The sequence below is a fragment of the Pleurodeles waltl genome, chromosome 5, assembly GCF_031143425.1.
Source record: "Pleurodeles waltl isolate 20211129_DDA chromosome 5, aPleWal1.hap1.20221129, whole genome shotgun sequence".
Lineage (NCBI taxonomy): Eukaryota > Metazoa > Chordata > Amphibia > Caudata > Salamandridae > Pleurodeles > Pleurodeles waltl.
In genome coordinates this window covers 1,136,202,220-1,137,145,155 of record NC_090444.1, presented here as the reverse complement: position 1 = coordinate 1,137,145,155, position 942,936 = coordinate 1,136,202,220, and the positions used below count along the sequence as shown (strand labels likewise).

Sequence of the window (942,936 nt, the reverse complement as noted above, 5' to 3'; positions counted from 1 at the left end):
TGCAAGAAACGCTGGCATGACTGCAAGCGGAAGACAAAGGAAACAAGCATTTGCAATGCAGTGGGTCTTGCATTTGCTAGAGTTAGAGTTATTGGTGTTCTAAACTCCTAACTAGACTTTTCTTGCCACATAATTTGAAAATGAAAAATAAAACAGTTGACATAAGTGAGGCGACTCAAAGTGCCATGGCTGCCATGAGCATGAGCGCGAAGGAGAGACCCAAAAAGAAAAAGGTGTTCGCTCGCAGTCAAACGTATAGGCAATCGTGCAATTATCCATGTAACAGGGTTGAAGGCCAAGGCCGTAACAAAACTGCCCAAAGGAGGAACAAATGTAAAGCATTTACGAATAACAAAGGATTTTTGAAGGGTAAGACCATGAACGAGTGATAGTGATGGGTGTGCTGTGGGTGTGGTTAAAAGCCCACAGATAGATTACAACACGTCAGAGTGCTTGCGCGCTTGATGTAAAAAGCGGGTGGAACACAAATATGGCAGGGTGAGAACAAGGTACATAAACAGTGGTGCCCCAGCTGCAACAATTCTAAATGACCCCTCCATTGTGATGGGGGATTTTAGTTTAACTGATCCTCAGCATTGCTGTTAAAGTAAGGAATAATGTTTTTTTCTTCAGAAAAAAATCTATAATTTATAGCCTCTTCTGCTTTTAATTAGTCAGAAGTGTTTAGCACAGACCTGCTTTCATGAAGTTAAACAAAACACATCTGCAATTTGCTTTTAAAATATCTAATTTTAGCAATATTTTTAATTTCGCAGTGTTTTGGCTGGTGCACAATTAGCTCTTTTACACCTTTGTACATTTCCTTAAAAAAACTCCAATTAAAAAAAAGATATGGTGATAATAAAGATTACATTGGAATTTCATTGTATTACAAATTATGTAAAACAACAAATCTCGATGGAAAACAGAGAAAAAAACTTACCTCATGAAAATTCTGGCATGCACCTCTTTATTAGTCCTTGAGAATACTTTCAATGCTTTTATTTGGGCATCAAACTAGAATCTTCGCTCCTCTGGACTATCAGCGTTATAGTTCACCATCACAACAACTCCCACTTTGAGATCACTCCATTTTAGAATATCTTGCTCGTAGGCGAAGATTGCGGGAAGACATTTCTATAACACCATTCTCTGGAAAAATTGAAGTAAAAGAAAGGGGAAAGGGAACCGTTACCAAAACCCATAGAATCTGCATGAAGCAACACTGGAAACAAAACCACAGAATGTCAAAAAGAACTGAAACTTGCAAATATTCACTTAAGTCACAAATTTATTTGTAAAAAATTAATGTTGCTTTTATCCTTCCCAATTATAGTATTTCAATGATATACTGATATTGTGAAAATTAACAGACTTCTGGAGGGGTAAAAACAAGACAAGATCACAAATCGATTGTGATCTTTCACTCAGGCAAACTTGTTCACAGCACCATAACCTAAATTTTTTATTTCCAGTCCTTTTCACAAAATTGCTCCGTCACCCACCCCTCCTTGACAGAAAGTAATTATGTAATTTACGTATCATACTTTGTACGTATACATGCTGTTTTAAAGAAATGTAAGTGGTAATAAATTATGTTTTTTTTCATCTGGAACAAATGTCTGTGTTGTTCTAAACATGTTGTTCTACTGAAACATATTGTTCTCAAGACACTTTTAAACACAGGGCTTCCCTTTCTTGGTGTGATTACAAGTATCCATGGGCACCACTGAATTGCATTTCAAGCTTCCAGTACACTGAATTGGGTACTCTGAATTGCCAATAAGTTTGGGAGGCAGACTCCTGTTCACCAAACCCAGCAAGTCAAGAGCGAGCTGAACGCAACATTACAGAAGCGACATGATGTACTTAAGCAGGCATTATGCAGACTGCAACTGCTGCATACCATTCCATTAAAGGCAGAGGAGGGGGGTGGTGTTTACAAATTTGTATGGCGTGTTTATCCCTTTCCTCTGGTAATGCAGATGCTGTGTGCGTGGGATGTGGAAGCAGGATTATTGTAACACATGGTTCAGGTATCAATGTGCATTGCCGGCATGGAAAATAAATCTACTCCGAATGAAGGGTGCAGCAATCAATCATGGCTTAACAGCTTGCTCGTATAGGGGCTCTTATCGCTTTCATCAGCCAGAGTATGTCAGTTAAAAAGTGTCTTGCGCTCGACCAACAGGCAGAATGGCTTATTTTAACACACATGATGTTGCATAAAAACAATGAGAAACAGAAAAAGCAAAAGGGAAGACAAGCATTTTCAATGCAATGGGTCTCGCATTTGCTAGAGTTAGAGGTATTAGGGTTGTAAAGAAAAAAACGCAGCGCGATTGCGCTGCGTGGAAAATAAACAGATAAAGTAGTCCAGACCCCAGGATGAAAACATCGAGCCTCGTATGTTTTTAGTACTTTACCGGTGCTGTGTAGGTGGGCTAAACACTGGAAAAGGCAGGACGTATGCATGCCTTTCACAAATGAAAGCAAGCGGATTTTAAAAGGCAAGCCCACGAACCAATGTAAGTGACTGACGTGACATGGGCGTGGTTTGAAGCCCAAAGAGAGATTACAGAATGGACGGAACACTTTGCGCTCGCCCATAAAAATGGCAAGGAACAGGAAGGTAGCACTACAGACCGGAGGTGGGAGTCCAGCACCACAAGAGGACCTGGACGAGATGGAGGAGATGGTTGCATCGGTCATCCCGGAAGAAATCGTCATTGGTATCGCAGGACAGGACAGCGCAGACTACCAGGAAACAGTGCATATGCAGGGTAAATTGCATGGGGGAAAAATATGCCAAAATGTCAAGTGCAAGAAGGGGAAGGCACATAGCCTATACACAATGCATGTCAGCCCAGAAAATCACGCAGTGGAAAGGGCAAAGAGCCAGGGCATGGGACCCCCTGCACTGCCCATGGCTGTGCAAGGGCACCCAAGGGCACACCACAACACAACACCAACAACCTCTGCATGGGTGTTCACTCCCATGACAAGGCTGCTGGAAATGCTGAAACAGACCAGGAGGGTAGCGTTGAAGGTAAAACTGGTCTGGTGGCACAGGACAACTGGTATTGCCAGAATGTAAACTGCAGGAAACTGCCCAGTGCCAGGCCATTGGCCCTCATAGGTGTATGTGTAACATGAAAGACTGGGACAGGGTGTAGGAGGCTGGCCTGGTTTGTACTAGGTACCTAAGGTACTTACACCTTATACCAGGTCCAGTTATCCCTTATTAGTGAAATGTAGGCAGTGTTCTAGCAGCTTAGGCTGTCTAGAGGTAGCTGTAGCAGAGCAGGTTAGGTTGAACTAGGAGACATGCAAAGCTCCTGCAATGCCACTATAGTTACACAGTACTTATACACAATAAAAGACAATACTTAGTGTTACCAAAAATAAAGGTACTTTATTTTAGTGACACAAGGCCAAAAATATCTTAGAGACAATATTCCTTCTGGAGGTAAGTATTATACACAATATATACACTATTAACCAACATCAGGTAAATAAACAGTCATAGAATAGTACAAATAGTAGAAAATACAATAGAATGCAATAGGCCTTGGGGCAACACAAACCATATAATAAGAAAGTGGAATGCGAATCACGAATTCCCCCCTAGGCAAGTGTAGTGTGTAGAGGGGCGCTGGGAGTGTAAGAAAATACCAAAGGTAAGTAAAGTACCCCACCCCAGAGCCCAGGAAAGTAGGAGTAAAGTACTGCTAGTTTCCTCAAGACACACTACAAGTCATGATAAGAGATTTTGCAAAAACCAAGGAAGACTTCAATCAACAACCGGTGGATTTCTGGACCTGAAGACCTGTGAAGAGAGTAGACCAAGTCCAGAAGTTGCAGAAGATTCCAGGAAGGACAGGAGTCCCTGCCAACCTAGAAGATGGTCCAAAAGTGGATTCTCCTGTGAGAAGAAGAGTACAGAAGAGCACCAAAGAAGATGGCTGCAGGTTCCTGCATGGTGCAAGAGATGTCCCACGTCGAGTTGTTGGATGCAGGCAGTTTGCATCGCTAGATTCTGCCAACAAGCCTTGGTTCACGCAAGTTCGCAGTTAGCATCAAATTGGCGCTGCTTGGACCAAGGAGGGATCTGGGGGTCTCAACTCACACTGAGGAGACAGAGGGGGCTCTCAGCACTGTAGAGAGCCCACAGAAGACCAGGCAGCACCCACAGGAGTCCCAGGACATGGGGACAAAGAAGATGCAAAGTGTGGCCGTCTCAACACAACAATAGAAGGTCCCATGCCGCCGGAGTACAACTCAGCTAGTTGTGCATCGCAGGATGGAGTGCTGGGGACCTGTGCTACACTGTGCATGCAGGATTCTTGGAATAAGTGCACAGAAGCCCAAGGAGCTTGAGATGACGTGGTGCACAGGGATACTGTACAAGCATTGGAAGGCAAGCTCTTACCTCCACCAAATTTGGACAGCTGGACCTTAGGACAGACTAGGTCACGTTGGTCCACCACCTGTGTTCCAGGGAGCACGCTTGTCGTCAGGAGAGGAGTCCCAGAGTGCCGGTTGTCATCGCAGAAGGGTGCCTGCAGAAGCAGGGAAGTGACTCCATAACTCCACTGGAGATTCCTTTGGTTCTTCTGGTGCAGGATGAAGACAGGGAGTCCTCAGAGCATGCACACATTGGAAATTGTTGCAAATGCTCGCTGTAGCTGAAGTTGCAGGTCACAGGAGTCGTCCTGGGTACTTTGCTGCAGTTACAGTGGTTCCTGGAGCAGTCGTCGGTTGATCCGACGGTCAGACGCTGAAGCAGAGGATACAGAGGATTCCTGGAGGAGTCCTGCAAGTTAAATCTGAGAAAACACCCAGAGGAGAGACCCTAAATAGCCTTGAGAGGGGGATTGGCGACCTACCAAGGTATGCACCTATCAGGAGGGGTCTCCGATGTCACCTTCTGGCACAGGCCACTCAGAGGTCTCCAGAGTGTTCTCACACCTTGGAATCCAAGATGGCTAATGCCACAGACACACTGAAGGAGCTGTGGGCACCACCCCTGGGGTGGTGATGGACAGGGGAGTGGTCACTCCCCTTTCCTTTGTCCAGTTCCGCACCAGAGCAGGAGCTGGAGGTCCGGGAACTGGTGTATACTGGCTTATGCGAGGAGGGTACCATCTGTGCCCTTAAAAGCTTTTCCAGAGGCTCTGGGAGGCTACCCCTCCTAATCCTGTAACACTTATTTTCAAAGGGAGAGGGTGTAACACCCTCCTCCTAAAGGAAATGCATTGTTGTGCCTTCCTGGGATTGAGACGCTCAGTCCCCAGGAGGGCAGAAACCTGTCTGTGAGGTGGCAGTAGCTGGGGCTGTATTGCAAACCTCAGAGAGCTGGTTTGGCAGTACTGGGGGGGGGGGGTCCATGGTGGAGCCCCAAGGATGCATGGGATTGGCCCCGCAATACCAGATTTGGAATGGGGACAATTCCATGATCTTACACACCTCACATGGCCAGATTCGGATTTATCATTGTGAAACTACATATATGTCTGGACATATATGTAGTGCACACGTGTAATGGTATCCCCGCACTCACAAAGTCTGGGGAATTGGCCCCGGACAGAGTGGGGGTACCTGTGCTAGTGCAAGGGTGCCCTCACACTTAGTAACTTTGCACCTAGCCTTCAGTAAATGAATGTTAGACCTATAGGTGACTTATAAGTTACTTAAGTGCAGTGAAAATGGCTGTAAATAGTGTGTGCCCTATTTCACTCAGGCTGCAGTGGCAGTCCTGAAGAAAGGTTTGTCTGAGCTCCTTATGGGTGGCAAAAAAAATGCTTCAGCCCATAAAGATCTCCTGGAACCCCAATGCCCTGGGTACCCAGGTACCACATACTAGGGACTTATAAGGGATGTCCAGTGTGCCAATTGGAATTTGAGTATGAAGTCACTAAACTATAGTGGCTAATTTGGTAAGTAGAGCGAGCATAAGCACTGGAGTTCTGGTTAGCAGAACTTCAGTGACACAGTTAAGCATACTGACTACACACACATAGGCCACAACCTATGAGCACTGGGGTCCGGGCTAGGAGGATCCCAGTGAGACAGTAAAAACACACTGACAAACACTCACAAACAGGCCAAAATTGGGGGTAACCATGCTAGAAAGAGGCTACTTTCTCACACAGGGTAAATTGACATGTGTGGTGCTGTGGCATCAGCACATCAACACCAATGCCAAGGCCTCACCATGCAAGTGGAAGCATAGGGAGGGGTTTATGTGGACAAGAAGGTGGCAACCGACAAATAGGACATAACTCACACCTAGAAGATGTGACATACACAATTGGGCAAAATGTCTTTCCCTACATGTGACATGCAGGTGGCGCATTGGGGTGAGAGACTGCAAACATCAAGTACAGGAACAATATATGGGAACCAAGATGACAATGAGCCACCAATAGGAAGCCAGTGACGTCACATATCAACTGCCACAACACAGACACACTAATTGTACAATATCCCATTGGAGAGGACGTTGGCTCTCCTGCGGATTTGCCTGTTCTGGACTACCCTGATGACCTGGATGACCAGCTGCCAACCATCAGCCAGGAAACCCTCCAAGATGTACTGGGAACCCTCCAGACACCACCTCCAGTCGCAAGGAGGAGCATTCATGTAGCAGCCATCCCAGATGCCCCCCCCCCACCACCCCAATAGTGTGACCTGCCTGCTCCAATACAGCTGAGGACTCCGAAGACACTGTGACCAGCTTTGAGAGGGCAGTAGTGGGAGTCCAGCGGAAGCTGGCCAAGGAAGTCCGGGTGGGGATGCAAAGTATGGCAGCCAGCCTTGAGGGTATGCGCACGTGTATCATAACAGCCACTGAACAGACAGAAGCCAAACAAGGCACACAATCTGTGGGACCTAACCACTGTCATGAGGGAGTTGCCACAACACCTGCCCTCCCAATCTTATGGCAGCATGCATGACAACAAGCAGAACTCCATGCACTGTAAACTGGCCTCCCTCAGGGCAGACATGGCTGCCTACCACAGGGATGTTGCTGCCATACTAAAAAATCTGCAGCTCCTCCTTGCTGCAGTGATGCCATATGTAGTTCCACAAATGGCAGCTGCCAGGAATTTGGTGTCCTCTTCTCCAACCTCTGAAGTGTGTGTGGCCCCCTCTACCCCACCACCACACCAAGGGCAGAGGAGACAACACACACATTAGAGGATGAAAATGTGGAACAGATCATCTTCACCGTAGGAGTACCCAGTAGCACCAGCCCATGCCACATGGGCAGTGATTTCCCTTTGTCCTATGCTTGACATCATGCCAGTGTTGCTACAGTTGGTGACATGCACTCTTCGCCGACACACTGTTAACCTTTCAACTATGGACTGCAATTGTCTCTGACTACTCAATTGGCAATTCATGTTCCCCTGCACTGAACAACACTTTACACAAGCTTGTCCAATGACGTCCCTCAACCTTGGACTTGTGTTGTGTCACAATAGATTGGTTTGCACTAATGGGGTCACAGACCTGGACAATGTAAATATTGCACCACAGCACTTGTAAATAAACAGCACCTGCACAACCACATTGTCTCTGTGTAATGTGACACATCTTCCTTGCTGTAGATTTGTGATGCATGTAACATGTCCATAGTCACAGAGTGTCAGTACAAGAGTGCAGAAATATTGGGGGCACATATCTACGCACAAGGTACCTACATGATGAAAGGCAATGCTCAACATATCCCCTATGAGCAAGTCACTGTGTATGTGAAATATGTTGAACACATCTATGCCTCACCCACTACATACAGCAGGAATGGCTGTGTAAGAGTGCTCGGGCAATAACGTCAGCTGGGAGTACCAGTGATACACATTGGTGTGAAATAGATATACTTAACCTCATCTGAAATTGGCACTGCTCAGTTTAGCAGTGTTGACATGAATTGCAGGCTGCAGTCAGACGTCCCAGTGTGCCCAACATTCTGACACAGGACCCAAACAATGACTGCTTAAAAACCACACCTACCTGTCCAATACATGGGAACCATAGTCACCTTGACTGGTGAGTACATTGGATGGCAGATGCATTGACAAGTAGTTGTGTTGTAGGTGCCAATGTGACAGCTCAGTTTTAAGTTGGAATGAACATGTTAAGAGAGGGATCTGGATGCAGGACAGAATCCCCAGGCCAACAGACAGTTTTCACTGTACACTCATGGGAAGACCCTGAGACCCAAGCGTATGACATATCCAGTAAGGGAGTACCCAGACTTTTATTATATATGAAGAAAACTGAACAGAAAATTAGGAAAAACGCCTATCCTAACTAATCTATCTTACTAGTACATCACCCACAACTGGCCATAACTACCCTATGATAAATTTACTTACCACATTTAACAACACACTCTAAACATTGTTCCCCCGCCCCCCTTATTTCACGAGACACATGCAGGACATATACTAACCTAAACATATACTACCTAATCCTAAACAAATATATATTTTTTTGTGTTTCTTTTTTTTGTTTTTTGTTTTTTTGTTTATTAAAACACAAATGCCCCAACATTACCCCCCACCCACAAATTAACATGTAATAATTTGAAAACCCACCCCTCCCAAACCTACTTATCCTATCTAAACAACTAACCTAATCTAACCTATCACTAGCTCCCTGAAACCCACTAAAAAATTTGATAAGGAATGATGAGGGAGGGGACTGAACTGGGGGTGAATGGGAGGCATCATTTCAGAGGTTGGCCCTCTTGAGTGTCCTCTTTGTGGCCTTCGGTCTCTTTGTGTTACGGTCCACCTCCTTCTTTAAGCTGTCCAGCTTCTTCAGGACCTGTTTAATGTCACTCTGTAGGTCCCTTTTTGAAGACATGTCCGTTGCAGCAGGCATGGTGGTTTGTGGTGCTGATGTAGAGGGTGTTGCTGGTGGGGCAGAAGTGACAGTGGCGGCTGTGGCCCCCTGTGTAGCTGTGGTGCTCAGTCCAATCTTTGTGGGCAGTGTGGGTCCCCCCAGGCTGAATGCCCGCCATTCCCCAGTGGCTCGCTCCTTTCGATAGCGTTGTGCCATCCTGCTGTACCCAGACTCCACATCTAATATGTGGCGATAGTGCACTGCCCTCTTCTGGAACGCCCTGAGTTCCTCAGTGTCCCTCTTGGCAGCTCTTAATCTGAGACAGGCAACCATCAGTGTCAGCACTGTATAATGTATGTACAGATGATATTCTAACACTTTACCTCGATTTGCACATGCACTCCAAAACACATTCCAGATAATACAATGCCCCTTATGAATGTAACGGCAATGCTGCTTACCCATCATGTCATTGACACCAAAGCAATGCACAACAAGAGTTGGAACCAAAAAAAACTAATCTGTGCATTGATTTAGTGCAATGTGTCACAATGTAAAGTCAGCAACAACTGCACATGGGCAAGGCCCTCAAATATTCATCATCTGAGTGAACTTTAAACCACACAACACCAGTGACTAGTAGATGTCAGTGGGAGAATGGTATGCAGTTGCTAATCATAAGGGGTCAGTGTTGATTGGGACACATGCAAGCCTGATTGAGATGACTGTCATCTACATTGTGACCATCACATCTGCCTACAAATATGTTGCTCCCCTACCTCTGTGCCTCTGGGGGGATGGGCATGGAATCCATCATCACAACTGTCAAAGTTAACCACTAAGGCATGTCCACTTACACATGGAGTCAGGGAATGGACCACATGTGAGGAGGGCTGCCACCTAGGAAGCAGGTATCCATAGGTCATTCACATCTACATTTATGTGTCCAGGTGTGGACACCCACCAATACCTGATCTGGCAACACAATTATCTAAACCGCCACATTGATGCCAGCACACATCTGGCCTTGACCTGCATACACACCACATAAGTGTCACATAAATGGAGTACAATTAATGGAGCACCATGAGGGGGACAGTTACCTACCCAGTCCTACATTTACATTACAATACAGGGATGCACCAATTAGTGTTGAATACTGATGCATCACTGTGTTGTGTGACTGACGGTATGACCCAGTGCCAACATACTGACAGTGGTGCACTTCCAAGTCACATATGAGCCTACATGTGGCTACTAATCACCTTTTTCACCGGCTGCTGACCATTGTGCTGCACAAGACTCCCAAGATATGACTCTTTGTTTGTGAATGGGTAACCCTTGCATGGGACGCTGTGTCACCATCCAGCCTACTCTGAAAACTTAACATGTGCCAGCTCATCATATCTAGCATTGAGTGCAACACACAAGAGTCACGCACACAACAGCCGCAGTCACTATACAGGACAAACATGATCACACTTTCTGGATACATCTGGGTCCTGAAATCTTGCCACTTCTCCAATGGTGTAGGGGAGAGGTCCACCTGTAAGACATGGATGAAAAAACATGCTCAGTGTCATATCACTGTCACTACGAGTGGACAACATGTCACAGTGTGTAACATTTAAGATGAGTGAGCTAGTGATCCTGCTTGAAGACAGTACAACAACATACCACTGCAAACTCATATTGACACTGACACTCCGGTGATTGAGAGCCACACATCTGCACACATGCACTGGACCTATGTAGTGCTATACCCTACAACAACCATATATGGGCAATCCATTTGAGATGGTACTCCATGGCATGATTTGGATTTAGGTGATAAATCCATGGCACTTCCTGGGTGCACTGCAATACAAGTGACTCAGGTATTGTGGCCTGTACTTCAAGGCACACTGAGTAACTGTTTGATGGACATGTGGCTCAATTTTTAGTCTGCAAGTAACATGCGTTCAGTGGGCCATGACAGATGTGGCAAAGTTGTCTGTTGGTAACATATGCCCCATTGCCAGTGCCCCCTAAGGCGGGTATGACCCTTTTGCCAACATAATGACAGGGATCATGTGTGTGTAATAATGACAATGTTGCGCTATACATGGATTGCCCATTTGCAGTCAGGATCCATTGAAATATGGTATGCTGCTGGTGTCTTGCCTTATCATCACTGACAGAATGCAAGAGCACAGGTGTTGCCATGGCCCCTGAAATGTGTGACTAAGTGATAGTCGTGCATGACTCAACAAACCTCTGACCTGCATTGTTAAAATGTATAGACATATGGACTCCACTGCAGTACTGGGACAGTAACACTTCATTCTGGTTGCATTCAACCTGTCCACAAGCATTGCATGCAGCACGCCACCAGATCTGCTACTGTCACTCAGGAGCATTCTACAGTACACATATGTCAATGGGATACTCATCAAAAGGGCCACGATCACAACGCACAGGTGGTCCAGCAGATCCTGCACTCTGGCAATCAGGTCAGCCCAACAATGCTTTAGCTGGTACTCATTACGGCTGGTACGGTACACCCTCCTCAGGTGGTGGAGCACCTTGCCTCACCGCAGCCGCCTCACCTCAGTCTGATAGCCCTATATCACTCTGCCCCCCCATCTCGAGCATCATAGGTAAGAAGTGGCACACCAGCCACATGAAGCCTCCAAGCTCCACCTTCCCCATCCGTGTCAGCCTCGCCCTTTCTGACATGTCCCTCATGCACAATATGAAACAGTAAATAGGAAAAAAAGAAAATTAGAAAAAAGGAAACTTACAGCCCAAACTTATGAACCCCAACTAACCCAACTAATCTAATACCCAGACAGACACCCACAGGACAAGTGCAAAGAGAAATACAGTAAACTACACAATATCACAGACACTGGTACAAGTAAGAATTCATAACAGACACAACAAGAGAGACACCACAAGATACAATAATCGCCTAAAACACACCACCAACACCAACACACAGCCACACAGTTGAAAGATGCACAGACTGTGAAGTGAAAGTACACCCACGGTACCATGCCTGTAAACAGGACTTCCCATTACATCACTTCCTGTCCCCTTGCAACACGTTTTACATCATGCGTGTATTTTTTGACGCATAGGATGTTTGCGTGACTATACTTGATGCATTACCTACGTAGTAATATGCAGCCATATACGACGCATTACCTGTAGACTTTGATTTCACAGGATAGGCGCATGAGTGTAGTGCGAGGGTGGAATTCACGTTAAGGGCCCATGTATGGAATGATTGCATCTGCGGGTCTTTTCGACACATTAGTGTAAATGTTCTGACTCTATTTGAGTTTGCGTGATTTTGTTCTATTTACCATGGATGCACCCTGTATCAACATGTAAATGGGTTGGGATGGGCTGCAGTGTGTAATATTGTGTATAGCCACATATGGTAGAGCATGCAACTTTGGGATTTGGGTGCTTGTGGACTGTTAAACCAATGTGTGTGTTTCTGAATGTACGGCATGTAATAATTTTGGATGTCATGCATATGTATGAATGTGTGCCAACTGTGTATCCACATTTGTTGGCAGTAAGTGATCTACAACAGTCATGGTATGTGTTTGTGAAATGTGTTGACTCACGTGATGTGTGTAGTTGTTTGACTTAGAGGACATTACATTTAAGACGACAAACACAACTCAGGCATTGTTGATGATGGTTGATGGGTGCTATGTAGGATATGTTACCCTTCAAATGTCTCTAATTGTTGGTAATGAGTTCATGGTGACTTGTGTGTGGACTACACAAATGTCTGACATTTGTACATATGTGGTACGTACTTTGTTTGACACACTGGCCCTCATTATGACATTGGCGGTAAATCCCGCTTACCTCCACGGTGATGGCCGTCAACTTACCCTCGCAGTGGCGAATATCCGTTCCCTATATTATGACACACACACACCAATCAGACAGAATACTGCCACATACACCAATTCACCAGCCAAAGGTCAGTGCTAAAGTGGCTGTACCAACACCCATACCGTTACGCCAACAAAACAACGCCCACCACATCATGACCCACGAATCACCATGGCGGACATTCATTAGCGGTAAACCATTGGAGGTACATACTGCTGCACTCAGAATGGACACCCACATACAAAACAACACTACATTGGCCAATACAAAGAACACACACCTGACACTCATACACACACCACAAACACCCACCTACAGCACCATAAAACTCACACCCACAACCCTTAATGAACAACACTGATGAGGAGTTAAGGGTCATGATGGAGGAAATTGTCAGCGTAGAGCCACAGCTGTTTGGAGCACAGGTACAGCAAATATCCATTGCCGGGAAGATGGAGCTATGGCGGAGAATCGTGAACAGGGTGAATGGCATTGGATAGCATCCAAGAACAAGGGACGACATCAGGAAGAGGTAGAATGACCTACGGGGGAAGGTACGTTCCGTGGCAGCAAGGCACCAGCTCGCCACACAGATGACTGGCAGTGGACCCCCACCTCCTCCCCACAGCTCACAGCATGGGAGGAGCAAGTCTTGGCATACTGCATCCTGAGGGACTCGCTGGAGTAGCCGGAGGAGTGGACACTGGTGAGTCAATATTTACTACTTATCACCTCCCCATACCTGCATACCATCACACCCCCTCACCCTCACTCCCATCACTCCACTCCATCCCACACACTGCACCTACACATATGACTAACCCAATGCCAAATCCTGCATACCATACCTATGCATGGGCAGCCCTCCCAGCCCTGCATGGACACCAATCACTAAAGCATGCACAGCATAGGGAAACTAACAGTCCACAACACATCACCATACACAAACAAAGGTGGCAGGGCAACAGCAACAACAGAGGGGGAGCCAGGGATGTACAGTATGCCACAGACATGAAGCATAATATATAATTCACATCCCTTACAGGTGCCCCAGCCAATGTCAGCGGAGAGGAGGTGCCACAACTATCCACTCTCCCAACAGAAGATGCCCCCAGTGATGACAGTAACTCTGGACTTCAGGATCTGGACCAACAACCTGGCCCATCAGGGACCACTGGACAGTCTGTCACCCCAGCCACTGACGGTCCACCACAGAGCCTCCCCATCAGTATCCAACACCACAGCACCCACCCAGCGTACCCACACCGCTTTGCACCAGGGAGAGGACAGACCCAGGGAGCCAACACTCCAGGAGGCACTCACCGAGATCCTGGGAGCCTACCAACATTCCCAGGACACGATGGGCCAGATCCTGGACAACGTGCAGGAGAACAGGCGGCTACAGGAGAAACAGTATCAGGTGATCAGGGAGGACTTGCTGCCCATCAACATCACCTTGATCTCCATAGCAGTGGTGCTGGCAGACATGGCCAAAATCATGAGGGAAGGAACAGCACAGCAGCGGGCCCCTACCACTAGCCAGTCCATTGACCAGCCCTCAACTTCCGCTGCAGCTAGTGGGCAGGAGGCCCTGCCACAGGACCCACAGGCCACCAGCACCCCTCCCCCTGCAGAAGGTGAACCACCCCGCAAACGTTCCCTGCGACCCAGACAGAAGCCAGAGACACTTGCCAAGACCACCACCAGGAAACGAGACTCTCCTGATTGTTCCCCATGTGTCCCACACTGTCACCTTGTCCACTTTGAACTGCCTTTGCTCCCCTCCCTATGGCCCCTTGGACACTGGACCTGTGCTACAAACAGACTGGAATAGTACCCTGGACTTTCCTCCACATCACCCCCTTCCATTGCACTTTTCCCTAAATTTAATAGCACCACAATAAACACCCTTGAACACAACTTGACTACTAGTATTTTATGTGTTGAAAATGTGCATTTATGGAAACAGTCACATCTAGTGCAAATGATTTGAACACTGTGAGAGCATAGAAATAATGAACTGTAGCTGTCTGTAGTCATCACATCAGTACACAGTTGTTATATCACCAACATCTGTAAAATGACAAGTCATAGGTGACAGTAAGTTGAGATGCAAAGGAAGTTAATGCCATCATGCTACAGCCACACAGAAAACATCAATAGTCAGAGGAATGGTCAGTTGCACTGTCTCACCTGTGTGTCATTAGAAGTATTGACGTATAACTGATGTTCGGTTGTCCTCATTCTCATCCTGTGCCGCCTCATCCTCACTGTCCTCAGGGTCCACTGCTGCCACAGGGGCATCTCCAGCCTCCTCCTCCTGCAGAAGAGGTACATGCCGTCTGAGGGCAACATGCAGCATGCCACTACTATCAGGCAGACCTTCTTGGGTGAGTAGCACAGGTATTCACCTGTCAGATGGAGGCACCTGAACCTGGCCTTCAGGAGCCTGAAGGTCCTCTCAATGAGCTTTCTGGTTCGTCCATGTGAGTCATTTTAACGTTCCTCAGCCCCTGTCCTTGAATTCCTCACAGGGGTCAGCAGCCATGATAGGTTTGGGTAGCCAGAGTCACTTGCAAGTATTGAGGGACAACATTTAGCCTTACACAATCCTATGGGGAATGACACCTGAAGGTATAAAATGACATACAGTGGGTGGGGACCCTGGCTCACCTATTAGACACACCCTGTGCCTCTGTACTTGGGCCCTCACATTTGGGATGCTGTTATTCCTCAGGGCAAAGGCGTCATGCACGACCCAGGATACTTGGCAGTGACATGGGAGATATACTGGTCCGCCAGGCACACCATTTGCACATTCATGAGTGGAAACTCTTACGATTCCTGAACACCTGTTCATTCTGGCGGGGGGGCAAACGCTATATATGTCCCATCAATCGCCCCAATAATATTGGGGATATGTCCCATTGCATAGAATCCAGCCTTCACAGAGGCCAAATCTTCCACCTGGGGGAAAGCTATGTAGCTGCACATGTGTTTCACCAGAGCAGACAAAACTCTTGCCAGCACGATTGAAAACATTGGCTGTGACATTCCTGCTGCCAAGCCCACTGTCACTTGGAAAGAACCAGTTGCCAGGAAATGGAGCACTGATAGCACTTGCACAAGAAGGGGGATCCCAGTGGGATGACAGACAGCAGCTATCAGGTCAGGATTCAATTGGGCACACAGCTCTGTGATTGTGGCTCTGTCCAGTCTATAGGTGAGTATAATGTGCCTGTCCTCCAGTGTAGCCCAGTCCACAAGGGGTCTGCACACTGGGGTTTGTCTCCTCCTCCTATTTATCCGCAGCGGTAGGTATCTAAAGAACACAAGTGGGGCTGTCACAATTTGAACAATGGAACCACCACCTCAGTGTACATAGGCCCTCATTATGACATTGGCGGTAAATCCCGCTTACCACCATGCCGACTTCTGCCAACTTAACGCCACCGCTGCGGATAACCGCCAAGCATATCATGACACACACAAACTAATCCGTTAGTATACAGCCACACACACAAGTACCCCAACCCAAAGGTCAGTGATAAACTGGCGGTAGCAAAACCCACACCATTACGCCAACAGAACTGCGCCCACTGCATTAAGACCCACAACCACTGCGGCGGACATTCAGTGGTGGTAAACCATTGGCAGTACATACCGCCGTGCTCAAAATACACGCACTCAAACAAAACTACACCACATTGGACAATTCAAACTACACACACCACACCCACACACCCACACCAATATAAAACACCCACCCACACTACCTACAACCCTTTACGACTAGAAAGAATTGCCACCAGAGAGAGACAGCAAGAGCACACACACAACCAGAGCCACATAACATCATCACCTAAACACCACCCACACACTATACATCACATACCCCAACACATCACCCCACACACCCTCACCCACACCACTCACACTACACCCATGGCACTACAACAACACCCCAGATTCTCTGAGGAGGAGCTGAGGGTCATGGTGGAGGAAATCATCTGGGTAGAGCCACAGCTATTTGGATCACAGGTGCAGCAGACATCCATTGCTAGGAAGATGGGGTTCTGGCGGAGAATAGTGGACAGGGTCAATGCCGCGGGACAGCACCCCAGAACAAGGGACATCAGGAAGAGGTGGAACGACCTACGGGGAAGAAACGTTCCACAGCAGCAAGACACCAACTAGCTGTACAGAGGACTGGCGGTGTACCCCCTGCCTCCTCCCCCACCACTAACAACATGGGAGGAGCAAGTTTTGGCAATCATGCATCCTGAGGGCCAGGCAGGAGTAGGAGGAGGACTGGACTCTGGTAAGTCAAATCTCTATCACTATCACCCCCCCTACCTGCATGCTATCACAAACCCCCACCAGAATCCTCACTCCCATTACTTCACCACATACCCCACCATAAGAATCCACTCATCCCAATACCAAGCCCTGCATGTAACACCAATGCATGGACACCCCTCACAGACCTGCATGGACACCTATCACCGCTGTATGCACACTGGAGAGAATCACCTAGCCCCACAAATAGCTACTCATGCAAAGGCCAGGGAAACAACAACTATTAAGGGCAACACACCCATGCACATGATGTCACACGCAGAAACAATAACACTGCATTTACATCCCCACAGGTCCCCCAGCGAATGTCACTGTAGAAGAGGTGCCAGCAACATCCAGTCCCCCCACAGAAGAGGCCCACAGTGATGACAGCAGCTCTGCTCGCCTGGATCTGGATGACCAACCTGGCCCATAAGGGATCTCCGGACAGTCGGTTACCCAGGCACAGTCCCATACCACCACAGAGCCTCCCCCTCAGGAAACACCACCACAGCACCCACCCCGCGGGCCCATACCTCTGACCCCAGGACACGTCAATCAGAAGTGTGTCCACCACTACAGGGACCCCAGGCCACCCCACAAACACAGGATGATCAGGGACCTGGGGTCAGTGGCAGTGGGCACACGGTTCAGGGGTGCAGAGGCACAGGACAACACGGAAGCTGGGAGGACTGCTGTGTGACAGGGGGAGGACAGGCCCAGGGAACCGACTCTCCAGAAGGCACTCACCGCGATTTTGGGAGCTTACCACCATTCCCAGGAGACAATGGGCCAGACACTGGACAAGTTGCAGGAGAACATGCGGCTGCAGGAGGGACTGTACCTGGGGATCAGGGAGGACTTGAAGGACATCAACACCACCCTGGTCTCCATTGCAGGGGTGCTGGCAGACATGGCCAACATGATGAGGGAGGGAGGGGCACCTCACTGGGCCTCTGCCACTAGCCAAACCGATGAACAGCCCTCCACCTCCGCTGTCGCTAGTGGACAGGAGGCCCCGCCACAGGACCAACAGGCCACCAGCACCCCTCCCCTGCAGAAGGTGAACCACTCGCAAACATTCCCTGCGTTCCAGGTAGAAGCCAGTGACTATTTGCAAGACCACTGCCAGGAAATAAGACTCTCCTGATTGTCACCCTTGTGTCCCACGTATGCTGGGCCATGTCTGTGCTAATGGGGATGGGATGGGGCATAGTGGGCCATGAGTGTAACAGGCAGGACGGCCAGACTAATATCTTTCCCTGTGCCCATTTCCCTGCAGGTCAGCTCCCATAAAAAAAAGTGAATATGGCGCACCATCGCCAAGGACGTGCGGACACTGGGCATCTACGGCAGGCGGAGCACCCACTGTCGCAAATGGTGGGTGGACCTGAGATGCTGGCCACGGAAGACAGCGGAGGCCCAGCTGGGGATGGCCTCATATTGAGGAAGGGGTGCCCGTTGAACCCTGGCTCCCCCTGATGGCCCGCATACTGGTGGTGGCCTATACGGAGCTGGATGGGCGCTTGGGGGCATCACAGCATCCACAAGGGGGTGAGTAGAGTGCTGCAATATACAACTTGCGCAAGGTGGGGTGGTATCCAGGTGTGGGTGTGCACCTGTGGGTGCCCCTAGGCCAGACCTGACATTGCAGAGTAGGTCAGACGTTGGGCAGGGTTCTGATGTAAAATACCTCCAACCAAGCTGGTAAGCTAGTAGGCATCCGCTATTGGGCAGGGGCCTGTGGGTCTCAGGTATGCTGCAAGTGGTTTTAGGTGGTCCTATCCATGAGCTGGTGACTAGCATTGTGACTGGTAGTGCATTGCATAGTGGGTAGGGCTGTTCCCTGTGTGTGTGTGTTTGTCGTGTACGCCAACCGTGGTGTTGTTGCCACCATTGACCAAGTGTATCCTTTGTCTCTTCCCCTCCTTTTTTGTTTTGTCACCCTGTCCTTATGTGCATTAGCATCATCTGGCGGAGGAGCTGAGGCACCGGTGGCGGAGGGAGCTGCATGCTGCAGGGCTCAGGAGGCCGAATCCAACAGTGAGGGCACCAGTGGGAGGGATGGCAAGGGGAGTACCACAGCAGAGACAGGAGGGGACAGTTCGGACCCAGATTCCTTCTCCGATGGAAGCTCGCTGGTGGTGGCAGACACCTCTGTGCCCACCCCAGCTACAGGTACAGCCGCCACCCCCGTACCAGCACCGCCCTCCCAGCAGCCCCTCAGCGTGTTTCCCGTGCCCACTCACCCAGGAGGGTGGGCATCTCCTTTGCCCCAGGCACCTCAGACCCTGCCCCAGTCAGCCCTGCTGCCCTGAGTGAGGAAGCTATTGCCCTCCTGCAAACCATCTCTTTTGGGAAGTCAACCATTCTGAATGACACCCAGGCATTCCTGGAGGGCATTCACACTGGCATGGTGGCCCAACATAAATCAATCCAGGCTCTGGCCTCCTCTCTAGTGGCAGCCATTGTCCCTGTTTCTAGCCTCTCCCCTCCAACCTCCTCTATCCAATCCCCTTCCCCTCAACCCCAACCTATCCCAAGCACACAGTCAGATGAGCAGGCACCCAGGACAATAAACAAGAGTGGACATGGCAAACACAAGCACCACACTTCATCCCACAGACACTCACACAAACACCATCCTGATGCAGACATACCAATATCCACTGCCTCCACTGTGCTCCCCTCATCCTCGTCGTCCACCTCCCTCCCAATTGCATCTACATTCACACCTGCATGTATTACATCCTCATCCACTACCCCCATCACCAGCACACCTATCAACACACGCCTGTCACTGGCAGTCACCACCCCCACCTCCATGCACATGTCCCCTGTGTCCTCTCCCACTGTGTCTGTTCCCCGCTCCCAAAGCACACAAATGCAAGCACTCAGACACCCAACAGCCATCCACCTCACAACTGCATCCAGCCCATGCACCTGCACCCAAACACAGCAGACACTTCCTATAACCACTCCCTCTTCCTCCACTCCCAAACCATCTCCATCTTCCTGCCCCAATGTCCCTAAGAAGCTTTTCCTCTCCATCTTTGACCTCTTCCCTAGCCTTCCCCCTGTCCCTCACATCAGGCCAGGGTGGTCAGAACCCAGCCAAGCACCTCAGACACCCAGTCTCAGGGCACAGTAGTTTCCACAGCTACACCAGGTGGGAGAGGATCCCAGGCACCAGACAGCCACACTGATAGAGTGCCTGCACCAAGTGCTGCAAGGAAGGGCAAGGAGGCACCCCCAGCTGGTAAAAGGAAGGGCAAGGAGTAGTCCCCAGCTGCTGCCAAGAGGAACAAGGAGCCATCCCAAACTTCTGGCAGGAAGGGCAAGGGGCCTGCACCATCAGGCAAAAAGGACAAGAGGCCTGGTGCTGGGACTCAGTTAGAGCCCCCACCACCCACCATGGTGGTTCAGCCATCCGAGGCTGCAGGGGATGGGCTGGAGCCTCTCCCCACCACCGCCAGCACCGCCACCAGCACCGCCACCAGCACCACTGACAGCAGCAGCAGCCCCAGTAGGCAGCCGTCTGAGGCTGCAAGGGATGTGATCGAGCCTCCCCCCACCACTGCCAGCACTGCCACCAGCACCGTCACTCCCACCACTGAACAGTCGTCACCGCCGGCGGACAGTGTGTAGTCCTGCATCCATGGGCTGTTGTGCGGCATGGCCCCTGCAAATCCTGTGGGTCTGACTCCGAGGTGAGAGACTGTGACCTTGCATTCCCCAAGATCTGCATAACAGGGCACAATGTTCCCTCCAGAACAAGTGGAGAAGCCATCCACTCACACCATCCTTCCCAGGATAAAGCACAATGGGCACAATTCCCCCTCCAGAACCAGTGGAGAAGCCATCCACTCACCCCATCCTTTCCAGGATGAAGCACACTGGGCACAATGCCCCCTCCAGAGCCAGTGGAGAAGCCATCCACCAGAGAGACTGTGGCCTTGCACTCCCCATGACAAGTCAGTGGGCAAATCACCCACTTGACAGACTGTGAACTTGCACTTCCCAGGACCAAGCAGTGGGCAAATCACCCACTTAAGAGACTGTGGCTTTGCACTCCCCAGGACCAAGCAGTGGGCAAATCACCCACTTGAGAGACTGTGGCCTTGCACTCCCCAGGACCAAGCAGTGGGCAAGTCACCCACTTGCAAGACTGTGGCCTTGCACTCCCCAGGACAGAGCACAGGGCATGTTGGCCCCTCCAGGACCAGTGGCATTGTACCATCTTCCGGGTGAGGTGCCCCCCAATTTCCTGTCCCCCTGAGGTGCCTATCTATTTTCGACATGATGCCCCTGCAGTGTTCTCTCCGTGTTTTTGCATGAGTGAGTTTGGGCCTTGGACTTTGTGATGTGGCCCTGAGGCTCACGAACATTGAGGACTGGTGTCAGCATCAGGACAGTGCGCGCTCTATGGGTGACAAAAATGCAAAAACCCAGTCTTTATGCAAGAGCATAATTCATGCATTGTGTTGATATGCAGTATGTCAACCTTTTGCATTGCAGAGTTTAACCTTGAAAAGCAATATTAATGATGTTTGCAATAGCTGTTCATCTGCAAGGTATTGCTGCAGGCTTACTGAGTGTGTTAGGGTGTGGTCCCTTTCTAGGACCTTCTAGAAGCTTTCCCTGCAGCATGACTGGGTGTGGTTTGTGGGGTGGGCTTGACTCTATATAAGGGAGCCAGCCCAGCTCCACGTGCAGGTCCCGGTGCAGAGCAGCAGCAACTTCCTGAGCTCCTGTTCCGGAGGCCTACCTTGATATTCAAGACCTGCCCTCATGATATTGGTGATCCTTGAGCAGGACGGTAAGGTGGAGGTCGGGCCGGGCCCCCGACCCCTGTACTCAAAGACATTCGAGTTTTGGGCCTAGTTGTGAAACTCTCTGTGTGCATGAGTGTGATTTCATGGCATTTGCATATTCTTGTTCGAATCGGCAGAGTGTGCGATTAATTTCTAACATGTAAACCTTGTCATTCAGATAGGCAACAGTGTGCGCGATCATTTCATGGCATTTGCATATTCTTGTTCGAATTGGCAGTGTGCGGGATTCATTTCTAACATGTAAACCTCGGCATTCAGATCAGCAACAGTGTGCGCGATCATTTCATGGCATTTGCATATTCTTGTTCGAATCTGCAGAGTGCGCAATTCATTTCTAACATGTAAACCTTGGCATTCAGATCAGCAACAGGGTGCGCGATCATTTCATGGCATTTGCAAATTCTTGTTCGAATCGGCAAAGTGCGCAATTAATTTCTAACATGTAAACCTTGGCATTCAGATCAGCAACAGTGTGCGCGATCATTTCATGGCATTTGCATATTCTTGTTCGAATCGGCAGAGTGCGCGATTCAACCCTGGCATAAAACGCTTGGCTTTTAGATTAGCAGTGTGTGCGATTATTTCATGACCATGAAAACTTTGGTGTGCCGTGTTTGTTGAGGTGCACACATTTATCCTGAGCTTTTGTATTTCTTTGAAATGCTTAATTCAAAGTGCGACATTCTTTGTGCATATGAAGTTCCTAATACAGTTCCTGTTGTTTCCAGGGAACGTTCAGATAGCCTTTGTCTTCATGTAAAAATGCTATGTTTATTCTGAAATATTATTGATGAAGGTTCTTGTATTCTAGACAGTATGTGATATTTCCTGAAGAGCTCATATGAAACATTGTATTAACCCATTCTTGATTTTGCCAGGTATCTAGATTTCTTGAGGTCTATTTATAGTCATTTCGTAGGTTTTCCATGATAACAGTATAAGAACTCTTACAACCATAGTCTATTGAAATTCAATGTGATTATATCTTGACATTCTGTTGTTTAACCTCTTGCTTCCTACAGGTCTCCTTCCCAGCTGTTCCCTACCTAATCCCTTTTTCCCCCACTTGGACTCTCTCAGGCTCTGTGGTATATCTATTGGAGCTTTGGAGCTGTCTAGTGGTGGACATGTTGGGAACGTCATCAGGCCCCGAGGATCTGGTCTCCCTGACAACTGGGCAGTGTCCCTTGCATTGTAAATATGTATATACTTTTTGATTTGGATGCATGAATTTCACCTATATTTATCTAATTACAGCCTTTTGAACCTATAGTAGTTGTCCTTGCATTATTCCTGAGGGGTACGGGTGTATATGTTATGTTAGTGCATCTGACTGTGTGTGTGGTGTTGGGGGTGGGGGTGTTGCGTGTGTGTCTCACTCTCTTTTTCCTCCCCCCTCCCCTTTGTGCTAGGTGGCAGTACTCACCGTGGTTATCTTCGCCGGCGTTGGTGTTTGTAGTGGAGCAGAAGTTAGAAGAGAATGGGGAAGACATGCAACTCAGGCTCTATGGCTTCCTTGAGTGTCCAGAGGTGAGTCGTTTCCCTTCTGTGCAGTGTTTCCACCAGGCTTTTGATGTCATTGGTACCGCCACAGTAAAGGTGGCAGATAGGTGGGTCACATTATTGTGGGAGGTATATTGTCTTCCGGGTGGCTGTTGGCGGTTACCGCAGTGGTGCCTGTTGGTTTTGCCCTAGTGGTTGGTGTGTTAAAGTCTGTCTGAGCGGTTTCCGCGATGGTCATAATTTCATATTTATTACCGCCGGCCTATTGACAGTTTTACCGCCGCTTTATCACTGACCGCCAGGGTTGTAATGAGGGCCATAGTGCCTTTATGTGATGGGATACTGGAAGTACCAAGGTATGTGCTAATCTAGGCTTTGACGCAGTTAAGGTTGATATGCTCGTTGTTCACCACCATGAAATGGTAACCATCTGTCCTGTATCTAGGGACAGGTGGAAGAGAGGTATCTCTGCCGACGTGGACGTTGTGGCAGAAGGCGGTCTTGCACCTCCGTGCAATTCCTCATTGGACAATATGGGGCTCTATGGAATACAGTGGCCAATGGGGATCTGTGCCGGCAGTGATGGTGTACAATGCCACGGACGTGACTGCCAATTTCCATCAGATTCCCCACTTGTTTCCTGACAGAACACCTACACTGCATGTGCTGCTGTGACCTGTGTCTGGAACCTACTATGGCCCGTGTGATCAGGAAAGGGCCCCTCCCTTCACTGTGGAGGAGTTGGAGCGATTGGTAGATGGGGTCCTACCCCAGTAAGGACTGCTGTATTGGCCTCCAGACCAACAGGTGAGTACAGCTTGGACACAATGCATGTGTGGAGGATACATACTGATGTGTTTGCAAGCATCGTGTCATGGGGGATGTCTTGTGGAGGTGTCCATAGTGTGCACCGGGCGATGTGTGTGCCAATGGTGATGGAAACGGGATTGGTGGGCCATATGTGTGAGAGCCTGGATTGTATGTGTAATCGTGTCCTCCTGTCTGTATTACCTCTGCAGGTCAGCGCCCACCAAAGGAAGGGATTGTGACATGCCATAACCAAGGACGTGTGAACCCTGGGGGTCTACCGCAGACGGAGCACTGACTGTCAGAAACGGTGGGAAGACCTGAGACGCTGGCACGGAAGACCGCGGAGGCCCAGTTGGGGATGACCTCCCAACGAGGAAGGGGTGCACATCAGAACCTGACTGCCCTGATGGCCTGAATACTAGTGGTGGCCTACCCAGAGCAGGATGGGCGCTTGAGGGCATCACAACAGCCACAAGGGGGTGAGCACAGTGGGCATTACTACAATAATTTGTATGTGGCATGAGATCCGGGTGGTGGGTGTCAGTTAGTGGGTGCCCCTTAATGCCAGGCCAGACATTGCAGCGTGATCCAGCTCAAGGGTAATGGGTGTATGGCAAATACAGGTATCCTAGCTTGTTAGCATTCCATATCAGTTGGGCTTTGTGGGTCCTAGGAGGGATGCAGTTGGCGGTATGTGGCCCTCATCCTGCTGTGGCATCTAGCCAAATAACTAGCTGTGCAATGCATAGTGCTCAATCCTGATCCCTGTGTGTGACGGTGCTGTGTATGCCAACTGTGGTGTTGGTGCAGTAATTGACCCAGTGTTTCCTTTCTCTCTCTCCCCCTCTTTTTTCTTCTGTCATCCTGTCCATGTGTGCATTTGCATCATCTGGCGGAGGAGCAGGGGCACCGGCAACAGTGGGAGCTGCATCCCACAGGATCCTGGAGGCCGAGTCCACCCACGCCAAGGGAACCAGTGGGATGGAGGGTGAGGGGAGTACCATGGCAGAGATAGGAGGTGACAACACACACTCAGATACCTCCTCCGATGGAAGCTCCCTGGTGGTGGCGGACACCTCTGTGACAACCCCAGCTGCAGGTACAGCCGCCACCCCCCGTACCAGCACCGTCCTCTTAATAGCCCCTCAGCGAGTTGCCTGTCCAGGAGGGTGGGCATCTCCTTCGCACCAGGCACCTCAGGCCCTGCCCCAGTGAGCCCTGCAGCCCTGAGTGAGGAGGCTATTGACCTCCTGAGATCCATCTCTGTAGGGCAGTCAACTATGGTGAATGCCATCCAGGGGCTGGCATCCCAGATGCAGCAATGCAATTCATTCCTGGAGGGCATCCACAGTGGAGTGGTGGCCCAACAGAGATTGATTCAGGCTCTGGCCTCCTCTCTGATGGCAGCCATTGTCCCTGTTCCTACCAACCCTCCTCCAACTACCACTTCCCAGTCCTAGTCTCCTCAACCCCAACCCATCCCATGCACACATACAGATGAGCATGCACACAAGACAACACACATGAGTGGCACAGTCAAACACAGGCACTACACTTCATCCCACAAGCACTCACACAAACACCAGACAGTTGCAGACACAACCACATCCACTGCCTCCACTCTCTCCCCCTCCTCCACCTCCCTCACAGTTATGTCCATACTCACACCTGCATGCACTGCATCAACATCCACCACCAGCATCACCACACCAAGCAGCACACAGACCTCACTAGCAGACACCTCCACTACATCCATCCACGCATCCCCTGGGTCCTCTCCCACCCTGTCTGTCCCCCCTTTCTAAAGGACACAAACGCAAGCACTCAGACACACAACAGCCATCCACCTCACATCAGCACACTGCCCGTGCACCGGCACCCAAGTCCAGCAGACATACACCTCCAACAACCACTCCCTCAACCTCCACTCCTATCCCTCCTCCCTCATCCCACCCCACAACCTCTAAGTAGCTTTTCCTTGCCCGACTTGACCTCTTCCCTCCCACTCCCCACCGTCCTGCCCGTAAGAGCAGGGTCCCAATAACCCAGTCCAGCACCTCAACCAAAGTCTGGACAGTGGAGGCACTACCTATTCGTGATGGCAAGACAGTGAAGGATCCCACTCCACCAGCCAGAAAGGTTAAGAATCCCACATCTCCTGCCATGAAGGGGAAGAAGCCCTCAACTCCTGGCATGAAGGGTAAGGAGCCTGCACCTCCTGCCATGTAGGGGAGGAAACCCTGGACTCCTGCCAGGAAGGATAAGGAGCCCGCACATCCTACTATGAAGGGGAATAAGCCCTCAACCCCTGCCAGGAAAGCTAAGGATTCCACAACTCCAGTCAAGAAGGGGAAGAAGCCCTCGACTCCAGCAGAGGCTGTCAGGGTGACACTTCCCTCACCACCACCAGTGGTCACGGGCCCTCACTGGCAGCTGCGGTAACAGTGCAGCCCTCACCTCCAGCAGAGACTGCCCAGGAGGCACCTTCACCTGCTGACAAAGTGCAGCCCTCACCTCCAGATGACACAGTCCAGCCCTCACCACCAGCGGAAGCCATGTAGGCCACCCTCCAGGGACTGCTGTATAAGGGACCCGCTCCAGAAGAAGTAGGCATGTCATCCACTCAAGAGACTGTGACCTTGCACTCCCCTGCAAAGGATAATGGGCATGGAGCCCCCTCCAGAACCAGTGGGAAAGTTACTCCAGAGACTATGGCCTTGCACTCCCTGGCTATGGATAATGGGCATGGAGCACTGTTAGACTTGGCATCCTTGGCGTGGTCTCCCCTACCTTTTTGCCTCTGTTTCCCAGGTTGTTGATGTGTGCTGGACTCTGTTTTTGCTGTTTTTGTTACAGTGGGCACTTTACAACTGCTACCCAGTGGTAAAGTACAAGTGCTCCATGTAAAATATATGTGTAATTGGATTTCCATGATTGGCATATTTGATCTACTGGTAAGTCCCTAGTGCAGTGAACTAGAGGTGCCCAGGGCCTGTAAATCAAATGCTACTAGTGGGCCTGCAGCACTGGTTGTGCCACCCACATTAGTAGCTCTGTAAACATGGCTCAGACCTGCCACTGCAGTGTCTGTGTGTGCAGTTTTTAACTGCCAATTCGACTTTGCAAGTGTACCCACTTGCCAGGCCTAAACCTTCTCTTTTCTTACATGTTAGACACCCCTAAGGTAGGCCCTAGGTAGCCCCATGGGCAGGGTGCAGTGTATGTTAAAGGTGGGACATGTACATATGTGTTTATGGGGGTCATTCCAACCCTGGCGGTCGGTGTTAAAGTGGCGACCAACCCGCCAACAGGCAAGCGGTAAAAAAAATGGAATTCTGACCCTGGCGGGAACCGCCAACACAGCCTGCCACTTTAACACTCCGACTGCCACGGCGGGGCAAACAAACAGCGCGGCGGTCACCGGCAACAGACAGACGGCAGACAATGTACCGCCCACCCTATCACGACCCACCAATCCGCCACCTTTTCCGGGGCGGGAGCCCCGCCGATAAAAACACGGCGGAAACAGATCACGAACGGGAAAATGCTCACCTCTATACACTCCACGAGGAATCTGGACAGCATGGAACCCGAATTAAACATCCTACCAGCGATTGTCTCCTGAGTACTGCACCTACGACACAGGGGAGGGGGGAGGAGAAAAGATTACGGGCACACACATACGCAACACCCCCCCCCCCAAATCCCCACACACCAATGCAGAGCAACAAGTCAGATTTACACCCCCCAAACCCCCCGGAATAATTCAAAGACAAAATAAAATGATCATTAAAATAGAAGTATATTAAAGCATATTTGAACTTAAGTGAAATATTAGATTATTAAAACAAATAAATCACAACATGAAGAATATGAACATAGTCCAAAAGTCTGGCACATATTGGCTACATGCCATTGTCCGTGGGCCAATGTGCATAAACACATAGGCAAAGCCCACACACGAGACCCGATTCCATTGGAGAGAACACTGCTGGGGCATCAGATAATAAAACCACAGGCACCTCAGGGGGAAGGGAAGGGGGGGCACCTCAGCCACATGAGTCCACGACGCCAGATCCACGAGGGGCCTCCATGCCCACTGTACCATCCTGGGGAGTGCAAAGCCACAGTCTCACAAGTCTCTACAGTGGGTGGATTGCCCACTGTACCATCCTGGGGAGTGCAAAGCCACAGTCTCACAAGTCTTTTCAGTGGGTGGATTGCCCACTGTACCATCCTGGGGAGTGCAAAGCCACAGTCCATCTGGTGGATTACAGACTCCACTGGTTATGGAGGAGGCATGGTGCCCAGAGTGCTTCGTGAAGCCCTGCCCGACACAGATCCGGCCCTGCCAATGGGCCAGCGGTGCTTGAGATGAAGGCCCCAGCGGAGCGGTGCTTGAGAGGAAGGGCCAAGCGGAGCGGTGCAGAGACGGCGGGGCCCAGCGGAGCGGTGCTTGAGAGGAAGGGCCCAGCGGAGCGGTGCTTGAGATGAAGGGCCCAGCGGAGCGGTGCTTGAGATGAAGGGCCCAGCGGAGCGGTGCTTGACAGGAAGGGCCCAGCGGAGCGGTGCTTGAGAGGAAGGGCCCAGCGGAGCGGTGCAGAGACAGCGGGGCCCAGCGGAGCGGTGCTTGAGATGAAGGGCCCAGCGGAGCGGTGCTTGACAGAAAGGGCCCAGCGGAGCGGTGCTTGACAGGAAGGGCCCAGCGGAGCGGTGCAGAGACGGCGGGCCCAGCGGAGCGGTGCTTGAGATGAAGGGCCCAGCGGAGCGGTGCTTGAGAGGAAGGGCCCAGCGGAGCGGTGCTTGAGATGAAGGGCCCAGCGGAGCGGTGCTTGAGATGAAGAGCCCAGCGGAGCGGTGCTTGAGAGGAAGGGCCCAGCGGAGCGGTGCTTGAGAGGAAGGGCCCAGCGGAGCGGTGCTTGAGACGGCGGGGCCCAGTGGAGCGGTGCTTGAGATGAAGGGCCCAGCGGAGCGGTGCTTGAGATGAAGGGCCCAGCGGAGCGGTGCTTGAGATGAAGGGCCCAGCGGAGCGGTGCTTGAGAGGAAGGGCCCAGCGGAGCCGTGCTTGAGAGGAAGGGCCCAGCGGAGCGGTGCTTGAGAGGAAGGGCCCAGCGGAGCGGTGCAGAGACGGCGGGGCCCAGTGGAGCGGTGCTTGAGATGAAGGGCCCAGCGGAGCGGTGCTTGAGATGAAGGGCCCAGCGGAGCGGTGCTTGAGAGGAAGGGCCCAGCGGAGCGGTGCTTGAGAGGAAGGGCCCAGCGGAGCGGTGCTTGAGATGAAGGGCCCAGCGGAGCGGTGCAGAGACGGCGGGGCCCAGCAGAGCAGTGCAGAGACAGCGGGGCCCAGTGGAGCGGTGCTTCTCACGCCGGGGCCCTGTTCAGCGGTTCTTCTCACGGCGGGGCCCTGTTCAGCGGTTCTTCTCACGGCGGGCCCAGGGGAGCGGTGCTTCTCACGGCGGGGCCCAGCGGAGCAGTGCTTCTCACAGCGGGGCCCTGTTCAGCGGTTCTTCTCACGGCGGGGCCCAGCGGAGCGGTGCTTGAGATGAAGGGCCCAGCGGAGCGGTGCTTGAGATGAAGGGCCCAGCGGAGTGGTGCTTGACAGGAAGGGCCCAGCGGAGCGGTGCTTGAGAGGAAGGGCCCAGCGGAGCGGTGCAGAGACGGCGGGGCCCAGCGGAGCGGTGCTTGAGATGAAGGGCCCAGCGGAGCGGTGCTTGACAGAAAGGGCCCAGCGGAGCGGTGCTTGACAGGAAGGGCCCAGCGGAGCGGTGCAGAGACGGCGGGCCCAGCGGAGCGGTGCTTGAGATGAAGGGCCCAGCGGAGCGGTGCTTGAGAGGAAGGGCCCAGCGGAGCGGTGCTTGAGATGAAGGGCCCAGCGGAGCGGTGCTTGAGATGAAGAGCCCAGCGGAGCGGTGCTTGAGAGGAAGGGCCCAGCGGAGCGGTGCTTGAGAGGAAGGGCCCAGCGGAGCGGTGCTTGAGACGGCGGGGCCCAGTGGAGCGGTGCTTGAGATGGAGGGCCCAGCGGAGCGGTGCTTGAGATGAAGGGCCCAGCGGAGCGGTGCTTGAGATGAAGGGCCCAGCGGAGCGGTGCTTGAGAGGAAGGGCCCAGCGGAGCCGTGCTTGAGAGGAAGGGCCCAGCGGAGCGGTGCTTGAGATGAAGGGCCCAGCGGAGCGGTGCAGAGACGGCGGGGCCCAGTGGAGCGGTGCTTGAGATGAAGGGCCCAGCGGAGCGGTGCTTGAGATGAAGGGCCCAGCGGAGCGGTGCTTGAGAGGAAGGGCCCAGCGGAGCGGTGCAGAGACGGCGGGGCCCAGCGGAGCGGTGCTTGAGATGAAGGGCCCAGCGGAGCGGTGCTTGACAGAAAGGGCCCAGCGGAGCGGTGCTTGACAGGAAGGGCCCAGCGGAGCGGTGCAGAGACGGCGGGCCCAGCGGAGCGGTGCTTGAGATGAAGGGCCCAGCGGAGCGGTGCTTGAGAGGAAGGGCCCAGCGGAGCGGTGCTTGAGATGAAGGGCCCAGCGGAGCGGTGCTTGAGATGAAGAGCCCAGCGGAGCGGTGCTTGAGAGGAAGGGCCCAGCGGAGCGGTGCTTGAGAGGAAGGGCCCAGCGGAGCGGTGCTTGAGACGGCGGGGCCCAGTGGAGCGGTGCTTGAGATGGAGGGCCCAGCGGAGCGGTGCTTGAGATGAAGGGCCCAGCGGAGCGGTGCTTGAGATGAAGGGCCCAGCGGAGCGGTGCTTGAGAGGAAGGGCCCAGCGGAGCCGTGCTTGAGAGGAAGGGCCCAGCGGAGCGGTGCTTGAGATGAAGGGCCCAGCGGAGCGGTGCAGAGACGGCGGGGCCCAGTGGAGCGGTGCTTGAGATGAAGGGCCCAGCGGAGCGGTGCTTGAGATGAAGGGCCCAGCGGAGCGGTGCTTGAGAGGAAGGGCCCAGCGGAGCGGTGCTTGAGATGAAGGGCCCAGCGGAGCGGTGTAGAGACGGCGGGGCCCAGCGGAGCAGTGCAGAGACGGCGGGGCCCGGCGGAGCGGTGCTTCTCACGGCGGGGCCCTGTTCAGCGGTTCTTCTCACGGCGGGGCCCTGTTCAGCGGTTCTTCTCACGGCGGGCCCAGGGGAGCGGTGCTTCTCACGGCGGGGCCCAGCGGAGCAGTGCTTCTCACGGCGGGGCCCTGTTCAGCGGTTCTTCTCACGGCGGGGCCCAGCAGAGCGGTGCTTCTCACGGCGGGGCCCTGTTCAGCGGTTCTTCTCACGGCGGGGCCCTGTTCAGTGGTTCTTCTCACGGCGGGGCCCTGTTCATCGGTGCTTCTCACGGTGGGGCCCTGTTCAGCGGTGCTTGTCTTGTGTTCCTAGGGAACCAGATCTGGGCAATCATTCCCGCTCAGTCGCCATCCGACCTATCGCTTGCGGGGCCCTCCTGTGCTGGACTCCTGGGCCCGTGGGTGTCCTCCGTCACACCCCAAATGGGGCTGGTGGGGCCCTCCTGGGCAGCTCGCCTGCTGCCGGACTTCTTCGCCCTGCTGCCCTTGCCCTCCTTGGACGAATCTCTGGGGCCCTTGCCTCCCTTGGAAGTATCTCTGGGGCCCTTGCCCTCCTTGGATGAATCTCTGGGGCCCTTGCCTCCCTTGGAAGTATCTCTGGGGCCCTTGCCCTCGTTGGAAGTATCTCTGGGGCCCTTGCCCTCCTTGGAAGAATCTCTGGGGCCCTTGCCTCCCTTGGTGGATGGGCCAGGTGACAGTGCAAGGCTGGTGTCCTTGGGGGCAGCCGTCTCAGGCCTGTGGCGCCGGCCCTTCACTTTTTTGCTTCTTTTCCCAGGGGGTGGGCTGGCTGTCCCCTTGCTGCTGGCCGATGTTCCTGCCCTAGGAGCTGGTGGACTCCAATAGCCCTGAACGATGGTCCTAGTAGGTGCAGGGCTTGTGGTGGCTGAGGTGCTGGTTGGACTCTTACGAGATGGAGGGGGTGGGTCAGTTGTTGGAAAGAGGTCAAGGTTGGAAAGGAAAATCAATTTAGAAAGACAGGGACGGGTAGTTGTAGTGGGTATGGGAGTGGAGGAAGAGGATGTGGTTGTAGGGGAATCAAGTGTGCTGTCTTTGGGTGCAGGTGCTTGTGACGGAGGCTGTCGTGAGGTGGATGGCTGTTGGGTGGGTGGCTGCCTGCGTTTGTGTGGTTTGGAAGAGGGCGTGACAGACACACTGGGAGAGGACACAGGGGACGTGTAAATGGTAGTGGGGGTGGTGACTGCACGTGTGCGGACTGTTCTGGTGGGTCTGGTGGTGATGGACGTACTGGCTGATGGTGGTGTGCATGCAGGTGTGAGTGGAGACGTCACAGGGAGGGAGGAGGGAGACGAGGAGGAGGGGGACACATTGGAGGCAGTGGGTGTTCGCTGTGTCTGCATGGGGATGTTGCTTGGGTGAATGCTTGTGTGATCTGTGGTGCTTATGTCTGGATGAGCTGCCCTCGGGTGTTGATGTGTGTGCAGGCTGGTCTGTAGGTGTGTCTGGGATAGGCAGAGGAACAGGGGAGTGGGACTGGGTTGAGGAAGTTGGAGGGGGGAGGCTAGACACAGGGACAATAGCTGCCGTCAGTGCTGAGGCCAGAGCGTTGAACGATCGCTGATGGGCAGCCTGACCCGAATGAATGACCTCCAGGTATGCATTGCTCCGATGCACCTCCCTTTCCACCCCCTGGATGGCATTCAAAAGGGTAGACTGCCCAACAATGAGCGTCCGGAGGAGGTCAATGACCTCCTCACTGAGGGCAGCAGGGGTAACTGGGGCAGGACCTGAGGTGCCAGGGGCGAAGGAGATGGCCGGCTTCCTGGCCGAGCGGGCACGGGGCGAAAGCTGAGGGGCTGCTGGGAGGGCGGAGCTGGTGCGCTGGGTGGCGGCTGTACCTGTTTTTGCGGTGGGCACGGATGGTGCCGCCACCACAAGGGAGCTCCCTTCCGAGGACGTGTCAGTGTCGCTGACGTCTCCACGGGTCCCCGTTGTGGAGCCCCCCTCGCCCTCCGTCTCACTGGTTAAGTCCGAGTCGGTTGCAGGGCCCTCCGGGCCCATGTGAGATGCAGCTCCCTCGTGCGCCGATGCCACTTTTCCTCCGCCTGATGATGCTAATGCACACATGAGCAGGAAAACCCAAAAAAAGGGGGGAGAGAAGAAAGAAAGACATGTTGAGTGCATGCATTGGCGGCACCGTTGGCGGAGAGGACAGACACAGAAGCCCCCTGCACTACGCCGCGCACTCGGGGTACACTACTCAATTATTGTGACTTGGCCTACAAGTCTATGGACGACAAATGCACACATAGGTGAGCCCGGGCCATGGATAGCTGTACAGCCCTCCTCCCCCACCCAGACACCTCCACTGTGCGCTAATATAGCAGAATGTGCTGATACTCACCCCCTTGTGTCTGCTGTGATGTCCTCACGTGCCCATCCAAATCGGGGTAGGCCACCGCCAGGATCCGGGACATCAGGGGGGTCAATTGACGACTGGCACCCCTCCTACGTTGGGAGGCCATACCCAGCAGAGCCTCGGCGGTCTTTCTGCTCCCGCGGCGGATGTCCTCCCACCTCTTGCGGCAGTGGGTGCCCCGTCTGTTGTGGACCCCCAGGTCCCGGACGTCCTTGACGATGGCACGCCAAATGTTGATCTTCTGATGGGCGCTGACCTATGTGACATGGACAGGGTGGAAAAAGAAACATCATCACTTTTCTGCATGGTCGATGTGAGTGGCCCCCCCTCCCCAACCTTGCCATGTGGCACATGCTCTCATCTGTCGTGCGTTGCTATCCTCATACGCTCCCCTCCCCACCATCTTACATCCACCCCACTCAACACAGGCATAGCCCATACTACGTGCTCCCAGTGTACTTAACTGTTGGTCTGGAGGACCGTAGAGTAGCGCATACTGGGGGAGGACCCCATCAACGAGTTTATCCAATTCCTCAGATGTGAAGGCAGGGGCCCTTTCCCCAGTCGCAGCAGACATTGGGGGTGATTCTAACCCTGACGGGCGGCGGAGGCCATTTTTTGGCAAGTGGATCATTCCAAACAACAGTGGCCATATCATCAGGGATGTCTCAGCCTATGTTTTCTAAGGTTTTGTCCAGAGTGTTGTCTGCCCTGCTGAAACACATGCGAGCTACATTTGTTTTCCCTGAGGTGGGCGATTTGGCTACAGTGAAGGGTGATTTCTATGCCCTTGGACATATCCCCAACATCATTGGTGCCATTGATGGGACCCATGTGGCCTTGGTTCCCCCCAGTGGCAGTGAGCAGGTGTACAGGAACAGAAAAAGTTATCATTCTATGAATGTCCAGGTGGTCTGTTTGGCTGACCAGTACATCTCCCATGTAAATGCCAAGTTCCCTGGGTCAGTGCATGACGCGTACATCATGCGAAATAGCAGCATCCCTTATGTGATGGAACAGCTACAGAGACACCGTGTGTGGCTAATAGGTGACTCTGGTTACCCCAACCTGTTGTGGCTACTTACCCCAGTGAGGAATCCCAGGACAAGGGCAGAGGAACGCTACAATAAGGCCCATGGGTGAACTAGGATTATAGAAAGAACCTTCGGCCTCCTGAAGGCCAGGTTTAGGTGCCTGCATATGACAGGGGGATCCCTAATGTACTCACTAAAGAAGGTGTGGCATATCATCGTGGCCTCCTGTATGCTTCACAACCTGGCTTTGCGACGCCAGGTGCCTTTCCTGTAGGAGGATGGTCCAGATGGTGGTGTTGTAGCAGCTGTGGAGCCTGTGGAGAGTGAAGAGGAGGAGGACGACGGGGATGACACAGACAACAGGGACAGAGTGATACAACAGTATTTTCAGTAGCATACAGGTACGAATCAACCACGCCATTTTACATTTACTTAAAGTCTCCTGCCTCTCTACTGTCTGAGTTCCACCCCAGTTCCTGTTAACTGAGTTGTGACTTTCCCTTCCGTTTTTTTTTAGAGCTGTGGGCCCCACTGCGTGACCTCTGCTTTGTTTGCCCATGGACTACAGCTGTGTGACAGTGGTATGTTGTCATCACAATGTAACTGAACATTTTGGCACCGTTATGTCTAATACATTTGTTCAAATTACAAGCAGACTCCAGATTTTTTTGGTGCAAAAAGTGATTTAATTCAAGTGCTAAATTTATGGAACATGATTGTAAAATGGGGATGGGTGATGGTGGAGTAATGTCCATGGCAGAGTCCAGTTCTCAGTCGCACAGGTGCATTGTCCATATGCCTGTGGAAGGACGGAGCAGGGGCAGTTCAAGGTTGGACAGGGTGACAATGTGGGACAGTGGGATGACATCAGGGGGTATCGTTTGCTGGCGGGGGTCTTGCAATCCTACTCTGTCTTCTTGTGAGATCTCAGGTTCCGCTTGCGGGGTGGTTCTTCTTCTGCAGGAGGTGGGGTTCTGGTGGCCTGTCGTTGTGTGGGGGCCTCCCGTCCACTAGCGCCGGCGGAGGTGGTAGGCTGTTCTTGGTCCAGGCTAGTGACAGGGGCCCTTTGTGGTGCCACATGGTCCCGCAATGTAGTGACTATCTGGGTTAGGGCCACGACGATGGTCCCCATTGTGGAACTAATGTTCCTCAGTTCCTCTCTGAACCCCATGTACTGTTGCTCCTGAATGACCTGGATCTCCTGGAACCTGGCCAGTACCGTAGCCATCGTCTCCTGGGAGTGGTGGTATGCTCCCATGATGGAGGAGAGGGCCTCTTGGAGAGTCGGTTCCCTGGGCCTGTCCCCCCCCTGTCGCACAGCAGCCCTCCCAGTTCCCCTGTTTCCCTGGGCCTCTGTCCCCTGGACGGTGTGCCCACTACCACTGCCCCCAGGTCCCTGTTGTTGTTCGGGTGGTGGGTCAACCTGGGTGCCCTGTAGTGGTGGACACACCGCTGATTGACGTGTCCTGGAGACAGAGGCATGGGCCCGCTGGGTGGGAGCTGTGCTGGTGTTCCCAGAGGGGGTTAGGTCTGGTGTAGCCTGTGGCTGTCTGTGGGGAGCCGACTGTCCCGAGGTCCCCGATGGGCCGGGCTGGTCATCAGGATCCAGGGAGACAGAGCTGCTGTCATCACTGGGGGCCTCTTCTGGGGGTGGGATGAACATCTCTGGACCCTCTGTGGCGGTGTGGTGGCGTTCGGGTCCTGCAGGGGTATAAGAGTATGGTTATTGCTTCTGTGTGTGGCATTTCGTGTAATGGGTGGGTGGCCGTGTCCCCAAGTGCTGGCATTCCCATGTGGGGGTTTTTGTGACGGTGGCTTGTGGGGGTGATGGGTGTGTGCAGTGGGCATGCTTTGGGGATGGGTGTCCATGCTTTGGGGAGGCATGCAGGGCTAGGTTTTGGGATAGGTGGGTTGTGATGGTGAGCCATTAGCAAGGGGTTGGTGTGATGGGGTTGGGGGTGAGGGTGGGGGTATGATTTGGCATGCAGGTGGGGTGGGGGGAATGAAGTAGTGAAGATTTGACTTACCAGAGTCCATTCCTCCGCCTACTCCTGCGAGGCCCTCAGGATGCAGGATGTGCAAGACTTCCTCCTCCCATGCTGTGAATTCTGGGGGAGTAGGTGGGGGTCTGCCGCCAGTCTTCTGCACCGCAATGTTGTGCCTTGATACCATGGAACGCACCTTCCCCCGTAGGTCGTTCCACCGCTTCCTGATGTCGTACCGATTGCGTGGATGCTGTCCCACTGCGTTGACCCTGTCCACTATTCTGCTCCATAGCTCCATCTTCCTGGCAATGGTGGTGTGCTGCACCTGTGCCCCGAAGGGCTGGGGCTCTACACGAACTATTTCCTCCACCATGACCCTGAGTTCTGCGTCAGAGAACCTGGGGTGTCTTTGGGGTGCCATGGGGTGGTGTGGATGAGGTGAGGGGTGGTGTATGTGTTGTAGAGTGTGGTGAGTGTGGTGGTGTATGGTGTTTTGTGCGTGGAAAGTGTGTGGGTGATGTTGTGATTTGCCTCTGTGTGATGGTGAACTCTATGCTGTGCTCTCTCTCTCTGTCCTTCACTCGCAATTGTGGTCGTAGGGGTTTGTGGGTGATGTGGGTGTGTGTTTTATACTGGATTGGGTGTGTGGGAGTGGTGTGTGTATGTGTCTCAGGTGTGTGTATTTTGAATTATCCAATGTGGATGTGTTTTGTAAAGGTGTGTGTATTTTGACCGCGGCGGTGTGTACCGCCAATGGAATACCGCGGTTGAAAGACCGCTGCGGGGATTTGTGGGTCGGAATGGCATGGGCGTATTTCTGTTGGCGTGACGGTGGAGGTTTGGTCATCGCCAGCTTCCCGCTGACCTGTGGTGTGGCGGATTTTTGTGGATGTCAGGTTTTTGGCGGTTTGCCAGTTGCGGGTCAGAATGACCGTGGCGGTTTACCGCGGCCGCGGCGGTGTTATGGCGGCCTTCTGGCCGGCGGTAAGCGACTTTTACCGCCGAGGTCAGAATGACCCCGTATATGTCCTGACTGTGAAATTCGGCCAAATTAGTTTTACACTGTTGCAAGGCCTTTCTTTCTCACAAGTTAACATGGGGGCCCCCTTTAAATATGATTAATGTGTAGATTCCCTTTGGGAGCAGGTGGACATGTGGAGTTTGGGGTCTCTAAACTCACAATTCTAAAATACATCTTTTAGTTGGTTTTGAGATTGTGTGTTTGAAAATGTCACTTTTAGAAAGTAGGCATTTTCTTGCTTAAACCATTCTGTGACTCTGGCGGTCATTACAAAATTGGCGGTAAAAGCTGCTTACCGCCGTGAAGAAGACCGCCAACACACCGCCGCGGCCGCGGAATTCCGCCACAGCTATTATGACCCACATTTCGGAATCCGCCAAAATTCAGACACCCACACAAGTCCGCCACACCAAAGGTCAGTGAGAAACTGTCGAAAACAAAACCTCCACCGTCACGCCAACAGAAATACGGCCACACTATCATGACACACAAATCCATGTGGCGGTCTTTCAACAGCGGTATTCCATTGGCGGTACACACCGCCGCGCTCAAAATACACACACTCTTACAAAACACTACCACATTGGACAATTCGAAATACACACACCTGATACACATACACACACCACTCCCACACACCCATTTCAATATAAAACACACACCCACATCAACCACAAACCCCCACGACCACAAATTCTGAAAGAAGGCCAGAGAGAGACACCACCAGCAAGAACAACAGCATCCACAGGCACACAACACCATCACCCACAGAACTTCCACGCACCTCACACAATACACCACTACATATCAGCACACTTATCACCACACACTCCACCCCACACATCACCTACACCACCCCATGGCACGGCAAAGACACCCCAGGTTCTCGGAGGAGGAGCTCAAGGTCATGGTGGAGGAAATCGTCCGGGTAGAGCCACAGCTATTCGGAGCACAGGTGCAGCACACCTCAATTGCAAGGAAGATGGAGCTATGGCAAAGAATAGTGGACAGGGTCAACACAGTGGGACAGCACCCAAGAAATCGGGAGGACATCAGGAAGAGGTGGAATGACCTACAGGGGAAGGTGTGTTCCGTGGTCTCAAGACACCACCAGGCGGTTCAGAAGACTGGCGGCAGACCCCCACCTCCTCCCCCACAACTAACAACATGGGAGGAGCAGGTATTGGCGATTCTGCATCCTGAGGGCCTCGCAGGAGTAGCTGGAGGAATGGACTCTGGTAAGACAAATCTTAATTATTACATCCCCCACCCTACCTGCATGCTATCACATACCCCCACCCCCACCCACACCCTCACCCCCAGCACCCCAACTCCTCACATATGTCCCAACATCACAAACCACACATCCCAACACCAAGTCCTGCATGCAACAACAAAGCAGGGACACCCATCACTAAAGCATGCCCCCTGCACATACCCATACAACCCCCTAAACCATCATCACACAAGGTCCCACACAGGAATGCAAGCTCTGGGGTACACGGTCACCCACCCATTGCACACCATGACACACACAGATGTAATAACCATCCTTTTATACCCCTGCAGGACCCCTATCCAACGTCACCAGACAGGAGGGTCCAGCAATGCCCACACCACCAACAGAAGAAGCCCACAGTGATGACAGCACCTCTGTCCAACTGGATCTAGATGACCAGCCCGGCCCATCGGGGACCTCGGGCCAGTCGGTTCCCCTCACACTGGCACAGGCCACCACAGACCTTCCCCCCTCTGGAAACACCAGCACAGCACTCACCCAGCGGGCCCATACCTCCGTCCCCAGGACACGTCAATCAGCTGTGTGTCCACCACTACAGGGAACCCAGGATAACCCACCACCCCAACAACAACAGGGACCTGGGGGCAGTGGTAGTGGGCACGCGGTCCAGGGGACAGAGGCCCAGGAACACAGGGAAACTGGGAGGGCTGCTGTGTGACAGGGGGCGGACAGGCCAAGGGAACCCACTCTCCACGAGGCCCTCTCCTCCATCATGGGAGCTTACCACCACTCCCAGGAGACAATGGCAACGGTACTGGCCAAGTTTCAGGAGACCCAGCGCCTGCAGGAAGAACAGTATTTGGGCTTCAGGGAGGAACTCAGAACCATCAGCTCCACCCTGGGCACCATCGTAGGGGTGTTGAAGGAAGTACTCAACACCAGGAGGGACACTGTGGCACTACAAGGGGCCCCTGACACTAACATGGATGATGAACTGCCCACCACCTCCGCCAGCGCTAGTGGACAGGACGCCCCGCCACAGGACCACCACACCAGCACCCCACCCCCTGCAGAGAGAGAACCACCCCGAAATGGTCCCTGAGATCCAGGACAAAGACAGAGCACGATGCCAAGACCCCCGACAAGAAATGAGACCACCCTGATTGTCATCCTACTGTCCCACTTTGTCACCCTGTCCATCCTTAAACTGCCCCAGCTCCACTTCCTATGCCCATTTGGGCAATGCACCTGTGAGACTAATAGACTGGACTCTGCCATGGACATTCCTCCGCCATCACCCCTCACCATTTCACTACCCCCTCCAATATTGAGCACTAAAATAAACACATTTAAAGCACAAAACAATCTGGAGTCTGTCTGTGATTTCGAAATAGTGTATTATCAATTGCAGTGACAAAATGCTCTTTCAATTATAATGTCAACATACCTATGTCACACAGCTCTAGTCCATGAGGAATCTAAGCAGATGTTACACAGTGGGTGACAACTCAGTGACCATACACTGGGTGAAAACGACAGACAGTAGAGAGATAGTAGTGTTAAAGTACATGTAGTAGGCAGGTCTGTACTCTTACCTGTGTCTCACTGGAAATATTGCTGGATCATTGAGTCCCTGTTGTTCATGTCTTCTTCCTCTGCTTCCTTGTCTTCACTGTCCACAGGCTCCACAGCTGCAACAACACCGCCATCTGGATCATCCTCCTGCAGAAAAGGCACCTGTCGTCGCAAAGCCAAGTTGTGAAGCATACAGCAGGCCACGATGATCTGGCACACCTTCTTTGGTGAGTAGAATAGGGATCCACCTGTCATATGGAGGCACCTGAACCTGGCCTTAAGGAGGCTTAAGGTCCGCTCGATCACCCTCCTAGTTCACCCATGGGCCTCATTGTAGCGTTCCTTTGTCCTTGTCCTGGGATTCCTCACTGGGGTCACTAGCCATGACAGGTTGGGGTAACCAGAGCCACCTGCAAATGGTGAGGGACAACTGTTAGACACGGACTAACCTGGAGGGATATCCACAGACCCAGACAACCATTCCCACTGACTTGCCTCCAGGTGCTCACCTTATAGCCACACACGGTGCCTCTGGAGTTGACCCATCACATAAGGAATGCTGCTATTACGCAGGATGTAGGCGTCATGCACTGAGCCAGAGAACTTGGCATTCACATGGGAGATGTACTGGTCTGCCAAACATACCACCTGTACATTCATAGAATGATAACTCTTCCGGTTTCTGTACACCTGTTCACTCCTGTGGGGGGGGACCAAAGCCACATGGGTCCCATCAATGGCACCTATGATGTTGAGGATGTGTCCCAGGGCATAGAAATCACCTTTCACTGTAGGCAAATCCTCCACCTGAGGGAAAACGATGTAGCTCCGCATGTGTTTCAGAAGGGCAGACAACACTCTGGACAATACGTTGGAAAGCATAGGCTGGGACATCCCTGATGCTATGGCCACTGTTGTTTGAAATGACCCACTTGCAAGGAAATGGAGCACTGACAGCACCTGCACTTGAAGGGGGATTCCTGTGGGATGGCGGATTGCTGACAACAGGTCTGGCTCCAACTGGGTACACAGCTCCTAGATTGTGGCACGGTCAAGCCTGTATGTGATAATCACACGTCGCTCCTCCATTGTCGACAGGTCCACCAACGGTCGGTACACCGGTGGATGCCGCCATCTCCTCACATGTCCCAGCGGACGGTGCCTATGAAGGACAACAGCGAGCACAGAGTCAAACAACTCAGAGGTACGTACCCACAGTTTACCCAGAACACCAATCATACATAAAAGGTGGCCTGTATGTGTGTTGAGTCTAGGCCTAGGTATGTGTGACGCAGTTGGAAATGAAGCCATGCGGGCCCCTGAAATGGCAGCTGCCTGACCTGTAAAGTGGGACAATGGGATGTGAGGTAATTGCGCTGGCGCTGTTCACCGTCGCGGTAGGCGGTCGAAGACCGCGGCGCAATGCTGCATTGGTTAACATTGTACTCTATGGGTCCCAGGAGCCAATGACGATGTACGCTGGCGGTGACGGTACGCACCACCGCGGACGTGACCGCCATTTTCTATCTGTTCAATCACTCGATACCTGATCTTCGACAGGAGAGGACCTACACTGCAAGTGCTGCTGTGACCTCGGTCTGGAAGAGACAATGGCTCGAGTGTCTGGGGAAAGGGCCCCTGCCTTCACATCGGAGGAGTTGGAGAAGCTCATGGATGGGGTCCTCCCCCAGTACACTCTACTCTACGGTCCTCCAGACAAACTGGTAAGTACACAGGGAGCATGTTGTATGGGCTATGCCTGTGTGGAGAGGATGGATGTAAGAAGAAAGGGGGGAGAGTGCTGTGTGCATGAAAGACGGTGAATGCATGTGCCACATGGCAAGGGTAGGGATGGGGGCCAATCACTTTGACGGTGCAGCTTGTAATAACTTTTCTTTTTCCCCTGTACATTTCATGTAAGTCAGCGCCCACCAGAAAAAAGATATTTGGCGTGCCATCGCCAAGGACGTCCGGACCCTGGGGGTCTACCACAGACAGAGCACCCACTGCCGGAAAAGATGGGAGGACATTTGCCGCTGGAGCAAGAAGCCGGCAGAGGCTCAGCTGGGGATGGCATCCCAACGTGGGAGGGGTGCTCGTCGCACCATGACTCCCCGTTACCCCGCTGATGTTCAGGATGCTGGCGGTGGCCTACCCGGAGTTGGATGGGCGCTTGAGGGCATCACAGCAGCCACAAGGGGGTGAGTACACTCTCATTCTGGTGACTTTGCGTGCAGTGGAGGTTGTCTGGGGGGGGAGGTGAGCTGTGGGTTTCCCTAGGCCAGGGCGAGTTCCGTAGGCAAGGCCCCTCCGTAAGGCAGGCAATGTGGCACCCCACCCCACCTCTGTAGAGTGCCAGTACACCTACTCATGCCCCTGTGTCACCTATGTGTGCAGATGTCGTCCATAGCCTTGTAGGCCATTTCCCAGGAATTGAACAGTGGACCCCAAGAGCGCGGCGTAGTGCAGGGGGCTTCTGTGTCTGTTGTGTCCGCCAACGGTAGCAGTAATGCATGCACTCAACATGTCTTTCTTCTGTCTTCCCCCCCTTTTTGCGGTCTCCCTGTTCTTGTGTGCATTAGCATCATCAGGCGGAGGAGCAGTGGCACCGGAGCACGAGGGAGCTGCATCCCACATGGCCCTGGAGGGCGAGACTACGGACTCAGAGGTCACCAGTGGGACGGAGGGCGAGGGGAGCTCCACGGCGGGGACAGGAGCTGACACCAGCGACACAGACTCGTCCTCTGATGGGAGCTCCCTTGTGATGGCGGCAACATCTGTGTCCCCCGCATCTACAGGTACAGCAGCCACCCCCCTACCAGCACCGCCCTCCCAGCAGCCCCTCAGCCTTTGCCCCGTGCCCGCTCACCCAGGAGGGTGGGCATCACCTTCACCCCAGGCACCTCAGGCCCTGTCCCACTCACCCCTGCTGCCCTCAGTGAGGAGGCCATTGACCTCCTCACGTCCCTAACTGTTGGGCAGTCTACCATTTTGAATGCCATCCAGGGTGTAGAGAGGCAGTTGCAACAAACCAATGCATTCCTGGAGGGCATTCATTCTGGTCTGGCGGTCCTTCAGTGAGCTTTTCAGTCTCCGGCCTCAGCACTGAATGCAGCCATTGTCCCCGTCTCCAGCCTCCCCCTTCCAACTTCCTCTACCCGACCCAATCCCCTGTACCTCAACCTATCCCAAGCGCACCTACAGACCAACATGCACACACGTCAACACACAAGGGAAGCTCAGGCAAACATAAGCACTACACATCCCACAGGCACTCACACATGCATCACACACATGCAGACACACCAACATCCACTGCCTCCACTGTGTCCCCCTCCTCCTCGTTTCCCTCCTCCCTCCCAGTCTCGTCTACACCCACACCTGCATGCACTACCTCTACAGCCACTACGTCCCTCTCCAGCACACCCACCCCCACACCCCGCTCACATGCAGTCACCACACACACTACCATTCACACGTCCCCTGTGTCCTCTCCCAGTGTGTCTGTGACGCCCCCTCCCAAGATACACAGACGCAGGCACACACCCACCCAACAACCATCCACCTCATGCCTCCAGTGCATGCACCTTCACCCAAAGTCACCACTTCCTACAACCACCACCTCTTGCTCCACTCCCAAACCCCCTCCAGCTACCCGGCCAGTGTGGCACGGAGCCACAGCACAGACAGTCCCCCACCGGTGAAGCATCAGAAGTTGGCCAGTGCCCGGCGGGAGAGGGGGAAGACTCCAGCCACGAACGCCGCTCCCAGGGGTCCCGGTGGGAGTGTGGAGTCAGCTGTGACACCTTCCAAGGTGGGGAAGGGCCACAAGAAACCCGGCAAGTCTGGGAAGAGCAGCACAGCGGAGAAGACTGCCATCATCCCCGATGCCCAGGAGCCCACCTCCAGCACAAGCCCAGCTGCCCAGGACAGGACCGCCAGCACTAGCCCAGCTGGCCACCGCCAGCACCAGCCCACCTGCCCAGGAGGCCACTGCCAGCACCAGCCCACCTGCCCAGGGGGCCACCGCCAGCACCAGCACAGCTGCCCAGGAGGCCAACGCCAGCACCAGCCCAGCTGCCCAGGAAGCCACCACCAGCACCGGCCTACCTGCCCAGGAGGCCACGGCCAGCACCAGCACAGCTGCCCAGGAGGCCACCACCAGCACCAGCCCAGCTGTCCAGGAGGCCACCGCCAGCACCAGCCCACCTGCCCAGGAGGCCACCGCCAGTACCAGCCCACCTGGCCAGGAGGCCACCGCCAGCACTAGCCCCGATGGGCCTTGAAGGATCACTAGCAAAAGCCCCGCTGGGCCATGAAGGACCGCCAGCAAAAGCCCCACTGGGCCATGAAGGACCGCCAGCAAAAGCCCTGCTGGGCCATGAAGGACCGCCAGCAGCTGAGACCCTGCAATGGAGACCACCATCTCAAGCACCGCTGCACAGGGCACGCCATCTCAAGCACCGCTGAACAGGGCACCGCCATCTCAAGCACCGCTGCACAGGGCACCGCCATCTCAAGCACTGCTGAACAGGGCACTGCAACACCGCCATCTCAAGCACCACAGAGCACCGCCGTCTCAAGCACCGCTGCACAGGGCACCGCCATCTCATGCACCGCTGAACAGGGCACCGCCGTCTCAAGCACCGCTGGCCCATGACCGGCAAGGGCACTGATGCAACTGAGTCTGTCACAGGGTGAATGATGCACTCTGGGCACCAAGCCCCCTCCAGAACCAGTGGAGAAAAGCATCTTTACCCCAATCCTTGGCAGGATTAAGCACTCTGGGCACCAAGCCCCTTCCAGAATCAGTGGAGAAAAGCATCCACTACCCCAATCCTTGGCAGGATGAAGCACTCTGGGCACCATGCCCCCTCCAGACCCAGTGGAGAAATGCATTCACTACCCTAATACTTGGCAGGATGAAGCACTCTGGGCACCATGCCCCCTCCAGACCCAGTGGAGACTGTCATCCACTTGTGAGACTGTGGCTTTGCACTCCCCAGGATATGGCAGTAGGCAATCCACCCACTGTAGAGACTTGAGAGACTGTGGCTTTGCACTCCCCAGGCTATGGCAGTGGGCAAACCACCCACTGTAGAGACTTGAGAGACTGTGGCTTTGCACTCCCCAGGATATGGCAGTGGGCAAACCACCCACTGTAGAGACTTGAGAGACTGTGGCTTTGCACTCACCAGGATATGGCAGTGGGCAAACCACCCACTTCAGAGACTTGAGAGACTGTGGCTTTGTACTCCCCAGGATATGGCAGTGGGCAACCCACCCACTGTAGAGACTTGAGAGACTGTGGCTTTGCACTCCCCAGGAATGAACACTGGGCATGTGGCCCCCTTGTGGATTTGGCATCGTGCAGTCAAGCGGCTGAGGTGCCCCCCCTTTCCCTCCCCCTGAGGGGCCTGTTTAGTTGCTCTCTGATGCCCCTGCAGTGTTCTCTATGCCATGGTCAGGGATCTTGTGTGGGCCTCGCCCATACCGTGTGGTCCCAGTGGTCCATGGACTTTCTTAGAGCACTACCTGGACTACTATGCTTGGTATATATTATGTACATGGTGTTTATATATATATTTCTGCCTACTTGCTTTTAATATATTACTATGGTTACACTCATTTTCGATTGTCTTTGCATTCTTCCAGGGGGGTTGGTGGGTGTAACTGTGATGTATTGATATGCATTAGTGTGCGTGTTGTAGTGGGTGAGGGTGGGGGTGGGGGTGTTGCGTGTGTGTATCCCTGTTTTTTGCCTCCCCTGTGTCGTAGGTGCAGTACTCACGTGGTCTTCACTGCCGGCATTCGTGCTCCTTGTAGAGGAGCAGGAAGACTCTTGCAGGGAGAATTTGGAGTTCCGGGTCCATGGCGTCCTCGTTCCTCGTGGGGTGTGTAAAGGTGAGCGTTTTCCCTTCGGTATTCCTGTTTCCGCCGTGTTTTTATCTGCGGTGAATCCGCCCCGGAAAAGGTGGCGGATTGGCCTGTCATAATAGTGTGGGCGGCACATTGTCTCCCGCCTGTCTGTTGGCGGTGACCGCCGCGCTGTTTGTTTGTACCGCCGTGGCAGTCGGAGTGTTAAAGTGGCTGTCTTTGTTGGTGGTTTACCCCACGGTCGTAATTGCAAATGTTTTACCGCCGGCCTGTTGCCGGTCTTACCGCCGCTTTAACACCGACCGCCAGGGTTGTAATGACCACCTTTGTCTGTTTGTGGATTCCCTGTCTGGGTTAGTTTGACAGTTGGGCTGTTTGCACCTCTCTCTAGACAGTGACACAAAGGGAGCTGGGGTGTAGCCTGCATATCCTGATGAGCCATCTGTGCTAGGAGGAGTGGTCACTTACACCTGAAAGGGCTGTGCCTGCCCTCACACAATGCAGTCTCCAACCCCCTGGTGTGTGTCTGGGCAAGGCAGAATCTCACAAACAAGAGAGAATTTCCTTTGAAGTAGGCCTACTTCAAAGGCCGAAGTGGGTATAAGAAGAGCACCCAAACCCCTGAAAAGTTAGATCACTTCTGGAAATCATGCGGAACCTCTGCCAAGGAGAAGAGCTATAGAGCTGAGGAGAAGTGCTGCCCTGCCTTGACTGTGCTTTGTGGAGCTATTCTGTAGTTGCTGCTTCTGCCTGTGAAAGGGGACGAAGACTGGACTTTTGTTGTGCATTCCTGCTTGTGAAGACATCTCCAAGGTCTTGACCTGAGCTTGCCTCCTGTTGTTGACGTCTCAGGGCCATCAAAGACTTCCACAGCTAGCACCTGGACTCTCTGCTGAGACTCCGGCCCTGCCAAGTGTTGCCCTATCGAGTTCCTGGGCCCTTGAAAGGTGAAGCTGGTAGACAAAGACTGAAAATCCAAGCACATACCGCAGTGCGGGGAAATTTTCGACACACCTGCCAAGATGCGGCTGAGAAACGACACGCCGCCGGCTTCACGGCTGAAATCAAAGCTCCACCTGCATCGCAGCTGGAAAATTGATGCACACGGTTGGAGAAACGACGTGCAACACCCACTAACGGAGGCTGATAGCGTCGCAATCCCAAGTAGCGCAGCTTTCTGATACCGTGCAACCGGATTTTTTATGCAAACTTAGCTGGGTGAGGAAAACCAATGCAAAGCTTGCCCGGAACCGAGGTGCCACGTCCTGATCAACGCACCGCTCTCTTGTGGAAAGAAAAAATGACGCACGCTGACCTGACCGGAGGAGGAACAACGCATGTTCTCACTTGAGAGTGAGAAATCGATGCATCGCTGGCCTTTTCCAACGCACACTTGTCCATACGGTGTTATTTTGATGCTACCCTGGTACTTTTGCCTGCTAGCAGTGTTAGCACTGTTTTCTAAAGGATTTAAGACTCTTTTTGCTTTTTAATTCATAACTTGACTTGTGTATGGTGGATTTTTGTCGTTTTGGTTTTGTTTGTTTAGATAAATATTACCTATTTTTCTAAACCTGTGTTGTGTCATTTTGAAGTGTTTTCACTGAGGTACGGTGTGTGTTGGTACAAATACTTTACACCTAAACTCTGAAGTTAAGCCTGCCTGCTTGTGTAAGGCTAGCAAGGGGTGAGCGGGCCTTAGCTAAGGGTGATTATCCTTTACCCTAACTAGAGTTAGGGTCCTTGCTTGGACAGGATGTAACCTGACTTCCAACCAAAGACGGCATTTCTAACAAGGCCCCTCCAGTACCAGTGGGAAAGTCACCCACTCCAGAGACTGTGGCATTGCACTCCCTGGCAAAGGATAATGGGCATGGGGCCCCCTCCAGAACCAGTGGGAAAGTCACCCATTCCAGAGACTGTGGCCTTGCACTCCACGGCAAAGGATAATGGGCATGGAGCCCCTTCCAGGACCAGTGGGAAAGTCACCCACTCCAGAGACTGTGGCCTTGCACTCCCCAGAAAACGATAATGGGCATGGAGCCCCATCCAGAAGCAGGGGGAAAGTCACCTACTCAAGAGACTGTGGCCTTGCACTCCCCAGCAGAGAGAAATAGGCATGGAGCCCCCTCCAGAATCAGTGTGCTTGTTCCCGTATTTGGCTGAGGTGCCCCCGATCCCCATCCCCCTGAGGTGCCTGCCCACTTGCAAACTGATGCCCCCACAGAGTTCTATCCGGATGAAGTCAGGTTTCAAGATAGGCCTTGGACTGTGCCCTGTGGCCATGTGGGCCCTTAGTACTTTGGACTGGGCATTGGCCCTTTGTGTACATTTGTACATATCTGTTTTTCATACAATTGGTTCTTTTGGTAGCTGTTTACAATCAATACATTCTCATTACTTCATTCTTGATGTCCTTGCATTGTTATGCTATGTGTCGTATGCCATTGTTTTTCGTCTGCAACTGGTTTTGTGTTTGGTGTGTGTGTGTTGGGTGTGTGTCGTGTGTGTGTGTCTCTCTCCTTTTCCTCCCTCTCTTCCTTGTGTGCTAGGCAGCTGCACTCACCGTCGTCGTCTTCGTCGGCATTGGTGTACCATGTGGAGCATGGCGTAGATGAGCATCGGGAAGACTTGCAGCTCCGGTTCTGTGGCGACATTGTTCTTCCCTGTGTCTCCGAAGGTGAGTCTTTGGTCTTCTGTGTTCTGTTTTCACCAGGCTTTTGATGGCGTTGGTACCACCCCAGAAATTGTGGCGGTTTCCTGGGTCATGATATGGTTGGCGGTACTTTGTCTTCCGTCAGGCTGTTGACGGGTCCACTGTGGTTAGTGGTGTTAACGCCCTGGCAGTTGGTGTGGTACATTGGCTATGGGAGTTATCACTGCCATGGTCATAATTTGGCGGTAATTACTACCAGCCTGTTAGCGGTATTACCACCACTTTATCGCTTACCACCAATGTCATAATGAGGGCCATTGAGCCTAAATTCCACCCATATAATGTTTTGTACACATCAGTTTCACTCATTACAATTAGCTATGTTTCTTGTGCTGCTGTGGTGGATCTGCTGCCCTAGCTGCATGTGTTCTCATTATTTCATATGTACTTCCACAAAAGTGTCCAGTCCAAGTGTGTGGGCATGTGTACCCTGTGTCAGGATTGGGCTCCAAGGCAGTGGCAGGACTGATTTCCAGGGATGGACTGCGCAGGGCAAGTGTTGTGTACATTGCATGTCATACCTAGGACAATCACGCTATACATTGTCACAAATGATGAGCCCTCTTATCACACAAGCACCTTGTAGACATTGCAAGTGTCACACTTAGTAATGTCAGTGGTCTATTCATACATTCCTGTCCTTCTGATATTTCACATCCACTGCCTCATGTATGGGGCCCTAGTTTACCTTATAATAGGAGATGTCATAGTTGTGTTTCATGTTCCACAGTTGCACATGTTGGCAACGTGGTTGTGACTTATATGTTGTGGTCCATTGATTGTGTCAATCCACGCACACAAATCCCTCCACAACACCGGCCCAACCTACCTCAACGAAAGAGTTAACTTCCACACTCCCACACGCAACCTCCGATCAGCCGACCTCGCCCTAGCCACAGTCCCCCGCATCAAACGTACCACCACAGGAGGCAGGTCTTTCTCCTACCTCGCCCCCAAAACCTGGAACTCCCTCCCCACCGACCTTCGCAAAACCAAAGACCTCCTGGTTTTCAGAAAGAACCTCAAGACATGGTTGTTCGATCAGTGACCCTCCCTGCCCCCCCCTGATTTCCTCCCCCCAGCGCCCTGAGACCCTCACTGGTGAGTAGCGCGCTCTACAAATTTTTGGATTGATTGATTGTCCTTCATTTGTGAGATTCAAGTGATTAGTCTATTTGTTATGTGTGTGATGGTTGCTGTACAATCAGACCCATCACATGTGATGTTGCATCAGAAGTTGTCTGATCTCTATTTGTGACATGCTCCCTGAGGTAATACTCACATTCCTAAGGTACATGTGATGGAGAATGAAGACACCAGAGCAGGATTGTGTGATCAAGTAACCTGTTTATTTTCATATCTTAACAAGGTGTGTAGAGTGACTATAAAGTGAAAAAGTAATCTACGATTTGCTGTCTGCGGCGCATTCCTGCAGCTGTGTTCTGCTGTTCCCCCTCATTTTCCCTGCCACCATCCTCCTCCTTCTCCTCCTAAGGCAGTTCTTAGTCCGGCTCATATAATGGGATGTTCATCCTCACACAAATGTTGTGCAGGATAGCACAAGTCAGTATAATTTTACACACAATGTGTGGGGGATATAGGAGGCTTCCTTCTGTGATGTCCAGACACCTGAATCTGGACTCAGGATGCCAAAAGTCCTTTCCACAATGGTGAGTGTCCTCCGATGTGCCTCATTATAGGCACGCTCTGCTGCTGTGCCTGGGTTGGGGAATAGGGTCATGATCCATGGCTGGATGCCATAACCTGATCCGCTGCAAAAGATAATAGGAGTGAGTATTTTGTTAGTGCTTGTAACAGGATTGTCATGTAGCATGGCAGTTGACATTTTGTGTTGTCTGTGACTCATATATGTCTGTGGTATGATGTGAGTTCCTGGGCTTCTGTGACTTCTTCTCAGCACTGGGTTGTTGGACATGACAACTTGTGTTTGGCTCATGGACCTGGGATACATGAATTGATTTCCTAATTGTTGGTCAGTATGTATGTACCATGCGTTGTGTAGTGTCCCATGTGTATCAGTGTGCTTTCACTGGAGGGTACATGATATATCCACACACACAATGGGTTCAGATGTGGTGGTATCATGGTTGCACTACATGGCTTGGACATCCCATCCATTTAGATATGTCATTGCAGATGGCATGCGACACTGAGGCCCTTTGAATTGGGTAGGTGACAATGCACAACACATCTCCCTAATTTAGCAGCACTGAGCTGTTCAGTATTGGCAATGCACGGTTGTCCCAAGTATGACTTGTTTCTAGGCAACCCTTTTTTGTTCCCTTTGTCAGTTGCTCATATGCCTGAGTGCAGCTACGCTTCTGACCATGCACCAAGAACCTGGCTAGCTGCATTGTGGAGGTGGATGTATCTGTGCAGGAAGGAACATCTCCCTTTACATATTGTTTTGATGGACAATTGGCTCTTTCAGTGGGTGCAGCAGTGTGCAGTTTGCATTGGTGGCACATCAATATGTGTTCATAACACCGTCCACTTCCATATTGCAACCTGCAAATGACACCCCTGGGTGGTGTTTGATGTTGGCACTACCTCAGTATTTCCATGACACCTACATCTGAGTCAGCATAATCATGCTGTGTGTCTCATGGTGTTAGACCTGCTGCAACAGACATTGCACACCCCTTCCACACTACATACTGCTTGGGAGGGTGGCCGATTGGCTATGTGGCCTAAAGTAATTGTAAATAGTTCAGCTTCCAAGTTGTACTTACAGTGCAGGCCATGTCATTGTCTCTGTGAGCTTTAACATTGGTCCCTTGGTGCTCGAGAGTGGCAGCTAATGTTTGTTCCAGCTGTCAGTTGTTCAAGGGTGTGTATCCCATTGTCTCAGGGTGTACAACATAACTACCAGAGTCATACCTCAGCGTCACCCTGCCCATGTGTCGATGTAGTGGTGTATGTCTTGTGTGTCCTACAGGGTTGTTGTGCTGTGTGTATATTGCTAGGTTTGGAGACTTACCGACAAGTAGGCCATTGCCATATTGTCCATCCTGGAAGTGCTCATTGATCCTGCTGTGCCAGAATATGAAGGATCATGGACACTCCCAGGATACTTGGCCAAGATGTTTGTGAACAGTCCCTGGTGGTCAACTATGGCTTGCACATTGATAGAATGCGTGTGCTTTCTGTTCCTGAATAGGTGCTCCGTTGCCGCAGGTGGGACGTTCAAGACATGGGTCCAGTCAATTGCACTGAGCACATGCAGGAAGCCATGGATTTGATAAAACCCCTGTTTTATCTGCTGCTGCTTCTGCTGGGTGTTGGGGAAGCTGATGTGGTGGGGTGTGAGGGAGATTATGGCATCTAACACCTTGGGCAGGAAAGCCGAGAATGAGGGCTGTGATACCCCAGCCACCAGGCCACCAATTGTCTGGAAGGAGCCACTTGTCAACATATGTAGGACAGCTAGTAACTTGGTCACAGGTGGTATGTTGTGTGGTGTCTGCAGGCTAGCTGTTAGTTGTGGCTCAATATGGCACAGCAGCTGCAGTATGGCTTGCAGTTGAGTCGATAGCTCTGAATGATGTCCTGTTCCCTGTGGCCATGGAGGGTTGTCCTGTTTCTGAAAAGTCTCTCCTGCCTTCTGAGTTGCCTTTGTGGGCCGTGTTGGGGCAGTGGTGGTTGCTGTCTTTGGTCCTGTGCTCGGCGTTGACTTGCATGCTGCATCAGTAGCACCTCCATGTTGTCCTGTTTGTCTGTAATGTTGCTTGTGTGTGTTTTCCTTAAGTAGTGGTGCTCTGATCCAGGCGTTAAAATTTGACGCAAATCGGAGTTAACGTCCTTTTTTGGGTCTGCCTCCCACCCGTGCGTCATTTTTGTCCTGTTGGATAAATATGGCGCCAGGGGCTTCGAGTCATTTTTTGGATGGGAACGCCTACCTTGCATCTCATTGACGCAAGGTGGTTTCACGCATCCTCAAAATGACGTTAACTCCATATTTTTACGCTAGATAGGTCAAGCATGAAAGTATAAATCATGAGTTGAGTTTGTGCTGAATTAGCGCAAACAGAGTATAAATATGGGCCAAAGTTCTCAAAGATGCCTTGGTTCATTTTGCATAAACCGTCCTGGGGCAGTGCAGTATTGTTTCTCTCATACTCCTACAGTACTTCACCTTGGATCTGGGGTCACTATGGAAGTTATATGGACAACCTGCTACTCTGCGTCTGTGAGCAGCTGTTCACTGTTGCACCTCTGCTACATTCGATGTACAATTAGCCGTGTGAGAACAAGTGTAATTAGTGCATAACGAAGATATATGGACAAAAGTGAGGCACCGACAATATATTTAAAAAAGGATATTCAAATAGGATCGCATTCACTGCCTTCTCTAGCACCTCTAGAAAGGCATAGCAGAAAGATGTCCCAATTTCTTCTCGTGGGCTGTGCTAGGGTATCCATCTTGCTCTTAAACGTTTTATCACAATAATTAACTCTCTCATGGGATGTGGGTGGTGTGAGGGTAAGACATTTGCACATCCATAAGAAACTGCTACTCCAAGGGGCATATTTATCAAATGTTTGCGCAGCAAGCTACCTTGCTGAGCTGTGCTGTGTGAATGGGTGGAATACGTTGTATTTAACCCCATATGCTTCATTCCTGTCCTTTCCTTCTGCTGGCGCTCTTTGGCTCCCTAGTGCCAACTCAAGCAACTTTGTACCATTGTGCAAGAGTGCCTGAGTTGCAGACAGGATTGTTTTTGTGCTGGAAGGGGCACCTTCCTGCACGAAAACAATCCTCTGAGGTATTTATCTCTTTCTATGCATGCTGCAGAATGCAATACACATAGAAAGAAAAATAAAACAGGGAGAAATAAAGATATTTCTCTGCACGCCTCATCTGGGGAGGCATAGCATCTTGACACATTTCCAGGTCTACCAGTAATGGTAAGTCTGGGAATGTGCCACAATCCATGGTTGGATGCATTGGAACACCAATTCTATATCCATGGGACACCTTCTTGGGGCAGAGTAACGCAATGCAATGATTTGCACTGCGTTTCATTACTCCGAAGTTATCAAGCCACTCAGGGCAGTGGAAGCAGGACTTGCATGGCTTCATAAAGCTGACTTAGGTTTGGGTCACTGTTGTGCCCCCTTGCGCGGTGCACGGGTGGCACAAATTCGTTGACAAATATACCTCTAACTTGTTTAGAAATCCAGCATGAGATAAGACCTCAACATGAGCCCTGGCAGCCAGTGAGGTAAGTCTTCCTCGAGGACAAAGGTTTGGGGTATCGCAGTCTTGACATGATCCATGGCCCCAAGAATGCAATTGTCACCTGAATTAAAGCAGAGGCCTGAGCACCAGCATTTTTAATCCATGTCTCTCAAAGGATATCTTACTCCTAGGACCAAGCAGTCATTGGTGTGTCCTCCTGATCTACTGCTCTCTTGGCAGTTTGGCAGGACTGTCTGGACATCACTGCTTTAGTGTCTTTTGAATGCCAATGGAAGAGAGGATAATGCTGCTTCTTTGTGATCTTGACTCTGAGGTGCTGTGTTAAGAGATTATCATGTTGCAGGTGTGGCAGGAAGTTCCTGTAGCAATGGGTGACTACCAGCTAATGTAGCCGCTTTGTTGAAAATCTGAGGCTTCACTGTATAAAGACTATCTTCCCATAATACTCTGAGGCATCCAGTTGCATTATGGCTCTGTCTGGGCCACCACAGCATGAGCTAAGTGTGTGATATTCTTGGTTGGCTGGACAGGATTGCTACTCATTACAAAATATCCTATCTTTCCTATGCGGAGATCTGCACTCTGATTGCGGAAATCTCTTCATATATATGCCACCATTTTAAAAGACAATATGGGAGGGATAGGGAAGTGGTTGGAAAATGGGGAATATTTACTACTAAATGGAAGGTGTTTAGGTAGAGTTTAGACATGTCGGACTTAGGGTGGTCATTCTCCAAACATTTTCCCTACTTCCCTGTTGCTTTTGCTGAAATTATTTTTTGTTGGCTTCAGGATTCCGTGCACTTTACTACTGCTAACCAGTACTAATGTGCTTGTGCTCTCTCCTTAAAATATGATACACGTGGCCTACACCTTATTGGCAAATTTAATTTACTTTTAACTGCCTAGTAAAGTGGTGCAAAATGTACCCATGACCTGTAAATTAAATGCTATTGATTGACCTGCAGCACTTATTGTGTCACCTGCCTATGTAGCTGCTAGAAATTGGGTTGTTACTTGACTGGGGTGTAAACCCTAGTCAAACGGTGTTGGAGGCAGCATGTTCTGGTTGGCTGAGGTGGGGCCCTACCCAGGTAGAACCTACCACTCCTGTCAAGGGTGGGTAATTACACTTAATCTATAACCTGCGCTCTTCCTTGGGTAGCTTGGCACAAAGCAGTTAGGGTTATCACAGAGGCATGTCCACACAACAAGTACACTGAGCATCACAAACAAGACTTCATTCAAGGTGTATGTAAATAAAGTTTGTATTCAACACACACATGAGTTAACACCACATAAACGTCATGTAAATCTGGGCATAAATCACATTCAGAAATAATACGAGGTCCAGAATTGTTAATACGAAATCAACACGATGTACACGTGAGAAAACAAATACTTCCCTCCTATAGCACTATAGCACTTTTGAAATAGTGCGACCGAGGCTGCACCAGTAAATGTCAATATTAACCATTTTAGTAAATGTCATGCACGGCAATGCAGCCGCACGGTGAAATCAAACCTTAACACTCACTCCCACACACTCACTCCACTCCGATATGCAGTGCCACAGATGTCAGCCACACTCACCTACAAGCACTCGCACACACTTGCTTCCAGCACCCTAGTGCAGTGCTCTGACAACTGGCAGGTGAGGTGTAAATGAGCTTGCAGACCCCTCTTGGACCCGAACATTCCTCCACCCGCCAACCAATTCCTGCCCCCTTAAAGTTAGAATGAAGCCATCTTATTCCGGATACTAGGCCATTCACAGCCAGTGGTTACACTTAGTCAGGATCCCAGGGCAAAGGTACGGGGGAAGAAGGAGAGAATGGCCTGAAAGGAAACAGCTGGCCATTGGAGGTTTGCTCCCCACTCAGGAAGTTCACTGAAGAGTCTCCACACGGGCAGTCCAGCATGGGCCCCGGTCACCAAAGCACAGGGGGAGTGTAGCTTTGGGACACATTGTTCACAGTGGCACCCTGCCAAGCCAGACACTCCACTTCACAGATAGCTACCAATTCTGCACCTCCCAGGACAGGAGGCACCACATTTAGGGTGCAATGACTTAGACCTCCCTGTACGTGCTGATTGCACACAAAGAGTTTACCAAGTTCTGTGCCCTCCTGATATGGGCACAAGGTGTGGTGCACGATGACCTGAGTCACACCAGACACTTCTGAATGCAGATGCACAATGCTCAATGCGGGGCCTCCCATGGACGAGGCCCATCATCTGGTGCGCGATGACTTGAGTCACACCAGAAAATCTTGCTTGCACACAACAAGAAACCAATGCCATGCCTATCTGGAATGAGGCACAACGTCTGCTGTGCAATGACTTGAGTCACACCAGACAATCTCGTTTGGACACAACAAGAAACCAATGCCATGCCTACCTGGAATGAGGCACAACGTCTGCTGCGCAATGACTTGAGTCGCACCAGACAGCCCCGCTGCGCATGAAAAATTAACACTGCGCGCTTCCCTGGAATGAGGCGCTATGTCTGGTAGATGATGACTTGAGTCGCACCAGACAGTGCCCCTGCACATGAAAAGTTACCACTTCTGTTCCTCTCTGGAATGAAGCACAAGATCTGGTGCACAATGACTAGAGTTGCACCAGACAATCCCGCTGCATATGAAAAGTTACCACTGCCCTGCCTCCCTGGAATGAGGCACAATGTCTGGTGCACTATGACATGTAGTGCACCAGACAATTCCGCTGCACATGAAGGGGCATATTTATACTCCGTTTGCGCCGAATTTGCGTCGTTTTTTTTCGACGCAAATTCGACGCAAAACTAACTCCATATTTATACTTTGGCGTTAGACGCGTCTAGCGCCAAAGTTCCTGGAATTAGCGTCATTTTTTTGCGTGAACACCTTCCTTGCGTTAATGATATGCAAGGTAGGCGTTCCCGTCTTAAAAAATGACTCCGATGCTATTGCGTCGGATTTATACTCCCGGGCAAAAAAGACGCCCGGGAGTGGGCGGGACTAAAAAACCCGCATTTGCGCCGGATTTTAGCGCCTGGGTCAGGGCAGGCGTTAAGGGACCTGTGGGCTCAGAATGAGCCCAGAGGTGCCCTCCCAAGCCCCCAGGGACACCCCCTGCCACCCTTGCCCACCCCAGGAGGACACCCAAGGATGGAGGGACCCATCCCAGGGAAGAAAAGGTAAGTTGTGGTAAGTATTTTTTCTAAAAAATGTTATTGGCATAGGGGGGCCTGATATGTGCCCCCCTACATGCCACTATGCCCAATGACCATGCCCAGGGGACAGAAGTCCCCTGGGCATGGCCATTGGGCAAGGGGGCATGACTCCTGTCTTTGCTAAGACAGGAGTCATGTTAATGGCGTCTGGGCGCCACAAAAAAATGGCGCAAATCGGGTTAAGACGATTTTTTTGCCTCAGCCTGACTTGCCCATTTTTGGACGCCCAAACGCCATTTTTCCCTACGCCGGCGCTGCCTGGTGTACGTGGGTTTTTTTCACGCACACCAGGCAGCGCCGGTCGGCTAACGCCGGCTAACGCCGGCTAACGCCATTCAATAAATACGGCGCCCGCATGGTGCTTCAGAATGGCGTTAGCCGGCGCTAATTTTTTGGGCGTAAAACTGCGTTAGCGCAGTTTTGCGTCAAAAAGTATAAATATGGGCCGAAAAGTTACCACTTCCCTGACACCCTGCAATGAGGCACAACATCTGGTGCACAATGACTTGAGCTGCACCAGACAATCCGGCTGCACATGAAAAGTTACCACTGCCGTGCCTCCCTGAAATGAGACACAATGTCTGGTGTGCGATGGCTTAAGTCACACCAGACAATCCCGCTGCAGATGAAAATGTATTAAAGCCCGTGCCTCCCTGGAATGAGACAAATCTGGTTACACACACAGAGGCACCAGTTCAACGGTACCGCATGTAGTAAAATGTGGGTCTGCCTCGGGAACGCCTCCACTTCTGAGGGTCACAACCAGTGACATGGACACCGTACGCAATGCGCGTGCAGTTGGGGGTCCCCCAGAGAAATGTGGCACAGTCAACAACAATGGACCACACGGGGTTCCTCAACCAGTAATCTATTCATGCCCAACCAAACTCTTATTCATGACATGGCCCTATGATGAAGGGCCATGCTCCTTGAATAAGGGCAGTACTTTGCAGGCTCTGCACTAGGCCAATCCAGTCTCCATGTACAATACTTAGTTCAATGCTCACACCGCTGCTACCAGGTGGAATCCAGCAGCTTACGTAGACGCGTAGGAGTTCACCGCTCTCCAGATGACACAGTAGATGGTATAGGTCCCTCACAGGACATCTTTGATGTCCCTGAGACCTCCATGCAGAACAGGGGGCAAGCCAACAAGCTCTTGGAGAGCACACTTCAGAGCTTCACTATGCAGCAAGCAGTGTGCCCAGGCCAGCCATGATACAGAAAGGGTGAGCAATCCCTTCCCAAGAAAGTAAATACTCCTGTGCAGAACAGATTCTTCTGGTAGCATGTACCACGCAGTACAGGGACTTCATCCTGTGCTCCTGCAAGTGTGTCTCTGAATTGCTGAAGTGTGGTCCCCCTACTTATACTGAAGTGGGCCTTTAAAGTTGGGGGTGGTTCAAAGGGTACCCTTTAAAGCACAGATGTCTCCCCCAAATATCAGTCCTGTCTGCAATGGGGACCTGGAATGTAGATCCTTATCTGTAGTGGTGCCATGATCTGACTCTGAGCGGCAAAGTGCCAAAACCTCTTCCTCCAATTTATCCAGCCAGCCCCTCAAATGGCAGAGGTCTATCCTTTCATTTGTCCAAATTTTATAGCTGTCACTAGGGAATGCACAGATATGTTTTCCCCTAGTCCCCATTGAAATGAAGCTTGAAGTGAAAAGACACACAAAAGCGATTTTAGAACATGGAAATGCCCACTTTCTAGAACTGGCATTTCCAAGGTGTTACTGACAAAACCACCTTTACCATTGGAAAGGGTTTGTCATTGCGAATCTAATGGTAGTAAACATGATGAGGCTGCTCAACTGCAGTCCCCTATTGCAGCTTGGATTAATTACAGACTTTTCCCCATATTAACATACGTGAGGAGCAGCTCTCAATTGTAGAGAAAACACACAAGGGCATTCTTCACTCCATGGGCACATGTGCCCTGGCGCACGGACAAGCTTGCTGGGGCAGGTTGGACACAAGCTTTGAGAATACCACAAGGGTGCAAGTGCACCCATACAGGCTTGCTGTGTCAGGCTCAGTACCTATGTAAAAACCCTAATGTGCAAGTGTGCACACACTTACAAATTGCACCAGGCTCAGTTTACCTATGAAAACACCAACATGCAAGTGAGCACATCCTGGAATGCCATGCTAAGCTCAGTATATAAATGAAAACACCAATGTGCAAGTGTGCACATATGGGCAAGCCATGACAGGTTTAGTATATACCTGAAAACACCGATGTGCAAGTTTGCACATACTGGCAAGCCATGCTAGGCTCAGTATAGCATGGAAACACCACTGTGCAACTGTGCACATATAGGCAAGCAATGCCAGGCTCAGAATATATGTGAAAATGCCATTGTGCAATTGTGCACATACTGGTAGGTGCCCCTTCTGAGCTTATGTAGGGAGGCTGAGTGTGCACTTTCTCTCTGTACTTACAGTGGCCAGTGCCAGCAGGTGATGTCAGAGACCCCTCCTGATAGGTGCATACCTGATCAGGTAGCCAATCCCACTCTCAGGGATATTTAAGGTCTCTCCTATGAGTTCTCCTCAGATTCTGCTTGCAAGTTTCCTTCAGGAATCCTCTGCAACAACTTCATACTCTTCTGACCTTGGATCAACCGCAGCCTGCTCCAAGAAATGCTGTAACTGTAACAAAGTGTCTACAAGTTTCTCAGCTCCAAGTCAGCAAATGCAACAGTTTCCACAGTGTGCATGCTCTGGGGACTCCGTGTCTTCATCCTGCACCAGAAGAACCGAAGAAATCTCCCAAGGAGTGACGGAGTCACTCCCCTGCTTCAAGCAGGCACCTTCCAAGACGAAGATCGGTACCCTGGGACTCCTCTCACACTGATGAGCATGCTCCTAAGGACACAGAGGGTAGACATCATCAACATTGACTGCCCTGAGGTCCTGCTGTCGCAATTTGGAGGAGGTAAGACCTTGCTTTCCCTGAGACCAATGGTACCCCTGTGTACTGTGTCTTCTTCACCTCCTGAGGCCTCAGTGCACTCTTTGCAAAATTCCTTCATGCACAGCCTGGCTCAGGTCCCCAGCACTCCATCCTGCTATGCTCAACTCGCTGAGTTGTTCTCCTGCGGCATGGGAACTTCTTTTGTTTTGCTGCATCAACCGTATTTTGCACCTCCTTTGAACCCAGATCCTGTGGCTTCTGGGGGTGCTGGCTGGCATCCTGAGGGCTCTCTAAAGTGCAGAGAACCCCCTCTTCCTCCCAACAAAGAGTTGAGGCCCCCAGGTCCCTCCTGGGTCCATCCAGAGCCATTTTGACAACAAATTCACTTTTGTCGTAGCCAAGGCTTGTTGGCGCCTTCCAACACAAAATGTCATCTGCAACAATCTTCACACCGTGTGACATCTTTTGCATCATGCAGGAACCCGCTGGCATCTTCCTAGGGTGCATTCCTGCAGTCTTTGACTAACCAGGGACTCTTCTTTTGCACCCTCTTCTGGGTTGGCAGTGGCTCCTGTCCTTCCTGTAACTTCTTTCAACTTCTGGACTTGGTCCCCTTCCTTTTCAGGTCCTCAGGTCCAACAATCCAGCAGTTGTTCTTTGCAGACTTGGTTGGCTGCTGCAAAATCCCAAAAACGAAGTGTAGTGTGTCCTAAGGAAATTTGCAGTACTTTACTCCTGCTTTTCTGGGCTCTGTGGTAGTGTAATTTACTTACCTTTACTGTATTATTACTCTCCCAGCGATTCTGCACACACTACACATGTCTAGGGAGGAATTTGTGATTCACATTCCACTTGCTTAGTATATGGTTTGTGTTGCCCCAGACTTATTTTCTCCCATTGCATTCTATAGGATTTCCTACTGTTTGCATTGTTCTATGACTATTTAATTGTTTAATTTTGGTGTCTAGTGTATATACTGTGTATAAAGCTTACCTCCAGAAGGAGTATTGTCTCTAAGATATTTTTGGTATTGTGTCACCCAAATAAGTACCTTTATTTTTGGTAACACTGAGTATTGTCTTTATTTGTGTACAAGTACTGTGTAACTGTAAGTGGTATTGCATGAGCTTTGCATGTCTCCTCGTTCAGCCTAAGCTGCTCTGTTATAGCTACCGCTAACAGCCTAAGCTGCTAGAACACTACTACATTTCACTAATAAAGGATAACTGGACCTGCTATAAGGTGTAAGTACCCAAGGTATCCACTACAAACCAGGTCAGCCTCCTACATTGGTGGTGCAGCGGTGAGGTAAGTACTTGCAATTGCTTTACCACTTTTGTTACATGTGCTTTTCACAAGAAAAGCGTTCTCCAATACTTAGAGCATATATAATATATACCTAGTAAAAATTTTGTAACTTTCTTAAAAGTTCTTCACACTTTGCAAAAGTTTTTACAAAGTTCTGAAAAGTTTACTTGTTTTCTCTAAAAAGTTTGCTCTGTTATTCTACTAACACTTTACTCACTTTCCTAAACTTTTTTCTTGCAATATGTCTTCTGTAGAAGCAACCCCTAGAGCTGTCCGGACTTCCTATGACAATTTAAACTATAAAGGCTCTGCAATTAAAGAAATTTAGGAATTGGGAAGAACCCCAATAAGGAGTACTTCTTAAATCTCCTACAGGATGATCAGAGAATCAGCACTGAGGAAGAGTTGGAGGATAACTCCAACCAGGAAAGCTCAGGAAACCAAGATGACAATCCTGGGGAGGGTTCTTCCACAGACCTATCTGGCAAAGAGCCCCTTAGTATAACTGGTAGTGATAAGGGTTCACACTCACGTAGGGCACCCTTCACCCCTAGAGGCCAGGCCACTAGAGTGGCCCCTGTTAGAGATAGGTCTGCCTCTGCACACTCTCATCTTACTTCTATTTCAGAGGCTTCACATAATTCTAACCCTGAGGACCAGTCCCTAGATAGGGAACTCGGAAAGCTGAGGTTAGAGGAGGCCAGACTGAAGCAAATGCAGCAGCAGTTGGCATTACACAGGGAATCCCTAGCTGTGGAGAAAGAGAGGCAGGGTTTGGGATTAGTTCCCCATGGTGGCAGCAGCAGTTTTAGAAATACAAATGTTAGGGAACCTTCAATTGATTCTAGAAATCTGCACAAAGTGATCCCTCCTTACAAGGATGGTGATGACATCAACAAGTGGTTTGCTGCACTTGAGAGGGCCTGTAAAGTTCCGAGGGTCCCTCATGTACAGTGGGCTGCTATCCTTTGGTTATCCTTCTCTGGCACAGATAGAGACAGACTTCTGATTGTCAGAGACGATGATTGTAGGAAGGAAGCCTATTTCTAGCCTTGTTACCCCCTGTTTGTGAGTATATGTCAGGGTGTTTTTACTGTCTCACTGGGACCCTGCTAGCCAGGACCCCAGTGCTCATAGTGGAAACCCTATTTGTCAGTGTGTTTTATATGTATCACTGGGATCCTGCTAGCCAGGACCCCAGTGCTCATAGTTGTGGCCTGAATGTGTTCCCTGTGTGGTGCCTAACTGTGTCACTGAGGCTCTGCTAATCAGAACCTCAGTGCTTATGCTCTCTCTGCCTTTAAAATTGTCACTGCAGGCTAGTGACAATTTTTACCAATTCTAATTGGCACACTGGAACACCCTTATAATTCCCTACTATATGGTACCTAGGTACAAAGGGTATTGGAGTTCCAGGAAATCCCTATGGGCTGCAGCATTTCTTATGCCACCCATAGGAAGCTCAGACAATTCTTACACAGGACTGCCACAGCAGCCTCAGTGAAATAACGTCCACGTTATTTCACAGCCATTTTACAAAGCACTTAAGTAACTTATAAGTCACCTATATGTCTAACCCCCACTTAGTGAAGGTTAGGTGCAAAATTACTAAGTGTGAGGGCACCCTGGCACTAGCCAAGTTGCCCCCACATAGTTCAGGGCAATTTCCCCAGACTTTGTGAGTGCGGGAACCCCATTACACGCATGCAGTACATATAGGTCAATACCTATATGTAGCTTCACAATGGTAACTCCGAATATGGCCATGTAACATGTCAAAGATCATGGAATTGTCCCCCCATGCCAAATCTGGTATTGGGGTGCCAATCCCATGCACCCCCAGGGCTCCAGCATGGACCAGCTCTCTGGGGTTTTCTCTGCAGCTACCGCTGCTGCCACCCCACAGACAGGGTTCTGCCCTGCAGGGGTCTGGGCAGCCCGGTCCCAGGAAGGCAGAACAAAGAATTTCCTCTGAGAGAGGGTGTTACACCCTCTCCCTTTGGAAGTAGGTGTTAAGGGCTGGGGAGGAGTAGCCTCCCCCAGCTTCTGGAAATGCTTTGAAGGGCACAGATGGTGCCCTCCTTGCATAAGCCAGTCTACACCAGTTCAGGGATCCCCACAGCCCCTGCTCTGGCACGAAACTAGACAAATGAAAGGGGAGTGACCACTCCCTGTCCATCACCACCCCAGGGGTGGTGCCCAGAGCTCCTCCAGTGTGTCCCAGACCTCTGCCATCTTGAATGCAGAGGTGTGAGGGCACAATGGAGGCCTCTGAGTTGCCAGTGCCAGCAGGTGACATCAGAGACCCCTCCTGATAAGTGCTTACCTGACTAGGTGGCCAATCCTCCTCTGAGGGCTATTTAGGGTCTCTCCGGTGGGTTTATCTTTAGATAACGAATGCAAGAGCTCACCAGAGTTATTCTGCAACTCCCCTCTTCAACTTATGCCAAGGATAGACCACTGACTGCTCCAGGACGCCTGCAAAACTGCAACAAAGTAGCAAGAAGACTACTAGCGACATTGTAGCGCCTCATCCTGCTGGCTTTCTCTACTGTTTCCTGGTGGTGCATGCTCTGGGGGCTGCCTGCCTTCACCCTGCACTGAAAGCCAAGAAGAAATCTCCTGTGGGTCGACGGAATCTTCCCCCTGCTAACTCAGGCACCAAACTTCTGCTTCACCGGTCCTCTGGGTCCCCTCTCATCACGACGAGCGAGGTTGCTGGAACACAGGAGCTGGATCCAAGTTACCCCGACAATCCAGTGGTCCATCTGTCCAAATTTGGTGGAGGTAAGTCCTTGCCTCCCACGCCAGACAGTTATTCTGTGTACTGTGTGAACTGCAGCTGCTAGGGCTTCTCTGCACTTTTGCAAGGAATCCTTGGTGCACAATTTAGCCCAGGTCCCCAGCACTCTGTTCTGCATTGCTTAACTCGCTGAGCTGACCACCCTCCTTTGTAGTGTTGAGAAGACCACCGTGTTCAGTTTCTTGAACCTGTGTTCAAGTACTTCTGCGGGGGCTGCCTGCTTTTGCGTGGGCTCTTTGTGTTGCTGAGTGGCCCCTCTGTCTCCCCCTCCAAGGGCTGACCTCCTGGTCCTTCCTGGGCCCGGGCAGCACCCATTTTCTTCAACTGTGACCTTTGCAGCTAGCAAGGGTTGTTTGCGGTCTTTCTGTGTAGATAAAACTCTGCATCCTCCAGCACGCCGTGGGACATCATGTGTGCAAAGGAGAAGTTCTTGGCATCTTCTGTTGTTGCAGAATCTTCAGCTTCTTCCACCCGGAGGCAGCCATTTTGCCCCTTAATCCGGGGTTTACTAGGCTCCTGCACCCCCGGTCACTTTCGTGAATCTTGGACTTGGTCCCCTTCCTTTGCAGGTCCTCAAGTCCAGAATCCGTCTTTAGTGCTTTCAGTCAGTCAGTTGTGGTCTTTTCAGAATCTCCTATCACGACTTCAGTGTGTTTCTGGGGAAGAAGGGTAACTTTACTCCTACTTTTCAGGGTCTTGGGGTGGGGTATCTTGGACACCCTTAGTGTTTTCTTACACTCCCAGTGACCCTCTACACACTACACTAGGCCTGGGGTCCCTAAGTGGTTTTCATTCCACTTTCTTAGTATATGGTTTGTGTTGCCCCTAGGCCTCTTGCAGGCTATTGTATTCTGCAGTGTGTGCACTACTTTTCTAACTGTTTACTTACCTGATTTTGGTTTGCGTGTATATTTTGTGTATTTTACTTAGCTCCTAAGGGAGTATATCCTCTGAGATATTTCTGACACATTGTCACTAAAATAAAGTATCTTTATTTTTAGTAACTCTGAGTGTTGTGATTCTTATGATATAGTGCTATATGATATAAGTGGTATAGTAGGAGCTTTGCATGTCTCCTAGTTCAGCCTAAGCTGCTCTGCTATAGCTACCTCTACCAGCCTAAGCTGCTAGAACACTACTAATCTACTAATAAGGGATAACTGGACATGGCACAAGGTGTAAGTACCATCAGGTACACACTATAAGCCAGTCCAGCCTCCTACATTGGTGGTGCAGCAATGGGATAAGTACTTATAACTGCTTTAACACTTTGTCATTGGTGCTTTTCATAGGAAAAACATATTCCAAATACTTAAAATTATACGCAGTTAACCTAAACAGTTTAACTCTCTTTCTACAAACTTTCTACAAAGTTTCTACAAACTTTTCAAAAGTTTTGAAAAGTTTAAAGAAATGTCTCTTTCTTTAAAAGTTTCTAAAACTTTTTTCTCTCTGTCCTAAACCCTTTCTTACAACTATGTCTGCAGTAGGACTTACCCCCACAGTTGTCCAGGCAACCTATGGTAGTTTAAACTTTAAAAGTTTGAGGGGTCTCTGCATAGAAAGAGGTTTAAGCATTGGTAAGAACCCTACTAAAGATCTTCTCCTTAGCCTTCTCCTAGAAAATGACCAGAACCAGTCTGGCCCATCCCAGGATCATGAGGTGGAGGAGCGGGGTACCCAGCAAGAATCAGGGGAGGGCCCTGAGGACTCTGGGGAGGGTTCATCCAAAGACCTTCCAGCTAACAGGCCACCTAGTGACACTGGTAGTGGGAGGGGGTCACACATTAGTGGGGCACCTTTCACTCCAAAAGGCCAGGTAACTAGAGTCCAGTCAGTTAGAGACAGGTCCACTTCTGCCAATTCCCACATTTCCTCTGTGTCTTAGAATTCCCAAGCCTCTCACCCTGAGGATAACACCATAGAGAGGGAACTCAGAAAGCTGAGGTTGGAATAGGCCAGACTGAAGCTGAGACAGCAGCAGTTGGCCTTAGACAGAGAATCTCTAGATGTAGAGAGGGAAAGGCAGAGCCCCATGGTGGCAGCAGCAGTGTCCTTGATAGTAATCCTGTAAGAGAACAAGATTATAGGAACCTGCATAAGTTAGTCCCTCCTTACAAGGAAGGGGGTGACATTAACAAGTGGTTTGCTGCACTTGAGAGGGCCTGCATGGTACAGTTGGTCCCTCAAAGGCAGTGGGCTGCTATCTTGTGGCTATCTTTCACTGGTTAGAGTAGGGATAGGCTCCTTACTGTCAGAGAAAGTGATGCCAACAACTACAAAGTTTTGAAAGAGGCACTCTTAGATGGATTTGGCTTAACCACTGAACAATATAGGATAAAGTTCAGAGATACCAGAAAAGAGTCCTCTCAAGACTGGACAGACTTCGTAGACTGGTCAGTGAAGGCATTGGAGGGATGGTTACGTGGCAGTAAGGTGACTGACTATGAAAGCCTATATAATCTTATTTTTTGAGAGCATATTTTGAATAATTGTGTGTCTTACTTGTTGCATCAGTACTTGGTAGACTCAGATCTGAACTCTCCCCAAGAAATGGGAAAGAAGGCAGACAAATGGGCCAGAACAAAGTGAGGAGAAAAGCTCATACAGGAGGTGACAATGATGGCAAGAAGTAGGATGGTAATTCTTCTGACAAGGGTGGGGACAAAGATAAAAAGCATTCTGAGTCTTCATCAAGCCCACAAAAATCCTCTGGGGGAGGTGTGTCCAAATCCTCTTCTAACAATCGAAAGAAGCCATGGTGTTATTTATGTAAGAGTAAAGGCCATTGGGCAAGTGATTCCACTTGTCCAAAGAACAACACCCAGGCTCCCACCACCACAACCCCAACTGCGTCATCTAGTGCCCCTAGTAATAGCAGTGGTGGTGGGAAGTCTACTCCAAATAGCCAATCAAAGGGTATAGTTGGGCGCACCATTGGAAATGTAGTTGGGGTTGGTCTTGTTAGGGAGACCACAGAGGCTGTTTTAGTCTCTGATGGTGGTATTGACTTTGCCACCTTAGTTTCTTGTCCTCTTAATATGGTTAAGTACAAGCAACTTCCCCTAATAAATGGTGTTAAGGTTGAGGCCTACAGGGATACAGGAGTCAGTGTCACTAAGGTGATTGAGAAACTGGTTCACCCTGGTCAACACCTACATGGTCAGCAGTGCCAAGTGACTGGTGCTCATAACAACACTCTTAGCCACCCCATGGCTGTTGTGAATCTCAACTGGGGAGAGGGTTACTGGTCCAAAGAAAGTTGTGGTAGTCACTGGTTTACCTATAGACTGCTTATTAGGCAATGATTTGGAGATATCAGCTTTGGCTGAAGTGGAGTTGGAGGCTCATGCAGCAATGCTGGGCATTCCAGGGCATATCCTTGCTCTCACTAGGGCACAGGCCCAGAAGCAAAGAGGACAGGGAACAATGGACCAAGTGCTCCAAAAAGCTAGGGGTAGAAAGGGTAAATCCTTGCCCATTATCCCTCCCTCTCCAGAAGATTCCCCTTTTGAGGAAGATGAATCCTCTCCCTGTGCAGAACCTACACCAGATGAGCTGGCAGCAGACACTGCTGACCTTTTGGGTACAGGGGGGCCTGCTAGGGAAGAGCTGAGTATGGCACAGCAGACCTGTCCCACACTAGAGGGTTTAAGACAGCAAGCTGTCAAACAGCAGAATGAGGATATCACTGATAGCCACAAAGTCTACTCGGAAGATAACCTCCTCTACACTGAGTCAAGGGACCCTAAACCTGGAGCTGCCAGGAGATTGGTCATCCCTTTGCAGTATAGGGAGTTTCTTCTGACTTTGGCACATGATATTCGTTTGGCTGGGCATTTGGGCCAGAGTAAAACTTGGGACAGACTTGTTCCATTCTTTTACTGGCCTCACATGTCAGAGGACACTAAGGAGTTTTGTCGCTCCTGTGTGACCTGCCAAGCCAGTGGCAAGACTGGTGGCACACCTAAGGCCCCCTTAATTACACTACCTGTGGTTGGGTGCCCTTTGAAAGGGTAGGGGTTGACGTAGTTGGCCCTCTTGACCGTTCAACAGCTTCAGGCAATAGGCTTATCCTTGTGGTAGTGGACCATGCCACTAGGTATCCTGAAGCTATTCCCTTAAGGACCTCTACAGCTCCTGCAGTGGCAAAAGCCCTCCTGGGAATCTTTTCCAAATTGGGTTTCCCTACGGAAGTGGTGTCAGACAGAGGTAGTAACTCCATGTCTGCATACCTCAAAACTATGTGGAAGAAGAGTGGTGTAACTTACAAGCTCATTACTCCTTATCATCCACAAACAAATGGTCTGGTTGAGAGGTTTAATAAAACTTTCAAAGGTATGATTATGGGACTCCCTGAAAAACTCAGAAAGAGATGGGATGTCCTGTTGCCATGACTCCTTTTTGCTTATAGGGAGGTACCCCAAAAAGGAGTGGGCTTTAGACCCTTTGAACTTCTCTTTGGGCACCCTGTAAGAGGTCCCCTTGCTCTTGTGAAGGAGGGTGGGGAACAACCTTTAAAAGCTCCCAAGCAAGACATTGTCGATTATGTACTTGGCTCGAGATCTAGGATGGCTGAGTACATGAAAAAGGCCAGTAAAAACCTTCAGGCCAGCCAAGAGCTCCAAAAGCAATGGCATGACAAGAAGGCTGTCCTGACCCAGTACCACCCAGGACAGAAGGTGTGGGTGTTGGAGCCTATGACCCCAAGAGCACTCCAGGACAAATGGAGTGGACCCCATCTCATTGTTGAAAAGAAAGGTGAGCTCACTGATTTTGTAGACCTGGGCACTGCCAGGAGTCCCCTTAGGGTGCTCCATGTCAATCACCTGAAACCTTATTATGACAGGACTGACTTAACCCTAATCATGGCAACTGATGAGGGGCAGGAAGGAGAGAGTGACCCTCTCCCTGACCTCTTCTCCACCACTGAAGCTAATGTCTTAGTGGAGGGAGTGGTGCTTGCAGATTGCCTTACTGCTGAGCAGAAGGACAACTGTATAAATCTCTTAGATCAGTTTTCAGTCCTCTTCTGACTGATCACCGGGTCAACTACCTGGTGTGACCACACAAGCAACACTGGAGACAGCTTGCCTGTCAAAAGTAAGATTTATAGGCAGCCTGACCATGTCAGAGATTGCATAAAACAAGAGGTACAGAAAATTTTAGATCTGGGAGTGATTGAGCCTTCTGAAAGACCATTGGCTAGCCCAGTGGTGCTTGTCCCCAAACCTCATAGTAAAGATGGTAAAAAGGAAATGAGGTTTTGTGTTGACTATAGGGGTCTCAATCAAGTAACCAAAACGGATGCTCACCCTATACTCAGGGAAGATGAGCTAATAGATAAACTGGCTTCTGCCAAGTATTTAAGCAGTTTTGACTTAACTGCAGGGTATTGGCAGATTAAGTTGTCAGAAGATACTAAACCCAAAACAGCATTTTCCACCATTGGAGGGCACTATCAGTTCACTGTTATGCCCTTTGGTTTGAAAAATGCACCTGCCACTTTGGAGAGGTTGGTGAATACAGTCCTGCAAGGATTGGTAGCTTTTAGTGCAGCATATCTAGATGATATAGCTGTATTTAGCTCCACCTAGGATGATCACATGGTCCACCTATGGAAAGTTTTGGAGGCCCTGCAAAAGGCAGGCCTCACTATCAAGGCTTCAAAGTGCCAGATAGGGCTGGGGAAAGTGGTTTATCTGGGCCACCTGGTAGGTGGGGAACAGATTGCACCACTGCAGGGGAAAATTCAGACCATTATGGAATGGGCTCCCCCTACAACTCAAACCCAGATGAGAGCCTTCCTAGGCCTCACAGGGTACTATAGGAGGTCCATTAAGAATTATGGCTCCATTGCAGCCCCTCTTAATGACCTCACCAGCAAGAAGATGCCTAAAAAGGTATTATGGACAGCTAGCTGTCAAAAGGCTTTTCATAGTCCAGACTGATGCTTCTGAATTAGGGGTAGGAGCAGTTCTATCACAGCTTAACACTGAGGGCCAGGATTAACCTGTTGCTTTTATCAGCAGGAGGTTGAACCCTGGAGAAAAGCGTTGGTCTGCCATAGAGAGGGAGGCCTTTGTTGTGGTCTGGGCACAGACAAAGTTGAGACCATACCTGTTTGGTACTCACTTTATTGTTCAGACAGACCACAAACAGCTATTATTGCTTAAACAAATACAAGGTGAAAACCCTAAATTGTTGAGGTGGTCCATCTCCCTACAGGGAATGGACTATACAGTGGAACATAGACCTGGGAGTACCCACTCCAATGCAGATGGACTTTCCTGATATTTCCACTTAGACAATGAAGACTCATCTGGGCAAGGTTAGCCTTATTGTCCCTCGTTTGGAGGGGTTGTGTAGGAAAGTACCATCTTGCCTGGCATGGTACCCCCATTTTCCACATGTATGTAAGTTTGTTTTTGCCTGTCTCACTGGGATCCTGCTAGCCAGGACCTCAGTGCTCATAGTTTGTGGCTTGAATGTGTGTACCTGTGTAGTGTCTAACTGTGTCACTGAGGCTCTGCTAATCAGAACCTCAGTGCTTATGCTCTCTCTGCCTTTAAAAGGTCACTATAGGCTAGAGACCATTTTCACCAATTCTAATTGGCACACTGGAACACCCTTATAATTCCCTAGCATATGGTGCCTAGGAACCCAGGGTATTGGGGTTCCAGGAGATCCCTATGGGTTGCAGCATTTGTTTTGCCACCAATAGGGAGCTCAGACAAATCTTACACAGGACTGCCACTGCAGCCTGAGTGAAATAACGCACACCTTATTTCACAGCCATTGTACACTGCACTTAAGTAACTTATAAGTCACCTATATGTCTAACCTTCACTTGGTGAAGGTTAGGTGCAAAGTTACTAAGTGTGAGGGCACCGTGGCACTAGCCAAGGTGCCCCCACATAGTTCAGGGCAATTTTCCCGGACTTTGTGAGTGCGGAGACACCATTACACGCGTGCACTACATATAGGTCAATACCTATATGTTGCTTCACAATGGTAACTCCGAATATGGCTATGTAACATGTCTAAGATCATGGAATTGTCCCCTCATGCCAAATCTGGTATTGGGGTGCCAATCCCATGCATCCCCAGGGCTCCACCATGGACCAGCTCTCTGGGGTTTTCTCTGCAGCTACCGCTGCTGCCACCCCAAAGACAGAGTTCTGCCCTGCAGGGATCTGGGCAGCCCGGTCCCAGGAAGGCAGAACAAAGGATTTCCTCTGCGAGAGGGTATTACACCCTCTCCCTTTGGAAATAGGTGTTAAGGGCTGAGGAGGAGTAGCCTCCCCCAGCTTCTGGAAATGCTTTGAAGGGCACTGATGGTGCCCTCCTTGCATAAACCATTCTACACTGGTTCAGGGAACCCCCAGTGCCTGCTCTGGCATGAAACTGGACAAAGGAAAGTGGAGTGACCACTCCCCTGTCCATCACCACCCCAGGGGTGGTGCCCAGAGCTCCTCCAGTGTGCCCCAGACCTCTGCCATCTTGAATCCAGAGGTGTGAGGGCACAATGGAGGCCTGAGTGGCCAGTGCCAGCAGGTGACGTCAGAGACCCCTCCTTATAGGTGCTTACCTCACTAGGTGGCCAATCCTCCTCTGAGGGCTATTTAGGGTCTCTCCTGTGGGCTTTTCCTCAGATAACGACTTGCAAGAAGTCACCAGAGTTCCTCTGCATCTCCCTCTTCGACTTCTGCCAAGGATCAACCTCTGACTGCTCCAGGATGCCTGCAAAACTACAACAAAGTAGCAAGAAGACTACCAGTGACATTGTAGCTCCTAATCCTGCCGGCTTTCTCAACTGTTTCCCGGCGGTGCATGCTCTGAGGGCTGTCTGCCTTCATCCTGCACTGGAAGCCACGAAGAAATCTCCTGTGGGTCGACGGAATCTTCCCCCTGCTCCAGTAGCACAAAAACTTCAGTTTCACCAGTACTCTGGGACCCCTCTTATCCTGACGAGCCTGGCCCCTGGAACACAGATGGTGGACTCAAGTGACCCAGACTGTCCAGTGGTCCAACTGTCCAAATTTGGAGGAGGTAATTTTTGCCTCCCCTCTCCAGACAGTAATCCTGTGCACCACGTGAACTGCAGCTGCTAGGGCTTCTGTGCACGTTTGCAAGGAATCCTTCGTGCACATCCTAGCCCAGGTCCCCAGCACTCCGTCCTGCATTGCTCAACTCGCTGTGTTGACCTCCGGCTTCGTGGGACTCTCTTTTGTAGTGTTGAGATGACCGCCGTGGTCAGTTTTCTTGAACCAATGTTCAAGTACTTCTGCGGGTGCTGCCTTCTTGTGCGTGGGCTCTCTGTGTTGCCGAGGGCCCCCACTGTCTCCTCTTCCAAGTGGCGACCTCCTGGTCCTTCCTGGGCCCGGGCAGCACCCTTTTTCTTCAACAGCAACCTTTGCAGCTAGCAAGGCTTGTTTGTGTTTTTTCTCCAAAGAAACAATGCTGCATCCTCCAGCACTCTGTGGGACATCTCTGCACAAAGGAGACATTCCTAGCAACTTTCGTTGTTGCAGAATCTTCAGCTTCTTCCATCCGGAGGCAGCCATTTTGCACCTTCATCCAGGGTTTAGTGGGCTCCTGCTCCCCTGGACCCTTCCTTTACTGGTCCGCAGGACCAGGAATCCAGCTTCAGTGCTTTGCAGTCTGTTGTGGTCTTTGCAGAATCTCCTATCACGGGTTTAGTGTGTTTCTGGGGAAGTAGTATCACTTTACTCCTACTTTTCAGGGTCTTGGGTGGGGTATCTTGGACACCCTTAGTCTTTTCTTACACTCCCAGCGACCCTCTACACACTATACTAGCCTAGGGGTCCACTCGTGGTTCGCATTCTACTTTCTTAGTATATAGTTTGTGTTGCCCCTATGCCTATTGCATCCTATTGTATTCTACAGTGTTTGCACTACTTTCTAACTGTTTTACTTACCTGATTTTGGTTTGTGTGTATATTCTGTGTATTTCACTTACCTCCTAAGGGAGTACCTCTTCTGAGATATTTTTGGCACATTGTCACTAAAATAAAGTACCTTTATTTTTCAGTAACTCTGAGTATTATGATTTTAAGGATAGAGTGCTATATGATATAAGTGGTATAGTAGGAGCTTTGCATGTCTCCTAGTTCAGCTTAAACTGCTCTGCTATAGCTAAATCTATCAGCCTAAGCTGCTAGAACACTACTAATCTACGAATAAGGGATAACTGGACCTGGCACAGGGTGTAAGTACCATCAGGTACCCACTATAAGCCAGGCCAGCCTCCTACAAATGGAAAAACATATAACTTGCAAAATGAATACCAAATATATGCAGGACTTTCAACCTTCATGTGTAAAGTCAACATTCAAAATGTCAATAGAAAAAGTGGTTAATGTTAACTATTTAACATATTAATTCAGGTGCTGCTCATGGCTAAATGCAGTCACCTACTACAAATAATATAATTATTATGTACGTTATTTAGAAAAGTAAATTGTATTTTGCATTGAAATGAATTAATTATGCAATTGTGAAATTGCGCTCCTTCAATTATGGCACTTGTAATCAGGCAGATGGGATGATTGTGATGGTTGTGGTGGAGTAACCCTCCTCCAAAACCTACATCAGACCCAAATTCATTTGAAGATCAAAATGAAAGAGACCATTGAGGAACTTTAGCGCTAACAGTTCAATCCTTACTTCTACTGTCAAGGTCTGGCTGTCTTCTCATGTTCTCTCAGTTCATTCTGTGCCAGTAACGTTCTAATCAACATTGACCGTACCTTTATCACCAATAAAATCACTTTTACGACTTTCTCTCTTAAATTACCTCAGCCTCAGATGTAGAACATCCACCCATTCTTCCATTTTTCACAGCTTAAGTCATTCATTTCGGAATAATTACATTGCTTACTTCTTGAGCCGTCTCCAATTATCGTGCAAGGACAATTTGAATATCAAGGTAAAAAAATATGTGACTCATAACTTTTGTTGTAGACGTCTTGTTGTGAGTGACTGGAAAAGATACCTTTCCTAGTGAGCATTCTTGGGGTCAGTTTTACAAGAAAGTGGCGCATCAGCTGTGATGCGCCACTTTTCTTGCGTCCCCGTGCCCCTTTAACGACTACATGTGTGCGCCATAATTACAATACTGCGCACCATGGCGCATAAAGGACAATAGCGCCAGAATTTATTACGCTATTGTGGTACTTTGCAGGATTAGTGCCATAGATTGTGGTGCTAATCCTACAAAGTAAAGGGAGGCCCATTGAAAGTGATGTTGTGCATCATGTTAACGCCTGCTCTGAGCAGACGTTAAAATTGATGCAAAAAATGGCACAGTGAAATGTAAATTTTACTGTACCATTTTACAGGCCTCCATGTCTCCAGGCCTCCTTGCTGGGAAACGCCTCCCCTTGCATACATTATGCTTGAGACAGGTGCAAGTGGTTACAAAGTGGCACAATGCAAGCTTTGCGCCACTTTGTAAATATGGCGAAGGAGAATGGCCTCCTTAGCTCCACATTAGTGTAAAAAAAATGATACTAGTGTGGCGCTAAGAGGTGCTAGGGCCTTGTAAATCTGGCCTTCGGTGTCTCACAATTCACACTCCCTTATTGGTTTATCACTTTTCTCACAACATCCTGGAAAGCCTGGAGCTTCAGGAGGGCAAACTGTCACAGTGGCCCAGAGCTGAGATTTAGGTGCTGTAGGCAGAGCCTCTGGTGTCCATGGCAGAGATTGAGGTGTTGTGGTCGGTGACTCAGGCTCCATAAGCATGATTCAGGGCTGTCAACGCAGGTGCTCCTGAACCGGTTCCTTGCAGAAATGTTGTTCCTGACACATTTAGGGGCATATTTATACTCCGTTTGCGCCGAATTTGCGTCGTTTTTTTTGACGCAAATTCGACGCAAAACTAACTCCATATTTATACTTTGGCGTTAGACGCGTCTAGCGCCAAAGTTCCTGGAATTAGCGTAATTTTTTTGCGTGAACACCGTCCTTGCGTTAATGATATGCAAGGTAGGCGTTCCCGTCTTAAAAAATGACTGCGATGCTATTGCGTCGTATTTATACTCCCGGGCAAAAATGACGCCCGGGAGTGGGCGGGTCTAAAAAACCCGCATTTGCGCCGGATTTTAGCGCCTGGGTCAGGGCAGGTGTTAAGGGACCTGTGGGCTCAGAATGAGCCCAGATGTGCCCTCCCCTGCCCCCAGGGACACCCCCTGCCACCCTTGCCTACCCCAGGAGGACACCCAAGGATGGAGGGACCCACCCCAGGGACATTAAGGTAAGTCCAGGTAAGTATTTTTTTTTTTAAAAAATTGTGGCATATGGGGGCCTGATTTGTGCCCCCCTACATGCCACTATGCCCAATGACCATGCCCAGGGGACATAAGTCCCCTGGGCATGGCCATTGGGCAAGGGGGCATGACTCCTGTCTTTGCTAAGACAGGAGTCATTTCAATGGAGGATGGGCGTCGTTAAATAATGGCGCAAATCAGGTTAAGACGGTTTTTTGCCTCAGCCTGACTTGCCCCATTTTTGGACGCCCAAACGCCATTTTTCCCTACGCCGGCGCTGCCTGGTGTACGTGTTTTTTTTTCACGCACACCAGGCAGCGCCGGTCGGCTAACGCCGGCTAACGCCATTCAATAAATACGGCGCCCACATGGTGCTTCAGAATGGCGTTAGCCGGCGCTAATTTTTTTGGCGCTAAACTGCGTTAGCGCAGTTTTGCGGCAAAAAGTATAAATATGGCCCTTAGTTTTCACGTGTGTCCGCATTAAGTAGACCGCATTGCCAGGTGATGGCCCCATGCATTAAAAGCCTTAGAGAAGACTAGTCGCCCTGCAGCGGCTAAGAAACAAAACAAAAACTGGAGCCCATCAAGGCTCTCTGCAGGTCTTCAGGGCATGGTGATCTTAAAAAGTCACTTCTCCTGAAACCTTGACAGTGAAGATAATTTCTTGTTTTGCTTCTCTGGTTAGAATTATAATTCAGAAATATTGTTTCAGATTGCCATGTTGTACCTGGTTGATTTTCAATAAATGCACACATTTTATATTCTGGAAATTGGTGTGAAAAAGAGGATATGATATCAATAAAAGCGGTGAAACCCTGCTATCTTCCTAGTATTCAATTATTATTATTGTAATGTTTTGTATAATGTATTATATGCACGCTTCTATGGTAAACCACCGGAATAAAGTATTTCAAGTATGTAATATTTAATTGATTTGACAGGGTAAGAATCCTCTCCAGCTGTGTGGACTGTAACATGTACAACTACTCTTAACAGTTTATGTTAGGAGTTTATTATACGGCAAACCAGGTTGGAAGGCACACAAATGTTTTTAGATTATATTTCTGTTTTAGCAGCAGCCATTAAAACAAGCAGGGCAGTACATATGACAGTATGGGGTGTTGTTGAGATGGAAGAAAATGCTGCTGGGTGCCATGGGTAAAAGAAAAGTGTGAGTTTTGATTTATGCTAATGATACTGGGCCATCTGAGCTTCATGAGCAAAGTGGTGTCAAGACGAACATTTTGCAGACAGCTGGCATTTGCTGTGAGAGCGGTATCAAAGCCGCATCACAGGATTAGGATTATGAACAGAGTGATAAAGGACATGCAGATATGACTGAGAATCCTTGACTGCAAAGGAGCAGCATTTTGGCTACAGGGTGAACCAAAGATCTGGATGATAGAGATGTTTTCTGATGCTGCTGGTCAGGTGGTTATGGTATGTATTGGAAGGGTTGGAGGTCATTTTCAATATCAACAAGGATGACACACAGGCAGGCGCAGAAGGAGTTCCTATTTTCTGGTACAAAGGGAGAAAGGAAGTGCTGATGCCCTGGTCAGTTTTTTAATGAGCGAAATGTCAATAAGTTTGGCAACTATTTTAATTTCAGGGACAGGGCAGATACAGCCTTCATGGGAAATGCTTCTGCGGTATGAGCTGAGTGGAGGCAGGCTAGTGTGGAGCATTGAAGACAGGCAGGCAGAACACTTAAGAAATGCCATGGGCTGGGTGAAATATGGGCCTATTGATATCTGCCTGTACATTCACTTGTCGAATGCCATCTTTTTAGAGCAATATTTTGGTGATGATCTTTGTGGCTTTCCATGCCCCTTAGGTGGTCGAAGAGAAGAAATAGAGGGTCTTGGTAAGAAAGGGGCATCGTAGTGGGAGGAAGATGAGAACATGCGTAAGGAAGTGTAAGACCAATCAGAGGGCAGTGGGCGATGGCATAAGGATGGGGTTGTACAAACACAAACCATTTCACTTGTTACCAGTATAGATTCTTAGCTGTTCGTCATTCCTAAAAATGACACAAACCCTCACTCACACAATGGGACATGCTTCATCATCAATTCATTTGGAGAACTTAGATTACGCAGTAAAGTAGTATGTTGTTTCAGAAAACAACAAAAAGAGCACTGCATTTGAGACATAACATGGCGCAAAACATTGCATCAGGTTTCTGACAAATTATTTTAAACATATCACAAAAAGATGCCACATATATAATGCATTCATGATCAATCGGTCATCAGTACATGATTTTCCAGGGGCATACTACCTAATTGTGTCACTTGAAAAGAAGAAAAAGAGTCGCAGTAGCAACTGAAGATAGTTCTGAAAGGCACCATTAGTCATGTCTCTCCATGATTTTATAACATCAAAATGAGAATATTGTAAAAGATTAAATTTACCCAAGGCAAATGCCAAGGTCGATAAGTTTATGAGCCAACATAATATCCAATTGTTGTTTGATGTTGTCAGCTGCATTATTTATAATACAAATGGTTAGGTTTCATTTTCTTCTGAAAACGACATCACATCTATGAATAAACATTATTCAATCTAGGAACAATTTGAGAACCTGCAAGTCAGGCAGGGTCGTGGTTGAGGCATGCGGCTAGAGTTGCCACAGTGGGTCGGTCCCTCTATGGAGCTTTTTTTTTAAAGTTCTATAAAAGTTCTGGATCTTCTTCCAGATGTTCTTTTAAGGTTCTTTTGAGGTCCACAGTTCACCCCAAGGTTCCAGAAGCTCTGAGATGCTCCTTGGGGGTGTGCACTACAACTCCCAGAATGCACCTGGTGCAAACTCCTTTTTGGCCACTGGACAGTGGTCAGCTGGTTGGTTTCTTCAGGAGTTGGTGCAGGGGACTCTGATTTGCAAGTTTTCACCTGTAGCAAACAGGGAGTACCTCCTTGAACCAGTTGAAGCCAGGCAAAGTCCTTCTTGTGGCAAAGCCCAAGTGTGCAGCTGGTGCAGTCCTTCAGAGTGCAGGGTCCAGTTGCAGGCCAGGGGTCCAGCAGAGCAGTCCTTATTCTCCTGTAGTTCTTCCTTGTTGGAATCAGATGGGGATCTGAGGTGTGGGTGCAGCTCTGCCAGTTTTATCCTTGCTCCTGGGTGAAAAACAGGGGGTCCTGGTTCTCCAATCAGGGGCAGGGTCCTTCCCCCTGTGATGACCACTTCCTGGGAAGTGTGGCAAAAATCAATCCCAGGGAGCAACATTCCTCAAAAATCCATCATGGCTGAAAGTAATTTTTGGAGTTTACATCTGGCTGAGCCCACCCACTGGTGTGCCTAAAAATCCTAAACACACCCCTCTCCTGCCCTCTCCAAATCTAATCAAGTGGGCACCTAATTGTCTGGGTTTGCAGGATGTGAGGGTGCTGCTGGGTTGCTCCAAATGTCCTTCTCTGCCTTTGAAGACCAGTTTGGCAGCCCTCCCCTTTCCTGCTTTACCATCTGCTGAGGGGAGATCTCCTCCCCCAGGCACATATCTTTGTGCTGAGCCAGGCCACTTCACATCTCATCAAGGCAGCCTGGCCTGGCTGCCAGAGGCTGGCCAATCAGAGCACAGCAGCAAAAACACTGCAGGGCTGAAGTTGGGAACTTTTCAGGTAAAGTTTAAAACTCTTTACATGAACAAGTTATATTAAATCCAACAAATGGAAGTTGTGTGATTTATTATAACAATTAATTTGATACCAAACGTCAGGTATCTGTTACTTAAGGAGATTTTTAAAATTAAAAGAAAGTCTCCCCATTCTAGCCTATGGAGGCCATTCACTACAATGAGGGGAAAACAAATTTGGCTGTTTTACCTCACCAGGGCTTATAGAACTATTTTTATAAGGACCCTGCTTATAGTTACATGGCACCCAGCCCTAGGGGCAGATAGGGCACACCTTAGGGGGGACTTATATGTAAAAATAAGGTAGTTTAAGACTTTGGAACTACTTTTAATTTCCAAAGTCGAATTTGCATGTAACTTTAATTTAAAAGCAGCCAGCAAGGAAGGCCTGCCTTTAAAATGACTCTGAGCACCTCAGCAGTGCACCTTTGGGGGCATTACCTATTCTGGGGTCCCTAAACCTTCATGCCCTACCGTATACTAGAGACTTATAGGTAGGATCATTTTGCCAATTATAATTAGCCTAATTTGCATATCCACTTTACACAGAGCACTGGCCCTGGGACTGGTAAGCAGTGCCCAGGGCACAGCGAAGAGTCAGTAACCACCAGTACCTGTCCAAAATGTTTTGGGGGTGACCAGGGCAAAACGGAGGTCTTTCCTACCCTTTTTTTCTGTCATGTGAGTGACAATGAGTGGTGTGTATTGCTATGTGCTGTATGATGTTGTTATACAGAGCATACTAGGTAAACATGCTGACACATGTCAAACATTGTTGATACTGGCAAACCCTGTTGCTACCAAGTAACTTAGACATACACCTCCACATCAGTCTTCACATGTTTATCTGGACTTGATCTAGGGATGTGTCAAGACAGCAGATCTGTGTGACAAGTGTGCAGCTCATGTACGACACTCTGCCTACATTCGAACAAGAGAAATATTTGGTGGTGCATTGTCCCAGTAAATCCCTAGATCCTGACAATGGGTCATGTGTTTGGATAGTGATTCTGCACCCATAGCTGCTTATTTTGTCTGGTGCACGCCACAGCCAAAGTGTGTGTGCCATACGTGTGGTACAGTCCACCATGTGTCAGGGTTGTACCCAAAGGTAGTGCCAGGACACAATCCCATCAATACACTGTGCAGGCTCAGCATCGGACATTAGTTAAAATCCCTGGACAATTACTGAAGATCCATATTTGCCAATGATGTCCCACCCTTGTCACACATGTACCATGCAGGCAAAGCTGCAATCACCATGAGTTGTGACAGTGTTCTGTTCATACATTACTTAATATCCATTTGTTGACATCCCCTACCTTATGTCTTCACCCCCTTGCATATAACTTGTTCGGCATGGTATTGTTGTGGTGAATGGACTATGTATTAGCACCTTGACCACTTGACTGCACAATATATGTAGTGTTGCATGGATCTAGGCCTTTAGGAGTCACATGCCCATGAATTGCGTGTCACTGATATGTGAGATGGAGGCAGTAGACCCTCTTACATCACAAATTATGTTGCTACCATACTTGTCACCTTTGTGTTTCTTACCTGCTCACTGAGGATTGAGTCACATTCCATTGGTGTATGTAGTGGAGAATGAGTAGACGAAGGAGAATCAGGTAGAAAATATTTTATTTGTGCAATTTACAATGTGATATTTTTAGTATAGTGACCATGTTCTCAACAATGTGGAGTCTCCTGCGAACTCCTGCAGGAGGGTTCTGCTGTTCCCCTTCCAAATTATCTGTTCCATCATCATCCTCCTCCTCATTTGGGACATCAACTTGGTCATCCCAGGGGATACCTGTTCTGACACAGATGTTCTGGAGGATTGCACATGCCAGAATTATTTTGCAAACAAGTGCTAGAGCATACAAGATGCTTCCTCCTGTCAGGGCCAGGCACCTGAACCTTGATTTCAGGAGCCCAAATGTCCTCTCTACCACATTACGTGTTTTCCTGTGTCCCTTGTTGGAGGTCCTCTCTTCCTCTGTTGTGGGCTTGGCAAATGGAGTCATTACCCGTGGCTGTATGCCGTACCCTTGATTACCTGCAAAGGCAAGAGAGAAGGTGTGTTGGTAAACCTTGATAGTGGTTTGGAACATATCATGGCAGTTTTTGGTTTTAGTTGGAGTGGTGACTCAGACTTGCTTGTGGTATAGTGTATGTTCCTCTTATTGTGAAATGGTTTCATTAGACTGTGTTGATGGACATGACAATCTTGGGTAGTGGCACCAGGGCCTGGGAACTTTAATGTTGACCCCAAATGATATTTAAAAATTAGGAAAATATGTTGTGTAGTCCATATTTGAAGCAGTTTTCTATTGTTAGATGGAACCTACCAACTCCCTGCACCACAGTGGTGTCAGATGTTGAAACACCATTGTTGCTCTACAAAGCTAGACTGTGCCGTTCATGTTACCAAGCACGTACTGTGACACTTTGTGACCCTTTGTGACAAATGATGCTTGTGGCAGCCATCAAGTGTACAAGGGTGTGTGTCACACATTAGTAGGATGATGTACTTTAGTGCAGTAGTTTCTCCTAGCTTCCAATACATGATTTCTCACACTTTCTACACATGCACAGTGCAGGCTGGGGGAGGGGGCACAGCTAGTTTTCACATGGGTCCCTTAGTACGAAGCATGTTAGGTCAGGTATGTCCTCTATACTCCGACCGAGTCCTACTATTGCATCCATGATTGCTACAGTTTTTTCACAAACTCTGCACCATGGAGAACAGTTTCTGGTATACGGAACAGACATGATGTTGTTAGGGGGCAGTAGGAGCCCATGTGAGGTGGCACTGTGGTAGGTGCTGTCCCATTTCTCATGATTCTGCCCCATGATCTTTAATGGCAGATAATTTTGTATTCGTATGAGTGCGACGCAATGCAGCAGACATGTGTATGTATACACTACTGGTATGCCAGGTATGTGTTGATGATGTGTAGTTGGTTATGGCACCATTTGGGTGGCATTTGTTTAGGTTCTGTCAGCGGCTTGCACACCATGATTTATGTGCTACTGTGCCTCTGTGCAACTTTCTCAAAATGACTATGGCCTATGCCATTGACATGCCTGGGTGCTTCTTTATTTGCGCAATGTGTGTGTATGATCTGTATTTAGTTGGCAACCTGTGGACACTTGTAGTGCTTTGTGAGCAGCTTCTGTATGCAAAGGAGACTTGGTTCCACCTTTCCACACATGGTGTGGCTGTGCTATGTACATGTGGGTGTATGTTTGTGAAGTGCCATGTATGCAGTGAGGAATGTTGCATATGTGTTGTTGCCTGTACATCTATGTAGCCCTGCCCATGTGTATTTAGTGTGGTGTTTGTATTTTTTGTCCTACATGGTTGGTGTGTTGTGTATGTTATGATTGGTATGGGGGCTTACCCATTAGTAGACCAATGCCATATTGGCCTTCCTGGAACCGCTCGTTGATGGTCCAATGGCGAAATATGTATGCATCATGGACGCTGCTGAGATATTTAGCAAGGATGTTGGTGAAGAGCCCACAGTGGTCCACGATGGCCTGCACATTGTCTGAATGTGTCTGCTTGTGGTTCCTATATAGGTGTTCCGTTGTTGCAGGCAGCACCAGTTGCACATGAGTGCAGTCCGTTGCACCCACAACATTCAGAAACCCAGCAATTTGATAGAAACCTTGCTTGGTCTCCCACTGCAGATGCTGGGTGTTTGGGAAGCATATGTGGTGGGTGTAAGGCGTATGATAGCATCCAGGATCTTAGGTAGAAGGACCGAGAAGGATGGCTGGGAGATACCAGCCACTTGTGCACCCGTTATCTGAAATTATCCAGATGCCAGCATATGGAGGACAGTGAGGAGTTTGGTCATGGATGGAATGTTAGTGGGAGTTTGCACCCTTGCTGTGGTGTGTGGTGCAATATGGTGCAGCAGGAATACAATGGACTCCTGGTTCAGTCTGTACATCTGGATCACATCTTGTTACCTGAGTCCAAGGATGGTTGTGCGCTGTCTGAAGATTCTCTCCAGCCTTCTGTGCTGCCTTTGTGGCTGCTGTGGTGGTGTTTGGGGTTGCTGCAGTGGTGGTGGAGGGACATGCTGTCTTCGTTGACGTCTGCGGTGTGTGCCAAGCTGGAGCAGTACTACTTCCATGTTGTCCTGGAGGTTTCAAAAGCTCCTTCTGTGTGTTTTCCTTGAGTGGTGATATGTGGGTCTCTTTTTAACACCTGGTCTGACCAGGCATTAACATTTGACACAAATCAGAGTGAGCGCCATTTTTTAAGTCCGCTCCCTTGGTTTGCATTGTTTTTGCGTCAGGAGGTAAATATAGTGCTAGAGGGTTTGCGTCATTTTTGGGAAGGGAACGCCTACCTTGCATCTCATTGTCGCAATGAGATGCAAGGTGGTTTTGCGCTCCCTTAAAATGACGCCAACTTCTAAATTTTTACCCTAGACGGGTCTTGTGTTAAAATATAAATATGGAATATGTTTGTGCTGCTTTAGCGTAAAAAAATATGACGGTAAGGCAGCACAATCACTTCATAAATATGAACCTAAGAGCATACCAGGTGTCTAAGCTGTGTCACTTCTCCCTGGATCATAATAGTCTTCCATATATGGGAGCGTGGCACCATTTTTAGAAAAAAGGTATTCAGAAGTTCTAAGCAGCAGCTTTTCAGGGCAATAGGTAGTATACTGGGATTAAACTGACAAGTCCTGCAGCTTACTGACAGAACTGGCGGAAGTATGGACAATACAGATATAGTTGGAAGGCACAAGAGCCTCAGAGTACAGCTGTGGGAAGGAGGGAAGCTAGCACACATCAGAGTGGTCAGAACCATGTAAGTTCCTACTGTGGCACAATAAAGGGAGCAGGAGATGCATGGGTAAACCCTTTGGAAAAGCATCACATCTTGTGGTATGAATAATGGAGACTGATAAGCAAAATGAATGTCTGTCCAAAGTGCTGATAAAAAACGCATTTACTGTGAGCACAGTAAACCCTTGCAGGCCCAGAGACAACACAAACAACAGAACATCACTGAATTTCACCTGTAGGGGATTGACTTACTTCTTCTCACATTAGGTGGGAAATCTAGGCCAAAGGCCTGAATACATAGACTTGGTGAAGGGGCAGCCTCTAGCCAGATAGCTTTTCACAACATCCGAATGAAGATCAGAATTCCTCAGCTGGTAACGCTCAGCTCCACACATGGAGGTGTAGATTGTGGAGGTTCAGTTTGGAACTATTTTTTGATGTTAGGACAGCAGGTCCTCCCTAGCAGTGAAAACAATTGAGGTGCATACACAGTAAAAGTTTGCAGTACCAGACTCTGCAAACTCGGGCCTGATTCACAAAGGTGAGGTTAGAATTTTGGTCAAAAGTCTAACTTTACTACTTTTCCTTATTCACAAAGGTAAGTGACAAGTAGTTTCTTTATGTCTGCACTCAGGATGGAATCTCTACACTCAGGTGGAATAGCTGCACACGGAGATCTACCCCAAGAGTGGAGATTCCACTCCAGGTGTGGACATTCCACTCTGGGTGCGGACTTAAAGATACTACTCGTAACTTACCTTTGTGAATACGGAAAGTCATAAATATAGACTTTTGGTCTAAGTTTACCGTTGTGACTTGGGCCCTCAGTCTGGGGCCACTAGAATCAGCTTCTGCGTTTGGTCGTGCCTGACATTATTCAACACCCACGGTATCAGAGCTAGTGGTTGAAAGGTGTACAGGAGGTTTAAGTCCTACTGAATGCAAAACACATCTCCTAGTGCAAGTCACTGAGAATTAAGGGCCTGATTCACTAAGCTTACTTACACTTTTTACTAAGATTACATTTTTGAGTACCCTTACTAGTTTTTGGTATTCGCAGAGTTTAAGGGCCTGATTACGAGTTTGGCAGTGAGAAATCCCAATCCCCAGGCCCTTGGTGAGGAGACTGCTGTTGAGGTGGTGATCTCCCCACCGGCCCTATTACAAGTTTCCCGCTGGGCTGAGGTTCCTGCCCGTCAGCCTAGTGGAAAAGTTGTGGCAGCATGGTTCCTGGCTCATAATGGAGCAGGCGGCACTGCTGCTGCACGCAGGGTGCACCAGCACTCTTAAAATGTGCATTGTCTGGACAGCAAACAGTGCTCATTTTAAGGGTGCTGGGCAGGGGCACCCATGTGGCCCCTTGCACTTGTTCTCCATCAGCCTTTTCGTGGAGGGTAGACTGCCATGAAAAGGCTGGCGGAGAATGAGGTTGTAACCATCAGACGGCACTGAGTTCAGCGCTGCCCTGGCTGATTGCAACCAGGACCGCTGTCAGCCCAACCAGATCACTGATCCTGGCAGGGGTGACAGTAGGTTGGCAGGTCTGCCTGCCAACCTCGTAATGTGGCAGTCGGACTGCCACAGCTGTGAAGGTCAGTCCGTCACCACGAGGCTGGTGGTCTTCAGACCACCAGACTTGTAATAAGGCCCTAAGTTACTACGTAAAAAAACAGTAGCGAGTCCATCATTACACATGGCCATCCATTGATGCTGTAAAACCTCTCCCATGGAACATAATGGAAGTAAGAATGTAAAATAAAACCCCATGGAAAATAATGGTAAATAGTTAAATAAATATAAATGAATGTGAATAAAATAGTATCTATTTATCAGTTAATTTTAAAATATTTTAATAATCTATTTTAAATTAAAAATAATGGAACCATAAATTTATAAAAAAATAATTACATTAAGTGTGTGTGTGTCTGTGTGTATGTGTGTGACCTATCCCTTATACAGTATTTCCTGTTCCAAGATGGCTACCAACAATTCAGTCAATCAAAGATGGTGCTGCAAGTGAGAGAAGATGTGCTGCAACAAAGTTGGATTAGTTTTCATTACATTCCTTGCCTTTTGTTAAGATTTTGTTCCTGAAGATTTTTCCTGGATGTTTCCTTCAGTTGGACCCCAGTATGCTAGATTTCTCTTGGCCCCAATTTTGCGCAACCTTAAAAGGTTTCTTCCAAATTATCCTCATCCATCTTCAATCAAGACTTTGCGCTTGCCTTTTTTTGTGCCATTGGTTTTTCCTCCTTTAGAACCGATTCTGACCGGCAATTGTGAGAGTGTAGAAAGAATACAGCCTTGAAAGAGACTCTTGTGACTTACATCACTCACATCACTGATATTCCAGTACTCCTCACTTTTTAAGGGTTCCTTTAAAGATTATGGTCCTTTGGGATTCACTACAGTATATTTTGCCTTACTCCCTGCACAGTTTTCATATTTGCCTGTTACACATTCCTTTTTGGGACAGCTTTATCCTAGGCAACACCATTGATGGCACCTTTGAGCCCTTGTCTTGATACCTACTCAAAGTTGTAGCTTGTTCTCACTCTCAGGAAGCTATCAGTTCTTTCCAGATGCTGGTAGCAGATATGCTCCCATGTCCAAGAAATGATCCATGCATGGCTGTGTGCAGCACACAATTGTACAGTTGAAAGACATGTGTGAACATCAAGAGGGTGAATTTTCTGCTCAGGAGGTTCTATGTAATATCCCTCAAGGAAGTATAGATGTTTTCACTTACATTACACAGTTCTGTCAATTGCCAGCAGAAGCTTTTTGGGTAGGGAGGACACAAATTACCATGTTTTATTTGTAGGTTGAGGGAAAAAGTTGCAGCTATGCTGGTACATGGTACACAGCATTCTACCAGCCTTGCTTTTCTTTACAAGTTTTGCATTTATGAAAGGCAGAAGTTACTTGTGGTACTTCTGTTTTGCAAGAGTCAATGCAGATTGGGTTGGCCAGAGGTCCGTAGGCTAAGAGAGAAAAGTAATGGTGGGTGATAAACTCCACTCAGCAGGCAAAGTTTACAGAGTTTTGCCTACCATGTGCTCCACTTGGAACGCAGAATTCTGGCTAAATTCCTCCAAGTGCAGGAGATTTTTCTCGCAGCCGACTCTCCAAAATCAAGGTGGCAAGCAAGAAAATTGAGAGCTACATCACTTCTCAGCTAAATTTCTCAATGCAGGCGGCCGCTGCAGGTCGCTACCTTTTGAATTCAGAAAGCTGGTGCTCAATTAGAAAATCTGTGTGAGCAGCAAAAAGAAGCAGTGCCCACTGACATGCCACATGGTGCCATTTGTGCTGATTTTACAGTGCTGTATAAGCTCCCGGCGCTAAAAAATCAGGGCGAGCAGCTCAACATGCCAAATTCCACCACTCGTAATATCCCAAGGAATCTCACTGAGTTTTTATTGGACACTGCAGAATTCCACGTGGTGAAAATCTGCATCTTCTACCTACACCTATTGCAAAGGAGAAGCATAGAAAGTCTGGGCTGTGTTTGTGTTGTGGTATTGTTAAGGACAAGGTCCAAGCTTATTCTGTACTCCCTCAGTGGTATTTGGGAGATGCCTAAACCCATACCTTGTGAGTTGCAAGGAACAGGTGAAAATGTTCTTCCCCATATTGGTACTCCTACAGGTATTTCAAACATCATCTGCTTCTTTATACATTCCATTGAAGACCAAGGAAGCAGTGAGTACTAATACTTCAGTTCCCTTGAGTTGAAGAGCCTGTTATGTTCATTACCCATTATTCTGCGAATCAAGAACAAAATTCCAAGAGTCCAAGAATCTCTAACAACATTCCAGAAGTTGACTGTGGATGGAACTCGTTTATCATCTAGACCAATTAAAGAGATATCTTTGCCTCTATGGGTTTCTTTTGGAGACCACTAGAAGTTGCTTTCTTTTGATTTCATAGCCTCTCCCAATTTTACAGTGATCTTTTTTTCTATACCTTGGCTAAATAAATACATTCCAAATTTAACTTCAGCCACCAGAACAATTTCCTTCTATTCTCAATTCAACCACAATCGTTGTTCTTCAGAAAGATACTGGTCACCAATGGAGGAAGACAAGGAAGTCAGTAAAAATTCTAAGACTAATGTCCCCAGCCTCTCTATGATGCCTTCTCAGTATCATGCTTTCTCTGCAGTATTGCATTCATATTGAACCATTAAACAGTCATTTATCTTAATGAATCCTCATCTGTTCCAAAGAGGTAATACCCAGATCAGCTGACTTTAAATTTGACAAATATGAATTTGAAAAAGAAGAAATGATATAGGATTCCAGTTGAGTTCCTCACCTCAACGTTAAGATGGCGAGCAAGAAAATGGAGCATTAGCCCTCCTCCTGGTGAGATTTTGCAATGCAGGCAGAAGTGGAAGGTTGCCATCGCTGACGCCGAGAAAGCTGCAACTGGCATTGAGAAAGCTGCAGCTTGAGTAGAATGTCTACATGAGTGACAGAAAGAAGTAGCACCCCTGCTGCCATTTGCTTTGATTGGATAGAGCAGGACAAATTCCTGGCAGTACAAATCAGCACGACCAGCAGGCTGCACTGAATTCAGCCACTCACAGAATTCCACAGAATTTCACAGAGTTTTTAGGTAACTCTGCAAGTTGTGCGCACTCCTAATTTTGGAGACATCTTTTAATGGTGCCAGAGAACCTTTTGAAATACGATTAGACAATAGAAATCCTCTGTGCTTACGCAATATGCAATGTAAAAATGGCCATTAAGCTAGATAATGGGCATTCTTTTTACAATAAGACATTGCTAGGTTCAAGAATCTTTTGGCAAATAGTTTGTTTCATAGTTTCATAGGTATCCTGAAGTTTCTGCTGTGTTTGATCAGCCCATTACATCTCCTTCCAAGGGAAGTGGATGAGTCCAGTCCTTTTTGGAAAGAGTTAAAGTTTTGAAACAACTAAACCAATAGGAACTGCTAAATTTTCTTGTCAAGTCTCCACTAATGTCACATGATAATTTGTACTCCGAAGAGCAGGCCTTGTTTATTCGAAGTAACCAACTTCAGTTTTGGGTTATTAGTGTCTACTATAACTATGGTTATAGAGATATCACAGTCACTCTGGGCCTGGTGTTACAATCCTTTTGGTGGCCTGGGTTCCATGCAAATGACCAGAAACATGTTATGTCTTATCCTTTTTGTGCTCAAAACAAATGCAGCCACTCCAAGTCTTCAAACTTTACCAGTGGTGCCTGAACCATAGCATATCATCTCCACTGATTTTACTGTTGAGCTGCCATCCTCTAATTGAAATTGAATAGTAATGGTCATAGCTGACACATTTTTTCTACAATGGCTCATTTTCACCTTATTTCAAGATACTCTGTGGGATGGAAACGGCTAGGTGTTTTGTAACAGAAATGTTTTGACTACATGATTTACCTCACACAATAATTTGAAAGAGGAGAATTTTAATTATTTCAAAAAGGATTTATTAAAAAATGTGAATGAAGCAATGACATTAATTCATTAGGAATGTTAATTCAAGCAATTGTCAGTTACAAATGTAATTAGTCAAAGAGTCCATATTTCAGGACAAGGAAAAATAGAACACTAGTGAGAATTACATAAAGAATACAGCAGATACAGAAAGTGTGTTCCAAAAAGGAAATCCCAAATCTAAATTAGCTAGAATGGTTTGCGGGAAAGGGCATTTTCATTTAGACAAATGAGGTAGAGTGTCTGCTTTAGAAATCCAAATACAGGTCTCTGAAAAGGAGAATATGAATGATTAGGCATAAAACCTTTGCACTCAGGCTGTGCAGATCAGAAGAGTTGAGAAGGGTCTTCTCAGTTCAAAGTCAGCAGTAGAATCTCCCAATTAATCTCAGGAACACACACTGTTATAATTCGACAAAAACGTAGCTTGTTCCTACTGTCGGGAACCAATCAGTTCTCTCTAGACGCTGGGAGAAGGAATGCTCCCCACTTTCTCATGTCTAGCAAATGATCCATGCGTGGCTGTGTCTTTGAGTTTTTACACAGGACAGGCACAGGACAGACTGTTGTCTACAGTGAGTTCTTCCCATGATTCACCCTCACTCATGGGCATCATCTCTTCTTTCATGAGAACAAATATCTATTTGCTAGCGAACGAAAAATTCATTCAGAAAAATACAGCATCTGCTATGGAAGAACACATAACATGCAAAACAAATACAAATACCAAATACTTTCAGCTTTCATGTGTAAAGTCAAACATTCAAAATGTCAACAGAAAATGTGGCTAATGTTAACACATTAATTCAGGTGCTGCTCATGGCTAAATGCAGTCAACTAGTACAAATAATATGATTAATATGCACATGTTATTTAGAAATGTAAATTATATTTTGCATAGAAATGCATTAATTATGCAATTGTGAAATTGCGCTCCTTCAATCATGGCACTTGTAATCAGGCAGATGGGATGATTGTGATGGTTGCGGTGGAGTGACCATCCTCCAAAATCTACATCAGGCCCTAATTCATTTTAGCTCTAAAAGTTCGTTCCTTACTTCTACTGTCAAGGTCTGGCTGTCTTCTCATGTTCTTTCAGTTCATTCTGTGCCAGTCACGTCTCTGATCAACGTTTACAGTGCCTTTCTGATCACCAATAAAATCACTCTTATGACTTTCCTTCTAAGATTACATCAGATGGTGAACACCCACCCGTTCTTCAATTTTTCACAGTTTAAGTCATTAATCTCGGAATAATTGCATTGTTTACTTCTTGAGCCATTTCCAATTATTGTGCAATGACAAATTGAATATCAAGTTCAAGAAATATGTGCCGCATAACTTTTTTTGTAGCCGTCTTTAGGTTTTGATTGACTGGAAAAGATACATTCCTAGTGAGCGTTCTTGGGGCCAGATTTACAAGAAAGTGGTGCATCAGCTGTGAGGCACCACTTTTCTTGCACCGCCCTGTCCCTCCGTAACAACAACATGTGTGCTCCGTATTTACGATACTGCACACCATGGCTCACATTAGGACAATAGCGCCAGAATTTATGACGCTATTCTGGTACTTTGCATGATTAGCGCCACAAATTGTGGCGCTGATCCTGCAAAGTAAAGGAAGGCCCATTGAAAGTAATGGGCTCGTCATGTTAATGCTTGCCCTGAGCAAGCATTAAAATTGGCCACCTAAACACCACATTAGCATAAAAAATTATGCTAGTGTGGGGCTAAGAGGCGCTAGGCTTTGTAAATCTGGCCCTTGGTGTCTCACGATTCACACTCCCTTATTGGTCCATCACTTTTCTCATAACATCCTGGAAAGCCTGGAGCTTTAGAATGAGGGCAAACTGTCACAGCGACCTAAAGCTGAGACTTAGCTGCTGTAGGCAGAGTCTTTGGTGCCCTTGGCAGAGATTCAGGGGATGCGGGCAGTGACTCAGGCTCCATAAGCACGATTCAGGGCTGCCAACGCAGGTGCTCCAGAACCGGTTCCTTGCAGAAATGTTGATCCTGCCACATTCCGTTTCCATGTAGGTCCGCATTAAGTAGACTGCATTGCCAGGTGATGGCCCCATGCAGTCAAAGTCTTAGAGAAGACTTGTCGTCCTGCAGTGGCTAAGAAACAAAAACAAAACTGGAGCCCATCAAGACTCTCTGCCAGTCCTTAGGGCATGATGAGCTTAAGAAGTCACTTCTCCTGAAACCTTGACAGTGAAGATAATTTCTTGTTTTGCTTCTCTGGTTAGAATTATAATTCAGAAATATTGTTTCAGATTGCCATGTTGTACCTGGTTGATTTTCAATAAATGCACACATTTTATATTCTGGAAACTGGTGTGAACAAGAGGATATGATAACAATAAAAGCGGTGAAACCCTGCTATCTTCCCAGTATTTCATTATTATTATTGTAATGTTTGTATAATGTATTATATGCACGCTTCTATGGCAAACCGCCGGAATAAAGTATTTCAAGTATGTAATATTTAATTGATTTGACAGGGTAAGAATCCTCTCGAGCTGTGTGGACTGTAACATGTACAACTACTCTTAACAGTTTATGTTAGGAGTTTATTATACTGCAAACCAAGTTGGAAGGCACACAAATGTTTTTAGATTATATTTCTGTTTTAGCAGCAGCCATTAAAACAAGCAGGGCAGTACATATGACAGTATGGGGTGTTGTTGAGATGGAAGAAAATGCTGCTGGGTGCCATGGGTAAAAGAAAAGTGTGAGTTTTGATTTATGCTAATGATACTGGGCCATCTGAGCTTCATGAGCAAAGTGGTGTCAAGACGAACATTTTGCAGACAGCTGGCATTTGCTGTGAGAGCGGTATCAAAGCCGCATCACAGGATTAGGATTATGAACAGAGTGATAAAGGACATGCAGATATGACTGAGAATCCTTGACTGCAAAGGAGCAGCATTGTGGCTACAGGGTGAACCAAAGATCTGGATGAAAGAGATGTTTTCTGATGCTGCTGGTCAGGTGGTTATGGTATGTATTGGAAGGGTTGCAGGTCATTTTCAATATCAACAAGGATGACACACAGGCAGGCGCAGAAGGAGTTCCTATTTTCTGGTACGAAGAGAGAAATGAAGTGCTGATGCCCTGGTCTGTTTTTTAATGAGCGAAATGTCAATAGGTTTGGCAACTATTTTAATTTCAGGGACAGGGCAGATACAGTCTTCATGGGAAATGTTTCTGCGGTATTAGCTGAGTGGAGGCAGGCTAGTGTGGAGCATTGAAGACAGGCAGGCAGAACACTTCAGAAAGGTCATGGGCTGGGTGAAATATGGGCCTGGTGATATCTGCATGTCCATCCACTTGTCGAATGCCACATTTTTAGAGCAATATTTTGGCGATGGTCTTGGTGGCTTCCCTTCCCCCTGAGGTGGTCGAAGATAAGAAATAAAGGGTCTTGGTAAGAAAGGGGCATCTGGTGTGAGGAAGATGAAAACATGACTAAGGAAGTGTAAGACCAATCAGAGGGCAGTGGCCAATGGCATAAGGATGGGGTTGTACAAATAAAAATCATTTCACTTGTTACCAGTATAGATTCTCAGCTGTTGGTCATTCCTCAAAATGTCAAAAACCCTTACTCACACAATAGGACATGCTTCATCATCAATTTATTTGGAGAAATTAGGTCAAACAATAAAGTAGAATGTTGTTTCAGAAAACAACAAAAAGAGCACTGCATTTGGGACATAACATGCAGCAAAACATTGCATCAGGACTCTGACAAATTATTTTAAACATATCATAAAAAGAGGCCACATATATCATGCATTCATGGTCAAGAGGTCATCAGTGCATGATTTTCCAGGAGCATGCTACTTAATTGTGTCACTTGAAAAGCAGAAAGAGTCGCAGTAGCAACTGAAGATAGTTCTGAAAGGCACCTTTAGTCATGTCTTTCTATCGTTTCATAACATCAAAATGAGAATATTGTACAAGATTAAATTTACCTAAGGCAAATGTCAAGTTTGGTAAGTCTATGAGCCAACATAATATCTAATTGTTCTTTAATGTTGTCAGCTGCATTATTTATAATTCAAATGGTTAGGTTTTATTTTCTTCTGAAAACGACATCACATCTATGAATAAACATTATTCAATCTAAGAACAATTTGAGAAATCCACATTAATATTAGTGACACTGCGCCTTTGTACATTTCACTTCCTTCAAAGACGCACCTAAGATATTGAAGAGTATTCAAACATTATGCAAGTATTAGATATAACTTTACTCTAGGTATACATTTATTTCGGAATGAATATCTACACATGCATGGGACTAAATACACTTTGTAGAAACGCATGCAACATGTGCTTTTAAAAATATGTGTTTTTTGGTTTGAGCCTACAGAACATATTTTAGTTTTCAATAAACTCACATAGAGTAATAGAGTTACTGAAATGCCTTAAAATAGAAAGCAGAAGAATTTACTGAGTGAAATGATGAACTGAGCTATATAGACTGTTTGTCTTCGTTAATATCCCACATAAACTTTATAGGCAGATCCTTCATTTTCTCTTGAAATATCTTGTCAAATCTTTCACTCTGTGCAACAGTCATAACGTTTTTCCAGTCGCCAATGGTACCTGTAAAAAACATAAAGCAGAAATCACGACATGGATATATAGTGCTGCTTTTTCCCAACTTCACTTCAGGATCCTAATTTTCTCACACTTACATTTTTGTATAATCATTGTATGTCGTTAAACTGCACTTTTTTTGTATATGTAAATTGTGTTAGTCCCTGTGTTAAGACAGTAGTGAGGAGTGAAGTGAAAACGTGCAGTGTTTTTAGGGTCCCATTTAGATTGTGGCAAATAGTCTGGTATGGGGTTGCGACCATGACCTCTGCTACGCTGGTGGAGGACAGACCACTCTAGGAGAGCCAGGTCTACCTGGATGACATCTCTGTGCTGTGAGTGGAGCACTGATGGGGCTTCCTTCACAGCAGTGAAGGTTTTTTGAGGGGTGCAATGCTTAAAGAGGCCAAATATGTTTTGTTTAGTTAAAACAAACTCACAAAGGGAACGTTATGCTCTTTTCCAAGCAAATAAAATGGGCTCAACATCATGGATGTCAATTCACCAAAATGCCAAGGGTACCGGAAGTGACATTTCAGGTTTACTTTCACACACACACATGCTTATACAAACACACATTCACTCATACACACACTCACCTCTACATAAGAACACTTTCACCCACAAGCATGGGTGTCTTTTACTTACCTCAGCTACCAAGCAGAGTCATATGGAAAGTACTAAAACATTTTATTACACTAAGGAGCATATTTATTCTTGTTTTGCACCGAATTTGCATAATTTTTTTAATGCAAATTCGGTGCAAAACTAACTCCATATTTATAATTTGGCACTAGACCCGTCTAGCACCAAATTTATGGAGTTAAAGTGATTTTTTGGACGTGGAAACCTACTTTGTGTCAATAGGATGCAAAGTAGGTGTTCCCGTTAAAAAAATGACTCTATGGCCTTAGCGCCATATTATCCCTGTGCTAAAATCATGCACGGGGAGGAGGGGTCAAATAATCATGCAAAGTTTGCTTTGCACCATTATTTAACGCCTGGGTCAGGACAGGCGTTAGGGGAGCTTTGGGCCTATTTCGATGATGGAACACCATGGAATAAGCCCACTGGTGCCTTCCCCAGGCCCCAGGAACACCCCCACCCACATCAGAGGGACAGCAGAGGATGGGGACCCATCTAGGTAAGTATAGGTAAGTACAGGTAAGTATTTTTTTTTAAGTGTCATTGGGGGTCCTGAAATGGCGCCCCCTACATGGCACTGGGTGCAATGGCCATGCCCAGGCGACCCTGGTCCCCTGTGCTGGTCAGTGGGGTGGTGGACATGACTCCTGTCTTTCTGAAGACAGGAGTCATGTGGTATGGTTGGTTTTACGTCAAAAAATTATGCTAGGCTGGTTAGAGTCATTTCTTTTTACTCTAACATTCCTAGGGTCATTTTTTGGTGCAAAAGCCCCTTCTTCCATACTGCCAGCCTCACCTGGCTAACGTCATTTTTTTTTACGCTAGTTTACCCTTTGCACTGGCTTGCATCATTCCATAAATATGGTGCCCGGCCGGTGCTCAGAAATGGTGCAAGCCAGTGCTAAACATTTTGGTGCAAATCTGTGTTAGTGCAGTTTTGCACCAAAAAGTATAAATCGGGGCCTAAAAGTGAATAATGTATTATTCACTATTAGTGTACTAAGAAAACGAATTGAAAACATGGAAGTGGAACCCCAGCCAACGTCCATAAGGGTGAGCTGCCCCTGTGTTCCTGGCACAGATATTGCCACCTCTGAGAACAGGGGTCGCAGAGAAAGTGCCAGTGGGTGCAAACAGCAAGCTGGCGGTCACAGCTGTGACCACTGGTGCCCCCTATATGACATCCATGCTCCACATGCCAGGAGTTTTGTCCTGCACCTTGGAACCATTCTTTCTTTCTTTTTCCTGATTGTGTCAACAAGGAAAATGTGTGAAAGTCACCCCGCTTTAAATACGTTGTGACACTTGTCACTGTGACCTAGTAGCTCCTTGGTGGACAGGTTGCAGTTCAGAGATTTACAGCCAAGAAGCCAGCTGCGGGTCTACTGGCATCAACCTTGGGTATTCCTTGACTCTAAATAGTTGGGGAGAGACAAGAGTGCAGTGGGGCGGTAGTACCATCGATTTACAGCTGTGCTCTCGCTCTACTAAATTCTAAATATGGCCCTTGCACTCATAAAAGTGAAAGGGTTGATGAAAAAAGGAATCCTTCACTGCAAAGAATTAAATGAATGTTTTCACACCTTACGTGTAGTCCTCCAGTTGGCGCTGAATGTCACAATAGTTTATTCAGTGATAATGTTTCAAAGTAATAAATAAAAATGATGTGCTTCCACATCTTATAAGAATATGAAGGTGTGCAAAAACATGCCCAAACACTAACTCCTGATTCTATGGGATTTCGTAGTTCACAGACAAACTTGCAAATCTATGCCACATCGTGCAAATAGATTGCAGTACAATTTTAAAGTCAAGCAGCTCTGCAATTTCTGAGCATTGAGGATCACCCATTTGATGTTTAGCCACCTAACAGTTTTCATATTTCAGCCCGGCAAGCGGCCTTCATTTTAAAGTGTCAGTACTGCAGCAGTTGTGAACAGTTGAACTTTCCTAATCATGTTTCCTCTTCATGGTCTCTTGATTCTGGCATCATCTCATCATTGAACATAGCTCTATGTAAGTGGAATGAGATGCATCTAAAAATGTAGAATGCCACCATGCGATATCCATGGTGACTCATTACCCCCATGCAGGGGTGGCTCCTCCACTAAGGCAGACGAGCGTCGCCTCACTGGGTTGTAGATAAATAAAATGGCAAAAACACTATGTTATTAATTTTATTTTTCCTGGGAGTAAGGGGCGGGGTGGGGCCGGCTGGAGTGGGCAGGAGGAGGGCTGGAGGAGGGGTATGTGCACCACAAAGTGCACATGTCTGTTTGGCGGCCATGTTAGGTCGGCCAAACCGACATGCGCACTTTGCATGTTCTCTACCCGGCTGTATTGCACAGTCGAGTGGAGAAAATGCACAGGCTCCAACTCCCAGTCTGAGCGGCGAAGCAGGCCACTAAGACCAATCACGATGCTGCTGTCATGCTGGTTACAGCAGCATCCTGATTGGCTGGGAGCCTGTGTACAGCTGGGAAGAGGACGAAGGGGAGACAAATGCGTCTCCCCAAGAAGGTAGGTGGTTTTTATTTTGTTTTGTTTTTGCTGTTAACCCTCCCTCGCCCCGTTCTGCACCACCTCCCCAGTTCAGTGGCAGCCACGACTGCCCCCAAATATGCTTGTATGTTTTCACTGAAATTAAACTATTTCATTTTGTAGCGGGACAGTTTATTTTTGATTAAGAAAATCTCCAATCACGTTGTCTACTTTTTATTTTCATGCTTAAACAAGTTCTCCTATGAATACTGACAAATAAAATTTCACCACGGAGACACGGTTCCATACAAGGACAGCACTTTATGAGGTTCTCAGAATTGTTGGGGTTCAAAAAAGTGTGAAAAGATATGGCTAGTAGAAATAATTTTTTCTTATAATTGTGAAAATAATTATTTTTGACATGCATTAGAAATGGAGTCTCTAGTTGGCAATGAGTTTACACCCTATCTAAGTAGGGACCCTCACTTTAGTCAGCTCAGATGATGCCTGCTCACCCCCTTGGTAGCTTGGCACAAGCAGTCAGGCTTATCTCAGAGGCAATGTGTAAAGTATTTGTGCAAACACACACAGTAACAGAGTGAAAACATCACAAAAGGACTCTACACCCGCTTAGAAAAATAGTCAATATTCATCTGAGTAAAACAAGAATGAAACGACAAACATCCAGCATACATGAGCAAAGATACAAATTTTCAAAGATTAAACTTCAATATAGCGCTTATAAACACTATAGCTCCAACTAGGGCAATTGTGACGTAGTTGACGGAGTAGTTCCCAACAATCCGACGCCTGTCATGAGAAAGGCAGTGCCAGTCACTGAGTTGCACGGACCCCTAGGTACAGTAACTTTGGTAAACAAGGAAACAAGCTGCTGCGCGGAGTCGGGTAGGTGCAACATCGGTGGATCCGGGGCAGCGTTGGTTCCTGATGATCGGTGGGGTTGATGAATCAGGCGGGTCAAGACATGTTGGACGATCTCATAGGGTAGCGGTCACGCCACAGGGCTGCAGGTGCTGCAGTGGAGTCGGGTGTCACAGATGTCTATGACATGGCACTTGGGGACTAACAGTTGCACAACTTCACCAAGGCTGCAGCGGTGTCAGGCCTGTGGTTTTGGTTGGGGTCATTGCACTCCAGCAGGGACCACAGCTTCGGGTTGCAGGCAGTGGTGCAGTGTTGTACAGCGGCCCTGTTCAGGAGTCGTCCGGAGTTGGGTTGACTGGATCTTCTTCTTTTGTCACCAGGATTTACTTACAAGGGCCCAGAAACTGGATTGGCACCACTTGGTAAGTCAGGTTCCTCAGAAGGAGTACCCAGGTGCTGGCAGGTGAAGTCTTTGATGTCCCCGAGACTTCTTCCCTGGAGGCAAGCTCAGTACAATCCCTTGGAGAAACTTCAGAAGCAGGATTTCAGAAAGCAAAGTCCAGTCCTTTCCCTCTCAGGTAGAAGCAGCAGGACAGCACAGCAAAGCAACAGGCAGAGTGGCAGGTCCTCCTTAAGTATCAAGCTCTTCTCTTTGTTAGGGGTTCATCTTGATCCAGAAATAATCTAAAAGTCTGAGGTTTGGGCCCACTACTTATACTCATTTATGCCATTGAAGTAGGCAAACCTCAAAGGAAAGTCTTTGTAGTGCACAAGAACATGCCTTTTCCTTGCCCTGCCCCAGACAGATACCAGGGGGTTGGAGACTGTATTGTAAGTGGACAGACACAGCCCTTTCAAGTACAGGTGACAGCTCATCCCTCCCACTCCAGCTCAGGAAGACTCATTAAGCTAAGCAGGACATACCTCAGCTCCTTTTGTGCCACTTTCTAGAGTGAATTCACAAACAGCCCAACTGTCAGTCTGACCAAGATGTGTATTCAGTAGCCAAGCAGAGGCACAGAATGGTTAAGCAAGAAAATGCCCACTTTCTAAAAGTGGCATTTTCAAACACAAAATCTAAAAACCAACTTTACCAAAATATGTATTTTTAAATTGTGAGTTCAGAGACCCCAAACTCCACAGCTCCATCCAATATAATTTAGACAGAGAGCACACGCACTTTAGCACTGGTTAGCAGTGGTTAAGTAACCAGAGTCCTAAAGCCAACAAAAACTGGCCAGAATAAATAGGAGGAAGGAGGAAAAAACTTTGGGGATGACCCTGCAAAAAGGGCCAAGTCTTACACCATGCACCAGATCAAGGACCCTTTTTCTCTCATTGTGAGTCCAAATTTGGATTTTGTATGGCCTCAGATATTCTGTTTGTTTTTCAAAGCACTCCATGGCATACTGTTCGTAGGAAATAAGGCCAGATGTACGAAGGTTGATTGATTCAGTAACCAGTTGGAAACTGGTTACCGACTGCTAAAGTCCGATTTTCTCATGTATGAAAGTCCATTATGTCTACATTCTAAATACTGACTCAATAATTTAGCAACTACAAATGGCAAATTGTTATTAGGGATTTGTTATTAGCAATTTGTTAGTGTTATGTATGAAGGCTTCATAAACTATGACTAGTCACAAAGGTCTTAATGTTCAAGGATTCCATGTAAGGAATCAAAGGTTGCTGCAAATAACAATTTGCAATTTGTGATTCCTTAAATGTAATGTACAAAATGAATTTGTAAGACATAGTCGCAGCTTGCACACTGACTTCTAATGAACCCATTGGTATTTTGATAATGGACATATGTATTTTTAGTTTTGTTCTCAAAATACTGATCTGGAGTGGGTCGTAGTTCAACCAACCTCATTAATATGCATGAGGTAGGTGTTGCAATGTGACCGACTTTGATTAGCTCCATTCACAAGCACTGTGGCCTACTGGGGTCAGCATCCTGTGTTTTCTCCCAAATAAAGCACTTTTAAAATGCAGGCTGTTTACCTGAAAGGAAAACAAGATGGATTTAAAAAAGAAAACATTTCTCAAACCTTTTTTTATGAGCAGGCAGTGGCAGGCACTTCCTGTCATAAAAAACTGTTTTTGTAAAGATTTGTGAATGACTTACAATATCCTTTAAGGAGGTAGTAAAATGTTAAAGTTTTGCAACTGGATTTTGGTTGTAAAATATTAATACATAGCTTAAAGATTCGGTATCTCGAAGGGACACCCTCAACACACCTCTTCCACATACCGACTCTTTATTTATTCCCAAACCCAATTAGAGATTCAGTAAGATTCAGTAACATGTTAAAACATGTTATCAAATCGCTAGAAAGGTTTGGTGAATAAAAAAATGCAATTTTGCTGTCAGAAAAGCTCTGATTTTCCGATTTGTACATGATGGTTAAAATTATGATTTTGCATGTGCAATTTAACATTAAATGGTAATCAGGTGTAACCTATATACACAGCTGTGGAAAACATCAGACCCTTTCCCAGAAGCTGCTTTGCATATGAAGAGAAGGAAGATGTGAGTACTTGCTGGGCTGCAGAGGAGAAGGAGAAGGCAGAAAAGGATTTTTATGGTTAGGATTACTCGTTGTGAACAAACAAATGAGGATATATTTGATGTATATAAATTGAGTCAGGTTATTTGAAACTTAACTGCTGAGCGTTACCGCCTTCTTGGAAGAAATACGAATAGAAGTATGCCATACCTACTCATGTGAAAGCACTCTGTTCCCATCACCTGTTAATTCCTGGGAGTTACCAGGGTGTAATTATCATGGCAGGTGGTGCTTCACAAAGAGCCTTGTCTAGATGTTTTTTGATTTTTTAGATGCAATATTAGAAAAAAATGATATTAATGCATATTCCTGTAACACAATTGGACCTAAAGCAGACTAGTTTTAATTCTATTGTATTGCCCATGTCCTATAATTAATTGGCTGTGTAGATGGAACATATGTAACAATATGCCCACCATTTCCATATGAGTATTTGTATTGTAATCATGAAAATATTATCTCTCTAAACATACAATTTGTGTGTGATGCATCCTGTATTATCACATACCTTGATGCATGTTTCCCAGGCAGCACACACAACTCATACATGTTTAGACTTAGGGCCTCATTATGAGTTTGGCTGTCGGATCCCAGATCGCCATGTGGATGGTCCTAAAAAGACCGCCATACTGGTGGTCTTTCAGACTGCCCTATTACAAGTTACACAGGCAGGACCACCAACTGCCAAGCAAAAGAGACAGACCGCCAGAAGCGCGGCGGCCTTGATATAGTCGGTCCGGACTTAAGTGCAGTCAGCGCCCCGGCTACCAACCGAGCATATTACAGTCACACAGTCGCCATGACGGTCCCTTCGTGGCAGTCAGCCAATGGCAGTCAGAACCACAGCAGTTCGTGGTCAGCAAATTAACAGACAAGTGCACATTGGATGAATTAAAAAACAACACAACTGACACACAGCCAAGTGGACAGACCTGCAAAGCATGCTATAAAACACACCCCTTCACAGACCACAATCCTTTGCGTTTCCACTACAAGACAAAGAAGCCGAGCACCTTTAATTCTGTACAGTACATAGATTTGGCACCCCCGTTTTCACACACTTTTGTCCATTCACACCCTACTGCACTTCTCATGGTAAGTAAGTCCCTGTCTCCCTTAATTTTATTTGTCCACCATGTCACGTTCAAAGAAATCCCTGTTTCTCTGAAGATGAGTTAAGAGTCATAGTGGATGAAATCATAAGAATAGAGCCACAATTGTTTGGAGCCCAAGTCCAGCACACTCCTCTCATTAGGAAAATGGAAATGTGGGACAGGATCGTTGACAGAGCGAATGCTGTAGGCACCACACTGCACGCAAAGGAGGACATTCGCAAGAGGTGAAATGACCTTAGGGGCAAGGTCGGTTTCCTGTTCTCCAGGCACCAGCTGCAAACCAAGAAGACAGGTGGTGGCCCTTCCAGTGCCCGATTAATACTCTTTGCCTGGGAGGAGAAGGCCGTAGCCATCCTGCATCCTGAGGGATTGACACAAACCTGGGGGAATAGAGGCTTGTGAGTTAAAAGCAGAAAAAAAGTCACCAAAATGCAATGTCATGCATGCTCACAGCTCACCTTTACCCACTGTCTTGTTCATGTATCTCACCAACATTCAATATCCAGAGTATCTGACTTGTAACACTGTCATTGTGTATCATTGGATCCAACATGACAGTTACCAAGGCCCATCATGTGGCATATGTCCAAATGGGGCCTGGAAATCTCCCAATATCAGAAACCCATTCAAGGATCCATGGTATATCCCAAAATGAAAATGCATGCTCAAACATAAATACAGCCTGCCTACAGATATGTAAAACACAACCATTGTCATGTATTGGGGAGAAGTGAGAGTGACCTGACTGCAACTCCGGGAGGCACTGTTTTTGTTAACTCTCAAATGAAGTTCACTCATCTAGGGGGATAACATTAGGCAAGTGCGTGTAGTGGAGGGATTGACCTGAAAGCAACTCCCAGTAGGCACTGTTTCAGCAACTCCAACCATCAGGGCAGTGTTTTCTTGTCCAAAGACTCCCGTTCATTAATTCATAAATGAAGTGTACTCAACTGGGGGAATAACATCGGTCAAGTGTGTGTAGTAGACAGAGTGAACTGACTCCAACTCCCAACAGACCCCATTTCAGCAACTCCAACCACCAGCACAGTGTTCTCTTGTCCAATGGCTCCTGTTTGGTAACTCACAAATGAAATGCACTCACCTGGGGGGATACCATTTGGCAAGTGTGTGTGGTAGAGAGAGGGACCTGACTGCAACTCCCACCAGGCCCGTTTCTGTAACTTCAACCACCAGCACAGTGGATATTTGCCCCAGCACATCAGTCAACTCCTAAATAAAGTTTACTCACCTAGGGGGATAACATTGGTCAAGTGTGTGCGGCAGAGAGTGACTTGACTGCAAAGCACAATAGGCCCTGTTCCCATAACTGCAACCACTAGCACAGTGGTCAAATGCTCCAATACATCTGTTTAGAAACTCTCAAATTAAGTGTACTCACCTGGGGGGGTAGCATTGGTATAGTGTGTGTAGTGCAGGGGTTGACCTGACTGCAACTCCTAGCAGGCCCTGATTCAACAACTCCAACCACCAGGCAAGTGTTCTCTTGTCCAAAGACTCCTGTTTGTAAACTCTCAAATGAAGTTCACACACCTGGGGAGATCACATCCGTCTAGAGTGTGTAGTACAGGGATTGACCTGACTACAACTCCCAGCAGGTCCTATTTCAGCAACTTCAACCACCAGCCTAGTGTTCTCCTGTCTAAAGACCCCTGTTTGTTAACTCTCAAATTAGGTTTGCTCACCTGAGGAGATAGCATTTGTATAGTGTGTGTAGTACAGGGATTGCCCTGACTGCAACTCCCAGCAGGCTTTGTTTCAGCAATTCCAACCATCAGGCCATGCTCTCTTGTCCAAAGATCCCTGCTTGTTAGCTCACAATGACGTTTACTCACCTGACGGATAATATTTGTATAGTGTGTGTAGTACAGAGATTGTCCTGACTGCAACTCCCAGCAGGCCCTGTTTCCAAACACCAGCACAATGTTCTTGTTTCCAAAAACCCCAGTTTGCCAACTCACAAATAAAGTGCACTCACTTGGGAGTGATCAAGCACAGTTCATGCTTAAATCAGAGATGTGTCTGTCTACCTAGCTCCAGCATGACTTGCTAAATCAAGATGAAACTATTGAGGACAGGAAGGACACCTTACCCAGTGTGTGCAACAAGTATTCCTCAAGTCTCAAGATGTATCACCAGATTGGCAGCGGCAGCAGACACATTGACACAGCACTGTGCACATGATGACTCCAGTCACATTTGCAACAAAGTCCTAGGTCTGCCTGCATCCCACTCATCAATGTCTCCAAATGGTGAAAAACATATCTCGCCTATCTACTGTGTTGGTTGCACTGGTGGCAAGATGTCATTTTCAGGCCATCCTCCAAAGTACAACTGATCTGCACATCTCAGCAGCTGCTTCAGTCAAAATGAGTTGGCTTGCTTCACACATGTCATGTCAATTCACCCAATACCATGGCTTCTTGCCATTATTGGATTTCCTACACCTTTATTTTGTACAAGGTCTCTGCCTACTGTAACTCTAAACCATTGGAGGCATGTGTCACAATACAGCCAGTAGCAATGTACGTTTTACATCCACAGGCGGGTCTGCCACTGGGCTACCACTATGCCCCTGGATGAAGCACTCATTGACAATGTCTGGACATGGAGGATGGTTCTGGCCCATCTAGGCAACCTGGTCAGATGGCAACAGTGAGCATTACTGTGCCCACAACGTCACCTCCCAGCCATGTTGCTTCAACATCCCAGGCAACCATCCGTCTTCCAACCTGTAATCCGAGCACAGTGTCTACCATCTTGTGCCCCAAGTCCTAGATCCTGAGTTGCAGTGCAACTCTTCGGACAAAGAGGGTCCAGGAACAAGATGGAGAGAGCACCATGTGGCAAGGGCACAGGCCCGTGGGGGTTGGGTGCGTGGGAGTGGTGCTGTGGCCAAGAGGGGTGAGGCCACTGGGGCTGCTCTTGGCTAGGATACCATCAGTAATGTCTTGGGTGTCTATCAGGAGTCACAAGGCATAATAGGCTAGGTCTTCACTGAAGTCTGAGAAATAAATCAGCTACAGAGGGACATGCATAGGGACATGTATCAACAGATGGAGGCCCAGAATACCAACATGGTCTCCCTAACAGGGTTGTGAGGGGCATATACACCACACTGAGCAGGGCTTTTCAACACCCGTCTACCCCTTCCTTTAGCTCATCAACAGCAGGCCCATCAGTATCGGTGCCAGCCACTGGAAGGCAAGCCTGACAGAGGAACAACAAGGCCCAGGCACCTCTGCCTCTATAGAAGCAGAACCTTCCTATGCAAGCGGGGGTGTTCAACAAAGAATCAAGGAGGTGCAGGTGGCAAGACACCTACCACTGCCAGGAATAACCCTCTTCCTTAAGGATCTCCTTTGTGTGTTACACATTCTCTCTGGACTGAAAGTGAACCACCTACCATGTCTAATGGGAGGAATTCTCTGGACTTTGGACTCCCAGTGGTGTGGCATCTACTCCAATGATTTCATTCACCAGTATCTAGCTCAGGATTACAACCCTCCCACACAAACACATACATACAAGTGTAACATTTTATTAAAGTGTTCAGCACATAGGCTGACAATATGTCTGAATTCTTGGAAATCAAAAATTATTGACTCATACTGAGTAAATGAACATATCGACAGGTACAGACTCCCAGACTATGGAAGAAAGGGATTTGTCAGACATTGTCTTGTAGAATGTTATGGTTTTTGTAATCTGCTTGGCCTTATCACATACCACACCAAGGTAATTCAACATCAGATAACACAAATATACATATGGATGCCAGTACAACAGTCCCTGATCACAGGGCCATCATAACATAATGCACATGAATCTGGTGGTATGATACACACATATGTCAGTGTTGTGGCATAGTCACTGTGGCCTACAAATATGAAACACATCTACAGCTACATAAAGGTTATACAAAAAGAGTGTTTAGCCAATGTGAAGCAAAAAATTACTTGCTTGTGGTTTAGGACTACATATTTTATGCCCACATGATGACACACATGATGCATCAGGCCCACCATAGCACACAAAACAACTACAATGGGCACTTTTGACCTTCCACCCAAAAACTGTGCAAGCTGTGTTGGCACAGGTCTCAAATGCCCAAACTCTGTGACCTACATTACCTGGAACAATCCATGTCCACTTGGTATGTCAGAACAGCATCACATACCTGCCAGTGTCACAACTCTGAAATGCCCACATGAAGATGTCATGTTGAAGGTACCTGTACAATGAACAAAACAAAGAGTATAGGCTTGAAAACATACATATGACACAAGTCAAATAGCAAGCATCTGGAAAACAAAGTACATTGCAAGGAAACAGATACAACAAAGCAACATCATCAAGGTGGGAATGTGTCAAAAGCTTTCTTATCAAGCAGCCTTTGGCTTATTATTGCAAACTATCAGCTCCCTAGCTCTACCCAAAACACTCACCACATTCTCACAACTACAGTTCATTGTACAGTCACAGTCATGACATTACATGACATACTTCACTCATGAGAAGTATCTGTGGATGAGATCTTCTAGCAAGTTAGCTCCTTCCTCTTCTCCACTGTCATCCTCAGTTGGTATTTCTGGATTCTCACCTGGTGGCTCCTCTGGGATGTATGGGATATTCCTCCGCTGGGCGATGTTGTGGAGAATGCAGCATGCCACAGTGATCTGACACACCTTCCTGGGTGAGTAGAGGAGGGCTCCACCAGTCCATCCAGACACCTAAATCTGGCCTTCAGAAGCCCAAAAGCCTGCTCCACTGCTCTTTGTATCCTTCCATAGGCCTCATTGGATCAGACTTCCCCTGGCGTAGTTGGAATCCTCAGTGGCATCAACAACCAGGGACGGTTATCGATATGCTGAGTCTCCTATTAAGGAATGGGCCATAAGTGCAACAATGAGTCACTCACTTCATGTTTGTAGCACTTGACATTGTTCACACACAATCAGGAAAGACACGAATTAACAACCAGCCACCCTCTCTGGGTGCAGTTGTGAGATCAGCTGGGGTATGGTGCTGTTAAGCATTATGAAGGAATCATGGGCTGATACAGGATAACGGGCACACACCTTTGAGATGTGGAGATCTGCCAAAACAGATAACTTACACATTGATGGAATGGAATATTTTTTTTGTTGCTATACACTTGTTCAGTGGTTTGTGGCAGCACCAAGCAAATATGTGTGCCATCAATGGCCCCCACCACATGTGGGAGTCAGGCAAAACCATAAAAGTCAGCCTTCACATTGGCTAAAACCTCATGTCGGGGGAACCTGTTATAGCTGTCAAAGTGTTTCAACATTGTTGAGAAGAAATCCTTCAATGCCAGACTGAACATAGGTTGGGGCATACCAGTAGATAGGGCCACTGTATGCTGGAAGGACCCTGTAGCCAGGAAGTGCAATACTGGCATGACTTGTACAATACAATGAGTGGTATGCAGGTTGGATTGCTTTTAGCTGGCATTAGATCTGGCTCCAACTGATGACATGAATCCTCTATTGTTTGCCTATCCGAGTGGTATAAATGGATTATGTGGCATTGCTCCATGGTCTGATGGTCTGGCAGTTGACGGTAGACAGGAGGTTGTCGCATACTCCCTCGCCCAGTATACCTATGTGTGACAGTACATGATTTGTAACATTAGTCAGTGTGTCTACAGCAACATACATGATGCATGCCAACAATATCATGTGACAAAGCATTTCAGACTGGATTGCCATGACACATTGTACACTTCCCAGCTGGCAACTGCACAAGGGTCACATGTGTCCCCCATGGTTGTCAACACAAAAGTACCCACCATGGATTTGGGCAAAACACAACTATCTGCTACACAATTGCCCATTGAAATGCGACTGTATTTCCCGACCACCAAAAATACCATCGGCAGTAGTGGACCATGCACTGCCATCATATGCCATCTGTGCCCTACAACACACTGGTGGTTGTGCAGTAGGACCTAGATAACAAGAAAGAATAAGGATGTTTGTGATGCTACAACAAATATAGGTGGTCATTACAACCCTGGCGGTCGGTGTTAAAGCGGCGGTAAAACCGCCAACAGGCCGGAGAAAAAAATAAATGGAATTACGACCATGGCGGAAACCGCCAACATAGACAGCCACTTTAACACTCCGACCGCCAAGGCGGTACAAACAAACACCGCGGCTGTAACCGCCAACAGACAGGCGGAAGACAATGTACCGCCCACATTATTACAAGCCACCAATCCACCACCTTTTCCGGGGCGGATACATCATGAACAAAAACACGGCGGAAACAGGACTTGGAAGGGAAAACGCTCACCTCTACACATCCCACGAGGAACCAGAACGCCATGGAACCGGAACTTCAGATTTTTCCAGCCTTTATCTTCCTGCTCCACTACCAGGAGCACGAACGCCGGCGGCGAAGACCACGGTGAGTACTGCACCTACAACACAGGGGAGGGGGAAGGAAAAAACAGTGACACACACACGCAGCACGCAACACTCCCACCCCCACCCTCACCCATGACAACACACACACTAATACATCATGATTCATCACAGTTACACCCCCCACCCCCGGAAGAATGCAAGGACAAAAGGAAATGAGTCGAATGATTGTAATATATATGAAGACAGTAATCAAAAATATATACATGTATTAAGATATTCACACTATAAACAAATATATACACCAAGAATCCAAATCCAAGGTATTCCACTATCATAGTCCGTGGACCACTGGGCCCAAAAGGCATGGGCGAGGCCCACACTCAGTACCCGAACAAGATGGAGAGAACACTGCTGGGGCATCAGATAGAAATAAAACAGGCACCTCATGGGGAAGGGAAGGGGGAGCACCTCAGCCGGATGAGTGCACGATGCCAGATCCACGAGGGGGCTCCATGCCCATTGATGTATCCTGGGGAGTGCAAAGCCACAGTCTCTCAAGTCTCTACAGTGGGTGGTTTGCCCACTGTTCAATCCTGGGGAGTGCAAAGCCACAGTCTCTCAAGTCTCTACAGTGGGTGGTTTGCCCACTGCTATATCCTGGGGAGTGCAAAGCCACAGTCTCTCAAGTCTCTACAGTGGGTGGTTTGCCCACTGTTCAATCCTGGGGAGTGCAGAGCCACAGTCTCTCAAGTCTCTACAGTGGGTGGTTTGCCCACTGTTCAATCCTGGGGAGTGCAAAGCCACAGTCTCTCAAGTGGATAACATTCTCCACTGGATTCTGGAGAGGCCTTTGTGCCCAGAGTGCTTCATCCTGAGAAGGACTGTGTGAGTGGATGTGATACTCCACTGGTTCTGGAGGGGGCCTTGTGCCCAGAGTGCTTCATCCTGCCAAGGACTGTGTGAGTGGATGTGATACTCCACTGGTTCTGGAGGGGGCTTTGTGCCCAGAGTGCTTCATCCTGCCCGTGGCAGCCACAGTAGCGTCGTAATCATTAGCGCTCACTGGCCTGCGGTGCTGCTGGTGGCGGTGTCCTGGGCAGCTGGGCTGGTGGCGGCCGTTTCCTGGGCAGCGGTTCTGCTGGCGGCGGTGTCCTGGGGAGCGGGGCTGGTGGCGACAGTGTCCTGGGCAGCGGTGCTGTTGGCGGCGGTGTCCTGGGCAGCGGTTCTGCTGGCAGCGGTGTCCTGGGCAGCGGAGCTGCTGGGGCGGTGTCCTGGGCAGCTGGGCTGGTGGCAGCGGTGTCCTGGGCAGCGGTTCTGCTGGCAGCGGTGTCCTGGTCAGCGGTTCTGCTAGCGGCGGTATCCTGGGCTTCGGGGCTGGTGGCGGTGGTGTCCTGGGCAGCGGTTCTGCTGGCGGTGGTGTCCTGGGCCGCAGGGGTGGTGGCGGTCTTGCCCGCCGTGCAGATCTTCCCAGACTTGCCGGTTTTACTGTGCCCCTTCCCCACCTTGGATGGTGGCGCAGCTGTCTCCACACCCCCAACTATACCCCTGGGAGCGGCTTTGGTGGCTGATTTCGTCCCCCCCCCGGCGGGCACTGCCCAACTTTGTATGCTTTACAGGTGGGGGACTTTCCGTGCTCTGGCTCCTTGCCACACTGGCTGCCCTGCTGCCTGGCGCACTCCAGAAGGCTGTTACTACTGGTACCACTGGTCCCGCAGATGTTGTGGCTGAGGTGCTGGGTTGGGACCTGGAGAGTCGGGCCCTAGGAGACTGAAGGGGTGGGGGAGGTGAGGGAAAGAGGTCAAGGTTGGACAGGAAAAGTTTCTTAGGAACACTGGGACGGGTAGATGGAGGGGGTTTGGGAGTGGAGAAAAAGGTAGTGGTTGTAGGAGGTGTACATTTGGTGACTTTGGGTGAAGGTGCATGGGCTGGAGGCTGTTGTGAGGTGGATGGCTGTTGGGTGGGTGTGTGGCTGCGTTTGTGTACCTTGGGAGGTGGCCTCACTGACACACTTGGAGAGGACACATGGGACGTGTGAATGGTAGTGGGGGTGGTGACTGCACGTGAGCGGAGTGTGGTGGTGGGTGTGCTGATGATGGACGTGGTGGCTGAGGATGTAGTGCATGCAGGTGTGAGTGGAGACGAAACAGGGAGGGAGGAGGGAGACGAGTAGAAGGGGGACACAGTGGAGGCAGTGGATGTTGGTGTCTCTGCATATGTGTGATGCTTGCATGAGTGCCTGTGGGATGTGTGGTGCTTATGTTTGCCAGAGCTTCCCTTGTGTGTTGAGGTGTGTGCATGCTGATCTGATCGTGTGCTTGGGATAAGCTGAGGTACAGGGGTTTGGGTCTGGGTGGAGGAAGTTGGAGGGGGGAGGCTAGAGACAGGGACAATGGCTGCCATCAGTGCTGAGGCCAGAGTCTGAAAAGCTCGCTGATGGGCTGTCTGACCAGAGTGAATGCCCTCCACGTATGAATTGGTTTGTTGCAACTGCCTCTCTACACCCTGGATGGCATTCAAAATGGTAGACTGCCCAACAGTGAGGGACCTGAGGAGGTCAATGGCCTCCTCACCGAGGGCAGCAGGGTTGACAGGGGCAGGGCCTGAGTTGTCTGGGGCAAAGGAGATGCCCACCCTCCTGGGTGAGCGGGCACGGGACAAATGCTGAGGGGCTGCTGGGAGGGCGGTTCTGGTATGGGGGGTGGCGGCTGTACCTGTAGATGCAGGGGCACAGATGGGCCCGCCACCGCAAGGGAGCTCCCATCAGAGGAGGAGTCTATATGGCTGGTGTCAGCTCCTGTCCCCGCTGTGGAGCTCCCCTCGCCCTCCATCCCACTGGTAAATTCAGACTCCGTAGTGTCGCCCTCCAGGGCCATGTGGGATGCAGCTCCCTCCTGCTCAGGTGCCACTGCTCCTCCGCCTGATGATGCTAATGCACACAAGAACAGGGAGACCACAAAAAGGGGGGGAAGACAGAAGAAAGACATGTTGAGTGCATGCAATACTGCTACCGTTGGCGGACACTACAGACACAGAAGCCCCCTGCACTACGCCGCAGACATGGGTTACAAGGCTATGCCCGATTGCTGCACACATGGATGTCACAGGAGCCTGACTAGGTGTAGTTGGCACTGTACACAGGTGGGGTGGGGTGCCACAGGGCCTGCCTTAAGAAGGGTCCTTGCCTACTAAACTCACCCTAGTCTAGGGGAACCCACAGCCCACCTCCCCCATCCATACACCTACAATGTGCGCTGAATCGGCAGAATGAGAGTGTACTCACCCCCTTGTGGCTGCTGTGATGCCCTCAAGCGCCCATCCAACTCCGGGTACGCCACCGCCAGGATCCTGAACATCAGAGGGGTCATGGTGCGACGGACACCCCTCCCACTTGGGAGGCCATCCCCAGCTGGGCCTCCGCCGTCTTCTTGCTCCAGCAGCGTATGTCCTCCCATCTTTTCCGGCAGTGGGTGCTCCGTCTGTGGCAGACCCCCAGGGTCCGGACTTCCTTGGCGATGGCACGCCAAATGTCCTTCTTCTGGTGGGCGCTGACCTACAGGAATAGTACAGGGGAAAAACAGAAGTTATTACCATCCGCACCGTCACAGTCATTAGCCTGCATCCCTACCCTTCCCATGACGCACATGCACTCACCGTCGTTTCATGCACGCCTCATTCTCATCCCCCCCTATCTTTCATCCACACCACTCCACACAGGCATTGCCCATACAGCATGCTCACTGTGTACTTACCTGTTTGTCTGGAGGATCATAGAGTAGCGTGTACTGGGGGAGAACCCCATCCACAACTTTCTCCAACTCCTCTGTGCTGAAGGCAGGGGCCCTTTCCCCAGACACACGAGCCATTGTCTCTTCCAGACTGAGGTCACAGCAGCACTTGCAGTGTAGATCCTCTCCTGTCGAAGATCAGGTATCAAGTGGCTGAACAGAGAGGAAATGGCGGTCACGTCCGCGGCGGTGCGTTCCGTCACCGCCGGCGTACATCGTCATTGGCTCCTGGGACCCATAGGGTCCAAAGTTAACCAATGCAGGATTGTGCAGCTGTCTTCGACCGCCTACCGCAACGGTGTACAACGCCAGTGCAGTTACCTCATATCCCCTTGTCCCACTTTACAGGTCAGGCAGCCGCAGGGGGCCACATGGCATTATTTTAGAATGCGTCACACATATCTAGGCCTTGCCTAAACACTCATACAGGCATATATCGATTTGCTAATATTTCAGAGTAAGCTGTGTTTACGTACCTCAGAGTTGGTTCACTCTCTGGTCGCTGTTTTCCTCCATAGGCACCGTCTGCTGGGGCATGTGAGGAGATGGCGGCATCCTCCGGTGTACAGACTGCTGGTGGACCTGTCGACAATGGAGGAGCAACATGTGATCATCACCTACAGACTTGATCGTGCCACAATCCAGGAACTGTGTGCCCAGTTGGAACCAGACCTGATGTCAGCTATCCGCCATCCCAGAGGAATCCCCCCTAAGTGCAGGTGCTGTAAGTACTCCATTTCCTAGCAAGTGGGTCATTTCAAACTACAGTGGCCATTGCATCAGGGATGTTTTCCAACGTGTTGTCCAGAGTGTTGCCTGCGCTGCTGAAACACATGCAGAGCTACATCGTTTTCCCTCAGGTGGAGGATTTGCCTACAGTGAAAGGTGATTTCTATGCCATGGGAAATATCCCCAACATCATAGGGGCCATTGATGGGACACATGTGGCCTTGGTCCTCCCCGCAGGAGTGAACAGGTGTACAGAAACCGGAAGAGTTACCATTCGATGAATGTGCAGATGGTGTGTTTGGCAGAGCAGTACATCTCCCATGTGAATGCCAAATTCCCTGGCTCAGTGCATGGCACTTACATTTTGAGAAATAGCAGCATCCCTTATGTGATGGGGCAACTCCAGAGGCACCGTGGGTGGCTATTAGGTGAGGACATGGACACAATACAGTGTGAATAGTTGTCTGGGGATGTCCCTATGAGTTAGTGTGTGTCTAACAGTTGTCCCTCGCCATTTGCAGGTGACTCTGGTTACCCTAACCTGTCAATGCTACTGACCCCAGTGAGGAATCCCAGGACAAGGGCAGAGGAATGCTACAATGAGGCCCATGGGCGAACTAGGAGGGTTATAGAGAGGACCTTCGCTTCCTGAAGGCCAGGTTCCGGTGCCTCCATATGACAGGTGGTTTCCTAGTCTACTCACCAAAGAAGGAGTGCCAGATCATCATGGCCTGCTGTATGCTTCACAACTTGGCTTTGCGACGACAGGTGCCTTTTCTGCAGAAGGATGGTACAGATGGAGGTGTTGTGGCAGCTGTGGAGCCTGTGGACAGTGAAGATGAGGAAGCAGAAGAAGAGGACATAGACAACAGGAACACAGTGATCCTGCAATACTTCCAGTGAGACACAGGTAAAAAGACAACAGAGCCTGCTACAACTGATTTAATTCTACTAACCTCATCTGTCTGTCATTTTCACCCAGTGTATGGTCACTGAGTTGTCACTTTCCCTTACGATTTCACAGATGTGGGTCCCACTGTGTGACATCTGCTTTGTTTCCGCATGGACTAGAGCTGTGTGACATAGGTATGTTGACATTACATTTGAGATAGCATTTATCCACTGTTATTGCAAATACACATTTTCGAAAGCACAGACTGACTCCAGATTGTTTTGTGATTTCAGGGTGTTTATTTAAGTGCTCAATAGTGGAGGGGGTTGTAAAATGGTCAGGGGTGATGGTGGAGGAATGTCCATGGCAGAGTCCAGTCTATTAGTCTCACAGGTGTATTGTCCAAAGGGGCATAGGAAGTGGAGCTGGGGCAGTTTAAGTATGGACAGGGTGACAAAGTTTGACAGAAGGATGATCAGGTTGATCTCATTTCTTGGCGGGGGTCTTGGCATTGTTCTCTGTCTTTGTCCTGGATCTCAGGGACCGCTTGCGGGGTGGTTCTCCATCTGCAGGGGGTGGGGTGCTGGTGTGGTGGTCCTGTAGTGGTGCCTCCTGTCCACTAGCGCCGGCAGAGGTGGTGGGCAGTTCATCGTCCAGGCTAGTGTCAGGGGCCCCTTGTTGTGCCACAGTGTCCCTCCTGGTGTTCACGAGTTCCTTCAGCACCCCTACAATGGTGCCCAGGGTGGAATTGATGGATTTGAGTCCCTCCCTGAAACCCAAAAACTGTTCCTCCTGCAGCCACTGGGTCTCCTGAAACTTGGCCAGTACCGTTGCCATCGTCTCCTGGGATTGGTGGTAGGCTTCCATGATGTTGGAGAGGGCCTCGTGGAGAGTGGATTCCCTGGGCCTGTCCTCCCCCTGTCGCACAGCAGCCCTCCCAGTTCCCCTGTGTTCCTGGGCCTCTGTCCCCTGAATCGTGTGCCCACTTCCACTGCCCCCAGGTCCGTGGTGTTGTTGGGTTGGTGGGTTAGCCTGGGTTCCCTGTAGTGGTGGACACACTGCTGATTGACGTGTCCTGGGGACAGAGGTATGGGCCCGCTGGGTGGGTGCTGCTCTGATGTTTCCAAAGGGGGCAAGCTCTGTAGTGGCCTGTGCCAGTGTGAGGGGAACCGACTGTCCCAAGGTCCCAGATGGGCCGGGCTGGTCATCTAGATCCAGTTGGACAGAGCTGCTGTCATCACTGTGGGCCTCTTCTGTGGGTGGGTGGACATATCTGGACCCTCCTGTCTGGTGATATTAGGTAGGGGCCCTGCAGGGGTGTAAAGGCATGACTATTGCATCTGTGTGTGCCATGGTGTGCAATGGGTGGGTGACCATGTGCCCCAGTGCTTGCATTCCTGTGTTGGACCTTGTGTGATAATTGTTTAGGGGGGTGTATGGGTATGTGTAGTGGCCATGCATTGGTGATGGGTGTCCGTGCTTTGGTGTTACATGCAGGGCTTGTGTTTGGGATGTGTGGTTTGTGATATTGGGACATACGTGAGGAGTTGGAGTGATGAGGGCGAGCGCGAGGGTGGGGGTATGTGATAGCATGCAGGTGGGTGCGGCATGTAATAGTTAAGATTTGACTTACCAGAGTCAATTCCTCCAGCTACTCCTGCGAGGCCCTCAGGATGCAGTATAGCCAAGACCTGCTCCTCCCATGTTGTTAGTTGTGGGGGAGGAGGTGGGGGTCCGCCGCCAGTCCTCTGAACCGCGATTTGGTGTCTTGAGACCACGGAACGCACCTTCCCCCGGAGGTCGTTCCATCTCTTCCTGATGTCATCCCTAGTTCTTGGGTGCTGTCCCAATGCGTTGACCCTGTCCACGATTCTTCGCCATAGCTCCATCTTCCTAGCTATGGTGGTGTTCTGCACCTGTGATCCGAATAGCTGTGGTTCTGCCCGGATGATTTCCTCCACCATGACCCTGACCTCCTCCTCAGAGAACCTGGGTTGTCTTTGCTTTGCCCAGGGGTGGTGTGGGTGATGTGTGAGGTGGTGTGTGTTGTGATGTGTGGGGTGATATTTAGAGGTGTGTTGTGTGAGGTGCGTGGATTTTGTGTGAGTGATGGTGTGGAGTGCCTGTGGATGCTAGTTTGTAGATGGTGGTGTCTCTCTCTGGCCTTCAGTCGCAATTGTAGTCGTAAGGGTTTGTGAGTGATGTGGGTGTGTGTTTTATATTGTATTGGGTGTGTGGGAGTGGTGTGTGTATGTGTATCAGGTGTGTGTATTTCGAAATGTCCAATGTGGTTGTGTTTTGTATATGTGTGTGTATTTTGAGCGCGGCGGTGTGAACCGCCAATGGAATACCGCAGTTGAAAGACCGCCGCGTGGATTCGTGGGTCGTGATAGTGTGGGCGTATTCCTGTTGGCGTGACGGTGTTGGTTTTGTTATCGCCAGTTTATCACTGACCTTTGGTATGGCGGACTTGTGTGGGTGTCTGGATTTTGGCAGATTCCGAGCTGTGGGTCATAATGACCGTGGTGGAATTCCGCAGCCGCAGCGGTGTGTTGGCGGTCTTCTGCACTGCGGTAAGCAGCTTTTACTGCCAATGTTGTAATGACCACCATATTGTAGGTGTGATGCAGTTTACAAAGCCATACACAGTATTTCAGACCACCAAAATGGCAGATGCGTGACCTACTTCACTGGACATTATGAACCACCCGTGACTGGAGGTGGAAGTTGTCTGCCCGGTAGGTGCTTTCAACCTCAGCAAACATAGACATAGGCTGACGTTATTGCCTGTGGCGGTCATGGCCCAATGTCTGTGTCCGTCTGCGGTGATAACTGCGTACGTGGTGGACGTGACCGCCATGTTGTGCAAATCCACTCAGTTTACTCTTGACACTGCTGGCAGCAACACCTCCACTAACTGAATTGCTGTGTGCCGCCTCTGGGAGCAATTATGCCAAATCCAACAGGTGATAGGGTCCTTGCCTTCTCTCCAAAGGAGCTGGAGAGGTTTGTGAATGAGGTTTTTCTCTTGTATGGACAGCTGTATGGCTCACCAGAGGATCAGGTCAGTACCTCAAATGTACAATTGACTCTGTTCAACATCATCCTTTACTTCCTTACAGGCTACAATGTGCCCTTGTGTGCCAGTTAGACTTCGTGTGTGCCTGTTGTTGCAGTCTGTGTGGCATCAATGGGATGCACATGGTGCAGGTATTGGTGATCAGTACTATATGTTGTGTACATTAACATTGTGTTGTGTTATGTTTTATGGGGTCCTATATCCTCCTTGTGTTGAATGCACAGAACTAGCAAGGATACTTTACTGCCATCCAATGACATTTCTTTCTTTATGGTGGTTGTAAATGTTGGACAACATGTATGGTCATGACAGCATGAGCTGCGTATGGATCTTGTCTGGGTCATTTGAGGATCTTGTAGGCTAGTGGTTCCCAACCTGTGGTCCGTGGCACCCCAGGGGTCTGTGACACATTCCCAGGGGTCCGCATGCCTGGGCCGGCAGGAAGGCACTTCTCCAGCTGGAGCCTCTCCACAGAAACACATGTGTGATTTTATATTTATTACTTCCTTTATGCAGCAGTTTTAAAAGCAAAGCAAAGTTCCTTGTACATCCAGCTGCTTTCGGGCAAAAATAAAAGTGTCAAGATAAATCTGATGATTTATGTACCTGCTGGAAAGAGATGGGAGTTTCGTCTAGTGGCAATTTTGACTCATCTAAGTTAGCGCAGATGGTTACCATGCCTGCTTCACAGAGCATATATGATGCAAAAAACAGTATTTAATGTGTATAGCACAGTGGGTTACTTCTTTTGTTACAGAGATTCTTTTGTTACTGCGCAGTTCATAAGTTACAATTGTAATCTAGCACAGTGAGCTATGAACTGTCATCAAAGAGATGCATGCAAACTGCATGGCACACGTTAGAAGGTTGTTTTTTACCAGTCTTTCATTATCCTTATGCTGCTAAAAAAGGTTTGCTTGCATCAAAATACATTCTTATTAATAAAGTCAACACTAACCACTGTGTTATATTCTGAATCCTGAGTTTGTGCTTCTCCAATCTAAGCACTCTTAGAAAATGCCTATCAGTGTAGAAGACCTGGGAATCCTACACCTTGTAGTCCCCTGTAAAATGTTCCGACACCCTACCCTTGTTTGAGAGGTGCTACAGAACAAATGAATTACATGTGACAGAGAGGCTATGGAGAGATGAGAGGCCCTTATGGTTATACTTTCTTTCTCCTCACATATTTATGTAAAAAAGCTTTCTCAGATCTTATGTACCTGAAAAATAAAAGCAGAAATCATTTGTGGTAATATAGAATCTGAACTGATGTTTCAGCTTTCCTAAAAAAAAAAACATTGAAAACTTATTCTCTGAGATGCAGCACCAACCATCCCATTCACATTTTTAAATTTTTGCATATTTTTTCAATATAAAATAGTTATGTCTTTAGTGATTTAAACATTTGTTTGGTGTACTTGTTTTTGTATTTTTGTGAATTACTGTTTTAATATTTGAAATTTAAATCATATAAATTGCTTCGGGGTCCCCGGCTTCCAGTAGTGATTCAGTGAGGGTCCTCTGGAGTCAAAAGGGTGGGAACCACTGTTGTAAGCAATGGGTATAGTGCCACAGATCTTTCAACCCACATTTGGCCTTGCTAAATTGTTGCCTGGAAGGCAAAGCATGATTCACTCTGCCTTTCCGGTTGCCACACAAACCACATGCCACATTGCTAATGACCACGTTATGTATTGTCATGCATGGATGTGACGGCAATGTGCATGTCATGTAGGTCCTGTATGCTCAGCCTGCAAAGACCAGTGCTTGTCAAATGTATCTCCCAGTATCGGACATGGTCAGAGCTGTGGGAGAGTCACTTTGGCTATGCAACTGTGGCACTGTGCCCTCGACCCGTAAACCAGCAGATCCTGTCATGTGGACAATGTCCATGATCTTGTGGCAAACCGTGCACTAAATGCCTCAGTCCATTGATGAGATTTGGAAGGGTGCAGAGGTACATCCTAGAAGTAATCTATATGTGCAATTAGCATCATCGTCAATGAGTGTCTTTGACCCATGACAGGTCTCTTACTCCCACAGCTCTGTTGTCACCTTCACATAAGTCATAATTATCCTGTACATGCTTATTGCATGGATAACAGTCCCACAGTGCAGGCAGTGTGTAGATTCCTGAGAGGCCATGACATGTGAGTCAGTAGCTTGATCATGTAGCAAAAATTGTACAATGCATACCTTTGTATGTTGGATGCCATCTCTGTTGGTTAGACACATGTCCAAAGGAGTGTTCTGTAGTATAGGTACATACCACAGAACCCCACCCCCCCAAAGTGGCATGAGTCTTCATTTGGCAGGCCACATGTCCACACTTGCACACAGAAGACACTTTCTGTACTCACCATGTCTGCCTCTTCATTGTCACTCATGTGTAAGGGTGAAGTCTGCTCTATGTAGGTTGCCTGTAGGGACTCTATGCAGTGAGTCAATCTCACAGAGTGTGAATGTGTTGGTCCATTCAGGCCTAAGGAGTTTACCCTTCAGAAGCCACACATTTGTAGTGTTTCATTATGGCTCACATCACAGTACATGTTGCAGGAGCATGGGTTACCTGATGTGGGTATGCCTGCTTAGTCATTGTAAGCAACAAGCAGGGTAGTGGGTTAGTCTGCAGATGGATACAAATGTTTGTAGTCATGTCCCTGTAATTATTGGTTTGTGTGCTTTACACTTCTGGTGTGTTGACAAAATTACCATGTTTTGCTTTGTGTCTCTGACACGTGTGTGACACAACCATTTTGGGAAAAACTTGTGATTGCAATCGCTTGATTTGTCTCTGGCATCCATAAAATAAACACCCAGAGGAAGGAGGAGATATGGAGAACCATTGCCTAGAAGGTGCAGAACCTCAGGTCCACAGGCGGCAAAGTGCCCACTATCGCAAGAGGTGGGAGGACCTGAGACACTGGGCCCTGAAGATCGCAGAGGTCCAGCTGGGGGCTATCCTCCCAACATGGGTGGGGCAAACCTCAGACCATGTCCTCACTAATGGCCCGCATGCTGGTGATGGTGTACCCTGATCTCGATGAGAGTTTGAGAGGAGCAGAGAAGCCACAAGTGGGGGAGTACAGGGCATATTGTTGCCTGTCACATTGACAAGTGTTAGGTTCTGACATCCCCCATGACGATAAGGGATAAGTCATGTGTGTAGGAGGCTGGCCCTCTAAGTAGTGTGCAAAACTAGGCACACTGTGCAGGGGGTCCAGGCAACCACATGTTGGTTTCCGGAGGTAAAAATTAGACCACCTAATGCTCCAATTGTTAAGGTAACAGGTCGAGTAATCAGGCCAATCCAGGAGAATTGCTAAGGGGCATATTTATACTCCGTTTGCGCCGAATTAGCGTCGTTTTTTTCGACGCAAATTCGGCGCAAAACTAACGCCATATTTATACTTTGGCGTTAGACGCGTCTAGCGCCAAAGTATGGGCAAATAGCGTCATTTTTTTGCGTGAACGCCTTCCTTGCGTTAATGAGATGCAAGGAAGGCGTTCCCGTCTAAAAAAATGACGGCGACGCAAATGCGTCGTATTTATACTCCCGGGCAAAAATCACGCCCGGGAGTGGTCGGGTCAAAAAACCCCGCATTTGCGCCACTTTTTAACGCCTGGGTCAGGGTAGGCGTTAAGGGGCCTGTGGGCTCAAAATGAGCCCGCAGGTGCCCTCCCCTGCCCCCAGGGACCCCCCCTGCCACCCTTGCCCACCCCAGGAGGACACCCAAGGATGGAGGGACCCATCCCAGGGACATTCAGGTAAGTTCAGGTACGTATAAAGTTTTTTTTTTTTTTTTTTTTGGGTGGCATAGGGGGGCCTTATTTGTGCCCCCCTACATGCCACTATGCCCAATGACCATGCCCAGGGGACATAAGTCCCCTGGGCATGGCCATTGGGCAAGGGGGCATGACTCCTGTCTTTACTAAGACAGGAGTCATGTAAATGGCGTCTGGGCGTCGTTAAAAATGGCGCAAATCGGGTTAAGACGATTTTTTAGCGTCAACCTGACTTACGCCATTTTTAAGACGCCCTAACGCCATTTTTCCCTACGCCGGCGCTGCCTGGTGTACGTGGTTTTTTTCCACGCACACCAGGCAGCGCCGGTCTGCTTGCGCCGGCTAACGCCATTCAATAAATACGGCGCCCGCATGGCGCTTCAGAATGGCGTTAGCCGGCGCAAAACTTTTTGACGCTAAACTGCGTTAGCGCAGTTTAGCGTCAAAAAGTATAAATACGGGCCTAAGTATTTGCTATACTCACAAATCCAATCATGCACCACACACAATCAAAGAAAAACTCAAGACCAGAATTTATAAAAATACTCTAGACTTTTATAAAAATTTTAAGACCAAGATCTTTTCTTTAAGATACGTTAAGTAATTTTTGAGATATGACTTTTTAAAGTTTGAATAAAGTTGATCCTTCTGTCCGTAATTACACACCATAGGAATTAATAGGCAGTCACTTTAAAAAAATGCATTAAAAATCGTACAGTTGGGTTACCAGTCTCTTCTTTTGCAGGATGGTCACAGCAGTTGGTGGGCATCGTGCACCAGCTGGAGATCCTCGGGCAGATCCCGGTTCTGGTGGGAGCAGCATTGGCAAGTCTCTTGGCACAGGCACAGGGCCACCTGGAGGGGCCACTTGGAAAAGGAGCTGCTTTGCATATTTAAAGTTGGTGCCTTGGGGTCCCCTTGGGCTGTTGAGGTCACACAGGGTGGGGAACCGTGGAGCACAGCTGGTTCCTCATTGCAGGGTGCAGGGTGGCCGGATGCAGGGCGAGTTGGAGATCATGGAGCTGTGCACAACTGAGTCCTTTGGAGCTGGAGGTGAGTCTCATTGAGGGCTGCTTACAGGACAATGGGGGCACTCTGGTTGTAGGTCCAGCGTGTTCCTGAAGTACCTCAACTGGGTCTTCCTCCTGATCCTTTTTCAGCTCTGAGGGAGGTGCTTTACTTGTTGTCGGGTATCAGCTGGCCAGTACCCAGGGTATTGGCGTAACTTGACCACTGGAAGGCATAGTGCCACCAAACTTGGCACACTTATAGGTCACATCTAGGTGGTTGTTGGTGTGTCATCAGGTCTGGCTGTGATTTCCGGTTGCAGAGATATTGGCCAGTCAGTGAAGTAACCTTCACTGACTTGCTGGTTCTTGCTTGTTTTTTTGAGTGGTGCCTCCACTCAGAAGGGAAATCTGGGGCGATTCTTGAAGCCTGGAGGTCGCCTGGGTTTCTTGGGGTCAGTCAAGTGTCCAGTTCCTCTGAGGCAGCGGTTTTCAGGTCCTGGGTTCATCAGGCATGGATTAGCGCCTTTTCTTGTACAGCAGGTCCACAGTTCTCTTTCTTTGGATCTTCTTTGGTACTGGTCTTCTTTGTCTTCTCCAATCTGATTTCTTTGTCTAGGGGAGCCCACTAAATACTGAATTTAGTGGGTGTTGTAGAGGGAACCTGATAGTGTCCAATGGAACACTTAAACTTTGGTGGCTGCACCCACCACAATGAACACTTCCTGTGGGAAGGGTCACTTCCCTAAACCTGATTGGCTATTTTCCTCCATTCCAGAATGAAGGAAACTGAATTTGAGGGTCCACTTCGCATTCAACGCCTTAGGGGTGATGCATGCTAGGTGAGGCCACTCCTCCTACCCTTTGTGTGGTTTCCCACCTTTGCTCCCTCCAAAAGTAGGGGTTTGCAATGGGGGAGGCCATCTGCTGCTAGCTGCAGGCCTGGGGATCGAGTTTCAAGGGTGGTAGCCCTTTGAAGCTCACTGCCAAGGCAGTGCACATCCTGGGGTCGGGAGTGTTAGCTCCTCCACCCAGGAAGGGCATTGTTTTACAAACCAGAGAGACAGGTCTCTCCCCCCAAGTTTGTAGATTGGCTGTCTGGATTTGGCAGGCTGGCTGGAACCAGGCGTAACCATGCCAGGTTGATTAGGTTTTGCAGGGGGTACCTCTAAGGTGACCCCTTGGTACATTTTATAATAAATCCAGTACTGGTACCAGTTTGGTTTTAACATTCTGGATTGTTTGATACCAAACAACCAAGGGTTCAGAGTAGCCATTATGTAGCTGGGAAACCTGTGTTGACCGGTGTCCAGCACATACATTAAAATGGCTGCTCTATTCACTTACTATGTCCCAGGTTTGGCAGGGACACAGTGGGGGCATACTGCTCATGCAGCTATACCCTCACATATAATATTGGGCACCCTGCCTTAGGGCTGTAAGGCCTGCTAGAGGGGTGTCTTACCCATAGTAAATGCAGTGTATGGTGGACAGGGCACACAGGTAGTGTGCCCAGTCGAGTTTGTGCATTAGATTTGCACCAGAACACTCAGCCTGCTATGGCAGTGCAAGCTGCATCTGGATGCATGGCCCAAGAGGGTGGCACAATCGGTGCTGCTGCCCTCAGAGGCCTTCACATAGTACCCGATGCCCTGGGTACCTTAGTTCCTTTTACAAGGGACTTATAGTAGTGGCTAAAGGTGTATCCAATTACTTTTACAATGTTTTAGGGAAAGAACAGTGGGAAACTGGTTAGCAGGATGCCAGTGTACTCTAGTCCAAGTTGCAAGCCGAAACCAGGCAAAAGGTGGAGGGGGGTACTGCAACGAGGTGCAAGTTTCCCACAACATGTGACACAGTAGATGAGTAAATGCTTGTGTAGATATGTAATGTGATGCATACTGATGTACCTTGCCTATTGGCCCAGTGACCTAGGACACAATTCTGAACAATCCACAAACAATTTGCTCTTCAGGGACAACACATGGATGTGTACATGGATCAATGAAGTCATGTTTGTTGTTATTGTGGGTGTAAATTCTATGCTACAGACCACTACTCCTCAGTGTTACAGGCCAAAGGAAAAGAAGCAATGGATCACTGTCCTCAGCCATGTGTCTGGTCAAACGAGTAAATTGGCAACTGCCCCCCCAGAGGCTACTTGTCGCCAGTGTGTGACAAGTGCTGGTTCATCACTACTGTCTGTAATGTGAAGATGGGCATTATACATGTGACAGAGCATACATTGTTCTTTGGGTCAACTACAGATCAATACTTTTTCTTGGTAAGTGGGGAATGTCTATTGACACGATTTGTGTGTTTGGATTGATTGTTGGCTGACACATACCCTCACCCATAATAGCATCATAGCATGTGATTTGGCATGTACAACTGCAGTAGCAATGAGGGACATGATGGATAGGACCAGAGTTTTTATAAACAGTGTGCATTTCCATGTCATTGATGTGACATCATGTGGAAAAGTGCACTGCACATGTGTAATGGGGAAGATTTGTTACCTGACTGTTGGCATGGATCATGTAGTGACTTGTAGGTACATTGGAATCATATGTTGTTGGGTACATCCATTCATCCGCAGACATGTGGGTTCGCAGGACCAAAATAGAAACAGTGATGTAGCCTCCCACTGGGCAACATGTTGAGGGCCTTCCACAAGTACTTGCACATCTATGTGTCTCTCTAACATACAACGGATTAATGGCGTCTACTAATGCAATCAGGGTATGTAATTGTAGTGGTGATTTTCCTGAGGCTTGCTGATTCATTGTGTTGTGGATTTTAGGGACATTTCTCCCTGACATTCAGCACAGTTTGCCTACAGTGTACAATTCCATGTGAAATGTGCAGCATATCTGAGCAACATTATTAATAGTTCCAAGACTCCATTAGGATACATTTCACATGTTGAAGTGTGCATTGTTGATATATTTCCAGTGTAACATGAGTATTTACGAGTTAGCTTCCCCAGGCTACTGTACTGCTGTGAGCAACATGGCAGGTTTTAGGTGCATCATTTCTTATTGTTGTGTTATTGGGTATGTGACAAATAGATGTCTGCATGACCTTGTGTGGGATCTGTGGGAATGAAGTTGGCATTGGGCTACTATTGTATGACAACAGGTAACTGAGGTATGCTCCATGAGGCAAAGCATTGAAGGTGATATGGTCTCCTGCTTGTTCCATGATTACTGTGATTGCCCAACTTCAGTCATGCAATTGTAGTTGTCTGAGATGCTGATTTTTCTGTGGGCAACTGTTGACAGTTCAGATGGCATGCATGCATATGGTTTAGTACATGTGGAAGGCACATTGATGTAGTTTGTATCTGGGGCCTACTTGATGTCATGGTAATGTTTGCTAATCACAGCTGTTGTTTGTGTGATCAGAAACATCTGGTGATTCTTTTCCTCTTTGAATTTGCAGCATCAGCTCAGGTAAACAAAGGAGACAAGGCACAACCAAGTGGGAAAGCAGTTGGCCACGGTACCGCCGGTCATGACACCACTGACACAGAAGGAGCCAGTGTCCTGGAAGGTGAGGGGAGTGTCCCTGAGGAGGCAAGATCATCAGATTCTACCTTTAGTGGCCACTCCCTAGTGTTGGTGGACCCATCAGGACCAACTCCTGTACCAACTTTGTCCGCCACCCCCTGTTCCATTGCCACCTTCCCTGTTGCTCCCCACCCAGATGCCTGTTTTCCCAAAAGGGATGTCTCCTTTGCCACAGGCACCTTTATCCCCAGCCCCTGTTAACCCTGCTGCCCTGAGTGAGTAGGCTATTGACCTCCTGAAGAGCATCTCTGTGGGGCAGACTGCCATTGGGTAATGCCAACCAGGGGTTGGCCAACCAACTTCAGCAGACCAATGATTTCCTGGAAGGCATTCAAAGGGCCATGTCTGGCCTACAGGAAACAGCTTTTTATACACAGTCAGAGCAATGTGTAGCGTAGCCATTAAAGTGTTACCGTGCTTGTCTGAACCATGCATGTGTCTGAACAACGCAAATGCATGGTTAAGGCACTGTGCATATGAGTGGTTCAGACACACAGTAGGAATAGCCGGCAGAGAAAAACAGCTAGCTAAGTGGGGCCGGGTTTTAAAGTTGAGGGCGAAGGGCCGGGTAGTTTTTAGGACATGGTGGTGTAAGTTTTAGGGTTCAGGGTGGGGCAAGGGTCGGGATATCTTTTACATCAGGGTGGGGTCGGTTTTAGGGTAGAGGGTGGGAGTGGGGGTTTGGGATAGAGGTAGTATTTAGGACAGGATGTGGTAGTTTTTAGGACAGGGTAGGATTGAGGGTGCAGGGCATGGGTTGAGGGTAGATTTCAGGACAGGGCAGGGAAGGTTCTAGAGTTCAGGGTGGGGGAGGGTTCAAGGTAGTTTTTAGGACAGTGCAGGGTAGGTTTTAGGGTTTAGGGTGGGGTGGGGGACCGAGGTTGCTTTCAGAACAGGGTGGGATCATTTTTAGGACATGGTAGGTTTAAGGGTTTAGGGCGGGGTCAGGGTAGTTTGTAGGACAGGGTGGGGTAGTTTTTAGGACAGGGTAGGTTTTAGGGTTTAGGGTGGGGCAGGGGTCAGGGTAGTTTTTAGGACAAGGTGGAGTAGTTTTTAGGAGAGGGTAGGTTTTAGGGTTTAGGGCGGGGCCAGGGTACTTTTTAGGACAGGGTAGGTTTTAGGGTTTAGGGTGGTGTCGGTGTTGGGGTCGTTTTTAGGACAGTGTTGGTCGTTTTTAGGGCAGGGTAGGTGTTAGGGTTTAGGGTGGGTTCAGGGAGTTGGGGTGGTTTTGAGGACAGTGTGGGGTCGTTTTTAGGGCAGGATAGGTTTTAGGGTTTAGGGTGGGGGCAGGGAGTTGGAGTGGTTTTGAGGATAGAGTGTGGTAGTTATTAGGACAAGGTAGGTTTTAGGGTTTAGAGCGGGGGCTCTGGGAAGTTTTTCAGACAGGGTGGGGTCATTTATTGGACAAGGTATGTTTTAGGGTTTAGAGCAGTAGGTTGGGATAGTTTTTAGTGCAGGGTGGGGTTGGTATTAGGACAGACAGGGTAGGTTTTAGTGGTTAGGGCAGGGGTGGGGGTCAGGGTACTTTTTAGGATAGGGCAGGGTAGGTTTTAGGGTTTAGGGTGGGGGTTTGGGGTACTTTTTGGGACAGGATGGGGTAGTTTTCAGGACAGGGTAGATTGTATGGTTTGGGGAGTGGTGAGGGGGTTGAGGGGATTGATTTACACAACCACCCATGGCATTACCACATATACCTTTACTAAGCATGTTTTTACAACAATATTTGTTGTAAAGGCACGCGTGATAAAGGCATGCGTGGTAAAGCTGCGGTTGTGGTGCTGGCCGTGTTGTTAAGCCATGTGTGGTTCTGTCATGTGTGGTTCTGTCATACAACCCTGACCTACAGAGATCTTTTCAGGCTTTGGCCTCCTCACTGATGGCAGCCAGTCAACCCCCCCACATTCCTCCCCTCCTCCACCTCCCTCTTCCTAATCCAAATCTCCTATTCCCCTACCTGTCCAAAGCACACTGACACATCCGCACACACTCACCTCAACACACATAAGCAGCACACATTGACACAAAGACAACACACCCGCATGTAGACACTCAACAGACACCTACAACACAACATCAGCCACCACTTCCCCAGACACCCCTAACCACGCCCACATACTCACACACCACATCCAGCATACTCAAAGACACCACCACCACTGCCAGTGACACATCCACTACACCCACCATACCTGCAGACACTAGCACAACACACACAGACACGTCCACCACATCCACCATACGGGCAGACACCACCACAACACCCACAGATATGTCCACCACTACCAGCATACCCACAGACACTACAGCAACAGAGACACAAACATCCACCACATCCAGCAAACTTGCAGACACCACCAAAACAGACACACAATCATCCACAAGATCTAACATACCCACAAACATCACCACAACACGGACATATACATCCACCACTCCATCATCCAGCAGCTCCATCTCCCAGCCCCGCCAAGACAAGCAAACACCCACACTCACATTTGCAACAGACACCACCCGATCAGAAGCATACCTCACACACCCAAGACATCTAAACCACACACCAGATAACTCCCTCAACCTTTACATCCCCAATCCCTTCTGCAGATTGTCCCCTTGTTCCCAAGGAAAGTTTCCTTTTTTCGAGCTTGCCATTTCCCCTATTCCCTTCACCCATCCTCCCAAACCCAAGAGTCCCTCACCCACAACCCAATCCATCCCTTCCAAATCCAAGTCCTCCCCTGCAACTCTTGCCCCCTCTGCTAGCACCCATACCCCTTCCCCCAAGAAGAAGCTCACTCATTCAAAGAAAAAGCACCCCCCTTTCCAAACTCAAACCCATCCATCCCAAATCTGACCCCATCCTACCTCAGGATGATCCCTGAGGGCCTGCCTGCCCACTTGATGCCCCTTCCTGTGGAAAATTCTTGGCAGTGATTGGAGTCAAGTGTGGAGACAGTGATGTGCATGAACATATCTATATGGTCTGACCAATGGCCTTTGCTCTTATTCGTTCTGAGTTATTAAACCCAAGAAGTTGTTTTTTGGGTACACATTTGTCCTGCATATTCTTATCTACTGTTATGTTGTTCCTGAGTAACTTGTGTTGTATGCCTACAGTTGAGTGTGTTTCACCCTGATTGCTGATCGATTCGCTGTTGTTTGCAATATCTGACTTTATGGGCAGTGCTGGTGTCACCCAAGACAATGGTAGATGTTGACTGTATGAACATGTGGGTATTAATCCAAAATTGGGATGTCATTGCATTATGCTATGTTTGGTATGGTATGGTAAGTACTTCATCTTCTGTGGTCAAATATCCTGATATGCACTGTACATTTGTCTTATGTGTGAGCTTGAGTTTTGTTTGTTCAGACATAGAGGGTGTTCAATTGTGCTCGCTTCCTTTGCATTTGACTGTGCATGTATCCATGTTGCTGTGTGTTCCTTACAGCTACTTCTTCTAGATGTATGGCCCACGCTGGTGCAGTTGTATTTTCTTTCTTGACTTGTACTTCCACATTTTGTAGATGGCATGCCACTTGGCTCTACGATTGTTTCTCCCTTAGATACCCGAAGGGCCAGTTCCTATGCAAGTGCTTCTGATGCCCCCATCCTTATTGTGCAGGAACTGTTTGCATAGTAAGCATTGGCTATTTGTCTCTCTAACTATTGTGCATCCCATTGTTCTTCCATTGTGTTTCAATTTGGGTGATATGTGGGTCCATTGCAGGATTGTTTCATGGGAGGGGTGTTTGTGTTCCATGACACATCCATATATATGTGTGTTCAATCTGAAGAAACGTCATGACATGTGTACAATGTGAGGGTGTCAGTTGTATTGGTAGATGTGATGTTGCTGTTGTGTGACACAATGTTGTGAACACTTCACTGACCCTGTGCCTGAGATGGTCAGACATGTGTTTTGTGTATTGTGGCATTGCAGTGTCAGTGACCAGCACAAAGGGGGTGTTTAATTGCTGTGAATGTGCCCTTCTTTGTGAATGACTCTGACTGTGGACATAATGACACGTGTACTTGGTGCTTGTAGCGTGAGCCCTATGTCATGTGGACGACGGCGCGATGATCTGTTGATATGGTTAATGACACAAGTAGGTGTGTGTACTTACCGCCCGTTGTGTCCATGGGGGCATGGATTTTGGGCACCTTCAATGAGCAGTGGCAGCAGCAACAGCAGAATGTGTGTGGAGGGCTCCATGGCGGCACAGGATGTTTAACGCTGCCTGGAAGTGAGTTGCTTCGTTTCCGCCACCTTGAGAATGGTGGTTGGACTGCCATGGTCACATTGGTGGTGTGCAACATCATAATGAGTTCGGCAGAAACACTTGTTCTGCTGCCCTGTTTGCCCTGCCTTGTCACCACAGCTGTCTGCGCTGCCCTACGGTGCTGGTTGGTCCAAAGCAGTATTTACTCCATAGGCCCACCAACATCGTAATACAGTGGTCTGACCACCAAGCTGATGGCTGTCGGACTGCCGCCACTGCCATGGCAGTGCATGGACTGCCAAACTCTTATTCAGGCCCTTAGTGGGATTTACTGTGGTTTATCTAGAGAAAACTTTGATGATGGGTGTATCCATGGTAAGTGGTTTAATAAATGTTTACACATATGAAGCCTGGGTGCATTGTAAGAAATATTGATATATAATTGTTCTATTATAGGTGTGAGTTCCTATGCTTTAGGGTCTTGTATTTTAAGTTCATTTCTAAACCCAAGCACTCAGAGTGGGTGATAATAAAGCACTGCTCACAAACAAACATGTTTTCTAGTAGAGTGAACATTTGGACTTCTTAAAGGAAGATTTTGCTTCCTCCATAAGAGTGGTGGAGGACTGCAAAATAGCCCTCAAACATTCTGTAAAATGATAGCAACCGATGCAATTTTATGTAACAAAGCTCCTAGAACGGGACTGCGCCCCTGTTGATGCAATACAGAAATAGATTTTCAAGCAGAAGGTCCATATCCACTACCCCATCTACCTCAAGATGCTTCACGGTCCACAGGAGGACAGGAAGAAGATCATAATGTGCAGACATCACTACTCATTATTTTTAAGGTAAATTTATAAATAACAATTTGTATAAAATACAAGACAACCCTTTTGCTTTTACAGTACATACATTTAACCTTTATATCAGCCTCATCATAATTCACTATTGTTTGTTTTACCAATAATTGTACAAAAGAAATTCAAGCAAATGTTTTTACAATTTGGAGAATATGGCTCTCATTACAACCCTGGTGGTCGGTGTTAAAGCGGCGGTAATACCGCCAACAGGCCGGCGGAAAAAAAATGGGATTACGACCGTGGCGGAAACCGCCAACATAGACAGCCACTTTAACACTCCGACCGCCACGGCAGTAGAAACAAACAGCGCAGCGGACACCGGCAACAGACAGGCGGGAGACAAAGTACCGCCCACTGTATCACAAGAGGCCTATCCACCACCTTTCCCGGGGCGGAACCAACGCTATCAACAGCACGGCAGAAACAGAACACAGCTTTGATGGTGCCGCAGTTGTCTTGCCACTATCCCCTTTGTTTTTTGCTGAGCCCTTGGTGGCTGATACTTTCGGCTTCTCCCTCTGGGATGTGGGCAACTTTTTCACATTGGCAGGTGGCAGAATGTCCTTGCACTTGCTACGTGGCACACAGGCAGCCCTGATGTGTGGCACACTCGATGACCCCGCAGTTGCTGGCACCATTGTGCTGGGGATTTGGTGGCTGAGGTGCTGGGCTGGAACCTGGAAAGCCTGGCCTAGGGGAAGGACTTGGGGGGGAGGTGAAGGAAAGAGGTCAAGGTTTGCCAGGAAAAGTTTTTTAGACACACTAGGACAGGAAGATGGAGGGGGTTTGGGAGTCGAGGTAGAGGTAGTGGTTGTCGGAGGTGTGCCTCTGCTGAATTTGGGTTAAGGTGCATGGGCCGGAGGTGAGGTAGATGGCTGTTGGGTGGGTGTGTGCCTGCGTTTCTGTACTTTGGGAGGAGGGCTCACTGACACACTGGGAGAGGACACTGGGGATGTGTGAATGGTAGTGGGGGTGGTGAATGCACATGAGTGGTGAGTGGTGATGGGCGTGCTGGTGATGGAGGCAGTGGCTGAGGATGTAGTGCATGCAGGTGTGAGTGGAGACGAGACAGGGAGGGAGGAGGAGGACGTGGAGGAGGGGAACACAGTGGAGGCAGTGGATGTTGCTGTGTCTGCATGGGGATGGTGCTTGTGTGAGTGCCTGTGGGATGTGTGGTGCTTATGTTTGCCTGAGACACTCTTGTGTGTTGATGAGTGTGCATGCTGGTCTGTTGATGTGCTTGGGATAGGCTGGGGTACAGGGGATGGGGTCTGGGTGGAGGAAGTTGGAGGGGGGAGGCTGGACACAGGGACAATGGCTGCCATCAGTGCTGAGGCCAGAGCCTGAAATGCTCTCTGTTGGGCTGCCTGCCCAGAATGAATGCCCGCCAGGTATGCATTTGTATGTTGCAAATGCCTCTCTACACCCTGGATTGCATTCACAATGGTAGATTGTCCAACAGTGAGGTATCTCAGGAGGTCAATAGCCTCCTCACTGAGGGCAGCAGGGCTGACTGGGGCAGGGCCTGAGGTGCCTGGGGCAAAGGAGATGCCCACCCTCCTGGGTGAGCGGGCACGGGACACACGCTGAGGGGCTGCTGGGAGGGCAGTACTGGTAGAGGGGGTGGTGGCTGTACCTGTTGATGCGGTGGGCACAGAAGTGCCCGCCACCGTGATGGAGCTCCCATCAGAGGAGGAGTCACTGTCACTGTTGTCTGCTCCTGTCCCCGCCGTGGAGCTCCCCTCGCCCTCCATCCCACTGGTGGCTTCAGACTTCCTTGTTTCGCCCTCCATGGCCAAGTGGGTTGCAGCTCCCTCCTGCTCCGGAGCCAATGCTCCTCTGCCTGATGATGCTATTACACACAAGAACAGGGAGACCACAAAAAGGGGGGTGAAAGACAGAAGAAAGACATGTTCAGTGCATGCAACACCACTACCGTTGGCGGACACAACACACATGGAGCAGCCCTCTGCACTATGCCATGCACTAACAGTTCCTAGAAATTTCAGCCGACCATGGGGTACGATGCCTAATACCAATTGCTGGACACCTGGAAGTCACAGGAGCCTGACTAGGTATAGATGGCTCTTACCACTGGTGGGGTTGGGGTGCCACGTAGCCTGCCTCACAAGGGATCTTGCCTACTAAGTTCACCCTGGCCTCGTAATGTGCGCAGAGTCAGCTGAATGAGAGTGTGCTCACCGCCTTGTGGCAATGTTCTCTGTCTTGTTCCTGGATCTCAGGGACAGTTTGTGGGGTGGTTCTCCTTCTGCAGGGGGTGGGATGCTGGTGTCCTGTTGTTCCTGTAGTGGTGCCTCCTGTCCACTAGCGCCGGTGGAGGTGGAGGGCTGTTCATCATCCAGGCTAGTGTCAGGGGCCCCTTGTTGTGCCGCTGTGTCCCTCCTGGTGTTGACAAGGTCTGCCAGCACCCCTGCAATGGTGACCAGGGTGGTGTTAATGGACTTCAAGTCCTCCTTGATCCCAAGGTAGTGTTCCTCCTGCAGCCGGTGGGTCTCCTGAAACTTGGACAGTACTTTTGCCATCGTCTCCTGGGAATGATGGTAAGCTCCCATGATGTTGGAGAGTGCCTCGTGGAGAGTGGGTTCCCTGGGCCTGTCCTCCCCCTGTCACACAGCAGTCCTCCCAGTTTCCCTGTTATCCTGTGCCTCTGTCTCCTGAACCGGTTGTCAACTGCCACTGCCCCCAGGTCCCTGATTTTCTTGGGTTGGTGGGTTTGCCTGGGATTCCTGTAGTGGTGGACACACTGCTGATTGATGTGTCCTGGGGACAGAGGGATGGGCCTGCTGGGTGTGTGCTGTGCTGGTGTTTCCTGAGGGGGGAGGCTCTGTGGTGGCTTGTGACAGTGTCGGGGAACTGACTGTCCCGAGGTCCCAGACGGGCCGGGCTGGTCATCTTGATCCAGGCGTGCAGAGCTGCTGTCATCAATGTGGGCCTCTTCTGTGGGGGGACTGGATATGTCTGGCACCTCCTGTCCGGTGACGTTGGGTCCTGTTGGGGTGTAAAAGCATAATTATTGTATCATTGTTTGCCATCATGTGCAATGGGTGGTTGACCCTCTACTCCAGTGCTTGCATTATTGGCTTGGTCTTTGTGTGATTGGTGATTTTGGGGCGTGAGTGAGTCTCTGTAGTGGACATGCTTGGGTGACGGGTGTCCATGCATTGGTGTTACATGCAGGGCTTGGTTTTGGGATGTGTGGGTTGTGTTGGTGGGGTATCTGTGGGTTGTTGGGGTGATGGGTGTGACGGTAATGGTGGCGGTATGTGATGGCATGCAGGTGGGGTGGGGGGATAAGGCAGTAAAGATTTGCCTTACCAGAGTCCAGTTCTCCTGCTACTCCTGCGAGGCCCTCAGGAGTTGCTCCTCTTATATTGTTAGTTTTGGGGAAGGAGGTGAGGATCCACCGCCAGTCCTCTGTACAGCAATCTGGTGTCTGGATACCACGGAACGCACCTTCCCTCATAGGTCGTTCCACCTCTTTCTGATGTCATCCCTAGTTCTTGGATGCTATCCCACTGCGTTGACCCTGTTGACAATTCTGCGCCATAGCTCCATCTTCCTTGCAAGGGATGTCTGCTGGAACTGATGTTTTTATTACTCCCCACTGCCTTTTCACTAACACTTTTCATATTTTTATTTTGCGGGTGTTGCACTGATAATAAGGAGGCCTCTCAGCCGCCAAACAAATCTAAAATTTCTGCTGCATCATTAGGTTTATACGACTGGAAGATCTTTAAATCGAAGCACTGTAACACCACTATAAAATCCTTCTGCTCATTTGCCTTTCCCTTAATGCAGGTTGTGGTGTTTCCCTTGGTGCTGTAGGTTCCTCAGACTTTTCAGGAAATTCTGTGAGGTTTGAAACTGGTGGTCTGCGTCCTGCAGGCAAAGGTGGTGATCGTAGTGGCTGGTGTCTCATTTCCTTCCTTAAGAAGGCCTAGTGCCATTCCAATGCCACATTAGCATCATTTTTTATGCTAATGTGGCGTTGGAAGGTCAACAACGCTGTCCCAACTTTACAAAGTGGCGCAATACCTGCTTCATAGTATGGCATAGGGATAGCACTTTCACAGCTTAATGATGATGGCTTAGACCAACCTCTAACCTTCGTCTTTATCAGGTTACTTCCGAGGGACCAGAGGTGGAGTGCTATTGAGAGAGAAGCCTCTGCTGTGGTCTGGGGACTGAAGAAGCTGAAAACATACATGTTTGGGACTCACTTCAAGATTCAGATAGACCACATGCCCCTCAGGTGGCTAATGCAGATGAGGGGTGAGAATCCAAAATTGTTGAGGTGGTCCACCTCCCTACAGAAAATGGACTTTATGGTGGAACACAGACCTGGGTCAGACCACGCTAATGCTGATGTTCTATCCAGGTTCTTATGCCTTAGTGATGAGAACTGCCAGGAGGTTGAGTAGTTCTCCCCATGTTGAGCTGGGGGGTACACATATTAGTCTTGTCAGCCTTAGGGTGGTCTTCCTCCAAACTTTTTGCTTGCTTGTCTCCATCTTAGTTGGATTTTTGCTCTGTTGTCCTTAGGACTCTGTGTACTTTACCAATGCTAACCAGTAATTAATTGCATGTGCTCACTCCCCTAAACATGGTTTGATTGGTGTGAACCTGATTGGCCTATTTAACATAATGGTATGCTATATACCCAGAGCTGGTAAATTAAATACTACCAGTGGGCCTGCAGCACTTATTGTACCACCCAATTAAGTAGCACCTTAAAACTTGTACCATGCCTGACGTTGCAGCCTGAAGGCAGTGTCCTACTGTGATGTAGAGTTGGCATTTAAAACTGCTTGGTAAGCCTTAAATTTCCCCTTTATTATATATACCCCACCACTAAGGTAGGCCCTAGGTAGCCCACAGGGCAGGGCGCTGTGTAATTAAAAGGTAGGACGTGTACTTTTTAATTTTACATTGCCTAGTATGGAAAAACTCCCAAATTTGTTTTGTCTGTACTGAAAGGCCCACTGTTCCCACAGGGTAATAGTGGGGACTTCTTATTAAAATGAATAAGTTGTAATTCCTAAACCAGAGGTGGTAGGTATTAGGGTTGGGTGGAAAACTCCAATCCGCCGTAGAGTTCTCTGAGTTTTTGCGACTCCACCCTCCGCTTGGAGTGCAGAGTTCGGCAAAAAAAGTCACTGGAACAGAGTTCACTGTCTTGCTTGCACTCAACCCTACTTTCTAGCCATATTCTCAATAAAGCACTGCAATTGGTTATAAAAATGTCCCTCCCAGAAGAAAACAGCGCTGAACTGGAAGACGTTGCTCCATTGCTCCAGAAGGCATGAATCAGCCGCTTGTCTGCCAAACATATTGAACTGTGGAGTCCAGCTACAGTAGACCAATGTGAGATATGGCGCTGGACAGGAAGCTCCAGATGCTGGAGAAAGGAGACAACGATATACTTGCATAGAACACATGCTAGTCTTTTCAGCATACAACAAATAGGAATGTCTCCTCTGAAATTCTCGTCAGTCTAGAAAGCAGTATGTGAAGAAGGGCACGAAGAAGTAATTCACTTAGCAGAAGGCTATCTTCATGGCACAAAATTCAAAGCCACTAAAAAAGGCATCCACTAAGTGGTTCAATAGATCTTTAGTAAGCAATACATTTAATGCTCAAAACACACACACACACAAACACACGCACACACACATGCACACACACACACACCTGTTACTAAAGAATGTCAGATTATTTCTTACCCATTTAAAAAGACGTAGTAAAGGAAATGGTCAGCTACATAATGTCACTGACTGAACCCGAGTCTGGTCCCCTGGTGTCCTCTCCCAAAGCTTTCACCATTGACGACTTGCGAATCCTGCTGAGGTCTAAGCTATCCCAGGACACCTGCACCTGGCACAGCGCACACCCAGCTGCTGTGCTCTGCAGCAGAAGGCTTCCTTGACAGATGGGAATGCCACGCACTGCTGCCAATGCACCAGAGTGGAGGGGTGTGGCCACGTAATTGAGGGAACCACTACCTGTCAGTTCCAGAAGGCCAGGTGCCCTCAGCCTGCCCAAGGCAGTGCTGGGGCTTCACGTTGGACTGTGAGGTCAGGAGCAGCCACAACAAGTGAGACATCTACAAAAATGTCCAGTCCAACTTTCTAAAAGCCAAACTAAGAGGTGGTTTAGTCCAGGTGAGAGATTAGCAGGCAATTTCCATGGGTGGATAACAACTCTGCCTGCCCAAGGAACTCCACAGAATAGCACAGAGATTTTTGATGACTTTCACAGAGTCAAACTACGTGAGCTCCGTCCAGCCTTAGTAGATATGTAATGCTTGGTGTCTATGATTTATCATTAGAAGTTTGAAAATTTCACTTTTAAAAAGTTGCCATTTTCCTTCTTTTATCCCTCTGTGCCTGTAACCTGCCTTAGGTCACAGTCACAAAACAGGGGGATTAGCAGAGCCTGAATGGGCAATTTACTGACCTGATGGGTGGTGGAGCACAGCCCCACTTCCAACCCAATAGACTGGGCTCTGCCACCACACAATAGGCTTAACAAGCCTCTATTGTCAGTGTTGCCAGCTAGGAGCCAGGGCAGGGGAGGCAGAAAATTCCCAGAACTTCAGAAAACCTTTCTAGAAACCACCACATTTCTAGGGTCAGGGCACCATGGTATCAAAATAAGGCCCTCAGCCCTGCTTCTCAGTTCACTACTGGATCTGAGGAAGGACTCTCAGATGACTGACTGCTCCTGTGACCTGCTGTGCACTCTGCCAGACTATTGCTGTACCTGGATGAACTGCTTTGCCCCATGGAGCCTGCTTGGAACCTTCAGAAGCCAGCCCAGCTGTAGAGCCCTGCATTAGACTGCCCCACCTAGGACTCCAAGTGACTCCAAGGGCTAGGTTGGCTAATCTCCTGTTCTGAGCGACAGGGACATAACAGGCTCCCACCATCTTACACCTGCACCTGGACCCAGCCTGAGTGAGTCTTGAACCCCAAGATGTCTCCATCCATTCCAGGATCCATGGTTGTGATGCTGTATGTACCCAGGTGGCCATAATGCAAAACTGAGGACTTGATATTTTGAAACGTAAACTTTCCAAATTGAGAACTCTGGTTCTACTAATTGGATGTTCATGGTTTTGGTGTCAAATTATTTATTACAGGTTTCTCAATTTGTCTAAAGTGGTTTAGGATTTTTATTTTGTTGTGTTCCTGTTTGTGTACTGCATAAATAGTTAACACATTGCCTGTAAGTTTGGCCAGACTGCTTTTCATGCCTAGCTACCCAGGTTTAAGCACAGGTTAAATCAGGGACTTGTTGTGGTTCACCCTGCAAGGGATTGTGGCGGTTGTTTGACCAGGGCTCAGACCCCAGTGAACCAACAACCTAATTTCTCACAAACCCAATGGAGGTGGACCAGTAGATCTCTGAATGATTTCAAGCTTTAGTAAGGGTTCAAGCTCTTTTTCAACAGCTTCTTGTAAATGAAATGCAATTTGTCCATGTCTTTGAGCTGAGGATTAACATTCTCATTAATATGAAGTTGCACTGCGAATGACGGTGCTGGCGGTGCTTCCCTGCCCATTCTGACCGCGGCGGTAAAGCCACGGTCAGAAAACCGGGTCCGGCGGTTTCCCGACGGATTTACCCCGGCTGGGCGAATCCACCATGGCGGCGCTGCAAGCAGCGCCGCCATGGGGATTCTGACCCCCTTACCGCCAGCCTGTTTCTGGCGGTTGTCACCACCAGAAAGAGGCTGGCGGTAACGGGTGTCCAGGGGCCCCCTAACAGGGCCTCAGAAGCTTTTCACTGTCTGCGTAGCAGACAGTGAAAAGCGCGACGGGTGCAACTGCACCCGTCGCACGCCTGCAACACCGCCGGCTCCATTCGGAGCCGGCTTCAGTGTTGCAGGCCTCGTTCCCGCCGGCCCAGCGGGAAAGTTGGAATTGCACCAGCGGTCTTTTGACCGCGGTGCGGCCAAATGGCGGTTCCCACCAGGCGGGCGGCGACCGCCGCCCACCGGGGTCAGAATGACCCCCTTTGTGTCTTTCAGTTTTGTGTTCCTGCTTCCTTCTTTTTTAATGACTGAATCACTTTGGGCACCTCTGGCCTCCATGTCTGCAGCTTGTCATTCTGCACGTACTTAAGCTCTGGCAGCCATGGTTACTCGCTCCAGGCTAAATGCCTGATTCAGATTTTGACAGTAGTGCACCGTCAAGTAGAAGGTGTTCTAACCATCTTATTTAGATGTAATGCACCAGACTGGCGGGTTCACGCTGACCATATTTAGATGTTACAGTCCTGCAGTTGGTGTACTGTCCGTGATTGCTGATGGAGTGATTGCGTTGCAGGACCTAATGGACATCGTGCAATGGCAGTGGCTATTGAAGAGAGGTAAGACACGCACACACGGTACCTTAGCCACATGTGGGCTCCTGCACTACACATTACACAACACAGTATATACACACTATTATTCTGGGCCAATCCACCACAACACAATACATACATGCCAAAAACACACATTGCATGCATTCATGACACAACATACACATACTTTGACACTACACCCAGAGAAAACACAACCAAGACAACCAACACAACTACCCACTCATCTACACAACAGGACACTCACACAAAAACACAACTACACACATCATGACAACGACCACCACACAACAACAATCACCTGAATGTTACATACAGCAACACAACACACAACTAAGCATACACAACAACATCAGACCCATATTAAAATTAAAGTGGCACACAATCTGACATAACCACATCACCCACTCCAGCACCCTCCACCTAAACCAGCCAATCCAATTGCAGTCCCACATGCTCATACTGACTCACATAAACAACATGAAGCACAGCATCACAGGTACAGGTCCTCTTGCCATGTGCACACATGGATAGAGTTGACAAGTGTGAATGTTACATCATTGTGGTGCCAGCATTTATTTGGCAATGAATATTGACCCCAAAATGACTTCTAGGTATGTGTGTGATATGTGCCCTGCACCAGTGTGTCCCAATCCTTGTCCAACACAATTGTGTTCCAGGCATAAGCATAAGGCTTGTTAGATAATCATATACTTTCGCCCTGTGCTTCTTTAGGCAGTGAATTGTTAAATACCCTATTTAAATTTTATGTGCCAAGGGTTCCCTACTTAACCCCTTGAACTGTGACATGAAAGGTTTCTAGAGGGTTTATATCTGTTGGCTTCAGTAGTATGTGAGGGGGCTATTAATAACCCCAGTGTTTCTAACTCAGAGGCCAGCTGGGGGGTAATTCTCGCTCCTAACTTGTTTAGCTCTCGCAGGTCATCTGGTGCATAGGACTTGATTTGGCCATATTGACTGGCCCCTGATCCTGGACAGACATGGATAGGTGCAAACGAGTTTGCCTTTGGTGTGGGCGCACTGGCCCTATCTTTAAATAGCCTGTCTGCTGGACAGTAATTGGTTGTACAAAGCCTAGAATGCTACCTCCACTTCAGAAGATTGTGGCAGCACCCTGAAGTGGGAATTTCCCTATAGTGCAAGTACAGTGAAATTCTAAAACTGAATGCTAAAATCTATTAAATTGTTGAGGAAGAGCCCTGCCACAAGCACTGCCCTTTATAAGACCCTAGTTCATAATCTGGCCCTCACATTGATTTATAGAATTCTTATAAGGGTTCAAAATCAGATTCAGTGCATAAAGTTCATAAACTTCTGTTTATCAATTTAAAACTTAATCCATTTGATAAACAGCTTGATTGTACCAATCTGTTATAAAGCAATAACTGTTACCTTTGCTGATTTTTAAAGAAACCGTGATTTTTTTGGTAAGTAAAAAATAACTTTGTAACTATTTCAACTTCTAATGTACTTTCTTTTATATGTAATTAAGTATGTCTTTAAAAATAAAAAGGTCAGCATGTATGTGTATTTGAATGCTTAATTGAATATACTACATCTCCCATATTGTAATACAAAGATAAAATGAAAAATTAGTCTGGCCTGGATGTGGTATATTTTATATTTCTACCTAATAATAATGTTTTTATTTTGAAGTTTAAGTGTAAATACTGTTATTTTCTACTTATCTCTAGATGCAGAGGGCAGTATTGAAATATCAATATTTGTTTTACCACCAATGATCTCAGGCTGTAAATTAGTCTCAATTAAAGACCAAGTGGTGTTGGTGATGGCTGAGTTAAGGGTCCTTCACCTATGCCATGTGCCTAGGTTAGCCAATTTGCCATTTTTAGAGGGGAGCACAAAGCGCTCCGTCCCGTGTTGTAATCTCTCTTTGGGTTTCAAACCACACCCATGTCACGTTAGTCTCTTTCATTGGCTTGTGGGCTTCCCTTTTAAAATCTGCTTGCTTTCCTTAGTAAAAGGCATGCATACATCATGCCTTTTCTGGTGTTTAGCCCTCCTCGAGTGCATCGACCAACTACTGAAAACATACGAGGCTCGATGTTTTCCATACGTTTTTTGGACTACTTTTTATCTTTATTCCGCAGCGTGATCTCGCTGGCCAGTAGTCTAGCACTTTGCATGACATCCATCCTGTTACATAGGTAATTGCACTTTTGCCGATTACGTAGATTATTACACGTTTTCGGGTTACATGGATAATTGCACTTTTGGCGATAGGTTTTACTACGAGTGAACTTTTATTTCCCTTTGTGTGTTTGCTTTGCGCTAATGGCGGCCATTGGTTCGCTTACGTGAAACTTTAACTTTTCAGTTTATATGGCAAGAAAAGTCTGGTTAGTTATGTGAAAGTGTTTTACTTTTCATTTTCAATTTATGTGGCAAGAAAAGTCCTGTTAGGAGTTTACAATGCTAATTGCTCTAGCTCGAGCAAACATGAGACCCATTGCATTGCAAATGCTTGTTTTTTTTGTTCTTGATCTCAGATCTTACAACCATTTGCAGATCTCCTCTATTGTACTCAGACTTACTTCACCCAAATGTATTTTTTCCTCAATGCATTTCCTACTGTGTCTTTTTCTAGGAATCACGCACAGAAAATGGGCTTTTTACAAAAAGCACATCATTATGAGCAAGACTCATCAGTGAGTAAGTACTACTACTTCCAACTGAATTTCAGTTTTCTTTTTCTCTCCCAGCCATCTTTCTCTGCCTCTTCCCTTGACATGGTGTCAAATTTGGGAGATGGATGTCCGAAATCCCCCAAAATGCATGCCTTACTCTGTTTTCCTCAGGCTTTCCCTGTATGTGTGTTTCAGCACTTCTGCACTGGAAAGCCATCAAGCAGTACCAAATCGCAATTTGTGAATGTATTTGCAAATTACAGTTGCAATATTTAAGAATATTTACATTGTTAATGCGAATCAGACCTAATCGTAAAATAAGTATGTGCTTGTATGGTACATACCAAAAATGGATTTCAAAATTCTGAAACAGTTTTCATTTCAGTTTGTAAATCGGCATTCAGAAACTTCATACATCTGTCTCCTAAATTTGAATGCTTCAAAGCACTCAAGCCGAGTATTCACACCCAGCAGCAGTTTATTTGTTTGAGTAAAATAGGATGAAGTGCGTCAGTGCCATGTAGGAAACTAAGGCCCATATTTATACTTTTTGACGCAAAACTGCACCGGCGCAGTTTTGCATAAATTTTTTTAACACCGGCTAATGCCATTGTATTGCGCCACCCGGGCGTCAAATTTATACTTTGACGCACGGCGGCGCAAACCACTGGTGACAGTCATTTTGTTTTACTCAAAGCAATGCGCCACATCGTAAAGAAAAATTACGTTAACGCAGTGAAAATTACTTTGATCCGGTTCACGACGTCGCAAACCGGATACGAGCCATTTTTGGACACAATAGCGTCAAAAAGCAGCGCAAACACTGCAGAAATGTGCAAAGGAGCCACAAAATCGATTCCAGAAGCTATGAGAGACCCAGGAAGATGACAACCGACCATGAACCAGCCAGGAGGACCCACACAAGACCCAGGAGAGGGAAAGAAGAAAATGAAGTGTCAGTTCAGTGCAGAGGAGCAGGAAATACTGGTAAAAGAGGTGACAGAACACCAGCACCAACTTTTTGTCACCTCTAAATTGCCAATTGGTAGGAGAGAGGCAATTTGACAACAAATTGTCGATAAGATCAACAGTGTGGCAGAAGTACGGAGAACAGTCACCAAGTGCAAGAAACGCTGGCATGACTGCGAGCGCAGGACCAAGGAAAAGATGGCAAGGAACAGGAAGGCAGCACTGCAGACTGGAGGTGGGAGTCCAGCACCGCAGGAGGCCTTGGACCACATGGAGGAGATGGTGGCAGCCGTCATCCCTGAGGAGATCATCACAGGGATTCAAGGACAGGACAGTGCAGACTACTAGGAAACAACACAGATGCAGAGTATGTCGCATGGGGAACCAAAATGCATAATTGTAAACTGCAAGGGGGGGGACATACCCACTACACAATTCATGTAAGCCATGATAATCCAGGAGTGGAAAGGGCAAAGGGGCACGGCACGGGGCCATGGGCTGTGCTAGACAAACCTGGGGCACAGCACAACACTACACCAACAACCTTTGCATGGGGGTATGCTGCCATGCCAAGGATGATGGAAAAGCAAAGCTAGTCCAGGAGGGTAGGGTACAACGCAAAACTGGCCTGCTGTCACACGACAGCTGGTATTCTTGCTACATGAACTAGGGCTCATTTAACAGTCTCAGGCCATATTTGCAAGTGGAAGCTAACATTGACAACAGTTGCCACTACCACCTCTGCTGTGTGTGCCGGTCAAGTAGCTAATGGCAGTTATGTGCCCATGGATCAAACACACCCAAATTAAAGGGTTCAGGATGACGATGTTATCAGTTCCCTGTCATCAATAAAAATGTGGTAATCCTGTCAAATGCTCATGTCCATAGTCGCTACAAACATCCGCCATTGCCATAAACATTATGAGGTACACAGCAGTCATGTCATAGACATGCTGCACATGTCAGGGTCTACCCTCTGCCTGGGTCACAATAGCTGCAATGCCACCATGCAACATCCCAACTGTCATAGTGCTAAGACAACTTCATTGAGGGGGAGGATATATGTGTCTAGCTAGTTAAACACACCGGCACAGTCATAAAAGTTAATGGAACACTGCTAGGACCATCAGTGCAATCCAATGTAGCACACATTCCCCAACACCAACATTACACGCTACCAATGATGACACCTATATTGTGGCATGCCAATGATATACATAGTATATGCTAGGTCTCAGCAACATATAGCTGGGTGTGAAATATCAGAGACTGGGTCAGTTCCAGATTGTTAAGTGTGGTGCAAGTGCCATCAGAACACCCACAGCCAGTACAAGGCCACACCATGATAATGGAAGGAGACGGAGGGTTGAGTTGTACAATAAGGTGGCAACATACAATTTGGGCAGAACCTACACCTAGAGAATGTGATGCAGACAATTCCCCAAGCTGCCCACACTACATGTGACATGCAGGTGGGGCATAGACCTGGGAGAATGCTAATCTTAATGACAGGAACAATGAACAGGAACCAAGACCACAAAGTGGAACTAATAGGAAGTCAGGCACGTCACATTACAAATGCCACAACACAGACACACTAATTGTACAATATCTCATTGCAGAGGACGATGGCTCTCCTGGGGATATGCTTGTCCTGGAATTCCCTGATGACATGGATGGCGAGCTGACAAACATCAGCCAGCAGACCCTCCAAGATGTCCTTGGAACCCTCCAGACCCCACCTCCAGTCGGCAGGAGCACAGAAGTGGCAGCCTTCACAGAGGACCCACCCACCACCCCAACTGTACGACCTGCCAGCTCCAAACCAGATGAGGACTCTGACGACACTGGCACCAGCTTTGAGAGGACTGTAGTTGGAGTACAGCAGGAGCTGGCCAAGGAGGTGTGGGTGGGGATTCAAAATACGACAGCCAGCCTAGAGGGGGTGCATTCGTGCATGATGTCATCTGCAGGACAGGCAGCAGCTATGCAAGGGCGAACATCTATCTTGCAAGAACTTCAACAAAGTGTGAAGGAAATCAGCACAGCAGTAAGGGAGTTGACGCAACACCTCGCACACCAAACCTTTCAATGCGCGCACAAATGCAATATTGACCCCCTCAGGGCCGACCTGGCTGCCTACCACAGTGAATTAGCTGCTATACTTAAGAACCAGCAGCTCCTCCTTGCTGCAGTACTGCCCTTAATAGCCCCACAATTGTCAGCTACCAGGATTTCTGACTCCACGTCTTCAAACACTGAAGTGTGTGTTGCCCCTCAAACCCACCACCACCATGGGCAGAGGAGACGACACACACATCAGAAGATGAAGACGTGGAACAGATCACCTTCACCCGTAAGAGTACCCGGTAGCACTAATCCATGCCAAGGCCTCTGATTAATGCCAGCAATTTAACGTGCAGACAGATGCTTCAGAGCATGGCATAGGGGCTGTTCTTGCACAGCTAAATGGAGAGGGCTAGACCAACCAGTAGTCTTTATTAGCAGAAGACTATTACCATAGGTGGACTGCTATTGAGAGAGAAGCATTTGCTGTGGTCTGGACTCTGAAGACCATACCTGTTTGGGACTCACTTCAGGGTTCAGACAGACCACAAGCCCCTCAGATGGCTCATGCAGATGAGGGGAGAAAATCCTAAACTCTTGAGGTGGTCCATTTCCCTACAGGGGATGGACATTACAGTAGAGCATGGCCCGGGTATTGACCCCACCAAAGCTGATGGCCTCTCCAAATACTTCTGTCTTAGGGATGAGAGCTCCTAGGAGGTTAGGTAGCTCTCCCCACTTTCAGCTGGGGGGACACATGTTAGACCTGACAGACTTAGGGTGGTCACTCCTAACTTTATGCCTGCCCCCTTGACTTTTTGGATACTGTTTATGTTGTTTTTTAGACTCTGCACACTTTACCACTGCTAACCATTGCTAAGATGCATATGCTCTCTCCCTTTAAACATGATAACATTAGATCATACCCAATTGGATTATTTAATTAACTTATAAGACCCTAGTAAAGTGCACTATATGTGCCCAGGGCGTGTAGATAAATGCTACTAGTGGGCCTGCAGCACTGATTGTACCACCGACTTAAGTAGCCCCTTAACCATGTCTCAGGCCTGACATTGCAAGGCCCATGTGTGCAGTTTCACTGCCAATTCAACTTGGCATTTAAAAAGTACTTGCCAAGCCTAAAACTCCCCTTTTTCTACATATAAGTCACCCCAAGGTAGGCCCTAGGTAACCCATAGGGCAGGGTGCTGTGTAGACAAAAGGCAAGACATGTACATGTGTAGTTTACATGTCCTGGTAGGGTAAAACTCCTAAATTCATTTTTGCACTGCTGTGAGGCCTGCTCCTTTAGGGCTACCCTCACATACTGTTTGAGTGGTACCTGTTGATCTGAAAGGAGTAGAAAGGTCATATTTAGTATGGCCAGAATGGTAATACAAATTCCTGCTGACGGGTAAAGTTGGATTTTATATTACTATTTGAAAAATGCCACTTTTAGAAAGTGAGAATTTCTCTGCATTTAAATCCTTCTGTGCCTTACAATCCAGTCCAGGTCTGGATAGGTTCAGTTGAAACCTCCCTTGTGCATTCCCTCAGACAAACCCCAAACACAGGATGCTCGGTCTCACTTGCATACATCTGCATATTGAATGGGTCTTCCTGGGCTGCGAGGGTGGAGGGCATGACACTTACATGTCGAAGGACAGTAGCCTGCCCTCACACAAAGGACTGCCACACTCCCTACTGGGACCCTGGCAGACATGATGGAACTGAAAAGGGACCTTGTGGACTTCTGAGCCACTCTTTGAAGTCTACCCCACTTCAAAGGCACATTTGGGTATTTAAGCAGGGTCTCTGACCATACCAATTCAGACACTTTTTGACAAGACACTCTTGTCACAGACACTTCCTGGAGAAGTGAACATGAACCAGAACCTGCAACCTGCCAAGAAGAATTGCCTGGCTGCCCTAATAACTCACCTGACTGCTTTCTGTGAAGGACTGCTGCCTTGCTGTTGCCCTGCTGCCTTGCAGCTCTCTGGCTGTGCTGAGAAGTTCTCTCCACGGGCTTGGATAGAGCTTTCCTCCTGTTCCCTGAAGTCTCAGGACCAAAAAGACCTCATCTATGCAAGAAGAACTCTTGAGCACAGCCTGCCAGAAATGACGCAGTCTCCATCGCAGTGAAAAGTTCACTGCGCGCCAAACCGAAACGATGCAGCCTGACTTCGCAAGGAGAAGATCGACTCAGCGCCAGCATCGCAACCGGAAATTCGATGCTCAGCCCACTGGATCGACGCACAGCTGAGCCAGAAAAGACGCAGCCTGACTTCCTGAGAGGAATCAACACAGCGCCTGCCGTGCGGTATAAATTTCCCCACAATGCCCACTGGATCGACGCAGACCCTGTGACTTCGTCCTGTCAGCTCCGAATTTCAATGCATCATCCCCGGTGTAGTGAATCCTAGTTTGTTTTAACAGGATAACAGGAGTTAGCTTAGCCGTGGGCTTGTAAACTCCTGCCCCCGTCACCTAGTGACTTTTAACCTACTTAGCTTGCTCTGTCTTAGTCCATTTAATTATTTATTTCCTTTAAGATGGCGGCCTTGTTTATAGTTAGGCCACTTGTTATGAGTCTTATTATCAGTGTCACTGCGCCAAGGCGTCAAGATCAAGCACGAAAGACAAACAAACAGTAAATGTTCACACTTAGGGATTTTCCCTCTCTATACTTTCGAGGGATTGTTGATATTAATTGCCGTCCCAAGCATGCCTGTTATCAATTGTTTTGAATTACACCTACGTCAGGGGACCTTTTAGATCTGTATAAATACATCACACTTTAGACAGATAATCAGAGGGATTCCGACCAGAGGGCATCGCCACCATCGCTGATACCGATGCTGCAGTCATCTTGACGCTGACCCAGTCTTTGTGTCCCTGCAGAGTCTGAGATAGAGACCTCATTCCAAGGGAACGAGGGTTGGGGGCTCCTCTCAGGGACACGGCTTTGGCAGATTAGGTTTAACGAACCCAGTTCTCCTTTTAGGTAGGAGGTTAGACCTATTCTCCTTAGGGTATTAGGGTTTATTCCATCTTATACATATACATATATTTCTTTCATATATTGCACAATGGTGGGGGTCTTTATAACAATGACTCTCTTCTTCACAATACTTTTTCTTGGTATATTCATTATCCTAATCATTGCAGTTCATGCAACTTATCACAAATTGCAGTTATGTTGAATAAAAACTATTATAACTTCACTGCATCTGTGTTATTGCCTTTTGTTTGCATGAGACATAATAAATCTGTGAGAAAAGGGTAATTTCTGTTTAACCACGACAACCCTGAGATATCGTACTTTGAGTCCATGTGTAAGCGATTGCTACAAATCACCTTTTACTATTGTGTTTCTGGTGAGGTACTGCTAGTGAGCTGGTAAGGTTTGGACAACAGTTACAACTAGTTGTAGGAAGAGACTTAGGGGGTCATTCCAACCCTGGCGGTCGGTGATAAAGCAGCGGCCAACCCGCCAACAGGTAGGCGGTCAAAAAAAAGGAATTCTGACCCTGGCGGGAACCGCCAACACAGGCCGCCACTTTAGCACTCCCGACCGCCACGGCGGGACAGACAAACAGGGCGGCGGTCACCGCCAACAGGCAGGTGGGAGACAATGTACCGCCCACCCTATCACAACTCACCAATCCGCCACCTTTTCCGGGGCGGGAGCCCCGCCGATAAAAACACGGCGGAAACAGACTACGAACGGGAAAACGCTCACCTCTACACACTCCACGAGAAAGGAGAACAGCATGGAACCCGAATTAAACATCCTACCAGCTATTGTCTACCTGCTCATCTACCAAGAGTACGAACGCCGGCGCAGACGACAACGGTGAGTACTGCAGCTACGACACAGGGGAGGGGGGAGGAGGAAAGCTTACGGGCACACACATGCGCCATACACCCCCCGCCCAAATACCTACACCCCAATGCAGAGCAACAAGTCAGAGTGACACCCCCCAAACCCACCGGAATAATGCAAAGACACAATTAAAATGATCTATAAAATATATGTATAAATAGCTCCATTGAAGTCATGGGAAATATGCTATATGAAAGATACAAAATAAGGAATGAACATAGTCAACAATATATACATAGGCAACAAGTCCTGCACATTCTGTCAAAGTTCCATAGTCCGTGGGCCAATGTGCACAAACACATGGGCAAAGCCCACACAGGAGACCAGATACCATTGGAGAGAACACTGCTGGGGCATCAGATGATAAAACTACAGGCACCTCAGGGGGAAGGGAAGGGGGGGCACCTCAGCCACATGAGTCCATGACGCCAGATCCACGAGGGGCCTCCATGCCCACTGTCCCATCCTGGGGAGTGCAAAGCCACAGTCTCACAAGTCTTTACAGTGGGTGGCTTGCCCACTGTGCCATCCTGGGGAGTGCAAAGCCACAGTCTCTCAAGTCTCTACAGTGGGTGGCTTGCCCACTGTTCCATCCTGGGAAGTGCCAAGCCACAGTCCATCAGATGGATTACCGCCTCTACTGTTAATGGAGGAGGCATGGTGCCCAGAGTGCTTCGTGAAGCCCTGCTCGACAGAGAACCGGCACTGTCAATGGGCCAGCGGTGCTTGAGACGGCGTTGCCCAGCGGAGCGGTGCTTGAGATGAAGGGCCCAGCGGAGCGGTGCTTGACAGGAAGGGCCCAGCGGAGCGGTGCAGAGACGGCGGGGCCCAGCAGATCTGTGCTTTAGATGAAGGGCCCAGCGGAGCGGTGCTTGAGATGAAGGGCCCAGCGGAGCGGTGCAGAGACGGTGGGGCCCAGCGGAGCGGTGCTTGAGATGAAGGGCCCAGCGGAGCGGTGCTTGAGATGAAGGGCCCAGCGGAGCGGTGCAGAGACGGCGGGGCCCAGCGGAGCTGTGCTTGAGATGAAGGGCCCAGCGGAGCGGTGCTTGACAGGAAGGGCCCAGCGGAGCGGTGCTTGAGATGAATGGGCCCAGCAGAGCGGTGCTTGAGATGAAGGGCCCAGCGGAGCGGTGCTTGAGATGAAGGGCCCAGCGGAGCGGTGCTTGACAGGAAGGGCACAGCGGAGCGGTGCTTGAGATGGCGCGGCCCAGCGGAGCAGTGCTTGAGATGAAGGGCCCAGCGGAGCGGTGCTTGAGATGAATGGCCCAGCGGAGCGGTGCTTGACAGGAAGGGCCCAGCGGAGCGGTGCTTGAGATGAATGGGCCCAGCGGAGCGGTGCTTGAGATGAAGGGCCCAGCGGAGTGGTGCTTGAGATGAAGGGCCCAGCGGAGCGGTGCTTGACAGGAAGGGCCCAGCGGAGCGGTGCTTGAGATGAATGGCCCAGCGGAGCGGTGCTTGAGATGAAGGGCCCAGCGGAGCGGTGCTGAGATGAATGGCCCAGCGGAGCGGTGCTTGACAGGAAGGGCCCAACGGAGCGGTGCTTGAGATGATTGGCCCAGCAGAGCGGTGCTTGGGATGAAGGGCCCAGCGGAGCGGTGCTTGACAGGAAGGGCCCTGTTCAGCGGTTCTTGTCACGGCGGGCCCCTGTTCAGCGGTTCTTGTCACGGCGGGCCACTGTTCGGCGGTTCTTCTCCCGGCTGGCCCCTGTTCAGCGGTTCTCCTCTCCCGGCGGGCCCCTGTTCAGCGGTGCTTCTCCCGGCGGGCCCCTGTTCAGCGGTTCTTCTCCCGGCGGGCCCCTGTTCAGCGGTGCTTCTCCCGGCGGGCCCCTGTTCAGCGGTTCTTGTCACGGCGGGCCCCTGTTCAGCGGTTCTTCTCCCGGCGGGTCCTGTTCAGCGGTGCTTCTCCCGGCGGGCCCCTGTTCAGCGGTTCTTGTCACGGCGGGCCCCTGTTCAGCGGTTCTTGTCACGGCGGGCCCCTGTTCAGCGGTTCTTCTGCCGGCGGGCCCCTGTTCAGCGGTGCTTCTCCCGGCGGGCCCCTGTTCAGCGGTTCTTCTCCCGGCGGGCCCCTGTTCAGCGGTGCTTCTCCCGGCGGGCCCCTGTTCAGCGGTTCTTGTCACGGCAGGCCCCTGTTCAGCGGTTCTTGTCACGGCGGGCCCTCCTGTTCAGCGGTTCTTCTCCCGTGTTTCTAGGGAGCCAGACCTGGCCAAGACTTCCCGCTCAGTCGCCAGCCGACCTTGCGGTCGCGGGGCCCTCCTGTGATGGAGTCCTGGGCCCGTGGGTGTCGTCCGTCACAACCGGAATGGGGCTGGTGGGGCCCTCCTGGGCAGCTCGCCTGCTGCCTGACTTCTCCGCCCTGCTGCCCTTGCCCTCCTTCGCTGAAGCTCTGTGGCCCTTGCCTCCCTTTGATGATGTGGCAGGTGACGGGGCAAGGCTACTGTCCTTTGTGGCAGCCGTCTCAGTCTTGTCGCGCTGGCCCTTATTTTATTTTTTTCCTCTTCCCAGGGGGTGGGCTGGCTGTCCCCTTGCTGCTGGCCGATGTTCCTGCCCCAGGAGCTGGTGGACTCCAATAGCCCTGCACTATGGTCACAGTAGATGCAGGGCTGGTGGTGGCTGAGGTGCTTTTTTTACTCTTACCAGATGGAGGGGGTGGGTCAGTGATTGGAACGAGCTCAAGGTTGGAAAGGAAAAGGACTTGGGAAGGACAGGGACGGGTAGGTGTAGTGGGTATGGGAGTGGAGGAAGAGGATGTGGTTGTAGGAGAGTCAAGTGTGCTGTCTTTGGGTGCAGGTGCTTGTGACGGAGGCTGTCGTGAGGTGGATGGCTGTTGGGTGGGTGGCTGCCTGCGTTTGTGTTGTTTGGAAGAGGGGGTGACAGACACACTGGGAGAGGACACAGGGGACGTGTAAATGGCAGTGGGGGTGGTGACTGCACGTGTGCGGACTGTAATGGAGGGTGTGCTGCTGATGGAAGTACTGGCTGATGGTGGTGTGCATGCAGGTGTGAGTGGAGACGTCACAGGGAGGGAGGAGGGAGATGAGGAGGTGGGGGACACAGAGGTGGTAGTGACTGTTGGCATGTCTGCATCTGGATGTTGCTTGGGTGAATGCTTGTGGGATCTGTGGTGCTTATGTCTGGATGAGCTGCCCTTGGGTGTAGAGGTGTGTGCAGGCTGGTCTGATGGTGTGGATGGGATAGGCAGAGGAACAGGAGACTGGGACTGGGTGGAGGGAGTCAGAAGAGGGAGGCTGGAGACAGGGACAATGGCTGCCGTCAGTGCTGAGGCCAGAGTGTTGAACGATCGCTGATGGGCAGCCTGACCCGAATGAATGCCCTCCAGGTATGCATTGCTCCGATGCACCTCTCTTTCTACACCCTGGATGGCATTCAAAAGGGTAGACTGCGCAACAATGAGTGTCCTGAGGAGGTCAATGACCTCCTCACTGAGGGCAGCAGGGGTAACTGGGGCAGGGCCTGAGGTGCCTGGGGCGAAGGAGATGCCCGCCTTCCTGGGCGAGCGGGCACGGAGCGAAGGCTGAGGGGCTGCTGGGAAGGCGGGGCTGGTACGCTGGGTGGCGGCTGTACCTGTTGTGGCAGTGGGCACGGATGTTGCCGCCACCGCTAGGGAGCTCCCTTCCGAGGACGTGTCGGTGAAGCTGACGTCCCCACGGGTCCCCGTTGTGGAGCTCCACTCGCCCTCCGTCTCACTGGTGTACTCGGAGTCTGTTGTATGGCCCTCCGGGGCCATGTGAGATGCAGCTCCCTCGTGTGCCGATGCCACTTCTCCTCCGCCTGATGATGCTAATGCACACATGAACAGGAAGACAAAGAAAATGGGGGGGGGAGAAATGACAGGTTGAGTGCATGCATTGGCAACACCGTTGTCGGAGAGGACAGACACAGAAGCCCCCTGCACTAGGCCGCGCAATCGTGGTACACTACTCAGTTATTGTGACTAGGCCTACAGGTCTATGGACGACAAATGCACACATGGGTGAGGCCGGACCATGGATAGCTGTACTTGGCACCCTACAGAGGTGGGGGGCGGGGGAACAGGGCCGTGTCTAACGGAGGGGCCTAGCCTACAGAATGCGCCCTGGCCGAGAGATAGCCACAGCCCTTCTCCCCCACCCAGACACCTTCACTGCGCGCAAAGATAGCAGAATGTGCTGATACTCACCCCCTTGTGTCTGCTGTGATGTCCTCACGCGCCCATCCAAATCGGGGTAGGCCACCGCCAGGATCCGGGACATCAGGGGGGTCAATTGGCGGCTGGTACCCCTCCTACGTTGGGAGGCCATCCCCAGCAGAGACTCAGCGGTCTTTCTTGTCCCGCGGCGGATGTCTTCCCACCTCTTTCGGCAGCGGGTGCCCCGTCTGTTGTGGACCCCCAGGGTCCGGACGTCCTTGGCGATGGCACGCCAAATGTCGATCTTCTGATGGCCGCTGACCTATGTGACATGTACAGGGTGGTAAAGGAAATCGCATCAGTTTTCTGCCTGGTCAATGTGAGTGGCCCCCCCCTCCCCAACCTTGCCATGTGGCACATGCTCTCATCTTTCGTGCGTTGCACTCCTCATTCGCTCCCCTCCTCACCATCTTACATACACCCCACTCAACACAGGCATAGCCCATTCAACGTGCACCCTGTGTACTAACCTGTTGGTCTGGAGGACCGTAGAGTAGCGCATACTGGGGGAGGACCCCATCAACAAGTTTCTCCAATTCTTCGGAAGTGAAGGCAGGGGCCCTTTCCCCAGTCGCAGCAGCCATTGTATCTCCCAGACTGAGGTCACAGCAGCACTTGCAGTATAGGTCCTCTCCTGTGGATGATCAGGTCTCGAGTGATTAAGCAGTTAGAAAATGGCGGTCACGCCCGCGGCGGTGCGTACCGCGGCAGTGCGTACCGCGACCGCCGGCGCACATCGTCATTGGCTCCTGAGACCCATAGGGTTCAATGTTAACCAATGCTGCTTTGCGCCGCGGTCTTCGACCGCCTTCCGCCACGGTGTGCCACGCCAGCGCAGTGACCTCACATCCCACTGTCACACTTCACAGGTCAGGCAGCCGCCATTTCAAGGGCCCACATGGCATAATTTCTACTGCGTCACACAGGCCTAGGCCTTGCATTGCCACTCATACAAGCCTTTCAATGCATAGCGATTCGTGTACTGTGCAAGCTGTGTGAACGAACCTGTGGGTTGCTTGACTCTGTGCTCCATGTTGTCCTTCCTAGGCACCGTCCGCTGGGACTTGCGAGGAGAAGGATGAATCCTCCCGTGTACCGACCGCTGGTGGACCTGTCGACAATGGAAGAACGACATATCATACTTACATACAGGCTTGACAGAGCAACTATACATGAACTATGTGCCCAGCTGGAGCCAGACCTGATGTCCCCCATCCGCCAACCCACAGGGATTCCCCCTCTGGTGCAGGTTCTGTCAGTACTCCATTTTTTGGCAAGTGGGTCTTTTCAGACAACGGTGGCCATATCATCTGGGATGTCTCAGCCTATGTTTTCTAAGGTTTTGTCCAGAGTGTTGTCTGCCCTGATGAAATACATGCGGAGCTACATTATTTTCCCTGAGGTGGGCGAATTGGCTACAGTGAAGGGTGATTTCTATGCCCTTGGACATATCCCCAACATCATTGGTGCCATTGATGGGACCCATGTGGCTTTGGTTCCCCCCAAAGAAAGTGAGCAGGTGTACAGAAACAGAAAAAGTTATCATTCGATGAATGTCCAGGTGGTCTGTTTGGCTGACCAGTACATCTCAGAGGTAAATGCCAAGTTCCCTGGGTCAGTGCATGACGCGTATGTCATGCGAAATAGCAGCATCCCTTATGTGATGGAACAGCTACAGAGACACCGCGTGTGGCTAATTGGTGACTCTGGATACCCCAACCTGTCGTGGCTACTGACCCCAGTGAGGAATCCCCGGACCAGGGCAGAGGAACGGTACAATGAGGCCCATGGGCGAACTAGGAGGATCATAGAAAGGACCTTCGGGGTCCTGAAGGCCAGGTTTAGGTGCCTGCATATGACAGGGGGATCCCTAATGTACTCACCAAAGAAGGTGTGCCATATCATCGTGGCTTGCTGTTTGCTTCACAATCTTGCTTTGCGACGCCAGGTGCCTTTTCTGCAGGAGGATGGTCCAGATGGTGGTGTTGTAGCAGCTGTGGAGCCTGTGGAGAGTGAAGAGGAGGAAGACAACGGGGACGACACGGACAACAGGGATACAGTCATACAACAATATTTTCAGTAGCACACAGGTAAGAATCACCCACGCCATTTTACATTTACTTAAGGCCTCATGCATCTCCACTGTCTGTGTTTCCCCCCAGTTCCTGTTAACTGATTTGTGACTTTCCCTTCCCTTTTCAGAGCTGTATGACCCACTGCCTGACTTCAGCTTTGTTTGCCCATGGACTAAAGCTTATTGAATTTGGTATGTTGTCATCACAAAGTAACTGGACATTATTGCACCGTTATGTGTAATACATTTGTTAAGAATACAAGCAGACTCCTGTTATTTTAAGTGCAATAAGTGATTTATTTTAAGTGCTACATATAGGTACATGATTGTAAAACGGTGATGGGTGGGGTTGGAGTAATGTCCATGGCAGAGTCCAGTTCTCAGTCGCACAGGTGCATTGTCCATATGCCTGTGGAAGGATGGAGCAGGGGCAGTTAAAGGTTGGACAGGGTGACAATGTGGGACAGTGGGATGACATCAGGGGGTATCTTAGGCTGGCGGGGGTCTTGCAATCCTACTCTGTCTTCTTGTGAGATCTTAGGTTCTGCTTGCGGGGTGGTTCTTCTTCTGCAGGAGGTGGGGTTCTGGTGGCCTGTTGTTGTGTGGGGGCCTTCTGTCCACTAGCGCCGGCGGAGGTGGTAGGCTGTTCCTGGCCTGGGCTAGTGACAGGGGCCCTTTGAGGTGCCACATGGTCCCGCAATGTGGCGACTATCTGGTTAAGGGCCACGACGATGGTCCCCATTGCGGAACCGATGTTCCTCAGTTCCTCTCTGAACCCCATGTACCGTTCCTCCTACAGTGCCTGGATCTCCTGGAACCGGGCCAGTACCGTCGTCATCGTCTCCTGGGAGTGGTGGTAAGCTCCCATGATGGAGGAGAGGGCCTCTTGGAGAGTCGGTTCCCTGGGCCTGTCCCCCCCCTGTCGCACAGCAGCCCTCCCAGTTCCCCTGTGTTCCTGGGCCTCTGTCCCCTGGACGGTGTGCCCACTACCACTGCCCCGAGGTCAGAATGACCCCCTTAGTCACCTACAAACAAAAGTACTGTCATCCTGAGACCAGCAGTCTTGCCCAGAGCAAGAGTCCAAACTACGACACCGGGGCTTCCGAAAACCCCGCAACCCGAGGAGGATCCATGACTGAGCGTTGGAAATCGATGCACAGCCATCTCTGCATGGAAAATAAATGAGGCATCACCACGTGCGGACCGAGAAATTAATGCACACCTCCCTGTTTTCCACGCATCTCCTCCTCTGTGGTTCTTAGCGGAGATTTTGAACGCAAACCAGGTACTTTGTGCTTGCAAGAGACATATATTGCTTTTAAGAGACTAAAGAAACGTTATATCATTTTTACAGTGATATCTCAAGATATGCTTTTTGTATTTTAAATGTTTTGACCTGCATCTTATCAGATAAATATTATGGGGGTCATTCTGACCCTGGCGGTCATGGACCGCCAGGGCCAACGACCGCGGGAGCACCGCCAACAGGCTGACGGTGCTCCCATGGGCATTCTGACCGCAGCGGTACAGCCGCAGTCAGAAACGGGAAACTGGCGGTGTGCCGCCGGTTTCCCGCTGCCCAAGGGAATCCTCCATGGCGGCGCTGCAAGCAGCGCCGCCATGGGGATTCTGACCCCCTTACCGCCAGCCTGGCTCTGGCGGTTTTGACCGCCAGAACCTGGCTGGCGGTAACGGGTGTCGTGGGGCCCCTGGGGGCCCCTGCAGTGCCCATGCCAATGGCATGGGCACTGCAGGGGCCCCCTAACAGGGCCCCACCAAGATTTTCAGTGTCTGCCAAGCAGACACTGAAAATCGCGACGGGTGCAACTGCACCCGTCGCACCCCTTCCACTCCGCCGGCTCCATTCGGAGCCGGCATCCTCATGGAAGGGGGTTTCCCGCTGGGCTGGCGGACGGCCTTCTGGCGGTCGCCCGCCAGCCCAGCGGGAAACTCAGAATGACCGCTGCGGTCTTTCGACCGCGATACGGTCTTCTGGCGGTTCCCGCCAGGCGGGCGGCTTCCGCCGCCTGCGGAGGTCAGAATGACCCCCTATGTATTTTTCTAAACACAGATGGTGTATTTTTGTGGTGTTCTTTGTTATTGCATTACTTATTGCATAAATACTTTACACAATACCTTCTCAGTTAAGCCTGACTGCTCAGTGCCATGCTACCAGAGGGTGGGCACAGGATAATTTGGATTGTGTGTGACTTACCCATATTAGAGTGAGGGTCCTTGCTTGGACAGGGGATAGCCTGACTGCCAACCAAAGACCCTATTTTTAACAACCTGTATGTGACTGCAGATGTGTTTCATTATTGTTTGCCACACTGCCTGCGGCACAACACCGACATATGTATGTGTCATACCACCAGATGCATGGGCATTGGATTATGATGGGCCTGTGATCAGGGACTGTTGTACTGCCATCTGTCTCCATCTTGGATTATGTGATGTTGAATTACTTTGGTGTGGTATGTGATGAGGCCAAGCAGGTGACATCAACCACATCAATGTTTGTCTATTCTACAGGACAATGTCATACAAATCCCTTCATTCCATGGTCTTGGGGTACATACCTGTCAATATGTTTATTTACTCAGTATGAGTAAATTACTTTTGATTTCCAATAGTCCAGTCATATTGACAGCCTATGTGCTGAACACTGTAATACTTTTTGTTTGAGCAGACACTTGTATGTATGTGTTTGTGTGGGAGGGTTGTAATCCTGAGCTAGACACTGCGTATATACAACATATCCCATCTTGAACAAGTAGCTTAGATCATCATTCTATGGTTATCATGGTCTGACATATCTACATGGCTGCATATAAAATCAAAATCAGCAGACAAAGAATCAGTGAAGGTTGATTTCATTGTGAAGGTATGACTAACAGAAAGCATACAATCGAATTTGAAGGTGTCAGTCATGGTGAATTAAATCATTAGAGTAGATGTCACGCCACTGGGACTCCAAAGTCCAGAGTACTCCTTCCATTGGAAGTGGCAGGTGGTTCAGAATCAATCCAGGGTGAATGTGTAACACACAAAACAGGTCCTTAAGAAAGAAGGTTATTACTGGCAATATTGGGTGTATTGCCAGCCGCACCTCCCGGATTCTTTGCTGAACGTCCCCACGCGTGTGTAGGGGATCTGCTGCTACAGAAGCAGGGGTATCTGGGGCTTGTTGATCCTCTGGCAGGGTCTCCCTTCCAATGGCTGGCACCAATGTTGATGGGCCTGATGTAAATGAGCCAAAGTAAGGGGTAGACTGGTGTTGAAATGCCCTGGTCAAGGTGGTGTGAATGTCCCATAACAAGCCTCTTAGGGAGGCCATGTTAGTATTGTGGGCATCCATCTGTCCCTGCATGTCTCTATACATGTCCTTCTGTAGCTGCTTGATTTCCGTGAGTTTGTCAATACCTAGACCCCCAAGGCGTGGCTGGTGGTGTCCTGGCTAACAGCAGCCCTAGTGGCCTCACCCCACTGGCCCACAGCATCCCTCCAATGCACCCCCCCCCAGCCGGTGCCCTTGCCATACGGTGCCCTCTCCAACTTGTCCCTGAAACCTCATTGTCTGAAGTGCGCTGCAACTCAGCATCCAGGACTGGGGGCACGAGATGGTAGACACTGTGCTTGGGACACAGGTTGGGTGGCTAATTGTTGCCTGGGATGTAGAAGCAACACAGCTGGGAGGGGATGTTATGGGCACACTGAGACTCCCTGTTGCCTTCTGACCATGTTGCCCATATGGGTCAGAACCGTCCTTCACATCCAGATGTCCAGCAGTGTCGTTATCACTGAGGGCTTAGTGGCAGTCTGTTCTGTGTCCTCTGTGTGCCCAGTGGCAGATCCACCTGTTGATGTAAAATGTACATTGCTGGTTGTATTGTAACATCTACCTCCAACGGTTTTGAGTTATAGTAAGCACAGACCTTGTACAATGTTAAGTTGTAGTTAATCCAATAGTGGCAAGTAGCCATGGTGTTGGGTGAATTGATATGACTTGTGAAAGCATACCAACTCCTTTTGACTCAAGCAGCTGCTGAGATGTGCAGATCAGTTGCACTTGGGAGAATGGCCTAAAATGACATCTTGCCACCAGTGCAGCCAACACAGTGGACAGGCAAGATATGGCTTTGACCATTTGGAGGCCTAGTTCAGTGGGATGGGGGCAGACCCAGGAATTCATTACCTGTGTGACTGGACTCATCATGTGCACAGTGCTGTGTCTATGTGTTTGCTACTGCTGCCAATCTGGTGGTATATCTTGAGACCTTAGGAATATTTGCTGCACAGACTGTGTATGGTGTCCTTCCTGTCCTCAATAGTTTCATCTTGGATTATCAACTCAAGCTAGGTAGACAGACACCTCTTTAATTTGATCATTACCAGGTGACTACACTTCCTTTGTGAGAAGACAAACTGGCATCTTTGGACAAGACAACACTGTGCTGGTAGCTGGAATTGCTGAAACAGGGCCTGCTGGGAGTTGCAGTCTGGTCACTCCCTCTACTACACACACTATACGAATCTTGTCCCCCCAGGTGAGTAAACTTAATTTGTGAGTCAACAAACAGGGGTCTATGGACAGGAGAACACCGGGCTGGTGGTTGGAGTTGCTGAAACAGGGCCTACTGGGAGTTGCAATCAGGCCAAACCCTGTACTACACACACTACAAAAATGTTATTCCCCCAGGTAAGTAAACTTCATTTGAGAGTTGACAAACAGATGCATTGGGGCATGTGACCACTATGCTGATGGTTGGCGTTATTGGAACATGGTCTATTGTGCTTTGCAGTCAGGTCACTCTCTCTACTACACACACTTAACCAATGTTCTCCCCCCCAGGTGAGCACACCCCATTTGTGAGTTGATAATCAGGGGTCTTTGGACAAAAGAACACTGTGCTGCTTGTTGGAGTTGCTGAAACAGGGCATGGTGGGAGTTACAGTTCAGTCACCCCCTCTACTATACGCTCTATAGAAATGTTATCCCCCCCAGGTGAGTAAACTTCATTTGTGAGTTAATAAATAGGGGTCTTTGGACAAGAGAATACTGGGCTGGTGGTTAGAATTACAGAAACAGTGCCTCTTGGGAGTTCCAGTCAGGCCACTCTCACTACTCCCCAATATTTGACAACTGTTGTGTTTTACATATCAGTATGCAGGCTGCATTTATGTTTAGCATCCATTGTCATTTTGGGACATACCATGGATCTCTGAATGTGTTTCTGATATGGTGAGATTTCCTGGCCCTATTTGGACATATGGCATGTGACGGGCTTTGATAACTGTAATATTGGGGCCAATGATACACATTGGCAGTGTTTAAACTCAGATATTCTGGATATTGAATGTTGGTGAGGTACATGAACAAGACAGTTGGTAAAGGTGAGCTGTGGGCATGCATTACATTGCTTTTTTGTGACATTTGTAACTTATCAGACTCCACTCCCCCAGCTATTCCCATCAAGCCCTCAGGATACAGGATGGCCAAGGCCTTCCCCTCCCAGGAAAAGAGTATTAATGGGGCACTGAGAGGGCCACCACCAGCCTTCTTGGCCTACATCTGGTACCTGGAGACCAGGGAATGGACCTTGCCCCTGAGGCCCTTCCACCTCTTGTTAATGTCCTCTTTTGTGTGCAGGGTGGTGCCTACAACATTCACTGTGTCAAAGATCCTGTCCCACATTTCTATTTTCCTTCTGAGAGGAGTGTGCTGGACTTGGGCTCCAAACAATTGCGGCTCTACTCTTATGATTTCATCCACCATTACACTTAACACTCAACTCATCTTCAGAGCAATGGGGATTTTTTTCACTGTGACAAGGGGTGCCTAATCTACATAATCTACGGAATGAAAGATGCTCGGGCTTCTTTGTCTTGCTGTGTAAATTCAAAGGATTATGGTCTGTGAAGGGGTCTGTGTTTTGTGTGCTTTATAATATGCCTTGCTGGCGTGTCTACTCAGCCAGTGTGTGTCAGCTGTGTTGTTTTTGGAATCATCCAATGTGCAGTTGTCTGTTTCTTTGATGACTGCAAACTGCAGTGGGCCTTACCTCCATTGGCTGACCTCCACAAAGGGACCACCATGGCAACTATATGATTGTAATATCCTCTGTGGTTGGCCACAATCCTGATGTCACTAGAGTTCAGACCACCTATATCCAGGCAGCTGCACCCCTGGCGATCTGCCTTTTTTGCTTGGCATTCCTGCCTGTGCAGCTCGTACTAGGGCAGTAGAGAAGGCTGCCAACGTGGTGGTCTTTTCAGGACCGCCAACATGGCGGTCCGATTGCCAAACTTGTAATGAGACCCTAAAATTGGCTGGTTTTTGAATACATCTCAAAGTGTATTCTTTCATCTGCCAATCAATAATTTGTTGTAATTTTGGCTGCAATGGATCATATGGTGAACATTTCTTTAAGACTGTGGCCATGATAAATTGTCACTCATGGATAGATAATATTTTCCAACCATTTGAAACAGTTTCAGGAATTTTCCACTGTTCTCTTCATCCAAAGGATTTCATCTCCTTTAAATAAAATTGAAAAATTGCTCGACCTTTTGTTTAGAGGCCTTACTAGTTTAATCTGGCCTAAATCTGTTCAGGCCATAAAGGTATTGATGTGATGTATGAGTTTTGGGTGTACTTTTACAGCTTATGATAATTGTGGTCATCCTTGAAGTCATCCTGTGCACATTAAAGAATTGTAACACTTGCTTTTTGCCAGATAACATGCAAAAAACAAACCATTACATCATGTTTCTTAGAGCATGACAGCCACTGTCTTTCTATATTCCTTCTGAAAACATTCCAACTGTTTAAGATAACCTAAGTTCACATTCCGTAACAATGTTGTTCTTTTTGATGCATATAAATGAGATTTATGCATTATATGAGTAAATCCCAATTTCTGGATCATAATTAATGCAAGGATTGCACATGGATAGTGATCACCAGGAAGGGAATCTAAACCTGCCGAACATAATGACTACACATGTCTGTTTCTTCTTCTAATGGTATCACTCCTTAGTAGAAACTGTGTGGTCTTCAGAATTTCTTTTTTTGTGCTGTTGAGTTTGAGGCATCCCCCTGGTGGGTAAGTTGTATTTTGCTCTGTGCAACTGATGACAAAGATTGGACCAAATTATCAACATTCCTTTGAATGCATCCACATTAAAAAGACTTTGCAATTGTTATTATAATGTTAAACTGCACAGAGTCAACCAAAGTTCCACAATATAAAAATATTGGAAAGTAAATAGTGATAAATCAGATCTTTTCAGGTCTGTTGTTATTTCTGACATGTAGTGTCCCTAGTTCTTTCACAATGTAACATTTGAAATGTAATTTGTCTCTATGCACTCTGAGTTCTTTTAAGATATGAAAGGGGAGGAGGCTATTCGAAGAGGAACCTTGTAAAGAAAAAAGAAACCACACAAAAAATACAAAAATGAAATGTACAAATTAAATCCACAGAACTAATCCACAGTCACTGGAAACCATAAAAAAACTGTAAAATTCAAAGTAAACCCCACTCAAGGAACTAAAAAAAATAGAAGGAAATTAAAAAATATTGTTGGGCTAAATCAAATCAAATTATTTTTCTTTAAAAAAAGCATTACAAATAACTGCAAATGTTGCGCTTCTACTTTGTAACCTGTAAGGAAACATAACATAGCCATCCTAACAATACATAAATCCCACATACAGTACAAACATAACAATACAATTATACAAACATAGTACAACACATCACTGTGGTCTGATGGTAAGACTGCCATGGTGGCAGCCGCCAAAAGACCACCATGTTGGCAGTAATCCGACTGCCGTATTAAGAGGCACACAGCACAGACTGCCAAAAAACAGCCAATTTCCCAAAAGCGCCAGGACACCAGTGGATGGAAAAAAGGCTGTCCGACTACCAGCACTGCCAATCCAACAAAAAATCACCCAATCAAATTACAATCCACAAATCATAAGAGCGGTTCTTCCATGGCGGAAAACCATTGGCGGTGCGAACCGCGGCGGTCTGAACTCACATCAGTCAGAACACTACAGCACATTGGAAAGTCCAAATACCCCATACCTGACACACATTCACACATCCAACACACCTACACACTGCATTATATAACACACCTCAACAAAACCCACAATCCTTTGCAACCAGAACACCCCTTACAGCCAGACGCTAGCAAATAAATATATCTAGCTGAACAAACAATAGGCACCCATACACATTACACTTAGGCCCGTATTTATACTTTTTGACGCTAAACTGCGCTAACGCAGTTTAGCTTCAAAATATTTTGCGCCGGCTAACGCCATTCTGAAGCGCCATGCGGGCGCTGGATTTATTGAATGGCGTTAGCCGGCGCAAGCAGACCGGCGCTGCCTGGTGTGCGTGGAAAAAAACCACGTACACCAGGCAGCGCCGGCGTTGGGAAAAATGGCGCTAGGGGGTCTTAAAAATGGTGCAAGTCAGGTTGACGCAAAAAATCGCCTCCACCCGATTTGCGCCATTTTTAACGACGCCCAGACGCCATTTACATGACTCCTGTCTTAGTAAAGACAGGAGTCATGCCCCCTTGCCCAATGGCCATGCCCAGGGGACTTATGTCCCCTGGGCATGGTCATTGGGCATTGAGGCATGTAGGGGGGCACAAATCAGGCCCCCCTATGCCAAAAAAAAATATTAAAAAAATATATATATACTTACCTGAACTTACCTGAATGTCCCTGGGGTGGGTCCCTCCATCCTTGGGTGTCCTCCTGGGGTGGGCAAGGGTGGCAGGGGGGGTCCCTGGGGGCATGGGAGGGCAGCTGTGGGCTCATTTTGAGCCCACAGGTCCCTTAACGCCTGCCCTGACCCAGGCGCTAAAATCCGGCGCAAATGCGGGGTTTTTTGCCCCGCCCACTCCCGGGGGTCATTTTTGCCCGGGAGTATAAATACGACGCATTTGCGGCGCAGTAATTTTTTTAGATGGGAACGCCTACCTTGCATCTCATTAACGCAAGGAAGGCGTTCACGCAAAAAAATGACGCTCTTTCCTCATACTTTGGCGCTAGACGCGTCTAACGCCAAAGTATAAATATGGCGTTAGTTTTGCGCCGAATTTGCGTCGAAAAAACCGACGCTAATTCGGCGCAAATGGAGTATAAATATGCCCCTTAGTATACATCCCACACTGGCACAACATACACAGCACACATTTTTCAAAACCACACAATACACAACAACCGTCACCCACTCACAATAAAGCAGCCACATCTCATCACAAACATTTTTCATCCTTCTTTCACTACCTCACTGTCTTTACCACCACTACCATATCCCCACAAAAAAAACCATGTTTCACTGATGATGAATTGAGGGTCATGGTGGACGAAATTGACAGGGTAGAGCCATATCTGTTCAGAGCACAGGTCCAGCAAACATCAATAGCCAGAAAAATGGATTTGTGGCAAAGGATAGTCAACAGGGTGAATGCTGTAGGCAGTTACCCAGGCACAAGGGAGGACATCAGGAAGAGGTTGAATGACCTCAAAGGGAAGGTATGTTCCTTGGCATCCAGGCACCAGCTGGTGGACCTCAAGACTGGCGAAGGGCCCCCACCTCCTCCTCTACAGTTCACATTATGGGAGGAGAAACAGTTTTGTCTTGCATGCTCACTCTTTTTCCCCATCCCAATGACCAAACCATCCACCACCCCTCTTTCCAAATCTTCAAATACCCCTCACTGCCATGCCAAGTAAACTCACCTTGCGCCACAGTGTTTGGGAAGGGCATGTGAGGTCCTGGGAACTGACAGCACCACAACTCCCAGAAGTCACTGTTCCACCATTAACAAAACCAGAACAGTGCACTACATTTGAAATGTCTTGCATGTGAAACTAACAATCAAAGCAGTCCATCCAGAATGGTCCACCATTTAACAGTCCGTGGCAATGGCAGCTAAGTAATGGCTCGCTACCAGAACCATTACAATTGAATCACAGCTGCAGCTGTGTCCCAAACCAAACTGGTCTCTGAGAAAAGCTCCCTAATGACATCAAATACTCACCTGGGGGGGCACTTAAATAGCAAACTGGACACACATGCAGTACATCCAGACAGAGGCCCAGGTCATATTGTAACACCTACACTGTGCGCCAGCTCTGACACCATTGTGCATTGTTCAGCTTCTAGTTGACTCAATGATGCCAAACAGCTTACTAGGAGAGAAATGTACATTGTCATCTTTACTCAGACACAGTATGAGGGCATTAGGAGACATCAAGACACCAACATACTCCAAGAGCTTGGAGCATGTTGTACTCAATTGCAAATCTCTATGTCCCAGATTGCACTAACCCAGATTGTGTAGCAGCTGTCATTGTCATTTCAGGGGGTCATGTAAAGGCAGTGTGTGCCTCTCACATACCATGTTTAGTTGTCTAATTTATACATCACTAGTTGCATCACTTATATCAACTGTGTATTCCACTTCTCCTACAGGTAACCTTGCCATCGCCAACATGGAGAGGACACCAGAGACTGACTCTACCCCTCTGGATATAGGCCCCAGTGAGGAAAACACCCATAGATGTCTGGACACTGAGGATGAAGCTGGCCCATCAGGGACACCTGGTCAATCAACAACTGTCAGCCTCACCCTGTCCACAATGACTCCTCCCAGCCCTGTTGCAACTACATCACAGGCAACCATTCTCCCCCAAACCTGTGTCCCAAAGGCAGTCTGTGTACCCTTCAGTGTAGGTACCTGAGTCTCCTAATGTCACCCCTGACAATGATTGTCCTGCCACCAGTGGGAATGGGCACATTGTGCCAGGGGCACAGGTACGTGGGGATCGGGTGCGTGGGAGGGATGGTCTGGGCCAGAGGATGGGGGCTTCAAGGGACATAACTGACCAGGAGACCATCTCCTAACTCTTGGGAGCCTCTTAAAATTCCCAAGGCATGATGGGCCAGGTACTGACCGTGATGGGGGAGATCAGACAGCTGCAGAGGGGAACAGCCAGGAAGACATGTAGCAGTGGCAGCCCCAAAATACCAACCTGGCTTCCATTGCTGAGGTGCTGGGGGACATGAACACTACCCTGAGTAGAGGTTCCACCCAACATCAGGCCTCTTCCACTAGCAATGAGGCATCAGGCCCCTCAACATCTTTGGCTGCTAGTGGAATTGAGGCCCTGCCAGGGGGAGGGAATGCATCAGGCACCCCACCCTCTGTAGCAGAAGAATCTCCCGCAAATGTGGACTTCCACCCAGACATCCAGGAGGACCAGATGCCAAGACTAAACCCTCTGCCAGGCAGTGAACCTTTCCTGATTGGATCCCCCTGTGTACCACTGATACACCCTGTTGACTGTACCGATACCTAACTCCATTTTCTTATGGTTCAAGGGCACTGGATTGTGTTTCCAAATGGTACAGCAGCTATCCTGATGATTTCAATCCACGTGACTGAACCGTTCACTGTTAACTTTTCTATTTCAAATCGCTCATTTTGTCCTGCACTCCCCAATAAATACCACTTAACCACAGATCCTGTGTAAATCTGATGTCTCAACCATATACAACTGTCATGTATGACAACTATTATACCAATATGTTCCTCTCCAATTTGTTTCCTTTGGTATGGTCATCATACATGTACTGGACAACCATGATACATATGGCATTGGGATTGTAACATAGACATGACACACGCCACCTGTATTGTACATCTCCACATATTTATTTGGAGAATGGCAATCAGTAAATTGTGAAGTCTTGCTGTGGAGTTCAGTGTTTCAGTTTAGGTGTCATTCACTACCAACCCACAGAATACAGAAGTTAGGTACATGTCAGTCTAACACCATCCCAGGAGGTTGACAGATTGGTTCAATGCATCATCATCTAAAGTCTTACCACATACCTATACCTTAACCTTCCAAAGGACCATACCCCATGAAACAGAGAGAGGTCAGTACCAATCTCCCTAGGCATGGAACCTTCCACTTACCATGATCAGGTATCCATAGGCTTGCTACTCACCTATGTCAGTCTTCAGATACATGCATATTGGTCTGCAGTGAGGAACCACACTGACAGCTATGCACAAGTTTGTCACATACAATACAAAACATAATGATGGTAAAGTGTCTGGATACCACATTATGGCATGTGCTATACACAAATGGACACACTCATGGCACCATCTGAGCCACCTCCAATACCAAACAGGTTTTATTTTGTGGAAACGGACACTTCCAAACCACTGTCCTGACAGTCTGGGCATTGAACTTACACATCACAAATCTCATGCTAAACAGTGCCATGTGCACATCTCATGTCAGTCTGTAAATCTCATCTGCCTGTGACACTGTATGAGATTGCCAAATGAGGATGAGCCAAACAGCCAATCTGCAAATTTGTGATTGACAAAGATAAAGTATAGGCCACAGTGGAACACATACATCACATTGTCTATTCATAAGTACAAATCAGACATTGATTGTGCATTTTCTAAACAATAGACTATGTACATAACAGTTCTGTGCACAATGCTGCCCTCAGTGAGGAGGCTCTTGACCTCCTGAGGTCTATCACTGTGGGTCAGTCGACAATTCTGAATGCCAATCAGGGACTTACAACTCAGATCCAACAGAGTAATGCATTCCTGGAGGGCATTCACGGTGCACTGGCTGGCCTACAGAAATCCTTTCAGGCTCTGACCTCCACACTGACGGCAGCCTGTCCCCCTCCACTTTCCTCTTCCCAATCCCAAGGCCCTCTTCCCCCACCCACCCAAAGCACACAGACAGACCAGCATACATCCACATTAACATCCAAGGGGAGCTCAGATAAACATAACCACCACAAGACACACCACCAGCATGCACACAAACAACATTCAGATGCACACACAGCAGCAGTCACAACCTGTCCTGACACTCCCACCACCCCCAGAATCACTGACAGCACACATGCAGACACCACACCAATAATCACAGGTACAGCCACTACACCAATCCTACCCACAGGCAGTACCACAGCATACCCTCAGACATCCCCCTGTCACCACACCCGCAGACACCACAACCACTGACACTGCTATAGGCAGCACATCGACCATACCTTCAGTCACCACCCCAACAGACAGTCCCCCACCCACCACTGCACCCACCACCATCTCTACCCCCTCTTATCCCAAGACACATAAGCACTCTCACTCACCCATCCAACAGACACCCACCACACACAAACATGCACCCAAGACATCCACACCAACACCTAAGACAACCACTCCCTCTCCCTCCACACCCTAACCCTTTTGCCATGACCGTACCCGTGTGTGTAAAAAAACTTTCCTTTCTGAGTTTGCCCTTTCCCCCACTCCTCTCCCACCCCTAAACATTCTGTGTCCCTTCTCAAGTCCGGCCTTCCACCTCCAAGACCTCCCCTGTTGCCCCTGAAAGTACTCATGCCCCTCCCCTGCCAAGAAGTCCTCCCCTCCAACAGAGCCCAACTCTCCCCTCAACCTGAAACTAAGCCTAAACTCCCCCTCCCAAGCCAGATCACAAAGGTCCTCCCCAGAAACCTAAATAACACCTGAGTTGTATGCATGCACCCTTGATGGCCCTACCTGTAAAGGTTACATGGCAGTCAGGAGTCAAGTTGGGGCATACATCTGTGCATTCTGTGCATCAATACTGTTAAACATTTAGACTGACCTAAGGCCTTTGTGTTGCACATCACTTTATGATTTTATTATATCAGTACCAACCTGTTGTTAGTTTACTGGATGCATCTTTGTTATGCATTTCTTTCCTTAGTATGGAGTTCTTCCTGGCTGACATTAGTTGTGTGTTTGTACTACTTGTGTGTGTGTGGGTGGTGCTTGTTCTACTTGTATTGTTTAGCCAGTATGTACGGTTCTGTGCAGTGCTTTTGTAGGGGTGTGTGTTGTGTGATGGACATTTGTGTGTTCAAGACATTTTGTTGTGTTGGTATTGAGTGGTGCTTGTGTTGACATGTGGTTGTTGGTGCGTTGTGTGGCTTTGTGTGCTTTGACTGTGTGTGTGTTTTGTTCATGGTATATTGACTACGATGTTCTGTGTAAGTCCATCAGTAAGTAGTATTGTTGTGTATGTTTATTCTCTGTTGGTGGTACGTTGTGATTTATGTGTGGTGTGTCTCTGGGTACTTTCCAATGTAGGTATCTGCCAGGAGATTGGAGATGATGAGGTTGTGTTGTAATTGTGAGGTGTTGTGTGGTACTGTGAGGGGGTGGGCCTGTGTGCATACAAATATGTGTATGTGACCTGTGTATGTGTGTGTGGGTGTGTGTGGTTAAGGCTGCACAATTGTTGTGTATGTGCGGTTCTGTGTGTGACTGTATGTGAGTGTATGTGTCAGTGTGCTATTATGTGTGAGTGTCGCCCTCACACCCCCTTCCTGAATGTATGTTTTGTAAGTGTACATAGATTGACAATATACAGGTAAGTGACAGGTAAGTGTGTGTACTTAGGGTTGCTGTTGTCGCTGATTCCAAAATCTTTGAAGCAGTGGGATGACATATAGTTCTGGTTCCATGGCAGTTCTGGGCGAGTATGGCTTCCTGAAGGTGAGTGTCTCCTTGTATGCCGTTCGTTTCCGCCTGGTTTTCTGTGGTGATGCGACCGTGGCAAAAACCTTGAAGGTGTTCAACCTCGTAATCTGTCCAGCGAGAAGGTGCTCTCTGCTGGCTTGCAGGTGCCTAACATCGTCCGTGGGGGCCACACTGCCATGGTGGTACCGGCGGCGCTTTGGCTGTATTCTATTGGGAATGCCACCATGGTCTTAATTTAGCAGTCTTCTCTGCCAGCCTTTTGGTGGTACGACCGCCACCACCAACATCTCGTCCTACGACTGCCAAAGTTGTAGTGAGGCCCAAAGTGCTATACATAATGTTCAAGTATGTTCCTGGAAACTCATAATTCCTTACAAATCTTAAACGTTCATGAACCTCCCTGTTCGGGGATAGAAGGAGTGTGTCTCAAATTCTCATCAATTGCAATTAATCCAAAGGAGGAAGGAGATGAGTTGCTTTATATAGTGCTTATATAGTGCTCTGGTATATCCCTAATAATTCATAGTTCAACATATACAGAAAGATTCCTATACATCTGAATTGAGAAAAGAAAGAATCATATTGATGGTTATCATCATACATAATCCATCAAGCTATGTTACAGAAAAGCTAAGACAGAAAGGCAGCCAGTAGGTAGAGGTGTCTAATCATAAATGAACATATAGTTCAGCATCTGAGTTGTGACCATATGGGGGCTCTGTCCCCAAAGACAAAATAAGTTGTGATTCTTGCCTTCATAATTCCTTCTCCCTGTTGCCACCTCTTATATATACCCTAATTTGTTCAATTCCATAGTAACGGAAAGTTGTCAGTGAACGCTCATGATGTTGCTCTAAGTGGCTAACCATGTGGTAATTCTTATCTCCATTGAGGATTGCCCTCATATGCTGCAAAATTCTTATTTTCAACTTCTTAAATGTACTCCCCACATTTTAAGACATATAGTACATGTGCCTTATTGCAAGTAATTCTGTCATCAATTGTAACCATTTGAATCTCAAAAGTTCGATAGCTCTTGCAATTCAAGCTTCGCAAGAGCTGCATTTAGCAAAGCCTTTCATATTTTTTTTGTCCTCATATTTCTTGTAGTACTTCTATTACGGGCAGACCCGATGTATGCTCTAATCCCTTATGGATCAGGCAAAAGGTCAGCCTCATCCAGAAGACTCATAACAAGGGAGGGTGGCAATGATTGTATGCCACCCTCTCCTTGAAAAAAAATAAACATAGGACAATTTGCTCAAAAACTAGTGCTTGGAGAAAACCAATTCACCCAAGACTGCCATAATTCTTCAACATCCTTAGATCCAGTTCTGCAAAGATCTAATTGACAGATTTTCATTACAGCATCCACCCTTTCCCACCAACTTGGGGGAGTATAAGAAATCCAATGCCTGCAAACCTCCCGCCTTGCCAAAAGTATTAAGTAAAATAACAGGTTCCTATGAGCACTTGAAAGATTTATCGGTTCTAAGGTGTCGCCAAATAAAACTAGGGCTGGGGAGGCGACCAATGGAACCTGGATCACAGAAGATAAAGTCTCAAACACATCCCCCCAGAACTCTGAAATCCGAGAACATAACATCAGGATCTGAACATCGTCTGCCCCCACTAACCCACACTTTTTACAAGCTGCCCGGGCTTTTTTATTAATTTTACTTAGCTTCTTTGGGGTATAATATGCTCTATGCAAAACAAATAGATGATTTTTTCTAAGAGCAGCAGCCTTGACCACTCTATAAAGACACTGCCAGGAACCTGCCCATAGTGTATTAGTCTCCTCTTTACTCACCACCTCCTCCCATAGAGAGCCTGGAAAATGCTGTTAGTCGTCTAAGCTATCCAAACACTGTGAGAATATTCTATAATAAACAGCAGCTTCTTTCTTACATGGCTGATTCTTATGTAGCAACTCCACTAACTCATTAGTCTCTTTTTCCGTTATTCTTAAAGATCTTACCCATGCGCTTAATTGATAGTATTTAAACCTAGACAATGAACAGTGGCTACAGACAAAAGTTCCCCAAGGTTTCACCGCCCCATCCTGTAATACTTGTCCCCATTCCATGATACCTGCCTCCTTCAAGGGGCGAGCTAAGGCGTCTTTCAAACATTCCGGAGTTCCGGGGGAATCCCAAATGGGAGCATGGGTGCTATAATACGATAGATCAGTGATTTTCCTTATTCTAGCCCACAAAGAAGCCACAGCTTTTAGTAGTTTCGGCCGTACTTTTTTATAGAACCTTGGGTGGCCAAATTTATACAAGAAATCCCGCTCCCCTATCCCTTCGCTCCGCAACATAGCCTTCTTCTGAGGAGAGACCTCCTCTGCTAGTAATAGATCTTTTACATTTTTAAACTGGAATGCCCATACATATAAGTGAATATCCGGGAGGGCAATCTCTCCCTTATTATACCCTCTGCGAAGCTTCTTCCTGGCAATCCTGATTCCCTTATAAGCCCAAATAAAACTATCAATCTTCGATTGTATATCCTGTATTCTTTTCTCCGCAAATTCCAGCGGGATCATATCAAAAAGAAAGGTGAGCTTCGGGAGAATAAACTTTTTTACTAAATTTGCTCTCCCGTATAGAGTCAAAGGAAGATGTACCCAACTTAATAACAGTTTATCTATCTGATGGGTCAAAAGTTTCAAATTTATCAACAACATTTTCTCCAAATCCTGTGATATCTTAACTCCAAGATACTTTATCTCCTCTTTCATTAACTTATGACAAATATTCATGTTCCATGTCATGATCTCCGTCTTTGACACATTAATTTGATACTCCGATACCTGGCCAAATTTTCGTATTACCGCTTCCACTCTATCTAACGCCGCAGGAAGATCCGTAGTGTAGATTATAATATCATCAGCATACATAGATATCTACTTCTCCCATCCCTTATAAACAAAAGGTTTTATTAGAGCATCCTTTTTAATCATGCAAGCAAGTGGCTTTATGTACACATCAAAGAGCAGAGGAGATAAAGGACAGCCCTGTTTAGTCCCTCTCGTAATAGAGAATGGGGAGGTTAAACTCCCATTTATCAAAATTCTAGCCAATGGATTGGCGTAAATACTTTTTACAAGTCCTAAGAACCAAGGCCCGAAGTTCAGCTGTCCTAAAATATAATTTAAATAGCCCCAGTTTACTCTGTCAAACGCCTTAGTAGCATCAACAGTAACAACTGCCAAAGGGAGACCTGATACTGATACCATATCAATTGCCCCAATTAATTCATGAGATAATTGGTACATATACCTGTTTTTTAGGAACCCCTTATGATCTTCATGCATCAGGGGCACGATCCCCTCCCCTAAACTGCTGGCAAGTATACTTGTAAAAATGTTATAATCATTATTCAATAGGGAAATTGGTCTGTATCTTTCACAGAGCGAAGTGTCTTTCCCAGGTTTTAACATGACAGTTATTATTGCTTCATTCAAGGACCCTGGCAATTGGGATTCTCCCCTCCAAATTCCATTAAAAAGATCTTTGAGCAGAGAAGATAAGATACTACTGAGTTTTACATAAAGCTCTGCAGGTAAGCCATCAGGGCCCACTGCCTTTCCTTTTTTTTTTGCTTTTGTAATAGCCTGTAGTAACTCTGCCTCTGAAAACTCCTCCTCCAGAAGAGACACCCCAACCTCATCCAGTTTCCCTGATATTAATTCTTCTACCTTTGGCATTGCCTCACCTAACACCTCTGGTAAATCTTCTTTATATAACGCTTCAAAAAAAACCTGGAATGCTCTTTGGATCGCTAAAGAGTCTGTTTCAACCACCCCTGTGCCAGGGTCTCTTATCTCTGACATCTGATTTCTAATAAGGTCGGATTTAGTTTTCCATTCCAATAATTTCCCTGCACACTCCCCGTACTCAAAATTAGCGAATTTACTTGCTTCCCATTTCTCCTGTGTCTCTATCAATGCTGAAAGGGCTGCTCACTTAGTAACCAATTCTATCATAATTGAACCTTCACTTCTCCCATCCAAATGAGCCTCAACCAATTTTTCCTCTATACTCTCTAATTCTCTCTCAATAGTCAGAATGCCTAATCTGTACTCCTTATTTCTCCGGGCAGAAATAGAGATCAAAACCCCCCTAAGAAAAGCTTTGTATGAGTCCCACACCACATTGGGTGCTGCAGAATTCTGATTTTCTTCAAAAAACCATCTGGTTTCCCTAGACAGGCATTCTACCACCTCCATGTTACTTAGTAGAAAGCGATCTAACGTCCACCTCTTTACCGACCGGGGTCCATCACCCTTCAAAGCTACCATAACTGCAGCATGGTTCAATAAATGGGCTGGGATAAGTTGCACATCCACCACACATGCCTTCAGAGTTTTAGCAAGTAAAATAAAATCTATCCTAGAGTGATGCCTAAACTTCTTATTATGGAAAGTAAAGCTGCGCAAATGACCAAGTAAGTCTCTCCAAATATCTACCAGAGCATACTGGTCCATCATCACCTATATATATGCCAAAGAGCCTTTCATATTATTGCATAACCAATCTTTATCACATTTGCCACTAACAAAATAGCTAGACGTCAACAGATCGCCCAGTGATTTATTTTTCTTTGATGTTATCCGGGGTCCAATCCGCTCAATGTTTCTCAAATGTTAATTCTTATTTAACACATGCCAGTCTTTTTGCAATATTTTCTTAATACTGGATTGTGCCATGATATATTCCAAAAAAAGTCTCTTTACTTTATTGTCCTTTTCTTTCTCAGCAGTGCATTGTGGTTATGAGAGTTGTTCTCTCCTTTTCTCACTGGCTCTTCTTTTTGCATTTTCTAGTACACTCTTAGGATAACCTCTCCCATTCAACCATTTGAGCGTATCACCTATTTACTTAAGAAATTGTTCATCAATCGAACATATCCTCTTACCCCTCAACATTTGACTATATGGAATACTCCATTTGAGGGCATTTGTATGGCCACTATTCACATGTAACAGAACATTTTCAGCAGTTGGTTTCATATGTATTTTCATTATCAACTGAATCACAATGGGTCCGGCTCCAAGTCTTTGTAAACTGGAGATTGAGGTCTTTATGGTTTAATTTATCCAAAAAGGAGTTCAAGTTAGTTTTATCCCCTTTCCATAAGATGAAAACATCATCTATAAATCTGACCGATAGTGTGATCTTTTGGATAGTGTTCTCATTCTCTACAGCCCAGGCCACCTCCTACTCCCACCACCCCATGAACAAATTTGCAATGGTGGGGTGAAAGAGGTGCCTACTGATGTATCCTGTTGCTGTAAATTGAATTTGAAAATGAACACATTATGTGTAAGCCAATACCTCAGCATCTCCAATAATATTTGAGTATGGTCAAACAGTTGAAGAGGTCGATCTCTCAAAAAATATTCACACGCCCGAATACCCATATCATGATATATGGAAGTGTATAGTGCTGTTACGTCTACTGTGACCATTATATATTGGTGTTCCCATGGAATATGATCCCGTTTTCTCAGAAGATCTGTTGAGTCCTTTAAATACGAGGGCAAATTTATGACATACTCCTGCAAAAACAAATCCAAATTTTGCAAGCTATTTTCCAGAAGGGAACCAATTGAAGTTACAATGGGTCTTCCTGGTGTGTTCTCTATACTTTTATGTATCTTTGGGTATCTTTGCAAAGAGATGAAAGGGGACAATTCTCACATTTTCCACCCACGAATATTGGTACTAATCGCACATAAGAGGATATGGTCTAACCATGTCCTTAATTTCAGATGGTATTCTTTCTTCAATTTCTTCGTAGAATTTGTCAGGAGACACCTATATTGCACAGTATTACTAAGCTATCTTATGGCTACTGATAGATGTGTATTTCGGTCCATCAGCACAACCTTACTTCCCCTATTTGAAGGTTTGATGATCAAGAAGGAATTGTTTCTCAAATCGAGGTTATCTTTCCAAATTTCATTGAAAGATTACTCTTTTTTGGGTCATTTAGCTATTCCTTTCTTAGCCAATTCAATTGTTCTACCATCAACTTGTAGAAAACATCAAGTCGGTTTCCTGGGGATAATTGAGGGCAAAATGTCTGTTTCAAATCCCATATCTATCAGTGTATTCCTCTGAAAATCCCTTTCTCTTAGTTCTTGATTTCCTGCTTCATAAGCCTTGATCACATGCACATGTCTTCCAATCAAAATAGCTTAAATACAGACTTTTCCATTAGCATGGAAACAGGACAACAACCAAAAAATATAAGTAAAAATACAATAAGAAATCGGTAGTACTGTCTACAATTACTGTGCATCGATCTTCATCCATTGAGGGTTGTTGGTAGCCTTCACATATTTAATCACTTTAAATATAATTCACAAAATGAGTGATTCTAGGATTATAAGGTTTAATCTGTTTTGGAGAGAAAATCCTATACCTCTTCCTTCGGGATAATGCTATCAAATAATGACAGACACCAGCCATTATGAAAACACTCAATAACTAAATCCTAGCGACAGGAAGTAATGTCTCTGATATCTCCATACACATTGTATCCATGAGACACTGGGTTACCATGCTGATTATTTAAGACAGTGACAGGCAGTCCCACACTCCTTCATTGCACTCAGCCAGTTCTGTATCTATCTGAATGTCAGTGGCTACGTTGTCCGAAGGAAACACAAAATTATAACACCATTAACAACATTCTGAAATCATGCCCAAGGGACATTCTGAGTGTGCATTATACATAGACCTTTGTATGTCTGCTGTTGTGGATATATATATATATATATATATATATATATATATATATATACTCACTATACTTAGATAGATTGATACATACATATAAATATATTCAGTTTAAAAAAAACAAAGGTTCAAGGGACGTTATAGTTTTGAAATACAATTGTAGGAAAGTACCATCTTTCATTGCATGTTACCCCCATTTTTACCTGTATGTCAGTATGTTTTTGCCCCTCTCACTTGGATCCTGCTGGTCAGGACCCCAGTGCTCAGAGTTTATGGCCTAATGTGTGTGTCTGTATAGTGCTTACCTGTGTCACTGAGGCTCTGCTAATCAGAACCTCAGTGCTTATGCTCTCTCTGCTTTTAAATTTGTGACTATAGGCTAGTGACTTCATTTACCAATTTCAAATGGCACACTGCCCCCCCTTATAAGTTTCTATTATATGGTACCTAGGTACCCAAGGCATTGGTGTTCCAGGAGATCCTTATGGCTGCAGCATTTCTTTTGCCACCCATAAGGAGCTCAGACAAACCCTTTCACAGGACTGCCACTGCAGTCTGCGTGAAATAGCGCACACGTTATTTCATAGCCATTTTCACTGCACTTAAGTAACTTATAAGTCACCTATATGCCTAACCTTCACTTACTGAAGGTTAAGTGCAAAGCTACTAAGAGTGAGGGCACCCTTGCTCTAGCAAAGGTGCCCCCACATACTTCAAGGCCATTTCCCGGGACGTTGTGAGTGTGGGGACGCCATTACACGCATGCACTACATATAGGTCAATACCTATATGTAGCTTCACAATGGTAACTCCGAATATGGCCATGTAAGGTGTCTAAGATCATGGAATTGTCCCCTCATTCCAAATCTGGTATTGGGGAGCCAAGTCCATGCATCCTGAGGGCTCCGCTATGGATCTCCAGGTCTGTCAAACCAGCTCTCTGATGCTTGCACTGTAGCTACAGCTACTGCCACCTCAAAGATAGGGTTCTGCCCTCCTAGGGTCTGAGCAGCTCAGTCCCAGGAAGGCAGAACAAAGCATTTCCTTTGGGAGCAGGGTGTTACACCCTCTCCCTTTGGAAATAGGTGTTACCGGCTGGGGAGGGGTAGCCTCTCAGAGCCTCTGGAAATGCTTTGAAGGGCACAGATGGTACCCTCCTTGCATAAGCCAGTCTACACTGGTTCAGGGACCCCTTGTCCCTTGTTCTTGTGTGAAACTTGACAAAGGAAAGGGGAGTGACCACTCCCCTATCCATCATCACCCTAGGGGTGGTGTGCCCAGAGCTCCTCCAGTGTGTCCCAGAGTTCAGCCATCTTGCTTTGCAAGGTGTGGGGGCACTCTGGAGGGCTCCGAGTGGCCAGTGCCAGCAGGTGATGTTAGAGATCCCTCCTGATAGGTCCTTACCTGATAAGGGAGCCAATCCCCCTCTCAGGGCTATTTAGGGTCTCTCCTGTGGGTTCTCTTCAGATTCAACTTGCACGTTTCCAGAAGGAATCCTCTGCAACTACTACTTCATCCTCTGACCTCGGATCAACCGCAGCCTGCTTCAGGAACCGCTGTAACAGCAACAAGTTATCCAGAAGGGGTACTTTTCTTCAGGAACTTCAGCTCCAGCCAGCAACTGCAACAGTTTCCATAGTGTGCACGCTCTGAGGACTCCCTGTCTTCATCCTGCACCAGAAGGACCAAATAAATCTCCCGTGGGGTGACTAAGTCACTCCCCTGCTCACGCACGCACTTTCTAAGTCGACGACCGGTTCTCTTGGACTCCTCTCACAGTGACGAGCCTGCTCCTTGGAACACAGAGGGTGGACCCCATCGACAAAGACTGTCCTGGGGTCCTGCTGTCGCAATTCGGAGGAGGTAAGTCCTTACATTTCCCCAGAATGATAGTACCCCTGTGCACCGCATCTTCTTCACCTCCTGAGGCCTCTGTGCTCTATTTGCAAAATTCCTTCATGCACAGCCTGGCCCACGTCCCTAGCACTATATCCTGTGATGCTCCACTCGCTGATTTGATCTCCGGCGGCGTGGGACCTTCCTTTGTAGTGCGGCAACCAACCACATTTTGCACCTCCTTTGTCCCGGTATCTTAGGACTCCAGTGGGTGCTATCTGGTGCTCAGAGGGCTCTCTGAAGTGCTTAGAGCCCCCTCTTCCTCCTCACACAGAGTTGAGGCCCCCAGGTCCCCCCTGGGTACAGATAGCACCTAGTTGATGGAAAATGTGACTTTGCCGGAACCAAGGCTTGTTGTAGGATTCCAGCGGAATCCAGCGCCAAAACTAGCCTGCATCCAACATCACGACTTGGGACATCCTTTGCATCATGCAGGAACCCGCTGGCATCTTCCTAGGGTGCATTTCTGCAGTCTTCGTCCAACTGGGGACTCTTCTTTGGCACCCTCTTCTGGGTTGGCAAGGGCTTCTGTCCTTCCTGGAACGTCCGTCGACTTCTGGACTTGGTCTCCATCTTATGCAGGTCTTCAGGTTCAGGAATCCACTGTTTGTTGTTTGCAGAATTGGTTGGTTCTTGCAATAATTCCAATCACGGGGTGTAGTGTGTCCTAAAGAAACTAGTAGTACTTTATTCCTGCTTTTCTGGGCTCCGGGGTGGGGTAATTTACTTACCTTTGCTGTATGCTTACTCTCCTAGTGATTCTGCACACACTACACTTGTCTGGGGGGAATTTGTGATTCGCATTCCACTTTCTTAGTATATGGTTTGTGTTGCCCCTAGACCTATTTTCTCCCATTGCATTCTATAGCATTTCCTATTGTTTGCCCTATCTTATGACTAAATACTTACCTTATTTTGGTGTCTAGTCTATATATTGTGTATAATACTTACCTCCAGAAGGAGTATTGCCTCTAAGATATATTTGTAACACTGAGTATTGTCTTTACTTGTGTATAAGTACTGTGTAACTATAAGTGGTATTGCAGGAGCTTTGCATCTCTCCTAGTTCAGCCTAAGCTAATCTGCTATAGCTACCTCTATCAGCCTAAGCTGCTAGAACACTACTACATTTCACTAATAAGGGATAACTGGACCTGGTGCAAGGTGTAAGTACCCAAGGTATCCACTACAAACTAGGCCAGCCTCCTACAACAATTAAAAAAACATGGAAATTTACTTGAAAAAACAAAGATTACAGGGGCGTTACAGTTAGGCTCACATTTCAAATGTACAAAACCATAGAAATTCAACAGTTATAGTTAGAGGTATTTCAAGTAACTATAACTCATGCCCTAAGGTAATTCTAATTCATGCCGCCACCGGTACCTTAGGGCACGAGTTGTGTACAACTTTACATGAACACCAATAATTTCACTGAACAGCTGAATGGAATTACACTAAGGCCCTCATTAAAACATTGGCGGTAAATCCCGCTTACCGCCTTGCAGAAGACCGCCAACACACCGCCGTGGAATTCTGACACAGCTATTATGACCCACAGTTCGGAATCTGCCAAAATCTAGACACCCACACAAGTCCGCCACACCAAAGGTCAGCGATAAACTGACGAAAACAAAACCTCCACCGTCACGCCAACAGAAATACGCCCACGCTATCACAACCCACAAATCCACGCGGCGGTCTTTCAACCGTGGTATTCCATTGGAGTTACACACCACTGCGCTCAAAATACACACACTCGTACAAAACACATCCACATTGGACAATTCCAAATACACACACCTGATACACATATACACACCACTCCCACACACCCAATACAATATAAAACACACCCCCACATCACCCACAAACCCTTACGACAACAATTCACGAACGAAAGCCAGAGAGAGACAGCACGAGCAGGAACACTATCATCCACAGGCACACAACACCATCACCCTCATAACTTCCACGCACCTCACACAACACCCCACTACATATAAGCACACTTATCACCCCACACACCGCCCCACAGATCACCTACACCACCCCATGGCACGGCAAAGACACCCCAGTTTCTCGGAGGAGGAAATCGTCCGGGTAGAGCCACAGCTATTCGGATCACAGGTGCAGCACACCTCAATTGCAAGGAAGATGGAGCTATGATGAAGAATAGTGGACAGGGTCAACGCAGTGGGACAACACCCAAGAAATCGGGAGGACATCAGGAAGAGGTGGAACGACCTACGGGGGAAGGTGCGTTCCGTGGTCTGAAGACACCACCTGGCGGTTCAGCGGACTGGCGGCGGACCCCCACCTCCTCCCTCACAACTAACAACATGGGAGGAGCAGGTCTTGGCGATTCTGCATCCTGAGGGCCTCGCAGGAGTAGGTGGAGGAATGGACTCTAGTAAGTCAAATCTTAACTATTACATCCTCCACCCTACCTGCATGCCATCACATACCCCCACCCTCACCCCCAGCACTCCAACTCCTCACAAATGTCCCAACATCACAAACCACCCATCCCAACACCAAGCCCTGTATGCAACAACAAAGCATGGGCACCCATCACTAAAGCATGCCCACTGCACATACCCATACACCCCCCTAAACCATCATCACACGAGGTCCCACACAGGAATGCAAGCACTGGGGTACACTGTCACCCACCCATTGCACACCATGACACACACAGATGTAATAACCATCCTTTTATACCCCTGCAGGACCCCTACCCAACGTCACCGGAGAGGAGGGTCCACACATGTCCACACCACCAACAGAACAGGCCCACAGTGATGACAGCAGCTCTGTCCAACTGGATCTAGATGACCAGCCTGGCCCATCGGGGACCTCTGGACAGTCGGTTCCCCTGACACAGTCACAGGCCACTACAGAGCTTCCCCCCTCTGGAAACACCAGCACAGCACCCACCCAGCAGGCCCATACCTCCGTCCCCAGGACACGTCAATCAGCTGTGTGTCTACCACTACAGGGAATCCAGATTAACCCACCACCCCAACAACAACAGGAACCTGGGGGCAGTGGTAGTGGGCACACGGTCCAGGGGACGGAGGCCCAGGAACACAGGGGAACTGGGAGGGCTGCTGTGCGACCGGGGATGGACAGGCCAAGGGAACCTACTCTCCACGAGGCCCTCTCCTCCGTCATGGGAGCCTACCACCACTCCCAGGAGATGATGGCAACGGTACTGGCCAAGTTTCAGGAGACCCAGCGCCTGCAGGAGGAACAGTATGTGGGCTTCAGGGAGGAACTCAGAACCATCAATTCCACCCTCGGCACCATCGTAGGGGTGCTGAATGAACTCGTGAACCCCACGAGGGACACTGTGGCACTACAAGGGGCCCCTGACACTAGCCTGGATGATGAACTGCCCACCACCTCCGCCGGCGCTAGTGGACAGGACACCCGCCACAGGACCACCACACCAGCACCCCACCCCCTGCAGAGGGAGAACCACCTCACAAACGGTCCCTTAGATCCAGGAACAAGACAGAGAATGATGCCAAGATCCCCGTCAAGAAATTAGACCACCCTGATTGTCATCCTACTGTCCCACTTTGTCACCCTGTCCATACTTAAACTGCCCCAGCTCCACTTCCTATGCCCATATGGGCAATGGACCTGTGAGACTAGTAGACTGAACTCTGCCATGGACATTCCTCCACCATCACCCCTCACCATTTTACTACCCCCTCCAATATTGAGCACTTAAATAAACACCCTTAAAGCACAAAACAATCTGGAGTCTGTCTGTGATTTTGGAATACTGCATTAGCAATAACTGTGGCAAAAAGCTTTTTTCATTGGTAATGTCAACATACCTATGTCACACAGCTCTAGTCCATGAGGAATCAAAACAGATGTCACACAGTGGGACCCACATCTGTGAAATCGTAAGGGAAAGTGACAACTCAGTGACCATACACTGGGTGAAAACGACAGACAGTAGAGAGGCAGTAGTGTTTAAGTACATGTTTAAGTACATGTAGTAGGCAAGTCTGTACTCTTACCTGTACTCTCACTGGAAATATTGCTGGATTACTGAGTCCCTGTTGTTCATGTCTTCTTCATCTGCTTCCTCGTCTTCACTGTCCACAGGCTCCACAGCTGCCACAATACCTCCACCTGGACCATCCTCCTGCAGAAAAGGCACCTGTCGTCCCAAAGCCAAGTTATGAAGCATACAGCAGGCCACAATGATCTGGCACACCTTCTTCGGTGAGTAAAATAGGAATCCACCTGTCATATGGAGGCACCGGAACCTGGCCTTCAGGAGGCCGAAGGTCCGCTCGATCACCCTCCTAGTTCACCCATGGGCCTCATTGTAGCGTTCCTCTGCCCTTGTCCTGGGATTCCTCACTGGGGTCAATAGCCATGACAGGTTGGGGTAACCAGAGTCACCTGCAAATGGCGAGGGACAACTGTTAGACACACACTAACCTGTAGGGATATCCCCAGACCCAGACAACCATTCCCACTGACTAGCTTCCAGGTGCTCACCTAATAGCCACACATGGTGCCTCTGGAGTTGACCCATCACATAAGGGATGCTGCTATTCTGCAGGATGTAGGCGTCATACACTGAGCCAGGGAACATGGCATTCACATGGGAGATGTACTGGTCTGCCAAACATACCATCTGTACATTCATCGAATGATAACTCTTCCGGTTTCTGTACACCTGTTTATTCCTGTGGGGGGGTACCAAAGCCATATGTGTCCCATCAATGGCACCTATGATGTTGGGGATATGTCCCAGGGCATAGAAATCACCTTTCACTGTAGGCAAATCCTCCACCTGAGGGAAAACGATGTAGCTCCGCATGTGTTTCAGCACGGCAGACAACACTCTGGACAACACGTTGGAAAACATAGGCTGGGGCATCCCTCATGCTAGGGTCACTGTTGTTTGAAATGACCCACTTGCAAGGAAATGGAGCACTGACAGCACCTGCACTTGAGGGGGATTCCTGTGGGATGGCGGATAGCTGACATCAGGTCTGGCTCCAACTGGGTACACAGTTCCTGGATTGTGGCACGGTCAAGCCTGTAGGTGATTATCACATGTCTTTCCTCCATTGTCGACAGGTCCACCAAAGGTCTGTACACCGGAGGATGCCGCCATCTCCTCACATATCCCAGCGGACGGTGCCTATGCAGGACAACAGCGAGCACAGAGTCAAACTACTCACAGCTTACACAGAACACCATTCATAATCAAAAAGTGGACTCGATGACGATGTACGCCGGCTATGACGGTACGCACCACCGCGGACGTGACCGCCATTTTCTATCACTTCAATCACTCGATATCTGATCTTCGACAGGAGAGGACCTACACTGCAAGTGCTGCTGTGACCTCGGTCTGGAAGAAACAATGGCTCGAGTGTCTGGGGAAAGGGCCTTTGCATTCACATCAGAGGATTTGGAGAAACTTGTGGACGGGGTCCTCCCCCAGTAGGCGCTACTCTACGGTCCTCCTGACAAACAGGTAAGTACACAGGGAGCTTGATGTATGGGCTATGCCTGTGTGGAGAGGGCTGGATGTAAGAAGGAAGGGGGGAGAGTGCGGCGTGCATTAATGACTGTGAATGCATGTGCCACATGGCAAGGGTAGGGATGGGGGCCAATCATTTTGACGGTGCAGTTGGTAATAACTTTCTCTTCCCCCTGTACAATACATGTAGGTCAGCGCCCACCAGAAAAAACATATTTGGCGTGCCATCGCTAAGGACGTCTGGACCCTGGGGGTCTACCACAGACGGAGCACCCACTGCCGGAAAAGATGGGAGTACATTCGCCGCTGGAGCAAGAAGACGGCGGAGGCTCAGCTGGGGATGGCCTCCCAACGTGGGAGGGGTGCCCGTCGCCCCATGAACCCCCTGATGTTCAGGATCCTGGCGGTGGCGTACCCAGAGTTGGATGGGCGCTTGAGGGCATCACAGCAGCCACAAGGGGGTGAGTACACTTGCATTCTGCTGACTTTGCGTGCAGTGGAGGTGTCTGGGTGGGGGAGGTGGGCTGTGGGGTTCCCTAGGCCAGGGCGAGTTCCTTATGCAAGGTCCCTCCGTAAGGCAGGCCATGTGGCACCCCACCTCTGTCGAGTGCCAAGTACACCTAGTCATGCCCCTGTGTCATCTATGTGTGCAGATGTCGTCCATAGCCTTGTAGGCCATTTCCCAGGAATTGAACAGTGGAGCCCAAGAGCGCAGCGCAGTGCAGGGGGATTCTGTGTCTGTTGTGTCCGCCAACGGTAGCGGTAATGCATGCACTCAACATGTCTTTCTTCTGTCATCCCCCCCTTTTTGTGGTCTCCCTGTTCTTGTGTGCATTAGCATCATCAGGCGGAGGAGCAGTGGCACTGGAGCACCAGGGGGGCTGCATCCCACATGGCCAGGGAGGGCCACACTACAGAATCGGACTTCACCAGTGGGACGGAGGGCGAGGGGAGCTCCACAGCGGGGACAGGAGCTGAGACCAGTGACACGGACACGTCCTCTGATGGGAGCTCCCTAGTGGTGGCGGCACCATCTGTGCCACCCCCATCTACAGGTACAGCCGCCACCCCTCCTTCCAGCACCGCCCTCCCAGCAGCCCCTCAGCCTTCGCCCGTGCCCGCTCACCCGGGAGGGTGGGCATCACCTTCGCCCGAGGCACCTCAGGCCCTGCCCCAGTCACCCCTGCTGCCCTCAGTGAGGAGGCCATTGACTTCCACAGGTCCCTCACTGTTGGGCAGTCTACCATTTTGAATGCCATCCAGGGTGTGGAAAGGCAGTTGCAACAAACCAATGCATTCCTGGAGGGCATTCATTCTAGTCAGGCGGCCCTTCAGCAAGCTTTTCAGACTCTGGCCTCAGCACTGATGGCAGCCCTTGTCCCTGTGTCTAGCCCCCCCTCCAACTTCCTCCACCCAGACCCAATCCCCTCTACCTCAGCCTATCCCAAGCACACCTACAGACCAGCATGCACACACGTCAACACACAAGGGAAGTTCAGGCAAACATAAGCACCACATATCTCACAGGCACTCACGCAAGCATCACACACATGCAGACATACCAACATCCACTGCATCCACTGAGTCCCCCTCCTCCTCGTCTCCCTTCTCCCTCCCTGTCTCGTCTACATTCACACCTGCACGCACTACCTCTACAGCCACTACATCCCTGCACACCCACCACCACACCCCGCTCACGTGCAGTCACCATCCCCACTACCATTCACACGCCCCCTGTGTCCTCTCCCAGTGTGTCTGCGACGCCCCCTCCCAAGATACACAAATGCAGGCACACACCCACCCAACAGCCATCCACCTCACGACAGCTTCCAGCGCATGCACCTTCACCCAAAGTCAGAAAACGAACACCTCCTACAACAACCACCTCTTCCTCCACTCCCAAACCCTCTCCAGCTACCCGTCCCAGTGTGTCCAAAAAATGTTTCCTGTCCAACCTTGACCTCTTTCCCACACCTCCCCCACCCGGTCCGTCTCCTAGTGCCTGAACTAGCACCTCAGCCACAACATATCCGGGACCAGTGGTGCCTGTAGTCACCGGAATAAGGAGTGCACCGGCCACCAGGGCAGCCAGTGTGGCACGGAGCCACAGCACAGACAGTTCCCCACATGTCAAGCATCAGAAGTTTGCCAGTGCCCGGCGGGAGAGGGGGAAGACTCCAGCCACCAAACCCCTCCCAGGGGTCCCGGTGGGAGTGTGGAGTCAGCTGTGACACCTTCCAAGGTGGGGAAGGGCCACAAGAAACCCGGCAAGTCTGGGAAGAGCAGCATGGCGGAGAAGACCGCCATCATCCCCGCTGCCCAGGAGGCCACCGCCAGCACCAGCCCAGCTGCCCAGGAGGCCACCGCCAGCACAAGCCCAGCTGCCCAGGAGGCCACAGCCAGCACAAGCCCAGCTGCCCAGGAGGCCACCGCCAGTAAAAGCCCCGCTGGGCCTTGAAGGACCGCCCGCAAAAAGCCCCGCTGGGCCATGAAGGACTGCCAGTAAAAGCCCCGCTAGGCCTTGAAGGACCAAACGCAAAAGCCCCGCTGGGCCATGAAGGACCGCCAGCAAAAGCCCTGCTGGGCCATGAAGGACCGCCAGCAGCTGAGTCCCTGCAATGGAGACCGCCGTCTCAAGCACCGCTGAACAGGGCACCGCCGTCTCAAGCACCGCAGAACAGGGCACCGCCATCTCAAGCACCACTGAACAGGGCACAGCTGTCTCATGCACCGCTGAACAGGGCACCGCCGTCTCAAGCACTGCTGAACAGGGCACCGCCGTCTCAAGCACCGCTAAACAGGGCACCGCCGTCTCATGCACCGCTGAACAGGGCACCGCCGTCTCAAGCACAGCTGAACAGGGCACCGCCGTCTCAAGCACCGCTGAACAGGGCAACGCCGTCTCAAGCACCGCTGGCCCATGAGCGCCAAGGGCACTGACGCTACTGAGTCCGTTACGGGGTGAATGAAGCACTCTGGGCACCATGTCCCCTCCAGAACCAGTGGAGAGATGCATCCACTACCTCTGTCCTTGGCAGGATGAAGCACTCTGGGCACCATGCCCCCTCCAGAACCAGTGGAGACTGTCATCCACTACCTCTGTACTTAGCAGGATGAAGCACTCTGGGCACCATGCCCCCTCCAGAACCAGTGGAGACTGTCATCCACTACCTCTGTCCTTAGCAGGATGAAGCACTCTGGGCACCATGCCCCCTCCAGAACCAGTGGAGACTGTCATCCACTACCTCTGTCCTTAGCAGGATGAAGCACTCTGGGCACCATGCCCTCTCCAGAACCAGTGGAGACTGTCATCCACTACCTCTGTCCTTAGCAGGATGAAGTACTCTGGGCACAAGGCCCCCTCCAGAACCAGTGGAGACTGTTATCCACTACCTCTGTCTTTAGCAGGATGAAGCACTCTGGGCACAAGGCCCCCCCCAGAACCAGTGGAGACTGTCATCCACTACCTCTGTCCTTAGCAGGATGAAGTACTCTGGGCACAAGGCCCCCTCCAGAACCAGTGGAGACTGTTATCCACTACCTCTGTCTTTAGCAGGATGAAGCACTCTGGGCACCATGCCCCCTCCAGAACCAGTGGAGACTGTCATCCACTACCTCTGTCCTTAGCAGGATGAAGCACTCTGGGCACCATGCCCTCTCCAGAACCAGTGGAGACTGTCATCCACTACCTCTGTCCTTAGCAGGATGAAGTACTCTGGGCACAAGGCCCCCTCCAGAACCAGTGGAGACTGTTATCCACTACCTCTGTCTTTAGCAGGATGAAGCACTCTGGGCACCATGCCCCCTCCAGAACCAGTGGAGACTGTCATCCACTACCTCTGTCCTTAGCAGGATGAAGCACTCTGGGCACCATGCCCCCTCCAGAACCAGTGGAGACTGTCATCCACTACCTCTGTCCTTAGCAGGATGAAGCACTCTGGGCACCATGCCCTCTCCAGAACCAGTGGAGACTGTCATCCACTACCTCTGTCCTTAGCAGGATGAAGTACTCTGGGCACAAGGCCCCCTCCAGAACCAGTGGAGACTGTTATCCACTACCTCTGTCTTTAGCAGGATGAAGCACTCTGGGCACAAGGCCCCCCCCAGAACCAGTGGAGACTGTCATCCACTACCTCTGTCCTTGGCAGGGTGAAGCACTCTGGGCACAAGGCCCCCTCCAGAACCAGTGGAGACTGTTATCCACTACCTCTGTCCCTAGCAGGATGAAGCACTCTGGGCACAAGGCCCCCTCCAGAACCAGTGGAGACTTTCATCCACTACCTCTGTCCTTAGCAGGATGAAGCACTCTGGGCACAAGGCCCCCTCCAGAACCAGTGGAGACTGTTATCCACTACCTCTGTCTTTAGCAGGATGAAGCACTCTGGGCACAAGGCCCCCCCCAGAACCAGTGGAGACTGTCATCCACTACCTCTGTCCTTAGCAGGATGAAGCACTCTGGGCACAAGGCCCCCTCCAGAACCATTGGAAACTGTTATCCACTTGAGAGACTGTGGCTTTGCACTCCCCAGGATGGAACAGTGGGCAAGCCACCCACTGTAGAGACTTGAGAGACTGTGGCGTTGCACTCACCAGGATGGAACAGTGGGCAAGCCACCCACTGTAGAGACTTTGTGGCTTTGCACTCCCTAGGATTGAACAGTGGGCAACCCACCCACTGTAGAGACTTGAGAGACTGTGGCTTTGCACTCCCCAGGATGGAACAGTGGGCAAGCCACCCACTGTAGAGACTTGAGAGACTGTGGCTTAGCACTCCCCAGGATGAAGCAGTGGGCAACCCACCCACTGTAGAGACTTGAGAGACTGTGGCTTAGCACTCCCCAGGATGAAGCAGTGGGCAACCCACCCAATGTAGAGACTTGAGAGACTGTGGCTTTACACTCCCCAGGATGGAACAGTGGGCATGTGGCCCCCTCGTGGATTTGGCGTCGTGCACTCAAGCGGCTGAGGTGCCCCCCCTTCCCTACCCCTGAGGTGCCTGTTTTCTTGCTCTCTGATGCCCCTGCAGTGTTCTCTCCGTCATGGTCGGGGATCGTGTGTGGGCCTCGCCCTTACCGTGTGGTCCCAGTGTTCCACAGACTTAATTGGAGCACTACCTGGACTACTATGCTTGGTATATATTTTGTCAATGGTGTATATATATATATATTTCTGCCTACTTGATTTTAATATATTACAATGGTTACACTCATTTTCTATTGTCTTTGCATTCTTCCAGGGGGTTTGGAGGGGTGTAACTGTGATGTATTAATATGCATTAGTGTGTGTGTTGTAGTGGGTGGGGGTGGGGGTGTTATGTGTTGTGTGTGTGTGTGTCCCTGTTTTTTCCCTCCCCTCCCCTGTGTCGTAGGTGCAGTACTCACCGTGGTCTTCGCCGCCGTCATTCGTGCTCCTGGTAGAGGAGCAGGAAGACTATCGCAGGTAGAATTTGGAGTTCCGGGTCCATGGTGTCCTCGTTCCTCGTGGGGTGAGTAGAGGTGAGCGTTTTTCCTTCGGAATTCCTGTTTCTGCCGTGTTTTTATCTGCGGTGAATCCACCCCGGAAAAGGTGTCGGATTGGCCTGTCATAATAGTGTGGGTGGTACTTTGTCCTCCGCCTGTCTGTTGGCGGTGACCGCCAAGCTGTTTGTTTGTACCGCCGTGGCAGTCGGAGTGTTAAAATGGCTGTCTTTGTTGGCGGTTTCCATCACGGTCGTAATTGCAAACATTTTTCCGCCGGCCTGTTGCCGGTCTTACCGCCGCTTTATCATCGTCCGCCAGGGTTGTAATGACCACCTAAATCTAGCAGAAAGCTAGCTCTTTACTCAGAAAATGTACTTTTTTGATTTGGTTCAGCCACTTTAGGGAAATGAAGCCTGAGAATATAGTGATATTTGCACAAATTTAAAAAATAAGCATTGACCAAGAGGGCTTCGTTTCCCATTGGACCTTTAGGTTCCATGGGACCATGACCTGTCCCCTGAAACCCAGGGATGTGATTACCTGGCTGCAACTTAAACAGAAATGTTGTGACTTCCATCCCTGGACTCAGAAGTTTGGTCTCCATGCCCTCTGTTTAGAAAAAAAACATACAAGGGGCAGGGTGAGGGTAGACTGACCCCCAGACCTTTCAGGAACATCCCAGAGTGACCCCTCCTGTGTGCAACAATGATTCAAAAACATTTATGCTGCTGGTCCTGCAGTACTGCAGCGGGACCAGTGTGGCCTCCTGTGGGACTCCTCCAGGACCAATCCAGACCTCCCACTTGACCCCATGGGGTACCACGGGACTATGTAAGCAGTAACATGTGAAGCTTGCACTGTCCCGCTGTACCTCTGAGTGTCACTTGTGAGGTGGTACTGTAGAGGTATTGTAGAACTGCGATAAAAGCCAAAAATGCAAAAGTGTGTTTGGGGTTTATGGGGGCTCTATTACTGGGGGGGTTGGCCAGGAAGGGAGTTTTTGCTGCCCGCGGGGGAATTGGTTGTAAGGCCTGTACTATGTGTAGGCTGATGGCAAAGCACGGCTAGGGGTTGGCCACTCCTGGGGTGGTTGGGGGGTTAGTGCAGACTCTGGCCGAAGGCCAACTACCAGTGGCACATGGCTGAAGGCCGCTGGGGACAGTAAGGTGCAAAGCCTGGCAACAAGTCAGGCCCTTTGGCCAACCTCACCAGCAGGGGATTTAGTCATTTGCAGGGAACTGCCCGTTTGCAGCCTATGCACATCACTGGATTGGCCACCCAGGCCTTGTGTTAAACTCCTGCTACAAAATGGTCAAAAGTTAGTGAGGTGGGTAAATATGACCATATGTTCCTTTGTCCACAAACAGCTGTTTTTGCATTTTTTGGAAATTACATTCTAGAGTGTTATGAAAGGCCTTCACTTGGCTTCAAAACATCAGAATGGGGTGAAAAAGACAGGGATTTTAGATATTATTGATTTTGGAAGGCTGAATTTACTATAATAGGAAAACTACAGATTTCAAGCTCAGTCGTATAGTTGAATTAAAATGAAAGAGTAAAGCTAATGTTGAGGGTCAGTTAGATTGCCTGTTTCAGGATTTGAAGAGCACTGACCAACATAGGCCCCCGGGGGTTCAGAATTCTAGACTCTAAAATGCTCTTATCACAGGCCTTTGGAAGGAACAAAACTGTATTTGTTACCTGATATCCTTGATGTGGTTTTTCCCATTTTGCCTTCAATCCTCCTATTTTTGCTGGTGTTGTTTTTGCAATCCTTAGGTCTCTGTTTGCTTTACTACAGCTAACCATTGCTAAAAATGTTTGTGCTGGCTCCCTACAGCATGGTATTATTGACTTCCACCCAACTGACACCTTAAATTTACCTGTAGGTACATAGTAAAGTGGTACTACAGGCATCCAGATCTGTATATTAAATGCTACTGTTTGACCTGGGGCACTGGGTGTGCCACCCACTTAAGTAGTCCTTTAAACATGTCTCTGGCCTGACATTGCTGCAGTGTGTGTTTGTAGTTTAGACCTTGTAAGGCCTAAACCTTCCTTTATTATACATATGTCACCCCTAGGTTAGGCTCTAAACACTCCTAAGGCCAATGTGCTGTGTTTTTAAAAGGTGGTACATGCACTTTTGACTTTTACATGTCCTGGGAGTGAAGAACTCTTAAAATAATTGCTCACTACTGCAAAGTCTACCTCTTCCATGGAAAAGAATTGGGTTACTGTCACGATTCGCTCCCTGCGCTCTCGTGCCCATCACCAGGGGGCCTTATTGTAGGACTTTCCAATGCTCTAATAAGCTTCCAGACATTCCCCTGCATGCATATCCTGACTTCCAGCAATTTGGATGCCATTTGCAAATTACCATCCATTCAAAATCTATGCTGGGTTTTGTTGAAGCCAGTCAACTCATGCTTGGAACTCCATAACCTGAAATCCCCTGCTCACTGTTTTGTCTCCATCCCTACAGGCCAAGGGTGGGTAGAGGAAATCAGAACAACTGCGACTGGCTGCTGCTAGTCTGCTCACACCTGATGCATGTAATTAATGTGAGTTATTTCAAGCCTCAGCTCCTTTCACCCCCTGTGTTGGTCATTGTAGCTGTTTTCCAGTGAGACTGACCCTTGTTTCCTGATGTGTCTGAGCCATGGTTCTTCTTTTTTTCTCTTCCAGAGCCTTAGCTAGTCCTCCTATTGTTTCCTGAGCTTTTGTTTTTATTGCTCCTGAGTTCCTGAGCCATGGTTATTCATTGTTCCAGTTCCTGAGCCATAGTTATTACTCATTCTGTTCCTGCGCTGTAGCTATCCTTGTTCCTGAGCTGTAGGAAATGCTTATTCCTAAACTAGCACTCCCCGCAGTTGCCACCTTGTCTTCTGAGCCTTAGCAAATCCTTGTTCCTGCACTAGCACTCCTTGAAGTGCTACTTGACTCCTGAGCCTCAGCTATTCCTTGTTCCTTGATCTATTTCTGCCTGCTGTTTTTCCTTATTTCCTTGATTCCTGCACCAGCACTTCTTGCTGTCCCTTGTAGCCTCTCCTTCTGTGTTTTCCTTTTCCCAGTCCTCACCTTACGTTCCATTTCTTTGTTCCAGTTCCTAGTTTGCTGTTGTCCTGCTTTCTTGCTTTTAGTTTCCTTGAATGTTTGTTACTTGCTTTCTGCCATGAGTGCCCTTGTTTTCCCTTCCTTCCTGGTAAGCACTCCTCCTTGCTAGCTCCTTGTCTATTGTGGTTGTATTTAGTTCTGAACCCTTGCTGTTACCGCCTGGCGTGTTCCTATTTGATCATCAAGATTTGTGGGCACAGCTGACAACCTAGAAGTTGTTTCTTCTCTACTGTGAGCATTGCCTTTCAATTACTTTTATAACATCAACATAGGCATCAGCTCCACAGACCCTGTCTTTGCATGTCTATCATAATATGGGTATTAGAAGTCAGAATCTGTAACAGCGAAGGGGGTTGAGGAACTTACTGAGCTTCAGTCTTAATGTGTGAAGCTCCCAAGTGTTTTACACTATATTCCCTTTATTGTTTATGCTGTTATATATATAGATTGTAGGAGGCTGGTCTTGTTTGTTGTAGGTACCAAAGGTACGTACACCTTATGACAGGTCCAGTTATCCCTTATTAGTGAAATGTAGTCAGTGTCCAGAAGCTAGGCTGTCTAGGGGTAGCTGTAGCTGAGCAGCCAAGTCTTATCTATGAGACATGCAAAGCGCATGCAATACCACTAAAGTCCCACAGTACTTAAACTCATGAAAGAAAATACTCAGTGTTACAAAAATAAAGGTACTTTATTTTGGTGATACAAATGTCAAAAATACCTTACAGACTATACTCCCTTAGGAGGTAAGTGATATACACAGTATATACACTAGAATGCAGTAATAGCTGTAAAAACTGTTAGAAAACAGTGCAAACAGTGAAAATCATAATAGGTAGAAATGGGCCTGGAGGAACAAAAACCATATACTAAATTAGTGGAATGCCAAAGTCGGTTTCCCACCTAGGCAAGTGTAGTGTGTAGAGGAGCACTGTGAGTGCAAGGAAACACCAAAGGTAAGTAATAGAACCCACCCCACAGACCAGGAAACCAGGAGTAAATCAAAGTAAGTCTCCTAGAACACACAAGAACACGTTATAGAAGATTATGCAAAAACCAGAAGAGACTACAAGACACCAATGATGGATTCTTGGACCTAAAGACCTATGGAAGAAGGGGACTAAGTCCAAGAAGCACTGCAGAGTTGAGGGAGAACAGGAGCCCCTGCTAACCCGGATGAAGGTGCAACAGAAGAACCATCAGTGAAGAAGAATAGTCAGTACTGCACCCAAGAAGACGGATGCGGGTTCCTGGTTGGTGCAGATGATGTTCCACGCTGGATGGGTGATTGCAGTCTGGTTTACGTTACTGGATTCCACCAACAAGCCTTGGCACATGCAAAGCAAGTGGTTGGCGGAAAATGGCGCTGCCCAGGACCAGGAGGGACCTGCTGGCCTCTACTCAGGAGGGGGAGGCAGAGGGTGCTCTCAGAAACTCAGAGAGCCCTCAGAAGATCAGGCAGCACACACAAGAGTTCCACAGCACTGGGACAAAGAAGGTGCAAATGGAGGCCCATGCAGCACTAGACAAAGGGATCCCACGCCACCGGAACATTACTCAGGAAGCTGTGCGTCACAGGAAGAAATGCTGGGAGCTGGAGCTGTACTGTGCATGAAGAACTTTGTAGAAGGTCGCACACAAGCCTTGGCAACTGCAAAAAACGCTTTGCACTGGGGTACTGTCTTGCATGGGGAGGCAAGCTCTTACCTCCACCAAAGTTGGACAGCTGGACCTCGGGACCACTTCAGTCCACCACCCATGTTCCTGGATCCATGCAGTTCATCAGGAGAGAGGACCCATGCCACGGGTTGCTGCTGTAAAGGGGGGGCGCTGAAGCAGGGAAGTGACTGCTTCACTTCAGGGGAGATTCCTTCGTTCTTCTGGTGCAGGCTGAAGACAGGCAGTCCTCCGAAGATGCATGACCTGGAAACAGTTGCAGTTGCTGGCAGGATCTGAAGATACCATGTTGCAGAAGTCGTATTTGCTTCTTTGTTGCAGTTTGTAGAGTTCCTGGAGGGTCCAGATGCAGTTTCATCGGCATAAGGTGAAGTAAGGGATGCAGAGGATTCCTGATGGAGTCTTGCAATCCAAATCTGAGGAAACACCCAGAGGCCCTAAAAAGCCCTGAAAGGGGGATTGGTCTGATACACAGGTAAGCACCTATCAAGGGAGGGCTCTGACATCTCCTGCTGGCACTGGCCACTCAGAAGCTCCCAGAGAGCCCCACCTCCTTGAAATTCAAGATGGCAAAACCCAGGGACATTGTGGAGGATCTCCCGGCACCACCCCTGGGGTGGTAATGGACAGGGGAGTGGTCACTCCCCTTTCCTTTGTCCAGTTTCATGCCAGAGCAGGGACTGGGGGTCCCTGAACTGGTGTAGACTGGATTATGCAAGGAGGGCACCATCTGTGCCCTTCAAAGCATTTCTAGAGGCTCTGGGGGGCTACCCCTCCCATGCCTGTAACACGTAATTCCATAGGGAGAGGGTGTAACCCCCCCTCTCCCAAATGAAATGCTTTGTTCTGCCTTCCTGGGCTCATGCTGCTTGAGCAACAGGAGGGCAGAAACCTGTCTGTGAGGTGGCAACAACTGATGCTGCCTGGAAAACCTCAGAAGGCTGTAATGGCAGTACTGGGTGTCCATTGTGGAGCCCCCAGAGTGCATGGAATTATACAATCAATACCAGAATCAGTATTGGGGTATAATTCCAAGATGTTAGACACCTTACATGGCCATTTTCGAAGTTACCATTGTGTAGCTGGACATAGGTATTGACCTATGTCCAGTGCAGGCGTAAAATGGCATCCCGCACTCACAAAGTCTGGGAAAATGGTCCTGGATGACATGGGAGCACCTCTACTAGTGCAGGGATTTCCTCACACACAAGTACTTTACACCTAGCCTTCAGTGTTGGAAGGTCTGACACATAGGTGACTTATAAGTGACGTGGTTCAGTGTAAATGGCAGTGAAAGGGTGCATGCACCATTTCACGCAGGCTGCTATGGCAGTCTTGTAGAAGCCTTTGCATGGGGTCCCTATTGGTGGCAAAAGTAATGCTGTAGCCCATAGGGATCTCCTGGAACCCCAATGCCCTGGGTACCTAAGTACCATATACTACAGACTTGTAAGGGGTGACCAATATGCCAATTTGTGATGATATACTGGGTTACCAGTTTGCAGTGACAAAACTGAGAGGAGAGAGAGCATAAGCACTGGGGTCCTGGTTATCAGGATCCGAGTGATAGTCAAACACACTGATATCAGACAGAAATTTTGGGGTAATATGCCAGGCAAGATGGTACTTTCCTACACAACCCCACCCCTAAACGAGCAACAGTAAGGCTAACCTTGCCCAGATGATTCTTCATTATCTAAGTGGAAATATGTGGAGAGTCCATCTGCATTGTAGTGGCTACTCCCAGGTCTATGTTCCACTGTACAGTCTATTCCATGTAGGGAGATGGACCACCTCAACAATTTAGGGTTTTCACCTTTCATTTGTTTTAACCATAAGAGAGGTTTGTGGTCTGTCTGAACTATGAAGTGAGTACCAAAGAGGCATGGTCTCAGCTTCTTCCCTCTCTATGGCAGACCAGCGCTTTTCTCTAGGGGTTAACCTCCTGCTGATAAAAGCAAGAAGTTGATCCTGGCCCTCAGTGTTAAGCTGTGATAGAACTGTCCGTACCCCTAGTTCAGAAGCGTCAGTTTGAACTACGAATGTTTTGGAGTAAAAGGGCTTTTTAGGATAGATGCAGAGCACATGGCCTGTTTGAGCTCATCAAAAGCCTTTTGACAGCTAACTGTCCATAATACCTTTTTAGGCATTTTTTTGGGTGTGAGTTAATTGAAATGGGCAGCTATAGTGCCATAATTCTTTATGAACCTCCTATAGTACCGTGTGAGGCCTAGAAAGGCTCTCACTTGGGTTTGAGTTGCAGGGAGAGCCCGTTCCATAATGGTTTGGATCTTCCCCTGCAGTAGTGCAATCTGTTCCCCACCTAACACTTTCCCCTGCCCTATCTGGCACTTTGAGTCCTTGATAGGGAGGCCTGCCTTTTGCAATGTCTCCAAAACTTTTCACAGGTGGACTAGGTGATCATCCCAAGTGGAGCTGAAGACAGCAATATCGTCCAGATATGCTGCACTAAAGGCTTCCAATCCTTGGAGGATTGTATTCACCAACCTCTGAAAAGTAGCAGGTGCATTTTTCAATCCAAAGGGCATAACAGTGAACTGATAGTGCCCTCCAATGGTTGAAAATGCTGTTTTGGGTTTAGCATCTTCTGACAACTTAATCTGCCAATACCCTGCAGTTAAGTCAAACATGCTTAGATACTTGGCAGAAGTCAGTGTATCTATTAGCTCATCTGCCCTGGGTATGGGGTGAACATCAGTTTTGATTACTTTATTGAGACCCCTATAGTCCACACAAACCCTAAATTCCTTTTTTACCATCTTTACTATGAGGTTTGGGGACAAGCACCACTGGGCTGGCCCAGGGACTTTCAGAAGGTTCAATCACTCCCAAATCTAACATTTTCTGAACCTCTTATTTAATACAGTCTCCGACATGGTCAGGCTGTCTATACATTTTACTTTTGACAGGTAAACTGTCTCCAGTATCAATTGTATGCTCACACCAGGTAGTTGTACCTGGAATCAGTGATAAGAGGTCAGAAAACTGATCAAGGAGATTTATGCAGTTGTCCTTCTGCTCAGCAGTAAGGCAATCTACCAATACAACTCCCTTCACTTAGCCATCAGCTTCAGTGGTGGAGAAGAGGTCAGGGAGAGGGTCACTCTCTTCCTCCTGCCCCTCATCTGTGGCCATGAGCAGGGTTAAGTCAGCCCTGTCATAGTAAGGTTTCAGGCGATTGACATGAAGCACCCTAAGGGGGCTTCTGGCAGTGCCCAGGTCTACCAATAGGGTGACCTCACTTTTCTTTTCCACAATGAGATGAGGTCCATTCCATTTGTCCAGGAGTGCTCTTAGGGCCACATGCTCCAATACCCATCCTTCTGTCCTGGATGGTACTGAGTTAGGATAGCCTTCTGGTCATGCCATTGCTTTTGGAGCTCTTGGCTGGCCTGAATGTTTTTACTGGCCTTTTTCATGTACTCAGCCATCTTTGATCTGAGGCCAAGTACACAATCCACAATGTCCTGTTTGTGAGCTTTTAAAGGTTGTTCCCAACCCTCCTTCACAAGAGCAAGGGTATCTCTTAAAGGGTGTCCAAAGAGGAGTTCAAAGGGGCTGAAGCCCACTCCTTTTTGGGGTACCTCCCAATAAGCAAAAAGGAGGCATGGCAACAGGACATCCCATCTCCTCCTGAGTTTTTCAGGGAGTTCCATGATCATGCCTTGGAGAGTTTTATTAAACCTCTCAACCAATCCATTTGTTTGTGGATGATAAGGAGTAGTGAACTTGTAAGTAACACCACACTCCTTCCACATAGATTTGAGGTATGTAGACATGAAGTTACTTCCTCTGTCTGATACCGCTTCCTTACGGAAGCCAGCTCTGGAAAATATTCCCAGGAGGGCCTTTGCCACTGCAGGAGCTGTAGTTGTCCTTAAGGGTATAGCTTCAGGATACCCAGTGGAATGGTCCACTACCACAAGGATAAATCTATTTCCCTTAGCTGTTGGAGGGTCAAGGGGGCCAACAATGTCAACCACTACCCTTTCAAAGGGCACCCCAACCACTGGGAGGGGAATTAAGGGGGAATTAAGGGGCGCTTAAGTGTGCTACCAGTCTTGCCAATGGCTTGGCAGGTCACACAGGAGTGACACAACTCCTTGGTGTCCTCTGACATATGAGGCCAGTGAAACAATGGAACACGTCTGTCTCAAATCTCACTTTGGCCCAAATGCCCAGCCAAAGGAATATCATGAGCCAAAGTCAGAAGAAACTCCCTATAATGCAAAGGGATGACCAATCTCCTGGCAGCTCCAGGTTTAGGGTCCCTTGACTCAGTATAGAGCAGGTTGTCTTCCCAATAGACTTATGGCTATTGCTGGTATCCCCATTCTGCTGTTTGATAGCTTGCTGTCTTAAACCCTCTAGTGTGGGACAAGTTTGCTGTACCACACTCAGCTCTTCCCCAGCAGGCCCCCCTGCACCCAAAAGCTCAGGAGTGTCTGCTGCCAGCTCATCTGGTATAGGTTCTGCACAGGGAGAGGACCTATACCAGGGAGAGGATTCCTCAAAAGGGGAATCATCTGGAGAGAGAAGGATAGTGGGCAAGGATTTACCCTTTCTATCCCTAGCTTTTAGGAGCATTTGGTCCATTTTTCCAGGATCCAAGCTTCCCTGTCCTCCTTGCTTCTGGGCCTGAGCCCATGTGAGAGCAAAGATATGCCCTGGAATGCCCAGCATTGCTGCATGAGCCTCCAACTCCACTTCAGGCCAAGCTGATGTCTCCAAATCATTACCTAGTTTGCAGTCTACAGGTAAATCAGTGGCTACCACAACTTTCTTTGTACCAGTAACCCCCCCCCCAGTTGAGATTCATGGGGTGGCTAAGAGTGTTGTTATGAGCATCAGTCACTTGGTACTTCTGACCAAGGAGGTGTTGTTTAGGGGGAACCATGGTGACACTGGCTCCTGTGTCCCTGTAGGCCTCAACCTCAACACAATTTATTAGGGGTAGTTGCTGGTACTTACCAATATTAAGGGGACAAGCAACCATCAGAGACTAAAACAGCCTCCGTGGTCTCCCTAACAAGACCAACCCCAACTTCATTACCAATGGTAAGACCAGCTACACCCTTTGATTGGCTATTTGTAGTGTTCTTCCCACCAACACTGCTATTACTAGGGGCACTAGTGGATGCAGTTGAGGTTGTGGTAGTGGGAGCCTTGGTGTTTTTCTTTGGACAAGTGGAATCACTTGCCCAATGGCCTTTACTTTTACATAAATAACACCATGGCTTCTTTTGATTGTGTAAAGAGGATTTGGACTCACCTCTCCCAGAGGATTTTTGTGGGCCTGATGAAGACTCTGAACTCTTTTTGTCTTTTTCCCCACCCTTGCCTGTAGAATTACTAGCCTTCTTACCATCCTTGTCACCACCTGTATGTGCTTTTCTGCTCACTCCTGTTCTGACTCATTTGTCTGCCTTCTTTCCCAATTCTTGGGGAGAGGTCAGATCTGAGTCTACAAAGTACTGATTCAACAAGACAGACACACAATTATTCAAAATATGCTCTCTCAGAATAAGATTACATATGCTTTCATAGTCAGTCACCTTACTGCCATATAACCATCCCTCCAAGGCCTTCACTGAACAGTCTACAAAGTCTGTCCAGTCTTGAGAGGACTCTTTTCTGGTATCTCTGAACTTTATCCTGTATTGTTCAGTCGTTAAGCCAAATCCATCTAAGAGTGCATCTTTCAAAACTTTATAATTGTTGCCATCACTCTCCCTGACAGTAAGGAGTCTGTCCCTACCTTTGCCAGTGAAAGATAGCCACAATATTGCAGACCATTGCCTTTGAGGGACCAACTGTACCATACAGGCCCTCTCAAGTGCAGAAAACCACCTGTTTATGTCATCCCCCTTCTTGTAATGGGGAACAATATTGTGCAGGTTTCTGGAATCTGTTTCTTTAACCGGATGACTATCAAGATTGCTGCTGCTGCCACCGTGGGGAACGAACCCCAACTTCTGTCTTTCCCTCTCTACATCTAGGGATACCCTGTCTAAGGCTAACTGCTGCTATCTTAGCTTCCGTCTGGCCTCGTCCAACCTCAGCTTTCTAAGTTCCCTTTCTAGGGTATTATCCTCAGGGTGGGAGGTTTGGGAATTCTCTCACACAGAGGTAATGTGATAATTAGCAGAAGTGGACCTTTCCCTAACCCCCTGAACACTAGTGACCTGGCCTTTTGGAGTGAAAGGTTCCCTACTGATGTGTGGCCCCCTCCCACTACCAGCTTCACTAGGTGGCCTGATAACTGGAAGGTCTTTGGAAGTACCCTCCCCAGAGTTTTCAGGGCCCTCCCCTGATTCTCCCTGGGTACCCCCCCTCCTCTACCTCCTGATCCTGGGTTTGGCCAGTCTGATTCTGGGCACTTTCAAGGAGAAGGCTGAGAAGGAGCTCTTGGGTAGGGTACTTACCAATCCCTAAACTCCTTTCTATACAGAGACCCCTCAAACCTTTAAAGTTTAAATTGGCATAGGTTGTCTGCACAACTTTGGGAGTGGCCTCTACTACAGGCATAGTGGAAAGAAAGAGTTTAGGGAAGACAGAAAAAGTTTAGAAAACTTTTAAAGAAAAGAGAAAAACTTTTTCAAACTTTTCTGAAACATTTTAGAAAGTTTTTATAAGGAAAGTAAGACTGTTAAGGTTAATTGTGTATATTTCTAGGTATTTAGAATATGGTTTTCTTATGAAAAGCACCAATGACAAAGTTGTAAAGCAGTTACAAGTACGTATCCCACCGCTGCACCACCAATGTAGGAGGCTGCCCTGGCTTATAGTGTGTACCAATGGTACTTACACATTGTGCCAGGTCCAGTTATCCCTTATTAGTAGATTAGTAGTGTTCTAGCAGGTTAGGCTGATAGAGGTAGCTATATCAGAGCAGCTTAGGCTAGGAGACATGCAAAGCTCCTACTATACCACTTATATCATATAGGTACTATACCATAAGAAAGACAATACTCAGAGTTACTAAAAATAAAGGTACTTTATTTTAGTGACAATGTGCCAAAAATATCTCAGATGATATACTCCCTTAGGAGGTAAGTAAAATACACAAAATATACACACAAACCAAAACCAGGTAAGTAACACAGTCAGAAAATAGTGCAAACACTGTAGAATACAATAGGATGCAATAGGCCTAGGGGTAACACAAACCATATACTAAGAAAGTGGAATGTGAACCATGAATGGACCCCTAGGCGAGTGTAGTGTGTAGAGGGTCACTGGGAGCATAAGAAAACACTAGGGTGTCCGAGATAACCCACCCTAAGACCCTGGAAAATAGGAGTAAAGTACTACTATTTCCCCAGAAACACACTAAAGTCATGATATGGGATTTTACAAAGACCACAACAGATTGCAAAGCACTGAAGATGGATTCCTGGACCTGAGGACCTGCAAAGGAAGGGGACAAAGTCAAAGAGTCGTGAAAGTGTCCAGTGGGCCAGCAGGATCCCATTAAACCCTGGATGAGGGTGCAAATTGGCTGCCTCTGGATGGAAGAAGCTGAAGATTCTGTGACAACAAAATATGCTAGTAACTTCTCCTTTGTGGAGACGATGTCCCACGGCATGCTGGAGGACGCAGAGTTGTTTCCTTGTCAAAATAATGCAAATAAGCCTTGCTAGCTGCAAGAATCACATTTAGAGAAAAAGGGTGCTGTCTGGGCCCAGGAAAGATCAGGGTGTCACCACATGGGTGAGGAGACAGAGGGGGCCCTCAGCAACATAGAGAGCCCATGTACAAGCAGGAAGCAGCCGCAGAAGTCCTTGAACACAGGTGCAAGAAGTCTGAACATGGTGGTTATCTCAACACTGCAAAAGGAGGTCCCACAACACCGGAGATCAACTCAGGGAGCTGAGCATCACAGGACAGAGTGCTGGGGACCTAGGCTTGGCTGTGCATGCAGGATTTTGTAGAGATGTGCACAGAAGCCCTTGTGGCTGCAGTTCATGCAGTGCACTGGATTACTGTCTGGAGAGGGGAGGCAAGGACTTACCTAATCCAAATTTGGACAGTTGGACCACTGGACAGTCTGGGTCACTTGGGTCTACCATCTGTGTTCCAGGGGCCACGCTCGTCAGGATGAGAGAGGTCCCAGAGTACCAGTGAAGCTGACGTTTTTTGCCTGCTGAAACGGGGGAAGATTCCGTCGACCCACAGGAGATTTCTTCATGGCTTCCAGTGCAGAATGAAGGCAGGGAGCCCCCAAAGCATGCACCACCAGGAAATAGTCGGGAAAGCCGGCAGGATTAGGCGCTACAATGTCGCTGGTAGTCTTCTTGCTACTTTGTTGCAGTTTTGCAGGCGCCCTGTATTAGTCAGTGGTCGATCCTTGGCAAAAGTCGAAGAGAGAGGTGCAGAGGAACTCTGGTGAATTCTTGCAAGTCGTTATCTGAGGAAAAGCCCACCAGAGAGACCCTAAGTAGCCCTCAGAGGAGGATTGGCCACATAGTCAGGTAAGCACCTATCAGGAGGGGCCTCTGATGTCACCTGCTGGCACTGGCCACTCAGAGGCCTCCAGAGTGCCCTCACACCTCTGGAAACAAGATGGCAGAGGTCTGGGACACACTGGAGGAGCTCTGGGCACCAACCCTGGGGTGGTGATGGACAGGGGAGTGGTCACTCCCCTTTCCTTTGTTCAATTTTGAACCAGAGCAGGGACTGGGGGTTCCCTTTAACCGGTGTAGACTGGCTTATGCAAGGAGGGAACCATCTGTGCCCTTCAAAGCATTTCCAGAGGCTGGGAGAGGTTACCCCTCCCCAGCCTTAAACACCTATTTCCAAAGAGAGACGGTGTAACAGCCTCTCTTAGATGAAATTCCTTGTTCTGCCTTCCTGGGACTGGGCTGACCAGACCACAGGAGAGCAGAACCCTGTCTGTGGGGTGGCAGCAGCGGTAGCTGCAGAGAAAACCCCAGAGAGCTGGTTTGGCAGTACCCGGGGTCCATAGTGGAGCCCCGGGGATGCATGGAATTGGCTCCCCAATACCAGATTTTGCATGGGGGACAATTCCATCATCGTCTACATGTTACATGGCCATATTCAGAGTTACCATTGTGAAGCTACATATAGGTACAGACCTATATGTAGTGCACATATGTAATGGTGTCCCCGCACTCACCAAATTCAGGGAAAATGCCCTGAAGGATGTGGGGGCACCTTTGCTAGTGAAAGGGTGCCCTCACACTTAGTAACTTTGCACCTAACCTTCACCAAGTGATGGTTAGACATATAGGTGACTTATAAGTTACTTAAGTGCAGTGAAAATGGCTGTGAAATAATGTGTGGGTTATTTCACTCAAGCTGCATTTGCAGTACTGTGTAAAGGTTTGTCTGAGCTCCCTATGGGTGGCAAAAGAAATGCTGCAGCCCATAGGGATCTCCTTGAACCCCAAAACCATGGGTACCTAGGTACCATATACTAGGGAATTATAAGGGTGTTCCAGTGTGCCAATTGAAATTGGTAAAAGGGGTCACTAGCCTATAGTGACAAATTTAAAGGCAGAGAGAGCAGGTTCTAATTAGCAGAGCCTCAGTGGCACAGTCACTACACAGGTATACACATTCCGGCCACAAGCTATGAGCACTGGGGTCCTGGCTAGCAGGATCCCAGTGAGACAGGCAAAAACAAACTTACATACATGTAAAAATGGGGGTAACATGCCAGGCAAAATGGTACTTTCCTACACCTTTTAAAATCTGCTTCCTTTCATTTGAAAAAGACATGCATAAGTCATGCCTTTGCCGGTGTTTGGCCCTCCTACATAGCATCGGTAAACTACTGAAACCATTCGAGGCTTGATCTTTCCAGCCTGGTTTCCAGACTACTTTATCTGTTTATTTTCCACACAGCGCGATTGCGCTGGGGGTTACATAGCGCGAACACGCTCAGTTTTTCCGTTCTCAATTTCAGCATGATCGCGCTGCATTTTTTCTTATTGCTGGTCTCTTGCAAAGAACACCGATGTCCTTAAGCCAAGTTCTGTTATTTAAACCCATACATTTAAAATAAATAACATACAATATTCTTTTATCTCCAAAAGACAGGACATTCATTAATACAACTTAGAAAACAAAAAAACCTACACTTGAAAGCAACAGTTCCACAAACAATGCCCTCTCATGCTCCATTTGCAAAGCATGGAAACTGGACTCGAAAACCATCTATTGGTTCATAAATAAAATATAATCTGATCAGCGGTTGGACATGGAATCAATTCTACCTCTTCCTGAGTTAGAGGTTTCAAACCATTTCATCAGCAAGCAGCGCTTTATTTGGTGCGTTCTCTTAAATTGTAGGAACACCCGTAGACACTGAGGCCCATATTTATACTTTTTGACGCACAACTGCGCCAACGCAGTTGTGCGTCAAAAAATTTAACGCCGGCTAACGCCATTCCAAAGCACCATGCGGGTGCCTTATTTATTGAATGACGTTAGCCGGCACAAATCAGGCCCCCCTATGCCACAAAAAAATTACGAAAAAAATACTTACCTGAACTTACTTTAAGTTCCCTGGGATGGGTCCCTCCATCCGTGGGCGTCCTCCTGGGGTGGGCAAGGGTGGCAGGGGGTGTCCCTGGGGGCATGGGAGGGCACCTCTGGGCTCCTTCCGAGCCCACAGGTCCCTTAACGCCTGCCCTGACCAGGCGTTAAAAAATGACGCAAAAGCAGCTGGACGTCATTTTTTAAGGCCCGCCCACTCCCGTGCGTCATTTTTGCACGGGAGTTTAAATAAGGCGCACATGCCTTAGAGTCATTTTTTAGAAGGGAACGCCTACCTTGCATATAATTAACGCAAGGTAGGTGTCCACGCAAAAAAATGACGCAAACTCCAAGATCTTTGGCGCTAGACGGTTCTAACGCCAAAGTATAAATATGGAGTTAGCTTTGCGTCGGATTTGAGTAAAAAAAAACGACGCAAATCCGGCGCAAACAGAGTATAAATATGCCCCTAAAATGCCTGCCGAAGAAGAGTACGTTAATTTTTCCACGCTCTCCCCACCCCCACACTTGCCTCAAGTTAAGGCTAAACTCAAGGAGGACTGCTGCCTCTCAGTTCCCCCAATGGAGCCCCTCGTGTGACCTTTTGTTTTTGCCCGGGCCGCAGTTTGGGAACCACTGCTTTAAAGCTTCTAGTGCTTCGCTTTCACAGCCAGTGATGTCAGCAGGATATCCCCATGGAAATATCTCAGTGCAGCTCATGCATTATTCTCTCTGTTCCTCGCCCGCCGCTGGTAGCAAAAAAAACACCACAGTAAATGATTGTAGAGCAAGCAGGGGGAGCTTCCTTTCGCAGCTTTGCTATTATAAACACCAAGGCATAATTCATCATCATTTTTTGGTGTTTCACTCATTTTTCAATTATTTCTTGCCCTCTTGCTCTTTCCTTTTTTAGGCTCGAGCCTGCGTTGCATGCGCTCGCGCATGCGTTTCGCAGGGAGACTCTTTTGTATTTATAAAAGGGCTCGGAGCCCTTTCAACTTCACATCAGTGTTTTTTATTGGTTGGTGGGCTTCCCTAATAAAATCCCCTTGCTTTCATTAGTCGAAGGCACGCATATGGCATGCCTTTTCCGGTGGCTAGCCCTCTTCCAGCGCAGCGACCAAGTACAGAAAACGTGCGAGGTTCGCTGTTTTCCATCGGGCTCGTGGACTTTTTTTTCCTCTAATTTACGAGCCCGATCTCGCTTGGCAGAAGTCTATCGCTTTACGTACTTGATTTCACTTTTTCGGGTTACGTACATAAATGCACTTTTGCCCGATAGGTGAAAAGTCGGGTTAGGAGTTTACAACGCGATCAGCTCTAACACGAGCAAACGCGAGACCCGATGCATTGTAAATGCTTGTTTCTCCTGATGAGCTTGGTTGCTCTGCGCCTGAGAAAATGGCAAACTGCAAGCGGAAAGCTTGCCTTGCATCCTGTCAATTCTATATCAGGACCGGAGGCTCGGATTATGCTTTCTCTTTCTTTACTGAAAATTCACAGCAGCCAATTAAAACACGTTTAAACAAAAAACAACATTTCCCAATGTGCTCTAGTGTATAAGTCACATGCACCAATCAACCATCGTGACCTTAGTCCATAAAGTCCATAACCTTGAACGTCATATCCTCTTTCTTTGCTGCTTCGCAGCAGATAAGTAACTTTTCACTTTATCTTAAATTTATTACCTTTTAGATTGTGGTATTGAAGTTTAAAAGTGTTTAATTTTACAGGCGTTGCGAGTCCGCCCGCCTTACTGTTTGTATTAATCCTTTGGTTTCGGCTTCTTACCGAGTTAATTATGTTTATTGATTTTCTGTCAAGAGCGACTGTTGTTAACTGACAACCAGCTTCCTGCCGAGTTAAGTGTTTTATTGATTTTCCCTCGCAGAGGGAATTCTCTTGTTTATTGATTTTTCTGGTCTAACTTTGCAGAGCAGGCTGCACATTTCTTTTCGGCTTCCAGCCGAGTGTTTAATTTAATTAGATTTTCCCTTATGTAGGGAACCCGGGAGAGGACTGCGTGTTAGACACGCAGTCTGTTTTCTATGGCAACCGGTGTTGCCAAACGCGTGCGTCATTGACGAACCGATCTCATTCCACTTTGATTCTACATGAGATCGGTTCGTCTTCTGATAGCGCGTGAGGCATTGGAGTTTGTCTAGAGCAACTGCTCACTTCCTCCCCAACGCCCAGTTAAGAAGAGCACTTACTGGGTTGTAAAATATCTTACAAAGGCTGGGCCTAGAGTGATATTATTAATATTCTGCAGGCATCCTTCTCAGTGATTTACCATTGCTGCATATATATATGCTTATCTCCCATTAGATAGGTTTTAAGTGTATATATATAATATTCCCCTACTAGTGCACCTGCTGGGGTTTTATCACTCCCCCTGTTATTATTCTTGTCTCCTGGTTTTATAGTTTATTCATTATGGCTCAATGGAGTGACCAGGATGGAGGGTTCTACCCTGAGGATACCGGCAACCAACTAGAGATAGATTTGGTTGAAGCTCTAGATTCAAGAGTACAACAGTCGATTAATGATGCTCTGGCTAGAGCTCTTGGCCCCTTTCCAGGCCAATTATTAGAATATGCCCAAGCACAGGGCTGGAGGACCGGGGACCCCTCCCCCTCCTCCGAAGGCAATACTACCCCTGTTCCTACAAAATCAAAATCTAAGAATATCTCATAGGAGGATCCTGTTGGAGAGTTGCATGCCGACATGTTTGAAAAATTGCGCAAGAAAAGAAGCGCGGATCACAATTATAGCTCCCAACGCAATTCCTCTTCATCAGGGGACTCCGATGTTCTGGATTCTGATGACATTACCACTCTAAACCTTAGTAAGAAATCAAAAACTACCTCTTCTACACCTCAAATTTTAGATTTTAACCCTTCAGAGATTATACATCCTAGATCTTCGAGTTGGCTTCCAACTCCTGAGGTAGCACTCTACGTTCACGCTAACTTAAGGAAAGGTTTTGATAAAGAGGTGCGCTCCAGACTCAAGGCGGAATGCCCCAGACCGGAGCTAGATAATAACGTGAAAATCACAATAGGTAGAAATGGGCCTGGGGGAACACAAACCATATACTAAAATAGTGGAATGCGTAAGTCGGTTTCCCACCTAGGCAAGTGTAGTGTGGAGCGGGGCATTGTGAGTGTAAGAAAACACCAAAGGTAAGTAATAGAACTCAACCCAGGGCCCAGGGAAGGAGTAAATCACTGTCAGTTTCCTAGAACTCACAAGAGCACATGATAGAAGATTATGCAAGAACCAGAAGAGTCTGCAAGACACAAACAATGGATTCCTGGACCTGAAGACCTATGGAAGAAGGGCACCAAGTCCAAGAAGCACTAAAGAGACCAGGGAGAACAGGAGCCCCTGCTAACCCGGATAAAGGTGCAAAAGAAGAACCACCGGTGAAGAAGAACAGTCAGTACTGCACTCAAGTAGATGGATGTGGGTTCCTGGTTTGTGCAGATGATGTCCCATGCTGGATAGACGATTGCAGTCTGCTTTGCATCGCTGGATCCTGCCAACAAGCCTTGGCACACGCAAACATGCAGTTAGCAGAAAATAGCGCTGGGTGGGACCAGGAGGCACCTGGTGGACTCTACCCAAGAGAGGGAGACAGAGAGGGCTCTCAGCAAGTCAGAGAACCCTCAGAAAACCAGGCAGAATGCACAGGAGTCCCACAGCAAGGGGACAAAGAAGGTGCAAATGGAGGCCCATGCAGCACTAAACAAAGGGATCCCATGCCATTGGAGAACCACTCAGAAAGCTGTGCATTTCAGGAAGGAGTGCTGGAGCTGTGCTGTGCACGAAGAACTTTATGGAAGATCACACACAAGCCTTGGCAACTGCAAAACACGCGGTGCATAGGGGTACTGTCTTGTGTGGGGAGGCAGGCTCTTACCTCCACAAAAGTTGGACAGCTGGACCTTGGGACCATTGGGACCACTTTCAGCCTACCACCCGTGTTGCTGGATCCACGCACTTCGTCAGGAGACGGGACCCACGCAAGTGGTCATCGCTGCAGAAGGGGTGCCTGCTGTAGCAGGGAAGTGACTCCTTCACTTCAAGGGAGATTCCTTCATTTTTCTGGTGCAGGCTGAAGACAGGCATTCTTTGGAGGATGCATGACCTGGAAACAGTTGCAGTTGCTGGCAGGAGCTGAAGGTACTATGTTGCAGAAGTCGTCTTTGCTTCTCTGTTGCAGTTTATAGAGTTCCTGGGGAGTCCAGATGCAGTTTCATCGGTAGAAGGTTAAGTAAGGGATGCAGAGGACTCTTTCTGGATTCTTGCAATCCGAATCTGAGGAAATTCCCAGAGTAGAGACACTAAATAGCCATGAAAGGGGGATTGGTCAGATACACAGGCAAGCACCTATCAGGGGAGGGCTCTGATGTCACCTACTGGCACTGGCCACTCTGATGCTCCCAGAGTGCCCCACCACCTTGGTATAGATGATGGCAAAACCCAGGGACACTCTGGAGGAGCTCTGGGCGCAACCCCTGGAGTGGTGATGGACAGGGGAGTGGTCATTCCCATTCCCTTTGTCAAGTTTTGCACCAGAGCAGGGACTGGGAGTCCCTGAACCAGCGTAGACTGGATTATGCAAGGAGGCACCCAATGTGCTCTTCAAAGCATTTCCAGAGGCTCTGGGAGGCTACCCCTCCCATGCCTGTAACGCCTATTTCCAAAGAGAGAGGGTGTAACACCCCTCTCCTAAAGGAAATGTTTTGTTCTGTCTTTCTGGGCTCGAGCTGTTTCAGCAACAGGAGGGCAGAAATCCGTATGTGAGGTGGCAATAGCTGTGGCTGCCTGAAAATCCTTATAAGGCTGGTTTGGCAATACTGGGCGTCCACTGTGGGGCCCCAGAGTGCATGGAATTCTACAACCAATACTAGAATCAGTATTGGGGTATAATTCCAAAGTGTTAGACGCCTTACATGGCCATATTCGGTATTACCATTGTACAGCTGGACATAGGTATTGACCTATGTTCAGTGCACGCGTAAAATGGCGTCCCCGTACTCACGAAGCCCGGGAAAATGGTCCTGGATGACATGGGGGCACCTTTGTTAGTGCAGGGGTGACCTGACACACAGGTACTTTGTACCTAGCGTTCAGGGTTGGAAGGCTTTACATATAGGTGAATTATAAGTGACCTGATGCAGTGTAAATCGCAGTGAAATGTGCATGCACCATTTCATGCAGGCTGCAATGGCAGTCCTGTAGAAGCCTTTGCATGAGCTCACTATAGGTGGCAAAAGTAATGCTGAAGCCCATAGGGATCACCTGGAACCCCAATGCCCTGAGTACCTAAGTACCATATACTAGGGACTTATAAGGGGTGACCAGTATGCCAATTTGGTATGAGATACTGGGTTACCAAAATTGAGAGGCTACAGAGCATAAGCACTGGGGTCCTTGTAAGCAGGATCCCAGTGACACAGTCAAATACACTGACATCAGGTAGAAATTGGGGGTAACATGCCAAAAAGAGGGTACTTTCCTACATAGATGTCTTGCACTTTCATCCTGGGGTGTTAGTTAGTCTGGGTGCCACATTGCTTCTTGAATGCCTGTTCTTTGTAAGTCTTATCTCTCTTATTCCCTTAAATAGAGCTTCCCTTTGGATCCCCTATCCCCTCTGACTTGCTGTGTGGTCTTGGGCAGCTCTATGCCAGTATTATAACTTTTTTGTCGTCCATGCCACCAGTCTAGCCAATACCCCCCGACAGTTCCTGACAGTTACCTTAATACATTTAATAAGTGATAACTTTCATTTGGAAGCAGGTTGGAAAGGCGAGTTTGAGCTCTAAGGAATTGCATTTTAAAACCCATTTTAATGGTAAAGTTGTTTTTTAGGATACAATTCTGAAAATGCCACATTTCGAAAGTTGTAATTTTCTTGTCTCAACTATATAGGACCATCTCGTCAGACCCTATCAGACCCAACTCTTCAGTACACTTCTGGTCCTGTGGAAGACTTAGAAGAAGGACTGCTATGGTGATCTGCTGCAAGAAGGACTGCCCTTTGGCCCTGCTGCCTGAGTGAGAAACACTGGATGAGCATCTTGAACCTAGGACCACCACAGTGACTCCAAGGGCTGTGTGTTTGGCCTCCTGATCAGTGTCTCGGAGACAGAAAAGGTTCCAATCAACTTGAACCCAGCACATGGACTCTACCTGCTGTGAATCCTCCCCCCCAAGTGGTGCCCCTCCAGTCCTGGACCCTTGGAAGTAGGCTAAATGTGTTCTGCCAGCCTAGCTGTGTTTTCATCAGGACCGATGCAGCAAGATGCAAACCTGGTGCAGCTCTTTACAGCACCTCATTGGAAATGACACAGAGTGATGCATGGTTCAACATAAGCCTGCATCGCAGCTTGCACAGATCATTGGAACCACCACAGTGCGATGCATCTTTGATGCATACCTTGCAGCTTCTCATCAGTACCGATGAAGCAAGACATCAGCTCAACTCAAGCCCACATCGCAACCCTTGTAGTTCGTCAAAACCACTGCTATTCAACACATCCTCGATGCAAGACTGCATCACAGCTCTGGCAGTTCATCGGAACCACTGTTGCGCAACACATCTTTGACATAGACCTCACATTTCTTCTCTGGACCGCCGCAGTATGGCACAGTGCTCTGCAACCAAGATTTAAGGTACATTTCTCAGCAGAACTAACTCGGTCTCTGTATCTGGTCTGCACTCCATTGTGGTCAGCGTGAATCTGTGACTTTGTCCAGGTCAGGCATGACCAGATAACCACAGTTGGAGCTTGGTGCTCTCAAGCAGTATTTTTACCTAAACCATTGAAATTACATATCTCTGGCTCAAATGATTGAGTTTTTGTAGTTTTGTTGTCAAATACTTTATTACATTTTACTCTATTTTTCTAAGTTGTGGGATTTGTCTAGTGTTGTGCTTTGACTTTATTACTACTTATGTGCTGCATAAATGATTTACACATTGCCTCTATTAAAGCCTGACTGTTTTTGTGCCAAGAAAAGGAGATCTCAAGCACTCCAAAGTAATTAATAACAAATTCCTTGATGTTCAGTTTTCTTGTGTTCTTTATTTGCATACAGTAGTCATTGTTTTCGGTTGTTCTTTATAAACATACAGCAGTTGGTTTTTGTGCCAAGCTATTAGAGGTTAACCACAGGCTAAAATGGTGTTTGCTTGTTTTTTCACACTGACAAGAACTGTGGTTGTTGCTTGATTGTTTTTCCACCCTGTGAGAAAACAAGGCTTTTTGCAAGGTCCTCCCAGTTTTTGCCCCCATTGTTTGACTGATACTGGTGTTTTCTGACTCTGATTGCGCCCTGGGCTCTGCTAACCAGACCCGGGATCAATGTTCTATTTAAAAGATATGTGGTAATTAGGCATAATTTCAATTAGCTCTGACAACCTACCTGTAAGTCCTTGTATATAGTAGAGCATGTAGCTTTAGAGACCCTTATAGGCTTATAGCACTTATGGGTGCAATGCCGTGGTGTCTGCTGTAATTTGAGAGTCAGCCCTGCATTGCGTGCTGCTTTTAAAATAGAACTGCATCCAAATCCAGCTTTGGAATTAAAAGTACTTTCAAAGTCTTAAACTACCTTAGGTCTGCCCTAGGTGGCCCAAGGGTAGGATTCATTGTTGTAATAAGCAGGGACATTTTAAACAGATGTTTTTCATGCACTGGGGAGGGAAAAACTGTCAATTTCATTTTCCCCCATTGTAGCACTGCTAACTCCAATGGCTGACATGAGAAGGCTTTATTAAACTTTAAGAAAATCTAACTTTTGACAGAAATGGGCTAGAACCATGATTCAAAGTGTCAAAATAATAGTTACACTAAAATCCAACACCTTGGCAAAGTTGAAGTCTAGTGCAGGAAAGTAATTTTAGTACTGCTTTCCTAACGTTACCTAAAATCACCCCTGCGCTGAGACAAAGAGACCATCTGGTGGGAGGAGATCTGCTGCTGCAGATGCCAGGAAAGGAAGGGGGCTGGGTAGCTAAACTGGTCTTGAAAAGGAGAGGGGCAGATTGTACAGGAGCCAGGCACACCCCACTTTCTGCACCCTGTCCAGATGGGAGCCTCTCCAATTAGATTAGGAGAGGGGCTGGAAGGGGAGTGTAGGGAAAAGTTAGCCAGACCTGTGTTTTGGGATAGCCTGGCCTGAACCTACTGGAAAGATTTTCTCCATTTTGGATTTTTAGGTAACAGTGCTTTCTGGGGCAAAAATATGCCACGCTTCTAAGGAAGTTGTCATCACAGAGGGTGGCACCCTGTACCCCATTGGTCAGGGGTGCCCCCCTGCCTGTCAGCCCAGAAACAATGTGGATTAATATGGGAGAGCTGCCAACAACTCAGATCGCTGCCTAGAAATATGAAAAGAAGAAGGACTGCCCTGCTGAACTCCTTGTCAGCACCAAGAGAGAACTACACTCAAAAGGACAGACTGCACTTGCTGCATACTCTGAGCCTCACAAAAGAGGACTTTGCTTTGCTTCAAAAGATTAAGGAGTGGACTCCCTGAAAGCAACAGGCAGAAAAGAGCTTCAAGAAGTCACCTGCATCAACTCCACCAAGGCAAACCCAGCTGACCAGCTTCCCCTAGACGTTAAAGGAGTTGAGCAGGTGCATTGTAGGAATTGTAGTCCAAAACCTCCAGTGCTTATGGACTCTTGGCTGGTGTTGTGGACCCCCAAAGACCCAAAAGAAACATCCAGAGAAGTAGGACCGCTCTGCGGGACCTTTGAAATGCACAAGAGAGGACTGCATGCATAAGGCCTGCACCTGATGCACTCACAAGGCTGCACAACAAAAGGACTTTGCCTAGCTGAAAGGATAAGGAGAGGACTCCCTGGTCAGCCATAGGTCGAAAAGTGCTGGAAGGTCTACTTGCAACATCAACAACAAGATCAAAACCAACTGACAAGCTTCACCTGGATTTTACTTGGCTTGACCAGGTGCATCGTGGAAGTTGTAGTCCCAGACCCCGAGAGGCAAACCAGAGCTCCTAAACCCTTGGCTGGTGCTGTGGACTACATCCCTGCATCAAGAAACACTTCTGGAAGTTGGTGTAAAATTGTTACATCATGGGTGGCCTGAACTCTTGACTTAGTTCTGGTCCAGAGCGACCTTTTTAACCCTTTGAATGCTATTTGCTTCTAAGCGCTAGGTTTACTTTTAATCTTTAAAAGTTCATATCTCTGGTTCCCTATATTGGATTTTGGTGTGATTTTAATCATGACAAAATGTATTATTTTTTATAAATTTGTGTTGGATTATTATTGTGTGTTGTGTCTTACTTATTTACTGTATTAGTCTTCTTAAATGCTTTACAAACCTGCCTCCAAAGTTAAGCCTGTCTGCTTGCAGCCAAGCCACCAAAGGTTGAGCAAGGATTAATTTATTGAGAACTTGACTGGAATCTTATTCATGATGTGGGGTTATTACTAGCTGTAGGTGCCTATCTTCACCTACTAATAAACAACTTTCCAACACACATAATCAACAGGTAACCCTAATTCCTACATTAATTCTGAAAACTGAGCTGCTGAAAATGGAATTTTACTGAGGCTCCAACTCACCCCTTTAGCAGGTAGCCCTAAATCCTACATTAATGCTGAAAACTGAGCTGCTGAAAATTTATTTTTACTGAGACGCCTACCACATCTGGGAGAATGACAGATAAAAGCAAATCAGCAAATCACTTCTTGCATTGTGTTTTTTTCTAATTTCCACTGAAAGTTGTATATTTATAACCTTTGTATACTTTGATGAATCAAGCACTCTAATGCAGCAAGAAGACTCAGCTGTGTTGGAATTTTTTACTCTATTTGTTGAAGCACTCCTTCTCCCACCCCTCCACTCAGAATTATTATGCTTTCTGGCTTGAGCCTCCGGGCTGTCCAGGCACTGAGCAGTCAATTCACCATTAATTCAACTCCTAGTTGATGTAAATGAGAGTCATTAATATGACCACAAGCTGCACTGTATAGTAGCAACTTGTGTTTTTAGTTGGCTTCCCAGTTTGATGTCAATTAGTCAGAAATATTATAGTATTGCATAAATCACTTCAAAAGACGAAAAGGAGTTATGAACAAAAACATTTCTAAATTTGTATCCATGGTGCACTTGTGTAACCCCTTTGCTGCCAGGCCTTTTCCCCCTCCTGTGGCGATCCTTTTTTTGGCTATTTGTGGCAGTTCGCGCTTAGGCCCTCATAACTTTTTGTTCACATAAGCTACCCACGCAAAATTTGCGTCCTTTTTTTCCAACATCCTAGGGATTCTAGAGGTACCCAGACTTTGTGGGCTCCCCAGAAGGAGGCCAAGAAATTAGCCAAAATACAGTGAAAATTTCATTTTTTTTAAAAAAAGGGGCTGCAGAAGAAGGCTTGTGTTTTTTTCCCCTGAAAAAGGCATCAACAAAGGGTTTGCGGTGCTAAAATCGCCAGCTTCCCATCTTTCAGGAACAGACAGATTTGAATCAGAAAACCCAATTTTTTAAAACAATTTTGGCATTTTACTGGAACATACCCCATTTTTTAAAAAAATTGTGCTTTCAGCCTCCTTCCAGTTAGTTACCAAAATGGGTGAGAAACCAATGCTGTAACCCAGACAGCTAAACATTTCTGGAAAGTAGACAATATTCTGAATTCAGCAAGGGGTCATTTGTGTACATCCTATAAGTGTTTCCTACAGAAAATAACAGCTCAAATAAAAGAATATTGAAATTGAGGTAAAAAAACAGCAATTTTTCTCCACGTTTTACTCTGTAACTTTTTCCTGAGATGTCAGATTCTTTAAAGCAATATACCATTACGTCAGCTGGACTCTTCTGGTTGTGGGGATATATAGGGCTTGTAGGTTCATCAAGAACTCTAGGAACCCAGAGCCAATAAATGAGCTGCACCTTGCAATGGGTTTTTATTCTATACCAGGTATACAGCAATTCATTTGCTGAAATATAAAAAGTGAAAAATAGGTATCAAGAAAACCTTTGTATTTCCAAAATGGCCACAAGATAAGGTGTTGAGAATTCCGGTGTGCCCATACTAGCATGTGAATTACAGGGCATTTCTCAAATAGACGTCTTTTTTACACACTGCCTTACATTTGGAAGGAAAACATTTAGAGAAAGACAAGGGGCAATAACACTTGTTTTGCTATTCTGTGTTCCTCCAAGTATCCCCATAAAAATGGTACCTCACTTGTGTGGGTAGGCCTAGCGCCCACGAAAGGAAATGGCTCAAAATACAACGTGGACACATCACATTTTTTCACAGAAAACAGAGGTGTTTTTGGCAAAGTGCCTACCTGTGGATTTTGGCCTGTAGTTCAGCCGGCACCTAGGGAAACCTACTAAACCTGTGCATTTTTTAAAACTAGAGACCTAGGGGAATCCAAGATGGGGTGACTTGTGGGGCTCTGACCAGGTTCTGTTACCCAGAATCCTTTGCAAACCTCAAAATTTGGCTAAAAAAACACATTTTCCTCACATTTCGGTGACAGAAAGTTCTGGAATCTGAGAGGAGCCACAAATTTCCTTCCACCCAGCTTTCCCCCAAGTCTCCTGATAAAAATTATACCTCACTTGTGTGGGTAGGCCTAGCGCCCGCAACAGGAAATGTCCCAAAACACAACGTGGACACATCCCATTTTTTGACAGAAAACAGAGGTGTTTTTTGCAAAGTGCCTACCTGTAGATTTTGGCCTCTAGCTCAGCCGGCACCTAGGGAAACCTACTAAACCTGTGCATTTGTTAAAACTAGAGACCTAGGGGAATCCATGATGGGGTGACTTGTGGGGCTCTGACCAGGTTCTGTTACCCAGAATCCTTTGCAAACCTCACAATTTGGCTAAAAAAACGCATTTTCTTCACATTTCGGTGACAGAAAGTTCTGGAATCTGAAAGGAGCCACAAATTTCCTTCCACCCAGCATTCCACCAAGTCTCCCGATAAAAATGATACCTCACTTGTGTGGGTAGGCCTAGCGCCCACGAAAGGAAATGGCCCAAAACACTCAGCCGGCCCCAGGGGGGGGGGGGGCAGAAATGGCCTAAAATAAATATGCCCTCCCAACCCCCCAGGGGTGCAAAAAAAAAGATCCCCAGTGCCTAGTTGTTTCTGCCCCCCTTGGGGGCAGATTGACCTAAAATCGGCAGAAATGGTCTAAATACAATTTGCCCCCCCCCCCACGGGAGCGACCCTTGCCTAATGGGTCGCTCCCCATCTCTAAAAGAACAAACAAAAAAAAACACAAAAAAAACCTTAGCCCTGGTGCCTAGAGGTTTCTGCCTCCGGGGGGGGGGGCAGAAATGGCCTAAAATAAATTTCCCCCCCCCCCCGGAGCGACCCTTGCCTATGGGATCGCTCCCCCTGCGTGATATTGGCGCAAAAAAAAAGATCCCTGGTGCCTAGTGGTTTCTGCCCCCCTTGGGGGCAGATTGACCCAAAATCCACTAATCAGCCCCCAAGGGGGCAGAAATGGTCTAAATACAATTTTACCCCCAGGGGAACGACCCTTGCCTAATGGGTCGCTCCCCATCTCTAAAAAAAATAAATAAAAAAAAAACACAAAAATAAATTTGCCCTGTCGCCTAGAGGTTTCTGCCCACCCGGGGGCAGATCGGCCTAATAACAATAGCCCGATCTGCCCCCAGTGGGGGCAGAAATGGCGTAAAATAAATATGCCCCCGCCACCCCAGCCCCCCGGGAGCGACCCTTGCCTATGGGGTCGCTCCCCTTGCGTGACGTTGGCGCAAAAAAAAATATCCCCGGTGCCTAGTGGTTTCTGCCCCCGTGGGGGCAGATTGACCTAAAATTGGCCGATCTGCCTGGCCTAAATACAATTTGCCCCTCCAGGGGAGCGACCCTTGCCTAAGGGGTCGCTCCCCATCTGTAAAACAACAACAACAACAAAAAATCCCTGGTGCCTAGTGGTTTCTGTCCCATATTAAAATTGGCTGATCTGCCCCCCAGGGGGGCAGAAACGGCCTAAAATAAATTTGCCCCCCGGGAGCGACCCTTGCCTAAGGGGTCGCTCCCCTTGCGTGAAATTCGTGGAAAAAAAAAACTCCCTGGTGTATAGTGGTTTCTGTCCCCCTTGGGAGCAGATTGGCCTCATAAAAATAGGCTAATCTGGCAGAAACGGCCTAAATATAACTTGCCCCCTCAGGGAGCGACCCTTGCCTAAGGGGTCGCTCCCCACCTCAAAAATACAAAACAAAACAAAAAGAACAAAAAAACAAAAAACAATGATCCCTGGTGCCTAGAGGTTACTGCCCCCCCTGGGGGCAGATCGGCCTAAATATAGGCTGATCTGCACCCAGGGGGGGCCGAAAAGGCCTATAAAAAAATGCCCCCCCGTGAGCGACCCTCATGCCAATTTCATTTAAAAAAATAAAATCCCTGGTGTCTAGTGGGCGTTTTGAGCCAAAATGCTGAGAGAGACTTCAAAGGGAAGGAAATAACTTTCCTTCCCTTTGAAGTCTCTCGGCCTCCTCCATGTGATCGGAAGAGAAATGCTTTTGCATTTCTCTTCCAATCACGCTGGAAGCTGAGCTTCCAGCGCAATGAAAGAGGCCCTCTGTGACAATTGTGCGCGCGCTGATGTCACAGGGGGATGGGGGGGTCGGGGTGGAAGGGGAAGGCCTTCCCCTTCCATTGCTGCCTTCGGGGGGTTGGGGGGAACCCCACAGAGGGAGTGCTAGCGCTCCCTCTGGGCTCTGTGCCCAGGACGTAATGGTTACGTCCTGGGCGCACGAGCACTGTGCCTCAGGACGTAACCATTATGTCCTGGGCACAGAAGGGGAGATGGACTTTCCAACAAATAACACATACAGCGAATTGGCAATTTTTTTTTCTATTTCCTTTGATTAAAATAGTTTTACCAATTTGGGTACTTGATGTAATTTCATGCTCCAAAAGCTTCTCCTTAATACTTTTAAAAATGGCCCCTTGAGCGTTCCTGTCAATATTTTAGCTTACGTTGTAATTTTATATCATGTTAGTAAGTCTTACCTTTGCGGACAAAGTTCCCTCGGTTTTTGTCCACAATTTTTCGATCCAGGAATTCATAGTTTGCATTAGGGTCTGATTTCATATTCTTGAATGCAGATTTTTGTAGGACAATATAAATTTCATGATCACTTAACTGCCGTCCTACAAACTGGCATATTTTCAGAACAACAGAGCGAAGGTCCTGAAAGAAGGTAAAGACATTTCTTAATTTGGACAGGAGTTACTTATTTTCAATAAGAGTGAAAGCACCCTTCTAATAACAAAGAAATATTGTAATTTTCCATTGTTTTTGCATGGACAATTAAAAAAATAAAACCTGAGTTGATGGTAAATATGGACATACAGGGGGGCCGAGGGCACCCCCAGTACCAGCGGGGTATTAACAAGTAAGGTTTTCTTACCCATACCGCGTTGCAATAGAGATGGACAATTAAAGCAACATTGAGACAGCTAGTGACTGGGGATATGGTAAAGTGCTATGAATCAAGCTACTGAAAATGCATCATAATTTACACTAATTTACATACACAAAGGTTTGGGAGGAAGACACTTCTGAATCCATGATCCATCTTTGTCGAATTATTCGCAACTTGATCTACGAATCTTGGAAAAGTATCTAATGTTTCGGAAAGTCTTCAAACGCATCTCTTTTCGGTCATTGGCTAGATACTTAACACCAAAAACCTACCAAGTATGCAATATACAATGTTAAAAACTTAGCAATCATAATCGATACATTAAAGTGTTAATACACGATTTACAGGATTCCAAATAATCGTGTCATTCTCTTTCATTTGGATACATGTGGGGGATAGAATTGTTGGAGATGTGTCCTAAGCACCCATGGCCTCATTTACTACAAACTGGCGCAACGCTCATGATGCGCCAGTTTGCTTGCGCCACTCTGCCTCCCTCTAAAAGCACCATGGTAGCTCTGTATTTAGGATACAGCGCACCATGGTGCACAGCTGCGTCAGAATTTCTGACACAGTTGTGGTGCTTTGCTGGACTAGTGTCAAAACTTTTGACGCTTGTCCAGCAAAGCACGGGGAGGCCCATAGAATGAAGCAAAATCGCACTTTAATGCCTGCCCTGAGCAGGCGTTAAAAAATTATGCTAAAATGACTCAGTAAAACCTTGTAGATTACACTGCGCCATTCCTAAGGGCATCATTCCAGGTGAAGGCCTCCCTTGCATACATTATAACTGCTGCAGGTATATTGTGGCGCAAGGGTTTGCAAACTGGCCCAAAGGTACCATCGCACAAGTTTGTAAATATGGCGTGGGGTGGGGGACTGTTCTGTGCCATCGTAGCATCAGAAAACATTTCGCTACAACAGCATGAGGGGCTTGTAAATGAGCCTCCTAGTTTGTTAATATGTTTTCTGTGTTGATATTGATGACTTTTTGACTTCCTCCAAAGTTTGCTTTCTACTATTGTTAACATTTCCTTCTAGTCTTTTGTAATCTTCCTATACAAATGTATTTTGTTCTGATCCATTGTATTTGACTCATTTCTGGTGCAATCTCTTTACGCTTTTCTGGTGTTCTCCATGGGTGTGTCCTTGGTGTTAGTTTTTAATCCGATTTTGTGCTCAGAAGAGCGTGATGGTTTTCAGATGAGCATTTTCTTACTAACCTGGTCACCTAATCTAAGGTATATGTCCATTAGGAAGCTGTACAAGGTCAAATATAAACATAAATTTTACAAGTGATGCAAGATATAGCGGGTTGTGAGCAATGAATGTGGTGTGACATAATAGCTTCTTCATGAACAAAACACATTTTTCTCGGGAGAACTGCAGATTTTAGGTGTACTATGCAAGAGCATCCGTGAGAAATCAGGATTTTCACAATGTTTTTTTACCTTGAAATTGCCATTTTAACCATCTGTCCAAGAGCTTACATGATCTCACATAGCTTTCTTTCACTATTCAAATTCCGTCATCGCATAGCCGACATAGGTGAGGCATGTACTTGCTTACAAAATGCTCATGAATATTAAATATTATGCAGAGGTTCAGTCATCTTGCAAATTATTTTGTGGTTGTTAATTTGTATTTGAAGCTGAGGGGTGGACGACTCAATGCAAAAATCAAACTATTTTGGAAATTTCCATTCATTTTGTTCAGCCAGTAAGCTCCAAACTGGTGTTCATTATGATAGCTGCTTATTTTCTCATTTGAGCCCAGTGCAGAACAAGTGAGGAATCAGTTTGAGGTGTTGACAAAAACATAGGCTCAGATTTATAAGAATCTGGCGCATCAGTACTTATGGGTCAGATTTTTTGCAACCCCCCTCACCGCCACCTAACGACACCATGGGTGCGGTGTATATACAATACGGCGCACCATGACGCACGTTAGGCCAATAACGTCAACATTTTTACAGCTATTGTGGTGCTTTGCTGCACTAGCGTCAAAAATGTTTTTGCTACTGCAGCAAAGTGCAAGGAGGCCCATTCACTTCAATAGATGCGCCTTGTCAACGCCTGCTTTGAGAAGGCGTTAAAAATGAAGCCAAACGGCGGAACGCACTACTTCCATTTATTATGCCTGGCTCAGGCATAATGGGGTCGCAAAGTGGCGCAGTGCATGGTCTATTGAGAAACACGCTTTGCACTGGGGACTTGCTGTCCCAGAAGCCCCCAGGTCAGGCAGCAGCACCAGGAACAGCACCAGCAGCCACGACAAGCACTTAAGAATGCCTTGGGTTTCCCACAGTGCGGCACGCGCTTGCACCGGGGACTCGCTGTCCGAGAAGGCCTCAGGTCAGGGAGCAGCACCAGAAAGCAGTACCAGCAGCCATGAGGAGCACTTAAGAGCACCTTGGGTTTCCCGCAGCGCAGGACGTGCTTTACACCAGGGACTCGCTGTCCCAGAAGGCCTCAGGTCAGGGAGCAGCACCAGGAACAGCACCAGCGGCCACGACGAGCGCTTAAGAGCACCCTGGGTTTTCCGCAGCATGGGACACGCTTTGCACTGGGGACTCACTGTCCCAGAAGGCCCCAGATCAGGGGGTGTCACCAGGAAGCAGCACCAGCAGTCAAGACGAGCGCTTAAGAGCTCCTTGGGTTTCCCACAGCACGGGACGTGCCTGGGCCAAGGGCAGGCTTATCGGTGCCCGTCCGAGGCAGACAGAGGTGGGCCTGGGCCAACCCTCTTGGATTTAAGGTGGGGATTGTACTTCCATAAAATGACTGCTTCTTCTCTGATAACGTTATTGCTGCTCCCAATATAGGCTAGAGGATGGGGAAGCACAAAGCACAAGGGAGCCCGGTGGTGGGCGCTGCTTTATCTAAAATCCCCCAAACTTTCGACAGGTCTTCCAACTGTGCCACTAACTAAATTGATATCTTAATTGAAGAAGTAGAACCCGTGCTGAAAGATAAAGAGAAGGGAGACACTAAGGCCCACATTTATACTTTTTGATGCCAACCTGCACATGCCCAGGTTTGCGTCAAAAAGTTTAATGCCGGTTACCGCCATTCCAACATGCCAGCCGGGTGTCATATTTAAGGAATGATGGTAGCCGGCGCTGCAGCCTGGTTAGCGTCAAAATAAATTACTCTAACCGGGCAGCGGAGGCGTAGGGAAGACTGGGGGTTGTGCGTCAAAGAATGGTGCAAGTCAGGTTAGAGTAAAAAAAAAGACTAAACTGACTAGAGTCATTTTTTGACGCACAACCCCTATGGAAGTGACTCCTGTCTTCGCAAAGACAGGAGTCATGCCCCCCTGCCCAATGGCCGACCAATTGAAATGACAAGGGACAAGGAGAGCCCCCAAAGAGAAGGTTCGAAACACACCCTGCCTACTCTTGTTGAACACAAGAATGTAGCGAATGAAGGCTCTATTAGGGTAGCCAATATGGAGAGAGCACCCTTCGGCAGTTCTAATAACGGCCCCAGGGTTAACAATTATAGTAGCCCTTTGCCACAGTCTCACCCTCGCGTGGGAGCGGCATGGAACTCCTTTAGTGGGCAGCCTTTTATTAACAATCACAATAGCGCTTATCCAATTTATATGTGTAAAGTTCTTATTACCACCAAGCACACGAGAAGATAGCCTGTTGCTACAGAATAAAGTCCCCCACTGGATAAGGCACGTTAGACAATGTGGCTCCATCATATATTCAGATATTATTTCTGCCAAGCGCTATACAGAGAAGACAGGGTGCTGGGACACTATTGAGTTAATGTTATCCAGCCCCAAGCTGGTAAAAGGTTTGATATCTTGGTGGCACGTAATCTATTGCGAAATGGTTAAACATTGTTTTTAAAAACTCTCGGCCTTAGCAAGACACTTTGGCCAAGGGGGCATCCACCACCCTAAACAAGGGGACATCTATTAAGGGAACTGTGGATCTAGTTTCACCTCTGAGGGTGTACTCCATGGACACTAGGAGGGAGGATGCAAATTCAACCAAAAAATAGAGATCACCAAGAACAATGCAAGCAGATGATCTCTCAGACATTGATTGACTGTGGTGAGCATCAGCCCCCCGAACACCAATTCATTACCTGAGGGTGGTAATTCCCTAATGGGATTAAAAGCATACCCGGAATTGACTATTTCTAGGAGGCACGATAAAGCTGAAAATTTAAATATGGCAGAAGCTACCTACTAGGAGATTAACTTTAACTTCTAGCTCCAAGGTCTCATGTAGAAAGCACGTGGGACCTGGGTCCTTCCATCCTGCACCAATTACATGGAATGTAGCTGGTATACGAAACAAGATTGACGATGTTGAGTGGGGTTGTTTATTGAGAGCTTTAGTATCTGTTTATTCCAATAAACATGGGCTGCCACAAATGTCCACAGGGAGGGATATGTCATATTTTGCAAGAAGGCTAGCCCTTTCGCTGCTGGGAGAGCAGGTGGAGGCCTCACTACGTGGATAAAAATCTCCCAGGTGGGTGAAACGAAAGGAAACTCATGTTGATTCAGCTGATATACTGGCAGCTTCAATCAAGTTAAAGCATGGACCCCTGCTTCTGTGTGTTAACATCTATAATAGACCAGGCTCCCCTAGTCAAACTGCTAATATTATTAGCTTGTTAAGTGCTCTTGTGGCAGAATTACTTCCCTCACATTTTGTTATTGTAGCTGGAGATTTTAACTTGTCCATAGAGTTGAACTCTCTTCTCTTTGAATTAACGCAGGTGGAGGACTCTATGTAGGGAATTCCAGCGTTCTCTATGTTGAGAAAACAGCCTAAATTTAGCATTAGCGTTCTGCAGGTCATTGACTTTATGATAACGCATGGTCTACGGCCAGGAAATGGGTGCTTTCCCTCAAACACTCCAGCAAATCAAACTTTTTTCTGAGAGACTTACAGTAGCCTCATTGTTTAGGGCCTTCATTACAACCCTGGCGGTAAATGCCACCTACCTCCATGTTGATGGCCGCCAACATACTGTGATCGCGGCAGTATTCTGCCACGAGTATTATGACCCACACTGAAAATTCCGCCACAATACAGACACCCAAACAAGTCCACCACACCAAAGGTCAGTGATAAACTGGCGATAGCAAAACCCCCACCGTTACACCAACAGGAATACGCCCGCATTATCAGGACCCACGAATAACCGCGGCAGTCTTTCAACCATGGTAAACCATTGGCGGTACACACCACTGCGCTCAAAATACACACACACTTACAAAACTATACCACATTGGACGATTCAAACTACACACAGCTGACACACATACACATACCACACCCACACACCCACAGCACTATAAAACACAGACCCACATTACCCACAACCCCTTACAGCAAAAAAAAAGATAGCAAGCAGAGAGAGACAAGCCTGGAGCACCCACTCAATCAGAGGCACAGAACACCATCACCTATACACCATCCACACACATCACAGCATACACCCCAACACATCACCCCACACATCCTCACACATATCACTCGCACCACATCCATGGCACCTCAAAGACACCCCAGGTTTTCTGAGGAGGAGCTCAGGGTCATGATGGAGGAAATCATCCAGGTAGAGCCACAGCTGTTCGGATCACAGGTGCAGCAGACGTCCATTGCAAGGAAGATGGAGCTATGGAGGAGAATCATGGACGTGGTCAACGCCGTGGGACAGCACCCAAGAACCAGGGATGACATCAGGAAGAGGTGGAACAACCTACGGGGGAAGGTGCGTTCCGTGGTAGCAAGACACCAGGTAGCAGTACAGAGGACTGGCAGTGGACCCCCAGCTCCTCCCCCACAACTAACAATATGGAAGGAGCAAGTCTTAGCGATCATGCATCCTGAGGGTCTCGCAGTAGTAGCAGGTGGACTGGACTCTGGTAAGTCAAATCTTAACTACTTTATCCCCCCACCCCACCTGCATGCCATCACAAACTCCTACCCATACCCTCACCCCATCAATCCACCACCTCACATACACCCCAGCATCACAACCCTCCCATCCCAATACCAAGCCCTGCATGCTACACCAATGCATGAACACCCATCACAGACTTGCATCGACACCCATCACCACCGCATGCCCAGTAGAGAGACTCACCCAGCCCACAAAATCACCACTCACACAAGGGCAAGCTGACAGGGAAATCACAATCATACAGGGAAACACACCCATGCACAAGATGGCACATGCAGATACATTAACAATGCATTTGCATCCCCACAGTACCCATACTCAATGTCACTGGAGAGGAGGTGCCAGCTACATCCAGTCCCCCCCGAAGAAGCCCACAGTGACAACAGCAGCTCTGCATGCCTGGATCAGGATGACCAACCTAGCCCATCAGGGACCTCCAGACAGTCGGTTCCCCTGCCACAGTCCCAACCCACCACAGAGCCTCCCCCTCAGGAAACACCAGCACAGCACCTACCCAGTGGGCCCATGCCACTGTCCTCAGGACACGTCAATCAGCAGTGTGTCCACCACTACAGGGACCCCAGGCAACCCCACAAACACAGGACAATCAGGGACCTGGGGTCAGTGGCAGTGGGCACACGGTTCAGGGGACAGAGTCACAGGACAACAGGGAAGCTGGGAGGACTGCTGTGCGCAGGGGCAGGACAGGCCAAGGGAACCCACTCTCCACAAGGCACTCTCCAACATCCTGGGAGCATACCACCATTCCTTGGAGACCATGGGCCAGATACTGGCCAAGTTGAAGGAGACCCAGTGGCTGCAGGAAGGACAGTACCTGGGGATCAGGAGGGACTTAACAAAAATCTACATCATCCTGGTCACCATTGCTGGGATGCTGGCTGACATTGGCAAGACCATGAGGGAGGCAGTGGCACAACAATTGGCGCCTGACACTAGCCAAGCCGTGGAACAGCCTTCCACCTCTGCCGGCGCTAGTGGACAGGAGGCCCAAAGGCCTAGTGGACAGGACCAAAAGGCCACCAGCACCCCACCCCCTGCAGAAGGAGAACCACCCTACAAACGGTCCCTGCAATCCAGGAAGAAGCCAGAGAACATTGCCAATACCCCCGCCAGGAAATACGACTCTCCTGATTGTCACCCTTCTGACCCACACTATCACCCTGTCCACCTTGAACTGCCATTACTCCCCTTCCCATGCCCCATTGTACAATGCACCTGTGATACCAAGAGACTGGACTCTACCCTGAACTTTCATCCACCATCAGCCCAGCCCCTGGCACACACCACTCTACTTATGAGCACCTAAATAAACACCCTTGAAAAAAATACCAATCTGTAGTCTGTCAAATGATTCACAAATGTATTAGTACAACATTATCAAAGCATTGCAACTCAAATGTACAGTGAAATATACTTTAGGATGACCTTTGGTGGGCAGCAGTACACATAGCAGGAGCCAGAGTGGGCCAAAGAGATCTGAAAATGGTGATGCCAAAGGGTACAGTCAGTGGCCATAGACATAGGGAAAGAGGCTGCCTTGTACAATGTCCAACAGATAACTGAAATGTAAAGTGAAGTTACAGTGTCTTACCTGTGTGTCACTGGAAGTACTGCTGAATTATATTGGTTCTGTTGTCAACATCTTCTTCCTCTGCCTCCTCTTCCTCACTGTCCACAGGCTCCACCGCTGCCTCAAGACCATCTCCAGGCACATCCTCCTGCAGAAAAGGCACCTGGTGTCTCAAGGCCAGGTTGTGCAACATGCAACATGCAACGATGATCTGGCACACCTTCTTGGGTGAGTAGTACAGGGATCCACCTGTCAGATGGAGTCACCGGAACCTGGCCTTCAGGAGGCAGAAGGTCCTTTCTATAATCCTCCTTGTACGCCCATGTGCCTCATTGTAACGCTCCTCTGCCCTTGTCCTGGCATTCCTCACTGGGGTCAGTAGCCATGAGAGGTTGGGGTAACCAGAGTCACCTGCAAATATCGAGGGACAACTGTTAGACACACACTAACCCAAACGGACAACCCCATACCCAGACACCTACTCATAGTGTGTGGGGACCTTTGGCTCACCTATTAGCCACACCCGGTGCCTCTGGAGTTGGCCCATCACATATGGGATGCTGCTATTCCTCAAGATAAAGGTGTCATGCACAGAGCCAGGATATTTGGCATTCACATGGGAGATGCATTGGTCCGCCAAACACACCATCTGCACATTCATAGAGTGATAGCTTTTTCTATTCCTGTAAACCTGTTCATTTCTCCGGGGTGGGGACAAACGCCACATGTGTACCATCAATGGCACCAATGATGTTGGGGGTATGTCCCAGGGCATAAAAGTCAGCCTTCTCTGTGGCCAAATCCTCCACTTGGGGGAACACGATTTAGCTGCATATGTGTTTCAGGACGGCAGAAAACACTCTGGGCAACTCATTAGAGAACATTGGCTGAGACATCCCTGTTGCCATGGCCACTGTTGTTTGGAAGGAACCACTTGCCAGGAAATGGAGCACTGACAGGACCTGCACTAGAGGGGGGATACCTGTGGGATAGCTGACATCAGGTCTGGCTCCAATTGGGCACACAGTTCTTGGATGTGGCATGATCAAGTCTGTAGGTAATGATAATGTGTCTGTCCTCCATTGTCGCAAGGTCCACCAGGGGTCTGTATACCGGAGGATTCTGCCTCAGCGGTTGAAGCCTATGGAAGAGAACGGTGAGCAGAGGGTCATATTCACACATCTATTGCACTAATGAAGATTTGTTTACTTTAAAGAAACAAAATGTGAATCCGACGATCAGTTGCTGTGCCAATGTCTGCTGTGACACATTTAGGTGCCATGGCCTGTGCCCCCCTGAAATGGCGGCTGTCTGACCTGTGAGGAGGGACAAGGGGAAAGGAGGTAATTGCACTTGCGTTGTGCGTCGTCGCGGTAGGCAGTCGATGACCACAGCGCAAAATCGCATTGGTTATCATTGGGCCCTATGGGTTCCAGGAGCCAATGGTTGATGAACGCCAGCTGTGACGGTACGCATCACAGCAGACGTCACCGCCATTTTCTATCTGTTCACTCACTTGCTACCTGACCTTCAACAGGAGAGGACCTACACTGCAAGTGCTGCTGTGACCTGTGTCTGGAACCGACCATGGCTCATGTGTCGGGGAAAGGGCCCCTGCCTTCATTGCGGAGGAGCTGGAGAAACTGGTGGATGGGGATTCTACCTCAGCACACGTTACACTACGGTCCTCCAGACAAACAGGTGAGTACACTGTGAGCATGATGCGTGGGCCATGAATGTAGGGATTGCTGTATGTGTAAGCCACATGCTGGGGGGGGGGCAGAGGCGTCCTGGCCAGAGTACAGCATGTATTATGGTCAATGTATGTGCGCCAGGGGATAGGTGGGATCTGGTGGGCAAGGAGTCTGATGGTCCGGACGGGTGACTAATTCCCTTTTCTGCTGTCTTTTCCCTGCAGGTCAGTGCCCACCAGAAAAAGGGTACTTGGCGTGCCATCACCAAGGAGGTGCGGACCCTGGGGGACTTTGACAGGCCGAGCACCCACTGCCGCAAGAGGTGGGAAGACCTGCGCCGCTGGGCAAAGAAGACGGCGGAGGCCCAGCTGGGGCTGGCCTCCCAACAAGGAAAGGGTGCCAATTGCACCATGACCCCCCTGATGTTCCGCATCCTGGCGGTGGCCTATTCAGAGTTGGATGGGCCCTTGATGGCATCACAGCAGCCACAAGGGGGTGAGTACTGAATCTGAAGCCTGACTTTGCGCATTAGGAGGTACCTGGGTGGGGGACGTGGGCTGTGGGTGACCCTAGGCCAGGGCGAACATGGCAGGGTAGGTCCCTTGTTGGGCAGGCTCTGGAGCACTCCTACCCCATAGTGCTATTGGGCATTTACTACTGGGCAGGGTGCTGTGGGTATCTGGTGTGCAGATGATGGCGTTAGGCATTTTACCCCATGGGCTGGTGACTGTCTTAGTAAATGGTTGGGCATGTCCTAGTGCATATGGCTGCTCCGTACGCCAACGGTAGTGGTATTGCTGGCATTGACCAAGTGTATCCTTTGTCTCTTCCCCCCCTTTTTGTTTTGTCACCTTGTCCTTATGTGCATTAGTATCATCTGGCGGAGGAGCAGAGGCACCGGCGATGGAGGGAGCTGCATCCCACATGGGCCTGGAGGTCGAATTCACAGACGGTAAGGGCACCAGTGGGACAAAGGGCGAGGGTAGCCCCACAACAGGGACAGGAGGGGACACCACAGACAGCGACTCTTCCTCCAATGGAGGCTCCCTGGCGGTCGCAGACACCTCTGTGCCCACCCCAACAACAGGTACAGCTGCCACCCCCTTTACCAGCACCGACCTCCCAGCAGCCCCTCAGCATGTATCCCATGCCCGCTCACCCAGGAGGGTGGGCATCTCCTTCACCCCAGGCAACTCAGGCCCTGCCCCAATCAGCCCTGCTGCCCTCAGTGAGGAGCCTATTGACCTCCTGAGATCCCTCACTGTTGGGCAGTCAACCATACTGAATGCCATCCAGGGTGTCGAAAGGCATTTGCAACAAACAAATGCATACCTGGAGGGCATTCACTCTGGTGTGGTGGCCCAACAGAGAGCATTTCAGGCTCTGGCCTCTGCACTGATGGCAGCCCTTGTCCCTGTGTCTAGCCTCCCCCCTTCAACATCCTCTACCCAGACACAATCCCCTCAACCACAGCCTATCCTAAGCACACCTTCAGACCAGCATTCACCCAAATTACCACACAAAATTGGCTCAGGCAAACATAAGCACCACACTTCATCTCACAGGCACCCACACAAGCATCATATCCATTCAGACACACCAACATCCACTGCCTCCACTGTGTCCCCCTCCTCTTCTTCGTACACCTCCCTCCCAGTAATGTCTCCACTCACGCATGGATGCACTACATTCTCATCTACTACCTCTATCACCAGCATGCCCATCACAACACACCCCTTACGAGCAGTCACCACCCCCACAAGCATGCACACGTCCCCTGTGTCCTCTCCCAGTTTGTCTGTGACCCCTCCTCTCAAAGTACACAAACGCAAGCACCCACCAACCCAACAGCCATCCACCTCACAACAGCATCCAGCCCATGCACCTTCACCCAAACTCAGCAGAGAGACACCTCCTACAACCACTCCCTCTTCCTCCACTCGCAAACCCTCGCCATCTTCCCGCCCCTGTGTGTCTAAAAAACCTTTCCTGCAAACATTAACCTGTTCACTCCCCCTCCCCCCTGTCCTTCCCCTCGGGCCAGGGTGTCCAGAACCCAGGCCAGCACCTCAGCCACCAAGTCGGCATCCGCTGTGGTACCTGCAACTGCCAGAGGCTCAAAGGGGGCACCCGTCAGGCCAGCTAGTGTGCCACTGACCCCTGCAAAGGACCAAACCATTTTGCCACCTGCCAAGGTGAAGAAGGGGACAGCATGGAGCAAGGGCAAGGAGCACGACCCACCCAGAAAGGCCTCCTCCAAAACTCCAGCTGCCAAAGCCAAGGTCACAACATCATCTGCCAAAGTGAGGAGGGGGCAGAAATCCCAAGGCAAGGCACTTCAGGCATTGGAGGCTGCAGGTGAGGGCCTGGTGGCTACCATCAGAACCGTCAGCCCCGCCACCTGCCCCGCACCGCAAGCAGCACCGCCAGCATCCCTGCCGCAAGCACCACCGCAAGCACCGCCACCTGCACCGCCACCTGCACTGCCGCTGCCACCACTACTGTTAGCAGCAGCATCCCCAGTGGCCAGCCGTCCGAGGCTGCAGGAGAAGGGCTGGTGCCTTCCTCCACCTCTGGCAGCACCGGCACCTGCATCGGGGGCAGCACTGCCAGCATCCCCGCCGCAAGCACCATCACCTGCACCGCTGACAGTAGGACCACTACCAGCAGCAGCAGCCCCAGTGTGCGTCCCTCCGGGGCTGCAGGAGACGGGCTAGAGCCTCCCACCACCACTGGCAGCACCCCCACCAGCACTACCACCAGTTTTCAGCCTTAAGCACCGCAGGATGGAGTCTAGCCCTGCCTCCATGGTCTATCATGCTACCTCGTCCCTGCAAATCTCGTGCCTCAGACACCCAGGTGAGGGAATGTGAACTGCCACACCCCAAGTGCTGCATCACTGGGCACAAGGACCCCTCCTGAACCAGTGGAGATATGCATCGACTCACCCTTTCCTTGGCAGGATGAAGTACACTGGGCACAAGGCCCCCTCCAGAACCAGTGGAGATATGCATCCACTCACCCTTTCTTTGGCAGGATGAAGCACACTGGGCACAAAGTCCCCTTCAGAACCAGTAGAGGATGCATCCACTCACCCTTTATTGGCAGGATGAAGCACACTGGGCACAAAGCCCCCTCCAGAACCAGTGGAGAAGACATCCACTCCAGAGACTGTGGCTTTGCACTCCCCAGGAGCAAGCAGTGGGCAAACCACCCACTTAAGAGACTGTGGCTTTGCACTCCCCAGGAGCAAGCAGTGGGCAAACCACCCACTTGAGAGACTTGAGAAACTGTGGCTTTGCACTCCCCAGGAGCAAGCAGTGGGCATACCACCCACTTGAGATACTGTGGCTTTGCACTCCCCAGGACCAAGCAGTGGGCAAACCACCCACTTGAGAGACTTGAAAGACTGTGACTTTGCACTCCCCAGGACCAAGCAGTGGACAGACCACTCACTTGAGAGACTGTGGCTTTCCACTACCCAGGACATCCCTCCAGGAGCAGTGGCATTATTCCATCTTCCGGGTGAGGTGCCCCCCCTTCCCCAACCCCCTGAGGTGCCTGTGTGTTTATGACCTGATGCCCCTGCAGTGTTCTCTCCGTATTGAGGCAGGAGACAAGTGTGGGCTTGGCCCATGATTTTTGGCCCAGTGGCCCACAGACATTTGGAAAGGACAATGTACGGGCTTATGTACATATTGTAAATATTTGTAAATACTGTTTTCATAATTGTGACGTATATCTGCCTATTTCTAATATAGTACTGAATTGCCTCTATTCCTTTTGTCCTTGCGTTATTCCTGAGGATTACAGGGTGGATATGTAATGTTGTTGCATGTGTTTGTGTGGATGGTGTTCGGGGTGAGGGTGAGGGTGGGGTTGTTGCGTGTGTGTGTCACTCTCTTTTTCCTCCCCCCTCCCCTGTGTACTAGGTGCAGTACTCACCGTGGTCGCCGCCACCGCCTTTGATATTCCTGGGACATGAGGAGGTAGACCAGCATGGGCAGGACTTGTAACTCGGGCTCCATGGCATCCTGGTTCTTCATTGAGTATCGAGAGGTGAGTTGCTTCCCTTCCAAACACTGTTTCCGCTGTGCTTTTGATGGCGTTGGTACCGCCCTGGAAAAGCTGGCAGATTGGCGGGTTGTAATGGAGTGGGTGGTACATTGACTTGCGCCTGTCTGGTGGCGGTGACCGCCGCTGTGTTTGTTGCTACCGCTGTGGCTGTCGGAGTGTTAAAGTGGCTGTCTGTGTTGGCGGTTTCCACTGTGGTCATGATCCCATTTTTTTTACCGCTGGCCTGTTGGCGGTATTACTGCCACTTTAACACCGACCGCCATGGTTGTAATAAGGGCCAATGTGCTTATTGATGTAAGTTTTTGGCAGGAGATCAAGGACCTTAGGGTGGGAAACCAACGTAATAGTGACCATTCCCCTATTTTGGTAGTGTGTGAACGGTGGATTTTTGGCAAAGGAGACATTTAACAAGAGCATGCAGCTATGCTCCCTTTAGTGGTGCCAAACAAGCGTGCCATAAAATGGGAAACTTTTAGGAGTTCAAGCAATTTAGTGACAAAAATGCATGACTTAGTCTCCACCAAACAACCAGCCATTACATCTAGCACACATACACCTAATCAGTTCATGGCTACCAATGCTGAACTGTTTTCTTCTCTGAAAGAGCTATTTTCTAGAGTTATCAAGGGGATCAAACAGTTTAAAGCAGGCAAACACAATGGATGGTTCAATGATTTATTTAAAAAGGCCAAGTGTAGACTTTTGGAAGCAATAAGACAAGTCTGGAGCGGTATGAGTATGCCGCTGCAATAAAGACCAGTAAGATACAGTGGAAGGAGGCAACATGGCAAGAATTGTTATCAGCAGCAAAGGAAAATAACACTAAGCGGTTTTGGACTTTGGTCTCTCAAAAAGGGGGAAATGGGCATTTTAGACCTGACTGTCACATGTCCACTGATAAATGGACTCTTTACCTCACTGCACTTTACAGACATGAGCCCATTTTTTCAATTGGTATAGAGAGTGTAAATGCAATCGATACAGCATGTGCAGGTGTGATTACACCGTTCACCTTAAGGGAAACAGAGCTAGCTATCATGGCCCAAAAATCAGGAAAGGTGCCTGGGCTCGACCGAATACCATCTGACCTGTTTAAATCTGACTTGAAAGTTTAGGGCCCATACATAAACAGTGTGTCAAACTCTATCTTGGAGGGCAGAAACCCTCCCACCATTCCTGGAAAGGTTCAATAATTGTTCCAACCCATTAAAAAGGAGAGAAGTCGGTCCCGGGTAATTATAGACCGTAAATCTGCTAGACAATTTGTACAAAATATTTTCCTACCAAGTCTTGGGCAGGCTCAGGGATTGGATAGAAGAAAATGATACCCTAAGCCATCTGCAGACAGGCTTCAGGCAGAAGACAAGTACAGTGGATCGGATCTTCCGTTTTCTCACAATCAAGTGGAAAACGGTGGACCTGGACGCTGGGAGACTTTTTGTTGCCTTTGTAGACCTTAAGTCCACCTTTGAACTAGTTCCCTATCATAAATTATGAGAGATTCTGGGTAAAACTGAAGTTCCTGGCCCTCTGTTAAAGTTGATCCGGGAATTGTATTCCGAGAGCTTTGCCAGAATAAGGTGGAGAATGAACGGGAAACTAACGGGAGATCTTCCAATATAGAAAGGGATGAGACAGGGCTGTGTGTTGGCCCCCACACTCTTTTTACTTTTTATAAGTGCTTGCATCCCCTATTCATATGATTGTGAAACCCTAAATTGGGTGGCGCAAAGACCCTGTGAGGGTCATTCTGACCCTGGCGGCCGGTGGCCGCCAGGGCCACCGACCACGGGAGCACCGCCGACAGGCTGGCGGTGCTCCAATGAGCATTCTGACCGCGGCGGTTCAGCCGCGGTCAGAAGCGGAAAGTCAGCGGTCTCCCGCTGACTTTCCGCTGCTCATTGGAATCCTCCATGGCTGCGGAGCGCGCTCCGCAGCCATGAGGATTCTGACCCCCCCTACCGCCATCCAGTTCATGGCGGGAAAGCCGCCATGAACAGGATGGCGGTAGGGGGGGTCGCGGGGCCCCCGTAAGAGGGCCCCAAAATGTATTTCACTGTCTGCCTTGCAGACAGTGAAATACGCGACGGGTGCAGTAGCACCCGTCGCACCTTCCCACTCCGCCGGCTCGATTACGAGCCGGCATCCTCGTGGGAAGGTCGTTTTCCCCTGGGCTGGCGGGCGGTTTAACTGGAACCGCCCGCCAGCCCAGGGGAAAACTCGTAATACCCGCCGCGGTCTTTTGACCGCGGCGCGGTAATTTGGAGGGCGGGATCCTGGCGGGCGGCCTCCGCCGCCCGCCAGGGTCATAATGAGGCCCTGTGTCTATTGTTTGCTAATGAAACTTCATTATTAACTGCCTCTGGATTATTTAGGCTCCTTGAGAAATTCTTGGGGTTCTATAGAGAGTATGGTCTATAAATAAATAGCACCAAAACCATATATATGGTTTTTGGTGCCATAAAACACACAGGGCCAGATGTATCATTCTTCACAATAGCGATTACCTAATTGCGATTTTTAGCGAATCGCAATTAAGTAATCGCTATTGGAATGTATGAAACTCCAGGAGTTTCATACTGCGATTCGCAAGGGCTCGCAAATGGACTTACCGTATTAATATTCATAAGGTAGTTCACAATTTGCGAGCCATTGCAAATGGCTACAATCACAGGGATGATTGCCTGCTAGGCTCAGCAGACCACCACATCTGTGATTGCTTTTCAATAGAGCATTTTTTTTTTTTTTTAAATGCAGCCCGTTTTCCTTAAAGGAAAACGGCAGGGTTTAAAAATGAACAATGAAAAGTTTTCTTTTCATTTTTTAAGAGTAGGCAGTGGGCCGTGGGACCACTGCCTGCTCTTAAAAAACATTTGCGCGTGCATTCACAAATTACACTAAATTAAAGAAATGACACTAATGTGGCGCAAGGAGGAGCTTGGGCCTTGAAAATCTGGCCTGTACTTTTTCAAATAAATATCTATTTTCATATCCTAGACATGCCACGATGCTGTGGATGTAACAACCACAGCAAACAGCGGGACGCACTAAACACTTGGAAGGGGACCACGTGTCTTAGACTGCTCTCTGGCCCCAGGAGGCAGCCATTTTCCGCAACAGCTACTCCCACTCATCACACCAACGATTGCTATATAGCGCTAGGGAGACAACCACATCATGGGACGTGCTAAACACTTCTAGGGGTACTATGGTGGTCATTACAACCATGACGGTCGGTGTTAGAGCGGCGGTAAAACCACCAACAGGCCGGCGGGAAAAAAAATTGAATTACGACCGTGGTGGAAAACGCCAACATAGATAGCCAATTTAACACTCTGACCTCCAAGGCGGTACAAACAAACACCCCGGCGGTAACTGCCAACAGACAGGTGGAGGACAATGTACCGCCCACAGAATTACAACAGGCCAATCAGCCAACTTTTCCGGGGCGGATTCACAGTGGACAAAAACACAGCAGAAACAGGATTTGGAAGGGGAAACGCTCACCTCTACACATCCCATGAGGAACCAGGACACCATGGAACCGGAACTTCAGATTCTTCCAGCCTTTATCTTCCTGCTCCTCTACCAGGAGCACGAACGCCGGCGGCGAAGACCACGGTGAGTACTGCACCCACGACACAGGGGAGGGAAAAAACAGTGACACACACACACAACACACAACACTCCCACCCCACCCTCACCCACAACAACACACACACAAGTACATGTTGATACATTGCATTAACAACAACCAACCCCTCCTGGAAGAATGCAAGGAAACAAGGAAATTAGTCGAATGATTGTAATATATCCAAAGACAGTAATCAAAAATATATACATAAATAAAGATATTTACACTATAAACAAATATATACACCAATAATACAAGTCCAAGGTATTCCACTATTATAGTCCGTGTCCCCCTGGGCCCAAAAGGCTTGGGCGAGGCCCACACTCAATACCCGAACAAGACGGAGAGAACACTGCTGGGGCATCAGATAGAAATAAAACAGGCACCTCAGGGGGAAGGGAAGTGGGGCACCTCAGCCGGATGAGTGCACGACGCCAGATCCACGAGGGGGCTCCATGCCCACTGTTCAATCCTGGGGAGTGCAAAGCCACAGTCTCTCAAGTCTCTCCAGTGGGTGGTTTGCCCACAGTTCAATCCTGGGGAGTGCAAAGCCACAGTCTCTCAAGTCTCTACAGTGGGTGGTTTGCCCACTGTTCAATCCTGGGGATTGCAAAGCCACAGTCCATCAGGTCTCTACAGTGGGTGGTTTCCCCACTGTTCAATCCTGGGGAGTGCAAAGCCACAGTCTCTCAGGTCTCTCCAGTGGGTGGTTTGCCCACTGTTCAATCCTGGGGAGTGCAAAGCCACAGTCTATCAATTCTCTACAGTGGGTGGTTTGCCCACTGTTCAATCATGGGGAGTGCAAAGCCACAGTCTCTCAAGTCTCTACAATGGGTGGTTTGCCCACTGTTCAATCCTGGGGAGTGCAAAGCCACAGTCTCTCAAGTGGATAACATTCTCCACTGGTTTCTGGAGGGGGCTTTGTGCCCAGGGTGCTTCATCCTGCCAAGGACTGAGGTAGTGGATGTGATACTCCACTGGTTCTGGAGGGGGCTTTGTGCCCAGAGTGCTTCATCCTGCCAAGGACTGAGGTAGTGAATGTGATACTCCACTGGTTCTGAGGGGGCTTTGTGCCCAGAGTGCTTCATCCTGCCAAGGACTGAGGTAGTGGATGTCTTTCTCCACTGGTTCTGGAGGGGGCTTTGTGCCCAGAGTGCTTCATCCAGCTCGTGGTGGCCTCAGTAGCGTTGGAATCTTTGCCGCTCACTGGCCTGCGGTGCTGGTGGCGGCGGTGTCCTGGGCAGCGGTGCTGGTGGCAGTGGTGTCCTGGGCAGCGGTGCTGGTGGTGTCCTGGGCAGCGGTGCTGGTGGCGGTCTTGTCCGCCGTGCAGATTTTCCCAGACTTGCCGGTTTTACTGTGCCCCTTCCCCACCTTGGATGGTGGCGCAGCTGTCTCCACACTCCCAACTGTACCCCTGAAAGCGGCTTTGGTGGCTGATTTCTTTCCTCTCTCCCGTCGGGCACTGGCCAACTTTTTGTGCTTTACAGGTGGGGGACTGTCTGTGCTCTGGCTCCTTGCCACACTGGCTGCCCTGCAGCCTGGCGCGCTCCAGAAGCCGGTTACTACTGGCACCACTGGTCCTGCAGATGTTGTGGCTGAGGTGCTGGGTTGGGACCTGGAGAGGCGGGCCCTAGGAGACTGAAGGGTTGGGGGAGATGAGGGGAAGAGGTCAAGGTTGGACAGGAAAAGTTTTTGGGGAACACTGGGACGGGTAGATGAAGGGGGTTTGGGAGTGGAGGAAGAGGTAGTGGTTTTAGGAGGTGTACGTTTGGTGACTTTGGGTGAAGGTGCATGGGCTGGAGGCTGTCGTGAGGTGGATGGCTGTTGGGTGGGTGTGTGACTGCGTTTGTGTAGTTTGGGAGGAGGGCTCACAGACACACTGGTAGAGGACACAGGGGATGTGTGAATGGTAGTGGGGGTGGTGACTGCACGTGAGCGGGGTGTAGTGGTGGGTGTGCTGGTGATGGATGTAGTGGCTGAGGATGTAGTGCATGCAGGTGTGAGTGGAGACGAGACAGGGAGGGAGGAGGGAGACGTGGAGGAGGGGGGACACAGTGGAAGCAGTGGATGTTGGTGTGTCTGCATGTGTATGATGCTTGCATGAGTGCCTGTGGGATGTGTGGTGCTTATGTTTGCCAGAGCTTCCCTTGTGTGTTGAGGTGTGTGCATGCTGGTCTGATGGTGTGCTTGGGATAGGCTGAGGTACAGGGGTTTGGGTCTGGGTCTGGGTGGAGGAAGTTGGAGTGGGGAGGCTAGAGACAGGGACAATGGCTGCCATTAGTGCTGAGGCCAGAGCCTGAAAAGCTCGCTGATGGGCTGCCTGACCAGAATGAATGCCCCCCAGGAATTCATTGGTTTGTTGCAACTGCCTCTGTACACCCTGGATGGCATTCAAAATGGTAGACTGCCCAACAGTGAGGGACCTGAGGAGGTCAATGGCCTCCTCACTGAGGGCAGCAGGGGTGACAGGGGCAGGGGCTGAGGTGCCTGGGGTGAAGGAGATGCCCACCCTCCTGGGTGAGCGGGCACAGGACACACGCTGAGGGGCTGCTGGGACGGCGGTGCTGGTGGGGGGTGGCGGCTGTACCAGTAGATGCGGTGGGCACAGAGGTGCCCACCACTGCAAGGGAGCTCCCATCAGAGGAAGAGTCCGTATCGCTGGTCTCAGCTCCTGTCCCCGCCGTGGAGCTCCCCTCGCCCTCCGTCCCACTGGTGAATTCAGACTCCATTGTGTCGCCCTCCAGGGCCATGTGGGATGCAGCTCCCTCCTGCTCCGGTGCCACTGCTCTTCCACCTGATGATGCTAATGCACACAAAAACAGGGAGGCCACAAAAAGGGGGGGGAGACAGAAGAAAGACATGTTGAGTGCATACAATACCGCTACCGTTGGCTGACACTACAGACACAGAAGCCCCCTGCACTACGCCGTGCACTTGGAGTTCCCTAATCAATCCCAGGGACATGGGTTACAAGGCTATGCCCGATTGCTGCACACATGGTTGTCACAGGAGCCTGACTAGGTGTAGTTGGCACTGTACACAGGTGGGGTGGGATGTCACAAGGCCTGCCTTAAGAAGGGACCTTGCCTACTAAAGTCACCCTGGCCTAGGGGAACCCACAGCCCACCTCCCCCACCCAGACACCTCCAATGCGCACTGAATCAGCAGAATGAGAGTGTACTCACCCCTTTGTGGCTGCTGTGATGCCCTCAAGCGCCCATCCAACTCCGGGTATGCCACCGCCAGGATCTTGAACATCAGGGGGGTCATGGTGCGACGGGCACCCCTCTCACGTTGGGAGGCCATATCCAGCTGGGCGTCCGCTGTCTTCTTGCTCCAGTGGTGAATGTCCTCCCATCTTTTACGGCAGTGGGTGCTCTGTCTGTGGTAGACCCCCAGGGTCCGGACTTCCTGGCGATGGCACGCCAAATGTCCTTCTTCTGGTGGGCGCTGACCTACAGGAATAGTACAGGGGAAAAGGAGAAGATATATCCGTCCGCATCGTCACAGTCATTGGCCCACATCCCTACCCTTGCCATGACGCGCATGCACTCACTGTCGTTTCATGCACGCCTCATTCTCACCTCCCCCTATCTTTCATCCACACCACTCCACACAGGCATTGCCCATACAGCATGCTCACAGTGTACTTACCTGTTTGTCTGGAGGACTGTAGAGTAGCGTGTACTGGGGGAGGACCCCATCCACTAGTTTGTCCAACTCCTCTGTGATGAAGGCAGGGGCCCTTTCCCCAGACACACGAGCCATTGTCTCTTCCAGACTGAGGTCACAGCAGCACTTGCAGTGTAGGTCCTCACCTGTCGAAGATCAGGTATCAAGTGATTAAACAGAGAGAAAGTGGCGGTCACGTCCGTGGAGGTGTGTACCGTCACCGCCAGAGTACATCGTCATTGGCTCCTGGGACCCATAGGGTCCAATGTTAACCAATGCAGGATTGCGCCGCGGTCTTCAACCGCCTACCGCAACGATGTACAACGCCAGCGCAGTTATTTCATATCCCCTTGTCCCACTTTACAGGTCAGGCAGGCGCTATTTCACGGGGCCACATGGCATTATTTTGGACTGCGTCACACATATCTAGGCCTTGCCTAAACACTCATACAGGCATATGTCGATTTGCTAATATTTTCAGAGTAAGCTGTGTTTGCGTACCTCAGAGTTGGTTGACTCTCTGCTTGCTGTTCTCTTCCATAGGCACTGTCTGCTGGGGCATGTGAGGAGATGGCGGCATCCTCCGGTGTACAGACCACTGGTGGACCTGTTGACAATGGAGGAGCGACATGTGATCATCAACAACAGACTTGGGTCTCTTCAAACTACAGTGGCCATAGCATCAGGGATGTCCCAGCCTATGTTTTCCAACGTGTTGTCCAGAGTGTTGTCTGCCCTGCTGAAACACATGCGGAGCTACATAGTTTTCCCTCAGGTGGAGGATTTGCCTACAGTGAAAGGTGATTTCTATGCCCTGGGACATATCCCCAACATCATAGGTGCCATTGATGGGACACATGTGGCCTTGGTCCCCCCACTCAGGAGTGAACAGGTGTACAGAAACCGGAAGAGTTACCATTCGATGAATGTGTTGATGGTGTGTTTGGCAGACCAGTACATCTCCCATGTGAATGCCAAATTTCCTGGCTCAGTGCATGATGCTTACATTTTGAGGAATAGCAGCATCCCTTATGTGATGGGGCAACTCCAGAGGCACCGTGTGTGACTATTAGGTGAGGACATGGACCCAATACAGTGTGACTAGGTGTCTGGGTCTGGGGATGTCTATCAGTTGTCCCTCGACATTTGCAGGTGACTCTGGTTACCCCAACCTGTCACTGCTACTGACCCCAGTGAGGAAGGACAAGGGAAGAGGAACGCTACAATGAGGCCCATGGGTGAACTAGGAGGATTATAGAGCGGACCTTCGGCCCCCTGAAGGCCAGGTTCCAGTGCCTCCATATGACAGGTGGTTCCATATTCTACTCACCAAAGAAGGTGTGCCAGATCATCGTGGCCTGCTGTATGTTTCTCAACTTGGGTTTGCGATGACAGGTGCCTTTTCTGCAGGAGGATGGTCCAGATGGAGGTGTTGTGGCAGCTGTGGAGCCTGTGGACAGTGAAGGCGAGGAAGCAGAAGAAGAGGACATAGACAACAGGAACACAGTGATCCTGCAATACCTCCAGTGAGACACAGGTAAGAAGACAACACTGGCTGCTACATCTGATTTAATTCTACTACCTCTCACCTGTCTGTCATTTTCACCCAGTGTATGGTCACTGAGTTGTCACTTTCCCTTACGATTTCACAGATGTGGGACCCAGGTATGTTGCTATCACCAATGAAAAAGCTTTTTGACACAGTTATTGCTAATACAGTATTCCGAAATCACAGACATACTCCTGATTGTTTTGTGATTTAAGGGTGTTTATTTAAGTGCTCAATAGTGGAGGGGTTGTAAAATGGTCAGAGGTGATGGTGGAGGAATGTCCATGGCAGAGTCCAGTCTATTAGTCTCACAGGTGCATTGTCCAAAGGGGCATAGGAAGTGGAGCTGGGGCAGTTTAAGTAAGGACAGGGTGACAAAGTGGGACAGAAGGATGACAATCAAGGTGGTCTCATTTCTTGGCGGGGGTCTTGGCATTGTTCTCTGTCTTTGTCCTGGATCTCAGGATCTGGTGGTTCTCCATCTGCAGGGGGTGGGGTGCTGGTGGCCTGTTGGTCCCGTGGCGGTGCCTCCTGTCTACTAGCGCCGGCGGAGGTGGTGGGCAGTTCATCGTCCAGGCTAGTGTCAGGCGCCCCTTGTTGTGCCACAGTGTCCCTCCTAGTGTTCATGAGTTCCTTCAGCACCCCTACAATGGTGTCCAGGGTGGAATTGATGGATTTGAGTTCCTCCCTGAACCCCAAATACTGTTCCTCCTGCAGCCGCTGGGTCTCCTGAAACTTGGCCAGTACCATTGCCATCGTCTTCTTGGAATGGTGGTAGGCTCCCATGATGTTGGAGAGGGCCTCGTGGAGAGTGGGTTCCCTGGGCCTGTCCTCCCCCTGTCGCACAGCAGCCCTCCCAGTTCCCCTGTGTTCCTGTGCCTCTGTCCCCTGAACCGTGTGCCCACTACCACTGCCCCAAGGTCCATGGTGTTGTTGGGGTGGTGGGTTAGCCTGGGTTCCCTGTAGTAGTGGACACACTGCTGCTTGACGTGTCCTGGACAGAGGTATGGGCCCGCTGGGTGGGTGCTGTGCTGGTGTTTCCAGAGGGGGGAAGCTCTGTAGTGGCCTGTGCCAGTGTGAGGGAACCGACTGTCCCGAGGTCCCAGATCGGCCGGGCTGGTCATCTTGATCCAGTTGGACAGAGCTGCTGTCATCACTGTGGGCCTCTTCTGTGGCTGGAGTGGACATATCTGGACCCTCCTGTCGGGTGATGTTGGGTAGGGGTCCTGTAGGGGTGTAAAGGCATGATTATTGCATCTATGTGTGCCATGGTGTGCAATGGGTGGGTGACCCTGTACCCCAGTGCTTGCATTCCTGTGTAGGACCTTGTGTGATAATGGTTTAGGGGGGTGTATGGGTATGTGCAGTGGCCATGCTTTGGTGATGGGTGTCCATGCTTTGGTGTTACATGCAGGGCTTGGGTTTGGGATGTGTGGTTTGTGATTTTGGGACCTACGTGATGAGTTGGAGTGATGGGGTGAGGGCAAGGGTGGGAGTATGTGATAGCATGCATGTGGGTGGGGGATGAAGTAGTTAAAGGTTTGACTTACCAGAGTCCATTCCTCCTGCTACTCCTGCGAGGCCCTCAGGATGCAGTATAGCCAAGACCTGCTCCTCCCATGTTGTTAGTTGTGGGGGAGGAGGTGGGGGTCCGCCGCCAGTCCTCTGAATCGCAAATGTGGTGTCTTGAGACCACAGAACGCACCTTCCCTCGTAGGTCATTCCACCTCTTCCTGATGTCATCACTAGTTCTTGGGTGCTGTCCCACTGCGTTGACCCTGTCCACGATTCTTCGCCATAGCTCCGTCTTCCCAGCGATGGTGGTGTGCTGAACCTGTGTTCCGAATAGCTTTGGTTCTATCCGGATGATTTCCTCCACCATGACCCTGAGCTCCTCCTCCGAGAACCTGGGGTGTCTTTGCGGTGCCATGGGGTGGTGTGGGTGATGTGTGTGGTGGTGTGTGTTGTGATATGTGGGGTGATATTTATAGGTGTGTTTTGTTTGGATGTTGTGTGAGTGATGGTGTTGAGTGCCTGTGGATGCTAGTTTGTAGATGGTGGTGTCTCTCTCTGGCCTTCAGTCGCAATTGTTGATGTAAGGGTCTGTGGGTGATGTGGGTGTGTGTTTTATATTGTATTGGATGTGTGGGAGTGGTGTGTGAATGTGTATCATGTGTGTGTATTTTGAATTGTCCAATGTGGTAGTGTTTTGTAAATGCGTGTGTATTTTGAGCGTGGTGGTGTGTACCGCCAATGGAATACATCGGTTGAAAGACCGCCGCGTGGATTCATGGGTCGTGATCGTGTGGGCGTATTCCTGTTGGCGTGATGGTGGAGGTTTTGTTATCGCCAGTTTATCACTGACCTTTGGTGTGGCGGACTTGTGTGGGTGTCTGGATTTTGGCGGATTCCGAACTGTGGGTCATAATGACCGTGGCAGAATTCCACAGCGATGTGTTGGCGGTCTTCTGCACGGCGGTAAGCGTCTTTTGCCACCAATGTTGTAATGACCCCCTATGTGTCCCAGACTGCTCCCTGGCCCCAGGAGGTGGCCATTTTCCGCAACAGCTGCTCCCAGTCTTCACACTAGCGAGCGCTATATAGCGCTAGGGAGACAACCGCAGCGCAGGATGCGCTAAACACTTCGAGGGGGATTACGTGTCCCAGACTGCTCTCTAGCCCCAGGAGGCTGCCATTTTCCGCAACAGCGGCTCCCACTCATCACACTAACGAGCACTATATAGCGCTAGGGAGGCAACCACAGAATGGGACGCGCTAAACACTCAGAGGGGGACTACATGTCCCAGACTGGTTTCTGGGCCCAGGAGGCGGCCATTTTCCACAACAGCTGCTCCCACTCATCACTCCAACAAGCGCTATATAGTGCCAGGGAGACAACCGCAGCGTGGGGCGTGCTAAACACTTCGAGGGGGGCTACGTGTCCCAGACTGCTCTCCATCCCCAGGTGGTGACCATTTTCCGCAACAGCTGCTTCCACTCGCCACACCAACTAGCTCTATATAGTGCTAGGTAGACAACTGCAGCGTGGGACGCGTGCGGGCCGCACCCGGGCAAAGCCCGGGCCAAGAGCTTGCCCGTACATGCCCATCGGATCCTGAAGGAGGCTGGGCTGGGCCATCCCCCCTAACACCTATCATCAAGTAGGCCTTGCTGGTGTTTTTCTTTTAATGTTACATTCCCGGGTGTCTGTAATTTAACCCGTGCTCCTGTTTCTACTAAATCCAATTAGGTCGAGTAATCGCTCGAGAATCCCAAGACTGATTAAGTACTGACGTTATGGTGAAGTGGAAGGCAAAAGACAGCTCTTAGGGAACAGGGGGCGCCAGAAAGAAGATTTTGAGACATTCAGCAGAGAACTGTACATTAGCATAAATTGATGAACTAATCGAGGAAGTCGAAGGGTTGCTTGTATACACAGACAAATGCCCAGATAAGGCGATCAAAGGGCCGACACAGAAAAAGTCGGTAAAAGAACACATCTATAAGGGCATTGGACCGTTCCTTAAGCAATTTAACATTGGAAGTCCTACATCCTCTAAGATCAAATGTAGCGAAACTACTACCCAGCACCCCCTTGTACTTAAAATAATACCTATGAAAGAACCTGAAATAGCCAAAAATATTCCCATTGAGGACAAAGAAATGTTAATAACTTCATCTATACCAAGTATGGGTTGTTCAGATAGATATGAGATACTGGGCACTCAGGTGATGGAACCTACTGGCTCAAGGACTCCAGATACATCTAATGCTCCATCTACCATAGGTAGTAACATCATAGGCGAACAACTAATTCCCTCAAGGGTGAAATAGTAAGCCTCCAAGAGTGTATGGGGCGACTAGCAAAAGACTTACACACTAAATTGGATTATCTCAATGTACTGGCAGGGGTAATAAATAATACACTGGAAGAATTACATAAAAGATCAGACCCAGGTGGGGTGCAACAGCATATTGCCCCAAGACTATCTTCCCTTGTGACTGCAATCAATAGTACTAACGAACTTAGACAGAAAAGAGTAGGAACGCTCCCCCCTAGCTCCATGACTCACAAGGACAGTCAATATCAATATCATTGTGTAAATTTAGTGTCTGAGTCACACTCAAATACCTTGAAAATTTGTAGAGCAGGATCTCCAAGCAACCAGGTTGTCACAAATGGAGGTAGAGGCCCAAACGCTACGCGTGGGAAGACACATGACATCTTCATGGTTAATTTCCCCAAACGAACAACTGATAAGAGGGAAATGCAAGAAATGCTTATTAACAAAGCAATTCATTGGATAAGGCACATGAAAGGCTGTAGGTCGGTTATTAGAGAAGACGTTGTTCTTGCGAATCGCCTTAATAGTAATAACAACTGTGACACAATAAGACTGGGGTTAAGGTCAAAACATCTAGTGCACGGCTTAATAGCTCTTGACCAAAGATATCGAACCACCATACCCTCCCAAATAACCCTTAAACTATATGACCCAAATGAGAACAGCCCACCATCTAACGCCATAATCTGTGCGCTCACATCTTCCCATCACATACATTACCCGTGTTCGGGCCAGGAAGCGGACCTGGACAAGATTGATTTACTAAAGGAAAATGGAAGGAAGATAGTGCCCCTCAACAGGAGTATAGATGTGGAACAGGACCACACAGAGGGGAAAATCCTGATATGGTTAACTAACACTCCTGAGAACATCATGTGGAAACCCCAACTATGTGGGGGGACATAACTAGGGAAGAGCAGGCCACTGAGGATCTAATACAAAGACCAGAGAAACATTTGCCATGGGGGGATCAAATAAAACTACTGTCCTGGAATATAGCCGGACTAAGAGCTAAACTCTCAGACCTAGAATGGGGATGCTTTATAGATCAGCACCACCTAATACTCCTTCAGGAGACTAGGGAAACAGAACCAGTACATAGATCTGGGTTTATAACATATAGGCCCTCATTACGACCTTGGTGGGTGGCTGAAGCTGCCTGCCAAGATCGGACCGCCGGGCGCCTGCCAATGTGGCCGCACCCCCGCCGCGGCCATTTGGAGAACCCCGCTGGGGATTTCGGCTGCAACACAGGAGCTGGCTCCAAATGGAGCTGGCGGTGTTGCGGCTGCACCCGTCACGCTTTTCACTGTCTGCTATGCAGACAGTGAAAAGCTGCACGGGGCCCTGTCAGTGGCATGGGCAGTGCAGGGGCCCTGCGACTCCCCGTCCCGCCAGCCTTTTCCTGGCGGTTCAAACCGTTAGGAAAACGCTGGTGATAGGGGGACTCGTAATCCCCTGGGCAGCGCTGCTAGCAGCGCTCCCCTGGCGGATTACTATCACCGGGGCCATTGTGTCGGGAAACCGCCGGCCCCAGCGGTGCAACCGCAGCGCTTCCGCCGCTGTCGTAATGGCCTGGGAAGCACCGCCAGCCTCTTGACAGTGCTTCCATTATTACAGCCCTGGTGGTCTTGTACCGCCAGGATTGTAATGACCCCCATAGTGTAGAGGCCTCTTCTTTGGGGAGGGCTTTGGGAGGCCTACTGGCCTGGCTCCGTTTGGACCTGTTCCCTTCCGTCAAAGTAATTTAATCTGAGAGCAGAGATTTATTAGACCTTGAAATCTGAAATTTAATCTATTGTTAAACAAAAGCTATAGCTATTGTAAAAATATATCTAAGATCTATACCGCCCACCAGCTTTTCCCCCGTGGTGGATCAACTTTTGAATTTATTAGATAAATTCCAGGGGAATTTGCTGATAATAATAGCAGGGGATTGCAATACCACAATAACAGATGAATTGGAAAGAAGGGAGATCTATTCATCCTATATATCGGCAAAACCTAGTCCCCTTAAGGTTAAGGGGAAAAAGCCATCAAACGTTGCCCTACAAATGGCTGATCTGATTTTGACTCAAAGCTTGAGTGTAGTAAACGGCAAAACCAAATCTGATTTTCCCGAACGCCCAACATTTCAAAGGGGCCTAACAATAAGTAACGTTGACTACTTTTTCTTAGATCAGCTCCTTTGCCCTTTCCTAATAGATATGGAAATTGTGGTAAGAATGGACAGAGACTACCATGCTGTAAGTCTCAGGATGAGCCTGACCCCCACTTGATAACCCAAATTTAAACCCAGTAACAAAAGTCGATATGCTTCAGACCTCCAATAACCTGAGGAACATAAAATGGCCAGCGATACTGAATAATAAAATTGCTTTAACACTTATTTATAAAGTCTTTGAGAATATATCAACCAAGGCAATAACTGAGGGAGCGAGGGGGGAATCTTCTCTGATCTCCATACACATCTGATGGATCTACTCAGCAGGTTCTTTGTAAAAGAAGCCAAACAAGTTGATAGCAAGGAAAAAAAACTACCTGCTTGGTACACTAAAGAATTCAGAATTGCCAAAGGCAGCTTACTGAGTACTCTTAAGGAGGAAGGCCAGGAGCAAATACGAAATGCTAGAAAGAACTACAAAACTGTTCAGCTAAAGGCTAGAAAAGCTTGGGCAATCGAAAAGTGGGCAGAAATAGCAGATGCTCCGCAACGAGGGGATGAGAAAGCCTTTGGGAAGTTAGTTTCACTGGGAACTCGCACTATTGATAATCACATGGAATTGACTGTTCCACCTTAGAAATGGGTCACCCATTTCGAGAGTTTATACGCAGATAAGGAGAAGGGATCAATGAAAACTGCTGTGACATGCGGTAAAAGTTTGGCTGGCAGTAGAAATGACATAGCCCTAGGTGATAGTGTAATCAAGGGTATGGGAAGAGAGGTAGTGAGCTTTACTCTAGCTGAAACACATAATGCTATGAGACAGGTCAAAAGGGGAAAGGCTCCTGGGTTAGATGGTATCCCAGGTGACCTTTATATCTCCCAACTTGAGGTCTGTGCTCCGTTCCTTAACGCCCTGAGCAACGCCATATTGATGGGGGAGGGTATTCCGCCATCTTGGCAAGGAGCAGTCATAATCCCCATATACAAAAAGGGGAAAAGAGACAAACCATCTAATTATAGACCCATAAGCCTGAAAATATTATGTAGGCAGGTGTTGATGAGGCTCTAGTCCTGGCTTAATGATAATGCAATTCTCCAAGACGCCCAGGCGGGCTTCAGGAAAGGTGGACCAGGCCTTCCGCTTTATGATAGTATGTTGGAAAGTACATTGAAGCGTGACCATCTATATATGGCCTTTTTAGCTATCCGAGTGGCTTTTGACTTGGTTCCAAGGGACAAACTCTGGGAGGTCCTAGAATCATACGGGTCAACCAAGGACCATGTATGGTTAGTGAGAATTTTACATAAGGATACTTACATCATGGTTAAATGGAACAGGGGGATGACCTTACACCTAATATCCCCATTAATAGGAGAGTTAGACGAGGATGTGTCCTTGCCCCAACCTTCTTTAGTCTCTATATAAATGGAGCAGTGAAGTGGCTATCAAAATGCAGGCATGATGCACCTAAACTTGCGGGAGTACCCGTCCCAATTCTTATGTTTGCAGATGATACTCTCCTTATATCAAGAATCAATCAAGAACACCAATGGGCCTCCAGCAAGAGCTGGACTCTTTTACTGATTTCTGCATAGAAAGAGGCCTAGAGCTCAACCCGTCAAAGTCAAAGTTTGTGGCTATAAAACCACACCAGTCTTTTAAAGGCAATATGAAATTAGGCAAGCACAGGCTGGAACAAGTTGAAAACTTTGACTACCTAGGAGTAAGGCTCTCTGAAAAAATGGGATGGAAGCCCCAACTGGAGAAATGTAAGACCACACTCTATTGAAGATCAATGTCCTTACTAGAAGATATAAGGCATTAGATGGGGGTCCGGTATAGCCAGCATTAAAAGTATACAAAGCCACAGCTGCGACTGCCTCTATTAACGGGGCAGAAATATGGGGATATTCGAATACCAACATACTGCAGCAAATGGAGAACAAGTTTTTTAAGGCCCTCTTTAACGTCCCACAAAGTGTACTCCTTCTTCTCATGAGATATGAATTAGGCCTCAATAGTATACAACAATAACCTCCTTGAAACCCCTTCTATACTGGATCAGGGTTTGGTCATCAGGGGATCTTCCCATTATAGATCTTCACTCGCAGAATTAGTAGCTCTTGAACTCATACGCGAACGCCTTGGTTAAAACATGTAGAACATGTAGAACATGTAGAAACCTTAGTAAACTACTTAATATGGGTGAATTGTGGGAAGACCCTGGTTCAATCAGAAGAAGTGTTAGCCAGAAACTGAAAGAAGAATACTGGCAGTACATAACTATAGGGACCTAGAGTAATCAAAATGAAGGGCTTTTTTTTTACTGCACAAATGCATACCACACTTTGAACCCTACCTGAATAGAATATTTCCTGCTCAGGCGAAGTGGCTCTATGTCCTATTCAGATGTGGGGTGCTGCCACTGAGATCCTATACTGTGGATAAGTGTGGCTCAATGGTTAGAGCGGCAGACCCTGAAGCAGAGCTCTGGCTCAAGACCAGGGTTCAACTCCTGCTTCGGCAGGTCTTGGGCTCAATTCCCCTTGACCAGATAATTCTCGCCTCGGTGCCTAATCTAATTCATGGGTCCCACTCTGCAACTCTGGGCAATAGCTTGCTTAATCTCCACAACGGCCCCAACAGCGCTTGGATGCCTGGCTTCACCCTGAGGGTGCTTAGGAGTGGGTGCCTCACAGGGAAAAGCCAGGAGTGGTTCCATAGCGGTATGAGTACAGCGCCTTGAGACCCTAACGGGTGAGTAGTGTGCTATACAAGTGCTAATTTACATTTTTACCGTAAAGTGGGATAAGGCCACAAGTATGTCTGCCCAGTGCTCCTATTGTTCCTATAAAAATGAGACTGAAGCGCACTTTTTCTTCTTTTGTCCACTGTATGAGTGACCCTGAAAAAAATGGACACTGCCCTTATGTAGAGCTATGGGTGCAAAACATCACTGGGATATTATGAGGGTCATGAAAACTGAAACCCGAGATGTATTTACACATTTGTGGTTTCCCGGTTCATGTATTGGGCATGGAAACTTAGATTAAAATGGATACCTAATCCTGCTCTCTGCAGACCCGAACCCTGTAAGGCCCAGTGGTATAGCTATTTAGATCATTGTATACACTTTGTAACCTACTGATATGTTTTAAAATATATGGGCTCATATGAATCTCATGATACTATAGCACTTTAAGATCTACTAATATTTGAGCCTAGGCGTATAGAAGAGTGTGAACTCCTATACCTCAGGGGTTTAGAGGGGCATGGAATGGGAAGGTTTTATGAGAATGTATTTAGATCATAGTTATTTAGATCATTTTGATTGTGAAACCTATTGATGCATTTTAAAATGTAAGGGATCGTATGTACAGTATTATACTATAGCACTTTAAGATCTAGTGCCCTTGACTCTAGGAGACTAGGAGAGAGTGAACCCATATACTTGCACATAGAGGGATTGGATGTTTTGTCACTCAAACCTATGAGTACAGTAGAGAGAGACCCTACATAACTGTAAGAATAAAGGGCCATGGAATTAGAAGGCATTGAGAGAATGATTTAAGAGTATAGCTACTAAGATTACTGCACAAATTGCAAAAAAAACAGATGTGCTTTAAAAGTGTATTGGATCTTATGAATTTTGCTACTCCACAGTACCCTAACATCTATTGTTCCTTGTTCCTAGGAGTATAGTAGAGAGAGAACTCAAATACCCTTAATGTACAGTGGGCCCTGGAATTGGAAGGTTTTATGTGCTATGAGCTATACAGATCACTGTCTTAAATTGTTAATATATTGATGTTTTATGATTTATTGCTTTTATGGCCTATAGCCGAAATAAAGTATTTATTAATATTGAACTAAATACTATCATAGATTTTAAACAAAGGTAATAAAAACATTAAAAATTATGATAAACTCTGTAACATCAAGCTCACCTTTACCATATCCTCATAAGAAATTAACAGGAAATTGAAATCCTCCTTATGTGTGTACCAGCCTCTGACATGTTCAAACCAGGAACCAGCAAAAACTAATGAAAATAATAAAAGATAACTATTTTTACTAACTTTGCTCTTGCTGTGTACATAGGTAAATCTGGAATTTACCACCACACAAATGCATTTTTACTTTTGCACAATTTTGAACTAAGGGTGTTAAAAAAAGTATTTCTTGTTTGAAATTGCAAAGTTAATGCTCAAAGTTTCAAAGGTATAATGCACACCATATCCACCAGCTCCATGATTTGCTCTTTGTAGACTGTTTTTTTAAAATACAACTTTATGTTCATGTTTGTTGTCAACTAGCACATCAACTAGCAGGAGACGTCTACACAACAAGCAGACAGAAATCAAGTAGTGATAGCATATCAGTAGTCAGGCATAAACAGCATCAATACTGTAAACATTCACATTTGACAGGGGATTAGTCACCAAGGAGGGATTTGGTGGTGGGTAAACCAGTCCTATGAGTGGGTCACAGATACTTTGGCATACAAGGCATGTGGGCACCAACACAAACTTTTTATTCAATCATTCACATCAGAGTTGACCGTCAGTAAGTAATCGTGCAATGGCAACTAGATATCATGGGGCTGGACATTGATAGTAGGAATGAGGCATATAATTCACTAGTAATGTCACAATATATCACGGTTTTCAGCCATTTTACTCCAGTGGGGGTGTGGTTGCTACCCCAGTGTTGTGCTAACTCACGTTCCTGAAGCAATAGCGCTATGGTGGTGAATTTGCATACACCTGTTGGGATATCTTTACCATAGCCGAGGAGTACCACCGAGGGATTGGGTACTAGGACGATTTCAATCATGGTAGATATCAGGAAGAGTACTTTTGCCCTATACACCTTTATATGTGGGCTGGTCCATGTCAGGTGAATAAAATCAGCATCATATGCTCTGCATTTAGGCCATTGGGATGACTGTGTGGGGTTGATTCTACCCAGGCCGCAAGGTGTAGTGTAATCTCAATGTAGAAATGTATAATGCAACAGTTTGTGCCTATGATTAGGGGAAATAAGATTAGGTTGGCGGTAACAATAGGGCCAGGTCTTATCAGGCAGTGGATGGCCCAGATCAAGCTTCCATGCTACCCTGACCCATCTGTCATACTCCAGTTTTAAGTCAACGAATGGCTAGTGCAGTCTGGAGACCAGTCATTTCCCCTCCATGGAGGTGATAAATAATGTCAGTGGCGGGAAGTCATCTGGCACTAGTGGATAGGATGGCAGCCAAGCACATAGCGTGTTGTGCAAACGCTGGAGTATGAAATTGTCCATATGTGTGGCATCCCCAAAGGGGACATTGTCTGAGTGTGTGATGACATGGCCATCTGGGAATAGATCCCCAATGGTATGCAAGATATAGAGTATGTTATATAAAGTACGTTGAACAAGCTTTTTTTGCACGAGGCCTAGCAAAGTGTTACACATCAATTGAAGGGCAGGCGATTATAGTATACTGCCACTAAGATGACGGTGGAGTTTCCTCAATGCCCATGTGATGGTGGATAGAATTCGGATATTGAAGGGGTCTGTTGGGATGCCATTTCGAGGTATAGAGGGCAAAAGGACGTGTCACGCTTGCCGTCTCTCCAATCTCGCATAGGGTAGATGGACATGCAAATGATACCAATAGAATGCAAAGCGACACTGCGCTGTATGAAAACACAACTGCAAATCTGGCGTACCAAAACCTTCCAGCCTCCTTTGGAAGTCTCAAGGTATCCCATTTAATCAGGGGCCTACATACCGTTTTATAAACCGGAAAAAGGGCTCCTCAAGTTGTTAATTAAGTGGATTAGTATGTTCATGACTAAATATAGGAAGCGAGAGAGTACTATCATCTTAATAAGGGCAGGCAGAAGTCAGTAGCCGATTCTCATCCACACCTCGTGAGGTGCAGAGTAGAACCTATATCGTAAGGACGCAGCATTGCCTAACTGCCATGGACCCATAAGGGTGTTGGTATTGATAATATCCTGGAGAAGCTCAGATAAATGTCAGGGGCATCTATGTTAGGGGCCTAGACATTAGCCAATAGCACACGCTTTCCGGCCATGATGCTTGAAACAATAACATATCTCTCATTAGCATCTATAAAGCTGGCAGTGAATGGGGCACTCTTGTGTATTAGTGTTCACACCTTGTGTGAGCAAGAGCTGGATTATGAAAAAAACGTGCTAGGTCCCATGATGAGGTAAAAGCATCTCGGGGAGAGGGGTAGGCTTCCTGTAGAAGTGCCACTTTAATGTCATGTCACGTTAGACAAGAGAGCACCTATTTGCCCTTAGTGGATTGTTGAGACGTCTAGTATCCCATATCAAGCCTCAATACTAGTCTGGATAAGTCACAACACTACACAAATTATCATGTGCTCTACCTCTTGTAGCTTGGCACAAAGCAGGCAGGCTTAACTTAGAAGGCAATGTGCCTTTGTGCAATAACTCATACAGTAACACAGTGAAAACACCACAAAAATACACCACACAGGTTTAGAAATAATTATATTTTTCTGAATAAAATAAGGTCAAAACAACATAAATTCAATAAGCACAAGTTGAAATAACACTTTTTAAAGGTTTAAAAGGGTCTTAGGGGGTCATTCTGATCCTGGCGGTCATGGACCGCCAGGGCCAACGACCGCGGAAGCACCGCCAACAGGCTGGCGGTGCTTCCGGGGGCATTCTGACCGCAGCGGTAAAGCCGCGGTCAGAAAAGGGAAGCCAGCGGTTTCCCGCCGGCTTCCCGTTGCCCCAGGGAATCCTCCACGGCGGCACTGCAGGCAACGCCGCCATGGGGATTCCGACCCCCTTCCTGCCAGCCTGGTTCTGGCGGTTTTCACCGCCAGAACCTGGCTGGCGGGAACGGGTGTTGTGGGGCCCCTGGGGGCCCCTGCAGTGCCCATTCCACTGGCATGGGCACTGCAGGGGCCCCCTAACAGGCCCCACATTGATTTTCAGTGTCTGCTTGGCAGACACTGAAAATCGCGACGGGTGCAACTGCACCCGTCGCACCCCTTCCACTCCGCCGGCTCCATTCGGAGCCGGCATCCTCGTGGAAGGGGGTTTCCCGCTGGGCGGGCGGGCGGCCTTCTGGCGGTCGCCCGCCAGCCCAGCGGGAAACTCAGAATGACCGCCGCGGTCTTCTGACCGCGGTATGGTCTTCTGGCAGGGGAACTTTGGCGGGCGGCCTCCGCCGCCCGCCAAAGTTGGAATGACCCCCTTAATCCTTAGTAATCAGTGGTTGTATCTTTGTAACACACTGTACCTGGGAAGCATCACAAATAACGTTGCATGGGGGCCGCAGAGGAGGAGATGTATTAAAAAATAATGCACTGCATTGGATTTTCTGGTGCTGCACAGATGATGCGTTGTTTCTTTCCATGCCACAAGGTGAGGCATTGATTTCCAGGAGTGCAGCCTTAGTTCCTCATGGTGATGCGGGAATATTTGAACCCCCAGGGATGATGAATATCCTGGACATGCTGGTAGAAAAGAGCAGGTGGTCCCTCTGTCCGGGAGACGCTGCAGTGATTTTACAGCCACGAGGAAGGCACTGCGTCAGATTTCCAGTTGCGAGTCCACCCTTCCTGCCCAGGGAGACCCATTCAAATATTAAATCCAACATCACGAGTAAGTAAGAGTTTCTATCACCATTCTAGCCATACTAAACATGACAGGACCACTCCTTCCAGTTCAGAATCTACCACTCAAAATATATTAGGGCAGGTCTAATGCTAATCTATGAGAGGTGGAAAATGAATTGGTCAGTTTTTCACTACCAGGACATGTAAAACACATAAGTACGTGTCCTGCCTTTCATGTGCATAGCACCCTGCCCTATGGGATTCCAATGGCCTACTTCAAAGGTGACGTATGTATAGAAAAAGGGGAATTTAAGGCTTGGCAAGTAGTTTCAAATGCCAAGTGGAAGTGGCAGTAAAACTGCACCCACAGGCCTAGCAATGTCAGGCCTGAGACATGTTTAAAGGGCTACTTATGTGGGTGGCACAATCAGTGCTGCAGGCTGAATAGTACTATTTGATTTACAGGCCTGGGCACATGTAGAGCACTTTACTAGGGACTTATAGGTAAATTAAATATGCCAATTGGGTAGGAACCGGTGTTGCTATGTTTAGGGGAGCGCTCACATGCACTTTAGCATTGGTTAGTAATGGTAAAGTGTTGAGGGTCCTAAAGCCAACAAAAAGGGGGTCAGAAAAAAAGTGTAGGAAAGTACCATCTTGCCTGGCATGTTACCCCCATATTTCACTGTATATATGTTGTGTTAGTGTATGTGTCACTGGGACCCTGCCAGCCAGGGCCCCAGTGCTCATAAGTGTGCCCTGTATGTGTTACCTGTGTTATGACTAACTGTCTCACTGAGGCTCTGCTATCCAGAACCTCAGTGGTTATGCTCTCTCATTTTCTTTCCAAATTGTCACTAACAGGCTAGTGACCAATTTCACCAATTTACATTGGCATACTAGAACACCCTTATAATTCCCTAGTATATGGTACTCAGGTACCCAGGGTATTGGGGTTCCAGGAGATCCCTATGGGCTGCAGCATTTCTTGTGCCACCCATAGGGAGATCTGACAATTCTTACACAGGTCTGCCTTTGCAGCCTGAGTGAAATAACGTCCACGTTATTTCACAGCCATTTACCACTGCACTTAAGTAACTTATAAGTCACCTATATGTCTGACCTTTACCTGGTAAAGGTTGGGTGCTAAGTTACTTAGTGTGTGGGCACCCTGGCACTAGCCAAGGTGCTCCCACATTGTTCAGGGCAAATTCCCCGGACTTTGTGAGTGCGGGGACACCATTACACGCATGCACTATACATATGTCACGACATATGTATAGCGTCACAATGGTAACTCCGAACATGGCCATGTAACATGTCTAGGATCATGGAATTTTCACCCCAATGCCAGACAATTCCATGATCCCCCGAGTCTCTAGCTCAGACCCGGGTACTGCCAAACTACCTTTCCTGGGGGTTCACTGCAGCTGCTGCTCTCCTGGGGTCCAGCCAGGTTTCTGCCCTCCTGGGGTCCAGCCAGGCTTGGCCCAGGAAGGCAGAACAAAGGACTTCCTCAGAGAGAGGGTGTTACACCCTCTCCCTTTGGAAAAAGGTGTCAGGGCTGGGGAGGAGTAGCCTCCCCCAGCCTCTGGAAATGCTTTTGATGGACACAGATGGTGCCCATCTCTGCATAAGCCAGTCTACACCGGTTCAGGGATCCCTCAGCCCTGCTCTGGCGCGAAACTGGACAAAGGAAAGGGGAGTGACCACTCCCCTGACCTGCACCTCCCCTGGGAGGTGCCCAGAGCTCCTCCAGTGTGTTCCAGACCTCTGCCATCTTGGAAACAGAGGTGCTGCTGGCACACTGGACTGCTCTGAGTGGCCAGTGCCAGCAGGTGACATCAGAGACTCCTTCTGATAGGCTCTTCCAGGTGTTGCTAGCCTATCATCTCTCCTAAGTAGCCACACCTCCTTTTCTGGCTATTTAGGGTCTCTGCTTTGGGGAATTCCTTAGATAACGAATGCAAGAGCTCATCAGAGTTCCTCTGCATCTCTCTCTTCACCTTCTGCCAAGGAATCGACTGCTGACCGCGCTGGAAGCCTGCAAAACTGCAACAAAGTAGCAAAGACGACTACTGCGACCTTGTAACGCTGATCCTGCTGCCTTCTCGACTGTTTTCCTGGTGGTGCATGCTGTGGGGGTAGTCTGCCTCCTCTCTGCACTAGAAGCTCCAAAGAAATCTCCCGTGGGTCGACGGAATCTTCCCCCTGCAACCGCAGGCACCAAAGAACTGCATCACCGGTCCTCTGGGTCTCCCCTCAGCACGACGAGCGAGGTCCCTTGAACTCAGCAACTCTGTCCAAGTGACTCCCACAGTCCAGTGACTCTTCAGTCCAAGTTTGGTGGAGGTAAGTCCTTGCCTCCCCACGCTAGACTGCATTGCTGGGAACCGCGTGTTTTGCAGCTACTCCGGCTCCTGTGCACTCTTCCAGGATTTCCTTTGTGCACAGCCAAGCCTGGGTCCCCACCACCACTCTAACCTGCAGTGCACGACCTCCTGAGTTGTCCTCCGGCGTCGTGGGACCCTCTTTCATGACTTCGGGTGAGCTCCAGTTCACTCCACTTCGTAGTGCCTGTTCCGGCACTTCTGCGGGTGCTTCTTGCTTCTGAGTGGGCTCTTTGTCTTGCTGGACGCCCCCTCTGTCTCCTTACGCAATTGGTGACATCCTGGTCCCTCCTGGGCCACAGCAGCATCCAAAAACCCTAACTGCAACCTTTGCAGCTAGCAAGGCTTGTTTGCGGTCTTTCTGTTCGGAAACACCTCTGCACGACTCTTCACAACGTAGGACATCCATCCTCCAAAGGGGAAGTTTCTAGCCCTTGTCGTTCTTGCAGAATCCACAGCTTCTACCATCTGGTGGCAGCTTCTTTGCACCCACAGCTGGCATTTCCTGGGCATCTGCCCACTCCCGACTTGATCGTGACTCTTGGACTTGGTCCCCTTGTTCCACAGGTACTCTCGTCAGGAAATCCATCGTTGTTGCATTGCTGGTGTTGGTCTTCCTTGCAGAATTCCCCTATCACGACTTCTGTGCTCTTTGGGGAACTTAGGTGCACTTTGCACCCACTTTTCAGGGTCTTGGGGTGGGCTATTTTTCCAGCCCTCACTGTTTTCTTACAGTCCCAGCGGCCCTCTACAAGGTCACATAGGTTTGGGGTCCATTCGTGGTTCGCATTCCACTTCTAGAGTATATGGTTTGTGTTGCCCCTATCCCTATGTGCCCCCATTGCATTCTATTGTGACTATACATTGTTTACAGTGTTTTCTATTGCTATTACTGCATATTTTGGTATTGTGTACATATATCTTGTGTATATTTGCTATCCTCATACTGAGGGTACTCACTGAGATAATTTGGCATATTGTCATAAAAATAAAGTACCTTTATTTTTAGTATATCTGTGTATTGTGTTTTCTTATGATATTGTGCATATGACACCAGTGGTACTGTAGGAGCTTCACTCGTCTCCTAGTTCAGCCTAAGCTGCTCTGCTAAGCTACCTTTTCTATCAGCCTAAGCTGCTAGACACCCCTCTACACTAATAAGGGATACCTGGGCCTGGTGCAAGGTGTAAGTACCCCTTGGTACTCACTACAAGCCAGTCCAGCCTCCTACAAAAAGGAGGAGGAAGGCAAAATGTTTGGTTAGACCCTTTAGAGAGGGCCATTTTCAAACACCAAATGTTAGCAGCACAGTATACAACTTGGAGGTGAGCAACACCTCGGCAACCAGGGCATGGGTGAAAAGTGATACCTGAATGCAAGTGAGAAATTCAGGTTTCAACTTAATAGTCCCTCACAACCACAACGGAAAATTGTCAAGTCAGCAATGCTGTTTTTCAGAAAGATAGACATCAAGCAGGCATACAGTACATGGCACACAACAACAATGGGCAGTTGTGAATCAGTCAGGCAGAGAGCGAGCAGTGTCTGCAGGTGTTGCTGAAGGGGGACACAATGCCTAGTGCTGTGCGATTAGTCCTTGCCCAGGCTGTACTGTTTGCAGAAGTCTATGACCTTTGCAGGGACGGCAAAGATCAGAGTCTTTCCATTGGCCTCAACTCACAATCCGGCCAGGTATAGTATTCCATAGTTCAGTCCCTGCTTGTGGAGAATATTCTTAGTGTCCGCAAATTTACATCTTACTTCCTGCAACGCTATATGAAGTCAGGGAACAAGGAAATGGGCAAACCCTAGAATTGAAGTGTGCCCCTTTCTCGTTCCAGTTGCAGTGCTGTGTCCTTGTCCCTGTAGTTAAGCCTGCAAGTGATTAGAGGGTGCAGGGGTGCCAGGTGGCGGGCAAGGACTGAGGGATTTGTGAGCTTGTTCCACAACAAACCAGCTGGATCATTGGGTGTGCCTGAGAGGGAGTTTGGTGCCATATGGCCACAGGCTGGTAGAAGTCAAGCATGGGCTGTTTCAGGTTGCCCCTACCCATTTCGCCGCAGGGGGATGACCAATGCAGAAAGTCATCAACCAGCCCTTTTCTGATATTGCACATTACCGTCGCAGGTTCTCTGAGCTCGTTCCCCATCTGCAGGAGTGTAGTACAGCCGGGAAAACAGCAGGCAAAGCAGGTAGGTGGGAGACAGCAGCAGCAAGTAAGGCCCAGAGGTCCCTCCTGGCATGGGTGCCACCCGAGTCAAAGGCACAAGTGATGAGAGGAGGGGGCAAAAGTACTATTATATATCAGAGCACTCCTTACCGCCGTGGGCTAGAGGAGGCTACTATCATCAGATTGCAGCCATCTTCAAGTTAGTAACTGGACAAACCAAGTGCACAGAAGTTTGGGGTGGCATGGCTCGCCGATCATCTAGGCCACTTGCAGCCCCCCCAATCCTAGCACTAACAGGAGCCTTAACACCCTAGTGAAGGTTGGCCCCCAGGTCCCTACACAGACCCGAGGTGCAGAGCCTCACAGAAATGCACAGTCAGGCCGCCAAATGGAGAAATCACCCCACCAATGCCAATTGCAAGTTTCTGTTATCTGGGTCCATCCCCACTGGGCCCCTAGCCAGCGGCATCACAAACTCACCGGAAGGCCTATGGATGACTTCAGCATCCCTACATGGTGCAGCGTGCTCACCCAGGCGGTGCCACCCATGGGCCCATCAACTCCTCTTCTCTAGCGACATGCTGGCTGCAAACAATCTGCAGCCCCTCCACATCCCACAACTCTCCCGGTAATTAGGCAGCCCAGTGACTTTCGGGAGCTTCGGCCTCAGTTTCGCCCATGACCCCTGTCACTCGTCACTACACAGCCTCTGAGTATTGGGCTGAGCTACCGGGGGTATAGGGCCCAGTTCGCTGCCATCCCAGCAGGGGCCAGTAGGGACTGCCATGCTCTGGGCAGTGGCACCACTTGCGCCGATTGGTTAGGATGATGAAGAGGCTCCGAAACCTGACATTATTAGCCGTCGGTGTCAGAGCTTCACAGCCAGTCAGCCCTCTTGGTCACAGGCGTGGCCACACCCTCTGTAGACAGGTTTATTTTTTAATAAACTATTCAATCAAGGGTTATACAGAGCTTGGAAGAGATGTAAGTTATGTGTACATTGTGTGCTGTACACCATACCAGGTGTTTTTCAGGGCTATTTCAGGATGTTGCTCACTGATTTCTTTCAGTCAGATCAGTGTTCCTGACCACACCTTTAATGAAACAGGTGCAATTAAAAATGTTGTAAATCTTGTTAGATATTTATTACATAGCACATTACCCATACCACTTCGACAGGAATGTCATTTAATGCAATATCATTAACTGATTTGATTGTGTTATTATTTAATTACATATCATAATTAGGTGGTGCTATTTGGTATAAATATTGCAAAGTCATATGAATTTTATTTGATGTGCAAGTTATGTATTTGCATGGCTATTATGCGAGTTATAAATTGTACTCCTAACCATAACTTCTAAATTTCTGTTTTTGGAGTTTTATTCCTTAACCATAACTGCAATGCAAGTGCTGTTTTGTAGGTGAAAAGGTGAAATTCTCAGTTTGTTTTAAACATACATTGAGGTGCAATATTCACCACTAAACATTATTTCTCTTTTGCACTTTTTTTAAATATACAAAATTTCCTGTGCCGAACCCTTCAAAGGTTACCATGTGAGCAGGTTGCGTGTAGGCTTTTGCTGCACGTAGGCTTGTGCCTGGTGCAGAGGGTGGTGTTGGTCAGAGGGCCTGGCCCCTTAGTGGACATCCAACTCCTGAGCCCCCACTGTGCTCGTCTGAAGGACTTGTGCAGGGGGTGTTGGTCACATGCAATGACACCCACGCCCTGTGATCCACCCTCCACAGGTACTAAACTCAAAGACAACCAGCAATCACAGTGCAGGGCTTGCACCCAACCCACCACGGAAGACCAACCACTGCTGCTCACAGCCTTGGGTTGCCTGCAGCCAGGATGCCTGCAGTGCCTTGCCTCTGGCCAGGCTTTGCACCCAATTCTCCTTTGCCTGCCAACCAGTACTTCATAGAGCCTTTAGTTGTGGGCCTTTACTATAGATGCCTTTTCACAAAGGTAAACATGCATGTCTATATATATATAATGTATATATGTATATATATATATAGTCATATACATATATATATATACATACACATGTATACATATATGTATATATATATACACACACACATACACACACACACATATATGTATGTATGTATATATATATATATATATATATATATATATATATATATATATTTTCAATTAAAAAACATAGGTTACAGGGATGTTATAGTTAGGCTCACTTTTTAAATGAACAAAACCATAGAAATTCAACGGTTATAGTTGTTTCAAGTAACTATAACTCGCGCACTAAGGTAACTATAACTTGCCCCCCCATCATGCTTAGTTTTCTCTTCAATAGTTTTACTGCAAATGTTAATGTAACATTATCAGTGATGTTATCAAAGATGTTATGGATGCTGTAATTTGTGGTGTATTTAGCAGTGCATGGTGAGGAAGCTAGTTATAATTACTTTAGGGCGTGAGATACATTTACCTGAAATAACTCTAACTATAACAGGTGAATTTCTATGGTTTTCTGCGTTTAAAAAGTGAGCATAACTATAACGTCCCTGTGAGCTTTGGTTTCTTTAATTGATTTTCTATTGTATTTTAATTCTATTTCCTAACTATAACGTCCCTGTAACCTTTGTTTTTTCAACGAATTTCGATTTTTTTTATGTGAAGTAATTTTCATTACTATATGTTAATCCAACCACCACTGTGCACGGCCTCTGGCCGTGTGTGGCAGTTGTTGGCCACCCAACCCCACACTGTGCATGGCCTGCGGCAAGGCCCTGCAACCGACTGCTATAATCACCCAATCTTGCGCTGTGCACAGCCTTCGGCCGTGTGCAGTGGGGACTAGAGGCCGGGCCTGCAGCCAACACCCCTAACCTCCCAACCTCATGCTGCACACAGCCTTTGGCCATGCATAGCGGTAATTGGCCACAGGTCTGCATACACCCCTCCCCCAACCGATTTTGGTCCTGGGACCACATCCCCCAGAGCCTGGCCACACAGCCCCCCTCCTCAGGCCGATCTCAGCCCCCAGGGAACCCATGCCCTAGGGTGCGGCCTAAATATTTAATTTTCTTTTGGAGGGACAAACGTCCCCCCTCCCCAGGCCAGTCTCGGCCCGAGACCCCATACCCCATGACCTGATGTAAATATTTAATTGTTTTTTGGGGAGGGGGGCCACTTAACCCCCTCCCCAGGCCTAACTCAGTCCTGGTGTCCCCATCCCCGGAGGTCAGGCCTAAATATTTTTTTTGGGGGGGAGGGGGCAACGCTGCCCCCCTCCCTAGGTTGACCTGTGCCCCAGTGACCCCATCTTCCATGCAGTGGCCTAAATATTTTTATTTGTGGGGAAGAGGTGTGCCGCCCCCCTGCCCAGACTGATCTCGGCCCGAGGACCCCTTCCCCCAGGCTAAATATTTTATTGTTTTTTAGGGGAGGGGGGCCATGCGGCTCCCTCCTCAGGCCAATCTGGGTCCCCATCCCTGGAAGCCAGGCCTAATTATTTATTTTTTCTTGGGAGGGGGCATGCAGCCCCCCTCCCTAGGCTGATCTTGGCCCTGGGGACCCTATTTCCTAGGGCCCAGCATAAATATGTAAATTGTTAACGGGGAGGGGGGAGCATGCACCCCTCCCCAGGGCCCAACTCCTTCCTGAGGACCCCAACTCCCGGGGCCCAGCCTCAGGGCACCCTATCCCAATGTTGGGGATTGTGGTTGAAGCCTGAAAGCCCCCACGGTCCCAGCTGGCTCCCCACCTCCTGTGGAAGTCGGCATTGCTGACACAGAGAGGGAGCTGCTAATGCAGCTCCCCTTCTCTGAGGTGAATGCTTCCTTTGTTTAACTGCATCTCACAGGTAAGGAAACAGAGGAAACCCTTTGCTCGCAGTCAGGGAGAGCTTTTTGACAACTCTCCATCACTGCGAGTGGAGTGTTTGCTGTGACTTGGTGGGATCTGTCAAAGCTCCCACCAAGTCACAGCAAACAGCTGTATCCTGGGGTGGCAGTCCCCAGGACCACTAACGCTTCCTCGAGGGGGGGCGCGTGGCACCCCCCTCCAACGTCAATAGCCCCAGGGGACAGTTGTCCCTGGGGCCCATGGGTTTGCAACAAACCCACTACCCGTTTCAAATTATGTGCCCTGGAGAGGTGGGGGCTGTGGATTTCTGACCCAGGGAGGGGGTGGTCCCTGGTGCTGTCTTGGGACCAGGCACCCCCTGTACACATCAGTGGCCATTAGGACCCTGGCAGTCACCAGACCAACAGGGTCACGGTGGCAGTCGGACTGCCGGTGGTCTGACTGCCACATTATGACCGTGGTGGAGCTGCCACAATCCAACAGCCAACTCCAGCAGGCTGCTGTCAGCCTGGCGGTCCCGGCGGTTGTAATCCGCCAGTGCAGCGCTGCAAGCAGCACTACCTAGGGATTACGAGTCCCCATCCGCCAGCCTGTCCATGGCAAGGCTGGCGGAATGGGCGACTCGGGTCCCCCATGCACAGCCCCATCGCGCATTTTACTGCCTGGATTATGGGCAGTGGAATGTGCAACAGGTGCTGCTGCACCACTACATTGCTCCATTAGGAGCCGGCTGCAGTTTTAAGCTCCTGATCCCCACTGAGCTGGCAGGCTTAAACACTGTTTCCACCCGCCGGCCCAGCGGGGAACTCAAAACATGGCTGGTGGGGTTCAGGCCGCCTTTGTTGCCTGATGCCGGTAAGACATTTGCAGCGGCATCCGCTGCCCGTCAGTGTCATAATGAGGGCCATAATCTTTTTAGGCCCAGGGAAGTGGAGGTCTCTGGAGCAGTGGGGGTCCAGGTGGCACCTGATGTTAGTTTTAGAGATATGCCCTGGGGAGGTGGCGGTCCCTGGGGCTGCAGGAGGGAGCATTGTAAAGACATTTTTGTTATAACGCTTGAGTTAAAAAGCCATTCGTTGCAAAGCCATTCAGTATTCCGTCATACATTTCTCTGCCTGCTTCTTCCCTTTTTCATTTTATTTTTCCCAATGCGGTGCTCAGTGCACTGTTTTGGGTACGAGCATCTGCAAATCTACAATATTCCAGGGAGAAAAAAGATTTGGCATCCAATGAGGTGCCTTTATATTTTCAAAGAGTGTGTCACAATTCCTTAATGGGTTTGCCAGTCCATGAGGGATTAGTGATTTTATGATCCAGATGTCTCTAAAATGTAATCTTGTCATATTTCACTCAAGCACTACTTTCACTACTAATTTTATGAAAATTCCATTCAGTCATTTTTTCTCTATTGAAGAGCAAACCATTATGAGGGAATTAAAAGGGATAATGGAACTTTTGTGATCCCCTCCTTTATCTGGCCTCTACTTGATGGAACTGAACGAAATATACTCTAAGGAACCCAAAGTGAGTGTATTATTTTTAAGCTTTGGCAGATATGTATAACAGTACCAAAGTTATTGAAAAACAAAATGTGTCTCCACTGTATAATTATACATAGATCAAAGTTTCCATTTGAAGACTAATTTCTGTTTTGCCAATAACTTTGGTGCCATTTGAAGAGTGTTTAGAAAACTTTCCAAATGATGTTCATCTACCTCTGCTCCTTCCTGAAAAGTTTCAGGATGATCCATCAAGCGATAGCCAAGAAAAATGGGAGTCGCAAAATGAATTTTCCAGACGAAATATACCGTCGGAATTATAGAGAGCGATAGAGGGAAAACAGTGGGCAGAATTGCACCAAATGTGTAAGAAAGCAAGATCTTCACTCAGAAGGCTTGCCTTTTGTGATTTGGTGTAAATCTGTTCATCTATTTTTAAAGTCAAAACATTAGTGATATCTGGGTATGGACAAGGGTTTTGAATGACCAGCTGCAACATTAATAGAAATGCTACAGCCTCCATTCTGAGGACAAGGGGACTCAATCCCCTTGTCCTGAGTTTATAAATAAAAAATAAGGTACAAGGTGACAGGGTAGGAGCACCGTGACCCCCCTGGCCCTTACAGGGGTGGTGTAGGAGGCTGGACTGGCTTGTAGTGAGTACCAAGGGGTACTTACACCTTGCACCAGGCCCAGGTATCCCTTATTAGTGTAGAGGGGTGTCTAGCAGCTTAGGCTGATAGAAAAGGTAGCTTAGCAGAGCAGCTTAGGCTGAACTAGGAGACGAGTGAAGATCCTACAGTACCACTAGTGTCATATGCACAATATCATAAGAAAACACAATACACAGATATACTAAAAATAAAGGTACTTTATTTTTATGACAATATGCCAAAGTATCTCAGTGAGTACCCTCAGTATGAGGATAGCAAATATACACAAGATATATGTACACAATACCAAAATATGCAGTAATAGCAATAGAAAACAGTGCAAACAATGTATAGTCACAATAGAATGCAATGGGGGCACATAGGGATAGGGGCAACACAAACCATATACTCTAGAAGTGGAATGCGAACCACGAATGGACCCCAAACCTATGTGACCTTGTAGAGGGCCGCTGGGACTGTAAGAAAACATTGAGGGTTAGAAAAATAGCCCACCCCAAGACCCTGAAAAGTGGGTGCCAAGTGCACCTAAGTTCCCCAAAGAGCACAGAAGTCGTGATAGGGGAATTCTGCAGGAAAGACCAACACCAGCAATGCAACAACGATGGATTTCCTGACGAGAGTACCTGTGGAACAAGGGGACCAAGTCCAAAAGTCACGATCAAGTCGGGAGTGGGCAGATGCCCAGGAAATGCCAGCTGTGGGTGCAAAGAAGCTGCCACTGGATGGTAGAAGCTATGGATTCTGCAAGAACGACAAGGGCTAGAAACTTCTCCTTTGGAGGATGGATGTCCTACGTCGTGAAGAGTCGTGCATAAGTGTTTTCCCGCAGAAATACCACAAACAAGCCTTGCTAGCTGCAAGGGTCGCAGTTAGGGTTTGTGGATGCTGCTGTGGCCCAGGAGGGATCAGGATGTCGCCAATTGTGTGAGGAGACAGAGGGGGCGTCCAGCAAGACAAAGAGCCCATTCAGAAGCAAGCAGCACCCGCAGAAGTGCCGGAACAGGCACTACAAAGTGGAGTGAACCGGAGCTCACCAGAAGTTGCACAAAAGGGTCCCACAAAGCCGGAGGACAACTAAGGAGGTCGTGCAATGCAGGTTAGAGTGCCGGGGACCCAGGCTTGGCTGTGCACAAAGGAAATCCTCGGAGAGTGCACAGGAGCCGGAGTAGCTGCAAAACACGCGGTTCCCAGCAATGCAGTCTAGCGTGGGGAGGCAAGGACTTACCTCCACCAAACTTGGACTGAAGAGTCACTGGACTGTGGGAGTCACTTTGACAGAGTTGCTGAGTTCAAGGGACCTCGCTCGTCGTGCTGAGAGGAGACCCAGAGGACCGGTGATGCAGTTCTTTGGTGCCTGCGGTTGCAGGGGGAAGATTCTGTCAACCCACGGGAGATTTCTTCGGAGCTTCTAGTGCAGAAAGGAGGCAGACTACCCCCACAGTATGCACCACCAGGAAAACAGAAGGTGAAGAGAGAGATGAAGAGGAACTCTGATGAGCTCTTGCATTCGTTATCTAAGGAATTCCCCAAAGCAGAGACCCTAAATAGCCAGAAAAGGAGGTTTGGCTACTTAGGAGAGAGGATAGGCTAGCAACACCTGAAGGAGCCTATCAGAAGGAGTCTCTGACGTCACCTGCTGGCACTGGCCACTCAGAGCAGTCCAGTGTGCCAGCAGCACCTCTGTTTCCAAGATGGCAGAGGTCTGGAGCACACTGGAGGAGCTCTGGGCACCTCCGGTGCAGGTCAGGGGAGTGGTCACTCCCCTTTCCTTTGTCCAGTTTCGCGCCAGAGCTGGGCTGAGGGATCCCTGAACCGGTGCAGACTGGCTTATGCAGAGATGGGCACCATCTGTGCCCATCAAAGCATTTCCAGAGGCTGGGGGAGGCTACTCCTCCCCAGCCCTGACACCTTTTTCCAAAGGGAGAGGGTGTAACACCCTCTCTCTGAGGAAGTCCTTTGTTCTGCCTTCCTGGGCCAAGCCTGGCTGGACCCCAGGAGGGCAGAAACCTGTCTGAGGGGTTGGCAGCAGCAGCAGCTGCAGTGAAACCCCGGGAAAGGTAGTTTGGCAGTACCCAGGTCTGAGCTAGAGACTCTGGGGATCATGGAATTGTCTCCCCAATACCAGGATGGCATTGGGGGGGCAATTCCATGATCTTAGACATGTTACATGGCCATGTTCGGAGTTACCATTGTGAAGCTACACATAGGTAGTGACCTATGTGTATTGCCTGCGTGCAATGGTGTCCCCGCACTCACAAAGTCCGGGGAATTTTCCCTGAACAATGTGGGGGCACCTTGGCTAGTGCCAGGGTGCCCACACACTAAGTAACTTAGCACCCAACCTTTACCAGGTAAAGGTTAGACATATAGGTGACTTATAAGTTACTTAAGTGCAGTGGTAAATGTCTGTGAAATAACGTGACGTTATTTCACTCAGGCTGCAGTGGCAGGCCTGTGTAAGAATTGTCAGAGCTCCCTATGGGTGGCAAAAGAAATGCTGCAGCCCATAGGGATCTCCTGGAACCCCAATACCCTGGGTACCTCAGTACCATATACTAGGGAATTATAAGGGTGTTCCAGTATGCCAATGTAAATTGGTGAAATTGGTCTCTAGCCTGTTAGTGACAATTTGTAAAGAGAGAGCATAACCACTGAGGTTCTGGTTAGCAGAGCCTCAGTGAGACAGTTAGGCACCACACAGGGAACACATACATATAGGCCACAAACTTATGAGCACTGGGGTCCTGACTAGCAGGGTCCCAGTGACACATAACAAACATACTGAAAACATAGGGTTTTCACTATGAGCACTGGGCCCTGGCTAGCAGGATCCCAGTGAGACAGGGAAAACACCCTGACATACACTCACAAACAGGCCAAAAGTGGGGGTAACAAGGCTAGAAAGAGGCTACTTTCTCACAGGTGGTCCTATTAGAGTACCTCGAGACCGGATAAAGAATGTGTGGTGGTTGACCATTTGGTTGCCGGGAGCTGGTGGAGGCCCTGTGGTCAATCTTCCACTGAGTATAGCTGTGAATGGCAGTGGGGGGGGGTGTTGGTGGTCCATGGGGGGGTGTTTGAGCGCAAGGTCTGCTGAGGTATACTTAGGTATGGTAATATGATATTACTTTGTGTAAAAAATAAAAACTAGAGATTCACTGAAAAACAGAAAGGACCTGGATGAGCTGGAGGGGATGGTGGCAGCGGTTATCCCGGAGGAGCTGGTCACTGGAATCGCAGGACAGGACAGCGCAGACTACCAAGAACTACCACAAATGCAGGGTAAGTTGCAGGGGATGACTATCTGGAATCTCACAAATGGCAGAAGAGAGAAGCACATAAGACACACTCAATGCATGCAAAAGGGTCACATTGGGACACATAGAGCCCGAATCAAAAGGCCATATCGCCATCCAAGCCTCACTTTTAGTGACACTCTGGTGGCGCTATGCACGCCGACGTATACACAACGTGGTCTTAAGTCACTTACTGTGGTTTAACACCACCATGCAAATATGGCCTCTACACATGGAGCACTTTACCTGGAAGGGGCGTGCATTCAGTGTGGCTGTGCCACAACAACACCCATTGCATATTGTTGTTGCCCCAGATCCGACATCATGTTCACCAGAGACTGTGAATAAAGTCATCACTACCCAAAGGGTGGTGTCAGGCTGACGTAACAAGGCAAAATGCTTTCCATCCTCTTCGTGTCATTGCCATTCTCATGTGTGCTGCATCCTGCAGCACACATAAAAATGCCACCTTGCCATTTTAAATTGTTGATGTGCAGGAAGGGACACCTTCCTGCATGCATATAAACAATCTATCCCCTCAACGCAGGCATCCTTGCACTATGGTGCAAGGATGTCTACGTTGGTGCAGGGGGAACAACTCTGAGCAGGCGCTGGGGGGAAAGGCAGGTGTGTGCCATATTCCAGAAAACACGGCGCATCCCTGCATTTCAAGAAGTGGTGCAGTGTGGTGCAACTATTATTGCCACTGCACCAAGCTGCACCACTAAAGGAAAAATCAGGGCCTCTGTGTGGAACATGTGGAACAGAACCCGCACAGGGTGGCCCAACAACAAATCTCACACAACTCCATGGACCATTTGGGAATGGGCACATAAGTGAACTCATAAAACATATGAGGCATGTCTGTGATCATCATTTGTGCTGCTGTACACCCAGCTTCAATTTCTCCATGTAGCAAGGTTGTACCACACCAACAAAGTCTCAAAATGCATGCATTGATCCACATTGTACATCCTTACACCAAAATATGCCTGTGGCAGATATGCTTTATGCAAGAAATTGACCCAAATGTAGTGAGGGACGAACTAGTGGGGCAGACAATCCATAATGGTTGTACCGTGCCATCCAATTAGCACATTTGTGTGACCTGCTAAAGGCAGATGACAAAATAACACAAGCATTGTAAGCAATGGACATATCTGTGCTTTGCTGCACTAGTGCCACCATTCATGGTGCCAATACAGTAAAGCACCAAAAGAGTGACAACACACATTACTCAACTGTGGAAATGTCCACCATGGTGAATAGGAAGGTAAATTAAGTGCTACCATGGTGTCAGTGGGAGGGGCAAGGGGCCTGAGAGAAATATGGTGGTGTGAGATCAATGCACAAAATACCTTGAAAAGTTGCCCCATGTGAGATGCACAATACAACACATAATTACCAACTACAACCTAGGGGCTGTAACATGTCACTGAGCCTCCAGTAGCAAGTAAATGATGAGCCATGTCAACAGCCACTAAGGTCCAAGTTGACATTTCACTATCGCATTGAAGAGGATGATGACTTACCTCCTGCAAACCTGCTTGTCCTGGATTTTACAAATGACATGGATGACCAGCTGACGATCATCAATGAATAGACTCTCCAGATGTCATGGTGCCCTCCAGACACCACCTCCAGTTGCAGGGAGGAGACACAGCATTGCGGGGTCTTCACATAAACCACCCAACTGTGAATACAGCACCAACCAGTCCTGCCAAGGACCCCAAGGACCCAGACATCACCTTTCAGAGGACAGTGGTAGGAGTCCACCGAGAGCTGGCCAAGCAGGTGCGGGTGGGGATGGAGACCATGGCAGGCAGCCTAAGGGGATTGCAGATGTGCCTCAGTCCAAATAAGGACAACTCAGCTGCCATCAAAGGCTCCCACTCCCTGCTGTGTGGATTCCAGCAGTCTCTGGCCGACATTGCTGCTGCCATGAGGCAGAGGCTTCAACAATTGCCCTCCCAAAGTGGCAACAGCATGATAGACAGAAGGCTGGGGGCTCTACAAAATACCCTGGAGTCCATATACCAGGAAGTGGCCTCCTTCAGGGAAAAGATGGCTGCCTACCACTGTGATATTGCTGCTATGTTGAGAAATCAGCAGTGCCTCCTTGCTGCAGTCATGTCTTATGTGTTCCCTCAAATGGCAGCTGCCGGGACCTTTGATTCCACATCGCTATCCCCCGATGTGTATGTGGCCCCCCTCAACTTCTACAACAGCACCATCCAAGGCACAGGAGGCATCACACACATCAGAAGATGAAGATGTGGAAGGAACAACATTCACACGGAAAACAACCCAGTAGCACCAGTCTGTGCTGCATGGATAGTATCTCCTTAGTTCTGTGCTTAAGATCATGCCAGTGTTGTGCCAGCTGGCAATGTGCCCTCTTCACTCAACCACGGTTGACTTATCTGCTATAGTCTGTCATTATCTTAATTCCTACCTATGGTCAATTTGGACATCTCCTCACTAATGTACCCTTCTCTTACCCATGTCTCATGACATGTTCCTCACCCCTGGACTCTGAATGTACAACAAATGGCTCAGGATCTCCCATGAGGTCTGTGAACTGGACATTGTATTGCATTGGAATATACATTTGCACATGTAAATAAATCTCTATATACACATGTATTATGTCAACTTTTAATGTGATCCATCAACTCATCTAAATGTATGCAATGTGTGAAGCTACGTCAATGAGAACAGAACCTAATTACATGTGTGGCTTACTGTCAGACACAGTGCCACACACTAGGACTCTAACATGAAAAAGGTGAATGAAGGTGTTGTGGACTACACCCAATTTATTGAGCCTTACAAGCATGCAATGAACAAATATCCATGCAAGTTGACAAATGGCATTAATGGGTCAGAAAAAAGTATCTGGAATTTTTCCTGGTGCAAGCACCAGTGCAACTAATATGTGTGGAACAGAAGAGGCAAATTTGATCAGTGACAGGTAGCGCCAAAGTATAAATAAGGAGTTAGCTTTGCGCTGAATTAGCGTAAAATAAATTATGCTTATTCGGCACAATCTGAGCATAAATATGGGCCTTACTGCCACACACTTAAAATTGTCCCTCCACCCCCCTTAAGAGACAAGATACGAGTAGGACAACATAAACTAAGGCTACATAGAAGTAACTTAACCTGTATCCTAAACAAATATGTATATTTTTTTTAATACCTTTTTGGTATTTTTTAAATAAACACAGAACCCTTCTCCCAACCCCCCAAAACAAAAAACAATACTAAAACCCACCCCCAACTATACTGACTCTATCTTACAACTAACCTAATCTATTTAACTAACCTATCACTACCCGCCTACAACCCACTAAAACTGATAACAATATACAACGAGAGAAGGGAAAGAACTGGGAGACTGTGCATCAGCATGTTCAGGGCTTTTTCAGCTTTTTTTACAGAACTTCAGCAACCTGTAATTCCTAGCATTGTCCTTTTCTAGCTGGTTCAATCTTACCATTATGGCTGAAATGTTACTACTCATGTCCGCCTCGAAGTCGTAGGAAGTGGCTGCTACAGGTGGCTGTTGCGGTGGCTGAGTGGGCAGAGGTGCTGATGATGTGGAGGGGTTTGGACCAGCTGAGGCCCCTCTGACCCTGCCCTGCACAGTTGCAGCCTGTTTTAGAGATGCCCCATGTTGAAAGGCAAGCCAAGCCCCCCAAGATTTTTCACGCCAATACCTCCTGGGAATCTTCCGGTACCCTGTCTGTACCTCCATGATGTGGCGGAAACACTCTACCCTCTTTTCAAAAGCACACTTCTGTGCTGTGGTCATATTGGCAGCTAAAACATAAAGAGAACATGGCATCAAATACTGCACTGGGTAGAGGTAGAACAAACATGCAATGTGCACAGCATCCTCAGATGACACATGCTGTCCACCAGACATTCCACAACAATGTAAATCTCCAATTCCAGACTAAACTTCCTACCAGCCATCTACGGTATCATGTACATGTCACTGTGTTAACGGCTATCCATTGATGACCATTAGGGCCGGAGGTAAGTGGATTGCTGCCTCCTTGTGCAACATTTGTGTCATCATACTAGTGAGGATCAAGTGGCCCAACAAGTCCCAAATCCCTGTGCCTTAATCACAAAGTTGTGCAATGCATGCATTCCACCACTTTTATATCCCTTGCACTACATCAACCCTTTGGCAGGCATCATGGATGCAAGGTGGGGTTCACCTGGTAGGGAGACAGGAAAAATTGGCCCTGGGAATTCTAGAGAATGCCAATGCATCAATCATTTGTCCTTGGGTTAACACCTGCTCAGAGCAGCCGTTACAAGGGGCACACCATGGCTTACAATGGTCCCCTATGTACAGTTCAGGGTTAGTGCCCATATAGTTTGCCCTAACCCTGAACAGTACATCTATATTGTCTACAGCTTTTGTACCTATTGCCCCCTACCTTGTGGTTTGGTGTGCAAAATATATTATGCTGTGCACACCTGGTGGCTATATGGGTGCTCTAAGGGGCACAGAAAGAGTGGCATTGCACTGTGCAGCTACAGTATTCCTTCTTATTGAACTACCTGTGCACATGCATGTCTAACATTTCCTAAGTACCAGGTATACACTCAGCATCCACATTCTATACACAAGTGATGTGACCAAGCTTACTCACATTTATCAAGATGGCTAGATCATGTTGGTATATCTGCACACATCTAGTTTACAACAATCCGTAGACATGTCTCACATCCATCTGGAGCAGAGTTGTATCTCATTGTGTACTCAACTGACTGGTTCCCAGCAAAATAAGGCTACTTGCACAGCCGCTGACTCACTTAAGATCTGAAGAGTAGTAATGCACTAGTTATTCAAGTGTCTCCTACATAAGCCCCCTAGTGACCTCAACACATGTACATCATCTGTACCATTTCTTGAGTAACTCAAAGCAATGTGTGGCACACAGTGCTGTAAAAAATGCTGTGACAAATATGTTGGCAACAGCCATGCTAATCAGATAAAGAGCATCTACAACACATAACATGACTGACATCACTGTATGTGGACATAATTCCATTGCAGCACAGGTTGGCATTTGTGCAACAATCTATGTACTCTACGTCCTCCACATTGCATCAGACATGATGTCTATATCCTAACGCATATGATATAATTTCATTGGTCACACATGCCATTTCAACATTGCATTACACACATCATACCTTCTCACACAATACCCAGGAATGACACTTGGGCGCACAAGGTGACACTTACTGGCTGTATTGGGGTCTTCAAACTGAGTCACCTCTCCAATTGTGTAGCATGGAGGTCCACCTGCAAGACATGATAGGAACACATAGCTTAGTGATTTTTGAACATCTATGTGCATGGACAATTGTTACACATTCAACTTGTTAAGCTCAGTAAGCAAGTCAACTCTGTGTTAGGACTGAACAACTGCCAGACATTATAATTCTGTCTGTAAGACAAAGGGTCAGATAATTGTGGGCCTGGCACCACCAGAGTGTCACTTTCCCTGGCGCCCCTGTGGTGCTTCTCACTGCACCATAGGTACAAGGATCTGTTATGCAGCTGTTTGTTGCGTAACGCCTCCACATACATGTGGGGCAGCATGACACAGCATTCTGCAGCAGTGGGCATGCAATGGTTGCTGCAGTGACCATCCCATTGTATGACCCATTGCTTTTGACGCTGCCCCAGATGTTGAAGACATCTTAATTGTTGGAGGCGCCAAGAGACTAATAACAGCATAGCAAAGTGTTGAGGACTGCATTTATACGTCCTTGTTTCTTGCTTCTTATATGTATGCGCCATTTGAAGGCACACACAGTAGAGACAAAAATGCCATGGTTGTTTGCTTGTCTGCACCTAGGTGTCTCTTCCTGCACATTAAGAAAATAACATCATGGATGTCTTGGCACTACTATGTGGGCTGCATTATGCAACACACATAGAAGCAACATATCACCATTGTAAAATGTTTATGACCAGGAGGGGATACCTATCTGCACATAAATACCCCTCTCAACTCAAACACACTTGCACTGTGGTCCAAGTATGCCTTGCTTTGGCGCAGGCTGCAGAGTTATGTGCTGGTGCAGGCGCAGATGCAGGCTGCCCCGTAATCTCGGGCAGGCCTGTGTTACATATTCAGCGCAGCTCAGTGTTGCTGATGTGGCACATAGTAATCACACAAGAACATGCACAGATTTTGCTGGCAGACATATGTACATGTTTCAGATACATATGTATAACAATATAGGGGGACAGGATACTTCCCGTTGGCTAAAATATTGATTCTTGTAGTTGTCTATGTGAAGAAGCAGCCAACCGCTCAGATGCTTGCCTGTCTTTATACACATAGCACCAACACATACCTCCATCATGTGTGTGTCATATGTAACATATGGCACCCATGGTGTATGTCAGGACACTGATGTTGGAAACTCTGTCAGTATGGTTGCACTTGGCATGTTTGTACCATACATGAATATGCTGCACGTGCAAAGTGGAAATTGGCTACTTGATGACAAGGGAACAGTCATGTAATCACCCAGCACTAGGCAGACATATAAGTTGACTCCCATGAAGGAACAGTGCAACCGAGTTGATGTTGAGTCTAAATCTTTTGGGTGCCACCTACAGCAGGAATACACTGCTTCCATTCCTCATGCCTGGTTCTGCCATCATGTGGCACCAGCCTTTCACACTGCCACAATGCTTGCACCTGTCAAATATTTTACAATATGGTTAAGTAGTAGTTGCCTCCACTGGCAACATTACCTATAACAAAACTTACGCACAGATGAAGCATCCTGAGACATTCACTCCTGCTTACATATCTGTAAATGTCATGTCACTGCACATTAATGACTCTTGGCACACACACTGATGACTGACAATACTCCTGTGTCATATTTCCTATCACTTCAACTTAACTTACCCCATTTACACAGTTGTAATGACCATGATGGACATGTACTTTTGTGCTTATGAAACATGTACCCTTGCAACATTGTACAATGTTGTCTGATATTTGACACTTTATGGGGTATAGGGGATATACAATGTACACAAAGAGGAATGTGCAAGTAGTCTACACCCCTGTGAATAGCTAAGGTCCCTTAAATCCCATTTGCTTAAACACAAATCTTCCTGTCCTGACCCTTGACAAAAAAATGCTGCAGTCAACCTTATGTCCCCCTGTCATGCACATGCAAATGAGGATGTTGCAATGCAAAATAGATACTTACCAACTGATCCCCCAATCAGAATCATCAGACGATCCAGTAGATCTCGCTCTCGTGCTATGAGGTCTTCCCAACAGTGTTTTATTTGGTGGTTGGTGCGCACAACTCCAATTATCTGGCGGAGGTGGTGGAGCATTTTGCCCCACTGCAGCTTACATGGCTCTGTTGAGTAGCCCTGGATGACCCGGCTACCCAATCTCAACATCAAGGGGAGGTAGTGTTTTGTCAGCCAAATGAACCCACCCAGTTCAGCTCCACTCATCCTTTGTGCTCTCCCCTTACCCGACATATTGAAGTTTCCCTCCACTGTAATTACAATAGCCCCAAACATAATAAAACACTACCCCACCTAAACCCAAATACCCCAACAGACTATGCTACCCCAAGACAAATACCCAACAATACAATTACAAAGACAGGACAAAAACACTACACAAGACGCAGCAAAATTACAAAATGCACATCACAGCAATAGGAAACAGCTCAAAACTCTCAAAAACCACCACTCCTTGACCAGCACCAGCTCCACACACCCTCTCACAATCACATACAAAAAGACTGTAAAGTAAAAGTTTAAGTGAAATCACAATACCATCTATGCAGCAAGGAGGTCCTTTTTTATCACTTCCTGGGCATGTGCGTCACATTTTCTGATATGTTTCATTTTATTTTTATGCATGACGGTCATGCGTGCTATTCCTCTCCATGAAGGCTGCCAAGGCATGTCGACTTGCGATTGATGCACGGGGGTCAGGCGTCATTTGTTTGAATGGTATAGTGTGGAGTATTGCTGTTTGCGTCAAACATTTTGACGCATGACAGGAATGGGTGGATTTTGTTGGAAAGGCTGACAGTCACCCAGATTCACATACCTTGTTACAGGGGATATGCATGTATGTAGTCAGTATGGTATGACTAGGTGTGTGTGCATGTGCATTCATATTGTAACAGTAACATTGCAATGTGTTACTATATGTTTGTATGTGTGTGTAAAATGCAAAAGATGACTGATACCATTTGCATATGTGCATGTTTTGGTATACTTTTTCCACAAACATGTTACCACATGGTTACTGAGAGTTTACATATGTAATGTAACACATAATTGTGGGGCTACCATATTGTCATGTCTGATTTCTAAATGTACATTTGACAACAACACTTTAGATATGATGGGCTATGTTCAATACAGGTTTATGCATGTGATACCCTTGACAAATTGTACTCAGAGGATGCAGTGGACTACAGCTGGGTTGATTTCATGTAACCCATGGCAATGTGAGTGCATGTGTATCCATTCATTGGTGTGGTGTGTGGTTCATGATTCTATGCTACACATGTAACAAATGGTTCCCCATGCATCTATGATGCAGGAGATGGTGTACTCACATGTGTCAAGGAAGGTTGTTATGTGACTTGTGTGTCTAATAACATGTGTAGTGTACTATGTGTAATGAATGGCAAAGCAGTGTGTTAATGTGATTTGATACCACACAAATCTGTCTTCCAGCACGGACAAATGTAGGCCATAGTTTCATGGCTGTGTAGCCATATCAGTGCCACCTATGTTTCCCTATATGGGAACATATCTGAAGGCCATTTAGGTCTATGCATGATCATGTGATACAAATACATATTCATTAGTGGAAAGTTGACTTTTGTGCATACGCCAATTCACAATACCAGGCCTGTACCATTGAAGTGGTACATGTGTGCTGAGAATTCAGACATATGTGTGCAAGCCACAAACTTGGTACATACAATTGACCTAAGCGTTTGTTATGACTGTTACATACAACGGCATACAAGTGTGTAGCAGGGTTGCAGTCAGGCAATGATGGCACCCTAGTCATCACTGCTCCTGTGGGACTTTGTGTGCCCACAGAGACCCATGGTTGCATGTTTTGACACTGGTTGACGGTGCACGACTCAGCTCACCCCACTTTGCACATGCAATCAGGCCCCTGACTATGTCATGAGTCAATGTGACCTCTGCATGGGAGTTAGGGGGTGTTGGGTGGGTATCTACCATCTTCATGATAGCTCTTCAGCAGCACAATGCACAGCCCCCTGCAGACAGACACCTGCACAAATGTGATCCCAGGACCTAGCATTACTTTTTTCCTTTGTAGCACTTGATGTCAGGCTTGCCCTATCATGTACAGGGGACTGCTGCTTGTTCGTGTAGGACATGTCTCATCTTTTGGCATGGTCTGACACAAATGTTTATACATTGTTTGTATTTTCCATATGCAGCTTGGTTAGGTGATCTATTGACCCAGGGGACAGATGATGTCATCTGTCACTGCCTTCTGTTAGAATGTTGTGCGATGGACAACTTCATTGTTGTTGCTGTTGCAAACATGAATGGGTTATGTACTGACCTAGTCATCCTCTATGAAAATATGTCGGGTGATCACTTGGTAACATTATTGTGTTGCACAGTCAATATTGATCTATGTGTGTACCTTCTCCAACATTACCAGCATATCTTGTTTGGAAAAGATTTGGTCCTACATTGCTGCCATTCTTTAGGCTGCTTGCCCATTGTCTGGCCATGCATGGACAGGATGCTATATGTGACTTGTGTAATTTTAAGATGTACACATCTTCTTTTACTGGCTACGTGATAGTTTCCTTCCTATTTCTAGGCTTTGCTAGATTACATGTCTTCTACTCACAAATGACAGTACACCAGCCATAGCTTTTGTGTAGTTTCAATGGGACCTCCCCATGTTTTATCTCCATGTGTACGAGGGAGCCTCTCAGCTGTTCTTCCACATCCTTTGGTGTACATGGGCATGCAGTCACATCTGCATTCCACAGCCTATCTCACTTTCACCATGAGCGTATCCCAAACCAGATTGGCATGTGGCAGACATAGACATTTTTATGATATTGGTCCCACTAGGTCAATTTCTCTTGGTCTGGCATGTGAGTGTCAATGAGAGGTGTATTTTCATATGTGGTGTGTGATTGTATCACACAGACTATACTGGGTTACCTTGCAGACACATATCAATCATTGTAGGTAATTGCTAACCCTTTCCTACCTAGGTCTTCACATGTATTTCCAGATTAGCTGCAGGTCTATGTCAAGATGATACAATTGTGTGACATGTGTGTCAGAATGCACATTGGAAGTGCTACAGACTATGCCTACATTCCACACACACATTCATGTGGTGGTGCATTCCCCCATTTTATTGATCATTCCTGGCTATGGGGCATATGGGTGGAGAATGGATCACACCCATTGCTGCTCCACTCTTCTTGCGACCCTTAGCGCAATCCACAGTCAACATGTGTGTGCTATATTTGTGAGGCAGCACACCATGTGGCAGAGTTGGGGCCAATAGCGCTCACAGTATGTAACATCATTGATAAACTGTGCAGGGTTAGGCTAAAACTATTGTCACTTACCCTGAATATTCCATGATGGTCCATTGGTACCAATAGTGTTCCCCCTTGTCACACCTGCTTAGTTCAGGCTTTACAGCTACCCACCTGAGATGTGACACAGTTTACTTCCTTATTTTCAAGTACACCATTTTGTTACTGCCCCTTCCGTATGTATGCCCCCCTTACATACATCTTGCCATGATGTGGTGCAAGGGGTCAGAACTGACGCTATGCCTACATTACACCACTTAGTATTTCTGGTGAATGGATCTAGGCCTTTGCAGCCACATGAGCGTGATGTGCGGCATGGAGGCACTAGACCCTCTTACATCACAATCTATGTTCCAACATCTTTGTAACCGTTGTGTTTTTTTTACCTGCTCTCTGAAGTATGAGCAACTTTCCAATGGTATATGTAGCAGAGAATGAGTACACCATGGACAATCTGGTGCAAAATTATTTAATAGTCATATTGTCAGGGTGATTTTTGTTGTACAGTGTCTATTTATCAAAGGTCAGTACAATTTGTTGCCTCCTGCAAACTCCTGCAGCAGTTTTTTTATTGTTCCCCCTCCACCTGTGCTGCACCATTGTCAACCTCCTCCTCATTTGGGATATCCACCAGTTCATCCCAGGGGACGTTAGTCTGAATATATATGTTATGCAGGATTGCACATACAAGCATGGTCTTGCATACCAGGGATGGTGCATACACGAGGCTTCCTCCTGTCAGGGCAAGAAACCTGAACCTTGACTTCAGGAGCCCAAAAGTCCTCTTCACCACATTTCATGTCCTTCTGTGCCCTTCATTGTATGTCAACTCTTCCTCCGTTGCCGGGTTGCCAAAAGGAGTCATCACTCATGGCTGGATGCCATAACCTCAGTCAGCTCCAAAGGAATGTGAGAACATGTGTCTGTCATGCATATTTGTGGTGCCATATTTGCAATCCCAGATGTTATTTTTAGGTAGAGTGGTGACATAGGCGTACATCTGGTATTGTGTTTGTTCCCGTTTTGCAGAATGGTTGCATTTGTGTGTGGTGGTGGACATTGCTATCATGGGTTGTGGATCAGGATCCTGGTGATTGTCATATTAAATCTGACCTGATAGTTCAACCATGCAAATGAAGTGTTGTGTTGTTCAGGTTTGAGGTTGTGTCCTAATGTTAGTGGAACATACCACTTCTTCTCAAAACAATAGTGTCATTTGTATTGACACTGTGGTAGTCCTACAAGGCAAAACACAGGCCAACATGTTACCATGTGGCACTACGCATGCAGTGCAACACTTATTGACCCTTTGTGGCAGATTATGCCTGTGCCAGCCAGCATGTGTACACATGTGTGATTCACAAAATAGGCACAGATGATTCCCAAAGGTTCCTAGACATGATTTATCACAGGCACTTTCAACACCTGCACAGAGCAGGCATTAGGAGGGGGAACACCATAGTTTAGAATGAGTCCCTATGTATTGTGCATGAAATGGTCAAGTATGTCCTCAATACTCCTACAGAGTCCAACTATGACATCCATTATCTTGACACTATTGCACCTACTCTGCACCTTGGTGCGCCATTTATTGTATAAGGGGCCTAAATGGTGACAACAGGGTGCGGCAAGGGGCTCCAGTTACAGTGTCACTGCTGTTGATGCTGCGCCACTTTCCTGACATGTGTCCCTCAGTCCCCTCACTTCAGACCTGCAGATGAGTGATGTTCTGGGAATTTGAACCTTTTTTGTGTATGGTGTGCCATGACACAGGTGTTGTGAACTGTGTGTAGCATGTGAGTGCCTCTCCTTTTCCCTTGGAAAAGCTCCTTTGCACACAGTTTAGTTGGTGGCATTTGCTTGCTGCCATGCGTATCTGCATGTGGATCATGGGCACAATGTGTCGCGTTGTATGGTTTGTTTAGTGATACTGGCATGCATTTTCAGACACCTGTGTGACCGGAGAGGAAATGATGTGTTTTTCTGCAATGCCCTGCATCGCATGACCAGTCCTGCTAAGTCCCATGTCCCCTCATTCACAAGCATCTCTGGCCTCTCCCAGTACATTGTCAGTAGTCCTGCTCCTACAGTGCCCTGTTGATACCCTGGTATCATGTTAGGGAGTTGTGGATTTACCAGATATGATTGTAGGAGTGCTGTGAGGTGCCCATCCCTACACTTAGGCCCTTATTATAACCCTGGCGGTCGGTGACCAGCAAGACTATAGGCTGGTGGTACTGGACACCACATTTTGACCGTGGTGGTACCGCCGTGGTAACACTGCCGGGACCAGCGGTAAAACGCCATGGCGGTCCAGGCGGTCGTAATCCGCAATCTGCAAGCAGTGCTGCCCTGGGGATTTTGACTACCCTTACCACCAGCCTGCCCATGGCGGTATAGGCTGGCGGTAAGGGGACTCGGGTTGCCCCTGGGGTCCCCTGCACTGTCCATGCAATTGGCATGGGCAGTGCAGGTGCCCCCAGGCATAGCCTCATCGTGCTTTTCACTGCCCGGATTTCAGGCAGTGAAATGTGCGACAGGTGCAACTGCACCCGGTGCACATCAGCATTGCCGCCGGCTCTATTACGAGCCGGCAGCAATGTTGATGTCACTTTTCCGCTGGCCCAGCGGAAAAGTCAAAATAGGGAGCCAGACATACCGCCAGCAATTGTGGTATTTTGGCGCCCGCAGCCTCTGCGGTCTTCTGGGAAGACCGCCGAGGTTGTAATGAGGGCCTTGGTCTTTCATGGCTGATGATGTTGCATTTCTATGTTTGCAGCACAATGCACCAAACAGGTGAAGGTGGAAACAATGGGTACATCTGGTATGTTTGGATGATATGTGGTTGGTGATGACCACACTTGGATGGCATTTGATATTGGTGTCACCGGAGGCTTCTACACCATGACAAATGTGGAGCTGTGCTTATATGTGACATCCTTCACATTGACATGGCCAATGGCATTCACATCACTGAGCTATTCCCTGTTTGGTGTAATGTGTGTAGGATCTGTATTTAGTTGTCAATCATGTGAACACTTGTAGTGGTTTGGGCCCAGCTTCTGTATTTAAAGGGGACATAGCTCCACCTGTCCTTCACGTGGTGTGCCAGTCAGGTTGTGGCTGTATTATGTATATATGGGTGTATGTGTGTGTGTGTGATGTGCATTGAATGCAGTGTAATGTGGCATATGTATTGATGTCAGTACATCTGTGTTCCCCTGTCCATGTGTGGTTAGTGTAGTGTATGTATTGTTTGTCCTACTAGTTTGGTGTGTTGTCTGTGTAATGATTGTTATGGTGGCTTACCTAGGAGAAGGCCATTGCCATATTGTCAATCCTGGAACAGCTCATTGATGGTGGAGTGCCAGAATATGTAGGGATCATGGACGCTGCCGGGATATTTGGCTAGGATTTTTGTGAAGAGCTCACAGTGGTCCACAATGGCCTGCACATTCAAAGAATGGGTGTGTTTGCCGTTCCTGTAGAGATGTTCTGTTGCAACAGGTGGTACAAGTTGGACATGGGTGCAGTCCATTGCACCCAGCACATGCAGGAACCCAGCAATTTGGTAGGAACCTTGCTTGATCTCCTGCTGCAGTTGCTGGGTGCTGGGGAAGCAGATGTGGTGAGGTGTGAGTTGTATGATTGCATCCAGAACCTTTGGAAGGAAACCCGAGAAGGATAGGTGGGAGATGCCACCTACTTGTGCGCCAGTTGTCTGGAACGTTCCTGATGCCAGCATATGGAGGACAGCCAGGAGTTTGGTCATGGGTGGAATAATTGTTGCACTTTCCACCATTGCAGTGATGTCTAGTGCAATGTGGTGCAGCAGGCATACAATGGTCTCCCGCTTCAGACGGTAGGTCCTGATGACATTGTGTTCCCTTAGTGCAAGGATGGTTGTGTGCTGTCTAAATATCCTCTCCTGCCTTCTGCGCTGCTTTTGTGGCTGCTGTGTTGGTGTTTGGGATTGCTGTGGTGGTGCTGGTAGGACCTGTTGTCATCGCTGTCATCTGTGGCGTGTGCCAAGCTGGAGCATTAACAATTCCATGTTGTCCAGGGGGTTGCCAATAGTCCTTCTGTTTTCCTTATGTAGTAGTGTGTGGGCCTCATTTTAGTGCCTTGTCTGACCAGGCGTTAAATTTTGATACTAATTGGACTTTGCGTCATTTTTTGGAACCGGTTCCTTAATGTGCATCATTTTTGCGTCGGACAATAAATATAACACTGGAGGGCTAGCGCCAGGGAGGGAATGCCTACCTAGCTTATCATATTCACTAAACTATGCAAGGTGGGGTGATATTTTGTTATTTGCCATATTTAGCATTAATATATATATAAATATGGAGCTAGGTTAGCGCCACTTTTGCGGAAGAATTAATGGTGCAAAGGCGGTGCTAAGTTTCCTTAAAAATGGGCCAAAAACCTTAATTAACAGTGAAGAGAAATACTTGAGATGTGTTCAAACTTTGTGAACATTAAACTGTTGATGGTGTAAATATTCCTAATACATTAAATATTGTTAAAAGTCTTCATTGCACCTCTGATAACTGTAAATATACTTGTCCCTGACACCTACTTTGAATAAAACTTAGATGCTCACCCATGCCTACCGCAGTACTTAATTAATTATAGACTAAGAGCTGTGGTCTGAAGTTTGCTCAGATGCCAACCGCTACCACTTTCGAATATCAGAGTTGCCTAATTCACAAAGGTAAACTTAGACTTTAAGTCTAAATTTAGACCTGAAGTCTAAGGGCCCAATTCACAAAAGTAAACTTAGCCCTGAAGTGTAAGTTTATCTTTGTGAATCGGGTCCCAAGACTGTGAAGTCTTTGTTACAGCTCATGCCTGTTTCCCCCACGACCAGACAGTCCCTGCCTATTTATTTCACTCTTTCTGGATCGTTTTCATCCTTGCTTTCTTTCTTTGTCACTATTTTTCATCTTTCGTGTTCTCTTTCTCCTTTATTCACATTTTTTTAGTTTTCTCTCTTTTTCTTCAGGTGAAAGTCAAATCGGGAAAAATATGTGTCAGTCCCCAACAATGAGTGCGGTGAGTCACACCTGCACAATTAAGCACTGATCTACCAGGAGAGTCACAGTGGTATATTCCAGTTCCAATTTCTGTTATGGCATTGTCTTTTGGGATCTAGTCAGCGGAGACTGTCAGACTCCTCCTTTTATTTGCGAGTGCAGTGTCTTTGGACTGCATGCTCTGGACAACTCACTTAGCATTCATCACTAGCATTGCAATCTGAGTCTGGAACTTGGAGAACACCTTGAACAGTATAACAGATCTGAATGTAATGCATCCTCAAAACAAAATTGATCAGATTATGATAATTTAAGAAGTCAGGTTGACAACTATGAGTCCCGAAGCACTAACTTAACAGTGTAAACTGAGTCACTTACAGTCCTCAGGGACCTGGACTGCTTTTTGAATTGTTTGTTGAGGTACCAGTCTGAGAACTGAGAACATGGGAAAAGGGTCTGCCTTAGACTGATGCAATACCTATACTTTAGCACCACGACTCAGAAGACCCCATTTACAATCTCCTGCTCCTCATAATAAACATTTTAAATGATGCCAGTTAGGTACATCTCCTCTGGTTTGAAAAATGAGTTCTGTTAAGAGTGGGTAACACCTGCATGAATATTTAAATCAGATAAATGTCATCACAAAGTAAAAATTAATTAACTAAAAATTACCTTCCCCGTTCAAAGCTTTCTCCATGAAGTGCTCAAAAGTTGGTGATGGTGTCAGTGAAGGTATCAACTTTTCAAAATAGTAAAAGGAAGTTAAAACATCTTTTGGGTTTCTGGTTACGTAGATAACCTGCAACAACACATATTAAAGAATAATGTAAATAGCTGTTCTTTTTAGCAAAAGTAAATTAATGCCAGATTTCCCCTTCTAACTTGAGCATATGCATCTGAAATGTCGGTTCATCTACCTCGCCTGTGGAACAATTTGGAGTTGGAAGGTCATAATGAAACAGTTATCAATATATTTCCGAGGTTCAATTCAAAGGACAAAATAGGGGTTGACTACATAAAATAGCGGAACATGAAATACAGAGGTGAATCTCAACATTTTAAAAAGCAATAAGACCAGGGATAAGCACGTTCGGCAAAGGTCTGAACTGCAAAGAGATATGCATATGCTACGTGCTATATTCAATATGCATTTATTTGAGCTGTGTATAAATATTTTGGTGATGGCTGTAAAATTTCAAAAAACAGTCCAAGCTTACAGTTGTATTGCGAAATATACATAATATATGAAACAGAGAATCTGCACATAGTCATGTAGCGTCTAACTATCCTGAAACGTGTAAAGTGTTTTTTGTTTACACAGTACATGGGAATGAGCATTTTCTGTCTTGAAAAAAAACAATTAATTGATTTGTCTTAAGCCCGCCAAAGATTTTCGTATACAAAGGTTATTTTCGTAAAAAGGGCGAATGTAGGACTGTCTCTAAAGAAATATGGGGCAGATTTAAGAGCCCCTAGTGTCTTCTTATGCCACATTAGCGTATTTTTTTTACTCTAATGTGGCCCAACAAGGCCAAAATCACCGCACCATATTTACAAAGTGGGGAATGCATGCATTGCCCCACTTTGTAACCCCTTGTGCCACATTATGCCTACTCCAGGCATAATGTATGAAAAGGTGGCGGCCCCCTCCGGGGGGGGCACAAAATGGTGCAAAGAAATCTAAAATATCAGAGCAGGCGTTAAAAGGGGGCATGCCATTGTTTTCAATGGGCCCCTGTGTAGTGTTCAGGGCTAGCCCCAAAGATTTGGCGGTAACCATGAATGGTACATCAATAGTGGCAGAAATTCTGAAGCTGTTACCCCCTACCCTGTGCCATGGTGCACTGTATTTTTAATACAGCGCACACATGGTGGCTGTAGGGGGGGCGCAAGGGGCCCCAAGAATGACACTACATGTAATGTAGCGCCACTTTTCTTAAATCTGGCACTATGACTGCAATTGTCCTTTGAAGATTGATCATGTGCTAAATAACCTCATGAAAACCTCTGGGAAGAGCTGTACACTAGATCTAAAGAAGTCAGCAGCACTAGTGATCATAGGGAAGCTTTGGCTTTCCAGATTTCTTCAAGAATAACCATTCTTTAAGTCTAAATCACAGAGCTCAAAGAAGACTTTTTAATTAAGTAAGAATGCCTATGTTGGTAACTAATGCCAGGATTTCCCACACACCCAGTTTCCACATCATATAAGTGCTGCCACTGCCGATCCTATCATGGCAGTAGCTCATGCATCAAAATGGTGACGAGCCCTTTCTCACAATTATTAAAAACATCTGAGTGAGATGCAACCTGCATAAGAAGTATAAAGACCAAAAAGGTCCAACAATGACAATCTGTAGTGACAGGGCTGGCAGCTGCCTAGTATCAACTCCTGCATTTCCCAAGAGTTCTGATTTTGCAAATCTTTTGTACTTTTCAATACTTTCTTTGAGGACCTGGCTGGAGGTTTTATAAAACAACAGCTTGCATGAGACTTCCACTCTCCCTTGTGCAGTCTTTGTATAAGAGTCACGCTCTAGCATTGTGGGCACTTTAAAAAGCAGCGGGTCCCTGGAATGTCCCAGTATGAAAACAAGGTTGGACTGGCCTATCGGGCAATCTTGCAGTGCCAGAAGGGCTGGTCTGACAGGCTAGAGTGTGGACCAGTATTTTGGCTGTTTGTGGGTTGGATTATTGGTCTACTGGGTCGGTTTTTACAGTTAATTTTCCTGATATTAAAACAAACATTGCCTGCAGCAAGCTCCCATCCATGCAGTTTTCGATACCTTAAGAAGTTATTTGTGGTACCGTGTGCATTCGTAGTAAAAGGAAGGTAGGTGGTTTCGGTGCCATCTTTTGCATCAGGGTTACGTTTTGCGTTATTTGCATATTTGATGGGACAATTATGTCTTTCTCAAGTGCACAGTATCAATTGTGCAGTATTTTAAACCCCTATATGATAGCAGTAGCAAGGATATAAGTCATGGAATAATGTTGTGGCAAGCAGTGAGTATTCTTCTCTCTTGTACAATGCACTTAATTATTTGTTGCATGCTGGGAACTTGATGATGTAAGTATAACTGTTAAACACTGGTGAAGGAACCTTGTATAATGTATCTGACTATCATATATGTCTCTGGTGTTGGCATCTTTTCTACTCCAGCTTACCTTACTCTGTCAATAGTATTTTATGGTATTGTACATATTCTTTATATTGTTGTTCAGAGCGTGTTTTTTTCCATTTTTTGTATTAGTTTAGAGACAGCCCTGAAGTCTCACACATATGTTTTTAATGGATTTGCCCCGAGGAAAGTGGTTCTATTTATCTAAACAAAACAAGAGCAAAACAACAAAAATCCAACACACACATGTCAAAATATGAATTTTTTAAATAATAAGAGTCTTAAACATTAGAAAACAGTGAGAATTCTGTTACTGCACAAAAGTACTTTGGTACCATCAAAATTAAGCTGCACGGACGAGCGTGTGTCAAAAAAAACCAGCAATGAGTCAATTACTCACTCGCAAATGAGACCGTGCATCGTTCCTCCTCCGGTCGGGTTGGCTTGCGCCGTTTCTTCTCTCCCACAAGAGAGTGATGAGTCAATCCCGGACGGGCACCTCGGGCCCAGGCAGGCTTTGCATTGATTTTCCGTGCCCAGTGATGTTGCTTTGCAATCCGGTCGCACGGTGTCAAAAAACTGCGCTGCATGGGGGCTTGCCTCGTTAACAGCAGCCGCTGAGGGTGTTGCGTGTCATTTCTCCAGCCACGTTGCATCAATCTCCTTGCTGCAATGCAGGTAAAGCATTGATATAAGCCGCAAGGCAGTCAGCGTGTAGCTTATCAGCCGCAAGGCAGGTGGTGCATCGAAAGTTTCTCTGGACGGTAGTCTTTGCATATATTTCTGTCCTTTTCCACCAGCTTCACCACCCAGGCCCAGAGACAGGTTAGGACACCACTTGGCAGGACTCTCAGAAAGTCCAGGTGCTGGCAGAGATAAGTCTTTGATGTCCCTGAGACTTCAACAACAGGAGGCAAGCTCACTTCAAGCCCTTGGAGATTCTTCACCAGTGGGAAGTCACTCAAAAGTCAGTCTGTCCTCTCTCAGGCAGAAGCAGCTACTGCAGGCCAACCAAGCAAAGCACAGTCAGAGGCAAAGGGGCAGTACTCCTCCCAGCTTCTCCAGCTCTTCTCCCGGGGAGAGGTTCCTCTTGGTTCCAGAATTAATCTAATTTTCAGGGGTTTTGGGTGCTCTAATACCCCTTTCTGCCTCTGAAGTAGGCCTACTTCAAAGAGAAGTCCCTGTTGTTTTCAAGATCCTGTCTTGCCCAGCCAGGCCCCAGACACACACCAGGGGTTTGGAGACTGCATTGTGTGAGGGCAGGCACAGCCCTTTCTGGTGTAAGTGACCACTCCTCTCCTACCCTCAGCCCAGATGGCCCATCAGGATAGGCAGGCTACACCCCAGCTCACTTTGTGTCACTGTCTAGAGGAGAGGTGCAAACAGCCCAACTGTCAAACAGACCCAGACAGGGGATCCACAAACAGACAGAGTCACAGAATGGTTTAAGCAAGAAAATACCCAGTTTCTAAATGTGGCACTTTCAAACACACAATCTAAAAACCAACTTCACTAAAAGATGTATTTTGAAATTGTGAGTTCAGAGACCCTAACTCCGTATTTGTATCTGCTTCCAAAGGGAATCTTCGCTTTAATCCCATTTAAAGGCAGCCCCCATGTTAACCTATGTGAGAGAAAGGCCTTGCAACAGTAAAAACCGAAGCTGGCAGTATTTCACTGTCAGGACATGTAAAACACCTTTTAAGTACATGTTCCACCTTTAACATATACTGCACCCTGCAGGGGGGGTTTAGGCCTGGCAAGTGGGTACACTTGGCAAGTTAAAATGGCAGTTTAAAACTGCACACACAGACACTGCAGTGGCAGGTCTGAGCCATGCTTAAAGGGCTACTGATGTGGGTGGCACAACTAGTGCTACAGGCCCACTAGTAGCATTTGAATTACAGGCCCTGGGCACCTCTAGTGCACTTTACTAGGGATTTACTAGTAAATCAAATATGCCAATCATGGATAAACCAATGTACACATACAATTTATACAGGGAACACTTACACTTTAGCACTGGTCAGCAGTGGTAAAGTGTCCAGAGCAAACAAAAACAGCAAACAGAAGCAACTTGGGAAGTAGAGGCAAAAAGTTAGGGGAGACCATGCTAATGATGCTGTTGTGAAGCCATTTTAGTTATAGCTCCATGCATGCGATTTTAGCATGACCAGGCCTGCAGCTGTGCACTTTACCCTAGATAAGGAAGCGCGGCTCGTGGCAGAACTCTGGACCTGGTAATCATGACTGTTCGTTTGAGAACCTATAGTAGGTCCGATTTACTGGCCCTTCGGGATCAATGTACACGTTGCGAGTGTTCGCCTGTAGGCCCGTTGTGTGGCCCATATCACTGTAGGTGCGGTGTATGGTCATTGGAACCCCCCTCCCTTATACGCTCCTTAGGGCCTGCTGTAAAGAGGATAGGACAACGGGACTTGAGTATCTGGAGCTTAAACGTCAGATCTGTGGTAAAGCAGTATCAGGAGATTTACGACCTTCTTGCTGATGGTTCGCCGGATGTGCTTTTTCTGACGGAAACGTGGCTCCAGGACTCTGACTCCTCGATAACTAACTTAGCTTTTCCCCCAGAATATGCTATTTTTACTTTAAATCGTACGACTAGAGGTGGAGGTATTGCGATGGCCACCAAACGGCGTTATCCCTGTCAGTGGAAAGCCGCTGAACTTTTGGGGTATGAGGGTGCCCTATTTAAAATAGCGTTTAGTCATCAGTTTACCTTCTCTGGGTTATTAATTTACCGGCCTCCGGGCTGTGATTCTGTTTTTAGGGCTACTCTTCCTGAGTATATTAGCATAGAGGCACTAGGATGCGCAAATTTTAATGTTGTGGGAGATCTTAATCTCCATTTGGACTGTCCTTCCTTACCTACTATTAGGAGCTTTTTGGCGGATCTTGAGGCTTTACAGCTCTCGCAGATGATTACCTTCCCCACACATAAAGGTGGTCATATTCTTGACCCGTTCTTCACAAATTTAGAAGGTCTCAGAGTTCTTGGTTCCTCTCAGTTGGTCTGGACAGACCACATGCTGGTGAAAATGGCATGCTCTCTGTCTGACTCTCCTTTTGTATCTCAGGATAGATTTGTTCTTAAACGACACTGGAACAAATTAAGTCTGGAGGATTTTTATCATCAGCTCGAGAAGGCTCCTTTAGGTCCGCTCACTGAGGTCGATTGTGGATACGACTCCTTCTGTGAGTGGATTTCTGGTGCCCTCGATTCTCTGATTCCTATGTGTTGGTCTAAGTGTCACCGGAAGGAGCCGAGCCCTTGGTATGCCACTTCCTTGGCATCTCTTAAGAGGGTCTGTAGACAGGCCGAAAGATTATGGAGGAAGTCATATGACTCTGATCTGAAAATATGTTATCTTGCTAAAATCAAGATTTATCACAGGGCAGTGTGTCAAACTCGTGCCTCCTTTTATGCTCAACAGTTTCAGAATTCTACCAATCCATCGAAACTTATTTTTAAAGTATTAAAGGACCTGATGGCGAAGAGAGTAATTGCAGGGGAAATATGCTCGGATTCACATTGTGAGGGTTTGGCCTCTTTCTTTCATGAAAAAGTGCAAGCCATCTATCGCACTTTCCCAACGGGTTCCCTGATGCTAGAGCAGGTTGGTCGCACCTTAGGTGAGGGGGAATGTCTTTCCATCTTACCCCCCTTATCTCTGGAGATGTTTGACTATCTCAGCACCAAAATTAAGTCTGGCTCTCCGGCTGACCCGTTGAAACCCGCCCAACTTAAGACTCTGGCACCGGTTTGCCGCTCCCCGGTACTGTCCTTGATCAACCTGTCTCTTTCTTCTGGAGTGGTTCCCGTTAGATGGAAGCAGGCAGTAGTTACGCCAATTCTGAAGAAGGCGACCCTTGACCCCCTTAAACCTGAAAGCTACCGCCCTATCTCCCTTCTTCCTTGGGCCACGAAAATAGCAGAGGCCCATGTGAATGCCACTCTTACAGACCACCTTGGTAGGTTTAACATTCTTGATCCCACCCAGAACGGGTTCCGTGCGGGTCATAGTACGGAGACGGCCCTCCTCTCGATGGTCGAGCATCTGCGCTCCGTGATGGATTCCGGTCGGACGGCGGCACTGTTGTTATTAGATCTTAGTGCCGCCTTCGACACGGTCTCGCACGGAATTCTGATTCGGCGTCTTGAGGAGGTGGGCGTTTCTGGCTCCGCCTTGCACTGGTTTCGTTCCTTCCTTATGGATAGGTCATTCCAGGTGGCGATCCCGCCCGGTAAGTCGTCACTCTACCCGTTAGACCAGGGAGTCCCACAGGGGTCTTCACTGAGTTCCACCCTTTTCAATCTGTATGTGAGACCGTTGGCTGCGGTCGTCAAGCGGTGGGGCCTAACCATGGTATCCTACGCAGATGATACGCAGCTGGCGGTCACACTGAGTGGGGACTCAGACCTGGAGGCTCCCAGGTTTTGTGATGGTCTGCGGGAAGTGGCTAACTGGATGAAATCCAACTGTCTCCAGTTAAACACCAAAAAGACGGAGATTATGGTGGTTGGTAAACAGGTGGTTTTGTGGGATGATAAATGGTGGCCTTCGGAGTTGGGTGTGACTCCCCTCCCAGCGGCAGAGATAAAAAACTTGGGGGTATGGTTTGATTCTTCTCTGAGTTTCATCTGTCATACCAAGAAGGTGGCGGCTTCTTGCTATGGCATCATCAGAGGACTTCGACCTATCCTCAAATTCTTTGATGCACCTACAAGACAGCTGGTGGTTCAAGCATCAGTGCTGTCTAGGTTGGACTATGCCAACTCCCTACTGGCGGGGATAAACCAGTCAGAATTTCGGCGGCTCCAGCGGGTTCAAAACGCTGCGGCCCGACTGGTGACTGGTCTCCCCAGGCGATGTTCGGTGTCCAATACTCTGCGCTCTCTCCACTGGCTCCCTGTGCAGCAGAGGATTAGATTTAAGGTTCTCTGTTTTGCATTTAAAATCTTAAAGGGTACTTCCCCGCAAATCATGGAGAAATTGCTGATTCCTTATGTTCCCTCTCGCACTCTTAGATCGTTAGGCCAGAACTTAGCAGTGGTTCCGCGCTTTAAGCTGAGCAGAATTGGGGGCCGCTCTTTTCGAGTCCTGGCAGCGAGTTGGTGGAATTCTCTTCCTCCACAAATTCGGGCCATTGATGAGCTCCTTCAGTTTAGGCGGGCTATTAAGACCTTTTTATTTGTCTAAGCTTATCTGTTGTGTTTTGTCTTCTTTTGCCCGCTTTTAGTGCTGTGTTGTGTTTACCTTCTCAAAGCGCCGGGACGCCCCTTTGCTGGGGCAGCTGTGCGCGGTACAAATAAAAATAACATAACATAACATATATTTTATTCAGCTTTATTTATTATTTTAACAATAGCCACATTTGCGGTCTTTTGAGCACTGCGTTCTTACGCAAGACATTTCTTTCACTCTGTGCTTCTCTCAAGGTTGCAGTAAGATAGGTTGCTGGTAAACGTGGTAACGCTTTGTCTCTGGTATTCATAGAAACATACACATACTTACGTAGGGACATTTTCACATACACATACTTACGTAGGGACATTTCACAGAACATCTGCTGTTTTATTATAAAAACACTTCTCTATCCCATACTCGTTAGAGGGAGATTCCAGCCTGATGACCACGACTATATGTTGATTGCTGAACGCTTCACTAAAGCTGCTTATGCAGACTTCAGGCCTTTGCACGGGTATGGGGGATGACGCCTTCCCAGGGAAACCTGAAGGGCAGAACTAGAGCTTAACATGCTGTGCTCTAATATAACCTAGGTAGGAATTAGTCTATTGAGTCTAGTGACAATATGGTAGCATTATTTCTATGCTTCACTCTCCTTGTCACAATTTTAATCCTGTCATGCTTTATCATCCGGGTTATTACAGTACATGCTTTATCATCTAAGATGCAGTTGCTTCATTAAAAACCTTATTGAAACATATACTGCCTCTGATTGTCCTTGTATATGTGAGACCAATGTAACTGATAAAAACGGATGCGATCTGAGTGACCACGTTTTCCCTGAGGAATCAATGCGCTCGGCAGCCCAATCATTCCTGCTTTTGGGTAGAGATGAGACACTGCTAGTTAGCCGGAGCAAAACCCGGATTGGGGCGACAGGTGTCACCTGTAGTGGGTAAGACTCAGTCTCCCACCCCGCAGGCGATTCTGCCGCTCAAATCCAGTATTTTCATTAGAATAATGAGAGCTACATAACATGGCGCCTCCAACGTTTGGTCAGGCTCTAATTTTCGGGTCCTCCTGAGTATCTCTGTCACACCACATACAAAGACACCTCAGTACTATATACAGAGGAGACATCTGTGGTATTGAGGATTTTCCTCCTCAGCTAAGAGGGAAGTACCAAACTAATGCTGTAGGTTGTTCAAGCGTGAACCATTAAAAGGATAATCCCCATCTGGTGTGCTTATCTCTGAACTAAATTTATAATTTATTATGGCGAATCCACAAGAGGTAGCAATTGCAGTCAATATGCGACCACCCATTCCTGCACATTTATTGGCACATGGCCTACCGACCGAGGGGGGTCCAGTCACGTTTGTTGTTGAGGCTCACCCAGCCTATAGAACAGAATTTTTTTATTCCTGGGTCACATTGCCAGCAGTTGATGGGAACACTAATACATTTCATCACTATACACCTGCACACGTACCTGCACAATACAGAGCACATGCATTTCTAGAAATACCTCTATCTTACCAAGAACATAATAGTTGGCTTGATGGCACCTTACCCCACACAATTGTACACGTTAGGTTAGGTCCTCTAAGTAATGATGGTCCTATCTGGCCTTTATTGGCCACTTATAAACCTCACCCTGCTGCAGCATACTTAACGGTAGCTGAAGTCTTTTGCCTATATGCTGATCTGATGGCAATATACAGACGTTTAGTACAGTGAGTAAGGCAAACATTAAATACAAACCCAGCATGTGCTGCACTAGTGCAACCACATGCAATAACACCAGGCATTAATACTGCAACTGTATATTCGATCATGGGTAAAGTACCCGCCAAATGAGACGAGATTCCGTTTTGGTTAGCTCAAAAAATAAATGCGCTGGAAGCAGTATTTCCCCATACAGGACCTCAGGATAAACACAGAATATTAACTACATGCTTGCCATTTGGGATGGTTCCCACCATAGATAATTGTAATACATGGGGCACGGTATTTGCCACTCTCTATACTACCACACAGGGTACACCGACACTTGCCAATTTACCGGAACTGTTGAGACAAATTCAAGATGAATACGGGGCTGCCCTGGCCCTGGACTTGGGGATGCAACTAATGGGCAACTTTGCCACAGTTTTCTCAGTTATATGAAAGTAACCTTAAAGGGGAAGCAGTTGCACTAGCGTCGCTCATGTGGCTCCCGGATCACAGGATCAAGAATGTGAGGTGTTAAAGCTTATCGCAGAGACCTACTCTAGTATTGGTCAAGATAGTCTGGGGGCCAGACCAACAAAACCACAAATCCAAGGTAAAGCTAATAAAGATTCTAACAAGCAAGCTCCTGAGGGTACTAAGAAACGTTGAGATAAAAAACAACAGACATCTAAAAAAGAAAGGGGAGAATCTCCGCATACGGAGTCCTCACAGAATAGATATAATCTCAGAAATGGGGATAATATAAAAACACCTGATAGCAATATACTGATACATGCCAATCTTGTTCCTTTCAGGACTCACCGGAAAAACACAGTGAGAGAGGTGGATGGTCAGTGCAAACAACTGAGTATGTGAAACCGAGACAGGAATCACAACTTTCTACAGAAGGTTCTGTAAAAAAAGAAGAGAAACTTCCACAACAAAAACCCCAATTCAAAAAGAAAAAGGTGGCAGCAGTTGCAGTCCAAAATGTCACTCAAGAAGAGGACTATATTGAAGAACAAGAGGTGGGCATTAGTGCTATTAGACAGCACGGCAGAGGTCACAATAGTTCGCCAGAATCTCCTAGAGCATCTGGAGGTGAAAGCAACTGATGACTTCCTACAAGTAGAGACTGCGAACATGCGTGTCTTCATTCCTGATAGGGTGTACAAAGTAACAATACAGTTTAGTCACTGTCAGTTCTTTGTTTTATTTCAGCTAAAAAAGCCATAAAAAGTATCCTACAGTTAGAAGGAGACATTGAGTGCACAATCGATGCACTCTTTTGAGACCCCGTCGTAAACATATATGATATTCTACTGGCTGAAAGAGATTGGCCACCTTAACTTGTCTATACCTGCCCTTATGGGGAAGATGATCAAATCTTCTTTCTCGCCCCTTGTTCCCGGGGAGCTTGCAGAATCCTTTGCCATCGATTGGGCATTGGGGCAGGCACCCTCGTTATATCACAACCGCATTGGATGGGATAAAGATTCCCCCTACCATGTAATCCCTATAAAAAAATCAACCCCAGTATCCAATAAAACATGATGCTAAAGCACCCGCGAGGGAAATCCTCACACAACTGGAGTATCAGGGCGTAATTGAACCCTGTGTCTCACCAATGAATAATCCCTCATTCCCAGTAGATAAACCAGACCATTCGTACAGAATAGTCTTAGACTACAGACTTTTAACCAGTCATACATACACATACGCTATACAAAACTCACATAGCATAGCACTCATGAACAACATAGTGCGTAAAAAATAAAAAACAACACTGGACATTTCCAATGGTTCCTTCTGCCAAAAAATAGCGCCCGAGAGTAGAGACTTAAAAGTTTCAGCGCCCTAGGCTCCCAGAAAAAAATTCTGTTGTTTACCCCAGGGGTACAAGAACAGTCCAGGACTGTTCGCAGCTCATGTGACTTCAATATTGCATGACATAGACCCTGAAGCATTGTCCGATGTAGTTGATATTTACCTCATGGATGATGAATTGCTGCAACATTTAAGGATGGTATCCCGCATTGTTGTGGGATTTGCTGAGTTCGGCTACAAATTAAATTTAAAAAAAACTAAAATAGCCTTCCTTAGCATCCTGTTTCTGGGATATAAGCTATCAAGTGAAGAGAGAGCCTAGCGCCACAATTCTAGGAAAAATGTGTACCGTTACAACCTCCAAATACAATTAGAAAACTACAATCCCTATTGGGCTACCTAAAGTTTGGCAGAACTTACATTCCTCATTATGCGTCATGCATAAAACCCTTATATGACACACAGGCATTCTCAGAGCTTTGCAAACAGACATGCTTGCAGCACAACATTTACATAGAAGGGACAACAAAACACATCTGGTCATCAGATAATTGCTGGTGCCATTGGTTTCACCTATGCAACTTTCAATGAGGTTCAGACAGTCCTGATTGCATACAAATCACATTTGTATTCATTAGCAGAACAACGCTTTGCTCCCACTGAGAAAATTCCCACTGCTGTTCAGATGGCTGTCATTAAAGAAAGGTCACTAGCCCAGGGGAAATGCATTATTGTCATCTCTCCAATTCCAGCCTGTTAGTGCTGGCCCTTTTACAGGGTCATTTCCCAAACATTTTGCCTTTTTCCTCCTTATTTTTCTGACCCTTGTTGGTTGACGTTATGACTGAGCACCTTTTCACTGCCAATCAGTGCTAAAGTGCATGTGCTCTTCCTTGTAAAATTGGTATGACTGGCTTATTTCTAATTGGTATATTTAATTTACCTATAAGTCCCTTGTAAAGTGATATCCCTATACCCAGGGCCTGAAAATTAAATGCTACTAGTGGGCCTGCAGCACTACTTGCGCCACCCACTGAAGTAGCCTTTCAAACCTGTCTCAGGCCTGCTAGCGCAGGGCCTGTGTGCGCAGTTTTCTGCCACAGGGACCTGGCATCTAAATTTACTAGCCAGGCTCAGAACTCCCCTTTAACTACATGTAAGTCACCCCTAAGGTACGTCCTAGCTAGCCCTATGGGTAGGGTGCCATGTATGTAGAGGGCAGGACACGTGCCTAGTAATGTGGCCTTTTCTGGTAGTGACAAACAGCCTATTTGGTTTCTCACTGCTGTGAGTGCTGCCTTCTCATAGGATTGCATTGGAAATGCCCTGCCTTATGTGTAAGTGGTATTGTCTAATTTATGAGGGGTAGCGCAGGCATGTTTGGTATGATTGTAATGGAGGTAAGAAATGCTACCTACTGGTGTAGGTGTATTTTGTATTACTATTACAAAAATGCCACTTCTAGAAAGTGAGCATTTCTCTGTGCTTATGACACTGGTGTTTAACTCCAATCCACGTCTGGGCAGAGTGACAGTTGGGCTTAGTGCATACTTTTCAGACAGCCTGTACACAGGGATGGTGGAGGTGTCACAGAGGTGCATCTACATATTGTATGGTCTTCCTGGGCTGAGAGAAGGGAGCGGCGGGCACACCTGAATTTGTAAATGATGTGCCCTGGCCTCACACAATAGGGTTGTTTCCCCCCCACTGATGTTTGGAGCCTGTGCTGGAGGAGAGAAGGGGCACTCCCAGAACCAGTTGTAACTGGTTGAAACCCTCTTTCCTCCTCATTGTAAAACACACTGTAAACTGAGTATAAGTACAGGGGAATTTTCCCCACAATTTAGTCATTCTTAAGACTCCAGAGACTCTCCTGAAACTGGACACAGGACAATGCTGAATGGACTCACCAGGAACCACCATGGAACCACCATGGACTGCTGCTGCTGTGCTGACCTGTGACCTGCCTGGTCACTAGGAGGAGCTGCCATCATCTGCATCCCTTGTGCTGGCCTGTTTTTGGGCCTGCTAGCCTTGTGCTCCCCACCTCCTCTCTTCTGTCTTCAGGGGCAGGGTGGCCTGGCCCCTAGCCCCTGCAACTACCCACAGTACGAGGAGTGCAGTTTCGTATATTGAAATCTGTCAGGGAGACCAGATCCTCGGGGCCTGCGCATGTTCCCAACATGTCCACCACAAGACAGCTCCAAAACTCTGATAGAAATATCACTGAACATGAAATAACACTCTGTTGAGTCTAGGGTTCAATGATACTCTGAACATGAAATAACACTTAGACTGAAGAAACATGAATGGCCTAGAACTAGGCTCTAACTAGGCCTCAAGAAATCTAGGTACCTGGAAAAAATCAAGAATGGGTTAATACAATGTTTCATATGAGCTTTTCATGAAATATCACATACAGTTTAGAAATACAAGAACCTTCTAGAATAATGTTTGAGAACAAACATTGCATCTTTACATGAGGACAAAAGGTAATCTGAAACATTCCCTGGAAAACAATAGGGATTGTACTAAGGACTTAGGCCCTCATTACAACCCTTGCGATCGGTGATAAAGCGGCGGTGAGACCGCCAACAGGCCGGCAGTAAAAAAAATGAAATCATGACCATGGCAGAAACCGCCAACATAGACAGCCACTTTAACACTCCGACCGCCACGGCGGTACAAACAAACAGCATGGTGGTCACTGCCAACAGACAGGCGGAAGACAATGTACCGCCCACACTATTATGACAGGCCAATCCGCCACCTTTTCCGTGGCGGATGCAACATGAACAAAAACACGGCGGAAACAGGACTTGGAAGGGGAAACACTCATCTCTACACAACCCACGAGGAACCAGAACATCATGAAGCCTGAACTCCAAATACTCCCTGCGTTAGTCTTCCTGCTCCTCTACCAGAAGCACGACCGACGGCGGCGAGTACTGCACCTATGACACAGGGGAGGGGGGCAGGGGGAGGGAAAAGAGAGTGACACACACATGCAACACGCAACACCCCCACCCCCACCCTCACCCACAACAACATACACACAAATACATGCTGCAACATTACATTTACACCCCCCAAGCCCCCCTGGAAGAACGCAAGGACAAAAGGAAATGAGTGTAACCGCTGTAATCAATAAAAATCCATTAGTCCAAAATATATATATACTATAAACAAATATGTACACCCAGATTTCATGTCCAGGTACTGCACCTACATAGTCCGTGGACCACTGGGCCCAAAATGCATGAGCGAGGCCCACACAAGATACCCGATCGAAACGGAGAGAACACTGCAGGGGCATCAGATCGAAATAAAACAGGCACCTCAGGGGGAAGGGGGGGCACCTCAGCCGGATGAGTGCATGACGCCACCTCCACGAGGGGGCTCCATGCCCATTGATGTATCCTGGGGAGTGCAAAGCCACAGTCTCTCAAGTCTCTCCAGTGGGTGGTTTGCCCACTGCTTTATCCTGGGGAGTGCAAAGCCACAGTCCCTCAAGTCTCTCCAGTGGGTGGTTTGCCCACTGCTTTATCCTGGGGAGTGCAAAGCCACAGTCTCTCAAGTCTCTCCAGTGGGTGGTTTGCCCACTGCTTTATCCTGGGGAGTGCAAGGCCACAGTCTCTCAAGTGGATAACAGTCTGGTTCTGGAGGGGGCTTTGTGCCCAGAGTGCTTTATCCTGCCAAGGACAGAGATAGTGGATGCCTTTCTCCAATGGTTCTGGAGGGGGCTTTGTGCCCAGAGTGCTTCATCCTGCCAAGGACTGAGGTATTGGATGTGACAGTCCACTGACGGTGGAGCAACATGGAAGCTGCCCAGGCCCCTGTAACTAACCGCCAGCAGATACGGATGACCACTGGGGATGGCAGCCATGTCTGCGGTGGTGCCACTGGCTCAGGTTGTGGCGGGTACGCTGGCGGTGCTAGCGGCGGTGTCATTAGCGGCGGTGCTCGCGGCGGTCATTTTGGCGGCGGTGCTGGTGGTGGCCTCACTGACTTCGGTGCTGGTGGCTGGCTCACTGACTGCCGTGCTGGTGGCTGGCTCACTGACTGCCATGCTGGTGGCTGGCTCACTGACCACAGTGCTAGTGGCTGGCTCACTGACCGCGGTGCTGGCGGGAGTGTTAGTAGCGGCGGTGCTGGTGCCGGGCTCACTGACCGCGGTGCTGGCGGTGGTGTCAGTAGCGGCGGTGCTGGAGGCGGGCTCACTGACTGCGGTGCTGCTGAAGGGCACAGTGTCTGCGGTGCTGGCGAAGGGCTCAGTATCTGGGCTGCTGGCGGCGGTGTCCGTGGTGGCGGGCATGTGGTGGTGCCGGTCTTGTCAGCCATGCAGGTTGGCGGTGACGTTGACTTGCCTTTCTTCTTCAGGCCCTTCCCCACCTTGGATGGTGGCGCAGCTGTCTTGCCACTCCCCACAATTGTCTTGCCTAAGCTCTTGGTGGCAGGTGTCTTGGCCTTCTCCCTCCGGGATGTAGGCAACTTTTTCTGTTTCGGAGGTGGGGGAATGTCCTTGGCCTCGCTCCTTGGGACACTGGCAGCCCTGTTGCTTGGCGCACTCCAAAATCCGGGTACCATTGTGCCCGGTGATGTGGTGGCTGAGGTGCTGGGTTGGGACCTGGAAAGGGGGGCCCTAGGGGACGGACAGTGGGGGGAGGTGTAGGGAAGAGGTCAACATTTAAGAGGAAACGTTTTTTAGACACACTGGGATGGGTAGATGGAGGGGTTTTGTGAGTGGAGGAAGAAGTAGTGGTTGTAGGAGGTGTTCGTTTGCTGACTTTGGGTGAAGGTGCATGGGCTAGAGGCTAGCATGAGGTGGATGGCTGTTGGGTGGATGTGTGACTGCGTTTGTGTACTTTAGGAGGAGGGCTCACAGGCACACTGGTAGAGGACACGGGATGTTTGAATGGTAGTGGGGGTGGTGAGTGCACGTGAGTGGTGTGTGGTGATGGGTATGCTCATGATGGAGGTAGTGGCTGAAGATGTAGTACATGCAGGTGTAAGTGGAGACGTGACAGGGAGGAAGGAGGGAGACGTGGAGGAGGGGGACACAGTGGATGCAGTGGATGTTGCCATGTGTGCATGGGTAATATGCTTGTGTGAGTGCTTGTGAGATGTGTGGTGCTTATGTTTGCCAGAGCCACCCTTGTGTGTTGAGGTGTGTGCCTTATGGTCTGATGGTGTGCTTGGGATAGGCTGAGGTACTGGGGATTGGGTATGGGTTGAGGAAGTTGGAGGGGGGAGGCTGGACACTGGAACAATGGCTGCCATCAGTGCAGAGGCCAGAGCCTGAAATGCTCGCTGTTGGGCTGCCTGGCCAGAATGAATGCCCTCCAGGTATGCATTTGTCTGTTGAAACTGCCTCTCTACACCCTGGATAGCATTCAGAATGGTAGGCTGCCCAACAGTGAGGGATCTCACAAGGTCAATAGCCTCCTCACTGAGGGCTGCAGGGCTGACTGGGGCAGGGCCTGAGATGCCTGGGGCAAAGGAGATGCCCACCCTCCTGGGTGAGCGGCCACGGGACACATGCAGAGGGGCTGCTGGGAGGGCGGTGCTGGTAGGGGGTTGGTGGCTGTGCCTGTAGATGCGGTGGGCACAGAGGGACCCACCACCGCAAGGGAGCTCCCATCAGAGGAGGAGTCAGTGTCGCTGGTCTCTACTCCTGTCCCCGTTGTGGAGCTCCCCTCGCCCTCCGTCCCACTGGTGACTTCTGACTCCATTACTTCACCCTCCAGGGCCATGTGGGATGCAGCTCCCTCCTACTCCGGTGGCACAGCTGCTCCGCCTGATGATGCTAATACACACAAGAACAGGGAGACCACAAAAAGGGTGGGGAAGAAAGAAGAAAGACATGTTCAGTGCATGTCATACCGCTACCGTTGGCGGACACTACAGACACAGCAGCCCTCGGCACTACGCCATGCAACTAGAGTTCCCTAATTAATCACAGGGACATGGGGTACATGGCCTATGCCCGATTGCTGCATACCTGGAAGTCACAGGACACTGACTAGGTGTTGATGGCTCTTACCACTGATGGGTTTGGGGTCACTTAGCCTGCCTCACAAAGGGTCCTTGCCTACAAAGCTTGCCCTAGTCTAAGGGAACCCACTGCCCAGCTCCCCCACCCAAACACCTCCAATGCGCGCAGAGTCAGATGGATGTGACGGTACTTACCCCCTTGTGTCTGCTGTGATGCCCTCAAGCTCCCATCCAACTCTGGATTTGCCACTGCCAGAATCCGGAACATTAGGGGGGTCATGGTGCAACGGGCACCCCTCCCACGTTGGGAGGCCATCCCCAGCTGGGCCTCCGCCGTCTTCTTGCTCCAGTGGCGAATGTCCTCCCATCTTTTCCGGCAGTGGGTGCTCCGTCTGTGGTGGACCCCCAGGGTCCGGACGTCCTTGGTGATGGCACGCCAAATATCCTTCTTCTGGTGGGCGCTGACCTAGAGGAATAGTACAGGGGAAAAGGAAAAACTTTAAGCGTTCGGACCGTCACAGTAATTGGCCCATGTTCCCACCCTTGCCCTGACGCACATACACACACCGTCCGATCATGCAGGCCTTACCCCCACCCCATCTTCCATCCCCACCACTCCAAACAGGCATTTCCCATACAGCATGCTCACAGTGTACTCACCTGTTTGTCTGGAGGAACGTAGAGTAGCGTGTACTGGGGGACGACCCCATCCACTAGTTTCTCCAACTCCTCCGATGTGAAGGCAGGGGCCCTTTCCCCAGACACATGAGCCATCGTCGCTTCCAGACTGAGGTCACAGCAGCACTTGCAGTGTAGGTACTCTCCTGTCGAAGATCAGGTATCAAGTGAGTGAACAGACAGAAAATGGCAGTCACGTCCATGGCGGTGCGTACCGTCACTGCCGGCATACATCGTCATTGGCTCCTGGGACCCATAGGGTCCAATGTTAACCAATGCAGGATTGCGCCGTAGTCTTCGACCGCCTACCGCAACGGTGCACAATGCCATTGCAGTTACCTCATTTCCCCTTGTCCCACATTACAGGCCAGGCAGCGGCTATTTCAGGGGGCCACATGGCATTAATTTTAAATGCATCACACATATCTAGGCCTTGCATACACACAGAGACAGGCACATAGCGTATTGACAAATGTGTGCAATAAAATTGTGTTTTTACTACCTTAGTGTTGGCTGACTCTGTGCTCACTGTTCTCATCCATAGGGCACGTCCGCTGGGGCAGGTGAGGAGATAGCGGCATCCTCCGGTGTACAGACCGCTGGTGGACCTGTCGACAATGGAAGAGCAACATGTAATAGTCACCTACAGACTTGATCGTGCCACACTCCAGGAACTGTGTACCCAGTTGGAGTCACCTGATGTCAGCTATCCGCCTCCCACTGGAATCCCCCCTCTAATGCAGGTCCTGTCAGTACTCAATTTCCTGGCAAGTGGGTCTTTTCAAACAACAGTGTCCATAGCATCAGGGAAGTCCCAGCCTATGTTCTCCAACGTGTTGTCCAGAGTGTTGTCTGCCCTGCTGAAACACATGCGCAGCTACGTCGTGTTTCCTCAGGTGGAGGATTTGCCTACAGTGAAAGGTGACTTCTATGCCCTGGGACATATCCCCAACATCATAGGTGCCATTGATGGGACACATGTGGCCTTGGTCCCCGCCCCCGCAGGAGTAAACAGGTGTACAGAAACCGGAAGAGCTACCATTCAATGAATGTGCAGATGGTGTGTTTGGCCGACCAGTACATCTCCCATGTGAATGCCAAGTTTCCTGGCTCAGTGCATGACGCTTACATTCTGAGGAATAGCAGCATCCGTTATGTGATGGGGAAACTCCAGAGGCACTGTGTGTGGCTATTAGGTGAGGACAAGGATCCTATACCGTGTGAATAGTTGTCTGGGTCTGGGGTGGTCCCTAAGGGTTAGTGTGTGTCTAACAGTTGTCCCTCGACATTTGTCATGGCTACTGACACCAGGGAGAAATCCCAGGACAAGGGCAGAGGAACAATACAATGAGGCACATGGGCGAACTAGGAAAGTGATTGAAAGGACCTTCAGCCTCCTGAAGGCCAGGTTCTGGTGCCTCCATATGACAGGTGGTTCCCTATACTACTCACCAAAGAAGGTGTGCCAGATCATCGTGGCCTGCTGTATGCTGCACAGCTTGGCTTTGCAACAACAGGTGCCTTTTCTGCAGGAGGATGGTCCAGAAGGAGGTCTTGTGGCAGCTGTGGACAGTGAAGAAGAGGAGGCAGAAGAAGAGGACATAGACAACAGAAACACCGTGATCCAGCAATACTTACAGTGAGACACAGGTAAGAAGACATCACTGCCTCCTACATCTGATAAACTTGTTCGACCTATCATCTGTCTGTCACTTTCACCCAGTGTATGGACCCTGCTTTGTCACTTTGCCTTTCAATTTCACAGATGTGGGTCCCTCTGTGTGACCTCTGCTATGTTACCTCATGGACTAGAGCTGTGTGACATAGGTATGTAGACATTAGAATGGACATTGGTATTTTCCTCAGTTATTGCAAATACACATTTGTGAAAGCACAGACTGAATCCAGATTGTTTTGTGATTCAAGGGTGTTTATTTAAGTGCTAAATAGTGGAGGGGGTTGTAAAATGGATAGGGGTGATGGTGGAGGAATGTCCATGGCAGAGTCCAGTCTATTTGTCTCACAGGTGCATTGTCCAAAGGGGCATAGGAAGTGGAGCTAGGGCAGTTTAAGGATTAACAAGGTGACAAAGTGGGACAGAAGGATGATATTCAGGGTGGTCTAATTTCTTGCCGGGGGTCTTGGCATTGTTCTCTGTCTTTGTCCTGGATCTCAGGGACCGCTTGCGGGGTGGTTCTGGTGTTGTGGTCCTGTGGCGGTGCCTCCTGTCCACTAGCACCTGCGGAGGTGGTGGGCAGTTCATCGTCCAGGCTAGTGTCAGGGGCTCCTTGTTGTGCCACAGTGTCCCTCCTGGTGTTCACAAGGTCCTTCAGCACCCCTACAATGGTGCCCAGGGTGGTGTTGATGGACTTGAGTTCCTCCCTGAACCCCAAATACTGTTCCTCCTGCAGCCACTGGGTCTCCTGAAGCTTGGCCAGTACCGTTGCCATCGTCTCCTGGGAATGATAGTACGCTCCCATGATGTTGGAGAGGGCCTCGTGGAGAGTGGGTTCCCTGGGCTTGTCCTCCCCCTGTCGCACAGCAGACCTCCCAGTTCCCCGGTTTTCCTGGGCCTCTGTCCCCTGAACCGTGTGCCCACTGCCACTGCCCCCAGCTCCCTGCTGTTCTTGGGGTGGTCGGTTTGCCTGGGTTCCCTGTAGTGGTGGACACACTGCTGCTTGACGTGTCCTGGGGACAGAGGTATGGGCCCGCTGGGTGGATGCTGTGCTGGTGTTTCCTGAGGGGGAGGCTCTGTGGTGGCCTGTGACTGTGTCAGGGGAACTGACTGTCCCGAGGTCCCAGATGGGCCGGGCTGGTCATCTAGATCCAGTTGGACAGAGCTGCTGTCATCACTGTGTGCCTCTTCTGTGGGGGAGGTGGACATGTCTGGAACCCCCTGTCCCGTGACGTTGGGTAGGGGTCCTGCAGGGGTGTAAAGGCATGATTATTGCATCTATGTGTGCCATGGTGTGCAATAGGTGGGTGACCCCGTACCCCAGTGCTTACATTGTTGTGTAGGACCTTGCGTGATAATTGTTTTGGGGTATCTGTAGTGGACATGCTTTGGTGATGGGTGTCCATGCTTTGTTGTTGCATGCAGGGCTTGATGTTGGGATGTGTGGTTTGTGATAGTGGGACATATGTGAGGAGTTGGAGTGATGGGGTGAGGGTGAGGGTGGGGGTATGTGATAGCATGCAGTTAGGGTGGGCGCTATGGTAGTTAAAGATTTGTCTTACCAGAGTCCATTCCTCCAGCTACCCCTGCGAGGCCCTCAGGATGCAGTATAGCCAAGACCTGCTCCTCCCATGTTGTTAGTTGTTGGGGAGGAGGTGGGGGTCCGCCGTCAGTCCTCTGAACTGCAATGTGGTGTCTTTAGACCACGGCACGCACCTTCCCCCGTAGGTCGTTCCACCTCTTCCTGATGTCATCCCGTGTTCTCGGGTGCTGTCCCACTGCGTTGACCCTGTCCATGATTCTGCACCATAGATCCATGTTCCTAGCTATGGAGGTGTGCTGCACCTGTGATCGGAATAGCTGTGGCTCTACCTGGATGATTTCCTCCACCATGACCCTGAGCTCCTCCTCAGAAAACCTGGGGTGTCTTTGCGGTGCCATGGGGTGGTGTGGGTGATGTGTGAGGTGGTGTCTGTTGTGATGTGTGGGGTGATTTTTTGGGGTGTGTGGTGTTTTGTGCGTGGATGTGTATGAGTGATGTTGTTGTGTGCTTCTGGATGCTGGTGTGGTCTTTGCTTTTCTGTCTCTCTGCTTCTTAAAAATCTTTAATTGTAAGGGTTTGTGGGTAATGTGGGTGTGTGTTTTATATTCTATTGGGTGTGTGGGAGTGGTGGGTGTATGTGTATCAGGTGTGTGTATTTCGAATTGTCCAATGTGGTGGTGTTTTGTATATGTGTGTGTATTTTGAGTGCGGCGGTGTGTACAGCCAATGGTTTACCGCGGTTGACAGACCGCAGCGTGGATTCGTGGGTCGTGATAGTGTGGGCGTATTCTTGTTGGCGTGACGGTGGAGGTTTTGTTATCGCCAGTTTATCACTTACCTTTGGTGTGGCAGACTTGTGTGGGTGTCCGGATTTTGGCGGATTCGGAGCTGTTGGTCGTAATAGCTGTAGTGGAGTTCCGCGGCCGCGGCGGTGTGTTGGCGGGCTTCTGCACGGCAGAAAGCGGGATTTACCGCCAATGTTGTAGTGAGGGCCTTAATATGCACAAAGAATGTAACATCTTGAATTTAGCATCTTTGCAGGAAATTCAAAGGCCCTGGATAATTGTGTGCACTTCAGGAAACACTAGACATCAAAGTTTTAATTGGCATGAAATGATCGCGCACACTGTAAGCAATCTGAACACCAAGGTTTTAAATGCGGGAAATGAATCTCGCACACTGCCGGTTCCAACAAGTATATGCAAATGCCATGAAATGGTTGCGCACTCTGTAAGCGATCTGAACATCAAGGTTAAATGCGGCAATGAATCGTGCACACTGCCGTTCCCAACAAGAATATGCAAATGCCATGAAATGATAGCGTACACTGTAAGCGATCTGAACATCAAGGTTTAAATGCGGGAAATGAATCTCGCACACTGCCACTTTCCAACAAGAATATGCAAATGCCATAAAATGATTGCGCACTCTGTAAGCGATCTGAACATCAAGGTTTAAATGTGGGAATGAATCGCACACACTGCCGATTCAAACAAGAATATGCAAATGACAAGAAATTATCGCGCTAGCCTTTGCCGATCTGAACACCAAGATTTACATGAAGTAAATGAATCACGCACACTGCCGATTCAAACAAGAATATGCAAATGACATGAAATGATCGCACAAGCCTTTGCCGATCTGAACACCAAGATCTACATGCAGTAAATGAATCGCGCACACTGCCGATTCAAACAAGAATATGCAAATGACATGAAATGATCGCACAAGCCTTTGCTGATCTGAACACCAAGATTTACATGCAGTAAATGAATCGCGCACACTGCCGATTCCAACAAGAATATGCAAATGCCATGAAATTATCGCGCAAGGCTTTTCCGATCTGAATACCAAGACTTACATGCTGTAAATGAATCGCATACTCTGAAAGTTTCACGGGAAGGCCCAAAACTCAAGAGTCTTTGAGAATGGGGTCGGGGCCCAGCCCGACCTCCGTCTTACCACCCTGCTCAAGGATCACCAAAAGAATGCGGGGGCAGGCCTGGATCGTCAAGGTAGGCCTCCGGAACAGGAGCTCAGGAAATTGCTGCTGCTCTGCAACGGGACCTCTGAAATAGTGAGCACGTGGAGCTGGGCTTGCTCCCTTATATAGAGTCTGGCCCAGCCCACAACCACACTCAGTCATGCTGCAGAGAAAGCTTCTGGAAGGTCCTAGAAAGGGATCACACTCTAACACACTCAGTAGGTCTGCCGCAATACCTTGGAAAAGAACAGTTATTGCAAACATCATTAATAGTGTTTTTCAAGGTTAAAGTCTGCAATGCAAAAGGTTAACATACTGCATATAAACACGATGCATGAATTATGCTCTTGCATAAAGGCTGGGTTTTAGAATTTTAACCGCCAGTAGAGCGCGCACTGCCCTGATGTTGACAGTACTCCCCTCTCCCAAAAGCGCTCTAGGGCCTGGTTTGCCTGGGTTAAGACAATGAAAACGTCTCACTAGTCATGGAGCATGAACATCAGATGTGGAAACCCATGAGTTACTTTCAGGACCGTAACCTTCCCAAGAGATCAGATACCACAGGTTACAACCTCGAAGTTTGGAATCCAACACCTGTTTGACTTCATATTCCACTTCCCCCTGTACTAGAACTGGAGCTGGTTGTGAGTGTACATTCTGGACTGCTTTTTTCAGGAGGGAATTATGGAACACTGGATGAATATGCAGTGACCGGGGCAACTTAAGTTTATTGGTCACTGGATTCATTTGCTGGAGGACAGTGTAAGGACCTATGAATTTGGGATTAAACATGTGCTTTTATTAAAGTCTATGGGGGTCATTACAACATTGGCTGGCGGCGTTAACCGCCGTGCAGCCGCCAATGCGGCCGCACTCCCGCGGTCCCCATTACAATATCCCTGATGGGCCGGCGGGCAGAAACCTAGTTTACGCCCGCCGGGCCAGCGGGGAAGCGGCCGCAACATAGGAGCCGGCTCCTAATGGAGCCGGCGGTGTTGCGGCCGTGCGACGGGTGCAGTAGCAGCCGTCACGCTTTTCACTGTCTGCTATGCAGACAGTGAAAAGCTGCACGGGCCCTGTTAGGGGGCCCCTTATCGCCAGCCTCTTCCTGGCGGTGCAAACCGCCAGAAACAAGCTGGCGGCAGGGAAGTCATAATCCCCAGGGCAGCTCTGCTTGCAGCGCTGCCCTGGCGGATTATCACCGCTGTGGCTAAAACGGCGGGAAACCGCCAGTCCTGGCGGTGCGACCACGGCGCTACCGCCGTGGTCATAATATGGGTCTCCGTACCACCAGCCTGTTGGCGGTACGGACGCCACTTTAGCCCTGTCGGTCTCAGACCGCCATGGTCGTAATGACCACCCACATGTCTTGTAGAAAGCCACACTTTATCACCTGGTTGGTACTGAGGTCCTTCACAATGTTTCTTGTCGTAGTGCTTTTTGTATTTTTGTTTACCTTTTTCTAAATGCTGTTGAATCAGTTTCTGGGTTTGGTGGAGGTGTTGAATCGTTTCCGACACAGCTGGTATAAGAGAACTTTCTTGAGGAATCATGATGGGCAAAGTGTCAGGATGATAGCCAAACAAACCAAAAAAGGGTGTAACACCAGTGGAGGTGTGAAATACGTTATTGTAGGCTAACTCAGCTAACCAGAGCATTAATGACCAGGAATGAATTGCTTTCTCAGCGTAAGCACGCAGATTTTGCTTCAATGTCTGATTCAGTCTCTCAGTTTGACCATCTGTTTGAGGATGATGGCTAGTAGATAGTGTGGACGTGACTTGAAGCGTTTTGCACCACGTGTTCCAGAAATTGGAGGCAAATAGCGGCCCTCGATCGGAGAGAATCATTTTCGGCAGCCCGTGATAACGGACCACTCTATTCAGTAAGATGGTTGCCTGTTCACTGGAGGTGGGCAGTTTCTTACAGGCAATGAAATGTCCATATTTCGCGAGACTATCTACCACCACAAGGATTACTGAGTGTTGCTGAACCACTGGTAGTCCTGTAATGAAGTCTAAAGAGATGTGTTCCCAAGGTCGACATGGAGTTAGGAGCCAATGCAACAAACCTTTCGGTTTTGAATGGCTTGTCTTGATGCGAGCACAGACTTTGCAGTTATTTACCATTGTTTTGATGTCTTTGTCAGAGTAGGCCACCAAAAGTAGCGTTGGATTAATTCAAGAGTTTTAGGAGTACCTGGATGATCTGCCAGAGGTATAGCATGCAACCAATGAAATACTAACTTCGAAGATTGGTAGTGGGCACGAACAAATGAGCGTCATGGAAAGGTAGTCCTTGCTTGATTGATCTTTTGGGATCTGCTTGAGCCCATGCCTGCCATTTCTCAATTGTGAAGGAATTACGGATGTCTTCAAAGAAATCTTCGGTTTTTATGATGCATAGGACTTTGTCTGGAGCAATGATAGCTCTGGAAGGTTGGACTATAGGCAACGAGGTAGACTCTTTGCGATTGTCTTTATTGCGTTGCGACAACACGCCACCACTTGTTCTATCTGAAGCACCTGCTTCTACTATGACTGGATGGTCAAAATAGGGATGTCAAGACTGGGACGGTGGAGAAGTCTTCTTTTTCAGCATCCTTGGCTACGTGGGCTTGCTGAGGATCTATACCACTGGATGTCTGGAGACAGCTTTCTGTGACAATGAGACTTTCAGCCCTTGAACGAGTCAAGATAGGAGTACTGGAAATTACTTCCTTTGAAACTGAAATGGCCTTATCGGCTTCTGGGGACCACAAGAAAGGCTCTCCGTTCTTTCTTGCTCCCACCACACCAGTACATGATACGTTTTGTGAAGGCAATGTCATTTCCTTTGTAGCGATTATAGCTAATTGAGATTCACTCAGATTTAGAACATTCAACGTTTTAAGACATCTTGTCTTACAAAGAGATGACTGGAATATTATCTTACTCTCCTCCCAATCTATCTGAGGATTATGGTAACTCAAGCAGGGCATTCCGAGGATGATTCCATACTGAGGAGCGTGAATAACATCAAAGGTTACCAACTCGACGTGTTTTGTGTCATGAGTTTGTCCATCACAAATTATTGACAAGGGCAAGGTCTGTAGAGTCACTGGACCTCAAGTTAGGAGCTTGCCATCTGTGGTTTCCACTAGCCCCGGTGTTTTCTTTTTCTCACACAGGATCCCCCATGCTTCCACCAATTGAGTGTCTATGAAATTCTCAGTAGCTCCTGAGTCCACTAAAGCTTCTCTTAGGTAGATGAGTTCTTCTACTTGAATTTCTAGACCCAATTTCAAATACCAGGATTTTCTTAACGGTTGTGTCTCTTCCTGAGAAGGGTCTGTGGTAACTCCCAAGACTAACCCTTCCTTGCACTCTGGGGATTTTAGTTTTTCCTGTTCAATATTTATGTTTGTCATAACCTTTTTGGCAATGGCCAATTTGCTCTTTGGTTTTACTGGACACTCTTTACCAAAATGACCCTCCTGGCCACAATACAAGCATTGTCTCTTTTTCCGGGGTAGGTCTTTCTCTTCATTCGTTAAGGACCGCCTGATAGTTCCAATTTCCATTGTTTCCTCATTGTTCTCTTTCTGAACTTGTGATTCTCTATGATCATGAACACGCCAGGAATATTTCTCAGTTTATTTGCGTGTTCCCCTTCGTTCTGCAAGATGATGAACCAGCCTCAAAACAAGGTCTAATAGATCTTAACAATCTGTAGGCTGCAGGTCTATCTGGGCAAGAATGTCTTTTAACTTTTCCTTGAGTCCTTGGTAGAACGAGGCTGCTTGCTTTTCTTCAGGCCAGGATGTCTAGGCTACCAGCTGATTAAAATTAGCTAAGTAGGAAACTAGATCTTGGTTACCTTGTTGCAAGTCTAATAGTTCACGATCTTCCGACAATGTCACTGTTCTTCGATCAAACACTCATTCAAACTCACAAACAAAATTTCTCCAGTTATAGAGCAAAGAACTGTCTTTATGCACAAGAGGAATTGCCCAGGTGGCTGCATCGCCAGTCAGATAAGATAGCAAGAAGGCCACCCTGGATTGGGCATCAGGGAAAACACTTGGTCGACAGGTAAAATGCAATTCTACTTGCATCAAAAAGGATTGCGCTTTCAAAGGATCACCTGAGAACTGTTCTGGAGGAGCCAGAGGAATGGATGAGGGAATGTTGAGAGAAATGTTAGTTGGAGAATTACCTCCTGTACCTGGAGGAGGAGGACTAAGCCAACCCACACCCAAAGGACCTTGCTCCATCTTTCCCACTCTTTCCTGCAACTGACTCACTCTCTCAGCTAAGTTGGTTGCTGTATCCTTTGATGGCACTACCTCTGCTTGGAGCTGCGTGATAACTTTGACTAGCTTGTCCAATGTGGCCATGCTGAGAACACACGCAAATCAGGAGGATAATAGATTTGTGGGCTCACTATTCTGTCAGGGATACCAGATCCTCGGGTCCTGCGCACGTTCCCAACATGTCCACCACAAGACAGCTCCAAAAATCTGATAGAAATATCACAGAGCCAAAGAGAGTCCAAGTGGGGAAAAGGGGATTAGGTAGGGAACAGCTGGGAAGGAGACCTGTAGAAAACAAAAGGTTAAACAACACAATATCTAATTATAATCACATTGATTTTCAATAGACTTTGTTTGGAACTATCTGTATTCTTAAATAATCCTATACTCTGAGCATTGAATAACACTCTGTTGGATTTAGGGTTCAAAGATACTCTGAACATGAAATAACACTCTGTCGAGTCTAGGGTTCAATGATACTCTGAACATGAAATAACACTCTGTCGAGTCTAGGGTTCAATGATACTCTGAACATGAAATAACACTCTGTTGAGTCTAGGGTTCAATGATACTCTGAACATGAAATAACACTTAGACTGAAGAAACATGAATGGCCTAGAACAAGGCCCTAACTAAGCCTCAAGAAATCTAGGTACCTGGAAAAAATCAAGAATGGGTTAATACAATGTTTCATCAAAGCTTTTCATGAAATATCACGTACAGTCTAGAAATACAAGAACCTTCTAGAATAATTTTTCAGAACAAACATTGCATCTTTACATGAGGACAAAAGGTAATCTGAAACATTCCCTGGAAAACAATAGGAATTGTACTAAGGACTTAGGGGGTCATTCTGACCCTGGCGGTCGGTGATAAAGCAGCGGCCAACCCGCCAACAGGCAGGCGGTCAAAAAAATGGAATTCTGACCCTGGCGGGAACCGCCAACACAGCCCGCCACTTTAACACTCCGACCGCCACGGCGGGACAGACAAACAGCGCGGCGGTCACTGCCAACAGGCAGGCGGCAGACAATGTACCGCCCACCCTATCACAACTCACCAATCCGCCACCTTTTCCGGGGCGGGAGCCCCGCCGATAAAAACACGGCGGAAACAGACTACGAACGGGAAAACGCTCACCTATATACACTCCACGAGGAAGGAGGACAGCATGGAACCCGAATTACACATCCTACCAGCTATTGTCTACCTGCTCATCTACCAGGAGTACGAACGCCGGCGCAGACGACAACGGTGAGTACTGTACCTACGACACAGGCGAGGGGGGAGGAGGAAAGCTTACGGGCACACACATGCACCATACACCCACCCCCCCACCACAAATACCTACACCCCAATGCCGAGCAACAAGTCAGAGTGACACCACACAAACCCCCCGGAATAATACAAAGACACAATTAAAATGATCTATAAAATATATGTATAAATAGCTCCATTGAAGGTATGGGAAATATGCCATATAACAGATACAAAAATAAGGAATGAACATATTCAACAACATATACATAGGCAAAAACTCCTGCACATTCCGTCAAAGTTCCATAGTCCGTGGGTCAATGTGCACAAACACATGGGCAAAGCCCACACAGGAGACCAGATACCATTGGAGAGAGCACTGCTGGGGCATCAGATGATAAAACTACAGGCACCTCAGGGGGAAGGGAAGGGGGGGCACCTCAGCCACATGAGTCCACGACGCCAGATCCACGAGGGGCCTCCATGCTCACTGTCCCATCCTGGGGAGTGCAAAGCCACAGTCTCACAAGTCTCTACAGTGGGTGGCTTACCCACTGTGCCATCCTGGGGAGTGCAAAGCGACAGTCTCACAAGTCTCTACAGTGGGTGGCTTGCTCACTGTTCCATCCTGGGGAGTGCCAAGCCACAGTCCATCAGATGGATTACCGACTCCACTGTTAATGGAGGAGGCATGGTGCCCAGAGTGCTTCGTGAAGCCCTGCTCGACACAGAACCGGCACTGTCAATGGGCCAGCGGTGCTTGAGACGGCGGTGCCCAGCGGAGCGGTGCTTGAGATGAAGGGCCCAGAGCAACGGTGCTTGAGATGAAGGGCCCAGCGGAGCGGTGCTTGACAGAAAGGGCCCAGCGGAGCGGTGCTTGAGACGGCGGTGCCCAGCGGAGCGGTGTTTGAGACGGCGGCGCCCAGCGGAGCGGTACTTGAGATGAAGGGCCCAGCGGAGCGGTGCTTGACAGGAAGGGCCCAGCGGAGCGGTGCTTGAGACGGCGGTGCCCAGCGGAGCGGTGCTTGACAGGAAGGGCCCAGCGGAGCGGTGCTTGAGACGGCGGTGCCCAGCGGAGCGGTGCTTGAGATGAAGGGCCCAGCGGAGCGGTGCTTGACAGGAAGGGCCCAGCGGAGCGGTGCTTGACAGGAAGGGCCCAGCGGAGCGGTGCTTGAGACGGCGGTGCCCAGCGGAGCGGTGCTTGAGACGGCGGTGCCCAGCGGAGCGGTGCTTGAGATGAAGGGCCCAGCGGAGTGGTGCTTGACAGGAAGGGCCCAGGGGAGCGGTGCTTGAGACGGCGGTGCCCAGTGGAGCTGTGCTTGAGATGAAGGGCCCAGCGGAGCGGTGCTTGAGACTACGGTGCCCAGCGGAGCGGTGCTTGAGATGAAGGGCCCAGCGGAGCTGTGCTTGACAGGAAGGGCCCAGCGGAGCGGTGCTTGAGACGGCGGTGCCCAGCGGAGCAGTGCTTGAGAGGAAGGGCCCAGCGGAGCGGTGCTTGAGACGGCGGTGCCCAGCGGAGCGGTGCTTGACAGGAAGGGCCCAGCGGAGCGGTGCTTGACAGGAAGGGCCCAGCGGAGCGGTGCTCCTCCCGGCGGGGCCCTGTTCAATGGTGCTCCTCCCAGCGGGGCCCTGTTCAGCGGTGCTCGTCCCGGCGGGGCCCTGTTCAGCAGTGCTCCTCCCGGCGGGGCCCTGTTCAGTGGTGCTCATCCCGGCGGGGCCCTGTTCAGCGGTTCTTGTCACGGCGGGGCCCTGTTCAGCAGTTCTTGTCCCGGCGGGGCCCTGTTCAGCGGTCATTCACCATCCGAACTTGCGGTCGCGGCGCCCTCCTGTGATGGAGTCCTGGGCCCGTGGGTGTCGTCCGTCACACCCGGAATGGGGCTGGTGGGGGCCTCCTGGGCAGCTCGCCTGCTGCCTGACTTCTCCGCCCTGCTGCCCTTGCCGTCCTTCGCTGAAGCTCTGTGGCCCTTGCCTCCCTTGGATGATGTGGCAGGTGACGGGGCAAGTCTATTGTCTTTGGTGGCAGCCGTCTCAGTCTTGTCGCGCCGGGCCTTTTTCTTTTTTGTCCTCTTCCCAGGGGGTGGGCTGGCTGTCCCCTTGCTGCTGGCCGATGTTCCTGCCCTAGGATCTGGTGGACTCCAATAGCCCTGCACTTTGGTCACAGTAGATGCAGGGCTGGTGGTGGCTGAGGTGCTTTTTTTACTCTTACCAGATGGAGGGGGTGGGTCAGTGATTGGAACGAGCTCAAGGTTGGAAAGGAAAAGGACTTTGGAAGGACAGGGACGGGTAGGTGTAGTGGGTTTGGGAGTGGAGGAAGTGGAGGAAGAGGATGTGGTTGTAGGAGAGTCAAGTGTGCTGTCTTTGGGTGCAGGTGCCTGTGACGGAGGCTGTCGTGAGGTGGATGGCTGTTGGGTGGGTGGCTGCCTGCGTTTGTGTGCTTTGGAAGAGGGGGTGACAGACACACTGGGAGAGGACACAGGGGACGTGTAACTGGCAGTGGGGGTGGTGACTGCACGTGTGCCGACTGTAATGGATGGTGTGCTGGTGATGAAAGTACTGGCTGATGGTGGTGTGCATGCAGGTGTGAGTGGAGAAGTCACAGGGAGGGAGGAGGGAGATGAGGAGATGAGGAGGTGGGGGACACAGAGGTGGTAGTGACTGTTGGCATGTCTGCATCTGGATGTTGCTTGGGTGAATGCTTGTGTGATCTGTGGTGCTTATGTCTGGATGTAGAGGTGTGTGCAGCTTGTCTGATGGTGTGGATGGGATAGGCAGAGGAACAGGAGACTGGGACTGGGTGGAGGGAGTCAGAAGAGGGAGGCAGGAAACAGGGACAATGGCTGCCGTCAGTGCTGAGGCCAGAGCGTTGAACGATCGCTGATGGGCAGCCTGACCCGAATTAATGCCCTCCAGGTATGCATTGCTCCGATGCACTTCCCTTTCTACACCCTGGATGGCATTCAAAAGGGTAGACTGCCCAACAATGAGTGTCCTGAGGAGGTCAATGACCTCCTCACTGAGGGCAGCAGGGGTAACTGGGGCAGGGCCTGAGGTGCCTGGGGCGAAGGAGATGCCCGCCTTCCTGGGCGAGCGGGCACGGAGCGATGGCTGAGGGGCTGGTGCGCTGGGTGGCGGCTGTACCTGTTGTGGCGGTGGGCACGGATGTTGCCGGCACCGCTAGGGAGCTCCCTTCCGAGGACGTGTCGGTGTCGCTGACGTCTCCACGGGTCCCCGTTGTGGAGCTCCCCTCGCCCTCCGTCTCACTGGTGTACTCGGAGTCTGTTGTATGGCCCTCCGGGGCCATGTGAGATGCAGTTCCCTCGTGCGCCGATGCCACTTCTCCTCCGCCTGATGATGCTAATGCACACATGAACAGGAAGACAAAGAAAAGGGGGGGGGAGAAATGAAGGCAGGTTGAGTGCATGCATTGGCAACACCGTTGTCGGAGAGGACAGACACAGAAGCCCCCTGAACTAGGCCGCGCAATGGGGGTACACTACTCAGTTATTGTGACTAGGCCTACAGGTCTATGGACGACAAATGCACACATGGGTGAGCCCGGACCATGGATAGCTGTACTTGTCACCCTACAGAGGTGGGGGGCGGGGGCACAGGGCCGTGGCTAACAGAGGGGTCTAGCCTACAGAATGCGCCCTGGCCTGGAGATAGCCACAGCCCTCCTCCCCCACCCAGACACCTTCACTGCGCGCAATGATAGCAGAACGTGCTGATACTCACCCCCTTGTGTCTGCTGTGATGTCCTCACGTGCCCATCCAAATCGGGGTAGGCCACCGCCAGGATCCGGGACATCAGGGGGGTCAATTGGCGGCTGGCACCCCTCCTACGTTGGGAGGCCATCCCCAGCAGAGACTCAGCGGTCTTTCTGGTCCCGCAGCGGATGTCCTCCCACCTCTTTCGGCAGTGGGTGCCCCGTCTGTTGTGGACCCCCAGGGTCCCGGCGTCCTTGGCGATGGCACGCCAAATGTCGATCTTCTGATGGGCGCTGACCTATGTGACATGTACAGGGTGGTAAAGGAAATCGCATCAGTTTTCTGCCTGGTCAATGTGAGTGGCCCCCCCTCCCCAACCTTGCCATGTGGCACATGCTCTCATCTTTCGCTCCCCTCCCCACCACCTTACATACAACCCACTCAACACAGGCATAGCCCATTCAACGTGCACCCTGTGTACTAACCTGTTGGAGCGAGTGCGCTCATATCGTGCCCCTGGGCACATGAGCACTGAAAGAGTGCTCCCGGGGCACTCGCTGGAACTGCTCCACATGTGAGCCATTGCCACAGAAGAAGGAAACTGATCGGGTGGCACGGAAGCTCCAGAGGGCTTGGGGCCCGCCCCTCGGAAGAGGAGAGAGGAGCTGGGATTCCTCCACTGCAGCCGGATCACGAGAAAGTGGTCCCAGGCTGCCGAGCCCCGTGCATCCCCGCCTCTTTTGTCCAGCAGTAGAGATCGCGGGCGGGAGGAAGCCTCACCAGAGGCCCCCACGCCACCAGGTCTCTCTTCCTTTCCCCCATGGTGGTGTTTTAATTCTGTTCCTCCCCTGGGAGGGAATCCCCAGAATCGTGGGTCCCCAAAGGGGCCCCGATCAGAGAACACAGAGAGGGTGAGTACCACCCCCTCTTGATCAACTCGAGGCCCCCGTTTTGCTCATAGGAGCGCCGGGAGCTGCCCTATTGAGCCTCTTGGCACTGGAAGTGCCTCCTTCTTCATAAAAAAGGTATTTTTGGGGACATATTCGTTCTGATATGGACATAGGGGGGTTATATGTTCCCTGCCTATTTTTATAATGTTTTCATATGTGGTTGCTAATGTTCCTTTTATGGGCATAATCTGCTAATATGTGATTTTTATGGCTTGCCACATGTTCTCTAATGTTCCTTTTATGGATATTTATGATATGGTCATGACAAGCACATATATTTCTTTATTGTGATTCCTCACTACTGCTTATGTTGCAGAATCCTTAGTACTTACATGCTCTAATGTGACAACTGCTTATTCTTGCAGAGTATTAGTAACTTGTGTAACGTTCTGACAACTGCTAAGGTAGCAGGGTATTGCTGACATGAAATGTTTGGTCTAATTATGTTTTGTGCAATACAGTTTATTTTTACATTGCTCAATGTTGTGTTTACTTTGTTGTGTTGTGAGACCTGACTGCTCGTGCCAAGCTACCAAGGGACCAAGGGGGGTGAGCAGGGGTTATCTTGGATGTGCAACTCCCTTGCTGTGACTATAGTGGGTGGGTTCTGCCTGGCTTAGGTGCTTATCCTAGCCAACCAGAAACCCAATTTCTAACACAGACCTTGAGGCTGTTACCAAAGCTAGCGTTCCAAATGCTAAAGCATTAGATCCACATTGGATTTAATGGGTAATGTCTTTGACGGCCACTGATGTAGACTCAATTTTTTACCCAAAATTATGAACTCAAGAATTTTGGCAATATGAACTAGAATACCCAGTTCCAGCAAATACACTGCCTATTGATCAATATCAAAGAGTCATGTACACCGATGGCTCAGCGCAAACTGCAATTGGCATAAAACATCAGTACTCCGCTGCTTGAGCAGTCTTAAGTGGCTATATGGAGGATAATACATTTTGTCCCCAACATACATAAACGCTATCCCTAGGGGATTGCACAGTACAATTAGCAGAGCTAAAAGTTCTGGTGATGGCACTGGAACATAAGGATCCTGCACAGCTCACACTGATTGTTTGTGATTCGTACTACTGTGTCCAGTCCTTCAATGAATACCTACATTACTGGCACCAGAATGGCTTCAGAGATTCTAAAGGCAACACCATCAAACACAGACTTCTGTGGGGGAAAGTAGAGGATCAAAGGAAACACTACCAAATGTCCATGTTGTACATACACTTGGACACCAGCGTGTTGGAAAACATATTGCTGGAAATACACTGGCTGATGAAGCCGCCAAATCAGCCGTCGCTATGGATTCTGTTGCTGCAGTAACCCATTATGGAACAAACCCGGACGATGACATATGGGCTGCCATGAAAACGATGGCTGAAGGCAGGCCCTATCCAAAAGCATTTCCTGCTAAATATTCCTACAGAATGGGAGGCTGCCTCTATGCGGAAGTAAAGATACCAGGCATGGCGGTTTGAGTAATTCTCAACAAAGACATAAGGTTAGAGTTGATTACAGCAGCGCATAAGGGTGTAGCATCTGCCCATGCTGGTGTGGTGGCTGCAATATCATTGTTGCAAGCACGTTATTGGTGGCCAGGTCTATACAAACAGGCCAAGCAGTATGTCCTTTGTTGTGACATCTGACAACAAATTAAGGGTTCCACCATCAAACGCCCACCGCAGACTCCCTGTCTAATTTCCAACAAACCTTTACAATGTGTGTAATTGGACCATTGTGGTCCGCTAACACCTGACAGTGCATACAAATACATCTTAGTCGCTGTTGACTCCTGCTCCACATTTCTATGGGTGTGGCCACAATGCTCGGCTGACGCTCAGCCTATTATTAAAGATTTGAAAGTCTTTATCGGTACATATGCAGTTGTGGCTTTCGACTCGGACCAGGGCCTGCTTTCACCTCAAGGTCATTCAGGGACGCCATGGCTTCATTAGGGGTATAACTCCATTACTCGTCTCCATTTTATCCCAAGGGAAGTAGTGAGGTGGAGCAACGAAACCGTGATTTAAAGCAGTCCTTAACAGCCAGTGTCTTAGGTATGGGTCATAGTTGGCATAACCACCTGTATGGAGTCCTGAGGGCACTTAACAATCTTCCTAGAAGGTCCCTAGGGGGTCGGAATTCATACGAGTGCCTGTTTGAAACTCGAATGTATGTTCCAGATCTTGATGGTCTTGGTGTGGAGGCGGCAGAAACACCCTTTGATAAATGAACGTGTCACTGTTTTACAGGAATTACAATAGTTCCGTGATGACAACGCTTCTGCCAGTGCTGCCTCCACAGGAATAAAGGATGTACCAATAACGCCGACTGCCTGGATTCCTAAAGTTGGGGATCTAGTACGTGCAAAGGTTGCTGTGAAAAAGAAGTTTGGTCCTTCTTATTGTGCACCAGTCCCTGTCTTGGGAATGCATGGTACCAGAACTGTCATTCTAACACTGTTGGCTGGTGCTAAAGAAAACCGCTTTCTTTCTATTGACAATATCAAGTTACACCATGTGGCCGATCCTGCACAGCAGTTCAAGAGGAACAGCCAGTAGTTCCTGAATCCCTCTCACCACTGGTCAAGAAGTCCCTCTACAAGTTTTAAGCAGTGACACAAACACCTCTCCGAGCTTGTGGAGGGTGGAAAATGATCTTACATTAGTTACACTAACATCTCTTACAACAAACAATACCTCATCACTGACGGATGGCTCTTCTACATATGAACTATCAAAAACACGTAAGCTGATAAACTGGCTTAAAACAAATTACTTTGTTTTCAGATGGAACTATCTATGGCTTTCCCTGACCGTATAACCTTTCCTCCTTTGGATTGGTTTTGTTATAACATTCTTTCTATTGATACTTGGTCATTTTCTTCTCACAAGGTCCGCAGAGACTTGTCTTTCGTGAACATTTCCTCTATACCAATTCCTGATGGGATTGTTTGGGATAAAGTAACATTTGAGGTCACTCAAATACCATATGTGTTTACACTTTCAATGAATGAAGAAATAATACCCGGAGTTGTTTCTGATGACTGGGATGCGAAAACAGTTGATTCTATGATGAGTGAATTGCAGTATTATACTGTATTTGAAAGTGAAGACGTTTATCAATCTAAAGAGAATTATGGTGATATGTAAATATTATGGTATTATATTACCATTTAATTCACAAAGCAAGTACCCCAAAGACAATCTTCAATTACACACAATGGGAGCATTACCAGACTCCACCACAAAGGCGTTCTAAGACATATTCTGAAAAATTTGCATATTTTTCTGGGCACAATGTTAAAAATGCTAAGTCATAGTATTTTAAATTGCCAGCAATAGAAAATGTATACATATTGTTAACAGATATGAAATTCATTTATTATGATTCCTTTGTTTCCCGGTTGGCTATAGAAGGCTATGAATATTGGCTGAAGTCGATTGAATTAAAAAGTGTGTGGGGACCTAGAAATTGGCAAATAAGGGGGAAGGAAACTTTATTTAGAGTATGCCTGATACCTGTTCAAATGATCTTTTTAAATGAAAGTGTACAACAAACTAGTTGTTTAGGCTTAGCAAAGATTAAGGATTTGAATGCGCCCAGTATTCCTGCACCTGCAAAATTTTACAAATTGCAAAAACATATAAATACAACTGACGATCAGCTTGATGAATGGGTCCAGAATGGCACGTTTAATGCTTCACTGTCATGTCCTGGCAAGTGGTTATTGTGACCAATAGATACCAATGGGTGTCATAAATGGTTTATAAACTCCACGGGGGGTTTTAGACTTAGTAGGCCGGACCCTTGTTATGTGTCATCCGAACATACAAATATAGTAACAACATACAGTATGGGGAAACTATGCTAGCAATGGTTGAGGAGCTCCTCACTAGATGCTGTTAGAGAACACCTCAGTCTCCTGCCTAATAACACTGACTTATAGAACTTCTTGTTAGGCTCCAGAAAACACAGAAAGCATTTCTTATATGCAGTATATAATGAAATTTGGAAGCTTTCCTAACAAGAAGCTGTTGCCTGGTTAAGGCAAATAGACCAGGAAAACTTACAGAAGGCATTAGCTGTTGTAGATAATGAGATTAATACTATGTCCGACCGGATATACACCTTAAATAATATTGTCTCTTCTGCACTAGACATAGTGCAAAGTGATATATCTTCTTTACGCCATGGACAGAGTCAACTAAGGTCCATTATACAGTTGGGCTGGACACTTCAAACATTGAAGACAGGTCACTTTCTCTGCAACACGTTAGCGCAAGGGTCAAATTTTCCACATTTAATTTAACGCAACAACTAATGGCTAAGAAAGAAGCAATTTATGTCATATCAAAAAGTTGGAGAAGTTGCCTTTTACTGTGGCTGAAATACCATCTGCTGAATGGTTAATGCACAGGGTCATTAATCTGCCTATTCCAACACTCCAATTCACATCCTGTTTAAATCACATTACAGTAGGCAAATGTAGGCTGGAAGGTAGTTGCATCCATGATTTGTGGGAGCTGCCCTTCTCAGACAAATGTCTCAGTGGCATGAAAGAGGTCTTTCTCAGTGGTAGTGAATGCAAGACTTCTGTCAGTCATTCAATGGTTTGTAAACAACTGTACTTGCACGTGACATGCAACGCTTCTGCAGCAAACTTTGGCTTGTTATCTGAAGGGAGTTCCAGTCCCCTTAATTAGACCTGCGTTCCAAGTGCTTTCAAACAGCAGCTATGTTCTCCTCGATAGTGAAAACTGTTGTGGAGTGCGAGCCAGAATAGTTTATGTTGTTTCGGTCTCTAAGATTGTTGCATGCTGCAGGAACATAATCTTTCCTCCCACAAGACAAAGAGAAGTAGCTGACATTTGGCCTCATATTGCTACTTCAAATGTGAATTTTGACAAGTTGAGTAGACTCAAGGCTTTAATGTTCCAAAAAAATGTGGCACTCAGATTTGCACGTGAGACCTACATCCTTCAGGTGGCAAGGTCATCAACAGAGATACAGCCCCTTTTAAGTTTAAGTACTAACTTTCCGAGACACTTTGGTGAGCTTGTGGGATGAATATTTAATGCGTCCAGTACTACTGGAATCGCAAATTTCTTTAAAGCTGTTGGTTCTGGTTACGTTCACCCCTTCTCCTCTATATTTGGTTTAATACTAACAGCCATCCACTCTATATTCTGAAATATTTCCAGTGACTTTGGCTATGATAGGTGGCATTTTGCTATTGCTACTTTTTCTGCGCAATGGGTGTCCTGCTGCAACAAGGAGGAATGAAAGCTTTCTCATCAGCGCAGCTGTGTCGTGAACGCATGATGCAGTACTTCGGAGCAACACTTGTGGAGCAATTGGAGTGTGACTAGTCTCTGTCAATTAGACCAGTTTTGCATTGTGTGCAGCCTGTGTTTTGGTGGCTCTGGTGCTCGTTCGAACATGCACTGAAAGTTTGTCTTTCTACGCAGTGCTTGCTTTCATTGGACACTGATCTATTGATGTTCTCACTGAGGGCTCATTACTAAACATGTGCATTGAGGGTGCGTTTGCTGACTTGGTCAGTGAGCTGCTCTGCCTCCTGTGGTTCCACCTTGTAAGTAGAGCCCTCTCCCTGGCTCCTCTAAACTCCTGACCCCAGTCAGGAGTTCGAGGCCCTCCCCCTCCCACAGGCTTCTGCCTGCACCTCATCCCTGCTGTCTAGTGGGAGAGCTCTACTTTCCTACCAGGCTACCTTCAGCCTCTCTCCTCCTTTTCGCTGCTTTGCTCTCTGTTCTGTTTCACTTCTGTCCCTTTGTGCTCCTTTTGCGTCACGCTTCACTTCTGTCCCTTTGTGCTCCTTTTACTTCACGCTTCACTTGTGTCCCTTTGTGCTCCTTTTGCTTCGTGCTTCCGTCCTGTCCCTCATGCCCCTTTTGCTTTGTGCTCCACTTCTGTCCCTTTGTGCCCCTTTTGCTTTGCGCTACACTCCTCCTCGTTTTTCTCTCACTCTGCTCTCTCTCTCTCACCTTAGCTCTCCACCTCTCTCTCTCCCCGCCGATGCTGCCCCTGTGGTCCGCCCCCTCCTCTCTATCTCGCACTGCACTCCTGCCGCTGCTGCACCACCCCCTTTTTTGCAGCACCACCCGCTTTTTCACACAATTTTTTGTCCCCGCTCCCACCTCCCAGCTGTCCTCTCCTCCCCCTCACCTCCCTACTTAATGGTGGCCGCTGTGCGGCTGCGCCACTGGCGCCCAGCGCCAGAACGTCTGGATCCCATCCTCCGCACGTCTTCACTACGCCGCCGACACCCTCTGCGCCCTCAACACCAGCCACTCTCCCGCCTGCCTTCAAGCCTCCCTGCAGACCACCCGCGGACCCTTCTCCTGCCAGAACTGCACCTTCATCAGCCTCCACGCCAATAACCCACCCACCAAGGCAGGACGCAACCATCTCAGATGTATCCTCCTCAACACCCGCTCTGTCCACAACCACTCAGTAGAGCTATGGAATCTACTCGACTCAACCTCCCCCAATGTCGCCTTCCTTACCAAGACCTGGATGAACCCCTCCTCAGCGCCTGACATTTGCATAGCCATCCCGGATGGCTACAAGATCATTCGCAGGTCCCTCTCCAACAAACCAGGAGGAGGCATTGCCATCATCCACAAGAACACCCTCAGGATCACGTCCAGCACCGAAGACACCCTCAGCACTGCCGAACACCTGCACTTCCAGATCCACACTGACCCTAACACTATTCTCCAAGGGACCCTCATCTAAGGCCCCCCCTCGGCCCCAACAGCAGTTCAGTGACTCCATCACCGACATCATCAGCACGCACGCTCTCGCATCCACTGACTACATACTCCTCGGGGACTTAAACTTCAACCTCGAGAACACCAACTACAACAACACCACCATCCTGCTCTATAACCTCTCCAACCTCAACCTCAAACAGCTCGTCACAAAATTGACCCTCTCTGCAGGACACACACTGAATCCTATTTTCTCCGCCAGCAATCACGTCTCCTTCAGCCACACCACTGAACTCCACTGGACAGATTACCACTGCATCCACTTCTCCTACAGGAAACCCACAACACACCACCACCCACAACGGAGCCCCTACCGCAGCTGGAACAAGGTCACCAAAGACCAACTTATCTCGACCCTCTCCCGGAACCCACCCTTCAACACCAATAGACACTGATGCAGCTGCCCACAACTTCAGGCAAAGGGTCGACACCTGTGCCAATACTCTCGCCCCAATCAAGAATCCCTCCAACAGATGCATCAACAAAAAGGCCTGTTGGTTTACCGCCTACCTCCATGAATCTAAGCAAACCTGCCGAAGACTTGAAAGAAAGTGGCACCAAGATCAGACTCTTGACAACCACACAGCCTTCAAAAACAATATCCACAGACACCACCAACTCATCCGAGCTGCCAAGAGAACCACCTGTAAAGACCAAATCAACAACAACGCACACAGCCACAAGGAGCTCTTCGTCATCAAGGAATTCTCCAACCTCAGCTCCAACGCCAATGACATCCCGCCATCCCAAGACCTCTGCGACTCCCTAGCCTCCTACTTCCACTGCAAGATTGAAGACATCTATGACAGCTTCAGCAACCAGACCCCCCAGGCAACCACCAACACCACAGATTCACCTCCGACCAACCTCCTGCTCTCCTGGTCTCCCGTCAATGAGAACGACAACATCGAAATCATGAACACCATCCAAACTGGCTCCCCATCTGACCCCTGCCCTCACCACATCCTCAAAAAAGCAAGCTCTGTCATCACACCCCAACTACGGAAGATCATCAACAGCTCCTTTGAGTCTGCCACCTGCCCTGAGAGCTGGAAACACGCCGAGATCAACGCCCTCCTCAAAAAACCCAAGGTGGATCCAAAGGACCTCAAGAACTTCCAGCCTATCTCCCTGCTCCCCTTCCCAGCAAAAGGCATTGCGAAGGTTGTCAACAGACAACTAACCCACTTCCTCAAGGGGAACTGCACCCTGGACCCTTTCCAATCCAGATTACGCAGCAACCACAGTACCAAAACCACCCTCAGTGCCGCCACCGAGGATATCAGACCCATACTGGACAGCAGCAAAACCGCAGCCCTTATCCTCCTGGACCTCTCGGCCAAGTTCGACACCGTCTGCCACCACACCTTATGCTCACGCCTCAGCAATGCAGGAATCCGTGACAGAGCCCTGTACTGGGTCACCTCCTTTCTCACGGGTAGGACACAGAGAGTCCGCCTCCCCCCATTCTGCTCGGAGGCCACCGAAATCATCTGCGGCGTATCCAGGGTTCATCCCTCTGCCCGACCCTCTTCAACGTCTACATGGCCCCGCTCACTAACATCGCCTGACCACACAACCTCAACATCATCTCATACACCGACGACACCCAGCTGATCCTCTCCCTCACCAAGGACTCCACCAAGACCAACCTCCATGAAGGAATGAAGACCATCACCAAATGGATGAAGAGCAGCTGCCTCAAACTCAATTCCGACTAGATGGAAGTCCTCATCTTTGGCTCCACCCCCTCCACATAGGATGACTCCTAGTGGCCTGCCACTCTCGGAGCCGCTCCAGCTCCCACTGACGATGCACGTATCCTAGGATTCATCTTGGGCCGCTCATTATCCATGACCCAGCAAGTCAACGCCATCTCCTCCTCCTGCTTCAACACCCTCTGCATGCTCTGAAAGATCTACAAATGGATACCCACAGAAATCAGAAGAACAGTCACCCAAGCCCTCGTAAGCAGCAAACTGGACTAAGGCAATGCCCTCTAAGCAGGAACGGGCAAACTCCAGAAAAGGCTGCAACGTATCCAGAATGCCTCTGCACGCCTCATCCTGGACATCCCCCGCCCCTGCCACATCACGTACCACCTGAGAAACCTACACTGGCTCCCAGTCAACAAGAAAATCACCTTCAAACTCCTCACCCACACTCACAAAGCACTGCACAACACTGGACCAGAATACCTGAATAGACAGCTCTCCTACACCCCGACCCGGCATCTATGCTCCGCCAAACTCGCCCTTGCAATCATCCCACGCATCCGCAGAACTTCAACCGGTGGTAGATTATTATTGCACCTTGCTGCCAAAAGGTGGAACTCTCTTTCCACCCACCTACGCCAAACCAAAGACCTCCTTACCTTCAGGAAACTTCTCAAGACCTGGCTGTTCGAGCAGTAGCAGCACCTCCCCCTCCCTTCTCCCCCCCTCCTCAGCACCTTGAGACCCTCACAGAGGAGTAGTGCACTTTACAAATGTCTGATTGATTGATTGATTGCTACAGGAAGGTGCTTATGAGTTTCCCTTCATAGAGGATGCAGCTCTGATCTCATTATTGGGCACACCACGGAATGCTGCTGCCTTGCTGACACTCAGGCTTTGGAACTCAAATGCTTTTTGGTTCTTCTTGGCGATGAGTTTCCTACTTTAGCACCTGCCGAAGTGGAAGATTTCCTGTCTTCAATTGTCCTGGATTCTAATGGCAACTTCCAAAATGACTCTGACTCTCAAAATTCAGACTTTTTTACTCCACAAGCTAAATTTTGCATATTTGAAAGGACAATTTTAAAATTTAGCTTGTGGCGTAAAAAAGTCTGAATTTTGAGAGTCAGAGTCATTTTGGAAGTTGCCATTAGATATATATATATCTTTGGTTGAATTTTAGTAGCTTTTATATATAATTAGGCTCTGAACCACCTATATACCGGCAAGGGGAGGGAGTTGTGTAACCATTTTAGTAATAGCTCCATGCACACTATTTTAGCAAGACCAGGCCTGCAGCTGTGCACTTTACCCTAGATATACTTTATTCAGCTCGGTTTATTATTTTAACATTAGCCATATTTGTGGTCTTGTTTTATTTCTCTCTATCTAGCTATTCTTTGCCTAGGTCAGCACTGCGTTCTTAAGCAAGACATTTCTTTCACTCTGTGCCTCTCTCAAGGCTGCAGTAAGATAGGTTGCTGGTAAACATTCTAACGCTTTGTCTCTGGTATTCATAGAAACATACACATCCTTACGTAGGGACATGTTCTCAGAACATCAGCTGTTTTATTATAAAAACACTTCTCTGTCCCATATAACTTAGAGGGAGATTCCAGCCAGATGACCTGTATGCTGATTGCTGAATGCTTTGCTACAGCTGCTTATGCAGACTTCAGGCCCTGCTCCGATATGGGGGATGACATCTTCGCAGGGGAACCTGAAGGCCAGAACTAGAGCTTAACATGCTGTGCTCTAATATAGCCTAGGTAGGAATTAGTCTATTGACTTTAGTTACAATGTGGTAGCATTATTTCTATGCTTCACTCTCTTTGTCACAATTGTAATCCTGTCACGATTTATCGTCCTGGTTATTGCAGTACATGCTTTATTATCTAAGATGCAGTTGCTTCATTAAAAACCTTATTGAAACATATACTCCCTCTGAATGTCTTTGTATGTGTGAGACTATTGTAACTGAGAGAAACGGATGCGATCTGAGTGACCATGATTTCCCTGAGGAGTCAATTGTGTCATGCACTCGGTTGCCCAATCATCCCTGCTCTTGGGTAGAGATGAGACACTGTTAGCTGGAGCAAAATCAAATTGGGGCGACAGGTGTCACCTGTAGTGGGTTACACTCCACAGGCGATTCTGCCGCTCAAATCCAGTAGTCTCATTGGAATAATGAGAGCCTAAGCCGCAATGCCAAGTCAAACATTTGACCCAACCTCATGGGAGCTCGCATCACTAAGGCAGAAGAATCTGGACAGTCCATCAGCATTCCCGTGGTCGGTGCCAGGGCGGTGTTCCACCGTAAAGTCTATTCTCTGTAGGGAGATGGACCACCTCAACAATTTGAAATTCTCACCCCTCATCGGCATTAACCATCTGAGGGGTCTGTGGTCTGTCTGTACCCAGAAGCAAGTCCCAAACAAGGAGGGTCTTAGCTTATTCACTGCCCAGCTCACAGCAAAAGCTTCAAGCTCAATTGTATTCAACCTACATTCCCTGGGAAGTAACCTCCTGATAATGAACGCTACAGGTTGATCTAGGCCGTCTTGATTAAGCTGTGAGAGTACTGCTCCAATACCATGCTTGAAAGTGTCTGTTTGCACAACAAATTCCTTGGAATAGTCAGGTGCCTTCAGCACAGGTGTCGTGCACATGGCAGCCTTCAGGGCATTAAAAGCTGTCTGACAAGACTCTTTCCAGATCACATTTCTGGGCTGCTTTTTGGAAGTTAGCTCAGTCAAGGGAGCAACAATTGTGCCACACCCCTTGACAAACCTCCTATAGTACCCAATGAGACCTAAAGAGGCTCTCACCTCAGTCTGGGCCTTGGGAGGCTCCCAAGCCAGAATGGTTTCAATCTTAGACTGTAGGGGTGCCACTTGGCCACTCCCAACCTGGTGTCCCAAGTACACTGCAGAAACCTGCCCTATTTGGCACTGGCTTGCCTTAATAGTGAGGCCTGACTTCTGCAGGGCCTCCAACACTTTACAGAGGTGTTGCAAGTGTTCCTCCCAGGTGGAACTGAAGACAGCAATGTCATCCAGGTAGGTGGTACTGAAATCTTCCAGTCCAGCCAACATGTAGTTGACCAACTTCTGAAAGGTGGCAGGGGCATTCTTCATCCCAAAGGGCATCACCCTAAACTGGTAGTACCCATCTGGTTTGGAGAATGCAGACCTCTCCTTAGCCCCCTCAGTTAGGGCAATCTGCTAATACCCAGAGGTAAGATCAAACGGACTTAGGTATTTGGCAGCTCCCAACCGGTCAATGTGCTCATCAGCTCTGGGGATGGGGTGCGTGTCAGTCTTGGTGACCGCATTGAGTCCCCGGTAATCCACAAAGAACCAGAGTTCTGGAGTGGCATCAGGAGCAGCAGGCTTTGAGATCAAAACCACAGGTCTGTCCCAAGGGCTGCTGGAAAACTCAATAACCCCCAAAGCTAACATTTTAGAAAGTTCAGGCCTGATTTATGAAAAGTTAGCACCGCCTTTACGTCATTTGTTTACGCAAAAGCAGCGCAAACTTACAAAATGTAATTATATTTTGTAAGTTTGCACCGCTTTTGAATAAAAAAATGACATAAAGGAGGCGTTAACTTTTCATAAATCAGGCCCTTCATCTTTAATGTTAACCCTAACCCTGTCAGTCACTCTGTAAACCATGTGTTTAACAGGAGGACTGTCCCCAGTGTCATCATCGTGTGTATACAAGTGTGTGACCCCTGGGATCAGGAAGAACAGTGAGGCAACTGACCCAACACCTGGCAATAGTCCCTCTGCTGCTCTGGGGTTCGGGAGGGGGAGAAGTTCACTTCCTCCACAGACCCATCATTTTCTTCAGCAGACAGGAGTTCAGGAAGAGACTTGCTCTCCTCCTCCACCCCGTTATCTGTTGCTAGGAGCATGGACAATTCAATCCGCTCAAAGTGTGGTTTGAGCCAGTTCACATGCAGGACCCTCAAAGGGTTCCTGGTAGCCCATAAGTCCACCAGGTAGGTGACGTCACTCTTGCACTCCACCACCTCAAATGGCTGAGTCCAGTTGTCCTGGAGCGCCCTAGGCTCCACTGGTGCCATCACCCACACTTTATGACCAGGTTGAAACTCGACCAGAGTGGCATTCTGATAATACCAGCGTTTCATGTCTTCCTGGCTTGCTTCCAGGTGTCCTGTGTGAGACTCCTGAAGTGGGTAGTCTGGTTTCTCTGAGCCAGCATGTTACTGAATATATCCTGGGGATGTTTACTATGGGCTGGCTCCAAAGCCTCCTCTACTAGACTCAAAGGTCCTCTCACACGGTGGCCATGCAACAGCTCAAAAGGACTAAAGCCAAGCCCTTTTGAGGCACCTCCCGGCAAGCGAACAGAAGGCATGGCAAGAGGACGTCCCACTTACATTTCAAGGGCTCTGGCAGGCCCTTAATCATGCCCTTCAAGGTGCGGTTGAATCTCTCAACCAAACCATTGTGTTGGGGGCGATAGGGTGTGGTGAACTTGTACGTTACCCCACACACCTTCCACAGCGACTTCATATAAGTTGATATGAAGTCGGTACCCCTATTGGATACCACCACCTTGGGGAATCCCATGCAGATGATAACCCCCATCAATGCACGGCCTGCCGGAGGGGCAGTGATCGATCTCAAAGGAATGGCTTCCGGGTACCAGATGGCATGGTCCACCAAGACCAGGATAAACCTGTTGCCCATGGCTGTCTTGAGATCCAGAGGCCCCACAATGTCAATACCGACCCTTTCAAAGGGGTTACTAATCACAGGGAAAGTTTGGAGGGGAGTCTTGCATTTCCCCCCACTCTTGCCACTTAACTGACAAGTTGGGCAAGACCTACAGTGAGCATCAGAGTGCCTGCACACTTTGGGCCAATAGAAATGGGTGAAAAACTGCTTAAAGTTCTTGTCCTTCCCCAAATGACCAGCTAAAGGCACGTCATGAGCCAGACCCTGTAGCAAGGCTCTGAAACACTGGGGTACCTCCAGCACACGGACTGACCCAGGCTCAGGAACCTTAGGCTCTCTATACAGGAGACAATCCTCCTCGTAAATGAAATGGGATCCAGGCTACTTGCCAGATGCCTGGGTTGCAATCTGCTGCCGCAAACCCTCCAGGCTGGGGCATACTCTCTGTGCCTCACAGAATGCTTCCCTGGTGGGCCCCCCTTCCTGCTGCCACTGTGACAGCTCAGGGACCTCGCCCAGTTGAGCCACATGGTCCCTGTAGGCTCCAAGGCCTCCCCCTCAGGTTCAGCCTCCTCCAGGACCGTGGGATCTTCTGGGGCCGGTTTCCCACGCCCCTTGCCCTTCCTCCTTCTGGCAGATACCTGGGTCATTCTTTCAGGCTCCAGGGTCTCCTGATCACCCTGACTGTCTGCCATCGACCAAGTAGACACACACATACCCACCCAGGCAGACCCAACATTTCCAAGTGAGACCTGCTTTCCACCTCCTGCCAAGCGGAATCCTCCAGGTCATTGCCAAGCCACTAATCTACAGGCATGGTTGGACTCACATCTACCTTCAAGGAACCTCAGGCCCCCCATTTAAAAGGAACCTGCGTCACTCTGCACAGGCACTCTGAGTTGTCCACTGCAACTACTTGGTGAAGTAAACACAATACGGGGTGCACCACTTCAAAGTGTCAGATAAAATAACAATAAGTGCCGAGAGTCCAATGTAATCAGGCAAATAATAATACAAAGGATCTGTTGGTTTCTTCCACAAGACTTTACTTGATATAAGAAGCATGATACACCAATAGATTCATGAGGACAAACACCCAACGCGTTTCGCCCTTTAGACATGGGCTTCTTCAGGGCTGCAATACAACATATAACCATAGGAGAAATGACATAACATAATAACATATATGAACTAGTAAAGACACAACAAATTAACATACAAGTTCTTATTATATAAACATATGATAATACATTTTAAAGTTACAAACAAAGTTGTAAAGAAAAATAATATTTCTAAGAGAACAATATCATAGGTCAGATCGATGCCAAGTGTTATGTAGTAAATAGAACCAGCAAGGGAAAAATGAGTAAAAGAAAAACGGTCCTAAGAGTATGTCATAATCAAATGTGCACTAAATATAATAAAGTGAGATGAGGAGCCCATGCAATCACATTATAGAAATTAGAAAAAGTGAAGATATTTCCCATCGAATAAAGCGAAAGTGCCATTACCAACCACAAAGTGTCAATAAGTAAAAGAATTGGTTGATATCAAAAAAAGGGGAGAGAGAAAAATAATGAGTATCAAAAGAAGCACACGTACCAAAGAAAGTATTCCAATTGGAAGAATATCGTTATCCATAGTGTGCATATTAGCACAAATGTGGAAAGATTCTGAAAAGTTAAAAAGAAACGCTGATGCCGATATGTACGTCGAACAATTATTGGATTTAGAAAGTATAGATGAGCTGAAGTTTATACGTTCAGGTTAATTCAGATCAAACCCAAACGAGATTGGGAAATAATCAGTAAATGGTATAGGTAGTTCAGATGGGGAGTCAGCGATAAGGTCAAGGATAATTGTAAAAAGATGTTGCAATGACCGCGTAGGTCGAAAAAACAGCTGTTCCAACCTTACTTGAGTTTTAGAACCAAATGTCTCATAAAGTAGTTGGAGCGAGTATTAGGGCCGGTGGCAAAAGGAACAAGGAAACATGAGACGGGCCCGGTCGTGTGCTGCCAGTCAATAGAATACACCCGTGTACGGTATCAGAGTATCTAAAAGTGTGGGACGGAAAATACCATGTATTTATAATCCCGCCGTAGACGGGAAAAAATGTGGCAACACAAAAAACAGACTGTCAGCGGCCAACATCATACTAAGTATTATACTAAGGTAATATATAGCGGCCATTTTGAAATGGGAAAGAAAATAAGTAAAATATATAACAAAATGAAATATATTGCGAATGTTATTGTAAAACGCAACGCAAGACCAGATTAAAAATGGTGAAAATTAGTGAGCATGAAGAATGAAAATGCAATGAAAATTAAATGAAAATAAGGTGAAAATAGGAAGTATAGTAAAAGGTGAAATGTACAGAAAGAGGGGGAAAACAGGCAATAGCTAAATAATAATGAGAGATCCCGCACCATGCCAAAAACGGTGAAAAGGAATATATAATAGTAAAATAACATATATAATGGTAGCAAAATGAACAATGAAAGTAGTAATTAAATCATCAATTATAATAGAATTACTGTATTTGGAGACCGAATAACCCTTATGTCACAAATTGACATCAGATTTGTCTATTTACATATATTAAGCAGATAAGTATACAGAGACACCAAATCAAATAAACATAAAAGTTGACATTTCAAATATTATTAACTTCGATTAGAGGCCCTGGGCCAGTGTGTGAAAAGAATCAATTCAACATAGAATAAGCACAAAGGCTGACAATACATAGAATCAGTATAAGAAAACCAGTGAAATATATCATTCAAAAGATCAAGAGAAAAATATTGTGAGAAAGTGAGTCTGTGCATAGTGTGGCAAAATTGTCATAAATAATAATGAAATTCGTGGTCTGTATTATGTCCCAGTTCAACTGTTCGTAAACGACAGATCCATGCTGCCTCCCTTTTGCGTAATTGCAACTCTCTATTTCCCCCTCTGGGGTTAGGTGGGATGTGGTCAATTCCATTAAATGAAATTAAATCATCATGTGAGTGGACCAGTGTCATGTGTAATGACAGCGGGTACCTGCTGTCATTGTTCTTGATAGCACGTATATGCTCCTGTATTCGATGTTTAAGAGGTCTTATGGTGCTACCCACATATATTTTGTTGCATGCACACTTCAAAATATAGATCACAAATTTAGTGTTACAATTGATAAAATTCTTGATGGTAAAGGTCCCAGTATTATTGTAACAAAAGGCACTGGTTTTGTCCAGACCAAAAGCACATACATTGCATTCGCGACATGTGTAAAAGCCCAAAGGTGGTGTGGGAAGCCATGTAGATGTGATAGGTGCAGTGACATAACTGGGACAGAGGTGGTCCCTCAATGTCCTACCTCTTCTGTACATGATCTGGGGTGACCTAGAAAGGGATCCTTTAAGTCCCTGAAGGTCCATAAGCAGATGCCAATGGCGTTTAAGTATTTTATAAATACCCTGGCTATAAACCGTATATCTGGTCACAAAGGACAGGCATTCAACATGTTTTTTGTTATTTCCTTTGAGTTTTGCAGACAGAGTATCCTTTCTTGATATGCTCATAATACGCTGTTCAGCTTTACAAAGGGTCTGGTGATTATAGCCTCTGTTAACGAACCTCTGTTTAAGACATCCGATTTGTTCACAAAATAGATCATCAGTGCTACAATTTCTTCGCATGTGTGTCATCTCACCAAAGGGAATATTATTAATAACAGAAGGTGGATGTGCACTAGTCGCGTGTAAGAGACTGTTGCAAGATGTAGATTTCCTAAAAAGAGTACTTTGTACAGAGTTATTGTGTATGAAAAATCTTATGTCCAAAAAGTCAATACAGTCCCTGCTATAGTGGAGGCTAAGTTTCACATTGTAGGGATTGTCATTGAGGAAGGCATGATAAAGAGTAAGTTGTTCAATAGAGCCATTCCAAATCAGGATAATATCGTCAATATACCTCCCCCAAAATACAATAAATTCAGTCCAGGGGGAGGCATGTTTACCCCATGCATGTATCTTCAACCAGCCCATAAAGAGACAGGCATACGATGGGGCAAATTTAGAACCCATCGCTGTCCCTTGCATTTGTTGAAACCACCTGGTATTGTGTAAGAAATGATTTTTGGACAAAATAATATCAATCATTTCTAAGAGCATCTGATTATGATCATACTGGTTGGCAGGACGAGTATTAAGATAGGAAGTGACTGCCAATAGGCCAAAGGATTTTTGAATACAAGTATTTCACTGTCAGGACATGTAAAACACCTAAGTACATGTCCCACCTTTAAAATATACTGCACCCACCCTTCCACTGGGGCTGCCTAGGGCCTAACCTAGGGGTGCCTTACATGCATAAAAAGGAGCGGTTTTGGCCTGGCAAGTGTGTACACTTGCCAAGTCGAATTGGCAGTTTAAAAATGCACACACAGACACTGCAGGGGCAGGTCTGAGCCATGTTTACAGGGCTACTAATGTGGGTGGCACACCTAGTGCTGCAGGCCCACTAGTCGCATTAGATTTACACTCCCTGAGCACCTCTAGTGCACTTTACTAGGGGCTCACTGGTTTGCCAATCATGGATAAGCCAATGTACACAAACAATTTATACAGGGAACACTGGTCAGCAGTGGTAAAGTGTCCAGGGCAAACAAAAACAGCAAAAACAGAGTCCAGCACACAAAAGCAACCTGGGAAGTAGAGGCAAAAATTTAGGGGAGACAATGCTAATGGTGCCACGTCTACCAGGTGCCCTGGGTGCTGACACACAGGGGAGGGCCCTTTCACCTTATAATTAGTTACGAGAACCCCATTCCCAATAACAGAGCACTTGTAGGCTGCCCGCCTCCTCCCCCAAATGTCCATTCCTCTTTCCTTCCCTTCTCCTCATTTGCTGATTTTCCTCCTTCCTTTTTCTTTCTTTTCTCTTTCATCCCAGAAAGATTAAGCCATAGAGCAGCATGCCTTGCCCAATGTCCCCGAGTACCCAGTGAGCTTGTTTAATTGGATTTTAGGTCCTGCATTTTGTCTCTGTTCACTATGTGTAACACAGACGTAATCTGCGAGACACACAGCAAAGGATGGAGCAACTTTAACCCACGTATCCCAGACGAAGGCTACTCTTAACAAACCAGCACTTTGCAAGTCAACTTTCCACTGGGAAACCTCAATACATTATGTGATATCTGGCCAATCAATGAGGGAATTGCTCCTTTTGAGATAACTGTGTAACTGTTTGTTGTTGTACATGCTCCTAACTGTTGATGACTTCATTAGGGTTCTTATGGTCATTGTTGAAATATTGTTGAGCTAAAGATGAAAATGCAAATAAAGAAATATTTTTTTATAAAAAGGATAATATTGTCTGCACTTCTGAGAAAACAAACCCAGCCCCCCAAGTATGATAAGAGATGGCCTTGAAACCTTTCCAGTTGCAGAGGATCCCTGTGATACCTAAGGTAAGGAGTTGGTCAAATAGCAGGCATTCTGATTCATTTAGTAGTTTAGTGTTGGGATATATCCCGGGGCATAGGCAGATTAAATTGGGTCCTGTTAGAAATGGGGTCTCTAGTTGGCAGTCAGTTTACACCCTGTCCAGGTAGGGAGCCTCACTCTAGTCAGGGTAAGGAAGATACGCAGCTCAGATAACCCCTGCTCACCCCCATGGTAACTTGGCACCAGCAGTTAGGCTTATCCTAGAGGCAATGTGTAAAGTATTTGCACAAACACACAGTAACACGGTGAAAACACCACAAAAATAATCCACACCAGTTTAGAAAAATATCCAGTATTTATCTAAATCAAACAAGACCAAAACAACAAAAAATCCAACATACACAAGCAAAGATATGTATTTTTAAACTAAGAAGAGTCTTAACCCATAGAAATCAGTGGCTGCGTTGTTTTAGCAAAAAGTACCTGGTCTGCATCAAAAATAAAGCCGCACAGGCGAGTGTGCATCAGAAAAGTAAGCGATGCGTTGATTCCGCACTCACAAGTAAGGCTATACGTTAAATCTTTCTCCGCAGGTTAAATGATGCGTCGATTCTTTCCTCTCAAGGAAGGGATGCATTTGTTTCTGGACAAGCAGCCTCGGGTCTGTGTGGTGATGTTGAAGATTTGACGCCCAGAAAGGATCCATGGAAAATCCAGATGCACAGCAGCGGTGAATGTACACTGAATGGGTGATGCGTTGATTTCACTGGCGCTGCTTTGATTTTTCAGCTGAGGTGCAGGCGCTAAGTAGATATTTCTGCTGCATGGCTCTGGTGCATTGATTTTCTCTCTGATTCCGCCATCTTCTCCTTCCAGGGGCCCAGGGACTGGATGTGGCACCACTTGGCAAGTCAGGAGGCCTCAGCAAGAGAGCCCGAGTGCTGGCAGATGCTTTCATGTCCCTGAGACTTCTTAGAAGGAGGCAAGCTCAGTCCAAGCCCTTGGAGAATCTTCACGAGCAGGATACACAGCAAAATCTAGGCTTTGTCCTCTCTAAGGCAGAAGCAGTAACTGCAGGCCAACCTAGCAGAGCACACACAGCAAAGGGGCAGTACTCCTCCTCACAGCTCTTCTCCTTGGCAGAGGTTCCTCTTGATCGGGAAGTGTTCTAAAATTGTGGGGGCAACAGTCCAATACTTGTACTCATTTCTGCCTTTGATATCTCCTTAGCATATTAAAATAATGTTTGTTTCTGACAGAATCTCCTTCTTTAGTGTGTGACCTCAGGAGGCGCACACCCCCTACAGAGCTTGAGGCACGGGGCGTAAACAAACTAGGTAATGCCTCTTTGAATGGAGCAAAACTATAGGGAATGAGGAATTTACAAGGTTTAACAGCAAAAGTGAATAACTTAATGAAATGTTTATTCAAACTTCCAAATAGTACACCGTCTGTCCCACTATTTTCTGATACTGGATTATAGATGATTGTGGATGTGGGAAGACTGAAGGTTTTGCTTTATTGGATAAGGTTATGGTTTGTACTAGTACAGGGCCCCTTTAGGCTAATTGTTTCTGAAGTTTTGGCCCATAAAAGAAGATTAATAATGCCCTGGCTTCAGTTTATCAAACAATAGTTGGGTTATATTTGTTTGGGCCATTACTGGAGTAATCATATGAGGGTGGGAACACTGTTGATTAGTGTTTTTACTGTGAAGTGAAATTGTAAACAACCAAATATAACTAAATATCTACTTTGTGATTATTGTGTTGAAAATGTAGAACATTTGTTATTTGTTAGTCTTGCATAAGTAAAACCTACATGGCAATGGCTTAGACCACTATGGCCCATATTTATACTTCTTTTGCACCGAAATTGCGTAATTTGTTTTTACGCAAATTCGGCGCAAACTTAACTGTATATTTATATTTTGATGTTAGACACGTCTAACGTCAAAATATGGGAGTTTGCACCATTTTTTTGGGTAAGTGAACCTACCTTGCACCAATGAGATGCAAGGTAGGCGTTCCCATCTAAAAAATGGTGTTATCCCCATAGCCCCATATCTACCCCTGTGCTAAAATGACACACGGGTGGGAGGAGGGCTAAATAATGGCGCTATACTTTTTGGTGCGATCCCGCAGTTTTGCACCAAAAAGTATAATTCATCCCCATATATTTTGCTAGGCACCGAGCAGCATAAAGAGGCATATTGTATCCTGAGAACAGATTGTAGTGCCAATATAGCAATGAGTCTTGGCTGATATCTCCAGGCAATATGGAGGATAAGAAAAAGAGCAGGATTATTACTCTAGTGGTCTAGGTCAGCAATGTTATGTGGACGTATATATTTTTTGCTTTCATGCATTGATTTTTAATGTGCTAAGTTATTTTTTGTAAATGTAATTTTAATATATAAATCTTCACACAGTGCCCAAATGCTTAGAGTGCTACCAGCATGGACACTCTAAGGACTATGCGACAGGAGTAGGAGTTCTTTTATCCGACTTTTCATGGTCGGGTGTATCTCTTGACTGGAAATACATATTTATTTAAGAGTCAAATTCCTGTCGTGCATATGATGCTTATCTCACATATATGGATCTGCTCAGCATTTTGGGTAGTGTCTTAACACACACATTGTATGCCTTGAAAAAGTCAATTTGACAAAACATGTGCCGGCTGTTGTTACATGGGATTAGCTGCTTCTGACTGTTAATTTAGATCTATGGAAGAATAAAGGAATTTTGAACATTGAAATGTGACTACGCAAGACTCCTCATTTTCATTTGGACTTTATTAATATATTAGGATGTGCCGTGGTATTGTGAAGTTTGTAGTATTACTTGTCAACTGGTCTCCAGTAGACAATATTACAATCTGAGTGGCTGAGTGTATACCATTTTGGCACCCCTTTAAGGACTGTCTACTATGTTAAAAATCTGAACTCTTTACGTGATATAGACATGGGAAGTGTGAACTAAGTACTTAGCCACTATTCAACTATTCTGTAGCATCCCCTTTTATGCCACCATCCAGAACTCCCTTGTGCCAAATGGGCTCTCAGTCCCTCCTGCAGGGAAGATTTGGAGCTAACCACCCGAGGTCATAAATACTGTATTTCACTTGGTGGGGAATGCACTAGCCCTTGCCCAAAGAGCTGCTGAAAGGCAGAATCCCTGGTGTCAAGTGGTACTTCTACCCCCAGTAGTCAGAATGTGGAAAAACACCTGTACCAACACCTACAATTAGTTGATAGTATTGATGGGGTTGTAATAGACATATCTCCTCACAGTTTCCTAAATTTAGATCTTTGTTGGAATATAATTTCTTTTGTGGCTTACCGTGTTGATTATTATTTTGTTGATGGTGCTTGGGGAATATCTTGCTGAAAGTTCAACACCATCTCCTGTTATACAGGAGTTTTCACCCCATGAGCCATCACACAGAGTTAAAAGAGATTTGCTGTCAATATCCCTGTCTCTTCACTATCTTTTTAATAGGTTTTCATATTAGGTTCTGTGCCCTCAAGAAATGATTCAAATACTGCACATTCCGAGAATCTTATTGAATAGCATTGCCAATTGTCACACCAGGTCCTTTCAACAACGGGTCATCATCAGCACTGGGAATCATTCTATATAGTAGCACCTAGTAGTGGACCTGGTCGCAATTGAATTACCTCCGCTGCGCGGGATAATATGCTGAAAAAGCTTTAAATTGAACATCAGCCGCCATTATTGCTGGGACTCTTTCTTTTGAGGAGATAAAGGAATTAAGGGAGAGACTATATTCCTGTTGAAGAGCCCATTTTGAGGCTTTAATGAATAATCTTTACTGTGCAGAATCACTAATAATGAAGATGACTCTATCAAGAAATGATAATCAATAATTTCAACTACTAGGTGCTACTACATAGAATGATTCCCAGTCCTGATGATGACCCGTTGTTGATTCATATCTATATATAGGATCGAAACATCAACATAAATTGAATGTGGATTGACATTACATGTGTCCAAGTGACTTCAGGACCCCTTGATTGACGAGGCCTGTGGAAGTTCACTTTGATTTTAACCACATATTTTGTATATATTGTATATAACACCATCACTTTTGTCCACAATATTCACTTTCACTGTGTTTATTAATATATGAGCACCTATTGCTATACATTCTTTAATGAGAAATATTGTATGTTGTTTTTTTTTGGATGGCATTAATTGAGTTTATAAAAGAAATAAAAAAGCTTAAATTAGTCCAAGGAGACTGGATGCATTGAATATAATTATAAATAATTTATCGTGGGAGTCTAGGTTTATTTCCCCCTTGTAGTGACCACATATCATTATTATTGTTTATTTACCCAGGTCAAAGGGTTAGTGGGTTTTGCCTAATTTTTTGTATTGCTTTGGTGCTAGGCAGATGATTTAGTGCCGGTATAGGGGAGAACACAGTGATGAACCGTATTCTTGTAAATACGCCCGTCTCTGCATTCTGGAACTGACGCAGTTTGACACAGCAAAACTGCTTGCTGCACCGCGCTACACAAATACTGTAGGAAAGTCCTCCTTTTTGCCCTGGTCACCCCCACACTTTTTGGACAGGTACTGGTGGTTACTGACTCTTGGCTGTGCCCTGGGTACTGCTTACCAGTCCCAGGGCCAGGTCTCTGTGTAAAATGGATATGCAAATTAGGCTAATTATGATTTGCTAAGTTAACCTACCTATAAGTCCCTAGTATATGGTAGGGCATGTAGGTTTAGGGACCACAGCATAGGTAATGCACCCATAGGTGCACTGCTGAGGTGCCCAGTGTCATTTTAAAGGCAGGCCTGCCTTGCTGGCTGCTTTTAAATTAAAGGTATATGCAAATTCGACTTTGGAATTAAAAGTAGTTCCAAAGTCTTAAACTACCTTATTTTTACATATAAGTCACCCCTAAGGTGTGCCCTATGTGCCCCTAGGGCTGGGTGCCATGTAACTATAAGCAGGGACTTTATAAAGATAGTTTTATAAGCCCTGGTGAGGTAAAAACAGCCAAATTTGTTTTTCCCTCATTGTAGCAAATGGCTAGAATGGGGAGACTTTATTTTAAATTTTAAAGTCTCCTTAAATGATGCATACCAAGTATGTGGTATCAAATTAATTGTTGTAATAAATCCCACAACTTCCAGTTGTGGGATTTAATATAACTTGTTCAGGTAAAGAGTTTTAAGCTTTACCTGACAAAGTTGCCAATTTCAGCCCTGCATTGTTTCTGCTGCTGTGCTCTGATTGGCCAGCCTCTAGCAGCTTGGCCAAGCTACCTTGATGAGGTGTGAAGTGGCCTGGCTTCACACAAAGGAATGTGCCTGTGGGAGGGAATCTCCCCTCAGCAGATGGTGAGGCAGGAAGGGGGAGGGCTGCCAAACTGGTCTTCAAAGGCAGAGAAGGACATTCGAGGCAACCAGCAACACCCCCACATCCTGCAACCCCAGACAACTAGGTGCCCCCTTGATTAGATTAGGAGAGGCCAGGAGAGGGGTGTGTTTATGATTTTTAGCCAAACCAGTGGGTGGGCTCAGCCAGATGTAACCTCCAAAAATCAGATTCAGTCATGATGGATTTTTGGAGAATGTTGCCTCCTGGGATTGATTTTTGCCACACTTCCCAGAAAGTGGTCATCACAGGGGGAAGGACCCTGCACCTGATTGGAGAACCAGGACCCCCCTGCTTTTCAACCATGAGCAAGGATAAAACTGGCAGACCTGCACCCACACCTCAGATCCCCATCAGATTCCAACAAGGAAGAACCAAAGGAGAAGAAGGACTGCCCTGCTGGACCCCTGGCCTGTACCTGGCTTTGCCTGGCTTCAACTGGTTCAAGGAGGGACTCCCTGTTTGCTACAGGTGAAACATTGCTATCCAGAGTCCCCTGCACCAACTCCTGAAGAAAGCGACCAGCTGACCACTGTCCATTGGCCAAAAAGGAGCTTGCGCCAGGTGCATTCTGGGAGTTGTAGTCCGCACCCCCCAAGGACCATCTCAGAACTTCTGGACCCTTGGGGTGAGCTGTGGACCCCAAAAGAACCTTAAAAGGACATCTGGGAGAAGCCCCAGAAGTTTGGAGAAGTTTGGACAACTTTTGTAAAAAAGCTCCATAGAGGGACCGACCCGCTGCGGCAACTCTAGCCGGCTTGCCTCAACCGCGACCCGGCCTGATTTGCTGGTTCGTCCCGGTAAAGAAAATCTCCGAAAAAGAGACTAAGTCCGAAGGTAAAAAGTTGACCGGGACCTCCCAGCCAGCGTATACGAGGAGGGCTCCATGGACGTCAGATCAAGATCCAGGTTTACCCTGGTCGATGGATTTTCACCTCGAAAAAATGACTATGTCCGAAGGTAAAAATCTCCACTGAGTATTCCAGCATTGTGTATCCGGAGAAGGACTCCAGAAGGTCGGACTGGACTGGCAGGTTCGTCCCGCTGAAGAAAATCTTCGAAAAAGAGACTAAGTCCGAAGGTAAAAAGTTGACCGGGACCTCCCAGCCAGCGTATACGAGGAGGGCTCCATGGACGTCGGATCAAGATCCAGGTTTACCCTGGTCGATGGATTTTCACCTCGAAAAAATGACTAACTCCGAAGGTAAAAATCTCCACTGAGTATTCCAGCATTGTGTATCCGGAGAAGGACTCCAGGAGGTCAGACTGGACTGGCAGGTTCGTCCCGCTGAAGAAAATCTTCGAAAAAGAGACTAAGGGGGTCATTCCAACCCTGGCGGTCGGTGTTAAAGCGGCAGCCAACCTGCCAACAGGCAGGCGGGCAAAAAAATGGAATTCTGACACTGGCGGGAACCGTCAACACAGCCCGCCACTTTAACACTCCGACCGCCACTGCGGGACACACAAACAGCGCAGCGGTCACCGCCAACAGGCAGGCGGCACACAATGTACCGCCCACCCTATCACAACTCACCAATCCGCCACCTTTTCCAGGGCGGGAGCCCCGCCGATAAAAACACGGCGGAAACAGACTACGAACGGGAAAACGCTCACCTCTACACACTCCACGAAGAATCTGGACAGCATGGAACCCGAATTAAACATCCTACCAGCTATTGTCTACCTGCTCTTCTACCAGGAGCACGAACGCCGGCGCAGACGACAATGGTGAGTACTGCACCTACGACACTGGGGAGCGGGGAGGTGGAAAGGTTACGGGCACACACATACGCGATACACCCACCCCCCCACACCCCCCCCAAATACCTACACACCAATGCAGAGCAACAAGTCAGAGTGACACCCCCAAACCCCCCGGAATAAAGCAAAGACAAAATAAAATGATCATTAAAATAGAAGTATATTATAGCTCAAATGAAGTAATGTGAAATATGAAATGTGAAATATACATATTAAATAAAGAACATAGTTAAAAATATATACATAGGCTATAAGTCCTGCACATTTTGCCAAAGTTCCATCGTTCGTGTGCCAATGCGCACAAACACATGGGCAAAGCCCACACACAAGACCATATTCCATTGGAGAGAACACTGCTGGGGCATCAGATGATAAAACTACAGGCACCTCAGGGGGAAGGGAAGGGGGGGCACCTCAGCCACATGAGTCCACGACGCCAGATCCACAAGGGGCCTCCATGCCCACTGTACCATCCTGGGGAGTGCAAAGCCACAGTCTCTCAAGTCTATACAGTGGGTGGGTTGACCACTGTTACATCCTGGGGAGTGCAAAGCCACAGTCTCTCAAGTGGATAACAGTCAGTGGCTTGCCCACTGTTACATCCTGGGGAGTGCAAAGCCACAGTCCATCAGGTGGATTACAGACTCCACTGGTCATGGAGGAGGCATGGTGGCCAGAGTGCTTCGTGAAGCCCTGCTCGACACAGAACCGGCACTGCCAATGGGCCAGCGGTGCTTGAGATGAAGGGCCCAGCGGAGCGGTGCTTGAGAGGAAGGGCCCAGCGAAGCGGTGCTTGAGAGGAAGGGCCCAGCGGAGCGGTGCTTGACAGGAAGGGCCCAGCGGAGGGGTGCTTGACAGGAAGGGCGCAGGGGAGCGGTGCTTGAGATGAAGGGCCCAGCGGAGCGGTGCTTGTCTTGGCGGGGCCCTGTTCAGCGGTGCTTCTCACAGCCGGGCTGGTCATCTGGGTGCAGGGAGACAGAGCTGCTGTCATCACTGGGGGCCTCTTCTGGGGGTGGGATGGACATCTCTGGACCCTCCGTGGTGGTGTGGTGGCGTTCGGGTCCTGCAGGGGTATAAGGGTATGGTTATTGCTTCTGTGTGTTGCATTTCGTGTAATGGGTGGGTGGCCGTGTACCCAAGTGCAGGCATTCCCTTGTGGATGCTTTTCTGAGGGTGGCTTGTGGGGGTGATGTTTGTGTGCAGTGGGCATGCTTTGGTGATGGGTGTCCATGCTTTGTGGTGGCATGCAGGGCTTGGTGTTGGGATGGGTGGGTTGTGATGGTGAGCCATTTGCAAGGAGTAGGTGTGATGGGGGTGAGGGTGGGGGTATGATTTGGGATGCAGGTGGGGAGGGGGTGGGAAGAAGTATTTAAGGTTTGACTTACCAGAGTCCATTCCTCCAGCAACTCCTGCGAGGCCCTCTGGATGCAGGATGTGCAAGACTTCCTCCTCCCATGCTGTGAAATCTGGGGGAGTAGGTGGGGGTCCGCCGCCAGTCTTCTGCACCGCAATGTTGTGCCTTGATACCATGGAATGCACCTTCCCCCGTAGGTCGTTCCATCGCTTCCTTATGTCATCCCGATTGCGTGGATGCTGTCCCACAGCGTTGACCCTGTCGACTATCCTTTGCCATAGCTCCAGCTTCCTAGCAATTGTGGTGTGCTGCACCTGTGCCCCAAAGAGCTGGGGCTCTACACAAACTATTTCCTCCACCATGACCCTGAGTTCTGCGTCAGAGAACCTGGGGTGTCTTTGGGGTGCCATGGGGTGGTGTGGACGAGGTGAGGGATGTTGTATGTGTTGTAGAGTGTGGTGTGTGTGGTGGTGTATGGTGTTTTGTGCGTGGGAATTGTGTGGGTGATGTTGTGATTTGCCTCTGTGTGATGGTATACTCTAAGCAGTGCTGTCTCTCTCTGTCCTTCAGTCGCTATTGTACAGTTTTTCGCTGACCTTTGGTGTGGCGGACTTTTGTGGATGTCGGGTTTTTGGTGGTTTGCCAGTTGCGGGTCAGAATGACCGTGGCGGTTTACCGCGGCCGCGGCGGTGTTATGGCGGTCTTCTGACTGGCGATAAGCGCCTTTTACCACCGAGGTCAGAATGACCCCCTAAGTGTGAAGGTAAACTTTTAACCGAGGCCTCCCGCGGCCTGTAGCCGAGCAGGGCTCCATCACGGTCGGCCTGAAACTTTGACTTTGCCCCGGTCGAGGTGCAACCAGATGACCCGATTAGCGCTTTTTGTTTCTAGGTGCTAAAAAAAAAAAAATTCTTTAAAAATTCATATCTCTGGTTCCCCTTATCTGAATTTATTCATTTTGGTGTCATTTTAAAGATAAAAATATAATCTATTTTTATAAATTGGTTTTGGATTTTTAAACTGTTTCCTGTGTTTTATGTAATTACTGTTTTGTGATATTTGAATGCTTTACACTCTGTCTCCTCAGTTAAGCCTTGACGCTCGTTGCCAAGCTACCAAGGGTTGAGCTGGGGTTAATTTACTGAGACCTAACTGGACCTTAGTGGAGGTTAGTGGCCTATTGCTAAGTGTAGGTACCTACCTGCCCTTACCAATAACCAATTTTCCAACAATTACATTGCAAATGAGGCCCTATATTTCATTGCTTTCATTGTTTTTAGTACATCATCTTGACTATTTCTCAGGAACAACACAATTTGCTTCCTGTTTTGATTCAGCCAATTGGAGAACATAAGGCTTTTTGCAATGCAGTTAGCTGCCAATCAGCAAAGTTGCTTACTTTGAATCATCATTTGCTGCAATTGACTTTTGTGGATCTACCATCCTCATCATTATTGGATGTGGCTGGTGTCACTTCACAAATGAATTAAAACATTAAATTGCTGCAGCTGCAAATCTCTGTCTTTGATAGCATACTCTCCTGCTGCTACCATGGATCACATTTTTAACCACATCCTGGCATCACCATCATCTACGGCTGGCTAGTTATTCAATTTGTTCAAACATCCCAAGTTTGCTGTTATCTGAGTGTAACCTGCTGATCGTCATCACCACCACCAGTGGATTTTAATTTTAATGCTGCAGATTTGAAAGCTTCTCCTTTTACTGTGGAATCAGTTTCAAAATTAAATGAACTCAGTAAATCAAGCACTTTGAGTAGCTGCTGCTGTTTGCTGAAATAGCCATCTTCAGCCAGCTTTTTGGTTTCTAATTGCTTTTGAATTAATTCTGTATATGCTGTATAGTGGAATTAGGCAGTAGTTTTTTGCTCAGATTTTCATTTATCTATGCACATAGATTGGCATGCACAGATATTCACCAGAATTGTTGCTTATCAATCCAAGGATGACACATACTTTGCATTTTCTGCTTATTTGCTCCCATCACATTTCATTTAAGTATTTGTATGCACATTTTTCATTTATAACTGTGTGGTTCATTTGGTATTACTTGCACATGTCTAATCAATATAATATTTTCTTTGTTATAGATTGCTAGTGCATCAATTGCTTATACGTGTACTTCTGTGATCTCTGTAAGGTTATAATTTTTTTTTTTATTGTAAATCAGCAACAGTATTTATATGCTGATGCTTGCATTTTACATCATTAATAACAAGGTTTAGAATGTTCAAATTAACAAGAAAAGGGTGCTTAGGTCGGATACAAAAGCATTTTAATGAAAAACACTTTCAGCTTTCTATGGGAAACTCCATTAAGCTCTGTACTGCAAATCTCCTAACTGATGGCTGCCAGTTCTGGGAGCTGGCCTTATCTGTGCTTTTCCTACATCAGAATGCCGCGGTAGAGCAAAACAACCACCTTCTCAATGTAAAATAGTTGGTTGGAACCAACTCTGTTATCCAGCAAAGCTATGCATGTTAGAGGCCACCCAGGAAATTCACACGGGCACTTTGGTGCTAAAAATATTTAATGAGGAGCTAGACAGGGAAGGGTTGTGTCATTTTCATTGCTCTCATTTAATGAATACCATCTAACATGTTGCAATTCTTTTCAATATACTGTTTAATTGCCTATTTAGTCATAGTAATTATGAATAGTGTTATGTAACACATATCTACATGCTCTGCACTAGATTAGGGCATTATCTTTCAATAGAGTTTAAACAAAATATAGTGTGGATGTTTGTGTGTGTTCATTCATGGGGAAAAAGGCTGTGCAATTCACAAATAAACTAATCCTTTCTGTTGCACAGGACTGATCTTTAATCTACACACTCTATCCTCATGTAAGTTGTGGGAGTCTTGTGGCTTACAGCCTGCCTTATTTTCTAGTTTGTGACATAATAAACACCTTAGTATCAAATATCAGTCTTCTTTATCTATTTTTTGTGTCTTCATATCTAAACGGGGGATTATCCTTCAGAAAATGTACCACTCTGTTTTGTTTAGACTCTGCGGATGAATAATAAACATTGGGGTACAATCTACATTGCATCCTGTTGTGGTCACTTCTCTTTAAGTGCATTTTTTCCTAGAAGTGTATGATATCTGGCTGTGAGGCTTTCAAGTAGCTCCATATTTAGCTTCTCTTGATTGGTGAATTTAAATCTTTGATATTAAGGGGCACATTTATATTATGGTGGAATGTCCATTGTTCAGCAAGAAACGTGGAGTAAATTACTTTGCTCCCCTGGTGGAGGGAGGCCCCCCAAATTTATAAATGTCTGCCAAGCTGGTGGCCATTTATAAAACATTGCAGGAATAGCTGTCACAGTGGTTCCTGTTAATACATATTGCTGTTTGGTACAGGATTCTGTTAAAATCCCAAAACAGTATTTACTTTTACAAAATGAAAAAATAAAATAATGGTCGACATGTTATCCCATATGGCGGGGGAGCAATATTTACATTTTACTGTCCCTCTGGTGATGGACAGTAAAAATATTGCAATATGTCCTTACTCCGTCTGAAAGGTTTGGTTATGGAGGTGATGGAGTAGTCATGGCCGTAGTGAAGTCTATGGCCTGCCCGCACTTAAATTGGGTGTACAGACCATTATGTTGGCGGTGTGTATATTCCGTTACAGTTATGATGGAGTACACATTCCACCAACAAAAAAATCAGATCCCAAAGTGATGTTAATTTTGTCATTTAAATGTTTTCCATGCCCCATAAACTTACAAACGTTGAACCAATTAACAATCATATTTTTAACATTTCTCACCAAGCAAAGTGTCTTCCTCTTGTCCTCCTCAGTATAACCCATATGCCTTTTCCTATTTGAACCTGATGTGGTTCAGTTAGAGAAAGGTCCATTTCTGCATTGCTCCCCACAACACTGCCCTCTACATTTTCACTCCTGCATCCTTGATGGACACCTATTCTGCAAAAAGTCAATGAGTTGGGTTCCAAGATTCTCTTATATCTTTCCCTCTGGCATTCCTTAGCATGTAGAATCTAAGGCCCTAATTACAACCTTGGTGGTCTTCAGACCACCAGGGCTGAGCTGGCGGTCTGACCACTGCCAAAGTGGTGGTCCGACTGCTTTAGTATTGGTCAGACCACCACATTATGACCGTGGAGGTTGGGTCACAGTCGGACCACCAGTTTCCCTCTATTGGGGAGACTAACGGTGCTGGCAGTCCTAATCTGCCAGGGCAGCGTTGCATGCAGCGCCACCCTGGAGATTACGATGCCCCTCTCTGCCAGCTTTTACATGGAGGTGTCAGGGTACAGGGGGCCAAGGCAGTGAAAAGCGCGACGGGTGCTGTTGCACCCTACACTCCGCAACATTGCAGCCCGCTCAATTATGAGCCGGCACAAATGTTGTGGGCTGTTCCCTGCTGCGCCAGCAGGCAGAAACACAGTTTCCGCCCTCTGACCCATTAGGGAACTCCGAATTCGGCTTGTGAGAAGACAGTCGCACTGGCAGCAACCTAACTGTGGGAGTTTGGGGGGCAGCCTTTTCCACCCACTAAACTCTAAAGGACCCCATTCACCTGTCCGTCTTATTTAGCACTCACATGCATATCATCCAACAATGTTGAGCTTATGTTTTCCACAAAGGTTTTCATAACAGTGCGCTCTATTCCTTCTTTCAGGCCTCCGAGATGCACATTTTCTCACCTGGATCTGTTTTCCAGGTCTTCCGCTGTTAGAAGTGTCAGTCCCAGCCAATTCTTCATTTGCTGCATTTGATTCCCTGCTACTGTGTTGTTCAGTTAAAAATAATCTGTTTTGGATTCCATGTCTACCACCTGAATCCAAGGCATCAACGTCCTGTTGCAGTTCTCCAATCTTTTGCACCATCAGCTCAATGGTCTTGCATATTTTAATCCATCACTTTTCAGTTCTTGACTTAGTTCCTCCTATTTAAATACTTTTAGTAACTCTTTTTTTTTACGCAATTTCGACGCAAAACTAACTCCATATTTATACTTTGGCGTTAGACGCGTCTAGCGCCAAAGTCCACGGAGTTTGCGTCATTTTTTAGCGTGGACACCTACTTTGCGTTAATTATATGCAAGGTAGGCGTTCCCGTCTAAAAAATCGACTCCGAGGCATGTGCGTCGGATTTATATTCCCGGGCAAAATTCACGCCCGGGAGTGGACGGGTCAAAAAAAATGACGTACGGCCGCTTTTGCGCCGTTTTTTAGCGCCTGCAAAAGGCAGGCGTTAAGGGACCTGTGGGCTCTGAAGGAGCCCAGAGGTGCCCTCCCATGCCCCCAGGGACACCCCCTGTCACCCTTGGCCACCCAGTAGGACACCCAAGGCTGGAGGGACCCATCCCAGGGACATTAAGGTAAGTTCAGGTAAGTATTTTTATTTTTTTGTGGCATAGGGGGGCCTGATTGTGCCCCCCTACATGCCACTATGCCCAATGACCATGCCCAGGGGACAGAAGTCCCCTGGGCATGGCCATTGGGCAAGGGGGCATGACTCCCGTCTTTGCTAAGACAGGAGTCATTTCTATGGGGGTTGGGAGTGAAAAAAAAATGGCGCAAATCGGGTTGAGGCGAAAAAATTGCCTCAACCTGACTTGCCCCATTTCTTGACGCCCAAGCCCCATATCCCCCTACGCCGGCGCTGCCTGGTGTACGTCGTTTTTTTTAACGCACACCAGACGGCGCCGGCGGCTAACGCCGGCTAACGTCATTCAATAAATACGGCGCCCGCATGGCGCTTCAGAATGGCGTTAGCCGGCGCTAATTGTTTTGACGCAAAACTGCGTTAGCGCAGTTTTGCGTCAAAAAGTATAAATATGGGCCTATGTTACTTCTCACAGTGTCCCACAATGTTAATTGTGCTCATTCCTTACTTTACTAAAGAATACCCTGTATCATGTAACCTGCTGGAAACACCAGCTCTGAACTGGACCACAGAGTAAAAGTGTTCACAGCTTGGTGCGAGTAATCAGACACTCAGTCTTAGTATCAAGCCCAAGTATATTGTTTCACTTTGAAAAATAGATGCTCATTATTTGGTTAAACCACACCTGTTTCAGTTTCCCTCCTCCCGTCACATCCACATCGGGCTTCCTGTAGATATCTGTTTAATTTCTGAGTTACTTTCCTATTACACACATCCTCATTCTCTAGGTCTGCCACTTTTAATGTATGTCAGAGTTTTTTATTTTTCAGGATGGGAGAGACATCCTCCATATGGATTTGAATTATGCTCCTCCTGTTTATTTCTCTGCCCTTATGATCTTATGGGAGCTCATAGGAAGCCTTCTCAATGTGTTTGCTACTGATCCGTTCTACCCCTTTTTGCTGCCTCATGTTTCTCTGCTGGACAATTCAAGGTCAAGTTCAGTAACAGCCTTCCTTTCATATTTCACATTGACCTCTGTAAGAAATTGGGTTTTAGTTGTAGGAGATGAAGACTCATCTCAAGCAACAACCACACTTCTACTCAGTGTTATCCCCAAAAATCATTAAATTAACCTGTGCTTATCCCTCTGGCAGCTTGGCAGAAAAGCAATCAGGGCTAACTTAGAGCTGCTTTGTTAAGTTTTTAAGCAACAGATAAACAGTAATAAAGTCAAGACACAACACGGGAAAAAAGACCAGACCAATTTAGGAAATGCTCGACTATGCTAATAAATAAAATGAAACCAAAACAACAAAAGCCCAATAAATAGAACCGGAGATGGACACTTTTAAAGGACTACGTATATATAGCATAGGGAAGCAGAAAGCACTAACTCTGGGTATCTGGAAAGTCACAAATTCAGCCAACTATGATGGAGTGTATGCCGGATACAGGGACCAGGTAAGTCCAGCTGAAAAGGTTACCTTCTCCAAGTCTAGAGTGCAGAGCTCAAAACTTCAGAAGGAGCTCAACTAATGCTAGCCAAGGGTCTATAATCTTGGGGGGCACCACTTGAGGGTTAGAAGCTCACTCCATCAGAGGCCAGAAGAGCTCAGGCAAGTCCAGCTGCAGGTCCAGCTACAGGTCCAGCTGCAGGTACAGGCAGGGTCAGTTGCAGCAGGTCAGCTAGACAGTTGGCTCTGAAGCTTGTTGTGTCACTGTAGCTCAGAACAGAAGGTCAGTCAACTGGCCCTCAGATTAACTTAGATTTGTTTGGGATTAAGGGAGCAGGTCAAGTCTTCCTTCTCAGAGAGCAGGGTAGGCCTCAAGCCGCAGGGCAGTCCTCTGAAGAGCAGGGCAAGCAGCTTCAAACAGCAGGGCAGTCCTCTGGGGAACAAGGCAGTCCTTCTTTTGCAATGTCAACAGGTCCAGGAGTGAACTGATGAGTGGCCCAGGAGGACGTCCATTGAAATGTAAGTGGGGAAGAGCTCTGCCCCTCCCTTCCTGGCAGGATGCCCTTCTCCCAGCTCCTATTATTCACTTTCTTGGCACAATATGCATTCCTGATGGGGTAGCAATTAAAAGGCCCGGGCAAACTGGGAATTTGTAGAAGGCCCTAGAAACTTTAGGGCAGAAATTGTCAACTTTCTGGAAGTGGCATTTTTAAGATTTTAATCAAGATGTAATTGCGATCAAACATGACATTTCTACATGCTCCCAATCAAAGGTCAGTACCTATTAAATGCAATATGATAACTCAAAGTTATCCTATGGGAGAGGTAGGCCTCACAGTAGACAAAAACAAATGTAGGCGTTTTTTACTTCCAAAACATGCAAAACTTAAAAACGCATATCCCACTTTTTAAATACAATGCACCTTGCCTAATGGGCTGTTTAGGTCCTATATTAGGGGTGGCTGTCATGTATTAAAAATGGAGGTTTAGGCCTGTTTTATTTTGCCAAGTCTCCTGGTTAAATAGTCAGTTTAATACTGCACTATAGGATGTAATGGCAGGCCTGAGACATGTTTTAAAAGTCCACTTAAAAGGATAGCACAATGATTGCATCTGCCCACTAGTAGCATCGTACAGGTCCTGGGTACCCATATACAAGGGACTTACACGTCAATTATTTGTACCAATCAGGTGTAAGTCAATTGTGCCATGTTTTAAAGGGAGAACACAATCACAATAATACTGGTTAGCAGCTGTATGGTGCACAGAGTCCTAAAAACCAACAGAACCAGGTTCAGAAAACAGGATGGTGGAAGAAAAAAAGGATGGAGGTCACCAAAACCCTGGGGTGCTGTTTCTCTCCCTTGATTGTTAAACGCCCTTGTAAGCCAGTGGCAGTTCTCATGGCCTACACAAGCTAATCCTCACCTCGGACCTAGTCTGTGGATACCATCTTGGACAATTCACAGCAACCATGCTTGGAGCCCCAGTAATGTAGCGTTCAATCTTCACAGATTTTCCCTTCATACTCACAGCAATGCTGGACCCTTCCCCCTCTCTTTCACCACCACCCTGGGCTAAACATTTTCTCATGGGTGACTTTCATAATGCTCCACGACCAGACACAGTGACAGAGCTCCGCCATAACGCTTCTAATTTTTCAGCTGAAATGGCCACGCCCCTTGTTTTGTTTTTTGATGATAAGGCACATGCTGTTGTCTTGTGCCCAGCTGCTCCAACTAGCTGAGCGAAGTGGTGACTGTTTAGAAGAACTATGGGACATATTTCATAAACTAATTTCTAGTTCATTTACAACACTGTGCGGTGCACTACCCACTATCTACCCAAAAACCCTTTAATAGCAAGCAGGAGAACTTTGTTCCAGAATGTTTGTAACAATGGGTAAAAGAAGGTAATTAACCTATCAGCAGTAGCTTTTTCTTGCCAGTTAACCATAGGCAACTGCTACATGTTTAACTACATACCTAAGGGTAATAATTTTCAGGACAGACCACCAGCACATCACAGGAAACAAACAGCAGGAGTGGCAGACGTTGAAAACACATTGGACACAGCCGATAGTTATAGAAGAAATAATTCAACAATAGTTTTCCATCATCAAGGAACAGGTTCACATATGTTAAACTTTAGAAAGGCATAGGAAACATGCCATGGCAAAGGAAATAATGAATTCACTTCAATCAACGTCACTAACTTTATGAAAAGACTGAACGCAAGACACGCAAGTGAAGACACATTCCTATTTTGATAGAATTTCTCACTGTCCCATTTAAGCAGACTAGAGAAGCTGAATAAGAAGCATATGTGGAAGCTTTTCAAATAAAAAGGAAAAAAAAGGAAATCAAACTAGTTGCTTTGTTACTCATCTTTCTTCTGATATCCCTCATGTTTGAAAGTACTGAGCAACTGAGATATACTTTGAAGTAACAAACCTTTCCTCTTTTGCGTCTGAGGTCCTTAGGCACCAAACAATAAGGAAGATTGGTGGAAAATAGTCGCGGCGAAGGATATTTGGTGTAATCACGATTCTTTAGGACATACTCTATCCATGGAACTCTTTCCATATTTGGAATATTTTCTATTCCGTTGCGGTGACCTTCATTATAAATCAAACTCATTACCTGCTGAGTGAAAATGTTTCCTGCAAAACAAATTAAAATGGTTTCAGTTTCTCCTCAAATGTGATATATTGCAAAAATTCAAAAATACTTTTATGACCATCACCATTACACTAGATTGCTGGTAATGTGTATTTGATATGTTCTCTGTAACATGAGTGCACATACATGATTTGATGTAATTCTAACATATGTCTGAAGAGCAAATGCATGAGGAAGGTCCCAAATTAGAGAGAGAACATTTCCTGGGCGTGATACACATAAAACGGTGCATTCAAAAATTCATTGCAAACCATATTACAAATGCAAAATCTTATTTCACAATGTAGACACAAATACGAAGTTAGAAAAAGAGCCATAATGGAAAGCTAGCATATGTAGACCAGCATCTCTTTTTTTGTTAAAAAAAAAAGAAAAGAAAAAAATAGAACCGGCAATACCAACCACAAAACCACTTCGGGAAATGCTATTGACGTATACCAAAAAATGCAACACTAGCAAAAACTGCAAAATGCATCAACTTTACACGAGATAAAACCTAGGCACAAAAACGTATAACCTAAAAAGGAGGCCCTGGTATAGTTAGAACGTGCATGCACAAAGAGGCTCCTCACAGTGCAATGTTGTGCTTTTCGTTGCAGCCAGCCTCCTTTTAGCGCTGTAAATGAGTCACAAATATCTTGCAGAGCAGAGGGACTGTCTCCAAAAAGGTGCAACGCACACAGTGCATTAATATTAGTGGGAGTAGACTCAGCTTGTGGCTTACTGTCAAAAGCTGCAAATGCTAGCATGGAGCAGGCCTGCAAGGGACAGTTTATTCTGAAAAGGATGTCTATTGAGGAGAGGCAGAGCTGCAGGTATATGGAAATGTAGGGAGTATGAGAGAGCAGCATGTGGGAGGAGAAATAAATGTATCTTACTCCAAGAGACCTGGTCGGATGGGCTGGCCGAGTGGGATGGTTTTCAAAGATTTGCAGTCCCAGCTGTCAGGTCACAAGGTGGTCGCCCTAAAGGGGGCTTAGTCAACCTAATTCAATTTTCCAAAATAGCGAGAGTCTATCAAATTACCTGTAAACATCAGGGCTTTTTAATTACCTGGGTAGTTTTCTCAAATAAATGTAATGTTGTATTGGTTAATTTCTACAATGCTGTTTGGGACTCTGGTTGCCAAATCGAGGTCCTTTTTTCTGTTTTGCAGAAATTGAAGTGTAGATTGGAGGGGTTTGAGCTGGATTTCTGTGCTGTGGTGTCAGGGGATTTGAATGCCAGACTAGCGAGTCATAGTTCTACGACAAACCACTTTGACCAGGACTATGAGATGTACTCAGCTGAGGGATCACACGATGTGAGGGGTGGGGCTCTGATCAAGGAGTTTGGGTCTTTTGAACATCTGCGACCTGGAAGTGGTGGGTACACCTCAGGCCCCTATTTTTGTATGTAGGGGGGCGGGAACAACAATTGACTATATTTTTGTGTCCCCACCCATAAGGAATACGATCAAGGATGGTGAAGTAGTAGTGCAGCATTTTAGTGACCATAATCCCCTCAGGGTTTCTTTTAATTTTCCTGGGACTATGTGGAAATTAGTGTGGGGTGGGCCAGTCTTGGTGAGACCCAAAGATCAGGGTAGACGACATGGCTGGAAACAGGTTAATATTCAGCAAGTAACAGAGAAGGTGGTGGTTAAAAATGTAAACCTGATTTTAGGTATCTCTCTTGGCTGACTCCTCCAATCCAGGGGAAGTCATGGATGCCATATTCAAAGTTAATGAAGCTATCAAAGAAGGGATGATCACAGCTGTCCAGCCTCTGTGTAAGCAACAAGGTGGTTGGTTCAGTAAGACCTGCTATGAGGCTAAGAAATCTCTGAGGAAGGCATTAAAGGAACAACCAGGAGACAACGTTCTTGTAAGAGATGCAAGGGCCCACTTTAAATCTGTTTTAAGGGCTAGGAAACAACAGCTTAAGGAGCGGGCCTGGGATGATTTTGAACGTGCATCAATAGAAAAGAACCCAGGCCTGTTCTGGAAGGTGGTCAACAGGGGCACTTTTGAGACAGAAACATCTGAGGGTTTGGGCTGTAATATCGCCCCTGAGTCTTGGGTGGCCCACTTTTGTGGGATTTTTCGGGGGGCCTTATAGGGGACCTAAAGGGCAATCGGTTTGGACACTCCCTAGACTTAGCTATTAGATTTAACCTTGAGGAGGTACAGGAGGTGCTGCAACGTAGCGCTAGCCATAAAGCCCCGGGCCCCTATACTGTCCCTATGGATATATACAAATATTGCCCACAGCTTTGGGCACCTATTTTGCTGAATGTCCTTAATGCAGCAGTTAGTGTAGGAATCCCGGCTACTTGGAGATCAGCATGTATAGTACCTGTCTATAAAAAGGGCAGTCGTAATGACCCAAAGTCGTGCCGTCCGATCTCATTACTTGACTGCTCAGCAAAAATTCTGGGTCGGATTATATTATGGGGTATTGAAGTTTGGATGTCTGAAAACACACTCTTGAGTAGGGTTCAGTATGGCTTTAGGGAAGGGTTAGGCACCCTGGAGCAGTGCCTAAACCTGCTTATGCTGATTGGCAAATATACACAGGCTAAGAGGGGTACCCTGTATCTTGCCTTTATGGATTTAATCTGCAACTTTGATAAAGTCAATTGCAGTAAGCTTTGGGACAGGCTAATGCAGTTGGGCATGGATTCCCACATTGTGGAGTTGCTCTGTTATCTCCACTCAGGAACTAATGCAAATGTGAGGGTTGGGCAGCATAGGTAAAGCTCGGAAACGTTTGAACAAAATAGGGGCGTGCGACAGGGGTGTGTCTTGGCCCCTACGCTTTTTTTGTTATATTCAAATGGGCTGTATGATTTTTTTAGTTGAAAAATGTAAGAAAACTCCTAACATCAATGGCAAAAGTCTCCCAGTACTGATTTACGCGGACAATGCATTTCTTATGGCCGATACCATGAATGGACTACGTGAGGCAGTTAAAGCTTATGAAATGTTTATGTCAGCCTTAGACTTAGAGATAAACTGCAGCAAATCACATTTTATGGTCTATGGAAAGCCACTGAGAAGGGTGGGTGCACTGAAAATAAAGGAGCAGGTAATTGGAAAAGGACAGGACTTCCCTTATCTAGGGGTGAACTTTGATGATAAGGGCACCTGGAAACCATGTATCTCTAAGAGAGGGAGGCTTTTTAACTCCACTGTGGGCCCCACATTTGAATTTGCTGCTAGGGTGGGCAATAAGCCGATTAAGCCCTTGCTCGAGGTCTATAGGCGTAAATGCCTTCTAGTTCTGATTTATGGGGCCCTACTTTGGGGCTATACGGAAAATAGGGCCCCTGCGATTGAGGAAATTCGTTTTCGTAGAAGGTTACTAGGGGTGGGCCAAAACATTCCTGGGTTTTGCTTGCATGTTGAGTTGGATTTGGAATTTATAGAAGATACCATTAAAATAGCTCCTCTTTTGTTGTGGATTTCAATTTGGACTAATGAATATGTATCCCTTAACAGGGAAATCCTGCAGGATTGGTTGCTGTGCGAGCACACAAAGGAAATTCCCTGGTTGGCTTATATAAGAAAGGTAGCCAGTGTATTGGGACGTTCAGATATTTTTAATGCATCAGAGGATTTATCCAGCTCAGACAAACGGTGGGTGAAGGAGAACTTTAAAAAAATCTTAGGGGCCAAGAAGGAGGAGGTAGATCTTAGGAAAAAATCAGTGAGGGACTTTATTATGACAAAGATGGGGGAGGGTCCATAGACCTACCTCATGGAGGTTAAAAATGTATGGGAAAGGACCCTTATCACGCAATTCCATTTGAGAGTAATTAGAAACAATCTGTGTTTCCCGCTAGGGCAGTTTGACCAAAATTTCAGAAAACTGTGTTGGTGTGATGGTGTATCCCCACAGACCTTAATTCATTTTATTATGTTTTGTGAGTTTTATGCACCGTTTAGGAAGCGCTACTTAGTCCCCCTCTTGAGGGACAGGGGTTTTGTACAATACCGCCCAGCCTTTATGTGGTTGTGTAAGACTTCTGATGCGTTGGTGTGGCAAGGGATTGGCTCCTTTTCAAAGGGAGCTGTAACATGAGATTTTTAACTTTTGTTAGTGTTTTTATACATTTTTTCTTTTTTATGGATACATCAATTGAGTACTGTAATTTTTAATGTAATTGTCTTTTTAATTGTTTAAAAAAAAAAAAAATTGGGGGTTATGAGAATTGAGAGATATGCGATGTGCTGTTTATTTATATGTTTTTATGGTTGACATTTTTCTAACCGAATAAAATGATTTGATGATGATGATGGTATCTTCCTCCTTCCACCATCTCCAGTTATACACCTCGCCCTATAAAGTGTATTTATCACTTTTAATTCCAGAATATACCTACTCAAGAAAAGGAGGGGCTCACTACTTGGCAGGAGGTTTCTGCCAGTCCTTCTCCAGAGACCACTTGGAAAAGGACGTCTGCCAGTGCAGGCTTACTCTGACTGTTGGTGAGTTACTAAAAGTTGCTCCAAGCCAGGTCGGCTTCAGCCTTGGTGGCGCTCGGTGCAGCAATCTTTTTTTGGTGCCCCCAAAAAACTTGCTAGCTAGCGCAGGTGTCTTTAATAAAATGTATTAATGAGTGTTTATATATTTTGAATAATAAGTTTATGTAGAAAATGAAATAATGTAGAAAAATAATGCATGCATTTGAAAATGTGACCTCGAAGAATGGCCATCAATGTTCACAAATTGTACAAATTAATGATTTATACATATGAAATGTTGAAAATGTTCTAGACTAATGCAGTAATATGTCATATTAAGGGTTGTAAAGTATGCTTTAGCTTTATAAATTGTAGGCCTTAACTTAGCAAGTGTCTTGGCCTATTTTGCCAGGCCTCATGCAGAAGCTGTATTTCTTAGCGGTTAATAAAAATGCTGACAGAGTGAATTAAACTGTGAAATGTCCATTGTCTTGTTAAAAGTACTTAACAGAAGCTTTTCATGAGAACTGACTGCAAGGAGATGATGTTCCCGCTAGTGTAACAATTTATTTGTAATGTATGTGAGACATACTTTCCCAGGACAAGAACAATAAAGATACTGACTGGAGCTGAAGATGCAACAATATTGTTACCTGACAAGCCCGATGATGAGAACATCGTAAAGTGGACCAATCAACTGCATGTGAATAGTGAAATATTAGAATTCATAGATTTGGTATAGAAATATTATTGGGTAAAGTATGAACATACGATTAGCTGACCAATGGGGAATTAAGGGATCATATGGGTGACTTTGATGTAACAATGCAACGGAGAGCAGATTATTCAGATCCTGAGAATTATTGTGACTTTGAAGAGAAGAGACTTTAGGAGAGATTCAAGATTCGTACCGACATTGGGCTCATATATGACTGAGAGCCTGATGCTTGCTGATCAACTGATCAACTGATGACCTGGGGACAAAGACTGATTCTGCTTTGCTGACCCATACTGAGGATAGGTATATAATGATAAACTGTGACTGTTATGCATCTTATGCCTTTTCTTTCTAGGTACCAACTGCGCTGTCTTGATAGATCCATAGCTAGATGTTTTCCAAAATTGTGTTTCTAAATTGTTTGCATGAAGCCCAATATGCTGATGCTAATCTGAGGTTAGTTAAGGGTCCTCACAAAATGACTGACAATTACAGGAACTATTGATTGATTAATTACCTTGCTGAATTCCATGTATTTTGCAACTGTCTCTGCTATTGATTTGCACCGTAGCTCTAGAATGTGTTGGGATTCAAGCTTTGATTAGATTTCGTTTCTTTCGCTGCTTTGGACAACCAATGCTGTTTTTATATGTGTTTCATTTGGTTTTCAGATTAATCTACATGACTTTAGCATTGTTAATATAGGGAAATAAACTTACTAAACTTTTACTAAAGGTTTGGTTATTCATGGCTGAAAAAGTCATAGTGCGTGACATTTACTGACTCCATTGATTATTGATTTTATTGATTACTTACGCTCATTGATTATTGTGTATTGATTATTGATTATGTACTGGAGCTATGGTAAGAACTTCTTAATTGCGAGTCCATCGACCTATTCACGTCCCCTTGTAAGTTTACTTATTAAGGTTTGACGTTAACAACCACCTCCTCGGATCCCCTCACTACCAGCCGGCAAAAAAGTGTTCACCTCTCTCTCACATAAATTTCGTTTGTTTTAAAGAGCTTGTAAAAACTGGCTTTGCTAATCCACTCAGCTATCCACATAATCTACAGACCTATTTTTTACAGCAGGCGCATTAACCCTCTTTACTACATTAAGGTGAGTCAAAACTGCCAGTAGCTAAAACGCTGTTGTCTCTCTTGTTAGAACATTAATCAGAAGAGTTATCTTGACGTTTTAATTACTTCCTGAAGGCTGAATGTAAAATGAACTTCTCAGCAGGTGCTTTTAAATCGCAAGTTTAGTAAATTATTGGTAAAAATAGCGCTCCCCCGTCCGCCCTAAAGCCATTTTATGTACAGTTAGGAAATAAATTATTTCTAAATATTTGGGCATTCTCATCCACCTGCTACATTCCAGGACAACATTGTGGTGTTTTCTTCTTCTCAAAAATAGAAGTGCGGTACTTTCTTTCTTTCACTACTTTCTGGCAAATATTTATAAAGTTCCGTCACTCCCTCATTTTATAGGGTTCTACAATCCTCATAACTCCTCATAACTCCTGATGCAGCTCGCTGACTTACCCTTCAACCTTTTCACACATGCTTAGCTGTTTTTAATTTCTTCCTAGAGCCGTTTAGTTTTTTTCCTTAGCGCTAAAATGTAGTAAGAGGGGGACAAGAGTATTGCTGGCCAGTTTTCAGGATGCTTATGAGTGGCATTTGTTTGTTTTAGGGATACTAATGTGTGACATTCCACTCTATATGTGTGACATTATGACCCACACTTTATCTCGAGCAGGAAATAGTTGCATTTCTATTCAATGAAATTAGATCCAGAAATTACCGCTTTTGTCCAGTTTCATAGTCTGGTCTCAACTGCATCACTCCTAAATATTTTATGCAAGATCTCCAACTGAATTCTACTGTCTCCATCTCAGAATACGAACAATAGAATGCGTGTATTAAACTTAGGGGCAGATTTATGGAAACTGGCGCTGCACTGACTGCAGCACCACTTTCCCTACGCCCCTTAACGCGCCCCCACACCGCCACCATGTGTGCACCGTATTTAAAACACTCGGCACCATGGCACAGGCAAGGGGGCAATAGCGTAATTTTTCATGACTCTTTATGACGCTATTGATGTGCTATGCAGGAGTAGCTCCAAAATGTTAGCATTACTCCTGCAGAGTACATAGGGTCCCATTCTAAATAATGGAAGCCCCCTTTTAATGCCTGCTTTAAGCAGGCGTTAGCCGTGCCGTAAAAAATGGTGCAAGGAAATCTCATAGATTTCCTTGCACCATTTTTGCATCCTACCTAACAGGGGAACGCCCCTTTGCCTACATTATGCCTGATCCAGACCTAATGTATCACAAAGGGTTAATACAGCCCAGGGATTTCGGCCTCGTTGGGCCACATTAACGTAAAAACTAATGACACTCATGTGGCACAAGGTGGGGATAGGGGAATATAAATTTGCCCCTTTGTTCAGAAAATAACCATCAGAATTGAATGCTATCACTGCACTAAGAGGTGGCAGACAGTTCCCAACAAGCCCACTTTACTAGTAGTTAACATAACAGGATCACAGCTCACCATACAGATATTGAATACCTCAATCATTGGCATTTTACCCAACATTGAAAATGCATTCTGGGATCCGCAGTTTCCCTTATGTGGTCTGTTGCTAAAAAGAAGCAATTTGCTGAAGACGTTCTGCATTTCAGGCTCTTCAATTTAATTTAAGGCCAAGGGAAGCAAGAGAGGAGCATGGGCAGCTCCTCTGCTAGGGCAGAGGAGCGTCGTCCGCCCACCAGCAGCAGGGAGCCTGTGCCTACAGCAACAGAGTAGAGCGGATGGAGCGGTGCGGCGCAGCAATATGGTACGTTTTTTTTTTCTTTTTAATTGTGCCTTCCACCCAACCTCTCTACGCTGCCATGCCCCATTTCCCTCACACAAGCCGCACCTGCTGAAGAGACTGGGGAGGTAGCAGAGGGGAAAGAGGTGACTGCCTCTGCTGCTGGTGTTTCATGGGTATTAATTAACTGCTTTGCTAATAACGCCCCCTCCAATCATCTCAAATGCAAGTCATAGCTTTTGTTTTGCAAGATGCAAAGAACATAATGCAGAAGAAATTCTGTGATGCACTCTTATTGTCGGTACCAGTCAGAGACTCAATTACCTGCCCAGTCTGGTTCTTGCTCCAGCAAGTCACATCTTGCAGTCTTCTACGGCAGTGCTTTACTGTTGCAGTGGTCACAAAGCAGTACAGATCTCTCCAAGTTTCATCCATCTTTTTTCCTTTCCACTCTCCTCTCTTCCTGTTTCTTCCCCCCATGTTTTTGTCTTATCTGTCTAGGTCACCCTTCTCACCATCCTTCTTTAACTCCTGAGACTTGGGGCCTGATTTAGCACTTGTCTGATGGAATATTCAGTAACAAACATGCCGGCTACACCATCCGCCGTATTACGATCCCATTACATCCTATGGAGATCGTAATATGGTGGATGGGAAATCCGTCACATTTGAGCCAGAGTATTCCATCCACCAAGTTCTATATCAGGCCCTTAATCTCCTCTGTTGATTCCCAAAGAGAGTGTCTCTCAGCCAAAAAGAACCATGTAAAAATAAAACGCAGTGAAACCACATTTTTGGTTCTTGTGCAGAGTGGTGGGCCTCTGCCTCATTAGTCTCACCTCATGTGCATGCTTTGTCAAAGTCCTAAATTCAACAAGGAGGGCTGGTTATTGCATTCTCTGCTACATTAATGTTGAGTCATGGTGAATACAGTGTGACACTGAATTGACAGTCCCCTACAACTCGGCAGCTTTCTCTCAGGCCTTAAACCACATGCTGTTCATAGCTGTAGCCACAGCTGTGGGACCGGAGGCGTGCTCAGTGGGCCAAGTGTCAGCAGTCCAATAGGCAAACTGGCCTGACATGACTTTGGCCTTTAACCAACAGTGCTGTAACACAGAAGCCGGAGAAGTCAGTGGAGGAAGTGAGAAAATGCTTGAGAAGCACCAATCACACTGCGTTCCTGTGGATGAAGACTTCGTCAGATCCAATCCATATGGTGGCCACAATTGGGGGGGCACCAGCACAGAGCCCTAACCATCTACCTCATTGACTTCATGGGGCAGTAAGGAGCAGGAAGAAGCCTAAAGTGAGAGTGGCTGTGGTCAGACAGCAGAACTTACTGTCAACTAAACCAGCTGATATGCATGAGCACTGTGGGACCTGGCGGTAATGCAAGGATTTTCCCAGAATGAGTTAGTCTAACCCTTCATGAGTGACACTTGGCAGAGCTGAAAAAGGCAGTTGTAAGGGAAGCTGTAATGATCACTGCAGTGCCAAGTTTATGCACCAGAAGTAAGAGTGTTTCCTTAACGCTGCAATGTAGTTATGGCTAGGGGTAGATGTAGTTGTGAAGGAAGATGTATGGTCACTGCAGCACTGATTTTGCGCAATGCTCCGGAAACAGAAGAGGTGTAATTTGGAAACTTTGACCAGTGATGCTTAAGTTATTTGGTCTATCTTAATCATACAGAATGAGGGTGTCCTGTGTGCCATCTGTGATCAGATTAATGTGATACCGCTGTTGTGGGTACGATGCTGCTTTATACGACCAGGGTTGTCATTTGTTTTAATACAGAAAACCTCTGATGCTCAAAATCTTTGAAATAAAATTATTTGTGTGATATGTCATTGATATCATTATATAATTATTTCCAATACATTACAGCTTTGTAATATGGTGATTTTGTTATGGGATAGGTGAGGATTTGCATGTTCTGTATGATATGGCCAGGTAGCTTTATCATGCAGTACACTAGCAAATACTATCTTGGGTCCAGTCAGGTTCGTTTACTTAACATCAAGCTCTAGGTAGTTGTGGCTGCAGGCAATAAGGCTTAGCAAAGGAACAATTTGCAAAGTATTGAACAGCACCAAACAACAGAACGAGATAGTCACATGACACAAAAGAAACAAGATACTAATTATAAAAAATACACAATATTGTTATGAATTTTTAGAGACCTCGATCATTAAAATCCACTAGAGTGTTCCGGAGTTGCAGATTTTAGAAGCAATAAATAAATTAAATTAAATCAACTGCAAACAAGCATTGGCCAACAAAACGTTTGGACACATTTGAAAAGTTTGAAAGAGTTAGTTTGACAACTATGGCCCGAGTTGGGTGATCAAGTCCAACAGGACAGAGGTGTAAGGAGCCAGAATGGATACTTTGGGCAGCTAACTGGCCACCAGAGCATTTTTAGAGGAAGATCCCAACTTCACAGGAAGACCACCATAGATGACAATGGAGTGATCCTGATGCGGAGAGATGCAGGTAAGGATGCTCAAATATGCTCCTAATGCGCTGCAGTGTATGGCGATAAAGTCTGGTTGAGTCCTTGGTCCACAGGTGGGTTGGTGTTGGACCTGGCCCTTTCTGCAAGGTCATCTCCAGACTTTTTGTCTTTTTCTTCTACTTTTTGCTGAATTCATATTTGTTGGCTTTAGGATTTAGGATTCTGGGCACTTTTCCACTGCTGACCAGTGCTAAAGTGCTGGTGCTGTGCACTTAACTCAGTAATATTGGCTTATTCACAATTGGAATCTTTAACTTACTTGTAAGTCTCTAGTAAACTGCACTATAAGAGCCCATGGCCTATAAATTAAAAGCTACTAGTGAGTCTGCAGCACTGATTGTGCCACCCACTATAGTAGCCTTGTAAACATGCCTGTTAGACCTGACCGCCTTAGGGTGGTCTTCCTCCAACTTGTTACCTTTCTCCCGCCATTTGTATGTCCTTGTTGTTGTTGGTTTTAGGACTCTGCACACTTTGTCACGGCTGACCAGTGTTAAAGTGCTTGTGCTCTCGTCCTTAAACATGCCAATATTGGTTCATACCCAATTGGCATATTTGATGTACTTATATGTCCCTATTAAAGTGCAGAACCTGTGCCCAGGGCATGTAAATTAAATGCTACTAGTGGGCAAGCATCAATGGTTGTGCCACCCACACACATAGCCCCTTAACCATTCCTCAGGCCTGTATTGAATGGCCCGTGTGTGCAGTTTTACTCCCACTTTGACTTGGCACTTAAAACCCTTTGCCAATCCTTAGACTCCTTGTTTATTACACCTAAGTCACCTGTAAGGTAGGCCCTAGGTAGCCCATAGGGCAGGGTGCTGTGTAAGTAAAAGGCAGGGCATGTACTTTTAAGTTTTACATGCCCTTGTAGTGAAAAGCTCCCAGTTTAGTTTTCACTACTGTGAGCCCTACTCTGCTCATTGACTATTGTGAATTCCTTATATCTTTCAGCTGTAATGACTGATTAGAAAGGAGTAGCTGCTTTATGTTTTATATCTTTGGAATGGTTATGCTGAATCCTCTTTACTGGTAAAGTCAGATTTAACATTACTATTTTAAAAATGCCACTTTTAGAAAGTAATTGTCGAGAATATAAATGTCCCTCTAGGAATATTTGTAACATTTGTATTCTTGACAATTGTCTTTACCCAGTTCTATGGGGGAATGCTGGATAGCCCTGTGCATTCTTAATACTATTAGAAAGGAGGCATTTCTCTGCTCTTACTGCTCTGTGTTGTTTATAGCCTGTCTTCAATACACGTCTGGGCTGGTGACAGTTACACTTTGAGCATTCCCTCCAGGCAGTCACAAGTACAGGAAGGCTTGGTTGGCTGAGTACCCATCTAAATACATCTGCATTCCAATGGCCCTTCATCTGCAAGAAGGGTAGTGGCCTGAACCCACACAAAGGATTGTTTAACCCTACAGATATCCTGGCAAACAGGAGTGGGTTGAAAGTGATACTGATGCACTTCAAAGTCAATCTTTGAAGTCTCCCCACTTCAAAGACATATTTGGGTATATGTACTGGGTCTCTGGGCCCACCAAATCAGGCACTTCTGGACCTACATCTGGACTCTGTCAGAAGAATTGTTGTGCTGCACCAAGGATTGTTACTCTGCTGGACCACTGATCTGGAAGGACTGTTTTTTTGCTCTATTGTCCTACTGCCTGCTGCTCTCTGATCCTGCTGAGGGAGAGTTGCACTCTGCCATGCACCACAAGGGATCTCCAAGGGATCGTTGGCTTGCTTGCTGTTGCTTGAGACTCAGGGACATCAAAGTCTTCAGCCTTACTCCTGTGCCTGGCTCTCTAGAAGTGGACCAAGAGACATGCAACACAGAAATTGATGCATTTCATGTCATGTCAGCGTGTAGAGAACCAGTGCTTCAACCCGGTTACGGGAGTAGAATTGGCTCATTGCTCTCAGAAGTGCTATATTGCCTTGAAAGTCCGAACCATCAGAACTAAGAGTAGGAAAGTAGCCTTTTCTAGCTTGGTTATCCCCACGTTTGGCTTATTTGTCAGTGTGTTTGACTGTCTACTGGGATGTTGCTAATCAGAACCCAAGTAGTTATGCTCTCTCCCTTAAAGTATGGTTGTTGCATACTGTTAACTCAGTATTTCACCCACAATTGGCATACTTGTGCCCCCTTATAAGTCCCTAGTATCTGGTACCTGGGTACAGAGGGTAGTAAGGTTCCAGGGGATCCCTATGGGCTGCAGCATATATTTTGCCACCCAAAGGGAGCCCATGCAAAGGCTTCTGCACGACTGCCATTGCAGCCTGCATGAAAATGCGCATGCAAACTTTCACTGCCATTTACACTACACCAGGTCACTTGTAAGTCACCCGTATAGCATGCCCTCCAGCCCTGAGGGCAGGAGGCAAAGTACCTGTGTGTGAGGGCACCACTGCACTACCAGAGGTGGTCCCACAACCTCAAGGACCATATTCCCAGACTTTGTGAGAACGGGGATGCTATTTTACACGTCTACTGGACATAAGTCACTACCTAAGTCCAGCTACATAATGGTAACTCCAAACATAGGCATATTTGGTATCAAACATGTTGGAATCATACACCAAGGCTTTTGCAAGCATCGGTTGTATGATTCCATGCACTCTGGAGGCTCCTTAGAGGACCCCCAGTATTGCCATTCCAGGCTTCCAAGGTTTTTCAGGCAGCCCCCGCTGCTGCCACCTCTTAGAAATGTTTCTGCCCTCCAGTTGCTTGAGAAGCTCAAGCCCAGGAAGGCAGAACAAAGGATTTCCTTTGGGAGAGGGGTGTTACACCCTCTCCCTTTGGAAATAGGTGGTACAGGCTTGGGAGGGGTAGCCTCCCCAAGCTGCTGGAAATGCTTTGAAGGGCACAGATGGTGTCCTCATTGCATAAGCAGTCTACACCAGTTCAGGGACCCCCAGTCCCTCCTCTGGCGCAAAACTGGACAAAGGAAAGGGGGTGACCTCTCCCCTGTCCATCACCACCCCAGGGGTGGTGCCAGAGCTCTTCCAGTGTGTCCCAGACTTCAGCCATCTTGTTTTCCAAGGTGTGGGGACACTGTGGAGGCCTCTGAGTGGCCAGTACCAGCTGGTGACGTCAGGGACTCATCCTGATAGGCCCATACCTGATAAGGTAGCCATTCCACCTCTCAGGGCTATTTAGGGTCTCTCCCGTGGGTTTCTCTTCAGATTCTACATGCACGTTTCCAGCAGGAATCCTCTGCAACTACTACTGCATCTTCTGACCTCAGATCAACTGCAGACTGCTCCAGGAACCGCTGTAACAGCAACAAAGTATCCAGAAGGGCTAGTTTTCCTCTGCAACTTCAGCTCCAGCCAGCAACTGCAACAGTTTCCATGGTGTGCATGCTCTGGGGACTCCCTGTCTTCACCCTGCACCAGAAGGACTGAAGAAATCTCCCGTGGAGTGACAGAGTCACTTCCCTGCTCAAGCGATGTCGATGACAGGTTCTCTTGGACTCCTCTCCTGGTGAATAGCGTGCTCTGTGGAATACAGGTGGGGGACCCCTTTGACAGACTGTCTTGAGGTCCCGCTGTCCCAATATGGAGGAGGTAAGACCTTGCCTTCCCCGAGTACGACGGTACCCCTGTGCACCATGTCTTCTTCACCTCCTGAGGCCTCTGTGCACTATTTGCAAAATTTCTATGTGCACAGCCTGGCCCAGGTCCTTAGCACTCTATCCTGTGATGCTCAACTCGCTGAGCTGTTCTCCTGAGGCATGGGACCTTCCTTTGTAGTGCTGCACCAACAGCATTTTGCACCACTTTTGTCTCCATGTCCTGGAACTCCTGTGGGTGCTGTCTGATCTTCTGAGGGCTCTCTCAAGTGCTGAGAGCCCCCTCTTCCTCCTCATGAAGAGTTGAGGCCCCCAGGTCTCTCCTTGGTCCAGACAGCGCCACTTTGGTGCAAAACGCAACTTTGCTGGAACCAAGGTTTGTTGGACGAACCCAGCACCAAAACTCACCTGCATCCAACATCTCTTCGTGGGACATCCATTGCATCATGTAGGAACCCGCTGACATCATCCTTGGATGCATTTCTGCAGTCTTCGTCCAACCGGGGACTCTTCTCTTGCACCCTCTTCTAGGTTGGCAGGGGTTCCTGTCCTTCCTGAAACTTTTTCCAACTTCTGGACTTGGTCTCCTTCTTTCGCAGGTCTTCAGGTACAGGAATCCCTCATTTGTTGTTTGCAGTCTTGCTTGGTTCTTGCAGTGACTCTAATCATGACTTGTAGTGTGTCCTAAGGAAACTTGCAGTACTTTACTCCTACCTTCCTGGGCTCTGGGGTGGGGTAGTTTACTTACCTTTACTGTATTCTTACTCTCCCCATGATTCGCTACACACTACACTTGTCTAGGGAGAATTCGTGGTTCGCATTCCACTTTCTAGGTATATGGTTTGTGTTGCCCCTACACCTATTTTCTCCCATTGCATTCTATAGCATTTCCTATTGTTTGCTCTATCCTATGTCTAATTACTTACCTTATTTTGGTGTCTAGTGTTTATATTGTGTATAATACTTACCTCCAGAAGGAGTATTGCCTCTAAGATATGTTTAGCCTTTTGTCACCCAAATAAACTACCTTTATTTTTGGTAACACTGAGTATTGAATTTACTTATGTGTAAGTACTGTGTAACTATAAGTAGTATTGCAGGAGCTTTGCATGTTTCCTAGTTGAGCCTAAGCTGCTCTGCTATAGCTACCTCTATCAGCCTAAGCTGATAGAACTACTACATTTCAGAAATAAGCGATAACTGGACAGGGTGTAAGGAGTAATTACCCAAGGTACCCACTACAAACCAGGCCAGCCTCCTATAGGTGGTGCCTCTATGCAGGGGTGTAAGGGCTGCCAATGCAGTCCTTTGCCTTTTGGAACACACCAGTCACGGTGCAAATCTTTGGTGGAGGCTAGGGTAACTCTTGGTCAATTAATCCAGTCACAACATACACTCCGAATTGTCCTTTGAGGAGCCCGGCGTCCGCTATCAGTACAACTTCTGCAGTGGCTACGAGAGATGCAACTTGGTCTCTTCCAGCCTTAATGTACCTAGTGCCACTCTGGGAGGTCAGACAACTGACCTTTAGAGTCATTGCTTCAGACAGGGGCAGGGAATCAACTTTTCTCCCAGCCAGGCTCGCAAAACAGGGTCCAAACTCTGGTAGCCCAAAGTGCAGTAAGTGCAGTCACTCCGATATTTCAGCCTCTGTTTGTGCACTTCCTGTGGTTGCAAAGTGGTCTTCTTCATGTCTTCCTTCCAAGTCCAGTGAGTAATGAAGTGTTGAGTGCCAGGGGTGCCTATCAAATCCCATCAATGTGCCTGAGGGGACAACGCGGTCACTAGCCAATGGGCTAGTTTGTCCCCTTCTCTCTGGTGACACAGTTCCGGTGATGTATGGCCTCTGGCAATACCAGGGTGCAACATTCGTGCCACAACAATGTGGCAGTAGTCTTCCTGGACTGTGAGGACCTTGGTACCCCACTCCCAGAGGTGTGGTGACCATGGGGGTGTACACACCTGCAAAACCGGTTGTGAACTGCAGGAAACAAAAGGCATCCTGCCCCGTAGTGTTATCACAGCAGCCCTTCAAAGGCGTCTTCACCTTTGAAGCTACCCTTTTGGGCTAACCCCCTGGGCAGCCATCCGGTGGGAGAGGAGTGACACTTTGCAGTGCAGCAAAAGCCTTTATTCCTAGCCTGGGAATGGCAGCTTAAATTGCTTAACTTTAAAAGTGACATTAATTTCGACCTGACTATCAAGTCAGCTTGAATGCCATGATTAGTTTGATACCTTACATGACCCAGTTTGGTAGTCCCAGTTAAAAGTTATCCGGGTTGGGGTGCCACCCTGTAACGCTGTACTAGCAAATGGGGCTACCAACTTTACCCACAGCAAAATGACAATTTGGAAGTGCTGCTAAGACATATCATAAAACATGTCCTACCTTACAAAATACAGCTCCCTGCCATAAGACTCCATAGGCCTTTCTTAGGGGAGACTTGCATACAATGTTAAGGGATAGGGTGGCTTTGCCATTGTTTTAAATGGCAAAGTCAAACTGCCAGTAAAAACAATGTCCTTCCAGTCTGCAGTAGTAGGCTGAGGGTCAACTTGTGCCATGTCACACTAACAATGACATGCCCATGGTACCATATAGTAGAGACTTATAAGCTAGTCAGGCCTTGCCAATTGGGTGTATCCAATTCAGCATGTAATTTATATAGAGTTAAAATACCGGTACTGAGGTCTGGTTAGCAGGCCTCAGTGCACTCTCCGAGTCGGCGAAAGACCAGCAGCTGATAGTCCAAATAAGGCGAAAAGTTGAGGAAATCTGCAAAAAGCATGTTTCCTTACAGGATAAAGACAACTAATACTTCACATGTGTTGAAAATGGCCCTTTTTGCAGGGTTACCCCAAACATTTTACTTTCCTCCTCCTATTTTGCTAACCTTTTTGTTGGCTTTGGAACTCTGAGCACTTCATCACTGCTAACCAGTGCTAAAGTTCATGTGCGTTCTTCTCTAAACATGGTATAAGTGGTTTACACCTGTTTGGCAAATTTAATTTATTGTAAATCCCTTGTAATGTGGTATAGCATATACCAAAAACCATGAGCCTGTAAATTAAACGCTACTAGTGGGCCCACAGCACTGATTGCGCTACCCACAGAAGTGGCCTTTCAAAACTGCCTGTGTGTGCAGTCTACTGCCACTTCGACTTGGCATTTGAAACTACTTGTCAAGCCTTAAACTCCCCTTTTATTACACGTAGCTTGCCCCTAAGGTAGGCCCTATGTAGCCCTATGGACAGGGTGCTGTGTAAGTAAAAGTTAGGACATGTACTTTTATGTTTTGCATGTCCTCTTAGCGACAAACAGCCTATTTCATTTAACACTTCTGTGAGGTCTGCTCCTCTCATAGGTAAGCATTGGAAATTCCCTTATACACTTTTAAATGATAATTCCTGATCAAGAGGAGTAGCTTTGTCATGTTTGATATGTTTGATATATTTATAATGGTAATAATGATAAATCCTTCATACTGTTTTAAAAAGGCGCCTTTTAGAAAGTGGGCTTTTCTCTGTGCTTACAAGTCTGTGTGCTTTGTAGCCTGTCTTCAATACACATCTGGGATTGGGTGACAGCTACACTTTGTGCATTCTCTCTAGACAGCCAAAACACAGGAAGGACTGGGATTGACAGGGGATACATCTACATTCTTCTGCATACTGATAGGGTTCCTGGGCAGGGAGAGGGAGATTTGGTTAACATTTACATTTGAACGGGCTGTGTGCTGCCCTCAGACAAAGGGTTAATTTACCCCCTACTGGCAGTCTGGAGCTGGGGCTGGGTTGAAAGGGATCCTTGTGTACTTCAGAGAGTTCATTTGAAGTCACTTGCTACATCAAAAGCACTTTTGGGCATATGTACTGCTCTGACCCCATCTAATCAGACGCTGCTGACTCTACAGCTGCACATTGCCAGGAGGACTGCTGTGCTGCTAGGAGAAACCACAATTCCTGCTAACTGCTTTGCTGTATTGACCTGCTGCCTGCTGATTGCTGGGCTGCAGGAAGGACTGCCACTCTGCAACTTATCTTAATGAGCTGGCCTGCAGCCTGCTTCCTACTTTCGTGCCCCTCATCAAGTGTTCTCCAAGAGATTGCTGGTTTGCCCCCGTTGCAATCTCTAGTCCATCAAAGATTGCACCTAAGCACCTCTGCCATAGGAATCTGTCACTTGTGAGTCCGGCAGCTGTGTTCTGATGAAGGAGCCATGCCCAACCTCTCCTTGCCTTGCCTTTTTCCAAAGCCAGCATGTGTGAGGCATCTCACCCTTCATTAATACATGTTGAGAGCTTTCTCTTTTTCTAGAGCAGCGTGTGCCTCCAGCATCTTGTACTCCCCCCAATGGCTCACTTTCCAATGGGAGAGAAACGCCGCAACGACAACCGAAGCCCCAGCTTTGTGGGCCAGAAGATTGACCAGCGACCCAGAGAGACTCCACCAATGAGATCATCGAGCAAACACACCATCCGATCCTAAGCTGTGAACTGGTGTCACGCCTTGCCTGTGCCCGAGAAGGAGATACCTCTGGCCTGCCTGTATGGCCCAACACCACACAGCCTGTTCCTTTATGGACCTCCCCCTCCATGGCACAGATTGTACAAGGGTGGCTGTCATCCCCCTGCAAGTTCTGGATTAACTAGGTACTGGGACCCTAAACCTGCTCCACTGGCTTCTGTGCAGCTGGATCAAGTGCACAGTTTTGAGGGACCGAGCAAGGTCTCTTACATGCTCCTTAAACTTGTGCCCCCCTCTTTTTACCTCATACAGGAGCTCGAGGGAATTGTTCTTTCTTTCCTTGTGGGGTAAAGCCTCTGCGGGAGGACCCCGACAGTGGTGTAGGCCTGCCGGAATCTTTTTTACTATGTAAGGTGGAAGAAATTACTGTAAAGATTCCCAATGAAATGGATAGATTTATATAGCGCAGCTTATTACCTGTGAGGGTATCCAGGCGATTTGCCCAGAATCACAGGATGTTGCATCGATGCTGAGGCTGGAACCCGCCCCCCCAGTTCTCAAGGCGGCTGCTCTGACAGCAGCACTACAGAAGCACAGGTGGATCTGTCCCCAATGTTTACTTGATGCATCAAATGGTGTACTTAAATTTGCATACCTGGGAAAGTACTTATGTGTTACATGCAATTAAAGTGATAGTTATGTGATATTTATTTGCTGTATCTAATGTGATACTTTAAAATTGCACACCAGGAGAAGTACGTATGTGTTGCATGCATTTAAGGGTGAGATTAGCATATCTCCAAAAGTATATATATGATTTATGTTGTTTTGGTCTTCTTATGGTGTTATTCATAATATAGAAAGCTATTTTTGTATAACCCTGTAAGGAGTCTCTTGTGGTGTATTCACTGTGTTGCTGTGTGAGTATGTCACAAACATGCTTTAGACATTGCCTCTGTAGATAAGCCTGCATGCTCCGCGCCAAGCTACCTGTGAGCTGATGATATTATTGGACCTTGTTTAGACACTCTTCCTTCTTGCTTAAACATCATCATTTACCACATGATTACTATCTTCGATTCCAGTTCTGAATAAAACATTACTAGTTTCAGACAAGTCTGCAGAAAGTGTTCTCAGAAAAGTTTCATGAATGTACTAAAAAAAAGATGGATCTTACTGTCCCTTTTTATGTTAAACTTTGTATCCGCCTAACTGTACAGACAAGACTGTGAGAATGGTTGAACCTTAATATACTAATAGTGGGAACATCTTTGAATGTATTCTGTAAAGAAATGTTTAATTTAGAATGTTTTCCATTAGCTTAAACTCACTGAATCATGTATTCTCACTGAATGTATGAACACCTTTGTTTAAAGCCCTACATAAGAGTGTGAATTTCACTAGCAAAAGAGAACCCGCCTATTCCTGGCCTTGTAAGGTGAATCTATACCAGATTTCATATTGAACTGTATTGAGTTTTTTACTTATGACTTATATACTTTGCTTGACACCTCAGCCCCGGATGTGGCCTTCCTTACCGAAACCTGGTGGAACAACTCCTCGGCACCCGACATCGCCATAGCCAGAGGGCTACAAGATCACCCGCAGGGATCGCACAAACGGAATCGGAGGAGGAATAGCCATCACCCACAAGGCCACCCTCAAGGTCCTCACCCACACGGACGACACCCTCAAGACCGCCGAACATCTGCACTTCCAAATACACACCGACCCCAACACCAACCTCAGAGAAACGCTCGTCTACAGACCCCCCGGACCACGGGCACCCTTCAGCGACTCCATCTCTGACCTCACCAGCGCCCACGCACTCGCCTCTACAGACTACATCCTCCTTGGGGACCTTAACTTCCACCTCGAGAACAACAACGACGTCAACTCCACCACCCTGATCGACAACCTCAACAACCTCGGCCTCAGACAACTCATCACCACACCCACCCACGCAGCCGGCCACACGCTTGACCCCATCTTCTCCACAAGCACCCACATCACCTTCAACCACACCATCAAACTCCACTGGACTGACCATCACTGCATCCACTTCACCTTCCAGAAACAGGTCAAGCACCACTGTACCCTACAGCCACCCGCCGCCATTGGAGCAAAGTCACCCAAGACCAGCTGACCAGCGCCCTTGCTCAGAAGCCGCCTAACGACCCCACCGACCCAGACACCCCCGCCCACACCCTCAGACAGTGGATAAACAACTGCACCAACTCCCTCACACCACTCAAGAAGACCACCAACAACCAAGCCACCAAGAAAGCCACCTGGTTCACCGAAGAGCTCCAGACCTCCAAGCGCATTTGCTGGAAACTTAAGAATAAAAGGCTCGCCGAACACACACCTGACAGCCTCACGGCCCACAAAGACGCCACCTGCAGACACCACCAACTAATCAGACTAGCCAAAAGATCCTCCTTCGAAGACCGCCTTGATAAAAACGCACATGACAGCAAAGAGCTCTTCAGCATCGTGATAGAACTCTCCAACCCCAGTGCCAACGTCAATGACATTCCACCCTCACAAGAGCTCTGCGACTCTCTGGCCACCTTCTTCCACCAAAAGATCACCAACATCCACAACAGCTTCAACACCACAGCCACCCCCACCACGCCAGACACCACCCCCGCTACCACCCGCTCCGATCGCCTAACCGCCTGGACCAACGTCAGTGACACCGAGACACGCAAATTCATGAACTCCATCCACTCCGGATCACCGTCAGACCCATGCCCTCACCACGTGTACAACAAAGCAGACGCAGCCATCGCTCCCCAACTACGGAAGGTCATCAACATCTCCTTCGAAACAGCAACATTCCCTGAAAGCTGGAAACACCCCAAAATCAACCCCCTCCTTAAGAAACCCAAAGCAGACCCCCAGGACCTTAAGAACTTCCGACCCATCTCCCTACTCCTGTTCCCTGCAAAGGTCATCGAGAAAATCGTCAGCGCACAACTGACTCGCCACCTCGAAAGCAACGACATCCTGGACCCCTCCCAGTCTGGCTTCTGACAAAATCACAGACCGAGACCACGCTCCTCGCCGCCACAGATGACATCAGATTCCAAATGGACAACGACGAAACATCAGCCTTCATCCTCCTGGACCTATCAGCCGCCTTCGACACGGTATGCCATCACACTCTGAGAACCCGCCTCTTTGAAGACGGAATACAAGAGAAAGCCCTCGAGTGGACTACATCCTTCCTCTCCGACAGAACCCAGAGAGTCTGCCTCCCCCCCTTCTGCTCCAAAGCCACCAAAATCATCTGCGGTGCACCCCAGGGCTCATCCCTCAGCCCAACATTATTCAACATCTACATGGCACCCCTCGCCCAAGTAGCCCGCCAATACAACCTCAACATCATCTCCTACGCCGACGACACCCAGCTCATCCTCTCCCTCACCAAGGACCCGCACACTGCCAAGTCCAACCTCCACGAGGGAATGCAGGCCGTTGCCGAATGGATGAGAAACAGCTGCCTGAAACTGAACTCAGACAAGACGGAGGTCCTCATCCTCGAACCCAACCCCTCCGCCTGGGACGACTCCTGGTGGCCAACATCACTAGGAACCCCACCAACACCAACCGACCACGCACGCAATCTGGGCTTCATCCTCGACTCCTCCCTCTCCATGTCAAAACAGGTCAACGCAGTCTCCTCCTCCTGCTACTGCTACAACACTGTCCGCGTGCTCCGCAGGATCTACAAGTGGATCCCAACAGACACAAGAAAAACAGTAACACAGGCCCTCGTCAGCAGCAGGCTAGACTACGGCAACGCACTATACACAGGCATCCCGAAAAAACACCTGCGGCGCCTCCAACGCATCCAAAACGCATCCGTCTGACTGATCGTCAACGTACCTCGCCGCAACAACATCAGCCCCCACCTGAGAGAACTCCACTGGCTCCCCGTCGACAAGAGGATCACATTCAAACTCCTCACCCACACACACAAAGCACTCCACAACACCGGACCTGCTTACCTCAACAACAGACTCAACTTCTACACCCCCACCCGACAGCTCCACTCTGCAGACCTCGCACTTGCCACCGTCCCCCGCATCCACCGAAAGACATCCGGAGGCAGATCCTTCTCCTACCTCGCCGCCAAAACATGGAACACTCTCCCAACAAACCTGCGACTAACCCAGGACCTACTCACCTTCAGAAGACTCCTCAAGACCTGGCTCTTCGACCAGTAGCAGCTCAACTTCCCCTTCAGCGCCTTGAAACCCTAACAGGTACGTAGTGCGCTTTATAAATATATTGATTGATTGATTGATTGATTTATTGACTGCTAATTTACCAATGACACTTTATCTGTATTTTGGCAATAAATGTTTATAGAAAGCATTCAAAAGAGATTTTTTGTCTGTTATTTTTGAGAGAATGTTTCAGTATTGTTATATGGGCCTTTCTGATTAAAGCGAAGGTTCCAATCGTGGAGAACAAAAGTCTGTATCTTGACTACTCTGCTCCGAGTACCAGAAAGTTAGTGTGTATCATGTGTTTGATGTGAATTAGAGATTTTTTCACCCACAGATTTGGTAGCAGAGGTAATGGTTGCAATTGGAGACAGCCTATAACTTGATATAAATTGGCTGTAGAACCAGGTACGGTACCTTCATGGTCCAGATGATTTGCCTCAAGATTTAAATTGACCAATCTAAATGTGATCCTGGTTCCAGAGAGATGAGGTGGCTGACTGTAAAATGACATGAGTATCAATAGGGACTGCATACCACATAAGGGAATGAAGCAAGCAGCACAGTGCATGTTGGGAATTGTATTAAGCATCCAGCAAGAGTGATGCAATTGAGAATAATTGAGGATAACTATAGAGTGGCTTTATTGTTAGATTAATGGAGTTATATTGATTGTGGTCCTGATGACTTTTTATGAATTTTGATTAGAGGTATCTCAAGCTAAAAATATTGAATTGGTAAACTTGCCTGTTAGGAGAGGTGTACTGTGAGGCGCTATCAGTTACACCAAATTAGAAACCTAACTTTCATGTGTGGGTACATTAACAGAGCTCAGTGGTTACTTATTGCTTAGTGCACAGGGAATGGGCATGCTGGGTTGTGACTTTCGAAGATCCAGAGCTCAGTGTAGCGCCAGAGTAAGTAGAATTCTCGTCTTTGTAGAAAACCTTTGTGTACTTGGAGCAGGCAAATTAAGTAAACAGTTTAAAGAAATATCTGCACAATTGGAGTGTTGCATCATCAGCATGCCATGCTGCAATTAACTGGTGGATAGTGAAGCTGCACTGTGACAGGGTGACCTTTGAAAAATATGCGCTGGGATTGGTGGAAGAATTACAGTGTTTGTCAGGGTGAAAAAATGGAAAGTCTGAACTAGGATTGCTTGCAAATGTGGTTAAAATGGGGAATCCTTTGTAAAAAAAAAAAAAAGGAAAAGGATAGAAATAAAGAAGATAAATTTCTTCCCCTAGGTCAACCCTACTATGAAAATTGACAGCAAGTAAGGATTACGTATGTGCATGTGGCTTATTCAATGGTACAAATATACATCTAGAAATGGGGACCATAGATTTCCTTTGGGTAGAATTGTCCACATTCCCCGTATATAGAATTTAAGGCAAAACATGTATGAGTTGAAAACACAATCTACAGCCACAGAATTGAGGCCCTAAATCTTTGGGCGCCTAGGGCACATGAAAAACAGAGAAAGAAGTTTGAACTTAAAATTAAGAGTAGGGCTCATTCATGAAAATAGGAGCAGTACGAGGAAAGGCAGAGAAAGTAGATAGAGGAGGTTATCGAAACAATAGGAGTAAATCCTTTCCTGAAAAAGAAAGATAAGGAAAAGGTTAAAGACAAACTTGAACAGATACAGAAAGTGAGGAAGAAGACACTTTCATAGAAAAATTGCGTAATGTTAGATCACCCCCATAAAATGCCACAACTCCAGGTATGCCGAGTGCTACCACACCAGCACTGCAAGAGTATTACAGTGACTGCAGTATCCTCAGTGGAGCCTTGTGAGCCACCAAGCTATACAGAGACTTCTGTCTCACCCACTATTCAGACCCCAGTGTCAGCTAAAATACGCACCTTTCTTTCACCAAACACATAGGCAATCTTAAAAGTTGCCAGCTATGGGTGCTAAACCCCTCAAGATTACTCCATGACCTAATGTTGTTTTCCCTTATCCTATCCCATACAAAATGACTCAAGAAGCAATTAAAGGGATTACCTATGTCAATGAAAACACACTAGAGGAAGAAATTTTGAAGAAACGTATTGGAAGCTCATGTAATTCTCCAATTTCGACAATACAGAAATCAAACAAAAAATGGAGAATTGTTCAAGACCGCCATAAGATTAACCAGATTGTTGTTCCATGTTATCCTGTGGGACTGAACCAAGCTGTGATCTTCTTCCAAATTCACCCAGATGCGGAGTGGTTCACGGTCTTCAATCTTTGTCGAGCATTTTTCTCTGTCCCGTTGCACAAAGAAACCCAGTTTCTCTTCTCTTTTCGGTTACATTAGAAGACCCCTGTGTGGTATTGTGCCCCACAAGGGTTTTCAGAGAATCCCTTCTACTTTATTCATAGATTTTAAAGGAACTTAGGGGCATATGTATACTCTGTCTACGCCGAATGTGCGTCAAAAATTTTGACGCACAATCGGCACAAACCTTGCCCCATATTTAAACTGTGACGCCCGAGCCCGCAGATGTCAAAATCCCGCCGTGTGCATCATTTTTTGGATGCGGCAACCCGCCTTGCATTAATCATATGCAAGGTAGGCGTTCCTGTCCAAAAAATTACTTAAACGGCCGTGCGTCATATTTATGCTTTCTGGCAAAAATGCTGCACGGCTGGGAGGCCGGAAAATGACGCACAGCCTGATTTGTGTCAAAAATTAACACCTGGGTCAGGGCAGGCGTTAAAATGGGGCAAACACACCTGGATTTAATCAGAACACACAGAAGCAACAGCAGAGCAGCAAAAGGGATACATGGAGGTGCTTCCCATCCAGCGTGCACGCAGACGCAGAGCCCAGCAACAACAGCAGCTACCACAACACCAGCAGGGACCCCAAAGGCAGCACAGAAGGCAGGAGAGGATATTCCGCACCAGAACAACCCTCATGGCCTCAGGGAACATGACATCATCCAGAGGTACTGGTTGAACTGGCAAGCCATTCAGCAGCTGCTGTGCAACATAGAGCCACAGTTGGCACCCACCTTACTGACACCCCGCACCATCCCAACAGAAACCAAGCTGCTTGCCGTACTTTACAAGCTGGCAAGTGGCTCTTTTCAAACAACTGGTGCTCTGGTTGCCGGAATATCACAACCATCATTCTCCGCCTTTTTGCCCAAAGTACTGGATGCCATCATTGGACTTACACCCCGCCACATCTGCTTCCCTAACACACTGCAGAAGTAGCAGGAAACAAAACCGGGGTTCTACCTCATCAGTGGCTTCCCAAACGTCCTTGGTGCAATCGACTGCACACATGTACACCTTGTGCCACCTGCTGCAACTGAACACCTCTACTGCAACAGGAAGCACACACATTCCATCAATGTGCAGGCCATTGTCGATCACCAGGGATTGATCAGCAACATCGTGGCAAAATATCCTGGGAGTGTCCATGACTCATTCATCTTCCGTCACTCTACCATCAATCAACACTTCCAGGATTGACAATATGGCAATGGACTACTTGTTGTTAAGTACAAAAACCTACTTATATACACACTGCGCAGCAACCCTCTAGGACACACAACACATACACCGCAACAGCAACATGTCGACAGGAACACACTGAGGACGTGACATCGCTAGCCATGTTTCATAGGTCAGCATTGAACCTGTCACACATCTGAAATTAGTGTACAGTCTAATGTTAAGACGTCAATGATCACAACGTTTGGAGTGGTTTTCCTGTTTGTCACCTTGTAAAATGTAAGCGTCTCAATTATGTTTAAATTAATCCATTGCATAAGTCTAAAAGTATGGGATGTCCAGGGTACATAGATCTGAATATATTAACAACACTGTCAAAATGAATCTGTGTATGGAACTATCATCTCACCCCCAGCGAAGACACAGGGACACCTGCATCACAAGTCACAATGCTAGGGAGTGCACACTGTACTGCAAATCCCAAAACATACTGCTGACAACCGGTCAGCAGCCAAACACTCGTTCAACCTAGGAAACAACCCAATGCAGATAGTACATTTTAGAAGCCTATGAAGCAGCACAATAACACAAAACAGTCACAGACAACACAAGACAAATACTGCCATGCAAGGTGATATTAATGGGGCAAGCTACATCAACATGATCGCAATCATTTTCTCTTTCAGCTGATCAGGGGTATGGGATCCAGCAATGGATAATGACACCATTTGGCAACCCAAGCACTGTAGCAGAGTGTGCCTACAATGAGGCACATAGGAGGACATGCAGCATAGTCGAAAGGACCTTCGGCATCCTCAAGTAGAGATTTAAGTGCCTTGACATCACTGGTGGTAGCCTCCTATATTCCCCTGAAATGGTCTGTAAGATCATTCTAACATGTGCCATCCTGCACAACATTTGCATACAAAGGAAACTTCCCCTTTTGGAACCAGAGCCACACATGCCTGAAGAGGAGGAAGAGGAGGATGGTGGCCTGCAACATGAGGGGGAACAACAAAACACGGCTGCTGGACTGCGTAGGCGCCAACATATCATGAACAATTTCTTTTAAAAATAATTACCATCACCACTGTATTAACTAATGTAAATAAACACAGATAATAATCACCATATCATGGTGTGGCTAATCATTTTTTATCACCTTTATCTCTAACTATCAGAATAAGAGTGTAGCCTCATGGAGCATAGCTGATATACCGATCAGGACACAACAACTCCCAGAGCAATTGTGATGCGTATTATGCAACAGTCACATACACAAACACTGTAAATGACTTGTATCCTGTACATTTCACCTTTGAAGGGCAATAGCAGAGGACCACACCTATTTCACACATACATGTTGGAAACATGGCTCATCGCAGCATATGGCACACAACTAAGACACCATCACTCAATAAGGGGAAAACAAGCCTCATACATGAGGCAGTTGATGTGATATTGCATTGGCAACAGGAATGTATGACCAGACCCTTGACAGCAGTAAGTCCAACTGCATCCAATCTTTGCAAGGACTATCTGTGACTAGAATTCCATATAAGCAGAACATAGACAGCACAAGTGCCACACATATGACAAGCATTGCGCACATGACATTCCATGTACATGTCAGCCCATTGCCTAACTCCCGACACACCCATGCTCCTGGTCAAACCCACCTGTCTGAAGAGGTCCCTGGAACAGTATTATGTGTACCCCGATATTCCCTCCTCTACACACATAGACAAACAATAGTAATCCTGTGTGCTACACCCTTTCCTATGTTATGCCATTGTCATAGTACATCTGACTGCATGGACGTCAGGTCAATTAATACACTGGCTTGTAGTTACTAAGCCCTGTTAGCACCTGTAGATTGTTTCCCATGTGAAAGGTACTGTTGGTCATTTGAATTCAATACTCACATACAGGACTTGTGAGAAACAGATGCAGCACACACCTGTAAACACCTCCATGAACACCATCCATCTGAACATGCATTGTCCCTGCTAATGCCTGGAACAGCATAGAAGTTGCCATTTTGTCAAATACACCGTTATGCATTACTAGTAATTAATCTGTGTAACACAGCCCTTGGGTTCATGTGTCACCTTCAAAAACAAAGGACATACACAGTTTTCCATGTCAACTTTCTTGTTCTTCCTCCGACCAGTCTTAGTCAGACCACTGATTATGTAACTTGTGAAATTGCTGGATCCAGATATACCCTGCATCCTGTCAGCCTGACTGGCACCTGTCTGTGTGTTACCCTAAAGATTCCTTGTGGCTACATATGTACCACACTTGCTTTACCAAACCTCATATTCCTCAGAGGGTATTTTGTCATGTGCTTCATCAATGCATACCCAAATACATTGTATAGCATCATCTGCCTTTTAATTGTACCATATTTGTTAAATTGTCTTTGAATATCAAAATCATGGCCCATCCCTTGTCTGGGTCTCATGTATGCATGAACGACAAAGTGTGACAGTGTACCAGGGCCGTATGCAGGGATTGGGTACGGTGCCTCCAGCAGAACCAGCTACCTCTGATAATGTCCATGAAAAGTCCACACATGTTAGGACCCTGACAGTTCACACGCTGAATCACATTGCCCACAACATATTGAGGGGCCGTGCATGGTGAATAGCTGCAAGAATAATCAGCACAGAGGCTATAATGTTCCCAGATGCAGTGGGAATTTTAGAGGCCAATCTGTGTACAAATGTTGTAATGACACCTGCTGCAACATGACACCTGAGACATTATCTCACTCAGCACATCAAGGTTGCCCTGTTGACAGTCTCATTACACGTCTTCAGTGACAGGGAGGGACCATCCCCATGTAGGTACTCATGTCCTCATCGACTTTACTCACAATGATCTCTGAAGGATACTCAGTAGATACAGGAATACCTGCCACTGACTCATAATGAGACCTGGACGTAACTGTGACAACATACACCCCTAAAAATATACAGGATCAGCATTGGACCACACACATGAACAAGACACCTCTGTGCAATTGATCACTGGAAAAATGTGGACATGTGCTGCCTCGTCTGCTGGTCCACCACAGCCACTGGAGAGTTGTGGCTCCGTCATATGACCACAACTGTGGCGTCATATTACATTTGTTGTTCACCTTTGGCTGTCTGTGCCAAGGACATGGTACCCACTTCATCTATGCATGTGCCTGACTCACTGTGGGTTCACCAAAAAGTGCCTAGGAAGCAGTTACCAAAAATCTAGGACATGGGATGGGCAACTTGCGGACCATTGACATGAACAAGCGTCTGCCATCTATCTGGTGCATGCTTTGTCATTTGTGGTGTCTACGTTACCCAAAATCTTGAAAGTGCAGACAACAGATGTTGCTACATGTATGATTACCACATGCCCTCCCTCATTTCCACAATGACTTGCATCTAAGGTTTGGACACATTGACTTCACATTCATACAAGCATATTTGCAATAATGCATCTTGTGATGCACAAACACTGGGTCAACTAATACATTACTAGCCACTGCACACACATTGAGCCATAGGCATCGAGGTATTGTACTAATGTGCGTCACCTTGCAATCCTCTCCTGATGCCAACATGCCCAAATTGTGCAATACAGATATGTAGGCCACACACATGGCCATCTAGTGCGTCAGCCAAGCGTCAAAATCTTGTTAAGGAAGTAGCGGGTCATGGTCCGCTGCAGTATGATGTCTCACATTTGAACATACACCATCAACACCAAAGTGGGTGCAATCAGCCTATCTCAGTTGTGTCCCAAATGTAACTTTACATTAAAATGGAAAAAATACCCAAAACCAGTTCATGCCCTGAAATTTTCACGCATACAGATTGTGCGTCATATTTTTCGATGCACAGGAGTGAAAATTAGGCCGCATCCAAATAATTGTAAAGACTATTTATAATTATTTGGATGCGGCCTAATTTTCTCTTCTGTGCGTCGAAAAATATGATGCACACTCTGTATGCGTGAAAAAATATCACACATAACGATAAAAACGGTGGCCATTTTATGCAGGAAGTGATGTAATAGGATATCCTGTTTACAGATTATGTACAGTGGGTTCACTTTCACTTTCACTTTGCAGTCTGCAATTCTTCTAGACTGTGTGGCTGTTTTCAGAGTGTTGTCCAGTGATTTTGTGCTTTTGTGTCCTGTGTGCAACATTACTTGTTACTTTGTGAAATAAATATTGTTGTATACTGTCTGAGTGTGTTTTGTTTACAATTGTCCGGTATTGTATTGTATTTGTTGTTTGTGGGAGTCTGTTGTGGGTAGTGCTAGTTTGGGAATAGTTGGGCTCATTTAGTTGTTAAGTTTACTTATTTTTTGTACTTCTACTTCCCCCTTTTCTCCTTTCTTCTTCTTTATCCCCTATTCCCCTTTTCGTTGCTGAGATGTTGGGTAGGCCACGTCTTGGCAGGATGGGTGAGGAGGAGCTTGGGGGGTTTATATGGCTGGTGTGTCATTTCCTCCCACTAATGATCGAGGCAGGGGGCAGGTTGATACAGGGGTATCAACTGAGACGCAACGAGTCCGGTGGGGAAAGGTGCTGCATCACTTGCAGCAGGTGTATGGGAGCCAGAGGAATGACCACCAGCTGAAGCACCGCTGGGCTGACCTCATCACCAGGGCGCAAGATCTGCTGGACCACCTGAGAATAGTGATTGGTGGCCCTGTTGGTGAGTACAAATCATGTAAATCTGCACAATTAAAAGCTTTGTAGTGAGATCAGATGATTTGTACAATATCTGCCGGCTAAGTTGCTTACTGTGTGGAATGCTGCGAAACATACAGGGTCATTGATGGACTATGTGAAGGACCACAATTGCTAGCTGTCAGGAAGCAAGTGCTCTGCAAACTTACAGAATACTTTTGCTTAATGTAATTTGGTGCCGCCTTTGTGTCAGACAGCAACACAAAATAGGAGCCAATCATGTCACATTTGGCAGTGAAGTATAGATTTACTAAAATATTGGCAACCTTTGTTGACGCAATAGCTAGACTGACTTTAGAAACACTACATGATGCAGAAAATGAGTGCTGGCTTCACGTCAATTGATGATAGCAATGTGGCCCAGACATATGTCTCATGTGTGTCTGGTGAGTGTGTAAGGAAAGCGTTTTTGGAAGTTCTATGAATGTTAGGGTTTATTGCGGTCCTTCATCATTTTGGATACATGTCAGATCTGGATTTGAAAACATCGGGAAAAGGTGTAAGGTGCCCTCAGCTAACATCTTACACTGGTATTTGGAGTTTGTAGTGCCACATTCGAATTAGGGATGGCAGTCCAAAGGTATGCACATGGGTTCATATCTCTATGTTTGGTGCAAATCACCATTGCTGGGCCACATCAAATGAAGAAGCTGTAACAACATGAGGGCTTACAAAAGTCCCTGGCCCTCTGTACATTGTACTTATGTGTCATAAATGTGTCATGGCCACATAGGCTTTTTGACTGCTAATGCAGTCCTCAAGTAACTTTGGATGTCTCTCTTGGTGCACATGATGAAACAATTACCCTCCATTATTATTTCTGCTCACTAATGAAGGAGCATGTTTGCCACCACATGATAGTTAGGGCCACTGCATGTGTGCAGATATGTGTGTAATTGTCACAGGAGACCCATGCTATGTACATGTTAGCCGTGCTATATCGGATGCAGTATCATCATGTCTGAATGGCTTTATTTACTTATGTCATCTTACACATAGTTTTTGTCTTTGGAATTGTTGGTCAGTGCACAGATTTTGAGCACATTTCTTCCTTCCATGCCTTACAGGTGGACCGGCACCCTACACTGTAGGAGAGGTGGCTTCATTTGAGGACCCCGACAACTCCAGTAAGTGTTGATATGCCTGTTATGTGTTGTGTTTGCTGGTGATGTGTGATGGACTCCTATGTGTTGAACACATAGCAAGGTATGAAGCGCTGGCCCATCATTTGTCTTGTTTCATGAGTGGGATTTCATTTTCTCAACATTTTTTAGTTGGCCAATGCTTATCCTATTGTCTTATCTAGGGATTCTAGGTCATTCCTGTGGGCCCCACAATGAGAACTGGGGTGAGTCATTTGGATAATACTTGTATCAACAAGAGTCGCACTGGAACTCATCTCAGATTTAGTCTGTCTGTCAGACCCACATTCTCACAGATTGGGACTGCAAAATGCTTACCCACAGACATCTGCTTCCCTATTCACCAAACTACTTATTAAACTGTAGCTTGAACTTCCTAGCAGCATGTAGATCCACATGTAGTGCTACAAGTATGTGGCACTTGAGTGCAATGGCCTAGGTGTGCATGCAAATCATGATCATGGGTGTTCTTGCAACTCTGTGTCTGTTGTAAGTCATGCCTTACTGGAAGTATATGATGTGTACAAAGGTCTGCTTTTGCTGTCCCCTATTTGTAGATACACCTTACCTGTGGTGTGTGTGTTGAGCCAAACACATGTCCAGCTTTCTATAGACTCCTGGGTGTCCATATTGTTTTGAATTGTTAGTTGTTTGTCAACCCCCCCACCCTCAAACACAGGCATGGGTTTGTGAATAGTGTACCTAGGACTGATGATACCAGCATGTTACACAGACATATAAATCAGTGAATGTTTGGTCGGAACCTAGTATACACACTCAGGTGTAGCACATGAGTGCTATACTAGCAAGTCCATTTACAATTTGCAGATCATGTGGCTTTAGATTTCCATCCCGTACACTGACATTTGCAGCCCTGGCCCTAGCATTGGCGGAGGATGTGCAGCATGATTGTTAGCTGACAACTGGCAGAACTCTGATGCCAAATTAATGCCAGTTGTTACCCATCTTGTAGGGTTTGGATGTGCTATGTGTGATATGACCTTTGTAGGCTGCCCTGCCATGTACTTCCTCACGTACATTCAATGATCTGTATGATGATATGAGCTGTTACAAGGACAGTAGATGTACTGTCTGCTTTACTTCTTGTGCCATTTCACAGAATGCAGTTCTTAATGTAAATTGTTTGCCTTTGTCTTCACAGCTGCGAACATGACACCCATCCAGGTCCGTGAGGTCCTGAGACGGGCTATGAGGTACCAGCATATCCTGCTGGTAGAGTCGGGGTTCAGACGGATGGCCCGAAGATACCGGAACGAACGGGCCTCCGGAGCATGGAGGGCTTTCCCACAGGGTGGCCCTACTTTGCCCACCACAGCCGCCACCAGCACAACCACCACTTCCACCCAGGTGGCACCACCCCCAGCTGGGACTGTTGTCCCAACGTCTGCAGTTGCTCCAGGCCCTAGCAGTGGAACACCTTCAGGGCAGCCCACAGGCATAGACTCTACACGCCCCCAGACATCCTCAGCTGCTACCCAGACTGCCCCAGCTGCTACAGTTGACCCTGCAGCTTTTTAGGCAATGGAAAGAAAAATGGACTGTGTCCTCCGGAAAATTGATCACCTGCAGCGGGATGTTCGCCCATGAACAGGCGTGTGCGGTCCATAAAGCGGACCCTCCGGAGTGCCAAACTCTAGACTTTTAAAAATGGACATGATTCCCTCCCCTCCCTCCTCTTTCCTTGTTCTTATACTTAGTGGGTTAGGGGGCTTAGTGTTAGGTTAGTATAGGCTGTTAGTTTAGTTAGTGGGTGGGGGGTCCTGATTATTTCTATTTTTTCTTTTTGAGTGTGTGGGTGGGCTATGTTGGGGTTCTTGTGTGTTTACAAAAAAAAACAAAAAACATTTTTTTAAAAATATCAAAAAATACCAAAAAATATATATTTGTTTAGGATAGTATAGTATGTGTTTAGGTTAGTATCTGCTTTCCTCCATGTGTCCCGTCTCATAAGGGGGGTTGATGTTTAGAACGTTTTGTTACATGTGATAAGTAAGTTTAGCTTAGGGGCAGTTGTGGGTAATGAGTAGTTAGGGTAGATTAGGGTAGGTAAGACTTTTCCCCGAGTTTCCTCTTCTATTATTACCGTTTAATAAATATATAGTGAACCCTTTACAGTATGTGTTAAATGCTTGTTGATCAGGGCCTTGGCATAAGTGTACATGAATTTTGTTCTATTACATTTGTGTCCTATGCTACAAACAAATCCCAACTGAGCTGTAAGATTGGCAGCTTCCCCAGAGCTACCTTGCAAAGATTCCACCAATCACAGTTAATATGGATCCCAATGTGTTCTTGTCAATAAGAATGTTTTTAAAGTCACAAACAGTGCTTCCAGATTTGGTATTGGGGGAACTGTTTTAGGTCTGACTGTAGTGTGATGTTTACGGACACCCTTATAAGGTGAGTGGTCGTAAGCACTCTTGTAGTATCGTCTTCATGACTCACAGACATCATTTGTGACACTGTTCAGCATGATTACTAATTTGGATGGAAACTCAGACACCTTCATTCATGCAGTTTTTGTAGTGTTTGCTTAGATTTGTGGGCACTGTTATATGTGTTAGTATTGCCTGGTGACAACATTTAGCTGCCACTATTTGCTGACTTAGATATCCCTTGAGGAAGCATTATTCTGTCCAACACAGCATGATGGTGTATGTTTTCTTACTTCATCAGATATAGCCCTCAGGAAGGGCAGAGTATGATGCAATCCTGGCCACTGTGCAAAGTTATCTGACTACATAATTTCAGGACAGTGTTATTGACAAGCTACGTAATTTGACCGGAGGCACATTTCAGTGATCTACTGCACAGTTGATGTGTCACATTACACAGAGACAAAGTGGTTGTGTAAGTGCTATTTATTGAAAAGTGCTGTAGTGCTATATGTACATTGTCCATGATTGTGAGTCCATTATAGTGACATCTTGCATTGCGATCCTACTCAAGTGCAAAAGGAAAATGCTTTTGACATGCTGGGGTGATGTGTCAGACAGTGCAGATGGACAGGATTTGCCAATGAGTAAGTGAGAGACAATCACTGGGCAGGATGACAAGATTAACAGTGCTTTGCAGAACAATCATTGAGTACAGTTGTTGTAAGACTGGCATGTTACAAAGCGCTGGACCTTGGTAATAGTTGGCCATGTGGCAGGGACTAGTGCTTCCGGGTACTTTTCTGTGTGAAGGTGATCTGTTCCATGTCTTCTTCTTCTGATGTGTGTGTTGCCTCCACTGTTCTTGGTGGTGGTGGTTGTGAAAGGGCAACACACACCCCAGTGTTAGAAGACGTGGAGTCAGACATCCCGGTCGCTGCTACCTGTGAAGGTCTTAAGGGCAGTACTGCTGCAAGGAGGATCTTCTGATTCTTAAGAATAGCAGCCACATCACAATGGTAGGCAGCCAGGTCGGCCCTGAGGGGTTCAATGTTGCATTTGTGCACGCGTTGACAGGATTGCTGTTGTAGGTGTTGAGTCAACTGTATTACAGCTGTGCTGATTTCCTTCAGCCTTTTTTCTACTTCCTGCAAGATAGTTGTTTGCCCTTGCATTGCTGCTGCCTGTTCTTCAGTTGACATCATGCACGAACACACCCCCTCTAGGCTGGCTGCCATAGTTTGCATCCCCACCCACACCTCATTGGCCAGCTCCCGCTGTACTCCAACTACAGTTCTCTCAAAGCTGGTGCCTGTGTTGTCTGAGTCCTCAGCTGTATTGGAGCTGGCAGGTCCTACAATTGGGGTGGGGGGTGGATCCTCTGCGATGGCTGCTTGTTCTGTGCTCCCCTTGTGACTGAAGGTGGGGTCTGGAGCGTTCCTAGGACATCTTGGATGGTCTGCTGGGGGATGTTTGTCAGCTCATCATCCATGTCATCAGGGTATTCCTGGACAGGCATATCCACAGGAGATCCATCGTCCTCTGCAAAGAAATGGGGTACAATTAGTGTGTCTGTGTTGTGGCATTTGTGATGTGACATGCCTGCCTTGTGAGGAATTCACATTGTGATCTTGTTTCCTGTTCATTGCTCCAGTCTTTCAGATGGGCATTCTCCCAGGCCTATGGCCCACCTTCATGTCACATGTATTGTATTAAGTTATTAGACTTGTCAGCATCATCTCATCTAGTGTTGTTTTAGGCCAAATAATGAATTGCCACCTTCTTGTCCTACTCAAGCCTCCGTCTACATCCATTCTCATGGTGAGACCTTTCACTGGCTGTGGGTGTTCTAATGGCACTAACAGCACACTTAACAATCTGGACCTGCCCCAGTCTCTGATCTTTCACATCCACTTATATGTAGTTGAAATGTAGCGTATCCTATGCATAGCATTGTTATGGCACGATATGGATGTTAGCATTGGTAATGTGTACAGCTGATGTTGGGGAATGTGTGGTACACTGGATTGCCCTGATAGTCGTAGCAGTGTCCTATTTCCTCCTCTGACTGTGCAGGTGTATGTCAGTGACCAGTTACATGTGTCCTCCCCCCAATGCTGTTGTCTGAGCAGTATGACATTTGGGATGTTGCCTTGTGATTCAAGCACAGGATGGACCTTGACATATGCAGCATGGGTGTGACTTTAGTGCTGTATAGCTCCTAATGCCGATGACATTGGCTGATGTTTGCGGCAACTATGGGCATTCACAATTGACAGGACTGGAACATTTGTCTTGTTTCAGGGGATTGTTGAAGTTGTCATCCTCAACCTTCTAATTTCGGTGTGTATGATCCATGGAACGTTACTGCCATTGGCTACTTGACCAGCACACAGAGCGGAGGTGGTAGTGGCAACTGTTGTCACTGTTACATTCCAGTTGTCGGTATGACTAGATGTTGTTAATAGGGCCCTAGTAATTGTAGGGGGTATAGTGGCTGACATGTGTCGGGATGTCAGTTTGACGTTGTGCCCTTCCCTCCTGGCGTGGCTTTACCTTTGCTCCATCTGTGGCATGGCAGCATGCCCCCATGGGACTGTTGTTGGTGTAGTGTAATGGTGTGCCCCAGCTTCTCTCTGTGCAGGCCATGCCCACATGCCATACCCCTTTACCCATGCCACTCCATGTATTTGATGACTTCCATGCATTTTGTGGTCCGTATCCCGCCCGGTTGCAGTTAACATTAGTGCATTTTAATTCCACATGCGACTTACCCTACACGTGCGTTGTCTCCCGGTAGTCTGCGCTGTCCTGTAGTTGAGTCCCTGTGACGATCTCCTCAGGAATGACGGCTGTGACCATCTCCTCCATGTGGTCCAGGGCCTCCTGGTGTGCTGGACTCCCACCTCCAGTCTGCAGTGCTGCCTTCCTGTTCCTGGCCATTTTTTCCTTGGTCCTGCACTTGCAGTCATGCCAGAGTTTCTTGCACTCAATGACTGTTCTGCGTACTTCTGCCACACTGTTAATCCTGTCAATTTTTTTTGCCATATTGCCTCTCTCCTACTGATTGGCAACTTTGAGGTGACAAACAGTTGGTGCTGGTGTTCCTTCACCTCTTTTACCAGAATGTCCTGCTCTTCTGCACTGAAGCAACACTTTCTTTTCTTCTTAAAACTGTCCTGGGTCTTGTGTGGGTCCTCCTGGCTGGTTCCTGGTCTGTTGTCATCTTCCTGGGGTCTGTACAGGCATCTGGGGTCCATTTTGGCTCTCCACTGCTGAAATGGCTGTGTTTGTGGGGAATTTTGATGCTAATGCGTCAAAAAACGCTGCATATCTGGTTTGCGGTGTCGTAAATTGACCTACAGTCATTTCCGCCGCATTAACGTTGTTTTGCTTTACGACATGACGCTGCGGTGTGCGTAAAAAAAAAATGACTTACACCTGTGGTTTGCGCCGCCGGGCTCAAAGTATAAATTTGACGCCCGCACGGCGCACAGAAATGGCGTTAGCCAGCGGTAATATTTTTGACACAAAACTGCACCAGCGCAGTTTTGTGTCATAAAGTATAAATATGGGCCTTAGAGTCCTTACCGTTACCATGCAACGTGACCCTAATTCAGGATATAGACAATCTCATGATTGTCTGAGTGACAAAAGAAGCTTGCAAACTGGACACTAATGATTTTCTCGATCATTTAGCTGGGAAAGACATAAGGGTTCACCTAAGGGTTGACATACTGTCAGCATGTTATCATGTACCTAGGACACCCAATGGCAGTGGGAGTGAGGTGAGCGTCTAACGAATGTATATAGACCATCCTTAAAATGAAGTTCCCAACTACACAGAGAGAGGTGAGAATGTTTTTGGGCATGGTTGGCTACAATGGACCCCACTCTTTTCCTTGTTGGCGAAACCTTTGATAAAGTTGATGCATGCTGATGACAACGACCCTGTACCAAAGGATGATGAAAGCATGGAAGCCTTCCAGGAGCTTAATAATTTACTCTGCACTGCACCTGCTCCTGGAATGCTAGACTTAAAGAAAGATTGCATGCTCTTTTGTCACGAAGAGACGGGTGTGCACTGTCTGTTCTAAAAGAAGCCCACAGAGACACTTGGGCCCAGATTTATTCTAGATTTGTGCTGAATTAGAATTTTTTTTTTACGCTAATTTAGCCCAAACCTAACTCCATATTTAGACTTTGGTGCTGGACCCGTCATTTTTTGCTAGCGGGAAACTACCTTTCATCAATGAGATGCAAGGTAGGCATTCCCAGGAAAAAATGACTCTAAGGCCCAGGCGCCTTATTTATCCTCCCGGGTAAAAATGGTGCATGGGCGGGAGGCGGGCCTGAATAATGGTGCTAAGCTTGCATAGAGCCATTATTAACAGCCTGGGTCAGGGCAGGCATTAGGGGACCTGTGGGCCTATTTCCATGGTGGAACACCATGGAATAAGTCCACAAGTGCTCACCTCAGGCCCTAAAGCACTCCCACCCACACCAGAGTGACAGCAGGACAGCGGATGATGGAGGACCCCATCCAAGGTAAGAATAGGTAAGTAGAAGTAAGTATTTTGCATTATTTTTTAAAATGCCATTGGGGGCCCTGAAATGCCCCCCCCCCAACATGGCACTGGGTGCAATGGTCATGTCCAGGGGACCCATATCCCCTGTGCTGCCCATTGGGTTGGTGGGCATGACTCCTGTCTTTTATAAGACAGGAGTCATGTGGTATGGTAGGTTTTGCGTCAAGAAATGACACTGGACTGGTTAGAGTCATCATTTTTTACTCTAACCAGCCTAATGTAATTTCTTGGTGCAAAACCCCCTTCTCCCATACCGCCACCCCCACCCGGCTAGAGTACTTTTCCTTGACACTAGCCCACCCTTTGCGCTGGATTGCACCATTCTATAAATAAGTTTTGGAATGGCGCTAGCCACTGGTAAACCTTTTCAAACAAAACTGTGTTAGCGCAGTTTTGCGTGAAAAAGTTTAAATATGGTCCTAAATGTCCCTTCAGGTATTTTTCAGTTACTCCTCATTCAGTGTTTGTCTCAAAGTGGTGGCAGCAGTTAGCCTTAGCAATCAGCAAACAGAGGGGATTGTGATGGGCTAGCCCTTGGTTGTGATGGTCCCACATTGCGTTAAAATTCTTATGATTTGTACCAGACTGCAGCACTTGACTAATAGCCACCTAACTGCTATGAGAAAATCATTTTGGCAGTCGAAATTGTTTCCATCCAGATATCTAACACACTAAATACAGCTTCTCTATTACCAGTGCCACAGGGAGATGATGAGAATGACTTTGACCATGATTACAATTATGTAACTGAGTTGTACTCAAAAACCATGGTCAGACATATTTGATGTTCCCCTTACAAATTTGGGCCATACCCTTATTGTGAATGGATCGTGTCTGAGAGATCGAAGTGGTATCTTAAGAGCTGCTTCTGCTACATGTACTTTGAGTGGGGCAGTGGAAGCATCCTACTTGTGCCATGTAACTTCTGCACAATTTCCTGAATCAATAGCCCTTACCAGAGCCTTCCATTCTTAAGAAAGTTTGCGAGTCACCATTTACACTGATAGCCAGCATGGGCTTGGAGTTGTGCATGACTTTGGTCATTTATAGTCACGGAGGTGATTTTTGAATTCGACTGGTACCCCCATCCACAATAGACCACATGTTTCAAATCTGTTGAATAATCTCCAATTGCCTAAAGACATTGCTATCATAAAATGTGCTGCAGACAAGAGCGTAAATTATTGTGTCGAAAGTGGCAACCACTATGCGATGAAGTCACTTGATACTGTGCTCTTGAGTCTATTACCTTTCACTTAGACAAACCATGTAACATAAAGGAAGAAAAAGTGACAAATATGTTAATGACTTCTATTCACACTTTCAATGAGTTAAGAGAATTGCAACATGCTGCCCAGGAGGGAGACAACTCCAAATAGTTGAGAATGGAATGTATGAAAGATGCTTTGATATTTGGGAATCAAATGAAGGAAAGCCAGTTCTCCCAGCCTCCCTTTTACCAGCAATGGTGCATCATTGAATGGTCTTACTCATGTGGGCTGAGACACATGGTGTTTACCTATTTTGCTCACTGGTTTAACCCTTGGTTCAGAATGATAGCAAAAGATTTCTGCATGCGATGTATAATCTGCCAGAAACAAAATATGGACAAAAAAGTTTCAGTGACTATAAGTCACATTGGAAAATCTGATGGTCCATTTAATCACCTTCAAATCGATTTCATGAAAATGTCTTGATGCAATCAGCTGAGGTATATCCTCTTAATTGTTTATTTCTTTTCATGTTGGGTTGAGGCTTATCCCACCCAAAGATGTAATACTCCAACAGTTGCCAAACTACTGTTGCAGTAATTAATACTGTGTTTGGGAATACCAGTTCATCTTGAATTCGATGAAGGAACCCACTTCAAAGGTGATATAATGCAATTGATATACATAGCTATAATCTCTAGAAATTGACCACAGATTTCACTGTAGCTGTAGACCCGAAGCATCAGGAATAGTAAAGAGACTGGAGGAGTTTGTCAAAGCTAAATTGGCTAATGCTTGTGCTTCTACATCACTTAAATTACCAGATGCCTTTCCTTTAGTGTTAATGAATATTTCAAGTAAACCATACAAAAGAGCTGGGTTATTGCTGTATGATGCATGAGAGCCATGTGTATACCCCTTGTTCCAGAAGCAGTCCCTGTGAATTTCACAGATGACATGGTTCTCAAGTACTGCAAAGGAGTGTCTGATGTGGTGCTTTCTGTCTCTCATAATGTCGACCTTGCTACTCCAGCAAAACAAGACTCTTCCGGGTATGAGTTGAAACCTGGTGATTGGATCCACATCCAGAAACATGTCCGCAAGTCCTGCCTGGAAGAGCTCTGGCGTTGATCCTACCAAGCAATCCTTGTTAAAAATACTGCTGTCAAATGTGCTGGTCTTCTGAATTAGATACATGTGTCACATAGTAGGAGGGCAACGCACGAAGGAGAAGAAGTAAAACCAGCATCTGCCAGTTCCTCTGGTCACCCCTGATTTGAGGTGTCCCAAGTTTTGAAAGAGGAGAAGGAGGGCCAGACTGGGAATCCACCATCCCCATCAGATAAACAACCTGCAAAATTGGAGAATGATGTGGATGTTGCCATTCCAGCAATGCGAATCATCAAAAGCTGAAACTAATCAGCTGCAATAGTCTATCACAGAAACAGAGACTTGATCTGAACAAAGAGACTCCACTGTAGAAAGGGAATTCCTCCCTTTTGAGCCAGTAATCTTGAGCATTTCCAAAGAAGGTTTCCCAAGGACAACAACTCTCAGAAAGCGACTGTTGACAAATAAGAAAAGACCAGAGACGATTAGGGAAGTTAGTCCCTGATTTATACTTTTTGGTGTAAAACTACACTAACGCAGTTTTGCGCCAAAACGTTTAGCACCGGCTTGCACCATTTCTGTGCACCAGCTGGGCACCATATTTAGTTGGATGCAAAGGGTATGCTAGCGTAAAAAAACATTAGTCGGATGGAGCTGGTGGTATGGAAGAAGGGGGTTTTGCACCAAAAAATGTTGTTAGGCAGGTTAGAGTAAACAAATAATGACTCTAACCTGCCTAGAGTCATTTTCTGATACAAAACCATCCATACCACATGACTCCTGTCTTAGAAAAGACAGTAGTCATGCCCACCACCCCAATGGCCAGCACAGGGGGCCAGGGTCCCCTGGGCATGGCCAGTGCACCCAGTGCCATGTAAGGAGGCCCATTTCAAGGCCCACAATGGCACTTTAAAAAAAATATATACTTACTTGTACTTACCTATACTTACCTGGGATGGAGTTCCTCATCCTCTGTTGTCCTCTGGTGTGAATGGGAGTGTCCCTGTGGCCTGGGAAGGGCACCTGTGGGCTTATTCCATGGTTTTCCACCATGGAAATAGGCCCAGAGGTCCCCTAATGCCTGTCCTGACCCAGGCGTTAAAAAATAGTGCAAAGCAAGCTTTGCACCATTTTTGACCCCTCCTTCCCCCCGTGCGTGATTTTTGCATGGGAAGATAAATAAAGTGTTAGGGTCATAGAGTAATTTTTTTAATGGGAATGCTAACTTTACATTTTATTGACACAAAGTAGGTTTCCACATCCCCAAAAATTACTTTAACTCCATAAATTTGGCGCTAGACAGGTCTAGCGCCAAAGTATAAATATGGAATTAGTTTTGCACCGAATTTGCGAGAAAAAAAAATGACGCAAATTCGGGGCATAACAAGTATAAATATGCTTCTATATGAGTTAGAAGAACAAGAACAAACAGACGTTCATGACTTTGACTTGGAGTCAAATACTACAAAGATACCTCAGAAAGAAAGAAAGGTGAATTGAAAGTACTCAGATCCAGACTTGATGTCCTTTGTCAAGATGAAGTTTGACCATGCCTGTCTAACAGACTCAGACAAACCTCTCTGACAGAGTTACAAAGATCCTGTATGCCATACAACTAGAGTTAGGGAAACGGTTAAAAGATGCTAGCCTCTTAGGCAGAATACAAATCCCAATAGATTTCAGGACCAGTTTTAGAAAATAGGATAGAATCTTGAGGACTAACTCGTTTATCTAAGGATTTCCTTGATTTGAATTAAGTTCACCATTGTGCAGTCATGCTGCAAAATTATATCTGTAATTATGGCAGGTGCCATTTCAGTTTTATGTTTGGATGGTTGTTAGATGTTTAGTTGCTGTGAGGGGATTACACTCCTAATCCATGTAATCGCACCCTTGCCCCTAGAACTAGCCCTCCATCGCGTGAGAGTGACATTTCACATCCCCCACAGCATAAGAATGTGTATAGTTATAATATATATTATCAGATGTTGTCCAAATATGTGAAGGTCATGCAAGTTGAGGATCGCAAGATATGTTCTTATATTCCTGCTTCAGCAGCTGAAGGAGCAGCCTACTTTGACCTCCCTATACCCTATTCCTTCCAATGTTCTGTTTTCCTAAAACTTTTTTTACCAGCAAAATATGATTAAACTGTTTTATTCTGAATTTGATGAACCATTAGAAAATGTACCTGTTGTCAATGGAGAGAATTTGTATATATGGGCTACTAAACATATTTCTCATACTTAGAAATGGTAAAAATCAAGGGACCAGCATAAGTATATGATGAAATTTCCTATCCCTATGACTATCAAAAGTCTACTTATCATAGCTTGCATGAAGTAACCTGCTAAATTAACCTAGGTGAGAGGATTTTTGAAGATGAATTGAAAAAAGGGTAAGAACAGATAAAGAAAAAGGAGACAAGAAACCCTGTGTTTACATAGTCTTCCATCCTGCTTAAACCTCATCATGTACCACATGATTACTATTGTTGATTCCGGTTCTAAATAAAGCATCACTAGTTTTATATGAGTCTGAGTGTACTGAATTGATGAGAAATCTTACTGTCATTGGTTATGTTAAAAATTGTATCAGCTTGAATGTACAGACAAGACTGTGAGAGTGGTCAAACCTTAATTTACTAATGGTGGGAAAATATCTGAATATATTCTGTGAAGAAATGTTTCTATTAGAATATTTCCTATTAGTTTAAACTCACTGAATCATGTATTCTCACCGAAGGTATGAACCCTTTTGTTTAAAGCCCTATATAAGAGTGTGAATTTCACTAGCAAAAGAGACCCCCCTATTCCCTGCCTTAGAAGGTGAATCTATGCTGGATTTCATATTGAACTGTACTGATTTATTTTACTTATGATTTATATGCTCTGCTGCAAATTTACCAATTTCACTTTATCTGTATTTTGACATTTTTTGCTTATGTAAAGTATTAAAAAAAGACCCTTTGTCTGTCATTCTTATAAGAATGTTTCATCATTGTTTTATGGGCCCTTCTGATTAAAGTGATGGTTCCAATAGGGGAGCACCATAGGGACTACACCACTCCGAGTATTGAAAAGTTGCTGTACAACCTGTGCTTCATATGAATTAGAGATTTTTGCTCCCACACACATAACCTCAATTGCTGGATGGGCACTGAGAGGGGAACTGGAGCATTGATTGAGCTTTGAGAGACCTATTTGTGCAGTCAGAGGATGCCCACAAAAACATTATAAAATATGGTTTGAATGGTTCCAAGACAGAGACATTCTCCTTAAGCCCAGTAGTGGTCAACCGCAGACTCTATACAGTGTAATCAAGGCTTATGTGACCAGTAAATCTGTTCCAAAGCCTGAAGGAGGGAATATGAGATGCACTGGAGGTGTTTTAGGGTGACTGTATGCGATGATTGTGTTGTTTCTCGATTGGGTACACACTATGTGCATATGATGACTAATTAACTGATAGTGTTTCAATTGTATAACTTGTTACAAAAAATATAAAGAAATGTTTTACAAAAAAGAAAACTTGTATTTCAGAAGACACTTTTGTCAGGTGATAGCAATTCTCTTAAATAGCAAATCTGACCAAGATAAAATGGGATAACTTGGAGATTAAAGTTCACCTTCATACTTCATGAAGCCCCCAGTGACAGGTCCTTGTAAATGCTGTATTTGGTTTAAAAGGGAGCTTTACCTTACCTGATTTTGGGTACCCGGCTAAGATTACATCATCGTCTCTAACTTCAAATTCTTCCAAAGTGTCTATGTGTTCTCGTACAAACATCGACGCTGTGAAATTATGTCCCTTGTACTTCTCGATACCTGTTTTGCTCTCGTCTACCAGAATGCCACTAGGGTCTGAAATAAGAACACATAATTTGTTTAATAGCAATGTCAGATTGTTTACTGTTTTCTGCAAAGGTCACCCATGTGGTATCAGACCCAAAATTTCATTTTTGTTTACATTTCTTCTTTCTGGATAGTTAGGAAGTTGTGATGAATTTGTAATTGTTGAACTATTTCAGCACTCTGTATGTAACACTGACATTGTCTCAGCTGAGCAGAATTCTTAAAATACTGCCACTAACTACTACTGTTTTGCCAAATTCTAGGTTCAGTGGACAGCGATCTCGTTTACCCCATGCCTTGGATGAAATGAGAGGAAAGTGGGCTAATAGCATTCTTGCTCATATACTGTCAGGAAATGACAGCTATTACTTGCTCTTCGCCTCGCAGTAAATTGGCATCGTCAGCTGGGGACAATAATTGCAGGATGTGCAATTAGCAGAGCTTAACACCCTCTCCAGGGGCCAATGAAGTTTAAATATTGCACAACACAACATAAATATGTAAGGCCTCATTCACAAAGGTAAGATTACATGTTGTGTAAATTTACTATTTCTTTGGTATTGATAAACTGCAAGTTTCATTTTAGAAATAGTAATTTTACGACTGCTGAGATGTAGAGGTATCATCAATACGGAGGTGACATCAGTTGACAAACAATTCTTTTATTTCACATTCAAATTCATTAAACCCATCCAAACCAGCATATTTGTTGCCTTCTTTAACCTGAGCCACCTGTCAACTGACTCCTTACAGATTCCAGTGATTATGTATTCCGAATTCCACGAATACATCATCACATGGTTACCAACATAGAAACATCTAGTTACCACATCGCTTCCCTCACCCCATACCCACAGTAATAAACATCATATGAAATGTACTACTATAACAATAAATCTAGTGTAAAAATAATATACAAACTATTTGTCCAAACTAGTGCTGGAGCTGATTAAAAATAGGCTTGCAAATGTATTGGTTTTACCATATTTCTCCTTGGTCTCACTTTGACATTTCTATCTGGAGCTGATTACACATAGGGGGTTATTCTAACTTTGGAGGAGGTGTTAATCCGTCCCAAAAGTGACGGAAAAGTGACGGATTTACCACCAGCCGTATTACGAGTCCATTATATCCTATGGAACTCGTAATACGGCTGGTGGTATATCCGTCACTTTACCGTCACTTTTGGGACGGATTAACACTCCTCCAAAGTTAGAATAACCCCTATAGTTTTTTAACTGTACAGGTTTTCTCACATTTGTCTTTGGTCTCACCTCGGCATTTCTTTCCAAATTCAACACGGATAAACCACCACTACTTGGTTTATAGTAAGCACATTTCGCTACTATATTAAAGTTCCACATTTTGTGGTCACTTATTTTCATTGCATTTTTAACTGGTACGGTGCCTTGGTCGAGGTGATCTCGTCCAAGGCACCGGTTCCCAGGTGCCTTGGACGAGATCACCACGTCCTGCACCCGGGAACAGGGGGGAGCGCTAGCGCTCTCCCCATGGGCCCCCCACCAACACCCCGGTCGTGGATGGAAGAGGAATCCCTTCCCCTTCGACCCCTGACCCCCCCCCCGCCCTCCCCCTGTGACATCAGCGCACATCGCTGACACTCACAGAGGCCTCCTCGCGATCGGAAGAGAAATGCAAGGCACCGGGGATCTTTTTTTTTGCGCCAATGTCACGCAAGGGGAGATGACCCCGTAGGCAAGGGTCGCTACCTGGGGCGGTAAATTTATTTTAGTCTATTTCTGTCCCCCCCCCGGGGGAAGGTCAGCCTATTGTTATTAGGCCGATCTGCCCCCAGGGGGCCAGAAACCTCTAGGCTCCAGGGCTAAAAAAAAATTGTTTGTTTTTTTAGAGATGGGGAGCGACCCATTAGGCAAGGGTCGCTCCCCTGGGGGGCAAATTGTATTTAGACCATTTCTGCCCCCCTTGGGGGCAGATCGGCCAATTTTTGTTAGACCAATCTGCCCCCATGGGGGCAGAAACCACTTAGGCACCAGGGATTGGTGTGTGTGTGTATGCATGTGTTTTCTTTAGGGAGGCAGCCCCTTGGGTAAGGGTTGCTTCCCATGGGAGCACGTTACTGTTGGCCATATCTGCCCCCCATTGGGGGCAGATGGGCCTATTTTTGGAAGGCCCATCTGCCCCAAGGGGGGGGGCAGAAAGCCAACCAGAGGCCAGGGAAGTTTTTTTTTCTCCAAAAATAAGAGGGTGGGTGTATGGCCATACCCCCACCCCAAATAAATGGGGCCAAAGTTGTTCTGCCCACTATTGGGGAGATGGGGCAATTACCCCTGATCCACACCCCGGGGGGGGCAGAAAGTCTACTAGATGCCAGGGAATTTTTAAAAAACAAAAAATATTGGGGTTGGGGCTACCAACCAGTATGGGCCTGGTTACGCCCCCACCTCAACTGAAGGGGGTAACAGTCTTTCAGCTCTCCCCCGCACTCTAAAGCATCTTATCCCACAGCAAGCAAGAAGGCATTTGATTATTTTGCTTTTTAGTTTTTTGCATTTGGGCCATGAGAACTTGGCTTACTCTCAAAATCGTCCCACATGCAATGGTGAGGGCTGCACTTTATGGACTTTGGGACGCTGCCATGTAGAAAAATCCACAAGACCTCGACACATCTGAAAACTAAACATCTGGGTGATTCCAGACTGGTGTGTTTCACATGCACCCCGCACCATTTTGTACCCACTATCCCCTGCAAACTTCCAACTTTGCTGGAAATCACACATTTTTCCCACGTTTTTGTAATGGAACCTTCCGGAATCTGTAGAAATCCACAAAATTCCTACCACCCAGCAATTTCTCATCTATACCGATAAAAATTCTGCTGTCAGCCTAAAAATGTTTTTTTGCAAACTGCCCTTTTGGACCCCCTTTGTTCCCCCTCAATATCGACATGTTTTTGGCTCTTCCCTTTCACATGCACTTGGTCCACCTACACAAATGAGGTATAATTTTTACAGGGAGACTGAGGGGAACATTGGGTGGTATGAAATGTGTCCCAGTGTGGTGATCCCAAACAGAAATGTGGGAAAAATGTGATTTGTTAGCTAAATTTGAGGTTTGCTGAGGATTCTGGGTAAGAAAACATTGGGGGATCCACGCAAGTCACACCTCACTGGACTCCCTCAGGTGTCTAGTTTTCAGAAATGTCTGGGTTTGGTAGGTTTCCCTAGAAGGCTCCTGAGCCCAGCCCAAATACACAGACGCCCCCTGCAAAAACAGGCAGTTTTGTATTTGATAATTTTGATGTGTCCACGTTGTGTTTTGAGCCATTTACTTTCGTGGGCGCTAGGCCTACCCACACAAGTGAGGTACCATTTTTATCAGGAAACTTGGGAGAATGCTGGGTGGAAGGTGGAATTTGTGGATCCTTTCTGATTCCAGAACTTTCTGTCACCGAAATGTGAGGAAAAAGTGTTTTTTTGGCTATATTTTGAGGTTTGCAAAGGATTCTGGGTAACAGAACCTGGTCAGAGCCCCACATGTCACCCCATCTTGGATTCCCCTAGGTGTCTAGTTTTCAAAAATGTGCTGGTTTGCTAGGTTTCCCCAGGTGCCGGCTGAGCTAGAGGCCAAAATCCACAGGTAGGCACTTTGTAAAAAACACCTCTGTTTTCTGTCAAAAAATATGATGTGCCCACGTTGTGTTTTGGGCCATTTCCTTTTGTGGGCGCTAGGCCTACCCACACAAGTGAGGTATCATTTTTATCGGGAGACTTGGGGGAACATAGAATAGCAAAACAAGTGTTATTGCCCCTTTTCTTTCTCTACATTTTTTCCTTCCAAATATAGGAGAGTGTGTAAAAAAGACGTCCATTTGAGAAATGTCCTGTAATTCACATGCTAGTATGGGCACCCCGGAATTCAGAGATGTGCAAATAACCACTGCTCCTCAACACCTTATCTTGTGCCCATTTTGGAAATGCAAAGGTTTTCTTTATGGCTATTTTTCACTCTTTATATTTCAGCAAATGAATTGCTGTATACCCGGTATAGAATGAAGACCCACTGCAGGGTGCAGCTCATTTATTGGCCTGTGTACCTAGGGTTCTTGATGAACCTACAAGCCCTATATATCCCCCAACGAGAAGAGTCCAGCAGACTTAACATTATATTGCTTTCAAAAATCTGACATTGCAGGAAAAAGTTACAGAGTAAAACGTAGAGAAAAGTTTCTGTTTTTTACCTCAATTTCGATATTTTTGTTTTCAGTTGTTATTTTCTTTAGGAATCCCTTGTAGGATATACACAAATTACCCCTTGCTGAATTCAATTTACTTTTCAGAACTGTTTAGGTTTCTGGGATCCAACATTGGCTTCTGACTGGAAGGAGGCTGAAAGCACAAAAAATCGTAAAAATGGGGTATGCCCCAGTAAAATGCCAAAATTGTGTTGACAAATTGGGTTTTCTGATTCAAGTCTGCCTGTTCCTGAAAGCTGGGAAGCTGGTGATTTTGTTGATGCCATTTTCAGGGAAAAAAACACAAGCCTTCTTCTGCAGCCCCTTTTTCCCATTTTTTTTTTTAAATCTAAATTTTTACTGTATTTTGGCTAATTTCTTGGCCTCCTTCAGGGGATCCCACAAAGTCTGGGTACCTATAGAATCCCTAGGATGTTGGAAAAAAAGGACGCAAATTTGGCGTGGGTAGCTTATGTGGACCAAAAGATATGAGGGCCTAAGCGAGAACTATTCCAAATAGGCAAAAAAAGGCCTGGCACAGGAGGGGGGAAAGGCCTGGCAGCGAAGGGGTTAAATAATTTTATAACCTTAAACTGTCCTTTGATTTTTGAAGAACTCTTCTATTTCCTTGGAGACTTAATTTTTACCCAATCTCCCAATTTAACAGATGTGTCTTTTACGGCCTTACACACATCATAGTTTTGTTTCCTCTCCAGCCTTCTATATTATCCATCAGCTTATCTATTTCTTTATTTTCTCTCACACCCATCCAGTAGCTACTTCATTGCATGGTAATCTGCATCTGAATAATTGAAATGGAAGTATTCCTGTGGTAGAATGTGGTGTCATGCGATATTCTTGTACCTTCTTTTTAATGTCACTCTCCCAACCTATGCCAAGTTCTTGTGTCAGTTGCAAACTTTCCTTTAACACTTTAATGAAGCACTACACAACACCATTGGATGCAGGATGACATTATGCCACCTTTTCATGAATATTACCTCGCTCCCTCAAGAACAGCTCCACTGACTCGAAGGGGAATAGAACCCCTTTATCTGTGAGTATAGAGGATGGAAAACTTTCCCTCACAAAAAGCTCTTTTAGGAAACAAATTGCATCTTTCGACTCAACAGAGTTCACTATTTTACCTTCCTGGCACCTGAAATACATAAGAATACAAACAATAACATATTGATCAACAGATTTTAATTTGACTGGGCTGGGTATGCCCAATGCTATGTGTACCCAAGATCCTGCAGCTTCTTCTCTTATGACCATTGGTTGTGTCCTGTACTTCAATTTATTGTCAGATTGGACACACCCATGAGAATTTCTCACCTCTTTTTCTACCATGACATCCATAGTTGGCCACCAGTAACAAGTCCTAACCCTCTCTTTTGTTTTATGCCCATGTGACTGGCATGAGCATGACCCACCAATTGTTTTCTCAAACTGTGAGACGGAATAAGTTTGCTGCCCCTCACCAACAACCCTTCCACAACAGACATTTCATTTCTCACCTCCCAGAAACCTAGCAAATCCTCTTCACACTGTTGTTTGGTACACCATCCATTATGTATCATTTTCATGACTTTCTGTAAAATATCATCTTTTAATATTTCATCTTTCCATTCTGACTCTTGAATTACTGAGTTTATTACCACACATACATTAACTTTCTCTTCAAAGTCTTCACCTGCAAAATAATTTACATCACCTTTGTCCCAAACATCCGTTTCTTCACCATTCTGTACCCCACAGAGCCACAAGAGACAGTACGCTTGTATATTCAATACTCCAGGCATGTACAACACCTCCTACTCAAACTCTTGCACAGCTACAACCCATTCACGAATCCTATGAGACACTATATCGATCCTTTTTTTCATAAATAACTCACTGAGAGGCCTACGATTAGTTAATTATTTCATATTTGCGTTGCCACAGAACTGTCCTTAACTTCCTCACAGACCAGTATACTCCCAAGGCCTCCTTTTCCACTACTGAGTATTTACGTTCAGCTCCTCTCAAACCTGTTGATATGAAAAGTATAGTTCTAGTTTCCCAGTTCAATTTTTGCATCAATACAGCACCTAGCCCGCTAGAACTTGCATCTGTCATTATTATGATCTTATCATCCGTGTCAAAACTGCATAAACCTGATGCATTCTCCAGACTTTTCTTGATGTCTTGTAATTCATTCTCAAATTGTTCACACCAACCAAATTATTTTCCTTTACTTAACAACCTCCTCAAATTTTCTGTCCTTTCTGTGAACTGGGGCACAAACGTGTTGTAAAACTCTGCCATTCCCAATAATTTTACTCCCTCATCCTTGCTTTGGGTGCGGGCAAATTCTTGATAGTATATACTAATCCAGCTCTAGGTCAAATACCCCTTTCCCATATTTCATGACCTAAATGCTCAATTTTAGACATATTCATTTTACACTTTTCAGAAACCACTCTTCTGCAGTCTGCCCAGAACCCCCTCCAATCTCTCGTCATGTTCACACAAATCAGCCCCAAACACTAGGAGATCATCTTGATACATCTTCACCTCTTTAATTCCACACAACATTTTCTCCATTGCTCTCTGAAATACTGAGGCTGCTGATATTAAGCCACATGGCATCGTGAGAAAGCTGAATGTACCAAACGGTGTGACAAATGTGGTGAGATCTTGAGATGAGGGATATATCCTTATCTGATAGTATGCTGATTTTAGATCAAGGCCCATATTTATACTTTTTGACGCAAAACTGCGCCAACGCAGTTTTGTGTCAAAAAAATTAGCGCCGGCTAACGCCATTCTGAAGCACCATGCGGGCGCCGTGTTTATTGAATGACGTTAGCCGGCGTTAGCCGCCGACGCTGTCTGGTGTGCGTTAAAAAAAACTACGTACACCAGGCAGCGCCGGCGTAGGGGGAAAATGGCGTATGGGCGTTCACAAATGGTGCAAGTCAGGCTGAGGCAAAAAAATCACCACAACCCGATTTGCCCCATTTTTTTACGACGCCCATCCCCCATTGAAATGACTCCTGTCTTAGCAAAGACAGGAGTCATGCCCACTTGCCCAATGGCCATGCCCAGGGGACTTCTGTCCCCTGGGCATGGTCATTGGGCATAGTGGCATGTAGGGGGGCACAAATCAGGCCCCCCTATGCCACAAAAAAAAAATTAAAAAAAATACCTACCTGGACTTACCTTAATGTCCCTGGGGTGGGTCCCTCCATCCTTGGGTGTCCTCCTGGGGTGGGCAACGGTGGCAGGGGGTGTCCCTGGGGGCAGGGGAGGGCACCTCTGGGCTCATTCTGAGCCCACAGGTCCCTTAACGCCTGCCCTCACCCAGGCGCTAATATCCAGCGCTAATGCAGGTTTTTTAGACCCGCCCACTCCCGGGCGTCATTTTTGCCCGGGAGTTTAAATCCGACGCAATAGCATCGGAGTCATTTTTTAAGACGGGAACGCCTACCTTGCATATCATTAACGCAAGGAAGGTGTTCACGCAAAAAAATTACGCTAACTCCATGGACTTTGGCGCTAGACGTGTCTAACGCCAAAGTATAAATATGGAGTTAGTTTTGCGTCGAATTTGCGTCTAAAAAAACGACGCAAATTCGGCGCAAACGGAGTATAAATATGCCCCCAAGTGTGAAGAAATGATTGGCACCATTCAGTAAGCATAGCATTTCCCTAATATTCAGAAGTTGGCAATGACCCGCAATCACTCACTAGTTTAATTCCCTTAAGTTAACACATATTCTGCCCTCTCCATTGGCTTTCTGTGCCATTACTACAGGTACTACCCATTCCGAGGCTTCAACTTCTTGGATAATGCCATCCTTAACCAACTTTAAAATTTCTTCCCTCATCTTTTCTTTGACTCTATTGGGACCTCTCTCAATTATGCAACCTTAGGTTGAGCATTAGATTTAAGCTTGATCTCATGAATGTAATTCTTGAGACAGCCCAAATTGTTTCTAAACAACTCTGGAAATGCATTCACGCATACAATCCCATCTTCAGACACACTCGCAACTTTGGGAATCTCTCTGAGTCTAACTGGAGACTTTCATTTGGATTTAAATACACATATAGGTCACATTGGTGAAACCAACTAATCAATGCGTCTTCTTTAATAGACATATATATTTTCACTGGCATTAATCTTTCTTCAAATTCGATGGTTCCACAGAAATAACCTAGGAATTTAATTTCTTCCCCTCCTTATAATTTAGGTTTAATGTCTGGTTTCATCAACTTGACTTTACCTTTCAAGCATTGGTCATAAAATGTTTTGGGTATTAATGTTATTTTAGCACCCGAGTCAAACAAAGTGTTAACCTTCTGACCAGTTACCAAAATCATTTCCATTGGACCATTAGGGGACCCATGTTTTGTTTGCAAACTCTGTATCTCACTCACTGATTCTACATCACATACATCCTCTTCACATTCAACCTACCTTACCTTCTTTGTACCCTGTTATGACCTACAACACTTGGCAAAGTGAATGTTTTGCACACTATTTTCCAAGCCAGACGATCTTTATTGTTTGCCAACTGTCCAATATTCCCGCACATAAATCATTTTCTGTAAACATTTTCTTTGGATTTATGCTACCTAGGGTTTTTACTTTACACACCACCGCACTGACTTGTACTCTTTTTATCACAACATTTTCTTCCTTATCACCATATACTTTATCTGTGATGGCATCGCGAAGAACATCTACACACTTTTTTGAGTGTTCGTTCGTTTTCACAATTACCAACACCTCATTCAAAGAGGGGTTGCCTTTCTACCACATGTTAAAAGGGGGTACCCTATAACCCCAACCTGCTTAGGGTACTATCCTGAACTCAAACACAAAAAGGTAGCAGGCAGGGACACATGCCTGCTACCTTTTTGTGTTTGAGTACATCTTTTCCTTTGTTTACTCTAGTGAGCATCCTAACATAAACTGATCTGTTAATCACTCTTCATGTGAATTACCAAATGCTAATGTCGAAGCTAGTTTATGCAATTCAGTTATATACTGTTCCACTAACTCACCCTGGTGCTGCATTCTCTTCCAAAATTGATAGCGTTCAAGTACTGTACTCACTTTGGGCAAGTAGTGTAAATCTTGCTGTTTTATACAATTTTCGTATTCATTAAGGCCCGCTGCATCATTATCCCATAAATCAGGAAGATTTTCAAATACTTCCTGTCCTTCTGTACCCAAACAATGCATCAATAAAGACATTTTCCTTTTGGCACTAAGTGATGTCCCACATACTTTGGCATAGTTGATGAATACTTTCTTCCATTTCTGCCAATGTACTGGGGGATCACCTAGCAAAACTAAAAAGAATGGAGCAGCCAGAACATTCTGCATCATTCACTATATGATCTTTCTCCACAAATAAAAATTGTAGTGCCCATGATTTTGTGGTGCTCAGGAACACATCACTACCTTGCTTAATCACTGGAGGCAGTGAGAACCTGAATAATAAGGGGCATATTTATACTCTGTTTGCGCCGAATTTGTGTAAAAAATTTTGATGCAAACTTGGCGCAAACCCAAACACCACATTTATACTTTGACGCCCGACCCCGTGAAGGTCAAAATTCAGCAGTGTGGGTCATTTTCTGGATGCGTAAAAATGACATGCAAGGTAGGCGTTCCCGTCCAAAAAATGACTTTAAGGCATGTGCGCCTTATTTATACTCCAGCGTCATTTTGACGCACAGGAGGGGCGGGCCTTAAAAAATGGCGCACAGCCTGATTTGAACCATTGTTTAATGCCTGGGTGAAGGCAGGCGTTTAGGGACCTGTGGGATCATTTCCATGGTCTCTGGCCATGGAAGCAGTCCACAGGTGCCCTTCCCTGCCCCCAGGGACACCCCCTGCCACCCTCGCCCACCCCTGGTGGACACCCATGGATAGGGGGGACCCATCCCAGGTAAGTAGAGGTAATTTTTTTTTTTTAAGTGCCATAGGGGGGCTTAACTTCGGCCCTCCTACATGCCAGTGTGCCCAATGACCATGCCCAGGGGACATAAGTCCCTTGGGCATGGCCATTGAGCATGGGGGCATGACTCCTGTCTTTCCTAAGATAGGAGTCATTTCAATGGGGGTTGTGCGTCAAAAAATGGCGCAAGTCCAGTTAGAGCCATGATTTTTTACTCTAGCCTGACTTACACCCTTTTTTGACACACAACCCCCATTCTTCCCTGCGCCTGCGCTGCCTGGTTAGAGTATTTTTTTTTTACTCTAACCAGCCCGCAGCACTGGCTAATGTCAATCCATAAATAAGGCACCCACCTGGCGCGTTGGAATGGCGTTAGACAGTGTTCGACACCAGTCACAATGCGCAAGCTGCAAAGCGTGAGGGCCTCTTTGCAGTTATTCGCTGAAAGCTTGAGCTGCACAGCATGTTCACCGCTTGGTTTATATAAAATGTACATAACTTTACCCTTTTTTCCGATGACATATTATTTTAAGAACTTCACTGCTCTACAGGTGGATCTGCTGCCTTAAGGCTTACTTCATTGTCGATGTCTGTAAACTGAGTTTCCTTCCTCTAGTGTGTCACATTGCACATCGCTTGTCGCCAAAATGTAGAAGTATCATCAATACAGAGGCGACTTCAGTTGACAAACGATTCTTTTATTTCACGTCTAAATTCATTAACTCCATCCAAGCCAGTGGATTCATTATCTTCCTCCACCTGAACCAGCTATCAACTGACTCCTTACAGATTCCAGTGATGATGTATTCAGAATTCCATGAATACATCCTCACATGGCTACCAACATAGACAAATCTAGTTACCACAGGAGACTCTGCACTCTTGGCAGAGATTCTACACAAATAAGATAGTCCTTTCCTATCTTTTTATCTGTGGAGTTCTCTGCCCCGAATGTGGAATCTCTTCAGTTAAAAAATTACTATTGGTAAAATAAAATTAATAGTTAATGAATACCAAAATAAAATTAAACTTACACAAAAGTATAAGTTTACCTTTGTGATCAGGCCTTATTATGTCCTAATATAACTCATGATTCGCTTAGCACTGGAAGTTGTGAGGGCAAAGTGGCCTTTCTATCTCTCTCTGCTGCATGACCTGTATTACAGCAAAGGTTTTCTCACAACAAGCACTCAGTCCAAGGCTTTTTCATGCAATTTGTTTAAGGTATTACCAGGAGTGCTTTGTATTTTTAAAACCGCGTGGTATATAGGATACTGTTGTAACAAACTGTTGCACATGCTGTTTTCACAAGTTTTTGCCCATTACACAGGCAATAGTAGGTAATGGGTGCAAAACCAACCACCTGCAATGCACGTGTCACTCAGAACTACGCTTGCTGTTATTTAATTATATTTTTGCAGAAAACATTTACATTTTGTAACAAATAGTCTGGCCAGGTCTAAGGCAAAACTTCAAGGTCTAATTTGAATCCAATTCCAGTTTTATATGTAAAATAAAAATAAAATATGTTATTGTGTGTATATAAACAACAGCATGTCATGTTCAGCCTATGCTCTATGATGTATGTTATATGTCCTTTTGCCTGTGACTGTTTATGTATAATATACATGTACAAGATTTATGTTTTTTATTAGTGTTTTTATATTATGATAGTGTGCCTTTTGTTCATATATTTATATTTTATGTAATATGATGGTTGGTTTAGGCACAGCATTTCTTTTTGGATATACATTTGCATAATGCTCCACGTATCCTCATGCAAATTCCAGTGACATTGTTCACACCAAATGTAAGTATCAAAAGTGCACCTATTCAAGGACCTAGAGCTTAACACTACAAATAGGACCCCTTCTCTGTCGTACTTAGAATGGACAGCCATTGCTCCAGGAAACATCATAAATTCAAGGGCATCTGTTTTCTGTTTAGCCCAGCCGACACAGATTGTGAACAGTGTCAGCAAGGGCTGCTAGCCCTTGGCTTTAGGTCTGAGATTGCAGTTTCCACCTCTTACAAAGGCAGGCAAAGATTTACAAAACTGTCACACAAAGCAGTGCAGCATTCAAAGTTCTTGTGCTGCATTGCTTGACAGGGACATAGCAAGAAAGTATCTACTAATATATGGCACTATCCAGCTCTTTCCCTAGAACTGGCACACAATTAGGCTGCCAAGCGCCATACAATGTAGCCTTAGAGCCCACCATAGTGGGCTTGGGCTATACCGGCCATTAAAGGCCCATTCAGGCATTAGTCCTGCACCAAGGGAGAGGGCCTTTGATGGCCAGTATAGGCGAGCTATAAGGGTATTAGAACATTCCGCACCATCAGAGCAGAACGGTGTGATTAGTAAAACAAAGGCCTTGCAGAGCCTGGCTCCATTAAGCCTTTGTTCATAGATGTTGCTATGAAAGACAATTATTGGAGTGTTGGAGCATGGTGATTACACCTGCCATTAGAAGCCCGGAGCACTCCATTGTCTTCAATGGAGCACTCAATATTCACATTTTCTCATGTGTCTTAAATATCGTTTACAAAAGTATCATAACAGTGGAGTTAATAATTGAAAATCTGCACCCAATAGAACCATGTTTTTTGCGAATTATAATTAGGCCATGATATTTATAGTCTGATATTTTTACTAACAATATTTCAACACACAATCCAGAAAATAATATATATGTATTAACCAGTTGCCCAAGCTGTTGATAAATAAATATAATCCATATATAATTTTGAGGTGCAAATGGGATAAGGTTCGTAGTTATGTTCAATATTATCACTAAGGATTTCTGAGGTCCTCAAAAAAACGCGGATTCATAAGCCAGTTGATTCCAGAAAAAATGAACACATAAATATCAATGCATCTTGAGCATGACAATGATCCAAGCTCAACTACTTGGATTGTGCTATGTATGCCAAGGTGAAATATAGTCTGAGTTGGTATAGTTAGCTGGTGCTTTTTTAGTAAAGATTGAAACCAGACATCCCCACGATGCCAACATTCACATAATGTGTTTACTGATGAGTCATTTTTAACTAAATAGTGTTAAATTCAAATTACACGTGTTTATTCCCGAAATACCGGGAGAAGTGGAAGAAACATCACACAGTTAGACACCCATTGGAATCATAGGATGGGCACAACTGGACCCTTGACCCAGATAAAATCACAAAAAGTGATATCGCGTGAAGTTTGATGCGGAGTGTATTACAGACTATAACATTAAGTGATGTCATTGAAGATACACAGCTGTAACAAATGTACGATTAATACAATAACAAGCGTTCTGACCAACCACAAATTAACTGTCATACCTCCAAAATGTGGCAGGCGTGCAGCCTTTGAAGGCAAAGAGCAAAGCCTGCCGAGTGTAACTGGTGTCTCCACAAGCACAGGTGCAGTCTCATACAGGAAGGACAGCCTCATTTACCTAGTACAGCCTTGTCTCGTGTGATGAACTTGTATGTCACATGATCAAGTATAGGCCCACATGAACAGGTAAAATATATGACCAAGCATAGCTTTATATTTGCATATGAATAGCTCAGCAAATGTTCTTGGTTTTGGATAAATTAATTGAGCAGCTGAGCTGATTCCTACTGAGAAGGAAATACAGTTTTAAAGTGGGGAACTTTATTTCCTGTCTCTCCTCCCTACTCTGCCCGTTCATACTCAATATTTTCATCATATCTATAATCAGTATGATGAGGTAACTATGACTGCAGTTATCTTCCAATACCAACAACCTACAGATTTAGCTGCATCAGCAGACGAAAAAAGATTTTCCATGTTAAAAGAGAGGGTGAGAGGTGTTTGCACCTGGATATGTCACTATGATCTCAAACTCATAAACATTCAGCTCATAAAATGTAATCTGTCCCACCCTATGTTGTTTGAGAATGTCTTGTGCTCACAAAAGTCAAAACCCATAAATAATTGGGAAGGAAGTAGTATAGTTTCATGGCCATGTACTGATCAGAGGCAGAAACAACGATTCTTTGCTTACATCCGCTGAAATGTTCTTCCCTATAGGTCATCATAAATATGGAGCTGAGTACCCTGAATAATGTAGATTTGAACTATGGCTTTGTTTATACCTCTTGTGTAGTGCTGCAGGCACGTAAAGTGGATGAAAGGATGTAAAGAAGCCCGTTCAGCTCCTGGGCTGCAAGGCATGGATGGGGAGCACCCTGCGCTCCAGAGGTAAGGTTACGAGATGTCTCTATGACACCAAGAATGCAATTTTTCAGTCTTAAGCTTTTCTTATAGAAAACTTCATGTTCAGGTTTCTGAGTTTATTTAGGTTGGAGTGAAGCGGGACTACAACAATCAAAATGCATTAGATTGATTAAACTAAAACTCCGGCCTGGAGTACTGCTGCCTTGGGGACATGGGCTCATCCAGTAACCTTATCCAGAAGGGTGGGGGCAGGGTTCCTTCTCATCTAATCAACTGCTGGATGTTACAAAGAAAATACAATACTACATTTACGACACACACTATATTTAGAAAGAGAAGCTAAGGGGGACCCAGGAAATCAGAGAAGGAAGATGGACAGTAGAGCCTGTTTCAGATTTAAAAAGAATAGGCTTTCTCTGTTGTGACCCAACACAGTACATTTGATTTTGTTTCCTTAGTTCACATTTAAGTACTGCATTTTTGTTTGCAGTGATGTACTGTCAACGGTGAATAACTGACACTTGGCGCCTATGTCATGTGAGATACTTGAAACCACACTGTCTTTTTAGTAAGCAACTTTTTTCGTGCCGGCATTTTTGAGTCCATACAAAAACGGAATGTGAGGAACAACAAATCTTGTCAAAGAGGTCAGAATGTAATGTGGTGTTAGCAGGGGTGGCTGGTAGACTCTGAAAGTGGTGGGGCGAGTGAAGGGCCCCACTACTTTCAAAGCAAACAATATAAATCAACCCCTCCCTCCAAAACCCCAAAGTAAACCACCAATCCCTCCAAAACCCCAAAGCAAACTACCCCTCCCTCGAAAAGATCAAAATAAAATCCTCCCTCCCTCCGAAAGCCAAAACAAAAACATAACATAACTCCAAAATACAACACAACCACTACACCTACATGCATTAAACGTTAAATTAAATGAAATAAAAAAGCACTTACCCATGGGCTCCGCATCCTCCTGGGTATTCTTTTTCTTCTCCGATGCATGAAGAGCTTCCCTAGCCAATCCAGACGCTGCTCTGCTGTTGTTACCAACATGAGGGAAGCACCTGGATTGGATGGAGCGGGCTGGCTGGACCTTCCTTCAGGCCATGGAGGCCTGTGCTTGGTCTCCACCAAACTGTCTTAAGACAGCTGGGTGGAGAGCTTCAAAGTGTGCATGTCACTTTGCCCTGCCAAAGTGACATGTGTTTAGAGTGTGACTTTTTAAATCAATATTAACAGGAAAAGCTTGCAAAATAATGTATAATAAAGCCGCATAGAAAATGTGTTAATACAGTACTAATATACGCGTTTGAAATGTGCCCACGGGGGTGGCCACCACTCTATACCATGATTAATGAAACTGACAAATGATAAATTAAATATTGTACTAAGGTATGATTTTGTATTAGCGTTCAGAGTTATGTATTAGGGTTTTGCTAAATTAATCACTAGGCCTTAGTTAGCAAGGGTCTGGGCCTAGCTGCCTGGTCTCATATTAACTATGTTTTCTAACGTGCAATGTGCTGTTTTCCTGAAGGACACAAAGCTGTACTCTTCCAGAAGCTAGAGATGCGTGTGTAACCGTAGTAAATTCTTTCTCATGAGACCCGACTTGCTCAAGGAGACATTCTTGCCGAATGCAACAGTGTAATTTGCAAAAGGTACAAGGTTACCTAAACCAAGGGAAGACAATGGAACTACTGACTGGAGTGACTAGTGTAACTTTTCATACCTGACATTCTACCCGTTGTAGACGTCAATCACAGGAGCCGATAAACTGCATGGGAACTGCCTTAGGTGAAAATTCTAGTAAGGTGAGCAACGGATTATTGGACAGAGATAACAATGCACCAAATATTGCCCAATTGGAAATTAGAGACTTGTTCGACAAGTTTAATATAATGGCGTGACACAAGGAGAAACCAGCCATTCTTAGCCGTCCTCCCCGCCACTTTGATGCTGTTACTTGTCTGTACTCCTGAAGAGACTTTGCCTTTAGCGGTTTGATGCCCTAAACCATCCTCGCCGTACCCCTTGCCTGATTTGTACTTCTCCTCCTTATGAGGGAAGAGCCCTATGCTATACCTGCTTATCCTGGCTGATGGTGAATCCACTGCTGTCCTGAGGACGAAGACTGTCACTGGATGCCGCCCCATTTGGATGGGTAACTATCTGATGATGAATTGTAATTGTCTGTTTGCCTTTTCTTTCTAGGTACCAACTGCTCTTTTGACAGAGGCCATAGTTAGATGTTTTCTAAATTCATGTTACTAAATTGTTTTGCATGAAGCCCAACATGCTGATGCTAATTAGAGGTTAGTTAAAGAGTTCACCAAAATCGGGGCAAATAGACAAATGCCTCAATCTTTGCTTTGTTGAATAATGTACTAATAATACTTTGCTAAAGATTAATTCATGTTGACTTCGTGTTTTGTGCTAATGTTCATGATCTTTTCATTGACAAAATCTTATTCCAGTTGCCATATTGAAGTTTTATTGATGTGCTTATTGGTATTGAGACTAAGGAATATGCATTAGGTTGTAACAAACAGGGAATAAATATCCAAAATCTTACTAGATTTGTGTGGTTATTCAATGGACGAAAGGTCATGGTGTGTTTCTTTCTAATTAAATATCAATGATTAGTTTTATTCATTAGATATTGTGCATATCGATTTGATTATTGATTTTTCAGTTTGGAGGATAAATAGATATCTTGTCCTGAGGAGTCTCCAATCAGGGTCAAAAGATTCATTGGCCTAAAACGAGTCCCATTTAAAGTAAATTATCTAAGCTGGGGCGCGTTATCAGTTCTGGTAGCTGAGGACGGTTTAGGCCCTTTGGGGCCCTAGGACGAGGGACCATTGTTTGAAAATTGTTTCTGTGATAATGCAAATTGGAGAGATGATGTGCCCCTAAGTCCCAAATGACTTTCCCGGAATCTCAGAGCTTGCTGAATTAAGTAGGATATGTTCTCGGCATTCTAGTGATAGAGTGAGTGACGTAGGGTTTTTGCTTGCACAGCTTATGCATACCGCAGGTGAATTGTGAAGTTTGTGAGAATTTCAGCCCAGGTGGTGTTTTAGTAGGAGTGGGCATACTCCGGAGTATGAGAGTAGGGAAGTTGGCGAACTTCATGTGAGTGTGGCGCTTTGTGCTAAAAAATTGTCCACATGGCTGTTGATGATGTTCGGACCCTGCGAGGTCTAAGACTCCGGAGTATATTGATGGTTTATGTTGTAATTTGCACGGTTTAATAGGTCAATCGGGCGTGGTTGACGAGTCGAGTTTGAGTCAAAGTGAGTGAATGAAAACTTCGATGGATATTTGGGGAGTTCTAAAGTGCACTAGGATGAACCATTGACAAGTCGAGAGTAAATTGCTTGCGAATGCGGGAGCCGAGAAGGCGAGAGTAGCAGCTGAGGCTTAAAGTGAAATCTGTGTAAATTTCTGAAGCAATTGCATTACCCTTCCTGTTGTAAACCGTCAAATTTGAGTTTTGTTAGTGCTCACAATATATTGTATTAGTTTTGTGCGAATCGAGAGTGAGGAAGACAAGCCGCAAGACTTTGTCAGCCACAGGGTGTGTGAGTGTGACGTCATTGGAGCCGCGCTGGGATAGGTCGGTTAGTGAGAAGGGTAGCGCACGGATTGGCAGCCGTCCGTGAGAGGCAATTGGTTGAGAAGGTAGGCGAAGAGAGTTCTGGGGATTAAAGTCACTTCCTGATTCAATTGTGAACAAAATAAAAGACGTAAAAATGAAGTTCTTCAAAGCTCTAAGGAGTGCTTTGAGGGGAGATGTGTACATTACCGCGAGTGTGGGGGAGTCTACACCACCAGAGGATACTCCTGCTTATGCCGTGATGGAGGAGAGGGGAGTCGCGCTATGTCTTTGGCTAAAACAATGGTGCAAATTAACAGAAAAGGATGGGAGTTTGGCGTTTCCGGAGAACGGATCGTTCAATATAATGATCTTAGAGAATATGCGGAAGGCATTAACTGAACAAAAGCCGCCTCCGAGGCCAGCACAGTTTGAGGCATTAGAAATTTGGGAGTTGATGGACATACATCAACGGCAACAAACATTTGAGAGGAGAATGTGGAAGGCAAAAAAGACACTAGCGGAGGCTAGGTGGGATAGTGAGCACAGGATGTGGAGAAGGAAGATAATAGATGGAGTAAGGATGTTTCCGGCAGTAACTCAAGAAGCCGGCACACAAGGAAGAAAAGCCACTTGCAAGACGGATAAGGGGTCTAGCAAAGAAAGGGAGACTAAAAAGTCCTGGGTGGAGGCAGATGACTCAGAAGATGATAAGTTCCTTAATCAGTTGCTGAATGATCGACCACCGCCATATGCCAAAGATGATAATAAACCAAGTACAAGTGCAGGTCCTGTAAATTCAACACAGAATCAGGGAACCACAAATACAGCACAGGCAAATACAGTTGCGATGCAAGGTCCAGTACAGAATAGCGTCAGTGTGTCTACTGCTCCAGAGATGCAGACACAGTTGCAGCCGCCACCTGTTCAGAGGCTTTATCCTGATGTCCCAATATTGGAGACAACTACAAGTCTGATGGTGCCATCAGATCCGGCATATACAAGACCAAAATTAGTGCAGATTGAGCCAACTCCACTTTTACTTCCCCAACACAGCAACAGATGATTCCGAATCATGCCTCAGGCACAGGACTGCAGTTAGCTACAGAACCGATAATGAATCGGAATATGGGAGCTAATGCTCCACAGGTTTTGGGGAGCAGGCAGTCACCAGCCGTCATATCCTTACCCATTACAGTTGGTCCACCAGTACCATTGTATGCACAGGCGAAGCCTGGGGTATGCAATCAAGGAGTCATGACCCAAGAGGTGACAAGAGGAGGGTTCACAGGAAGCCCTCAAGGAATAACTCCAGTGGACAGATCTAGATCACTGTTAGACTTCAGTCCGGTAGGGGTTCCTCCAGATACCATGAGACAATCAGGTTTGGGACTGCTGACTGCAGATCTCAAGTGTGAATGTACCACAGACATCGATGATGCAGGCTGGGAATATCTCATTGCAAGGGTTAACAGCGCAACAACTGAATGAAAGTTTAGATACGTTAAACACACCACAGACTACTCCTGCAACAGGAGAGCGATCGGAAAGAGAGGAGTACCTGAATTTTGTGAGGTTGGGCATGGAAGTAGCCGAGCTAGTAGAAGGGAGCGTGGGAGTGAACAGACTAGAGTCGTACACTGAAGCAGAGTTGAGGTATCTGTGCCCAAAGATAACTAAAGAAGTGAGCAAAGTACACCAGAGACTGGCAAACCTGGCAGATAAATACGATATAGACCTAGACAATACTAAACATTTGAAGAGGAGTTACAGGTTAGACTTCGAACCTAAAGATTTTGATCACATGAGGTCTACTGGAATGAAGGCACCTTAAAGAAATTCTGCAGAGCACACAGGTCTGGGGAGCCTTAGAGAAGTGGGAAGGCAGATGGGCAAAGAAAAGAGATAAAAGGAAAAGCGACTGCTCAGAGCAGCAGCCGGAGAAATCAGTGCCAGACACTGGTACAATAAAAGCGTACCCCATGAGAGAGACAGCTGGAGGGGTTCTTGTCCACGTACCATGGTCCAGAGGTGACATTTTGTCTTTTACAAATGACTTCCCCAGGTTGAGGGAGAAGCCGATAGAGTGGTATCAGCAGACAGACAGGTTTGTGAAGCTTGCGAAGTGTCTTTGGGAAGACTTGAACACGCAGTTTGAGATTATAGTTCCAGCTGACTTGCGGATTGAATGCAAGAGGAGTGTTGATTGGCCGACAGCAGAACCGGCAAGGGACAGAACGACAGGAGCACCGTCTCCCGATGTAATGAGGTACTACTATAAGGTGATTGAGTTTTTGAAGCAGAAGGTGTCGCCGCAAAATATTGATTGGCAAAAGATTGATCGAACGGCACAGAAAGCCAGAGTCAATACATGCCTACTATGAGAGGTTGTTGAAAGCGTTCAAGCACTACAGTGGTACAGAGGTCATATAGGCAAAGGACATGAATCACCTTGTGTTCAGGTTTGTTGAGGGATTGAGACCAGAGATTAGCCAGATGATCAAGAATCATTTGATCTGTTGGCAAGCGAAGCAGATTGATGAGGTGTTGCAATATGCGAAACACTGGAGTGACGAAATTGAGTTGAAGCAGAGAAAGTTGAAGGAGAAAGTGATGATGATGCAAATCAAGGCAGGGATGCAGGGACATGGGTTGCAACAGATGGTGCAACAGCTGCAAGGAAACGGTGTGTTTGAGACGCAAGCGAAAGGCAGAGGTCGAGGAGGTTTTGTGAATCGTGGCCCAGATTTGAATACTGTAGTGGTTCAAAATGATGTACAGAGGATGAAGAAGGTGTTACCGTGTCATGCTTGGGGGGCGTCGAACACTGGAAGCGGGAGTGCCCGATGATGGTGCAGGAGGGTGTTGTTCAACAAAGCAATGATGTCAATGCATTCCAAAATGTTAAAGGACCAAGAATGAGAGGTCTTCATCCGAACTTCCAGAATAACATGGTTCAGATGCAGGGTCTCCAACCCATGCAACAAGTGCAGATGCCACGTGTACAACCAGTGCAGATGCAGCAAGTGCAACTGCAGATTCCCGTGGTACCTAGACGGCAAATGCAGTTGTCCTTGGCACCAATGGGACAGCAACAGGTGATGCTTCCTCAACAGGTCACAGGTCAAGGAATGAGTCAAAATAGTGCAGTACAACAGTTCCCATTGCGTGGTGAGAATGGAATAAACGATGACTGGTCAGATGAGAGTTCAGATAATGAGGAGTGTAGACATGCAGCGTCCCTAGAAGTAGATCAGAGAGGGCCCTATGTGCAAGGGAAAGTGATGGGTCACAAAGTTTCATTCTTGGTTGACATAGGAGCTACACGCTCTACAGTCTGAAGTGCAGAGGTTCCAAAGTTGCCACTTTTGGGACGTACGATAAAGGTAGTAGGAGTAGCAAATCAGCTCCTGACTAACCCGATTACTGATCTGGTTCAGGTTGAGATTGGTACCTTTCAGGGATTGCACAGATTTGTGGTTTGTGACTCAAGTCCCGTATCCCTACCGAGAAGAGACTTAGGGGCATATTTATACTCCGTTTGCGCCAAATTTGCGTCGTTTTTTTCGGCGCAAATTCGGTGCAAAACTAACGCCATATTTATACTTTGGCGTTAGACGCGTCTAGCGCCAAAGTATGAGGAAAGAGCGTCATTTTTTTGCGTGAACGCCTTCCTTGCGTTAATGAGATGCAAGGTAGGCGTTCCCGTCTAAAAAAATGACTGCGACGCAAATGCGTCGTATTTATACTCCCGGGCAAAAATCACGCCCAGGAGTGGGCTGGGCAAAAAACCCCGCATTTGCGCCGGATTTTAGCGCCTGGGTCAGGGCAGGCGTTAAGGGACCTGTGGGCTCAAAATGAGCCCACAGCTGCCCTCCCATGCCCCCAGGGACCCCCCTGCCACCCTTGCCCACCCCAGGAGGACACCCAAGGATGGAGGGACCCATCCCAGGGACATTCAGGTAAGTTCAGGTAAGTATAATTAATTTATTTTTTAATTTTTTTTTTGGCATAGGGGGGCCTGATTTGTGCCCCCCTACATGCCACAATGCCCAATGACCATGCCCAGGGGACAGAAGTCCCCTGGGCATGGCCATTGGGCAAGGGGGCATGACTCCTGTCTTTACTAAGACAGGAGTCATGTAAATGGCGTCTGGGCGTCGTAAAAAATGGCGCAAATCGGGTGGAGGCGATTTTTTTGCGTCAACCTGACTTGCACCATTTTTAAGACGCCCTAACGCCATTTTTCCCTACGCCGGCGCTGCCTGGTGTACGTGGTTTTTTTCCACGCACACCAGGCAGCGCCGGTCTGCTAGCGCCGGCTAACGCCATTCAATAAATACGGCGCACGCATGGCGCTTCAGAATGGCGTTAGCCGGCGCAAACATTTTTGACTCTAAACTGCGTTAGCACAGTTTAGCGTCAAAAAGTATAAATACGGGCCCTACTGTGCAAGACGAGGTGTTCCATCACCTGTTCCAATGAAGGGATTGAGGTGCAGACAAACAGTGATGATGAAGGGGATGACGGACAGATTTCAGAGCCTGAGACGGAGACCACAGATGAGGAGTACCCCCTGATAAGCTTCTTCCCAATGTTCACAGTGACTGATCTGCCAGCAGACTTGCAGGGTACGGTAACAGAGAAGGAATGGGATTTGACAGGAAAGGAAGTGGGACTGATAAAAGGAGTAGAACCAGTTAAGGTCAGTGTGAAACCAAATGCTGTGTTTCCCCAGGTACCGCAGTACCACATGGCGCAAGATGTCCTCATACAGGTAACGCACATAATTGCTGACTTCGTGAAACAAGGGGTCCTGAAAGAAGTGATAAGGAGTCCATGTAATTCACCCATAATGGGACTGAGAAAGCCTTGTGGGAAAGTTCGAATTGTCCAAGATTTGAGAAAGATCAATGACATAGTGGTGAAGTGTTGTCCAGTGGTACCAAATCCAGCTGTGATCATGTTCCAGGTTCCATTGATTTGTCCCAAGCATTCTTTTCTGTGCCTCTTCATGAGGACAGCCAATTTCTTTTCAGTTTTAAATTCTTGGACAAGGTTTACAGTTGGTGTCGAATCCCCCAAGGGTTTTCGGAATCACCTTCCATCTTCAATCAGATATTGAAGAAAGATTTGGAGTCATTGAAATTGCCTTTTCAATCGACTCTAGTGCAGTACATTGATGATTTGTTGATTGCATCCAAAACAATAGATGATTGTAAATATGATACCATTGCCTAACTAAACCACTTGGGAAAGAATGGGCATAAGGTGTCCCCAAAGAAGCTGCAATATTGTCAGAAGGAGGTGAAATACCTAGGTCATCTAATTGAGAAGGGGTCGAGGAAAATATCCAAGGAAAGAGTGACCGCCATATTGCAGATGAGTCCCCGAACAACACGGAGAGATGTTAGGATGTTTCTGGGAATGGTGGGCTACTGTCGTCAGTTGATCCTGAATTTCTCAGTTATCTCCAAGCCATTAGTAAGATTGACGGTTAAGGAGGTTAAGGATGACCCAGATACCATAGCTATTACGGAGAAAGAGATGAAAGCATTCATCGAGCTGAGGTAGTGTATGTGCAGGGCTCCAGCTTTAGGCATGACTGATTACACTAAGCCTTTTGTCCTGTTTTGTCATGAACGTGATGCATGTTTTTTGTCTGTCCTGACACAGGTCCATGGAGGTGCAAACCGACCAGTAGCATATTTTTCAGCTACCTTGGACCCAGTCGCAGCAGCTTTACCAGGTTGTCTGCGTGCAGTAGCAGAGGTTGGTCAAAGCCTCACACAGTGTGAAGGCATAGTGATGGGACATCCTTTAACAGTTGTGGTCCCACACTCAGTTGAGAATTTGTTAACCCGTACCAAAACGCAGTACATGACAAATGCAAGATTGACAAAATATAAAACCATTATATTGGGATCACCGAACTTGACTTTGAAAAGATGCACAGTGCTGAACCTGGCAACTTTGCTCCCAAATGAGAATACAGAAATGAGAATGTTGATGATGTAGAACATGATTGTCTTGAGGTAACAGAAATGTGCACCACACTGAGACCTGATATTAAAGATACCCAATTGGAAGAAAATGACTACATTATCTTTGTTGATGGCTCATGTTTGAGAGACTCAGTAGGAGTACTGAGAGACGGATACGCTGTGTGTACAATCACTGGTATCCTAGAGACCTCCTGGCTTGAAAGAGTATAGTCTGCTCAAGAGGCTGAATTGGTCGCTCTTACCAGGACATGTCATGCCACTGACAAAATGAAAGTTAGTATCTATACCGACAGCAGATACGGATTTGGAATTGTTTATGACTTTGGTCAGCTATGGTCCCAAAGGGGTTTCCCGACCTCTTCTGGTTCTCCTGTGAAAAATGGTGAAAGAATTAGGGAGTTGTTGCACGTGATTCAGTTACCTCAGGAAATTGCCGTGGTAAAATGCAGTGCTCATGTGAAGTCACAAGACTTTGTTTCAATGGGAAATGGATATGCGGATCAAGTTGCGAGGTTTTGCGCATTGAACTGTATATCATTCAAGGATCAATGGGAATTGTTAACTGAAACAGAAAATGAGACATGCACAGGTTATGCATTGAGGGTGGTTGACACGTTGGAGGAATTGAAACTGTTGCAGGGACGTGCCAGCAGAGATAAGAAACGCACTTGGGTTAAGATGCAATGTGTACAGAGACCAGATGATTTGTGGGTTTCAGATGAGGGGAAGATGGTTTTACCGAACAGTCTTCTGTCACAGTTTGCAAGGTTTTACCATGGACAAGCACATATTGGGAGAGATGCCATGATCAGGTTGTTCAAAATTGACTGGTTTAACCCAAAGTTCAGACAAGCCCCAGAAGTGATTTGTCACAGGTGTATCATCTGTCAGCAGATGAATGCGGGGAAAGGGACAGTGGTGAATTTGAGCCACATTGGGAGAGCAGGAGGTCCATTTAGCAGAATGCAATTGGATTTTATTGAGATGCCTGTGTGTGGAGGTCTGAGATATGTGTTGGTGATTGTGTGTATCTTTAGTCACTGGATTGAAGCTAACCCTACACGCAGAAATGACAGCCTTACGGTAGGAAGGCTGTTGCTTAGGGAATTGATTCCACGGTTCGGGTTTTCAATCTCTTTAGAATCAAATAGAGGAAGTCACTTCAACAAGGAGGTGGTTAAGCTCTTGTGTGCAGCATTGAACATTGAGCAAAAGTTGCATTGTAGTTACCGCCCTGAAACCTCAGGACTAGTGGAGCAGATGAATGGTACCCTGAGGTCGAGAATGGCAAAGATGTGTGCAGCTACAAATTTGAAGTGGCCTGATGCGTTGCCCTTAGTGCTGATGGCAATTAGAAATACACCCAAAAAGAAAACAGGACTGTCTCCTCATGAAATTCTCATGGGCCGAGCTATGAGACTGCCTGCAGTGCCTGCAAATGCTCTTGTGAATATCACGGATGATATGGTGTTGGACTACTGCAAGGGTCTGGCTGACGGGGTCCGCTCTTTCTCTCACCAGGTGGAAGCTACCACATTGCCACTGATAAATGATATAGGTCACAATCTGAAAGCTGGTGACTGGGTTGTCATCAAGAAACACGTGAGGAAGTCGTGTTTGGAGTCACGTTGGAAGGGGCCATATCATGTAACACTGACAACTACTACTACTGTGAAATGTGCGGGAATTCCAAACTGGATCCATGCCAGTCACACGAAAAAGGTGACGTACCCAACTGATGAGGAAATTGAATTGTCGTAAATAACAGCTACAGAAAAGGAAGTCTCAGGGCCGGAGAGTAATCAAAGGGGGACTGAGACAGAAGGAGAGCCCGTTGAGGACGGGTTGGTCACTTGAGTAAGAGACGAGACCCAAAGGGGTGACACTGAGCCTATCTCAACTGAGGTGCCAGGAGGACCGACCCAAAGAGGAATATGACACTAAACCACTACTACCTAAACAACTACTACTTAAACAATGACTTCCCAACACCGAAAAAACCTATAAAACGAATTATTGTACAACGAAGTCTAAACAACGAAAACAAACATTAACTAAATTATTCCTGAACAATGAACACCTATTTAACGACTACGAAAACCACTAAATCACGAACATTCCACTAAACGACTACTATTTAAACCACGACTACCTAAACAACGACTCCCAAAATAACTACTACCTAAACAATGACTACCCAAAAAAATAATTACCTAAATCCCAAATAACTAATACCCAAACAAACTATTACCCAAACAACGAATACTTAAACAACGAATCCTAAAATAACTACTACCCAAACAAACGACTAGCCAATCAACGAATACCCAAACAAACACTACCCAACACCGAAAACACCTAAACACCTAATAGATTGAAAATGAACTCCAAACAATGAAAAATATTAATAATTTATATCACAACTAAACAGTAACGATTAATAAATAAAATGTTAAAAGCACTACAATACTACGTAAAAAAAAACGAAATCGAAAATAACAATATATTTCCTACATACAAAAAATAAAACATCACAAAAATCCAAAACATATAAACACCGTTTTAAATCAAAATAAATAATACTTAAATAATTATAAAACAAACACAACACTAAAAAAAAATCTATATAAAACGATAGTCCTACAACACCTTCTACATGACCCAGGAAGTACTTCCTCTACTGAACAAACGAGAACGAACATAAAAAAAATACAAACTACAAAACAAATACACTCCACAATTATTTGTATCTAACATCACAAATGAATTCACAATAAAAAACACATCCAAAACACATTCAATATACAAATAAAACAATACTTACAAAAACACATATAAATACCAACGACCTCCATTTTCTACACATTACTACACCGAACAACCTACAGAGAAGACGAGCATCTCACTACGGAAAATAATTAAAATATAATTTATCCAACACCGCCATCTACTGAGATAACAAGGTAAAATATCCATAAATAAATATAAAGAAATTTACTAACCTATACCACAGCTAAAATAATATATAATTAATATACCTTGTGTACTATTATGTTACAGGCATAAATATCAAGAACCTGACCAAAAAGATAAACACCACACCTTCACCATCAAAGGTAAACCATTACCATTATACAAAAACAATTTCACTAAACCATAAAGAATTGCATTAAAAAATTGTTAAATAACGAATACCATAATATAATAAAAAATTATATATTAAATATTAAAACTACAAATTAGTTTAAAAAAAGGAATTAATTCACCTAATACATTTTACAAAAAAACTAATATTATTCACCAAATTTCAAACCTACTAAAAAAATTACTTCTAAATCAAAAAAACTAAATAATTAATAAAACAAAAGAATAAACTAAATAATACACTCTTTCTTATTTCTTACAGACTCCAAGAACCCAAAATAACACCAGAAGACATAATAAAGTGAAATAAATCAATTTTTAACAAAATAACATCTAAAATAAGAAAAATAACTCAAAGTAAGTATAATATTTTCATTATAACATACAACCAGATTTTCTAGTTAAATAAAACTAAACAAACATTCTTATTCAAATACCCCTTAACTTAACACCAAACACACATACATTCAATAAAATTAAAAACACCTCGCAAACACAGTACATATATTATTTAAAAAAAATAACTATTACAACTCCACCAAACACTTACCTCTTAACAGCTGCTGAACAATAAACATAAATAAATTTTACAACAAAACACCAACTTCCAAAACAACTAGTGCCTTAACAACAAGCACAGAACACCAACCTTGTTCTTACTACTAATAATTTTACCACAAATGCCTTAACAACAATATTTCATTCTAAAAGCATTCTTGATAAAAGCATTACTAATAGACATCATTCACCCTACATCCCTCACCCCACCACCCCAACCACACCCCAAAACCTAAAACCCCCTGACCCCCCACCCCTCCCCAAAACCAAAAACGCCCCACCCCCCAACCCCACCCCAAAACCTAAAACCCCCTAACCCCCACCTCCTCCCCAAAACCAAAAACACCCCACCCCCAAACCCGCCCACAAACCTAAAACCTCCTGACCCCCCACCCATCCCCAAAACCAAAAACGCCCCACCCCCCCAACCCCACCCCAAAACCTAAAACCCCCTCACCCCAACCCCCTCCCCAAAACCAAAAATGCCCAAACCCCACCCCAAAACCAAAAACCCGCTACCCCTCCACCGCCTCCCCAAAACCAAAAACGCCCCACCCCCAACCCCACCCCAAAACCTAAAACCCCCTATCCCCACACCCACTCCCCAAAACCAAAAACGCCCCACCCCCCTAACCCCACCCCACCCCAAAACCTAAAACCCCCTATCCCCAACCCCCTCCCCAAAACCAAAAATGCCCCAACCCCACCCCAAAACCTAAAACCCCCTATCCCCACACCCACTCCCCAAAACCAAAAACGCCCCACCCCCCTAACCCCACCCCAAAACCTAAAACCCCCTCACGCTCCACCACTTCCCCAAAACCAAAAACACCCCACCCCCCCAACCCCACCCCAAAACCTAAAACACCCTCACCCTCCACCACTTCCCCAAAACCAAAAACGCCCCACCCCCCCAAACCCACCCCAAAACCTAAAACCCCCTGACCCTCCACCCCCTCCCCAAAACCAAAAACACACCACCCCCCAAACCCACCCCAAAACCTAAAACCCCCTCACCCCAACCCCCTCCCCAAAACCAAAAACGCCCCACCCCCAACCCCACCCAAAAAACCTAAAACCCCCTAACCCCCACCCCCTCCCCATAACCTAAAACCCCCCACTAACCTTATTAAACCCCTTGTCAGCTGCATAATCCTCCTTCACCAACTCCCTTCTTTGTACCTTAACCACACATGTTCATTATTCAGAACATACATAGTTAACTCACAAAATAACGTATTCATTGTTAAGAAAAGCATTGTTACACTTTAGTTAACCACGACTTCGTAAATAAAACATCATAATAAAGGATGTTTCCCAAAATTTACTATAACAACTCCACCACATACTTACATCACAGCACCTGCTACACAATAAATAGCACGAAAATTACTATTCCTACTCCACCAACTACTTACCTCATATCACATTAAAATACTCAAAACATTAAAAAATAATCAAAGCAACTTCACTAGATACTTACATTAACATAGGTGCTGCAGAATGATTATCAAATAATATACTATTACAACTCCACTAACTACTTACCTCATAACAAAAACTAGGAACACAATAGACCCACAAATACAAATCTAAAAGCAAAAATTACTTACCTCAATAAATAACACACAATCACCAAATATAAAACATAACAAACCACCTACACCAAACACAAATAGGACACATTATATATTAATTAACTTACTAAGTGGTAAACTAAATCCACCACAAATTTAATAATTAAAACTGCAAACTTCTTTTAACCTATTTCTTTTATATTATTTACAGATATTTCACAAATGGCATCGCAAGGAGAAGCAAGTTACATAACCTCAAGAACCGGAATCCAGCTACTAAAGTATGAAGGTTATCTTTATTGCAGAGACAAGGTTGTCAACCTCAGGAGCCATTGGAGGTGTGTACAATTCTACTCTTCACATTGTAAAGGCAGAGCTGTAACTCTAGAAAACACCGTTGTTAAAACAACAGATCACAACCACTCTGCCTCTGCAATAGAAATTGAGATAAGAGAAAACATACAGAAAATAAAAAACATTGCACACACCTCCAATGACTCCTGCGGACAGGTTATAAGGGAGGTAGTACAAAATATTCCAATACAGATTTCCGGTAACATGCCATCTGTACCAAACCTTAGGAGAATATTTCAACGACAAAGACTGGCAAGTAATCCCCAACATATAACTCCACAAACCTATGAAGACATTAACATCCCCCCAGAACTAACAATTACCTTCTCCAAAGAAACTTTCCTCATTCACGACAACGAAAACCCTCAAAAAAGAATTTTAATATTCAGCACAACATGCAATTTACTAATCCTACAAAATAGTGAAATTTGGATGATGGATGGAACCTTTAAATCTACACCCCATCCATTCACTCAAATTTACACCATACATGCCACAAAAAATAACACTACAATCCCCCTAGTGTATGCATTACTGCCTGATAAACATTCCTCTACTTACAGTGAATTTTTATCAACAATCAAAAACAAAACATCAAATAAAACACCTAGAAAAGTAATACTAGATTTCGAATTATCAATGAGAAATACAATACTAAAAATATATCCACAAACCCAAATTCAAGGATGCTTTTTCCACTTTTCACAAGCATATTGGCATAGAATACAAAAATCATCCCTAAGTAGAGAATATTTCTCAGATTGCATACTAAAATTTGAATTTAAAAAACTCACAGGATTATGCTTTGTACCACCTACAAAAGTAGATGAGTATTACAATGCAATAACAGAGTCTAACTATTATACACAAAATGAAGACAAATTAGAACCCATACTAAATTACTTCGAACAAACCTGGATTGGACACCTAAACAGATCTGGTCGCAGACGAAAACCAAGATTTCCAATAGAATGGTGGAACTGCTACCAAACCTGTTTAGAAGGTGGTGCAAAAACTAATAATGCCATAGAAGGATGGCACAACGCCTTCAATAAAGTAATAGGTAAACCCCACCCAAACCTGTATCATTTCATGGACATTTTGAAAAAGGAACAAAGTTTCCAAGAAATGAGACTTGCTCAATCACTGTCAGGTAGCGTGAACCCACGCACAAGTAAAAAAAGCAAAGAAATGACCGAAAGAATTTTGGCAAAAATACAACAATTTGATACAATAACACCATCAGACTACCTCAACAGTCTAGCATATATTCTACATTACTAACAACCACTAACCTACTAAAAAATGACTTGCCAGTTCTAAAAAAAAAAAACACCATCAATTAAATTGGCATTTTTCAATTTTCTTTTACACTAAATGTACACAACAAAAATTGTTCCTACCTTTGACGTTTTCATGTCTTTATCCAAACACGTGATGCTGAATAAATCTTCTTCATTAATATAGAAAACAGCATCTCATACTGAGAAAAAAAACAAAAAACATTAATCATCCAAAAACAATTAAAAAATATTCATATTAAATGGGTGATAACAAAACCAACTCTATATACTATACAAACAATCAAAGAAATAAAATATAATACTTCACCAAACCAGAAATTCGAAAAATATCTTAAAAGCTTAAAATACCAAATATACTTTTTTTACCAAAAAAAAGTAAAGAAATTAATCACATACTAACCAAAGCCACATCATTAATTAAAACATTAACTGTCAAGAAAAAGACATGAAAACAATATAAAGGATACTACTAACACAAAAGAAAAAATTAATTGCAAAACCTATTACAATGAACTACATTTCTTTTTCATAAACCGAACAACTGACTCGCTCAGAAATCCCAAAACTAAAGTTATCAAAAAAAATACAATTCTTCCCAACTACTACAAAAGCAGTATAATCATTTGTAAGATATAACACTGCTAAACAAATTTGTTTACTTTTACGAAACCACTATCGTATACAAAAATATACGAAAACAAATAATTAAACATAAGAAACATAACAAACATCGAAAATCTACTACCTACCTTATAACTACCTCCGACAACTATTTCCGTAATAAAAATACCCTACTACATACTGTAAAAAAAATTATAATCCCACTTACCTGAACGAGGTCTCCGCTTCCGTCATATCTTGACCGCGACGCTCCTCCGACTGAATACAGAAGACGTCAAACAACGTAAACATGGAAGAGCACTAAAAATAGAAAACGGACTATTTCACTCATAGACTATAATTGGGAAAATAAGAAAATACCACAGAAAATAGATAAAGAAATATAAATAAATAAGTAAAACATTTCTATAAATCTGTAAATATCAAATTATAATTAAAAACATTTTTTTGCATTTTTTAAACTTGATTATGTTGAAAATAAAAAATATTTTTAAAAAATGAATGGTATTTTAATTTTTTAAAAATTAAATTTGCATGATTTTTTTTTTTTTTGCACATGCAAACATTTCTAACACCTCAAAAATCTATATATAATCTACAAATAATTATTTCATTAATTATGTTTTTGAAATAATATTGAAACAAATTAATATATATATAAAATTAGACATCCCAAAAAATAATACAAAATATTAATAATGTTAATTACATCACCTAAAAAAAAATAATCACAATAAAAAATATAAAAAATGTTAACAAATTTTAAAAATCACAAAAAAAATAAAAATCTAATAAATAATTAAAATAAAAAAATATAACATTATTATATTCCAAAATCTACTATACCAACTACTATACTATTAAAAAATCAAATATAAATTCTTAAACATAACTATTTTTAAACAAAATTATTTTTATACCTTCAATAACAACAAAACAAAATACAATACCTAAAAATATAACAAAAAAAATTCACCCATAATAAAAAAATTATAAACTATCAATACATTTCAAAATCATAATCAACCAATAAACCAAATTGCATCCCCAAAAAATAATAATAAATAAATAAAAAAAAACTCAAACATAGAAAAAAAAAACTCATCATAAAAACAAAACCCCAACCATAAACCCTACATCCCCTATATCCCACCCCTAATTCTAAATATACTTTCAATAAAAAATAATAAACAATTAACCAAACACAATAAATAATACCAGACTACTAATATACTTCCCACCCATAACTCCTAGATCCCATATATCCCACCCCTAAACCCACAACATAAATGCCAAATTTTAATAAAATACAATAACTTAAATTAATACCTGATTATTAATACACTTCCCCACCCATCACCCCTACATCCCATATATCCCGCCCCTAAACCTACAACATAAATCACAACATATAAAAATATAGAATTACTCAAAATAATACCTAAGTATTAATACACTTCCCCACCCATAACCCCTACATCCCATATATCCCACCCCTAAACCCACAACATAAATTACAACATATAAAAAAACACAAGTACTTAAAATAATACCTAAGTATTAATACACTTCCCCACCCATAACCCCAACATCCCATATATCCCGCACCTAAACCCACTACATAAATTACAACATATAAAAAAACACAAGTACTTAAATTAATACTTGAGTATTAATACACTTCCCCACCCATAACCCCTACATCCCACATATCCCGCACCTAAACCCACAACATAAATTACAACATATAAACAACACAAGTACTTAAATTAATACCTGAGTATTAATACACTTCTCCACCCATAACCCCTACATCCCACATATCCCGCCCCTAAACCAACAACATAAATTACAACATATAAAAAACGCAAGTACTTAAATTAATACCTGAGTATTAGTACACTTCCCCACCCATAACCCCTACATCCCACATATCCCGCCCCTAAACCCACAACATAACTTACAACATATAAAAAAACACAAGTACTCAAATTAATAACTGAGTATTAATACACTGACCCACCCATAACCCCTACATCCCACATATCCCACCCCTAAACCCACAACATAAATTACACCATATAAAAAAACACAACTACTCAAATTAATACCTGAGTATTAATACACTGACCCACCCATAACCCCTACATCCCACATATCCCACCCCTAAACCCACAACATAAATTACACGATATAAAAAAACACAAGTACTTAAATTAATACCTCAGTATTAATTCACTTCCCCACCCATAACCCCTACATCCCATATATCCCGCTCCTAAACCCACAGCATAAATTACACCATATAAAAAACACAAGTACTTAAATTAATACCAGAGTATTAATACACTTCCCCACCCATAACCCCTACATCCCACATATCCCGCCCCTAAACCTACGACATAAATTACAACATATAAAAAACACAAGTACTTAAAATAATACCTGAGTATTAATAAACTTCCCCACCCATAACCCCTACATCCCATATATCCCACCCCTAAACCCACAACAAAAATTACAACATATAAAAAACACAACTACTCAAATTAATACCTGAGTATTAATACACTGACCCACCCATAACCCCTACATCCCATATATCCCACCCCTAAACCCACAACATAAATTACACCATATAAAAAAACACAAGTACTTAAATTAATACCTCAGGATTAATTCACTGCCCCACCCATAACCCCTACATCCCATATATCCCGCCCCTAAACCCACAACATAAATTACACCATATAAAAAAACACAAGTACTTATATTAATACCCGAGTATTAATACACTTCCCCACCCATAACCCCTACATCCCATATATCCCACCCCTAAACTTACAACATAAATTACAACATATAAAAAACACAAGTACTTAAAATAATACCTGAGTTTTAATACACTTCCCCACCCATAACCCCTACAACCCATATATCCCGACCCTAAACCCACAACATAAATTACAAGATATAAAAAAACACAAGTACTTAAATTAATACCTGAGTACTAATACACTTCCCCACCCATAACCCCTACATCCCATATATCCCGCCCCTAAACCCACAACATAAATTACAAGATATAAAAAAACAAAAGTACTTAAAATAATACCTGAGTATTAATACAATACCCCACCCATAACACCCACAACCCATAGAATCCATTACTTAATCCACACAATATACTTAAAAAAATTAAACATATAATAATTAAACCCTAAACAAATAAAAAACAAAACACAAAACTCACCTTAAAATTAATAAAAAAATAATTCACTTACCTTAAAATTCGTTGTTCTGGCATTAGTTGTTAAGGTAAAATCGTTGTTAAACCAGTAGTTGTTCAAAACTTCGTTGTTAATACCCAGTAGTTCTTCAAGATTCGTTGTTAAAGCAAGTAGTACTTCAAACGTAGTTGTTCAGGTTGTTTCCCCCCAAAGAGAGGTTCTCCCAGAAGCAGACGGATATGGGTTTGAAGCCCAGATATGGCCCCTGAGAGACCCAGAAGGTGAAGGAGTTGGGACAGGAGAAAGTCAGAGTGTTCAGACTCCTAAGAAAATTGCAGGTCCATCAAGAGAAAGCACCATAGAGTCAGAGGAGGGCCACGAGCTGCCACAAGAAAAATCAAAGAGCAAGAAGACACTGAAATGAGATAAGTGGCCAGAGTCGCAAGTGACAAAAGTAAAGGTGGTGGTTGATGAAACGATAGAGGAAGAAGTTGATACTACAAGGAAAGAAGATCTCAGTGAAGGAGAATTACAGGGCGAATGTAAATTGAAAAGAAAGAGAGTAGCAAACAGAAGGTACGCAGGTCCCGAATGGGCATATGCAACATCAGCTGAGTGGCAACAAGAGTTCTTGGCATTCTGCTTTGATCGAGAAGTCCCAGGTCAATACTATGGTACCTGAGTTTGGCCAGAAAGAAAAGAGACTGTGTTAAGGTGAAATTGAGCTAAAAGGAAGCTGAGAAAAGAGACTGATAAGTTACCGGATGTGACACTGTTAACCTCAATAGACTTTTGAAAACTAATTTTGATAAGCTTCTAACCTGAATTGACAAGGATCCTGGGAGGGAATAAAAACCTGTAAATACTTGCTAAAGAGAGACTTTGCTTAGCTTTTGCAGAAAAAGAAAAAAAAAAAGAAAAAAAAGAGAAATGCTTTAAACCATCCTCGGTTGGTTGTTTACACTTATAGCACTCTGCTTTCTGATTCTTTACGGATCATGGCTAACACTAGAAATGAGGATAGGGGAAGTAGGCTTTATAAATATTTGGGTGTTGTTCTGGGTATTGTGTGTGTGATATTTATTATAGTTCTGATTGTGGGGAAGCCTTTGTTAGATAATGACAAAACTAACAATGCTACAATTCCTGAGACCACTGCTTCACTAACAGCTTTGGAGAGGTTTAAGCAAGACACAAGATATTTGCATGAGGGAACTAACACGGAAGGGGAACTATCTACTAATGTTTTCTATCGCTTGCTGAGTGAGTATGTTGACACTATGGATGCAAAAAATTGTTATGTGTGTACACAAATTCCTGTTTCGGTGCAAGAGGGAGTTACCTATCATAGTTTACCTTTAACCTATGGGATAAGCTGTAGTCTGTTACTAACCCGATTCTATAACCAGGAAGAGATACTGGGGCATATTTATACTCTGTTTGCGCCGGAATTGCGTAGTTTTTTTTTACGCAATTCCGGCGCAAAACTAACTCCATATTTATACTTTGGCGTTAGACGCGTCTAGCGCCAAAGTCCATGGAGTTTGTGTCATTTTTTAGCGTGGACACCTACTTTGCGTTAATGACATGCAAGGTAGGCGTTCCCGTCTAAAAAATCAACTCCGAGGCATGTGCGCCGTATTTACGCTCCCGGGCAAAATTCACGCCCGGGAGTGGGCGGGTCAAAAAAAATGACGTACGGCCGCTTTTGCGCTGTTTTTTAGCGCCTGGAAAAGGCAGGCGTTAAGGGACCTGTGGGCTCTGAAGGAGCCCAGAGGTGCCCTCCCATGCCCCCAGGGACACCCCCTGTCACCCTTGCCCACCCCAGGAGGACACCCAAGGCTGGAGGGACCCATCCCAGGGACATTAAGGTAAGTTCAGGTAGGTTGTTTTTTTTGGTTTTTTTGTGGCATAGGGGGGCCTGATTTGTGCCCCCCTACATGCCACTATGCCCAATGACCATGCCCAGGGGACAGAAGTCCCCTGGGCATGGCCATTGGGCAAGGGGGCATGACTCCTGTCTTTGCTAAGACAGGAGTCATTTCTATGGGGGTTGGGAATCGAAAAAAACGGCGCAAATCGGGTTGAGGCGAAAAATTTGCCTCAGCCTGACTTGCCCCTTTTTTTGACCCCCAAGCTCCATATCCCCCTACGCCGGCGCTGCCTGGTGTACGTCGTTTTTTTTTCACGCACACCAGGCAGCGCCGGCGGCTAACGCCGGCTAACGTCATTGATTAAATACGGCGCCCGCATGGTGCTTCAGAATGGCGTTAGCCGGCGCTAATTTTTTTGACGCAAAACTGCGTAAGCGCAGTTTTGCGTCAAAAAGTATAAATATGGCCCACAGTACTTTTACTCTAATCATGATCTTCTGTTTTCTTATGTGCCTATCATAGAGGATCTGAATAGTGTAGCGAAGTATTATGCCATAAAATTAGTTAAAGGATTCTTTGAAGCGACTTTAGCTATTAGTACATCTTATGCATACCGTAATAACCTGACATGTTTTCTTACACCTGTAGAGAAAAGATTTTTAGATCACAAAGAAGATAGGAGAAGAGCTTTGAAAGGGAAGTTAGAGAAGGGAATACAACAACGTTTCTTTATTAGTAGTGAGAGCTATAGTGCAGTTAGGGAACAAGAGAAATTAGCTTTAGATGCACTACACATAGGAAAGCTTTGCATAACGCGACCTAAGTCATATTATGATAATGTGTTTGTGGGAACGAGTGAGTGTAAGCATGTGTTTTTGTTTCAGAGTAATTGGACGTTCATGTTAAATGGACAGGATCCAGCGATCCCTGGGATCTATTATATATGTGGACTCAATGCTTATTATCGTCTTCCAAAGAAATGGTATGGGACATGTGATTTGGGGATAGTTTTCCCAAAGATATATCAGTTAGAGGGTTTGAAGAAGTTTCCGAAATTGTCTGAATTTCATCGTACTAGACAAAGGAGAGAGACTGCTGCTGGTGTAGTAGGAGACATATTTGGAGCAATAATTCCTTCAGTGGGAGTTATCTTGAATTCAATAAAGATTCAAAAGTTGTCTACTATTGTGGATAACATGCTGCCAAATTTTACAGGAGCTCTACTCCTGATGGATACTGAACTGGCTGCAGAGAGGGCTATGACTCTTCAAAACAGGCTTGCTTTAGACAATCTTTTAGCGAAAAATGGCGGAGTCTGTAAGATGCTTAATGAGCGACATTGTTGTGCCTACATACCTGACAATAGTAATGAGATTAGAAGTATGCTTACTAACCTAACAAGAGATGGTACAGATTTGAAGGAATTGAAGGAGCCTGGTGTCTGGGAAAAAGTTGTAAAGGGGCTTGCTAAGGTGGGAAGTTGGTTTAGTAATATTTGGCATGGGATATTGGCAAAAATCATACAGGGAACATTGATTGTTTTAGCTTGTTTATTTGGATTATGGCTATCATGCAAAATTAGTAAAATAATTAGAGCGAAATTGGCAAAACATAATGCGAGGAGGGAAGAAAAGAAAAGGGAGAAAATGCTCAGAGCAAAATATGGAAAGGCAAAGGTGGGGGAAGAAATTGAGATGAAAGAACTTAGAAGATGAATAAATTGTGAAGGAAAGGGATTTGTGTGATGAGTCATCAGAGGAGGGATTGTTGGAGTGTGACTTTTATCATCAATATTAACATGAAAAGCTTGCAAAATATTGTATAATAAAGCCGCTTAGAAAATGTGTTAATACAGTACTAATATATGCGTTTGAAATGTGCCGACGGGGAGTGGCCACCACTCTATACGATGATTAATTAAACTGACAAATGATTAATTAAATATTGTACTAGCGTATGATTTTGTATTAGCGTTAAGAGTTATGTATTAGGGTTTTGCTAAATTAATCACTAGGCCTTAGTTAGCAAGGGTCTGAGCCTAGCTGCCTAGTCTCATATTAACTATGTTTTATAACGTGCAATGTGCTGTTTTCCTGAAGGACACAAAGCTGTACTTTTCCAGAAGCTAGAGATGTGTGTGTAACTGTAGTAAATTATTTCTCATGAGACCCGACTTGCTCAAGGAGACATTCTTACTGAATGCAACAGTGTAATTTGAAAAAGGTACAAGGTCGCCTAAACCAAGGGAAGACAATGGAATTACTGACTGGAGTGACTAGTGTAACTTTTCCTACCTGACATTCTACCTGTTGAAGACGTCAATCACAGGAGCCAATAAACTGCATGAGAACTGTCTTAGGTGAAACTTCTAGTAAGGTGAGCAACGGATTATTGGACAGAGATAACGATGCACCAAATATTGCTCAATTGGAAATTGGAGACTTGTTCAACAAGTTTAATATAACGGCGTGACACAAGGAGAAATCAGCTATTCTTAGCCGGCCTCCCCGCCACTTTGATGCTGTTACTTGTCCTTACTCCTGAAGAGACTTTGCCAGTAGCTGTTTGATGCCCTAAACCATCCTCACCGTACCCCTTGCCTGATTTGCACTTCTCCTCCTTATGAGGGAAGAGCCCTTTGCTATACCTTGCTGAGCCTTACCTGCTTATCCTGGCTGATGGCGAATCGACTGCTGTCCTGAGACGAAGACTATCACTGTATGCTGCCCCATTTGGATGGGTAACTATCTGATGATGAATTGTAATTGTCTGTTTGCCTTTTCTTTCTAGGTACCAACTGCTCTTTTGACAGAGGCCATAGTTAGATGTTTTCTAAATTCATGTTACTAAATTGTTTTGCATGAAGCCCAACATGCTGATGCTAATTAGAGGTTAGTTAAGGAGTTCACCAAAATCGGGGCAAATAGAAAAATGCCTGAATCTTTGCTTTGTTGAATAATGTACTAATAATACTTTGCTAAAGTTTAATTTATGTTGACTTCGTGTTTTGTGCTAATGTTCATGATCTTTGCATTGATAAAATCTTATTCCAGTTGCTATATTGTAGTTTTATTGATGTGCTTATTGGTATTGAGACTAATGAATATGCTAGTAGGTTGTAACAAATAGGGAATAAATATCCAAAATCTTACTAGATTTGTGTGGTTATTCAATGGCCAAAAGGTCATGGGGAGTTTCATGCTTATTAAATATCAATGATTAGTTTTATTGATTAGATATTGTGCATATCGATTTGATTATTGATTTATCAGTTGGGATGATAAATAGATATCTCGTCCTGAGGAGTCTCCAATCAGGGTCAAAAGATTCATTGGCCTAAAATGAGTCCCATTTTAAGTAAATTATCCAAGCTGGGACACGTTATCACATGCGCACTTTGGAGAATCCAGGTCAGCTTTGCTTCAGCCCCCTGCTACCAAAGACTCACTCTGCATGTCTCTCTGTTGGCACGGCTGCAATGTTCACTGCGTCAGTAAAAATAAAATGGCAATGAAATCTTCTCATTGCCATTTTATTTCTTCCTCTGTGGCTCACAGCAGGAGGGGGGGTGACACTCCTTCACCCTCGAGAAGAAACCGCCAGAAACCAGAAAGCTATAAAGCTTCGGCAATCTGAGATTGAAACCCTCACTTACACCTTCCCTCTAGCTGCCCTCTTTAACTTTGGTTAATGATTTGCGACAGGTTAAATCCAGAGTTAAACTGGGATTTTCTATTGAAAACAAACCAGGAGTTTATTCAATGCACCATAGCAGTTGAATCAAATGTTAGTAATTGTGGAGATTTACTCAAATTTGATGCAACGCAGCACAGCAACTGAAGTTGCTGTGTTATTTGGCATCAAAGAGAAAGAGAAAATATGCATATTTACTAAGATATGGCACATTCTTTCTTTCCCCAGCACTGGTGCACTTTGGACTGCCAACTGCCAACGAGCACTGCCTTTAGCCATCTTCCAAGGGTGTGTGCATTCTCTAAAGCATAGGATTTGTACTGGAAAGGGACCCTTCCAGTATGAAACTATTCTTTAAGACATGTCCTACTTTCTATGTGTGCTGCATCATGCAGGAAACATGCAAAGTTAGAAAAAAAGGAGAAATGAAAACATTTCTCCTCATTAGGCCTACCTCTAAGAAGTGAAAGTTTTGGGAAAAATTCCATGTGAACGAATGTTATTAGATTGGGATTTGCTACAAAACCCAAGGATAGTTGCATTGGAACCAGCAGCGGCTGGCGTCAGGGAAAAGTAGTGGGGCAGCGCAGGGGCCAATAATAAAACATAAAAAAAAACAACAAGAAGAGAATTTACCTGCCAATCGCCACTCTTCGCTCTTCTGCTGTGCACAGGCTTAGACTCCCAGACTCCCCTACAGCCAATCCAGACACTGCTCTCATGCTGATTATACCCATGAGAGCAGTGGGATGGTTTTGTGCTCCATCGGGGACCAGGAGCCTGTGTCTGCTGCTGTTCTCCACCTAGCAACGCAGCTGGGTTGGAGAGATGTTGGTGCGCATGTCGGTTTGGCCATCTTAAGACGGAAAGCCAAACTGATGTGTACTGACAGCAGTGCCCACCACTCCCACACCATTCTGTGAATGGCCCTGGCCCCAAGACTTGGCTCCTGATGAAAAATAAAATTATAATAAAACTGCTATTATCATTTTATTTTCCGTATGCCTCTGCTGGCAAGGGAGTGGTGCTCCTCTGCCACAACGGAGGATCTACCGTTGATTGGAACTCCCATGAACTACCCATGGAATCCCCCATTGATGCAAATTAGCACAAAGTAGCACATACTGTAACTCTGTGTTACTTTGGGGAACTTTCCAACAAAAATCCTAATTTGTTTTGGATAGTTAATCCCTCCCACCAGGGGCAGAGTGCTATTAAATCTGTATCCTGGGTGTTTGTGTTTATCTGGGTTTATGCAGCTGTGTCTGTGTGCAAAAGTTTTTTATATATGTATAAGAGTGTGTGTGTGTATGTTGTGCCCGAGAGTCAGTGTTAATACTGTCTGTGTGAGTCTGTGAGATTCAATGTGCAATAAATAGCACCTATTCTGGGTTTTTGAGGAAATATTATGCATGTTGTGATGATAAACACACCAAAATCTGCATGGTACGCAAAATACTTTATACGTTACACTTTTCCCTGCTACATTCTAGTAGGACATGTTGAAATTTAACAAAGTGTGAGGTATTTAATCCACCTATTAATTACCAGCTGTGATAAAAATTACTCAACTTGAAATTTAGAACCCTGTTTGAACACGAGTTTGCACAGATGCCAGCAGAAACTCAGAACAACTTGGAACCAAGGTCTTTAGGTTTAATAATAAATCAAAATGTGTGTGGGACTGTTTGTAGGAGTGAATGTTAGTGTGCAACAGTTTATATGAATACTAAGAGTCCTTATACGTTTTTGGGAGGATTTGCTTGTAATAGACAGCGAGACAGCATGATTCAGAAATAACTTGTATCAGTGCAAATAAGGAAGACCATGTACTGGAAATGGTGAAATTAGAGAAATGTATTAGATAGCATCTGAAAATGGCAAAACCATTAGTTGCCAGTAAAAAAACTGACCAATCATCCACAGAAATATGTTTGTAAATATATTTCATGTTTGACTAATATCCGTATACAAATGCGCTTATAAATATGCTTTATCCGTATGTCCCTCCCTCGCTTGAATTCAGTACAGTTGAGTCCTCTCTGTCACCCAGACACCAATCTCAAAAACAACCACACAATATCAGGGGCGGCTCCTCCATTAGGGCGGAGGAGCATTGCCCCCCGCCAGCAGCAGCAGCTGCAAAATCTTTTCAAGGAAACAATAATAAACTGTATTTATTATTGTTTCCTTGTAAAGGGGTGGGGCCACAGGGGTGACAAGTTTGAGGGAGAGTGCACAGCTCTCCCCCTCAGAGCGCCATGTGTGTTTGGACGGTCGTCTCTGGCCGGCCAACACACATGCGCAGTAGGCTCTCTCAAATCCAACAACGTAGTTGCTAGGCTGCAGAGAGCCGGCACAGGCTCCCAGTCTGCCTGGGAGTGCCCTGGCTTGGCCCTCCCAGCCAATTCTGACACTGCTCTGAGCATCGGCTAAGTTTATTTTTATTTTTTCATTTTATTAATATTCCCCCACCACCCCACTGCTCTCCCCACGTGCGCTGCACCACCCCCTTTAACACCCGCGAGACACGACTGCACAATATAAAGTCCCTCTCCCTGCCCTGTATCCTGCTTTTTTAGCTTCAGTTTTAGATACCGTCTGTCACAGAGGTTTTTTGTTACTGCAGTTTATAAGATACAACTCTAATATAGAATAGTGACTGTTAAGAACTGCTATCAACGAACTGCATGCAAACTACATAAAATATTTTAGGATGTTATGTTTTTTCCACCAGTCTTTGATTCTCCATTCCTAATGTTGCAAAAAAAGTTACTTTGGGCAGATTTACATTCTTATTGGTAGAGACAGCTTTTACCAGTGCTTTAAAACAAATGAAATGTATGTGAGTGGGCTATGGAGAGATGAAGGGCACTTTTTCCCAATGGTAGTGAGGAAAACTGAGAAGGAGGTCATGAGGGGATGCCAAAAATGACTATTGCACTGGACACCACCAGTGTTAAAGCCGGCATTGATCCTGGGCATGCAACTGTAAAGACTGCAAGGTCTTGTTGGGACACTTTTCTATTGTTTATCAGTTTCTCATTGTTTGCAGTTAGCCAGCAAAACAAGGGCATTTTGAGAGAAGAATGGGTCTTTCCTTTCAGGTTCTGTATGCACTTCGGTCTGCAGAGATGCCAGGGTAGGAACCTGCTAAGAGGAAGCATGTTATTAAATCATATTAAGAGGGGATTCCGTTTCTGGTGTGCCACCTCTCATGTTGTAAATTGAGGTGCAGGACATGATTGAGGCTGCAGTATCACAGGCTTTGGCCAAGAGTAAGCACAGTAACAGATTCTTTGGATTTTGATTCTGATATACACTCTACCTCATCAGGTAAAAGCCATAGGAGAGAGGAGATGTGTGGCATTCTGTCTGGGACAATTTGGGATTCCCTTCTTTTTGTGTGGATGAAGGAGAAAAGGTCATTTTCCCTGGTGTAAAACCATGTGTTTTGGCTATGCCCTTTCATGCATCCATTAAAGACTTGGGCCCATATTTATACTTTTTTAGCACCACGTTTGGGTCATTTTGTGATGCAGAAGTGGCGCAAACTTTCAAAATACAATTGTATTTTGTAAGTTTGCCCTGTTTTTTGCGTCAAAAAGCGGCGCAAATGCGGCGCTAAAAAAGTATAAATATGGGCCTTGATGTGGGGGAATGGAAAGTTTTGGAAAAGATTGTGGTTGCTTGTATCTTACAAAACGTGTATTCACTTGAGGGTGAAGGCATTCTACCTCATAACATTAAAGTGGATACTATGTTAGACAACTTGATTGGTCGGACTTTGATTAATCCCAAGGACTGTTCTCTTTCTGACCCCTCTGATAGAAAGGTTTACTCGGGTCTGAAGATAGGCTTTCTTGGCAGATACTCTGGCCCTGAAAGCTACCATATATACAGCATATACTGCCTAGTCAGTAATCAAGGACTTTAGCAAACTGGCAGCAGCCACTCAGAAAGGTTTTAAATTTCGGAGCTGCTAGCAGGTATGGAGGAGTGGGCACAGTTGTTAGGTGACATATCCTCACATGTGATCAGAATGACGGAACTGTCAGCTGCAGGACTCATAGGAACCAGACAGGGTTTATGAATAAGGGAATGGAAGGACGAGAAAGGTAAAAAGTCTTACCTTCTAAAAGTACCTTTTTAAGGTAAAACGCTGTTTGGTGAAAAACCGCATTCCCTGATGTCAAAAGCATTTAAAGACTGCAAACATGCCCTCCTGAATAAGGGGAAATCTGTATTCAAAACATTTTGGCACAAGTGGGCCTCCACTTCTCTTCAAAAGGAGCATAAATCATCTGCCTTTCGTACAAGGAAATACAAACCAAGATCCTTTTCTCTTAAAAAGGAGAAGAGTAAGAAGGCTCTGCCCAAAAAGACAGCCTGACTAGTAAGTTGCATCCAAACTATAGCAACACAAAAGAATGATGGACAGAGTGCTGAACAATGCAGACACTCACCCCCAGTCACAGATGTGGGTTTAATCCATTGTTCTTTTGCTCACCATGCCACCCCAGTTTGGACCCAGGCATATGCAAATCAGTCTTCACCCTGTTCCTAATGGGAACAGTCCAGCCTGAACTGCCAAGCCAGGTCCTCCCTGGACTGGAAACAAGCATCATGGGACCGGATTCAGGGTATCACCCTTCAGCATCCAAACTATAGCCAGCTGGTAGAAAAATGCACAACTTTTTGGAAAGCTGGAAAAATCATGTTTTGGACGCCTGGTTTCTGGAAATTATCAGCAAAGGTTATGCCAAAGAGTTTCTACAAAGCCCTCCTGCTGCAGAAATGAAGATCACTAATTTTCCGAAAGTGGGTCTCAAACGTCTCGCTCTTCTGGAGGGGATTGAACCTTTATTAAGGAAAAGAGCGATTTTCTAGGGTGCCTCAAGCAGAGAGGGGAATTGGTGCGTACTACATCATTTTTTGGATCAGAAGAAGTCAGGGGCGTTCAAGCCCATCCAAGATATAACATAAGTAAATTCCGGGTAGGATCAGTCCTTTTCTGGATAGTAACATTACAGTCTATAATGCCTATTTGCATGCTCCCCTCAGGGTGCTCATCAAAAGTACCTGCTCTTTGCAGTAGAAAATGATCACTACCAATTTCAAGTTCTTCCCTCTGGCCTTAAGTCCTCTCCAAGAGTGTTCACCAAAGTTCTGCCACCTCTGGTCACTATACTGCAGAGAGAATTTTTGTTCACCCGTATCTGGATGATTGGTTGGTGAAAGCTCTATCCAAAAGTCTTTTTGTGTCACATACTACCAGGGTTCTGGAAGTGCTCCAAAACCATGGGTTACTATAGGGGAAAATACAATCTAAAGGCAGCTCAAGATTTGGTGTTAATGGGGGGATGGGGGAACGTTTCCTGACTTGAATGGGAATGGTTCGGTTGCCATCCTGTTTAATTCTCATACTCTAAGATTACATTATGTATTTATGGGTGCCAAAGGCTTCTCTATGGCTGAGAGTCCAGGGAGATCTGGCTTTAACAATTTTTCTTGCCGCCTTTGCGAGGTTCCACCTAAACAGGTTGACGTTTTGGATTCTAGAGACTTGGGATCCATGCTCTCAGGATCTCTTTCTCAGGATTTTTGTATCTCAGAATGTGAAAGAAGAGCTAGCATGGTGGAAGAGTACTCTCAGTTTTGAGATTGGGTTTTCTCTTTATCCTCCTGTTCAATGATAATCACGACGGATGCTAGCCTATCCGGGTGGGGGGGGTGGATGGACTCTCATCAGGGGCATGGCTTCTGACCATTAGCAGAGACCAGTAGATCATCTATCTAGAGGGAGCTAGAGGCAGTTTTTTGACCACTCCTGTTTTTCAAGTCCCTAATCAAGGAATAAACAAGTTGAACCGAACAGACAATGTCATAGCAAATGGCTCATATCAAACACAAGGAGGTACCAGATCTAGAGAATGCAATGTGATTGCTTCCAGGATGTTCTCTTAGTCACAGAACTTTCTAATTTCCCTAACAGTGATTCATAATCAGGGGATGTCCAACCTGACAGAGGATGATCCCAGCAGGAAACTTCCCTCATCTCTGAACTTTTATCTCCTCACTCAGATGTTTGATTGGTTGGTTCAGCTTTGGGGTATCCCGGTTCTGGATCTGTGTTAGAAATTGGGTCTCCTGTTGGCAAAGGTATGCATCCTGTCCAAGTAGGGACAACAATCCTAGTCGGCGTAAGTCAGTTACACACCATAAATTAACTTGTGGTCACCCTCTGGTAGCTTGGCAGGCAGGCCTAACTTAGGAGATAATGTGTAAAATATTTGTGCAACACTTAAAGCAGTATCACTCAATGATGTTCAGTCCCTGATCCTTAAAACATGTTTTTTCTTTTAGCACTCACATAGGCAAGAAGATTGCTAGAGCTAGGGGCTTTGTCTTGCGAATTCCCCATCTGTAGACTTTTTTCAGTACAGGGTGGTTTTGGTCCCGATTCCTTCTCTTGTTCCCAAGGTCAGTTCCTCCATTCACAAACAACCAGAGGTTATTCACTCTGAGTTTTTTCCTTCTCCTTCCTCAGAAGAGGAAAGTAGGTTGCATCCCTTCAATGTTATGAGGGCTCTTCTGATCTTCCTAGAAAGGGTTCCGCACTTTTAGACAAACTGAAGCTTTGTTTGTGAATTTTGGATCTGCGAGAAAGGCAAGAAACCTAGGGCCAGATGTACAAAAATTCTGGATTGCGAGTTACAAATTGCTAGTCAGACCGACTTGCAATTTGTAAATCGCAATCCAGAATGTAGGATTGTGTCTCTGACACCATCTGCGACTCACAAGTGGGTCGCAAAGGCCCACCTCATTAATATTAATGAGGTGGGTCGCAATTTGCGACCCCCTTGCGAGTGGCAGCACTCACAGGGATGGTGGCCTGTTGGAGACAGCAGACCACCATGTCTGTGACTGCTTTTAAATAAAGCAGTTTTTTTTTTTTTTTTGTAATGCAGCCCGTTTCCCTTAAAGGAAAATGAGATACATGACAAAATGAAAAAATGAAACGTTTTTGTTTCATTTTTTCAGAGCAGGCAGTGGTCCATAGGACCACTGCACTGCCTGCTCTGAATTTTTTTTTTCCATGCCATTCACAAAGGGGAAGGGGTCCCATGCGGACCCCTTCCCTTTTGCGATTGGGTTACCACCAGTGTGACACTGGTGGTAACTGCGATTGCTTTGCGACCGCGTTTGCGGTCACAAAGCAATACAGCATCTCGCTGTGACTCGCAATTAGCAAGTGGAACACCCCTTCCTAATTGCGACTCGCAGTCCCGTTTTGCAAGTTGGTAACTAGGTTACTGACTCGCAAAATGGGAATTGGGCAACGCAAAGTGCTTTTTGCAAGTCGCAAACAGCGAAATTCACTGTTTGCAACGTGCAAAACAGGATTGTACATCTGGTCCCTACAGTTGTAACTTTAAGCAGGTGGATCAGATCCCTAATTATTAAAGCATATAAGGCTGAAGGTGAGGTCCTGCCTAAAGGGGTGCAGGGCAGGTCTACACATAGGGCCTGATTCTAACTTTGGAGGACGGTGTTAAACCGTCCCAAAAGTGGCGGATATACCAACTACCGTATTACGAGTCCATTATATCCTATGGAACTCGTAATACGGTAGGTGGTATATCCGCCACTTTTGGGACGGTTTAACACCGTCCTCCAAAGTTAGAATCAGGCCCATAGTATGTTTCCCAAAGTGGCAGCATTGCAAGGTGCTTCAATAACTGAGATGTGTAGGACAGACACATGGGGCCTCATTCCGACCCGGACGGGCGGCGGACGCCGCCCGCCGGGCGGAAACCGCCCAAACACCGCCCCGCGGTCAGAAGACCGCGGGGGGCATTTCTACTTTCCCGCTGGGCCGGCGGGCGATCTGAAAAAGATCGCCCGCCAGCCCAGCGGGAAAGCGCCTTCCACGAGGATGCCGGCTCCGAATGGAGCCGGCGGAGTGGAAGGTGTGCGACGGGTGCTGTGGCACCCGTCGCGCTTTTCAGTGTCTGCTAAGCAGACACTGAAAAGCAATGTGGGGCCCTGTTAGGGGGCCCCACGACACCCGTTCCCGCCAGCCAGGTTCTGGCGGTGTAAACCGCCAGAACCAGGCTGGCGGGAAGGGGGTCGGAATCCCCATGGCGGCGCAGCTTGCTGCGCCGCCATGGAGGATTCCCATGGGCAGCGGGAAACCGGCGGGAGACCGCTGGTTTCCCGTTTCTGACCGCGGCGTTACCGCCGCGGTCAGAATGCCCATGAATGCACCGCCAGCCTGTTGGCGGTGCATTCGCTGCCCTCGGCCCTGGCGGATTCAATCCGCCAGGGTCAGAATGAGGGCCTTGGTCTGATGTTTCTTCCTTTGCAAAGCATTACAGGCTTTTTCAAAGTCTCATGCATCAATGGTGTTTTTGATTACAGAGTGCTCTCCTTTATGAAGTAATAGCGGATTGTTTGTATTCTGTTTAATAAAGCCTGGTTCTGTGGCCCTCATTCCGACATTGGCCGGCGGCGGTCGCCGCCGGCCTGTCGGGGGCCGCCAGAATACCGTTCCGCGGTCGAAAGACCGCGCCGGTGATTCTGACTTTCCCGCTGGGCTGGCGGGCGGCCGCCTTCAGGCCGCCCGCCAGCCCAGCGGGAAAGAGGCTTCCACGATGAAGCCGGCTCGGAATCGAGCCGGCGGAGTGGAAGCTGTGCGACGGGTGCAGTTGCACCCGTCGCATATTTCACTGTCTGCGAAGCAGACAGTGAAATACATTTAGGGGCCCTCTTACGGGGGCCCCTGCAGTGCCCATGCCAGTGGCATGGGCACTGCAGGGGCCCCCAGGGGCCCCGCGACCCCCCCTACCGCCATCCGGTTCCCGGCGGGAGAACCGCCGGGAACTGGATGGCGGTAGGGGGGGTCGGAATCCCCTCGGCGGCGCAGCTAGCTGCGCCGCCTTGGAGGATTCCTATGGGCGGCGGTACACTGGCCGGAGACCGCCAGTGTTGCCGGTCCGACCGCGGCTTTACCGCCGCGGTCGGAATGCCCATTGGAGCACCGCCGGCCTGTCGGCGGTGCTCCCGCGGTCCTCCACCCTGGCGGTTTGAAACCGCCAGGGTCGGAATGAGGGCCTGTGTCTTTGCCTCTGTCAGTTGCGCTTGTGATATGCTTGCTAAATCTCAACTGTAATTAATTCAAGCACGGAAGGGACATAAGAGTAATGCTTCTATTATTTTCTGGTATTGGAATTACTCTGAGTCCTACTCACTCGCTTTAGTTCATACTCTCTCCTGCCCTCCAAGAGCACAACCACTGACAATTGGGTTGGTTGTGAGCTTGATTAACGTACAGGAGATATGGCAGAGCGTTTTATTTTGTGGTTCTTGTTGGGATTGGTGTCTGGGGGATACAGAAGGCTGAAATTAATTAAAGCAACGGAGTAGGACTCAAAGTAATGCCATTACCAGAAAGTAATAGAAGCATTTCACTGCACCTGCTGGATACATCCTTTTGAAGGAATATTAATTGTTCAGATGTATTAAATCCTGTCAAGTTTCAAAACTAGGTTAATGTTAGTTGACTAATATACTTTAAAATTCACCATTAGCTACTCTCCCAAAATTTAATCCACAGCTCCTCGGTGCTTTGTAAAATCATCTTTTCTCATTCCAAAATGACAAAATATATTTGGACATCAGGTGCTGAGATTTAGGGGATTTCTCATAGAGAAAGGGGTAAAAAGCTTATGATAATTATATTTACAGCAGGAATCTCAAAGACATAGACAGAGTTTAATGGGTATCGGTGGTTGTCAGAAGGGCACCACACACACTGTGGCACTACAAGGGGCCCCTGACACTAGCATGGACGATGAACTACCCACCACCTCCGCCGGCGCTAGTGGACAGGACGCCCCGCCACAGCGCCACCACACCAGCACACCACCCCCTGCAGAGGGCGAACCACCCCGCAAACGGGCCCTGAGATCCAGGACAAAGACAGAGCACGATGCCAAGACCCCCGCCAAGAAATGAGACCACCCTGATTGTCATCCTACTGTCCCACTTTGTCACCCTGTCCATACTTAAACTGCCCCAGCTCCACTTGCTATGCCCATATGGGCAATGCACCTGTAAGACTAATGGACTGGTCTCTGCCATGGACATTCCTCCGCCATCACCCCTCACCATTTTACTACCCCCTCCAATATTGAGCACTTAAATAAACACACTTAAAGCACAAAACAATCTGGAGTCTGTCGGTGATTTCGAAATAGTGTATTAGCAATTACAGTGACAAAATGTTCTTACAATTGTAATGTCAACATACCTATGTCGCACAGCTCTAGCCCATGAGGAATCTAAGCAGATGTCACACAGTGGGACCCACATCTGTGAAATCGTAAGGGAAAGTGACAACTCAGTGCCAACACACTGGGTGAAAAGGACAGACAGTAGAGAGGTAGTAGTGTTAAAGTACATGTAGTAGGCAGGTCTGTATTCTTACCTGTGTCTTACTGGAAATATTGCTGGATCACTGAATCCCTGTTGTCCATGTCTTCTTCCTGTGCTTCCTCGTCTTCACTGTCCACAGGCTCCACAGCTGCCACAACACCGCCATCTGGACCATCCTCCTGCAGATAAGGCACCTGTCGTCGCAAAGCCAAGTTGTGAAGCATACAGCAGGCCACGATGATCTGGCACACCTTCTTTGGTGAGTAGAATAGGAATCCACCTGTCATATGGAGGCACCGGAACCTGGCCTTCAGGAGGCTGAAGGTCCGCTCGATCACCCTCCTAGTTCGCCCATGGGCCTCATTGTAGTGTTCCTCTGTCCTTGTCCTGGGATTCCTCACTGGGGTCAGTAGCCATGACAGGTTGGGGTAACCAGAGTCACCTGCAAATGGTGAGGGACAACTGTTAGACACGCACTAACCTGTAGGGATATCCCCAGACCCAGACAACCATTCCCACTGTCTTACTCCCAGGTGCTCACCTAATAGCCACACACGGTGCCTCTGGAGTTGCCCCATCACATAAGGAATGCTGCTATTCTGTAGGATGCAGGTGTCATGCACTGAGCCAGGGAACATGGCATTCACATGGGAGATGTACTGGTCGGCCAAACATACCATCTGTACAATCATTGAATGATAACTATTCCTGTTTCTGTACATCTGTTCACTCCTGTGGGGGGGGACCAAAGCCACATGGGTCCCATCAATGGCACCTATAATGTTGGGGATATGTCCCAGGGCATAGAAATCACCTTTCACTGTTGGCAAATCCTCCACCTGAGGGAAAACGATGTAGCTCTGCATGTGTTTCAGCAGGGCAGACACACTCTGGACAACACGTTGGAAAACATAGGCTGGGACATCCCTGATGCTATGGCCACTGTTGTTTGAAATGACCCACTTGCAAGGAAATGGAGCACTGACAGCACGTGCACTTGAGGGGGGATTCCTGTAGGATGGCGGATTGCTGACATCAGGTCTGGCTCCAACTGGGTACACAGTTCCTGGATTGTGGCACGGTCAAGCCTGTATGTGATAATCACAAGTTGCTCCTCCATTGTCAACAGGTCCACCAACGGTCGGCACACCGGAGGATGCTGCCATCTCCTCACATGTCCCAGCGGACGGTGCTTATGAAGGACAACAGCGAGCACTGAGTCAAACAACTCAGAGGTACGTACCCACAGTTTACACAGAACACCATTCATACACAAAAGGTGGCTTGTATGTGTTTTGAGTCTAGGCCTAGGTATGTGTGACGCAGTTGAAAATTAATCCATGTGGGCCCCTGAAATGGCGGCTGCCTGAGCTCTAAAGTGGGACAATGGGATGTGAGGTAACTGCGCTGGCGTTGTACACCGTCGCGGTAGGCGGTCGAGGACCGCGGCGCAATGCTGCATTGGTTAGCATTGGACCATATGGGTCCCAGGAGCCAATGACGATGTATGCCGGCGGTGATGGTACGCACCACCGCGGACGTGACCGCCATTTTCTATCTGTTCAATCACTCGATACCTGATCTTTGACAGAAGAGGACCTACACTGTAAGTGCTGCTGTGACCTTAGTCTGGAAGAGACAATGGCTCGAGTGTCTGGGGAAAGGGCCCCTGCCTTCACATCAGAGGAGTTGGAGAAACTCGTGGATAGGGTCCTCCCCCAGTACACGCTACTCTACGGTCCTCCAGACAAACAGGTAAGTACACTGGGAGCACGCTGTATGGGCTATGCCTGTGTGGAGAGGGCTGGATGTAAGAAGGAAGGGGGGAGAGTGCGGCGTGCATGAAACGATGGTGAATGCATGTGCCACATTGCAAGGGTAGGGATGGGGGCCAATCACTTTGACGGTGCAGTTGGTAATAACGTTCTCTTCCCCCTGTACATTTCATGTAGGTCAGCGCCCACCAGAAAAAACATATTTGGCGTGCCATCGCCAAGAACGTCCGGACCCTGGGGGTCTACCACAGACGGAGCACCCACTGCCGGAAAAGATGGGAGGACATTCGCCGCTGGAGCTAGAAGATGGTGGAGGCTCAGCTGGGGATGGCCTCCCAACGTGGGAGGGGTGCCCGTCGGACCATGACCCCCTGATGTTCAGGATCCTGGCGGTGGCCTACCCGGAGTTGGATGGGCGCTTGAGGGCATCACAGCAGACACAAGGGGGTGAGTACACTGTCATTCTGCTGACTTTGCGCGCAGTGGAGGGGTCTGGGTGGGGGAGGTGGGCTGTGGGTTTCCCTAGGCCAGGGCGAGTTCCGTAGGCAAGGTCCCTCCGTAAGGCAGACCATGTGGCACCCCACCCCACCTCTGTAGAGTGCCAAGTACACCTAGTCATGCCCCTGTGTCATCTATGTGTGCAGATGTCGTCCATAGCCTTGTAGGGCATTTCCCAGGAATTGAACAGTGGAGCCCAAGAGCGCGGAGTAGTGCAGGGGGCTTCCGTGTCTGTCGTGTCCGCCAACGGTAGTGGTAATGCATGCACTCAAAATGTCTTTCTTCTGTTGTCCCCCCCCTTTTTGTGGTCTCCCTGTTCTTGTGTGCATTAGCATCATCAGGCGGAGGAGCAGTGGCACTGGAGCACCAGTGGGCTGCATCCCACATGGCCATTCAGGGCCACACTAAGGACTTAGACTTCCCCAGTGGGACGGAGGGTGAGGGGAGCTCCACGGCGGGGAAAGGAGCTGAGACCAGTGACACAGACTCGTCCTCTGATGGGAGCTCCCTTGTGGTGGTGGCAACATCTGTGCCCCCCCATCTACAGGTACAGCCGCTACCCCGCCTTCCACCACCGCCCTCCCAGCAGCCCCTCAGCCTTCACCCCGTGCCCGCTCCCCTGGGAGTGTGGGCATCACCTTCGCCCCAGGTACCTCAGACCCTGCCCCAGTCACCCCTGCTGCCCTCAGGGAGGAGGCCATTGACCTCCTCAGGTCCCTCACTGTTGGGCAGTCTACCATTTTGAATGCCATCCAGGGTGTAGAAAGGGAGTTGCAACAAACAAATGCATTCCTGGAGGGCATTCATTCTGGTCAGGCAGCCCTTCAGTGAGCTTTTCAGACTCTGGCCTCAGCACTGATGGCAGCCATTGTCCCTGTGTCTAGCCTCCCCCCTCCAACTTCCTCCACCCAGACCCACACCCCTGTACCTCAGCCTATCCCAAGCACACCCTCAGACCAGCATGCACACACCTCAACACACAAGGGAAGCTCAGGCAAACATAAGCACCCCACATCCCACAGGCACTCACGCAAGCATCAGACACATGCAGACTTAGCAACAGCCACTGCCTCCACTGTGTCCCCCTCCTCCCTCCCAGTCTTGTCTCCACTCACACCTGCATGCACTACATCGTCAGCCACTACCTCCATCACCAGCACACCCATCACCACACCCAGCTCACGTGCAGTCACCATCCCCACTACCATTCACACATCCCCTGTGTCCTCTCCCAGTGTGTCTGTGAGCCCACCTCCCAAGGTACACAAACGCAGCCACACACCCACCCAACAGCCATCCACCTCACGACAGCCTCCAGCGCATGCACCTTCACCCAAAGTCAGCAAACGAACACCTCCTACAACCACCACCTCTTCCTCCACTCCCAAACCCCCTCCAGCTACCCGTCCCAGTGTGTCAAAAAAACTTTTCCTGTCCAACCTTGACCTCTTTCCCACACCTCCCCCACCCCGTCCGTCTCCTAGGGACCCAACTATCACCTCAGCCACAACATCTCCGCGACCAGTGGTGCCTGTAGTCACCGTAATATGGAGTGCACCATCCACCAGGGCAGCCAGTGTGGCACGGAGCCACAGCACAGGCAGTCCCCCACCTGTGAAGCATCAGAAGTTGGCCAGTGCCCGGCGGGAGAGGGGGAAGACTCCAGCCACCAAAGCCACTCCCAGGGGTCCCGGTGGGAGTGTGGACTCAGCTGTGACACCCTCTAAGGTGGGGAAGGGCCACAAGAAACCAGGAAAGTCTGGGAAGAGCAGCACGGCGGAGAAGACCGCCATCATCCCAGCTGCCCAGGATAGGCCCGCCAGCACAAGCCCAGCTGCCCAGGACAGGACCGCCAGCACAAGCCCAGCTGCCCAGGACAGGACCACCAGCACAAGCCCAGCTGCCCAGGACAGGACCGCCAGCACAAGCCCAGCTGCCCAGGACAGGCCTGCCAGTACAAGCCCAGCTGCCCAGGACAGGACCGCCACCACCAGCACAAGCCCAGCTGCCCAGGACAGGACCACCAGCACAAGCCCAGCTGCCCAGGACAGCCCCGCCAGCACAAGCCCATCTGCCCAGGAGGCCACCACCAGCAAAAGCCACGCTGGGCCATGAAGGACCGCCAGCAGCTGAGTCCCTGCAATGGAGACTGCCGCCTCAAGCACCGCTGCACAGGGCACTGCCATCTCAAGCACAGCTGAACATGGCACCGCCGTCTCAAGCACCGCTGAACAGGGCACCACCGTCTCAAGCGCCGCTGATCAGGGCACCGCCGTCTCAAGCACCGCTGAACAGGGCACTGCCGTCTCAAGCACCGCTGAACAGGGCACCACCATCTCAAGCACCGCTGAACAGGGCACCGCCGTCTCAAGCACCGCTGGCCCATGAGCAGCAAGGGCACTGACGCAACTTAGTCCGTCACGGGGTGAATGATGCACTCTGGGCACCATGCCCCCTCCAGAACCAATGGAGACTGTCATCCACTACCTCAGTCCTTGGCAGGATGAAGCATTATGGGCACAAAGCCCCCTCCAGAACCAGTGGAGACTGTCATCCACTACCTCTGTCCTTAGCAGGATGAAGCACTCTAGGCACAAAGCCCCCTCCAGAACTAGTAGAGTATCACATCCACTACCTCTGTCCTTGGAAGGATGAAGCACTCTGGGCACAAGGCCCCCTCCAGAACCAATGGAGTATCACATCCACTACCTCTGTCCTTGGCAGGATGAAGCACTCTGTGCACAAGGCCCCCTCCAGAACCAAACAAGACTGTCATCCACTACCTCTGTCCTTAGCAGGATGAAGCACTCTGGGCACAAAGCCCCCTCCAGAACCAGTGGAGTATCACATCCACTACCTCTGTCCTTGGCAGGATGATGCACTCTGGGCACAAGGCCCCCTCCAGAACCATTGGAGTATCACATCCACTACCTCTGTCCTTGGCAGGATGAAGCACTCTGGGCACAGAGCCTCCTCCAGAACCAGTGGAGACTGTCATCCACTTGAGAGACTGTGGCTTTGCACTCCCCAGGATTGAACAGTGGGCAAACCACCCACTGTAGAGACTTGTGAGACTGTGGCTTTGCACTCCCCAGGATTGAACAGTGGGCAAACCACCCACTGTAGAGACTTGTGAGACTGTGGCTTTGCACTCCCCAGGATTGAACAGTGGCCAAACCACCCAGTGGAGAGACTTGTGAGACTGTGGCTTTGCACTCCCCAGGATTGAACAGTGGGCAAACCACCCACTGGAAAGACTTGTGAGACTGTGGCTTTGCACTCCCCAGGATTGAACAGTGGGCATGTGGCCCCCTCGTGGATTTGGCGCTGTGCACTGAAGCGGCTGAGGTGCCCCCCCTTTCCCTCCCCCTGAGGTGCCTGTTTAGTTGCTCTCTGATGCCCCTGCAGTGTTCTCTCCGTCATGGTCGGGGATATTGTGTGGGCCTCGCCCATACCGTGTGGTCCCAGTGTTCCACTGACTTTATTAGAGCACTACCTGGACTACTATGCTTGGTATATATTTTGTACATGGTGTATATATATGTTTCTGCCTACTTGGTTTTAACATATTGCAATGGTTACACTCATTTTCTATTGTCTTTACATTCTTCCGGGGGGTTGGGGGGTGTAACTGTGATGTATTGATATGCATTAGTGTGTGTGTTGTGGTGGGTGAGGGTGGGGGTGTTGAGTGTTGTCCCTGTTTTTTCCCTCCCCCCTCCCCTGTGTCGTAGGTGCAGTACTCCCCCTGGTCTTCACCACCGGCGTTCGTGCTCCTGGTAGAGGAGCAGGAAGACTATCGCAGGTAGAATTTGGAGTTCCGGATCCATGGCGTCCTCGTTCCTCGTGGGGTGTGTAGAGGTGAGCGTTTTTCCTTTGGAATTCCTGTTTCTGCCGTGTTTTTATCCGCGGTGAATCCGCCCCGGAAAAGGTGGCAGATTGGCCTGCCATAATAGTGTGGGCGGTACATTGTCTCCGGCCTGTCTGTTGGCGGTGGCCGTCGCGATGTTTGTTTGTACCGCCGTGGCGGTCGGAGTGTTAAAGTGGCTGTCTTTGTTAGCGGTTTCCGCCACAGTCATAATTGCAAATATGTTACCGCCGGCCTGTTGGTGGTCTTACCGCCACTTTAACACCGATCGCCAGGGTTGTAATGACCACCTTAATGTCTCTCTTTCAAGTTCCCACAACAACTAAATGATGATAATAGTTTCCTTGTGCTGACATGAACCTTTTAGCGTCTTCATTAGCGCCACATGATTTCACAGGCAATGTATTTCCTCCACATAGTACTCCAGAAATAACCAGTTTTCTTCTTCATGGTCACTGATAAGAACCATAGAAATTGAATGATATTTCAAGGAAGACCAATTCTCCTCTAGAATAAGTAACGTAAGTGAGAAAATATTTATGGCATCTTAGCCCTGACCGCATACACCGATGTATCTGCTGTATAAGATTCTTCGTAGTATGGATATCCTCACTGCATATGTAGAAGCCAAATTGGTGTTTACTACATTATTTAATCCACTGAGATAACTGGGCAACTCAATTCAACAGCTCCTAGTCCCATTGGTATCCCAACAACATAATAAGTGAAAGGCTAAAGGTTGCATGGCCATGTTACGTAATATAGCATGGGAAATCTCAATATTGTGTCAAACGTAGCTGCATATAGGCCCTTATATACTCTGAAGGCAATATCCTATCCCCCCAACCACCATTTCTCTGAAAACCCTGAACTGTAAGCAAATTGTCCCATATCCTGTTCTGCTTTTTTGAGTGGAAAGGGGTTACAGAAGATCACTTAGCCCATCGAGTTCAGCTTAAGCAATTCTAACATGAATGACACCCTATTGGTAAGGCAAGTCAGATGAACACAGTATCACAGCATGCCACAACACATACCACCTATCCATATATCAATCTCAATGGACTCCTTTTAAGTATTGCCATATGTAATTGAATTAATAAAACCCACTATTCAGCTGCGAGAACAAAAACAAACTGGAATAGATCCAGGGCACATGGGTCTCATGAACTGATGAAAGGTGGCTGTTGATACTGCTGTGCTAGCCTATTTAACACTGCTTTACATGGGTAATCCTTCAACAAACATAAGGGCACTTTTTGTGTGCCCTTTCAAGCCCCCTTCCACCACCATGTGTGCGCTGTATTTAAAATACGGCACACCATGCCGCAGGGTAGGGGGCAATAACGTCATTTTTTTGGGACGCTATTGATGTACTCTGCAGGTGTAGTGCAAAAATGTTGGCGCTACTCCTGCAGAGTCCATTGTATTCAATGACATGCCCTCTTTTAGCACCAGCTCTGAGCGTATGTAGAAGCCGAATTGGTGTTTACTACATTATTTAATCTACTGAGATAACTGGGCAACTCAATTCAACAGCTCCTACTCCCATAATTGTTCCAATGACATTATTATGCCTCCTTTGCATACAACATGCCTGGAGCAGGCATAATGTAGCGCAAAAGGCTACAAAGTGGCATGGCAAATATGGCGCAATGTTTTTGGCCTTCTAACGCCACATTAGCGAAAAAAGATTATGCAAATGTGGTGTTAAAATGGCGCTAGGGGCTCTTAACTATGCCCCATAGTTGCTGCGGTGGGCACTGAAAAAACTGAACTTTGAGATCCTCTATCACTCTTAACTATTTTCATATACGAATTGTTTCTGTCTTCAAAAGATGGCGTCACCCTCTCCTTGGGTGAGTGAAGAAAGTTGAGGTGAGTGACCCTCTTCCTGAGTTTTCCATAGAATTTCAAGTTGTTGCAACTTAAACAGCATTTTCTCCATTTTCAGAGAGATGTGCTGTGCTGCAATTTTTACCATTTTCACTTTGGTTGCTCACTTTCTTAAGCTTTTTCTACTTTCTTGCAAAAGATACACATATTCTAAAACTGTTGTTCTCTGCAGAGCGAGGATGTCAAAATTATACTTTCCAAAAGGTGTCCTCCTTGTTTGTAGAAACAATGAGCTTGAATTTTACAAAATGCAAATTGTTAACCCAATCAGATGGATGGCTCCATTCTGTTTTCTTGGTGTTTTAGGGTCCGTGGATCCTCCATGGCACTAATAGAAGCAGTGCTATAGTGCTCAGGCATTCTTGTGAGATCGCGGATGGAGGTCTTTAAGGGTACTGCCGTACCAAAACCAGTATTTCAAACCCTATATCTTTTTACGAACTTCACTTTGGAAACAAAACAAAGTGATTGTTATTGTTTGGGATTAGGGGTTTGCTTGTAGCAGTTGTCTTCAAAGAGTTGGGAGCAGACCTCTAGGGGGGTGCATCCTCGCTTTAAGGAGTGGGGTGGCGACAGCTCAGCAACAAAACATATATGCCTTTTTTTCTCTGCTTGTGATAGATCCTTAAGCATGCTCAACTATTACTAAAAAGAAGTCCAAAACATGCCTAGCACACACAGTACAATGATATACTTGTCACCTTTATTTTGTGGTTAAAGCTTGTTTTAGGCTTCTTTCCTTCAGCTTTTGAGCTTGTTTTAAGAGGTGGATTATATACTCTTAAAGCAGACTGCTGTTGCTGAATTTAGAAGAAAGGTTGGTGGGCTGATTGGTAAAAAGCTGAAATAGTCAGTGTTTATGTTCTATAAGACAAAGGGAACACCACAACTCAACAGAGCACTACCGAAAAACGTATCTCTCTGCAGGCCTCAGATTTTATGGTGGTGCTAGAGAGAAAAGACATTTGCTTGGCAGGGCTAGCTGCACCCGAGCACCAGTCTTTCAGAGGCACCAGCTTGAATACATTAACAATAGAGGGAGCTGTGGTTGGCTGGGGGGTAGAGTGACAGAAGTGGTGGCAGTAGAAAAGTGAGACAGCAGGAAATAAGGACAGTGGAGGAAGACAGAAGCAGTAACAGATTTAAGGGGCAGTGATAATGGAGGAAGCAGTGACAAGAGATGAGGATGTCATGTATAGTTGGTAAGGTTCCTTGGTATATGCCTGTGTATCTGGGCCAGTGCAGTTTTTTGTTTGTATCCAGTATTCTGTGACTTTTAGTACTGGTTTTATAATGGGCTAAATCAGCCTAAAATTCCCAGAATGCAAACAAAACCTGGACCAGAACAGCTAATCATGCAGTGGCGTGGGAAACATGGCAGGGCAGGAGTTAGGAACTCTGTGTTCAGAAATGCACAAAAACCATGCAAGAAATTGGCAGCGCTACATCAAGCTTCATCTGTGCTAGCTTCTCTGACAGTATCAGGGTGAGATTAGAGGAAGGAAAAGCATACTGCATTGACAGCATCAGTGCAAACTTCATTCATACAGTACAGTCACAACAAGGAAGCTTTTCTACACATACCCTCACGTACATACACCAGACACACCCTGTTAGAAATGGGGTCTTTGGTTGGCAGTCAGTATGTACTCTGTCCAAGAAGGGACCCTCACTCTAGTTAAGGTAAGGGAAATAAATGCCTAGGATAACGCCTGCTTACTTCCTTGGTAGCTTGGCACAAGCAGTCAGGCTTATCTCAGAGGCAAAGTGTAAAGTATTTGTATCAACACACACAGTAATACAGTGAAAACACTACAAAATGAACATCTCACCAGTTTAGGAAAATAGGTAATATTTATGTAAATCAAACAAGACCAAAACTACAAAAATCCAACATTCACAAGTCAAGTTATGAATGTTTAAAGTGAAAATAGTCTTGCTCCATAGCAAACAATGGAAACGTGGTTTCTACACAAAGTACCTGGTTTGCATCAAAAATAAAGCCGCACAGGCGAGCGTGCATCAGAAAAGTCAGCGATGCGTGGATTCTTTACTCGCAAGTGAGGCCATGCATTGTTTCTTCTCTGATGGTGTAGGCGATGAATAGCTTCTCTCTCCTGTAAGAGAGCAATGCGTCGATTTCCGGACAGGACACCTTGGGTCCGTGCAGGTTCACAACGATTTTGATGCCCAGAGACGATGTGTGCGAAATCCGGCTGCACAGTGTTGGAAAACTGCGCTGCATGGCGTTTGCGTCATTTTCAGCAGCAGCAAGCAGGTGTTGCATTGTTTCTCCAGCCATGCGGGCCAACCCAGCAAAGCACAATCAGAGGCAAAGGGCCAGTACTCCTCTTCCAGCTTTTTAGCTCTTCTCCTTGGCAGGGGTTCCTCTTGGTTCCATAAGTAATCTGAAAATGTGGGGTTTGGGGTCCACTACTTATACCCATTTTTGCATTTGAAGAAGGCAAACTTCAAAGGAAAGTCTTTGTTGTTCACAAAATCCTGCCTTGCCCATGACTGACTCCAGGCTCACACCAGGGGGTTGGAGAATGGATTGTGTAAGGTCAAACACAGCCCATTCAGGTGTAAGTGACCACTCCTCCCTCCACTCTGGCCCAGATGGCCCATCAGGTTATGCAGGCTACACCCCATCTCCCTTTGCAACACTGTCTAGAAGGGATTCACAAACAGCCCAACTGTCAGTCTGACCCAGACAGGTAATACACAAGCAGGCAGAGTCACAGAATGGGTTAAGCAAGAAAATGTCCACTTTCTAAATGTGGCATTTTCAAACAGACAATTTAAAAAACAACTTTACCCAAAGATTTACTTTTAAATTGTGAGTTCAGAGCCCCTAAACCCCACATCTCTATCTGCTCCCAAAGGGAAACTGCACATATATTTAAAGGCAGCTTCCAGTAGTATTTCACCTTTAGTACACATAAAACACATCAGTACATGTCGCACCTTTAACATACACAGCACCCTGCACATGGGGCTACCCTGGGCATACATTAGAGGTGCCTCAGATGTATAATAAGTGAAAGTTTGGGCCTGGCAAGTGGGTACACTTGCCAGGTCGAATTGGCAGCTTAAAGCTGCAGACGCAGACACTGCAGTGGCAGGTCTGAGCCATGTTCACAGGGCTATTCATGTGAGTGGCACAGTCAGTGCTGCAGGCCCACTACAAGAATTTGATTTACAGAACCTGGGCACCTCTACTGCACTTTACTAGGGACTTACTAGTAAATCAAATATGCCAATCATGGAAAACCCAATTACACATATAATTTACACAGGGAGCTCTTGCACTTTAGCACTGATCAGCAGTGGTAAAGTGCCCAGAGTAACAAAAACAGCAAAAACAGAGTCCAGCACACAGTCAAAAAATAGGAAGACGAGGCAAAAAAGACAGGGGAGACTACACCAAGCATGCCAGGTCTATCACGTGTCCCTCCCAGCTGAAAGTGGGGAGAACTACCATACCCAACTCAACCTCATAGGAGTTTTCTTCAGTAAGGTGGACAAATCTGGACAGACCATCACCATTGGTGTGTTCTGTTCCAGGGCGATGTTCCATTGTAAAGTCCATTGCATGTAGGGAGATAGACCACCTCAACAGTTTTGGGTTCTCACTCCTCATCTGCATTAACCACCTGAGGGGCCTAAGGGCTGTCTGAACCTGGAAGTGAGTCCCAAACAATTAGGATCTCAGCTTCTTCAGTGCCTGGACGACAGCAAAAGCTTTACGCTCAATTGCACTCCACATACTTTCACGGGGAAGCAACCTCCTCCTGATGAAGGCTACAGGCTGATCTAGGCCCTCTCCATTTAGCTCTGACAACACTGTTCACACACCATGCTCTGAAGCATCAGTCTGCATGGCAAATTCTTTAGAGAAGTCAGGGGCCTTCAGCCCGAGTGACAAGCACATGGCTGCCTTCAGGGCATCAAACGCTGTCTGGCAAGCCTCAGTTCAGGTCACTTTCTTTGGTTGTTTCTTGGAATTCTGTTAAGGGAGCAACAATGGTGCCATACACCTTAACAAACCTCCTATAGTAACCTGTGAGACCTTAAAAGGCTCTCACCTCAGTCTGGATCTTGGGAGACTCTCAAGCCAGTATGGTATCAATCTTTGGCTGTAGAGAAGCCCCCTGGCCACGCCCACCTGGTGCCCCAAGTACACCATAGAAGCCTGCTCTATTTGGCACTTACATGCCTTAATAGTGAGGCCTGCCCTCTGCAGGGCCTCTAACACATTGCAAAGGTGCTGCAAGTGTTCCTCCCAAGTGGAGCTGAACACAGCAAAGTCATCCAGGTAGGCTGCACTGAAATTCTCCAATCCAGCTATCCAGCCATCACCTGGTTAGCCAGCCTCTGAAAGATGGCAGGAGCATCACCCTAAACTGGTAGTGCATATCTGGGGTAGTAAATGCAAATATCTCCTTGGCCCCCTCGGTCAGAGCAATCTACCAATATCTAGGTGTTAAGTCAAATGTGATGATATATTTGGCAGCCCCTTCCTGATCAATGAGCTCATCAGCTTGGGGAATGGGGTGCACATCAGTCTTCATGACCGCATTGAGTACCTGGTGATCCACACAGAACCTGAGTTCTGAAGTTGCGCCGGGAGCAGCAGCCTATGGAACCAAGACCAAAGGGCTACTGGAAAACTCAATAACCCCACGCGCTAACATTTTGGATATGTCATCCTTAATGCTGTCTCTAACCTTGTCAGTCACCCTGTAAACTTTATGTTTCACAGGGGGCTGTCCCCAGTGTCCACATCATGTGTGCACACATGTGTGACCCCAGGGATCAAGGAAAAGAGAGAGGCAAACTATCCCACACTTGGTGACAGTCCCTCTATTGATCTAGAGTCAGTGAAGGGGAGGGGTTCAGACCCTCCACTGAACCATCTTTCTTTTTGGCAGACAGGTCAGGAAGAGGCTCACTCTCTTCCTCTACCCCTTCATCCGTTGCCAAGAGCATAGTCACCTCTGTCCTCTCAAAGTGAGGCTTGAGGTGGTTCACATGTGGGACCCTCAAAGGGTTCCTAGGAGTCCGCAAGTTGACCGGATAGTTGACATCATTCTTGTGCTAAACTACCTCAAAAGGCCCAGTCCATTTGCCTTGGAGAGCGTTAGCTCCACTGGGGCCATCACCTACATTTTTTGTCCAGGACGAAACTCAACCAGAGTGGCATTCTGATCATACCTCTGTTTCACATCTTCCTGCTTGCTTCCAGGTTCTCTTGAGCGAGCTTTATGAAGCAGGCAGTCTGGTTCTAAAAGTCAGTATGTAACTGAAAACATCCTTGGGGGGTTTACTGGAGGCTTTCTCCAAGCCTTTCCTAATCAGACTCAAAGGTCCCCTGACAGGGTGGCCATTCAACAACTCAAAAGGGATAAATCCAAGACCATTTTGTGACACCACCATGTAGGCAAACAGAAGGCATGGCAAGAGGATGTCCCACTTACGCCTCAAGGGCTATGATAGGCCTATAATCATGCCCTTCAAGGTGCAGTTGAAGCTCTCAACCAGAGCCTTTCCTTGGAGATGGTAAGGAGTGGTAAACTTGTAGGTTACCCTACACTCCTTCAACAGAACCTTCATCTATGTAGATATGAAGTTGGTACTATCAGATGCAACCTCCTGGGGGAAACCAATGTGGGTAAAAAAAACCATCAATGCACATCCCACCACAGGGGCAGTGACTGATCTCAAAGACATGGCTTCTGGGTACCTGGCGGCACGGTCAACCAAGACCAGGATAAACCTGTTGCCCATGGGTGCCTTGGGATCCAGAGCCCCCACAATGTCAATAACAACCCTTTCAAAGGGGGTGCTGACAACAGGAAATGGTTGGAGGGGAGCCTTACATTTCCCCTCACTCTTGCCACTTGCCTGACAAGTTTGGCAAGACCTACAATGCGCATCTGAGTGCCTGGGTGACAAGCCTCTCAAGGGTCTTGTCCTGCCCCAAATGTCTAGCTAAAGGCACATCATGAGCCGAACCCAGTAGGAAGTCTCTGAAGCACTGGGGTACCACCAGCACACGGGCCACCCCAGGAGGCCATACTCGCAATTAATCAAGTCTGAACCAGACTTCTTGCCAGACACCTGGTCTGCAGCCTGCTGCAGCAAACCCTCCACAGCAGGGCATGTCTTCTGTGCCTCACAGAATGCTTCCCTGGTGGGTCCCCCTTCCTGCTGCCACTGAGTCAGCTCAGGGACCTCCCCCAGTCCAGCCATCTGTTCCCCTGTAGGTTCCGGCACATCCCACTCAGATTCAGCCTCCTCCTGGAATGTGGAAACTTCTGGAGCATGTTTAACATGCCCCTTGCCCTTCCTCCTTCTGGCAGACAACTGGGCCACTATTTCAGGCTCCAGGGCTTCCTGATCACCCTGACGGGCTGCCATTGACTGAGTTGACACACACACCCACACAGGCCGACCCAGCATCTCCAAGTGAGACCTGTGTTCCACCTCCTTCCAAGGAGAATCCTCCAGGTCATTGCCAAGCAGACATTTTACAGGCATAGTTGGACTCACAGCTACCCTCAAGGAACCTGAGACCCCCCCCATTCAAAGGGAACCTATGCCATTCTGCACAGGTGGTCTGAGTTGTCTACCTCAACTACTTGGTGAAGTGCATGGGGACTACCTGCTCTTCAGACACCAGGTCACAGTAGTCACACTGACTACTGTGTCTCTCAGATCCTCTACCCTCTGTCCATTGATTGTCACCCACTGCCTGTATTTCTTAGTGTCCTCAGGCACGAGTGTCCTCTGGACCATCTTGTCGCGTATGTTCTCATAATGGTAATGAGGCTACTGGATTTGGGAGACAGGATCACATGGATTGTGGCTACTAAGTAGAATTCCACACCACATGATCCATGCCAGCCTAATCTGGGTTCTAACTAGCAGCGCCTCATCTCTGGCCGAGATGATTGTGGCAACCGGGCGCATGACAGGAAGACTCCGCAGGGGAATCGTGGTCGATCAGATCCCTTCCCTTTCTCTCAGTTACCAATGGGTCTCATATCGGCAAAGACAACAGAAGCAGAATATGGTTCAATAAGGTTTTATTAAAATAACTGCATCTTAGATAAAAAGGCATGTATCGCAATAACTAGGATGATAAAACACAATAAAAACAAGCAGGTGACGAACAGAGTAAAATACAAGAATAGTCCTACCATACTGTCACTAGGAGTGATTTATATAGATCTCCTACCTACACAATGTCTGAGCACAGTGTAATAGGCCTAATCTGCCCTTTGGGTTTTCCCCCTGGGGGTACATCATCCCTCATATCTAGAGGAAGAAGCCTGTAGTCTAGAGAGACAATGTCCCCATGTGCTGCAGTGAAGCAATCAGCATGCAGTCGTGGTCGTCTGACTGGAATCTCCCACTAACGTGTCTGGGACAAAGGGGTGTTTTTATATTAAAACAGCAGACATTCTAAGAAATGGTCCCCACATATGATTGTGCATTTTCTGTGAATATTGGAGACCCAGCATACCACGTTTGTTGGCAACCCTATCTGATTGTGTCCTTGGAGAAAGCACAGAGTGAAATAAATGTCCTAACAAGAACGTAATGCTTCCTAGGCGAAAGTACAATGAGATAAAGAAAATAAAACAGCACCACAAATGTTGCTATTGCTATAAAAATAAAGCAATGCTGAATAAAATGTAACAGGGTTAAAGTGCACAGCGGCAGGCCTAGTTAGCATAAAACACTGTGTCTAAAATATGGCTAAAATAGCTATATAATACCCTCCCTTTGCCGGTCAAAGGTGGTTTAAAAGCTTAAGGAGAGAAAAAAATCTAATAACTCTTACGCAAAAAAAAACTTAAATGTCAATAGTGACAAGTTAAGAGACACAGAGGCAGGAAAAGGACAATTTGAACAAGCCAAAGTCAATAGTCAGTGTCACTTTGGAAATCGCCAATTACATCTGGGACAATTGAAGCCAGAAGACGTCCGTCTTCCGCAGGTGGTAAAATATCTAAATCGTATCCAAGGAAAGCCAGAGAGCATTTGTGTTCCAAAGCCTGTGCTCCAGCTGAGGCAGCAGCATTCCGTGTCATGCCCACCCAGGGACCTTCTAGGCAGATTGTTAAGTGCTCTCTGGACTCCATAGGCCAGCTACAACCCATGCCTAATACTTTAGTTGTTAAGGATTGCTTTAAAACTCAGGTTTGCCGCTCCACAACACTATTTCCCTAGGGATAAAATGGAGCAGAGTAATGCAGTTGGACCCCTAACAAAGCCATGGCGTCCCTGTAAGCCCTTGAGGCAAAAGTAGCGCCCCCGTCCGAGTAGAAAGCCGCAACAGCATATGTACTGATAAAGACTCGCAAATCTTTAATAACAGGTCGCGTGTCAGCCAAGCATTGTGGCCAAACCCACAGAAATCTGCAGCATGAGTCAACAGTGACTAGAATATATTTGTATGCACTATTTGGTGTCAGGGGACCACAATGGTCCAAGTACAAATTAGGAGGGGTGTCTGCAGTGGGCATTTCATGGTGGGCTCTTTTATTTGCTGGCAGATGTCACAACAAAGGACATACTACTTGGTATCTGTATATAGACCTGGCCACCAATATCATGATAGTGCTATTGAAATTGTAGCCGCCACACCAGCATGGGCAGAAGCAACTTCCTCATGCGCTGCTTTTACTAACGCAGGTCTTAGTTCTTTTTTGGGAATTATTCAAACTCCCACACCTAGTATTGTTACCTGTGTATCAAACAAGCTTGCCATCTGGTAGGAATATTTAGCAGGATATGCTTTAGGAAATGGAGTGCTATCAGCCAAAGCTGCCACAGCTGCCAGTTTTTCATTATCTACTTTTAGCTTAGAACGAGTTACTGCAGCAACAGACGTCATAGCTACTACTGATTTGGCTGCTTCATCAGCCACAGTATTGCCTTCAACGTGTATTCCAACACGCTGATGTCCTAGTGTATCTACAACATGAACTTTGGATAGCGTTTCCTTAAGATCTGCTACTTTCCACCACAGAAGTCTGTATTTAACGGTGTCGCCTTTTGAATCTCTGAACCCATTTTGGCGCCAGTAGTGCAGATGTTCATTGAAGGACTGGACACAATAGTGCGAATCACAGACAATCAACGTCATCTGCTCAGGATCTGTATGTTCCAGTGCCATCACCAGAGCCTTGAGCTCTGCAAGTTGTGCAGTGCAATCTCCTACAGTCTGCGCGTAAGTATTTTGTGAATGGAAATAGTCATCCTTCATGTAACTACTCATGACTGCGCAAGCAGCGTAGTATTGATGTTTTGTTCCTATCACTGGTTGGGCTGAACCATTAGTGTACAAAATGTCATGATATTGTTCGATAAGCAATGTACTTACTGAAACTGGATACTCAAGTTCATCTTGTAAGAATTCTTGGGTCTGTAATTTGGAGTCAAAGACATGATTAACATCAGTGGCTATCAGAGACGTTGCCCATTGAATCCAATGTGGATGTAGTTCTTTAGCATTAGGGACGCTTGCTTTGGTAAAAGCCTCTAGACCTGGAACGGGGAAGACAACAATAATGTGCTTCCCCTGAGCCAGAGGTATCTCTTTAAGGACTGCCATCTGGACAGCAGGGAGGATTTTCTCAGTAGGAGCAAAGCGTTGTTCAGCTGTGGAATATAAGTGTGATTTAAATGAAATTGTGAAGGTTTCACCCTCATTGAATGTCACATAGGTGAAGCCTGTGGCACCAGCAATTACTCTGATGACCAGATGTTTTTTTATGTCCCTTGTATGCAAGTGTTTTGCTTCAAACATATCTTTTTGCAAAGCTTTTAGAAAGCATATGTGTTCGATTGTCCAAAATTTTCCAGTAAAATCAGGACGTATTAAATCGTACAATGGTTTGATGCGTTGTGCATAATCTGGAATGCATGTTCTGCCAAAGCTAAAAAAGCCCAACACTGACTGGAGCTTTTTTATTGTATTTGGATGTTGTAGTTGTGCGCATTTTCTTAACAATTTGGCCGGCAGGCTCCTGCCTTCATCTGACAATTTGTATCCCAGAAACAGGACACTAAGGACGGTTATTTTTGTTTTTTTGAAGTTGAATTTGTGCCCGATTTCGACAAATCCTACAACAATGTGGTATGTGTCTTAAATGTTGCATGAGGTCATTGTCTGTGAGATAAATGTCATCCACATATGACAACGCCTCAGGGTCAATGTTGTGTGAAATAGATGTAACACTAGCTGAGAACAGTCCTGGGCTGTTCTTGTACCCCTGTGGGAGTCTGCAGAATTTTTTTGAGAGCCAAGGGCGCTAAAACTTGTTAGGTCCCTACTTTCAGGTGCTATGTTTTGGCAGAAAAAACAGTAGGATATATCCAGGGTCGTCTTGTGTTTTTTGCACACTATATTATTCATAAATGCTGTGCTGTGTGCATTTTGATTAGCAAATGTTTTTGTGTGACTATTGAGAAGTCTGTAGTCTAAGACTATTCTATATGAATGGTCTGGTTTAGCAACTGGAAATAATGGATTATTCATGGATGAGTCTGAGGGTTCAATGACACCCTGGGACTCCAATTGATTGAGGATTTCCCTCAGAAGTGCTTTATCATCATATTTGGTAGGATATTGAGGTTGCGGTTGGAATTGGGATTTTATTGGTATTACGTGGCAGGGGGATTCTTTGTCCCATCCTACGTGGTTGCGATATAACGCAGGTGCCTGTGCCAATGCCCAATCAATGGCATGCATTTCAACAAGCTTTCTGGGAACAAGGGGTGAGAGAGATTTATCAATTTCATCTTCTCCATGAGGGAGATTGTGGATGAGTTCCTGGCAGCCAAACTTTTTCTCAGCCAGCAAAATATCATAAATAGAGATGACGCGGTCCCAAAAGATAGCATCAATTGTGCGTTCAGTGTCCCCCTTCTATCTGAATAGTTACTCTGTACACCCTATTGGGTGTTGAGACCCTCTTTCCCGCAGTCTCAACTTGTAAGAACTCATCAGTTGCTTTCACTTCTAGATGCTCTTGAAGATCCTGGCGGACTATTGTGACCTATGCTGCACTTTCGAGCAGTGCCAGTGCCCACTTCTTGTTCTTTAGTAAATCCCTCTTCTTGAGTGGCATGTCAAATTGTATCTACTGCCACTTGTTTCTTTTTAAATTGGGGTTTTTTATTGGGGATGTTTCTCTTCTTTTTTAACTGAAACTTCAGACGAGCATTGTGAGTTGTTTCTTGGTTTCACATCCTCAGTTCGATGCTCTGAACGCCCACCTCTCTCACTGCGTTTTTCCGGTGAGTCCTGAAAGGAACGAAATTGGCGTGTATCAGTATATTGGTATCTATCAGGTGTTTTTATGTTATCCCTATTTCTAAGGTTATGCCTATTTTGTGGGGGTCTACGCATGAGGAGATTCCCCCCTTTCTTTTTCCCCAGCGTTTTTTGGAACCTTCAAGTGCTTGCTTGGTAGTTTCATTATTAGATCTCCCTTGAACTTGTGGTTTAATAGGTCTAGCCCCCAGACTATCTCGACCAGTACTAGAATAGGTCTTGGCGATAATCTTTGGTAGCTCCCGTTCTTGATCCTGTGGAACATCACGGAGCCGCATGCGCACTGCTAGTGCAACTGCTTTCCCTTTAAGATTACCTAATATGATTGAAGATACTGTGGTGAAATTGCCCATTAATTGCATCCCCAAAACAAGGGCCGGGCAGCCCTGTACTCATCTTGAATTTGTTTTAACACCTCTGGAAGATTGGCAAGTGTTGGTGTACCTTGCGCAATAGTATAGAGGGTGGCAAATGCCAAGCCCCATGTACTGTGGTTATCAACTATGAGAACCATCCCAAAAGGCAAGCACATAGTGAGAATTCTATGTTTATCTTCAGGTCCTGTATGAGGTAAAACTGCTTCCAGTGCATTTATTTTTTGAACTAACCAAAACAGAATTTCCTACCGCTTGGTGGGTACCTTACCCATGATCAAATGTACAGTCATAGGGTTAATGCCTGGCGTGACTGCATGTTGTTGCACTGGGGCAGCACGTGCTGGGTTAATACGACAAACTGTACTAATAATCTGTATATTGTTGTGAGCTCTGTATATAGGAGGCGAATCTCAGCTACCGGTGAGGTTGCTGCATCAGGGTGTGGTGTATATGTGACCATTAAAGGCCAGGTCGGGCCATCATTGCTCAGAAGACCTAACCTAACATGTAATATTGTATCTGGTAGGGCACCATCAAGACAGTTGTTATGGTCTTGATAAGATGAAGGTATTTCTAAATATGTATATGCTCTGCACTGTGCAGGTATGTTTGCCAGTGTATAGTGGTGAAATGTATTTGTGTTCCCATCCACTGCTGGAAAGGTGACCCAAGAATAAAAAATGTCTGTTCTATAGGCTGGATGAGCCTCAGCAACAAATGTGACTGGACCCTCCTGGGCCATTAGGCCATGTGCCAATAAATGTGCAGTAAGGGGTGGTCGCATATTTACTGCAATTGCTACCCGTTGTTGGTTCGCCATTTTAATGGCAGATATATGTTCAGAGATAAGGACACCTAGTGAGGATTGTAACTTTTAAGGTTCAAGCTTGAACAACCTACAGCTCAAAATAGGTACTACATATGTAGCTGAGGAGGAAATCCTCAATACCACGGACGTCTCTGTATATAGTATTGATGTGTCTTTAGCCTTAGATTTGACAGAGATACTTATATTAGTGCCTGACCAAACGTTGATGGCACCATGTCAAGAAGGTTCTCATTGTGGTAATGAGGCTACTGGATTTGGGAGACAGGATCATATGGGTTATGGCTACTAAGTAGAATTCCACACCACTTGACGCCTATCAGCCTAATCCGGGTTCTCCGGCTAACTAGCAGCACCTCATTTCTGGCCGAAATGATTGTCGCAACAGGGCACATGACAGGAAGACTCCGCAGGGGACTCGTGGTCGATCAGATCCCTTCACTTTCTCTCAATTACCAATGGGTCTCATACAGGCAAAGACAACAGAGGCAGAATATGGTTCAATAAGGATTTTGAATACAAGGGGGTGTCTGTGACGTTTGGGATCCCCCCTCATGTGACCCACCTGATCACATGCATAGCACTTGCGGGACCCCTGTCTGCAGGTTTCCCTGTAGAGACCCATGGTTTCTTTTCACCTGGGGGCTGAGAATCTGTAACCTGGGAACTAGGTCGGGGCAGCAGGCTCACTAGTAGCATTTGATATACAGAACCTGGGTACCTTTAGTGCACTTTACTAGGGACTTAATAGTAAATCAAATATGCCAATCATGGAAAAGTCAATTACACATATAATTTACACAGGGAGCACTTGCACTTTAGCACTGGTCAGCAGTGGTAAAGTGCCCAGAGTAACAAAAACAGCAAAAACACAGTCCAGTCAAAAAATAGGAAGCAGAGGCAAAAAAGACAGGGGAGACCACGCCAAGCATGCTAGGTCTAACACACTCCATACCCCATAAAAAATAAACAAGAGGTAAAGCAATGGCTACCGAAATGTCAAGCTTTCCTCAAACACAAAACAACAGCCCAAACCTCATTGTAGGATATTCTTATTCTCAGAAATGTTTTACATTATTACTTACTTATCTAGGAAAATGGCTGTACTACATGGTAAGATTGGTGCCTTATGATGCAGTACACTCTCATTTATCTCCTTGGATCCAGTCAGAGTTATTTACTTAATCTTCAGCTCAATCCTTTGGAAACTATGGCACAGAGCAGCAAGACTTAGCAAAGGAACAATGTGCAAAGCCTTTTACAGCAACAAACAACAGAATAAGAAAGTCACCAAAAAGAAAGAGACACAACAATTTATAAATATAGAGCTTATTTTTATGCCTTTTTAGAGTCCTGGGTGACCAGAAATTATTGAAGGGCTCCAGCGAAATGATTTCTTAATGCATTTAAAAACCTTGACATCAACAGCAAACAAGCAATGGCAAGGCAAAACTTTGAAACCTTTTGAAAAGTTTGTAAGCGTTTGTAACACTGAGTTTGGCAACTCCAATTCAGGTTGGGTGACAAATCCAACAGGATAGAGGTCTAGGAGATGTAAAATAATTATTTGGACAGTTGCCTGGCCACCAAAGCATTTTCAGAGTGAGTTCTAAATTCTACAGGACAACCGCTGTTGATTTCTATGGAGTGGTTCTGATGATGAGGGATGCAGGCCACAGGTGTGAAGTCCGGTCGAGTCCTCAGTCCACAGGTGAGTGGGGGTGACTCCGAAAATGGATCCTCGGGTCCCACAAAACCCTCTATGCAGGGTTGAAGGGATGCTTATTCAGACTTTTCATTCCTGCAACACTGTGGTAACAGTGCAAATCTTTGGTGGGGGCTAGTGTCCCTTGGGTAGACAATATGGTCACAACTAACACCTGCAGTTCCAGCAGACTCAGATGTAGCTTCTGGCTACTCCCAAACTGTCAGTTGAAGTGCCCAGCGTCCGGCAGTGGCAAAACTTCAAGCTTTAAAGTCCCCAGTGCCATTCCGGGGGGGGCAGCCAACTGAGCCTTGTAGTCCCTGCTTTAGATTGGGACTGTGAATCAACTCTTCCCTGTGCCAGGCACATAGAACAGAGTCCAAACTCTGCTAGACACAAGTGAAACAACTGCAGTTGCTCTGACAGCACAACATGTTTTTGCGCTTCCAATGGGTGCAAAGTGGTCTTCTCATTTTTGTTCCAGAATCAGTGAGTACTGAAGTCTCAGGTGCCAGGGGTGACCATTATATTCCAGTAAATTCCCCTAAGCAGTCAATGTACTAGTTGTTCCTCTCCTATCTGGTGACACAGTTCTGGTGATGTACAGCATCTGGCTATCCCAGAGTGCATCTTTCATGCCACAAACAAAATGGCTGAAGTCTTCCTTGAGTGTAAGGACTTTGGTAGCCCATTTCTGGGGCTGTGGCTACCATGGGCTGCACACCCACGGAATACTATTCTGAAACTGTTTTTTCCATCCTTAGCCCTGGCTCTCCCTTGTCTAGGCAAAACAAAAGGCTTCCTGCGCAGGAGTGTTGTTGTTGCGGCCCTTCAAAGGCAGATTCACCTTTGATGCCTGCTTTTTGAGCTAACACCCTTTGCAGCCCATCCAGTGGGAGTGAGCCACACCCGCAGCATGAAAACAACCTTTTTCCTGGCCTGGGAGCTGTTCACACGTGTCCCCAGGCAGGGAGAAACCTGTCTCAGTGCCTCTGTAAAGTGACTGGACTAGGTGGGTCAAAGGATGGCAACTTTCGCAAATGTTGCCAGCATTACATTTGATATAAATGTGGAGTCCACTATTAAGTCACATTTAACCTCCCCTTTAATTTGATACCTTATTTGGTATAGTTAGATAGCCTCTGTCAGGAGCAAGACGCATTGGAGTGCCAACATTAACACGGCCATTTACTTATAATTCTACTTAACTGTTCTTAGCAAACACCAACAATTTAGGGCTTTGCTGTACAGACATATAAAACAATATAATAACTAAATGCAGTTCCTTGTCATAAGGCTTCCTGGGTCTTCCGTAGAGGAGACATATATACAGTTAAGGGGCTAGTGCACTTTGACATTAGTGGTAATGGCAAAGTTGTGTGTGCAGAGCATGCACAGCCCATTCATTCGGCAATGGCAGGGAAAATTTTGTTCTCAATTCGTCACACACAGAGTGGCACAACTAGCAATGCAGCTTTTGTGCGGACAACCAGACTGACATGTTCTGGGTACCTGGTTACCATATACTAGGAATTTACAAGTAAGTTAGCAAATGTCCATTGGGGACACCCAATTAAACATCCCATTTTGAAAAGTAAAGAACACTGTCACTGAGATCTGGACAGCAGGCCTCTGTGCACTCTCAAAGTCAAAAACCAATAGGTAATAGTACAAAATGGAGGCAAACGTTGGGGGAATCTGTAAAAAGCCTGTTTTCTCACACTGTACAGAAAAGAAAACTGAATGACATTGTTGTTAAGATATTTTGAAGTACATTCCCTTTCTCCATATCCTATTAGCCTTCAAAAACCATGAAACTTTAGCTTATTCAGAAGGTTAGGGGACGCCAGACTAAAATTATTTTAACTCAAGGAGTCTTGATATCGAAAGGTTTGAAGACCACTGGCTTAAAGGTTCTTGAAACTCTGGGCTGTATTGCTACATTTTGAAATGTCCATGTTTTAGGCCAGTTTGGAACCATGGTGTAAGAAACTGGTGATGTGGCTCCATAGCATGCCTTTGGAGACATTTCATTGGTTACTGCATCCCACTCTGTGGCTGGAAGACCCTAGATACACAAACCCTTCAGCCATGTGAGGCGCAGTGGGATGCAGGGCCTGGCCTCTAGCTAGGCCCTGTGCCCAGCCTCTGCAGGTATCTGATCCCTGCTATGCATCAAAAGTAGGATGCAGGACCTGGCCAGAGTCACCACATACTCCAAAGGGGTGCAATCCTCACAGTTCAGCCTTAAGGTTTTGCAACCGAGCCCTGTGCCACACCCTCAATGGGTGTCCGATCACCGCTGTGCATGGCATTTTGCTGTGAACAGTATGAGATGAGAATCAGGCCCAGGGCTCTTGCCAGGCCCTGCAGCATACACTTCATGGCAATTCAACCCAGACAGGGCACAGCAAAAGTGAGACACAAGTCCTGGCCTCTGGCCTCTGGCCTTGTCCTGTACCTCACCATATGTGTGAGACTGACTAATATAGCCTATGTCTTTGCACTGCTGAATGTGGTCTAGAGCTGTGCACAGTGTGCACGGGAGTGCAGGGCCTGCTGTCTGGCCAGGTCATTCTTCCTTCTGTACACAGGTGTCAAAAGCCACTAAGTATGGCCTAGTGATGTGTATTTGACACTTGCTCCTGAAGTTGGCTGTGCACAACCTTTGGCTGCATGCGTTTGTCATGGAACAGAGAGAGGCTTGGCTTTTGGGCAAGTGCTCTGCTTCATCATCCATGGCCAGCTGACACCGTCTGCACACGTCCCTCATGCATGTGCAGCGGGCTTCCTGGCCTCTGACCAGGTACTGCACGCCACCGTCTAAAACCACAATTATGAAAATACTATGAGTGAGATGATCATGCCAAATGTCTAACAAATTGAGGGCAAATTAAGCAAACAGCACTAATGTAATATGTACACAAAGATACATATCCAGTGGCGGTAGGAGGACCAGGTTTACATAGGAATTTTTTTTTGGGGTGTGCTGATTACGTTGACACTGTTTGACGAATCTTTAGAAAACTTAACAAAAAACGTTTCATTTACCTCCGCTCCTTCCTGTAAAGGTTTGGAATGGCCCATCAAGCAGGGGCCAGGAGAAAGAGGGGGTGGTCCCAAAACAAGTTTTCCATAATAATTTCCCCATAGCAAAATTGATCAGCAATACAGCAATCATCTGTTGTGCCTAATCACTCCACATTTGGCAGAAAGTTAGATCTGGGCTCAAAGGGCCTGGTTTTTCTGACTTGGTGTAAATCTGTTCAGTAGTTTTTGAGAAATGAGCACGCCAAACTTTGTATATTTCATGCTGTGGAGGAAGCACAGAGCTGGCAGATCTTAAGATAAGATCTGATTAGCTGCCGTCACATGATCAGAGATGTAGCCATAGCCATTTTAGGTCTCTGGAACTCAGTCTGCTGTCCTGACAATAAGGTAAAAAACATGTAGGTGGCAGGGCTCTAGGCCTAGTGGAAGTCCCATAGGCTAAAAACATTTGTATTAAAAATCTGCAGTTAATTTGTGTTTAACAAACAATATATATAATAAGAAAAAAAAAAATATATATATATATATACATTTATTTATATATATATATAGCTATAGATCTAGATATATATATTAAACACTTTGGCTTAAATCAAGGCCTAAGTATTGAGAGCAGCCATGAGTTATTAAATAGGATCTTATCAGCATGACAATTTTCTATGTAACATATGTGCCTCAGGTATTAAGCTATGTATATGTACTTCTATTGCTTCAGAAAATGGTCTTTCTGTAAAGTTTGCAAAATAGTATGAAGACTGCAGGTAGTTTGATCTTTAGCACCTTCAGACATTGTTTATTTTAAGTGAATAGCCAATCTTTGGACAAGTTTTGAACAGAGTGTACATCGTTCTTAGTTGATACTTTGTAATATTCTGTGGTGTAATACTCAAGAGAGTTTCACTTTCTGCAAACAACGTGGTACAATTTAAACTCTCTCCATATAGTAAACAGTGTTCACAGCACCCACTTTTCTACTCGTATCCATTTAAGTTCTCAATGTAGGTTCAGTGACTGACACGGGTTAAAACACAGGTAAAGACTGTCTGTAGTAGGACATCAGTTATGGAACGGGGCTAAAGTATCTAGAGGAACTTGGACCCTGATTTATATTTTTTGATGCAAAACTGCACTAACGCAGCTTAGCGTCAAAAAGTATACAGCCGGCTAGCGCCACCCCAAGATGCCAGCGGGGCATCATATTTATGGGATGACGTTAGCTGGCAGTAAGGCCTGGTTAGCGTCAAATAACCGGGTGGGGAAGGTGTAGGGAAAACTGGAGATTGTGTGTCAAAGAATAGCGCTGGTCAGGTTAGAGTCCAGAAAATGACTCTAACCTGATTAGCGCCATATTTCGGCACACAACCCCCATGGACATGACTCCTGTCTAAGTAAAGTCAGGAGTCATGCCTCCCAGGCCAATGGCCATGCCCAGTAGACATATGTCCCCTGGCCATGGCCATTGAGTTCAGTGCCATGTAGGGGGGCCCAAGTTAGGCCCCCCCTATGGCACTTAAAAAAAATTTAAATATACTCACCTCTACTTACCTCTACTTACCTGTGATGGGGTCCCCCCATCCTTAGGTGTCTTCCTGGTGTCGGTGAGGGTGGGTGGGGGTATCCCTGGTGCCAGGGAAGGGCACCTATGGGCTCTTTCCATGAACTCTGACCATGGAATAGGCCCACAGGTCCCCTAACGCCTGCCCATACCCAGGCGTTAAATAATGGCGCTAAGCAAGCTTAGTGCCATTAATTAAGACCCCCATCCCCCTGTGCATGATTTTAGCACAGGGCATAAATATGGCGCAAGGGCCATAGAGCCGTTTTCTGCATGGGAACACCTACCTTGCATCTCATTGATGCGTGGTAGGTTTCCACGTCTAGAAAATTACGTTAACTCCATAACTTTGGCGCTAGACATGTCTAGCGCCAAAGTATAAATATGGAGTTAGGTTTGAGCTGAATTTGTGTAAAAAGAAATTATGCTAATTTAGCACAAACCGAGTATAAATATGCCCCTTGGTTTCCTCCAAACAGTTGTATACAGATTGAACACTGTCTGCAGTTACCCCTTCATCTGTGTGGCAACATGAACTCAGCTACCCATGAAGTGTATAGTATAGGGTTAATGTTTCAAATAACACAGGCTTGCTCTAGCTAGGGTGGTTGTATGTATGATAGCAGTAAAGACATCTCATATTCTTCTGAGCTATTTTGCACTTCCTTTCATAGCTACAATGGACTACCTATTTATAGAGCAATGTGTACAAAAGAAGATTGGCTTATGTCATCAGTGATGGAATCAGTGATGTCATCATTGATGTCATAAAACGTGCATGTGCAGTGCATGGTGGGACGCAAGTTATAGTTAGCTGGTATATTTCTGTGTTTTTTTTTTATTCAAAATGTTAATGCGCCTAGCAATAATGTTACTTTAACTTTTGTTTTTTCAGTAAATTTCTACTTTTTTGTTTTTTTTTAAACTGATCTTTTTATCACACCTAACTATAACATTATTTTAACCTTTGTTCTTTTTCAATGAATGTCTGGGTTTTATTTTTACATAAACTAATATTTAATTACCATATGTAAATTCAACCCCCGCTTAAAGCCAACCCTATACTGCACATGGCCTTCAGCCAGCAAGGCCTGGATTGTGTTGCCAGGCAGTGTGGCCAACCCCTGAACATAGCCTTTGGCTGTGCGCAGCAGGAGGTTGCTCCAAGGCATTTGTTCAATTAAGAGGAGGGGGACTGCAAGGCACCCCGCCTGAGCCTTATTTGGCCCTGGGGACTCTATCTCCGAGGCCTTTTTTTAATTGAGTAGGAGGGGGTGCATGGCCCCACTCACTGAGCCTCATTAGGCCATGGAGACATTTTTAATTAAGAGGGATGGGGGCCATGTGGACCCCTCCCTGAGCCTTTGAAGGTCCTGGGGACCCCATCCCCCAGGACCTTTTTAGGTCTCGCCTCTAGGCACGCACATGCGCTGTCTCGAAAAGAGACATGATGTATCCAGTTTGGGGGCTTCAGCCCACCCACAGGGTAGCAATTGGCTGGCTCCAGCATCACTCACCCATTGATTTTTACGATTTGTCCTGGGTGTGCATTTGTCATGCCTTTTGCTTTCTTGAGCCCTCCCGAGCGCACCGACCAACTACTGTATAAACACACTGGTCACAATTTATGTCCTCTGTTTAGGAACTACTTTAGATTTCCATCTGGAGCACTTAAGAGGAGTGCTCGTGGTTCTCTGAGTGTTATCTGGTCACATTTGCGGTGCATTAAAATTAAACGATGGAGAGCAAATGTCAGACGCTGTTTTCTGAGAGCGCCTTTTTTCTTGTCTGACTTCAAAGTGATTGATTGAATGTTAGTGTGACTGGCAGTCCGGGTGCATGACTGACTAATTTACATTCTTTCAGCAGGCCGGAAATATCCTCCAGCCTTACTACGTGTCTAAAGTTGTCAAGGTTTTCATGAAGTGCCTTGTTTCTGGGTTAACTACTTCTAAGCGATTTTAGTCTCTTTGCGCATTTGAAGATTTCTGTGCATTCAAAGCAGCATCGTTTTTTTTATATCAACCCCACCCCTGCAAGTGTTGCTTTTGTGGATTTTGACAGAGGCGCGTTGTAAGTACTGAAATCCGGAACTGAGGGACATGGCAAGGCGGGCTCATCCGGCCATGTTTATGGCACTATCTGTTCCTTCACAAAGGAGATATGCACATGATGCTGTTCAATAGATTCATTACATATTAAGTGGCTTGGGTATGTTTTTTTCGGTTGCTTTTCTAAACCACAAACTTAGAAACGGCCCAGAGAGAAGCCGCCTTGCATATAAATAAAGCTCTTCGCCACCACGGCTCTCTGTCCTCATGGCAAACAGCACCTTCTCTTTCTCTCCAAATAAGTTACATAATGCCTCCCATTGTTCGCATCCCCCCCTCTTCTTTCGTAGTTTACCTCTCTTCCACCCCCCCTCCTGTCGCTGTTCCCTGTAGGCAGCGTCTTCCTCTCACCAAGAAGTTACTTTGCCTATTCTGCTGTGCCCATGGTTCTGCTTTTTCTCAGCTTGCAATCCTTGTTTGTTTAATTTAAACAGGATGCGCAGAGCCGAGGGCAGCTGTGTTTATGAGATGTAGCTGATATGCTATCTCTGCTGGAGGATCGGTGTGAGGCAGGCTGTTTGCCGAAGAACTGAGGCCACCATGTAAATGCTGTAATGATTCATCACCCAGAGCGACAACACAAGCTGACCTCCTCTTTCTTTCTAAATTTGAAAAATGCGAGACAATGCTTCTTAATATTTAATTATTCATTGGGAGATTTCGTTGAGTGCGCAAAAAGCTAAAGAGCGCTAGAAAGCTTCCAGAGAAACTACACCTTTGTGATGCATGCCAATTATTTTAGTCAATTAATTTTTTGATGTCAACTACAGTGTTTTGTTTCACAGTTGCTTGTGCTTCTGGGAATTTATGCTACTAAGGTTTGTTGATTTGCACTCAAATTATTTTTCACTGCACTGTGCATCTGCACACATTTTGTACTTCTTAATGGCTAAGGGTGAGTGGTCATGTGGTGAATAATTTTGTATGGACCGCCTCCCTTATCGCTGCTTGCCCCCTCCATTTATCATTACTTCTTTCCTTTGAAATGGATGCTAATTTGGACAACAGATCACATCTGCTTATAAATGTATTTTCTGATAGGGCACCTTAATGTGTGCAGCACAGCATGACCTGTCGCCTTCCTGCCCTGATGAAATCTCAGAGTGCCAATATTGTGACTTGTACTGATTCCTATTTCTGTAAAAGCACTTTTGCGCACATGCACACTTTTTGTTCTATATTTATAGCGCACACAACTGCACTCAATGCAAATGCACTCAATGCCACTGCACTCCACTCTATGCTGCCCCACTCCAATCTATGCAATGCCACTCCGCCCTACGCAACGTCACTCCACACAACACCACTACGCTCTATGCAACACCACTCGACACAACATCACTCTGCTCTATGCAACGCCACTCTACTCTGATGCCACTCTGCTCTATGCAATGCCACTCTACTCTGATGCCACTCTAGGCAGCACCACTCTATGCAACGCCTCTCGACTCACATGAGGCCACTAAGGTCATGGAGCACCACTCTACGCATTGCAACTGCATGCTATGCAACACCACTTTATGCCACTCCATGCAACTGCACTCTGTTGTACGCAACACCACTCCACTCTACTCAATGCCACTCCATGCAACTGCACTCCACTTTACATCACTCCACGCACTACCTCTCCACTCTACACGACTCTACGCATCACCACTCTATGCCACGCCACTCTATGCCATGCAACTCTATGCCATGCCACTGCGCTGCGCGCAACACCACTCTGCTCCATGCGGTGCCACTCCATTCTATGCAATGCCACTCCAGACAACTGCACTCCTCTCTATGCCACGCCACTTACCTCTACGCAATGCCACTCAGCCTTACGCAACACCACTCCATCCAACTGCACTCCACTTTACAGCACTCCAATCTACACCATGCAATGCCATACAAAGCCACGCAACACCACAGTCTCTCCGCGCAATGCCGCTCCACACACTGCCACTCCATGAAATGCCATTCTACACTACACATGGCTAAAACATTTTGACAACGCCCAAAGCTCGCCCACTGCCGAGACCTATTGGCTTTGCCAATGCTTTTTTAATTAGCAGGGAAGGCAGGCACACAGCCCACCTCCACAAGCCTTGTTAGGCCCTGGGGACTCCATACTCTGGGGCCATTCCTAAATATAAGGGGGAGGGGGGCATGTGGCCACCTCCTAGAGTGTCTTTAGGCCTGGGGTCCCCATCCCTCAGAGCTGTATACATATATGATAAAGGGAAAGGATACCTCTTTAGGCCCTGCTGACCCCATGTCAAACCCTGAACTGTGCCCGCTGTGCTCTGCCTTCCTCCCCAGCCTCAACTCCCATGGCTGCCAAGTCTGGCTATGGAGCCTAGACCACAGCCAAAAACGAATACTCGACACAACACCCCCCTTAACAATAAAAATATCACTGTACATGTGATACCAAAACAATTGTTCAAGATAGAGGTATATATATTTCCTTAATACTAATATAAGGACCTAAAAATAATTATTCATAAACGAACTATACAAAACTATCATAGAAACACTTCCTATGCAAATTTTGAACCCCTGATGTGAATGATGTCCAAAGCTACTCTGAAAGGGAAGGTGCTAAAAGGATCACTACTATTTCATAAAATCATTCAAGTATGCAGGTTTAATTATTCTGCTCCCTGGCCTAGCAAACTTTTTTTTACATTATTATCCTTGTTGTTAACTTGGAAGGAATGAACTCTGGATTTGACATCTTGTGAGATTATTTCTTCAGAAATTCATTCTTGTGAAGAGGTTTCTCCTCTAACCTCCTGACATGATTAAAATGTTCCACACAACTGTTCCCTTCAGGGTGATAAAGAGATGTGGGTCTGTGATTTATAGACACCCTCTCTACAAACTCTCTACAAACTCCTTAAACACCTGACACAAACTGGCCACCATTATTGCTGATAATATTTTTAAATAAAACTTCTCTATTAAATATTTCCTCTAAAAACTCTACTACACCCTTGGCATCCACAACACCCACCAATTTGTCTGGCTATTTGGAAGAATGGTCAACCACCACAATAGCATATTTCATCCTGGTCTCTCCACTTTGCATGGGACCAAAAATATCTACTCCTACTCGTTCCCAAGGTGTTTTGGGAGCTTTACTCTATATTTTGTTTTTACTAGGCCCAGGTGAACTTCATGTCACCAAGTAGTAATTTGTTGCTGTAAAGAATACAGCAGAATCAAACATCCCTTCCTGAGCACTAAATCACCCTCAATAGAAATGTAATTCCTGATTTCCTATTAAGCTGCTAATTTACATGCTAGAGCTTTTTTCTCTGGCCAACTTTTTTTGACCATATCAATAATCTTTACCAAAGTCTTGTCTGACTTTGTCTCGGTAACAAGTGCTTCTGCACTCACACCAATCAAATTTGTGCTCTCCAATGCTGCCATCAAACAGTCATCCCACTCATTGTTAAGGTCTTTTTGAAGGGTAAAGGAAGTCCACTCAAGAAATCAGCAACTTTGTTACGTACCCCAGGCACATACTGTACCTCATAACAGTAATCCAGCAGGTACATTGACAACCTAATAATTCTTGGCGAAGCATTGTTAAGACCTTGAGTGGTTACTACTTTATACAAAGGTTTTTGATTGCTGTATGGCACCACCTTAGATCCTCAAATAAATTGCCGGAAATGTTGGAGGCCCCACACACACCCTAAGGTTTCTCTCTCTATAATAATATATCTTTCTTCCATAGTTGTTAATGCCCAGTATGGAAAAGCAACAACATGGTCCATAATGTTCCCATCATCCTGAGACACTACAGCCCCTAGCCTTTCCCAATTACATCTGTGGTTTTAAAATTGTTCTCACATTTGGACTCCTCCCCACTTAAAAAGGTGTTTTGACATGAGGGCTGGCCACCCCTGTTTAGCTCATTTTAGTGTTCTCTTTGTTTCCGTTTCAGTAAGGTTGCTTTTGGTGATGCTTTTAACATATTTGTTTATCAGCAAGCTTTAGTTTAGGAAAGCGAGGAGCATGCTGCTTATTTTGTTAGCCTTTGCACAACATATAATCAGTACATTCTGTCCAAGGCTAAAGAACTCTTCACATGATATGCTGGTTTGTGTTACCACTTCAAGAAACAGCTACTATCACATAGACATAGCTTTGGATCGAAACTGTACTTACATCCGAGCATGGTTTATTATATAAGAGATGTAGTGACCCAGAAGGGCAGAGGGTATTCTACCCACAACTAATCTGGGGCACATGCTTTGTGGTAGGCAGCTTGGTTGGCACTGAATTGCCAGCCTCTGAGGGGACTGCCATCTACATCGCAGACTCACTCCAGACACTGATCAGGAATGGTGTTAGAGCAAATCCCCTAGATCAATCCGACAGGATGGGAGCACCTGCTATGATCTCAGTGTAGACATACAGTTGTGTAAGAACCTCTAGAACATCTAGAACCACATACATCATGATTGGATTGTTTTTCTTCTTTACATTGGTCATAATAATGATTACCTACCTGTGTCATCTGTCTAATTATTGCAGCTCACACATTATATGCTAGTTTGCAATTGTTCTAATAAATGTATTGAAAACTTATCTTGCATGCCTGAGTAACAGTATGAAAGTGGTAAGATCTTTTTTTTCATGGCTTCACTGGGGAGTCAGAGTGTCATGTACAGGTTACCATAATCACCTTTCACCCCAGTAGGTCTGATACTCTTGCAAGTCACTGTTAACTAGCCAGGAGTTAGGCCGACAGTTACTAATGGTGTAGATAGGGCTCAGGCCCTGATTTATACTTTTTTTGCACCCCATTAGCGTAATCTTTTTACACAAAAGCAGTGCAAACTTACAAAATACAATTGTATTTTATAAATTTGTGCCACTTTTGCATCAAAACATGAAACTAATGCAGTGGAAAAAAGTATAAATCTGGGCCTCAGTCTCCCACAATTTGCCATCCTAAACATGCAGTTCTATTACCAAAGAAGAAACCGCATTATAGTTTTGCTAATATTCTTCTTGATGCCCTCAAATGCCTCCTGGCACTCTGGGCACTAAATAAACTTACATCCGTTCTTTAACAATTACCTGATTGGGAACATTGTACTTGAAAAGTTGTATACATGTTTAGGATTAAATTCTGCTGATCCTACAAAAGCTCACACTTTGGCCCTCATTACAACTGTGGCGGTGACAACTGTGTGCTGATGACCACCAACATACCGTGCCCGCAGCGCTATACCGCCATGTCTATTATGACCCACACTGAGAATTCCGCCACTATATAGACACCCACATAAGTCCGCCACACCAAAGGTCAGTGATAAACTGGCAATAGCAAAACCCACACCGTTACGCCAACAGGAATACGTCCACAGTATCACGACCCACGAATCACTGCAGTGGACTTTCACCTGAGGTAAACCATTGGCGGTACACACCGCCGCGCTCAAAATACACACACACTTACAAAACTACACCACATTGAACAATTCAAACTACACACACCTGACACACATACACACACCAATCCAATATAAAATACACACCCACATTATCCACAACCCCTTTCAGCAAAAAAATAGATATCTAGCACAGAGAGACAAGCCAGGAGCACCCACTCAATAAGAGCCACAGAACACCATCACCCATACACCATTCACGCACATGACAGCCTACACCCCAACACATCACCCCACACATCACACCCTCACACATTTCACTCACACCACATCCATGGCACCCAAAGACACCCCAGGTTTTCTGAGGAGGAGCTAAGGGTCATGGTGGAGGAAATCATCCGGGTAGAGCCACAGCTATTCAGATCACAGGTGCAGCAGACGTCCATTGCAAGGAAGATGGAGCTATGGCGGAGAATAGTGTACAGGGTCAATGCCGTGGGACAGCACCCAAGAACAAGGGATGACATCAGGAAGAGGTGGAGTGACCTACAGAGGAAGGTGTGTTCCGTGGTTGCAAGACACCAGATAGCTGTACAGAGGACTGGCGGTGGACCCCCACTTCCACCCCCACAATTAACAGCATGGGAGGAGCAAGTCTTGGTGATCATGCATCCTGAGGGCCTCGCAGGAGTAGCAGGAGGACTGGATTCTGGTAAGTCAAATCTTAACTACTTTATCCCCCCAGCCTACCTGCATACCATCACAAATTCCTACCCCTACCCGCACCCCCATCACTCCACCACCTCACATATACCCTACTAACACAATCCACCCATCCCAATACCAAGCCCTGCATGCAACAACAATGCATGGACACCCATCACAGACCTGCATGGACACCCATCATCACAGCATGCCCAGTAGAGAGACTCACCCAGACCACAAAATCACCACTCACATAAGGCCAAGATGACAGGGAAATCACAATCATACAGGGAAACACACCCATGCACAAGATGGCACACGCAGACACATTAACAATGCATTTGCATTCCCACAGGATCCATACTCCACGTCACCGGAGAGGAGGTGCCAGCCACATCCAGTCCCCCACAGGAAGAGGCCCACAGTGACAACAGCAGCTCTGCACGCCTGGATAAGGATGACCAACCTGGCCCATCCGGAACCTCCAGACAGTCGGTCCCCCTGCCACAGCACCAACCCACCACAGAGCCTCCCTCCTCAGGAAACACCAGCACAGCACCCACCCAGTGGGCTCATGCCACTGTCCCCAGGACACGTCAATCAGCAGTGTGTCCATCACCATAGGGACCCCAGGCAACCCCACAAACACAGGACGATCAGGGACCTGGGGTCAGTGGCAGTGGGCACACAGTTCCGGGGACAGAGGCACAGGACAACAGGGAAGCTGGGAGACAGAGGGAGAACAGGCCCAGGGAACCCACTCTCCACGAGGCACTCTTCAACGTCCTGGGGGCATACCACCATTCCCAGGAGACCATGGGCCAGATACTGGCCAAGTTCCAGGAGACCCAGCGGCTGCAGGAGGGACAGTACCTGGGTATCAAGGAGGACCTACCAAAAATATACACCACCCTGGTCACCATTGCAGGGGTGCTGGCTGACATGGGCAAGACCATGAGGGAGGCAGTGGCACAACAACTGACGGCTGGAGGATACCGAATTATTTCCACGCAGAAAGACTGCAAACAAGCCTTGCTAGCTGCTAGAGTCACAGTTGAAGATAATGGGTTCTGCCAGGGCCCAGGAAGGACAGGAGGTCGCCCCTTGAAGGAGGGGACAGAGGGGGTGCTCAGCAACAGAGAGAGCCCACGCAGAAGCAGACAGCACTGGCAGAAGCACTTGAACAGGCATTCAAGAAATCTGAGCATGGCAGTCATCTCAACACAACAAAAGAGGGTCCCACGAAGCCGGAGGTCAACTCAGCGAGTTGAGCAATACAAGACGGAGTGCTGAGGACCTGGGCTGTGCTGTGCACAAAGGAAGTCTTGCAAAAGTGCACAGAAGCCCTAGCAGCTGCAGATCACGCAGTACACAGGATTACTGTCTGGGGTGGGGAGGCAAGGACTTACCTCCACCAAATTTGGGCAGAAGGACCACTGGACTGTCGGGGTCACTTGGATCCAGCTCCTGTGTTCCAGGGACCACACTGGTCAAGAAGAGAGGGGAACCAGACGACTGGTGATGCAGAAGTTTGGTGCCTGCATTAGCAGGGTGAAGATTCCGTCGCCCATGGGAGATTTCTTCTTGGCTTCCAGTGCAGGGTGAAGGCAGACAACCCTCAGAGCATGCACCACCAGGAAACAGTCGAGAAAGCCAGCAGGATTAGGCACTACAATGTTGCTGGTAGTCTTCTTGCTACTTTGTTGTGGTTTTGCAGGCCTCCTGGAGCAGTAAGCGGTCGATGCTTGGCAGAAGTCGAAGAGAGAGATGCAGAGGAACTCTGGTGAGCTCTTGCATTCGTTATCTGAAGAGAAACCCACATGAGAGACCCTAAATAGCCCTCAGAGGAGGATTGGCTACCTAACCAGGTAAGAGCCTATCAGGAGGGGTCTCTGACATCACCTGCTGGCACTGGCCACTAAGAGGCCTCCATTGTGCCCTCACACCTCTGCATTCAAGATGGCAGAGGTCTGGAACACACTGGAGGAGCTCCGAGCACCACCCCTGGGGTGGTGATGGACAGGTGAGTGGTCACTCCCCTTTCCTTTGTCCAGTTTCATGCCAGAGCAGGGGCTGGGGGCTCCCTGAACTGGTGTAGACTGGCTTATGTAAAGAGGGCACTATCTGTGCCCTTCAAAGCATTTACAGAGGCTGGGGGAGGCTACTCCTCCCCAGCCCTTAACACCTATTTCCAAAGGTAGAGGGTGTAACACTCTCTCTCAGAGGAAATCCTTTCTTCTGCCTTCCTGGGACTGGACTGCCCAGACCCCAGGAGGGCAGAAACATGTCTGAGGGTTGGCAGCAGCGGTAGCTGCAGAGAAAACCCCAGAGAGCTAGTTTGGCAGGATCCCGGGGTCCAGGCTGGAGCCCCGGGGATGCATGGGATTGGCACCCCAATACCAGATTTGGCTTGGGGGGACAATTCCATGATCTTAGACATGTTACATGGCCATGTTCGGAGTTACCATTGTGAAGCTACATATAGGTATTGACCTATATGTAGTGCATGCGTGTAATGGTGTCCCCGCACTCACAAATTCTGGGGAAATTGCCCTGAACAATGTGAGGGCTCCTTGGCTAGTGCCAGGGTGCCCTCACACATAGTAACTTTGCACCTAACCTTCACCAAGTGAGGGTTAGACATATAGGTTACTTATAAGTTACTTAAGTGCAGTGTAAAATGGCTGTGAAATGACATGGATGTTATTTCACTGAGGCTGCAGTGGCAGTCCTGTGTAAGAATTGGTGGGTGGCAAAACAAATGCTGCAGCCCATAGGGATCTCCTGGCACCCCAATACCCTGGGTAGCTAGGTACCTTATACTAGGGAATTACAAGGGTGTTCCAGTGTGCCAATCAGAATTGGTGAAAATAGTCACTAGCCTGCAGTGACAATTTTAACAGCAGAGAGAACATAAACACTGAGATTCTGGTTAGCAGTGGTACAGTTAGGCACCATACAGGGAACACATATAGGCCACAAACTATGAGCACTGGGGTCCTGGCTAGCAGGATCCCAGTGACACAGGCAAAAACAAACTGACACACAAGTAAAAATGGGGGTAACATGCCAGACACAATGGTACTTTCCCACACTCTTGAGTTGGCCCATCACATATGGGATGCTGCTATTCCTCAAGATAAAGGCATCATGCACAGAGCCAGGATATTTGGCATTCACATGGGAGATGTACTGGTCCGCCAAACACACCATCTGCACATTCAGAGAGTGAAAGCTTTTTCTATTCCTGTAAACCTGTTTATTTCTCATGGGGGGTGACAAATGCCACATGTGTAGCATCAATGGCACCAATGATGTTGGGGATATGTCCCAGGATATAAAAGTCAGCCTTCACTGTGGCCAAATCCTCCACCTGGGGGAACACGATGTAGCTGTGCATGTGTTTCAGCAGGGCAGACAACACTCTGGTCAACACGGTGGAGAATATTGACTGAGAAAATCCCTGATGCCACGGTCAATGTTGTTTGGAAGGAACCACTTGCAAGGAAATGGAGCACTGACAGGGCCTGCACTAGAGGGGGAATACCTGTGGGCTGGCGGATAGCTGACATCAGGTCTGGCTCCATTTGGGCACACGTCTTGGATTGTGGCACGATCAAGTCTGTAGGTAATGATAATGGCCCTCATTACAACCCTGGTGGTCGGTGTTAAAGCGGCGGTAATACTGCCAACAGGCCGGCGGTACAAAAATGAGATCACGACCATGGCGGAAACTGCTAACACCGCGGCGGTAACCGCCAACAGCCAGGCGGAAGACAAGGTTCCGCCCACTGTATTACAAGAGGCCTATCCGCCACCTTTTCCCGGGCGGTACCAATGCCATCAAAAGCACGGCAGAAACAGTCTGTGGAATGGAAACCACTCACCTTTCAACCCCCAACGAGGACGCCATGGAGCCCGAGTTACAGGTCCTGTCCATATTGCTTTACCTCCTCTTGTATCAGGAGCAGCAAAGACGCTGGCGACGACTATGGTGAGTACTGCACCTAGCACACAGGGGAGGGGAGGAGGGAAAAGAGAGTGACACACACATGCAACACCTGCACCCCCACCCTCACCCATAACACCATACACACAAATACATGCATCAACATCCCTCTAAGAATAAACCAACCCAGCATCTACAGTCCTTCCAACAAATATCCCAAGGTGAATTTATGGATTTGGTCAAAGCAAGCAGACCTTCCGGTTGCCCTTCTGACCCTTGCCCACCACAGATCTTCAAGAACATTCTTCTATCTACTTCTGCTGCCACACCTGTAAGAAGAATCATCAACATCTCTTTAACTACAGGAACTTTTCCTGTAGACCAGAAAAAGGCACACATACGACCATTATTAAAGAAAACAAACCTAGACCCACAAGACCCCCACAACTACAGACCAATGACAAATGGACCTTTCCTGGGCAAATTGATAGAAAGAGCAGCATTCGTCCGCATGTCACAATTCATTGAAGACAATTCTATACTTTCAGACTTCCAAACTGGATTCCACCCAGGAAGAGGCACTGAATCGGCACTCATAGCAATCTGGGTTGATCTTAAAAACACAGTTGACAGCAATGAAGTTGCAGCACTACTTCTCTTGGACCTCTCGGCTGCCTTGACCATGACACCCTAATTCAAAGACTCCACGAAGCCGGCATACAAGGGACTGCTCTCAACTGGATTACTTCCTATCTTCAAAAAAGATCTTATATCATCTACTCACCCCCCTTCTCGTCCAAACCCTACCCCACAAAAGCAGGGGTCCCCCAAGGATCAATCATCTCACCTTTGCTTTTCAACATCTACATGATATCATTACCAGAACTGATCAATGATTTCCATCTCACATGCTAAAACTATGCAGATGACCAACAAATACTACTTAAATTAGAATGCCCCAAAAACATTCAAAACTCAGAATTCTTCCGTTGCCTCAGAGCCGTTGATCAGTGGATGATCTGGAACCATCTCAAACTAAATCCCTCCAAAACAGAAATACTCATATGTGGTGACTTAAAAAGTTATGACCCTCTGTGCGTCTGGCCTGACGATCTCGGCCCACCTCCTGAATTATCCAAGGAAGTTAAAAACCTTGGAATCACCATGGATTCCAAGTTAACTATCAAAGCCCAAGTGGACAAATTAGAATGAACAAGCTTCATCACCTTGAAGACTCTACGACGCTACTTCCCCCACCTTGGATTTCCACACAAGGTGCAAGGTACTATCTTGCTTGTACTATCTAAACTGGATTATGCCAATGGCCTCTACCATGGATCATCTCTGTCTATTATGAAAAAACTACAACGTATTCAGAACTCTGCAGCCAAGCTACTATTACATGTAAAGCCGCAAGCCCACATCTCCCCTGCCTTGAAAGCACTACACTGGTTATCCGTTGCCAGAAGATGTAATTTCAAGCTGCTTTGTATCACCCACAAAGCTATACATGGAACAGGACCGCTTTTTATCAGAAACAAAATAACCAAATACATCCAACAAAGAAACCTCTGCTCAAGATTGGCACCCGCCTTAAAACACCACCATACAAGAAAAAGACTATAGGTGGTACATCCTTCTCCGTTCAGCAGCCAAACCATGGAATTCATTACCCCCAACTATAAGAGCCACAGATAACTTTCTTGTCTTCAGAAAACTACTCAAGAGTTGACTCTTTCCTTCATAACCACCATATTCAAAAAAGTATGGACTGCATATGCCTATGTTGATAAATATTTTTTCTGATTATGGGGGTCATTCTTAGACCGCCGGGGCCAGGGTCGGCGGGAGCACCGCCGACAGGCCGGCGGTGCCCCGCAGGGCATTCTGACCACGGCGCTTCGGCCGCGGTCAGAAGAGGCAAACCGGCGGTCTCCCGCCGGTTTACCGCTGCCCTTTGAATCCCCCATGGCGGCGCAGCTTGCCGCGCCGCCATGGGGGATTCTGACACCCCCTACCGCCATCCTGTTCCTGGCGGGCGGATGGCGGTAGGGGGTGCTGCGGGGCCCCTGGGGGTCCCTGCCGTGCCCATGCCAATGGCATGGGCACGGCAGGGGCCCCCATAAGAGGGCCCCGCAAAGTATTTCAGTGTCTGCTAAGCAGACACTGAAATACGCGACGGGTGCAAACTGCACCCGTCGCACCCCTGCAACTCCGCCGGCTCAATTCTGAGCCGGCGTCCTTGTTGCAGGGGCATTTCCTCTGGGCCGGCGGGCGCTCTTTTGGAGAGCGCCCGCCGGCCCAGAGGAAATGTCTAAATGGCCGCCGCGGTCTTTTGACCGCGGTGCGGTCATTCAGCGGCGGTAGCTTGGCGGGCGGCTCCCGCCGCCCGCCAACATTAGAATCAGGCCCTATGTGTCTATTTCTAGTTATGTATAGTTCTTTAGAAATTATTTATTGCTACTATGTCATAACAATAAAATACACACACACTCTTTAAACCTGTTTGACTAAGTATATTTACCCATGGTTCTAATTATGTATTGTATATACATATATGTGTGCATATGTGTGTGTATTCATGTGTGTATGTATGTGTGTATGTATATATATATGCATATATATATATACATATATATATATGTATGTATGTGTGTATGGTGTTCTGTGCTTGGCATGTTCGTGGGTCATTGCATTGCTCGTGAGCGGGTTGTTATACTAGATATCTATGAATCCCTGCTCTCATCTTATCACACTTATCTACCCATCATCATATGTCATGTCTCTGTCAATCTATCCTCCATTCCCACTGTGACTCATTCCAAATCCATTCTACTACTTTAGGGGCATATTTATACTCTGTTTGCGCCGGAATTGCGTCGTTTTTTTTTACGCAATTCTGGCGCAAAACTAACTCCATATTTATACTTTGGCGTTAGGCCTGATTTGTGCCCCCCTATATGCCACTATGCCCATTGGGCAAGGGGGCATGACTCCTGCCTTTGCTAAGACAGGAGTCATTTCTATGGGGGTTGGGAGTCGAAAAAAACGGCGCAAATCGGGTTGAGGCGAAAAATTAGCCTCAGCCTGACTTGCCCCATTTTTTGACGCCCAAGCTCCATATCCCCGTACGCCGGCGCTGCCTGGTGTACGTTGTTTTTTTCCACGCACACCAGGCAGCGCCGTCGGCTAACGCCGGCTAACGTCATTGATTAAATACGGTGCCCGCATGGTGCTTCAGAATGGCGTTAGCCCGCGCAAATTTTTTTGACGCAAAACTGCGTTAGCGCAGTTTGGCGTCAAAAAGTATAAATATGGCCCTTAATCTTCTAAATAACTCTGCCTAAGCTCTTCCCTCCGCTTCCACATCTAACTCACCAAACCTCACTCTACTACCATGACCTCCCAAACAACCCTACTAAATTCTCCCTCATTTATCTCACCCTGCTACTATGATCTCCCTAAACCTTCCACAGACTCTTTCCCTCCTCCATCCCCCTTTACTCATCCCAAGGCTGTTGGGTTCCGAAGTAGCGTGCTACTCGCCGAAAAGCACTTCAATGCCTTGTCAGGGGTAGTAAGCAATATATAAATACTATTACAATACAATACAGCATTACAATTACACCCCGTCTCCCCCTGGAAGAACGCAAGGACCAAATGAAATTATTGTAACGAGTGTAATCATTGAAAAATCAGACAGGCCAAATTAAAATATCAGTATATACAAATATGTACACCAACTACACAAGTCCGGATATTAATGAAATCATTGTCCGTGGACCAGTGGTCCCAAAATGCATGGGTGAAGCCCACACAAGATACCTGACTCGAAACGGAGAGAACACTGCAGGGGCATCAGATCGAAAATAAACAGGCACCTCAGGGGGAGGGGGAGGGAGACACCTCAGCCAGATGAACGGACGACACCACTGCTCCACGAGGGGGCTCCATGCCCACAGTTTGGTCCTGGGGAGTGCAAAGCCACAGTCTCGCAAGTCTCTCCAGTGGGTGGTTTGCCCACTGCTTAATCCTGGGGAATGCAAAGCCACAGTCTCTCAAGTTTCTCAAGTGGGTGGTTTGCCCACTGCTTTATCCTGGGGAGTGCAAAGCCACAGTCTCTCAAGTCTCTCCAGTGGGTGGTTTGCCCACTGCTTTATCCTGGAGAGTGCAAAGTCACAGTCTCTCAAGTCTCTCAAGTGGGTGCACTGCCCACTGTTTTATCCTGGGGAGTGCAAAGCCCGAGTCTCTCAAGTGGATGTGATTCTCCACTGGTTCTGGAGGGGGCATTGTGCCCAGAGTGCTTCATCCTGCCAAAGATTAGGTGAGTGGATGTGATTCTCCACTGGTTCTGGAGGGGGCTTTGTGCCCAGAGTGCTTCATCCTGCAAAGGATTATGTACTGGATGTGATTCTCCACTGGTTCTGGAGGGGGCATTGTGCCCAGAGTGCTTCACATGCAGTGTGGCAGGTCCCATTCCCTCACCTGGGTGTGTGTGCCACGAGATTGCCTGGGAACAGGTAGCATGATACTCCATGGAGGCAGAGACACACTCCCCCCTGCTGCGACTTCACCTGCCACATGCAGGTACAAATGGTGCTGGGTGTCATGCCTCATGTATGCTGTGCAGAGTCCAGGATGTCTCCTGCAGCCTCGGACGGCTGCCCACTGGGGATGATAGCCATGTCAGCTGTGGTGGCAGTGTCTGAGCACGTCGCAGGGCTGGTGGCTTTGGTTGCGGCGGTGTCTGTGGCGGAGGTGCTGGCGGTGGTGCATGTGTCAGCACCTGTGGAGGGACACAGCAGGACGTCTCCTGCAGCCTCAGATGGCTGCCCACTGGGGATGATGCTGGGGACTGTTGCTAAGGCAGCAGACGTGCAGGTGGCGGTGCAGGTGGCGGTGTCCACCGCCGTACAGTTTGATGTTCTGGTTGACAGAAGGGGTGACTCTGGTCCCTCAGCCGGAGCCTCCGTGCCCTGTTCTGACTTGCTCTTCGCCTTGTGTCCCTTCCCCACCTTTCATGTCACTGCTGATCCCTTGGCACTGTCCCCTTTTGGCTTGGAGGAGCCCTTGCTTGATGGTTGGTGCGGCTTCTCCCTCTGACATGTGGGCACCTTCTTCACCTTGGCAGGTGGCAGAATGGGCTGATCCTTGGCCTCGCTAGGTGGCACACTGGCAGTCCTGTTGGGTGCCGCCTGCGATGTGACAGGACTTGCTGAGACCACTGTGCTAGATGATTTGGTGGCTGAGGTGCTGGGCTGGTACCTGGCCCTAGGGGAAGGACGGGGATGGAGGTGTAGGGAAGAGGTCAATGTTAGCCAGGAAGAGTTTCTTAGACACACTGGGACGGGAAGATGGAGGGGGTTTGGGAGTGGAGGAAGAGCTAGTGGTTGTAGAAGGTGTACGTCTGCTGAATTTGGGTGAAGGTGCATGGGCCGGAGGCTGTTGTGAGGTGGATGGCTGTTGGGTGGGTGTGTGCCTGCATTTGTGTACTTTGGGAGGAGGGCTCACAGACACACTGGGAGATGACACAGGATGTGTGCATGGTAGTGGGGGTGGTGGTTTCACGTGAGCGGTGTGTGGTGATGGGCGTGCTGGTGATGGAGGTAGTGGATGGAGATGTAGTGCATGCAGGTATGAGTGGAGACGAGACAGGGAGGAAGGAATAGGATGTGGATTAGGGGGAAACAGTGGAGGCAGTGGATGTTGGTGTGTCAGTATGGGGATGGTGCTTCTGTGAGTGTCTGTGGGATGTGTGGTGCTTATGTTGTGTGCATGCTGGTCTGATGGTGTGCTTGGGATAGGCTGAGGTACAGGGGATTGAGTCTGGGTGGAGGAAGTTGGAGAGGGGAGGCTGGACACAGGGACAATGGCTGCCATCAGTGCTGAGGCCAGAGCCTGAAATGCTATCTGTTGGGCCGCTATGCCAGAATGAATGCCCTCCAAGTATGCATTTGTTTGCTGCAAATGCCTCTCAACAGCCTGGATGGCATTCAAAATGGTTGATTGCCCAACAGTGAGGGATCTCAGGAGGTTAATAGCCTCCTCACTGAGGGCAGCAGGGCTGACTGGGGCAGGGCCTGAGGTGTCTGGGGCGAAGGAGATGCCCACACTCCTGGGTGAGCGGGCATGGGAAACTCGATGAGGGGCTGCTGGGAGGGCGGTGCTGGTAGGGGGGTGGCGGCTGTACCTGTTGATGCGATGGGCACAGAGGTGCCCGCCACTGCAAAGTAGCTCCCATCAGAGGAGGAGTTGCTGTCGCTGGTGTCTCCTCCTGTCCACGTCGTGGAGCTCCCCTCGCCCTCCGTCACACTGGTGCCTTCTGACTCCGTTACTTCACCCTCCAGGGCCATGTGGGATGCAGCTCCCTCCTGCTCCAGTGCCACTGCTCCTCCGCCAGATGATGCTAATGCACACAAGGACAGGGTGACAAGAAAAAGGGAGGGAAAGACAGAGGAGACACATGGTCAATGCCTGCAACACCACTCCCGTTGGCGGACACAACACACAGGGAGCAGCCCTATGCACTAAGCCATGACATGAACTAACAAGGAAGGGGAAAAGCACATGCCTATGGGGGACTCTGTCTAGCCCCATTTCATGCACAGCTGGAACCCATGGGAGCCTGACTAGGTGTAGAGGGCAAATACCACCTTTGGGGTTGGAGTGGGAATGAGCCTACAAATCAAGGGATCTACTTTTGCGCGTCAGCCCTGGCCTAGGGGAACCCACAGCCCACCTCCCCCACCCAGAAACCTCGTCAAGCGCACAGAGTCAGTTGAATGAGAGTGTACTCACCCCCTTGTGGCTGCTGTGATGCCCTCAAGCGCCCATCCAACTCAGGAGATGCCACCGCCAGGATCCGGTTCATCAGGGGGGTCATGGTGTGACGGGCACCCCTTCCACGTTGGGAGGCCATCCTCAGCTGGGCCTCTGCCATCTTCTTGCTCCAGTGGTGCAGGTCCTCCCATCTTTTCCGGCAGTGGGTGCTCCGTCTATGGTAGACCCCCAGGGTGCACACTTCCTTGGCGATGGCACGCCAAATACCCTTCTTCTGGTGGGTGCTGACCTAGAGGAAGAGTGAAGTTAAAAAGGATGTTACTTTCCCGTACAGTTCTTCTCACACATTGGACACAAACCTCCCATCCTGTCCCATAAAAACATACACTCACCATCCTCACATGCTGGCCTGTCCCCCCCCACTGTCTCTTCCATCCACAACACTTCATACAATTATGTCCCATCCACCATGCACACGGTTCACTCACCTGTTTGTCTGCAAGACTGTACAGTAGCGTGTACTGGGGGAGGACCCCATCCACCACTTTCTCCAACTCCTCCACAGTGAAGACAGGGGCCCTTTCCCCAGACACTGTAGCCATTGTCGCTTCCAGACGCATGTCACAGCAGCACTTGCATTGTAGGTCCTCTCCTGTTGAAGGTCAGGCATCAAGTGGGTGAACAGATAGAAAATGGTGGTCACGTCCACGGCAGTGCGTACCGTCAACACTGGCGTACATCGTCATTGGCTCCTGGAACCCATAAGGCCCAATGATAACCAATGCTGAATTGCGCAGCGGTCTTCGACCGCCTACCGCAACGCTGCATAACGCCAGCGCAGTTACCTCATTTCCCCTTGTCCCACCTTACAGGTCAGGCAGCAGCTATTTCAGGGGGCCAGATGCTAGGCCAACTAACTGCGTCACACCTATTTAGGCCAGGACAGACAAAGGCACATCGAGATAATTTAACGATTGTGCTAAACAGCCTTGTGAAATCTATGTGGTGTATGACCCTCTGCTCACTGTTCTCCTCCCTAGGGCACATCCGCTGGGGCAGGTGAGGAGATGGCAGCATCCTCCGGTGTACAGACCCCTGGTGGACCTGTCGACAATGGAAGACAGACACATCATTATCACTTACAGACTTGATTGTGCAACAACCCAGGAACTGTGTGCCCAGTTGGAGCCAGACCTGATGTCATCTATCCGCCATCCCACAGGAATCCCCTCTCTAGTACAGGTCCTGTCAGTGCTCCATTTCCTGGCAAGTGGGTCTTTTCAAACAACAGTAGCCATGGCATCAGGGATGTTACAGCCAATGTTCTCTAACGTGTTGTCCAGAGTCTTATCTGCCCTGCTGAAACACATGAGCAGCTACATCGTTTTCCCTCAGGTGGAGGATTTGCCCACAGTGAAAGGTGACTTTTATGCCCTGGGACATATCCCCAACATCATTGGTGCCATTGATGGTACACATGTGGCATTTGCACCCCCCTGCAGGAATGAACAGGTGTACAGAAGCCAGAAAAGCTACCATTCAATGAATGTGCAGGTGGTGTGTTTGGCAGACCAGTACATCTCCCATGTGAATGACAAATATCCAGGCTCTGTGCGTGACACTTACATTTTGAGGAATAGCAGCATCCCTTATGTGATGGGGCAACTCCAGAGGCACCGTGTGTGGCTAATAGGTGAGACCAAGGTCCCCACACAGTTTAATTAGGTGTCTGGGTATGGGAGATTCCCTACTGTTTAGAGGATGTCTAACAGTTGTCCCTCGATATTTGCAGGTGACTCTGGTTACCCCAACCTGTCATGGCTACTGACCCCAGTGAGGAATCCCAGGACAAGAGCAGAGGAACGCTACAATAAGGCACACGGGCGAACTAGGAGGATAATAGAGCGCACCTTAGGCCTCCTGAAGGCCAGATTCGGTGCCTCCATCTGACAGGTGGATCCCTATTCTACTCACCGAAGAAGGTGTGCCAGATCATCGTGGCATGCTGTATGTTGCACATCCTGGCTATGCGACACCAGGTACCTTTTCTGCAGGAGGATGGGCCTGATGGTGGTCTTGTGGCAGCTGTGGAGCCTGTGGACAGTGAAGAAGAGGAAGCAGAAGAAGATGTAGACAACCGTAACAACATCATCATGCAATACTTCCAGTGAGACACAGGTAAAAGGATGGAACTGCTTCCCACATCTCATACTATTGTAGGACCTAGCATAAACCTGCCTTTTCACCTCTGTGTATGGACCCTGACATGTCACTTTGGCTTTCCATTTCACAGATCTGGGTCCCACTTTGTGCCCTCTGCTATGTCTACTGCTTGCCAACAACTGTGTAACATTGGTATGTCAACATGTACATTGACATTGCTATATTTCTGAGAGGTTGCAATTACACATTTGTGAAAGTACAGACTGACTCCAGATTGATTTGTGATTCAAGGGTGTTTACTTCTGTGCTAATACGTGAGGGGGGGTGCAATGGGCTGGGGTGATGTGGAGGAATGTTCATTGTGGAGTTCAGTCTCTTGGTCTCACAGGTGGATTGTCCATAGGGGCATAGGAAGGGGAGCAATGGCAGTTGAAGGTGGACAGGGTGACAAAGTGGGACACAAGGGTGACATTCAGGAGGGTATTATTTTCTGGCGGGGGTCTTGGCAATGTTCTCTGTCTTGTTCCTGGATCTCAGGGACTGTTTGCGGGGTGGTTCTCCTTCTGCAGAGGGTGGGGTGCTGGTGGCCTGTTTTTCCTGTGGTGGTGCCTCCTGTCCACTAGCGCCGGCGAAGGTGGAGGGCTGTTCATCATCCAGGCTAGTGTCAGGGGCCCGTTTGTGAGCTACTGTGTCCCTCATGGTGTTGGCCACGTCTGCCAGCACCCCTGCAATGGTGATCAGGGTGGTGTTAATGGACTTCAAGTCCTCCCTGATCCCAACGTAGTGTTCCTCCTGCAGCCGCTGACTCTCCTGAAACTTGGCCTGATCGGTGCCCTTGGTCTCCTGTGAATGGTGGTATGCTCCCATAATGTTGGAGAGTGCCTCGTGGAGGGTCGGTTCCCTGGGCCTGTCCTCCCCCTGTCGCACAGCAGTCCTCCCAGCTTCCCTGTTGTCCTGTGCCTCTGTCCCCTGAACTGTGTGCCCACTGCCACTGACCCCAGATCCCTAATTGTCTTGGGTTGGTGCGCTTGCCTTGGGTTCCTGTAGTGGTGGACACACTGCTGATTGACGTGTCCTGTGGACAGTGGCATGGGCCTGCTGGGTGGGTGCTGTGGTGGTGTTTCCTGAGGGGGGAGGGTCTGAGGTGGCTTGTGACAGTGGCAGGGGAAGCGACTATCCAGAGGTCCCTGATGGGCCGGGCTGGTCATCTTGATCCAGGCGTGCAGAATTGTTGTCATCATTGTGGGTTTCTTCTGTGAGGGGACTGGATATGTCTGGCACCGCCTGTCTGGTGACGTTGGGTATGGGTCTTGTTGGGGTGTAAATGCATAGTTTTAGTATCTGTGTGTGCCATCTTCTGCATTGGGTGAGGTACTCTCTACTCCTGTGCTTGCATTATTGTGTTTGCCCTTTTGTGATTGTTGGTGTGGGGTCTGTGTGGGTATCTGTACTGGACATGCTTTGGTGATGGGGGTCCATGCATAGGTGTTGCATGCATGGCCTTGGTATTGGGATGTGTGGGTTGTGATAGCGGTGCATATGTGAGGTGTTGGAGTGATAGGGTGAGGGTGAGAGTGGGGGTATGTGATGGCATGCAGGTGGGGTGGGGGGATATGGTAAATAAGATATAACTTACCAGAGTCCAGCCCTCCTGCTACTCCTGCGAGGCCCTCCGGATGCAGTATTGCCAAGGCTTGTTCCTCCCATGTTGTTAGTTGTGGGGGAGGAGGTGGGGGTCCACCGCCAGTCCTCTGTACAGCATTCTGGTGTCTGGATAGCACTTAACGCACCTTCCCCCGTAGGTCATTCCACCTCTTCTTGATGTCATCCCGTGTTCTTGGATGCTGCCCCACTGCGTTGACCCTGTCGACGATTCTCTGCCATAGCTCCATCTTCCTAGCAATGGAGGTGTGCTGCACCTGTGATCCGAAAAGCTGTGGCTCTACCCGGATGATTTTCTCCACCATGTCCCTGAGCTCCTCCTCTGAAAACCTGGGGTGTCTTTGAGGTGCCATGATGTTGTGTGGGTGATGTGTGAGGTGCTGTTTGTTGTGCTGTGTGATGTGTTGTGTTGGGGTGTGTTGTGTGAGGTGCGTGGATGTTGTATGAGTGATGGTGTTGTGTGCCTGTGGATGCTGGTGTTGTGTTTGCTATTCTCTCTCACTCATCTTTTTAAAAAAAAAATCAGTGTAAAGGGTTTGTGGGTAATGTGGGTAATGTGGGTGTGTGTTTTATAGTGTTGTGAGTGTGTGGGTGTGGTATGTGTATGTGTAACATGTGTGTGTATTTCGAATTTTCCAATGTAGTTGTGTTTTGTACATATGTGTGTTTTTTGAGAGCGGCGGTGTGTACCGCCAATGGATTACCACGGTTGAAAGACCGCCTCGTTGATTTGTGGGTCGTGATAGTGTGGGCGTATTCTTGTTGGCGTGACAGTATAGGTTTTGATATTGCCAGTTTATCACTGACCTTTGGTGTGGCGGATTTGTGTGAGTGTTTGTATTGTGGCGGATTTTGAGATGTGGGTCGTAATACCTCCGCCGCCACCACGGTATGTTGGCAGCCTTCAGCACGGCGGTAAGCGGGATTTACCACCAGGGTTGTGATGAGGGCCACTGTGTCTGTCCTCCATAGTTGCAAGGTCCACCAGGAGTCTGTACACCGGAGGATGCCACCATCTCCTATTCTGCCTCAGCGGTCGAAGCCTATGGAAGAGAACGGTGAGCAGAGGATCATATTTACACATCTATTGCACTCATGATGATTTGTTTACTTTACAGAAACAGTATGTGAACTCGAGAGTCAGTTGATGTGCCAATGTCTACTGTAATGCAGTTAGGTGCCATGCCTGGTGCCTCCCTGAAATGGCGGCTGCCTGACCTGTGTGGAGAGACAAGTGGAAATGAGTTAATTGCGCTCACGTTGTGCGCCGTCGCGGTAAGTGGTCGATGACCGCCGCACAAAATCGCATTGGTTATCATTGGGCTCTATGGGTTCCAGGAGCCAATGGCGATGTACGCCGGCAGTGATGGTACGCACCGCCACGGATGTCACCGCCATTTTCTATCTGTTCACTCACTTGCTACCTGACCTTCAACAGGAGAGAACCTACACTGCAAGTGCTGCTGTGACCTGCGTCTGGAAGCGACAATGGCTACAGTGTCTGTGGAAAGGGCCCCCGCCTTCACTGCGGATGAGTTGGAGAAACTGGTGGATGGGGTCCTACCCCAGTATAGTTCACTCTATGGTCCTCCAGACAAACAGGTAAGTACACTGTGAGCATGATGCGTGGGCCATGAATGTATGGATGTAGGGGGGTGAACAGGCGTCCTGGCTTGAGTGCAGCATGTAAGGCGGTTAATGTATGTGCGTCAGGGAATGGGTGAGATCTGGTGGGCAATGAGTCTGACGGTCTGGACGGGTGAATAATTCCCTTTTCTGTTGTCTTTTCCCTCCAGGTCAGTGCCCACCAGAAAAAGGGTATTTGGTGTGCCATCGCCACGGAGGTGCGGACCCTGGGGGTCTTTGACAGGCGGAGCACCCACTGCTGCAAGAGGTGGGAGGACCTGTGCTGCTTGTCAAAGAAGACAGCAGAGGCCCAGCTGGGGCTGGCCTCCCAACGAGGAAGGGGTGCCTGTCGCACCATGACCCCCCTCATGTTCTGCATCCTGGTGGTGGCCTATCTGGACTTGGATGGGCGCTTGAAGGCATCACAGCAGCCACGAGGGGGTGAGTACAGAATCTGAAACCTGACTTTGCACGTGTTAGGAGTTACCTGGGTGGGGGATGTGTTAGGCAAGGGCCAACATGGCAGGGTAGGTCCCTTGTTGGGCAGGCTCTGGAGCACTCCTACCCCAATAGTGAAAGTTCGCATCTACTACTGTGCAGGGTCCTGTGGGCTTCTAGTGTGCAGATGATGGCGTTAGGCATTGTACCCCATGGGCTGGTGACTGTCTTAGTAAATGGTTGGGCATGGCCTAGTGCATAGGGCTGCTCCCTGTGTGTTGTGTATGCCAACGGTAGTCGTGTTGCTGGCATTGACCAAGTGTTTCCTTTGTCTCTCCCCCCCTTTTTGTTTTGTCACCTTGTCATTACGTGCATTAGCATCATCTGGCGGAGGAGCAGAGGCACCGGCGAAGGAGGGAGCTGCATCCCACATGGGCCTGGAGGCCGAATCCACAGAGTGTGAGGGTACCAGTGGGACAGAGGGTGAGATGAGCACCACGACGGGGACAGGAGGGGAGACCACAGACAGCGACTCCTCCTCCTATGGAAGCTCCCTGGCGGTTGCGGACACCTCTGTGCCCACCCTAACAACAGGTACAGCCGCCACCCCCCTACCAGCACTGCCCTCCCAGCAGCCCTCTCAGTGTGTTTCCCGTGCCTGCTCACACAGAAGGGTGGGCATCTCCTTCGGCCCAGGCACCTCAGGCCCTGCCCCAGTCAGCCCTGCTGCCCTCAGTGAGGAGGCTATTGACCTCCTGAGAACCCTCACTGTTGGGCAGTCAACCATACTGAATGCCATCCAGGGTGTCGAGAGGAATTTGCAACAAACAAATGCATACCTGGAGGGCATTCACTCTGGCGTGGTGGCCCAACAGAGAGCATTTCAGGCTTTGGCCTCCGCACTGATGGCAGCCATTGTCTCTGTGTCTAGCCTTCCCCCTCCAACTTCCTCTACCCAGACCCAATCCACTCAACCCCAGCCAATCCCAAGCACACCTTCGGACAAGCATTCACCCAAATCACCACACAAACATGGCTCAGGCAAACACAAGCACCACACTTCATCTCACAGGCACTCACACAAGCACCATCGCCATGCAGACACACCAACATCCACTGCCTCCACTGTGTTCCCCTCCTCCTCCTCATCCACCTCCAACCCAGTAGCATCTCCACTCACACCTGCATGCACTACATCTTCATCCACTACCTCCATCACCAGCACACCTATCACAACACGCCCCTCACGAGCAGTCACCACCCCCACAACCATGCGCACGTCCCCTGTCTCCTCTTCCACTGTGTCTGTGACACCTCCTCCCAAAGTACACAAACGCAAGCACCCACCCACCCAACAGCCATCCACCTCACAACAGCAGCCAGCCCGTGCACCTTCACCCAAACTCAGCAGACAGACACCTCCTACAACCACTCCCTCTTCCTCCACTCCCAAACCCTCTCCATCTTCCCGTCCCTGTGTGTCTAAAAATCTTTTCCTGGCAAACTTTGACCTGTTCCCTACCCCTCTCCCCCGTCCTTCCCCTTGGGCCAGGGTGTCCAGAACCCAGGCCAGCAGCTCAGCCACCAAGTCGGCATCCGCTGTGGTACCTGCAACTCCCAGAGGATCAAAGGGGGCACCCGTCAGGCCAGCCAGTGTGCCACCGGCCCCTGCAAAGGACCAAACCATTCCACCACCTGCCAAGGTGAAAAAGGGGACAGCATGCAGCAAGGGCAAGGAGCACGACTCACCCAGCAAGGCCTCCTCCAAAACTCCAGCTGCCAGAGCCAAGGTCCCAGCAGCATCTGCCAAGGTGAGGAAGGGGCAGAAAAGCAAAGCCAAGGCACTTCAGGCCTCGGAGGCTCCAGGTGAGGGCCTGGTGGCCACCATCAGAACCGACAGCCCCGCCACCTGTACCGCGGCCAGCACCACCAGCATCCCCGCTGCATGCACCGATACCTGCACCACCACCTGCACGCCACCTGCACTGCCACCTGCACCGCTGCTGCCACCACTACTGTCAGCAGCAGCAGACCCAGTGGGCAGCCGTCCGAGGCTGCAGGAGATGTACTGGTGCCTCCCTCCACCACTGGCAGCACCCGCACCTGCACCACAGGCAGCACCACCACCTGCACTGCTGACAGTATGACCACTACCAGCAGCAGCAGCCCCAGAGTGCGTCCGTCCGAGGCTGCAGGAGACGGGCTGGAGCCTCCCACCACCACTGGCAGCACTCCCACCAGCACCGGCACTACCACTAGTTTGATGGAGTCTGGCCGTGCCTCCATGGAGTATCATGCTACCTCGCCCCTGCAAATCTCATGCCTCAGACACCCAGGTGAGGGAATGTGAACTGCCACACCCCAAGTGCTGCATCACTGGGCACAAAGCCCCCTCCAGAACCAGTGGGGATATGCATCCACTCACCCTATCCTTGGCAGGATGAAGCACACTGGGCACAAAGCCCCCTCCAGAACAAGTGAAGATATGCATCCACTCACCCTATCCTTGGAAGGATGAAGCACGCTGCCCCATCCAGAACCAGTGGAGAAGCCACCCACTTGAGAGACTGTGGCTTTGCACTCCCGAGGACCAAGCAGTGGGTAACCCACCCACTTGAGAGACTGTGGCTTTGCACTCCCTAGGACCAAGCAGTGGGCAACCCACCCACTTGAGAGACTGTGGCTGTGCACGCCCCATGACCAAGCAGTGGGCAACCCACTGACTTGAGAGATTGTGGCTTTGCACTCCCCAGGACATCGCTGTGGGCATGGAGCCCCCTCGAGGAGCAGTGGCCTTATTCCATCTTCCGGCTGAGGTGCCCCTCCCTTCCCCGTCCCCCTGAGGTGCCTGTGTGTTTTCGACCTGATGCCCCTACAGTGTTCTCTCTGTATTAAGGCAGGAGTCAAGCGTGGGCTTGGCCCATGATTTTTGTCCCACGGACATTTGCAAAGGACAAAATACGGCCTTCTATATGTTTGTAAGTTTTTTTAAACACTGTTTTTTTATTAGTTACGTATGTCTGCCTATTTCTAATATATCACTGATTGAACTCTATTCCTTTTGTCCTTGCGTTCTTACAGGGGGTTAAGGGGTGTAAATGTAATGTTGTTACATGTGTTTGTGTGTATGGTGTTGTGGGTGAGGGTGGGGGTGGGGGTGTTGTGTGTTGCGTGTGTGTGTGTCATTCTCTTTTTCCTTCCCCCCTCTGCTGTGTGCTAGGTACAGTACTCACTGTGGTCGTCGCCGTCACCTTTGATATTCCTCCTGTATGAGGAGGTAGACCATCATGGGCAGGACCTGTCACTCGGGATCCATGGCGTCCTGGTTTTTCGTTGATTGCTGAGAGTTGAGTAGCTTCCCTTCCAAACACTGTTTCTGCCGTGCTTTTGATGACGTTGGTTCTGCCCTGGAAAAGCTGGCGGATTGGCGGGTTATAATGGGGTGGGCAGCACATTGTCTTCCACCTGTCTGTTGGCGGTGACCGCCTCGGTGTATGTTGCTACCGCCGTGGTGGTCAGTGTGTTAAAGTGGCTGTCTGTGTTGGCGGTTTCCACCGTGGTCGTGATCCCATTTTTTTTAAGCTGGCCTGTTGGTGGTGTTACTGCCGCTTTATCACCGACCGCCAGGGTTATAATGATGGCCTTTGTGCTTATTGCGAGATGGATGGGCTTCTCTAAGGCTTCAGCTAGTTCTTCTTAAGTGCAATGCCTTTGCAACGTATTTCGTGCACTAAGGGATATATTTATACTATGTTTACACCTAATTTGCGTCATTCCTTTTTACGCGAATTCAGCGCAAATCTAACTCCATGTTTATATTTTGACGTTAGACAAGTCTAACGTCAAAATATAGGAGTTTGCAATATTTTTTGGATGTGTGTACCTACCTTGTGTCAATGACATGCAAGGTAGGTGTTCCTATCTACAAAATGGTGCTCTCCCCATAGCCCCATATTTATTCCTCCGTGCTAAAATGACGGACAGGTGGGAGGAGGGGCTAAGAATGGTGCAATGCTTGCTTTGCACCATTATTTAACACCTGGTTTAGATCATACACTAGGGGACCTGTAGACCCATTTACCTGGTGAAGCACTATGAAATGGGCTCACAGGTGCCTACCCCAAGCCCCAGGAACACTTGTACCCACACCAGAGGATGGGGGACCCCATCCTAGGTAAGCAGGGTAAGTATAGGTAAGTATTTATAAAAAATGTAAGTGCCATTGGGGGCCCTAGCATGGGACCCCTTGCATGGCACTGGGTGCAAAGGCCATGCCCAGGGGACCCTGGTCCCCTGTGCTGGCCATTGGCGTGGTGGGCATGACTCCTGCCTTTTATAAGACAGGAGTCATGTGGTATGAATGGTTTTGCATCAGGAAATGACGCTAGGCTGGTTAACTGCATTTCTCATTTTTTTAGGCAAAATCCCCTTCACCCGTACCGTCACCCCCAACCGGCTAACCTAATTTTTTCTGACGCTAGCTCAACTTGAGTGCCGGCTTGCGGCATTCCATAAATTTGGCACCCGACTGGCGCTTTGGAATGACGCAAGCCAGCGCTACTCTTTTTGCTGCAAAACTGCGTTTGCGCAGTTGTGCGGCAAAAAGTATAAATATGGGCCTTAGTATGTGACTTTCTTTTTGCCAGACTCGCTTTTAGTTGATTCTGCTATCAACCCATGTTCTTCCAAAACACTTAAGACCCGCCTCAAAGTTTTATCATGTTCTTCTCTCCTCTCCCCCATGAAGAAAATGTTGTCCAGGAAAAAAAAAGTTACATTGCGTACTTTAATAAATAGTTTGTAAATTAGAAGTTGAAACATGGCTGCAGCTGAAGCCAAACCAAAAGGTACCCTTTTTAACTTGGTAGCATCCTACTGGTGTGTTGAATATGTCTGTGATTTACTGTCAGTGTGTAAGGATACCTGACGGTAGGCTGAAGTTAAATTGATTGTTGAAAATCCATTCCTGTTCTTAGTTAACAACAATAGTTCATTAATGCGAGGCAAGGGAAACTGCTTGGAAAATATCTTCCTGTTAAGGTCTCTCAGGGCAACACTTAACCTGATTTTACAATTAGCATTCCTAGCTATCATAAGAGGTGCAATCCAATCAGATGATTCAATATGTTCAATAATGCCATTACTTTCTACCTTCTTTAACCTCTTCCTTTACAGTTCATGGAATATTGCAGACTTTATGGAGCTTGGGTTGTCCATTTTTTTCTTAGCATAACCTTGTACGCAAAACCCTTTAATTCTCAAATTTTACCTAACAACACTGTAGGAAACTCTTCAGTGATCTTTTTCAATAACTGACATTCATCCCCCACAATCAATACATGTTCAGGACTTTTGGGATCTAGGAATATTCCCAAGTCACCTCATTTCCATTATATTAACAGTGAAGGACCATGTTCAGAAACGTACATTTTCACAAATTGCAGATTTCCCTTTCAATATAAAATGTTCCTTCCGAAACCCCAGTAATTTAATAGCTTTGCCTGTGTTATGCAGTTTCTATTTTGGTAAAAAGACTGTGGCCCATATTTATACTTTTTGACGCAAAACTGCGCTAACGCGGTTTTGCGTCAAAAAAATTAGCGCCGGCTAACGCCATTCTGAAGCGCCATGCGGGCTCCGTATTTATTGAATGACGTTAGCCGGCGTTAGCCGCCGGCGCCGTCTGGTGTGCGTTAAAAAAAACAACATACACCAGGCAGCGCCGGCGTAGGGGAAAATGGAGCTTGGGCGTCAAGAAATGGGGCAAGTCAGGTTGAGGCAATTTTTTCGCCTCAACCCGATTTGCGCCATTTTTTCCGACTCCCAACCCCCATAGAAATGACTCCTGTCTTAGCAAAGACAGGAGTCATGCCCCCTTGCCCAATGGCCATGCCCAGGGGACTTATGTCCCCTGGGCGTGGTCATTGGGCATAGTGGCATGTAGGGGGGCACAAATCAGGCCCCCCTATGCCACCAAAAAAAATGAAAAAAAACACTTACCTGAACTTACCTTAATGTCCCTGGGATGGGTCCCTCCATCCTTGGGTGTCCTCCTGCGGTGGGCAAGGGTGACAGGGGGTGTCCCTGGGGGCATGGGAGGGCACCTCTGGGCTCCTTCAGAGCCCACAGGTCCCTTAACGCCTGCCTTTTGCAGGCGCAAAAAAACGGCGCAAAAGCGGCCGTACGTCATTTTTTTTGACCCGCCCACTCCCGGGCGTGATTTTTGCCCGGGAGTATAAATCCGACGCACATGCCTCGGAGTCGATTTTTTAGACGGGAACGCCTACCTTGCATATAATTAACGCAAAGTAGGTGTCCACGCTAAAAAATGACGCTAACTCCATGGACTTTGGCGCTAGACGCGTCTAACGCCAAAGTATAAATATGGAGTTAGTTTTGCGTCGAAATTGCGTTAAAAAAAACGACACAATTCCGGCGCAAACGGAGTATAAATATGCCCCTGTGTGCTTAGTACGGCAGTACCACCCATTATGGTAAACTAAGTACAACCGCTATCACCTGGAAGCTGTCGGTCTAACTCCAGCTAGCTTGCAGTGGCTCACCCAAGCCTGTCAGGGTGAAAGGCAATTTGTAGCAACTTGAACATGAAACTCTGACTCCTCAGGGAAGTTGTGAAAGCAGATCATATCCTTTTTACTCTGTTCCTCAGTTACTCATGTATGCCAGGGCAAGGCAAAAAATGCAAAGTGGATCTCAATGCATTTATTGAACCAAGTGCATGTAACAAGCATGTGCTGCAATAATAAGGAAGATAAAGCAGACGACAGTAATCAACATTACACCCAAAGTGGAGAAGATGAACGACCCCACCATTTTTTTGCAATTCTAGAGTCTAGAGATTCCTTCCAAAACCCTATGTTTAGATATGATAGTAAAGTAGTTGTAACCCTTCGACCTGGCCAGACCTAAGGGATGAGCTCCAGCCCCAGACCTGAATAGAATAGCAAGGGTCTGCCTGTTGACTGGATGGCAATCCTCTCGGGAAGCTGAAGAATTAGGGCCAGGATCAGCAAAGCTCATGACCGGAATGCGTTCCACCCTCTTTGGGCCTAAGTGTTGTTTATGTAATGACCAATATAGTGTTCAGAGAACAGGCCAAACATAATGCTGTGTCTCGAGGATAGAAACTGGCTCCTGGGCTGGCAAGACAACTTTGCATATCATGTATCATACATGGCAGCCTTGGACAAAGGTACAGCTTACATGTTGTAAATTCGCACAGTGGGAACTCTGCCTTCCTAGAAGAAGCAATTGATTTCATAAATAAAACAATTGCTAAAGGCAAGCTTGCTAAAAATATGAATAAAACATAAATAAAATGTATATTATTGTGAAAGGCACAAACTGTGGAAGTAAGCTAAAATAGGGGTGACCAACCCAGGTACTAAAGGATACTTACAACACCCTCCCCTTGCCAGATTAGGAGTGCACATTTTAGTAGCCTTTTAAAAGGATCAGGCTACATAAACACATAGGATAATAGGATTAATATTTGGCGGATGGGATAGCTGTCACCGTTGTGATGGAGAAACGTAACTATTCTGCCAAGATCTAAATCAGACCCTCTGTTGGTTGAGTTGGGGCAGAAGTTTCAAATCAAAAATAGCAACAGCAAGATGCCACCAATTAATGCCACTACAATTGGGAAACCTCCAAAAACACTAAAAAAAAGTGAGTGAATGGCTGATGGTATAATCCTAAAAATAGTGTGTAATGTACTTATAAATACAGATCCAATGGCCTTTAAAAATGTCTATAGCCCCTGCGGTATTATGTGCCTTAAAAATGCAACTCACCAATTCATTGAAGTATCTTGGTGAGTTAGTATTTAAAAGGGATTATATCTCAGCTGATGACCTTGCCACTTGTAGGTTATAGGTTTCTGGGGAAGATGTGAGTGCCACATGTTTTTGAAAAAACAGCAGTGCCTTTAGTTTGTTCAGCTTGTTGAAACTGACATTAGAAGTAGCAATGTGAGGTCACAGGTTTGCTATCTCTATCTCTTGTATGGGAGGACAAAGTACATTTCCACAGCAGCTCACTATTTGAAAAGCAGGAATCATATACGGGACACCTGTTCTCATCCCACAACAGCCTTGATCACTCAGCACCAAGTAACTCTCTTTCAAGAGTAAGTGAAATACCAGGTGAATCGCTGAGATAAAAATATCCTTCAAGTAGCATGCTAATTTAGCTGCTGTTGTGTTGCATGCGCAAGCACTGCCACCTGTTTAAAAATAATTGTATGGCTTACAAAAGTCTCACATTGGCTTCCCCACTCGTGCATTTGAAATCGAAAGGCAGTTCCCACACATCATTGCCGATAGGAAAATGTTTCAAGCATGAGGTGACTTGAAATGTGGCTATTACAGGGATATCACCCCATGTATTAACCAAACTGATGATGGTATTTCAGGTACTGTAAAATGCAACTTTTCTAGCTCTTCTATATTACGCAACGTGTAACTAGCTTCCTTTTTCACCATTATCTGTTGTTTCCATGGAAGGTTGAATGCAGCAAATAACTCTTTGGACTTCACATGTTTCCAGGGCACTCGGTTCAACTTAAGAACCTGTAAAGTCCAATTCAGCTGCAGATAGGAGCTAAATTGATTTTGCCCCTGTTGTAAAATGACATGTCCTTTTGCATAATGCCATTAACAGAAGACACAATATTGTTTGATGTGCATATGCAAGTGGACAGTGTGTTCATACCATTATCAACAACGGGCAATGCTTTCTCTACATTTTCCTTATTGATTTGCCTTAAACGAGCAGCAGCTTCCATTTGTGAAAACTTCCATATTTCGTTGCATATTGCATAAAGAAATAATTTAGAGCATGGTTTTCTAGGACTTAAGAAGAAGTCTTGTAAATCTGTGTCCTTGGAAAGGAGAGAGATCTGTTCCTTAACAGCTGTTAACAAGGATTGTTGCAACCATTACTGACATAATTTACCCACACTATGGGGGTCATTCCAATATTGGCGGGTGGCGGGCACCGTCCGCCAAGCGGAAACCGCCAATTGGCCGCTCCGCGGTCAGAAGACCGCGGAGGCCATTCAGACTTTCCCGCTGGGCCAGCGGGAAAGGCCCTGCAACACAGAAGCCGGCTCCGAATGGAATGGAGCCGGCGGTGTTGCAGGGGTGCGACGGGTGCATTTGCACCCGTTGCGATTTTCACTGTCTGCTATGCAGACAGTGAAAATCATGCTGGGGCCCTGTTAGGGGGCCCCTGCACTGCCCATGCCAGTGGCATGGGCAGTGCAGGGGCCCCCAGGGGCCCCACGACACCCGTTCCCACCATCCTGTTCCTGGTGGTAAAAACCGCCAGGAACAGGCTGGCGGGAAGGGGGTCGGAATCTCCATGGCGGCGCTGCTTGCAGCGCCGCCATGGAGGTTCAGCCCAGCCAGGGGAAATCCGGTGTGAAACCGCCGGATCCCCTTTTCTGACCGCAGCTTTACCGCCGCGGTCAGAATGGGCAGGAAAGCACCGCCAGCCTGTTGGCGGTGCTTTCCTTCGGTCACGGCCCTGGCGGTTTTTACCGCCAGGGTCGGAATGACTCCCAATATGTATTTCTTATACCTGAATGTTGTGTGGTGATGTAATGAGAGTCTGGTCTGCTTTCTCTAAAACACTGCGTGGAGTTAATAAAACATGCATGACAACCATTTGTGTCCACTAGCCACAATAACCACTCACTGGGACTTGAAAGTGTTAAATTAAATGTACCATTCAGAACCACATTATTCAGCTGGTCTTCTGAGGATTTAGAACCTTTTGTCAATTGTCACATTTAGCTACTAAGGGAATACTGGGCACATTAATTTATTTTACTTTTGTTAACCCAAGGCAAGTTGTTTGCTGAACAGTGTTGTTCAAGATAATCATTTGCAATGGAATCAAACATGCTTTAAATAAGGCTTCCATGCACTGTACCTCCCAATCTTTCGTTCTCCAAGCTGTTTTTAAGTCAATTGTCTTTTTCCAATAATCATAGCTTTTATGGCCAACTGGGAACAATATCACTCAGAACTGGAAGGATCATGCCCATAAAAATAGATAAATCTTTCTATACTCACTACTGGTTGTGTTGTACAATGTTCCCATTGTGTGTAATTCAAAAACTGTCCGTGGGATAGTAGTTCTATGTAAATAATGATGTCCATAATAACGGTAACAGAACACTTGGCCATAATTTGCTCAGTTTATGGACATATCTTCAATTTCAAACACAGTTTAATATTGAAGCTCAAAACATATAGAATCAACTGCTTTAACATCCCAGTCAGCAGAAGCAACTCCAGGTGTAACAATGTGATTCATGGAAAATTTAGAAACACATGGGGGCATATTTATACTCCGTCTGCGCCGAATGTGCGTCAAATTTTTGACGCACATTCAGCACAAACGTTGCCCCGTATTTAAACTTTGACGCCCGAGCCCGCGGATGCCAAAATTCCGCCGTCTGCGTCATTTTTTGGATGCGGCAACCCGCCTTGCATTAATCAAATGCAAGGTAGGCGTTCCCGTCCCAAAAATGACTTAAACGGCGTGCATCGTATTTATGCATTCGGGCTAAAATGACGCACGGCCGGGAGGCGGAGCCGGAAAATGACACACAGCCTGATTTGCGTCAAAAATTAACGCCTGGGTCAGGGCAGGCGTTAAAATGGGGCAAACACACCTGTATTTAATCAGAACACACAGAAGCAACAGCAGAGCAGCAGAGCAGCAGAGCAGCAACAGGGAGACATGGAGGTGATTCTAATCCAGCGTGCACGCAGACGCAGAGCCCAGCAGCAACAACAGCAGCTACAACAACACCAGCAGGGCAGAAGGCAGTAGAGGATATTCCGCCCCAGACCAACCCTTCATGGCCTCAGGGAACACAACATCATCCAGAGGTACAGGTTGAACTGGCAGGCCATTCAGCAGCTGGTGCGCAACATTGAACCGCAGTTGGCTCCCACTTTGCTGACACCCCGCACCATCCCAACAGAAACCAAGCTGCTTGCCGTAATTCATATGCTGGCAAGTGGCTCTTTTCAAACAACTGGTGCCCTGGATGCCGGAATATCACAACCATCATTCTCCGCCTTTTTGCCCAAAGTACTGGATGCCATCATTGGACTTACACCCCGCCACATCTGCTTTACTAACACACTGCAGAAGCAGCAGGAAACAAAACCAGGGTTCTACCTCATCAGTGGCTTCCCACATGTCCTAGGTGCAATCGACTGCACACATGTACGCCTTGTGCCACCTGCTGCAACTGAACACCTCTACTGCAACAGGAAGCACACACATTCCATCAACGTGCAGGCCATTGTCGATCACCAGGGATTGATCACCAACATCGTGGCTAAATATCCTGGGAGTGTACATGACTCATTCATCTTCCGTCACTGCACCATCAATGAACACTTCCAGGATGGACGGTATGGCAATGGACTACTTGTTGGTAAGTACAAAAACCTACTTATATACACACTGCACAGCAACCCTCTAGGACACACAACACATACACCACAACAGCAACAGGCGAACAGGAACACACTGAGGTCATGAGATCGCTAGCCATGTTTCTTAGGTCTGCAGTGAACCTGTCACACATCTGAAATTACTGTGCAGCCTAATGTTAAGATGTCAAAGATCATAACGTGTGGAGTGGGTTGCCTAAGTGTCACCTTGCAAAATGTAAGTGTCCCAATGACGTTTACATTAATCCATTGCATAAGTCTAAAGGTATGGGACGTCCAGGGTACATTGATTTGAACGTGTTAACAACACTGTCAATTTTAACCTGTGTATGGAACTATCATCTCACCCCCAGTGAAGACACACAGACACCTGTATCACAAGTCACAATGCTAGGGAGGGCACACTGTATTGCAAATCCCAAAACATACTGCTAACAAATGGTCAGCAGGCAAACCCTCATTCAGCCAAGAAACAACACAATGCAGATGGTACATCCTACAAGCCTAGGATGCTACATTATAACACAAAAGAGTCACAGACAACACAAGACAACTACTGCCATGCAAGGTGATTTCAATGGGGCCAGCTACATCAACATGATCCCATTCATTTTCTCTTGCAGCTGATCAGGGGTATGGCATCCAGCCATGGATTGGCAACCCGAGTACTGCCTCAGAGCGTGCCTACAACCACGCACATAGGAGGACACGCACCATATTCGAGAGGACCTTCGGCATCCTCAAGTCAAGGTTCCGGTGCCTCGACATCACTGGTGGTAGCCTCCTATATTCCCAGGAGATGGTCTGTAAGATCATCCTAACATGTGCAATATTGCACAACATTTGCATCAAAAGGAACATTCCCCTCCTGGAACTAGAGCCACACATGCTTGAAGAGGAGGAAGATGCTGGCCTGCAACATGAGGGGGAACTACAGAACACGGCCGCTGGTATACGCAGACGGCAACATATCGTCAACAATTTCTTTTAAATATAATCACCTTCACCACTTTAGTTAACTAATTTAAATAAACACCTATAATAATCACCATATCATGGTCTGGCTATTCATTTTTGCACACCTTCATCTCTACTTATCAGAATAAGAGTGTTGCCTCATGGAGCATTGCTGATATACTGATTAGGACACTGAAAATCCCAGAGCTAATGTGATGCCTAACATACAATGGTCACATACACACACACTGTAAATGACATCTATCATGTACATTTCTCCTTTGAAGGCCAATAGCAGAGGACCACACCTATTTCACACATACATGTTGAAATCAAGGTCCAACGCAGCATATGGCACACAACTAAGGCACCATCACTCAATAAGGGGAAAACAAGCCTCATACATGAGGCAGTCAATGTACTTTTGCATCAGTAACAGGAATGTCTGACCAGACCCTTGACAGCAGTAAGTCCAACTGCATCCAATATTTGCAAGGACTATCTGTGACCAGAGTTCTATAGAAGCAGAACATAGACAGCGCAAGTGCCACACATATGAGCAGCATTGCACACATGACATTCCATGTACATGTCAGCCCATTTCCTAACTCCTGACATACCCCTGTACTTCGTCACAACCCACCTGTCGGAAGAGGTTCCTGGAATACTAAGATGTGTACCCTGAAATTCCCTCCTCTACACACACAGACCAACATTAGCAATCCAGTGTGCTACACCCTTTCCTATGGTATGCCATTGTCATAGAACACCTGACTGCATGGACGTCAGGTTAATTTATACACTGTCTTCTAGTTTCAAAGCCCTGTTAGCACCTGTAGATTGCTTTCCGTGTGAAAATGTCTGTTGGCCCTTAGAATGCAAATCTCACCTACAGGAGTGGTGAGAAACAGATGCAGCCCACACCTGTGATCACCTCCATGCACACCACCCATTTCAAAAAGCACTGCCCCTGCTGATGCTTGGAATAGCATAGGAGTTGCCATTTTGTCAATTATACGGTTAAGCATTGATACTAATTAAGCTGTGTAACACAGCCCTTGGGTTCATTTATCACCTTCAAAAACACAGGACATACACAGTTTGACATGTCAACTGTCTAGTTCGTCCTCCAAACAGTCTGAGTCAGACCACTGATTATATAACCTGTCAAATTGCTGCATCCTGAATCACCCTGCATTCTGTCAGCCTGACTGGCATCTGTCTGTGCGTCACACTAAAGTATCCCTGTGTCTACATATGTACCACACTTTCGTTAGCAAACCTCTCATTCATCAGGGGGTATTGGGCATGGGCTTTGTCAATGCATACCCAAATACATTGTATAGCATCATCTGCCTTTTAACTGTACCATTTGAGTAAAATCCTCTGGGAAAACCAAAATTCATGGCCCATCCCTTATCTGGGTCTCATTTATGCATGGATGACAAAGTGTGACAGTGTCCCAGGGCCGTAGGCAGGGATTGGGTACGGGGCTTTCAGCAGAACCAGCAACCTCTGATAATGTCCATGAAAAATACACACGTCAGGACCATGACAGTTCACACACAGAATCGCAGTGCTCACAACATATTGATGGGCCGTGTGTGGTGAATAGCTGCGATAATAATCAGAACAGAGGCTAAGATGTTCCCAAATGAAGTGTCAATTGCAGAGGCTAACCTGTGTACAAATGTTGTAATGACACCTGCCGGAACATGACACCTGAGACATTATCTCACTCAGCACACCAAGGTTGCCCTGTTGACTGTCTCATTACACGTCTTTATTGACAGGGGGGGACCATCCCCATGTAGGTTCACATGTCCTCATCCACTTTACTCACATTGATCAACCAAGGATACTCAGTAGATACAGGAATAGCTGCCACTGACTCATGATGAGTCCTGGACCGAACTGTGACAAATTACACCCCAAACAATATACAGGGTCATAATTGGACCACACACATGTACAAGACACCTATGTGCAATTGATCACTGGAAATATGTGGACACGTGCTGTCTTGTATGCTGGTCCACCACAGCCACTATATAGTTGGGGCTCACTTCTATGGCCTTAGCTGTGGTGTCATCATACATTTGAGATTCACCCTTGTCTGTCTGTGCAAACAACCTGGTACCCACTTCCTCAATGCATGTGTATGACTCACTGTGGGATTCACCTACTAGTGCCTAGGAAGCTGTTACCAATACTCTAGGACATAGGATGTTGAAAATGTGGACCATTGACATGAACAAGCGTCTGCCATCTATCTGGTGCATGTTATGTCACATGTGGTGTCTACATTACCCTAAATCTTGGAAGTCCACATTACGGATGTTGTTACATGTATGACTAACACATGCCCTCTCTCATTTCCACAATGACTTGCATCTAAGGATTGGACACATGGACGTCACATTCATACAAGCGTATGTGCAATAATGCTTCATGTGATACACACACACTTGGTCAACAAATACATTAGTTGCCAAAGCACACACTTTGAGCCAAAGGCATTTAGGTATTGTACATATGTGCGTCACATTGCTATCCTCTCCTTATGCCAAACATGCACAATTTGTGCAACACATATATGTAGGCCACACTTATGACCAACTATTGCATCAGCCAACCGTAAAAATACAGTGAAGAGAGTAGCGGATCATGGTCCGCTGCAGTATGATGTCACACATGTGAACATACACCACCAACACGATAGTATGTTCAATCAGCCTATCTCTGATGTGTCCCAAATGTAACATAACAAAAAAACAGAAAAATTGCCCAAAACCAGTTAATACACTGAAATTTTGACATCCCTAGCGTTATGCGTAATTTTTTGTCTACCAAAACTGTATTTGCGTCATTTCTTTTGACGCACAGGAGTGAAAATTAGCCCACATCCAGATATTTGTTCAGGCCATGTACTATTATGTGGATGTGGGCTAATTTTCACTCCTGTGCGTTAAAAAAAATGACGCAAATACAGTTTTGGTGGACACAAAATTACGCATAACGTGAAAAAGGGCAGACATTTCATACAGGAAGTGATGTAATAGGATATCCTGTTTACAGATCATGTACAGTGGGTGTACTTTCACTTTCACTTTGCAGTCTATGATCCTTCTAGACTGTGTGGCTGTGTAGAGAGTGGTGTCCTGAGATTTTGTGCTTTTTTGTCCTGTGTGCTATCTGTATTGTCCATTTATGAAATAAATATTGTTGGTGTATACTGTACTACTGTGTTTTGTGTACATTTGTCCATTTATCTTGTGTTTTTGTTGTTTGTGGGAGTCTGTTGTGGGTAGTGTTAGTTTGGGGATAGTCGGGCTCTTTTAGTGGTTAAGTTTACTTTTCATCTGTATTTGTACCTCTACTTTCCCCCTTTTCCCCTTTCTATTTCTTTTACCCCTATTCCCTTTCACTTTTCCACTATGTCTGGTAGGCCACGTCTTGGCAGAATGGGTGAAGAGGAGTTGGGGAGGTTCATATGGCTTGTGTGCCATTTCTTGCCACTCATGATCGAGGCAGCGGGCAGGGTGATACAGGGGTATCCAACAGAGGCACGCAGAATCCAGTGGGGCAAGGTGCTGCATCACCTGCAGCGTGTGTATGCCAGCCAGAGGAGTGACCACCAGCTGAAGCACCGGTGGGCTGACCTCATCACCAGGGAGCAGGATCTCTAGGACCACCTGGGAATCGTGATCGGTGGCACTGTTGGTGAGTACTAATCATGTAAATGTGCATGATTAAATGCTCTGTAGTGACATAAGAGGATTTGTACTATGTCTGCCAGCTAACTTGCTGACTGTGTGTAATGCTGGGGAAACATACAGGGATAATTGATGCACTATGGTAAGGATCGCAATTGCTAGCTGTCAGGTAGCACGTGCTCAGCAAACTTACAGGATACTTTTCCATGAAGTAAATTGGTGCGGCTTTTGTGTCAGACAACCAAACAAAATAGGAGCCAATCATGTCTATATAGGGTACTATTGACAGAGAAGAAAAGATGTACCAACATATTGGCTAACTTTGTTGACGCAATAGCTAGACTGACTTTAAAATCACTACATGAAGCTGAAAATGAGTGCTGCCTTCACGTCAATTGATAATAGCAAAGTGGCTCAGACATATGTCTCACGTGAGTCTGGTGAGTGTGGAAGGAAAGCGTTCATGGAAGTACTATGAATGTTTGGGATTATTGTGTTCCTTGATCTGTTTGGATACATGTCAGATCTGGATTTGAAAATATTGTGAAAAGGTGTAAGGTGCCCTCAGCTAACATCTTAGAATGTTTGTTGGAGTTAGTTGTGCCACATTCCAAATATGGATGGCAGTCCAAAGGTATGCACATGGCTTCACATCTCCATGGTTGGTGCAAATCACCATAGCTGGGCCACATCAATTGAATCAAATGTAACAACAGGAGGGCTTACAAATGTCCCTGCCCCTCCCTCTGTACATTGTACCTATGTGTCATTAATGTGTCATGGCCACAAGGCATGTTTGACTGGTTATGCAGTCCTCAAGTAACCAGGCTTTGGATGTCTCTCTTGGATGCACATTATGAGACGATTACACTCCATATTTTTTTCTGGTCACCAATTACGGGGCATGTTTGCAACCACATGATAGTTAGGGCTAATGTATGTGTGCAGATATGTGTGTAACTGTCACAGGAGACCCATGCTATGTACAAGTTGGCCGTGATATATCAGATGCAGTACCATCATGTTTGAATGGCTGCCATTTCCTTATTCAGCCTACACATAGTATATGTTTATGAAATTGTTGCGCTGTGCACAGATTTTGAGCACATTTCTTCCTTCCATACCTTACAGGTGGACCGGCACCCTACACTGTGGGAGAGGTGGTGACATTTGAGGACCCCGACCACTCTAGTAAGTGTTGATATGTCTGTTATGTGTTGTGTTTGCTGTTTATGGACTCGTGTGTGTTGAACGCATAGCAAGGTGTGATGCGTTGGGCAATATTTTCTCTTGTTCCATGAGTGGGATTTCAGTTTCTCACATGTTTTGAGTTGGCCAATGCATATCCAACGGTATTATGTAGGGATTGTAGGCCATTCCTGTAGGCCCCACTGTGAGTACTGGGGTTAGTCATGTGGATGACACTTGTATCAACAAGAGTCGCACTGGAAGTCAGCTCCGATTTAGTCAGCCTGTCAGACCCACATTCTCCAAGATTGGTACAGCAAATTGCTTTCCAATAGACTTCTGCTTCCCTATTTACCAACGTAATTATGAAACTGTAGGTAGAACCTCCTAGCTGCATGTACTTCCACATGTAGTGCTCCAAGTATGTGGAACTTGAGTGCAATGGCCTGGGTGTGCATGCAATTCATGATCATGGGTGTTCTTGCAACTCTGTGTCTGATGTAAGTCAGGCCTTACTGGAAGTATATGTTGTGTACCAAGTTCTGCATTTCCTGACATGTGTGGCCCTATGATTGGTCTAGGGTTTGCTGACTCCTAATTGTTGATAGACCTTACCTGTGGTGTGTGTGTGTAGAGCCAAACAAGTGTGGAGTTTTCTATACACTCCTGGGTGTACATGTTGTTGGAAATTGATAGTTGTTTATCCACCCCCCCACCCTCAAACAGGGGCATGGGTTTGTGAATGGGGTACCTAGTACTGATGCTACCAGTATGTTACACATACATGTGAATAAGTGACTGTTTGGTTGGAACCTAGTATACACACTCAGGTTTGGCACTTGGTACTATACTGGTACTATACTGGCAAGTCTAGTTACAACTTGCAGACCATGTGGCTTTAGTTTTGCTTTCCGTACACTGACATTTGTAGCCCAGGTCTTGGCGGAGGATATGCAGCATGATTCTTAGCTGATAACTGGCAGAACTCAGTTTTGCGTCAAAAAAATTAGCGCCGGCTAACGCCATTCTGAAGCGCCATGCGGGCGCCGTATTTATTGAATGACGTTAGCCGGCGTTAGCCGCCGGCGCTGTCTGGTGTGCGTTAAAAAAAACGACGTACACTAGGCAGCGCCGGCGTAGGGGGAAAATGGCGTATGGGTGTCCACAAATGGTGCAAGTCAGGCTGAGGCAAAAAAATCGCCACAACCCGATTTGCGCCATTTTTTTACGACGCCCATCCCCCATTGAAATGACTCCTGTCTTAGCAAAGACAGGAGTCATGCCCCCTTGCCCAATGGCCATGCCCAGGGGACTTATGTCCCCTGGTATGGTCATTGGGCATAGTGGCATGTAGGGGGGCACAAATCAGGCCCCCCTATGCCACCATTTTTTTTTAAATACTTACCTGGACTTACCTTAATGTCCCTGGGGTGGGTCCCTCCATCCTTGGGTGTCCTCCTGGGGTAGGCAAGGGTTGCAGGGGGTGTCCCTGGCGGCAGGGGAGGGCACCTCTGGGCTCATTCTGAGCCCACAGGTCCCTTAACGCCTGCCCTGACCCAGGCGCTAAAATCCGGCGCTAATGCGGGTTTTTTAGACCCGCCCACTCTCGGGCGTCATTTTTGCCCGGGAGTATAAATCCGACGCATATGCATCGGAGTCATTTTTTAAGACGGGAACGCCTACCTTGCATATCATTAACGCAAGGAAGGTGTTCACGCAAAAAAATGACGCTAACTCCATGAACATGTTTCAGACAGTGCAGAGGGACAGAATTTGCCAATGAGTAGGAGAGAGACAATCACTGGGCTGGGTGACAAGATATATAGTGGTTTCCAGAACAGTGCTTGAGTACAGTTGTTGCAAGACTGGCAATTTACAAAGTGCAGGACCTTGGTAATTGTTGGCCATGTGGCAGGGACTAGTGCTTCTGGGTCATTTTCCTTGTGAATGTGATCTGTTCCATGTCTTCTTCTTCTGATGTGTGTGTTGCCTCCTCTGTCCTTGTTGTTGTTGGTTGTGAAGGGGCAACACACACCTCAGTGTTAGAAGACGTGGAGTCAGACATCCCGGTTGCTGCTCCCTGTGAAGGTCTTAAGGACTAGTACTGCCTCAATGAGTATCTGCTGGTTCTTGAGAATAGCAGCCACATCACGATGGTCGTCAGCCTGGTCGGCCCTGAGTGGGTTCAATGTTGCATTCGTGCACGCATTGACAGGATTGCTGTTGTAGGTGTTGGGTCAACTGTATTACAGCTGTGCTGATTTCCTTCTGGGTTTTCTGCAGTTCCTGCAAGATAGATGTTAGGGCTTGCATAGCTGCTGCCTGATCTGCAGATGACATCATGCACGAACGCACCCCCTCTAGGCTGGCTTCCATATTTTGCATCCCCACCCGCACCTCCTTGGCCAGCTCCCTCTGTACTCCAACTACAGTTCTCTCAAAGTTGGTGCCAGTGTCGACTGAGTCCTCAGCTGTATTGGATCTGGCAGGTCTTACAATTGGGGTGGTGGGTGGATTCTCTGCGATGGCTGCTTGTTCTGTGCTCCTCCTTGTGACTGAAGGTGGGGTCTGGAGGGTTTCAAGGACCTTTTGGATAGTCTCCTGGGGAATGTTTATCGGCTCGTCATCCATGTCATCAGGGAAATCTGGGACAGGCATATCTGCAGGAGATCCATCTTCCTCTGCAATGAAACAGGGTACAATTAATGTGTCTGTGTTGTGGGAATTTTGATGTGACATGCCTGCCTTTTGATGAATTCACTTTGTGATCTTGTTTCGTGTTAATTGCTCCAGTCCTTCAGATGGGCATTCTTCCAGGCCTATGGCCCACCTGCATGTCACATGTATGTTATTGAGTTGTTAGACTTGTCAGCATCATCGCCTCTAGGTGTTGGTTTAGGCCAAATAGAGAATTGCCACCTTCTTGTCCTACTCAAGCCTCCGTCTACATCCATTCTCATGGTGAGACCTTTTACTGGCTGTGGGTGTTCTGATGGCCCTGGCAGCACACTTAACAATCTGGACCTGCCACAATCTCTGATCTTTCACATCCACTTAAATCCACTTAAATGTATTTGACATGTGGCATATCCTATGCATAGCAATGTTATGATACGATATGGATGTTGGCATTGGTAATGTGCCTTGATAATCGTATCAGTGTCCTATTTTCTCCTCTGACTGTGCAGGTGTATTTCAGTGACCAGTTACATGTGTCCCCCCCTCAATGCTGTTGTCTGAGCAGTATGACATTTGGGATGTTGCATTGTTACCCAGGCACAGGATGGACCCTGACATATGCAGCATGGGTGTGTCCTTAGTGCTGTGTAGCTCCTATTGTTGTTTACATTGGCTGATGTTTGCGACAACTATGGGCATTGACATTTGACAGTACTGGGGCCTTTGTCTTGTTTCTGGGGATTGTTGAAGTTGTCATCCTCACTCCCTAATTTAGGTGTGTATGATCCATGGGGAGGTTACTGCCATTTTCTACTTGAGCTGCACACAGAGCGGAGGTGGTAGTGGCAACTGTTGTCACTGTTACATCTCAGTTGTCGGTATGGCTAGAGGTTGTTAAGAGGGCCCTAGTTCATGTAGGGGGCAAGGTGTCTGACGTGTGCTGGGATGTCAGTTTGACGTTGTGGCCTTCCCTCCTGGCGTGGCTCCATTGTTGGCATGACAGCATGCCCCCATGGGACTGTTGTTGGTGTTGTGTAACGGTGTGCCCCAGGTCTTCTCAGAACGGGCCATGCCCCCATGCCGTGCCCCTTTACCCATGCCACTCCATGTATAAAATGACTTCCATGCATTTTGTGGTCGGTATCCCCCCTGCTTACGGTTAACATTATTGCATTTTAATTCCCCATGCGACTTACCCTGCATGTGCGTTGTCTCCCGGTAGTCTGCGCTGTCCTGTCCTTGAATCCCTGTGACGATCTCCTCTGGGATGATGGCTGCGACCATCTCCTCCATGTGGTCCAGGGCCTCCTGGTGTACTGGACTCCCATCTCCAGTCTGCAGTGCTGCCTTCCTGTTCCTGGCCATCTTTTCCTTGGTCCTGCGCTTGCAGTCATGCCAGCGTTTCTTGCACTTGATGACTGTTCTGCATACTTCAGCCACACTGTTAATCTTGTCGACAATTTGTTGCAATATAGCCTCTCTCCTACTGATTGGCAACTTTGAGGTGACAAACAGTTGGTGCTGGTGTTCCGTCACCTCTTTAACCAGAATTTCCTGCTCCTCTGCACTGAAGCAACACTTTGTTTTCTTCTTATAAGTGTCCTGGTTCATGTGTGGCTCCTCCTGGCTGGTTCCTGGTCTGATGTAATCTTCCTGGGGTCTGTTGTGGCATCTGGGATCCATTTTGGCTCTCCCCTGGTGAAATGGCAGTGTTCGTGTTTTTTTTTTACACTATTGCATCAAAAAACGGCTCATATCCGGTTTGCGAGTAGTAAATCGACCCACAGTCATTTCCGCCGCGTTAACGTCGTTTTGCATTACGACTTGGCGCTGCGGTGTGCGTGAAAAATAATGACTCCCACCTGTGGTTTGCCCCGCCGTGCGTCAAAGTATAAATTTGACGCCCGCACGGCGCACCAAAATGGCCTTAGCCGGCGGTAATATTTTTGATGCAAAACTGCGCTGGCACAGTTTTGCGTCAAAAAGTATAAATATGGCCCATGGAATCTATATAATTTAATTAGGACCAAATATATCATGTGGAAATTTATCCCAGACAGTTCCACCAGGAACTGGAACAGCAGAAATGTTCCCTATGGACAAGTTTCTTTGCACTTAATGGGAAGACAAATAAGGCTTTAAAACCTCATCCAGCAGTTCAACAGCAGCAGCAGAGCGTTCATTGGGGTAATGCCCATGTATTGCCAAAAATAAGAAAATATCAAATCCAATGCATAGGAGAAAAAAAGCTATGCCAATATAATCTACAGGTAATACCATGGATAAATCAGATAAGTGTAATTAAGATAGTTAAAAATCGTATGTATACTGTGTGCTGAGGCAATAGTTGATGCTGAAGAAGTTGAAGAAAAATCATCTATATCGGCAACATAACCAGAAGCAGTCTGTGCAAAAACTGGAGCCATTGCAGGTGAGAGAGGAGTGGTAGATGTATTTGAAAGTAGTTCGCATTGACAATACCATCAATTTGTGTTGAATTCTTAAATTGCAGATTAACATTATGGACATTTCTTGTATTTGTATTGGTAACTGGAATCAACAAAGGCTCATTCTTCATTTATGTCAAAAGATGTTTATGCCGTCACTGTTCCAGGACCATCAAGATCTGTGACGCTGAACAAGATTTCACACTTAAATATGCCCCTATATTTAGATATGAGAGAATAGTGGTTGTAACTATTCTGCCTTGCCCGCTCTAAGGGATTAGCCCCAGCCCCGTACCAGAATGGAAGAGCAGGGAACTGCTGGTTGTCTGAATCACAATCCTCTTGGAGAGCTAAAGAGTCAGCTGTCTGTCATGCGGTACATGTCCCAGGATGGACTTGACCGGAATGCCCTTTACCTTCCTGGGCCTATGTGTTGTTTATATAACAACACATACAGTGTTCAGAGAACAAGCCTGATGTAATGCTATGTCTCGAGGATAGAAACTGGCTCCTGGGCTGGCAATACAACCTAGCATATAATTCACTGTACATGGCAGCCTTGGACAAAGGTACAAATTACATGTTGTAAAATGGCTGATGAAATGTGTAGTATGAACTCTGCCTCCCTATAGGAGGCAGCAGATAAAATATATAAAACAATTGCCACAAGCAAGTTGGCTATAAATATGAATAAAATATGTTTCAGTGTAAAAAGCACAATCCGTGAAACTAAACTAAAATAGGGATGTCCAACCTGGATAATAAGGGATCCTTACAACACCTGTGACGTTTACTGGTTTGATATCTGGTTGTATTAACTTCATTCCCAGTACATTGGTAAAAGGGTCACACCATGCTTGTTTGTTGATGGTCGTATATGGGGATCCGAAGTCAGCTACAAGATTAATCTTTACTCCTCCAACAGTAACCCCACACAAAGGTTTCTTCCTGCATTAGCCACTGACTTCCAAAACTTTATCATGCACACTTAATACTTGCATCTCCTCTTTTTCTGACTCAAACTGATTTTTTTCTCTGTTAGAATCCTCAAAAAAACATTGTTATATCTAGAGTTATAGCATGTTCTTGCAAAATGGCCTTTTACATTGCATTTTGAACAAATTTTGGTGCAAAGTGGTACAGGGACACTTTTTATCATGCGCTAAGTGGTTTGGACTACCACAATGTTAGCATTTCCGTTTCAAATCCTCCATTGTGCATCCACTCGAATTTCTCGAGATGACATCTTTTTTCTTAAAACTATCCTGGTCAGATTTACTATCTGTTTTCTTATTAACTAATTTAACACATTTCCTGCATCTCCAACATTGTTAGTAGACATTACTGCCTTAGCACACCTAGTAGTAAGTTCATCCTTTGATACAGTAGAGAAACAACCTCTTAGAGGGTGAAATCTTCCATGACCCATAAACGGTCTTGGGTGCCAGGATTATTATGTTGCATAATAACCTGGTCTCTAACCAGTTCATTCTGCAAATTACCAAAGCTGCACGTCAACCCCTGTTTCTTTAGGGTTGCTACCTACTTCTCATTTTTTTTTCCCCTTATTTCCTGTGGACAAAATTGTATCGCTTGATAGTTGCACACACTGTAGGTGAGAAATAAGCATCCAGGTCATCCAGAATGTAGGAGAATCTCCCTCATCACCAGATTTTTTTATTTTTATCTATATGGTTGTACACTTTAACTTCCCCATACCAGGACTCAAACAGTGAAATAATATGTTCTTTTTTCTCTCGGTGTGAACTGTTCATCATCTAAATTAGATACGTACTTATTGAAATATTCTTTCCATGCTTCCTATTTCATATAAAATTCCCCTTCTGTTGCTCCAAATAGTTGATGGGCAGGAAGGTTTAAAGTGGACATCTTGAGCTCTGATACCTAACCTATAAATGTTGAAAATTAAGTTGTTTGAGGATGTAGTTTGTGAAAAAACACTGACCCATATTTATACTCTTTTTGCACTGAATTTGCATCATTTTTAAGCAAATTTGGTGGAAACTTAACTCCATATTTATATTTTGACGTTAGACATGCCTAACGTCAAAATAGAGGAGTTTGCACCATTTTTTGGATGAGTTAACCTGCCTTGCGTCAATGAGATGCAAGATAGGCGTTCCCATCCAAAAAATGGTGCTATCCCCATAGCCCAGTATTTATCCCCCATGCTACAATGATGCACCGGTTGTAGGAGGGGCTAAATAATGGTGCTAAGCTTGCTTAGCACCATTCCATTATTTAACGCCTGGGTCAGATCAGGCATTATGGGACCTGTGGACCCATTTCCATGGTTAAACACCATGGAATGGGTCCACAGGTGCCCTCATGAAGCCCCAGGAACACCCCCACCGGAGGGACACCAGAAGATGGGGGGCCCCATCCTAGGTAAGCCCAGGTAAGTTTTTTTTTTTTAATTGCCATCGGGTGGCCATAACTTGGGGTCCCCCGCATAGCACAGGGTGCAATGGCCATGCACAGGGGACACTTGTCCCCTGTGCTGGCTATTGGGGTGGCGGGCATGACTCCTGTCTTCTAAGACAGGAGTTATGTTTTTGGTGGTTGTGTGCCAGGAAATGGTGCTATTCTGGTTAGTGGTTAGAGGCATTTTTTACCTCTAACCAGGCTAGAGTAATTTTTTGACGCACAACCCCCTCCTTCCCTACCGCCACCTCACCTGGTTGGCGTCTTTTTTTATGACGCAGGCCCAAGTTTAGCACCAGTTTGCACCATTGATTTAACATGATGCTCGGCTGGCAGTGTGGAATGGCACAAGCCAGCGCTATACTTTTTGCCGCAAAACTGCCTTTGTGCTTAAGGTGTTTAACCATGGAAATTGGTCCACAGGTCCCCTAACTCCTGGTCTGACCCATGTGTTGAATAATGGTACAAAGCAAGCTTTGCACCCCTATTTAGCCCCTCCTCCCACCCGTGTGGTATTTTTACACGGGGGATAAATATGGGTCTATGGGGTTAACACCATTTTTTTAATGGGAATGCCTACCTTGCATCTCATTGATGCAAGGTATGTTCATGCATCTGAAAAGTGATTCAAACTCTAATATTTTGATGTTAGACAGGTCAAACTATAAATATGGAGTTAGTTTTGCATGGAATAATGACACAAACGCAGCATACATTTGCAGGCCAAGCAAGGCTGTCAGAATACTATTACAAACAAGGATCATAGAACACCAACTCCTCTCAGCTCTAAATACAAAAATTCCAACTCTAAGAAAAGTTAAATACGCATTGCATGGTGAAAGATGTCATGATATTTGGGCCCTCTCTAACCTAGTGTGACCTACAAGTCGTCCTGGAAAGAGCCCATTGTTATGGCCAAAAATGTGTTGTAATAGGAATGCCTGCAAAGCATTATGGGTTGAGTTTCTATGCATTCATTAAACATGTATCTGAAATAACCGGTGTTTGTGCATTAGCAGAAGGTGCAATACCACTGGTCGTGGCTAGATGTCCTTGTGGAGCCTACTGAGCTAGTAGTGCCTTGGGGCAATTAACATCCTTCAGCCCATGGAAAGCATAATACATTGTACATTTTCAGGCCGAAAAAGGGTGTCAGAATATTATTACAAACAAGGACCTTATAAAACAAACTTCTCTCAGCTGTAAAAACAAATGTTCCAGCTACATGCATTGAATGTTGGAAGAGGTTATGATTTTTGTGTCCCACTCTAACCTTCTGTGACCCACAAGATGGCCTGGACAGAAAGAGCATTTTTCTGAATGTTTTGGTGGTGGTCCCATTGCCCTAGGACAACCACAGTCTGAGTTACGGGCAAAAATGTATTGTAAAAGAAATGCCTACAAAACACTATGGGGTAAGATTCCATGCATACATTAAACCTTTACCATAAATAAATGTGTGTGCATTAGCAGGTGCATTATAATACCGCTGGTTGTGGCTAGATGTCTCTGTAGAGCATGCTGAGTTAGTAGTGCTTTGGGGCAATCATTATCTTTCAGCCCTTGGAGAGCATAGTGCATTACACATTTGCAGGCCAAGAAAAGCTGTCAAAACATTATTACAAACAAGGACTTTAGAACTAAACTCTTCACAGCTTCAAACGTTCCAGCTCTAAAAGAGTTTAAATATGCATTGTATGGTGGAAGAGATTATGATTTTTGGGCCCCCTTTAACCTATTGGGTCCCTGGACAGAAAGAGTACATCATTCTGGGTGTTTTGGTGGTGGTCCCATTGCCCTAGGACCACCACAGGCTGAGTAATGGGCACACATGTGTTGTAAAAGTAATGCCTGCAAAACATTATGGGGTGAGATTTCCAGAGTGCAGTGAATATTGTAGTATCGGCTCTCATGCTGTGCGGGGGGAGCCGCTGTTGAGGATTCATTACTGGGTTGATTTCATGCTACATAAACCCACAACAAATGTACAAAACACACACGACACAACTACTCGTAATTACTGATCGTGTAAAGTAAAGACCAAGTGAAGGGCAAATGCAGAAAAAGAACCACATGCGTGAATACAAGTGCTTACTGACAAACACGAGAGGCAAGAAACCAAAAAAAAATAGTCTGTCCAAACAAGAGAAAAACATTCCAGGCGTAATTTAACTGAACTTTGCAAGTGCTCCTAAGCCAAGTACAGGAAGTAACGTATCAGCTGCCAAGCCAGTTAGGAGGAAGCAAAACAAGAGCAACACTGCCTTCAACCTATGGTAAGCAGAGGGCAGTGGCAGGAGGGAGCAAACGCCTATACTCCATCAAACAGGTTTTGCAACCAGCGCATGCGGGCTATCTAGACTTGACCTGAAAGACTAGCAGTGGTGACCATTAATAAACAATTTTAAAAAATCAATTTTAAAAAAACTTACCTCTGCTCTGTGCCGCACTGCCGCTCCTTCTTCCTCACAGGTGGCACTAACTCCCAGCCTGCCCTGCGCTAATCCTGATGCTGCTCAGAGCAGCATTAGGATTGTCTGGAAGCGCCTAGCCAGGGCACTCCCAGGCAGACTGGGAGCCTGTGCCTGCTCTCTACAGCCCAGCAACCCAGTGCCAGGCTGGAGAGAGCACACTGTGCATGTGTTTGGCCGTCCCAAGACACCCAGCCAAACATACATGTGTACTGAGGGGAGTGCACAGGGCACTCCCCTTGTCCAGGTCATCCCATAAGGCCCCAACTCTTTCACAACAAAAGAATAATAAACATAATTTTTATCCTTTCGTTGAGAAAAGGTTTGCAGCTTCTGCTGCTGAAGGGGGGCCCCTCCATTCTCATGCAGCCGGTATAATGCTCAGAGCGAGACTGCAGCAATAACAGATGATAGAGTGATATGATCATACGATTCCATTCATGTCACTCGCTCTTTAATAACATTAAAACTAAAAGCGGGAGAGGGTGTGGCGGGCCACTAAATTAACCGCATTTGTATTCTGCTGAATAATTCATTCAGTGCTCAAATGGAAGTGGATGGAAGGCAGAGGGTACTTTGCTGAAACTCATGGTCTACAAATCACTTCATATCTCAGCAATAACTGATTACCTCACTGAGCCATCCTGCATATTTTTGAGTCTAGCCATCAGCTCAACATCCACCATCAGAAAAATACCAAGGCACACAATGAAATCCAGTCAATATGAATTGACTTTCATTGTGTGCCTTTGTTTTTCTGATGGTCTAATCACCCCAACTGGCAATTTCTCCGCTTTGGCATTGGTATCCTAGGTGGCTGGATCCATACACCAGGACTGCACCGAATTGTAACTGTGTTTTGCATATGACAGTCCCCTAAATTAAGGACCTGATTTATAGAAAGTTAGCTCCTCCTTTGCATCAAAAATTTGACGCAAAGGTGGCGCTAACTTTTCATAAATCATACCTTAAGGCCCATATTTATACTCAGGTTGCGCTGAAATAGCATCATTTTTTTACACAATTTCAGTGCAAACTTAACTCCATATTTATACTTTGACACTATACCTGTCAAAATACTGGAGTTAACGTCATTTTCTGTATGCGTGAAACCACCTTGCGTCAATAAGATGACAGTTAGGTGTTCCCATCCAAAAACTGATCCTAGTGCCATATTTATCCACCTGTGCAAAAATGACATACGGGTGGGAGGCGGACTGAAAAAATTACGATTTGGGTCAGTCCAGGCATTAAACTGAGGCCCACACACCACTAATTATGGAAAGCACACAGAAGGAACATTGGCAACCTACAGGACAAGATGGAAGTGTTACTGCTCCAGCTCGGGAGATGACGCAGAGGACAACAACAACAGCAACCACCACTACTGCAGCAACCACCACTACGCCACCCACAAAGGCAACACACCCTCCTTGGCCTCAGGGAACAAAACCTCATTAGGACATAGCAATTCAATTGGCAAGCCATACTAATCCTGCTGCACCACATTGAGCCACAGATTACAGTCAGCCTGCAGACACCACATAATATACCACCTGTCACAAAGCTGCTAACTGTCCTGTATATGCTGGCAAGTGGCTCATTCCAGACAATGAGTGCACTGGTTGCTGGTGTATCACAGCCGTCTTTCTCGGTCTTCCTGCCGAAGGTGTTAGATGCAATCATCTCTCTTACACCCCACCACATGTGCTTCCCCAACACCCAGCAAATGCAGCAGGAGATTAAACAGGGAACTTACCAGTTTGCTGGCTTTCCGCATGTGCTTGGTGCAATAGACTGCATCCATGTGCAACTTGTCCCACCCGCAGCAAAAGAAAATTTATACAGAAACCGAAAGCATATGCATTCAATAAATATGCAGGACATAGTGGAGCACCATGGACTATTTACAAACATTCTAGCCAAGTATCCTGGTAGCGTCCATTATGCCCACATATTCAGGCACAGCAGGATCAACGAATACTTCCAGGATGGCCAATATGGCAATGGATTACTTGTGGGTAAGTCAACAAACCTAGCAGTATACACACAACACACCAACCCGGTAGGACACATAAGACATACAACACTCCAACGCTCATGGCCAAGGTAACACAGATGTGCAGGTAACAATACATATGCATCATGCTGCAGTACAGCACAATCAGTGCACAGCACAAACACATACATCCACATGTACGTAACACACCCACAACTTGACAGGCACACCACATGAAGGACAGGTGGAGCTATGTACCCTTTGCTAACAGAAGATGTCTACAAACCACTACATGTGCCCACAGCTTGGCTACGACATACACTTCACACACACATTACACCAAACAAAGGATAGCACATCAATGTCAATGGCATTCTCCATGATCATGTAACAAAAGTCACACATAGGCACAGACTCTTTAAATCATGCTGTGCAAGTCTCTGCCAGAACAAACATCCAATGCCAGACAACTGGTGCCAATGCCAACCACATCTAATCAACACATACCTGACTTACCTGTAGTGTGCTTATACATCTACCTGATGCATTGGGTCACACCCATAGGAATACCAAATTAACAGCAATCACATACCACATGCCAGATTTGTGAGAAGTGGCACCAAACCTACTGTAGTGCCACCTCATATGCACTACTTACTGACCCACAACTCCATCACGTCTGTACCGTAAACAATAAATGGCCCACCATGAGGCAGAGTCACTGTTAGACAGTGCAGATCATGGATGCTATAGTGGGATCCTGTATGAGTATTTAGGACATCACTGACCTTACATGGACTGTGCTAAGGGACACATTTGCAAAGTAGCTGAGCCCCATCCCATAGCCTGCACTGTGCATGTGCATGTGTTGACAATATAAATGCTGATTCATGTATTGGAAGATAGGAGAGACACTGGTAGTAATGTTGATCATCCAGAAACAATGGGAAACACACCCTTGGACACCTGATGGCTGGCACAAACATCAGCTGCCACCCAAGTTCACTAAGGGACACATAGAAGAGCTCCTAGTGCCATTGTCATGGCCTGCACTGTATGTACAAGTTGGTGGATGACCACTCTTTTGTGATTTGAAGCCACATTGAAAATAGGACCCCCTCCCATGCAGCAGTTTGCATGGTAGGGGCGTGCAATGTGTTTTGCCGTAGGTGTGTCACACAAGATACATAGCATGATGACGCTGACTCAGATGTAGGTGTCACCTAAAACCTGAGGCAGTGCCAACATCAAACACCAACCCACGGGTGGCATTTGCAGATTGCAATAAGGAAATAGGCTGTGATTTAACCTCATATGAATATGCCACCTATGCGTGCAGCATACTGCTGCATACACAGAAAGAGCTAATTGCCCATGAAAATAGTATATGTACAGGAAGGGTCTCTTCCTGCACAGATATATCCACCTCCACAGGGCAGCCAGCCAAGCACCCTAATGCAAGGTTGGCAGTGTTGGTGTACGGTTGCATATTAGGTGCCGGCACAAGGGACAACAAAGGGTTGCTTTGTAACATATTACACATGGTGCATTGCTGCAGAATGAAAATGATGCAGCGCTGCCAATTTTGGAGCTGTGTTGTGCACTGTGACTTACTCATTAAAATGAGCCTAAGTGTTGCACTTGATCTGTACTGACACATGTCAAAATGGCTGGGATGTTCAGGCTTTGTAGGGCGCTACCATGTTGTCACTACATCTGACTCGATTGTGTTGCGTGTTGCAAGGATGTATCATGTTCCCTGTAGTGAAGGCACAATGCTACAAAGATGCACTACACAACACATGGTACATACATACTGAGCATCAGTTAGGAATCCAAATGATATGTCCCTGGTCCTTGAGCCAGTTTCCAAGATTGTCATGTTCAACAACACAGTGCTGGTAAATGTCCGAGTCGCAAACAACTCCAACTGACAACTACCATGCTACATAACAAACCTGCTGCAAGCTTTAAAAACAATTTACATCTTTTATCCTTTGCAGCAGATCAGGGTTATGGCATACAGTCGTGGGTGATGACACCATTTACAAACCTAAACACAGCAGCAGATTGTGCCTACAATGAGGGACACCGTCAGAGACACAATGTGGTGGAAATGACATTTGGCATCCAGAAATGCAGGACATGTGCCATCCAGCACAACATGTGTGCAAATGAACATGCCAATGTCCGACTAGGTTGCTGACTTGCCTGAGGAGGAGGATGGTGCTGACGATATGGAGGGGGAACAGCACAACACAGCTACTGGGGTACGTCGGTGACAGCATATTATTGACAACTTTTACACATAAGAACCACTGAAATCACCACGTTAAATTTGTAAATAAACACTTTACATATACAACCAATCCTGCTTTGGTCTATTTTAGGAGGCTGCCCTGGTTTGTACTGGGTACCTAAGGTACTTACACCTTATACCAGGTCCAGTAATCCCTTATCAGTGAAATGTAGGCAGTGTTATCAGCTTAGGCTCTCTAGGGGTAGCTGTAGCAGGTCTGGTCTAGGAGACATGCAAAGCTCTTGCAATACCACTATAGACACAAAGTACTTCTACACAATAAAAGACAATACTCAGTGTTACCAAAAATTAAGGTACTTTATTTTGGTGACACAACCAAAAATATCTTAGAGGCAATACGCCTTCTGGAGGTAAGTATTATACACAATATATACACTAGTAACCAAAATCAGGTAAGTAAACAGTCATAGAATAGGGCAAACAGTAGAAAATAGAATAGATTGCAATAGTCCTAGGAGCAACACAAACCATATACTAAAATAGTGAAATACGAATGTCGAATTCTCCCCTAGGCAAGTATAGTGTGTAGAGGGGTGCTGGGAGTGTGAAAAAACACCAAAGGTAAGTAAAGTATCCCACCCCAGAGCCTAGAAAAGCAGGAGTAAAGTAAAGCAAGTTTCCTCTGAGCACACTACAAGTCCTGATGAAGAATTATGCAAGAAGCAAGCAAGACTGGAAGCAACCAACAATGGATTCCTGGACCTGAAGACATGTGGAGAGAGGAGACCAAGTCCAAAAGTCGAAGAAGAGTCCAGGAAGAACAGGAGCCCCTGCTCACGTGGAAGAAGGTGCAAAAGTGGATTCTCCAGTTGGAAGAAAAGTACAGAAATGCACCAAAGAAGATAGCTGCAGGTTCCTGCTTGGTGCAAGAGAAGTCCCACGTGGAGTTGTTGGCTGCAGGCTGTTTGTGTCACTGGATTCCACCAACAAGCCTTGGTTTAGGCAAGTACGCAGCTTGTGTCAAAGAGGAGGTGCCCGGACCCAGGAGGAACCTGGGGTCTCAACTCAGACTGAGGAGACAGAAGGGGCTCGCAGCCCTTCAGAGAGCCCTCAGAAGACCAGGCAGCACCCACGGGAGTCCCAGGACACGAGGACAAAGGAGTTGCAAAGTACGGTCATCGCAGAACTACACAGGAAGATCCCACCTGCCGGAGAACAACTCAGAGAGCTGTGCGTAACACGATGGAGTGCTGGGGACCTGGGCTACACTGTGCATGAAGAACTTTTGGAACAAGTGCACAGAAGCCCAAGGAACTGCAGAAGACGCGGTGCATAGGGGTACTGTAGATGCACGGAGAGGCAAGCTCTTACATCCACCAAATTTGGACAGCTGGACCTTTGGACACTCAGGGTCACTTCGGTCCACCACCTGTGTTCCAGAGATCACATTCGTTGACAGATGAGGAGTCCCAGAGTACCGGTTGTTGTGGTAGAGAGGTGCCTGCTGAAGCACGGAAGTGACTCCATCATTCCACGGGAGATTCCTTCAGTTCTTCTGGTGCAGGGTGAAGACAGGCAGTTCTCAGAGCGTGCACACCTTGGAAAATGTTGCAATTGCTGGCTGGAGCTGAAGTTGCAGGTCACAGGAGTATTCCTGGATATTTTGTTGCAGCTACAGCAGTTTCTGGAGCAGTCTGCGGTTGATCCGACGGTCAGAAGCTGAATCAGAGGATGCAGAAGAGTCCTAGAGGAATCTTGCAAACCGAATCTGAGGAAGCACCCAGAGGAGAGACCCTAAATAGCTCTGAGAGGGGGATTGGCTACCTACACAGGTATGCATCGATCAGGAGGGGTTTCTGATGTCACCTGCTGTCACTGGCCACTCAGATGCTCCCAGAAGGTCCCCACCACATTGGAATTCAAGATGGCTAAGGAGCAGCTCTGGGCACCTCTGGAGCAGCTCTGGGCACCATCCCTGGGGTGGTGATGGACAGGGGAGTGGTCACTCCCCTGTCCAGTTTTGTGCCAGAGCAGGGACTGTGGGTCCCTGAACCGGTGTAGACAGGAATATGCAAGCAGGGCACCGTTTGTGCTCTTCAAAGCATTTCCAGAGGCTGTAACACCTATGTCCAATGGGAAAGGGTATAACACCCCTCTCCTAAAGGAAATGCATTGTTCTGTTTTCCTGAGATCGAGCTGCTCAACCCCTAGGCAGGCAGAAACCTGTCTGTGAGGTGGCAGCAGCTGGTGCTGCAGTAGAAACCTCTGAGAGCAGGTTTGGCAGTACTGTGGTTCCATGGTGGAGCCTCCAGGGTGCATGGTATTGGCCCCCAATACCAGATTAGGATTGGGAGTTCAATTTCACAATCTTAGACACCTCAAATGGCCATATTCGGAGTTACCATTGTGGAGATACCTATATGTATTAACATATATGTAATGCACGCTTATAATGGTGTCCCCGAACCCATGAAGTCCAGGGGCACCTTTGCTAGTTCAAGGGTGCCTTTACACAGTAACTTTGCAGCTAGCCTTCAGTAAATGATGGTTAGACATATAGGTGACTTATAAGTTAACTGGTGCAGTGAAAATGGCTGTGAAATAGTGTGTGCACTATTTCACTCAGGCTGCAGTGGCAGTCCTGAAGAACGGCTTGTATGAGTTCCTTATGGGTGGCAAAAGAAATGCTGCAGCCCATAAGTATCTCCTGGAACCCCTATGCCCTGGGTACCTAGGTACCATATACTAGGAGCTTATACAGGGGGATTCCAGTGTGCCAATGAGAATTGGAATATCGAGTCACTAAACTATTGTGACAAATTTGGTACAAAAGCGTCTGGTTAGCAGAACTCCAGTGACACAGTTAAGCATACTGATAACACACATAGGCCACAAACTATGAGCACTGGGGTCCTGACTAGCAGGATCTCAGTGAGTCAGTAAAAACACACCGACAAACAGGCCAAAAATTAGGGTAACCATGCTAGAAAGAGGCTTTCTCACATCAATTCATTCTCCACTACATATACCATAGAAATGTCAGTCTAACCTATGTAACAGTTACTAATGTAACAAGTGATGTTGGGACATTGTATGTGATGTTTTAAATTGTACTGCCATCACACACATCACTTGCAGCCTTATCACTATTATGTGACAACTGAAGGACACAATCCATGGACCACAACATATTTTGTACATTCAAGTTGCCAACTTGCTAATCAATAGCTCATCATCTCACCCAACTACATCCTGTCCCAATAGGATGTATGCAAGGGGTCCACACCTGAGGTTGGGGATGTCCAAAAATGGAAATTAAGTCATGTTGGAAATGAAGACTGGCACAACTTAGTGTGAGAGTTGTAATGGCTACATGAAACATGTGTGACGAGGGAGGGGGCATCATTTGTAACTATAGTCATCATTTGCCCAGGGATATTAACCAATGGAAGAAGTTGAGCCTGCACTATCTATCCATGGTAATCGGTCCTGCCACTGCCATGGGGCACAACCTTGACACAAGGTAAACATGACCTCACTCATTGCACGGAAACGTCAGTGGTATGCACATTAGTATGGATGAGAACATATGCAGCTAGGGCTGCAGATCCACCATACAAAAACAACTTCCATTGGAAAATGCAATGAGTGAAATCCAAAATTTTTTATCAGACCATATTCTGGGTGGAATGTAGGCAGAGTGTGTCTGTTAGACCTGACAGCCTTAGGGTTGTCACCCCTAACTTTGTGCCTACCTCCCTCCACTTTTTTGCTGGTTTTAAGACTCTGCACACTTTACCACTGCTAACCAGGGCTAAAGTGCATATGCTCTCTCCATTTAAATATGATAACATTAGATCATTCTCAATTGGATTATTTAATTTACTTATAAATCCCTAGTAAAGTGCACTATCTGTGCCCAGGGCCTGTAGATTAAATGCTACTAGCTGGCCTGCAGCACTGATTGTGCCACCCACTTAAGTAGCTCCTTAACCTTGTCTCAGGCCTGCCAATGCAAGGCCTGTGTGTGCAGTTTCACTGCCAATTCGACTTGGCATTTAAAAGTACTTGCCAAGCATAAAACTCCCCTTTTTCCACATATAAGTCACCCCTAAGGTATGCCCTAGGTAACCCATAGGGCAGAGTGCTGTGCAGGCAAAAAGCAGGACATGTACCTGTGTGGTTTACATGTTCTGGTAGTGTAAAACTCCTAAATTCGTTTTTACACTGCTGTGAGGCTTGCTCCCTTCATAGGCTAACATTGTGGCTAAACTCATATATTGTTTGAGTGGTAGCTGCTGATCTGAAAGGAATAGGAAGGTCATATTTAGTATGGCCAGAATGGTGATACAAAATCCTGCTGACTGGTGAAGTTGGATTTAATATTACTATTTCAGAAATTCCACTTTTAGAAAGTGAGCATTTCTCTGCACTTAAATCCTTCTGTGTCTTACAATCCATGTTTGGCTGGGTTTAGGTGACAGCTCCCTTGTGCATTCACCCAGACACATCCCAAACACAGGATACTCGGCCTCACTCGCATACATCTGCATTTTGAATGGGTCTTCCTGGCCTGGGACAGTGGAGGGCCTGACAAATGTCAAAGGACAGCAGCCTGCCCTCACAGAAAAGACTGCCACACCCCCTACTGGGACCCTGGCAGACAGGATTGAACTGAAAGGGGACCTTGTGCACTTCTAACCCACTCCTTGAAGTCTCCCCCACTTCAAAGGCACATTTGGGTATTTAAACAGGGCCTCTTCCCCTCCCAACTCAGACACTTCTGAGGTAGACACTCTACCTGACAAGACACTTTCTGGAGAAGAGAACCAGAACCTGCATCCTGCAAAGGCGAACTGCCTGGCTGCCCAAAGGACTCACCTGACTGCTTTCTGCTGACTGCTTTCTGTGAAGGACTGCTCCCTTGCTGTTGCCCTGCTGCTGTGCTGCTGTCTGGCTGGGGTGAGAAGTGCTCTCCAAGGGCTTGGATAGAGCTTGCCTCCAGTTCTCTGAAGTCTCAGGACCAAAAAGACTTTGGCCGACATGTACGAAGGCTTTTTTACGTCGCAAACAGCGAATCTTGCTGTTTGTGACATGCAAAATGCACTTCCTCATGTACAAACCCATTTTTGCGATTCGGTAAACTTTTTACTGAATCGCAAAAAGGGATTGCGACTCGCAATTAGGAAGGGGTGTTCCCTTCCTAACTGCGACTCGCAGTCCCATGTATGATTGTTTTGTGACCGCAAATGCGGTCACAAAACAATCGCAGTTAGCACCAGTGTCACACTAGTGCTAACCGATCCGCAAACGGGAAGGGGTCCAATGGGACCCCTTCCCCTTTGTGAATGTCAGTGAAAATTCTCTGAAAAAATTAAACTAAAACGTTTCATTTTTTTAATTTGAAATGCATCTTGTTTTCCTTTAAGGAAAACGTATTTCATTTAAAAAAAAAAAAAAAAGCTGCTTTATTTAAAAGCAGTCCCTGTGAGGGCCGCCATTCCCAAGGGGGTTGCAAATTGCGACCTACTTCGTGAGTAATCATGAGGTGGGCATTTGCGACCCCCTTGCGAATCGCTAATAGTGTCCTTGACACTATCCAACATTCGGTTTTGCGACTCTCAAATTGTGAGTTGCTCTGAGTCGCAATTTGCGACTCGCAAAACCAAACATTGGTACATGTGTCCCTTCATCTCTACAAGAAGGACTCCTTGTGCTGTGAAAATCGATGCACAGCCTGCCAGAAACGACGTACAGTCTGCACCGCGGTGAAACATTCACCGCACGCCGAACCGGAACGACACAGCCCGAGTTTGCAATGAAAAGATCAACGTAGCGCCAGCGTAGCGACTGGAAATTCGACGCACGGCTCACTGGATCGACGCACTGCCGAGCCGGAACGACACAGCCCGACTTCCAGAGAGGAACTGACGTAGCACCTGCCATGCAGTAGAAATTTCCTCACAACGCCCACTGAATCGATGCAGCCCCTGTGACTTCGTCCTGTCAGCATTGTAAATCCACAATACACAATACACAATCAAATTTCAGAACTATTGCGTTGTACTGAATGCCAAATATATGTGGGCACACTGTTGTCACACTTGTATATATATGCACGACGTGCAACAATTTGCATGCTGTTGACTCCATAACACACACATTGGTGTAACTGACCAACCACACCCTTACCTCATTGTTGTATGGACTACAACATGTTGCCAGACCCTATATGACACTTTGCAGCACAGCCCATGTCATATGTATGGTGAATCAAGGTCCATCTAAAGACAATGCAAAAAAACACGCAATCCGGAAATGAGCCAAAAAATATGATGTAAATGCATCTGAAACATCCGCAAATGCAAAGAAAGTGACACATGGGCCCTTTGCGTGAATTCTACGTTCACACTCCTCTTAATGCAGCTTTCTCTGAAATCCACGCATAACCGTCATGCGTCAATATAAACGACGCACGTTATGCATCTAAAAATAACTATGCAAATGTCAAATGTGTCAAATTAAAACACGCATAACTGAAAAAACTTAGTTTTTGTCCAGTTTTGTATTTGTATTGTGGGGTGTCTGTCCAGGGTTGTTAGTTATTTGGTATTGTTGGGATAAGTTAGTGGGGTTAAATTTCCTTTTGTTTATTTTTCATACTTATTGGGGTCAACTCTGACCATCAGTCGACATGTCTGGAAAGGGGAGGATGACCATAATGTCAGCAGATGAGCTTGGTGATTTTGTATGGCTGGTATCACACTACCTGCCAATGATACTTGACATGGGTGGCCGGGTGATCCTTGGCTACCAGACTGAGGCCAGGCGGCTGCGGTGAGGCAAGGTGCTCCACCACCTGAAGTACATTTACAAAACCGGCAGGAATCAGCATGAGCTGAAGCATAGCTGTGCAGATCTGGTGGCCAGGGAGCAGGATCTGATCGATCACCTGTGGATCTAGATCGACCGAACTGTTGGTGAGTCTCCCATTGGCATACTATTGACTGTTCACTGCTCTTAAATGACAGTAGCAGATGAGTTGGGGAGCTGCATACAATGCTTGTGGACAGGTTGTATACAACCAGTATGAAGGGTGTCTGCCCCAATTCAGGCCTGGAGTTCACATGTCCAACAATGATACCAATGCAGGTCAGATGTTTGATGAGCCCTGCACAACCATCATGAAGGCACACATTTCAGAGCGCATAGCGCCACCTGTGCTCCGGCATAGTTTCATGTATAAAGTGCCAGGGCACCGCCAGCCTACCATATTTTCCCTGGATTGTGTCAACAAAGTGGCGCAATGCATGCATAGCACAACTTTGTCAATATTTTACGCACATGACCCCTACCCCAGCTATTATGTTAGCAAAGGGGGTTTACCCGTCTTAGGGGGCAATGAATATGGGACATTTGATACCATTAGACTACATTGCACATCAGTCATGAATTAATTAATGCATGATCATTGCAAACTTTCAGTTGAGCCACATTTCTATCACAAAGCGCTACGAGGTGCTTTGCAGGACAGACTTGAGTTCCTGAGTTATAAGTCTTGCAAAGCGCCAGTGTAGTGTCATGTTTTTACTACACAACTCCCCCTTATACCATTTTGTGCCATTTTGTATAGACGGCCCACACATGGTGTTGTCAGAGTTGTGCTAAGGGGCACACATCATGTGGGGCAGCACTAGGGCCGGAATTATGAGAGGGTAGCACCACCCGTGCATCATGGTGTGACACATTAGCAGCACAAAATTAACATCAAACACAATATTTGGAAATTAGCGTTGCATATGCATTTGAAAATGACGCAAAGGCGGCGCTCACTTTTCATAACTCAAGTCCCAGGTGCTGCACCACTGTTGTCCTATTGATCCCTTTGTGTCATTGGGCAAGACCATGTAAGGGAGATTGAACATGAATTGGGAAGAGACTACTGGCAGTTCCATGTTCCAGTTCATGTTCTGTCACAGACTGCTTCTACCGCTCCCATACCACACACATGTGCAGAGTCTGTTCCACTGGCCTACAACTCCTCACTGACAGTATAAGGCTGCACTGCATCAGCTCCATCTCTGCCACATCACTCACTAACCTGCAACTCCAGATGCATCCTCTGACCACAGAGCAAGTGTGTCTGTGTTGAACGCTATGTCTATGCTCATGTACTTCTCCCTCACTGGATTGACAATAGTGTACAATGGCAACAATGGCAGCCCAACCACTATTTGCAATACATGCATGTCACAATGCAGTCAATGAACAGGTAGACAAAGCAACTGCACATGAGTCCACAACCATAGCAATTCCTTAAAAGTGTCTGTCTTGTCATAGCACACACATGTAACTTTGTTCATTGCAGAGTGTGTAATGTAAATTCCCAACACCTTGCAATACCCACACAACCCCAGGGTAGTAGCATGTCTGTGAGCTATGATGATGACATAGTTGTTACTTAAATCTGTTGTAGGTAGAAATGTCATGGGTGTAACAATGGTCCTGCCACTGCTACAACCATAGCATGGCCCTCAGATAGAAAATACATGATCAAACAGTCCCATTTGGCAATGGAGGTGTCGTGCCCACAGACAGCTGCATGACAATGCCACATATGAATGTTGCAGAGTGTAGCACTACAGGAGTCTCAGTGCTAGTGTTCATATGTGTGGCTCTAACTCACCTTAGTGTCTGTGTCATTGTGTGATCGTAGTGGTGTGTCTGTTGCACTTATTTCCACTAGGATGACTAGCTCACTCCTCTCAACTAGTTCACACTGAGATTTGTTGTCCACTCGCAGTGACTATGATTTGACACTAAGCATGGTTCACCATTTATGTCTTACAGGTGGACCAGCCACCTACACGATTGGTAAAGTGGCGCATTTCGAAGACCCAGATGTATCTAGTAAGTGTAATAATGTGTGTCCTGTGAAGTAATCCAGGATTTGGTGTGAGTGAGTCATGTGTGTTGAATTCAATGCCAGATGTGATAAGCTGTCCAATGATCAGATATCAACGTAGGCTGGATGGTGACATCATGACCCATTTTAAGGATCCCCAAGCACCACCAGAGAGTCATGTCTTGTGAGGCTCATGGTGCACAATGGGCAGCATTGTCTATACAAGGTGGTGACAAGCCACATGTAGGGCCATATGTAACAAAGAATGACAGAGTGCAACCCTGCGAGAAAATTGGCAGTGAAACACTCCATCTTTCTCACAACACAGGGATGTACCATATTCATCCTAATTTGGTGCATCCCTGTATTGTCATGAAGGTGGAGGACTGGGCTGGAAATTGTCCCCCAGCATGGCACTCCGTCTTTGGCACTCCATGTATGTTTCACTTTTGCGGAAAGTAATTGGCTTTCATGCAGGTCAAGGCCATATGTGTGCTGTCATGGTAGTCGGTGTGAAAGGAATAGTAATGGCAGATCCAGTATTGTTGGGTGTCTTCACCTGGACACATGAATGTAAATGTGATTGACCAATGGATACAGTTGGCAGCCCTCCTAACATATGGTCCACTCCTTGACTCCATGTATGAGTGGGCAGGCCTTGGTGGATGACCAGGACAGCTGAGATGATGTATAGCATGGCCATCCCCCCTTAGGCTCAGGAGAGAGGAATACCAAACTTGTAGGTAGATGTGATGTTCACAGTGTAGGTGACAGTCATGTGTATCAGGCTTGCATTTGTACCTATCAGCTCTGACCCGTTATGGTCACCAACAGCATCCATGCTCCCAATGACATGTCCAAGTTACTGATGATATATGGTTGGAAATAGACACAGATGATGAGGAAGTTTGGGCCTGATCTATGTAAAGTTAGTGCCGCCTTTGCATCATTTTTATGCAAACGCGGTGCACACTTCCAAAATTTTGGTTCATTTTATAGGTTTGTGTTGCTTTAGCATCAAAAATATGATGCAAAGGCAGCGTTGATGTTACATTTATCAGATCCATTATCTTTTCTGGCGTGTGAGTTGGAGTGCATGTGTAATTACCTGTAGAGAGTGTAAACTGCTAATCTGTACAGACACTGATGGTTGCTTGTCTCCATTTTACAGCTGCCAACATGACCAATGATGAGCAGTGTGCTTATCAGAAGAGGGCAGTGGAGTCTGGGTTCAGATGCATGGCTCACAGCTTCCGTTCAGAGAAAAAAATAGGGGAATGGTAGGCATTCCTGCAAGGGGCCCTGTACTACCTAAGAAGGTTCAGCAGACTCCAAGCTCTTCAGCAGTGCAGGGGGGCACAGTTGGCACCACACCAACAACATCAGCTGCAACAGTAACCACAACAGCGCAACAGCCCACACCACCTGTTGAGATTGTGACACAGTTGCTGCAAGATCTCCATAGGGATGTGTCCCTTGTACTAAAACGTTTGGAAAGCTTGGAGAAAGAGGTTGTCGCTAATAATAATATGTTAAAATACATTAAAAAAACTAAAGAAGGCAAAACTTTTACTCTGAAGTGATCTGCCACCTCCAAGTTCTGTCCCCTCCCTTATGATGTTATAATCTATTTTATTGTGGGTTTTAGGGGGTTAGTGTTAGGTTAGTGTAGTTATGTAGATTAGAAAGGATAAGTGTATTTGGGCGGTGTTTTTTTAACTTATTATGTGTTAATTATTGGGTGGGTGGGGGCTCTTGCTGGGGATCTATGTGTTTTCTTTAAAAAAAAGAAAAAACAAAAAAATACAAAACAAAATACAAAAATATATCTATTTGTTTAGTATTAGTTAGTATATGTGTAGTATTAGTATATGTTGTCCTGCATGTGTCTTGTAACTTAAGGGGGGTAGGAGGCCAATGTATAGAGCGTGGTGTTCAATGTGTAAGTTAAGTGTAGCATAGGGTACAAAGCTGTAGTTGTTGGATAAGTATAGTTAGAATAGGTTAGGTTAGGATATATATATTTTTTTGGGTTAGTTGAAATTGTAATAAACATGTTTGCATACTCCTATACATTTTGTGTTATATGCTTGTGTCTCAGGGTCTTCCCATGAGTGCACAGTGCAAATTGCGTGTTAGCCTAGGGATTCTGTCCTGCCTCCAAATACATCTCTTGACATGTGCATCATCTATTGACAACTGAGCTGTCACATTGGCAGCAACAACAGGTCTGCTTGTCCATGCATCTGTCAACCAGTGTATCCACCACTCAAGATGACTATGTTTACTTTGCATTGGACAGGTAGGTGTGGTACTTCATCTGTCAGTGTTGGGGTCCTGTTTAGGAATGTCGGGAACTACGGCACATCTGACAACAGCCTACATTGGAACTCTACCCTTCTTAACTGACCATCAATCCCAAATGAGGTTACATATCTCTGTATCAAACCAATGTCTTCTACTAGTACTCCCAGCTGACGATATTGCCCTAGAACTGTTTCACAGTCATTCCTGCCGTATATGGTGAGTAAAGCATACATGTGTTCTTCATTTGTGAAATACTCAGTGAATTGCTTGTAGGGGATCAGACCAACATAAACATTTGTCATGTCAGGCACCTTGTATGTAGCTGTGTGCCCCCACCGTCCTGCACTCTTGTACTGATATTCTGTGACGAATGCCATGAATACACACATCACAATTACTAAGCGTAGTAGATGGATCACAATACACGAAGACATGCTGAGTGTGTAGAAGGTGTTTATTTACAAGTGTTGTAGTGCAATACTTACAATGTCCAGGTCAGTGACCCCATTTGTGAAATCCATACAATTGTGACACAATACAAGTCTGGGGTTGTGGGACGTCTCATGGGACATGCTTGGGTGAAATGTCAGAAAGTGTGGAGGAACAACAATTGCCAATTGGTAACTGAGAGTAATTGTCATTCCTTAGCAGACAGGTCAACAATGTGTGGATGAATAGTACACATATCAAACTGTGCTAACACTGGCATGATCTCAAGCACAGGACAAAGGATAACACTGCCAAATGTGGCATGGGGTGGTGCTGCCGGGAACTCTTACGAGTGAATTGGATCTGTTCCACATCTTCATCTTCTGATGTGTGTGGTGTCTCCTCTTTCCTTGATGGTGGTGTTGGGGAGGCAGAGGGGGCCACACACACTTCAGCGGTTGAAGATGTGGAATCTCTGAGGGAGCCACTTCCCAGTGCTTGGAGTCCATCTTGTTCTTAATCACGCTGCTGCCAGTTTGGGAGGTCAGTTGTTGTGGCCTCTCCCTCACGGCAGCAGCTATATCCCTCAGACACTGCTGGACTCCATGCAGTGGGGAGTGTGTGTCTTGTTTGGCTGCTGTATATTCATTGGCTGTAATGAGGCACGTGCACATTCTCTCTAGGCTGGCTGCGACAGTCTCCATCCCCACCCACACCTGATTGGCCAGCTCTTGCTGGACTCCCACCACTGTCCTCTCAAAGCTGGTCCCTGGGTCCTTGGAGTTCTCAGCAGTGTCAGTGCTGGCAGGTTGTACTATTGGGGTATTGGGTGGAGCATCTGGGATGGCTGCAACATTATTTGTCCTCCTTGCAAGTGGAGGTGGTGTCTGGAGGGATACCAGGACTTCTTGGAACGTCTCTTGGCTGATGGTTGTCAGCTGGTCATCCAGGTCATCGGGGTACTCCAGGACAGACAGATCAGCAGGAAAGCCATCATCCTCTGCAATGAGATGGTGTAAAATCAAGCTATCAATGTTGTGGTAGTTGGCATGTCATCAATAACTTGCTATTGGAGGCTCATTGTCATCTTACTTCCCAAACAATGTTCGTGTACATCATGGTTGCAGTCTATCAGCCCTATGCCCCACTTGAGTGTCACATGAGGGGAAGCTCTGGTGGCACAATTGCTTGCGTCATGTCTAATAGGTGTGAAGTAAATCCTTTTGGTGGCTCAACACCATCTTGTTCTCGTGGGCCCTTCATATGCATCCATTTGCATGGTATGGGCTTTGCAATGATTGTTGCAATGGTCAAGCCACAGCAACACACATTTCAATATGCCCCTATCCCAGTCTTACATGTTTCACATACACCCGGCCAGTACTGAAACCTTACACCACCCCAGGGATGGCATTGCCGACACTATGCTGTTGTTTCCTTTGATTGCTCCTCATGTTGATGTACGTATATGTGTGCTACTTTGCACAGCACACATGGACCTAGCAGATTTTCATTTCAGTTTCAGTCTGTGCTGGAAGGTGCCCCTTCCTACACAACTATGATCTCCCCCTCAATACAGCCATCCTTGCACTATGATGCAAGAGATGCACCATTGTGGCAGTGTAGCTAAACTGACACAGGCACAGGGGTGGACCCAGGGATTACCAGCATGGGTATCATTTGATGCTGTGTGCATCATTTTCTACGTGACAGTGCCTGATGGTAAAATAATGAATGGACATAGCCAGTTGACTAAAGTTGAACGTAGGTCAGGGCCTCAAGCTAGTTGGATGGTGATTTTGCAGGTAGTCATACTGGTGCATACATGGGCCCTCATTACAAGTTGGGTAGCCCTATGACCACCTGACTGCCATTGTCTGTGTGACCACCCCCAAAAGCGCAGGTGGTAATGGCACATGTTGTCCATGAGGAATGCTCCAAGTGCCAATGGCCTGGCACTGGCAGGTTGCCAGCAGCTTACAGACTGGCAATACCACCTGTCTTGTGACACCAGACCAGTATTACGATCAGCGCTACCCTTCAGGTATGTTTCTGCATTCCCACCAGCCTTTGCATTGTGTCGAAACCCCCAAGCAAAGGTTGGCGGTGATGTGGTTTGGTGTGCCCCTGGGTGCACCGGGACAGCCCATGCACCTGGCATGGACAGTGCAGGGGGCCCCATTCCCAGCCCCTTTGCGCTTTTCACTGCCTGATTTGCAGGGCTAAGAGCAGCATGTCCTGTCACACCCAATGCACCCCAAGACTGGCACTGACTCTATTTGATCCATCAACAATGAACACAGAGCTACCATGAGCAGACAGATTTCTACCCACCATCCCAACGTGTAACTCATACTGCCAACAGCAAAGGGTTCACTGCATTGGCAGTCTTACCAACACCAGACTTGTCCATGCACCATCCCTCACTCGTCAATGTGAAATTATACACCATTATGTTCACAGTCATACACCATATGTTGTATTTGTGTGGTTATTTCCCCATTCCTGTGTGCCTCAGATGGTTGCGTCAGAATAGTTGTGGGCTTAGCCTGTATTTGTTTTGACCCACAGATTAAAATTTATAGTACATATTTTTTCTAGTGGCACAGTTCTGATCAGCGTCAAAATGTGTGGCTCCACACTACACCAATTTAGTTACACTGGGTAGTGGAATGTTTCCTGTTATACAGGACCACCCTGCTATTCCCCCAGCGCCTGCCCAGATTACTTTTCCCTGCACCCAGATGGGCATTCTGACTGCATTATGGAGTGGTGGCTGCCTTATGAGGATGTGTTGTTAATGTGCGGGGTGGTGGTTCTACCGGAACATGTCTGGGTACTGTTGGGAAAGGCTGCAATGAATTGTGTGCTGTAAGATGCAGCAAACATGCGTATTGGCAATGAGACAAGGCAGTTGCAAGGTGTTACTGCAAGGAACACCACCATGATGTAACCCCCAGGAATGGTATTGCCTCTGGTTCTGACTTCCTAGTCTTTGATGTCTTGGTCGTGTTGGTAGGGTTTGTTTGACTATATGCAAGGGATGTTGTGATGACACAACCAGAGGCACAGTCATTCGACATGCCTTCCATTCTATGTGCTGCATATGTACATTTAGGTATTTAGCCCTGGTGATTGACATATGTCCAGGTTGTGTATGTGTTGTGGTGCATTGCACTACCAAGGCGAATGTACATGTGTTGCTTATGTCTGCATGGTGCAACTTGATTCATGTGCAATGTGTCCCTCTGCGCTCCTTTGACATGCATTGAGTGTGTCTTATGTGCCTTCCCCTTCTTGCACTTGACAATTTAGCATTAATTTCCCCCATGCAACTTACCCTGCATTTGTGGTGGTTCCTGGTCGTCAGCGCTGTCCAGTCCTGCGATTCCAGTGACCAGTTCCTCCGGGATGACCACTGCAACCATCTCCTCTATCTCGTCCGGGTCCTCTTGTGGTGCTGGACTTCCAACTCCAGTTTGCAGTGCTGCCTTACTGTTCCTAGCCAGTTTCTCCTTTGTCCTTCACTTGAAATCATGCCAGCGTTTCTTGCACTCAGTTACGGTTCTCCTCACCTCTGCCACACTGTTGAGCTTGCCAACTGTCTGCTGCCATATTGCCTCTCCCCTGCCAATCAGCAATTTGGAGGAGATGAAGAGTTGATGTTGGTGCTCCGTCATCCCCTAACAAGTATTTCATGCTCCTCTGCACTAATACCACACTTGCACATTTTCTTCTCCCTCCCTTGGGACTTGTGAGTGTCCTGGATGGTTCCTGGTTGAATGGGGTCACCCTGTGGTCTCTCCTGGCTTTCTGGGTCCATTTTGCCTAACCTTTGCAATGTTTTCTCCATTAGAGACTGAAGTTGACCCTTATGCGGTTAAAAATTGTGCATATCCGTTTTGCGACAAATTAACGTGTGGTAAACCAGGTTAGAGTCATTTTTGCGGCATTAAAGTCATTTTCCCTTATGACAAGGCGCAGTGGTTATTGTCAAAAATGTTGACTCTAGCCAGTTTTTAGCGCCGTCTTCCATCGTGGTATAAATATGATGCACAGATGGTGCTAAAAATGGCACTAGCCAGCGCTAAGCTTTTTGACATAAAACTGCATTTGCACTGTTTTGCATCAAAAAGTATAAATCTGGGCTTGAATGTCTTGCTTCGGATGTGCAAACATTAATGGCATAACCATCACCAGTTCTGAGTTAACACACTGAAATTAGCCAGTTTTGAGTATATACACTAACAAAATTATACACCCCATAATGCTTATCACTCATGACCTGAATATATACACACAGTGCAAACAAAATAAACCAACTTACCGGGATCGTTAGTTGTGGCCGACATCATTTGTTGTGTAAAACCGTACAAATCTGTTTAAAACAAGACTGGTGTTTAGTGTCAATAGAACCTAGGTAAATACAGGTCTAACCAAACTTACAAACGTTGATTTCAGTGTTCACAAACACCTCGTAGATGTCTACTATAAGTCCAATAGTTAGAATCTTAAATTCACACCACCAAAAACAATGTTTATTGACAGGTTGGAAATTCTACATTTACTTGCCTGTGCACTTTATCATGTACTCGTAAAAGCAGACACATGAATTAATAGAAGATGGCACCAAAAAAACAAAATACTTGCCACCTATCAAAACACTAGAAATTCGATCTACCCCCACCGGACCTTAAATTTCTAAATATATGCATAGATCCTATTGAGCATTCTTAACACTCTTAAGATACACAAAATCAAACAAAAATGTATACCAGAGCATTTTTATGAACCAAAGAATCCCACATGTGACACGCCTTGCCCATATTTTCTCCTTGACACAAGTGTGGCCTCTGTTGTGTCTGAAACGTCATGGCACTTCACCACACCAAGGCCCATATTTATACTCTGTTTGCGCCGGATTTGTGTAAATTATTTGGGTGCAAGTTCAGCGCAAACTTAACTCCATATTTATACTTTGGCGCTAGACCCGTCCAGCGCCAAAGTTATGGAGTTTGAGTCATTTTTTGGACGTGGAAACCTATCTCGCAGTAATGACATGCACGGTAGGCGTTCCCGTGCAAAAAATGACTCTAAGGCATGTGCGCCTTATTTATCCTCTGGTGTCAAAATGACACACAGGAGGAGGGGGCCATTAAACATGGCGCACAGCCTGATTTGTGCCCCTGGAGGACACCCATGGATGGGGGGACCCATCCATGGTGAATGCAGGTAAGTATAATTTGTTTTTTTTTAAAGTTGCATAGGGAGGCCTAACTTGGGCCCCCCTACATGCCACTGTGCCCAATGGCCATGCCCAGGGGACAGAAGTCCTCTGGGCAAGGCCATTAGGCAGGGGGGCATGACTCCTGTCTTTGCTAAGACAGGAGCCATTTGTGGGGGTTGTGCGTCAAAAATGGTGCAAGTCAGGTTAGAGCCCATATTTTTGATTCTAACTTGACTTGCCCCATTCTTTGGCGCACAACCACAAGTCTTCCCTTCGCCTCCACTGCCCGGTTACTGTAATTTATTTTGACGCTAACCAGGCCGCAGCGCCGGCTAACGTCATTCCATGAATGAGGCACCCGGCCTGGCGCGTTGAACTGGCGTTAGCCGGCGGTAAACTTTTTGAAGCTAATCTGCCCTGGTGCTGATTTGCGTCAAAAAGTATAAACATGGGCCCAAGTACGTTATATAGAGTACTGAGGAATTAACACGTGACACTTATCACTTGTTACTGGCCACGAGGGAAACTTCCCTTGGCCGTTTATTAACGCCGGTTCCACGTCACCGGACGTACCACCTTGATAATTATCAAAGGGGAGATTAGCATCATTTCCCTCAACTAGTGGGCACAAAAACCTCCAGTATGCACAAACATAAAGCCCCACTGTTCTATATGGAAATCACTGCAACACTGCATCACCCTATTTTATGAATTAAAACTATGGGTATAGTTTGTAACTATCTAACAATGCATTGTTTTTTTTTAGCGTTTAGTGTCAGAGTCTTGCTTTTTCACAGCACTGTAAATGCAAGTTGTTACTCAAATCACTGAAGATCATAAAACCCATCTCAGAAAATTGAAAATCTGATGTGGTTTCTGTGGCAACTAACAGGTGAATAGGAGTTTGGCTCTTTCCATAGTTGTCGATCTGGCGCTGTGCTCAGAGCAGGCCTGGGTCTGTGCCCTGAGCCCTATGAGCACAACCAATGGCATGCATAGTGTTTCAGAGGCAAGGGGACTAGTGCAGTGACTGGCCACAGATGAGATACTATCAATATAGGCTGTTGTGCACAAATGATCGTCACGCAAATTGGGCTCAGAAGCAAAAATATTTAAAAACTGCACAGTGATATGGAAATGCCAATTCCAATAGAGCTTGAAATAAGTGACACCTTTTCCTAGCTTATTTTAGTCATAAAATGGGTGAGGTTATTGTGCAAGAGAGCTTAGCCCCTGGAGGATTCCAGGATATTGATTAAGGATGGCATATGCGCTTCTTATCTCTATTGCTAAAAGCTGTACTCTTCAAACCACTCAAGCTACCATAAATAGATTAAACTAAATGCTGACTAGAGTAGGCTAAAATATTTATTTCTAAAAATATATTTTTCTAAATAGGTGGTTTTGGAGGTTGCAGCCAAGATGGTGTAAAGGAGAAACATCCTGGTCTTTCCTTAACGGAGGTGAGGACAAGGGCTTCCTGACCCCTGATTGATGATCCTGAGGGTGCCCTGGCCAGAGACTTATCAGCAAGGTTGTGATACCACAATAGGGGGGCAGGCAAGATGGCAGCTGCGATTTGAGAAACAGTGGCCTGAGGGGGAAGACTATACCTCAGAGACACAGAACATGTTGATGATGCAGTAGAGGCTTAGAAGAAGAGATGTGCAACAGTGGGGGAATCTGCAGCGTCTAAGGCAATCAAGAGTAGGGCAAAGCACACCCAGAGGTGAGAAGACCTGTCAAAGCCCCACATGATGTACAACAAATATGGAGTGCGATGCAGGTGGAAGGTGAGCCCCTTTTGGATCATCAGCGCAGAAGGGACATCATATGCAGCCACGAAGACTAGACACTGTGCAGGGAACTGGTGAGAGCACCAGCCTTGGAGGAGAGACCTTCCCATGCAGAAGCAGTAATGCTCCACCCGGGAGCTCTCACTCGCATGGCAGCTTATGCAGTGTGTTATAAATGGGGTCTTTGGTTGGCAGTCAGGTTACCCCCTGTCCAAGCAAGAACCCTCACTCTAGACAGATTGATACCTTCCACTGACCCATCACCGTCTTTGGCAGAGAGGAGGTCGGAAGAGGCTCACTCTCCTCTTCCATGCCCTCATCTGTCAAAAGGAGCATACTGACCTCAGACCTCTCAAAATGAGGCTTGAGTTGGTTGTGGTGGAGAACCCTTAGGGGGTGTCTAGGGGACTTGAGGTCCACTAGGTAAGTGGCCTCCCCTTTCCACTCCTTGATCTCAAATGGGCCAGTCTAGCGTTCCTGGAGATCTCTAGGCTCTACTGGCTCCATTACCTAAACTTTGTCTCCAGGTGAGAATTCAACCAGAGTGGCCTTCCGGTCATACCACTCCTTCATCACCTCTTGACTGCCCTCAAGATTACTTTTGGCCTGCTTCCAGAAGCACTGGGTTTGGTTGTGGAGGGCCAGCATGTAACTGACCACATCCTGGGGAGGTGTCTTGGGAGCTTTCTCCCAGCCCTCTTTCACTATGCTTAGTGGTCCCCTGACAGGGTGACCATATAGAAGCTCAAAGGGGCTGAAAACCACCCCTTTCTGGGGCACCTCCCTATAAGCAAAGAGAAGGCATGGCAAGAGGATGTCCCACTTATGCCTCATGGCCTCAGGTAGGCCAGTGAATATGCCCTTTAGGGTCTTGTTGAATCTCTCAACAAGCCCATTGGATTGAGGATGGTAAGGGGTGGTAAACCGGTAGGTTACCCCACACTCATCCCACATGGACTTTATGTACGCGGACATGAAGTTTGTGCCTTTGTCAGACACAACTTCCTTTGAGAACCCCACAGGGGTAAATATTCCCATCAGGGCTCTCGTCACCACTGGTGCAGTCACTGTTCTCAGAGGGATTGCCTCTGGGTAGCGGGTGGCATGGTCCACCAAAACCAGGATAAACCTGTTGGCTAAGGCAGATTTGGGGGCCAAGGGACCAATGACGTTGATGCCCACCCTTTCAAAGGGGGTGCCAACGATGGGGAGTGGGATCAGGGGGGCTTTAAGTCTTTTCCCTGTCTTCCCACTAGCCTGGCAGGTGGGGCAGGCCCTGCAGAAACTATCTGAGGGTACCCCCATTCCAGGCCAATGGAAGTGGGTGACAAGCCTGGCAAAGGTCTTGTCTTGGCCTTGTCCTGCCAGGGAGATATCGTGAGCCAGACCCAGTAGGAAGGCCCGGTAACACAGGGACCACCAGCACACGTGCTACCCCAATGGCCGGAGCCTTACGCTCACTATAAAGGAGATCATTCTCCCAGTAGATATGGTGCAAACCAGAGGCTTCACCTGCTGCTTGTTCCGCAGCCTGTTGTCTCAGACCCTCAAGACTAGAGCACTCTTTCTGTGCCTTGGAGAATTCTTCCCTGGTTGGCTCACCCTCTACTTGCCAGCCAGCAGGTTCAGGCAGGTTACCCAGGTCAGCAATATCCTCTCCTGTTGTCTCAGGGGCCTCCTCCTCTGGACCCGGTCCACCACCGTGGGAATCTCTGAGGTGGGTTTCCCGGGACTCTTGCCCTTCCTCTGAGCAGCTGTCTGGGCCATTGTCCCAGGCTCCAGACGCCCTTGACTCCCTTGCCGGGCAGCCCTGGACCTTGTGGTCATGCAGACCCACTCCGGCAACCTAACATCTCCAGGTGGGATCTGAGCTCTACCTCTTTCCAGGCAGTATGCTCAAGATCATTGCCTAATAGACATTCTATTGGCATGGCAGGGTTCACAGCTACCTTCAGAGTACCAGGGCCCCCCGCTCAAAGGGAACCAGAGCCACTGGTAGGTGACTCGTGTGATTGTCAGCGACTATGACATGGTGGAATGTATTAGGGACTATCTGCTCTGCTGACATCAGCTGACTCTTGACAGTAGTCATACTGGCTCCTGTGTCACGCAGAGCCTCTAACCTTTGCCCATCAATGGTGACCCACTGCCTATACTTGGAAGTATTGGCAGGCATGTGGGCTTTTGGCACCATTTCTTTATCTCCCAGAGATACTAAGGACACCTCTATCTGCTCCCCAAAACTAACTGGAACTATCTCCCCCCCAAGCGCTACACTAGCCTCTGCTGCTCTTTGAGCTTTCCTTCTCTCTGCTTCCATGTTTAACTTTGCCAATTGCAACTGAAATTCTCTCTTCTCCCTCCTTTCCTCTGTGGTCAGGCCACGGTCAGAGACACTGTTCCCTGGATTGGCAGTTACAGTGGTAACATCCTCCACTGATGGCAAAACATCTTCTGAGGGGGCATCCTCTGGACCCTCCTCCTCAACCTCCTCCTCTGATTGGGCTTCTGCTCAGGCCCTCAGTGCTATTTGGAATTCCTCTTTTCCGGAGGCACCTTGGGTGATTACTCTGATATCCTTGCAGAACCCCTTCAGCTTTTTAACAGTGTAGGTCTCCAGCATGGCTAGATCAAAATCTTCATCTCTTGCTTGAAACCCAGCCAGAGACATGTTGAGTGAGGATTTAGTTAAGAATGTCAGGTAAAAAAACAAAATTGCAGAAAAAGATAAAAAATCAAGTTGACCTTCAACTGTGGATAGGTAGTAAACACTTAGCTATTGTATGTCACTGCAAAAACACAAGTCCTATCCTCACAGCTGATCACCAATGTTAGAAATGGGGTCTTTGGTTGGCAGTCAGGTTACCTCCTGTCCAAACAAGGACCCTCACTCTAGTTAGGGTAAGTCACACACAATCCAAATTATCCTGTGCCCACCCTCTGGTAGCTTGGCACTGAGCAGTCAGGCTTAACTTAGAAGGCAACTTGTAACGTATTTATGCAATAAATCATGCAATAACACAGTAGAGCACCACAAAAATACACCACACAGTGTTTAGAAAAATATATAATATTTATCCGATAAGATGAAGGACAAAACGATTAAAATGCAATACGTTTATTTTGAGATATCACCTTAAAAATGATATAAAGTGTCTTTAGTCTCTTAAAAGCAATAAATGTCTCTTGCAAGAACAAAGTACCTGGTTTGAGTTCAAAATCTTCACAGAGGAGGAGATATGTGGAAAACAGGGAGGTGTGTGTTGACGCGATGCGTCATTTATTTTTTCATGCAGGGAAGGCTTTGCATAGTTTTCCGGCGCGCAGTCTTGGGTCCTCTTCGGGTTGCGGGGTTTTTGGACACCCTGGTGATGATGCGTTGAAATCCGGCACTGACAGGACGAAGTCACAGGGTTGCGTCAATCCAGTGGGTGTTGCGTGGAAATGTCTACCGCATGGCAGGCCCTGCGTCGATTCCTCTCTGGAAGTCGGGCTGCGTCGTTCCGGCTCGGATGTGGGTCGATCTAGTGGGCAATGCGTCGAATTTCCGCCCGCTACGCTGGCTCTTCATCGATCTTCTCCTTGCAAAGTCGGGCTGTGTCATTCTGGTTCGGCATGCAGTGAATTTTTCACCGCAATGCAGGCTGTGCATCATTTTCTGCCGGCTTTGGGTCAATTTCCGCCGCACAGGGAGTTCCTCTTGTAGAGATGAAGTCTTTTTGGTTCTGAGACTTCAAGGAACAGGAGGCCAGCTCTATCCAAGCCCTTTCAGAGCACTTCTCAGTTCAGCCAGAGATCAGCAAGGCAGCAGGGCAAGAGCAAGGCAGCAGTCCTTCAAAGAAAGCAGTCAGGTGAGTCCTTTGGGCAGCCAGGCAGTTCTTTTTGGCAGTCTTGGCAGGTTCTGGTTCAGGTTCTCTTCTCTTGGAAGTGTCTGAGTTGGTAGGGGCAGAGGCCCTGTTTAAATATCCAAATGTGCCTTTGAATTGGGGGAGACTTCAAAGAGTGGCTTAGAAGTGCACAAGATCCCCTTTCAGTTCAATCCTGTGTGCCAGGGTCCCAGTAGGGGCTGTGGCAGTCCTTTGTGTGAGAGCAGGCTACTGTCTTTTGACATGTAAGTGTCAGGCCCTCCACCCTCCCAGCCCAGGAAGACCCATTCGAAATGCAAATGTATGCAAGTGAGGCTGAGCATCCTGTGTTTGGGGTTTGTCTGAGTGAATGCACAAGGCAGCTGTCAACTGAACCTAGCCAGGCATGGATTGTAAGGCACAGAAGGATTTAAGCGCAGAGAAATGCTCACTTTCTAAAAGTGGCATTTGTAAAATAGTGATATTAAATCGAACTTCACCAGTCAGTAGGATTTTTTATTACCATTCTGGCCATACTAAATATGACCTCCCTACTCCTTTCAGATCAGCAGATACCACTCAGTATATGAGAGTAGTCCTAATGTTAGCCTATGAAAAGAACAAACCTCACAGCAGTGCAAAAACTAATTTAGGAGTTTTACACTACCAGGACATGTAAACTACACAGGTACATGTCCTGTCATTTGTCTACACAGCACCCTGCCCTATGGGTTACCTGGGGATTACCTTAGGGGTGATTTATATGTAGAAAAAGGGGAGTTTAAGGCTTGGCAAGTACTTTTAAATCCCAAGTCAAATTGGCAGTGAAACTGCACACATAGGCCTTGCAATGGCTGGCCTGATACATGGTTAAGGGGCTACCTAAGTGGGTGCACAATCAGTGCTGCAGGCCCGCTAGTAGCATTTAATCTACAGGCCCCTGGCACATATAGTACACTTTACTAGGGACTTATAAGTCAATTAAATAATCCAATTGGGTATGATCCAATGTTATCATGTTTAAAGGGAGAGAACATATGCACTTTAGCACTGGTTTGCAGTGGTAAAGTGTGCAGAGTCTAAAACCAGCAAAAACAGTATCCAAGAGTGGAGGGAGGCATGAAAAAAGTTAGGGGTGACCACATTAAGGTTGTCAGGTCTAACACAGTGGTTCCAACAGGTGAGGACCTGTGTGATTCACTGCTGTGGTCAGGGAGAACAGACATTAAACATTGAAGAGAGTCACAAAATAAACCCAAGCACCCAAATAGACTCCAAGAGAAAATAAAAACTGTCGCATGATCGACCAACAAAGGAACAGTCCAGAGAACTACACAGAAGTTGATGTGCTGGCTTGCCCTGCTTGGGGAATGGTAGAAAATACTGTGGGCTTCAGCTACCTTGCTAGAAGCTAGCGGGCAGATTTTGCAATATTTCATGCAATGTAAAACAGCAAGACAATTTGCTGTGCTGCGTTGCATGGAACGGAGACTGAAGACATGTACCTTATTTACACAGATAGCTAAGAGAGATTGGGGTGGCCAGTATTCATGTAATTTGTTCTAGCGTATTTATGCACGATTGCAGCAGAATTATGCAAGATTGCGCTTAACTACTTTTCTTACTGCAAAATGCAAAAACATATCCAAAAATGATCAAGGAAGTACTTAGTGCTAAGAAAATAGAGATAAATGCAACGGAACTCAAATAACAGCAGCCTCTGGCACTAGCTAAGTTTGTTATTCCTGTGCTCGTGCACTAGGTTTTTTGGGTCAAATTACTCATAAATACGCAAATGTATTCAGCAATTTAATGCAGAAAAACTAACACAAAATTCCCAAGGCCTAATCGAGATCTCCTTTGACGGACCTTATTGAGAAGTCAACAAAATACTAAACAATTCAGTGAACTTGCTTTATCTTCAACCATCGTGAATACCCAACTAAATCATAAAATTGCGTCCTCAAAAAGCGGACACAAATTGAATACGTACCAGTATACTTTAGCTTTAATTAGATGTGTAAGTGCCTCCTGACACAAACGACTTGGAGGCCAAATATGCCCCACGGATGTGGATCCGATAGGAACACATTGAGGGCCCAGGGCCATCATCACCCCTGTGAACTGGCTGCAGGTCTGCTAATATTCTTCTGATGTGGATAACAGGCAGCTGTGGAGGTGGAGAAGGGGAAGGCAACACTTCTTCAGACCAGTTGTTGCTGCACTCCAACACACTCTTGGTCCCCATGCCAATGTAGGCAATAAATAAAACTTTGGAAAATGATCCACCACATCAGGATACTGATATATTTTTACTCAGCCTGTGCGAGTGATTCGGGGGTCCGGCTTTGAAGAGCACACCTAGAAGTGTTTTCTCTGGTCTAAGTAAGAGCCAAGGGAGTGACATTACACATCAACCAAGCCCCCGCCATGTATTGCAGCACCTCTGATCAGCTTCGGGATCAACCTCTCCCCTCGTCTACCCCCCACCCCTTTTCATGAGAATCTGTAATGACTTAATCTACCTGAGAGTCGGACCTCTGATCACAGTATTCTCTTCCTAAATTGTTTTACTTGTAATATAAGAGGAATGCCACGTGCAGAACTAACCTAGCATACTGTGTCCCTGAACGTGATCATAATAATTAGTTTTGTCAAGCAGAAAAATATCTTGAATCACCTTTGCCACCAGAAGGCGGACATTCGCACTCATGGATCTGAATGTTGATAGGACTGGTCTAGTGCTTAATTTGTGCTTGTTGTTTCCAGTACGGAGCACCAGCACTTATTCTTGAGGGCCGGCACTTATTCTACAGGGCTGGAACTTATTTTTCTGCCTCAAGCATCTACTGCGAGCAAAAGACACATATAGGAAAGACTGAGGAAGAGAAAAACGAAAAAGCGTCACAATTGGAGAAAGCAGAAAGCTGCAAGAGTGAGCTGAAGGGACAGGGAGTGGTGGTAAATGGATTGAAGAGGCCTGAGATGGCTTCAGGATTACGCTGCCTCAGTATTTTGTATTCGCACATTTAATTGCAGGAGCTGCATGTTTAAGAGGAGGGCTTTGGGCACCGGCACGTTTTTATTGACAAATTAAGCATTTGAGTGGTCCATCTGACAGACCCAATACAGGGGACAGAGCACAATTGTTAGACCTCATGGGGGTCATAGTTTAGTAGATTTCTAGAGCGCAGCTCATTTTTGCAAGAAAATAATACACTTTTATTTCACCAATATGCAACACATCCTCTAGAAATGATTTCTTTCGGGCACACAGTTCCCTACTACATCTACTCTTTCACTCTGTCGTTTTACTCAGGGGTATTGTCTGACAATAATCCCATTTTGCTCACCGTCACCGTAGCCCCCCTCCATAGCCCCCCTACTGGAGGATTTTGATGTCAAAATACCACTTGCCAGAAGAGAACGCGCATGGGTGAGTCTATGTGCTGAATGTGAGCACTCCAGTGCCTCCGAAAAGATGTGTTTGCAGCTGAAAGGCAACAGACCTCTTAACGAATGATTTGGCAGTCGCAAAGAATAAACATGCTGATGAATGAAAGCGCATGGAATGCTCGATAGCATTCCTTACGGCAATGCACAATGCAGTCCCTTCACTGCATAATAGGCGCTGTCTAGAGGCAGAAAACTAGCATGTGTAGTAACGTCTTCAGCCAACTTATATTCACAAACTTTTGCAATATTTCATATAACATCCCCGCACACTGTATAACCTCCGCCCTTCATCTTCAACCACTTCAACTGTCTTCCAGTCGCATTCTAACCCCTACATTCCAAATAAGAACTATAACATGTAAAGGAAAACTTACTCTACATATATATCCTTACATAGTGACTCTAAATAAATATCCTTACATATTGACTAACATCACTACACATCTTCCCCCTTGAATTTAGTTTTTTTTTCTTTTATTAACTTGTATTTTACTATATATATGTATTCACACTATCTACATTTTGTAATGTACAAATCTGTTAGCTTCATTGGCATTCTTATCTGCCTGCCATGTCTACCCCTCCTACTTTCAGCATACTCTTCACTTTGATCACTCACCACCTTCAGTTCACTAAGCTCCACCTCTCTTCCACTGTTCCGTTCTTCACAGACATCCTCCATCCAATCATAATTTCTCTTCCTCTCTACATCACCTCCCAACTTACATTTACACAACTGGCCCAAATGCCACACCTTTCCATCACTGAAATGTGCTGAGTTGCAATACAATTCACAAACTTTCAATGGTTCGCTGAACCTGCTTTCACCTTTACGTACTTTCCCTTCTTTTTTCACTTTGACCCATGCACCCACTTCAGCTGGTACCATTTTCACATTCTGTTTCCTATCCAATTTTTTGTAACATTTTCTGGAAACCATTCTGAGACTCTACTCTTCCGAATCCATGCACTTCCCTTACTAATGGGTTCTCATTATTACAAAAGGGCTTTTTCCTGTACTACAGCTGGGAGTTATTATATTCGCCAAAACCATCCTGTTTACTTCCTTTTCCCAATTAATTCCACTACTAGCAGCCAATTGAATTGTTCCTTTTATCACCGATTAAAACGTTCCACTAGACCATTGACTTCAGGATGATACACCAACGTCAATTTGTGGGTAACGCCATTCCTTTCCCAAAACTTTATAAACGTATCTGCAATAAATTGAGGACCATTGTCTGAGATCTCACACCTCGGTAAACCTTCTTTCATAAATATTTTATCCAAAAACCGTATCACATCGTCACTTTGAGCTTTATCTGTAACCTTCACCTCTGGCCACTTAGAGAAATGATCCATTACCACTATGATATGTTTCTTTCCACACACATCATTCTTAATTGGTCCCATAATATCAACTCCCACTTTCTCCCATGGCATATTTGGACAAGGTACTGGACAAAATGGAGGTTTAAAAGTCTTCTGTGTTTTATCAGCATTCTCACAGTTAACACATTTTCCCACTAATTTTTCCACATCACCATCTAACCCGGGCCACCAATACATATTCTTTATCCTCGCCTCAGTTTTGGCAATACCTAAATGTCCTTCATGACATACTCCCAATATCTTTGCACGTAAAGTCACCAGTGGCACAAACTTACCACACCTCAATAATATGCCCTGTTACTCATTAAGCTCATTACAAACTTTTCAATAACTACTTTCACAGTGACTAAGTTGTTTCTAGTTTGGCCACCCTGAACACACATATGACCACATTCTTTGCAATTCCCTGTCTGTTCCCATGGCTTCCTTCCATTCATGCTCATTGACTCCATCTTGTCCGTCATTGAATAATAACACAACCTGCTCATCCTCCTCTACTTCCTCATCACCTTCATTCCTTAGGTTAGCAGGTATTTGCATGCAACTCAAAGAATCTGCTACTCTATTCCTCACGCCTGGTATGTATTGTACCTCGTAATCAAAATTTAACAATTTTACAGACATCCTTGCTAGTCCGGGTAACGCATTTTGTAGCCCCTCCTGGTGAGAACTTTAGCCAAAGGTTTATGATCTGTCCTCACACACACTCTTAGCCCCAAAATATACTCTCAGAAGTGGTCCACACCCAAAGTACAAGAAAGCATCTCCTTCACAATCACAGAATATTTTTCTTCCGCCTTGGTTAACACCCTCGATGCAAAACCAACAATCCATTCCTCATTCTCTTTATTCCTTTGAGAGAAAACAGCACCTAAACCTTTGGTACTGGCATCTGTAGTGATAAATATCTTACTTAACAGATCAAATCCCTTTAAAAATGGAGCATTACTAATTTCTACTTTAAACTTCTCAAATTCTTCCTGACAACCCTCAGACCATTCAAACCTGACTCCATTTTCCAACAGTTGTCAAATTATATACGTTTTTTCTGAAAGATTCTTTATGAATTTCAAATGAAACTCCACCAAGCCCACAAAAGCTCTCACTTCGTCCTTATTTTGGGGAGGATGTGCCTTCACAATTGCTTCCACTAACTCTTGCGTTTGCTTTATTCCCTCCTCACTGATCTCATGTCCTAAACATTTCACTTCTCTCATAGTTATCTTACATTTTCCACATTCCACTGTTAACCTTTCTTTTCAAATACATCTAAAACCATATGTAACTTCTCATCATGTTCTTCCTTTGTCTTTCCTATTATCAGCACATCATCTTGGAAAAACATAACTCCACTGATATCTAATAACAGATCACTCATTATTCTTTGAAACATCGCTGCAGCAGAAGCTGATCCAAAAGGTACCCTTAAAAATCGAAAACATCCGAAAGGAGTAATGAATGTTGTTAACTTTCTACTATCCGGGTGCAACTTTATTTAATGATAAGCTGATTTCAAACCACGTGTGGAAAACCAACTCATCCCCCTTGTGTTAGCAAACAATTCATTAATCTTTGGTAGATGATATTGATCCACCATTATATTTTTGTTCAAACTTCGCAGATCAACACATAGGCCCTCATTACAACCCTGGCGGTCGGTGGTAATGCGGCGGTAACACACCAACAGGCCGGCAGTAAAAAAAAATGGAATCATGACCACGGCGTAAACCGCCAACACAGACAGCTTCTTTAACACTCCGACCACCACGGCGGTAGCAACAAGCACAGCAGCGGTAATCGCCAACAGCCAGGCAGAAGACAATGTACCGCCCACTATATTATGAGAGACCAATCCGCCACCATTTCCGGGGCTGTACCAACGCCATCAAAAGCACAGTAGAAACAGTGTTCTGAAGGGATTCGACTCACCTCTCGACACTCAAGGAAGAACCAAGACACCATGGAGCCCGAGCTGCACGTCTTTCCCATGCTGGTGTATCTGCTCATATACCAGGAGTACCAACACCGGCGACGATGACCACAGTCAGTACTGCACCTAGCACACAGGGAAAGGGGGGAGGAAAAAGAGAGTGACACACACACGCAACACGCAACACCCACACCCCCACCCTCACTCCCTAAAACCATACACACAAACAGATGCAATAACATTACATATACACCCCGTAACCCCCAGGAATAACACAAGGACAAAAGGTATTGAGTCAAATAAGTGTTAGATTAGAAATAGTTATAAATATGTTTAGAACTAAAAAACAGTATTTACAAAATATACAATATTTACAAAAGGCAGGACAATGTCCACTCAAAATGTCAGTGGCCCATTGGGCCAAAACACATAGGCCAAGCCCACACTTGACTCCTGCCTCAATACTGAGAGAACACTGCAGGGGCATCAGGTTGAAAACATACAGGCACCTCAAGGGGATGGGGAAGGGGGGGCACCTCAGCCGGAAGATAGGACAACGCCACTGCTCCTGGAGTGGTCTCCATGCCCATTGCTTGGTCATGGAGAGTGCAAAGCCACTGTCTTTCAAGTGTGTGGTTTGCCCACTGCTTGGTCCTGGGGAGTGCAAGGCCACAGTCTCTCAAGTAGGTGGTTTGCCCACTGCTTGCTCCTGGGGAGTGCAAGGCCACAGTCTCTCAAGTGGGTGGTTTGCCCACTGCTTGGTTCTGGGGAGTGCGAAGCCACAGTCTCTCAAGTGGGTGGTTTGCCCACTGCTTGGTCCTGGGGAGTGCAATGCCACAGTCTCTCAAGTGGGTATGTGGCTTTGTGCCCAGGATGCCCAGTGTGCTTCATCCTGCCAAGGATAGGATAAGTGGATGCCTTCTTCCACTGGTTCTGGAGGGGGCGTTGTGCCCAGTGTGCTTCATCCTGCCAAGGATAGGGTGAGTGGTTGCCTTCCTACACTGGTTCTGGAGGGGGATTGTGCCCAGTGTGCTTCATCCTGCCAAGGATAGGGTGAGTGGATGCCTTCTTCCACTGGTCCTGGAGGGGGCTTGGTGCCCAGTGTGCTTCATCCTGCAGAGGATAGGGTGAGTAGATGCCTTCTTCCATTGGTTCTGGAGGGGACTTGGTGCCTAGTGTGCTGCATCCTGCAGAGGATAGGGTGAGTGGATGCCTTCCTACACTGGTTCTGGAGGGGGCTTGGTGCCCAGTGTTCTTCATCCTGCCGAGGATTGGGTGAGTGGATGCCTTCTTCCACTGGTTCTGGAGGGGGCTTTGTGCCCAGTGTGCTTCATCCTGCCGAGGATAGGGTAAGTGGATGCCTTCTTCCACTGGTTCTGGAGGGGGCGTTGTGCCCAGTGTGCTTCATCCTGCCAAGGATAGGGTGAGTGGTTGCCTTCCTACACTGGTTCTGGAGGGGGATTGTACCCAGTGTGCTTCATCTTGCCAAGGATAGGGTGAGTGGATGCCTTCTTCCACTGGTCCTGGAGGGGGCTTGGTCCCAGTGTGCTTCATCTTGCCTAGGATAGGGTGAGTGGATGCCTTCTTCCACTGGTTCTGGTGTTGGCTTGGTGCCCAGTGTGCTGTTGCTGGTTGGGGTGCTGCCAGTGGTAGGGGGAGGATCCAGCCCTTCCCTTCTAGCCTCGGATGGCTGCCTCCTGGGGCTGCTGCTGCTGGCAGTGGTGCTACTTTCAGCGATGCAGGTGGCGGTGCATGCGGTGGGGCTTGCGGCGGTGCTGGTGGCGGTGCTGGCCGCGGTACAGGTGTCGGTGCTGCCAGTGGTGAGGGGAGGCTCCAGCCCTTCTCCAGCACCCTCAGACAGCTTCCCACTGGGGCTGCTGCTGCTGACATTAGTGGTGCTTGCAGCGGTGCAGGTGGCGGTGCAGGTGGTGGTGCTTGCAGCGGTGCAGGTGGCGGGCTGGCCGCAGTGAAGGTGATGGTGCTGGTGGTTGTGCTGGTAGCCACCAGGCCTTCACCTGCAGGCTTGGACAGCTGAAGTGCCTTGGCTGATGTTCTGTGCCCATTACTGCCCTTGGCAGATGGTGATGTCACCTTAGGTCTGCCAGCTGGAGTCTTTGACGTGGCCTTGCTGGGTGGTTGTGGCTCCTTCTCCTTGCTGGATGCTGTCCCCTTCTTGACCTTGCCAGGTGGCGGAATCTTCTTGTCCTTGGCAGGGGTTGGTGGCATACTGGCTGGCATGACGGGTGCCCCCTTACAGCCTCTGACAGCTGCAGAAACCACAGCGGACGTGGACTTGGTATCTGAGGTGCTGGGCTGGGATCTGGCCACCCTGGCCCGAGGTGAAGGACGGGGGGAGAGGAGTAGGGAACAGGTCAGTGTTGGATATGAAAAGCTTCTTAGGGACTTTGGGGCGGCAAAAGGGTGAAGGTTTGGGAGTGGAGGAAGAGGAAGAGGAAGTAGTTGTAGGAGGTGTCAGTCTGCTGTGTTTAGGTGCAGGTGCAGGTGCAGGTGCAGGTGCATGAGCTGGATGCTGTTGTGAGGTGAATGTCTGTTGGGTGGGTGTGTGCTTGCGTTTGTGTATTTTGGGAGGAGGGGTCACAGACACAGTGGGAGAAAACACAGGGGACGTGTGCATGGATGAGGGGGTGGTGACTGACTGCCAGTGAGGGGTGTGTAGTGATAGGCGTGCTGATGATGGAGGTAGTGGATGAGGATGTAGTGCATGCAGGTGTGAGTGGGGACGCTACTGGGAGGAGGTGGACGAGGAGGAGGAGGGGGACACAGTAGAGCAGTGGATGTTGGTGTGTCTGCATGGGGATGGTGCTTGTGTGAGTGCCTGTGAGATGAAGTGTGGTGCTTGTGTTTGCCTGCGCCATGTCTATGTGTTGATTTGGGTGATTGCTGGTCTGAAGGTGTGCTTGGGATAGGCTGGGGTTGAGGGGATTGGGACTGGGTAGAGGAAGTTGGAGGGGGGAGGCTGGAGACAGGGACAATGGCTGCCATCAGTGCTGAGGCCAGATCCTGAAATGCTCTCTGATGGGCCGCCACGCCAGAGTGAATGCCCTCCAGGTATGCATTTGTTTGCTGCAAATGCCTCTCAACACCCTGGATGGCATTCAGTATGGTTGACTGCCCAACAGTGAGGGACCTCAGAAGGTCAATAGCATCCTCACTAAGGGCAGCAGGGCTGACTGGGGCAGGGCCTGAGGTGCCTGCGGCAAAGGAGATGCCCACTCTCCTGGGTGAGCGGGCACGGGAAACATGCTGAGGGGCTGCTGGGAGGGCAGTGCTGATACGGGCGTGGCGGCTGTACCTGTTGTTGGGGTGGGCACAGAGGTGTCCGCCAAAACCAGAGAGCTTCCATCAGAGGAGGAGTTGCTGTCTGTAGTGTTCCCTCCTGTCTCTGTCGTGGTGCTCCCCTTGCCCTCCGTCCCACCGTCGGTGGATTTGGCCTCCAGACCCATGTGGGATCCAGCTCCCTCCGTCGCCAGTGCCTCTGCTCCTCTGCCAGATGATGCTAATGCACACAAGGAAAGGGTGACAAAACAAAAAGAGGGGAGAGACAGAGGATATACTTGGTCAATGCCAGCATTGACCCTATGCACTAGGCCATGCGCTACCAGTTACACAGCTATTCACCAGCCCATAGGGTATAATGCCTAACGCCATTAGCTGCACACCTGAAACCCACAGGACCCTGCCCAGTAGTAGATGGCCACTAAGACTATTGGGGTTGGAGTGCTTCAGAGCCTGCCAAACAAGGGACCTACCCTGCTGTGTTCGCTCCTGGCCTAGGGGCACCCACAGACCACATCCCCCACCCAGGTGAAACCTTAACGTGCGCAAAGTCAGGAATCTTACCCTCTTGTGGCTACTGTGATGCCTTCAAGCGCCCATCCAACTCTGGATAGGCCACCGCCAGGATGCGGAACATCAGGGGGGTCAGGATACGGCGGGCACCCCTTCCTCGTAGGGAGGCCAGGCACAGCTGGGCCTCCGCCGTCTTCCTTGCCCAGCGGCGCAGGTCCTCCCACCGTATGCAGCAGTGGGTGCTCCCCCTTTCAAAGACCCCAGGGTCCGCACCTCCTTGGCGATGGCACGCCAAATACCCTTTTTCTGATGGGTGCTGACCTGCAGGGAAAAGACAGCAGAAAAAGGATTAGTTATACCATCCGGACTGTCATACTCATGGCCCACCATACCCATCCCCACCTCTTACGCACAGACATTGACCACCATACATGCAGCACTCTACCCAAGACCCCTCAGCCCCCCCTACATAAGGCTGAAACACACAGCACTCCATACAATCATGGCCCACGCATCATGCTCACAGTGTACTCACCTCTTTGTCTGGAGGACCATAGAGTAAAGTGTAACAATTAGGGACCTGGGGTCAGTGGCAGTGGGCACACGGTTCAGGGAACAGAGGCACAGGACAACAGGGAAGCTGGGAGGACTGTTGTGTGACAGGGGGAGGGCAGGCCCAGGAAACCCACTCTCCACAAGGCACTTGCAGGAATCCTGGGAGCATGCCACCATTCCCAGGAGACCTTGGGCCAGATAGTGGCCAAGCTGCAGGAGACCCAGCGGCTGCAGGAGGGACAGTACCTGGGGATCTGGGAGGACCTCAAACACATCCACACCATCCTGGTCACCATTGCAGGGGTGCTGGCTGACATGGCCAACACCATAAGGGAGGCAGTGGCCCCTGACACTAGCCACACTGAAGAACAGCCCTCCACCTCCGCTGGCGCTAGTGGACAGGACGCCCCGCCACTGGAACAACAGGCCGCCAACACCCCACCCCATGCAGAAAGAGAACCACCCCACAAACGGTCTCTGCAATCCAGGCAGAAGCCAGAGAACATTGCCAAGACCCCCACCAGGATAAATGACTCTCCCGAATGTCACCTTTGTGTCCCACTCTGTTACCCTGTCCACCTTGAACTGCCTTTGCTCCCTTTCCTATGCCCCACTGGACAATGCACCTCTGATACAAAGAGACTGGACTCTAACTGGACATTCCGCCACCATCACCCCAGCCCATTGCACATCCCCCTCAACCTCTTAGCACTTAAATAAACACCCTTGGAACAAATACAAGTCTGGAGTCTGTCAATTGATTGAAATATGTATCAGTCCAACAATCTGTAAACATTTCAATTCATATGTACAGTTATATATACTTTGGTATGACCTGTATTGGGCAGCAGTAAACACACCAGGAGCCAGAGTGAGGCCCAGAGATCTGAAAATAGAGATGCCAAATGGTACAGTAAGTGGCCATAGACATAGGGAAATCATGCTGCCATGTCCAATGCCCAACAGAAAACTGCAATGTAAAGTGAAGTTACAGTGTCTTACCTGTGTGTCACTGGAAGTACTGCTGTATGAGAGAACTTCTGTTGTCCACATCTTCATCCTCTGCCTCCTCTTCCTCACTTTCCACAGGCTCCACCGTTGCCACAAGACCATCTTCAGGCTCATCCTCCTGCAGAAAAGGCACCTGGCATCTCAAGGTCAGGTTGTGCAACATGCAACGATGATCTGGCACACCTTCTTGGGTGAGTAGTACAGGGATGCACCAGTCAGATGGAGGCTCCCGAATCCTTGTTCGTCCATGTGCCTCATTGTAACATTCCTCTGCCCTTGTCCTGGCATTCCTCACTGGGGTCAGTAGCCATGAGAGGTTGGGGTAACCAGAGTCACCTGCAAATATTGAGGGATACCTGTTAGCCACACACTCAGCCTTAGGGACAACCCCATACCCATACACCAACGTATACTGGTTGGGGTCCTTTGGCTCACCTATTAGCCACACCCGGTGCCTCTGGAGGTGAGCCATCACATATGGGATGCTGCTATTCCTCAAGATAAAGGCGTCATGCACAGAGCCAGGATACTTGTCATTCACATGGGAGATGTACTGGTCCGCCAAACACATCATCTGCGCATTCAGAGAGTGATAGCTTTTTCTATTCCTGAACACTTGCTCATTTCTCCGGGGAATGGGGGGGCGGCAAATGCTACATGTGTACCATCAATGGCACCAATGATGTTGGCGATATGTCCCAGGGCATAAAAGTCAGCTTTCACTGTGCCCAAATTCTCCACCTGGGGGAATACAATGTAGCTGCACATGTGTTTCAGCAGGGCAGACAACATTCTGGTTCACACATTGGAGAACATTGGCTGAGACATCCCTGATGCCATGGCCACTGTTTGGAAAGAATCACTTGCCAGAAAATGGAGCACTGACAGGACCTGCACTAGGGGGGGGTACGTGTGGAGTGGGGGATAGCTGAAATCAGGTCTAGCTCCAATTGGGCACACAGTTCTTGGAATGTGGCCTGATCAAGTCGGTAGGTAAGGATTATGGGGGTCGTTCTGACCCTGGCGGCCGGTGACCGCCAGGGTCACCGACCACGGGAGCACCGCCAACAGGCTGGCGGTGCTCCCAAGGGCATTCTGACCGCGGCGGTTCAGCCGCGGTCAGAAAGGGTAAACCGGCGGTCTCCCGCCGGTTTACCGCTGCCCCATTGAATCCTCCATGGCGGCGGAGCGCGCTCCGCCGCCATGGGGATTCAGACACCCCCTACCGCCATCCTGTTCATGGCGGGAAACCCGTCATGAACAGGATGGCGGTAGGGGGTGCCGCGTGGCCCCTGGGAGCCCCTGCAGTGCCCATGCCAATGGCATGGGCACTGCAGGGGCCCCCGTAAGAGGGCCCCGCAAAGTATTTCAGTGTCTGCTTTGCAGACACTGAAATACGCGACGGGTGCAACTGCACCCGTCGCACCCCTGCAACTACGCCGGCTCAATTCTGAGCCGGCGTCCTCGTTGCAGGGGCATTTCCGCTGGGCCGGCGGGCGCTCTTGTGGAGAGCGCCCGCCGGCCCAGCGGAAATGTTTGAATGGCCGCCGCGGTCTTTTGACCGCTGTGCGGTCATTTGTCGGCGGGACCTTGGCGGAAGGCCTCCGCCGTCCGCCAAGGTCTGAATCAGGCCCTATGTGCCTGTCCTCCATAGTCACCAGGTCCACAAGCGGTCTGTACACAGGGGATGTTTCCATCTCTTATTCATCCTCAGCGGTTGAACTCTATGGTGGAAAATAGTGAGCAGAGGGTCATATTCACACATATGTTGCAATAAAAATGCATTTCTTCCTTTACAGAAACAGTATGTGAATTTGAAAATCAGTTGATGTGCCAATGTCTGCTGTGACGCAGTTATTTGCCATCATCTGTGCCCCCCTGAAATGGCGTCTGTCTGACCTCTGAGGAGAGACAAGTGGAAATGAGGTAATTCCGCTGGTGTTGTGTGCCGTTGCGGTTGGCGGTCGATAACCGCCGCGCAACTTTGCATTGGTTATCATTGAGCCCTATGGGTTCCAGCAGCCAATGGTAATGTACGCCGACTACCGCCATCACCAGCGCGCCTATCACTATATGCCCCTCACTGGCAGTCACCACCCCCACATCCATGCACACGTCCTCTGTGTCTTCTCGCACTGTGTCTGTGACTCCTCCTCCTAAAGTACAGAAACACAAACACACACCCACCCAACAGCCATCCACCTCACAACAGCATCTAGCTCATGCACCTGCACCCAAACACAGCAGACTGACACCTCCTCCAACCACTCCTTCTTCCTCCACTCCCAAACCTTCACCCTCTTCTCGCCCCAGTGTCCCTAAGAAGCTGTTCCTCGCCAGCATTGACCTATTCCCTACCCCTCCCTCCTAACGTCCTTCACCTCAGGCTAGGGTGGCCAGAACCCAGGCCAGCACCTCAACCACCAAGTCCATGTTCGCTGTGGTTTCTGGAGCTCAGAGAGGCTCTAAGGAGGCACCCGTCAGCCCAGCCAGTGCACCACCGACACCTGCTGAGGACAAAAAGGTTCTGCCACCAGGAAAGGGCAAAAAGAGGTGAGCATCCAGCAAGGAGAAGGAGGAACAACCAGCCAGCAAGGCCAAGACTCCAGCTGGCGGAAGCAAGGAGGCACTACCATCTTCAGAGGGCAGGAAGGGGCACAGAACACCAGGCAGGACACTTCAGCCGTCCGAGGCTGCAGGGGAAGGGCTGGAGCCTAACCCCTCCACTGGCAGCAACGCCACCTGTACCGCGGCCACCACCGCCATCTGCACCGCGGCCACCACCGACAGCTGCCCCGCGGCCAGCACTGCCACCTGCACCATGGACAGCAGCACCGCCACCAGCAACAGTAGCCCCAGTGGGCAGCCGTCCGAGGCTGCAGGGGAAGGGCTGGAGCCTCCCCCACCACTGGCAGCACTGCCACCTGCACCGGCACTGCAACCACTGTACAGCCGTCCTCGTCAGCGGATGAACTGTAGTCGTGTATTCATGGTGTGTCATGCATCCTGCCCACAGAAAATGGTGTGGATCTGACACTCAGGTGAGTGACTGTGACCTTGCACACCACATGTGCTGCATCACTGGGCACCAAGCTCCCTCCAGAACCAGTGGAAGAAGGCATCCACTCACCCTATCCTTGGCAGGATGAAGCACACTGGGAACCAAGCCCCCTCCAGAATCAGTGGAAGAAGGCATCCACTCACCCTATCCTTGGCAGGATGAAGCACACTGGGCACCAAGCCCCCTCCAGAACCAGTGGAAAACCGGCACCCACTAGAGAGAATGTGGCCTTGCACTCCCCAGGACCAAGCATTGGGAAAGCCACCCACTTGAGAGACTGTGGCTTTGTACTCCCCAGGACCAAGCGGTGGGCAAACCACCCACTTGAGAGACTGTGGCCTTGCACTCCCCAGGACCAAGCAGTGGGCAAACCACCCACTTGAGATACTGTGGCTTTGCACTCCCCAGGACCAAGCAGTGGGCAAACAACCCACTTGACAGACGGTGGCTTTGAACTCCCCAGGACATCGCTGTGGGCATGGAGATCCCTCCAGGAGCAGTGGTGTTGTACCATCTTCCAGCTGAGGTGCCCCCCCTTCCCTGTCCCCCTGAGGTGCCTGTGTGTTTTTGACCTGATGCCCCTGCAGTGTTCTCTCCATATTGAGGCAGGAGTCAAGTGTGGGCTTGGCCTAAGTGCTTTGGCCCAGTGGGCCCGGACATTTTAAGTGGACATTGTCCTGCCTTTTGTTCATAATGTATATTTTGTAAATGCTGGTTTTGAATTATTAACGTATTTCTAAGTATTTCTAATATAACACTCATTTGACTCAATTACCTTTGTCCTTGTGTTACTCCAGGGGGTTAGGAGGTGTATATGTAATGTTGGTGCATGTGTTTGGTGTTGCTTGTGCATGTGTGTGCCACTCTCTTTTTCCTCCCCCTCACCCCTATGTGCTAGGTGCAGTACTCACCATGGTCATTGTCCCTGCCGCCATTGGTACTCCTGGTATATGAGCAGAAACACCAGCATGGGAAAGAACTGCAGCTCGGGCTCCATGGCGTCCTGGTTCTTACTTGAGTATCAAGAGGTGAGTGGTTTCCCTTCAAAGTACTATTTCCACGTGCTTTTGATGGCGTTTGTACCGCCCCAGAAAAGCGGGCGGATGAGCGTGTTGTAATGGGGTGGGCGGTACATTGTCTTCTGCCTGGCTGTTGGCAGTTACCGCTGCGGTGTTTGTTGCTACCGCAGTGGCGGTCGGAGTGTTAAAGTGGCTGTATCTGTTGGCAGTTTCCGCCGTGGTCATGATTCCATTTTTGTTACCTTCTGCCAGTTGGAGGTATTACCGCTACTTTAACACCGACCGCCAGGGTTGTAATGAGGGCCTATGTCATTAGCATTTAGTGCAGGGGCCGGTGTTTAAAGGACTTCCAAAATCGACTTGGATTTCTTGCAGTAATTCTTGCTTGACATGTTCTCCAGGACTCACAACCAAATAACTCTCTAATTAAACATTATTTTGAAAGTGAGCAATGTCTTGCGTAAGTTTAATTTAACCTTACAGTGAGTAAAAGGGTAAACTTAGTGATGGTCTCTGTAAACGGGTTTAGGGATAACTGAATAGGACAAGAAAAGCATGCTCAAGCTGTTTTAAAGCATTCATGTATGGTTGCCTAAAGTGATTATCTTCTTTTGTCACAGAGAGCCTGTGTGACTAAAAAATAAAACTTTAAGGGTCCTGCTCGAAAGGGTCAACATCCTCCAATCATTTTTTCAACAAGAACTTAAGGTACATCAGCAATATCACTCTCCATCTCTCTCCCTCCATCTTTCTCTCCCTTTCCCCTACCATCCTTCCCCCAAGGTAAGTCATCTGTCCCCGTCATTACATTTGATATTAAGGATTAACCTCATGAAGAAGTGGGAAGTTCCTGTGAACTCTAGTGAGTGGCCCCTGGTGTGACAGATGAAATATGCAGGGGTCCTCTCAAGCAGTGGCATGATACACATGTTTGAGGACAACATCAATCCTTTGCTGACCAAGATGCTCTCTGACTTTGCTAAATGGTCTCACTTTCTGATATTACTATGGGAGGGGGTCCAGGCAGTGAAAAGTTTGAAAGTACTGAAGTTCATTACATCATGAAGATGATGCCCACAAATATTTTGCCCTCTTTCATACTTATCATTGATTCAAATAGATTTGTGTGGAGCAGCGACAGACCTCAACTCACCATATCCAAATTGTACATAAGTACTGAGGCAGGGGCACTTCAACTGCCCCATATGGGAACGTCTTACCTGGCCAACCATGTCTCTCATATTGTGTATTGGTCTCCAACTGCACAAGATCCCCCAAAGTGGATGAAGATTGAGAAATATATGTGAGGGTGACTTGAAGCCTTTAAACAAACCACAACCAGCAACAAGCGCATATTGCCTGGAAAGTTCAGCCCTGGCTACATGGGCCAGTCCCATTTGGAATAAGTTGGGCATACAGATGGGAAGGTCCGAGGTTTTCTGGCCAAGATGTAAAGAACATGGCACAAATTCAGGAACCACACCACAACTGCCTCATAAACATGTGAGGCAGACACAGGACCGTAATCTCGCTTTGTTCCTCAGTTTTAACCGGTTCTGTGCCGCGGACGTAATGGTTACGTCCTGCGGCACAGTGCTGCTGTGCCGAGGGCATAACCATTACGTCCTCGCCACACAGCCCAGAGGGAGCGCTCTCGCTCCCTCTGTGTGCTTCCCCCCACCCCCCCAAAGGCAGGGATGGAAGGGGAAGCCCTTCCCCTTCCACCCCCACCCCCCCCATAATGAAGTCAGCGCGGACTTCATTACAGGGTGCCTGTTGCGCAGGAATTTTTTGTTATGATGTGTTTTGAGTGTCGGGGAGCGGCCCCTTGGGCAAGGGTCGCTCCCCTTTTGGGGGCAAATTATTTACGGCCATTTCTGCCCCCCTTGGGGGCAGATTGGCCGACTATTTTCAGCTGATCTGCCCCCAAGGGGGGCAGAAACCACTGGAACACCAGGGATGTTTTTATTTTTGTTTATTTATGTGGGGGTTGCCCCCTTGGGCAAGGGGTACCCCCCCAAGGGGGCATAGAACTGTTGGCCTTTTCTGCCCCCCTTGGGGGCAGATCGGCCTATTTTTGTTTAGGTCTATCTGCCCCCAAGGGGGGCAGAAGCCACTTAGGCACCAGGGATTGTGTGTTTAGTGGATGGGGGGCAGCCCCTTGGGCAAGGGTAGATCGCCTATGGGGGGCATGTCTTTTAGGGCCACCACTAGAACGCCAGGGATTTTTTTTTATTTGTTTATTTTTGTGAGGGGGCATCCCCTTGGGCAAGGGGCGCCCCCCCCAAGGGGGGCATTGAGCTGTTGCCTATTTCTGCTCCCCTTGGGGGCAGATGGACCTAATTTTTTAGGCCCATCTGCCCCCAAGGGGGGCAGAAGCCACTTAGACACCAGGGATAGTGTGTGTGTGTGTTAGTGGATGGGGGGGGGCCTTGGGCAAGGGTCACCCCCCCTTTGGGGGCACATGTACCAAGGCCATTTCTGCACCCCTTGGAGACAGATCGGCCTATTATTTTTAGGCTGAGAAACCACTAGAACGCCAGGGATTTTTTTTTATTTGTTTATTTTTGTGGGGGGGCTTCCCCTTGGGCCAGGGGCGCCCCCCCAAGGGGGGCATTGACCTGTTGGCCATTTCTGCCCCCCTTGGGGGCAGAAGGGCATATTTTTTTAGGCCCATCTGCCCCCAAGGGGGGCAGAAGCCACTTAGACACCAGGGATAGTGTGTGTGTGTATTAGTGGATGGGGGGCCCTCGGGCAAGGGTCGCCCCCCCTTTGGGGGCACAAGTACCAAGGCCATTTCTGCACCCCTTGAGGACAGATCGGCCAATTATTTTTAGGCTGATCTGCCCCCAAGGGGGGCAGAAACAACTAGAACGCCAGGGATTTTTTTTTATATGTTTATTTTTGTGCGGGGGCATTGACCTGTTGACCATTTCTGCCCCCCTTGGGCAAACAGTGCTGGTTGTTGGTGGTGAATTTGTCCAGTTAATTTTAGTAGGAAAGATCATGGCTAGCCGCAGGATGACCGCTCAGCAGGTGGTTGGTATGCTTTTTGAGTCATTGTCTGATCATGATTATGAGACGGACTCTGCATCTGAGGCAGAGGAGGAAGTGAGAGATTCTGGCAGTGATGTTTCTGTTGGAGAGGAATCTTCTGATGAGGAAGCCACACTCAGTGCAGATGAAGGGCCTGTTTTAGAGGAGGACATTGATGTGCCATTAGTGCAGCAACCTGGGGCTGAAAGGTTTCCCGTTATAAGACCTGATCTCTGGGTTGCCCCAAACATGGAGCAGCCAGAGTTGCCTGCCTTTACTGGTCTCCTGGGGTGTAGCGCCCATACAGAGAACTTTTTGCCTATCAATTTCTTTGAGTTATTCATGGATGATGTGTTTTTGGAAGAGATTGTTGAGCAGACTAATTTGTATGCGGAGCAGCATTTGAGGGACAATGCTGCTAGACTTAGGCCACACTCTAGAGCTGCCCAGTGGATTCCTACAAATTTGGAGGAGATAAAAAAGTTTTTGTCTTTTTTGATGGGGTTGATAAGGAAGCCGTCACTGGCTTCTTATTGGTCTACTAGTCCCCTGATGGCAACAGCTATATTTCCTGCGACCATGAGTTGTAATCGGTATTTGCTTCTTCTTAGGATGCTGCATTTTGTTGACAATGAAGGAGCCTTGCCACGAGATCACCCAGATTCTGACCATCTTTTTAAGATTAGGCCTGTCCTTGATCATTTTGTAGATTGGTTTTCAGGGATTTATGTTCCAGGCAAAGAGATAAGTGTGGACGAGTCTTTGGTCCTCTTCAAGGGTCGTTTGGTTTTTAGGCAGTACATTCCTAGCAAAAGGGCACAATATGGAATTAAATTGTATATGCTGTCTGAAAGTAGTACAAGATATGTATATAGTTTCCGTGTCTACACTGGTAGGGATTCCAATATTGAACCCCCTGGTTGTCCAGCCACTTTTGGAGCCACAGAGACAATTGTGTGGGATTTTGGTAGACGACTGTTGAACAAAGGTCACCATATGTATGTAGATAACTTCTACACTGGAGTGCAGTTGTTCAAGGAATTGTTTAAAGTGGACACTGTTGCTTGTGGCCCAATTCTTTGTAACCGGAAAGAGTGATGTCTACATGCTAAGTACCATCCATGATGAGAGTACTTCCCCCGTGACTGTTTGAGGCCAGATTTCTGAAGTGCGCAAACCTGTGTGCATTTTAGATTATAATAACCACATGGGAGGTGTAGATAGAGTTGATCAGAGGTTGGAACCTTATACTGCTATTCGTAAGTCTTACGTTTGGTATAAGAAGTTATCAATTCACCTCTTTCACATAGCAACCTTTAATGCATTTATTGTGTTTAGGGATAGGTCTCCAGGGTCAAAGATGACATTTGTAATATTTCAGGAGTCAGAGATAGAGAGCCTTATTGTGGTGGAACAGGTTAGAGTTCCTAGAGAAGCAGTGGTGGAGGATGTGGCTAGATTGAAAGATCGCCACTTTGCTGAGCACATTCATCCCACACCCAAAAAAGACTTTCCAGCTAAGAAATGCAGAGTGTGTTTTCGAAGAGGTATCCGGAGGGAGACTCGAATGTACTACCCAGATTGTCCTTCAAAGCCTGGGCTGTGTGTGGGTGGTTGTTTTAAGAATTACCACACCCAGAAGAATTACTGGGAACAACCATGAGTGTAAACTCATGTCTGTTTTGTATTTTCATGTGTTCAGTTTCATGGTTAGCATTGCCGCCATGTAGTTAGTTAGAGCTTTTGTGTTTGTAGTTTTGTAATTATTTCTACTTAGTTAGGGGTTCCTCTGTTTAAATAAAAAAAATAAAAATAAAATGATGCCATTGTGTGTGGAGTGGGGCTTGGCTGAGGGTGTAGATAGTGTACATATTGACTTGCTATTGGCTACTGCAACACACTGCCAGCCAAACACCAGTCCACACACTCCCATCAGCTGGTGTGATTGTTGTATCAGGCATGTGGGTGTATGTAAGTGATGGGCCCTTGCGTGGCGCTGTCTGTCGATGTGAGTGTTGTAATGTGCTGGGCCCGTGGTTGGCGGTGTGAATGGTCTTGTGCGTGTCATGTATGAAAGGTGTGTGAATGGACTGTAAAGCGGTTGGTGCCTTGTCGCGGCTTTACAGCTCACGAGCTGTGAGTCATTGGTTCAGTTTTTTGCCTTTCAGTTATTAACAGTGCATTTCATTTTTGTGAAATCTCTTGTTAATAAAATTTGATCCACTGAACCATCACTCACCCTCGTGCCAAATCCAACCAGTATGTGTGGTAAAAATGTCAAAACCTGCTCCGCTGTAATCAGGCGTCGCAGCACACCTGTGACACGCTAGGTGCCTCGGGTGGGACCCCGATGATGAAGCATGCCACCAAATTGGTTGGTGGGTGTGGGGTCTTTTTCACACAACCTAAGTGCGTTTCCTTTCACAATTTTAGTGTTTGGCACATCACAGACGTATGTGGACACATCAAAATGATATATTACAAAACTACCTGTGTTTAGGGGAGAGGGGACACCTATGTTTTTAGTCCTGGGTGTGGCCTTCATCTAGGGAAACCTACCAAACCCAGAAATTTTTTAAAACTAGACACCCCAAGGAGTCCAGGGAGGTGTGGCTTGCGTGGATCCCCCTTAAAAAAGCATATTTTCCTGACTTTTCTTAGTAGGATCACCGCTCCAGCACAAAATTCCTACTCCCCAGTGTTCCCCTCAGTCTCCCAAGTAAAATGACACCTCACTTATGTGCGTCCCCAAAGCAGAGTCAGCCTAAAGATGCATAAAAGAAGAATATGTCCTTATAAACTCGCTGTGCTATCCCCTCTATCTCTACAAGTTCTGGGCCTTAGTCTGTTGCAGGCACCTGGCCCACCCACACAAGTGAGGTATCATTTTTAGCAGGAGACTTGGGGGAACACTGGGTGGAAGGAGATTTGTGGTTCCTCTCAGATTCCAGAACTTTCTGTCACTGAAATGTGAGGAAAATGTGTTTTTTTAGCCAAATTTTGAGGTTTGCAAAGGATTCTGGGTAACAGAACCTGATCAGAGCCCCACAAGTCACCCCATCTTGGATTCCCCTAGGTCTCTAGTTTTAAAAAATGCACAAGTTTGGTAGGTTTCCTTAGGTGCCGGCTGAGCTAGAGGCCAAAATCTACAGGTAGGCACTTTGCAAAAAACAGCTCTGTTTTCTGTGAAAAAATGGGATGTGTCCACGTTGTGCTTTGGGGCATTTCCTGTCACGGGCGCTAGGCCTACCCACACAAGTGAGGTATCATTTTTAGCAGGAGACTTGGGGGAACGCTGGGTGGTAGGAAATTTGTGGCTCCTCTCAGATTCCAGAACTTTCTGTCACCATAATGTGAGGAAAATGTGTTTTTTTAGCAAAATGTTGAGGTTTGCAAAGGATTCTGGGTAACAGAACCTGGTCAGAGCCCCACAAGTCACCCCATCTTGGATTCCCCTAGGTCTCTAGTTTTTAAAAATGCACAGGTTTGGTAGGTTTCCCTAGGTGCCGGCTTAGCTAGAGGCCAAAATCTACAGGTAGGCACTTTGCAAAAAACAGCTCTGTTTTCTGTGAAAAAATGGGATCTGTCCACGTTGTGTTTTGGGGCATATCCTGTCGCGGGCGCTAGGCCTACCCACACAAGTGAGGTACCATTTTTATCAAGAGACTTGGGGGAATGCTGGGTGGAAGGAAATTTGTGGCTCCTCTCAGATTCCAGAACTTTCTGTCACCGAAATGACAGAAAAAAGTGTTTTTTTAGCCAAATTGTGAGGTTTGCAAAGAATTCTGGGTAACAGAACCTGGTCAGAGCCCCACATGTCACCCCATCTTGGATTCCCCTAGGTGTCTAGTTTTCAAAAATGCGCAGGTTTGCTAGGTTTCCACAGGTGCCGGCTGAGCTAGAGGCCAAAATCCACAGCTAGGCACTTAGTAAAAAACAGCTCTGTTTTCTTTCTGAAAATGTGATGTGTCCACGTCATTTTTTGGGGCATATACTGTCGCGGGTGCTAGGCCTACCCACACAAGTGAGGTACCATTTTTATCAGGACACTTGGGGGAACGCTGGGTGGAAGGAAATTTGTGGCTCCTCTCGGATTCCAGAACTTTCTGTCACCGAAATTACAGGAAAACGTGTTTTTTTTTTGCCAGATTTTGAGGTTTGCAAAGGATTCTGGGTAACAGAACCTGGTCAGAGCCCCACAAGTCAACCCATCTTGGATTCCCCTAGGTGTCTAATTTTCAAAAATGCACAGGTTTGCTAGGTTTCCACAGGTGCCGGCTGAGCTAGAGGCCAAAATCCACAGCTAGGCACTTTGTAAAAAAACAGCTCTTTTTTCTTTCTGAAAATGTGATGTGTCCACGTTGTGTTTTGAGGCATATCCTGTCGCGGGCGCTAGGCCTACCCACACAAGTGAGGTATAATTTTTATCGGGAGACTTGGGGGAATATAGAATAGGAAAACAAGTATATTGCCCCTTGTCTTTCTCTACATTTTTTCCTTCCAAATGTGAGACAGTGTGTAAAAAAGACGTCTATTTGAGAAATGCCCTGTAATTCACATGCTAGTATGGGCACCCCGGAATTCAGAGATGTGCAAATAACCACTGCTCCTCAACACCTTATCTTGTGCCCATTTTGGAAATACAAAGGTTTTCTTGATAGCTATTTTTGCTCTTTATATTTCAGCAAATTAATTGCTGTATACCCGGTATAGAATGAAAACCCACTGCAGCGTGCAGGTCATTTATTGGCTCTGGGTTCCTAGAGTTCTTGATGAACCTACAAGCCCTATATATCCCCGCAACCAGAGGAGTCCATCAGACGTAACGGTATATTGCTTTCAAAAATCTGACATTGCAGGAAAAAGTTACAGAGTAAAACGTAGAGAAAAATTGCAGATTTTTTCACCTCAATTTCAATATTTATTTTTTCAGTTGTTATTTGCTGTACGAAACCCTTGTAGGATCTACACAAATTACCCCTTGCTGAATTCAGAATTTTGTCTACTTTTCAGAAATGTTGCGGTTTCTGGGATCCAGCATTGGTTTCATGCCCATTTCTGTCACTGACTGGAAGGAGGCCGAAAGCACAACAAATCGTAAAAATGGGGTATGTCCCAGTAAAATGCCAAAATTGTGCTGAAAAATTGGGTTTTCTGATTCAAGTCTGCCTGTTCCTGAAAGGTGGGAAACCCTTTGTTGATGCCATTTTCAGGGAAAAAACCACAAGCCTTCTTCTGCAGCCCCTTTTCCCCATTTTTTTGAAAAAAAGAAATTTTCACTGTATTTTGGCTAATTTCTTGGCCTCCTTCTGGGGAACCCACAAAGTCTGGGTACCTCTAGAATCCCTAGGATGTTGGAAAAAAGGACGCAAATTTGGCGTGGGTAGCTTATGTGAACAAAAAGTTATGAGGGCCTAAGTGCGAACTGCCCCAAATAGCCAAAAAAAGGCTCGGCACAGGAGGGGGAAAAGGCCTGGCAGCGAAGGGGTTAATTAATGTCTAAAGGAAGTATGATGGTTTTAATGAGTGGAGATGGTAGGCGATGTGATGTTGGCCATAAAATCTGGTATGCAGGTGTTATGTCTTTTAGTGGCTTCCAGGACATATACAATAGAATTTCAGGTAATATCTTCTATGTTGAAATAGGAGGGAGGGAGCATTGGTGGGAGGGTGAAGTGCTGTTTTTAGGATATGGTTGGGTTGTTGTATTTTGCGTTTATCTGGGACTAATGTTTTCTTTATTTGAAGTGAGTGGTCTGCTTGGAAGGCAGGAGTGAGGTGGAACTACTAATGTTTTCTTAGTAGACTATAAATTCAGTAACAATATTTTGCAGTATATTGCAAAAACACACTCCATTGGAAGGGACTTTGCCAATAAAATAGTGGCATCCCTATACACTCCTAATAAGAGTCAAGAAAAGTTATTACAATTAGAGGTAGAACATATAATGCAATCCCCAGGCAGGGATCTTATACTAGGTTGAAGTATTAACCTGGTCATGGAAACTAAACCTTCAGAGAGTTCTTCTGGGGTTGCAAAACCTGGCTTAAGGACATAGGTCAACAGACAGAAAGAAGAGATTCTTCATACTTCTCAGCAGCACACAAATCATAATCATATGCTAGGCTACATAATTTCCTGGATTCTTCACACCTACTGGATAGAATAGAAGAAGCAGAGATTGGGATGAGGGTAATATCGGGCCATGTTCTGTTTCATCAGGTAACTTAGATTCCTGGGGGCCCGAATCTTCTTAGAGAAGTAGGGACACAGAGAAAGTACAAAGTGAAAGTAAAAAGACGCAACTAACAGAGTAACTGTTAGCATTTGTCAAAGAGAATGATGTGCAGGAGATAAGGATACAACACTTTGGGATACACTAAAGGCATTTGCCTGAGGGATGTTAATGTCACTGCCAGCAATTGAGATAGGAAAGGAAACAGGCATAGCTTGAAAAGTAAATTAGAGAATTGGAGTTGGTTCTTAAAAGGATAGAGGCTGTACCAAATTGTGTTTTTTGGTTTTAGCACCCACAATCCTTGTCAGTATGAGCCCCAAAAGTCACTCAATTAACATGTGTTTAACCCACTGGTAGCTTTACACAAAAGCAGTCAGGCTTAACTTAGAGACATTATGCTAAATATTTACTCAGCACACAAACAGTAAGAAAATGAAAACGCAAGACATGTCCGAAAAAAAAGATAAACATTTAAATAAATTAAACAACACCAAAACAAATTAGTTCCAATCAGTAGAACCACAGTTATCAATTTTTAAAGTTTTAAGTGAAAAATAGTGCCAAAAAGAACAAAGTAACAACAGGAATCTGGTTGCATGAGATAGGGGCAAAAGTAACAGTTAAGGCCGACCGCGATGGACCACAGTTCAGCTACACAAGGTGGATTGGGCCCCGTCTCGGATTACCTTTGGACTTAGAAATTATTAAGAAAAGTTCCTGAGAAGGTAAAGTTCAGCAGCCAGGGCAGCCCCTTGAAGTCCGAGAAGGAGGCGTCATGATCAGGACGATGCTGAATGAATTGCGGAGCTGCCAATGCAGCTTGGGTGGCTAGTCGAGCAGGTAGATCCTGGTCTCTGGTTAGTTCACAGGCCACATTTTAGTGAACATAATCCTGAGTCCTAAGTTTCAGGTTTTGGTTGGAGAAACACTTTTAGCACTTTTTACAAGGGTCCATGACTGGTTGGGGACCACTTGAGGGGTCAAGACTCATTCCAAGCAGAAACCAGGCACAATATACAAGGCATGTGGAGGTTGTTATGTCCATGTATCTCTCACAGGAGGCCAGCAAACTTGCCGTTGGATTCACTTTTATAGTCCTGGGTTCAAGCAGCAAAGGAGACCTCAAGCAGCAGGGCAGTCCTCTGAGGGTACAAGGCAGGCTTCTAGCAGCAGTGCTGTCATCTGGTAGCAGCAAGGCAGTTTCCTGAGGTACAAATCAGGCCTCAAGCAGTAGGACAAGCCTCTAGAATATAAAGCAGTCCTTATGAGTGTCCTCTGCAGGCTCAGGGGTGAACTGAAGAATGGGTCTTAGGATCCAGTATTTATACCCGGTGTCAGCCTTTTAAGTGGGAGAAACCACTCAACTCCCTGGATCTGCGGAGTCCTCTCCTTTAAATTGTGTTCTACCTAATGTTAGATCTCTAATGAAACACTCAGCTGAGCTTAACCTTCTGGTATCCTGTGAGAATTTTGATATACTCTTCTTGACTGAAACATTGACCTCTTCTGATTCTAATGTTGTCCTGGGCTTGGCCTGCTCAATAGGATACAGTATCCTTCATAAGCCACACATTAATAAGAGGAGGGAAGTAGGAATGATTTTTAAAAGTTGCTGGTGTCTCTAACGTTGAATGAAATCCTGGGACTTGATATCCTAGGTTTCCCCATGAAGACCAAGAATGGCTGTGTGTTCTCAGAAATGCTGTGTTATTGGTTCCACATCTCCCCACCTACACCCTGTAACTGAGATAACTGCAAATGTAGCACTGGCTCATTCTAATTTATTTGTGTTAGGGGAATTTAGAATATGGGCAGAGGATCTACCCCATCTACTGCATATAAAGATTTATGTGGTTCTTGCAATGCTTTCGGTCTTCAACATATGGTTTCTGGCCCTACTCAGACCAGTGGCCATATGCTAGACCTTATTTTTGCCCCAGAAATGTTGGTCTCTATGTTGGATATTATCCCACTTTGTTGGACAAATCATGCCTTGGTGACTTTTGTCCTCCATGTAACAACATCAAGTTTTGCTAACAAAACAGAGACTGATGTGTTGTAATGTAAGTAGGATGGAATGCTTGGAATGTGGGGAGGCACTGGAATGGGAAGCTGTCGTGGTGTTCTGAAAAAAGTCAGTTATTGGACTGGCTGGTGAAGGGAAGCCACGTAGCCATTTCTTCGTGAATAAAACTACGTATTTGAAATGGAAATGACTCCAAGTTTATATGCGGCACTACATTGATTATCTCATCCTCGTCGCAAATACATTTTTATAACATTGGAGGGCACTTTTCAATTTAACAGGATGCCTTTTGGTTTATTATATGCTGACAGTGTGTTTCAAAGAATGATGTCATCTGTTTTCAAAGGGGTGGACAATGTCATTTTCTTCCAAGAAGATATTCTTGTATTTGGGGAAACTATCCAAAGACATAGGCCCTCATTCTGACCTTGGCGGGCGTCGGAGGCCGCCCGCCAAAGTCCCGCCGTCAGATTACCGTTCCGCGGTCGAAAGACCGCGGCGGTAATTCTGACTTTCCCGCTGGGCTGGCGGGCGGTCGCCTTCAGACCGCCCGCCAGCCCAGCGGGAAAGAGGCTTCCACGATGAAGCCGGCTCGGAATCGAGCCGGCGGAGTGGAAGCTGTGCGACGGGTGCAGTTGCACCCGTCGCGTATTTCAGTGTCTGCGCAGCAGACAGTGAAATACATGTAGGGGCCCTCTTACGGGGGCCCCTGCAATGCCCATGCCAGTGGCATGGGCACTGCAGGGGCCCCCAGGGGCCCCGCGACCCCCCCTACCGCCATCCGGATCCCGGCGGTCCGACCGCCGGGATCTGGATGGCGGTAGGGGGGGTCGGAATCCCCGCGGCGGTGCAGCAAGCTGCGCCGCCGCGGAGGATTCAATGGGGCGGCGGTACACTGGCGGGACCCCGCCAGTGGTGCCGGTCCGACCGCGGCTTTACCGCCGCGGTCGGAATCCCCATTGGAGCACCGCCGGCCTGTCGGCGGTGCTCCCGCGGTCCTCCGCCCTGGCGGTCAAAGACCGCCAGGGTCAGAATGACCACCATAATGTTGCATTGAGGCAAGTGTTTTATAGACTCTCAGGAGAGAAAAATGTAAGTTCTTGGTGGAAGAGCTTGAGTATTTGGGGCATACTTTGTCCGAAGAAGGAGTAAGACCAAAAAGAGATTTATTAAGAGCCATCAGAGATGCTCCTCCACCAAGTAACAAAGATCTTTTATGGGTCTAATAGAATATTATTCAAAAGGTATTAAAATCTTTGCTGACAAAACTGAGGATTTAAGGAAGTTACTTAAGAAAAACGTTAGCTTTGTTTGGGGTGATGCACAAACACTCTGTTTTAACACCATCAAGAAAGAACTGTATAATGCTGAAGTTTTGGTACAATTTGATGTCAACTGGAAGTCTGTTGTCACTGTGGATGCAAGTGCGGTGAAGTTAGGCACTGTATTATCTCAGCATCATGTTGGAGGAGAACGAGCAGTACCAATTGCTTCGAGAAAGCTCACCTCTAGTGAAAGGAACTATTCGGTTATAGAGAGAGAAGCCTTGGCTGCTGTTTAGTCTTTAGAATATTTTCGCACCTTTATTTGGGGTACAACAGTTATGTTGCGCACTGATCATAAACCTTTGGTCAAGTTGTTGGCAGCAGGTGGTGCTGGGAATGGCTCTGCAAGGCTAGCTTGGTTGGCCTCACTCTTGCAGGAGTACATGTGCGTGTAGAACATATTTCAGGCTGGCGGAATGTGCAGGCAGATTGTTTGTCTCATTTGCTTGTTCAGGATTTCCGCAGAATGGATTTGGAAGGTATGAATGGTGGCGAAGTAGTAGCAAGTGTTGAAGATGTGTGCGAGTGTTTGCAAGGGGCCATTTCAAAGGACAAATGGGTGTCAAGTTTGAAGGATGATGTTGTTTTAAGTGAAGTTGTTGGATTGGTGAAGAGCGGTGCGAAGAGAGAGAGTTGTGTAAGTTCAGCTTTGCGTCCATACTTGAAGGTATTGGATGAATTATCGGCATGTGAAGATGTATTGCTGTTGAGAGGGGACAAGTTCATTCTGCTTTTGTGTTTGAGATTTGAATTATTTAGGTTGACCCATGAAGGACATTTGGGTCAGACGTTAACCAAGAAGAGATTAAGAGAGAATTTTTGGTGGCCAGGAATGGATGGTGCTGTGGAGGAATGGGTGGAGAAGTGCATCATGTGTAAAAACAGCGAGAAGAGATTGAGGGTTGGCAGGCAATCCTGTAGAAGTGTCATTGAGAATCCAGGAGTGGTGTGGCACAGTGTGTGTGTGGACTTCATAGGACCGTTGGCACATTTGAGTACTCCGTTGATGTTTGCCATGGTTATGGTGGATGTTCACTCCAAATGGTTGGTGGTAAAATTTATGAAGGATATCACCACAAGGTCTACTATTAAGGTCTTAGATACGATCTTTAGAGAAGAAGGATGTCCGTGCAGGATTATCACGGATAATGTATCAACAGAGATGAAAAATTTCTTGGATAGTTCTGGTATAAAGCATTCTCACACGAGTCTGTATAATCCCCGGGCCAATGGCATTGTTGAGAGGGCGAATCGTTTGGTGAAGGGAGCAATACAAATGGCGCTGGTGAATGGTAAAAATGTGGAGTCAATGGTGTCTGACATGGTTTGGGCTCATCGTACTACAAGGAATACTGTCACAGGTGAGGTTCCTTTTGAGCTGATGAGAAGGAGAAAGGCAGGAACAAGACTGTTACCGGAGTGGATGAGAATTTTATTGGATGACTGTTTGGTTTGGGGGCAGTTGGGTCCTAGGAATAGTAAGGTTGGAAAGGAGTAAGAGGAGAGAAGGAGTGGAACTTCTTGTTTGCGAGGTGGTAACAGGATTTTTAAAGGTGATTGGGTGAAAATTAGGGTCAAAGCAGGCAGGTGGAGGAATTTTCAGGGACCATTCAAGGTGAGAGAGGTGCATAATTTTTTTGTGATACTGGAGAACGGAGAAAAGTGGAATTTGAGGAAGGTGGCTAAGTATGGAGGTGCTGATGCTGTTCGGATTAGGGAGAAGTGTGGTGGTGCAGAGGTTAACAGTGGTAATGAGGATGCAGGTTGCAGTAGTTATATGTTGATGGATGATGAGTCCTTGATCCATAATAGTGGTAGTAGGGTTACTGCAGAGACCAACAGTGGAGTGGCCAATAGTGGAGTGGATGCAAGAGTTGATGGGGGGTTCACCCAGTTTAGGAGAACTCAGAGGAGTCACAGAATTCCTGCATATTTGGGAGATTTTGTGATGTAAATGTATTGTATATTTTGTTTTTCTGTTGGGGGGTTCACACAGTTTAGGAGAACTCAGAGGAGTCACAGAATTCCTGAATATTTGGAAGATTTTGTGATGTAAAATTGTTGTATATTTTGTTTTTCTGTTTTTTTTTGTTTTATTAAAAAAGGGGAACAATGTGTTGTAATGTAAGTAGGATGGAATGCTTGAAATGTGGGGAGGCATTGGAACGGGCGGCTGTCGTGGCGTTCTGAAAAAAGTTTCTTCATGAATAAAACAACGTCTTTGAAATGGAAATGACTCCAAATTTATTTGCGGCACTACACTCTCAAAACATCAGTAGGGCATGGCATAAACTTGGCAACTCCTTTTCATAAGGAGCTACCCTACCTTACTTCCTTTTTTGATCAAGACAAACCTGTGGGTGAAAACTAAGGAGTAATGGAAGCAAACATTCATGAACTCCTTGACTTTGAGATCCCTTTGCAAGTTAGGAGAAAGTGTAATCGTCCCTCCGCCCCTTGGTATAAGCCTTCCCTAAAACAACTAAAGTTGGTACGTTAACCAGCTGAGAGAAAATGGCATAGTTCTTGAAAGGACGAAGGCTAAAGCCCTCAAAAAAGCTTCCTTACAGAAATATGAGAAAGCAATTAATGTAGCTAAAGCAGATTTTTATGCCTCACCCTTTTTAACTGGCCCCAATAATGTTAAAAACAATATTTGAGATTATGCTGGAATTATCCAATCCAGTATGTGTGGAAAAAATTCAGCCCCGTGTCAGGAACTATGCAATACTCTTGCAATATTTATTATAATGGTTGAGCTGCTTATGCTAATCAATGGTGGCACATCAGCTATTCTGATTTTATTAGACCTTTCTGCCGCCTTCGATACGGTAGAACATAATATCCTCCTAGACAGACTTTCTACAGCCGGAAAAAATGGTTTTGCATTGAGCTGTCTATCAGAACGCAGCCAGGCTCTTGATCATCTACCTTATAGGTCTGCTTTTAGAGAGGTGAAACAAGGTGTCCTCCAGGGGTCTGCTCTTAGTCCTATTTTGTTTAATCTTTACATGAGACACTTGGTGGCTCTTAACAAAGCCTATATCATCCGGGTAGTGAATTGTGGACAATACACAATTAATCTTGCCATTGGATAGAGACCATCAGGCTGAAATTACAACCTTTCATAACTGTATGAGAGAGATTGCCATCTGGCTTAATGCCAACTCATTGAAATTTACAGGAGACAAAACTGAGATTCTGTGTTGCTCTGCCAATAAAGCTCCATTGAATCTGCCAACTGGGTTACAGCCTTTACCTACTCAAGCTGAGCTTTCCCCTGTGGACACTGTCCGTAATATATGGGTGAAAATTTAACTCTGGAATCTCATGTCACTTGAGCAGCTGGGATGTGTTTCTGACTATACAGGGCCTGCAGAAAATCCTCCCCCTACTGCCATCATCTGTTAAATCTATGGTTGTACGTAGTGTGATCTTGAGTACATTAGACTACTGCAATGCACTCATTCTTGGAGCCCCTAATTATCAACTACACAAACTGTATCGAGTTCAGGTAGTAGCTGCAAGGCGAGGGTCACTTTTAAAGCTCTCTGTATAGTGTTTAAGTCCCTCCAGGGTCATGGCCCTATGTATTCCCCAAACAGCTTTCAGAAATTTATACCAGGGAGATGTTTCCGCTTATTATCAGTCAATCTTGATTGTGTTGCCAACTTTAAGAAGACTCAACAGGCTGGACCCACATTCCTTATAAAGACAGTCCAACTCTGGAATCAGCTCCCTCTTTTATCAGACACTCATCTGATCATTTATGTTTCAGGAGGGCCTTGAAAACCTGGCTCTTTCCCCAATGATTCCGATTATTTTCTGGTCGCATTTAGGATGTCCGTTATAGGTTTTAGCTCCAGGATACCTTTCAGATGACATCTGTGCTTTATAAATGTTTTAAATAAATAAAAAATAAAATAAACTTCTAGACTACCCCACAGATACACATGGAACATTCCTTCCTTCCCCTGTTAAAGCTCCAAGAAGTCTAGGATGACAAAAGCCTGGTGTAAAGTCCCTTTGTCAATGTGCTGGAGGCAATCTTTAGAAATCTAAGTGGGGCAGGGAACAGCTCCACCCTTTTATCCTGACATGATGGCCCATCCTGCCAACATCTTGTCCCCTTTGTATTACTGTCTGAGAGGAATATACGTAGGCCAACTGCAGCTATTCACAGTCGTGTGAACTAGAATACAGGCTGCAGGCACCAAATGGTTAGGACAAGAAAAATGACAAATTTCTAAAAGTGTTATTTTCAGAATTGTTACTTAAAATCTGACTTTGCCATTCGGGAGGATTTTAAATTACAAATCGTTTGTGACCAAACATGATTCTTTTACCTGTTCCCAATCAAAAGCTATCACTTATTAAATGTAATGAGGTAATCCAAATTCATCCTATGGGAGAGATAATCCTCCCAGTAGTAAAAATTGAATCTGAGAGTTTTTCACTACCAGGGTCTGTACAACTTGAAAACACATGTCCTACCTTTTTAAATGCAACGTTCCTCATCCCATGGTTAGCTGTTTAGGGCCTTCTTTAGGGATGACTTATATGTATTAAAAAAGGAGGCTTTGGTTTGTCAAAAGGTTTATTTGCCAGGTTGAACTGACAGTTTAAAACCACATACAGGTAGGCCTGAGGCATATTTAACGTACCACTTAAATGGGTGAGACAATGAGTGCTGCAGGCTTACCAATAGCATTTAATATACAGGCCCTGGGTATATGTAGTACCACTTTATCAGGATTAAATGTAAATTAAAGGTGCCACTCAGGTTTAGGCCAATTTTATAATTCTTTAAGGATTGAGCACAAACCGACTACCACTGGTTAGCATTGGTAAAGCGCACAGTCCTATAGCCAACAAAAGCAAATTTCAGCAAACAGGAGGGGAGAGTGCAAAATGTTTGGGGGAAGGCCAAAGACTGGCAGGTCTAACAGAGGTACCGTTGATCTGGAGCAAATTAGTAGCAGTCTGAGCCTCACTTAAAGCAATATACATCAAAAGAGCAGAGCACACGCTGCTCAGGCTGAAGCAAACATATTACAACATGGGTGAAAATAGCAGGGAAGGTTTTTGCCTGTAAACTCTTGGAGCTATAATGGCAGATGACAGGGTGGCAACCATCAAAACAAGTGCATGGGTAATGACTAATGAGGATACAGAAATTAAATAACTTTTACAGATTTCAACAGTTGGTTGTACGTGGTGAAGCAGGGAGACTGAGAGGTGGCTGCAAAATACCTTTAAAGTGCAGTTCTAACATAGCTCACAGACACACAAGCTGCCTCATTTGATAACCTCATCATCATAGATGAAGGTTATGGCTCCTGAATATCAAGTTCAGTGGGACACTTATACCATGGACAAAAAATTGAGGGACAAAATACCTAAAGGTAAGTATTTACAGATTTTCTGTACCTTTCCCTACATATTTGTACCTTGGTGAAACATATATATTGTAAAGGTACAAAGATGTGGAGTTAAGAATAGTAAATCTCTACTACCCACTGTGCACAACCCTTTTGATATTGTGTCACTCAATATGTTGGCCCTGTTATTAGTGTGCCACAATATTCTTGTGCTCAATATTTAAGTGTGCTATGATAGATGATGTGACTGCTTGCATCTCAAAATCATAATCTTCAAAACCCCATGACCAAACAGATTCACAGGAATATTTTATTAAATCTTCAACATATTTGGCTCCATTTCAAACCCCATAATATTATGGAAGGAGCTGAAGGGGGAACAGAATTTAGGGGTGCCCGCCACTCATACAATCAATCTATCAAAGTGAAAAAAGGCCCTGTTCCTTTATCCAGCATCTTATTCTAGACCCTTGTAGGAATGGTGGACAAAGGGTTATGACTATAGAGTAATACCGGGGTGCTGGAGCAGAGGTATTACTTTGAATGATTGCCCAATTCTAACTCACCTGTATAACTCATTTAGGGATTGAAAATTAACAGCTGATCCAATAGAGGAAGTATAATTAGTAGTCTTAACCAAATGGGGAAAGGTCTCCTGCTCCTCTTTCTTGTCATTACCCTTATTTAACAAAGATGTCAAACTTTTAATGGAGATCATGGTGAACAGACTAGGCCCTGTATGTGAAGCTTAATTAACCCATGTAAAACAGTTTTCATACCAGGGAGAAACTGCTCAGACAAACACCTTCTCCATGCAATGGACAATGTAAAAAGAATATGAAAAATAGCTTTACTCCTGGAAGTTGATGCTGAAAAAACATTCAACAGGGTACATTGGCCATTTCTCAAGAAAGTATTGGAGGTGTGTGGCTGACGTGGCAGATTATGCACATTGATCCTCAGCTGCTGTAGAGATACAATAACCAGGATTTTTGTCAATGGAGATATCTCTGTCTGGAGAAGCATTAACCAGGGTTGCCCCCATCACCTGCCCTCTTTGCCGTCAGTATGGACATACCGGCAACCTGAATGAGATACCAGAATGAAATCAAGGGGATTTATGGTGATGATGTGTTAGTTGCTTTAATGAACCCAGTTATCTCATTGCCATTTTTGAAGGATATTGGGAGATTGTATCACCATGTTCTTTTTAGAATAAATCTGCAGAAATCCTTGATTCTCAATGTGTGTACCCCTGTAGAATGGAGACATCCGTTGAAGAAGAGGTTTCAATTTGAAAGGGCTTAAAATCATAACCCATACTTGGGACTTACAATATCATGCTCTTTCTATAAGGCAGCACATGAAAAGTACAATTAACTTACTCATCCTATAGACAGATCTTTAAATGTGGCACTTGGGTGTTGTTAGAAATAGGGTCTCTAGTTGTCAGTCAGCTTACACCCTGCCCAAGTAGGGACCCTCACTCTAGTCAGGGTAAGGGAGATACCCAGCTCAGATAACCCCTGCCCACCCCTTTGGTACCTTGGCACAAGCAATCAGGCTTATCTCAAAGGCAATGTGTAAGGTATTTACACAAACACATACAGTAACACAGTGAAAACACCACAAAAGGACTCCATACCAGTTTAGACAATAGCAAAAATGTATCTAAATCAAACAAGACCAAATCAACATAATTCCAACATACACAAGTAAAGATATAGGCCATCATTAGAACTCTAGCGGTCGGCGGTAATTTGGGGAAAGGTACTACCAACAGGCCGGTGGTACCTTTTCCCAAATTATGACATTGGCGGTTTACCTCAAGGAAGGAATTCCCTGGCACTGACAGGGATCTGCCCTGCTCCCCTCCCCATGCACATATAGTCACATTCAGGCTTTCACGTACTTATTCAACGCGACTCACACGCGCATGCATGCATTCATAAACAGATACCCCCCACACACAACACTCCCCCACACACACACAGAGAAAACACCCCAACCCCCTCTTCTGTCAGAGAACGCAACTTACCTGATGCAGGGGGTCCTCAGGCTGGAGACGGGAAGCGACGCTGCTGTCAGCAGCAGCGTCCGCCAGCAAAACACCTCCAGGCCGTATCATTGCTCATGACACTGTAGGTGGTGTTTTGCTGGCGTGGCATCGCTGCTGACAGCAGCGCCACCATACCGCCATCTGCCGCCATGACCGTCGGCGGTATTCCACCAGCCGTCTGGCGGAATTCTGACGAGGGTCATAATGCGAGTGGGCGGCTGGTAGCCACGGCGATGGTATGTTGACGGCTGCCGCCGTGGTGGTAGGCAGCAGTTACCGCCAATGTCTTAATGAGGGCCATAATGTTTTAAAGTTAAAAAAGAGTCTTAATCCATAAGAATCAATAGATGCATTGTTTTAGCACAAAGCACCTGGTATGGGTCAAAAATAAAGCCACAAGGGCGAGGGTGCATCAGAAAAGCAAGTGATTCCTTACTCACAAATGAGGCTGTGTGTCGATTCTTTCCCTGTCAAGTAAGTGATGTGTCGATTATTTTCTCACTGGGAAGGGATGCATCAAATTACAGACAGGCAGCCTCAGGTCCGTGCAGTGATGTTGAATTTTTGATGGCCAGGGTCAATGTGTGAAAATTTCCAGCACAATGTGCGAAGAGGCTGTGTTGACAGCAGGCTCTACATTGATTCTCTAGCCACGAGGCAGGCGTTGGAGTTTCAGCCACAGGACAGGTGGTGTGTTGATTTTTCTGATGCACACACAGTGGTGTGTGGATTTTACCCGGCAGGTTACCAGCTCACACTCCAAGGGCCAAGGGACTGGATGTGGCACCACTTGGCAAGTCAGGGGTCTCAGCAAGAGAACCCAGGTGCCCACAGATGAAGTCTGTGATTTCATACAGGAGGCAAGATCAGACTATCCCTTGGAGAAACTTTATAAGCAGGATTCAAAGCAGAGTCCAGTCTCTGTCCTCTCTAAGTCAGAAGCAGCAATTGCAGACCAACCCAGCAAAGCACACGCAGCAAAGGGGAAGTACGCCTCCTCACAGCTCTTCAGATCCTTGGTAGAGGTTCCTCTTGATTCAGAAATAATGTAAAGTTGTGGGGTCAGCAGTCTAGTACTTATAATTATTTCTGCCTTTAAAGTAGACAAATTTGAAAGGAAAGTCTTTGGAGTGTTCCTTGCCTTGCCCTTGCCACTCCCTAGGAGGTGGGAGACTGTATTGTGTGAGGTCAGTCACAGCCCTTTCGAGTGCAAGTGTCAGCTAATTCGACCTACTCTAGCCCAGGAAGATCCATCAGGATATACAGGACACACATCAGCTCCGTTTGTGTTACTGTCTAGAGTGATTTCACAAACAGCCCAACTGTCAGTTTGACCCAGACGTGGATTCAGCAGCCAAGCAGAAGCACAGAATGGTTTAAGAAAAACAATGTCCACTTTCTAAAAGTGCCATTTTCAAACTCATAATCTAAACTACATCTTTACCAGAAGATGTATTGTTAAACTGTGAGTTCAGAGATCCCCAACTCTATATCTCTATCTGCTCCCCCTGGAAAATTACACTTAAAAGGTATTTAAAGGCAATCCCCATGTTACCCTATGGGAGAGATAGGCCTTACAATAATAAAAAATTAATTTAATAGTATTTCACTATCAGGACATGTAAAACACACCAGTACATGTCCTGCCTTTTAAATACACTTCATCCTACCAACGGGCCTATCTAGGGCCTACCTTAGTGGTACCTTATGTGTACTAAAAGGGAAGGGTGGGGCCTGCCAAATGGGGGTGCACTTGCCAGGTCTTGTTTGGGCTGGACTGTTCCCATTAGGAACAGGGTCAAGACTGATTTCCATGTGGCTGGGTCCAAACTGGGGTGGCATGGTGAGCAAAAGAACAATGGATTAAACCCTGTCCACCATTCATTTGTGTTATTAAAGTTGCCCTAAGTGGGAATGGTATGCCCAGATGTGGGTCCCATGCTCACTGTGCCACTGGATTCAAGCTAGCCTGGCTGATGAGCGGTGATACCCTGAAACCGGTCCCAGGATGCTTGTTTCTGGTCCAGGGAGGACCTGGCTTGGCAGTTCGGGCTGGACTGTTCCCATGAGGAACAGGGTCAAAACTGATTTGCATATGACTGGGTCCCACCTGGGGTGGCATGGTAAGCAAAAGAACAATGGATTAAACCCAGATCTGTGACTGGGGGTGAGTGTTTGTATTGTCAGCACTCCATCCATCATCCTTTTGTGTTGCTGCACTTGCTAGGTCGACATAGCAGGTTAAAACTACACACAGACACTGCAAAGGTAGATCTGAGACATGTTTACAGGGCTACTCATGTGGGTGGCACAATCAGTGCTGCAGGCCCACAAGTAGCATTTGATTTACAGGCCCTGTGCACCTCTCGTGCACTTCACTAGGGACTAACCAGTAAATCAAATGTGCCAATCATGGAAAACCAATCAGAATCACAATTTACACAGAGAACATATGCAGTTTAGCATTTGTGAGCTGTGGTAAAGTGCCCAGAGTCCTAAAGCCAACATAAACAGTTCAGAAAAAATAGGAGGAAGGAAGCAAAAAGTTTTGGGATGACCCTGCAAAAAAGGGGCCAGGTCCAAGAGATGGCCTGGTGTGGCTCAACAGAATTTTGGCTGCCAAAACAACAGCTTTACCTAGATATGTTTACTTGGCTTAGACCCTGCATCTTCAGCCACCTAGGGGTGCCCCAGAGAAACTCCAACAAGGGAAGAAGCCTAGAATAGCTGCAAGGGAAAACTTTAGCTCATCAGAAAAGAAGAAACTCAGCATGCCAACTATACTTAACTATTATTGCACAGCCCGACTATGATATATGCTCAAGTAGAAAAGCAGGGGAAGTGAAAATCATTCATTGACCAATAAGTTGCTGGAGACTATGAGGGTCATTCTGACCCTGGCGGGCGGCGGGAACCGCCAAATGCGGGAACTGCCAAATGGCCGCTCCGCGGTCTGGGCCGGCGGGCGACTGCCAAAAGATCACCCGCCGGCCCAGCGGGAAAGGCCCTGCAACAATGAAGCCGGCTCCGAATGGAGCCGGCGGAGTTGCAGGGGTGCGACGGGTGCAGTTGCACCCGTCGCGATTTTCACTGTCTGCAATGCAGACAGTGAAAATCCTTGTGGGGCCCTGTTAGGGGACCCCTGCACTGCCCATGCCAGTGGCATGGGCAGTGCAGGGGCCCCCAGGGGCCCCATGACACCCGTTCCCGCCATCCTGTTTCTGGCGGTGTAAACCGCCAGAAACAGGCTGGCGGGAAGGGGGTCGGAATCCCCATGGCGGCGCTGCTTCTCCGGGCCAGGGGAAATCCGTCGGGAAACCGCCGGAACCCCTTTTCTGACCGCGGCTTTACAGCCGCGGTCAGAATGGCCCTGGAAGCACCGCCAGCCTGTTGACGGTGCTTTCGTCTCCCTCCACCCTGGCGGTCGATGACCGCCAGGGTTGGAATGAGGGCCTATATTTGGAAATCAGCATCACTGCCCAAAGAAATCAAAATGTGGGGGCTTTTTTCCTCCCCTGTCACAATGGACACAATGACTTTCTGGGATACCATGATGAAGAAAGGCCTTTCATCCTTACAATCCCTGCTTACAATGTTAATAGGTAACCTTGATTTCACTATTGTTCTTGACCGGGGCCAGTACGTAGCCTTGCAAGATTGGGGATGGAAAATGGTGAACATTTCTATGATAATGAAGATCTTAAAACTTTTGCCTAAATTGAGGCTGACTATGGGGTGTCAGAGTATGAAAAACTGAAGTATCTGAAATTCAGGCTTGAGTAACACAATGCGCTTGAAGCATAGACCACCAGACCACTATCTCAAAATGAAAAGTGGTAATTCATGAAGGCAGACAAAAATCATATGCTAGCTGAGATTTATGAATTCCTCATGGCAGATCCCCAATGCAGTAGGACCTCTGAACAATGGAGATGGGACTTGAGGCTAGGTAGATCCTTGTCAGTTAAAGAGTTGAAAGAGCTTGGTTAGGAGCATGGGTGAGTATGAATAGCTCATTAGCTCATTCAACATTGGAACATTAAATAAGATAGCCTCTTAGTGGTATTACATCCATGAAAGGATACATGCTTGTGAAACCTCGAGGAGAAGTGAATTTCGGAGGAATTGTGAAAGCTTCTTGCGTTCTTCCAATGGCATTTACCTAAACTCAAAAGATCTTGGAAGGAAGTATTGTAAATTAATTTAATGTTCAATAACTTAATCATCAGACTCCCAACATATGATATTTTAGGCATTGCTGACAAGCTCATGTATCCATTAAGGACTCAGAGGTGACACGTAATTTACCTATTGCTAGGTGTGGCAAAACAGATGCTGAGATGACATATATTGTCAAAAGGTCTTGGATCTATTGGCTATGGGAGCTGATAAGCATGATGAATATATACATGGCACTTGATGGGAAAGGCAAGTTGTTTGGAACACTGTGGAATCCATGCTTGGCACTCTTTTGACAGAGTTCATTGATATAACCAGTCCCAGGTTCCCTATATTGTTATGCATTACAGATTCACCTTGCCCTGAACCTGAGGGACTTCCAGTGGAACAACATGGAATGAATGATTGATTACAGATGTTCATAATCTTTTGGATCTTTTCTTAGGTGAATGGGTTTGACTAAAGTTTCAACTGAATGATCTAAGGCAGCAGAAGGACTTTGGTTACGGAATCAGAAGAAAGGTTAGTTTCCTTGTTTAACATTTAAGGTTATTCCTAACAATTAAGCTAAGAGGGGCAATCAGGAGCATATTCACACGTAGCTGAAAGAGTGGCTAGTAGCCAGGTGGTTCCACATAGCCGGTGGGTGAAGGCGCGTGTATGTGCACTTGCTTAAAACCAATAAAAAAGAATTGATCCATAAAGTGGTAACTTCACCTCACAACAGTCTAAAAGGAAAACTTCAAATTACAATAGGGGTGTTTCTTCTTATCTCCTTGGTGCCAGAGTCCTTTCAGGCATGTCAGTAATTCTGTTGTAAAAAAGTATTTAATTGCTTACATCAAAAAAGCTGTCTAGGAAGTTACCAATATTAGTGACATAGGGGGTCATTCTGACCCCGGCGGTCTAAGACCGCCGGGGCCAGGGTCGGCGGGAGCACCGGCGACAGGCCGGCGGTGCCCCGCAGGGCATTCTGACCGCGGCGGTTCGGCCGCGGTCAGAAGAGGCAAACCGGTGGTCTCCCGCCGGTTTACCGCTGCCCTTAGAATCCCCCATGGCGGCGCAGCTTGCTGCGCCGCCATGGGGGATTCTGACACCCCCTACCGCCATCCTGTTCCTGGCGGTTCGCCCGCCAGGAACAGGATGGCGGTAGGGGGTGCCGCGGGGCCCCTGGGGGCCCCTGCCGTGCCCATGCCAATGGCATGGGCACGGCAGGGGCCCCCGTAAGAGGGCCCCGAAAAGTATTTCAGTGTCTGCTAAGCAGACACTGAAATACGCGACGGGTGCAACTGCACCCGTCGCACCCCTGCAACTACGCCGGCTCAATTCTGAGCCGGCGTCCTCGTTGCAGGGGCATTTCCTCTGGGCCGGCGGGCGCTCTTTTGGAGAGCGCCCGCCGGCCCAGAGGAAATGTCTGAATGGCCGCCGCGGTCTTTTGACCGCGGTGCGGTCATTCAGCGGCGGTACCCTGGCGGACGGCCTCCGCCGTCCGCCAGGGTCAGAATGAGGCCCTTAGCCCTGTGCCTCAATGTTTGGTGTAAACTGTCTTCTGTCTGAGCCTACAAGGACTGTAATCTAAGCATTAGCTCTGCTGTCTGAATCTGTGAAATCCGTCTAGCTCTGCTGTCAATGGTGTTTGAGCTCTGTGTAACTTTTAATTTTGCCTGTCCTTTCCTAGTAAATTCTCACTCATAATATGAAAGGACTGTATGAGGGCAGGGGATGGTGGTGAACTTTGGAAATGGTGGGGCATTAATTCCTGAATTGAACTGCATGGATTGGGCAAGTCTAAGGCCATTTTAATAGGTTCCAGGGGTAGAGACAGAGAGTGACATTGTATATAAAGTATATAACATATTTATTAATTTGCAATTAGAATTGCTTTCATTGTTTTATCTTGTCCCTTCCAAGTGACAATAACAAATAATCTGAGTGTTTGGCATACCACGCAATCATTTCCTTGAAGTGATAATATTAAATATGTCAGATGTCCAAAAGGCGCACTGAATAGGGGAATTTAAGAAAATAAATAGATGTAACAATTGGATTTATATTCTACTGATTTGAAAGGTTTATGTCTAATCTTCAAAGGAACTCTTGAAAATTGGATTTCTGGTTGGCAGAAGTAAGCACCCTGTCCAAGTGAGAACCACAATTTTAGTCAAAGTAAGTCACAAACACACCCTCAATTAACCCCCATGGTAGCTTGGCACGGAACAGTCACCTTAACTTAAGAGGCAAAATGTGTAAAATATTTGTGCAACACTTCAAACAGTGAAACAGTCAAAACACCAAGCAAAAAGATACCATACCTGATTAGAAAAAGAAAGTTTAATTTATTGAGTAAAACAAGACCAAAAAAACAAAATCCAATAAGTTGAATTTGAGATATGCATTTTAAAGAATAAAGTGAAATGTAGTGCTTAAAAGCAGAAAGTGCAAACCGGGGCTATCTGGCCACACTAAACTGGGTAAAATCTGAAAGTTCGGGCCAACAGCAATAGAGCACAGGTCCGATACAGGGACCAGCCTTGTCCTGCTGCAAAAGTACCTTGTTTGCGTCAACATTGAGGGAGATGTGAGGAGTGGTCAGTAGGGTGTAGAGGATCTGTCAGATGCGAGCCGCGCAAAGTCAGAGATTCTTCAGAAATGGAGACGATGCGCTGCACAATCCGCGATGCAATGTCCACGATCTGGGCAGTAGTGATGATGCATTGGTGTTGAAGGAGCTGTGCCGGTATTGTTAACGCTGAATTTTACTAGTGAATAATCATGTATTCTAAACGTTGAATTTGCATAGAAAATGAGTTAACGTAGAGAAATAATACATGCATTTGAAATTGCGCCTACTTGAGTGGCCGTCAATGTTCATGAAGTGTACTTATTATTGGATTATTAATGTAAAATGTTGTGCTAATGTTTGCATTAATGTAGTAGTATGTCACATTAAAGGTTATGTATTATGCATTTGCTTTGTTTATCGTAGGTCTGAACTTAGCGAGGTGTTGGGCTTAGTTGCACAGCCTCATGTCAAGCTACATTTTCTGAGGCGCACTATAAAATGGCTGCTTAGAGAATTAAATTGTGATTTTCCACTGTCCTGACCAAATGCTAGTAGCTGAAATTCTTTCCCATGAGAACTGCTTGCTAGAATATGCAGTGCTAGTTAGGGATACATTGTATAACTTAGTGTGTGTAAAGACGACCTTCCCAAGAGAACACAATGGATGCACTGACTGGAGTATAAGCTGATAAAATATTGATACCTGACAAGCCCAACGAGAGGAACAGGAGAAGAGGAGCCAATCATAGACATGTGAACCGTGTACTAGTAAATTTTTAGATTTGGGGTTCTACTTTCATTGGACTAAACGTAAACATATGATTCTGTGACCAATAGCAATGTGGAAAGTAGTTTTAGAAATCTAACTTAGCCAGACTGCACGGAGAGAAGAAAGGCCATTCCACAATAGTATTCTTAACTGTCTTGAGTGTTTAGGTATTACTTTTCCGAACTGCATGAAGAGACTTTGCTTTCCTGAACTTTAATGCTGAATTCTGATGCCTTGCTGACCTAACTGATTGTCAATTGCCTAGGACTGTCAGAGCTTGCTGAACCATACTGAGGCAAGGTATAAGACAATGTTACTGATTGTTATGTCTATTTGCTTTTGTACCTAGGTACCAACCGCTAATTTTGACAGAGCCATAGTTAGATGTTTTCCGAATTTGTGTTGACTAAATTGTTTTGCATGAAGTACAAACATGCTATTCTATTCTGAAGGTTAGTTAGGGTACTCACTGATGATGCTTGCTACACGTAATAACAGTTGATGTATTTTTTTTGCTGAATCTAAATGTATGCCATTTCGTTTGCGCAGTTATTCTTGCTATTGATTTGTACTGTAATCTTAGAATGTGTAGTGGTCCAAGCTTTGCTATTTCCTATTCTTTAGGAGATTTGGTCAGCCAGTATTGTTTGTGTATGCTTACCATTTGATTTTGAGACTAAGGGGGTCATTCTGACCCTGGCGGCCACCCGACCACGGGAGCACCGCCAACAGGCTGGCGGTGCTCCCACGAGCATTCTGACCGCGGCGGTTCAGCCGCGGTCAGAAGCGGAAAGTCGGCGGTCTCCCGCCGACTTTCCGCTGCTCGGGGGAATCCTCCATGGCTGCGGAGCGCGCTCCGCAGCCATGGGGATTCTGACACCCCCTACCGCCATCCTGTTCCTGGCGGGTCTCCCGCCAGGAACAGGATGGCGGTAGGGGGTGCCGCGGGGGCCCTGGGGGCCCCTGCAGTGCCCATGGCATGGGCACTGCAGGGGCCCCCGTAAGAGGGCCCTGCAAAGTATTTCAGTGTCTGCCATGCAGACACTGAAATACGCGACGGGTGCAACTGCACCCGTCGCACCCCTGCAACTACGCCGGCTCAATTCTGAGCCGGCGTCCTCGTTGCAGGGGCATTTCCTCTGGGCTGGCGGGCGCTCTTTTGGAGAGCGCCCGCCGGCCCAGAGGAAATGTTAGAATGGTCGCCGCGGTCTTGTGACCGCGGTGCGGTCATTTGGCGGCGGAACCTTGGCGGACGGCCTCCGCCGTCCGCCAAGGTTAGAATCAGGCCCTAAGTTATGTGACATTGGCTTTGTTAATATAGGGAAATAAACATTCAAACTTTTACATAAAGGTGTGGTTATTCATGACTAAAAGGTAATGGTGTGTGGAAATTAAAGCCTCCTATGATTATTGATGTTATTGATTGTTACTGCTATTGATTTGCATTGGTACCGGGTCTCCTGGTGGGAACTACTCTAAGCGCAGCCAAAAGGTTCATCGACCTACAAACGTGTCCCTTTATAAATCATTGTAAATGAGCCAAATGAGGTCAAACGCACTACCAGTTCCGGGAGCCGCAATGGTATTGATTCATTGATTTTGATTGAAACAGCACTCCATACCCACTTCCAAGGTTCCAGTACTGGATTAGCACCACTTGGCAGGGCATGACTCACAGCTGGCAGGTTCCAGGTATTGCACAGGTGAGTTGGAAGCCTTTTACATCCCTGAAACTTCAGAAACCAGGAGGAAATGCAGTAAGCCTTTGGAGTCACTCTGATTCTAGTTTGGAGAGATGCAGGGCCAGTCCTTCTCACTCACAGGCATGCAGGTCAGTAAAGCAGAGTGGGAGTACATCTTGCAGTCCAGCAGATTGGTGTCCTTTCAGCAGCACAGCAGTCATTCTTCATGGCAGACTATCCACAGCTCTACAACTGTACTGAAGTGGTAGTGTCAGAAGTCCAAATCTTATTCCCAGCGGTGCCTTTGAAGTGAGGGAGATTTCAAAGAGATGCCTTTGAAGTCCACAGAGACGCACTAGAGGGGGGGGTATGCAGCCCTTTGTTTGGGAACACAACACAGTTGACTCAGGTGTGTCTGCTCCGCCCTCCCATCCTGCCCAGGGTGGCCCATAAGGATGCAGATGGCCCATCAGTCACAACTAAGCTTCTTTTCTGTGTGGCTGTCTAGAGGGAATGCACAAAGCCCAGCTGTAACCCACCCCAGGCATGGATTCAGAGGCAGCCAAAAGGCACCAATGGTTAAAGAACGAAAATGCCAACTTTCTAAAAGTGGCATTTTAAGAATTACAATTTCAAATCTGCCATCACCATAAATTGTGATTCCAGAAACACCAACGTTGGTGGTCCCATCTCTTCCCAATTGGAAGTTACACTTATAAAATGTAATATGATAATCCCAGTGTTATCAATTGGGAGAGATAGTACATGTCTTGCTTTTTAATATATTGCACCCTGCCCTTGGCCTGTCCAGGGCCTATACCAGGAGTGACTTTAAAATATTAAAAAGGAATGTTTGGGCCTGGCAAGAGGGTTAATTCGCCAGGTTATCACCGTAGTTTAAAATTGCACTCATAGGGTCTGCAATGGCAGGTTTGGGACATGTTTAAAGGGCTACTTTAAGTGGGTGACACAATTGCTCCTGCAGACCTACTAGTAGCATGTAATTTACAGGTCCTGGGCACATGTAGTGCACTTTACTAGGGACTTAAAGGAAAATTTAATATGACCATTTGTGGATAAGCTAATGTTACCACGTTTGAAAGAGAGATCACATGCAGTTTAGCACTTGTTAGCAATGGTAAAGTGCCCAGAGTCCTAAAGTCAGCAAAAACGAGGTCATCAACACAGGAGGTCTGAAGGCAAAAAGTCAGAGGAAACCACTCAAAGGATGCCAGGTATAACAGGAATACTTAAGTGTCAAAAGTTAGGCATTTGAAGCAATCACATACACTGGGATTTCTTAACTGTTAACATTGTGCGACCCCAACTAAAAATATAACCAGGCAAAGTATGTAAACTACTTCCATTTATTAAGTAACAGATTAGCACAAATAATACTCAAATACATCTGAGAAATGTTTATTTTGTTTGCAGCCATTGAAAGGAGTTTAAATGTAACCGGATTTGAGTGCACCATGTGGTTACAATATGTCAAAATCTAAAACAGTTCCAATACCGTTGCTAAACAGTCTAAGACACACAAACATAAAATGTAATACATTTATCTTTTGTTAAATATATAGGCCCGATTAGATGAACCGCACCAGTATGATGCAATTTTTGCACCAACGTTTCCAAATTCCACGGATAGCATCCATGCTGGTGAAATTGCTCACCGACATTTGTTAGCGACTTGTGAACTGACTGACAGGTACTACGTTGTTTAGCACCTATGTATTGTGCAAATACTGGTGCAATGTAGGCAATCCAGTAAAAAATACACAAATCTATAAATACATCTTGCTATTCTTAGAGCAAATGCTTTATCAAATCACATGTTTATTTTTATAGGGAAACTTTTTAGTACCGTGTAGATCAATGACAAAATGAGCCAATATACCTAGAACATGTTCTAGGATGAGCCACAAAATAGAACATGGATTTCTACAAGCCAATAGATGAAGAAACTGGCCATAGCGTAGACTAACTGAAAGAAAAAAACAAGTTACTTCAAAATCTATAGATTATTCCAAGTTATAGATAGTATTTCCTCTTTATTTGCTGGTCCATATATAAACGTATGCAAATCACTTCAGGATTTGCTAAAAGAGGATGCCAATACCTTATTCCTGCAGGCTCGGTTTTTATGTTGTTTTTCCGCAGCCTCGAAAACGCAGCAGTTCGTTATGATTTCTCATGTGAAAGTTTCTCTGGGCGTTGTATACAGATCTTAAAAAGCCTAGAAATGATTGTTATGCAATTTTTTATGAGCTGGCTTTACTGCAGGGAAATGCTTTCCAGGACCGTTTCCAAACTCACCTCATCCAAGACTGTGTAATATTTAACTAGACCTAATTTCATCTTCACTAGATCTCAATACGTTTTGTGAAACAACAATGTGGAAATCAGAGCTGCGCAAAGTTCAGTAGGAACACGTGTATGGGATCCTCAAATGACCTCTCAGTTATATCTTTAAGAAGAGGTACGGCGCTCTCCAGCTAATTGCAGGATAATGTATGCAAGTAGGTGAAGGGGTCCAGGCGCCCCACCAGGAGCAGTATTTGTACACAGTTCAGCCTCTCCATGATGACTAGCGTGGCACAGAAATACATAACATCAAGGGACACTCTAACTGCAAGATTTGTCACCAAAGACTGAAATGCCAAGCAGAATGTCCAACTTACTTGTACCCTAAATTCTGTTCTGTTTCTTGCAGTGATATTTTGCGTAAATTATGATTCTCGAGGCACAAATTAGTAACATTCTTCCAGTACATGGAATTAGATAGGAACATAACACTGCCTTCCTCTGTTAATTTACTACAACGGATATTATCTTATATTTTTATGAAGTTTAAACACTGGATAATTGAATTATTGAGTGCGATTTACGTGTTCTCTGAGTCTTTAACCCTATATCAGCCTTCAGGAGACAAAAAAGGCAGTTGATAACATTCCAGTGACGTTACAGCAGTACCTGGTTCCTGAAGGGCCCGAGTGAACCGACAATACTTCATGCAGGTTTCACTGGTTGCCTGAGTTCTTTAAAACCTGGAGAAATGACTTGACAAGTACTTTCAAGGCAAACGGTTCGCCTATTTTTAGCCTAAAGGTAAACAGCAGCGGGTGGGGCACATGTTCTGGCCGTCACCTCCCAATGACGTTTACCCTTCTCCTCCGAGACTACTATAATACAATCAGCATTTGGGTGAGCCAATAAGAAAGCAGTATACTATTAGATGATATAAGCAGAATAAAATAAATTCAGTCCCTTGAGCCCTGTTTTGTCGGGCCTTTTGCTCCAGTTTGTACGGGTAGTAATCGGCTATTGCTCATCACAGTAGTTTACCAAAGATCCCCAAATTCACAATTCTGGGTGGCTGAGTGGTGGCAGACCTAGCTGACAGCCATCATCTCAGACAGCCATCCTCCAGTGGCCTAACAAAGGCACCCCACCCCCGAGCTCCAGGAACCTCACCAGCACAGTAGTCTGGCCTGAGACCTCCTGACTGAGTCCGCAGGGGGAGGCCCTCTCAAGTTTTGTTACACCACTGCCACTAGCATTTCCATAGTTCTACATTTACAATGATATTTCTTCACTGCTACAAACCCTATAAGATGATTTTCCCATTTCAGTCATGGAAATGGTACTTGGTAGCCTCCCAATGGTAGATTCGTAATAGTGTAGCTATCCTGTGATGAGTCCACTAAATGGGTATCACAATGAACTCTTCCTTGAAGCATCCTTTGTCTTAATAGCAAACAGTGACTTTCAATTCTTGTTGCCAATGTATGTGTTGTCCTAAAATTACCTATTAGGTGTAGCATGAAGAAAGAAGCAGAACACAATAAGCTTACAGTTACTTTTTTTCCTAGAAGCAAGTAGAGAGATAAAGATGTCCCAGGAGGTGCAATAGATGCTCACAACTCAGTCTCTGAATTTGCCTGCTACAGCCAGCCCTATCTACGCAGATCAATCATGCATGATCGCAGTCCACAGAAGGTAGAACTACATGCTGTTGAGAAGAAGCCAATTATTGTGGATGACTCCTTATGCCTTAGAGCCTAAACCCTTAGGTTTTGGTGTCCCTCAGGGTTTGGCACTAAGCTCAACACTGTTCAATGTTTATTTGGCTAGATTGGCTGCACTTGTTGAATCCTACGGCGTTCAAATAGTGTCTTACACTGGAAACACTCAACTTCTACTTATCCTAGATAGAAACGTACCCAATGCTTTTAGTAAATGTAAGGCTTGTCTTACAGTGATATTCCAGTGAATTTGCTCTAGTAACTTACAATGCAACACTAGTAAAACAGAAATTCTGCTTTTTGGTCCACCCGTTCCATTTGGGATGATGATTGTTGCCGGAGTGGTCTGCCACCTCCACCCGCCTCTGCTACCATATTACAGAATCTGGGGGTAAAGTTTGACATTTCTGTCTCTATTGGTCCTCTGGTGGCTGGTGTTTTAGGGGCCTGCTTTGGACTTCTGAAAGTTTTAAAGACATTTCTCTATCTGCTTCCACAGATGCAGCAGAAAATGGTGACAGACTCTTATCACATCACAGCTGGACTATGTAAATTCTTTATATTGGGCTCTTCCTGCTTATCTTCTTGATAGACACCTTCTGGTCCAGAATTCCATATCTCAGCTTCGTCTGAAAATCCCAATAAAAAAACACATCCGCCCTTATCTGAAAAAGTTGCACTGGTTACCAAGGAAGAAGTAAGGTTTAAAAAGACTTGTGCTGATGCACAGATTTCTATCACTCTGGTCCTCATTACCTGGTTGACAGAATAATTCCTTATGAGACATCAAGAATGCTCCTTTCTTTGGGAACCTTGAAGGTGGTGATCTCAAAATTCAAAATAAATTGGTGGGGTTGTAGCTCCTTCTCGTTTCTGGTTCCCAGGGACTGGAATGCTATATACCAATACGTTTTTCTTATCTTCCTATGAAATTATGGATTTTGTCTTCTAACCACAGGCTTCTTCTGATCATTATATCTGCAATAAGGAAATTGTGTTTTCCTCACTTGTAATACGATATTACAAGTGGGTAGTGACATAGCACCACCACCTTCCTCTGCCACAGCAGGCTAGGACTCTCTTGCTCCATACATCATGATCTCACCTTCAGGAGAAAGACACCTTAAAATTCAGCAAAAGTTTAAGCTGCAGCCAGACGGGCCAGGAGTGGGAAGCTAGCACCACCAGCCTCCTGCCTCCTGTTATGTTATACATATTTGATCATTGTAGAAAAGGCTGCAGTTGCTAGAAGGCCAATCATACTATTACTGTCCACCATACCTACCTCCCACTGCCTTAGATACTTCTATTTAACAGCTGGTAGGTTCATCAAAGTTTGTGGGAGTCAGTGGTCAATCTCTGCCCATTCCTGTGAAGGCTTTCCATCCTGAAGCCATCACACCTTTTGATCACCAGCTTTGAAGACACGACAAATAAACAATAGCGATGTGGGGCCTATCTTTTATATCATCTCCTTATAGACAGACATTTAAGACAGGCTTTGGAGTCAAATCAAATGGCTGAGAGCAGTGTTATCAAATCAGGTGTATGAGCACCCAATTTGTTTTTCTTTGTTTTCTTGGATTTATAGTTCTGCTTTTGTTATTGAAATAAGAAGAATGCAAGCCTCAGATTGCAAAAACAAAACAGGATGATCATCCTGACATGGGCCAATTTAATACCTCTGTGCAAGGTTAAAAACACTGTTAGAAATGTGATTAATGGTTGTCAGAGTATACATCCTGACAAAGCAGGAACCACCACTCTTGTCAGGGTAAGTCAGATACACAATGTAAATGAACCTGTGTTCACCCTCTGGCAGCTCGGCACAGAGCAGGCAGGATTAACTTAAGAGGGAATGTGTAAGTTATTTGTGCAAAACACACACACACAGTCACACAATGAAAACTCCACAAATAGACTCCACACAGGTTTAGAACAAAATATAACATTTGTTTGAGTAAAACAAGAGCAAAATGCACGTAGTAGAATTCAAGATATTCATTTTTAATTAAAAGATTAGATGTGAAAACAGTGCTTAGAAGTCAATAGCGCTAAAAGTTACTCGAAGTCATGAGGGACCGAGGTAAATCCAAAGTTCACGCTGACTATGATGGAGGGCAGGCCGGCTAATGGACGCAGACAGGTTCCGCTAACAAAGTATCTTGGATGGAGCAAAGTATCAGCATCAAAGTCTCGAGGTGCGGGGTTGAATAAGTGCTGCATCATCGTCGATCTGATGATGGAGGTGAGTGTTGGTGCCAATCCGCGCCGTTGAGAGAAGCTTTGGTGTTTAACCTCTTTGCAAAGCAGGCCCTGCGTCGATGTCGAGACGCACTGTCTGTCGGTATTGAGCGTCATAGTTCATTGAGCCAAGGTTGTCTAGCAGCTGCTGCTTCAGCATCAGGAGGCAATGCGGCGGTTCCGGTCAGCACAAAGCCCTATATGCATTGGTCTCAAGTGGAAAAAGGTGCAGAAAACCCACTTCTGATGTCAAGGACTAGATGGGGCACCTCAGGCAAGTGTAGAACTCACAGATGGCAGAGTTCAGCAGCACCAGGAGAGTTGTGATCAGTCATTGGTGTCCCTGAGACTGCAGAAGAACAGAGGGCAAGCCAACAACCCCTTGGAGACACTTGTTCAGCTGGATGGGTCCAGTCCTTGTCCTCAGCAGGTCAGACATTGGCAGGCAGCAGGGCAGCTCAGCAATACAGAGAAGCAGTTCCTTGTAACAGTCAGTCCAGGCAGAGTGTCAATCTTTACAACACAGCAGTCTTTATTCCAGCAGAGTCCTTCCCAAGTCCAGTACTGATCTGATTTTAGGAAGTGGGAGACCCAATCCCTATACCCCAAAATGCCTTTGATGTGGGTGATGACTTCAAAGGTAATCTCTGAAGTGCATAAGGACCAGCCCTGTCTGCCAGGCTACCTGTGGTGGGTAGTCAGTCCTTTGTGTGGGGTGCGGCCACTTCCCTTTGAAGTATAAGTGTGGATGCCTACAATCCTCTTTGCCCAGGAAGACCCATCAGAATGCAGATAAAAACAGATGCAGTTGAGTGTCTTGTGTTGTGGCTGTCTGGAGGGAATGCACCAATGTAACTGTCACCCAACCCAGTCCAAACGTGTATTGGAGACAGGCTGTCAGGCACATAGAGCAGTAAGATCAGATGAATGCCTACTTTCTAAAAGTGGCATTTGTAAAATTGTAATGTTAAATCTGATTTTACCATTAAAGAGGATTTATCATTACCATTCCAAGGATATGAAACATGATGTGTCTACTCCTTTCTTATCAGGAACTACAGCTTAAAAGGATTATAAGAACTTCCCAATGCTAGTCTATGAGAGGAACAGGCCTCACTGAAGTGACAACAAAATAAGCTGTTTGTCAGTCACTACCAGGACATGTGAAACATAAAGGTACATGCCCTGCCTTTTATTTACTTAGCACCCTGCCCTTATGGTTACTGAGGGCTTACCATTGGAGTGACATATTTAATAAAAGGGACGTTTAAGGCTTGGGAAGAGGTTTTAAATGCCAAGTCCAAGTGACAGTGAAACTGCATACACAGGCTCTACAATGGCAGACCTGTGACATATTTACAGGGCTACTTAAGCGGGTGGCACAATCACTGTTGCAGGCCCACTAGTAACATTTAATTTACAGGCCCTGGATATATGGTACACCACTTTACAATGGGCTTACAAGTAAATTAAGTATGCCAGTTGTTGATACACCAATGTTATCATGTTTTAAGGGAGAAGCACATACACTTTAGCACTGGTCAGCAGTGATAAGGTGCTCAGAATCCTAGGCCAACAAAAAGATACAGCAAAAACCAGAGGTGAAAAGCAAGAAATCTGGGGTAAGACAAACCTAAAGATGGCAGTTCTAACAAACACCCATCTATTACATGACATATACTATCACCATCTGTACCTTAAATAGATTTTGCAAGTTCTCTTAAGCTTAAGAAACTCATTGGTGTCTTGCAATTTACATTTCATATATTGCGAGACTAATGTTTGATGAGGCTGCTATTTTTTTGCTACAGGAGACAATTGTCTGGCCTGTCACCGGTACTTAGATTCCTCCATACCAAATCCATTCTAGGGAGTGATGCTTTACTCCCACTGATCAACGATTCCTTTAAAGCAAAGGTTTCCCCTTTTTTCCAACTTCCAGAAAGCCTACTTACCATAGTTCAAAGCTCTGTTTTGACAACAGACTTCCATCTAGTCACTGCATCATGTGTCAACACGTTTATGAAGACAGGAATTGGCATCCTTCAATCCACAACTTTAACAACGCACATCCTGCCTATAACATCACATATGTTTTGACAAATATAGGTCAAATGAAAGCAACAAGGTCCTCCTTTGTGGCTCATTTCTCCACACAAACTAAAAGGGATTGTGGTAGCAAAACCTCAAACCAAAATTTAGACACCACATACATTTGCCTCCCCAGAATTCTTACCATATGTGTTTCACCCACAGATTTGGGTGTGCATCAAGGCACCTCCCCAAACATCAAGTTAGCAGATTAAAGCAGCTCAATAAGTAAGAAGGCCCACTCAATAATTGTGTCCTAGATTAATAAAAAGTTGAAGTTATAATACAATAAATCAAAAACGAAACAGAGTCCATGTCTAGAAAGCTCTCAAATGCAAGTTAGACAGAGTATATAAAATCTGAAATATTCTAAGTCTCAAATGAGCAGCAAAATCAGAGAGACAGCGCCCCTCATAGAACAGGAAATCTACAAAATCTCTGGCTCATCCCTAAAATACGGGGGCTCCTCTGCACAAATTACTGCACAGCAAATTAAAGAAACTCCAAAATTATCATGGATTGAACAGAATTATCAGTTTATAGCAAATCTGAAAATGAAAAAAAAATACACATAATTACCTTAGCACACAAGCAACATCCCAGTTTTAAGTAAACTCGTTTTTAACACCCTGTATGTTAATGCCATCCAGAGATGTTCTAACAAATATGAAATATTGACAATAGGATTCCTCTGTCAGAGGATGGATTCAGTTTAAAACAAACAAATTAGAATATTTTGTTGCAACCTTACATCTGCACGATAGCAAGTTCAACATCAGCAGGACAGCCACGGCAGTGGAAATAACCAATGTGTTATCAGGTGAGCTGTGTGCTCTGCAAAGCCTGTGGCAAGAGGAATTCAGCAGGTGGAGGAAGCAGGAGTGAGTGACAAAATTAGCATTCATCTTCCAGAAAATTGTTTTTTACATAAAAACATAGCATAACTAAAAAACATTAATAAACACATTTCTACACATCCAAAGAATTATGTTTCAGTTGCAATTATGTATATTCGTTGAAATATATACATTTATTAATAAAAAGACACAGTAATAATTATTTTTCATGTACAAAATAGAAACCCTGAAAAATAATCTAACACATTCCCCATCTAAATACTCAGTAAAACAATTAATAAAACTTTATTAATCAGGAATTCATTGAGTATGGATTACTTTCTGCTTCTTCCTGGAACTCTCCTCCACCATCTTTAACTGGCTGCAGAGACACAATCCTTGATATTCTCCATCTCATAATTTTCATATCATTTCTTCTTTATTGATCTCTTTATTCCTGTATTTGAAATTTTTTATGAGACACTCATAAAATAGTAACTTAAGAAACAATATAATTGCACAAATTATTATATTTATTATTGGGGTTTATATAAAGTGTAAAGTTCCCCCAACCAAATTATCAATCCATTCACCAACCTTACTAAAACACTTTCTTATTTCACTATTGTAGAATTCTACAGCTTCCAATAAGCCGTGCTTTTCAAAGGATTGAAGTTTGCAAGAAACATAAATTAAAATGGAATATAAGAGTTAGTACTAGGACTGGTATCAGGGATGAAAGCGCAAAATCTCTTAACATTTAGGGCCTTATTATGAACACAGTGGGATTTCCTGCCGTGTTCAGGCTTACGGTCTAAACACAGACCACCAGCCCATAGAGGATCCCGCCGGCCGAATAATCAACATTCTGGAATTGCGGAATACTGAGCCTGGACATTGCCGACGGCTTCACATGGAGCCGTCATCAATGTAGCAGTGCGGCGGGTGCAGCAGCACCCGTCTCACACATCACTGCCCATAAATCGGGCAGTGGCATGCGCAACAGGGCTGTGTACGGAGGCCCCTGCACTGCCTATGCCAAGTGCATGGGCAGTGCAGGGGCCCCCATTCCACCAGCCTTTTCCTGGCGGGGGCAACCACCAGGGAAAGGCTGGTGGACACAGGTTCTTTATCTGGCGGGCAGCACTGCTTGCATCGCTGCCCCGACGGATAAGGAACTCCGCCATCGTCAGGCTGCCTGGCAGCGGTAGCCTGGCGGTGGCGGAGTTCCGCTTGTGCGGTCCCGCAATGTACATAATATGGCAGCCCGGACTGCCTATGTTCATAATGACCGCCTTAGTTCTTTCCAAACAACTTCTTCCTTTGCAAGAAATGTATCCAATGCTCTCCAGTTCTGCATTACCATAGCTCTAATAGCAGTTAATTCAGAATTTCTTTCAGCCAGTGCTCCAGTGTCCTAGTGGGGAATAATAGCACCTAATAAAACCAAAACGATCTGTTCAAATCCTTGCCTCACCCTCCATAAACCAAAATCACTCATATGATAAATACTAGTAAACACTAAAGCCAGATAAAAATATCCAACCCAATTTCGCAGCAGGTTAAAATACCACACACATAATGCATTCTTCCCAAAATCTACTCCCCACCAAACAAATAATCAACAATTATTATGAAACTACTTTCACACTTATTCTCTTCCACATATTTAACCCTGACACCTTTAAGGGGTTGCCTACGCACCATCCACATTTCACTTATCCTTCTTGCTCCATTCTAATTTCTGGATGTAAATTTGAAAATCTAAATTCTTTCTCTTCCTTAATTTGTTCTCTTATAGTCTTTTCTTCGTTCCAATGTATCACAATCCTTCTTCTTTTCTCATTATGTTCTTTAATATATTCAGGTTCCGGTTCACTCAAACCACAAACATACCCCTGTTAAACATTTTTTGTTTCATGCTTAATTATTGCAATCATTTTAAAAAATGCACCATATTTAATACCATTGTTGGATTCTTCATTCTCTGAGATAGTGACATCCTCCAATGACATATTGAAATCCAACAAGCAAGGAGACAATAATTGAATATCTAACAAACACTGAACATTAAAGTGGATATGTGACACCCTCATGGGCAGAAGAAGGGAGAAAAGTACCACTAAAGTGATTCCTGACCTTCATAAAGTCAGAATACTACTGTGATTAAGGTGGTCATTATGAACATAGGCGGTCCGGGCCGTTGTGCCGGGGGTGCTGGTAATTACCGCCACCACCATATTATGTTCATTGCGGGACCACCACAGGCGGAACTCCGCCACCGCCAGGCAGCTGCAAGCAGCGCTGCCTGCCGGATAAAGAACCTGTGTCCATCCGCCTTTCCCTGGCGGATTCCCCTATCAAGAAAAGGGTGGCAGAATGGGGGACCCTGCACTGCCCATGCACTTGACATGGGCTGCGCGGGGGCCCCCGTGCGCAGCACTGTCGCGCATGTCATTGCCTGATTTACGGGCAGTGATATGCACGACGGGTGCTGCTGCACTCGCCGCACTGCTACATTGGAGCCGTTGGCAATATCCAGACCCAGCATTCTGCTGGGACGGCTGGCAGAAACAATGTTTCTGCCACCGGTCCAGAGAAATGTTCATTATTAGTCCGGCGGGGTCCTCTACAGGCTGGCAGTCTGTGTTTAGGCCGCCAGCCTGAACACGGAGGGAAATCCCGCCATGCTCATAATGAGGCCCTAAATGTGCTATGCTTCATTACATAATGTACTGTAGTTAATTCTACTCTTGTATAGATGTGTCACATCACAAATAATAAGGACAACATCATATTAATATTGTTCTTAAAACAGTTAAAGCAATAGTTTTCCAGCATTTGCTGTACTTCATTTTCCATTCAGACTAAAAATGTATCTTAAGGCTCAAAAAGCCAAATGCTAAACAACATTTGTATTAAAACAATAATAGACTTATGTTTTGTTATTTCTTTCAAAATAATAACTAAAGGAAATATCAAATTGATCTTCTCTTGTTTTAAAAAGGTCTTTCCGTTTATGCTCGTAAACTTTTTTTCTTCATTTATTTAAACTAGAAGGTTTGAAGGTTTGATATTTACAGTCTTTAAAACCTTTCATTGTGTTTTTTTTCTGATTCACTTTCAAATACCTCATTATGGGATATAACATAGCATCAGGAAGAATGTACTTATTTTCAGAAGTAACATACAAATTCTGATGCTTTTTCTCGTAACCCACTTTCGCCGATTTCCTTTTCTCATTCTCAGTAGCTTCCATCTGAAAATCTCTCAACTCACTCAAAGAAGTCTGAATTGGCTTTAAAAAGAAACAATTCACATTTTCTTCATTATGTATAGTACATATTCTTCATTCATCATCTTCTGATTCCTGGACCACTTTTTTATCCTAAGTGCTACCTGATCAGCATAAGTATTTCCAAGAGTAACCAACACTTTTCTAGCCTAATGGGCAACACACTTGACTACAGCAATTTATTTTGGTCGCTGAATTCCTTTAAAGAGATCAAACATATAGAGACTTTTCACATTTACATTTTCTGACAGGCAGTAAGCTCTTGCAGTGCAATCAACTCTGCTACTTGAGCTGAGCTCACATTTGGCAGGTAAGATGTTTCAAGAATTTCAGAAATGGAACATACTGCATAGGGAACATTCAATGTTTCATATTGGAATTTCAAACAAAAACCGTCAACAAACATAGTCAAATCAGCCATTTCCAAGGGAGCTTTTTTAGTATTTGGTCTTAATTTGGTGCATAATTCAGTAATCACGATGCAATCATGCTTACTTTTATCATCCTCATCGTCATTTTTATCAGTTTCCCTGCCTTCGCAACCTTTGTCTGGAATCAGAAGCAGTGTTGCTGGGATCAGTGAATTGCACATCTTAATTTACTTGCTTGTATCTAGCCAATCAACTGTTTGGGATATTAACAGAGTGTGGAACTTACACAATTAAAGTGTGACCCATCACTATTTCTTGACTTTGTTAAACAGCAGTACAAACAGCTGCAACTGAATACATGAAACCAGGAATACGTAGAGCTACTAGATCAAATGCAGTCCGAGATAAATGCCTTCTTTTTAACAATACTGCATCCTTCTTGAGTACACTTTTGGCCTGATTTAGATCTTGATAGAACTACCGCTGTCTTGCTGCAGTGGCAGTTCCAAGCAATGAGTCAGGTTGACTGAGTTCTGACCTCAGTATTTAGATCTATGGTTTTTGATCCTCTCTCTGTGCCGATAGAGGGGAGTCTGCTGCATATGCGGTTACCCGTTGCCAATGCAGCAGAGTCCAGTGCTGGCAAATAGTACTGCTTCATCGTCAGGATGACAGAATTGCACTGACTGTATTTAAATGCATCAGTTGTGCTGATGGGGTACCAGCGGCGGATCCATGACAGCGGAATTCAGCGCTGGACTCGTTCAACAATGTACAGTGGCTGTGGAGATTGGATGGATGCTAACACCACATACCTGATTGCTATTGCCTAATTGTGACCACCTGTATAACCCACTATAAAACACACTCCATTCAAGACCATCATCCTTTGCCATTGCACTGCAGAACACTATTTTATACAGATCCCCATTTACATTTAATTTAACTTCCTTATCATCCAATTTTACAGAGGGAGAATTGCCAGTCAAGGTGGATGAAGTCATTAGATGGAATGTCCTGTGGGGAAGAGTGAATTCCCTGGTCTCCAAGCATCACCTAGATTAGCAGAGGGCTGGTGGTGGTGGTTCTCCCAGCCCCCATTAAAACTATTTCCCTGGGAGGAGAAGGTCTTGCAGATCATACGTCAAGAAGACTTTTTTTATATATATATTTGTAAAATTATTTATTTGGCTTAAAACCTTAAAAGTATAAAACATGGATAACAATACAATGGTTCACAGAGTTAATCTGTTACATGATGTATTCCCACACAATGTTCTTAATTCATAACATTTCACATTTACCATGCCCTCCGAACATGGATCAATACATTTTCCTAACCCTGCATATGAATTTCATTTTGCAAAGTGGATTCTGCATACCCGCTTAACGTGATTATGGCCCTCATTATGACCCTGGCAGTCGGTAATAAAGTGGCGGTAATAATGGCAACAGGCTGGCAGTAACTATTGCCGAATTATGACCATGGTAGTTAGATCTCTGAAAGACAGCCATTGTACCACACCGACAGCCAGACGGATACAATAGTCACCACGGCTGTAGCCGCCTACAGCCAGGCAGAAGACAAAGTTGCACTCACCATATTATGACAACACAACCCTTTTCTGGGGCGGTACCAATGCCATAAAATGCCTGGTGGAAACACATCACAGAAGTGAAAGTACTCACCATTGGAGACACAGGGAAGAACCACGCCGCCATGGAACCAGAACTGCAAGTATTCCAGATGATCTTTTACGTTAGGCTCCACCACCAACACCGACGAAGACGAAGAAGGTGAGTACAGCCACCCAGCACACAAGGGAGGGGGGGGAGGAAAACGAGAGTGACACACACACGTACCACACACATCCCACACCATACACACAACCAGCTGCACAAGAAAACAATTTTCCCCAGTCAATCGGCTGAATAATCCAAGGACAACAGGAATTGACTAAAGTGATTATAATAAGATCACCACAAAATTGAAAATGTAATGCAACAGATATGTACAAATGTACAAAAAAGGGACACTGCCCAGTCCTCAGTTCATGCTCATCTGGCTGTATTCTTGTGATGAGTTAGGGTTGAGGAGAATGGGACTGGGAAGTGGTAGTTGGAGGGGGGACGGTAGAAACAGGGACAATGGCTGCCTTCAGAGAGGAGGCCAGGGCCTGAATCGATCTCTGTTGGGCTGTCAATCCAGTGGGAATGCCCTCCAGGAATGCATTAGATTGTTCCATCTGGGCTGCCAGCCCCTGGATTGCTTTCACAATGGTTGTTTTCCCTATAGAGATGGATCTCAGGAGGTCAATAGCCTCGTCACTCAGGGTAGCAGGACTCACTGGGGCAGGGCCTACGGTGCCTGGGGTGGAGGAGATGCCCCTCCTCCTGGGTGAGCTGGCACGGGCAACTCACTGAGGGGCTGCTGAGAGGGCAATGCTGGTATGGGGACGGCGGTAGTACCTGTAGCTGGGGTGGTCACAGAGGCGTCCCCCACCACCAGGGAGCTCCCATCGGAGGAGGTACCTGAGTCAGTATTGTCCCCTCCAGTCTTCACCATGGTGCTCCCCTTGCCTTCCGTCCCACTGGTACCCTCAGCGTCGGTGAACTCTGCATCCTGGGTCTTGTGGGATACAGCTACCTCTGTCACCAGTGCCTCTGCTCCTCTGCAAGATGATGCTAATGCATATAAGGACATGATGACAAAATAAGAAAAGGGAGGGAGAGACAAAGGATACACTGGGTCATTGACTGCACCAACACCACCATTGGCGTACACAGCATCCTCACACACAGGCCTACACACTATGCATTGCACTACCAGTGATATTGCTAGCCACCAAGGCATGAAGAGGAGCGCACACCGCCACAGGCAGCACACCTGGGACCAATGCAGCCCTGACAAGCAGTGGATGTTAACAAGCTAGGTAGGCAGTATTTTCCCTTCAGACCCTTAGCATCCAGAGCTGCTATGTCTGGCCTGGCCTAGGGGCACCCACTGACATACAACCACCACCCGGTGTAAGTTGTAATGATAGCCACTGTTCTCACCCCCTTGTGGCTGCTATATTGCCCTCAAGTGCCCATCCACCTCTGGATAGGCCACCGCCAGTATGCAGGGCATCAGGGGGGTCAGGGTTCAACGGGAACCCCTTCCTCGTTGGGAGGTCATCCCCAGCTGGGCCTCCGCGTTTGTCCATGCCCAGCGTCTCAGGTCCTCCCACTATTTGTGACAGTGGGTGCTCCGCCTGCCATAAAACCCCAGGGTCCGCACCTCCTTGGCGATGAATGCCATATACCCTTCTTTTGATGGGCACTGACTCACAGAGGAAATACCGACAGGAGAACACCATTAGACAAACAGTCTAACCTGTCACACACATGGCCCACCATACCCCTTTCCATCACCATTAGCACATACATAGCCCAGCTCATAATATGTACACTGCTAACAGATAATCCCCCCCTTACACAATGCCTTCACACACATCTCCATGCATCCATGGCACATGCATCGTGCCCACAGTGTGCTCACCTGTTGGTCTGGAGGCCCATACAGCAGTCCGTACTGGGGTAGGACCCCATTCTCCAGTCTCTCCAACTCCTCAGAAGTGAAGGCGGGGCCCTTTCCTCGGTCACACTGGCCATGGTAGGTTCCAGAAACAGGTCACAGAAGCACATGCAGTGTAGGTCCTCTCCTATGGAAGGTCAGGAAACAAGTGAGGAATCAGATAGAAAATGGCAGTCACGTCCGCGGCGGTGCATACCATCAACGCCGTTGTAGATCCCCATTGGCCACTGTACCCCATAGGGCCCAATATTAACCAATGAGGAATTGCACGGCGGTTCACAACCGCCTCCTGCCACAGCGCACAACGTCAGCGGCATTACCTCACTTCCACCTGTCCCTCCACACAAGACAGGCAGACACCATTTCAGGGGGGGCAGGCCTTTGGAATAATGCTGCGTCACAGGAGAAATAGGAACATACTAGACAGAACGCACTGACCCATTTCATGTATACAGATTGCAAACGACTGTTGTGGCTCCATTGTTCAGTTTGTGACAGGCTCCTCATCTCTTTTGTCCCTTAGATTCCTACCACTGCAGATGAATAGGAGATGGAGACATACCCCCGTATAGAGACCCCTAGTGGACTTGGCTACACTGGAGGACAGGCTCAAAATACTCACCTATAGACTGGACAGGGCCACAATCACAGAGCTGTGTGCCCAATTGGAGCCTGGCCTGATATCTGCTATCCGTCACCCCACTGGGATCCCCTCTCTTGTGCAAGTTGTATCAGGGCTCCATTTCCTGGCAACTGGTGCTTTCCATGTGGCAGTGGGCTTGGCAGCAGGAATGTCACAGCCAATGTTCTTAATAGTGCTGACAAGAGTATTATCAGCCCTTATAAAACACATGTGCAACTACATTGCATTCCCCCAGGTTGAGGATCTGGCCACTGTGAAGACCGAATTTTATGCAATGGGACATATCCCCAGTATAATTGGGGCAATTGACGGAACACATATTGCATTTGTCCCCCCTCCAGAATGAACAGGTGTTCAGGAATCATAAGAGTTTCCACTCTATGAACGTGCAGATGTTGTGCTTGGTGGACCAGTACATCTCCCACTTCAATGTTAAGTACCCTGGGTTGGTGTATGATGCCTCTGTCCTGAGGAATAGCAGCATCTCAAATGTGATGTCCTAACTACAGAGGCACAGGGTGTGGCTAATAGGTGAGCCCTGGTTCCCATCCTGTATATGTTGGTGTATGGGTATGGTGTGGGCCATATAGGATAGTGTGTGGCTAAATGTTGTCCTTCAATATTTGCAGGTGACTCTGGTTACTCAAACCTATCGTGGCTGCTGACCCCTGTGAGGAATGCCAGCTCAAGGGCAGAAGAATGTTATAATGAGGCACATGGGTGAACCAGAAAGATTATTGAGAGAACCTTTGGCCTCCTGAAGGCCAGGTTCCGGTGCCTCCATCTAACAGATGGATCCCTGTGCTACTCACCCAAGAAGGTCTGCCAGATATTAGTGGCATGCTGCATGTTACACAACCTGGCCCTCAGATACCATGTCCCTTTTCTGCAGGAGGAGGAGACTGGAGATGCCCCTGTGGCAGCAGTTGAGCCTGTGGATAGTGAGGATGAGGAAGCAGAGGATGTGGATGAGGACAACAGAACAACTGTAATCCGTCAGTACTTCCAATGACACACAGGTGAGACAGTGTAACTTTACATTTCAATGACTTTGGTTGTATTCTGTGTGGCATTGGCATGCTGGCATTACCCACTTCTATGCTCACTTACTGTTCCCTCTGGGTATTCATTTTGCAGATGTTGGTGATTTGACAAATACTCCCAGTGTAAGGTGTTATCACAACAGCCAGCTACAGGTCATTAATTCTTTCCTCATTCTATGTACAGTTCTTTTGCACTGGTTGTTCCTGTTTCAATCAATACATATTTGAAATACATGACATACTCAAAATCAATTTTTTATCAAAAGGTGTTTATTGACGTGCTAACATATGGGGAAAAGTACAATGGAATAGGGTGATGATGGAGGAAAGTCGAGTCTGTTTGTAGCACAGGTGCATTGTCCAAGTGGGCATAGGAAGGGGATCAATGGCCGTTCAAGGTGGACAGGGTGACTGTGTGGGACACAGGGGGGACAATCAGGAGAGTCTCATTTCCTGGCGGGGGTCTTGGCATGTGTCTCTGGCTTCTGTCTGGATTGCAGGGAACGTTTTTGGGCTGGTTCACCTTCTGCAGGTGGTGGGATGCTGGTGGCCTGTGAGTCAGCCACTTCCACTTAACCTCAGAGACCCGCAGCTCTGAGCCTTACCGTCCAGGCCCTACTTTAGTTCTCCCAGGACTCCTTGTCTCTTCTTGATCAACACTGGTTGCAGATTTTACAGTTTTTCCGGGCCCAGGTGAAAATCTCGGGATTCTGGATGGATGGAGCTACTTATGGGGCTAGCAGGGGCTAGCAGAACTATCGGAAAGCACAAGGGCTGGACTGAAAAGTCGAGCTCACTAGTTGCTTAATTATAAATGAGCAAGCATTAATTAACTGATTAAGCAGGTGAACCAGGGTGCACCAGGGCAAACCAGGGTGCTCACCCCACCACCCCCACTGTGCTGCGCTGCCACTGTCTCTCTCCACTACTGCCACTGCTCCCTCAATCTTTACTGCCTTACCACCGGCCCCATTACCCACCACCTGCCCCTCCTGGGGAACCACAGAGCATCAGTCAGTAGGCAGTGTGCACAGGCAGGCGTGAAGCAGGTGTGAGGCATGAGTGTGAGCCTACTTCATCTCTTCACTTTCTCTCTGCAGCTCTGCAGCTGTGCCAGGTCCCAAAGGGCGCAGGACGCTGTGATACCGTGATACAACTCCCTGGCCCCTTGCAGCCTTGTGGTATTCTGCATCTTCTCCTCTTTCGCGTCCGTTTGCAGCTGTGCCAGGGTCCCAAACGGACCCAAATGGTCCCTACGGACACGAGCAATGGGGGTGGGCACAGATGCCGCGGTGCTGCTCCTGGCTCCTCGCGGTTCTCCCGGGTCTGGCTCCTCCCCTTCCCCTTCCTCACTTCCTCAGGACTGGAATAATAGTGGAGAAGAAGGAAGGAAGCAGATGGAGGTGTAAACCGGGAAAGATGGGGGCGAGAAGGAAAAACAATAGGGAGTGTGAGGAAGGAGGAGAGATGGATGTGGGAATCAGACATAAGTTAACAAGGAATGAAAAGAATGAAAAGAACTTGGGAAAGCAGAGACTAATGTATAGTTCTTCTGTCTCACACACAATCATAATATTTTTTTGTGCTAAGTTTTTCTGCCATCAAGCAAGGTTTCTGTGGCATCACAAAAGTTATTCCTGACTCGTCCAGCTGACAGAAATGAGAATCTGATCTCATCTGAACTCCGTGTGGTTATCTTATGAAATGTTTAACCAGACGGACTGAAGTTCTGACTCCTTGCAAAAAGTGAAAAACTCAAGAAACGCCATGGTCACACCTTAAACGCCCACTACAGCTCTCCAATCCAATAAGAATTGACTGGAATTCCTGGTGAAATGGAGACTGGTAAGTTGCCCTTCTCAATGGCCCAAGAAACAGAAATAAAGTATTTGATCTTAAGTTAGCTGTTGATAATGTATTTCCAGCTTTGTAAAACAGATAAACCCAAATTTAAAGTTCACAAATATAATGTCATCATCAAAACAGTTCCAGTATAGTACTATCTCTTGTTTCACTACTGTGCAATATGTATGGGCAATACATGTGTTGTTCTTCATTGATAATTTTTTTGCAATTGCCTCCTTGTTTGTTTGAATGTATGTTGTTCTTCTTAAGATAACATGATCCAAACTCCATCCATTAGAACATGAATGTATAGTGATTGCAAGTGTTTCTCCAGCTATCAACATATTTCTCAAATCATATTATTTTATATATGTGTGTGTTTACATCTACACAGCTTATATTTAACCAGGAATGTTCAAATAACACTTTTCAAAATGTTGATAATGTCAAGTTGAAATTACAACTACAACAATGCCTTGTTTCGGTATCTGGAAAACCTGTTTGCACTGTGATGTTTCTCGTTCTCTCTTCTCTCTTTTCTAACATATATGCATATGTGTTAAGGTCTATTGCATTAGACAAACCCCAATTGATGCAATGAATGAAAATGGCATGATTTCAAATATTGTGGGGCATATTTATACTCCGTTTGCGCCGGAATTGCGTCGTTTTTTTTTACGCAATTCCGACGCAAAACTAACTCCATATTTATACTTTGGGGTTAGACGCATCTAGCGCCAAAGTCCATGGAGTTAGCGTCATTTTTTAGCGTGGACACCTACTTTGCGTTAATTATATGCAAGGTAGGCGTTCCCGTCTAAAAAATCGACTCCGAGGCATGTGCGTCGGATTTATACTCCCGGGCAAAATTCACGCCCGGGAGTGGGCGGGTCAAAAAAAATGACGTACGCCCGCTTTTGCGCCGTTTTTTTGCGCCTGCAAAAGGCAGGCGTTAAGGGACCTGTGGGCTCTGAACGAGCCCAGAGGTCCCCTCCCATGCCCCCAAGGACACCCCCTGTCACCCTTGCCCACCCCAGGAGGACACCCAAGGCTGGAGGGACCCATCCTAGGGACATTAAGGTAAGTTCAGGTAAGTTAAAAAAAAAAAAAAAATTGTGGCATAGGGGGGCCTGATTTGTGCCCCCCTACATGCCACTATGCCCAATGACCATGCCCAGGGGACAGAAGTCCCCTGGGCATGGCCATTGGGCAAGGGGGCATGACTCCTGTCTTTGCTAAGACAGGAGTCATTTCTATGGGGGTTGGGAGTGGAAAAAAAATGGCGCAAATCGGGTTGAGGCGAAAAAATTGCCTCAACCTGACTTGCCCCATTTCTTGACGCCCAAGCCCCATATCCCCCTATGCCGGCGCTGCCTGGTGTACGTCGTTTTTTTTAACGCACACCAGACGCGCCGGCGGCTAACGCCGGCTAACGTCATTCAATAAATACGGCGCCCGCATGGCGCTTCAGAATGGCGTTAGCCGGTGATAATTGTTTTGGGCGCAAAACTGCATTAGCGCAGTTTTGCGTCAAAAAGTATAAATATGGGCCTGTATGTGGTCTCTTGCTCGTCAGTACTTTGAATTGATGCGATTAGTCTCATAAGTAGTTGTTGATTTAAAGCTTTTCTTACAGGTCATGTTGAAAGCAGAACCTACTTTGTAGTGATATTAAAGGTCCTTATCAAAGTTGACAAGATGAATAATGTCAGAAATCCTACCAAGTTGTACAATAGTCTGACTATTAGCATGTTAGGCTTTTGAATGATTTCCTTCACATTTTCCCTCTCTACTGAGTTGCTTAGACTGTGTGGTATATCACATGCACCCTTCCTAAGTAAGTTTTACTTTACAGGACATCTATTTAGATGTTTTATTTTGTTTGTAGTTTCTATGAGTGTAATTTCTAATGTGTTTGTAAAGTGCCACAAACACTGAAATGTCTAATAATAGCATTATTTCTAAAATTATTTCCTTTCAGGTTGCTTCATATGTAGCTCAAAAGTCATTCATTTATAATCTAGACTCTTTCAATATGATTTTAATGCAGTTCATCGTAGGACTTACACCCAGAGTCTGTGGCCAACCATCTGCAATAGAGGATACCTATACCCCAGACCAGGAGCAAGCCTACAGAGAGTACTCCACTCCTGCAAGTCTAGGGGTCTTTGGTTGACAGTCAGGTTACCCCCTGCTCAACCAAGGACCCTCACTCTAGTCAGGGTAAAAGAGAATCGCCCTTGGCTAACCCCCGCTTACCCCCTTGGTAGCTTGGCAGAGCAGTAGGCTCAACTTCAGAGTGCTAGGTGTAAAGCATTTGTACCAACACACATGGGTGGTCATTACAACCCTGGCGGACGGTGTTAAAGCGGCGGTAGGACCGCCAATAGGCCGGCGGTAAAAAATTTTGAATTACGACCGTGGCGGAAACCGCCAACAAAGACAGCCACTTTAACACTCCGACCGCCACGGCGATACAGACAAACAGCGAAGCGGTCACTGCCAACAGACAGGTGGGAGACAATGCACCGCCCACACTATTATGACAGGCCAATCCGCCACCTTTTCCGGGACGGATTCACCACAGTTAAAAACACGGCGGGAACAGGCATTTCGAATGAAAAACGCTCACCTGTACCCACTCCACAAGGAAGGAGGGCACCATGGAGCCGGAACTCCATATTCTTCCTGCAATAGTCTTCCTGCTCCTGTACCAGGAGCACCAACGCCGGCGGCGAAGACCACGGTCAGTACTGCACTTACGACATAGGGGAGGGGGAGGCAAAAAACACGGACACACACACGCAACACCCCAACCCCCACCCCCACCCTCACCCACTACAACACACACACCAATGCATATCCAAACATTACAGTAACGCCCCCCCAAACCCCCCGGAAGAATGCAAAGACAAAAGGAAATGAGTGTAACCATTGTAATATATCAAAATAGAGTAAGCAAAAATATACATATATACACTATTAACAAAATATACACCATGAATAGTAGTCCAGGTAATACACCATTCATAGTCCGTGGACTACTGGGCCCAAAATGCATGGGTGAGGCCCACACAAGATACCCGAACATGATGGAGAGAACACTGCAGGGGCATCAGATAGAAAAACAACAGGCACCTCAGGGTGAAGGGAAGGGGGGGGCACCTCAGCCGGATGAGTGCACGACGCCAGATCCACGAGGGGGCTCCATGCCCATTAATGCATCCTGGGGAGTGCAAAGCCACAGTCTCTCAAGTCTCTCCAGTGGGTGGTTTGCCCACTGTACCATCCTGGGGAGTGCAAAGCCACAGTTTCTCAAGTCGATAACAGTCTCCACTGGTTCTGGAGGGGGCTTTGTGCCCAGAGTGCTTCATCCTGTGCAGGACAGATGGAGTGGATGCATGTTTCCACTAGTTCTGGAGGGGGACTGGTGCCCAGAGTGCTTCATCCTGTGCAGGACAGATGGAGTGGATGCATGTCTCCACTGGTTCTGGAGGGGGACTGGTGCCCAGAGTACATCACTCACCCCGTGACGGTCCCTGTTGCGTCACTGCCCCTGCCGCTCATGGGCTAGCGGTGCTTGAGTTGGCGGTGCTTGCCCTGTTCAGCGGTCCATGCCCTGTTCAGCGGTGCTTGAGTTGGCGGTGCTTGCCCTGTTCAGCGGTCCTTGCCCTGTTCAGCGGTGCTTGAGTTGGCGGTGCTTGCCCTGTTCAGCGGTCTTTGCCCTGTTCAGCGGTGGTTGACTTGGCGGTCATTCATTGCCCAGCTGGGCTGGCGGTCCTTCAATGCCCAGCTGGGCTGTGGCTGGCGGGGTCCTCCTGGGCAGCTGGGCTGTGGCTGGCGGGGCCCTCCTGGGCAGCTGGGCTGTGGCTGGCGGGGCCCTCCTGGGCAGCTGGGATGATGACGGTCTTCTCCGCCATGCTGCTCCTTCCAGACTATGCGGCTTTCTTCTGGCCCTTCCCCACCTTGGGAGGAGTCACAGCTGAGTCCACACTCCCCCCAGGACCCCTGTGAGTGGCGTGGGTGGCTGGAGTCTTCCCCCTCTCCCGCCGGGCACTGGCCAACTTCTGGTGCTTCACAGGGGGGGGACTGGCAGTGCTCTGGCTCCGTGATACACTGGCTGGCCTGGTGGCCGGTGCACTCCACATGCCTGTCACAACAGGCACCACTGGTCCCGGTGATTTTGTGGCTGAGGTGCTAGTACGGGACCTATGAGTTGGATGGGGGGTGGGAAATAGGTTGAGGGTGGACAGGAAAAGATTTTTGGAGACACTGGGACGGGTAGCTGGAGGGGGTTTGGGAGTGGAGGAAGAGGTGGTGGTTGTAGGAGGTGTAAGTTTTGTGGATTTGGGTGCAGGTGCATGCGCTGGAGGCTGTCGTGAGGTGGATGGCTGTTGGGTGGGTGTGTGGCTGCGTTTGTGTATCTTGGGAGGGGGCGTCACAGACACACTGGGAGAGGACACAGGGGACGTGTGCATGGTAGTGGGGGTGGTGAGTGCACGTGAGCGGGGTGTGGTGGTGGGTGTGCTGGTGCGGGACGTAGTGGCTGTAGTGGTAGTGCATGCAGGTGTGAGTGTAGATGAGACTGGGAGGGAGGAGGGAGATGAGGAGGAGGGGGACACAGTGGAGGCAGTCGATGTTGGTGTGTCTGTATGTGTGTGATGCTTGCGTGAGTGCCTGTGGGATGTGTGGTGATTATGTTTGCCTGAACTTCCCTTGTGTGGTCAGGTGTGTGCAGGCTGGTCTGATGGTGTGCTTGGGATAGGCAGAGGTACAGGGGATTGGGTCTGGGTGGAGGAAGTTGGAGGGGAGAGGCTAGACACAGGGACAATGGCTTCCATCAGTGCTGAGGCCAGAGTTTGAACGGTTCGAAGAAGGGCAGCCTGACCAGAATGAATGCCCTCCAGGAATGCATTTGTGTGTTGCAACTCCCTTTCTACACCCTGGATGGCATTCAAAATGGTAGACTGCCCAACAGTGAGGGACCTGAGGATATCAATGGCCTCCTCACTGAGGGCAGCAGAGGTGACAGGGGCAGGGGCTGAAGTGCCTGGGGCGAAGGAGATGCCCACCCTCCTGGGTGAGTGGGCACGGGGCGAAGGCTGAGGGGCTGCTGGGAGGGCGGTGCTGGTAGAGGGGGTAGCGGCTGTACCTGTTGAAGTGGGGGGCACAGATGTTGCCGCCACCACATGGGAACTCCCATCAGAGGACGAGTCCGTGCCGCTGGTTGAAGATCCTGTGACCGCCGTGGTGCTCCCCTCGCCCTCCGTCCCACTGGTGTATTCCGAGTCCGAAGTGTGGGCCTCCATGCCCATGTGGGATGCAGCTCCCTCGTGCTCCGGTGCCACTGCTCTTCCACCTGATGATGCTAATGCACACAAGAACAGGGAGACCGCAAAAAAAGGGAGGGGGGGAACAGAAGAAAGACAGGTTGAATCCATGGCTTACCGCTACTGTTGGCGGACAAGACAGACACAGCAGCCTCCTGCACTATGCCGCGCACTTGGGCTCTACAGTGCAATTCCTGGGAAATGGCCTACAAGGGTATGGACGATACCTGCACACATAGATGACACAGGGGCATGAATAGCTGTACTTGGCACTCTACAGAGGTGGGGTGGGGGGCCACAGGGCCATGCCTTACGAAGAGGCCTAGCCTACGGAATTCACCCTGGCTAGGGAAACCCACAGCCCTCCTCCCCCACCCAGACACCTCCACTGCACGCAAAGTCAGCTGGATGAGAGTGTACTGACCCCCTTGTGTCTGCTGTGATGCCCTCAAGCGCCCATCCAACTCAGGGTAGGCCCCCGCCACGATTCGGAACATCAGGGGGGGTCATGGTTCGACGGGCACCCCTCCCATGTTGGGAGTACATCCCCAGCTGAGCCTCTGCCGTCTTCTTGCTCCAGCGGCGAATGTCCTCCCTGTCTCTTCCGGCAGTGGGTGCTCCGTCTGTGGTGGACCCCCAGGATCCGGACGTCATTGGCGATGGCACGCCAAATATCGTTCTTCTGGTGGGCGCTGACCTACATGAAATTCACAGTGGAAGAAGAGAAGTCATTACCAACTGCACCGTCAAAGTGATTGGCCCCCACCCCTACCCTTTCCATGTGGCACATGCACCCACCGTCTTTCATGCATGCAGGACTCTGCCCCCTTCCTTCTTACAACCAGCCCTCTCCGCACAGGCATAGCCCATACAACATGCTCCCTGTGTACTTACCTGTTGGTCTGGAGGCCCGTAGAGTAGCGTGTACTGGTGGAGGACCCCGTCGACTAGCTTCTCCAACTCCTTCGATGTGAAGGCAGGGGCCCTTTCACCAGACGCACGAGCCATTGTCCCTTCCAGACCGAGGTCACAGCAGCACTTGCAGTGTAGGTCCTCTCCTGTCGAAGATCAGGTATTGAGTGATTAAACAGATAGAAAATGGCAGTCACGTCCGCGGCGGACACGTCCGCGGCGGTGCGTACCATCACCGCCGGTGTACATCGTCATTGGTTCCTGGTACCCATAGGGTCCAATGTTAACCAATGCAGCATTGCGCCGCGGTCTTCGACCGCCTACCGCAACGGTGTACAACGCCAGTGCAGTTATCTCACATCCCATTGTCCTGCTTTAGAGGTCAGGCAGCCGCAATTTCAGGGGCCCACATGGCCTAATTACCAACTGCTTCACACATACCTAGGCCTACTCTCAACACACATACAGGCCAGATTTTGTGTATGAATCGTGTTCTGTGTAGACTGTGGGTACATACCTCTGAGTTGTTTGACTCTGTGGTCGCTGTTTTCCTTCATAGGCACCGTCCGCTGGGACATGTGACGAGATGGCGGAATCCTCCGGTGTACCGACCGCTGGTGGACCTGTCGACAATGGAGGAAAGAAATGTGATTATCACCTACAGGTTTAACCGTGCCACAATCCAGGAACTGTGTACCCAGTTGGAGCCAGACCTGATGTCAGCAATCCGCCATCCCACAGGCATCCCCCCTGAAGTGCAGGTGCTGTCAGTGCTCCATTTCCTTGCAAGTGGGTCATTTCAAACAACTGTGGCCATGGCATCAGGGATGTCCCAGCCTATGTTTTCCAACGTATTGTCCAGAGTGTTGTCTGCCCTGCTGAAACACATGCGCTGCTACATCGTGTTCCCTCAGGTGGAGGACTTGCCTACAGTGAAAGGTGATTTCTATGCCCTTGGACATATCCCCAACATCGTAGGTGCCATTGATGGGACCCATGTGGCTTTGGTCACCCCCCACAGGAGTGAACAGGTGTACAGGAACCGGAAGAGTTATCATTCCATAAATTTACAGATGGTATGTTTGGCAGACCAGTACATCTCCCCTGTGAATGCCATGTTCCCTGGCTCAGTGCATGACGCATATATCATGCGGAATAGCAGCATCCCTTATGTGATGGGTCAACTATAGAGGCACCGGGTGTGGTTATTAGGTGACTCTGGTTACCCCAACCTGTCATGGCTACTGACCCCAGTGAGGAATCCCAGGACCAGGGCAGAGGAACGCTACAATGAGGCCCAGGTTTAGGTGCATCCATATGACAGGTGGATCCCTATTCTACTCACCAAAGAAGGTGTGCCAGATCATCGTGGTCTGCTGTATGCTTCACAACTTGGCTTTGCGACGACAGGTGCCTTTTCTGCAGGAGGATGGTCCAGATGGCGGTGTTGTGGCAGCTGTGGAGCCTGTGGACAGTGATGAGGAGGAAGCAGAGGAAGAAGACATTGACAACAGGGACTCAGTCATCCAGCAATATTTCAAATGAAACACAGGTGAGAATACATTCCTGCCTACCACATGTGCTTTTACACTTCTACCTCTATCCCGTCTGTCGATTTCACCCAGTGTATGGTCAGTGAGTTGTCACTTTCCCTTACGGTTTCACAGGTGTGAGTCCCAACGTGTCATCAGCTTAGATTCCTCATGGACTAGAGCTGTGTGACATAGGTATGTTGACATTACCAATTCCTGGAAATGTTGTCACTGTAATTGCAAATACACTATTTCAAAATCACAGACAGACTCCAGATCTTTTGGTGCTTTAGGTGTGTTTATCTACATACAAAAGATTGGAGGGTGAAGTTAAATGGTATGGGGCGATGGCGGAGGAGTGTCCATGGCAGAGTCCAGTCTATTTGTCTCATAGGTGCATTGTCCATATGGGCATAGGAAGTGGAGCTGGGGCAGTTCCAATATGGACAGGGTGTCAAAGTGGGACAGTGGGTTGACAATCAGGGTGGTCTCATTTCTTGGCGGGGGTGTTGGCATCGTGCTCTGTCTTGTTCCTGGATCTCAGGGACCGCTTGCGAGGTGGTTCTCCATCTGCAGGGGGTGGGGTGCTGGTGTGGTGGTCCTGTGGCGATGCTTCCTGTCCACTAGCGCCAGCAGAGATGGTGGGCAGTTCATCGTCCATGCTAGTGTCAGGGGCCCCTTGGAGTGCCACAGTGTCCCTCCTGGTGTTGAGTATTTCCTTCAGCACCCCTACGATGGTGCCCAGGGCGGAGCTGATGGTTCTGAGTTCCTCCCTGAACCCCAAATACTGTTCCTCCTGCATGTGCTGGGTCTCCTGAAACTTGTCCAGGACCGTTGCCATCGTCTCCTGGGAGTGGTGGTATGCTCCCATGATGGAGGACAGGGCCTCGTGGAGAGTGGGTTCCCTTGGCCTGTCCGCCCCCTGTCGCACAGCAGCCCTCCCAGTTCCCCTGTGTTCCTGGGCCTCCGTCGCCTGGACCGTGTGCCCACTACCACTGCCCCCAGGTCCCTGTTGTTGTTGGTGTGGTGGGTTATCCTGGGTTCCCTGTAGTGGTGGACACACAGCTGATTGACGTGTCCTGGGGACGGAGGTATGGGTCCGCTGGGTGGGTGCTGTGCTGGTGTTACCAGAGTGGGGAATGTCTGTGGTGGCCTGTGCCTGTGTGAGGGGAACCGTCTGCCCCAAGGCCCACGATGGTCCGGGCTGATCATCTAGATCCAGTTGGACAAAGCTGCTGTCATCACTGTGGGCCTCTTCTGTGGGTGGGGTGGAGATGTCTGGAGCCTCCTGTCTGGTGACGTTGGGTAGTGGTCCTGCAGGGGTGTAAAAGCATGATTATTGCATCTGTGTGTGTCATGGTGTGCAATGGGTGGGTGAGCGTGTACCCCAGTGCTTGCATTCCTGTGTGGGGGCTTGTTTGATGCTGGTTTAGGTGGGTGTTTGGGTATGTGCAGTGGGCATGCTTTAGTGATGGGTGTCCATGCGTTGTTGTTGCATGCAGGGCTTGGTGTTGGGATGTTTGCTTTGTGATATTGGTACATTTGTGAGGAGTTGGAGTGATAGGGGTGGGGGTATGTGATAGCATGCAGGTAAGGTGGGGATATGGTAGTTAAAGGATTGACTTACCAGAGTCCTCCTCCACCGACTCCTGCGAGGCCCTCAGGATGCAGAATCGCCAAGACCTGCTCCTCCCATGTTGTTAGTTGTGGGTGAGGAGGTGGGGGTCCGCCGCGAGTCCGCTGGACCGCCAGGTGGTGTCTGAGACCACAGAACGCACCTTCCCCCGTAGGTCATTCAACCTCTTCCTGATGTCGTCCTGATTTCTTGGGTGTTGTCCCACTGCGTTGACCCTGTCGACTATTCTTCTCCATAGCTCCATCTTCCTTGCAATTGAGGTGTGCTGCACCTGTGCTCCAAATAGCTGTGGCTCTACCCGGACGATTTCCTCCACCATGACCCTGAGCTCCTCCTCCGAGAACCTGGGGTGTCTTTGCCGTGCCATGGGGTGGTGTAGGTGATGCGTGGGGTGGTGTGTGTGGTGATAAGTGTGGTAATATGTAGTGGTGTGTGGTGTTTTGTGCGTGGAAGTTGTGTGTGATGGTGTTGAGTGCCTGTGGCTGCAAGTTTGTGGATGGTGGTGTCTCTCTGGCCTTCTCTCTGTAATAGTGGTCGTAGGGGTTTGTGGGTGATGTGGGTGTGTGTTTTATATTGTAATGGGTGTGTGGGAGTGGTGTGTGTAAGTGTATCAGGTGTGTGTATTTCGAACTGTCCAATGTGGTGGTGTTTTGTAGAAGTGTGTGTATTTTGAGTGTGGTGGTGTGTACCGCCAATGGAATACCGCGGTTGAAAGACCGCCGCGTGGATTCGTGTGTCGTGATAGCGTGGGCGTATTTCTGTTGGCGTGATGGTGGAGGATTTGTTTTCGCCAGTTTATCATTGACCTTTGGTGTGACGGACTTGTGTGGGTGTCTGAATTTTGTCAGATTTCGAGATGTGGGTCATAATAGCTGTGGCGGAATTCCGCGGCTGCGGCGGTGTGTTGGCGGTCTTCTGCATGGCGGTAAGCGGCTTTTCCCGCCAATGTTGTAATGACCCCCATAGTAACTTAATGAAAACACTACAAAATGACACACCAGTTTAGAAAAATAGGAAATGTTTATCTAAAACGACAAAAATCCACAATACACACGTCAAGTTATCAATTAAAAATCAAAAAGAGTCTTTAAGTAGTTTCAAACACACACTAACGCTGTCAGCGTGAAAAAGGGCTTGTGATGCGTTGATTCCACTCATGAGCGGGACCTTGAGTCGTTTCTCCTTTTGCCGGGTCGGGCGTGTCGTTTCTTCTCTCCGCAGGAGAGCGATGCGTTGATACGGTCAGCACTCTCGGGTCCGGGAAGGCCTTGTGTTGTTTTTCCACACCCAGCAGTACTTGAGTCGGAAATCCAGCCGCATGATGATCCGAAAACCCCACAGCGTGGGCTGTGATCTCCCAGCCTCCACCAGCGATGCTGCTCGTCGTTTCTCCTGCTCCGTGCATTGATTCTTCAGTCGCGGTTCCTGCAAGCGTCGATTCTCAGCCGCGGAGCCGGCGGCACATTGTATCTTCAGCCGCAGATCGGAGTTGCGGTGATCTTTTCCCCGCATGGCACTCTGTGTGTGGATTTCCTTGTCTTTAGGCTGCCAGCTTCTCCTTTCAGAGTCCCAGGAACTGGTTGGGCACCACAGGGCAGAGTAGGACTCTCTCCAGAGACTCCAGGTGCTGGCAAACAGATGTATTTGCTGTCCCTGAGACTTCAAACAACAGGAGCAAACTCTAGATCAAGCCCTTGGAGATTTTTTCTCAAGATGGAAGGTACACAAAGTCCAGTTTTTGCCCTCTTACTCTGGGAGAAGCAGCAGCTGCAGGATAGCTCCACAAAGATCAGTCACAGGCAGGGCAGCTCTTCTTCCTCAGCTCTTCAGCTCTTCTCCAGGCAGAGGTTCCTCTTGTTTCCAGGAGTGTTTCTAAAGTCTGTGGTTTTGGGTGCCCTTCTTATACCCAATTTCTCCTCTGAAGTAGGCCTACTTCAAAGCAAAGTCTCTTGTGAATGTGAAATCCTGCCTTGCCCAGGCCAGGCCAGGCCACAGACACTCACCAGGGGGTTGGAGACTGCATTGTGTGAGGACAGACACAGCCCTTTCAGGTGTAAGTGACTACTCCTCTCCTCCCTCCTAGCACAGATGGCTCATCAGGAAATGCAGACTAAACCCCAGCTCCCTTTGTGTCACTGTCTAGTGTGCGGTGCAACCAGCCCAACTGTCAAACTGACCCAGACAGGGAATCCACAAACAGGCAGAGTCACAGAAATGGTATAAGCAAGAAAATGCTCATTGTCTAAAAGTCCCATTTTCAAACACACAATCTTAAAATCAACTTCACTAAAAGATATATTTTTAAATTGTGAGCTCAGAGACTCCAAACTCTATATGTCCATCCGCTCCCAAAGGGAATCTACACTTTAATCATATTTAAAGGTATCCCCCATAATAACCTATGGGAGGACAGGCCTTGCAACAGTGAAAAACAAATTTAGCAATATTTCACTGTCAGGACATATAAAACACATTACAATGTGTCCTACCTTAACCATACACTACACCCTGCCATTTGGGCTACCTAGGGCCTATCTTAGGGGTGTCTGACATGTAAGAAAAGGGAAGGTTTAGGCCTGGCAAGTGGGTACACTTGCCAAGTCGAATTTACAGTTAAAACTGCACACACAGACATTGCAATGGCAGGTCTGAGACATGATTACAGAGCTACTTATGTGGGTGGCACAACCAGTGTTGCTGGCTCACTAGTAGCAATTGATTTACAAGCCCTGGGCACCTCTAGTGCACTGTACTTGGGACTTACTAATAAATCAAATATGCCAATCATGGATAAGCCAATTACATACATATTTTGGAAAGGAGCACTTGCACTTTAGCATTGGTTAGCAGTGGTAAAGTGCCCAGAGTAACAAAAACAGTAAAATCAGAGTCCAGCACACATCAACAACCTGGGGAACAGAGGCAAAAAGTTAAGGGAGACCAAGCCAAGGATGAAAAGTCTAACACCCACCATCACACAACCACAATCAGCATAGCCACAGACACCACATCCACTACCACATGCACACGCACCACCACATCCACAAGCACCACAACCACACACAGCACCTCAACAGCACACCCATCCACACACACCCATATTAGAAACAACACCCACAAAACACAAACACCCACACTCACCCGAACAACATACATCTACGAAGAAAAACATACCCAAACATATACACACCAGACCCACAGGCAACTGCAACCTCAACAGATACATGCACATCATCCACTCCCTCTACCTCCCAAACCCAACTCTTTGCTGGCTATCCTACTAGTTTTCCCCATTAAGGTGATTTATTTACCCTTGCCTTGACCCCTCCTTAAGCCCAAACCACCCCTCCCAAATGCAAGGCCACCCCTCCGATACCCTGAACCACCTTTCTCAAAGCCAAACCTACCCCTCCCAAACCGGAAACCAGCCCTCCCAACACCAAAGCCACCCCTCTGGAGATAGTTCATTGAGGTGCCTGTTCTGTCCCTGCTAGATGCCCCTTCCTGAGGAGGTTCCTCTTGGCAGTTGTTTAGGAGGCAAGCTTAGTGCTACAACAGAACAGTGCACTGGACATTCATACTCATTAAAATGCCATTTATTTATAATTTTAATTTGAGACGTATTGCATTGGTTTAGTAAACCATAATTTAGATTTTTGATCTTTAAAGGTTTGTCCTATCATTCATTTTCCTTGGCAATTGTTTGTTTCCTAGTAATGTCCCTGACTAAAATGTGAAGTACATGTTTTTATTTACCATTATGACAGGAAAAACACATTTTTTGATGTTCTCTTTGTTAAGTGCATTCCCTGGTTAAAATAGTATGTAAAGGTTATTTGTATTTAGGCGCAGCCATTCTTAATGATAATCGAAACTTGCAGCAAAAAATAGATGTTTGAGATTATTTTTGAAGTGTTACTACAGGTGGGTTCATTTTATCTTGATTACTGCCTACAATAAACACATATGTATTAAACCTAAAAAAAAAAGAGACTTTTGAATTTGGATACAATACATTACTTTCACCAAACAAGGGGAAATGTTACATGGATGAATATGCTGAATGATTCAAATTAAGAACTGACATTCATTTAACAGGTAATTAATAAGGCAAAGGTTACACCTTGTCTAGTGCAATTTTCACATTGTGTTACGTTGCACTTCCCAATATTGTGTAATGCATGTGTTTTTAATTTGACAATTTTCGAAATGCAATAAAACACATGTATAGTGACTTTTTTATTTTTCGATTGATATTGTATTTTGTCAAAGTGCCCAATTTTTGAAGGCAGCTTGCACCAAATTTAGGAAAACAATGTAATCATACAGGTGTGTTTCTTTACATTTCTTAAACGTCAAAATGACACATATAAGCAGTGCACATTGGCTTGCTATTGCTTGTAAGAGAGATTTAAGAAATGCATGAGTCCAGTGCAAATGTTCGCAGACAAGTCAAAAGGTAGCAGGTAAAAGTGGAGATAACCATTGATTCCAGCCATCACAGTGCTGATTTTGTTTGCAATCAAGCAGCAGAAGCAGTACTTGAAAGATCGGTTCCATGGCAGAAAAGGAAGTGGAAAAGCAAGAAATGGTGAGTTTCTGTCTCATATTCCTTCGAAACTCAGGTGTGGAGGTTTCCCCGCCACAGTCCTGTCGGCGGAAAGGTGCATTGTGATTGGCCGGGTGGATAAACTGGCAGTCCACCCTTCAACAGCCACTTTTGCCTATTGTGAAGTTGACCCTGGTAAACATATCTGGTGAAGTCTGCGGCACTCCGACAGTCTTTCATCTGTTGAACCACCAACATCTAAGTAGCGGGGGAGACCGCCTAGTAGGTGGACTGGTAATCTGTTGAAAAAGTGACGGTGGAACCATTGGCGCCAAGATCTAAATCAGGCCCTAAATCAGGCCCTGACCACTGACAGCTAAATAACTCAGTAGAGCAACTGTGTCAAGGGTATTCCTCTTTTGTCCCTGATGCAAAACATTATCTATATGCTGTACTAGGATTGAGTTACTGGGCAATCTCAAACATTCCAGAGTTTACTTCAGGAAAGTAATTGGGTCCAGTGTATAATCCTCTTTTGTCCTTGATGCAACCAATAAATCATCTATAATCTGTACTAGGATTGAGCCACAGGGCAATCTCAAATTTTCCAGATTTTTCTTCAGAATTTGGCAGTTATCTAGCATGATGTCATCAGTTACTGAAACTAGTGCAACAAAAGGAATATAGGCCAATCTCATTGCTCTGCTCATGATCACCTCATGAGATGATACCAGCCTTTTTGTCAGGAGCACACCAGATGCTCATCAAAACAAGAGGAAGATCATCTGGCCATTTAAAACCTATTGAGAACCTTTATGACCACTGTCAGCTAAATTATTTAATAGAGCAAGTATGTACAGTTTATAGTCTTTTTCTGTTGTGGATGCAACAAATCATCTACATACTGTACTGGGACTGAATTGCAGGAAAATCTCATGCTTTTCAGATTTTCCTTCAGAAAGCAATTGCGTCTAGTCCATAGCCCTGTTTTATCTGTGATGCGACCAATAAATCAACTATATATTGTACTAAGATCCATATTTATACCCTGTGTCGAATTACCATCATTTTTTTACGCTAATTCGACACAAACCTGACTCCATATTTATACTTTGGCGCTAGACCATCTAGCGCCAAAGTTATGGAGTTAGCGTCATTTTTTTACTGTGGAAACCTACCTTGCATCAATGAGATGCAAGGTAGGCATTGCCTCGCAAAAAATGCCTCAAAGGCCCTAGCGCATTATTTATCCTCCTATGCAAAAATCACACACAGGAGGAGGAGGGCCTTAAATAATGCCCTAAGCCTGCTTAGAGCCATTATTTAACGACTGGGTCAGGTCAGGCGTTAGGGGACCTGTTGTCAGAGACCATGGAAACCGCCCACAGGTGCCCTTCCCTACCCTCAGGGACACCCCCACCCACCCGCATCCACACTTAGGGACACCCCCACCCACCCCCACACTTGGAGGACACCTAAGGATGGGGGAACCCATCCCAGGTAAGTCCAGGTACGTTTTTTGAATTTTTTGCTAAAGTGCCATAGAGGGCCTAAATTGGGCCCTCCTACATGGCACTGTGCCCAATGGCCATGCCCAGGGGACATAAGTCCCCTGGGCACGGCCATTGGGCAGGGGGGCATGACTCCTGTCTTTACTAAGACAGGAGTCGAGTCCATGGGGGTTGTGCATCCAAAAAATTATGCTAGTCAGGTTAGAGTCATTTTATTCTTTAATGACCAACCTCCAGTTTTCCCTACACTTCCCCATCCGGTTAGCGTCAACATTTTTTACACTAACCGGGCCTTAGCGCCGGCTAGCATCATAGCTTAAATATGACGCCCGGCTGGCGTCCAGAAATGGCGCTAGCCGGTGTTAGACTTTTTGACGCAAACCTGCGCTAACACAGGTTTGCATCAAAAAGTATAAATATGGGCCTAAGTTTGACTTATATGACAATCTCAAATTTTCCAGATTTCCTATCAGAATGTGGCTAAAGTTTGAAGGACTTTCGGTATACCCTTGTGGAATTCAGCATCACACAAGAACTTTATTTTGTAATTGAAACACAAAGAGGAACTGGCTTTACTCTTGAAGAGGAATTGAGAAGAACACTTGGCACAAATCAATAACTGTGTATCAAACTACATCCGAAGGAATTGGAAACAATATCACTGCTGGATTTGGTACCACTGGACAACAAAGAATAACAATTCTATTAGTTTTTCCAAGGACCTGCACCGTGCACCATTTCCTACTGGGTTTCCTTATTGCCATCACAGGAGAGTTGCTAGGGCTACCAAGCACTTCTTGTAAGATTCCCTGATCATTCATTTTCTCCATAACAGGTTTACTTCCTCCCTCTGCTTCCCTTGAAAGTTCATATTATTTAGTTCTGAAGGGAAATGGCATCAGGTTTAACTCTAAATTTAACTGGTTCAGTACTCTTTATCAGTTATGTTAGACCTGACATCCTTGGTGTGCTCTGCTCCCAGTTTTCTTTCCTTCCTCCCTCATGTTTTTTGGTATTAGGACTCTGTACGCTTCACCACTGCTAACCAGTTCTAAAGTGCTTGTGCTCTTTCCCTAAAACATGGCCTATAACTGGTTGGCAAATTGAATTTCTTGCATGTTCATAGGATATTGTACTACATGAACATAGGGCCTTGAAATTAAATGCTGCTAGTGTCTGCAGCACTCATTGTGCCACCCACTAAAGTAACACTTTAAAACATTTCTCAGCCTTGCCATTGCAGCCTTTAGTACAGCTTTAAAATGCAAATTCAACCTGACAAATCAGACCTTTTGCCAGACCTAAAACTTCCCTTTTGATACATATGAGTCACCTCTAAGGTAGGCCCTAGACAGCCTGTAGGGCAGGGTCCATTGTATTTATGTTTTCTTATGTTTTACAAGGTCTGATGGTACAAAATACCTAAATTAGTTTTTCACTTCTGTAAGGCCTATCTCTCTCATTGGATACCATGGGGTTCAATAAGTGCTAGCTTTTGAGTGAGAGCAGATTAGGTTGTCAAGTTTGGACTCAATGAACTGCAATTTAAAATCCTCTCCAAAGATTAAATTTGATTTTAAGTCACAATTTTGAAAATGCCATGTTTAAAAGGTTGACATTTTCTTGTCCTAAATATTTGGTGCCTGCTGCCAGTGTCTTGTGTCACATGGCAGTGAATAGCTTAGTTGTAGGGCTTTGGTTACATATTCCACCAAGACAGTGAGACAAACGGGGACTACGGGTTGGAAAGATTGGCCAACCTGCCAGGATGACTGGGGATGATCTGTTTATTGGCCCACTTACACTTCAAATGGCTGCCTCCAGGACACACAAAGGAGCCTGACACTAGCCTTTACAAAATGGCACTACATGGTGTTAGGATCTGGGCACCATAAAATAATGATGCTAGCTTGTGCGCCGCGTCATAAACTAAAATGACGCTAATGCTGCAAAAGTGATGCTAGCCTGATTTGTGGAATGTAATCTGATGCTAGCTAGCCTAGCATCACTTTTGCACCTATAAGCGTAAATAAAACACCCCCAAAGTGCTGCTTCATACAAAACTACAACAGGAGACACTGCAGAAGCAGAAATGGAGACCCCTGTAGACCTGTCACCCCAGAATGACCACAACAACCTAAGTACAAGCCTGAATGTCCAGACAGACTCCCAGGAGAAGGGGAAGTGGGAGAGGAAGTGCAGTTTCGGTGAGGAGGAAAACAATATCTTGATCCGTGAGGTGTTGTGGCATCAACAACAGCTATTCATCACCTACAAATTGCCATTAGTGAGGAAAGAGGCCATATGGCAGTTTATAGTGGACAAAGTCAATAGTGTGGCAGAAGTCAAAAGGACAGTCATTGACTGTAAGAAGAGCTGGCATTATTGCAAGCTCAGAACAAAGGAGAAACCGGCCAGCAACTGCAAGGCAGCATTGCAGACTGTTGGTGGAAGTCCAGCGCCCCAGGAGGAGCTAGATAACAGGCAGGAGATGGTGGCAGCTGTCATCCCTGGGGAGCTGGTGATTGGAGTCCAAGGAGATGCCAGTGCAGCATGTAACGAACTACAACAAACACAGGGTAAGTTGTAGTGGGGGGCAAAGTGGTCACTATGCAATTTGAAAAAGGAGGGAGGCATGTCCCAGATCAAAAATGCACTGTTTGCAGGCCATAGTGTAGTAGACTGTCACACTCATGGTGAAGCAGCAAAGAGATGGAACCTGCATGGATTTCACACAATTAGTACATCCAAGGCCACAACCATCGCCTCACTGTCTTCATTGTCTGAAGTGCAGCAGAATTCTATGTTTACCTCACTTTGGGCCTCATTTACGAGGCACTAGTGGCACACTGCACCACCAGAGTGTCAATTTCCAATGAAGCTCCAGTAACGCAGTGTGCCAGCCCATATTTACAAGGCCATGTAAAGCCAACTTGCATTGCTTTTCATGGCCTTGTAAATACGGACATCTTTCAGACATAACAGTGCATCAAATGGATATTGCATGCGTGTTGCATGGGGTGTTCTCATGCAATACCCATGGAACCCAAAGGAAGTTGATGCATTCATAGATTTACAAGGCTGCAAATTCAACAGATTTCTACGCCAAATCAGGGGTGGCTTAAGAAGGATGTAATGGGAGAAGTACTTTTATTACTTACCAAGTTTTACCTCTTTCTATGTCTGCTGCAGAATACAAACAGCAGGCAAGGAAGCAGGACATCCCATCTCCTTCTGAGATTTTCGGGGAGTCCTCCAATCATGCCTTTTAGGGCTCAGTTAAATCTTCCAACCAACCCATTTGATTGAGGAGGGTATGGGGTGGTGAACTTATACGTCACACCACATTCCTTCCACAAGTGTTTTAGGTATGCAGACATGATGTTTGAACTCCTGCCTGATACTGCCTCCTTAGGGAACCCTACCCTGGTAAAAATACCCAGGAGAGATTTTGTAACTGCCTGAGCAGTAATGGTTCTAAAGGGTATAGCCTCAGGATACCTAGTGGCATGATCCACTACAACTAGTATGTATCCATGTCATTAAGCCATTTAAGGGTCAAGGGGGCCAGCAATGTCACCCCGTACCCATTCAAAGGGTACCCCAACACAGGTAGTGGCATTAAGGGGGCCTTCAAGTATCGAACTGTCTTGTCACTGGCTTGGCAGGTAGTGCAGGGCTGACAAACGTACTTCACTTTTTGTGACATTCTTCACCAATGAACGTGGTCAACTAACCTACTCCAAGTTGTATTTTGGCCCAGATGCCCAGTTAGGGGAATGTCATGGGCTAGAGTAAAGAGACTTTCTTTGAACTGCTGGGGCACTACCACCCTCCTGGTTGCACCAGGCTTGAGGTCTCTGGCTTCAGTGTACAGGAACCTCTTCTCCCAATACACCCTGTGGGTACCACTGACATTTCCTAGTCCTACGATCTGTTGTGAAGCTGGCTTCCCAGTCTTCTTGCCTTTTCTCTTGTCTGGCTGGTCCACTATTTCAGGATCCAGCTCTCCTGTTTCCTTCTGAAGTTTGCTCTGTGCCCTAATCTTGGCACATGCCCATTCTGGGTTTCCAAGCATTGCTACATGGTTCTTCCGTTCTACTTCAGCCCAGGGGCGATGCCCCAAGTGATTTCCAGGCAGGCAATATACTGGGATGGATAAGGACACAACCACTTCTTTTTGCCCTACTACTCAGTCCTAAAGGTTACCATAGCCATGGGGAATATAAGTCAGAAACACGAATGCTGGAACCACGCATGCCTAAACAATGCGGTTGGAACAACAACCATGTTGTTACCACGAATGCCTTTACCACGAATGCCTTAACAACAATTTTTCATTGTAAAAGCAATCTTGGTAAAGGCATGCGCGATTCCAGCATGCACCTCCCCACCCCTAAAACAATCGTACCCCAATCCCCACCCCTAAAAACAATTCTACCCTGACTTCCACCCCAAAACTTAAACTACCCCACCCCTAAAACTACAGCGTCCCTCCACCCCCTAAAATCTAAACTACCCTGACTCCCCACCTCACCCCTAAAAACTAAAAATACCCTGACCCCCCACCTCTGCCCCTAAACCTAACACAACCCCCACCCCCCTTAAACCTAAACTACCCCCACCCCTAAAACTACCTCAAAAAACTAAAAATACCTGACCCACTATACCACCACTAAAGGTACCATGACCCCCCAAAACCTAAACTACCCCGCCCCTAAAAACTAAAAATACCCGACCCCCCCGACCCCACCCCTAAAACTACAGAGACCCCAACTAAATAAAACCTAAACTACCCCAACCCCCCACCCCACCTCTAAAACTACTTCCACCCCCACCTCCCCTAAAACCTAAACTACCCCACACCCCCACCCGCCCCTAAAAACTAAAAATACCCCAACACCCCCACCCCCCAAATGGCCCCAGCCCCACTTACCTGACTGCCACGACCCCCCCACCCCTCTAAAACTTAAACTCGCATGACCCCACCCCAAAACACTAAAAATACCCTGATCTCCCACCCCGCCCCTAAAACTACTGTGCCACCCCCACCATCCTAAAACCTAAACTACCCGACCCTTATCTCAGCCCCTAAAAACTAAAAATACCCCGACCCCCCCACCCTGCCCCTAAAACTACTGTGACCCCTGAATCCCTCTAAAACCTAAACTACCCCACCCCTAAAAACTAAAAATAACCCAACTCAAGACGTGGGTCCCGTGCTTACTATGTCACCAGTTTCGAGCTAGCCTGGCTAAAGAAGGGTGATACCCTGAAACTGGTCCAAGGATGCCTGTTTCTGGTCCAAGGAGAACCTGGCCTGTTCTCATGGGGAACAGGGTCAAGACTGATTTGCATATGGCTGGGTCCAAGACTGGATTGGAATGGCAGGCAAACAAACTAATGGATTAAACCCAGATCTGTGACTGGGGGTGGATGTTTGATTTGTTCTGCATTCTGTCCATCATCTGTTGTTTTGGGAAGTGACCTCTGGCCACAGGAAGTGGTCACTTAGCCCCATATTTGAACTCGTTTGCACTCAATTAGCTTAGTGAGTCTAGCCATCCTAAGGTAGATGACCCATTGGTCACTACTAGGTACTCCCCTAAACACCCACTAAATACAGTGGTTAGTGGGCACCCGTAGACAAAAGATTTAGGGGCATATTAATACTCGGTTTGCCCCAGATTTGCATCATTTTGTTTATGCAAATCTGGCGCACACTTAACTCCATATTTATATTTTGATGCTAAACTCGTCTAGCGCCAAAATATTGGAGTTAACATCATTTTTTGCCTGCGGAAAACTACCTTGCGTCAATGAGATGCAAGGTAGGCATTCCTGGGCAAAAAATTACTCTAAGGCCCTTGCGCCTTATTTATCCTCCCATGCAAAAATCATGCACAGGAGGAGGAGGACCTTAAATAATGGTTCTATGCATGCTTACCACCGTTATTTAATGCCTGGGACAGGGCAGGCATTAGGAGACCTGTGGGCCATTTTCCGTGGTCATATACCATGGGCACCCAGGGACTGCCCCACCCACACCTGGAGGACACCTAAGGATGGGGGGACCCATCCCAGGTAAGTATATTTGGTTTTGTTTTTAAAAGTGCCATGGGGTGTTTACCTTCAGCCCCCCTACATGGCCATTGGGCTGGGGGCCTGATTCCTGTCTTTACTAACACAGGAGTCATGTTCATGGGGGTTGTGCGTAAAAAAAATGACGCTAGTCAGGTTAGAGTCATTTTTGTTACTCTGACCTGACTACCTCCATTCTTTGCCGCACAACCTCCAGTTATCCCTTCGCCTCCCCTACCCGGTTAGCATAATTTATTTTGACGCTAATCGGGCCTTAGTGCCAGCTTGCACCTTTCCTTAAATATGGCACCCAACTGGCGTCCTGGAATGGCTCTATCCGGCGCTATACTTTTTGATGCAAACCTGCGCTAACGCAGGTTTGCGTCAAAAAATATAAATCTGGGCCTTAGATTCCAAGGACAAAAGTAGACCAGCAACAAAGAAGACCCAAGGCTCAAGAACTGAAGTCCTGCTGCACCAAGAAGAAGGCACTAAAACTGCCTGCTGCATCCAGGACTGAACCATCGCCTCTGAGGGGTTGCTAAGATGTAGGACGGACTCTACCACCCCCCTGAGGACGTCCTCTCTTCTAAAAATTGCCAAAGATCTCCCTTCAGAGTGAAGGCATCACTCTCCTGCAGCAAAGACCAAAAGACCAGTGAAGTCCAGTTCACTGACTGGCAGCTGAACAAGGAACTGGATGCCGCACCCAGACCACATTTCACCTGACGGACCATGAGGACAAAACCTTCCAGTATGCCAAGTTTGGTGGCACTGTTATCTCCACTGGTCGTACTGTGCAATAGCCCCAGGTACTAGTCACTCAACATCAGACACCCAGAAGGACAGTCCACTCTGTACTGAAAAAGGACCAGGAAGAAGCCCCAGTTGAGGGACTTCAGAAAACACCAGGACCTCGAACCAGAGTGCCCTTGCTGACCTGCAAGCAGCCCTAAATGTGACCTACCTCCTGCTTCCAAGGGCAGCTTTGTGCTCAGCTCCTGGCTCCCTGATTTGCTGTGCACCCGGCCGCCCTATGCCCTGTATTGAAGATCCAGCTGTGCCCTAAGGGTCCCCCATTTATTGCAACCTCAACAGTCCAAAGGGACCCACTGGAGTCACCTTGAAGTCCACCTGTGCAGTGCTTTTCCAAGTGGCCTTGCACCAGCTCCTACGACATTCTGCAGCTGCTCCCGCTGAAACCAGGAGCCACCTGCACTTCTCCAGCTGGTCCACAGGGCCCACCAATGACCTCGACCTACAATCAAGAGAAAACATTGGTAAACGCACTGCCTGATTTTATGTGCATTTTTAAAGTATTTTCCCATTGATTCCTATGGTGCATAATGACGCGCAGAACTTAAAAAATTTCTAACATTTTAAAAAATCCAAGCTTAAATAGTACTTACCCAATTTTGATGATCCTGGTCTTAAAAATGTTATACAAATGTGAAGTATTTTTGTAAATTGGTCTTGAGTTATTCTTTTGAGTGTGTATCTTGCTTTATTGATACTGTGAGTACAACAAATGCTTTGCACTTCTGCAAGATTAGTCTAACTGCTTGACAAAGCTACCATAAAAATTAGAGCATTAGGTGATCTAGTTTTTACCCCTGTAAACCAACATGTGGTTGCCCGGACCCTCTGCACAGTTTACAACATTTTGCACACTACATAGAGGGCCAGCCTCCTATAACAATGCAATAGACAAATAGACAGGAAAAACAGACATTAGGGATACTACAGAGAGAGAAGACAATACAAAAGACTCCTCCACCAGCACTCCTCAACACAGCTCCAACAACACACAACCTCTCTCAGCCACAGAGAAAAAGACTGTGACTGTAAGAGAAAGTGAGAACAACTTTGCAGTTACTGGTTTGCAGCTTAGCTGATCCATTACATCAATCACTGTGCTGATGTGGCATGTTTTAAGCCAATGGATTGGTTTTTTTGGCGCTACGCACCAATGCGTGGATTTTTAATGACGCATGCCGATGCACCATGAGGAAGTTCCAATCCCTTGCATGGAAAGCATCATATTTTGGAAGATGCAATGGGTTAAAAAACACACGCATTGGGACAATGCGTCTATGTTCTTTTATGATATCACTTTAATATGTGTATATATGTATGGTGTCATGTGGAAATAAGTTTTACAGTCATGTGGATTGCTGTGTTGACTCTCTCTCCATGTGTCCAATGTATGTATGGAAAGTGTACATGGGTGAAAGTGCATGTATTACAAGGATCAGACCACTCATAGGCCACATTTCCTATGAATTGTGGACATGACACCTTCAGAGGGTTCCCCCATGTGCCAACTGCGTGTTGGCACCTAAGTCCATTCCTTAGGTTACCCCCATGGATGCCATGGACTCGCCATGGAATGTGGCCCGCAAACCCACATTTAGAACTGCTCAGATGTCAGACAATATGTGTTGCCTCCCAAAGTGCAGACAACACGCTGTCAAGCAAGGGATTGTTCGGTTACAGTGTCTGGTGCAGGCAAGTGTTGTGATACTTAGGGCCTCATTTATGAGAAAATGGCGCAGCCCGGTGCCGCGAGCAATTTGCAGCATAAAACAGAGTCATTTCCAACATGCAGGATATATTGTATTTACCAGAATATAGCACAAACCTGTGTTTTCCCTTGTGCAGGTGCTAAATAAGCTGCGTACAGCCAACACAGGCATGCTTGCACCATGGTGCAAGGATGCCTACATTGTGGAGGTGATTGTTTTTGTGCAGGAAGGAGTACCTTCCTGCACAACAACAATCATTAATGGTGTTTTGCTCATTCTATGTGTGTTGCAGAATGCAGCACACATAGGGGCTGGTTTACAAGCCCCTTGCACCACCGGAATGTCACTTTTTGCAATGTTCCAGTGGTGCTGTTCCCTGCTTCATATTTACAAGGTGGTGTTAAGACACTTTTCCTGGCTTAAATCAGCCTTGTAAATGACTCTACGCAGTTTCTGAGTTTCTGTGGCAAAGGGGCATGCAATAGGTGTTGCTGTAGGCATACCCACACAACACCCATTGCTTTTTGATACTGCCCCTGATTTACAAGGAAACGTACACTTGAGGCAGCGCCAGAAAGTTTCTCCTCCCCAGGGGTGGCATTAAAGTGGGACAATGAGGAGGAATACTTTTCTTTCTCCTCATTTTTTTGTTCCTTCAATGTGTGCTGCATTCGGCAGCACATATAGATAGAGCAAATCACCAATAATTATTGTTTCTTGCAGGAAGGTTTCCCTTCCTGCATATAAACAATCACCATTGCAACGCAGACATCCTTGCACCATGGCAAAAGGGTGGCTGCATTGGTACTAGGCAGCTGATTTAGAGCCAGCCCTGAGGAAAACACAGGGATGCGCCGTATTCTAAATCCTAAAAGTTGGGACCCTGCTGGAGATTTTTCAATTTAAAAAAAGTGAAAAGCCTGAAGGAATAATTCTTCACTGCAACTCCATCCAACAACTTCCCGACGACGACCCTCCACCTCACACATCACCGGCTGCCTTGTCTCGCTGGACGTTTTCTCAAAAAAAATTCCAAGACCGAAGATAAGCTGAGACCAACCCCAATCCATCTTGTGTCCCTGGCCCTTCCTCCATCGCAGTCGGCTCTACCATTTGACTTTGCCCATTTATCACACAACCAGATACCCACAGTTAGGCTCTGATTTATACTTTTTGGTGCAAAACTGCACTAATGCAGTTTTGCACCAAAAGGTTTAACACCAGCTTGCACCATTTCTGTGCCCCAGCCGGGCACCATATTTATCGAACGGTGTAAGCCAGTGCAAAGGGTAGGCTAGTGTAAAAAAAAAATGACATTAGGCAGGTTAGAGTAAAAAAAAAAATACTCTAACCTCCCTAGAGTCATTTTCTGGCACAAAACCATCCATACCACATGACTCCTGTCTTAGAAAAGACAGGAGTCATGCCCACCACCCCAATGGCCAGCAGAGGGGACCAGGGTCCCCTGGGCATGGCCATTGCACCCTGTGCCATGTACGGGGGCCCATTTCAGGGCCCCCTATGGCACTTTAAAAAATAAAATAAAATACTTACCTGTACTTACCTGGGATGGGGTCCCGTATCCTCCACTGTACCTCTGGTGTGGGTGGGCATGTACCTGGGGCCTCGGGAGGGCACCTGTGGGCTTATTCCATGGTGTTCCAAAATGGAAATAGGCCAACAGGTCACCTAATGCCTGCCCTGACCCGGGCATTTAAAAATGGGGCAAAGCAAGCTTTGCCCCATTTTTTGACCCCTTCTCCCTCCCTTGCACCATTTCTGCACGGGAGTATAAATATGCCATTAAGGACATAAAGTCATTTTTTGCACCGGAACACCTCCCTTGCATCTTATTAAGGCAAGGTTGGTTTCCACGTCAAAAACATGACTTTAACTCCATAAATGTGGCGGTAGATGGGTCTAGCACCAAAGTATAATTATGGAGTTCGTTTTGCACCGAATTAGAGTAAAAAAATGACTCTAATTCAGTCCAAACATAGTATAAATATGCCCCTTAGTGCTTTTATTGTTTAAGTGCTCTTTTTTACTGAAAACTTAAAATAATCCTAACTCTGGTTCTACTGATTTGATTTAATTAATGTTGGCATCTTTGTATTTATTAGAATGTATGTATATTTTTAAATTTGTTTGGGATTTTTCTTGTGTTGTGGTTTCCCTTTATTACTGTTTGCGTGCCTCTAACATACGCCTTACTGCTTTTGTGCCAAGCTACCAGAGGGTAAAGTGCAGGTTAATCCAGTGACTTCTGTAGTTCACCTTGAGAAGGATTGTTGTTGTTGCTTGAGTAGGGTTTCCACCCCCTCAAGAAATAACCCAATTTCTTACATTGGTGTTGGGTTGTGTTATCAAGTACTTGTATTTGTGCAGTGTAACTCAGTTATTTGTGTAAAATCAAAAATAGCAAAAAGTAATCTGACATCAATTTCAAGTTTTTTTCTATAAATTCTCCTTAGATTTTGATTTGAGGATTTTTTCTTTTTTTACATCTAAGTTTTCCTCACATCCTTTTTGTCACAATGGCATGGAGCTAAACAATGTTGATAATCTCAGCAAGACAGTGCTGCAAAGGCTTTGCAAGGAGAGGTTGCTGAATGTGGGAAGGAAAGCCACAAAGGTGGACCTCCATGTAGCCATCCAAGCCTTTGAGGAAGTCAGAAGGATGCCGACCACCCAGAGGAGCAGGAAGAGGATAGTCCAGAAGAGGAAGAGGTAGACTTAGTAGAGGAAGAGGAGGGGGAAGAGGGCCTGACCACAGGTCCGGAGCTGCAGTACCCTGAGGAGGACAAGAACAACCTACTCCCAGGAGTGGAGTCCCCCAGCCAGAGGAGGGAGCAATGTGTCTTGCTGTAGCCTGTGCCTTAAGGAACTAGAAGACAGGTAGACTGAGAAGGAGCTTAAGCTGCAGCTGGACAGATTGAAATTGGAGGGAGTCAAGAAGGACACTGCAAGCATGAGGGCCTTGGAGGATAGGAGAAGAGTCCTAGACGAGAAGTCTGACAGACCGATGGGGGAGAAGAAACGTTTGTGAGTCTGAAGGAACAGGACCATAAAGCAAAACAAGACCAGCAGTAATGATGACAGTGATACCCCAATGCCCAGTGGAGACCAGAGGGTCCACAGCCCCAAAGATTGTGTGCCTACATTTTCTATGGAGGATGATATTGACAATTAGTTGGAGGCTTATGGGGTTGCCTTGGAAACGCACAGGATCCCTTAGGAGGATTGGGGAGCACATTCCCAGTGAAGGGAGGGGTGCATCATGAGCCCTAGGTAAGGGAGACAGCAGGAGGTATCCCATGATGAAGGACACCAATGTTAGGAAGTAAAAGAAGTATAGACCTATAAGACATAACATGATACATTGCACTGTGAATGTAGAACACATACACTATGGACAAAAGAAGCACAGTACATTGAATTAGCAATTGTCTATTCAAGTCTGCACATTGAACATTAAGCATATGGCACCATTGACATAGCTTAATGATACACATAGCTAAGGCAGGTTGAAGTGTTCACATATATGATGTGCCAAATCAGGAATCAGGTGTACAGTGTAGACCAAGTACACATAGATCACTCCTTGCTAAATGGTGCAAGGGTGCCTGCCTTTAATGGGTCTCTGAACCTAATAATTTGACATAACACAATGTGAAAGGTATTACATTAGCTGTCCCTTTCTCATATCTATACATGCTGTTCATGACAATGCTCTACACATCAGACAGCAGCCATGTTTGTCACTTGCCTTCAGTGAGCTCATACATGTCAATGATGCATAATAAATAAGCTCTGTCCATCCATGCCCTGTATGGGCACATTGAGAAATTGGGAACATCTGCACACCAATACGTATGAGAAATAGAAAGATGTGCCCTAAACAGACTGTCAAACATTTTGACATTATTACCTGTGAGTGGGTTCACCTGTAACATACATAGAGTTTTGCACACACAGTTGTGAGTCAGTAATGACCTGGAATGCCTTGTGACAACACTACCTGAATAGTGCTGGTGGGGCAATAAGCACCGCTGGGGCTGCCATGCACCACATAGTCTGTGTGGGCTAATGCCAGCGCACTGTTAACATGCCTCTGTGGCATGCTTCTTTTTCTCAACATAGTTAGGCTGTAGCATGGCATTCTAACCATAAAACATACGTGCCCCTTTGAGTTATTGAAGCAATATCATGTATGATCAAAGGAGACTCAGCTATAAACTCACAGCATATGTAGCTTTGGATGATCTGGAGAGGTGTACAAGTGTCCCACCCTACAGGAGCATACTTTTCTAGATGTTCCAGTGGTGCAGGACTCTCAATCATATTTATGATGGAATGCAAAGTCACCCTGCGTGGCTTTGCATAATCTCATACATATCAATTAAGGTAAGGCATCCCAAAGCACTGTGTTGTCTTACTCTGCCTCAGATGTTGATGGGCCCTGCGGTGGGTGTTCACATGCAACACCCATGGAGTTTGACACTGACTCAGATGATCAGACTCATGTAAACATGGTGCAGCGCAAAAACCTTATGCCTCACCAGAAGAGGCGTAACAAGGAGAAATGTTTATAATCTCCATGTCTTTTCTGCTTTATGTGTGCTGCATTCTACAACACACATAGAGCAAGCAAAAACACTCCATGGATGCTTCATGTTCAGGAAGGTGCAGGAAGAACTGTAAAGCCACATGTTGTCAGACTGGGGGAAGACATAAGCCTGTTCTAGGGCACCAGGTTTACATTCTTGAGTAAAATTGATTCAGCCCGAATATCTATTGGTGTTGCCTTGCAAATCCCCCTCGCAAGACCTCTGCAACACCCTATGACACAGAGTAAACCAAGCTGGCCTATCGGAGTGCATAGATTTACTCCATAGCTATGAGGCCTTGATGAGCCAAACAAAATGACTTTATGTGGTCTCATAGATATGCTTGAGGGGCTTGTGCTCCATGAGGTCCAAAAGTAGTGATACACCATTTGGTTAATAGGCTCATATCTGTATATTACTATCCTAGGATGTGTTATGGATGCATTACCCACTCAGGGAATGACATATGCTGGTTGGTTCAGCCAGTTTACAGTGTATGTGTCGTCCAGAGGACAGATTAATGGTCTTGATATGTAATGGATGTGGATAGGCATACATCACACATGTTGATATGTGCAAATTAACAGTTACCATAGAGTAATAACCAACAACCACCATATAATGTTCTGGTACACACATATCTGCTGTATAGGATTGGATCTGGAAAAATATGTGTGGCACATGTCCAGTGCCAATGCACATTAGTGTTTGCCTTAATTCTTTGCCTTTATTTTGGTGATCACAAGGCCAGCTTGGGTAGCCAAAACAAGTCTGTTTATTCCGAGGAGGTATATATTTTATATTGGCATGCATCACAATATTATTGTATATTCAGGGGTTACTTGATCTTGGGATACAGGTATGCATTCACACAAGATGGCCATCTGGGCGTTTAATGACACATTCTGCCACTATGACCTGGAACTCATCCGTGTATGATACCTGGGCAGGATTTACCTTGCATATAGTCATTGCTTCAAAGCAATTGTTTAATTTTCTAACTCTTTGTGTCATGTTTTTACCAACACACATAAATGTAGCTGTAGGAGTGACCTCATTTTTTGTATATGAGTGAGACACACCAACATGGTAACATATGTCCCTGCTTGTTCCAATTGCATCTTTGCCTCGTAGGGCAAGGGGGGGGCAGTATTGGACCTAAGTAGGCAATTCTGCACCGCCACACTTGAGAATTCTGTATTTATGTGAGTTATGCAAGCTGACATGATGAATTTGCTATGTACATGTCCAAACAGTGCCAAATTGCTGTCTTTTTTTGGTGTCTATCTTCTCAATGAACATGCATTTAACACAGATTGTTGTCATGCACACATTTTTTTAAACACAAGATGTTCCCATAAAGTGTTTGTTACACATTCCAACATACCTTTGTCATGAGCAAATCACTATGTCCCTCATTTTAACATTGGCGGTAAATCTTGCTTACCGCCATGGTGACGGCTGCCAACATACAGCCACAGTGGCGAATAGCCATTCCTCATATTATGACACACACACCAATTTGACAGAATACTGCACATACACAAATCTGCCAGCCCAAAGGTCAGTGGTAAACTGTCGGTACCAACAGCATTCCATTATACCAACAAAACAACATCCACCACATCATGACCCATGAATCACCACTGCGGACATTCAATGGCGGTAAACCATTGGCGGTACATATCGCCGAGCTCAGAATGGACACCCAAATACAGAACAACACCACATTGGCCAATATCAAAACACAGACCTGACACTCATATACACACCATACACCCCCACTCACAGCACCATAAAACACACACCCACATTACCCACAGCCCTCTACGAACAACAATTACTGCCGGAGATTGACACAAACAGCACAGAGACAGCTAGACACACACACCACATACACCCATACATTCATCATGCACCCCACATCACACACTCAACCACATTACTTGACACACTCTTACCAACACACACCACACAACATTAATGTCCCCACTAAGGCACCCCTGTTTCACTTATGAAGAGTTAAGGGTCATGGTGGAGGAAGTAGTCAGGGTAGAGCCACAGCTGTTTGGAGCACAGGTACAGCAGATATCCATTTCCAGGAAGATTGAGCTATGGCGGAGAATCTTGAACAGGGTGAATGCCATGGGACAGCACCCAATAACAAGGGACGACATCAGGAAGAGGTGGAACGACCTACAGGGGAAGGTACGTTCCGTGGCACCAAGGCACCAGCTCACCATACAGAGGACTGGTGGTGGACCCCCACCTCCTCCCCACACAGCTCACAGCTTGGGAGGAGCAAGTCTTGGCATTACTGCATCCTGAGGGACCCGTTGGAGTAGCTGGAGGACTGGACAATGGTGAGTCAATAGTTACTACTTATCACCTCCCATACCTGCATGCCATCACACCCCCTCACCTTCACTCCCATCGCTCCACTCCATCCCACACACTGCACTGATAGCACTTGCAGAAGAGGGGGGATCCCTGTGGGATGACGGATAGCTGAGATCAGGTCAGGTTCCAATTGGGCACACAGCTCTGTGATTGTGGCCCTGTCCAGTCTATAGGTGAGTATAATGTGCCTGTCCTCCAGTGTAGCCAAGTCCACAAGGAGTCTGTACACAGGGTTTGTCTCCTCCTCCTATTCATCTGCAGCTGTAGGTATCTAAGGGACACAAGAGTGAGTAGGCTATCACAATTTGAACAATGGAACCACCACCTCAGTGTACATAGTGCATTTATGTGATGGGACACTGGGAATGGTGGGGTATGTGCTAATCTAGGCTGTGACTCAGTTAAGGTTGATTTGATCATTGTCCACCACCAGGAAATGGTGACCTCCTGTCCTGTTTGTAGGGACAGGTGGAAGTGAGGTAACTCTGCCGACGCTGGGCATCGTGGTGGAAGGGGGTCTTGCACGGCCGTGCAATTCCTCATTGGATAATGTGGGTCTCTATGGAGTACAGTGGCCAATGAGGATCAGCGCCGGCGGTGACGGTGTACACCGCTGCAGACATGATTGCCATTTTCCATCAGATTCCTCACTTGTTTCCTGACCTTCAACAGCAGGACACCTAGACTGCGTGTCCTGCTGTGACCTGTGTCTGGAACCTACCATGGCCCATGTGACTGGGGAAAGGGCCCCTGCCTTCACTGCAGAGGAGTTGGAGTGATTGGTGGATGGGGTCCTACCCCAGTATGGACTGCTCTATGGGCCAATAGGTGAGTACACCTTGGACATGAGGCATGTGTGAAGGATACATGGAGATGTGTGGGCAAGCATCATGTCATCGGGGGGATGTCTTGTGTTGGTGTACATGGTGGGCGCCGTGCGATGTGTGTTTCAATGGTGATGGAAACAGGATTGGTAAGCCATTTGTGTGACAGACTGTATTGTATGTGTAATGGTGTCCTCCTGTCTGTATTACCTCTGCAGGTCAGCGCCAACCAACAGAAGGGATTATGGTGTGTCATCACTAAGGATGTGCGGACCCTGGGGGTCTATGGCAGGCAGAGCACCCACTGTCGGAAACGGTGGGAGGACCTGAGACGCTGGGCACGGAAGGCCGCGGAGGCCCAGCTGGGGATGGCCTCCCAGTGAGAAAGGGGTGCCCGTCAGAACCTGACCCAACTGCTGGCCCGCATACTGGCAGTGGCCTACCAAGAGCTGGATGGGCGCTTGAGGACATCACAGCAGCCACAAGGGGGTGAGTACAGTGGGCGTTACAACTATAATTATAGGTGGCATGGGATCTGGGTGGTGGGTGTGAGTTAGTGGGTGCTCCTTAATGCCAGGTCAGACATTACAGCGTGATCCAGCTCAAGGGTAATGGGTTTATGGCAAATGCAGGTAACCTAGCTTGTTGGCATTCCATGTCAGTCAGTGCTTTGTGGATACCAGGAGGGGTGCAGTTGGCGGTGTGTGGCCCTCATCTTGCTGTGGCATCTAGCCAAATCACTGGCAGTACAATGCATGGTGCTAAATCCTGATCACTGTGTGTGATGGTGCTGTGTATGCCAACTGTGGTGTTGGTGCAGTAAATGACCCAGTGTTTCCTTTCTCTCTCTCCCCTCCTTTTTTCTCTGTCATCCTGTCCATGCGTGCATTAGCATAATCTGACGGAGGAGTAGGGGCAGCGGCGACCGAGGGAGCTGCACCCAACAGGACCCTGGAGGCAGAGTCCACCAATATCAAGGGAACCGCTAGGATGGAGGGCGAGGGGAGCACCAAGGCGGAGACTCGAGGTGACAACACAGACTCAGATACCTCCTCCGATGGAAGCTCCCTGGTGGTGGCAGACACCTCTGTGATCACCCCAGCTGCAAGTAGAGTCACCACCCCCTACCAGCACCGCCCTCCCAGAAACCCTTCAGTGAGTTGACCTTGCCCTCTCACCCAAGAGGGTGGGCATCTCCTTCGCCCCAGGCACCTCAGGCCCTCCCCAGTGAGCCCTGCTGCCCTGAGTGAGGAGGCTATTGACCTCCTGAGATCCATCTCTGTAGGGCAGTTAACTATTGTGAATGCCATCCAGGGGCTGGCATTCCAGATGCAGCAATGCAATATATTCCTGGAGGGCATTCGAGGTGGATTGGCAGCCCAACAGAGATCGAGTCAGGCTCCGGCCTCCTCTCTAATGGCAGCCATTGTCCCTGTTCCTAGCGTCCCCCCTCCAACTACCACTTCCCAGTCCCAGTCTCCTCAACCCCAACCCATCCCATGCACATATACAGACGAGCATGCACACAAGACAAAACACATGAGTGGCACAGTCAAACAGAGGCACCACACTTCATCCCACAAGCACTCACGCAAACACCTGACAGTTGCAGACACAACCACATCCACTGCCTCCACTGTCTCCCCCCTCCTCCTCCACCACCCTCACAGTCACGTCAACACACACACCTGCTTGCACTGCATCAACATCCACCACCACCATCACCACACCAAGCAGCACACACACCTCACTACATCCATCCACACGACCCATGTGTCCTCTCGTACCCTGTCTGTCCCCCCTCCTAAAGGACACAAATGAAAGCACTCAGACACCCAACAGTCATCCACCTCACATCAGCACACTGCCCAGGCACCTGCACCCAAGTCCAGCAGACATACACCTCCAACAACCACTCCCATCCATCCTCCCTCATCCCGCCCCACCATCCCTAAGAAGCTTTTCCTTGCCCAAATTGACCTCTTCCCTCCCCCTCCTCCTCCCCATCCTGCCCATAGGAGCAGGGTCCCAATGACCCAGCCTAGCCCCTCAGCCCACGCAGACAGTGGAGGCGCCTCCTAGTCATGGTGGCAAGACAGTGAAGATTCCCACTCCCCCAGCCAGGAAGGTTAAGGATCCCACACCTCCTGCCATGAAAGGGAAGAAACCCTCAACTCCTGCCATGAAGGGGAAGGAGCCCTCGACTCCTGCCAGGAAGGCTAAGGAGCCCACATATCCTGCCATGAAGGGGATGAAGCCTTCAACCCCTGCCAGGAAGGATAAGGATCCCACACCTCCTTCCATGAAGTGGAAGAAGCCATCGACTCCAACAGAGGCTGTCAGTGTAATACCACCACCACCAGTGGTCACGGAGCGCTCATCGCCAGCTGAGGAAGTGCAGCTCACTCCTCCTGGAGAGGCTGCCCAGGAGGCACCTTCTCCGGCTGAGACAGTGCAGCCCTCACCTCCAGTAGAGGCTGCCCAGAAGGAACCTTCACCTGCTGACAGAGTGCAGCCCTCACTTCAAGATGAGACAGTGCAGCCCTCACCACCAGCGGAGGGCATGTAGGCTACCCTCCAGGGACTGCTGTACAAGTGGCCCCCTCCTGAAGTAGTGGGCATGTTCCCCACCTGAGAGACTGTGACCTTGCACTCCCCAGCAGAGAGAAATGGGCATGGAGCCCCCTCCAGAAGCAGTGGGCATGTTCCCCACCTGAGAGACTGTGACCTTGCACTCCCTCGCAGAGAGAAATAGGCATGGAGCCCCCTCCAGAAGCAGTGGGCAAGTCAGCCACCTGAGAGACTGTGACCTTGCACTCCCCAGCAGAGAGAAATGGGCATGTATCCCTCTCCAGAAGCAGTGGGGAAGTCAACCACCTGAGAGACTGTGACCTTGCACTCCCCAGCAGAGAGAAATGGGCATGGAGCCCCCTCCAGAACTAGTGGGCATGTTGCCGTATCCGGCTGAGGTGCCCCCATCCCCCTGAGGTGCCTGCCCACTTGCAAACTGATGCCCCTATAGAGTTCTGTCCGTATGATGTCAGGAATTGAGTTGGGCCTTGAACTGTGCCGTGTAGCCATGTGGGCCTTTAGTACTTTGGACTGGGCACTGGCCCTTTGTGTACATTTGTACATATCTGTTTTCATACAGTTTGTTCATTTGGTAGCTGTTCACAATCAATACATTCCCATTACTGCATTCTTGTTGTCCTTGCATTATTATGACATGTGTTGTGTGCCATTGTTTTTCATCTGCAGCTGTTTGTGTGTATGGTGTGTTGTGTGTGTGTGTGTCACTCTCCTTTTCCTCCCTCCTTCCCTTGTGTGCTAGGCATCTGTGCTCATCATCGTCGTCTTCGGCGGCATTGGTGCTCCAGGAGGAGCATGGCGTAGATGAGCATGGGGAAGACTTGCAGTTCCGGTTCCATTGCAGCTTTGTCCTTCTCTGTGTCTCTGATGGTGAGTCTTTCGTCTTCTGTGATGTGTTTGCGCCAGGCTTTTGATGGAGTTGGTACCGCCTTAGAAATCGTGGTGGTTTCCTGTGTCATGATATGGTGGGCAGTACTTTGTCTTCCGCCTGGCTGTTGACTGCTACCGCAGTGGTGAGGGCTGTAAACGCCTTCGCTTTTGGTGTGGTACATTGTCTGTTTATGGGAGTTATCTCTGCCATGGTCATAATTTGGCTGTAATTACCGCCAGCCTGTTGGTGGTATTACCGCCACTTTATGACTCACCGCCAATTTCATAATGAAGGCCTATATGGTGAGATGTGAGTGTTTTCATAATTACAGAGACTATGAAGTAAGATAGCTTACACAATGGTAGTGTTCATAATTCTATTGCCATATTGGAACACTTTTTTCATAAAGTCCATATTTGGGGTCCATCAATGTGACTCATGCATCAGCAAAACAAATCTGGACTACTTTGTTTCTCTGCTGTGTCCCAGCAATTTTAGGTATATTTTGGACTTGGTCCTCATCATTTTCATCATCCTCACACAGGCCTTCATGGTCCTCATTACCCTCATCTCATGGAACATTGGTGCATACATATATATTGTGCAATATGCAGCACAGAAGTATGATTTTACCTACCATGGAGGGGAGTAGAGCAATCTCCCCCAGGACATGTCCAGTCAGCCAAATCGGGACTTAAGAACTGCAAAAGTCTGTGCTACTACAGACCGGGTCCTGCTAAGTGCTTGATTGCAGCTCCACTGGTCCTCCGTCTGGATATGTGCAAATGGGGAGAGGAACAATCAGTCAATAATCACAATGGTTGATGGGGCCACTTTCAAGTATCTATCTGTTATGTGTCCTGAATGACTCATACACATTTCCCCCAGTATGGGACTTGCACTGACATTTTTTGGTATACACACCCTTTCATTTTTGGTATGACTTACACTGTAATACACATACAAGTATACTGGCCTCTGTGATACACTACTATTTGTAAAACTTGTGAACGCCAATGCCATGAATGTGGTGTGTCTTTACTGGTATCAGTTAGCCATTCAGGAGACACTTCTCTCACAATTCTCTGTTGTGCTGGTTTGTGACTACTCATGGCATTTATGACCTACTATATGTCTGGATTTGCAATATTTCCCCAGTGCAGATGATGCGGTCAATCAATCAATCAATCAGTCTATTTGTAGAGCACACTACCACCCGAGAGAGTCTCAATGCGCTGAGTGGGGCAAAGGGGATGCTGATACTGCTCAAATAGCCAGGTTTTGAGCCACTTCCTGAAAGTCAGCAGGTCTTCGGTCTGTGGCGGGAGCAAGGGAAGGGTGTTCCAGGTCTTGGCGGCGAGGTGCGAGAAGGATCTGCCTCCAGTGTTCGCTCTCCGGATGCAGAGGACGGTGGCGAGGGCGAGGTTGGCTGAGCGGAGTTGGTGGGACGGGGTGTAGAAGGTGAGTCGTCTGTTGAGGTAAGCTGGACCGGTGTTGTGGAGTGCCTTGTGTGCGTGGGTGAGGAGCTTGAAGGCTATCCTTTTGTTGAAGGGGAACCAGTGTAGGTCTCTCAGAAGGGGAGTGATGTGGCTGTGGTAGTGGGCATCGAGGATCAGGCGTGCAGAGACGTTTTGTATGCGTTGCAGTCGTTTGAAGAGTTTGGCTGGGGATCCTGTGTAGAGGGCGTTTCCGTAGTCAAGTTTGCTGATGACGAGGGCTTGGGTGACTGTTCTTCTTGTATCTGTGGGGATCCATCTGTAGATCTTGCAGAGCTTGCGGAGGTTGTTGAAGCAGGATGATGAGACGGCGCTGACTTGCTTGGTCATGGAGAGAGTTGAGTCGAGGATGGCGTCCAGGTTGCGTGCTTGGTTGGTGGGTGTTGGGGCTGCTCCCAGATCGGTCAGACACCAGGAGTCGTCCGAGGCTGAGGGGTTGGCGACGAGGATGAGGACCTCTGTCTTGTCTGAGTTCAACTTCAGTTTGCTGTTTCTCATCCATTCGGTGACGGCCTTCATTCCTTCGTGGAGGTTGGATTTGGTGGTGAGGGGGTCCTTGGTGAGGGAGAGAATCAGTTGGGTGTCGTCAGCATAGGAGATGATGTTGAGGTTGAGTAGCCGGGCGATGTGGGTGAGCGGGGCCATGTAGAAGTTGAATAGTGTAGGGCTGAGGGATGATCCTTGGGGAATGCCCCAGATGATCTTGGAGGCTTCGGAGTGGAAAGGGGGGAGGCAGACACTCTGGGTTCTGCCAGAGAGGAAGGAGGTGGTCCACTCTAGAGCTTTGTCCCGGATCCCTAAGTTGTGGAGGTGTGTGCGTAGGATGTGGTGGCAGATGGTGTCGAAGGCGGCCGAGAGGTCGAGGAGGATGAGGGCCGTGGTTTCGCCGTTGTCGAGCAAGGCTCTGATGTCGTCGGTGGCGGCGATGAGGGCGGTTTTGGTGCTGTGGTTGCTGTGGAACCCTGACTGGGATGGGTCCAAGATGTTGTTTTCTTCGAGGTAGTGGGTCAGTTGTCTGTTGACGATCTTCTCGATGACCTTGGCTGGGAATGGGAGCTGGGAGATGGGACGGACGTTCTTGAGGTCTCTCGGGTCCGCCATGGGTTTTTGGAGTAGGGGTTTGATCTCAGCATGCTTCCAGCTCTCGGGGCAGGTCGCGGTCTCGAAGGAGATGTTGATGACTTTGCGGCAGTGGGGTGCGATGGTGGCGCTTGCTTTGTTAAAGATGTGGTGCGGGCATGGGTCTGACGGAGATCCAGAGTCGACAGTGCTCATTGTTTTGATTGTGTCGTCTTCATTCACGTTGGCCCAGACGAGCAGGGGGTCGTAGTTGAAGGTGGGTGGAGAGTCTGAGGAGTCGGTGATTGGCGGGGTGGTCTGGTTGTTGAGGCTGTCATGGATGTCTGTGAGCTTGTGGTGGAAGAAGGTGGTGAGGGAGTTGCACAGGTCTTGTGAAGGTGGGATGTCGTTTGTGCTTGAGCTGGGGTTGAAAAAGTTCATTCACGATGTTGAAGAGCTCCTTGCTGTTGTGTGTGTTGTTGTCCAGAAGGTCTTTCTTGGCAGTTCTGATGAGGTGATGGTGATTGCGGATGGCGTTCTTGAAGGTGATATGGTTGTCCGGTGTCTGTTCGAGGAGTCATTTTCTCTCCAGTTTCCGGCAGGTTTGCTTAGAGGCTTGAAGGTCCGAGGTGAACCAGCTGGCTTTCTTGTTGGCACTTCTGTCGGAAGGTTTATTGAGCGGGGCAAGTGTGTTGGCGCAGTCGTCGATCCAGCGCCAGAGGTTGCAGGCAGCGAGCTCGGAATTGGGGGGTTCGGTGGGTGGTTTTCGGGCGAGGCTGGTGTTCAGCTGGTCTTGGCTGATTTTGCTCCAGTTGCGGTGGGGGATCTGTTGGGTGCGGTGGTGCGTGGTGGGTTTCTGGAAGGTGAAGTGGATGCAGCGGTGGTCGGTCCATGGGAGTTCGGTGGTGTGGCTGAAGGTGACATGGGGGCTAGTGGAGAAGATGGGGTCCAGCGTGTGGTCAGCGGAGTGTGTTGGGGTACTGACTAGTTGTCTGAGTCCGAGTGTGGCAAGGTTGTTGATTAGGGTGGTGGAGTTGGGGTCATTGTATTTCTCCAGGTGAAAGTTCAGATCGCCGAGGAGGGCGTAGTCGGCGGAGGCTAGGGCGTGCCTGCTGACGAAGTCGGCGATGGAGTCGCAGAACTGAGGCCGTGGTCCGAGGGGATTTGTCGATGAGGGTTCTTCTGAGGGTGGTGTTGGGGTTGGTGTGGATCTGGAAGTGCAGGTGTTCGGCAGTGCTGAGGGTGTCGTCGGTATGGGTCGTGACCCTGATGGTGTTCTTGTGGACGATAGTGATTCCATCTCCAACTCTGTTGGTGCGATCCCTGCGGGTGATCTTGTAGCCATCCGGAATGGCTACGGCCATGTCTGGGGCCGAGGAGGCGTTCATCCAGGTCTCTGTGAGGAAGGCGATGTCCGGGGTGGAGGTGTCGAGCAGGTCTCAGAGTTCGACGGCGTGTTTGCGTGTGGAGGGGGTGTTTAGTAGGATGCATCGGAGGTAGTTGTGGTCAGGTTCAGCAGGAGGTTTGGCGATTTTGAGGCTGGTGAGGTTGCAGGTAAAGGGTCCTTGGGTGTGCTCAGGGGAGGCCTGGAAGCAGGCGTGTGCTCGTCCGGTGTTGAATGCGTGGAGGGTGCTGGCAGTGTAATGGCATTGCTGGCTATGGTGGTCTTGGGGACCAGGGGTCCTGGCGCTGGGCACGGTCCTGGCGCGGACAGGCGCAGACAGGCTTGCCTCTAGCGTTCCTCCGGCGTGCCTCTGGTGCACGGCCGCACAGCAGCCGCAATTAAGAAGGGGAGGGAGGAGCAGCTGGGAGGAGGGAGGGGGTAGACCAATTGGAGCACGAGGGGGCGGGGCCACAGGGGACGCAGCAGCAGGGACGGGAACGGGCAAGAGCCGGAGGGGGAAACAAAGGCAGCAAGAACTGCAGAGAAAACAAAGCGGGGCACAAAAGAGGGCACAATTACAATTAAATCACAGGTCTGAATGAAATTCGATCTGCAGCAAACGAAATACAGAGCAAGTACAGAAAATGCTAGAAGCTCCTACCACAAATGCATTCATTGACATCTATTTCTAAGTGACAGTAGTTGTCAATGTTGTTCAGTTGCTACTGCCATAGATAGATTTGCAAGTGTATGTCAATGTGGGACATCATGGCAGTGCAGTGTGTCCACTATGTTGACAAAACACAAGGGAAGAGATTCATGGAAGTCTTGTGCTGCACAGTTCTACAGGTAAACTATCAAGACTGCGCTGCCTCTCTGAGTAAGGGCAGTGTGGGACATATATCTGGACATACAGCAATGCTCTGCTTTTGCAGGTTGCACTTGTACACAATGGGCAGCATGGCACCAAGACAGGCACATTAGCAAGACGGTGAATGTGTGGCTGCATTTCCTGTGAGATGTACTTTGTGCATGAGGGTCTACCTTGCTGTACAGTCTGAACCCTTGGAGGACTGATAAAGTAGGTCTGTGTGCTACACAATGGACCTTACACATAGGATGGCAAGAGTGTATATAATGGCTGAAGTAAATTTGTGTGGGACACCTGACCAGGAGATGGCAAAATATTTGACACTTACTCAGTTTCACTGGTATTGGATATATGACATGCCTCATGACCAGGGGAATTACCTGTGGAGACACAGACAGCGGACATGGTTGCCCTTCCTTGCACATTGTGTTGGAACAGAGCATTTTTTAAAGTGTTTCATTGGCAAGGATCTTTTCACCAGTTTGAGACACACAGAGTGGCTTAGCAGGTCTTGATATGTGTGACCTGCAGGGTTGTATTGCACATGTGCCATGTTGTATGATGCAAGTATGAGGCTGACAACTCCTAAATATGCACCTTCCCAGTCACCCAACACAAAGATGGCTATTATATCATACATAATTTACTGTCATGAGGTTGGTCATGTGGTTCAGATGTACTTGCCAACCAGTAGGTCATTCCTATATCTCCCATTCTAAATGTGCTCATTGACGATGGACAGCCTGAAGACTTAGGCATCATGAGCACTTCCAGGGTATTTTGCCAGCACATTGCTGAATATCCCCAGATTGTCCACTATTCCTTACACGTTAATGGAATATATGTACTTCCTATTGCAGTACCGGTGGGATGTAGCAGCAGGAGGCACAAGTTGCACATGTGTGCAGTCCACTGCCCCGAACACATGTGGGAATCCAGTAATGGCATAGAAGCCTTGTTTGTTTTCCAGTTGTTTCTGTAATCTGTTTGGGAACATGATATAATGGGGTGTTAGGCTTATGACGGCATCCTGGATGAAGCGTAGGAATGCGGAAAATGATGGCTGTGAGATTCCTGCCACTTTGGCTGTGGTGGTTTGGAATGAGATAGATGCCAGCATGTGGAATGCTGCCATCAGCTTGGTCTGCGGAGGGATGTTAGTGCACCTCTGGGATGTTGGCTTCAGCCTTGGTGAAGCCTAGTTCAGGAGCTATATTATGGACTCCCTCCTGAGCCTGTAGTAGATGATGACCTCATCCTCCCTGAGGCCAATGAGGGTAGTCCTCTGGCAGTAGACATGCATCCTTCTCTAACGCTGCCTCTGTGGTGGAGGTAGTGGTGGTCTTCTTGGTGCTCCTAGCTGCATGATGTGTAGCTCCATGCCATAGTTCAGCTTGACAAACTGCTTTGGGTATGATCTGTTTATGTGCCACTGCAAAAGTGTCATTTTTACACCTGTGTTTTCGATGTGCAGGAATTTTGACATATTTTGAACTCTGCGAGTCATTTGCCAACGATGCATCACTTTCCCATGAACTGAAATATCGATGTGTTGATTATGTGGTGGTTTTTACATGGAAGTGCCCACTTTCCAAATGTTTAATGTTACCTGCTGCAGCCAGTTGTAAACAGGAAAAAAATGACACAGGACAGCGAAGAGTGATGCATTATGGCTAATGTATCAATTTGTAAATATGGAGCACATAATGCGGTTCAGCTGAGTAAAAATAAATGACGCAATAGTCGCCTAAACTCATTGTAAATATGCCTCTAAAGGTTCTGCACTGTTTGGCTGATGCCTATGCAAACAACAGAAAAACTTCACTTCATACCTGACCACAGGCTAAATTTAAGAAATTCTGCATTTCTTGGCTGGGAGCCATGTATACAGCAGAAAGCTTAATTGTTTACCTAACTGTTAGCTAAATAGTAGAGATTATGACCTGTTTGGCTGCTGGCAATGCAAATAACACATAAACTTCACTATTTACTCAACCACTGGTTAGATAGTTGAGATTCTGCACCGCCCGGCTGGCGAGTGTACAAAAAGGAGGAAAACAGGTATTTTTCTGGCAGCTGACTAAATAGTAGAAATTCTTCACTGTCCAGCTGACAGTGTGCAAACAGCAAAACAACTTCCCTATTTACCCAGCAGTGGGTTAAACAGTAGAGTTTCTGCACCATTCATCCGGCAGCAGTGCAAATAGCAAGCATAAATATTTACCTAGCTGCTGGCTGAATAGTAGAGATTCTGCACTGTTCAGCTGGATGCTGTGGTTATAGCTGGAAAACTTCACTATTTGCCCAGCTGCTAACCAAATGATAGAGTGTAAGGAAATGGCTCCCTGTTGCAATTACCCCCGACTTTTCTCCTGATACTGATGCTGACTTGACTGAGAAGTGTGCTGGGACCCTGCTAACCAGGCCCCAGCACCAGTGTTCTTTCACCTAAAATGTACCATTGTTTCCACAATTGACACACCCCTGGCACACCGATAAGTCCCTTGTAAAAGGTACCAGTGGTACCAAGGGCCCTGTGACCAGGGAAGGTCCCTAAGGGCTGCAGCATATGTTGTGCCACCCTAAGGGACCCCTCACCTAACACATGCACACTGCCATTGCAAATTGTGTGTGTTGGTGGGGAGAAAAAGGCAAAGTCGACATTGCATCCCCCTCAGGATGCCATGCACACAAAATACTGCCTGTGGCATAGGTAAGTCACCCCTCTAGCAGGCCTTACAGCCCTAAGGCAGGATGCACTATACCACAGGTGAGGGCATAGCTGCATGAGCAATATGCCCCTAAGTGTCTAAGTCTATTCTTAGACATTGTAAGTACAGTTGTGGCCATATTAAGTATATGGTCTGGGAGTTTGTCAAAAATGAACTCCACAGCTCCATAATGGCTACACTGAATACTGGGAAGTTTGGGATCAAACTTCTCAGAATAATAAACCCACACTGATGCCAGTGTTGGATTTATTAACAAATGCACACAGAGGGCATCTTAGAGATGCCCCCTGTATTTTACCCAATTGTTCAGTGCAGTGCAGGACTGACTGGTCTGTGCCAGCCTGCTGCTGAGAGACGAGTTTCTGACCCCATGTAGTGAGGGCCTTTGTGCTCTCTGAGGACAGAAACAAAAGCCTGCTCTGGGTGGAGCAGGAACTGTAACACCTAGCAGTGAGCCTCAAAGGCACAGGCTTTGTGTTACAATGCCCCAGGGCACTCCAGCTAGTGGAGATGCCCGCCCCTGGACACAGCCCCCACTTTTGGCGGCAAGTCCAGGAGAGATAATGAGAAAAACAAGGAGGAGTCACCCACCAGTCAGGACAGCCCCCAGGGTGTCCTGAGCTGAGGTGACCCCTGCCTTTAGAAATCCTCCATCTTGATTTTGGAGGATTCCCCCAATAGGAATAGGGATGTGCCCCCTCCCCTCAGGGAGGAGGCACAAAAAGGGTGTAGCCACCCTCAAGGACAGTAGCTACTGCCCTCCCAGACCTAAACACACCCCTAAATTCAGTATTTAGGGGCTCCCCAGAACCTAGGAAACTAGATTCCTGTAACCTCAAGACGAAGAAGGACTGCTGACCTGAAGCCCTGCAGAGAAGACGGAGACACCAACTGCTTTGGCCCCAGCCCTACCGGCCTGTCTCCCCACTTCGAGAAAAACTGCCACAGCGACGCGTCCCCCCAGGGTCCAGCGACCTCTGAAGCCTCAGAGGACTACCCTGCATCTAAAAGTACCAAGAACTCCTGAGGACAGCGGCCCTGTTCCAAAGAAACTGCAACTTTGCAACAAAGAAGCAACTTTTAAAGACCGCACGTTTCCCGCCGGAAGCGTGAGACTTTCCACTCTGCACCCGACGCCCCCGGCTCGACCTGCGGAAAACTAACTCTACAGAGAGGACTCCCCGGCGACTGCGAGCCCATGAGTAGCCAGAGTTGACCCCCCTGAACCTCCACAGCGACGCCTGCAGAGGGAATCCAGAGGCTCCCCCTGACCGCGACTGCCTGCTTGAAGGAACCCAACGCCTGGTAAAGACACTGCACCGCAGCCCCCAGGACCAGAAGGAACCGAACTCCAGTGCAGGAGCGACCCCCAGGAGGCCCTCTTCCTAGCCCAGGTGGTGGCTACCCCGAGGAGCCCCCCCCCCCTTGCCTGCCTGCATCGCTGAAGAGACCCCTAGGTCTCCCATTGAAACGTATTGCAAACCCAACGCCTGTTTGCACACGGCACCCGGCCGCCCCTGTGCCACTGAGGGCATACTTTCTGTGCCTGCTCGTGTCCCCCCCGGTGCCCTACAAAACCCCCCTGGTCTGCCCTCCGAAGTCGCGGGTACTTACCTGCTGGCAGACTGGAACCGGGGCACCCCTTTTTCTATTGAAGCCTATGCGTTTTGGGCACCACTTTGACCTCTGCACCCGACCGGCCTTGAGCTGCTGGTGTGGTAACTTTGGGGTTGCCTTGAATCCCCAACGGTGAGCTACCTTGGACCCAACTTTGAACCCTGTAAGTGCTTTACTTACCTGTGAACCTAACAAATACTTACCTCCCCCAGGAACTGTTGATTTTTGCACTGTGTCCAATTTTAAAATAGCCTATTGCCATTTTTTTCAAAACTGTACATGCTATTGTGATGATTCAAAGTTCCTAAGATACCTGAGTGAAATACCTTTCATTTAAAGTATTGTTTGTAAATCTTGAACCTGTGGTTCTTAAGATAAACTAAGAAAATATATTTTTCTATATAAAAACCTATTGGCCTGGAATTGTCTTTGAGTGTGTGTTCCTCATTTATTGCCTGTGTGTGTACAACAAATGCTTAACACTACCCTCTGATAAGCCTACTGCTTGACCACACTACCACAAAATAGAGCATTGTAATTATCTCTTTTTGCCACTATCTTACCTCTATGGGGAACCCTTGGACTCTGCACATGCTATTTCTTACTTTGAAATAGTACATACAGAGCCAACTGCCTACATTGGTGGATCAGCGGTGGGGTCTAAGACTTTGCATTTGCTGGACTACTCAGCCAATACCTGATCACACGACTAAATTAAAAAAAAAATCATTAGAACCAGATTTTTGAAATTTGAGCTATTTTTCTAAATTTTTAAAAGTCCTGCTAGGGCCTTGTGTTAGTCCCTGTTAGCATTTCTTTTAGAGTTTAAAAGTTTTGTAAAAGTTTGGATTAAGTTCTAGAGATAGTTTTAGATTCTTAAAAAGTATTCCAACTTTTAGAAACAAAATGTCTGCTGCAGAAGAGATGGTGGTGGAACTCAACCTCACCCCTTACCTGCATCTTAGGATGTCAGAGTTAAGGTCTCTCTGCAAAATCAAAAAGATAAAAACTGGTTCAAACCTTACCAAAGTACAGCTCCAGGAGCTTTTGGCAGAGTTTGCTAAAAACAACCCCTCTGATGATGTTCTTACAGAGGGGGACACTAGTGATGTGGAGGACTTCCCACCTCCAGTCCTAGATAGGGAGCCCAGGGTTTCTCCAACCCTGACTCCAGAAGTGATAGTCAGAGATGTTGCTTCTCTCACAGGAGAGTTCAACAGCTCTGGAAGTATTGAGAGCAGTCTCAATGAAGATGACCTCCTGCTAGCCAGGATGGCCAAAAGATTGGCTTTGGAGAGACACCTCCTAGCCATAGAAAGGGAAAGACAAGAGATGGGCTTAGCCCCCCATCAATGGTGGCAGCAATTTAAATAGGGTCAGAGATACTCCTGACATGCTAAAAATCCCCAAAGGGATTGTAACTAAATATGAAGATGGTGATGACATCACCAAATGGTTCACAGCTTTTGAGAGGGCTTGTGCAACCAGAAAAGTGAACAAATCTCACTGGGGTGCTCTCCTTTGGGAAATGTTCATTGGAAAGTGTAGGGATAGGTTCCTCACACTCTCTGGAAAAGATGCAGAATCCTATGACCTCATGAAGGCTACCCTGATTGAGGGCTTTGGATTCTCAACTGAGGAGTACAGGATTAGGTTCAGGGGGGCTCAAAAATCCTCAAGCCAGACCTGGGTTGATTTTGTAGACTACTCAGTGAAAACACTGGATGGTTGGGGAACTGGAAATGAAGGATTATATGACGGAACACCGAATTAAAAACAACTTCTAACCTTAACAACGAGGTCGGAACACCGACCTCGTCCTTACTACTAATGATTTTACCACGAATGCCTTAACAACGATATTTCGTTGTAATGGCATTCCTGATAAAATCATTAGCAATAGGCACCATTCACCCTACATCCCTCACCCCACCCCCCCAACCCCACCCCAAAACCTAAAACCCGCTGACACCCCACCCACTCCCCAAAACCAAAAACGCCCCAATCCCCAGCCCCACCCTAAAACCTAAAACCCCCTGACCACCCACCCACTCCCCAAAACCAAAAACGCCCCACCCCCCCAACCCCACCCCAAAACCTAAAACCCCCTAACCGCCCACCCCCTCCCCAAAACCAAAAACGCCCCACCCCCCCAACCCCACCCCAAAACTTAAAACCCCCTAACCCCCACCCCCTCCCCAAAACCAAAAACGCCCCACCCCCCCAACCCCACCCCAAAACCTAAAACCCCCTGACCCCCCACCCCCCTCCCCAAAACCAAAAACGCCCCACCTCCCCAACCCCACCCCAAAACCTAAACCCACCACTTACCTTCGCCAACTCCCTTCTTTGTACCTTAACCACGCATGTTCGTTGTTCAGAGCATACGTAGTTAAGGCACAAAAATACGAAGTCGTGGTTAAAAAAAACGTTGTTACGCTTTCGTTAACCACGACTTTCGTAATAAAAAAGTCCTAAAAAAGGATGTTTCCCGAAATGAAGTGCATGACTATGTTGGGCTTTATAATTTGTTTATGAAAGAACACATTTTAAGTAACTGCTTCAATGAAAAGTTGCATCAGTATCTGGTAGACCTAGGTCCAATTTCTCCCCAAGAATTGGGAAAGAAGGCAGACCACTGGGCCAAGACTAGGGTAACCAAAACTTCCACTGGGGGTGATCAAAAGAAAGGGGGTTACAAAGCCTCCCCAGGAGAAAGTGGGTGACACTAGAAATAAAGAAAAAGAGTCCTCTGTAGGCCCCCAAAAACCAGACCAGGTGGGTGGGCCCCAAGACACAACCAAAAACAAAGGTGGGTACCAAGTTAAGAATTGGGATGCCACTAAGGCTTGGTGCCAAAACTGTAGACAGACAGGGCACCACACCAAGGACACTTCTTGTCCTAAAAACAAACCCCCTAGCAAAATCCCAGGGGTGACCAGTGTAGCCATTGGGGATGACTCCTTAGATGAGGAGGTCTTCATAGCCTTCAAATGGAAAAAGGGCCCAACAGGTGAGTTGGAGATTCCAGAGGGAAGTAGACACTTCCACCACCTACTGGTGAATGGAATCCCAGCCACTGCCCTGAGAGACACTTGTGCCAGTCACACTATTGTGCATGACAGGCTGGTGTTCTCAAACCAGTACAGCCCAGGTGAGACTGCCAGAGTAAGAGTTAGCCCAGACAGGGTCACTGATAGGCCTGTAGCTTTTGTGTCAATAGAAGTGGGTGGGACCTTTAGCTGGAGAAGGGTGGTAGTCAGTACAGACCTCCCCCTTGATTGTCTCCTTGGAAATGACTACCTAGAGGTTAGTCAGAGCCCAAGAGAGGAACTGGTCCAGTGCCAGCCCTCTCCCAAGGATTCTGGAGTTGCTACCCCTGCAGTAACTGCTAGTAGGCCCCAATAGAAAAATAAAGAACAACAGAGTAGGAAAGGTGGACAACCTTTAGCCAAGGTTCCAGCAAGCCAAGGAGATTCTGATCCAGTAGGGGAGAACTCCAGAAATGGCACTGGTAAAGTCCAACCTGACCCACAAGAAGTCCTGGCTAGTCAGGCAACTGTTAAACCTGAGTGTGTGGCTCCTCAGTTAACAGAAGAAAGAGTGGAAGAAGGGTGTTTACTACAAGATGTAGTAACCCCCCACTCTTACACAGCAGACAGGCACCCTGAACCCAAAGAAGCCTGTAACTTAGCTCCTTCCCTTGCAGGTGAAGAGCTAAAGGTGTGGTTCTGGGCACTGACAGCTGTCAGTGGCCTCTGCTGGGTGTTAGCCTTTATGGCTGCACTATCCTTGGCATGGTGGTCTGACCCCATGCCAAATAGCAAGTTAGGCCCCCTGACCCTGTTGGTCATGGTGGGGTTACTCCAGCTCTGGGTAACCTCTTTGGGTAAGCTAGGGGTGACCCTGGCTAAGATAAGATTAGCAGAGGTGGATACCTCTAACCCCACAATAGAGAGAATGGGTGAAGACATTAAAAGCACAGAACAGAGGCAATTCAGACTAGGTCCTATCACTGTGGAAGTGGGTCAGTTCTCCAGAGGGAATTACCTGAACAGGAGGATGTAAGGCAGAGTAGGCCCTGCAACAAACCAGCCTATTTCCTCTACTCTTCCTCGCCTGACAGACTAGGAAGACTCTCCAAGCTTTGGCTGGGTCTCCTGGCCTGTGGGCTGGGGGGGGTGGGGCTTGTGTAAGGAAATGGCTCCCTGTTGCAATTACCCCCCACTTTTTGCCTGATACTGATGCTGACTTGACTGAGAAGTGTGCTGGGACCCTGCTAACCAGGCCCCAGTACCAGTGTTCTTTCACCTAAAATGTACCATTGTTTCCACAATTGGCACACCCCTGGCACACAGATAAGTCCCTTGTAAAAGGTACCAGTGGTACCAAGGGCCCTGTGACCAGGGAAGGTCCCTAGGGGCTGCAGCATATGTTGTGCCACCCTAAGGGACCCCTCACCTAACACATGCACACTGCCATTGCAGATTGTGTGTGTTGGTGGGGAGAAAAAGGCAAAGTCGACATGGCATCCCCCTCAGGATGCCATGCACATAAAATACTGCCTGTGGCATAGGTAAGTCACCCCTCTAGCAGGCCTTACAGCCCTAAGGCAGGGTGCACTATACCACATGTGAGGGCATAGCTGCATGAGCAATATGCCCCTACAGTGTCTAAGTCTATTCTTAGACATTGTAAGTACAGTTGTGACCATATTAAGTATATGGTCTGGGAGTTTGTCAAAAACAAACTCCACAGCTCCATAATAGCTACACTGAATACTGGAAAGTTTGGTATCAAACTTCTCAGAACAATAAACCCACACTGATGCCAGTGTTGGATTTATTAAAAAATGCACACAGAGGACATCTTAGAGATGCCCCCTGTGTTTTACCCAATTGTTCAGTGTAGGACTGACTGGTCTGTGCCAGCCTGATGCTGAGAGACGAGTTTCTGACCCCATGTAGTGAGGGCCTTTGTGCTCTCTGAGGACAGAAACAAAAGCCTGCTCTGGGTGGAGGTGCTTCACACGTCCCCCCTGCAGGAACTGTAACACCTAGCAGTGAGCCTCAAAGGCTCAGGCTTCGTGTTACAATGCCCCAGGGCACTCCAGCTAGTGGAGATGCCCGCCCCCTGGACACAGCCCCCATTTTTGGCGGCAAGTCCAGGTGAGATAATGAGAAAAACAAGGAGGAATCACCCACCAGTCAGGACAGCCCCCAAGGTGTCCTGAGCTGAGGTGACCCCTGCCTTTAGAAACCCTCCATCTTGATTTTGGAGGATTCCCCCAATAGGAATAGGGATGTGCCCCCCTCGCCTCAGGGAGGAGGCACAGAGAGGGTATAGCCACCCTCAAGGACAGTAGCCATTGGCTACTGCCCTCCCAGACCTAAACACACCCCTAAATTCAGTATTTAGGGGCTCCCCAGAACCTAGGAAACTAGATTCCTGCAACCTGAAGATGAAGAAGGACTGCTGACCTGAAGCCCTGCAGAGAAGACAGAGACACCAACTGCTTTTGCCCCAGCCCTACCGGCCTGTCTCCCCACTTCGAGAAAAACTGCAACAGCGACGCGTCCCCCCAGGGACCAGTGACCTTTGAAGCCTCAGAGGACTACCCTGCATCTAAAAGGACCAAGAACTCCCGAGGACAGTGAAAGAAACTCCAAAGAAACTGCAACTTTGCAACAAAGAAGCAACTTTTAAAGACCACACGTTTCCCGCCGGAAGCGTGAGACTTTCCACTCTGCACGCCACGCCCCCGGCTCAACCTGCGGAAAACTAACTCTACAGGGAGGACTCCCCGGCGACTGCGAGCCCATGAGTAGCCAGAGTTGACCCCCCTGAGCCCCCACAGTGACGCCTGCAGAGGGAATCCAGAGGCTCCCCCTGACCGCGACTGCCTGATTCAAGGAACCCGACACCTGGTAAAGACACTGCACCCGCAGCCCCCAGGACCTGAAGGAACCGAACTCCAGTGCAGGAGCGACCCCCAGGAGGCCCCCTTCCTAGCCCAGGTGGTGGCTACCCCGAGGAGCTCCCCCTTGCCTGCATGCATCGCTGAAGAGACCCCTAGGTCTCCCATTGAAAACAATTGCAAACCCGACACCTGTTTGCACACGGCACCCAGCAGCCCCTGGGCCACTGAGGGTGTAATTTCTGTGCCTGCTCTTGTCCCCCCCGGTGCCCTACAAAACCCCCCTGGTCTGCCCTCCGAAGTCGCAGGTACTTACCTGCTGGCAGACTGGAACCAGGGCACCCCTATTTCCATTGAAGCCTATGCGTTTTGGGCACCACTTTGACCTCTGCACCTGACTGGCCCTGAGCTGCTGGTGTGGTAACTCTGGGGTTGCCTTGAACCCCCAATGGTGGGCTACCTTGGACCCAACTTTGAACACTGTAAGTGCTTTACTTACCTGTGAACCTAACAAATACTTACCTCCACCAGGAACTATTGATTTTTGCACTGTGTCCACTTTTAAAATAGCTTATTGCCATTTTTGCCAAAACTGTACATGCTATTGTGATGATTCAAAGTCCCTAAGATACCTGAGTGAATTACCTTTCATTTAAAGTATTGTTTGTAAATCTTGAACCTGTGGTTCTGAAAATAAACTAAGAAAATATATTTTTCTATATAAAAACCTATTGGCCTGGAATTGTCTTTGAGTGTGTGTTCCTCATTTATTTCCTGTGAGTGTACAACAAATGCTTAACACTACCCTCTGATAAGCCTACTGCTCGACCACACTACCACAAAATAGAGCATTGGAATTATCTATTTTTGCCAGTATCTTACCTCTAAGGGAAACCCTTGAACTCTGCGCATGCTATTTCTTACTTTGAAATAGTACATACAGAGCCAACTTCCTACATAGAGATAATGCAGTGTTTGCTTGGTAGCCATGCAAATAACGAGGACACTTCAATATTTACCTGACCACTGAATAAATAGCACATGTTTCTATACTATTTGGCCAGCAGTCAAGCAAACAAAAACACTTCACTCATTAACCAGCAACTGGCAAAACAGCAGACATACAATTAGGCCAGTAGCGATGCAAATAGCAGATAAACTTATTGAGTTAAGTGCCTGCTGGTTAAATTTCAGAAATTATATATTATTTGACCAGTAGCCTGGAACATAGAAAAGAAATTTCAATCTCAATAAATAGCATAAATGATGTACTATATTGCGGGTAGCCTTGGAAATAACTTGAAAAGAAATTTTAGTATTGAGATGGTTGATAAACAGTTGACAGTATGTACAACATACCAGTAGCTCTGCAAATATCAGGTGAACATCACTATTTACCCAGCTGCTGTTTACAAAGCTTCAATTTTGTTTTATTGTGCCTTATGTAGATTTCGACAGGTACTTACACCAGGTAGAATTTAAAATAAGGAGTGAACACAATTGGCATCCATCTCCTTATAAAAGTTAGGGTTCTGATGTATTATTAGTTATTTCTGAAAAAGTGGTTGAAACTTTCACTCATACTTTGTGCGAATGTAAGAGTACTTTGCAAACCAACCTATTTACTGTTCAGTCGGTTCATGAAATACTGAATTGCAGAACGACCTGCTCAGTTAGTATTCATTGGCGATTTGCAACCCTCTGTGATTGTCTGTGATTGTAAGGAACAGCACACCATCTATTACTGCTTTCCAAAATGGAAAATTATTTTTTCCCATGCAGCCTATGTACATTAAAGGAACCAGTGCTGATTTAAACAAGCATGGTTTTGGAAAACGTGTCTCCACCTGAGGCAGCCAATATCCAGTCCTAGGTGGACTCCGTACCTTTCACAAATTAGTTACCCCCCAACTCGGGGGTCTTTGGCTCATATAGTTTGCAACACCAATTGCAGTTACAAACTATCAATACATTTCTTACTAAATCGGAAAGGAGAGGGAGGAAAGTCCTTTCATGAATCCTCCTATTCTCAATTCAGAAAAAATTGCAAAAGTCCTTTTGCTAATCAAAAGAAATTTCCCACTGATAAAAAGAATATCTGTACATAATAATAAATACTTTTATGGTCACAAACCTAGTGATTTTGAGATATGAGGTCCTTACTGCTAAAACTTTCATACATGGAGGCACTAATTTATAGGTCTACAGGACCCAAATGTTTGAAAGTTTCCAAGTTATTTTGACAGACATGGCACAGAATGCCATTCCATTACAGAGTGGCTCAAGCCATATGTGTTCATTTATGCTTTTGGCGGTCACCTGACCACCATTGCAGCAGTGGCAGTTGGTTCGCCACCAGGCCGGCGGTGAAGACCACCACATCACAACATCAGCAGTTTCGCCGAAGCCAAACCGCCCAAACGCCACCCGTACTGGCGTATTGCGTAGGAGGTAGCCGCAATGCTGCCATCGGTATTGCGACTGTAGACCACCAGCATTTTCGTGGAAGTCGCACGGCCACAAAAATGCTGGCGTTCATGCACCCGGTGACAGGAATCTCCATTCCTGTCACGGGCAGACACATCCCCTCATGACCACACACCTATATACACGCACCTTGACTCACCCACACATACACTTATATACACCCCCACACACTCTCATCCACTCACTCAAATACACACCCATTCACTCACATGCACCCAATTAGACATACACATTCACTTGCATGCACGCACTCAGACATACACCCTCTTTCCCCCAGGATTCACACACACATAGACCGACACCCCCTTCCCCACCCTTGCATTCATACACACTCACATTCACACAATACACCCCTCTACCCCTTTCGGGCACCCCCCCCTTTCGGACGATCAACTTACCTTTTCCTGCGAGGTGGTCTCTGGGAGGGGATGGGTCCTGGCGTTTTCCACCGCCAGAACTGCACCGATGACAGGACTCCGCCACGCTGTATCACATATCGTAATACGGTGGGCGGAGTCTTGTTGACGTAGCAACTCTGGAACCACCTCTCTTAATCTGTCAGCCAGGCCGACGGGGTTGGATTTCTGCCTGTAAACAGACAGAAATCCTACCTAAGTCAAAATATGGCGGTCTTCAGACGGCACCCACTGGCGGTCTGTTGGCAGCAGTGGCTTCGGCGATCTTAGAAAAAGACCGCTGAAGTCATAATGAGTCCCGTTATGGAGCTGTCCTTTGCTCCACATATTATCCTACTCCTTTACATATAATTGCAGAGGTGACCAATGATAAAGATGATTAAAACCATTGGAAGATTAGTTAAGGCTGTTTGCCCCTCTAAAGCTATGTGTTCGCTCATACTCATAAAGGCATGGGAATGTACAAGGGCCAGATGTAACATTACCAAAAAGGCTCCATGTTATGAGAACACCTCTTTGTCTGCAGCAAAGCAGTGCATTCTGCAATTATTATTTCTGGTTCAGTTCAATTAAGACAAATTAGACTAAACACCTTAAGACAATGATTTGTAAAAGAAAAAACAGAAATGGAAATGTTGTATCTCAGTAAACTAATGCCATCTAATATTTACAGTGACTTTTATCAAAATAGAAATAGGTCCCTTATTGAAGTAACCAACACAGTATCATTGAGAGGCCTTATTCCAATCACAGGACAGAAGTAAGAAAAATTACAAGCCTGATTTAGAGTTTCGAGGATGGAGTTAACACCGTCCGGATGGCAGAGGACAATATCTCTGACATGTAGAGGGACCTACAAATGCTGAATTTAGAGTCGTACGATAGGTCTGTGGGCATCTCTCTACTTTGAGAGGAACTACTGTCATGGTGGTTCCTGTCAATGCATGAATCATTTGAAGGGCAGTAAAGTCATACATAATGGCCAGCTAGCAAACTTTTAATAACATTTTTTTTTTCAAAAACAAACTACCAAAGCAGGGGTTTACTTTTGAAAAAAAAAAAAGAAACGAATGCTACCACACATTGGGTGTTTTCTCTCAGGGTGATAGGTTAATTATACTTTTTCCTGTATCATACAGCCAGATTTTACATTAAATAGGTTAGATGGTATAAAGTCCTTCCATCAAAGGCCCCTACCCTGTTGGGTCCTCAGAGGAAGCATTCGACTGAGACACTATGAGTAAAGGAATGGTACTATAATCAATTGAACTGAATGTCATTGGAATTGGAAAAGACATATAGGTATCAAAGAAACAGAAGAAAAAAACTCACAGAGATTTTTATTCATTTACTTTATTACAAGTTTTGGTTGAAACAAGACCCTGAATAAACAGAGACATTTTGTTACCTCCATTCTTGTGACCTACTGATGGATCATTTCACAGTTTCACTTTAATACTCATTTTCCAGACCTGGATTGTGGAGCCACTGCTGAGGGTTCAAATCTGATTTGGGGTGTTTCTCTTTCCAATACCATTTTCTGGTGGTCGCTCAGAGACAAGCCTTTGTGCTATGTAATGGCTTTCACAGCAGTAGCAATATTGCTGGCTTCAAGCAAACGTATACAGAACAAGAGCTCCGTGAAGCATGGGATGTTAGCACCTGGCTGTCATCGGCCTTTCTGAGTAGTCATCAGGCACAGACAAAGGGGCAGCCCTGTTTAGAAATGTTGACACATTTAACAAGAGAAACATGTGACCTACCCCTCTTTTCTACCATCTACCCTATTTTATCACTAGAAAGAACTTATCAGCAGCTCTTTGCTAAAAAATCTTTTCACAGATTTCTTTAGGTAGTCTTTTCATCATTCTTCCTCACTTCAGTTCAGGATCTCCACCCTCAATTCACAGGGATGCAGTCAATACATGCCCACTTTGTAAGGAAGCTGTATCTACTCTCCCTGTAATGTTAAATGAAACCCACTAGTCCATGCACTAAGACTTTCATCACACAAAGACTCTCACTACTATGCACCTAGTGGCAGATTTACTAAGATCTTGTGTTGCCCAGGAGTCACGCAAGAAGACACAAGGTAACACAAGCCCTTAAATATGATTTACTAAGTCATGCAAAGTGATGCAAAGAAACCTTGCATGGCTCTGTGTGGCTCCGTGAATCCAGAGTAACTCAAGGCAGTGCAAACTGTTGCCGTTTGTTACCCTGTGTTGCGGTGTTCCATGGGCAGATGGGCTCTCCGATGCACCCACCCATAGATTTTGACACAAATCCCAGATTTGCTAAAGTGAGTGAGCCTGGGATTGCATCAAAATGGTATGCCTTCCCAAGCGAGGAGTAACAAGGAGAAATATCTCTACTGCTCCTAGTTATTTCCTCTCTCTATGGGTACTTCATTTTGCCACACACACATACAAAGAGGAAAATGCCTCAAAGGATTGTTTTTGTGCAGGAAGGTGTGCCTTCCTGCACAAAAACAATCCTACTCGTAATGCAGGCACCCTTTCACCATGGCGCAAGGGTGCTGCATTGGTGCTAGGCAGCTCATAGCGCACCCGCGCAAGGAGAGAGCAGAAACACATCATATCTGAATAGCTCTTTCCCTGTCATGCAATGCAGCACAGCAGGTTGCCTTGCTGCCTTGCAGTGCGTGACTTCCTAGTAAATCTGGCTATTGCTACATACCCACCTCATATACACACACATGGAATGTCAGCTCAAAGATCCGGTGGTCACACAGAATCCCTCTTTGGGTCATCTGAGGCGATTTATCTGGAACTTCCATCACCCTATCTTCATCTCATCAGAGCCTTCTTATGATCTTGAGCTTCCCTTTGCTGATTGCCATATTCCTTTGACCCCTTTGTTAGCCATTAGCCATATTTCATGACTTCACTCATCTGAGTTTCTCAAACCCTTTCTGACATTCTTCTGCACTCATTTCCATCCATCTACCAACCACCTCCTCTGCCAAGTTTCAGTCCCTATGCCCTCAGATCCTGCCCTCCTGGTAAACTGTGTCCACATCAGACCACATCTTCTACACTCAGAGGTCAGAGTGTAACGGTCCCAACTTTTTATTCACTTGGCATGCACTTATTTTTCAGCAAATACTTAAAAGTGCTATATGTAGATTACAGAGGTGGGGTTTATAGGGATTGTCAGTATAAGAAACATGAATAGAACTGTTTACAAAAGGGATATCTTAATACATGTAGCCTGGATTCACATTGGTGTCCTCCTGCTCCTGTTCTCCTTCCTTCACTTCCAAGTCCTTCTAGTCCTCCTCCTAGTCCTATTCCAAGTCTTCCTTTTCTGGGTTGTTTGGACCTCCTGGTTCTCATCCTGCCCTTGGTCTAACTAGTTCTGGTCACCCTGGTACTGGTTTCCTGAATTTGGGGTCCTGGTTATAGTCCTTTCTAACCCTGGTCTACCTGTCCCTTCTCCTGACTCATCCTTGTATTAGTCCTTTGTGGGCCTCCTGATCCTGGTACTACTGATCCTCATCCTGATCTGGCTGGTCTGCTGGGTACTTATTCTCCTAGCCCTGTTGTCCTGGTTCTTCTAGAGCTGGCATTACCCATCTTCCTGGTTTAGGCCATCATGACTCTCCTTGCCCTGGTACTTGTGGTCCACCTGGTACTGCCTCCACTGGTCATGGTCCTCCTTATTAGGTACTCATGGGCTGGGCCTGGTCATTTTGGTCCTTGTCTGGTCCCATTGGTCCTTGTTTCTCTGGTATTCCTGCTTGTCCTGATCCTCACCAACCTGGTCCTAATAGCCCAGTTGCTAGTACTCCTGTACCATTTGGAACTTCAGGTCCTGGTCTCTTGATTTTGGGTTCTCTGGTCCTCCTCTTAGTCTTTTTCCTGGTCCTGTTGAGTTTGATCCTAGTAGACCACATAATCCTCCTCCATCTGTCCCCTGTTCTTAATGACCAAAGTCCACCTACTCCTGACTAGTTATCAGTCTCCAGCTTGTGATGATACTCTTGGACTTGGTCCTCCTGCTCGATGTCATCTTGGACTAATTTGTCCATTTTATCTTGACCCTCCTTCTTCAGGGCATCCTGTTCATAGACATTCTTAGCAACTAGCTTGGTCATCATAGCTCCTGTCATCCTGGCCTTCCATGTCCTGGTCCTCTTTTTCCTCCTCATCCTAGTTCTACTTATGCTGATATAGCAAGTCTTGATACACCTAGGCTTCTGTGAAGTGAGCTTCCTTTTCCCTCTGGTTGTGGTCCTCATCACCCTGTTCCTCTTAGCTCTAGTCCTCCTGGCTCTGGTTGCCTGGACATCTCCTCTTTATTATTCAGGCCCTGTTCTCCTAGTTTTCCTCACTCTCAGTCTGGTTTGCCTAGCAATGCTCTTACTATTCCTGGTCCTCACAGTCCTTATTCTCTTCCTGGTTTTGTGTCCACTACACTTACTCCTTTTGCTTCTGGTCATCCTTATTTGAGCCTTTGTATGCCTAATCCTCTTGGATTTGGTCCTTTTGGCTATCCTGGTCCTCTCAGGCCCCTTCTTGTAGCTCATTTTACTTTCTTTATCTTATTGACCCTCTTCCATTTAACCTGGTCCTTCTGATCCTTCTCACCCTACTCATCTGACTTCCAGTACAGTTCTTGGTCCTTCTGCCCCCCCCCCTTGGTCTACCTGGCCTCTTGTGTCCTGGCTCTCTTGGACGGTGCCTTCCTAGATCTTGTCTTCTCGCTCTGGATCACCCTCATCCTCCTGGCTCTGCACCTTGTCCTCATGGTCCTTCTGGCACTTCAGCCAACGGTCTGGGCCCTCTTGTTTCTGGTGCCATTTATTTGGGTCCTTCTGAGCCTCATCAGTTTGCTCCTGGTCCTCCCAGACATCCAGATCCAGCCCTCCAAACTTTCTGGCTCTGGCCGTTCAGGTCCTCCTGATATTCCTCACTCTGGTCCTGCTACCTCTATGTCCTGGTCTTTCTGATCCAGTTGGTATTCTGGGCCCTGGTCCTATGGTAATAGTCCCCCAGATACTTCTAGGCCTGTCCTGGTCCTATTGTTGCTGATCCTGCTAAGCCTCCTTGCTTTACTCCTGATCCACCTGGCTCTGGTCCTCTGGGTATTTTGATCCCCCTCATCTTCCTTGTTTGTGCTGACCCCAGTCCTATTGGCCTGGATCTTGTATTTCTGGATCTGGTCCTGATACTCTTGGCCCTGGTCTTCCTGTTGCTTGTCCGCATGCTGCTACACAAACGCATCATGATCTTTCTTTATCCGGACATCCTGGGCCTGGCCACCTGGTTGCTCATCTTCCTAGCCATCCTGTCCCTACCCTTGGGGCCTGGACCACTATACTGTGATCATCTTGGCCCTGATGTCCCTGGTGCTGATCCTCCTTTTCCTCTTCACCATGGTCTTCCTGGTCTGGGTACTGAAGGTTCTGATCCTCTTTTCCCTGACTGTCCTGGTTGTCTTAGACCTTTGCTTCCTGGTCCTCTTAGAACTTGTCTTTCTGACTCTGGCTGCCTGAGTTCCTGGTCTCAGCTACTTACCACTCCTGGTCAAGGTCATGCTATTCTTTTTTTCATGGTCTTTGTCCTTCTTGAAATCTTGTGCCCTTTGTCTATGAACCTCTTGGTCCTGTTCCTTATAGTTTGGGTTCTCCCGGACCTGATCCAGTTGCTATCTTAGTCTTGGTCTTCATTGGTCCTGGTTGTCCTTGTCCTTCTCATCCTATTGACTTACCATAAATTTTACCTTTTGGCCATCATGGCCCTACCCGGTTTCCCAAGTCTTGTCCCTTTTGGCCCTGTTCCTTTGTGGATCTCTTGGTCATAGTCACCTGGTCCTGGGTTTTCTCACTGTCAACGTCCTAGCCCTCGTACTACAAGCCTGGACAATCTTGTTTCTCAAGTCCTGACAATCATAGTCTTTGTCCTCCTGGTTTGGGTTGTCTTTGTTCTCCTGGATCTGCCCCTTGTCAATTTACCCCTACTGGTACTGTAGCCATTGATACAGGTCCTGGGACATCCAGGTTCTCCTTGTTTGAGTTCTCCTGAGCCTGGTCCTTTTGGTTCAGATCCTCCTGCCCACCACTGTCCATTAGACTTGGTCTTCCAGATGCTGGTTGGCCTTCTTCCCTCAGTTCCGCCTCACCATGGTCTTTCTACTTGTAATGATTACTCTGTCCTGCATGATAATGCAAGCCCTGGTCCCCTCGGTCCTGATCTTAATGACCCTCTTAGCACAGTTTCCAGACCTCCTGGTCATGATCCTTTTAGTTTACAAAGTCCTCTTGCTCTGGTCTTCTGGATTCCCTTGGTACTGCCCCCCTCAGTCTTCCTAATTCCTGTCCTGCTTATCTTAGTATGTCGGACATGATGGACATTTCCCTTCAAGTCGTGATCTTCGTAGTCATCTTCAGTCTGGTTCTGATCCTCCTAGCCATCATCCTCTTGCTGCCTTTCCTGCATGGCTTTGCAAAAACTTGTCCTGTCATAGAGCATCCTAGCCTTTCCTAGTTCTGATGTTCCTTGACTTCTGATTCATGCTACTCTAAGAACTTCTTGGTCATGTATTTCCTGGTTTGACTGGTTGTCGTTTCTATGAACTCCTGCACCTAGTCTTTTGGATCCTAGGGCTCCTGATTCACAGGACCCCAGTCCTGGACTGTTTCATTCTCCTCACTGTAATTTTCATCCATCAGTCCCCCTGGTCCAGCTAGCCTGGTTTATCTAGTCCCCTTGTTTGCCTGGTCCTAAGCCTTCCGATCTGGTCACTTTGGTCCATGTGGCCCTGGTTTTAGTTCTTGTACTGCATTGTCTGGTCCTCATGTAATGGGTCTTATGGTTCTACTTCCAATGGCCTTGGTTTCCCTAGCCCTCCTAGTCTCCAGTCCTTCTGCCCCATTCTACTCCTACTAGTCCTCCTAGTCTCCAGGTTTGCCTATTCTTCTGTGTTATTGTCCATCTGACCATAAGCCCCTCTAATATGGTCCTCCTAATAATTACACTATTGAGTTTGGTCTTCCTCATCCCTCTGGCCCACCTAGTTCCTATGTTGCTGTTTACCCTGGTTTATATAGGTCTTGTCACCCTGGTTCAGGATCCCCCTGAGCTTGACACTCCTGGACCATCTGATCCTGGTCCCACTGAACCTAGACTTTGTTGTCCTTTATAACACACCTGGTTATTCTAATCTAGGGTCTCCAGGTCTTGCTAGCCCCGGTTCTTTTGTGTTGTGGTCTTCCTGGTTCTGATCATTTTGCTTCTGGCTCCTTGGTCATCCTTGATGTCTGTAGTCCTGGCCCTCTTTTCTCTGGTCCTTCTTTCCACTGGCCTCCTGGTAAGGCTCCTCTATGGGCTGTCTACTTGGGACTGATACTCCAGGCACTGGTTGTCCTCATCCCTCTGGTCCTGGTCAGTGTTCACAGGCCCTCATAGTACTCCTTGTTGTTATGGTCCAGGGCCTTCTGTTCCTTTTACGTCTGGCCCTTTTGTTCCTCCTGGCCCTTGTCCACTGAGTCCCCTGTCCCTGTCCCATATTCTCCTGGCCTTCCTGATCCTCTCACTCTGGTCCTGGTACTCCTAGCCCTGTTTTTCCTTGTCCTGTTTCTCATCATCTTTTTGTTTGTGGTCCCCTCTAGCATTGGTAACCCTGGTTCTCATAGATTACGTCTCCCTGGGTCTGCTTCCTCTTGTCCTCATACCTCTGGTTGTTGTAGCCTTCCTAGTGGTCCACCTCTTGAACATTATTCTTCTACTTTTCATATTCCTCATCCTGCTGCTACCTTCCCCAGCCCTACTCCACAATGATGTTAGTCAGTTACAGGCTCCAAGTACGTCACACAGATTTTTTTGGCTTCCAGATTTCTTTTGCTGTAACAGCACTGTCAAGTACAGAAATGAGGGCTCAGTAGGGATAGGACCTTGCCCACTTAAAACACTGCTTAGCATGTTAAAATCGAAACTACAATTCCCAAGATGCATTGGGCAAGTGACTAAATGCCAGTGTGGCTAAAGGGGCCACTAATGAGGTGGAACCACTAATCATTGAGGCCAATATTTATGGAAGGTTAGCGTTGCCGTGGCATCATTCATTTTGATGCTAAAACGGTGCTAACTAAACTCCATATTTATGTTTTGACGCTAGACCTGTTGAGCGTCAAAATATGGGAGTTAGCGCCATTTCTAAGAAGTGCCAACCCACCTTGCGTTAATGAGATACAAGGCAGGCGTTCTCTACCTAAAAATGTCGCTTGCCCCCCAGCACCATATTTAGCATCAGGCGCTGAAATGGCATACAAGTGTCAGGCTGGCCTAAATAGTGGCACTAAGCCCACTTAGCAACATTATTTTATTTAATGCCTGGTCAGACCAGGCGTTTGTGTGCAATCAGGCCCATTTCCATGGGAAAACACCATAGGATGGGCACAAAGATGCCCAGCCCAACCCCCACCCACACCACAGGGTCTCTACAGGAGGAGGGAGCCCATGACAGGTAAGTTGCAGGTAAGTGTATGTGTATGTGTGTGGTATGCCACTGGGGCCCCTTACATAGGACCCCCTGGCTGGCATTGGGTATTTTGGGCTTGCCCTGGGGACACTGGTCCCTTGTGGTGGGCATTGGGGTAGTGGTAATGACTCCTTTCTATACTTAGACAGGAGTAATATTTTGTTTGCTTGCGCATCAAAAAATGATGCTAGGCTGACTGGCGGCAGATATTTTGCTGCTAATCAGCCTAACGTCATTTTTGACCTACTAGTGCCATTTCCCCTAATGCCATCCATCACCAGCTAGCGTCTTTTTTTGAGACTCTAGCCATTCTTTAGCGCCATCATGCGTAATTTTAAAAATATAGCACACGGATGGTGTTAGGGAACTGCATTAGCTCACGTTAAAAATAAGACGCCCAACTGCGCCAGCAAAGTTGTGCAACATTTTTCATAAATATGGGTCCATTTTCCTAAACTTATTCTGTTGGGTGAATAATATGCAAAAGTATGTTCATTCACAGTCAGCAGATTGAAGTCATCCTGTAAATTACCCAGATTCATTATTTACCAATTCCTGCGTTCTCTTCCCCATTCTGCAAAGTCTCACGCCAATTTATCTCCTGCAAGTGCCCCAAATACCAATTACCTACTGAATTCCAAGGCCCAGATACTAAATATTTGTCTGCATTTGCTGGTTGCTGCTGCTTGTTGACTTCTGCTGTGTTGTCAGATTAGAAATACAGTTCCCCATAAATCAAAGCCTAAATGTAGCACAAGGCCTTCCAAAAGAAGGCCAAAATAACCCAGTCCTAAATAATTATCAAAGGGAGCATCATAAACAGTAAAAGAAACAATGCATCTCATGAGTTCATAAACCATGCATGTTATATGCTTTAAAACCACACTCAGTAGTCTTTGCTGACAAACAAATACTGACTGTAGCACAAAATATCTGTGTGCCATATCCTGAAGCTTCTGTTTGATTTGTACATGTCTTATTTGAGTATTAATGCCCTGGGTGCCCTGGACATAATGTTTATGTCTGGTGGCACAGTTCTGCTGTACCACAAATGTAATCATTATGTGCGGGCACTGACCCATGGGGGGAGTGCTAATGCTCCCCGTGAGCCACCCACTCACACCCCTGGGCAGGGATCGCAGTGGAAGCCCCCCACGGACATCTAATGATGTCAGCATGCACCCCGCCCTGATATCACTAGAGGCCACTTGGGCAAGAGTCGCTCCTCAAAGCTTTTTGGAAGGGTCGCTCCACAAAGGAGGCATAAAACTGTTGGCCATTTCTGCACCAATTGGGGCTGATCAGTCTACTTTTTTAGGCCCATCTGCCTCCAACGGGGGCAGAAGCCACAAAGACACCAGGGATAGTTTTTTATGTTTGTGGTGGGGGGGCGGCCCCTTGAGCAAGGGTGGCTCCAAAGAGGGGTCATATAGCTGTTGCCCATTTCTGCCCTTCTTGGGACAGATTGGCTTATTTGTTTTAGGCCCATCAGAAGCTACTTAGACAGCACAGATTTTTTGTTTGTTTGTAGGGGGGTGGTCCTATAGGAGGCGGGCCCTCTATGTAGTGCACAAAACTAGGTGCACTGTATAGGGGTCCAGGAAACCTCACATTGGTTTCCAGGGGCAAAAGCTAGATCACCTAATGTTCTAATTTTTGAGGTAGCTTGGTCAAGAAATTAGGCTAATCTTGGAGAAATGCTAAGCATTTGTTGTACTCACAGTGTCAATCATGCACCACACACACTCAAGGAATAACTTGAGGCCAATTTTATAAAAATACTTCAGATTTTTACATAATGTTTAAGACCAAGATGGTCAAGATATGTTAAGTACTTGTTGAGTTATGATTTTTCAAAGTTTTAATAAAGTTAGTTTTTCAGTGAGTGATTATGCACCATAGGAATAAAATAGGCAGTCACTTTCAAAAATGAATTAAAAATCATACGGTTGGGTTACCAGTCTCTTCTTTTTCAGGATAGTCAAAGCAGTTGGTGGGCACCTTGTGCCAGATGGAGAACCTCAAGCTGCTCCTGGTTCCGTCGGGAGCAGAGCTGGAAAGTCTCTTGGCACAGGCACAGGGCCACTTGGAGGGGCCACCTGGAAAAGGAGATGGTTTGTAAACCGAAAGCGGTGCCTTGGGGTCCCCTTGGGCTGTCGAGGTTGCAAGGGGTTAGGACCCATGGAGCGCAGCTGGTTCCTTTTTGCAAGGTGCAGGGTGGCCGGATGCAGGGCGAGTTGGTGATCCAGGAGCTGTGCGCAATGGAGCCCTTTGGAGGTGGAGGTAAGTTTTTTTTAGAGTGGCTCACAGGACAACTGTGGCACTCTCGTGGGAGGTCCAGTATGTTCCTGAAGTCTCTTGATTGGGGCTTCCTCCTGGCCCAGTTACAGCTCTAGGGGAGCTGATTTTCAAGGAGTCTAACGTGCGCTGGCTAGCACCTGGAGTATTAGCACGACCCAACCACTGGAGGGCACAGTGCCACTAAAGTTGGCACACTTGTAGATCTTGTCTGGGCTGCTGTCAGTGTGTTGTTGGGACTGGCTGCAACTTCCAGTTACGGAGATATTGGCCGGTCAGTGAAGTAACCCTCACTGACTTGTTGGTTCTAGCTTGGTTGTTGATGGGAGATCTGGAGTGATTTGTGAAGCCTGGAGGTCCCCTAGGTTTCTTAGGGTCACTCCAGTGTCCAGGTCCTCCGCAGTGGCGATTTTCTGGTCCTGGGTGAAGCAGGCAGGGTTTGGTGCCTTTTTTGATGCAGCAGGACCACAGCTCTCTTGCTTTAGATCTTCTCTGGTGCTGGTCTTCTTTGTCCTTTCAAATCTGATTTCTTGGTCTAGGTGTGCTCACTAAATACTGAATGTAGTGGGCATTTTAGGGGGAACCTGGTAGCGTCCAATGGGACATTACCTTAGGGTGGCTACACTCACTATAGTGACCACTTCCTGTGGGAAGAGTCACTTCCCTAAACCTAATTGGCTATCTTCCTCCATTTCAAAACGGAGGAAACTGAATTTGAGGGGCCACCTCGCAAGCAACACCTTATGGCTGGTGCATTCCAGGTGAGGCTAGTCCTCCTACCCTTTGTTAGGTTTCCCGCCTTTGCTCTCACCAAAAGTGGGGGTTTGCAAATGGGGATGCCAGCTGCTGCTAGCAGTAGGCCTGTGGGATGAGTTTCAAGGATGGTGAGCCCTATGAAGCTCACTGCCAGTACAGTGCACATTCCTGAGGGAGGGGACGTTAGCTCTTCCACCCAGGAAGGGCATTGTCTTAGAAACCAGAGAGGCAGGCCTCTCCCCCACAGTTTGTATATTGGCTGTCTGGAGGTGGCTGCTGGATAAGACCAGTCAGCAACCATGCCAGGATAGTTAGCTTTTTGCAGGGGGCACCTCTAAGGTGGCCCCTGGGTACATTTAGAGATAAATTTAATACTGGCACCAGTTTGATTTTTCATTCTGAGTTGTTTGATACCAAACAAACCAGGGTTCAGAGTGGCCATCATGTAGCTGGGAATCTTGAGGTGACCAGTGTCCAGCACACGTATTAAAATGGCTGTTCTGTTCACGCAGTATATCCCAGGTTTGGCAGGGACATAGTGGGAGCATATTTCTCATGTAGCTATACCCTTGCAAATAACATGGAGCACCCTGCCTTAGGGCTGTAAGGCCTGCCAGAGGGGTGACTTACTCATAGTAAATGCAGTGTATGGTGGCCAGGGCACACAGGCGGTGTGCCATGTTGAGTTTGTATTTTATGTTTGCACAAGGACACACAGCCTATCATGGCAGTGCTGGGTACATCTGGATGCATGGCCCTAGAAGGTGGCACTATTAGTGCTGCTGCCCTCAGGAGCTTACCCCTCGTAGCCCATGCCCTGGGAACATAGGTACCCACTTACTAGGAACTTATATTGGTAGTTAAGGGTGTATGCAATTGTGCCAATGGCCTGGGCACTACAATTTCTAGAACACATCAACATCAGGCAAACATTGGGGGGACAACCATGTCAAAAAGAAGCCCTCTCTCACAGGCCCATTGGGTAAGGGTAGTTCCTCAAAGGGGGCACATAACTCTTGGTAATTTCTGCCCCCCTTCGAAGCTGATCAGCCTCTTTATGTTAAGCCCATTTGCCCCCAAAGGGGGCAGAAACCACTGGACACCAGGGGAAATTTCTAAATGTTTGGAGGCAGGGTGTTTATCGAATGGCAAAGTATTTGCATTAGTGATTATTATGTTTTATTTCTCCTTTTTGTTCTAGATCAAAGCTTTTGATTCCTATGTTGTAACTCCTTGCAGTTTTGGCAGTGGTTGAACTGCAGTTTGCATAATTGCATATGTTGGGTAAGAAAAAATATTTACTCCAAATTAGTATTGTCACCATACATGAATGACTTTTTTGTAAATTGTGTACTTAATACAGGATTGTGTGAGAAATTGTCCTTAGAATTGTGCATGATGATATTTGTGTAGTCTTATGTGTATTTTTTTCCTTTTTAGTGGGATATCATTGGTGCTTGCTGTGTCTGTGCAGAGTAGTTGCTAATGAGTCTAGCTTTTTCAGACAAGTGAGTGGTATTGTTTTTGATTACATAGGTTTTTGTGATAAAGCCACACTTTGTTTATTACTTATTTTGCCCAGGGCTGGTTGTTGTTGGCACATTTGTCAAGTTACTTTTATTAGGCAGAACCATGGCTAGCTGCAGGATGACCACTCAGGAGGTTGTTGGTATGCTTTTTGAGTCGTCTTCTGACCATGATAATGGGACTGACTCTGCATCTGAGGCAGAGAAGGAAGTGCAAGATTCTGGCAGTGAATATTCTGTTCGAGAGGAACCATCTGATGTTGAAGACACTCTCAATGCGGATGAAGTGCTTGTGTTAGAGGAGGACACTGATGAGCCAATAGGGCAGCAGCCTGAGGCTGAAAGGCTTCCCACTGGAAGACCTAAACTGTGGGTTGCCCCAAACATGGAGCAGCTGGGTGTTGCCTGTCTTTATTGGTCTCCCAGGGTGTAGAGTGAATACGGAAAACCTTTTGCCTATCAATTTCTTTAAGTTGTTTATGGACAATGTATTTTTGGAAGAGATTGTTGAGCAGACTAATTTGTATACTGAACAGTATCTGAGGGACAACAGTGCCAGACCTAGGCACACTTGAGAGATACCTGGTGGATTCCCACAAATCTGGAAGAGATGAAGAAGTTCTTGGGTTTAACTTTTTTTGATGGGGCTTATAAGAAAGCAGTCACTGTCTTCATATTGGTCTACTAGTCCCTTGATGGCAGCGGCTATATATCCTGGAGCCATGAGTGGTAATCGGTATTTGCTCCTTTTTTGGATGCTGCATTTTGTTGATAATGATTTGGCATTGCCACACAATCCCCCTGATTCTGACTGTCTTATTCAGATTTGGCCTGTCCTTGATCACTTTGTAGATCGTTTTTCAGAGATCTGTGTTCCAGGGAAAGAAATAGCTGTGGACGAGTCTTTGGTCCTGTTCAAGGGCCGTTTGGTTTTTAGGCAGTACTTTCCTAGAAAGAGGGCACATTATGGAATTAAGATGTATATGCTGGCTGAGAGTAGTACAGAATATATTTATAATTTTTGGGTCTACACTGGTAGGGATTCCTGTATTGACCCTCCTGGCTCTTCGTCTACTTTTAGAGTTAGTGAGAAAATAATTTCGGAACTTGGAAGGCGACTGTTTAGCAAAGGTCACCATTTGTACCCAGATAACTTCTACACTGGAGTGCAATTGTTCAGGAAATTGTTCAAAGTGGACACTGTTGCTTGTGGCACAATCCGCTCTAACCATAAAGGCTATCCGAGGGAGCTGGTTGGTAAAAACTTGAGAGGGGACAATGCAATGCCTTGCATAATGATGAACTGCTAGCTGTGAAATTTGCAGACAGGAGGGATATCTACAGGCTGACTACCATCCACGATGAGTGTACTTCCGCTGTGACTGTTTGGGGTCAGGTTGCTGAAGTGCGCAAACCGGCATGCATTTTAGACTACAATAAGCACATGGGTGGTGTAGATAGAGTAGATCAGAGGTTGGAAACACAGACTGCTGATTGTAAGGCTTATGCTTGGTATAAAAAGTTAGCTATGAAGCTTTTAATGCTTTTTTGTGTGTTCAAGGATTGTTCCCCAGAGTCAAAGATGACCGTTGTTAAGTTACAGGAGTCTGTGATGTAGAGCCTTGTTGTAGTGGAAGAGGCAAGTTCCTAGAGAAGCAGTGGTGGATGATGTGACTTTCCTGATCACATTCCTCCCATGCCCAAAAAAGACTTTCCCACTAAGAAATGTAGGTTGATATTTATGGAAGCTTAGCGTCACCTTAGTGAATTTTTTTTTGGTGCTAAAGTGGTGATAACTTTACTCCATATTTATATTTTGACGCTAAACCCGTCTAGCGTCAAAATATTGGAGTTAACTCCATTTTTAGGATGAGCGAACCCACCTTACGTCAATGAGATGCAAGGTAGGCATTCCCATCCTAAAAATGACGCTAGCCCACCAGCACCATATTTAACTCCCGGCGCAGAAACCACGTGTGGGTGGGAGGCGGACCTAATTAATGCGCTAAGCCCGCTTAGCGCCATTATTTAACGCCTGGTCGGTCCAGGCATTAAAGTGCAGGTAGGCCCATTTCCATGGGAAAACACCATGGAATGGGAACAAAGATACCCACCCCAAGCCCCAGCAAAACCACCACCCACACCACAGGGACACTACAGGAGGAGAGAGCCCATCCCAAGTAGGTTGTAAGTGTTTGTGTGTGGTGTGCAATTAGGGGCCGCTTACATGGGGCACCCTGCCTGGCACTGGATATGTAAGGCTTGCCCAGCGGACACTGATCCCCTCTGGTGGGCACTGGGGTGGTGGTAATGACCGCAGTCTATTGCAGCGCCGCCGTGGCCCGCGGCCTCTCCCAGCCGGGCTGCGGGGGAAGCCGCGGCCCGTGTCAATGGTTGCTGGGCCCGCAGCAGCCCTTTTCTCCGCCCGCGCGCTGTTTTCTGGATGCGGCGAGGCCGGAGGCCCAGAATTGGGCCTCGGTCCTCGCCGCACACAACGCGTGGCGCGAGAGTTGTTGTGGGGTGTCTGCGCACCCCCCCTAGCATCACTTACCGGTTACCCGTTTTCAGGGCCTTCCTTTCCTCCTGCATGGTTCTTGAGCCATGCCTTCTCCTTCCCAGCATACCTTGAACAATACTTACGTAGTTTTAGTAATGCTACACAGAGCAACTGGTCTACGTACCTATCACTTGCTGAATTCTCATACAACAATTCGGTACACAGTGCCTCGAAAGTCTCTCCTTTTTATTGTTCTTATGGATTCCATCCGAAAGCCTTTCCTATTCCTCTGAAAGAAACATCTACTCTCCCTGCCATTACCTCATATGTCCGGCAACTACGTGGTATCCAATGTGTCATCCATTCGAATCTTTTAGCCACAAAGACACGCATGAAAAGAATGGCTGACAAGAAATGTTGTGAGGCCCCGCATTATTAGATCAATGATAAAGTCTGGCTTTCCTCTAAATTCTTACCTCCTCGACTAACCCAAAATAAATCAAACCCCGGTATTATGGTCCATTCCTGATCCTTCAAAAGGTTAACCCTGTTTCTGTTCATCTTCGTTTGCCTCAGACTTGGAAAATACATCCTGTATTCCATGTATCTCAGCTTAAACCCCATGTCCCTGATCCTTTTCACAGACAATTCACCTGTCCTCCTCCTCAACTGATTGACAACGTGCCTGAATACGAGGTCCAGGCAATCTGTGACTCTCTGGTCTTCCGTGTTCGTCTCCAATACCTCATTCATTGGAAGGGCTACCCTATGAGTGAATGTTCCTGGGAAGACGCACCTTCGGTTCATGCCCCTCTTCTGATCCGTCGTTTTTTCCGTCTTTTCCCTCACAAACCTGGGGCCTCGGGTGGGACCTACTGTTGCGCCGCCGCGGCCCGCGGAGTCTCCCGGCCGGGCCGCGGGTGAAGCCGCAGCCCGTGTCAAAGGTCGCGGTTTTGTGGATGCGGCGAGGCCGGAGGCCCAGAATTGGGCCTCGGTCCTTGCCGCGCAGAGCACGCGGCGCAAGAATTGTTGTGGGGTGTCTGTGCCCCCCCCAGCATCACTTACTGGTTACCCGTTTTCAGGGCCTTCCTTTCCTCCTGCATGGTTTTTGAGCCATGCCTTCTTCTTCCCAACATACCTTGCACCTCCCTTTTCCATGCGTGCATCTGTTCCCTTCTTTACTATGGTGTATTTTCCTATCTATTGCTATAGGCCCTTCCCAATCCAAAATGATGGTGTTACTTCTTCCTGTCCATCACTTCCTGTCTAGGGGTATATAAGGGGAATCATTTCTTCTTCTCATTGCGTTGCAACACTTCTGCTGTGGTGGTCACGCTCCGGCTGATCTTCGCTTGGACGCCAGTTGTTCCTGTTTTTTCTTCAGCCTTCCAGTATTTCCAGGTTCCTGAGTACTCAATCCTTGTGTCCTCCTTCTGTTCCAGGGAGTTCCTGTTGGAGGTTTTTTCCCCTTGGGGTTTTTCCTCTGGGACTCCTTCTGGAGGGCACGACTGTGGTGGTGTACTATTGTCAACAGCACTGTGGCTACCGGAAGGGGTCGCCCCTACCTCGGTCAGAGCAGGACTTGCAGGAACCGGGGCCGCACACCATCCCTCTCCAATACAGACGGTAAGCCCAGGGTGAATCGTGACATCCATAGTCAGACAGGAGTCATTTTCTGGCTGCTTGGGTCACGATTTGCACGCTTCTTACCACTGTAATCTGCCAGTCTCGGGGTACCACCTGGTTTCTTGCTTATTCTGGCTTGGCCAAGGTTATGGCGACCCTTTCCAGTAGCCACAGTGCTGCTAACAGTATCACGCCAAGCAGGTCATAACCTCGAGAAGGAGTCCCAGAGGAAAAAAAATAATAGTGGGAAAAAAATCTCAGAGCATAGGAACTCCTGAAAAAAGGCAAAAGGAAAAAAGAAAAACACAAGAAAAATCAGGCAAAAACAGATGTGGTCCAAAATCACAAGACATGGGAGCGAGGAGCACCACCAGGACGGAAGTGTTTGCAACACAAGAAACAGAAGACCTTCTGTGCTTATATACTGACAAACAGGAAGTGACATACAGGAAGAGCTAAAGGCACCATCTTGGATTGGGAAAAGCCAAAGACAGGTGAATGGAAAAATAGCCATAGTAGAATAGGTGGTGAGCAATGCAAGGAAGGAAACACAGACTCCTGGGAAGAAGAAGATATGGCCAAGGAAGGAGAAAAAAAGAAAAAAGAAAAAGAAAAGAAGAAAAAAGAATTCCATAAATTCAGGTGAGCAAAAGTATGGAGGCCAGGAATGAGCGCAGCGTGACCCAGAGCCCAAGAGAAGACTTCCAGACCACGCCGCGGCCCAAAAAGCAGGTTGTGGCCCAAAAAGCAGCCCGCTGCAGAAACGGCTGCCTGAAACACAGACCGCTGATCTGAGCCTGGACCGCGAGGGGGACGCTGCTGGTCTCTGGGGTATTACAGCTTGTGCGTCAAAAAATGAAGCTAGGCCGATTAGTAACCAGCCTAACATAATTTCTGACCCACTAGTGCCATTTCACCTAACGCCATCCCCCACTGGCTAGCATCTTTGTTTGTGATGCAAACCATTCCTTAGTGCTATTGTGCATCATTTTTTAAATATGGCACATGCATTGATTTAAGGAATGGTGTTAGTGCAGTTGTGGGCCATTTTTCATAAATATAGGCCATAGAGGCTATTCCCAAAGAGGTATGCAGAGGGAGACTCATATGTACTGACCCAACTGTCCTTCTAAACCTGGACTATGTGTGCCACTTGTTTCCGAATGTACCACACCCATAAGAATTATTGGGAACTACCATGAGCATAAAAGTAAACTGCCTGTTCTGTATTGTTTTATAATTTTTGTTCAGTTTCACAATTGGCATTACTGTCCTGTATTTGTTTAGAGCTTTTGTATTTGTAGTTCTGTACTTACTTATAAATAATGTTTTCTTTTTTGTTAAAAAATGTGATGGTGGTGTGTGTTGAGTGGCGCTTGGTTAGCAGTGTGCTCGGAGTGGCGCTCGGTTGGCGGTGTGCATGGAGTGATGCTTGGCTGGCTGTGTCCGTGGAGTGGTGCTTGGCTGGCAATGTGCTTGGAGTGGCGCTTGGTGGGTGATGTGCCTGGAGTGTTGCTTGGCTGGCAGTGTGCTGGTGATGTGTGTGAGCTGCCGCTTGGCTGGTGGTGTAAATAGTGACTTGTTGTTGGTCACTACAAAAACACTGCTAGCCAAATGCCAGTCCATATAGACTTCATCAGCTGGTGTGATTGCTGTGTCAGCATGTGGGCATAAGAAAGTGATGGGCCCTTGAATGATGCTGTCTGTTAATCTGAGTTTTGTAATGTGCTGGGCCTGCAGCTGGCGTCGTGAATGGTCTTGTGCATGTCATGTATGAAAGGTGTGTGAATGGCCTGTAAAGCTGTTAGTGCCTTCTAGAGGCTTTACAGCTCACAAGCTGTGAATCATTGGTTCAGTTTTTTGGCCTTTCAGTTATTAATAGAGCATTTCATTTTTGTGAAGTCTCCTGTTAAGAAAATTTGATCTTTTGAACCATCACTCACCCTTGTGCCAAATTAAAACCAGTATGTGTGGTAAAATAAAAAAACAAAAAAACCTGCTCTGCTGTAATCAAGGGACGAAGCACACCCTAGACATGAAGGGGGTCATTCTGACCCCGGCGGTCATGGACCGCCGTGGCCAGGGTTGGCGGGAGCACCGCCAACAGGCTGGCGGTGCCCCGCAGGGCATTCTGACCGCGGCGGTTTGGCCACGGTCAGAAGAGGAAAACCGGCGGTCTCCCGCCGGTTTTCCGCTGCCCAAAAGAATCCTCCATGCGCCGCCATGGGGATTCTGACACCCCATACCGCCATCCTGTTCCTGGCGGCTCTGCCGCCAGGAATAGGATGGCGGTATGGGGTGTCGTGGGGCCCCTGGGGGCCCCTGCAGTGCCCATGCCAATGGCATGGGCACTGCAGGGGCCCCCGTAAGAGGGCCCCACTTTGAATTTCACTGTCTGCATTGCAGACAGTGAAATTCGCGACGGGTGCAACTGCACCCGTCGCACCTTCCCACTCTGCCGGCTCCATTCAGAGCCGGCGTCCTCGTGGAAAGGTTGTTATCCACTGGGCTGGCGGGCGGCCTTTTGGCGGTCGCCCGCCAGCCCAGTAGAAAACCCAGAATCACTGCAGCGGTCTTACGACCACGGTGCGATATTCTGGAGGGGGGAACTCTGGCAGGCGGCCTCCGCCGCCCGCCAGAGTTAGAATCACCCCCGAAGTGTCTTGGGTGGGACCCCAATGATGAAGCATGACACTAACTGGTTTAATGGGTGAGGAATCTTTTTAACAAAACCTAAGGGTGTTTCTTTTCACAATTTGAGTGTTTAGAACATCACAGTAGTAAAAGTCTTGGTAACGTGCTTGTCAGAAATGGGGTCTCTGGTTGGCAATAAGTTTGCACTCTGTCCAAGCAGGGACCCTCACTCTAGTCAGGGTATTACACACCTAGAATAACCCCTGCTCACCCCTTTGGTAGCGTGGCACAATGACTCAGGCTTATCTCAAAGTCAATTTGAAAGGTATTTGTACCAAATCACACAGTAACACAGTGAAAACACTATAAAATGGACACCACACCAGTTTAGAAAGATAGCCAATATTTATCTTATTCAAACAAGACCAAAACAACAAAAATCCAACATACACAAGTATAAGTTATGAATTTTCACAATAATAGAATCTTACTTCATAGAAAACAATGGAAAAGTTGTTGTCACACAAAGTACCTGGTTTGTGTCAAAAATAAAGCTGCACAGGCGAGCGTGAATCAGAAAAGTCAGCGATTCATCAATTCCTTACTCGCAAGTGAGGCTGTGCATTGTTTTTTCTCTGTTCGGGTAGGCAAAGCATTGTTTTTCTCCACCGTAAGAGAGCGATGCATCAATTTCCAGACAGGGCACCTCTAATCTGCACAGGTTCACATTGATTTTTACACCCAACAATGATGCGTGTGAAATCCAGCTGCATGGTGACGGAAAACCACGCTGCATGGGGTTTGTGTCAATTTTAGCAGCTGCAAACGGGAATTGCGTCGTTTCTCCAGCTGCGATGCAGGTGATGCATCGATTTCCCAGCGGTTGATTTCAGCCGCAAGCCAGGTGGCATGTCACTTTTACAGGCACGTTGCAGGTGGTGCATTGAAATTTTCCCCACATGGCTACGGTACATGGATTTTCATCTTGGTTCCACCAGATTCACCATTCAAGGGCCCAGGGACTGCATAGGGCAGCACTTGGCACGGTAGGCTTCTCAGCAGAGAATCCAGGTGCTGGCAGAGGAAGTCTTTGATGGCCCTGGGACTTCAAAACAGGAGGCAAGCCCAGTCCAAGCCCTTGGAGAACATTCACAAGCTGGAATATTCCACAGAGTACATTTTTTGTCCTCTTTCAGTCAGAAGCAGCAACTGCAGGCCAAACCAGCAAAGCATAGTCATAGGCAAACGGGCCAGTAGTCCTCCTCAGCTCTTCAGCTCTTCTCCTTGGCAGAGGTTCCTCTTGGTTCCAGAAGTAATCTGAAAATCTGGGGATTTGGGTCCACTGTTTATAACCCCTTTCTGCCTTTGAAGTAGGCAAACTTCAAAGGAAAGTCTCTGTTGTTCACAAGATTCTGCCTCGCCCAGACTTGTCCCCAGATACACATCAGGGGGTTGAAGACTGCATTGTGAGAGGGCAGGCACAGCCCTTTCAGGTGTAAATGACCACTCCTCCATCCATTCTAGCCCAGATGGCCCCTAAGAATATGCAGGCTACACCCAGCTCCTAATGTGTCACTGTCTAGTGGAGATTTACAAACAACCCAACTGTCAGTCTGATCCAGAGAGGGAATAAACAAGCAGACAGAGTCACAGAATGGTTAAGCAAGAAAATGCCCACTTTCTATAAGTGGCATTTTCAAACTGACAATCTAAAATCCAACTTTACCAAAATATGTATTTTTAAATTGTGAGTTCAGAGACCCCAAACTCTAAATCTATATCTGCTCCCAATAGGAAACTGCACTTAAAAGTTATTTAAGGCAGCCCCCATATTAAACTATGAGAGGGATAGGCCTTGCATTAGTGAAAAAGAATTCAGCAGTATTTCACTGTTAGGACATGTAAAACACATCAGTACATGCCCCACCTTTAACATATACTGCACCCTACCCATGAGGCTAACTAGGGCCCACCTTAGGTGTGCCTTACATGTATAACAAGCATTCACAATGCAATGGGTCTCCCATTTGCTCTAGCTAGCGCTATCAGCATTGTAAATTCCTAACTGGACTTTTTTGCCACATAAATTGAAAATGAAAAGTTAAACAGTTGACATATGCAAGTCAATTTAAAGTGCCACAGCCGCCGTGAGTGGGAAGGAGAGACACAAAAAGAAAAAGAAGTTCACTTGCACTCAAATGTATTGGCAAACGTACAATTATCCAGGTAACAAGGTCGTTCCCCAAAGCGGTAACACAACTGCTTCTAAGAGGGACAAACGTAAAGCATTTACCAATGTCATCAAAGGATTTTTGAAAGGCAAGTCCACAAACGAATGAAAGGGATCGTGAGGTGGGCATGGTTAAAAGCCCACAAAGATACCAATACGTCAGAAAATCAGCGCTTGCGCACTGCTATACTTAACCTAAAAAGGTATTAAGATAGTTATAAACATGGTGCTGTGAAATTTAGGCATATGAAGAGGCAAAACATCACAAATCAGCCTGTTGTGCTGACAATTGTTTGTGGGGTGGTGCCTCCAGCAGCAGCCAGCCTTAGATGTGCACTCACTAGTCTCAGGCAGCCACACAAACGTTGCCCAGCAAGTCAGCAATGCCCACACGGGCTGTGGCCCACCATGTCACAACCACCACCAACCCTCACGTGAGAAGAATAGAAATATATATTAAATGGACTCACTCAATCAATCATGCCTGTGTGTGGCTGGCAGCGGTAGGCAGGACAGGGCTACCCCTGCTGAGTGAAAGCAAATGAGTGCATAATTTGCAGAGTGAATGCAGCATTGATTGGACAGTGTGGGCTGTCAGTCAGTGTGGAGTGTAGTCTGGAGGATTGTGGAAAAAGGATACAAATTATTTATACTGTATATGTACTACAACACGTGCAGCATCTGGCAGCAGCATGTGTGTGGGTGGCTGTGAACTGCTACTAGTGATGATAAATATCATGTTGCTTGGTTGTCTAGTGCACCGGTCCATGCACCTTGCATGCCCAATGTACCCTAAATTGGTGGTGGTGGTGCATCTGCCGTCCATCCTTAATGGCCATGGTGCTGGGGCAGAGAGCCGTCAATCTAGTAGTGTGCGAAAACACTGCCAATTGACGGCCCTGCCAAAAATTATTGGTCTGCCCCCACAGTGCAGTTTAAAAGCTGCAATGGTGCACGTGTGGGCCCTCTCTTGTGTGCGGTTGCAGCGATGCATGGGTAGCGCTGGTGCATGGCAGACGCCAACTTGTGTGTGCCCTGCTCAGAGTGAGAGATTGGGGCCCAGGTCGATCATCTCACTCATCGTCTCATACTCACAAAGCCGACTGAGACTCCCTGTTCCTGTTGTGTGAGCACCACTTCCCCAGGACGCTAGGTGTCGCCAAGGGCCAAGTGCCAAGTCCAACAACCTGCTCCCTGCTGCCCAAGCCCCCGACACCGACGTGCAGAAGACAAGATAAGGTAGGTGTGCTGTGCCATGCCTCCATGCAATTTAATTCCTAATCGTAGTTAAATAGTCATGACCAAGCCCATAAATTGATTTAATTTGATTGTTTTAATTTTGGCTTTCCTTGCCTTAAGTTGCCTGCGTCACTCTCGTCACCCTTGTGGCTGTGCTCTTCTTCTCCAGCTGCCACACAATCACATGCACTCACAGTGGTCAAAATGGTGTGGGTCGGTGGAGGGGATCTATTATAAAAATTGCACACAACTGGTTAATCTGCAAATGTAAACAGGGCTTTGGTTCTGAGCAGCTACTGGTTTCATTGATGGAATCAGTGTTTAATTTGAAAATAAAAAGGTGCCTGTGTCCAAAGCCCTCCTCTTAAACTTGCAGCTGCTGCACTTAAATGTGCGAACAAGGAATACTGAGGCAGCGTAACCCTGAAGCCATCTCGGGCCTCTTCAATCCATTTAAAGCCAATCCTTGCCCCTTCAACTATCTTTGCCATGTGTGTCTTTTGCTTGCAGTAAATACTTGAGGCACAAAAATAAATGCTGGCCTTCAAAAATAAGTGACGGTGCTCTGCACCGAAAACAACAAGCACATATTAAGCACTGGATGGAATCACATGAAGGTTTGTGATGACAAAGACTTATTGTTTTTGACTCGTACTGCAAGGGGGTTTACAACTGAGCTGTGCAATGCAAGCTTTGCAGGGCAGTTTAATCAAAAAAATTATTACCTACAGTTTGGGTGTTACTTAAACCATTTTATCTGAAACCTTTTTGCACATTTGATGCTTTAAAATGTTTTCTTCAGCCTACGATTGCATTAGTTCAGTGTTAAAAGTTCGGGCTACTGTTTAGGCTGGGACCGGTTCATTTTGGGCTTACGTTGGGCTGGTCGTTCAAAAGCTTTGGGTTTTAGAAGGCCTTTGATCTGGCAACACTGACTATACATCATGTCTGCTATTTAGTCTACAGCCAGTTAAACATCAGAGATTATGTAATATTTTGCGGGCAGCTTGCTTGGTAAACCACAGAGATGTTGTACTATTTGGTCAGCAGTCAGGCAAATAGGTGGTTATTTTGAACGTGGTGATAATGACCGCACCACCGACGGTGGCGGTAACTACCACCAACAGGCCACAACCAAATAATGAAATAAAGGAGGAACAGCCAGCGGCCCAACCATCCACCACCATCTTGGAAGCACCACCGACAACGGCAAAGGCCACCTCCAGGCTGGCGGAAGGGCCCAACCCGACCAGCATATTATGAACACCACACCGCCATCTGTTCCGGGGCGGGAACAACCGCCACTCAAAGCCTGGGGGAAACCACCCATATGAAAGGGAAACACTCACCGGAGACCCACAGAACACGCCGACGCTGACATGGAGCGAGAGTTGAAAATAATGCCAGTGCTTCTTCTTGCCATATACCTTCAGGACCTGACCTGACCGCCGACGAAGACGGTAAGTCCCCCAGCCTACCACAAAAGAGAGGAAAGGGCACAGTTAGACACCCACCCACCCCACTCACACTTCAACGCATATCCAACTCCTCCCACCACCCCAAGCCATATACATCCTTACAAAATGTACTTACCAGACACAGACCAACAAATACCTGCACCAATGCACACACCTTTGCACACCACAGCCCCACAGTGAAACACTGCACAACAGCTCAATTTAGCACCAACATGTCTGCTGGGAAGCAAATTTAAATATTTAAAAAGCTATTTACAAAAGGCCAGTGGCCAGTACAAAGTCCCAGAAGGGTGAAGATAGCCCACGCTGACTTCCACAATGTAAGGAACATTCCACTGAGAAGGGGCATTAATGCGGCAGCCCGGCACCTCAGGGTTCAGGGGCAGGAGATGGCGGGATTGGGGACTCAGGATTGGAAGGGGTGGTCGGGCGTAGGCTCTGGAGGTGGAGAGGTTTTGGGCTTGCCCTTGGGAGGAGGAGGAGTGGGCCTGGCCCAGGCGGGGCAGAGGAACCAGGGCAACACAAGCCTTCTTCTTCTCTGGGGAAGGGACACAGGAATATGTAGGGTGGACTGCGGAGGACTTGGATGAGGAAGCAGTGGGTTTCAGGAGGCCAAGGGAACGTTTAGGGACAACACGGGGTGGACCAGTAGGTTTGAACAGGTCAACATGGGAGAGGGAAAGCTTACAAGGTGCAGCTGGAGGGGTTTTGGAACCAGGTTTGGGAGTGGAGGATGAGGGAGTGGAGGTATGAGGTGTAGGGCTGCTGAGCTTGGATGCAGGTGCCTGTACAGTATGCCCATGTTTGGTGGATGTGTGTGGAGTGGATGTCTCGGAGAGTTTCTGTGTCCTGGGAGAAGGGGGGGTGGACACAGTAGGGAAGGTGGATGTTGCTGTATCTGCCTTGGAATGTTGGGTGTGTGCCTGCATGTAGTGAGACGTGGTGTGCCTGTGTTTGTCTGCATGCTTCTTGGGTGTCTGCTGTCTGGATGTGTGCTTGGGATGGAGAAGGGAGTGGGGTACTGTAAGGGGTAGAGGTTGTGGGAGGGGGGACGGAAAGACCAAGGACCCTGGCTGCCATCAAAGAGCCTGAAAAGATAACTGGAGGCCAGACATGGCACAGTGAATGCCTTCCAGGAATGCATTGCATTGCTGCATCTGGGATGCCAGCCCCCTGGATGGCATTCACAATGGTTGTCTGACCAACAGAGATGCTTCTCAGGAGGTCAATAGCCTCCTCAGTGAGGGCAGCAGGGCTAACAGGTGCAGGAGATGAGGTGCCTGGGGTGAAGGAGACACCCACCCTCCTAGGTGAGCTGGCACAGGCCACACGCTGGGGAGCTACTGTGAGGCCGGTGATGGTATGGGGGGTGGTGGAAGATGTTAAGGAATGGCTTGGTCCAGTAGGCTCCACCACCACCAGGGAGCTGAAATCGGAAGAAGTGTAGGAGTCACTACCTCTAGTGGTAGTTGCCTCCCCCTTGGTACTCCCCTCACCCTCCAACCCACTGGTCCCCTTGGCATCAGTGGACTCTGACTCCTGGGAACCACAGGCTGCAGCATCCCCACTTGCTGGTGCCTCAGCTCCTCACCAGATAATGCTAAAGCACACAAGGACACAAGAGCACGGGGCGGGGACAAAACAAGAAACAAGTAGGTCAAATCTAGATCAAAAATACCTCTTGGCTCACATACACTCCCACCCATCTAATGCACTAACCCCCAGCTGACAGAATTATCCACCTGAATGTGCTCCTGACTGCTAGGCAACATCCCACAGTACACTACATAACCATCCTGGCACTTTACTCCATAACACTTTGCAATGGGCCACAATGAGAGGTGTTGGCAGACAACAAATCTGCCAATCCATGAGGCTGAACCAATAGCCCAAACAGGGGACCCCTCACAGGACTATATTCCCAACCATATCTATCTAAGGACACTATCCCGCGGACAGAGAGGGGTGCACGAAACGACTGCAGGGACACACCTGTCTATGGACCTGCCACTACACTGCATGCACCCCATGGCACCTAAATACACTGAGCATAGTAGCATCACATTAGTGTAGGCACTCACCCCCTTGTGGCTGCTGTGCTGCCTTCTAGTACCCATCCAATTCGGGATAGGCCACTGCCAGTATGCAGGCCATTAGGGGGGTCAAGGTCCGATAGGCACCACTCCCTCGTTGGGAGGCCATCGCCAGCTGGGCCTCTCCGGTCTTCCTGGCCCAGCGCTGCAGGTACTCCCACCTGCAGTGGGTGCTCCGCAGGTTGTAGACCCCCTGGCTAAACACTTCGCTGGTGTTGGCTTGCCACATTCCTTTCTTCTGATGGGCGCTGACCTGCATGGGGCACACAGACCTCAGTGTGTGTTCCCCATACACAAATGCCATGCCAGTTCTACCTCACATGGTTCATGGAGACACACATATTGACAATAGCCAAGATGACAACTGCCAGACACATCACGGGTAAGTATCCACACATCCACCAACAATGCCTACAGGCATCCTCCACATTCACACACATTCAAGGAGGAGTAATAGCAACTTACCTGAGCCTCTGGTCTCCCATACACCTTCACATACAGAGGTAAGACCCCGTCCACCAGCTTCTCAAGCTCCTCTGTGGTGAAGGTTGGGGCCTGTTCCTCTGTGACACATGACACTACTAGCCCCAGAGTCAGAACACAGCAGCTCACGCAGTGGAGTTCCGCTCTTCTCGAGGGGTATGAGTCAAGTGGCAAGGGCATGACAAAATGGTGGTATTTACTGTGGCGGTGTGCACCGTCACCGCTGGCAGTGATCATGATTGGCCCCCCATAGACCCAATGCTATACAATGAAGAGGTGCACACCGGGGAACACCGCCTACCGCCATGACGACTGATGCCAGAGGAAATGTTTTCACCTCCTATACTATACTACACTACCTCTAGGGCAGGGGGCTGCCATTTTGCACACACCACGCCTTTCTAGTCTGTCCAGGGTCCTAATCCATTGCTCCAGTCCCTCTACCCTTCGTCAAGTAATGGAATGATGAGTGATCATCCTAATGGAATCATAGTGGGAAGAGTGCCTACACTGTGATGCAATGCAGAACACACACGACACCAGGCAATACCCAGACAGGATTACCATGTTCTCTGCATCTGTGTGAGGGGCAATGGGGTTGCATGTACAAGTTGAATTGCAGAATATTGTGACTAAAGTGTATGTGGCAAATCAATGTGTTTCTCTCCCCCCCATAGGTACAGACCCATGTGGCGAGGGAGCACACCATCTGTTTCCTGACCCCTGGTCGATGTGGCCACTATGGAGGAACGTCACATCATCATCACTTACTGCCTGAATCGTACCACTATCCTGGAACTCTGTGCACAAATGGAGCCTGTGCTGATGCCAGCTAATAGGAATACCCAGGCCATCCCTACAACTGTGCAGGTACTATCTGTGCTACATTTTCTGGCAAACAGGCTCATTCCAAATGACAGTGGGCATGGCAGCCAGTGTATCTCAGCCAATGTTCAGCCACGTCCTCTCAAAATTTCTGGATTTCTTCTTTCAACACCTGAAGAGTTATATCCAGTTTCCCAAAAGGGCGGATCTCACCTCCATCAAATCTGGATTTTATGCATTTGCAAACATTCCCCATGTGATAGGTGCCATTGATGGTACCCACCTAGCCCTCATACCCCCAAGAGTAAATGAACAGGTGTTCAGAAATCGTAAAAACTTTCCCTCCAAAAATGTCCAATTGGTGTGTACAGCTGATCAGTCCTTTACTCATGTCAATGCAAGGTTCCCAGGATCAGTCCATGACTCCTTTGTCCTGAGAAACAGCAGTGTGCCACCCATGATGTGACAACTGCAGGGGGACAGAGCTTTTTTCATAGGTGAGTGTGTATGATAGTGGATCAGTTACATAGCTGACAGGCAGGCTGCATGCAAGTAGATTGTGTGTGTTTCAACCCCCTTTTGCCCACTTTTGCAGGGGATTCTGGCTATCCAAACATGCAATGGCTCCTGACACTTCTGAGGAATCACAGGACAGATGCAGAAACCCATAATAATGAGGCACATGGTCACACTAGGAGGGTTATTGAGAGAACCATAGGACTCCTTAAGGCAAGATTTTGCTGCCTTCATCTCTCTGGAGGGTCCATGTGCTATGCCCCTGACAAGGTGCATCAGATAGTGGTGGCTGGCTGCATGCTGCACAACTTGGCTCTGAGGAAAGCTATTCCACTACTGGATGAGGTGGATGCTGTCCAACCACCCCTGCCACCTCAGAGGATGGATGAGAGTGATGGGGAAGAGGAGGGGGAAGACATCAACTCCAGGACCCAGCTAATCTGGCTGTACTCCCCGTGACTCTAAGGTAGTGTTCTATGTTACCCTTGGATTTACTGCATTGTTTTATTGTGACTTATGGTCAAAGTGCTGTGGTGTTCTTTATCAGTGATATATAAACTTCATGTTTGAAGAAGGAGATGTGTGGTGCAGCAAAGGAATGTGCAGTGTGACAAACTTGGAACATTGCAGTCTGTTAGACCCCCTCCTGCAAAAAAACAGCATTAAAGATGTAAACTGCCCACTATATTGACATTTGCATTTGTTTGCACATATAAATGAAGGACAGATATTTTGAGGGCACAGGTGTTTTTTTATTGACACAAAACACATCCATGACTGAGGGGACAGTGCAAGGGAGCGGGCACATGGTGTACAAAATACTCTGGTACATTTCCACAGCTGTTGGTTGCACGGGGGAATATTCCAAGGGGCCATTGGAAGGTGGTGAAATGGCAGTGGCATGTCGACAAGGTAGCTCAGTGGCACGAAAGGGAGACAGTTCAGGACAGAGTCACTTCCTGGCGGTGGGCTTGGTCTTGGCTGATGTTTCACAGGGATGTCTGAGGGCACGTTTGCGAGGGGGAAGCTGGGCTGCAGTTGAAGGGCTGTTGTACTGGCGCTGCAGCACCCCTGCAATGGTGGCCATGGTAGCATTGAGGTGTTTCCATTTCTCCATGGCCTCGTGATGGTGTGCTACATGCAGCCTCTGATTCTCCTCCAGCATGGCCAGGATCTGGGCCATCCTGTGCTGGGAATGGTTGTATTCTCCCAGGACCTCAGCAATAGCCTGTTTAGCAGCTGCAACCCTCCTTAGCACACCCCCCTGACCCACTGCTCCCATCCCAATGGCCATAGCCCCCTTTACCTGTGTCCCCAGCACAGGTCTGGCCATCCTACTTACACTGGGCCCATCATCATCCTGCCTGGTGGTAGGTGGAGACTCTGGACTCTGTACTTGTGGAAAGACAGTCCGAGGCCTGGGGACACTGGTGTGGGGGTGTTGGACCAGAGCTGATGGTGGTGGCTGAGTGGTAAGGGTGTCAGTGGTGTCCTAGGGTGGGCTACTCGGGGTTGAGTGTCCAGGGCTGTGGGATGGGCCAGGGTTCTCCTCTGTGTCCAGACATCCCTCTGCACTCTCCTGAGTGGGGTCTTCGTCTTCAGGTGGAGTAATGGCATTTGGGTTTGCTGCACTTTCATGTTCCTTGCAGTTATTGGTGGTTCCATTCCTATGTGGTGGCAGGCAGGGTCCCTTGGTGTTCTTTTGGATGCATTTGGGGGCATATTTATACTCCGTTTGCGCCGAATTTGCGTCGTTTTTTTCGACGCAAATTCGACGCAAAACTAACTCCATATTTATACGTTGGCGTTAGACGCGTCTAGCGCCAAAGTTCATGAAGTTAGCGTCATTTTTTTGCGTGAACACCTTCATTGCGTTAATGATATGCAAGGTAGGCGTACCCATCTTAAAAAATGACTCCGATGCTATTGCGTCGGATTTATACTCCCGGGCAAAAATGACGCCCGGGAGTGGGCGGGTCTAAAAAACCCGCATTTGCGCTGGATTTTAGCGCCTGGGTCAGGGCAGGCGTTAAGGGACCTGTGGGCTCAGAATGAGACCAGAGGTGCCCTCCCCTGCCCCCAGGGACACCCCCTGCCACCCTTGCCCACCCCAGGAGGACACCCAAGGCTGGAGGGACCCACCCCATGGACATTAAGGTAATTCCAGGTAGGTATTCTTTTTTTAAAAAATTGGTGGCATAGGGGGGCCTGATTTGTGCCCCCCTACATGCCACTATGCCCAATGACCATGCCCAGGGGACAGAAGTCCCCTGGGCATGGCCATTGGGCAAGGGGGCATGACTACTGTCTTTGCTAAGACAGGAGTCATTTCAATGGGGGATGGGCGTCGGAAAAAAATGGCGCAAATCGGGTTGTGGCGATTTTTTTGCCTCAGCCTGACTTGCACCATTTGTGGACGCCCATACGCCATTTTCCCCCTACGCCGGCGCTGCCTGGTGTACGTCGTTTTTTTTAACGCACACCAGACAGCGCCGGCGGCTAACGCCGGCTAACGTCATTCAATAAATACGGCGCCCGCATGGTGCTTCAGAATGGCGTTAGCCGGCGCTAATTTTTTTGACGCAAAACTGCGTTGGCGCAGTTTTGCGTCAAAAAGTATAAATATGGGCCTTGGTGAGGGGGAGTGGTACATTCTGGGTGTTGTGGTGCTTCTGCCATTTCATGCCTGGGTTGGTGTCTGTGCACAGGGGGGTGGATAGTGGTTTGTATGGGGGGTTGTGGGCATGCAGGGGACATGGGTAGGTGTGTGTAGGTGCTGTGGGCTGGGTAGGGGATGTTGCATGGTGGTAGTGAGAGGGATGGGGTGATACATGCATTGCAGGTGTAGATGACTTACCCGAGTCCAGTCCTCCAGGGAGTCCAGTGAAGCCCTTTGGGTGCAGGATGGCCATGACCCTCTCCTCCCAGTCGGTGTATTCGGGGAGGACGAGGTGGGGAACCAACGCCAGTCTTCTGTACGACGATGTTGTGTTGTGATGCCATGGAACGCACCTTCCCCCGCAAGTCGTTCCAACTCTTCTTGATGTCATCCCTTGTGCATGGATGGATTCCTTCTCCGTTGACCTTGTTGACTATCTTCTGCCATAGCTCCATCTTCTTGACCATGGGCGTCTGATTCACCTGTGCCCCAAACAGCTGGGGCTCGACCCGGAGTAGTTCGTCCACCATGGTCTGCAGCTCCATGGTGCTTAGGGGGTGCCATGGCATGTGTTGTGGTTGGTGTGTTGTGTGTTACTTGTGTGGTGGTTGTTTGTCTGTGTGTTGTGGTGTGGTTTTCTGTGATGCTGTTGGCATTGCAAAGGATTGTGGGTTGTGTGTGAGTGTGTTTTATAATGGTGTTGATGTGTGTCAGCTGTGTGTTTTTCAAAATTGCCAATGTGTGCTTCTGTTGTTGGCGGTTCCCATTTCTGAGCACGGCCGTCATTACCACCAATAGCCGTTCGACATCCACTGTCTGCCGCGCTGATTTGTGCATCATTATTTGGTGGGCAGGGATTTGTAGGGATGGCGGTGGTGGGGTGCTGTGTCCTAAGTTTCCCCCTTCATTGGCCCTGGCGGTGAGTGGAGGTTGTTGATTTTTGGGCAGACTGTGTTTTTGGCATCATTATTCGGCGGTGTGCAGTCTACCTCCACTGGCAGTCTTTTGTTCACCGCCAGCCCGGCGGTCGACGGTGATTACCGCCAGATTCATAATGAGGGCCATGGACACTTCCTTGTTTAGTTTGTTGTACATCCAATCACAATGAATTTATATTTACATCTGACGGTGAAACTGGCTGTTTTTCTCCAGGTGTGAGAAAAACGTTTTGTTGTGCCTTTTCCCAAAAATATTTCAAAGTTATGTAAGAATACCTCTTTCTTTACCTCCGTTTTTTCATTAAAGTCAGGAGAATGCGATCAATCGTGTGTAAAGAGTCATACCTGGATACCAATCTTAAGTAAACTCTGCATGCAGGCAGTAAATCTGTTAGGTCAGTCGAGGTGAATGCAAAATCTAATCTCTGAAAGTTTTCCAGGTACATTTCTATGTTCCAATATTTAGATCATAGAAAAGATGTCCGTCTGTTTGCAGATCATTCCTCCATTTTCTTTTCCAAAATCGTGCACATCTGCAGATTTTGCACAGAGCATACATTTTAAGAAGTTCCAAAGTGCCATAAAAGACTACCTCTTCTCTGTTGCTTTCAGGAAGGTTGTTTGTAACTACACAGTGTCTACTGAACAGCTGCCATGTATAATGCAGGTCACACACTTATCAGTATTACCTGCCTATCTTGTTCTGACCAGTTTTAAAATATGAACTAGTTACAAATTGCAAGAACTGCAGAGGGTGTATGCATGCACAATCTGAAGTTTACCTTTGACCACAGTCTTATAAAATGGATCTATTGAAGTGTAAGCGAGTCCAGTGTCACAATTGAAGCAAATCTAGTTATGTATAGAGAGACTTTTAGCTGCGTGCAGGATCACGTTTTATCAATACATAACACATAAAGGGAAAGGCAGTGGGTGAGCGTGCCTCCCTATATTGTTTATTAATTGGACCCTTCACATTTTGGTTCGACCCACACTAAAGATATTAGGAGTTGTAAACAGCACTCCTTTTGTATGGAGGATTTCTTTTTCACCAGTACATCGGTATTGCAATAGTGAATAGGTGTAAGAGCACACTTAGAGATGTTCTCCATTGCAAAGGATGCATGGCGAACTGTCAACGCACCGCAGTGAGGTACATGTATGCATATGGGCCGGAGAAGAAAAGCACGGATCTTTGAGGAACACTAGGTAATATTTTTTATTTGACATGTTTTAATACTTGTCATTGTTATTTTTTAAAATTAATGAATCCATAGATGTCATATATTTCCTCTGTGCTCAAGCGGATCACCAGAAATAATCTCTTTATGAAAGGACTCTGTGAGTGTGGGGGTTGCATATCGCGGGATCAATCAAGGCAGTTAAAGTATTGAAAAACATTTTTAAATATTACTGTAGTATAAGATTTTTATGATAGATATTTGTCGAACTTAGGAACCAGTCTACCATCTAGTTTACACATATGGTATTCTATGGCAAAATGTTTTACAATCACCAAAATGTTCATGTCTGACAGTCCCCCTTCTTATATTTTATTGCCTCCAGAAGAGAATGTGACAGAGGAGTCTATGGGGGTCATTCCGACCCCGGCGGGCGGCGGGCGCTGCCCGCCGGGCGGAGACCGCCAGAAGACCGCACCGCAGTCAAATGACCGCAGCGGTCATTCTGACTTTCCCGCTGGGCGGGCGGGCGACCGCCAAAAGGCCGCCCGCCTGCCCAGCGGGAAAGCCCCAGCAACGATGAAGCCGGCTCCGAATGGAGCCGGCGGAGTTGCTGGTGTGCGACGGGTGCAGTGGCACCCGTCGCGATTTTCAGTGTCTACTTTGCAGACACTGAAAATCTGAATGGGGCCCTGTTAGGGGGCCCCTGCAGTGCCCATGCCAGTGGCATGGGCACTGCAGGGGCCCCCAGGGGCCCCGCGACTCCCGTTCCCGCCAGCCTCTTCCTGGCGGTGTAAACCGCCAGGAACAGGCTGGCGGGAAGGGGGTCGGAATCCCCATGGCGGCGCTGCTTGCAGCGCCGCCGTGGAGGATTCCCTGGGGCAGGGGAAAACCGGCGGGAAACCGCTGGTTCCCCTTTTCTGACCGCGGCGGTAAGAATTGCCCCTGAAGCACCGCCAGCCTGTTGGCGGTGCTTCCTCCGTCCCCGGCCCGCCAGGGTCGGAATGACCCCCTATATATTTTAGGATACCGAAATCTTTAATAACCATCAAGAAACCAAGGGCCTCATTTACAAGAAATGATGCAACGCCGCTCCTAAAGGTGTCAGAAAAACACCCACAAAATGCCGATTTACAAAATAAATACAAACAGGGGACACTGCAGTAGAAGAAATGGAAAACCCTGACGGCCAGACATCTCAGGACAACCCCAACAACCCCAGTACCAGCCAGGATATCCAGACAGACTCCCAGGAGAAGAGGAAGAGGAACAGGAAGTGCAGGTCACTGAGGAGAAAAACAACATCTTGATCCGTGAGGTGTCGCAGCATCAACAGCTATTCGTCACCTCAAAATTTCCATTAGTGGGAAAGAGACCATATGGCAGCTCATAGTGGACAAAGTCAACAGTGTGGCAGAGGTCAAGAGGAGTCATCGACTGTAAGAAGTGCTTGCATGATTGCTAATGGAGAACACAGGAGAAACTGGCCAACGAGCGCAAGGCAGCATTGCAGACCAGAGGTAGAAGTCCAGCACTCCAGGAGGAGTTAGATGACCTGGAGAAGATGTGGCAGCTGTCATCCTTGAGGAGTTGGTGACCGGAGTCCAAGGACATGACAGTGCAGCATAGGAGGAAAAACAACAACCACAGAGTAAGTCGCATGGGGTGCAATGTGGTCACTATGCAACATCAAAAGGGGGGTCAGTGATGTCCCTGCACCAGAGTGCACTGTCTGCAGGCTATAGAGTAGTATGCTGGTGCACTTATGGTTAAACAGCAAAGAGATGCAATTTGCACTGACTTCACACAATTAGCACATCCCAGGCCACAACCTTCACATCACTTTCTTCATTGTGTGAAGGGCAGCATCACTCTACGTTTACCTTACTGTGGGCCTCATTTACCAAGCACTAGCGGCACACTGTGCCACCAGAGTGTCAATTTTAATTGATGCTCCAGAGGCGCAGTGTGCCAGCCCATATGTGCAAGGCCACCAAAGCCACCTTTTCCTGGCCTTGAATATATGGACAGCTTTCAAGATAACACTGCATGAGATGGTCTTACAATGGGTGTTGCTTACGGTGTTCACATGTGTTAGAAATGGGTTCTTTGGTTGGCAGTCAGGATAACCCCTGTCCAAGCAAGTACCCTCACTCTAGTCAGGGTAAGTCACACACAATCCAAATTATCCTGTGCCCACCCACTGGTAGCTTGGATCTGAGCAGTCAGGCTTAAATTAGAAGGCAATGTGTAAAGTATGTGTGCAATAAAGTTTGCAATAACACAGTAGAACACCACAAAAATTCACCACAGTGTTGAGAAAAATAGATAATATTTATCTGATAAGATGCAGGTCAAATCAATTAAGATGTAATAAGTATATGTTAAGATATCACTGTAAAAATGATATATAGGCCATGATTCTAAGCCAAGCGGGAACCGCCAGAAGACCGTACCGCGGTCAAAAGACCGCGGCGGTCATTCTGGGTTTCCCACTGGGCTGGCGGGCGACCGCCGAAAGTCCGACCGCCAGCCCAGCGGGAAACACCCTTCCCACGAGGACGCCGGCTCAGAATGGAGCCGGCGGAGTGGGAAGGTGCGACGGGTGCAGTTGCACCCGTCGCGAATTTCAGTGTCTGCAAAGCAGACACTGAAATTCATTGTGGTGCCCTCTTACGGGGGCCCCTGCAGTGCCCATGCCGAACCGCCAGGAACAGGATGGCGGTATGGGGTGTCATGGTGGATTCCCATGGGCAGCGGAAAGTCGGCGGTACACTGCCGGCTTTCCGCTTCTGGCCGCGGCTGTACCGCCGCGGTCAGAATGTCCGGCGGAGCACCGCCAGCCTGTTGGCGGTGCTACCGCCAACCTCCGCCCTGGCGGTATTTACCGCCAGGGTCAGAATGACCCCCATAGTGTCTCTAGTCTCTTAACAGCAACAAATGTCTCTTGCAAGCACAAAGTACCTGGTTTGCATTCATATTCCCCGCAATGAACCGCAGGGGAGGCAATACGTGGAAAACAGGGAGGTCTGCGTCGATTTCTTGGGCCGTACACGGCGATGCTTTGTTTATTTTCCATGCAGGGAAGGCTTTGCGTCGATTTCTGGCGCACGGAATTGCATCCTCTTCGGGTTGTGGGGATTTCGGATGCCCCGGGGACGATGCGTTGAGATCCGGCACTTCCAGGATGAAGTCACAGGGGCCGTGTCGATCCGGTGGGCGTTGCATGGAAATTTCTACCACACGGCATGTGCTGCGTTGATTCCTCTCAGGAAGTCGGTCTGAGTTGTTCCGGATTGGCTTTGCGTCGATCAGACTGCGTCATTCCGGTTCGGCGTGCGGTGAATTTTTTACGCGATGCAGGCTGTGCGTCATTTTATGCAGGCTGTGCATTGATTTTTGCCGCACAGGGAGTTCTTTTTGCAGAAATAAAGTGTTTTTGGTCCTGGGCTTCAGGGAACAGGAGGAAAGCTCTATCCAAGCCCTTGGCTAGCACTTCTGAGCACAGCCACAGAGCAGCAAGGCAGCAGGGCAACAGCAAGGCAGCAGTCCTTCCCAGAAAGCAGTCAGGTGAGTCCTTTCGGCAGCCAGGCAGTTCTTCTTGGCAGGTTGCAGGTTCTAGTTCAGGGTTTCTTCTCCAGGAAGTGCCTGAGTTGGTAGGGGCAGAGGCCCTGTTTGAATACCCAAATGTGCCTTTGAAGTGGGGGAGACTTCAAAGAGTGGCTTAGAAGTGTACAAGGTCCCCTTCATTTCCATCCTTTCCGCCAGGGTCCCAGTAGGGGGTGTGGCAGTCCTTTGTGTGAGGGCAGGCTACTGTCCTTTGACATGTAAGTGTCAGGCCCTCCACCCTCCCAGCCCTGGAAGAACCATTAAAAATGCAGATTTGTACAAGTGTGACTGAGCATCCTTTGTTTGGGGTTTGTCTGAGTGAATGCACAAGGGAGCTGACAAACCTAGCCAGACGTGGATTGTAAGGCACAGAAGGATTTAAGTGCAGAGAAATGCTCACTTTCAAAAAGTGGCATTTTTAAAATAGTAATATTAAATCCAACTTCATCAGTCAGCAGGATTTTGTATTACCACTCTGGCCATACTAGATATGACCTTGTTACTCCTTTCAGATCAGAATCTACCACTCAAACAGTATATAAGGATAGCCCTAATGTTAGCCTATGAAAGGAGCAGGCCTCGCAGCAGTGCAAAGCAAATTTAGGAGTTTTACACTACCAATACATGTAAACTACACAGGTACATGTCCTGCCTTTTGTCTACACAGCACCCTGCCCTATGGGTTACCGCTGCACCACCAATGTAGGAGGCTGGCCTGGTTTGTAGTGGGACCCAAAAGTACTTTCACCTTATACCAGTCCAGTTATCCCTTATTAGTGAAAAGTAGTCAGGGTCTGGAAGCCATGCTGTCTAGAGGTAGCTGTAGGCAGAGCAGCCAAGGATGAACTGGGAGACATGCAAAGCTCTTGCAACACCACTGTAGTCACACAGTACTCACACACATGAAAGACAATACTCAGTGTTACAAAAATAAGGCCAAAAATATCTTAGAGGCAATACTCCTACTGGAGGTAAGTCTTATACACAATATATATACTAGTAACAAAAATCAGGTAAGTAAACAGTCATAGAATAGTGCAAACAGTGAAAAACACAATAGATTGCAATGGGCCTAGGGGAAACACAAAGCACATATTAAAATAGTGGAATGCGAATGTTGGATTCCCCCCTCGGCAAGTGTACTGTATAGAGGGGCCCTGGGAGTGTGAGAAAACACCAAAGGTAAGTAAAATACCCCACCCCAGAGCCAAGGAAAACAGGAGTAAAGTACTGCAAGTTTCCTCGGAACACACTAGAAGGCGTGGTAAAGGATTATGTAAGAGCCAAGCAAGACTGCTAGAAACCAACAATGGATCCTGGACCTCAAGTCCTGTGGAGATAGGAGACCTAGGCCCATATTTATACTCTGTTTGCGCTGGGTTTGTGTCATCTTTATTGACGCAAATCCAGCGCAGACTTAACTCCATATTTATATTTTGATGCGAGACCCGTCTAGCGTAAAAAATAGGAAGTTAATATCATTTTAAGGATGCGTGAAACCGCCTTGCGTCAATGAGATGCAAGGTAGGCATTCCCATCCAAAAAATGATTCAAACTCCCTAGCGCCATATTTATCCAACAGGGCAAAAATGATGTACGGGTGGGAGGCGGACCTGAAAAATTGCACTAAACCCGATTTGTGTCAAAATGTTACGCCAGTGTCAGGGCAGGCATTAAAATGAGGCAAACACACACACAATCAACATTACAGACCAACAGGACAACATGGAAGTGCTAATGATGCAGCTTGCAAGACAACGCTGAGCACAGGACCAACTGCGGCAGCCACCACCACCCTAACGACGCCCACAAAGGCAACACAGAAGGCAAGAGAAACTTTTCAGAAAAAGGACAACCCTCCATGGCCTCAGAGAACAGGTCATCATTCGGAGCTATCAGCTCAACTGGCAAGCCATACAATAGCTGCTGTGCCATATTGAGCTACAACTAATAGCTAACCTGCAGACACCACACAACATACCACTGGTGACCAAGCTGCTAGCTGTCCTGCATATGTTGGCAAGTGGCTCCTTCCAGACAACGAGTGCCCTGGTCGCTGGGGTATCACAGCCCTCATTCTTGACCTTCTTGCCCAAGGTGTTAAATGCCATAATCTCCCTCACACCCGCCACATCAGCTTCCCCAACGCGCAGCAGAAGCAGCTGTAAGTACACTGTAAGTACAACTTGGAAGATGACCATTTTCAATTACATTAAGCTACATAGTCAATCTGCCACCCTCCCAAATAGTATGTAGCGTGGAATGGGTGTGCAATGTGTGTGGTAGCAGGTAAAACACCATGAGACACACAGCATGATGATGCTGACTCACATGTAGGTGACACAGAAATATTGAGGCAGTCCCAACATCATACATTACTCCTGGGATACCAAGTTCGGTAGTGTAGGGGCACGGTTGCACATGAGCTACTGGCAGAAGGAAACACAAAGGTTTGCCTAGAAACAAGTCACTCATGGGACAATTGTGCTTTGTCAATACTGAACTGCCCAGTGCTGCCAACCTATGGAGATATGTTGTGCATTGTCATCTACCCAAATCAAAGGGCCTCAGTGTCGCATTTCATCTGCAATGACATATGTCTAATTGGATGGGATGTCCAGGCCATGTAGTGCAACCATGTTACCACCACATCTGGATCCATTGTGTGTGTGTTGATGTATCATGTCCCCTCCAGTGAAAGCACACTAAAACATGTTGGACACTACACAACGCATGGTATATACTTACTGACTAACAGTTCAGAAACCAAATCATAGATCCCAGGTCAATGAGCCAAACACAAGTTGTCATGTCAAACAACCCAGTGCAGATAAAACCTCACAGAAGCCCAGGATCCCACAATTCCACAAACATATATGAGTCACAGACAACACAAGATATCAACTGCCATCCTACATAACATTCCTGTTGCAACCACTAACAAAATACTCACTCCTATTATCATTTGCAGTGGATCAGGGTTACAGGATCTAGCCATGGATCATGACCTCATTCCCCAACCCAAGCACAGCAGCAGAGCGTGCCTTTAACGAGGCACATCTGAGGACATGCACCATTGTGGAAAGGACCTTTGGAGTCCTGCAGTCCAGATTCAGGTGCCTGGACATCACAGGAGGCAGCCTCCTATATGTCCCACACATTGTGTGTAGAATTATACTCACCTGTGCTATCCTACACAACATTTGTGTGAAGAGGAACATCTCATTTTATGAGCCGGATTAAGAACTGCCTGAGGAAGAGGAGGATGGTGGCAGGGAAAATGAGGGGGGATAGCAGAACTCAGCTGCAGGAATTCACCGCAGACAGCAAATTGTACACAACTTTTTCTTTTAATAGCCACTCTTCCCACCTTGTTAAGATATGTAAATAAACACTTTACTTGATCACACAATGCTACTCTGGTTTCTTCATTCTCCATCACATGTACCTTAGGAATTTGAGTATTACCTCAGGGACCATGTTACAAAGACAAATCTGACTACTTCTGATGCAATATCACATGTGATGCGTATGATTGTACAGCAAACATCACACACATATAAGAAATACTCATCTCTTGAATTTCACATATGAAGGACACAATCAATGGACCACAACATATGAGTCACATCCACGTTGCCAACATGGCCTACTGTAGCACATGACACACAACTATGACATCTCCAATCATAAGGTAAATAAGCACCCCATACATGAGGCAGTGGATGTGAAATATCAGATGTACAGAAATGTATGAACAGACCCCTGACATTACTAAGTGTGACACTTGTAATCTCTGCAAGGAGTTTGTGTGACAAGGGGGGCATCATTTGTGAAAATGGATAGCATGAGTGTCCCAGGTATGACAAGCAATGTTCACAACACATGCCATGCTCAGTCCATCCCTGGAAATCAGTACTGCCACTGCCATTTGTTAAGTCTCTGTCGTTCCATCTGTAGTGGGCTCTGTAAACAGACTATCTGTAGCCTGGGAATCATCATTAACACTTACCCGGAGTCCCTTTCTGACTCCTGTTTGCTTCCCTTTTCGATATGGCATGCTATAGAAGAACTAAATTAGATCCCATGGACTTCAGGTCCCATAATGCACTCCCTGGTAGTCGTATGACCTGTAATCTTCTGTCCATTGCTTCCTATTGGAAACGTCCAGTTGTCCCTTTATACTGGATTCTCTCCTCCTCCAGGACTTGTGAAAGATTGAAGCTGTACACACCAGTGACCTCTCTTGTGCAGCCCAGCCATGTGACTCTGCCCCGGGCTTGCTGCTACCTGGAACTGCTAATAAGCTGCCATTCCCTGAAGCTCCTCGTCATGCATTGGAGTATGATTCCTTTGTGTTCCAGACCCCTTGTTGGATTGTGTTATAGTCCAGATTCAGCCTGAATCTGCTCTCTGTTTTCCCAGCCCTGTTCCCGCTTGTTCCAGTCAGAGTCTGCTCCCTGTTTCTTAGCTTTGTTCTGGTTTGTTTCAGCCAGAGCCTGCTTTCTGTTTCCCAGCCCTGTTCTTGCTTGCTCCAGCTTTCTGTTTCCCAGTCCTGTTCCTGCCTTTGCGTCAGCCTGAGCCTGTTCCCTGTCCCTGGCTTTGCCTCCTAGTTTGTTCCTTCTGTTTCTGTTTCCTCTTGGGTTATAGTGTCTGGTAAGTGAACTATCAGTCCTCACCTGTGTAGAAGTGTTTTCCTTTGTACTTGGGGTGGCACCTGGTTTCCAGGAGGCAAATCCAGCCCCCATCCTTTGTCTAGTGTTGCATTTAGTCTTTAGGGCCTAACAGTGACAGTGTACTATGGCTGTTTTCCAGGAATTGCCACTGTGTCTCCAGCTGGACCCACAAGGGCTAGTCCCGTGTATGTAAGTACAATCCTTGCTTGTGCCCTAAGAGTCCAGAGACAGAATCACTTCTACTGCCTCCTTTCTATGGGGCTTGCGTGGTGAGTATCTGTAAGAGTAATCTGCACAGAGGCATTGACGTTCCCTGTTGCTGTGGGAAGTTCTGAGCCCTACCCTGTGTACAACCTTAGTGATAACCCCAACGTGTTTGTCCATTAATAATCCGTTCCATGTTTGTTCACACTAAGGTTGCTCTGCCTTCAATTTCCTGTTTTTTCCACCTTACCATAGCTGTCTTTTCCCCTTGTATTCCTTTGTCTGCTCTTCTACTTCCTCCTTGCGAGATTCTCTGTGAACTGAAGGGGTACCCCTAACAACTGACTAGACCCGCCCGAAATTGTGACACCATGGAGCCCAACTCTGACACAGGGTACACATGCCCACACACTTGAACTGGACACTTCCGTGGAATGTAGATCTGAAAATATGTGAACACATGCAGCCAGGGCAGCAGCAAAACAAGTAACATAGGTAATTGTAATGAGTCAAACTGACGTGTACCAAACATTTTATGGGTGGAATTAAGGCACAGTGTCTCAAACACAGAACGTAAAACACATGTACACATGTCAGACATTTGTGTAATCCACATACAAGTCACCATGAAGTTGTAACCAACAATTAATGACATATGAGGGGTAACATATCCTACATAGCACTCATCAGCCATCCTGAATAATACCTGAGTTTTGTTTGTCATGTGAAATGTAATTTCCCCTAAGTGAAACAACTACACACATCACATGAGTTAACACATGTTACAAACACATACCATGACTGTTGTAGATCACTGATTGCCATCAGATGTAGATACACATTTGGCACACATTCATACATTTGCATGACGTCCAAAGTATTGCATGCCGTTCCTTCAGAAACACACACATCGTTGTTACAGATCATTCATACCCAAAACACAAAGGTGCATGCTCTACCACCTAGCACATGTGACCCAACACTATATTACACACTGCAGGCCATACCATCCTATCTTCATGTTGAGACAGCCTGCATGCATGTTAAATATTAGAAAATCGCACAATCACAGATAGAGTCCAAATTTTGATGCAAATGCGTTGAAAACTCCCGCAAGCGCAAACTAACCATTCATGGGCTTTTAGAGTGAATTTCATTTGCGCACCACACTCCTGCCAATATCCATTGAAATTGAAGTATACAGGTAATGAGTGGTATTTTGCCGCACATGTAGGTGATGCTTCAAAAATCTTCACGCAAACATCGTATGCGTCAAAAAAATATACGCATTATGGAAAATGTGTTGCAAGGACAGGAAGTGATGTAATAGGAAATCCTGTTTACAGGCATGGTACAGTGGGTGTACTTTCACTCTACAGTCTGTGCAATTTGTTGACTGTGTGGCTGTATCTCGGTGTTGCTGGTGTGTCGATTGCATTTATTGTATCTTGTGGTGTCTCTCTTGTTGTGTCTTTTGTGAAATATGTTTGTTTCTTGTACCAGTGTATGTGATTTTGTGTAGTTTAGTGTTTTTCATATTGTATCTGTACTGTCGGGTGTCCGTCTGGGGGTTAGAATAGTTGGGTTAGTTGGGGTTCTTAGATTTAGGCTGTAAGTTTCCTTTATTTTCATTTCTTTTCCTCTTTTTTTCTACATTTACTGTTTGGATTTGTTTTTGAGGGACATGTCAGGAAGGGCGAGGCTGACATGCATGGGGAGGAGGAGCTTGGGGGATTTGTGTGGCTGGTATGCCACTTCCTACCCATGATGCTGGAGATGGGTGGGCGGGTGATACAGGGTGTAGGAAAGTACCACCTTTCTTGGAATGTTACCCCCAATCTTACATGTATGTCAGTATTTTTTTGCCTTTCTCACTGGGATCCTGCTAGCCAGGACCCCAGTGCTCATAGTTTGTGGTCTAAATGTGTATGCCTGTGTAGTACCTAACTGGGTCACTGAGGCTCTGCTAATCAGAACCTCAGTGCTCATACTCTCTCTGCCTTTAAATTTGTCACTATAGGCTAGTGACTACATTCACCAATTCCAATTGGCATACAGGACCCCCTTATAAGTCCCTAGTATATGCTACCAAGGTACCCAGGGCCTTGGGGTTCCAGGAGATCCATATGGGCTGCAGCATTTCTTTTGCCACCCATAGGGAGCTCAGACAAACCCTTACACAGGACTGCCACTGCAGCCTGCGTGAAATTACGCACACGCTATTTCACAGCCATTTTCACTGCACTTAAGTAACTTATAAGTCAGCTATATGTCTAAACTTCACTTGCTGAAGGTTAGGTGCAAAGTTACTAAGTGTGAGGGCAACCTTGCACTAGCAAAGGTGCCCCCACATAGTTCAGGGCCATTTCCCCAGACTTTGTGAGTGAGGGGACACCATTACACGCGTGCACTACATATAGATCAATACCTATATGTAGCTTCACAATGGTAGCTCCGCATATGGCCATGTAACATGTCTAAGATCATGGAATTGTCCCCCATTCCAAATCTGGTATTGGGGAGTCAATTTCATGCATCCTGGGGGCTCCACTATGGGCCCCCAGTACTGCCAAACCAGCTCTCGGAGGCTTGCACTGCAGCTACATCTGGTGCCACCTCACAGACAGGCTTCTGCCCTCCAGGGGTCTGGGAAGCCCAGTCCCAGGAAGGCAGTACAAAGCATTTACTCTGAGAGCAGAGTGTTACACCCTCTCCCTTTGGAAATAGGTGTTACAGGCTGGGGAGGGGTAGCTTCCCCCAGCCTCTGGAAATACTTTGAAGGGCACAGATGGTGCCCTCCTTTCATAAGCCAGTATACACCAGTTTAGGGAACCCCAGTCCCTGCTCTGGAGCGAAACTGGACAAAGGAAAGGGGAGTGACCACTCCTGTTCATCACCACCCTAGGGGTGGTGCCCAGAGCTCCTCCAGTTTGTCTCAGACCTCTGCCATCTTGTTTTCAGAGGTGTGGGGACACCCTGGAGGCCTCTGAGCGGTCAGTGCCAGCAGGTGACATCAGAGACCCCTCCTGGTCGGTGCATACCTGGCTAGGTAGCCAATCCTCCTCTGAGGGCTATATAGGGTCTCTCCTGTGTGCTTCTCTTCAGAATAAGACTTGCAAGAATCCAACAGGACTCCTCTGCACTTCTCTCTTCGACTTCTCCCAAGGATCGACCGCTGACTGCTCCAGGACGCCTGCAAAACTTCAACAAAGTAGCAAGAAGACTGCTAGTGACATTGTAGCGACTAATCCTGCCGGCTTTCTCAACTGTTTCCTGGTGGTGCATGTTCTGGGGGCTGCCTGCCTTCATCCTGCACTTGAAGCCAGGAAGAAATCTCCAGTGGGTCAACTGAATCTTCCCCCTGCTCCAGCAGGTACCAAACTATAGCCTCACTGGTACTCTGGGACCCCTCTCATCCTGACGAGGATGGCCCCTGGAATACAGGTGTTGGACCCAAGTGACCCTGACTGTCCAGCCGTATAACTGTCCAAATTTGGAGGAGGTAAATCCTTGCCTCCCCTCCGCAGACAGTAATCCTGTGCACTGTGTGATCTGCAGCTACAAGGGCTTCTGTGCACATTTCCAAGAAATCCTGCATGCACATCCGAGCCTAGGCCCCCAGCACTCTGTCCTGAGATGCTCAGCTCCCTGAGTTTATCTCCGGTGTCGTGGGACCTCTCTTTGCAGTGTTGAGATGACTGCTGTGTTCAGTGTTCTTGAACCCGTGTTCAAGGACTCCTGTTGGTGCTTCCCTCCTTCCAGTGGGCTCTCTACATTGCTGAGGGCCCCCTCTGTCTCCTCTTCTGAGTGGCGACATCCTGGTCCTTCCTGGGCCCGGGCAGCACCCTTTTTCTCCCACTTGCGACTCTTGCAGGTAGCAAGGCTTGTTTGTGGTATTTTGCCAAGGAAACAACTCTGCATCCACCAGCATACTGTGGGACATCTTCTGCACAAAGCAGAACCTCCTACCTCCTTTTTTTGGTGCAAAACCAGCATCTTCTTCCAACCGGAGGCAGCCATTTTGCACCTTCATCCGGGGATTAGTGGGCTCCTACCCCCCGGACACTTCAGCGACTCTTGGACTTGGTCCCCTTCCTTTATAGATCTTCAGGTCCAGGAATCCATCTTCAGTGCTTTGCAGTCTGTTGTGGTCCTTGCAAAATCCTTTATCACGACTTGTGTGTTTTTGGGGAAATAGTAGTACTTTACTCCTACTTTCCTGGGTCCTGGGGTGGGGTCTCCTTTACTCCCTTAGTGTTTTCTCACACTCCCAGTAACCCTCTACACACTACACTTGCCTAGGAGTGCATTTATGGTTCGCATTCCACATACTTAGTATATGGTTTGTGTTGCCCCAGGCCTATTGCATCCTATTGTGTTTTACAGTGTTTGCACTACTTTCTGACTGTTTTACTTACCTGATTTGGTTATTTGTGTATATTTTGTGTATGTTACTTACCTCCTAAGGGAGCATATCCACTGAGATATTTTTGGCACATTGTCACTAAAATAAAGTACCTTTATTTTTAGTAACTATGAGTATTGTCTTTCTTATGATATAGGGGGTCATTCCGACCTTGGCGGGCGGCTACCGCCGCCCGTCAGGCGGAAACCGCCATGCGCCCGCCAATGCGGCCGCACTCACGCGGCCCCCATTCCGACATTCCCGCTGGGCCGGCGGGTGCAAACCAAGTTTGCGCCCGCCGGCCCAGCGGGAATGAGGCCGCAACACAGGAGCCGGCTCCTAATGCCACGGTCAGAATAGGGAAAAAAGCACCGCCAGCCTGTTGGCGGTGCTTTAGTCGTTTTTGCCCTGGCGGTCTCGGACCGCCAGGGTCAGAATGACCCCCATAGTGCCTATATGATATAAGTGGTATTGCATGAGCTTTGCTTGCCTCTTAGTTCAGCCTAAGCTGCTCTGCTATAGCTACCTCAATCAGCCTAAGCTGCTAGAACACTACTGCTCTACTAATAAGGGATAACTGGACCTAGTATAAGGTGTAAGTACCATTGGTACCCACTACAAGCCAGGCCAGCCTCCTACACAGGGGTATCACACAGAGGCGAGGCGGCTGCGGTGGGGCAAGGTGCTCTACCACCTCAAGAGGGGGTACCATACCAGCTGGAATGAGCACCAGCTAAAGCATCGCTGGGCTGACCTGGTGGCCAGCCAGCAGGAACTGCTGGACCACCTGGGTGTGGTGATCGGTGGCCCCGTTGGTGAATATCACATTGACAAATGTGTACAGTAGAATGCTCCTGAGTGACAGTAGCAAATGTATTGACATGCTGCATGCAATGTTTGTGGACAGGTTGAATGCAAGCAGAACAAAGTGTTAGTGTCCCATTACTGAGATGGAGTCCACATGTCTATACATGTTAACAATGTAGGCCTGAGGTTTGTTGAGTCATGTACAACTATCACTTAGGGCTAAATGTACGAAGCTCTTTTTTATTGTCGCAAACGGCCTAGTTTTCAGAATTGGTGCATTTGCGTCAAGAAAAAATGTTTTTGCCAATGCACATACCCAATTTTGCCATTCTGCAAACACATTGCCGAATCACAAAACAGGGTCAGCTAGTGGCATTTAGGAAGGGGTGTTCCTTTCCTATTTGCGAGTCGCAGTCCGAAGTATGATTGTTTCGTGACCACGAATGCCATCACAAAACAATTGCAGTTACCACCTGTTTCAACCTTGGGCTAACCCATTTGCAAAAGGGAATAGGTCCCCATGGGACCCCATCCCCTTTGGGAATGCATGCAAATGCATTGTTGCAGAGCAGGCAGTGGTCCCATGGACCACTGCCTGCTTTAAAAAGAAGAAAATAAAAGTTATAATATTTGTTTTTGAAATGCATTCTGTTTACCCTTAATGAAATAATGCTGCATTTCAAAAAAGAAAAGACAGCTTTGTTTAAAAGCAGTCACAGACATGGTGGTCTTCTGAGCACAGCAGGCCACTATCCCTGTGAGTGCCGCCATTCCCAATGGATTTGCAAAATGAGACCTACCTCATGAATATTCATGAGGTAGGTCTGTTGCTGTCCCATTTGTGAATTGTAAACAGTGTCATTGACAGTGTTATACATCAGATTATCCTACTCGCAAATTGCGAGTTGCTAAGTCTCCCAATTTGCAACTCACAAAACCTGATCTTCGTACATGCGGCCCTTAGTCACACATTTCAGGTGCTATGGAAATACCGGTGCCCATGCATTCTGTCAATGATGGTCAGGTAAGACACTGTCAGCATACCACATTTCACTGGATCCGGACAGCAAAGTGGGCAATCCATGTTTAGCGCTACATTGTCATCATTATACACAAATGATCCCTGCCATTATGTTGGCAAAGGAGACATACTCGGCATAGGGGGCACTTGCAAAGGGGCATTTGTTACCTACATACAACTGTGCCACATCTATCATGGACCTCTGAACACATGATAATTGCAGACAGAAAATTGAGCCACATGCCCATCACACAGTAACTCAGTGTCCCTTGATGCACAAGCCACAATACCTGAATCACTTGTATTGCAGTGCACCAGGGAAATGCCATTTAAATTTTCACCCAAAGACAAATCATGCCATTGAGGACAATCTGAAATGGATTAGCCACATATGGTTGTAGTAGGGTATAGCACTACATGATTGTTAGGCCCAGTGCATGTGTGCAGATGTGTGGCTATCACTCACCGGACCGTCAGTGTCAATATGAGTTTGCAGTGGTATGTCTGTTGTACTTTCTTCATGCAGGATCACCAGCTCACTCATGTAAAATGTTATACACTGTGATATGTTGTCCACACGTATGTACAGTGATATACCATCAAACATATATTTCCTTTCCATGTCTTAGAGGTGGATATGCCCGTATACCATCGGGAAAGTGGCAAGATTTCAGGACCCAGACATATCCAGTAAGTGTAATGATGTCTGTTCGGTGTAGTGATTTTAGCTGTTATGTGAGTGACTCTTGTGTGCTGCACTCATTGCAAGATATGATGAGCTGGTACGTGATCTGATATCTTACTCAGCTGGATGTTGACATAGTGTTCTGTGCAGGGGTTACACATTCACAGAAAGAGAGTCATATCTTGGGAGTCGTGTGTTGCACAATAGACAGCAACTTGTGAACAAGGCGATTAGTAGCCACGTGTAGTCCCACATGTGACTTGGAAGTGCACCAGTGTCAGTATATTGGCACTGGGTCATACTCTCATTCTCACAACACAGTGATGCATCAGTTTTCAACACAAATTGGTGTATTCCTGTATAGTAATGTACATGTAGGTCTGTATGGGTAACTGTCCCCCAGCATGTAGCCCCATAAGTTGTACTCCATTTACATGACACTTCTGTGGTATGTAATAGGCATGCCTGCAGGTCAAGGAAAGATGTGCCCTGGCATCAATGTGGGTGTTTTGGGAATTGTGTTGGCAGAACAGGTGTTGATGGGTGTCCACACCTGGACAGATGAATATAGCTGTATATGACCTATGGATCCCTTATTCCTAGGTGGCAGCCCTCCTCACATGTGTTCCATTCACTAAATCCATGTATAAGTGGACATGCCTTCGTGGTTGCCCTCGACAGTTGTGATGATATATTGCATGCCCATCACCCCTGAGGCACAGGGGTAGGGGATCAACATATATGTAGGTAAATGTGATGGTCACAATGTTAATGACAGTCATCCCATTCAAGCGTGCATGTGTCCCAAACAACACTGACCCCTTATGATTACCAACTGCATACTATCCTGCCAATTACATCTACCAGTCACTGGTCTTGTGTGCTTTGAAGTTGACTCAGATGATAAAGATTAGTGGGCCTGGCCCATGTGAAGTAGTTGCTGCCTTTGCATTGTGACACATTGCATTAAATCAATGCACAGATCACTTTATTTGGTCCTCCTATTGTTTTGCTTTGCTTTGGTGTAAATGACATGATATGTAGGCAGTGTTACCATTACATTCATAAGGGGCATTGTATTATCTGGACTGTGATTCAAACTGCATGTGCAAATCAAGACAGAGTGTTAGATTATCATCTGTACATGCATCAGACAATGATGACACTAGTGGTTGCCTGTCTCCTTTTTACAGCTGCCAACATGGATGTTGTGGAACTCAGGGAGCTCCAAAAGCGGGCATTGCAATATCACTACATCTTGGATGTTGAGTTTGGGTACCGCAAGAGGGTATGGCACTATCAAAGAGAGCGAGCCACAGGGGATTAGTGGGTATTCAGCCAAGGGGGACCCGCATTGGCCACAAAGAGTGTGGCCAGCACCATACCTACACAGGGGACCACAGCCACCACTTTGACATCTGCCCCACCTGTTACACCATTAACATCAGCACCATACCCCACCATGCCTGCTGCAATTGACATATCGGCAATAAGGGGGCTCCAGAGGGACATGAAAAAGGTCCTCAAAAACCTGGACACCATACATAAGGATGTTGGCAGGAATACAAAGAGACTGAAGGCCATCAAGAAGACACTCAGGAGGGGCAACCTCTGAACTTTTGCCTCCCCTCACCCCTAGTTCAGTCCCCTCCGTCCTCATTCCTCATCATGTTTTGTAGTGGGTTTAAGTGGTTGAGTGATAGGTTAGAGTAGGGTAGTTGTTTAGATAGGATAAGTAGGTTTTGGTGGGGGTTCATATTATTACATGTTAGTTTGTGGGTGGGTATGTGGGGGGTTAATATTGGGGCTTTTGTGTATATAAAAAAAATTACATTAAAAAAAAAAAAATATATATATATATATATATATGTGTGTTTAGGATTAGGTAGTATATGTTTAGGTTAGTATATGAAGTCCTGCATGTGTCTCGTCATATAAAGGGAGCGGGGGTCACATGTTAAATGTTAGAGTGTGTTTTTAAATGTGGTAAGTAAGCTTACCATAGGCTAGTTAGGATAATGTATAGTTATGGGTAATGTATAGTTAGGATAGATTAGGTTAGTGTAGGTGTGTTACATAGTTTTACGTTCAGTTCCATACATAGTTAATAAAAATATAGGTACTCCCTTACTGCGTGTGTCATATGCTTAGGGCTCAGGGTCTTTGCATGAGTGTACAGTGCCAATTGTCTGTTGGCCTGTGGATCCCATCCTGCATCCCCATCCCTCTCTTGACACGTTAATTCCAACTTCCAACTGAGCTAACACATTGGCTACTACAACAAATCTAAATCTCAATACATCTGCCATCCATTGTACCCACCAATCAAAGTGACTATGGTTCCCATGTATTGGACAGGTAGGTGTGCTTTTTAAGCTGTAATTGTTTGGATCCTATGTCGGGATGTTGGGCACTATGGGACATCTGCCTGCAGCCTGAAGTTCATGTCAACACTGCTAAACTGAATAGTGCCAATTTCAGATGAGGTCAAGTATAAACATTTCACACCAATGGGCTTTACTTGTACTCCCAGCTGACGTTATTGGCCAAGCACTCTTACACAGCCATTCCTGCTGTATTTAGTGGGTGAGGCATGTATGTTTTAAAACAAATGTCACATACACAGTGACTTGCTTGTAGGGGATGTGGCCAGCATTGACGTTCATCATGTAGATACCTTGTACGTAGATATCTGCCCACATTATTTCTGCACTCTTGTATTGACACTCTGTGTCCATGGACATGTTACATGCATCACAAATCTCCAGCAAAGTAGATGTGTCACATTACACTGAGACAAAGTGGTTGTGTAGGTGCTGTTTATTTTAAAGTGCTGTAGTGCAATATTTACATAGTCCAGGTCTGTGACCCCATTAATGTAAACCATTCTATTGTGACACAACATAAGTGCAAGGTTGAGGGACATGTCATTTGACATACTAAGGTGAAGTGTCGTTCAGTGCAGGGGAACACAAATTGCCAATGGAGTAGTGAGAGACAATTGCAGTCCATAGTGGAAAGGTTAACAGTGTATCGGTGAAGAGTGCATGTCACCAAATGTAGCTTGTTGTCAGGCACAGAACAAAGGGAAATCACTGCCCATGTGGCATGGGCTGGTGCTACCAGATACTTCTAGGGGTGAAGATGATCTGTTCCACATCCTCATCCTCTGATGTGTGTGTTGTCTCCTCTGCCCTTGAAGGTGGTGGTGGTGGGTTTGAGGGGGCACCACACACACTTCATTGGTTGGAGAAGTGGACACCAAATTCCTGGCAGCTGCTATCTGTGGAATTATATATGGCATCACTGCAGCAAGGAGAAGCTGCTGATTATTGAGTTTGGCAGCAACATCCCTGTGGTAGGCAGCCATGTCAGCCCTGAGGGAGGCCAGTTCCTAGTGCATGGAGTCCTGCTTCTTGTCATGCATGCAGCAGTAAGATTGGGAGGGCAGGTGTTGTGGCAACTCCTCATGGCAGTGGTTAGTCCCTCACACACTGTTGGACTCCATGCAGTGGGGATTGTGTGCCTTGTTTGGCTGCTGTCTGTTCAGTGGGCGTTATCATTCACATGAGCATCCCCTCAAACCTGGCTGCCATAGTTTGCATCCCCACCTGCACCTGCTTGGCCAGCTCCTACTGTACTCCCACTACTGTCCTCTCAAAGGTGGTCCCTGTGTCATCAGAGTCCTCAGCTGTGTTTGAGCTGGCAGGTCATACTATTGGAGTGGTGGGTAGGTCCTCTGGGATGGCTTCTACATGAATGCTCCTCCTTTGTTACTGGAAGTGGTGTCTGGAGGGTTCCCAGGACATCTTGGATGGTTTCCTGGCTTATAGTTGTCAGCTGGTCATCCAGGTCATCAGGGTAGTCCAGGACAGGCAAATCCACAGGAGAGCCAAGGTCCTCTGCAGTGAGATATTGTACAATTAGTGTGTCTGTGTTGTGCCAGTTGTAATCTGACATTACTGACTTCCTATTGGTGGTACATTGTTATCCTAGTTCCCATGCATTGTTCCTGTCATTAATGTTTGCAGTATCTCAGACCTATGCCCCACCTGCATGTCGCATGTAGTGAAGGACAGTTTGGGCAGTTGTCTGCATCACATCTTCTAAGTGTGGGTTCTGTCCAAGTTGTAGATTGACACCTTCTTGTCCTCATCAACCCTCCTTATGCTTCCATTTGCAAGGTGAGGCATTGCAATGAACGTTGGTGTGCTGATGCCACAGCACCACACATGACAATATGGCCCTGTCCCAGTCTTTCTTTTTTCACATACACCTTTGCGGTGCTGAGACCTAGCACCATACCATGCATGGCATTTCCATGAGATAATGCATGTGTTACCATTGGTAGTTTCTCATGTTGATGTTTGCGTATATGTGCTACATTGCATTGCACTGATGGACCTGGCAGAGTTCTGTTTCCTCTTGTGACTGTGCAGGTGTGTTTGCCTTCCTCCACATATATGTCCTCCCCCTCAATGAAGTTGTCTTTGCACTGTGATACTTGAGATGTTGCATGGCGGCATTGCAGCTATTGTGACACAAGCACAGGGTAAAACCCAGGAATGGCCAGCATGGGTATGAGATTACTGCTGTGTACATCATTATGTATGTGACAGTGCCTGATGGTTATTGAGTCTATGGACATGACAAGGTGACAGGAGTTGCACTTGGATAGGGATTGATGGGGATTGATCACATAGTCATACTGAACCCTCATTTCGAGTGTGTTTGTTCCATGGGCTCCTGACTGCCATTTCCTAATTGACCAGCGCAAACAGCATAGGTAGTTGTGGCAAATGTTGTCAATGGGGAATGCCGCTTGAGCCAATGGCCTGAGACTGGGCATTGTCCTCTACTTTACATTCTGACAATACCAGCTGTCCTGTGACAACAGACAAGTTTTACATTTTACCCTACCCTCCTGGTCTGCTTCAGAATTTCCGCCAGCCTTGGCATGGCGGTGTTTCCCCATGCAAAGGTTGTTGGTGTTGTGTTGTGCTGTGCCCCTGGATGCCCCTGCACAGCCCATTCACCTGGCATGGGCAGTGCAAGGAGCTCCATGCCCTGCCTCTTTGCCCTTTCCACTGCCTGATTTGCAGGGCTGCCATGCATTGTGTAGTAGGTGTGTGCCTCCCCCTTCTTGCACTTTACATTTTGGTATTGTTGTCCCCCATGCAACTTACCCTGCATATGTGTTGTTTCCTGGTAGTCTGCTCTGTCCTGCGAGGATGATTTCCCAAGGGATGACGGCTACAACCATCTCCTCCATCTCGTCCACGTCCTCCTGTGGTGCTGGACTCCCCCCTCCGGTCTGCAGTGCTGCCTTCCTCTTCCTTGCCATTTTCTCCTTCGTCCTCCGCTTGCAGTCATGGCAGCATTTCTTGCACTCTGTGACCATTCTCCTGACCTCTGCCACACTGTTAATCTTGTCCACAATCTGCTGCCAAATTGCCTCTCTCCTTCCAATTGACAATTTAGAGGTGATGAAGAGTTGATGCTGGTGCTCCATCACCTCTCTCACCAGTATTTCATGCTCCTCTGCGCTGAAGCAACACTTCCTGTTCTTCTTGTCTCTCCCCTGGGTCTTGTCTGTGTCCTCCTGACTGGTTCCTGGTTGTCTGGGGTCTCTCCTGGCTTTGTGGATCCATCTTGCCTCTCCTTTGCACTGTTTGCTCCGTTTGCGTCTCTTTTTGATGCTATTGAAGGCAAAAATGGCGCATTTCCATTTTGCGATGTGTTTACATGTCGTAAACTGGATTAGAGTAATTTTTCCTGTGTTAACATCATTTTGCCTTACGACAAGGCACAATGATTAGCGTCAGGAAAAATGACTCTAACCTACCATTAGTGCCACCCAGCGTCATAGTATAAATATAATGCACAGGTGGTATTAAGAAATGGCGCTAGACAGCGCTAAACTTTTTGACGCAAAACTGCATTAGTGCAGTTTTGCGTCAAAAAGTATAAATCTGGCCCCTAGTCCAGAAGTCGATGAAGAGTCCTAGAAGAACAGGAGCCCCTGCCAACCTGGGTAAAGGTGCAAAAGTATATTCTCCAGTTAGAAGAAAAGTACTAAATGCACCAAAGAAGACAACTGTGGGTTCCTGCTTGGTGCAAGAGATGTCCCACGACGAGTCGTTGGATGCAGGCTGTTTTCGTCTCTGGATTCCACCAACAGGCCTTGGTTTATGCAAGAACGTGTTTTGTGTCAAAGAGGCCTGGGGGTCTCGACTTGGACTGAGGAGACAGAGGGGGTTCTCAGCACTTCAGAGAGCCCCCAGAAGACCAGGCAGCACCCACTAGAGTCTCAGGACACAGGGATAAAGGAGTTGCAAAGTGCGGTCATTGCAACACTACACAAAGGGATCCAACGCCAATGGAGAACAACTCAGGGAGCTGAGCGTCGCAGGATAGAGTGCTGGGGACCTGAGCTACACTGTGCACAAAGAACTTTTGAAAGAAGTGCACAGAAGCCCAAGGAGCTGCAGAAGACACAGTGCACAGGGGTACTGTCTGGCACGGGGAGGCAAGCTCTTACCTCCACCATATTTGGACAGCTGGACCTTTGGACAGTCAGGATCACTTTGGTCCACCACCTGTGTTCCAGGGATCATGCTTGTTGACAGAAGAGAAGTTCCAGAGTACCAGTTGTCTTTGCAATGAGGTGCCTGCTGAAGCAGGGAAGTTACTCTGTCACTCCACGATAGATTCCTTCGGTTCTTCTGCTGCAGAATGAAGAGAGGCAGTCCTCAGAACATGCACCACCTGGAAACTGTTGCAGTTGCTGGCTGGACCTGACATTGCAGGGTCACAGTCGCCTTCCTGGATACTTTGTTGCAGTCACAGCGGTTCCTGGAGCAGTCTGCGGTTGATCCGATGGTCAGAAGCTGAAGCAGAGGATGCTGAGGAGTCCTGGTGGAGTCTTGCAAACTGAATCTGAGGAAAAACCCAGGGTAGAGACCCTAAATAGCCCTGAGAAGGGGATTGGCTACCCACCCAGGTATGCACCTATCAGGAGGGGTTTCTGATGTCACCTGCTGGCACTGGCCACTCAGATGCTCCCAGAGGGCCCCCACACCTTGGAATCCAAGATGGCTAATTCCAGGGACACTCTGAAGGAGCTCTGGGCACCACCCCTGGGGTGGTGATAGACAGGGGAGTGGTCACTCCCCTTTCCTTTGTCCAGTTTCGCGTAGAGCACGGACTGGGGGTCCCTGAACTGGTGCAGACTGGATTGTGCAAGGAGGGCACCGTTTGTGCCCTTCAAAGCATTTCCAGAGGCTCTGGGAGGATACCCCTCCTATGCCTGTAACACATATTTCCAATGGGAGAGGGTGTAACACCCCTCTCCTAAATGAAATGCATGTTTCTGCCTTCCTGGGCTTGAGCTGCTGAATCCCCAGGAGGGCATAAACCTGTCTGTGAGGTGGCAGCAGCTGGGGCTGTCGTGGAAACCTCAGAGAGCTGGTTTGGCAGTACTGGGGGCCCATGGTGGAGCCCCAGGGTGCATGGAATACCAGATTTGGATTGGGGGTTCAATTTCACAATCTTAGACACCTCACATGGCCATATTCAGAGTTACCATTGTGAAGTTGCATATATGTATTGACATATATTTAGTGCATGCTTATAATGGTGTGCCCGCACTCACGAAGTCCGGTAAATTGGTCCTGGACAACATGGGGGCACCTTTGCTAGTGCAAGGTTGCCATCACACACAGTAACTTTGCACCTAGCCTTCAGTAACTGAAGGCTAGACATGTAGGTGACTTAAAAGTTACGTGGTGCAGTGAAAATGGTTGTGAAATAGTGTGTGCACTATTTCACTCAGGCTACAGTGGCAGTACTGAAGAAAGGAGTGTATGAGCTCCTTATGGGTGTCAAAAGAAGTGCTGCAGCCCATACGGATTTCCTGGAACCCTAATGCCCTTGGTACCTAGGTACCATATACTAGGCATTTATAAGGGAGGTCCAGTGTGCCAATCTGAATTGGAATATGGGGTCACTAAACTATAGTGACAATTTGGTACACAGAGAGAGCATAAGCACTGGAGTTCTGGTTAGCAGAACTCCAGTGACACAGTCAAGCAGGCTGACAACACATGTAGGACACAAGCTATGAGCAATGGGATCCTGACTAGCAGGATCCCAGTGGGACAGGAAAAACACACTGACAAACAGGCCAACAATGGGGGTACCCATGCTAGAAGAAAGCCACCTTTCTACAGGAGGGCTGACTGAGGCTGCAACAGCAACAGTAGGCCTTAGATTGGGAAGCCCTAGCTGTGGAAAGGGAAAGACAGGGGTTGGAGTTAGTTCCCCATGGTGACAGCAACAGCAGTAGTTTTAGAAGTTATGAGGTCAGTGTAGGAGGCTGGACTGGCTTGTAGTGAGTACCAAGGGGTACTTGCACCTTGCACCAGGCCCAGTTATCCCTTATTAGTGTATAGGGTGTCTAGCAGCTTAGGCTGATAGATAATGGTAGCTTAGCAGAGCAGCTTAGGCTGAACTAGGAGACGTGTGAAGCTACTACAGTACCACTTAGTGTCATATGCACAATATCATAAGAAAACACAATACACAGTTATACTAAAAATAAAGGTACTTTATTTTTATGACAATGTGCCAAAGTATCTTAGAGTGTACCCTCAGTGAGAGGATAGGAAATATACACAAGATATATATACACAATAGCAAAAATATGCAGTATAGTCTTAGAAAACAGTGCAAACAATGTATAGTTACAATAGGATGCAATGGGGAAACATAGGGATAGGGGCAACACAAACCATATACTCCAAAAGTGGAATGTGAACCACGAATGGACCCCAAACCTATGTGACCTTGTAGAGGGTCGCTGGGACTATTAGAAAATAGTGAGAGTTAGAAAAATAACCCTCCCCAAGACCCTGAAAAGTGAGTGCAAAGTGCACTAAAGTTCCCCTAAGGACAAAATAGTCGTGTTAGAGGGAAAATGCAAGGAAAACACAAATCAGCAATGCAACAACGATGGATTCCTGACTGAGGGTACCTGTGGAACAAGGGGACCAAGTCCAAAAGTCACAAGCAGCTCGGAGATGGGCAGATGCCCAAGAAATGCCAGCAGTTGGTGCAAAGAAGCTCTTACTAGGCTGAAGAACTGTGAATACTGCAGGAACGACAAGGGCTAGAGACCTTCCCTTTGGAGGATGGATCCCCCACGCCTTGGAGAGTCGTGCAGAAGTGTTTTCCCGCCGGATGGACGCCAACAAGCCTTGCTACACGCAAATCGTGCGTTTGGCGTTTTTGGACGCTGCTGGGGCCCAGGAGGGACCAGGAGGTCGCAAATTGGACCTGCAGAGAGAGGGGATGTCGAGCAAGACAAAGAGCCCTCACTGAAGCAGGTAGCACCCGGAGAAGTGCCAGAAACAGGCACTACGAGGATGCGTGAAACGGTGCTCGCCGAAGTTGCACAAAGGAGTCCCACGTCGCCGGAGACCAACTTAGAAAGTCGTGCAATGCAGGTTAGAGTGCCGTGGACCCAGGCTTGGCTGTGCACGAAGGATTTCCGCTGGAAGTGCACAGGGGCCGGAGTAGCTTGCAAAGTCGCGGTTCCCAGCAATGCAGCCCAGCGAGGTGAGGCAAGGACTTACCTCCACCAAACTTGGGCTGAAGAGTCACTGGACTGTGGGAGTCACTTGGACGGTGTCGCTGGATTCGAGGGACCTCGATCGTCATGCTGAGAGGAGACCCAAGGGACCGGTAATGCAGCTTTTTGGTGCCTGCGGTTGCAGGTGGAAGATTCCGTCGACCCACGGGAGATTTCTTCGGAGCTTCTGGTGCAGAGAGGAGGCAGACTACCCCCACAGCATGCACAAGCAGGAAAACAGTCGAGAAGGCGGCAGGATCAGCGTTACAGAGTTGCAGTAGTCGTCTTTGCTACTATGTTGCAGGTTTGCAGGCTTCCAGCGCGGTCAGCGGTCGATTCCTTATCAGAAGGTGAAGAGGGAGATGCAGAGGAACTCGGCTGAGCTCATGCATTCGTTATCTAAAGTTTCCCCAGAGACAGAGACCCTAAATAGCCAGAAAAGAGGGTTTGGCTACCTAGGAGAGAGGAAAGGCTACTAACACCTGAAGGAGCCTATCAGCAGGAGTCTCTGACGTCACCTGGTGGCACTGGCCACTCAGAGCAGTCCAGTGTGCCAGCAGCACCTCTGTTTCCAAGATGGCAGAGGTCTGGAGCACACTGGAGGAGCTCTGGACACCTCCCAGGGGAGGTGCAGGTCAGGGGAGTGGTCACTCCCCTTTCCTTTGTCCAGTTTCGCACCAGAGCAGGGGCTAAGGGGTCCCTGAACCGGTGTAGACTGGCTTATGCAGAATTGGGCACATCTGTGCCCAAGAAAGCATTTCCAGAGGCTGGGGGAGGCTACTCCTCCCCTGCCTTCACACCATTTTCCAAAGGGAGAGGGTGTCACACCCTCTCTCAGAGGAAGTTCTTTGTTCTGCCATCCTGGGCCAGGCCTGGCTGGACCCCAGGAGGGCAGATGCCTGTCTGAGGGGTTGGCAGCAGCAGCAGCTGCAGTGAAACCCCAGGAAGGGCAGTTTGGCAGTACCAGGGTCTGTGCTACAGACCACTGGGATCATGGGATTGTGCCAACTATGCCAGGATGGCATAGAGGGGGCCATTCCATGATCATAGACATGTTACATGGCCATATTCGGAGTTACCATGGTGAAGCTACATATAGGTAGTGACCTATATGTAGTGCACGCGTGTAATGGTGTCCCCGCACTCACAAAGTTCAGTGAATTGGCTCTGAACAATGTGGGGGCACCTTGGCTAGTGCCAGGGTGCCCACACACTAAGTAACTTTGCACCTAACCTTTACCAGGTAAAGGTTAGACATATAGGTGACTTATAAGTTACTTAAGTGCAGTGTAAAATGGCTGTGAAATAACGTGGACGTTATTTCACTCAGGCTGCAGTGGCAGGCCTGTGTAAGAATTGTCAGAGCTCCCTATGGGTGGCAAAAGAAATGCTGCAGCCCATAGGGATCTCCTGGAACCCCAATACCCTGGGTACCTCAGTACCATATACTAGGGAATTATAAGGGTGTTCCAGTAAGCCAATGTAAATTGGTAAAATTGGTCACTAGCCTGTTAGTGACAATTTGGAAAGAAATGAGAGAGCATAACCACTGAGGTTCTGGTTAGCAGAGCCTCAGTGAGACAGTTAGGCACCACACAGGGAACATATACATGCACACCTATGAGCACTGGGGCCCTGTGTGACAGGGTCCCAGTGACACATACATATAGGCCACAAACCTATGAGCACTGGGGTCCTGACCAGCAGGATCCCAGTGACACATAACAAACATACTGAAAACATAGTGTTTTCACTATGAGCACTGAGGCCTGGCTATCAGGATCCCAGTGAGACAGTGAAAACAGTGACAAACACCCTGACATACACTCACAAACAGGCCAAAAGTGGGGGTAACAAGGCTAGAAAGAGGCTACCTTCTCACACAACCCCCCCCCAAACGAAGGACAATAAGGCTAACCTTGGCCAGTTGAGACTTTATTGTCTAAGTGGTGATAAGTAGAGAGTAGCTCTGCAATAGACTGGTTACTCCCTTTATCATCCACTATATGGTTACTTCCCTGTGGGGATGTAAACCACCCTGTTTGAAGTTTTTTAGCTAAGCAACAATGTGAAGATGTATTTTCAGAGTTTCTATCAGTAAGTTTTAGTTTAGAGCAGTGGGATTTGTCCACTGAACCTATTTGTAGTGATGGAAATGCCAGACAGGGATGCTGTCTCAATAAAGCCATAGCTGGGCAAAAACTTTGTCCATTTGGCTGGAAGAGAGAACAGGGATGCTGTTTCTCTTGAGTTGGAGCAGGGCAGGGATGCTGTCCTATGAGCTCCACACTAGGGCAGGGATGCTGTCCTAAGTGTTGTGAGGCAGTGCAGGGTTTCTGCACTAAAGTTTCTCTGGGAGGGTTGGAGGGATGCTCCATGTTAACTAAAATGGTGCTCTTTTTGTCACCAATGTTAGTTATCCCACAGAGAGGTACTTCTACCTCAGGGAGTCCAGCTTTGCCAGCTGATGATTCCCTTGGAACAGGTGCCACCCCAGGAGAGGTTTCTCCCACCACAGGAATGGTATCCTGAATGGTAGGGTGGTTAGGGGATACTGTGATACCCTTTTTACCTGTTGATGGAGAGGGATCCTGAATTTTCAGGCCTTCTCTCCTTTGCTTTTTCATTTCAGTAGAAATGAGAGGGAACAATTCCTCAGGGATGCCCAGCATGGCTGCATGGGCATAAAACTCTACATCAGCCCAACCTGAGGCCTCTAGGTCATTACCTAAGAGACAGTCTACAGGCAAGCTAGGTGATACCACCACCTGCTTAGGGCCAGTAACTCCACTCCAACTAAACTGAATTATAGCTAAGGGAAGAAACTTAGTGGAGTTATGGACATCAATAATCTTATACTGTTGTCCAATGATGTGTTGATCAGGGTGCACTAGGTTTTCAGTCACCAAAGTGAAACTGGCACCTGTGTCCCTGTAGGCCAAGGCCTCAACACCATTTATTGAAACTGTCTGCCTGTACTTATCCATTGTAAGGGGACAAGCAGCCAGTGTGGCAAGGCCAATGCCACTAGGTGTGACAGAAACTGTCTTGGGAGTGACTACCCCAGTTTCTACTATGGACCCAAAAGTGAACCCAACTACACCCTTAACTTGACTGTTGCCAGCAGTCCCACCACTAGTACCACTACTGCTAGGGGCACTAGAGCTTGATGTATTAGTGGTGGTAGGCTCAGGGGGTTTACCTGGACAGGACTTATCCCCTGGCCTATGGCCTCTGTTTTTACACACAAAGCACCAAGGCTTTTTAATGTGTGCAGGTTGGGAAGAAGAGGAAGCATTTGTTTTATCCCCACCCTCTGAAGAGTGTTTAAGATTTGAAGTGGGATCTTTGGTTTTACCCTTATCCCCATGCTTATCTTGAGATTTTTCACCATCTTTCTTCTTATTGCCATCTTTGTCACCCCCTGTATGAACTTTTCTGTTCACCCTTGTTCTGACCCATTTGTCTGCCTTCTTTCCCAATTCTTGGGGAGAGGTCAGATCAGAGTCTACCAGGTACTGGTGCAACAAATCAGACACACAATTATTAAGTATATGCTCTCTCAGGATTGTGTTATACAGGCTTTCATAATCAGTAACTTTACTGCCATGTAACCACCCCTCCAAGGCCTTCACTGCCTGGTCAATGAAATCAACCCAGTCTTGTGAAGACTCCTTTTTGGTCTCTCTGAACTTTATCCTGTACTGTTCAGTGGTTAAGCCATAACCATCCAGGAGTGCATTCTTAAGAACTTGGAAATTATTAGCATCATTTTCTTTCACAGTAAGGAGCCTATCCCTACCTTTTCCACTAAATGATAGCCATAGGATAGCAGCCCACTGCTTTTGAGGGACATCCTGTACAGCACAGGCCCTCTCAAGTGCAGCAAACCACTTGTTAATGTCATCCCCCTCCTTATAAGGGGGAACTATCTTGTGCAGATTCCTGGAATCATGCTCTTTTGCAGGATGACTATGGGGAATACTGCTGCTGCCACCATGGGTATCTAAACCCAACTTCTGTCTTTCCCTCTCTATTTCTAAAGACTGTCTATCCAAATCCAGCTGTTGCTTCTTGAGCTTCAGTCTGGTTTGTTCCACTCTCAATCTATTGAGCTCCCTTTCTAACAATCTGTCATCAGGGTGGGTGGGAGGGACATTTCTAGATACAGAGGTATGATGGGAATGAACAGAAGGAGACCTGTCCCTTACAAGGGGCACCCTAACAGCTTGGCTACCAGCATAATGTGAGAGCACATCATCAGTATGATGTGATTCAACCTCTGTACCAACTATGCTAGACTGTCTAGTAATGGGCAGGCTGAGAAGTTTCTTTCCTGAACCTTTTCCTGGGGGAGTCCCTGGATGAGATTGAGAACCATTAGCTACTTTTTCTACAGATTGGGCACTTATGGCCTTATCCTGTACTCTAAGCATATTAATTAACAGTTCTAAGGAAGGATTCTTCCCTATACTCAAACCTCTCTCTATGCAGAGACTCCTTGCTCCTTTCCAGCTAAGGTGATCATATGCAAGTTTGGACAGTTCAACTTTTTGGCCTGTGCCAGACATTTTTAGAGAGAGTTAAAGTGATAGAAAAAGAGAAAAAAGTTTCCAGAACTTTTTGGAAAGACAGAAAAAAACTTTTTAAACTTTTAAGAACTTTTTGAAAGTTTAGAAGTACTTTTCAGCACTTAGAAAAGAGTGAAAAGAGGAAATGCAAAACTTTTTGGCTATGTGTATATACACTGACCTTGTTTTGTATATTTTTCTCTTATGAAAAGTACAATGACAAGAGTGGTAAGTAGTCTCAAGCACTTATCCCACCGCTGCACAACCAATGTAGGAGGCTGGACTGGCTTGTAGTGAGTACCAAGGGGTACTTGCACCTTGCACCAGGCCCAGTTATCCCTTATTAGTGTATAGGGTGTCTAGCAGCTTAGGCTGATAGATAATGGTAGCTTAGCAGAGCAGCTTAGGCTGAACTAGGAGACGTGTGAAGCTACTACAGTACCACTTAGTGTCATATGCACAATATCATAAGAAAACACAATACACAGTTATACTAAAAATAAAGGTACTTTATTTTTATGACAATGTGCCAAAGTATCTTAGAGTGTACCCTCAGTGAGAGGATAGGAAATATACACAAGATATATATACACAATAGCAAAAATATGCAGTATAGTCTTAGAAAACAGTGCAAACAATGTATAGTTACAATAGGATGCAATGGGGAAACATAGGGATAGGGGCAACACAAACCATATACTCCAAAAGTGGAATGTGAACCACGAATGGACCCCAAACCTATGTGACCTTGTAGAGGGTCGCTGGGACTATTAGAAAATAGTGAGAGTTAGAAAAATAACCCTCCCCAAGACCCTGAAAAGTGAGTGCAAAGTGCACTAAAGTTCCCCTAAGGACAAAATAGTCGTGTTAGAGGGAAAATGCAAGGAAAACACAAATCAGCAATGCAACAACGATGGATTCCTGACTGAGGGTACCTGTGGAACAAGGGGACCAAGTCCAAAAGTCACAAGCAGCTCGGAGATGGGCAGATGCCCAAGACATGCCAGCAGTTGGTGCAAAGAAGCTCTTACTAGGCTGAAGAACTGTGAATACTGCAGGAACTACAAGGGCTAGAGACTTCCCCTTTGGAGGATGGATCCCCCACGCCTTGGAGAGTCGTGCAGAAGTGTTTTCCCACCGGATGGACGCCAACAAGCCTTGCTACACGCAAATCGTGCGTTTGGCGTTTTTGGACGCTGCTGGGGCCCAGGAGGGACCAGGAGGTCGCAAATTGGACCTGCAGAGAGAGGGGACATCGAGCAAGACAAAGAGCCCTCACTGAAGCAGGTAGCACCCGGAGAAGTGCCAGAAACAGGCACTACGAGGATGCGTGAAACGGTGCTCGCCGAAGTTGCACAAAGGAGTCCCACGTCGCCGGAGACCAACTTAGAAAGTCGTGCAATGCAGGTTAGAGTGCCGTGGACCCAGGCTGGGCTGTGCACGAAGGATTTCCGCCGGAAGTGCACAGGGGCCGGAGTAGCTTGCAAAGTCGCGGTTCCCAGCAATGCAGCCCAGCGAGGTGAGGCAAGGACTTACCTCCACCAAACTTGGGCTGAAGAGTCACTGGACTGTGGGAGTCACTTGGACGGTGTCGCTGGATTCGAGGGACCTCGCTCGTCGTGCTGAGAGGAGACCCAAGGGACCGGTAATGCAGCTTTTTGGTGCCTGCGGTTGCAGGGGGAAGATTCCGTCGACCCACGGGAGATTTCTTCGGAGCTTCTGGTGCAGAGAGGAGGCAGACTACCCCCACAGCATGCACAAGCAGGAAAACAGTCGAGAAGGCGGCAGGATCAGCGTTACAGAGTTGCAGTAGTCGTCTTTGCTACTATGTTGCAGGTTTGCAGGCTTCCAGCGCGGTCAGCGGTCGATTCCTTATCAGAAGGTGAAGAGGGAGATGCAGAGGAACTCGGCTGAGCTCATGCATTCGTTATCTAAAGTTTCCCCAGAGACAGAGACCCTAAATAGCCAGAAAAGAGGGTTTGGCTACCTAGGAGAGAGGAAAGGCTACTAACACCTGAAGGAGCCTATCAGCAGGAGTCTCTGACGTCACCTGGTGGCACTGGCCACTCAGAGCAGTCCAGTGTGCCAGCAGCACCTCTGTTTCCAAGATGGCAGAGGTCTGGAGCACACTGGAGGAGCTCTGGACACCTCCCAGGGGAGGTGCAGGTCAGGGGAGTGGTCACTCCCCTTTCCTTTGTCCAGTTTCGCACCAGAGCAGGGGCTAAGGGGTCCCTGAACCGGTGTAGACTGGCTTATGCAGAATTGGGCACATCTGTGCCCAAGAAAGCATTTCCAGAGGCTGGGGAGGCTACTCCTCCCCTGCCTTCACATCATTTTCCAAAGGGAGAGGGTGTCACACCCTCTCTCAGAGGAAGTTCTTTGTTCTGCCATCCTGGGCCAGGCCTGGCTGGACCCCAGGAGGGCAGATGCCTGTCTGAGGGGTTGGCAGCAGCAGCAGCTGCAGTGAAACCCCAGGAAGGGCAGTTTGGCAGTACCAGGGTCTGTGCTACAGACCACTGGGATCATGGGATTGTGCCAACTATGCCAGGATGGCATAGAGGGGGCCATTCCATGATCATAGACATGTTACATGGCCATATTCGGAGTTACCATGGTGAAGCTACATATAGGTAGTGACCTATATGTAGTGCACGCGTGTAATGGTGTCCCCGCACTCACAAAGTTCAGTGAATTGGCTCTGAACAATGTGGGGGCACCTTGGCTAGTGCCAGGGTGCCCACACACTAAGTAACTTTGCACCTAACCTTTACCAGGTAAAGGTTAGACATATAGGTGACTTATAAGTTACTTAAGTGCAGTGTAAAATGGCTGTGAAATAACGTGGACGTTATTTCACTCAGGCTGCAGTGGCAGGCCTGTGTAAGAATTGTCAGAGCTCCCTATGGGTGGCAAAAGAAATGCTGCAGCCCATAGGGATCTCCTGGAACCCCAATACCCTGGGTACCTCAGTACCATATACTAGGGAATTATAAGGGTGTTCCAGTAAGCCAATGTAAATTGGTAAAATTGGTCACTAGCCTGTTAGTGACAATTTGGAAAGAAATGAGAGAGCATAACCACTGAGGTTCTGGTTAGCAGAGCCTCAGTGAGACAGTTAGGCACCACACAGGGAACATATACATGCACACCTATGAGCACTGGGGCCCTGTGTGACAGGGTCCCAGTGACACATACATATAGGCCACAAACCTATGAGCACTGGGGTCCTGACCAGCAGGATCCCAGTGACACATAACAAACATACTGAAAACATAGTGTTTTCACTATGAGCACTGAGGCCTGGCTATCAGGATCCCAGTGAGACAGTGAAAACAGTGACAAACACCCTGACATACACTCACAAACAGGCCAAAAGTGGGGGTAACAAGGCTAGAAAGAGGCTACCTTCTCACAGTCAGGGATGACACAATTAACTCCAGAAACTTACACAAAATTGATCCCCCATACAAGGAGAGGAATGATATTCAAAAGTAGTTTGCAGTACTTGAGAGGGCCTGTAAAGTTCAGAGGGTCCCTCATAGACAGTGGGCTGCTGTTCTTTGGTTGTCCTTCTCTGATAAACTGAGAGGCAGGCTCCTCACTGCTAGGGAGGAGGACTCAGACAATTACAACATTCTAAAAAATGCACTCATTGGTGGTTTTGGGATCACCACAGAGCAGTACAGAATTAGGTTCAGGGAAACCAAAAAGAATCTTCACAAGATTGGGTTGACTTTGTGGACTGTTCTGTGAAAGCTTTCGAAGGTTGGTTACATGGAAGCAAAGTGTCTGATTACCAGGGTCTATATAATCTGATTTTGAAAGAGCATGTATTGAATAGTTGTGTGTCTGATTTGTTGCACCAGTATCTCGTGGACTCAGATCTGACCTCTCCCTAAGAATTGGGAAAGAAGGCAGACAAATGGGTCAGAATAAGAGTTAGCAGAAAAGCCCATACAGTGAGTAACAAAAAAAAAAGAAGAAATATAGTGAAAAATCTCAGGACAAGCATGGGGATGAACATAAACATAAAGATCCTTCTTCAGATCCACACCACTCTTCTGGGGTGGGAATAAAACCTATTTTTCTTCCCACTCTGCACACAATAAAAAGCCTTGGTGCTGTGTGTGCAAAGGTAAAGGCCGTAGGCCAGGGGATAAGTCCTGTCCAGGTAAAGACCCTGAACCTACCACCACTAATATGTCCACTTCAACTTCTTGTACCCCTAGTAGTAGTAGTAACAGTGGTGGGACTACTGGCAATAGTCAAACAAAAGTTGCAGTTGGGCTCACTTTTGGGTCTATTATAGAAACTGGGGTAGGTGTAGAAACCCCCAATACCGTTTCTGTCTCACTTGGTGGCATTGACCTTGCCACCTTGGTTGCTTGTCCCCTTAATATGGACAAGTACAGTCAATGGAAATGAATGGTTTTGAGGCCCAGGCCTACAGGGACACAGGTGCCAGTATCACTTTGGTGATTGAAAACCTGGTGTCACCTGCACAACACCTCCTTGCACAGAAGTACCAAGTTGCTGATGTCAACAACTCCATTCAGTCTCTCCCCTTAGTTGTAGTGCAACTTAATTGGGGTGGAGTTCCTGGCCCAAAACATGTGGTGGTATCACCTAGCTTACTTGTAGACTGTCTCTTAGGTAATGACCCAGAGGTCTCAGGTTAGGCTGAGGTACAGTTTAGGACCCATGCATCCATGCTGGGTATCCCTGAGGAATTGCTTCCTCTCATTTCAAGTAAAATGAAAAAGCAAGGAAGAAAAGGAAACCTGAAACCTCAGGATCCTCCTCACCACACAGGTAAAAAGGGTATCAAAATATCCCTCCCCCACCCTACCACTAAGAATACCATTCCTGTGGTGGGAGAAACCTCTCCTGGGGTGAAACCTGTACCAAGGGAGGCCACAGCTAAACTTCCAGAGGTAACAGTCCCTCTCTGTGGAACCACTAAACCAGAAAATTTGAAGCAACCCTTTAGCCCTCCCAGGGAAATTTTAGTGCAACAGCCCTGCAATACCTCTAAAGACATAGGAAAGCAGTCCTGCCCTTATGTGGAGCCTTTAGGAGAGCAGCCCTGTCCTGATTCAACCCAAGAGGAACAACAACCCTGTTCTCTCTTAGAGCCATGGGGTCAAACTTTTAGTCCTGTTCTGGCCCTGCTGAGACAGCATCTTGTATAGCACTGCAATACTTAGCACAGCACCCCTGTCTTGATAAAGGGTCACAGGGACAGTCACACTGCCCCACTTTAAACCTCTTAAAGAGAATCTCATAGTACGCACTTGCACTGTTTTCTAGGTAAAAATCTCCAAACATCGCGGTTTACCTCCCAACAGGGAAGTAACCATACAGCAGATGATAAAGGGAGTAACCACTCTATTGCAGATCTAATCTCCACTTATCACCACTTAGACAATAAAGTCTCAACTGTACAAGGTTAGCCTTATTGTCCTTCTTTGGGGGGGTATGTAGGAAGGTAGATTCTTTATACCATGGTTAGCCCCATTTTTGGCCTGTTTGTCAGTCTTTGTCAGTGTGTTTTAACTGTGTCACTGGGAGCCTGCTAGCCAGGACCCCAGTGCTCATGGTTTGTAGGCTACTTGTCAGTCTGTTTCACTGTTTTTGTCATTGTGCTTAACTGTGTCAATGGAGTCTTGCTAACCAGAACTGCAGTGCTTGTGCTCTCTCTAGTTCCAAATTTGTACTTACATACTAGCAACCCAGTATTTCACTCCAAATTGGCATACTGGACCCCCCTTATAAGTCCCTAGTATATGGTACCTAGGTACCCAGGGCATTGGGATTCAAGGGGATCCTTATGGGCTGTAGCATTTCTTTTGCCACCCATAAGGAGCTCATACGAAGGCTTCTACAGGACAGCCTTTGCAGCCTGTGTGAAATAGTGAATACACCTTTTCACAGCCATTTTCACTGCACCAGGTCACTTATAAGTCACCTATATGTCAGCTTTTAGACGCTGAAGACTGGGTGCAAAGTACCTGTGTGTGACGGCACCCCTGCACTAGCAGAGGTGCCCCCACGTCACCCAGGTCCATATTCCCAGACTTTGTGAGTATGGGGATGCCACTTTAAGTGTGCACTGGACATAGGTCAATATCTATCTCAACTTCACAATGATAACTCCGAATATGGCCATGTAAGGTGTCTAACAACTGGGAATTGTACCCCAATTGTGATTCCAGTATTGGTTGCACAATTCCATGCACTCTGGTGGCTCCACAATGGACCTCCAGTACTGCCATATTAGCCTTCTGAAGTTTTCACTGCAGCCCCAGCTGCTGCCACCACAGAGACAGGATTCTGTCCTCCTGGGGGTTGAGCAGCCCAAAGCATTTCCTTTAGGAGACAGGTGTTTCACCCTCTCCCTTTGGAAATAGTTGGTACAGGCATGGGAGGGGTATCCTCCCAGAGCCTCTGGTAATGCTTTGAAGGGCACAATTGGTGACCCCCAGTCCCTGCTCTGGTGCGAAACTGGACAAAGGAAAGGGAAGTGACCACTCCCCTGTCCCTTAACACCCCAGGGGTGGTGCCCAGAGCTCCTCCAGAGTGTCCCTGGGTTTTTCCATCTTGGATTCCAAGGTGGTGGGGCACTCTGGGAGCATCTGAATGGCCAATGCCAGCAGGTGACGTCAAAGACCCCTCCCGATAGGTGCTTACCTGGGTAGGTGACCAATCTCCTTTCAGGGCTATATAGGGTCTCTCCTCTGAGTGTTTCTTCAGATTCAGATTGCAAGACTCCACCAGGACTCCTCAGCATTCTTTACTTCATGTTCTACTGATGGATCAACCTCTGACTGCTCCATGAACTCTACAAAACTGCAACAAAGAAGCAAAGATGACTTCAGCAACATTGTAACTTCAGCTTTTGCCAGCAACTGCAACAGTTTCCAGGTCGTGCATCCTCAGAGGACTGCCTGCCTTCAGCCTGCACCAGAAGAACCAATGGAATCTCCTGTAGAGTGGTGGACTCACTTCCCTGCTTCAGAAGGCACCTCTCTGCAGCAATGACCGGTGCTGTGGGTCCCCTCTCCTGATGACGAGCATGGATCCTGGAACACAGGTAGTGGACTAAAATTACCCTGACTGTCCAATGGTCCAACTGTCCAAATTTGCTGGAGATAAGAGCTTGCCTTCCCACGCCAGACAGTACCCTGTGCACTGTGTGTTTTGCAGTTGCCAGGGCTTGTGTGCGACCTTCCAAGAAGTACTTCATGCACAGCCCACATCCCCAGCACTCCATCCTGTGACTCACAGCCCCCTGAGTGGTTCTCCAGCGGCGTGGGATCCCTTTGTGTAGTGCTGTATGGACCACCATTTGCACCTTTTTTGTCCCCATGCTGTGGGACTCCTGTGCATGCTGCCTGGTCTTCTGAGAGTTTTCTGAGTTGCTGACAGCCTCCTCTGTCTCTTTCACCTGGGTAGAGGCCACCAGGTCCCTCCTGGTCCCGGGCTGTGCCACTTTTCACCAACTGTGTGTTTTGCATGAGCCAAGGCTTGTTGGAGGAATCCAATGACGCAAACCAGCCTCCATTCATTCATCCAGTGTGGGATATCTTCTGCACCAAGCAGCAATCCACATCTCTCTTCTTTGGTGCAATACTGACTTTGTCTTCTCACCGGTGGTTCTTCTTTTCCACCTTCATCCGGGTTAGCAGGGGCTCCTGTTCTCCCCGGACTCTTCAGTGCTTCTTGGACTTGGTCCCCTTCGTCCACAGGTCTTCAGGTCCAGGAATCCATTGTTGGTGTCTTGCAGTCTCTTCTGGTTCTTGCATTATCTTCTATCATGACTTCTGGTGTATTTTAGGAAACTTGCTGCGTTTTACTCCTGCTTTCCTGGGCTCTGGGGTGGTTTATTTTACTTACCTTTGGTGTTTTCTTACACTGCCCGCCCCCTCCTCACACTACACTTGCCTAGGTGGGAACCCGACTTTCGCATTCCACTATTTTAGTATATGGTTTGTGTTCCCCCGGCCCATTGAAACCTGTGTGCTTTTCACTATTTGCGCTGTTTTCCTACTGTGTACTTGCCTGTTTTTGGTTACTAGTGTATATATTGTGTAATTTACTTACCTCCTAAGAGAGTATAGTCTCCTAAGTATTTTTGGCATTGTGTGACTAAAATAAAGTACCTTCATTTTTGTAATACTGATTATTTTCTTTCATGTGTGTGAGTACTGTGTGACTACAGTGGTATTGCAAGAGTTTTGCATGACCCCTAGTTCAGCCTTGGCTGCTCTGCCTACAGCTACCTCTAGACAGCCTGGCTTCTAGACACTGACTACATTTCACTAATAAGGGACAATTGGACCTGGTATAAAGTGTAACTACCTTAGGTACCCACTACAAACCAGGCCAGCCTCCTTCAGGGGCCACAACTTACCTGTCATGTGGACCATGGGGAGCATGTGGCACATGCCAGAAAGGACAATGATGCAACTACATCTCATGGTGCCACATGTAGAATTTGGAGGAGGCCAAGTAGGGATTTGACAAAGGTGTACCAATAAACACCTAACCACCACAAATCATGGCACCCATGGAGGAACTTAGGCTGGAGTGCGCGGGCCCACTGATGTAGGTTTCAGATTTAAAGACTTGCCACCAGTCACTACACCACTACAGTGTGGGTTGAGTCTCCAACAATTGCTGTCTGTAACAAAACAACATGTAGTCCCACTGGATATGGACATGCATGATCGATCTGTCATAGCCATGTGAGAAAGAATTTATAAGTTGAGTAGGATCACTGTGTGCCACTTACATGTGTACCTGGACACAAAGGTGGTTAATTTGAGGAGGCCTGGACACATATAATGATGTGGGCCTGAGTCATATGATGTGGAGACTGCAGATCAACAATACACATCAGGATGTGAGTGAGCCAAAATACACAGTAGTATAGAAGCCCATCTTCTCAGAGATGGTACACAGTGCCTGTGAGATCAATCCCTTAGCTACGCAAATCTAGGAAAACTGTGCATCAGTACCCATGTTCAATATGTCTACGACACAACTCTGTCGAACTCTGGGCCCCATGTACGAGGAAATAATGTGAACGTGGTGCTGCAAACCAGCTCGCAATGCTACGCTGCATCATTTAGAAAGTGCATAGATACGTGGTAGTTACCAAAATGCAATACATACCTCTACTTTCCTCCATTACTGCGTAATGCATGCTGCCTAGCTCCAACATAGGCACCCTTGCACCATGGTGTAGGGGTGCCTGCATTTCAGGGATGAGTGCACATGTGCTGAAAGGGACATGTTCTTGAACTAGAACAATCATGAATGTAGACTTCTAATTACTATGTGTGCTGCTTAATGTTGCAAACATTGAAATATGAAAAAATGTGGACCAAAATGTCTGATTGTACCACTGCAATGCCATCCATGAGGTTGGGTAAGAATCTCATGCATTTCCAGATATCTAAATCTGGGAATGCATCACATTTCTATTGATTCAATGGGTGTTGCGAGGGAACACCCGCAGCAGCACCCAAGAAACTCACCTTGTATGCAGTGTAATGAGCGGAAGGGGCACACAATTACAGGGCCATAACAAGCAACACAAGTTGGTGTGGTGTGGGCATGTCAATTATGGGCCTGCACACCGTTCCACTAAAGCATCAACATCAATGACACTTCAGTTATGCAGTGTGCGGCTAGGGCCTTTAAAAATAGGCCTTTAGAGTTCCCCCTTGGAAACCTTGATTACAAACCTGATCACTCAGCTCAACATTATTCAGAGATCAACATTATCTTACCTCCATTTCATTGCACAGGATGACACCATATCTCCTGTCCAGCTGTCTGCCCTGAACTTCTTCGATGCTGTGAATGACCAGCTGCAAACCATACATCCGGATATCCTCCAGAAAATCCTGAGTGCCATCAAGATACCATCTCCGGTCGCAGGGAGGCTAGACAGAGTTGCAGGGTCTCCAGAAAATCCACCCAACAGCCAACATGCACCACTTGCCAGCTCAACCACAGCCTTGGACTCCCAGGACCCAGAACTTACATTCCAAAAAACTGCATTAGGAGTCCAGCATGAGCTGGCTGATACGGTGCTGGTGGGGGTGGAGACTGGGGCGGTACCTTAGAGGCAGTCCTGAGGTGCCTCAGTATAAATGAGGACAACTCGTCTTCTGTATGAGGCACTGACTCTCAGCTACCTGGACTCCAGCAGTCCCTGGCTGACATCAATGGTATCATAAGGTTGAGGCATGAGCAAAAGCCTAGTCAAAGTGCTACCAGTGATGTTGATAACAGGCTGGGGACAATAAAAAAAGCTCATATTTATGAAAAGTTAGTGCTGCATTAGCGTAATTTATTTTGACGCTAAAGCGGCACTAACTTAACTCCATATTTATATTTTTGACGCGAGACCCATCTAGCGTCAAAACATAGGAGTTAGTGTCATTTTTAGGAAGTGTCAACCCACCTTGCATCGCATAGCGACAATGATATGCAAGGTAGGCGTCCCCCTGCGCCATATTTAAATCCCAACTCTAAAATGACGCGCACCTACGAAGTGGAGCCATAAAAAGACACAAAGGGAGAATAACGTCAAATTTTAACGCCTGGTCAGACCAGGTGTTAAAAGGATGTGAGAAACATTTGCCAATGGAAACACCATGGAGTCCACCATGGTGGCACTATTTTGGACACATAGATGCCCACCCCAACTCCCAGCATCACCACCACGCGCACCACGGGGATGCTACAGGTGGAGGGAGCCCATCCCAGGTAAGTTAACATGCGTAACTGTTGTGTGCCACTGTGGGCCCCTCACATGGGGCCCCCTGGCTAGCAGTGGGTCTGTTGGGGTTGTCCAGGGGACACTAGTCCCTTGTGGTGGGTATTGGGGTTGTGGTAATGACTTCTGTCTGTACTTAGGCAGAAGTCATTTTTTGGCTGATTGTGCGTAAAAAAATGACACTAGGCTGACTAGCAGCAGATTTTTTGCCGCTAATCAGTCTAGTATCATTTTCAGTCCTCTAGCACCATTTTTCCTAACGCCTTCCAGCCACGGCTAGCATTATTTCCTATGACGCTAACCATTTCTTAGCGCCATTGTAAGTCTTTTCTTAAATTGGGTGCACAGATGTTGCTATAGAATGGCGTTAGCTGCGGTTACATTTTTTGACATAATTTTTCTTAATTATGGGCCAAAATGTCTTGGAGTCCACGGAGCGGAAGCAGGACTCCCTCATTACAATCTTGGCTGCCCTTCGCCAAGACTTTGTTTCAGTGTTGCAGATAATGCAGGCCCTCCTTGCTGCTATTCTGTCAGGAGATTACCCAATAAATCAAACTTCCACAGGAGCAGATGCCTTTTACCCAACTCCCACCAACAGATGCATATCTGAACCCTGCATCTGCTAGGGGGAAAGGGGAATGGGAATAGAAAAAGAGAGTGCGCCTCCAGATCCAGTTCCAGCCTGTGTTTCTCACTTGAAGATAAGATATTCAGTGTGTGTCCTTGAAAACCTGCAACTTTCTTCTTATTGGGATTTCTTTAAAGGAAGGACCTGCAGTCAGGTGATAAGAGCATAGATAAATACATTCCTACTGTGCATTCAACTGTTCAGTCATTCATATTCACTCAATTCTATCGTTCACCTAACCTGGCTCTTTTGAGAGACTAGCCTCTCTCTAAGAGAACAATGTTAACTTAATATCTCCTTTCCTCCAGGAGTCAGAGGTTTCCAAGGTTCTCTGGAGAACAGTTCAACAGTTCACAAATATACAAACTACTAATGCCTTTTCAGGAAACGAAAACCCCTTCTCAAGGTTCAGTTTTCTCAATCACAGTCTCTAGGAATTAGTCTGAGCACTGAGGTTTGTCTCTAAGACTGACAAGTCTGCAAAGCAAAGAGTTCTTGAATATATATATGTACATATTTATATTGGCAAGTCTGGAAATCATACAAAAGGATTCCTTACTGCAGTTGCGTGAAGTTCTGTTATGAAAACAAATTCTCCTCAGAAAGCAGATAGCCGGTTGTTGGAAGAAGCACAACATAACAAGAAAAATAATTAATTACTCAAAACTGGAAGAATTCTCTATGAAACAAGTGCCTCAGGAACACTGCTCATTCTCCTCAGGGTGACATTTGAAATGCAGGGCCCCCAGAGGGAACCAGCTGGAGGGAAGCTTCAGCACAAGACTAAGGTAGAAACACTAGAGCGCTGACCTCACAAGGATTTGCGGCCACCATCTTAAGTGGCAGTTAGACCTGAAGTAGCTAGTTCTGAGAATAGCCTCCGCAAGAGCCAATGGGAGTGAGGACGCCGCTGCAACCAACGTGGGCACAAGGAAAAGGGGAATCGTTTTTGATGAGGGAAGAACTTAACAAAGCTGACAATAGTTTTCCTGACACATGCTGCCTCATGTGTTCCAACAGATGAGAGCTACTGTGGACACAGCACCCAAATCTTCAGCTCCATATGTGTGTGTGCCTCCCTGCACCTCAGCACCTACAACACCTCATTCACGGGAGGGCACATACATCGGAGGATTAAGATGTGGAAATAACATCTTTCACCAGGAAAACTGCCTGGTAGCTTTTCTCTGTGGCATATGGCTCCTTCTCCTTTGCTCTGTGCCAACGATCATGCCAGTGTCCAAACACCTGGCACCATACTCAATTGAAATCTCTCACTGTTGACCTCTCACATATGTGGACTTTTATTGTGGCCAATCTTCCCTAATGTCAATGTGGTCCTCTTCCTCCTCACTGCAGCACTCCTCTTCAACACATGTCCCATGACATGTTCAACCCCATATACTCTGTCTGGACATCCACTGGCCCTATACACTTATTGTTGTTGTTGTCCCATGAACTGGTCCTGTCTACCTACAAAATATTCACACACGTAAATAAAATCACCTAGTCAAACTTTCCCGGCATCTGTGTATTTGAGTCAGGACTAAGTTGAAAATGGTGCATTGTGTGAGGCAAGCACACTAACTACTTCCCAAAGGGATACATGTGAATTGCAGTCCAAGACAAAGCCACAAAGACTGAGCAAACATACTTGGGGAATATGATAAATACATTGATAAACAAACAGTTCCTGCGTCTCGAAAGCATTTATTGCAACAGGTAGCATCCAGTCATTGTGACAGCTGATGTAACTCACACCACAAATGGCTGGTCTAACTAAGAATGTTATCAATAAGTCAACATTGATGTGACAACCAAATGATGCACATTCAAGTCTGTGTGGGGCAGGCATAAGTGTGTGAGTAACAAAGCCATGAATTAGGGTGATGGTTAAAAGAACAACATTCCACCAATGTAATCATCATGTATTCCTATGACAGAGCAAATGCACAGGAATACCTGTTTTGGGATGTGTATTACTTAACATCAAGATTGGCACTTACAATCATTAATACTGTTTGAGGATGACTGATAAGATCCCATTGCCAACATGACACTGACTTGCCCATAAGCAATACACCTTATCACACATAGCAAAATACTGCTTGTGAAGCCAAAGGCATGTCTCCAACACAACCTGTGCAGACATGCTAAATCCTAGTTAGAAACCATAATGGAGACCATAAGGTAGGAAACATCAATTTTAATAAGACTAATAACATTCAACTAAAACTCCATAAACTACCTAACATAACTACCCTAACCTAACCTTCACTACGTTATCCTTTTTCATCCACAACTAACAACTTATCTTAACTTATCCTATACATTTAGGGGAATATTTATAAGCCTCTAGCGCCGCCTTGCACCACATTTTTTATCCTAATGTGGCCCAACGAGGCCAAAATCCTCGTGCCATATTTACAAAGTGGCGCAATGCATATATTGTGCCACTTTGTAACCCTTTGCGCTACATTATGCATGCACCAGGCATAATGTATACAATGGGGGCGTTCCCCCTTTAGGGGGACCTAAAATATGGCGCACAGAAATCTAAGAGATTTCCTTGCATCATTTTTTACGGCACTTTTAACCCCTGCTCAGAGCAGGGGTTAAAAGGGGGCTTTTATTATTTATAATGGGCCCCTCTGTACTCTGCAGGAGAAGTGCCAATATTTTGGTGATACTCCTGCAGAGTACCTCCATAGTGTTAATAAAAAATGATGCTATTGCCCCCTACCCTGTGCCATGGTGTGCCGTATCTTAGATACAGTGCACACATGGTGGCGGTAGGGGGATGTTAAGGGGCGCAAGGAAAGTGGCGCTGAACTGGCTGCACTGCCACTTTCTTCAAATATGCCCCATAATGCCACATGACAAACACCAACCTCCAGCCCCCTTAAAACACATCTGTAGGCAAGGATTTTTCTGTATTTTTGTTATTTTTCTAAAACATTATCACCCCTAAAATCACCCACTGGGATGGGCTCATGTTACCTGAGTAAACAGTAAGAAAACATGTCAGACTATATTTTATTTGGCAAACGAAGCATGACATGTATACACAATCTGTAATCATCACATGATACACATCATATCACAAGAACATCTGGAAGGGCAAAACAAACATTAAGCTGCTCAATAGACCTCTTCTCCATATCGATTATGGTCAAGGTACCAAGCCTAAGCTACTGTCACACACTAGCAATGCACCGGCTTGAGACATCTGTGAATTACCATGTCTTCGTTGACTATAGTTATATAAAATTTTGTATTGTAACCATGGCATTGCACATCCATCATATTGCAATGCTCATCAATGCCCCTTCTGCATACTCCAATGCCCTTGGATCCATTATCATTTATCAAAGTCATCTGAGAAAGGACTGTGATTCATATGGCATGTCTAGCAACATTATGGGCCTGATATGGCAAGGACACATATCTGGACACATTGCTGCATGGAATCTACATTTGCCAGGTATCATGTGTGAGTCTGAAGGGTGAATATACAACCACATCACCCAGAGATGGATGATACTACTCCCATATCCACTCATGTCAGTGCATGGTAGGCTGTGCCATGACTCCTAGTATATCCCTGAGCAACTGCATGAGTGCCATTATGCATCCCACTGCCTTTACCTATGTGTCCAAAATTCATGTCACCTTGCTGCACACCAGCACATAGCACACCCATTTGATTGATGGGGGCACGCATACCCTACATCACATCTGCACAGTGATTTTGGAACAGCAATGGAAAATGCAGATCATTGTATGAACCAGTTTCTATTACGTCCTGTAGACTATTTAAGCCAGCACTATCTGAAGATGAATTGGCATGGGGTCTTAAACTGTTGTATGGACATCCCTCTAGTCTAACACACATTTCCCGATCTCTGAGGCAGAGAGGGAATAGCAATGCTAATACATACACCCTAAGTATGCGGCATCACAACTTATAAGTGGTCAAATCAACAGCAATTCCAAGTGTGTTATGTTGACCACTGTCCTGTTCACCTTAGGGCCCGTATCACACAGTTCTCAGTCCTGGGCATACATGATTTATTGCGGTGTGTGGCACATACAGCAGCATCATATTTTGAGAACCCCACGTTGCCAGCCTGCATAGATGTGTTGGTGCCTGTACCTCAGGCACATGTTCTCATTGTTAGCACTGTCTTTGGAATCATACACAATGGGCCTCATTTCCTAGGCCCTACCCACCCACTGTACCACCGAAGCCTCTTTTTCATAGAGGCTCCAGTGGCACAGTGTGGCAGCCCATATTTACAAGGCCATGTCAAGCCACCTAGCATGGCTTTTCATGGCCTTGTCAATATGGGCTCCTTTCACACATGAAACAGTGTGAAAGGAGCGTTCCATGGGTGCTGATGCGTGAGTTCCCACGAAACACCCATGGAATGTCAAGGAATCTGATGCATTCCCAGAGTTCCCAAGTCTGGGGATGCATCATATTCCAACGCAACCTCTGAGGTGGCGTGGAAGTGAGACAATGTGGAGAAATATATTTATTTTTCACCATTTTCCCCGTTCCATGTGTGCTGCAGAAAGGAGCACACATAGTAAGAGGAAGACACCTCTTGTGATAGTTTCTGTGCAGGAAGGTATCCATTCTTGCACAAAAACAACCATCCCCACAATGCAGGCATCCTTGCACCATGGTGGAAGAGTGCCTGTATTAGCGCTAGGCCCCAATTTGTGTGCAAGCACAGGGAAAGAGGACAGAAATGCCCTGTATCTTGTAGAAACGCTGCATTTCTGCCCTTCCTCAGTGGCGCACGTGGCACAGCAAGACACTTGCTGCGTCAGACTGCACCATAGGGCTGGTAAATAAGCCCTATGTGTGAGCTAGCCAGCCACATCAGGCATGGATTGCACCGTGAGTAACAACAGCCTATATGTGCATCTGAAAATCTTTTATCAGGTATACAGTGCCTTACCTCATGAGTCCACTACCACACATGATTACAGGTCCGGGCAATGTGGTCATTTATCTTTGCCCATACCAGCAACTTTGTGGGTTCCCAGCGACTACAATCGGAACCTCCTTCACATTAGATGCAAATGCACATCCAGGGGTTAACCTTACCCTTACTGTCCATAAACATGAATAGCCTATGGAGTTTGACTTTGTATTAATGCACTTTGTACATGGCATTGCACACTGTTGGAAAATGGGTTATTGGTAAGGGCAGGTAGGTACCTACACTTAGCAATAGGCCACTAACCTCCACTTAGGTCCAGTTAGGTCTCAGTAAATGAAACCCAGCTCAACCCTTGGTAGCTTGGCAACGAGCGTCAAGGCTTAACTTAGGAGACAGAGTGTAAAGCATTCAAATATCACAAAACAGTAATTAAATAAAACACAGGAAACAGTTTAGAAATCCAAAACCAATTTATAAAAATAGTTTATATTTTTATCTTTAAAATGACACAAAAACGAATAAAATCAGATAAGGGGAACCGGAGATATGAATTTTTAAAGAATTATTGTTTTTTTAGCGCCTAGAAACAAAAAGCACCAATCGGGTCATCTGGGTGCACCTCGACCGGGGCAAAGTCGCAGTTTAAGGCCGACCGCGATGGAGCCCTGCTCGGCTACAGGCCGCGGGAGGCCTCGGTTAAAAGTTTACCTTCACACTTAGTCTCTTTTTCGAAGATTTTCTTCAGCGGGACGAACCTGCCAGTCCAATCCGACCTTCTGGAGCCCTTCTCCGGATACGCCTCACGGGAATCCTCGGTGGAGATTTTTACCTTCGGACTTAGTCGTTTTTTTGAGGTAAAAATCCTTCGACCGGGGTAAACCTGGATCTTGATCCGACGTCCCTGGAGCCCTCCTCGGATACGCTGGCTGGGAGGTCCCGGTCAACTTTTGTACCTTCGGACTTAGTCTCTTTTTCTGAGATTTTCTTTACCGGGACAAACCAGCAAATCAGGCCGGGTCGCAGTTGAGGCAAGCCGGCTAGAGTTGCTGCGGCAGGTCGGTCCCTCTATGGAGCTTTTTTCCAAAAGTTCTCCAAACTTCTCCAAACTTCTGGGGCTTCTCCCAGATGTCCTTTTAAGGTTCTTTTGAGGTCCACAGCTCACCCCGAGGGTCCAGAAGTTCTGAGATGGTCCTTGGGGGTGCGGACTACAATTCCCAAAATGCACCTGGCACAAACTCCTTTTTGGCCACTGGACAGTGGTCAGCTGGTCGCTTTCTTCAGGAGTTGGTGCAGGGGACTCTGGTTAGCAATTTTTCACCTGCAAACAGGGAGTCCCTCCTTGAACCAGTTGAAGCCAGGCAAAGTCCTTCTTGTGGTGAAGCCCAAGTGTGCAGCTGGTGCAGTCCTTCTGCGTGCAGGTTCCAGGTGCAGGCCAGGGTTCCAGCAGGGCAGTCCTTCTTCTGTAGTTCTTCCTTGTTGGATGTGGTAGGGAACTGAGGTGTGGGTGCAGGTCTGCCAGTTTTATCCTTGCTCCTGGGTGAAAAGCAGGGGGATCCTGGTTCTCCAATCAGGTGCAGGGACCTTCCCCCTGTGATGACCACTTCCTGGGAAGTGTGGCAAAAATCTATCCCAGTAGGCAACATTCTACAAAAATCCATCATATCTGAATCTGATTTTTGGAGGTTACATCTGGCTGAGCCCACCCACTGGTGTGGCAAAAAAACATAAATACACCCCTCTCCTGCCCTCTCCTAATCTAATCAAGGGGGCACCTAGTTGTCTGGGGTTGCAGGATGTTGGGGTGTTGCTGGTTGCTCCAAATGTCCTTCTCTGCCTTTGAAGACCAGTTTGGCAGCCCTCCCCCTTCCTGCCTCACCATCTGCTGAGGGGAGATTCCCTCCCACAGGCACCTTCCTTTGTGTGAAGCCAGGCCACTTCACACCTCATCAAGGCAGCCTGGCCAGGCTGCTAGAGGCTGGCCAATCAGAGCACAGCAGCAAAAACAATGCAGGGCTGAAATTGGCAACTTTTCAGGTAAAGTTTAAAACTCTTTACCTGAACAAGTTATATTAAATCCCACAACTGGAAGTTGTGGGATTTATTATAACAATTAATTTGATACCAAACTTTTGGTATCCATCATGTAAGGGGACTTTAAAAATTAAAATAAAGTCTCCCCATTCTAGCCTATGAAGGCCATTTACTACAATGAGGGAAAAACACATTTGGCTGTTTTTACTTCACCAGGGCTTATAAAACTATTTTTATAAGGTCACTGCTTATAGTTACATGGCACCCAGCCCTAGGGGCACATAGGGCACACCTTAGGGGTGACTTATATGTAAAAATAAGGTAGTTTAAGACTTTGGAACTGCTTTTAATTCCAAAGTCGAATTTGCATATAACTTTAATTTAAAAGCAGCCAGCAAGGCAGGCCTGCCTTTAAAATGACACTGGGCACCTCAGCAGGGCACCTATGGGTGCACTACCTATACTGTGGTCCCTAAACCTACATGCCCTACCATATACTAGGGACTTATAGGTAGGTTAACTTAGCCAATTATAATTAGCCTAATTTGCATATTGATTTTACACAGAGCACAGGCCCTGGGACTGGTTAGCAGTACCCAGGGCACCATCAGAGTCAGGAAAACACCAGCAAAAAGTGAAAAATGGGGGCAAAAAGTTAGGGGGCCTCTGCAATCAGCCCTGTTTTCTCACACACACAGCATACAACAATACACACAATACTTGCACTAGCTATTAGACATACAGGATGACACTCACTGGTAGCATTGGGGTCATGGAAGCTGCCCACCTCTCCCCTGATGTGTGGCTCGGGTTCACCTGCAAGAAATAACATGAGATATAGCACTGTGAGTGTTGCACAATGAACACTGTAGTCAGGTATTGCACATTACACATGACTTGCCAATGCCTATAAAAGCATTATGGTTCTGACAACTCAATTAAGCCATTGTACATGTCTCAATGTCATAGTGTAGTAGGCAAGGCTGACATGTGCACATATGGGATGTTATGATACATATATGACTCAGGTACATTTTCAGCTTTAAATTACTTACTAGCCCAATATTTTTCAAGGCAAGCTGAGTGTAATGGCACTCAGGGCCTACATGACTCATAACACACACTCAGCCATGACTCCCAATACCTCCAGTCCCTCTTATTATCACAAGTCCATGACCATGCAACATACAACAGTAGTTAGACATCCTTGTCCCCTCATTTGACAGACATCCTCAGATGTCATTGCTGCATGGCCACAGACAATGCACATCTATGTTTTCTCCATCAGTAAAACAATACCTTGTTTTTCAGCACAGACGTGTATATGAGATATACTTGTGTTTGGCATTCCACATGTTATGACTATGTACAGAGTCACATACATCCTGCGTCATGTACATGAGACATGATCCACTGAAGTGTCCCAAAATTGCATTCCTAATGCTAAGGGACATCGCCCAAGGCAAAACATGTTGGCATGAGCACGGGCAGCAGTCATGTTTTAGAAATGTGCCTACATCCTCAGGCTGCACACAGCACATGAGCTGACATGTGAACCATGGTGTTAACAGGAAAGTGTTTGATAGGTATGCTAGGGTGGATACAGGATCTCCCAGTATTTTGATACCTTTGTGTCATGTCTTGACTCTGAAATGTCTTATTTGGGGTGTGATGGCATGTGAAACCTGATGTTTATCAACCACTGACACAATGGGCCACAATTAGCAGGACAAGTCTTACACCACCAGAGCAACATGTCTAGTGAGTTTCTGTAGCACAGTGTGCCTAGCCATGAGTACAAGGCTGGTAATGTACCAGAGTCATACGCCACCTCAAGGGGAGCAAAACAGTAGTCCAATGGAATTGAAATAGCTTATTTATCCATGTGTTTGCACATCCTATGTGTACTGCTGTCTGCCGCACACATAGACAAAAGACAACACCATTGAAGATTGTATATGGGCAGGAAGGTGTCCCTTCCTGTACATGTACAATCGTCCCTGGCAAACATGTACACTTGCACCATGACACAAGGGTGCCTGCATTGTTGACCATCAGCATTTGCTGGGTTGGCACAGGGGACAAGGAAAAGAATGTGCCCTATGTCATGATAACGGTGCATTACTTCACTTGTCAGTGTTTGGTGCAGCAACACGGCTTGCTGCCCTGTGTCCTAACTTAGTAAAGTAGGCCCTATGAGAACCAGAGATACAACTGATAATACAATACAGGAATCACTCACAAAGATTGTGTACTTACCAACCGTTCCACCGACCTTGGCCTGAGGTAGTCCAGTAGGTCATGCACTTGTGCCACGATGTCAGCCCACCGATACTTCTGCTGGTGGGCCGTCCGGTTGAGATCCACAGCAGGTAAAACTGGACCTTCCCCCAGTGCTGCTTCTGTGCTTCCATCCCACAGCCCTGAATGACACGGCTGCCCATGGCCAGCATGTTCGAGAGATAATGAGTGACTGACCAGATAAACTCACCAAACTCCTCCGTACTCATCCCACAGACCTTTCTCTTCCCCGACATGTCCGCACACAAAGCCAAAATGAAACTATTAACACAAAAAAGCCCAAACTGCCCCAACTACCCCAACAGACTAAACTACTCAAAAGACAAACACTCATCAATACACTCAAAACAATACAAAAGACTAATAGACATGACAAAACTGACGTCAGGTACACAACCGACATAAGACAGCACAAAGGACTCCTCCACCAGCAATCCTCAACACAGCTCCAACAACACACAACCTATCTCAACCACAGACAAAAAGACTGTGCTTTTCAAGAGAAAGTAAAGTAACTTTGCATTTTCTGATGGATACACCTACCTGTGGATTCCTCACCAAAATAATTCTCCCCTCGCGCCAGCCTTCGACGGAAATTTCTTCTAGCTCTGCACGTCGACGATGACGTCACAATCGCCCGACTCCACGCGACGCCACATGACGTCATCTAGGCAATAAGAAGTCGACGTGCAGACGTCAGTTCCCTTTTTTCCGTGCCCGAATAACGGTTGTTTCTTCGAGGCTCTCAGGGAGCTACTGTTACCAACGGACTGTTACGATGTCGCAGCCTAGAAAATCCGGCTTTAAACCTTGTAACCAATGCGGGGGTCGGATGTCGGTTACCGACCCCCACGAAAACTGCCTCTGGTGCCTTAGTTCCGATCATGAGGTCGAGGCATGCGGTTCGTGCCAGCGCATGAACCCTAAGGCACTCAAAGAAAGAGAGGCAAAGTTATTCTTGGCCCGGTCCAAGAAGAAGAAAGAGAGGCATCATAGGAGGGAGTCTTCGTCGAGATCCTCTAGGTCTCGTCATCACCATAGTGGCTCTCTGAGTCGTCATGGATCTCGGCGCCGATCGAGCAAAGGACGGTCCAGGTCTAGATCGGCTTCTCCGTCGACTCGCCGTCGTCCGACGTGGGAGATAAGCCCGACCGTCACCCCTCCACCTCCGGCGACCCCGACATCACCTGGGTCGGTCTTTGAGGTCGAGCCTCCCCAGAGGCCTGAAGGTTCTCCTGGCCAGGAGTTACCTGGACCCTCTTCGGCAGCTTTGCCGGCGCCGGTGCAGCAGCAACAGTACCCGGCTTTCCCGACTCCGGGATCGGATCCTGCAGCGTTTTTGAACGCTATGTTTAACATTTTTGCTTCCATGGCGCCGGGTGGAAGTCATGCAGGTCCGTCTGGTCCTTTGGCCTACGACTTGGGTGTTCCAGTGTCTTTCAAGTCGGCGCCGTTCACCCCGTTTATGTCTGCTGCGTCTGAAGCGGCAAAAATGCCTACGACGTCGATCAGGATGGCTACACCTGTTACGGCGCCGTCGGATTCGCCTCGGATCCCATCGACGTCCAAGAACGCTGTGGAGCCGGATCCTCCGGCTTCGGACGAATCCGAGGTTCGGCGCCGACGGAGATCTTCGGCGTCGGCTGACGCCTTATCGACTCCAGGCTTGGAGTCCAGACTTAGATCAAGGCGCCTGGCCCTTCGTCTCTTGGAAGAGGAGGAGTACGCGAAGCAAAACCTGGAGGAAGGAGAAGTTGTAGAGCCCTCAGGTGACTTTCAGGGTCTGGACTCGGCTAGTGGCCTTGACACTACCCCGGAATGGGATCTAGCTTCTCCTGGAGAGATCACAGAGGAAGCAGCTTCTTTCCATAAGGTCATTCGTAAGGCTGCGGACTTTTGGGATATTACTCTTCCTACCGCGGAGGTTAAGAGAAATTTATTGACAGAGGTCCTCCATCCGACATCTGCTTCTGCTGAGCCTCTTCTTCCATTCAATGAGGCTCTGCTGGACCCTATTAAGGATATTTGGATGAAACCTGTATCCACCGCTGCGGTCAACAGAGCGGTGGCTCGTCGTTACAGGACGGCGCCTGGGGATCCGGTGTTTTTTTCCAGGCAACCAACTCCGGAGATCCTTGTGGTCCAAGTTTCATGTTCCTCCAGATCCTCGCCTGGCTCGTTTCCTGGGGTTCCTGCTGATAGAGAGTCGAAAAAGATGGACCATACTGCTAAAAAGACATTTTCATTGTGCAGTATGGCCCTGAAATCTTCCAATGCCACATGCATACTGGGACGTTACATACATGCCCTTATGGAAGAGGCAAAGGGCCATCCTAATGTGTCACAGGAGATGCTGCAACTCTTTTCGGATGCTCAAGCGGCTGCGACGCAAGTAATCCAGTCTGGTTTGGACACTTCGGACTCGGTGGCTAGGGCTATGGTCACGACCATAGTCTCTAGGAGGCAGTCTTGGCTTAGATCATCGGGCTTCTCGACGGACGTGCAGGCTACGCTCCTTGATCTTATGTTTGATGGGGAAAAGCTCTTCGGTTCTAAGGCTGACTCAGCCTTAGAACGTTTTTTAAAGAGAGCAGAGCGACAGCTAGATCCTTGGGACTCCAGTCGTCGGCCTCATCCACCTTTAGAGGCTTTCGGAGATTTAAAGGATTTGGTCATGGTTCCTTTTGAGGAAGACTGCAAGGACCACAACAAACTGCTTCTACCCTGCCTTACAGATCCTTCAGGGGCAGGGGCAGAGTCCGTACGAGAGGAGCCACCTTGCAGCACTCTACCTCTTCCTCTTCCTCGGGAGGGGTGCAGCAAGGAAAGCAGCCGTAGTCCTCCACCATTCCCTGTCCATTCGTCCCCAGTAGGGGGGAGACTTACCCTTTTTCTGACAATGTGGGAGGTCATAACATCAGACTCCTGGGTCATCGACATTGTGAAGAGGGGGTACGCTCTTCCCTTTCGGGAATTTCCTCCCACCCTCCCTCCTCGCCCATCCTTCTGTTCGGAAGACCATTTTCTCCTGTTACAGCAGGAGGTATTATCCCTATTACAAAAAGGTGCAATAGAGTTGGTTCCCGAGCAAGAGAGGGGTCAGGGGTGCTATTCATGATACTTTCTGATTCACAAGAAGGATGGTCGGCTGAGACCGATTTTGGACTTGAGGATTTTGAATTGGTTCCTCAAACAGGAAAAGTTCAAAATGCTGACCCTCTCACAGGTTCTTTTGGCGTTGAACGAAGGAGACTGGATGGTGTCGGTCGATTTGCAGGACGCGTATTTTCATATTCCGATCCTCAGATCGCACAGGAAGTATCTCTGTTTTGTGGTGGGATCACAACATTATCAGTTTGCGGTCCTCCCGTTTGGTCTTACTTCAGCACCTCGAGTCTTCACGAAGGTGATGGCGGTGGTAGCGGCAGAGCTCAGAAGAAAAGGGATCGCTGTGTTTCCCTATCTGGACGATTGGTTGATCAAAGCCAGTACTCCAGAGCTCGTGCGGTGCCATCTCCAGTCGACGACTCAATTGTTGTACGACCTGGGGTTTTCAGTCAATGTACCCAAGTCTCACCTGGAGCCCTCTCAACGCCTCCTGTTCATAGGGGCAGTATTGGACACGACATTGAATCAGGCCTTTCCTCCGCCACAGCGGGTTCAGGACATACAGGCTTTGGTTCCAATGTTTAGAAATGGAGCAGTAGTTCTAATCCTCAAAGTCCTTCGTCTGCTCGGTCTGTTTGCTTCTTGCATACTGTTGGTCACTCATGCACGCTGGCACATGAGGGCTCTCCAGTGGTGCGTCCGCAGGCAGTGGTTTCAGCACAAAGGGGATCTCGAGGACTCGATAAAGATCTCCAGAGACACTGCAGTGGATCTTCAATGGTGGGCAGCGGTCGACAACCTGTCTCAAGGAAGGCCGTTCTCGCTACCCCCACCAGTGGCCTCAGTGGTAACGGATGCTTCCACTCTAGGGTGGGGAGCTCATCTGGGGGACCTGGAGATCAAAGGCCTTTGGTCTCCAGTAGAACAGAAATTACCCATCAATCTGTTAGAATTGCGGGCAGTACGGCTGACACTCAAGGCCTTTCTCCCTTCCATTCGCGGTCAGTCAGTCCAGGTTCTAACGGACAACACGACCGCGATGTGGTATATAAACAAACAGGGAGGAGTGGGGTCGTATCTTCTCTGCAGAGAAGCTCTTCAACTCTGGTCCTGGCTTCAGGACCACAAGATCTGCTTGATTGCACATCATTTGGCCGGAGTCCTGAATGTGCGTGCAGACATTCTCAGTCGACGCATCTCGGTCGACCACGAGTGGCGTCTTTATCCAGATCTAGTTCTGTATATCTTCCAGATGTGGGGATATCCACAAATAGATCTGTTTGCAACTCGAGAGAATGTGCAGTGCCCACTGTTTTGCAGCCTCCAGTATCCGGTGCAAGGAGCTCTGGGGGACGCGTTTTAGATGTCCTGGAAGGGCCAGTTGCTTTACGCGTTTCCCCCCATACCTTTGATTTCTCGAGTTCTCAGGAAAATCCACCAGGACCGAGCTCAAGTCATCTTAATAGCTCCGGATTGGCCGAGAAAGGTGTGGTATTCGGACCTACTCCAACTCTCTCAGTGCCCTCCGCTCCGTCTCCCTTGCAGGGTGGACCTCCTCTCGCAGTCGCAGGGGCAGATTCTACACCCCAACCTCCAGAGCCTGCATCTTCATGCCTGGAGATTGAACGGGGAAATCTGAGTTCCTTTTCTCTCCATCCAGATGTGGTGGAAGTTATTCTATCGGCCAGGCGACACTCTACCAAGTCAATCTATGCAAATCGTTGGGCTAAGTTTACAAGCTGGTGTGGAGAGAATAGTTTAGATCCTTTAAGAGCTGGTTTATCTGACATTTTGTCATTTGCGCTCTATTTGGCACAGAAAGGTTTTTCAGTTGCCACTGTTAAGGGTTATCTGTCTACACTATCTGCTTTTCTGTGCCTTCCTGATCAACCATCCTTCTTTAAATCACCAATTGTTTTAAAGTTTCTAAAGGGACTCACTAATAAGTATCCGCCCACGCCATTCGTTATGCCTCAGTGGGACCTTAACTTGGTTTTAACTTTTCTTATGGGGGCCCCGTTTGAACCCATGCACTCTTGTTCTTTACGGTTTCTAGTATTTAAAACTGTTTTCCTGGTGGCAATAACATCTGCCAGAAGGGTTAGTGAGCTTCAGGCTCTAACGGTAGAAACCCCATTCCTTTCCTTCTTCAAGGACAAAGTGGTGTTGAGGACCAAGGCGGCTTTCCTACCGAAGGTTGTTACACCCTTTCACCTGGGGCAGTCAATTACTCTCTCTTCCTTTTACCCTCCACCTCACCCATCCAAGGAGGAAGAGAGGCTCCACCGGCTGGATCCGCGAAGAGCACTGAGCTTCTACGTCGCCAGGACAAAAGAGTTCAGACAGGATGAACAGCTCTTCGTTGGATACGTGGGGAAGAGGAAAGGTAGAGCGGTCCACAAGAGAACGCTATCCAGGTGGGTCATTCTATGTATTAAGATCTGCTATTCTTTGGCGAAGAGAGATCCACCTGTGGGGCTTCGCGCCCATTCCACCAGGGCCAAAGCAGCTTCATCGGCTTTGGCTGGAGGTGTTCCTGTGGCTGACATCTGCAGGGCAGCGACCTGGGCATCCCTCCATACTTTTGCCAAGCATTACTGTTTGGACTCTGAGGTCAGGAGGGATGGCCATTTTGCTCGCTCGGTGCTGCAAGGTTTCTTGGTTTTACCATTCGGGCACCCACCACCGGAGGTTATACTGCTTGGGGACTCTATTCTTTTGGTGAGGAATCCACAGGTAGGTATATCCATCAGAAGAATAAGTTATTTACCTTCCGTAACGCTTTTTCTGGTGGATACAGTAACTACCTGTGGATTCCTCATTGTCCCACCCACCTCCCCGTTGCCTGACTGGTCAAACCAGGATCTCTTTGAGTGCGCATCCTTGGACTTGTATATATATGTATATAGCTTTCACATGCATATGGTTGTATTCATTGTATATACTTTTCCTTTGCAATCTAAGATAGTGAAAAGGACATTTTGGACTGGAATTGTACATATATATATTTATTTATTTCTATCTCGAATTGAGCATTCATAACTGTGATATATATTTTATTATATTAAATGTTTTATTTTCGTCTATTCTGGATTAGTGTGTGCTCTTTAGGTTTAACCTGTTCGCCTCTATGGCAAGTAAAAAATGGTGATAACTGACGTCTGCACGTCGACTTCTTATTGCCTAGATGACGTCATGTGGCGTCGCGTGGAGTCAGGCGATTGTGACGTCATCGTCGACGTGCAGAGCTAGAAGAAATTTCCGTCGAAGGCTGGCGCGAGGGGAAAATTATTTTGGTGAGGAATCCACAGGTAGTTACTGTATCCACCAGAAAAAGCGTTACCGAAGGTAAGTAACTTATTCTTCTAGGTTTGCAACATGGATGAGCCATTGCACCACTTCTTGGGCTGCTGCGGCAAGTTTTCGGCTGCTGCATCTTTTTTTGCCGCACCACACCTATGAGTGGATTTTGCAGGACGCACGACAAAGCACCATGAGGAAGTTCCGACACGTGCATGCCATGTGTCAATTTTTGGCATAAGTGTTGACTGAAAATACATGCATTGGGACAAAGCATGGATTTTTTTGAAGCAATGATTCAGATATGTTTATGTGTATGGTGTCATGTGGAAATCATTTTTCTGGTAAAATGGGTTGCGGTGTTGCCTGTGAACAGTCCTCTCTTTCTATGTGTCCCATGCATGTATAGAAAGTGTACATGGGTGAATGTACATGCATTACAAGGATCAGACCACGCATAGGCCATATTTCGTGGAGATAACACCTTCAGAGCGTTGCCAAATGTGGCAACTATGTGTTGGCACCTGAGTCCATTGCTTAGTTTACCCCCAGGGATGCCATGGACTAGCCATGGTATGTGGCCTGCACACCCACATTTAGAACTGCACAGATGTTGGAAAATATTTGCTGCATTCCAAAGTGCAAATAGCAGGCTGTCAAGCAAGGGGGGGGGGGTTACAGTGTCTGGTGCAGTCAAGTGTTGTGATACTTAGGGGCTAATTTCTGAGGAAATGGCACTTTGTGGTGCCGCAAGCAATTTTGCCAGGCCAAGCTGCATCATTTCCAAAATGCAGGGATACATGGTATTTTCCAGAATACAGCGTATCCCTGTGTTTTCCCTTGTGAGGCACTAAATCAGCTGCCTAGGGCCTATGCAGGTAAACTTACACCATGGATACAGCGTGTGTACTGTAGACGAGTTTCTTATAGAGGAATGGGTTTCGGACATAGGGAGTGAGAAGTTAGTCATGCACATGATGAATGGCGGAAGCATCAAGTTGATGCCCTGGGGAAGTCGTGGGGACACATCCCAGAGACGAAACACGTGTTGGATGTTGGCTGTTGGCTGTTGGGATTGAAGTGTTGCTGTTGGAAAACACTGATGGAATCACAATAAATAACTACATTCTTGGATTGGACCTTTATTGATGTTAGATGATGGAGACCAAAAGGGGACAATGGGCCTGATTACAACTTTGGAGGAGGTGTTAATCCGTCCCAAAAGTGACAGTAAAGTGAAGGATATACCACCAGCCATATTACGAGTCCATTATATCCTATGGAACTCGTAATACGGCTGGTGGTATATCCGTCCCATTTGGGACGGATTAACACCTCCTCCAAAGTTGTAATCAGGCCCAATATATTGTTTTGAAATGAACATCAGAAGGAGAATAACGCCAGAGTTGAAATTGTCTACAAATAATTAGGCGTGTGCCTTTATTGTATTCGTCTTTGGTCACAGTTTAGGAATGTGAATGTCAGAGGGTTTGGGTGAGCTCTACCCCCCAAAGAGCACTGCCTAGGAGCAATATGCAAGAACTTTGTTGGATAGTTACCAATTGAAAATATTAGTGCTGTTTGAGCGCCAATATTCCCCTCAAACCACCCATTGAGTAAATTGCCCATGGTGCAAGGATGCCTGCGTTGCAGGGGTGATTGTTTTTGTGTAGGAAGGGGTACCTTCCTGCACAAAAACAATCATTAATGGTGTATTGCTCCTTTTATGTGTGCTGCAGAATGCAGCACACAGAGAAAGAGCAAAAAACGAGGAGTAAAAAAAGTATTTCCCCTTGTTCTGCCACTCTAACGCCACCTCTTACTTTTCCTTGTAAATCTGGGGCAGTGTCAAAAAGCAATGGGTGTTGTGTGAGTACGCCCACAGCAACACCCATTGCACACAACTTTGCCACAGAAAAATATGTTGGGGCAGCCCATATTTACAATGTCGCTTTAAGCCATAAAAAGTGGCTTAATGCCACCTTGGAAATATGGAGTATGGCACAGCGCCACTTGAACGTCTCAAAAAGTGACTCTCTGCTGGTGCAAGGGGTGTTCAAATAAGCCTCATAGCACACACATGTGTATGGATGTGTGAATGGTGCAATTTGTTCATGTTCCCCCGTCCAGTGGCCTCCCATCAGGAGACACACTGCCAGTTTGCCACAGGATATTGTATCTGCACCTGGCACTACATTTGGCATACAGCAGACAATCAAAACTTCCCTGCCCTATTATCTAATGGGGACTTATAGGTAGTTGGATTCAACCTTGCTCTATTATCTACTAGGGAAGTTCAGGTAGTTGGACTCAACCTTGCCCTGTTATCTACTAGGGGCTTATAGATAGTTGGTTTGAGCCTTGCCCTATTATCTACTAGGGATGTATAGGTAGTTGGATTCAACCTTGCCCTGTTATCTACAAGGGACTTATATGAAGTTGCATTCAACCTTGCCCTCTTATATACTAGGGGCTTACAGGAGTCTGTAATTGAAAATTGTGCTTGTGCCGATATACCATATGCCTTTTAATCAGAGTAGTGGTCCTAGGCTTGGTTAGCAGACCCAAGGTTCATCCAGGGTCAGTTGGCACCACTTTCACTCACTAAATATATGTAGTATATGCAAACTAGATGGCATTCTCACTCTGTGGCTAGACAGATAATTCGGCCATGCACTGGTTGTGATGCTATGTGTTATCTTACATAGGTAAACTCTTTCTTGTTATCAAGGTCTTCTGACATTGTGTGAGGCACTTGCATGTACTACACATATGACTAATTTGTGTTAACTCAGCAATGTTGCTGCTATTGATGTTACATTTTGTGCTTGCTCCCCATCTTCCACATACTCATCCTCCAGCTGTTCCTGCTCCTTTTTGTCATTGGGCCATGTGCGTTTATGGCCTGCACATGTGTTTGGCAATACGCAGCACAGTTGTATTGGTTTATTGGCCATTGGTGGGCATTCGGGTAAATGGTCCCAAAACCTATCCTGACTCCAGGAGTAATGCTGGGGTTCTCTGGAAGTCCCCCCACAATGTAGCAGGTCCTGTTTAGGCCATGATGTGGACTCTTCTGGGCTTTCATGTGGGTGTGTTTGTGAAGCGCAGTCACTAGCAGCTACAGACTCTATCATTTGTCAGCTGCACAGTGAGTAGGGGTGGTTTGGAGTAATGGTCTTTACAGTTAATGGTCCCACATACATATGCAAGTCATTCAAAGTCCTGATGTACTCAGACCTATTGCCAACTGAATGAGACATGCTAATATATTGATTAGCATACATGCAGAAAGTTCACTGATTTGCCTGACACTACTACACATGCAGATGTACTGTTCTCTGTGATACACTTACTATTTGTCAAACATGTGAGTGCAAAAGATGTGGATGTTGTGAGTTGTCAGCAGTGTTATGAATCTTTCACCCATTGATTTGACATATATATCACACTGATCAACTGTTGCAGTTCCTGACTATTATTTACAGACCTTGGCAAGTGTTGCCCTGATCCATCATGTAGTGATTCCTATCTATCTGTTTTCCTTTTGGAACAACAGTTCAATAGCAGATATGACTGTTTTCAGTAAAACATGCTTTTTTGGCAGGCAATTCAAATGCAAACATTACACGCCACACGTTTCTGAGGTCAGTGTATTATGTCTGGTACTTACAGGATGATGACAGTGTTTACACTAAATATGTGCCAACTCATTGTTTACTGGATGTAGTTTTTTTTGGAGATGGGACTGTCCCAAACACTCCAAGACATATGTTGTATAGAATTATTTATTCACATGTTTGGCAGTAATGCCTTCCTCCTTACATTTTCAGGTAAAGAAATGCTGCACAATGTGGGCACATTGCCGTGCACCGGCAGCAGTGTTCCGTATTTCCGGGTCATTTGGCATGTCATTCTCCTCCTCTTCCCTTCTGCTCCCCATCCAAGGAGACATTGGTTTTCACATATATACTGCGCAAAATGGCACATGCCAGGATCTTCTTGCAGACCATGGGTGGGGAATACAGCAGTCACCCACCTGATGCATCAAGGCAGTAAAAGTGGACTTTTAGCAAGCCAAAGCGCCTCTCCACAAAGTTCCTGGTCCGAAAATGTGCCCAGTTGTAGGCCCTCTCTGCCTCTGTTTGTGGATTTGCAAAATGTGTCATTACCCATGGCTGTAACCTAAGTTAGCTGAAATGTTAAAGGAAAAAAAGTGCAATTGCTTTGGTTTACTGCATTTGTATACATCCTGCTCATGTGTGTCATGTGTATTTGTATTGTCATGCACTTCTTCCAATTCTGAATACATGATATGCAAATCATGCCAGTTTAGTGCCATTTCCATGGGCCTGTTCGCTCACTGTATGTAAGGTCCAATGCAGTGTATGGGCAGATACATAATACAAATCAACTTGACTGACTTTGTTGTGCAGCAGAGTTGGATGGTGTCTAATTCCCATCACTCTAGCCCACTCAAGTTTTTATGTTGCCACTCGATGTTGGGTAGGACAGAATGTGGCTGTGAATATTTTTTGTATGTCCAGCCTAGATTTTTGGTGACATGCCAGACATGGTTGACGCAGAGATGTATTGGTCCATGCTCCTTCCCAGATGTTGGTATTACCCTACATTACATTTGCCCATGCCTTTTATTGCCCTACATTGTTCACAACAGTTGACATGATGGCACCTACACAGTATGACCTCACACATCTCAACTGAATGGGATGATGTGGCAACTGCCACTTCCCAATCCATGTTTGCATGTCACAGTGTTGTCACATTGTTTTCACGGGTGACAGAATTGTACCCAATTTGTGCATGAAACATGTATCCTGCAGATTTGTGTGCAGTCATCTGCAATCCAGCTCCACAACTTCCTGCACTGTACCAAGGCCCTCATCATGACGGGCCGGCGGTGAAGACCACCACATTACGAGTGTGCCAGTTTGGCCTCTCCCAAAGCACCACATCTCTGCTGGTACCACCAGGGCGGAAGGTCAGCTGGGCCGGAGGACAGCGCTTCCGGACCGGTGGTCCTCCGAAGACTGCCGGCGATATTACGAGTCCCGTTTCTGCCAGAGTTTCCGCGGCAGAAGCACTGCCACGAAAACCCTGGCGGAAAGGCTGCCGGCAACCTGGGAATTCCTTTACTGCTGTTGGCAGACAACCGCCAGCCCCCCCTTCAATTACATGACCCCCACGTCTCCTTCCATGACAGCACCACCATGCCCGCATACACACCCACATGCACCCCACATACACGCATTCACTAACACTTACATACACGCATTCACCCACACGCATACATACACTCATTCACTCACACCAACAGACACGCATTCACACAATCATACCAACACGCACTCACTTCAACAATCACACACGCATTCACGGACGCATTCACACTTACATTCACACACACAGACATACACTCACTCACATACGAACACACAACACCCTCAACCCTCCCACCCTCCTCCACTCTCGGACGATCGACTTAACTTGTCCGGCGAGGAGGTTATCCACCAGGGAATGGGACCTGGTGCTTCCATCGCCAGCAGCGCCCCGCCATCAGGACACCACCAAGCCATATTACTGCTCGGAATATGGTGGGCAGAGTCCTTTTGGCGTGGCAGTGATGGCTGTTGAACCGCCTTTGCGCCGCTGACTGCCAGCACAACTGCTGATGGATTTCTGCCCAAATTGTGGCAGAAATCCGTCAGAAGTCGTAATATGGCGGTAGGAAGACAGCCAGCAATGGCGGTCCTCTGGCGCCCGTGGCTTCAGCGGTCTTAGGAAGAGACCGTCAAAGTCATAATGAGGGCCTAAGTCTCTAAGAAGGGGAACTGGTACACATTACTTTGGTCCTCCTGCAAATTTGAGGTTCGTACAACTGGATTATCACACACGTTGCCTCGTGAGTACACATTCACCCTTTCATCAGGGGTTGTAGCTGTACCTCTTAGCTTTCAGGATTGAATTTGTGTATGCAGGAGCACCTTCCAGTTAAGGCTGCTGCCTCAGTACCATGAGTGATGTTTGTGTGTAGCATTACACTTCACTCATGTGATATGTGAGTTATTGGACATAGCATTAGACATTTGTACAGTTACATGTCATCTGGCCATGGGCGATGGTTTTTAATCTAGCACTTGGACCTCATTTTTGAGGCCCATGGCACATCGTAGCACAGCAAGTGCCTTGCTGTGCTGCCATGCATCACCAGGGAAGGCCAGGAATGCACCATATCTACAAGATGTGGTACCTTTTTGTCCTTTCCCCCTGCACTGATGCACAAATTGCTGCCCTGTACCAAGCAGGCAGCCTTGCACCATGGTGCAAGGGTACCTGCATTGTGTGGATGATTGTTTTTGGGCATGAAGGAACACCTTCCTGCACATAAACCATCACAAGAGGTATTTCCCTCTTGAAGCACAACTACGAAGAGGAAGATACGGGGAGTTATGAAGATATTTCTCCCCATTGTATCACTCTTACGCCACCCCTGAGATGGTGTAAAATTGTTCTACATACCCAGACTTGTAAATCTGTGAATATGTCAGTTAGCTTTGTCTTCCGTGGGTGTTGTGTGGGTATACCCCAATCAACACCTATGGAACAGCCCTTTCACACAGTGTTATGCATGTAAGTTGTCCATATTTACAAGGCTATGATCAGCCACGCAAAGTGGCTTTGCATGGTCTTGTATATATGAACTGGCACATTTGCTATGGTGGAACAAAGTGGTGCAAAGGCCTGGTAACTGAGGCCCCTAATCCCTAATGTTTGAGGCATGTCATGACTGATGTACCACATGTGTTGCATGTGACCACCTCCCATGTACACAGAGATGTAGAGCAAATTTCCTGTCTGCCATGCATGGCTGTGTGAGCCTTTACATCATGCAATGTATGCAAAAGTGACTTGAGATGTCTTTACCTGTAAGTCAAGGGGATTTGCATTAGATATGTGCACAGAAGCAGAGTGCATGTGTGTGACTGGTCTCATCGTGCAGGCAGACAGTGATCTGTGTATTGTGACCCCCATATCAATTTGTTCTTGTGTCTGTTCGGTATTTGCTGTTTGATTACCTACAAGCAGGCATTACCATATTGTCCATCCTGAAATCTGGGATTGATGATGGAATTGCAGAAGATGTATGCATCATGGACACTGCCTGGGTATTTGGCCAGCACATTTTGATTAAGCTGCGATGATCGACGATGGGCTGCACATTCATCGAGCGTGTGTGCTTCTGGTTGTGGTACACATGTCCTGTTTAGTGTGTATATTTAGCCCATGGGTGCAGTTCATGGATCTAAGGACATGTGGAGGTCCAGAAATTTTGCAGAAGCCCTGTTTTATTTCCAACTGCTATGGTACTGGGTGTTGGGGAAGAGGATGTGTTGGGGTTTGAGATGGATGACTGCATCCAGAACAGAGGGCAGGAATGCAGACATGTAGGGCTGCAATACTCCACCCACTCATGCTGCTGTGATCTGAAAGGATCCAGATGCAAAGAGGTGAAGCACAGCCAGGAGACTGGTCAGTGTGGGGATGGTGGTGGACCGCTCAACCATTGGCTGCAGTAGTGGCACAATGAGGCAAAGTAGTTATTTGATTTTCTCCCAGCGCAGCCGGTAGAAGGTGATCATTTCCTCCTCCCTGAAGGCAATTGGAGATGCCTGCTGGTGGGAGATATGCTCTCTCCTCCTGCCCTGCCTCTGTGATTTGAGTGGTGGTGACTGTGGCGGTGCTGGATGATGTGGTGGTGATGTTGGTGGTTGCACTGGTCTCCTTGGTGACCCAAGTTGTAGCAGGAGTAAGTCCATGTTGTCCTCCAGAGTGCCAGAGTGTTTTGTATATGTTTTCCTTATATAACTGTGCCTGAGTCATTTTAACACCTGGTCTGACAAGGCATTCAAATTTTGACACTAGTCAGATTTAGCACGACCTTTCCTAGCACGCATCATTTTTTGAAAAGCTTGTAAATACAGTGAGAGTAAACTACCATCATTTTTTTTTAGAAGGGAACACTTACATTGCATAATTGTTGGTATGAGATGCAGCCAGATAAGACGCTGAAGAGAAATGATGCTAGCCCAGAAAAAGTGACACTATAGGCCTCAAGCACCACATTGTAGATTTGAAGTTAATTTAGCGCTGCTGCAGCATCAGAAAAAACAATGCTTATGTATTGGACCTGGCCCTTTTGGCAGGTACATCCCCTGACTTTTTGCCTCTTTCCTCCTATTTTTTCTGACCTCTCGCTGTTGTCTCTAGGACTCTGAGCACTTTACCACTGCTGATCAGTGTTAAAGTGCAGGTGCTCTCACTTCTAACGTTGGTATGATTAGCTTATACCTAATTGGCATATTTAGTTTACCTGTAAGTCCCTTGTACAGTGTTATCGCTATACCCAGGGCACGTAACCTAAATGCTACTAGTGGACCTGCAGCGCTGCTTGAGCCACCCACAGAAGTGGCCTTTTAAACCTGTCTCAGGCCTGCCAGCACAAGGCCTGTGTGCAGTTGTCTGCCACAGGGACCTGGCATCTAAATCTACTTGACAGGTCCAGAGCTCCCCTTTTTACTACATGTAAGTCACCCCTAAGGTAGGCCTTAGATAGCCCTATGGGCAGGGAGCTATGTAAGTAGAAGGCAGGGCATGTGCCTGGTTGCGTGGCCTTTCCTGGTAGTGACTAACAACACATTTGGTTTCTCACTCCTGTGTGTGCTGCCTTCTCACAGGAATGCATTGGAAATGCCTTTCCTTATGTCTAGGGGGTATTGTCTGATTTATGAGGGGTAGCATAGGCATGCTTGGTATGGTTGTAATGGTAGTGAGAAATGCTGCTTACTGGTGTAAGTGGATTTTTTATTACTATTACAGAAATGCAACTTCTAGAAAGTGAGCATTTTTCTGTGCTTATGACTCAGGTGTTTTGCAGCTTGACTTCACTCCACGTCTGGGCAGAGTGCCAGTTGGGCTTTGTGCATAATTTTCAGACAGCCTGTACAAAGGGAAGGTGGAGGTGTCCCAGAGGTTCATCTGCATTTTGAATAGTCTTCCTGGGCTGACAGAAGGGAGAGGCGGGGCACACATGCATTTGCAAAGGCTGTGCCTTGGCCTCACACAAAAGGGTCGTTTACCCCCAACTGATGTTCGGAGCCTGTGCTGTAGGAAGGGAGGGGGCACTCCCAGAACCAGTTGTAACTGGTTGGAACCTTCTCTCCCCTTCTTTGTGAAACCCTTGCAAAATTGAGTATAAGTGCAGGGGAATTTTCCTCACAATTTGTAGACACTTTTGGAACTGAAACATACTTGTAACTAGACACAGAATGCTGCCGGAGGGACTCACCAGGAATCGCCTTGGACTGCTGCTGCTGTGCTGACCTGTGACCTGCTGGGTCATTTGGAGGAACTGCCAACTGCCTGCAACCCTATGTGCTGACCTGCTGATGGACTCTGCTGCCCTGTGCTCCATTATTTTCTGTGGTCCCCCAGGGGCTTGGTGCTATGGCCTGAGACCCCTGCAAACGACCTGCCTAGCGCCTCTTGAGCATTTTTCCTGGTGGCTGAGGCACATGAGGAGTGCTTCACCTGAAACCCATAGCGCCTGGAGAGTGCCTTGCAACATTTATCTTCAGCGCCTTGAAAGCGCTTTCTTTCTGTTTGTTGTGCGCTTGGAAATGCTGTGGCTGTAAATGATCCAGCGCTTTGATTGCCCCTGCACTCGTAGCACGTCACCATGAAAGGATTCACCTCCGTGACCCGGGCACCTTTGTGAAACAGAGCGTGTCGGAATCGCGATCTGTCCTATGCCCCAGGGGCACCAAAAAAAGGGAAATTAGAGGAAGTATCCTCCTAGCGTGCCCGGAGGCGAGGTACGCTCTAAGGATTGCCCCTGGAGCGCAAGCAGCACCCACTCTGGTGCCCGCCCTCTGATGTGGCCCGGGCGGGCTCTGTGCTTGTCAGGAAGGAGACGGGCGGGGAAGGAAGCCTCATCGTAGTCTCTCCGCCCCACTGGGCCCCTAGTTGTTAGTTGAACAGGCAGAGGGGAAAGGAAGCCTCATCGGAGGCTGCCCCTGCCCCAGCTGAGCCCTGATTTTGGCCTTAGAGACCACGGGCGGGGCAGAAGCCTCGCCAGAGGCACCACACACTGCCAGGTCCCTTGTCTTTGCCCCCATTGTTGTGCTGGCTTTGGCTCCTCCCTGTATGGCCGGTTGCGGCCCGGGGGGGGGCCCAGAGATCACAAGGCCAAGGAGGGGACCAATATAAAAACAGGAGGGGGTGCGTGTCACCTTCCCTCCCCCAAAATTACCGCAAGGCCCTCTTTTGGATGCGGGGGAGTGCTGGGGTCCCTCGTTTTGTTCTTTATGGCACTATAGGTGCCTCGCCATCATTAAACAGGTACTGTGGATGAATGGACATATGATTTCAAAGTTCCTAGTATGGACATTATTGATTAATATGTTTTCCTGTCTCTTTTGATGATGTGCCATATATGTGCTGATGTTCCTTTTATGGACATTCTATGCTGATTTGTTTTTATTACTAGCCATATGTTTTATAATGTTCCTGATATGGGCTTGTATTATATTTCTATGACAAGTGCATTTCTTTAGTTATGTGATTTCTTACTACTGCTTATGTTGCAGAATAATAAGTAACCTTTGTGTTATGTGTGGCTACTGCTCGTTCTGCAGAGCAACTATTGTGTAACTTTCTGACAACTGCTTGAGTAGCAGGTTATTACTGACATTTTGTATTTGGTCTAATAATGATTTTGTGTACAACACAGTTTACTTTCATAAAACCGAGTGTTGTGTTACCTTTGTGATGGGGATAGTGCATCACATGTGTTGTGTGTGTTGTGCAAACGCTTTACATATTGCCTCAGGGATAGGCCTCACTGCTTGTGCCAAGCTACCAAGGGGATGACGTGTGACTCCCTTGCCCTGATTAGAGTGGGTGGGTTCTGCCCGGCTTAGGTGCATACCCTAGCCAACCAGAAACCCTATTTCTAACATACGGTGGTGCAAAATCTTTGTAAATTAAGCCCCAATTGACCAACAAAGAGAAGTCTGTCACTACTGAACAGAGCACTGCCAACAAAAACTCATCTTTTTTTGTGAAGGTACACAATGATGTGCATCTTCTATATAATTGTCTGCTCAGAATAACATTACTATCACTCTTGGATGCATGGTTCTATCACCAAAGCCCATATCTCAGTGTTCTGTTAACTGCAATCATATCATGGGTGACACTAATCAGTCAGAATTACAATTGTCGTAGTGAACATAATCTCCTTGTAAAGAACAAAGACAATGCTCTGCTACATCTGAACCTCCTAAGGTTGCAGCATACCAGGAATTTGTGTTCACAGCACAGCAGGTGTTGCACTTGCTATATAGCCAGACATTGTGCTTGCTGTTTTCTCATATGCAAAGTCTTCACCATCTCTTTCTACAAGAAAAAGAAGGCTCCCATTCTCAGCTTCTTCATGTCACCCTGATTATGAAGGTGACATAAATTTACCCCCTGAGCCAAGCTGTGATAGTTCCGGAAAGCACAGGAGAAAGTAAGGAAAATGGACCTGTCATTGTTCATTTCAGTGTAGAGTAGCACCTGTTTTTGAAATAAAACCAAGTATTTTATTTCTAACTCCACACATTCAAAGCAATATTAAGACATATATGGACAATGACACATTTCTACTTGAGGTGGGGACTCTAGTGTTTCTCTATCAAATCCCTGTCCCACCCGCTCTTAATGATGTGGTAGGGGTTATTTCTCATTCACTGATGGCCGTATCTAGATAATTCTCACTAGTAGGCCTTAACTCAAGAGTCCGTGTCCAGTCAGACTTTTAGCAAAATAGTCAAAAATGTCTTAGCACCATGTCACCCTTACCAGAGAGTCACGTGGGGCCTGATTGGCCCAGTCTTATCTGCTTCAGCATCAAGGAAGCTTGTAATGCTCCAGTGAGGGCACTACCTCGAGCCCTCACCCTGCTTCAGTCCTGTTCAGAAAGTTGGCTGCAGGTGAGCTCTCTCTTGAGCATACTTGGCAGGCTCCAGCAGATATTGGAGGTGCCCTGGTGCTCCTCCAGCACGGTAAGCCTTGTGCTTACCAAAAGGGGGTGCATTGGATTCTGATGCTCCTGGCTGTCCCGGTGGGGTGGAGATGCACCACAGTGTTCTCCTCAGTACACAGGGGCAAACCAGGCTCAGACCTTGATGCTTTGAGGTGTTGTATGGATCACAACTCAGAGTTCTTGGGTGACAAGTCGATCCTTGCAACAACCTGGGCATCACAGCCCCCTCTTTGCATATGGGCTTGCTGCAGCTCTACTGGCCAAGACGCCAGCCCTTACCACATAGTAGTCCATACCACAGAGGCCCTCCTAGCATATGGGGTCACCACTAGGCTGCGCACCGGCTTCACACTTCATATCCGGCACAACATACAAAGTGGCCCCTCTTGGCATATGAGGTCACCACAGCCGGCGCCTCTCAAACTTCCCTTGCCCCACATGGCACTCTGCTTCTTCATGTTCACAACGTCCCTCTCCTGGCATATGGCAGTCTTAGACTGGAATCTGCACACAGGCAATCACCTGATTGGTGCAGCAGCTGCTTCCTCACATCTCATACCCAGAGTTCACTTGCTGGGCTCCCAGTTGGACCTTGCTTCCTCCAAGGCTCTTCTCCTCCTCTCATGGCATACTGGTCTTGGAAAGCAAGCATGCACTGGTACTCCAGGCTCCAGATCAGGTGGTCTTGGCTTCCATGGTTGATGTTCCCTCACTCAGCGGGAAGATAGCAGGCCTTGGCCCCCAGTCCTGGACACAGGCAGAAGTCTTGCAGTGCTGCTTCTCCTCACACACCATACTTGGCTGCTTGGCAAATGACACCTTTTTGGGGTTTCAACCTCCCTTTCTTATAGTCCATTTCCAGTCACCAAATGTGATTTAGAGTCTGGGTCTTTGAAGTTTTATTTTGATGTTCTGCTTCTTTTGAGTTGGACATTTTTCTTCTCTCCTCTTCCTCTGAAAATGCTGTGTGTCATAGTAGAAGAATCTCCGAAGCTGATAGTCCTGCAACACAGACCGTTGGTGTGTCTAGAATTCATACCTGGATGAATCCACATTGATTTGTGCATCAAAGGTTTATCTCAGCCACCCAGCCCTACTCTTTATGATTTCCTTATGAGCCCCATCTCCTTTATGAGATGTGTACAGCCCTGTTCCTTGTGATCTCCCACTGAATCAGAAACACCCTTTGATGTGTACAGGAAGTCTCTCTCCCTTCTCCAGTATGTCCCATCCAGCTTACAGAAATACAGCAAATCACAAATCTGTCTAGAGGTATTCCTCTACTCCTGTTTTCACCAGGCAGGTTTGGGTTTCCCAAAACTGAACCCAGGGTCCTCTATGCAATGTATCATTGCAGGCACACTATACTCAGTGTACATACACAGCACATACACTGTCCCATACTGTTCCCTCCATGTATTGTGCCCTCAAAACCAGAAACATATTCAGCACACACTTTTGGTACATGCCTTGTTCAGTACTGTAGGCTTTCTGTACTGTCCCATCGAGTGCTACGCTCAAACACACATAGGGGGTGATTCCAGCCGCCCGCCAGGCGGAAACCGCCATTTGGCCACCATGCGGGCAAATTTCTGCGGTCCCCATTCCAACATTCCCGCTGGGCCGGCAGGCGCTAACCAAGTTAGCGCCCGCCGGCCCAGCGGGAATGAGGCCGCTACACAGGAGCCGGCTCCGAATGGAGCCGGCGATGTTGCGGCGGTGCGACGGGTGCAGTTGCACCCGTCGCGCTTTTCACTGTCTGCTAGGCAGACAGTGAAAAGCTGGCCGGGGCCCTGTTAGGGGGCCCGCACTGCCCATGCCACTGGCATGGGCAGTGCAGGGGCCCCAGGACACCCCTTACCGCCAGCCTCTTCCTGGCGGTGAAAACCGCCAGAAACAGGCTGGCGGTACGGGGGTCAGAATCCCCAGGGCAGCGCTGCCCTGGCGGATTCTCCCAGCCAGGGCAAAAACGGCGGAATACCGCCGGCCCCGGCAGGGCGACCGCGGCTTTACCGCCGCGGTCAGAATGCCATTTGAAACACCGCCAGCCTGTTGGCGGTGCTTCCGTCAGTCGTGACCCTGGCGGTCCAAGACCGCCAGGGTCAGAATGACCCCCATATTGCCAACACACAACCTTACAATGCGCACACTGCACAACACTTCAACCTCCATGTATTGTACTGCACAGCACTGCTTTATACCTGTATTGCACCCTTCCCAGGCACACATACATCCAGAACAATCAGCACTCCTTCGCTATGTACCATTCTACATGTAACTTAAATAGGTCAAGGGGAGTTCTCACACAACAGCAGAACTTTAAAAAGGTGGTGAGCATGTAGGCCTAACCACAGTGACACAGGTTAACTTCTATTGATCACTATACAGTGTGCTGCCACCACCACACTCCTGCTGCTTAACTCTTGGTGAAGGCTGTAGCCTTCCCCCACTACGAGGGTAGCATTCTGTTCCCCCTTCCGGTCCAAAAATACAGCAATCTGTAAGATAGGCCTATGTTACAACAGAGATGCATGGTCCATGTTTCCGTATGACAAGAAAAATCAGCGTTAGGGATTCAGATAACCACACATTTGGGCATTCAGGGCAGGGGTAAATGTCCATTATCATGCAGAGGAAATTTTTGCCCAAACAAGCTCTATGCATGTGTAAATCATCCCTTTTCAGCCTTTTTGTATACCACCAAAAGTAGCAACATCAATCAATCAATCAATCAAAAATATTTATAGAGCGCGCTACTCACCTGTGAGGGTCTCAAGGTGCTTATGGGAGGGTGCGGGGGGGTTACTGTTCGAACAACCATGTCTTGAGGTTTTTTCTGAAGAGTAGGAGGTCTTTGGTTTTGCGGAGGTTGGTTGGGAGGGAGTCCCAGGTTGTGGGGGCGAGGTAAGAGAAGGCCCTGCCTCCTGTGGTGGTTCGTTGGATGTACTGGACTGTAGCTAGTGCGAGGTCGGCTGATCAGAGGTTGTGTGGAGTGGGAGTGTGGAAGTTCACTCTTTCGTTGAGGTAGGTCAGGCCGGTGTTGTGGAGGGATTTGTGTACGTGGATGAGGATCTTGAAAGTGATTCTCTTGTCCATGGGGAGCCAGTGAAGGGATTTGAGGTGTGGTGAGCGGGGGAGGCCAAGGACGAGGCGTGCGGCTGTGTTCTGGATTCTCTGGAGTTTGCGTTTGAGTTTGAGTGTGGTGCCGGGGTAGAGGGCGTTACCGTAGTCTAGTCTGCTGCTGATGAGTGCATGGGTGACTGTCTTCCTGGTCTCTGGGGGAATCCATTTGAAGGATTTTTTTAGAGTGTGTGGAAGCAGGAGGAGGTTAGTGCATTGATTTGCTGTGCCATGGAGAGGGAGGGGTCCAGGATGATGCCGAGGTTGTGTGGGTGGCTTGCGGGGGTGGGTGCGGGGCCTAGGGCGGTGGGCCACCAGGAGTCGTCCCATATGGTTTTGTTGGGGCCAAAGATGATGATCTCGGTTTTGTTGGAATTAAGCTGGAGGTGGTTAGTTGTCATCCAGTTGGCGGTGTTGAGGAGAGCAGCGTGTAGGTTGGTTTTAACGGTGGTGGGGTTGCGGGTGAGGGAGTGGATGAGTTGGGTGTCGTCTGCGTAGGAGAGGATAGTGATTCTGTTCTGGTCGGAGGATGTTGGCTAGGGGGATCATGTAAATGTTGAAGAGTGTGGGGCTGAGGGAGGACCCTTGGGGGACTCCGCAGATGATCTTGGTAGTGGTGGAGTGGAAAGGTGGAAGGCGGACTCTTTGGGTCCGGTCAGTGAGGAAGGAGGTGAGCCAGTCTAAGGCTTTGTGGTAAATTCCTGTGTTGTGGAGGCATGTGCGGAGTGTGTGGTGGCAGACAGTGTCAAAGGCTGCGGAGAGGTCAAGGAGGATGAGTGAGACGGTCTTGCCTTTGTCGACTTTGGTCCTGATGTCGTCAGTGCATGCGAGGAGGACGGTTTCCGTGCTGTGGTTCTTGCGGAACCCAGATTGTGTGGGGTCAAGAGTGTTGTTTTCTTCGAGAAAGTGGGATAGGCGGGCGTTGACTAGTTTCTCAGCAACCTTGGAGGGTAAAGGGAGGAGGGAGATGGGGCGATAATTGGAGAGGACCTCCGGGTCGGCTTTGTTTTTTTTTTAGGAGAGTGGGGATTTCTGCGTGCTTCCAGGGGTCTGGGTAGGTGGCAGAGTCGAAAGAGGAGTTGATTATGTCGCGGAGTATGGGGGCGATGGTTGGGCTGGCTTTGTTGTAGATGCGATGAGGACAGGGGTTAGAGGGGGATCCGGAGTGGATGGAGTTCATGTTTTTTTCGGTTTCTTCATGTGTGGTGGGGGCCCAGGTGGTGAGTGTGGTGGGGGTGTCATGAGTGGGGGTTGAGTTGGGTGTGTGTGGTGTGTGTGGTATGAAGCTGTTGTGGATGTCCAGGATTTTGTGGTGGAAGTGGTTGGAGAGGGCATCACATAGGGGCTGTGTGTGTGTGGGGTCTCTGTTGCTAGCTTTGGGTTTGGCTAGCTCTTTAATGATGGTGAAGAGTTCTTTGCTGTTTTGGGAGTTGTTGTCAAGGCGTGTCTTGTAGTGATCTCTTTTGGTGGTGCGTATGAGTTGGTGATGGGTGCAAATGGTTGTTTTGAGGGTGGAAAAGTTGGTTGTAGAGGGTTCTTGTCGCCATATTTTCTCCGCTTGGCGGCATTTGCGCTTGGAGTCTTGGAGTTCGGGGGTGAACCATGGGGCGTTCTTGATGTTGCGGGTGGCGATGTGTTTTCTGAGGGGGGCTAGTGTGTCTGCGCAGGTAGTGATCCATTTAGAGAAGTTGTGTGCTCCTACGTTTGGTTTGTTGATGTGGGGGGGAGGTAGTGAGCCAGTTGGGAGTTCAGGCGTTCTGTGGGGCTCTTGTCCCACATGCAGTAGGGTGTGGTGTGTTGATGGTGGTGTGTGGGAGGTTTTGTGAAGAAGAAGTGGACGCATTGGTGGCCAGTCTAGTGGAGTTCGGTGGTGTGGGTGTAGGCTATGTGTTGGCTTGAGGTGAAAATTGCGTTGAGCGTGTGTCCTGCTGTGGGAGTGGGTGCGGTGACCAGTTGTTTGAGTCCGAGGTTGGTGAGGTTGTCTATGAGGGAGGTTGAGTTGTGGTCTTGAAGGTTCTCCAAGTGAAAGTTGAAATCACCGAGGATGATGTAGTCTGTGGAGGTGAGGGCGTGCGAGCTGATGGTGTCGGCGATGGTGTCGCAGAAGGCTGGGCGTGGTCCTGGTGGTCTGTAGATTAGTGTACCTCTGAGGGTGGAGTTGTTGTTAATGTGGATTAGGAAGTGCATGTGTTCTGTGTTGTCATTGCCCACCCCATTCCGTACAACATTCTAAACCTACTATATGCAAAAAGGAAACCTAGTCTAGCTTGACCAGAAATTGTGAGTTTTTCTTTGTAAATAAGCTCTCTTCCACAGTTCTATTCTTTCTTATAGGCTGAATATGGAACACTTGGCAGGCTGAACACTTTTCCACAAAACTGTGTGGTATTAAAAGTCAGACAAACATCATGAATTTGAGGGCCCATAGCCCCACATGAAAAATAAATATGAATTCCTAAGGGAAGAGTACCCTAGAAAGATGAGTATTACTGTTACAGAAGAACCTGAACTTATCAATAAAGATGATGATGGCAATGATGAAGATGTTGTCAGAACATCAAATCCTGCAGCTCATAGGTTGCATTCTGCGTCAGCAGCAACCGCTGCCTGGCTCATGGAAAAGAGGGATACTATCATGAAAGCGAAGTGTAAAAGTAACCTACATCCACAGAAGCCACTTCAAGTTGGACCTTCGAACATGCCAAAATGTTAGGCATGACCTGCTCCTATTTTCATTGGTAGTAGGAGAGAGTTTTTTAGAATTTGTAGTCGTCTTTTTCTGAAAATGGAAGGCTTCAAACCAGACCTATTTCTTAACTATTGACATGAGGGAGATCCACAGTCAAGTGTAATGACTGGTTTCTAAAGCACTGAAGAAGAGCTCAGTGCAGTCCATCCATTACAGTGCAGGCATGTAGTCCATTGCGACCAATTTAGATTCCGGCAGAATGGGTTATCTGCCACAAATATGGTGGAGTACTCTGTCAAACCCTCAATCAATCTGCTCTATTATCAGTTGGGCAGACCATCAAGTTTCCAACGGTGGTGACTCTTCTGCCTCCACCACTGAATGGCTGACAGTATGACATAGTAGGGGAAGTTGGTGTAAGAAAATCCGACTGCACGCCTTATTTAGAACTGATGGTCTGATATTCTTTTTTTCTATTCGGACTTGAAGGGAAACCTTGTGGGCCCGAATAAAATTAAAAAACTAGAGTTCTACAAAGTTTGCTGGCAGTTGGCAGATCCCAGGATCCGATACAGGGGGCTGCATGGAAAAATCAGGAGGCCCTAGCAAGCAAGATCACAGGCCCTCCTCTGGGAATAGGGTGATAAGGTGGAAAATTTGAGAGGATGGGTCACTGCAGAGTCCTTCTTCCACAAGAGTTGGATGATGACTCAACTGCTCCTGTAGCAGGTCTCAGGGTTGAGGGAATGATGTGTTCCATGTTGGAAATGGCCCTCTCTACAGGGACACCCCCAAACCTTTTGCCTTTTACCCTCCACGTTTTTCTGAATTTGTTTTTGTTAGCCTTAGGACTCTGAGCACATGTGCTCTCTCCCCAAAACACGATGGCATATATCTAATTGGCATATTTAATGTACTTATAAGTCCCTATACAGTGCACTACATGTGCCCAGGGCCTGTAAATGAAATGCTACTAGTGTGCCTGCAGCACTGCTTGTGCCACCCACTCAAGTAGCCCTTAAGCATGTCTCAGGCCTGCCATTTTAGAGCCTGTATGTGCAATTACACTGCCACATTGACTTGGCTTTTAAAACCTCTTGAAAATCCTTAAACCTGCCTTTTATTACGTATAAGTCACCCGAAAGGTAGACCCTAGGTAGCCCATAGGGCAGGGTGCTATGTAATAAAAGGTAGGACATATACTTTTAAGTTGTACAGGTCCTGGTAGTGAAAAACTCCCAAATTAATTTTTCACTTCTGTGAGGCCTATCCCTCTCATAGGTTAACATCGGGGGTTCCTTATTACACTTGATAAGCTGTATTCCCTAATTGAGAAGGAGTTGATATATCATGTTTAGTACCTATGGACTTGTAATAATAAAATAATAACATCTCTTTATTGGTAAAGTCGGATTTATTGTACGATTTTGAAAATGCAACTTTTAGAAAGTTGTCATTTTTCTGCTCTTAGCCCGGTGTACATGCAGCCTGTCCCCAATACACATCTGGGTAGGTGACAACTTGACTTTGCGCACTCCCTCTAGACAGCCACACACAGAGGAAGCTTAGTTTTGACTGATCGGCCATTAACATCTTTATAGGCCATCCTGGGCAGGATGGGAAGGAGGAACTGACATGTACAACTAATAGACAGTGACCTGCTTCAACACAAAGGGCTGCATAACTCCCTGTATTTAGTCTGGAGCCAAGGCAGGAAGAAAGTACCTCTGTGCACTTCAAACACCCTTCTTTTAGATTACCCCACTTCAAAGGCACAACTAGCTATAGGTACTGGACCTCTGACCCTACCAACTCAGTACCCTACTGGACCTGTGAAGACTTCTGCAAGGAAGAAGGACTGCTGTGATGCTATAATCACTATGGAAAAAATGAGAGGGGCCTTTCAACCAAAGGAAACAGGGCACTACAATCAGTATAATAAGAAAACTCCCCTTGGAATCAGAATGGTATACAATGTATACAATCGGTCACTCGCAATATACATCCACTCAATGTATTTCCCCCTACCAAAGTTGATAGGGTACTGGGGGGCATATTTATACTCTGTTTGCGCCGGAATTGCATCGTTTTTTTGACGCAATTCCGACGCAAAACTAACTCCATATTTATACTCTGACATTAGATGCGTCTAGCGCCAAAGTCCATGGAGTTTGCGTCATTTTTTTGCGTGGACACCTACTTTGCGTTAATGATATGCAAGGTAGGCGTTCCCGTCTAAAAAAGTGACTCCGAGATGTGCGCCGTATTTACACTCCCGGGCAAAAATGTCGCCCGGGAGTGGGTGGGTCAAAAAAAATGACGTCCAGCCGCTTTTGCGTCGTTTTTCAGCGCCTGGTCAGGGCAGGCGTTAAGGGACCTGTGGGCTCGGAAGGAGCCCAGAGGTGCCCTCCCATGCCCCCAGGGACCCCCCCTGTCACCCTTGCCCACCCCAGGAGGACGCCTAAGGATGGAGGGACCCATCCCAGGGAACATAAGGTAAGTTCAGATAAGTATATATATTATTTTTTTTGTGGCATAGGGGGCCCTGATTTGTGCCCCCCACATGCCACTATGCCCAATGACCATGCCCAGGGGACAGAAGTCCCCTGGGCATGGCCATTGGGCAAGGGGGCATGACTCCTGTCTTTGCTAAGACAGGAGTCATTTCAATGGGGGTTGGGAGTCGGAAAAAATGGCGCAAATCGGGTTGAGGCGATAATTTTGCCTCAGCCTGACTTGCCCCATTTTTTGGCGCCCAAGCTCCATATTCCCCTACGCCGGCGCTGCCTGGTGTACGTCATTTTTTTTTACGCACACCAGGCAGCGCCGACGGCTAACGCCGGCTAACGTCATTGAATAAATACGGCGCCCGCATGGCGCTTCAGAATGGCGTTAGCCGGCGTTAGATTTTTTGACGCACATCTGCGTTGGCGCAGTTGTGCGTCGAAAAGTATAAATATGGCCCTATATTTGTTAAGGCACAAACCACCAGAGAGGAAATTTATATTGAGCTTTAATATCATAAAAACCATACATAGAGATCCAAATTCTTCAACATAGTCTCATAATACACATACTGCTACAAGGACTCCCACTTTGGACTTCTGCTCTGGAAGAACTGCTTTTCTGCTATTCTGCTATTCTGCCCTGCTGCCCCCTGCCCTGCTGAGGAAGGACTGAACCCATCTCACTTAAACCCAGAGTGATTTCAAGGGCTTGCTGGCTTGTCTCCTGTTCTCCTGAAGTCTCAGTGACACAAGTCTTCGACTCATCATCACCTCCAGCACCTGGACTTTGCTTGCTGAAAGTCTTACCTGCCAAGTGGTGCCAACCAAGTCCTGGGCCCTTGAAAGTTGGTAAAAAGTGATGCAACTGCCAGAATCCATGCAACTTTATCTGAACCGGCACATCTTTGCCTTTGTGTTGTGGGGAACCCACACCCACACAATGCACTCAGAACCAAAGCATTCCCCTCAGAACCGCTGCATCGGGCCCACTGCATTGCAGCCACTGCAGAGAGACAGTCAACATTTCACCTCAACTGGTGGAGAAACCCAGCACATCAGCCTCTGAACCGTGTCACCTTGGAACTGGTGCTTCACCTTCAGAACCGATTGATCACCCTGATTGCAGGGAGAAAAGTGATGCATCACCTCAACTGCAGGGTCAACAGTGACGCATCACTTGGCTGCACCCCGCATTACACTGTTGCAACCAGGATTTAGGCACTGTTTAGTGTTCCTTGCATGATCCCTGTAGCCGGCCTGCGCTCCATCACAGTCTGACTGAACTCTTGGTATTGCTCTGGCCCAGTGCTACCAGATAATCTCAGTTGTTGCTTTATGTTTTTAAGCACTATAATTTTTTCATCCTTAAAAATTCATATCTCAACTTTTACTTATTGTTTTTTAGTCATTTTGGTCTTGTTTTGTTCATAAAAAATATAATCTATTTTTCTAACTTGGTGTGGAGTCTTTTTATGGTGTTTTCTCTGTGTTACTGTTTAAAGCATTGCACAAATACTTTACACATTGCCTGCTCTTTCTCAAGTTACCAGAGGGTGAGCACAAGTTAATTTAGAGTGTGTATCTGACTTATCCTGAGTAGGATTGTGATTCCTGCTTGGACAGGGTGCATACCACTGCCAAACCAGAAACCCAATTTCTAACAGTTCGCTTTGGTAATTTATTAAAACTGGCAGTGGTTGTGATGCTTCAATGTGCTTTACAAGTTCAGCTATGTGTCACTGCCTATCAGGGGAAATTTTTGTGAGCAGCTGTCTTCAGGGTTATGATGACGTAGCAGACCTCTAAAGCAAAAGACTTAATTGAATAACTAAGGCAAGTGCTGTCTTCTTTTCTCCCACTTTAGTGTGTAGGTTCCCTCCCTCCTGTGTCAGCCTCCACTTACCTAGGATTGGTCCCGGCCATGAGTCTCGAGGCCCTGCCTAACTCCTCCTGGAGCCTCCTCTATCCACTTTCTCTTCTTCTCATGTCTTCTTTCTTGAACCCCACTTGCACTAAATGATTCTCATTGCCCTTCCTATCAGTTAATGTAGCAAATAGTCAGTCCTAAGGTGTTGTCAATTAGTCAAATCACACTGTTTTGCCTACTTCTGCACTGGAGTTTGCCAGAACATATTCACTCTGTGCCCCAGTCAAGGATACCGTCTGGTACGTTGCTGATAGATGTGGTAGGGGTCAAGGTTTGGCATTCCTGCTTAGGGAAACTTTGTCATCACCATGACATATGTCTTTTACATTCACTCCCTTGTCCCAAGACACGCATGGGGGAGTTTCCAAACAGAAAATAACAACTAGATGCTGCCTGCCTTGCTGCTGATGCACAGCCAGATCCTAGCCCATTCCTCTGATATGAGGGATGATGTCTCCCCTGTGATTCTGACAGGCAACCTCCAAACTTAACAAGCTGTGCTATACATAGAACATGCAGGGGGAGAGTAGAAACAGTTAGGCACCATGGAAGCTGTGTACTAATGTATTACTCTCCTGCGGACTATTTCAATTCTAACAGTGTGTATTGTTTGTGTAAATGGGGCTCACACCTAAATTCCTACAAGTCAGTTGTACAATGAAACTTCATATCAAACTAATACTGTCTATGTCATTTGTGTATGGGAACCTACCGGAAAAGATACAAATGTGTAGGACCTGAGTGACCACCACTTCCCTGAGAAGTTCCAAAGATGTCATGCGCTCGGATGTCTAAACATTCCTTTGATGTGGGAGACCAGAGGCACTGCTAGTTAGTCTTAGCTAAATTGAATATCTGGGTGACAGAGTTATTTTCAAGTGGGTCAAACTTAGTCCCCCACACCATTAGCTATCCTGCTGCCTAGAAAGCCAAGAATCACATGTTGGATAATGAGAGCCCACCCTACAAAATGTCCCTCCATAACAATAGTGAAACACCGAGTGAGGAGTAGGAGAAAAAAACACCTATTCCTAAATAATTACAAAGCAACACCTAGAGGCGACCTGGCAGACATGTCTGAAAGATCCATATCAAACATGTGACACACAGGTGGGCCATAGGCCTACAACAATGCCCTATGACGGACAGCAGATACCTAGACAAACACAGAGTACAATGTTAAGGCATCCAAAGGCTTGTATCTTACTACAAAATTGTCACAACACAGACACACTAATTGTACCCTGTTTCATTGCAGAGGAACACGGATCCTGTTCCCTGATGACATGGATGACGACACCATCAACCTCCCACAAGAGACCATTGACATGGTCCTTGAAAGCCTCCAAACCCCACCTTCAGTCACAAGGAGGAGCACAGAAGAAGCAGCCACCACAGGAGAACCACCCGCCACCCCAATTGTAAGACCTGCCAGCTCCAACACAGCTGAGGACTCTGACGACACTGGCACCAGCTTCCAAAGAACTGTTGTTGGGGTCCAGCGGGAGCTGGCCAAGGAGGTGCGGGTGGGGATGCAAAATATGGCAGCCAGCCTTGAGGGGGTGCGTTCGTGCATGTTGTCAACTGCTGATCAGGCAGCTGCAATGCAAGCCAGAAATTTTCTCTTGGAGGACATTTAAAAAACACTGAAGGAAATTGGCACAGCTGTCATCCAGTTGACACAACAACTCAAACTGCAAGCCACTCAACGTGTGCACGAATGCAACATAGAACCCCTCAGGGCCGACCTGGCTACCTACCATCGGGATGTGGCTGCCATTCTGAAAAACCAGCAGGCCCTCCTTGCTGCAGTACTGCCCTTCCTTACTCAACAGGGATCAGCCCCCTGGGATGTCTGCCTCCATGTCTTCTAACACTGAGGTGTGTGTTGCCCCTTCACAACCAACAACAACAAGGACACACCAGGCAACACACACATCAGAAGAAGAAGACATGGAACAGATAACCTTCACACGCAAGAGTACCCGGAAGCCCTAGTCCCTGCACCATGCCCTACTCTGACCAAGGTCCTACGTTTTGACACATGCCAGTCTCACTACAACTAACCTCAATGACTGTTCGGCAATCCACTGTATGACTTGTCCACCTTGCCAGTGAATGTTTCTCTCCTACCATTTGGCATTTCATGTTCCTCTGCACTGTCTGTGACATCACCCCAGCATGTCAGGAGCATCATCCACACCCCTTCTGTAGGATCACCATGTAATAATGCACCAGAAAGGAGTCAGCAAACATGGTGAATGGACATTTTGCACAACACCACTTATAAATAAATATCACTTGCACACCTATTGTGTCTCTGTGTCATTTCAAAATCCAACTTTGCAGTAGATAACTCCAAAGTGGCTGTGTGGAAACCATGTCCATTCTCTATACTACTGTCCTGATTTCATGTATACTGAATCATCTGTGCAGTGGCCAGGATTGCATCATAGCTTTACTATACTGAGGAAAATAACTGATGAAGGGACTAAGCACACACAATCATGCTGTGTTGGACAGAATGATGCACCATCTATAGCTATTCTACACAACTAATGGTGGCTGAGAAATGTAGGCACCATGCAATACTAAAATTTGAAATTATGCTGTAGAATGAAAGGAATGATAAACAAATTACACTGCATCAATCACCCTTACGGCGTATACTTCCATGAAGGAAAGTCATGCTGAATCAGTACACACATGATGTAGGTCAGCAATGATAGCAACAAGACAAGAGTGTGAACAAATCATCATCTATAAAGCTCTCCCTGAACTTCACAATGCTGTCCGACCTATCTATTTACCTACAATAACAAGTCTGGAAGCACTCTTTGTGAAGGAGGATACATACCAACCCCAAACCTTGATGATCAATGCACACTACCAATGGTGGCTCTCCAACATGGTGGATACTTACCAAGTTAGCACACGGGTAGCTGGCATGTTAAACCTCATAAGCCTGGGGATAGGGAGCATGGAACACAAATGTCATACTTAACATTTCTGCTACACTGATGTCAAGGCCATGAAAAGGTAGCACCTAACGCATCAGGTAAAGGGTTAACAAATTTTTTATTTAAAAGTAGTAATAAAAGAGGCAACTAAGGGAAAGGTAAACCTACACTAATCTAACCTGACTACTACTAACCCACAACTGTCCCTAACTAACCTAAGCTAAACTTACTCTACACATGTAACGAAACAATCTAAACATCAACCCCCCACCCACCATTAAGAGACAAGACACATGCAGGACAACACTTACTAACCTACACACATACTATACTATCCTAAACAAACATATATTTTTTTGTATTTTTTTTTTTATATATTTATATTTTTTTCTTATTTTTTTTTTTTTATTAAACAGGAATCCCAACATTGCCCCCCACCCACCCACCCACACAAAAATATTAGATAGAAAGTATAAGGACCCCCCACCCTCTTACCTAACACTAACTAAGCTAATTACCTATACTTATCCTATAACTAACCCCCCAAACCCAACTAACAGTATGAAAAGAGGAAAGAGGGGAGAGGGGAGGGGTAAAAGTTCAGGAGGGCAAAATAACTAAAGATTTGCCCTCTGAAGTGTGCGCCGGATGGAGCGCACCTTCTTTTTAACCTCCGCCATGTCCTCCGTCAGGTTGTCCACCTTTTGAATTAACCTGTCCAGTTTCCTAGACAATGCCTGGAAGGCTGCAGGGTCAATTGGAGGGTCACTGCTGGTCTGCGTGCCGGTGGAGGTGGAGATTGTCGCTGGAGTGGAGTGGCCACGGGACAGCCCTGCTCCCAACACACGGCTGGGTCCAGGTCTTGAGGAAGATGGCTGGTCCGTCGCTGGGTCCCCTTGGGCAGACCTGGTGGTTGTAGGTGGCACCGTTGGTGGAGCCTGTGGTGTGGCATACCACGCCCCGGAGGCCCGATCGGAATTGTATCTGCGGGCCATCCTCCGATACCCACACTGCACCTGCAGGATGTGCCTGTACCTCATTGCCCTGTGCTCAAAATGGTTGCGCTCTGCGGCACTCAGGTTTGCAGCTGTGAAGAGAAAAGGGAAATATTGAGCATTGAATTTACAGTGGGTTGAATCCCCAATGGCTCATTTGTCCATTACTAGAAATATATTGTATGCAGCAATTGTTACAACATAGTTCACGGAAATGCTCAGAGGAAGTACATGTGAATCATGCATCCCTAAGGTCATATCACACCTAGCATATCCATGTCTCTACATGATGGATGACATCACCCTAAACTACTCATCCAAATCATACCTAAGGCATTTGACATTATGGCACCAGCTCTTCCGCATACTGACTTCAGTACATATGTCATTCTATGTGATTACACTCACACTCCTCACTCAATAGCATTTTTAATTAGTTGTGTGCTAAGATTGAACCCCTGGCCCAGAATCATGTGTCCACACTAGGTGTCAGATGTAGGAATTTAGGAAAATCAACTAGCAAATTGCAAAGCAGAACGGTGTCTCTGACACCGTCTGCGAGTCGCTATGGGGTCCCTAAAACCCACCTCATGAACATCAATGATGTGGGTTCCAAGTTGCCCCACCTTAGCAACATGGGCACTCACGGGGATGGTGGCCTGCTGGGACCAGCAGAACTCCATAGACGTGACTGTTTTTAAATTAAGCAAGTTATTTCTCCCCAAGTGTAGGCCGTTTACCGGAAAGAAAAATGAGCTGCAATTATTTTTAAATCACAACAATTGTACTTGGAAATTTTCACGGTAATTATTGGTCCCTTAGACCACTGGCTTTTTTGCGCAGGATTCTTTTAGTCCACTCACAAAGGCTGAAGCTTTACAATGAGGACCCCTTCCAGTCAGCAAGGTGGTTACCATCCACTTCAAGTGGATGATAACAGCTACTCACTTTGCAACCACGTACTCGGTTGCAAATGGGATTGCCTACCACTGTGATTTGCAAGTAGGTCTGGTAAAACCCTTCATTATATCAATTTTGAAAAGCATTTTACTCATATGTACATGACCACCAAAGACATTTTGGATTAGGAAACAGACGTTTGCAAATCCCACACAGATATTTATGCCATTTGCAACGTGTAGACATTTTTCTCACTCTGGCCCAAGGTACTAACTCAAGTCACTAAAGGTGTTAAGTACGTGTAACATACTGGTTGCTACAGTCCGAGGTACCCTGTTTCACAGTAACATCCCAGTCTTTGTGGGTGGTGTGGGAAGAACAACCAACAATCCCATGTTCAATGCACACCCAGGAGTGTACAGAAAGTGCAACAATTATGTGCCTTCACACACAACACCTATGAAGGGCTAGCAACACGTTGTAGTCAGCCCAACCTTGTCACATCCCAGGTCCACACATGTCAAAATGTTATGACTTAGCCCAACATAACATACTATTAGTGAGGCATGTTTAACAACACACACAGGGGAGGTAATACACCCATTCACATGATTCAACTGAACACCTAGGGCATTGCACTCAAGTCACACACACTTCGAGTTCACCTTGTGGAAGTACATGCCCATGGAAGATCCAACCTACAGTGTACACAGTCCATCCTCAACTAGGAAGAAGCACTTGTCATCAATGCCATGTGCCTAAGCTATCTGGGAGACTGTCAGTCTGATATGCAGACTCAGTTCATGGCAAGTCCCTGACCAAATCTAACATTGACCAGTCTATTCGAAATGAGTCATACCATTCCCAATTGCCGCCATAATTGAATGGGCTACAGCCCCTCAATCTGAGAGATGACTACGTATTGCTTTGCAGAAACATAATTCTAATTTGATATCACACTAAAAGAACAAAGCCAATGAACGGCCAGCACATCAAATCATGAATTCTCTTGAACACACAGTAATCCATCATGCGTCATTACCAAACAATGTAAATAGCACTCAGGCGACACTCACTGTAGGTATCGGGGTCGTCAAAATGGGCCACCTCTCCCACGGTGTACGGGGCTGGTCCACCTGTAAAGCATGAAACAAAGATTATACTCAGACTGGGTGAACGGACAAAAGATTTCTGTTACAATGACACTGTGTGAAAATGACATGGTAATGATAGACTTTCACACATGCTCATCCTGCATGGATCACTTTGTATTCAACATTAACATTGGATGAGTCTCCTGCTCCAGTGTCACACCCTACTACACTCATGCAGTGGTCAGGACAGTCAGGTGTCGTCCAAGTTAATCCTCCATTAGTATGCCCCAACAATAATGTTATCCATACATCTCAGCATGTGCATCCCCGAGAGACATTCCAAAACTGTTTCCATGAGGACTGCATGACCACTCACAATTAAACAGGCTATTTGGACAGGGTCAACAGACAGCAACCAGACACACATGTGACATATGTGTGAACAACATGACTAACTTCATGTGACGTGACGGCAACACACATGTATAGCATCATCATGTGTTTCCAATTTTCTGTCTAGCTATGGCGTCTGCATCTGTAGGTATGTTGTTTCTACATGACGTACTCACTGGCTATTATGACCAGTGGAGTACAAATGGAGCCGTTCACGTGTTGCTTTTCTGACACAAAGGCAACACTACATTACATGCAGCTACAGGCATCTGGTATGTGTTGCAAAAATGATCCATCGGACTGGTAGCATAGGTCTTCATACACATTCTGCAACAAATACACATTAGGACACATATGTATACCTTTGTAGCGCAGCATTTGAAACATTTTGGGACGCAGAGAGGGGGCGACTTAGCATAATACAAATAGATGTTGAATTTATAGAGCTGTCATTGCGTGTACATGTGTTGCAAGAATGGGGATTAATGTGTATAACCATGGGCCTAGGTTTCCCTGGCATTACACACACTCAGCTACTTATTTTGCAGATTCGCTAACAATCATCACATGTTCACACACCGATTTCTGTCATTCCCATGTAATTGTTTTTTACTCACCAACATGGCCACCAATCTGGAGTCCCAGGTGGTCCAGCAGGTCCTGTTCCCTGGTGATCAGATCTGCCCAGCGGTGCTTGAGTTGGTGAACATTCCTGAGACTCCCATAGACCCGGACCAGGTGATGGCGCACCTTCTCCCACCGGATTTTCCTGGCCTCCGTGTGATACCCCTGTATCACACGGCCCCCAGCTTCCAGCATTAGTGGGAGGAAATGGCTTACGAGCCATATGAACCCCCCCAATTCGTCTTCCCCCATCCTGGACAGGCGAGGCCTACCTGACATATTGAGAGGGATAAGAATGTACCAACAAAATATAAAATATAAAGGGGGAAATGGGGAAAGGTAGAGGTGTGAAAGAAAAAGGAGAAGTAGAAAAATAGCCCAACTAACCCCCCAAACTATGCTACCCACAACAGACTCCCACAGACAATACAAACTATCACAGGTATAGACAAAATAACACTAAACAGACTGAGACAATGTGATACAACAATAATAGATTGACACTAAGACAAAATACAAGGCACACAGGACACTAGAGCAGTAAAACACACAATAACACCTTTCACACAACCACACAGTCTAGAGAAATCTGAGACTGCAAAGTGAAAGTGAAAGTTACCTCCCAGTACAGATTTTGTAAACAGGATATCCTATTACATCACTTCCTGCATAAAATGGCCGCCGTTTTTATTTTCCCGTTTTGCGTCATATTTTCACGCATACACAGTTGTGCGTCAATTTTTTATGACGCATTACAGTGCACATGATGCGGAGTGAAAAAATATGAATATTAATAATTAATACTGTACATGAAATGACCAATATATTGTGCATGTAGCGTCAATTTCACCACGCATACATCATGGGCGTCGTTTTTTTTACACGTACAGTGGTGCACATGATGCGGAGTGAAAAAATATGTTATGAATATTCATAATTAATACTGTACATGAAATGACCAACATATTGTGCATGTAGCATCAATTTCACCACGCATACATCATGGGCGTCGTTTTTTTTACACGTACAGTGGTGCACATGATGCGGAGTGAAAAAATATGATATGAATATTAATAATTAATACTGTACATGAAATGACCAACATATTGTGCATGTAGCGTCAATTTCACCACGCATACATCATGGGCGTCGTTTTTTTTACACGTACAGTGGTGCACATGATGCGGAGTGAAAAAATATGATATGAATATTAATAATTAATACTGTACAGGAAATGACCAACATATTGTCCATGTAGCGTCAATTTCACCACGCATACATCATGGGCGTGTTTTTTTTTACACGTACAGTAGTGCACATGATGCAGAGTCAAAAATATTGTGGATGTAAATAATAATTTGAAGGTGAAATATCAAGACACTTTTGGATACATTTGTATCTGACTCTGCATTGTGTGCACTCATGTACGTGAACAAATTATGACGGCCGTGCTGTATGCGTAGAATATGGAGCAAATGTATCCAAATGTCTTCATGTGTTTAGCTTTGGAAAGGTGATTTGTCATGGTCAAACGGTGCGATGTGAGACACATTTGTGTTTGTATATGACAAATGTCCGTACTTTTATGTATAGACGGCCTTCACACTGTGATGTTTGGGATACGTTAACTAATGTATTGACCATATTTGACAACATATTTGGTGTAATTGCTGATGGCTATTTTGAAATGATGTTTTTGATACCATTATGTATTCCGTCTCCAAAATGTCCCCACCTTTATGATGGGGATGCTTTTATCTGTAGTCCTAACAGGGAGTGGGAGAGTCACTTTCAGTTTTTATGGGGCTGACCATGTCCCATTATGATTTTGTGTTTCATATTTGTGTAGGACTTGTGACATGGAGGCCACACATGTGCCTTATGCATGTGTTTAGTTCACAAGTACATGATTCTTGTATGTTTTGGGGGTGGTAGAGGTGGAGTTAGGCCCCCAGCACCCTAGGATTTGACCATCCAGAATAGCTACTGTATCCATGGAGTATTTTTATCATATCCTGGCAAACCTGCAGCAGCGGGCGAATGTAAGGCCATATAGTATGAATGACTGTTGACCATTCATTCATCTCATTAGCCCATTTGACGTTTGCAGTAATGATGATTTGGAGCTAAGTTGCATACCATTTTCATATGACTAAGGGGGTCATTCTGACCGCGGCGGTCGGCGGTCGCCGCCCGCCAAGCGGTTCCCGCCGAAAGACCGCGGCGGTCATTCTGGCTTTCCCACTGGGCTGGCGGGCGACCGCCAAAAGTCCGCCCGCCAGCCCAGCGGGAAACACCCTTCCCACGAGGACGCCGGCTCAGAATGGAGCCAGCGGAGTGGGAAGGTGCGACGGGTGCAGTTGCACCCGTCGCGAATTTCAGTGTCTGCAAAGCAGACACTGAAATTCTTTGTGGGGCCTTCTTACGGGGGCCCCTGCAGTGCCCATGCCACTGGCATGGGTACTGCAGGGGCCCCCAGGGGCCCCGCGGCACCCCCTACCGCCATCCTGTTTCTGGCGGGAGACCCGCCAGGAACATGATGGCGGTAGGGGGTGTCAGAATCCCCATGGCATCGGAGCGCGCTCCGCCGCCATGGCGGATTCTCAAGGGCAGCGGGAAGTCGGCGGTACACCGCCGACTTCCCGTTTCTGGCCGCGGCTGAACCGCCGCGGTCAGAATGCCCATCGGTGCACCGCCAGCCTGTTGGCGGTGCTACCGCCGACCTCCGCCATGGCGGTAATTACCACCAGGGTCAGAATGACCCCCTAAGTTTGCAAGACTCTCAGCGTTCACGATGTGATAATGCGAAGATTGTTTTGCTTGTCTGTGTCCCTTTCTGCATAAACTGGTTTAGTGTCATGTTACAATCTTCCTGCTAGGTTCAAACTGGGACACAACTGTGATGGTCTACTTTCAAATATTAGGTTGGTTGTATGACATATGTGTACATGTGTGTGGGAGTGTGGATCCAGTATGACCTGTCTGTGTGTATGTTGTCACTGTAACTTCAAGGTCTCCTCCTGAGTTAGTGGCAGCTGATGTTGTTGCAATTGTGTATTGCTCACATCATACACTTGAGAGAAGCCATTGATGACATGTTCACGTACACATGGATGGTCCCACCCTGTCTCTGAACACGTGTGATGTGACTTTCAAATGATCTCCAATTTTGGGCTGGATGAGAGACTGTTTCAGTTGTTTGGATCCGGCATGTGTAATTGTCACATTTGTACTCTTGTTGGGCTCTGTGTATGGTAATGTAACATGTCACATCCTACCCTCTGTGCATACAGTTGTGATGTTTATTTTTGGTGTGATGAATTTTAATGGCATTCTTGATCAATGAGACGACATTCATCTTCAGCTATTTCAAACTAAAGGTGGTCAGAAATGAATAGGCCAAAGCATGATGTGGTGTTTGTTATCTGTGTTTATTTACAAGTGTGGAATACAAGTGATTATAATAACTTAAGTAAAAAAATTGTTCACAAGCTGTTGGCGCCTACGCACTCCTGCTGCGGTGTTAGGTTGTTCCCCCTCCTGTTGCAGGCCAGCATCCTCCTCATCATCATCCTCAGGCATGTCTGGGTCCGGTTCAAGGAGGGGAATGTTCCTTTGTACACAAATATTGTGTAATATGGCACAAGTGAGTATGATTTTGCAGACCATCTCTGGGGAGTATAGTAGGCTTCCGCCAGTGATGTCAAGGCAGCGGAACCTGGACTTTAGGATCCCAAAGGTCCTCTCCACAATGCTGCGTTTCCTCTTGTGGGCGTCATTGTATGCCCGCTCAGCAGCAGTATTTGGGTTCCCATATGGTGTCATTAGCCAAGGCTGGATGCCATACCCCTGATCACCTGAAAGAGAAACACAGAATGGTATCAATTAGATGTAGGAGGCACTGTTGTACGTATCTTTGATGGCAGTAGTTGTGTTGTGTTGTCTGTGACTATTTTGTGTACTAATGTGACAACCTATGGTTGTTGGTGGAAACTTTGGCATTGTTTTTTTTCCTTGGCTGAGCAAGTGTTTGTTGTCTAACTGTTTGTCAGCAGGATGTATTGGTTTCTCAAGTACAGTGTGCCCTCCCTTGCTTTGTGACTTGTGACACAGGTGTCCGTGTGTCCTCACTGGGGGTGTGATGATAGTTCCATGCAGAGTTGAAACATGAAAGGGTATTAGAAACGTTCATATGAACATAGCCAGGCCATCCCATCCCTTAAAAGTTATGCATTGTATTAGTGTACAGGTTATTGTGAGACTTCCAATTTGCAAGGTGACATTTAGGCAACCACAGTCATGAATGTCTTCACACTAAGCTGTGGAGTAAATTCAAATGTGTGAGAGGTTCAATGGTGACTTGTGACACATGGCTAGTGATGTGAGTACCTCAGTGTGTTCCTGTCTAGGTGTTGCTATTGTGGTGTATGTGTTGTTTATCCTAGAGGGTTTCTGTGCAGTGAGTATATAAGTAGATTTTTGTCCTTACCAACAAGTAGTCCATTGCCATACCGTCCATCCTAGAAGTGTTGGTTGATGGTGGAGTGACGGAAGATGAATGCGTCATGTACACTCCCAGGATATTTAGCCACAATGTTGCTGATCAGTCCTTGGTGATCGACTATGGCCTGCACGTTGATAGAATGTGTGTGCTTCCTGTTGCGGTAGAGGTGTTCACTCGCAGCAGGTGGCACAAGGCGTACGTGTGTGCAGTCGATTGCACCAAGGACGTGCGGAAAGCCACTGATGGCGTAGAACCCCTGTTTTGTTTCCTGCTGCTTCTGCACTGTGTTAGGGAAGCAGATGTGGCGGGGTGTCAGTCCAATGATGGCATCCAGTACTTTAGGCAGGAATGCGGAGAAAGATGGTTGTGAGATTCCACCAACCAGGGCACCAGTTGTCTGAAACTAGCCACTTGCCAGCAGGTGAAGTACGGCAAGCAGCTTTGTTTCGGTTGGGATAGTGCGTGGAGTCACTAAAGTGGGGGCCAATTGCTGTTCAATATTTGTCAGCAGCTGCTGAATGGCCTGCCAGTTCAACCGGTACCTCTGGATGATGTCTCGTTCCCTGAGGCCATGCAGGGTTGATCGTGGGTGGAATATCCTCTCCTGCCTTCTGCGCTGTCTTTGGGGTCCCTGCTGTTGTTGTTGTGGCTGCTTGTTCTGATTAAGTACAAGTGTGTTTGCCCCATTTTAACGCCTGCCCTGACCCAGGCGTTAAAATTTCACGCTATTCGTGCTTTGCGCCATTTTTTTGCGCCGCCTGCCGCGCGGGAGTGATTTTTGCCCTGGAGCATAAATACCACGCACCGCTATGTGCGTCTGTTTTTGGACGGGAACGCCTACCCTGCATGTCATTAATGCAGGGCGGGGTGCCGCTTCCAAAAACTGGCGCACATAGCGCCATTTTCCTGGTGCGCCGGATCGGGCGTCAGGGTTTAAATATGGGGCAACGTTTGCGCTGAAAGTGCGTCAAAATTTTTGACGCACATTCGGCGCAAACGGAGTATAAATATGCCCCCAAGGGACCTATTCTGCAATGTCAGGCCTGGCCTAGCGGCAACCACTGACATACACCCCCCCACCCAGGAATCACCCTACCATGCATAAGTTATAATGATGGGCACTGTACTCACCCCCTTGTGGCTGCTGTGATGCCCTTAAGCGCCCATCAAGCTCAGGATAGGCCCCCACCAGTATGCGGGCCATCAGGGGGGTCAGGGTTCGACGGGCACCCTTTCCTCTTTGGGAGGCCATCCCCAGCTGGGCCTCCGTCATCTTCCATGGCCAGCATCTCAGGTCCTCCCACCGTTTCTGACAGTGGGTGCTCCGTCTGCCATAGAACCCCAGGGTCCGCACTTCCTTGGAGATGGCACACCATATACCTTTCTTTTGATGGGCGCTGACCTGCAGAGGCAATACACACAGGAAAATAGTTTTAGTCAGACAGTCCTGCCTGTTACACTTATGGCCCACCATACCCCTTCACATCACCATTTACACACACATGGCTCAGCACACAACCTGTACGCTGCCCAGGGGACATCCACCCACCCCCCTCACACGATACCTTCACATACCATTACTTGCATTCATGGCACATGCATTGTGCCCACAGTGTACTCACCTGTTGATCTGGAGGCCCATACAGCACTCTGTACTGGGGTAGGACCCCTTCCACCAGTCTCTCCAACTCCACAGAAGTGAAGGCAGGAGCCCTGTTGTAGGAGGCTGGCCTGGTTTGTAGTGGGTACCTTAGGTACTTACACCTTACACCAGGTCCAGTTATCCCTTATTAGTGAAATGTAGTAGTGTTCTAGCAGCTTAGGCTGATAGAGGTAGCTATAGCAGAGCAGCTTAGACTGAACTAGGTGACATGCAAAAGCTCCTGCAATACCCACTTATAGTTATACAGTACTTATACACAAGTAAAGACAATACTCAGTGTCACTAAGAATGAAGGTAGTTTATTTGGGTGACACAAGGCCAAAAATATCTTAGGGGCAATACTCCTTTTGGAGGTAAGTATTATACACAATATATAAACTAGACACCAAAATAGGGTAAGTAATTAGACATAGGATAGTGCAAACCATAGGAAATACTATAGAATGTAATGGGGAAAATAGGTCTAGGGGCAACACAAACCATATACTAAGAAAGTGGAATGCAAATTACGAATTCCCCCCTAGACAAGTGCAGTGTGTAGAGAATCGCTGGGAGAGTAAGAATGCAGTAAAGGTAAGTAAATTACCCCACCCCAGAGCCCAGAAAAGCAGGAGTAAAGTACTGCAAGTTTCCTTAGGACATGGTACAAGTCATGATTAGAGTTATTGCAAGAACCAAGCAAGACTGCAAACAACAAGTGGTGGATTCCTGGACCGGAAGACCTGCAAGGGAAGGAGACCAAGTGCAGAAGTCGAAAGAAGTTCCAGGAAGGACAGGAGTCCCTGCCAACCCAGAAGAGGGTGCAAAAGAAGAGTCCCCAGTTGGACGAGGACTGCAGAAATGCACCCCAGAAAAATGTCAGTGGGTTCCTGCATGCTGCACTGGATGTCCCACGAAGAGAAGTTGGATGCAGGTGAGATATGGCACTGGATTCTTCCAACAAGCCTTGGTTCCAGCAAAGTAGCATTTTGCGTCAAAGTGGCGCTACCTGGAACCAGGAGGGACCTGGGGACCTCAACTCTAAAAGAGGAGGAAGAGGGGTCTCTCAGCACTTAAGAGAGCCCTCAGAACACCAGATAGCACCCACGGGAGTCCCAGGACACGGGGACAAAGGAGGTGCAAAATGCAGTTGGTGCAGCACTACAAAGGAAGGTCCCACACCGCCGGAGAACAACTCAGTGGGTTGAGCATCGCAGGACAGAGTGCTGGGGAACTGGGCCAGGCTGTGCATGAAGGAATTTTGCAAATAGTGCACAGAGGCCTCAGGAGGTGAAGAAGGTGTGGTGCACAGGGGTACTGTCGTTCTGGAGAAGGCAAGGTCTTACCTCCTCCAAGTTGGGACTGCAGGACCTCAGGACAGTCTGTGCCGATAGGGTCCACCCTCTGTGTTCCAAGGACCACGTTCGTCACCAGGAGAGGAGTCCAAGGGAAACGGTCGTCAATTTAGAAGGTGCCTGCGTGAGCAGGGAAGTGACTTTGTCACTTCATGGGAGATTTCCTCGGTCTTTCTGGTGCAGGGAGAAGACAGGGAGTCCCCAGAGCGTGCACACCATGGAAACTGATGCAGTTGCTGGCTGGAGCTGAAGCTGCAGAGGAAAAGTAGCCCTTCTAGATACTTTGTTGCTGTTACAGCGGTTCTTGGAGCAGTCTGCGGTCGATCCGAGGTCAGAGGATGAAGTAGTAGTTGCAGAGGATTCCTGCTTGAAACTTGCAAGTAGAATATGAGTAGAAACCCACAAGAGAGACCCTAAATAGCCCTGAGAGGGGGATTGGCTACCTTATGAGGTATGTGACCTATCAGGAGGGGTCTCTGACGTCACCTGCTGGCACTGGCCACTCAGAGGCCTCCAGAGTGTCCCAACACCTTGCAAAGCAGGATGGCTGAATTCTGGGACACACTGGAGGAGCTCTGGGCACCACCCCTGGGGTGATGATGGACAGGGGAGTGGTCAATCCCCTTTCCTTTGTCCAGTTTCGTGCCAGAGCAGGGACTGGGGGTCCCTGAACCGGTGTAGACTGGCTTATGCAAGGAGGGCACCATCTGTGCCCTTCAAAGCATTTCCAGAGGCTGGGGGTGGCTACCCCTCCCCAGCCTGTAACACCTATTTCCAAAGGGAGAGGGTGTAACACCCTGCTCCCGAAGGAAATGTTTTGTTCTGCCTTCCTGGGACTGAGCTGCACAGACCCCAGGAGGGCAGAACCCTGTCTGTGAGGTGGCAGCAGCTGTAGCTGCATTGCAAGCCTCAGAGAGTGGTTTGGCAGTACTGGGGGTCCATAGTAGAGCCCCTATGATGCATGGAATTGTCTCCCCAATACCAGATTTGGAATGGGGGACAATTCCATGATCTTAGACACCTTGCATGGCCATATTTGGAGTTAGCATTGTGAAGCTACATATAGGTATTGACCTATATGTAGTGCACGTGTGTAATGGTGTCCCCACACTCACAAAGTCCTGGGAATTGGCCCTGAACTATGTGGGTGCTCCCTTGCTAGTGCAAGGGTGCCCTCACACTTAGTAACTTTGCACCTAACCTTCAGTAAATGAAGGTTAGACATATAGGTGACTTAGAAGTTACTTAAGTGCAGTGAAAATGGCTGTGAAATAGTGGCCCGTATTTATACTCCGTTTGCGCCGAATTTGCGTCGTTTTTTTCGACGCAAATTCGGCGCAAAACTAACGCCATATTTATACTTTGGCGTTAGACGCGTCTAGCGCCAAAGTATTGGCAAATAGCGTCATTTTTTTGCGTGAACGCCTTCCTTGCGTTAATGAGATGCAAGGAAGGCGTTCCTGTCTAAAAAAATGACGGCGACGCAAATGCGTCGTATTTATACTCCCGGGCAAAAATCACGCCCGGGAGTTGGCGGGTCAAAAAACCCCGCATTTGCGCCACTATTTAACGCCTGGGTCAGGGTAGGCGTTAAGGGGCCTGTGGGCTCAAAATGAGCCCACAGGTGCCCTCCCCTGCCCCCAGGGACCTCCCCTGCCACCCCTGCCCACCCCAGGAGGACACCCAAGGATGGAGGGACCCACCCCAGGGACATTCAGGTAAGTTCAGGTAAGTATAATTTTTTATATTTTTTTATTTTTTTTGGGTGGCATAGGGGGGCCTTATTTGTGCCCCCCTACATGCCACTATGCCCAATGACCATGCCCAGGGGACACAAGTCCCCTGGGCATGGCCATTGGGCAAGGGGGCATGACTCCTGTCTTTACTAAGACAGGAGTCATGAAATGGCGTCTGGGCGTCGTAAAAAAATGGCGCAAATCGGGTTGTGGCGATTTTTTTGCCTCAACCTGACTTGCCCCATTTTAAGACGCCCTAACGTCATTTTTGCCCAACGCCGGCGCTGCCTGGTCTACGTGGTTTTTTCCACGCACACCAGGCAGCGCCGGTCTGCTTGCGCCGGCTAACGCCATTCCATAAATACGGCGCCCGCATGGCGCTTCAGAATGGCGTTAGACGGCGCTAAATTTTTTGACGCTAAACTGCGTTAGCGCAGTTTAGCGTCAAAAAGTATAAATATGGGCCCGTGTGTGCACTATTTCACACAGGCTGCAATGGCAGGCCTGTGGAAGGGCTTGTCTGAGCTCCTTATGGGTGGTAAAAAAAATGCTGCAGCCCATAAGGATCTCCTGGAATCCCTATGCCCTGGGTACCTAGGTACCATATACCAGGGACTTATAAGGGGGGTCCATGTGCCAATTGCAATTGGCAAATTAAGTCACTAGCCTATAGTGACAAATTTAAAAGCAGGGAGAGCATAAGCACTGAGGTTCTGGTTAGCAGAGCATCAGTGACACAGTCAAGCACTATTCACAACACACACATTAGACCATAAACTATGAGCACTAGGTCCTGACCAGCAGGATCCCAGTGAGGCAGGCAAAAACATACTGACATATAGGTAAAAATGGGGGCAACATGCCAAGAAAGATGGTACTTTCCTATAGGCCCTTTCCCCAATCACAAGGGCCATGATAGGTTGCAGACACAGGTCACAGCAGCACATGCAGTGTAGGTCCTCTTCTGTTGAAGGTCAGGTAGCAAGTGAGGAATCTGATATAAAATGGTGGTCACATCCGCGGCGGGGCATACCGTCACCGCCGGCATACATCACCATTGGCCACTGTACCCCTGTAGGGCTCAATTATAACCAATGAGGTGTTGCACGGCAGTTCCCGACCGCCTCCCGCAACGGCGCACACTGTCAGCGGAATTAGCTCACTTCCACCTGTCCCTCCACACAGGACAGGTGGACACCATTTCAGGGGGGATGGGGGCAGGCCCTGGATAATTACTGTGTCAATGTTTAATTTTGGACATACAGGACAATTCTCACTGACCCATTACAATTTTACAGCATGCATGTACTGTTGTAGCCCCATTGTTCAGTTTGTGACCGGCTCCTCACTCTTTTGCCCCATAGATTCCTACAGCTGCGGATGAATAGGACATGGTGACATACCCCCATGTACAGACCTATTGTGGACTTGGCAACAATGGAGGACAGGCACATCATCCTCACCTATAGACTTGACAGGTCCACAATCACAGAGCTGTGTGCCCAATTGGAGCCTGACCTGATATTGGCTATCCGTCAGCCCACTGGGATCCCCCCCTCTTGTGCAAGTTCTATCAGTTCTCCATTTCCTGGCAACTGGTTCTCTCCAAGTAACAGTGGGCTTGGAAGCAGGGATGTCACAGCCAATGTTCTCAATAATGCTGACCAGAGTGTTGCCTGCCCTGATTAAACACATGTGCAGCTACATTGTATTTCCCCCGGTGGAAGATTTGGCCACAGTGAAGGCTCACTTCTATGCAAAGGGACATATCCTAAACATAATTTGTGTGATTGATGGAACACATATTGCATTTCTCCCCCCATCAAAATGAACAGGTGTACAGAAATCTCAATAGTTTTCACTCAATGAATGTACAGATGGTGTGCTTGGCGGACCAGTACATTTCCCTTGTCAATTCAAAGTATGCTGGGTCGGTGCATGATGCCTTTGTCCTCAGGAATAGCAGCATCCCAAATGTGATGTCCCAACTACAGAGGCACAGGGTGTGGCAGAAGAACGTTATAATGAGGCACATGGGTGAACCAGAAGGATAATAGAAAGAACCTCTGGCCTCCTGAAGGCCAGGTTTCAGTGCCTCCATCTGACAGGTGGATCCCTGTGCTACTCACCCAAGAAGGTCTGCCAGATAAAAGTGGCATGTTGCACAATCTTGCCTTGAGACAGCATGTACCTTTTCTGCAGGAGGAAGAGGCTGGAGATGCCCGTGTGGCAGCAGTGAACCCTGTGGACAGTGAGGATAAGGAGGCAGAGGATGAGGACAACAGAACAGCAGTGATCAGACAATATTTCCAATGACACACAGGTAAGACAGTGTTACTTCACATTTCATTGTCATTATTTTGAAATTGTTTGGCACTGACATGCTGTTATTTCCCACTTCTATGCCCACTTACTGTTCCCTTTGACAATTCATTTTCCAGATGTTGGTGCCTCACAATAGCTCCTGGTGTGATCACTGCAGCCAACTACAGTACTTTCATATGTGCTCATTTACTGTACAGTTTGTTTGTACATGGTTAAACGTAAACACACTCCATACTTCTATTTTTTCAAGGGTGTTTATTTAAGTGCTAAGATATTGAGGGGCAAGTGCAATGGGATGGGTGATGGTAGAGGAATTTCCAGGGTATTGTTCCAGTCTATTTGTGGCACAGGTGCAATGTCCATGGGAACATAGGAAAGGGAGCAATGGCAGTTCAAGTTGGACAGGGTGACAGAGTAGGACACAAGGGTGACAATCAGGAGAGTCTCATTTCCTGGCGGGGTCTTGGCAACAGTCTATGCTTCTGCCTGGATCGCAGGGAATGTTTGAGGGGTGGTTCTCCTTTAGCAGGGGGAAGGGTGCTGGTGGCCTGTTGGTCCTGTGGTGGGGCCTCCTGTCCACTAGCAGCAGCGGAGGTGGAAGGCAGTTCAGAATTCTGGCTAGTGGCAGGGGCCCGCTGTTGTGAGACTGCCTCCCTCATAATATTGTCCATTTCTGCTAGCACCCCTGCTATGGAGACCAGGTTGGTGTTGATGGCCTGCAAGTGCTCCCTGATCCCCTGGTACTGTCCCTCCTGCAGCCGCCTGTTCTCTTGCACATTGTCCAGGATCTGGCCCATCGTGTCCTGGGAATGTTGGTAGGCTCCCAGGATCTCTGCAAGTTCCTCCTGGAGAGTCAGTTCCTTGGGCCTGTCATCCCCCGGCGCACAGCAGTCCTCCCAGTTTCCCTGTTGTCCTGTGCCTCTGTCCCCTGAACCTTATGCTGGGTGATTGCTGTGGTGGTGTTTCCAGATGGGGGAGGCTCTGTGGTTGTCTGTGACTGGGATTGGGCAACCGACTGTCCAGAGGTCCCGATGGGCCTGGTTGGTCATCCAGATCCAGGCTACCAAAGTTGCTGTCATCACTGTGGGCCTCTTCATTTGGGGGACTGGATATTGCTGGCACCTCCTCTCTGTTGACATTGGCTGGGATACCTGTGGGGATGTAAATGCTGTGTTATTGTTTCTGTGTGTGACATATTGTGCATCAGTGGCTTGCCCTCTTTGGTTGTATTTGCCCTGGCAGCTTTCACTTGTGTAAGTTGGTATGTGGTGGGCTAGCTGATTCTCTCTAGTGTGCATGCCTAGTCGTAGGTGTCCATGCAGGTCTGTGAGTGGTGTCCATGCATTGGTATGGCATGCAGGGCTTGTTATAGGGATGAGTGAGATGTGATGGTGGGGGGTGTGGGACGTGGTGATGTGATGGGAGTGAAGGGTGAGGGTGAGGGAGGGGGTACGTGATGTCATGCAGGTAGGGGGGTAGTAGTAGTATAGAGCTGACTTATAAGAGTCCAGTCCTCCTCCTACTCCGGCCAGGCCCTCAGGATGCATAATTGCCAAGACTTGCTCCTCCCATGTTTTTAGTTGTGGGGGAGGGGCTGGGGGTCCACCGCCAGTCCTCTGTTGTACAGAGAGTTGGTGTTTTGCTGCAATGAAACATACCTTCCCCGTAGGTCGTTCCAACTCTTCCTGATGTCATTCCTGGTTCTTGGGTGCTGTCCCACGGCGTTGACCATGTCCACGATTCTCTGCCATAGCTCCATCTTCCTACCTATCAATATCTGCTGCACCTGTGCTCCAAATACCTGTGGATCTACCCTGATGATTTCTTCCACCATGACCCTTAGCTCCTCCTCCGAGAATTTGGGGTGTCTTTGTGGGGCCATGGGTGTTGTGTGAGTTGTGTAGGTGAGGGTGTGTAAGTGATGTGTAGGGGTGTGTGATGTGAGGAGCGTGCGTGGTGTATAGGTGTAGGTAGTGTGTGGCTCTGGTTTTGTCTGTGGTCTTGGTATCGGTCTAGTGCCAATGGTTTGTAATGGCAAAGGGTTGTGGGTAATGTGGGTGTGTGTTTTATAGTGGTGTGGGTGTGTGTGTGTGGTGTGTGTATGGGTGTCAGGTGTGTGTTGTTTGAATTGTGCAATGTGTTGGTTTTGTTTGAGTGTGTGTATTTTGAGCACAACGGTATATACCGCCAATGGTTTACCGCCGTAGTGGGTTTTGATACTGCCAGTTTATCACTGACCTTTGGTGTGGCAGATTTCTGTCTGTGGGCGAATAGTAGCAACACAAAAGGATGATGGACGGAGTGCTGACAATGCAAACACTCACCCCCAGTCACAGATCTGGGTTTAATCCATCGTTTTTTTGCTGCCCATGCCATTCCAGTTTGGACCCAGCCATATGCAAATCAGTCTTGACCCTGTTCCCCATGGGAACAGTCCAGCCCGAACTGCCAGGCCAGGTCTTCCCTGGACTGGAAACAAGCATCCTGGGACCGGTTTCAGGGTTTCACCCCTCATCAGCCAGGCTAGCTTGAATCCAGTGGCATGGGAAGCACAGGACCCACGTCTGGGCATACCCTTCCCACTTAGGGCGACATTAGCAACACAAAAGGATGACGGACGGAGTGCTGACAATGCAAACACTCACCCCCAGTCACAGATCTGGGTTTAATCCATCGTTTTTTTGCTGCCCATGCCATTCCAGTTTGGACCCAGCCATATGCAAATCAGTCTTGACCCTGTTCCCCATGGGAACAGTCCAGCCCGAACTGCCAGGCCAGGTCTTCCCTGGACTGGAAACAAGCATCCTGGGACCGGTTTCAGGGTTTCACCCCTCATCAGCCAGGCTAGCTTGAATCCAGTGGCATGGGAAGCACGGGACCCACGTCTGGGCATACCCTTCCCGCTTAGGGCGACATTAGCAACACAAAAGGATGATGGACGGAGTGCTGACAATGCAAACACTCACCCCCAGTCACAGATCTGGGTTTAATCCATCGTTTTTTTGCTGCCCGAATAATGACAGATTAGTGTGTGTGTGTCATAATATGGTTAACGGATATCCCCCGCAGTGGTGGTATGTTGGCGGCAGTCAGCGTGGCAATAAGTGGGATATACCGCCAATGTCATAATGAGGGCCATAATATTTATCTGATAAGATTCAGGTCAAAACGATTAAGGTGCAATAAGTATATATTGAAATATCACTGTAAAGTGATATGAAGTGTCTTTAGACTCTTAAAAGCAACTAATGTCTCTTGCAAGCACAAAGTACCTGGTTTGCATTTATTTTTCACACAGGGAAGGTTTTGCGTCAATTTCCGGCGCTCGGTCTTGGATCCTCTTCGGTTTGTGGGGATTTCGGACGCCCCAGGGATGATGCGTTGAAGTCCGGTGCTTGCAGGATGAAGTCACAGTGGCTGCGTCGATCCAGTGGGCATTGCATGGAAATTTCTACTGCATGTCAGGCGCTACGTCGATTCCTCTCTGGAAGACGGGCTGCAACGTACTGGCCCGGCTGTGCGTCAATCGAGTGGGCCGTGCATCAAATTTCTGGCGCTGCATCAATCTTCTTGTTGCGAAGTCGGGCTGCGTCGTTCCAGTTCGGCGTGCAGTGAATTTGTCCCCGCTATGTAGGCTGTGCGTCATTTCTGGCAGGCTGGCGTCGATTTTCACCACACAGGGAGTTCTTCTTGTGGAGATGAATTATTTTTGGTCCTGCGACTTCAGGGAACAGGAGGCACGCTCTATCTAAGCCCTTGGAGAGCACTTCTCAGCACAGCCAAAGAGCAGAAAGGTAGCAGGACAACAGCAAGGCAACAGTCCTTCACAGAAAGCAGTCAGGTGAGTCCTTTGGGCAGCCAGGCAGTTTTCCTGGCAGGTTGCAGGTTCTGATTCAGTTTCTCTTCCCCAGGAAGTGTCTGTGACAAGAGTGTCTTGTCAGGAAGTGTCTGATGAAGTAGAGTGTCTGCCTCAGAAGTGTCTGAGTTGATAGGGTCAGAGACCCAGCTTAAATACCCAAATGTGCATTTGAAGTAGGGGAGTCCTCGTAGAGGATGTGGCAGTCCTTTGTGTGAGGGCAGGCTACTGTCCTTTGACATGTAAGCGCAGGCCCTCCACCCTCCCAGCCCAGGAAGACCCATTCAGTATGCAGATGTATGCAAGTTTGACTGAGCATCCTGTGTTTGGGGTTGTCTGAGTTAATGCACAAGGGAGCTGTCAACTAAACCTAGCCAGAAGTGGATTGGAAGGCACAGAAGAATTTAAGTGTAGAGAAATGCTCATTTTCTAAAAGTAGCATTTCTAAAATAGCAATATAAAATCCAATTTCACCATTAAGCAGAATTTTGTATCACCATTCTGGCCATACTAAATATGACCTGGCAACTCCTTTCAGAGCCGGATCTACCACTTAAACAGTATATGAGGGTAGCCCCAATGCTATCCTACGAAAGGAGCAGGCCTCACAGCAGTGTAAAAACAAATTTAGGAGTTTTACACTACCAGAACATATAGAACACAGATGTTCATGTCCTGCCTTTTACCTAAATAGCACCCTGCCCTATGAGCTACCTAGGGCCTACCTTAGGGGTGACTTATATGTGGAAAAGGGTGGGTTTAAGGCTTGGCAAGTCCTTTTAAATGCCATGTTGAAGTGGCAGTGAAACTACACATACAGCCACTGCAGAGGCAGGCCTGAGACATGGTTAGGGGGCTACTTATGTGGGTGGCACAACCAGTGCTGCAGCCCACTAGTAGCACTTAAGTTGCAGGCCATGGGCACATGTAGTGCACTTGACTAGGGACTTACAAGTAAATTAACTAAGCCAATTGGGTATGAGCCAATGTCACCATGTTTTAAGGAGAGAGTATGTGCACTTTACCACTGGTTAGCAGTGGTAAAGTGCGCAGATCCCTAAAGCCAGCAGAAATGAGGTCAGAAAAAGAGGAAGAGGAAGGCAAACAGTTTGGGGGTGATCCTACAAAAAGGCCATTTCCAACACCAGGGATTTGGGCATCACTGATACGTGAGATGGAGTCTGTAGAACCCCCTACAACAACAAAGATGGGTGCACCATACTTGTTGTTTCTGTGTTTCTGACATATTCCCTGAGGTTAGATTGACATTCCAAAAATATATGTATTGGACAGTGAGGAGACCAAGAATTGTGTTGTTGAACAAAATTTATTTGAGGTGTTCACAGAGTATTTTTTAATTGACTATGTATAAAAATTGTCAACAATCGTCTGTCTCCTGCGGACTCCTTCCACTGTGTTTCATAGGTCCCCCTCAAGGTCCTCACCCTCATCATCCTCCTCCTCCTCATTGTTGACACCTACTTGTCCATTCCAAGGGATATTATTTCTGACACCCATGTTGTGTAGGATATCACATACCAGTATGATCTTGCATACCAGTGGGGGTGCATAGAGGAGGCTTCCTCCTGTCAAGTCCAAGCACCTGAACCTGGATTTGAGAAAGCCAAAGCTCCTCTCCACCACATTGTGTGTCTTCCGGTGTGCTTCATTACAGGCACCCTGTTCATTTGTATTTGCAAATGGGGCCATGAACCATGGCTGTATGCCATAATCTTGGTCAGCTGCAAAGATAAGAGGGAGAAATTTAGTGAAGAGTTGAGAGTGACCATGAGTATTCCATGGCAGTAGTTTGTTGCAGTTTGAGTGGTGACTCAGAGGTGTTTGTGATGTTGTGCATGTTCCAGATCTTGTATTATGTTTCAATTTGACTGTGTTGATGTACGTGTCATTTTTGGGTACTGACTCAAGGACCTGTACATGGCCATCTTTATCCCAATACGTGTGCTCATCATGTTTGTAACATGTTATGTGAAGTCCATTTTATTTGCAGTGTCCTCATATTAGATGAAGGCTACCACCTCCTTGCAGCACAGTGGTGTCAGATGGGTAGCCAGCATAGTTGCCCTACAAAGCTAGCCTATTCCGTTGATGTAGGCATGTGGCATTACACATGCAGTGCAACACTTAGGCCCAAATTTACACTATTTCACCCAAAACTGGGCTAACGCAGTTTTGCGTGAAAAGGTTTAACGCCAGCTAGCATATTCCAAGACGCCGGCCGGGTGTCTTATTTATGGAATGGAGCAATCTGGTGCAAAAGGTGGGCTAACGTCATGGAGAGGGGGGGTTTTGCACCAACAAATGACGTTAGGCTGGTTAGAGGCACAAAAGATGACTCTAACCAGCCTAGCATCATTTCTTGATGCTAAACCTACCATACCACATGACTCCTGTCTTAGAAAATGCAGGAGTCATGCCCAGCACCCCAATGGCCAGCACAGGGGACAAGGGTCCCCACGGTATGGCCATTTCACCCAGTGCCCTGTAGGGGGACCCATTTCAGGTCCCCCAATGGCACTTAAAAAAATAAAATAATACTCACCTCTATTTACCTGTACTTACCTGGGATGGGGTCCCACCCTCCGCTGTCCCTATAGTGTGGGTCGGGGTGTCCCTGGAGCCTGGTGAGGGCACCTGTGGACTTATTTCATGGTGTTCCACCATGGAAATAGGCCCACAGGGCCCCTAACACCTGCCCTGACCCAGGCGTTAAATAATGGCGCTGAGCAAGCTTAGTGCCATTATTTAGGCCTGCCTCCCTCCCGTGCACCACTTTTGCACAAGGGGATAAATAATGCACCTGGGCCTTAGAGTCCTTTTTTGCCCAGGAATGCCTACCTTGCACCTCATTGACACAAGGTAGTTTCCCGCTAGCAAAAAATGACTTTATCTCCAAAACCTTGGCGCTATTATAATAATTATTAATATATTATAATTAGCACAAAAATAATTACGCTAGTTCAGTGCAAAGCAAGTATAAATCTGAGCTTTAGGGGCAGATTATGGTTGTGACAACCATCTTGGCCCTCATTACATATCTGGTGTTCTCAAGTATGCCAGACTCACAGTGGCAGTTGGACAGCTGCGGTCGTGGCAGTATGACCTCCACATTATGACCATGGTGGACCCACCAAGTGTGGACCGCCAGCATTGCCTGGTTGCCACCAGCCAGCTGCCTGGCAGTCCCAGCACTCTTAATCTGCCAGGGCAGCTCTGCAAGCAGCGCAGACCTCCGGATTTGGACTCCCAAATCTGCCATGCCTTTGCATGGCGGTTCCACAGCCATGCAAGGGCTGACAGAATGGGGTGTCAGGTGCCCCTTGGAGGCCTCTGCACTGGCCATGCACTTGACATGGGCAGTGCCGTGTCACACATGGACAGTTCTGTAGCACTTTCTAATGCACAAATTACATGCAGTAATAACCACTACCGGTGCTGCTGCACCCACCATAGTACCACATTGCAGCCGGATCACTTGTAAACCGGCTGCAATGTTTTGGCCCTCTTCCCAGCTGGGTCGGCGTATGGAATATTGTGTTTCCACTGAGAGGCCCAGCAGTGAACTCCTAATTAGGCCAGCAGAGTTTAGACCACAACGGCGGTCTAACTGTGGTGGAAGTTTAACAAGTGGCCTCTGCCGGACAACAAACTCAGGATGAGTATCCAGGTGTCCAAGGGTGTGTATCATATTTTAGCATAATGATCACATTTGGTATCAGTGTATGTCCTATCTTTTGAGTAATTGGATTTTCTGCCAGACTTACTACACATGCACAGTGCAAACTTTAGGAGGGGGCCCTGCTATATTTCTGTAAGGTCACTTAGTACAGTGCATCTATGTGCAGTCATGTCCTCCATACTCCTACAGGGGTCTACTATGGCATGCATGTACATTTCAGTTTAGCAGTGAATCTGCATCATGGTGTACTATTGTTAGTCTACAGTACAGGCATGATGGTGTTATTCCCCTACCACAAGTGGAACAAGATCTCCAAGGAAGAACTGATCTCCAACCTCGCACAAGCCCCACCTCCTAGTACCAACGACCGCAACACCGCCGCCCTCAACCTCACTTGATGGCTAGAAGCATGCAAAGACTCCCTCGCCCCACTCAAAAAACCCAACATCACCCGCAACAACAAGAGAGCCCCCTGGTTCACCGCAGAACTTCAATCTTCCAAACAAAAATGCCAGAAAATCGAGAAAGCCTGGCGCCAAGAACCTTCAGTGAGCAACTTCTCCACCCTCAAATCAGCCATGCGCAAACATCACCACCTCATCCGGGACCACCAAACGATCCTTCTACAAAGAACACATAAACGACAACGCGCACAACAGCAATGAACTTTTTGCCATCATTAAAGAACTCACCAAACCAAAATCCTGTGCCACGACCCTCCACACTCCCAAGACCTCTGCAACTCCCTCTCCAACTACTTCCACCGCAAGATCGTAGACATACACAAAAGCTTCACATTGGCGTCTCCCAACATCACCACCACTGACACATCCAACACCACAGCTCCCTGCTGCACCAACGTACTGAAATCCTGGACCCCCACCAACAATAAAGAAACTAGCAAAATCACTCAGGCTCCCCTACAGACCCCTGCCCCCACCACATCCTCAACAAAGCCAACAAAATCATCGCTCCCCAGCTCCGAGCCATCATCAACAGCTCCTTTGAGACCTCAACCTTTCTGGATATTTGGAAACACGCCGAAGTCAATGCTCTACTCAAAAAACCCAAAGCAGCCCCTGAAGACCTCACAAACTACCGTCCTATCTCTCTACTCCCCTTCCCCGCAAAGGTCATAGAGAAGATAGTAAACGAACAACTACCTCACTTCCTGGAGGACAACAACATACTCAACGTCTCCCAGTTTGGATTCCGCAAAAACCACAGCACGCGACCGCCCTCATCGCCTGCACAGATGACATCAGGACCAGATTGGACAAGGGCGAAACTGTCGCCCTCATCCTTTTAGACCTCTCCGCAGCATTCAACACCGTATGCCACCAAACCCTTCGCACACGCCTCTTCGATGCCGGAATTCGCCAAAAAGCCCTGGACTGGCTCACCTCCTTCCTCTCCGAAAGAACCCAAAGAGTTTGCCTCCCTCCTTTCCGGTCTCCTGCCACCAAGACCATCTGTGGGGTCCCCCAAGTATCCTCCCTTAGCCCCACCCTTTTCAATATCTACATGGCTCCACTCGCCATCATCATCCACCCCACACGGCCTCAACATAATTTCATACGCTGATGACACCCAGCTCATCATCTCCCTCACAAGGAACCCATCTACTGCCTAGAATAACCTACACACCGGATTCCTCGCCATCGCCAACTGGATGACAGCAAGCAACCTCAAACTGAACTCTGAAAAAAACGAGATCATCATCTTCGGTCCCAACAAGACAGCATGGAACGACTCATGGTGGCCCACCATCCTAGGACCACCCCCAACACTCACCACCCACGCACGCAATCTCGGCATCATACTGGACTCCTCTCTCTCCATGACTCAGCAAATCAATGCCATATCATCCTCCTGCTTCAACACTCTCCGCATGCTAGGCAAGACTTTCAAATGGATTCTCCTAGAAACAAGAAGAAAGGTCACCCAGGCCCTCATAAGCAGCAGACTGGACTACGGCAACGACCTCTACGCAGGGACCACAGCCAAACTTCAGAGAAAACTCCAGAGCATCCAGAACGCAGCAGCACGTCTCACCCTCAACCTCCCTCGCCACAAACACATCTCCGCCCACCTCAGATCCCTACACTGGCTGCCCATCAACAAAAGGATCATCTTCAAAATCCTAATCCACGCTCACAAAGCTCTCCACGACACTGGACCGGCCTACCTCAACGAACACATCAACTTCCACAACCTAACTCGACAGCTCCGTTCTGCTGACCTCGCAACAGTCCCCCGCATCCAACGCACCGCCTCCGGTGGCAGATCCTTCTCCCACCGAGCTGCCAAGACCTGGAACTCCCTCCCTACCAACCTACGCAAGACCCAGTACCTCCTAACTTTCAGAAATCACCTCAAAACTTGACTTTTTGAGCAGTAACCCCACCCCCCCCAGTGCCTTGAGACCCTACCGGGTGAGTAGCGCACTTAAAAAGTTTGATTGATTGATTGATTATGGGGCGCTAAATGTGGCATGTGAATTGTCAGTTGAGTAGTTGTGTCACCATTTCTCATGATTCTGCCCCATTGTCTATAATGGCAGGTACATTAGCCTTACGATGTGTGCAATTTGATGCATTTGACAGATGTATGTGCAGCCTACAGGTATGTCAGGCATGTGTAGATGGGATGTAGGTGTGGTTGGCGCCACTTGGTTGTCATTTGATGTGGATTATGCCTGAGTCTTCCATACCATGAATGAGGTAGGGATGTGTCTAGGTGTGACTTTCTTTACATGCTCATACAATAGGCCATTGACATGGCAGAGCTATTGATGGTTTGGTCTAATGTGTGTGAAATATACTCAGTAGTCAACCAGTGGACACTTGTAGTGGTTTGTGATCTTATTCTTTGAGCAAAGTGTCCATGGTTCTTCCTGTCCTTCACGTGGTGTGGCTGTGTTAAGTACATGTGGGTGTCTGTGTTTGTGATCCTTCCTTACCTGTTGTTATATATCACTGCTCTCCACATGATAGTGGATCCTTTCAGATGATATGGAGTTCTTTATGCAGCATGCATCCTTCTTATATGTCATAACAGGGCTATAGGTTAATCGTGTCACAGTAGGAATCACTCCCTAGAAGTGCGTTGACAGCTAACAAATGAGTTGACGGGTAAAAAACTGTTGCACTTAAGGAACAAGTAAATAATCAATCTTTCTACTATATAGTTATACTGTTGTTTACTAAATAAGGGTAACCCTGCACTTGGCCGGGCTTTCAAAAATTAAGTGAAACTCTTAAATGAAATGTCCACTCCACGGAAATCTTTAGTAAAAGGAGAAAGATTTATGTGGTTTGAAGAGAAACCAGAGTAAACATTTCTGGCCACCATCTGTGGTGCCAGGAAACACCGTTCCACAGACTGTACAGACTGTACAGGTGATTTAGTTTACTAAGTTCATTTTAGAAAACCTTTTAAAATACAACCAATTTATGGTAGTTGTTGTAATCTGGTGCATTGATAAAACACTTGTTCCCACAAAAAGAAACAGCAGTAGGACTCAGAATTGACATGAAATTATGGGTATGTAAATTTAGTCGTAGGTCACGTGACAGGAAAGGCTGCACCACAATAGTTTCCCTGCTCAAGTTGTAATGTCAGCTCCTTCAACTGTGCACATTTTGAATGGTTCCTCACACAGGCTCTTGTGAGGACCCGTGGTATTCAAGAAGAGGATTTTTAAAAGAGTACATCAAGGCATGCTCACTGGCTTGTTGCTATTCTTTCCGAGACAATGAATGAGCCAGTGTGTTTTGTACTTGAACCCCATAAGGCTGCATCAGGTGCTGTAACAAAACAAGTATTGGCAAAGAGGAATGAGTTAGAGCTATTAGCGTTGAAAATTCCCAACTGGACTTTTCTTGCCACATAAATTGAAAATGAAAAGTAAAACAGTTGAAATAAGTGAGCTGATTCAAAGCGCCACGGCCGCCATGAGCATGAGCACGAAGGAGAGATCCAAAAGGAAAAGTGCATTGCTCACAGTTAAATGTGTTGGCAAAAATGCAATTATCCATGTAACATGGTCAATGGCCAAGGCGGTAACAAAACTGCCCCAAGGAGGGACAAAGGTATAGCATTTACCAATGATAACAAAAGATTTTTGAAAGGCAAGCCCATGAACAAATGATAGTGATGGGCGTGCGGTGGGCATGGTTAAAAGCCCACAGATAGATTACAACAAGTCAGAGCACTTGCGGGCTCAGCCTAAAAAGAAGGCATCCATATTAATTTAGGCCTGCAATAACTCTTTGGTATGGTCTAATCATGGGACAACCCAACTTTCTTTACAGAATTCTAGTCAAGTGTACTGACTGATTTTGATGTGCCTTTTCTAGGGTAAGAACTACAACCTTCTCTTCAATAGGCAACATTTCCAATGGTACGGTCCCCTTTCTTTTCTCATGTTAAGCTTATGCCACTTTACATGAACAACTCACTGTGCAATGCTGGCCACATAGATAAGTACCATATCATTGGGTAATTCGGGTTTTGACTTCCCCAAAACTGATGCTCCATTCAGCACTCTGCAGCTGCCACCACCAGCACTAGGGCCTGATGCCCACCTGGCCTCTTGTTTCAGGATCCTCTGGTTACCCTCATAAGCCAGGATAGACTCTTTTTCATCTCTAACACGTTTTTTATGTCTTCCAGGACAAAAGGGGTGAGGCTATATTTTTCTTATCAGCATCTGTTATTTCTCCTCCACAGCATCCAATTTCAACTTCCCTTGTCTCTCAGCTCGTTTCCTCATACTCCAGTCTGTGAATGACACACTATTCTTATCCCAGGACAATGTAGTTTGACTTCCTTGTATAGATCTTTTTTCTATATATTCTACACATCCTTCTCCGTACTTACAGCACCTCCACCGAAGCCTGGAGGTCTGTCTCCTTGTCATCTATTTTGACTCTGTTGCCCATCTTTATCTCCTTTTTCTTGCACATTACCTTGGTATCTCTGACTGAAAGGCCAACAAGGCAAACATAAATCCACATCAATGTTCCCAAAAATCAAGATACAAACATGTATTCAAAATAGATCCTAATAAACAATTATTCTATTAAAAATGAAAAAAGTCAATCAAAAATAAAAATAATTTCCCCCAGAATCTGATAAAGGGCCTATTAATTATCAGCTGGTATAATTGTAAGTTAGTTACTGGACACATGTCTCATAACTGTCAGCCACTAAATACCAGTATGAGATTCTGCATTACTAGATTAAGGGAATGACCATAGGAAATTAGGAATCTAGGGTCAGATGTACTAAACTTTTTGCACGTCGCAAACAGCGAATTCTGCTGTTTGCGATGTGCAAAAAGCACATTGCGATGCCCAAACCCCCTTTTGCCATTCGGTAACCTGGTTACCGAATCGCAAAATGGAATTGCGAGTCGCAATAGGAAGGGGTGTGCCCTTCCTAATTGCGAGTCACAGCGCTATGTTGTATTGTTTTGTGACCGCGAACGCGGTCGCAAAACAATCGCAGTTAGCAACCATTTCAAATGGCATTAAAAACATTTTTCCAGAGCAGGCAGTGGTCCTATGGACCACTGCCTGCTCTGAAAAAATGAAACGAAAACGTGTCATTTTTAGTTTTGTAATGCATCTCGTTTTCCTTTAAGGAAAACAGGCTGCATTACAAAAAAAAATGCTTTATTTAAAAGCAGTCACAGACATGGTGGTCTGCTTTCTCCAGCAGGCCACCATCCCTGTGAGTGTCGCGATTCTCAAGGGGTCGCAAATTGGGACCCACCTCATGAATATTCATGGGGTGGGCATTTGCGACCCCCTTGCGAGTAGCAAACAGTGTCAGGGACATTGTTGTGCATAAGGTTTTGCGAGTCGCTCTGACTCGCAATTTACGAGTCGCAAAACCCAACGTACCTACATCTGGCCCCTAGTACCTTAGAAGGCCAAAACATTGTTTCATTGGAAAAAACTTGGCTTACATTCTTGTACATACAGTGCATTGAATTTATAAACAGCACAAAACAATATTCAGGTCAAGTAACTGCAATATACCTCCCAAACAAATTTAGCAAAATAATTCAATAAATAAAAATGGCACACAAATGTTAACATTGGATTAATTAGGTTAGTTTAGTTTCATAATATTGCATGGTTAATTAAAGCCATTGCATAAGTAGTTAAAACCATAAATACAAAAGTTAATGGTAAAAATACCAGAACATTTAGACACTTAAAAATAACAATGCAATGTCAAATTCTCTGTTTTCACTGTTTAATCGTTATCCTCTAGAGCAAACCCAGTAGCAAACTCTATGTGCTGATTCCGAAAATTTGTCATCGGTGTGCTAGGCCAGCCATGCCAGTCACTTATCTTTTAGGCCAGGACCTGTACAGACTATGATGTACAACTTTGCAGAGTTATAACTTGGAGGACAGACTAAATACACAGGTGGGTCCTTTGAGACAAAAAGTGCAAGGGAGTGTAGAGACTGTGAGACGCAGGGCCAGTCTATATGGGTGCCAGTTTAAGTTCTTGTTGGCTCTGAAATGAAAACCCGGCAAATTGTCTATTTAAACATTTGAATGGTGTTGTGCAAATTCACAAAGAGTGGTAGAAAGATTGAGTAGATGTACAGTTATCAACGGGTTGGGGGTAGCTGTGCAAATCCCAAAGAATGGCAGAAGTAATACATGATTGTTGCCAGGAGAAAAGAGTGTACAAAAGAAGCGGGTGTCAGTTATACTCCACCGGCGAGTTTCTGCTAATGTAGAATAGGGAGGGCTAAGAGTACTGTGTTAAAGATTAGTTAAGTGAAGATTACATGCAATCCGTAAGGTAAGGAGACCTAGAAGAATTGAGGAAACTCAACGATTATGGTAGGGCTGCCATTTTCCTTTCTACCTTTCTGAGGAACTTCACTAGGCTACAGTTTAGTTGTGGATTGGTTGGGGCAAAACAGGATAGCAGGGCCTGCTTTCATGTACAGATTCCTCTTTGATTAAGAGTGAGTTTTCAAAGTGATTTCCAGTCCTGTGGCAGATCCTTACTGGTTCATATTAGAAGGAGCAAGTCCTCTACCCCCTCGCTGAATAGTAGTCATCGGTTAGGGCCTATGCTTCTCTGCCACAGAAATAAATTAAGCTGCAATGGCAGCAATCCAAAGCTGTATTTTAGGAATTTCCTTTGGCGCTTCATAGATATATGCTTGTCCCTTGGGTGTCTTACAAAACATTGGATTAAGGGAACCAGAGAGATTATGTTTTTAAAGTTTGTTAATTCAGAACATACTCATATGCACAATTGGGTTATAAGTGACAAATGAAGGCCACCCCTGTACCAAAATGAGAAATTTTTACCAACACTTCTGCTCCACAGAAGCTGGGAAGGCTCATGCAGGGTCAGTTACTATCCAATCAGGTTTCCTGTAAATGCTTCCAATCTTCCAAGCATTTATCTCAGAGTACTCCAGCCCCAGAGCCATGGTGGAGACAAATCTTTTTACCCTAGCTCCCACAATAGCCAAGGAGTCTAAATTATTCAGATTCTGGATAACCTTTCGCAGGTCACTCTTAAAGCTTCTTTTTAGTTGGGAGAGCCTTCTAGAGCTACAGGCAACAGAATTCAGAGAGAGGCTCAGACTCCAGTTAAGCTTCCAGCACAGTTCCTAGTCCCCACTGATCTAATGCTCCTTCCCCCAAGGTTCCCTTAATCAGCATTTTTGGCACTGGGACAATATTAGGCCAGTTTGTCATATTCTTGGGAGCACTTCAAAAGCAAGCATAGAAGGCAATCCCGGAACCTTCTGCCCTTCTCCAGACAAGTAGCATGCAGATGTCATCTACTGTTTTTTTCACTTGTATTCATATGAGCTGTGGTGATTTTTATCTAGTGCATACTAAGCAAAATTGGCAACAGCTCTGGGTCAAATGTTTAGACAAATCCCCATGCCCAAACTAGCCTTTTATGCAGCACTTCCTGATGTCTCTTTGTAAACTATACCAGGACCCCCTGCTCGGAAGATCTTTTGAAATGACATTGCTAAAAGTCCAGTGTGTTAACTTATGAAATTCCCAACTAGGACTGTCCTAGGTAGATGAGGGAACTTCCCTTGATAAACATTTATATCTGATTGTGAGGCTAGGTTTTCCCCGATTGAAACAGGTTGCCTAAGAGGGTAATTTCCCTGCTACCCCTATAGTATTGTTTGCCATAAACCTAACTGATCATATCTCAAATGACTCCATTAATTATATCACTGATGTTAGACTTAGCAAACTTGGCGTTGTCTCCCCTAACCTTTTGTCTCTCTTCCTAAGTTGTTGATGTATGCTGGACTCTGTTTTTGCTGTTTTTGTTACTCTGGGTGCTTTACCACTGCTATCCAGTGCTAAAGTGCAAGTGTTACTATATAAAATGTGTATGTAATTGGATCTCCATGATTGGTATATTTGATTTACTAGTAAGTCCCTAGTACAGTGCACTAGAGGGGCCCAGGGCCTGTAAATCAAACGCTACCAGTGGGCCTGCATCACAGGTTGTGCCACCCACATTAGTAGCTCTATAAACATGGCTCAGGCCTGCTACTGCAGTGTCTGTGTATGCAGTTTTAAACTGCCAATTCGACTTGGAAAATATACCCACTTGCCAGGCGTAAACCTTCCCTTTTCTTACATATAAGACACCCCTAAGGTAGGCCCTGGTAGTCTCTTGGGCAGGGTGCAGTGTATGTTTAAGGTAGGACATATACTAATGTGTTTTATATGTCCTAAAATTGAAATACTGCTAAATTTGGTTTTCACTGGTGCAAGGCCTATCCCTCTCATAGGTTAACATGGGGGCAGCCTTTCAATATCATTAAAGCGTAGATTCCCTTTGGGAGCAGAGAGACATGTGGAGTTTGGGGTCTCTGAGCTCACAATTAAAAAAAACATATTTTAGTAATGTTGATTTTAAGATTGTGTGTTTGAAAATGCCGATTTTAGAAAGTGAGCATTTTCTTGCTTAAACCATTCTGTGACTTTGCCTGCTTATGGATTCCCAGTCTGGGTCAGTTTGACAGTTGGGCTGTTTGCAACTCTCTCTAGACAGTGACACAAAGGGAGCTGGGGTTTAGCCTGCATATCCTGATGAGCCATCTGTGCTAGGAGGGAGGGTAGGAGTGGTCACTCACACCTGAAAGGGCTGTGCCTGCCCTCACACAATGCAGTCTCCAACCCCTTGGTGTGTGTCTGAGGCCTGGCCTGGGCAAGGCAGGATTTCACAAACAAGAGAGACTTTCCGTTGAAGTAAGCCTCCTTCAAAGGCCAAAATGGGTATAAGAAGGGCACCCAACACCACAGACTTTAGATCACTTCTGGAAATCAAGAGGAACCTTTGCCTGGAGAAGAGCTGAGGAGAAGTGCTGCCCTGCCTGTGACTGTGCTTTTGTGGAGCTATCCTACAGTTGCTGCTTCTGCCCGTGCAGGGGGACAAAGACTGGACTTTGTTGTGCATTCCTGCTTGTGAAGAAATCTCCAAGGGCTTGTGCTGAGCTTGCCTCCTGTTGTTGATGTCTCAGGGTCATCAAAGACTTCCCCTGCCAGCACCTGGACTCTCTGCTGAGACTCCTGCCCTGCCAAGTGGTGCCCTGTCCAGTTCCTGGGGCCTTGACAGGTGAAGCTGGCAGACCAAGATTTAAAATCCATGCACAGACAGCCGTGCGGGAAAATTTCCAACACAACCTCCGAGACACGCCTGAAGAAACAACGCACCACCGGCTTCGCGGCTGAAATCGCCCCCCCCAATTGCATCACGGATGGAAGATCAACGCATGTGAGTGGAGAAACGACGCACAACACCACTGACAGAGGCTGAAAAGTCGCAACCCACACTGCTCAGTTTTTCAGATACCATGCGGCTGGATTTTCAAAGCAAACCTTGCTGGGTGCGGAAAAACAATGCAACGCCTGCCCGGACCCGAGTGCTGCCCGGATCGATGCATCGCTCTCCTGCGGAGAGGAAAAACAACGCATGCCGACCCGACTGAAGAAGGAGGAACGACGCACGGTCTCGCTTGAGGGTGAGAACTAGATGCCTCGCTTACCTTTTTCGATGCACACTCGCCCGTGCGTGTTATTTTGACGCTTCCCAGGTACTTTTCAATGCTAACAGTGTTTTACCTGTTTACAAAAGGATTTAAGACTCTTTTGCTTTTAAAATTAATAACTTGACTTGTGTATGTTGGATTTTTGTCGTTTTGGTCTTGTTTTGTTTAGATAAATAATTCCTATTTTTCTAAACCTGTGTTGTGTCATTTTGTAGTGTTTTCATTAAGTTACTGTGTGTGTTGATACAAATACTTTACACCTAGAACTCTGAAGTTAAGCCTGCCTGCTCGTGCCAAGCTGCCAAGGGGGTGAGCGGGGATTAGCTGAGGGTGATTCTCCTTTACCCTGACTAGAGTGAGGGTCCTTGTTTGGACAGGGGGCAACCTGACTACCAACCAAAGACCCAATTTCTAACATTGGCAGCAGCAATGGGATTTGACTTGCATTTGTACTTGACATGCAGTGATTAAGTGTACACTACTGTTTTCAGTGGAGACCACTACATGACCACTTACTACTTGTCTTGTGATTTTTGCTTTTTGTCTGTGGGACTCTTTTTTGTTCTACTTCCATATTTTTTGCTGATCCCTTGGTTGACTTTTCTTGAACTTCATTAGGAACTTGCTTCTGCCTTTGGAACTTTGCACTTTGTTTACTTTTTATCATGTCCCAATCTGGAGATGCATCTGCTGGAGCTGCTTTTGACCTAGGGAAACTAGAGAGCTATACTGTGGCTCAGTTGAAGCAGTTCTGTGAAGATTTTTCCTGTCCCATTAAGGGCTCCACCAAGAAGGAGGAGCCAAAGAAGCTGAGGGCTACACAGAGGAGGAGGAGAAAGAGGTGCAATACAATGGTATTGTTGGGGGGCCTGTTATGTCCAGGGAGAGAGTCTCCAGGGCAGGTGACAGTGTATCCTCCAAGGGTCTGATACCTGAAGAGTTACAGGACAGACAGGCAGAGAGGGCTCACCAGTTGGAGCTTGAAAAGTGTAGGATGCAAAGCGAGATGGAAGAGAGAAGGATGGTCATTGAGGAAAAGAAGATACTGTTGGCTCATGAGCTTAGCTTGAGAGAGATAGATCAGACGAGTCAGTCCAGTAGAGATGGTGGCAGAAACAGTACAGTGCAGCCTGAGAGAAGGGTACACATTCTAAAAGACCTAGTGAAAGATTACAAGAGGGAGGATGACATATACTTGTGGTTCAAGGGGTATGAGTCTGCTCTCTACATGAATCTGGTCCCTGAAGCTCATTGGGGGGGGCTGTCTGTGGAAGTACTTTGAGGTAGAGGGGAGGGATACTCTGACTTCCTTAGGGGATTCTCAGGGGCTCACCTACTCTGTCATGAAGCATGCCCTACTCAAAAGATATGGTCTCACCCCTGAGCAGTATAAGGAAATGTTCAGGTCCTATAAGAGGAAGGAACCCCAAACATGGTTGGAATGTATTGATTCATTCTGCAGGTCACTGGGTGGTTGGGTGAAGGGCAGTAAGGTAACAACGTATGAGGGGCTTTACAATTTGATTACTTCGGAGCACTTGAACAGTTTATGTTTTCCAGAGCTGCGCTAGCACCTAATTGACAGCAAGCTGACTGATCCCAGGAAGATTGCACAGGTTGTGGACGGCTGAGAGAGCACCAGGGTCCAAAAGAGGTATAGGGGAGACTACGCCAAGGTTGGGCAGGGTCCCTCTCAAAAGAAAGGGGGTGGTAAGGGTAAATAGGGGGAGTTCTCTAAAGGGCCCCAATCCGATTTCCAGGGTAAAGATGCCCCAAGAGTACGTCGGCACCCACTGGTGCGCAGTCCCAGGGTTTGGCTATTGTAGCTCTTGGGGAGGAGTTGGTTCCAGGTGGGTGGGAGCCAGCTGAGATGACCCTTGTCTCACTAGGGGACAGTGGGATGGTCCAGAGAACCCTAGTGCCTACGAACACTAAGAAGTACAGGCAGTGGGTGACCATCAGTGGTCAGATGGTGGAGGCTCTGAGAGAAACAGGAGCCAGTGTGACTACATTGAGGAAAATTGATCCCCACGTACTTCACCAAGTAATTGCAGTGGACAACTCAGAGCGCCAGAGTGGTGCAGGTTCCTTTTGAATGGAGTGGGGGGGGGTCTCAGGTTCCTTGAAAGTAGCTGTGAGTCCAACCATGCCTGTAGATTGTTTGCTTGACAATGACCTGGAGGATTCCCCTTGGAAGGATGTGGAACAGAGGTCACACTTGGAGATGTTGGGTCTGCCTGGGTGTGTATGCGTATTTACCAGGTCAACGGCAGCCGGTCAGGGTGGTCAACAGCCCCTGGAGCCTGAAACAGTGGCCCCAGGGACCGCCGAAAAGAGGAAGGGCAAGGGGCACAGGAAACTGGCCCCAGCAGTTCCCATGGTCCGGGAGGAGGAGGAGCCTGAGGGTGACCCCCCGGAGCCTACAGGGGAACATGTGGCTGAACTGGGGGCGGTCCCTGAGCTGTTGCAGTGGCAGCAGGAAGGGGGGCCTATCAGGTAAGCATTCTATGTAGCACAGACGACATGCCCCACTCCAGAGGGTTTGCGGCAGCAGGCTGCAGACCAGGCGGCTGGCAAGGAGCCAGGATCTCACCTGATCTACTGGGAGGATGACCTCCTGCATAGTAAGCCTAAGGTTCCTGAGCCTGGGTCAGCCTGTGTGCTGGTGGTACCCCAGTGCTCCAAGGCCTTCCTACTGGGGTTGGCTCATGATGTGCCTTTAGCAGGACAATTGGGGCAGGACAAGACCTTTGAGAGGCTTGTCACCCACTTCTACTGGCCTCTAATGCGCAGGCACTCAGATTCTCATTGTAGGTCTTGCCAAACTTGTCAGGCAAGTGCGGGGTGAAATGTAAGGCTCTCCCCCAACCTTTTCCTATTGTTAGTACCCTCTTTTAAATGGTTGGTATTGACATTGTGGGGCCTCTGGATCCCAAGACAGCCATGGGCAACAGGTTTATCCTGGTCTTGGTGGACCATGCCATCCGGTAAACAGAAGCCATTCCTCTGAGGTTAATCCCTTCCCCTGTGGTGGGTCGTGCATTGATGGGGGTTTTTACCTGCATAGGGTTCCCCAAAGAAGTGGTATCTGATAGGGGTACCCACTTCATATCTCCATTTATGAAGTCTCTGTGGAAGGAGTGTGGGGTAACCTACAAGTTCACCATACCTTACTACCCCCAAAGCAATGGTCTGGTTGACCGATTCACCCCCACTTTGAAAGGCATTATTATGAGCCTGTCAGAGCCCTTGAGGTGGAAGTGGGACGTCCTCTTGCCATGCCTTCTGTTCGCCTATGGGGAGGTGCCTCAAAAGGGACTTCGGTTTAGTCCCTTTGAGCTGATCTATGGCCTCTCTTTGAGGGGACCTTTAAGTCTGGTGAAGGAGGCTTTTGAAAAAAGCTCCTAGTAAACCCCTCCAGGATGTATTTAGCTACATGCTGGCTCTGAGAAACCAGACTGCCCGCTTCAGGAGTCTCGCACAGGAGAACCTGGAAGCAAGCCAGGAGGATATAAAAACTATGGTATGACCAGAATGCCACTCTGGTCGAGTTTCAACCTGGACAAAAAGTGTGGTTGATGGCACCAGTGGAGCCTAGGTACTCCATGAAAAGTAGACTGGGCCTTTTGAGGAGGTGGAGTGCAAAAGTGAAGTCACCTATCTGGTGGACTTGCAGACTCCCAGGAACACTTTAAGGGTCTTGCTTATTAACCAACTAAAACCACACTTTGAGCGGACTGACCTGTCCATGCTCCTTGCAACAGATGATGGGGTAGAGGAGGAGACTGAGCCTCTTCCTGACCTCCTGTCTGCAGGAGGAAAAGATGGGTCCATGGAGGGAGTGATCCTCTCCCACTCCCTGACTTCAGAGCAGCAGAGGGACTGTCGCCAGGTGTTGGGACAGTTCGCCTCCCTGTTTTCCTTGATCCCACGGCTCACACACATGTGTACAGATGATGTGGACACTGGGGACAGTACACCCATTAAACAGAAAGTTTAGAGGGTGACTAACAAGGTCAGGGCTATCATTAAGGATGAGGTATCCAAAATGTTAACCCTAGGGGTTATTGAGCATTCCAGCAGTCCTTTGGCCAGCCCTGTGGTATTGGTCCCAAAGGCTGCTGCACCTGGTGCCACTCCAGAACTCCGGTTCTGTGTGGACTACCAGGGACTCAATGCATTCAGTAAGACTGACACACACCCCAACCCCCAAGCTGATGAGCTCATAGATCGGTTTGGAGATGCCACCTACCTCAGCATGTTTGATTTAACATCTGGGTGTTGGCAGATTGCCTTGACTGAGGGGGGCCAAGGAGAGATCTGCATTTTCTACCTCAGATTGGCACTTTCAGTTTAAGGTGATGCCTTTTGGGAAGAATGATGCCCCTGACGCCTTTCAGAGGTTGGTCAACCAGATGATGGCTGGACTGGATGAGTTCAGTGCCACCTACCTGAATGACATTGCTGTGTTTAGTTCCACATGGGAGAAACATCTGCAACACCTCTGCAGAGTGTTGGAGGCCCTGCAAAAGGCAGGCCTCACTATTAAGGCAAGCAAGTGCCAAATAGGACAGGGTTCGGTGGTGTACTTGGGACACCAGTTAGGGAGTGGCTAGGTGGCACCCCTACAGACAAAAATTGACACCATTCCGGTTTGGGAGCCTCCCAAAACCCAGACTGAGGTGGAAGCCTTTTTAGGCCTCACTGGCTACTGCAGGAGGTTTGTCAAGGGGTATATTACTATTGATACCCCCTTGACTGAGTTGACTTCTAAGAAGCAACCAAAGAAGGTGATGTGGACAGAGGCTTGCCAGACCGCTTTTGATGCCCTGAAGGCTGCCATTTGCATAGCACCTGTGCTGAAGGCACCTGACTACTTCAAGGACTTTGTTGTGCAAACAGATGCCTCAGAGCATGGTATTGGAGCAGTACTCTCACAGCTTAATGAACAGGGCCTAGATCAACCTGCAGCCTTCATTAGCAGGAGGTTACTTCCCAGGGAATGTAGGTGGAGTGCCATAGAACATGAGGCTTTTGCTGTGGTCTGGGCGCTGAAGAAGCTCAGACCCTACTTGTTTGGGACTCACTTCCGGATTCAGACCGACTACAGGCCCCTCAGATGGTTAATGCAGATGAGGGGTGAGAATCCAAAACTGATGAGGTGGTCCATTTCCCTACAGGGGATGGACTTTGAGGTGGAACACCGCCTTGATACAGAACACGCCAATGCTAATGGTCTGTCCAGATTCTTCCACCTTAGTGATGAGAACTCCCATGAGGTTGGGTAGTTGCTCCACACTTTCAGCTGGGGAGGACACGTGTTAGACCTGGCATCCTTGGTGTGGTCTCCCCTAACTTTTTTACTCTGTTTCCCAGGTTGTTGATGTGTGTTGGACTCTGTTGTTGCTGTTTTTGTTACTCTGGGCGCTTTACCACTGCCAGTGCTAAAGTGCAAGTGTTTCTATATAAAATGTGTATGTAATTGGATCTCCATGATTGGTACATTTGATTTACTAGTACGTCCCTAGTACAGTGCACTAGAGGTGCCCAGGGCCTGTAAATCAAATGCTACTAGTGGGCCTGCAGCACTGGTTATGCCACCCACATTAGTAGCCCTGTAAACATGGCTCAGACCTGGCACTGCAGTGTCTGGTGGGCAGTTTTAAACTGCCAATTCGACTTGGCAAGTGTACCCACTTGCCAGGCCTAAACCTTACCTTTTCTTACATGTAAGACACCCCTAAGGTAGGCCCTAGGTAGCCCCATGGGCAGGGTGCAGTGTATAGTTAAGGTAGGACATATACTAACGTGTTTTTATATGTCCTAACAGTGAAATACTGCTGAATACAGTTTTCACTGGTGCAAGGCCTATCCCTCTTATAGGCTAACATGGGGGCTGCCTTTAAATATGATTAAAGCGTAGATTCCCTTTGGAAGCGGCTAGACATGTGGAGTTTGGGGTCTCTGAGCTCACTATTTAAAAATACATCTTTTGATAAAGTTCATTTTAAGATTGTGTGTTTGAAAATGCCCCTTTTAGAAAGTGAGCATTTTCTTGCTCAAATCATTCTGTGACTTTGCCTGTTTGTGGATTCCCAGTCTGGGTCAGTTTGACAGTTGGGCTGTTTGCAACTCTCTCTAGACAGTGACACAAAGGGAGCTGGGGTTTAGCCTGCATATCCTGATGAGCCATCTGTGCTAGGAGGGAGGGTAGGTAGGAGTGGTCACTCACACCTGAAAGGGTTGTGGCTGCCCTCACACAATGCAGTCTCCAACCCCCTGGTGTGTGTCTGAGGTCTATCCTGGGCAAGGCAGGATTTCACAAACAAGAGAGACTTTTTGTTGAAGTAAGCCTACTTCAAAGGTCAAAATGGGTATAAGAAGGGCACCCAAAACCATAGACTTTAGATCACTTCTGGAAATCAATAGGAACCTCTGCCTGGAGAAGAGCAGAAGAGCTGAGGAGAAGTGCTGCCTTGCCTGTGACTGTGCTTTGTGGAGCTATCCTGCAGTTGCTCCTTCTGCCTGGTGAAAGGGGACAAAGACTGGACTTTGTTATGCATTCCTGCTTGTGAAGAAATCTCCAAGGGCTTTTCTTGAGCTTGCCTCCTGTTGTTTAAGTCTTAGGGCCATCAAAGACTTCCCATGCCAGCACCTGGACTCTCTGCTGAGACTCCTGCCCCACCAAATGGTGCCCTTTCCAGTTCCTGAGGCCTTGACAGGTGAAGCTGGCAGACCAAGATTGAAAATCCATGCACAGACCACCGTATCGGGACATTTCCGACGCAACCTCCGAGACGCCCCTGAAGAAACGACGCACCGTCAGCTTCGTGGCTGAAATCAACGCTCCACTTGCAGCGTGACTGGAAGATCGACGCGCTTGGCTGGAGAAACAACGTACAACACCACTGACGGAGACTGATAAGTCGCAACCCACACTTCGCAGTTTTTCAGATACTATGCGGTCGGATTTTCGACACAAACCTTGCTGGGCATGGAAAAACAACGCTATGCCTACCCGTACCCTAGTGCTGCCCGGATCGATGCATCGCTCTCGTGCGGAGAGGAAAAACGACGCACACCGACCCGACCGGAGAAGGAGAAATGATGCAAGGTCTCGTTTGCGGTGAGAAATCGACGCACTGCTTACCTTTTTCAACACACACTTGCCCGTGCCTGTTATTTTGACGCTAACCGTATTTTACCTGTTTACAAAAGGATTTAAGACTCTTTTGCTTTTAAAATTATTAACTTGACTTATGTATGTTGGATTTTTGTCGTTTTGGTCTTGTTTTGTTTAGATAAATATTTCCTATTTTTTCTAAACCTGTTTTGTGTCATTTTGTAGTGTTTTCATTAAGTTACTGTGTGTGGTGGTACAACTACTTTACACCTAGAACTCTGAAGCTAAGCCTGCCTGCTCGTGCCAAGCTACCAAGGGAGTGAGCGGGGGTTAGCTGAGGGCGATTCTCCTTCACCCTGACTAGAGTGAGGGTCTTTGCTTGGACAGGGGGTAACCTGACTGCCAATCAAAGACCCATTTCTAACAACTGATAAGCTAACTCATGGTATCAGCAAAGACATAATTGGTAACATCACTGTATGGGATAGTAGAATGTTGCAGATTGTGACAGGTAAAGCAGAAACAAGAACTAATATAAGGCCACAATGCATAGGTCTATGAGCAGTGATATAACCTAACATTTTGCAGCAATAGGGATGGGAGAAGGCTTGACATCCTACACTATTTGTGGAGAATACAGAGTGCATTTACTATATAGTATATACAAAAGGATAATGTGCACACTGGGCGCAAAGTGATGGTTGACCTCACTATGAGCTGTGTGCACTGAACTTAGGGTGGAAAGAATAAGTCCCTCCGAAGCGATAGAAGGATTTGTTTGTTTAAAAAAGCATAAATCATAAATGTACTGAGTTTGCATGAGATATCAGGAAATGATCAGACTATGTTGGAAGTTCACATTTATTATAAGGCAGTTAGAGGCAGAGTTTAAGTTATTTCCACATAGATAATGGGGCCTAAAGTATGGTATATGTTCTGGTCTGACCATTTAAAGCCATCTTTTATATTTTACCTGTTAACCATTAGCCTATGTTTACGTACAGTGTTACCTGGAGGTAGCACAGAAATATGGCTTAAATATAGTACCACCTGGGACATTACTGCATAAAATAAGGAATGGAAGTGCTAATTTAAGGAATGTGTCTGGCATAGTTTTGGGATGCTAGGTGGCTTAAATAGTTGAACAGCTTGACAGTTAAATGTCACCACCTTCGAAAGTGGTAAATAGTTGTTTGCCACTGGAACTTTAAAAGAATATGCTACCTGTGGAAATATAGCAGTCATTGATGACATCTCCAAAGTTAACAATAGAACAGAGCACATACATATAATACAAAGAAATTAGCAACATTACAAAGACATAAGTAGGTACAAAGGAAACATTTTCAAAACAGAATTCAACACAAAAACACAATCCAATATCAGAGAGGAAAACCCCAACAGAACAAACAGCAACAGATAATCACAACACCACAGTGTCAAATAACAAATTCTAATTGTACATTACCAACTCCACTAATCTGCTTTTATATGCAAAGGTAAAAGGTGTTTGCTCAAGCAATGGCTTACTTACCACCAGGGATATGAAACAATGCTAGTCAAAAACATGTTGTGATCTAGCCCCTTTTATTTACAGCATTTAAATGAGTGCAGGATGGTCTTGAATTATATTATCTAAGGTAATGATTCACTTTAAGGTTGGTTGAGTGTAAGTTGAAATAGAAACATTGAGCCCCAGCAATGTAAATCATAATTAGGGCTTCAGGTTTTATGGAATTTATTTTTTTGGCATTTCTGTCTATAGTTATCCATATTTATTTATTTTTGATAATTTTATCTGTATTTATCTCTATTTTTATTTTGAGTTTGTAAAAAAATGAAGTCAAAACTGGTGTATTTCAACATTTATTTAACCAGTAAATGTACACGCTTACTTGAATGCCTCACAGGTTTGAATGATATGAACATCCACAGATGATACATCAATACACTTATATGAAAACATGCATGTTTTAGTGTCGACCTTGTGCATATCTTTCACAATTTAAGCCTCATTATTAAGTTTCTTCCCTTTTCAACCCTTGAGTGTCACTCTACACAGTTATTTGCCTGGCAGTCATGATTGTCAGCATTTAAAATCACTCAAAAACAGCTTAGTCACAATTTGTACCCACATTAATACATAAATACACACAGAAAAATACATGTTTTTCTGTTTGTATTTAGCTATAAATACTAGTAAAAATGAAAAACAGGGAACCTTTATCATAACTTGTGTATGGCAACAAAGTAATCTGCATATGTGGTAGTACTTGTGGATGATATGAGAGCATTAAAGCTATTAATTTGTGCTTTTAAAAATGCTCATCATGTATGAATCATTATCATTGTGGAACCCTTTTGTGAAATCATAAGTGTCTACAAGACAGACATCATTGATTATGTCACTAGTGAGGTCATGTGTTGATTCATCATTATCACCTACGATGTCTTTTGAAACTTCAGTGATGACTTCAGTTATGTCATTTGAAAAGTCACCAGTGATGTTATGAGTGAGGCTTTGAACATTTGCATAGCAAGGGAAAGAAAGAACATTTTCAGAGTTGTTCAGTTTTGTTTCATAACCAAAATCTCATTTTAACTGTGTTTTAAGTGCCTTTTCGAGGTCCATTTAAATGCATGCCCTAATCTAATGAGCAGAAGAAACCATCACTGTCTCTTAACAACAATTTTCTTGTGGCATTTCTGGATTTTTGATGATATAGTGTATCCATATCCTCACCAACTAATGCCTACTGTACAAAATCTTTGGCATTGTGTTGCAAAGGTTGGGCATACGCCATACAGCCTAATCTACTAGGTGCCCTCCATTTGCTTGTGTAGAGACTGTTGTTGGGTGAGGCACTTGGTCTCTTTAGTGACAATCCTTTTTCAGTAGTGTTGCAATTTTGCAGATGCTGAGATGTGTTTATGAACTCTAGGATCCATCTAGGGTCCAGATATGCCTAAAGGTCTGCAGCCCACAAGTATTTCCTGGGGTCCACGATCTTCATGTGGATATGATAAACTCGATGAGATAAAAATATCCATGTTTATTTTATAGACACCCACATGGGCCAAGATATGTGGGGATTGTTTCTGATTCCTGATGCTCACTTTTATTTTTCTCCATGATATGAGGATAGAGACCTTCCTTACATATTGCCAGCCAGAATGGAAATGTTATTGTTAGGACCAGACAATCAGAGTGCTCAGGTTCACAAACCCTGGTTTGGGTTCATAAACCCACATCGGATGATAGTAGAAATACTTCCACCTTCAGTGTTATTTGTTTTTATTTTAACAAACAGGTCAGCATGCCCTACTCAAACTTAGTTTCACAGAATGTCCATGAACTAGTAGTTCAGGTATAAAGAGAATGATCATTTGAAGCCACATTTTTTTTGTGTTGCAGTTATCTAAAAAAATACTGAACAGATTTACGCTAGGGCAAGAAAAGCATTTTCCTGATTGTAGTTCTAGTTTTATGCCAAGTGTGGTGTAATTCGGTTCACCTTTCTTTGGTGTTCCAGAAAACAAGGTGCTTCTTTTATCCTCTTGGGTGCCCAGTACGAGCTAGTCTCGTCCTCGCACCTGATTCCCGTGTGCTGGGGATGAGACCAGCTCGTCCCCTTCCACCCCCAATCTTCCCCGCTTCAGCAATCTGATGAAGTCAGCGCGCTCACAGCGTTAGTGTTAACCATTTCTGCCCCCCAGGGGCAGATCAGCCTATTTTTTTTTAGGCCCATCTGCCCCAAAGGGATTTTTTTTTGTTTCCCGTTGTGTTTTTTTGTGCTGGGGGGTGCCCCCTTAAAGGGGGCACAGAACTGTTGGCCATTTCTGCTCCCATCTGCCTATTTCTTTAGGCCTATCTGCCCCCCCAGGGGGGGGGGCAGAATCCACATAGGCACCGGGGATCTTGTGTGTGTGTTTTGTGTGGGGGACAGCCCCTTTGGCAAGAGTTGCCCCCCAAAGGGGGCACATTACTGATGGACATTTCTGCCCCCGGGGCAGAAGCGACTTAGGCACCAGGGAAAATTTGTAAATTATTGATAACGGGGTGTTTATCAACTGGCAAAGTATTTGTATTTGTGATTATAACAGTTTATTTCTTCTTTTTCTTCTATTTCAAAGCTTTTGCTTCCTTTGCTGTGGATCTTTGTGGTTTTGGCAGTAGTTGACCTGCGGTTTGTGTAGTTGCATGTTTTAGGTAAGTAAAAGCAATTTACTCCAAAGGAGTATTGTTGACATGCATGAAAGACATGTTTGTAGGTGGTATACTAAATGCAGGATTGTGTGTGAAACTGTCCTTAGATTTGTGCACAATGATAATTGTGTTGTCTCATGTCTAATTATTATTATTTTTTTTTCTTTTTAGTGGGATATCATTGGTGATTGCTGTGTCTGTGCAGAGTAGTTGCTGGTGAGTCTAGTTTTTACAGGCAAGTGACTGGTATAGTTTTTAGTACATAACACTTTGGGGGTCATTCCGCCAGAAGACCGTACCGCGGTCAAATGACCGCGGCGGTCATTCTGACTTTCCCGCTGAAGGCCGCCCGCCGGCCCAGCGAGAAAGCCCCTTCAACAATGAAGCCGGCTCCGAATGGAGCCGGCGGAGTTGAAGGTGTGCGACGGGTGCAGTGGCACCCGTCGCGATTTTCAGTGTCTGCTAGGCAGACACTGAAAATCATTTTGGGGCCCTCTTAGGGGGCCCCACAACACCCGTTCCCGCCATCCTGTTCCTGGCGGTTTTTACCGCCAGGACCAGGATGGCGGGAAGGGGGTCGGATTCCCCATGGCGGTGCTGCGAGCAGCGCCGCCATGGAGGATTCTTTGGGGCAGGGGTAAACCGGCTGGAAACCGCCGGTTGCCCTTTTCTGACCACAGCTTTACCACCGCGGTCAGAATTGCCCAAGAAGCACCGCCAGCCTGTTGGCGGTGCTTCCTCCGTCCCCGGCCCTGGCGGTCCATGACCACCAGGGTCGGAATGAGGCCCTTTGTTTTTTACTTGTTTTAGAAAGTGCTGGTTGTCGTTGGCAATCCATTTGTTGTGAGAAAGGATCATGGCTAGCCGCAGAGTGACCACTCAGCAGGTTGTCGGCATGCTTTTTGAGTCATCTTCTGACCATGATTATGAGAATGACTCTGCATCTGAGGCAGAGGAGGAAGTGAGAGATTCTGGCAGTGAGTTTTCTGTCTGAGAGAAATCTTCTGATGAGGAGGCCCTGCAAAAGGGCCTGTTTTAGAGGAGGACACTGATGTGCCAATAGTGCAGCAGGCTGAGGCTGAAAGGTTTCCCTTTGGAAGGCCTAACACCTGGGTTGCCCCAAACATGGAGCAGCCACAGTTGCCTGCCTTTCCTGGTCTTCCAGGGTGTAGAGTATATACCGAAAACGTTTGCCTGTCAATTTCTTTGAGTTGTTTATGGACAATGCATTTTTGGAAGGGATTGTTTAGCAGACTAATTTGTATGCAGAGCAGTATTTGAGAGACAATGCTGCCAGACTTAGGCCTCTGTCTAGAGCTACCAAGTGGGTTCCCACAAATCTGGAAGAGATAAAAAAAGTTCTTAGGTTTGACTTTTTTGATGGGGTTGATAAGGAAGCCCTTACTGACTTCTTATTGGTCTACTAGTCCCTTGATGGCAACGGCTATATTTCCTGCAACCGTGACTTGTAATCGCTATTTGCTTCTTCTTCGGATGCTGCATTTTGTTGACAATGCTTTAGCCTTGCCTGGGGATCACCTTGATTGTGGCCGTCTTTTTAAGGTTAGGCCTGTCCTTGATCATTTTCTAGATCGCTTTTCAGAGGTGTATGTTCCAGGCAAAGAAATAAGGGCCAGATGTAGGTACAAAATAATTTGCGACTTGCAAATTGCGAGTCATTCCGGCTCGCAAATTGCAACTCGCAAACTGGTATGCAGAAAGGTGTCTCAGACACCTTCTACGACTCGCTATGGGGTCGCAAAGACCCACCTCATGAATATTAATGAGGTGGGTCGCAGTTTGCGACCCCATAGCGAGTCTAGGCACTCACAGGGATGGTGGCCTGCTGGAGACAGCAGACCACCATGTCTGTGACTGCTTTTAAATAAAGCAGTTTTTTTTTTCTTCTATTTGCAGCCCGTTTTCCTTAAAGGAAAACGAGCTGCAAAAAGAAAAAATACCGAAACCATTTAGTTTCGTTTTTTTCAGAGTAGGCAGTGGTCCATAGGACCACTGCCTGCTCTGAAAAATACTTTTTTTTGTCATTCACAAAGGGGAAGGGGTCCCATGGGGACCCCTTCCCTCTTGCGAATGAGTTACCATCCACTTCAAGTGGATGGTAACTGCAAGTTGGTTTGCGACCGCTTTCGCGGTCACAAAGAAACTCAACATCGCAATGCGGTCGCAAATAGGAAGGGAACACCCCTTCCTATTTGCGAGTCGGAATCACATTTTGCGAGTCGGTACCGACTCGCAAAATGTGACTCTGCATCGCGTAAGGCCTTTTGCGCCTCGCAAACTGCGTTTTTCGCCATTTGCGAGGCGCAAAAGGCTTCCTACATCTGGCCCTGTGTGTGGACGAGTCTTTGGTCCTGTTCAAGGGGCATTTCTTTTTTAAGCAGTACATTCCTAGAAAGAAGGCACAGTATTGAAATAAATTGTATATGCTGTGAGAAAGTAGTACAGGATATGTGTATAATTTCCGGGTCCACACTGGTAGGGATTCCAGTATTGACTCCCCTGGTTGCCCGCCCACTTTTGGAGTTAGCAAGACAATTGTGTGGGAACTTGGTAGACGACTGTTTAACAAAGGTCACCATTTGTACATAGATAATTTCTACACTGGAGTGCAGTTTTTCAGAGTGGACACTGTTGCTTGTGGCACAATCCGTTCTAACCGGAAAGGCTATCCAAGGGAGCTTGTCTGTAACACACTTGAGAGGGGACAGTGCAGTGTCTTGCGGAATGATGAGCTGCTAGCTCTGACATTTTCAGACAGGAGGGATGTGTACATGCTAACAACCATCCATGATGAGAGTACCTTCCCTGTGACTGTTTGGGGTCAGGTTGCCCCAATGCGCAAACCTTCGTGCATTTTGGACTACAATAAGCACGTGGGTGGTGTTGATAGAGTAAATCAGAGGTTGGAACCTTACACTGCTCTTCGTAAGTCTTACGTGTAGTATAAAAAGTTGGCCATACATTTATTTCATTTGACAACTTTTAATGCTTTTATTGTGTTCAAGGATTGCTCACCTGAGTCAAGGAAGAAATTTGTTAAATCAGTGATAGAGAGCCTTATTGTGGTGGAACAGGCAAGAGTTCCTAGAGTAGCAGTGATGGAGGATGTGGCTAGATTGAAAGATTGCCACTTTCCTGATTACATTCCTCCCACTCCCAAAAAAGACTTGCCCACTAAAAAATGTAGAGACTGTGCCCAAAGAGGTATCCTGAGGGAGAGCCAGATGTACTGCCCCAATTTCCCTTCAACTCCTGGGCTGTGTGTGGCCGGCTGTTTCAGGAGTTACCATACCAAAAAAAAAAAGGTCTGGGAAACACTGTCAGCGTCAACTGCCTGTTCTATATTTTCATATGTTCAGTTTCACATTTCTGTCATGTTTTGAGTTAGAGCTTTTGTGTTTGTAGTTTTGTTCTTATTTATAATTAGCTAGTGGTTTCTTTGTTGTTGAAAAACAAACAGAAGTGATGGTAGTGTGCGTGGAGTGGCGCTTGGCTGGTGGTGTGTGTGGAGTGACGCTTGGCTGGCGGTGTGTGTGGTGTGGTGCTTGGCTGGCAGTGTGCGTGGAGTGGCGATTGGCTGGTGGTGTGAGTGGCGCTTGGCTGGCGGTGTGCATGGAGTGGTGCTTGGCTGGCGGCGTGCGTGGAGTGGTGCTTGGCTGGCAGTGTGCATGGGATGGCACTTGGCTGGTGGTGTGTGTGGAGTGGCGCTTGGCTGGCGGTGCCAGACAAACGTCAGTCCACACACTCCCATCAGCTGGTGTGATTGCTGTGTCAGGCATGTGGGCGTATGAAAGTGATGGGCTCTTGAATGGCGCTGTCTGTTGATGCAAGTGTAGTAATGTGCTGGGCCCGTGGCTGGCAGTGTGAATGGTCTTGTGCATGTCATGTATGAAAGGAGTGTGAATGAACTGTAAAGCAGTTGGTGCCTTGTCATGGCTTTACAGCTCACAAGTTGTGAGTCATTGGTTCAGTTTTTTGGCCTTTCAGTTATTAACAGTGCATTTCATTTTTGTAAAATCTTTTGTTAATAATATTTGATCTACTGAACAATCACTCACCCTCGTGCCAAATCCAACCAGAATGTGTGGTAAAAATGACAAAACCTGCTCTGCTGTAATCAGGCATCGCAGCACATCTGTGACACGCGAAGTGTCTCAGGTAGGACCCAGACGATGAAGCATGCCACCAACTTGGTTGGTGGGTTAGGGGTCTTTTTAACATAACCTAAGTGCATTTCTTTTCACAATTTTAGTGCCTGGAACATCACAGAAGTACGTGGACATATCAAAATGATCTATTACAAAACTACCTGTGTTTGGGGGGAAAGGGGGCACTTATGTTTTTGGTCCAGTGTGCGGCCTTCATCTAGGCAATTTTTAAAACTAGACACTCCAAGGAGTCCAGGGAGGTGTGGCTTGCGTGCGTCTCCCAACATTTTCTTACCCAGACTCCTCTGAAAGTCTCTAAATTTGATTAAAAAAGCAGATTTTCCTCACTTTTCTTTGTAGGATCACTGCTCCGGCACAAATTTCCTACCCCTCAGTCTCCCAAGTATTGATACCTCACTTGTGTGGGTCTCAAAGGCAGAGTTAGCCTAAAGATGTATAAAAGCAAAATATGTGCTTATCAATTCGCTGTGCTATCCCCTCAATCTCTACAGGTTTTTGGTCTTTTTCTGTTGCAGGCACCTGGGTCACACACACAAGTGAGGTATCATTTTTATCGGGAGACTTGGGGGAATGCTGTGTGGAAGTAAATTTGTGGCTCCTCTCAGGATCCAGAACTTTCTGTCACCGAAATGTGAGGAAAAAGTGTTTTTCTAGCCAAATTTTAGGATTTGCAAAGTATTCTGGGTAACAGAACCTGGTGAGAGCCCCACAAGTCACCCCATCTTGGTTTCCCTCGGTGTCTAGTTTTATAAAATGCACAGGTTTGGTAGGTTTCCATAGGTGCCAGCTGAGATAAAGGCCAAAATCCACAGCCAGGCACTTTGCAAAAAACAGGTCAGTTTTCTTTGGGAAAATGTGATGTGTCCACGTTGTATTTTGGGGCATTTCCTGTTGCGGGCACTAGGCCTACCCACACAACTAAGCTACCATTTTTATCAGGAGACTTGGGGAAACGCTGGGTGGAAGGAAATTTGTGGCTTCTATCAGATTCCAGAACTTTCTGTCACCGAAATGTGAGGAAAAAGTGTTTTTGTTTTGGCCAGATTTTGATGTTTGCAAAGGATTCTGGGTAACCGAACCTGGTGAGAGCCCCAGAAGTCACCCCATCTTAGATTCCCCTAGGTGTCAGTTTAAAAAAATGCATAGGTTTGGTAGGTTTACCTAGGTGCCGAATGAGCTAGAGGCCAAAATCCACAGCTAGGCACTTTGCAAAAAACAGCTCTGTTTTCTTTGGGAAAATGTGATGTGTCCATGTAGTGTTTTGGGGCATTTCCTGTCACGGGCACTAGGCCTACCCACACAAGTGAGGTACTATTTTTATCGGGAGACTTGGGGGAACATTGGGTGGAAGGAAATTTGTGGCTCCTCGCATGGATTCTTGCTGCGCTGCCCTGTGTCAAAAGAAAAAGGCAGGAATGCGCCATATCTATGGGATTCAGTGTATTCCTGGTCTTTTCGCCTGTGCTGACGCACAATTGGCTGCCATGTGCCAACGCAGACACCCTTGCACCATGCTGCAAGGGTGTGTGAGTTGTAGGAATGATTGTTTTTGTGCAGGAAGGGATTACTTCCTGCACTTAAACAATTACTTGAGGTGATTTCTTCTTACTATGTGTGACGCAGAATGCAGCACACATAGAAAGATATAAAAACGAGGACGTATTTCCAGGTTTACAAAATCTTGTGAATCTGGGAATGTATAAAAATCCATGACTGTTTTGTGAGAACACCTAGAGCAACACCCATAAAATGCCTCTTAGACGCAAAATAAGACAATGCAGAGACTTGCGCTGCGTTGACTTACTCCTCATCTACAATACCATGAAAAGCCACACAAAGTAACTTTGCGCGGCCTTGTAGATATGGGCCTGCAGGTGAGTCACAAAAGGTGATGCAGTGCGGTGCAAGCCGTTGTAAATAAACCCCACAGTGTCATACAATGGAGCAGTGGTGAGTATGCGCGGTGTAGCATTGGATTTGTCTCCTTACAGTGCAATTCCTTATGCTTTGACAATTTCAGAAGAGATTCTGATGTAATCTGGGTAATCCTTGGCTTTTAGCTTAGTGGCTAATTTGTCCGCATGCTTGTGGTAGTCTGCTACAGAGGAACAGTTCTGTCGTACTCGCAGAAATTGTCCTACAGGGAGCTTGTCCTTCAGGGCCCATGGGTGGAAACTCTGGAATTGTAGCAGGTTGTTACGGTCCGTTGGTTTGTAATATACCTCCGTTCCCAAACAACCGTTGTGTTAAAAAATGAGTAGGTCTAGGAAAGGAAGCTTGTTATCACCTATGTTCATGGTGAAGTTAAGGAAGGGGTTGGCCCCATTTAGCCAAACAGAGAAGGCGAGAGCTTCTTCTTTATTTCCCGTCTAAATCAGAAGGATGTCGTCTATATAACGCTTCCAGAGTTTTATCTGCTGTCGGTATGGGTTGTCTTCGTGGAGGGCCACATGTCTCTCGAAGTCGTCAACGTAGAGGCAAACCAGACTAGGGGCGAAAGTGCTCCCCATTGAGGTACCTTGTGTCTGTAGGAAGAAACTGTCCTCAAAGTTAAAGTAGTTCCTAGTAAGTGCTAAATGCGCGAGGTCCAGTATGAACTCAGGAGGCGTAAGTGACTCTCTACTGTGAGCTTGGAGCAGATTGCTGATCACTCCCAGTGTGGGCTCCTGGGGGATGTTTGTATATAGGGATTCCACGTCTAGTGTGATTAAGAGTTCTTTGGTCTTGTCAAAAGATACCGACTCAAGCAGTAACAGCACATCGGAGGTATCCTTAAGGTAGGTTGGAATTCTTTTCACTAGTGGTTGCAGGAAGAAGTCTACAACCTTAGAGAGGGGCTCTAAAATTGAGCCGACCCCGGACACTATAGGTCTGCCTAGAGGGGGGATCCTTTCTTTATGCATTTTGGGCGGGATGTAGAAATAAGGGATCTTTGGGTTAGCCTGTACTAGAAAGGCTGCCTCGTGCTCAGTGAGCCAGTTGTTTTCCATACCTTTAGCCACCATGAAGGAAATATCCTCTTGAATGTCAGGCGTAGGGTCTCGAGACAGACGTTTGTAATGCTGGGTATTGCCCAGAAGACGCTCACATTCATCTCTGTACATCCTTTTAGGTAAAATTACCGCAGCTCCGCCTTTGTCGGCTGGTTTTATAATAATGGTGGGGTCAGATGTCAGGCAATTCAAGGCCTTGAGCTCCTCCTTGCTCATGTTATAATATACCTTGTTCGATGTCTTAGTGAGTCCACTGATCTTGAGAGACACTGAGGGTCATTCTGACCCTGGCGGCCGGTGGCCGCCAGGGCCACCGACCACGGGAGCACCGCCGACAGGCTGGCGGTGCTCCAATGAGCATTCTGACCGCGGCGGTTCAGCCGCGGTCAGAAGCGGAAAGTCAGCGGTCTCCCGCTGACTTTCCGCTGCTCATTGGAATCCTCCATGGCTGCGGAGCGCGCTCCGCAGCCATGGGGATTCTGACCCCCCCTACCGCCATCCAGTTCATGGCGGGAAAGCCGCCATGAACAGGATGGCGGTAGGGGGGGTCGCGGGGCCCCTGGGGGCCCCTGCCGTGCCCATGCCAATGGCATGGGCACGGCAGGGGCCCCCGTAAGAGGGCCCCAAAATGTATTTCACTGTCTGCCTTGCAGACAGTGAAATACGCGACGGGTGCAGTAGCACCCGTCGCACCTTCCCACTCCGCCGGCTCGATTACGACATCCTCGTGGGAAGGTCGTTTTCCCCTGGGCTGGCGGGCGGTTTAACTGGAACCGCCCGCCAGCCCAGGGGAAAACTCGTAATACCCGCCGCGGTCTTTTGACCGCGGCGCGGTAATTTGGAGGGCGGGATCCTGGCGGGCGGCCTCCGCCGCCCGCCAGGGTCATAATGAGGCCCACTGTCTTTTTGAATGCCATGACCTCAGGTGGCATTTGTCCTGCTGTCGGGCAGAAGACGGATTTAGGACGTAGTCCTGTGTTTTTTTCTGGAGCTTCAAACTCTTTGCCTAGGAAAAAGGTCTTAAGGCGGATTTTGCGGAAGAACCCCGCTAATTCTGTTCTGGTTTTGAACAGGTCGATTTGTGGTGTAGGTACAAAGTTTAGGCCTTTGTTTAGTGCTTGAGTTTCGAGCTCACTCAGTGCCCGGTTGCTCAGATTTATAATGTTGTTCTTGGTGTCTGTGTGGTTATCTATTGTGTTTTGCTCGTCCCTAGGGTGGGCTCTCTTGACAGCAGATTCTATGGGGTGTCTTCTCTTGGGTGCCACTGCACCTCTTTCTTTTTCCCTTTTCCCCTCCCGTGGCCTCTATCTAAAAAAGGCGGTGGTGGATCGGGGAGGGACCATTGTGCAGGGTGTTGGAAGAAGGGTGCTTGGTACTGTACTGGGGGGCTGTACTGTGCAGGCCACCCCCATTGTTGGTTGGTATACGGAGGGCCCGGGGGGAGCATCGGTGGGTAGCTCCATCTGCCCCGGCGTGGGCCGCGTCGGCCGCGGCGTTGCCGTGTGTTAACGGAGGACTCACTGTCATTTTCAAACTGGTGTTGCTGCCTGATGAAGTCTCAGACATACTATTGTTATTTTTGGCTACATAATCAGGTTTGGTGTAAGGATACACCTTTTCAAGAGAAAAGCGGTTCAGATCTTTCTGAAATTTTGATATCTTTTGCTGGGTGAGGTATTCTTTGTATTCGTTCATATTTTTATTCACCTCTTCTAGTTTCTTTTTGAAGGAGAGAATGCTCAACCCTGACTAGTTATTTTCACTTGTTTTTATCTGAATTAGTAGGGTCTCAGACAACCTGGTCGCTGTTTTTATAATGTGGATGAGCCAATCACGTGTGCACTTCCATGCTATTAAGGCCCAGTCCTTCCTGAACTCAAGATCATCTAAAAATATGCGTGGTTCATTGGTAACCAAGAGCCCATTAGGTGCTGTGTTGCTACGGAGGTATTCCGTTAGAACGGCTCCGTGGAGGATGGTTTTTACATGCAAACGTTTTAGTTGAACTAGTGTGTCCCAGTCTCCCAATTGGGACAGACTTTTGGAGAGCGCTGTGTCGCCAAGGAGAGAGGGGGCTGAAAGAATTGCCGTTACTTCCTCATTATTAAAGGACAGGCCTTCTGCCATCCTGCTTGGGGGGGATGATAGTAGGGGGGGAGAGAAGCAGGAAGAGGGTGAGGGTAAGGGTGAGGGTAAGGGTGTGAATAAAACCTTAGTTCTGAACCTCTGGAAAAATGATCATAGAATACTCACTGAGAGGAACTCTCGCAGCCAACAGGCTGCTCAACTATCAATACACAACGAGAGAGTGTATGTGGGAGAAAAGGGATTGGAACGCTACCGTACTCAGCTCCCTATATAACTAAAAACACACAACAGGAGTACAGGGTTCATCTATTACTACGAGGAGCTACCCGAAGGTGCACCAGTAGTGCCCTAGGTTCCGCGTGGTCCTCTATTGGAGGAGGTACAGTGTGGTGATGGAGAGCTGTGGGAGATAGAAAGGGATAGAGGGGGAATTTCCTTTACGGACTAGGTGGTCTCACACACTATATAGTGTCATGCTTCATCATATGACCACCTCACCCCACCCAGGTAGGACAGTGCCACCTGGGCGGACTCAACCTCGCTGTTAAAAGAACAGGAGGGAGTGCGTAAATCAATCTCTCAGCACACCTGGTTTGTAGGGCCCGTAAAAGGGCACGCAATAATAACAGGGACCAGTTATTGCAGCCCCGGACAGTGAAACCAGGTACAGAACCGATTGTATGTGTCACCACCTTTAGCCCTCTATCCAACAGGATTCAGAAGATCATCAAAGAAGATTGGAAGATCCTCACATCTGGGGGCCTACCATTACGGCAGCCATTACATGCCTATAAGAGAGCCTCCAACATACGGGATATGGTGGTTCATACAAGACTGAAAGAGAGATCCCATCCCAAACAGACTACACTCTGGCACCTACCACCTCCAGCAGGCCATTACCCCTGTGGCAACTGTAGTGTTTGTCATCTGACTCAAAAATCCACTACGATAAACCTAGACCTCAAAACCCCATGGGTGCAAAAATCTCTCACCAACTGCAATAGCAAGAATGTGATTTACCTAATCAGATGCCCTTGCCAGCTCAAATACGTGGGTATGACCACCAGAAAGGTCAGCACAAGGATCTGCGAACACCGGAGCACGATCCGTTGTAGACGTGACGCCACTAAACTGACCGCCCACTTCCTCCGGAAGAATCGTTCCCTGGATGATCTTTCCTGGACCGTCCTAGAGTAAATGCCCCCCTCAAAATTCAACTTGCCACAGAAACTGTTTCGAGCAGAACAACTCTAGGTATGGAGATTACGTACAGACACAGTTGGTCTGAACGACGAGATACCCTGGTTTGCCCTTTACAAATAGGCCCAATACACTTTTCTTGCTTGCTTGACTCCCTAGCTTACCCCCTTCTCTTTTGTTTTCTTCCCCTTTCCTTTCTTTCTTATTTGTCATCCCCCATCCGTACCAACCCCCCTCTCTTTTTTCCCTTTCCCTCCCCCCGTCCTTCTCCCTTCCTCTTTTTTCCCTTTCTTTCTTTTTTCCTTTTCTTCCTTCCCCCCCAACCCCTCCCTCCTACCGCCGCCCCACCGCTCTCATTTTCCATCATCCTTTCTTTTCTGTCTTTTGGTGTTGTTTTGTTGTTTTTTTGCCTTCCTCTATTTTTCTCTTTTTTCTCTTTCATTTTCAGTCTTATTTTATTTTATTTCCTTTTCATTTCCTCTTTCTTCATTAGCTTACGGGCCGCTGGGACTTCCTCTACCAGCGACCCCGTGAGTCCCGCATCTAGCACTGGCGCGGCGCCTCGGTAGACCGCTGGGAACCACATTTCCCAGCGGCACCAGCATTCTCGCGCTACCACGCAACGCTCCTTACTGCGGGGAGAGGCTGCTTCCCCTTTTCCTCCTGGAAGCAAAACAGAGACGAGTCGGCTCTGCCGGCTCGTACACGAAACCTTAACTTCCGGCCTTCACGTCATTCCGACGATGAGACCACGGGCCGCGGCGGTGATTGGCCTCACCTGTCCCCTGATTGGGTTGTTTTTCTTGAATATAAGCCCGTCTCCCCCTGGCCTCTTTATCCAAGCGGTCCAGGGAGAGGACGGTTTAGGCGCACAGCGAGCGCCCCCTTTGATGTAGTGAGTGACTGAACTACGCCCTGGGCATACAGATAAGATTCTTCTGTGCTCTCTTTCCCTTAAGCCTTTCCTTCAAAACCTCCTCCTCTTCCCCTTTCTTTCTCCTTCCAGCTAATATGCTATCATTACCTGTACTTAATTACAGTTTGACTTTCTGTAACCAGCATTATTTTCTTTCCAGAGGTCATCCTCTTTATATATTAATGTATACCTTACTATGCCCCCCTTGATTCACGCCTTTTTAACCTTAGTGTCTGACTATAAGGGGACACTCCCCCTCCCGGATACCAGAGGCCAGTAGCCTCTAGGGATAGGGTAAGATCTCCTACTTACCACGCATAATGTTATTATTATTTAAGACGTCACATGTGCATGGTTTTTGCCCTTACTGAGTGTCATTGTTCCATGCATGAGCATTTTTCCACGTGTGTTGTTGGTTTGCTGTGTGCTGTGTCACAATGTTGCCTTCATTTTCTATCTGCTTCATATTCAACAGGCCCCCTCAAGGTAGCCCCTTGGCAAGGTAGGCCGTTTTCCTTCATCTTCTATTTCCACTCCTAGTGCGAGTTTAAGGGATGCTTTGCCCTGACGAACGCCCCAAGACCTTCCTAGGCTCACCACTGAGGGCAGAAACATGTCGGCTATCAATTTTAGATAGGTGACCTGTCACGGTTTTCAATGGGCTTACCGTCGAAGTTGAGGAGAGTTGGGGAACGACCCCGGTTCCGGCAGGTTCTGCTCTGGCCGAGGTAGGGGCGACCCCTTCCGGTAGCCACGGTGCTGTTGACAATAGCAAGCCACTACAGTCCGTGCCCTCCAGAAGGAGTCCCAGAGAAAAAACCCCAATAGGGTAAAAAACCTCCAACAGGAACTCCCTGAAACAGAAGGAGGACACCAAGGCGTTAGAGCTGAAGATCCGAGGGTACAGGAAGACTGGAAACGAAGATAGGTCAGGAAATACTGGATTAATAGGAAGAAACCAGCCGGAGCGTGACTATCACCAAAGGAGTGTTGCAATGCAATGAGAAAGAGGTTAAAGTCCCCTTATATACCCATAGACAGGAAGTGAAAAAACAGGAAGTAGAAATACCACCATCTTGGATTGGGGAACAGGTCATGTTAAATGATAGGAAATATGTGCCTAGAAAAAGGAAAGCAATGCATGCAGGGAAGAGAGGACGTGAACAGCATGCTGGGAAAGGAGGAAGCATGCATAAAAAGAATTCATGTGCATGCAATCGGCTTTTGCCCTTGTAACCGGTAAGTAGGTGCCAAGAGGGTTTCTGCATGTAAAGGATTATGTAAATGCACCTTAATTATGTTCAGCGCACTAAATGCGCTGTACGCGGCAGGTTCGAGACCCGACTCCGAGTCTCTTCCCCTGCCGCGTCTGCCCTTGATGTGCGAGGCAAAAGAAGGGAGCGCGGCGAGTGCTGCGACCCCTGACCTGCATCGTGGCTTCTCCCGCGATCCGCCTACAAGCCGCGGCTTCCCCCGTGGCTTGCCTGAGGACCGCGGTATTCAGAGAGTGCTGCGCCGCGGCGGCCCGTGCTTGCAGCCGCGGCGTGACAGTAGGTCCCCTCCCCGAAGCCCCAGGTTTGTGAGGGAAGAGTTGAAAAAAGCGACGGACCAAAAGAGGGGCATGAACTGAAGGGGCATCCTCCCAGGAACACTCACTCAGAGGATAGCCCTTCCAATGAATAAGATATTGGAGGCGCCCATGGAAAAACCGAGAGTCACAGATTTCCTGGACCTCGTACTCGGGCACATTATCAACCAACAGAGGAGGGGGCAGGAGAATTGCTTGTGAAAAGGATCAGGAAGGTAAGGTTTAAGTTGAGAGACATGGAACACAGGGTGAATTTTTCACGTCCGAGGCAGGCGAAGATGCACAGACACAGGGTTAATCTTTTTGAGAATTAGGAAGGGACCATAAAAGCCGGGTTTGAATTTGTTCTGAGTGAGTCGGAGAGGTAGGAATCTAGAGGAGAGCCAGACTTTATCATGGACCTGATATTGAGGAGCCACACAGCGTCTCCTATCTGCTATCCTTTTCATGCGGAACTTAGTGGCCACAAGGTTGGAATGGATAACACGTTGGACACCTGTAGCTGTCGAACATAGGAGGAAATGGCAGGAAGATTGGAATTATCTCTCAGGGGAGTTGGAAAGGCCTTGGGATGGAAACCGTAGGAGCCATAGAAGGGAGAGACCTTCGAGGCGCTGTGTATGGAGTTGTTATAGGAGAATTCTGCAAGCGGTAAATAGGTAGCCCAATTACTCTGTGTAGCATTGCAGAAGCTACGTAAATATTGTTCGAGACCTTGATTGAGTCGTTCTGTCTGTCCGTTGGTTTGAGGATGGAACCCAGATGATAAGGCCACTTTGATTCCCACTGTCTTACAGAATTGATTCCAGAATCAAGAGATATATTGAGGACCCCTATCCGATATAATGACCTGAGGTAATCCATGAAGTCGAAAGATTTCTTGTGTAAAGATTGACCTAATTCTTTTGCCATTGGTAACTTTCTTAAGGCCGTGAAGTGAGCCATCTTGGTGAAGGAGTCCACGGTTACCATTACTACGTGATTTCCCATTGAAGAGGGTAATGAGCACATGAAATCTGTGGAGATAGTATGCCATGGACCTGGGGGAACTGGTAGTGGGCGAAGTAATCCTACTGGTTTAGTACGGGGTGTCTTGGCTTGAGCACATATAGGACAAGATGATACATATTCCTCAGTATCTGTCTTGAGAGTTGGCCACCAAAAGGAGCGAAGCAGAAGTTCTTGGGTAGCTTTCATTCCTCGATGACCTGCGATGGGGGAATCATGGCACATACGTAAGGCTTCACTCTGTCCTATTTTAGTGGGTAAGAACAGGGCCTTATCATGATAATAATAGCCTTGATCTACATGCAGTTGCGGACGCAACTTATTCAGCTCTGTCTCTTCTAGACGGGCATATTCGGACTTGACTTGGTCTAAAAATGTCTGTACTACCACAATGATCTTGTTATTGTCAAATAGGTTCTGTACAGTAGAATCGCTGCACTCAGGGTAACGTCGGGACAAGGCATCCGCCAGGAAGTTCTGAGAACCAGGGATGTAAGTGATATAGAAGTCATATTGGCTGAAAAAGAAAGCCCATCGAGCCGGCTGTTCTGACATTGAAAGTTTCTTAAGCACTGTAGATTTCTGTGGTCTGTCCGGGCTTCAAAAGGTTCTTTTGAGCCCATCAGAAAGTGTCTCCATTCTGTGCATGCGGTCTTTAAGGCGAGTAATTCACGTTCTAACACGGAATAGTTCGCTCTGAATTGGATAAAATGTGTGACAGGTAGAATACGGGATGTTCTAAATCATCATCGTCTTGTTTTTGCAGTAAGGCAGCCCCAATGGCTCTTTCTGAGGCATCTGCGATAACAATGAATTGTTTGCTGGTGTCTGGGTGTCATAGAATAGGGGCTTGAATAAAGGCTTTCTTTAAATCCTGAAAGGCTAACTCTGCGTCTTGTGTCCAACAAAAGCCCTTCTTTAGATGATCTTTTTTAAGGGTTTGAGTAATGTAGCTAGTTCTCTGGGCAAAGTCTGCTATGAATTGTCGATAGAAATTGGCTAATCCCAAAAAACACTGAGGCCCTGATTCTAAGCTTGGCGGGCGGCGGTAGCCTCCCGCCAAGCGGGAACCGCCAGAAGACCGGACCGCGGCGGTCATTCTGGGTTTCCCACTGGGCTGGCGGGCGACCGCCGAAAGTCCGCCCGCCAGCCCAGCGGGAAACACTCTTCCCACGAGGAAGCCGGCTCAGAATGGAGCCGGCGGAGTGGGAAGGTGCGACGGGTGCAGTTGCACCCGTCGCGAATTTCAGTGTCTGCAAAGCAGACACTGAAATTCTTTGTGGGGCCCTCTTACGGGGGCCCCACGACACCCCATACCGCCATCCTGTTCCTGGCGGGCGAACCGCCAGGAACAGGATGGCGGTATGGGGTGTCAGAATCCCCATGGCGGATTCCCATGGGCAGCGGAAAGTCGGCGGTACACCGCCGGCTTTCTGCTTCTGGCCGCGGCTGAACCGCCGCGGTCAGAATGCCCGGCGGAGCACCGCCAGCCTGTTGGCGGTGCTACCGCCAACCTCCGCCCTGGCGGTATTTACCACCAGGGTCAGAATGACCCCCTGAGTCTCCTTGATGGAAGAAGGAGATGGGCAGTTCAATATAGCTTGCACCTTGTCTGAATCCATGGCGACTCCAGTTTGGTTAATGCAATATCCCAAGTATTTTACTTCCGTCTGATCCAACTCGCACTTTTCAGGTTTGCAGAATAAATGGTGTTGTCGGAGTCTCTCTAAAACTTGGCGAACATGCTTAGAGTTTTCCTCTGAATGAACAGAAAAGATTAAAATGCCGTCGAGATACACCACCACTGTTTGTTGCAAAAGATCGGAAAAGATGGAATCCATGAACCTTTGAAAAAAGGAAGGGGCATTGGTGAGTCCGAATGGCATTACTCGATATTCGTAGTGACCAAAGGGTGTTCTAAAAGCGGTCTTCCATTCATCACCCTTTTTAGTTCTTAGAAGATGGTAGGCTCCTCTGAGATCCAGCTTGGTGAATTTCTTTGCCCCTCTGACTGCTTCTAGGATGTCCTTAATGAGGGGTAACGGGTACCGATCTTTAATAGTGATCTTATTTAATCCTCTGAAATCAATACAGGGACGCAAATCTTTAGTCGTCTTAGGCACAAAGAAGAGAGGAGCCCCTGCAGGTGAAGAAGAGGGAGCAATCAACCCGCTCTGTAGGTTCTCATCAAGGTATTCTTTAAGAATCTGCTTCTCAGGTTCTGTGAGAGAGTACATTTGCCCGAAAGGAACCACTGTATCTGGTTCTAAAGGAATGGCGCAATCGTATTCTCTATGGGGTGGCAGTTCAGGTTTTTCTGGCTTCTGGAATACATCGGCATATGCCTGATAATGCCTGGGAACTCCCTGTAGGACGTTAATAGAGCATCCCACCTTAGGGGGTGCTGCTAAGAGACCTTTTGGGGACCAATAATCCCCTGCGAGATAGCAGTGGTGTTGGCAAAAGTGCGAGGATAAAGAAATAGTTCTTGTTTCCCAGCTGATGTAAGGGTTGTGCCGTGTGAGCCATGGAATTCCCAGGATCATGATGTGGTGTGGTGATGAAATTAAATCAAACGAAAGATTTTCTTGGTGTTTCCCAAACTGTAGACAGAAGGTAGGGGTGGTATATTGTACAGGTCCTGAGGCCAAGAGTGATCCATCCACCGTGTGTACTTGTTCTGGTACTTCCTTAGGTATTTGTGCTATCTGTCGTTCTTTGGCCCATGCTTCATCTAAATAGATGCCACTGGCTCCGCAGTCCAATAAAGCCAAGGTTCTTTCTTCCCGGCCATCAGTTAAATGAAGGATAACTGGTAAAAGAAAAAGAGCAGTTCCTTCCTCCCTGGAAGAACAAATGGAAGGTATTTCATGATATCCCGTCCTCACCCTTCTCACTGAGGACGGGAGTTGGCGTTTCCCACAGGCTTGGTTGGACGAATGGGGCAGGTGCGAATTAGGTGACCAGCTGCACCACAATATAGACAAAGCCCCTTCCTTCGTCTATGTTCTCTTTCACTTGCTGATAAAGGTCCTCGAGCCGCATCAATTTGCATTGGCTCTTCTTCGGTAGTCCCCTTAGGTTCAGGACGGACTTCCTCGGTACGATGAGAGAAGGTGCGAGACGTCACTGAGTGAGATGGCAAACGACTCTTCTTTTTCTCCATTCTTCGTTCGTTCAACCGATATTCTATCATCAGAGTCTGATCTATCAATCCTTTAAGGTTCTCTATTCTAGCAGAGTGCACCAGTTCGTCCTTAATGTCCTCTCTGAGACCTCTGCGGAACAGTGTCACCAAGGTACGTTCCACCCAGGATGTTTCTGCTGCTAATTGTCTGAAACGGGTGATGTATTGTAATACATCTTGATTCCCTTGTTGGATTTCGCAAAGAGCTTCTTCTGCTGAAGCCTCGAGTCCAGGGCGCTCAAACATCTGTTTAAAAGTAGTGACAAAGGTGGAATAATTAGACAGGCAAGGATAATTTCTTGTCACTAAAGGTGTGGCCCAAGCCAATGCTGGCCCCGATAAGGCGCTAATCAAATACCCCACCTTGGTCTTGTCTTGTACAAATTGCGAGGGGCGAAAGGCAAAATAAACCGTCAAGGCATCCAGGAATTCTCTTAATTTGTTAGGATCCCCGGAGAAACGAGGTGTAGTGGCAGCTACTGAGGGTACATCAGTGGTCCTGGATGCAAAGGCTTGTCGATAGACGGTATTTTCAGTACGTAGCTGTTGGAGTTCTTGAGCCTGTTGTTGTATCGTCATGAGCAGGGTCTGACTCGTGGGTTCCGTATTTGCCACTGGATTATCCATGGTTCCGGACTGCAACTGGATTTTTGGGCGTTGCAATCTGTCATGGTTTTCAATGGGCTTACCGTCGAAGTTGAGGAGGGTTGGGGAACGACCCCAGTTCCGGCAGGTTCTGCTCTGGCCGAGGTAGGGGCGACCCCTTCCGGTAGCCACGGTGCTGTTGACAATAGCAAGCCACTACAGTCCGTGCCCTCCAGAAGGAGTCCCAGAGGAAAAACCCCAATAGGGTAAAAAACCTCCAACAGGAACTCCCTGAAACAGAAGGAGGACACCAAGGCGTTAGAGCTGAAGATCCGAGGGTACAGGAAGACTGGAAACGAAGATAGGTCAGGAAATACTGGATTCATAGGAAGAAACCAGCCGGAGTGTGACTATCACCAAAGGAGTGTTGCAACGCAATGAGAAAGAGGTTAAAGTCCACCTATATACCCATACACAGGAAGTGAAAAAACAGGAAGCAGAAATACCACCATCTTGGATTGGGGAACAGGTCATGTTAAATGATAGGAAATATGTGCCTAGAAAAAGGAAAGCAATGCATGCAGGGAAGAGAGGATGTGAACAGCATGCTGGGAAAGGAGGAAGTATGCATAAAAAGAATTCATGTGCATGCAATCGGCTTTTGCCCTTGTAACTGGTAAGTAGGTGCCAAGAGGGTTTCTGCATGTAAAGGATTATGTAAATGCACCTTAATTATGTTCAGCGCACTAAATGCGCTGTACGCGGCAGGTTCGAGACCCGACTCCGAGTCTCTTCCCCTGCCGCGTCTGCCCTTGATGTGCGAGGCAAAAGAAGGGAGCGCGTCGAGTCCCGCGACCTCTGACCTGCGTCGAGGCTTCTCCCGCGATCCGCCTGCAAGCCGCGGCTTCCCCCGTGGCTTGCCTGAGGACCGCGGTATTCAGAGAGTACTGCGCCGCGGCGGCCTGTGCTTGCGGCCGCGGCGTGACATGACCCTGTGAGTCCTTGCTCTCACAGAGGTGTCCCAATCTACGTTTTTAACCACACCAAACAGACCCTACCATTAAATTTGACACAGGTATCTGTTTAGGTGTTTTTATTCCCTATTTTAGCTGGATCCCGATCTTTTCAGACCCAGAATTGATTTACGCACTCCCTCCTGTTCTTTTAACAGCAAGGTTGAGTCCGCCCAGGTGGCACTGTCCTACCCGGGTGGGGCGAGGTGGTCATATGATGAAGCATGACACTATATAGTGTGTGAGAGCACCTAGTCTGTAAAGGAAATTCCCCCTCCATCCCTTTCTATCTCCCACAGCTCTCTATCACCACACTGTACCTCCTCCAATAGAGGACCACGCGGAACCTAGGGCACTACTGGTGCACCTTCGGGTAGCTCCTTATAGTAATAGATGAACCCCGTACTCCTGTTGTGTGTTTTTAATCTCAGAAGAGTCACATGCATTGCACTTGGATGTTTCTCTGCAGCACACACACAGTGTATAGGTTGTTTTGAGAAATAAACACATTTCCGCTTGTAAACGTCTGGTTCAAGGAGGAGTTCGTTTCTGATGCAAAACACTGTCTATCATATTTGATTAGACTTAGCATCAAAATCTATGGTTATTTACGTTGATATGCCTCAGTAACACCGCTCCTGATCTCCAAGGGACTGAAGCAGTCCAAAGGGGTTTCTGCATTGAGAAAACGTCACCTTACACGTACTATAGTAAATGCCCTTGTGAAACTTTTAATCAATTTGCATGCCTTCACACCAGCACAAAGCTTAAATAAATCTGAGCCTATGTTGGTAAAAGTGAAAACTGTCATGTTTTTCATAAAGTTCTATAATTATAGTGAATGCCTGGAACACTTGATCTAATATATTGAAATTGTCGTCTTCTTGTGCTTTCTCCTAAAGAAGTCCTAAGTGTACATATATTCATGACTATGCATGGTTACCAGAAGATATTTTCCAGCACAACCAATGACGATTTCTTCGCAAAGGTATTAACCCAGTAAATCTACTTTTAGAAGAACATCCGTGGTATATGAATATACATGGCTTTGTTTAAATCCAGCTTTGAGGGGGCCATTCTATTATTGACAGGGATGCGAGATTAGGTACAAACCTCAGTACAGATGGATTGGACTTGCTATTCATTACTTGTAAAGTGCTACCATTTTTTTAAATTGCATTGCCTCGTGGGACTGAGAGTTGTCAGGAATTTGTAATAGTGCGAATTACCTTGCTAGAGCTACACAACTCTTTTTCTCAATCCATTTCTTTGCTAGCTCTTTGTCGCAAATCTCAAGCCAAGGATATGTAGTAACATCCCCTGTATTCAATATTTGTGTCTGTCTTACAGAGATGTTTGTGTTCCCTTGCTCTGTGCCCTGGTGGAGGTGTGTGTCTGTTAGTTTTTAGCTGTTATCTGCATATCTCCTTTTGTCTTATGGGTAGGGTTGATAATATCTGTCTGCAACAATTAACTAACAGGTTTTTGATGTGTTTAGTTTTGCACTGGAGGTTTTATTTTTACTCTTCATGTTTGTAAACATGCTCTCTCTTTCATATGAAAGAGCTATGTACCAAGGTTTTAAGTGGTGATGATGGGAAAATGGGAAAGGTGATGGTGTCACCATGTATTATATGGGGTAAAGCATCCCCTTGTGCACACTATAAAGATATTGAAAGTCACCTCGAAGTTTGGTAACCTTATAAATAAAGGAACTCTGCTTTCAGCCTCATTCCTCTACTTGGTTATAGAGCTCCTTGGTGACTTGCAGTAACCTTATAATGTATGACAGGGTGTACTTTATCCCTTATATATTTATTGTACAGCTGTGCCTATAGTTGTTGCGAAGAGTTTCAGACATTTTTAGCACTATCCATTAATTAGATTCTTATCTGTCGTTCTTGTCAACACTAGGTATGGTTGGAATTGCATATTTTTTCAGAATTTCATAACATTATGCAAAATTATACTCATGCCTTAAAATCTGGTTTGCATGCCTTGCTTTATTTCTGCAATTTTGTGTAACTTAAACTCGCCTAAGGGCATTGGAACGCTTCACATGAGCACCAGCTTAAATTACACATGCCAGATTATTATTTGTTTATTTTAAAACATCTCAGGTTATACGGACCAGAGACTTGTGTAAGCGGTAAATGTCTATCAGCAAAACATTCCTGCTTGAACCAGTCTCTTACAGGTGAAAATTATGCGGAATAAGGCAATGCACAATTTCAATAATTTTTTTTACCTTCACATAATGCAAGATCTGTGAATTTCTGTACAAAGGACAATCATTTGCCTGTAGTGAACTGGCAATTAATGGATAAAACCCAGTGTGCGAGAACAGAGGGAGCAACTAGAGTTCAATGTGCAAAGGGATCGCTCCCAAATTGTGCCCTCTTTGAAACCTGTATATATTTTTTGCAAATAGCTCAACGCCACATCAACTAGATTGACCTGCTGCTTGTGTTATCCCATGTGTATAAAAAGACTACCAGGTATCGTGCACAGCCTGCATCAGTGCTTAATTGAGCTGGCGGTTTCCAGGGCAGGGTACCAGCACTTATTTTTGAGGGCTTGCAAATATTTTTCTGCCTCAAGCAATTACTGCGAACAAAAGACACTGCAAAGCGTCACAAAGGGAGGAATCAGAAAGCTGTGAGAGTGACTTGAAGGGGCAGGAAATGGAATCCTTTGCAAACCTCCAAAGGTGGCTAAAAAAACACTTTTTCCTCACATTTCGGTGACAGAAACTTCTAGAATCTGAGAGGAGCCACAAATGTCCTTCCACCCAGCGTCCCCCCAAGTCTCCTGATAAAAATGGTACCTCACTTCTGTGTGGTAGGCCTAGTGCCCACGACAGGAAATGCCCCAAAACACAACATGGACACATCAAAATTATCAAATAGAAAACTACCTGTTTTTGCGGGGGCAACTGCGTTTTTTGTCCTGGGCTCAGCAGCCATCTAGGGAAACCTACCAAACCCAGACATTTCTGAAAACTAGACACCGAGGGAGTCAAGGGAGGTGTGACTTGTGTGGATCCCCCAATATTTTCTTACCCGGAATCCTCAGCAAACCGCAAATTTAGCTAAAAAATCATTTTTTTCCCACATTTCTGTGTGGGATCACTGCACCAGGACTAATTTCCTACCACCCAGCATTCCCCTGAGTCTCCCGGTAAAAATGATACCTCACTTGTGTAGGTGGGCCAAGTGTTTGTGACAGGGAAGAGCCAAAAACACATCGAAATTGAGGGGGAACCAAAGTGGGTCCAAAAGGGCAGTTTGAAAAAAACTTTTTTAGGCTGACAAGTGCAGCAGAAACTTTATCGGTATAGATGAGACAATGCTGGGTAGTAGGAATTTTGTGGATTACTGCAGATTCCGGAAGGTTCCATCACAAAAATGTGGGAAAAATGTGTGCTTTCCAGCAAAGTTGCAGGTTTGCAGGGCATTGTGTGAAAGGAAATGGTGCGGGGTGCATGTGAAGCACACCACCCTGGAATCAACTAGATGTTTAGTTTTCAGACGTGTCTAGGTCTTGTGGATTTTTCTACATGGCAGCGTCCCAAAGTAAAAAAAAGTGCAGCCCTCACCATTTCAAGTGGGACGATTTTGAGAGTTACCAAGCTCTCAGGGCCCAAATGTAAAACAAAAACCAAAATTAATCAAATGTCCTCTTGCTTGCCATGGGATAAGATGTTTTAGTGTGCGGGGAAGAGCTGAAAGACTGTTAGCCCCTTCAGTTCGGGGGGGTGGGGGATAACCAGGCCCATACTGGTTGGTAGCCACCACCCCACTATTTTCTTTTATTTCTTTTATTCCCTGGCATCTAGTAGGCTTTCTGTCCCCCCCGGGGTGTGGATCGGGGGTAATTGCCCAATCTGCCCACTGGTGGGCAGAACAACTTTGGCCCCATTTATTTGGGGTGGTTTGAAAAAAAAACTTCCCTGGTCTCTGGTGGGCTTTCTACCCCCCCTTGGGGGCAGACGGGCCTTCCAAAATAGGCCAATCTGCCCCCAAGGGGGGCAGTTATGGCCAACAGTAATGTGCCCCCATGGGGAGAGACCCTTGCCCAAGAGGCTGCCCCCTCCAAACAAAACACACACATACACACACACACCAATCTGTGGTGTCTAGAGGTTTCTGCCCCCTTTAGGGGAAGATTGGCCTAACATAAATAGTCTGATCTGTCCCCAAGGGGGGCAGAAATGGCCTATATACAGTTTGCCACCCAGGGGAGCGACCCTTGTCTAAGGGGTCGCTCCCCATACATAAAAACATAAAACAAATAAAAATATATATATATATCCCTGGTGTCTAGAGGTTTCTGCCCCCCCCCCGGGGGCAGACTTGCCTAATTATATTAGGCCGATCTGCCTCAAGGGGGGGCAGAAATGGCCTAATAATAATTTGGTCCCCCGGGAGCGACCCTTGCCTAAGGGGTCGCTCCCCAAACATAAAAAAATAAAAGTAAACCAAAAAATATTATCCCTGGTGTCTAGTGGTTTTCTGCCCCCCCCCGGGGCAGAAATGCCAAGAAATAAATTGCCCCCGCCGAGGAGCGGCCCTTGCCCAAGGGGCCGCTCCCCTTATTTCAAATAAGTAAAAAAAAATAAAAAAAAATCCCTGGTGTCTAGTGGCGTTTCGATCGGGCAGCAGAAATGCTCAGAGAAGCCTGAAAGGAGGGGAAACGCCTTTCCTCTCCTTTCAGGCTTCTCTGCCCCCTCCATGTGATCAGAGGAGAAATGCTTTGCATTTCTCCTTCGATCGGCGCTGGAAGCGGAACTTCCAGGGCCAGAGGGAAGGCCTCTGATGAGGTCAGCGCGCCAAAGCGCGCTGACGTCATCAGACGCCACGGGGGCGGGGGCGGGGGTGGAAGGGGAAGCGAGTCCCCTTCCATCCTTGCCTAGGGGAGGGGTGTGCCTGGCCATCGGGGGGAGCGCTAGCGCTCCCCCCAGGCTGCCCACAGCAGGACGAGGTGATCTCGTCCAAGGCTACAGGGAACCGGCGCCTTGGACGACACTCCTCATCCTGGGCACACAAACGGCTAATAGTGATCTCCCGATAACAATTCCTACAATGTAGGAATCGCTCTTAGGAAATCAGTATCTTTGTACATTGCATTTAGGAAATTTTTATTCAAGAAATGCTACACTATTCATTCCTATGGGCCAAAAGGCCCATAGGTACAAATAGTTTTGTAAAGCCAAGGGTGTCTATGGGCCTCCAGTCCCCTTGATGCAATACACCCCAAAAAAAGTGCTGCTCATTTAAAGCACATAAATGCCCTAGGGGCAGGTGCACGCTGCATGGCAGTTTAAAAAATACATATTGGGTGAATTTTTTTAAACTGGACATGGTTACCTTTGTACATGTTCTAAGGAAATCACAAAATTGGAAATCCCATTTTTGTAATTTCCTAGTTATGGAATCGTTAAATGTGATTGCTACTGGGTAGAAAACACATTTTGCAATTCCCCGTCTGCCTTTCTACGTATGAAAAGGCAAATTAGCATTTCTTAGTGGGCTGAAAATGTTATTCAGTCTGTTAAGATAGCTAAATCTTTTCGTACATATGGTCATATGTGTCTGATGCTGTTTTGCAAGTGTGCTAGGAGTGGTGCAATATATTAGCAAATTTGGGCCCATTTATCGTCTTGTTGTTGCCTCACAAAGACGGCCTAAGTCACTAATGTGGTGGTGCAAACAAGGGAGTGAAGTTTTTAAACTAAAATAAGCATGTGACAAACGTAAAAAGATCTCAGTGGCAAAAATGTTTTTTTTCTAGTGGTATACAAAATTCGAAAAGTTGTTTTTGGCCACTTTGTAAATAAAAAAAGTTGCATTTGTTTTTTAAAAATAGTGGACTGAAAGTCCAGCAACAAGGTTTTTGCTTAAGAAAAAGCATCTCAAACGTATGTGTTATAGAAAAACTTCCTCGTGGAAAAACATTCTGCTGGGAAACCCCCCCAAAACCTTTTTTGTCATGACATATTGCATGTAGGTAAAGTTGTCAAGTTTGCTTTAATGCAATGACAGCACCAAGTCTAGCATTATCATGAAGTTTGGGTTTGGGATTGAGGCTGAATCAGAGAGCCTTAAATAAGGAAATGATGTTAAAAAAGAACTAAAAAACTAAACCAATTCAGTTAAGGACCACCTAAAATGATAATCGTTCACAATGAAAATAATTGCAAGGTTTTATTGGTGTTTCCAGAAAGAGGACAACTGGAGTACGAGTCTTACAGGAACTAGGTGTGTGTGTGTGTGTTGGAGGGTATGTAGAACTTACCTAAAATTATGCCATTTTCAGGGACAACTGAAGTAAAAATTCCCAATGTAAATGTACTTCTAATTACTTTGAAGCAATGAAACGGATGGAATGGAATGTAATGTATTACCTATATTTGCCACACCACTGAACATCCCATGACCGAAGAGGAATTTGTTAAGGTATAACTGTTAAGCTCATCGCTGCTCACATTCTGCTAGACCACCCATTTCTTTTTCTCTTTCTACAATCTTAAACTTCACAATGCCTTTTTAGCAGCAACCTGTAGTGACTATGAGGGGAAACTGACAATTCCTGAAACTCTTAATTAAGTAGTAAATATATAAATACATTCGAAGACGGATAGAATGTGGTACTGTTGACTACAGCATCTGTGCCAAGTCTGCCATGGAGCGCAGCTAATCTGACATAGCACCAAACCAGTCACCTAATTTAGGGGAGCCAGTCAAACACAATTTCTTCCAATGTCCTTTTTGAACTTACATGTTCATGCACACCCACAGCAACACCAATTGCATGCCCCTTCCACGCACAGTGCTGTGTGGGAAGGGGCTTTTTTAACGCCACCTTGTAAATACAGCGCTGTGCTTAGCGCCACAGGAGCATCACTAGAAGTGACGCTCCTGTGGTGCTAGGGGCCTATAAATACAGCCCTTTGTCTTTTAAACTAGTTTTGATGCCTTTAACCTTCCAGGTGACTATCCTCAAATCAGACATAGAACTGAATACACATGTCAAGTAATAATTCTCTCACACAAATATTGAGGTAAAATAGTTCTAGCAGAGAAAAAAAAGAACAGAAAAAAGAAAGAACAACCATTCACAACAAATAGGATAGACAGAGAAGGAAAAACATCCTGACAGAAAAGCATTACAAAATGAACAGAAACCAGAAAAAACAGTCCTTGTTGGAAATAATTAGCTGAACACCAGCGTGGAAGGGCAAAAGGGTAGTGCAGTAAATTTGTTGTTGATAAGAATATTACTTCATGAAGAAAATGTAAAAAATAAAAGTAAAAGAAGGAATGAGAAATGAACATTCATCGTTAGGAAAGAAGAATAAAAACACAAAATTAACTGACATCAACTCCCCTAGAAAAATATACAGGGTACTGCAGGAGCAGAAAGCAAAATACCCACACGGAGAAACTTAGGGATGTACTTGAAGACAGCTGGGATTCTACAAGAGGAGTGGAGACCTGAAAAAGAAAGAAAACTGAATTATAAATAAAGTATACAAAAAATGTATATGTGATTATGCTCAGTAATAATAGTTCAATTGCGGTAGAGGCTGTGGTTGAAAAATATGATGCTGCTGGAGGCGAGTCCAATTCTTAAATGTTGGCAGCTTGTTTTACCATTTAGGGCTAAAAATAAATCAACAAAATAGGAAGCTATATCCATAAGCTGACACTTTACTAGAGTAAAATTATGTAGAAAAGGGGCAGAAATCCAGGTCTTGGGGGATGCAACATTAAAATAACATGTTTAAAAAATTAACAGATGTATTTCTGCAAAATAATCTGGAGCATAAGTTTGAAAACCGACTATCTGAGTCTTTGAGAAGAATCAGTCTTGATTTAAACCAAATGCAGCATGGTATTTAGTAATGTCTGGAAAATTAACATGTCTGTTTTGTTTTGATTTTTTGACTTTATTTGAAGAGAACCTAAAATTATTGCTTTTTCCCATAATTAATTAGAAAGAATGCTATCAATTTTAGAAGTTAAAACTTAATAACAATAAGAAGAATCATCAATGGAGACAACCTATCTTTTAGATTCAAAACTTTGGTTTGAAAGTCGTTTGCATTAATATGTAGTATTTCTCTAATGGAATTAGAATACTAAGGCATGTTATTTAATTAGAATTCCTTGTCAAATCAGATATCAGAAATGGCTCTTACACACAAATTTTGCTTAAAGGTATAATGTCTCACTACTCTACATAATGGCGAAAAATACTTTGAGTTTGACTTAAAGAGCACAAAATAATCCATGTGAGCAGTACATTTAATATTTTGTTCCTCAAAAGTGATTACAGAATACACAGTTGACCTTCTGATACTTTCTAAAATACACATTTGGTGCAGAGCAAGAATGGAAGAAAGAGAACTCCCTTGTTTAGTACCACTATTTAATTGAAAATAAGTGGATTGAATACCATTACTGATAAGATGTTGGCGAATAGTAAAGTATATAAAGATTTTTAAAAATTAATTAACAAAACCATTCAAATGAATTATCTGAGAAGGAGTTTCCAATTAAACATATCAAATGCTTTTTCCGCATCTTGTATTACAGCAGCTATGTGATCTATGAGTTTTGAGGAGCTATGAATAATATTTAAAATTGTTGTGTATATTATAGAGTAATATGGTATGACTCTGCCTATTACAGCTCTCGACTGTTCTGTGCCTATACTCTGCAGGACAGCCTTTTCTAAACCTAAGGCTAAAATTTGAATAAATATTTGCAATCTATATTTATTAGCAATATTTTACAAGCAGTTCCGGGTGACGCAAGGAGGTTTTCATCTGAACCGGAAACGAGAGCCGCCGAGCCGAGCCAGGAGCGCGAGGAGCACTGCTGGGCATCCGTGTGCATGTTCGTGTCCGTGCCTTTCCCTGCCGGGTGCCGTGGACAGGGCGGGACATGACAGGAGAGGAGGGGAGGTAAGGCGAGGGGGCTGAGAGGCAGCGTGAGGTAGCGTGAGGCACTGGCACTGGCGCTGAGAGGAAAGGAGGTGATGGTGAGGAGGAGGAGTGGTCGCAGCGGCGTGCAGTGTGCGGGGGAAGGGAGTAGGAGAGGTGTCAGGGTTAGGCTGCTTGGACTGGGCTAGGCCGGGGCTGGTTGTGTTGATGCAGGTGGTGTTTGAGGTTTGTGGTTGCAGGGCGAGCAGGACCGGCCAGGCGCAGGCTTCACCCACTCGTCTCCACTGTCTGGCTTGCTGTCCTGCTGCTATCGGCATCTGCACCATATCTCCCTCCTCCTGCCCCCCCGGTTCCTCCCACTCGGCTCCCCCCACTCAGTTCTGCTCTCCCATCCCCCACTCGCTCTCCTGCCTTTCTTGTAACCATCTTGTGGCTGGAGGCCCACCCTTCACCCCTGCCTTGCGTCTTGCCTCACGTCTTGCTGTCTGCACCCCCCTGGGCCTCAGAGCCCTCAGCTCCTGAGCACATGACCTCCCTGATCCTCCTGAGCCCCCCCACCCGTAGGGGGTGCAGACAAACAGGCAGGGTCAGGCAGAGGGGAGAGGGCGGCAAGGAGGGTCGGTGCGGGTCGGACTACCCGGCCTTGCCCTGACCGCCTTTTCGTCCGTTCTGCCCCCCCAGGGGCTCTCGCAGCTAAACAGGCAAAACAGGCCTCCTCATCCCCTTCATTAGGACCCTCCCACCCCAGGCTAGACGCTGCAATCCTGAAGCAAACCGAACCCATCTGCCAGGGGGCAATACCTGGACCAATTAGATCTACTCTTCAGTGTGCAGGAGCCAGGAGACAGGCAAGTGTGGTGACTGTACTCCGTCAATGCTAAGGGTGTGCCCCAGCATCTACGAAAGCGGCCCTCCTAGGGTGGGTGTGGCTTGCGGAGGCCCGGTGAGCCCCACTTGCCAAGCCAGCTGCATCAGCAGCACCAGCATTGATACCTCCATAATCTTCAACTTGCATCTGACTCTACCTCAGCAAAGCCCAGTGTCCTCACGAGTGAGAGTTCAACAGGCGACCGTCAACTCCTCCATGCTACCACTTCCACTTCCATTACCACAATCACTACCACAATCACCCCATCAGCAGAAACCCACGGGCATCATAGGAGGCAAAAAGAGAAGGAAGAGCTGGAAGGAGACCATATGACCATGCGGTTAGGCAAAACAAGAAAGAAGCCCCCTAGCAAAACCACACTGGGAAAAAGGTGGAGGAGACCTCAAGCTCCGGATTGCCAACAAGAGGCACAGAATGCCTCACTCCTCATTGAGATTGAGTCAGAGCCAGACCAGGAAGGAGTAGAAGAGCAACCCATCTCCAGACCTTATGCTGGGTACAGTCTGTAACCCAGAAACAGCCTGGAAAACGCCAAAAAACGTTGCATCACTAACTCCCAACCTAAAATCTACACTAGGTTCTCCCTTCTAAAAAATGGCAGACCTGTCCTCCTATTCAATAGCAATGACACACAGGGGCTACAGCCACCATTAATCCAGTTGATCCTTACAAACACAGCAGAAAGCTCTCCATCACAAAACAACTCTGTCAGAATGGGGGCCTTCATCAAGCCCAACCCCTACTCAGCCTCCCGCAACTAGTACAACCTTGACTCCTCTGGGGCAACCTGCAAAATTCCTCAGGTCAGAGGTGCATGAGGAGCCAGGCAGACTCCAGAGAATTCATGGTGGGCTTTCCCCCAACATAGCGCGGCCCACCAAATTCATCTAGCTCTCTGTGGACTGAAAGCGGTGCAGCCCGTTTTTATCAACAAGGTGGGAGAGCTGCCCACAGACGCTCTGGCCATACCTTTGATGGCCTCTGATGCTGCCTGCCAGGGAATCGCAACAAATGATGGATCTCAGGCCCCCTCCCCTTCATCTCTCCCAGCAAATACGAAAACAGAGGGCCTTAACACAGGGCTGGACAAAGAAACTCTATCCTACCTACACACTCAAGAGTGGGAAGATATGCTTGTTGCATACTCCCAAGACTCCTGTTCTGCCACTCGACTTACCTGAGAACCCAGCCAGCATTCTCCAGATGATGAAGCAAGAAACAACGTGGCCATTCCACCTCTTAGTCAACCGTCTCCCAATGACGGCGCAAGGACTAGAGCGAGCACAGACACAAGCGCCCCATCAACAACTGGACAGGACCCTGCTACAAATCGCCTCAATCCACATACGGACAGCGCCTGGGCCTCCCTGTTTAACACCATGCAGCTTCTAGTTGAAGCACTCCACTATCAATCTGACAAAACGGACGTACAGCTAATTATGCTCAACACCGTGACAGTATTCGTAGCAGGCATTGCTGAGAAATTAGGCAACCTCAAATCCCTCTTCGTGCATTCACAAGAAACTCCATGAACCTTCCCACAAGCTGCTCATGTGGCACCATAATAGACAAACTAGCCACATTACATTTGATGCTAACCAACCTCTGTGCATCTCTAAAGATGGGAGCCTCCAGTCAGCAACCACACTTGCATCCCTCATCTGACCTTTTCACACAAGTCCTGGGAAAGATTCACTTGGATCCACTCAAGACCACAACCATCGGCCTGGGAACAAAAAGCAATGACAGGGCAAATGGCCCCATCCAAGAGACTCCTGCAATCCCAAACTCTTGCAATTTGACTCCAACAGTAACCGTACCCGAGCCTTCAAGGGGTATACCCTCAACTGGCAACCCTGAGGATAGCAATGCCATGGTGAAACTCAATGCCAAGCAGAGAAGTACTCAGCGGAGGAACGGCCGGAAGAAGCGAATCGCAGGGAATGGAGCGATCCTGGAAGCTGCCCCCAAATTACCACTACCTGACATCTGGGCTCCCAACGAAGCTACGTCTCTCAGGTCACCTGCTCTAACAACTATCTCTGTGGTCCCATCCTCAAATTTGGCTACCAAGCAGAAGAACGCTTCCAAAAGCGAACACCCCTGGCCTGCAGAAGGGGTGGTCAACACCAGGGAACTCCAATCTTCATCTACAGGAAGTCACAGACAACTTACACAAGCAACTACCCCCATTCCGTCCCCGGCCCGGCTAATGGCCCCTCCTCCACAGGTCTTGGGAGCAACTATTATACCTTCTAGCCCCACACACCATGCACAAGTGGGGAACTCCACAACCAACAGGCCAACCAATTGCTGATATCTGGGAGGAGCCTCCCCCCAGGGAACCCTCTGCATCCACCGCAGAAACTCAAAACTCTACCAGATCCCTCAACCACCAACTCATTAAGTTTTAATCCTCACTACAAATCTAAGGATCTGGTGATCTTTTGAACAGGGGGTATATTCTTCGGCTACTTTCACATATTCCCTCCACAAGCGGCTTCAATTAAACTGACCTCCTAGCAGTAGAATTTCTTCACCCAACTAACACCACTGCTCCTGAATCCAATAAAGCCACATGGAAGACAAGCTTCATCACCCAAACAATCCTAGGAGAAACCACAACCTTCAAACACTGGGGTATCAATATTACCACGCACTGTGAGGTTGGCTACCCAACTCCTTTGCTATCACCAGATCCTGCCTTTGAATCAGGCCCCCAATGTAGGAAAAATGCTCCATAGTTAGGATCGCTCGGGGCTGTTCTCCTGTGTCCTCAAGTTCTTCCACGACTGCTATTGGTGACTTTCGGCCCCAAAAACTGTTTGTCTCAGCCAACTTTTTTTCAAACAATAATGATCTAAGGTGGTTTTCAAAAACAATCAATAACTGCAATAGGCAAACCTCAGACAAAAAGCTGGGCTCTACATCGTCAAAGGTGATCCTCCACATGTGCTCATGGAACATAAACGCCCTCCTTTCCAAAGATCTGGATCCCGACTTCATCAAATACATCAGCATTTTTTACATTACACTAATGAAGGAAACTTGGCTGGATGAACCATTCCATTTGCAGGGCTATATGTGCTTCATCACCCCAGCAACCAGGAAGACACAGTATGGACACCAGCAAGGTGGCCTGGCCACTTACGTTTCTTTAGCACTATTGGTTAGAGTCATCCCTTTGCACTCCACCTGCTCCTCCATCAACATTGTGTCAATTGCCGCCATGACGAGTGCGCCCACAGCAGAGATAGTTCTGGTAAACACCTACCTTCACCCCAAACTTAAACTCAGTGACGCTAATAATCTAGTGCAGTGGTTCCCAACCTGTGGTCCGGGGACCCAGAGGGGTCCGCAACGCCTCCTCAGGGGGTCTGCGACTGCTTAAAAAATTAAATAATATTAATAGATTAGGTCCCCAGCTTTCAGTAATGACTAAGCGTGGGGGTCCCCGGATTTCAATAATGATTCATTGGGGTCCGCGGGTTCCAGTAATGACAAAGTGGGGGTCCACAGAAGTCAAAAGGTTGAGAAACACTGATCGAGTGGTTCTACTCGAGAGCTATATAAGCAGGGGCGTCACAGCCGACACGGCAGATATCATCGTCTGACTTCAATTTGTATCTATTAGGATCCTCCACAGATGAAACCACAGGAAAACATAGCTTTATAGAGGAATATTCTTAGCTTCTTCAATTCTGCAGGTTAACAATATAATTTCCTTTTCAGGACTAGTGCATACATATAATCTTTCTGAAAATATACTCACTTATTATGATAAGTTTTCTAATGCTCTTAAAGCTGATTTGGGGTCTTTCATATTTTTGAGACTCCAGCTCTCACTCAATGACCCATAAGGATTTAGCCTTGATATCTGAATTACAACTTCCGTTGCCTACAAGAGTCTTGAATAAAATATAGGCTAAGATCTGTTCTTCCTCTCATTCGGCTAGTTTGACCCGAACCTTATACACAATCTACAATAGTTTGTTTAATACACCTGTTCTATTATACAAAATGGAATGTGGTTTATGATATATGCTGGTTTTCTAATACACACAGTGGTACACACAGTGGTACTTACCTGCCTATGTTGTCCTACAGTACTAATACACACACTTTCTGGAGAAGAGCATGTAACAGAATGTTAAATATTTGTAACTTTCAGATTCCTTTTTCAGCTACTAATCTGTTTCTTGAGGGCCTCACCATTATTTTAATCACAATAGTTTATTGAGCAAACTGTTTGACATTTTAATTTCTGTAACTGGTCAAGTCATAATTCAAACTGAAAGTCCTGTGATAGAATTACACCTACGGCTTGGGGAATAATGTTTGCTATAACCACAGACTGGGTACTTAGAAGCTTGATTCCTTGAGAATGTCTATGAAACAGTATAAATTGTGGTTTCCATTATCCAATTAATTAAATAAAGGTGCTGCTTTGATTCCTAGTTTTGTTTTCAGATTTAATCTCATAGGATTCTAGTTAACGTTCTATTTATTTTCTATTCTGTACTTATTCGGATAACTCTTCATTAGTTTAATGTATGTCTTTCCACATATTCAGCCTTTATCAGCTAGAAGATCACTTTTCTTTTTCCTTGCTGTCATCATTATCGTCAAATCATTGATAACTTGAATTTCTAAACATATTGAGTTTATGGCTTTCTATAATATTTAATTTTCAAAAACTATATATGGAAATGTTTACAGCACATTAGTCTTACTGTCAATTTAATTCCTTTTTTATATTGATGGTCAAAATAATAACAGGCTTTGTAGTTTGGTCAGTACAAATACAATACATCTTTCAAACTTAAAAATAGGCAATCAAACACATTGGGCAAAACGTAAACATCCAGAGAATTCCACAGACACATAGAGATATATAACTATATATACCAGTATCCAGTCCGTGTGCACCTAGAATGTGTCTAAGAAACTTTTAAAACCCAACAACCTTAATGCGGAAACACCACAACTAGACAAACCGTGGTTCAATGACTAAGACATAGCCATTTAATTAGTAATTAACCAGAACACAATAGTTGTAAGAGATCATCACAAGTTGGTTCAGTCTACAGCCTTTATTCATAAACCTAGATTCATTTAAAAAGACATTAAACTGCCAACAGTGCTTTGAAACCATCATAATGGTAGACTTTGTGCTACACAAATGCCAATAACATAACTTTGTCTCTCTAATAATATTTCCCTTATAATGTAAGTGGAAATAAATATCATTCCAAAATTAGTCTACCCTTCATAATCCTCATTTCTGGGTATTTTATAAAACATCCTATCTTATTACTAATTTCATTCATTTGTTATGAAAATAAAAAACATAAAAAAATACAAGCAGGTAGAATCCACTTGCAGCCAGTCTATTTCCTTCTGTTCTTTTGTGGTTATGCTTTCTTTGATGACAATTACTGTCTAACATGCTTTGTCATCTTTTTAATAGGTAAAGTTGGAGACTTGAAAAACATAATGACTGTACCTCAGAATGAAAAATTTGACAAGGTGTTTCAGGAGAGAATGAAGGATGTGCTAATCTGAGATGATAACAATTACATTTTTAGCTACAATTACAATCAGCTTGACCAATTTAAAGAGGATTGATAAACATAAGAAGGTTTCCATTGTGGATTAGGAATCCCCAAGTGGCATTCGCCATTTAAGCCTTTTGGCATGATTGCACTACTACCAACTATGGGATATCTTTTCATAGCCCTGCATTTAAATGTCACTGTTGGACATCCATACATCTCCTGATTTTAAAGATTGATACTTGCTGTTTACTCTATGTTAAATATTGTTTTCTACTGGGTTGATTTGCAGTGACTGCCCATGACGTTTGTGTGAACTGCTTCGCTACAATATGCACTTGGTTAAGATTATGGGCAGTCCTTATGGAAAACTGCAGTACAACTATCCAAATCACACTTATTAGTTGACAAATTTGTCAAACGATACTTAGAATCTATGTATGTGATGTTACACCTGTTTCTTTAACCAACAGAACACGCTTTTGAATTGGCATACTGAACTGTCTTAAATATTTCTTAAAATGCCTAGCAGAGGGTACTTATTTATTGTGTATTGTATTTCTATGATACATTTTACACCTATTTGTCATAACAACCACAAGTTGCATTAGGTATTCTCTGTGCAGTTACGTTGCAGGGTGTAAGACACCGTGGGCCTCATTATGAGTTTGGCGGGCGGAGGAGGCCGGCCGCCAAACTCATCGCGCACCTATTACCACCATTGCGGGCTAAACACCGCAAACCCTATTTTGAGTTTCCCGCTGGGCCGGCGGGTAACAGGGCTGTAACACAGATCACCAGACATACAGTTGCCTGTACAAATAAAGAACACACATTCAATACCTGGCCTCTTTTTGGACAGATAACTTCCGCATAGTAAGGTAAATCAGTCTTCATGCCCATCTAGTGAGCTATATGTAAAAAAAGGTAGTGCAACTGTGAGCAAAAGAAATCACAGGGGCTTGGTAGGGCTACATCACCGATATTGTGTCTGTTGCCCAGCTCCATTTCTTTCCTTTGCACTAAAGACTCTCTCACCCCCACCTCCGGCAGTGAGTTCTAAATAATGGTGGGTAAATGCCAACATGCTCTAAATAGTATAAAGAGATGGATGGCACATCTAAGTATGCCCTAAGAATTAGTGAGTGACAACTAGCAAATGTTCAAATATCATAATTTCATAAGGTTTGCAAAGTGATGACTTAACATACCCTGATATTTACAATGTGATGGGCAGTAGATTTAAGCAGTAAACACTTAAGGGTGCTGTAACAGTATGAAAAATTGCATTTCACTAGTAGTTTACTCATAAATTTAGATTGCATCATCTGGAACATCAGAAGGGAGTTTGTTCTAAAGGAAAAGCACTTTTCCTAGAGGACTCTTATTATTACACATGGGAGCAATGTCCTGAAAACACAGAAGTGAAAATCATGCTGTGTGTCATAAACAAGCAGGAAATGGGAGGAGTAGCTTTGACTAACAGCACTTAAAAAATTAATAAATGTTAAAAGTGAGTGACCTCTATAAAGAAAATGAGAACAATACTGCTCAGATAGCAAAAGTTAAGTTAAGGAATATATAGGCCACATGACATGCTAAGGAATGAGCAAAAATCGCTGATACACCCTCACATTCTTTGACTACAGACTGAACTGGGATGTGTCATTGTTGGGGGAATAGTAGAGTGCTGAGCTTTTCCTGAAGATAACGTGAGAAGTATTGCTTTTATTACTGAGTGGTAATGTATTTCAAAGACAAGGTTCAAGAATAGAGAAAGATGAGCAACTGTAGGACAATTTAAAGAACCAGAGTATTTTCAAGAGTTGTATGTAGGATGTCCACAGGAGACATGACTGATAATATTTGATAATTGTGTAGCAAGAAAGAAAGGGGCTGCTCCCAAAAGCATTTGTGCATTATACAAAGTACGTTAAAGGGTACCTTACAAGAACAGCAAACCAGTGGAGCTGGGCAAGTATCAGTTAAACTTTAGCAAAGTGAGGAACTGAGATAGTGTGCCTGGCAGCTTAGTTTTGGACCATTTGCTGACATGGTGGAAGAGTTTTATTTATGCCTAAATACAAACACTTAAATAGTTGCTCCTCTGCCCAAAGGAGCGAGAGGAAGGGTGGGTCTGAGTATGTGGTGATAGAAGATGCAGACCTGCCAACTTGTACATAAAATTTGATGTGTGAAAAGGGGCATGGCCTTCTAGGGGCGTGGCTTTATGTTGAGAGCTTGGTTTTGAGGCATGTCTGCCCCTGTGCCTTACTCCCATCAACCTCCTCCCTTCTCCTATAAAATAAAAAGAAGGGTTGCTAGGGCTTCAACCAATGTCCTGGGGTGTTTTCACACCTCTTAATGGACATCGCCTGCAGTCAGCTACCAAAGAGGAGCTGGAAATTCAGACTTTTCAGTGGTTTCCAGTTACCCATGACTGCCACTGTGTGATTTTGACTCCTCCTGAATAGAGCCAAATTCATGTGACACACAGTGGCACGATATGATTTGGCAGGTCTGAAGATGCATTAACAGATGACTGCAGAGACTTGGGAGACATCCCTAAATCAGTATAGCCTTGATCCCTAGACTTTGATGGCTCTACTTGGAGGCAAAAAGGTCTAAAAGAGTTTGGACAAAAATGAAAGGAACATAAAGTGGGGCAGCCTCTGACAACCAAGACTTCTGTTTTATAAAGTTGATCTGCAGCCGATTCCTGCCCATCCATCCTTTCAATTTGCATGCAAACTTCAGAAGACACAGTTTTTGACCTGGCTCCTTTTAGACAGTGGAGGCTGCTGGCAACAGAAAGTGGTGGAGCAGCATGGCGGGGAAACAATAATTAAAAAAAAAAAACACTTACCTGCCGCTCCCGGTCCCACTGCTGGCCACCTTAGTCCTCTTCTGCTCCTGGCAGCCATACAGGACAGGATCTCAGAATCCCCACCCAATCCAGACGATGCTCTCATGCTATTACCCAGCACGAGAGCAGCAACAGGATTGGCCTAAGCTGGATGATTTAAGACTCGCTCACGGACAGGGAGCCTGTGCCTTTTCTCCACCTGGTTGTTCAACATAGCTGGGTAGGAGAAATGTGAATGTGCATGTCAGTTTGGCCCTACTAAGATGGCCGGCTAAACCAACATGTGCACTAACAATGCCCATCACTCCTCCTTCTTTCAGCTAAGGCCCAACCCAGCCCCTCACTCCACTCGAATGGCTCAGTCAAGGAATGAAAAATAAAATGATACAAAAAAGAAATTATCTTTTTATTTTGCATTTGCTGGTGCTGAGGAGTGGAGCGACGCTCCTCCACCATAACAGAGGAGCCGCAGCTGCCATTAGGTAGAAAATCAGTAAGACATCACATGCTTAGGTATAGAATTTGAATCCAAGACTCAATCAATTGATAGATGTTATTTAATTATTGTTAAATAATAGTGAAAGCTCAGATGAAAATGAATATAAACTGAATAACAGTATAAAGTTATGTTACATAAATAATTAAAGCATTTTTTTTTACAACATTGATTTACGATGACGTATTACAGACTTTAAGGACCACCCCGTAAAATAACATACCACAGGGTTGGCTTATACTTATAAAATCAGTATGTTTTAAGAACAGATGATAAATATTGCCCTATAAATGGCTTGTACAATTTGTAGAAGAAAACAAATTGCATTCATGTCTGAACAGAGGTTTCTTCATAGGGGCAAATCATTACTCATGAGGAACCACATTGGCCCTAAGGGAAACAGAGATGGCTTCTTATTGAGCCGAAACAAAATCTTGTCAAGAGCAATATCTCCTATGGCAATGGCTATTGACCAGAATCAGGTACGAATCATAATCTTATAGAGTGTGTTTTCCCATTTCTTGCCCCCTCTCTTCTCCAATAGTGAGCAGTATATGGATCTTTCTCACCCTTTCAGAGGCCCCTTTATTTATCAAGTGAAGTAATGTAAACATCTTAAGTCTACCAAGTCTACCAAGGTTTTCAGTAGGTCTTTGATGTTTTTGAGCTAGGGGATCATATGGCCCATATCACTCACTAAAGAAATGGGCTATGATTTCTCCCCATATTGCTCGTCAAAGAACAATAGTGCTAATTTGATATATTCCTCTACATATTTAAGACATAGTACCTCATAAGACAAATAATGAAGACTTGTCGGGGGGTAGGCCTAGTAGGTAACTGCAACTCGATTTTCCTCAAGTTGTAGCTTGTAGTGGCCCTTAATAGTTGCCCTATAAACCAGTATTATCAGGCTTTTGCACTTATATATTTCTAATGGCGGTAAAATAGGTTTGTTCCTGCTACTCTTCACATTTACCAAGCCCTTGCTTTGCCCTTGCATTGCACAAAGCCATACAAGGCAGCACAATGGCTTTCCCTGCGTCATTTTTAGGAACTTGTGCAGTGCAAGTACTACCCTGCATCGGCCTGCCTGATCAAGAAATAATGTATGTAAGGTAGGCATTTCCATGCAAAATTCAACACAGCTTTAGCCCAGTGGGTTTTACAAGCATATCACTGAGTTATGCATTGTCACTCAATGTAACACAACAATTAAAACATTTCAGAATGCTACACATGCCCAACGCAGGTGCATGCAACAATGCAGGGCCATCAGTATAAAAAAATCTCCAACCCAAAGCTCTCTGGCAAGCTCATCTTCGCCATGGAAGTAGTCATTTTGCAATTGGGAGTTGGTGTGAGACAGCAACAGCAACAGTGAAGGAGGAAGGAGCACATATTTAGATAAAGGGTCACACTTGTTCATCTCAGTGAGGAGGAGATGATCCAGCTATGCATACTCATGAAGAGGAGCAATTAGGAGTTGTTTGAAAAAGAGTTCATCATGCCTTCAACCATCAACAGGAAGTACAAATGCTATCCCACCACATGAGAAATTTATAGCAGTTGGGTTCTGGGTCTTTCCAAAAGGCCCTTTGCAATTTGGATGGCACATCACAGAGTGCCTTTTCACATTTCTGCCATCTGTGTTGAATGTCATCATTAAGAAAGATCACTCCACAGTTCCCGATATTTCCCAAAACAAGCCAACAACAACTAGCCACCAAGCAAGTATTTTATAACATTGCTGTCCTTGGTGCAATTGATTGCACCCAAGTGGAGTTGGTGCCACCTTCAGCTACTGCACACATTTTAGGCAAACAGAAACAGAGCTGTTCAATCAATGTGTACGTAATTGTGGACCATAATAGAGTCTTCACTAATGTCCTGGCCATGTACCCTGAAAGTGCCCATGATACATATGTATTCAGATGCTCAACCATAAATTAGCATTTCCAGAATGGAACATATGAAAATGCCTACTTAATGTTAAGTGAAATTGCACACCTAAATATTCCTAAGTGGTTCAGTAATACAATTGAACATGCCTAAATATACCATCAAATATACCACAAGTTACACATAGTGGGTATAAAGAAAGCAAACAGCCAATTGGGTTTCACTGGGTGGTCAGATATACTAAACCCTAATGCACAGCAGCCCTGCAAACAAAGTTGCTGTGTGTGTGTTGCGTCAAATTGAGAGAGGAAACATTCAAGATATCTCCAAAGCTATAGCACATTCTTAGATTATCCATTCGATGGGGCACCTTGTCTAGTTTTCCAATAACAGAGACACTGTTGCACTATGATGCAAGGTTGTCTGTGTTATGGGCTGCAAACTGTTCATTGGAAGGAAGGGATGAAATCATAATGACAAAATAGGCTTTAAATCCTTTGTCTTCTTTACAAGTACTCTGCACATGGTAGTACATGTTGAGAGAGGAGGTAACTAGGAATACAAAATGTGTCACAATGTTTTGCCTGGGTCTAAGATCCAATCTATTGGCATACATTGACATAGTTAATAGTTACCTTCAATCTGGCAATGTGTGGGAAACATTGAGTTCATGCATGTGAATGCCATGATCCACCCCTGGAATGCCCAACAGCCTGAAATTTAATGTAAGTCAGAAGGTTGCTCCTTGCATGAAAGTTATGTATAAACCCACTCAAAGCCACACTACTGTGGCCTTGTCTGGTGTGCTAAATAACATTGAACTCTTAGATTTTTCCTGTTGTCACACTGAGAGACACAAGGGCAAAACAAAGGTTTCCTTTGCACCCTTTTAATAATATAACATTTTTCTGAGTGCCAAGCCAAACCATGTTCCTACTCAATTAAGAGCCATTTACACACAGACACATACAAATAGTTATGGGCACGTCTGTATATGTCTGCAAGTTCATCAACCATCACATTTTCTAAGAACCTATTGCCTACATTGGTTTACTCATGTTCTAAGTATTAGATATGAAAGTTCCAAAATATAGCATACATAACCATAGGGCTGCAGTAGGAACAAAGTCAATCTAAGGAATATGTAGCATGAATAATAATGGTCGATGGTTCCATCATGGTAATAGAGTGTTTTCGTATATGTTTACATGCCCTAGAGTAAATTAAATATCTCTGAATGTATGTCTTGGGATGTATTTAACCTAATATAATGTAGGTTTCCCTAAGATTGTGTCTCTCTCTCTCTCTCTCTGGTACCAAAAGACACATCATACTATATATCATGTGTAGAAAATATATAAGACACAACACTAAGTCAAATTTGTGACACTCCCTCTATTAATATATCATCAATTTATCAAGAAGGTCAACATTTTCCAGTCCGATTCTGACATTTAACTTTGGATGATCACAAAATGTTGATTGTACACTGTAAAACTGACTTCCGTACAGGAATATGTGTCAAACCTCACTTATTCCCAACTATGTTCGCGTTAAATTAAGAAACAGTAAGATAAAGTCGTATAGTTGGTGTACACTGTTTCCACAGCTATCATTTATCTATTATGCATCGTTAAGTCGTCAACTCCTCCTAATATGTTTTCCTTTCCCTTTGATCAGTTGATCAAGGCTATGGCCTTCAGCCAAGGATGATGACCAAGGTTCCAAAAACTGAGACTGAGGGACAGAAGAAATTCAATGCAGCGTTATGTAAAACCTGGAGTGGATTTTCAGTGTCTGTAAATCATGTTTCCGTCATTTTGAACAGTCTGGCTGGAGGAGCCTTTACGCACCCCCATTGTGTGCACAATGATTTTGGTATGTGCAATTCTGCACAATATATTTGTAAAAACGCATCTCCAATTGGTCTCGGAATGTCCAATGTCATCTGAGGATGAAGAGGACGAGGAATCTATTTCTGAAATTGTTCACTCAGTGGCAGGCTAGTCTAGAAGAGAGGATTTGGTTTCAAATGTATTTTCATAATGAGCTTTCAGTCGGTTTAGCACAAGAAATACAAAGTCACGTTGTTGTGTTTATAGCTATTAAAACCAAGACACGTGCTAATTATGTGCAATAGTCCATACAGTCAGCTATAGATCACTTAATTTAATGATTGGTGTAGTAAAAGTGTGAGGAGGAGTTCCTTTGTCACGGCAGACAGGTGAGGCATGAGCAAAGCATAGATGTGTAATCTGAGAATATATAATGATAGATGAGCTGATTCATCTAAGATGCATCAACTTAGGTATATATAAGCGCATCACACCTCCTAATGCCATCACAGTGGTATTGCTAATGTTGTCTCACAGTGTCTTATTTAAATAGGTGGTCAGTGATACTTGTCCAGACTCCATGATACATGCTGTAGAACACATAGCAGAAGAGGTAATGTGTGTTGGTGTATATGTGGAAAATCAGTAAAACCCTCAACATGCCCCCTGTGTTTCACAGAATGTGATAGCTATAAAGAATATGTTTACTCTAATTAACTAAATAAAACACATAAGGTATATGGTATCAAGCATAGTCTCGTAGGGCCATGTAAACATGTAATTATTACCATAGTAGTTGAGGTACGTACGATTATTAATTCTCATGTTACATAAATATTTATGTGCATTGAGCACTGCTAACTCACTTTGCCTAGCTATGTGTGTGTTGTGTACTCAAAAGCACTGTGAATGACCTCCTTAGTAGGATTTTGGGTGCACCAACCCTATCTATGTGTGCAGTGCAGATTTTTAAATTGGCATGACATCAACTGTAAAGGCTTTTAGTTTACTAAAGCCGGTCTGTCATGACATATGAAGTTTAGAAAACATGGTTGTGCTGTAGGACCTAAATGTACGCAAGCGGGAAATCCACTGCCAATTAATAGCATCCCACAACAATTGTGACTAATTGTGTGTGTCACATACTAATATGTCCTTCCCACACTACCAATATCTCCATTAATGTGCACTCTGCTAAGGTACATAGGTCTAGATTTGAAACAAAGTGATGCAAGACAACTTTGCAGTTCAACTTGCTGAGATGCATAGTGTCACAGAGAGAGTGCAGGAATGCATGATTTTTTGAAAGATGTGTGGCATTCATGGTCTCTAAAAGCACTGCTGCAACGAGTGCAGCCTACTGCCACCTGCCAAACCAGGCACCGTAACATCATGTTGCATTTGTGCCTGTGCTACACACAAGATGATTTTTGAGTAGCAATGGATACCTAACTGCACAAAAACCACCGTTAGCGGCTTGTCCGTCTTGAAAATAGTGCTGCAGAATGTAGCACACGTAGAAATATGAAAATATGAGAATAATTTCAAATATGTATCCTTGTAATGCCTCTATTGCAGGCGTATAAAATTTCCAAAATGTAAGATATACTACCCTTATTACATCAGCAATAGGCTGACATGCCGTGGTTGGATGCATGGGCATTTACACACACATCTACTTATGTTTTTTTGATTTTGCTAGATGTATGTGAGGTAGTAAACTGTTAATGGTGAGTAATTATGCCTCACCTGTAGCATGGTCTTGCCCTAGGTTGCATTACCAAAGGCAATGCAAGGCAACACAAGCACTTAAATCAATTTTACTGTGTAGCTCTATTAAATCTGGAGTAATAATGCAAGACAGCACAAGGTGCCACCTTGCATTACATTGCACTGAGAAGGAGGTACATGGGTGGAGCAGGATGGAGCATTGTTGTTCCTACACATTCAACAATGTTATTTGCCACTTTGACATTTAGCTTGGAAATATTTGAAACTCCTAAGCCATCCCAGGTAGGCCTTAACACGGTGAAATATGTTACAATATTATGATGACTTCCTCTTGCTATGTATGCTGCGTTCCACAACACACATAGACATTAAACTATACCTCAGATGCTTTTGTGGGCAGAAAGATGTCCCTTTCTCCCCCAAAAATCATGATCTCTGTGACGCAAACAACCTTCACCATTGTGCACGGGTGCCTGTGTTGGTACAAGGCTGCACACAGTAAGCATTGCAAGGAGAACTAGAAAAAGGTGCATATATGTTTTAAGTATTTACCTTTTATGGTATCTTGCTGTGATACAATGCACACAAGCAACTTGACTTCATGACCATGATATGTCACATTCTTTGTATACAGTATAAGGCCTTTGATGCCATTCTCTTGTACAAACACATGCTTATCTAGTAATGAAGTACACTTCATTTGGTGTAACAATGGGCGGTCCACAAAATACATGCCAATGGCAGTTGATGCAGCAAATGTTGATTGACTGTCAAAAGTTTTTATGTGGCCTGTGTGATCGTGGACCACACACATGCATACTGCAGGTCATGTGCATTAATTTTGAACAGATATATGTGTAGATGATTAGCAACAATGGTATAGACATGTAGGTTCCCTCGATTGAGTTTACCAAGATGTAAATTTACCTGTCCATTGAAATTAGATGTGTTCTGCCATCACCAGTAAGTGATTTTCAAGTGTTCATTAAATTGTAAAGCAGGGAATGCATGTGTATAAATACCATGATGAACAATAATATTGAGCTCAAACTTTGCATTGTATGACCAATACATGAGTGTTTTTATTTTCTTCATGTGTAGCCAATATAAATGCTGAAAATGAAACAAAATTTGGGACATGCAAACTGTGTTTTGAAAAAAGCAGGAAAGTGGTAAAGGCATTTCAGAGAATGGGAACATTTTTTGAGGAGAAAAAGGCAAACATCATGTGGGCCCACCAACCAAGCACACCAAAGCCTATGATGTCAACCAGCACAGATATACCTCATAGAGGGAAGGCCAGCTCCAAAAGGATTTATGGTGAAGCCACTACAGCTGCCCTGAAAATGAAACACCACAAAGCAAGGAAACTTGTGCAGACAATGATGAAATAGATGAAAAAGCAACAGAAGCACACAAACACCCTCACAGGACAGGTTTTGAAAATGACTGCTCTCATGATTGAGAAAAACAGATTGTGGCAGGGGTGCCTGTAGGCCTGTCCAGAAAATAGGCTAGGTACAGACTTTTCTTCTTTCTCCCGCCATTCATATTATCCTTCTTGTTATGTTTAGCATATTATTGAAGATAGGTATGGTTAGTATTTAAATAGATGTGGTTTATGTATAGTGGAAATTAGTATTAGGTAAGGTAAGATTTTTATGTAGTTGTATATAGCTTAGATATTTTGTGGGAGTGGTATAATGTTTAATGTGTAGGTGAACATTTTTTGATGTATTTTAAGAGGGTGAGGGCTGATGTTTATTATGTTTTGTGTTAGACATAGATAAGTTGTTAGTAGATTTAGATCAGATAGATTAGATTTTACATTAGGATAGGTATGGTAGTGTTAGTTGGTTAGTGGTAAGTAAGATATACACAATATTGTTTGTTTGTATACATATTTCCTCATTTAGATGAGTGCTTTAGATGGTTATGTTGAAAATTACACCTCAAGATTATAGCTTAAAGTTAAGGTAAGCTATTTGCAAATGACTTACAACTTGCAGCTTGACCAATGATGTGCCTAGTCAACATGATCTGAATTTGCTCAATATTTGTTTATTGCATTTTTTCAAATGGTATAAGAACAAATTACATGTCATAAAAAGAACCAAAGTCCATGACAGTGTCTATGAAACAGAAAATAACATACACTGGGTACAGAATAGGGCTGATAGTATTTACAGTCATAGAAAAAATTAATATGAGCCAACCATATCACAAGGAGCTAAGCCCAGTTGATGCACTAAGTGGAACATATGCATTTGTCATCCATTATCAAACTGTTGGTGCAGTATAGTAGGTTGTGGTTTCCCCTAAGGAGGGTGCCTAGGAATAAAGGCTTTGACATTGAGTTACAATTGGTTAAGGGGCCCATGGCTAATGAAAGACGTGTAAGAATATTATGCCCACAGCTCTGCATTCCAAGACCCCATTCCCACACCATCCTGGAAAACGGTGAGAACACAAACAATGTCATAAGTAACCTGGGGGGACAAGGAGAGAGCTGATGTGATTGCATGGGTTTAGGCCTAGAGGGAGAAAGAGGCATAGTGTGGAGGCGTCGGGGCTGACTGTAAAAGACTCTAATATCAGAGCAGGGACAGGGGGCGTCATGTAAAAAAAGTGAAGCAGTACTGATGATTTAATCAAATAGTTGCAGGACGCAAAGCCTGGGCGTCTGGAAGCAAAGATCCTCCAACCATGAGAAGTAATCCAGGAAGGGTTGCCAGAGTCTGGTAAATTTCTCATCCGTAAAGGAGAGTTTATGTGATAGGTGTTCCATTGCCACTGTCTGCCAAAGCCTGGTTGTTGGAAAATGGGTTATTGGTAAGGGCAGGTAAGTACCTACACTTAGCAATAGGCCACTTACCTCCACTTAGGCCCAGTTAGGTCTCAGTAAATTAAACCTAGCTAAACTCTTGGTAGCTTGGCAACGAGCGACAAGGCTTAACTTAGGAGACAAAGCATAAAGCATTCAAATATCACAAAACCGTAATTAAATAAAACACAGGGAACAGTTTAAAAATACTAAATCAATTTATAACAATAGGGAATATTTGTATCTTTAAAATGACACCAAAACGAATAAAATTGTATAAGGGGAACCGGAGATACGAATTTTTTAAAGAATTAATGCTTTCTAGCTCATAGAAGCAAGTAGCGCTCAAAGGGTTAAAAAGGTCACACTGGAAAGGAACAAAGTCCAGAGTTCAGGCCACCCATGAGGTAACACTGTCACACTTACTTTCAGAAGTGTTTGATTCAGGAAAGTGGTCCACAGCACCAGCCAATGGTTCAGAGGCTCTGGTGTGCCTCTTGGGGTCTGGGACGACAACTCCCACAATAAACCTCTTCAAATTATGGAGTTGCTCCAAATGTCTCCAAACTTCTGAATCTTCTTCCAGAGGTCCTTTTTGTGTCCTTAAAGTGTCCACAACTTGATCCAAGGTTCCAGAAGCTCTGAGTTGCTCCTTGGGAGTTGGGACTACAATTCCCAGATTGCACCTGGTCAGAATCCTCAAATGCCCACTGGACGCTGGTCAGCTGGGCTCTGCTTGCAGGAGTTGATGCAGGGGACTCTGGGCAGCTCCTTTGTACCTGTAGCAAACAGGGAGTCCCTTCTTGAAGCAGTAGAAGATATGCAAAGTCCTTTTAGTGGTGATGCCCAAGTGTGCAGCTAGTGCAGTCCTCCAGAGTGCAGTGTCCAGGTGCAGGTCAGGGGTCCAGCAGGGCAGTCCTTCTTCTCCTGTAGTTCTTCCTTGTTGGAATCTGACAGGGATCTGGTAGGGAACTGAGGTGTGGGTGCAGGTCTGCCAGTTTTATCCTTGCTCCTGGGTGAAAAACAGGGGTTCTGGGTTCTCCAATCAGGGGCAGGGTCCTTCCCCCTGTGATGACCACTTCCTGGAAGTGTGGCTAAAATCAATCCCAGGGAGCAACATTCCTCAAAAATCCATCATGGCTGAAAGTGACTTTTGGAGGTTACATCTGGCTGAGCCCACCCACTGGTGTGGCTAAAAATCCTAAACACACCCCTCTCCTGCCCTCTCCTAATCTAATCAAGGGGGCACCTAATTGTCCGGGATCACCAGCTTACCATCTGGCCTGTCTCCCAGCCCAATGCTAGGAGGCCTTCATCATCTGAGGAGTCCTCCTCCATGCCTTCACTGGACAGCCCAGTGCTAACCACCTTCTTTGGACAGGCTGCATCTCCTCTGAAGTGACCTGTCTGCTGACAGTCAAAGCAAGCCTTACTGTCCAAGAGCTTTTTTAACCCTGGGTCTCCCTGTCTCTGCTTGTCAGAGTGGGAATGGGATTTACTCTCCTCCTTCTTAGTGTTCTGGGGTACAGAGGGAGTCTCTGTGGTGGACTTACCTCCTCCCCCCGTAGGTTTTTGGGGACCTGACTCCCCCTTCTTGGAGTCTCCCCTCTGGGACTTGACAACCACCCTGGTTCTCAACCACTCATCAGCTGCCTCCCCCAGCTCTCTAGGGTTGGTTAGCTTAGATTCCACTAGGTGCTGGCGTAACCTTTCTTGGATACAATTGGTCAAGATGTGCTCTCTCATGATCAGATTGTATAACCGCTCATAAGTATTTACTTTGTTACCATGAATCCAGCCCTCTAGTGCCTTAAGTGAGGTGTCTATAAAGTCAACCCAAGACTGGGTATTGACCTTCTGGGTGTCCCTGAACTTCATCCTATACTGCTCTGGAGTCAGACCAAACTTCTTGGTTAAGCACCTCTTCATACTAGGATATGAACCTGCCTTCTCCCCACTCAAGATCAGAAGCCTATCCCTCCCTGAGTTGGGGACCAACTCCCATAAAAGTGAACCCCAGTATTAAGGCTTAACTCTCCTCATCTGGAGGGCCCTCTCAAAGGCCCCCAGCCACTTATCTATGTCATCCCCCTCTACATAGGCAGGAACCACCCCCTTGGGTAATCTGGGGCAAACCCCCCCACCCATGGATACCTCAGCTTCTCTGTCGCTGTCACCATCTCTTTTCTCTTCCCTTGCCCACTTTTTCTTTTCTAGGGCCAGCTCGTCTGCCTCCAAAGCTATAAATGCTAGCTGGGCCTCCAGCTCTCTTTCCCTGAGGGACAGGTTCTCTCCTCCTGAAGGGACCCCCTTCCCCCAACTAGCTTTGGGTATGACCCTAGTGACTGTGTGCAGTGAGGACCGGTCTTCCTCCTCCTCACCTAGGCTCAGATGTCCTCCCTGCCCTGAATGATTGGAGTTAACATCCTCCCCTGCTTCTTCCTCCTTTAGAGCTTCCTCTGGGCCTACTTCTTGGGCCTCAGCCCATGCTGTCAGGGATTTAATCAGGACATGCTTCCTGAGGTCAGTGGTTGCAGGCAACCCCCTCGCAGTGCACAATCCCCTAAGCTGGACTTCTGTCAGTGTGGGTAGGCTAGCCAGATCGCACTCCATGGTTCCCTAGTTTTGTGTCAACAAAAACTTTTTGCAAAAATTGGAAACAAGAATTTAGAAAAATCACAAAAATTCAATAATTGAAATTAATCCAAATTAAAAATTACAAACAATTTTTACACTAGGACAATTTAAAGGATTTTTAATTTGCTTTACTTAAACCTGTAACGTGATACTGAACACAGGTACAGGATCCCACCACTGCGCACCACAAATGTTGGAAAATGGGTTATTGGTGAGGGCAGGCAAGTACCTACACTTAGCAATAGGCCACTAACCTCCAATTAGGTCCAGTTAGGTCTCAGTAAATTAAACCTAGCTCAACGCTTGGTAGCTTGGCAACGAGCGACAAGGCTTAACTTAGAAGACAAAGCATAAAGCATTCAAATATTACAAAACAGTAATTAAATAAAACACAGGAAACAGTTCAAAAATCCCAAATCACTTTATAAAAATAGGAAATATTTTCATCTTTAAAATGACACCAAAACGAATAAAATCTGATAAGGGGAACCGGAGATATTAATTTTTTAAAGAATTAATGCTTTCTAGCGCATAGAAGCAACTAGCGCTCAAAGGGTTAAAAAAGGTCACACTGGAAAGGAACAAAGTCCAGAGTTCAGGCCACCCATGAGGTAACATTGCCACACTTACTATCAGAAGTGTTTGATTCAGGAAAGTGGTCCACAGGACCAGCCAAGGGTTCAGAGGCTCTGGTGTGCCTCTTGGGGTCTGGGACGACAACTCCCACAATGCACCTCTTCAACTTATGGAGTTGCTCCAAACATCTACAAACTTCTGGATCTTCTTCCAGAGGTCCTTTTTGTGTCCTTAAAGTGTCCACAACTTGATCCAAGGTTCCAGAAGCTCTGAATTGCTCCTTGGGAGTTGGGACTATAATTCCCAGAATGGACCTGGTCAGAATCCTCAAATGGCCACTGGACGCTGGTCACCTGGGCTCTGCTTGCAGGACGTGATGCAGGGGACTCTGGGCAGCTCCTTTGTACCTGTAGCAAACAGGGAATCCCTTCTTGAAGCAGTAGAAGACAGGTAAAGTCCTTTTAGTGGTGAAGCCCAAGTGTGCAGCTGGTGCAGACCTCCTGAGTGCAGTGTCCAGGTGCAGGTCAGGGGTCCAGCAGGGCAGTCCTTCTTCTCCTGTAGTTCTTCCTTGTTGGAATCTGAAAGGGATCTGGTAGGGAACTGAGGTGTGGGTGCAGGTCTGCCAGTTTTATCCTTGCTTCTGGGTGAAAAATAGGGGGGTCCTGGTTCTCCAATCAGGGGTAGGGTCCTTCTCCCTGTGATGACCACTTCCTGGGAAGTATGGCAAAAATCAATCCCAGGGAGCAACATTCCTCAAAAATCCATCATGGCTGAAAGTGATTTTTGGAGGTTACATCTGGCTGAGCCCACCCACTGGTGTGGCTACAAATCCTAAACACACCCCTCTCCTGCCCTCTCCTAATCTAATCAAGGGGGCACCTAATTGTCTAGGTTTGCAGGATGTGAGGGTGTTGCTGAGTTGCTCCAAATGTCCTTCTTTGCCTTTGAAGACCAGTTTGGCAGCCCTCCCCCTTCTTGCTTCACCATCTGCTGAGGGGAGACCTCCTCCCCCAGGCACATCTCTTTGTTTGGAGCCAGGCCACTTCACACCTCATCAAGGCAGCCTGGCCAGGCTGCCAGAGGCTGGCCAATCAGAGCACAGCAGCAAAAACAATGCATGGCTGAAGTTGGCAACTCTACCTGAACAAGTTATATTAAAATCCCACAACTGGAAGTTGTGGGATTTATTATAACAATTAATTTGATACCAAACTTCTGGTATCTGTTACTTAAGGGGACTTTAAAAATTAAAATAAAGTCTCCCCATTCTAACCTCTGGAGACGATTCACTACAATGAGGGAAAACTAATTTGGCTGTTTTACTTCATCAGGGCTTATAAAACTATGTTTATAAGCTCCCTGCTTATAGTTACATGGCATCCAGCCCTAGGGGCACATAGGGCACACCTTAGGGGTGACTTATATGTAAAAATAAGGTAGTTTAAGACTTTGGAACTACTTTTAATTCCAAAGTCAAATTTGCATGAAACTTTAATTTAAAAGCAGCCAACAAGGCGGCCCTGCCTTTAAAATGACAATGGGCACCTCAGCAGTGCACGTATGGGTGCATTACCTATGCTGGGGTCCCTAAACCTACATGCCCTACCATATACTAGGGACTTATCGATAGGTTGGCTTAGACAATTATAATTAGCCTAATTTGCATACTGAGTTTACACTGTGCACAGGCCCTGGGACTGGTTAGCAGTACCCAGGGCACCACCAGAGTCAGGAAAACACCAGCAAAAAGAGGAAAATGGGGGCAAAAAGTTAGCAGGCCTCTGCAATCAGCCCTGTTCTCTCACACTGGTGAACCAAGTAGCAATAGGAGGAGGAGAAGGGGATTTCCAGGCCAAGGCGATCAACTGGCGGCACCTGTTACATGATGAATTAGGTACCAGACCGCATGTGTTAGGGCTTTGAGCGCATTTGGGCATTTGCCTAAAATAATCACGTGGTAGTCTACTGGTATTGGGAAACCCAGTGTGCTTTTAATATGGCGTAGTACCTCTTTCCAATAAAGGGTGAGTAGCAAGCATGACCACCAAATGTGATTGAAGGTGCCGCCTGTGGTCCCACATCGCCAGCAGGTAGTGGAGGTGGATGGGAACATTGTATGAAGGCAGATTGGGGCATAATACCATTGAAGCATCAACGTATAGATGGATTCCTGGTACAGAACACTACAAATGAGTTTTTGGAACCTCCCACCACAGTAGTTCCCACTGCTTCTATATGATTTCTGTGTCTCAAATCAAATCAAATCAAGGTTTATAACGCATAGCTACACATCCATAAGGTCTCAAGGGGCTGAGGGGGTTTGTCCTCTGAGTTTCAATTGAAGAGACAACTTTTAAGGTCCTTCCTGAACCAATGCAGCAATGGTGACTGCCTCAAGTGTAAGGGAACAGTGTTCCAGCTCTTTGCTGCGAGGAAGGTGAAGTATCTTCCACCAGCCGAGGTCTCCCGTATGCTGGGTACGGTTGCTAGTGCTTGTTAAGCGGAGCGGAGAGGTCTGGTGGGGGAGTAGAACTTGATGTTGTGGTTGAGGTAGGCAGAGCCTAGGTCATGGAGTGTCTTGTATGCGTGCACAAGGAGTTCAAGTTAATCCCTTTCTCGATAGGAGGCCAGTGGAGGTCTCTTAGGTGATTAGAGATTTGTTCACGGCAGAGAATGTCCAGGATGAGCCTGGCAGAGGCGTTTCGGATGTGCTGAAGTTTCTTCAGGTTCTTCCTGGTGGTGCCGGCGTTGAGGGTGTTGCCAAAGTTGAGTCTGCTGTTAACCAGGGCATGGGTCATGGTTCTGCAGCGGTCCTTAGGGATCCATTTGCAAGAGGATGCAGCTGAGTTGACATGGCGGGTCATGGTGAGAAGTGAGTCCAGGATGAAGCCAAGGTTGCGTGCATGGTCTCTGGTGGTGGGTGGGTTCCGAGAGTTGATGACCATCAGGAGTCATTCCAGGATTGTTTGTAGTGTCCCAAGAGGCGGATCAGATTTTTTCTTGAGGCAGCTATCCTTCATCCTGGAGGCGACACCTTCCATGTGGGGTTTTCGGTCAGAGAGATGATCAGCTGGTTGTCATCAGCGCAGGGGATGATGTTCAGCCTATGATTCCTGATGATGGATGCGAGCAGAGCCATGTAGATGCTGAAGAGTGTGGGGCTCAGGGAAGAGCCCTTTGCAGCTGTTCTCCCTAGGCTCTGATAGGTAAGGCAGGAGTCTGACTTTCTGGGTTCTGCCAGACAGGAAGGAACTTATCCATTGTAGGGCCTTTCCGCGGATGTTGAGTCGAGTCTCGAACAGAGGGTGAGGTGAGAAACTATGTCGAAAGTGGCTGATAGATCTACTAGGATGAGGTCTGCTGTATGGCCACGGTCAAGGAGTGAGTGGATGTCACCTGTGGCGGCGAGAATGGTGGTCTCCCTGCTGCGCTTGCTCCTGAAACCTCATTAGGAGATGGCCAGGATGTTATTGCCTTCAATGTGCTTACGGAGCTGAGTGTTGATGGCCTTTTCGATGATCTTGGCATCAAAAGAAATGGGGCAGCAGAGAAATGGGGTGGTAATTCTTGAGGTCCAGAGAGTCAGCCATTGGTTTCTTCAGGAGTGGGCCGATCTTGGCATGCTTGCTTCTGACTACCACTTTGTCTGGTATGGGTGTGTGGGAATCAAGAAAGAGTGTTGGAGAGCACTGCAGGTCTTGGAGACCAGCTGCTAAGTGCTCTCATAGTGACACATCAAGAGTTCAAAAAGTGTGAGTGAGCAAGTCGTTCCCTCTACGCTAGAGGAGTGGAGTGCCAAGTTACAGAGCTCAAATACTTATGTCTGTGTTTGCCCGGTATATCAAATTTGGTTTCACATAGTTCAAATGATTTTAAGGGCCCTGGAATAAATCTCCCAGTATTCTGCTCTCCGCCTTATCCCATGCCAGAAGGGATCCCAGAGGTTGTCCCGGTGTAAACCCCGGGTTGCATGCAAGAGGGGTATTCGGCAAGGGAAACAAGGTAAGGCCATAGGCTAATGCAGTCCTATCCTGGACCTCCAGCACTGTTCTAATGGGTGTTGCCAGATATCAGCCATAGGGCAGTCAAGTTTGTCCAACCAAGTTAAGTCCCAAAGAGGTCAGCAGCTACAGCTCGATGCATGTGTAGCCAATGTTTTTTGCTCTCTCTGACCACCCACTCAGAGATAAATTGTAAATGTGCAGCTCGGTAGTAGTCTAGCAAAATATGGCATGCTAAATCACCTCAGTCCATAGGGGGCATAAGTATGTTGTTGGATATGCAGGGTAGTTTGCCCTTCCATATAAAGGCATGTATGTCCTTCTGCAATCGACGGATGTCCTCTTTTGGGATGGAGGTGAAGAGGGCCTGAAACAAATAGAGCATGCGGGGTAGAACGTTCATTTTAATTATGTTTAATTATGTTAATCCGTCCTAACCATGGAATGTGTAGAGGTTTTTACCTGCTCAGGTCTTCTAAGATTACCGTCTGATAATGAGACTAATTAGCATAAGCCCAGGTATGTAAGGAATTCATGATATTGAGCCCCAGATAACAAATAGATTTTGTGGCCCACTGGAAAGGAGCTAGTCTCTGCAAGGCAGAGAGGTGCTGTGTAGGTAAGTGGGGTTAAGGGCCTGTAATTTGGACATATTAATTTTATATTCAGAGACAAGTTCAAATTAACAGAGCGCCTGAATAGCCACTGGTAGAGTTGTCTCAGGATTTGAAAGAGTCAATAACAAGTCGTCCACATACAGTAGCACTTTATGATCTTGTCCTCTGAAAGGAATGCCAGAGATGGCAGAGGTCTGACGGAGGCAAATCACCAAGGGTTCAACTCCTAAGGTAAATAGAAGAGGGACAGAGGACATCCCTGGTGTGTGCCCCGCCAGAGAGGAATAGAAGTAGTAGTTTGGCCATTTTCTCTGACTTTGGTAGGCCGAGTGGTATAGAAGCCTTGATTTTGCTAATCATCACAGGCCCTAGGCCAATTTTAAAAAGGGCAGTATGGTGAAAGGCCCAGCTGACCCTGTCAAACGCCTTCTCCTGTCGAGAGACAGAAGGAGGGCAGGGATGTTATGCAGGTGCATGAAAGTTCAGCTCTGAGACATAAGGATCTGCTAAAAGAAAAAAAAAAGTGTTAGAAATGAGGTCTTTAATTGGGAGTCAGTTTGCACACTGTCCAAGTAGGGACCTGCACTCTTGTTAGGGTAAGGGAGATACCTAGCTAGGATAACCCCTGCTCTCCCCTTGGTAGCTTGGCACCAGTAGTTGGGCTTATCTCAGAGGCAATGTGTAAAGTATTTGTACAACCACACACAATAACACAGTGAAAACACCACAAAAGGACTCCAAAGAACATAAGAAAAATAGCCAATATTTATCAAAATAAAAAAAGTTTATTAAAATGACAACAGTCCAATATACACAAGCAAAGATATTAATTTTTAAAGTAAAAAGAGTCAATCCATAGAAATCAATGGATGTGTTGTTTTAGCATGAAGTACCTGACATGGGTCAAAAATAAAGCGGCACAGGTGAGGGTGAGTTGGAAAAGCAAGCAATACTTTGATTCCTTACTCGCAAGGAAAGCCATGCATTGATTCCTTTCTCTGCTGGTCAAGCGATGCATTGATTCTTTCTTCACAGGAAGAGATGCGTTGATTTCCGGACAAGCAGTCTCAGGTTTGTGCAGTGTTGTTGAAGATTTTGATGCCCAGGGTGGATGCGGGAAAAATTCTGATGCGCTGTGCGAAGGGTGCTGCTTCGATTCTCTAGCTGCGAGGCAGGCACTGCATCTAATTTTCAGAATTAGAAAATAGCCGCTAGGAAGAAGGTCATAGGTAACGGGCGCTCACAGTAAGTCCATGCAGTCGAGTTCACAGATTATTTATGTCATGGTGCTCATGACAGGAGGATCTTCCTGACTCCTCCATTGTTTCAAAGGAAACTGACAGTAACAACAAACAGCTGTCAGAGCACTCACAAGAGTAAAAATTTTAAGAGTATGGTGATGTAATAAATCCTCTGTGTGAAAGGCAATCACGCCAGGCTCTGGTTCAGGATAAATTTATTTCTTGAAGCAGTTCAATCATAATAGGGAAATGTCCTTGAAATCATGTACAATTAGCCTCCACAGCCAACACGTGTTTCGTCCAATGAGAGATCCCTCTCACGGACTTCATCAGGGCTTAAAGTCAGGTACGGCCTGTGTTCAACGGTACTCTTATCGTGGTCTAGGCAATCTCGTGTGATGAACGCAGTTAATTATCACATCCCAGTATAATACTGCAGGAATCCTAATATGTAATCATTCATGGCTGTGGGAAACTGGGCCATCGTGGTCCCGAATGTGCGGCGCTAGCTCTCGGCCATATATAGGGACATTCAGCCACCTCTCTTCATCCATTGGTTGTTTGTTGTGTCATTCACATGTTGCTTACTCCCACCCGGGCTCCGCGGGCCTGCATCTAATTTTCAGCCCCGGGACAGGCACTGTGGCGATATTTCAGATGCGCACACAGCCGTGCGTGAAGTTTCCTCTGCAGGGTACCAGCTTCCACTTCTAGGGTCCCAGGGACTGTATTTGACACCACTTAGTAAGTCAGGACTCTCAGCAGAAGAGCCCAGGCACTGACAGATAAAGTCTTTGATGCTCTTGAGACTTCAGACCAGGGGGCAAGTTCAGTTTAAATCCTTGGAGAAACTTCCCAAGCTGGATTTCAGCAAGCAAAGTCCAGTCCTTTCCCGTTTAAGGTAGAAGCAGCAGCAGCAGTCCAGCACAACAAGGCAACAGGCAGAGTAGCAGGTCCTCCTTAGGCATCAAGCTCTTCTCCTTAGCAGAGGTTCCTCTTGATTCGAAGTAATAAAAAATTCTGGGGTTTTGGGTCCACTACTTATACTAATTTCTGCCTTTGAAGTAGGCAAACTTCAAAGGAAAGTCTATGTAGTGCACAGGACCCTGCCTCTTTCTTGTCCTGCCCCATGCCCACACTATGGGGCTTGAGACTGTATTGTGTGAGGGCAGACACAGCCCTTTCAAGTGCAGGTGTCAGCTCCTCCCTCCCACTCTAGCCAAGGAAGACTCATCAGGATATGCAGGACATACCTCAACTCCTTTGTGTCACCTTCTATAGTGAATCCACAAACAGCCCAACTGTCAGTCTGACCCAGACGTGTATTCAGCAGCCAAGCAGAGGCACAGAATGGTTAAGCAAGAACATACACACTTTCTAAAAGTGGCATTTTGAAACAGACAATCTAACTTTATCACAATATGTATTTTTAAATTGTGAGTTCAGAGACCCCAAACTCCAGATCTCAATCTGCTCCCAAAAGGAAACTGCACTAAAAATATATTTAAAGACAACCCCCATGTTAACCTATGGGAGAGATGGGCCTTCCAATAGTGAAAAACGTATATGGGAGTATTTCACTATCAGAACTTGGAAAACACAACAGTACATGTCCTACCTTTTAAATACGCTACACCTTGCCAATGGAGCTACATAGGGCCCACCTTAGGGGTGACATACGTGTAGGTGAAGGGAAGGTTTCATCCTGGTAAGTGGGTACACTTGCCAGGTTGAATTGACAGTGCAAAACTGCACTCACAAACACAGCTGTGGCAGATCTGACACATGTTTAAGGGGCTACTCATGTGGGTAGCAAAATCAGTGCTGCAGGCCGACTAGTAGCATTTGATTACAGGGCCTGGGCACCTCTAGTGCACTTTATTAGGGACTTACTAGTAAATCAAATATGCCAATCATGGATAGACCAATCACTAATACAATTTAGTCAGAGAGTATTTGCACTTTCGTACTGGTTAGCAGTACTAGCCCAGTGTCCCAAAGCCCACAAAAACTGGTCAGAAAAAAATAGGAGGAAGGAGGCAAAAGGTTAGGGAATGATCCTGCAAAAAGGGTCATGTCCAACACAACACAGGCAGAGTGAACAACAGCTTGGTGTGATACTCTGGTCAGTAATTGTGAAACTGCTGAAATCGACTGCGACAGCACTTAGTTCTCTTGGCAATTCCACTGAGCCACTTCCTACTTCATATTCTGTAGGTGAGAGATTATGTCATCTTTTGCTTCTTGTAAGGCTTTTGCTTTCAGTTGGCGATCTCAAGTCCTTCATCCAACAGTAGTCCAAGATGGACACCATCGATCTCTCTCCTCTGGAGGTGGTAGGTGAGACTCACTCTTTGGGGAATTCTCAGGGAGACCCAGAGTGCATTGAGAGTCAGATTGTGCGTGCAAATGGCGTTGCTTGCCATTGAGCTAGAATATCAGACCAAGAGGATGGGACCATTGGTACCTGATAGACATCTCCCGGAGTTTGGCCTCTAAAGGCTAGGGCACAGATTTATGAGAAGGGGCACTACACCTTGTGCAGTGGCATTTTTCTTGTGCCCCTTGGCTCCACCCTGACGGTAGTCAGGGGGACTAGCATCATCATTTTTTATGCTTGTCCGGAGCTTTGCAGGACTAGCATAAAAAATGTTGATGCTAATCCTACAAAGCACCCAGAGGCCCATTGAACACAATGGCAGCCTCTTTTTAACACCTGCACTTAGCAGGTGTTAAAAATGCTGATAAAAATGGCACAAAGGAATCTCATAGATTCCTGTGCCCCATTTTTATGGCCCATCTAGTGCTGGAACATCCCCCTTGCCTACATTGTGCCTGGCACAGGCATAATGTGGCACAACGGGTTACAAAGTGGTGCAATGCAGGCATCGGCCACTTAGTAAAGATGGCGCAGCGTTTTTTTTCTTCCAACACCACATTAGCGTAAACAAAATGATGCTAATGTGGCATTGGAATGGCGCTCGGCCACCGTAAATCTGGGTCTAGGTCTGCTTTACTTCGACCTACTCTTAGATTGCCTCCTATTTTGAAAGAAATGTATTCTTGTGTGGATGTCGGGGGCAGTATTAGGCCTGTCCGTCATAGTGGAGACACGATGAGTGCGATCCATAGTCAGTGGTCGGTCCACTTCTCCTCCCCAGATCACCTAAAGTAAATCCCTAGTGAAGGCCAGGATGTCATCTCTCTTCTGTGCCCCGTGGGATACCACAGATAAAAAGGTTATATCTACGACTGCAGTCTTCAAGGTCTTCTTGCTTGGCCTAAAGCTCCACATGTCGGTCTTGCAGGTCTATCACCCGTTGCTTAAACATCTCTTGGTCTTTTGTGCAGGAGTCCATTGTGCGTGTCTCTCTAGAGATTCTGTATGCAGGTTTTGAAGTCCACCTTTAAGGAGCTAATCTCCTGTTTAATATCGTTGAGGAATTGAGCCATGTAGTCCTTGGTGATTAGAAGAGCCCCAGATGGTGACAATGAAGACCCCTTGTCTGTCATAGAGTGTGAGGAAGTTTTAGACCACAGGATACCACCAAGTGGTCTCTGGAGGATTTACCTCATGGCATAATGTCACTGCAGCCAGTTAATGTCTCCACAAGGCTGTATGGGCAGTAGCAAATGATTACAGCTAACCTCAACAGGTCCAAAGGGAAAAATGTAGGAGAGCAATGCTTCCGTTAGCTGGGGGCCAGGAGCTTCTGCTGTTACACAGTAGAGTACACTAAGTTATCACTATGCCTCATTAAGGAAGTCCAGCAATGTGCCTCATGTTTGGGGGAGGCAGTGTTAAAAGGTTACCAGGTTGTGATGAGAGGTAAGGAAACTTGATCCAGGGGTCTCACCAGCATGTACAATTCAGTGTAGTAGCCCCGCAGTACTGTGGATTGAGGTCTCTCCTGGGCTAGTGTAGGTCTCAGATCAGTCTGACAGATTATAATTCCATTTGCAGCCAGGGAGATCACCTCAAGGTTGCCAAATCCTTTTTCCTCTTAGATGTGGAAGCCTACAGCTGCACAAGCTAGCAGGGTGATCCTAACCCAGGAGGGAGCAGGTGGTCTCCAGGTAGTAATGGGCAGCACCTGGACTGCTCTGAGAGCTGGGACTTCAAAGGAAAGCAGTTGGGGCACTCTGAGTCTAGAGTGTGCACTCGCCAGCAGGTTGCATGTGGGTCACAAGTAAGCGGTCGATCAGGTGGCTTTGGGCCCAGGCCCTCCTGGTCCCGGTTGCAAAGGCAGTGGCAGCAGACCGCTGTGGTATGGGAAGGACACCATGGCATTAGGCAGAGCTAATAGGCCCCATCTTGGGCCACCACGCTGAGACCTATTCTGTGAGGCAGCAAGATGGCAAGGTGGCTGCTCAGGAAGTGGCTGTGCTGCGCTGGGATCTGGCCAGGCATGCATCTTCCCCACCGCAAAGTTCCTCTCACCCAGCTGACGAACCCAGAGCTCTGCTGTTCTCCAGAAGTCAGCAGAAGCCTCTGGAGTGAGTCACAGGGGGAGGAGGAATTCTGCTCAGCCTAGGGTTCAGCCGCAAGATGGCAGGCAGCCATATCTGTATTTGAACACACATACTCTTACATTACACTCATGCAAATATTAAGTAGACTGTTAGACAACAGCCACAACAGTCCGGTTACATATACAGTACAATGTTAGAGAGGTTTAATTATGTAAAACTAATGTTACAAAAAGAGAAACATAAATGTCTCTCTTAAGAATTACAACTCACTAGGACATACCTAGCTTTGCTCTTATACCAACTTATATATATCAAGGAGCCTTAAAAAGGATAATAATCAGAACAATATATAGACATATTATACGTATTGCAAAAAAATCATTATACACCTACAAGTGTTGCACATAACAGATAAATACAAGGTTATAGTTTTAATTTTTTGACTAAATAAACCCTAGGTATCTCACGCCCAACAACTCAACCCAACATCACAACTTTCACTCCAGGTCAATGGAGCTGGTTTTAGGTCTAAATTCTGCATTAAGGTGAGAAAGGGTGCATTTGTCATCAATCCAATCTATTAGTCTATCCAGGACATGTTTACAAAAAACCTTTTGAAGGTTGTTAATGAGGCTGATTCAGGCAGCTATGTCCTAGTGCTTAAAAACACTGTCTGCAGGCCAAAGGATAGCATTCTGTGACACTATGGTTAAACAGCAAAAACATGGAATGCACACTGACCTCCACAATTTGCACAGCCCAGTCCTGAAGTGTCACCTCACTCTATTCATTGTGTGAAGTGCAGCAACAGTCCATGTTTACCTCACTTTGTATTTTGGTGCTTGCAAGGCAGTGTACGCCAGTACTCACAAAAAACACAAATCTCACAATGCACTTCAAAACACATGGACTGGAACAATACAACAAGCATGCAGACTGCTACTTTGCACAACCTGACTGTTACAATGCAGGACACCCAGCACCATTTAGCTACTCAGTCTCACTTGGACCTATGCATACTAATCTAAATAGTAAATCCTCAGAATGGAATGGTTGTGTCACAGGAGAAACAAATCAACTGAGATGTGGGCCAGGTGTTGGCAGTAAGAGGTATGGACATATAGGGACATGGCAAGAGGCACATTGATAGTACTCTGCATTAAACCATATTGCTCACAGCTGATATGGTGGGCAGGCTGAGTGCATAGATGCCATGGAAGGGACCACAGGAACTTCTTGTAACTAATCAATTGGAGGGAGGAATGTAAGAAATGCACACCACAGGACCATGTGTGTACAAACTAATGATGATGTGTGCATATTGTGGCCTACTGCTACGGTTCTGCATGGTAGGTGCTGATTGTGCTTGGCAAAATGATATTTACTTTGAATATGGATACTGTGCATACTGGGGAGGTGGGAATGGACATGTGTACTGCATTGTAGCTACACAAATACACATGCACTACTGGGTCTGACTGTGCAATGCTTGCGGCAGACCTTGGAAGAGATGGGAGAAAACAGCCCTTTGTTGGGACTACAACCTACATGTCATGTTGACCAGGGGGGACATGTAGCACGTGCCAGGATGGAGTCTGAAGTAACATTGTCTCATGGTGCCACATGTAAAAGCGAACAAAAATGATAGGCCCCATCAAAGAACCCATACTGAAGTTGATGGGCCTACTGATGTGGGATTCAGATGTAGGTACTTATCACTAATTACACCACTACAAACATGCAGTGTGAGACCACAACAATACCAATTATATAACAAAGCAAGAGGATGACCACTGGATATAGTCATGTATAATACACGTTTGGTAGGCATGTGAGAATGAATGTATGATCTGTGTAGGATCACTGTTTGGCAGTTACCCATGTCCCAGGAACCAAATGTGGGTAATCAAAGGAGGCATGTACACATACAATGGCGTGGGCCTGAGTCACATGACATGTGACACTCTGCAAATAAACAATTCTGATAATGATGAATTGGTGGGAATGTCAGTGAGTTAAACTAACCAGTACGACAGGGCCCATCCCTTCAGAGTAGTTGCTTGAGAACAATGCAGAGATACTGCCATTTATAATGGAAATACGGTGAAACGGCACATCAACACCCAACAGATGTACTACACATCACTATTGAAAAGAGGGCCTCATGTACGAGGGGGGATATGACGCAGTGTGGCACAGCAAGGCAGCTTGCACTGTATCATTTTGAAAGTGCAGGGTTGCGTTGTATTTATCTAAAAACAACGCATCCCTGTACTTTCCTCAGCACTCGTGCACAAACTGCTGCCTAGCATCAACACACATACCCTTGCACCATAGTGCAAGGGTGCCTGCATTGCAGGGATGATTGCTTATATACAGGAAGAGACACCTTCTTGCACATAAACAATCATTCACAGCATCTTCCTCTTGCTATGTGTGCTGTAGAATGCAGAGGATTGCAGAGGATGAACCCTTACCTCCTGGCCAGCTGACTGTCTAGGACTTTGCTGATGATGTGGATGACCAGCTGCATATCATACAACCTGACACCCTCCAGCAAATCCTGGATGCCATACAGACACCATCACTGGTCGCAGGGAAGCTTGACAGTGTTGCTAGGTCTCCAGTTGAAGTGGACAACATCCAACATACACCATCTGGCAGCCCACCCACAGCCATGGTCTCCCAGGGCCTACAACTTGAATTCCAACAAACTGTGGTAGGAGTCCAGCAGGAACTGACAGGTCAGGTACTGGCGAGGTTGGAGACCATGGCGGACATCCTAGAGGCAGTCCATAGGTGCCTTAAACTGAATAAGGACAATTCAGCTGTCATACGAGGCACCTACTCTCAGCTCTGTGGCCTCCAGCAGTCCCTGGCTGACATTGATGGTATCATGAGGCAGAGGCATGAGCAAATGCCCTCCCAAAGCGGCACCAGTGAGGTTGCTAACAGGCTGGGGACAATCCAAAACATCTTGGAGTCCATGGAGCGGAAGCAGGACTCCCTAATCGCCACAATGAGTCCTACCACCATGCCGTTGCTGCTGTGTTGCAAAATCAACAGTTTCTCCTTGCTGCTGCGCTGCCTTATGTGTTGCCACAGATGAGAGCTGCAGTGGACATTGGAGCCATATCTTCTGCCCCTGATGTGTGTGTGCCTCCCTCTACTTCAATACCTACCATACCCCCAACCACTGGAGGTACCACATAAATCAGTGAAGATGTGGAACACACATCTTTCACCAGAAAAACTGCACAGTATTTCTCTGTGGCACATGCCCACTTTCTCTTTTTAACTTTGCTTAAGATCATGCCAGTGTACAAAAAACTGACACTGACCTCAATTTGGCTCTCCCTTTGTTGACCTCTCAAATTTGTGGACTGTCATGTGGCTGTTAGACCTGACAGCCTTACGGTGGTCACCCCTAACTTTTTGCCTGCCTCCCTCCACTTTTTGGGCACTGTTTTTGCTGGTTTTTAGACTCTGCACACTTTACCACTGCTAACCAGTGCAAAATGCAAATGCTCTCTCCCTTTAAACATGGTAACCTTGGATCATACCAAATTTGACTTTTTAATTTACTTATAAGTCTCTAGTAGAGTGCACTAAATGTGCCCAGGGCCTGTAGATTAAATGCTATTAGTGGGCCTGCAGAACTGATTGTGCCACCCACTGAAGTAGCCCCTTAACCTTGTCTCAGGCCTGCTCTTGCAAGGCCTGTGTGTGCAGTTTCACTGCCAATTCGACTTGGCATTTACAAGTACTTGCCAAGCTTAAACCTCCCCTTTTTCTACATATAAGACACCCCTAAGATATGCCCTAGGTAAGCCATAGGGCAGGGTTCTGTGTAGGCAAAAGGCAGGACATGTACCTGTGTAGTTTACATGTCCTGGTAGTGTAAAACTCCTAAATTCGTTTTTACACTGCTGTGAGGCCTGCTCCCTTCGTAGGCTAACATTGGGGCTGCCCTCATGCAGTGTTTGAGTGGTAGCTGCTGATCTGAAAGGGGTAGGAAGGTCATATTTAGTATGGCCAGAATGGTAATAGAAAGTCCTGATGACTGGTGAAGTTAGATTTAATATTACTATTTTAGAAGTGCCACTTTTAGAAAGTGAGCATTTCTCTGCACTTAAATCTCACACCCCAAACGTAGGATACTCAGCCTCACTTGCATACATCTGCATTTTGAATGGGTCTTCCTGAGCTGGAAGGGTGGAGGGCCTGCTCTCACACAACGGGCTGCCACACCCCCTACTGGGACCCTGGCAGACAGGATTGAACTGAAAGGGGACCTGGTGCACTTCTAAGCCACTCTTTGAAGTCTCCCCCACTTCAAAGGCACATTTGGGTATAAAAACAGGGCCTCTGCCTTACCACTGCAGACACTTCCTGGAGAAGAAACCTGCACCAGAACCTGCACCCTGACAAGAAGAACTGCCTGGCTGCCTAAAGGACTCACCTGACTGCTGTCTAAAGAGGACTGCTGCCATGCTGTTGCCCTTCTGTCTTGCTGCTCTTTTGCTTTGCTGCAGAAGTGCTCTCCAAGGGCTTGGATAGAGCTTGCCTCCTGGTCCCTGAAGCCTCAGGAACAAAAAGACTTCTCTCCTGCAGTTGAAATCCCCGTGCGACGAAAATTCGACGCACCGCCTGCCAAGAACGACGCACAGCCTGCTCGCGGTGAAAATTTCACCGCACACCGAGTCCGGAATGACGCAGCCCGACTTCGCAACAGAAGATCGACGCAGCGCCAGCGACGCGACCGGAACTTCAACTCACAGCCCTACTGGATCGACGCAAACCGACTCAGAATGACACGACCTGACAGAATCGACGCATCGCCTGCCATGCGGAAGAAAATTCACGCATCGCCTACCGGAATCAACGCAGCCGCTGTGACTTCGCTCTGCAAGCCCAGGATTCCACGCATCGTCCCCGGGGCGTCTGAAAACCCCGCAACCCGAAGAGGATCCAAGTCCGCGTGCCGGAAATCGATGCAACATCTTCCCCCGCATGGAAAATAACGACGCAAGTCCGTGTGAGAAGGGGCGAAACAGACGCACACTCACCGTTTTCCACGCATCTCCTCCTCTGCGGTCCCTTGCGAGGATTTTTCAACACAAACCAGGTACTTTGCCCTGCAAGAGACACTTGTTGTTTCTAGGAGAACTTAAGACACTTGTTATTGCTTTTACAGTAATCTTTGAACTCTAAAGACACTTGATATCACTTTCAGTAATATCCCTTTATTTGCTTATTTCAACTTTAATCTTTTTGACTTCCATTTATTCCGATAAATATTATAGATTTTTCTAAACACTGTGTGGTGTATTTTTGTGGTACTATATTGTGTTACTGTATGATTTATTGCACAAATACTTTACACATTGCCTTCTAAGTTAAGCCTGACTGCTCAGTGCCAAGCTACCAGAGGGTGGGCACAGGATAATTTGGATTGTGTCTGACTTACCCTGACTAGAGTGAGGGTCTTTGCTTGGACAGGGGGTAACCTGACTGCCAACCAAAGACCCCATTTCTAACAGTGGCCAATCCATCCTTATTAAAATGTGGTCCCCCTCCTCACTTGAGCACTCCTCTCCTACACATGTTCTATGACATTTTCTCCTCATGGACTCCATTTGGACATCTAATGGCTTGATCCATCTGTTGGGTTTTCTGCCCCATGAAATCCACATCAGTACATCACATAAATGTGCACCTGTAAATACAACCACTAACTACAACCTGTGTATTGTATGTGTGTCTGAATCATGACATATTTGGACGTTGCATTGTGTGAAGCAAATACACTGACTACTTGCCATAGGAACATGTGTGAATTGGAGCCACAAACAAAGTCACACAGACTGAGTGCAACATATTTGATGAATATGATATGTAGGTTGACTATCAAGCAGTTTATGAGGCCCCCAAGCGTGTAGTGCAACAGGTATCATGTAGTCGTTGTCTAAGCTGATGTGACTCACACTCCTACATATGGATCTTAGCAACAAAGCCACATTGCTGTGACAACCAAATGATGCAAGTGTGAATATGTGTGAGGGGCAGGCATAAGAGTGGGAGTAACAAATCCCAGATTTAGGGTGAGTACAATGACAACAGCACTCCACCATCGCATGTCCCATGATTTACCTCCACATATCAACTGAATATGAATATCTGCTTTGTGATGTATATCAATTCACATCTAGATTGTCACATGCACTGCTCAACAATGTCTGTAGATAGCTTATGTGATTCCAAGGCCAACCTAACAGTTGCTTGCCCATAGGGGAATTCACACATGTTGCCAAAAACTGGCAGCAAAGCCAAGGGCATGTACCTAACACAAGCTTAGTAGACATGCTAACGTCTAGACAGAAAATCACACATGTTGCCAAATACTGGCAGCAAAGCCAAAGGCATGTACTTAACATAGGCAGAGGAGACATGCTAACTCTTAGATAGTAAATCATGATGGAGACTCTAATGTAGGGTACAACAAAATGTATTGAAACCATAAAAATGACACTAAAACTACCTAATCTACCAACCCAACTATTCTAACCTAACATACACTACCTAATACTAATTAATGCCTACAACTATCTCAACTAACCTACCCTCCTTAAATTAGATCTGCTAACAGGGACAAAAATAACTGCAGCTATTCATAAGCTAATTAAACATCTAGGCTTAAACACATTTCTTTGCAGTTTTTATATTTTTTGTATATTTTGCATATTTGTTGTATTTTTTGTATTTTTTATCATCCCAGAAACACATACTCCCACCCATTAAAAACACCTAATAAAACCAAACCCCTTAAAATTGAACTACCCTGCTGACAACTATAATGTACTACAACTAACCTACACTACACTAACTTATCTGAACTAAGCTATCTAAAAACCCAAACAATAAAAAGAAATATCTACAAGGGGAAGGGAAGAAAGGGTCCCTTTGGCTCATCCTGCTTCTCATGGTTTATGTCCCACCTGCTTTATTTCTCAGAGCAGGATGAGCATTGTGTCCATTTTATACTCAAGGCTGGCGACACAGTATTTCAAAGCAGCCATTTCCTTCCTTGTGCTCTGCTCAAAGTAATTTGACAGTACTTCTTGTGTGCCTTGGGATACAGGTTGAGCTGTGTGACTGGTGGTGGAGGGTGATGGACCTGGTCCCTCAGACCCACACTTGTCTGCAGCTCGAGCATTGCTGGTCATTGTTGCCAACATAGAAACCCCTTGGGGAAAGGCAGTCCAGGACCCTGATGCTTCTTCTTTTTCAAAGGTCTTTTCCAAACATTTATAGGCCTTGTGCATTTGTCGGATATGGAGATACCTTTCCTCCCTCAGCTCATGTTTTTTCTTCTGGGCTGGGGTCATGTTCCCTGTGTAATCATAAATAAAACATGCCGTACAAAGGATAACTTGGTAAATTCCATGTGTTCCATCTTCAGACATCAAATATAGCACTACACAAATCTCAAATACATCTTGAAGGTCAAAATGAACATATACCTGCACAATATCCACCATTTCCCAATTTATTATGGTCAAGGCACCAAGGCTAAGCTAATATTGCATAATAGCAATGCCCCGCCTTGGGACATCTTGGCATGACCATGTCAGAAGTGAGTATCTTAGGAACAATGCTGTTATGTGACCATGGTATGGCACACTCATCATGTTGAATTGATCATCAATCTCCCTTCTGCATCCTACAATGCCCTTGGTTCCATTGGGATTAGGCAATGCAATTTGAGCAAGGACTGCAGGTTGCATGTATTGTTTTACAACATAATGTACCTGATATAGCAAGGACACATATCTGGACATATTACCACATAGAATCTACATAGGCCAGGTATCATGTGTGATATTGGAAAGTGGATAGCTCCCTCACATCATACAGAGAATGAAACAACTTATATATCAACTCCTGTCAGTACATGGTGGGCTGTGCCAGGACATCCTTGGTACTGCCCAAGTAACTGGATGTGTCACACTATTCAGCCCATGACTTGCACATATGTGTCTAATATTCATGCCACCTTGCTGCACACCAGCACTCAGCACAACCAGTTGACAGGTGTGTGCATGCATGCCCTACATCTCATCTGCACAGGGATCTTGAGAAGGCAGTGTCTAATGCTGTTCATTGTATGATCCTGTTTGCAGTACATTTAGGAGACTATAATGGCCGGGACTATTTGAAGATGCAGCGTGCACTGTCATGTCATATAACAATGCTGCACAGACATTGCTCAGGTCCAACACATATTGCCAGATCTAGGAAGTTGACGGGATAGCAATGTTGATCCATCCAACAATGAGTATGGGGCATCACACCATATGAGTTGCCAATTCAACTGCAGTTCCAAGTGTGGAATGTTGACCTCTGTCCTATTACACTTAGGGCCTTATTGACAAGTCTCTCAGTCCTGGAAGAACATGATTTTCTGCAACGTTCCTGTGGCACTCACAGCAGGAACATATTCTGTGAACTACATGATGCCACCTTGCATAGATTTGTAGACGTTACACTATGAAGGGGTGAGAGGAAATGCTTTCCTGCCTGGCCTCCCACTAACTAAATAACTAACACTAGAGGACAGAAAGACAACCGGTGTAAGAAACCCCCTAGGGGTAATCACCAGACGGTAAAAAAACAGCCCTCACCCACAACTTGTGGCATGCTTCATCATAGGGCCCTGCTACCACACTCCGAGAAATGCCCAATCGGAGTGGAGCAGAAAGGGTAGGGAAACATGAAAGCACACATCAAACAAAGACAACAGAAAAATACTGGGACCAAAGACGAATGACAGAGTGTAAAACTGTTTCAGGCCAGTCACTCTATGCAATTTATTTCAGTGCCGCCTGGGCAGGGTTAAAAATAATCAATGGTGGTGTTATCAGGAACTAATTACCTGTACACCCCAGTGTCTGTGAAGGGTCAACATGTTTCGGCTGTTTTGATGTTGCCACATAGGGTCACTCGACCTTCATCAGGACCTTCGTCCTGCCCCGTTACATATATTCCCCTACCTGTCCTTTGATCAGGATTCTAATCATCCATGTATTTAGGAGAAGTTAACACTCTCTGTTATCTGCAAAATAAAAACATATACAAATACAGATAAACATATTTCCTGACCCTTATATGTTAGGGAGAGAGAGGTATCTAAATTATTTATTTATTTTATATCCCATCCACCATATAGTGTTGGCTAGTTATTTAACGTGTGCACATGGTTCCCTATATTATTTTTATATATATAGGTGGTCATAACAAGTTTTAAAGGTCCGCCGTGAAATCTGGCCATCACCCAAGGTTCAAAAACCACAACAGACAGGTGGGTTATTTGGAGGTAGCTAAATGATTCTGACTCACTGAGTTTTCATTATTACTCGCATTTATCAGCGCCGGGTGGGAGCACTACCCTGTAGTCACACACTGCATAGAGATAAACACATTGTCATTCATTGCAGGAAATAGTTGTATTTTATGATAAAAAGACGTATATCAAAGGCATTCTTATTCCGCCCACCAACCCTCTTGGGTCCCGTTCAGGCCCTTACATACTCAGTATGGTATATCGAAGGACCAGTTGTCAAGAGGAAGACTTCCATGGTCTGTACAATTGACCTCGTCTCACTCTTGTACCGGAAATGACCAGCTCTCATTCAGGCACCCCCGTGCCCACCTCCTGTGTATGCTAGAAGTATCTAATTCCACCTTCTGACTCAAAAGGGTCCTTCTCATGTTCTCAAATACCCGAGCCTTATCTCAAAGGGCCGGGTGTAATATGCGTCACACCAAGAACTGTGGGAACGCATCTGAACCTCAATTGTGCTGGTAAAAACCGGCCTTCACTCTCGGACCCAACCCCCTACTCCTTACTTCATTAAAGGGTCCAGTGATAGATTTGTAGAACCCTGTAAAACTGGTGCATGCCCCTATTGTCATCACTGTGCTGTGGCTCTTCCCCCCTGTGAGGGCTGCCCACATACATTAGTCATAGATTGCACTGTCTGTACATCTGGAATGTATTTGTTAGATTTACCAATCCCTGCCATGTTCATCTGTGAACCAACCACCACATATGTTCACAGATCCTGGCACTGGGGTCACTGGTCTTTGTTCATACCAGCAAACATGTGGGTCCTAAATGATAGCAATAACATCCTCCTTGACATTAGTCAGATGCAAATGCACATCCTGGACACAAGCTCTACCTTACGGTCCATATTCATGTATAACATCTGGAGTTTGAATTTGGATGCATGCACTTTGAACATGGCATTGCACACAGCATACAACATCACACACAATCCTTGCACTTCCTATTAGACATACAGGATGACACTCAATTATAGCATCAGTGTTGCTGAAGCTCTCAACCTCTCCAGTGGTGTAAGGCTCAGGTCTCCCTGTAAGATATAACATGAGACATGGCACTGTGAATTTTGAAAAATGAATACTGTGGTCAAATACTGCACATTACAAATGACTTGAAAATGGCCATACAACACTTCTGATTGTCACAACTGAAATAGCTCATTTGACGTGTCTCAATGACATACATTGGTAGGCCAGGCTGACATGTACAGAAATATGATGAAACTATACATACATGTCTTGAGCACTTTGTTCAAGGCTTTGAAATGACTCACTACCCCAAGAGTTTTCAAGGCTAGCTGAGACTAATTACACTGTGCACCTAAATGACTCATAGAGCACACTCAACCAGGACTAGCAATACCTCTGCCTTAGTATTTTCATCACATGTACATGACTATGCTACATACGGCACAAGTTAGACATCCTTGTACCCTCATTTCACAGACATTGGCACATGTCATTGCTAAAGTACATTGTCATAGACACTGAACATACATGTCTTGTCCATCCCCTAACCTCACCATTTCGAAATCAGATACACATGTGTAACCTATGCAGATGTAAGACAGCCTGCATGTCAGAACTACGTATATAGTCTCAAACATCATGCCTCATACATGAGACAATAGCAACTGAAGGTTTTTACTTCTTATATTTGTGCAGTATAGCACATGCCAAAATACTTTTGCAGACCTGGGAGTGGGTTAGGGTTGGGAAATACAACAGTCTACCTCCAGAAATGTCCAGGCAATGAAACTGGGCCTTGAGCAGCAGGCCAAAGGCCAGTTCAACTATGTTCCGTATGTTCCGGATGTGTGCCTGATTATAGGCCTTTTCTTGCTCAGTCTATATTGCTATATTTGCAAAAATCCTGCCCATGTGTGTCATGTGTAATGGTATTTTCATGTATGAGAAAACAGGGCTGATTGCAGAGGTCCCCTAACTTTTTGACCCCATTTTTCACTTTTTGCTGGGTGTTTTCCTGACTCTGGTACTACTAACCAGTCCCAGGGCCTGTGCTATGTGTAAAATGATTATGTAAATTAGGCTAATTATAATTGGCTATGTCAACCTACCTATAAGTCCCTAGTATAGGGTAGGGCATGTAGGTTTAGAGGTTTAGGGACCCCAGCATAAGTAGTGCACCCACAGGTGCACTGCTGGAGTGCCCAAGGTCATTTTAAAGGCAGACTTGCCTTGCTGGCTACTTTTAAATTAAAGTTAAATGCAAATTCGACTTTGGAATTAAAAGTACTTCCAAAGTCTTAAACTACCTTACTTTTATATATAGGTCACCCCTAAGGTGTACCCTATGTGCCCCTAATGCTGGGTGCCAGGTACCTTACAAAAATAGTTTGATTAGCCCTGGTGATGTAAAACAGCCAAATTTGTTTTTCTCTCACTGTAGTGAATGGCCTCCATAGGCCAAAATGGGGAGACTTTATCTTAATCAACAAGGTCCCCTTAAGTGTCAGATACCAAGTGTGGCATAAAATTAATTGTTTTAATAAATCCCACACCTTAAAATTGTTGGACTTAATATAACTAGTTCAGGTAAAGAGTTTTAAATTCTACCTGAAAAGTTGCCAACTTCAGCTCTGTAGTACCCTTCTCTGATTAGCCAGCCTCTGGAAACCTGGCCAGGCTGCCTTGAAGAGGTGTGAAGTGGCCTGGGCTGAACACAAAGGATGTGTCTGGGAGAGGAGAACTACCCCAGCAGATGGGGAAGCAGGAAGGGTGGAGGGTTGCCAAACTGGTCTTCAAAGGCAGGGAAGGACATTTGGAGCAACCTAGCAGTTCCCGCACATCCTGCAACCCCAGACAATTAGGTGCCCTCTTGATTAGATTAGGAGAGGGCAGGAGACGGGTGGGTTTAAGATTTTTAGCCACACCAGTGGGTGGGTCCTGCCAGATGTAACCTCCAAAAATCATTTTCAGCCATGATGGAGTTTTGAAGAATATTGCTTTCTGGGATTGATTGGGATCATCACAGGGGGAAAGAACCTGCATCTGATTGGAGAACCAGGACACCCATGTTTTTCACCCAGGAGCAAGGAGCTGTACCCACACCTCAGATCCCTGCCCGATCCATATAGGGAAGAACATCAGAAGAAGAAGGACTGTCCTGCTGGACCCCTGACCTGCACTTGGACACTGTACTCTGAAGGACTGCACCAGCTGCATACTCGGGCTTCACCACAAGAAGGACTTTGTCTGGCTTCAACTGGTTCAAGGAGGGAATCCCTGTTGGCTACAGGTAAAAAATAGCTAACCGGAGTCCCCTGCATCGAATCCTGAAGAAACTGATCAGCTGACCACTGTCCAGTGGGTGCTTTGGAGTTTGAGCCAGGTGCATTCTGGGAGTTGTAGTCCCCACCCACAAGGAGCAACTCAGAGCTCTCAAGATTGGAGAACTTTTGGGGAAAAGCTCCAAAAAGGGACTGACCCGCTGCAGCAACTTTAGCCGGCTTGCCTCATCGGCGACCCAGCCTGACTTGCAGGTTCATCCCACTGAAGAAAATCTCAGAAAAAGTGACTAAGGCCCTAATAAGAACATGGCGGTCGGTTTCGCTACGCCGGCGGTGGCGGTAGAAACCGCCAACAGAGGAGCGGTCCGGACCGCCAAATAATGATCCAAACGAAACACACGCATCCCGCGAACCACCCACCGCCAGGAGAGGAGTCCCGCCGATGACGGCAGAGTCTGTCCACAGGCCGTCGGAAAGGCCTAACCCGCCCATCAAATTATGAACCACCATTCCGCCGCCAGTTCCGAATGGCCACACAAAGCCAGGCAGAAATTAACCAAATATAAGGAACCACGCACCGGAGTCCCACAGAACGTGCAGTGGCAGCCATGGGTAGAGAGCTGCAGATCATGCCAGCCCTGCTCCTTGCCATATACCTACACGACCGAGACCACCGACGAAGACGACGACGGTAAGTACTGCGACCTACGAAACAAGGTAGGAAAGGGCACAGTTACATACCCACCCACTCCACCCATCAGGCAACGCCCCCCAACCCTTCCCAGCAGCACAAGTCATACACCCCACACCAAGAGGGACGTACCCGACCGAAGGCAAGTGCAACTTGACCCAAGAATAAACAAAAGCCCCACACCAGGGTGTAACTGCGTGCAGCCCAAACACAGGCCACACAGAAACTTTAATAAGAAGCTCACTGAGCCAAACAGTGCAAGCGGGGCCAATGGCCAGTCCGTAAATTCTCAATTGTCATGGGCCACAACAGCCCACACCCGACTCCTACAAGTGCTGGGTACTCCACAGAACGGGGCACCATATGGGGATCTAAGCACCTCATGGAAGGGGGGCAGGGGGTGATGGGGGTGGGGATTTTTGACAGGGGTGGGCTTTGACTTTCTTGTGGAGGGTGGAGGGGGGGTGGGCTTCTCCTTTGAAGGGGTGGGGGCTGTTTGGCTCAGGTGGAGCTGGATGGCCTAGGCTCAGACCGGGCCTTCTTCTTCTCTGGGGAATGGGCACGGGAATGTGAAGGGTGGACCAGGGTGTGCTGTGATGTGGAAGGAGCGGAAAGGGCAAGGAGTTGGGAACGTTTGGGGATAAGACGGGGTGGGCCAGTGGGTTGGAAGAGGTCAGCACGGAGAGGAAAAGGTTCTTTGGAGCAATTGGGGTGGGCGTGGATGAGGGCTTGGGAGTGGAGGCAGAGGGAGTGGATGTATGGGGTGTAGGGGTGCATGCAGTGGGTGCAGGTGACTGCTCAGTATGCTGTCGTGTGGTGGAGGTCTGATGGGTGGGTATCTTGATGCGTTTGTGTGTCTTGGGAGGTGGTGGGGTGGATACAGTGGGAGAAGACAGACAGCTAGTGTGGATGTATGTTGTGTGGGTGTCTGCAAGTCTGGTGAGTGTGCTACATGTGTCGACTACAGTAGAGGTGATGAGTGCAGGTGTGGTGTATGGGGTGCATGTATGGCTGTCTGCGATTGTGGTGAGTGCAGGAAAAGGAGCAGTAACAGTGAGTGAAGGTGCAGTGCATGAGGGTGTGGATGTAGAGGGGACAGACAGGGAGGCAGAAGAGGTGGGCACATAGGGGGAAGTGGACATTGTTGTGTGTGAAGTTGTCTGTTGGCTGTGTGAATGCTTGTGGTGGGAGGTGTGGTGCTTGTGTTTTGAATTGTGCTTCTTGTGTGCTGATGTGCCTGTCAGCGTGTCTGATTGTGTGCTTTGGACGGGTGAAGGGAGTGGGGTGCTGGAAGGGGTAGAGGAGGTTGGAGGGAGGACCGAATGGCCAGGGAAACTGGCTGCCATCCAAGAGGAGGCCAGAGCCTGAAAAGATCTCTGTAGGGCAGACACAGCACTGTGAATGCCATCCAGAGAGACATTGGTCTGCTGCACCTCTGATGCTAGCCCCTGGATGGCATTGACGATGGTTGTCTGCCCTACAGAGATGGTTCTCAGGAGGTCAATATCCTCCTCTGTGAGGGCAGCAGGGCTGACTGGGGCAGGGGAGGAGGTGCCTTGGGCAAAGGAGACGCCCACCTTTCTGGGTGGGTAGGCACAGGCAACTCGGTGGGGAGCCGAAGGGAGGGTGGTGATGGTATGGGGGTTTATGGAAGATCTCAGGGTAGTGGTGTGTGCACCAGGGTCCGCCACCGCCGGGGGGACCCCGTCGGAGGAGGTCTCAGAGTCACTACCTTATGTGGTAGTAGCCTCCCCTGTCGAAGTCCCCTCGCCCTCCCACCCACTGGTCCCCTGGGCGTCCGTTGCCTCAGAGGATCCGTGGGCCACTGCCTCCCCATTTGCCGGTACCTCAGCTCCCTCGCCTGATGTTGATGCTGTACCAAACCAACACAAGAGAACAGGGATGGGGAGACAAAACAGGAGAGACACTTGTAAATAGCTGAATGCAGATACAGAATGGTCAGACATACACCCACCCAGCAAATACACCCAACGGGCAGCACCATACACTATGCCCATGGCCATGCCCCTGACTACTGACCAGGATACTGCTCTACACCCATCCCCTGAAATACTTTTGAAGCTGATGTAGGTGAAACCTGACAGGGACACCTCTACACCCTTTGGGGAACATACAGTAGATGGACTCCAGTCAAATTCCCTGCTCTGAGCAGCATGTGCTCTAATGCACTCCCAGACATCCTTCCAGACTGAAGTATGGTCAATGAGTACTCACCCCCTTGTGACTGCTGTGCAGCCTTCAAGCGCCCATCCAGATCTGGGTACGCCACCGCCAGGATCTTTCTCATGAGGGTGGTCAGTGCCCGACGGGCACCCCTTCCACATTGGGAGGAATTCCCCAGCTGGGCCTCACTGATCTTTCGCGCCCAGCGCCGCAGGTCCTCCCACCTCTTTCGACAGTGGGTGCTCCGCCGGTTGTAGATCCCCAGGGTCCGCACCTCCTTGGCGATTGCATGCCAATGTGCCGTCTTCTGGTGGGCGTTGACCTAGAAGGGTGACACAGAAATGGAAAACAGAGGTCAGGCACATGCACGATAGGAACAGCTGGCAAATTGTCCAACATGGGACGGACAGTACTCTCAGACATACTGGACAGTTGCATGCAGCATTCCATGCACCATGGGCCATTCAGGCTCAGAGGAGCACACATATTGCAATCCACACCACCCATTACACACACAGTGCCCTCCAAACCCAGACTCACCTGTACCTCTGGCCGTGGGTAGAGATTGCCGTACAGGGGCAGGACCCCGTCCACTAGCTTCTCCAATTCTTCCTGGGTGAAGGCTGGGGTCCTTTCACCTGCACCACGTGGCACATCCATAGCCAGAGGCAGGCCACAGCAGTACACAGAGTAGAGCACCTGTCCGCACAAGATCAGGGAGTCAAGTGATCAAACGATGATGAACGCACGTACGTTCCGCGGCAGTATGTACCGTCACCGCCGGCAGCGATCATGATATGCCAGGGATCTCTATTGGCATCCATGTTAGCCAATGAGGGTGCAAACAGCGATCAACACCGCCTTATGATGTGACGTCAACCGCTAGCGGTATGAGGTCACTTCCACAACGAAAGGGCAGAGCTACAGTGGGCAGACATTTTGCCATCACCTACTACTCACAATGCAGGGCCTGCTAGCCATATGAAGCACCCAGGCATCTATCCATTCCAAATAGTAGCACACATAAATCACTCTGTTTCCTCCCAGTGATCTACATATATATCTGTCAGGTAGCAGTTATTGTAGAGACACTACAATGAACAATGCAGTGCAGAAATGTTGAGAAGTGTGCCTATATATGTGTCTACATCACTCCTTTTTGTAACCCCTCGTAGGTACCGACCCTTGTGGCGAGGAAGGGCACCATCGGTGTACAGACCACTTGTGGATATGGGGACCATGGTGGAGCGTCAGATCATAATCACTTACAGACTCACATGTGCAACTATTCAGGACCTTTGTGCATTACTGGACCCTGCACTAACTCCAGGAAATCGTAATCAGCATGCCATTCCAACTGAGGTGCAGGTGCTCTCCGCACTCTATTTCCTGGCCACAGGCTCATTTCAAGTGACAGTGGGCATGGGTGCTGGTTTCTCACAGCCAATGTTCAGCCAGGTACTGACAAGATTTCTGAATGCATTTGTACAACATCTGCAATCCTATGTGCGTTTTCCCCAAAGTACTGACCTCCCTGCCATCAAGTCTGACTTCTATGCCTTTGCAAACATTCCCCATGTCATAGGTGCCATCAGTGCCATCAATGGCACCCACATACCCATCATCCCCCCAAGAGTGAGTGAACAGGTGTACAGAAACAGGAAGAACTTTCACTCCATGAACATCCAATTGGGGTGTACTGCAGACCAGTACATTTCCCATGTGAATGCCATGTTTCCAGGTTCAGTCCATGATTCATTTGTGTTGAGGAACAGTAGTGTGCCACAGAAGATGGAAAAGCTACAAGAGGACAGAGGGTGGATCATATGTAAGTTTGCCTGTCAATAGCTGACACATTGTTGAAAACCAGCCTGTCTGACTAAGGGACACAAGAATGATGAGTCTGTATTGAACCATTTTGTAGGTGATTCTGGCTATCCAAATTTGCATTGGCTCTTGACACCAGTGAGGAATCCCAGGTCGGATGCAGATAGGAAATACAATGAGGCCCATGGACGTACTAGTAGGGTAATAAAGCATACTATAGGTCTCCTGAAGGCTAGATTCTGGTGTCTACATATATCTGGGGGTTCCCTGGCCTATGGCCCTGATAAGGTGTGTAGAATAGTGGTGGCCTGCTGCATGCTGCACAACGTGGCAGTGAGACATTCAATCCCCCTCTTGGAGGTGGAGGGTGCTATAGGTCCTGATCAGCTACCTCAGAGAGGTGAGGAGAGTGATGGTGAGGATGGGGAAGGTCCAGGAACCAACTGATACAACTCTATTTCCAATAACTGTGTGGGACTTAAGCCTGTCATTGGGGTTAGTGACTAATACTGTAAGCGTGGTCTGTCATATAGGGGGGATTGGTCATGATAGGCGTTACATGGACCACTTCTGCATGGTACTGACAGAAAATATATGCATTCCCTCCTATGCCACCATTTCCGCACACAGTACCACCATCAAGCACAAATTGACAATAAAGTTGTTCTCTGCCAGTTACATCCTTACTCCACTTTGTTCACAATTTAAGACAGGGGACGGTGCTACAGGTGTGAAATGTATTTTATTGGTAGAATTGAGTGAATTGTGCTATATACAGTGATGGGAGTCGTAAGGGTTTAGTGTCCTCAAAACCAACTTGGTGGCAGCCCTGTTGGATGGTTTAGATGGGTCTATTTTGTCGAACAGTACAATTGTTGGAGGGGGCCTTGTTCTTAGCTGGGATTCCAGTGCCATATCTTGGCCTAAGAGTGCGTTTGGGTGCTTGCTGTGGAGCTTCTTGAGGTGGCATGGTTAGCCCTTTTGTTTCCTGGGATGGTATTTCCTGTGATGTTTCTGCTGCTTTGGTCCTCTGATGCTGGTTGTCCAGGGCTGTTGTGGGAGCCTCTTGTCCGGTGTGGGTGTCAGACTGTTTTTCTACCAACTGCAGCAGTGCTCCAGCAATGGTGGTCATTGTGCTCTTTCCACTGCTCCATGGCCTGTTGCTGTTGTTGCTGCTGCATCCTCTGACTTTGCTCCAGGGTGGACACAATCTGTGCCAACCTGTCTTGGGTATATTGGTAGGCCCCCAATACCTGTGCAATAATGTCCTGGGCTGCTGCATCCATCCTGTGCCCTCCCCCCTAGCCCACTGGGACACTTGAACTTGCCCTCGCCCCCTGTGCCTGTGTCCCCTGCACAGGTCTTGACGTGCCACTTGTACTGGGGCCCTCGCCTTCCTGCATGTTGGGAGTGGGAGACAGTGCCCTCTTTAGCTGTGTTACACCAGTCTGTGCCCGGGGTACACTGGTGTGGGTACGCCTCCCCTGGCCTGCTGGTCTTGACTGCATGTTAGGGGTGACAGTGGTTTCCTGGGTGGGGCTGCTGCATGGTGAGAATCCAGGACTGTGTGAGGGGCCTGCCTGCTCATCAGTGTCCAGGGATCCTTCGCCAAGGTCTTGTGAGGTGTCTCTGTCTCCCTGGAGGGCTGTGGCACTCCTTGTCCCGTCTGTTAGGGTTGCATGGGTGGTGGTGCCTGTTGGGGGACATACTCATGTCTGTTACATATGCATGTAGATTTGAGATGTACAGGACTGTGCTTTTATTGTGCTGATGTTAATTTCAGTGGCCTTCCAGGGTGCCTTTGTGAGGTTGACATAGCATTTAGCGCCAGTGGTGGGGTTGCATTGTGGTGGGGGTATTGTTCCATTGTGGGTACGTGCAGGGTTGGGTGGCTGTGCACAGCGGGAGTGATGTGGGCCTGTTACTGGGTTGTGGGTAATGCAGGGTGGTCGATGTTGTGGGTACTGGCTGGGTGGGGTGTAGGTCCAGGTGTGTGTGTGTGGGGTGGGGTGGTGCATACATTGCAGTTGTAGTGTATATAGGGTAATTGTAGATGACTTACCTGAGTCCATTCCTCCAGTGCGTCCAGTGAGTCCCTCTGGGTGCAGGATGGCAAGGTCCTTCTCCTCCCAGTCGGTGTAGTCGGTGGTGTTGGTGGTGCCCCCCCAGTCTTCTGCACTGCGATGTGGTGCCTAGATGTCATGGCCCTGACCTTCCCCCGCAGGTCGTTCCATCTCTTCCGGATGTCATCCCTGGTGCGTCAATGGTGTCCCACTGCATTCACCCTGTTGACAATGGTCTGCCACAGCTGAGTGGCGATGGGTGTGTGTTGCACCTCAGCCCTGAATATTTGTGGCTCCACCTTCAAGATCTCATCCACCATGGTCCCTAGCTCCCTTTCAGTGAAGCATGGATTTTTGGGGGGGACATGGTGAGTGTGGTGGATGGCGTTGGGACTGGGGTAAGGGTGCTCCTCTGTGGGTCGATGTGTGCTCTGGTGCTCTCCTTCTTCTTGTCCTGGTTTTGTTAAAAGGGATTGTAGGGTGCGTCTGTGGATGTTTTATGGGTTTCTGGATGTGTGTCAGGTGTGTGGGTGATACGCCTATCCAATGTGTGCACTTGTTGCTGTTGAGTCCACTTGGCGCCCGTGGCGGTCGCAGCAGCCAATGGTCGTCCGGCCTCCACTGTCCGCCGAGGTGATTTGTGCATCATTATTTGGAGGGTGGGATGTGGGTGTGCTTGGCGGTGGCGGTGTGGGGTGGGCCGGGATTCCTGCCGACAGTGTCCTGGCGGGGAGTGGTGGTGTGGGAATTTTTGGTGGGTTTGGGATTTTCGATCATTTTATGGCGGGTTTCCATTCACTGCCAACGGCGGGATTCTGTTCACTGCCGACACAGCGGTCGGCGGTCTTTCCCACTGTGTTCATAGTGACCGCCTAAGTCTGAAAGTAGAAAGTTGACCGGAACCTCCCAAGCAGTGTATCCGAAGAGGGCTCCAGGGACATCGGATCAAGATTCAGGTACGGTCCGGTCTAAGGATTTTCATCTCTGAAAATTGTCTAAGTCTGAACATAGAAATCTTCATTGAGGGCTCCCGCGACGCGTATCCGGGGAAGGGATTTTCTGCAGCAGATTTTGGTGGTGGCTGATTCCCATTGCTCAAGTCCACTCAATGGCATGTGTTCGCACTACAGGTGTGGAGAGACAGAATGCAAATGTGAATCTTTTTGGTAGGTGCACTCTAGGTAGGTGGTAACAAACCTGACATGGCTGACTCAGACACATGCATGGGTCTATGGTCATCACCAGATGTTGGTGTTGGCTTACATTATATTTACCCATGCCTTTGATTGCCCAATATTGTCTAGGGCAGTTCACATGATGCTTTCTACACATTATGCACTCCACATACCAAACAAGGGACATGACGTCACACCTGCCATTTCCCAATCCATGGTTGCATGTCACAGTCGGGAACATTGTGTGCAAGTGTGATTGCATTGTGCCCAATTTGTGCACCCAACACATGGATTGTGGAGATTTGTGGGTGGTCCTCTGCATTCCAGTGACACAACTTCCTGCACTGTACAAGTCTCTGAGAAGGGGAACTGGTACACAGTACTTAGGGCCTCCTGCACTTTCTGGTCCCTTCAAACTAGACTTGTACAAAAGTTGACTAGCGAGTACAAATATACACTTGCATCAGGGGCTGTAGGGATTCTTCTTTGCTTTCAGGATAGCATTTGTGTGTGTGAAAGCACCTTCCAGCCAAGGCTGCTGCCTTATTAGCATGGTGAGTGATGAATGTGTGTAGCATTACACATCACACATGTGAGATGAGAGTGATTTTGAACATTATTTTACATTTGTACAGTTACATGTCACCTGCCCATGGGCGACGGTCTGTCAGCTTACACCTAGTCCCTTGCTTGTGAGCCGTAACAGAGGTGATGACCATGTGTGTTGCATGCAAACATCCCTCAGTGGACACGGTATACCTCCCTTGTACACAGAGATGTTGGGCAGACATCCTGCCTGCCATGCATGGCTGTGTGCCTTTGCATCATACAATGCCTGCAAAACTGACTTGAGATGTATTCGCATATATGTTGGGGTGATTTACATTGCATATGTATACTGAAGCATGGTGCACTTACATGTAACGGCCCTCATCTTGCAGTCCCTATCTGTGTAGGCAGACAATGATCTGTGTATTGTGTCCCCATATCTATTTGTTATTGTGTCTAATAGGTACTTGCTCTTTGCTTACCTACAAGTAGACCATTTCCATATTGTCTACCCTGGAATCACTGGTTGATGGTGGGCTGAGGGAATATAAAGGCATCATGCACACTGCCAGGGTATTGGGCCACCACATTTAGGATCAACTCACAATGGTCAACAATGGCCTGTACATTGATGGAGTGGGTATGCTTTCTGTTGTGGCATAGGTGGGCATTTGTAGCAGGAGGAACATGCGTGCAGGCCATGGCACACAGCATATATGGAAAGCCAGTGATGGCATAGAAATCTTGTCTAATTTCCTGCTTCAGTTTCTGGGTGTTGGGGAAGAGAAAGTGGCGGGTGTGAGCCAGACAATGACATTCAAGATAGAGGGAAGGAATGCTAAGAATGATGGCATGTGAAGCACAGCCAGGAACTTGGTCTGTGATGGGATCTTGGTGACCCTGTCAACAGTTACCTGCAGTCTAGGCACAATGAGGTATATAAGGTGTGTGATGGACTTCCTCTACAGATGATGAAAGATGATTACCTTTTCCTCTCTGAGTCCAATCAGTGAGTTATGCTGGCAATATATGCGATCTCTTCTCCTGCACTGCCTCTGTGGTGCAGCTGTGGTGATTGTGATAGGGATGGTGGAGGTGGTGGTGGTGGTTGTGATGGTCTCCTAGTTCTCCAAGCTGAAGTAGGAGAAGGTCCATGGTGTCCTAGAGGTTGCAGGTTGACGCGGATGTGTTCTATTTATGTACCTATGCCAATGCGTCATTTTTAAGTGTGGTCTGACCAGGCGTTATTTTTTTGATGCATTGCAGACTTTGTGCAACTTTTGCAAAGGGTGCTTAATTTTCTAAAAAGCTTGTAAATACGGCTGCCACAGTCATGCATGATTTTTTTAAAGGAGGAACGCCTACCTCGCATATCATTGTCAGTATCTGACACAGCCAGATCCGACGCTGTGTGAAAATGAAACAGTGGGTTAAAAATTGACGGAAGAGGCCTCTAGCATCACTTTGTAGATATGGAGTGGTTCTTGCGCCGCCACTGCATCAAACAAAATGATGCAGCGCAAGAGCCTTGCAAATAAATAGAAAATATATATAAAGAAATACGTTTGAATTATTGCCAACTACACAAATTTCTAACAATAACACACCCGGATTCACAAATACACCTATATTTCCTACATATTCAATTCTTCACACCACAGGGATGTATCATGATGGGCGATAGGCATTAAAGCCTTTATGAGTGCATAGTGCTAACTGAAGCTCCACATACTTACCTGCACTGGAGCACTAACTTTCACATTGATTTGCAAAAGGAGTTGCAAAATGTTATCAGATGTAACATTTTGCACAATTTTTAGGGTAATTTGACTTTCAGATGCCTATGAATTCTAATTAAAATTTATGTAGTTGAATTAAATAGAGAGCCCATGTTCCCTCACTTACCATCTATGCCAATTGCAAAACATTTTATGTCAACCATTATGTTTGTTCTTAAAAAACACATCCAATCTTGTGCCATAGTGGATGTGTGACACATATGAAGGTACTGAAGTGTTCTGTGTCATGAGTGAGTATAACCTAAGCCAACTCTTGCAACTCAGTATGATGGCCTTCGTGCCTGTCTTCCACATGTGCCATTTGTGAAGGTGTTTGACCTGGCTCTTTCTGCATGGTCACCCCCAAATGTATTGCCTTTACCCTCCACTTTTTCTAATACATTTTTTCGGTGCTAGAACTATTTGTACTTTACTACTGCTCACCAGTGCTAAAGTACGTGTGCTTTCTCTTTAAAACATGCTAGAATTGGTTTACACCCAATTAACATATTTAATGTACTTGTACGTCTCTGATTATGCCACCCACTCAAGTAACCCTTTAAACATGTCTCAGGTTTGTCATTGCAGCCTGTGTGTGCAGTTTTGCACTGCCATTTCAACCTGGCAAAATAAACATTTTGCCAGGTTCAAAGCTTCCTTTTTAAATACATATGTCACCTTTCGGGTAGGCCCTAAACAGCCCTCAGTGCAGGATATATTATATTTAGAAAATGGGATATGTGATTTTACGTTTCACATATTCTGGTAGTGAATAACTCTTAAATTTGTTTTTCAATATTACAAGGCTTACCTCTTTCATAGGATAACATAGGAGTAATCTCATTACATTTAATAAGCTGTAACTTCCAAACGGGAACAGGTAAACGGTTCACATTTGGTGTCTTTGGAAGGGAAGTGAAAAATCGTCTCATGATAAAATCGGATTTCAAATTACAATTTTGAAAATGCCACTTTTAGAAAGTTGGTATTTTCCTGCCTTAGCCATTCAGCGCCTGCAGCCTGTTTCTGGGTCACATGACTGGGTGTGGCTGGCAGTTGAACTTTATGTATTCCTCCTAGACAGCCGCACATAATAGAGAGCTTAGGTGTGCCTGAATGGGCCATCAGTGGCAGAATTGGACAGCAGAGCTAGGCATTCCTGTGCTTACACTTGAATAGGCTGTGTCCTGCCTCCACACAAAGGGCTGCATATCTACTGTAAGTCTGGAGCCAGGGCAGAAAAAGGCTGGATGCCTGTAGACTTCAAAGTGAAACCTCTAAAAGCTTTTCCCACTTCAAATGAGGCGGTTGGCAGAAATATTGGACCTCAGACACAAACTCTTCAATACACTTCTGGATCAGTTGAGACTCTGCCAGGATAAGGAATAATGTGCTGCTAAAAGGTCTGCCACTCTGCTGGACTGTTTCCTTGCTGGATTCCTGCTACCCAGCCTGAGTTAGAGAAATTGGACCTGCACCCAGGACTCCCAGAATGATTCCAAGGGCTTGTCTGCCGGCCTCCTGTTCAGAACCAAAGGTACATAATAGGATCCCAACTAGCTGAACCAGTACCCAGATCCTATTGGAGCCAGCCCCTGACACCAAGTGATGCCCCTCAGGTGCTGGACCCTTGGTAAGGCCTCAGTGAAGCTGTTTCAATGTTTTTAGGCTCTTTGTACCAAAACCTTGTTAGTCACACAGCTCACCCATGCGAAGTTCCATCAACTCTTCGTGCTACAGCATCAACCACTCGAGGGGGCATCACTGCAAAGCTCTGGTCTGACTGTGACAACAACAGTATATTCGCACTACAGCCTGATTTTTGCTCTACATTGAGAAATGTCTGCAATGCTTTTCTGGTCTTCACGGCCCCCTCTACCACAAATGGAACTTGTTGTGCTGGACTGAGAAGGAAACTTTTCAGCAGGACTAACTTGGTCACTGTATCTGATCCACACTGATTTGTGGTCATCCCAAACTTGTGACTTCCTCCTGGTCTCACACGACCAGATAGCTGTGAGAAGCTCTTTGCGTTTTTGGGGGTATTTTCATATAAATCATTAAAATTCCATATTTTCAGTTCTACTGATTAGATTTTTGTGATTTTAGTCTTGCTTCATTTATTAAAATCTACTCTATTTTTGTACTTGCTGTTGGATCCTTTTTCTGTAGTGCTTTTATTGTATTACTGTTTGAAGGGTTGCAGAAGTACTTCACACATTGCCTCTATGTTAAGCCTCACTGCTCTATGCCAACTACCAGAGGGTTGAGATCACAGGTTAGTTTAGGTTTACTTATGACTTCACCCTGACAAGGATTGTGGATCCTGCTTAAAAAGGGTTTCACTTCCTTCAACCAGTAACCCAATCTCTTACTGAAGGTACAGCACAATTCCACACCCATATAATTCTGCAATGCAGGCAACCTTCCAATTTGGTGGAGGTATGTAAGATGCATAGCATGGCAGCACACAAGGAACCACAGGTAACTGGTACATTGATTGTGGGCCTGTATCATAGTTTTTGATATGGTACTAAACACTCCAGGCCACACTTCTCAAGGACTTGTCTTGCTCTTGCTTCACACAAGGTGACAGAAGGGTAACTCAAGCCCTTAAGTGAGATGTACTATGGAATGCAGAGCCAACTAGCATGGCTCTGTGTAGCAAAGTAAACATAGAGTAACGGAAGGCAGTGCAAGTCGCTGCTTTGTGTTACTCTGCTCTGGGAAGGCATTCTATAGGTGGAGTATGGGTGTTCCCACACATTCACCTATACACCTGGAGCATTCCCAGATTTGCTACCCCTAGTAAACTGGGAATGCATAAAAATGGTAAGCCTTCCCAGGGGAGGTGTTACAATGAGAACTATGGATATATCTCTTTGTTTATTTCTCATTCTATGTGTGCTGCACTCTGCAGCACACATAGAAAGAGGAAAAAGCTTAGAGGATTGTTTTGTGTGGAAAGGTGTCCCTTCCTGCACAAACACAATCATGTTTGTAACCAGACATCCTTGTAGCATGCTGCAAGTGTGCCTGCATTGGTGCTTGAATGCGCCATATCGTAGTACATATGGCCCATTCATGCCTGCTCTTTTTTATTGTAAAACCATCACCATATACACACTCATAGCAAAAAAGGGTACCAATCAAAGGCATATGACAATCCGAATCATTCAGGGGAACGGTTACAAAGAGATCATAAAGTGGAGAGTCATCAAAAAATCCATAAAAAACAAAACATTACGGTAATAGCCTTTCATGACCAGTTGGTCATCCATGCCCTAAGTAAATGTCAAATCTGATTTCATCTAGTTTTGAGTTTGCCATTGTCTTCAGTGAACATTTCAAAAGAACAAATGTTTAAAAATCCATGCCACCACTCATTTGGGCTAGGAGCCTCCCTAAATAACCAATATCGCACCAATCTAGTCAAAGAAATGGCAACAAAATATATCCCTGCAATATTGGATGGGATCAGAGGTGAGTGCCACTGTATCATTAGCTTATAATCCCAGACAACGTCAAAATGAAAGATCCCATTAATCATGGGGTAATTGAGAATATTATTCCAAGAACAGCATATCTGTTCTGTTTTTAAACTCAATCAAAAATGCCAGAGTTGCAAATACTTAAAAAATATCATATGGTGAAGGGAGAAGCATTGCGAAAGGGTCTCATAAGAAAAAAGTGTGTCATCATCAAGCCAGCCTCAAAGTAAAAAGTTGAGAGTTCACCCAACACTCAAGAAAACTATGATGGACACTCAGTGGCATATTCAGATTATAACCCAAATGGGTATATTGATTAAAACGGGTGATGACAGTAAATATATATTTTTAAGAGAAGTCCAGATTCAATGGTAAACCTGAAAGGTCTTGAATTTAGTCCTCTTAAAGTACACATTGTCTATAATACTTGTACGTGGCACAATAATATGCACCCAGGGCAAGTACTCTGGGAAGATTAAAACCAGAGATCGCGTACCCAGCCCACGACCATAGTTAGTTGTGACATGAAAGGGGCAAAATAATATACCCATAAAGCTGGTTCAGACATGCCACCTCTTTCCCAGGGTAGTTGGAGATACATGTTACAACAGGTTTTTTGTAACCCTATATATATTTCTGCCAAGCTTCGATTTTATTAAACAAAACTCTTGGTAGACAAAGGGGAATACAACTAAACAGGTATAGATATTGAGATAGGAAAATCATTTTGAGGTAGGAAAATCATTTTTATAAAGTTACACCTCCCAATCAAGCCCACATGTATTCTGCTCCGTTTGTTAAAATCCACTATGGACTGTTTATAAATTTTACCAAAGCTTAGCTTGATGATTTCCTCCACAGGCAGAATGAGTTCTACTCCGAGGTATGTTGCAGACTGTACCCATCTCCTACCTTGGGCCAGCTTGGTGACATTTGTTAATTGGAGTTGAGGTGGGAGGTGGGGCTGAATAATAGTGCTAAGCTTGCTTAGCACCAATATTTAACGTCTGGGTGAGACCAGGCATTAGGGCACCTGTGAATCCATTTCCATGGTTAAACTCCATGGAATGGGTCCACAGGTGCCCTCCCCAAGAACCAGGAACAGCCCCACCCCCAGAAGAGGGACACCGGAGCATGGGGGACCCCATCCCAGATAAGTCCAGGTAAGTATTTGTCTTTAATTGGCATCGTAGCCCCTAACTTGGGGCCCCATCCATGGCATAAGTTGCAATGGCCATGTCCAGGGGACACATGCCCCCTGTGCTGGCCACTGGGGTGGTGGGCGTTGACTCCTGTCTTTCCTAATACAGAAGTCATGTTTTTTGGAGTTGTGCACCAGGAAATGGTGCTTGTATTGTGGGAGGCATTTCTTTTGCCACTAACCAGACTAGCGTCATTTTCTAACGCACACCCCCTCTTTTCCTACCACCACCCCCACCCGGCTAGCATCTCTTTTTAAGACTTTAGCCCAAGTTTAGCACCAGCTTGCACCCTACTATTAATACGGTGCCCGGCTGGCATTGTTAAATGACACAAGCCGGCACTCTACTTTTTGGTGCAAAACTGCGTTCCCACAATTTTGCACCAGAAAGTATAAATTCAGGCCATTGTGTTTGAAGCACCAGGCAGTTGTGCTGACTTGGAGCATGGGGGCTGGTCATTGATCTTCATGCTAGAATAAAGGGCATAAAATACCTAAGTGATCAAGCTTGTGACTTAAGGAGGAAGGACATTTTATTGAGACGAGGATGGGATGTCAGTGAGGAATGACCAGCCCAGTACAGAAAGTGAAGAGATTATCCATTGCCTGCTTGAGAAAGTCGACGGAGGTTTCTTGCAGTTGATGTGACCTGTGACTTGTGTTGTAGAGGGAGAAGGTATATTTTTTTTATGGCTGACTTCGTTTTATGGCTGTAAAACACTGATGCTGGATGTGGTGTGACAAGTGTTACATTACAAATTATTAGCACTCTTTCACAGAGAGAGTGAAATCAAAATGCCGCATTGTGTCATGAGAGTATAAAACTGTAGCCGTACTGGCAACATTTGGTGTGGGATGGACTTTGTGGGTGAGCGGCAATGACAGAAATGGCACTGGTTCGGGTGAAATTGAAGGACTGCTTCATTACCAAGCAAATGTAGAACTGAAGTTGCACTAACTTTGGTGCAGAATTGACTTCGTTGGTGAGCGGCAGTGAGGGTACTTTAAGATTGTGGATAAAACCAACGGGTGCATTGTTAAGAACTTGCCATAAGCGAGTCGCATTTGGATAAAACCAACGGGCGCATTGTTAAGAACTTCTCATACACGAGGCGCACTAGGAGCGAGAGGCAAAGGTGTGTGGCAGCTGAAAGTGTTTAGCAACCTATAAACTACCCTTGCGTGTTATTTATGAAAACGTGCACTGTTATTGAGACAAGCAAAGTTTTTTCACTCACGTTTGGACATCAGCTGTGAAGCAGTACACAAAGAAAGGTTGGGCTAACATGAGGAATTTCACCTAACAATGGCAGCAGTTTCTTCTACTTGATCTGCACCAGATTAAAGGCAGAATGAAGTGTTGGAAAAAAAATGAAAAAAAGAAGGACTATTGACATCAACAGTAAACATTGAAAGAGGACTATGGCTGTCATGAAGAAGGGGCTAATGCATCTATAAAAATTGAAAAACGAAGTACTAAACAAAACAGTTCATTTGGTTGAAGAAGAAAAAAGTCAACAGTGACAACTTTATTTAAATTAAATTAACAATTGAACATATTTATATTATAGTGAAAATGCAATCAGTTTCACCAACACCTATATTTTTAGATAGCCCTGGGAATCCCATAATGTTATGGGAAGAGATGGTGGGAAGCATTTGAGACATACTTGGAGGCAATTGATGGTTGTGCATTTAAAGCAAAGAGAAAAGTAGCGATGTTAAAGCATAGCTTAGGAGTTGAGGGCAGAAAATTGCTAAAAACATTGCCAGGTGTTAGAAATGCACAACATAGTAGGGAACATAGTAGGGGGGAGAGTTCGGATGATGAGTGTAAGTGTTCAATGAAAGCATTAGAAGAACATTTTGGCCGGAAGGTGAGTGTGGTAGTGGAAAGGCACAAACTTTTTTTGCGGGCACAAGGTGTGAATGAGTCAGTAGATCAATATGTGACTATATTATGCAATTAAGCTGTTACAAGTAAGTTCAAAGGTTTGCAAGATTAAATAATACAAGCTCAGTTAATCAATCAAGCAAATAATTTAAAAATGTAAGGGAAGTTATTAGGTATGAAAGAACCAACATTAGAAAAAGCTATTGTTGCAGCTAAGAGAGTTTAAGTACTTCTAAGTTTGTGGAGGAATTCAAATCTTGTGAGAGTGTACGCACGATATAAAAAATGGGTAATAAATATAAATCCAAAGAAGGAAAGAAACAAGTTTATAATGAAAGTAGAAAGAAAGCATGTTACCGGTGTGGCAGTATGAAACACATGGCATCAGCAAGTAATTGTCCGGCAATGAAAATGAAATGTCATAAATGTAAAAAGTTAGGTCACTTTGCTAGGGTGTGTAAAAGTGAAGTTAGTAGTAACAATGTTAAATGGGTGAATGATGGTGATCAAGAAAGGGTTAGTAAGATATGTTTGGAAAAAAAGTTTGGATTTTGATGAGGATGTGTAAGTTTTGTTGGTACCAGAGGGGTAAATGCATTACATTTGGAATCATCAAATGCATTATATCAAACTCTAAAATATCAAGTAAACATTTGTAGAAAGGACATATGTATGTGGAAGGATTTTTGTTCTCTTTACACATTGATTAGCATGGAGATTTGGGAGAAATTGGGATGCATGAGCTGAAATGAAACACACTTTGAAACAGAAGGGTTTGCTGGAGGCAAAATACCTATCATACAATGTCTTATAACTGAATTATTGTTCAAAAATAAAAGTGCAATATGTGTAGTGTATGTGGTAGTAAAGGAGAGATTATTGCTAGGTTGAAACTAGATCCTAAAGAAGAAGACCAAGTATTACTGTCAACAGTTGATGAGGTTGTCACATGGTCACACAAATTCCCTACACTTTTTGGGCAAAATGTAGGATATCTAAAACAACTTGTTCACAAAATTATACTGAAGGAAAGTATTTCACTGGTAGTCCACATAGTGAGGAATACACCTATGACTTTGAAGGATCCTTTGAAAGAGGAATTGGAAAGGTTATGCAAAGATAACATAATTGAACCAATAGAATCATGAGATTGGTTAAGTCCAATTGTTATTGTGTGTAAACCAAATGGAAAGATAAGAATGTGTGTAGACTTGAGGGACTTCAATAATTGTGTATGGGTTGACAGCCACCCTTTGCCTAAAATGGGAGAATTGTTATCAGGAGTAACAAAAGGACACTACTTTTCAATGATTGATTTGTCCAACGATTATCATCAGATTTTCTTGCACAAAAGTTCTCAGCATTTAACTTCATTTATCACACCTGAAGGGACATTTCATTTTAAAAGGAAGCCATTCGGATAAGCTTCTGCATCATCTGTTTTTCAATGAGTAATGCAAAATTTGTTAGGAGGTTCTTCCAGGATGATGTGCTGGTATGGGGTATTGATAAAAAAGGTCATGATGAGGTTTTACAAAAGTTTTTAACTAAACTGGATGAAACTGGATTAACGGTCAACCTAAACAAATGCAAATTTGCTTTTAAAGAGGTGGAATATTTAGGAGATATATTATCCAGGCAAGGAATCAAACCCAAGTGCCAACTAGTGGAGGCTATAAAAAAAGCCCAAAATCCTATAGACAAAGAACAATTACGTTCATTCTTAGGCTTGAAATAAATGTATGCAAAATTTGTTGACCATTTTGCAGACAGAGTAAAACCTATGAGGGAGTTAATGAAAAAGGGTGGAAATTTGAATGGTCAATAGAATGTCAAAATGTTTTGAATGAAATCAACAGGTGCCTCATCAATGCAGTAGCATTATCACCATATGATCCATAAGATAAATCTATATTTGAAACTGATGCTAGCATACATGGATTAGGTGCTGTACTCATGCAGAGAAAAAAATGGGCATGAGATAGTAGTTGTGTTTGCATTTATAATGTTAAAGGGGGCAGAACTAAATTATTCCACTATCGAGAAAGAAACCACAACATGTTGGTGGGGTATACAACATTCTAAGAATTTTGCATGGGGCACTGTTCTTAAATTATGGACTGATCACAAGCCTTTTCTTGAAGTGTTTACAACTAAAGGTGCAGTAAGGGCCACACCAAGAAGAGCAAAATGGTTATTCAGATTACAAGAATACATATTTACAGTGAAATATGTACCTGGAGTGAGAAAAGTAAATACTGTTTTTTTTATCACGATTACCCATGCATTGGGAGCATTGTGAAATTGAAGAAGAATTGTTGGTTTCCGATGTAGAGAATATAAGTCTTAAAGCAATATCAGAGCAGGAATGGAAGTCTGAGGTAAAGAAAGATGAGATATGTCAGAAAGTCATTGAACATTTACCAAATGATTGGAAGATAGAATGGAACAAAATTGATGTAATGGCTGATTACAAATATGTATGCCCACAGTTGTCATGCATAGATGAAATACTAAGAAGAGGCGACAGATTGACAGTTCCCAAGAATTTGCAGTACAAAATGCTCTCTGTATTACACGAAGGTCATGGGGGAATATCAGCCATGAAGAGGAAAGTTCGATTAGATTGTTGGCGGCCAGGGCTAGATCGCAAGTGGAAAGGTTTGTATAGAATGTTTAGCATGCGCATGCAGTGATACATCTCATTTTATAAAAGAATCACCAGTGATAGCTATGGAACACCAAGAACTAGAATGACAAAGAGTGGGAATTCATGTGAGTGGTCCATTTGAAACAGTAGGATGGATACAAGATTTGCTTTTGTTTTGATGGATTACTATTCTAAGTGGCCAGAAGTTACCTTTGTCAGGGAGGTAGAGGCAAAGGTAGTTATAGGATTTTGCAAGGAAATATTTATAAGAGAAGGATATCCTGAGGAGTTAATTTTTGATAATGGACCCAGATTTGTAGTGAAGGAATTTGAGGAAATATTGGAGCAAAGTCGCATTGTTCACAAAAAGACAGCTAATGAACCATCCATGTGAAAATGGTCTTGTTGAGAGATTTGGTAGGGTGGTAGAAGAAAATATATAATTCTCTCCGGAGAGCAGATTGGACTGGAAAGAAGAGATTAAGAAAATGATGTGGAATTATTGTACCACTCCACATTCTTTAACGGGTGAAAAAACGTTCATGTTGTTGAGGGGGGCAAAAAAGCTAGTGCAGTAGCTGTGCCAGCTTGGATGAACGAAGGGAACATTTTAAAGCTTGATAAGGAACTTATGAAGGAAGATTAGAAAAGAAACAGCAGAAGTATAGTTCCAAGAAGGATGGTGATGTGGAATGTGATAATTTGAGATTAAAAATTGATGACTTTTATAAAAGTAAGAAGCTTTTATGAATATTAAAAGGGTGAATCAAAATGGTCAGATTCAAGGAAGAATAAAAAAGTAATGAGATTTTCTGTAATGTTGGATGATGCCAAAATATGAAATTTAAGGACTCTAACATGGTGCAGTGATACGGAAGCAACTCAGTATTTGTAAAAAAGAGGTATGATATGATAAAATGGATGACACTATAAAGGAACAAGCAAGCAGAAGATGTATAGAGTGTGAAAAAGGGCAAATCGAAGAAGAACCTATATGTAGGAGTAAAGAATGATTCAAAAGATATTTAAGGATTCAATTTAAATGCTTATCATATATGTATATAGTTACATATGTAATTTTCATCTACCACAAGATGCAACAATTGTATGTCTTTGTGTTAAATGTGTAATTATGAATGTTTCAGTCACATTCATGAATTTACTTTTTGTCTATGTTAAGGGAGATATGTTGCATATTTCATATTTATGTTATATAATCTAAGTGCATCTTAAAGTGGTTATGACAACTAGTTACTATGACAATGTTTTAGGAGAATGTGGAACATAGAACACTGTATTTGAAGCACCAGGCAGTTGTGCTGACCCGGAGCATGCGTCCTGGTCATTGAGCTTCATGCTAAAATAAAGGACAATATATACCTAAGTGGCAAAGCTTGTGATTTAAGGAGGAAGGATGTTTTACTCAGTGCATTAAATAAATATTTTTGTGGTATATGTTTTTCAAAACGTCATTTAGGGCAGCGATGGCATTGATAACATTAAAAATGTTGGCTATTGTTTGTATTTTATGTTTTATTTCTGCATAAATTGTATATGTGGGTTAAGATTTGATACCATAGGAGGATATGTATTGTTGTAAAACTTTTCCAACTCAGTTAATGTTTGTGCTTTGCATTGCTGATTTAATTGTATAGTACGGTGGTGTGGTTTGACTTTAAAAGAGTTTGATAAATTATTGTTAATTATTATCTAAGTGACCAATTACTAATTCAAACTGCAATAATGCCACATTACACTAAGGCCCTCATTATGACATTGGCGGTAAAAGCCGCTTACCGCCGTGCAGAAGACCGCCACCACACCGCTGCGGCCGCGGAATTCCGCCACAGCTATAATGACCCACAGTTCGGAATCCGCCAAAATTCAGACACTCACACAGGGCTGCCACACCAAAGGTCAGTGATAAACTGGCGAAAACAAAACCTCCACCATCACGGCAACAGAAATACACCCACACTATCACGACCCACAAATCCACGCGCTCAAAATACACACACATCTCCAAAACACAGCCACATTGGACAATTAGAAATTCACACACCTGATACACATACACACACCATTTCCACACACTCAATACAATATAAAACACACACCCACATTACCCACAAACCCTTACGACCACAAATCACAAATGAAAGATAGAGAGAGACACCACCATCAACAACACTAGCATCCACAGGCACACAACACCATCACCCACATAACTTCCACGCACCTCACACAACACCCCACTCCATATCAGCACACTTATCACCCCAGACACCACCCCACACATCACCTACACCACCCCATGGCGCGGCAAAGACACCCCAGGTTCTTGGAGGAGGAGCTCAGGGTCATGGTGGAGGAAATCGTCCGGGTAGAGCCACAGCTATTCGGATCACAGGTGCAGCACACCTCCATTGCAAAGAAGATGGATCTATGGTGAAGAATAGTGGACAGGGTCAACGCAGTGGGACAACACCCAAGAAATCGGGAGGACATCAGGAAGAGGTGGAACGACCTACGGGGGAAGGTGCGTTCCGTGGTCTCCAGACACTACCTGGCGGTTCAGCGGACTGGCGGCGGACCCCCACCTCCTCCCCCACAACTAACAACATGGGAGGAGCAGGTCTTGGCGATTCTGCATCCTGAGGGCCTCGCAGGAGTAGCTGGAGGAATGTACTCTGGTAAGTCAAAGCTTTACTATTACATCCCCCACCCTACCTGCATGCCAGCACATACCCCCACCCTCACCCTCACCCCCATCACTCCTACTCCTCACAAATGTCCCACTATCACAAACCACCCATCCCAACACCAAGCCCTGCATGCAACACCAAAGCATGGACACCCATCACTAAAGCATGCCCACTGCACATACACATACACCCCCCTAAACCATCATCACACAAGGTCCCACACAGGAATGTTAGCACTGGGATACACAGTCACCCACCCATTTCACACCTTGACACACACAGATGCAATAATCATGCTTTTATACCCCTGCAGGACCCCTACCCAACGTCACCGGACAGGAGGGTTCACACATGTCCACACCACCAAGAGAAGAGGCCCACAGTGATGACAGCACCTCTGTCCAACTGGATCTAGATGACCAGCCCGGCCCATCGGGGACCTCGGGACAGTCGGTTCCCTACACCCAGTCACAGGCCACTACAGAGCTTCCCCCCTCTGGAAACAACAGCACAGCACCCACCCAGCTGGCCCATACCTCCGTCCCCAGGACACGTCAATCAACAGTGTGTTCACCACTACAGGGAACCCAGGCTAACCCACCACCCCAACAACAACAGGGACCTGGGGGCAGTGGTAGTTGGCACACGGTCCAGGGGACGGAGGCCCAGGAACACAGGGGAACTGGGAGGGCTGCTGTGCGACAGGGGGCGGACAGGCCCAGGGAACCCACTCTCCACGAGGCCCTCTCCTCCATCATGGGAGCCTACCACCACTCCCAGGAGATGATGGCAACGGTACTGGCCAAGTTTCAGGAGACCCAGCGGCTGCAGGAGGAACAGTATTTGGGGTTCAGGGAGAAACTCAGAACCATCAATTCCACCCTGGGCACCATCGTAGGGGTGCTGAATGAAGTACTCAACACCAGGAGGGACACTGTGGCACTACAAGGGGCCCCTGACACTAGCCTGGACGATGAACTGCCCACCACCTCTGCCGGCGCTAGTGGACAGGAGGCACCGCCACAGGACCACCACAGCAGCACCCCACCCCCTGCAGATGGAAAACCACCTCGCAAATGGTCCCTGAGATCCAGGACAAAGACAGAGAACGATGCCAAGACCCCCGCCAAGAAATGAGACCACCCTGATAGTCATCCTACAGTCCCACTTTGTTACCCTGTCCATACTTAAACTGCCCTAGCTCCACTTCCTATGGCCATTTGGGCAATGCACCTGTGAGACTAATAGACTGGACTCTGCCATGGACATTCCTCTGCCATCACCCCTCACCATATTACCACCCCCTCCAATATTGAGCACTTAAATAAACACCCTTAAAGCACAAAAAAATCTGGAGTCTGTCTGTGATTTCGGAATACTGTATTAGCAATAACTGTGGCAAAAAGCTTTTTCATTGGTGATGGCAACATACCTATGTCACACAGATCTAGTCCATGATGAATCAAATCAGATGTCACACAGTGGGACCCACATCTGTGAAATCGTAACGGAAAGTGACAACTCAGTGACCATACACTGGGTGAAAACGACAGACAGTAGAGGTAGTAGTGTTTAAGTACATGTAGTAGGCAGGTTTGCATTCTTACCTGTGTTTCACTGGAAATATTGCTGGATCACTGAGTCCCTGTTGTCCATGTCTTCTTCCTCTGCTTCCTCATCTTCACTGTCCACAGGCTCCACAGCTGCAACAACACCGCCATCTGGACCATCCTCCTGCAGAAAGGGCACCTGTCGTCGCAAAGCCAAGTTATGAAGCATATAGCAGGCCACGATGATCTGGCACACCTTCTTTGGTGAGTAGAATAGGGAACCACCTGTCATATGGAGGCACCTGAACCTGGCCTTCAGGAGGCCGAAGGTCCGCTCGATTACCCTCCTAGTTCGCCCATGGGCCTCATTGTAGCCTTCCTCTGCCCTTGTCCTGGGATTCCTGACTGGAGTCAGTAGCCATGACAGGTTGGGGTAACCAGACTCACCTGCAAATGGCGAGGGACAACTGTTAGACACACACTGGAGAGATATCCCCAGACAACCATTCCCATGGCTAGCTTCCAGGTGCTCACCTAATAGCCACACACAGTGCCTCTGGAGTTGACCCATCACATAAGGGATGCTGCTATTCCGCAGGATGTAAGTGTCATGCACTGAGCCAGGGAACATGGCATTCACATTGGAGATGTACTGGTCTGCCAAACATACCATCTGTACATTCATCGAATGATAACTCTTCTGGTTTCTGTACATCTGTTCACTCCTGTGGGGGGGTACCAAAGCCACATGGGTCCCATCAATGGCACCTATGATGTTGGGGATATGTCCCAGGACATAGAAATCACCTTTCACTGTAGGCAAATCCTCCACCTGAGGGAAAACGATGTAGCTCTGCATGTGTTTCAGCAGGGCAGACAACACTCTGGACAACACGTTGGAAAACATAGGCTGGCACATCCCTGATGCTATGGCCACTGTTGTTTGTAATGACCCACTTGTAAGGAAATGGAGGACTGACAGCACCTGCACTTGAGGGGGGATTCATGTGGGATGGCGGATAGCTGACATGGGGTCTGGCTCCAACTGGGTACATAGTTCCTGGATTGTGGCACGGTCAAGCCTGTATGTGATTATCACATGTCTTTCCTCCATTGTCGACAGGTCCACCAACGGTCGGTACACCGAAGGATGCCGCCATCTCCTCACATGTCCCAGCAGACGGTGCCTATGAAGGACAACAGCGAGCACATGTGTGTTGAGTCTGGGCCTGGGTATGTGTGACGCAGTTGAAAATGAAGCCATGTGGGCCCCTGAAATGGCGGCTGCCTGACCTCTAAAGTGGGACAATGGGATGTGAGGTAACTGCGCTGGTGTTGTACACCGTCGCGGTAGGCGGTCAAAGACCGCAGCGCAATGCTGCATTGGTTAACATTGGACCCTATGTGTCCCAGGAGCCAATGACGATGTACGCCAGCAGTGACGCTAAGCACCGCCGCGGACGTGACCGCCATTTTCTATCTGTACAATCACTCGATACCTGATCTTCGACAGGAGAGGACCTACACTGCAAGTGCTGCTGTGACCTCGGTCTGGAAGAGACAATGGCTCGAGTGTCTGGGGAAAGGGCCCCTGCCTTCACATCGGAGGAGTTGGAGAAACTCGTGGACGGGGTCCTCCCCCAGTACACGCTACTCTATGGTCCTCCAGACAAACAGGTAAGTACACTGGGAGCATGATGTATGGGCTATGCCTGTGTGGAGAGGGGTGGATGTAAGAAGGAAGGGGGTAGAGTGCGGCGTGCATGAAACGACGGTGAGTGCATGTGCCACATGGCAAGGGTAGGGATGGGGGCCAATCACTTTGACGGTGCAGTTGGTAATAACTTTCTCTTCCCCCTGTACAAATCATGTAGGTCAGCGCCCACCAGAAAAAACATATTTGGTGTGCCATCGCCAAGGACGTCCGGACCCTGGGGGTCTACCACAGACGGAGCACCCATTGCTGGAAAAGATAAGAGGACATTCACCGCTGGAGCAGGAAGACGGCAGAGGCTCAGCTGTGGATGGCCTCCCAACGTGGGAGGGGTGCCCGTCGCACCATGACCCCCCTGATGTTCAGGATCCTGGCGGTGGCGTACCCGGAGTTGGATGGGCGCTTGAGGGCATCACTGCAGCCACAAGGGGGTGAGTACACTCTCATTCTGCTGACTTTGCGTGCAGCCGAGTGGTCTGGGTGGGGGAGGTGGGCTGTGAGTTTACCTAGGCCAGGGCGAATTCCGTAGACAAGGTCCCTCCATAAGGCAGGCCATGTGGCACCCCACCCCACCTCTGTAGAGTGACAACTACACCTAGTCATACTCCTGTGTCATCTATGTGTGTAGATGTCATCCATAGCCTTGTAGGCCATTTCCCAGGAATTGAACAGTGGAGCCCAAGAGCGCGGAGTAGTGCAGGGAGCTTCTGTGTCTGTCGTGTCTGCCAACGGTAGCGGTAATGCATGCACTCAACATGTCTTTCTTCTGTTGTCCCCCCCTTTTTGTGGTCTCCCTGTTCTTGTGTGCATTAGCACCATCAGGCGGAGGAGCAGTGGCACCGGAGAACCAGCGGGCTGCATCCCACATGGCCATGGAGGGCCACACTACGGAATCAGACTTCACCAGTAGGACGGAGGACGAGGGGAGCTCCACGGCGGGGACAGGAGCTGAGACCAGTGACACGGACTCGTCCTCTGATGGGAGCCCCTTTCCAGCACCGCCCTCCCAGCAGCCCCTCAGCCTTCGCCCCGTGCCCGCTCACCCGGGAGGGTGGGCATCACCTTCGCCCCAGGCACCTCAGGCCCTGCCCCAGTCACCCCTGCTGCCCTCAGTGAGGAGGCCATTGACCTCCTCAGGTCCCTCACTGTTGGGCAGTCTACCATTTTGAATGCCATCCAGGGTGTAGAAAGGCAGTTGCGACAAACCAATGCATTCCTGGAGGGCATTTATTCTGGTCAGGCGGCCCTTCAGCGAGCTTTTCAGACTCTGGCCTCAGCACTGATGGCAGCCATTGTCCCTGTGTCTAGCCTCCCCCCTCTAACTTCCTCCACCCCGAGCCAATCCCCTGTACCTCAGCCTATCCCAAGCACACCTACAAGGGAAGCTCAGGCAAACATAAGCACCACACATCCCACAGGCACTCACACAAGCATCACACACATGCAGACACACCAACATCCACTGGCTCCACTGTGTCCCCCTCCTCCTCCTCTCCCTCCTCCCTTCCTGTCTCGTCTACACTCACACCTGCATGCACTATCTCTGCAGCCACTACGTCCCTCTCCAGCACACCCACCACCACACCCGGTTCACATGCAGTCACCACCCCCACTACCATTCACACGTCCCCTGTGTCCTCTCCCAGTGTGTCTGTGTCGCCCCCTCCGAAGATACACAAACACAGGCACACACCCATCCAACAGCCATCCACCTCACGACAGCCTCCAGGGCATGCACCTTCACCCAAAGTCAGCAAACAAACACCTCCTACAACCACAACCTCTTCCTCCACTCCCAAACCCCCTCCAGCTACCCATCCCAGTGTGTCAAAAAAACTTTTCCTGTCCAACCTTGACCTCTTTCCCACACCTCCCCCACCCCATCCGTCTCATAGGTCCCGAACTAGCACCTCAGCCACAACATATCCGGGACCAGTGGTGCCTGTAGTCACCGGAATATGGAGTGCACTGGCCACCAGGGCAGCCAGTGGGGCACGGAGCCACAGCACAGACAGTCCCCCACCTGTGAAGCATCAGAAGTTGGCCAGTGCCCGGCGTGAGAGGGGGAAGACTCCAGCCACCAAAGCCGCTCCCAGGGGTACTGGTGGGAGTGTGGAGTCAGGTGCGACACCTTCCAAGGTGGGGACGGGCCACAAGAACGTCAGCAAGTCTGGGAAGAGCAGCACTGCGGAGAAGACCGCCATCATCCCAGCTGCCCAGGAGGCAACCGCCAACATAATCCCAGCTGCCAGGGAGGCCACCGCCAGCACCACCCCAGCTGCCCAGGAGGCAACCGCCAGCACCAGCACAGCTGCCCAGGAGGCCACCGCCAGCACCAGCCCAGCTGCCCAGGAGGCCACCGCCAGCACCAGCCAGCTGCCCAGGAGGCCACTGCCAGCACAAGCCCAGCTGCCCAGGAGGCCAGCACCAGCCCAGCTGCCCAGGAGGCCACCGCCAGCACAAGCCCAGCTGCCCAGGAGGCCACCGCCAGCACAAGCCCCGCTGGTCCATGAAGGACCACCAGCAAAAGCCCCGATGGGCCATGAAGGACTGCCAGCAAAAGCCCCGCTGGGCAATGAAGGACCGCCAGCACAAGCCCCGCTGGGCCATGAAGGACCGCCAGCAAAAGCCACGCTGGGCCATGAAGGTCCGCCAGTAGCTGAGTCCCTGCAATGGAGACCGCCGTCTCAAGCACCGCTGAACAGGGCCCAGCCGCCTCAAGCACCGCTGAACATGGCACCGCCGCCTCAAGCACCGCTGAACAGCACACCACCGTCTCAAGCACCGCTGAACAAGGCACCACGTCTCAAGTACTGCTGAACAGGGCACCGCAGCCTCAAGCACCGCTGAACAGGGCACCGCCGCCTCAAGCACCGCTGAACAGCACACCACCGTCTCAAGCACCGCTGAACAGGGCACCACGTCTCAAGCACTGCTGAACAGGGCACCGCCGTCTCAAGCACCGCTGAACAGGGCACAGCCGCCTCAAGCACCACTTAACAGGGCACGGCCGCCTCAAGCACCGCTGAACAGGTCACCGCCGTCTCAAGCACCGCTGAACAGGGCACCGCCGCCTCAAGCACCGCTGAACAGGGCACCGCTGCCTCAAGCACCGCTGAACAAGGCACCGCCGCCTCAAGCACTGCGGAACAGGGCACCGCCACCTCAACCACCGCTGAACAGGGCACCGCCGCCTCAAGCACTGTTGAACAGGGCACCGCCGTCTCAAGCACCGCTGAACAGGGCACCGCTGGCCCATGAGCACCAAGGGCACTGACGCTACTTAGTCCGTCACGGGCAGAATGAAGCACTCTGGGCACCATGCCCCCTCCAGAACCAGTGGAGACTGTTATCCACTTGAGAGACTGTGGCTTTGCACTCCCCAGGATGGAACAGTGGGCAACCCACCCACTGTTTAGACTTGAGAGACTGTGGCTTTGCACTCCCCAGGATGGAACAGTGGGAAAGCCACCCACTGTAGAGACTTGAGAGACTGTGGCTTTGCACTCCCCAGGATGAAACAGTGGGCAAGCCACCCACTGTAGAGACCTGAGAGACTGTGGCTTTGCACTCCCAAGGATGGAACAGTGGGCAAGCCACCCACTGTAGAGACTTGAGAGACTGTGGCTTTGCACTCCCCAGGACTGAACAGTGGGCATGTGGCCCCCTCGTGGATTTGGCGTCGTGCACTCAACCGGCTGAGGTGCCCCCCCTTTCCCTCCCCCTGAGGTGCCTGTTTAGTTGCTCTCTGATGCCCCTGCAGTGTTCTCTCCGTCATGGTCGGGGATCTTGTGTGGGCCTCGCCCATACCTTGTGGGCCCAGTGTTCCACGGACTTAATTGGAGCACTACCTGGACTACTATGTTTGGTATATATTTTGTAACTGGTGTATATATATATATTTTTGCATACTTGATTTTAATATATTACAATGGTTACACTCATTTTCTATTTTCTTCGCATTCTTCCTGGGGGGTTGGGGGGTGTAACTGTGATGTATTAATATGCATTAGTGTGTGTGTTGTAGTGGGTGAGGGTGGGGGTGTTGCGTGTGTGTGTCCCTGTATTTTCCCTCCCCCCTCCCCTGTGTCGTAGGTGCAGTACTCACCGTGGTCTTCGCCGCCGGCGTTCGTGCTCCTGGTAGAGGAGCAGGAAGACTATCGCAGGTAGAATTTGGAGTTCCAGGTCCATGGTGTCCTCGTTCCTCGTGGGGTGTGTAGAGGTGAGCGTTTTCCCTTCAGAATTCATGTTTCTGCCGTGTTTTTATCTGCGGTGAATCCGCCTCGGAAAAGGTGGCAGATTGGTGGGTTGTAATAGTGTGGGCGGTACATTGTCTCCCGCCTGTCTGTTGGCCGTGACCGCCGTGCTGTTTGTTTGTACTGCCGTGGCGGTAGGAGTGTTAAAGTGGCTGTCTTTGTTGGCGGTTTCCGCCATGGTTGTAATTGCAAATTTTTTACCGCCGGCCTGTTGCCGGTCTTACTGCCACTTTAATACCATCCGCCAGGGTTGTAGTTACCACCTTAGTCTGCTGCAGCAGGGTAAGGTACAGGGAAAATGCTGTGTAGGTATGATAAAGATTTTGCTACAGATTAGTGGGGGGGCACTGATGATGTGGCTAAGCTAAGCCTGAGTAAGTTACTGTAGTTGAAAGAGAAAGTTGATAAATGTCAAAAGGGAAAATGTGAACAGACATACATCCATTATGGAAGCCATATGAACAACTTGCCTTGTAACATGCGGCACATGCTAAAAATGTTTTTTTCAATGTTTTTGGCAGGCTGAGATAGAACTTAGAAACAAATTAAGGAGTGTGGTACTAGGAGGTGACTGAGTAGGCACTGGGGGAAAGGGAAAGACACCTGTTTTCATCCTCGTTTGTATGCCAATTAAAGCTCTGTAATTGAACCATGCTGAGGTTAGGTGTGGTCATGGCCCATAGATCACAAAATGCTGTTGGCAAGGAGATCATGAATGATTGTGGGTGGGATCTGCCTTGCTTAACAAATACAGTGAGCATGCTATTAATTGTCAATAACCAAGCAAGTGACTTATCACCTGGAGCTATCATGAGACTCCCACTTCAGCTGCTGCTGCATCGTGTTGTGCACTGTTGCTGGCCCCGACACTGGTGGTGTGTGCAGCTAGAAAGAAACATTACACATTTTAGATGCCAGATACACTTCCCCTTTTTTTTTTCTTTTTAACAGAATACAAACTCAATGCATGACTAAAGTTCAGTTCGCAGTATCTTCTCTCCCATCTAAAATATCACTTTGGGCATTTTGTTGGTTCACAATGTTAGCAAGTAGTCAAGGCAATCGCAATGGAGGGGCAGAGATATATTAACAATTGTGAGTCATTTGAAGTGCAATGAATGGGTAGAATAAATTGGTCAATGAAGGACATATGGTTTTGGTTGGGAAATGTAATGGGATCATCATCATACTACTTTCCTTCCATGCTGCACTGTCATCGAAACTACTAGGACAATAAATAATACATACAATACACCTTTGGTGGGGATCACCATAACCTTGGCTACTCTCTTGTCATTTGAGAATGAGCTCAAAGGTAAACGCTAGAGAGCTAAATAATAATAACAAGAACTTACTGGGGCCAGCAGAGCGACAGCTGCGGCCCTGGCACTGATGGTGGCAGTGGTACTTTCACCTGCTGAGGCACTGGTGGTGGCAGGCTCTCTGACGTTCTCTTCTTTCCCTTGAGTGCTGATGTAAGAAATAAAGAAGATATCAAACATAGATTAGCTGTATAGTTAATTTCCTAGTAAATATTTTGGCAGGCAAAGGCAAACAAAGTAACATATTGACATTGTACTTTTCTAAATCATATCTTCTATATTATCGAGGTGACTTATTCCTAATTTCTGAAACCTTACCTAAAATCTATTCAAAATGTCCTAAATGACATTTTGAAATACTAATACATTGCAACAATTGATCTTTGCTTCGCAAACCCCCTTTGAATGGCCAACTCAGTCAATTTTCCTTTTTAATGCATAGATGCATACTGCACATTACTGGGAGATTGCTTGGGACTGTATGAGCTACATAAAAAGAAAGACACAGAGAGTGCTAACTTACTGATATTACTACTGCTACTACCACATTACCACTATCTTAGTGACAGGAGGCAGGGGAGTCTTCATCACTTCTTAAAATTCAGCCCACGCAGGCTCCTACAGCAACAAGCAGAACTAGGTAGCACTGAACACCTGGCTCACTCAAATTGAATCGCATAATATTTGTAAAGGTATGCAAACTTAACTTAACTCCGAGTGTGAATGGCATGCTATTTGAAAAAAAAAAAGTAGGAAACAACAAAATTAGTAATTACTCACCAAGCCTCGGAACCGGGATTCCAAGCAGGTCCTGCTCTTGGTTAGGGATGTCGGCCCAGCAGTGTGTCAGCTTCTCCTGGGTGCGCTGAACCCCAATACGCCTGTGCATGCAAAAGCATACCCTCCACCACAGCAGCGGATGCTCCTGATAGGCCGTAACCAATCCTGGGCCTGCTGCCAGCATGGAGGGTAGATGGCGTTGCAGACGAAAACAGTGCAGCCTCCTCCTCCTTGCTGAGATTGGTGCAGTGCTGCACCCCCTGGTGGTGCTAGCAACTGCAGTGTGTGCAGTTAGCTGGTGCACCGTCTGCACTGGTGCTGCTTCTCGCACACTCTGCCATGGTGCTGAGGGGAATTTTTAAAAAAAGACAGGAAAGAGAAGAATCCAGAAGAAGAACTGAAGAAGTTAGGGGAATGCAAAAAAGGACAAAGAGCCCCCAAAAATAAAAAAGATACAAAAACGTAAAATGCATAAAAACAAATACATACACTAATGCAATAAATGTAAAACAGAGGAGGGTAAGTGGGCTAAAGTAAGGATTGCTAAAACAGAGATTAGATTTAAAAATAAGTCTGCACCATCCACAGAATAGGCAAAACAAGATGGGCGTGTGCTCATGCAACCATGTGGTGCTCATCACACTCGCTTCGCAACACGGAGTGCGCTACTCACACCAATCAGCGCGAATGGGCGGCCAAGCACAACTCTGCCTGTTCAGTCTATGAGCTCCGCACAGGCCTAGTATTAATGTCTTCTGAGGGTTATTATATAGGATTGAAAATGAATGACCTTATTGGCAAAGTAGATGATCAGGTTCATGCGGAGACTTTGAGACAGAGGGACCTGAAGGGAAAATAAGTTAGACTCTGAGAGCTTATTAATCTTGGTAAAGAGTAATTCTGTTTATTGCCAGCTAACACAATTCAGTTAGAATAGTATTCTTTCCAGGCATCGAGGATGGCATGGTTGAGGTAGGTAAATAAGAGAAAGAGCTCCATTTGTGATCCATGCACCTGAGCTATGATTTTAATGAATGTACAGTAGGACGCAGAAGGGGTGGACCGTGGGGAACCTTTGTATAAGAAAGTAGAATTTTATTTGAGATGGGCGACTGCCCACCTCAAGGAATAATAACACTTCTAGTTAGGATGAACCCTCAAAGTGGCTAAATTAATCTGAACTCAACCCCTTAGTAGCTATGGCACAGAGTAGACAGGCTCACCATAACAATAATACAGTCAAATACCAAACAATAAAAATCCCAAACCAAAACAGAAAAAGAGAGCATTTTAATAAACAAAATATCAAAACATCCAAAAAGAGTAACCAGAGAAATTAATTTGCAAAGTTTTAAATACAAATAGTGCCAAAAAACATAAAGCAGCAATGACAGTCTTTGGAAGCAGTAGACTGTGACCCAGGTATGATTTAAGGCCAAATATGATGCAACCTTGGTCAAATACAACATTTGGATTTGTCCACGTTAAAAGTCTGGAAGTTGTAAAGTTTGAAAATGTTTCAGAAAGGGAGTATGTCATATTTTTTAACTAAAGCATTGACATTTCCTCAAATTTCCTTCATAGAAAGGGACTTTGTCACTTTTTGAGATGAAAAGCCCTCCATGAGCTGCCTGCCACTCAGATTGTAGCCACTGCCATGGAAGCAAAGGCTGGATGTTTGAAGCAGGTTGGCCCCGCTGGAGCTATTGAGCTTTGTAGGTTTTCCACTAAATTGTTTTATAGAATGGGACTGAGCATTTTTCTTAGAGGTGCTAGGACTCTTGAACAGAAAGTAGCAGAAAATCAATCCAATGCCAGGGAAATGCCACTCAGGTAGTTTTGCTTGCAGGTCACACTGAGGTTCTAGTGCTCTAGAGGAAATGTTTTTAAGTTTCCAAACTTTCTTCTGGTGCCCAAACAGCCCCAACAGTACATTTCTAAGCTCCCAGGACCTATGGGGAAGCAATTAGAAATTCCCATGGTGCCAGTGAGAGACCAACAGCGAAGTCATTCCAGGCCCAGATACTGGCTGTTTAGTTGGTCAATTTAGAAAAAAGGCCTCTTGCAACTTGCATTCCTCTAGCCACACGGGTCAGCCAATTGATGCTTGGGGTCCACTTCTTTGTCCTGGGTACAAGAGGGAGCAGGTCCAGTCCTTCAGTGCTCCTTTCAGGTCACAGACAGCAAGCCATGTCCTCTTTGGATCTTCTACATATTCAGAAAGAGTTCAGAGGAGATGTATTGGATTGTCACATTTATTCCCTTTCCCTTCATTAGTGGGTGGAGGTGACCCCTGGGCACTCCCTAACCACTGGGGTGAAAGATCCTTGGGCAACCCCACCTACTATTTCAGCCGTTCCTGTTTGCCCTATAGCAAACAATCCCACAGTGGACCCTATTCCCAAAATCCAAGATGGGGAAATTCTTCTCTCCTTCTGCAGAGGCTGTGTGAGCACCCAAAGACATGGCTGGGTAATGAGAAGTCCCTAACTATGCTGTTACTCAAAACAGGTTCTGTGAGTAGCTTTCCTGACATTTATTTTGGTGCCAGCCTGACTATGGAAACAAAGACTGGGCCTTTTGTAGGTATCACTTGAGTTTTACTTGTGAAAGCTTCCTTTGGGGTAATTTAAGTTCCCGGACCCTGTCTGGTCCTTCTGTCATGGAAAGAATACACCTCCACACTCCCAGGCCATTGTCTCTACTCTAGGGGCAGTGTTTACACCTCATTGACACCTCATTCGAACAAAAAAGGCTGACCATTGGCCAGAGAGCTAAAGCAAATTAGCCACTAACAGATTCAGGCAGGCTAAATGCAACTTTCTAAAGATACATTTCCCATCTATTTAATAACAACTTTGTCACTGGATTAGATTTTTATCAAATATATAATAAGTCATTGAATGTAGTCTGAAGCTGTTGATTGTCAAACGTTATAGGTTAAAGTGTATATTCTATACTTTGACTTTTCCTATATGCTAGATTTTTTAAAGCTTTTTTAAATACAGAACAACTAAACTCTCTCCCGGAAGCATGGCACTTGCATACCTCCAAAGCTCAATCAGTTACGAAACATGAAATTCCCTTTGCATATCATGGTTTATTTTATAGTTTATCAGTGCTAGGCTTCAGAGTGAATGAAAGACACAAACACCATACATTAAGACCTATACTAAATATTTTATTTCAAATCATCTTATAGTTCCATAACTTTGGAAAGAAACTAGGGCACTTCACCATGAAATACAATTTTCGGTTTGAATAAATGCTCTTATTTTCTCCAAATAAAAGCTTATTATTTGCAAGAAAAGGAGCTAATTTATAGTCCAGAAATTCCATGTGCCTTTTTTCCAGTAAATACATTTGGTGTCTGTTGCCCAGTGAGGGTGCTAGTACACAGCATTTGGGCTCTGCCCACCCAGATTTCTAAACTATGAAGATGGTAATTG

At 47.0% G+C, this 942,936-nt stretch overlaps 1 protein-coding gene and 1 non-coding gene across 5 annotated transcripts; both read right to left on the bottom strand.

Annotated features, from left to right (window-relative positions):
• Nucleotides 1–93,411: 93,411 nt before the first annotated feature.
• LOC138296317 (amine sulfotransferase-like) lies at nt 93,412–604,480 on the bottom strand. Of its 4 annotated transcripts, XM_069235351.1 has the most exons (9): nt 604,377–604,448; nt 550,221–550,271; nt 540,445–540,536; nt 399,931–400,089; nt 354,536–354,744; nt 284,743–284,869; nt 250,831–250,925; nt 218,299–218,479; nt 93,412–94,404 (listed from the first exon to the last, which is right to left on the bottom strand). In XM_069235351.1, exons 4-9 carry the CDS (start codon nt 400,013–400,015, stop codon nt 94,271–94,273), a joined length of 831 nt encoding a protein of 276 aa, XP_069091452.1. In that variant the 5' UTR covers nt 400,016–400,089; nt 540,445–540,536; nt 550,221–550,271; nt 604,377–604,448; the 3' UTR covers nt 93,412–94,270. The 4 variants fall into 4 exon arrangements, with proteins under 4 accessions (XP_069091452.1, XP_069091451.1, XP_069091454.1 ...); XM_069235350.1 differs by lacking the exon at nt 540,445–540,536 and having other exon boundaries at nt 604,377–604,480; XM_069235353.1 differs by lacking the exons at nt 399,931–400,089; nt 540,445–540,536 and having other exon boundaries at nt 604,377–604,480.
• A 212,960-nt stretch (nt 604,481–817,440) lies between these two features.
• LOC138297659 (U5 spliceosomal RNA) lies at nt 817,441–817,560 on the bottom strand. The gene has a single exon (XR_011204204.1). It is a non-coding gene; the product is annotated as a U5 spliceosomal RNA (small nuclear RNA).
• Nucleotides 817,561–942,936: the final 125,376 nt, after the last annotated feature.

Excerpts from the sequence above, each read along its gene's own strand:
- LOC138296317 (XM_069235350.1), bottom strand. The coding sequence starts at position 550,248 with ATGATGTCGGCCACAACTAACGATCCCG. Across the intron at positions 284,870-354,535 it reads TCAGACGCAAAAGAGGAAAG|GTTATCTACGTAACCAGAAA; the intron begins GTTTGTTACTTC and ends GTGTTGTTGCAG. Across the intron at positions 250,926-284,742 it reads GAAAGCTTTGAACGGGGAAG|TTTTTGCTGGTTCCTGGTTT; the intron begins GTAATTTTTAGT and ends TATTTTCATTAG.